The sequence below is a fragment of the Aotus nancymaae genome, unplaced genomic scaffold (genome assembly GCF_030222135.1).
Source record: "Aotus nancymaae isolate 86718 unplaced genomic scaffold, 86718_ANA_hifiasm-v0.15.2.pri h1tg000141l, whole genome shotgun sequence".
In the NCBI taxonomy this organism is placed as follows: Eukaryota; Metazoa; Chordata; class Mammalia; order Primates; family Aotidae; genus Aotus; species Aotus nancymaae.
In genome coordinates, this window is record NW_026988556.1 from 249,918 (window position 1) to 1,400,714 (window position 1,150,797).

At 51.3% G+C, this 1,150,797-nt stretch overlaps 7 protein-coding genes, 4 long non-coding RNA genes, 6 other non-coding genes and 1 pseudogene across 21 annotated transcripts in view; 10 read left to right on the top strand and 8 right to left on the bottom strand.

The window, feature by feature from the left end:
- LOC105734260 (uncharacterized) overlaps positions 1-9,765 on the top strand; it is a 13,206-nt gene extending 3,441 nt beyond the window's left edge. Inside the window, exons 2-3 of the long non-coding RNA XR_001111459.3 lie at positions 6,376-6,701; positions 7,203-9,765. This is a non-coding gene — a long non-coding RNA (uncharacterized LOC105734260). The remainder of the gene's footprint in view (positions 1-6,375; positions 6,702-7,202) is intronic.
- A 22,784-nt stretch (positions 9,766-32,549) lies between these two features.
- Positions 32,550-32,656, bottom strand: LOC135272909 (U6 spliceosomal RNA). Its single transcript, XR_010340837.1, has one exon. It is a non-coding gene; the product is annotated as a U6 spliceosomal RNA (small nuclear RNA).
- A 24,230-nt stretch (positions 32,657-56,886) lies between these two features.
- LOC135272908 (U6 spliceosomal RNA) lies at positions 56,887-56,993 on the bottom strand. The gene has a single exon (XR_010340836.1). It is a non-coding gene; the product is annotated as a U6 spliceosomal RNA (small nuclear RNA).
- Positions 56,994-58,739: 1,746 nt separating this feature from the next.
- LOC135272906 (U6 spliceosomal RNA) lies at positions 58,740-58,846 on the bottom strand. The gene has a single exon (XR_010340834.1). It is a non-coding gene; the product is annotated as a U6 spliceosomal RNA (small nuclear RNA).
- A 3,293-nt stretch (positions 58,847-62,139) lies between these two features.
- Positions 62,140-753,579, bottom strand: LOC135272880 (GTP-binding protein 4-like; annotated as a pseudogene).
- On the top strand, positions 124,878-161,501 carry LOC135272870 (polycystin-1-like protein 1). Its single transcript, XM_064371584.1, has 6 exons — positions 124,878-124,905; positions 124,973-125,160; positions 149,053-149,234; positions 155,550-155,710; positions 157,636-158,004; positions 160,322-161,501. Exons 1-6 carry the CDS (start codon positions 124,878-124,880, stop codon positions 160,366-160,368), a joined length of 975 nt encoding a protein of 324 aa, XP_064227654.1. The 3' UTR covers positions 160,369-161,501.
- LOC135272907 (U6 spliceosomal RNA) lies at positions 126,512-126,618 on the bottom strand. The gene has a single exon (XR_010340835.1). It is a non-coding gene; the product is annotated as a U6 spliceosomal RNA (small nuclear RNA).
- On the top strand, positions 191,483-237,091 carry LOC105734494 (rho guanine nucleotide exchange factor 11-like). Its single transcript, XM_064371589.1, is given in 33 exon segments — positions 191,483-191,501; positions 203,626-203,675; positions 204,499-204,556; positions 205,408-205,586; positions 206,741-206,830; positions 210,121-210,222; positions 211,337-211,435; positions 212,931-212,973; positions 214,249-214,345; positions 214,525-214,647; positions 215,539-215,562; positions 216,705-216,849; positions 217,474-217,570; positions 218,348-218,362; positions 218,365-218,376; positions 221,575-221,701; positions 225,424-225,603; positions 225,693-225,740; positions 225,964-226,151; positions 227,004-227,150; positions 227,438-227,517; positions 227,673-227,798; positions 228,300-228,417; positions 229,272-229,450; positions 230,034-230,109; positions 230,368-230,535; positions 231,864-231,954; positions 232,673-232,798; positions 233,223-233,284; positions 234,529-234,795; positions 235,712-235,959; positions 236,193-236,382; positions 237,033-237,091. Coding segments are annotated over 33 exon segments (3,633 nt in total).
- LOC135272903 (U6 spliceosomal RNA) lies at positions 293,396-293,502 on the top strand. The gene has a single exon (XR_010340831.1). It is a non-coding gene; the product is annotated as a U6 spliceosomal RNA (small nuclear RNA).
- On the top strand, positions 296,792-377,373 carry LOC135272867 (uncharacterized). Of its 5 annotated transcripts, none has more exons than XR_010340822.1 (6): positions 296,792-296,824; positions 310,615-310,652; positions 328,073-328,202; positions 329,806-329,889; positions 330,814-330,934; positions 374,961-377,373. It is a non-coding gene; the product is annotated as an uncharacterized LOC135272867 (long non-coding RNA). The 5 variants fall into 5 exon arrangements; XR_010340820.1 differs by lacking the exon at positions 296,792-296,824 and adding an exon at positions 297,837-297,914; XR_010340823.1 differs by lacking the exons at positions 296,792-296,824; positions 328,073-328,202 and adding an exon at positions 297,837-297,914.
- Positions 385,719-403,216, bottom strand: LOC135272877 (rho GTPase-activating protein 22-like). Its single transcript, XM_064371590.1, has 8 exons — positions 403,102-403,216; positions 401,419-401,505; positions 398,629-398,934; positions 394,453-394,589; positions 393,596-393,669; positions 392,836-392,957; positions 390,006-390,873; positions 385,719-386,395 (listed from the first exon to the last, which is right to left on the bottom strand). Exons 1-8 carry the CDS (start codon positions 403,214-403,216, stop codon positions 386,167-386,169), a joined length of 1,938 nt encoding a protein of 645 aa, XP_064227660.1. The 3' UTR covers positions 385,719-386,166.
- Positions 612,662-612,880, top strand: LOC135272893 (small proline-rich protein 2A-like). Its single transcript, XM_064371602.1, has one exon. It carries the CDS (start codon positions 612,662-612,664, stop codon positions 612,878-612,880), a length of 219 nt encoding a protein of 72 aa, XP_064227672.1.
- On the top strand, positions 614,602-624,641 carry LOC135272878 (leucine-rich repeat-containing protein 71-like). The gene is made up of 8 exons (XM_064371591.1): positions 614,602-614,625; positions 621,069-621,299; positions 621,377-621,460; positions 621,559-621,648; positions 622,727-622,871; positions 623,076-623,174; positions 623,893-623,981; positions 624,630-624,641. Exons 1-8 carry the CDS (start codon positions 614,602-614,604, stop codon positions 624,639-624,641), a joined length of 774 nt encoding a protein of 257 aa, XP_064227661.1.
- On the bottom strand, positions 624,679-675,301 carry LOC135272879 (rho guanine nucleotide exchange factor 11-like). Its single transcript, XM_064371592.1, is given in 38 exon segments — positions 624,679-624,736; positions 625,386-625,585; positions 625,815-626,062; positions 626,977-627,072; positions 628,120-628,482; positions 628,783-629,001; positions 629,906-629,967; positions 630,394-630,519; positions 631,238-631,328; positions 632,709-632,876; positions 633,207-633,282; positions 633,838-634,016; positions 634,872-634,989; positions 635,490-635,615; positions 635,771-635,850; positions 636,138-636,284; positions 636,775-636,962; positions 637,186-637,233; positions 637,323-637,508; positions 641,267-641,393; positions 644,609-644,620; positions 644,623-644,637; positions 645,423-645,519; positions 646,140-646,284; positions 647,422-647,445; positions 648,337-648,459; positions 648,639-648,735; positions 650,013-650,055; positions 651,526-651,624; positions 652,737-652,838; positions 656,330-656,401; positions 657,552-657,730; positions 658,585-658,642; positions 659,467-659,516; positions 663,057-663,155; positions 673,450-673,541; positions 675,033-675,065; positions 675,297-675,301. Coding segments are annotated over 38 exon segments (4,251 nt in total).
- A 198,216-nt stretch (positions 753,580-951,795) lies between the features above and the next one.
- On the top strand, positions 951,796-954,660 carry LOC135272874 (uncharacterized). The gene is made up of 3 exons (XR_010340827.1): positions 951,796-951,895; positions 953,499-953,582; positions 954,511-954,660. It is a non-coding gene; the product is annotated as an uncharacterized LOC135272874 (long non-coding RNA).
- A 90,485-nt stretch (positions 954,661-1,045,145) lies between these two features.
- LOC135272881 (rho GTPase-activating protein 22-like) lies at positions 1,045,146-1,058,685 on the top strand (the record flags this gene model as incomplete). Its single annotated transcript, XM_064371593.1, has 6 exons — positions 1,045,146-1,045,462; positions 1,049,502-1,049,634; positions 1,050,418-1,050,491; positions 1,051,130-1,051,251; positions 1,053,238-1,054,105; positions 1,058,481-1,058,685. Coding segments are annotated over 6 exons (1,719 nt in total), but the record flags the coding sequence as incomplete, so codon positions are not given.
- A 20,286-nt stretch (positions 1,058,686-1,078,971) lies between these two features.
- On the bottom strand, positions 1,078,972-1,079,078 carry LOC135272904 (U6 spliceosomal RNA). Its single transcript, XR_010340832.1, has one exon. It is a non-coding gene; the product is annotated as a U6 spliceosomal RNA (small nuclear RNA).
- Positions 1,079,079-1,081,930: 2,852 nt separating this feature from the next.
- On the top strand, positions 1,081,931-1,082,624 carry LOC135272873 (uncharacterized). Its single transcript, XR_010340826.1, has 3 exons — positions 1,081,931-1,081,984; positions 1,082,282-1,082,393; positions 1,082,572-1,082,624. It is a non-coding gene; the product is annotated as an uncharacterized LOC135272873 (long non-coding RNA).
- The last annotated feature ends 68,173 nt before the right edge of the window (positions 1,082,625-1,150,797 follow it).

The window sequence follows — 1,150,797 nt, forward strand, 5'->3', positions numbered from 1 at the left end:
CCATTTGTCTATTTTGGCTTTTGTTGCCAATGCTTTTGGTGTTTTGGTCATGAAGTCCTTGCCTACGCCTATGTCCTGAATGGTTTTGCCTAGGTTTTCTTCTAGGGTTTTTATGGTGTTAGGTCTTATGTTTAAGTCTTTAATCCATCTGGAGTCAATTTTAGTGTAAGGTGTCAGGAAGGGGTCAAGTTTCTGCTTTCTGTATATGGCTAGCCAGTTTTCCCAACACCACTTATTGAACAGGGATTCCTTTCCCCATTGCTTGTTTTTGTCAGGTTTGTCAAAGATCGGGTGGTTGTAGATATGTTGTGTCACCTCCGACGCCTCTGTTCTGTTCCATTGATCTATATCTCTGTTTTGGTACCAGTACCATGCTGTTTTGATTACTGTAGCCTTGTAGTATAGTTTGATGTCAGGTAGTGTGATGCCTCCTGCTTGGTGTTCTGATGCTTCAGTGGCCCATTATCTTTTCAGATACAAATGGGCTCAGGTCAATCTCCTGTTTAAAATTTTTCTCTGGTTTCTATTGCTTATAACATTTTTCCAACATTTTAAAGCTATATAACTCAAACCAAATCTTATATATAAATCATAAAATGTAGCTTCTCTAGTTATAACTAGGGGCTTTGAGACCTCCATTAACTCCATTCCATTGTAAACCTCTGAGCACTTGGATACTACCTGTCTAAAAGACAAAGTGAAACTCCTTATCATGGCATAAAAAACTGTTCTTCATCTAGTCCCAGCCTCTGTGCTCTTCCCCAGAGACTGCTCCGCTACTCCCTTCACCCTTCTGTAACTTCATGCATGAAATCCCCTCTACTGAAATGTCTTTCTCTCTCTCTATTTTCTGAGACCCAGTCTCATTCTGTCACCCAGGCTGGAGTGCTGTGATGTGATCTAGGCTCACTGCAACCTGTTCAAGTGATTCTTGTGCCTCAGCCTCCTGAGTAGCTGGGATTACAGATATATGCCACTACACCCAGCTAATTGTTGTATTTTTAATAAAGATGGGGTTTCACCATGTTGGTTGGGCTGATCTTGAACTCCTGACTTTATGTGATCCACCCGCCTTGGCCTCCCAAAGTGCTGAGATTACAGGCGTGAGCCACCGCACCTGGCCTCTTTCTTTCTTTTCTACCTACAAAACTCCTCCTTGGCCTTTAACCTCCAACTCCATGTTTGCCACAGAGAAAAGCCTCCTGGTAGATATTTTCACCCAGGCCAGGTGCTCTCATACTGAGAGTAATGACATGGATAGACTCTTAAAGACTTTTCTGTGAATCCCCAAAATTGTATACATAATTTTATGTGTAGGTACATTTAGAAGGTAGATGCTTCCTGGTTTTCCTACAATTATTAACTGGCCAGTGACCCCAAAAGTTAAGGAACAGTGCTAGAGAAATTTCAGGGTTCAAACAGGAGTCCCTTCAGCACTTTCTGAATCCTCTTTTAATCTCAGGGTTTTTTAAAATGCCTTATTATTAAAAATAAGACATGCTTAATAATAAACATGCCTTATTATTTTAAAATTTTTTTACATAAATACAGTCATATACTGCATAATGATGTTTTGGTCAATGATGGACTGCATGTAAAATGGTGGTCCTATAAGATTGTAATACCATATTTTTACTGAACCTTTTCTATGTTGAGATATGTATAGGTACATAAATAAATACTTACCATTGTGTTATACAGCATTTAGTAAAGTAGCATACTGTGCAGGTTTGTAAGCAGGAGTGACAGGCTATAGCACAGAGCCTAGGTATGTAGTAGGCATATATCATCTAGCTTCGTGTAAGATACTCTATGATATTCGCACAATGATTAAACTGCATAATGATGCATTTCTCAGAATGTATCCCTGTCCTTAAGCATTGCAGGACTGTGTCTGTAGTCAGTTCTGCAGTCTTGTCTTCAGGTTAGAAGCATATGCCCCATTCTGGTTCATTCTCTCATGACATAGAATGCCAGGTACTCCAACATATGTTCTCTATAAGAAAAAAAGAAAGGTAAGGCAATGTATATCTTTGAACTAGGAAAATAGTTCTACCATTGTTAAGGCAACTCTGTACACTTTGGAAGGCACTACTAACAGCATTTACAGAGCTCTTCCACATGCCAGGTACAGTGTGAAGTGGTTTACATACAGTATCTTAATTAAGCCTCAAATCCCTTAAGAAGTATTATCTCAACTTTTACAGATGAGAAAACAGGCTTAAGTTACATAGCTAGTAAATAGCACACTGGGATTCGAGCCCAGGTCATCCAGTATGTGGATACTGAATCCACTGCATTCTTGTAGTGTTCTTAGTTCTACTTGAATAATCACTGTGAAGGACCTCTCTTAAAGTGACACTGTCTAAACTTAAAGATCCCAAAGAAAAGTGTAAAGATTTTAGCCTAAATGTTAAAAATCATTCCCTTTTAAAATGAAGGCAAAGGCTAGCATTATATAGTGACTATATGTTGGACAAAAACATATCATGAATCCACAAATAAGTCTGTCACTCACTGCCTATATTCCTCTGGGAAAGTTCCTTAAACTCTCAGTACACAGTCTCCTGATATGCATAATGGGGATCATAAAAATACTTGGTTCTTGGAAAATAAATTAAAGAACATAGGTATGATGGTTGATTTTAGGTGTCTACTTGACTGGGCTAAGGGATGCCTGGATAGCTGGTGAAACATTATTTTCAGATATGTCTGTGAGGGTGTTTTGAGGAGATATTAGCATTTGAATGGGCAGACTGAGTAACAACCACCCTTACCAATGTGAGTGGGCATTGTCCAATCCCCTGAGGGTCCAAATAAAACAAAAAAGCAGAGGAAGGGTGAATCTGTTCTCTTTAGTTGGCTTATGACATCAGTCTTCTGCCCTTGCATATTGGCATTCCCAGTTCTTGGGCCTTTGGACGCAAAACTGAATTATCTACTGGCTTCCCATGTCCTCTGGCCTGCCAACTGCAAGTTGTAGGACTTTTCAGCCTCCAGAATTGTGTGAGACAATTCCTATACTAAATTTCCTCATAGATACATAGATGGATAGCCAGGCAGGCAGGCAGACAAACATACAGAAAGAGCCTACTGATTGTGTCTCTCTGGAGAACCCTGACTAATGCAATGATAAAATACATGTTAGTAATAATCATTGTTGCTGGAAAACAGGTTTGACGAGGATGAATGTTCTTTCTGATTTATTGTTCTTCCTAAGTGAGCTAAGATAGCTGAGCTGAAGGTTGTTAAGACTGCCTGCTCTAACCTGAAAAGTTATTTCATAAAAGGCATTTTACAACTTTTGAGTTAAAGCAAGGCTATCCTGTAATTTTCAATGAAGAATTTTGCATACTTCTATTAATGCTTGACATTCTAAAACCATGCAACACACTTTCCATTCCTCCAGCCTCCCCAACTGTCTACTTCCTATCCCTTAAACATACTGAACTCATTCCTGACTTCTAGATTTAGCTCCTGAGTGTTTCATTCCCTACATGGAATACTTTTATCTTTGCATATTCAAACTTACCTAATCTTCACATTTTGTCCCAAGCCCCATCTTACATTCAGATGTTAAGACTTCTCCAATTCTCGCCATCTCCAGTCATGCTGCTTACCTCTGTGCATATTCCAGCAATAGTGAATTAATGTATTCTAGGTGCTAGGCAGTATGCTGGGCACTGGAGATGCAGCAGTGAACAAAACAGATGAATGGTAAACCAGGCAGAGCAACAACCAGACAAAAATTAAGAAGATATTTCTACAGTAAAAGGTAATATGGCAAGCTTACCAAGACAGACTATCAGGATAAGAAGAGATCTCACTGAGTTTCCCGAGACCTGGGGTGATGTCAGATTGGGTCAGACCTCACTGTGAGCTGTCCTTGGAAAGAATCAAGTTTTGAGACTAGCAGTTACTGCTACCCTGTGAAGTGTAGATAGAAATAAACCAGTACACACACACTTTATTGTGGGTAAGTCTGAAGTTATGCAAAGTCTATACTCTCCTCTCAAGATTTAGAGTACTGTACCACTAATGATATATGTACTTTGCCTCCTTTATAAAATGAACAAGTCTTTTTAAGTTATGGTTGTTACGGCTCTTTCAATACATCGTATCAACGCTATCTTTCTTCAAGCAGCATAAAGTGAACTTTGAAGTGTTTTATTCTGATGATGTCCTTAGAAAGATATCCATTTGTTAAGTATCTCTCATGTAATTTTCAGTCTAAAGTCCATCATCTGTAGACAGAAGTGAAGACAGCACAGTGGGAAAGAGGCCTAAAGCTGTTATATTAAACAAATAGCTAGTTACAAGTGCTGGTGAGGGAGAGCTTTTCCATTTGTCTTTTCATACAAAGACTGGCTTGTCACTGCAGCATTTGTGTCCCTAATCTGATTAGCTAGAGGGGTGTCCAGAAATCCCCTAGCTATAATAGCCACTTGCAAACTCCAAGTATATCAAAACAATGATTAATAAAATATATCTATAAGCACATTTACAGTCACAGGGGGTTAAGAGGGAAATGAAATACCAGCTATTGCAAACTCCTTTCCCCCAGAATTCATAATTTATTTACCTTGTCTGTCCTGTTCCCGGTGTGGCAACAATCAATTGCATTCAATGTCAACTCTTAGTACAACAGTCTACTGTGCTTGCATTTCTAGCTCTACACACTAAAAATTCTATAAACACTTTCCAGAAAACATCAGCGTCTACGTATTAGTTATCCAGGTGAAATATAATTGTTAGTAGGAAACAATCTGGGGGCCTAATCTTCCCTGTAAAAGTGTCCTTAAAGAGAAGTATATTAATCAGGGTAGGCTAAGTGAGCAAAGAACCCCAAAACCTTAATGACTTAATATAACCAACAATTATTTCTCATTTATGCCAAATGCAACATGGATATTCCTGGACTGGCTGCTCTCCTGTGTGGCTATCCTCTAAGCACAAACTAAGGGATCTGAGTTCCTTCCATCTTTTACTGCTTGCAACTGCAGCAAGATATACCACTGTTTTCATGGAATAAAATGAGTGTAGGCATGGCTTACCAGAAATTTAACCATCTCTTCCAAATAACACATCATAATTTAGGTTCACATTAAATAAGTCCAAAATAGTCAAAGGCCTTACCTAAATTCAAGAGCCTTGGGAAATGTAAAACCCAGCTAAATAGCACTCAACCTCATAGAAAGGGAATGCCAAGTTGCTGGTGATCAGCTAGCCATCTCTGTCCTGAGGACTAATGAAGACATACTTTAAAAAAAAAAAAAAAAAGCAACAACATACACATGATCATCTACCGATCTCAACTCTTACCAATCCTCCAGCAGATTATCAATGCATAGCTCCTAAGCACTCATGGTAATACAGTCCCAGTTTAAAGGCAGGGCCTTAGAAGGCCAACAAATGTAGTTTCAAATTCTAACCTATCACTTAGCCATGATGTGACTTCATGCAGATAACATATCCCCTCTATGCTTCACCTGAGCAATGGAGATAAACAGTCATATTTTATTCATAATGTTGTTGTGAAAATTAAATGATGGGGCATGTCAATAAAGATACCCCCAAAATGAGAACAGAGGTTATTTAATTAGAACTTGATATAACAAGGAGTCAGCCACTGTCAATTGCATTTGGCAGAGTCAAAGTCAGGCAGGGAATGAGAAAACTTTATAATGAAAAAAGAGAAGGCTTCAGGTATGCTTTGATTAGAGGCTGCTGGCACGGGGAAGCCAGAGATGGGCTAACCAGGAGCAGACATCTTAAGCGATTGGCTTGTGAAGCATATTGGACTTTCTCTGTTTGATCCTCAGTTCTAAGTGGCAACAATTAGGGGAGCAGCAGTCACTGTCTAAGTCTTGATGACAATGGGCTGATGCTACAGAGCTTGTGGTTTGGTGGTCCTGGGTTGGTGGCTGTGGAGTTCATGAGTCACTGTTCTACTGTCACATGTGGCCTGACCCTTGTCCCTTTGCATGCTCAATCTCTCATGAGTCATTGTTTTTTTCCAAATTGGATGGTGGGTCTACACTTCTTTCACACAGACAAAGATGATCTTCCCAGTTCTCCACTCCTACGGAAGAAATTTGATCAGAATTTTTATGTTCTTAAGCCTGGTATTAAGGGATGATGGGCAGGGAGAATACAAGACAACAGCTTTAAATTCTGTGCTGTCTGGCAAAGCCAGGTCTACCACTAAGCTACACTGCATAGAGCAAATCTCTCCACAGCCAGGTGAAGCCACTATTAAAGAGCAATAATGTGTTCTACAGTGTGTGAATGAATGGGCTTTCCAGGATGCTAGAGAGCTGAGGGCACGGAAAGAGTGCTCAGAAATGCCTACACACTGATTGCTTTTTTCCCCAGGTGAGGATGGAATGCTCTGACCTGAGTTTGGCTCAACAACCAGCAGAGTCTAAAGTTTGCAAATATCTCCTTGAAGAATTAAGTATTGAGTATATAGATTCTTTCTGAATGGTGATGAAAGGCACAAGATAAAGTGACTCTAACCCAGCACAAACTTAAGCTTCTTGGATCCTGCAATGCCTTACCTCACATGGATAATGTTACATGGATAATGTTACCAGTAGCTACATGCCCCCACCTCACCCATTAGAGACTCTGGGGTCCAAGTGAAGCAGCAGGAAGATATTCGGCAGCTGCTTTTGCTCTGTGTAGCCATATTGCTTTTGGTAAGTTTCTGTATCCTTGACTAAGTCTCAAACTTACAGTGTGTGTGTGTGTGTGTGTGTGTGTGTGTGTGTGCACATGCACATTTGCACTCTAGGGTTCAGATGGTTTTTATCACTAAAATATAAACCACTTGTGGTTATGTAGGTGTCCTGGGTCAGACCACAAGTGGTGGCCAGTCTCAGCCACAAGCCTCAAAAGAGACATGCAGCACATTCGAAGAAAGCAACCAGGACAAAGGAAGACTTAAATAAATGACACATGAGAATGAATAGTTGAAGGATGAAAGGAAGGAAGGAACTAAAGATGTTAAACCTGGAGAAAGCTGAGTTCCTGCTAAAAGCACCAACCAAAAATTGAATGTTTTCCCGGATTGGCAGGAGGCAAACTGGTTAAGTCTCTATTGCAGGACATATTTGAGAAAATATAACAATACTATGTTTGAAATGTTAATTGACTCCTTCTGTGCACCTCTAAGACTTTTCTTTTCTTGTCCCTCTTAGCCCTTGATTCTTCGCAAGCAGCCAAGTTGCCTTTCCTCATTGCCTCGGGGAAGGGATGAGCACAAAGCAGAGGAAAATGGAGCCCTTTCTTACATTTGTATTCCAAAGCTTAGACTCTTCAGGGAATGAGAAGGGGGAAAAAACTCTCCCACTACACTAGAAACCAAAATCCTGCTCTGAGGCGGAAGTTGAAGACAGACTTGGAGGTTTTTGAACTCAGAGTCTGTGAATCTCAGGATGACAGCATTTACCTGGAGAGACCCTGTAGGCAAGAACCGAGTCAACATTTGCAGATGGTCCAAATTTCCCTGGAACAAGGTCCGGACACTACCTGTGCCTCAGGGGGCTGCATTCTGCCTGCTTCAGTACTTCAAGTACATGGATGCCTGACCTGGAGGCAAGAAGTCTGCGTGGGGCCAAGACTTCAGGCAGCCCCTGGAAGACTCACCTCCTGAAGGAAACTCACTTCCACTACAGCCTCACAACATCTCAGATGCTTTAGACTTCAGAGATTAAAGGGTGGGGAGTGGAATGCTAAGCACCTAGCAACATAAATTTGGTAATAAAAAGAAAGACCTACCTACTATGGTTTGGCAGAGCAGAAGAGACCAACTCCACATCCCCCTGAGCCAGGAAAGTAAAAAATTACACCCACAGGCTGAATGATCACTTGGCATGGGGTTATGGAGAGGAAATCAAATTAGGAGTCTGTGTTGGGGTTCTCCAGAGAAACAGAACCTATACAGTGTGTGCATGTGTGCATGTGTGTGCATGTGTGTGTGTGTGTGAAGAGACTTACTATAAAGAACTTGCTCATGTGATTACAAATGCTAAAAAGTCCTAACAGCTGCAGGGTGAGGTGAGTCGGCAAGCTCAGAGACCCAGAGGAAATGATATAGTTACAGTCTCAGTTCAAAGGCCTGTGAATCAGAAGAGCTGATAGTGTAGATCCAGTCAGAAGGTCAGCAAGCTCAAGACTCAGGAAGAGCTGAGGTTTCAGTTCAAGTCCAAAGGCAGAGAAAAGCCAGCATCTCAGTTCTAATGCAGTCAGGCAGGAGGAAGTCTTTCTTACTTGGGGGAAGTTCAGAGTTTTTTCTTTTATTTCAAGCCTTCAATTGCTTGGATGAGGCCAGTCTACATTAGAAGATGATCTGCTTTATTCAGTTCATCAATTCAAATACCAATCTCCTCCAGAAATACCCTCACAGACATGCCCAGAGTAATGTTTGACCAACTTCCTGGGTACTCTGTGGCCTAGTTGACTTGTAAAATTAACTATCTACAGGGTCTCAATGGGATGATGATGAAGGCCTTTCGAAACACAGATCTAGAGTGTTTCATCAGGAGGGGATACAGGCATCCAGAACTTGGAAAGAAAGAAAAGGCACTGGGGAATTTGTTGAGGCTTATTTATGTTTGCCTAATCTTGCTGATGTTTCTTTCTAGAAACAGTTGAGTGTAGACAGTCTGTGTTAATCTTCAGTGGAGCATCCAGCTATGGCCTAAGTGCTTAGCACACTTTTATAGTTAAATCCATGTCATTTATCTAGCATAAACCAATTTTTTAGAGACATGAATAGAAAAAAATTTCCAAGGCTATACAAATTGTTCTTCTGTCTTTCCTGATAACCTGATCTTCTGGACCTAGTCAAGTCAGTACAACATAGTGATTAAAATCACGTTCTAGAATATATAGGCCCAGATTCACACCTAGGCTCTGCCAAGACATCCACAATGAACTTCAGCAAATTATTTAAAATCTTTGAACCTCAGTTTCCACATCTCCAAAGGTAAAGATAGTGACCTGGCTTATATTCATTAAATCAGAGGATTCCAGTAAATAACTTAGCACTGTATTTGCCACAGTGGCCATAATAACTTGGATGCAGTTCTTTAAAATGTGCTGCCAGCATTGCCGTGAAATCTTTTAAAAACACTTCCTCTACTCATTCTTTCTCTTCCTCTTGCATCCCATAACTTAACCATCCACAACATAACTACCACTGATTTTCAAGGTTAGCAGGTAGACTTCTGGCTGAAATACTGGAGATAATTTCCCCAGAAATCCAGGAAGCCCATTTACAAAGGACAGGTATTTGACTTGCATGCCAGAAAGGTGGAAACCAGAGAACAAAGATAAATAATCCTATTTCCTACTTCAAATTAAAGCTTTGTGTGCATGCATGTGCACCAAAAAATACCTACTTAATCAGAAGCATTCAATTAAGATTAGAAAAAGTAAAATACAGCCTCAGGACTGAGGAAAACACAGTAAACAAGCAGTTATTTCTACAAAATCCAACCTCGTGACAATGCTCAATATCAATGATGTGTGGATATAAGCAATTTCAGAAAGTAGAATAATTGCACCATTTGACAATGATGCAAATGATCTCTCCTTCACTATGTTGGTTTATCTCTGGCTTTGAGTCTGGAATTTTCCACAGAGAAAAGACTCAAGAAAGATGTTGCCTTGACTGCTTTTAAAGATAGATACCCTAATAAATTTCTAGATGCAAATTTTCTGTCACATAAAGAAAATGGCAGGTCAGCTATAGTCTAATATTATTCTAATCTACACTGGTTTCAACCAATGGTTTAAAGAGGTAATAACTTTGATACGATAGTTTCTTTTATTTTCTTTTTTTTTTTTTTTTGAGACGGAGTTTCGCTCTTGTTACCCAGGCTGGAGTGCAATGGCGCGATCTCGGCTCACCGCAACTTCTGCCTCCTGGGTTCAGGCAATTCTCCTGCCTCAGCCTCCTTAGTAGCTGGGATTACAAGCACGCACCACCATGCCCAGCTAATTTTTTTTATTTTTAGTAGAGACGGGGTTTCACCATGTTGACCAGGATGTTCTCGATCTCTTGACCTCGTGATCCATCCGCCTCGGCCTCCCAAAGTGCTGGGAGAGGATAGTTTCTTTAGAGAAAGTTCACAGACATAATCACTCAAGGGAGATACCACGACTGAATCATCACTATCCCATATGGAACGAGTATCTGTGTGCACACGGTATTTGTGAACAAATATCTCTCATATATGTGAAAGATATTTCTATTATGATAGGATTTTTTCTATAAATATATTTCTATTAGATATATATGGTGAAAGTTTATCTATAATAAAGGAAAAATCCTATCATCTCTTGGTAATAAATAAGGTCAAAATGAGAATGTGTCATTAGTTTCAGGAAGGCCCAATTAAACCTTACTGAGATACAGCAACACACATATTAGAATGATAAAGTTAAAAAAAAAACAAAAAAAAAACAGAAAAAAACTCTGACTATACCAAGCACTGGAAAGGACAGGAAGAAAATGGAACTCTCATGCATTTGTGATAGAAATACAAAAGAGTACAACCACTTTGGAAAACTATTTGGAGCCTGGTGTGGTAACTCATGCCTATAATCCCAGCACTTTGAAAGGCTGAGCCTGGTAGACCACAGGAGGTCAAGAGTTTGAGAACAGCCTGGCCAATATGGCAAAATCCCATCTCTACTAAAAATACACACAAAAAAATTAGCCTGGCATGGTGGGGTGTGCCTCTAGTCCCAGCTACTTGGGAGGCTTAGGTAGGAGGATCGCTTGAACCTGGGAAATGCAAATTGCCATGAGCCAAGATCATGCCATTGTATTCCAGCATGGGTGACACAGCACAATTCCATCTCAAAACAACAAAACAAAACAAAACAAAACTATTTGGCAGTTTCTTACAAAATTAAACATACGCCTGCCATATAACTCAAGTATTCCACTCCTAAGAATTTAAGGAAGAGAAACAAATATTTATGTTCACATGCAGACATCACACAAATCTTCATAGCAGCTTTATTTGTAATGGCACAAAACTAGGAACAACCCAAATTAACATCAAATAAATGGATAAACAAATTGTAGAATATCCATACAATGAAGTGGTACTCAGCTACAAAAAGGAAATTAATGATACATGCAAAATAGATAAATCTCTCTCTCTTTTTTTTTTTTTTTTTTTTTTTGAGCCAGAGTTTCATTCTTGTTACCCAGGCTGGAGTGCAATGGTGCGATCTTGGCTCACCGCAACCTCCGCCTCCTGGGTTCAGGCAATTCTCCTGCCTCAGCCTCCTGAGTAGCTGGGATCACAGGCACGCACCACCACGCCCAGCTAATTTTTTGTATTTTTAGTAGAGATAGGGTTTCACCATGTTGACCAGGATGGTCTTGATCTCTTGACCTCGTGATCCACCCACCTCAGCCTCCCAAAATGCTGGGATTACAGGCATGATCCACCACGCCCGGCATGGATAAATCTCAAAATCACTATACCACGTTAAATAAGTTATATGAAAAAAAGTATATATAGTATTTTTCTATTTAAATAAAATTGTAGAAAACTCAAACATTAATCTATAGTGGCAGGAGGCAGATCAGAGATGTTGCCTGGGAAGGTTTTGGAGGGAGGAATGGATTCCAAATAGGCACAAGAAAATTTTGAGGGATGGTGGTGATGTTCATACCAGCTTTATTTATAATGGCAAAAAACTAGGAACAGCCCAAATCAATATCAAATGAATGGATAAACAAATTGATGATATAGATAAAGATGTGGTGACATAATGGTGGTTTGTTTTCTAGATGTAGTGATGATTTCACAGATGGATTCATAGGTCAAATCTGAATTGTACACTTTAAATATATATAGTTTATTGTACCTCATTTAGCTATCAAGTATAAACACAAAAAACATCTCCTTTGTGAATGTCTCTTCCTCTGTCTCTTACTTTGCTTCCTATATATATATGTTGGATGCCTGCTAACAGCATCTTCATTTCCCCTTGAGGAATATGCTTTCCTGATTCTCACTCCTTCAATTCCTGCATGTGGCAAGCAGGACAGCCATGTGACTCAGTCTTGGTGAGAGGAGGATATCTTTCTAGCCAGAGTGATGGTTAAGAGATGAGGTGTACCCTAACCTGGGCCAATGAGATCAGACTAGGGAGTCCTGAATTAGGATTTCTCTTCAGATCACAGAGAAAGAGCCTGACTTGGAGTGTGAAAATGTAAGCATGGAACTGCAGGCAGACATCTGGTTCCACCAAGGGAAAGCCTGCCTAAAATGGAGCCAACACAGAAGAGAGATGGCATGATACTGTGGGAGCTGCTGAGTTCAGATGTGCCTGAAGGCAGACCTATCTCTGTACTTTCAGTTTTGCAGCCAATACATTTCACTTTTCATTAAGCCAATCTCAGCTGTGTTTTTTATCACTTGCCATTCTCTCTTTTCCCCCTGGCCAAAGAATGACATGTGATGTCCATGGGAAAGTATTACATATTTGGTAGTTTTTCCCAACAATGAAAAACTGATGGGAATGCTTAAGTTATTTAAAAAACCCACTAGTTAACTCTTCTAAAATTATGGATAGTGGTAAATGAATAGATGATTTGACAAGTCAGAGGAGGCTCATGGTACAGTTCCCTCTACTCAATGTATCTCAAGATAATCCTAGACAAGATGAACACAAGAAGCAAAATAACTCTTATTAGCTGTGTGACTTTAGGCAATTTGTTTAACCAGAGTCTCAGTGTCCTCATTTTAAGAGAAGGCTAATGGCAGCATCTACTTCTTGGGTTTTTAGGATAGTTAAACTATGCATATAAAGTCCTTGCCTGTGGGGATCCCCCACCAGCGTAGAGGCCCCTCCGTGTCTCCGCCATGACGGGGTTTGAGCCCAGACACGTCTCTCTCCACTGGGTGCAGTCGAGTGAGGTGGCTACAGGAAGACGTGGGAAATGTTAAGCTTGCAGAAAGTCACTCTCAGTTCACTGCTTCTAAGGCATGACTGAAGTAATGCCAGATTATTGTTTTCTCCTGAAGTCACTGTTCTGGGCTAGTTCTATGACTCTATTTACCCGTAGTCACAGAAGCATTGAGATCATTCACTTAATCACTACAAAATTGTTCCCCTCCTGATTTATTGCTTGCCCACCTGTCTTACGTCATTTTCTGTAACAATGGATAAAAGGATAAGAATCTTTTGTGACCTTTAGGTAAACTTGTATGTTGTTCCCTTCCTTGGTTATTTTGTACTTTCCTTGGTTACTTTGTAACTTTCTATTCTTTCCCCCTGATAATGATTCTGTAAGAAAACTGACGTCAGCCACTGTATGTAAAATCATATATAAGAACATGTGCACAAATAATAAATCGCTGATCTGAGCATATCTCTTATCAGTCCTCCAGACCCATCTCTCTCTCTCTCTTCTCTTCCGCGCACTCTCTCTTCCAGGTATTAGGACCCTCTTGCTGGTCAAGAGATCCTTGGCAGAAGTGCCGATCTCACGGCCAACAACACTTGCCCTAAAGTAAGTTCTCAATAAATATTTGTGGTATTACTCTTTCTAAGACGGTAGTAATATTTACCTATACTAAAAAGCCCTAATGGTTCTCCCTTCTCTTAACACAAATCGTATAAATTCTTCAAGTCCCACCACCTCCTCCAGGAAAATCTCCCTTGATTACTTTAATACACAATGTAGGGATTTTTTTTTCTTGGATTTCCAAGCCATTTATTACAAATGTGTGTCTCATACCCCTATCTTATTTTGTCATAACTAAATTTCCATGCTAGGATGGAGCCAGTTCACATTAGATCATTGGAGTTAATTACTACATTTCAGAAATTTTGAGAGGCGATTCTTAAATATCCCATTATTTAAAAATTAAATTACATAAAATTATGGATGTAAATTATATTAAAAACAAACATAATACTCGAAACATAATACTTTGTATTATTTGCATGACATTTATGATATTTTACTATCATCTATGCTCTTGAAGTTAGGTCTGTTACGCGTATATAGAGGACACTATAAAATGGAGTGTTACTGTGCATTGCATCTAACTGAGTTCGGTGTCATCATGCTGGCAACCTATAACTTGCAATTGGTCATGGCAGGAGAATTCACACCTTAGAAATAAGCAAATGCTGCAAATCAGGATTCTATACTCCTACATTTTTTTGAGACACAGTCTCACTCTGTCCCCAGGCTGGAGTACAGTGGTGTGATCTCAGCTCACCACAAGCTCTACCTCCTGGGTTCAAGCTATTCTTCTGCCTCAGCCTGCTGAGTAGATGGGATTACAGGTGCACACCACCATGCTCAGCTAATTTTGTATTTTTAGTAAAGACAAGGTTTCACCATGTTGGCCAGGCTAGACTCGAACTCCTAACTTCAAGTGATCTGCCCACCTCGGCCTCCCAAAGTGCTGGGATCACAGGTGTGAGCCACTGTGCCCGGCCTCTACACCCCTACTTTCTGGTGCCAGTTGTTAAACATTTAGAGGCACACCACTGATTTTAGCTTTTGCACATTTTAAGTTGTTCCAATAGGTTGATTCGCTCTTTGCTCATAAGAATGTTTCACATTTGTCTTTGTCCTCTGCTTTTTTCAAAATATACAGTGGATGCTGCTAATAGAAGCCTAGAAAGAGGCAATCATTTCACGAAGACAGCTTTGGTATGTGCTATTAATCTATCTGACCTTACACATTTGCAACTACCTCCATGCACACACCAAGAAGCCCTGCAGGTCCATCACTGCTGGAGTTGTAAACAATGGGGAAAATGCCAAACATGAACACAGTGTAAAAATATTACAATGTGACAGTCAAAATGAATGTACACTGATACATCCTTACCTGCTACAGAGAGCTGAGATCTGTCAAATTCATGTCACAGAGAACTGGTCCAAAAAGTCAGCAATGTTTCACTTACAGAAAAGAAAAATGTAGGTGCACAGAGGGCAATAAAAAAAAGTGTCTTCAAATAGCTGAAAGATTACAAAAGAAAAAGACTAGGTATGTTCTGTACTGCACTAGACAATAATACACCAGAATCAATGTTTAGATGTTAGAGAGAGATACATTTTTATATAATGAGGAAGAACTGTCCTACAAAGATGGCCCAAGGTGCAATGGTCAACCTCAGGAAGTAGGCAAATTCCTGCTCCAGTGTTACTCAAGTACAAGGTGTGGCATATAGCAGCAATTTCACATTTTTACATGAAGGAATGAGTGAATGGGCTGGCAGTGGTTCTCAACTGGGGCCACCACTTCTTCCTAGAGGGTGTTTGGAAATGCACTGAAAGATGTTAAACAATGCAGGGTAAGGGTGTCCCCACACAAGAAATTACCACCACGTAAAATGCCAACAGCATCTCCATTGAGAAGTATTGAGCTAGACAAATCCTGGAGGGAATGCATTTCTCAAAGATCAACATTCAACCATGAAGTGTTCACTAAGTGATCGGCAAGTTTCAAGCACATAGCTAAAACTTTAGAGTTAAAAGGCTGCACAAGATAAAGTTTCTTTTTACAAGAAGCTCAAAACTAATGAGAGAGAAAAAGTAAGTAACCAGTTTCAAGAGAGTGAAAAATAGCTCATCTAGAAATCTGAACAGGCACTGATAGGGCAGAGGGCTCCTCTAACTATTGGAGCATGGGGCAGTTCAAAGGGTAGGGAGGCCTCTCAGAGACCTTGAAGTTGGGTTTTGTAGAATACATATAGGAATTCACCAAGATGGAAGAAATTCCAGATGGAGAAAACACTAGGAGTTAAGGAACAGAAGTGTGAGAAAACATGGTGCTAGAGGTTTGAGAAAGCAATCCATGTAGAAAATAATTATTTTTGCAATAGTTGCATTTGGGCAACTAGTATTTTTTGTAAACATTCCCAAATGGAGCATATTATGAGAACCTAAGCACTGTTTGAGTGAAGCTTGAGTATGGGCACTGGTGAAAAATAAGACTGGGGAGTTGAGGACATGTTCTTTGCATCCCTGGGAATTTTTGACTTTTTAGAGGAGAGGGGAAGAGTTATCACTGGGTTGCCATAGGATGAGCAGAGACCAAGTCCCTCATCTTACACCACTCTCCTCCTTCTCTCTGCTCCCTCTGCTCCAGCAACATGAGCTAGTTTTCTGCAGCTTGAGCTCACAGCTAAGCTTATTCTCTCTTCAAAGTATTTACTTGTGTTCTTCCCTCTATGTAGAGCATTCCTTCCCAAGCTTGAGGTCTCATCTCAGTAGCACTTACTCAAAGAGGCCTTCTCTGTCCACCCAATCTAAAGTAGCATCAACTGAAATGTTCATATTCCTTCACTTGATTATTACTTGTCTTCACAACAAAATGCAAGTTTCATGAGAGCAAGACTGCCTCTGTCTTTCTCCTTGTATAGTCCAGAACTATGGGTACCACTAGGCCATTTATTCACACCTGGCCATTTCATCCTATTACCTGGGATGGTTAGGAGACCCCACATCACATTATATGAAGAAGCAGCTGGTGTCTGGTCCATCTAAAAACCTGAACGAGACTAGAAAATACTTGGAAATCGTGTGCTTTGGGAGAAAGTTGTGGGGCCTGGGATATTCAGCCCCAGTAAAAAGTACTCTCCAATGGTACATCCTCTTTTCAAATGTCCAGAGGTGTCATGTGAAAGGAGGGCTGGAACTGCTCTGGATGATATCCAAGGAGAAAGACCACAGGGTAGAAGCCAAGTGAGTAAGTAAGATTTCAGCTCCACATGAGAAAACAGTAGCAGGTGAAGCGATAGTCAGAAGTTCACGAGGGCCTTTCAAAAGGTTCCAGGTTCCCATCAGCAGAGTTGTTTAAGCAGAAGCTGGCTAACCAATCCAATAGGGATGGAAAGCTCAAGCCTTAGGTGAGAGAAGAGACCAAATAACTAACATTTGCATGTCACTAACTGCATGCCAGGGGCACTCTTTGAGGTACAAGACAAATATTAACTCATTTAACCCTCACAACCACCTGAGAAGGCAGGTGTTTCTGCGATCATTTTTACAGCACAGACTAGGACAGAGAAGTCAAATAACCTGACCGAGTTCACCTTGCCAGCAAATGGCAGAGCCAGCTTTTTAAATGACCTTTAATGTGTCCTCTAAATTTCACAGTAGTTTTTTTATGCCTCAACTAGAAACGAGTTGCTATCCTATTTTTATCATCTCCAGGGAAAAAGCTTTCCAAAATGTCCAAATGTGACTGTCCAGCAGCATGGGGCCTCAGACGGTAGGTGGCACACTGTACTTCAGTACTTGCATAGAACAGTCATTTGGAAAAGGCATGCTGAATGAGGGACTCAGCCCTTGGGGTAGCAAGTATTTCTTTATTTTTATTGTCTAGCTCCTCATAACCTTCAGATCCACAAGGAAAAGGATTTTTTTGTTGTTGTTGACTGCTATGTTCCCAAGTGTTAAATAAATATTTGTTGAAAATAGAAAAGAAAGGAAAGAGAAGGAGGAAGAAAGTCAGTATCTTCAATAATTCTCCACCTTGGACTCTGCACATTAGCTTCTTTGTGGGCCTTTTCATTTGAACATATCAAGAGAAAGAAACCACTAGGACCCCAGATCACAGACACACTAAACATGTAGCTCTTGTGGTTTTCAAAAGAATCCATTGCAAATGGTTTGGTTTCTGGGTTAAGAGAAAAACAAAAACAAGCATTCTTCAAGCAAGGTAGCTGAAGCACAGATAAAAGTAGAGAGTACATCTCTGGATTGCTGTCAAAATCCCATTCTGATTAAATATAATAAAAGAGAGTCAATACTAAAATGTTAATAAAATGCTGTTTTTCCCCTAGTCACTAGCATCTAATAAAGGTGTTTTGATCCTATTTATGAAATAAATTATATTACTTAGTACTCAAAGGTGCGATTTTGTCTGTGGGAGGTAATCATATTCTAATTTAATGACAGAGAGGAAAAAACACGCATGACTAAAATAACTAACACAGGCTATCCAGCTTTGAGAAGACTTACATCTTGAAAGGGACTACAGACATGCCAGTGCTTGTTAAAGTATTAAAATTAACATGTTTAAATTTTTTCATTTACTATATATTCAGTGTGCCTTCTTCCAGATCCCGTAAGCCCACACTATCTTTCTCATGAATATTTCATCTTTTTTTCCCCTGGGAAGTCAACTCCACAACCACCCCTCCAGAAAAAGAACTGTAAACACGGCTGAAGGGAAAAGTGAGACAGGGAGATGAGGCGAGAGCAACGCAAAAGGACAGATGGCTAAGAAAAGCGGAGCATCCCAGAGTCACCCTCAAAGGAAGAGAGAGACAATTAGAACCAGAAGGGAGCAGACTCATTTTTGAGGCATTTAAGGCTCTAATATCTTCCCCAAACAGAGAAATGGGTTCTATTTTGAGGCAAAGGGGAGGCTTATGAATACTTTATAATGTTTGCATTAGACAGCCTATGTCAGCATGAATAGATTGCATCCTTTGGGTGAGTAAGCCACTCCCTGGTCAGTGGTTAGAAATTTTAAATGTCTTCCCCGAAGCAAACTTCCTGGGAGTAGTTGAGTCACCAACTAAGGTGATTGAGAGGCAGACAGAAAACCTTTAGTGGAGGAATAATGAACTACTTTGCATGCATCCATTAGGCCCAAGAGTATAGGAGGCCTCCCAACAGCGTTGAGCAGAAAATCATTAGTGCAGACATTTTGAACTGTATGAAGACGACTGGGGAAGAACCTAAAGAGTAAACTCTCTCATCAACCACACCAACATCATTTTCTTCCTTAAGCTGGGACGGCATAACTGGGATGTGATTTTGTCAGAAAACAGTTAGGGGTCGGCATGATTAAAATTCTAATCATTGAATCAAAATTTCTGGAGAGAATTCCCTTGTCTAATACTTGGGCAACCATAACTGAGGCCATCCTGCTGTCCAAGCACATTTCTCTTTGAATTGAGTAAAAGTGCTGGGCCTGAGTTATATAGAAAATCCATGCTTTCCTATAAGATTACTGGGGGCTAACTAAATTCTATGACTAATTAATTTCATTAAAATGACTTTTGGTTTGAAAAATATTTTATAGTTTCAGTTCCCCCAGAAGTAGATCAGGAGGAGAATATTAGAATGCAAGTGTGAGGTGATTTGGGGCAACTCCAGCAAAAACATGAGACAGGAAAAGGGAAGTGAGCTAATAAAAGGTTCATTGTCAATAAATTACCACAATGGACAAGCAGAGCTTCATCTCATTGGGGAATTCTAGGAAGTGGCATAGAAAATATGCCTCAAGGCCGGGCACAGTGGCTCATGCCTGTAATCCCAGCACTTTGTGAGGAGGGGGGATCATTGGATGTCGGGAGTTCAAGACCGGCCTGACCAACATGGAGAAACCCTGTCTCTACTAAAAATACAAAATTAATTAGCTGGGCATGGTGGCCCATGCCTGTAATCCTAGTTATTCGGGAGGCTGAGGCAGAAGAATCACTTGAACCCAGGAGGCAGAGGTTGCAGTGAGCCAAGATCGTGCCATTGCACTCCAGCCTGGGCAACAAGAGCAAAATTCTGTCTCAAAAAGTAAATAAAATAAATGAAATGTGCCTCAAAATTTAACCCACCTGAGACAGGAAGTATAGTCATCTACCAACTCCCATTATGGGATGCTGGGGGTGGGATAAGGCCTTAATTGTCCAGCACTTTCCAACCTGCTGCCTGCCCAAGGGTGGAGGAGTGGGTGGTGGTTGAGGGAAAGCTGAGTGGGCTTCAGCAACCATGGAAAGCACTTAAGGAAAAAGAAATTGGTGCTTGCACCAGAAGTCAAGCCCAGGGTGCACTGAAATGGCAGAGGTCTAGGGCAGCAAGAGCAGCTGCTTCTGCAGGAAGAAGAAAAGTCAAAAACAAAGTAAGTTACAGTGGACTACAGCGAACTAGAAAACATGGGCTTTCGGTGTCACTTATAGATACTGACATTTGTTACAGGCTTCCATCAAACCAAAAAAAGTTACTTATATACCCCCAGCAGCTGCAGCCACACAACCACCACCACCCAGAGCCCAGAAAACTTAGGTGGAAGACAAAGCCGGAGTACTCTGCTTAATAAGGGGAATGGAACTTCTAGTGCCCTAAGGGAATTTAGGAAAGAAGACAGATGCCTAGGAGCCTGGGTACTGTGTGAAAGTTGAGGAGGAAAAAATGAAAATCACCACCGCTGCTCTCCATTCTGCTCCAGGAAGAACAACCATGTAGAAAAGACTGAAGAAAAGTAACGTATAATAAGAGAATTTTTAATAGTTTCTTGTTTCTTAATGTGAGATGTGCATAAGCATATACAATAAACTTCCTCTCCCATCTATTCTTAAAAATCTTCAGTGAAAACCACATTATCCACTAACACTTTGGTAGGAGGTGACCCTAGAGGCACTTGGAAAGTTGCCATGCTCTACAACTGAGGTAGGTATTGACAAGGGGACAGTGGACATCCAAGCTATATCCCTGTTCAGAGCACTTTTTTTTTTGAGACATAGTCATGCATTGTTGCTGGGGCTGGTGTGCAGAGGCGTGATCTCAGCGCACTGCAATTTCTGCCTCCCAGGTTTAAGTGATTCTCCTGCCTCAGCCTCCCAAGTAGCTAGGATTACAGGCATGGGCCACCACTCCCAGTTCCAATATACCAGAGCTCGAAAACAAGTGAGTCACTCACTGATTCAGTCTCAGGTGGAGATTTTGGTAATTCCCCCCAAATCCCCCACCAGATGTTTTAAAAACTGGAACCAACACTAAACTTGGACTTCTGGGGATAAAACCCCCAAAAGTTTTACGACGTTGCAATAACCACCCAGCTCTAATCAGGTACAGTGTGTATGAAGATTCCACAATCCCCACCACTCTTTGTTTCCCAAATATTACACTTGCACTGATTTTTCCTTTCCTAGCAAAAAATATGTCTAGCAAACATGGAAAAAGGAAAACTACTGCTAGCCAGAGCGCTGCATGATTCTAGAACAAAAGAGAGTGTATGCTTCTCTGTGGAGATGAAGAACAATCCTAAGTCTAAAACAAAAAGTATGTGTTGTGTATAAAGTTTTTGGAGTCCTTGAGATTGACCTTTATGCTCAGAAAAGATTAGTCTGAAGGCACTTTGGTTTAATTATTAATATTTGATTTTTCAGGTTATAAATTTAAAAGTCTAAAATAAATTTAAAAGCCTACTTTTTCCTTAAGCTTCTTATTTCAGCTTACAAATATAATTCTGTTTATAGTCTAGTAAAGTTCAGCAATTGCTTTTAAGGGTACTTACAAGAATATTTATAAACACTATTTATAAGCACCATTTATAAACAATTAAACCTCTTCAAACATTTTAAAATTCATTTATAAATTTAATATATTTGATTTCCTTTAAGTACTTCAATTGTCTGACTTTAAACCTTCCTGAGTTATTAAGTAAATCTCTGAAATCAAATGAATTAAATTTATCAATATGGTAAATCAAATTCTTTTAAATATTCCAGCACTGTAGGTCAATTTAGTAATATTTCAACCAAAAACCTTAAGCCTAAATCAATTACTCAATTACGCATTTTATATTGAAATTATGAGGCTGGTCTGTTTAACAGAACCAATTCTCTTAAGCATTACAGAAACCTTAAATACCAAATAAACCTGGATTCCTTTTTAACACAAAAGCATGCTGTTAGTTTTGATTCTCTCAAATACTGCTGTATTTAATTTAAAATTTTACTCTTTTAACTCCCTAGTAAAAAGAGATGATGACTTCTTTCCCAACTATGAACACCACTGTTCATTTTGACCAAGTCACTAGAGTCTTGGCAAAACTGGTGGGAGATCGTGAGCACTATTTATAGTCTATGTGAGGGACTTCAAACTAAAGTTGGTGGTCATATAACTAGGTTCCTAAGATTTCAGTCACACTGTAACCAAACTGCAAGTGAGATTAGAGTCTGTAAGTGTCACTCAGGTAGCTATACCACTTAACTGGATTGTACAGTTCTTTGGCTCTTAAAATATATAAATATCTCTCATTTTAAAGCTAAATACCTGTGATATAATGGCAGAATACTCACCTTTTCATGTATTTCCCAACTCTGCCCCACCATATAATGTCCGTTATGGACATTAAAATGATAATGTCCAAATGGATTCCTGACATTTCAAACAGACTATTTGGTCATGATGTCCAAGACAGTTTTACTGACAGTGCTATGTGGAAATACTACACCAAGTCCTCTCTACTTTCCAGTTCCTGGTAGGTATCTGCTATGATCACCTGCAAGATACACCATACTATCAGGTTGGAAATCCAAAGGCTGTTAACGTATGGATTTCAGGCCAACTGTATAAACACTCGAGTTAAAAATGAATGGGGAGGTAAGGATGTATTGTTTAATGATTTTTAACTTTTTAGAGGTAACCAACACTTTAGAGAATCTGATAAATGTTATGAACCTGCACAGAAACAAACAAACCCTGTAGTTTATAATGTCCAAGATTTTGTGTTTCCTCTGACATTCACCAACAGGTATCGTTATACAAGAAACAACACAAAATCTTGAACTAGATGGAACTTTAAGGTCCTTTTCCCAACATGGTCCTGAAAACATAATCTATCCAAGTGATGTATTACAGAGGAGATATCAGAAATTTGTTTCAGAGGACTGGTTTTCACAGTGACTGATACAGAGCTTATCATAAGCAAAGCAGAATAAAGTTCAATGGAGATTGAATAGACTAAATTTTCTTTTTTTTCCAAAAAGTTTTTGTAGTCTGTCCTAATTTTCATTGACATGTATGTCAGAAGTAGGGTAGAGTGAAAAAGTGACCTACAAGGTTAGAAAATATAATTTTATTCAGCTTGGAGAAGTAGCAGTGAGGAAAATTTTAATGATGAGTATTTCAAGTATGTAAAGGGCTTTTAAGATAATAAGCTTATTCTCCATTTTTACTGAAGATGAAATATAATTTCAAGATGATAGAACATTTTTGGGTTTTGTTTGGTTGGTTTTGGATGAGTTACTTAAGATAATAATGGAAACAACTTCTCTGGAAATCACAACCTCCAGTGTTCCTTATCTGTCTGGGATAATTAAGGGCTACTCATCAGCAAGGGGAAGAACCACATGCTTAGTCAGTGAATGAATGACCTCCTGATATTCTTTTCAAACTGATAAGTCGACAATTTCATAGCAAATTATGTGGTTTTTCTATTCATTTCAGCAGTTGTTTCATCTATACACTCTATGCTATTATATTTACTAAATAGAAATAATCCTATATCATATCATTGCATTTTTTAGTCTACATTTTATTTGTTAATATCAATTCTGTTGAGTTTAAATTCCCCATTGATAGCATAAGTTTAAAGAAAGAGTTATAGCTACTTTAGAGTCTCTTTGTACCCTCTACGTGCTAAAAACTAAAGGCAAACTTCTAACATGGTTTTACTTTCTGGAGTATTTTTGGAGGTGTAGTGGGTTTTGAAACTATTTTATCTGTAGAGTCCCCCACTAAAGCCAAGCCTCCTGCATCAAACACATTTAAGGCTTGGGTTTAAGCTGGCTCTTAAACAGAAAACAAAGCTCTCATGCATGAGGCCATCAACAAAAGCAACACACTTTCTTTAAAGTTTCAGTTCAATGAATGTTTGCCTTACAGGGAAAGATCTTTTTGCTTTTCGAGACTTTTTGACTCAAATGCTCTCATTTTAAATCACTAAAAAAATTGCCTTCATTGTTGTTGCTGGAGATGGGACTCTCCAAGGTGCCTACAAATACAGCGAGGTTGTAGTGAATTGAAAGGCAAAAGGCTTGAACTCCATGACCATGGGTAAGTCCTTACACCTCTACAGTAAGAGGTAACGAGAGTAAGATATATAAAAATGGATAGACCTAACACCATAAAAACCCTAGAAGAAAACCTAGGCAATACCAATCAGGATATAGGCATGGGAAAAGACTTCATGACTAAAACACTAAAAGCAATGGCCACAAAAGTCAAAATTGAAAAATGGTATCTAATTAAACTAAAGAGCTTCTGCACAGCAAGAAACTACCATCAGAATAAACAGGCATGTGAGAAAATTTTTGCTATCTATCTATCTGACAAAGGACTAATATCCAGAATCTACAAGGAACTTAAACTTTAAATTTACAAGAAAAAAATAATCCCATCAAAAAGTGGGCAAAGGATATGAACAGACAGGATTCAAAAGGAGACATTTATGCAGCCAACAAATATATGAAAAAAAGCTCAACATCACTGGTCATTAGAGAAGTGCAAATTAAAATCACAATGAGATACCATCTTATGCTAGTTAGAATGATGATCATTAAGAGTCAGAAAACAAAAGATGCTGGAGAGGATGTGGAGAAATAGGAACACTTTTACACTGTTGGTGGGAGTGTAAATTAGTTCAACCATTGTGGAAGACAGTGTGGTGATTCCTCAAGGATCTAGAACTAGAAACACCATTTGATCCAGCAACCCCACTACTGGATATATACCTAAAGGATTATAAATCATTCTACTATAAAGGCACATGCACATGTATGATTATTGTAGCACTATTCACAATAGCAAAGACTTGTAATCAACCCAAATGCCCATCAATTTAGACTGGATAAAGAAAATGTGGCACATATGCACCACGGAATACTATGCAGTCATAAAAAAAGACGAGTTCATGTCCTTTGCAGGTAGAGGGATGGATGAAGCTGGAAACCATCATTCTCAGCAAACTGACATAGGAACAGAAAACCAAACACTGCATGTTCTCACTCACAAGTGAGAATACACGGACACAAGGAGTGGAATATCATACACCAGGGCCTGTTGGGGGGTGGGGGCCTAGAGGAAGGATAGCATTAGAAATATCTAATGTAGACGATGGGTTGATGGATGCAGCCACCCACCATAGCATGTGTATACATATGTAACAAACCTGCACATTCTGCACATGTATCCCAGGACTTAAAGTATTTTTAAAAAGTGTGTACAGAAATGGATAGACAGAATGGAGGGAGTAAATGTCTTCGGGAGTTGGGCAGCTACCATAAAAATGTGCCTTTAGAGACTGTATGCTTCCTCTAATGGCATTCAAATCTAATTTTTAAAAAATGCAGCAAAAAGACGTCCATAAGGTGGAATATATCTGAGCATTCTGAGGTGTTTTTTTCCTTTCCTACACTAAGATTCCGGATCTATAAAGAAGTTGGCAAATCTCCATGGATCTTCTCCTTGTAGAAGAAGTGGCCTAGAAGTAAAAATAATTTCTATGAAGTTCCTCAGTGCTGCTATAACCAAACCTGTCAATATGTTAGTAAATGCTTCCATTTTGCCCTCACTTTAAGGCCAAGTCCCTTTTTTCAACACTGCATATTTTCATAGAATATTTCAATTACCAATTGGGAAAAAAATGCTTCATACTTATACTCAACTAAAACATGCCATATACTAGAACTTAAAGTCAGAATATGCAAATCCATAAAATAGAACAAAATGACAAGTCACCACAGGAGATATATTTTAGTTCAATCATATGTAAAAAACCAGAAATTATGCTAAGCTGGCAATCACTAAAAAATGCATATATTCCTCTATTCATTCATTCAATTATCCACTCACTTTTAAAATTCAGTCATCAAATACTGCACTTCTATTATGTGCTAGACACTGAGGATAAAAAGATGAAAGAAACAGACATGTCTTTCAAAAGGATACTGCCTGGAGTCTCACAAGAGACATAGTGATGATCACAAGACAGTGTACCGGAGGATTACAGATGCCATTTTGAGCAAAGAGAAGGTATCCCTTGCTCAGATAAGGAAGGAGATGGGAGCTCTAAAGGTTTCTTGAATAGAGTTTTAAATGATAAGGAGGAGACAGTTGATTAAAAAGGAGAATAGTATTTTAAAGGTAATAGTTGTTTTTCACATATAGCAACAAAACATATTCCCCGTATGTAAAAATTTTCCATGTCTTTTATATCCATCAAAAACTCAGATCAGATCTCAGGACAGCACACAAAATTCTCTCTGAAGCTCATGGAAAGTTGGCATGATTGTTCCTAACACGAGCCCTACTGATTCCTCTGATGGCCCTGGGGACATACAGTGCAAACTCCATGACATCTCAAATACATGGATCTTGGAGAAGACAGCAGTTAATATCTTCTCTTTTCATTGCATGTTCATTGCACGCACACACACACACACACACACACTCACTCACTCTTACTAAAAGTCCTGGAGTCTTAAAAACCTATCCTTGTAAAGGAACCATCAATGGCCCTTTCAACCAGTGAACTAAATTTAAAAGAATCTATCTTAAAATAGGTACACATACGCTTAGCAAAGAAGATTAGTTCTTGAGACTCCTTGCATATTCCAAGTGAGCCAGAGGAGCTGCACCTTCATCCTTCCTCCTTGCTGAAGTTACTTTTGTTTTTAGCTCACCGTACTTTTATCAGTAGTAATTGGGACATTCTTCCTGTCAGGGCTTAGCATTTTCAGATTTTTTTTTTGTAGGTACTGATTTAATGGCACTGACATTAAGGTTTGTATCCACTGGGTCACATAAAAGCCAACTAAAACAGGCTGCAAAAGAAGAAGAGTGTTAAGTATCAAAAGGAGTGGGTGGGCAGGAAGAGGACTGTCAATGCGCTTACCCTGCTGTACAGACATGATAGCTGGTGCTGGCTCTAGTTATTAGCACAGCACGTTGAAGGTCTACTGAGGATTGCTATTGAGGCTCCTCCTGATGGGATAAAGCTCAGGAAGGAGGAGAAAGCTACAGTCTATCTTCTTTCATTTTGCACACACTGAATCAAATATTCCCATCTCAGTAAAATGGCAGAGACACAGGCCAATCTCCAAATCAGCTTTCTGAGTCATTCCCAAAAGGTTCCAATCAATTTGGCCATGCTGGTGAAACCTGGGCATTGCTATAAAAAATACAGATCCAAAGAAAGACACAGTACTTTGAGGAGGAGAGAGCAAAGGTATGAGGTATGACCAAGAGTGGAGTTTTTAAGCCAGCTTTGAATCAGTTGCTGCCTAAATTTGGTGGGAGCTGGACAAGTATTTGAGGGAAGCAAGCATGGGAAATGCTTAGAGAACAGAGAGAACCAGGACAAAGTGGCAAGTCCAGGCCCTGTTCAAGGGCAGCCACTATTCAGCTCTAGCCCAGTGTTTAGCCATGACAGCATGCAGGTCTAGTATGGGAAATGTGATATTTCAAGAGATATGAAAATACAAATTTTACTGTGAAATCTCCCAATTTTGAAATGTTGGCAATGAAAATAAAAGTCATCCAGGTCAAAAAATACACCTGGTGCCAGCTGCAGCTGGGCAACCACAGTTTGTACCATCTGATCCAAATTTTAAAGTTTGGAGATCATCTCTGTAGCAGAAAGTACCATAAATTAGAGGCCCTACTAGAGCTTAGGCACCTGAACTAATGCTATTTTTTTAAGTCAGAAGGGCCCTACAGGGCATACCAGTTGGCCTTGGATATAAGCACATTTTATATTTTCTTCTCTCTTCTCAAAGCAAACTTAACATTAGGTTCAAAATTTCCAAGGAAGAGAAATAAAAAGCGAACTGATGTTGATATTCTGGCTTTCTTTTAAAGGTTTTAGAGGGCATGTGGGACTAGTAAATAGTTTGCATTTGATCTCTACAGTCTTATTTATTAAAATAAACTTGCCAGTTCTTATTTATTGAAATACGTTTGCTCTGACTCTCAGATGACTTACTTTCACAGATACTAGGACTGAATGATCTGAGTCTCCTGGTAAATATTGTAGGTAAAATGAGGGTTCTTTAACCTGGCTTTCCTCAGCATTTCAGGGAGTTTTAAGAGCAATTTTATTATACAAGGACATCCCAGGTGAATTTCTTGATGGTCAAAAGGAGTTCAGGGCTAGAAATTACATCCTAAGTCAGACAAAAGGTTTCACAACCACGGGGCCTGCTTCTCCAAAGTGGGCAGTCAATGAGCAAGGATAGAAAGTGCTCTGTGCTGGGTAGGCAGGGCCAGCAGCCTTCCCTTCTTAGAATCTCCAGCCAATGCAGAGCATGGGGGTAAGTAAGCAGCCTGATGCAGTGGAGGAGGATGGATTCATGCACTCATTCCTTAAGTATTTATTTAATGCCTACTAGAAGCCAGGTATTATTCTAGGTGCTGTAAATAACTGCTAATTAAAATTTCTACCACCATTAAACACAATTCTAAATGAACAGACACATATTATAATGTTGGACAGTACCCAGTGCCACGAGAGAAAGGAGAGAACTAGGAAGGATAAACGGTTCAATATGATAGAATAACGAGGCTGCTTCTGAAACGTTTCCCTAAGGGCTCCTCAGAGTTTCCCGGATAAGAGGAGCAAGAAACATCAATATACTTTGGTATTCATAACTTGGTTCACTATGAGAAAAAAAGAACACCAATTTGAAATCCAGCCAAATTGGCTAACACTTGTATTTTAGGCTGCCTTTAATTTCTTATGTCTCAGTTTTTTTTTACCTGTAAAACGGCAGTAATATCAGCTACTCATCTCAAAGTATTAAATGTAGACTACACATGACAGCAACCCAATGTGCTATACAGTGAGCTCGGAACAGAGTCAGCATGTGACTCTATTGGGCCTTTCGCCCTAATCTTTATATAGAATAACATTTGCTGTTTTTACCCTGTCCTCTACCAAACCAATCAGTCTGTCATATAAGTCATATATTTTGTTTTGTTTGTCACCTTCACACCTGCCTTATTTAATTTCATGCAATCAGGAATGTGCTATGGAGAATAAAATTAGCACTGCCAACAGACTAGTAATAAAAATGCATCTCTGTGTGGAAGAAGAAAAGAGATGCTGCTGGGTAAGGAAATAGATTTTAGTTTAAAATTAAACAGAAACAATTGGAAACCCAAAGGATAAGAACTGTTGAAATACAAAATATGCTTTGGTAATATCATTTGACAATTAATAGGTGTTTTTGGATTTTTCCCTTCATCCCTTCTTCCCCCAGCCTCCCTCTTCCCTGCCCAGCAGTCTAGGACAGTCAGAGAGAGAGAGAGACAAGGCATTATGCAGTCTCTGCCACCAGGATAATGTCCCTAATAGAAAGCAGGTTGTTCACTCCTATGAACCTGTGAGCCAGGTCCTCTCACACCCACAGTGCTGCTGAGGGAGTGGAGGGCATGAAGCTGACAGGCTGGTGGAGCTGGGACTTAAATATGAACCACACAACGTGGCTGCTGATCTCTAGTTTCCAGGCAGATGAGGCTCCAGTCAGGGTGAACGCTCTCCAGACCCAGCTTCACCAGGTTATGGCAGCTGCTCCGGCCAAACAATCCCCACATTCCCCACCCACTCGTATCACTCAGGAGGGAAAAGTATACACAGCTGTGAGCAGTCTGGGCACAGTGTGCTGGACTCCCAGGGCTGCCCTCCTGAGGGCAGGAATCAGCCTCACACTGACTTCCATCTTCATCCATGTCCATCTGAGCAACAGCTGGACTGTCATGATCCTTCTACACGTTTAACAAGATGGAGAAATCCTTTAGGGTGACTGATTAACAGTCTTTTTGTGCTACGTGGGGCAGTACTGCCTTTTCCAGGGAGTGGCATGTGCCAGTATATAGGCTAATGGTGAATCCCAGGTCTGTGGCGGCCGCTGCTCTGCCCAGCAGCAGCAGGATCGGCAGGGTCCTGTGAGGATGGATTTGCCTTGCCCTCTTTTGTCCTCACTGTGACCCAGGGCCTCTGCCTGCCCACTTTAACTGATTGTCTGTGGTGTCTCAGATGCCTCACCTGGACCTATGGTCGTATATAACTATATGAAACCCTGAGGAACTCAACATAATGTAGTTTTGAATCTCTATAAAATTACCTAACAAACTTACTGTTGTTAGTTAATAGAAATATAGCAATGTGTCCATTTCATTATTGCTCTTCTGACTTTTCTAATTTTTCTGGAAAAGATGGGGACTATTCAGTAACAGACCTAAAAATAAGTTATAAATGTAATAATAACAAGTATTGTTTATTGAGTACATAAAGTAGCCAGCTACTTTATGTAAATAATCTCTACTTAAGCCTTACAAACAGTACTGGGCATTTTGTAGATAAAGACACTGAAGGTCAAGATAGAGTGAATGAGTAGGATCTCATGGCACAATGGCGTGATTACAGTCAACAGTAATCTTTTGTACATATACAAACAACTGGGCCGGGCACAGTGGCTCATGCCTGTAATCCCAGCACTTCAGGAGGCTGAGGCGGGTGGATCATGAGGTCAAGAGATCGACACCATCCTGGTCAACATGGTGAAACCCCGTCTCTACTAAAAATACAAAAAAAATAGCTGGACATGGTGGCACGTGCCTGTAATCCCAGCTACTCAGGAGGGTGAGGCAGGAGGATCACTTGAACCCGGACGGTCGAGGTTGCAGTGAGCCAAGATCACACCACTGCACTCCAGCCTGGGTGACAGAGCAAGAGTCTATCTCAAAAAATGGAAGATTACATTTGTTTATTTTTTTTTACAGAAATGATCTTGCTCTGTCCCTCAGGCTGGAGTACAGTGGTGCAATCCTAGCTTACTGCAGCCTCCCGCTTCTAGGCCTTAAGCAAGCCTCCCACCTCAGCTTCCTGAGTAGCTAGGACTACAGGGGCACAACACCACACCCAGCTGAAGTTTTGTAGAGATGGGATCTTGTTCTGTCACCCTGGCTGGTTTCAAACTCCTAGCCTCAAACGATCTTCCTTTTTCAGTCTCCCAAAATGCTGGGATTTCAGGGGTGAGCCACTGTGCCCAGTCTAAACTTTATTATTTAATTATTTCTTGTTTTATTTACTTTTGAGACAGAGTTTTGTTCTTGTTGCCTAGGCTGCAGTACGGTTTCAGGATCTTGGCTCACTGCAAACTCTGCCTCCCAGTTTCAAGTGATCCTCTTCCCTCAGCCTCCTGAGGAGCTGAGATTACAGGTCCTCGCCACCATGCTCAACAATTTTTTTTGTATTTTTAGAAGAGACAGGTTTCATCATGTTGGCCAGGCTGCTTTCGAACTGCTTACCTCAGGTGTTCCACTCACCTCAGTCTCCCAAAGTGCATGTATAATGGGCGTGAGCCCTCACACCCAGCCTTAAATTTATTTATTTTTTAATTTATTTATTATTTTTTTTAAAAGATGGGATTTCACCGTGTTGGTCAGGCTGGTCTTGAACCCACAACCTCAGGTGATCTGCCCACCTTGGTCTCCGAAGTGCTTGGATTACAGGCATGAGTCACCATGCCCAGCCAACTTTATTTTTAAAAATCAGAGAGATTGGGCCGGGCGCCATGGCTCACGTCAGTAATCCTAGCACTTTGGGAGGCCGAAGTGGGTGGATGACCTGAGGTCAATAGTTAAAGATCAGCCTGGCTGTCATGGTGAAACCCCATCTTATTAAAAACAAGGAAATCTGCCGGGTGCGGTGGCTCACGCCTGTAATCCCAGCACTTTGGGAGGCTGAGGCGGGTGGATCACGAAGTCAAGAGATCGAGACCATCCTGGTCAACATGGTGAAAGCCCGTCTCTACTAAAAATACAAAAAATTAGCTGGGCATGGTGGCGCATGCCTTTAATCCCAGCTACTCGGGAGGCTGAGGCAGGAGAGTTGCCTGAACCCAGGAGGCAGAAGTGGCGGTGAGCGGAGATCGTGCCGTTGCACTCCAGCCTGGGTAACATGAGCAAAACTCCGTCTCAAAAAAAAAAATCTTCCCGGCTCGGTGACTCACGCCTGTAATTCCAGCCACTCGGGAGGCTGAGGCAGGAGAATTGCTTGAACCCAGGAGGCGGACATTGCGTTGAGGCGACATCGCGCCATTGCACTCCAGTCTGGGTTACAAGAGCGAAACTCCGTCTCAAAAAAAAAAAAAAAAAATCTTCTGGGCGCGGTGGCTGACGCCTGTAATCCCGGCACTTTTTTAGGCTAAGGCGGGTGGATCACGACATGAAGAGATCGAGAACATCCTGTTCAACATGGTGAAACCCCGTCTCTACTCAGAATACAAAAAATTAGTTGGGCATGGTGGCGCGTGCCTGTAATCCCAGCTACTCAGAAGGCTGAGGCCGGAGAATTGCCTTAAACCAGGAGACGGAGGTTGCGGTGAGCCGAGATCCTGCCATTGCACTCCAGCCTGGGTAGCAAGAGCGAAACTCCGTCTCAAAAAATAAATAAATAAATAAAATCAGCGAGATCAGTGTCTACAATTGTAAAAACGAGATGCTGGATATGTCCCCCTTGACCCGCCTTTTTATGAGATACAGTTTCCCTCTTGTCACCCAGGCCAGAGTGCAATGGTGTGATCTTGGCTCATTGCAACCTCTGCCTCCTTGGTTCAAGCCTTTCTCCTGCCTCAGCCTCCCAAGTAGCTGGGTTTACAGGTGTCCACCACCGTGCCCAGCTAATTTTCTTTTTTTTTAAACTTTCAATTTATATTTACTTTTATTTGATTTTTAAAAACAACAACAAAAAAATATGGAACGCTTCATGAATTTGCATGTCATCCTCGTGCAGGGGCAATGCTAATCTTCTCTGTATCTTTCTAATCTTAGTGTATGTGCTGCCGAAGCGAGCACATGCCCAGGTAATTTTTTATTTTATTTTATTTTATTTTATTTTATTTTATTTTATTTTATTTTATTTTTACAAAGAATGGGTTTCACTATGTTGGTCAGGCTAGTCTCGAACCTCTGGCCTAATGATCAGCCCACCTCAGCCTTCCAAAGTGCCAGGATTACAGGTATGGGCCACCGTGTCCAACTTAATTTTTTTTTTTTAAAGATGAGATTTCACCATGTTGGTCAGGCTGGTCTTGAACTCCCGACCTCAGGTGATCCACCCACCGGTGTCCCACAAAGTGCTGGGATTATAGGCAAGAGCCTCCATGCCCAGCCCTGTAAACCTTTTAATCTAAAAACCTTCTGAAAAATTCAGATTATGGCCCAGCGCAGTGGATCAGGCCTGTAATCCCAACACTTTGGGAGGCAGAGACGGGTGGATCACGAGGTCAGCAGTTCAAGGCCAACCTGACCAAGCTGGTGTAAGCCTGTCTCTCCTAAAATAAAAAAAATTAGCCAGATATGGTGGTGTGCGTCTGTAATCCCAGCTACTTAGGAGGTTGAGGCAGGAGGATCACTTGAACCCGTACGGCCGAGGTTGCAGTGAGCCAAGATCGCGCCACTGCACTCCAGCCTGGGTGACAGAGCAAGAGTCTGTCTCAAAAAAGGAAGATTATATTTGTTTTTTTTTTTTACAGAAATGATCTTGCTCTGTCCCTCAGGCTGGAGTACAGTGGTGCAATCCTAGCTTACTGCAGCCTCCCACTTCTAGGCCTTAAGCAAGCCTCCCACCTCAGCTTCCTGAGTAGCTAGGAATACAGGTGCACAGCACCACGCCCAGCTAAAGTTTTGTAGAGACGGGATCTTGTTCTGTCACCCCGGCTGGTTTCAAACTCCTAGCCTCAAATGATCTTCCTTTCTCAGTCTCCCAAAATGCTGAGATTTCAAGGGTGAGCCACTGTGCCCAGTCTAAACATTATTATTTAATTATTTCTTGTTTTATTTACTTTTGAGACAGAGTTTTGTTCTTGTTGCCTGGGCTGCAGTACGGATTCAGGATCTTGGCTCACTGCAAACTCTGCCTCCCCGGTTCAAATGATTCTCTTCCCTCAGCCTCCTGAGGAGCTGAGATTACAGGTCCTCGCCACCATGCTCAACAAATTTTTTTGTATTTTTAGAAGAGATGGGTTTCATCATGTTGGCCAGGCTGCTTTCAAACTGCTGACCTCAGGTGTTCCACTCACCTCAGTCTCCCAAAGTGCATGTATAATGGGCGTGAGCCCTCACACCCAGCCTTAAATTTATTTATTTTTTAATTAATTTATTATTTTTTTTAAAAGATGAGATTTCACTGTGTTGGTCAGGCTGGTCTTGAACCCACAACCTCAGGTGATCTGCCCACCTTGGTCTCCGAAGTGCTTGGATTACAGGCATGAGTCACCATGCCCAGCCAACTTTATTTTTAAAAATCAGAGAGATTGGGCCGGGCGCCGTGGTTCACGCCAGTTATCCCAGCACTTTGGGAGGCCGAAGTGGGTGGATCAACTGAGGTCAATAGTTAAAGATCAGCCCGGCGGTCATAGTGAAACCCCATCTTATTAAAAAAAACAAAATCTGCCGGGTGCGGACTTTCGGAGGTTGAGGCGGGTGGATCACGAGGTCAAGAGATCAAGACCATCCTGGTCAACATGGTGAAAGCCCGTCTCTACTAAAAATACAAAAAATTAGCTGGGCATGGTGGCGCGTGCCTTTAATCCCAGCTACTCAGGAGGCTGAGGCAGGAGACTTGCCTGAACCCAGGAGGCGGAAGTTGCGGTGAGCGGAGATCGTGCCTTTGCACTCCAGCCTGGGTAACATGAGCAAAACTCCGTCTTCCGGGCACGGTGGCTCACGCCTGTAATTCCAGCCACTCGGGAGGCTGAGGCAGGAGAATTGCTTGAACCCAGGAGGCGGAGATTGCGTTGAGGCGACATCGTGCCATTGCCCTGCAGCCTGGGTTACAAGAGCGAAACTCCGTCTCAAAAAAAAAAAAAAAATCTTCTGGGCGCGGTGGCTGACGCCTGTAATCCCGGCACTTTTTTAGGCTAAGGCGGGTGGATCACGACATGAAGAGATCGAGAACATCCTGTTCAACATGGTGAAACCCCGTCTCTACTCAGAATACAAAAAATTAGTTGGGCATGGTGGCGCGTGCCTGTAATCCTAGCTACTTGGGAGGCTGATACAGAAGAATCACTTGAACCCAAGAGGCAGAAGGTGCAGTGAGCCGAGATCGCACCGTTGTACTCCAGCCTGGGCAACAAGAGCAAACCCCATCAAAAAAAAAAAAAAAAAAAAAAAAAAAAACCACCAGAATAAAACTGAACAGAATAAACTGTGTGATATTTGAAAAATTACTTGATACCTAATTTATCAAGCTCCAAAGATGTATGGTTTTGAATGTGTGCTTGACACAATGTTGGTGCCTAATAAATGTTGGTCTTTCACATTGTACCATCCATAACCTGAAAATAATATATTGTTCCTAGTGGATGTTCTATAACTACTGACTCATTAGCTATCCACCTCTGTTATGTGCAGTCACTTCCTAGCATATGAAATAGTTTCAGGGCCATAGTGCTTATTAGCTTTTAACTATACAAACCAAATGCTTTCCTAATTTTAACTTCATATGATTGTTCCATCCATTTTGAATCATACAGAGCAATTGTCTTCAGCTCTACTGTCTGCAGATGCCTTTGGTCTTGCAACATATCATGTGAATCACCTACTTTGTCTTCTTTCATTCAGCATGGCAAGAAAAATCCAACCAGAATTAATAGGCAACTGGGCCCCATTCTCATTGGGAGCATCTGTTTCTTATTAAATATCATAAGTAACTTATCAATTCTTGCCAGAAACAAAAGTAAAGACATTGTCATATGGAAAGCTTTACCAGTACAAAAGATCAGTCAGCAGAGCACCTGGTACACTTGCTCAGACAGCGCCTGGGGTGTCATTAATCTGGGGACACAAAGATGTCAGATTTCTTCTGTTAGCTTCCTGAGGAAGACAAAGTCAGAGTCCGTCTGAACTGCAGAGTCCACTCTTTTTCAGTTGATTTGTGTGGTTGTGCTACAGCAATGATGGATGGGTTAGTAGTTGGTGGCATGACCACACAAATCCCATGGCAGATCCTGGCAAATCTCATAAAATGTAGATGTAGGAAAGGATGTAAGAGAAGACCAGGCTAAAATCAACTTGCAGGCATCAACTGAGGTCTTGAAAGGTGAGGTGAATACTTCAAGGTCACCCAGGCAACTGATGGCAAAGCCAGGATAAAAATCCAGAGCCTCTAAAGCCTGAGTTGTATTCTGTGCATATGGTCACACAAAAAGGGATCCTTTCCTTTTGACAGCCAGCCCTATATAAATGAGTAATCTGATTCATACGTACTCTTGGAGAAAGTTTGGGGGTTTTGCAAAGCGTGTACCTTTCCTAATGCTTGGATTTTGGAAGGATACCAACATGTTTTTTCTGCAATGATGGTGATAAAATAATAATGGCTAATAACTTTTTAGTCATTGCTGTGTGCCACGAGTTATTTTAAGTGCTTTGGATGCGTTTTCTCATTTAACTCCTAACAACCAAATTAAGTACTTTTGAATTTTCATTTTACAAATTCTGAAACTGATGGCTCAGTGATTAAATAATTTGCCCAGTGGTTGGAGCCAGGGCATAAAACAGGTACAGTGAACCCCAGTATCTGTGATTTGCTCCCCATGTTGCATTGTCTTTAACCACATTGGATGTTTTTAGCTTTTATGTCAATTTGTCAGTTTCTGCCAGCGTATTTTGACTTCTTTGCTGTAGATAAAATATTTTCATATAAATAAATTCATTTTATGTATTGATGTTTGTTTCCTAATACCCAAAACTATTGTATTTGCTTTTTTGTGTGTTTAGTATTCCTTTGTTCATCGCCACACTTGGGCATGATTAAAACAGGAGGGCTCATCCACTCGTTCCTCTTTACTGACGGATGCCTTGGTAACGATCCCTAGGGCAGTTCTCTCCCTGACGGCCTGCATTTCTCTACTGCCCCTATCCAAGCACACTGATTTGAAAGCAGAGTATCACATTTATATTGATGAAACTAATTGAAACACATGGGTTTTATATGTGAAGATAACTGCTACAACCTGATTATAAGGGATTCCGTGACTGAAATGTAGAATGTGGCAAGCTTTTATGTTTTAAATATTTGGGTGGATTATATTTTTATGAGTGGTTTGTAAATTCCTGCTCACTTGCTCACCTTCAACAATGAAGTACTTCATTAGTACTTCATCCAATGGTCCAAAGGAGAGAAGACTCTGACCCATTTCAGCTTTCCCCTGAGCACCTGTTGAGATCTGTTGATGATAGCGGTGCTGCTACTCTGACCAGTTGAAGTAAAATCCCACTTCCTTTAGGATTCTTAGATTGTCAGATTAATCCATGCAGTTTTTTTCTGTCATCAGTCCAACACCTGGTCTTTTTAATTTTACAGCTTCTAATAGAAGTGTATTGGAATCCCATTATAGTTTTAATTTGAATTTTCCTAATGGCTAATGATGCTAAGCATCTTTTCACGTATTTATTCACCACCATACTTGGTGAAGCGTCTGTTCATGTCTTTTGTGCATTTTTAACTGGATGTTTGTTTTCTTATTAAGTTTTGAGAGTTTAAAAATATATATTAAAGTCCTTTGCCAAATATTTGATTTACAAATGTTTTCTCTCAGTCTGTATCTTGTTTTCCCTTCTCTTAGTAATATCTTTCACCAAGCAAAAGTATTTAATTTTTATAAGTTATAAAACATGCTTTTGATGCCGTGTTTAAGAACTCTTTCTCTAGCTCCATGTCCCAAATATTTTCTCCCTTAGTATTTTTAAAGTTCAAAACATTTTCTAACTTCCCTTGAGACTTCTATCTAGCAAAAGAGTGTTAAGGTCTCTCACAATGATTGTGAATTTGTCTACTTCTCTTTCCTGTCTGTCTATTCTTGCTCCATCAGGTTTGAAGCTCTGTTGTTAGGTGCCTACACAGTAGGTTGTTAATTCTACTTGGCAAATTAAGCTTTTTATGCTTATGTGACACTCCTTTTTCTCCTCAGCAGTTTTCTTTCCTCTGAAGTCAACTCTGTTTGAAATAATGCAGCCATGTGGCTTTGTAGTATTTGGACTAATGCATGGTATCTTTTTTCATCCATTTACTTTAAAATTTTTTTTTAATTTCCACACACTATTGGGGAACAAGTGATGTTTGATTACATGAGTAAGTTCTTTAGTGATGATTTGTGAGATTTTGGTTCATCCATCACCTAAGCAGTATACACTGCACCCAACTTGTAGTCTTTTATCCCTCACCCCTCACTACCCTTTCCCCTTGAGTCCCCAAAGTCCATTGTGTCATTCTTATGCCATTGCATCCTTATAGCTTAGCTCCCACTTATGAGTGAGAGTATACAATATTTGGTTTTCCATTCCTGAGTTACTTCACTTAGAATAATAGTCTCCAATCTCATCCAGGTCACTACAAATATCATTAATTCATTTCTTTTAATGGCTAAGTTCTGTTTTCATCATATATATATTATATATATATATATATATATATATATATCTCACAGTTTTTTTATCTACTCAGTAATTTTTGGGCATTTGGGTTGGTTCCACCTATAAACATGCATGTGAAAGTATCTTTTTCATATAATGACTTCTTTTCCTCTGAGTAGATACCCAGTAGTGGAATTGCTGGATCAAACGGTAGTTCTATTTTTAGTTCTTTAAGGACACTCCACACTGTTTTACATAGTGATTGTACTAGTTTACATTCCTACCAGCAGTGTAGAAGTGTTCTCTTTTCACCACATTCATTCCAATGTCTACTATTTTTTGATTATGGTTGTTCTTGCAGGAGTAAGGTGGTATCACATTGTGGTTTTGATTTGCATTTCCCTGATCATTAGTGATGTTGAGCATATTTTCATATGGTTGCTCGCCATTTGTATATCTTCTTTTAAAAATTGTCTATTCATGTCCTTAGCCCACTTTTTGATGGGATTGTTCATTTTTTTCTTGCCAAGTTGTTTGTTAGTTGTAGATTCTGAATATTGGTTATTGGTTGGATATATAGATCATGAAGAGTTTCTCCCACTCTGTGGGTTGTCTGTTTACTCTTCTGACTGTTGTTTTTGCCGTACAAAAGATCTTTAAAAATAGGCACATAGACTAATGGAACAAAAACATAAAGAAGGGAAAGGACACTTCATTCAACAAATGGTGCTGGGATAATTGGCAAACCACATGTAGGAGAATGATACTGGATCCTTGTCTCTCACCTTATACAAAAATCAACTCAAGATGGACCAAGGACTTAAATCTAAGTCTTGAAACAATAAAAATACTAGAAGATAACATTGGAAAAGCCCTTCCAGACATTGGCTTAGGCAAGGCCTAGAACCCAAGAACCCAAATCGAATGTGATAAAAACAAAGATAAATAGCTGAGACTTAATTAAATATCCATTTACTTTTAACCTACCTATGTTTGAAATGTATACTATATTTGAAATGTGTTTCTTGTAAACAATTTTCTTTTTAAATTCCACTCTTTAAATTTCTCTGTTTTAACAGATGCATTTACTATATTTGCGTTTAATATAATCATTAGTATGTTTAAATTTAGCTCTATCATTGTTTGTTTTCTGTTTTTTTCCTCTTATTTCTTTTTTTATTTTTGAAATTTTCTGACTCTTTACGGGTTGAACATGTTTTAGTATTTAGTTTGACTTATCTATTGTGTTTTTTATTATATACCTTCATATATAATTTTGGTGGTTGTTCTAAAAATTACAATATACATACTTAACTTTCCACAGTCTACTTAGAATCAATATTTTACCACATCACATGAAATGTAGAAACTTTGCCATGATAATGATGAATTTACTCTCCTCCTTATGTTATGGTTGTCATGTAATGTATCTACATACATTGAAAATACCATCAGGCAATGTTATATTTTTTGCATTCACTGTCAAACATTTTTTAGAGAACTGAAGAAAAGAAGAATATTCTGATATAATTAGCCCAATATTTATCATTTTGTTTTTACTCCTCCCTGATGTTCTAAGCTTCCTTTTCATCATTTCCCTTCTGTCTGAATAACTTTCTTTAACAATTCTTTAAGCAGATCTGCCAGCAATGAATTCTTTTAGTTTTCTTTCATCATAGAATGTCTTTATTTCACTTTCATCCCTGAAGAATATTTTTGCCGGATATAGATCTGGTATGACAGTTCTTTTCTTGCAACACTTAAAAAAATATGACACTTCCTCCTGGAACCCTTGATTTCCAATGAGAGAAAATTACAATAATTAGAAATCAATTTTCTTCTATTGCTAATATATCCGTTTTTTCTCTGGCCAGTTTCAAGAGGTTTTTCGTCTTTAGTGTTTGGCAGCTTGATTCTGATGTTTCTTGGCATGGTATTCGTTGGGTTTATCCTGTTTGGGATCACACAGCTTCTTGTGTCTGTAACTTAATTTTTCCTCTTTCTTACGAATGGCAAAAATGCTAGATCTTTTGTTATTGACCCACAAGTCCCTGAAGCTCTTAGTTATTTTGTTTCAATCTTTTTCTCTCTATCGTTCAGATTGGACAGTTTCCATTGACCTATTGGGTTGGTGCACAAGTAATTGTGGTTCATCATTACTTTGAATGGCAAAAACCACAATGACTTTTGCACCACTGTACTATCTTTTAGTTGACCAGTTAGTTCGTCTTGCACTTGTAGGTTCAGCTCATCTAGTGAACTTTCAAGCTTCAATTATTATGTTTTCCAGCTCTAATTTTTTTTCATTTTGCTCATTCTGTCTTTTCTTCATTGAGATTTTTATTTTTCTGTTTATTTTGAGAAGGCTTGCAACTGTTTTTTTGGAGCATATGTATAATTGCTGCTTTAAAACTTTCAATAGCTAATTCCAATATCTGTGCCATGACATTGGCATTGTTGATTACCTTTTCCAATGTGAGTTGAGATTTTCCTGATTCTTTGTGTGCAGTGAAATTTATTTTTTATTTTTTTATTTTAATTTTTTTGAGACAGAGTCTCTCTCTGTCACCTAGCCTGGAGTGCAGTGGCATGGTCTCGGCTCACTGCAAACTCCACCTCCCAGGTTCAAGCGATTCTCCCACCTCAGCCTCCCAAGTAGCTGGGCTTATAGGCATGTGCCACCATGCCCAGCTAATTTTTGTATTTTTAGTAGAAATGGGGTTTCACCATGTTGGCCAGGCTGGTCTCAAACTCCTGACCTCAGGTGATCCACCCGTCTTGGCCTCCCAAAATGCTGGGATTACAGGCATGAGCCATTGTGCCAGGCCTGCAGTGAAATTTTATATTATATCCAGGACATTTCAAATGTTATGAAACTATGAGTCTTATTTATATCCTATGGAAAATGTCATAGGTTCAGGTAAGAAGTTCTAATATACATTCTGTGGACCATAATTCCAATGTCAGTTCAGTTGTCAAAGCATTTGCAATGTCATATCTTTCTTTTGTATGTGCTCCCCAGCAGCCTCTTTGGGATGTGGCCTGTGGTCTATCTGTCAGTTCGGTTCTCAAAGGCTTTGGTATACTATGTCAAATCAGATCTGTGTATGTGCAGCTGCAGTGGTGAGCCCAGGAGTTCATAAACACCTTTATAATGTTGCTCTACTGAGTTCTTCCCTCTTTGCAACCTCCCTTGTACTCTTGGTTCCCTCCTTTTGCTCCTACAACCAGAAAGTGAGGGTTTTAGTTACCCTGTTCTGCCATGTACTTCTATAGTTGTGCCTACATCTGGAGCAAGTGGCAGGAGGACAGAGAGAGTAAAAGCAATGAGGGATTGCCCCACATTCCTGGAACCACTGCTCCACTAAATGTAAAGGAAGGTGCTGCTCCCACAGAGTTTTTTTTCTCCTACAGACTCACATTACTGTAGGCTGCTGCCACCTCTGCAAGATTGCTTGGGGTCTAGGGCATAGGAGGAGAGAGGAGAGGAACAAAGAGAGAAAGAAAGAGAAATTGGTGAATTTCTGCATGTGAGTGTGCTGGAATTTCTTTTTTCCTCTCTTTGAGCTAAAACTAGAAGGTTTCTCTGAAATTCTGTCTGCACCCTGATATTCATCTCCAGAGCATTAAGTTCAAGCCAGAAGATACTGGCAGAAATGAAAATTGTAAACTCATCATTGATTTCATGGTATTATGAACTGGGACTTTCCTCTCAATCTACCTGCTGCTATTTACTTTTGAGTTTTCTCAAATAGCTACTTTATATATTCTGTCCAGAAAGTGGAGAGGATAAAATATGTTGACTCCATATTACCTGAAACCAGAAATCCTCCGGTTCTATTTTAATGCATTGGCCAGTCATGCAAGTGTATCAAACTGCTCTACCACTGTCTCTTTTTAAAGGAGTAGCTCCTTAGTAATTCAGTGTAGACTTTCAAAGATGGACTGCATACCAAACCCTATTCTGGACTCTAGGGATTTGAAAATGGGAAACAGTCCCTGCCCTGAAGGAGCTCACGGCATTCAGCTTCCCTTCCCTGTTCCTTCTAAGGAGCCAATTTTCTCCCACTATGGGATTTTGGCTGGGACAGAAAATTAAATACTCTGCTTCCCTCTAGCAAGGGAGTACGCACATGAAGCAAATTAAGCCAACTGGATCCTCCTTTTTCTGTATCTTGAGGCTAACAATACAATCATTTCTTATGGTGGTGTCTGGATGCCCAGGTTCTAGTCCTGGTTCTCTAACCTTCCATTCATTCTGTTGCTATCCAATATACCTTCAATAAATCCCTTATTTTATTTTACTGGTAAAAGTTGGTTTTTTGTTTTTGCCACAAAAAAATCCTAACAAATGGTCTATGAGAGAAGACAAGTCCCCACATAAATCACTGCAATCAAGTGTTCAATTAGTGCTACAGCAAAGGCAGTTACCGAAAGTTCTAAAAATATGGAAATAATACTGACTTATTGGAAGAAGGTTGTGAAAGATCTGGCGGAAGAGATGACCTTTAACTAAAACTAACATCGCCGTTTCAAGGAAGGCTGTCTTATTCCTTGTGTGGTTCTTGAATGGATAGTTATAGCCCTCTTTGACAAACCATGCACGCTCATGTAGCAGCAAAATAAAATGCTTGAGAAAGTTGAAAGACATTTGAATTTGGTGGGTCCTTACCTAAAAACTGAGATTAAGTCTCCAGTGGTTGAAGTTCTGTTTACTGCTGGCAAAAAGCAACTTCATGGTTTGGGGGGAAAAAAAAAAAAAAGACATACAAAATACTCATACAGCATTTTAGACATCAAATAACTCTTATAAAACAGCATTTTTTGATGAGTTAAGTGTAAATGCATCAGAAACATAAGGATTAAATTTCCTTTGAAATACACATGGGTTTAAAAATTAAGAGAAAAAGTGCCTGGCAAAATGTGTTTTATATTTTGCCAAGTCCTAAAGATCTAAGAAGCAGTTCAAGATGTTTTACCAGACCACTCAAAACATCGCTGGGTTCTCCCATCCCTTCAAGAGCAGATCTCGAAATTTTATTCCTTCTGGCTGACTTCCCCGGTCCTGGGGGGTTGGGGAGAGGGTTGGGAGTTGTAGCACATGCTTGCTGCAGTCTGCCTTTATTTTCTATTGATTGCATCTTAACATGGATACAGATAAGTGTCTCTTTTCACATCTTCACTATCCCTGCTACACAGGGTTGCTTCGAAATCAAGGATAATGATTTATTCCCTAAAGTTACTTAGCACAGCTTTGTGAAAAAGCATTCCCCCATGCCCACTAACACTGTTAGTTTAACAAAACTTTTTTTAAAGCCTGGCACAGTGGTTCATGCCTGTAATCCCAACACTTTCGGAGTCCAAGTTGGGCTGATCACTTGAGGCCAGGAGTTCGAGATAAGCCTGGCTAACATGATAAAATCCATCTCTACTGAAAATACAAAAATTAGCCACACATAGTGGTACACACCTAACCCCAGCTACTTCGGAGGCCAAGGCAGGAGAATCGCTTGACCCTGGGAGGCAGAGGTTGCAGTGAAAAGAGATTCTGCCACCATACTCTGGCCTGGATAAGGGAGTGAGACCCTGTCTCAACAATGAAATGAAATAAAATAAAATAAAATAAAATAATTTTTAAAACTTCTTATAAAAAAGGAAGTCTGCTGGTACTAAATAATCAGAATTATGTCTCACTCCAAAATTTAGTAATGAAGTCTGAGGAAAAATTAGAAATGCTCAATATAAACTGGATATTTAAAAAATTAAAACAAATTAGAATGTGCTCAAACATTACTTTGCTATTGTATTATTTAGTAAACATTTTATCGTTCAAATCTCCAAATGTACACAAAAATAGAATCATAATAAACCCATGTGCCATGATGCAGCTTCAACCATCATCACCATAGTGCCATAAAAACATTTTTATATCTTGAGATTTGTAATATGACATTTTGAAGTCAGTGGGCAATAAAAAAAATAAGACTGGCACCTATTGTATATGGGAAATGAATGAGCTAATTAGAATTAAGGAAATCTAAAATAATGCCTGTACCTTCAATACCTATATTATAGATAAGGTGGATACAAAAAAGATAAGTTTTAGCAAAAGGAATGTGTCTGTTTAGTGTGTGGCATAGATTGTAAGTGTAAAAAAAAAATCACTCTCTTTAGTGTAGTTAGTATGTACATGAAGGAGTATGAGCTTATATTTACTAAAAAAAACAAAAGCGTAACAGGAATACAAAAAAGGCAAAACTTCCCACCCTTCAGAAACCTGCTGTCATGGAGAAGGCAATAGGTGACTTGTTTTCACAGCATTAATGCCCCAAAAGAGAATTTTCAAAGATCGATTTAGAAGTACCCCAAACTCTCTCTACTACGACTGATTTACACATTTCAGTTAATTATTTTCACTCTTGCTTGGAATTTACTTGCTATCTTACCACCATAAATTATTCCCTAAAGCCTGCAGGAATTAGCAAAGCTCTTGGGTTTGGTGAGAGAGAGTCATCTTAAGATTTCATTTCTCTCAGGGAAGCTGGGAGCCAGGGGGCCTCCTTTGAGAGATGAAAGGCCAAGTTTATTTTGACTTTCAAGAGGTTGTCTCTCTTTGCCACAGACTTGAGTAAGTGAACCTAAACTCTTCCCTGTTGGAGAGAATGCTTTGGGAGGTGGTGGAGTTGGGGGCATAAGACTCCACAGTGTAGTCTGTAAGACACCAAATAGCCAATGTGACCATCAGACTTTATACTGCCCTACTTAACTGGGGCCTTTTAGCCAAGTCATCAATAGTCTGGGTATTTGGAGAATGCATAGACAACTTGGAATAAAAACCTTTCTCTATGCAAAGCAATACCTAACAATGTTTATGTTGAAGTTCTAACACCTGGTACTCAAAATGTGACTGTATTTAGAGACAGGACCTTTAAAGAGATAATTAAACTAAAATAAAGTCTTTAGGGCGGGCCCTGAAACCAGTATGACTGTGGTGCTTATAGGAAAAGAATATTTGGACTCAGATATACACAAAGAGAAGAACGTGTAAAGACACAGAGAGAAGACGGCCATGCACAAGCCAAGGAGAGACGCTTTGGAAGAAACCACCTCTGCTGACACCTTAATCTCAGACTCCTGGCCTGTAGAACTGTGAACAAATAAATGTCTGCTGTTTAAGTCACCCAGTCTGTAGTTTGTATACATAAGTGATTTTTAATACTGAATGTTCCTATTGAGAATGTGAGAATAACATTTGACTAAGGGTATTCGCGAAATGTATAATTTAACCAAGCAAGGAATGCCTGTGTGCTCCAGCTTATTGGATAGAGACTAAAGCAAGTGAAAGGGATGACAAGCTGTGCTCCTAGACTAGCAGTTTTATCTGGTTTCATCTACTCCGATAACATTCTGGCCAAATAAACAGATACAGTCAAACCCAATTAAGTATATTCAATATTTGGATTTGAATATTTGGATTAAAAAATTAATGTATAAAAAACCTATCAGCCTATGAGGCACTGTTGACATAAAAAATACCTTTTTGACAAACATGGCTGTTCTGCCAAAGCACTGTAGTATATTTTAAAACATGAGCCTAGAACTGTCTTATATACAGTGAAGTAGGCCTGAGAAAGCTTTCATTACAATCCTTTGCTGAAAAAAAATTTATCTTTTTTAAAATTTCATCTAATGTGTGTATATATTCATTCTACCTCCTTTATCAAAAATAGAAAGATTTTAATCTCATAAAACTAAGTAGCATATTATTGCAACACGTGTGCATGTGTATATGCAGCTGCTATGTATGAAAAGCATTAATAATTGTTTACTGTAGGTTAAAAATAAAATAATTGATATCATTTGGATAATTTCAACCTTCCAGTGGAGTGTGTGGATGGCAAGACTTCAAGTATGAGATGAAGTTGCAAGGTCTTAAAAAAAACATTTAGTTGGATTTCTGAAAACGACTTCTTGTTCTGTGAATACATGGTTCCTGTGACGGTCTTCAACTCTGTGTCTATGAAAATGTGTAACAATATTCAAAAGGACACATAAGGCACAGCTTCATCATAGCCCTCCCTCTAACTCAGTGCAGAGATTTTCCAGTTGCACACAAGAAATATTAAATGAAAATACCCTTCGTAAAATGTTAAGTGCAATATAAATATTTAATATTGGTTTAAAAAATGCTTTAAGTAATACTATGTTGTGGGGCACAATAGGTGTAATTCCAAGACTCTGAGTCTCTGAATGGAGAAAGAAATTGCATATCCCCCATAGTAGTTAACAAAGGACTAATTAGAGCACTTTCATATATATAAATATATATATATTTTAATTGCATTTTAGGTTTTGAGGTACATGTGAAGAACATGCAAGATTGTTGCATAGGTACATACATAGCAATGCGGTTTGCTGCCTTCCTCCCCATCACCTATATCTGGCATTTCTCCCCATGTTATCCCTCCCCAACTCCCCACCCCTCGCTGTACCTCCCTAGTTCCCCCCTACAGACCCCAGTGTGTGATGCTCCTCTCCCTGTGTCCATGTGTTCTCATTGTTCAACACCCACCTATGAGTGAGAACATGTGGTGTTTGATTTTCTGTTCTTGTGTCAGTTTGCTGAGAATGATGGTTTCCAGGTTCACCCATGAGGCCTCAGAAGTGAAATCTGTCAATGTCCCCTTACTGCTACTCTGAATCAAGAAACCCACTTCCTCTCAAAAAAGACCCAGAACCTCAGAGATAATTGAAATTCAAGTTGAGAGAAAGCAGGGCCTTTTATTTCCCACAATCAGTTCTGTGCTGGGAAAAGTGGATGTTGGAATTAAATTCAAGGTTCACCCCCAAACGATCTCATCTTGCCCCAGCTGGAGGGAAAGTTTCAGGTAGGCACCATCTGGGGGCGCATAGCAGCCTCTGGGACTCAGTGGGGTCCTTGTGATGATTCTGGGAGCTCCAAGGCTCTGTTCCACTTGCATGTTTCTGCGCACTATGTGAATACATGGTGGCATCTAGAACAAGGAGACTCTGCTGGCCCCATCGACTCTATTGCATGAATAAAGATACTGGCCTTCATGTTCTACTCTCCAAAGATCTAGCAGTGATACCTTTGCTGAAACTCCAGAATCCCAGAGATCTCCTTTTCCCTCCCCCATTAAAAAATGTCTAAGCTGACTCTCCTCCCTGGAGCAGAGTCCTTAGGTGGTCACAGCCTCCTCTTGCTTTTCCAGATCTCTGGTTTTGTGTGAGAAGCAGGGAGGAGGAGTGTGAGCCCAGAGCAAAGTCAACACAAAATCTTCGGGGTGACTGTGACTCACAGAAAAATAAAATATTCTCTATATATCCAGCTCTAGGACTATGATTTGAATAAAATTCAAAATTAGATTATTGATCCATTGGTGAAGATTTAGAATTGAACTTTGAAGATGGATTTTTAAAAAAATGTTTTTAAATGGAATAGAGCCAAGAATAATTTGACAGCTTAAACCCTGCTGGTAATCAACCCCTAGAGTCATTAAGAAAGACAGGAGTGGGAGGTGAAACATCTGGAGAAATGTGAGCAGATAACGAATTGGGTGGATTTTATAAAAGCTAAATGCTATCTGTAGGAAGCAGAGTTATAAAAAATTGAGAAGCAATAACCCTGAGGTCATACAGGGGTTAAGAGAAAACCTTGACTTCTTCCTGGGCAATTCCTCCAGGGAGAATGGTGACTGACGGTGCTATTTCTCACAACAGCATTCATGCATGGTCAAACACAAGTAGTCAAAAGACACTACCTTATTATGCACCAGGTCAGCCTGCAGCACTGTCCTCCCCCACCCAACCGCAGCACTCTTGGCCTGGGCACTTCAGATGGTAGCCATCAGGGAGCCGGTCAACTTACGATGAAGACAGCAGACTTCAGAAGTGTGAAGGCTAGGATTCAAAAATTGCTGCTGTCCTTTCTCAGTTATGAGACCTGAATATACTTCTCAGATATAAAGGTATTTCTCCTCTGTGAGTCTCATTTTTCTCACATGATGAATTTGGATAATTATGCCCACTTTGCATATTTTCCTGAGTATTAAATGGCATAACACACCTGACACAGTTTCTTGCACGTGCCAGATGACGGCTACATATTAGTTCTCAAATTCTCTTCTCACTCATTTCCCCCACAGTCATTCATTCAATGCCAACTATGTACCCTGCACAAGGCTCCGAGGCAGAAAAATGAACAAGACAACACCTATCCTAAATGGGGTCATAATTTTGAAAAAGATGGACACACACTGGTAACTATGATATAAGTAGAAGTGATAGAAGTTAGACAGGGTACCAGTAAGGAGCAGAGATGAGGAGTGTGAAATTCGGTATAGGATGGGGGAAATCAAGAAGCCTTCCTGGGAGAGGTGGACCTGTGTTTGGTCCTACAGGACTAGTAAAAGAGGACGGTACACACAAAGGCAAAACGTAACTCATGTGGCAACCTCCCACATTGTAGTGTGGCTGGAACCGAAAATGTAAATCAGAGAGAGCAGTAAAAGGAAGGAGTGTGAGGACAGGCAGGGATCAGGTCACAGAGGGTTTGGCATAGCATAGCATACAGCATGGATTTCACCTTCCCTGGGGTGGCTTGGGCCCCCTGCTGCTTTCTTACATTGGTCGTGCAGGGTATATTCTGACTTGGAGAAATCAGACACCATAAAATATAAATATATGAGAGACTCCAAAGGTGAAGAAGGCTGTGAGCAATAAAGACCTGGATTGTGTCCGATGGTGTTACCTGGAATGACTTCTGCATTTATTCCACGTACATCTGTCTAACTTGTGATGACATGCAACTAGGTGTATTTGCAAATGCTTTTGCATGAAAAGGGCCAGGATCTAGAGCAGCACAAACCCAGCCATAAGGCCTTATGTGTAGGCCAGTATTTCAGTGCAGAGCCTGTGATGGTCTTGGCGAGCTCCACCTGCGATGATAACATAATACCCACTGCCAGATCAAACAACATGTCATTGCCTCTTCCCACCCTGTGAGTTGCAGGAGGGAACGCTTAGGAGGACCAGCATCATCCCTCAGCCTCCACTGCTGCTTCTCCCAGGGAGACAACATTTTCAAACATCTTTGCAGTACCTCCAACTGTGTCTTGCTGGGACAAGCTAAATCACTGAAGCTGTTTTAAAGTCCTCAGTCTCTGGCCCCATAAGAAAAGCGATGTACACGGCTCAACATTACTATCTACAGTGTTTCCAAAGCTTTCTTACAGATTCTGAGCCATAGCTTTGAGGGACAACATGAGAGTCCTGCCTCAATTCATGGAATTAGTTCTCGGGTAGTCATTCTCTTTAAAAAAAAAATCTGATTAATATTCTATGGTTAAAAAGAAGAGAATGAGTGAAATATTTTGTCAGGTCATTTCATCATCGGAATCTCAGGAATCGGTTCAAGGAGTCTGCAAACCCAAATCCTAATGGGGCCAGGCAGGAAATTTAAACGTGTACACTGGGGAAGATACAAGGCAACAGAGAATAATAGTGGGACTTTATGATAAGGGAAGAAGGCATACCCCACCAGAAACAATGTCTTTTTAACTGAAGTATCCAAATTTGTTCTAAAATAATACTATGCTGCCTCAAAAATATTGCTATATGGATTGTCTCCCTGCTGCCCCCTGGTATGTGACTCCCTGGTATCCCATACATTATAGAGACTTGACCCATCTTCATGCACTTCCTCTGCCATCACGTTTGAACACCATCTACGTTTCTTCACCTCTCAGTGACATGCCACATTTAGCACCTTAGCCATGTTTTCCAAACTAGCCTTTTACATACATGAGGCTGATGCTTGAGAGTTATACCACCACAATTCTCCCTTCCCATTCTAGAAATCTTTCCTCTGTGAAGGCCTAGATGTTTCCAGCAACCTATTATGGAGTTCTGATTCACCCTAGAAATAATTGTACAAGAGGCTATAAGGCAAGACCACATTGGAAGTTTAAAAGTAGCCAATTAAACAAGAAATGCTGGTGTCTTAGGTAGAGCTTTCTAGAAATAGAAATATGATGTGCTGTGACTTGGAAAAGAACATCAGGAAGTGTACATATTCATGAGAATGAGCTGTGTGAGTAAGGGAGAAGGTCTTGCAGATAAGGCGTATCACAAAGTGATCACCATCATCAGACTCTAACATTTATTTAGCAAAACACTGAACACTGTCCTATGAAGACTTTATAGGAAAGAATGATGACAAATCTCTCTCCCCACAAAGGAGGATTCTCCTCTTGAATTCTTAAAATTGCTATTCTTAATGAAAGGGTGGTATAAAGTACACAGCTGTGAATGGCACAGACAGAGAAAGCAAGCCTCCCTTTATTTCACAGGCTGCTTCTAGGTTGATGATCAAGTCATTCTGAGGAATCACATCTACAATCTGAGAATCAAATTGGATCCTAAAGGTCAACATCAGTGGTTCACTTGCATGATGGCATGTCAGTCACCTAAGATTGGAAAGGTGTGGTAGTGATTGATTTGCCCAAGGTCACATCATGAGCTCACAGGGGGCTGCACCCATTTTTCCCCTTCCACCCAAAAGAGGCTTCTCATAGGCCAATTTACAAACAGTCCTTGAGTCATCAAACCCAACTACTAATCATTTTAAAACCTGAAACCAGGGCCAGGCACGGTGGCTCACACCTGTAATCCCAGCACTTTGGGAGGTCAAGGCGGGTGGATCACGAGACCAAGAGATCGAGACCATCCTGGTCAACATGGTGAAACTCCGTCTGTACTAAAAATACAAAAAATTAGCTGGGCATGGTGGTGCATGCCTGTAATCCCAGCTACTCTGGAGGCTGAGGCAGGAGAATTGCCTGAACCCAGGAGGCGGAGGTTGCGGTGAGCCGAGATCGCGCCATTGCACTCCAGCCTGGGTAACAAGAGTGAAACTCCGTCTCCAAAAAAAAAAAAAAACCTGAAACTGGATTGTTTTAAAAACCAGATCATCAGTCTGATTCAGGTTATCTCTAATATTTGTGTTTATCAACATAAACTAAAATGCCTCAGTTGCTAACCAGTTACTCAGCATACGATATGACCCAAATATTTATATAGCTTTGGAAAATTGTGATCTACATGTACACATTAAAAATAATAAGAGTTTGATGATAACTTTTTAAATCCCTATTATTTCTATTATTGTTATTTTAGAAATTTGGACCAGTTAAACAAGATAGAAAAATGATACTTTTTTTTTTTTTTGAGACATGGTCTTGCTCTGTCATCCAGGCTGGAGTGCAGTGGTGCAATCACAGCTCACCACAGCCTTGTCCTCCCCGACTCAAGCAACCTCAGCCTCCCAAGTAGCTGGGACTACAGATGTGCACCACCATGCCAGCTAGGGTTTTTTGTTTTTTTTTTTTTTGTATTTTTGCAGAGATAGGGTCTTGCCATGTTGCCCAGGTTGGTCTTGAACTCCTGGGCTCCAGTGATCCTCCTGCCTCAGCCTCCCAAAGTGCTGTGATTACAGGCATGAGCCACCATGCCCGGCCAAAAAATGATACTCTTTATGTCAGTTTAAATCACATCCTTATCGTATGAGACATTATTCAGATCCATTTTGTTATAGTGATAAAATATATATAGTCTTGTATTTGTATTTAATGCAAATTAAATAAAATAAGTTTTGTTTTGCTTTGTTTTGTCTTTGAGAGACAGTCCCACTCTGTCGCCCAGGCCAGTGGTAGGATCTCGGCTAACTACAACCTCCACTTCCTGGGTTCAAGCAATTTGCCTGCCTCAACCTCCTGAGTAGCTGGGATTGCAGGTGTGCTCCACCAGGCCTGGCTAAATTTTTGTAATTTTAGTAGAGACAGAGCTTCACCAAATTGTCCAGACTGGTCTTGAACTCCTGACCTCGTGATCTGCCCACCTCAGCCTTCCAAAGTGCTGAGATTACAAGCACGAGCCACCGAGCTTGGTCATAAGACTTGTTTTGAGAGGCTTTCTAAGATTTTCCAAAAAGGATCCCAATAAAATGTGATTTATTTACAAGTCCAATAGCATCAAATATAGAGCTTAAAGCAGAAAAATGAGAGCTGCCTGTCAAAAGCCATAGTACAAACTTCACCCTGCCAGGAAACCGTGTGACACATGGTGCTCGTGCCGCAGAGGATGAGTCTCTTCTCTAAAGTTTCAGTCGCCATCCCTGCATGGTGACCAGTAAGTCAGATGAGGTGGGCACGAATAAAACATGGATTCAGCAGGACAAACGAACAAAATCAGCCCTCATATTGGGACAACATTTTGTCCTGTGCATGGTTTGCCCTAATATCAAAACTATGGTCATTATTTAGATATGCATAATAAAACTAACAGTAGCAACAACTGAGTCACTGCGCCAGGGACATCCCTAAATTCTCTCTAAGTATCTTTTCCATTATTCCTCACAAGACCTCTTTGAAACTAGTAGTATTTGTCTGCTGTATGAATGGGGAAACTGAGGCTCACGGAAATCACCATGGGCATCTTTTATTTTTTTTTAAATTCTGAATAAATGTTTTGTTTGAATGATTTAAAATAATATTCAAAAAAGATACAGTGTGGTTCAGGTCTGGAACTTTGGCAACTTCAAAGGTGTTAATAGGTTTATTTTTCCTGAAAAATCACACCGGACCCCTGTGTTTCAAAATGGACTTACTGGCTGAACTCTTTGTATGTGCCAGTGTTAGAACAAAAACAACAACAAAAAACCCACTGCAGTCCTTACAGATGAGGTTGTTTTACCTCCCTTTTTCCATTCTTAACTCTTTAATGGGTAAAGATGGTCCATCCCTCTTGACGAACCTCAGAAGAGAAGACCTGTCCCCCACAACCGCACCTTCAGAGCTGCTGTGTGTGGATGCCCCTGGCCAGCTGAGGGCGCTGTGCAGCGCTCCTGGGCAGCCTGCATGGGAGGTGCTGAGTGGGGCAGGCTGGGGAGGGGGTAGTATGGCCATACTGATGCCCCAACCTGTGCATGATACCTGCCCTGTAATGTGGACATAGCTAGAATGCACGGGGTCCAGGGACCCTCATACCTACAAGGTGTCCTGCACCTACAAGGAACAGTTCTGAAGCTGCCCACCTGGATCCATATCCTTTTCCTTGCTAGCTTCTGCAACCCATTTAACCCCTTTTGGGCCATGCTTTCTTTGTCTGTGACATTACTAATAATAACAACAGCAATGATAATAATAATACCACCATAATACTCTTCAAATGATTGGTGTGAGGTTTAAATAAAATATTGCCTATGAAGCCTTTCCGTCACAACCTGACATACAAGATGCATTCAATAAATGGCTGTTTTTATAAATATTTAAAGGCAATTTCACAAAAGCATTCAGCAGAGCTCCTGGTTCACAGTAAGCATTGTAAGTGTTTTGTTTTTCTGCTTGGCGTTAGGATTGTTTTTTTCTGCCCTCTCTGTCCTCCTCCCTTGGTATGAGAGAGGGTGGAGTAGCATAAACAGCATGGTCTTTGAAGTCAGACCAATCTGAGTTCAAATTCCAGCCCGGTCACTCACTATCTGTGTGAACCGGGGAAGTTACATAACGCTGGCAGCTTCAGGATTCTGATCTGTGCCATGCAGAGATTACCTCCTACTTCAGAGCATTAAAGGAAAGAGACCCACACAGCCTGGTGCCTTGAGGGTACTCACGAAACACTAGTTCCCATTCAGTAGCTGTACCTCCATCTTCACCTCTGCCGCTTCTCCCTCAGGACACACCAGGTCAGCAGTCACAAGGCCTGGAGAATATACGGGACATTCTCTTTCTGCTATTCTTGTGTTTTTCAGCTCATCTTCACAATCGCCATAAGAGGCAGTGAAGAGTGGTAGCGATGCATCACTCTAGGATGCAATCACCATATAGTGCAGATACGATGCAGTTAGGATGCATTCTGAGCTCCTGGAATCTGAGGCTCGGAAAGGTTAAGTAACTTATGCTTTGCCATGCCACCCAGCTAGCAGCCAGCGGGGCTGGATTCCATTTCATGTTTGCTTGAGTCCAAAACTCTTGCCTTTTCACTATCCTGCATGACCTCTTCTTGAGATCAGAAAATCTTTTTTCAATACCCAGTAGTAACTTCCATCCTACCCCAGGTCAACCCCACCAAAGGCCCTGTGGCCCTCCTCAGTAGGAGAATGGCTCATTCTTGGGGTGTGCACATCCACATAGCCTTCAGTACAAGAGAATAAAGGGACACCTTCAGAGTGTGTCATTGAAGAGAAACTTTCTGAATTCTCTCAAGTTGCAAAGAATCCTGCAGCTATCCCTTCTGCTTGAAAGAGCAAGAATGATTCTCCTGATGGAAAGAATTCTTTTTACCCGGGCATCTTTGTGAGGACTCTTTGGGATATTAATAACAAGAAAACCCAATTCAAACCAGCTTAAGGAAAAAGTGATAAAACCCTCTGGCTCACATACAGGACACCCCAAGGCTAGGTTTGATTTCAGCGCAGCTTGGTGCAGGGCCTCATGGGAATAACCAGCCCCAAGATTTCTCTCTCCATCTCTTGGCCCTGCTTCCTCTGGGTTGGCTGCATTTTCAGAACAGACTCTCCATTTATGGCAGATAGAATTGTGGCACCCAGAATGATATGTCACATCAAAATCCCTGGGATTGGTGAATGGTATATTATTTGGAAAAGATGTAATTAAGTGAATGATCTTAACATGGAATTCTTTATTTTTTTTGAGACGGTGTCTTGCTGACCTCAGGCAATCCGCCTGCCTCGGCCACGTAAAGTGCTGGTAAGATTACAGGCGTGAGGCACCATGCCTGACCTTAACATGGAATTTTTCTATATTACCCAGGTAGGTCCTAAATCCAATGACAGTTCATTACTATAAGAGACAGGAGGGGAGATGACACAGATGGAAGAAGAGAAGACCGTGTGAAGATGGAGGCAGGGGTGCGAGTGATGCAGTCACCAGCCAAGAAGTTGAATGAGTCAAGGAAGGAGCTTTTCCTGGAGCCTCTGGAGGGAGCTTACTGACACACTGATTTCAGATTTCTGGCTTCCAGAACTGTGAGAGAATAGATTTCTATTGTTACAAGCCACCAAGTTTGTATCATTTTTTAAAAATAGCAGCCTCAAGAAACAAATCCAGTGGCATAATGTTGCACTCACCTTGAGCTCACATTCTCAAACTTTGGGTTAAAAAGAAGAGAGATAGATGTGTTGACACAGGGCACGACGTCTAAACAGCCCATACAAGTACCACAGAGTGTTTTGAGGCTACTCCAGGTAAGCTGGTGGTAGAGACTTCTGGGTCTTACAACGAAGTTGTAAGACTCACTTGGGAGGTGTTAAGTTAGTTATGCGCTCCCTCACACCCAGCCTTAACTTTATTTATTTTTTAATTAATTAATTAATTTTTTAAAAGACGGGGTTACACCGTGTTGGTCAGGCTGCTCTTGAACCCAAAACCTCAGGTGATCCGCCCACCTTGGTCTCCAAAGTGCTTGGATTACAGGCATGAGCCACCATGCCCGGCCAACTTTATTTTTATACATCAGAGAGATTGGGCCAGGCGCTGTGGCTCACGCCAGTAATCCTAGCACTTTGGGAGGCCGAAGTGGGTAGATCACCTGAGCTTAATAGTTAAAGATCAGCCTGGCCATCATGGTGAAACCCCATAATATTTAAAAAAAAAAAAAAATTTCCAGGCGCGGTCACTCACGCCTGTAATTCCAGCTACTCAGGAGGCTGAGGCAGGAGAACTGCTTGAACCCAGTTGGCGGAGGTTGCGGTGAGGCGAGATCGTGCCATTGCACTCCAGCCTCGGTAACAAGAGCGAAACACTGTCTCAAAAAAAAAAAAAAAAAATCTTCCGGGCGCGGTGGCTCACGCCTGTAATTCCAGCTACTCTGCAGGCTGAGGTAAGAGAATTGCTTGAACCAAGGAGGCGGAGGTTGCGGTGAGCCGAGATCGCGCCATTGCACTCCAGCCTGGGTAACAAGAGCGAAACGCCGTCTCAGAAAAAAAAAAAAAAAAAACCTTCCGGGCGCGCTGGCTCACCCCTGTAATTCAAGCTACTCGGGAGGTTGAGGCAGGAGAATTGCTTGAACCCAGGAGGCGGAGGTTGCGGTGAGCCGAGATCGCGGCATTGCACTCCAGCCTGAGAAACAAGAGCGAAACTCCGGCTCAAAAAAAAAAAAAAAAAAAAAAATCTTCCAGGCGCTGTGGCGGTGGCTCACGCCTGTAATTCCAACTACTCCGCAGGCTGAGGTAAGAGAATTGCTTGAACCCAGGATGCGGAGGTTGCGGTGAGCTGAGATCACGCCATTGCACTCCAGCCTGGGTAACAAGAGCGAAACTCCTTCACAAAAAAAAAAAAAAAAAAAAAAAAAAATCAGAGAGTACAGTGTCCACACTTGTAAAAACGAGGTGCTAGATAAATCCCCCCTGACTCGCCTTTTTATGAGATAGGGTTTCCCTCTTGTCACCCAGGCTGGAGTGCAATGGTGCGATCTCGGTTCATTGCAACCTCTGACTCCTTGGTTCAAGTGATTCTCCTGCCTCAGCCTCCCAGGTAGCTGGGTTTACAGGTGTCCCCCACCGTGCCCAGCTAATTTTCTTTTTTTTTCAACTTCAAATTTAAATTTATTTTTATTTGATTTTTAAAAACAAAAAAAATATGGAACTCCTCATGAATTTGCATGTCATCCTTGCGCAGGGGCCATGCTAATCTTCTCTGTATCATTGCAAGGTTAGTGTATGTGCTGCCGAAGTGAGCACGTGCCCAGGTTATATATTAATTTAATTTATTTTATTTTATTTTACAGAGAATGGGTTTCATTATGTGGGTCAGGCTAGTCTCGAACCTCTGGCCTCATGATCCGCCCTCCTGAGCCTTCCAAAGTGCTAGGATTACAGGCTTGGACCACCGTTTCCAACTTAATTTTTGTGTTTCTTTGTTTTTTTTTAAAGATGAGGTTTCGCCGGGCACGTTGGCTCACGCCTGTAATCCCAGAACTTTGGGAGGCCGAGGCGGATGAATCATGAGGTCAAGAGATCGAGACCATCCTGGTCAACATGGTGAAAGCCCGTCTCTACTAAAAATATAAAAAATTAGCTGGGCATGGTGGCGCATGCCTGTAATCCCAGCTACTCAGGAGGCTGAGGCAGGAGAATTGCCTGAACCCAGGAAGCGGAGGTTGCGGTGAGCCGAGATCGCCCCACTGCACTCCAGCCTGGGTAACAAGAGCGAAAGTCTGTCTCAAAATAAATAAATAAATAAATAAATAAATAAATAAATAAATAAATAAAAACGAGGTTTCACCATGTTAGTCAGGCTGGTCTTGAACACCCGACATCACGTGATCCGCCCGCCTTGGCCTCTAAAGGGCTTGGGTTACAGGCGTGAGTCACTACGCCTGGCCAATTTTTGTATTTTTATTAGAGACCAGGTTTCACCAAGTTGGCCGGCTGGTCTTGAACTCCTGACCTCAGGCGATCCACCCGCCTGTGCCTCACAAAGTGCTGGGATTATAGGCAAGAGCCTCCATGCCCAGCCCTGTAAAGCTTTTAATCTAAAAGCCTTCTGAAAAATTAAGATTATGGCCTGGCGCAGTGTGTCATGCTTGTAATGCCAACACTTTGGGAGACAGAGACTGGTGGATCACGAGGTCAGCAGTTCAAGGCCAGCCTGACAAACATGGTGAAAGCCTGTCTCTCCTAAAATCCAAAAATTAGCCAGATATGGTGGTGTGCATTTGTAATCCCAGCTACGCAGGAGGGTGAGGAAGGAGGATCACTTGAACCCGGATGGCGGAGGTTGCAGTGAGCCGCGATCGTGCCACTGCACTCCAGCCTAGGTAACAAGAGCGAAACTCCGTCTCAGAACAAAAAAGAAAAAAAAAAATCTTCTGGGCGCGGTGGCTCAGGCCTGTAATTCCAGCTACTCGGGAGGCTGAGGCAGGAGAATTGCTTGAACCCAGGAGGCGGAGGCGGGGGTGAGCCGAGATCACGCCATTGCACTCCAGCCTGAGAAACAAGAGCGAAACTCTGTCTCAAAAAAAAAAATAAATCTTCCGGGCGTGGTGGCGGTGGCTCACGCCTGTAATTCCAACTACTCCGCAGGCTGAGGTAAGAGAATTGCTTGAACCAAGGAGGCGGAGGTTGTGGTGAGCCGAGATCGCGCCATTGCACTCCAGCCTGGGTAACAAGAGCGAAACTCCTTCACAAAAAAAAAAAAAAAAAAAAAAAAAAAATCAGAGAGTTCAGTGTCCACACTTATAAAAACGAGGTGCTAGATAAATCCCCCCTGATCTGCCTTTTTATGAGATAGAGTTCCCCTCTTCTCACCCAGGCTGGAGTGCAATGGTGCAATCTTGGTTCATTGCAACCTCTGCCTCCTTGGTTCAAACGATTCTCCTGCCTCAGCCTCCCATGTAGCTGGGTTTACAGGTGTCCCCCACCGTGCCCAGCTAATTTTCTTTTTTACCTTTAAATTTAAATTTATTTTTTATTTTTAAAAACAAAAAAAATATGGAACGCCTCATGAATTTGCATGTCATCCTTGCGCAGGGGCCATGCTAATCTTCTCTGTATCATTCCAAGGTTAGTGTATGTGCTGCCGAAGTGAGCACGTGCCCAGGTAATTTATTATTTTATTTTATTTTACAGAGAATGGGATTCATTATGTGGGTCAGGCTAGTCTCGAACCTCTGGCCTCATGATCCGCCCTCCTGAGCCTTCCAAAGTGCTAGGATTACAGGCTTGGACCACCGTTTCCAACTTAATTTTTGTGTTTCTTTTTTTTCTTTTAAAGATGAGGTTTCGCCGGGCACGGTGGCTCACGCCTGTAATCCCAGCACTTTGGGAGGCCGACATGGGTGGATCATGAGGTCAAGAGATCGAGACCATCCTGGCCAACATGGTGAAACCCCGTCTCTATTAAAAATACAAAAACTTAGCTGGGCATGGTGGCGCATGCCTGTAATCCCAGCTACTCAGGAGGCTGAGGCAGGAGAATTGCCTGAACCCAGGAGGTGGAGGTTGCGGTGAGCCGAGATCGCACCATTGCACTCCAGCCTGGGTAGCAAGAGCGAAACTCCGTCTCAAAAAAAAAAAAAAAAAAATCATCCGGGCGTGGTGGCTCACACCTGTAATTCTAGCTACTTGGGAGGCTGAGGCAGGAGAATTGCTTGAACCCAGAAGGCGGAGTTTGCGTTGAGGCGAGACCGTGCCATTGCACTGCAGCCTGGGTAACAAGAGTGAAACTGCACCTCAAAAATAAAAAAAAAAAAATCTTCCTAGCGCGGTGGCTCACGCCTGTAATTCCAGCTACTCAGGAGGCTGAGGCAGGAGAATTGCCTGAACCCAGGAAGTAGAGGTTGCAGTAAGCCGAGATCGTGCCATTGCACTCCAGCCTGGGTAACAAGAGCGAAACTCCTTCTGAAGAAAAGAAAAAAAAATCTTTCGGGCATGGTGGCTCATGCCTGTAATTCCAGCTACTCGGGAGGCTGAGGCAGGAGAACTGCTTGAACCCAGAAGGCGGAGTTTGCGTTCAGGCGAGATCGTGCCATTGCACTCCAGCCTGGATAACAAGAGCGAAACTGCGTCTCAAAAAAAATGAAAATAAAAAAAATCTTCCTGGCGCGGTGGCTCACGCCTGTAATTCCAACTACTCGGGAGGCTGAGGCAGGAGAACTGCTTGAACAGAGGAGGCGGAAGTTGCGGTGAGCCGAGATCGCGCCATTGCACTGCAGCCTGGGTAACAAGAGCGAAACTCCGTCTCAAAAAAAAAAAAAAAAAAAAAAATCCTCCGGGTCCGGTGGCTGACGCCTGTAATTCCAGCTACTTGGGAGGCTAAGGCAGAATTACTTGAATCCAGGAGGCGGACGTTGAGGTGAGCCGAGATTGCGACATTGCACTCCAGCGTGGGTAACAAAAGCGAAACTCCGTCTCAAAAAAAAAAAAAAAGAAAAAAAAATCATCCGGGCACGGTGGCTCACGCCTGTTAATTCCAGCTACTCGAGAGGCTGAAGCAGGAGAATTACTTGAACCCAGGAGGCAGAGTTTGCGTTGAGGCGAGATCGTGCCATTGCACTGCAGCCTGGGTAACACGAGCAAAACTCCGTCTCAAAAAAAAAAAAAAAAATCTTCCGGGCGCAGTGGCTGACGCCTATAATCCCATCACTTTTTGAGGCTAAGGCGGGTCGATCACAACGTCAAGAGATCGAGAACATCCTGGTCAACATGGTGAAACCCCGTCTCTACTAAGAATACAAAACATTAGCTGGGCATGGTGGCGCATGTCTCTAATCCCATTTACTCAGGAGGCTGAGGCAGGAGAGTTGCCTGAACCCGGGAGGCGGAGGTTGCGGTGAGCCGAGATGGTGCCATTGCACTCCACCCTGGGTAACAAGAGCAAAACTCCTTCTCAAAAGAAAAAAAAAAATCTTCAGGGCACGGTGGCTTACTCCGGTAATTCCAGCTACTCGGGAGGCTGAGGCAGAATTGCTTGAACCCAGGAGGCGGAGGTTGTGGTGAGCCACGACCGAGCCATTGCACTGCAGCCTGGGTAACAAGAGTGAAACTCCGTCTCAGAAAAAAAAAAAAAAAAATCTTCCGGGCGCAGTGGCTGACGCCTGAAATCCCAGCACTTTTTGAGGCTAAGGCGGGTGGATCACAACGTCAAGAGATCGAGAACATCCTGGTCAACATGGTAGAGATGGTGAATCACCATCTCTACTAAAAATACAAAAAATTAGCTGGGCATGGTGGCGCATGGCTGTAATCCTAGCTACTCAGGAGGCTGAGGCTGGAGAATTGCCTGAACTCAGGAGGTGGAGGTAGCGGTAAGAAGAGTGAAACTCCGTCTCAAAAAAAAAAAAAAAAAAAGAGGGAGACTGTTGTGTAAAAATGTCACCGTTTGATTAAATCTACTCTTGAGATGGATTTGACTTGTATCTGTTTGGTTGTTATTGTGAAATATGTTGGTGTACATGGGCTACTTTCTTCTTTTTTTTTTTTTTTTTAAAAAAGACGGGGTTTCACCATGTTGGTCAGGCTGGTCTTGAACTCCCAACCACAGGTGATCCACCCGCCTTGGCCTCCAAAGTGCTTGGATTACAGGTGTGAGCCACCATACTTGGCCTCAGTTTTAATTTAAATATGTAATTAGGCCAGGCTTGGTGGCTCACATCTGTAAGACCAGCACTTTGGGAGGCTGAGGTGAGCAGATTACTTGAGGTTTGGAGTTCAGACCAGCCTGGCCAACATGGTAAAACCCTACGTCTACTAAAAATTCAAAAACTAATTAAGCTGGACCTGGTGGTGGGTGCCTGTAATCCCAGCTTCTCGGGATGCTGAGGCAGGAGAATCACTTGAACCCAGAAGGTAGAGGTTCCAGTGAGCCAAGATTGCACCACTGTACTCCAGCCTGGGCGACAGAGTCAGACTCTGTCCACCCCCCCATAAAAAGTAAATACATAATTGATCTTTGCCTTACCTGACTGGTTTTCAACAATACGCACTCCCTCTTCCTGCACTGTTTGGCCTACCTAACATCAATTCCAGGAAAGCCTGCTGTTCTGAGTAAGGAGGCTGGGATGTCTTAGCTTTACTTAATCCACCTTGAGGGAGGGGCAGTTCTTCCCTCAAGCATGCTTTTATTTAGAAATTGTTTCATTTGGACATCTCTTAGATCATGGAGGTGCTTTTGAGGTGGTATGTGAAGTGTTTCTATGTTTTACTGAATGTACAACTTCAGGGTCGGGTCACGGAAATAGGAGAATATCCACATTTAATTGCCTAATGCCTCCCCAAGAAGTATTTTTGCTTTAAAACAACGTAGAAATGTCGTATGTTTTTTCCTTTTTCATTTGGCCAAATCAACAGTGACTATAAACCAAAAATGAGCTAAATAAATCAAAACTACTTTCTTCTGGAGGTTTATTTTGGATAAAATAGTTGATAGATTACAATAAGACATTGTACAAAAAGACTAGAAAATAATTTAAGCGGGTATTTTAAGCATGAGATTCTGATACACTCATAAACGTGTTTGCTCCCAAGCTCTTACTACAGAGAATAAGGTTTTTCTCCATCAAAAATAACCCAGTTACACCAGTACATCTTCCCAGTTCTGAAAATCAGAAGAAACTGATACTATACTAAATGCAGAAACACTGTCTAATCAAAATATTTGTAATATTACACAGTGACAAACGTTTCCCACATCTATACAGGGTTAACCATAGTTTTCAGCAAAGCAACAAGTGCTTTACTGATTGTCTTTTTCAGTTTATAGATAACTCCAATTTCATGAAACCATACTGTACCAAACCAGCAAATAAAACAGCCGCAGCCTCGCCAAGCCACGCCAATGGCAGGGACCCTATCTCCTGTCCTTTTTGCCAGCTTTCCTCTTTCCAGAGAGTAAGTGCTTGGGCTTCATATCAAAACACATGTCTGTCTGCCTCCCCTTTCTTCCCCAACTGATTCATCTTCTTCTGAGCATTCTTCATCATAGTCTTGGCTTTCTTCACCATCTAAAAAGACGAGAAAAACTTACATTCATTATTTAAAACCAATGTTCCATTCTGAATTTTAACTATTTGTAACAATGTTTCAATGGCTCAGGCCTGCTCCGTGAAGAGACCCTGTTACATCTCTTTTCTCTCAGGCCCAGCACAGTATCTGCAGGAACTCGGTGAATATTTTTGTATAAAGACTGGATGAAAATCATACCTAGGACAGGTTTTAGAGCCAGGACTAGATACAGTTTAGACCTACAAGTTTAGAACACATCTGTCTAACTCCCTGTTACACAAGCCAGGTTTCACGATGGAAATGGCACAGGGGAGTGAAACTCAGGCTTCCATGAAGACCTCAGCACTTTATACAGAGACTTTCTCCGGCACCTACAGGTCCACAATGCTGAAACTACAAGTTTTTGTGTTTAATAAAAGGACATTTCAGCAAGAGAGACTGTACATCTAAAGTGTCTTTTTCAAAAGACACTACAAATGAGCTAAATGTGACTCAAGCTCTCCATTTGGGGGGAAACAACCCTGCAACCTAAGGATGAGCATGATCCACCCGTCGACCCAGCAGTTCCCTCCAGCTATTCCTCCCATGGGCTTGCTGGGACTGGAGGCCTCCTGGTGCTTAGCAGTGGCCACTTGCTGGCCCTCTTCAGACAGCAGGGCCTGATCCCAGACTGCAGGTCCTGTCGACCATGCTCTGCCCCCACTCCGAGGAAGGAAAGCGCCAGGGACTGGTCCATCCAGTGCAACTGTCCAGGGGCATCCACCTGCACCCTGGGCCGAGCTCTCCTCTAAAGGATGCCACAAAATGAGGGCACACAGGGCACACAACCCCTGCTGTAGCCCCTGCAAATGACAGCTGCTGGTGTCTGTGCTGAACCCTGTGCAGTAAACAGCACGCAGTGCACACAACCCCTGCCATAGCTCCTACAAATGACAACTGCTGATGTTTGCCCTGAACCCTGTTCAATAAACAGCACAGACTGTTATTTTATTCCATTACATGACACAGAAACTGACCTTGACATCCCAAAGACCAGAAACATCACGTGGAGGTCGAGAGCAACTCTGACTTCGACCCCGGGCCACAGAGGAGGGGGGAGCAGAATCTTCCCACTTTCTTTTCCTAGTGACGCTCCAGGATCTTCTTGCCTGGACCGCGTAGTGGGCCTGCAAAGCAGGGAAAGCAACGTTCGGTGCTCAGGACCCCAGCCCCGCCTCTAGGCTCAGCGACAGACACAAGGTCACTCCAGCAAGAGGGGAGGAGAGGAGTGTTTGAACCATTACCATATGGGCTAAAGATCTTGAAAATATACACAGTTTTTTCACGTTAGTGACATTTTCCATGTCAATTGACATCTGAAATTCACATTAGTAACAATTTCACATTAGTCATTGGTCAAATATTCTTATTCGCTTAACAGAAGCTGCTTTATGTAAGCTGATTTTAACTCAAAGAAAATCAGAACTCTCATTTAAAAATGATTATTAGAGTATCACATCACAATTTATATTTCAGACATAAACAAAGCTCTCTCCCTCATCGCCCCATTTTTGGGGTTACTGATATGAACACAAAGGGACACTTATCAGACAGAAACTGCAGACTACACATCCAGAGGACAGGGTCTGCGGCCACACCCAGGCACATCACGGCACTGCCTCATGCCTGTGGAATTTTTTTTTTTTTTGAGACAAGAGTCTTGCTCTGTCACCCAGGCTGGAGTGCAGCCTCAACCCACCACTTCAACCCAGACCCAGGGTCAGGGAATCCTCAAGCCACCACTTCAAACCAGCTCCAGGGCCAGTGAATTCTCGACCCAGACTGAGGGTCAGGAAATCCTCAAGCATCACTTCAACCGACACCCAGAGCCAGCAAAAATCTCAAGAGAGAGACTGGAAGCTCTCATTGCTTTTTGCTGTAATTTCCCATGGCTTTCCAGGACATTGCTTTTCTTTTTTCTTTTGAGATAGAATCTTGCTCTGTCACCCAGGCTGAGTACAGTGGCACAACCTCAGCTCACTGCAACCTCCACCGCCCGGGTTCAAGCAATTCTTCTGCCTCAGCCTCCTGAGTAGCTGGGATTACAGGTGCATGCCACTGTGTCCCGCTAATTTTTTGTATTTTTTTAGTGGAGATGGGGTTTCACCATACTGGCCAGGCTGGTCTCAAACTCCTGACCTGATAATCTACCTGCCTCAGCCTCCCAAAGTATTGGGATTAAAGGCGTGAACCATGGCGCCCAGCTGGTTTTATTAAAAAGGTGTATCCAGCCACATGAACACGGGAACCGCCCCCCACACTCACGTTGTCTTTATTGTCCATGTCAACACCAAGACTACGCATCTCATTCTCCAAAACTGTCCTCTGAACCTGAGAAGAAAAAAATGACATATTTGCTTTAAGCAAAATTAGTTTGATGAAATGTTGAAAAAAATTTCACAGGAAAAAAAAAAAAAATATATATATATATATATATTCCAACAATTATTTTAAGAAGTTGTAATTTTTACTGGGCTTTGCTTTCATGTTTCTGGATAGCTCAATTAAATCCCATGAAAACTAACATTTATGGAGCAACTGCTGTGGTAAGACACGGCATATCCTCCATGTCTGTCTACTCTTCACCACAACATGGGAGAGTGACCATCTCCATCACAGGTGACACACTAAAGCTGAGGTTAGCGAGGTGGCCTAAGACAAAGGCAGTGTGCCAATCTCCCTCCTCCCAGGGATGGCTGAGCCTCATCCAGAAAAGTACAAAAATGTCCAAGTCCACCATAACCAGTCAGTTGCCACCATATGAAAACAATGTATCCTGAATGTCAAGTTACTCCCCTCCAGTTACATGTTAACTGCCCTCTACCTGGTCTTTCTTTTGCCCCATCCCACCCTGCCACAGAGCCAACAAACTGCCTTTTGTAGACTGGGTCAGATTCCTGTAAATTCCTAAAGAGTCCAGATTTAATGTAGCAATTAAAGAGCAAGAAAACCAGCCAGGCGCAGTGGCTCATGCCTGTAATCCCAGCACTTTGGGAGGCCAAGGCGGGCAGATCACTTGAGGTCGGAGTTTGAAACCAGCCTGGCCAACTTGGTGAAACCCCATCTCTACTAAAAATACAAAAATTAGCCGGGCGTGGTGGCAGGTCCAGCTACTCAGGAGGCTCAGACAGAAGAATCACTTTAACCTGGGAGGTGGAGGTTGCAGTGTGTCAAGACTGCACCACTGTACTCCAACCTGGCTGACAGAGAAAGGCTCCGTCTCGAAAAAAACAAACAAAAAAAAGAAATCAGAGCAGGAAAATGAAAATGTTAACTGATTGCCTTAAACATCGATGAACCAGAACTTACACTTTTTATCTGTACAACTGCAAAATGACTGGATCCATAATAGTGCTAAACTTGAAGCTGAAAGCCACCAAGAAAGGACACAGTAACCAGAATACAAAAGATCAGGACGTGAGCAATACTGTAAATCCACATACACCAACAAAAGAAGAATGTGCAGTCTTATGGCCATAAATGGCAAATAATGGCCATATGCTAAATAATTCTTATTTAGCAATGATTACACAGGAATCCAATTTGCAAAAAATAGATCACACCTCTTTGGAAAGACACAAATTTGCCTTCTTAGCAGTTCGAGGCATCCCGGGTCCCTGTGTATTCTTTTCTTAGGACTACAGAATTTTCAGCTTCCTCTTCTCTCTAATCTGCTTTGCCAGCTGTCGGATTTCCAGCATGTCCTCATCTTCACTCTCAGAGTCACTGTCATACTCTCCAGCAGCTGTTCTCAGCTCTTCTTCTTTTTCTAATTCTTCCAGTTTCTTTTAAAATAGAGTTGTAATTAAGCAAAATTAACAGTGCACAAAGTCCTAAGTGAGTGAGTGCGGCAGCGTGTGTAGGAGAGCTGTGTTTTCCTGCCTCGGAGGGCGGAGTGAATGCCCTGGTCCGGTCCCACCTGGCCCTGCCTATCTACGCGCAGTGTATTTCACAGGGCGGGTTCCATGATGAAAATGGAGACCACGTGTACACCAGCTGCCAGCAAGTCAGTAACTGCTGTGCACCGTTTTACTTCTTTAAAACAATGAAACTCCAAGGCCTAAAATGTGCAGAGACCGCCCCCCTCACTTCCAATGCTCCCAGAAGACATACAAAAGGAGCTTGGTCCTGAGAAACGGAATTCGTGCCACGTCCCATGTATCCATTCTAACGTCACCCCAAATACTGCCTCACTGGCTTTTTCACACGACAAAAATGAAAACTAAACACATGCAGGTTCATCACACCCTAATGAAGCAACCTGGTCAGGAGCCCAACAGGCAGACGTGCCTGTGGGAGACTCTGGCCAGGAGCGCACAGGGCGAGGTTGGGGGGCCAGGCCTCATGGAAGGGGATGGCATGGGCACAGCTGGATCGGAGGAGGGGAGTCCCAAGGCTTCTCTCGCCCAGGAGTGTGGAAGGCACAGGGAAGAGGCTGGGAAGGCAGGTGACTGCTGCGTGGTCAGTGAGGGTGCAGGCTGGACAAAGGCCCCAGCAGTGGTGAGAGCAGATGCCCTGAGGCCACTCCTCCGGCACCAATGGAATTGAGATACTGCCCTGGAATATGCTATGGAGGTGCAAGGAGCACAGAGACACGAGACTGAAAACATGAACTAGATTATGGAGCGCCTGTGGGAACCAGGGAGTGGAAACAGGACACGCAGCCGCCAAGTACTGTACATATAGCATTTTCCAGAAAGCTCAACCGAGAGAAAAAGACAGGATAGCAACTAACGGGGGACATGGTTTAAGTATGTTTTTGTTTTTTAAAAAGATGAGTAAAACTTGTGAACATTTATATGCTAAGAAAAAGCAAGTAGGGAGGGGATGAGGCAGGAAAAAGATGTGACACAGCACAGCTCCCGAGGAAGAGGGCCCAGCACGGCAGAGCTCAGCCAGGCCAAGTGTCTCCACCAGAGTCTCGGGCTGAGGAAGAGGTGCAGGAGGCAGAGTCAGGGTGGAGGCAGCAGGTGCAGGACAACGAAGGGGATGGGTACAGTGCCTCCATCAGAGTCTCGGGGTGGGGAAAGTGGTGCGGGGGCAGAGTCGGGGTGGAGGCAGCGGGTGCAGGAGAATTGAAGGGGACGGGCACAGCAGGACTCAGCCAGGGCGGAGTGTCTCCATCAGAGACTCGGGGCAGGGGGAAGTGGTGCTCGGGCAGAGTCGGATGGAGGCAGTGGGTGTAGGAGAATGAAGGGGACAGGCCCAGCTGAGCCAAAGCTGTGCTGCTATCTTCCAGCAGTAACATTATAATAAAAAGGAAAAAAACCCCACAATTTAAAAAGTGACAAAAACCTTCATGATCGCTGGATCAATATAATCAGCTATATTACGGCCTTCCCAGATTTCTGGTATCTTAATGTTTTTCAGACAAATTCATTAAATCCCAGTACTCTAAAGTTAGAAAAGGGTGGTCACATTTATAGGAGCTTTTAATGTCTTCAAGTACTATGTGTGTAAAATGAGTTGTGACTGATGGCAAGTCATGTGACTCCACTGCATGACAGCACTGCATGCAATTCCATGTGCGGCGCCATGAACAGCGTCGCCCTCATTTAACACTTACGCGCGCAAAAGCTACAAAAACCACCCTACCATCCCAAAACAAAATAATGGCAGAACTCTCACTGAGTACTGTCAACTTTTTTTTTTTTTTTGAGACGGAGTTTTGCTCGTTACCCAGGCTGGAAGTGCAATGGCACGATCTCGGCTCACCGCAACCTCCACCTCCTGGGTTCAGGCAATTCTCCTGCCTCAGCCTCCTGAGTAGTTGGGATTACAGGCAGGCGCCACCATATCCAGCTAATTTTTTGTATTTTTAGTAGAGACGGGGTTTCATCATGTTGACCAGGATGGTCTCGATCTCTTGACCTCATGATCCATCCGCCTCTGCCTCCCAAAGTGCTGGGATTACAGGCGTGAGCCATCGCGCCCAGCACTGTCAACTTTTTTTTTGAGACAGAGTCTCGGCTCTGTCACCCAGGATAGAGGGCAGTGGTGTGATTTCTGCTTACTGTAGCCTCAACCTCCTAGGCTCAAGAGATCCTCCCACCTCAGCCTCCCGTGCAGCTGGGACTATAGGCGCACGCCACCATGCCCGGCTGATCTTTGTATTTTTTTAGAGACAGAGATTTGCCATGTTGCCCAAGTTGGTCACAAACTCCTGGGCACAGGTCATCCAAAGCGCTGTGATTACAGGCATCAGCCATTGCACCTGGCCCTCAGCATACAACTTTCACTCTTCAAGAAATTAAAAGTTGATAAATAGGCTAAAACACTTTTACTCATTAAAGTCTTTTCCCACTTTTCTGAAATACTTCACGTGGAATCGGCATTTTAAAATAATGATCACACTCTGCCCCTTACTCTGAAGATCCAAAATATAATCATCTCCCATTTCCAGCTCAAGATCTCGTTCCTGCAATGGAAAGAGAAATTATCATCAGCTTCATTTTGCCTTTCAGTGCTCTACCCTCTTCTTGTCATATGAAACCATCTCTTCTCCAGCCCTCTCAGTATCAGTAGGCTCACCTTCCGTGCCTTTCAGTGCTCTGCCCCCTTCTTGTCTTATGAAACCATCTCTCTCTGTGCCTTTCAGTGCTCTGCCCCCTTCTTATGAAACCATCTCTCTCTGTGCCTTTCAGTGCTCTGCCCCTTCTTATGAAACCATCTCTCTCCATGCCTTTCAGTGCTCTGCCCACTTCTTGTCTTATGAAACTTTCTCTCTCCAACCCTCTCAGTATCAGTAGGCTCACCTTCCATGTCTGGAAGGGAGGCTGTTTCTGGCCATCTGTGGGCTGTCTGTCCTACTCATTCATTTTGTTCTCCCCTCAAGCCAAAGAGCTCCACCAGAGGGGCTTCTGCGGGGAGCTCACTGTTGTGTCCACAGCCTGACACCTGGACACCCGCAGCTCTGCTTCGATGCCCCAGGCCCTGCCCGCCCCCATGAGAACTCCCGGTGAGAGCTTCGGCAGCATACTCTCTTCTTCTTGGGCTCCTCCATTTCCATCCTCTTCCTGCATGCCACGACTCCTCCAGGGATGAAAGGGGGCCTCTCCTGAGAAGACATCATGTAAAGTATTTATGTGGAATGCCTGCTGAATGAGAAACTTACAAAACCAAAAAAGTCGAAGCAAATTCCCTATATGCAAGGGGAACAGAAAACCACACCCAGACCAATTAATACCAACAGATTATTTTAGGGGAGAGGAGTCAGTTTCAAGGTCAGTTTGAGCACGGAGACCAGGAGGACTCCACAAATTGATTCCAAAGTTTATTCAGGAAAAAATGAAATCATGATTATCATGAAAAATTATGGAAGAAAGTGATAAGAAATAACAGTGGATCAACAAATTAAAGAAATTTAGACATAAACTCAAGTGCATATAAGAATTCAACAGAAAGATAAGACAAATATTCAATACTCAGGTCAGAATGACTTTGCAATGAATGATAAGCCTTTCTATGTATGATGCAAACCTCAACAGCCAGAAATAAAATATTAATATATGTTAATAGTTCAAAAATGTACAACACATTTGAGGTTAAAAAGGCAAGTGACAAAATGAGAAAAATATTTATAATGTATCTGGCAAGCATCCAACCTTTTTAATATAAAAATAACAAATCAGTGAGAAAAAGATAAACAACCTAAAGAACTGAAAAGGCCAATAAGCAAACAAAAGCACTCACCCGCACCCGGCATTACAGAAACAGATTTTTACACCACAAGAGCGACAGAGTTAGCACCCAGCCGCATCCAGGACATAAGGAAAGACACAGCTTCCTATGTCAGTGGAGCATAAACCAGGAGGGAGTTTGTGGGACAGCAACATTGTTGACACAACGTCGTTAAGTCCAGACACATTTGCAATAAAATATTAAGACACAGCATAATGATGTGTACTCATCCACAATGGACAAATAATTACAATTTATTTACTTTTTTTTTTTTTTTTGAGACGGAGTTTCACTCTCGTTACCCAGGCTGGAGTGCAATGGCGCGATCTCGGCTCACTGCAACCTCCACCTCCTGGGTTCAGGCAATTCTCCTGCCTCAGCCTCCCGAGTAGCTGGGATTACAGGCGTGTGCCACCATGCCAAGCTAATTTTTGTATTTTTAGTAGAGACGGGGTTTCACCTTGTTGACCAGGATGGTCTCGATCTCTTGACCTTGTGATCCACCCGCCTCGGCCTCCCAAAGTGCTAGGATGATAGGCGTGAGCCACCACGCCCGGCCTTCATTTTTCTTTTGTTTGCATTTTATTCTAAAATCACTGGCCAAGATTCTCATCTCGCAAAACACCATTCTCATCTTTTCCTGGAGCAAACACCCATTTGTTCCAGGAAAGAAAATGTTGTGGACAGGGAAAGAGGTGGAAGGAAGTCTGGTCACTGCCTATTCCACTGTGTACAATTTGAATTTGGAACCATGCAAAAATATTGCTTGCTTAAATTAAAATCATTTAAAAGATAAAAAGTTAACATTTAATACCAGCACAATACACTGGGAAACAAAATGAAAGGCTTTCTGGCCTCATAGCCACTCTTTCCCGGACTGAGGCTTTCCAGCAAAGGAGATGGGAAGTAAGGCTGGCCTGCTGGTGTGGACAGATTCCAGCAACATACACGACCTGGGGGCACAAAGACAGCTTCCATAACAATGATGAGCACACAGCCACCTAATAGCCTGGATTGTCTGAACCAAGCAGAGGATCCAGACGTGGATCGTCTGACAAACACAGGGCTTCTTAGGAAGTGTCCTAAATTGTGTTTAGGAAGTGCAGCCCCTGTTGAAATTCATCAAGAGAAGGAAAGAGCCCAAATGGGAAAGAGCATGGGTTGAGGGGCACAAAAGTAGGTCTGTTGATAAAGAATGAAAGTAAAGCGGACATCAGCTTGAAACTTTGTGCTGTGAGTCAGAAGGACAATTTAAACGTTGCCTAAAGATGTGCACACAGTCTGCGCTGCTGCCTTCCAGCTGGAAGGGAAGCTCAGCTCTTGCCTACTGCCTGGAGCCCTTCACAGAATGTCCCCTGCCCCGACCAGTACTTGCTGCAGTGCCCCTCCCCCTCTGCAGAATGTCTGGGTCCTATGTTCTAAACTGACATACTTTCAAATTTTACCTGACCTACCTGAACTCAGGAGAATCTGTTGAGGCAGGTCACTCTCTGGGTCCTGCCCTTATCACAGAAACTGCTAGACAGTGGTGATCAGCACCCAGCCTGAGGGGATGGCTTCAAATGGAGGTGAGTCTGTAGGGACAGGGGCATTATCCGATTCTCTGCCATGTTTCAAATCCTTGGGAATTCAAATTTCACAGTGCCCCAGGGAAAAGTTGATAGGGCTGATATCGAGGAGGGAGGGACCACTGGATGTCCCACCTGGGGAGGGCCATGGCACCCTGAGTCTGTGGTTAGGGAGGACGGCTCTTTAGAGGTGGACCAAGGTGCCTGGGGGAATACATCATGTAGGGGAAAGGGTGGAGTGGATGTATTGATCCTTTCTAGAAGGGGACAGGTCACATCGCCGTGTCTTTGTAGGGAGTGGTGGGATCGTGTTGTGCTGGTGGCCCAGGGAGGATGACAGGCAAGTCTGAGCCCTGTATTGTGTCTTCAGGCACCTGGAAGGTGCCCTTCCATACTGTTCAGAGGGATTTGCACTGGACATTTCTAGATCTTAGGGAAGAGTGGGGAGAAGTGGTCTCAGCCAGAAAACTGTTGGGTGGGTTGTCTGTGACAGAGCACGCAGTGACAGCCTCTGGGTGGGCGAGGCTGGGGCTACTGTAACTGCCACAGCCTCTCAGCTCCCTGCCCAGAGGTGGCTTCTCCGTCAGTTCAGGTGGCTGTTGGCTCTCATTTAACAGGGGTGGGGGCAGTTGGGGAAGTTCAGGTAACATGGCCTGGGCTTCCCAGCTTCTTCTGAATTGTTCATCCTTTTGTGGAAGCTCAGGTCTTCAGACCCACTTCCTCTTGTCTGCTAGCTCATGGCCTGTCCTCTGCACTTTGTGTTACTGTGGAGAGGAAAAATTTGCCTCTTTTCCATGTCTACTACCTCATGAACAGGGGTCAGGTGTGGACTCTTGCTGGTTCTCAGTGGAAGGGTCTGGAAAGACTGGTTTCCTATTCAGTAGAGGAAGGAGAGTAGCGTACTAATAGGAAGACGGTCCTCTTATTATTCTCCTTCAAGTCAGGATGTGTGTCCTGACTGATGAGGTGCATGTGCTGTATCCCTATTCCCCTTGACTGGAGACTGTATGAGGTCCTAGTGAACAGGGATGAGCTCCAGACAACTTTGCCACACCTGGCCTGTGGCCCAAGAACCTCTGGTTCTTGGTTGGTCACTAGATTCAGTTATTGGGAGCTCAAAGGAAAAGGACCAGAGATGGGCTCGTTGTCCCATGACCTATTCTAACATGACCAGCAGCTGTGGAAATCCCTGGACACCTCCCCTGACAGCCCCACTGCTCACTGCTTCCTGGCTGTGCTCTAATCGTGTGCAGCTGTTGCTGGCTGAGCAATCAAAGTATCTCAGGGAACTCCACCACTGCTTCTCAGACCTGCCCCCTGGGAATAGAGCTTCCTGAGTGGCAGCCAGGACCACCGAGCACTGAGGAAAGGGTGGCCCAAATCTGACCCCTGTTTAGCACTTGCCGTGCATGGTGCCAGGACAATCACTTGCACACTGACCATAACACATATGGGTTATCTTCAGGGTTCACAGGGTGCTGGTTTGGGACAGATTTCTTTCCAATGATTTCCTTCCTTCCTTCTTTCCTTCTTCCTTCCTCCCTTTCTTTTTCTTTTTTTTTTTTTTTTTTAACAGAGTCTTGCTCTGTCACCCAGGTCAGAATGCAGTGGTGCAATCTTGGCTCACTGTAGTCTCTGCCTCCTGGGTTCAAGCAATATTCCTGCCTCAGCCTCCTGAGTAGCTGGGATTACAGGCATGCACTACCACACTCAGCTGAGTTTTGTATTTTAGTAGAGACATGGTTTCACCACATTGACCAAGCTGGTCTTCAACTCCTGACCTCAGGTTATCTGCCCACCTCGGCCTCCCAAAGTGCTGGGATTACAGGCATGAATCGCCACACCCACTCTAATCAGTGGTTTTATTTTGTTGTGCTGAGCTAGGACAGAAAGGGGTTTTCAAGAGCTTCAGGAAAAGGAAGACTGAAGAGGAGACAGGACCATAATATTAGGAATCTTCTGGCTTTCTATAGGCCTTCTGAGTGCATAGCACTGCCCTGGGGGAGGCCCCTCACCTGCTGCTGAGCATGCTGAGGGCCACCAAGCCGGCGAGAGATTCATCCCTGACCCATGGCTTGGGAGATGCCTGTAAGGCTCACAGGGTCTGCCAGGGAGACCCTCAGAGGCAGCGAAGGCTTGGCTGTTGCTTCTTGGCAGACAGGGGTCAGGGAGTCTAGTGGAGCCAGGGCCAGGCTCTCTAGTGAAGCGACCCTCCCGTGGAGGAACAGAGCATGTGATACACACTCACGGACACTTACAAGCTGCAGAGTTTCCTTGTCCCACACCCTCAGCTGTTGGGACACCCCTCTGATTCCCAGTGACTAGTGCGGACCTGGAGACCCCAGCTCATTCACCTCTTTCCTTTGTCTCCACAGCATGCCCAGTGCTGGACCCAAGTGTGACCAAGAACCCTGGCACCCCCATGCCAGTGTTCACAGCTCTGCCCTTCACCACACCTGCTCCCAGCCCAGCACACGGGCTAACCCTCGTGATTACAGTGGTTCCTCCAGGCAGCTCTCTGGTGCTGTCTGCCTTCCCCAGCACCCCTCTGGTGGCAGGACAGGATGGCCAAGGCCTGAATTGGGCTGGGGCTTCCAACACCCTTGTACAGATAAAGACAGAAGAGGGGCCTGTGAAGGTCCCTCAGGCACAGACCTTGGTCCTAACTCAGGCACCCCTCGTCTGGCAGGCTCCAGGCACCCTCTGCGGGGGTGTCACCTGTCCACCTCCCCGACCCCTAGCACCTGCCCCTGCAGTGCCCGCTAGGGCTGCCCATGTCACTGGGGGCACCCGGGCCTGCGAGGGAGGCTGGTCCCAGAGCCTTCCTCCTCCAGCACCACCACCGGCTCCCCAGCCGGCCCCCATCATGGCCCCAGGGAATGCTTGTCCATGGCCACAAGGGGCTCATGGAGAGGGCAGCCAGGCTCCCTCCCAGGCCAAGGCCCAACCGGACGACTCCTGCAAGAGCATGTATGAGAACTTCTGACTCTGGTAGCACTACAAGACCCTGGCCCAGAGGCACATTCCCCAGAGTCCGGACATGGAAGCGCTTTCCTGCTTCTTCATGTGAGTGTCCTCGGGGCACCGGAGTTCATCTCGCAGCTCACCTATAAAGAGGCTGCTGGATGGATGGGAGGTCACGCCGTTCAGGGAAGCTTGCAGGGTGGTCTTGAAGGTGACGGGTGGAGCTATGGAAGGGCACATTTTCAGCAACATTAATCTGGCTGCCGCTCAGGACAGACTCTCAGGGGCCTCATCTCACCTGCCCCTCACTGTCCTGTGAGTCCGGCCAATCCTTACTTTCAAACATTTTCATGACAATGTTTACAGAAGACCCAGATCAGAGAGGGTTCCCGGTCCAATATGAGCCACGGGTTGGGTTTAGTGCACCCCAGTGCCTCCCCTTGACCTGAGTGGCAAAGGCCAGGGGCACATCACATGGAGCTGGGGGTGAAAGCTGCAGGAAACCGGCACATGCCCACTGTTCTGCTGAGGTCCAGCTGGCACAGTGGTGGTGGAGCCTGCACAAGGGATGGTCTTGGGCCCCGCACTAGGGTCCACGCTGGGCAGGTATTTGCAGCTTCGCCCTCGATCCCTTCTAGAAGAAGGGACAACGATGCTTCATTCAGAGGATGGTGAGGAGGTGACTTGAGCTCACATATGAGGCACATAGCACAGTGCCCGGCACATGCTGGGACACATTACATGATAGCTGTTATGATTACTGTCCCTATCGCTATCACTATCAGAACTAGGCCATCTAGGACAGCGCTCCCCAAAGCCATGGGCTCCAGTGATGGCTCTCAGTGCACCACGAGTCCACGAGCCCACGAGCCCAGCAGTTCAGGGCTGTGGACTGTGGTGACTGAGGCAGCAACGCCTCAGATCTGAAAGTTTGTCGATTCAGTCCCAGTCCTGCCTCTCTCCATCCTGCAGGGCCTCTGTGACCCTGTGTCCCCCGCTGATGAGCAAACCCGTACTCCACGGGAGCTTGAGCACAACCACCAGGCAACACACTGGCCACTCCCTAGGCAAGTCCCCTGCCCAGGCTGTAGGTGTAAGGAGGCCCCATCATTGTTCCCAAAAATCTTGCCGCCCCTGCATCCTGGAACTGGTTGCATTCTCCCTTGGAGCTGAGTCCCGGTGCACTGGGGACCCTGATTCTCAGAGTGGAGTCTCCCCAGGCTCACAGGCTTGGCGTGGAGTGGGCCTCGATGCCGCTCTGCTTTGGTTCTGGTTTCTACTCCTCTCCAGGACCCTGGGGCTATGTCCCCAGGGGCTACCTTACTCCAGAGTCCCCAGGAAGCTGCTTAAATGCTCAGTCCTGGGGCCCTGGAACCTGCACATTAACCCTCGCTCCCCGGTCATTCTGTGTGTGCGCTGTCTCAGTCAGTTCGGGCTCTGTCATAACAAATCCTACAGACTGGGTGCTTGATCAGGACACAGTCACGTCTCCCAGTTCCAGAGGCCAGTCCCAGATCAAGGCGACAGCAGATTGGTGTCCTGGCTGGAGAGGGCTGCCTCTGGCCGTGTCCTCTTGTGGCTGAGAGGGACAGCCCTGCTGTCTCCTCCTGCCCTTATCGGGGCTCGGATGCCATGACAGGAACCCACCCTCATGACCTGCTCTAACCCTGACTGACTCCAAGAACCGACACACTGGGGCTCAGGGCTTCAGCACAGGAATGCTGGGGACACACACGTTCCACCCATAGTACTGAGTTCACTTGTCAACACTGAGGACTCGAGGGGCAGTAGGAGAGGCCACCCAGTGGCTTGTGTTGATGTTTGATCTTGGGGGCGTGTCCTGGAGGCTGAGGAGCCCACGTGGGGGAAAACAGGACAGGACGGGGACACATGGCAGGACAGGTGTGGGGAGGACAGGGGCTGGGTGTTGGGACCAGGTGGGCTTGGGATGGAGGGTAGGCTTATGGACTGGGACTGACTGCACCACCTTACAGCCCAGTTCTCAGATCCCTGGCCCAGCGAAAGCCCAGCATGACCCTGGAGGAGCAACTGTGGCGGGCCATGCGGGAATGGCAGCACACCAGCAAGTCTGACAGGATCATCTATTACCAGATGGCGGCAAAGTGAGTCTGGGATGCAGGGGCAGAGCCCACATGGCAGGGTAAGAGAGGGTGACAGAGGCCCGGTGGCCATGGTGGCTTCTCAGCATGGAGCATGAGGGTGTGGACAAACACAGGCCCTCCTGGGCCCCTGCCTCCCTCAAGAAACTGCTCCTCCCTCCTAGAGTGCTCTGGGGTCTCTATACTGCCCTGGTGGGAAGCCACGCCCTGCTTGGCCTGGGGCCAACCCCTGCCTTGACACTGGGGGTCATGGAGGGAGCAGCCAGCATCACAGCCCAAAGGAGATCACCGCCAGCTGTGGGGATGGGGAGAAGCGGGGCTGGCGACTATAGACAGAGCGGGATGCACTCTCCTCACAGCAGTGGCCACGAGTCGGTTTTCACCCATCCCGGCCTGGCCAGGATTGGAGAAACCTGCGCTGGGTCAGGGGCGACCTGCGTCCAGGACACCATGAGACCCATCTCTGGCCTCCCTGCCTTTGCTCCTGGGAAGTCCCCTCCGTTAAGACAGAAAGACAGCAGCCTTGGGGGAAAGGGGCCCTGTCTTTTGGGCCCAGCTTTTGCTTCCTCCTGACCAGGGGTCTCCCAGGCCTTGTGCTCCTGGGTTATACTTCAGGGACCCATAGTCCCAACCTCAGGACTCCTGCATCTGGGCAACATTCCTGACACCTTCTGCCATAAACCCCACCCCTGGCCAGCTGAAGCCAGGAGGAGGGGTCCCCCTGGTGCCCTCCTGGGCCGCGTGGCCCTGACTTGAGTCAGGAAGCCCTGTTGATGCCATGGGCTCTGTGGGGGCCGGGTGAGGGAGGGAGAGCCCAGAACTCTGGGAGCAGGTCCCTCTGGGACTGGGGGACAGGCCCCAGGCAGGGCCTGGACAGCCCGTCCACGGCACGCCTTCCCATCCCTGCCATCGGCTGCTGCCTGGTCCTGGGGGCAGGGGGCTTGGACCCTCTCAACACGGCCTGTAACCTTTTTCACCCCAGGTTCCTGGAGTTTGAGGCTGAGGAGGAGACGCAGTTTCAGAAGTCACAGTGGATGAAGGGGCCCCAGTGCCTGCCTCCTCCAGCCCTGCCGAGGCTTGAACCTCAGAAACCGTTGGCCCCTGAGGTGGTCAAGCAGCCAGGTACGGCTTCCCACATTCCCATAGGAGCCACGGCAAAGGCCAGAGGGGCCGAGGGAGGCCACTGTCCCCTCACCCCATGCCTTCCTTCAAGAGAGGGATGTGCTCCTCCAACAGGACAGCTCCCAAGGGCATATGTTGGGTACTGACCAGGTCACTTCGTGGGCGGCCCATGGTCACCAAGGAGGGTATTGACCTGGTCAGGTTTCCTAGCTACTCTCCCCTCGCCTGTCCAAAACTCAACATACAATCCACCCAGGAACAGGGACGAGCGGGTCGAGTACACGGCATATCGGTGGCTCCAAACTTCCTCCCAAACGATGCTGTCTCAGATATGCCCCTCCTGCGGCGTCTCCTCTGGGGCGCTGTGGTTCAGTTGGTCCTGACCCAGCTGGGTCCCACTTCATGTCCCCAAGCCCTGCCCTCCCTTGTGTGGCACGGGCAGGAGGAGCAGCCCTCGCCACGCCCATCCTCCTCTCTCCCTGCCTCAGTGTACCTTCCGAGGAAGGCCGGCCCCAAGGCCCCACCTGCCTCCCTGCCGCCACCCAGGCCCCAGCGGCCAGCAGAGACCAAGACCAACCTACTACCGCCCCGGCGGCCAGTGAACACCAAGGCCCCCGAGGAGATCCCCCCTGAACTGGTGCAGGAGTATATGGAGATCATGGAGGAGCTGCTGGAGCCTATCGCTGGGGCCACGGGGGAGCTCGAGGCACAATGGGAAGAGCCAGGCCTCCTGAGCTACATTGACAAGCTGTGCTCACAGGAAGACTTCCTCAGCAAGGTGGGCTGGCCTGAAGTGCTGGGGTCTGCAGGATTCCGGGGTGGGTAAGGGGGTCACTCGCAGGTCCTTGGAATTAAGCTCTGCTGTATGTTTGTGCCTGTCATTTCTTACTGTGTTTTTTTGTGTGTCTGTGTGGGTGTGAGTGTGGAGTGTGGACGTTACTTGTGTCTGTGTCTTTTCCTGTGTCATATGTGGGTCTGTTTGTGTGTCTCTGTTTGCATGTGTGTATGCTACCAGGTCTGTGGTCTGTGTGTGGAGCTGGTGGTCGCCATGCTATGAGACAGCTCCAGAAGGGTGGGGACGGGGCGCTCGCTGCTTTCTGCATCTCCTCCAGGTGTCCTTGGCTCCACGTTACTCCCTGCCCAGGTAGCTCTCACCGTCTTCCTTCTGTTTCTAGGTGGAGGCCATCATTCACCCCCGATTCCTGGAAGAACTCCTTTCCCCAGATCCACAGATGGATCTCTTGGCCCTAAGCCAGGAGCTGGAGCAGGAGGAAGGACTCACCCTTGCCCAGGTAGAGCAGGGAGGGAGGGGAACCCAGGTACCCCGGGGGCAGGAGGGACCCGGCACACAAGCCCCACCTGATTGTCTACCCCACCCTGCGGGGCATGCTTGGCTTCTTGGGGAGCCACTCCGAGGTGGGAAGGTGCAGGTTCAGATGGAGCAGGATGGAGAGGAGCCAGGGAGGGGAGTCAGGATGCAAACTGGAGTGAGGCCTAACGGGATGCCCGGCACAGCCACACCCTCTGTCTTTGACAGGAAGCCCAGTTGCCTCAGGCTTCCCTGCCTGCCACCCAAGGCCTTCTCAGCCCAGAAGGACAGGGTCCCCAGGGAGCTCGTCAGTCTCCCTCTGCTCACAGAGGAGGCCTCAGCCCAGCAGCGGCTCCCACCACCGAGTCCCAGGAGCGAGCTCTCTTCGGAGGCCCATCCTCTGCTCAACAGACGCCCCACCTAGGGCCTGGGCTCAGAGTCTCTGGGGTGCAATCCCTGGCTTGGGGGCTGGCTGGCCCCTCGCAGCCTCAAAAGAGAAAGGGTGACCCCGTGGTCTCCAGGAAGAAGAAGAAGAAGCGGGCTTGCAGCCAGTAGGGGGACACGGCAGGCTCTCTGGTGCCAATCCCCGAGGTGGGGCTCTGACATCTGTTGCCCCAAAGCAGACAAAAGCTTCTCCCCCAGTGCGGATTTGCTGGGCCTTAGCTTGATAGGGAAGGGTGGGGGAGGGAGGGAGAGGAAGGAGAGGGTGGTTGAACCAGAAGGGAGGGCCTGGGGGGAGGGGGAGGGGGTGGGAGCAATGCCTAGGGGGTCTCATATGTAAATAGGAATAAATATAGTGGTGTTGGGAACGCTCTCTGGGCTGCTGTCTCTGTCCTCAGGGCTGTGCTGCTCAGTGGAGGGGGTCTGGGAGAGCAGAGGGACCGGGAGATGCCAGGCACTGGGGACCCACGGGGGCCAGCCCCACTCGTTCCTCCAGGTGTAGGCTGCCCCTTCAGATGCTCCAGGGACTGACAGATGCTGAGGAAACCCTGATCCCTCCCACCACCCACTCACAAGGCCCCGCCTGCTTTAGTTATCAGCATCCCTGGAAAATCCTGGGATGTTGAGAGCTGGCTGGCTCTTGTTCTGCCCCGTGGGAGCTGAGGAGAAGGCAACTGCCCGCAACATGGACACGGGGAGAGGCGGCCGCTCCTGCTTAACCCTCATCAGGAAGAGCTCAGGCCCTGGGCTGGGGGGAGATGTCAAGGCATCCATCCACACGGGTGTGTTTGGGATACGACGGTGGGTGGGGAGCAGAGAAAGTCCTTCTGCCGGTTTCTGGGCAGGAAAGAATCTTGTCCAACTGGCGGAAGCAGGTGCTCCTTGCCGTGGCCACAGGGACTGGCCTCAGGGGCCCTCGGGGTGCTGCATGGAGCCCCCCACAGCTATGATTCCCTTCCCACATGATAACTCAACTCTTGTGTGGAATTGATGCAGACACAGATTTACACTGGTATCTCAAACAGTTCCCTCCCAATCCACCATCACAAACGGGTACAAGCATGGCCAGTCTGCCAGGCGCAGGGTGGCTGTGTCTGCTGGTCCCAGGGCCAGGGAGAGCTGGGACCCAGGCCGAGAGGGGCCGAGGGTCAGTTGCCCTTCTGCCAGGCACAGACCTCAAGGGCAGAGCAGGGGTTGCCTGAGATGTGGCACTGGCTGTCTGGGAAGTGCCCTGGGATTCGGGGGCCAGGTGTTGGCTGAAGGGAGACTTCTGGAGTCTAAGAGTGAGATGACGACTGCATCAGGAGAGGGACTGAGGCTGGGGAGGATGCTCTGCTCTTTCCCACATTGTCCGGTCCTCCTCATCTCTGCTGAACTCCCCTCACCCCGTGTGGCCAACCTCTATCCTCTTACCACTAACCCACCTCTCAGAATCTCAGATCCCAGCACAGACAGGACCTGGCACCCACCCCGGTTCCCTTCTGGCCAATACCTTCTTCACTGTCTGACTTCCAATTCCTCCCCAGGGCCCTTGTTGGCTCAGGACCATGGTGACTGCCAGAGCACTGGTCCCAGCAGTGCCTCTGTGCAGAGCTGTGGTCATGGTGCCAGGGGCTGGCCCAGCAACAGAGGCTGGTGGGTCACAGCTGTCTGGCACACGGCGGTCTGGCCCCTCTGCCGAGTGACAAAGGGAGCCATGTTTGGGTCCTCTCTGGCCCCATCCTCCCCCAGAATACACCAGTCAGCTGGGCGGATGCCCCTCCGCCCCATCCCTTCTGCTCCATGTGGGCAGTGTCAGAGGCCTGCCCTCTGTGGCCTTTGGGAAGAAGAGTTTATCTTGGCAAGGCATCCCCAGCTCAGTGCACATCAGCCCATCAGGGAAAATGTGGGGAGTGAAGAGTCACTGGTGGGTGATGTGCGCAGCTCCCGTGACTCCTCTACCTCCAGGGCCATCCTCAGGAGATGAGGTAGCACCTCCCCTTTGCAGGGTTGAGGAATGGTAAGTGAGCCGTGTTTGAAGGGAACGTGGTCTGTACTCTGCTGTGTGTGGGTGCTCAATTTCCTCACCTAAAGATGAAAGTGACACCTCGGCTTAGTGACACCTCGGGACTCCTGCTGGTTACCCCACTGGATGTTGTCTGCCCCACGCCCCTGTCCTTGTTTTGGTTGAACCACTCCCAGGAGGCAGAACGTGTGCTTCCTCCACCTCTGTGTACCGCCTGAGGCCTAAAATCTGCCCCTAAACGGGGACAATAGGGGCGACTGGGGGGCTCTGACAGACTGAATGTTCGTTCCCCGCTCCCGCCCAATTCCTGTGTTGAAGCCCTAATCCAAGATAGATGATGGTATTTCGAGATGGGGCCTTTGGGAGTTCTTCAGGGTTAGAGGAGATCATGAGAGTGGGGACCTAATGTTGGGATTAGGGCCCTGGTAAGAAGCAGAGACCCCAGAGCTCTCTCTCCCTGACACGAGGACACAGTGAGAAGGCAGCCATCTGCAAGCCAGGAAGAGAGCCCTCACCAGAACCTCATCACACTGGGACCCTAACCTTGGACTTCCAGCCCCCAGACTGTGACTAATGCATTTCTGTTTTTAATATGCTCCCCCAAGTCTATGGTCGCTTTGTCCTAGCAGCCCTATGGGACTAGCACAAGTTCCATCATCTCAGGAACTTCTTTCCTAACTGGTATCCGGAAACCGTGCATCAGAGCCATGGGAAAGAATGAAGAAAGGCTCAGTCCTTTACGATGGTCAGCACGCAGCTTAAAATTGTTCTTTTAATACAATCAGTAAACTTCACAATCTGCTGATGCTAAAATAATAGAGGAGATTCAAATTAAGAATGCCAGCACTGAAAGAGAACATATAACCACAGATCCTGTAGTCACTAAACAGGTAATAAAAGAACATACTAACAACTACATGCACACTCATGTTAAAAACTGACATGGGCAGGGCACAGTGGCTCACACCTGTAATCCCAGCACTTTGGGAGGCTGAGGCAGACGGGTAACCTGAGGCCAGGAGTTCAAGACCAGCCTGACCAACATAGAGAAACCCTGTTTCTACTCAAAATACAAAATTAGCCAGGTGTGGTAGTGCGTGCCTGTAATCCCAGCTACTTAGGGGGCTGAGGCAGGAGAATCGCTTGAACCCAAGAGGTGGATGTTGCAGTGAGCCAGGATAGCGCCACTGCACTCCGGGCAACAACAGCAAAACTCCACCTCAAAAATAAAAATAAAAATAAAAATGAATTAGCTGGGCTAATCCCAGCTGCTCCAGAGGCTGAGGCAGGATAATCACTTGAACGCGGGAGGCAGAGGTTGCGGTGAGCCAAGATGGCGCCATCGCACTCCAGCCTGGGCGGCAAGAGCAAAACTCCTACCAAAAAAAAAAAGAAAAAAAGAACTAGCCAGCCATAGTGGCATGCTCCTGTAGTCCCAGCTACTTGGGAGGCTGAGGCAGGAGAATTGCTTGAACCCAGGAGACGTGCACCATCCCACCCAGCTAATTTTTCTGTATTATTGGTAAACATGGGGTTTCACTACATTGGCCAGGCTGGTCTCACAACTCCTGATCTCAGGCAATCCACCCGCCTCAGCCTCCCAAAGTGCTGGGATTACAGGTGTGAGCCACGATGCTCAATACATCCTTTTCAATAAGCTCTCCTCTCTGACGTGACCCAAAGAGCCAGTAGGTCCTAAAATTCCCATGTGTGTAATAAGCCTGAAGTCAGTGAGATGAAGCCCAACATCAAGAATCGGAGGAAATCAACTTGTGGGGCAACAATGTAAAGAAAACACTGGGTAGTCTGGCTACAGTATAATTAAATTTTCTTGTTTTCAAAAGTTTGAACTCCAATAAAAGGACTTTCAATGTGCTATTTTTGCAATTTTCAGTAACAAATGTGTGTATACAGAAACAATAAAACTGACATATTCGAGTAACACTAAAAACATTTTTTTTCTTTAAAAAAAAAAAAAAAAAAGGCTGCATGATGAATCAGTTACATGGCTTTGGCCCAGTATGGAGTGGAGCTCAATTTCAACCCAGATGCTTCTGACTTGGAAGGCCATTCTTCCAAGCATCTTTTTTCTAGTATGTTAGATATACACTCTGACTCCAGGTCTAACTCCAGAGACTACACTGTTTTCACAATACCATGTCTTCTAAACTGAACAAAGCACAAAATGGTTAATTCTCTTCTCCCAATTTCTTTTCATTCAGGAAAATGGAAAGAAAACACATTTAATTAAGCATCCAATAAATATAAACAAATACAGTATTAAAATTTAAATGCTTTCTCAGCAATATTCTTTTAAATGATAAACCAAAAGAATATATATCTAACACACTAGAAAAAAGATGCTAGCAATTAAGGAGTGCAACCATTAACGTTATAACTACGTGCAATCAGGTAAGTCACTGGGAAGTGAAAACCACCTAAATTTCTTCCAGTTAAAACCAAATTAGTAACTCTCGTCTTATAAATATGATAGCCAAATGTGAGACACTACCCACAAAATGCAGAGGGGCACAGACAAGCTGCAGCAATATCACGACCCTGCAGTTCACAAGTAAAGGAGACACACCATTATCTGAGATATACTGTAAGGACACCAATACATATGGCACTGCAATGGCTGTTTCAGGAAACATCCATTTACACAGTTTCCTGGATTTCAGGCATAAAAACATGACTGAAGACATATACTGGCCCTATTGCCTTGACAATTCATAATCATTGTAATAGTTACCATTTCGCTACTCAGAAGATTATAAAAAAATTGTATTTTTCATAAGACTCTACGACCTAAGACCTACTACCCGTAACTCTGACATACACATATTGTACAACCTTAATATATAATTATCAAATCTGATAACCAACGTTCTGTAAATTACCAGATATTACAATATTTTGGTGTTTGCCTGTTAACCAAGCTGAGGGGGGGAGGGGGAGGTTGGAAGAAGCCTCATTTCACCTGCCCTTTCCAAAATTTCACTTCAAGAGCGTTCAAAAACTCAGTATGTCCAGGTATCAATCTCCAAGTTTGTCTAATTTTCACTGCTTAACAAAAGCGATGTAGACAGCAATTACTGTATCCTCCATCAATCTTTTCAGATTGCACAGAATTTCTTCCAGAAAACTCCAATAGAAAAAAAGACAGGTATTTCCGTTTTAGTATGTACGTCATCTTTCGCACAAGTCAGTGGAGAGTGAAAGCCTTTAAAACGTTTCAATGTCCCTGGTATTGCTTTCCGATCAACATGATAAAACAGACAATCCATATTTGCCAAGATTAAAAACCCTTCCACCACGTACGGAAAATCTCTCCAAAAACACAAAGTCTAATTCAAACATTATAAATGACAAGAAAAATGTAAAAACAATTGCATAAACAAACTTCCAAATGCGTATGGGGTTGACAATACTGAAGCCATTACTCAAAAGAAACCTCTGTAAAACCAAGAACGCACAATCGACGCCGGAGAAAGCCAAACCAGAGGGGCTGCGCGGTCCCGCATTGCAAATTTCAACACACTCACTCCTAGACGAATACATCCAAGGCCACTCACTAAGGAGAAGAAAAGTGCGTGGCTCTCCAGAGCACACAAGTTTCGCCGCGGGCATGAGGAAGGGGGCTGCGCCGGCGCGAGGACTGGCCTGTGGGCGTTCTGGCAACTGACAGCTTGCAAGGACCACGGCCATCCCCCGGGCCTAGGAGGGTGGCCCGAGGGCAGGCCCGCGCCCCTGGGGTGACCCAACCCGCCCTTCCCCCTGCCCCAGGATAATGCAACGCCCCCTCCTCCCCGCCGCGCCCGACTGCACAGCGCCGCCGCCCCGCGCCCGCCAGCCACCAGCCTCCCAGTTCTGCTTCAAACAAAGCGCGCACTGAGGGGCCAGCAGCAGCCAGGGACGTGGTGATAGGAGAGTGGGGGCCATGTTGGCGGGGGGCGGCGGAGATGGGGAGACGGAGGAGTACGGGCCGGCGAAAAAGGAGCGCGCGCCTGCCCTGAGGCCCAGGCCTGCCCCGCCCGGGTCCCCGCCGCGGCCCGGCTGGCAGTGGGCGTGGTGCGGGCGCCGCCGGAAGGACAATTCCCCACTGGGCCCCGCGTGGGCCGCGCTCACCTGCGCCCCCGGCCAGGCCGCCGCACCCCTGGCCCGCTCGCAACCCGCACCCCCTCACGGGCCTGCACGACCCACGCTCCCCCGCGCGGACCTTACCTGCTGGCCGCTGAGGCCGCCATCCAGGATCATGCCCGCAGTTGCCGCCGTTGCTCGTTCACGCTCCCGCCGGCCCCAGCCCGAGCCAGAGGGCGCCTCCCCGCCGGGGATCCCTCGCGGCGGACGCCTCCCCGCCGGCTCCCCAGCAGACAGCGACCCCGCGGCACTGCACCTGACCGACAGCAACCGCCGCCCCGGCGCCGGGCGCCGACTGCCCACTACGCAGGCGCGGTGGAGCGGGGCGGGGCGGGGTGGGGCGATGGAGGGGGCGGCTAAGGCGGGGCGGCTAAGGCGGGGCTTGAGCTCAGGACTTCCAGGTGCGCGCCGGGAATGGTTGGTGGCAGGTGCCCGGAGCCCTGGAGCCTGAGAGGACGCAGCTTCTCCCCGAGCGCAGGCAGCCAGAGAAGGGCTTCGTTTTCGCGCAGTAGGACTTTATTTATTTATTTATTTATTTTTTAGTAGAGACGCGGTTTCACCACGTTGGCCAGGATGGTCTCAATCTCCTGACCTCATGATCTTCCCTCCTCTGCCTCCTAAAGTGCTGGGATTAAGGGCGTGAGACACCGCACCCAACCAATTTTTGTATTTTTTGTAGGGACGGGGTTTCACCATGTTGCCCTGGCTGGTCTTGACCGCCTGAGCAAGAGATTCGCCCATCAACATCAGCCTTGGCAAAGAATTTATGGCCAAGTCCTCAAAAGTAATTGCAACAAAAACAAAAATAGACAAATGGGAGCTAATTAAACTGAAGCACTTCTGCATAACAAAAGAAACTATCAACAGAGTAAACAGACATCCTACAGAATGAGAGAAAATATTCACAAACTATGCATCCAACAAAGTTTGAATATCTCACACCAGGCAGAATGGCTATCATTAAAAAGTCAAAAAACAACAGATGCTGTCTAGGCTATAGAGAAATGGAATGCTTATACGCTGCTGGTGGAAAAGTGAGTGAGTTCAGCCACTGTGGAAAGCAGTGTGCAGATTTCTCAAAGAACTTAAAACAGAACTACAATTCAATCCAGCAATCCCCTTACTGGGTATACACCCAAAGAAATATAAATCATTCTACCAAAAAGACACATGCACTCAAATGTTCATCACCATGCTATTCACAATAGCAAAGACACAGAATCAACCTAAGTGCCATTAACGGTGGACTGGATAAAGAAAATGTGGTACAGGCTGGGCGCGGTGGCTCACGCCTATAATCCCATCACTTTGGGAGGCCAAGGCAGACAGATCACCTGAGGTCAGGAGTTAAGACCAGCCTGGCCAACATGGTGAAACCCTGTCTCCACTAAAAATACAAAAATTTGCCAGGTGGGATGGTGGGTTCCTGTAATCTCAGCTACTTGAAAGGCTGAGTCAGAAGAATTGCTTGAACCCGGGAGGTTGCAGTGAGCTGGGATTTTGCCACTGCACTCCAGCCTGGGTGACAGAGCAAGACTCAGTCTCAAAAAAAAACAAGAACTGAGCCAGGCACTGTGGCTCATACCTGTAATCCCAGTACTTTGGAAGGCCGAGGTAGGTGGATCACCTGATGTCAGGAGTTTGAAACCAGACTGGCCAACGTGGCGAAACCCCATCTCTACTAAAAATACAAAAACTAGCTGGGCATGATGGTGGGCGCCTGTAATCCTAGCTACTTGGGAGGCTGGGGCAGGAGAATCGTTTGAACCCCGGGGGTGGAGGCTGCAGTGAGCAAGATCGCACCACTTCTCTCCAGCCTGGGAAAACAAGCAAGACTCTATCTCCAAAAAAGAAAGAAATGAAGTGAGGATTACCCTCAAGTGTTAAGCATGCTTTTGCACACATGGCCGCTACAGAGAAAGCCTGAAGGCTTGGGATCCTCTACCTGTTTCTTCCTGCTTGTTCTCCAGGTCATTCTGCCCACAGGTGAAGTCTCTACTTTGGCATCAAGCAGGCCTAGGCAAACCTTGTTCATGTCAGGATTCTGGAGAGAGGATCAGCTCAACAGTACCAACCCACAGCAAAGAAACGCATTCCACAAATGCACACACACCACGGAACGTGAATCCGTGGGCCAGCATTCAGGTGCAAAACAAGTGGAAACCGAGTAGAGATGAAAGGGCCAGCCACTGACCTTGTCAAACCTTTCGGACAAGGGAGAAAACAATTCATTGAGTCAAGCCAAGTACAGAGACATCACCTTATGCACAAGTTCTATCATGCATAAAATTAATCATAATAATTTCAACTCCAGGCCAGGCACAGTGGCTCACGCCTGTAATCCCAGCACTTTGGGAGGCCAAGGCATTTAGATCACGAGGTCAGGAATTCAAGACCAGCCTGGCCAAGATGGTGAAACCTTATCTCTACTAAAAATACAAAAATTAGCTGGGCATGGCAGTGGGCACCTGTAATCCCAGCTACTTGAGAGACTGAGGCACAGAATTGCGTGAACCCAGGAGGCAGAGGTTGCAGTGAGCCAAGATCGTGCCATGGCACTCCAGCCTGGGCAACAGAGTGAGACTCCGTCCCAAAAAAAAAACAACAACTGAACTCTAAGTTGCAAAGAATCAGAAATGAAGTTTACTTTTGTTTTAACGATTCTTTTTAAAGAAACTTCATGATGACGCCAAGATGGCAGTACCTTCTTTCCTAAGTCATAAAAACAGTCAGAGGTAACCTGCCTTGGAGACCCTGAACTAGCCAGGGAAAAACAGATACAGATGCCAAACATCTGCTGGCCACCAGGACCTTAGGATATAATTGGGGCGTCGGGACTCTTCTCTAATCTCTACACTGAGTAGCAGCCCGGTTGCAAGGAGGGTGGGGCTTTTACGAAGGGGCATTTCTTCCTTTTTTTTTGAGATGTAGTTTCACTTTTGTTGCCCAAGCTGGACTGCAATGGTGCAATCTCAGCTCACCACAACCTCCACCTCCCAGGTTCAAGCGATTCTCCTGCCTCAGCCTCCCGAGTAGCTGAGATTACAGGCATGCACCACTACACCCAGCTAATTTTGTATTTTTGGTAGAGACACGGTTTCTCTGTGTTGGTCAAGTTGGTCTCAAACTCCTGACCTCAGGTGATCCATTCACCTCAGCCTCCCAAAGTGCTAGGATTACAGGCGTGAGCCACCTCACCCGTCCGAAGCACTTCTGTTATACCACAGCTTTGACTTTTTACATTGTATGTTACTGATCGATAAAACAGTAAGATCTTTAACTCACCATTACTTAAGATCAAAAAAAGATACATTGTTAATTGTTTGTATTACCATTATTATCATTTCTTATAAGTGGCAGGGTGGGGGAGAATAATGACAAAAGAAAAGTCCCCTCATTCCCACTGCCGACACTGATGGAAGCATATATCTGCTTAAATAACCAGCAGTCACCAGGCACTGCGGCTCATGCCTGTAATCCCAGCACTTTGGGAGGCCGAGGCAGGCGAATCATAAGGTCAGGAGTTCGAGACCAGCTTGGTCAATATGGTGAAACCCCATCTCTACTAAAAACATAAAAAATTAGCCAGGTATGGTGGTGCGTGCCTGTAGTCTTAGCTACTCAGGAGGCTGAGGCAGGAGAATCGCTTGAACCTGGGAGGTGGATGTTGCAGTGAGCCAAGTTCGCACCACTGCACTCCAGCCTGGGTGATAGAGTGAGACTCTGTCTCAAAAAAAATAATAAAAATAAAAAGTAACCAACCGTCTTAGCTCAGGTTAGGGGCAGCTGCTATAACAACATGCCACAGAATGGGCTGCTGACACCACAGCCATTCATCCTCCCACAGTCCTGGAGGCTGGGGTCTGAGATGAAGGTGTCGGCAGGGTAGTACCTCCTGAGGCCTCTCTCCTAGGCCTACAGATGGCCGCCATCTCCCTGTGTCCTCACATAGCTGTCCCTTGTGTGTATCTGTGTCCCAGTCTCTCTAAGGACACCAGTCATACTGGATTAGGCCCACCCTAATGACCCTCTTTTAACCCAATTACCTTTTTAAAGACCTTATCTCCAAATCAGGCCACATTCTGGGGTCCTCGGATTTGGATATCAACATTTACATTTGGGGAACAAAACACAACACCTAGCACTAACCATCAAAGTTCTGATAGGTCAGGTGGAGACGTCAGGTTGACACAGAACGTTCTTGGGCACACGGACAGGAGCTGGGTCCCCCAGGTGGGGCTGGGGGCTCCTGACTTGGCGAAGGTTGCCTTACTCATCATTCAAGGCTGCTCCTCCCATGGTGCCTGGGGACAGGGAGTTCCATGGAGGATTGAAGAGAGGCCCAGGCTCAGACTTTCAACACAAGCCTGCAAACAACAACAGACCTATACAAAGAACAGCAGTACGAAATGAGGACATTCGAGACTTTATTAACTTTCTTCGCTTCCTTCAAGAGCTTGCCCTAACTTTGCTTCTGTGTCCCCTTTGTCAGGCTTGACCCTGGAATCCCTAATTAGGTTCACATTCCTCAGGAAGCTCTATTATCCCACTAAGCGTTAAAGCCCAATTTAGCCTGCTCTAATCCCCATGAGAAAACACCCGCCTGGCAGACGCAATTAAACTTCTCAGGACAGGAGCGGAAGAGAAAGAGAATGAAAATTCCTGGAATCGGGTCATTATATTTTTCTGTACAGTTAACAAGCAGCTAGTGAAGATGATGTCTGTGCCATAGTTTAAAAAAAAAAAAAAAAAAAGGCCCAGGCTTTCTCAGTCCTTGGTCTCGGCTCTTCTCGCTTCTGGGGGCCTCAGTTTCTCCTTTCAACCCAGCTCTATGAACCTAATAATGTTTAGAGAAAAGAGTTGTGCCCCTATCCCAAATGGGCTTAGCTGAACCTATTGGAACCCTCTTTTTCATATATTTACTTAGGCTGTGCAGCTGTTTAACATTGGCTACCCTTGCCCAGTCGAGGCCTATGGCCCACAAGGCAGGACTGGGCCTTCCTTGTCTTCAGGCAAACAAGTTACCACCGGTAGGGAATATAATAGATTAAAGCAAAAGCATAGAATCCTGCATCCATTATATCACCATTATTTGTCTCAGATCAGAAATCAAATGTGAACCTATTGTTGGAACGATGTCTGGGGGATTCTGAAAGTGGCTGAAAAGTACACTTTCAGGATCACGTGCATGCTCTGTATACAAGTCCCAGCAAGGGGTGAAGGACAGGATGGCTCGGGGGCCTGCACGCCTTCCTGCAGTGAGCCTGTCTTACAAGACCAGGGCTGGGCAGAAAGGCCAAGTGTCTAAGTGCCACCGAGGCCCACAACAGCAGGACTAGGGTCTACAGATCCCCGAAGGCCGACCCTTAACCAGAGTCCTACACCTTATCTTTTTAAAAACAGAAGGAGGACATCTCGTGATTGATAAAATGCTGATGGCTTGCAAAAGAACAAGAAGAAAAATTCATAAATCATAAATCCAACGTAATTGCAGAGTGATTAAAAGGCAGTATTGAGTTGTTTAACAATCTTTTTATTAGAGCATTATAATGCCAAGGATCAAGATTTCACTGCATCAACATTACTGGATCCATTTCCACAAGGAAAGTCCAGGTCCCAACTCACGCACTCCTCACCAGCTACATCTCATCAGCCTACAGTTCTCACCAGCCACCTATAATTAATAATAAAGTACTGTCTGGGCACGGTGGCTCACGCCTGTAATCCCAGCACTTTGGGAAGCCAACGTGGGCAGATCACGAAGTCAAGAGATAGAGACCATCTTGGCCAACAAGGTGAAACCTCATCTCTACTAAAAATACACAAATCAGCTGGGCATGTGGGTGGATGCCTGTAATCCCAGCTACTCGGGAGGCTGAGGCAGGAGAACTGCTTGAACCCCGGAGGCAGAGGTTGCAATGAGCCAAGATCGCACCACTGCACACCAGCCTGGCAACAGACCGAGACTCTGTCTCAAAAAAAATAAATTAATAATAATAATAATAAAGTACTGATGCTGACATTTGTGAGTAATTTACATTTTAATTAATTAGAAGAGATTGATGATTACCTCTACAATAACATCCCTGCAGGCTATTGCCTGAATAAGTTTAGCAGGTTGTGTTTTCAAAGACGATGCTACCACATCACACAGGGTCTTCTGCAAAGGAACTCTGCCATTCCCCCATCAAGAGGTAGAGTCTGTCCCTGTTCCTCCTGAATCTGGGCTGGTCCTGGGTTTGCCCAGTGGCCTGCTGTGAGCAGTGGAATATGGCAGAACTCTGAAGCCTGGTCTTAAAGAGCTGCAGTTGCCATCTTCGCGTGGAGAATCCCATTCTTGAGCCCAGCCCCCATAGTGAAGGGAAGCCTGAGCTGGCGCACAGAGACACCTACAAGGAAGCACAGACTGCTTGACTGACAGCCCAGCACCAATCATTGGAAATAGGCACGAGGGCATTTGTGACCTTCTGGCCACCCCTGCCCCTTGTCAGCACCACATGAAGCAAGCACTGCCCAGCCAGCTCACTAATCCATCACAACGCGTTGGCTTCAGCCAGTAAGTGTACAGGGAATTTGTCAGGCAACAACAGGGAATGGAAATAGTGTGCCCTGGCATGGCCAGACCAGTGTGCCAGGCACCAGAAGGCCATCTTTCAGTGCTGTGTGTCAGGAAGTGGAAGAAAGGGGCTCAAAATCAGCACTTGAAAAAGCAAACGGCAGCAATGAGGCCATGAGCTGTCACAGATGAGATTTCAGCTGCCGATGGAGAGGACAAAAGGCCAACAGAGAGAGGCCAGCAGACAGAGGCCGCAGCTTCAGCACGGGGCCAGCAGACGTGACCCAGGGCACCAGCCGGCGGGCAGAGAGGCCAAAAGGTAGCCTCTCATCCATCTACACTGCCATTCACCAAAAAACGCATCAGGCTGAACATGGATGGTATGTGGTTTTCTTGAATGTAAGCTTCAGTTTTAAACAAACATATATTTTAAACCATATATACTGTTTCAAGCCCCAGAGTGCCTGGACAGAACCGAAAAAGCCCTGTCTTTGCATCCAGAGACTGAAATTAGGGAACGCCCCCTGCTTCTCCCAGCTGGCTTTGATGAATTCCAGGAGACTGTCCTCTGTGAACTTAATTTCCTCTTCATCTGTGAAATAGGGATAATATACCTCACAGGGTGACTATGAACCTCAAGATCATAGGAAAGTCTTGACAGAGGGACTATATCAAATATACACTATTAGACTGGAGTAGGGGTGAGAGGGGACCCCATGGCCTTTCACAGACAGCAGCATAGTGACCAAAGGCCATCTCAGCCAGTCATACAAACTCTGCCTGTCTCCTCCCTGAAGCTCAAACTCCATCTGACCATGGGGCTGCAGCACTGAGAATGATTCATGAAAATTCTTTACCAGGAGCAAAGCAGACACGTCCCTCCCTGTGCCCTGTTCACCTGGAGGAAGGCAGTGAGGAACCATGGCCTGAGACCACAGGCCTGAGCGGGATGGTGAAACCCAAGAGTCACATCCTACAGAGGTGGCCCCGGGTATATGCTGATGTGTGTGGCCTCATCAATCACCACAGCTGGTTCCCAAGAGTGATCCCACAGGCTCCTGGAAGGACAGGTCCGGATGCCACGTCTGACACCGTGAACATGTGAAACCACTCAACGGGCCGTCTAGGCAAATAAGGAACACGTTTTGCTTTTGCTTTGGTTTATTCATGTTTAACATACAAGTTAAAATACCTGATTCTGAAGAAGTTGTATGGGGCCTAATGAATGCGGACCTTAATTATTGGTGCCAGAAATTGCCCCCTTTCCAATCGTGGGCCAGCAACCCTGAATCCCACTCACGAATGACAGGGAGGCATCATCTCACCTCCACCCTACGCTGCCTTTCTGTCTTAGCTCTGGCCAACCTCGCCCATTGCATTCTCTGTATACAAGTCTGTATACAAACCAGTATCTGTTGGAGAAATCGAATGAGCCTTTCTCAGGGCCTACGCCTATCACTCCTTGGGAAGGTGGTGGGGTGGAAAAGGCACCCCGAAGTGGAGGCAGCCCCTCACCACAGCACTCTGTTTGGCCAGCAGCAGGAAGGCTGGGTTTTGGCCCCATGGTCCCAGTGCAGCCGCCCTGCCAGCCGCACTACAGACTCTAGGGCCTGCACTATCAGCTCCCCGCATCTGCTCTCCCCTTCTCCTCTGTCCACACCTGCAGCCAACAGGCTTGACTCCCTCGCCCAACCCTACCTCCCATCCATGAGCCTCGGCCCAGGCGGCTCCCTCTGCCTGGAAAGCCACCTGCCCACCTCCTACTGAGTAGGCGCCCATGCTTCAAGGCCCAGTGGAAAGGGCCCTGCTTCGGGAGACACACAAATAAGATGTGCTTTTCTTTCTGCTTCAAGAGAAGAACATAGAAATGTCATGACCCTCTGCTCCTGTGCTTTTGTAATACCCTCTTCTTATTTCAAAGGAAAGGTCCAAGGAGGCAGTGACAAGAAAACAAAGCACAGTTTTCAGAGGCTTTTAAAATGAGTGGTGGGCACCACACCCACCAGGGAGCAGGCAAGCAGATGTCTGTATTTTCAACCATGCTGGCCTCATGTTGAGAAAGGCGGGGTTCCGGTCATGGGGCTCCTGAGCAGGAGGGGGTCCCACTGCCTGTGAGAGTCGAGGCCCCAGCCTGTTCATCAGGACAGCACTGAGCTCACAGGGAGCAGAGCCTCGGGCAATTACATCAGCCAATGTCACCCCCCAGCTCCTGCTTCTTGGGGGTTCTGTGGCATCTGACATTTCCATCTGAAACCGACAACAGGCTCTTCACATCCAGCCCTGGCTTTCACTGAGCTGCTCCTAATGACAAGGCAGAGGAAGGGGTCACCCCTAGGGAGGGGACCGCAGAATCTCAAATAAAACCACCCTCCAGAGTGAAGCACTGGGCTCTGACGGTCAGTGTTCAGTGGTCATCCATAAAGAAAAGGAGGAGCACAGATAAATGAGCTGCTCACGTCTCCAAACCGTGAGTCACCTGTCTCAACCTCTTATCCATTCATTCACTGCAGAATGGCACATCAAATATCACACTTCAGGGCACTCAAAGATAAGAACGAATTAGTAGTTGTCTTCGGAAATTCAGTTTAAAATGGATGAAAAGATACAAACATACAAGTTATTCAGGGAAGAAAATGGCAATCCCACAAAGTGGGGCACCAGAGAAATTTTCCCTGAAATACATTTTGGAAAGAGTGTTGGGTTGCAAATGGCCAATCAGCTACCTCTAATGTCCACATAAACATATTCCATAAAACTCAAACTGGTTCCTGCTGGTCTGAGGCTAAATTTCCACCCCTGTTCACAAAATCCTGCCAATGGCATTCCTCTCTGCCCAGTGTCTCAAATTCAAAACCCTAAAAATTACCGGGCTGGGATCGGTGGCTCACGCCTGTAATCTCAGCACTTTGGGAGGCCAAGGCGGGTGGATTACCTGAGGTCAGTAGTTCAAGAGCAGCCTGGCCAACATGGTAAAACCCTGTCTCTACTAAAAATACAAAAATTAGCCGGCCATGGTGGTGTATGTCTGTAATCCCAGCTACTCGGGAGGCTGAGGCAGAGAAATGCTTGAATCCGGGAGGCGGAGGTTGCAGTGAGCCGAGATTGCAGCACTGCACTCCAGCCTGGGTGACACAGCAATACTCTGTCTCAAAAAAAAAAAAAAAGAATTACCCACGAACCCTGTCTCTGACCTACCAGGTGGGTACGTGAGTCCTAACAGGTCTACCTTTAAAACACCCACAAGTCTACTTCCTACTGACCCCATCCATCGTTCAACGTCAGGCCACCCCAGCTCTTGCTGGGCAGTGCTAAGCTTTCTAACCAACCTCCTAAGGTCCAATCAGCTCCCCTCCAAATGCTTCTTAGAAGTAAAGAAACCTCGGGAAAAACAAAAGGATTTAGATAAAGATTGTGAAAGCAGAATTTCCCATATCACAGTACTGCAACCATTCAGCCATTCTATGCACTCCACCTCCCCAAAAGACACAGTTGTGAGTTTATTATTCTAAAGACCGTCTGAACAGGGGCAGTTTCCAGTGATAAGGGAGGGTAACAGCCCAGATCCTTGCACACCACTTTATTAACAACAGAAGGGAAGCCTGCGGGCTTCGGAAAGGTCCAGGGTAATTTGGAGTTGAGGGTGCACAGTCACACACAGTGTGCAGAAAGGCAGGAATTGAAATGTCTAGAAACACAAAAATGAACGCCACCAGCTGCTCCCAGGAGGTGGAGAGAGGGCGCCCCAAGAGCTATTTCTGTGCCTGACAGAAAATGAGGGTAGGCACTTCCTGAATCCTGCCTAAAATTAACAGCTTTACAAAAGGGGGGAAGGAGAAACACGTGGTGAAAAGAGCTATTTTACAATTCAAAATCTGGAGGTGGGGACTCAAATGCTTTGTTATGGGTTTTGGCCCCGCTGATAAAAACGTGGTTGAAAAAAGAAAAAATGGGGGCTTCACTAGAAACCTACCCGCCAGAAGTAGCCTCACAAAAACAAAGCCAGTGATTTGATGAGAAACGTTCTTCTCCTCAAGGAACATGAAGCCACGTCTCAATGAGAGGTGAGAAGGCGCGTGTACAGTGACACTGGTGCGGTGGCCAGAGGGCACAGGCTTTAACGCCGCACATGAACTAAGCGCCTGTCCTGTGTTCTAGGGGCCTGGATTCATGGACACACATGCTGACAACACGAAGGGGTAGCGTCTGGAGTGGGGGAGGGCAGCACAAAGCGGAGCGGGGTGTCTGCAAGTGTGGTGGGCACAGGGCTATGACCCCCACCCTGAGGACAAGGCCTGCAGAGGTCTCTCCTAGCCTGACAGGGATGGTTATGGCCCAGCAGGGGTGGGCTCCCAGTACCTCTCCCAGTCTGAACTCAGGCTCTGGAAGACAATGGAGGGAATGGGCCATTGAGAAGAGTCTTCAGGAACAAGATCCCACTGGGAACTACACTCAGAGCCAGAACACAGTCTCCCAGCCAGAGCCAGGGGGCCCAGGACTGCCAGAATGCCCCAGAGAAAAGCTTCTGCAGAGATGACACTGCTAGATGCCAGGGCGGGCGGCATCCATGTGGAAGAATGACCATAGTAGAAATTTTAAAAAGATGCACTGCATTTGGTGTCTAAACATTCAAAGAGAACAGGCAGCTCCACAGTTCCCCGACTGCAGCACACCTTCCTCCTCTATCTCAGCCGAGGGAAGGGGAAGGACAGACCACTCAGGAGAGCAGTGGAGGAAACCACACACATTAAGACAAGTGGATTTCTAACCCGAACAGAGCCAGGGTCAGGGTCAGAGATGAAGAGCTGTGATCCAGAAGGAGTACGCGGTGCCACAGAGCGGGGAAGAGGCCCCGATGCCGCCCAGCCCAGAAGCCCAGAGGTGAAGAGGCCCTGGAGTGAGGAGCAGGCAGAACCCCAATGAGCCTGGAGGAGGGGGTGACAGGATAATGGGGGAAAGCATAGATGATAGACTGAGCAGTTCAAAAACTGAATGGTGGTCTGAAAAAAGAGGTAGTAAGAAAAGCATGTCAGAAAAAGGAAAAGACTGAACAGGATGTGAGCTCACACAGGGGAATGCAACTCAGGGTCTTCTAGAAAGGGGCTAGGGGCTCCTGCAGATGGCTGCCAGAGTCAGTGGAAAGAGCATCTGGAGCCAGATGTGTGGAGGAGGGATGCTTCCCCTGTGACCAGAGCTGATGGGCAGGGGGTGCTGGAGCCCAGCGGGACATTTTCAGCAATGTTTCAAGCTGATTAATGTGTCAGCCTGGTAGCTTGGAAGCAGCCAGGGGAGGGGAGGTATTTCCACCCGGGAAATCAGCAAAGGCTGCCAATCAAACCACTACACCCCCAGCCAGGTATAAACCCTCATCTGCACACTGCCAGCCAGAACCTGTTTCAAGAGAAGCGTGAGTAAAAGCGATCGTGGCCACCGCAGAGAGGCTGAATGAGAGAGTCCACACACATGCAGTACAGAAGGCCAGGCACAGGTGAGAGAAGGCGGAGGCCGGGGAGGCATCTGTACCTTCTCATCAGGGGCTTGTGGGAAGTCACATCAGAAGCCCAAGACCACGCAGATGGGGACACCTGTAGCACCCAGCTCTGCCCCAGGCCCAGACACCGCAGCTGCAGCAGTGTCACCCAGGACTACGGAAGTCCTCCGTGGGGTGAGCCAAGGCAGCCTGAGCCTGTACAAATGCAGGAGGCTGGGGGAAGTAAGGTAGGATGTGAGAGATGTAGAGAGAAGGGCAGCCGGTCAGGGGAGAGGTCACAGAGCTGGTCAGAACCAAGGCAGCATGGAGCAAGAGGCACTTGGATTCCAGTGTCAGAAAATATTAAGCCCATGGCTCTGCCATTAGCCAAATGGAACCAATTTCAGGTGGGTCCACGCTGAGTCTGAGGCACTAATTAAGCCCACTAAATGGAACTGGTTTGCTTAAAAGAGCAGATCACAGCCGGGTGCGGTGGCTCATGCCTGTAATCCCAGCACTGTGGGAGGCCGAGGCGGGTGGATCACGAGGTCAGGAGTTCGAGACCAGCCTGGCCAAGATGGTGAAAGCCTGTCTCTACTACAAATACAAAAATTAGCCGAGCGCGGTGGTGAGGGTCTGTACTCTCAGCTATCCAGGAAGCTGAGGCAAGAGAATTGCTTGAACCTGGGAGGTGGAGGTTGCAGTGAGTGAGCTGAGATCACGCCACTACACTCCAGCCTGAGTGACAGAGCAAGACTCTGTCTCAAAAAAAAAGAGCAGATCCCATTGTAAGAAAATTTAGAAAATATATCTACTTTCCTGTCATTTGACAGTTAATAAATAAAACGCATAGTGATTTATGCTAGCAGTAGGCAACATTTCATGAAATAAATCTACTAGTCAGTACCACAACTGCAGAAAGAGACGTTTCCAGCAACTGACACTGCAGACATCTACGGTGATTTTTAATAAAATGATGCAAATTAAGGTATTAAAAAGGGAAAAGAGCTCTCCTGCAGAAGCCACCAGGCCCTGTGCTTGCAAGGCTGTTGAATTCAGTTCTCAGCAGTCCTCTGAGTACAAGCTAATTCCTGTTTTATAGAGGAAGAAACTGAAGCCCAAGGTCACATGGCTTAGACAAAGCAGAGTCAGGGTGCAGACCCAGGTCTGCTATTCATTCTTCTCTTTTATGAGCCCTCGGGAGCTGCTTCTGAGAGCCACACATGCAAATTTCCATTTTGTACTTCTGTTTCCCCAAAGAAGCCAGGCAAGAGAAAATAAGTAATCGTCTAGTGCAGCGTTTCAGGTATGGAATGGAACACACACTCTCTCTCTCTGTCTCTCTCTCTCTCACAAACACACACACACACATTCACACTCACACACATTCTCTCACACTCACACATTCTCACACACACACACAAACTCACACACACACATGGAGCAGGAAATGTTCACCAGCATGCTCTTTTGTTTTGCTTTTGTTTACATTTGTGCGATGTGTGCCCATGGACGCCTCGCCTTGCTGCTCTGTCCCCTGCCCCTCGAGCTACATGGGGCTCCCTCCAGGACCAGGATCCCCACCCTAGTCTATCTGACCCAGTCAGGGCAGTGACTCAAACATTCATTACTGTCACCATGAATGTGGCATCTGTTTTGAACTCAGGGGCCTCATCTCCTCTGGGTGTCCCACTCTGTCATCGGAGCCTGACTGCGTGAGGTCAGCTGACCCCTTTTCTCCTCCGTGATCCCTGGCAGACACCCGACAATATCCCGTGGGGTGGGGGTGGGGGGCGAGCCTTAACCAACAGCAGGCTTGGCCAAATTATTTCAAGCAGTGGAGGGTCTGCAGGGAGAGATTCTTTCTCAGGTTAGAACTGGTCTACAGACACAGAGGTGGAGTTCTGAAAAAGATCTCCAGGGCACCTCAAAAGCCCTAACTTAATCAATCAAACACACTTGCAGCCACGGTGTGCCCTTGCCAATAGCTTCCTACCCTCCCAGGCAACCGTGGTGCCACGGAAAGTTACCCTCATTTCACAGATGCTGGCCTGAGCCACGTGCAGGATGCAGGGGCCCACATTCTCCCTCCGGCTGCACCTTGTGGCCTCCTGCCCAGGAGACAGACACAGATGGTGGCTGCAAAGCTGCTAATTAGGTTACCAGCCTCGCAGGTAATCGATGTGGCAAATAGGAGCAGATTCATTCCAGGTATGTGTGGTTTTATCTGTTACAACACATGTGGAATGAAAACTGATGAGTCAGAGAAAATACAGGATAGATTTTTAAATTATGTTATTTATTTAAAACAAGTGTGTTGTTTCAAAAGATTAGAATTCTCTTTGGGCCTCTTTTGGGGGCAGGGCTAGGACTTCCTACACAAATATAGCTTACACTTACACCACACTAAAAAACAAACCTGGCATCGCACAGCGAGAACTACACTCATAACCAGACAGCCAACGTGGTCCCGTTAGCCTGATCAGAGGTCATTACCAGCCCGTTTCCTCTGGAGTAAAACGGTGAACCCAGTGACTTCTCAGCCTGTGGAATGCCAGCAGGGTCGCCATAAAGCCCTGCCGATGCCAAGACAGTGCAAGGAGCAGAGCCCCACAGAGCAAGGCCCCAAGCTGCTGGCTGCTGTCACCCAGCTGACGCGCTTCCTTATTTACAGTGACTTAGTCCCTGCTGGCCACCTTCAAGTCCAAGAAAGACCCAGAAGTCCAATCAATGTCCCTGATTGGGGCTCAGATTATTTCGGGTTTAGAAACCTTAATTCTTTTTTTTTTTTTTTTTGAGAGGGAGTCTCGCTCTGTCATCCAGGCTGGAATGCAGTGACACGATCTCGGCTCACTGTAACCTCAGCCTCCCAGGTTAAAGCAATTCTGCCTCAGCCTCCCGAGTAGCTGGGACTACAGGTGCATGCCACCACACCTAGCTGATTTTTGTATTTTTAGTAGAGATGGGGTTTCACCATATTGGTCAGGTTGGTCTCGAACTCCTGAACTCAGGTGATCCACCCACCTCGGCCTCCCAAAGTGCTGGGATTACAGGCGTAAGCCACCACGCCCAGCCTAGAAACCTTAATTCTTTTGTGCAAAGTATAAGTGTGCTGACATGAAAAGCCACATGTGGCTTGCAGACTTAGAGAATGAGCCTAGAGCCCATGCTGTGGCTTTGGCTGACAGGATTCACACAGTGGGGCCACTCCCCAGGCTCTGGGAGTCAGGAATAATAGTTCCCAGTAGAAAAAGAGACACAGGTATAAACATGCCTCTATTAAGGTGTTATATGTAATCTGACTTTCTAATTAAAATGAGTCAAAAAAGATTGGTGAAGACAGCCTACCAGAAAAGGGATCTTACAGGAAAAGGAATAAATGTCCTCAAAAAGAGCAGAATTTAAGGATGCTTCACGATTCTTCTGATAGTGACGACTAGCAAAAAAGAAGAAAGACATGGAAGCCACCGATCAGCACCCACCTTCAGTAGGTGAATGGAGGGTAAACTGGCACATCCACACAACGGAGTCTTATTTAATGGAAAAGAAATGGGCTACCATGCCAAGAAAGGACAGGGAAGAAATTTAAATGTATATTACCAAGTGAAGGAAGCCTATCTGAAAAGGCTACATATGTATGATTCCAACCCTATGACATTCTGGAAAAGGCAACACTGTGAAGACAGTGAAAAGATCAGCGGCTGCCGGGCGGGGCAGGAGAAAGAAGCGCAGCACACAGGATTTCCAGGGCAGCGAAACTACTCTGCACGATACTGTCACAGTGGATGCAAGTTATGATGCACCTGTCCAAGCCTATGAAATGTACAACACCCAGAGTGAGCCCTAATGTAGACTGTGGACTCATCAGTACTGGCTCATCAATTCTAATAAGCATGCTGTTCTGGTGCGGTAATGCTGACAGCAGGAGAGAGTCTATGTCTCTGTGCCTGAATATGTGTGCGTGTGTATGTGTAAGCACGTGTGTGTGAGCCCTCTGCTCTTTACCCTCAATTTCGCAGCAAACCTGAAACTGCTGTAAAAATAATGTCTACTAGTTTTAAAAACAATTTTAAAAGCTATCGAACATTAAAACACATATATACACACACACACTTGGCAAACATAGGTGGAGACCTGCAATCATCTGGCAGAATTGGACTCCCACTTGGTCCTGTGGGGCTGCAGGCAGAAGCTCCCTGCAGACAGCATGCTCCATCTGGGCCCAGCTCTGTGCATAGCTGAAAGCTACACTCAGGAAATGTCTAGTGAACTGGCTGGCTTAAAAATTAACTGCCTCCACCCTTAGAGCAAGAGGTGAGGAGGGAGGAGGAGGGACGCCCATGTAAACATTTACTGAGACGGCAGAGAGAGGCAGAGCCCATGCTGGCGGCATGAGCTGGGGCAGGGCCACCGCAGGCTTGGGCAAGAGGTGCAACTGCTCAGTCCCAGCCCTGTCACCTGAAAGAGGGAGCAGAACAAGCCTCCTCAGAGGGAAGCGTGATGAGTAAACACGGAGCACATCCAAAGCTATCGGCAGGGTCCTGCAGATCCCTCAACAGTGCTGGCTGAGAGGCATTCCTTCCGTGCAGGCTGGACATGGAGAGATGTATCTCACGACACCCCTAAAAATCCCATGCTCCGATGAAGAAGCTGAGTTGAGTGGGAGTAACCATTCGGCCTGAAGCTATCGTAGAGGGTACAAATAGGGGCAGGAAAGAGATAAACCCACAAACAACAAAAGAGCTTTTATACACAGGGCCAGGGATTTTCCTTTTGGTTATGAAAAATGTATTGGTCCTGGCTGGGCTCAGTTGCTCACACCTGTAATCCTAGCACTCTGGGAGACCGAGGCAGGTGGATAACCTGAGGTCAGGAGTTCGAGACCAGCCTGGCCAACATGGTGAAGCCCCGTCTCTACTAAAAATACAAAAAAAAAAAAAAAAAAAAATTAGCCAAGTGTGGTGTCACATGCCTATAATCCCAGCTACTTGGGAGGCTGAAGCAGGAAAATCACTTGAACGCGGGAGGTGGAAGTTGCAGTGAGCCAAGATCGCACCACTGTATTCCAGCCTGGGTGACAGAGGGAGACGCTGTCTAAAAATAAATAAGTAAATAAATAAATAAATAAATAGAAATTTATTAGTCTTTTTTACTAACAAATTCAGATCATTCGTTCCTAGGGAAAGACCATATGAAAAGAGCCCACCACTTACACCTTTTGGGAAGTCAAAGCAGACACCCCAACCTTAAATGCTGTAGCAATGAGCTTCACCGGATTTGGTCCCTTCACCAAGAGCCCAGAGAGCACCAACCCCGCTGAAGGCGGGGACGAGTTTTCAACCTCCAGGCCCTGCCTCCAAGGCCATCCCACTGGCAGGGAAGACAGGCCCCTGCCCTGAGCTGGCTGGTGAGACACTGGAGAGTGGAAGCTCTGGGGCCATAGACAGGGTAAGGTCTGGACAGGGAGATGAGACAGGCCCAGAGAATGCAGTAACCGAGGGCTCACGGTCAGCAAAGCCGCATCTCCCACAGCCCCCCTCCTTGTGTATGCGTGAGGAGGTCCAACACAGAAGCACACAGCTGTGACAGCTGAGGTTCCTGCAGGGTTGCAAAGAGCTGTGAGAATTGGGGAGAGATACTGCCCCTTCTCAGTGTCCCTTGGGAGGGCGGGGAGTCTCAGACAAATGCCACAAACGAAGGATGAGCAGAGCCTGCAGGGGGAAGAAGAGACCTGAGCCATTTCTTCCTCCCGCTTAACTCATGTTTTAGAGAAGCTGGTCCTGGAGCTGCAGTTCCCAAGAGGCACAGTACGTTCCGTAGGCATACGAGCAAGGTGAGCTAGAGTCACCCATGCGAACCTCAGCTCCATTTCTGATGAGTGAAGATGGGAAAGCACCAAAAAGAACACGGGGAACAGCAAAAATCAGAGTTTGAAATACAACACCGAGGAATTCTGGGCCTCAGAACCTGTAAGACAATAGGTAAGTTATTTCACCTCCCCGGGTCTCAAGGTTTTTCATCAGACAATGGGGAGAGGGAGCTGGACGGGTCAGTCCCTGGGACCCAGCAGGCCTGTATCCCACTGCATGGCAGCAGCGGCTCTTACGCAGAGAACAGAAGTGGTCTGAAATGAAGGTTAACTGCCAGATGGAAGTTAATGGTTAGCACTTATTAGTCAGGCCACTGAGCATCTGTAGACACCCAGCATGAATGTCTAGAGACAGTTTCTGAAGAAGTCATAAACTTTAGGTCCCGTGTTTACCATGGCAGAGGACCAAGTCTTTACCCTAGGCCTGTCTGGTGGAAGTGACAGGGTTCCCGCATCAACTGCAGCCAGGACATAGGGATCCCCGATGGGAGAGGCCAGGAGAGGCCAGCAAAGGCCCCCAGGGTAGCGGACGATGAGAGCAGCGGTGGGTTCCAATGACTTTCCCGGGACCTCCTGTAGTCTCGGCTTAAAAAGAGCAGCAAGCCTGTCACACAGATCTCTCCCTCAAGCGGCAAGCTGGAGAGTGAGGGAAGGCTCCTGGCTTGGCGCCTGCCCAGATGAAACACCAGGACAGGGGAAGAAAAGGCCGTCTGCAGGAGCCAAGAGGCTGGAGAGAGCCTGGGACCTCGCTCCTTTTGCTGCATTCCCCTTCTACAGACTCAAGAAGGGCAGGCAGCACCAGCACTCCTGTACTTTATATCCAAGAATAGTGGAAACTGAGATGTGCCCAGAGACAGGAACGGCGAGCCGGATCTTCACAGCCAGGCTGTGAAAGCTGATGAATGAGCCAGGGCGTCTGAGAGCATGGGAGCCCAGATGGCAGGAGGTTCTGTGTTTTTCCTGGATTAAAGGAGGCACTGCGCATCGGGACCCCCTGCAGGGCGTCTCCTCAACATTACTCCCATGCATGTTTCCCTTGCTAACTCTTGTATGTGTTCCCTATGTGGGGTCTTAAGTTTACAAAAACATTATCTCAAGGTCCATTCCACCTCTGGTGATTCAAGATGACACTCGATACCCTACACAAAGTGTAACTCTTAAGGAGCAGACACGCCTGCAAGTGGGCAGAGGCAGAAGGGGCATCTCACCAGATGCAACGTTTGCAGGTTTCAGGGATGGTATTACCATGCCTCCACCTGCTCACCCAAGCTCCACAGAACCTCCCCTTCATTCCCTTTAGGGGGACCCTACCTGCCACCCTTTCCTCCTCCTTCTCCCTTCACCCACATCTGCTTTCCTAAAACGGCTTCATTTCTCCTACTTCCTTTTTCACTCTTGCCATTAAGTCAAGTGATAGCCGAGAAAGAAGCAAGTCATGAATCCCACACAGCTCATGTGGCTAAAATGAATAAGCACAACATTCCAGGAAGCAAAATATTTGAAATCCCAAACTTTCAAGTAACTGTACGTAAATTGTTTGACTTCCGGAAAGCTTATATAATAAGTATTATCATTACCAACAGCTAAAAGAAAGTCATTTTTCTGTTTATTATGGAAAACTATTGGCTGGGCTTGGTGGCTCATGCCTGTAATCCCAGCACTTTGGGAGGCTGAGGCGGACAGATCATCTGAGGTAGGGAGTTCGAGACCAGCCTGATCAACATGGAGAAATCCCGTCTCTACCAAAAATAAAAAATTAGCCAGGCATGGTGGCACATGCCTGTAATGCCAGCTACTTGGGAGGCTGAGGCAGGAGAATCGCTTGAACCTGGGAGGCGGAGGTTGCAGTGAGCCAAGATCACACCATTGCACTCCAGCCCGAGCAACAAGAACAAAAAGAAAGAAAACTATTATTCACGTTTTTTATGCAGGAAGAAAGTAAGGCTCAGGGCCTATCTAAGTCCATGTAGGCTGCTATAACAAAATACCGGGAAGGTTATAAACAATAGAAATGCATTTCTCATGGTTCTAGAGCTGGGAATTCCAGAACCAAGATCAAGGCACCAGCAGATTCAGTGTCTGGCGTGGGCCCTTTTCAGGGTTCATAGAGGATGCCTTCTTACCATGTATGCACATGGCAGAAGGCGTAAGGGATCTCTCTGGGGTCCCTTTCATAAAGGCACTAATCCCGTTTATGGGTATCCACCTCATTACCTGATCACCTCCCCAAGGGCTTCTACTCTCAACTACCATCACCTTGGGGGTCAGGTTTCAACACGGGAATTTGGGGGAGACATAAACATCACGACCATAGCAAGGGGGACTAGAAAGGCTTCGGGAGAGCAAAAGCCCTGCTGGAATCCAAGCCCAGGTCTCTACCTCCATCCACCCACTGAGCTTCATGGCCTAGCCTGAGAGGACACACTGTCTAATGGCTCAGGAAGAGAGTAACAGCACTCTTTTGGAGTTTCTCAAAACGTTCCAACAATGGCTCTGCCTCCCTGCCTGAGCCCCCAGCTGCTGTCTCAGTCCCCATTTCTGCAGGATGGTTCCTCTACATCTTCAGTGCCACACAAGGAGCTCCGAGGGCCTGGACCGGAGGAGCCTGTAACCATGTCACTGACAGCAGCAGATCAACGGCTGTGACCTTTAGCACCACACACACCAGCCACATACTCCAGGGCATGTGCAGAGCCTGTGGACACGGGAACAAGTGCTCCCACACAGAGGGGAGCACCGTCGGGGGGTTTAACACAGCACACGCTATCACCCAGTCTCAGGTCCGGCGTGAGACCCAATCCTATGTGCTGAACCAAGGCTTTGAACTCTCCCGAGCAATCTGAGCACAGTGTCTAAGGAGCCCATTGGGCGATATATGTAAACACGGTAATCAAAGACTCAAAACCCGAGTGCAATAACGTGGGAGAAGCCACAGCCACATTCAGTTCCTGGAAGACCGAGCCGCTCCCCTGGCCGCGTACCCTGCAGGAGCTGCTGAGGAGCTGTGGCCCTCATATCCCCAACAACGCCAGCCATTATTTTTGGAATGAGAAGGTGCTTTGTTATTGCCAGGGGCTTTCTCTCCTGCGGTTCAAAGCTGAATAATCAAAAAAAAAAAATGAACACGGATATATTTCTCCACACGGTGATCTGATAGGAATAAGAGCTTATCCATCCCTCAGCAAACTGCCAATTGCTGCCGTTAGAAATTCCATATTCAGTGATATGTAAGGCTTTTGGAATACACTTCAAACCAAAGAATTCAATCCCTTCAGCAGCCAGCGACAGGCCCCATTTAAGACATGGAAGGAACAACAGCAGGCTTATCTCTGCAGCTACGGCTCAAAAGTGGCTGGGCCCACAACATAGTCAAGACAAGCAGCCCACCTCCTCCTCCTACCCCGGAGCCCACACAAGGTGCAAGCCACGTGGACAACAGCCACCACACAACAGGGGCGAGGGACACATTCCAGTCCTCCTTGGGGAGGGGGAACCGCTCCAGGTCTGAAATACTCCCCTAGAGAGGCCATCTTCCCCACTCACCACCGCGTTCAGGAGCACTGCTCCCACACCACTAAAGGGGCACCGCACCTCAGGAAAGGAGCCTATCTGTGCACAAAAAAACCTCAAATACACAGTCGGAAATCAGCTACGCCTAGGAGTGTGTGAACAAGAAACGCCTACCTCCTCTGGAAAAGGGGAAGCCCTCTCCAGAGCAGGACAGGAAGCAAGAGCAGAAACGCTCCGGCTTCAGGAGGCCGGAGAAGTGCACCCCGCATGACATCTGGCAGAGGCAGCCAGCAAAGAGGTGTGGCCAGGTCACAGAGGCCGCTGGTCTGGAGTTGAGGAAGGGGGCAGCAGGGCCCCTGTGCCAGCCTCTCTGCTCCTGCACGTGCTCAGCATTCTCCATAATGAAGACTTTACAAAGCAAAGTCTCTTGGGAAAAAAGAAATAGAACTGTACTAGTCTAGTTCTTCAACTTTGGGTGTGTGTGTTTGTGTGTGTGTGTGTGTGTGTGTATGAGCATGTATTTGTGTGCACACATATGCATGTGTGCGTGTTTCTGTGTATGCATGCCTGTGTATTTATGCACGTGTGTGTTTGTATATCCCTGAGATGGGGAGAGTCGAGGAAACCAGCCCCCCTAGTCCTCACATGGAAAACACTCACATGCAGTGAGCTCATGGCAACGTGAAGTCCGCTTCCAGCACAGCGGAGCCCAAGGCAGGGCTGGAAATGATCAAGACGCTGACCCATGAGGTCTGTAACAGTAGCAAAATCCCACAACTCTAAAACTCCTCCTCCCTGGACCTACAGCCATGCGGACAACCTGTCAGAACACCTACAGAGCCCCCATAGGCAAGGCCGAACAGTAGACAGGGCAAAACACTGCAGCCCCGACTGCAGACCCAAATCACGCCTGGGGATTCCGTGGGTACAGCTACCATCCCCAGGAGATCTGAAGGTGCAGGCACCAAGACAAGGTAGAAAACCATGTGCTTCTTCCTTGGGGTGTCTGTCACTTCCCACATGGCACTTCCAGGCCACCTCACTTCCCCACTCACTGAAACCATAAACCTAAAAGGACATAGCCAAGCCTCCTTTGGTCATGGAGGCCATCAGGCTATTTGACCTCTCCAGGGACTCACAAACTCAGCATCAGGGAGGCTGGGAGGGATAACATGGGGAGAGAAATGCCAGTTACAGGTGACGGGGGGATGGAGGATGTAGACCACCTTGCCAACTATGTATCTATGCAACAATCCTGCATGATCAGCACAGTACCCCAGAACCTAAAGTTCAATTAAAAAAAAAAAAAAAAACTCAGCATCACTAAACCTTACTCCAGGGTTCCCAGGTTTCCCCGGCACCTGAAAACTCCAATCCATCTACACACAAGCATTTCCAAAATGAGGCCAGAAAAGTCCCCAGGCCAGGAGAATGCCCTGGACCTCCCCACTCCTGCCGTCTCTGCCCTGAGAGGCAGTAAGACAAGGCAGTGAGAAACCAGGGACCGGTACCACTGAAAAAGAGCTGTTGATGTAGCCAGGGGACAAATTATTTAATTCTTATCTGAAATCAAATTCTTAAGAATTATTTTCTATAATTGAAACCATGGATTTCAAAGCTCTTTGATTTATTCTTGAGATGAAAAGTATACACCGTATCGAAAAGCAGCTACCAGCCCCGGCTTTCCTCAAGAGTTTTCTTTCCGTGGCCGAAGTCCAAAGCTGCACCTCCCCTGGCAAACACATATCATTCAATGAAGGCCAACTCAGCTATAAAGAGTCCCACAGGAAGGCAACGGAATGCTTACCTTGGCTTCACATTTCTTGTGGCAGGAAAACTTGCAGGCTGGAAAAAAAAAGAGAGAGAGAAAGAATGTGTGTGGAGCAGTCTCTCTGGCAAGGATTCTTACATTTCCAAACCCTCTCAATACTTCATAGTCTCTGGCTTGAAGATCCCATGGGTGGCCTCTCTCTGGCACGAGGGAGATTGTTACTTATGACGCATGGCAGTGTGGACAGAAGGCAGTGAGGACGTGGTGTGCAAGAGCTGAGTTACAACTGCTGCCTGTTAGCAACAGCTCGGACGGCTCAGGTGGGAATGTCTCGGGTGGGAATGTCTCGGGTGGGAATGTCTCGGGAGCAGGATCATGAGCAGATTGGTTTTTCAAGTGGTATGTGCATCCAGCCAAACTGAATTCCTAAAGAAGAATAGTGAACTTCAGCAGCAGAAAGCATTCCTGTGTGCCCAGAAATTACAGCTGATCCCTAAAAAAAGAAAAGAAACTGGAAAATGCCCCTTAAGAATCAGAATTTAAAGTATCCATGAAAGACAGGATTGGAGCCTTTAAATTTGTGAGAAAGTCGTGCATATGATTTCGGAACTGCTTCCACTTCCGGACAACCTGAGAATTGACTGTCAGAATAAATTCATGTCTAAATTCCTACAGGAGAATCCTTCCACAGGGGCCATTGTGTGAATGGATGAGTCCTGTGTCCCTTCGGGGGCCCTAACAATGCCACGCAGAGCTGGAACCAATGCGGATTTCACACGCCCTCTCGCCCAGAGGCTGCAGCTGTGATGAGGAGGCATAAACCTCCTCACCACCACCACTGGCATGATGCAGGCAGGCCTTGCAGGACAGGGAGAAAGAAATGAAGCCACAGCACCGAACAGTCCCAGCTCCAAGGAAAGGTCCAGAACATTCCCTCTTTTCCCCCATGTTTGCCAGCCCACAAGGACAGCTGTGGGAGGAGGAAAGAGACCTGGATTGGGGGAACAGTGACTGGGGACGCCAATACAGGCTCTGCCCCTCTAGCTGGGTCTCTTGTTTCCTCCCACAGAGCTATCATGGGTCAAAAGGAATCCTTCGAGGCACCCTGCTTTGAAACTGGAAAGCAACATCCACATGCAGAAGTGTGTGGGACCAGAGACCGAGGCCTCAGAAGTCAGCGAGAGGGACTGCACATCCCGGCTCTGTGTGTCAAGGCCCTGTGAATTCAACCAATGTCTCACTCCCCATCCTGCACTCTGTTTTCTATGACCTACCAAAGTCAAAAACGTTTGTGTAGGGTTGAATGAGGATAAAACAGATAAGGTCACTTGCCCACTTCCTGGCTGTTATTCGAACTCCAGTTACAGTTACGTTGTTAATCTATGTATGATCTATTTTTTTGAACTGCTGAACTGTCTTTCTATAGCTCTGAGGTTTGTGAGATTATTCACAAAAACATGTATTTATCCTACACCTTATAATGGGCAAAACACACAAAGGTGATCAATGATTTTCAAATCAAGAGAGACTCGCCATTGGGAAACAAGGGGCTTCCACACAGGATTAAAAGTCCAGACAGACACCATCCCCGGCAGAGGCCAGCAAGAAAGACTGAGATAAGGAAAAGGGTGGTGGGCAGGCCTTTGGCCTCTGGCTAAGAGAGAGTCAGGGGAAGAATTCTGCCCACACATGTCTAGCAGCATGTCAGAGGACCATGCCTGTGTGCAGCCCCCTCCCACAGTGAATCAGCTGGGCTGTGTGACAATACAACCTGGCAGAAGGGACAGTGTGTGACTTTTGTGGCCATAAGGCATCGTGCTTCTGCCCTGGTCTCCAGGATCACTCATTCTGAGGACAGCCAGACGCCATGGTGTGAGGACACTCAAGCAGCCCTGTGGAGAGGACCCCGTGGAGAGGAACTGAGGTTTCCCACCAACAGCCAGAAGTGTGCCACCTCAGAAGCTGGTCTCCAACCCCAGCCAGCCTTCAGATGATGCAGCCTCTCCAGAAACCCTGAGCCAGAACTGCCCAGTCACCTACGTCCCAAATTCCTGATCCAGTGACACAGTGAGAGAAAACAAATGCTTACTGTTACGCTAAGACACTAACTTTGGGGGTCATTTGTCATGCAACAGGAATATAACGTGCCAACTAAACACAAAAAAGGGCCCTGGTCAGTGCAAGAGTGGCACTGGTATGATAAATCCTACTTGGCCACCAGACAGCTATCGGCATTGTAGAGAAAAATCATTATATTCAATAACCATAGTGAAATCTTATCAACTGCCCATGAGCCAAGACTACAATCCTGAGAGGCAGAGCCATTGTTTCTGGTATGTAGTCAAGTAACCCTCAGAGTTTTACAAATGTTTGCACTAGGACTTTACACTCGACTGCCAGCAGCATGGGTGATCCTCAGAGTAGCAAGTCCACTGTCAACCTGCCCGTGGTCCAGCTGTGGTCAGCACTGCACCAGGCAGTGTATGAGATACTTCCCTGTATGTTACTGCACTTGCTCCTCATAAGCACCTCTCAGGGAGAAACTGTAAGAGTGACTCAGCCAAGCAGGCAGCCATGGTCTGTGAAGGTAGGACTCCAGCCCGTCTGTGCATCAAGTTCAGCGTTTTCAGCCAGTTGTACTCTCCCTGCCTTTCTGACATATTACAAAAAAAAAGAATCAGACAGTGCCCAGGCTCAGTTTCCTATCCTGCCACACACAGAAGATGGCCCCCTGCCTGCCCTAACCCTGCCCATGCCAACCCCAGCTCCTCATTCACGCCATCCTGCACCCACCTCCTGGGCCCGGCTCAGCTGCCTCTGTGCCTGAATTCTCCACACCCTTCTGTGCCACTGACCCATCAGAATGGGTCATCATGGCGGATCATCATAGCTTGTCACATCATGGTGATCTCCCTGTGTCCACCTCTCCTGATGGGCTGCAAACTCATCAAGGGACGGCATCTCTGTTATACATGACTGGGATCTCACAATAGCAGCACTAACAGGAGTGACAAGCAGCTGATGCACTCAATGCCTAAAAGCTTGACTGCATGGGTATTACCAAATTTCCACCACACCCCAGAAAGAAGCTGCCTGTCTTTGCCTGTTTTATCAATGTGAGACTGAGGTTTATGGATGAGACTGAGGATTCATGTGCTGAGCAACCGTGTGCCAATCCTGACCTGTTCCAGGTCTGCTTTCAGAAGCCCATAGCCAGCAGGCCCATGTGCTGTGGAGACCCCATTACCTGATGAGGTAATGAGGGACTCCGGGCTGTGAAGGTGCTGGCCTTCACTTAGGGACTCCAGGCTGTGAAGGTGCTGGCCACAAGGGAGACTCCAAAACAGCCAAGGAACTTCTCACCAAAATCCATCTCCAAAGCACACAGGCCTAAAAGACAAAATGTATGTATTCACTTTGACCCTCAGCCACAGAGTCTTGCCTCCTTTTTGGAATACCACCTGTTTGAGCTGGCATCTAAGCAGCCGCCTTCTCAGGGAAGGTCATTTTTATTTGAAAGAACTCCTAGCAGACAAAATGTAGTTATTCAGACTCAAGTGCTTGTCATTTTCTCAAAAATTTAATGAGTCTGTAGTCATAAACCAATGTCAAAATTTGAGATTCCAAGTGAAAATCAGAATTTTAGAAGACTTGTACCCAGGCCTGGCATGGTGGCTCATGCCTGTAATACCAACACTTTAGGAGGCTGAGGTGGGCACAGATCACTTGAGGTCAGGAGTTTGAGACCAGCCTGGCCAACATGGTGAAATCCCGTCACTATTAAAAATTCAAAAAATTAGCTGGGCATAGTGGTGCATGTCTGTAATCCCAGCGACTCAGGAGACTGAGGCACAAGAATTGCCTGAACCCAAGAGGCAGAGATTGCAGTGAGCCAAGATCATGCCACTGCACTCCAGCCTGGGTGACAGAGTGAGATTCTGTCTCAAAAAAAAAAAAAAAAAAAGACTTGTACTCATCACCAGAGCCTAACAACCCCAGGACATTTCTGTTAAAATCAATGATCATATTAACAAATGTGGGGATTTTCCTGAGACTGTATAACAAACATGTCAACATTTAGAAGTTCTGCATCATCGTCAGTGGACCAATAATTTCCAAATGGCCAGTGTGTGGTGTTCCACACTGGGTAAAAGATGCACTCAGAGTGCAAGACAGGTCAGTGGATTTTAATAAAACAGAGTAGGAAAAACTCCACCCATAAAGTTTCAGATTCCACAGTGAAACTGAACTTTAAGCAACTGTCACTTGAGTTTTAGTGTAGAATCAAAATGTAATATTCACGATGGCCTGAAAAGCCTATTAAAATGCTTCCTTTTCCAAGTAGGTATGTTTATGGGGCTAGATAGTCTTCAACACTTCAAACCAAGCATTATGCAGAAAGACTGCATGCAGGAGGAGTCCACAGGAGGAGTCAGCCTATTGATTAAGGCTGCATAACAGGATCACAAGAAGAATGCCCCTCCTCTCATTTTGTTGTTTTGACACGTACAGTCATTTTTTTATTAAACATATGTTCACTTTAACATATAATGAGTTCATTACTGTTGCCTTTAGCTGGCTTAAATATTTTAAACATTCATCAGTTTCCCTTATCTAATAGGGTAAATGGTGATGAATATAAATCACACTGACAGGAACCCTTTAGGGTCTTCCAGCAGCCCCGCAATGGGTGCCTGAGACTCGCAGTGCGAGGGCAACCCCGTTCATTCTCCTTGCCTGAGGCTCTCAGAAAGGGGTAAGGACCCAATTTTGACCAACAGAAAGGTAAGCGAACTCTCCCAGGGGCTTCTGGCGAAGGCCTCCCCACGCCTATGAATGAAGCAAGAGAAGGAAAATGCCTCTGCCTCTGGACCCTGCCCCTCTGAGCACGGAGCTGGACCCACAGGAGGAACCTGGAGAACTCGGGCTGCTGAACCAGGGCCCAGGCGCACTGCCCGGAGCCCACCAGCCACCGCACCTGCCCCCAGCAGAAGACCCATGCCCTGCTGACTGAAAGAGGCTCCATCTGTGCAGCCCCGTGACTGGCTGCCATGGTGCCTCCCACCAGCTCCATATGCTTTGCATGGCTTGTTCCACCCGTTCCCACAGGGACCAGAGAGAAAGGCACATTCTCGCTCCATTGTACGAACAGCAAACTGAAGCACAGAGCGGAAGCTGCCTGCCCTGAGTGGCAGAGCAGGTTAAGTAGTGACATCAGCTGCCAGCCTGGCTCTACGTGGGCAGAACCCACCTGCTAGAGCTGGATTGGAACACCCAGTGAGCTGGTGTGCAAAGGCACTCTGCCTGGTGCAAGAACTGGGGCTCCACATGCATGAGGCCACTAAAGCAAACAACTACCACCAGCTACACCAGGACCAGGATCCGGTGTCCATGGAGCAGAGGAGCTGAAAGGACGATGCTCACCCCATCCTCTCACCAAGTATCCGTGCCAGTCATGTTCCCTCTGACACCCATTTCCCCTTTTGTACTTAGGAGTAGAACAGGGTGATAGCCAAGATTCCTCTCTGCCGTGAAAAAAAAATTTTACCTAAGCAATAAAAAGATAAAATTATATATACTTCTACAAATAAAATATTAGATAGCTATTGAAAAATTATAATGTCAAGCTATTTCACATGGGAAAGTTCTTATAAAAGGCAAAGCTGACAGACACACAGCACTCTGTATTGTATGTGGTAAACTTTGGGAAAGACAGACACATGCGGTGGCCTCATCCGTAAGAGAACCAACACTGGAGAGAGACAGGGCAATGCAGACCAGAAAGGAGGAGCCAGACAATAAAACTGGGAAAACTGGTTATCCCATGAAAATAATAATAATGGCAGAAATAACATGAATTTTAGATGCATCAATCACAGAACTGAATTTGGAATCGGAAAAGCAGAAATGAATATTAGAATAAAATGTCAGAGAACTTCTTTGTGGTCTTGGAGAAGGGCAGGCGTTCTAAAACAAGGAGCAAGAACGGGAACTCAGTGAAAAGATGGGTAGATCTGAACGAACTAAACATGACAACTTCTGCATGACAAACAGGCCACAAACAAACTTAGACAAGCAACTGACTAGAATGTCTGCAATGTGCAAAGTGGAAAGATAAGAAACTAACCTGTTCTGAGGACGAAAGTCATTAGAAATTGGCAAAAGTTCTGCCCAATATCACAGATAAGATTTAGTATACATCATACAGTGAATTCATAGAAATTAAAAAACTTGATTTTTACATTTTTAAAATTTTAGTTATTTATTTATTTACAGATGAGGTCTCACTCTGTCACCCAGGCTGGAGTGTAGTGGCATGATCACTGCAGCCTAGAATTCCCAGGCTCAAGCAATCCTCCTGCCTCAGCCTCTAGAGTAGCTGGGACCACTGGCACATGCCACTGTGCAGGTCAATTTTTAAATTTTTTGCAGAGATGGGGGTCTTGCTTTATTCCCCAGGCTGGTCCCTAACTCCTGGCTTCAATCCATTCTCCCACCTCAGCCTCCCAAAGTGCTGGGATTACAAGCATAAGCTACCTTTGCCACGCCCTAAAATAATCTAACTGTAAAATAAGCAATGAGCAAACGATTTGAAAGGCTACTTTGTTAAGTAAACAGAAATGCTAGAGGCAGCTTTTGTGTATCTTTTTAGATGTTCAACCTCATGCAATCACCAGATGAATGAAAAACACAATCAAAAGGAGACATCACTTTTCATCCAACAACTTGCAAAACTGAAAAGCTGAAAAATCTCAAGTGAGAGAGTCGATAACATTCCATGCAAGTAGGCTCCACCAAGAGCATCTCCCCGTGAGGAGCCTGTCCCTTCTCCTGCCCCGCTTACTCTCCGGCGTCTGAGCAGGTGTGTGGCAGGCCCCTTCTGGTGGCTTTGCCTGAACACTCCACTCCACAGCTGACAATCTGCAAACTGCACATCAGTTCCCTTGTCAGACAAGGTTTCCAGACTCATGTTTAAGAATCCTGCCTCCCGCTGCAGCAGTTATAGCCCAGAGCTGTCTGGCTTGCAAACGCCCAACATTTTTATATGTTGTCTTGGAACTGCTATTCTTCACAACGTCTCCACGAGCCTTGGGAATCCAGGCCACTGTCTTACAGGGTTGTCAGAATCTTTTATACAACACTCTACACATATTGACCAAGTTATCAACAAGCCTGTGAGTCACCCTGTGCTTCTCCTCACATCTACTGTCAAGTTTTCCAGCCTCTCTGTGTCCCAGTAACAAGCTCCACAGGCAGGAGGGGAGTGACCGACCCACAGAGGGGGACCGCCAGACAGGGCCTGCCCAACACCCACATTCACTCCTTGGCCCCGTGACCCCATTGTTGCCTTGTTAGTCTTAAATAACTATCATGTTCTCTGGAATCCTAATACTGCACCTGGCTCAAAGCAAGTGCTAAAAAACACACACCTACCAACTTGCCCTTCTATCTCCAAACCTTCATCTGCAATCACTTAGTGTATTGCTGACTGTGATGGACTGAGAGACAGGACACGACACTTTCATCTTTCTCTCCCAGCAGGTGCTTAATAATGCTGGGTTAATTGAGTGGAATAGCCCATTACCAAATCTTCTTACAAAACTCCCTTCATCCCATTTTCCCTCTGGTCTCCCTTCTCAGCTTTCTCCTTGCTTCCTTTCTCAACTCTCATCTCCTTTGGGCTCTTCCCTGCAGCTGTCTCTCTTGTGTGGTGCTTCTTTATTCTGTGCCATCCTATCCCATTCATTCCATGCTAGTCTCACGGATTCCACCATTAGATCCAGGAAAACCATCTCTCACAAAGGGAGCATTTCTGCATGGTCTGACTCTGGATCATCCCTGCATCTACCTTCCTCCAGGGACCAAGTCTCACAAAACTTGTAACTCTTGGGGCTCAATCTACTCGATACCCGAATGCCAAGACTCACACATACCAGTGCCTTCCTCTCTCCTCTGTGAAATACAGCCAGTTTGGGATACCAGTGGCAACTGAACCATGTTAGGCCACCCAAAGGAATTCAGTGACATGTAGTGAGAACAGGCTACCTCAGAGTCCTAACTGATGGTACGGGCACACCAGCAAGGTTTTCAGCAGTATAAGAAAAACCACAACTGGACACTTAAGCCCATTGTTCAATGTCATTTCTAGCTTTCCTTTCCCTTACTTCAAGTTCCAACAGTAGAGATAGCAGGGCCCTTACATGTTAACATAACAGTTTTTAAAACATGAAACGTCTTCTTCCAACTTAGCCACATGTGAAATTTGCATTTAAATAGGAGGTTAAAATGTGAAAAGTCAGGGGCTGGAAGGTCCAAGAATGAGCAGAAAAGGAAGGGTAAAAATACTGGCCTGCATCACAGAATATGCCCCTAACTCTTCTCCATCTATCACCAACATCAGTATCACCACAATCAACATCTTTGTCACAACCATTACCACTGCCACTGTTACCCTCACCATCGACTACACCATCACTGTCACCATCACCAGTCACATCACCATCATCACCATCATCACCACCACTGTCACCATTCCTCAACATCATCACCATCACCATCATCCCTATCACCATAATCACCAGTGCCACTGTCACCATCAACCACACCATCACCATCATATTGTTACCATCATCACTATCAATTACACCATCACGATCATGATCACAGCCATCACCATCTTCACCATCATACCGTCATCACCAACCCCATCAACACCATCATCACTGACATAGCATCACTGCGCCATCATCATCATCGTCGTCCCCATCATCGTTGTTACCACCATCACCGTCGGCTACAACATCATCATTGTCAGTGTCACCACTGTCACCCTCATCACCATCACATCAGCGTTGTCATTAGTGACATCACTGAACACTTTCTTGAGCTCCTCAGTGTTCTCTGTGTTTCATGTGTATTTACCCTGCTCTTCCTCACAATGACTCTAAGCAGAAAGAGGCAGAGCAGAAACGCCGGCAGGTTGTCTTCACCATCCACCTCACTTCCACCATGCTCTGCTGCTTCCCCAGAAATAAGCCAAAGAAAGGTTACGTCTACCAAAATGTCACATCACTGTGATGCATGGTTACTTACATAATCTATGTAAGGCACATACCTTGTTGTCTCTAGGTAGCATGTACACAAAGGGTTTGAAACGCAAATGTATACGACATATGTTAATTATAAGTAGAGGACACTATGAAATCATCTATTTTGGGAGATGATTTCCCCAGAATCTCCCATGTAGATTTCTATGTAGTGTTTTGAGAAAGAGAAGATCCTGGAGATTAACTACTCTAACATACAAATTGTTAAAATTGCAGCACCGAGGAGCAGAAATACGGTGCAACTATCCAGGGCCATAGCTTCCTGTACAGCAGTCCATCCCAGACTCTGATAGGCTCCCATCTACACTCGCAGTGCCTGCCAGGACCCCATCTCAACTCCATGAGCAGCGTCCTCACACCCAGCCTCTACCTCGTCTACACTTGCAGTGACTACCAGGACCCTATCTCAACTCAGTGAGCAGCAGCATCCCCACATCCTGCCTCTGCCCCGTCTACACTCCCAGTGACTATGCCCCGCTCCAACTCAGTAAGCAGCATCCCCCACCCTGCTAATGCCCCATCTACACATGTGACAGCATGGAAGGAAATGGGCAAGGTCCATCCTCCTTCTAATATGCTGACAAGAGCAAAAATTTCCTGTGAAGATACACAGACATACACAAATAAAAATCTAGCTCATGTGTGCCAGGAGCAGTGGCTCACGCCTGTAATCTCAGCACTTTGGGAGGCCCAGGTGGGTGGATCACCTGAGGTCAGGAGTTTGCGACCAGCCTGGCCAACATGGGGAAACCCTGTCTCTACTAATAATACAAAAATTAGCCAGGCGTGGTGGCACACACCTGTAATCCCAGCTACTCGGGAGGCTGAAGCAGGAGAATCACTTGAACCCGGGAGGTGGAGGTTGTAGTGAGCCAAGACCACACCACTGCACTCCAGCCTGGGCAACAAGAGCAAAATTCTATCTAAAAGAAAAAAATATATATAGTTCATGTGTTCTATACCAATTTAGCCTGGTACAGTTACACAGGCTCTTTTTCCTTCACAATGTCATGGGGTGTGCCAATTCTATGGGTCCTACTGGAGCCTGGCCAATGTTACCTGAAGACAAGAATCCTCACCCTTGCAACAGAAGCCTGCTGAGCTGTCTTCCTGGATGGTCTCCACAAGCCCCTCTTCAAATTACACTCATCTCACCATGGCCACAGCCGCAGCACCCTGCAGTCCCACTCTTGACAAAAGAAACCTACAGGAAATGTGTCATTACCAATCTTCACCAGTGAAAGCCACCCACGGGGCAAGTCTCAGATAAGTCTTGTCAGGGAGGGGCAGGGGAAGAGCTCACCCGAGGGGACCTTCACCACCTCCAACAAACCAGATGTCTGTAAAGATGCAAAGCTAACCACCAGTTAAAACTCACCACACTAAATACTTCTACCCTTTATTCCCTCATTAATTCCACAGGTATTCATTAACATCCACAACGGAAACATTTTGTAAGCCTATAAATATGTCCTGGGTACCTACAGAAACTGGTCTGGAACTGGATACGACTGGGAACACAGAAAACGTTCATGAATCTACACTGCAGAGCAAGAGGAAAGGGAAATCAGTAGGAAACCTGGATTCGATCAGATTACCCGAGGACCAGGAAGTAATGCCAGGAAAGTGGAGCAGGAGCCTGAAGGCAGAGGGAGGGGTCAACACTCACGTTCTGTATCGGGTCAAGAAAACTGAAGGGACAAGAAGAAAAATGGCAGCAAATGGGTAAGAAGGTGACAGGGAGCTGGGTCACACAGCCTTAGGGAGGCAAGCACCCAAAAAGCGCTATAAAAATGAATTGTTGAGAGCATTAACCAATCAATAATCAATCAATCAAGAATCAGTCAACCAAGATGGTCACTCACAAACTCCAGTACTTGCACAGGCCTTTGTGGCAGGTTGACTGGCAGTGCAGAGACCCCAAGGTTCCTGCTACGCCCAGCCTGTTTCCCACAGCACCACTTCCTCAGCCAGGTGCCTCCCAAGAGGGAGGTTAAAGCCCCCAGACCACACTCTGTTGGACACCTGCTCAGGGATGGGGACAAGGCCCAAGATGCTCCCATTCCAGCCAGGGCAGCCCTTGCTGTGTGCCTGCTCTGCACCGGCAGCACTCGATGTCCACGGGGTCCCCCGTCCGATGTCACAGGGCGGCCGTCTCCATGCTCTTATCTATTTGCTGTTCTCACTCTCTCCACAGATCCTCACCTCCCCACATCACATCTGCCCAAGAACACTGAGCTGCACTTCAAGATGACCGCTCCTAAAAGTCTTCAAGTTTTTATCCCCAGTATTCAGTTTTATTCTTTCTCTCTCATTCTATCCACATTAACGCTTTTCTTTTCTCAAAAAATCATCACTGGGGCCGGGCACAGTGGTTGACATCTGTAATCCTAGCACTTTGGGAGGGGAAGCCGGCAGGATCATTTGAGGTTATGAGCTGGAAAACAGCCTGGGCAACATCAAGATCCCATCTCTACAAGAAAGACAATCAATCAATCAATCAATCAATCAATAGTAATACTTGCTAACCTCCTCAAGGGGTTCTTAACGTATGAGCACGGTTCACAGGCTCAGGAATGAATGTGATCCTCACACAACCCTTGATGAGTTTCAGTTATTGTCCTCATGCGGCAAACAAGGAAACAGGCACAGAGCGGGAGTGGAGCTGAGGTCTGAACTCACATCTGTATGGCTCTGGAGACCACAGGCTTAACCTTTGAGTCGCTCAAAGACCAATCAATCAACCAATAGAGGTGGCCTTAATCTTCACAAACAGGACACTGAATCAGCTGTGGCAATGAGTAGTATTGGTGAAGCACTCAAGGGCTGACAGAGTCCTTTTACATCCCTTGACTCACATGTTCCTCCTAACAGCTTATGAGCAGGGCCGGCCAGGCTTCACTGACCACTTCACAGTCCAGAGAATCAAGCCCAGAGACAGTGAGACCCACTAGGGCCCGGCCTGCTGCTCTGCCCCAGGTGCCAGCTCCCATCCCTAATGTAATTATTTACATCATCTATGTAAGGGACGTACCTTGTTGTCTCTACCTTGTTGTCAACCTGCTCCCCATTTAAGATATCCTCCAACACAAGGCACGGGTGCAAAGGAGACCATCTCTGCATTTCCATCAGATATTCAAAGGGATCATATTATAGAACATGGCAAAATGAAAGGAAAGAAAGAAGATGGTACCAATCCCTCAAAAACATCTGATGTCTAACTCAGGAAATCCTGTTAGTACTTGTCTACTTCAAATATGTTTTTTGAAGGAAACAAGCCCCCACTGGACTCTGTAAGCAGACCCCGGCAGTGGGACCACTCATCGCCGTGTAAACCAGGAGCACCCTCCCAAGAACCCCAGTCCCCCCACACACATGCCTGTGACTGTCCAGGACTTGTCTGTTCCTCACTGGCCCAGCAGCCTGGTGACAGATGTCCACGTGTGTGTGGGTGCCCAGCACCTAACACAGCAGGCATCTGACCCATGCTAGCCACGGTGAGCCGGCTGGAGGGGCGAGGGTGATAGGGGAGCCTGCCCATTCACGCTCACCCTAGGCCAGGGCACACCTGGCCGAGTCCCGCAAAGGCCAGGCTTCGACCCCATCCTCTGGAACAGAGCTCCTCACATGTCTTTTAACACTTCAGGCCTACCAGGGTCCCAGGATTGCCAATACCCACGCAGGCTCAGTGAAGCACAGCACTGCCCCTTCCGTGGCTTCGAGGACATGGAATCAGAAGGTGCCACTTGTCCTCGCCCCCCCGCCATGCCCACGCAGACCGTGAGCACCCAGAGAGCAGCATTACATCCATCTGAATAAATCGATAGAGAACAACCCCACAACTTAACATAAAATTCCAGATCACAGTTACTGTAAAACAAATACTTGGATTCATGAGCTTGGCTACAGTACTCAGGGAGTTTTATAAATCAAAATCTGCCAGCACAATCAACTAACACAACCCAGACGTCCCTGGCATGCAAAAACCTCAAATCCTGACAAGCCAGACAGTGGAGAAACATCTGGGAGGGAGCCAGGCCTTCTTCCCAGCCACAGAGTTAGAAAACAGGAAGGATTTCAGATAAAATCCACGCGTAAATTCCACGTGGAAGCAGCTGAGAAAGGAGTTGTCTTGTGACAGGGGAGCAGAATTTAGAGGCAGCGAAAAGCTGCTTCCCATCTGATAACCACCACCAACCAGAAATTATTCAGATGAAATTTGGCCTGGGCGCCTCTTCCCGCTTTGGGAGCTTCTGGAAGATTCTGTCATATTGCCACCTCTCTGGATGGGGCAAGTCCGACGGGAGGGCTGAGCTCAGTGCCCGGATGGGAGTCAGCCCCAGGGTAGGGCTGGGTTTGGCCTTAGGGTGGGGGACTCATCACCTCCAACTGCTCTGGAAAAAACTTTGGAAATAACAGCTGGAGCCATTTTACATGGATTTGCCAGAGAAGAACAGAACAGATCAATGAGCCAGGTCACAAATTCGTCTGGACTGTCATACAACTTACATTCCCTGTGCACCTACTGGACTCTAGGCCCTTTGCTGAGACTCAGGATGCCCAAGAGACAGCAGTGCACTGCATCCTAGTAGGGACAGTTAGCCCAGGGGAGCAGAGAGATTCATAAACAAATGATCAGAACACAGTCCTTGAGTTCCTCATCATCCTGACAATGTCATCCTGACAATGTCCCCACTCCCTGCCCCACCCACCTCCAGAGAATTGCCTGTCCCTCCTCTGTGCCCCCAAGGAGCCTGTAAATACCTCTGATAAAGCACTCCTCATACAGGATTCTGTTCCCGCTCACTACTCCACCCTACTAGACTCTGAGCCCTTTGAAGCCTTGGTCACCATGGGCATCGCAATGCACCAGCCACCGCACCTGCTCAGTAAAAGCGTGCTGGTGAGGGTTCACCCTGCAAGACAAAAGAGCCCTCCACTTTAGGACAGGGGTGTCCGCCCTGTGTACAGGCACCTGGCAAACAACACAGAGCCAGCCCCTTGTGCCTCCTGGGCTCCAGCTGAGGGCGGAGAATCACTGCCCCAGTGAACGTCCAGATGGCTGGCTGGTCATTGGCAGTAGACAGTTCTGGAGGAAGAGCAGATGCTAGAGAACGCGGCGACAGGGCAGGGAGGTGCCTTCCTGAGAACCTGGTACTCGAACTGAAACCTGAAGGATGAGGGAAACGGGCAAAGCAACACGGTCCAGCAAAAGGTCAAAAAAGAGCCGTGTGCAGCCAGCCTCTCAAAGCACCTGGGGAGAGACCAAACAGGGTGGGCACAGCCTCAAAAGGGCCACCATGAGGATGCAGGCACAGGTTCTTCCCACTGGATGGTTTACGGCTTCCCAGAGCCATTCTCTGAGTCAAACAAGAGAGTGGATCTCAAGGACATCCCAGCCTGGGCAGGCAAAGGGTCAGACTCAGGGAAGCTGGGTTAGGAAGGAGGAATGGGAAGTCTGCAGGGCAATGGAGACAGCGGCCAGGGAAGTGGGGACAGGAGGGTGGCGGCCATGTTGGCGGGGGGCGGCGGAGATGCGGCGACGGAGGAGTACGGGCCGGCGAAAAAGGAGCGCGCGCCCGCTCCGAAGCCCAGGCCCGCCCCACCCGGGTCCCCGCCACGGCCCGGCCGGCAGTGGCCGCGGTGCGAACGCCGCCGGAAAGACAATGCTCTGCCGGGCCCCGCGCGGGCCGCGCTCACCTGCGCCCCCGACCAGGCCGCCGCACCCCTGGCCCGCTCGCAACCCGCACCCCTTCACGGGCCTGCACGACCCATGCTCGCCCCGCGCGGACCTTACCTGCTGGCCACTGAGGCCGCCGTCCAATGGCCCACGGTTGCCGCCGTCGCTCGTTCGGGCTTTCGCCGGCCCCAGCCCGAGCCAGAAGGCGCCTCCCCGACCCCACTCCCTCGCCGCGAACACCGCCGGCTCCCCAGCCGCCAGCGAACCCGCGCACTGCGGCCGACAGACTGCAATTGCAGCCCCGGCGCCCGCTACGCCGGCGCCGTGGAGCGGGGCGCAGGGGCGGTGGAGCGGGGCGGGGCGTTGGAGCGGGGCGTTGGAGCGGGGCGCAGGCGCGGTGGAGCGGGGCGCAGGCGCGGTGGAGCGGGGCGCAGGCGCGGTGGAGTGGGGCGGGGCGATGGAGGGGGCGGCAAAGGCGGGGCCCGAACTCGGGACTTCCAGCTGCGCGCCGGGAATGGGCGGCGGCAGGCGGCCAGAGCCCTGGAGCCTGAGGGGGCGCAGCTTCTCCCCGAGGGCAGGCAGCCAGAGCAGGACTTCGTTTTCGTTTTCAAGAAGTAGGATTTTTTTTTTTTTGGTATTAAAACGGGGTTTCACCATGTTAGTCAGGCTGGTCTTGAACTCCCGACCTCAGGTGATCCACCCGCCTTGGCCTCCAAAGTGCTTGGATTACAGGCGTGAGCCACTGCGCCCGGCCAAGACTTTCAAGAAAGGACATGCCCCCTTTGTCCTGGGACTTAAGCCGTAAGTCGTCCTGAGTGGTGCACACCGCGAATACTGAGGAAGCTGGATCTCAGGGCTGGGCTTTGAGCCTTCCCCTGTGAGGAGGGCTCAGAGGCTGTCCCAAGCCCCACTGTGCGGGGGGCGCACCCAGAGACGGCCCTCCACAGCCAGGTCTCGACGGCCACCCCCCAGGACGAGGCCGATAGCGATGTGGGTGAAGACCCTGACCCTGAGACCACCCCACAGAAGGCTAACGAGGACACCGGCCTGCCCCAGGTAGGCCTCCCCTTCTCTGTCCCAGCTGTGTGCTGCAGGCCTTTCCTCGGGAGGGGTTTGGGGTTTTCAGTGGGCGTCACCCCATACCTTGTTTCCAGGAATGTGGCACACAGGCTGGCTCCCTCCCCACCCCTCATTGTCTCTCCTAGCATTTTGGGAGGCCGAAGTGGGTAGATCACCTGAGGTCAGTAGTTAAAGATCAGCCTGGCCATCATGGTGAAACCTCATTTTATTAAAAATAAAAAAAAAAAAATGCAGGGTGCGGATGCTCACGCATGTAATCCCATCACTCTTGGAGGATAAGGTGGGTGGATGAAGAGTTTAAGAGATTGAGAACATCCTGGTCAACATGGTGAAACCCCGTCTGAACTAAAAATAAAAAAAATTAGCTGGGCATGGTGGCGCGTGTCTGTAATCCCAGATACTCAGGAGGCTGAGGCAGGAGTATTGCCTGAACCCAGGAGGCGGAGGTTGCGGTGAGCCTAGATCGTGCCATTGCACTCCAGCCTGGGTAACAAGAGCGAAACTCCGTCTCAAAAAAAAAAAAAAAAAAAAAAAAAAAAAAAAAAAAAATCTGGTCGCGGTGGCTCACGCCTGTAATTCCAGCTACTCGGGAGGCTGAGGCAGGAGAATTGATTGGAGGCAGGAGAATTGATTGAACCCAGGAGGCCGGGGTTGTGGTGAGCCGAAATCGCGCCATTGCACTCCAGCCTGGGTAACGAGCGAAACTCCGTCTCAAAAAAAAAAAAAAAAAAAAAAAAAACTTACAGGCACTGTGGCTCACGCCTGTAATCCCAGCACTTTTGGAGGCTGAGGCGGATGGATCACGAGTTTAAGAGATCAAGAACATCGTGGTCAACATGGTGAAACCCTGTTTCTACTAAAAATACAAAAAATTAGTTGGGCATGGTGGCGTGTGCCTGTAATCCCTGCTACTCAGGAGGCTGAGGCAGGAGAATTTTCTGAACCCAGGAGGCGGAGGTTGCGGTGAGCCGAGATCGCGCCATTGCACTCCAGCCTGGGTAACAAGAGCGAAACTCCTTCTCAAAAAAAAAAAAACAAAACAAAAACGGAGAGATCAGTGTCTACAATTGCAAAAACGAGGTGCTGGATAAATCCCCCCTGACCCGCCTTTTTATGATATAGAGTTTCCCTTTTGTCACCCAGGCTGGACTGCAATGGTGCGATCTTGGCTCATTGCAACCTCTGCCTCCTTGGTTCAAGCGATTCTCCTGCCTCAGCCTCCCAGGTAGTTGGGTTTACAGGTGTCCCCCACCGTGCCCAGCTAATTTTCTTTGCTTTTTAACTTTAACTTTAAATTTATTTTTATTTGATTTTTAAAAACAGGAAAAAAAATATGGAATGCTTCATGAATTTGCATGTCATCCTTGCGCAGGGGCCATGCTAATCTTCTATGTATCATTCCAATTTTAGTGTATGTGCTGCCGAAGCGAGCACATGCCCAGGTAATTTTTTAATTAATTTTATTTATTTATTTTTTTACAGAGAATGGGTTTCACTATGTTGGTCAGGCTAGTCTGGAACCTCTGGCCTCATGATCCGCCTACCTCAGACTTCCAAAGTTCCAGGGTTACAGGTGTGGACCGCCGTGTCCAACTTAATTTTTGTGTTTTTTGTTTTTTTTTTTAAAGACGAGGTTTCACCATGTTGGTTAGGCTGGTCTTGAACTCCTGACCTCAGGTGATCCGCCTGCCTTGGCCTCCAAAGGGGTTGGATGACAGGCATGAGTCTCTATGCCTGGCCAATTTTTGTATTTGTATTAGAGACCAGGTTTCACCACGTTGGCCGGCTGGTCTTGAACTCCTGACTTCAGGTGATCCACCTGCCTGTGCCTCACAAAGTGCTGGGATTATAGGCAAGAGCCTCCATGCCCAGCCCTGTAAATCTTTTAATCTAAAAACCTTCTGAAAAATTCAGATTATGGCCCAGTGCAGTGGGTCACGCCTGTAATCTCAACACTTTGGGAGGCAGAGACATGTGGATCACGAGGTCAGCAGTTCAAGGCCAGCCTGACCAACATAGTGAAAGCCTCTCTCTACTAAAATACAAAAATTAGGCAGATATGGTGGTGTGTGTCTGTAATCCCAGCTACTCAGGAGGGTGAGGCAGGAGGATCACTTGAACCCGGATGGCGGAGGTTGCAGTGAGCCGAGATTGCGCCACTGCACTCCAGCCTGGGTGACAGAGCAAGAGTCTGTCTCAAAAAAAAGAAGCTTATATTTGTTTAGTTTTTTTTTACAGAAATGATCTTGCTCTGTCCCTCAGGCTGGAGTGCATTGGTGCAATCGTAGCTTACTGCAGCCTCCCACTTCTAGGTCTTAAGGAATCCTCCCACCTCAGCTTCCTGAGTAGCTAGGACTACAGGTGCACAGCACCACGCCCAGCTAAATTTTTGTTGAGATGGGATCTTGTTCTGTCACCCTGGCTGGTTTCAAACTGCTAGCCTCAAACAATCTTTCTTTCTCAGTCTCCCAAAATGCTGAGATTACAGGGGTGAGTCACTGTGCCCAGTCTGGATTTTATTATTTAATTATTTCTTTTTTATTTACTTTTGAGACAGAGTTTTCTTCTTGTTGCATAGGCTGTAGTACGGTTTCAGGATCTTGGCTCACTGCAACCTCTGCCCCCTAGGTTCAAGTGATCCTCTTCTCTCAGCCTCCAGAGTAGCTGAGATTACAGGTCCTGGCCACCGTGCTCAACTAATTTTTTGTATTTTTCGAAGAGACCGGGTTTCATCATGTTGGCCAGGCTGCTTTCGAACTGCTCACCTCAGGTGTTCCACTCACCTCAGTCTCCCAAAGTGCATGTATTATGGCCGTGAGCCTCACACCCAGCCTTAACTTTATTTATTTTTTAATTTATTTATTATTTTTTTTAAAAGACGGGGTTTCACTGCGTTGGTGAGGCTGGTCTTGAACCCACAACCTCAGGTGATCCGCCCACCTTGGTCTCCAAAGTGCTTGGATTACAGGCATCAGCCACCATGCCCGGCCAACTTTATTTTTAAAAATCAGAGAGATTGGGCAGGGCGCTGTGGCCCAATTACGCCAGTAATCCTAGCACTTTGGGAGGCCGAAGTGGGTAGATCACCTGAGGTCAGTAGTTAAAGATCAGCCTGGCCATCATGGTGAAACCCCATCTTATTAAAAAAAGAAAACCAAAATCTGAGGGGCGCGGTGGCTCACGCCTGTAATCCCAGCACTTTGGGAGGCTGAGGCGGGTGGATCACGAGGTCAAGAGATCGAGACCATCCTGGTCAACATGAGGAAAGCCCGTCTGAACTAAAATTACATGAAATTAGCTGGGCATGGTGGCGCGTGCCTGTAATCCCAGCTACTTAGGAGGCTGAGGCAGGAGAATTGCCTGAACCCAGGAGGCGGAGGTTGCGGTGAGCCGAGATCGTGCCATTGCACTCCAGCCTGGGTAACAAAGAACGAAACTCCATCTCAAAAAAAAAAAAAAAAATCTCCAGGTAATTAGAATGTACAGCTGGGATTGAGTATCACCGCTGTAATCAAAGGGGATTCTAAAAACTACTTCATTCTCCTGATTGTATACTTTATGCTAAGGTTCTTCCTTTCTCCTGAAAGATCTTTTCTCTCTCCTCCCTTTTCACCTCCTCTGGCCAACCATACCTTTTAAATTCTTTTCATCTTGTAAACCGTTTATCCAGTGCCTTGAAGTTTTTCTTAATTCCTTCCCGCCCCCCACCGCCTTTTTAGTTGAACACAGTATCTCTTTCACTTAAACTTAAAAAATGTTTTCACCCCCTTATAGCATATCTCCTGTCATTACTTCCTATCACCCTTCTCTATGAGCAAGGACTGGGTTTTGCAGACTGTTTTATATACTAAAGGCTCAATAAAAAATTAAATACATATATTTCAAACGTTACAAAAAAAATCTTTATACAGATCTTTGGGGAAAAGAGTTAATAACCTTAATTTCTGATGATGTTTGACTTGAGTTCAAGACTGGGCCCAAGGTCTGTCCTATAACAGTGAGAATGCTTATTTGAGGGCCTGCAAGCCCCCTTGTATTGTATTTAGAATGGTATGTATGGGCTTGGGTGCATTATTTTCAGGAGAGGTTCCATAGCTTTAATCGGATTGTCAGAGTTACCCATCTATGATTCATTAACATGTTAAAGCTACTATCCTACAAGATGAATCTTCAGAGGCTCATTATTCAGTGATGACAGTGGTCTTGATTTGACACTGTTTACTGGTCACTAGCCTTCCATTTCTCTTTCTGCCATAATTTTAGACCACCTCACCTCCATTTAGGTTGAATGCCTTCATGAAAATGTTAGTATTCTAAAGACTAATCAAGCATAATACCTATCATTTGGATGATTAAATATTTTTTAATGAAAAATAAAATTAGGCCAGCAGTGGTGGCTTACACCTGTTATCCAAACACTTCAGGGGGTCAGGTGGGCAGATTGCTTGAGCCAGGAGTTCAAGACAAGCCTGGCCAACATGGCAAAACCCCATCTCCACAAAAAATACAAAAAACCAGCTGAACATGGTGGTGCTAGCATGTAGCTGCAGCTACTTGGGAAGCTGAGGTGGGAAGATTGCTTGAGCCCAGGAGGTTGTGGCTATACTGAGCCATGATCATGCCATTGCAGTCCAGCCTGGGCAACAGAGTGAGACTTAGCCTTTAGAAAAATAATAATAATAAATAAGGAAAAATAAAATTAAAGGTACTTTTGTTACTGGCTCAGAAAAAGTGTGAATTCCCATTTTGATTAGGTGACAAATGCATAGTGTCCTCGCCACCGTTGTCCTCCACAGAGAAAAGTGCTTACATGCATGTGTGTGTGTGTGTGTGTTTTGTATGAGTGTTTTACCAAAATGTGATTTTCATAGACAAAAAAATGCCAAAGGTCTGGTTGTCTGCGAAAGGAATAAAATTCATTTCGGCAGGCCACCTCTGAGCTTCTTATGTTTAATTATCTGCTGCTGAAATATTTGGGACTAAAACAACAAAAATCAAAACAAGACTTAGTAGCTGTTAGAAGTAATTTTTCTACTTCTGGGCACAAAATAGCCAGAAAAGCATCTGTCTTTTCAATTGAACTGATTTGTAATTCTAGAATGTAAGAGGAAAAAACTGGAAGGACCTCTACTTAAATCTGTCATTTTGGTAGTTCTGAAGTAGTGTGACACAAGGAATTTTGATCAGTGCTCAGTTCAGCCTGGGGGATCTCCTTTCAAGGAAGGAAAAATGCTTGGGACAAGTCATTGGAGGAAGCTGCAATTGGGGTTTGACCTGAATAAATTGAAATAGAACATGAGAGATATTAAGTAGTAAGCCTAGTGGAAATTAGCAAGATAAAGATAAGAGTTAGCAATATATATATTCACATATATATGACTGTATACTCAAAATCATTGCAAAGTGTGAACATCAGACTTAATCAAATGACATGCTGATATGCCTACTTATAAAAAAAGGGTTAGCAGTAAAATTCAGAATTTTCAGAATACAAAAATTAGAAGGTGATTACTCACATTTTTAAAAGAATTCTTTGCCTTAAAAAAGAACCTACCACATTATTCCATTCAAAATACTCTTTCTAGAAAGGACTCCCCAGTCAATAAATGGTGTTGGGAGAACTGGCTAGACGTATGCAGAAGACTGAAATTGGACTCCTATTTTATACCATACACAAAAATCAACTGAAGATGGATTAAATACTTAAATGTAAATTCCAAAACTATAAAAATTCTGAAAGAAAAGCCTAAGCAGTACCATTCAGCACATAGAAACTGGCAAAGACTTCATTTTCATACCAAAAGCAATTGTGACAAAAGCAAAAATTGACAAATTGGATTAAACTTAAGAGCTTCTTCACAGCAAAAGAAACCATTAGCAGAACAAACAGACAACGTACAGAATGGGAGAAAATATTTGCAAACTACGCATCTGACAAAGGTCTAATATCCAGCATCTATAAGAAACTTTGACAAATTTCAACAACAACAAAAACAAAACAAAACAAAAACCATTAAAAGGTAAGCGAAGGACATGAATAGACACTTTGCAAAAGAAGACATAGTGTGGCCAATAAGCATATGAAAAAAGCTCAGTATCACTGATCATTAGAGAAATGCAAATCAAAACCACAATGAGATACCATCTCACACCAGTCAGAATGTCTATTATTAAAAAGTCAAAAACTAACAGATGCTGGCAAGGTTGTGGAGAAAAGAGAATGCTTATACACTATTGGCGGGAGTGTAAATTAGTTCAACCATTGTGGAAAGCAGTGTGGTGATTCCTCAAATAGCTAAAATAGAACTGCCATTCAATCCCATTACTGATATACCCCGTGTAATAATCATTCTACCATAAAGGCACATGCATGCATATGTTCACTGCAGCACCTTTCACAGTTGCAAATACATGGAATCAACCTCAATGCCCATCAGTAGCAAAGTGGATAAAGAAAACGTGGTACATATATACCACGGAACACTATGCAGCCATAAAAAGAATGAGATTATGCCTTTTGCAGGAACATGGATGAAGCTGGAGGCCATTATCCTTAGCAAACTAATGCAGGAACAGAAAACCAAATACTACATGCTCTCACTTTAAGTGGGACTTAAATGATGAAAATACATGGACACATAGAGGGGAACAGCAGACAATGGGGCCTCCTTGAGGGTGGAGGGCGAGAGGAGGAGGAAGGGAGAGGATCAGAAAAAATAACTATTGGGAACTAGGCTTAGTACCTGTGTGAGAAAATAATCTGTGCAACAAGCCCCTGTGACACATATTTACCTATATAACAAACCTTCAGATGGTTTGTTATACCCAAAACAAAAGTTTAAAGAATAAAGTTAAATTAACAAAATGCTCTTTAAAGTATGTTAAAATTACCATTTATTAATTTCAGAGGTTCTCACACTTTAGTGTGCATTGCAGTCACCAGAAAGATATGTTAAAAATTAGGCTGCTCAGCCCCCACCCTCGGAATTTCTGATTCAGAAGGTTTGGGATGGGTCCCTAAAATTTGCAATTCAAACGAGTTCTCTGTTAAAAACTGTTGGTTTATTAAATTCTACCTGAACATAGTTTATTAGAAAAAATCTATGATGTAACAGAAAGTAAACCTACAAGAGATTTTTAGTGGATGCGATGTGCTAAATTGTGTATCCCCCAAATTTCATATGCTGACGTCCTAATCCCCAGTACTTCAGAATGTAAATGTGTTTAAAGATAGGGTCCTTAAAGAAGTAATTAAGTTAAAATGAGGTCATCAGGGTGGGCCTTCATCCAGCATATGACTAGTGTCCTTATAGGAAGAGGAAATTAGGACCCAGGCACAGAGGAAAGCCCATGTGAAGACACAGGGAGAAGGTGGTCATCTACAAGTCAAGGAAACAGGACTCAGAAGAAACCAGCTCTGCTGACACCTTCACTTGGATTTCCATCCTCCAGACTACAAAGAAATATATTTCTGATGTTTGATCTCGCTAGTCTGTGGTCCTCTGTTATGGGTCTAGCACACTAATACAGATTGTGGACTTCAAAATAAAATAGCTATTTAGAAAATATATTCAGTGGTTTTGCATTTGGTCTAAGGGTAAAAATCAAAACTGGTGGTAAAGTAAGAGAAGCAAGCAGAGAAAAATGCAGTCTTAACCTCAACTTCATGTCCACTTTTGCCTTTGTAGATGTCTCTGGGCATCTGGGCTTGGAGGAGATACCCGATTTTATGTTTAATCAGGGGACACTCATGATGTCAGATTGGTTCACAGTGTGGAGAATAAGAAAGCTACATGGAAAAGAGGAGGCCATAAGAAGAGAATGAAGTATGTGGCCTAGGGAGTATTTTCATGTTCTTGCGTATTCAGTGTCTTTAAGAATGGTATACCAAATATACAGGGGTTATAAACTGGGGGAAAGGAGGCATGATGTAGAGTGGGGGTAAAGAGTGTGCTTTATTTGGTCTGCTCACTGTTTGCACAATTTGAAGTTAAGTGACTTGGTGTGTGTACTCCATCCTCACTCTTCCTTTGGTCACATATCCACCTTCTTCACTCATTTGTCCTGCCTGGTCTCTAGATGCCTTTCAGTGAGTGACCCCAGTCTCAAGTGTCTTGTAGTGGTTATTGTCCCCTACATGGTACATCTTAGTTATAAGTTCTGGTAAATTTTGTTTTTGTAACTTTTTTTTTGAGGCAGTCTCACTCTTTCTCCCAGGCTGGAGTGCAGTGGCAAGATCTCGGCTCACTGCAACCTCCACCTCCCAGGTTCAAGCTATTCTCCTACCTCAACCTCCCAAAGAGCTGGGATCAGGCACACACCACCATGCCTGACTAATTTTATTTATTTATTTATTTTGAGATAGAGTCTTGCTCTGTCACACAGTCTAGAGTGCAGTGGTGTAATCTTGGCTCACTGCAACCTCCACTTCTGGGTTCAAGCAATTCTCCTGCCTAGCCTCCTGAGTAGCTGGGATTACAGGCATGTACCACCACACCTGGCTAATTTTTGTATTTTTAGTAGAGACATGTTTCACCATGTTGGTCAGGCTGGTCTCAAACTCTTAACCTCAGGTGATCTGCCCACTTTGCCCTACCAAAGTGCTGGGATTACAGGTGTGAGCCACCGCACCTAGCCCTGTAACTATTTTTATTATAAGAATTTTCTCCAGGCAGTAGCGATGGGAATAACATTAGCAATACAAATGCTATCTTATCGAGGAAGAAAATGAAGAGGCCCAATACCATTTTCTTGAGTGAGTCAGAAGGTGAAATCCACAACTACTTGCATAATTTTATGCGTTGCTCAAAGTGGCATGTTCCATGGCCTCTTGAAAAAATTACCATCTTTTTATTATAAAGAAATAAATAAATTACAAATTCTGCCATAAACTTTTCCTTGTGACCTTTCTTAATTTTTTTTCTTTTTTCTTCATTTCTTAATAAGTCTTTATATATTTTGGCACAGTAAGCTTTGAAAAGGGAGGGTTAAAAATAGCTTCTAAACACAAGCATGTTTTGGAGCTCTCCCATAACAGGCTGATTTCCAAAGAGACACACATTTATTCATCCTGAAGGGCTGTGATGTTGAGTAGTCAGATGAAAATTCAGCTATTATGTGAAGACAATTTGAGAAATATAAATAAGGAGTGTTTTCACTAGCACTTGCAGTATAGATTTGTGACTCAAGAAAGTCCTGTTCATGTATTTCTTCATTTTTTTCCCTTGGTTTCCATAGAAGGGAAGGACAGGGAAGCACATGATATTTATATAGCAGAAATGATACTATATGAAGGGGTTTCTTTGGGTGTTAAACAGTTTGGCTTGCAAATGTCTAGACCTTTTTTTTGAAAATCTAGAAATGACGTATCTTAAACATCACTGCCAGTAACTTTCTTAAAATTTGATGTAACAAGAAATGTTGCCTGGGCTTTATAGTCACATAACTTGCTTGGCTGAGAACATGTGCCTTACTCCTGTTCCTATCCAGGGTCCATCTTCTTGCTGGCACTCCATGAATGTCAACTACCAAGTGAACAGATTTAGGTATCACAGACTGCTGATGGTGTAAAACCTTGAGATCTAGAAAATACTGAGGATAGCCCAGCCAGACTCAAAAGGTTTGTTTCTTTGAGCTGCCAAAGATAGTAATGTAAGTGGAAAATGTAGTTAATATAGACAGATGTCAAACAAAGCCAACTGGAAAGAACAGGAAACAAAAATATTAAATGAAAAACCAGAGTGTGCTTACTGGTTTGGGACTTGAGAATTGGTTTTGGAATCTCTTCGCAGTCTGCCCTGTGAAAGACTGAAAGAAAAATTTTGAAGTGATGTGAAAATTTATTTGGTTCCTCAGTGGATAACCATTTCCCAAATAATGTAGAATTTCTGAAGAAGCCTTGGGTTTTGTCCTCTGCTATTACTTACAAAGAAATTTGCTAACTATTTGACATGTTTATATTATACTACTATCAAGGGATATTGTAAATACCTGCCCCTCCCTCATCCACCCATGCACAACATCCTTGAGCATCCAAGATTATTTGTTGCTTTAGTTTATCTAGACTGCTATAATGAGACACCATGAACTGGGTAGCTTATAAATAATAGAAATTTATGTCTCACAATTCTGAAGGCTGGAAAGTCCAAGATCAAGATTCCAGTAGATTTGGCGTCTGGTGAAGGCTGGCATTCTGGTTTATAGAAGGCATCTTCTCTGTCTCTTGATATGTTAGAAGGGGCAAGGGATCTCTCTAGGGTCTCCTTATGAGAGCACTGATCCCCAGTTGTCTCCCAAAGGACCCACATCTAATACCCTCACCTTGGTGGTTAGGATTTCAATACCTGAACTTTGGGGTGATGTAAACAGTTAGTCTATTGTATTAACACTGCAAGCATAGGGTGTAAGAGTTTGTATCTTCTTTCCAAACTTAGGAATTAGCCATTTCTTCATAGATTCCTCTAGTTAGTAATAGGTTGGTGCAAAAGTAATCACAGTTGCAGTTTTAAATCATTATAACTAGGCTCAAACACATCTTTATTAATTAAAATAGAAACTCTTACAATCAACACATTTTTGCCAGATAAGTTTGTTTATTTCTGCAGTGTAAAAATCTGTGCTTCAAGATTCAGTGAACTCTTGGAAAGTATTTTCTGCATCCTGCTGGTTGTGGCAGTGTTTTCCCTGTAAAAACGTTGTTGAGATGCTTGAAGAAGTGGTAGTCAGTTGGCAAGAGGTCAGGTGAATATGGTGGATGACGCAAAACTTCGTAGCCCAGTTTGTTCAACTTTTGAAGCATTGGTTGTGTGTTGTGCAATGTGCAGTCAGGCGTTGTCATGGAGAATAATTGGGCCCTTTCTGTTGACCCATGTCGGCTGCATTTGCAGTTTTTGGTGCATGTCATGGATTTGCTGAGCATACTTCTCAAATGTAATGGTTTCACTGGGATTCAAAAAGCTGCAGTGGATTAAACTGCCAGCAGAACACCAAACACTGACCATGACCTTTTTTTGGTGCAAGTTTGGCTTTGGGAAGTGCTTTGGAACTTCATCTTCATCCAATCACTGAGCTGGTCATCATAGGTTGTTGTATAAAATCCGTTTATCATCATATGTCACAATCCGATGGAGAAATAGTTCATTGTTGTTGAGTAGAATAAGAGAAGATGACACTTCAAAATGATGATATTTTCAATATTTGCTCAGCTCATGAGGCACCCACTTACCAAGCTTTTTCACTTTTCCAATTTGTTTCAAATGCCAAACAACCATAGAAGGGCCCATGTTGAATTCTTTGGCCGTTTCTCATGTAGTTGTAAGAGGATCAGCTTCGACGATTGTCAACTTCCGATGGCTAGCCACTATATTCCTCATCTTCAAGTCTCTTTTCTACTTTGCGAAACTTCTTGAACCACCACCTCACTGTACGTTCATTAGCAGTTCCTGGGTCAAATGCGTTGTGGATGTTGCGAGTTGTCTCCACCGCTTTACGACCCATTTTGAACTTGAATAAGAAAATTGTTCGAATTTGCTTTTTGTCTAACATCATTTCCATAGTCTAAAATAAATATAAAATAAATAGCAGATAATAAGTCGCTAGCAAAAAGAAAGTGAGAAGTGCCCATTAAGATGATGTATAACATAACCACATTTATTTAAGAATGTATTCCAATATCAAATGGCAAATTTTGACAGTGCAAAAACCGCAATTGTGTTTGCACCAATCGAATAGTGTCCTGTCTTATACCACTAATTACCCGAGGGCTGAGTGAAAGAAGGGCCCCCTGGCAATGATGATGGACCTTCAGTTCAGAGTCAGCTTGAGGGAGGCAAGAGAAACCACCTTCTCCACCCTTCCCCTCCTAGGGCAGTTATCTGAAAGAAGAGCCAGCAGAAGGCACTTAGCCTTCAGTCTATGAAGTCTTGGTGCTGGACTAATTGTAGCAGAAGTTGGACTGCTAGAGTAACTAGGGTTGGCAATAGCTTGCTTGCTGATAGTCACTTTCTTAGGCAAGTCCAGACACAATATACAGTGGCTTCAGATGAGACTAGAACATTCCTGCAGCACCATCTGCTAAGGCTTACCAGGGTGAAGAGCCCTGAGCCCTAAATGTTAAGCTGGTGTCAGTTTAGCTTAAAGGAAGGTGGTCTTCATGAAGAAATGTGCCAAGCTTGAGAGTGTCTTAAACATCATGGCAAAGTATGAGGCAAAAGGGTAAACTGACGAGGATTATTAACACCAACATTACTAATAATGTGTGCTTAAATTGTTTAATGTTTCTATTTGCTAGATATCAAGTCATACTGACTACTTTAAATTCAGTGTTTCATTTAATACTCTCAGCAACTTTATGGTTAAGTATTACTACTATCCCCATTTTCAGAGAAGATAGCTGACAAAAAGAGAGTAAGAAATTTGCCTAAAGTTACAGTTATTAAACACATTTAGTGCTTGTTTCATACACAGCTCAGTCCGAATCAGAATCCCACACTCGTTTCCCTAGACTATGCCACCTGTAAACAAACACAGGAAAGCCCAGTGAGAAATCAGAAAGAAAGCTGCTGCTTATTTCATGGTGTTGCTGTGTGTTGTGGGAACTACAAATGACTCTAAAATATTACTTTTACCCTCCAGGAGCCTAGAAAGAATGTCAATCCGTGATCTTTCTCATCAATTCTGTTTATGTTTTATTTATCCCCATATGAAAGCTAAAAAGTAAAATTTATTCTGTATCCAACTGAAGGGCATGTTTTTAAATTTATAAAACCCATAATATGTCAAATGTTAGTTCACACTGCTAGACTGAAAACAGTGAAAATCACTTAGAAATTGTACTCTTAAATACTTGTTCATTACCATTACCTATACCTTGTAAGACCAACATAGAAAATTTATCTCTAGTTTATCAATGAAAGTTAATAAACCAGGATTTTATCAGCTGAGAAAGGAGGAATATGCCAGGGCCTGTGGAATTTTAGGAAAAAGGGAAACCTTTAATTGGGTGAGGAAAAGTCAAATTTGAGTTATAACCTCTTCCACGGCCCGTTTATGAGCACGCGGTCATTAACATCTATCCCCAGGTTCCTAAGCAGGAAGCAGGAAAAACAACAAACCAGAGAAAGTTCTGAGCTCCCTTTGAACTTTATAGAAAGGCACTTTATAAATCCTAGGAAAATGAATTTATGTTATAATTTGTCTAGAGTGACTCTGAGTTAAAACTCTTTTGAAAGTAGGGCCTGTTCGATACACCATGTCGAAAGTCATCTCTCTCCCTCTCCCCCAGACAGTGTAGCGCGTCCTGTATTGACTTGTCCTCTATGGCCCATGATTTTTTTTAGTCATTCTTTCCTGTGGACCTAGATTAAAAGTATTAAGAAATACACTTAAGGAGAAGAAGCCTATTCAATAGGAGGCCTAGAAGGCAAAAGAAGAATCTAGCCCTTTGTCATGAAGTGGAATGAGTAGTCATCCCTGAATGTTGATTAAACAAGATTTTAATCAGCCATGTATGGTTGCAACTTAATTGGCAGGCAGATCTGCTTGCTGTGCAGAGCAGTATATTTATATGTGCTCAGTTTTAAAAATGTGTTCCAAACCCTTATAGTTGAGTTGATTTTTTTTTTTTTTTGCAATAATGATATGCTTTCAGTAGTGTGTCATTTTCTTTACCCTTGTAGAGAGATAACATGCAATTAGGGAGTGAAGTCAGCCTGTAACATTTTGGTGTAAAATTTTGGTCACACCAAAATACTGGGCTCCTTAACAAAGCTGGCAGACATATCTTTTGACAGCAGCTGCTCGCCATGTGATTTAAAACTTCCTGTCACTATAATTGATGTGATTTTATTCTTTCCATTTCCTGAAGCCTGATCAGAATTAAAATTGCTGTTGGAATTTCCTGTCAAAGCAACTCATTTATTCACTGAGTTCCGCACTTTGATTGGACATTGCCTTCAGCAATAGTCAGGTGGAAATTTCTGGGAATTATTCTCTCCACAGAGGTTAGATGGCCACACACAGCACATCTGCAAATATACACAGATTGTCCATCATGTGGTAAACTTGTCCTAATGGAAAGTCCACATGCCAAATGATAATGATTGGAATATCCAACCAGCCTCTGGGTTTCATGTTAATTTAGGAAGTCTCATAGAGTTTTCAACCGATTGTCTCACCATTGAATTTAGATCGTTGTTCCAAAGCTCACTAGTGAAGAATCTTAAAACAAGACTCTGATCTGTTTAGATAACATGACTAAAAATGTTTAATTTCTTAAACCCATTTCTCCATCCCTTCTGTCCCCTGTATGCTATTTACATATAACATCTTGGGGTGATTGAGGATATAAAAGACGAATGGTTCTGAAATATGCCCTAGCAGATACTTGCTCCCAGATGTGTGGACCAAGACAGCTACAGAAATTCAAGTTGTGGGTAAAATAGTAGGCAGTGGAAAGATCAAAATTCTACTTTGTTGTTTTATATCTGAAAGTAATCCATAAAGTTACTTCTTGTTGCAAAGGAAAGAATCACTACCTTTCCTCAGTCTAGCCATTGCACAGATAATTTATTTATTTACTTTTAGATTGTGAGTTCATCTTCTTTAAAAATGACTTTTTTCTGTTTGAGGCAGGTAAAAGAAAAACTTTCATGAGTTTAAAGAAGAGGTTGATTAAATTTAATGCCCTGGACAATAAGGACTATCTTTACTTATCCTGGTGATTAGACTCTAAGATTTCATTATGGGAATGGGAATCTCTTTTTTAAAACAAACAAAAAACAAACAAAAAACCTATCCTATAAACCACACCACAAAGATATTTTTAAAAATGATTCTTTATATCTGGCATTTAAAGTAAATTTTGTTCTGTCACCAAGTGAAGGTAGGCTTTTTTAATTTGAGGTTTTCCAAGTACTGGTAAAATATTGTTTTTAATATTTCAAAAATGTGAAATCTACAAGTCTCAGACTTTGTTTTGAGACTTTGCTTACCCTCACCATCTAGGACAGTGCCTTACAAATTATAGATACTCAATCGATATTTATTAAGTGAATAAAGGAAGCCCTCTAGACTTGTAAAATATCAAAGCAATGGGGAAGGGACCATGTTACATCTGGAGACAGAGAGTTTCCAAGCACAGTAATCTTGCTCTGAATAAGGGATTTTGACCCTTCTTATATGTTGGAATCACCAGAGGGCCTTTAAAAAACAACCACGAGAAAACTGATGTCAAGACGCCTCCATAGGCGATGAAATCTCAATCTTCTGTTGGCCACTCTTGGGCTGAAATGATGTTCAAGTCAGAGGTCAGCCTTTCCCCATACTAGTCACCCTTGAGATTGAATCCCAGGCACATCCCACACCAGATGGCAATGTCTGGTGTGTTGGTCCCACCAAGTCAGGAGAGTGCAGCGGCAAACGGTAGGGAAGGTGAGCGGGTCGCTGCCGGAGAGTGCAGGGGTAAACGGTGCGGAGGCAGAAGGAGGCAAGGGACAGTGACCCGGTCGCGGCGGGAGAGTCCAGCGGCAAACGGCGCGGGGGCAGAAGGAGACCAGGTAAGGTGCGCTGGTCGCTGCGGGAGAGCCCAGCGGCAAACGGTGAGGGGGCAGAAGGAGAACAGGGACGGTGAGCTGGTCGGGGAGGGAGAGTCCAGCGGCAAACGGTGCGGAGGCAGAAGGAGACGAGGGACGGTGACCCGGTCGCGGCGGGAGAGTCCAGCGGCAAACGGTGCGGGGGCAGAAGGAGACCAGGTAAGGTGCGCGGGTCACTGCAGGAGAGCCCAGCGGCAAACGGTGCGGGGGCAGAAGGAGAACAGGGACGGTGAGCCGGTCTCGGTGGGAGAGTCCAGTGGCAAACGGGGCAGAGGCAGAAGGAGACGAGGGACGGTGACCGGGTCGCGGCGGGAGAGTCCAGCGGCAAACTGTGCGGGGGCAGAAGGAGACCAGGTAAGGTGAGCGGGTCGCTGCCTGAGAGTGCAGGGGCACACGGTGCGGAGGCAGAAGGAGAACAGGGACTGTGAGGCGGTCGCGGCGGGAGAGTGCAGCGGCAAACGGTGGGGAAGGTGCGCAGGTCGCTGCGGGAGAGTTCAGCGGCAAACGGTGCGGGGGCAGAAGGAGACCAGGTAAGGTGAGCGGGTCGCTGCGGGAGAGTCCAGGGGCAAAGGGTGCGGAGGAAGAAGGAGAACAGAGACGGTGAGCCCATCGCGGCGGGAGAGTTCAGGGGCAAACGCTGCGTGGACAGGAGACCAGGGACGGTCAGCCGATCACGGCCAGAGAGTCCAGCGGCAAACGGTGCGGGGGCAGAAGGAGACCAGGTAAGGTGAGCGGGTTGCTGCGGGAGAGTCCAGCGGCAAACGGTGCGGAGGCAGAAGGAGACGAGGGACGGTGACCTGGTCGCGGCGGGAGAGTGCAGCGGCAAACGGTGCGGGGGCAGAAGGAGACCAGGTAAGGTGGGCAGGTCACTGCAGGAGAGCCCAGCGGCAAACGGTGCGGGGGCAGAAGGAGAACAGGGACGGTGAGCCGGTTGCGGCGGGAAAGTCCAGCGGCAAACGGTGCGTGGATAGAAGGAGACCAGGGAGGGTGAGCCGATCGCGGCGAGAGAGTCCAGTGGCAAACGGTGCGGGGTCAGAAGGAGACCAGGTAAGGTGAGCGGGTCGCTGCGGGAGAGTCCAGGGGCAAACGGTGCGGAGGCAGAAGGAGACAAGGGATGTTGACCCGGTCGTGGCAGGAGAGTTCAGCGGCAAACGGTGGGCGGGGGAGAAGGAGACTAGGTAAGGTGAGCGGGTCGCTGTGGGAGAGTCCAGGAGCAAACCGTTCGGAGGCAGAAGGAGACCAGGGACGGTTATCTGGTCGGGGAGGGAGAGTCCAGCGGCAAACGGTGCGGAGGTAGAAGGAAACGAGGGACGGTGACCCGGTCGCGGCGGGAGAGTCCAGCGGCAAACAGTGCAGAGACAGAAGAAGAAGAGGGACAGAGACCCGGTCGCGGTGGGAGAGTCCAGCGGCAAACGCTGCGGGGGCAGAAGGAGACCAGGTAAGTTGTGCGGGTCGCTGCGGAGGAGCCCAGCGGCAAAGGGTGCGGGGACTGAAGGAGAACAGGGACGGTGAGCCGGTCTCGGCGGGAGAGTCCAGCGGCAAACGGTGCGGGGTCAGAAGGAGACCACGTAAGGTGAGCGGGTCGCTGCGGGAGAGTCCAGGGGCAAATGGTGGGGAGGCAGAAGGAGACGAGGGACGGTGACCCGGTCGCGGTCGCGGCGGGAGAGTCCAGCGGCAAACGGTGCTGGGTCAGAAGGAGAACAGGTAAGGTGAGCGGGTCGCTGCGGGAGAGTCCAGGGTCAAAGGATGCGGAGGCAGAAGGAGACCAGGAACGGTGATCCGGTCGGGGAGGGAGAGTTCAGCGGAAAACGGTGCGGGGGCAGAAGGAGACCAGGTAAGGTGGGCGGGACGCTGCGGGAGAGCCCAGCGGGAAAAGGTGCGGGGCAGAAGGAGAACAGGGACGGTGAGCCAGTCGCGGCGGGGGAGTCCAGCCTAAATGGTGCGGGAGCAGAAGGAGACCAGGTAAGGTGAGCGGGTCGCTGCGGGAGAGTCCAGGGGCAAATGGTGCGGAGGTAGAAGGAGACGGGGGACGGTGATCTGGTCGGGGAGGGAGAGTCCAGCGGCAAATGGTGCGGAGGCAGAAGGAAACGAGGGACGGTGACCCGGTCGCGGCGGGAGAGTCCAGCGGAAAACGGTGCGGGGGCAGAAGGAGACCAGGAAAGGTGAACGGGTCCCTGCGGGAGAGTCCTGGGGCAAACGGTGCGGAGGCAGAAGGAGACCAGGGATGGTGACCCGGTCGCGGCGGGAGAGTCCAGCGGCAAACTGTGCGGGGGCAGAAGGAGACCAGGTAAGGTGCGCGGGTCGCTGCGGGAGAGTCCAGGGTCAAAGGATGCGGAGGCAGAAGGAGACCAGGAACGGTGATCCGGTCGGGGAGGGAGAGTCCAGCGGCAAACGGTGCAGAGGCAGAAGGAGACGAGGGACGGTGACCCGGTCGCGGCGGGAGAGTCCAGCGGCAAACGGTGCGGGGTCAGAAGGAGAACAGGTAAGGTGAGCGGGTTGCTCCGGGAGAGTCCAGGGGCAAACGGTGCAGAGGCAGAAGGAGACCAGGGACGGTGGTCTGGTCAGGGAGAGAGAGTCCAGCGGCAAACGGTGCGGAGGCAGAAGGAAACGAGGGACGGTGACCCGGTCGCGGCGGGACAGTCCAGCGGAAAACGGTGCGGGGGCAGAAGGAGACCAGGTAAGGTGCGCGGGACGCTGCGGGAGAGCCCAGCGGGAAACGGTGCGGGGACAGAAGGAGAACAGGGACGGTGATCTGGTCAGGGAGGGAGAGTCCAGCGGAAAACGGTGCGGAGGCAGCAGGAAACGAGGGACGATGACTCGGTCGCGGCGGGAGAGTCCAGGGGCAAATGGTGCGGGGGCAGAAGGAGACGAAGGATGGTGACCCGGTCGCTGCGGGAGAGTCCAGCGGCAAACGGTGCGGAGGCAGAAGGAGACGAGGGACGGTGACCCGGTCTTGGCAGGAGAATCCAGCGGCAAACGGTGCGGGGGCAGAAGGAGACCAGGTAAGGTGAGCGGGTCGCTGCGGGAGAGTCCAGGGGCAAAAGGTGCGGAGGCAGAAGGAGACCAGGGACGGTGACCCGGTCGCGGCGGGAGAGTCCAGCGGCAAACTGTGCGGGGGCAGAAGGAGACCAGGTAAGGTGAGCGGGTCGCTGCCGGAGAGTCCAGGGTCAAAGGATGCGGAGGCAGAAGGAGACCAGGAACGGTGATCCGGTCGGGGAGGTAGAGTCCAGCGGCAAACGGTGCGGAGGCAGAAGGAGGCGAGGGACGGTGACCCAGTCGCGGCGGGAGAGTCCAGCGGCAAACGGTGCGGGGGCAGAAGGAGACCAGGTCAGGTGGGCGGGTCACTGCAGGAGAGCCCAGCGGCAAACTGTGCGGGGGCAGAAGGAGAACAGGGACGGTGAGCCGGTTGCGGTGGGAGAGTCCAGCGGCAAACGGTGCGTGGATAGAAGAAGACCAGGGACGGTGAGCCGATCGCGGAGAGAGAGTCCAGTGGCAAACGGTGCGGGGTCAGAAGGAGACCAGGTAAGGTGAGCCGATCGCGGCGAGAGAGTCCAGTGGCAAACGGTGCGGGGTCAGTAGTAGAACAGGTAAGGTGAGCGGGTCGCTGCGGGAGAGTCCAGGGTCAAAAGGGTGCGGTGGCAGACGGAGACGAGGGACGGTGACCCGATCGCGGCGGGAGAGTCCAGCGGCAAATGATGTGGGGGCAGAAGGAGAACAGGGATGGTGAGCCCGTCGCGGCGGGAGAGTTCTGGGGCAAACGCTGCGTGGACAGGAGACCAGGGACGGTCAGCCGATCACGGCGAGAGAGTCCATCGGCAAACGGTGCGGGGTCAGAAGGAGACCAGGTAAGGTGAACGGGTCGCTGCGAGAGAGTCCAGAGGCACACGGTGGGGAGGCAGAAGGAGACGAGGGACGGTGACCCGGTCGCGGCGGGAGAGTCCAGCGGCAAACGGTGCGGGTGCAGAAGGAGACCAGGTAAGGTGAGCGGGTCGCTGCGGGAGAGTCCAGGGGCAAACCATGTGGAGACAGAAGGAGACCAGGAACGGTGATCCGGTCGGGGAGGGAGAGTCCAGCAGAAAACGGTTCGGAGGCAGCAGGAAACGAGGGACGGTGACCCGGTCGCGGCGGGAGAGTCCAGGGGCAAACAGTGCGGGGGCAGAAGGAGACGAGGGATGGTGACCCGGTCGCGGCGGGAGAGTCCAGCGGCAAACGGTGCGGAGGCAGAAGGAGACGAGGGACGGTGACCCGGTCGCGGCGGGAGAGTCCAGCGGCAAACGGTGCGGGGGCAGAAGGAGACCAGGTAAGGTGCGCGGGTCGCGGCGGGAGAGTCCAGCGGCAAACGGTGCGGGGGCAGAAGGAGAACAGGGACGGTGAGCCGGTCGCGGCGGGAGAGTGCAGGGACAAATGGTGCGGGGGCGGAAGACGAGGAATGGTGAGCTGGTCGCGGCGGGAGAGTGCATGGGCAAACGGTGGGGAAGGTGAGCCGGTCGCGGTGGTAGACTCCAGTGGCAAATGGTGCGCGGACAGAAGGAGACAAGGGACGGTGAGCCGGTTGCGGCGGGAGAGTCCAGCGGCAAAGGGTGCGTGGACAGAAGGAGACCAGGGACGGTGAGCCGATCGCGGCGAGAGAGTCCAGCGGCAAACGGTGCGCGGTCAGAAGGAGACCAGGTAAGGTGAGCGGGTCGCTGCGGGGGAGCCCAGCGGCAAAGGGTGCGGGGGCAGAAGGAGAACAGGGACGGTGAGCCGGTCGCGGTGGGAGAGTGCAGCGGCAGAGGGTGGGGAAGGTGAGTGGGTCACGGCGTGAGAGTCCAGCGGTAAACGGTGGGGAAGGTGTTCCTCTCTCGGCGGCAGAGTCCAGTGGCAAACGGTGCGTGGACAGAACGTGACCAGGGACGGTGAGCCGGTTGCGGCCGGAGAGTCCAGGTTCAAAAGGTGCGGGGACAGGAGACCAGGAACGGTGAACCGATCGCGTCGAGAGAGTCCAGTGGCAAACGGTGCGGGTTCAAAAGGAGACCAGGTAAGGTGCGCGGGTCGCTGCGGGAGAGCCCAGCGGTAAAGGTTGCCGGGGCAGAAGGAGACCGGGGACGGCAGAAGGAGACCAGGGACGGTAAGCCGGTCGCGGCGAGAGAGTCCAGCGGCAAACGCTGCGTGGACAGGAGACAAGGGACGGTGAGCAGGTCACAGCGGGAGAGTCCAGGGGCAAACCTGTGCGCGGGCAGAAGGAGACCAGGGACGGTGAGCCGATCGCGACGAGAGAGTCCAGGTTCAAACGGTGCGGGGTCAGAAGGAGACCAGGGACGGTGAGCCGGTCGCTGCGGGAGAGTGCAGTGGCAAACGGTGGGGAAGGTGAGCGGGTTGCTGCGGGAGAGTCCAGCGGCAAACGGTGGGGAAGGTGAGCCGGTCGCGGAGGGAGAGTCCAGCGGCAAACGGTGCCGGGGCAGAAGGAGATGAGGGACCGGGAGCCGGTCGCGGCGGGAGAGTGCAGCGGCAAACGGTGCGGGGACAGGAGGAGACCAGGTAAGGTGAGCGGATCGCTGTCGGAGAATCCAGGGGCAAACGGTGCGGGGGCAAAAGGAGACGAGGGAAGGTGAGCAGGTCGCGGCCGGAGAGTTCAGGGGCAAAAGGTGAAGGGGCAGAAGGAGACCAGGGACAGTGAGCCGGTTGGGACGGGAGAGTCCAGCGTTAAACGGTGCGGGGGCAGAAGGAGACGAAGTACGGTGAGCCAGTCGCGGTGGGGGAGTCCAGCGGCAAACGGTGCGGGGGCAGAAAGTGAAGGAGGTAGATGGAGCCTGTAAACTAAAAATAAAATCCTAAGACCCCCAACCAACTGAACAAACCCTCTCTTGGCCAAGGGGACCCAGAAAAACCTTGAAAAATAAAGTTCCCTGCCATGCCTCATTATTCCTCTCCCTTTTACAGTTTAGACACAACAACTGATCAACCTTAATGTTAAAATAGAGATTATAAGACTGACAGAACAGAACAGACTCCCCTCTTTTTTTTTTTTTCAAGACAGGGTCTCACTCTGTTGTCCAGGCTGGAGTGCAATGGCTGTGATCTCAGCTCATTGCAACCTCTACCTCCTGGGCTCAAGTAATACTTCTGCCTCAGCCGCCTGAGTAGCTGGGATTACATGTGCATACCTCCATGCCTGGTGAATTTTTTTGTAGAGATGGAGTATCAGCCTGTTGCCCAGGCTGCTCTCAAACTCCTGGGCTCAAGCAATCTGCCTGCCTTAGCCTTCCAAAGTGCTGGGATTACAGGCGTGACTCACCACGCCTGGCCAGGACATACTCTCTATGATAATAAGATATCAAATTATAAACAAGACCTAAGGCGATGCCAGGCAAGGGTGAAGTCACACAGTCCTACAATTAAAAAATAAACTGTGTTCTCATTGCCACAGGATGTTTTCTCCCCTTTTCTCTATCAGCTAAACAAATACCAGCTTTAAAATAAACAATATTAAAACAATTACAACTCTACAACCACCAAACATCAGCTGACAAAACCGTCCTATTCCTCAAGTCATAACTACATCTTTAATTAAACAAAAACCTAATTTCTATAACTTTTTCCTAATAAAAAACCACCAACCATAAGCTAATTCTGCCCAGTTTTATAGACTACACATTTAAGTGCCTTCATGCCCCTGTTTCACCTTTTAACATAAAAGACCTAATTATAATACATTCCAATATTGTCTCCACCCAAAAGTAAACATAAAACACATGTATATGTTTACTTATTACACAAAAACACAATCCTCTTCCATAAATATCCATAGCTCCTGTATACTGTGAATATGGGATAGCCCATTCAACTTAAATTCCTGTCTTGCCCCTCCCTCCCTCCTCAAAATACTTACTTTCAATTTTTTAGCCAGAGACTACACTTCCTGCAGATAATTCCTTTCTTAAAAAATAAAACTCTGCTTTCTAATTTATAAATTACATAATTTTTAAATTCAGCCCGACAAGCCATAGAACGTGTGTCCAGCCTGTGGACGGGCCAGGTAACAGGAGCTCCGAGGGAGGCTTGACTGTGAGCCGGGAGCCACCTCTGTGTTCTTCAGTGTCTTTACAGGGGACCTGTGTCTTTCTCTAGGTCTGAGACTCTCTGACCGAGAAGGTAACTTGTGCTGTCTCTGATTTCCGTCAGAGCCTCAGGTTTCCTTTGCTCTTGGCCATCCCTCCATCTTCCCCAAGCAGCTCCCTGCATTGTGCCTCCTTCAGCCTCTGTATATACTTGGAACATTCTCAGCGGCTCCTTGGGGCTGGAGAGGCTGAGCGAGTAGAGGTTGAGGTGGAAATGGGAGTTCTGATCCTGCAGCTCTTCTGTTATCTATGGTCCCACTCAGGAGACTGACCAGCAGAGAACTGTGTGCATCTGAAGGAAATCTAGAGTGACAGGCTGAGACCCAGTGACAGAACAGCAAGTGTTCAACTGTATGTTTTCAAATTGCATCAGACTTTTTTTTTTTTGACAGGGTCTCACTCTGTTGCCCAGGCTGGAGTGTAGTGGTATGATCTCAGCTCACTGCAGCCTCCCACTCCTGGTCTCCTGAGTTCAAGTGATTCTCATGCCTCAGCCTCCCAAGTAGCTTGGATTACAGGCATGCACCAGCACGCCAGGCTAATTTTTGTATTTGTAGTAGGAATGAGGTTTCACCATGTTGCCCAGACTGCTCTCAAACTCCTGAGCTCAAGCAATCCACCTGCCTTGGCCTCCTCAAGTACTGGGATTACAGGCATGAGCTACCACGCCTGGCTGCATCAAATTTTTAAAAGAACAATGTGAATGCCTTATTTATAATTTGTTCTGCTATTCCTGGGTTTAAAAGTATTTGTCTTAAATTTCATTTAAGTTTCCTAAAGTCCATGATATCTTTGGGGGTTAGAAAGAAGCAGTTCTAAGATAGGTGAAGGGGGCTGAACAAAAGCCAGGAGCATGGAACAATTCACTGTGGAAGGAGGAGGTTTGAAAACCGTAAGATGTGCACGCATGGAAAGTCTCTATTGTGTTCACAAGCTGGGAAATGCCCAACTTTGTACATGAACACAGGCTTGGATAGGAAGATGTCCACGCTCTTGTGGATTCTAGCCACAGCTCTCATGGCGCATAGTAGAGTGATTATTTTGACTAACATGACTGTTTGACTTATAGCCAGGAATGCATTGAAACTCTTCAGTTTCCTTTCTAATTTTCAGATGAGTGTGTTTCTCCAGCGAGTTCCTGCCTTGTCCCTGCATGACATCCTCTGTTCTTGGCTCCACAGGTTCAGATTGAAGGCAGTGTGGTGTACAGCAACTACTGTGTGGGCCTGGAGGTGCAGGCCCAGGCCCCTGTCAGTGTGATCTCCGAGGGCACACACCTGTTCTTCTCTAGGACCGCTTCATCCCCCATTGTCCTCAGAGGGACCCAGTCCTTCGACCCTGACAACCCTGGGGCCAGTCTCAGGTGAGCACCACCCACACACAGAGCTGTGCAGCTCAGACTGTGCCTTCTGCAAATGCAGGCTCTGGAACATCGGAGGCTATTAGCAGTTTTAAATTTTAAGTGCATTTCATAAGTTTAACTGCTTTATTTAGGATCAAAATATAAGGGAATTGAGGAAAAGAGTGGAAGTAAAATGTAGGTCACTTTTTAAGGTGGTGTTTAAAGAGTGATCTGTTTTGGAATGTGGAGTTTGAGTATCACTATTATTAAATTCTTGGTTGGTGAGATGCTGTGGTGTGTGGGAGGCTTGGTTTCCAAGGGTTACTCATCTCCAGGTGGGTAGATCTCCTGTTGCTGGAGGCTGCCCCAGTTCAGGCCTTGGTCCTCTTCTCCATCCACACTCCTTCCCGCCTATGGCCTCAGCCAAGGTCCTGATGTGGATCCATCCATGGTCTATGTGCAATAGCCTCAAACAGGGATTCTCTGTTTAGACCGCTCCCTGGACTCCAGGCTGAGAGTCCTGGCCTCCATCCAGCACCCCCTCTGGACAGCCTCGATACACCTCAGCCACGCACCTGCCTTCTGCACCCATGGAAGGGCCTTTCCAGTCGCTCAGACCAAAATCTTCTTTCTCTTTTTTTTTTTGATAGGGTCTCACCCTGTTGCCTAGGCTGCAGTGCAGTGGCTTGATCTCAGCTCACTGCAAACTCTGCCTCCCGGGTTCAAGCCATTCTTCTGCCTCAGCCTCCCAAGTAGCTGAGACTGCAGGTACATGCCTCTATGCCTGGCTAATTTTTGTATTTTTAGTAGAGACAGGTTTCACCATGTTGGCCAGGCTAGTTTTAAACTCCTGACCTGAAATGATCTGCCCGCTTCGGCCTCCCAAAGTGCTGGGATTACAGGCATGAGCCAACACACCCAAAAATTTTTAGCAGCATCTTTTACTACTTCTTCTTTTTTTTTTTGGCCCTCCCTTAAACATGAGTTTCCCTCCACCTCCCCAACCCCCTGTACATCCTGGTTTGAGCTGCCAGGGGCTTGGGCTCATCTCCCTAAGATCTCCTGGCCAGTCTTCACACTGCCATCCTCTCCTGCAGCCCTGTCTCCAAGGCAAGGATGGGTTCTTTTTCTAGTAGTATTGGTTTTTATTCTTTTTGATTTAGGGGATGTGAGTGCAGTTTTGTTACATGGATATATTGGTGGTGTTAGAGTCTAGACTTTTAATGTAACCATTGCCTGAATTTTTAGTGTTAAAGTCTAGACTTTTAATGCAATCATTGCTGTACATTGTACCCATTAGGTAATTTCTCATTCCTCACCTGTTTCCCACCCTCCCTCCTTTTGGAGACAGATTCTTTTAAAAACAGTCAGAAGACCTTAGTTACAGCTCGACCCTCTAGCGCCCCCTTTTCACTCAAGAGTAAAAGCCAAAGTCCTCACACTGCCGATGAGGCTGACGTGACCTCCCCTGACCCACTGCAGCTTCAGCTGTCCCTTCCTGCCTCCACAGCTCACTGCAAACGGGCCTTCCTGCCCCTCCTTGGACTTACCCAGCTTGCGTCTCTCTCAGCTCTTTACAGCAAGGGTTCCTTCTGCAGCTCGTCACTCAGTTCACCAAATGTCTGCCATCATCCCCTTCCTTTTACTCACTGCTCAAATATTCCCATCCCAGTGAGGCCCACCCTGAGACTCCAAAATGACAGATCCTGCCCTGATCTGATGGCCTCTTTCTTTACAGTAGTCACCCCTGACATCCAGCCTTTCCTCACTTACTGTGGTCACTGTTAACTGAGTGATCTAAGCTCTGGAGGGCAGGGCTCTTATTTGACACGTCCCCTATGCCGGGCACATGGTAACTAGTCAGGGAATATTTACTTAAAAAGCAATAGATGAATTGCTCTGTTTCCCAACCTCTGTGATCACACATATTTGCTGTATTACAAATGTAGGATTTGGTGTTTCTTGAGTTGAGAGGATGCAAAGGCTGCTTGGATTCACCAATTTGATCCATGCACATGCTCTGGAAAAGCCCTCAGCTGGCTGCAGCCTTCCCTGCACCCAACCTAAGGAGACAGAGGCTGTGTCTTTCTCATCTTCACATCCCCATGTTCTAGCACCCAGCACGATGCCCGAAAACAAGAGCTCTGTATGTGGCTGCTGAAATGAGCTGAATTTCCTCCCTGGGAGTACAGAATATTCCAGCTAAATCCCAGGGGCAGTTGTTCTGCACAGCCCGTGAGCCGGAAGCAGTGCTCCTGCTGAGCGGGGTGGTTCCTGAGTCATCACAGTGCCTCTCTATGCAGGCTCTGGAAACAGAGAGGTCTAGAATGAGGTGCCTGCACACCAGACAGGGAAGTGTCTTTAAAAGATCAATAGCAGTTCAGATTTAGGTGGCACCTCTGAAAAGGGCTTATGGCTGCAGGATGGGGCCAGGCCTTCCTAGCCACAAACATTTCCATGGCAGCATTTCCTCCCTACTGGAACTGCATGTTTGAATGTGCGTCCCTGCTAGAGTAAGACCTGTTCAAGGTTGGGGATGACGTTGTCTTCCCGCTTGACCTGGTTGGAGCAGCCATGTTTATTTTGCTGGGTGTGACAAGTGTTATATTGCAGAAACACTGTGAGACTGGGAGGAGAGATGCCTGAAGTTCGTCTCACAGACTCCTCACTAGCTGTGCTACTGGGAAGCTCTCTGAGGCCTCCCAAATGGATTTTCTTCCTAAACTTGGGCTCACGTAGCATTCTTCTCTGTCACATGGAGCTGTCACGAGGGTAGGGTGCAGTGTCTGGGAAATACTTGACGGCAGCACAGCTGTGTAACTTGGGAAGTGGCAGTGATGTGAGCAGAGGAGGTCAATGTGCACAGAGAAGGGGTAGGAAGCCTGGGGTGGCCAGAAATAAGGCTGCCTGGAGTCAGCCTCCATGAGTCAGGAGGGGCCTGAGACCACCCCAGATGGTGGTGCTGATGCCCCTTTGCCACCTCCCACCTTACCTATGGGAGAAAATGTGGGAAGCAAATCTCTAGCCACATGTCCTCTACGGTCCCCCTCACCCGGGAAAAATCCATACAGTGACACAGGGTGGTCCTGACTCTGCCCGATGCTCCCCTCAGCCACTCCGATGACTTCTCCAACAGGTATCACTGGGAATGCACCACCGCCAGCTCCCCAGGACATCCCTGCTTCAGCCCCTCCACTGCACACCAACTAGATGCCGGGGGCTCCCACTGTTTCCTTTGAGGCACAGTGGCTTAGTGACAGCTATGATCAGTTCCTTGTGATGCTGAGGGTCTCCAGTGGTGGCCGGAACTCTTCTGAGGCCCAGGAGTTCCTGTCCCCCCGTCCTGACTCAGCCTTCAGGTACCACCTGCCCTGCATTCAGCACAGCTCAGCTCACAAGTGTCTGCTCCCACCTGGTGCTAGCATCTGTGAAAGGAATCTGCTGTGCACAGCAAGAAGTTTGGAGTTTGGCCATGTGGGATTCTCACTGCAAAGAAGGAGGAGAGGGCTGTTCAGAAAGCGGCTGGGGAAGCGATCCCCGTTACCAGGCTGATGTCTGGGCAGCATCTGACAGCCAAGCACACTGGCTAAAGCTGGCAGAGCAGGGGGTTCCAAGTGGAACTTCAGTGGGAACCCTCCCATCGCAGCATCTGTCCAAAAGATCGGGGACTGTCCTGGGGCTTGGGGCTAAAGCCAGGAGGCAAAGCCATAAAGTTCCCAGCCAGGGGTTTCAGGGCCTCTGCCCAGGCCTTCCAGCCATCACAGGGCTGAGGGGACAGCAGTGTGGGCCCAGTTATGATGTCTGAGACTGTGAAAGGTGCAGGGGCAAAGAAGTGCTGTGTCCCAAACCCAGAACCCCTGTAGCACTGAGGCCAGAATAGCACCCATGGGTGAAGTGCAGCCCCCAGACACCAAACACAGGATACCAGGACCAAGCTAAGCGCAGGGGTGGGCATGGGTTGCAGCTCTTTCCCAGCCTCCCCTCTAAGGGGTTGGATCATTATGTAAGTGAGCAGCAGGGATGGAGCAGGAGCCCAGGCGCACCTGCTTTGGCCACTCTCCTGTGGGGGCTGCAAGCTGGCACCCACCCAGGAAGCAGTGCTGGGACTGACCCTCTGCCCATAGCCCTACATGTCACGTGGAAGACCCCAGGCAGGCTGAGTTGCTTCCATCATGAACGGTAGGGGCAAGGGGCCTGGGCAGTTACTATGGTCCTATTTGTGGGCTGGGTGGCTTGGGAAGGCTTCCTGGAGAAGGAAGAAAATCTGCTGTCCTCAGAGATCAGAAAGACTGCTTGGAAGGTCATGCCCCAGACTGGAATTCAGGGTTTCAAGATTAGAGCCATGAAGACAAGGCTCAGTAGATAAGAGTGGGCCATGCCATAGTGGACCCTAAGGTCACACAGCGCTGCCCAGGGGTCCCCACAGGCCCAGACCACTGACTGTTATTTGAGGCTTTGGGTATGTATTAAAAGTGAAGAAATGCCAGATACAAGTCTACAACAATTGGGCACAACTTAAATCATTAAATTTCACAAATTAAATACTTTTAATCCAAAAATGTAACGTATTATACACTTCTGCTACTCATGAGATAATTACAGAAATTATTTTAAAATATTATTTCTGCCAGGCACGGTGGCTCACGTCTGTAATCTCCACACTTTGGGAGGCCGAGGCAGGCGGATCACGAGGTCAAGAGATCTAGACCATCCTGGCCAACATGGTGAAACTCTGTCTCTTCTAATAATACAAAAATTAGCCGGGTGTAGTGGCATTCTCCTGTGGTCCCAGCTACTTGGGAGGCTGAGGCAGAGGAATCACTTGAACCCAGGAGGCGGATGTTGCAGTTAGCCAAGATCGTGCCACTGCATTCCAGCCTGGGTGACAGAGCAAGACTCCATCTTAAAAAAAAACAAAATTCTTTCGATATGTGCCAACACTGTCGGGTGAACCTCTTTTGATCCTGTCGGGAAGGTCCGGACCTGTGTGGATGATGTCCCCAGGAGGTCTGGGGCTGGAGGGACCTCTCTTTGCCCGTGTCCATCTGCACCCCTGTCATCCCACTCTGCACACACATGGATGGGCCCTTTCACACACACAGACCGCCTGGGCCCAGTGCCGGGCAAGGATGCTGTGTGGCCTCTCCCACCATGGCCCCTCAGCCCTTGTGCTGGGAGCCACATGCTGAGGCCGTGGTCTGAGACTCATGGGATGTTCGCATGGGAGACCCCAGGTGCCACGCATACCCCAGAATGTCTACCAACCTGGCCTTTTTTTTTTTTTTTTTTGAGACAGAGTTTTGCTCTTGTTGTCCAAGCTGGAGTGCAATGGCACGATCTCGGCTCACCGCAACCTCTGCCTCCTGGGTTTAAGCGATTCTTCTGCCTCAGCTTCCCCAGTAGCTTGGATTTCAGGCATGCGCCACCACGCCCGGCTAATTTTGTATTTTTAGTAGAGATGAGGTTTCTCCATGTTGGTCAGGCTGATCTCAAACTCCCTACCTCAGGTGATCCACCCACCTCGGCCTCCCAAAGTGCTGGGACTATAGGCGTGAGCCACCATGCCCGGCCCCAACCTGGCCTTTTAAAGCCTCCCTGAGTCCCACAGGAAATAAATCTGTGAAATCCCAACCCACCCCTGTGATATCATGAAAAACCATAAAAGTGCACTCCAGAAAGTGCTGGGTCAGCAAAGAGGCTGGAGAGCTTGCAAGCAGGCAGCCATGCAAAGCAGGCCCAAAGGAAGTGGGCACCAGCCTGTGGGCGTGGGATGTGTGTTGCCCATCACCCACAACCCTGCGCAGGGAGGAGGCGGGGCAAGGCAGTGGAGACTTCTTTCTCTGTGAGCATCTGAGGCCGTGTGGGAATGGCAAAGGTGGATGGCCACAGGGAGGGTTCAGGAGGGGATGGGTTTGTGGCTGGTGGAAGCCAGCCCTGAGGTGGGGCAGTGAGGAGAAGCCACGTGGTGGCAGCTGCTCTAGTGTGGAGAGCTGGGCCGGAGCCCAGGCTTGGAGACAGAGGGACCTTGGCCGGGCCTGGCTCTGCCCTCACTGCTGTGTGACTCGGACAGGCTGCACAGCCTCTCTGAACTCTGTAGAGTGGCGGTGTGCTTGCCTCACTGGATCTCATGGATGTTCAAGCAGATCACGCTAGTGTTGAGCGTGGCACAGTGTTGGCCACTCCGTATGTGCCATCATATGTGCTGTGACATTGCTATTCAGTTCCCTTAATAAAGATCCAAAGTAGGGTGATTTAAATATGCCTGACACGAATTAATGTGACCAAATAACCCTCACATTATTTTCCTAAGATCTGAAGCCAAGGTACATGTTTCAGATTCCTCCAGATCTCCTGGGTCAGCTTTAAAGACACCTTTGTCAACCGGAATGACGAACTCTCTCTTCAAGCTGTATGTGAGGACTGTGGTGAAATGTCAAACCTGTCTTATTCCTGGGATCTCTTTTTAGTCAATGCAACAGATAACAATAGGATAGAAGGTAAAAAGACTGATGGCTTTATTTCATTGTCTGAGTAAAAAACTCAGGGTTATTGTAAGATTTCTAAAATGTTTCAAAATACAATTGGCGTAACCCAGTGTGTCTGATCTGCCTGGTGAAGGGTCTGTCGTGCTTCCCCAGCCCTCTTGCCTCTACAATCCGTGTGAACACTTGTGAGGCACCGGCAGAAGAGGTGACACACTCGAGGGCTGCCTCTGACCTCAGTGTGATATGGGAGGCTGCGCCCAACATCCGTGTAGGCAGTTTTATTGAGCTAAAGCCACATTCGGAAGGACCTGAGATGTGATGCACTGCCCAGAGGGCTGTGTCCCTCACCCCCTCACCTGTCTTTTGGGGCAGCTGCACGGTGAGGAACGAGCAGAAGAACCAGGGTGGAAGGTTCCAGTCCTTGATTCCACAGTACCAGCTGGTGGCTTTAAGCAGCTCAAGATTTAATTTTCTTGAGTGAAAGATGAAGACCTTACAACTTCACAGAGTGGTGTCAGGGCTAGATGGAATGTGTGGAGCGTGCCGGGCACTGGTGAAGGACACTGGGTACTGCAGCACACAAAGGTTTGAACCAGTCATGAGACTGAGTTCTCACCTGGCGTTATTTGTGATCAGAGAGGTGGCTCTCAATGGCAAGCAGAGGAGCTTTATTTCTGAGCTGGAGAGCCAGCTCCTACAACAGAGCTGGTGCCAAGCCCCGGCTGACCTTCACGTTTCTTAAAGATCCCCTCCATGAGGCCATACAAAGCTTCCACAAGTAGAGCTGTGGGTACAGCTGGCCTCAGCGGCTACAGGGACATGAAGACATATAGGGTGATTGTGCCCTTCTTGGCAAGAGAGGCATTCCAAATTCTTTTAGGTAAATTGAGTTTTCTGAATCAGAGTCCATGCTGAATAGATGAGAGGAACCTGCAGGGAAAACACATCCAGTGGTTAGACTTTCAGCAAAGTGAATCATGGCCCTTAGATGGATGTGTCTCAAAAAATTGGGCTCTCCCATGATTGCAAGGAAAAGTTTACTTTATTGAGAGGTCATTTATATGCTCGTGGCATTTTTTCTTTGCTCTTGATCCTTCATCATAAATTCTAACAGCAGTTTTGAAAACTGTTATACTAGCTACTTGCTGTATTAGTCCCTTCTTGCACTGCTATAAAGGAATACCTGGGCTGGGTAGTTTATAAAGAAAAGTGGTTTACTTTGGCTTATGGTTCTGCAGACTGTACAGGAAGCATGCTGCTAGCATCTGCCTCTGATGAGGCCCCAGGAAGCTTTTACTCATAGAGGAGTGCAAAAGGGAGCCGACGCATCACATGGTGAGAGAAGGAGCGAGGCGGCAGAGCAGATGCCAAGCTCCTTTAAATCTCCTACGAACTCAGAGCAAGAGCTCACTCATTACAGCAAGGAGGGCACTAAGGAGTCATTGGTGAGGGATCCGCCCCCATGACCTAAGCACCTCCCACCAGACTCCCCTCCAACACTGGGGATTATGTTTCAACATGAGACCTGGAGGGGCAGAACATCCAAACCATATCACTTACTGACGGACAAGGGAGTGAGGATTAAGAGAAACCCTATGCACCCCAAGTTGTTTATAGAACAACCATGAATAAGCCAAGCCTGGGAATGCATAGGATTCAGCAGACCCCACCCCCTGACTTGGAAGAGCAAACACCAGGTGCAATCACTGTGAAACCTACCTTCTACTTCCATATGTGTGTTTCCTGCTGTTGGCCAACACACCAATACAGAACACGCCAACACCACATTCTGTGCCCTCAGTCTCTTAAGTGTAGGTTTTCAAATTCACAACAGATTTGTTGAAAACAGAGCATCCTTTTATAGTCTGTAGACTTTTTTAAGCAAATGTTTTATATTTTTGCTACAAAATTCTAACACTGCCAAATGTTTGCTTAAGTTCCCTTCTGCAGAGTAGTGGGGCTGCTGGGCTCACTGGGACTCGGTGCCGTTTCGATATCATCACAGTCAAGCCTGCTGTCCACTGAGCCCGGCACTGCAGATCCTGATGCCACGACCACACCATTCTCACGGGAAGCTTCACCCATGACCCTTAGCCAGCCTGCCCCTTCAGCCCCAAGGGGAACCCCCACAGAGCTTATGACTGGAGTCTACTGGATTCCTGCTGTGGGGGACTCTGCAGTCCCAGGGAAGGCTCCAGAGGAAGGTTTGCTAGACCCAGAGCCAGGGCCACAGAGCAAGGGATCCCTGATGACTGACCCCTCGGAGAGAAGTCAGCCCACCCACAGCCCTGACCCTCACCTCTCTGGTAAGTGCCACTGTTCCTGCATGTCCTCCCCCTTGTCTGGGCACCAAAGTTACCTTTGGAAGCAGTGAATCTGGTGGTAAGTTGTGAGATCACATCAACGTGGGCCTTTAAGTCAGAGAGTGCCAGGTCCACACCTACCACTTGCTGACTGTGCAGTAATCATGAGTTTCGGATTCCTCATCTCTGGACTGGGAAAATGACAAAGCCACAGCAGTCTCTGAGGCTGCAGTGAGGTCAGTGAGGTCCCGTGTATGCAGTGTCTGTGCTACAGTAGCCATTTGTTCCACTCGGGCTTCCTCATCCTTCTCCCCTGCCCTGGCATCAACTGCTTCACTTTATCCTTGGGTTTCAGGTGGACAGAAACCATTCTGGTACTTAAAAAATGGAGAGAAAAGGTAATGATGAGAAAAGCTCTAGCCTGGCACCTGTCTCTCTGTCACTGTCCCCAGCTGGTGACCCCGTTTGATTTTGCTGCTTACTCTTGGGTGATGGCGCTCTAATGCATGCTCTTGTCAATGCCACTGTGCTTCTGGCCTCCCAGATGTGGCTTGTCTGGCTGGAGGGACCGCTGTGAGCTCCTTAGCTTCTGGGAGAGGAGGGCTGAGGGGACAGGAAGTGACATTTGCAGCAGGACATTCTTATGTCCATTTCTCTCCTTCTAAAAGAAAAGAGCAAGACGTCTTCTCTAAAAGGACGGTAAAAGACTTGCTTGAAGAGCCGGTCTTGAACTCCCAACCTCAGGTGATCCGCCCACCTAAGCCTCCCAGAGTGCTGGGATTACAGGCATGAGTCACCGCGCCCAGCCTAACTTGTTATTTTTTCTTATTGCTGGTGAGCAAAACTTCTTTTAGCATGCTCCTACATGAGGGTCCTAGATTTACCCAGGGGTTTCACCTGCAACTCCCCAGTTAAGTTGAGGCTGAGGACTTGTGTCCCGTCCTCCAGAGTGGTTAAAACCTGAGTTACTGAGATCAGCGGTGTCCCCTCACCCCTGCCTACTACTTTGGCCCCCAAGAGAGTTTCCCTTAACTTCCTGCAAGCTCAGCTCTGCATTTAGAAAGATGTTTGCTGTGCTTTATCAATTATTTTAGAAATGTATAAGAAGAGTTTTTGCAGGATATGTATTCCACTATAAAGGTTGGATGGAAGTCAAAAGCCTATTAGTGTAGCTGTGTATCCATTAGATGAACACCCATCCCTCACGCATTACAGCAATAAGTCAATGCATGTAGCTCAGTATACTTTTCAAAGTACCTTTCATGTCCATTACAGTCCTTGCTAAACTCAACATCCCCTGAGGTAGACGTTACAGGTATTAGTATCTTCATGTTATAGAAAAGGAACAGATTTCCAGAGAAGGTAGGTGTCTTACCCCCACAGAGGTCTAAAAGCAAACTAGAGTCAAAACCAGGATGAACACGTTGGTTTCATCTACTGTCTTTCCCTGCGCCATCAGGCTCCTGTGAATTCCTCCACCACACATCTTAAACTCGACAATGAACCCAACCCAGTGCCAGGCACTGGGATTTAAAAAAGAAAAGAAAGTACCTCCTCGGGGCTCCAGGTTGGTGAGGAGAATAAGTACAATCTTTCAGTACAATTCATTCAGGTACAAACCATAGAGAGAACAATAAAGAGAAGGACACTGATTTTCCCCAGATGCCACTGATGACTTCTATTTCTAGTATATGAGGGAGGAAAAAATGCTATTCAAAGCTGGCTACAGATTTCCTCTTGTTCAGCAAAATATATTGACGTTTACACCAAAACTCCTCCATAATGCAAAAAAATAATAATAATTAGAATCCAGAAAATCCAATTGCACAAAATGCTGAGCAAGATTAATGAAAAGCAATATTTTTCAGAAGGGTTTCCAGTTATGTGTAATGCATATGCTTGTGGCACTGTGGGGTGCTCCTTGTCAGTTTGATGTTTCTTGGCTGAGACAGGGAAGCGGGGAAATACATTCTCCAGTCCAAACCCCAAATTGCATAAGGGTGCCTGGGTGGATATTGGAAATGAAGAGCCCAGATTGCACAGGATGGGAACCCTGCATCTGAACAGCTGGTATAGGGAGGGCTGTGGCCTCCCACCCCTGGTGAGACTCAGGGATGCTTTACATTAAACTCAGAAACTTTCCAATGATGCCAAAGGAGTCACTTCCTTACCCCACCACTCAGCCCCATCGCACAAGTAACTGGAAGTTAAAAAACAAAAACAAGCCAACAAACAAAACCCAGCTGGACAGAGGGAGGAAAAAGTTGTCAACTGTGTTATATTGACACAATTTTTTCATTTTGTCATTTCTGAATTTCAGCTGGACAGAGGGAGGAACATGCTCCAATCAAAACACTGCATGGATGATAACTTGGATGGGAAGAAGCAGCATGAGCCAGCATTGCACAGGCCTCTGTTATGTTTGCCTTCCCCAGTGCTCCTCTTCCTGCAATGACCTCCCTTGAGATCAGCCATGGGAACAGCTGATAAGGATCCTGTACTTTGCTGATGCTCATCTAATCACGTGCAAGCTCACAGAGATCTTGGGTTACTGAGATCAACGGTGTCCCCTCACCCCTGCCTACCACTTTGGCAGAGTGTGTGTTTGAGAGAGCCAGTGTGTTTTCTCAACAATAGGATCCTACTATGTACATTTCTAGGTATCTTGCTTTTCTCACTTAAAATATCTCAGCTGAGGGTGGCTTGTTGCCTTAGAGGTTTGTAATTTTAGATGGAGTGTTTATTTCATCAAAGCTTTATCTATGGAGCATGTGGGGTCTGGGTTGAGGATCCAGCTCTCCAGCAAGTGTCTCTATTTCCTTCGCCTGAATCCCAGGGCACCACCAAGCCAGCTCCTCTTCTGTCGTACAGTATCCCAGATTGTACAGGTAGTGGGAGCCTCAAACCCAGGCAACAGCAGAACTGCAGGGATAAAGTCTTCAGAGAGATTTGCATTTGTCCCACTGTTTCTGGGGTTCACTGTTTTTAACTGTGAAAAGACACGTTCCAGAATGTTATCTGGAGGAGAAGGAGTAAGAATAAGAGAACTAGAGAAGTCTCTTTAATAAGTAAGAAGAATGTTCAGGATTAAGAAAGATGATACTGGGCAGGAAAGAGAAAAGAGCAAAGCAACAAGAGGTATGCCAAGAGGCTACATTAAAAAAAGAACAGAGGATGTAATATACAGCTTTAAGTTGTCTGCTGTACTGTGACCTGCCTGCTCCGTCCCTAAAGCTTCCGTTAACTGCTACACTCACAATCTTGAGTCAGTGATATTTATGGGAATGATGGAATCAGGACAGCATCCAATGAGGCTGCAGTGGAGTGAGTGCAGGCAACCACACACAGAGGGGAGAGATAAATAACAGCAGAATCTAGAAATCAGGAACTTGGAATGCCTGAGAGGAATATGCACAGCCCATTCTCTGTGAATATCTGGTGGAGGAGCTCATCTGTATCCTGCTTAAACATTAAGCAAAATTAAAAGAGGCATAAAAGGACCAGGCATGGTGTCTCATATCTGTAATCCCAGCACTTTGGGAGACCAAGGTGGGTGGATCACTTGAGGTCAGGAGTTCGAGACCAGCCTGGCCAACATGGGGAAACCTCATCTTCACTAAAAGTAAAAAAATTAGCCAGGCATGGTGGTGGGTGCCTGTAATCCCAGCTACTTGAGAGGCTGAGGCAGGAGAATCACTTGAACCCAGAGACGAAGGTTGCAGTGAGCCAAGATCAGGCTGCTGCACTCCAGCCTGGGTTACAGAGTGAGACTCTGTCTCAAAAACATCAAAAGTAAATCTTAAAAAAGAGGCATAAAAGACTACTCAACTCTAAATTAATAAAGTTAAAATCTAGATGAAAAAGAAAATTTTCTAGGAAAATAGAATTTGCCTATAGACTCCTCAGAAGAAATCAAAAATTTAAGTGATCCAGTTTCTGGAGAAGAAGCAGAGAGTTGTCAAAACACTGCCTCCTAAAAAAGAACCAAGCCCAAAGGTTTTCTGGCAGAATTACGCAAACTTTCAATTAGCAGGTAATTTCAGTGGTATTTAAATTTTTCTAGAGCATAAAAAGAAAAGGAAAGGCCAGGTATAGTGGCTCATGCCTGCAATCCTAGGCCAAGCCAGGCAGATTCCTTAAGCCCAGGAGTTCGAGACCAGCCTGGGCAACATGGCGAAACCTCATCTCTTAAAATACACAGAAAATTAGGCTGGGCACGGTGGCATGTGCCTGTAGTCCCAGCTACTTGAGAGACTGAAGGGGGAGGATCTCTTGAGTCCAGGAGGTAGAGGCTGCAGTGAACCGAGATTGTGCCATTGTACTCAAGCACGGGCAACATAGAGAGACCCTGTCTCAGAAAAAAAGAAAAGAAAAAAGAAAACTTTCGAGTTATTTTTATGAGAGTGTTATGTTGATATCAAAACCTGATAAAAATATTTTACACACAGTAAAAACTAATGACAAATCTCAGTGAAGAATATCACTGCAAAAATCCAATATAAAATATTAAGCAATAGAATGCAACAGAATATTAAGATATTATGTCATATCCAAGTAAAGTTCATTCTAGAAAGGAAGATATGGTTCAATATTTGGAAATCTATTGATTATTTGTATTTATTGATCTAAGAAGAAAAGTCATACTGATTCCTGAGAGACTGAAAAGATATTTGACAAACCTCAACGCCTATTGCTAATTTTTTAAGCCAAATAAAATAGGAATCTTTGAATAATTTCACATATATACACACACATATATTCACACATATATTTTCTTAACATAATATTATATTCCTTAATATAGTATAAATTATTCTCCATAAATATATATATACATATTTGTATATGTACATATACACACACAAATACAGATTCTCATAAAAGTCAGAAACAAGAAGGCTCACTCTCACCATTACCAGTTAACCCGGTCCCAGGGATAACATGAATGTAATTATGAATATAACTAAACAAGAGAAAAAGAAGCATAAAAACTAGAAATAACCACATAAAACTATTACATGTGATTATATATCTGGAAAACTCATGATAATGTACCAAGAAACTACTACAAACAATAGGAATGTTCAGAAAGATAGAGCAGTACAAAATTAATATAAATTAGTTTTAAAAAACCAACCAGGGTGGGCATGGTGGCATGCACCCGTAGCCCTAGCTACTCAGGAGGCTGAGGTGGGAGCATCACTTGAGCCGAGGAGGCAGAGGGTGCAATGGGCTATGATCCGGCTACTGCACTCCAGCCTGGGCCACAGAGTGAGACCCCCATCTCTAAATTTAAAAGAAGAGCAAAAGGAGGGGGGTGAGGAAGGGGAGGAAGAGAAATGGAAGGGAAGGAGGAGAAAGAAGAAGAGGAAGAGGAGGAGGAAGAAGGAGGGGAAGGAGGAGGAGGAAGAAAAACAATGACAATGAGCTGGAACTAGCCTTACTAAAACCTCAACAGTTAGATCAGAATGGTACTGGCATGGAACAGACAAGTGGTCTGTGCTGCTTTTTCTCCACTTGGCCATTACCCACCCATCATTTTCTTCTCTTTTCTGCCTTGCCCTGTGTCCTCACCTCCTTTGCCCTCTGGCTTCCTATAGGTTCAGTCAATGGAAGGCACTGGTAAGAGATCAGAGGCTGAGAGAAGAGAGAGCTGAGAGTGTTTCTTCCTGTGCCTCCCTGTTTCCCGGGCAGTGGCTCTGCTCCCTCCATACCCCACCTCTGCTAGGCACCCCCTTCTCCAGGTTCCAGCTCTCACAGGCTTTTGATAACTCTACTCTAGTCCTTCTCCTTCAGGGCCACAAGTGTGATGGCTGCCCACCTTTGCTAGTCTCTGGATGCTTCAACATTCCTTATAGGTTCCCTTAACCCTTACTACACCTTCATTAAACTTTATTTGAACCATTTGAGCAAAATTCTGTTTCCTACCAGGAACCTACCTGACTGATGCAAAGACTAATGGAACAGAATAGACAATCCAGAAATACACCCAAGTGTATACAGGAAGTTGCTGTATTATAAATTTAGCATCCCAAATCTATGGAGCAAAAATGGACATTTTAATAAATACCGTTGAGACAAACGAATAGGCATCTGGAAAAATTTAAACTTTTACCTCACATTGTTCACCATGATAAACTCCAAACCAAATTCAATGAAAGTCAAATCAAATCATAAAAAGATTAGAAGTAGATGAGCAAACTACAGTAGAGTCAGGCATCACTTAATAACAGGGACTAGGCAATTTCATCATCGCATGAACATCAGAGTGCTCTTGCACAAACCTAGTCAGCACAGCCTACTACATACCTGAGCTGTATGGTGTGGTCTGCTGCTCCTAGGCTACAAACCTGTACAGCATGTTACAGTACTAAATCCCACAGGCAATGGTATCAGAATGGCATTTGTGAACCTAAACATAGCTAAACACTGAAAAAGAAGAGTAAACATATAGTATAAAGATTTAAAATGGTGCACCTGCATAGGGGTCTTAATGTGAATGGAGCTCACAGGACTAGAAGTTGCTCTGGGTGAGTCAGTGAGTGAACAGTGAGTAAATGTGAAGGCCCAGGACATTACTGTACACTACTGTAGCCTTCATAAGCACTGTACGCTCAGGCTACACTAAATTTATTTTAGATTTTTTCTTTCTTCGATAATAAGCTAACCTTAGCTTACTGTAACATTTTTACTTTATAGGCTTTGTGTTTTTAACTTTCTGACTCTTTTGTAATAACACATAGCTTGAGACACAAACACACTGTACAGCTGTGCAAAAAATATAATTTTTTATATCCTTATTCTATAAGCTATATTTTTTAATTTTTTTTAAACTTTTTTGTTTAAAAACTAAGGCATGAACACATTATCCTAGGCCTACACAGGGTCGAGATCATCAATATCGCTGTCTTCCATCTCCACGTCTTGTCCTACTGGAAGGTTTTCAAAGACAAGAGGATACATGAAGCTGTCACCTCCTATGGTAGCAATGCCTTCTTCTGAAACACCTACTGAAGGAACTGCTTGAGGCTGTTTTACAGGTAACTATTTTTAATAAGTAGAAGTACACTCTAAAATAAGGATTGAAAGTAGAGCAAATATGGCCGGGTATGGTAGCTCAGGCCTGTAATTCCAACACTTTGGGAGTCCGAAGCAGGCGGATCACCTGAGGTCAGGAGTTCAAAACCAGCCTAGCCAACATGGTGAAACCCCATCTCTACTAAAAATACAAAAATTAGCCAGGCGTAGTGGTGCATGCCTGTAATCCCAGCTACTTGGAAGGCTGAGGCAGGAGAATCTCTTGAACCCAGGAGGCGGAGGTTGCGGTGAGCGGAAATTGCACCACTGCACTCCAGCCTGGGTGACAGAGTGAGAACCTGTCTCAAAAAAAAAGAAAGAAAAAAAAAAAAGAAACTTTAGCAAATACATAAACCAGTACCATAGTTGTTTATTATCATTACCAAGTATCATGTACTGTACATAATTGTAATGCTATACTTTCATGTGACTGGAAGCACAGCAGGTTTGTTTACACTAGCATCACCACAAACACGTAAATAACCACCACAGCTGTGATGTCACTAGGCAACAGGAAGTTTTCAACTTGATTAGCATCTTCTAGGACATATATATGCAGTCCATCATTGCCCAAAACTTTATTATGCAAGACATAACTATATAGTCATACAATGAAATATTGTTCAGCAATTTAATGGAATGAATTATTGACACACACATCAACAGAGATGAATCTCAAAAACATGCAGCATAAGAGCTCACACAATAGCATTTGTGCTCTATGATTGATTCCATTTACAGGAAATTCTAGAAGGAGTAAGACTAACAGCATGGGAACAAAAATTGGAATAGTCATTACACCTAGGGATGGGAGTGCAGCGGAGATTGACTGGGAAGGGTCATGAGGAAATTCACCAGGATGACGGTAATGGTCTGTATCTTGATAGAGGTTGGGTTACACAAGTGTATGCATTTCTCAAAACTCAGCAAATGTACCCTTAAGATTTTCACATTTTGTTGTATATAAATTTTACATCAAAACAAAAAAAATCAGCAAATATCAAACTCTAGTTAGTGGTATGCTTGTGGGCTTATATAGGGTGAATGCATGGCAACTGCAACTTAATTTTAAATATACAAAAAATAAGATAAATGAAGGGATAGGTAGACAAATGGATAGATAAATAGATATGTGATAAGGCAAATATAGTAAAATGTTAATGGCTGTATCTGGTGGTAGATGATAGGAGTGTTTACTATAAAATTCTTTCAACCTGGCTGTATGTTTTAAATCTTAATAATAAAATGTTTTAATACTGGAAGAAAAATTCTGGCACATGTTACCACACAGATGAATCTTTGAGACACGATGATAGTGAAGTAAGTAACAAAAGAGCAAATACAATATGATTCCACTTTATATGCAGGACCCAGAGTAATCAAATTTACAGATAGAAAGTAAATTTGAGAGAATTTACACCACCAGAGAACGGTGGTTGTCTGGGACTTCAGGAAGTGGGAAATAGGGAGTTACTGCTTAATAGGCACAGAGTTTCAGTTTGCCAAGATGAAAAGAATGCTATGGATGGATATTGGAGATGGTTGTACAACAATGTCTATGAATGTACTTACTGCCACTGACCTGAACACTTAAAAATGATTAAAATCGGCCAGGCACGGTGGCTCATTCCTGTAATCCCAGCACTTTGGGAAGCCGAGGTGGGCAGATCACCTGAGGTCAGGAGCTCAAGACCAGCCTGACCAACATGGAGAAACCTCATCTCTACTAAAAACACAAAATTAGCTGGGCATGGTGGCACATGCCTGTAATCCCAGCTACTTGGGAGGCTGAGGCAGGAGAGTTGCTTGAACCCAGGAGGCAGAGGTTGCAGTGAGCCACAATCACACCATTGCACCCCAGCCTGGGCAACAAGAGCAAAACTCCATCTCAAAAAAAAAAAAACAAAGATTAAAATAGTAAAGATTGTTATTTCTGTAAAAAATACATTATTTTTTAATTTAAAAAAAAAAAAACTAGAAGAAAGCATGAAAGGCCAGGCGCAGTGGCTCACACCTATAATCTCAGCACTTTGGGAGGCCAAGGTGGGCAGATCACTAGGTCAGGAGTTTGAGATCAGCCTGACCAACATGATGAAACCCCATCTCTAATAAAAATACAAAAATTAGCCTGGTGTGGTGGCACATGCCTGTAATCTCAGCTATTCAGGAGGCTGAGGCAGGAGAATCACTTGAACCTGGGAGGCAGAGGTTGCAGTGAGCCGAGATGGCACCACTGCACTCTAGCCTGGGCAACAGAGTGAGACTCATCTCAAAAAAAAAAAAAAAAAAAAAAGCGGTAGGGCGCGGTAATCCCAGCACTTTGGGAGGCCGAGGCAGGTGGATCACAAGATCAAGAGATCGAGACCATCCTGGCCAACATGGTGAAACCCCATCTCTACTAAAAATACAAAAAATATTAGCTGGGCATGGTGGCACGTGCCTGTAGTCCCAGCTACTGGGGAGGCTGAGGCAGGAGAATTGCTTGAACCCGGGAGGAGGAGGTTGCAGTGAGCCGAGGTCTGGCCACTGCACTCCAGCCTGGCGCCTGGTGACGGAGTGAGACTCTGTCTCAAAAAAAAAAACAGCATGAAAAATTTCTTTATAACCTTGGATAAGATTAGAGAAGGTCATTATAACTATGTCTCAGAATCCAGAGATGTTTATCACAGAATTGTTTATAATAAAGAAAATTACAAACAGCCCAAACTTCATCAATTAAAGTGTGAAGAGGCTGGATGCATTGGCTCATGCCTGTAATCCCAGTACTTTCAGAGGCCAAGGCAAGAGGACTACTTGCAGCCAGGAGTTCAAGATCAGCCACAGCAACATAGTGAAACCCCATCACTATGAAAAGTTTAAAAATTAGCCAGGCATGCTGGTGTGTGCCTATAGTCTCAAGTACTTGGGAGGCTGAGGCAGGAGGATTGCTTAGTCCAGGAAGTCAAGGCTGCAGTGAGCTCTGATCATGCCACTGCACTCCAGCCTGGGCCATAAAGCAAGACCCTGCCTCAAAAAAAAAAAAAAAAGGAAAAATTAAAAAATAAAAAGTAATGAAAGATAGAGGTATACTACCTATGCAGAAGAGTACTCATAAAAAATAATGATGTGTAACCATATTTATATCCAAAATTGCCCACAAAATAAAAATGAAAAGCATTATACCACAAAATGGCATGTTTCATCTGATACCATTTGTATAAAATGTATACATACACAGTATGTGTATATGTGCCTAAAGAGATGCTTGGAATGGTGTTCACCAGAACATTCGCAGTATCTGTCTTTAGCTGATGAGTTTGTTTGTGCTTCATTCTTTGTACTAATTTCACATTATTTGACATTTTTGCAACAAGTGTCCATTTTTTAAAAGAGAATGAAACCATTTTCAACTCACACTGAAATATGAAAGAAGCTGGCATTTAGTAGCGTCAGGTCCCTCCTTTCCAGCTGATTAGAACCCCAGCTTCACAAAAAGTGGAGAGAGGAATCTGACTGACCCCTAAACAGTTATCAGTGCTTCCCTTGTAAGATGTGACAGCATCATTCACTGATTCAAAAAGTGCAGTAATGCAAACAACTGAGACACAGGTGAAGATGACTCGGAAATAGCTTTAGAGAAAACAATGATGCCGGTGATAAAAAAACGCTTATAACAAGATTCAGTAAAATTGTTTTATGGAGTATAAAATGGAAAAGTAATATTTTAAGTTAATGTATTCGATGCAACCAGAGATATTTAAATAGATGTAACAAAAGTAATAGGACAAATATTAAAAGAACACATGGAACCTTTTTCTAGCCTCTTCAAAGTCTGTACATTCAAGTAGGTCATTTAAGAAAATACATTTTTGGCCAGGCCCAGTGGCTCATGCCCCTAATCCTAGCACTTTGGGAGGATTGCTTGAGGCCAAGAATTCAAGATCAGCCTGGGCAACCTAGCAAGACTGCTGTCTCTACAAATAAATAAACAGGGCTAGGCATAGTGGCTCATGCCTGTAATTCCAACACTTTGAAAGGCCAAGGTGGGCAGATCACTTGAGGTCAGGAGTTTGAGACCAACCTGGTCAACATAGCAAAACCCAGTATCTACTAAAAATACAAAAATTAGCCAGGCACGGTGATGTATACCTACAGACCCAGCTACTTGGGAGGCTGAGGCAGGATAATTGCTTGGATCCGGGAGGCGGAGGTTGCAGTGAGCCGAGATCACGCCACTGCACTCCAGACTGGACAACAGAGAAAAACTCTTTCTCAAAAATAAATAAATAAATATATTTTTTTAAATTTAAAAATACATGTTTGAGGAATCTTCTCAAAGAGGAAGAAAGAGGGCCTGCCTTATATTGGGGATCATTTCATTACAGGACATCTTTAGAAGCAGTCTGGAGTGCAGGCAGGAGTCTGGGACCCCTCCTCACCAGCCTCTCTCACCCTCCTCCCTTCCCCTACATTACAGAACCTGAATCCCAGGACTGGGGATAACAAAACAAAAGGCTGGAGGTGGGAGAGGGGCCAGGGAACAAAGCACCTACCTCCTTTCCTTCTCCCTGGGGAGCCCACAATTAGTATGGCTGTGGAAAAAGTGACAGAATGGAAAAAGCAACAACTCTGGCTGGCTGGCTTATAAGCTAGTCATCTCCAAGGTCACATGAAGAGTAAATAAAATCCCTGCAAAAGAAGACTGCCCCCTCCAACCCCTTCGTTCCTGAATTGGGCAGGAGCTGGCTCTTAGGGAAAAGAGCTGAGAATTCTGAGAGGGGAGTGAGGGTGTTACCAGGAGCATAGCACAGAGGACCCAGGTGCCAGGCTCCACTGGAGTGGAGGGGCAGCTGTGCCCTCCCCGACGCCAGTACACCCCTGCCTCCTCCAGGCAGCCTTCAGATGTGATGTGACTTGACGTGCCTGCCGCTAGAGCCTGGGAGTTGGTCATGAGCTCACGGATTTACAAGCTGACAAGCACTGACATGTAAGGGCCTGGGCCTGGACAGGACACATTGAGTATAACTCATCTAAGGTTGGAGAGTCCTCCCAGAACCCCCGCTTTCTGAGTCCCCCTGGACGCACAGGCTGAGCAGGTGCTCAGAGAATGCCCTGGACGTTCATATTCAAGGGTAAGAATGAGAAGGGACTCTGAGTGCTCCCTGCCATGGAAGAGGGAGGGATGTGGAGCCATCCCCCGTCCCTGTTCCTCCAGGAAACTCACAACGTAAGCTTGAAGGGGTTTCACCAAGAGGCCAGCTCCCTACTGAGAAACAGACCAGTGCACTGGGCATCTCAAGACATTCTGATGGCCATTTCATAGCCTTTTTGACATGGTGGTTTTAATGTGGTCAACTGTTTTTTTAAAGCTTGTGGTTAAACAATACATGCAATATCATCAGCTAGCCTCATCCCCTGCCACCCACTCATTCCTGATCCTCACTCAGCCCACAGCCTCTTCAAGGTGTAGGGAAGGTGAGCATGGGGTGACAGACAGGCTGAAGCTCAGGGAGGCTGTCAGGAATTGGGGCAGGTGAGAGATGGAGCGAGGCTCAGGCTCAGGCTCAGGATGGGGTCTGCACACATTCTTTGAAAAAAAATAGTCTGGGGGCCACGTCTGTATGCTAAAACACACTTCTCTAAATCAGAACAGGTCTACAGGGGAATGAGCAAGGAGGAAAGGGTGTCATCTCAAAATGAGGAGGAATTGCCAACAGTAAAAAGCTGTGACCTTGGGAGAGACCAAGACGCAACCGGCCAGTGGGTCTACAGAGGCCCAGAGAGACGCCACATCTGGGAGCTAGCCATAAACACCCACCCCATGCCTGGCTCTCCCAGCCAACACACAGCTCAGACTCAGGAGAACAAGGCCTCTCTCAGAACAGACTAATCTAGACTGTGTGCCCAAACAGACCAAAGCTGCAAGAAGCAGTTACCATGAGAGTGGTCCCGATGGGCATAGTCAGTTCTGTGGCACAGGCCCCAAACCAAGAAGAAATGCTCAGGGCACCCAGCAAAGCTGGTGGTACAAAGCAGGAGCGAATCCCAGTTGTAACTGATTTCTTTTAGAAAGTGGTGACTTTTTTTTAAACCAGTGATAACTGCTTAGCCCTAGTTGTAAGGAAGCCCTACTAAAAACGTCCCACCACTGCTAATAAAAATCTCACACACCTAATAATTAAAAACATCTGTTGAGCATTGACTCTGTGCCTACCACCACGCTGAGAGCTTTGCATTAAACCCTTAAACTCACAAACAACTCAATAAATGGAATTGTTTCCATCCCCATTTTACAGATGAGGAATCTGCAGAGTTTGAGTAACTTGCCCAGTTAATCAAGGGCAGAGCCCAGATTCTAACTCCATCTGTCTCACTGCAGAGCCTGCCCTTGTAATTGTTAAGCAATATTAACTCCCAGGGAAAAGTTCTGGTTTTTTGATACTATAATCCCAAGTTTTGGTACTATAATCCCAATTTATGTGCAATACTGTGCACATAAAAAAAGAGAGGGTCATAAGCAAGCATCAAAGTATCTGTTGTATTAAGGTGATGATCTTTTAGGAGCTCTCTTCATTTATCTCAAGTTTTTCTCGATATTATAATTCTATTATTTTACTTGTATTTCAACTTTAACCAAACAGAAATCATCTGACTCAATGTAGTAGTAATTTGAATGCCATCTCTTGTCAATCCACCAATTTATTTCCCAATTATATCTAGGCAACAACATTAAAATAATGAAAGATAACTATAAAATGTACTTCTGGAAATTTTTTTTTTTGAGGCAGGGTCTCACACTGTAACCTAGGCTAAAATGCAGTAGTATGTAGAGCTCACTGCAGCTTCAAAGTCCTGGGCCCAAGTGATTCTCCCACCTCAGCCTCCCAAAGTGCTGGGACTACAGGTGTGAACCATCACACCCAGCCTTACTTCTGGAAACTTCCCCAATACTATGGTCCTCCTCACATACTATTTCTTTGCATGGCAGCAAGTTGGTCAATTTTTTTTTTATCAGCCTCAAGCTACTACTAATGTCTCAGGCAGTTTAGCACAGTACTTAAGACCTGGGTTCAAATCCCACCCCCAGCACTCACTAGATGTGCAACCTCAGATAATTCTCCAAGCTTCGGTGTCCTCATCTAAGAAAAGGAGATAACAATAGCACTTATCTCTTAGTGTAATGCTGGTGCATAAAGTATGCTTAGAACAGTGCCTGGCACAGGGTAAGTGCTCAATAAATGTTAACATATATTGTTCCTATGAAATATAATGATATGATTGTTTTCTCTGTACTTTTTCAACTATTAAAAAGAAAGTCACTGATTACTTTCACAATAGCATCCTTCCATGACAATAATCAGATGTGGGAAGATACAGCAGCACACATTTCAAGAGTAAGATTCACTTTTTCCTTCGAGACAGAGGCTTTACTTTTGAAGGGATGCCCTCATATTTGTAACATATTTTGTTTCTTGGCCAGAAGAATGTACTGAGTTATTAGGATGTCAAAGTCCAGGAAGTAATAAAGTCCCAAACAAACAAACAAAAAACAAACAAACAGAAGTCCCAAACAGCAGCCAGACAGGGCTTTAAAAACCTTTTCTGAACTGCCCTGCCATATAATCTACAAAGCAGCATGGAAATTAGGACCACCCAATTCCTGGAGCATTTGGGCTGCAAGCAAAACCCACTCAGATACCAAGAAGAATAAGTGAATCTGTTATGGATGTACTGATCTAATAGTTTCTTTTTACCATTTTGTCTTCAGTTTTACTGAGGTCTCTTAGGAAGATCTCTGACATCAATAAGGGAGCCCAGTACTCTGACTGGCAGGGAAAAAAATGGCAACCTGACGGAATCCTCCTGAAATCTACAAGCTGGGGAGAAGAAACTATGGGGGAGCAAACCTTGGAAGAAAGAGCCTGTTACTGAATTTAGACTTCTACTTTAATTCATATATTGTTCAAGTTAACAATTTCCTAGTATCTTCCAGAATATTTATAAGATAGAACTTGCTAAAAAGAGTAGTCAAAAAATAGTAGGTATAGAAAATAATAGAGAGCAACAAAAAGTAGCCCCTCTAAGTACTCCCTCTCTACCCAGGAAGGCTCCTTTAGGGGTTAACTTCAGCTCTGTCAGGAGAGTGAGCCCTTGGGGTATGGGGTGACCTCATTAGTAGCTTCACAAAAATCCAGTCATCTGAGGAGAAACCTGAAATTCTTTACTGTTCTGGCAGTGTGTGGAGGGCACGGCAGGCTCCTGCTCCTTCTAGACTAAAGAATGTTCCCATCCTTCCTGGCAGTGGCTGCCCAGCCCTGGGCTTCGACTCCCTCCTTCTGGGAAATGACAAGTATTTAGCAACTTGGCCACATTTTTCCTTGGCTGAGAAGGAAAAAACCCAGGGCTTTGCTGCTTACATAGATGCAAAAGAGCATGCCTCTTGCTGTCTAGGAGCTTGTGCTCCACAGTGACAGCTTAAACACAGCCAGTGCGGAGCTGTAGATGCACACACAGAGGACACGATCTGGTTTCTAACCCTAATTCATTCTGTCCACTGTGTGACCAGAGCAAGTCCTGGCACTACTCCAAACCTCAGTTTCTTCGTTTGTAAAAATGGGGTAATAGGCTGGATGTGGTGGCTCATGCCTGTAATCCCAGCACTTTGGGAGGCTGAGACAGGCAGATCACCTGAGGTCAGGAGTTCGAGACAAGCCTGGCCAACATGGCAAAACCCCGTCTCTAGTAAATATACAAAAATAGCCAGGTGTGGTGGTATGGGCCTGTAATCCCAACTACTAGGGAGGCGGAGGCAGGAGAATCACTTGAACCCAGGAGGTGAAAGTTGCAGTGAGCCAAGATGGCACCACTGCACTCCAGCCTGGGCAACAGAGCAAGGCTCTGTCTCAAAAAAAGGGGGTGGGGGGGGGGGCAGGTAATAATAGTGCTTGTCTTGGCTACCTCAAAGGTTTGTTATGAGATTCAAGCAAGATTGTAATGGTTCAAGTAATGTGAAAACTGCAAATGCAAGGTATCATTTGTGTTTTTTAATTTGACAAATTAAAATTAATAACTGGTTAAAATATTTTTTTAAATATCTTTTACCCAGGTTCAAGGAGTTTAAAGTGGAGATGATATCTGAGAAAGGCAAGTTTGAGCAGAGTCCACATCTGTTTCCTGTAAGATTTGCTCATTAGCTTCAATTGCTGCCAACCGTGGCTCAACGTGAGAGTCCGTTTTCCTGATCTCAGCCATTCCACAAAAATCAGTGTCTGATGTGTGCATACTATTTTTAAAGCCCTGAACCTCCATGATCTCACCTGATCCCAGTTCTCAGTCTCTTAGACTCTCAAATGGATGCTGTGAACACTACAGTGGGGGTATTTTTTAAAGTTAGGGTTTTCACCCCTAGAAAGCAGATTAAAACTAACACACATCACTATCTAGGTTGAATAGTTTGAGTAAATTACAGAAAATATAACACTAAGAATGACATAAATATGTAGGACTGGGTCCTACCCCAGAAGCTGGTGATCTAGGGCCCCAACCCTCTAAGGCCACATGGACTGCTTTGTGGCTTTTGCTGGCCTCCCTGCTGCCTTCAGCCTCTCTGTCATCCCACTCCCTCTCTCTTCCCCATCTTCCTTGCTCCAGTTGTTGCTTAATTTTCACTGAAGAATCATCATGGCATTGTGGAAGGAGAACTGGACTACAAATCAGATTCACCTGCGTGGTTGAACTGTTCATGTGCCTATAATCAATATTGACTAAATGACTAGCAGGCCCCGAGGCATGTGCCAAGTACCTTGCAGAAATTGCCTTGTTTAGGTGAGATCAATACCATTGCCATTTTTCAGATAAGAAAATGGGCTCAGAGAAATTAGTGCATATAGCCAGGAAGTATGGGAGCCCAGGATCAAGATTCCGGAGCCTCCTTCTCTGGCACCATGCAGCCTGGAAGAATTAATAATGGGACTCCTGAAAGTTTAACTGCAAGTGATCTAGGATAAAGCATGTCATCAATAATAAATAAAAAGTTGATTTAAATTCCCTTCCTTTATTAAAGGGGAACAATAAGGCCATCTGTCCTATCTACCTCAGAAAACTGTCCTGAAGATCAAATGTTAAAGAGGCTGTCTAGGGATTTTCTAAGCTGTAAAGTGCAGTACAGAAGCTTCCTAGCATTTCTTCCCCACATCTTCCACCCAGTAGGAGCAAATGTACCACTGGCGGCTGAGCAGGTTACTTGATTCTGCCCCAAACTGAGACTGACTTTGAAAGCAATGACTCTAGTAACTGCCAGGAAAGAGAATCAAAAGAAAGTGAGCCTGAGAGTTTTCTGCCTTGATAAGACTCTGGGACTCCGACTTGCATTCTAGATGAAAGGAAGTGTGTATGTTGGTGAAAGCAGTTCCTAGAGGGAATGCCACACCCACAGGGGCCCCACACTTGCCCATCACACTGCGTTCTCATCAGTATTGCCTGTCACTAACATAAGCTTGAGAAGGCTGCTCGTGTCTGTTTAGATTAACTCGGCACAGGGACACACATTGCAGGTGCTATGAATGTCGAGGGTTAAGGCACAGGTGGTGTCACTACTTCACCATCTACACACCAATGTTATTTTTTTATCTTTGTTTTTTATTTGTTTATAATTTCAACTTTAGATTCAAGATGTATATGTGCAAGTTTGTTACCTGGGCATATTGCATGATGCTGCAGTTTGGGGTACAATTGAGAGGCAGTCACACAGGTAGTGAGCATCGTACCCAATAGGTAGTTTCTCAACCCTTTCCCCTGACTTTGCCTCCCTTCTCAAGTAGTCCCCAGTGTGTATTGTTGCCATCTTTATGTACATATCGACCCAATGTCTAGTTCCCACTTATGAGTAAGAACACGAGATGCTTGGTTTTCTATTCCTGTATTAATTCACTTAGGATAATGGCCTCCAGTTAAATCCATGTTGCTGCAAAAGACATGATTTCATTCTTTTTTATGACTGCACACACCAATATTTAATATCACAAAAGTTTTGTTTTATTTTCACATTGGTCAGTCTTTTCAATTCAGCTAAAATTTACCCCAAAATGTTAATCCCAAATTAAAAGCTTCATAAGTATCCTGATATTTTAGAAATTGGCAAGAGAGTGGCTGCAAAAGGGCTAGCGAGGTGAAGGAGAGAGATTGGATAAATAATCTGACATGAATCCAGAATCTCTTTCCTCCACAGCACTGCCCAGATCCCAAGAACTCAATAATGGCTAACAAAATACACCCAATAGCTAGTTGCCCTCCCTGTGATTTCTACTCATAGAACAGTGGTTTTCAAAGTGTGACCCTTTGATTAGCAGCATCCACAGCATCTGGGAACTGGTCAGAAATGCAACCCTCAGGACCAGGTGTGGTGGCTTACACTTGTAATCCCAACACTCTGGGAGGCTGAGGCAGGAGGATTGCTTGAACCCAAAAGTTCAGGATCAGCCTGGGCAACATAGTGAGACCTTGTCTCTACAAAAAAAAAAAAATTATCTGGGTGTAATGGCTTGCACCTGTGGTCCCAGCTACTCAGGAGGTTGGGTGGGAGGATCATTTGAGCCCAGGAGGTTGAGGCTGCAGTGAGCTGTGACTGTGTCACTGCACTCCAGCCTGGATAACAGAGTGAGCCCCTGTCCCAAAAAATAAAGAAAGAAAGAAGAAATGCAACTCTCAGGTTGCTTGTCAGACTTACCAGAAACTCAAGAGGAGAGTCCCAGGATTGTGTGTTTTAGCGGCTTCTGGGTGACTGTGATATACACTTTGCTGATAACAGAATCACCTGGGAAATTTGGATAAAATACTAAGACTCTAGTCCTATCTCATGGCAACAAGCCTGAGCTGCTGGAATTATCACTCCAGGCGATTTTGATAAACACCAATGTTTGAAATTCACTGATCCTAGTGTCTCAGAGGACCCAGCTAGAGGCAAATAGTGGTAAAGTCATCAAGAGTCACAGAAGACGTAGACGGAAACCAAGAAGCAAAAGTCAGCAAGACAATGCTCTAAGACTGCTATTTGATGAATAGTGGCAACACTTCAAAATCAGCATTTGACACACCTTTTTCAAAATATTAGAGGAGCAAGACAAAAAAAGCAACTGAAAAGTAAAAGAGCTTCAATAATTTTAATACACAGATTGTTAACCAAAAAAAAAAACCACTTTAATCAATAATGTCAAGATCTCTCTGCAACCAGAGGAATTTCTTACAAAAGCTAGGAGCCCCTCATAATCAACTCCAGATTATTAGGCAATAAAAGAATAGCTGTTAACTGTTTCTAATGTGTTTTATTTCATTATTTGTTTATTCTGAGGTAACTTCTCATTGAAAACGTGCTAAACTGCTTCCTCTTTCCCACTAGTGAGGTCTGAAAACAAAGCTTTGAAAACGGACAAACATACAAAACATCCACCCCTGACATACACCAGGTCCCCACATGGGCTTTGGCACCTTATCTCATTTAATCTTTACAACGTGATGCCTAAGGAGTAGCGGAACATCCTTAACATAACAAATCCCATAGGCTCAAAGCAGTTAAATTTCCAGGAGGAGAGACAGCTGACTCAGTACCCTGAGTTGTACTTCCCCATTAAAGTTCCCTGGCTTTAATTACCACCCCAGTAATACCCAAGGTGACTGTTTCTCTCTTAATACTCTGAAACCTCCCTTCCAGGACTAAAATACTTTCCCGTGGTTCCTCTGACCATATCTGGAACAAGATAAAATTTTCAAAAGACATTGCTAACAATAAACTAGGTTGGGTGCAGTGGCTCATGCCTAGAATCCCAGTACTTTGGGAGACTGAGGCAGACAGATCACTTGAGCCCAGGCCTAGCAACATGGTGAAACCCTGTCTCTACAAAAAATATATACAAAAAATTAGCTGGGTGTGTTGATGCATGCCTGTAGTCCCAGCTACTCAGGAGACTGAAATGGGAGGATTGCTTGAGCCTGGGAGGCAGAGGTTGCAATGAGCTGAGATTGCAGTGAGCTAAGTTGGTGCCACCGCACTCCAGCCTGTCTCAAAGATAAAATAAAAATAAATAAATAATAAACTAAAGGGTTAACAAAAGGAAAATAAGCACACAGAATTTAACATGAGCAGCATAGAGAAAAGGATAAGAAAATATAGTTTTAGAACCAGACGACCTGTGTTTAAAGTGTGTCATTTACCAGTTATGTGACTAGCTAATTAACCTCTCTATGCCTCAATGTCTTCATCTGTAAAGTGATGATAAAAGCATCCATCCCACAATCTCATAAAATAGCATCCAGCAATACTGTTTATGTATATATACTTACACATACGTATATATATAGATATTCAGTTTGGCTTATAAAGTACAAGCTTTAGATTGCAGCATGGATAGTTTACTCCCAGTTCTGTGCTATTCCACACAATATCTGGAGAAGTTCAATCTAGTCCAGCAAAAGGCCACCTAGCTTCATTGCTAAAGACAACTCATTTCATTTTTACAGATGTTAAAAATGAGCCTCATCTGCAATTCCAGCTATCTAAACCCACCACTCTTCAAAAATGTGAGCTTAAATACCACTCTTTCAAAAAAGATCAACATATAGAAATCGAATAACCTTGCATAAGTATCCTAGGTGACATAAAACTCAAAATGTAATTTTTAATTGCATATATTTCTTATGAAATAAAATTGAAGGGATTGAAAAAAATTCTTGTATAATCAAAAAGTTAAAGTTAGAAGTATTTCTAAGGTGTCATCAAATCCAGAACAGAAATTGATTCAATGAAAATTCCTAGAAACTGGTTTTCTGCCACTATAAATGTATGAATAAATTGCAATGTCCAAATCTTCTGCCCACACCAGTGAAAGCAGAAGAAAAATAGCCAGGTGCAGCAATTTTGGAGGCCGACCTGGGCAGATTGCTTAAGCCCAAGGGTTCAATACCAGACTGGACAACTGGTAAAATCTTGTTTCTACATAAAATATAAAAATTAACTGGGCATAGTGGCATGTACCTTTAGTCCCAACTACTCAGGAGGCTGAGGTGGGAGAATTGCTTGAGCCCAGGAGGTTGAGGCTGCAGTAAGATGTGATTGCACCACTGCAGACAGTGACGGAGCAAAACCCTGTCTCAAAAAAAGTGAATGAAGGCAGGAAGGAAGGGAGGAAGGGAGGGAGGGAGGGAGGGAAGGAGGGAGGGGAAAAAATGTGGTAATATCCTTTAATGGTTACATATGTTTGTAATTGAACTGATATCCCTACACACACAAAAATTATATAAAAGAGTTTCACAAAGAAGCCCATGTTTCATCCTATATTGGTGGATGATGACAGATTTTATAAAAACTAAATGTGCATCTACACATTTAAAAATATTAATTTTCATTAATAATGCCTTACTCTTGTACTATATTTATTACACACAACCATTTTTGCCTCCATAATTTCCTTTGAGCTTCATGGCATAGGAAATGGTGTAACTATATTTGTACTCTTTTTTTTTTTTTTTGAGACAGGGTCTAACTTTATCACCCAGGCTAGAGTGCAGTGACATGATCTCAGCTCACTGCAGCCTCAACCTCCTGGGCTTAAACTATCTTACCACCTCAGCCCTCTAAGTAGCTGGGACTACAGGCATACACCACCATGCCCAGCCAATTTTTTGAATACTGGGGAGAGATGGAGTTTTGCCATGTTGCCCAAGCTGGTCTTGAACTGTTGAACTCAAGCAATTCACCCACCTTCTCCTCTCAAAGTTCTGGGATCACCACATCTGGCTGACCTGGCTGTACTCATTTTTAAAAAGCAGATTGTACAAGCTTAGAATGTAAGTAGCCTGCCCAAGGATACTGAGCTTAGCATAACCCAGGTGTCCTGACTCCTGATCTGATTCTCTTTCCATTAATATGGTAATATCCTTTAATGGTTACATATGTTTGTAATTGAACTTAATACCACAAAGGCGTGTCTTTTGGATGGAAGAAACGAACATGTTTTACAATGATAAATCTCCCCTTGAAAGGACAGTGTGTTTGTGTCTTCTTCTAACATTCTGAAAACTTTCAAGGGAATAAGAATATATGGATCCTCATCTTTCAGTAAGTTAAAATGTAAGCCAGTCCCCCTCATTGTCGACTTAATCTACTGAATCCTTGAAAAGTCAACAGACCATCTCTGTGAGCACCACAAACTTGCTTGGGGAGAAATGAGGATTCATATATGAGACCAAAAGGCCAGAGATGTACTTAGCAACATTTCCAGTGTATGAGATTTTTAAAATCACATGTACCAACTAAGGCATTTTCCTCCCACTTGCACAACACTGGCAGAAGAGATCTGCCCCTATTAAATGGAATCTTTGAATATCTCAAACTAAAAATTTTAAAGTGAGTTAAGTTTCACTATTCCCTCAGCTGAAGATGTTCAAAGATCTGGTTCATGTGTAACACTGAATATTTGCATAGCATTTTACAGTTTTCTCAGCATTTCTTACATTGTATGGTCAGATTTTCCAGCTCCCTAGTGAGATGGAATTATTATCATCCCTGTGTCACAGATGAAAAACCGGAGGCACAGGGGGAGTATCCTGCCCAAGATCACAATGAAAGCATTTCCACCTCTGACTTCAAATCTTGTGTGCTCTTTTTACTTCTCGTATGTTGTCTACCCTAAAAGCAAGTCTTCCCCCAACTGCACACCTCAAGTCCTTTCAGAAGAGACTGGTTCAAATGCTGGCTTCCTTTTTCACACGTGTAACTAAGTTTTGGACAAGCAGGAATCTCTGGCCCTTTTCCCAATTCTCGTGGGAGAAAACGAGAAAAGGTATTTCTTTTACCTAGCCTTTCCAAGACAACAAGGAAGGCTTCTCCCTATGGTGCCGGCGCCGGTACAAAGCTGGAGAAAGGGATCCTTAGGGTGTAAACTATCTTGCCAGCTACTGTTTAAACCTCTGTGAAAGATGGGCCTAATGAAATAACCCCCTATTGAACCCAGAAATCAATCCTAACTTGTAAAATAAGTTATGGGCAAGAGGAAGAGAAAAGCAAAATCCTGCTGGGAGATAGTGCTTTCTCTTTTCCCCCAAAGTCTCTAGGCAGCAGCTCTCCGAGATTCTTAAGCAAGATAAGGAAACTCACCCGCCGCGCTGCGGCTTCGGGGCCAGCAGGGCTGGGACATACTCGCCGCACACTTCAGCACCGGGGACAGCTCCTGCCTCGTCAACTTCGCCTGCTCTTCGTGACGCCTCGCCGCGGGCTGTGCCTCACAGGCTGCGGGAGAGGAGGGTGTCTCCCCACGCCGGAGTCCCGGCCTCTGAGTTTTAGGGAGTGCGAATGGGTCTCCGAGAGCAACGGGAGCAGCCGGTGGCGCCTCAGGCTGCGGTGGCGACGAGCCCGACTGCACTACGGCGTTGCGGGACCGCGCCAGCGCGGAGGAGACCGAGCCCATCTCCACGGGCCGGGCCGGGCCGGGCCCAGGTGAGCGGTCCCGGCTCCCCGAGGGATCCACAGCCCTCGCCCGCCGAAAGCTTACTTCCTCCTGGTGCCGGCGCTCCCCCAGCCGTCTGCTCCGCCTCTGACCCTGAGGGCTGCAGCCCCTCCTCTGAGGGCGGGGACTGGAACCGAGGGTAATGCGGGCGGTGTCCACACTCGCCTAACAGTTCGGAGTAGATGGGACTTGGGGAGTCGCTATACAGAGGTTGTCCGGAGGCTTTACTAGGGACTGGGGGAGGAAGGGGCGTGGCATCAGGCGAGGGATAGTTTTTCTCCACTTTCTGCACTTGGTTCACCTGAGGCCAAAAGCTTGGCGCGTCCTTCCTGCTCCTCTGCACACGTCTGGGCCACCTCTGTCCCCCGGGAAGACGACAGGTTGAGTGAGAGCGGAGGAGTCGAGATTTGTTTTCTTCTCAATTTCTCTTCTTAAAGCCAATATCACTGCTCTTCTAGGCTGTGCTTCCCCGAGAGCCCACCCTTCCTGTTGGAGACTGAGACCAGAGAGGGAGGCGGAAGTGTAGGGGGAGTCAGCTCCGCTAGTTCTCCGCGGGGAGAGCAAGCAAGGAGGCGCCAGCCGGCCCTGGGGGCGCCCAAGACGGGAAGCCAGAGCAGCCTGGGGCCCTATTAATAGGCCTGCTTTGCTGGCTGGGGTGAGGTCACTGGCCCTTCTCTGCCTGCAGTGTGGTGGTGCCTACGTAGAGCAGAAGCAGGAAGGGAAGCCCGGTATGATGTTTCAGCTAAAAGAGGTTGCCCAGAGAGGTTTTAGGTCTTGCCCAAGGTCACAGGCAGTTAGTAGTGGAGCTGGGTTTTGTTCTTGGTTCTCCTCTTTCTAGAACCAGTCTCCTATCCATACTCCTTCCCATTCCAAAGGTTTGCAGGCTTTGAATTTTGAAACAAGACTATTGTGCAATACACAGTGTATCTGAGGTCGGAATGTGTGAAAGGAGAGTGACTATGGTATTCGTCAGCCAGTGTGGGAACCTTTCCTCCTCCCCATCCAGTGTCAGTGCTCTTTCTGTGACAGCATGACGTGATTCTTGACATTGTCATCTGTAAAATGGCATACAAACAAGTAAATGTACAGTAGTATTATCCTGGAGATGGCTTCCTGAACCACTGAACCAATCAGATCAACAAACTGCAAAACGGGAGGGGAAGAGAAAAAAGTCCTTTTTAAATTCTCAACTGGTATTTAGAGAAGAGACAGATGATTAACCGGTGGGACAGCAATGGGACAGCACAGCTCACTCTCGTTGGCCTTGTTTCCTATGAGATGAACAGAAGCTCGGATCCTAGGCCCTGAGCCAACATTATACAGAGGCCTCTCCACGATTTAGAGACACACATACCATGACCACCCACATCTTACAAGGGCTCCAGGAGTGTCCTCTTACCTCTGCCAATGTCAGGGACCCAACTTCCTATGTGCATTAGTCAGGGTTCTCCAGAGAAACAGAGTATATACATAAAGAGGGAGAGAGATTTACTGTAAGGAATTGGCTCATATGGTTATGGGAGCTGAGAAGTTCCACAATCTATAGTCAGCAAGTTGGAAACCCAGGAGAGCCAGTGCTATAAGTTCCAATCTGAGTCCAATTGCAAAGTCGGGAGAAGACAGATGCATCAGTTCAAAGATAGGCAGAGAAAATGAATTCTCTCTTACTCTGCCTTTTTGTTCTATTTGGGCCTATAACAGATTGGATGAGGCCTATCCACACTGGGGACGGTGATCTGCTTAACTCATTTTACTGATTCAAAAGTTAATCCCATCTAGAAACACCCTTATGAACACACCCAGAATAATATTTAAACAAATATGTGGGCACCCTATGTCCCAGTCAAGTTGACACATAAGATTAGCCATCACAACATGTGTTTGTATGGCTATGTTCCTTGTAACTTTTAAAATCACTTTTTATTCTTTTCCTGCTCACCTGATGAACTAATAGGCCCTGGTATAAATCCTCACTCTGGGCAAATACTCTATTAGAAAGAAAGCTCCCTGGGAAGACGTTTCCTATTCTTGCACCATAACTTGAATTTCCTACAAACCAGACACGGGTATCATTAGCAATAATGCAAAGGTGAACATGGAAGGAAGAAAGTGTTCTGGACCTACCCTAAGTGATAACATTCCACTTGGCTGTAATCGTTGTGAAAATGAAATATAAATATACTACTTATATAAATATACTACTTCTGTATGGGATGGTAAATAGCTACTATCCTAAACCCACCTACCACCCTGGCTAACCCAGGCCTTTCCCCAGGACACACACACACACACACACACACACACACACACACACACACACCCATCTCATATCTGGCAGTTAAGGAATTGATGTCTGGTGTAACAAGGAACCTGAACACTGTGGCCACTATCTGATTAGTTGGAGCCAACACCATATTCTTCATATCTATTTTGAATGCCCCACCTCTTACAAAGTAGGAGCTCAGTAAATGTCAGTGTCTTTCCCTTTTCCCTTCCCTTCTCATTATTATCCATCTGTTAAGTACCTGCTACATGGCCTGCACTTTGCCTAATGACCCTTTAAGATAAGTTTTCTACATTTTTCCAGATAAGGAAGTAAAATCATCATCCAGAATGAAATGACTGCCCAAGATCACCCTGATAGTAAGTTGCAGAGTTAGGTTTTATATCCAGCTCTTAACTGAGCCCTTTCTCTGTAAGAGGTGGGGCATTTAAAATAGAGAAAAAGAGTATGATCATTCATGTTTCCCTTTGTCTCCCTTCCTGAGCAAGCTGCACCCCACAACCCAGTTCTTCCGTAAGGAAGGGTGCCCTGGAAGGGCTTTGAAACTCTGGCAATAATGTCTTCTCCCATTTCCTATCATTTCCTATCCCTATGTTTAGGAAAAGCCTTCTCCCTTGGCACGCATACGCATGCATACACACACACACACCTTTTCAGGAAGGGAGGTTCAGCTTAGCTAAGAGTTTGGTTGTTGATGCTGCTGATGATAATCGGGTTCTCCCAACTCTCCTTTCAGTGAGAAGGAATAGCCTGGAAAACTGAAACAATCTTCCCCATCTTTTTTTGTTTTTTCCGCTTGCATTTTAAAACACAAGGCTGTGTATGGTCAGTTGGAACTTGGTTAGAGGAAGCTGTTAGTGAACATGCCAGTTTCAGGTGATCTTATTCTCATGGCCCTTTCCTTTCCTCTCTCAGCCTCTGACCTCATCCACCAAGGACCTGCCAGAGTTCCTTCCAGAGTTCCACCAACAGGTGCTCAGCAGAATCTGCACTGAGAAGCATTGGAAAGATCTGACCCACCTGCCAACATCCTACCAGAACCTGAAAGTCACCAACTGGGATTCATGTCTTTGGATCCTGAAGTTCTAACCATTGACAACGTTGAATTTTACCTCAGCCCTGTGCTTCTGAAAAACAGGGAAGGTCAAGACATCCCCCACAGTCTTAATCAATTCATGCTGCTATAGCAAAAATACCAGAGACTGGGTAGTTTAAGCAGCAAACATTTATTTCTCACAGTTCTGGAGGCTGGAGGTCTGAGATCAGGGTGCCCGCATGGCTGGGTTCTGGTGAGGGCCCTTTTCCTGGTTACATCTTCACTCGGCCTTTCCCTGGTGGGTGCACACAGGAAAAGAGATGCCATGTCTTCTTCTCTTTTTATAAGAGCACTAATCCCCCCTCATGGGGGCTCTAACCCTAATTACCTCCCAAAGGTCCCACCTCCAAATACCATTACTTTAGGGATTAAGGTTTCAACATATGAATGGGGGGAAGAGCACAAACATCATTTTGCATTGTGGAAAATCGTTTACCATAAAAAACCACCATTCCCCGTATGACTGAGAGAAGATTCACAGATGCCCCCTTGCTTACCTATGACAAGGCTAGACACAGACCTTCCAAATTCCCATTTTTTGCTTCATAAATGATTAGCTGAAGTGTTTCATCCTCACTGATCAATAGGACAAAATAAGAAGTTAACCAAACTTGGCTGGACGTGGTGGCTCACACCTGTAATTCCAGCACTTTGGGAGGATGAGGTGGATGGATCACTTGAAGTCAGGAGTTCAAGACCAGCCTGACCAACATAGCGAAACCTCTTCTCTACTAATAATACAAAAATTAGTCAGGCATGGTGGTGCGCACTTTTAATCCCAGCTACTCGGGAGGCTGAGTCAGGAAAATTGCTTGAACCCACAAGGTGGAGGCTGCAGTGAGCCCATATCGCACCACTGTATTCCAGCCTGGGTGACAGAGCAAGACTCTGTCTCAAAGAAAAAAGAAGAAGTTAACTTGGTTAAATTGGTGACATTTCTCTCTCTCCTACGAGCCTCTAAACTTTGACCCACTCTCAGCCTTAACCAGCAGACAGCCCCTCCAGAGAACAGGCTGACCTCAGGGTAAAATGTTCTCTGATAAACTATCTGGTCATGTCACTCTTTCATCCCATGTCCCCACACCACAGTTCTTTCTAGCCTTATTTAACTCCTCTTTATAAAAGAAAACCCGGCCGGGCGCGGTGGCTCAAGCCTGTAATCCCAGCACTTTGGGAGGCCGAGGCGGGTGGATCACGAGGTCAAGATATCGAGACCATCCTGGTCAACATGGTGAAACCCCGTCTCTACTAATACAAAAAAAATTAGCTGGGCACGGTGGCGCGTGCCTGTAATCCCAGCTACTCAGGAGGCTGAGGCAGGAGAATTGCCTGAACCCAGGAGGCGGAGGTTGCGGTGAGCCGAGATCGCGCCATTGCACTCCAGCCTGGGTATCAAGAGCGAAACTCCGTCTCAAAAAAAAAAAAAAAGAAAGAAAACCCTTATTCACCTAGCTCCTGAGACAATCGCCTAGCTCCCGAGACAATTGCACATCTTAAGGTCAATAATTCTCCCTATTGCAAGGGTCGCTCCCCATTCTCATTTCACACACACACGCACACACACACACACACACACACCCCACCTACAATAATCCTTTTGAATAAAGCCTGTCCTTGCTAAGTCTGGATTTATTTTGACACCATCTTTAAGAGTTTCCTCTGAGAATATAAGTGGGTCTATGTGAGGGCACTCTAAGTCTCAGTTAATGTTTTGATGAAGATTAATTTATCCCCATTTGACAAAAGGGGAGGATGGCAGACAAGAATACTAGGAGAACCTACCAGGCACTAGACATAGGCCTGGTTATTATAAATACTTAATTTCATGTAATTCTTGAGGCTCAAAGATATGAAATGATTTCCCCAAGACCGTACAGAGGCCAGACTGAAACCTAGGTTATTAACTTGGAATCACAGGTTCAACACAGACAATAGCTCCCCACAAAATTTTAAAGATCCCAGAGTCCAGCTCCTCCCGGGTCAGGTTGGAGAAGCTAGGGTCAACCAACGTGCTAATGACAGAAGAACTCAGAAAAGAACCCAAATCTTCCACCCCAGGCTCCATCTCATTCCAGCACAACCACAGCTACCACTTTTCACCAACCTCACAGCTCTGTCTTGTCAGCCTTATTAAAACTGCTCTCTGCTGAGTTAGTCTAGACAATTTCCAAGAAAGTTCAGAGGGCTCCCAAGAAGATTCCCCAACCAAGGTAATCAAAGGATTTCAAGTGAAGTCAGAACACACAGGAGCAAAGAAGCAACTCAGCTGGACTCCTTTAACATTGATTGAACACCTACAGCTTGTTATGGCTGTAGTCCTCACATGGCTCCTGCCCAGTCAGGACTACGGAAATATAACATAATGCTGGGAGCCTGAGCTGTAACACAGGCATTGGCAAATAAAAGGAAAAATATGTGTCACTCAGCCCTGAAAGGTCAGAGGGTGACCTGCTCCAGGTAAATCTGAGAGCCAGAGAATGGTTGGGATGTAGAGCTCTGGAACTGTAACATCATTGCTAAGCCTCTGGGTGCAGTACAAAAATAAAAAACACAAGCATTGCTCTTAAAAATGGCCAGGCACAGTGCCTCATGCCTGTAATCCTAGCAGTTTGGGAGGCTGAGGCAGACAGATCACCTGAGGTCAGGAGTTAGAAAATAGCCTGGCCAACATGGCGAAACCCCATCTCTACTAAAATTACAAAAAAAATTTAGCCAGACATGGTGGCACGTGCCTGTAGTCCCAGCTACTCAGGAGGCTGAGGCAAGAGAATCACTTGAACCCAGGCGGTGGAGGTTGACAGTGAGCCGAGATCACGCCACTGCACTCCAGCCTGGGCGACAGAGCGAGACTTCTTCTCTAGTTAAAAAAAAAAAAAAAAAAAAACAGGATGTTTTTCTGCTAGATGCTTCATTGTTTCATTTGTCTTTGCAGTATCCTTGTAAATTAGAAAGATTAAAGGCATTATTCACTCTCATTCTACATTCAAACAAAACAAAGGCTTAAAAGCCAAACTGAATTGCAAACCTAAGTGGAGGATAGGGATAGACACAGGTCTAGCTCCCAGGTCTTAGGAATCCAACTAATGTTCCAACTACTATAAACAGAAAAATAGAAAGTATTTGAGTTGGATCTTTGGACCATCTATTCCGACTTACCATCCAGTGTAGAAAGAACTTCCTTCTATAGGTCTCTGAAAAAAAAAAAGTAAAATTCAGTGGGCATGGTGGCACACACCTGTAGTCCCAGCTACTTGAGAGGCTGAGGCAGAAGGATCACTTAAGCACAGGAGTTTGAGGCTGCAGTGTGCTATGATCACATGCATTCATAACCCCTGCACTACAGCCTGGGCAACAGCAAGACCCCACCCCCCAAAAAAAAACAAGTAAATTAAAACATACAGCTCCTAATTAATGCCTCGGTAATGGAAATTCATTACCTTTCATAATATAATCATTTTCTGACTACTGAAATGATACATATTTACACATTCATGGGAGAAAGTTTGGAAACTACAAAAAAGCACAAAGCATAAAATTTAAGCCATCCATAATGCTGACGTATCCTTTATTTCTCCCTTAGTATTGAAAGAGAAATAAAGTATATATTGACTTTTAGTTCTATCACATAGGATAATGTCCAAGATATGATTTCTATTACTTTTTAGAATAGTATCTTCTAATCACAAATACCAATTCAATCATATATATCCAGTCCAATAGATCCACATTTTATAAAATTAATATCATACTTTTATTATCTTAATTACTCATAATAATTTTATATATAATTTTATATACATATATTTATATATAATTTATATATTTATAAATGTAAAAACATATGTAAATAAATCATTACACTCCCCATCCCAATGAGATATCACCTCATACTCAGTATCATGGCTGCTATCAAAATCATTATGATTTATTTATATATTTATGTAAATTATAATTTGTAATGTTGTAAATACTATTATAAATAAATAAATGGACATTTATCTACTGACTTATTCCTATGTTAATTTATTCACTTCAAATTTCTAAGTTTTAATAACATTTTCCAAAATCTTCTTGAATGTTTTTACACAAATTGCTTTCTAGATCTACTTTTTTAGAACAGATTAGTCTGTGGGCTGCAGTATGCCAATCCCTGTGATAAAATTGCAGATATGGAAAGATTTGTTGTGGGGAGGAGGAAGAGTGGCTTGGTGGATCTTTGGGCCATCTATTCCAACTTACCATCCAGTGTAGAAAGGACTTCCTTCTATTGGTCTCTGAAAAAAAAAATGCAAAATTCAGTGGGCATGGTGGCATATACCTGTAGTCCCAGCTACTTGAGAGTGTGAGGCAGGAGGATCACTTAAGCACAGGAGTTTGAGGCTGCAGGTTTAAGGAGTATGTGGGATAGGAAAAAGCATACTAGGATACATCATTGTTTTATCTCAGTACAAAATATTCCACTTATTTTGAAATTTCAGATACCATTTTAAGAGGGATGAAATTTTTTTTTCAAAAGGGGAATGAGTCTTTATAGTTTAAGAAACACTCCTCATCCCAATGAGATAGCACCTCACACTTATTAGGATGGCTGCTATCCCAAAATGTAAGCAGAAAATAACAAGTGTTGGCTAGATTGTGGAGAAACTGGAATCCTGGCACACTGTTGCTGGAATGTAAAATGGTGCAGCTGCAATAGAAAACAGTATGGCACTTCCTTAAAAAAATTAAACAGAATTATCATATGATCCAGCAATTTCACTTCTGGTTATATATCCAAAAGAATTATGTCCATAGCAGCATTATTGACAATAGCCAAGTGGTGGGGACAACCCAGATGGGCATGGAGGGATGAATGGATAAACAAAGTGTGGCATATATAAAGGAAATTCTGACACATGCTACAACATAGATATCACTTGAAGACATTACACTATGTGAAATAAGCCAGTTACCAAAAGACAAATACGGTATCGTTTCACTTGCATGGGATGTCTAGAAGAGTCAAAGTCATAGAAACAGAAAGTAGAATGGTGGTTGCCAGGGACTGGAGGGAGAGAGGGATGGAGAGTTGTTTAACGGGCATAGAATTTTAGTTTTGCAAAAACTTCTGGAGACAAACAGAATGTACTTAACAATACTGAACTGTACACTTAAAAGTGGTTAAGATAGTAAACTTAATGCTATGTATATTTTACCATAATTTTTTTACATCTAATTATGCAAAAAGAAAAAGAAGAGAAAAGAAACATTCTCCAGAACAAGACAGAATCAGCCTGTTCCTTTTTCTACATGATAAAATTGCAGATATGTGAAGACAGTCATTGTGCTCACGTCAGCTTTCTCTTTTTCAAGCCAACTGTTATCAGCTTCGTCGGCTTTTCCCCATACGACATACTGTTCAGATCCTTTGTTTTCCTTCATCGTGTTCCTGTAATACTCTCTGGTTGTTGTTTTAATGCTTTTCTTAAAATAGGATTCCCAGACCAAAGATCATCATCCAGGTGTGTCTAATCAGGATAGAATACTTTGGAACTGTTACTTCCTACAACCTAGCAGATGCTGGACTTCTGTCAATGTGTCCTAAGAATATCAACTATCAAAATCCCAGGTCAATTTTGTGGAACCTGCTTCCCTCACTTGGCATGTGGGCCTTTGAGCCTAAATGCAGAATTTTAAATATATTCCTGTTTATTTAATTTTCTGAGTTTTGCCTCAGCTGTATTAAATTAAATTAAATCAAATGACTTCCAAAAATCAAAGAAGAAAGAACCCAATCTAAATCAAAATGTGGATCTAAAATTAAAAAAAAAAATGTACACGTATGTTTATTGCAGCACTGTTCACAATAGCAAAGACTTGGAACCAACCCAAATACCCATCAGTGATAGACTGGATAAAGACAATGTACCACATATACACCATGGAATATTATGCAGCCATAAAAAAGGATGAGTTCCTGTCCTTTGCAGGGACATGGATGAAGCTGGAAACCATCATTCTCAGCAAACTGATAAAAGAACAGAAAACCAAACACCGCATGGTCTAACTCATAAGTGGGAGTTGAACAATGAGAACACATGGACACAGGGAGGGGATCATCACACATCGGGGCCTTTTGGGGGTGTGGGGGAGCTAGGGGAGGGATAGCACAGTGTCGGGGGTTGGGGAGGGATAGCATTGAGAGAAATACCTAATGTAGATGATGGGGTGATGAGTGCAGCAAACCACCATGGCACATGTATACCTATATAACAAACCTGCATGTTCTCCACATGCAGGTACCCCAGAACTTAAAGTATAGTAAATAAATTTAAGAAACAAAACAACAACAAAAAAAAAATCTGAAAGTCACATGCAGCTTCTTCAGCCATTCCTCATGTAATAAACTTTAACACCTGAGCTTTTGTTAGATCAAGACTGAGACAAAATTCTACAGCAGCCATGGCAAATCAGTTTAATTGAGTATACCCCTGCATTTGATTGGTAGGGCTGCCTGCAACACTGTTTTTAGGAGCCTCATTCAAGCAGAAGTACAGTGATGGATTAAAGATGTCTGTCAAAGACTGTGGTAAGGAAATACAGGTGAGTATGACACAAATTTGCCAGGAAGGCTCCATGGGTTTTACTGTGGCTGAATTTCTACCAACGGTCCTGTGATTGAAGTCTAAAGACTATGAGCAGAAGCGTTTCAATTGCTCTTAATTGTCGCTACCATGTCATAGGAAATGAAGCTGGAAAATGAAACCTAATGTGTGTAATTCCCTCAGACGTCAAAAGACATCTGCATGTTCAGGACCGATGATTCTGCTTTGTCCCCACCCACTCAATTTTGAACCGGAGTCTCAGTCAGAAACAGGAAACAGAATCCTAAAGGAAACCAAAGAAAACAGAAATATCAATGATGTTATTTTTAATTATCCATATTATTATAGGAAACATATATGTGAAAATATTCTTTTAATGTTATACATTTTATGAAGTGGGTGCATGTATGAATTAACCACTACTAAGGTAGATACACACCTTATGTCATTTTCCATCTATAAATACATATAAAACCATAGCAGAATACATAGGAAATAACCTAGCACTTGGCAGACACTGGGCATGCAATAAATATTTGTTGCATTTGATTAAAATCATTTAAATCCTTCTATTTCAATTTATTAAGAAAAGCAGTTACTCCAAATGTGTAGAAATAAATGAAAACCACCCAAATGAGAAACAGCAATGGCTACTTACCCAGAGCTTGCTATAGCAAAAGAGCCACCAGCACAAAGGCAGCCAGAGGACTTGGAAAGCATATGGTGGCAAAAGGGAAGGCTTCAGGTATGCCCTGAAGCTGTTGTCATGGAAGGCTGTAGGCAGGCTAACTATAAGTGGGAAATTCTATGTAATTGGTTAGGGGAGCATATTTGGCTTATTCCAGTTGGTCCCAAGTTAGAAATAGGGAACAAAGCCGGGCGCGGTGGCTCACGCCTGTAATCCCAGCACTTTGGGAGGCCGAGGCAGGTGGATCACGAGGTCAAGAGATCGAGACCATCCCGGTCAACATGGTGAAACCCCGTCTCTACTAAAAATACAAAAAATTAGCTGGGCATGGTGGCGCGTGCCTGTAATCCCAGCTACTCAGGAGGCTGAGGCAGGAGAATTGCCTGAACCCAGGAGGCGGAGGTTGCGGTGAGCCGAGATCACGCCATTGCACTCCAGCCTGGGTAACAAGAGCGAAACTCCATCTAAAAAAAAAAAGAAATAGGGAACATGCTGTCAGTTATTAATCAAGTCTTGGCATTTGGGGTCAAGTGCTATAGCAGTTGTTACTTGGCTTCCTGTATTGGTTAGTGCAGGTAACTGTATATATAGTCTACCCATTGTCTGTTTGAATATTTGCCTCTCAAATACAAAAGAGTAAAATTCACTTCAATTCCATAAACATTTATACAACCACTAACTATGTCAGGGACTGCATCAGATGCTTGAAATAAAGGGATGAATATGACACAGTCACTGCCCTACACGGTGGGTGTGACAGTTAATAGTGTCAACTTAATTGGATTGAAGGATACAAAGTATTGATCCCGGGTGTGTCTGTGAGGGTGTTACCAAAGGAGATTGACATTTGAATCAGTGGGCTGGGGAAGACAAATCCACCCTTAATCTGATGGGCACAACCTAATTAGCTGCCAGAGAATATAAAGCAGGCAGAAAAACATAAAAAGGAAAGACTGGCCTAGCCTCCCAACCTACAGCTTTCTCCTGTGCTGGACGCTTCCTGCCCTCGGACATCAGACTCCAGGTTCTTCACTTTTGGGTCTCGGACTGGCTGCCTTTCTCCTCAGCTTGCAAACAGCCTATTGTGGGACTTTGTGATTGTGTAAGTTAATACGTGACAAACTCCCCTTTGCACGTATATATATCCTATCACTTCTGTCCCTCTAGGGAACCCCGACTAATACAGTGGTCAAGGTAGGCATATGAAAACCTGCAAAGAGGATAGCCTATCCCCTTGTCTCTGGTACAGATGGTATTAAAGCTTCCCTAGAAAGAGCTGTTGACCCATAACTCTCCAGAAGAGTTTTCACTACCTTCAAAGTAGATGCAAGACCCTTAGATTCAGGAAATGATTTTTAAAACTGTCCTGCTGTCATTTAAGACAATGCTCTCAAAGCCTACCCAGCAAAATGATAAACCCATAAAATTACTTAACATTTTTAAACATTTAAGTCCCAGTAATAGGGACTTCCTTTGAGTTACTGTTACTTCCTCTCTTACAAACCAGAAAAGTAAAAATTTTATAGAAATTAGATTAAACTAAGATGAGCTTCCCACGTTCAGTTTTTTTGGTTTGTTCATTTGTTTGTGGTTTTTGGTTTTTGTTTTTACAAAATACGCTTGTTCATAGCCTTGAATATTGAGTGGTACTAGCCAATAAGCAATTGTTATACTCCTCTGTCTCAATCCAGTTACCTAGACCCCCAGTTTCCTACCTGAAGCCCTGGTTATCACTCCCCACTGTATTCCACTCATCCATTCTTCCTTGGATCTTATAAGTCTTGCTGGGGCCACCAAGCCTTATGGATGGCACCCATCACTTCTGCCTCATTCTATTAGCCAAAGCAAGTCAAGAGGTAGGGAAGTAGGCTCCAAGTACAAGAAGGAGTAAAGAAAAGCCCAGGTGGTGGCTTGTGCCTGTAATATCAGCACTTTGGGAGTCCAAGGAGAAAGGATCATTTGAGACCAGGAGTCTGAGACCTTGTCTATACTAAAAATCAAAATATTAGCTGAGCACGGTGGCACATGCGTGTAGTCACAGCTACTTGGGAGACTGAGGTGGGAGATCACCTGAGCCTAGGAGGTCAAGGCTGAAGTGAGCTATGACTGTGCCACGGTACCCCAGCCTGGGTGCAAGAGCAAGACCCTGTCTCAAAAAAAAAGAAAAAAAAAAAAAACCTGGACTGGGGCCATGATATAGTCTGTCTTACAGCATCTGTCTGTGCCTCCGCATGCCGGTAGAAAAGCATAAACAGTGACCTGTCTAGCAGTTCCAGCCTCCTTGAGCTCATTAATAAAGCATAGCATAGTTGTGAACTGAGTTTTGGAATGGACAGATTTAGGTTTGTTACCTACTCTCACCATTTAGTAGGAGCAAAGCCTGGGGCAACCTACTAAACCTTTTTCTGACCCTCATTATTTTCATCTGCAAAATAGCTATATTAACAGTATCTTCTTTACACATTGTATTAGTTCATTCTCACAGTGCTATAAACAAATACCTGAGACTGCATAGTTTATAAAGAAAAGAGGTTTAATTCGCTCACAGTTCCACAGGCTGTACAGGAAGCATGGTGTCATCTGCTTCTCAGGAAGCCTCAGGGAGCTTGTACTCACAGCAGAAAGCAAAGCGAGAGTGGATGTCTTACATGGCAGGAGGGGGGCCAAGGGGGCAGGGTGCTACACACTTTTAAACAACTAGACCTTGTGAGAACTCTGTCACAAGACAGCATCAAGGGGATGGTGCTAAACCATTCCCCATGATCCAATCACCTCCCACCATGGTCCACTTTCAGCACTAGGGATTACATTACAACATGAGATTTGGCTGGGAACACAAATCCAGACCACATCAGATGGGGAACATTGCATGCCTTTATCAGTTGAGGTACAACAGGAAGCAGGCAAACCCACAGACTGGACAATTTGACAAGAGTTTAATAAGGAATCTCATCTACAAAGGTGTGGACTGAGTTTGGGGAAACCGAAAAGGGATAGTTCAGTATCCTAGGGTCAGCAAGGGCAGGGAACTGGTACCAATCATAGGCCTGAAAGGGCAAGGGAGGGAGCGGCTACCTGACCCCAGAGCTGTGACCAGTGAGGAGGAACACAGCAAATCTGCAGCAGACCAGAGAAGAATAAACCTCTACCTCCTTCTCTTCCTGTCCCCTTTTCTCCAGCTGATGTCTCTCATTGATCAAACCTAATGAGAAGCTGAAGGAAAGGAGCCTGTTCATTCAGCGAAGACAGAACAGCCTCCCAAGCAAGGGCAAACAGATTTAGTGAATAAAAACACAGAAGACACAAATAAATTTAAATCTTAGATAAACAAATACCTTTTTTAGTATAAATATATCCCAAATATTGCATGGAACATACTTATACTAAAAAAAAAAAAGTATTTGTTTATGTTGGGTTTTTTAAACATAACACTGTTGCATACTTAACTGACTACAGTATATATAGTAAAAAGTAACTTTTTTTTTTGAGATGAAGTCTCACTGTGTCACCCAGGCTGGAGTGCAGTGGCACCAACTCTGCTCACTTCAACTTCGACCTCTCGGGTTCAAGAGATTCTCCTGCCTCAGCCTCCCGAGCAGCTGGGATTACAGGCATGTGCCACCGTGCCTGGCTAATTTTTGTATCTTTAGTAGGGACAGGGTTTCACTATGTTGGCCAGGCGTGTCTCAAACTCCTGACCTCAGGTGATCTGCCCACCTTGGCCTCCCGAAGTGCTGGGATTACAGACATGAGCCACCACGCCCAGCCTAACACCCAGGGAAATGAAAAACCTTGAGTAACTTGCTTTATTGTCACATGCATTTTATTGCAGTGGCCTGGGTTCAAACCTACAATATCTTCAAGATATGCCTATACAAGTTATCTTATAAACTAAAACCAATTTTTAACACTGTTAAGTGTCTTTACATCTGCTAGATTGCATTATCTTATTCTACCATCTTTGGGGCACTTTAAGGAATTTTAAACGAATCCATCTAATGGTACTACAGACTTAATGTGCATTCATAAAAAATTATAGTCAAAGATAATCTTTCTCTAGCACTTCCTATATGCTAAGGAGTATGTTAAATGCAATACTTGGCTTATTGTTTAGAGCAGGGCTTCTGATGACAGATACCTAGATTCAGATCCCAGCTCTACAATTTACCAGCTGTGTGACGCTGGGCCATTATCTCACCTCTCTATCCTTCAGCTCTTCATCTGTAAAATGGGTGAGAAAAATAAGAAGTCTGTCATTGAACTCTCTACCTAAAGTGCTGGCCCCTAGTAAATATTAACGAACGTTAACATACATCATCTCATGTTGTGGGGTCCCTCAGTTTTTCCCGCTGTTTTGTCTGTTCTGACTGAAAAACACAAAGTACCTAACCCCTCTGTGACCCAGCCAGCTACATGACTTCCTCTGCAGGTTTGTAGCCAGCTAGGGCCTTGACCAATCCCAAGCACTTGGTGTTTTTAGGTTGTTACTGAAAACACTAAAAGAAAGTCACTCCGCCCTGAGCCAAATTCCTTAAACCCTCATATAAACTGCATAACTTGAGCAGGAGGTCAATGCAAGAGAAGCATCAATGCCCAATTGAGACCTGGGCATTTTCACTTCATCTGGTTTCCACAGTAGCAATCAAATGTATATATAATCATCTATCAGTGTGGAAGCTGAGACATGGAAAGGTTAAATGACTTGTTTGCTAAGAAAATGCTACAGCCAATACAGTAAAATACTTATGAATACAGCTAACCAGGGATGTAAAAGGTCTCTACAATGACAGGTATAAAACACTGCTCAAAGAAATCAGAGATAGCACAAACAAATAGAAAAATACTCCATGCTCACAGATAGGAAGAATAAATATTATTAAAATGGCCATACTGCCCAAAGCAACTTATAGATTCAATACCATTCCTATTAAACTACCAATGACACCCTTCACAAAATGAGGAAAAGCTACTTTAAAATTCATATGGAACCAAAAATGAGCCCTAATAGCAAAGACAGTCCTAAACAAAAAGAACAAAGCTGGAGGCATTACATTACCTGACTTCAAACTACTACAGGGTTACAGTAAACCAAACAGTGTGGTACTGGTAGAAAAACACAGACCAATGGAACAGCATGGAGGCCCAGAAATAAGGCTATACACCTACAACCATCTGATCTCCGAAAAAGCTGACAAAAACAAGCAATGGAGAAAGGACTTTCTATTTAATAAATGGTGTTGCAATAACTTGCTAGCCGTATGCAGAAGAGTGAAACTGGACCTTCCCCCTTCCTTACACCATATATAAAAATCAACACAATATGGATGAAACACTTAAATGTAAAAACTAAAACTATAAAAACCCTGTAAGATAATCTAGGAAATACCATCCTGGACATAGGAACTGGCAAATATTTCATGATGAATACATCAAAAGCAATTGCAACAAAAGCAAAAATTGACAAATGGGATCTAATGAAACTAAAGAGCTTCTGCATGGCAAAAGAAACTATCAGCAGAGTAAACAGACAACCTATGGAATGAAGGGAATTTCTGCAAACTATACATCTGACCAAGGTCTAATATCCACAGTCTATAAGGAACCTAAACAAGTTTACAAGAAAAAAACAACCCCATTAAAACGTGGTCAAAGGACATGAACACACACTTTTCAAAAGAAGACATACATGCAGCCAACAAGCATATAAAAAAAGTTCAGTATCACTCATCATTAGAGAAACGCAAATTCAAACCACAATGAGATATCATCTCACACCAGTCAGAATGGCTATTACTAAAAAGTCAAACAACAGATGCTGGCAAGGTTGAAGAGAAAAGGGAATACTGACTTATCACTGCTGTTGGGAGTGTAAGTTAGTTCAACCATTGTGGAAAGCAGTGTGGCAATTCCTCAAAGAACTAAAATCAGAACTACCATTTGACCCAGCAACCCCATTACTGGGCATATACCTAGAGGAATATAAATCATTCCACCATAAAGACACATGCACATGAATGTTTATTGCAATACTATTCACAATAGCAGATACATGGAATCAATCTAAATGCCCATCAGTAGTAGGCTGGACAAAGAAAATGTGGTGCATATATACTATGGAATACTATGCAGCCATTAAAAAGCCATAAAATCATGTCCTTTGCAGGAACATGGATATGCAAGAGCTGGAGGCCATTATCCTTAGTAAACTAATGCAGGAACAGAAAACCAAATACCATATGTTCTCACTTATATGTGGGAGCTATATAATGAGAACCAATGGGGTGGGGTGCAGTGGCTCACACATGTAATCCCAGCACTTTGGGAGGCCAACATGAGTGGGTCACTTGAGGTCAGAAGTTCAAGACCAGTCTGGCCAACATTATGAAACCCTGTCTCTATCAAAAATACAAAAATTAGCTGGGCATGGCGATGCACACCTGTAATCCCATCTACTTAGGAGGCTGAGGCAGGACAATTGCTTGAATCTGGGAGGTGGAGGTTGCAGTGAGCTGAGGTGGTGCCACTGCACTCCAGCCTGGGCAACAGACTCTGTCCCAAAAAAGAAAAAAGAAAAGAGAACCCATGGGCACAAAGAGGGGAATAACAGACAATGGGGCCTCCTTGAGGGCGAAGGGTAGGAGGACGGAGAGAATCAGGAAAAATAACTATCAAGTACTATTCTTAACACCTGGGTGATGAAATAATTTGTACACCAAACCCCCATGTCGTGAGTTTGCCTGTATTAACAAACCTGCACATATACCCCTGAACCTAAAATACAAGTTTAAGAAAGACAAAATGCTGTAGTCACTACTGCAAAGGAAAAATAAACGAAGTGAAAAACGACCCAAAGAATGAGGAAAAATATTTGTAAACTATTCATCTGACAAAGGATTAATAAACAGACTAAATAAGGAGCACAAATAACTCCATGGAAAAAAATCTAGTAATCTAATTTAAAATGGGCAAAAGATATGAACAGATATTTCTCAAAAGAAGACACACAAATGGCACTGGAGGTTAATGTGTGGGGCATGGCATAGAAGATGATGTTGGTTGAAAGGAAGGGGTCAGATCACCCCACAGGTGGAATATTCATCAGAGGTGACCTGAGGCGATTGCTTGTGATGCACTGCATCTATGCCCACGAGCTCTGGGGAGGGGGGGTGGCCTGTCCAAGTTGAAAGGATCCCACAAAAGTGGAACACACCCAACTCTAACTGGAGCATGACCTACCTCAGAGGGCTCCTCTAGGCTAGAAGCTACCGGAAGATGGAAGGAAGAAATTCCTGGAAGATGGAGGGAGGGAGTATGGAGACAGATAAAGAATGCTGACAGAGAGAGAGAGGAAGCTATGTAGGGACCAGACCCCAGCGTGCTGCCTAGCAACAAAAGCAAACCCTTCATGACCCCAGAGCACTACCTCAATTCTGCAGCTGCCTTGGGCTGCAACTTGGAAACTTCAACTCTGCCCACAAGTTGAGGACACTGAAGCATGTAACTTCATCTAGCCTATGACCAAAGGCTGGGGAGCACTCAGGTTCTATATAAGTTGCGCATAACAGAAAACCTGATTAACAGTGGCTTAACCACAAATGTATTTATTCGTCTCACCTGACAAAATGTCTAGAGCTAGGTAGCTCCAAAGTTGTTTAGCCTCCCTTCGATTGCATTGGCCTTCATCTCAGGGTAGCAAAATGACTGCCAAAGCTCCAGGCATGACATCCTCACACCATAGTAATCCAAGCAGGAAGGAAGAAGACTGGTGGGAAAGAGTCTTCTGGTAGTACAAACCTCTCTTATTAGGGAAGAAAATTGGAAGTCACCCAGCAAACATTTCCCATTGTATCTTACAGGCCAGAATCACTTCATATGCCTAGTTCCCCAAACCAATCACTGGCAAAGAGAAGTAGGATACTGTAATTACTTTAATCCTGATTTCTCGCCTGGGGCTGAGAGTTGCCTGCAAAACAAAATTGGGCTTCTTTTAACAAGGCTAGGCAAAGCAACAGTGCCTCAACCTTACCCATTACTCTTCCCCCTACCCGGAGCTTGGCCCTTGATAATCAAACCCATTTGACCTGCTCACAGAAGAAAGGAGGAGCACTCTTCTTAATGAGAGAGGAAAGACTCTATAGGAGGGCCAGTTCCTGCTCATTATGCTACTGAAATTCTTGCCACAAACATTCCCCCATGGAATCCCAATGGTGTGGCCCTCCAAAGGAAGTTTCTGCTATACCCTACACCCAAGGACTCGGGACTTCTTTAATACATCTCAAGACAGACCAATTCCACAACAAATTTACTAGTCATGAGTATTTTACAGAAGATCTCATAGAAACAGAAACAGAGTGAAGAGCCTCTGCTGAGCCCTTCACTCCAATAATTCTGCCTTGAACAACGCTTCCAGAGCTATCTCTTTGATAGCTCACCACCACTCCTCTGACCTTGATTCACATATCCTCAGCCCTGAGTGATCATCTATTGCTTTCAGCTTACTCTATCCAGTCAACCAAACAAAAGCCCAACAGCAGTTCACAGATCTGTAATCAAAGATTCTTCCTCAAGCAAAGCAACTAAAATTATCATTCAATAGTATATATATTGATAATTAGGATAATAAGGAGAGCAAAAGAATAAAAGGTGAAGATTAAAGTGATAATTTGGTAAGACATATTGAAAGGGGAGGCCGGGCAAGGTGGCTCTTGCCTGTGATCCCAGCACTTTGGGAGGCCAAGGCGGGTGGATCACCTGAGGTCAGGAGTTCGAGACCAGCCTGGCCAACATGGTGAAACCCAATCTTTACTAAAAATACAAAAACTAGCCAATCATGGTGGCAGGCACTTGTAATCCCAGCTACTCGGGAAGCTGAGGTGGGAGAATAGCCTGAACCAGGGAGGCAGAAGTTGCAGTGAACTGAGATCACGTCACTACACACTCCAGCCTGGACGACAGAGTGAGACTCCATCTCAGAACAAAAAAAGAAGAAGACAAAGGGCTGGGATCAGTGGCTCATGCCTGTAATCCCAGCACTTTGGGAGGCTGATGTGGGTGGATCATGAGATCAGGAGATTGAGACCATCCTGGCCAACATGGTGAAACGCCATCTCTACTAAAAATACAAAAAGTAGTAGGCATGGTGGCAGGCACCTGTAGTCTCAGCTACTCAGGAGGCTGAGGCAGGAGAATGGTTTGAACTTGGGAGGTGGAGGTTGCAGTGAGGCAAGATTGCCTCACTGCACTCCAGCCTGGCAACACATCTCAAAACAAACAAAAAAAAAGACAGGGGGGAACATTGATTGTTGTATCTTTAGACAGGTATTCATTTTTTAGGTCACCCAAGGGTAGCTAATTTTTACAATTAAAAGTCATTTCCATGTGATATAAAAATATACCCAAAGTAAAAACAAGACAAAGTCACTTCAGGTTATCATATTGTATTTTAATTAGCTCTTATTTCATGTTCAAACTTTTGCTATGCAGGTATATGTGTGTATTAAATATCATTACTCCCAGCACTTTGGTAGGTTGAGGCAGGCCCTAACCCTAATCCTTTTTCTTGGGGCTGACCTTGGAGGCACTGAATTGCTTTCTGGCAAGAGGTCCATGAAACACACTTTTAAAAATTCTTGCAGTGATTCTCATGCTTGCTGAAGTTCCTTTACTCTGAAGAGTTTAGTTGCTTTTTTTTAATCACTAAGTTATTAGAAGTCACCTCACATGTTTCATACATTCAGGCAAGACAGCTCTGTTCTCTTCAACATTAGTTTCTAAATGAATGTCTAAGCAGGAATTTCAAGCTATTTGCAAGTGTTCTTCCATAAATAGCACACTTTAGATGAGGGTAGTCTTGAGTCCCAGTATTGAAAAGCCAAATCGGAATGCAGTCATCACTGTATTTTTCTTTTCAGAGTAGAAACATTTAGATGGGCTTTGTGGGAGTTTTGTTTTGATCAGAGGAATGCAACTTACAGATTTAATGATCACGCTGGGACAAATGTACAATATGTAGTTTTTATGCTTCTCATTAACTTGTTTTGGCTTTAATGCTTTTTGCGCTTCCTGGATGTAAATTAAACTAGGACTATAAGTCATTTAAAACTATCTTGTGAGTCTGGGCATGGTGACACACGCCTGTAATCCCAGGACTTTGGGAGGCCGAGACGGGATGATTGCTTGAGCTCAGAAATCCAAGACCAGCCTGGGTAATACGGTGAAAATATTTGTCTCTACAAAAAATACAAAAATTAGTCAGGTGTGGTGGCACATGCCTGTAGTCCCAGCTACTTCAGAGGCCAAGGTGAGAGGATCGCTTGAACCCAAGAGGTCAGGGGTGTGTGAGCCAAACTCACACCACTGCACTCCAGCCTTGGTGACAGAGCGAGGAGACAGTATCTCAAAAAAACAAACAAACCATATTGTGATCAAAACCACTGTAGCCTCCAGTCAGATGACAAGTTGAAAAGGTGAAGAGCATGATATTTTGAGCACCTCAGTCAGTCACCATCAGAAGCTCTTAATTTGGTTTATTTTAAAGGGAGAAACTGGGCTGAGTATGGAGGCTCACGCCTACAATTCCAGCATTTTGGGAAGCCAAGGCAGGAGGATCACTTGAGCACAGGAGTTCAAGACCAGCCTGGGCAACATAGTGAGACCTCATCGCTACAAAAAAAAAAAAAAAATTTAATTAATTAACCGGGCATGGTGGCACACACCTGTAGTCCCATAGCTACTTGGGAGGTTGAGTTGGGAGGATCGCTTGAGAAGACTAAGTCTGCAGTGAGCTGAGATCATGCTTCCGCACTCCAGCTTGGGCTATAGGGCAAGACTCTGTCTGTTAAAAAAAAAAAAAAAAGAAAAAAAAAGGGAAAAACTGTAAATGGCTTTAGAAAGGCTTTTTTAAAAAGAAAAGTTATTATTTTTAATGATGTGAACCCCCAGAATATTTTACAAAACCTCTCAGGACTTAGGAAAGTCTTGTTTTAAGCCTTTTCTCCATATTTCCCTTAATAATTATTTTAACCATTCTGTTACATACAGGAAACTCATTTTTCCCCCTGGATAATAAAAAATAACTCGATTTGACCTTGGAACATATCCAGATACATTAGAATGAAGCACACGTGCTCTTCCCAGAGCCTGGCCCTGCCTGCCTCCTGCCTTGGCCTGCTGTCAGAAGTCTAGCACCTTATCTAGGTGGAAGGAAGAGCAGGAGATGGGACCTTACATAGTTCACTCTAGCATAAAAGTAGTTGTGTCTCTAAAGTGGAATAGGAAGTGCACCCAGCATTGGAGGTACTTAACACAGAGAAATAGGAGGAAATTTCAGAGAAGAGGTGATCTGACAGGGACCTTGGTGTAGCTTCAGTGGCCTCTGGGAGAGGTTGTTGGGCTCTGCTGACCAGGCCTTCTCCTTACAGGAGGTGCAGCCATGAAGGCCGGCATGAAGGAGGGCGACCGGATCATCAAAGTGAGTGACCCCAACATGCACTCCCACTCCCAGCTGTGGAGGCAGATGTGCAGGGCACCCCTGGCCTTGCCCCATCCTGCACACTTCAATCTTGATACCAACTGCCAGGCAGCCACTGAGTTAGGGGTGGTCCATGCGAGGGAGCACGGTGGTATAGTGTGAGAGAGAGAGCAAGGAGGAAGATAGCTGTGGCCCTTCTTGACTCTGAAGCAACCAAGCTTTGAGAACAAGTTTTATTCTCATTTCATAACTGACCAAAATAAGATCAACTTATTTTGGTAGTAACTCGTGGAAGGACCCAAGACTTTGATTCTCAGGTTGATATTCTTTCCTCCATATAATGCCAACCTGGGGTCCTTGCCCATGCTGAACTACTATAACCTGCCCTGGTTGTTCAGGCCTTTCTTCAACAGAATGGTGTTCAGAACCAGCCTGGGCAGCATAGTGGGGAACCATTGAGGAAATCGAGATGCAGAGACTGCTTAGTCCTCTGTGAGGAGGAAGCACACTGGGGCAGTGGACAGTCACATGTGTGTGAGACAAATGGTCGGAAAAGCGTATACCAAAACTAAGTGAATGAATGAACAAATTAAGGAATGAAGACACAGGTCTTATCCCTGAAAACTTACAGGCTCACTGGAGAGACAGAACAAATAGCAGATATGAACAGAACACATTCATAGTGTGACTTGAGTAAACAAGTGACCAGAGGAGGCTAAAGAGCACTGGAAAATGGCTTCCTGAAGACGTGGTGTTTTGAACTTACAGAAGGATGCCCTAGCTGTTCATCACCATTACTCAAAATTGTTTGTCCCTCCAACAGGTCAATGGCACCATGGTGACCAATAGCTCACACCTGGAAGTGGTAAAGCTGATCAAATGTGAGTTGGAGAGAGGTGACAGCTAACGTAGGGGAGCAGATGGGCTGGGAGGGAGGAAAGGGCAGGCCTGCCATCCCAGGAGGTTTCCTTTTAGATGTGTGAGGCAGCTGAACTCACGTCTTTAATCTTAACATGGAGTGATCCACTTAAATGGCCACAATTCCCTATTATTTCAAGTGGAGACACTACTAGGCTGTCATGAGACGTCTTATGTTTACCCACACCCATCTTTGCCACTCCTGTTTAGACCACATCCGACTGAGACCAGGTCTCCCTCAAATACCTTCCAATTCCCTCTCCCATTCATGGACATTCATACTCATTTGTTTTCTAGTTGGCAGGGAAAAGCAACCATAATCTGTTTGTAGCCAGGAAGGCTCAACAATTTGAGTCTGCATAAATATTCAAATAGAAGCAACAAATGTTGAAGAAAGAATTTAAGAATGTGGGAAGTTTGGGGAGGGCAGAGGGCTGGAATCTGAGTGCCTGGTCTGTGCCATGTGGGCAATATGCCCAGAGTGTGACACTGGCTACGCACTTTAGTGAGATAAAGGGGGAAACAAGGGGCTGCTGAGGCGGCCCGTGGGGTGTGTTCCCAGATATTTATGAGTGGAGTTCTAGTTGAGGTCTGTGCGTGAAGGAAGGGCAGGAAGTGGTACTTGGGTCCATGCAGGGCATCAAGGCAGGGATTAAAGAATGGATGGGGCATTAAAAGTGAGGAGAACTTAATCTACAGAATTATAAGCTTAATGACAGGACAAGGGAGAACAGTCCCCTCGACCCCCCTACCACTGTACCTGGACTGTCTGTCCAGAACAGCACTCCTGGAGCAAGTCTCTGTCTCCCTCTAGCTGATGCCTCTGTCAAACTCACCCTCCTGGGCTCTTCACCTTCATCCGTGGGCATCCCTGGACTTCAGCAGGACCCATTCCCAGCAGGAGCTCCCCGAATCACCCCAGCGATCCCCCCACTACCACCTCCTCCACCTCTACCACCTCCACAATGCATCACAGGACCCAGACCTCTGCAGGTAATGATCCTTCCGGTTCTCTTTCCTCACCCTAATATCCTGTTGAAGAGCTCCGCACTGGGGAGGAAAGCAGGTTAAATCCATTGGGGTTGTGGTAAGCAGAGCAAGTCAAAAGACATATGGAAGACGACTGAAAGAGTTCAACAAAAACCAGGGCTGCACAGTAACAGTTGTTCCCTGCCTCAGTGTCCTCCTTCCATGGAAATGCATATGTGGTTTTATCACACAGCAACATTGGGTGTTCCCTAAATGTGTGGAAGGCTCTAAGGGCGCTCTCCAAAAGTACTCCTCATCGGAGAGAGAGTGCACACTTCCGGCAGGGACAGAATGCATCTGTTCAAGACCGTTGCCAGCCAGTGTTAACCAGGGTATGGTATAAAGTCAAGGTGCAGGGGAAAGGGTTCCTAGAGAAAAGCCTGCTTCAAGGTGCAAAATACAGAGCCCACTCAGTAGAGGGAGGGATCAGAAAAGGACAAAAACAAGTAGAGGCCAGTGCAGTGGCTCACGCCTGTAATCCCAGCACTTTGGGAGGCCGAGGTGGGAGGATCACTTGGGCTCAGGAGTTTGAGACCAACCTGGGCAACATGGCAAAACCCTGTGTCTACCAAAAGCACAAAAAATTAGCCAGGCATGGTGGCACGCACCTGTGGTCCCAGGTACTCAGGAGGCTGAGGTAAGAGGGTTGTTTGAGCCAGAAGGCAGAGGTTGCAGTGAGCCATGATTGTGCCACTGCACTCTAGCCTGGGTGACAGAGGGAGACCCCATCTCAAAGAAGAAACAAAACAAACAAGTAGAAAGGGAGCTCTAGAAGCAAGGAAGGAACGCCTATGTGAAGAGTTGAAAGAGGACAAGATGCAGACAGGTAGAGGGAACAGGATTTTTCAGTTGGAATGAAGACTAAACCCACAAGTCTTGGGAGACTTTAGGGAGCAACTTGATGCCAAAGGTGATGACAGCCAAGGTTTCTAGAAGTTCAGGAATAAACTCAAAATAAGATGTGTGTTTCCTGCATTCCAGCAAGGTACTGAATAAAACATACTTATGATTCAGGCTCTACTCTCGTAGCTTTCCTTGCCCAAGAATCAGCAGATAGAAGAGAGTTAAGCTATTGAGTTCATCCCTAACTCTTATACTGCCATATTTTCCATCTCTAGGGTCCCGAAGATCAAAAACATGCCACCCAGATCCTCAGAAATGTGCTGAGGCAGGAAGAAAAAGAATTACAGGTAAGGCCACTGCCAACGGTAGACTGGCCATTGCCTGAGTGAAATAATACTTTCTCAGAGCAGCCTGCCAGCGTGCACAACTTCATTTACAGGCAATATCCCATCGCAGTAAAACCGCAAAAAATGAAACTTCCGGACCACTAAAGAATGACCATTGGCCGGTAGAATTTAGTAAAGCGGAACTTCACCAGTAGAATAAATAGGATTCTCCATGTGTAATAGGATAGTGAATATGTAGACCAAAAGAAAAAGGTCAAAGGAGTTTATCTGGGACATTTCCAAGGAAAGGAAGGGAAAGAGAGAAGAAAGGAAGGGGCAGGTGCGTCCTGGGCCAGCCTGATAGAGGTGGGGAGCACTTGGATGAAGGATAAAGAGAGTTTTCAGGCCTAGAAGTGATGTGCACAGAGAACAGTAAGTAGATTAATTTGCTGGAGTAGAATAACCAGATTCCTGTTACAGCCATACATGTAAGTGCCGCCATATACAGAACATGGTTGGCCAGGCGTGGTGGCTCACACCTGTAATCCAGCACTTTAGGAGGCTGAGGTGGGTGAATCACAAGATCAAGAGATCAAGACCACCCTTGCCAACATGGTGAAACCCCGTATCTACTAAAAATACAAAAATTAGCCGGTCGTGGTGGTGCGTGCCTGTAGGCCCAGCTACTCGGGAGGCTGAGGCAGGAGAATCATTTGAACCCAGGAGGTGAAGGTTTTAGGGAGCTGAGGTTGCACCACTGCACTCCACCCTGACAACAGAGTGAGACTCCGTCTCAAAAAAAAAAAAAAAAATTGTTTTATTTTCTAGGCTATATAGAAATGAAAAAGATTCTGGTTCTTCCCCTCAACATGTTTAAAATCTAATGGAGGAAATTTAAATTACAGCAGGAGGGAGAGTGGGAGGAACAAAGAGCTTACAATAAGAGAACAAAGGAGAGCACAATTAAGTAATAATGGGAAATATGGGGAAGGGCTTTGCAGAGTGGATAATATTTCAGCTGGGCCTTGAAGAGCAGTACTTGAGTAGGCAAAAGAGATGGGGGAGGGAATGCTAGTGAAAAGACAGCATAGGTCAAAGACACAAACATGTAAAAATACATGTATTTATTTGACAAGCACTGAGTTCTTGCTGTATGCTAGGTACTGAGTGCGTGTTGGGGCAGTAGGTGGGAGTAACGTCAGGGGTGGGCGTTGGAATGGTTACAAAGATAAACAAGAAGTGAACCTCTCCTTTAATGAGTTAGTGATTCCATAGGATATGGATGGATGAATGAATATATACTATATTATAAGTGCTGATATTTATATATTGGCAAATGTCAGGGTAATCAAGCCAGTATGGTACTGGTTCAAGGACAGACCTATAGATCAATGGAATAGAATTCAGATTCTGGAAATTAACCCATACATCTGTGGTCAACTGATTTTCAACACAGGTGCCAAGACAATTCAATGGAGAAAAAATAGTCTTTTGAACAAATGAGGCAGGGACAAATGGATATCCACATACAGTTAATGAACTTGGACCCTTACCTCACATGGTAAACAAAATTTAACTCAAAATGGACAAAGACTTGAATATAAAAGCCAAAAGTATTTTTAAAAACTATAAAACTCCTAGAAAAAATTTTCGATAGCAGTAAATCTTCATGACTTTGGATTGGGCAGTGGTTTCTTAGATGAACACCAAAAGCTAACCAAAAAAAAAAAAAAAAAAGATTAGTTGGATTTCATCAAAATTTAAAACTTTTGGGTGTCAAAGGATGCTCTTAAGAAAGTAAAGGCGGGCTACTCAGGAGGCTGAGGCAGGAGAATTGCCTGAACCCAGGAGGCGGAGGTTGCGGTGAGCCTAGATCGTGCCATTGCACTCCAGCCTAGGTAACAAGAGCGAAACTCCGTCTAAAAAAAAAAAGAAAGAAAAAAAAACCTCAGCTTTCCTAGGACCTTTACTGATCAGCAACCCCCTGCCCTCAAGGGCACTTCCATGGAGCCTTAAGGTTCTGCAAAACCTGATTTGAAAGGCCCTACTCTCAGGGACAGAGCTAGATCCAGGAGACACTTCAGGAAGACGGGTTTTGACTCAATGCACACAGCTTGCAAAGAAGCTGGGCTGTCTGGCAATGGAGTGGACTGACTTGAGAGCCAGAGAATTGTCCTGTTGTTTTTCAGACACTGTCAATGGTGTCTAACAACATTAGCATCTAACAATGTTCAGATGTTATTAGACATCTAAATATTCAACATTCTACCTATATATACATTATATTATAATATTATATTACATATATAGTATATATATTATATTCAATCTTATACCTAAGTATAAGATTACTTAATATTTTTCTTTAAGCCAACTCAGTTCTTTAAACTTAAACTCATCTTAAGGGAATTTGTCATTACCTTAAATGAAAACCAACATCACACACTATAAATGCAGAGAAAATGTAACACTAAATATAAGTTTAGAACCAAGTTTGTTAAATTCTACCTAGAAATATATAGAACAGTGTAGAAGAAAGCTGCCATTTATATTAAAAAGAGGAAAAGGAGCCTCTTTCTTAAGACCGCTCTGAATGAATGTTTAGAATCTGATGGTTATTCCCGCTGAGGAGGGGAATTAGCTGGCTTGAGGATGAAGTGGATGGAAGACTTTTTATTTTATATTTACTCCTTTGTGTCCTCAATTTAAAACTACATGATGTAAAAAATTACTAAAAAAAAAAATAGAGACAAAATTTCAAACAAGCTGAAAGATAAACTCTAGCTCAATTCTATTGCTTGTCAAAGGCTTTAATGAAGCTTGAGGCCAATTCTGCCTTGGTTAAAGGTATTAAAGCTATGCAGGCACCAGGCCGAAGTTTTTTCTGGGTTAATTAAAAGGGTGGAATGAGAACTGAAAAGAAACTAACTTTCTTACAATATGAGCCAATGTTGTTTAATGCCATGTCCACATCACCTAAGATCATTTTGACCCTCAACAAAAATCATCTCACTTAAAATCATCTTGAGTTCTACTTCACACACTGGAAAACATTGGTGTCAGGAGTTATATAGGTGGTATTTTCAAACTGTGGGTTGTCAACAACGAGGTAACGGTTTCCTAGTTTTCTCCTTTTATCATTTTTTGTGTGTGTCACACAAGATGCTCTTGACTAGAAGCAGTTTGACTAGCACCAGCTGTGAAGGGAACTTGGGGCAGGGAGCTGTTCTCTTATGAACCCAGGAAGGGGGAATCACATGGGAGCTAAGCTGGAACCAGCTGTGCTGCTGTGCCCTGCCTCCCATCACACTCATCCTTCTGCCTTTCAGAGCAACATCATATTCCAGGATCTGGAGAAACTGAAGTCTCGGCCAGCTCACCTGGGGGTTTTTCTACGTTACGTCTTCTCTGAGGCGGACCCCAGTCCACTGGTAAGTCAGAAGCATCCGTCTTGATTGAGTGCCTGCTGTGCTGAACAGAGAGAACCTCTAGCCTCTGTTTCTGCTCCCTAGCTGTTACAAGTCAGATCCATGGGCACAGCCGGGCTCTTCAAGGACAGAGACAAAATAGCCAAGAAGATGTAACCTATGCAGAAGGAACTTTTCACTGTATGACACAGCTAACTCACTACATCAGTTGCCTAGAGGGGAGTAAGAGGGCAAGGCCAGGAAAACTCCTTCTTGATCAGTTCAGAACGTTGTCTTGGAGAAGTTGTTCCTAGAGTATTTTAAATGAAGGTAGATAGAGAATGACTAGGGAGTTGAGACAATAGCCCTGCGAGAAAACTGGCAGATGGCAAGGCTGAAAGGTCTTCCGTGCTAAGATGATGACAAGAGGGAATGTGAGCGCATGGAGACCAAAGTGCCTGGGGACAGTGCTCAGAGCCAGCAGCCTTCCCAGTTTCTTCCTTCTGCTCAGCTGCTTAGAAAGGAAAGGGAAATGGAGGAGAGGGGTTGGGGCTGTAGCCTTCAGAATAAACTTCTCACCTGGGGCATGGGCTGCTGTTTAGTCTTTCTGGGGATACCATCAGAAGCCAGAATGAACAGCCATCCACGGGTATTCACTGAACACCTGTGTGCAAGTCCAAGTGCTGGTGACTCGGAAGCATTCCTGAATAAGACAGGGCACACCACAGAGAGAAGTAAAACATGACCCCTTAGGAAACAAGACGTAAACAAGCACAAGACGCAAGTGAAATACACGTGTGGAGAGGATGCGGAGTTGAGGCGTGATCAGTGTTGAAGATGTGCCCGTGGGAAGGGGGTGGGGATTATTTTACCACAGGTTTCGAAATGGTCTGACCCCAGCTTTCTCAACCTCAGCACTGTTTTGAGCTGGAGAATTCTTTGTTGTGGTAGACTGTCCTGCGGCTTTGGGGAAATAGAGCTGTGTCGCCGGGCTGTACCCACTAGATGCCAGTAGCACCATACTCGCCCAGTAGTTGTGACAACTAAAAATGTCTCCAGATGCGGCCAAATGTTCCCTAGAGGGCCAAATTCCTGCTGGGGAAAACCACTGCTCTAACCCAGTTATCTCTCCTCCTAGCTTTTTTACCTGTGTGCAGAAGTTTATCAGCAGACAAGCCCCAAGGAGTCCCGAAGCTTGGGGAAAGACATCTGGAGTATTTTCCTGGAGAAAAATGCGGTGAGGCAGTCATAGATTGGATTACAATTTTATTATATTCTTTGAACTACCCGGAGGCAGAGGAAAATTAAGCAAAACATTCAGACCAAATGGAGACATGTTCTTAAAGAGGAATCTAGGCCGAGGGATTAGTATCCCTGGATTCTGTTCTAGTGCCACTCTCAAAAAATCTCGCTGTACCTCGTTTTCCACATAGAATACACGTTGTGTCTCTCTGGAATGTTTGGAGGAAGAGATTGTACCAGATTCTCTTTACCCTCCCCTGATTCAGCACCCTGGTTCCCCCCAGCCGTCCCTGCCTTGCCCATTTCTGGGCTGAAGAAACAGAGGTCTAGAGACATCAGATGATCTAGATCAGTGAGGCAAGAGGAGAATCCTGGCTTCTGAAGCTCAGTCCGACTTGCTATTACTACCCGAAGGCAGGAGTCAGAGGTGGGAGGCCTCTGAGTGTCTGGCATAGGCAGCACCTTGTGCACTGGTGCAGAGTTCCCAGGGGTGTGTCAGGGATCCCACGGGCAAGAGCACTTCTGCCTGCAGAGGGCAACTGCCATCCCAGACTTTCTAACCTGATCAACTAAACTAATTCCAAGGTGACTTTATTCTTCTGGCAGTAAGCTTGTAGGGTTAATGAGGTTGGGGAAAATTGGTTTTTCTTAAGAGTTTTGGCCCAGCACGGTGGCTCACGCCTGTAATCCCAGCACTTTGGGAGGCCGAGGTGGGTGGATCACAAGATCAGAAGATCGAGACCCTCCTGGCTAACATGGTAAAACCCCATCTCTACTAAAAATACAAAAGAATTAGCTGGGCATGGTGGCAAGTGCCTGTAGTCCCAGCTACTCAGGAGGCTGAGGCAGGAGAATCTCTTGAACCTGGGAAGTGGAGATTGCAGTGAGCTGAGATTGTACCACTGTACTCCAGCCTGGGCAAAAGAGTGAGACTCTGTCTCAAAAAAAAAAAGAGTTTTATATTTGCCCCCTTAAATGGGTCTTGAGTAGGGAGGTTAGAGCTGCTGGTTGTTCTCTGTTGGGTGTTCGGAGCCGCTCCAGTACCCAGGTTTCAAGGACTTGTGTAGCAAAAGCCAGACACCATACTAACTGCAAGGCTGGGTGACACAAGGCTAGCTTTCCCTTGGGAGTCGGGGGGAGGAAAAGTTCACCGTATAGCCTAATGAAGGCTTTTCCCTTGCTGCTAAGTCAGCACAGGTCCGCTTTTTGGACAACATGCCATTCCATGTACTCTAATGACCTGGAAATAAGAGTGGAAAAAGCTGCGTGTGCCGCTCTCAGAATATAGTCCCAGCTCGCTCTGTAGCCTCAGACTCTGTTTCCCAAAAACCCTAGCCTAGAATTCAGGTGTGCAGTTGGAGAGTAATGAGAAGGATGGTGGGCGAATGTAGACAAAAAGGCATGTGGCCAAGCCCTCCTCACCCCGCACACTGCTCATCTCTCTGGAGTGTGCAGACCTGACCATTCTGCTCCACGCTTCTGTTTTTTAGCCTCTGAGAGTGAAGATCCCTGAGACGTTACAGGCTTTAATTGGTAAGTTGGCTCATTGGTTGGTTAGTCTCTGCTTGGTGCCTTTCTTCTCCTGAGCTCTCAGGAGGCTCCAGTGGACAGAAGGGACATAGTCGCTATCCTTGGGCAACCGTCCTCTAATAGGGGAAAGGACCCATAGGACAGTTGCTCCAGAGCACTGCACTGTAGCTAACGGACAGGTGCAAATGGGACAGACCCTGCCTAGGCGCTCACTCTGCTGTGGGGAGCTTGTCATGGGAAGACAGTGGACTTGGAGTTAGGAGACCTAGGTTCATGTCTGCCACCCTTCCACATGACCTCTCTGGGCCTCCGCTGGCTTATCTGTACAAAGAGGAAATCAGACTTGATCAGGGATTCCTAAGCCAGGTTGATTATCAAGAATCCCTTGGGGAACAAAAAATAGAGAAACTAGGGCCTCACTCCATCCTCCTGCAGAGCTGGAATCTCTAGCATGGTTTTTCTTGTTGGTTTTATTTTGTGGGGGGAGTTATTTTTGTTCCTTAACTTACAAAAGTTAAGGAACTGACAGCAGCTAGTCCAGAGTGAGGACCCAGCAGGCTAGATGGTGCCGGGCTCCCTTTTCCTTCTGATCATGAGAAGAAGAATTAAGCAGAGGCAGTCTAAGGTGATGTCAGCCTGAGAAGCTAATCACTAGCAGCTTTTTAGAGGACAGGAATTGGAAGCTGCATTTAGAAAGAGATGATTTGTGGGCACATGTGACAGGGAGGAGAGCTTATGGACCCAGGCAGAGGGTGAACAGAGCTTGCTCAAATGCAGAGTGAGAGTGAAGCGCAGCTCCCAGGAACTTAGCCTGGCCTGGGTGGGGATGGATGCAGGAACTAGAGGAGAGACATCTTTCGGTTAATACTGGGGAGCTCAGGTTTCATGGAATGTGAAGTGCTCACCTTTTTTAGCCTTGTGAGTTGCTTCTGGGGCAGTAGAGGGGAGCAACCCTCTCAGAGGTCTGCACTTGGATGTCAGAATGACACTTAGACACATCTGATGAGAGGGGCTTTAATACTTCTCTCAATGGAGCACAGAACATCCAGAAAATATTTTTGTCCTTGCCGTGGACTTTGTATATCAGGATTCCAGTCCTGAATTCAGGAATGATCTGAGAGGTCCAGGCCTCCTTTTCCTTTAGGCTAACAGGGCAGAAAGCCAGCCCTTCCTCCCAGTGTCACAGGGAGCTGAAATGCCTTGAGCTGCTCAGCAGAAGTGACCTCCCCCCACCCCCAGCACCCCACCCACTGTGCCTTCTCTGGTCTCCCACTACAGACTTGTGCCTGCGGAACAGCAAGGACACCCACGGCGTTCTCTGTGAAGCTCAAGAGGCAGCTGTGCCTGAGATCCAGGAGCAGATCCATGACTACAGGTTGGCCCAGGAGCTGCCCTCCCACCACTCTCCTCTCACCTCCACCACTTGGCCCTTGCTCCTTCCCTCTGGGGCCTGCATGTGTCTCTTGTTATGTGTGTTTGCCTCACTCTTTCTGGGTGTCCATCTATTGAGCATTTGTGTATAGTTCTTTCTTTCCCTGTGTTTCTCTGGCTTAGAACGAAGCGCACTCTGGGCCTGCGCAGCCTGTATGGTGAAAACGACCTGCTGGACCTGGATGGCGACCCTCTCCGAGAGCGCCAAGTGGCCGAGAAGCAGCTGGCTGCCCTTGGAGATATTTTGTGAGTCTTCAGCTTCCTCCCTCCCCACTGAATGTGCCAAGCAGGTTGACATATTTTGTGGATCTGTTCTTTCAGTCTCTCACCTTCTTCCACTTCTTGCCTGATTCTCCTGCCCCTGGAAGACGGCGAGTCATGCCCTCCTGCTGCATTGGTCAGGCTGAGGGCTGCAGGTGTCAAGGGTGTGGCAGAGCTCAGAGCTCCTGATAGTCATTTGGTGGTTATGACAGACCACGGGCCCCACGAATGTGATGAGCTTTCTGCTTCCCCTGCTGGCCCTCTTCCTGACCTCTCTCCCTTCCTGCCTCTAAGATCTTACCTGTCACAGTGAGTGAGGCCAGTGCTGTGTGTGCCCAGTGGATACAGTTCCTTCAGGAGGCAGCTAGAACTGGCTTAGCAGAAATTGAACCATCTTTTACTCATCCACGTCAGAAACCTGAACTAGGCGCTTCTGGCACAGCTGCTTTTGTTATGCATTCCTGGCCCCATTTTCTAAAGCATCATAGGCTCCTGTGATGCAAGCTCCAGTATCGCAGACTTTGTGGGGACACTTCAAGCTTAGAAGCAAGTTTTTGCCTAATACTGCTTCTCACTAAGTAGTTATGTGGCCTTGGTTAAGCCATTCCATACAAGCCAGATCCATGGGCACAGTCGGGCACTTCAAGGACAGAGTCAAAATAGCAAAGAGGATGACATGTATGCTGTCTCTGCTAAGGCTGATATTTCAACTCGGCAAATACCGTGGAGTTCCTCCTGTGTACCAAACACTTGGGCACTTTGCCCCCACTAACCCTCCTTTCATCTGGGTGCAATCTTACCCTCCTCCTAGTGTCTGACCAGGTGACCAGCCTGTGTCTTTGCAGCCTGAGTCATCTGTTCTTTCTTTCATTCCAGGTCCGAGTATGAGGAAGACAGGAGGTAAGCAAGTCTATGACATGCGTCTGCAGCTTTCAAGGTGGAAGGAGTGGGATTGAGCTACTGTGCTTTCCATTTCTGCCAATCACAGGGCAGTCCCTAGTGTTGTACAACCACGCGAGACCATGGTTCCTGCAAGTCTAGCTCTCAGGGGAGATCATGAGGCCCATGCCAGAGTGTTCAGGGATCGCTGCCTGGGCATGTGGGCCTGCTCCTCATTGGGAAGACACCAAGCTGCCATCGCTCCTCACAGTCCCATACCTGGCTGCAGCTTCTCTACCCAGATGAGCCACTTTTTTCCCTTAAATCACCTAAAGTGGTAACGGTAATCATGAAGTCAGCCTGTTAGTGGCATCTGCAGAGGGGAGCTGGGGTGCAGCACAGTTCCTTTCTTGGCACATATTAGAATTTTGTTTTGCAAGCTATATATTCATCTCATTGTTTCTCATTAGCCAAGGTTAAAGTGAGTTTGCACTCCCTGAGCAGACAAACTAATAGGGGAGAGAAAATGGGGTTAGGAGTCTGTTGAAGAGGGAAAAACAGCCAGAGCCGAAGCCTTGCTGCATTGAATGCACAGGGTGGATCATCATCCATCCAGGAAATTGTGGGTACAAATGCATTTTTAAACACAGAGCTCTGGACATTTTCATCTGTGGCAATTGGAAGCCACTTGCCAGCTCCTTTTCTGTCTCTTTTTCTCTGTCCTGGGGATGGGAGGATGGTGATGGCAGTATACCTTGGCAGAGGCTGCTTGACATTTCTCCTTTGCCCTGGCCTCCCCACCCCTGCACATATGCCTGAGAGTATCAGCTGCTGACCTCAGCCAGTCCTCCAGGTCTGCCTATGACTTGACCAGCCAGGAAATTATTTACTTACATTTTAGGGAATTGGCATGTTCTTCCACTGACCATCATCTGCTCATGGGGAACAGTTCTGCTTAGGGAAAGAATTAAGACTTCTCCTGGGAGTCTTGCCAGCCCAGACTTTTAGCCAGCTTCTGCCTGCTCTCCCATTTCATTATTCTAGACTTCCCTTTGAATAGTTTGACCTATAACTACCCCTTCCCCACTCCACTGGGTGGTGGTGAAACACACAGGGAAGATAACTTGAGCTCTCTGACTTAAGACAGTGTTCCTCTTTTGCAGCGCCCCCATGGACTTCGCCCTCAATACCTACATGAGCCATGCTGGGATCCATCTTCGAGAGGCACGACCTTCTAACACAGCTGAAAAGGCCCAGTCTGCTCCTGCCAAGGACAAGTGGCTACCCTGCTTCCCTAAGACCAAGAAGGTGAGGGCTGGGCACAGTGGCTCATGCCTGTAATCCTAGCACTTTGGGAGGCCAAGGCTGGCGGATTGCCTGAGCTCAGGAGTTTGAGACCAGCCTGGGTGACATGGTGAAACCCTATCTCTACTAAAATATAAAAATTAGCCCAGCGTGGTGGTGCATGCCTGTAAGCCCACCTACTTGGGAAGCTGAGGCACAAGTATTGCTTGGGGAGATGGAAGTTGCAGTGAGCCAAGGGCACACCACTGCACTCCAGCCTGGGCAACAGAGTGAGACTCTGTCTCAAAAGCAAAAAAAAAAAAAAGAAGAAGGTAAGACAGCTGTCCTAGAAAATACCTCCTCTTGCTGCAGTGAGCTGTGCTGAGGTAGATCAGGAAAACCATCTTGCAGATCTCTGGCTGTATCCCTCCACCTGGATGTGGAGTCAGTGAGAACCCCCAGACTAGAGCAGCTCTCAGTCCCTTCCAAACCCAGGCCAGAGGTGAATGTACTCTTAGGGTACCAGCAAGAGTGAACTCTCCAGTTATTTGCTGAGGGCTAGCCTTGGGGGACAGTGACAGAACTGATTAGCAGCCACACCTGGGTATCGGGACCTCCTCCAAACCCCAATGTCTCCTGTCTCAGCAGAGCAGCAATTCCAAGAAAGAAAAGGATGCCTTGGAGGACAAGAAGAGAAAGCCCATCCTCAAATACATTGGGAAGCCCAAAAGCTCTTCTCAAAGCAGTGAGTATTTGGGGAGCAACAGCCTTGGGCATTCCTTGGGCAGGGACCTCAGCCCTTTTATATACTGGTATGTTGGCAGAGGGCCTTCCAGTGTTTCTGGGAGCCACAGGCTCAAACTGAGACCACAGCCACTTTCTCCCCTTGCCAAATCCAGTGCAGGATCTCTGGGGTTCAGGTAGATGTTTCCAAGCCAAGGAAGCTGTGCCGGTCCCTGGGTCTTAGTCTAGGAACCCAGAACAGTTGTAGTTAGCAAACAGCCATGTGAGAAACATCTCCCCCTGGCAAGGATCGCCCTGTGGACAGTAAATGCCCCCTTCACCTTCATCCAAGGGCCTATCATATTTCCCAGCACACAGGACTGCAGGAGTACAGATGCAGGCGGGGGATGGTTGAGTCACTATTAGTAGAACTAGTCAGTTTGGGGGCAAGTTTGGGACCCAGAGTTTCCTCTAATGCCATCAATAACCTAAAACTCAAGTGATCCTGCCATTGATCTCTTCCCAGCACGGAGAAACTTGTCTGGAAATTGTTGTTGGCCCCTCCCAGTCATTACCTTAAACCCCCCAGCATCAGTGGGAATCTGTGAAGGGCAGTGGGGTGGGCCAGCTGCCCTTTCTGAAACTGCTGCATTGCAGGAGAGGGAAAGGGATTCTTCGAGATCGGCCTTGATTTTTGCCACTACCTTTTCATTTTCTGGCTTGATGTAACTTGTATTTTGATTCTTAAAACATTGATGTGACTTTTAATGGTTTACTTCTGTTTTGGTTTTTCTTTTAGCATTTCATATTCCCTTGTCCCTGTGGAAGGTAAAAGGACCATTTTCTTTGGGTTTGTCTTTGCATTAGCATTGAGTTTCCATCTCCCAAATCCTGTCTTTTCTGTTCCTCTTCCCTCCCTTTCTTTCTCCTCTCCATTTCTCTTATGCATTGCTCTTTGTTGCTAAAGCTGCTGTGTGCTGCAAACCCTGTGGGGGGTTGGGGAGGGCACCACCCTCATGCCAGGTACCAGACCTTGTCTCCTAACCCAGAGTTTCAGGGGGCAGGGCCCCTTCTTCTGCAGGGACAGCTCCTTCTGGTAGTTCTGGTCAAGGCTAGACTTCTGGTTCCTCTGGCAGTTTTTTTCACAGCCCGAGGCCTTTTCTCTATTATTCAGTCACATCTCCATGGATAAGCGTTCAAAAATCCAGAGTTCTATATAAATGAGAGGAATCCTCACATATTGAAGGGTCTTGCAGTGAAGCAGAGCACCTCAGATTTTGTTTTAAATTTTGTTTGGAGACATATTCTCACTCTTGTCGCCCAGGCTGAAGTGCAGTGGTGTGATCTCACCTCACTGCAAACTCCACCTCCCAGGTTCAAGGGATTCTCATGTCTCAGCTTCCCAAGTTGCTGGGACTACAGGCGTGTGCCACCATGCCCAGCTAATTTTTGTATTTTTAGTAGAGGCGGGGTTTCACCATATTGGCCAGGCTGGTCTCGAACTCCTCACCTCAAGTGATCCTCCCAGAGTGCTGGGATTACAGGTGCAAGCCACCATGCCCAGCCAGTGCCTCAGATTTTTGTTTTTAGTTAAAATAATAATAATAAAAATTCTCATTTTTGAAAGTGTTTTTTTTTTTTTTTAAAGTAAAGTAGGAGTCTCTAACAATTTTTTCTCCTGGGTATTTTTGTTCCTATCATCTACTTAAGCCCTTCAGTGTAGCACCTCCATCTCTCTTGACTTTTAACTACCAGCACCACGTAACCACGGCAGTGAAAAAAGAATGACCCTTAATGTATTTTAAAGGACCTAATATCTTCCAGAATCTATGTATTTAAAACATTAACGTGATACACATTAACGCACGAGAAGCTTAGCGCCTACAGTGAAGTGTCCCAGAATGCACCAAGTTCATTTCCTGTTAATAAGGTCCATGTGCATGCAATTGATTCACACTCTCTAGGCTCTACAGTAAATAGAGAGAGGGAGGGAGGGAGCAATGGGACTCAATCAGGAAATTATTCTTTTACTACAATTTATGTAAAAGTGGCAATGAAAAATATTCAAAATTATTTTCAAAGTTACTAAACTCCTAGACTCTATGCCATTTTAAGCAGTAAAAATAAGGAATTAATGAAAAAAGTTTATAAAACAATGGGGAAAAAAGAATGGCCTTGAAATCCAGTCCTCAGTTTTGTTTTTTTGGTTTTTTTTTTGTTTGTTTTTTTTTTTTTTTTGGGACAGGGTCTTGCCCTGTCACCCAGGCTGGAGTGCAATGGTGTAATCATAGCTTACTACAGCCTTGAACTCCTGAGCTCAAGCAATCCTCCCACCTCAGCCTTCCAAGTAGCTGGGACCACAGGTGTATATCACCACACCTGACTACTTTTGTAGAGACAGGGTCTCACTCACTATATTGCCCAGCCTGGTCTCAAACTCCTGGGCTCAAGTGATCCTCCTGCCTTGGCCTCCCAAAATGCTGGGATTGTAGGCATGAGGCACCATGTGCCTAATAACTTCGTTCTTTTTAAAAATGCATTTCCTTCTACCTGTTTTTCCCGTTACTCTGGGTCATTCAGTTATACCAGATCTCAGGGCTACACCTGTTTCTTGCCACAGGTAAGATATAACTCTATCTAGAGCACACCTGGGTGTTTTCCAAGTAGCCCATGGGAAAGGGAAGAGGGGACTCAGCCTGTTGGCTTTCCATTATAGGATGTTCCCAGACTCCCACATCATCACCCAGCCAAGGCGGCACAGGGCTGTGTCTGCTCAGCTGACCCTGGCATCTGCATGGCTTCAAGGCCCAGGTGCACATTCAGGCTGGGACAGGCGGATCTGCTCTTAATCTCCAAAACAAGAGTGATGTTAGTAGCCCTTGTTCCTATAATATGCACACACAGCCACTTACACAGTTTTAGAAAAATACTCCTTAGCCACTTGTCTAAAGGCTGTGGAGCTGTAGACTTTGAAAACAGCAGCTAAATGTTTTTTTTTTTTTTTTTTTTCTGTTCTCTCTGACATAGAAATTTTCTTATGAAAGTCAGATTTTGAGACAGCTTTGTAAGATTGTATATTTATAAGTTTGCCCATGACTTCAGATGTCAGAATCTCTGAAGTCATGGGCAGGACTCTTAGTATGGTTAGGATCAAGGCCCAGACCCTGAGCTGTTGATACTGCCTCCCCATTTCCACTCATCCTTCCCGCTGGTCTCATGCAGCCAGCATCTCTAGCCCACCCCTGTTCTAGTATCGCTGGGCTGGGCTGAGAACTGAGCTAGTTGACTTGATGGTGAATTCCTTATCTCTGTTCCCTCCTGCCGAGAGCCATGGAACAATGGGTCTGAGTTCTCCAGGGGCTCTAGATGGCACTACCTGTGCCTTTTCACTCTCTCTTCTGCCCTGTCTGAACAAGAACAGCTCTCTTCTGCCTTAGCTGTGAAAGGGGGCTGGAGTTTGAATGCCAGTGAAGTCTTTCCTCTGTTCCTCCTAGGTCATCTGTCAGTACTAGAGTCTGATTCTGTAGTGATGGAGGCCAGAGAAGGGCAGAAAACACAGGAAGGAGAGACAGAGAGAAACAGAAATAATGAACTCTAAAATTCATTTAAATTTGAGAAACGCCTGATATATTTTGGCAACATGGTCAAATTACATGTAGATGTGCTTTGGTCTTCCTGGGTATTTTTGTAAACTGTATGTGGCCCTTAGGAAAAACCTAATCATGACTTTCAAGCAGAAGTATTATTGTAATAATATGAGAGCCAAAAGAACATTTATGGAAAATAGACTTCCAAACCCTCTCATTTTGCACGTGAGGAAAGAATAGAGGTAGCATGACTGCCCAGGGCCACACGGCGAATTCATAGGAGAGCCGGGACCAGGGCGCATCTCCTGACTCTTGGTCCTGTGCTGTTCTCATCCACGCTTGCTCATTGCTCTGTCTGCTGGGGTCTGGGGGAGTCAGGGCCTGAGAAGCCATCCCTGAACAGCAAGCCTAGCATCCTTCATTTTCTTTTTGCTTCTAGTCAAACCAGGCAGTGTGAGGAACATCATTCAGCACTTTGAGAACAATCAGCAGGATGATGCCCCAGAACCTGGGACACAGCGACTCTCGACCGGAAGCTTTCCCGAGGACCTGCTGGAGAGTGACAGGTAGCAGTGGCTGGATGGGACTTGCCAGCTGCTCAAAGAGTACGGCCTGGGCGGGGCTGATGCTAGGGTTTCATTCCAGCTACCTTACCCATCTCCACTAGCCTCTAAGCTTCCTGTACAGAACTTCCTCCCCAGCCCCTGTATCTTCAGGAGACACATTGTGTGCTGGTGAGCAGGCCAGTAGGAGAGCAAGGAGATCCCCGACTTCCAGCCCAAGAACGACACGCTTTTAAAATTCCCTTTGGATTTACCACCTGACAACTCAGTAGCCTTCATCTAAGATCAAGCTAGATATTATAAAGCAGTTAATCAGGAAACCCTAAGTGACAAGGATAAGGAAGACTATGGTGGGGGCAAGAGGAAATCCTGAGAAATAAAGACCCAGCAGGCAAAAGAAAGTCGTTTCCTGTCTGTATGTGAAAAACAGCCAGAGATGAGGTTCTGCTGGGTACTTTAACGACAAGGGATGTAACTATAGGCATCATGTCCACCTCAGCAAAGAGAGGCCAAGTGGATTGATTACAAATGAATTGTTTTTTCCTTTTAAGAAGGAAAAAGGGATTGAGACACTGGCATCTCTCATATTCTCCTTCTTTGGTCAGGTTCTAACTAGAGTCCTTGTCTGGCATGAAAACATATTCTTGGACTTCCTTGCTCTTGATTGTGGCATGACAGCAATCAAGTCATGTCTAAAATTCTACAGCCAACACTTAAAATCAAATGCCTGTATTCAGAAGTATTCATGCAAATTATTTAAATCACCCTCAAGGTATAGTCATATGGTCTTATGAGGGGGAATAATGCTTGTGTACACTCAAGCCTGAGAGCCATTGAGGTGGAGTACAGGCAGGCATGAAAGCAAGTCAGCACGTAGTAGTCTGGATATTCAAGCCATTTTGCCTTTGATTTTTTTTTTTTTTTTTTTTTGAGACAGGGTCTTGCTCTGTTACCCAGGCTGGAGTACAGTGGTGCAGTCATAGCTCACTGCAGCCTCAAACCCCTGGGCTCAAGAGATCCTCCCATCTCAGCCTCCTGAATAACTAGGGATACAGGCATGCACCTGGCGAATTTTTTTTTTTTTAGACAGTCTTACGTTGCCCAGGTTGGTCTCAAACTCCCGACCACAGCAGTCTTCCTGCCTCAGCCTCACAAAGTGCTAGGATTATAGGCATGAGCCACTGCACCTGGCCTATTTTGCCTTTGAAACAACTAATTGCCAGGCCAGGCACAGTGGCTCACACTTGTAATCCCAGCACTTTGGGAGGCCGGGGTGGGTGGATCACTTGAGGTCAGGAGTTCAAGACCAGCCTGGCCAACATGGTGAAACCCCGTCTCTATTAAAACTACAAAAAAATTAGCCAGGCATGGTGGCAACTGCCTATAATCCCAGCTACTCGGGAGGCTGAGGCAAGAGAATCGCTTAAACCCAAGAGGTGAAGGTTGCAGTGAGCCGAGATTGCGCCACCGCACTCCAGCCTGGGTGACAGAGCAAGATTCCATCTCAAAAAAAAAAAAAAAAGAAATAACTGATTATCAAACCGTGAGTTAAGCTTTCCTGCTTGAGTGCAGGTTACTCCTTCTGTTTATCTGAAGCCTTTTTTCAGCTTAACACTTATTTAAAGATTTTGTTGTCATGAGAATTGACAGATTTACGGGAGGTAAAGGTTAGATTTGTACTAGGGGGAAGATTGAGGTCTAACGTTAATTAATACATAAATTATGTGATTCCTGTGGTAGCACATGTCATAGATATAGCAAATATTTTAAGATTATAAGACATCAGCCGGGCACGGTGGCTCACGCCTGTAATCCCAACACTTTGGGAGGCCGAGGTGGGTGGATCACAAGGTCAAGAGATCGAGATCATCCTGGTCAACATGGTGAAACCCCGTGTCTACTAAAAATACAAAAAAATTAGCTGGGCATGGTGGCGCGTGCCTGTAATCCCAGCTACTCAGGAGGCTGAGGCAGGAGAATTGCCTGAATCCAGGAGGCGGAGGTTACGGTGAGCCGAGATCACACCATTGCACTCCAGCCTGGGTAACAAGAGTGAAACTCCGTCTCAAAAAAAAAAAAAAAATTGTAAGCTTTTGAGAAAATATCTGAGACCATTTACAAACTTGCATTCTTGGCATTGTTAGGTAAATCTGCCCTAAGATGTTCACTAGGATCCTAAAGCCACTCCAAGCAGAACCCTTTGGATTTGATGCTTATAAATTCATTGGCAATCTCAGAAGAAATAGTATTAGCAGTATGATGGGTGAGAGCTTGTTGTAGATACTCAGCAAGTTTAAGATTCCCCAGTTCTAGAAGGCAGTACCCTAGGAATTTTGGGCCAAAGCTAGATGATACACCTCACTTGTTGGTGGGACCATTACTCACTTCTGGGTGCTTGAAGGAAGGTGCTTAGCTCTGCAGCTCCAGTGACTCTACTGGGTGTTTGTTGTGGTGGTACAGGGACCCATTAGGATGCTGTGAAAAGGGTTCCGAGTTAGCCTGGGTCGGGATTGTTCTAACAGAATTCTGGAGGGTGGATTTAGTAGGGGATCGGTGGGCAGTGTGTTTTCTAACCCTGCAGATAAACCCATCTCAGGACCCTAGGAGATGAGCTCCATTTTGGATCATCTGGCAGTTTGGCCACGATGAATGGAGACCGAGACATTTAGCTCCTCATTGCAGCAACTTGCTGTGCTGTTAAGAGCTCTGCAGGCATTTCCAGGCCTCCTGTGGTCCTAGAAGCAGAGCAGGATGTAGATTACTGATAATATCAGAAAAGAGCCAGCCCAGCAGGGCCACGGCATGGGGGTGAGGGACCATCCTGGGGCAGTTAGGGGTCAGAGATGCCAGCTGTCTTGGGCTGATGCATGGCAGGACCCGACACCACAACACCCAGTCATCAGCATCTCATCAAACTCCAGAGACACTCAGTGGCCAAGCACAGCTGGCCAAGGAGTGGGTCCTGCCCATCAGTAAAAAGGCCCCTTTAAGTACAAGCCTGTCTGCTCCTGAGAGGTAATGGAATCTTTGGAAGGGCACTGTTAAAATAAGAATGGAACTCATCCTCACCACAACTGGAGGGCTAGGAATCCAGCAGCAGACAGAATTTTCTGACAGGCAGCACTTTCTGACAGGCAGCAGATAGAATTTTCTGATAGAAATTTCTGACAGTTGTGGAATATCCTAAAATGAGCTGCCAATATAGTGACTCTGCTTTCCTCTTATGACCTTGTAAAAGAGGTCCGCCTCAAGCAGAGTTGAAGGTGGGAGCTGACTCGTTCCAAAGCAAGGGCAACGTGGACTGGCCACTGGACGGCCCCAGGGGCAGGAAGCTTGGACTCTGTGGTCTCTGATGAGGGACAATGATGTCCACCACCTTCCTGACAGGACCATGGTTTCTCAGGCCTCTGGACACACTACAACTCTATATTCATTTGCCCCAGGTTTCATCTTCCTGTTAGGATCCCTTCCTAATAGCTCCAGAGGAAGATGACTCTGTTCATCCATCAGGCTAGGCTGGGGAGAGGGAAGGAGTTTGTAGAGCAGCAAAAATGGCCTGTCACTGAGAAGCTTCTGCTGCCATCCAGGTGCCTTGGCCATGTTTGGCAGGGAGAACCTGCGGCATGGGGGCACCCCTGAGATGGAGCTGCAGGTAAGAGCTGGCCAGGATGTAAGCATGGCCCACTGGCTTCCCAAGTCCCAAAGTCTCTGTCTTTTCTCCCCAGTTCACGCTCAGAGATTTGCCTGAGCTGCTCTGAAAGCCTCAAGGGCCGAGAAGAGATGAAACAGTCTCAAAAGGCAGAGAACGTGCCCCGCTGTTGCAGTGACATTGACATGGATGCTGCCGCAGAGGCTACTCGCCTGCACCAGTCGGCATCGTCTTCCGTCCCCAGCCTCTCCACCAGGTGGGCAGGGCTACAGTGGCTGCACCCATGGTCATTTTGGGGGGTGGGCAAGGATAGAGGGTTGCTGAGAGTTGACATTCCCTGCACAGGTCTCTTGAGAACCCAACCCCTCCTTTCACTCCCAAAATGGGCCGCAGGTAAGTGATGGGCACTGTGGGGCCTCTGTTTGGTGTCTCCGTGTCCCAGCCACACCTAACTGCTCTCTCACCCGCAAAAGGCTGGTTGGGTGGGTGTCTCCTCTTCTGGGCCCACCAGTTTCACATGTGCATGGGGCAAGCAGGTTGAGCAGGAGAAGGAGGGCCAAACCCTCTGTGTGAGTTCTTCCTCCGGAGTGAAGCTGAGCTGCCTGTTTTCACCTAGGAGCATTGAGTGCCCCAGCTTGGGGTTCTGCACAGATGCCCTCCTTCCCCACCTCCTAGAGGATGATCTGGGCCTGCTATCTGACCTGGAGCCAAAGCCAGATGCCCAAAATTGGCAGGATACAGTGGGCAAGGATGTGGTGGCTGGGCTAACCCAGAGGGAGATTGTCCAGCAAGAGGTCATCAATGGTGAGAATGGGCCCCGCTGTCCGCAGCTCTGCTCACACACACGTGGGCCCCACTGCCCGCAGCTCTTCTCACACACGTGGGAACCACTGCCCGCAGCTCTGCTCACACACATGGGCCCCACTGCCCGCAGCTCTGCTCACACGTGGGAACCACTGCCCGCAGCTCCGGTCACACACATGGGAACCACTGCCCGCAGCTCTGCTCACACACGTGGGAACCACTGCCCGCAGCTCTGCTCACACACGTGGGAACCACTGCCCGCAGCTCCGGTCACACGTGGGAACCACTGCCCGCAGCTCTGCTCACACACATGGGCCCCACTGCCCGCAGCTCTGCTCACACACATGGGAACCACTGCCCGCAGCTCTGCTCACACACATGGGCCCCACTGCCCGCAGCTCTGCTCACACGTGGGAACCACTGCCCACAGCTCTGCTCACACACATGGGCCCCACTGCCCGCAGCTCTGCTCACACGTGGGAACCACTGTCCGCAGCTCTGCTCACACACATGGGCCCTCCCGCCCACAGCTCTGCTCACACACGTGGGAACCACTGCCCGCAGCTCTGCTCACACGCGTGGGAATAGGTCCAGAATGCCTAAGACACAAGGGTGGGAAAGAGGCAAATAGGGTGGGGGCCCCTGTGGGCTGGAGCAGCTCCACGTTGCCTGTTGCTGTAAGGTCCCCCTCAGTTCTGGCCCTTGGGGTGAGAGAAAAGTTGTATGATCTAAAACCAGCACTTCAATTCCCCCAAAAGTAGAGTGGTGGAGGGGCCCGGGCAGGGACTCTAGATACTTGCTGATCTCTTTTCTCCCTGGCTTTCTACCTTCCTTGTCACAACCACCACTCAGAGCTGTTTGTGACTGAAGCTTCCCACCTGCGCACACTTTGTGTCCTGGACCTGATCTTCTACCAGCGAATGAAGAAGGAGAACCTGATGCCCAGGGAGGAGCTGGCCCGACTCTTCCCGAAGCTGCCTGAACTCATAGAGATTCACAGTAAGGAGCTGGTGCCCCTCCAGACTCCTCCTCTGCCGCCCTTCAGCTTCCTGTTCCACTTTGGCCCACCTGCCAGGACCTCCCTGAGTAGATAACCCCCCACCAATCCCTGGTGAGGAAAAGATCTGTGGACAGCCTGAAACCAGCACTGGAGTTCACCCAAAAGTAAAATGGTTTCCAGACCCTCCCCATGGCACTGATGTCAGAGATTCACTTGTTTCTGTCAGAAAGGTTCTGGCAATTGAGCTCAACCCCAGGCATTTCTAGTTGTTCTATTCTCACCCTAGATTCCTGGTGTAAAGCCATGAAGAAGCTCCGGGAGGAAGGCCCCGTCATCAAAGAGATCAGTGACCTCATGCTGGCCCGGGTATAGCTCCAAATGTTTCCCTCTCAGCAAGGAGATTGGGGGAGGCAGATTCTCATTCCCCAAGGCCAGGGAATTTGGCAAAGGAAGGGATAGGCAGGGGACCGGTCCCAGGCAGGGATGTGATGCCTCGTCCTGTGTCCATTCTGCCTCTTTAGTTCGATGGCCCTGCCCGAGAGGAATTCCAGCAGGTGGCTGCACAGTTCTGTTCCTATCAGTCAATAGCCCTAGAGCTAATCAAGACCAAGCAGCGCAAGGAGAGCCGATTCCAGCTCTTCATGCAGGTATGTCTCACCCATGCCCCGGCCTTCCTTCATCTCCATCAGCGTCACCAAGGGTCTCCTGAGCCTCTCTCCTTCTGGCCACACCCTCCCTCTCTACAGCGACTCCCTCCATCTTTCCGCACGAGTTCCTCAAAAGCACTGACTCACTCTAGACAAAGAGACGGCTGTTTGTTGAAAAGGATCCTGGATTAGCAGTCAGAGGCCTGGCTTACCCACCAGCACCTGTGTGCACGGAGGTGGATCTCAGTTTCGTTGTCTATAGAGTGGCAGCAGTATACCTGCCTTTCTGTTTTGACCGTATCCCTTCCTTGGGTTGGTGTCTCCCTGCCACCACCAACCGTTCTCTACACCTTTAAGGAAGAAGCTGCCACTACCATTTCTGAGCGACCCATCTGGAGTTAGGATCTGTTTCTCATGTTCACACCCATCTTGGCCCTGAGGCCATAAGCCAGCTCCCAGCCACGTTGACATCTCCTCCCTTCTGTGTCTCCTGCTGTCTAGGAGGCTGAGAGCCACCCTCAGTGCCACCGGCTGCAGCTGAGAGACCTCATCGTCTCCGAGATGCAGCGGCTCACCAAGTACCCACTGCTGCTGGAGAGCATCATCAAGCACACAGAGGGTAGGCCTGGGAAGGGGCTTGCACCACGGGTAGCAGGCCTCCTGCCAGACCCTCATTCTGGCACTGCTTTGTGACCTTAGCAAGTCACTGTGCCTTGTGGCCTTTGGTGTCTTCATCCTTGTCCTGTTGTGGGGCATGTCAGAGAAGAAAATGATTATAAATGTCCTTTGGAAAATATAAGGTATTCAACAGTGGGAGGAGTAAGGGCCGCTATCAGAGGCCCACCTGTTTGGAGCCTTTGTGTAAATCCAGGGAAAGCATCCATCCGGTGCTTGGCACAGGCTGGCACTCAAGGGCACCTGGGTCCCCCTGGTTGAATGGGGCTGGACTTTATCCCCATTCATGCCCCCTGCAGTGCACAAAAGACACAGCCTATGTGGTAACCCTAGAGGAGCAGGGGGAAGACTGAACAAGGGGGTCTAGCCTCAGCTTGTCACTCTCCCTGGTGTCCTGGGCATCTTTTACTACCCCCAAATTTCAGACATTGGGATCAGGACAGAGAAGTGTTGGGAACCGCAGCCTGATTTGAACGGGCTTTCTGGAGGCGTTATCGTGACCATTCCCACAGTCTGTCCCCTGCATCTGTAGAGCTGGCTGTGGTAGAGGCAGGAATTCCCAAGAGCTATCAGTGTCTTCAAAGCAGTGGTCTGTCTGAGACCTGGTGATGCTCAGTAAAAGTTACCCTTATCACTTGAGGTCCTCATGTGAGGCAGGAGTGGCTCACCTCTACCCACCCACACCTGCTGGTTTGAAGCAAGCCAGTTGCCATGGATGCATTCAGGCAGGTAACAGCTGACGCTGTGATAGACTTCTCAGGCAGGAGCCCCAACCATCTCCTCTGTCCTGTTTGGTAGGTGGCACCTCTGAGCATGAGAAGCTCTGCCGGGCCCGGGACCAGTGCCAGGAGATTCTCAAGTATGTGAATGAAGCAGTGAAGCAAACAGAGAACCGCCACCGTTTAGAGGGCTACCAGAAACGCCTGGATGCCACCGCCCTGAAGAGGGCCAGCAACCCCCTGGCAGCAGAGTTCCAGGTAGGAGGCAGAGGCTGCAGCACCGTCAACCCCTCACACTTGTTGCACACCCTTAGGAGCAGAACTCTGGCAGGGCTTGGAGAGTCTTAGAGGTAGGAGACACAGACCAGATACGGTGGCATGATGGAGCCCCAGAAGACACATACCCTGTTACTGTCACCCTGTCCCTAGATGAACAAGGCAGACAGCCCCACCCAGGAAAGACTAAATCTTGGAACTCAGCCTGAGAGAGCAGGGCACCGGGTAGAACTGGAGGAAAGGTGGAGGTCCTCTGGGAGGGAGCAGAGCTGGAGGCATGGCCGGGAAAAGCAGTGTGTGGTCTTTTTAGGACTGTAGCTGGCACATGGTAGGGGCGGGTGGGAGACCCAAAGTCAGAGCCATCAGTATATCTCCCAGCTGGCACGTGGCACATGACTTCACAGTTACCTTTTTGCTTGTCTTCATCCCCTACAAGAGAGTAAGGGCAAGGACTGTTTCTTATTTACCAATTCCCAGCACATTAGCACAATGTCTGGCACACAGTAGGTTCTCAAATACTGGAATGAATGAATGAATGAATGAATGAATGGTGTCTCCTTAACAGAGCTTGGATCTTACAACCAGAAAAATGATTCATGAAGGGCCCCTGACCTGGAGGATCAGCAAGGATAAGACCTTGGGTATGTGCCAGGGCACTGGGACTGAGCAGGAACCTGCAGTGGGTGGGCCTCCCTGGGCTCTTCTCTGTGTGTTTCCCAAGCATTGAAACATGATTGGAGGTGACATGTTGGGACATGGGAAAGGAGTAACCAGAAAGAGAAATGGGGTCACCAGACTCCCAGGGCTTCCTAGAGCCTCCAAGAGCCTGAGGCTCCGCATTGTGCTCGTGAGGGATGAGTGGGACCAGGTAACGCCTCCCCCCGACCATACCCCTCCAGACCTTCACGTGCTGCTGCTGGTGGACCTCCTAGTGCTGCTGCAGAAAAAGAAGAAGAAGCTACGGCTGAAGTGCCACAGCAAGACTGCCGTGGGCTTCTCAGGCAGCAAGCAGACCTTCAGCCCCGTGCTCAAGCTCAATGCCGTGCTCATCCGCTCTGTGGCCACAGGTACCTGGGGAGATGGTCCAGGCTGGCCTCGGGCTCGGGGACCGTGATCTCTATTACTCCTGTCCAGCTGGATGAGGCAAGACCAGTTTGAGGCCTTTACAGGACCTACCAGTCCACCTATGTTCCTTTCTTCCTGTCCTGACCCAGCCTAAGCAGAGGACAGAGTGGGGTAGGATGAGGGTTGGGGGGGACCAAGAGAAAACTAGACAGCCGTGCGCAGGTGTGGTCAGCGGTCCTCCAGCACCAAGAGGAAACTAGACAGCCATGGTCAGCGGTCCTCCAACACCGAGAGGAAACTAGACAGCCTTGTGCAGGCGTGGTCAGCGGTCCTCCAGCACCGAGAGGAAACTAGACAGCCTTGTGCAGGCGTGGTCAGCGGTCCTCCAGCACAGTGCTGGTTTGGTTGGGATGTGCACACCGAGGATGGGGCAAGAGTGTCCGAGCAGGACGGGGAAGAATAGGATTAGGCAGGGTGAGTAGGACACAGCTTTCTGCTACAAGAGTGACTTGAGCAGAGCTTGGTTCCAAAAGATGTTAGATGTTAGTACCTACAGTACAGAGCTGGGTCCACTGGACAAAGGCATTTCAGTGAGAAGTGCCATGTGTGTGAGAAAAGGCTCTGGAGCAAGAGTCAGGCAACCAAATTCTCTGGGCTCACTTCCTTCATCTGTGAGATAGGAGTGATACCTACCCTACTTCTTGGGGAAATCAAAAGGGATGACAGGTATGAAAAAGTTTTAGAAACTCCTGGCCAGGCTCAGCGGCTCATGCCTGCAAACCCAGCACTTTGGGAGGCTGAGGCAGGCAGATCACTCTGAGGTCATGAGTTCAAGACCAGCCTAGCCAACATAGTGAAACTCCATCTCTTCTAAAACAACAAAAATTAACTAGGCGTGGTGGCAGGGGCCTGTAATTCCAGCTACTCGGGAGGCTGAGGCAGGAGAATCACTTGAACCCAGGAGGTGGAGGTTGCAGTGAGCCAAGATCTCACCACTGCACTCCAGCCTGGGTGACAGAGCAAGACTCTGTCTCAAGATAAAAAAACCATTTTGTCAGTCCTAAGCACCATACACGCGTCGGCCATCACTATTATTAGAGCATGAAAGGAATGGTGGCTGTGAAAGGTGACATTAGGGGTCCTGGAATTTCCTCTGTCCCTTGTGTAAGTGGGTTCCAAGTGGTCCCGATGACCCACCTCTGTCTCACGCTGCACTCTTCATCCTCATTGAGGGTCAGGGCTTTGGGTCCCACTCTGTCACCCTGGCCCAGGTTGCAGTCACACCTGCCGTCCCTAATATAGGCCCTTCTACCTTCCTTTCCTCACGCAGATAAACGGGCCTTCTTCATCATCTGCACCTCCAATCTGGGCCCACCTCAGATCTATGAGCTGGTTGCACTGACGCCATCAGACAAGAACATGTGAGACTTGATTGAGGGGTCATCCGTAACTGTGGTCCCCTTGGGACCAGGGTGGTGTGTATGAGGATGGTGGACAGCAAGGCCAGGGCTGGGCCCCAGAGCAGTCCCTGGACAGGGAGTTGGGAAGGGAAGTGGGAGGTAGGACAGAAGAAGAGAAGCTGGGAGGGGTCATAACCCCTGACCTGGTCACCAGGCCCGCCTCTGGGAGAATGAGCTCCTGGCGGTCTTCCAGCCGCAGTCGCTGCTGCTGCTTCTCTGCTTCCTGCCCTACTCCCTTCACCATCAGGCAAATTAGATTCATGCATCCTTCTCAGGCGTTTGCCTCCCACCCAGCCCGTGTTTTCTGATGGCAGCCGCCAGAGGTGGTGTGGTACAGTGGAAAGAGGCGGGTCGAGTCAACCCGTTTCCCACCTCCAGGGTTTTCATTTGTAAAATGTGGCTAATGCTCCCTGTTAGGGAATTACTTTAGAGAGAAAACAGAATGCTTTGCACAAAGCGTAACAGAGGGTTGGTGTCTAGGATTTGGTCGCTGCAAGTAATCTAACCCCAAGGGAGCAGCCAGGGAGGACTGTATGGGGAGGTGGGAACCTGCCAGGCAGAGGGTCTTTAGGGCCTGGAGAAGGACCTGGAAGCCCTGAAGCAGTGGGCTCAGCACGGGGGTGGTGTGTGCCGTGGTCTTGCTCTCACTACAGTCCTCTCTGTTCTTGCCGAGCAACAGATGGATGGAGCGCTTAGAAGAGGCTGTGCAGCACGCCACCAGGCACCCCAGAGCTGCCCCAATGCCTGTCCATCCTCCACCCCCAGGGCCCCAGGAGCCAGCCCACCAGGGATCTACACCCAGCAGGTGCAGCGCTTAGCCCTCCAGACCCCGCACTCTCTCCACTCCAAACCTCCTGTTTCCTGCTGCTTCTAAGTCCTTCACCCCAGGGGTGGACAGCCACAACAGGGAAATGCTAGCAGGGAGCAGACAGCTCCAAGCGCTGGCAGATGGAAGAACATGCCCCCTGTCCCTGCTTCCTGTCCCTGTCTGCTCCCCCACAGCCTGCCACCTGGCTGTAATAGAGCCTGAGCCTGAAGTAGGGTGATGGGGGTGTAGAGCAGGGGACCAGGAAGCTCAGCCAGCAGCCCCCCTCACCGGGCTGCCATGCAAACCAGCCAGGTGAGGAGGCCCCACACCATCCTCAGATCCTACTCCATCGCCCATTCTAACACAGGAGTCCATGATGGAATCTCATGACATCTCACCCTGGGTTGGTTTCCTCCTTCAGGGTAGAACTGGATGACTCAGACGTGTTCCATGGTGAACCTGAACCTGGGGAGCTGCCTGGAGGTAAGGGCCCTGAACTGTGCAGTGGGAGCCAGCACAGGTTGGGTGTGAGTATGGGGGTGATGGGCGAGGCCATCAGGGCCCAGGGTGTGAGGTTTTGATGAAGAGTATAGAAGAAACAGGGTGGGAGAAAGAGTCTGGAGGAGGAAGGAGAGCAGACTGAATATACTTAGGCAAGTGTGAGCTCACTCACCTGACCAGAGATTCCCACCCAGCCTCTCTGGGTGATGGCATCAGCTGTGGAGGAAGAGGAGCAGCCTGACGGGGTCCCCTGCATCCTCCAGCCGGGGATTACTGCTGGGGAGAGAGATGCGTGCCGCAGCTACAGGAATGGGAAACATGGGGGGCCAGGGCGCTCAAAAGGCTTCAGATGCACTTACCGTGATGGGATTGGTAGAGGGGACGGCGTTCTTATTGAGAGCTTGTGTGTGGAGTAACCTGGGGTCTTGGGTTCAGGAGAAATCTCAGGCTTCCTGGCTGGGTCCCTGTTGCTTCCTTCTGCTTAGAATGCTTTTTCTCCTAACGCCGCACCTCCGCGTCTGTTCCTGTGTCCCCTTTACCCAATCTGTTTAACGCCAGCACTGCCCAATCCTCACGCCATACTCTGTTGTTTTCTTCTTTCCCGTGGAAGTTACCACCTTCTAACAAACTGCATAACTGACTGAAGTGTCTATTTTTGTGTGTCCTTCCACTAGAATGTATGCTCAGCATGGGCAGGGATCTTTTTGTTTTGCTTACTGTTGTATGCTTAGAGCCTGGGACAGTGCCGGCCAAAGGAAGTGCCCAGTGACAACAGTAGCAGAGGTGGCAGATGGGACTACAGGGTGTGGAGGACAAGGCTGGGAAGACACCAGGCGAGTGAGGGGTCTGGGGAGTGAGCAAGGTGACAGGAAGGCAGCCCAGGTTGGGGAGCACCACGGGCGGCCTTGAGACAAGAAGAGCGGAGACAAGCTCGCAGGGAGGCAGACAGGTTTGCCCGGCCCAAGCAGTGAGCCCAGGGAGGAAGGTCCCCACCCCGGGAAGAGTGGGCTAGTCTGAGAGGGTGGCAAGAAAGAAAGAACAAAGCCTGGGGCACGCACAGGGCGGGGTTCCACGCCTGGGGCCTTGCAGCAGGGGCTTCCTGCCCTCCCCTGGGGCTCCGCTCTGCCTCCCTTCCAGTAGCATTTTTCATTCCATCTGCCCGAGGCCTGCCTGTCCTGGGTTTCTGGGAACTGACCTTCCTTCTCTCTCGGTGAATCGGTGGAAAGTTCTCCGCGCTGCCTGGGATGTCATCGTGTATGATCTTGTGTTCACCTTGTTCTTCCCGATTTCTCCTCCCCTGCCCCCACCTCCTGCCCTCTCTCCTTCCTGCTCGCTCTCCCTTCCCTTTCCTTGTCTTTCGGTCTCTCCTCTTCCTGGTGGTGGTGGTGTCGGTGCAGCTGAGGCGGCAGGCAGCAAGGTTGTCCCTGCACTACCAGAGAGTGGCCAGTCAGAGCCTGAGCCGCCTGAAGTGGAAAGCGGAACAAAGGCTACAGGTAATAACTTTCCCCTCGGAGCCAAAGACAGGCCAGGACTGGTGTGTGGGACCTGAGGGCAGAGCCGGACCCCTGCCCGCAGTCACACACACACCCACCAGCTCCCTCAGCTGCCCGGAAAGGGGAGGAGGAAGATGTGGACCTAAGGACGCAGACCGGCCCTGTGCTGTCCATCCAGCCTTAAGAAGCCACCTGTCCAGGCTCCCGCTCAGAGCAGCAGGGATAAACACCTGCGTGCAGTTGTGAGAGGGGCAGGGAAGCCTGGCCTGGTGCCGGGAGCCCAGTGTCCTTCACCTGATGGTCGCGAGCAGCTGCTTCCCCACCCCAGACGCCACTCCAGTGTCACTGTGGAAAGCAGCTGAAAGGGCCTCCCAGGTTCTGCAGTGGTTCTCTGAGCTTCCTGCCTGTCAGGAACCCTCCAAATCTTTCCTCCAGCTGTCTCTGATGCCCCTCGGTTGGGTCGAGGGACCTCCAGAGGCTCGTGGCATGGATGGCAGAGGAGCAGGGCAGGGCTGCAGTTCATCCAGAGCTGGAGTCAGGCAGGGCGAGAGGGCTGCTGCCCGCTCCTTTTAGAAGAAGAGCCTGAAACCAGCCCCTGATCTGTTTACTCAAGGAGGGGGAGCCACTCCCATTTCCCCAAATGAAACACTGCAGCCCAACACTTCTCCCTTGAGTTCACTGCTCAGCATCTCCCCCGGGTTAGGGCCAGACTGAGCAACGTACCGTCTAGAAAGGCTGGGTAGCAGGGCTTTTAGGGGGCTGGCAGACAGTGAGCAAGGCCCACGTGCTCAGACTTCGCCTGGAGAGGGCTGCCTGGCCTGCACTATCAAGCAGCTGGGGAACCCCACAGGAGCGGGGGGATAGCTCCAACTTCTCTGTTTGCCTCCTGATCGCTTTTCTCTTCTTGTGGGGACAGGGAACTGCTTTTATGTCAGCATGCCAGCAGGACCCCTGGACTCAAGCACCGACCTTTTGGGGGCACCCACGAGCCCCCCTCTGCCTGACGGCCTCCCTGCAGAGCAGATAGAGCCTCAGTCTCAGCTGCAGGGAGGCAATGGAGATCCAAGACGCCCCAGCCGCTCTCCCCAAAGCCTGGCCCTCAGGGACGAGGGCATGATCTTCCATACCATTGAGCAGCTCACCCTCAAGCTCAACAGGCTCAAGGTGAGGGAAACAGGGCTTGTCCCTGCAAGACTCCAGTCCGTCACCCCAAAACCATTCCCTATGAGCTCTAGATCCTGTCCTGGCCCAGGGATCTTCCCCCAGCTCACCCAGCCACCCTTAAATCACACCCCCTTCCCTAAGGCCCAGCACAGATCAGAGTGTGACCCCTTCCCCAGGGGCCTTAGCTAGAAATAGAAGGACTTGAGCAGACAATCCCCCGCCGACTCTTCCAGGACATGGAGCTGGCCCACAGAGAGCTGCCCAAGTCCCTTGGGGGAGAGTCGTCTGGTGGCAGCACGCCTGTGGGCAGTTTCCACACAGAAGCAGCTCGTTGGACAGATGGCTCCCTCTCACCTCCCACTAAGGAGCCCCTGGCTTCTGACTCCGGGAACAGCCATGAACTGGGGCCCTGCCCTGAGGATGGTGAGTGAAGCCAGGTCCCTCTCGGTACCTACCGTCAGGGAGAAGTCCCCCAATTTGTGAGGACACATTGCCAAGCAGTAAGAGATGGTGGTTCTGAGAGTCTGGTTTCCCCTTGAGTGAAATGAATTCATTCCCTCAGCTTCAGAGAGGGACCCCACAGACGCTTCCCTGCAAAATGGGGAACTTAGAATTGAGCCCTCTTATTCCTTGTGCTATGGAGGTAACAAACCAGGAGGAGCCTGGTCTCACATCTGAGACCTTTTTCCTTTTCTTAATTATTTTCATTGTGTGTGTGTGTGTGTGTGTGTGTGTGTTTATATAATATTTGAGATAAGGGCTTGCAGGTGCACACCGCAGTGCTGGCCTAAGACTCATGCTTATTAAATGGCACAGAACCATACTGGGTGGGCCAGGCTATGTTGTAACTCAGGAAGACTTGGCACATACCTACTTGACCTAAGGGCTTTCGGGGCTGATGCAAGTGGAGTTCGGTAGATAGCCCTTTTCAAGCCCTACAAGAAACTAGGGTTTCTGGAGGAGAGGGAAGGTGCTGAAGGAGCTCCTCTCATGAGCCTGAACACTTTCTAGACAAAACGTGGAAGCGGTGGCCTCAGGCTGGCCAGTTCCTCACCTTCATCCTCCCCCTGCAGGCTCTGACACCCCCCTGGAGGAGAGCGCAGCAGCCGCAGCTGCGTCACCAGGACCATAACCGTGCAAACCACCAAATCCCCTGCGTCCCCACTTCTCCAGGGACTGGCCTGAGACTGGACCCAGGGTGGGGGGATCCTAACTGTCCTCACTGTGGAGGAGGCAGTTGGGGAAACTAGGATCCAACCAAGGCCTTGGGGGAGACCGGCATGTTGCTTGGTCTGCTCAGATCGGAGTCAAGTTTCAGTGTCGTTTCCCTCCCTCAGCCCAACCCTCTAAGGCCTGGTGTCTCCTAAGGATGCTGACTGCATCTGAAAGGCCCCCAATCACCATGGCTGCCCTCACCCCACACACGTGCATACGCGTGCACGCCTGGACGTGTGCTGCCCTCAGACCTGCAAGTGAGAGGAGACTTCTGTGTAAATGCACTTTCTTCCTCCCCTCTTTCTCCACAAGACCCCAGGCGGAGGTGGGTGCCTCCCCTCCCCGTTGTCACTTTGGTCCAATAAATACGTATTTATTGTATGTGCATCTTTGCTGTTGTAAATAACTTTGACCTTTTTTGTTCCTGTTCCTGGAGTGCTGGAGACAGTTATGGAAGGAGCTGCTAAGGGAAGAGGGGGCTCACTTGTATCTCCTAGTTAACCCAGCCCCAGGATCAGGACTATACGGGGAGCCAGGCCTGAGTGTCCCTGTCTCTGTGAGTGAGAAGATCTGGCTCCCCATCCCACCTGGCTCCCCGTCCCACCTGGCTCCCCGTCCCACCTGGCTCCCCGTGCCACCTGGCTCCGGAGCCTGCCCTCCACAGCTTGCTGCCGAGCTGCTCCCTCCCTCCCTGGACTCCTGATCTTTGCAAGATCTGACCATGGGAGTTTCTCGCCCCACCTATGTTCTCTCTTCCCCACCCTGTCCCTGTAGAAAACCAGTGAAGCAGGTACGGAGCTGAAGACTGGGCCCCAGGAGGTGGGGAGAGGAGGTCTGAATGCTAGGTCCCTGAATTCACCCAGGACCATCCGAGGGGCCGCTGCAGCATCAGCCCCATCACCACGTCCTCACCAACTCTCCCTGATGAATAGAATATACACACTGTGCTAGGTGTATATACACACACACGCATATATATATATACACACACACATATATATAAAAATATATATATACACATATATATACACATATATATAAATATATATATATATAATATAGATATGGAAATGACTGTTTTGCTGTTAAGATGATGTATACTCTTCTATTTTCTTCCTTTCATGGTTAAGATTTTTTTTTTGAGACGGAATTTTGCTCTTGTTACCCAGGCTGGAGTGCAATGGCATGATCTCGGCTCACTGCAACCTCCGCCTCCTGGGTTCAGGCAATTATTCTGCCTCAGCCTCCTGAGTAGCTGGGATTACAGGCACACGCCACCATGCCCAGCTAATTTTTTGTATTTTTAGTAGAGATGGAGTTTCACCATGTTGACCAGGATGGTCTCGATCTCTTGACCTCATGATCCACCCTCCTCGGCCTCCCAAAGTGCTGGGATTACAGGCGTGAGCCACCGCACCCGGCCAAGATTTTTTTTAAGGAAAGTTAAATATTATTCATGGTGGTGTGTGTGTTTCTTGGAATCGCTGTGATAAAAGACACGGTGTTTGTTCTCTGTAAGCCTGGTTAGGATTGGATAGTAGGAACCAGAGGGAGCCCACCCACCCCCGGACCCCGATCTTGCCTCTTCCCTCCCAGAGCTTCAGATGTGCACTCACTGAACTGGGGGCTGGGCAAACTGAAGTTATACAACCCCATGGAGAAAACCTGACAAAACACTGAACTCAGTTACACACACACACACACACACGTGTATATATATATAAAGGAGCTAGTGGACCCCGAATCAAGAGGTCTCATCAGCTGCCCTCAATGAGCTTCAGTACTTTAAAAGCCAAACCTAAGCAGGAGGGTTCCCTCAGGCCCAGCCAGTTCCTCACTGTCATCACCCATCCACATCCCACAGACACAGCCACATCACCAAGATTGTAGCCATATCACCTCTGTCTCCCGGCATTCAGTGGTGGATTCCAGTGACAAATTCGCTTCCAGCCCTAAATATCTAATACCCTGACTCTTGTACCTCTCACAATCCTCGGCTGTGTCCTCATTAGGGTACAGTCTAGTTGGGCATCAAAACAGATACAGGAGTCATTACTGGTGAAGGGTGCAGATAAGGATATGGGCTTAGGTGGATACACTAACATTAGACACAATTAACTTTGAGAACTGTGATAAAAGACTACACAGGACATATATATTGTTAAAGAGATTTATTCAGCAGGAAATTATAGAAGTTATAAACATACATTTACTAAACATCAGAACTCCAAAATATACAAAGATAAAGTGAGAGAAATTAAAAGAAGACATTGATAGGTGTATAATAAATGCTAAAAACTCAAATACTTCACTCTCAAAAATGGCTAAAATAACAATTTTTTTAAAATAGAGGACTTAAATATATAAGCCAGTTGGACCAAACAGACAAATACAGAACACTTCACCCAAAAGGAGCAGAATACACCTTAAAGTTTTCTCAAGAGAACATGGAAGAATACTCTCCAGGATAGACCACATATTAGGCTAGAAACCAAGTTAATATATTTTCAAAGACTAAAATCATACAAAGTACTTTCCCAATCACAATAGAATAAAACTGAAAACCTATACAAATCGGATCTAATTAAACTTAAGAGCTTCTGTACAGCAAAAGAAACAATCATTAGAGTGAACCAGCAACCGACAGAATGGGAAAAAAGTTTTTTGCAAGCTACCCATCTGACAAAGGGCTAATATCCAGAATATACAAAGAACTAAAACAAATTTGCAAGAAAAAAAAAATCCATCAAAAAGTGGGTGAAGGATATGAACAGACTTTTCAAAAGAAGACAATTATGCAGCCAACAACCATATGAAAAAATGCTCATCATCACTGGTCATTAGAGAAATGCAAATCAAAACCACATTGAAATACCATCCTGTGCCAGTTAGAATGGCGATCATTAAACAATCTAGAGACAACAGATGCTGGAGAGGATGTGGAGAAAGAGGAATGCTTTTACACTGTCAGTAGGAGTGTAAATTAGTTCAACCATTGTGGAGGACAGTGTGGTGATTCCTCATGGATCTAGAAATAGAAATACCATTTGACCCAGCAATCTCATTACTGGGTATATACCCAAAGGATTATAAAACATTCTAACATAAAGACACATGCAGACATATGTTCATTGTGGCACTGTACAATAGCAAAGACTTAGAACCAACCCAAATGCCCATCAATGATAGACTAGATAAAGAAATGTGGCGCATACACACCATGGAATACTATGCAGCCATAAAATAGGATGAGTTCATGTCCTTTGCAGGGACATGGATGAAGCTGGAAACCATCTTTCTCAGCAAACTGACAGAAGAACAGAAAAACCAAACACCGCATGTTCTCACTCATAAGTAGGTATTGAACAATGAGAACACCCGGACACAGGGAGGGGAACGTCATACACTGAGGCCTCTTGCGGGGTGGGGAGCTAGGGGAGAAATAGCAGGAGGTGGGGGGGATGGGAAGGAATAACATTAGGAGAAATACCTAATGTGGGTCACATGGGGATGGATGCAGCAAACCACCATGGCATGTGTATACCTACATAACAATTCTGCACAATCTACACGTGTACCCCAGAATTTAAAGTATAATTTTAAAAAAGAAAAAAAACCTGTAATCAAATTTAAACTGAAAATTTCACAGATTTGTGGAAATTAAACAATAAATTCTTTTTTTGTTGTTTTGAGATGGAGTTTCACTCTTTTCTTGCCCAGGCTGGAGTGCAAAGGCATGATCTCAGCTCAGAACTCTCTGTCCTGGAGATGAAGGCAGGAAGTATTTATCCATAGTCTTCTTTCACTTCCCTTCACTACCATCATTTGTCAAGTCTGGGCCCATATGCATTGACTCCCCTATGCCTCCCAGTTGTACACATAGAAGCATTCCATGAGTGCCCTGTACTGCAGAATCATAGGAGCCCCAGACCAAAAAGAAAGAGGTATGCAGTATGGTCCTGCAGAGCAACTTTATCAGGTATCTCCTGTACAAAGCCCATCCAAGCCTGCATGAAAAGGGCCATATGACAGTGTATGAATAAGAGGTAGGGTGGAGAGAATTTTTAGGGATATCCAGGAGGTGTCAGGTACAGTTAATCAGCAAGTCCAAGAAAGATCAGGCTTTGCTATTAATAAAAACAATTAGCAGCATTCTCTCATCCTGAGGACAGACATGAAAGTCAGAGGCATATGGGGAGATATTAGTTGCAATCAGCAGCCATATGGCTTCCCAGCAGATCCATGGCTGATTCAGCACTACGGATGAGGAAATTGAGCTTTCTTGTAGCGTGAGAAAAAAAAATTGGCCGGGGGCAGGATGTGGGTGTGGGTCTTTAGACAAAACAGCAGAAGAGTAAAATGAGAAAGTCTAGAAGCTAGAATGAGAGCAGTGCTGACGGAGGGAGAGGAGAGAAGTCAAGTGGGTGCATCAGGTCGACACCTAAAGGGCATCTTGAATGAAAGTTCCTCCAAGACATACGGGTCTAGGAAAGACATGAGAGCCTCAGAGCTGAGGTTCAGGTTAGCCAGGTCCTGGGCCTGTTGGCATGGAGGACCGAGAAGCAGAAGTAGGTTGCCTTGGGCCTGATGATCCCACCATACTGGAGACAAGGTGTGCTTAGAATTCCCTTTGTAGGGTCTACAGGGAGCAGGTCTGAGGAGAGGCTTGTGTCCAAGTCTAAAGAAGAGCTCAACTGAGGCAAGTGGCATGATGATGGAAGTGGCCACAGACCAAAGCGAGGTGACTACTTAAACAGGTAGAGAGAGAATTAGATAAGTGAATGTATTAGTTCATTTTCATGCTGCTGACAAAGACATAACCGAGACTGGGCAATTTACAAAAGAAAGAGGTTTAATGGACTTGCAGTTCCACATGGCTGGAGAGGCCTCACAATCATGGCAGAAGACAAGGAGAAGCACATCACATCTTACATGGATGGCAGTAGGCAAAGAGAGAGCTTGTACAGGGGCACTCCTCTTTTTTAAATCCAACAGATCAAAAAACGTCAAAAATAATTAAAACTATCAGATCTCATGAGACTTATTCACTATCATGAGAACAGCAGGAGAAAGACCTGCCCCCATGATTCAATTACCTCCCACCGGGTCACTCCCACAACATGTTGGAATTAAAGATGAGAGTTTGGTGGGGACACAGCCAAATCATAGTGGATAAAGTAACAAAAACATCTGTCTCTTGCTAAGCTTTTACAGCTTTTCTCAGCTTTTTTCTCATGAGCCTGCTGCAAGGAAGAATTTCCCCTATAAAAAATGTCCTGGTAGTTCTCAAAGCAGCCTCTGGTGTCTCTTTGTAAATAACATCATCCATCCATCTCTCCACCCTTCCATTTACTCATTTGTTCTACAATTGTCAATTCTCTGAGCAGCTACTACACAGCAGGCATCATGTGAGCATGGAAGGTAGAACAATGGCTAAGCAGAGGAACCTCTAGTGGTGGCTGGCTGGTCCTGGGCTCAAGTTTATTAGAAGTGACACAGCTGTGCAGCCAGCAGGTGCTCTACGAACATTTAAGTAAGAGGAAATAATGAGGCCAGGTGCAGTGGCTCACGCCTATAATCCCAGCACTTTGGGAGGCCGAGGTGGGTGGAGCACGAGGTCAAGAGATCGAGACCATCCTGGTCAACATGGTGAAACCCCATCTCTACTAAAAAATACAAAAATTGGCTGGGCATGATGGCGCATGCCTGTAGTCCCAGCTATTTGGGAGGCTGAGGCAGGAGAATTGCTTGAACCTAGGAGGCGGAGGTTGTGGTGAGCCGAGATTGCGCCATTGCACTCCAGCCTGAGTAACAAGAGAGAAACACTCCGTCTAAAAAAAAAAAAAGAAAGAAAGAATGAGGGAGGGACCACTCAACACCTGGATTTCAAGGATACTTTGGATTCTCCAAAGACCATACTTGCAACAGGTTGCAAACTGCAGGCAGTAAGCTAAGTTTCATCTTATCTTGAGGAGAGTAAACTTTGATACAAGGGCTGAGGGAATCCCAGATCCTTTGTTCCCATGTTGACTGCAGGATCCCCACGAGAGCCAGGGTCTTCAAGGCCTGCTGTCACATTTGACAGAATAAATGGATGGGCTGAAAGGGCCAGGTTGCTCCAGAGCTTCCAAATGTGACTATTCTTCCCAGAGTTTCACTGCTTGGAACTCTCCATTGATTGAGGTCTGCCTGCCCTTATGCTGTTTACTCTGAGTTCCTCCTTGGAGAAAAGGCTTTTTAGAACCAAAAGAATCATTTTAGCTTCTTTCCCCAGCCAGGCATGAGTAAACTGAGTGAGGGATTAACAGATATTACTTTTTTACACCTGGGACAATTCAGGTCACCATGCCCTTGGCCTCCCAGAAATATCTATTGTTTATCTCTGCATCCACTTCAAATATTAAATAGCCCCACAAGTGTCACCTGTGCTAAAGATTAGACCCTTCCAGAAGATATGACTGTTTCTGGTTCCGGCAGCCCCAGAATGTCTTCCTTCTCTCTCTTTCAGCCCACACCCTTCCTGTAAACACCACACCTGGGAGCAAAGCGTACTCAGGGGGATAAAGCCCAGGTGACATCCTTGCCAGACAGCAAGGGCCACAAGTTTCATCACAAAAGTTGAGTCAACAGGTGGATGAGGGAAGAGGGGTGAATCATGTCTGACAGCTAAAGAATGAAGGCATAGCAGCCCAAACAGATCCTGTTTCCTTGAGGCAGGGCTTGCTCCCTGCATAAAAAGCCAGTTGGCTGGGAACACTATTCCAGCGTTGAGGGACCATATGGACTATTCCTCTCTGCACACCAGGTGAGTCTCTTTACTTGGAACTCTTTACCATCCATTCTAGGTATTTAATTTCTATTAGTGTCTCGTTGGCATTTTTGGTATCTTTTTTTCCCTCATTACTGAATTTGGTCATAGCCATGCAGACTGTTCAATTGAATTATAACCTCTAGGAATATCCTTGTTTTAAAAGTAATCATACTGTGTGCTTGAAGAGACTACAGATATTATCAGTTCTTCTTCATTCATTCTTTCTGTGTCAGCAAGCAGGGGGTTGGTTTGTTCAAGGATTCATAGTACGTTTGTAATAAGACAAGGACTAGAACCCAGGTCCACAGCACTTTCCCTGACATTATAATTCCTTCTTATTTATAATTTTAATACAGAGAATTTTATTTTTTAAACAGATACTTTAGTGAGAGCTTGCTCTATTTGGCAATATGGTTACAAATAAATAATTTAAGCAGCAGAAAATGTACTCTATGACACTACAATTCATTCAGCAAATAAGAGCTAAAATGTAATGTACAATAGTAACTTACCAGTGCCAGGTGATTAGGGCAAGTGCTGTAACCGTTTGGGAATACAGAGATTTCTGGAAGTTTTTCTCTAGAGAAGCCACTAAAAATCCCATATGAAATAATGTGTGGTGGTTGGTTAGTGCTTGAACAGGCAGGAACAAGGAAAACATTTAAGACAGAGGAGCACTTAAGCCAGGCCAGAGGTGGAATTGTGTGGGGTTCTAGAGAGGTCAGAGTTATACAATAGGTGATAAGCCATGCTATGTTTCCGAAATGAGTGGGTAGATTGAATTTATTGTTGTTTTTTTTTTTAATACCCGCACATTTCCAATGATCCAGCATTTCATATTCCTGCTAGAAGCCTGTGCTGTGCTGCGTAGGAAGAAAAAGAGCTCCAGGAGAGGCCCTGCTCCAGTGGAACAAGAGCAAATTATCTTTTAAGATTTGCTCCGGCCCCAGCGTGGTAGTCCACGGGCAAATGGTGGGGGGAGGTGGGCAGGAGGAGACCAGGGACGGAGAGCTGGTTCTGGCGGGGGAGTTCTACCCCTGTCCAGAGACTCAGGCCCCAGGCACCTACCCCATCCAGAGACAGAGGACCCCTGGCACCTACCACTGTCCAGAGACCCAGGACCCCCCGGCACCTACCCCTATCCAGAGACCCAGGCCCCCAGCATCTATCCCGTCCAGAGAGCCAGGACCCCTGCACATACCCCTGTCCAGAGGCCCTGGACCCTGGCACCTGCCCCTGTCCAGAGACCCAGGCCCCCCGGCACCTACCCCTGTCCAGAGACCCAGGCCCCCCGGCACCTACCCCTGTCCAGAGACCCAGGCCCCCCGGCACCTACCACTGTCCAGAGACCCAGGCACCTGGCACCTACCCTGTCCAGGCCCCCGGCACCTATCCTGTCCAGAGACCCAGGACCACTGGCATCTACCCCTGTCCAGAGACCCGGGCCCCCGGCATCTACCCTGTCCAGAGACACAAGACCCCTGGGACCTACGCTTGTCCAGAGACCCACGCCCCCCGACAGCTACCACTGTCCAGAGACCCAGGACCCTGGCACCTACCCCTGTACAGAGAATCAGGCTCCCGACACCTACCCCTGTCCAGAGACCCAGGTCCCCCAAAACCTACCCCTGTCCAGAGGCCCAGGTCCCCCAAAACCTACCCTTGTCTAGAGCCCCACACCTACCCCTGTCCAGAGACCCAGGCCCCCAGCACATACCCCATAGAGAGACCCAGGAACCTTGGCACATACCCCTGTCCAGACACCCAGGCCCCCGGTACATACCCCTGTCCAGAGGCCCTGGACCCCGGCACCTATCCCCATCCAGAGACCCATGCCCCACGGCATCTACGCCCATTCAGAGACCCAGGCCCCCGGTACCAGCCCCTGTACAGAGACCCAGGCCCCCCAGCACCTGCCTCTTGTCTAGAGGCCCTGGACCCCGGCACCTACACAGGAACAGGCTCCTCGGCACCTATCCCTGTCCAGATACCCAGTACCCCAGCACCTACCCTGTCCAGAGACCCTGGACCCCGGCACCTACCCCCGTTCAGAGACCCAGGCCCTCCGGCACCGACCCGTGTCCAGAGACCCAGGAGACCCGGCACCTGCCTCTGTCCAGAGACCCAGGCCCCCCGGCACCTGCCCGTGTCGAGAGGCCCTGGATCCCGGAACGTGCCCCTGTCCAGAGACCGAGGACCCCCGGCACCTGCCCCTGTCCAGAGGCCCTGGACCTCGGCATCTACCCCAGTCCAGAGACCCAGCACACCCCGGCATGTACCCCTGTCCAGAGACCCAGGCCCCCCAGCACCTACCTCTGTCCAAAGACCCAGGCCCCCGTCACCTATCCCTGTCCAGACACCCAGGCCCCCCAGCACCTACCCGTGTCCAGAGACCCAGGAGCCCCGGCACCTGTCTCTGTCCAGAGACCCAGGCCCCCCGGCACATGACCATGTCGAGAGGCCCTGGACCCCAGCACCTGCCCCTGTCCAGAGACCCAGGACCCCACACTACCCCTGTCCAGAGTCCCAGGTTCCCCAACACCTTCCCCTGTATAGCGGCCCAGGACCCTAACACCTATGCCTGTCCAGGACACCGCACATACCCCTGTCCAGAGACACAGGCCCCCGGGACCTACCCCTGTTCAGAGACTCAGGTCCCCCGACAACTTTCCCTGTCCAGAGACCCAGGACCCCCAACACCTACCCCTGTCCAGAGGCCCAGGTCCCCCAACACCTACCCTTGTCCAGAACCCCACCCCTACCCGTGTCCAGAGACCCAGACCCCCAGCACCTACCCCGTCGAGAGACCCAGGACCCGTGGCACCTACTCCTGTCCAGATGCCCAGGCCCCTGGTACCTACCCCTGTCCAGAGGCCCTGGACCTCAGCACCTATCCCCGCCCAGAGACACAGGCACCACAGTATCTATGCCCATTCAGAGACCCAGGCCCCCGGCACCTGCCCCTGTACACAGGCCCTGGACCCCGGCACCTACACAGGCCCAGGCTCTCTGGCACCTACCCCTGTCCAGAGACCCAGGACCCCTGGCACTTACCCTGTCCAGAGACCCAGGCCTCTGGCACCTACCCCTGTCCGGAAACCCAGGCCCCCCGGCACCTGCCCCTGTCCAGAGGCCCTGGACCCGGCACCTACCCAAGCCCAGGAACACCGGCACCTACCCCCTTCCAGAGACCCAGGCCCCCCGGCACCTACCCCTGTCCAGATACCCACTACCCCAGCACCTACACCGTCCAGAGGCCCTGGACCCCGGCATCTACCCAGGCCCAGGAACTCCAGCACCTACCCCTGTCCAGAGACCCAGTTCCCAAGCACCTGTCCTTGTCCAGAAAGCAAGGCCCCCCTGCACCTGCCACTGTGCAGACGCCCTGGACACCGGCACCTACCCAGGCCCAGGCCTCCCGGCACCTACTCCTGTCCAGAGACCCAAGACCCCTAACAACTTCCCCTGTCCAGAGACCCAGGACCCAGGCATCTACACTGTCCAGAGGTCCTTGACCGGGGCACCTACCCCTGTCCAGAGACCCAGGCTCCCCGGCACCTGTCCCTTCCAGAGATCCAGGCCACCTGGCACCTACCCCTGCCAGAGAACCAGGCCTCCTGGCACCTGCCCCCCCACAGAGGCCCTGGACCTTGGCACCTACCCAGTCCCAGGCGCCCCAGCACCTACCCTTATCCAGAAGCCAAGGTCTCCGAATAGCTACCTCTGTCCAGAGGCCCAGGTACCCCAACACCTACCCCTGTCCAGGAGCCTGAACCTACCCCTGTCCAGAGACCCAGGCCCCCCGGCACCTACCCCTGTCCAGAGACCCAGGTCCACGGCACCTGTCCCTTCCAGAGACCCAGGCCACCCGGTATCTGCCCCTGTCCAGAGGCCCTGGACCCCGGCACCTACCCAGGCCCAGGCGCACCAGCACCTACCCTAGTCCAGAAGCCCAGGTCTCCCAATAGCTACCCCTGTCCAGAAGCCCAGGTACCCCAACACCTACCCCTGTCCAGGATCCCGCACCTACCCCTGTCCAGAGGCCCAGGCTCACAGGCATCTAATCCTGTCCAGAGACCCAGGCCCCTGGCACCTACCCCATCCAGAGACCCAGGACCAATGGCATCTACCCTTGTCCAGAGACCAGGCTCCCGGCACATACACCTGTCCAGAAGCCCTGGACCCCGGCACCTATCTCTGTCCAGAGACCCAGAACCCCAAAACCTACCCCCGTTCAGAGCCCACCCCGGCCTGGGAGTCAAGGGGCAAACGGTGCTGTAGGGGCAGGAGGAGACCAGGCATGGCGAGCGGGTCCCGGCGGGGGAGTCCAGGGGCAAACGGTGCGGGGGGAGCAGGAGGAGACCAGGGATGGCGAGCCGGTCCCGGTGGGTGAGTCCAGGGGCAAATGGTGCGGGGGGGGCAGGAGGAGACCAGGGACATCGAGCCGGTCCCGGCAGGGGAGTCCAGGGGCAAACGGTGCTGTGGGGGGCAGGAGGAGACCAGGCATGGCGAGCGGGTCCCGGCGGGGGAGTTCAGGGACAAACGGGGGGGGGTGCAGGAGGAGACCAGGCATGGCGAGCCAGTCCAGACGGGGGAGTCCAGGGGCAAACAGTGCGGGGGTGGCAGCAGGAGACCAGGGACGGTGAGCCGGCCCCAGCGTGGGAGTCCACGGGCAAACGGTGCAGGGAGGTGGGCAGGAGGAGACCAGGGACGGAGAGCTGGTTCTGGCGGGGGAGTCCAGGGGCAAACGGAGCGGGGGGTGGTGCAGGAGGAGACCAGGGACGGAGAGCTGTTTCCGGCGGGGGAGTCCAGGGTCAAACGGTGCGGGGGTTGGACAGGAGGAGACCAGGGACGGTGAGCCGGTCCCAGCCTGGGAGTCCTGGGGCAAACGGTGCGGGGAGGGGGGCAGGAGGAGACCAGGGACGGCGAGCCGGTCCCGGCGGGGGAGTCCAGGGGCAAACGGTCGGGGGGATCAGGAGGAGACTAGTGAGGGCGAGATGTTCCCCCGGCGGACTCCAGGGGCAATCGGTGCGCGGGGCGCAGGAGGAGACCAGGGAAGGCAAGCCCATCCCAGCGGGGGAGGAGACCAGGCATGGTGAGCCGGTCCCGACAGGGGAGTCCAGCACCATACGTTGCGGTGGGGGGCAGGAGGAGACCAGGCATGGCGAGTGGTCACGGCAGGGGAGTCCAGGGGCAAATGGAGCGGGGGGTGGTGCAGGAGGAGACCAGGGACAGCGAGCCGGTCCCGACGGGCGAGTCCAGGGACAAACGGTGCGGGGGAGGGGCAGGAGGAGACCAGGGACGGCGAGCTGGTCCCTGCCGGGGGAGTTCAGGGGCAAATGGTGTCGCGGGGAGTAGGAGGAGCTCAGGGACGGCGAGCTGGTCCCAGCGGGGTGTCCAGGGGCAAACGGTGTGGGAGGGGCAGAAGGAGACCAGGGACGGCTAGCCTTTCCCAGCAGAGGAGTCCAGGGGCAAACGGTGCGGCGGTGGGGCAGGAGGAGACCAGGGACGGCAAGCCGGTCAGGGCGGGCATTCCAGGGGCAAATGATGAGGTGAGAGGGGCAGGAGGAGACCAGACACGGTGAGCCTGTCCCGACGGGGGAGTCCAGGGGCAAACGGAGCCTGGGGGTTGCAGGAGGAGACCAGGGAGTGCGAGCGGGTCCCGGCGGGGGAGTCCAGGTGCAAACGGTGCGGGGGTGTCAGGAGGAGACCAGGGAGGGCGAGACGTTCCCCCGGCGAAGGCCAGGGGCAATCGGTGCGAGGTGGGCCGGAGGAGACTAGGGTCAGCGAGCCGGTCAAGGCGGGGGAGTCCAGGGGCAAACGGTGCGGGGGTGGCAGGAGGAGACCAGGCAGGGCGAGTCGTTCCCGGCGGGGGAGTCCGGGGGCAAACGGTTGGGGGGTGAGCAGGAGGAGACCAGGCATGGCGAGCTGGTCCCGGCAGGGCAGTCCAGGGGCAAATCGTGCTTGGGGGGCAGGAGAAGACCAGGGACGGCGAGCCGGTGCCGGCGGGGGAGTCCAGGGGCAAACCGTGCGGAGGGGGCAGGAGAAGACTAGGGACGGTGAGCCCGTCCCAGCCCGGGAGTCCAGGGTCAAACGGTGCGGGAGAGGCAGGAGGACACCAGGGACGGCGAGCCGGTCCCATTGGGGGAGTCCAGGGGCAAACGGTGCGGGGGCGGGGCAGGAGTAGAGCGCAGACGGCGAGTCTGTCCCAGTCCCGGAGTTCAGGGGCAAATGGTTCGGGGAGGGGGGCCGGATGAGACGAGTCTGTCCCAGCCCCGGAGTTCAGGGGCAAATGGTTCCGGGGGGGGACCGGATGAGACCAGGGACAGCGAGCCGGTCCCGGCGTAGGAGTCCAAGGGCAAACGGTGCCGGGGGAGCAAGAGGAGACCAGGTACTGCGAGCAGGTCGTCCAGGGGCAAACGGTGCGGGGGCAGGAGGAGACCAGGCACGGCGAGCCGGTCCCGGCGGGGGAGTCCAGGGGCAAACAGTGCGGGGGGAGCAGGAGGAGACCAGGGATGGCGAGCCGTTCCCGGCGGGCGAGTCCAGGGGCAAATGGTGCGGGGGGGGGGCAGGAAGAGACCAGGGACATCGAGCCGGTCCGGGCGGGGGAGTCCAGGGTCAAACGGTGCTGTGGGGGGCAGGAGGAGACCAGGCATGGCGAGCGGGTCCCGGCAGGGAAGTTCAGGGGCAAACAGAGCGGGGGGTGCAGGAGGAGACCAGGCATGGCGAGCCGGTCCAGACGGGGGAGTCCAGGGGCAAACGGTGTGGGGGTGGCAGCAGGAGACCAGGGACGGTGAGCCGGTCCCAGCGTGGGAGTCCACGGGCAAACGGTGCGGGGAGGTGGGCAGGAGGAGACCAGGGACGGAGAGTTGGTTCCGGAGGGGGAGTCCAGGGTCAAACGGAGCGGGGGGTGGTGCAGGAGGAGACCAGGGACGGAGAGCTGGTTCCGGTGGGGGAGTCCAGGGTCAAATGGTGCGGGGGTTGGACAGGAGGAGACCAGGGACGGTGAGCCGGTCCCAGTGTGGGAGTCCAGGGGCAAACGGTGCGGGGAGGGGGGCAGGAGGAGACCAGGGACAGCGAGCCGGTCCCGGCGGGGGAGTCCAGGGGCAAATGGTGCAGGGGGCGGCAGAAGGAGACCAGGGACGGCGAGCCAGTCCAGGCCGGGAAGTCCAGGAGCAAATGGTCCGGGGGGGTCAGGAGGAGACTAGTGAGGGCGAGACGTTCCCCCGGCGGAGTCCAGGGGCAATCGGTGCGGGGGGCGCAGGAGGAGACCAGGGAAGGCAAGCCCGTCCCAGCGGGGGAGGAGACCAGGCACAGTGAGCCGGTCCCGACAGGGGAGTCCAGCACCATACGGTGCGGTGGGGGGCAGGAGGAGACCAGGCATGGCGAGTGGTCACGGCGGGGGAGTCCAGGGGCAAATGGAGCGGGGGGTGGTGCAGGAGGAGACCAGGGACAGCGAGCCGGTCCCGACGGGCGAGTCCAGGGACAAACGGTGCGGGGGAGGGGCAGGAGGAGTACAGGGACGGCGACCTGGTCTCGGTGTGGGAGTCCAGGTGCAAACGGTGCAGTGGGGCAGGAGACCAGTAACGGCGAGCCGGTCCCGTCGCGGGAGTCCAGGGGCAAACGGTGCCGGGGGGCAGGAATAGACCACAGAAGGTTAGCCCGTCCCAGCCCGGGAGTCCAGGGGCAAACCGTGCGGGGGGGGGGGCAGGAGGAGACCAGGGACGGTGAGCCCGTCGAGGCCCAGGAGTCCAGGGACAAATGGTGCGGGGGTGGGGCGCAGGAGGAGACCAGGGACAGCGAGCTGATCCCGTCAGGGGAGTCCAGGGGCAAACGGTGCGGGGGTTCAGGAGGAGACCAGGGTCGGCGAGCCGGTCCTGCCGGGGGAGTTCAGGGGCAAATGGTGCTGCGGGGAGTAGGAGGAGACCAGGGACGGCGAACTGGTACCGGCGGGGTGTCCAGGGGCAAACGGTGCGGGGGTGGGGCAGGAGGAGACCAGGGACGGCAAGCCGGTCAGGGCGGGCATTCCAGGGGCAAATGGTGAGGTGAGAGGGGCAGGAGGAGACCAGACACGGTGAGCCTGTCCCGACGGGGGAGTCCAGGGGCAAACGGAGCCGGGGGGTTGCAGGAGGAGACCAGGGAGTGCGAGCGGGGTCCCGGCGGGGGAGTCCAGGGGCAAACGGTGCGGGGGTGTCAGGAGGAGACCAGGGAGGGCGAGACGTTCCCCCGGCGGAGGCCAGGGGCAATCGGTGCGAGGTGGGCCGGAGGAGACCAGGGTCAGCGAGCCGGTCAAGGCGGGGGAGTCCAGGGGCAAACGGTGCGGGGGTGGCAGGAGGAGACCAGGCAGGGCGAGCCGTTCCCGGCAGGGGAGTCCGGGGGCAAACGGTGTGGGGGGTGGGCAGGAGGAGACCAGGCATGGCGAGCTGGTCCCGGCAGGGCAGTCCAGGGGCAAATCGTGCTTGGGAGGCAGGAGAAGACCAGGGACGGCGAGCCGGTGCCGGCGGGGGAGTCCAGGGGCAAACGGTGCGGAGGGGGCAGGAGAAGACTAGGGATGGTGAGCCCGTCCCAGCCCGGGAGTCCAGGGTCAAACGGTGCGGGAGAGGCAGGAGGACACCACGGACGGCGAGCCCATCCCGGCCTGGGAGTCCAGGGGCAAACGGTGCAGCGGGGGCAGGAGGAGACCAGGGACTGCGAGCCGGTCCCATTGGGGGAGTCCAGGTTCAATTGGTGCGGGGGCGGGGCAGGAGTAGAGCACAGAGGGCGAGTCTGTCCCAGCCCGGGAGTTCAGGGGCAAACGGTTCGGTGGTGGGGGGGCCGGATGAGACCAGGGACAGCGAGCCGGTCCCGGCGTAGGAGTCCAAGGGCAAACGGTGCGGGGGGAGCAAGAGGAGACCAGGTACGGCGAGCAGGTCGTCCAGGGGCAAATGGTGCGGGGGCAGGAGGAGACCAGGCACGGCGAGCCGGTCCCGGCGGGGGAGTCCAGGGGCAAACAGTGCGGGGGGAGCAGGAGGAGACCAGGGATGGCGAGCCGGTCCCGGCGGGCGAGTCCAGGGGCAAATGGTGCGGGGGGGGCCGAAGGAGACCAGGGACATCGAGCCGGTCCCGGCGGGGGGGGTCCAGGGGCAAATGGTGCTGTGGGGGGCAGGAGGAGACCAGGCATGGCAAGCGGTCCCGGCGGGGGAGTCCAGGGGCAAACAGAGGTGGGGGTGCAGGAGGAGACCAGGCATGGCGAGCCGGTCCAGACGGGGGAGTCCAGGGGCAAACGGTGCGGGGGTGGCAGCAGGAGACTAGGGACGGTGAGCCGGTGCCGGCGGGGGAGTCCAGGGGCAAACGGTGTGGAGGGGGCAGGAGAAGACTAGGGACGGTGAGCCCATCCCGGCCTGGGAGTCCAGGGTCAAACGGTGCAGGAGAGGCAGGAGGACACCAGGGACGGCGAGCCGGTCCCATTGGGGGAGTCCAGGGGCAAACGGTGCGGGGGCGGGGCAGGAGTAGAGCGCAGACGGCGAGTCTGTCCCAGCCCCGGAGTTCAGGGGCAAATGGTTCGGGGAGGGGGGCCGGATGAGACGAGTCTGTCCCAGCCCCGGAGTTCAGGGGCAAATGGTTCGGTTGGGGGGGGGGCCGGATGAGACCAGGGACAGCGAGCCGGTCCCGGCGTAGGAGTCCAAGGGCAAACGGGGGAGCAAGAGGAGACCAGGTACTGCGAGCAGGTCGTCCAGGGGCAAACGGTGCGGGGGTTGGACAGGAGGAGACCAGGGACGGTGAGCCGGTCCCAGCGTGGGAGTCCAGGGGCAAACGGTGCGGGGAGGGGGGCAGGAGGAGACCAGGGACAGCGAGCCGGTCCCGGCGGGGGAGTCCAGGGGCAAACGGTGCGGGGGGCGGCAGGAGGAGACCAGGGACGGCGAGCCAGTCCAGGCCGGGAAGTCCAGGGGCAAACGGTCCGGGGGGGTCAGGAGGAGACTAGTGAGGGCGAGACGTTCCCCCGGCGGAGTCCAGGGGCAATCGGTGCGGGGGGCGCAGGAGGAGACCAGGGAAGGCAAGCCCGTCCCAGCGGGGGAGGAGACCAGGCATGGTGAGCTGGTCCCGACAGGGGATTCCAGCACCATACGGTGTGGTGGGGGGCAGGAGGAGACCAGGCATGGCGAGTGGTCACGGCGGGGGAGTCCAGGGACAAATGGAGCGGCGGGTGGTGCAGGAGGAGACCAGGGACAGCGAGCCGGTCCCGACGGGCGAGTCCAGGGGCAAACGGTGCGGGGGAGGGGCAGGAGGAGTACAGGGACGGCGACCTGGTCTCGGTGTGGGAGTCCAGGTGCAAACGGTGCAGTGGGGCAGGAGACCAGTAACGGCGAGCCGGTCCCGTCGCGGGAGTCCAGGGGCAAACGGTGCCGGGGGGCAGGAATAGACCACAGAAGGTTAGCCCGTCCCAGCCCGGGAGTCCAGGGGCAAACCGTGCTGGGGGGGCAGGAGGAGACCAGGGACGGTGAGCCCGTCGAGGCCCAGGAGTCCAGGGACAAATGGTGCGGGGGTGGGGCGCAGGAGGAGACCAGGGACGACGAGCTGATCCCGTCGGGGGAGTCCAGGGGCAAACGGTGCGGGGGTTCAGGAGGAGACCAGGGTCGGCGAGCCGGTCCTGCCGGGGGAGTTCAGGGGCAAATGGTGCTGCGGGGAGTAGGAGGAGACCAGGGACGGCGAGCTGGTACCGGCGGGGTGTCCAGGGGCAAACGGTGCGGGAGGGGCAGAAGGAGACCAGGCACGGTGAGCCGTTCCCAGCAGGGGAGTCCAGGGGCAAACGGTGCGGGGGTGGGGCAGGAGGAGACCAGGGACGGCAAGCCGGTCAGGGCGGGCATTCCAGGGGCAAATGGTGAGGTGAGAGGGGCAGGAGGAGACCAGACACGGTGAGCCTGTCCCGACGGGGGAGTCCAGGGGCAAACGGAGCCGGGGGGTTGCAGGAGGAGACCAGGGAGTGCGAGCGGGTCCCGGCGGGGGAGTCCGGGGCAAACGGTGCGGGGGTGTCAGGAGGAGACCAGGGAGGGCGAGACGTTCCCCCGGCGGAGGCCAGGGGCAATCGGTGCGAGGTGGGCCGGAGGAGACCAGGGTCAGCGAGCCGGTCAAGGCGGGGGAGTCCAGGGGCAAACGGTGCGGGGGTGGCAGGAGGAGACCAGGCAGGGCGAGCCGTTCCCGGCAGGGGAGTCCGGGGGCAAACGGTGTGGGGGGTGGGCAGGAGGAGACCAGGCATGGCGAGCTGGTCCCGGCAGGGCAGTCCAGGGGCAAATCGTGCTTGGGGGGCAGGAGAAGACCAGGGACGGCGAGCCGGTGCCGGCGGGGGAGTCCAGGGGCAAACGGTGCGGAGGGGGCAGGAGAAGACTAGGGACGGTGAGCCCGTCCCAGCCCAGGAGCCCAGGGTCAAACGGTGCGGGAGAGGCAGGAGGACACCACGGACGGCGAGCCCATCCCGGCCTGGGAGTCCAGGGGCAAACGGTGCAGCGGGGGCAGGAGGAGACCAGGGACTGCGAGCCAGTCCCATTGGGGGAGTCCAGGTTCAATCGGTGCGGGGGCGGGGCAGGAGTAGAGCACAGAGGACGAGTCTGTCCCAGCCCGGGAGTTCAGGGGCAAACGGTTCGGTGGTGGGGGGGCCGGATGAGACCAGGGACAGCGAGCCGGTCCCGGCGTAGGAGTCCAAGGGCAAACGGTGCGGGGGGAGCAAGAGGAGACCAGGTACTGCGAGCAGGTCGTCCAGGGGCAAACGGTGCGGGGGCAGGAGGAGACCAGGCACGGCGAGCCGGTCCCGGCGGGGGAGTCCAGGGGCAAACAGTGCGGGGGGAGCAGGAGGAGACCAGGGATGGCGAGCCGGTCCCGGCGGGCGAGTCCAGGGGCAAATGGTGCGGGGGGGGGCAGGAGGAGACCAGGGACATCGAGCCGGTCCCGGCGGGGGAGTCCAGGGGCAAATGGTGCTGTGGGGGGCAGGAGGAGACCAGGCATGGCAAGCGGGGTCCCGGCGGGGGAGTCCAGGGGCAAACAGAGGTGGGGGTGCAGGAGGAGACCAGGCATGGCGAGCCGGTCCAGACGGGGGAGTCCAGGGGCAAACGGTGCGGGGGTGGCAGCAGGAGACTAGGGACGGTGAGCCGGTGCCGGCGGGGGAGTCCAGGGGCAAACGGTGCGGAGGGGGCAGGAGAAGACTAGGGACGGTGAGCCCGTCCCAGCCCGGGAGTCCAGGGTCAAACGGTGCAGGAGAGGCAGGAGGACACCAGGGACGGCGAGCCGGTCCCATTGGGGGAGTCCAGGGGCAAATGGTGCGGGGGCGGGGCAGGAGTAGAGCGCAGACGGCGAATCTGTCCCAGCCCCGGAGTTCAGGGGCAAATGGTTCGGGGAGGGGGGCCGGATGAGACGAGTCTGTCCCAGCCCCGGAGTTCAGGGGCAAATGGTTCGGGGGGGGGGCCGGATGAGACCAGGGACAGCGAGCCGGTCCCGGCATAGGAGTCCAAGGGCAAACGGTGCCGGGGGAGCAAGAGGAGACCAGGTACTGCGAGCAGGTCGTCCAGGGGCAAACGGTGCGGGAGAGGCAGGAGGACGCCAGGGACGGCGAGCCCGTCCCGGCCTGGGAGTCCAGGGGCAAACGGTGCAGGGGGGGCAGGAGGAGACCAGGGACTGCGAGCCGGTCCCATTGGGGGAGTCCAGGGGCAAACGGTGCGGGGCGAGCAGGAGGAGACCAAGGACTGCGAGCCGGTCCTGGCGGGCGTGTCCAGGGGCAAATGGTGCGGGGGGGGCAGGAGGAGACCAGGGACATCGAGCCGGTCCCGGCGGGGGAGTCCAGGGGCAAACGGTGCTGTCGGGGGCAGGAGGAGACAAGGCATGGCGAGCGGGTCCCGTCGGGGGAGTCCACGGGCAAATGGGGAGGGGGTGCAGGAGGAGACCAGGCATGGTGAGCCGGTCCAGACGGGGGAGTCCAGGGGCAAACGGTGTGGGGGTGGCAGCAGGAGACCAGGGACGGTGAGCCGGTCCCAGCGTGGGAGTCCACGGGCAAACGGTGCGGGGAGGTGGGCAAGAAGAGACCAGGGACCGAGAGCTGGTTCCGGCGGGGGAGTCCAGGGGCAAACGGTGCGGGGGTTGGACAGGAGGAGACCAGGGACGGTGAGCCGGTCCCAGCGTGGGAGTCCAGGGGCAAACGGTGCGGGGAGGGGGGCAGGAGGAGACCAGGGACAGCGAGCCGGTCCTGGCGGGGGAGTCCAGGGGCAAACGGTGCGGGGGGCGGCAGGAGGAGACCAGGGACGGCGAGCCAGTCCAGGCCGGGAAGTCCAGGAGCAAACGGTCCGGGGGGGTCAGGAGGAGACTAGTGAGGGTGAGACGTTCCCCCGGCGGAGTCCAGGGGCAATCGGTGCGGGGGGCGCAGGAGGAGACCAGGGAAGGCAAGCCCGTCCCAGCGCGGGAGGAGACCAGGCATGGTGAGCCGGTCCCGACAGGGGAGTCCAGCACCATACGGTGCGGTGGGGGGCAGGAGGAGATCAGGCATGGCGAGTGGTCACGGCGGGGGAGTCCAGGGACAAATGGAGCGGGGGGTGGTGCAGGAGGAGACCAGGGACAGCGAGCCGGTCCCTACGGGCGAGTCCAGGGGCAAACGGTGCGGGGGAGGGGCAGGAGGAGACCAGGGACGGCGACCTGGTCTCGGTGTGGGAGTCCAGGTGCAAACGGTGCAGTGGGGCAGGAGACCAGTAACGGCGAGCCGGTCCCGTCGCGGGAGTCCAGGGGCAAACGGTGCCGGGGGGGCAGGAATAGACCACAGAAGGTTAACCCGTCCCAGCCCGGGAGTCCAGGGGCAAACCGTGCGGGGGGGGGGGGCGCAGGAGGAGACCAGGGTCGGCGAGCCGGTCCTGCCGGGGGAGTTCAGGGGCAAATGGTGCCGCGGGGAGTAGGAGGAGACCAGGGACGGTGAGCTGGTCCCGGCGGGGTGTCCAGGGGCAAACGGTGCGGGAGGGGCAGAAGGAGACCAGGCAGGGCGAGCAGTTCCCAGCAGGGGAGTCCAGGGGCAAACGGTGCGGGGGTGGGGCAGGAGGAGACCAGGGACGGCAAGCCGGTCAGGGCGGGCATTCCAGGGGCAAATGGTGAGGTGAGAGGGGCAGGAGGAGACCAGACACGGTGAGCCTGTCCCGACGGGGGAGTCCAGGGGCAAACGGAGCCGGGGGGTTGCAGGAGGAGACCAGGGAGTGCTAGCGGGTCCCGGCGGGGGAGTCCAGGTGCAAACGGTGCGGGGGTGTCAGGAGGAGACCAGGGAGGGCGAGACGTTCCCCCGGCGGAGGCCAGGGGCAATCGGTGCGAGGTGGGCCGGAGGAGACCAGGGTCAGCGAGCCGGTCAAGGCGGGGGAGTCCAGGGGCAAACGGTGCGGGGGTGGCAGGAGGAGACCAGGCAGGGCGAGCCGTTCCCGGCGGGGGAGTCGGGCGGCAAACGGTGTGGGGGGTGGGCAGGAGGAGACCAGGCATGGCGAGCTGGTCCCGGCAGGGCAGTCCAGGGGCAAATCGTGCGAGGGGGGCAGGAGAAGACCAGGGACGGCGAGCCGGTGCCAGCGGGGGAGTCCAGGGGCAAACCGTGCGGAGGGGGCAGGAGAAGACTAGGGACGGTGATCCCGTCCCAGCCCGGGAGTCCAGGGTCAAACGGTGCGGGAGAGGCAGGAGGACACCAGGGACGGCGAGCCGGTCCCATTGGGGGAGTCCAGGGGCAAACGGTGCAGGGACGGGGCAGGAGTAGAGCGCAGACGGCGAGTCTGTCCCAGCCCCGGAGTTCAGGGGCAAATGGTTCGGGGAGGGGGGCCGGATGAGAGGAGTCTGTCCCAGCCCCGGAGTTCAGGGGCAAATGGTTCGGCGCGGGGGGCCGGATGAGACCAGGGACAGCGAGCCGGTCCCGGCGTAGGAGTCCAAGGGCAAACGGTGCCGGGGGAGCAAGAGGAGACCAGGTACTGCGAGCAGGTCGTCCAGGGGCAAACGGTGCGGGGGCAGGAGGAGACCAGGCACGGCGAGCCGGTCCCGGCGGGGGGAGTCCAGGGGCAAACGGTGCGGGGGGAGCGGGAGGCGACCAGGGATGGCGAGCCGTTCCTGGCGGGCGAGTCCAGGGTCAAATGGTTCGGGGGGGGCAGGAAGAGACCAGGGACATCGAGCCGGTCCCGGCGGGGGAGTCCAGGGTCAAACGGTGCTGTGGGGGGCAGGAGGAGACCAGGCATGGCGAGCGGGTCCCGGCAGGGAAGTTCAGGGGCAAACAGAGCGGGGGGTGCAGGAGGAGACCAGGCATGGCAAGCCGGTCCAGACGGGGGAGTCCAGGGGCAAACGGTGTGGGGGTGGCAGCAGGAGACCAGGGACGGTGAGCCGGTCCCAGCGTGGGAGTCCACGGGCAAACGGTGCGGGGAGGTGGGCAGGAGGAGACCAGGGATGGAGAGTTGGTTCCAGCGGGGGAGTCCAGGGGCAAACGGTGCGGGGGTTGGACAGGAGGAGACCAGGGACGGTGAGCCGGTCCCAGCGTGGGAGTCCAGGGGCAAACGGTGCGGGGAGGGGGGCAGGAGGAGACCAGGGACAGCGAGCCGGTCCCGGCGGGGGAGTCCAGGGGCAAACGGTGCGGGGGGCGGCAGGAGGAGACCAGGGACGGCGAGCCAGTCCAGGCCGGGAAGTCCAGGAGCAAATGGTCCGGGGGGGTCAGGAGGAGACTAGTGAGGGCGAGACGTTCCCCCGGCGGAGTCCAGGGGCAATCGGTGCGGGGGGCGCAGGAGGAGACCAGGGAAGGCAAGCCCGTCCCAGCGGGGGAGGAGACCAGGCATGGTGAGCCGGTCCCGACAGGGGAGTCCAGCACCATACGGTGCGGTGGGGGGCAGGAGGAGACGAGGCATGGCGAGTGGTCACGGCGGGGGAGTCCAGGGGCAAATGGAGCGGTGGGTGGTGCAGGAGGAGACCAGGGACAGCGAGCCGGTCCCGACGGGCGAGTCCAGGGGCAAATGGTGCGGGGGGGGGCAGGAGGAGACCAGGCAGGGCGAGCAGTTCCCAGCAGGGGAGTCCAGGGGCAAACGGTGCGGGGGTGGGGCAGGAGGAGACCAGGGACGGCAAGCCGGTCAGGGCGGGCATTCCAGGGGCAAATGGTGAGGTGAGAGGGGCAGGAGGAGACCAGACACGGTGAGCCTGTCCCGACGGGGGAGTCCAGGGGCAAACGGAGCCGGGGGGTTGCAGGAGGAGACCAGGGAGTGCGAGCGGGTGCCGGCGGGGGAGTCCAGGGGCAAACGGTGCGGAGGGGGCAGGAGAAGACTAGGGACGGTGAGCCCGTCCCAGCCCGGGAGTACAGGGTCAAACGGTGCGGGAGAGGCAGGAGGACCCCAGGGACGGCGAGCCCGTCCCGGCCTGGGAGTCCAGGGGCTAACGGTGCAGGGGGGGCAGGAGGAGACCAGGGACTGCGAGCCGGTCCCATTGGGGGAGTCCAGGGGCAAACGGTGCGGGGGGAGCAGGAGGAGACCAAGGACGGCGAGCCGGTCCCGGCGGGCGAGTCCAGGGGCAAATGGTGCGGGGGGGGCAGGAGGAGACCAGGGACATCGTGCCGGTCCCGGTGGGGGAGTCCAGGGGCAAACGGTGCTGTCGGGGGCAGGAGGAGACCAGGCATGGCGAGCGGGTCCGGTCGGGGGAGTCCACGGGCAAACGGGGGGGGTGCAGGAGGAGACCAGGCATGGTGAGCCGGTCCAGATGGGGGAGTCCAGGGGCAAACGGTGCCGGGGTGGCAGCAGGAGACCAGGGACGGTGAGCCGGTCCCAGCGTGGGAGTCCACGGGCAAACGGTGCGGGGAGGTGGGCAGGAGGAGACCAGGGACCGAGAGCTGGTTCCGGCGGGGGAGTCCAGGGGCAAACGGTGCGGGGGTTGGACAGGAGGAGACCAGGGACGGTGAGTCGGTCCCAGCGTGGGAGTCCATGGGCAAACGGTCCGGGGAGGGGGGCAGGAGGAGACCAGGTACGGCGAACTGGTCCAGGCGGGGGAGTCTAGGGGCGAACGGTTCGGGGGGATCAGGAGGAGACCAGGGATGGCGAGACGTTCCCCTGGCGGAGTCCACGGTCAATCGGTGCGGGGGGCCAGGAGGAGAGCAGGGTTGGCCAACCGGTCCTGTCGTGGGAGTCCAGAGGCAAATGGTGCGGTGGGGAGCCAGAAGGAGACCAGACACGGTCAGCCGGTCCCCATGGGGGAGTCCAGGGGCAAACGGAGCGGGGGGGTTACAGGAGGAGACCAGGGAGGGCGAGAAGTTCCCCCGGCGGAGTCCAGTGGCAGTCAGTGCGAGGGGGGCCGGAGGAGATCAGGGTCGGTGAGCCGGTCAAGGCGGGGGAGTCCAGGGGCAAACGGTGTGGGGTGGGGGGCAGCAGGAAACCAGGGAGGGCGAGCGGGTCCCGGCGGGGCTTTCCAGGGGCAAACGGTGCGGGAGGGGCAGTAGGAGACCAGGCACAGCGAGCAGGTCCCGGTGGGGGAGTCCAGGGGCAAACGGTGCGGGAGGGGCAGAAGGAGACCAGGCATGGCGAGCCGGTCCCGGCAGGGTAGTCCAGTGGCAAACGGTGCCGGGGGTGGGCAGGAGGAGACCAGGCACGGGGAGCCCAGAACCGAATTCTGTCAACAACCCAAATTAGCAGGAAAAGGATTTTCCACCTAGACCCTCCAGAAAGAAACATAACCTATTGACACTTTGGTTTTAGTCAAAGAAACCCATGTTGGTCTTCTGACTTATAGAACTGTGAGAGGATACATTGGTGTTGCCAAAGCCTCTAAGTCATTAGCAATTTGTAATGGCAGCAGAAGAAGCCACTAAGTTGTTAGTAATTTGTAATGGCAGCAAAAGGACTTTGACTTTGATCTGCTGTTCTCTGCCAAGTAGGCCCAGATTAAATGATATATTTGAAACTTGGATTTCTACATATAAGTAGAAATGTTTTAAAGTAAAAACATCATTTAAAACTGGAGAAATTTAATCGTGAGCCAACTGACGCTGTTGCAGCTTTGTAAGAGTCAAGATTCAAAGGCGGAAGTGGAGGGTGAGGGTGGTGATCGCAGAGGAGGGCCTCTCTCTGCTCATGGGAATTTGCAGCAATCTTGTGTCTGAATGTTCCTCCTCCAGACATGTCTGCAGCATGCCTTCTGCCCACACAGAGGCTATATTCCACTCCTCTTTTGTGGGAAGACTCAATTTTAAAATGGAAGCTCTTCCGAAAATAGAGTCCCATTGGATCTGCAGCTTGGATGTCATGACATTCCCTGAGTACTACTCACTGTGTAACTGTTTCACTTTTGTTGGATGAAACAAACAACATAAATTCCAAAAAGCTTCATTTCATTTTTCTTAGATTTTCAATCCTTTCCTGTGTTCTTGAGTGTTCTGCCTGGCCTAAAGTAGGAAATCTTAAATTATCTAACTTCAGCAGTTGGAAGCTGCGTTTGTAAATATTTTGATTAGCAAGTTTGTTAGCCATTGTATGGATAGGCCTAACTTCTAAATTTAACGTTTCCATTTTTTAAAAACAACAAAGCTGTGACTGAAAATTATACCCGTGCTGTGTGTGCAGATCACATACAGCAGACACAGGTCTGTGCAGATTCAGCACAGTAGTTATGTAGATAAAGGTTTGGTAAAACAGAATACTTCCATGTCACACAGGGTTTGCCATAGTCACTGAGCTTGGCTGAGACTATTAGCTTCTTTCTTCCCACCTATCTTCCTTATTTCCTTTTCCCCTCTTTTATTCATTAGGTATTTATTGAGTCTCCTCCATCTCATGCACTATGTTAGTGCTAGAAATTCAGTGATTAGAAAAGCATGTAGGGTTCTTATACTAATGGGGCTTAGAATCTAAGCGGTCAATCAGACTTTAAATAATAGCACCAATGTATATAAATCCACTGAAATAAAAGTGCTTAAGGACAGTATGAAGCAGGGAGCCTAGAACTGCTCTGGAAGGTCAGAAAAGCTCCCTAAGGGAAGTAGCCCTAAGCTACACTGTGAAGGATGAGGGGGAGCCAACTAGGAACCAGCAGCTCATGCAAAGTCCTGAAGAGGGAGGACCATGTCAGAGATGTCACTATCTAGGATCAGGGGTGTGGACGTGAGAAGAATTTACCAGGACAGTTGTGGGTAAAGAAAGGCAGATTTATTAGAGAAAGTATGAAAATACGTTGTAAGGGGACAATGAGCTGTTAGGAAGAGAGGTGCTAACTGCAAAGAGACAAAGGCTTGCTGGGGACTTCAGCGAACAGTACTTGTGCTGTGTGCTGAAGAGGGCTTTGTGCGGTACTGATAATGCCAAGGTGGCAGGGAACTAACTTGCATTTTTCTATCAGGCAAGGGTCTGATGATAACTGGGTGCAGGAAGACAGTGAGTTATTTGCACAGGAGGGCTACATGTCCTGGACCGTGAAGAAAGTCAGACACAGCTTATCTGCTTTTTCTTTTCCTTTTATTTCTTTTTCTTTTTTTTTTTTTTTTTGATGGAGTTTTGATCTTGTTGCCCAGGCTAGAGTGCAATGGCGCAATCTCAGCTCACTGCAACCTCCGCCTCCCAGGTTCCAGTGATTCTCCTGCTTCAGCCTCCCAAGTACCTGGGATTACAGGTGCCTGCCAGCACGCCCAGCTAATTTTTTTTTTTTTTTTTTTGTAGAGACAGGGTTTTACCATGTTGGTCAGGCTGGTCTCGAACTTCTGACTGCAGGTGATCCACACACCTCAGCCTCTCAAAGTGCTGGAATTACATGTGTGAACCACCATGCCCAGTCCAATCTTCTTTTTCTTTTTTCTTTCCCTCAGTCTTGCCATCCTGACTCCTTTTCCCTAATTAGGATGCCACAAAAGATTTCCATCATTATCCAGAAAGAAAAGGGAAAACCTGGAAGAGTTTTAAATATAGAAAAGAGAGAGTCAGGTTTTTGAATTTTTAAAAAATCTTTGTGGAGGCAGAAAACAGGCGAGGGAGGGGTAGGGGAAGCAAGAGTGGATTGGGTGAGAAATAGTGGCCTGTGGCGGTAGGATAGAGTGGAGCATGGGGTGGGGAGTGTCCAGACTCCCTCCTACGTCTGGTCTGAACAATGGATGAATTCACCTGTGACATCATTAGGTCTAGGACTTTTTGTAGAGATTTTCTTTTTTTTAGAGATACAGTCTCTCTCACTATGTTGCCCAGGCTGACTTCAAACTCCTAGGCTCAAGTGATTCTCCCACCTCAGCCTCCTGACTCGCTGGGACTTCAGGTGTGCACCACAACTCCTGGCTGTCTGGAGATTTTTGATTATTGATTCAGTCTCCTTACTAGTCATAGGTCTGTTCAGATTTTCCATGTCTTCATGGTTTAGTCTTGGTAGGTTTTGCGTTTCTAGGAATTTGTCCATTTCATCTAACATATCCAATTCATTGGTGTACAGTTGCTCATGGTACTCTCTTACGATCTTTTTTATTTCAGTAAATCCGTAGTCATTGTCTTTTCTTTCTCTCTCTCTCTTTTTCTTTCTTTCCTTCTTTCTCTGTTTCTTTCTTTCTCTTTCTTTCTTTCATTCTTCTTTTTCTTTGGCTGTTGTTTATTGACATACAGCTAGGCTCCTGGAGCGATCCCCACACACCATGTTGACCAGGATGGTCTCGATCTCTTGACCTAGTCTAATTTGTTTTATTGGTAGGAAAGCTTCCTTTAAAGTAGTGGTTCTCAAGATGAGATCCTTAGACCAGCAGCAGCAGGTGCTGACCTGGGAACTCACCACACATGCAACTCACAGACCTGACTTCAGACCTGCTGAACCAGACGGTCAAAAGATGAGGCCCTGTAATCTGGTTTGAACATGCCCCCAGGTGATTCAGACACACGCTCAAATTTGAGAATCACTGCCTTAGAGTATGTTGTTTCCTGTTTCCTAGTGGTTCAACTATTTCCTAAATGTAACCTTGGGCCTCTGTGTCCTTCATGGGCCCATTTCCAATCAGCTGGTTCTGAAGAGGAGTGTTTGGTATCATTCCTTTCCTCCTTGCTTTCCTTCTTCTCACCTCTGGCCGGCCTTTTTTGACCCTTAACTGAAGCAGAGAAGTACATACCAGCACTGCCTCAGTGTCACCTCTGTGGGGTCTCTCCACCAGCCCCACTCCACTAATCTGCCTCATTCTTAGACTCTGAATGCCTTCCTCCTCTGGACTGGACTTCTCCTTGCCATCATGGCTTACCTCCTGGCTTCAGATCAATTCGCTTTGGTCACCCACATGTTCGAACCCCCAAAACTGTGAAGTTTCTTTGGCTTCAAGACTCCTTCTCTGTTTTAATTTTTGACAACTGTGGGATTATCAAGACTTGTTGGCCTATTTTTTATACTATGTCTGGAAACATCATCATAGCTGTTGGCAGACTAGCCCAGCTATCCCCACGCTTGAGTGAGAATGCCTCTTTGGAACTCTTCCAAGCTAACCTCCTAAAAAAGCCACACCTTCAAAGCATAGCTTTTACCATGTTATCCTTTCTTACCTCTTGTTTTTAAAAGATTCCAAATCTTTAATCTTCATCACTATCCAAAAAATAATGATCATGACAAAGGTCATGATGATAAAGGTCATGATGGCCAACCTCTAGTACATGCTAGTCATGAACAGCTGTGAGCTACCTGTATGTATGATCTGATTTCATCTTCAAAACAACCCTGTGAGAGGGTGCTATTGCCTCTCTCTAACAGGTGAGAAATCTGGGTAATTTCAAAGTTCAAGTAGCTAATGAGTGACAGCAATAGGACTTGAACCCAGTCTGTAGCCTATAAATGTCCGTAATTCTTATACTGATTCCTATTCTTCTAATGCCTTGACAAGGCATCCAAAGCCCAGTGCAAGCTGGTTGCCTATTACTCTTTTATGGGAATTCTCTGCTCTACTATAGTGGACCCAGCACACCTGCCTCAAAACCCTCGCTAATGCCCAGGAGGCCTTATCCTACCCTTCAGCCTCTCTAAGTCTTAATCCATGCCTCAGAGCCCAGCTTAAGGCTTACCACTTCCAGGGATAAGTGTCCACTTTACATGGATTATACATGCATGGATGAAGGGCTAGGACTGCCAGATAACATAAAAGAAGATACAAAACATCTGGCTCCTGGACACAGAGGTCCTGAATGCCAGTTAATCTGGGTGTGAGGAGGAACAGATGGGGTAGCATTTAGGAAGCTGTATTATTTCAGGTGTGATGTAATAATAGCTAGAGTTAGGGTTTTAGCTCTGGGAGTGACACGAAAGGGATGGGAACCAAGACATATGAAGAGAGAATTCACAGGCCTTAGGATGGACTCAATATGGGGTGGAAATGAAAGGAGAAAGAAGAATTCCCAGTCCTCCAATTCTATAGGTCAAACAAAGCAAGAGCAAAGCCTTTATCCTTACAGCATCCCTACCTGGGTGACAAGGTGGGGATGATGCAAGAAAAAGAGGAAGGGAGTTTCTTGCAGAGGCCTAACAGTGGGGCCAGCCCTGCAACCCATCTCCTGACCTGGGGACCACCTCCAAAGTTCACTTGAATCAAGCACAACCCCAAGAGAGAAAGAGAGATGAAACAGATGGAGAACAAGGCTCAGACCAGGTAATGCAGGTCTCAAAGCACCTAGAAAGGAATTTGTATTGATTTCAAGAGCAACCAGATCCTGGGTCCCAAGTCTGTGGCTCACATTCCCAAGCTCAAAAAGGCAAAGGCTAAAGAACTTGCCACACCAAACTGAGTTGAATGTATACTGCTGAGTTTTCGGTACATAAAAATAATTAAAATAATACAAATTTTCTTCAAAAAAAAAACCAGCAATCAGAAACCACGGAAAGGTTTTAAGCAAGGGGGTGATGTGATTTACTTATATTTTATAATATTAATAAATTTATATTATCACCCTCCTTCCTTCTGCCAGGTTCTTCTCTTCCTCCTTCCTCTTTTCTTTCACGGTCTGGGATCCAATTCCTTCACATTTCAGGACAGCAGAGAGTGTGAGCATGCCCAAGCCATACCCTCTGCAACCCTAGCTCTAACACAATGTAGTCACATAAAAGATGACCAATAAACACAGGTTTATAAAATGAACAGATAAAAAATGGAATCTGGACATGTCTTTGTTTTACATGTAATTTGCAACAACAAGGTTCTCACAGCCAAAGACGTGGTTAGGAAACATCCTCATTGCTGCTACAGCTCTAAAAATATCCAAGTTGTATTTTCCATCCTCCAACCCCATCCTTGCCCTCCAAGTTTCTAAGTTTCTGCAGAGTTTTCAGCGGGGGTTTTCTTTTTCTTTTTGCTGTCTCATTACTGAGCCCCTCTTCTCCTCCCCATGAACTTTTGTCCTGCCATTCTTTCCCTTTCATTTAGAATTGTCTTTATCCCAAATGTCTCTTTGGTGTTTCATCAGTCTTCACATCCTCCCTTTTTTTGTTTGTTCCAGGAACAAACCCAGTCTTTTTTCTTCAGACACTGTCTGGGAGAGCTATGCCCAACTCTTTAATTTCCCCCCACTGCCGTCCCATAGTCCTCCCATCAACCCTACTCCTTGGCTTGTAATGCAGTTTATGTTTTGTCTTAAAAGGAGTCTTTTGCTTTTTTTAGAGGTCAAGATCACATTTAACAAGGTACGTTTTACTGCAACTCTGAATATGATAATGCAACAATGCCAAGTTTCCAGTGCTGCTCCTCTGGGGATGCCCTGCCAAGCACTCTGCTCTCCACGTATCTAAGCCCACAGACTCTTTCTAAACCAACCACTGGGCAGAATTATGGGGAGTCCTAGATTCCTGGGTTGCTTGTGAGCAATCAAGGTGGCTCTCCTGCATCTGGCTATGGATGAACCCCCACCCCTTGCCTCACTCAGAGAGGCCAGACGACTGAATGCTAAATCCTACAGATTAGAAAATTGCTCAGGAAATCAGAGAGCTGAAGAGTTGTTCAACCAGCAATATTTAGCCATTTGGTGTATTACTTCCTTTTGAAGGAACATCATGAGGAGCATCATTGTTTTCTGATATGAAAGCCTACATTATTTTCCTGAAAACTCTTTTAATGGTCTCATCATTAGTGCCTACCAGTGTTTCTTCAATCTTTGATATTTAAGGGTATAGCACAATAGATGTTAAATCTATAGATGGCTATTCAGGTGCCAAATGCTTGCTTGTACAATGAAATGTGGGAAAACAGCTGATTTGCTAAGCTAGAGAGCTCCATGATACAGTTCTATAAAAATTTTTAAATTGTTTTATGAAAATAAGTATATGATATATACATTTTTATTAAACTCTATAAGAGCAGTTTCCTTCCATGGGTAGTCTCCATCTTCTCGCACGGTTGTTTAACAAGGTTAAAAAGAGCATTTTGTGATTTTGTTCCTTAAATAAGATACCCATAGACTGCTTAACTAAATTTGCCAACACCTAAACACTATTTTTTATTAGTTAAAATATGTTATAAAAAGTAAATAAAACTTAACAATTACAAAAAATTTCCATCTGTCACATTTAGTTGCATTCACTTACATAATTTCCAAGTATTGTTTTCATTCCATTTATTTCTTACTACCCATTTTTTTTTTCAAAAAATTGAGCTCAATTTGACCATGCTTTTCTACTTTTCCATCTAACTGATAACCTGTTAAAACATTATTCACTGAGTTCATATATATGAAACATTTTCTGAGACCAAAAAAAAAAAAAAAAAAAGTTGATTGAAACACACTTTCTCTCAAGTAGACTGCCCTATGGTCTGCTTGAAAACAAGGACCAGGTGAACCGATACAGTCCTGGTGAAAGGCAGAAAATGAGGACGGGAACCTGCACTGAAGAGGCTGTAGGAACTATTTGCGAGGAGATGAGTCTTGGGCTTTCAGCAGCGGAATGGGTGGCGTTGGGGCTAAACAGCAGAGGGAATGTCACTGGAAGAGTAGGGAAGAGCAAGACTGCAGGGACAGGAATCTGATTTGACCTTAGAGAAGAATGCAGAGACTAAACTGGCTGAGGCCAAGGGCTCCCTTGTGCAAGTGAGAGGAGGTTAGGCATACTGTGCACAGCTTTGAGTGCCAGATTATTCTCCTGGAAGACAGAAGCCCTAATGTTTCCCCCAAAATGTATAGGGTCTTTCTGGCAATTATATGATGGCTTATGAAAGCATGCACTGTGTGACCTTAACTCATTTTCAGGTACTCACTGAAACTCATGAGAGTAAGGCTGCTTAAAACATGAAAACATGGGGCAAGGATATGGGCTCATATCCAAATATTTTTCCACTGTTTTGTATTACCTGAGAAGTGTGGGACAAGAAAAATCAAGTAGCTTGGAGATCAACAACTCTGTCTTTGACTGAGCTGCTGATTTCAAAGCGGATGTTCTGCAAGCAAATCTCGGTAAGGAAGCTGAGAAAGCACAGCTCCTTGGAGAGCTTAAGTGGTTTAGCTTAATTCCTCTGTAAACTGTATTTTAAATGACTATGAAACCACATTTCTGTGACTGGTATTGTTTAAAGAGATGGAAGCCCAGCTAAAATGCTTTGGTTTTCTTTCATAAATATTCAGATTTATTCTAAGACTTTTCTCTTGCAGTATCTGAGAATCAGCCACTTGTAAGCAATGAAGACTGGGCTGCCCACTGTGTGTCCTGAGGACTCTGTTTGTCAAAAGCATTTAATTTTCTTGGAGCCTCATAGACTGTACTCTTTCAGGCTGCTTGATAATGGGGCCTTATATAAATAAAAGAAACAAGAGCAAATGTACTTCACCCTGATTTCCACAAAAATTCACCCACCCCAATAAATATAAGCAGAAAGCTTAAAGGTCTGTTTTTTTGAATGATGAATATAGCAACTAAGTCTCAATCTTGTACCGAAGAAAAAGGCTAATTCTAGCAATAAATGGGAGTGAAAGATAAATCCTTCACCAAGATCAAGGACTCAGTGAGCACAGGGGTGGAAAACAGGTAAAGGTGGTGTTTTTAAGACCCTCAGAAAAGTTTGATTAAAAAACAAGAGCCACAGATTTTTAAAAAAGTAAAAGGCATCAATATGAATCAAACCTCTCATTCTGTGTCAAGTGATCAAGACCCTTTACATACAATATCTCAATATACTGTATATGGTATTTAATTTTTAAAATACCATATACAGTAAATTCTGTTTTCACACTTCCAGATGCAGAAACCATGGCTCAAGGGGATTAAGTAACTTGCTCAAAGTCACAGTTATAAGTGGTGAAATAAGAATGCAAACCCAGGTCTCTCTGGCTCAGAACAGTCCATGCTATATTCATTACACCACAACAAGGAGAAGGCTTCCAGAAATAATAGCAACTTCAAGAAATATATTTTACACATAATTTAAAAGGGCTACTATGTCTATTCAGAAAACTGTTCTGTCTTTCCCAGAAAAAATATAGTTCACGCAATAATCTGCAGTGCATCTTCAGTGGGTCCTTACCATTGGGAAGCCCTGTTGCTAAAAAGCATGCCCCCAAGAAGCATGCCCCCAAAAAGCATCCAAGCCAATTGGAGAGCTGATAACACAGAGAGATAAAAAGATAGTGTATACAAAACAGTATATCATTAATACTGAAATGAATGACTATAAACACTACAAAGTGTTCTAGTTAAGATTAGAGAGAGCTACTTTTACATTTGACTTGTCAGTGGAAAGATCAAAGCAAAGGTGAGTGGGGCTTAATCTTGAAAGATGGGCAAAATGTTAACCTGCTCACAGTGTTGACAGGATAATGAAATTCCATATATGAAAAAAAGAGCCCAGACTCAATGGAGTGTTAGCAGAAGTCCAGTCTCTATCTCTGCACCAAGAAAGACAAAATCCCTAGAGAACATCTCATGCAATAAGGTGGAAGATAAATCCTTTGGTATAATCAGGGACCCCACATGAGTGTGAGGCATAGGTCAGGAAAGAAGAAGGGCAATATTAGCATGAGTCTCTGCATCTATAGTTGCTAAGCTTAGGGGAAAATGACAGTGGCCTTTTTAAGAAAAAAGGGTGCAGATAATATGAGTCTGTAGTTGAGTAGGTGTACAATTCAAAGTACAGAACCTTGTCAGCACTCAGTTTTGTATTCCTGGGAGCTATCCAGGGTACTGACTGATTCTATTCCAATCTCTCTGACGCAGTGGACCAAGGCTTGCCTTAGTGTTTCTGCACATGTAACACGTGAACCTCTTTACTTCATCCACTCTGAAACTACTGCTATTTATGACCTCAATTACTTTCCAAGCCAAACTGCACTTTGTCTGTTGCCTGTTATGGTTTATAATTGTAGGCCATCAATCTGGCTTCCAATTGCCATTCCAACAGGTAAAGAAAATACTGGAGGCATTATAGGTGAAAATGACACTTTAAACAAGAGTCAGAAACAATAAATTGACCCATTTGCTTGAACTAGAGAACCTATACAGGGAAACTGTAGAAATAAACCTGAAATGGAGAGAGATCCAAGATGGCTGATCACTAGCAGCTCGGGCACGTAGCTCCCAGTGAAAGCGCAGAGAACGAGAGGACGCCACACTTTCAGACGAATATTTGTAGCTCACGGACCAGGAGATTCCCAGCGGAGGAGCCCCACGGGTCGCCAGGGCGACTCTTGTGGCCGGCGCGGCGGTTTTGCTGGCGCCTTAAAGCGGCAGTTCTTGGTGCAGAGTCCGGAGATTCCTGGGCAGAAAGGCACCATCAATCTTAACACCGCTGTCTTGGCCGGCGCAGTGGATTGCTCAGTTTTCGGCGCTGGGAATCAAAAAGTTGGACGTCCGCTCAGAGACCTAGTTAGAAAGTCGGTAATTACAAAGACGATAGATGGATAAATATATAATCAAGGGAAGAAAGCAGCCTAAAAAGGCAGAGAATACTCAAAATCAGAATGCCTCTCCCTCTACAGGGGATCGCAATTCCTCATCAGTAACGGAACAAGGCTTAATGGAGAACGAGTGTGTTCCAGTAACAGAAGCAGGTTTCAAAACGTGGGTGATGAGAAACTTCTGTGAATTAAAAGAACTTGTTCTAACGCAATGCAAAGAAACTAAGAACCTTAAAAAAAGGTTTGACGAAATGCTAATGAGAATGGACAATTTAGAGAGGAATATAAGTGAATTGATGGAGCTGAAAAGCACCACACGAGAACTTCGCGAAGCATGCACAAGCTTAAACAGTCGAATTGATCAAGCAGAAGAAAGGATATCAGAAGTCGAGGACCAGCTCAGTGAAATGAAACGAGAAGACAAGATTGGAGAAAAAAGGATAAAAAGGAATGAGCAAAGTCTCCAGGAAATATGGGACTATGTGAAAAGACCTAATCTACGTTTGATAGGTGTACCTGAATGTGATGAAGAGAATGAATCCAAGTTGGAAAATACTCTTCAGGATATCATTCAGGAAAACTTTCCCAACCTAGCAAGGCAAGGTAATATTCAACTCCAGGTAATACAGAGAACACCACAAAGATATTCTTCAAGAAGACCAACCCCAAGGCACATAATTGCCAGATTTATTAGGGTTGAAATGAAGGAGAAAATACTAAGGGCAGCCAGAGAGAAAGGTCAGGTTACCCATAAAGGGAAATCTATCAGACTTACAGCAGATCTCTCAGCAGAAACCCTACAAGCCAGAAAAGAGTGGGGACCAATATTTAACATCCTTAAAGAAAAGAACTTTCAACCCAGAATTTCCTATCCAGCCAAACTAAGCTTTATGAGCGAAGGAAAAATTAAATCCTTTGTGAACAAACAAGCACTTAGAGAGTTCACCACCACCAGGCCTGCTTTACAAGAGCTTCTGAAAGAAGCACTATACATATAAAGGAACAACCAATATCAGCCTTTCCAAAAATATATCAAAAAGCAAAGAACATTAATACAGTGAAAAATTTACATCAACTAATGGGCAAAACAGCCAGCTAGCATCAAACGCCAGTATTAAAGTTATATATATTTTAATTGAATAAAAAGCCAAAACCCATCGGTATGCTGCATCCAGACCCATCTTACATGCAGCGATACACAAAGACTCAAAGAGAAGGAGAAAGATTTACCAACCAGAGAGTAAAAATAAACAAATAAACAAAAAGCAGGAGATGCAATTCTCGCCTCTGATAAAGTAGACTTTAAAGCAACAAAGATCAAAAGAGGAAAAGAAGGACATTGCATAATGGTAAAAGGATCAATGTAACAAGAATAGCTAAAGATTCTATAGATCAACGAGATAGAAAATTAACAAGGATATTCAGGATTTGAACTCAGACCCGGAACAAGTAAACTTAATAAACATTTATAGAACTCTCCACTTCAAATACACAAAACATACATTACCACCTCACACCTATTCCAAAAGTGACTATATAATTGGAAGTAAATCACTCCTCAGTAATCGCATAGCATTTCATAGGTTTAAATGAAATATTGGTTGGCTGTTTGTTTGTTATCTTCTTCCCTTATTCCTTCCTGACTACATCATTAAGTATAATTATCAGTATACAAGAGGTTTTCAATACCCATTACTAAATTGCATTCTAGCCTGGGCAAGAAAGCAATACTCCCATTCTCTCTCCCTCTTTCTTTTCCTTTTTCCTCCTCCCCATTCTCTCTCTTTCTTTCTCTTCCTTTTTCCTCCTCCCCATTCTCTCTCTCAAAAAAAAAAAAAAAAAAAAAAAAAAAAAAGAAAACATTATGCCAACTGAAAGAAGCCAGACCCAAAAGGCCACCTATTGTATGATTCCATAAAAAAAAAAAAAAAAAAAAAAAAAAAAAAAAAAGAAATAAACCTGAAATGTAGGCTGAAACTAGCTTGTGAAAAGTATTGATTCCAATGATAAGGTATTTTGACTTTTTGCATAGGCAACTTCAACATTCTGATACTCTGAACATTTTGTTATTTCCTAACAAAAATAATGTTAGGAAAACCAATATGGAAATAACATGGCAATGGGCCAGAGAAGAAAGAGTCAATTGGCAGTCAGATAGTCCAAAGGAGCTAAAAGTTTTTAGAACATACACTTTACCTGATGAAAATTATTTTCAGGGATTTTGGATTTCAAGGAAAAGGTTCTCCAAGAATTCAAGATCACATTCCCTTCTGCTATTTTCAAAAAGTGTGTTAGTGGGATGTCTGTATATATATTTGTGTGTATATGTGTATGTGTGTGTATTTGTGTGTATAGACATACACACATATGTATATTTACATATGTATTTTACATATATATGTAAAATGTTCCCAGTACTAATCAATATGCAAATCCTAAAAGATTGCTCTATGATGTCTTGCATCTGTCATTGATGAAAATGTGTCTCTTCATCTCCTAGTCTCCAGTCTCCTCCCATTTTGTTATAAATAATCTGATCAATTTCTCAATGCTGAGTATCTCTTTCACAGAATTAGGCAAAGCACATCACTTAAGGCTTACTAGGGTATATTCTCCTTCTGTCCTGCAGTCTATCCAGCAGTTGCTCTGAAAGTCAGTTGCCTCCATCTTCCACAGATGATGTGGGAAAGAGGAAACAGGATCAAGAACCTGGGGTCTGGCTACAGTCCAGGTCCTTGTTAACAGTACTCTGGAAGTAATGTCATTTAAATTCTGTGATGTTGATGACCTCGTGCTATAACACAGTTGCCAGATTTAGGGCAGTCTAAACCTCTCCATACACCCTAAAATAAAGGGCTAACCAAGCCCATTTACCAGCTGCCTAGTAGCTATGCCTCCAGAAAAATAAGACAAAACTGGACTAGAAATCTTTTCTTTTTTAGATGGAGTCTCACTCTGTCGCCCAGGCTAGAGGAGTGCAGTGTCCCGATCTCAACTCACAGCAACCTCCACCTCCTGGGTTCAAGCAATTCTTCCACCTCAGCCTCCCAACTAGCTGGGACTACAGGTGTGCACCACTATGCCTGGCTTAGAAATCTTTTGATCTGGCCATAAAATGTTGCCAAGCTGTCAACGCATTCTCAGGACACTGCTGCTCCTCTCCACCCACCTGTCTCTAGGCTCTCTTTGGGAGTCACTTGATGCTCTAAGCCAAGCTCTCCCACAGCAGCATCCACTACTTTCTAGCATTCAACTAAGTACACCCTACCATGATGCACATTCTTATTCTTTGTAGTCAAAACAAATAGAGATTCAAATTCCACTTCTAATAATTATTGGTTGTACCCTCACAGATCACTACAACCTCTGTAAACCTCAGTTTCTTTACCTATCAAAGAGGAATGATTGAACTTGCCCCAGAGAGTTGTCATAAGGATACATTTTAATAAGGGATCCAAAGCACTAAGCAAGGCATGGAAAATGGAAGCATTCAATAAACTATGAATTGTGATGGTAATAAAATGATGTTATGTTGTTTCTGTTCTTTGCAGAATATTCACAAGACACTTGGTTTTCCCACAGGTTGAAACATTTCAAGCATTAAGTCTCCTCTCTGCCTCTTTGTTTGTGGGTCTATCTTTCATTCCAGTTCCGTATATTTTCTTCACATTTACTTCGTCTGGGTTCCAATCCTTGGCATGGATTACTGTCCAGCTACAACTAGCTGCGACTAGCCTTGCCACACCCTGTTGGAGGTAGAAAAGGATGTTTCAGAAAATACCAGATGCCACACTCTTCAATTGAACACTTCCCTACACAAGTTGGAAGCATTTGGGTGAAATGGCACAAAGCACTTTGGAGAAGTGGAGTTTGATCTCAGTGTGCAAAAGGTGTAAAAAGTAGGAGAAGGTAAATATGTTCTTCTTTCCCAACTTCAATATACAGTATTTACTACTAAAACACTAACTATATTAAATTGCCTCACACTTCACATTTCTCCTTAGTGGGGTTAAAGATAGCAAAAAATATTTGCTACCAAGATTTGGCCGTGGAGTACTGTAATATTGTGCATGCCAGATGGGGCTGCACCACTAGGCTATCTCATGCCCATTAACAATTGCACGGGGTTCAACTAAATTAATGAAGTTCCTGAGTCAGCCTGGAAACAGCCAGTGCTTTTTTAAAAACAAAAGCATTGAACCAACTAGAAAGATAGCTTTCATACTGTCCTCCATGGAATAAGATGGGGGTTAAGTTTTCACACGTGAATTAAACTAAACTGAAATAAGATGGGCCATTGTTTTAATAAATTGAGGGCATGTGGCTGGCAGTAATTAGAATGGCCTGAATAAAGAACACATTGAACTCCCTGCTTTGAAGAGAATGCACTTAGAATATTTCATTAGGAGGAGGAGACAAGTGGATTTAAAACATACCATGTTTTTAGATAACTATGTTTCCCATGCATACGAGGCACAGTATAAATAATACTCTAAAAAATGCCATGTTCTTAAAATGCGATGGTTTCCCCAATATATAACACGAATGCAAACAAGATGTCTGCCAAGCATAGCAATAACATATTGCTTAACGCAGCAAACTTATAATATACACCTATTATTCTTGGTTCTCTTAATGAAAGAATCTAAGGACACTGCATAAATTCTTCAACACATGTTTCACTTCTTCAGCTGCCTTGCACTGTAGAACATCATACTAACAAGAAGTGATGCTAACAAGAAGCTAAAACCAGTGTAGCAAATGGGGCATTTAAATATATATAAACACACTGGCATTCACAAAGAAAGGAGCTATTGGAGGGAACTAAACGAATCCCTAGACAGACATATTTTAGTTTAATATTCCATGTATTTTTTCTACATGCTAACTATTTCAGTTCTGCTCAATAGCAGAGAAAAAAAAGACTCCACTGGAGAACAAGAAGTCAGCATGCAATATCTCCTGGGCTTATATACTAAACACAATTATTTTTTGGGAAAGGAAAAAGACAGCCTCTTGAATTTCACAAACTTTCTTTGGTCACTTTAAAGCCACCCTTAAATACCAATATTTGCAGACAGCAGCTAAAGAAACAAAGATTGCACTGCTTATACTAAACAACCCATCTGGCAGCTCATGTGGATTCAGAAAACTTGGATCATTGTATGCACTGGCACATTAAAGCTGGAGAATCAGTTTCAGCTCTTACTTACTCTCTTAAATATTTGTTCAGCATCACCAGGGAAATCAGTTCTTGTTGTTGACTGAGGCCAAATCTAAAAAGCAGTGATTTCTGGTATATATTCAGAATGAAGAAATGGCTGGTTTTTAGCCTTAATTATCCAGGTGTTTGGCCAACCCTTAAGCAGATGGTGGCCCTCATCTAACCATACTAGGCTTAATTCATCTGTTCACATCCTTCAGATTCCATAGCCTTCATCAATAAGCACTGTCAGTAAGCAATGCTGCTACAGAGAATTGAACATTTTGAAAACGGCATTTTTGGTCAATTAAAGCAAGTTTCACATTAAAAGGAGCAATCGGGACCCTAAAAAGGCAACATATTGAAAGTAGTTCAAAAGCAACACTTAGGTTGGAGGGGAGGGGGATAAGTACAAGTTATTCTTAAAACAGAAAAGAAAAATAACCTGTTGAATTTATAGGTTATTGGAAATGATGTTGGTGTACACTCTGCTTCAGTCTGAAGATTACCGTTTAGCTCTCACTCATTTGTTATTAATTATTCTTTAAACAGATGCAATGATACATTCTACTAGACACTCAGAGAACTCTGCCCCTTTTACTACAGCCTGTACTACACCTCAGGCTCCAGGAAACCAGTCTGATCTTGGCCCAGCTCTCACAGGCTGTCCAAGTTGGTCTGAACCGGTTCCAAAATAATTGTGCTCCAACCTAACTGGGCACTGGTCAATGACTGCAGAGCATCATTTAAACTGAAAGGGATAGTTATCTAGGCCTAAAATCAGCTGGAAACATACAGCTGCCATGTCAGCAGCCTCTCTGTCCTGGAGGCTCCAGCACACTTAGTTGGGATCCTTTATCACCAGTTATTTCCATCCAAGCTGACGTGGTTGCTTAAAAAAGACGATGCCATGTTTGTTCATTTGTCACACTTTATTTCTTCTTCTTCCTCCTCTATATCCAAGAGACAACCAAATAAGAAATTAAAGGATCTTTCAATATTTTCTTCTTATTCCATTTCAATTGGAGAAAATCTTTCATTAAATACACTCAGCTTATTTAGAAGGAACAAAGTCTAAATAATTTGGTATTGTACAACTCATTCCCTATACGTTATTTAGAATGAAAATCTCATGGGACATACATGATATGCTTCCTCCCAATAAAACTTTTTAATTCCATTTTTACTTAGATTTCTTTGAGAAAGAGATGATGGATGGCAAAGATTAAATACCATAGAACCCCTTTTCCAAATAAACCAGGACATCAAGAAGAGCCCATATCTGTTATGGGATCAAACCCTTGTATTTTGTCTAACTGATATTACTCAAAATGAGTTTTAATGGTGAGAGGATAGCTTCCATGGGGTGACCATTTTCCGCATGGATTTCCAATTTCAAATCTCCTTAGGAATGACCTCAGCTTGACTCCAAATTTAACCATACACATCTAACCTCAAGTGCAGCTTCTCCAGCAAACTCCAGAATGTCCTTATTTTTCTTTCTAAAGCAATGTGTGTATTGTATCCAGGCCATGATGATGTTGATTATTATATTAATAAAGCTACTGTTCCCTGGAGATGTGGCTTTGTGGTTTCCAAAGAGCCTTCTACCCTAGCCAAGAAGGAGGCAAAAATTCTTGTATGGGTTGTTTTGCAATGGTTTGTGGAAAAGAACAGCAGAATGTCACAAGAAGGAAGCAAGAATTAAAGGGGAAGAGAAATTTGAAGACAAATACAGCTAGGATTCCTTTCCAGTGACACACTGAGCAATATCTAGCAGTGCTGAAAATGCAGTAGGATGGACCTTATTAACCATAGAGCCTCGGATGCCCCCTACAGAAGAGCTCCCCAAGCTGTTGCCAGAGAAGGCAGCAGAAATACACATGCAGACCCCTTCTACGTCATCATCAGGGCAAACTCATGTGCCCCATGGAACAGATACCTCCTTGCATACAAAATACAGGTGAGCACCAACATGGTAATAAGCATATTATTCACCAGCTATTTCTACAAGCTGCTCTAAAATCAGAGGCTTTGGGGAATAAGAAGGCAAAAAGAAACATACAGAGGTAGAATGGAAGTCAGATAACAACGTTAGAAGTTCCTGGAGAATATTCATAGAAAAGAATCAAATATTCAAAACTTACTCTAAGAGCAGAAAAAAAATCGAGTGATGTAATTTTTCTTACCCCCCAAGCTTTAAATATCCTAACATGCAGGAAGCACTGAATGAAAGTGGTGGTTTCTAACACACTCCACATATAGGGTTATCCTTACCTGTGATTTTAAACTAGTTCAGCTCACAATGTGCCTAAAGGGGTGGTGTGCTCTCTCCACTAACTGCTGTTCTCCATTTCCATTTTTCAAGGATTCCTTGACTGTCTCAAGCTAATAAATAAAAAATATCCAGGATGATTCTGACTTGGTGGGACCAACACACCAGACACGGCCATCTGCAGTGGGATGTGCCTGGGATTCAATCTCAAGGGTGACTAGTATGGGGAAAGGCTGACCTCTGACTTGAACATCATTTCAGCCCAAGAGTGGCCAACAGAAGATTGAGATTTCATGGCCCATGGAGGCGTCTTGACATCAGTTTTCTCGTGGTTGTTTTTTAAAGGCCCTCTGGTGATTCCAACATATAAGAAGGGTCAAAATTCCTTATTCAGAGCAAGATTACTGTGCTTGGAAACTCTCTGTCTCCAGATGTAGCATGGTCCCTTCCCCATTGCTTTGATATTTTACAAGTCTAGAGGGCTTCCTTTATTCACTTAATAAATATCGATTGAGTATCTATAATTTGTAAGGCACTGTCCTAGATGGTGAGGGTAAGCAAAGTCTCAAAACAAAGTCTGAGACTTGTAGATTTCACATTTTTGAAATATTAAAAACAATATTTTACCAGTACTTGGAAAACCTCAAATTAAAAAAGCCTACCTTCACTTGGTGACAGAACAAAATTTACTTTAAATGCCAGATTGAGTTTGCGATAAAGAATCATTTTTAAAAATATCTTTGTGGTGTGGTTTATAGGATAGGTTTTTTGTTTGTTTTTTGTTTGTTTTAAAAAAGAGATTCCCATTCCCATAATGAAATCTTAGAGTCTAATCACCAGGATAAGTAAAGATAGTCTTTATTGTCCAGGGCATTAAATTTAATCAACCTCTTCTTTAAACTCATGAAAGTTTTTCTTTTACCTGCCTCAAACAGAAAAAAGTCATTTTTAAAGAAGATGAACTCACAATCTAACAGTAAATAAATAAATTATCTGTGCAATGGCTAGACTGAGGAAAGGGAGTGATTCTTTCCTTTGCAACAAGAAGTAACTTTACGGATTACTTTCAGATATAAAACAACAAAGTAGAATTTTGATCTTTCCACTGCCTACTATTTTACCCACAACTTGAATTTCTGTAGCTGTCTTGGTCCACACATCTGGGAGCAAGTATCTGCTAAGGGCATATTTCAGAACCATTCGTCTTTTATATCCTCAATCACCCCAAGATGTTATATGTAAATAGCATACAGGGGACAGAAGGGATGGAGAAATGGGCTTAAGAAATTAAACATTTTTAGTCATGTTATCTAAACAGATCAGAGTCTTGTTTTAAGATTCTTCACTAGTGAGCTTTGGAACAACGATCTAAATTCAATGGTGAGACAATTGGTTGAAAACTCTATGAGACTTCCTAAATTAACATGAAACCCAGAGGCTGGTTGGATATTCCAATCATTATCATTTGGCATGTGGACTTTCCATTAGAACAAGTTTACCACATGATGGACAATCTGTGTATATTTGCAGATGTGCTGTGCGTGGCCATCTAACCTGTGTGGAGAGAATAATTCCCAGAAATTTCCACCTGACTATTGCTGAAGGCAATGTCCAATCAAAGTGCAGAACTCAGTGAATAAATGAGTTGCTTTGACAGGAAATTCCAACAGCAATTTTAATTCTGATCAGGCTTCAGGAAACGGAAAGAATAAAATCACATCAATTATAGTGACAGGAAGTTTTAAATCACATGGCGAGCAGCTGCTGTCAAAAGATATGTCTGCCAGCTTTGTTAAGGAGCCCAGTATTTTGGTGTGACCAAAATTTTACACCAAAATGTTACAGGCTGACTTCACTCCCTAACTGCATGTTATCTCTCTACAAGGGTAAAGAAAATGACACACTACTGAAAGCATATCATTATTGCAAAAAAAAAAAAAAAATCAACTCAACTATAAGGGTTTGGAACACATTTTTAAAAATGAGCACATACAAATATACTGCTCTGCACAGCAAGCAGATCTGCCTGCCAATTAAGTTGCAACCATACATGGCTGATTAAAATCTTGTTTAATCAACATTCAGGGATGACTACTCATTCCACTTCATGACAAAGGGCTAGATTCTTCTTTTGCCTTCTAGGCCTCCTATTGAATAGGCTTCTTCTCCTTAAGTGTATTTCTTAATACTTTTAATCTAGGTCCACAGGAAAGAATGACTAAAAAAAATCATGGGCCATAGAGGACAAGTCAATACAGGACGCGCTACACTGTCTGGGGGAGAGGGAGAGAGATGACTTTCGACATGGTGTATCGAACAGGCCCTACTTTCAAAAGAGTTTTAACTCAGAGTCACTCTAGACAAATTATAACATAAATTCATTTTCCTAGGATTTATAAAGTGCCTTTCTATAAAGTTCAAAGGGAGCTCAGAACTTTCTCTGGTTTGTTGTTTTTCCTGCTTCCTGCTTAGGAACCTGGGGATAGATGTTAATGACCGCGTGCTCATAAACGGGCCGTGGAAGAGGTTATAACTCAAATTTGATTTTTCCTGACCCAATTAAAGGTTTCCCTTTTTCCTAAAATTCCACAGGCCCTGGCATATTCCTCCTTTCTCAGCTGATAAAATCCTGGTTTATTAACTTTCATTGATAAACTAGAGATAAATTTTCTATGTTGGTCTTACAAGGTATAGGTAATGGTAATGAACAAGTATTTAAGAGTACAATTTCTAAGTGATTTTCACTGTTTTCAGTCTAGCAGTGTGAACTAACATTTGACATATTATGGGTTTTATAAATTTAAAAACATGCCCTTCAGTTGGATACAGAATAAATTTTACTTTTTAGCTTTCATATGGGGATAAATAAAACATAAACAGAATTGATGAGAAAGATCACGGATTGACATTCTAGGCTCCTGGAGGGTAAAAGTAATATTTTAGAGTCATTTGTAGTTCCCACAACACACAGCAACACCATGAAGTAAGCAGCAGCTTTCTTTCTGATTTCTCACTGGGCTTTCCTATGTTTGTTTACAGGTGGCATAGTCTAGGGAAACGAGTGTGGGATTCTGATTTGGACTGAGCTGTGTATGAAACAAGCACTAAATGTGTTTAATAACTGTAACTTTAGGCAAATTTCTTACTCTCTTTTTGTCAGCTATCTTCTCTGAAAATGGGGATAGTAGTAATACTTAACCATAAAGTTGCTGAGAGTATTAAATGAAACACTGAATTTAAAGTAGTCAGTATGACTTGATATCTAGCAAATAGAAACATTAAACAATTTAAGCACACATTATTAGTAATGTTGGTGTTAATAATCCTCGTCAGTTTACCCTTTTGCCTCATACTTTGCCATGATGTTTAAGACACTCTCAAGCTTGGCACATTTCTTCATGAAGACCACCTTCCTTTAAGCTAAACTGACACCAGCTTAACATTTAGGGCTCAGGGCTCTTCACCCTGGTAAGCCTGAGCAGATGGTGCTGCAGGAATGTTCTAGTCTCATCTGAAGCCACTGTATATTGTGTCTGGACTTGCCTAAGAAAGTGACTATCAGCAAGCAAGCTATTGCCAACCCTAGTTACTCTAGCAGTCCAACTTCTGCTACAATTAGTCCAGCACCAAGACTTCATAGACTGAAGGCTAAGTGCCTTCTGCTGGCTCTTCTTTCAGATAACTGCCCTAGGAGGGGAAGGGTGGAGAAGGTGGTTTCTCTTGCCTCCCTCAAGCTGACTCTGAACTGAGGGTCCATCATCATTGCCAGGGGGCCCTTCTTTCACTCAGCCCTCGGTTAATTAGTGGTATAAGACAGGACACTATTCGATTGGTGCAAACACAATTGCGGTTTTTGCACTGTCAAAATTTGCCATTTGATATTGGAATACATTCTTAAATAAATGTGGTTATGTTATACATCATCTTAATGGGCACTTCTCACTTTCTTTTTGCTAGCGACTTATTATCTGCTATTTATTTTATATTTATTTTAGACTATGGAAATGATGTTAGACAAAAAGCAAATTCGAACAATTTTCTTATTCAAGTTCAAAATGGGTCGTAAAGCGGTGGAGACAACTCGCAACATCCACAACGCATTTGACCCAGGAACTGCTAATGAACGTACAGTGAGGTGGTGGTTCAAGAAGTTTCGCAAAGTAGAAAAGAGACTTGAAGATGAGGAATATAGTGGCTAGCCATCGGAAGTTGACAATCGTCGAAGCTGATCCTCTTACAACTACATGAGAAACGGCCAAAGAATTCAACATGGGCCCTTCTATGGTTGTTTGGCATTTGAAACAAATTGGAAAAGTGAAAAAGCTTGGTAAGTGGGTGCCTCATGAGCTGAGCAAATATTGAAAATATCATCATTTTGAAGTGTCATCTTCTCTTATTCTACTCAACAACAATGAACTATTTCTCCATCGGATTGTGACATATGATGATAAACAGATTTTATACAACAACCTATGATGACCAGCTCAGTGATTGGATGAAGATGAAGTTCCAAAGCACTTCCCAAAGCCAAACTTGCACCAAAAAAAGGTCATGGTCAGTGTTTGGTGTTCTGCTGGCAGTTTGATCCACTGCAGCTTTTTGAATCCCAGTGAAACCATTACATTTGAGAAGTATGCTCAGCAAATCCATGACATGCACCAAAAACTGCAAATGCAGCCGACCTGGGTCAACAGAAAGGGCCCAATTATTCTCCATGACAACGCCTGTCTGCACATTGCACAACACACAACCAATGCTTCAAAAGTTGAACAAACTGGGCTACGAAGTTTTGCGTCATCCACCATATTCACCTGACCTCTTGCCAACTGACTACCACTTCTTCAAGCATCTCAACAACGTTTTTACAGGGAAAACACTGCCACAACCAGCAGGATGCAGAAAATACTTTCCAAGAGTTCACTGAATCTCGAAGCACAGATTTTTACGCTGCAGAAATAAACAAACTTATTTGGCAAAAATGTGTTGATTGTAAGAGTTTCTATTTTAATTAATAAAGATGTGTTTGAGCCTAGTTATAATGATTTAAAACTGCAACTGTGATTACTTTTGCACCAACCTATTACTAACTAGAGGAATCTATGAAGAAATGGCTAATTCCTAAGTTTGGAAAGAAGATACAAACTCTTACACCCTATGCTTGCAGTGTTAATACAATAGACTAAATGTTTACATCACCCCAAAGTTCAGGTATTGAAATCCTAACCACCAAGGTGAGGGTATTAGATGTGGGTCCTTTAGGAGACAACTGGGGATCAGTGCTCTCATAAGGAGACCCTAGAGAGATCCCTTGCCCCTTCTAACATATCAAGAGACAGAGGAGATGCCTTCTATAAACCAGAATGCCAGCCTTCACCAGACGCCAAATCTACTGGAATCTTCATCTTGGACTTTCCAGCCTTCGGAATTGTGAGACATAAATTTCTATTATTTATAAGCTACCCAGTTCATGGTGTCTCATTATAGCAGTCTAGATAAACTAAAGCAACAAATAATCTTGGATGCTCAAGGATGCTGTGCATGGGTGGATGAGGGAGGGGCAGGTATTTACAATATCACTTGATAGTAGTATAATATAAACATGTCAAATAGTTAGCAAATTTCTTTGTAAGTAATAGCAGAGGACAAAACCCAAGGCTTCTTCAGAAATTCTACATTATTTGGGAAATGGTTATCCACTGAGGAACCAAATAAATTTTCACATCACTTCAAAATTTTTCTTTCAGTCTTTCACAGGGCAGACTGCGAAGAGATTCCAAAACCAATTCTCAAGTCCCAAACCAGTAAGCACACTCTGGTTTTTCATTTAATATTTTTGTTTCCTGTTCTTTCCAGTTGGCTTTGTTTGACATCTGTCTATATTAACTACATTTTCCACTTACATTACTATCTTTGGCAGCTCAAAGAAACAAACCTTTTGAGTCTGGCCCGGCTATCCTCAGTATTTTCTAGATCTCAAGGTTTTACACCATCAGCAGTCTGTGATACCTAAATCTGTTCACTTGGTAGTTGACATTCATGGAGTGCCAGCAAGAAGATGGACCCTGGATAGGAACAGGAGTAAGGCACATGTTCTCAGCCAAGCAATTTATGTGACTATAAAGCCCAGGCAACATTTCTTGTTACATCAAATTTTAAGAAAGTTACTGGCAGTGATGTTTAAGATATGTCATTTCTAGATTTTCAGTAAAAAGGTCTAGACATTTGCAAGCCAAACTGTTTAACACCCAAAGAAACCCCTTCATATAGTATCATTTCTGCTATATAAATATCATGTGCTTCCCCGTCCTTCCCTTCTATGGAAACCAAGCGAAAACATGAAGAAATACATGAACAGGACTTTCTTGAGTCACAAATCTATACTGCAAGTGCTAGTGAAAACACTCCTTATTTATATTTCTCAAATTGTCTTCACATAATAGCTGAATTTTCATCTGACTACTCAACATCACAGCCCTTCAGGATGAATAAATGTGTGTCTCTTTGGAAATCAGCCTGTTATGGGAGAGCTCCAAAACACGCTTGTGTTTAGAAGCTATTTTTAACCCTCCCTTTTCAAAGCTTACTGTGCCAAAATATATAAAGACTTATTAAGAAATGAAGAAAAAAGAAAAAAAATTAAGAAAGGTCACAAGGAAAAACTTATGGTAGAATTTGTAATTTATTTATTTCTTTATAATAAAAAGATGGTAATTTTTTCAAGAGGCCATGGAACATGCCACTTTGAGCAATGCATAAAATTATGCAAGTAGTTGTGGATTTCACCTTCTGACTCACTCATGAAAATGGTATTGGGCCTCTTCATTTTCTTCCTCGATAAGATAGCATTTGTATTGCTAATGTTATTCCCATCGCTACTGCCTGGAGAAAATTCTTATAATAAAAATAGTTACAGGGCTAGGTGCAGTGGCTCACACCTGTAATCCCAGCACTTTGGTAGGGCAAAGTGGGCAGATCACCTGAGGTTAAGAGTTTGAGACCAGCCTGGCCAACGTGGTGAAACATGTCTCTACTAAAAATACAAAAATTAGCCAGGTGTGGTGGTACATGCCTGTAATCCCAGCTACTCAGGAGGCTAGGCAGGAGAATTGCTTGAACCCAGAAGTGGAGGTTGCAGTGAGCCAAGATTACACCACTGCACTCTAGACTGTGTGACAGAGCGAGACTCTATCTCAAAATAAATAAATAAATAAAATTAGTCAGGCATGGTGGTGTGTGCCTGTAATCCCAGCTCTTTGGGAGGCTGAGGTAGGAGAATAGCTTGAACCTGGGAGGTGGAGGTTGCAGTGAGCCGAGATCTTGCCACTGCACTCCAGCCTGGGAGAAAGAGTGAGACTGCCTCAAAAAAAAAAGTTACAAAAACAAAATTTACCAGAACTTATAACTAAGATGTACCATGTAGGGGACAATAACCACTACAAGACACTTGAGACTGGGGTCACTCACTGAAAGGCATCTAGAGACCAGGCAGGACAAATGAGTGAAGAAGGTGGATATGTGACCAAAGGAAGAGTGAGGATGGAGTACACACACCAAGTCACTTAACTTCAAATTGTGCAAACAGTGAGCAGACCAAATAAAGCACACTCTTTACCCCCACTCTGCATCATGCCTCCTTTCCCCCAGTTTATAACCCCTGTATATTTGGTATACCATTCTTAAAGACACTGAATACGCAAGAACATGAAAATACTCCCTAGGCCACATACTTCATTCTCTTCTTATGGCCTCCTCTTTTCCATGTAGCTTTCTTATTCTCCACACTGTGAACCAATCTGACATCATGAGTGTCCCCTGATTAAACATAAAATCGGGTATCTCCTCCAAGCCCAGATGCCCAGAGACATCTACAAAGGCAAAAGTGGACATGAAGTAGAGGTTAAGACTGCATTTTTCTCTGCTTGCTTCTCTTACTTTATCACCTTTGATTTTTACCCTTAGACCAAATACAAAACCACTGAATATGTTTTCTAAATAGCTGTTTTATTTTGAAGTCCACAATCTTTATTAGTTTGTTAGACCCGTAACAGAGGACCACAGACTAGCGAGATCAAACATCAGAAATATATTTCTTTGTAGTCTGGAGGATGGAAATCCAAGTGAAGGTGTCAGCAGAGCTGGTTTCTTCTGAGTCCTCTTTCCTTGACTTGTAGATGACCACCTTCTCCCTGTGTCTTCACATGGGCTTTCCTCTGGGCCTGGGTCCTAATTTCCTCTTCCTATAAGGACACTAGTCATATGCTGGATGAAGGCCCACCCTGATGACCTCTTTTTAACTTAATTACTTCTTTAAGGACCCTATCTTTAAACACATTCACATTCTGAAGTACTGGGGATTAGGACGTCAGCATATGAAATTTGGGGGATACACAATTTAGCACATCGCATCCACTAAAAATCTCTTGTAGGTTTACTTTCTGTTACATCATAGATTTTTTCTAATAAACTATGTTCAGGTAGAATTTAATAAACCAATAGTTTTTAACAGAGAACTCGTTTGAAATGCAAATTTTAGGGACCCATCCCAAACCTTCTGAATCAGAAATTCCGAGGGTGGGGGCTGAGCAGCCTAATTTTTAACATGTCTTTCTGGTGACTGCAATGCACACTAAAGTGTGAGAACCTCTGAAATTAATAAATGGTAATTTTAACATACTTTAAAGAGCATTTTGTTAATTTAACTTTATTCTTTAAACTTTTGTTTTAGGTATAACAAACCATCTGAAGGTTTGTTATATAGGTAAATATGTGTCACAGGGGCTTGTTGCACAGATTATTTTCTCACACAAGTACTAAGCCTAGTTCCCAATAGTTATTTTTTCTGATCCTCTCCCTTCCTCCTCCTCTCGCCCTCCACCCTCAAGGAGGCCCCACTGTCTGCTGTTCCCCTCTATGTGTCCATGTATTTTCATCATTTAAGTCCCACTTAAAGTGAGAGCATGTAGTATTTGGTTTTCTGTTCCTGCATTAGTTTGCTAAGGATAATGGCCTCCAGCTTCATCCATGTTCCTGCAAAAGGCATAATCTCATTCTTTTTATGGCTGCATAGTGTTCCGTGGTATATACGTACCACATTTTCTTTATCCACTTTGCTACTGATGGGCATTGAGGTTGATTCCATGTATTTGCAACTGTGAAAGGTGCTGCAATGAACATATGCATGCATGTGCCTTTATGGTAGAATGATTTATTACACAGGGTATATCAGTAATGGGATTGAATGGCAGTTCTATTTTAGCTATTTGAGGAATCACCACACTGCTTTCCACAATGGTTGAACTAATTTACACTCCCGCCAATAGTGTATAAGCATTCTCTTTTCTCCACAACCTTGCCAGCATCTGTTAGTTTTTGACTTTTTAATAATAGACATTCTGACTGGTGTGAGATGGTATCTCATTGTGGTTTTGATTTGCATTTCTCTAATGATCAGTGATATTGAGCTTTTTTCATATGCTTATTGGCCACATGTATGTCTTCTTTTGCAAAGTGTCTATTCATGTCCTTCGCTTACCTTTTAATGGTTTTTGTTTTGTTTTGTTTTTGTTGTTGTTGAAATTTGTCAAAGTTTCTTATAGATGCTGGATATTAGACCTTTGTCAGATGTGTAGTTTGCAAATATTTTCTCCCATTCTGTAGGTTGTCTGTTTGTTCTGCTAATGGCTTCTTTTGCTGTGAAGAAGCTCTTAAGTTTAATCCAATTTGTCAATTTTTGCTTTTGTCACAATTGCTTTTGGTATGAAAATGAAGTCTTTGCCAGTTTCTATGTGCTGAATGGTACTGCTTAGGCTTTTCTTTCAGAATTTTTATAGTTTTGGAATTTACATTTAAGTATTTAATCCATCTTAAGTTGATTTTTGTGTATGGTATAAAATAGGAGTCCAATTTCAGTCTTCTGCATACGTCTAGCCAGTTCTCCCAACACCATTTATTGACTGGGGAGTCCTTTCTAGAAAGAGTATTTTGAATGGAATAATGTGGTAGGTTCTTTTTTAAGGCAAAGAATTCTTTTAAAAATGTGAGTAATCACCTTCTAATTTTTGTATTCTGAAAATTCTGAATTTTACTGCTAACCCTTTTTTTATAAGTAGGCATATCAGCATGTCATTTGATTAAGTCTGATGTTCACACTTTGCAACGATTTTGAGTATACAGTCATATATATGTGAATATATATATTGCTAACTCTTATCTTTATCTTGCTAATTTCCACTAGGCTTACTAGTTAATATCTCTCATGTTCTATTTCAATTTATTCAGGTCAAACCCCAATTGCAGCTTCCTCCAATGACTTGTCCCAAGCATTTTTCCTTCCTTGAAAGGAGATCCCCCAGGCTGAACTGAGCACTGATCAAAATTCCTTGTGTCACACTACTTCAGAACTACCAAAATGACAGATTTAAGTAGAGGTCCTTCCAGTTTTTTCCTCTTACATTCTAGAATTACAAATCAGTTCAATTGAAAAGACAGATGCTTTTCTGGCTATTTTGTGCCCAGAAGTAGAAAAATTACTTCTAACAGCTACTAAGTCTTGTTTTGATTGTTGTTGTTTTAGTCCCAAATATTTCAGCAGCAGATAATTAAACATAAGAAGCTCAGAGGTGGCCTGCCGAAATGAATTTTATTCCTTTCGCAGACAACCAGACCTTTGGCATTTTTTTGTCTATGAAAATCACATTTTGGTAAAACACTCATACAAAACACACACACACACACATACACACACACACATGCATGTGAGCACTTTTCTCTGTGGAGGACAATGGTGGCGAGGACACTATGCATTTGTCACCTAATCAAAATGGGAATTCACACTTTTTCTGAGCCAGTAACAAAAGTACCTTTAATTTTATTTTTCCTTATTTATTATTATTATTTTTCTAAAGGCTAAGTCTCACTCTGTTGCCCAGGCTGGACTGCAATGGCATGATCATGGCTCAGTATAGCCACAACCTCCTGGGCTCAAGCAATCTTCCCACCTCAGCTTCCCAAGTAGCTGCAGCTACATGCTAGCACCACCATGTTCAGCTGGTTTTTTGTATTTTTTGTGGAGATGGGGTTTTGCCATGTTGGCCAGGCTTGTCTTGAACTCCTGGCTCAAGCAATCTGCCCATCTGACCCCCTGAAGTGTTTGGATAACAGGTGTAAGCCACCACTGCTGGCCTAATTTTATTTTTCATTAAAAAATATTTAATCATCCAAATGATAGGTATTATGCTTGATTAGTCTTTAGAATACTAACATTTTCATGAAGGCATTCAACCTAAATGGAGGTGAGGTGGTCTAAAATTATGGCAGAAAGAGAAATGGAAGGCTAGTGACCAGTAAACAGTGTCAAATCAAGACCACTGTCATCACTGAATAATGAGCCTCTGAAGATTCATCTTGTAGGATAGTAGCTTTAACATGTTAATGAATCATAGATGGGTAACTCTGACAATCTGATTAAAGCTATGGAACCTCTCCTGAAAATAATGCACCCAAGCCCATACATACCATTCTAAATACAATACGAGGGGGCTTGCAGGCCCTCATATAAGCATTCTCACTGTTATAGGACAGACCTTGGGCCCAGTCTTGAACTCAAGTCAAACATCATCAGAAATTAAGGTTATTAACTCTTTTCCCCAAAGATCTGTATAAAGATTTTTTTTGTAACATTTGAAATATATGTATTTAATTTTTTATTGAGCCTTTAGTATATAAAATAGTCTGCAAAACCCAGTCCTTGCTCATAGAGAAGGGTGATAGGAAGTAATGACAGGAGATATAAATGCTATAAGAGGGGTGAAAACATTTTTTAAGTTTAAGTGAAAGAGATACTGTGTTCAACTAAAAAGGCGGTGGGGGGGCGGGGAGGAATTAAGAAAAACTTCAAGGCACTGGATAAACGGTTTACAAGATGAAAAGAATTTAAAAGGTATAGTTGGCCAGAGGAGGTGAAAAGGGAGGAGAGAGAAAAGATCTTTCAGGAGAAAGGAAGAACCTTAGCATAAAGTATACAATCAGGACAATGAAGTAGTTTTTAGAATCCCCTTTGATTACAGCGGTGATACTCAATCCCAGCTGTACATTCTAATTACCTGGAGATTTTTTTTTTTTTTTTTTTTTTGAGACGGAGTTTCGTTCTTTGTTACCCAGGCTGGAGTGCAATGGCACGATCTCGGCTCACCGCAACCTCCGCCTCCTGGGTTCAGGCAATTCTCCTGCCTCAGCCTCCTAAGTAGCTGGGATTACAGGCACGCGCCACCATGCCCAGCTAATTTCTTGTAATTTTAGTTCAGACGGACTTTCCTCATGTTGACCAGGATGGTCTCGATCTCTTGACCTCGTGATCCACCCGCCTCAGCCTCCCAAAGTGCTGGGATTACAGGCGTGAGCCACCGCGCCCCGCAGATTTTGGTTTTCTTTTTTTAATAAGATGGGGTTTCACCATGATGGCCAGGCTGATCTTTAACTATTGACCTGAGGTGATCTACCCACTTCGGCCTCCCAAAGTGCTAGGATTACTGACGTGAGCCACAGCGCCCGGCCCAATCTCTCTGATTTTTAAAAATAAAGTTGGCCGGGCATGGTGGCTGATGCCTGTAATCCAAGCACTTTGGAGACCAAGGTGGGCGGATCACCTGAGGTTGTGGGTTCAAGACCAGCCTCACCAACGCAGTGAAACCCCGTCTTTTAAAAAAAATAATAAATAAATTAAAAAATAAATAAAGTTAAGGCTGGGTGTGAGGCTCACGGCCATAATACATGCACTTTGGGAGACTGAGGTGAGTGGAACACCTGAGGTGAGCAGTTCGAAAGCAGCCTGGCCAACATGATGAAACCCGGTCTCTTCGAAAAATACAAAAAATTAGTTGAGCACGGTGGCCAGGACCTGTAATCTCAGCTACTCTGGAGGCTGAGAGAAGAGGATCACTTGAACCTGGGGGGCAGAGGTTGCAGTGAGCCAAGATCCTGAAACCGTACTGCAGCCTATGCAACAAGAAGAAAACTCTGTCTCAAAAATAAATTAAAAAGAAATAATTAAATAATAAAATCCAGACTGGGCACAGTGATTCACCCCTGTAATCTCAGCATTTTGGGAGACTGAGAAAGGAAGATTGTTTGAGGCTAGCAGTTTGAAACCAGCCAGGGTGACAGAACAAGATCCTATCTCAACAAAAATTTAGCTGGGCGTGGTGCTGTGCACCTGTAGTCCTAGCTACTCAGGAAGCTGAGGTGGAAGGATTGCTTAAGACCTAGAAGTGGGAGGCTACAGTAAGCTACGATTGCACCAATGCACTCCAGCCTGAGGGACAGAGCAAGATCATTTCTGTAAAAAAAAACTAAACAAATATAAGCTTCTTTTTTTTGAGACAGACTCTTGCTCTGTCACCCAGGCTGGAGTGCAGTGGCGCGATCTCGGCTCACTGCAACCTCCGCCATCCGGGTTCAAGTGATCCTCCTGCCTCACCCTCCTGAGTAACTGGGATTACAGACGGACACCACCATATCTGCCTAATTTTTGTATTTTAGTAGAGAGAGGCTTTCACTATGTTGGTCAGGCTGGCCTTGAACTGCTGACCTCGTGATCCACATGTCTCTGCCTCCCAAAGTGTTGGGATTACAGGCGTGACCCACTGCACCGGGCCATAATCTGAATTTTTCAGAAGGTTTTTAGATTAAAAGATTTACAGGGCTGGGCATGGAGGCTCTTGCCTATAATCCCAGCACTTTGTGAGGCACAGGCGGGTGGATCACCTGAAGTCAGGAGTTCAAGACCAGCCGGCCAACGTGGTGAAACCTGGTCTCTAATACAAATACAAAAATTGGCCAGGCATAGAGACTCATGCCTGTCATCCAACCCCTTTGGAGGCCAAGGCAGGCGGATCACCTGAGGTCAGGAGTTCAAGACCAGCCTGACCAACATGGTGAAACCTCGTCTTTAAAAAAAAAAAACAAAAAACACAAAAATTAAGTTGGACAAGGCGGCCCACACCTGTAACCCTGGAACTTTGGAAGTCTGAGGTAGGCGGATCATGAGGCCAGAGGTTCCAGACTAGCCTGACCAACATAGTGAAACCCATTCTCTGTAAAAAAATAAATAAATAAAATTAATTAAAAAATTACCTGGGCATGTGCTCGCTTCGGCAGCACATACACTAAAATTGGAATGATACAGAGAAGATTAGCATGGCCCCTGCGCAAGGATGACATGCAAATTCATGAAGCATTCCATATTTTTTTTCCTGTTTTTAAAAATCAAATAAAAATAAATTTAAAGTTAAAGTTAAAAAGCAAAGAAAATTAGCTGGGCACGGTGGGGGACACCTGTAAACCCAACTACCTGGGAGGCTGAGGCAGGAGAATCGCTTGAACCAAGGAGGCAGAGGTTGCAATGAGCCAAGATCGCACCATTGCAGTCCAGCCTGGGTAACAAGAGGGAAACTCTATCTCATAAAAAGGCGGGTCAGGGGGGATTTATCCAGCACCTCGTTTTTGCAATTGTAGACACTGATCTCTCCGTTTTTTTTTTGTTTTGTTTTTTTTTTTTGAGTGCAATGGCCCGATCTCGGCTCACCGCAACCTCCGCCCACCGCAACCTCCGCCTCCTGGGTTCAGAAAATTCTCCTGCCTCAGCCTCCTGAGTAGCAGGGATTACAGGCACGCGCCACCATGCCCAACTAATTTTTTGTATTTTTAGTAGAGACAGGGTTTCACCATGTTGACCACGATGTTCTTGATCTCTTAAACTCGTGATCCATCCGCCTCAGCCTCCAAAAGTGCTGGGATTACAGGCGTGAGCCACAGTGCCTGTAAGATTTTTTTTTTTTTTTTTTTTTTTTTTTTTTTTTTTTTGAGACGGAGTTTCGCTCGTTACCCAGGCTGGAGTGCAATGGCGCGATTTCGGCTCACCGCAACCCCGGCCTCCTGGGTTCAATCAATTCTCCTGCCTCAGCCTCCCGAGTAGCTGGAATTACAGGCGTGAGCCACCGCGACCAGAAGATTTTTTTTTTTTTTTTTTTTTTTTTTGAGACGGAGTTTCGCTCTTGTTACCCAGGCTGGAGTGCAATGGCACGATCTAGGCTCACCGCAACCTCCGCCTCCTGGGTTCAGGCAATTCTCCTGCCTCAGCCTCCTGAGTATCTGGGATTACAGACACGCGCCACCATGCCCAGCTAATTTTTTTTATTTTTAGTTCAGACGGGGTTTCACCATGTTGACCAGGATGTTCTCAATCTCTTAAACTCTTCATCCACCCACCTTATCCTCCAAGAGTGATGGGATTACATGCGTGAGCATCCGCGCCCTGCAGATTTTTTTTTTAATTTTTAATAAAATGGGGTTTCACCATGATGGCCAGGCTGATCTTTAACGACTGACCTCAGGTGATCTACCCACTTCGGCCTCCCAAAGTGCTAGGAGAGACAATGAGGGGTGGGGAGGGAGCCAGCCTGTGTGCCACATTCCTGGAAACAAGGTATGGGGTGACGCCCACTGAAAACCCCAAACCCCTCCCGAGGAAAGGCCTGCAGCACACAGCTGGGACAGAGAAGGGGAGGCCTACCTGGGGCAGGCCGGTGTCCTCGTCAGCCTTCTGTGGGGTGGTCTCAGGGTCAAGGTCTTCACCCACATCGCTATCGGCCTCGTCCTGGGGGGTGGCCGTCGAGACCTGGCTGTGGAGGGCCGTCTCTGGGTGCGCCCCCCGCACAGTGGGGCTTGGGACAGCCTCTGAGCCCTCCTCACAGGGGAAGGCTCAAAGCCCAGCCCTGAGATCCAGCTTCCTCAGTATTCGCGGTGTGCACCACTCAGGACGACTTACGGCTTAAGTCCCAGGACAAAGGGGGCATGTCCTTTCTTGAAAGTCTTGGCCGGGCGCAGTGGCTCACGCCTGTAATCCAAGCACTTTGGAGGCCAAGGCGGGTGGATCACCTGAGGTCGGGAGTTCAAGACCAGCCTGACTAACATGGTGAAACCCCGTTTTAATACCAAAAAAAAAAAAAATCCTACTTCTTGAAAACGAAAACGAAGTCCTGCTCTGGCTGCCTGCCCTCGGGGAGAAGCTGCGCCCCCTCAGGCTCCAGGGCTCTGGCCGCCTGCCGCCGCCCATTCCCGGCGCGCAGCTGGAAGTCCCGAGTTCGGGCCCCGCCTTAGCCGCCCCCTCCATCGCCCCGCCCCACTCCACCGCGCCTGCGCCCCGCTCCACCGCGCCTGCGCCCCGCTCCACCGCGCCTGCGCCCCGCTCCAACACCCCGCCCCGCTCCACCGCGCCTGCGCCCCGCTCCACCGCCCCGCCCCGCTCCACCGCGCCTGCGCCCCGCTCCACGGCGCCGGCGTAGCGGGCGCCGGGGCTGCAGTTGCAGTCTGTCGGGCGCACTGCGCGGGTTCGCTGGCGGCTGGGGAGCCGGCGGTGTTCGCGGCGAGGGAGTGGGGTCGGGGAGGCGCCTTCTGGCTCGGGCTGGGGCCGGCGAAAGCCCGAACGAGCGACGGCGGCAACCGTGGGCCTTTGGACGGCGGCCTCAGTGGCCAGCAGGTAAGGTCCGCGCGGGGCGAGCATGGGTCGTGCAGGCCCGTGAGGGGGTGCGGGTTGCGAGCGGGCCAGGGGTGCGGCGGCCTGGTCGGGGGCGCAGGTGAGCGCGGCCCGCGCGGGGCCCGGCAGAGCATTGTCTTTCCGGCGGCGTCCGCACCGCGGCCACTGCCGGCCGGGCCGTGGCGGGGACCCGGGTGGGGCGGGCCTGGGCTTCGGAGCGGGCGCGCGCTCCTTTTTCGCCGGCCCGTACTCCTCCGTCGCCGCATCTCCGCCGCCCCCCGCCAACATGGCCGCCACCCTCCTGTCCCCACTTCCCTGGCCGCTGTCTCCATTGCCCTGCAGACTTCCCATTCCTCCTTCCTAACCCAGCTTCTCTGAGTCTGACCCTTTGCCTGCCCAGGCTGGGATGTCCTTGAGATCCACTCTCTTGTTTGACTCAGAGAATGGCTCTGGGAAGCCGTAAACCATCCAGTGGGAAGAACCTGTGCCTGCATCCTCATGGTGGCCCTTTTGAGGCTGTGCCCACCCTGTTTGGTCTCTCCCCAGGTGCTTTGAGAGGCTGGCTGCACACGGCTCTTTTTTGACCTTTTGCTGGACCGTGTTGCTTTGCCCGTTTCCCTCATCCTTCAGGTTTCAGTTCGAGTACCAGGTTCTCAGGAAGGCACCTCCCTGCCCTGTCGCCGCGTTCTCTAGCATCTGCCCTTCCTCCAGAACTGTCTACTGCCAATGACCAGCCAGCCATCTGGACGTCCACTGGGGCAGTGATTCTCCGCCCTCAGCTGGAGCCCAGGAGGCACAAGGGGCTGGCTCTGTGTTGTTTGCCAGGTGCCTGTACACAGGGCGGACACCCCTGTCCTAAAGTGGAGGGCTCTTTTGTCTTGCAGGGTGAACCCTCACCAGCACGCTTTTACTGAGCAGGTGCGGTGGCTGGTGCATTGCGATGCCCATGGTGACCAAGGCTTCAAAGGGCTCAGAGTCTAGTAGGGTGGAGTAGTGAGCGGGAACAGAATCCTGTGTGAGGAGTGCTTTATCAGAGGTATTTACAGGCTCCTTGGGGGCACAGAGGAGGGACAGGCAATTCTCTGGAGGTGGGTGGGGCAGGGAGTGGGGACATTGTCAGGATGACATTGTCAGGATGATGAGGAACTCAAGGACTGTGTTCTGATCATTTGTTTATGAATCTCTCTGCTCCCCTGGGCTAACTGTCCCTACTAGGATGCAGTGCACTGCTGTCTCTTGGGCATCCTGAGTCTCAGCAAAGGGCCTAGAGTCCAGTAGGTGCACAGGGAATGTAAGTTGTATGACAGTCCAGACGAATTTGTGACCTGGCTCATTGATCTGTTCTGTTCTTCTCTGGCAAATCCATGTAAAATGGCTCCAGCTGTTATTTCCAAAGTTTTTTCGAGAGCAGTTGGAGGTGATGAGTCCCCCACCCTAAGGCCAAACCCAGCCCTACCCTGGGGCTGACTCCCATCCGGGCACTGAGCTCAGCCCTCCCGTCGGACTTGCCCCATCCAGAGAGGTGGCAATATGACAGAATCTTCCAGAAGCTCCCAAAGCGGGAAGAGGCGCCCAGGCCAAATTTCATCTGAATAATTTCTGGTTGGTGGTGGTTATCAGATGGGAAGCAGCCTTTCGCTGCCTCTAAATTCTGCTCCCCTGTCACAAGACAACTCCTTTCTCAGCTGCTTCCACGTGGAATTTACGCGTGGATTTTAACTGAAATCCTTCCTGTTTTCTAACTCTGTGGCTGGGAAGAAGGCCTGGCCCCCTCCCAGATGTTTCTCCACTGTCTGGCTTGTCAGGATTTGAGGTTTTTGCATGCCAGGGACGTCTGGGTTGTGTTAGTTGATTGTGCTGGTGGATTTTGATTTATAAAACTCCCTGAGTACTGTAGCCAAGCTCATAAATCCAAGTATTTGTTTTACAGTAACTGTGATCTGGAATTTTATGTTAAGTTGTGGGGTTGTTCTCTGTCGGTTTATTCAGATGGATGTAATGCTGCTCTCTGGGTGCTCACGGTCTGCGTGGGCATGGCGGGGGGAGGAGGCGAGGACAAGTGGCAACTTCTGATTCCATGTCCTCGAAGCCGGGGAAGGGGCAGTGCTGTGCTTCACTGAGTCTGCGTGAGTATTGGCAATCCTGGGACCCTAGTAGGCCTGAAGTGTTAAGACATGTGAGGAGCTCTGTTCCAGAGGATGGGGTCGAAGCCTGGCCTTTGCGGGACTCGGCCAGGTGTGCCCTGGCCTAGGGTGAGCGTGGATGGGCAGGCTCCCCTATCACCCTCGCCCCTCCAGCCGGCTCACTGTGGCTAGCATGGGTCAGATGCCTGCTGTGTTAGGTGCTGGGCACCCACACACACATGGACATCTGTCACCAGGCTGCTGGGCCAGTGAGGAACAGACAAGTCCTGGACAGTCACAGGCATGTGTGTGGGGGAACTGGGGTTCTCGGGAGGGTGCTCCTGGTTTACACGGCGATGAGTGGTCCCACTGCCGGGGTCTGCTTACAGAGTCCAGTGGGGGCTTGTTTCCTTCAAAAAACATATTTGAAGTAGACAAGTACTAACAGGATTTCCTGAGTTAGACATCAGATGTTTTTGAGGGATTGGTACCATCTTCTTTCTTTCCTTTCATTTTGCAATGTTCTATAATATGATCCCTTTGAATATCTGATGGAAATGCAGAGATGGTCTCCTTTGCACCCGTGCCTTGTGTTGGAGGATATCTTAAATGGGGAGCAGGTTGACAACAAGGTAGAGACAAGAAGGTACGTCCCCTACATAGATGATGTAAGTAATTATGTTAAGGATGGGAGCTGGCACCTGGGGCAGAGCAGCAGGCCGGGCCCCAGTGGGTCTCACTGTCTCTGGGCTTGATTCTCTGGACTGTGAAGTGGTCAGTGAAGCCTGGCCGGCCCTGCTCACAAGCTGTTAGGAGGAACGTGTGAGTCAAGGGATGTAAAAGGACTCTGTCAGCCCTTGAGTGCTTCACCAATACTACTCATTGCCACAGCTGATTCAGTGTCCTGTTTGTGAAGATTAAGGCCACCTCTATTGGTTGATTGATTGGTCTTTGAGCGACTCAAAGGTTAAGGCTGTGGTCTCCAGAGCCATACAGATGTGAGTTCAGACCTCAGCTCCACTCCTGCTCTGTGCCTCAGTTTCCTTGTCTGCCGCATGAGGACAATAACTGAAACTCATCAAGGGTTGTGTGAGGATCACATTCATGCCTGAGCACGTGAACCGTGCTCATACGTTAAGAACCCCTTGAGGGGGTTAGCAAGTATTACTATTGATTGATTGATTGATTGTCTTTCTTGTAGAGATGGGATCTTGATGTTGCCCAGGCTGTTTTCCAGCTCATAACCTCAAATGATCCTGCCGGCTTCCCCTCCCAAAGTGCTAGGATTACAGACGTCGACCACTGTGCCCGGCCCCAGTGATGATTTTTTGAGAAAAGAAAAGCGTTAATGTGGATAGAATGAGAGAGAAAGAATAAAACTGAATACTGGGGATAAAAACTTGAAGAGTTTTAGGAGCGGTCATCTTGAAGTGCAGCTCAGTGTTCTTGGGCAGATGTGATGTGGGGAGGTGAGGATCTGTGGCGAGAGTGAGAACAGCAAATAGATAAGAGCATGGAGACGGCCGCCCTGTGACATCGGACGGGGGACCCCGTGGACATCGAGTGCTGCCGGTGCAGAGCAGGCACACAGCAAGGGCTGCCCTGGCTGGAATGGGAGCATCTTGGGCCTTGTCCCCATCCCTGAGCAGGTGTCCAACAGAGTGTGGTCTGGGGGCTTTAACCTCCCTCTTGGGAGGCACCTGGCTGAGGAAGTGGTGCTGTGGGAAAGCAGGCTGGGCGTAGCAAGAACCTTGGGGTCTCTGCACTGCCAGTCAACCTGCCACAAAGGCCTGTGCAAGTACTGGAGTTTGTGAGTGACCATCTTGGTTGACTGATTCTTGATTGATTGATTATTGATTGGTTAATGCTCTCAACAATTCATTTTTCTAGCGCTTTTTGGGTGCTTACCTCCCTAAGACTGTGTGACCCAGCTCCCTGTCACCTTCTTACCCATTTGCTGCCATTTTTCTTCTTGTCCCTTCAGTTTTCTTGACCCGATACAGAACGTGAGTGTTGACCCCTCCCTCTGCCTTCAGGCTCCTGCTCCACTTTCCTGGCATTACTTCCTGGTCCTCGGGTAATCTGATCGAATCCAGGTTTCCTACTGATTTCCCTTTCCTCTTGCTCTGCAGTGTAGATTCATGAACGTTTTCTGTGTTCCCAGTCGTATCCAGTTCCAGACCAGTTTCTGTAGGTACCCAGGACATATTTATAGGCTTACAAAATGTTTCCGTTGTGGATGTTAATGAATACCTGTGGAATTAATGAGGGAATAAAGGGTAGAAGTATTTAGTGTGGTGAGTTTTAACTGGTGGTTAGCTTTGCATCTTTACAGACATCTGGTTTGTTGGAGGTGGTGAAGGTCCCCTCGGGTGAGCTCTTCCCCTGCCCCTCCCTGACAAGACTTATCTGAGACTTGCCCCGTGGGTGGCTTTCACTGGTGAAGATTGGTAATGACACGTTTTCTGTAGGTTTCTTTTGTCAAGAGTGAGACTGCAGGGTGCTGCGGCTGTGGCCATGGTGAGATGAGTGTAATTTGAAGAGGGGCTTGTGGAGACCATCCAGGAAGACAGCTCAGCAGGGCTTCTGTTGCAAGGTTGAGGATGCTTGTCTTCAGGTAACATTGGCCAGGCTCCAGTAGGACCCATAGAATTGGCACACCCCATGACATTGTGAAGGAAAAAGAGCCTGTGTAACTGTACCAGGCTAAATTGGTATAGAACACATGAACTATATATATTTTTTTCTTTTAGATAGAGTTTTGCTCTTGTTGCCCAGGTTGGAGTGCAGTGGTGTGGTCTTGGCTCACTACAACCTCCACCTCCCGGGTTCAAGTGATTCTCCTGCTTCAGCCTCCCGAGTAGCTGGGATTACAGGTGTGTGCCACCACGCCTGGCTAATTTTTGTATTATTAGTAGAGACAGGGTTTCCCCATGTTGGCCAGGCTGGTCGCAAACTCCTGACCTCAGGTGATCCACCCGCCTGGGCCTCCCAAAATGCTGAGATTACAGGTGTGAGCCACTGCTCCTGGCACACATGAGCTAGATTTTTATTTGTGTATGTCTGTGTATCTTCACAGGAAATTTTTGCTCTTGTCAGCGTATTAGAAGGAGGACGGACCTTGCCCATTTCCTTCCATGCTGCCACATGTGTAGATGGGGCATTAGCAGGGTGGGGGGTGCTGCTTACTGAGTTGGAACGGGGCATAATCACTGGGAGTGTAGACGGGGCAGAGGCAGGATGTGGGGACGCTGCTGCTCACTGAGTTGAGATAGGGTCCTGGTAGTCACTGCAAGTGTAGACGAGGTAGAGGCTGGATGTGAGGATGCTGCTCATGGAGTTGAGATGGGGTCCTGGCAGGCACTGCAAGTGTAGATGGGAGCCTATCAGAGTCTGGGATGGACTGCTGTACAGGAGGCTGTAGCCCTGGATAGTTGCACCGTATTTCTGCTCCTCGGTGCTGCAATTTTAACAATTTGTATGTTAGAGTAGTTAATCTCCAGGATCTTCTCTTTCTCAAAACACTACATAGAAATCTACATGGGAGATTCTGGGGAAATCATCTCCCAAAATAGATGATTTCATAGTGTCCTCTACTTATAATTAACATATGTCGTATACATTTGCGTTTCGAACCCTTTGTGTACATGCTACCTAGAGACAACAAGGTATGTGCCTTACATAGATTATGTAAGTAACCATGCATCACAGTGATGTGACATTTTGGTAGACGTATCCTTTCTTTGGCTTATTTCTGGGGAAGCAGCAGAGCATGGTGGAAGTGAGGTGGATGGTGAAGACAACCTGCCGGCGTTTCTGCTCTGCCTCTTTCTGCTTAGAGTCATTGTGAGGAATAGCAGGGTAAATACACATGAAACACAGAGAACACTGAGGAGCTCAAGAAAGTGTTCAGTGGTGTCACTAATGACAACGCTGATGTGATGGTGATGAGGGTGACAGTGGTGACACTGACAATGATGATGTTGTAACCGACGGTGATGGTGGTAACAACGATGATGGGGACGACGATGATGATGATGGCGCAGTGATGCTATGTCAGTGATGATGGTGTTGATGGGGTTGGTGATGACGGTATGATGGTGAAGATGGTGATGGCTGTGATCATGATCGTGATGGTGTAATTGATAGTGATGATGGTAACAATATGATGGTGATGGTGTGGTTGATGGTGACAGTGGCACTGGTGATTATGGTGATAGGGATGATGGTGATGGTGATGATGTTGAGGAATGGTGACAGTGGTGGTGATGATGGTGATGACGGTGATGTGACTGGTGATGGTGACAGTGATGGTGTAGTCGATGGTGAGGGTAACAGTGGCAGTGGTAATGGTTGTGACAAAGATGTTGATTGTGGTGATACTGATGTTGGTGATAGATGGAGAAGAGTTAGGGGCATATTCTGTGATGCAGGCCAGTATTTTTACCCTTCCTTTTCTGCTTATTCTTGGACCTTCAGGTCCCTGACTTTTCACATTTTAACCTCCTATTTAAATGCAAATTTCATATGTGGCTAAGTTGGAAGAAGACGTTTCATGTTTTAAAAACTGTTATGTTAACATGTAAGGGCCCTGCTATCTCTACTGTTGGAACTTGAAGTAAGGGAAAGAAAAGCTAGAAATGACATTGAACAATGGGCTTAAGTGTCCAGTTATGGTTTTTCTTATACTGCTGAAAACCTTGCTGGTGTGCCCGTACCATCAGTTAGGACTCTGAGGTAGCCTGTTCTCACTACATGTCACTGAATTCCCTTGGGTGGCCTAACATGGTTCAGTTGCCACTGATATCCCAAACTGGCTGTATTTCACAGAGGAGAGAGGAAGGCACTGGTAAGTGTGAGTCTTGGCATTCGGGTATCGAGTAGATTGAGCCCCAAGAGTTACAAGTTTTGTGGGACTTGGTCCCTGGAGGAAGGTAGATGCAGGGAGGATCCAGAGTCAGACCATGCAGAAATGCTCCCTTTGTGAGAGATGGTTTTCCTGGATCTAATGGTGGAATCCGTGAGACTAGCATGGAATGAGTGGGATAGGATGGCACAGAATAAAGAAGCGCCACACAAGAGAGACAGCTGCAGGGAAGAGCCCAAAGGAGATGAGAGTTGAGAAAGGAAGCAAGGAGAAAGCTGAGAAGGGAGACCAGAGGGAAAATGGGATGAAGGGAGTTTTGTAAGAAGATTTGGTAATGGGCTATTCCACTCAATTAACCCAACATTATTAAGCACCTGCTGGGAGAGAAAGATGAAAGTGTCGTGTCCTGTCTCTCAGTCCATCACAGTCAGCAATACACTAAGTGATTGCAGATGAAGGTTTGGAAATAGGAGGGCAAGTTGGTAGGTGTGTGTTTTTTAGCACTTGCTTTGAGCCAGGTGCAGTATTAGGATTCCAGAGAACATGATAGTTATTTAAGACTAACAAGGCAACAATAGGGTCACGGGGCCAAGGAGTGAAGGTGGGCATTGGGCAGGCCCTGTCTGGCGGTCCCCCCCTGTGGGTTGGTCACTCCCCTCCTGCCTTGTGGAGCTTGTTACTGGGACACAGAGAGGCTGGCAAACTTGACAGTAGATGTGAGGAGAAGCACAGGGTGACTCACAGGCTTGTTGATAACTTGGTCAATATGTGTAGAGTGTTGTATAAAAGATTCTGACAACCCTGTAAGACAGTGGCCTGGATTCCCAAGGCTCGTGGAGACGTTGTGAAGAATAGCAGTTCCAAGACAACATATAAAAATGTTGGGCGTTTGCAAGCCAGACAGCTCTGGGCTATAACTGCTGCAGCGGGAGCCAGGATTCTTAAACATGAGTCTGGAAACCTTGTCTGACAGGGGAACTGATGTGCAGTTTGCAGATCGTCAGCTGTGGAGCGGAGTGTTCAGGCAAAGCCACCAGAAGGGGCCTGCCACACACCTGCTCAGACGCCGGAGAGTAAGCGGGGCAGGAGAAGGGACAGGCTCCTCACAGGGAGATGCTCTTGGTGGAGCCTGCTTGCATGGAATGTTACCGACTCTCTCACTTGAGATTTTTCAGCTTTTCAGTTTTGCAAGTTGTTGGATGAAAAGTGATATCTCCTTTTTATTGTGTTTTTCATTCATCTGGTGATTGCATGAGGTTGAACATCTAAAAAGATACACAAAAGCTGCCTGTAGCATTTCTGTTTACTTAACAAAGTAGCCTTTCAAATCCTTTGCTCATTGCTTATTTTACAGTTAGATTATTTTAGGGCGTGGCAAAGGTAGCTTATGCTTGTAATCCCAGCACTTTGGGAGGCTGAGGCAGGAGAATGGATTGAAGCCAGGAGTTAGGGACCAGCCTGGGCAATAAAGCAAGACCCCATCTCTGCAAAAAATTTAAAAATTGACCTACACAGTGGCATGTGCCAGTGGTCCCAGCTACTCTAGAGGCTGAGGCAGGAGGATTGCTTGAGCCTGGGAATTCGAGGCTGCAGTGAGCTATGATCATGCCACTACACTCCAGCCTGGGTGACAGAGTGAGACCTCATCTGTAAATAAATAAACAACTAAAATTTAAAAAATGTAAAAATCAAGTGTTTTAATTTCTATGAATTCACTGTATGATGTATACTAAATCTTATCTGTGATATTGGGCAGAACTTTTGCCAATTTCTAATGACTTTCGTCCTCAGAACAGGTTAGTTTCTTATCTTTCCACTTTGCACATTGCAGACATTCTAGTCAGTTGCTTGTCTAAGTTTGTTTGTGCCCTGTTTGTCATGCAGAAGTTGTGATGTTTGGTTCGTTCAGATCTACCCATCTTTTCATTGAGTTCCCGTTCTTGCTCCTTGTTTTAGAACGCCTGCCCTTCTCCAAGACCACAAAGATGTTCTCTGACATTTTATTCTAATATTCATTTCTGCTTTTCCGATTCCGAATTCAGTTCTGTAATTGATGCATCTAAAATTCATGTTATTTCTGCCATTATTATTATTTTCATGGGATAACCGGTTTTCCCAGTTTTATTGTCTGGCTCCTCCTTTCTGGTCTGCATTGCCCTGTCTCTCTCCAGTGTTGGTTCTCTCTTACGGATGAGGCCACCGCATGTGTCTGTCTTTCCCAAAGTTTACCACATACAATACAGAGTGCTGTGTGTCTGTCAGCCTTGCCTTTTATAAGAACTTTCCCATGTGAAATAGCTTGACATTATAATTTTTCAATAGCTATCTAATATTTTATTTGTAGAAGTATATATAATTTTATCTTTTTATTGCTTAGGTAAAATTTTTTTTTCACGGCAGAGAGGAATCTTGGCTATCACCCTGTTCTACTCCTAAGTACAAAAGGGGAAATGGGTGTCAGAGGGAACATGACTGGCACGGATACTTGATGAGAGGATGGGGTGAGCATCGTCCTTTCAGCTCCTCTGCTCCATGGACACCGGATCCTGGTCCTGGTGTAGCTGGTGGTAGTTGTTTGCTTTAGTGGCCTCATGCATGTGGAGCCCCAGTTCTTGCACCAGGCAGAGTGCCTTTGCACACCAGCTCTCTGGGTGTTCCAGTCCAGCTCTAGCAGGTGGGCTCTGCCCACGTAGAGCCAGGCTGGCAGCTGATGTCACTACTTGACCTGCTCTGCCACTCAGGGCAGGCAGCTTCCGCTCTGTGCTTCAGTTTGCTGTTCGTACAATGGAGCGAGAATGTGCCTTTCTCTCTGGTCCCTGTGGGAACGGGTGGAATAAGCCATGCAAAGCATATGGAGCTGCGTGGGAGGCACCATGGCAGCCAGTCACGGGGCTGCACAGATGGAGCCTCTTTCAGCCAGCAGGGCATGGGTCTTCTGCTGGGGGCAGGTGTGGTGGCTGGTGGGCTCCGGGCAGTGCACCTGGGCCCTGGTTCAGCAGCCCGAGTTCTCCAGGTTCCTCCTGTGGGTCTAGCTCCGTGCTCAGAGGGGCAGGGTCCAGAGGCAGAGGCATATTCCTTCTCTTGCTTCATTCATAGGAGTGGGGAGGCCTTCGCCAGAAGCCCCTGAGAGAGTTCGCTTACCTTTCTGTTGGTCAAAATTGAGTCCTTACCCCTTTCTGAGAGCCTCAGGCAAGGAGAATGAACGGGGTTGCCCTCGCACTGCGTGTCTCAGGCACCCATTGCGGGGCTGCTGGAAGACCCTAAAGGGTTCCTGTCAGTGTGATTTATATTCATCACCATTTACCCTATTAGATAAGGGAAACTGATGAATGTTTAAAATATTTAAGCCAGCTAAAGGCAACAGTAATGAACTCATTATATGTTAAAGTGAACATATGTTTAATAAAAAAATGACTGTACGTGTCAAAACAACAAAATGAGAGGAGGGGCATTCTTCTTGTGATCCTGTTATGCAGCCTTAATCAATAGGCTGACTCCTCCTGTGGACTCCTCCTGCATGCAGTCTTTCTGCATAATGCTTGGTTTGAAGTGTTGAAGACTATCTAGCCCCATAAACATACCTACTTGGAAAAGGAAGCATTTTAATAGGCTTTTCAGGCCATCGTGAATATTACATTTTGATTCTACACTAAAACTCAAGTGACAGTTGCTTAAAGTTCAGTTTCACCGTGGAATCTGAAACTGTATGGGTGGAGTTTTTCCTACTCTGTTTTATTAAAATCCACTGACCTGTCTTGCACTCTGAGTGCATCTTTTACCCAGTGTGGAACACCACACACTGGCCATTTGGAAATTATTGGTCCACTGACAATGATGCAGAACTTCTACATGTTGACATGTTTGTTATACAGTCTCAGGAAAATCCCCACATTTGTTAATATGATCATTGATTTTAACAGAAATGTCCTGGGGTTGTTAGGCTCTGGTGATGGGTACAAGTCTTTTTTTTTTTTTTTTTTTTTTTTTTTTTTTTTTTTTGAGACAGAATCTCACTCTGTCACCCAGGCTGGAGTGCAGTGGTATGATCTTGGCTCACTGCAATCTCTGCCTCTTGGGTTCAGGCAATTCTTGTGCCTCAGTCTCCTGAGTCGCTGGGATTACAGACATGCACCACTATGCCCAGCTAATTTTTTGAATTTTTAATAGTGATGGGATTTCACCATGTTGGCCAGGCTGGTCTCAAACTCCTGACCTCGGGTGATCTGCCCTTCTCAGCCTCCTAAAGTGTTGGTATTACAGGCGTAAGCCACCATGCCAGGCCTGGGTACAAGTCTTCTAAAATTCTGATTTTCACTTGAAATCTCAAATTTTGACATTGGTTTATGACTACAGACTCATTAAATTTTTGAGAAAATGACAAGCACTTGAGTCTGAATAACTACATTTTGTCTGCTAGGAGTTCTTTCAAATAAAAATGACCTTCCCTGAGAAGGCGGCTGCTTAGCTGCCAGCTCAAACAGGTGGTATTCCAAAAAGGAGGCAAGTCTGTGTGGCTGAGGGTCAAAGTGAATGCATACATTTTGTCTTTTGGGCCTGTGTGCTTTGGAGATGGATTTTGGTGAGAAGTTCCTCGGCTGTTTTGGAGTCTCCCTTGTGGCCAGCACCTTCACAGCCCGGAGTCCCTCATTACCTCATCAGGTAATGGGGTCTCCACAGCACATGGGCCTGCTGGCTATGGGCTTCTGAAAGCAGACCTGGAACAGGTCAGGATTGGCACACGGTTGCTCAGCACATGAATCCTCAGTCTCATCCATAAACCGCAGTCTCACATTGATAAAACAGGCAAAGACAGGCAGCTTCTTTCCGGGGTGTGGTGGAAATTTGGTAATGCCCATGCAGTCAAACTTTTAGGCATTGAGTGCGTCAGCTGCTTGTCACTCCTGTTAGTGCTGCTATTGTGAGATCCCGGTCATGTACAACAGAGACGCCGTCCCTTGATGAGCTTGCAGCCCATCAGGAGAGGTGGACACAGGGAGATCACCATGATGTGACAAGCTATGATGATCCACTGTGATGACCCATCCTGATGGGTCAGTGGCACAGAAGGGTGTGGAGAATTCAGGCACAGAGGCAGCTGAGCTGGGCCCAGGAGGTGGGTGCAGGATGGCGTGAATGAGGAGCTGGGGTTGGCATGGGCAGGGTTAGGGCAGGCAGGGGGCCATCTTCTGTGGGTGGCAGGATAGGAAACTGAGCCTGGGCACTGTCTGATTCTTTTTTTTTGTAATATGTCAGAAAGGCAGGGAGAGTACAACTGGCTGAAAACGCTGAACTTGATGCACAGACGGGCTGGAGTCCTACCTTCACAGACCATGGCTGCCTGCTTGGCTGAGTCACTCTTACAGTTTCTCCCTGAGAGGTGCTTATGAGGAGTAAGTGCAGTAACATACAGGGAAGTATCTCATACACTGCCTGGTGCAGTGCTGACCACAGCTGGACCACGGACAGGTTGACAGTGGACTTGCTACTCTGAGGATCACCCATGCTGCTGGCAGTTGAGTGTAAAGTCCTAGTGCAAACATTTGTAAAACTCTGAGGGTTACTTGCTTACATACCAGAAACAATGGCTCTGCCTCTCAGGATTGTAGTCTTGGCTCATGGGCAGTTGATATGATTTCACTATGGTTATTGAATATAATGATTTTTCTCTACAATGCCGATAGCTGTCTGGTGGCCAAGTAGGATTTATCATACCAGTGCTGCCCTTGCACTGACCAGGGCCCTTTTTTGTGTTTAGTTGGCACGTTATATTCCTGTTGCATGACAAATTACCCCCAAAGTTAGTGCCTTAGCGTAACAGTAAGCATTTGTTTTCTCTCACTGTGTCATTGGATCAGGAATTTGGGACATAGGTGACTGGGCAGTTCTGGCTCAGGGTTTCTGGAGAGGCTGCATCATCTGAAGGCTGGCTGGGGTTGGAGACCAGCTTCTGAGGTGGCACACTTCTGGCTGTTGGTGGGAAGCCTCAGTTCCTCTCCATGGGGGCCTCTCCACAGGGCTGCTTGAGTGTCCTCACACCATGGCGTCTGGCTGTCCTCAGAATGAGTGATCCTGGAGACCAGGGCAGAAGCACGATGCCTTATGGCCACAAAAGTCACACACTGTCCCTTCTGCCAGGTTGTATTGTCACACAGCCCAGCTAATTCACTGTGGGAGGGGGCTGCGCACAGGCATGGTCCTCTGACATGCTGCTAGACATGTGTGGGCAGAATTCTTCCCCTGACTCTCTCTTAGCCAGAGGCCAAAGGCCTGCCCACCGCCCTTTTCTTTATCTCAGTCTTTCTTGCTGGCCTCTGCCGGGGATGGTGTCTGTCTGGACTTTCAATCCTGTGTGGAAGCCCCTTGTGGCGAGTCTCTCTTGATTTGAAAATCATTGATCACTTTTGTGTGTTTTGCCCATTAGAAGGTGTAGGATAAATACATGTTTTTGTGAATACTCTCACAAACCTCAGAGCTATAGAAAGACAGTTCAGCAGTTCAAAAGAATAGATCATACATAGATTAACAACGTAACTGTAACTGGAGTTCGAATAAAAGCCAGGAAGTGGGCAAGTGACCTTATCTGTTTTATCTTCATTCAACCCTACACAAACGTTTTTGACTTTGGTAGGTCATAGAAAACAGAGTGCAGGATGGGGAGTGAGACATTGGTTGAATTCACAGGGCCTTGACACACAGAGCCGGGATGTGCAGTCCCTCTCGCTGACTTCTGAGGCCTTAGTCTCTGGTCCCACACACTTCTGCATGTGGATGTTGCTTTCCAGTTTCAAAGCAGGGTGCCTCGAAGGATTCCTTTTGACCCATGATACCTCTGTGGGAGGAAACAAGAGACCCAGCTAGAGGTGCAGAGCCTGGATTGGCGTCCCCAGTCACTGTTCCCCCAATCCAGTCTCTTTCCTCCTCCCACAGCTGTCCTTGTGGGCTGGCAAACATGGGGGAAAAGAGGGAATGTTCTGGACCTTTCCTTGGAGCTGGCACAGGAGACCGTGCTGGGACTGTTCGGTGCTGTGGCTTCATTTCTTTCTCCCTGTCCTGCAAGGCCTGCCTGCAGCATGCTGGTGTTGGTGGGGAGGTTTATGCCTCCTCATCACAGCTGCAGCCTCTGGGCGAGAGGGCCTGTGAAATCCACATTGGTTCCAGCTCTGCGTGGCATTGTTAGGGCCCCCGAAGGGACACAGGACTCATCCATTCACACAATGGCCCCTGTGGAAGGATTCTCCTGTAGGAATTTAGACATGAATTTATTCTGACAGTCAATTCTCAGGTTGTCCGGAAGTGGAAGCAGTTCCGAAATCATATGCACGACTTTCTCACAAATTTAAAGGCTCCAATCCTGTCTTTCATGGATACTTTAAATTCTGATTCTTAAGGGGCATTTTCCAGTTTCTTTTCTTTTTTTAGGGATCAGCTGTAATTTCTGGGCACACAGGAATGCTTTCTGCTGCTGAAGTTCACTATTCTTCTTTAGGAATCCAGTTTGGCTGGATGCACATACCACTTGAAAAACCAATCTGCTCATGATCCTGCTCCCGAGACATTCCCCCCTGAGATATTCCCACCCGAGACATTCCCACCTGAGCCGTCCGAACTGTTGCTAACAGGCAGCAGTTGTAACTCAGCTCTTGCACACCACGTCCTCACTGCCTTCTGTCCACACTGCCATGCGTCATAAGTAACAATCTCCCTCGTGCCAGAGAGAGGCCACCCATGGGATCTTCAAGCCAGAGACTGAAGGATTGAGAGGGTTTGGAAATGTAAGAATCCTTGCCAGAGAGACTGCTCCACACACATTCTTTCTCTCTCTCTTTTTTTTTCCAGCCTGCAAGTTTTCCTGCCACAAGAAATGTGAAGCCAAGGTAAGCATTCCGTTGCCTTCCTGTGGGACTCTTTATAGCTGAGTTGGCCTTCATTGAATGATATGTGTTTGCGGGGAGAGGTGCCGCTTTGGACTTCGGCCACGGAAAGAAAACTCTTGAGGAAAGCCGGGGCTGGTAGCTGCTTTTCGATACGGTGTATACTTTTCATCTCAAGAATAAATCAAAGAACTTTGAAATCCATGGTTTCAATTATAGAAAATAATTCTTAAGAATTTGATTTCAGATAAGAATTAAATAATTTGTCCCCTGGCTACATCAACAGCTCTTTTTCAGTGGTACCGGTCCCTGGTTTCTCACTGCCTTGTCTTACTGCCTCTCAGGGCGGAGACGGCAGGAGTGGGGAGGTCCAGGGCATTCTCCTGGCCTGGGGACTTTTCTGGCCTCATTTTGGAAATGCTTGTGTGTAGATGGATTGGAGTTTTCAGGTGCCGGGGAAACCTGGGAACCCTGGAGTAAGGTTTAGTGATGCTGAGTTTTTTTTTTTTTTTTTAATTGAACTTTAGGTTCTGGGGTACATGTGCTGATCATGCAGGATTGTTGCATAGGTACATAGTTGGCAAGGTGGTTTACATCCTCCATCCCCCCGTCACCTGTAACTGGCATTTCTCTCCCCATGTTATCCCTCCCAGCCTCTCTGATGCTGAGTTTGTGAGTCCCTGGAGAGGTCAAATAGCCTGATGGCCTCCATGACCGAAGGAGGCTTGGCTATGTCCTTTTAGGTTTATGGTTTCAGTGAGTGGGGAAGTGAGGTGGCCTGGAAGTGCCATGTGGGAAGTGACAGACACCCCAAGGAAGAAGCACATGGTTTTCTACCTTGTCTTGGTGCCTGCACCTTCAGATCTCCTGGGGATGGTGGCTGTACCCATAGAATCCCCAGTCGTGATTTGGGTCTGCAGTCGGGGCGGCAGTGTTTTGCCCCATCTACTGTTCGGCCTTGCCTATGGGGGCTCTGTAGGTGTTCTGACAGGTTGTCTGCATGGCTGTAGGTCCAGGGAGGAGGAGTTTTAGAGTCTTGGGATTTTGCTACTGTTACAGACCTCATGGGTCAGCGTTTTGATCATTTCCAGCCCTTCCTTGGGCTCTGCTGTGCTGGAAGCGGACTTCACGTTACCATGAGCTCACTGCACGTGAGTGTTTTCCATGTGAGGACTAGGGGGGCTGGTTTCCTCGACTCTCCCCATCTCAGGGATATACAAACACACACGTGCATAAATACACAGGCATGCATACACAGAAACACGCACACATGCATATGTGTGCACACAAATACATGCTCATACACACATACACACACACACACACACACACACACACACACACAAAGTTAAAGAACTAGACTAGTACAGTTCTATTTCTTTTTTCCCAAGAGACTTTTCTTTGTAAAGTCTTCATTATGGAGAATGCTGAGCACGTGCAGGAGCAGAGAGGCTGGCACAGGGGCCCTGCTGCCCCCTTCCTCAACTCCAGACCAGCGGCCTCTGTGACCTGGCCACACCTCTTTGCTGGCTGCCTCTGCCAGATGTCATGCGGGGTGCACTTCTCCGGCCTCCTGAAGCCGGAGCGTTTCTGCTCTTGCTTCCTGGCCTGCTCTGGAGAGGGCTTCCCCTTTTCCAGAGGAGGTAGGCGTTTCTTGTTCACACACTCCTAGGCGTAGCTGATTTCCGACTGTGTATTTGAGGTTTTTTTGTGCACAGGTAGGCTCCTTTCCTGAGGTGCTGTGCCCCTTTAGTGGTGTGGGAGCGGTGCTCCTGAACGCGGTGGTGAGTGGGGAAGATGGCCCCTCTAGGGGAGTATTTCAGACCCGGAGCGGTTCCCCCTCCCCGAGGAGGACTGGAATATGTCCCTCGCCCCTGTTGTGTGGTGGCTGTTGTCCGCGTGGCTTGCACCTTGTGTGGGCTCCGGGGTAGGAGGAGGAGGTGGTGGGCTGCTTGTCTTGACTATGTTGTGGGCCCAGCCACTTTTGAGCCGTAGCTGCAGAGATGAGCCTGCTGTTGTTCCTTCCATGTCTTAAATGGGGCCTGTCGCTGGCTGCTCAAGGGATTGAATTCTTTGGTTTGAAGTGTATTCCGAAAGCCTTACGTATCACTGAATATGGAATTTCTAACGGCAGCAATTGGCAGTTTGCTGAGGGATGGATAAGCTCTTATTCCTATCAGATCACCGTGCAGAGAAATATATCCATGTTCATTTTTTTTTGATAATTCAGCTTTGAACCGCAGGAGAGAAAGCCCCTGGCAATAACAAGGCACCTTCTTATTCCAAAAATCATGCTGGCGTTGTTGGGGATATGAGGGCCACAGCTCCTCAGCAGCTCCTGCAGGGTACACGGCCAGGGGAGCGGCTCGGTCTTCCAGGAACTGAATGTGGCTGTGGCTTCTCCCACGTTATTGCACTCGGGTTTTGAGTCTTTGATTACCGTGTTTACATATATCGCCCAATGGGCTCCTTAGACACTGTGCTCAGATTGCTCGGGAGTTCGAAGCCTTGGTTCAACACATAGGGTTGGGTCTCACGCCAGACCTGAGACTGGGTGATAGCGTGTGCTGTGTTAAACCCCCCGACGGTGCTCCCCTCTGTGTGGGAGCACTTGTTCCCGTGTCCACAGGCTCTGCACATGCCCTGCAGCATGTGGCTGGTGTGTGTGGTGCTAAAGGTCACAGCCGTTGATCTGCTGCTGTCAGTGACATGGTTACGGGCTCCTCCGGTCCAGGCCCTCGGAGCTCCTTCTGTGGCACTGAAGATGTAGAGGAACCATCCTGCAGAAATGGGGACTGATATAGCAGCTGGGGGCTCAGACAGGGAAGCAGAGCCATTGTTGGAACGTTTTGAGAAACTCCAAAAGAGTGCTGTTACTCTCTTCCTGAGCCGTTAGACAGTGTGTCCTCTCAGGCCAGGCCATGAAGCTCAGTGGGTGGATGGAGGTAGAGACCTGGGCTTGGATCCCAGCAGGGCTTTTGCTCTCCCGAAGCCGTTCTAGTCCCCCTTGCTATGGTCGTGATGTTTATGTCTTCCCCCAAATTCCCGTGTTGAAACCTGACCCCCAAGGTGATGGTAGTTGGGAGTAGAAGCCCTTGGGGAGGTGATCAGGTAATGAGGTGGATACCCATAAACGGGATTAGTGCCTTTATGAAAGGGACCCCAGAGAGATCCCTTACGCCTTCTGCCATGTGCATACATGGTAAGAAGGCATCCTCTATGAACCCTGAAAAGGGCCCACACCAGACACTGAATCTGCTGGTGCCTTGATCTTGGTTCTAGAATTCCCAGCTCTAGAACCATGAGAAATGCATTTCTATTGTTTATAACCTTCCCGGTATTTTGTTATAGCAGCCTACGTGGACTTAGATAGGCCCTGAGCCTTACTTTCTTCCTGCATAAAAAACGTGGATAATAGTTTTCTTTCTTTTTGTTCTTGTTGCTCGGGCTGGAGTGCAATGGTGTGATCTTGGCTCACTGCAACCTCCGCCTCCCAGGTTCAAGCGATTCTCCTGCCTCAGCCTCCCAAGTAGCTGGCATTACAGGCATGTGCCACCATGCCTGGCTAATTTTTTATTTTTGGTAGAGACGGGATTTCTCCATGTTGATCAGGCTGGTCTCGAACTCCCTACCTCAGATGATCTGTCCGCCTCAGCTTCCCAAAGTGCTGGGATTACAGGCATGAGCCACCAAGCCCAGCCAATAGTTTTCCATAATAAACAGAAAAATGACTTTCTTTTAGCTGTTGGTAATGATAATACTTATTATATAAGTTTTACGGAAGTCAAACAATTTACGTACAGTTACTTGAAAGTTTGGGATTTCAAATATTTTGCTTCCTGGAATGTTGTGCTTATTCATTTGAGCCACATGAGCTGTGTGGGATTCATGACTTGCTTCTTTCTCGGCTATCACTTGACTTAATGGCAAGAGTGAAAAAGGAAGTAGGAGAAATGAAGCCGTTTTAGGAAAGCAGATGTGGGTGAGGGGAGAAGGGGGAGGAAAGGGTGGCAGGTAGGGTCCCCCTAAAGGAAATGAAGGCGAGGTTCTTTGGAGCTTGGGCGAGCAGGTGGAGGCGTGGTAATACCATCCCTGAAACCTGCAAACGTTGCATCTGGTGAGATGCCCCTTCTGCCTCTGCCCACTTGCAGGCATGTCTGCTCCTTAAGAGTTGCACTTTGTGTAGGGTATCGAGTGTCATCTTGAATCACCAGAGGTGGAATGGACCTTCAGATAATGTTTTTGTGAACTTAAGACCCCACATAGGGAACACACACAAGAGGTAGCAAGGGAAACATGCATGGGAGTAATGTTGAGGAGACGCCCTGCAGGGGGTCCCGATGCGCAGTGCCTCCTTTAATCCAGGAAAAACACAGAACCTCCTGCCATCTGGGCTCCCATGCTCTCAGACGCCCTGGCTCATTCATCAGCTTTCACAGCCTGGCTGCGAAGATCCGGCTCGCCGTTCCTGTCTCTGGGCACATCTCAGTTTGCACCATTCTTGGATATAAAGTACAGGAGTGCTGGTGCTGCCTGCCCTTCTTGAGTCTGTAGAAGGGGAATGCAGCAAAAGGAGCGAGGTCCCAGGCTCTCTCCAGCCTCTTGGCTCCTGCAGACGGCCTTTTTTTCCCCTGTCCTGGTGCTCCATCTGGGCAGGCGCCAAGCCAGGAGCCTTCCCTCACTCTCCAGCTTGTCGCTTGAGGGAGAGATCTGTGTGACAGGCTTGCTGCTCTTTTTAAGCCGAGACTACAGGAGGTCCCGGGAAAGTCATTGGAACCCACCTCTGCTCTCATCGTCCGCTACCCTGGGGGCCTTTGCTGGCCTCTCCTGGCCTCTCCCGTCGGGGATCCCCATGTCCTGGCTGCAGTTGATGCGGGAACCCTGTCACTTCCACCAGACAGGCCTAGGGTAAAGACTTGGTCCTCTGCCATGGTAAACACGGGACCTAAAGTTTATGACTTCTTCAGAAACTGTCTCTAGACATTCATGCTGGGTATCTACAGACGCTCAGTGGCCTGACTAATAAGTGCTAACCATTAACTTCCATCTGGCAGTTAACCTTCATTTCAGACCACTTCTCTTCTCTGCGTAAGAGCCGCTGCTGCCGTGCAGTGGGATACAGGCCTGCTGGGTCCCAGGGACTGACCTGTCCAGCTCCCTCTCCCCATTGTCTGATGAAAAACCTTGAGACCCGGGGAGGTGAAATAACTTACCTATTGTCTTATAGGTTCTGAGGCCCAGAATTCCTCGGTGTTGTATTTCAAACTCTGATTTTTGCTGTTCCCCGTGTTCTTTTTGGTGCTTTCCCATCTTCACTTATCAGAAATGGAGCTGAGTTTCGCATGGGTGACTCTAGCTCACCTTGCTCGTATGCCTACGGAACGTACTGTGCCTCTTGGGAACTGCAGCTCCAGGACCAGCTTCTCTAAAACATGAGTTAAGCGGGATATAAAACATATCCCGCTTGGCTTGGGGTTCACTTCTCCTGGGCTGCGTCTCCGTTTCTCTCTCATGAAGGATGCCTGAGAATTCTCTGACTCCCTCATGGCTCAGGTCTCTTCTTCCCCCTGCAGGCTCTGCTCATCCTTCGTTTGTGGCATTTGTCTGAGACTCCCAGCCCTCCCAAGGGACACTGAGCAGGGGCAGTATCTCTCCCCAATTCTCACAGCTCTTTGCAACCCTGCGGGAACCTCAGCTGTCACAGCTGTGTGCTTCTGTGTTGGACCTCCTCACCCATACACAAGGAGGGAGGCTGTGGGAGATGCGGCTTTGCTGACCGTGAGCCCTCGGTTACTGCATTCTCTGGGCCTGTCTCATCTCCCTGTCCAGACCTTACCCTGTCTATGGCCCCAGAGCTTCCACTCTCCAGTGTCCCACCAGCCAGCTGCGCTCTGCTCAGGGCAGGGGCCTGTCTTTCCTGCCAGTGGGATGGCCTTGGAGGCAGGGCCTGGAGGTTGAAAACTCGTCCCCGCCTTCAGCAGGGTTGGTGCTCTCTGGGCTCTTGGTGAAGGGACCGAATCCGGTGAAGCTCATTGCTACAGCATTTAAGGTTGGGGTGTCTGCTTTGACTTCCCAAAAGGTGTTAAGTGGTGGGCTCTTTTCATATGGTCTTTTGCTAGGAACGAATGATCTGAATTTGTTAGTAAAAAAGACTAATAAATTTCTATTTATTTATTTATTTATTTACTTATTTATTTTTAGACAGCGTCTCCCTCTGTCACCCAGGCTGGAATACAGTGGTGCAATCTTGGCTCACTGCAACTTCCACCTCCCGCGTTCAAGTGATTTTCCTGCTTCAGCCTCCCAAGTAGCTGGGATTATAGGCATGTGACACCACACTTGGCTTATTTTTTTTTTTTTTTTTTTTTTTGTATTTTTAGTAGAGACGGGGCTTCTCCATGTTGGCCAGGCTGGCCTCGAACTCCTGGCCTCAGGTTACCCGTCCGCCTCGGCCTCCTAAAGTGCTGGGATTACAGGTGTGAGCCACTGTGCCCTGCCCATGTCAGTTTTTAACATGAGTGTGCATGTAGTTGTTAGTATGTTCTTTTATTACCTGTTTAGTGACTACAGGATCTGTGGTTCTATGTTCTCTTTCAGTGCTGGCATTCTTAATTTGAATCTCCTCTATTATTTTAGCATCAGCAGATTGTGAAGTTTACTGATTGTATTAAAAGAACAATTTTAAGCTGCGTGCTGACCATCGTAAAGGACTGAGCCTTTCTTCATTCTTTCCCATGGCTCTGATGCACGGTTTCCAGATACCAGTTAGGAAAGAAGTTCCTGAGATGATGGAACTTGTGCTAGTCACATAGGGCTGCTAGGACAAAGTGACCATAGACTTGGGGGAGCATATTAAAAACAGAAATGCATTAGTCACAGTCTGGGGGCTGGAAGTCCAAGGTTAGGGTCCCAGTGTGGTGAGGTTCTGGTGAGGGCTCTCTTCCTGGCTTGCAGATGGCTGCCTTCTCACTGTGTCCTCGTGTCAGGGAGAGAGAGCTCTAGGGTCTCTGCTTCTTACCAGGGCCCTAATCCCAACATTAGGTCCCCACTCTCATGATCTCCTCTAACCCTGAAGAACTCCCAAAGGCCCCATCTCGAAATACCATCATCTATCCTGGATTAGGGCTTCAACACAGGAATTGGGCGGGAGAGGGGAACGAACGTTCAGTCTGTCAGAGCCCCCCAGTAGCCCCTATTGTCCCCGTTTAGGGGCAGATTTTAGGCCTCAGGTGGGACACAGAGGTGGAGGAAGCACACGTTCTGCCTCCTGGGAGTGGTTCAACCAAAACAAGGACAGGGACGTGGGGCAGACAACATCCAGTGGGGTAACCAGCAGGAGTCCCGAGGTGTCACTAAGCCGAGGTGTCACTTTCATCTTTAGGTGAGGAAGTTGACTGAGCACCCACACACAGCAGAGTACAGACCACGTTCCCTTCAAACACAGCTCACTTACCATTCCTCAACCCTGCAAAGGGGAGGTGCTACCTCGTCTCCTGAGGATGGTCCTGGAGGTAGAGGAGTCACGGTAGCTGCGCACATCACCCACCAGTGACTCTTCACTCCCCACATTTTCCCCGATGGGCTGATGTGCACTGAGCTGGGGATGCCTTGCCAAGATAAACTCTTCTTCCCAAAGGCCACAGAGGGCAGGCCTCCGACACTGCCCACATGGAGCAGAAGTGATGGGGCGGAGGGGCATCCATCCAGCTGACTGGTGTATTCTGGGGGAGGATGGGGCCGGAGAGGACCCAAACATGGCTCCCTTTGTCACTCGGCAGAGGGGCCAGACCGCCGTGTGCCAGACAGCTGTGCCTCACCAGCTTCTGCTGCCGGGCCAGCCCCTGGCACCATGACCACAGCTCTGCATACAGGCAGTGCCGGGACCAGTGCTCTGGCAGTCACCATGGTCCTGAGCCAACAAGGGCCCTGGGGAGGAATCGGAAGTCAGACAGCGAAGAAGGTATTGGCCAGAAGGGAACCGGGGTGGGTGCCAGGTCCTGTCTGTGCTGGGATCTGAGATTCTGAGAGGTGGATTAGGGGTAAGGGGGTAGAGGTCAGCCACATGGGGTGAGGGGAGTTCAGCAGAGATGAGGAGGACCGGACGATGTGGGAAAGAGCAGAGCATCCTCCCCAGCCTCAGTCCCTCTCCTGATGCAGTCGTCGTCTCACTCTTAGACTCCAGAAGTCTCCCTTCAGCCAACACCTGGCCCCCGAATCCCAGGGCACTTCCCAGACAGCCAGTGCCACATCTCAGGCAACCCCTGCTCTGCCCTTGAGGTCTGTGCCTGGCAGAAGGGCGGCTGACCCTCGGCCCCTCTCGGCCTGGGTCCCAGCTCTCCCTGGCCCTGGGACCAGCAGACACAGCCACCCTGCGCCTGGCAGACTGGCCATGCTTGTACCCGTTTGTGATGGTGGATTGGGAGGGAACTGTTTGAGATACCAGTGTAAATCTGTGTCTGCATCCATTCCACACAAGAGTCGAATTATCATATGGGAAGGGAATCATAGCTGTGGGGGGCTCCATGCAGCACCCCGAGGGCCCCTGAGGCCAGTCCCTGTGGCCACGGCAAGGAGCGTCTGCTTCCGCCAGTTGGACAAGATTCTTTCCTGCCCAGAAACCGGCAGAAGGACTTTCTCTGCTCCCCACCCACCGTCGTATCCCAGACACACCCGTGTGGATGGATGCCTTGACATCTCCCCCCAGCCCAGGGCCTGAGCTCTTCCTGATGAGGGTTAAGCAGGAGCGGCCGCCTCTCCCCGTGTCCATGTTGCGGGCAGTTGCCTTCTCCTCAGCTCCCACGGGGCAGAACAAGAGCCAGCCAGCTCTCAACATCCCAGGATTTTCCAGGGATGCTGATAACTAAAGCAGGCGGGGCCTTGTGAGTGGGTGGTGGGAGGGATCAGGGTTTCCTCAGCATCTGTCAGTCCCTGGAGCATCTGAAGGGGCAGCCTACACCTGGAGGAACGAGTGGGGCTGGCCCCCGTGGGTCCCCAGTGCCTGGCATCTCCCGGTCCCTCTGCTCTCCCAGACCCCCTCCACTGAGCAGCACAGCCCTGAGGACAGAGACAGCAGCCCAGAGAGCGTTCCCAACACCACTATATTTATTCCTATTTACATATGAGACCCCCTAGGCATTGCTCCCACCCCCTCCCCCTCCCCCCAGGCCCTCCCTTCTGGTTCAACCACCCTCTCCTTCCCCTCCCTCCCTCCCTCCCCCACCCTTCCCTATCAAGCTAAGGCCCAGCAAATCCGCACTGGGGGAGAAGCTTTTGTCTGCTTTGGGGCATCAGATGTCAGAGCCCCACCTCGGGGATTGGCACCAGAGAGCCTGCCGTGTCCCCCTACTGGCTGCAAGCCCGCTTCTTCTTCTTCTTCCTGGAGACCACGGGGTCACCCTTTCTCTTTTGAGGCCGCGAGGGGCCAGCCAGCCCCCAAGCCAGGGATTGCGCCCCAGAGACTCTGAGCCCAGGCCCTAGGTGGGGCGTCTGTTGAGCAGAGGATGGGCCTCCAAAGAGAGCTCGCTCCTGGGACTCGGTGGTGGGAGCCGCTGCTGGGCTGAGGCCTCCTCTCTGAGCAGAGGGAGACTGACGAGCTCCCTGGGGACCCTGTCCTTCTGGGCTGAGGCGGCCTTGGGTGGCAGGCAGGGAAGCCTGAGGCAGCTGGGCTTCCTGTCAAAGACAGAGGGTGTGGCTGTGCCGGGCATCCCGTTGGGCCTCACTCCAGTTTGCATCCTGACTCCCCTCCCTGGCTCCTCTCCATCCCGCTCCATCTGAACCTGCACCTCCCCACCTCGGAGTGGCTCCCCAAGAAGCCGAGCATGCCCCGCAGGGTGGGGTAGACAATCAGGTGGGGCTTGTGTGCCGGGTCCCTCCTGCCCCCGGGGTACCTGGGTTCCCCTCCCTCCCTGCTCTACCTGGGCAAGGGTGAGTCCTTCCTCCTGCTCCAGCTCCTGGCTTAGGGCCAAGAGATCCATCTGTGGATCTGGGGAAAGCAGTTCTTCCAGGAATCGGGGGTGAATGATGTCCTCCACCTGGAAACAGAAGGAAGACGGTGAGAGCTACCTGGGCAGGGAGTAACGTGGAGCCAAGGACACCTGGAGGAGATGCAGAAAGCAGCGAGCGCCCCGTCCCCACCCTTCTGGAGCTGTCTCATAGCATGGCGACCACCAGCTCCACACACAGACCACAGACCTGGTAGCATACACACATGCAGACAGAGACACACAAACAGACCCACATATGACACAGGAAAAGACACAGACACAAGTAACGTCCACACTCCACACTCACACCCACGCAGACACACAAAGAAACACAGTAAGAAATGACAGGCACAAACATACAGCAGAGCTTAATTCCAAGGACCTGCGAGTGACCCCCTTACCCACCCCAGAATCCTGCAGACCCCAGCACTTCAGGCCAGCCCACCTTGCTGAGGAAGTCTTCCTGTGAGCACAGCTTTTCAATGTAGCTTAGGAGGCCTGGCTCTTCCCATTGTGCCTCGAGCTCCCCCGTGGCCCCAGCGGGAGGCTCCAGCAGCTCCTCCATGATCTCCATATACTCCTGTACCAGTTCAGGGGGGATCTCCTCGGGGGCCTTGGTGTTCACTGGCCGCCGGGGCGGTAGTAGGTTGGTCTTGGTCTCTGCTGGCCGCTGGGGCCTGGGTGGCGGCAGGCAGGCAGGTGGGGCCTTGGGGCCGGCCTTCCTCGGAAGGTACACTGAGGCAGGGAGGGAGGAGGATGGGTGTGGTGAGGGCTGCTCCTCCTGCCCGTGCCACATGAGGGAGGGCAGGGCTTGGGGACATGAAGTGGGACCCAACTGGGTCAGGACCACCTGAACCACAGCGCCCCAGAGGAGACGCCGCAGGAGGGGCACATCTGAGACAGCATCGTTTGGGAGGAAGTTTGGAGCCACCGATATGCCGTGTACTCGACCCGCTCGTCCCTGTTCCTGGGTGGATTGTATGTTGAGTTTTGGACAGGCGAGGGGAGAGTAGCTAGGAAACCTGACCAGGTCAATACCCTCCTTGGTGACCATGGGCCGCCCACGAAGTGACCTGGTCAGTACCCAACATATGCCCTTGGGAGCTGTCCTATTGGAGGAGCACATCCCTCTCTTGAAGGAAGGCATGGGGTGTGGGGACAGTGGCCTCCCTCGGCCCCTCTGGCCTTTGCCGTGGCTCCTATGGGAATGTGGGAAGCCGTACCTGGCTGCTTGACCACCTCAGGGGCCAACGGTTTCTGAGGTTCAAGCCTCGGCAGGGCTGGAGGAGGCAGGCACTGGGGCCCCTTCATCCGCTGTGAGTTCTGAAACCGCGTCTCCTCCTCAGCCTCAAACTCCAGGAACCTGGGGTGAAAAAGGTTACAGGCCGTGTTGAGAGGGTCCAGCCCCCCTGCCCCCAGGACCAGGCAGCAGCCGATGGCAGGGATGGGAAGGCGTGCCGTGGACGGGCTGTCCAGGCCCTGCCTGGGGCCTGTCCCCCAGTCCCAGAGGGAGCTGCTCCCAGAGTTCTGGGCTCTCCCTCCCTCACCCGGCCCCCGCAGAGCCCATGGCATCAACAGGGCTTCCTGACTCAAGTCAGGGCCACGCGGCCCAGGAGGGCACCAGGGGGACCCCTCCTCCTGGCTTCAGCTGGCCAGGGGTGGGGTTTATGGCAGAAGGTGTCAGGAATGTTGCCCAGATGCAGGAGTCCTGAGGTTGGGGCTATGGGTCCCTGAAGTATAACCCAGGAGCACGAGGCCTGGGAGACCCCTGGTCAGGAGGAAGCAAAAGCTGGGCCCCTTTCCCCCAAGGCTGCTGTCTTTCTGTCTTAACGGAGGGGACTTCCCGGGAGCAAAGGCAGGGAGGCCAGAGATGGGTCTCATGGTGTCCTGGATGCAGGTGGCCCCTGACCCAGCGCAGGTTTCTCCAATCCTGGCCAGGCCGGGATGGGTGAAAACCGACTCGTGGCCACTGCTGTGAGGAGAGTGCATCCCGCTCTGTCTATAGTCGCCAGCCCCGCTTCTCCCCATCCCCACAGCTGGCGGTGATCTCCTTTGGACTGTGATGCTGGCTGCTCCCTCCATGACCCCCAGTGTCAAGGCAGGGGTTGGCCCCAGGCCAAGCAGGGCGTGGCTTCCCACCAGGGCAGTATAGAGACCCCAAAGCACTCTAGGAGGGAGGAGCAGTTTCTTGAGGGAGGCAGGGGCCCAGGAGGGCCTGTGTTTGTCCACACCCTCATGCTCCACGCTGAGAAGCCACCATGGCCACCGGGCCTCTGTCACCTTCTCTTACCCTGCCATGCGGGCTCTGCCCCTGCATCCCAGACTCACTTTGCCGCCATCTGGTAATAGATGATCCTGTCAGACTTGCTGATGTGCTGCCATTCCCGCATGGCCCGCCACAGTTGCTCCTCCAGGGTCATGCTGGGCTTTCGCCGGGCCAGGGTTCTGAGAACTGGGCTGTAAGGCGGTGCAGTCAGTCCCAGTCCATAAGCCTACCCTCCATCCCAAGCCCACCTGGTCCCAACACCTGGCCCCTGTCCTCCCCACACCTGTCCTGCCATGTGTCCCCGTCCTGTTTTCCCCCACGTGGGCTCCTCAGCCTCTAGGACACGCCCCCAAGATCAAACATCAACACAAGCCACTGGGTGGCCTCTCCTACTGCCCCTCGAGTCCTCAGTGTTGACAAGTGAACTCAGTACTATGGGTGGAACGTGTGTGTCCCCAGCATTCCTGTGCTGAAGCCCTGAGCCCCAGTGTGTCGGTTCTTGGAGTCAGTCAGGGTTAGAGCAGGTCATGAGGGTGGGTTCCTGTCATGGCATCCGAGCCCCGATAAGGGCAGGAGGAGACAGCAGGGCTGTCCCTCTCAGCCACAAGGGGACACGGCCAGAGGCAGCCCTCTCCAGCCAGGACACCAATCTGCTGTCGCCTTGATCTGGGACTTCCGGCCTCTGGAACTGGGAGACGTGACTGTGTCCTGATGAAGCACCCAGTCTGTAGGATTTGTTATGACAGAGCCCGAACTGACTGAGACAGCGCACACACAGAATGACCGGGGAGCGAGGGTTAACGTGCAGGTTCCAGGGCCCCAGGACTGAGCATTTAAGCAGCTTCCTGGGGACTCTGGAGTAAGGTAGCCCCTGGGGACATAGCCTCAGGGTCCTGGAGAGTAGTAGAAACCAGAACCAAAGCAGAGCGGCATCGAAGCCCACTCCACGCCAAGCCTGTGAGCCTGGGGCGACTCCACTCTGAGAATCAGGGTCCCCAGTGCACCGGGACTCAACTCCAAGGGAGAATGCAACCAGTTCCAGGATGCAGGGGCGGCAAGATTTTTGGGAACAATGATGGGGCCTCCTTACACCTACAGCCTGGGCAGGGGACTTGCCTAGGGAGTGGCCAGTGTGTTGCCTGGTGGTTGTGCTCAGGCTCCTGTGGAGTACGGGTTTGCTCATCAGCGGGGGACACAGGGTCACAGAGGCCCTGCAGGATGGAGAGAGGCAGGACTGGGACTGAATCGACAAACCCTCAGATCTGAGGTGTTGCTGCCTCAGTCACCACAGTCCACAGCCCTGAACTGCTGGGCTTGTGGGCTCGTGGACTCGTGGTGCACTGAGAGCCATCACTGGAGCCCGTGGCTTTGGGGAGCGCTGTCCTAGATGGCCTAGTTCTGATAGCGATAGCAATAGGGACAGTAATCATAACAGCTATCATGTAATGTGTCCCAGCATGTGCCGGGCACTGTGCTATGTGCCTCATATGTGAGCTCAAGTCACCTCCTCACCATCCTCTGAATGAAGCATCATTGTCCCTTCTTCTAGAAGGGATCGAGGGCGAAGCTGCAAATACCTGCCCAGCGTGGACCCTAGTGCGGGGCCCAAGACCATCCCTTGTGCAGGCTCCACCACCACTGTGCCAGCTGGACCTCAGCAGAACAGTGGGCGTGTGCCGGTTTCCTGCAGTTCCCACCCCCAGCTCCATGTGATGTGCCCCTGACCTTTGCCACTCAGGTCAAGGGGAGGCACTGGGGTGCACTAAACCCAACCCGTGGCTCATGTTGGACCGGGAACCCTCTCTGATCTGGGTCTTCTGTAAACGTTGTCATGACAACGTTTGAAAGTAAGGATTGGCCGGACTCACAGGACAGTGAGGGGCAGGTAAGATGAGGCCCCTGAGAGTCTGTCCTGAGCGGCAGCCAGATTAATGTTGCTGAAAATGTGCCCTTCCATAGCTCCACCCGTCACCTTTAAGACCACCCTGCAAGCTTCCCTGAACGGCGTGACCTCCCGTCCATCCAGCAGCCTCTTTACGGGTGAGCTGCGAGATGAACTCTGGTGCCCCGAGGACACTCACATAAAGAAGCAGGAAAGCGCTTCCATGTCCGGACTCTGGGGAATGTGCCTCCGGGCCAGGGTCTTGTAGTGCTGCCAGAGTCGGAAGTTGTCATACACGCTCTTGCAGGAGTCGTCCGGTTGGGCCTTGGCCTGGGAGGGAGCCTGGCTGCCCTCTCCATGAGCCCCTTGTGGCCATGGACAAGCATTCCCTGGGGCCATGATGGGGGCCGGCTGGGGAGCCGGTGGTGGTGCTGGAGGAGAAAGGCTCTGGGACCAGCCTCCCTCGCAGGCCCGGGTGCCCCCAATGACGTGGGCAGCCCTAGCGGGCACCGCAGGGGCAGCTGCTAGGGGTCGGGGAGGTGGACAGGTGACACCCCCGCAGAGGGTGCCTGGAGCCTGCCAGACGAGGGGTGCCTGAGTTAGGACCAAGGTCTGTGCCTGAGGGGCCTTCATAGGCCCCGCTTCTGTCTTTATCTGGAGAAGGGCGTTGGAAGCCCCAGCCCAATTCAGGCCTTGGCCATCCTGTCCTGCCACCAGAGGGGTGCTGGGGAAGGCAGACAGCACCAGAGAGCTGCCTGGAGGAACCACTGTAATCACGAGGGTCGGCCCGTGTGCTGGGCTGGGAGCAGGTGTGGTGAAGGGCAGAGCCATGAACACTGGCATGGAGGTGCCAGGGTTCTTGGTCACACTTGGCCCCAGCACTGGGCATGCTGTGGAGACAAAGGAAAGAGGTGAATGAGCTGGGGTCTCCAGGTCCGCACTAGTCACTGGGAATCAGAGGGGTGTCCCAACAGCTGAGGGTGTGGGACAAGGAAACTCTGCAGCTTGTAAGTGTCCGTGAGTGTGTATCGCATGCTCTGTTCCTCCACGGGAGGGTCGCTTCGCTAGAGAGCCTGGCCCTGGCTCCACTAGACTCCCTGACCCCTGTCTGCCAAGAAGCAACAGCCAAGCCTTCGCTGCCTCTGAGGGTCTCCCTGGCAGACCCTGTGAGCCTTACAGGCATCTCCCAAGCCATGGGTCAGGGATGAATCTCTCGCCGGCTTGGTGGCCCTCAGCATGCTCAGCAGCAGGTGAGGGGCCTCCCCCAGGGCGGTGCTATGCGCTCAGAAGGCCTATAGGAAGCCAGAAGATTCCTAATATTATGGTCGTGTCTCCTCTTCAGTCTTCCTTTTCCTGAAGCTCTTGAAAACCCCTTTCTGTCCTAGCTCAGCACAACAAAATAAAACCACTGATTAGAGTGGGTGTGGCGATTCATGCCTGTAATCCCAGCACTTTGGGAGGCCGAGGTGGGCAGATAACCTGAGGTCAGGAGTTGAAGACCAGCTTGGTCAATGTGGTGAAACCATGTCTCTACTAAAATACAAAACTCAGCTGAGTGTGGTAGTGCATGCCTGTAATCCCAGCTACTCAGGAGGCTGAGGCAGGAATATTGCTTGAACCCAGGAGGCAGAGACTACAGTGAGCCGAGATTGCACCACTGCATTCTGACCTGGGTGACAGAGCAAGACTCTGTTAAAAAAAAAAAAGAAAAAAGAAAAAGAAAAAGAAAAAGAGAAAGGGAGGAAGGAAGGAAGAAGGAAAGAAGGAAGGAAGGAAATCATTGGAAAGAAATCTGTCCCAAGCCAGCACCCTGTGAACCCTGAAGATAACCCATATGTGTTATGGCCAGTGTGCAAGTGATTGTCCTGGCACCATGCACGGCAAGTGCTAAACAGGGGTCAGATTTGGGCCACCCTTTCCTCAGTGCTCGGTGGTCCTGGCTGCCACTCAGGAAGCTGTGTTCCCAGGGGGCAGGTCTGAGAAGCAGTGGTGGAGTTCCCTGAGATACTTTGATTGCTCAGCCAGCAACAGCTGCACACGATTAGAGCACAGCCAGGAAGCAGTGAGCAGTGGGGCTGTCAGGGGAGGTGTCCAGGGATTTCCACAGCTGCTGGTCATGTTAGAATAGGTCATGGGACAACGAGCCCGTCTCTGGTCCTTTTCCTTTGAGCTCCCAATAACTGAATCTAGTGACCAACCAAGAACCAGAGGTTCTTGGGCCACAGGCCAGGTGTGGCAAAGTTGTCTGGAGCTCATCCCTGTTCACTAGGACCTCATGCAGTCTCCAGTCAAGGGGACTAGGGATACAGCACATGCACCTCATCAGTCAGGACACACATCCTGACTTGAAGGAGAATAATAAGAGGACCGTCTTCCTATTTGTACGCTACTCTCCTTCCTCTACTGAATAGGAAACCAGTCTTTCCAGACCCTTCCACTGAGAACCAGCAAGAGTCCACACCTGACCCCTGTTCATGAGGTAGTAGACATGGAAAAGAGACAAATTCTTCCTCTCCACAGTAACACAAAGTGCAGAGGACAGGCCATGAGCTAGCAGACAAGAGGAAGTGGGTCTGAAGACCTGAGCTTCCACAAAAGGACGAACAATTCAGAACAAGCTGGGAAGCCCAGGCCGTGTTGCCTGATCTTCCCCAACTGCCCCCACCCCTGTTAAATGAGAGCCAACAGCCACCTGAACTGACGGAGAAGCCACCTCTGGGGAGGGAGCTGAGAGGCTGCGGCAGTTACAGTAGCTCCAGCCTCGCCCACCCAGAGGCTGTCACTGCGTGCTCTGTCACAGACAACCCACCCAACAGTTTTCTGGCTGAGCCCTCTTCTCCCCACTCTTCCCTAAGATCTAGAAACGTCCAGTCCAAATCCCTCTGAACAATATGGAAGGGCACCTTCCAGGTGCCTGAAGACACACAACACAGGGCTCAGACTTGCCTGTCATCCTCCCTGGGCCACCAGCACAACACGATCCCACCACTCCCTACAAAGACACGGCGATGTGACCTGTCCCCCTCTAGAAAGAATCAATACATCCACTCCATCCTTTCCCCTACATGGTGTATTCCCCCGGGCACCTTGGTCCACCTCTAAGGAGCCGTCCTCCCTAACCACAGACTCAGGGTGCCATGGCCCTCCCCAGGTGTGATGTATTTGGGAACATCCAGTGCTTCCTCCCTCCTGGACATCAGCCCTATCAGCTGTCCCCTGGGGCACTGTGAAATTTGAATTCCCAAGGATTTGAAACATGGCAGAGAATTGGATAATGCCCTTGTCCCTACAGACTCACCTCCATTTGAAGCCATCGCCTCAGGCTGGGTGCTGACCACCGCTGTCTGGCAGTTTCTGTGGTGAGAAAAGTCAAGGGCAGGACCCAGAGAGTGACCTGCCTCAACAGATTCTCCTGAGTTCAGGTAGGTCAGGTAAAATTTGAAAGTATGGCAGTTTAGAACATAGGACCCAGACATTCTGCAGAGGGGGAGGGGCGCTGCAGTAAGTACCGGTCGCGGCAGGGGACATTCTGTGCAGGGCTCCAGTCAGTAGGCAAGAGCTGAGCTTCCCTTCCAGCTGGAGGGCAGCAGCGCGGACTGTGTGCGCCTCTTTAGGCAACTTTTAAATTGTCCTTCTGACTGACAGCACAAAGCTTCAACCTGATGTCCCCTTTACTTCCGTTCTTTGTCAACAGACCTACTTTTGTGCCCCTCAACCCATGCTCCTTCCCATTTGGGCTCTTTCCCTTTCTTGATGAATCTCAACAGGGGCTGCACTTCCTAAACACAATTTAGGACACTTCCTAAGAAGCCCTGTGTTTGTCAGACGATCCACATCTGGATCCTCTGCTTGGTTCAGGCAGAAAGCCTTTCCTGGAAAGCCTCAGTCTGGGAAAGAGTGGCTCTGTGGCCAGAAAGCCTTTGATTTTGTTTCCTAGCATATTGTGCTTGTATTAAATATTTATTTTTTATCTTTTAAATGACTTGAATTTAACCAAGCAATACTTTTGCATGGTTCGAAATTCAAATTGTGCACAGTGGACTAGGCAGTGACCAGTCTTCCTCCCACTTTTTTCTGTCCACAACATTTTGTTTCCTGTAACAAACGGGTGTTCTGATTCTTTTTCATCTTTCCAGAGATATATTATACAAACGAAAGGATAATGAAGCTGTTTTTGCTGTCTGCAAATGCTTTCAGGTTTTTTTGGGTGAAAGTTGATATATTAATATTAATATGTTCCAGTATTCTGACACTTCCCGTTGGCACTTAGGAAGCATTTGCCCCTTCCTAAGACAATTGGACTCATGCAGGCAGAGTTGCGAGACAACATAACCGGGGCCACACTGCAGGGAAGGCGGCGGATTGCAAGTGTGAAGCCCAGGGTTCTCCCCTCCTTGCTCCGGTTGTGTGAGAAACTCATTTTCTGACTCCTGTCCGATATCCCTCATGAGTTCTCGGTTTGATCCCGATTCTGAATGTGAATGGTCCTTGAGCATTTCTATGAAATGCCTCCACAGTGGCCACTGGGAGGGGAGCGACCTCCACGCAGTGCCTGCCTGTCCGGGTGCTCCCAGGCCTTTTGTCCTCTGAGACAGAGCTGCCTTCTTACACGCAGCCCTCTTCCGCCGTGCAGCTCACCTCGATCTTAGCTGAGAAGATTGGTGGAGAGCAATTGAAGCAAAACAATGGTAAACTTACCGAAACAACGTCCCCAGTAGTGGGGATTCCAGGTGTGCACCACCACACACAGCTAATTTTTGTGTTTTTAGTAAGAGACGGGGTTTCACCATGTTGGCCAGGCTAGTCTCGAACTCCTGACCTCAGGTGGTCTGCCTGCCTTGGCCTCCCAAAGTGCTGGGATTATAGGCGTGAGCCACTATGCCTGGCCTGTTAACGCTAACTTCTAAGTTACTCCTTCCCATTTCCTTTTTTGTATTCCTATTTGCAAATGCTTTGTATCCTTATATATCAAGATCATCTGTGATACTGACTGACTTAATTGGCATCTCCCTTTTGTTTTACAAGTGACGGCCAAAAAATGAGCAAACGGAAAAAGAATTATCCAGATCCAGTTTCCATCATCCAGAAGTATGGTGCTGATGCGCGCAGGTACAGACCGGTGCTTTGCCTTGTGTGTCTTTATTGTTTTATATGTAAGCGTCTCCTATACTAGTAGTCAGAATTGTTAGGTTTCGTTTATACTTAGGTTTTTAACAACACATCTCTGTTATGATTTGGGTGTTATGTTGGTGTGCTTGTTGATCTTCAACTCCCCAAATAGTTTTCTAGATGATAAAGGCATTTTTCAACCTAGAGGTCCGTTTGGGGAAGAGGACCTCTGTTGGGTGTTGGTCGAGCTGTCCAAGTCCTCCCCAGGCTAGATGTGGATTGCCTCTGCCTTCCTTCCTTTCTAGGTTCCCTGTCTTGTTGGTATTCGAATTCTCTTTCACCATTTATTTTAATTTTGTACCTACAGAGCCATGTGAGATATATCTATGCTGGAGCTAATATGTGTATGCTAGAGGCTGGTTGTGGTGCTGCCAGAGAAACAAAGCAGGACATGAGTTCTGTGTGTGGAGCAGGGACTTAAGATCAAGGAGGATTTTGCAGAGTGGGATAGAACATTCTGGGTAAAATGAACAGCTTTAGCATGGCAGTTCCTTCTCAGTACTCATTTTGAGTTTGTGGACAATCATTCAGTCCTAGACAGTTTTACTGTCCTTCCTTCCTGAGGTTTAAAGGAATTAAACCCTGCACTTTCTGACAAGGTTTTAGAATCTCTCTCAATTCTTAATTACTATTTGGTGCAGAGAAGTAATGTTTTCCTAAACTCTCTTCGGTTCACTCAAAAACATAATCGAGGACTTAATGTCGTACGTTGGTGCTTATGTTGAAAGTATTGCTGAAAATCAGAAATTCACACTGCCAGCAGTGTTTGGGATTTTTGTTATTTGTTTAAGTGATTGTAAAAGTTTATTTCCTTATAGTAACTTACCCCAATGTGCAAGTGTTTAACTGATTGTTCATGCCTAGGAAGAAGAAATAGAATTTCTCTCCAATGAGAACACAGTTAGAAAAAGCCCCAACATGACGGACCAGTGGATCCTGTCCTTCATGCGGTCTCTCATTGGCTTCTTTGAGACTGAAATGGCAGGTGAGTCTCTCTTGGTCTGTCCTCCCAGAACTACTCTCTTTGTAACTGCCCTTTTGGCATGTGTCTGTCTATAAACATAGTGAAAATATTGAGAGAGACAGAAAATTAAATAATTACTTCCTTTCACCTCTCAAATGTAGTTTTGTTAAGGCTTGTTAATTGTCGGGATGTCTTTGTTTCAAGGCCCCGGGGAATTCTGACCTGGCTCGGTGGCTCACACCTGTAATCCTCAGCATTTTGAGAGGCCGAGGCAGGTCACCTGAGGTTAGGAGTTCCAGACTAGCCTGGCAAACATCGGTGAAACCCCGTCTCTACTAAAAATATGTTAAAGAAAAAGTTAGCTTGCGATAGAGGCAGGGAAGGTGTAATCCCAGCTACTCAGGAGGCTGAGGAGGAGAATCGCTTGATGTCTCTGGACAGGGCTTGGTGCCGGGGGGCCTGGATCTCTGGATAGTTGTCGGTGCCGAGGGGCCTGGGACTGGGTAGGTGCCGGGGTCCAGTGCCTCTGGACAGAGGCAGGTCCTGGGGAGCCTGGGTCTCTGGACAGGGGTAGGTGTCGCGGGGCCTGCATCTCTGGACAGGGCTAGATGTGGGGTCCTGGACCGGGGTAGGTGTTGGGGTCCTGGGCCTCTGGACAGGGGTAGGTGCCGGGGCCTGGGTCTGTGGACAGGGGTAGGTGCCGGGGGCCTGGGTCTCTGGACGGGGGTAGGTGCCGGGGCCTGGGTCTCAGGACAGGGGTAGGTGCCGGGGTCCAGGGACTCTGCACAGAGCTGGGTGCCGGGGGCCCTGGGTCTCTGGACAGGGGTAGGTGCCGGGGAGCCTGGGTCTCTGGGCAGGTGTTGGTGCCGGGGTCCAGGGTCTCTGGACAGGGTAGGTGCCAGGGGCCTGGGTCTCTGGACAGGCGTAGGTGTCAAGAGTCCTGGGTCTCTGTACGGGAGTAGGTGCCAGGGGGCCTGGGCCTGGGTAGGTGCCGGGGTCCAGGGTGTCTGGACAGGGTCAGGTGCCGGTGGGCCTTGATCTCTGGACGGGGCCAGGTGCCGGGGTCCTGGGCCTCTGAATGGGGGTATCTGCCGGAGTCCAGGGCCTCTAGACGGGGTAGGTGCCGGGGGACTGGGTTTCTGGACAGGGGTAGGTGCCAGGGGTCTTGGTCCTCTGGACGGGGTAGGTGCCAGGGGCCTGGGTCTCTCGACAAGGGTAAGTGCCTGGGGGCCTGGGCCTCTGGACAGGGGTAGGTGCTGGGGGGCCTGGGCCTGGGTAGGTGCCGGGGTCCAGGGCCTCTGGACAGGGGCAGGGGCCGGGGGCCCTGGGTCTCCGGACAGGGGCAGGTGCGGGGGGCCTGGGTTTCTGAACGGCGGGGGTAGGTGCCGGGGTGCCTGGGTCTCTGGACAGGGATAGGTGCCGGGCTCCATGGCCTCTGGATGGGGTAGGTGCAGGGGGCCTGGGTGTCTGGACAGGTGTAGGTGCCGGGGGGCCTTGGCCTGGGTAATTGCTGGGGTCCAGGGTGTCTGGACGGGGCAGCTGTCGGGGGCCAGGGTCTCTGAACGCAGGTAGCTGCCGGGGTCCAGGGCCTCTGCACACGGGTAGGTGCCTGGGGGCCTGGGTCTCTGGACAGGGGTATGTGCCGGGGTCCAGGGCCTCTGGGCAGGGGTAGGTGCCCTCGGGGGCCTGGGTCCCTGGACGGGGTAGGAGCTGGGGGCCTGGTTCTCTGGAAAGGGGTAGGTGCTGGGGGGCCTTGGTCTCTGGAGAGGGATAGGTGCGCGGTCCTGGAAGGGGGTAGGTGTTAGGGGTCCTCGGCCTCTGGACAGGGGCAGGTGCAGGGGTCCAGGGCCTCTGGACAGGGGCAGGTGCCGAGGGTCTGGGCCTCTGGACAGGCGCAGGTGCCGGGGCGCATGGGTCTTTGGACAGGGGTAGGTGCCGGGGGGCCTGAGTCTCTAGAAACTGGTAGGTGCCGGGGTCTGGGTCTCTGAACAGGGGTAGGTGCCAGGGGCCTGGGTCTCTGGACAGGGGCTGGTGCCGAGGAGCCTGGGTCTCTGCACAGGGGCAGGTGCCGAGGTCCAGGGCCTCTGGACAGGGCTAGATGCCGGAGGCCCTGGGTCTCTGAACCGGGGTAGGTGCCGAGCGGCCTGGGACTTAGTAGGTGCTGGGCTCTAGGGCCTCTGGACAGAGGCAGTTGCCGGGGGGCCTGGGTCTCTAGACAGGGGTAGGTGCCGGAGTCCAGGGCCTCTGAACAGGGGCAGGTGCCGGGGGTTTAGGTCTCTGGAGAGGGGCAGGTGCCGGGGACCTCGGTCTCTGGACAGGGGTAGGTGCTGGGGGGCCTTGGTCTCTGGACAGGGGCAGGTGCCGGGGAGCCCGGGTCACTTGACAGGGGCAGGTGCCGGGGTCCAGGGCCTCTGGACAGGGCTAGGTGCCGGGGTGCCTGAGTCTCTGGACAGGGGTAGGTGCCAGGGGTCCTGGACCTCTGGACAGAGTAGGTGCCGGGGGCCTGGGTCTCTGGACAGGGGCAGGTGCCAGGGGGCCTTGGACTCCGGACAGGGGTAGGGTCCGGGGGCCCTGGGTCTCTGGAGAGGGTAGGTTCCGGGGAGCCTGGGTCTCTCAACAGGGGCAGGTACCAGAGGGCCTGGGTCTCTGGACACGGGCAGGTGCCGGGGGTCCTTGGTCTCTGGACAGGGGAAGGTGCCAGGGTCCAGGTCCTCTGGACAGGGGCAGGTGCCAGGGGCCTGGGTCTCTGGACAGGGGTAGGTGCCGGGGGGCCTTGGTCTCTGGACAGGGGCAGGTGCCGGGGAACCTGGGTCCCTTGACAGGGGCAGGTGCCGGGGTCCAGGGCCTCTGGACAGGGCTAGGTGCCGGGGTGCCTGAGTCTCTGGACAGGGGTAGGTGCCGGGGGGCCTGGGTCTCTGGACAGGGGTAGGTGCTGGGGGTCCTCGGGTCCTCGGTCTCTGGACGTGGTAAGTGCCATGGGCCTGGGTCTCTGGACAGGGGTAGGTATCAGGGGTCCTCGGTCTCTGGACGGGGTAAGTGTCGTGGGCCTGGGTCCCTGGATAGGAGTAGGTGCCAGGGAGCCTGGTTCTCTGGACAGGGATAGGTGCCGGGGGGCCTGGGCCTGTGTAGGTGCCGGGGTCCAGGGCCTCTGGATAGGGGCAGGTGCCAGGGGGCCTTGGTCTCTGGACAGGGGTAGGTGCCGGGGGGTCTGGGCCTGGGTACGTGTCGCGGTCCAGGGTCTCTGGACAGGGGCATGTGCCGGCGGGCCTGGGTCTGTGGACAGGGGTAGGTTCCGGGGGACCTGGGTTCTGGACAGAGGCAGGTGCCGGGGGGCCTGAGTCTCTTGACACGGGTACGTGCCGGGGGTCTTTGGTCTCTGGACAGGGGTAGGTGCCGGGGGGCCGGGTTCTCTGGACAGGGGTAGGTGCCGGAGGCCTGGGTCTCTGGACAGGCGTAGGTGCCTGGGGGCCTGGGTCTCTGGACATGGGTAGGTGCGGGGTGCTGGACAGGGGTTGGTGTTGGGGGACCTCGGCCTCTGTACAGGGGTAGGTGTTGGGGGACCTTGGTCTCTGGACAGGGGTAGGTGCGGGGTCCTGGGCTTCTGGACAGAGGCAGCTGCCGGGGGTTGGGGTCTTTCGACTGGGGCAGATGCCGAGGGGCCTAGGCCATGGTAGGTGCCGGAGTCCAGGGCCTCTGAACAGGGGCAGGTGCCGGGGTTTAGGTCTCTGTACAGGGGCAGGTGCCGGGGGGGCCTGGGTCTGTGGACAGGGGCAGGTGCCGGGGGGGGCTGGGTGTCTGGACAGTGGTAGGTGTCGGAGGGGCTGGGTGTCTGGATAATGGTAGGTGCCGGGGGGCCTGGGTCTCTGGACAGGGGTAGGTGCCGGGGGGCCTGGGTCTCTGCACAGGGGTATGTGCCGGGGGGCCTGGGTCTCTGCACAGGGGTAGGTGCCAGGGGGCCCGGGTCTCTTGACAGGTACAGGGGCCGGGGGGCCTGGGTATCCGGACAGGGGTACCCTGGCCAGGGTCCAGGGCATCTGGACATGTTCAGGTGCCGCGGGCATGGGTCTTTTCACACGGGTAGATGCGGGGGCGCCTATGTCTCTGGACAGAGGTAGGTGCCGGAGGGCCTGGGTCTCTGGACAGGGGTAGATGCCGGCGGGCCTGGGTCTCTGGACAGGTGTAGGTGCCGGGGGTCCTGAATCTCTGGACAGGGGTAGGTGACCGGAGCCTGGGTCTCTGGACAGGGGTAGGTGCCGGGGGGCCTGGGTCTGTGGGCAGGGGTAGATGCCGGGGTCCAGGGCCTCTTGACAGGGCTAGGTGCCGGGGTGCCTGAGTCTCTGGACAGGGGTAGCTGCTGGGGGAGGGTGTCTCTGGGCAGGTGTAGGTGCCAGGGGTCCTGAGTCTCTGGACAGGGGAGGTGCCGGGAGCCCGGGTCTCAGGACAGGGGTAGGTGCCGGTGTCCTGAGTCTCTGGACAGGGGTAAGTGCCGGAGGCCTCGGTCTCTGGACAGGTGTAGGTGCCGGGACGCCTTGGTCTTTGGATAGGGGTAGGTGCTGCGGGGCCTGGGTCTCTGGAAGGGGCAGGTGCCTTGGTCTCTGTATAGGGGTAGGTGCTGGGGGGCCTGGGTCTCTGGAAGGGGCAGGTGCCGGGGGCCTAGGTCTCTGAACGGTGGTTGGTGCCAGGGGGCCTGGGTCTCTGGACGGGTAGGTGCCAGGGGTCCTTGGTCTCTGGACGGGGGCAGGTGCCAGGGGGCCTGGGCCTCGGTAGGTGCCGGGTTCCAGGGCCTCTGGACAGGGAAAGGTGCTGGGGGGACTGGGTCTCTGGACAGCGGCTGGTGCCGGGGGCCTGGGTCTCTGAACGGGGATAGGTGCCGGGATCCAGGGCCTCTGGACAGAGGTAGGTGACAGGGGCCTGGGTCTCCGGACAGGGTAGGGGCTGGGGGCCTGGTTCTCTGGAAAGGGTTAGGTGTCGGGGTCCTGGGTCGCTGAACAGGGGTAGGTGCGGGGTCCTTAACAGGGGTAGGTGTTGCGGTCCTGTGCCTCTGGACAGGGGTAGGTATTGGGGGACCTGGGTCTTTAGACAAGGGTAGGTGTGGGGTCCTGGGCCTCTGGACAGGGGCAGGTGCCGGGGTCCAGGGCCTCTTGACAGGGGCACGTGCCGTGGGGCCTTGGTCTCTGAACAGGGGTAGGTGCCGGGGGCCTGGGTCTCTGGACAGGGGCTGGTGCCGGGGGCCTGGGTCTCTCAACGGGGGTAGGTGCCTGGGGCCTGGGTCTCTGGACAGGGACAGGTGCCTGGGGGCCTGGGACTCAGCATGGGTAGGTCCCGGGATCCAGGGCCTCTGGATACGGGCAGGTTCCGGGGGGCCTGGGTCTCTTGACAGGGGCAAATGCAGGGGCGCCTGGGTCTCTGGACAGGGATAAGTGCTGGCTGGCCTGGGTCTGGGGACAGGGGTAGGTTCCCGGGGGGCCCGGGTCTCTGGACAGGGGTACGTGCCGGGGTCCAGGGCCTCTGCACAGGGCTAGGTGCCGGGGGCCCTGGGTCTCTGGACAGGGTAGGTGCCGGGTGCCTGGGTCTCTGGACAGGGGTAGGTGCCTGGGGGCCTGGGTCTCTGGACATGGGTAGGTGCGGGGTGCTGGACAGGGTTTGGTGTTGGGGGACCTCGGCCTCTGTACAGGGGTAGGTGTTGGGGGACCTTGGTCTCTGGACAGGGGTAGGTGCGGGGTCCTGGGCTTCTGGACAGAGGCAGCTACCGGGGGTTGGGGTCTTTCGACAGGGGCAGATGCCGAGGGGCCTAGGCCTTGGTAGGTGCCGGAGTCCAGGGCCTCTGAACAGGGGCAGGTGCTGGGGTTTAGGTCTCTGTACAGGGGCAGGTGCCGGGGGGGCCTGGGTCTGTGGACAGGGGAAGGTGCCGGGGGGGCTGGGTGTCTGGACAGTGGTACGTGTCGGAGGGGCTGGGTGTCTGGATAGTGGTAGGTGCCGGGGGGCCTGGGTCTCTGGACAGGGGTAGGTGCCGGGGGGCCTGGGTCTCTGCACAGGGGTATGTGCCGGGGGGCCCGGGTCTCTGCACAGGGGTAGATGCCGGGGGGCCCGGGTCTCTTGACAGGTACAGGGGCCGGGGGGCCTGGGTATCCGGACAGGGGTACCCTGGCCAGGGTCCAGGGCATCTGGACATATTCAGGTGCCGCTGGCATGGGTCTTTTCACACGGGCAGATGCGGGGGCGCCTATGTCTCTGGACAGAGGTAGGTGCCGGAGGGCCTGGGTCTCTGGACAGGGGTAGATGCCGACGTGCCTGGGTCTCTGGACAGGTGTAGGTGCCGGGGGTCCTGAATCTCTGGACAGGGGTAGGTGCCCGGATCCTGGGTCTCTGGACAGGGGTAGGTGCCGGGCTGCCTGGGTCTGTGGACAGGGGTAGATGCCGGGGTCCAGGGCCTCTGGACAGGGCTAGGTGCCGGGGTGCCTGAGTCTCTGGACAGGGGTAGCTGCTGGGGGCGGGTGTCTCTGGGCAGGGGTAGGTGCCAGGGGTCCTGAGTCTCTGGACAGGGGAGGTGCCGGGAGCCCGGGTCTCAGGACAGGGGTAGGTGCCGGGGTCCTGAGTCTCTGGACAGGGGTAAGTGCCGGAGGCCTGGGTCTCTGGACAGGTGTAGGTGCCGGGACGCCTTGGTCTTTGGATAGGGGTAGGTGCTGCGGGGCCTGGGTCTCTGGAAGGGGCAGGTGCCTTGGTCTCTGTATAGGGGTAGGTGCTGGGGGGCCTGGGTCTCTGGAAGGGGCAGGTGCCGGGGGCCTAGGTCTCTGAACGGTGGTTGGTGCCAGGGGGCCTGGGTCTCTGGACGGGTAGGTGCCAGGGGTCCTTGGTCTCTGGACGGGGGCAGGTGCCAGGGGGCCTGGGCCTCGGTAGGTGCCGGGTTCCAGGGCCTCTGGACAGGGAAAGGTGCTGGGGGGACTGGGTCTCTGGACAGGGGCTGGTGCCGGGGGCCTGGGTCTCTGAACGGGGATAGGTGCCGGGATCCAGGGCCTCTGGACAGAGGTAGGTGACGGGGGCCTGGGTCTCCGGACAGGGTAGGGGCTGGGGGCCTGGTTCTCTGGAAAGGGTTAGGTGTCGGGGTCCTGGGTCGCTGAACAGGGGTAGGTGCGGGGTCCTGAACAGGGGTAGGTGTTGCGGTCCTGTGCCTCTGGACAGGGGTAGGTATTGGGGGACCTGGGTCTTTAGGCAAGGGTTGGTGTGGGGTCCTGGGCCTCTGGACAGGGGCAGGTGCCGGGGTCCAGGGCCTCTCGACAGGGGCACGTGCCGTGGGGCCTGGGTCTCTGAACAGGGGTAGGTGCCGGGGGCCTGGGTCTCTGGACAGGGGCTGGTGCCGGGGGCCTGGGTCTCTCAACGGGGGTAGGTGCCGGGGGCCTGGGTCTCTGGACAGGGGTAGGTGTCGGGGGGCCTGGGTCTGTGGACAGAGACAGGTGCCGGGGTCCAGGGCCTCTGGACAGGGCTAGTTTCCGGGGGGCCTGGGTCTCTGGAGAGGGGTAGTTGCCCCAAGTCTTGGGTCTCTGGACAGGGTTAGGTGCCGGGGGGCCTTGGCGTGGGTAGGTGCCAGGGTCCAGGGCCTCTGGACAGGGTCAGGTACCAGGTGGCCTGGGTGTCTGGACAGGGGTCGGGGCCAGGGGGCCTGGGTCTCTGGACAGGTGTAGGTGCCGTGGTCCAGGGCCTCTGGACAGGGTAGGTTCCGGGGGCCTGGGTCTCTGGACACGGGTAGGAGCCAGGGGACCTGGGCCTGGGTAGGTGCCGGCGTCCGGGGCCTCTGGACAGGGGCAGGTGCCGGGGGGCCTCGGTCTCTGGACAGGGGTAGGTGCCGGGGGGCCTGGGTCTCTGGACCCGGGTAGGTGTCGGGGGCGTGGATCTCTGGACAGGTGTAGGTGCCGGGGTCCTGAGTCTCTGGACAGACGTAGGAGCCGGGGTTCCTGGGTCTCTGGACAGGGTCAGGTGCCTGGGGGCCTGGATCTCTGGACAGGGGCAGGTGACGGGGGCCTGGGTCTCTGGACAGGGGTAGGTGCCGGTGGCCTGGGTCTCTGGAGAAGGTTAGGTGCCAGTATTCCTGGATCTCTGGACAAGGTAGGTTCCGGGGGCCTGTGTCTCTGGACAGGGGTAGGTGCCGGGGTCCACGGCCTCTGGACAGTGGCAGGTGCCGGGGGGCCTGGGTCTCTGGACAGGATCAGATACTGGGGATCATGGGGCTCTGGACAGGGTTACGTGTTGGGGGGCCTGGGTCTCTGGACAGGGGTAGGTGCCAGGGGTCCTGGACCTCTGGACAGAGTAGGTGCCGGGGGCCTGGGTCTCTGGACAGGGGCAGGTGCCAGGGGGCCTTGGACTCCGGACAGGGGTAGGTTCCGGGGGCCCTGGGTCTCTGGAGAGGGTAGGTTCCGTGGAGCCTGGGTCTCTCAACAGGGGCAGGTACCGGAGGGCCTGGGTCTCTGGACACGGGCAGGTGCCGGGGGGCCTTGGTCTCTGGACAGGGGAAGGTGCCGGGGTCCAGGTCCTCTGGACAGGGGCAGGTGCCGGAGGGCCTGGGTCTCCGGACAGGGATAGGTCCCAGGGTCCATGGCCTCTGGACAGGGCAAGGTGCCGGGGGGCCTGTGTCTCTGGACAAGGGTAGGTGCCAGGGGGCCTGGGTCTCTGGGCAGGGTTAGGTGTCGGGGGGCCTCGGTCTCCGGACAGGGGTAGGTGCCGGAGTCCAGATCCTCTGGACAGGGTAGGTGCCGGGGGCCTGGGTCTTTGGACAGGGTTAGGTGCCAGGGGTCCTGAGTCTCTGGATGGGGGTAAGTGCCGGGGGGCCTGGGCCTTGGTAGGTGCCAGGGTCCAGGGCCTCTGGACAGGGCTAGGTGCAGGGGGACCTGGGTCTCTGGACACGGACAGATGCTGGGGACCTGGGTCTCTGGACACGGACAGATGCTGGGGACCTGGGTCTCTGGACAGGGGTAGGTGCCAGGGGCTGGGTCTCTGGACAGGGGTAGGTGCCGGGGGGCCTGGGTCTCTGGACCCGGGTAGGTGCCAGGGGCGTGGATCTCTGGACAGGTGTAGGTGCCGGGGTCCTGAGTCTCTGGACAGACGTAGGTGCCGGGGGTCCTGGGTCTCTGGACAGGGGTAGGTGCCGTGGGGCATGGGTCTCTGGACAGGGGCAGGTGCCGGGGGGCCTGGATCTCTGGACAGGGGCAGGTGACGGGGGCCTGGGTCTCTGGACAGGGGTAGGTGCCGGTGGCCTGGGTCTCTGGAGAAGGTTAGGTGCCAGGGTTCCTGGATCTCTGGACAAGTTAGGTTCCGGGGGCCTGTGTCTCTGGACAGGGGTAGGTGCCGGGGTCCACGGCCTCTGGACAGTGGCAGGTGCCGGGGGGCCTGGGTGTTTGGACAGAGGTAGGGGCCGAGGGGCCTGTGTCTCTAGAAAGGGATAGGTGCTGGGGGGCCTGGGCCTGGGTAGGTGCCACGGTCCAGGGCCTCTGGACAGGGGTAGGTGCCGGGGGACCGGGGTCTCCGGGAGGGGCAGGTGCCGGGGGCCTGGGTCTCTGAAGGAGGATAGGGACCGGGGGGCCTGGGTCTCCGGACAGGGGTAGGTGCCGGAGTACAGATCCTGTGGACAGGGTAGGTGCCGGGGGCCTGGGTCTCTGGACAGGGTTAGGTGCCAGGGGTCCTGAGTCTCTGGACGAGGGTAAGTGCTGGGGTGCCTGGGCCTGGTTAGGTGCCAGGGTCCAGGGCCTCTGGACAGGGCTAGGTGCAGGGGGACCTGCGTCTCTGGACACGGACAGATGCCGGGGACCTTTGTCTGTGGACAGGGGTAGGTTCTGGGGTCCTGAGTCTCTGGACAGGGGTAGGTGCCGGGGGGCCTGGGTGTCTGGACAGGGGTAGGTGCCGCGGGGCATGGGTCTCTGGACAGGGGTAGGTACCGGGGTCCAGGGCCTCTGGACAGGGTAGGTGTCGGGGGCCTGGGTCTCTGGACAGGCGTAGGTGCCAGGGGTCCAGGGCCTCTGGACAGGGGTAGATGCCGGGGGACCTGGGCCTGGGAAGGTGCTGGGGTGCAGGGCCTCTGGACCGGGGCACATGCCGAGGGGAGTGGGTCTCTGGACAGGGGCAGGTGCCGGGGGCCTGGGACTCTGAACGGGGGTAGGTGCCGGGAGGCCTGTGTCTCTGGATGTGGGTAGGTGCCGGGATCCAGGGCCTCTGGACAGGGTAGATGCTGGGGGCCTGGGTCTCTGGACAGAGGTAGGTGCCGGGGTCCTGGGTCTCTGGACAGGGGCAGTTGCCGGGCGCCTGGGTCTCTGGACAGGAGTAGGTGCCGGGGGGCCTGGGTCTCTGGACAGGGGTAGGTGCTGGGGGTCCTGGGTCTCTGGAAGGGGCAGGTGCCGGGGGCCTGGGTCACTGAACGGGGTTAGATTCTGGGGGACCTGGGACTGGGTAGGTGCTGGGGTCCAGGGCATCTGGACAGGGGCAGGTGTCGGGGCCTGGATCTCTGGACAGGGGTACGTGCCGGGGTCCAGGGCCTCTGGACAGGGGTAGGTGCCGGGGTGGTGGGGGCTGTGTCTCTGGACAGGGGTAGGTGCCGGGGTCCTGCGTCTGTGAACAGGGGTAGTTTCCGGGGGGCCTGGGTCTCTGGACAGGGGCAGGTGCCGGGGGGCCTCGGTCTCTGGACAGGGTTAGGTGTGGGGGGGCCTGAGTCTCTGGACAGGGGTAGGTGCCGGGGTCCAGGGCGTCTGTACGAGGTAGGTGCCTGGGTTCCTGGGTCTCTCGACAGGGGTAGGTGCCGCGGTCCTGGGTCTCTGGGCAAGGGCAGGTGCCTGGGTCAAGGGCCTCTGGGCAGTGGTATGTGCCAGGGGTCCTAGGTCTCTGGAAAGGATAGTTGCCGGTGGTCAGGGTCTCTGGACAAGGGTAGGTACAGGGGGGCCTGGGTCTGTGGACAGGTGTAGGTGCCTGGAGTCTGGGTCTCTGGACAGGGGTAGGTGCCGGGGTCCAGGGCTCCTGGACAAGGCTAGGTTCCCAGGGGCCTGGGTCTCAGGAGAGGGGTAGGTGCCGTGGGGCCTGGGTCCGTGGAAGGGGCAGGTGCCGGAGGCCTGGGTCTCTCAACGGGGGTAGGTTCTGGGGGTCCTGGGTCACTGAACAGGGGTAGGTGCCGGGGGTCCTGGGTCTCTGGACGGGGGTAGGTACCAGGGGACCTGGGCCTGGATAGGTGTCGGGGTCCAGGGCCTCTGGATAGGGCCAGGACCCAGGGGGCCTTGGTCTCTGGACAGGGGTAGGTGCCGGGGGCCTGGGTCTCTGAACGGGGGTAGGTGCCAGGGTCCTGGGTCTCCGGACAGGGTAGGTGCCGGGGGCCTGGGCCTCCTAACAGGGGCAGTTGCCAGGGGGTCTGGGCCTCCGGACAGGGGCAGGTGCCGGGGGGCCTGGGTCTCTGGACAGAGGCCTGGGCCGGTTTGCCCGGGACCCCGGACAGCGGCAGGGGCCCGGGGGGCCTGGGACTCCAGACAGCGGTAGGTGCCGGGTACCCTGGGTCTCCGGATAGGGATAGGTGCTGAGGGGCTTGAGTCTCTGGGAGGGGCAGGTTCTGGGCGGGGTCACTGAACGGGGGTATGCGTCGGGGGGCCTGGTTCTTTGGACACGGGCAGGTGCCGGAGGCCTGGATCTCTGAACGCGGGTAGGTGCCGGGGGCCTGGGTCTTTGGACAGAAATAGGCGCCGGGGTCTGGGGCCTCTGGACAGGGCTAGGTGCCTGGGGCCTGGGTCTCTGGACAGGGGTAGGTGCCAGGGGTCCTGGGTCTCTGGACGGGGTAAGTGCTGGGGCCCTGTGTCTCTGGACAGGGGTAGGTGTCGGGGGGCCTGGGTCTGTGGACAGAGACAGGTGCCGGGGTCCAGGGCCTCTGGACAGGGCTAGTTTCCGGGGGGCCTCGGTCTCTGGAGAGGGGTAGTTGCCCGAAGTCTTGGGTCTCTGGACAGGGGTAGGTGCTGGGGGGCCTTGGCGTGGGTAGGTGCCAGGGTCCAGGGCCTCTGGACAGGGTCAGGTGCCAGGTGGCCTGGGTGTCTGGAGAGGGGTCGGTGCCAGGGGGCCTGGGTCTCTGGACAGGTGTAGGTGCCGTGGTCCAGGGCCTCTGGACAGGGTAGGTTCCGGGGGCCTGGGTCTCTGGACACGGGTAGGAGCCAGGGAACCTGGGCCTGGGTAGGTGCCGGCGTCCGGGGCCTCTGGACAGGGGCAGGTGCCGCGGTCCTGGGTCTCTGGACAGGGGTAGGTGCCAGAGGGCCTGGGTCTCTGGACGGGGGTAGGTTCCGGTGTCCAGGGCCTCTGGGCGGCAGTAGGTGCCGGGGTCCTGGGTCTGTAGATGGGGCTAGGAGCCAGGGGGCCAGGATCTCTGGACGGGGGCAGGTTCCGGCGGGCCTGGGTATCTGGACAGGGATAGGTCCCGGGGTCCACGGCCTCTGGACAGGGCAAGGTGCCGGGGGGCCTGTGTCTCTGGACAAGGGTAGGTGCCGGGGGGCCTGGGCCTGGGTAGGTGCCGGGGTCCAGGGCCTCTGGACAAGGGCAGGTGCCGGGGGGCCTGGGTCTCTGGACAGGATCAGATACTGGGGATCATGGGGCTCTGGACAGGGTTAGGTGTTGGGGGGCCTGGGTCTCTGGACAGGGGTAGGTGCCAGGGGTCCTGGACCTCTGGACAGAGTAGGTGCCGGGGGCCTGGGTCTCTGGACAGGGGCAGGTGCCAGGGGGCCTTGGACTCCGGACAGGGGTAGGTTCCGGGGGCCCCGGGTCTCTGGAGAGGGTAGGTTCCGGGGAGCCTGGGTCTCTCAACAGGGGCTGGTACCGGAGGGCCTGGGTCTCTGGACACGGGCAGGTGCCGGGGGGCCTTGGTCTCTGGACAGGGGAAGGTGCCGGGGTCCAGGTCCTCTGGACAGGGGCAGGTGCCGGAGGGCCTGGGTCTCTGGACAGGGATGGGTCTCTGGACAGGGATAGGTCCCAGGGTCCATGGCCTCTGGACAGGGCAAGGTGCCGGGGGGCCTGTGTCTCTGGACAAGGGTAGGTGCCAGGGGGCCTGGGTCTCTGGACAGGGTTAGGTGTCGGGGGGCCTCGGTCTCCAGACAGGGGTAGGTGCCGGAGTCCAGATCCTCTGGACAGGGTAGGTGCCGGGGGCCTGGTTCTTTGGACAGGGTTAGGTGCCAGGGGTCCTGAGTCTCTGGATGGGGGTAAGTGCCGGGGGGCCTGGGCCTTGGTAGGTGCCAGGGTCCAGGGCCTCTGGACAGGGCTAGGTGCAGGGGGACCTGGGTCTCTGGACACGGACAGATGCTGGGGACCTGGGTCTCTGGACACGGACAGATGCTGGGGACCTGGGTCTCTGGACAGGGGTAGGTGCCAGGGGCTGGGTCTCTGGACAGGGGTAGGTGTCGGGGGACCTGGGTCTCTGGACCCGGGTAGGTGTCGGGGGCGTGGATCTCTGGACAGGTGTAGGTGCCGGGGTCCTGAGTCTCTGGACAGACGTAGGAGCCGGGGTTCCTGGTTCTCTGGACATGGGCAGGTGCCGGGGGACCTGGATCTCTGGACAGGGGCAGGTGACGGGGGCCTGGGTCTCTGGACAGGGATAGGTGCCGGTGGCCTGGGTCTCTGGAGAAGGTTAGGTGCCAGGGTTCCTGGATCTCTGGACAAGGTAGGTTCCGGGGGCCTGTGTCTCTGGACAGGGGTAGGTGCCAGGGTCCACGGCCTCTGGACAAGGGCAGGTGCCGGGGGGCCTGGGTCTCTGGACAGGATCAGATACTGGGGATCATGGGGCTCTGGACAGGGTTACGTGTTGGGGGGCCTGGGTCTCTGGACAGGGGTAGGTGCCAGGGGTCCTGGACCTCTGGACAGAGTAGGTGCCGGGGGCCTGGGTCTCTGGACAGGGGCAGGTGCCAGGGGGCCTTGGACTCCGGACAGGGGTAGGTTCCGGGGGCCCTGGGTCTCTGGAGAGGGTAGGTTCCGTGGAGCCTGGGTCTCTCAACAGGGGCAGGTACCGGAGGGCCTGGGTCTCTGGACACGGGCAGGTGCCGGGGGGCCTTGGTCTCTGGACAGGGGAAGGTGCCGGGGTCCAGTTCCTCTGGACAGGGGCAGGTGCCGGAGGGCCTGGGTCTCCGGACAGGGATAGGTCCCAGGGTCCATGGCCTCTGGACAGGGCAAGGTGCCGGGGGGCCTGTGTCTCTGGACAAGGGTAGGTGCCAGGGGGCCTGGGTCTCTGGGCAGGGTTAGGTGTCGGGGGGCCTCGGTCTCCGGACAGGGGTAGGTGCCGGAGTCCAGATCCTCTGGACAGGGTAGGTGCCGGGGGCCTGGGTCTTTGGACAGGGTTAGGTGCCAGGGGTCCTGAGTCTCTGGATGGGGGTAAGTGCCGGGGGGCCTGGGCCTTGGTAGGTGCCAGGGTCCAGGGCCTGTGGACAGGGGTAGGTGCATGGGGACCTGGGACTCTGGACAGGGACAGATGCTGGGGACCTGGGTCTCTGGACAGGGGTAGGTGCCAGGGGCTGGGTCTCTGGACAGGGGTAGGTGCCGGGGGGCCTGGGTCTCTGGACCCGGGTAGGTGCCGGGGGCGTGGATCTCTGGACAGGTGTAGGTGCCGGGGTCCTGAGTCTCTGGACAGACGTAGGTGCCGGGGGTCCTGGGTCTCTGGACAGGGGTAGGTGCCGTGGGGCATGGGTCTCTGGACAGGGGCAGGTGCCGGGGGGCCTGGATCTCTGGACAGGGGCAGGTGACGGGGGCCTGGGTCTCTGGACAGGGGTAGGTGCCGGTGGCCTGGGTCTCTGGAGAAGGTTAGGTGCCAGGGTTCCTGGATCTCTGGACAAGTTAGGTTCCGGGGGCCTGTGTCTCTGGACAGGGGTAGGTGCCGGGGTCCACGGCCTCTGGACAGTGGCAGGTGCCGGGGGGCCTGGGTGTTTGGACAGAGGTAGGGGCCGAGGGGCCTGTGTCTCTAGAAAGGGATAGGTGCTGGGGGGCCTGGGCCTGGGTAGGTGCCACGGTCCAGGGCCTCTGGACAGGGGTAGGTGCCGGGGGACCGGGTCTCCGGGAGGAGCAGGTGCCGGGGGCCTGGGTCTCTGAAGGATGATAGGGACCGGGGGGCCTGGGTCTCCGGACAGGGGTAGGTGCCGGAGTACAGATCCTGTGGACAGGGTAGGTGCCGGGGGCCTGGGTCTCTGGACAGGGTTAGGTGCCAGGGGTCCTGAGTCTCTGGACGAGGGTAAGTGCCGGGGGGCCTGGGCCTGGGTAGGTGCCAGGGTCCAGGGCCTCTGGACAGCCTAGGTGCAGGGGGACCTGGGTCTCTGGACACGGACAGATGCCGGGGACCTGGGTCTGTGGACAGGGGTAGGTTCCGGGGTCCTGAGTCTCTGGACAGGGGTAGGTGCCGGGGGGCCTGGGTGTCTGGACAGGGGTAGGTGCCGCGGGGCATGGGTCTCTGGACAGGGGTAGGTACCGGGGTCCAGGGCCTCTGGACAGGGTAGGTGTCGGGGGACTGGGTCTCTGGACAGGCGTAGGTGCCAGGGGTCCAGGGCCTCTGGACAGGGGTAGATGCCGGGGGACCTGGGCCTGGGAAGGTGCTGGGGTGCAGGGCCTCTGGACCGGGGCACATGCCGAGGGGAGTGGGTCTCTGGACAGGGGCAGGTGCCGGGGGCCTGGGACTCTGAACGGGGGTAGGTGCCGGGAGGCCTGGGTCTCTGGATGTGGGTAGGTGCCGGGATCCAGGGCCTCTGGACAGGGTAGATGCTGGGGGCCTGGATCTCTGGACAGAGGTAGGTGCCGGGGTCCTGGGTCTCTGGACAGGAGTAGGTGCCGGGGGGCCTGGGTCTCTGGACAGGGGTAGGTGCTGGGGGGCCTGGGTCTCTGAACAGGGGTAGGTGTGGGGGGGCCTGGGTCTCTGGAAGGGGCAGGTGCCGGGGGCCTGGGTCACTGAACGGGGTTAGATTCTGGGGGGCCTGGGACTGGGTAGGTGCTGGGGTCCAGGGCCTCTGGACAGGGGCAGGTGTCGGGGCCTGGGTCTCTGGACAAGGGTACGTCCCGAGGTCCAGGGCCTCTGGACAGGGGTAGGTGCCGGGGTGGCGGGGGCTGTGTCTCTGGACAGGTGTAGATGCCGGGGTCCTGCGTCTGTGGACAGGGGTAGTTTCCGGGGGGCCTGGGTCTCTGGACAGGGGAAGGTGCCGGGGGGCCTCGGTCTCTGGACAGGGTTAGGTGTCGGTGGGCCTGAGTCTCTGGACAGGGGTAGGTGCCGGGGTCCAGGGCGTCTGTACGAGCTAGGTGCCTGGGTTCCTGGGTCTCTCGACAGGGGTAGGTGCCGCGGTCCTGGGTCTCTGGGCAAGGGCAGGTGCCTGGGTCAAGGGCCTCTGGGCAGTGGTATGTGCCAGGGGTCCTGGGTCTCTGGAAAGGATAGTTGCCGGTGGTCGGGGTCTCTGGACAAGGGTAGGTACAGGGGGGCCTGGGTCTGTGGACAGGTGTAGGTGCCTGGAGTCTGGGTCTCTGGACAGGGGTAGGTGCCGGGGTCCAGGGCTCCTGGACAAGGCTAGGTTCCCAGGGGCCTGGGTCTCAGGAGAGGGGTAGGTGCCGTGGGGCCTGGGTCCGTGGAAGGGGCAGGTGCCGGAGGCCTGGGTCTCTCAACGGGGGTAGGTACTGGGGGTCCTGGGTCACTGAACAGGGGTAGGTGCCGGGGGTCCTGGGTCTCTGGACGGGGGTAGGTACCGGGGGACCTGGGCCTGGGTAGGTGTCGGGGTCCAGGGCCTCTGGATAGGGCCAGGACCCGGGGGGCCTTGGTCTCTGGACAGGGGTAGGTGCCGGGGGCCTGGGTCTCTGAACGGGGGTAGGTGCCAGGGTCCTGGGTCTCCGGACAGGGTAGGTGCCGGGGGCCTGGGCCTCCTAACAGGGGCAGTTGCCAGGGGGTCTGGGCCTCCGGACAGGGGCAGGTGCCGGGGGGCCTGGGTCTCCGGACAGAGGCCTGGGCCGGTTTGCCCGGGACCCCGGACGGCGGCAGGGGCCCGGGGGGCCTGGGACTCCAGACAGCGGTAGGTGCCGGGTACCCTGGGTCTCCGGATAGGGATAGGTGCTGAGGGGCTTGAGTCTCTGGGAGGGGCAGGTTCTGGGCGGGGTCACTGAACGGGGGTATGCGTCGGGGGGCCTGGTTCTTTGGACAGGGGCAGGTGCCGGGGGCCTGGATCTCTGAACGCGGGTAGGTGCCGGGGGCCTGGGTCTTTGGACAGAAATAGGCGCCGGGGTCTGGGGCCTCTGGACAGGGCTAGGTGCCTGGGGCCTGGGTCTCTGGACAGGGGTATTTGCCAGGGGTCCTGGGTCTCTGGACGGGGTAAGTGCCGGGGCCCTGTGTCTCTGGACAGGGGTAGGTGCCGGGGGGCCTGGGTCTGTGGACAAAGCCAGGTGCAGGGGTCCAGGGCCTCTGGCCAGGGCTAGTTTCCGGGGGGCCTGGGTCTCTGGAGAGGGGTAGGTGCCCGAAAGCCTGGGTCTCTGGACAGGGCTAGGTGCCTGGGGCCTGGGTCTCTGGACAGGCGTAGGTGCCAGGGGTCCTGGGTCTCTGGACGGTGTAAGTGCTGGGGCCGTGTGTCTCTGGACAGGGGTAGGTGTCGGGGGGCCTGGGTCTGTGGACAGAGACAGGTGCCGGGGTCCAGGGCCTCTGGACAGGGCTAGTTTCCGGGGGGCCTGGGTCTCTGGAGAGGGGTAGTTGCCCGAAGTCTTGGGTCTCTGGACAGGGGTAGGTGCCGGGGGGCCTTGGCGTGGGTAGGTGCCAGGGTCCAGGGCCTCTGGACAGGGTCAGGTGCCAGTTGGCCTGGGTGTCTGGACAGGGGTCGGGGCCAGGGGGCCTGGGTCTCTGGACAGGTGTAGGTGCCGTGGTCCAGGGCCTCTGGACAGGGTAGGTTCCGGGGGCCTGGGTCTCTGGACACGGGTAGGAGCCAGGGGACCTGGGCCTGGGTAGGTGCCGGCGTCCGGGGCCTCTGGACAGGGGCAGGTGCCGGGGTCCTGGGTCTCTGGACAGGGGTAGGTGCCAGAGGGCCTGGGTCTCTGGACGGGGGTAGGTTCCGGTGTCCAGGGCCTCTGGGCGGCAGTAGGTGCCGGGGTCCTGGGTCTGTAGACGGGGCTAGGAGCCAGGGGGCCAGGATCTCTGGACGGGGGCAGGTTCCGGCGGGCCTGGGTATCTGGACAGGGATAGGTCCCGGGGTCCACGGCCTCTAGACAGGGCAAGGTGCCGGGGGGCCTGTGTCTCTGGACAAGGGTAGGTGCCGGGGGGCCTGGGCCTGGGTAGGTGCCGGGGTCCAGGGCCTCTGGACAAGGGCAGGTGCCGGGGGGCCTGGGTCTCTGGACAGGATCAGATACTGGGGATCATGGGGCTCTGGACAGGGTTAGGTGTTGGGGGGCCTGGGTCTCTGGACAGGGGTAGGTGCCAGGGGTCCTGGACCTCTGGACAGAGTAGGTGCCGGGGGCCTGGGTCTCTGGACAGGGGCAGGTGCCAGGGGGCCTTGGACTCCGGACAGGGGTAGGTTCCGGGGGCCCCGGGTCTCTGGAGAGGGTAGGTTCCGGGGAGCCTGGGTCTCTCAACAGGGGCTGGTACCGGAGGGCCTGGGTCTCTGGACACGGGCAGGTGCCGGGGGGCCTTGGTCTCTGGACAGGGGAAGGTGCCGGGGTCCAGGTCCTCTGGACAGGGGCAGGTGCCGGAGGGCCTGGGTCTCTGGACAGGGATAGGTCCCAGGGTCCATGGCCTCTGGACAGGGCAAGGTGCCGGGGGGCCTGTGTCTCTGGACAAGGGTAGGTGCCAGGGGGCCTGGGTCTCTGGACAGGGTTAGGTGTCGGGGGGCCTCGGTCTCCAGACAGGGGTAGGTGCCGGAGTCCAGATCCTCTGGACAGGGTAGGTGCCGGGGGCCTGGTTCTTTGGACAGGGTTAGGTGCCAGGGGTCCTGAGTCTCTGGATGGGGGTAAGTGCCGGGGGGCCTGGGCCTTGGTAGGTGCCAGGGTCCAGGGCCTCTGGACAGGGCTAGGTGCAGGGGGACCTGGGTCTCTGGACACGGACAGATGCTGGGGACCTGGGTCTCTGGACACGGACAGATGCTGGGGACCTGGGTCTCTGGACAGGGGTAGGTGCCAGGGGCTGGGTCTCTGGACAGGGGTAGGTGTCGGGGGGCCTGGGTCTCTGGACCCGGGTAGGTGTCGGGGGCGTGGATCTCTGGACAGGTGTAGGTGCCGGGGTCCTGAGTCTCTGGACAGACGTAGGAGCCGGGGTTCCTGGTTCTCTGGACATGGGCAGGTGCCGGGGGACCTGGATCTCTGGACAGGGGCAGGTGACGGGGGCCTGGGTCTCTGGACAGGGGTAGGTGCCGGTGGCCTGGGTCTCTGGAGAAGGTTAGGTGCCAGGGTTCCTGGATCTCTGGACAAGGTAGGTTCCGGGGGCCTGTGTCTCTGGACAGGGGTAGGTGCCAGGGTCCACGGCCTCTGGACAAGGGCAGGTGCCGGGGGGCCTGGGTCTCTGGACAGGATCAGATACTGGGGATCATGGGGCTCTGGACAGGGTTACGTGTTGGGGGGCCTGGGTCTCTGGACAGGGGTAGGTGCCAGGGGTCCTGGACCTCTGGACAGAGTAGGTGCCGGGGGCCTGGGTCTCTGGACAGGGGCAGGTGCCAGGGGGCCTTGGACTCCGGACAGGGGTAGGTTCCGGGGGCCCTGGGTCTCTGGAGAGGGTAGGTTCCGTGGAGCCTGGGTCTCTCAACAGGGGCAGGTACCGGAGGGCCTGGGTCTCTGGACACGGGCAGGTGCCGGGGGGCCTTGGTCTCTGGACAGGGGAAGGTGCCGGGGTCCAGTTCCTCTGGACAGGGGCAGGTGCCGGAGGGCCTGGGTCTCCGGACAGGGATAGGTCCCAGGGTCCATGGCCTCTGGACAGGGCAAGGTGCCGGGGGGCCTGTGTCTCTGGACAAGGGTAGGTGCCAGGGGGCCTGGGTCTCTGGGCAGGGTTAGGTGTCGGGGGGCCTCGGTCTCCGGACAGGGGTAGGTGCCGGAGTCCAGATCCTCTGGACAGGGTAGGTGCCGGGGGCCTGGGTCTTTGGACAGGGTTAGGTGCCAGTGGTCCTGAGTCTCTGGATGGGGGTAAGTGCCGGGGGGCCTGGGCCTTGGTAGGTGCCAGGGTCCAGGGCCTGTGGACAGGGGTAGGTGCATGGGGACCTGGGACTCTGGACAGGGACAGATGCTGGGGACCTGGGTCTCTGGACAGGGGTAGGTGCCAGGGGCTGGGTCTCTGGACAGGGGTAGGTGCCGGGGGGCCTGGGTCTCTGGACCCGGGTAGGTGCCGGGGGCGTGGATCTCTGGACAGGTGTAGGTGCCGGGGTCCTGAGTCTCTGGACAGACGTAGGTGCCGGGGGTCCTGGGTCTCTGGACAGGGGTAGGTGCCGTGGGACATGGGTCTCTGGACAGGGGCAGGTGCCGGGGGGCCTGGATCTCTGGACAGGGGCAGGTGACGGGGGCCTGGGTCTCTGGACAGGGGTAGGTCCCGGTGGCCTGGGTCTCTGGAGAAGGTTAGGTGCCAGGGTTCCTGGATCTCTGGACAAGTTAGGTTCCGGGGGCCTGTGTCTCTGGACAGAGGTAGGTGCCGGGGTCCACGGCCTCTGGACAGTGGCAGGTGCCGGGGGGCCTGGGTGTTTGGACAGAGGTAGGGGCCGAGGGGCCTGTGTCTCTAGAAAGGGATAGGTGCTGGGGGGCCTGGGCCTGGGTAGGTGCCACGGTCCAGGGCCTCTGGACAGGGGTAGGTGCCGGGGGACCGGGTCTCCGGGAGGGGCAGGTGCCGGGGGCCTGGGTCTCTGAAGGATGATAGGGACCGGGGGGCCTGGGTCTCCGGACAGGGGTAGGTGCCGGAGTACAGATCCTGTGGACAGGGTAGGTGCCGGGGGCCTGGGTCTCTGGACAGGGTTAGGTGCCAGGGGTCCTGAGTCTCTGGACGAGGGTAAGTGCCGGGGGGCCTGGGCCTGGGTAGGTGCCAGGGTCCAGGGCCTCTGGACAGCCTAGGTGCAGGGGGACCTGGGTCTCTGGACACGGACAGATGCCGGGGACCTGGGTCTGTGGACAGGGGTAGGTTCCGGGGTCCTGAGTCTCTGGACAGGGGTAGGTGCCGGGGGGCCTGGGTGTCTGGACAGGGGTAGGTGCCGCGGGGCATGGGTCTCTGGACAGGGGTAGGTACCGGGGTCCAGGGCCTCTGGACAGGGTAGGTGTCGGGGGACTGGGTCTCTGGACAGGCGTAGGTGCCAGGGGTCCAGGGCCTCTGGACAGGGGTAGATGCCGGGGGACCTGGGCCTGGGAAGGTGCTGGGGTCCAGGGACTCTGGACCGGGGCACATGCCGAGGGGAGTGGGTCTCTGGACAGGGGCAGGTGCCGGGGGCCTGGGACTCTGAACGGGGGTAGGTGCCGGGAGGCCTGGGTCTCTGGATGTGGGTAGGTGCCGGGATCCAGGGCCTCTGGACAGGGTAGATGCTGGGGGCCTGGGTCTCTGGACAGAGGTAGGTGCCGGGGTCCTGGGTCTCTGGACAGGAGTAGGTGCCGGGGGGCCTGGGTCTCTGGACAGGGGTAGGTGCTGGGGGGCCTGGGTCTCTGAACAGGGGTAGGTGTGGGGGGGCCTGGGTCTCTGGAAGGGGCAGGTGCCGGGGGCCTGGGTCACTGAACGGGGTTAGATTCTGGGGGGCCTGGGACTGGGTAGGTGCTGGGGTCCAGGGCCTCTGGACAGGGGCAGGTGTCGGGGCCTGGGTCTCTGGACAAGGGTACGTCCCGAGGTCCAGGGCCTCTGGACAGGGGTAGGTGCCGGGGGTGGCGGGGGCTGTGTCTCTGGACAGGTGTAGATGCCGGGGTCCTGCGTCTGTGGACAGGGGTAGTTTCCGGGGGGCCTGGGTCTCTGGACAGGGGAAGGTGCCGGGGGGCCTCGGTCTCTGGACAGGGTTAGGTGTCGGTGGGCCTGAGTCTCTGGACAGGGGTAGGTGCCGGGGTCCAGGGCGTCTGTACGAGCTAGGTGCCTGGGTTCCTGGGTCTCTCGACAGGGGTAGGTGCCGCGGTCCTGGGTCTCTGGGCAAGGGCAGGTGCCTGGGTCAAGGGCCTCTGGGCAGTGGTATGTGCCAGGGGTCCTGGGTCTCTGGAAAGGATAGTTGCCGGTGGTCGGGGTCTCTGGACAAGGGTAGGTACAGGGGGACCTGGGTCTGTGGACAGGTGTAGGTGCCTGGAGTCTGGGTCTCTGGACAGGGGTAGGTGCCGGGGTCCAGGGCTCCTGGACAAGGCTAGGTTCCCAGGGGCCTGGGTCTCAGGAGAGGGGTAGGTGCCGTGGGGCCTGGGTCCGTGGAAGGGGCAGGTGCCGGAGGCCTGGGTCTCTCAACGGGGGTAGGTACTGGGGGTCCTGGGTCACTGAACAGGGGTAGGTGCCGGGGGTCCTGGGTCTCTGGACGGGGGTAGGTACCGGGGGACCTGGGCCTGGGTAGGTGTCGGGGTCCAGGGCCTCTGGATAGGGCCAGGACCCGGGGGGCCTTGGTCTCTGGACAGGGGTAGGTGCCGGGGGCCTGGGTCTCTGAACGGGGGTAGGTGCCAGGGTCCTGGGTCTCCGGACAGGGTAGGTGCCGGGGGCCTGGGCCTCCTAACAGGGGCAGTTGCCAGGGGGTCTGGGCCTCCGGACAGGGGCAGGTGCCGGGGGGCCTGGGTCTCCGGACAGAGGCCTGGGCCGGTTTGCCCGGGACCCCGGACGGCGGCAGGGGCCCGGGGGGCCTGGGACTCCAGACAGCGGTAGGTGCCGGGTACCCTGGGTCTCCGGATAGGGATAGGTGCTGAGGGGCTTGAGTCTCTGGGAGGGGCAGGTTCTGGGCGGGGTCACTGAACGGGGGTATGCGTCGGGGGGCCTGGTTCTTTGGACAGGGGCAGGTGCCGGGGGCCTGGATCTCTGAACGCGGGTAGGTGCCGGGGGCCTGGGTCTTTGGACAGAAATAGGCGCCGGGGTCTGGGGCCTCTGGACAGGGCTAGGTGCCTGGGGCCTGGGTCTCTGGACAGGGGTATTTGCCAGGGGTCCTGGGTCTCTGGACGGGGTAAGTGCCGGGGCCCTGTGTCTCTGGACAGGGGTAGGTGCCGGGGGGCCTGGGTCTGTGGACAAAGCCAGGTGCAGGGGTCCAGGGCCTCTGGCCAGGGCTAGTTTCCGGGGGGCCTGGGTCTCTGGAGAGGGGTAGGTGCCCGAAAGCCTGGGTCTCTGGACAGGGCTAGGTGCCTGGGGCCTGGGTCTCTGGACAGGCGTAGGTGCCAGGGGTCCTGGGTCTCTGGACGGTGTAAGTGCTGGGGCCGTGTGTCTCTGGACAGGGGTAGGTGTCGGGGGGCCTGGGTCTGTGGACAGAGACAGGTGCCGGGGTCCAGGGCCTCTGGACAGGGCTAGTTTCCGGGGGGCCTGGGTCTCTGGAGAGGGGTAGTTGCCCGAAGTCTTGGGTCTCTGGACAGGGGTAGGTGCCGGGGGGCCTTGGTGTGGGTAGGTGCCAGGGTCCAGGGCCTCTGGACAGGGTCAGGTGCCAGTTGGCCTGGGTGTCTGGACAGGGGTCGGGGCCAGGGGGCCTGGGTCTCTGGACAGGTGTAGGTGCCGTGGTCCAGGGCCTCTGGACAGGGTAGGTTCCGGGGGCCTGGGTCTCTGGACACGGGTAGGAGCCAGGGGACCTGGGCCTGGGTAGGTGCCGGCGTCCGGGGCCTCTGGACAGGGGCAGGTGCCGGGGTCCTGGGTCTCTGGACAGGGGTAGGTGCCAGAGGGCCTGGGTCTCTGGACGGGGGTAGGTTCCGGTGTCCAGGGCCTCTGGGCGGCAGTAGGTGCCGGGGTCCTGGGTCTGTAGACGGGGCTAGGAGCCAGGGGGCCAGGATCTCTGGACGGGGGCAGGTTCCGGCGGGCCTGGGTATCTGGACAGGGATAGGTCCCGGGGTCCACGGCCTCTAGACAGGGCAAGGTGCCGGGGGGCCTGTGTCTCTGGACAAGGGTAGGTGCCGGGGGGCCTGGGCCTGGGTAGGTGCCGGGGTCCAGGGCCTCTGGACAAGGGCAGGTGCCGGGGGGCCTGGGTCTCTGGACAGGATCAGATACTGGGGATCATGGGGCTCTGGACAGGGTTAGGTGTTGGGGGGCCTGGGTCTCTGGACAGGGGTAGGTGCCAGGGGTCCTGGACCTCTGGACAGAGTAGGTGCCGGGGGCCTGGGTCTCTGGACAGGGGCAGGTGCCAGGGGGCCTTGGACTCCGGACAGGGGTAGGTTCCGGGGGCCCCGGGTCTCTGGAGAGGGTAGGTTCCGGGGAGCCTGGGTCTCTCAACAGGGGCTGGTACCGGAGGGCCTGGGTCTCTGGACACGGGCAGGTGCCGGGGGGCCTTGGTCTCTGGACAGGGGAAGGTGCCGGGGTCCAGGTCCTCTGGACAGGGGCAGGTGCCGGAGGGCCTGGGTCTCTGGACAGGGATGGGTCTCTGGACAGGGATAGGTCCCAGGGTCCATGGCCTCTGGACAGGGCAAGGTGCCGGGGGGCCTGTGTCTCTGGACAAGGGTAGGTGCCAGGGGGCCTGGGTCTCTGGACAGGGTTAGGTGTCGGGGGGCCTCGGTCTCCGGACAGGGGTAGGTGCCGGAGTCCAGATCCTCTTTACAGGGTAGGTGCCGGGGGCCTGGTTCTTTGGACAGGGTTAGGTGCCAGGGGTCCTGAGTCTCTGGATGGGGGTAAGTGCCGGGGGGCCTGGGCCTTAGTAGGTGCCAGGGTCCAGGGCCTCTGGACAGAGCTAGGTGCAGGGGGACCTGGGTCTCTGGACACGGACAGATGCTGGGGACCTGGGTCTCTGGACACGGACAGATGCTGGGGACCTGGGTCTCTGGACAGGGGTAGGTGCCAGGGGCTGGGTCTCTGGACAGGGGTAGGTGCCGGGGGGCCTGGGTCTCTGTACTCGGGTAGGTGTCGGGGGCGTGGATCTCTGGACAGGTGTAGGTGCCGGGGTCCTGAGTCTCTGGACAGACGTAGGAGCCGGGGTTCCTGGTTCTCTGGACAGGGGCAGGTGCCGCGGGGCCTGGATTTCTGGACAGGGGCAGGTGACGGGGGCCTGGGTCTCTGGACAGAGGTAGGTGCCGGTGGCCTGGGTCTCTGGAGAAGGTTAGGTGCCAGGGTTCCTGGATTTCTGGACAAGGTAGGTTCCGGGGGCCTGTGTCTCTGGACAGGGGTAGGTGCCGGGGTCCACGGCCTCTGGACAAGGGCAGGTGCCGGGGGGCCTGGGTCTCTGGACAGGATCAGATACTGGGGATCATGGGTCTCTGAACAGGGTTAGGTGTTGGGGGGCCTGGGTCTCTGGACAGGGGTAGGTGCCAGGGGTCCTGGACCTCTGGACAGAGTAGGTGCCGGGGGCCTGGGTCTCTGGACAGGGGCAGGTGCCAGGGGGCCTTGGACTCCGGACAGGGGTAGGTTCCGGGGGCCCTGGGTCTCTGGAGAGGGTAGGTTCCGGGGAGCCTGGGTCTCTCAACAGGGGCAGGTACCGGAGGTCCTGGGTCTCTGGACACGGGCAGGTGCCGGGGGGCCTTGGTCTCTGGACAGGGGAAGGTGCCGGGGACCAGGTCCTCTGGACAGGGGCAGGTGCCGGAGGGCCTGGGTCTCTGGACAGGGATAGGTCCCAGGGTCCATGGCCTCTGGACAGGGCAAGGTGCCGGGGGGCCTGTGTCTCTGGACAAGGGTAGGTGCCAGGGGGCCTGGGTCTCTGGGCAGGGTTAGGTGTCGGGGGGCCTCGGTCTCCGGACAGGGGTAGGTGCCAGGGGTCCTGAGTCTCTGGATGGGGGTAAGTGCCGGGGGGCCTGGGCCTTGGTAGGTGCCAGGGTCCAGGGCCTCTGGACAGGGGTAGGTGCATGGGGACCTGGGACTCTGGACAGGGACAGATGCTGGGGACCTGGGTCTCTGGACAGGGGTAGGTACCAGGGGCTGGGTCTCTGGACAGGGATAGGTGCCGGGGGGCCTGGGTCTCTGGACCCGGGTAGGTGCGGGGGGCGTGGATCTCTGGACAGGTGTAGGTGCCGGGGTCCTGAGTCTCTGGACAGACGTAGGTGCCGGGGGTCCTGGGTCTCTGGACAGGGGTAGGTGCCGTGGGGCATGGGTCTCTGGACAGGGGCAGGTGCCGGGGGGCCTGGATCTCTGGACAGGGGCAGGTGACGGGGGCCTGGGTCTCTGGAGAAGGTTAGGTGCCAGTATTCCTGGATCTCTGGACCAGGTAGGTTCCGGGGGCCTGTGTCTCTGGACAGGGGTAGGTGCCGGGGTCCACGGCCTCTGGACAGTGGCAGGTGCCGGGGGGCCTGGGTGTTTGGACAGAGGTAGGGGCCGAGGGGCCTGTGTCTCTAGAAAGGGATAGGTGCTGGGTGGCCTGGGCCTGGGTAGGTGCCACGGTCCAGGGCCTCTGGACAGGGGTAGGTGCCAGGGGACCGGGGTCTCCATGAGGGGCAGGTGTCGGGGGCCTGGGTCTCTGAAGGAGGATAGGGACCGGGGGGCCTGGGTCTCCGGACAGGGGTAGGTGCCGGAGTACAGATCCTCTGGACAGGGTAGGTGCCGGGGGCCTGGGTCTCTGGACAGGGTTAGGTGCCAGGGTTCCTGAGTCTCTGGACGGGCGTAAGTGCCCGGGGGGCCTGGGCCTAGTTAGGTGCCAGGGTCCAGGGCCTCTGGACAGGGCCAGGTGCAGGGGGACCTGGGTCTCTGGACACGGACAGATGCCGGGGACCTGGGTCTGTGGACAGGGGTAGGTTCCGGGGTCCTAAGTCTCTGGACAGGGGTAGGTGCCATGGGGCCTGGGTGTCTGGACAGGGGTAGGTGCCGCGGGGCATGGGTCTCTGGACAGGCGTAGGTGCCACGGGTCCAGGGCCTCTGGACAGGGGTAGATGCCGGGGGACCTGGGCCTGGGAAGGTGCTGGGGTCCAGTGCCTCTGGACCGGGGCACATGCCGAGGGGAGTGGGTCTCTGGACAGGGGCAGGTGCCGGGGGCCTGGGACTCTGAACGGGGGTAGGTGCCGGGAGGCCTGTGTCTCTGGATGTGGGTAGGTGCCGGGATCCAGGGCCTCTGGACAGGGTAGATGCTGGGGGCCTGGGTCTCTGGACAGAGGTAGGTGCCGGGGTCCTGGGTCTCTGGACAGGGGCAGTTGCCGGGCACCTGGGTCTCTGGACAGTAGTAGGTGCCGGGGGGCCTGGGTCTCTGGACAGGGGTAGGTGCTGGGGGGCCTGGGTCTCTGAACAGGGGTAGGTGTGGGGGGGCCTGGGTCTCTGGAAGGGGCAGGTGCCGGGGGGCCTCGGTCTTTGGATAGGGTTAGGTGTTGGGGGGCCTGAGTCTCTGGACAGGGGTAGGTGCCGGGGTCCAGGGCGTCTGTACGAGGTAGGTGCCTGGGTTCCTGGGTCTCTCGACAGGGGCAGGTGCCAGACTTCCTGGGTCTCTGGACAGGGGTAGATGCCGCGGTCCTGGGTCTGGGCAAGGGCAGGTGCCGGGGTCAAGGGCCTCTGGGCAGTGGTATTTGCCAGGGGTCCTGGGTCTCTGGAAAGGATAGTTGCCGGTGGTCGGGGTCTCTGGACAAGGGTAGGTACAGGGGGGCCTGGGTCTGTGGACAGTTGTAGGTGCCTGGAGTCTGGGTCTCTAGACAGGGTTAGGTGCCGGGGTCCAGGGCTCCTGGACAAGGCTAGGTTCCCAGGGGCCTGGGTCTCAGGAGAGGGGTAGGTGCCGTGGGGCCTGGGTCCGTGGAAGGGGCAGGTGCCGGAGGCCTGGATCTCTCAACGGGGGTAGGTGCCGGGGGTCCTGGGTCTCTGGACGGGGGTAGGTACCGGGGGACCTGGGCCTGGGTAGGTGTCGGGGTCCAGGGCCTCTGGATAGGGCCAGGACCCGGGGGGCCTTGGTCTCTGGACAGGGGTAGGTGCCGGGGGCCTGGGTCTCTGAACGGGGGTAGGTGCCAGGGTCCTGGGTCTCCGGACAGGGTACATGCCGGGGGCCTGGGCCTCCTAACAGGGGCAGTTGCCAGGGGGTCTGGGCCTCCGGACAGGGGCAGGTGCCGGGGGGCCTGGGTCTCCGGACAGAGGCCTGGGCCGGTTTGCCCGGGACCCCGGACAGCGGCAGGGGCCCGGGGGGCCTGGGACTCCAGACAGCGGTAGGTGCCGGGTGGCCTGGGTCTCCGGATAGGGATAGGTGCTGAGGGGCTTGAGTCTCTGGGAGGGGCAGGTTCTGGGCGGGGTCACTGAACGGGGGTATGTGTCGGGGGACCTGGTTCTTTGGACAGGGGCAGGTGCCGGGGGCCTGGATCTCTGAACGCGGGTAGGTGCCGGGGGCCTGGGTCTTTGGACAGAAATAGGCGCCGGGGTCCGGGGCCTCTGGACAGGGCTAGGTGCCTGGGGCCTGGGTCTCTGGACAGGGGTAGGTGCCAGGGGTCCTGGGTCTCTGGACGGGGTAAGTGCCGGGGCCCTTTGTCTCTGGACAGGGGTAGGTGGCGGGGGGCCTGGGTCTGTGGACAAAGGCAGGTGCAGGGGTCCAGGGCCTCTGGCCAGGGCTAGTTTCCAGGGGGCCTGGGTCTCTGGAGAGGGGTAGGTGCCCGAAAGCCTGGGTCTCTGGACAGGGCTAGGTGCCTGGAGCCTGGGTCTCTGGAAAGGGATAGGTGCCAGGGGTCCTGGGTCTCTGGACGGTGTAAGTGCTGGGGCCCTGTGTCTCTGGACAGGGGTAGGTGTCGGGGGGCCTGGGTCTGTGGACAGAGACAGGTGCCGGGGTCCAGGGCCTCTGGACAGGGCTAGTTTCCGGGGGGCCTGGGTCTCTGGAGAGGGGTAGTTGCCCGAAGTCTTGAGTCTCTGGACAGGGGTAGGTGCCGGGGGGCCTTGGCGTGGGTAGGTGCCAGGGTCCAGGACCTCTGGACAGGGTCAGGTGCCAGGTGGCCTGGGTGTCTGGACAGGGGTCAGGGCCAGGGGGCCTGGGTCTCTGGACAGGTTTAGGTGCCGTGGTCCAGGGCCTCTGGACAGGGTAGGTTCCGGGGGCCTGGGTCTCTGGACACGGGTAGGAGCCAGGGGACCTGGGCCTGGGTAGGTGCCGGCGTCCGGGGCCTCTGGACAGGGGCAGGTGCCGGGGTCCTGGGTCTCTGGACAGGGGTAGGTGCCAGAGGGCCTGGGTCTCTGGACGGGGGTAGGTTCCGGTGTCCAGGGCCTCTGGGCGGCAGTAGGTGCCGGGGTCCTGGGTCTGTAGACGGGGCTAGGAGCCAGGGGGCCAGGATCTCTGGACGGGGGCAGGTTCCGGCGGGCCTGGGTATCTGGACAGGGATAGGTCCCGGGGTCCATGGCCTCTGGACAGGGCAAGGTGCCGGGGGACCTGTGTCTCTGGACAAGGGTAGGTGCCGGGGGGCCTGGGCCTGGGTAGGTGCCGGGGTCCAGGGCCTCTGGACAAGGGCAGGTGCCGGGGGGCCTGGGTCTCTGGACAGGATCAGATACTGGGGATCATGGGGCTCTGGACAGGGTTAGGTGTTGGGGGGCCTGGGTCTCTGGACAGGGGTAGGTGCCAGGGGTCCTGGACCTCTGGACAGAGTAGGTGCCGGGGGCCTGGGTCTCTGGACAGGGGCAGGTGCCAGGGGGCCTTGGACTCCGGACAGGGGTAGGTTCCGGGGGCCCTGGGTCTCTGGAGAGGGTAGGTTCCGGGGAGCCTGGGTCTCTCAACAGGGGCAGGTACCGGAGGGCCTGGGTCTCTGGACACGGGCAGGTGCCGGGGGGCCTTGGTCTCTGGACAGGGGAAGGTGCCGGGGTCCAGGTCCTCTGGACAGGGGCAGGTGCCGGAGGGCCTGGGTCTCTGGACAAGGATAGGTCCCAGGGTCCATGGCCTCTGGACAGGGCAAGGTGCCGGGGGGCCTGTGTCTCTGGACAAGGGTAGGTGCCAGGGGGCCTGGGTCTCTGGGCAGGGTTAGGTGTCGGGGGGCCTCGGTCTCCGGACAGGGGTAGGTGCCGGAGTCCAGATCCTCTGGACAGGGTAGGTGCCGGGGTCCTGGGTCTTTGGACAGGGTTAGGTGCCAGGGGTCCTGAGTCTCTGGATGGGGGTAAGTGCCGGGGGGCCTGGGCCTTGGTAGGTGCCAGGGTCCAGGGCCTCTGGACAGGGGTAGGTGCAGGGGGACCTGGGTCTCTGGACACGGACAGATGCTGGGGACCTGGGTCTCTGGACATGGGTAGGTGCCAGGGGCTGGGTCTCTGGACAGGGGTAGGTGCCGGGGGGCCTGGGTCTCTGGACCCGGGTAGGTGCCGGGGGCGTGGATCTCTGGACAGGTGTAGCTGCCGGGGTCCTGAGTCTCTGGACAGACGTAGGTGCCGGGGGTCCTGGGTCTCTGGACAGGGGTAGGTGCCGTGGGGCATGGGTCTCTGGACAGGGGCAGGTGCCGGGGGGCCTGGATCTCTGGACAGGGGCAGGTGACGGGGGCCTGGGTCTCTGGAGAAGGTTAGGTGCCAGGGTTCCTGGATCTCTGGACAAGGTAGGTTCCGGGGGCCTGTGTCTCTGGACAGGGGTAGGTGCCGGGGTCCACGGCCTCTGGACAGTGGCAGGTGCCGGGGGGCCTGGGTGTTTGGACAGAGGTAGGGGCCGAGGGGCCTGTGTCTCTAGAAAGGGATAGGTGCTGGGTGGCCTGGGCCTGGGTAGGTGCCACGGTCCAGGGCCTCTGGACAGGGGTAGGTGCCAGGGGTCCAGGGCCTCTGGACAGGGGTAGATGCCGGGGGACCTGGGCCTGGGAAGGTGCTGGGGTCCAGGGACTCTGGACCGGGGCACATGCCGAGGGCAGTGGGTCTCTGGACAGGGGCAGCTGCCGGGGGCCTGGGACTCTGAACGGGGGTAGGTGCCGGGAGGCCTGGGTCTCTGGATGTGGGTAGGTGCCGGGATCCAGGGCCTCTGGACAGGGTAGATGCTGGGGGCCTGGGTCTCTGGACAGAGGTAGGTGCCGGGGTCCTGGGTCTCTGGACAGGGGCAGTTGCCGGGCGCCTGGGTCTCTGGACAGGAGTAGGTGCCGGGGGGCCTGGGTCTCTGGACAGGGGTAGGTGCTGGGGGGCCTGGGTCTCTGAACAGGGGTAGGTGTGGGGGGGCCTGGGTCTCTGGAAGGGGCAGGTGCCGGGGGCCTGGGTCACTGAACGGGGTTAGATTCTGGGGGGCCTGGGACTGGGTAGGTGCTGGGGTCCAGGGCCTCTGGACAGGGGCAGGTGTCGGGGCCTGGATCTCTGGACAGGGGTACGTGCTGGGGTCCAGGGCCTCTGGACAGGGGTAGGTGCCAGGGTAGGGGGGGCTGTGTCTCTGGACAGGGGTAGGCCGGGGTCCTGCGTCTGTGGACAGGGGTAGTTTCCGGGGGGCCTGGGTCTCTGGACAGGGGCAGGTGCCGGGGGGCCTCGGTCTCTGGACAGGGTTGGGTGTCGGGGGGCCTGAGTCTCTGGACAGGGGTAGGTGCCGGGGTCCAGGGCGTCTGTATGAGGTAGGTGCCTGGGTTCCTGGGTCTCTCGACAGGGGTAGGTGCCAGAGTTCCTGGGTCTCTGGACAGGGGTAGGTGCCGCGGTCCTGGGTCTCTGGGCAAGGGCAGGTGCCGGGGTCAAGGGCCTCTGGGCAGTGGTATGTGCCAGGGGTCCTGGGTCTCTGGAAAGGATAGTTGCCGGTGGTCGGGGTCTCTGGACAAGGGTAGGTACAGGGGGGCCTGGGTCTGTGGACAGGTGTAGGTGCCTGGAGTCTGGGTCTCTGGACAGGGGTAGGTGCAGTGGTATGTGCCAGGGGTCCTGGGTCTCTGGAAAGGATAGTTGCCGGTGGTCGGGGTCTCTGGACAAGGGTAGGTACATGGGGGCCTGGGTCTGTGGACAGGTGTAGGTGCCTGGGGTCTGGGTCTCTGGACAGGGGTAGGTGCCGGGGTCCAGGGCTCCTGGACAAGGCTAGGTTCCCAGGGGCCTGGGTCTCAGGAGAGGTGTAGGTGCCGTGGGGCCTGGGTCCGTGGAAGGGGCAGGTGCCGGTGGCCTGGGTCTCTCAACGGGGGTAGGTTCCGGGGGTCCTGGGTCACTGAACAGGGGTAGGTGCCAGGGGTCCTGGGTCTCTGGACGGGGGTAGGTACCGGGGGACCTGGGCCTGGGTAGGTGTCGGGGTCCAGGGCCTCTGGATAGGGCCAGGACCCGGGGGGCCTTGGTCTCTGGACAGGGGTAGGTGCCAGGGGTCCTGGGTCTTTGGACGGGGTAAGTGCCGGGGCCCTGTGTCTCTGGACAGGGGTAGGTGGCGGGGGGCCTGGGTCTGTGGACAAAGGCAGGTGCAGGGGTCCAGGGCCTCTGGCCAGGGCTAGTTTCCGGGGGGCCTGGGTCTCTGGAGAGGGGTAGGTGCCCGAAAGCCTGGGTCTCTGGACAGGGCTAGGTGCCTGGGGCCTGGGTCTCTGGACAGGGATAGGTGCCAGGTGTCCTGGGTCTCTGGACGGTGTAAGTGCTGGGGCCCTGTGTCTCTGGACAGGGGTAGGTGTCGGGGGGCCTGGGTCTGTGGACAGAGACAGGTGCCGGGGTCCAGGGCCTCTGGACAGGGCTAGTTTCCAGGGGCCCTGGGTCTCTGGAGAGGGGTAGTTGCCCGAAGTCTTGGGTCTCTGGACAGGGGTAGGTGCCGGGGGGCCTTGGCGTGGGTAGGTGCCAGGGTCCAGGGCCTCTGGACAGGGTCAGGTGCCAGGTGGCCTGGGTGTCTGGACAGGGGTCGGGGCCAGGGGGCCTGGGTCTCTGGACAGGTGTAGGTGCCGTGGTCCAGGGCCTCTGGACAGGGTAGGTTCCGGGGGCCTGGGTCTCTGGACACGGGTAGGAGCCAGGGGACCTGGGCCTGGGTAGGTGCCGGCGTCCGGGGCCTCTGGACAGGGGCAGGTGCCGGGGTCCTGGGTCTCTGGACAGGGGTAGGTGCCAGAGGGCCTGGGTCTCTGGACGGGGGTAGGTTCCGGTGTCCAGGGCCTCTGGGCGGCAGTAGGTGCCGGGGTCCTGGGTCTGTAGACGGGGCTAGGAGCCAGGGGGCCAGGATCTCTGGACGGGGGCAGGTTCCGGCGGGCCTGGGTATCTGGACAGGGATAGGTCCCGGGGTCCACGGCCTCTGGACAGGGCAAGGTGCCGGGGGGCCTGTGTCTCTGGACAAGGGTAGGTGCCGGGGGGCCTGGGCCTGGGTAGGTGCCGGGGTCCAGGGCCTCTGGACAAGGGCAGGTGCCGGGGGGCCTGGGTCTCTGGACAGGATCAGATACTGGGGATCATGGGGCTCTGGACAGGGTTAGGTGTTGGGGGGCCTGGGTCTCTGGACAGGGGTAGGTGCCAGGGGTCCTGGACCTCTGGACAGAGTAGGTGCCGGGGGCCTGGGTCTCTGGACAGGGGCAGGTGCCAGGGGGCCTTGGACTCCGGACAGGGGTAGGTTCCGGGGGCCCCGGGTCTCTGGAGAGGGTAGGTTCCGGGGAGCCTGGGTCTCTCACCAGGGGCTGGTACCGGAGGGCCTGGGTCTCTGGACATGGGCAGGTGCCGGGGGGCCTTGGTCTCTGGACAGGGGAAGGTGCCGGGGTCCAGGTCCTCTGGACAGGGGCAGGTGCCGGAGGGCCTGGGTCTCTGGACAGGGATAGGTCCCAGGGTCCATGGCCTCTGGACAGGGCAAGGTGCCGGGGGGCCTGTGTCTCTGGACAAGGGTAGGTGCCAGGGGGCCTGGGTCTCTGGACAGGGATGGGTCTCTGGACAGGGATAGGTCCCAGGGTCCATGGCCTCTGGACAGGGCAAGGTGCCGGGGGGCCTGTGTCTCTGGACAAGGGTAGGTGCCAGGGGGCCTGGGTCTCTGGACAGGGTTAGGTGTTGGGGGGCCTCGGTCTCCGGACAGGGGTAGGTGCCGGAGTCCAGATCCTTTTTACAGGGTAGGTGCCGGGGGCCTGGTTCTTTGGACAGGGTTAGGTGCCAGGGGTCCTGAGTCTCTGGATGGGGGTAAGTGCCGGGGGGCCTGGGCCTTGGTAGGTGCCAGGGTCCAGGGCCTCTGGACAGGGCTAGGTGCAGGGGGACCTGGGTCTCTGGACACGGACAGATGCTGGGGACCTGGGTCTCTGGACACGGACAGATGCTGGGGACCTGGGTCTCTGGACAGGGGTTGGTGCTAGGGGCTGGATCTCTCAACGGGGGTAGGTGCCGGGGGACCTGGGTCTCTGGACGGGGGTAGGTACCGGGGGACCTGGGCCTGGGTAGGTGTCGGGGTCCAGGGCCTCTGGATAGGGCCAGGACCCGGGGGGCCTTGGTCTCTGGACAGGGGTAGGTGCCGGAGTACAGATCCTCTGGACAGGGTAGGTGCCGGGGGCCTGGATCTCCGGACAGGGTACGTGCCGGGGGCCTGGGCCTCCTAACAGGGGCAGTTGCCAGGGGGTCTGGGCCTCCGGACAGGGGCAGGTGCCGGGGGGCCTCGGTCTCCGGACAGAGGCATGGGCCGGTTTGCCCGGGACCCCGGACAGCGGCAGGGGCCCGGGGGGCCTGGGACTCCAGACAGCGGTAGGTGCCGGGTGGCCTGGGTCTCCGGATAGGGAAAGGTGCTGAGGGGCTTGAGTCTCTGGGAGGGGCAGGTTCTGGGCGGGGTCACTGAACGGGGGTATGTGTCGGGGGGCCTGGTTCTTTGGACAGGGGCAGGTGCCGGGGGCCTGGATCTCTGAACGCAGGTAGGTGCCGGGGGCCTGGGTCTTTGGACAGAAATAGGCGCCGGGGTCCGGGGCCTCTGGACAGGGCTCGGTGCCTGGGGCCTGGGTCTCTGGACAGGGGTAGGTGCCGGGGGTCCTGGGTCTCTGGACGGGGTAAGTGCCGGGGCCCTGTGTCTCTGGACAGGGATAGGTGCCGGGGGGCCTGGGTCTGTGGACAAAGGCAGGTGCAGGGGTCCAGGGCCTCTGGCCAGGGCTAGTTTCCGGGGGGCCTGGGTCTCTGGAGAGGGGTAGGTGCCGAAAGCCTGGGTCTCTGGACAGGGCTAGGTGCCTGGAGCCTGGGTCTCTGGAAGGGGATAGGTGCCAGGGGTCCTGGGTCTCTGGTCGGTGTAAGTGCTGGGGCCCTGTGTCTCTGGACAGGGGTAGGTGTCGGGGGCCTGGGTCTGTGGACAGAGACAGGTGCCAGGGTCCAGGTCCTCTGGACAGGGCTAGTTTCCGGGGTGCCTGGGTCTCTGGAGAGGGGTAGTTGCCCGAAGTCTTGGGTCTCTGGACAGGGGTAGGTGCCGGGGGGCCTTGGCGTGGGTAGGTGCCAGGGTCCAGGGCCTCTGGACAGGGCTAGGTGCAGGGGGACCTGGGTCTCTGGACACGGACAGATGCTGGGGACCTGGGTCTCTGGACACGGACAGATGCTGGGGACCTGGGTCTCTGGACAGGGGTAGGTGCCAGGGGCTGGGTCTCTGGACAGGGGTAGGTGCCGGGGTGCCTGGGTCTCTGGACAGGGGTAGATGCCGGGGGTCCTCGGTCTGTGGACGTGGTAAGTGCCATGGGCCCGGGTCTCTGGACAGGGGTAGGTGCCAGGGGTCCTCGGTCTCTGGACAGGGTAAGTGTCGTGGGCCTGAGTCTTCGGATAGGGGTAGGTGCCGGGGAGCCTGGTCCTCTGGACAGGGATAGGTGCCGGGGGGCCTGGGCCTGTGTAGGTGCCGCGGTCCCGGGCCTCTGGATAGGGGCAGGTGCCAGGGGGCCTTGGTCTCTGGACAGGGGTAGGTGCCGGGGGGCCTGGGCCTGGGTAGGTGTCGCGGTCCAGGGCCTCTGGACAGGGGCATCTGCCGGGGGGCCTGGGTCTGTGGACAGGGGTAGGTTCCGGGGGACCTTGGTCTCTGGACAGAGGCAGGTGCTGGGGTCCTGGGTCTCTTGACACAGGTACGTGCCAGGGTTCTTGGGTCTTTGGACAGTTGTAGGTGCCAGGGGGCCTGGGTCTCTGGACAGGGGCAGGTGCTGGGGCCTGGGTCTCTGAACGGGGGTGGGTTCTGGGGGCATGGGTCTCTAGACGATGGTAGGTGCCGGGGGTTCCTGGGCCTGGGTAGGTTCCAGGGTCCAGGGCCTCTGGACAGGGGCAGGTACTGGGGTGCCTGGGTCTCTGAATGGGTGTAGGTGCCAGGGGGCCTGGGTCTCTGGACAGGGGTAGGTGCTGGGGTCCTGGGTCTCTGGACGGGGGTAGGTGCCGGGAGACCTGGGCCTGGGTAGGTGCCAGGGTCCAGGGCCTCTGGACAGGGGAAGGTGCCAGGGTCCTGGGTCTATGGACGGGACACGTGCCAGAGGCCTGGGTCTCTGGACAGGGGTATGTCCAGTCCCGGGGGGCCTGAGACTGGCTAGGTGCCGGGGGTCCTGGGCCTCTCGACAGCGGCAAGTGCCGGGGGTTTGGGTCTCTCGACGGGCAGAGACTGGCTGAGCAGAAGCTCTTTCGTTAGATCCCATTTATCAATTTTGGCTTTTGTTGCAATGGCTTTTGCTGTTTTAGTCATGAAGTCTTTGCCCTTGCCTATGTCCTGGATGAGATTTCTTAGGTTTTCTTCTAGGGTATTTATAGTTTTAGTTTTTATGTTTGCATCTTTAATCCATCTTAATTTTTGTGTAAGATGTAAGGAATGGGTCTAGTTTCTGTTTTCTCCATATGGCTAGCCAGTTTTCCAGCACCATTGATTAAATTGGGAACCCTTTCCCCATTGCTTGTTCTTGACAGATTTGTGGAAGATCAGATGGTTGTGGACGCGTGGTGTTATTTCTGAGGTCTCTGTCCTGTTCCTTTGGTCTACATATTTAGTTCGTACCAGTACCATGCTGTTTTGGTTACTGTGTCTCTTTAGAACAGTCTCAAGTCAGTTAGTGTGATCCCTCCAGCTTTGTTCTTTTGACTTAGGATTGTCTTGGCTATACGGGCTCTTTTTTGGTTTCCTATGAAATTTGAGGTAGTTGTTTCTGGTTTTGTGAAGAAAATCAGTGGTAGCTTGAGGGGAATAGCATTGAATTTACAAATTACTTTGGGCAGTATGGCCATTTTCACGATAATGATTCTTTCGACCCACGAGCATGGAATGTTTTTCCATTTGTTTGTGTCCTCTCTTATTTCTTTGAGCGGTAGCTTGTAGTTCTCCTTGAAGAGGTCCTTCACTTCCCTTGTAAGTTGTCTTCCTAGGTAATTTATTTTCTTTGTAACAATTGTGAATGGGAGGAGTTCACTCAAGGTTTGGCTCTCTGCTTGCCTGAGATGATGGGGTTTTGTAAATACACACTCATGTTGTCTGCAAACAGAGACAATTTGATGTCCTCTCTTCCTGTTTGAATACACTTTGTTTCTTTTTTTTTGCTTGATTTCTCTGGCCAGAGCTTCCAATACTATGTAGAATAGGAGTGGTGAAAGCCGGCATCCTTGTCTTGTGCTGGATTTAAAGGGAATGATTCCAGCTTTTGCCCATTCATTATGGTACTGGCTATGGGTTTGTCATTAATAGCTCTTACTATTTAGAGATAGTTCTGTCAACACCTAGTTTATGGAGAGTTTTTAGCATGAAAGGGTGTTGAAATTTATCAAAGACCTTTTCTGCATCTATTGAGATAATCGTGTGTTTTTTTTTTTTTGGCCATTGGCCAGGGATATGTGCCGGGGGCCTGGTTCTCTGCACAGGTTAAGTGCCAGGATCCAGGGCATCTGGACAGGGCTAGGTGCCGGGAGCCCAGGGTCTCTGGACAGAGGTAGTTGCTGGGGCCCTGGGCCTGGGTAGGTGCTAGGGTCCAGTGCCTCTGGACAGGGGCAGGTGCCGGAAGGCCTGGGTCAGTCTCTGGACAGGGTTAGGTGCCTGGGGGCCTGGGTCTCTGGACAGGGGTATGTGCCGGGGTCCAGGGCCTCTGGGCAGGGGTAGGTGCTGGGGGCCTGGTTCTCTGGACAGGGGTAGGTGCTGGGGGCCTTGGTCTCTGGACAGGGATAGGTGTACGGTCCCGGAAAGGGGTAGGTGTTAGGGGTCCTCGGCCTCTGGACAGGGGCAGGTGCAGGGGTCCAGGGCCTCTGGACAGGGGCAGGTGCCGAGGGTCTGGGCCTCTGGACAGGCGCAGGTGCCGGGGCACATGGGTCTTTGGACAGGGGTAGGTGCCGGGGGCCTGAGTCTCTAGAAACTGGTAGGTGCCGGGGTCTGGGTCTCTGAACAGGGGTAGGTGCCAGGTCCCTGGGTCTCTGAACAGGGGTAGGTGCCAGGGGCCTGGGTCTCTGGACAGGGGCTGGTGCCGAGGAGCCTGGGTCTCTGGACAGGGGCAGGTGCTGAGGTCCAGAGCCTCTGGACAGGGCTAGGTGCCGGAGGCCCCGGGTCTCTGAACCGGGGTAGGTGCCGAGGGGCCTGGGACTTAGTAGGTGCTGGGCTCTAGGGCCTCTGGACAGAGGCAGTTGCCGGGGGGCCTGTGTCTCTAGACAGAGGTAGGTGCCGGGGTCCTGGGTGTCTGGACAGGGGTAGCTGCCAGGGTCCTGGGTCTCTGGACATGGGTAGGTGCCGGGGGCCTGGGTGTCTGGACAGGGTTAGGTGCCGGGATCCTGCGTCTCTGGACGGGATAGGTGCCGGGGGCCTGTGTCTGTGGACAGGGTTAGGTGCCGGGTGTTCTGGGTTTCTTGACAGGGGTAGGTCCCGGGGGGCGTGCGTCTCTGGACAGGGGTAGGTGCCGGGGTCCTGTGTCTCTGGACAGGGGTAGGTGCCGGGGTCCAGGGCCTCTGGACAGGGCTAGGTGCCGGGGGACCTGATGTCTCTGGACAGGGCTTGGTGCCGGGGGGCCTGGATCTCTGGATAGTTGTCGGTGCCGAGGGGCCTGGGACTGGGTAGGTGCCAGGGTCCAGTGCCTCTGGACAGAGGCAGGTCCTGGGGTCCAGTGCCTCTGGACAGAGGCAGGTCCTGGGGAGCCTGGGTCTCTGGACAGGGGTAGGTGTCGCCGGGCCTGCATCTCTGGACAGGGCTAGATGTGGGGTCCTGGACCGGGGTAGGTGTTGGGGTCCTGGGCCTCTGGACAGGGGTAGGTGCCGGGGCCTGGGTCTGTGGACAGGGGTAGGTGCCGGGGGCCTGGGTCTCTGGACGGGGGTAGGTGCCGGCGCCCGGGTCTCAGGACAGGGGTAGGTGCCGGGGTCCAGGGACTCTGCAGAGAGCTGGGTGCCGGGGACCCTGGGTCTCTGGACATGGGTAGGTGTCGGGGAGCCTGGGTCTCTGGACAGGTGTTAGTGCCGGTGTCCAGGGTCTCTGGACAGGGTAGGTGCCAGGGGCCTGGGTCTCTGGACAGGCGTAGGTGTCAAGAGTCCTGGGTCTCTGTACGGGAGTAGGTTCCAGGGGGCCTGGGCCTGGGTAGGTGCCGGGGTCCAGGGTGTCTGGACAGGGTCAGGTGCCGGTGGGCCTTGATCTCTGGACGGGGCCAGGTGCCGGGTTCCTGGGCCTCTGAACGGGGGTATCTGCCGGAGTCCAGGGCCTCTAGACGGGGTAGGTCCCGGGGGACTGGGTTTCTGGACAGGGGTAGGTGCCAGGGGTCTTGGTCCTCTGGACGGGGTAGGTGCCGGGGGCCTGGGTCTCTCGACAAGGGTAAGTGCCTGGGGGCCTGGGCCTCTGGACAGAGGTAGTTGCCGGGGGGCCTGGGCCTGGGTAGGTGCCGGGGTCCAGGGCCTCTGGACATTGGCAGGGTCCGGGGGCCCTGGGTCTCCGGACAGGGGCAGGTGCGGGGGGCCTGGGTTTCTGAACGGCGGGGGTAGGTGCCGGGGTGCCTGAGTCTCTGGACAGGGATAGATGCCGGGCTCCATGGCCTCTGGATGGGGTAGGTGCAGGGGGCCTGGGTGTCTGGATAGGTGTAGGTGCCGGGGGGCCTTGGCCTGGGTAATTGCTGGGGTCCAGGGTGTCTGGACGGGGCAGCTGTCGGGGGCCAGGGTCTCTGAACGCGGGTAGCTTCCGGGGTCCAGGGCCTCTGCACAGGGGTAGGTGCCTGGGGGCCTGGGTCTCTGGACAGGGGTATGTGCCGGGGTCCAGGGCCTCTGGGCAGGGGTAGGTGCCCTCGGGGGCCTGGGTCCCTGGACGGGGTGGGTGCTGGGGGCCTGGTTCTCTGGACAGGGGTAGGTGCTGGGGTGCCTTGGTCTCTGGACAGGGATAGGTGCGTGGTCCTGGAAAGGGGTTGGTGTTAGGGGTCCTCGGCCTCTGTACAGGGGCAGGTGCAGGGGTCCAGGGCCTCTGGACAGGGGCAGGTGCCGAGGGTCTGGGCCTCTGGACAGGCGCAGGTGCCGGGGCGCATGGGTCTTTGGACAGGGGTAGGTGCCGGGGGGCCTGAGTCTCTAGAAACTGGTAGATGCCGGGGTCTGGGTCTCTGAACAGGGGTAGGTGCCAGGTGCCTGGGTCTCTGGACAGGGGCTGGTGCCGAGGAGCCTCGGTCTCTGGATAGGGGCCGGTGCCGAGGTCCAGGGCCTCTGGACAGGGCTAGGTGCCGGAGGCCCTGGGTCTCTGACCCGGGGTAGGTGCCGAGGGGCCTGGGACTTAGTAGGTGCTGGGCTCTAGGGCCTCTGGACAGAGGCAGTTGCCGGGGGGCCTGGGTCTCTAGACAGGGGTAGGTGCCGGGGTCCTGGGTGTCTGGACAGGGGTAGCTGCCAGGGTCCTGGGTCTCTGGACATGGGTAGGTGCCGGGGGCCTGGGTGTCTGGACAGGGTTAGGTGCCGGGGTCCTGCGTCTCTGGACGGGATAGTTGCCGGAGGCCTGTGTCTGTGGACAGGGTTAGGTGCCGGGGGTTCTGGGTTTCTTGACAGGAGTAGGTCCCGGGGCGCCTGCGTCTCTGGACATTGGTAGGTATCGGGGGCCTGTGTAGCTGGACAGGGATAGGTGCCTGGGTCCAGGGCCTCTGGACAGGGCTAGGTGCCTGGGGACCTGATGTCTCTTGCTGTCTTTCTCTTTTTAATATTATTGATTTGTTGAACTAAGGCAGTAATACTAAAACCATCACTAGAAAGTACTATTTTTCTAAGAAGAAAACTGGATTTGTAAGAGTTAAAACTTTTTTAAAATCATAAGCTGATTTTATATTTAATGTTAGTACAACTAAAAGTATAAAGAATAGAAGAGAAAAGTTAAATGGCAGGTAACGTACATATTAAGTATGTACCACATGACAGACAGTAGTGGTTTATATACTTTATGTCATTCAGCCCCTAGGACCCCAAGGTGTAGGATTATTGCATACATGTTATGGATGAGGAAACTGAAGTTCAGAAATTTGAAATAACGTAAGATTCCAAATCTTTTATGTAGATGAACTGATACAGTATCTTCAGAGTGTGTGGTTTTTTCAGCCTCCCGTTTTGTGTCTGGCTGGCAGCAGAGACTTCTCTGGCTACAGAAGTTAGGACAGTTTTATGAAGGAGGTGAAATTTAAGCTGAGCGTTGAAGAGTGAGTAGTATTTCAAAAAATAGGTCTTGATTTTGAAGTAAAACTATGCCATTTTAATTCTTCAGAAACTTTTTACTTTCAAAGAAAAAAAATAGAGGTTGTATCTAGCATCTTGTATATGGGTAAGGTTTTTTAAACCATAGTGACGTTGTATACTAAACATAATTGTTTAAGTCATTTTTTGTGGCTTGCTTTGACATTTTTGGTTATACATTTTAGAGTTGTATATTTTAAATCTTTGATCAGGAATGCAGACTTCCAGATTATAGTATAGATCCTGTTGAAAATATAAGTTGGTTTTGACAGCTTTTACCTATTTTGGAAATGGCCTTTTCTCTACAGTTTACTTATAACAAATTTAAAGCTCTATTATAAATGCTTTGTGGAATTAATTAGCTTTGTATTGCTATATAGTAGTAGTATAACTGAATTGTTCATAATGGAGGATGGGATTTGAAAAGTTTCTTATGTGGGACAGTTTTATACTTTAGCATACTACTATCCAAGTGAGTGGCATAGCTGGAGTGCCAGATGTTTGAGTAAATGTAATAATCTCATGAGTTAGAGTAGTTGTATTTGTTTTTAATTTATAAGTGAATAATTTGAATCCTAGTTCAACACTAGATTATGGTTGCAAAATAAGTCAGTGGAAAGGATAGGAGTTAAGGTTTCTTGACTTTTTCTGTATTCTCAGTTACAGTTTGCAAAGAAGAGTGTTAGCAAGTGTTATTGAGCTGTTATAAAAATATTCAGCTCTTAATTATGTACTAAAACAGAAGGAATAGTGTTTGGTGAATCAAAATATCAGATAACCACAGTACCATTTCCACTTGATTTTTAAAATGAATTCTATTATTCTTCCCTATTGAGTGCCTTTCTATCTTATTTTGATCTGGCTAATAGTAAAGTAAGTTTGCCTGCCTTGAGTGTGTAGACTCACTTGAGAGAAGAATGACTTAGATACCTGAGAATAAATACTTTCCATATTATTACCATTCAGATATTTGAGAATTTACTGTTTTACTTTAAAGAGAAAACAAGTGCCTTTTTTCCCCATAGGTACTTGATTTTTAGATTCAAAAGTTAACAGTGCATTTAAAAGTTAAAGTTAATTTTTATCAAATTAAGACATTTGGATAAAATAATAAGACCCTGAACTAGAGGCATACATAAAAATTGTATATGTTGGAGCCCTTTTATGGTTTGAATGTTTCAGTATAAGTCTTACAAACTAGCCATTGTCTACTATGTATGGGACACAGATATACTGTTCAGTCAGAAAAGACTCATTTCAAGTATTGATTAGACTAAAAAGAATGTGCTATCTCAGTTTCACTCTGGCTGGGAAGCTAATGGACCTTTCTTGGGTCTAGGAGGTTACCACGTCTTTTTCCTCTCATCTCTCAGGCTTGAGATGCTCATCCTGCTTTTCTATTCCATTTCAGCTCCCATCACCTGCTTTGTCTCTTGTGGTTCCATTCCTTTCTGTCTCCCAGTACCCTCCCTAAAGATTCTCCTATTCGCACTACATTGCCTATTTTATTGTTGTAGTTGAAGAAAAGCTAGCAGAGGACCTTTCATATTGAATTGCTCTATTGCTCTTCTGGACAGAACGGAGGGATGATCTCAAACGCAGGTGCTGGGTTCAGGAGCAGTGTGGTTTTCAGCCCATTTGGTTTCAGCATCATTGGGTGCCTGAACCTCACCCTCAGAAATTCTGTTCAGTGTTCAGTTTGAAGACCATTGATTTTGTTTCATAAATGTATTGTTGAGAACTTTTAAGTAACTTACATTATTCAAATTTGGAATGATCCTTATTTAGTATTCATGTGTTTCAAAAGTACTCAGCCTAGTGCATGAGTGACATTTAACTCTTCTCCATCCCCCAGTGTAAGTCATTCCTGTCCCTTTCCTAAACCAACCCTCTTGAGAGGATTTCTGTCTCTAGCTCAGGTATTCCTATTACTTTTTAAAATCTAGGAAATGCTTGTTAGGTATTACTTTTGGCAAAGGAAACTCTTTGCTCCTACTTTATCTGTTCAATAAATCCATATTTATGTTTATCAAGTATTAGAGTAGAAATAAGAAGACCCAAGTTTACTTAACTAGGCCACTTGAGTGATGCTGGCATGTCACATAACCTCATGTAAACTGGGGTAGTGAACTAAGGTTTCTTCCAATTAAAGTTATTTTATTCTTTTTCTTGGCATTTGCTTTAAAACAAGATGTGCCAGAAGTACATCTTGAATCATTTGAATTTTTTTCTTTTAGTGAGATGCTGTGAAGACGTTTTTTGTAGGGAAGTAGTTTTTAACTTTTGTAGTTATACAGTCCTTTAAGATCCTCTGTCCAAAAAAGACAGTACAGACAGCTTTGCATGTATTATCAGCAGTATTCACACGTACCCTGGAGCCCATTCATGGATCTTGCTGCATGACAATTTCTAAGTGTGGCTTAGATGTAAAATTCTTGTCTTAAACAGAAAAACACATTCATTGAAAGGATAGGACTCCACGTTTCTAGACATTTTCAGAATTCTCACTTCATAGCTGTCAATGAAGAGTGTTTTTAAGTTAATGTGTTGGATATCATTTGCAATTATTTTTAGTGAACCTTCTAAATCCAAGAGGAAAAATTACCACTGGAGGCAGTCAGTGCAGTGCAAGTAGCTCGATCTGCAACTGTCTGCAACTGATTTACTGTTTTGTTTCTCATAGCACAGGTGCAGCAGTGATCAATGGCTCTCAGCATCCATCGTCATCGTCGTCCGTCAATGATGTATCTTCAATGTCAACAGATCCGACTTTGGCCTCGGATACAGACAGCAGTCTAGAAGCATCAGCTGGGCCTCTGGGCTGCTGTAGATGACTACTTGGGCCTTGGGGGGGTGGGAGGGACGGGGAGTCGGTTAGTCATTGATAGAACTACTTTGAAAACAATTCAGTGGTCTTATTTTTGAGTGATTTTTCAAAAAATGTAGAATTCATTTTGTAGTAAAGTAGTTTATTTTTTTAATTTCAAGTGATGTAATTTAAAACCTAAGTTGTGTTTCAAAACAGCAACAAAACTGTATTGTATTTTTTTGCTGTAATTAACTGTATAATGTAAACCTAATTATTTTATCATGGTTTAAATTTTTTGCATATTTGCTTTATCTTATGCTGCTGATTTTTTTAACTGAATTTGTAAGATTTTGTTTATCAAAGCAACTATTATGTGATGACTTGCCTATATCATGAATTATTTAAGATTTTTATAGTTTTTTTATTAGATTTTATTTCAGATGTTTTGTTCATGATACTATCCTTCAGGGTTATATGCTTATCAATGAAATAACCCCAGAGGAGTGAGGGAAAATAACTTGTAGCCAGTTATATTCAGGAATAACTACTGTAAATGATGAACGTGTTAAGAGACCTCCAATATTTGCTACTTGCCAATCCTAATTTAGTTACAAGAACTGCTAGGCAATCCTACTTAACTTTGGCAAAAGCCCATCATCTAAGTGGCAGAATAACTCAGAGCATGTCTGTGAAGATGCTGGGCGTCTACCACCACCTTATGTCCCCACCCTACCCAACAGAAATCAAGTAAAAAGAATATGGTGTATTCTGCAAATTTGTGGCATGCTCAAAGTTTATGATCACATAAAGTCAAGAGGATACTTCATGAATAATACAGTTCAATGCAAATAAACAGATGGTTCACTTCTACTAGCGATGAGCCTGTTTTTGTATACACTGAGTTAATCTACTCAGGCTGTAAGTCCCAGCAGTGTTCTAGAGTCTGGTCTTTCCCTTTCCTGCAGCCTCGGGCCTTTGGACCTTTCCGGTTTCCTATTGGAGTGTCAGTCAGTTGAGCACCAGTTCTTCTGGTGTTTCTGGCCATTTGATTCTACTTGTAGCATAATCGTATTTATACTAGCTGCTGGGAGGTTCCAAAGCCTACTTAGATTTGTGTAGGTGATGTATCAAATGAGCAATATACCGTTCATCTGAAAATAGTAGCACACAGCCATATATAGGATATCATTTTCTAAGGACTGTTTCTTCACATTGATCAGAGCAGGCATAAATGGTGGTTATTAAGTCTGAGTCTTTCATTTTTTTATACCTGATTTGCAACATAACACGCGATGTGGATGTCGAGTAGTGTAAGAATGGTGCTGCTCCTGACAAGGGTATGTTAACTGTTTACATTTTATATCTACAGAATTATTTCTCTATAACTGAATTTTTCCTAAGTAAAATGTCTTTGAAGTCTCGTTATTTCTGAAATACATTGTCTATAATAGACCCAGGCACCTTTTATTATCTCTTGAACGAGGGATTTCATGTAGTGAACTAGGGAATGCATTCTCACATAAGCAGCAAGGTTCTAGGCAGAAAGCCCTTTGGAATTCGTGACCAACAGGAAAGAACAGGTGTGGCTCAACATGAAAGTTTGCTTGGCATTTTATTCATGTATTTAGTGCAAAATTCTTTTTGAATGAGATACTTTAGATCGTTGTTAATTGTTAATGTGCAATATTTAAGATTAAAATACATTAGCCTTTTTATATACTTTGAAATGGTATTTGCTTTTGATGATCTAGGGTCATGATTCTCTTTTTCTAACACAACATGGTGCGTTAGATTAGGCAAATCTAATGCACCATGTTGTATTAGAAAATTAATTTGATGAGGCAAATTAAAGTTCAGACTATAACACCTCTTGTAGACAGGAAAGATTGGATTCACAATTTTAGCAGAAATTTGAGAATGAATGTTTTTATATTAATTTGACAATTAGCTTTATTTTCTGCAAGATAGATTATGTCACGGTTGCACTTTCACAGCAGACATGCTTTCAGAAGAGTCTCATATTTTATGTTTGATTTCTGAGAAGCCATCTCTGTTGATACAGATTTTTGGTTAAGTAAGGAAGGAAAAACGTGTCTGACTATATCATTTGTTTTAAATGCCAGCTGCCGCTTGCCAACCATCAGTTCAATTCAAAGAAAACAAACTCATATTACTTAGCATAAACTAAGATACTTAACAATTATATCCTAAATACAAGGTCTCTCTGTTAAATGTGTGCCCTAGGTTTTAAATTACTACATCTAAATACAATTTTCCTCTTAAATTTATAAAGCTAAATATGTATTAGTTCTTTTTATTTGGGGATCCTTAAAGCATCTTAAACATTTTTTTTTTCCCGAGAGAAATTATAAATAACATTTCTATCAGGTAGTGCTTGTGTAAAGCCACCTTTCTTCTATAATTTTGGTTTTTCAGTTGTATATATTTAATATACTCTCTGTCTTACTTTCAGACAGTTATTTTGACCAAGATTTTTATTATTCATCCTCATAGATTGAGAAAGCGATGCTAATTCTTTACCCATGTCTTCCTGGTTACTATTCTCTTAGCCTCCAATATATACTGGCCATTTGTAAAACCATTGTGTTGTTGGGCTCACTTAGTTATACTTTATGCAAATAGAGCATCTCAACTCTGTCCTACTGTTTGCTGAACAGTTTTCAGTGTGTCCTGTACCTTTGGCTGCTGATTGTTCTTGGTGTACACTTTTCCAAGTTGGTGAAGGCACAGTGTGTTCATACCAGACTTGCGAAGAGAAACACCAGCCTCTTAAATGAGAAGCCTACACGCAACCCCCTTAACAATCCAGAGAAGCTTGACGGTATGCAAAGAAGCTCTCTTCTCTGCCAGCCTTGTCATTGTTCTGTTCTATGCTAATCTTGCTATGTTGTCTAAAAGATGGAGGGAAGAGGACATCAGTGTCTAATAGTGAAATCAGCAGCGGGAAAGTGAAGCTCTTTCCTTGGTTACAGATAAGACACTCTTGGCCAGTATCTGCTACACATATGAAGACTTAACTCTTAGTGTTGCCTAGGCACTAGCCTGCACAACATTTTGAGGTTAAAACATAGTATGTTTTCAAAAATACTGTAGTAGTTTGTGAGTGTTGTTCATTAGTCACACGTTAGCTGTAGAGTGGATGCATGAAGCCCCATGACACCAGTAAACTTCTCTTACCAGTAGAAAAACCAAACACCACCATTCTGTCATTAGCAGCCCTCTCAAATGTTACCTCTCCGTATCCTGTTGCATTTTTGTGTGCATTGTGTTTCTACTGATCTCTCTTAGGTTTTTCCAGAATCAAAGGAAACTAATTGTTCCTTACTAGCAAGAAAGATGAAGAGGTAAAGGGCATCAAAGCAGAAATGTATAGTTTGAGGTACGGTTAGAAAACTTGTAAGGAAAACAAAAGTCCTAATTAATTTCAAACCGACTGCTCTTCATTAAGTGCTCTTAAGGAGAGTCTAGTAAGAGTAACACTTTCTGGCCATTTCTGGTTTCGATTCTCTTAGTTACTGAAACTTTTGAGAAACATTACCTGTGGATTAATTTTGCACAATGTTCTATTCTCTCAATGACTTACAAATTAAACTAGGTTTTTATTGAACTACCTCACACTAATTTTCTATGCTTTCCCAAGTAAGCTGTTGCCCTGACTGTTAGATCTTTACTGAGTGTGAATTATAAATGTTACTTTTTAGCCAATGTTGACACAATACCAGTAAGTATGTAAAGTATATACCTTACATCAGTAAGAGACACGTGTAAAATCTTTCACTGTGTATCTTGGAAAATTGTGTTAGATGTGCTTGTTGACATTCTTACTGTTTTTGTAAGTAGAAACCTGCTCGTGATATCAGTCCATTCTTTACATTTTACAAAAGGAGTAAATCTTAGTAAATTTTATGAAGAAATAAATTACTTTTGTAGGCCCAATATTTGGTATATTTTTGAGAAGCTGTTAATCTTTTAGCTGAATAATGAAGTTAGACTGAATTAGGTGTCTTCCTGGACTGTGACATCTATTTTCTCATTACAGTTTATCCTGGTCAACAGGGTGTCACACCTGGAAACCTGAGTATGATAACTGACATTTGATTTTCTCCCTCTGCGATGCCATTCCTCCTTCATTCCTCTCCTTCCCCGTGTTCTGTTCCCTCTCCTCTAGACAAAACAAAATGGGGCACTTTGTAGGGAATGCTGAGATCATTATTGTGGTTTTTCATCATTCATGCCCTAGTCATTAAACATGCACCACTGGAATGTAAACAATGTTATCTAGTTTGTCAATTGGTTATAATATTTTAAATAAAAAAGAAAAAAGTGGTATGAAAGTTATGACATTAAGAGTTTTTTCATTGAAAACAATCTGTTTGTGGTAGTTTTTCTTGGCAATTTTAGGATTGCCCGTGGATTGGGATAAAAGGGGTATTGCTAGGGCTGGTTCTCAGATTTGGATTTTATACAGATTGTGAAGAGCCTAAACTATCACCCTGGTTATCTGGTTGATCTGGTCTTGCATTTTTGGTGTTTGAAATTGCTGGATAAACTTTATCTAAGAAAGAAACTTCGCTTCAATGCCCTTAACCTAGTTCTTGGTAAACATGTGAGAGAACAACCCTCATGACCTCTTGGCAAAAATAAGTACTTAAAATTGGGGTCTGTTTCAAAACAAGCAAGAGATTTTAGCTTTGAGTGTTTCCAGCTTTCCAGCCGCTGTGATGACACCACTCCATCTTGCTCAGTTCTTGCTCCAGATGACCCTTGTACCGTGCTGTCTCTGCCCTCACCTGAACTCACACTGCCCTTCTCTGAGCGGAGAGGAAGAGGCTGCCCTCTAGCTGCCTGTGGCTGCTGAGCTGTTTCATCGCTGTCACAGACATGCCTCCCAGGAGAAACTGGGTGGCAAAAGCAAGTGTCAAGAGTGTTGAGTATAAACTTATTTTTTTCATTTTCACCAGTTGTATAGCAGAGTAATTCATCCTTGTTAATTTAGGTACTTTTTTTTTTAAGTATTGTTCCTAAAAAGATATTAACTTGATGTAAGTGAAGATTGATTTGTAGTGATTTTGTGGTTTTTAGCTGTTATAGGTTATAGACCGGTATTTCTCTGGACTTCATTTGAAACCAAAAGATAATTTCAAATATGCTTTGTAAAGTTTAGGTTTCTGTCTAACATGTACTTTACTAATTTCATTAATTAATGGAAGCATAGGTCTAACACCTGGGCTGGAAGCTGGGAGCAGGAAATAGAAAATGGATGACAGAGCCTTGAAATGGTGTATATGGAGGAACAAGGACCTGGCCACAGGGATTGATTAGAGGAAATGAGAGGGGTTTCACAGAGAAGCTGCATTTTGAGCCTTGGCATAAATAAGGGGAAGGGAAGGCAAGCAGATTTAAGTGAGTGCATGAGCAAACAGTAAGGAATGGCCTGGCTTTGGTGTGGGCACAGGGAGAAATGGAGGAAAGACACATTGTGGTTTGGAATTGAAACAAGCTGAGGATCCGACCTGAAAACATGAGGAATGGTGTGATGTTTTTACCCAGAAGAGTTTGACGGTGATAGGAACCCGTGGTAGTTTGTGAGGAGGAAAAGGAGTATTATGACCCGACCCTTGTTTTAGGGCCGTCACTGCCAAGAGAAGCAAATCCAGTTAGGCTGGAGGTGTGGAGATTGGTGACTGAAGCCCAAGATACCCAGGTGAGAGCCGCAGAAATGAAGGAGAGGGACTCATTTAGATGTATTGCCGTGACACAGGTGAAGTCGCCAAGATTAGGGTTTGGAGCTGGGGGAAGGCTGTGAGCCCTAGCGATTGGGCAGCACACAAGAGATGGTGCAAGGAAAAAAATATGCTATGTGTTTTGCAATTTGTATATCTCAGTTTGAAGTGTCCATGACAGAATGCATGTCAGGTATGGTATCAACTCCCAACTTAACAGGAGTGGGAGGAAGGGAAATATGGGTGTGCTCCCTCACCTGCCTGTAGACCTCTCCAATCTGGTAGTTTCTTTCCTTGTGAGGTCTGTGTCATTTGCTTGTACGGCCCTTGCACCGTATTTGTTAGCATCATTTTGTGGACAGAGGAAGATAGTGGAAAGATTCCTCTTGTATATACCACATGGAAGACGTTAGACCTGGATAGATGCGAGTGGGGCCTAATTCAAGTGAGTGAGTGGCAAAGCAGGTGGTGAAAAGGACTGGAAAACTTGGTTGGAAATGTAAAGAAGAAATCATGACTGTCTTGAGAGAAGTGAGGGGTAGACTGAGGAGTTTAAAGGGAGAAGCCAAAGGCACATGTATCTTTATGGGACAGGGTCCTGGAAGGGTTGAGATCTACGGGATCATGCAGGTCCAGGTGAGCTTAGTCAAGACAGAATTTAGGTCACCTCGGACAAGTGTCAGTCTGGCTGAGCCATGCCTCTACTGTTACTTGATAGCATCCTGTGTTCTCATCTTCTGATGCCTCACTCTGGGGTCCCCTGGATGGAAGAGGCTGCCCTACTGGAGATAATGCCTGGTGAGAAGGTGTTCCATAAATGGTGGGCTGGGTAAGCTAATGACTAGAGCCTATCTTTTACACCATCTCTGTCCTCTGAAAATGCAATATTCATGGCCCTCAAAGTGTGGCATAAGGACACTTCATGCAACACTGTAATACTACAGTTATGTGGGCATGGACTCTGGTGCCAGATACCCAGATAGCATCCTGCCCTCACTGGCTGCTTCACTGCCCGCAAGTGCCTCAGCTCTGGGGCTGTGCTCTGTCATCTGTCCTGTGGGAAGCCTAATGTCACCTGGCAGTGTTGCTGGGAGGATTCAGCATGTGCATGCAGGGCCAAGGCTGGCGAGCGCTCGGTGAGTGCTGGCTGCCGCGGTCATCCTGACTGGCACCAGAATCAGTTCAGCACCCTGGTGTGCAGGTTCCTCAAGCAGCTGTCCCTCGTGTCTGAATGGAGCTCTGTCTCTAGGCAAACATACTCAGAAGAGTGATGTGAACCAAAGGCTGTGTTTCCATTTGATGTGCTGCAAGGAAAAGATGTTCTAGAACCTGGAGCCGCCTCACTCCCTGGCTCCAGTGTACAGCGGAACCAATGAACCCACGTGCTGACCCTGAGGCTCCCCATCCCTACGGCCACGGCTACTACCACCACCAGGCCTGGGCGCAGGGACGTGCTTTACTCCTCAGCCCCCCGTGGCCCAGATGCTGCCCCTTGTCTCCTTTTACCACACAGGACAGACATTTATCAAAAGCTCACTGAAAGAAGGGAAAGGAAATAATTACAGAAAAATGCATCTCTACCAGGCATTTTGGTCCAGCTGCTGCCAGTTTTCAAACCTGGTGAGTTTTTTAACCAGCTGTGGGGTGAGTGCAGGGGCTTGGGATTTATGAAACCATTGGGTTGTCTTAAGACCCAATGTCCAGATAGCACAGAGATTTAGCTGTCTTGGAGTGGGGTCATCAAGCCAGCTTGTGGCATGTGGTGGGGCAGGATCCACATCTTGGCAGGTGGGCCCCAGGGCCTTTGCTTGAAAACTGCTGTACTAGCCCAGCGTGGTGGCTCACGTCTGTAATCCCAGCACTTTGGGAGGCTGAGGCGGGTGGATCATGAGATCAGGAGTTTGAGACCAGCCTGGACAAGATGTTGAAACTCCGTCTCTACTAAAAATACAAACAAATTAGCTGGGTGCGGTGGCATGCGCCTGTAATCCCAGCTAGTCAGGAGGCTGAGGCAAAAGAATCGCTTGAACCTGGGAGGCGGGGGTTGCAGTGAGCCGAGATCGCGCCATTGCACTCCAGCCTGGGTGACAGAGTGAGACTCCGTCTCAAAAAAAAAAAAAAGAAAGAAAATAAAAGAAAACTGCTGTGCTCTACTGCTTGAGCAGCTTTATGGGAATAAAAGCATCTCCTGCTCAAAAGCTCCTGGGACGCCATGTAAGGTAAGCATGTTTGCAGTTTTGTCCGCAACTCTCTCCCTATCCTTTGGGTCATGCTCAGCAGTGTAGAGACATGTTCAAGAGTTTCCATCTTTCAAAAGCTCTCCCTTGCCCCCTTCCACTATTAAAATGGAACTCAATTCATGTGAGTTAATGTAAAGCTTTCAAATACTTGCCTATCTCCTTAGAATAAAAATAGCCTCTCACCAGGGGTGACAGGCCCTGAGTATCTGGCTCCTGCTGGGCTTTTCATGACCCCATCCTGTCCTACCAGCTTCTTCACAGACTGCAACACTTTGTGAGGCCCCTGTGCTCAAAGTGTTGCGGGGCTTGCTGTGGGAGATAGAAGTAGTAACAATGTGGCTGGTAGAAAAGGACAGCAATCCTGGCATGGGTGGGGGTTCTTAGTAGAGGCAGGAGTACAGAGAGGCAGCAGCAGTGTGTGTCAATGTCACAGCTACTTAGCTGGGAACTCAGGACACCGTGAGAGAACTACTTAAGATATGAGGCGGGCTCTGCAGGGCCCTGGGGTGCTGCATCAAAAGGAGAGGGAGAGAATCCATGAAACCTTGTTGTAACTTGACCCCATTTTTACCCACAGACCAGGGAAACATGGATATATGAGTTCCATTCCAAAATTATTTCAGGAATATGATTCAGTCCTGGTCCATCACTCAAAAGCCAATTAAGACAAGGAATCTTCCTCTTCTCTCTTCCTATTTCTGTTTCTCTCACACACATACCCTTAAAATTGTATTTTAACTTTAAAGAACATGTACATTCATGTTATTCTTTTAATAAAAGCCAACTCTTTTTTGTTATGAGACATTCACAATTTCCAGTATTTCTTTAAAGTCGAACACAAGTTTTACATGTCTCACTCATCCATACTTAATTTGAGAACATTTTTTAGCAGCGTGCTTCTACTGAGTCTGTCTAAAGCATTCCAGGGTTTCAATGAATCAGTTCCCTGCCATTTCATGTTCATAATTCATGGGTCTACTTCATATTAAATGATGTCATTACAGTAGCACAGTGGGAATCTGTCAGTTTGGGAACAGATTCAGCAAATGTAACTCAATTGAGAGAAGGGGGTAGGGGTGGGGATACTAGAGCCTCCCCCAACCCCGACCAGCCCCGATGGCCTCAGTCACTCAGTGTGCCTGACAGTCAAGTCAGATGTTTTGCAGACAAGGTGCCTGGTGCTGGTTACCTAGAGATTGGAAAACAGAACTGAGTCACTTCAATTCATTTTGAGATAAGAACTGCATTTGCAGATCCTACTGGGCCAGCAGGTGGCAGACGTGGCTCAGGCGTTCATGAGCTCCTATCCCTACTGTAAACTCGGCAGGAGCCTGAGCCTTTGCCAGGATTAGTGGCTGAGCCAGACAAGCTTCCTTTCATCATGGGAAACCCATTTCGGTCTCCTCTGCTCCTTTGATAGCCTGGTGGCATTTTCTCTCCAGGTCAAAATCAGAATTCCAGGGCTGGGGCGAGAAAACTCAACAGGGTCATCAGAACGCACCTCTGTACCCACCTGATTTCTCCAAGCCTCAGTTTCTCCTCTAAATACAGAGAATAGGGCCAATTTCCTACTTTGCTGGGTTGCTGTGAGGACTCAAAGTCACCTCGTATTCTCTTCTCTCTACTTGAATAGAGGGGAGGGCAGCATCTCAACCCCAGGGGAAAATCTCATCACCCAGACAGCTGGCTCGCCATGGCAGTAGCTGAGCAAAGACAGACGCCGCTCTCCCCAGCCCCTCCCAAGCTCCAGCACCCAGATCTCGACGCTGCTGAGGGCCCCAGGCAGATGCCTACCTCCTGGTAGCTGCCCGGAGACGGTGGGTAGCTGGCCACACTGTGGGAGCCACCCTGTCTTGCACGGTGGGAAACCAGCATTTCCTGGGAGCACTGAACCCCTGGCATTTGAAGCATCAGCCTGTGTGGGCAAAGTTTATACCTGATTCTAGGGTGGGGCTGGTTGGGCCTGAGTGACGTTTCTAGGGCCTGTGGTCAGAAACTGGGCGCTTTGGTGACCACCACTCCCCGAACAAACCCCTACAGTTTACTTCTGAGGGGCGGCATGGGGCCAGCCACACATCCGGACACCGTGAGGGGAACAGGTGACTGAGCGCAGAGGCACGGCTGCACTGCCTCCTGAAGCACAGCCCGGGAGCTCCAGCCGAGCCGGGCCTGGCCTGGGTGCCCTGTGGATGGGAAAGGCTTTCTGGAGGGATTTGCCCTAACGGTGCCTTCAAGTCTGAGGATGAACTAGAGGAGGAAGGTGAACAGCAGGGAAGGGGGATCTGGAAGGGAGCCGTGCAGGGGCCCAGGGTGAGGCGTGGGCACCTGGAGGACCAGGAACAGGTGCTTCCCATGGCCTTAGCTCAGCCCTCCTGCAGGGTAGCCACACTTGCCCACACCTCGTTCAGGCACAGCACTGGCACTGGGCGCCCACTCAGGCTGTGGCCCTGGAGCAGAGCTGGGGCCATGGTGGAAGGCCCAGGGGACCTCCTAAGACAGAAACTAGCTGCAGAGGTCCAGAAGGCTGGGGGCAGGGAGAGTGAGGAAAGGCGTCCTACCTTCAGTGCCCAGACAAGAGAGCTGAAAGCACAAGGCTGCTGCCCCTTGGGGGCTTCATATCCATTTCAGGATGCCTTTGCTGTTCTACCCACGGGCATGCCTCAGGGTGCTCCCAGCCCTTGGAGAAACAGGAGCAGTCACCTGAGAAGCCCTGTATTGTGTGGCATGAGAAATGAGCCAGGTAGCAAGGCACCATGCTTTGTGAGCACATTTAATAAAGAAAGCTAACTGTTGCCGGCAGCTGCCTGGATCCTGGGTGCCCTCCATTTCTGTGGCCATGAGGGACATTTCCTGGGTAAGGGCTAAGCACTGCTCTTGGTACCGTCCCCTTCTGACCCTCACTGGGAGCTGCACGGTTGGAGCAGCATCTAGATCCCACCTGGTCTGTGTGGGGTCCTGACAGTCCCCACAGGAGTATCAGGATCTCTCTCTCTCCAGCTGGCTCTGGAGCACCTGACCCCTCCGGAGACTCAGAGGCTTCTGACTCCGAGCATGGCTGGAGATCAGCAGATGTGGCACAGAAGTCAGCTCTGCCATTCCTTTTACTTTGGGGCCCTGGCACCTTTTGCCCCAACAGTCAAGTTTCCTAGGGTAGAAAAAAACTCCTCCATCTCCTTCTGCAACAGCTGGTTCCTCCTCTCCGCGTCCTCCCGCGCCCGCTCAGAGTTCCGCAGCTTTATTTCCAGCATGATGTACTTTTTCTTTTCCTGGTCCAGTTCTTCTTCTAACCGGGACATTCGTTTTCTCAGGTCCGCACTCCCTTCTTCCATTCTGAAAAGTCAAGGAGAGACGCTGTTTGAGACTCTGTGGGCTGGGTTCACTGTCACAGGGGTGTAGCCCTGCTTGTGCTCACTGTGGGGTGAGGGGGGCTCAGGCTAGGCCATGGCAGTGGAGGACACCGCAGCTCAGTGGGGGAGGATACCCCAACTCATCTGCTCCTCACAAGAACCCCAGTATTTCACCTGTGAGCAAACTGCCCCCTTCCATAGCTCCCTTAGGCCTGTGATCCTGAAATCACCATGAGGACCCATGCCTTCAGAGCCTCCCTGAGTCCGCATTTGCCCCTCCAGTACAGTATGGGATGGCCTGCCAGCTGGCCAGAACAGCACGCCCTGCACGGGGAGGGTTGGGACTTAGGCTGTTCCCCTAGCCTTTGCTCCTGTGCTGCGGCCTCCCCTCCCACAGCTCCCTGCAGCTCCCACACCGTCCCCACAGTCCATCCACACGTGGCAACCCACAGGAGATCCTGCAGGGTGGTCACTTCCATTCCTGCTCACCCATCACGTTCAGCTCAAGCGCCCCCTCCACGATGCTGCTTCCTGTGGTCCTCCCCAGCAGGTCACAGTGGTGCATCTCTGCGCCACCAGAGCCAATACCACACACATCCATGCAGGTTCACCCTGCAGTGTGCAAGGTTGGCACAGGTATCTGTTTGACCAGATGACCAGCTTATGTCTGTCCAAAGGGACACCTGAGCCCAGCCCCTGAGAACACATGCTGGAGTTTAGGGCCCAGCCTGGTGACCACTGAGCCACATGGCTGTGGGAAGGACACAGGCACACTGAAATGCAGAAGGTGACCGCTCCTCAGAGCACCAGTAACCATGGACTGAAAGACACCAGGGACCCAGCCTGGCGGCTGGTACACGGTGCATGAGAAACAAATACAGATTCCCTGCCCCACCAGAATGAGGCCTCCATCCTCATCACTTAGCTGGAAGCATGGCCTGAGCCCTCCCCGCCAGGAGCACAGGCAGCTGTCAGAGAGAAGTCCCCTTCCTCCCCACTGCTTCTTCTGGTCTCAGGCCTGAAGCCCTCCTCTTCCTTCTCTGCCAGGTTCAAGCCTTCAGGCCCCAATTACACACTGATGACTCTGAACCATTTCTTCAGCATCTCCAACTCAAAGGGTCAGAACTGAGCTCCTGACCCTCATCTCCAGACCACTCTCTCGTAGCCCTGGTGCACTCTCTTGGTGAACGCCTTCCTCCAGCTGCTCAGCTGAATGATGATATCCTCCCCTAAGCCTATTATTTTTCTGGGCCCCATATCTGATCAGTTAGCAAAGCCTTTTGGCTCTACCTTCAAAATATGCTCAGCACCTGGCCGCTTCCCCCACCTCCACCGGTTGCCCCTCAGGGCCATGCACCCCACAGATCAGGCCTGGACCCCCACGCCTCCTAATTGGTCTGTTCTGTCCTTGTCCCCTGGCAAGCTCTGCTCGGCATGGCACCCAGGTGCACCTGTCAAAGTGCCCAAAGTGCCAAGACCATCAGCTTCTCATTTCATTCTCATCTCAGGAAAAACCAAAGCATTGCCCAGGCCAAAAGACCCCGCCCATTGGCCCACCTCACACACCTCCAGTTCCCAGCCCCTGACTCTTCCCCGCTTGTCTGGGTCTTGGGTTCAGTGCTGGCTGCAGCTCTGGGGTCTCCTCCTCCAACCCTCTACCCTGAGGCTCCTCTCCACGCCCCTCCACATTGCTCTATGTTCTCCTCCTTCATCTCCCTTTTAACACACCTTGCATTTTTCGAAATGTAGCATGCCTATCAGGTCTTTGTCTCCCTGCAACCCAAATAAGAATGCAGGCAGAAATTTTGATCAGTTTTGGCCACAGCTGTGGCCACCTGCACAGCATCTGGTACTTCACAGACAACCGACTCTCTTTTGGGAATGCATGAAGGAAGGTGACTCCCCAGAAGGGCCCTGGGGAAGGGATCCGACTGGGGTCCTCAGAGTCAGGACAAAGGCCAGCCTCACTCCACCACCCGATGGCTCCATACATGCAGACAACAGGATGCACATTCCCAGTCCCCTGCTGGACGGGACAGGTGCTGATGCCCTTACCTGCCTTTCTGTGCTCAGAGACCCTCCTCACTCTAGACCCTCCCTCTAACCAAGGGAACAGCCCAGACCACTTTGCTATCGAGGACAGTCACTGCACAAGGGCTATCACTGCTGTCCCTCTGCCTCTGGGAACCTCATCTTACCTCCAGCCCAGCAGGCAGGAGTTAATGCAAGCAGCAAAGGCTCCTGAGTGCTCCCATCCACTGTGAGTCACTTAACACTCAGGACAAACAGGCGCGGTCACACCAGGGCCCAGAGATCCTGCCGGGGACACTCAGCCAATCCCTGGTGGAGCTGGGACTAGAACCCAGGCAGTCTGACCCAGAGTCCAACAGTCCTGCATCTCCCTTGAGAAACCACACCTTGGAGCAGGCCAGAAGAGCTCCAGGCACTCTGCACACGACAGGTGCAGCTGGTGCCGCCCAGCCTTCTGCATGGGAAGAGTTCCCACGTGCCCTGTAGTTTGGCCTGTGAGCTCATCCAAAGCAGTCAGCATCTTCCACTATATTTCTGGAGGCCCGTGGGTTTTACGGATGCTATTTTCTTTCTCGGCTCCATCCTATGGGTCCTTCCAGCCCTGACTCAGGCACTGCCTGCTGTGACCTCCCCCACGGCAGAGGCCTCTGCGCTCAAGGTCCCTCTCCCATATCTTCCTGTTGCAGACACAGTGCCTGTACATGCCTGGCACTCTCCAGCACCCAGGGGACAGCTGTCAGCAGAGCAAAAGGGCAAGGGCTGTCATTGCAGCTCCCAGTAGAAATCACAGGCTCAGTGGGCAGCAGGACTGCCTCCCACCTCCATCCACTGCCTCTGATGGAAAAAGGAAGCCCCTGCTAGTGTGTGGGACCCAGGTGTACAGGTCAACCAGCTAACAGGGACCTGCAGCCCGACGGGCCAAGAAATCTGAGATGCTGAGGGAAGCCCCCAGCGCTGAGAACCCAGCCTCCAAGAGCTGAGGTTCCTCACTGCAGAGGGGAACCCCAGTCATCATGGGAGGCAGGAACTCCACCCCCTTATGAATGAGCTTGCAAGCCTCAGGGTGCAGCATAACAATCCCGTGACCAGGGCAGGCACAAGGGCTTGGTTTAGCAGGGAAATTGGATTCTGATCCCATCCAGGAAGGGGTCTTCACTTCCCGCCTAGCTGGCCTGGGGCCTGGGCACTTTCCAGGGCCCAGCATCCAGGCTATGGGCCCCTGTACTGGGACACAACTGGGACCTGCCTCCAGGGGCCACCTCTCCCTGGCTGCGGACTGCACACCGACTCTGCTCCCACCTCTGCAGCAAAGTTCCCCTGGCTGGGCGGGCATTCCCACTCGCGTGAAATCAGCAGGTCTCCACAGCGCTGACTGCGTGCCAAGCTGACTGCGTGCCAAGCCTGCCAGCCCCAGGGCTTTCCCAGAGCTAGGATTCCCCTCTCTGAGGCTGGCTTCCAGGGCCAGCGGCTGGGAGGTCAGGGGCTGACGCCCACATGCCAAGAACACAGCTCTCCGGCAGGCTCCACCCGGTCAGAAGAAGCTCCACGTGGCAGCAAGTTACCTTTTCACACTCCTCTCGTACTCAGTCCGCTGGTGGCACAGCTCGGCCCTGAGCTCTGCGATCAGCCCCTGCAGGGCCTCGGAGCGGCGCGCATGCTCCCGAGTGGGGCTGCCCGGCTCGCTGTTGCTGGCACCCGTCCCCGCCTCGTCCAGGCTGTGGCCCAGGTCCAGGGACTTGGGGTCCTCGCTGCTGCTGGGGAGTGGAGAGGGCTCCAGGGCCCATTCGGTGTGCAAGGAGCTGCGGGAGGAGTCGCTGGCGCGGCAGGCCGTGCAGCTGCTGAGCGAGCCCCCCGCCGACGACTCGCTGGACGAGGCCCCCGACCACGTCATGCTGGCCACGCTGGGCATGCCAGGAACCAGGCCCGCAGGGGGCACACTGTCGTAGGTGGAGAGTCTCTGCACAGAGCCCGAGTCCTTGAGCCGGTCTCCCGACGAGGCTCGGCGGTGGCCGCGCAGGGAGGACAGCCCGTTCATGAGCCAGTTCCCGCCAGAGGAGATGATGGGCACCTCCAGGGATGAGCCGCCCCCCTTCGGGCTTCCGGACCGGGACCCTGGCTGCTGGAATGAGGACTTCCAACTGGGCAGGGTCTGTACCTTCTTCCCAGGGCTGCACCGACTCCCCGGCCCCGTGGGGGCGGTTCTGGAGAGCACCGCCACGGCCGCCCCATCCAGGGAAGAGGTCCTGTGCGTGGGCAGGCCGGGGCCACCGGGCTCTCCCTGGCTGTCCCTGGTGACCTCCTCGGAGCCCCACCCCACTGCGCACTGCTGGCCTCCGCGCGGGGAGGTGGGCCCTTCCGCGGTGGGCGCCGTGAAGAGCTGGCTGTGTTTGCGGATGAGGACGGTCATCAGGTGCTGGATGAGGGAAGTGCCTGCGGGAAGAGAGGCGGAGAGAGGCCTTGCTGCCAGCGGCCCGGCCCAGGGTCGCTCTGCCAGTCATGGGGAAGCTGCAGCTTTGTGGGAGCTCGTCCTGTTCCCAGAGCCAGGCTGCCCCTCAAAGGAGCCTTCATCCGCCCAGAGGAAAGGACCACGCACCCTCCAACTCCAGGCAGGACAGCAGGATGGGGCTACAGAACCACCTTCCTCAGGCACAGTGCTGCAAGCAGGGAGGAAACACTGTGCCCGCGCCCACGCCCTCCAGCTGGGGTGGGGTGAGGGGGCAGGGCCCAGGGCTTCAGGATGAGCAGGTGGCAGGTTGGAACTGGAAACTGGGAGTTGAGATGCCAGAGCTCTCTCGGCTGCCCCATGTTACCACTCCCGCCCCCCAGGCCCCCATACTGCTGACAACCGCCATGCCTGAATGTCCACACTCTGGGAGCACAGGGCTCTGGGACAGGGAATAGAGCCTTTCCTGTGTGGGGCACACATACCATTGCACACACAGTGTACCCACCCACCCCCAAAAATCCCTCCCCCAACAATCACACATACAGTGCACCCCACCCACCCCCAAAGTCACACACACACATACAATTGCGCAAACAATGCACCCACCCAGCCTCCCCAAATGCCCCCAACACACAATCACACATACAATGCCTACTCCCCAAAATCACACACACACATACACAACACACCCTCCCTAGCCTCCCCAAAGTGCACCCTGCCCACCGCCTAGAATCCCACACACATAGAATCTCTCACACACACAATCCCCCATCTCTAGGCCAAGGCCCCTGCGATGCAGCCCCCAGGTGGGGTGGGGGCCTGCAGTGGAGGTGGGCAGTGCAGGAAGGACCATAGTATCTACCCAGCTGCCTCATTCCCTCCCAACACCCTCACCACAAAGACCAGATGCTAGGAGGTCCCCTGGGTGGGAGGAATGGCTGAGTGCCAGGGTGGACTCTCCCATTGAAGTTGACTAGGAATCCTGGAAGAAGTCAAGGAAAGAATTCTGAGGCCAAGAACTTAGGTGATGCAGGAATTCCATGAAGCAGGCAGGGCAGGCCTCCCCCTTGAGCATCTATTACCACCAAGCAGGGGAGAGCTTGTGTTTTCCTGGCCTGGTGGGGTCCTAGGGTGGGAGACCCAGCCAGGGCAGGCCAAAGACAGGACTTAGTAAAAGCACCCCATCATGTCCTTGGACATGGGATAGGGGCCAGAACAGCCTCAGCTGTGAGCTTCCTGTCTGAACAGCACGTCTCTCTGCATCCTCCACAGGGGACAGTGTTCCATGGGCCCTATGAGGTGTGCTCTCTTTTCCATGGCAGCCTACATCTGTGCCCTTTGCTAAGTCTAGCTGACTGGCCTCTGGTGAGTGTCCTCACCTCTCCTGGCCTCAGTTTCCTCATCTGTAAAGTTGGGGCCGATTACCACATCCCAGGCTGGTTGTAAAGCGTGAAATGAGGAGATGCCAACAAAGCACTTAGTAGAAGCTTACTGAAAGCAGCTGCTGTTGCTGCTATTTTTAATCACTTATTGTTACTTATCATAGAGAAATTCTCCAGGGTTTGCAAAGCCGACATCTAGGAACCTATGACAATTGCGTGATTATAAAAGGAAAGCAAACATGTCTGTATGTGTTCAAGTGCAAGAATGCTGGCCTGTCCCATCCCTCCAGCCTCTTCTATCCACAGAAACCCCTGGCCATTCTAATTATACCCGGTGACCTGCTGCTGCAAAATTCCTTTTTGTCTTACAGCGGGACCTTATGAGGGTGGCGGGGTGAGGTCTGCAGAGGCTCCTGCCAAGTCCCCAGAGATGGAGATGTGCTGTCTGAGCCACCCCTCCTGCTGGCCTGGCCCTGGGCTGACCTGGTTCCAAGGACTTGCCCCAGACCAAGATGAGCCCAGACCCAGCAGCACCCAGGGACACCAGGTACACCTCCCCCTTACCTTCCATGATGGTTATTGGGTCCTCAACCTGTGGCTGCAGAATGTTAGGTCCAAAGACGGTCGCCAGGTTCTGGACACTCATCTTGTTGACATTTGAGTACGCTTGAACTTCATCCAGAAACCTGCAAAGTAAGGAAGCAGCAGTCATCAAAGAAGCAAGTTCTGACGCCCAGTCTCCTGGGAGCAGCCGGGACGCCCCGCCCCACCCCTGCTGAGCCTTGCTACCTGCAGGCTTTTGCCCACTGGGTGCAGCCTGCCTCTCTGCCAGGCTCGATAAGGGCAGGTTTCCCCCGGGGCCCGAGAGGGCCATCAGAAGCAAAGGTCACTGGGACAAGGGCCCACCGCTATTTGTGTGGAAGGAGGACACATGACTCTCCACACTGCAGTGGGTGCAGATTCTGGGAAGTCCCAGACCCTAGTCAGCACCAGCCCTACATGCCCCTTCTCAGGGTCCAGGATAGGGATACATGAAGGGTTGGGGTCAAGAGGCAGATGGCTGGGGGAACAGGATGGTGAGAGGCACCCAGGAGGGACAGAGGGTATGTCCCTTCTGGAATTATCTACCCAGGACTGTTTAAAACCACCTGCTCAGGGTCTGCGCTTTTCCACTCCCTGCTGCATCCACACTAGGTGTGGCTCTGCAGCGGGGGTGGGGGAGGGCCCCCCCAACAAGGAAGAGTTGTGTGTCTCACAGTGGGGTTGGGGGATGATCGCAGAGCCAGTGCAGGAAAGCCTGGTTCCCTCCTGCCACGCCACTTACTTGCAGATGTATCTGAGCAGGTTGTAATTGGCCTGAGGAAGGTTGCTCACTTGTTTAGCCAACTCCAGAGTGCCCTTAGGAATGAAGAACAGAATTTCAAACAAACACCAGGAATGAGGCCCTGGGCCTTCTCTGACTTCGAGGAGGTGTAAGCAAGGAGAAGGGAGGTGGGGGCTACGGTGACCCGGCCCCAGTGAACCAGAGGGCTCCACCACCTCCCCCTCCCCTCAAGGAGTGGCCAGGGCCCAGCTGTGACCTCCTGGGAAGCTAACTTGCTTCCAAGGAGCTGGTGTGAGGGGTGAGCCTATGCTGGCCGCTGTGGAGGAATGTCAGGGCCAGCACTCAGCTCACTTATCAAGACACAAATATTTGCCAGATAATGAGCCCTCATCTCCCACATGGCCTCGGGGAGGTGAACAGTCCTTAGCTGGCCCTGAGCCACCTGGGGCTGCAGACTAGCACCTGCAGGGGCGGGGACAGGGGGGCTGGCCCATCTGTCTTGGGAGCTAGTTCAAATTCTTTTGGGAAGGAAACGAGACATAAATAAAAGATCTCCCTGTTTCTGAGCCCATGACAGGCCTGAGTGGCCTGAGTGTGGGGAGTGTGAGCGGCCAGAGCTGGGCACCCCGGGACCTGGGCAGCATACAGGTATGGCTCCAGACAGACAGCAGGATGCCCTGGCCCCTCCCCAACCCAAGCAGGATGCTCCAGGCCCCCACCACACCCCCCACACAAAGCAGGCCTCCACAGGATCCATGGACCATGAAAATTCATGAAAATTAGAGTCTGTGTCCTGACTCTACAGGCTGCCACCCAGCCAGCCCATCTCCCAGGACCTATCCCTAGGAGCCACTGACCTCCCCCTCGTCCTTGGTGAGCAGCTGGGCGCAGCTGAGGAAGTCCTCGTACCTGGCGAAGGGGACCACGGGCTCGGGGAGCTCCCGCAGGTACAGCTTCAGCAGGGAGGCCACCGTGTGCACGTCTGTTGTGCTGGGGAGTTGGGGGGAAGAAGAGGACAGGTGTGTGAGGCCTGAGATGGCAGGAAATCTCAGGAGTGACTGGCACCCCCTCGTTGCCAAGGGGCAGCCTCGGTCTCAGGTGCATGCTTAGGCACACTGAGGCTGCATCTGCGGTCAGCTGCCCTGGTGAAGGAAAGGCCCATGTCCTTCTGGGAGCAGTAGATAGAGCTGGGGGAGGGGCAACTAAGGATCCATGGCCAGGAGTTCCAGCTCAGGGACAACCCACCATGCCCAGACACCCATTCAGAACCCCTGAGTTTCATGTCTGTGTCAGTCCGTCCAGGACCTGCTCCTGTCCTGCATAGACTGCATGGGACTCCAGGGGCTGCAAAGCCACAGGGCCCTGCAAAGCACAGCTGCTCCACCCTAGCAACTGCCCTGGACCAGAGGAATCAAGTGTGATGTAGGTCAGGTTGCACAGGGGAGGGCCTTGGGACACAGGCTGGGGGCCCCTTCTACAGGCCTGGTGGCCATCCCAAGGTCTCCTGCAGGACGATGTGGGAGCCTGGGAGCCGCCAGCTCTCCAGTAGGAATAGCTGTCTCGCAGGCCCTCTGTAGGTGCTGCCAGCCCCAGCCCAAGCTTGCCCACCCTGCTGTACTTGACCTTGGCTGGAGTGGGAGGAGCTGCATCAAAGCTCCCACCAAGCAGGGCTGCTGGCTTCTTGTCAGGGAGCAGTTATCCAGGGACCAACAGCAGGAGCAGGTCAGAGGTCAGGCCCTTTCCTCTCTTCCTGTCCACAATGGGGACACCTAGCCTTCTAAGCTCATTACCCCCTCTCCAGTGCCCCAAGAGTCCACTCCAGGCCTCAGTCTCCTGCTCTGGCTCGGAGGTGCCAAGGCTAAAGTAGACCAGCTGTGGGTGGTGGTGGCACTAGGCCTGGCACAGTCCTTTCCTGGGTCCCATGTGGGGTCTGCAGTCGAGGTCCTATACAAGAGCCTTGGTATCTCCTCAAAGCTTGCATTCCAAGCAGTATACAGGCCCCAGGTAGTTCATCTACTTGCCTAGGGCCCTGGACTTAAGCCCTGGACTGTATTTCCAGCAGGAAAGATGAGCCCAGGGCCAGGAGACTGTGGCTGTGCCTTTATGCTATCACCTGGCCCTGGCTGAATCCCAGGCTGGGCTCACTCAGATAAGTGCCTTCTGGCCCTCATATTTGGAATTCTGGTGTTCCATGTGTCCATATGCATCCCAAATACACCTGGGACCCCTCGTTGCCTGAGGCTCAGTGGCTCTTGGTCTGGCTGGGTCCGGGCAGCCCCCACTCCACCCCTGCTTCCCTCTCCAGCCAGGCTTGCTGCTGCCACACGCTCGGTGGCCTTCTTCCGGGCCACGTTCCTGGCCAACTGCCCTGGGTACCCAGGCTTGAGCCCAGCAGCCCCTTCTCCACTGGGGCCCCATGCCTTCAATGGCAGCCTGAGTAGAGCAAGAGAGATTGGGGGAGGGTCAGGAGGCAGGGAAGTGTGGCTGGGAGCCAGCCCACGTCTTCCCCTTTTCTGCAACTGGAGGGATGGGAGAGCTTCTGCCCTGGGCAAGTGGAGAGAGCTGCCCCTCCTCTGCAGACCTCCCGAGTTGCATCCCTGCCCCGCAAGGTCTTGCTGTTCAGCCCTGTCCAGCCTCCCATCCGATCATCACCAAACTCTTACTTCCTTTCCATGCCCCTCCCTCCCTCCCCTCTTCCTCCTTCCCCATTGCAGTACTTTTAACAGCTGTTTCCAGGCCTTTTCTTGAGACTTTTCCATAAACTGCTGTCCCCTTCCCTCCTCTAACAAGCACCCAAGGAGAACTCTGCACAGCCTGTGGCCCTGTGGGTGCCCCCGCACAGCCTGTGGCCCTCCCAGCACGCATTGACACTACTGCAGGCAGAGGTGGGGGTTGTGAGGCAGAGAGGGCAGCAGTTGGTCAGCAGATGAAGTGCGTGCCCTGGGGGCAAACTGGTCCTGGTGGTCAGGGCAGCCCGCACTGAGGCAACCCTCCATCTGCAGGTTCCTCATCACCTCTCCCTTCTCAGGGACCCCCTCCTGCTCACATTTAACACCAGCATCCATCCAGAAAGGATAGCAGCTGAGGGTGTTAGAAGAGCCTGGCAGCCAGGAGTCCATGCAGCCCCAGGCTCCGGCACAGAGGAGGCTGTCCTCAGCACTCAGCAGCAGGTGGCAGCCTGCGAGACGGACAGCCCAGTGTGCAGGAAGGGACAGGTATGGGGCAGGGAAGGGACAGGTATGGGGCAGCTCCAGGCACTGAGGCTTCCAGGCCTGGTAAAGCTTTAACGGGAGACAAGCCCAGGACCTGGGGCTAAAGGGTACCTTCTTATAGAGATGAGCAGGAAAGTGAGGAGGGGGATTTGTGGAGAAGGTGCAGGATAGAAGCCAACACCCCAGTAAGCAGGCAGGCTATGGCCTGGGGGAGGGAGCTCCCTCCCAAGAGCCTCTGTCGGAAGTGGGTGAGGAGGGGATCCTCTGTTGGGGGTGGGTGGGAAGGGGGCCCTCCGCCAGAGAGGTGGGGGCAGGGAGGGGGTCCTCCAGCTGGGGGACGTGGTGGGGAGGGTCCCTCCGTGGGTACAGATGCAGAGCCAGAGGAGCTGCCATGGTAATGGCAGAAAGCGGGAAGGATGGCCTCAGATACCCAAGGAGGAGTTTCTAAAGGGAGAGGGACCCAAAGCCCAGGGCCACCATGGCAGTATGGGGTCACGCAGAGATGGGGGTGGAGGAACAAGGCTAACATGTCCACCATGGAGATGGCCCTCCAGAGACAATTCCAGAAACAGCATAGAAGCAGACAGAGAGGGAGAAGGCAGACAGAGAGGACCTCCAAGACACAGGGAAGGCTGCCCCAGGCTGCTGGGAGGCTGAGAGTCAGGTCTGCGTGGAACACACCCTGCGGGCACCAGCTACCTTTCCAGGGGAATTCAGCAGACAGGCCAAGTGGGGAAAGGAGGCTGAGCATGCCAGGAATCACACCTTGGGAGAGCAGGTGTGCCCAAATGGAAACCCGGCAGGGTGGGTGAGGTTCGGATGGCCTACGCCACTCCAGGGAGCCCCAGCAGAGTTTGAGTAGGGGAGTGTCGAGGTCTGCAGAAGCCCCTCAGGTAGCATCAGGCACTAGGGCAGCAGAGCATCTGATCCTGGAGAGCTTCCAAAAGTCCCGGTTCCCAGACTCTACCCAGGTGACATTATTTGAAGCAATCTCCAACCCTAATACTAGGCCACATAAGACAGGATGGAAGAGGCCTGGCTGGCAGAGGTTCAGAATGGACCACAAGCTCACTGAACTCAGCATTGGGATGGAGCTTCATAAAGCTCTGGATGAAGGATCCCCCGTACCTCCCTGGGCAGAACATCTCTGGGGAACAGTGGTCAGTCCTCTCCATCTAAGGAGAGGAGCTGACACCTCCCCTGGTCGCAGTGACGGGCCTGGGAAGAAGATGAGGGGCTGAGTGTTCTGTCCCCAGAGGAGAAGCCCTGGGAGGCCAGGGCTGCCTGTGGGTCCTGGGGCAGATCCAAGAAGACATGGTGGAAGCCCGTGGAGGGTAGGTTTTCTTGATGCAGGAAGAACTCTATGAAAAACTGCCCCATGATGGGTGGGCGCACTGTCAGGGGAAACAGAGTCCCCAAACAGTCCTGAGCTGGGGGATAGTTGGCTCCACCCAGGGTGATCCAGGGCCTGGGTAAGCCCCCATGATGGGTAGGATGGACATGGTCCCAGGGCAGGTGCAGAAGACTTGCTCCCCTGTCCCCGGAACCCAACAGGAAGGAAGCCGAGCTGCTACGCCATCTTGCCACCAACAGAGCCTGGCGGTAGGTCAACGGAGGAAGCATGGCCAAGAGACAGATCCTGAGAGGGGACCCCTGGCTGGCAGAGTGAGGGTGTGCCCTACACTCTGCCACTGGGAGGGCTGGCCCACCATCCAGTCACCAGCCCACCCCTGCCACTAGAGCTGGTGTCCTGGGCAGGAGCCCCTGCAGGAGGAATGAACAAGTGGCTCTACATCACCCCTGATCATGAGCTCACCTGTCAAAACAGTGGCTTCTCCCCACAGTCGAAGGAATCCTGCAGGTCCCTCACCAGGTTGGCCTGGCCCGGCATGCGGAACAGCCCGTCCTCAGTGAGCCCGCGCTCCCGGATGAAGTCCACACACTGCTCCACCAGCAGGGGTGCCAGGCGGGGACCATACTTCCGCTCGTGGTGGACTGTGTCCTCCAGGCGCTGCCCAAAGATCCCTGAGCACAGAGAGGAGCTAGTCACACCCTCCACCACCCAGCTCAGTGGTTCGTGCTTGGGACGATGGAGGGCAGGTGCACTGTTAGGGCTAAAAGTGGCTCCTCCCCAGGAAACAAATTAGACACTGGGAGGACGCACACCAGAAGGCTGGGCCCTGGGCTGCCTGTGGACAGACAGCAGGAGGGAGCAGTGGGCTGGTGGCGTGACCTGGCCCCTGGAGCTTGCGCAAGCCAGGAGCAAATGGCCCTCAGGGAGCTGCATTATGCATGTCATTGATTGGTTTTGCACCATTCCAAATGAGAAGCCATCCAATGTCCATCAACAGCAGAACCAGTATATCTCCTGTATTCTGTTCTTACCATGGAACACTGTGCAGCAATGAGAATAAATGAGGCACAGCTCACCGGACAAGACAGACACAGTAATACGAAAACCACAGTCATCACTCAGCATCAATCATCATCAGGAAAACACAAATCCAAACCACTATCTGATCCCACCTCACTAGGACGGCTACTGTCAAAAGAACAGATAGTCACAAGTGTTGGCGAGGAGGTGGAGAAACCCTTCCTTGTGCACTGCTGGAAGGATGATGAGATGGCAGTTGCTGTGGAAAACAGTATGGCAGTTCCTCAAAAAATTAAAACTAGAATCACCAGTAATCCCTCCCCTGGGTATATACCTAAAATAATTAAAAGTAAGGTCTCAAAGAGATACTTGCACACTCAGGTTCACAGCGGCATTATTCACAGTAGCTGAAACACAGAAGCAAGCCATGTGTCTGTCAGTGAATACACGGAGAAGCAAGACATGGTATTTGCATACAGTGGAAACTGATTCGGCCTTAAAAAGGAGGGAAATTCAGACACATGCTACGACATGGGTGGACCTGGAGAACATCATGTGTAAATCATTCACAAAAGGACAAATACTGTGTGATTTCTCTTACATGTGGAGCCTGGAGTAGTCAAATTCACAGAGACAGAAAGTAGAATGGCGGCTAAAGGGGCTGGGGGCAGGGGAGATGGAAGTTAGAATTGAATGGGCAGAGTCTCAGCTTTGCAAGATGGAAAGTGTTCTGGAGATGGAGAGTGCTGGTGGCTGCACAATAATTTGAATGAACATAATGCTGCTGAACTGTGAGTTTTAAAAATGATGAAGTTAGGATGTTTTATGTTAGGTGTATTTTATGAAAATTTAAAAAAATTAGAAAACAAAAAACATCATCAGAAACAAAAGAAGCCAAACCCCAGAGTGCACACTGCATGACTCCATTTATGTAAAGTTAAAGATAGGCCAGACTCATCTGTGCTATTAGGCCAGGACACGGTTACCTTGGTGGGTCAGTGACTGGAAGGGGCTCAAAGGCTTCTGGGGTTGTGGTAACGCTGTGTCTCCCCCGGCACGGTTTACCCAGTTATGTCCCACTTGAGAAAGTTCACTGAACTGTATACTTATGACTTGTATACTTTTCTGCATGCTACTCTTAAATAACATTAGCAAAAAGAAAGAAAAGAAATCAGAGAGAGAATGATCTAAAACGATACATGACAAGCCACCAGATGAGGAATAGAGGGAGAGGGGAAGGAGGCAGAGAACTTCAGAGAAAATCTATGAAAGCTAAATTTATCACTAGCCTAAGAGGTTCCTGGCAGCCCAGGCAAAGAAAGGAAGGAGTTGAGAGCCATAAAGCTGTCTATACCATGGTACAGTAACAGGAGAAACAGACTTCTGCCAGCCTCTAAGCTTTCAAGCTGAGTTCTTGACTCTTTGGAGTGCCTGACATTATTCACACCCCCTGTGCAGAGACCTTCCCAACAGGGTGGCTTGTGGGCTGTTCCAGGGGCAAGATGCCAAAGCTCCATGTCCAGGCATGGGACTTCCCAGGGACGTGGGCACTGAGCCAGCTAAAAGTGGGGCTCTATTTGTCCTACTTAGCTCCCCAACACAGGGGCTATTTTGGAATAAGATACATCAGTCCCTGATACAGTGCCTGGCACAGAGCAGGACACAGTAAATGCTCCTCCTCACCCTCCTTGACCCAAAAACTAAGTGTATAAAACCCGAAAGTTAAAGACTCTTCCTTTGAGAAAACATGCCCATGTGGGCTGCACCTGCTGGATGCCAGCAATGCTTTAGCGAGAAGTGTGTGTGCGCATGTGTGCATGTAGTGTGGGTTTGTATGTGCACATGTGTGCATATGCGCAGGGTGTGGGCTTGCAAATGTATGTGCATATGTATGCATGTGGGCTTGTGTGTGCACGAGCATGCACAGGTGGGGGGCGTGTGAGAGTGAGGAGAGTGCCAATGTAGCTACACACGGTGATGTGTTGCCAGGTGCTGTTCTGAGCATTTTACACCCATCAGCACATTTAATCCTTCCCATCTTGATAACTCAGGGACTGTCACTACCACTGTAACCATCATCATCATTATCTTGACTTTTGCCTGTTCAGCTTGTGGGGTGTTTGAACTGAGAGGCATGGGGGCTTAAGAATGTACACAAGTTCACTCAGCATACACGACAGGGACAAGGTTCCAACCCAGGCAGTCTGGCTCCAGGTACAGAGAATGCACTTGGTCACGTGACTGCTTGGCACCCATGCTGGTCCGGAGATACCTATGTGAGGCATCCCCCAACTCAGCCCCAGCCGTTCCTGAGAATGTGGGTCCTGTGGAGGGACAACACGCAGAGGTCACAATACTAACACGAAGGGAAAGCTGCTGCCGCCTGGGACCCGGTGGGCGAGACCAGTCGCCCCTGACCATAAGTGGGGCCCAAGGGGCCATTCATGAGCCTTGAGCACAGGGGGTGACCCTGCTGCAAGCTTGGCCTGCTAGCTGCCTGGGGCACCTCTGAGAAGCCAGTCTGAGGAGGCTCTGGGGCTCACCACTGACAGTGTCCTGGCCTTTCCACCAGCCCAAGTGTGGCCTGGGCTGGTCCAGGGACACTGAGCCCCTGCTCTCCCTCACCTCAGTCAGGGCTCAACAACTGATGCCCAACAATGGGCCACATAGGTCCACAGATGTGCCTGTGTAGCTCGTATGATGTTAGAACCATTTTTAAATTAGTTATTTACAATCAAGAGATTTTATACATAAATCTGGATTCCCAGCTTCTCTTAAAAAATCCGGACGTGGTGACACCAGGCCTGAGTTCCATAAAAGCAACAGTTGCAGAGCGCAGTGGCATCTGTGATAGCGCACACACGGCCAGTTCTCCGCAGTCCCCACCATCCCCTATCACTTCCAACCTAGCCCATGCTCCACTCATGTGGTCTTGCCAGGTATTCGTTCAGCTCTTCTGCTTTGACCTCTAGGGCACAGACTTGCCCCAAGGACACTGGGGCCAGGATAAGTAGGAAAGGTAGCAATGGGAAGTCACACCTTTCGGGACCAGAGGCCTCTGCTGGGACCTCAAATGGGCAGGCAGAGGGCACCCGGGAGGAAATGCCCACAGGCAGACAGTCCCGTGAGGGGAGGGGCTGGCCTGGCAGTGCACCTGGTGCCTGCTGCCTGCCTCCTGCCTCCATCCGCACACACACACACGTCACCTTTTCTCCAGCTCTGCCCACTGCTTGAGTGGCATGAATCCGTCTGCCTTCGTGGGGCTGAAGTGGGCGGGGCCTTCTCCCTGGTACCGCTTTCCTCTTTAGTCTGGGCAAATTTCTTACTAGCCCTCAGAAGAAAACTCAGAAGTCCTCCTATGTGAGCTGCCCCAGACCCTCCCTTCACCTTTCCCTCCACCGTCACAGCCCTGACTGCCGCTACTCCAGACAGCATGAGGACACTCCCCCCTGCCGGGTTGCTGGCCTGCCCAGGGTCACATGCTGGGCTTGCAGCAGAGGCCAAAGAGAACCAGTGAAGGAGGGGACCACACTCTCCAGGGCTGCCTCCCATCCCGACTCACAGCTTTCAGCTCCACCCTCAGCTCACAGCTGACTGAAGGTCACAGTCAAGGAAGATACTCCAGGGAAAAATTCCAAAATTCTCTCTGGAGGCCTGTGGAGCATGGGTAATTCCACCTAGCCATCTCTTGACTCCAGCCCTGCCTGCTGTCCCATCTCCTGCCCCTAGGACCCCTGCTGTTGGTCTGTTTATCCACCTTTCCATCACCCCTGTACTTTGTGCCTGGCCCTGCTTTAGGAATTAGAGAGCTGCCCCGAGGGCCATAAACATATAAATCCCCCTGGGGCCTCCCCTGCTGCCTTTAACACCATTCTCAGGATAAAGCCTAAACTTGGCAGGCAGGCAAGGCCCTGCCCCACTCCCTCCTCCAGCCCCTAGGGGTGCAGAGCCTGGGCCAGCCTGCTGTTCACACAGTGCCAGCACATCCAGGCAGCTCCCAGCCCCAACACAACCACTAACTCTCTGCTGCCCCATGGCGCCTTCCTGACCACTTTCCCAAAACAGGGCTGGAAGAGCCAGGAAAGGGGCATCCACAAGGTCCTGGGCACTTCTAGAGAGAACAGGTTCAGGAGGAGGTGATGTCTGAAATCAACGTCTTAAAGATGAGCAGGAGGCAGGCAGGCAGGCGGGGTTGCAGGGCACATGACAGAGGATCATGGGGGTTGGAGGGCAGGGGTGAGGGGGCATGGTTGGCAGCACCCTGCCCGGGCATGGTGGGGCTTGGGTAGGGACACAGGAAAGTAGATGATGTTCAAGGCCAAAGGTCACAGAGACAAAGATTCTGGATCTGCACCAGTATTGGTCTGCTGCATATCCTGGCTAACCCACTGAGGAGCGCAGTTGCCTCCCTCTCCTGGGGCTCAGTCTCTGCATCTATGAAATCTATAAAATGGGATGATCACACCTGTCTTTAGGGGGTGCTTTGAAGGTGAGACTTCCCTGAGGCCCAGCCCCCAGGCACCACCAGGCCGCAGACTGGCCCCACATTCCCAGCTGGCCACTGGGAACCCATGGAAAGGAGCTGTCAGGAGCTGTGGGAAGGCCTCATTCCAGCTCAGCCTCCCAAGAGGCTTCCTTCCCTGCAGCCCTCCTGCGGAAGGCACCAGGTCCTGGGGCTTCTGGGCCTGGCCTCCACATCAAGGGCCCCACCACCCCTCCCCCCAACCAGAGTCTCTCCAGGGGAGGCTGGCAGGGCCTGCCCCCTCCTGGGTGAACTCCCTCAGCCCTCCTGGCACACTCGGAGGGGAGCCTTGCCAAGAACTAGTTCTAGTAGGTTTGTCAGCTCTCTGGAACCCAGCCTTCGTGTGGGTTCCTCGAGGTCCCAGCCCATGCTCTTCACAGAGCACTGGCTCTGCCACTGCAGGCAAAACTGGCAGAGGCTGCCTCTCCTCTTGATGAACCTGCTGCTGGGCATCCTCTGCCAGCATCCCCCTGGCAAAGCCATCCCTCACTCCCCTCCCCCAGAATCCCACACGGGAGAGAAAGCCCAGGCAGAGCAGTCTGCTGGCTGCAATCCTCATCCTCTATGACCCTGGACACTGTCCCTAGCCTCTCTGAGCCGGGTTTCGCCACCTCCCAGAGTGTGAGTGTCCACAGGAGATCTACCACACTAGGCACCGGGCAGCAGGTGCTTTGAAATGTGGCTTTCTCCGGAGAGAGATCCAAGATGGCTGATCACTAGCAGCTCAGGATCGTAGCTCCCAATGAAAGCGCAGAGAATGAGAGGATGGCACGCTTTCAGATGAATTTTTGTTGCTCACAGACCAGGAGATTCCCAGCAGAGGAGCCCCACAGGTCACCAGGGCGACTCTTGTGGCTGGTGCGGCAGTTTTGCTGGCACCTCAGCGTGGCAGTTCTTGGTGCAGAGTCTAGAGATTCCCGGGCAGAAAAGCACCATCAATCTTAACACCGCTGTTTTGGCCGGCACAGTGGATTGCTCAGATTTCAGCGCTGGGAATCAACAAGTTGGACGTCCGCTCAGAGACCTAGTTAGAAAGTTGGTAATTACAAAGATGGCAGAGGGATAAATATATAATGAAGGGAAGAAACCAGCCTAAAAAGGCAGAGAATACTCAAAATCAGAATGCCTCTCCCTCTACAGGGGATCGCAGTTCCTCATCAGCAACGGAACAAGGCTTAATGGAGAACGAGTGTGTTCCATTATCAGAAGCAGGTTTCAAAAGGTGGGTGATAAGAAACTTTTGTGAATTAAAAGAACTTGTTCAAACCCAATGCAAAGAAACTAAGAACCTTGAAAAAAGGCTTGACAAAATGCTAACGAGAATGGACAATTTAGAGAGGAATATAAGTGAATTGATGGAGCTGAAAAACACAACACGAGAACGTCATGAAGTATGCACAAGTTTAAACAGTCGAATTGATCAAGCAGAAGAAAGGATATCAGATGTCGAGGATCAGCTTAGTGAAATGAAACGAGAAGACAAGATTGGAGAAAAAAGGATAAAAAGGAATGAGCAAAGTCTCCAGGAAATATGGGACTATGTGAAAAGACCTAATTTACATTTGATAGGTGTACCTGAATGTGACGAAGAGAATGAATCCAAGTTGGAAAATACTCTTCAGGATATCATTCAGGAAAACTTTCCCAACCTAGCAAGGCAGGGTAACATTCAAGTCCAGGAAATACAGAGAACACCACAAAGATATTCTTCAAGAAGACCAACCCCAAGGCGCATAATTGCCAGATTTATTAGGGTTGAAATGAAGGAGAAAATACTAAGGGCAGCCAGAGAGAAAGGTCAGGTTACCCACAAAGGGAAACCTATCAGACTTATAGCAGACCTCTCAGCAGAAACCCTACAAGCCAGAAAAGAGTGGGGACCAATATTTAACATCCTTAAAGAAAAGAACTTTCAATGCAGAATTTCATATCCAGCCAAACTAAGCTTTACAAGTGAAGGAAAAATTAAATCTTTTGCGAACAAGCAAGTACTTAGAGACTTCACCACCACCAGGCCTGCTTTACAAGAGCTTCTGAAAGAAACACTATACATATAAAGGAACAACCAATATCAGTCTTTCCAAAAATATATCAGAAAGCAAAGAGCATCAACACAATGAAAAATTTACACTAACTAATGGGCAAAACAGCCAGCTAGCATCAAATGGCAGTATTAAACTCATATATATTCAAATTGGATAAAAAGCCAAAACCCATCGGTATGCTGCATCCAGACCCATCTCACATGCAACGATACACAAAGACTCAAAACAAAGGGATGGAGGAAGATTTACCAACCAAACAGAGAGCAAAAATAAACAAATAAATAAAAAGTAGGAGATGCAATTCTCACCTCTGATAAAATAGACTTTAAAGCAACAGAGATCAAAAGAGGCAAAGAAGGACATTACATAATGGCAAAAGGATCAATGTAACAAGAAGAGCTAACGATTCTACAGATCAACGAGACAGAAAATTAACAAGGACATCCAGGACTTGAACTCAGACCTGGAACAAGTAAACTTAATAAACATTTATAGAACTCTCCACTTCAATACACAAAACACACATTCTTATCAGTACCGTATCACACCTATTCCAAAAGTGACTACATAATTGGAAGTAAATCACTCCTCAATAATTGCATAGCATTTCATAGGTTTAAATGAAATATTGGTTGGCTGCTTGTTTGTTATTTTCTTCCCTTATTCCTTCCTGTCTACATCATTAAGTATAATTATTGGTATAAAAGAGATTTTCAATACCCATTACTAAACTGCATTCTAGCCTGGGCAAGAAAGCAATACTCCCATTCTCTCTCTCTCTTTCTCTTCCTCTTCTTAATTCTTTTTTTTTCTTTCTTTCTTTCTTCAAAAAAAAAAGAATTGCTTAAGATGTTTTTTAGATCCTTAATTCCAGGGGAAGAAGTCATGCCAAACAGTTTAAAGACTCCTGACCAGGTCTGGTGGCTCATGCACAAAAAAAAAAAAAAGAACGAAAGAAAGAAAGAAAGAAAAAATGAAGATATTTCCTTTGACTACTTACCAAACCCATCATTACACAGATGAGAAAAAGAGACCCAGAGAAGCTAATGACTGCAGAGGTGGCCAATTAAACCAATAGCCAAAAGAGACTCCATAAAAAGACCCATACCAAGCTGTATTACACTACCTCTAGTGGTGGCTGCTAAAAACTGAAATGCTGGGTAGCTCACGCCTGTAATCCCAGCACTTTGGGAGGTTGAGGCAGGCGGGTCACCTGAGATCAGGAGTTCAAGTCCAGCCTGGCCAACATGGTGAAACCCATCTCTACTAAAAATACAAAAATTAGCCAGGCATAGTGGCAGGTGCCTGTAATCCCAGCTACTCAGGAGGCTGAGGCAGGAGAATCACTTGAACCCAGGAGGCAGAGGTTGTAGTGATCCTGGACAAAAGCAAGACTTTGTCTCCAAAACAAAACAAAACAAAATAAGAATACAAACATAGACATACATGCTGTGCCTATTAAAAACTGTGCAACTTCAGCTCTGGGCTTCTTTTGCAACACAGACCATCAAAAAAAAAAAAAAGAAAAACTGTGTAACAAACTGTTAACGTTTGTTTCAGTGTAAGGGAATTTACTTTTCACTGTTAATAGGGGCATTGGCTAGTCATCAGAGGCACCTAAAAAGCCACAGAAAAAACACGGCACATCTTCTTAAATGAGCAAATCTTTACTCAAAGATTTAAAGGTAAAAATTATTTTTTTAAAACAGTTAAGGTCAGGTGCTATGGCTCACGCCTGTAATCCCAGCACTTTGGGAGGCTGGGGCGAGCAGATTACTTGAGGTCAATAATTTGAGACCAGCCTGGCCAAAATGGTGAAACCCCTTCTCTACTAACAATACAAAAATTAGCCATGAGTGATGATACACACCTGTTATCCCAGCTACTCAGGAGGCTGTGGCAAGAGAATCACTTGAACCCGGCTGGAAGAGGCTGCAGTAAGCCAAGAACACACCACTGCACTCAGCCTGGGCGACAGAGTGAGACTCCGTCTGGGGGGCGGGGGTAGGAAACCAAAAAACAGTTAAATGTAACCCAAAACATCTTATACTTTATAAAGCATACCTATAAAATTCAAAATTTGGCATGGCGTGGTGGCTCACGCCTATAATCCCAGCACTTGGGAGGCCGAGGTGGGCAGATCACCTGAAGTCAGGAGTTCAAGACCAGCCTGACCAACATGGTGAAACCCCATCTCTAAAATAAAAAATAAAAAAAAATATAAAATTTTGATGCAATTTTAAAGATAAAACACTAAAAACAATTTCAAAAGTACTACGCAGTTTGGCCCACTACACAGAACCATCCATGTTATCCCAACCTTCCCCTAACCCCCACCAACACAGCCTGTGGGGAGCTTCCCAGCCAACTGCCACAGCTTATCTGCACATCAAGGAACTTGTTTGCTCCCTGGCCTCTTGCTGAAGCTACCCATCTCTGCCCCACCCTTGCAGCACAATAGGAAAGACACCACACACCCCAGCCACTCCTCAACCTTGGGCCTCCCTTAGAGATGGCAATTAACTCTTCAAACTAGAGACACATACCCCCGGAGGTATACAAAGGCCTTCCAAATATAGGTACAACTGCGTTTTAAGGAAATTCACTTCTAAATCCCCAACCTCCAGGTGTATATTATTCCAAAAACTGATGTGCCAACCCACCTGGGATTAACCAATCACTCTTCTCCCAATATGCTATTACAAGTATCAGTAACAGCATATTGCTCTCCTGTCCCTAATCTTATGTGGTACATTCCTCCAACCCTTCACATGACCTATAAAGAAATAATGTGATAGATTGTTGGTTTCTGTACTTCATAAATAAGTAAAACTTTCCTGTGTGGGTAACAAATCCCTTGGATGTCAGGTGGTTTCCAATTAATTGCATCTCACAAAATCAAAAAGACCTAACAAATTGATTCATTATTCCAATGAATTTTTATGATTACCACATGCTTTGTGGCACACAGGAATTCAACTAATAGGCTGGGCAAGGTGGTTCATCCTGTAACCCCAGCACTTCGGGAGGCCAAGGCAGGTAGATCACCTGAGGTCAGGAATTCGAGACCATCCTGGACAACATGGTGAAATCCCATCTCTACCAAAAATATGGTGGCAGGCATCAATAATCCCAACTACTCGGGAGGTTGAGGTAGGAAAATTGCTTGAACCCAGAAGGTGGAGGTTGCAGTGAGCTGAGATCGTGCCACTGCACTCCAGCCTTGGTGAAAAGAGCAAAACTCCATCTCAAAAAAAAAAAACAGAATTCAAATAATAGAAACCGCTATAACGAAACTCTTGCCATTCTTATCTTTATTTTGTTAATTTATGGCTTCTCAACATTCACACATATTAAAAAGTTGAAATAGGAATAATAGGGACATAGTAGTACACACTTGTAGTCCCACCCAGAGCTACCCAGGGCACTGTGGCCAACAGTTCATTTGAGGCCAGGAGTCTGAGGCTGCAGTGTTGTGATCACACTTGTGAGTAGCACACCAGCCTGAGCAACAGCGAGGCTCCATCTCAACAACAATAAACAAAAAATAGGAATAAAATTGATGCCAAAAATATTTTTTCCAAAACCTTTATATATGCTAGCAACAATATTCATTCAGATTCAGATATATGTAAACTAATTGAAAAAGGCCCACTCATCTCTTAAAAGGTAAATTTCCAATAAATTTTATCTTTTTTTTTTTGAAACAGTCTCGCTCTGTCACCAGGCTGGATTTCAGTGGTGTGATCTCAAGTCACTGCAACCTCCATCTCCCAGGTTCAAGTGAGTTTCCTGCCTCAGTCTCCCGAGTAGCTGGGATTATAAAGATGGGGTTTCACTAGTTGGCCAGGATGGTATCAAACTCCTGACCTCGTGATCCGCCCGCCGTGGCCTCCCAAAGTGCTGGGATTACAGGCGTGAGCCACCGTGCCCAGCCTAATTTTGTCTTTATATATAGCATTTGGCCAGGCACGGTGGCTCATGCCTGTAATCCCAGCACTTTGGGAGGCTGAGGCAGGCCAATCACCTGAAGTCAGGAGTTCAAGGCCAGCCTGGCCAACATGGCAAAACCCTGTCTCTACTAAAAATACAAAACTTAGCCAGGCATGGTGGTGGGCACCTGTAATCCCAGTTACTCAGGAGGCTGAGGCAGGACAATCGCTTGAAGACAGGAGGCAGAGAGGCTGCAATGAGGTGAGATTACACCATTGCACTCCAGCCTAAGCAACAGAGTGAGATTCCGTCTCCAAAATATATATACATATATTTATATATAATTCAAGTTTGATTATAGCATTCAAGCTTGATCAAATATTCTGCTGAGAGAGAGCATTTGATTAACAAAATAAAAGTTTGCACTGATAACTGTGATCACGATGTAGTACAGAATCATTTTTATTTTTATTTTTGAGATGGAGTTTCGCTCTTGTTACCCAGGCTGGAGTGCAATGGCGCGATTACAAGCATGAGCCACTGCACCCAGCCACAGCTCTTAGAAGTTTGAATTTAAATGCATACACATACTTTTGTACCAAGAATTATGAAAAGGGTGACCACTAAAAGTCTAAACATAAATACTATAATCAATAGGATAAAATTCTGAAGGGGAAGTAGGATAGAAATACAACTTCAAAAAGAACAAGGAACACTACAAATATTCTGGCCATTGAAGAGCATGTTCTATTTTTTTAAACATATGAAAGTGAACACTTTCTAGGGCATAATGGGTACTTGTAAGAAAGAAAAATTATTAGAGAAAAAAATTTAAAAAGAGAATGAACAGCAAGTAATTATGGCATTTGCAAGCAAGAAATTATAAGCCAGAGCAGTGGTTCATGACAGTAATCCCAACACTTTGGGGAGGCCAAGGTGTGAGGACCACTTGAGCTCAGGAGTTAAAGACCTCAATCTCTACTAAAATAAAAAAAAATTGGCCTAGCATGATGGCTCATGCCTGTAATCGCAACACTTTGTGAGGCCAGGAGTTCGAGACCAGCCTGACTAACATGGTGAAACCCTGTTTCTACAAAAAATACAAAAATTAGTCGGGCGTGGTGACAGGCCTGTAATCGCAGCTACTCAAAAGGCTGAGGCAGGATAATGGCTTGAACCAGGAGGCGGAGGTTGCAGTGAGATCTCGCTATTGCACTCCAGCCTGGGTGACAGTGAGACTCTGTCTCAAAAAATAAAATAAAATAAAATAGATAAATAAATTAGAATAAAATAAATTAGCTGGCCATAATGGCACACACCTGTGGTCCCAGTTTCTTAGGAGGCTGAGACAGAAGGATCACTTGTGCCCAGAAGATTGAGGCTGCAGTGAAATATGATTGTTCAACTGCACTCCATCCTGGGCGACGGGGCAAGAGCCTGTCTCCAAAAAAAAAAAAAAAAAGATTTTGATAAAACATAGGATGGCAGCTACTTTGAGAGTGAGGAAGGAGGAAGTGATGTATGAAAGAGCTTCTAGAGTGGCTGGCACAATTCTATTTCTTAACCTAGTTAATGGTTATAGGAGTGTTCCTCTTCTAGTAATTAATTAAGCTAGACCTGGCCAACATGGCGTGCCTGTATTCCTAGCTACTTGGGAGGCTGGGGCAGTAGAATGGCTTGAACTCAGGAGACAGAGGTTGTAGTGAACTGAAATCACGCTACTGCACCCCAGCCTAGGTGGCAGAGGCAGACTCTGTCTCGAAAAAATACAACACACACACACACAGGATTTTCCCAAGAAGTCTATCCTCCTGAGAACCCATTTGCAGCACCTTAAGCATTCATGGTTCCCCTTTGCACGCAGTTTGAGAAACAGTCTGATAGGCCTGCTGCAGTAGGAGCCCACAGTTCCGCCAGTCTCTGGGGCTATCCACATGCTAATCCCTTGGGCACAGCCCTGAGCATGTGGGGGTACCAGCCTCTTCCTGCAGCTGATCCACACTGAGCTGGACTAGGAGCCAGGGGACCATAGCCCAGGGAAGGGGTGCCTGTGCTTCTGCCACAAGCCGCCAAGGAGCTCAAGGGGTGCGATGGGATCCACGTGGTGCATGGCCACGCGGGCACACTGCTGGCCACCAACCTCAACAGCCTGTCCGAGGATGACCAGAAGGGCCTGGGCCGCTCGCTGGAGATGCTGACTGCTGCTGAGGCCACTGCCTTGGAGCGCAACACCCGCACAGAGTCCGCCAAATCCATATCCCTGTACAAACTTCGTGATGTGATCATGGAGAGTCCCCCTGGAGATCAAGGAGCTGTGACTAGACAGGGAAGCACTGTGAGTGTGAGCAGTGCCTGCCCACTGCCCCCTCCCAGGGTATGAGCAAGGGCAAGGACAGAGCTGGTCAGGGGGTCCCTCTCACCAGTCAGCGGGGACAACCTTGGCTTGGCCCTGGTGGCCCGCATCAGCTGCTCAGATCCCACTTTTGTCAGACGCTCACTCAGCATCTGACCTCTACCTTCATACAATCTGTTACTTTTATAAAAACAAACAAACAAAAATGCTAAGTATCTAGGGACAAGGTAAGGAGGGTCACTGGGGCCCAGGAGTCTGGGGACCAGCTAGGCTCAGGCTGAGCTGAAAGAGGCCGAGCAGGCCCTCCTCCCTCCCGGCTCCACCCAGCAAGCATCATCCCCTCCAGCTGACCAGGCACAAGGGAGGCCCAGCGTGGGCATCCCCTGCTGGCTGGACACCCCCGACTTCAGTCCAAGTCCTCCTGCATTTCCACCATATCCCTGCTGGAGGTCCAGGTGGAGGCAGCATCCCCACGAGGACAAGAAGGTCAATGTCAGTGAACAAGCATTCTCTCCATTTCACTGGTTCCCAAATGTGCCCAGCTTATCAAGAGAAATGACTGATGTTCCCTGGGGTTTTGAATGTGGAGTGTTCATGTGTATTCCTTTTTTAAAATTAAGTTATTCCTTCAGTAGTTTCCCCTTGGTTTTGTTTAACTGGTACTCACTATGAGTTTCTGGAATGGTCTGTTTACAAAGCAAGGCAGCTCTCAAGGAACTGGCAATGCTCCCTGACTCTGGCCTCTGGGGAGTGGGGACAGGGGCAGGCGAAGGGCAGGGCCAAACTTCAGGTGCACATGACCTGCTGCTGGCCCTGAGTCTTGGGGAGGAACAGGTGGGATTTTCCTTTATCCACTTTGCTTTTGTTTTTCGGCCAAGAGGGGTCACGGGAGTGCTGGGCACCAAAGGTGTCGTGGGCTCAGAGTTAATCAGAGTTGAACAAACTCTTCTGGCTGAAGAGTGACAGAAACACTTAGGACCAGATCTAGTTAACAGAATTTTATCATTAAATCACAGAAACTTTAGTGCAAAACAAAAATCACAAAATCTGTTTACTAGTAACTGCATGTCCTACTGGCTTTGCTTGCTGTCTCCTGGCAACCGGAAGTGGACAGAAGCGTGGGTGCCCAAGTGGCCTGAAGGCAGCACCCACCCCACACCCGGCAGACCCCTTGGCATGCCACCCTCCACCAGGAAGCCAGAGGCCTAGGAGCTCACCACCCACATTAATTTGAAAAGAAAGGTCAAAAGGAGCATCTATGAGACGGGAGGTGGGGTACAGACTGAAGCAGCCCCTCAGCAGCCAGGGACATGCAGGCAACACAAGCAGGCACAGCGCAGCCACCACTGTCCACACACTCACACAAGCCAGGCCCGCGGGGCCTTCCGAGAGCTAGCAGGTCACATTCAGGCAGATGGCCCCCTTCCCACCCAAACCCACAGAACCCCGAGCAAGGCATCACCAGGAAAGATACGGGAAAGCCAAATCATGGTTGACCCAGGGACAGAGAACCCTTGGCCCCACTGATGTCCCGAGCCACCAGCAGCTGCTGCCAGAATCCTTGTGCTATTACAGTGGGAATTACATCATTGAAAAAGCCTAATCATTCTGGGCTTCTAATCTTTCAGTTAAAACTGCCTTTGTTTTGCTGCTTTGTATAGTTGAGAGGTCCAGGAAAGGGAGAGGGTCCCTGATCAGGGCAGGAGGCCACCTCAGAAGCCCAGGCCCACCAGTGCCCAAGCACATGTCAGAGCTCAGTCAGAACAAGGTCCCAACCAAGAGGGTTGGTGGCCTCCTGTCAAGAAGCTGTGGCTCAGGCCAGCAAAGCTCTGTCCTCCTCCAGCAGGTGCCACGCAAGCACGAGCTCAAAGGCTTCCAGTGCATCACCATCCATCTAGCAGAGAGAAAGGGGGCACTGAAGCAGCTCTGTCTGCCAGGGGCTAGGGCATTATTCACTTAGCATTTTTCCTTTCACTTAGGTGAATCAGTGTTGAAGCATGCATCAGTACACAAGCAATTTATTTTTACGTTGAATATGAATATACATACAGTAACATTGGTTTCTTATTTGATAGGCGTTTGAGTTGTTTTCACTTTTGGCTATTACAAATAATGTTGCTGTAAATATTTGCATACAAGTTTTTGTAGGTCCACCTTTTCACGTCTCTTGGGAGACGTGACTCAATCATGGTGTCAATGCAACCGGCAGTAAAAGTACATCATACAACTGAGGATCCTTTTTCTCTCAACGCATTGACTAAAGCAAACTCATTCTATACACCAAAAGTGAAGCATTTCTTCCTGCATCATTGTTGAGCACTACGCACTGAAGCTCTGGCCCCCTGCCCTGTCCCACGTGGCCTGGGTAGTGCCAGCCATAAATACAGACACAAAGTGACTTACGGACCTTGCTTCAAATTCCAAGTGAAGAAAACAAGAGAGAAATGATGAAATCAGTAATAAAAATTATCAGTCTCTCTTCCTTCAATGTAGTATACTATATAGGTAATTACTGAGAGTGTCAACTGAAGAGGAAGACTTACCTAACACTTCTAGGACATCTCTGCTCCTATTTTAAGAGACTAATAATTTGGACACTTTTCATAGTCTTTGTAAACGGTTTTGTTTTTGTAACTGAAGTTCATGACATCGTATGACATACAAAACAACAGAGCTAATAATTATTTGGCCGGCTTTCTCACCCACATACTCCTTATAATTTACTTGGTTTTCAATGATTCAAGCAATAGGATCCTACCACTTCCTATTGGCAGCAGTTTTATGGTTTGGTGGTCCTAAAGGTTAGTTCTTCATGCCTAATATGCAGTTGGAGTAGTTTGGTTTTTTTTGTTGTTTTTTACCCTTTAAGTTCTGGGGTACACGTGCAGAACATGCAGGTTTGCACATGGGTATGCACATGCCATAGTGGTTTGCTGCACCCATCAACCTATCATCCACATTCGGTATTTCTCCTAATGCTAGCCCTCCCCTAGTCCCCCACCATCCAACAGGTCCCAGTGTGTCCTGTGACCATGTATTCTCATTGTTCAACTCCCACTTATGAGTGAGAGAACACATGGTGTTTGGCTTCCTGTTCTTGTGTTCGTTTGCTGAGAATGATGGTTTCCAGCTTCATCCATGTCCCTGAAAAGGACATGAACTTATCCTTTTTTATGCTGCATAGTATTCCATGGCGTATGGTGTATATGTGCCACATTTTCTTTACCGAATCTGTCACTGATGGGCATTTGGGGTGGTTCCAAGTCTTCACTATTGTGAACAGTACCACAATAACCATACACGTTCATGTGTCTTTATAGTAGAATGATTTATAATCCTTTGGGTATATACCCAACAATGGGATTCCTGAGTCCAATGATATTTCCAGTTCTAGATCCTTGAGGAAACACCACACTGTCTTCCACAAAGGTTGAACTAATTTACACTCCCACCAACAGTGTAAAAGCATTCTTATTTCTCCACATCCTCTCCAGGATCTGTTGTTTCATGACTTTTTAATGATCGCCATGCTAACTGGCGTGAGGTGGTATCTCATTATGGTTTTGATTTGCATTTCTCTAATGACCAGTGATGATGAGCTTCTTTTCATATGTTAGTTGGCTGCATAAATGTTTTCTTTTGAGAATTGTCCATTCATATCGTTTGCCCACATTTTGATGGGCTTGTCTTTTTCTTGTAAACTTGTTTAAGTTCTCTGTAGATTCTGGATATTAGCCCTTTGTCAGATGGATAGATTGCAAAAATGTTCTCCCATTCTGTAGGCTGCCTGTTCACTCTGATGATGTTTCTTTTGCTGTGCAGAAGTTTAGCTTAATTAGATTCCATTTGTCAATTTTGGCTTTTGTTGCCATTGCTTTCAGTGTTTTAGTCATGAAGCCTTTGCCCATGCCTATGTCCTGACTAAAATCTATGTAATATTGATGAGATTATAAAACCGAAGTTTTAACACTAACAAAAAGAAACCCAGGTCATCTTGCTAAGTCTTGTTTCTATTTTGTTCCTGACAGTCAGTAGAAAGGCAGTTGTATTTGGTTATGTTAGTCCTATCTATTTTTGTTAATTTTATTATTTGCAAAAATGTTTTGTGTGTATTCTATTTATAGAAAAATAATGATATAACATTTTTGTTAAATATGCATATTATTTATGATAAAATGAAATGTTTTTGTTTCTTTGTTCCCAATTAATGTACATCAATTTTAAAATACATTAAAGCAATAGCAAAGAAAATAAAGAAATGCCATAGAAGTCTCTTTCCATGTTTACATGTAGAGATACGCTGCTTTCTAAGGATCGATAAGGAAAGATGTGGATTTTAATTCTAAAATCATAGTTTTCGGATGTACCTAAAATTTAAGCAGCAAAAATTTTATTAATCATTAAAGTCAAGCAAATTACAATCACAGAAGCAGAATGAATTAAAGCATGTTTTAATTGAATATGCTTCCTAGGTTTCTCCTGGCAAACCTGTTATTGTTTCATGACCCACTTGAAGAAATGAAGATACATGGGAAAATAGTCATTGCCCAAGAGAGCCTTCCATTTTATAAATGCTCGATTTATGCTGAAACAATCTGAATAGAAACAGTGCTTTTTTATGTGTCTGGTTGGAGGACAGAAACTCCCAAAACTTCCCTATACACCTGTTGGACCCACAACTTGCTGTTGAGCTCCAAATCCACATCAGGAAGCTCAGGCACAAACCGAGAGTTGGCTTCTCCCTAGTAATCTAAACAGATGCTTAGTGAGCCTCAGATGCATTTTCACACCACCTTCTGCTGATTGCTGCTTTGGCAAAATAAAGGTTAGCCACCAGTCTACCAAACGCCTGGTATGTCAGCATTCTCCATCATACTCTGAGACATGAGTATGTGGGAGACATGACTCTGTAATTAGGAGCTTAAAGTGTTTCAGGGAGACCACATAAATCTAGTGAGAAGTGAATTAGCAATATATGAGAGCATGTCATTTCATGTCAAAGCAGGCGCTATGAACTTTGTTACATTAGTATGTAAGTTAAGGCAGCTGGGAGAGGCAGACTGGAAAATATAGCTGTTAAGCTAAGTCCTGAGAGAAGAGCAACTGCACCTTCTACCTTCTGCGTGCAGGGCTCTCCTCAGCACATCTTCTCCATGCTTTCCCGTTGCTCATTTTCCTCCAGTGGAAAGGAGGGAAAGGGCAAAGTCCACATGCTGAAGCAGAGGGGCTGGTGGACTTAGAAAGGTGGATAAATAGGTGGGCCCAGGATAATATTGGTGAGAATGCTGCTTTTTGTTCCTTCAGTTACAGAGCTCTTGAGCTCGTGGCTATAAGCATAGACTTGGGAGCGAGCCTGATTGGGAATTTAAGTCCCAACTTCACCTTTTATGAGCTCTGGGATCCTGGACACTCCACCTCTTACTATTCAGTTTTCTCATCTGGGAAAAGTAGATACCAGGATTTAAATCTTAGGATTCAGAAGCGTTAAAGGATTAACTCACGTTAAGGTAAGTGAAATGAGGGAGAGGCAACTGTTCAGACAAGGAATAAAAGGAAATTGACAGGACTAGAATTTCTATTTGAATCATTCAGGGTGTCTGCTACAACTTTAGATTCCTACGCCTTGGCCCGAGGAACGGAGATTCATTAGTTCTGGGACCCAAGATGCTGTTTTATAAAAAGAAACTTACAAAAAGTCACAAAAATTATGCAGCGTTTCTGTATGCCCTTACCATTTCCCCACTAATGTGAACATCTTGTATCGACATCGTACATTTGTAAAAACTAAAAAGTCAGTGTTGGCACGTTACTCCTAACTTCAGACTTCATCAGATTTTCCACTCACGCTCTTTATCTGTCCCAGGATCAAATCCAGGATACCACACTGCATTTAGAGAAGCTGCATTTTTCACAAGCTCTTCTAGCTGCTGAGAGGGAGGTGGATCGGGAGCTCATCTTCAAAAACACTGGGACATTTAGAGGCCCGAACCAAAATTGCTGCATTCCCAAGTTGGGGAGGTGAAATGCAATTTCGAAGAGCAGAATTGGTGGAGGAGATGAATATAGCAGACTGATTTTAGAATTAAAGGTGGAATCCTCTCCACTACATGAGAGGGAGTTACCTTCAGAACAAGGCATTAATGCCGGGGAAAAGAGGTTTTGGAAGGAAGGGGTACAACCTCATCCTCAGGCTAGATTGAGAGTACATAAGTAAGGCTGTGAGTAGGTCAGAATCAGCAAGTGCAGCAAATTGGGAACAGGTGTTTCAGAGAACACACACAGAGGACTCACATAAAGGGAATTACAAGGGGTCAATTAGCCTGCAAGATACATGCAACCTGCGTGTTCTGGAACCTGGTGCTAATGCTTCGGCAGTGGGTCACAATGGAAAACATCAACCACTGCCACAGTGCAAAGGAGCAGAACGGGTAAGGGCGAGGCTGGGAAGATTTTGTTTAAGGAGAGTTCTAAGGGTCTTGGGTGAAGCAGGGGCTGGAAGGGGAGGCGGATAAAGCACTTGAAGCTCTGACTGTGATCAGTTGTCACACTGAGGAGACACAGGAGGCCCTAGCTCAGGTGACAGGTAAAGGTTCGTAGAGTTGAGAAGGTGAGGATAAAGCAATATATATTTTTAAGAAGCCAGCAGCCTCTTTGTGGAATCCATGGCGGTTTTTTGAAGGAGATACCACCCACATTTTACTAAAGACCTTAGGTTCTAGGCCTATCACTGAGTTTTCCTAATCACAGTCCAATTGCTCAACTTCCTTACAGCAGTTGTAAGAGTCACCTAACCTGTTCCTTCTCAAAGAACATTAACCATTTTTCACTGGACTCAAGATTCTTATAATGTCTATACCACTTTTCTTTCCCACTAAGTTGCTCTTTACCCTAGAAATCCTAAACCACAAGCTGATATTCTTTAAATTTCACATTAAGTACATGTTCTGTCACTTGTCAAATGCATTTGAAAAAGTTCAGCAGGAATTGCTGGAGAGGATGTGGAGAAATAGGAATGCTGTTACACTGTTGGTGGGAGTGTAAATTAGTTCAACCATTGTGGAAGGCAGTGTGGCAATTTCTCAAGGATCTAGAAATAGAAATTCCATTTGATCCATCAATCCCATTACTGGGTATATACCCAAAGGATTATAAATCATTCTGTTATAAACACACATGCACATGTATGTTCATTGTGGCACTGTTTACAATAGCAAAGACTTGGAACCAACCCAAATGCCCATCAGTGATGGACTGGATAAAGAAAATATGGCACATATACACTATGGAATACTATGGAGCCATAAAAAAAGGGGAGTTGTGTCCTTTGCAGCGACATGGATGAAGCTGGACAACATCATTCTCAGCAAACTGACACAAGAACAGAAAACCAAACACCACATATTCCCACTCGTAAATGGGTATTGAACAATGAGACCACATGGACACAGGGAGGGGAACATCACACACTGGGGTCTGTTGTGGGGTCGGGAATTAGAGGAAGAATAGCAGGGGGTGGGGAGTTTGGGGAGGGATAACATTAGGAGAAATACCTAATGTAGGTGACGGGGGTGATGGATTCAGCAAACCACCGTGGCATGTGTATACCTATGTAACAATCCTGCAAGTTCTGCACATGTACCCCAGAACTTAAAGTACAATAAAAAAAAATAGAGAGGAAAGAAAGAAAAAAGAAAGCAAGAAAGAAAGAAGAAAGAAAAAGAAAGGAAAGAAAAAAGAAAACAAAAGAAAGAAAAAGAAAGAAAGAAAAAAAAGAAAGAAAGAAGGAAATTGCCTTAGCAACCCGTGTCCTAGGAGGCAGGCTTTACTCAAGGCCTCCTAGATCTTTTGCATTGCTCGCTGGCACAACGTTGGGCCCAACCAGGTAAATAAGTGTCTGGCCATTAAACTTAAGGTCATTTAATCCTTAACTTGATACATTCTGGGTGTTTTCTACAAATCTGCATAGAAACTAGCACTTACCTGGGAGATTTCTCTGCCAGCTGTCAAAGGATTTTCCAAGTAGTTCCATACTCAAGGACACTGTGCGATGGAAAAATGAAGCCACAGAAATCTTAAATGTGTTAGGAAAAGGGCTGGGTGATGAAAGATTCTTAGTGAATCTGCACACCGCAGCAAAGTGTTTCCAGAAACACCGCATAACCTAAATACAGAATCAAGAACAATTTGGCTTTTGGTTAAGATTGGCTTTGGCATGTTTTGTTAAAACCAAGGAATAGTGTATTTAGAAATGTAGGAAAACTATATCAAAAAAATGAACTTTGAGTTGCAATAAAATCAGACACTGTTGCTGGATTTCAGTAATGTATGGGCATCTAGGTTACATAAAGAGAACATATGAATAAAACACCAGGATAAATTTTCTCTAGAAACGTTGAACTTTAACATTACATAGTTCACCTCAGAATAAACTATATAGAACCGCCAATAGGCAACCACTTTTATGCTACAAAAATGGCCATTTCACTTGCTTCAAATCCTATTTCAGATCTTTGTCTTTTCTTCGTAATGAAGATGTAAACGTTTTAGTTCACACTATACCAGAGTTAAAATTTCACTGGTGTCTGTATTACAAATGTTAAAATAATCCTAAAAATGAAAGTAAATTTGAGTTTTGGTAGTCAATCTTTTTCATAGTCTTATGTCAGAGAACTAATCTTTCCCAGGCATCAAACTCTATGAAATCTGCCATAGTTACCACCTACTATCAAATTAGTTTCTATGCCCCATAACAGTTGTCAGAGAACCTACCCACTTTCAGTGACATTTATATTCTTATTCTAACTTGACCTCATTTTTCATTTATCAAAATGACTATATTGCCTTCTGGAATTCAAGCCAAAGGAAAGAACGATATTACTGGTCTCTATTCTATTGATTTACTCTATTTTTGTCACCTAGGCTGAAGTGCAGGCATGATCACGCCTCACTGCAACCTCTGCTTCCCAGGCTGGAGTGATTCTCGTGCCTCAGTCTCCCAAGGAGCTAGGACCATAGGCAACTGCCACCATGCTCAGCTAATTTTTGTGTTTTTAGTAGAGAAGAGGTTTTGCCATGTTGGCCAGGCTGGTCTTGAACCGCTGGGTTCAAGTGATCTGTCCGCTTCAGTCTCACAAAGTGCTGGGATTACAGGCATGAGCCACTGCACCCAGCCCTCTGAAGTCTTACTCTGACTCTTGAAGTCAAGGATTTATGTCCAATGTCCCTTTGCCAAACTGGTTTTTAAATATTTGACCACTCATATATGTCACAACTTCTAGTTAATGTCATATTAATAAGGTGCAAACCACCTTATAAATAAGGATTCATCATTGACTTTTTCTTCTAAGTTACATCAGATCATTGATTCTAGTCTGCAGTTTATCAAGATAAGATGTTAAGTTGAAGATTTTACCTTAAGTTCTAAGGAAATTTTTAAAAATGAAAAATTAAAATGGATAAAAGTATACCAATATTACCAGGATTTAGTGAGAATCACTGAAAATGAGTGGCTAGATTAGTTCTAAAAAAAGCCAGTGATTTATTTTTAACTAAAATGTAAGCTTAAGTCACCCTCTGTATAGAAACTTTAATTCTACTTTCTGTACTTACTTTTTTTTTCTGTGTAACTGTTTCAAAACCTCCAACACCCTCATTCTAATTCTACGGTATTCCTGGAAATCTGTCTCTTTGGCATAATTTTATGTTCTAATGTGTTTTCCCTCTCAGACACAATAATCAACTATTCAAAGATGCCATCTAATGCACTATGTTACTAAGTATTGTGGCCAGAGAGTGATTTTAAGTGTAATAAATTATCTTAAAATTGAAAAGAGCTTAAGCAAAAACAAAAACAAGTATTATATCTTAAACACTGGCATGAATTAAACCAACTTGTGAATGGTTAAGGCAACTTACAAAAATGCTTTAAGACACATTAAGTGAGAGTAGGAAGGAAGAGCCCTTCAATCCCTGACAATGCTGCATTTGCTCCTACTGGCTTTGGGAGTTGTTAGAGTCCCATGTTGTTTTTTTTCAGAGAAAGTCTCCCTCTGTCCAGGCTGGAATGAAGTGGCATGATCTTGAATCACTGCAACCTCTGCCTTCCTGATTTAAGCGATTCTCCTGCCTCAGCCTCCTGAGTAGCTAGGACTACAGGCACCTGCCACCACACCCAGCTAATTTTTGTATTTTTAGTAGAGACAGGGTTTTACCATGCTGGCCAGCATAGTCTTCATCTCTTGACCTCGTGATCTACCCATCTCAGCCTCCCAAAGTGCTGGGATTACAGGCTTGAGCCACAATGCCCAGTTGAGTCCCATGTTTTAATAGGAATACTGCATTGATTCCAAATGCATGTGCAGCAATATTGGGAGAAAAAAATATGAAAGAAACAGAAAAGTTATCTTTAACATTTAAAAAGCTTTTATTGTTTTAAAAGCCTTACATAATTCACAGCTATCAGCCCACACACTAAGGAAGTCTCTGTGCATAGGCAGAAGGAGCCATCACTTTGGAGTGGCACCTGTAACTGTGTTTACATTAAAACAGACAGAAGAGTGTACGAGTGTGTTGTTGCCCTGACAAGGTCTTAGTTGTCCTTGAGTTAACTTGAATTGAGGTGTTTCTTCTTTTGAAAATATGAAGTTTTCTAGTTCTGTAGCAGGAGAGGTGGTATTTTCCTGTCTTTTTTGATGAGGGGTTCAGATGTTACATTACCCCTCATTTCTTCCTTTAGGAGAGGATGGCTTTAGCGCACTCAAGATTAGTTAAATCATCAGGACTCAAAGACCTGTCCTTGGCAGCACTATCTACGTCTCCGTCTTTTCCCATCCTTGAAAAAGCCTAAGAATGTCAAACAGAAAAGAGGTACAATTTTAAAAAGGGTTCCAACTTTTTAACAGTCACCACTGATAATAAGGCACACATGCAGACTTCTTTAGGTAGTTCAGTTACAGCTACTTAGGCTGAGGTTTACACTGCCAATTTCTGTCAACTCACTAAGGTAATCTCAGGGCTAGAATTAGATTGCTGGAGAAAAGGGGTCTTGTTTTATTAAGTTACTTAAAAATTAGGTTCCCAAAGATGTCACAGTATTGTGACAGGCTTCTAACAGCAGTATCATCTGTTACCTGTGCACTTACTCCTTAAATGTAATGAACACACACTTCTGCAAAAAGTTAGTTTATTAATCTATTCAAATTCTACCCAATTTGTAGTAATTATATACTCAAAGCAAATTTTAATGAGGAAGGCATGTGCTGGATTGTATTGGAATGTCAATGAAGTCTAAAGACTAAAGCATCAAAAGGCACTACTTCACTTGCACATTAATTATGGTAAAAAAGTATTATTTTAAAATAGTTCCAGGGTACTACAGAGCATGCCTATTTTAAATGTTCAACCTTGTCAGCTGTAATTTTACTGTGTAATTACCAAAAGTCACAAACCATAAATATTACTTAGTCCCATGAAAGTTATAAAAGTTATCATTTCCAATAAAATCCCATGTATTTCCTGCATCCAATACTTGAGACACGCACAACTCATACAGTCTAAGTGCAGGTCTCTCGGCTGAGGCACTAATGGTTTGTCTAACACACCCATGGGACTGACTGCACTGTAGTATACACAGTAGAAAATGACATAAATTTCCAAACTGAGTAATAAAAAATAGTCAAGAGTGGTAAGTGCATTATATAATGATGTCTATTCCTAGACATCATTAGGAATACAATGGCAAGAAATTATTTCTGTATACTTCTCTGAAAGGGCAAAGGTTCAAAAGCAAACCATTGAGAATGAATTAAACTTGATTAAAACACATATATTTTTATCAGACGGAGTCTCACTCTGTTGCTCAAGCTGGAGTTCAGAAGCGTGATCTTGGTTTACTGCAAACTCCGCCTCCCAGATTCAAGCGATTGCCCTGCCTTAGCCTCCCAAGTAGCTGGGACTGCAGGCGTGCACCACGACACCCAGCTAATTTTTGTATTTTTGGTAGAGACGGGGTTATACCACATTGACCAGGCTGGTCTCGAACTTGTGTATGCTGTATGCGTGTCACTGTGTGGCATGCCTGAGAAGCCAATTACGAAATTCTATAAAAAAACCAAAACCACAAAAACTAGAGCTGTATCAATGATTACGGTCAGCCGAGAAATACCCTTTACGTGACAAAAAAACCTTTACAAAATACCCTTTACAAAACAAAAAAACACTTCTGAGTCAATGTTAAACTTACCAGTAAAAGAGCCTAATTATAATTACTAAGCTATGGGACATGCACGCAAAAAGCTAAACATAATCTGTGGCTCAAATGAGCCAATCAGATACCTTCCTTAACCTCAACGCAAAAACATGTTGAGTCCCGGTACCTCAAAAATGTCTTGTGTTGTTGATACGACATCCTGCTGACTGTTGTTGGGTTGTGACTCATTCTTCCCGACTCTCTGATCTGTAAAGAGATCCTCCTCCTCTTCCAGGAGAGGGAAGGGACTTGTTTCCTTTGCCGGTTTTGGTTTAGCAGACTGAAAGAGATGGCCGTCACTGCTGGCCTCCCTCAGAGCAGGAAACGTGGGGCTCTTTTCTTTACCTCCCCCTGGAGGGCTGGCAGGATTCTCCGCTATCTTTGCCTCGGGTGTTGTTCTCTCCACGGACTGAGATCCAGTGCCCGTGGAAAAGATGTCCCTAGAGGCGCGAAGCTCAGCCTCCCCTCTGGAATGACCCGGAGACTTCGCAAAGGGGCTTCCGTCCACTCCAGGCACAGGACCGCCTTCCCAGGGTGCAGTTGCAGCTTCCAGGGCCTCCTCAGTGCTGTCTTCTCCACTGGCTGCTCTGAGCTGTGGCCGATGGCCATCTGGGGAAATGGTACCATCAGCCCACTGCGCAGTGGGTCCCCCGGGGAGGCCCGTGGCCTCAGCCTCGCTTGACTCCTGGGCAGCCAGCCGCCTAGCCGCACGAGTCCGTCGTCTACGCCTCCTCCTCGCCTTGACACGGCCCTGCAATGGCAAAAAAACACACGCTGATCTGGTGATACGGTGTTCAAACCTACCATGGCAAAGAATCAGTGACTCAAAATATCGTAAGGTTATCTGGCCTACTTCAGTCAAGATGCTATCTAAGCATACACAAGAGGTTATTTCCTAATGATTCCCAAGGAGTGAGTTTAACAGCTCCTAGCACTCTTGGACTAAGTCATTCTTAATCCTTTAGCGTTCGCCTCCCAGATTCAAGCGATTGCCCTGCCTTAGCCTCCCAAGTAGCTGGGACTGCAGGCGTGCACCACGACACCCAGCTAATTTTTGTATTTTTGGTAGAGACGGGGTTATACCACATTGACCAGGCTGGTCTCGAACTTGTGTATGCTGTATGCGTGTCACTGTGTGGCATGCCTGAGAAGCCAATTACGGAATTCTATAAAAAAACCAAAACCACAAAAACTAGAGCTGTATCAATGATTACGGTCAGCCGAGAAATACCCTTTACGTGACAAAAAAACCTTTACAAAATACCCTTTACAAAACAAAAAAACACTTCTGAGTCAATGTTAAACTTACCAGTAAAAGAGCCTAATTATAATTACTAAGCTATGGGACATGCACGCAAAAAGCTAAACATAATCTGTGGCTCAAATGAGCCAATCAGATACCTTCCTTAACCTCAACGCAAAAACATGTTGAGTCCCGGTACCTCAAAAATGTCTTGTGTTGTTGATACGACATCCTGCTGACTGTTGTTGGGTCGTGACTCATTCTTCCCGACTCTCTGATCTGTAAAGAGATCCTCCTCCTCTTCCAGGAGAGGGAAGGGACTTGTTTCCTTTGCCGGTTTTGGTTTAGCAGACTGAAAGAGATGGCCGTCACTGCTGGCCTCCCTCAGAGCAGGAAACGTGGGGCTCTTTTCTTTACCTCCCCCTGGAGGGCTGGCAGGATTCTCCGCTATCTTTGCCTCGGGTGTTGTTCTCTCCACGGACTGAGATCCAGTGCCCGTGGAAAAGATGTCCCTAGAGGCGCGAAGCTCAGCCTCCCCTCTGGAATGACCCGGAGACTTCGCAAAGGGGCTTCCGTCCACTCCAGGCACAGGACCGCCTTCCCAGGGTGCAGTTGCAGCTTCCAGGGCCTCCTCAGTGCTGTCTTCTCCACTGGCTGCTCTGAGCTGTGGCCGATGGCCATCTGGGGAAATGGTACCATCAGCCCACTGCGCAGTGGGTCCCCCGGGGAGGCCCGTGGCCTCAGCCTCGCTTGACTCCTGGGCAGCCAGCCGCCTAGCCGCACGAGTCCGTCGTCTACGCCTCCTCCTCGCCTTGACACGGCCCTGCAATGGCAAAAAAACACACGCTGATCTGGTGATACGGTGTTCAAACCTACCATGGCAAAGAATCAGTGACTCAAAATATCGTAAGGTTATCTGGCCTACTTCAGTCAAGATGCTATCTAAGCATACACAAGAGGTTATTTCCTAATGATTCCCAAGGAGTGAGTTTAACAGCTCCTAGCACTCTTGGACTAAGTCATTCTTAATCCTTTAGCGTTCGCCTCCCAGATTCAAGCGATTGCCCTGCCTTAGCCTCCCAAGTAGCTGGGACTGCAGGCGTGCACCACGACACCCAGCTAATTTTTGTATTTTTGGTAGAGACGGGGTTATACCACATTGACCAGGCTGGTCTCGAACTTGTGTATGCTGTATGCGTGTCACTGTGTGGCATGCCTGAGAAGCCAATTACGGAATTCTATAAAAAAACCAAAACCACAAAAACTAGAGCTGTATCAATGATTACGGTCAGCCGAGAAATACCCTTTACGTGACAAAAAAACCTTTACAAAATACCCTTTACAAAACAAAAAAACACTTCTGAGTCAATGTTAAACTTACCAGTAAAAGAGCCTAATTATAATTACTAAGCTATGGGACATGCACGCAAAAAGCTAAACATAATCTGTGGCTCAAATGAGCCAATCAGATACCTTCCTTAACCTCAACGCAAAAACATGTTGAGTCCCGGTACCTCAAAAATGTCTTGTGTTGTTGATACGACATCCTGCTGACTGTTGTTGGGTCGTGACTCATTCTTCCCGACTCTCTGATCTGTAAAGAGATCCTCCTCCTCTTCCAGGAGAGGGAAGGGACTTGTTTCCTTTGCCGGTTTTGGTTTAGCAGACTGAAAGAGATGGCCGTCACTGCTGGCCTCCCTCAGAGCAGGAAACGTGGGGCTCTTTTCTTTACCTCCCCCTGGAGGGCTGGCAGGATTCTCCGCTATCTTTGCCTCGGGTGTTGTTCTCTCCACGGACTGAGATCCAGTGCCCGTGGAAAAGATGTCCCTAGAGGCGCGAAGCTCAGCCTCCCCTCTGGAATGACCCGGAGACTTCGCAAAGGGGCTTCCGTCCACTCCAGGCACAGGACCGCCTTCCCAGGGTGCAGTTGCAGCTTCCAGGGCCTCCTCAGTGCTGTCTTCTCCACTGGCTGCTCTGAGCTGTGGCCGATGGCCATCTGGGGAAATGGTACCATCAGCCCACTGCGCAGTGGGTCCCCCGGGGAGGCCCGTGGCCTCAGCCTCGCTTGACTCCTGGGCAGCCAGCCGCCTAGCCGCACGAGTCCGTCGTCTACGCCTCCTCCTCGCCTTGACACGGCCCTGCAATGGCAAAAAAACACACGCTGATCTGGTGATACGGTGTTCAAACCTACCATGGCAAAGAATCAGTGACTCAAAATATCGTAAGGTTATCTGGCCTACTTCAGTCAAGATGCTATCTAAGCATACACAAGAGGTTATTTCCTAATGATTCCCAAGGAGTGAGTTTAACAGCTCCTAGCACTCTTGGACTAAGTCATTCTTAATCCTTTAGCGTTCGCCTCCCAGATTCAAGCGATTGCCCTGCCTTAGCCTCCCAAGTAGCTGGGACTGCAGGCGTGCACCACGACACCCAGCTAATTTTTGTATTTTTGGTAGAGACGGGGTTATACCACATTGACCAGGCTGGTCTCGAACTTGTGTATGCTGTATGCGTGTCACTGTGTGGCATGCCTGAGAAGCCAATTACGGAATTCTATAAAAAAACCAAAACCACAAAAACTAGAGCTGTATCAATGATTACGGTCAGCCGAGAAATACCCTTTACGTGACAAAAAAACCTTTACAAAATACCCTTTACAAAACAAAAAAACACTTCTGAGTCAATGTTAAACTTACCAGTAAAAGAGCCTAATTATAATTACTAAGCTATGGGACATGCACGCAAAAAGCTAAACATAATCTGTGGCTCAAATGAGCCAATCAGATACCTTCCTTAACCTCAACGCAAAAACATGTTGAGTCCCGGTACCTCAAAAATGTCTTGTGTTGTTGATACGACATCCTGCTGACTGTTGTTGGGTCGTGACTCATTCTTCCCGACTCTCTGATCTGTAAAGAGATCCTCCTCCTCTTCCAGGAGAGGGAAGGGACTTGTTTCCTTTGCCGGTTTTGGTTTAGCAGACTGAAAGAGATGGCCGTCACTGCTGGCCTCCCTCAGAGCAGGAAACGTGGGGCTCTTTTCTTTACCTCCCCCTGGAGGGCTGGCAGGATTCTCCGCTATCTTTGCCTCGGGTGTTGTTCTCTCCACGGACTGAGATCCAGTGCCCGTGGAAAAGATGTCCCTAGAGGCGCGAAGCTCAGCCTCCCCTCTGGAATGACCCGGAGACTTCGCAAAGGGGCTTCCGTCCACTCCAGGCACAGGACCGCCTTCCCAGGGTGCAGTTGCAGCTTCCAGGGCCTCCTCAGTGCTGTCTTCTCCACTGGCTGCTCTGAGCTGTGGCCGATGGCCATCTGGGGAAATGGTACCATCAGCCCACTGCGCAGTGGGTCCCCCGGGGAGGCCCGTGGCCTCAGCCTCGCTTGACTCCTGGGCAGCCAGCCGCCTAGCCGCACGAGTCCGTCGTCTACGCCTCCTCCTCGCCTTGACACGGCCCTGCAATGGCAAAAAAACACACGCTGATCTGGTGATACGGTGTTCAAACCTACCATGGCAAAGAATCAGTGACTCAAAATATCGTAAGGTTATCTGGCCTACTTCAGTCAAGATGCTATCTAAGCATACACAAGAGGTTATTTCCTAATGATTCCCAAGGAGTGAGTTTAACAGCTCCTAGCACTCTTGGACTAAGTCATTCTTAATCCTTTAGCGTTCGCCTCCCAGATTCAAGCGATTGCCCTGCCTTAGCCTCCCAAGTAGCTGGGACTGCAGGCGTGCACCACGACACCCAGCTAATTTTTGTATTTTTGGTAGAGACGGGGTTATACCACATTGACCAGGCTGGTCTCGAACTTGTGTATGCTGTATGCGTGTCACTGTGTGGCATGCCTGAGAAGCCAATTACGGAATTCTATAAAAAAACCAAAACCACAAAAACTAGAGCTGTATCAATGATTACGGTCAGCCGAGAAATACCCTTTACGTGACAAAAAAACCTTTACAAAATACCCTTTACAAAACAAAAAAACACTTCTGAGTCAATGTTAAACTTACCAGTAAAAGAGCCTAATTATAATTACTAAGCTATGGGACATGCACGCAAAAAGCTAAACATAATCTGTGGCTCAAATGAGCCAATCAGATACCTTCCTTAACCTCAACGCAAAAACATGTTGAGTCCCGGTACCTCAAAAATGTCTTGTGTTGTTGATACGACATCCTGCTGACTGTTGTTGGGTCGTGACTCATTCTTCCCGACTCTCTGATCTGTAAAGAGATCCTCCTCCTCTTCCAGGAGAGGGAAGGGACTTGTTTCCTTTGCCGGTTTTGGTTTAGCAGACTGAAAGAGATGGCCGTCACTGCTGGCCTCCCTCAGAGCAGGAAACGTGGGGCTCTTTTCTTTACCTCCCCCTGGAGGGCTGGCAGGATTCTCCGCTATCTTTGCCTCGGGTGTTGTTCTCTCCACGGACTGAGATCCAGTGCCCGTGGAAAAGATGTCCCTAGAGGCGCGAAGCTCAGCCTCCCCTCTGGAATGACCCGGAGACTTCGCAAAGGGGCTTCCGTCCACTCCAGGCACAGGACCGCCTTCCCAGGGTGCAGTTGCAGCTTCCAGGGCCTCCTCAGTGCTGTCTTCTCCACTGGCTGCTCTGAGCTGTGGCCGATGGCCATCTGGGGAAATGGTACCATCAGCCCACTGCGCAGTGGGTCCCCCGGGGAGGCCCGTGGCCTCAGCCTCGCTTGACTCCTGGGCAGCCAGCCGCCTAGCCGCACGAGTCCGTCGTCTACGCCTCCTCCTCGCCTTGACACGGCCCTGCAATGGCAAAAAAACACACGCTGATCTGGTGATACGGTGTTCAAACCTACCATGGCAAAGAATCAGTGACTCAAAATATCGTAAGGTTATCTGGCCTACTTCAGTCAAGATGCTATCTAAGCATACACAAGAGGTTATTTCCTAATGATTCCCAAGGAGTGAGTTTAACAGCTCCTAGCACTCTTGGACTAAGTCATTCTTAATCCTTTAGCGTTCGCCTCCCAGATTCAAGCGATTGCCCTGCCTTAGCCTCCCAAGTAGCTGGGACTGCAGGCGTGCACCACGACACCCAGCTAATTTTTGTATTTTTGGTAGAGACGGGGTTATACCACATTGACCAGGCTGGTCTCGAACTTGTGTATGCTGTATGCGTGTCACTGTGTGGCATGCCTGAGAAGCCAATTACGGAATTCTATAAAAAAACCAAAACCACAAAAACTAGAGCTGTATCAATGATTACGGTCAGCCGAGAAATACCCTTTACGTGACAAAAAAACCTTTACAAAATACCCTTTACAAAACAAAAAAACACTTCTGAGTCAATGTTAAACTTACCAGTAAAAGAGCCTAATTATAATTACTAAGCTATGGGACATGCACGCAAAAAGCTAAACATAATCTGTGGCTCAAATGAGCCAATCAGATACCTTCCTTAACCTCAACGCAAAAACATGTTGAGTCCCGGTACCTCAAAAATGTCTTGTGTTGTTGATACGACATCCTGCTGACTGTTGTTGGGTCGTGACTCATTCTTCCCGACTCTCTGATCTGTAAAGAGATCCTCCTCCTCTTCCAGGAGAGGGAAGGGACTTGTTTCCTTTGCCGGTTTTGGTTTAGCAGACTGAAAGAGATGGCCGTCACTGCTGGCCTCCCTCAGAGCAGGAAACGTGGGGCTCTTTTCTTTACCTCCCCCTGGAGGGCTGGCAGGATTCTCCGCTATCTTTGCCTCGGGTGTTGTTCTCTCCACGGACTGAGATCCAGTGCCCGTGGAAAAGATGTCCCTAGAGGCGCGAAGCTCAGCCTCCCCTCTGGAATGACCCGGAGACTTCGCAAAGGGGCTTCCGTCCACTCCAGGCACAGGACCGCCTTCCCAGGGTGCAGTTGCAGCTTCCAGGGCCTCCTCAGTGCTGTCTTCTCCACTGGCTGCTCTGAGCTGTGGCCGATGGCCATCTGGGGAAATGGTACCATCAGCCCACTGCGCAGTGGGTCCCCCGGGGAGGCCCGTGGCCTCAGCCTCGCTTGACTCCTGGGCAGCCAGCCGCCTAGCCGCACGAGTCCGTCGTCTACGCCTCCTCCTCGCCTTGACACGGCCCTGCAATGGCAAAAAAACACACGCTGATCTGGTGATACGGTGTTCAAACCTACCATGGCAAAGAATCAGTGACTCAAAATATCGTAAGGTTATCTGGCCTACTTCAGTCAAGATGCTATCTAAGCATACACAAGAGGTTATTTCCTAATGATTCCCAAGGCGTGAGTTTAACAGCTCCTAGCACTCTTGGACTAAGTCATTCTTAATCCTTTAGCGTTCGCCTCCCAGATTCAAGCGATTGCCCTGCCTTAGCCTCCCAAGTAGCTGGGACTGCAGGCGTGCACCACGACACCCAGCTAATTTTTGTATTTTTGGTAGAGACGGGGTTATACCACATTGACCAGGCTGGTCTCGAACTTGTGTATGCTGTATGCGTGTCACTGTGTGGCATGCCTGAGAAGCCAATTACGGAATTCTATAAAAAAACCAAAACCACAAAAACTAGAGCGGTATCAATGATTACGGTCAGCCGAGAAATACCCTTTACGTGACAAAAAAACCTTTACAAAATACCCTTTACAAAACAAAAAAACACTTCTGAGTCAATGTTAAACTTACCAGTAAAAGAGCCTAATTATAATTACTAAGCTATGGGACATGCACGCAAAAAGCTAAACATAATCTGTGGCTCAAATGAGCCAATCAGATACCTTCCTTAACCTCAACGCAAAAACATGTTGAGTCCCGGTACCTCAAAAATGTCTTGTGTTGTTGATACGACATCCTGCTGACTGTTGTTGGGTCGTGACTCATTCTTCCCGACTCTCTGATCTGTAAAGAGATCCTCCTCCTCTTCCAGGAGAGGGAAGGGACTTGTTTCCTTTGCCGGTTTTGGTTTAGCAGACTGAAAGAGATGGCCGTCACTGCTGGCCTCCCTCAGAGCAGGAAACGTGGGGCTCTTTTCTTTACCTCCCCCTGGAGGGCTGGCAGGATTCTCCGCTATCTTTGCCTCGGGTGTTGTTCTCTCCACGGACTGAGATCCAGTGCCCGTGGAAAAGATGTCCCTAGAGGCGCGAAGCTCAGCCTCCCCTCTGGAATGACCCGGAGACTTCGCAAAGGGGCTTCCGTCCACTCCAGGCACAGGACCGCCTTCCCAGGGTGCAGTTGCAGCTTCCAGGGCCTCCTCAGTGCTGTCTTCTCCACTGGCTGCTCTGAGCTGTGGCCGATGGCCATCTGGGGAAATGGTACCATCAGCCCACTGCGCAGTGGGTCCCCCGGGGAGGCCCGTGGCCTCAGCCTCGCTTGACTCCTGGGCAGCCAGCCGCCTAGCCGCACGAGTCCGTCGTCTACGCCTCCTCCTCGCCTTGACACGGCCCTGCAATGGCAAAAAAACACACGCTGATCTGGTGATACGGTGTTCAAACCTACCATGGCAAAGAATCAGTGACTCAAAATATCGTAAGGTTATCTGGCCTACTTCAGTCAAGATGCTATCTAAGCATACACAAGAGGTTATTTCCTAATGATTCCCAAGGAGTGAGTTTAACAGCTCCTAGCACTCTTGGACTAAGTCATTCTTAATCCTTTAGCGTTCGCCTCCCAGATTCAAGCGATTGCCCTGCCTTAGCCTCCCAAGTAGCTGGGACTGCAGGCGTGCACCACGACACCCAGCTAATTTTTGTATTTTTGGTAGAGACGGGGTTATACCACATTGACCAGGCTGGTCTCGAACTTGTGTATGCTGTATGCGTGTCACTGTGTGGCATGCCTGAGAAGCCAATTACGGAATTCTATAAAAAAACCAAAACCACAAAAACTAGAGCTGTATCAATGATTACGGTCAGCCGAGAAATACCCTTTACGTGACAAAAAAACCTTTACAAAATACCCTTTACAAAACAAAAAAACACTTCTGAGTCAATGTTAAACTTACCAGTAAAAGAGCCTAATTATAATTACTAAGCTATGGGACATGCACGCAAAAAGCTAAACATAATCTGTGGCTCAAATGAGCCAATCAGATACCTTCCTTAACCTCAACGCAAAAACATGTTGAGTCCCGGTACCTCAAAAATGTCTTGTGTTGTTGATACGACATCCTGCTGACTGTTGTTGGGTCGTGACTCATTCTTCCCGACTCTCTGATCTGTAAAGAGATCCTCCTCCTCTTCCAGGAGAGGGAAGGGACTTGTTTCCTTTGCCGGTTTTGGTTTAGCAGACTGAAAGAGATGGCCGTCACTGCTGGCCTCCCTCAGAGCAGGAAACGTGGGGCTCTTTTCTTTACCTCCCCCTGGAGGGCTGGCAGGATTCTCCGCTATCTTTGCCTCGGGTGTTGTTCTCTCCACGGACTGAGATCCAGTGCCCGTGGAAAAGATGTCCCTAGAGGCGCGAAGCTCAGCCTCCCCTCTGGAATGACCCGGAGACTTCGCAAAGGGGCTTCCGTCCACTCCAGGCACAGGACCGCCTTCCCAGGGTGCAGTTGCAGCTTCCAGGGCCTCCTCAGTGCTGTCTTCTCCACTGGCTGCTCTGAGCTGTGGCCGATGGCCATCTGGGGAAATGGTACCATCAGCCCACTGCGCAGTGGGTCCCCCGGGGAGGCCCGTGGCCTCAGCCTCGCTTGACTCCTGGGCAGCCAGCCGCCTAGCCGCACGAGTCCGTCGTCTACGCCTCCTCCTCGCCTTGACACGGCCCTGCAATGGCAAAAAAACACACGCTGATCTGGTGATACGGTGTTCAAACCTACCATGGCAAAGAATCAGTGACTCAAAATATCGTAAGGTTATCTGGCCTACTTCAGTCAAGATGCTATCTAAGCATACACAAGAGGTTATTTCCTAATGATTCCCAAGGAGTGAGTTTAACAGCTCCTAGCACTCTTGGACTAAGTCATTCTTAATCCTTTAGCGTTCGCCTCCCAGATTCAAGCGATTGCCCTGCCTTAGCCTCCCAAGTAGCTGGGACTGCAGGCGTGCACCACGACACCCAGCTAATTTTTGTATTTTTGGTAGAGACGGGGTTATACCACATTGACCAGGCTGGTCTCGAACTTGTGTATGCTGTATGCGTGTCACTGTGTGGCATGCCTGAGAAGCCAATTACGGAATTCTATAAAAAAACCAAAACCACAAAAACTAGAGCGGTATCAATGATTACGGTCAGCCGAGAAATACCCTTTACGTGACAAAAAAACCTTTACAAAATACCCTTTACAAAACAAAAAAACACTTCTGAGTCAATGTTAAACTTACCAGTAAAAGAGCCTAATTATAATTACTAAGCTATGGGACATGCACGCAAAAAGCTAAACATAATCTGTGGCTCAAATGAGCCAATCAGATACCTTCCTTAACCTCAACGCAAAAACATGTTGAGTCCCGGTACCTCAAAAATGTCTTGTGTTGTTGATACGACATCCTGCTGACTGTTGTTGGGTCGTGACTCATTCTTCCCGACTCTCTGATCTGTAAAGAGATCCTCCTCCTCTTCCAGGAGAGGGAAGGGACTTGTTTCCTTTGCCGGTTTTGGTTTAGCAGACTGAAAGAGATGGCCGTCACTGCTGGCCTCCCTCAGAGCAGGAAACGTGGGGCTCTTTTCTTTACCTCCCCCTGGAGGGCTGGCAGGATTCTCCGCTATCTTTGCCTCGGGTGTTGTTCTCTCCACGGACTGAGATCCAGTGCCCGTGGAAAAGATGTCCCTAGAGGCGCGAAGCTCAGCCTCCCCTCTGGAATGACCCGGAGACTTCGCAAAGGGGCTTCCGTCCACTCCAGGCACAGGACCGCCTTCCCAGGGTGCAGTTGCAGCTTCCAGGGCCTCCTCAGTGCTGTCTTCTCCACTGGCTGCTCTGAGCTGTGGCCGATGGCCATCTGGGGAAATGGTACCATCAGCCCACTGCGCAGTGGGTCCCCCGGGGAGGCCCGTGGCCTCAGCCTCGCTTGACTCCTGGGCAGCCAGCCGCCTAGCCGCACGAGTCCGTCGTCTACGCCTCCTCCTCGCCTTGACACGGCCCTGCAATGGCAAAAAAACACACGCTGATCTGGTGATACGGTGTTCAAACCTACCATGGCAAAGAATCAGTGACTCAAAATATCGTAAGGTTATCTGGCCTACTTCAGTCAAGATGCTATCTAAGCATACACAAGAGGTTATTTCCTAATGATTCCCAAGGAGTGAGTTTAACAGCTCCTAGCACTCTTGGACTAAGTCATTCTTAATCCTTTAGCGTTCGCCTCCCAGATTCAAGCGATTGCCCTGCCTTAGCCTCCCAAGTAGCTGGGACTGCAGGCGTGCACCACGACACCCAGCTAATTTTTGTATTTTTGGTAGAGACGGGGTTATACCACATTGACCAGGCTGGTCTCGAACTTGTGTATGCTGTATGCGTGTCACTGTGTGGCATGCCTGAGAAGCCAATTACGGAATTCTATAAAAAAACCAAAACCACAAAAACTAGAGCTGTATCAATGATTACGGTCAGCCGAGAAATACCCTTTACGTGACAAAAAAACCTTTACAAAATACCCTTTACAAAACAAAAAAACACTTCTGAGTCAATGTTAAACTTACCAGTAAAAGAGCCTAATTATAATTACTAAGCTATGGGACATGCACGCAAAAAGCTAAACATAATCTGTGGCTCAAATGAGCCAATCAGATACCTTCCTTAACCTCAACGCAAAAACATGTTGAGTCCCGGTACCTCAAAAATGTCTTGTGTTGTTGATACGACATCCTGCTGACTGTTGTTGGGTCGTGACTCATTCTTCCCGACTCTCTGATCTGTAAAGAGATCCTCCTCCTCTTCCAGGAGAGGGAAGGGACTTGTTTCCTTTGCCGGTTTTGGTTTAGCAGACTGAAAGAGATGGCCGTCACTGCTGGCCTCCCTCAGAGCAGGAAACGTGGGGCTCTTTTCTTTACCTCCCCCTGGAGGGCTGGCAGGATTCTCCGCTATCTTTGCCTCGGGTGTTGTTCTCTCCACGGACTGAGATCCAGTGCCCGTGGAAAAGATGTCCCTAGAGGCGCGAAGCTCAGCCTCCCCTCTGGAATGACCCGGAGACTTCGCAAAGGGGCTTCCGTCCACTCCAGGCACAGGACCGCCTTCCCAGGGTGCAGTTGCAGCTTCCAGGGCCTCCTCAGTGCTGTCTTCTCCACTGGCTGCTCTGAGCTGTGGCCGATGGCCATCTGGGGAAATGGTACCATCAGCCCACTGCGCAGTGGGTCCCCCGGGGAGGCCCGTGGCCTCAGCCTCGCTTGACTCCTGGGCAGCCAGCCGCCTAGCCGCACGAGTCCGTCGTCTACGCCTCCTCCTCGCCTTGACACGGCCCTGCAATGGCAAAAAAACACACGCTGATCTGGTGATACGGTGTTCAAACCTACCATGGCAAAGAATCAGTGACTCAAAATATCGTAAGGTTATCTGGCCTACTTCAGTCAAGATGCTATCTAAGCATACACAAGAGGTTATTTCCTAATGATTCCCAAGGAGTGAGTTTAACAGCTCCTAGCACTCTTGGACTAAGTCATTCTTAATCCTTTAGCGTTCGCCTCCCAGATTCAAGCGATTGCCCTGCCTTAGCCTCCCAAGTAGCTGGGACTGCAGGCGTGCACCACGACACCCAGCTAATTTTTGTATTTTTGGTAGAGACGGGGTTATACCACATTGACCAGGCTGGTCTCGAACTTGTGTATGCTGTATGCGTGTCACTGTGTGGCATGCCTGAGAAGCCAATTACGGAATTCTATAAAAAAACCAAAACCACAAAAACTAGAGCTGTATCAATGATTACGGTCAGCCGAGAAATACCCTTTACGTGACAAAAAAACCTTTACAAAATACCCTTTACAAAACAAAAAAACACTTCTGAGTCAATGTTAAACTTACCAGTAAAAGAGCCTAATTATAATTACTAAGCTATGGGACATGCACGCAAAAAGCTAAACATAATCTGTGGCTCAAATGAGCCAATCAGATACCTTCCTTAACCTCAACGCAAAAACATGTTGAGTCCCGGTACCTCAAAAATGTCTTGTGTTGTTGATACGACATCCTGCTGACTGTTGTTGGGTCGTGACTCATTCTTCCCGACTCTCTGATCTGTAAAGAGATCCTCCTCCTCTTCCAGGAGAGGGAAGGGACTTGTTTCCTTTGCCGGTTTTGGTTTAGCAGACTGAAAGAGATGGCCGTCACTGCTGGCCTCCCTCAGAGCAGGAAACGTGGGGCTCTTTTCTTTACCTCCCCCTGGAGGGCTGGCAGGATTCTCCGCTATCTTTGCCTCGGGTGTTGTTCTCTCCACGGACTGAGATCCAGTGCCCGTGGAAAAGATGTCCCTAGAGGCGCGAAGCTCAGCCTCCCCTCTGGAATGACCCGGAGACTTCGCAAAGGGGCTTCCGTCCACTCCAGGCACAGGACCGCCTTCCCAGGGTGCAGTTGCAGCTTCCAGGGCCTCCTCAGTGCTGTCTTCTCCACTGGCTGCTCTGAGCTGTGGCCGATGGCCATCTGGGGAAATGGTACCATCAGCCCACTGCGCAGTGGGTCCCCCGGGGAGGCCCGTGGCCTCAGCCTCGCTTGACTCCTGGGCAGCCAGCCGCCTAGCCGCACGAGTCCGTCGTCTACGCCTCCTCCTCGCCTTGACACGGCCCTGCAATGGCAAAAAAACACACGCTGATCTGGTGATACGGTGTTCAAACCTACCATGGCAAAGAATCAGTGACTCAAAATATCGTAAGGTTATCTGGCCTACTTCAGTCAAGATGCTATCTAAGCATACACAAGAGGTTATTTCCTAATGATTCCCAAGGAGTGAGTTTAACAGCTCCTAGCACTCTTGGACTAAGTCATTCTTAATCCTTTAGCGTTCGCCTCCCAGATTCAAGCGATTGCCCTGCCTTAGCCTCCCAAGTAGCTGGGACTGCAGGCGTGCACCACGACACCCAGCTAATTTTTGTATTTTTGGTAGAGACGGGGTTATACCACATTGACCAGGCTGGTCTCGAACTTGTGTATGCTGTATGCGTGTCACTGTGTGGCATGCCTGAGAAGCCAATTACGGAATTCTATAAAAAAACCAAAACCACAAAAACTAGAGCGGTATCAATGATTACGGTCAGCCGAGAAATACCCTTTACGTGACAAAAAAACCTTTACAAAATACCCTTTACAAAACAAAAAAACACTTCTGAGTCAATGTTAAACTTACCAGTAAAAGAGCCTAATTATAATTACTAAGCTATGGGACATGCACGCAAAAAGCTAAACATAATCTGTGGCTCAAATGAGCCAATCAGATACCTTCCTTAACCTCAACGCAAAAACATGTTGAGTCCCGGTACCTCAAAAATGTCTTGTGTTGTTGATACGACATCCTGCTGACTGTTGTTGGGTCGTGACTCATTCTTCCCGACTCTCTGATCTGTAAAGAGATCCTCCTCCTCTTCCAGGAGAGGGAAGGGACTTGTTTCCTTTGCCGGTTTTGGTTTAGCAGACTGAAAGAGATGGCCGTCACTGCTGGCCTCCCTCAGAGCAGGAAACGTGGGGCTCTTTTCTTTACCTCCCCCTGGAGGGCTGGCAGGATTCTCCGCTATCTTTGCCTCGGGTGTTGTTCTCTCCACGGACTGAGATCCAGTGCCCGTGGAAAAGATGTCCCTAGAGGCGCGAAGCTCAGCCTCCCCTCTGGAATGACCCGGAGACTTCGCAAAGGGGCTTCCGTCCACTCCAGGCACAGGACCGCCTTCCCAGGGTGCAGTTGCAGCTTCCAGGGCCTCCTCAGTGCTGTCTTCTCCACTGGCTGCTCTGAGCTGTGGCCGATGGCCATCTGGGGAAATGGTACCATCAGCCCACTGCGCAGTGGGTCCCCCGGGGAGGCCCGTGGCCTCAGCCTCGCTTGACTCCTGGGCAGCCAGCCGCCTAGCCGCACGAGTCCGTCGTCTACGCCTCCTCCTCGCCTTGACACGGCCCTGCAATGGCAAAAAAACACACGCTGATCTGGTGATACGGTGTTCAAACCTACCATGGCAAAGAATCAGTGACTCAAAATATCGTAAGGTTATCTGGCCTACTTCAGTCAAGATGCTATCTAAGCATACACAAGAGGTTATTTCCTAATGATTCCCAAGGAGTGAGTTTAACAGCTCCTAGCACTCTTGGACTAAGTCATTCTTAATCCTTTAGCGTTCGCCTCCCAGATTCAAGCGATTGCCCTGCCTTAGCCTCCCAAGTAGCTGGGACTGCAGGCGTGCACCACGACACCCAGCTAATTTTTGTATTTTTGGTAGAGACGGGGTTATACCACATTGACCAGGCTGGTCTCGAACTTGTGTATGCTGTATGCGTGTCACTGTGTGGCATGCCTGAGAAGCCAATTACGGAATTCTATAAAAAAACCAAAACCACAAAAACTAGAGCGGTATCAATGATTACGGTCAGCCGAGAAATACCCTTTACGTGACAAAAAAACCTTTACAAAATACCCTTTACAAAACAAAAAAACACTTCTGAGTCAATGTTAAACTTACCAGTAAAAGAGCCTAATTATAATTACTAAGCTATGGGACATGCACGCAAAAAGCTAAACATAATCTGTGGCTCAAATGAGCCAATCAGATACCTTCCTTAACCTCAACGCAAAAACATGTTGAGTCCCGGTACCTCAAAAATGTCTTGTGTTGTTGATACGACATCCTGCTGACTGTTGTTGGGTCGTGACTCATTCTTCCCGACTCTCTGATCTGTAAAGAGATCCTCCTCCTCTTCCAGGAGAGGGAAGGGACTTGTTTCCTTTGCCGGTTTTGGTTTAGCAGACTGAAAGAGATGGCCGTCACTGCTGGCCTCCCTCAGAGCAGGAAACGTGGGGCTCTTTTCTTTACCTCCCCCTGGAGGGCTGGCAGGATTCTCCGCTATCTTTGCCTCGGGTGTTGTTCTCTCCACGGACTGAGATCCAGTGCCCGTGGAAAAGATGTCCCTAGAGGCGCGAAGCTCAGCCTCCCCTCTGGAATGACCCGGAGACTTCGCAAAGGGGCTTCCGTCCACTCCAGGCACAGGACCGCCTTCCCAGGGTGCAGTTGCAGCTTCCAGGGCCTCCTCAGTGCTGTCTTCTCCACTGGCTGCTCTGAGCTGTGGCCGATGGCCATCTGGGGAAATGGTACCATCAGCCCACTGCGCAGTGGGTCCCCCGGGGAGGCCCGTGGCCTCAGCCTCGCTTGACTCCTGGGCAGCCAGCCGCCTAGCCGCACGAGTCCGTCGTCTACGCCTCCTCCTCGCCTTGACACGGCCCTGCAATGGCAAAAAAACACACGCTGATCTGGTGATACGGTGTTCAAACCTACCATGGCAAAGAATCAGTGACTCAAAATATCGTAAGGTTATCTGGCCTACTTCAGTCAAGATGCTATCTAAGCATACACAAGAGGTTATTTCCTAATGATTCCCAAGGAGTGAGTTTAACAGCTCCTAGCACTCTTGGACTAAGTCATTCTTAATCCTTTAGCGTTCGCCTCCCAGATTCAAGCGATTGCCCTGCCTTAGCCTCCCAAGTAGCTGGGACTGCAGGCGTGCACCACGACACCCAGCTAATTTTTGTATTTTTGGTAGAGACGGGGTTATACCACATTGACCAGGCTGGTCTCGAACTTGTGTATGCTGTATGCGTGTCACTGTGTGGCATGCCTGAGAAGCCAATTACGGAATTCTATAAAAAAACCAAAACCACAAAAACTAGAGCGGTATCAATGATTACGGTCAGCCGAGAAATACCCTTTACGTGACAAAAAAACCTTTACAAAATACCCTTTACAAAACAAAAAAACACTTCTGAGTCAATGTTAAACTTACCAGTAAAAGAGCCTAATTATAATTACTAAGCTATGGGACATGCACGCAAAAAGCTAAACATAATCTGTGGCTCAAATGAGCCAATCAGATACCTTCCTTAACCTCAACGCAAAAACATGTTGAGTCCCGGTACCTCAAAAATGTCTTGTGTTGTTGATACGACATCCTGCTGACTGTTGTTGGGTCGTGACTCATTCTTCCCGACTCTCTGATCTGTAAAGAGATCCTCCTCCTCTTCCAGGAGAGGGAAGGGACTTGTTTCCTTTGCCGGTTTTGGTTTAGCAGACTGAAAGAGATGGCCGTCACTGCTGGCCTCCCTCAGAGCAGGAAACGTGGGGCTCTTTTCTTTACCTCCCCCTGGAGGGCTGGCAGGATTCTCCGCTATCTTTGCCTCGGGTGTTGTTCTCTCCACGGACTGAGATCCAGTGCCCGTGGAAAAGATGTCCCTAGAGGCGCGAAGCTCAGCCTCCCCTCTGGAATGACCCGGAGACTTCGCAAAGGGGCTTCCGTCCACTCCAGGCACAGGACCGCCTTCCCAGGGTGCAGTTGCAGCTTCCAGGGCCTCCTCAGTGCTGTCTTCTCCACTGGCTGCTCTGAGCTGTGGCCGATGGCCATCTGGGGAAATGGTACCATCAGCCCACTGCGCAGTGGGTCCCCCGGGGAGGCCCGTGGCCTCAGCCTCGCTTGACTCCTGGGCAGCCAGCCGCCTAGCCGCACGAGTCCGTCGTCTACGCCTCCTCCTCGCCTTGACACGGCCCTGCAATGGCAAAAAAACACACGCTGATCTGGTGATACGGTGTTCAAACCTACCATGGCAAAGAATCAGTGACTCAAAATATCGTAAGGTTATCTGGCCTACTTCAGTCAAGATGCTATCTAAGCATACACAAGAGGTTATTTCCTAATGATTCCCAAGGAGTGAGTTTAACAGCTCCTAGCACTCTTGGACTAAGTCATTCTTAATCCTTTAGCGTTCGCCTCCCAGATTCAAGCGATTGCCCTGCCTTAGCCTCCCAAGTAGCTGGGACTGCAGGCGTGCACCACGACACCCAGCTAATTTTTGTATTTTTGGTAGAGACGGGGTTATACCACATTGACCAGGCTGGTCTCGAACTTGTGTATGCTGTATGCGTGTCACTGTGTGGCATGCCTGAGAAGCCAATTACGGAATTCTATAAAAAAACCAAAACCACAAAAACTAGAGCTGTATCAATGATTACGGTCAGCCGAGAAATACCCTTTACGTGACAAAAAAACCTTTACAAAATACCCTTTACAAAACAAAAAAACACTTCTGAGTCAATGTTAAACTTACCAGTAAAAGAGCCTAATTATAATTACTAAGCTATGGGACATGCACGCAAAAAGCTAAACATAATCTGTGGCTCAAATGAGCCAATCAGATACCTTCCTTAACCTCAACGCAAAAACATGTTGAGTCCCGGTACCTCAAAAATGTCTTGTGTTGTTGATACGACATCCTGCTGACTGTTGTTGGGTCGTGACTCATTCTTCCCGACTCTCTGATCTGTAAAGAGATCCTCCTCCTCTTCCAGGAGAGGGAAGGGACTTGTTTCCTTTGCCGGTTTTGGTTTAGCAGACTGAAAGAGATGGCCGTCACTGCTGGCCTCCCTCAGAGCAGGAAACGTGGGGCTCTTTTCTTTACCTCCCCCTGGAGGGCTGGCAGGATTCTCCGCTATCTTTGCCTCGGGTGTTGTTCTCTCCACGGACTGAGATCCAGTGCCCGTGGAAAAGATGTCCCTAGAGGCGCGAAGCTCAGCCTCCCCTCTGGAATGACCCGGAGACTTCGCAAAGGGGCTTCCGTCCACTCCAGGCACAGGACCGCCTTCCCAGGGTGCAGTTGCAGCTTCCAGGGCCTCCTCAGTGCTGTCTTCTCCACTGGCTGCTCTGAGCTGTGGCCGATGGCCATCTGGGGAAATGGTACCATCAGCCCACTGCGCAGTGGGTCCCCCGGGGAGGCCCGTGGCCTCAGCCTCGCTTGACTCCTGGGCAGCCAGCCGCCTAGCCGCACGAGTCCGTCGTCTACGCCTCCTCCTCGCCTTGACACGGCCCTGCAATGGCAAAAAAACACACGCTGATCTGGTGATACGGTGTTCAAACCTACCATGGCAAAGAATCAGTGACTCAAAATATCGTAAGGTTATCTGGCCTACTTCAGTCAAGATGCTATCTAAGCATACACAAGAGGTTATTTCCTAATGATTCCCAAGGAGTGAGTTTAACAGCTCCTAGCACTCTAGGACTAAGTCATTCTTAATCCTTTAGCGTTCGCCTCCCAGATTCAAGCGATTGCCCTGCCTTAGCCTCCCAAGTAGCTGGGACTGCAGGCGTGCACCACGACACCCAGCTAATTTTTGTATTTTTGGTAGAGACGGGGTTATACCACATTGACCAGGCTGGTCTCGAACTTGTGTATGCTGTATGCGTGTCACTGTGTGGCATGCCTGAGAAGCCAATTACGGAATTCTATAAAAAAACCAAAACCACAAAAACTAGAGCTGTATCAATGATTACGGTCAGCCGAGAAATACCCTTTACGTGACAAAAAAACCTTTACAAAATACCCTTTACAAAACAAAAAAACACTTCTGAGTCAATGTTAAACTTACCAGTAAAAGAGCCTAATTATAATTACTAAGCTATGGGACATGCACGCAAAAAGCTAAACATAATCTGTGGCTCAAATGAGCCAATCAGATACCTTCCTTAACCTCAACGCAAAAACATGTTGAGTCCCGGTACCTCAAAAATGTCTTGTGTTGTTGATACGACATCCTGCTGACTGTTGTTGGGTCGTGACTCATTCTTCCCGACTCTCTGATCTGTAAAGAGATCCTCCTCCTCTTCCAGGAGAGGGAAGGGACTTGTTTCCTTTGCCGGTTTTGGTTTAGCAGACTGAAAGAGATGGCCGTCACTGCTGGCCTCCCTCAGAGCAGGAAACGTGGGGCTCTTTTCTTTACCTCCCCCTGGAGGGCTGGCAGGATTCTCCGCTATCTTTGCCTCGGGTGTTGTTCTCTCCACGGACTGAGATCCAGTGCCCGTGGAAAAGATGTCCCTAGAGGCGCGAAGCTCAGCCTCCCCTCTGGAATGACCCGGAGACTTCGCAAAGGGGCTTCCGTCCACTCCAGGCACAGGACCGCCTTCCCAGGGTGCAGTTGCAGCTTCCAGGGCCTCCTCAGTGCTGTCTTCTCCACTGGCTGCTCTGAGCTGTGGCCGATGGCCATCTGGGGAAATGGTACCATCAGCCCACTGCGCAGTGGGTCCCCCGGGGAGGCCCGTGGCCTCAGCCTCGCTTGACTCCTGGGCAGCCAGCCGCCTAGCCGCACGAGTCCGTCGTCTACGCCTCCTCCTCGCCTTGACACGGCCCTGCAATGGCAAAAAAACACACGCTGATCTGGTGATACGGTGTTCAAACCTACCATGGCAAAGAATCAGTGACTCAAAATATCGTAAGGTTATCTGGCCTACTTCAGTCAAGATGCTATCTAAGCATACACAAGAGGTTATTTCCTAATGATTCCCAAGGAGTGAGTTTAACAGCTCCTAGCACTCTTGGACTAAGTCATTCTTAATCCTTTAGCGTTCGCCATTTTTTAATCTTTCCAGGCCAGTTTCAGTTCAGTTTCACAGAAAAAGCTTCATCTGTTCCTGGAAACCTGGAGAGCAGGCACGTTGCTGCTATGTTTCTCAGAACCCCTCCCTTGGCCCCTACTGTGCCCTCAATATAAACCTGGGTATCTTTCAATACAAGAAAGAATCAGGGGGAATTCTGGTGCTAACTTTTGTTGGGGGGCTAGTCTAAATTCAGCCTCCAGGAGCAGGGAGAAATGTAAGACAATAAAAACAGGTCATCTAAGGTGCTGTTTTCTTCAAGTCATTAAATTCAAATGCTAAATACTCCACATAAGAAATATGGCTTAGAAAACAGAACTTTTAATATAGTCTCAAACCATGAATCATTTAGTAGCAATGACACAGCGATAGTTTATGATATTTTCCAAAATACACAAACAAGTAGAATTTTGAGAAGCTACGATCCACTTTGGGCAAAGTATGATTATGTTTGCCAACTTCAGGGGAATTTCATAATTTCATTTGCCAATTGAAACTTGACCAAAAAAAAAAAAGCCAATAAAAAATGTAATAAAAGGAAGGATGTTTTATTTTCTACAAGGAAACAGATCTGGAAACATCTGAAATGAATCTGTTTGCCAGGGTTAGGTCATTCTGTCCTGTCACTTACTTGGAGATCAGCTAAGGATTTCGAGAGAAGGGAGAAAGAAAAAAAAAGGTTACTACTAGTAAAAAAACTGTCTCAAGAAAATGTTACTACTAGTAACTTTCATAAGCTAGTTAACTGTTCATTACTAGCTTACAGAACTACGATTGATTTTCACATACTGATCTTACATCCTGCAATCTTAATGAATTTAGTTATTTCCAATAGTCTTTTTGTAGATTCCTTAAGATGTTCTATATAAAAGATCACACCATCTGCAGATACAGATTGCTTTACTTTACTTCTTCTTTCCAATCTGAATGCCTTTTCTTCATTTTCTCACCTAAGTGCCCTGCTTAGAATCCCCAGTACGAGGTTGACTAGAATTGCCTAGAGTGGACATCATTGTGTAATTCATGATCTTAGGATTGAAAAGCATGCACTCTCTCACCATTAAGTATGATATCAGCTGTGTGATTTTACAGATGCCCTTTATTGAGTTCATTAATTTCCCTCCTATGCCTAATTTACTGAGTGCTTTTTATCATGAAAAGGTTTGGATTTTATTAAATGCTTTTTCTGCATCTGTTGAGATGATCATGTACCTTTTAATTCTGTATTTTATTGATACAGTGTATTATATCATCTGTATTGATATAACATCAGTTGATTTTTAGACGTCACTTCTCATGGTGTGCAATCCTTTTTACATTTTTGCTGGATTGGGTTTAGTAGTATTTTGTTGAGGATTTCGGCATCTACATTCATAAAGGGTATCTGTAGTTCTCTGGTAATCTCTCTGCCTAGTTTTAATATCAGGGTCATACTAATCTCACAGAATGACCATCACCTATTTTTATTAATACAATTTATTGGAACACAGTCATGCCCAACCATCTTCATCTTTCCTAGGGCTGCTTTCATGCTATCAATGGCAGAGCTAGGCAGTTATGAGAGAGCCCATATGATCTACAAAAGCTAAAATAGTCATTAAGAGACCCTTTACAGAAAGAGTTTTTTGACATCCGATCAGTATGAAACGTCCATCTACAACACATATTTCTTAAAGTGAATGTTAGAAATACTTAACTGTACAGATTCAGCCTAATTTCTTTTTCCTGTTGCTTATATCCCATAACTGGTCAAGGGGCAAAGCTTTGCTAGAAGGAACAACAAGGTCTGTAAATTCCAGAAGAGGTGGGTAAAATTCTAATCGCCTATCCTAACATTGCTACTTGAGGTAAGAGTTCTTGATTAAGATTCCCAAATACATAAATGACTGCAGAGAATCATTAACATGCTGCACTGAAGGCTAAGATTCCTTTAGTAACTCACATGACAGAATGATCACCATGAGATGAGAGTCTTTTATCTCATCTAGAGATTTGAACCACTACTGCTTTTTGCTCACCTTTCCTACTTCTTTCTGTGGAGCTTGGATAGTGTTTTGATCTTCCATTTTATCATCTTCCTCATCAAACAAGCTAAGAACAGCTCTGGTTCTAGCCTTGGTTCCTTTGTCCAATGGGGATGATGGAGAAAATAAATCAGAATGTTTGACTGCTTCCTGAGCAGATCTAGTCAAAAGTCCTTCCTGAAAATGAAAATAATAAGGGAAAGAAAATAAGTAACACTTGGAAATGCAAATCCTACATGGAGCCTGCCAAGCTTCTCATTAATTCAGTAACTGCCACATTTGCATGATTCAAGGCACAGTCAATCACATTTGCTCCCAAGTAACAAAACACTGAGGTCAGTTCTTGATTGGCTGCTCCAAGAGACAGTTTTATACAATCATCCATAGCCAAAGATCATTTTTCCAAGCATTTTAAGACCATGGGTCCCTCTCTGCTGAAAGAGAGATGGACCAGCTATAATCCTGATGCACATTGGTTGCTCTGGAGCTACGAAGAACTTCTAAGTGGCAAAGATAACACAAATGCCAATCATTGGGAGTGGACCATGAATTCCTAGCATTTAATACATAAGCTCCAAGGAGGAAATCTAAAGGGCAAAATCAGACCCTTGAATTGCAGAAGGCTTTACACTGTATATGCAATTCAAGAAGAACCTCTCAAGTAATTCTAAAAGGCAACATTCATTCATTCAACAGGTAGCACATTTCAGGTAAGAAACGATTGATTATGAGGTACATTCCGATTTCAGAGTACCCAAACTATTCAAAAAATGCTCCTTTGAAGAAATACATAATTTATAACATAGTGCGTACCATGTGCAAGGTAATATGCCAAGTACTACAGATAAAATGGTGAGCAAAACAAACCTGGCCCAATCTGCAAGGGGCTTACACTCAGTGAGGGAGAAGGCAGCACAGCAACCAGCCAGTCAAGTGTGGACCACAATGGGAATAGGACTGGGGTCCTCACACAGCCACTGGGAAGAGAATGTCATGCAGGAACACAAGTACAAATAAAATGCTCGTATCACTGTAGCTCCAAGGAGCCTCAGCAGGAAATGCAAATGCAACGCTCTTCACACAGGCTCTGGGAGATACTAGACCTAAGCAGCTGACACACAGCATATAAGAAAAGTTAGAGAAAGAGAGGAGGCCTATAGAGACTGCAGGAAACCACACGGCTGAATGGCCAAGCATGGCCAGCAGCATTACCCACAGCCTTCCTGCAAAAGATGGCAGACTGTCCAGGACACGAAAGCTAGTGTTTTAGAAAGAGTACAAATTTTAGTCTACTCTGTAATTCCTTGCCAACACCATCTGAAAGTAAAAGGATGCTGGGCCAGGCATGGTGGCTCACACCTGCAATCCCAGCACTCTGAGAGGCGGATCACAAGGTCAAGAGATCGAGAGCATCCTGGCCAACATGGTGAAACCCCGTCTCTACTAAAAACATGAAAATTAGCCGGTCATGGTGGCGCACACCTGTAGTCCCAGCTACTCAGGAGGCTGAGACAGGAGAATCTCAAACCCAGGAGGTAGAGGTTGCAGTGAGCCCAGGTCTCATCACTGCACTCCGGCCTAGTGACAGAGTGAGACTTCGTCTCAAAAAACAAAAAAAAAGGATGCTAACTAACAACTCCTTAAAACTGACTGACTTTTTTTTTTTGAGACGGAGTCTTGCTCTTTTGCCAGGCTGGAGTGCAGTGGCATGATCTCGGCTCACTGCAACTTCCATCTCCCGGATTCAAGCGATTCTCCTGCCTCAGCCTCCTGAGTAGCTGCGACTACAGGTGTGCGCCACCACACCTGGCTAATTTTTTTTTTTTCAGTACACATGGGGTTTCACCATGGCCAGCATGGTCTCAATATCCTGACCTCATGATCTGCCTGCCTCAGCCTCCCATAGTGCTGGGATTACAGGCGTGAGCCACCATGCCCAGCCTAAAACTGACATTTAAATTCAAGTACAGCTAGGGACCAAAGGAGAACCAAGGGTAACAGGAACGCTGCACAGAAGAGAACAAGTTAGAAAGGCAATGATGCCATGGCATGACAGTAACTGCAGAGACAGTGGCAGGCACACCGCAGTGTACATGTGTCCTGTAGAAGGACCAGGAGGAAAGGCCCTGCAGAGGCTTCCTGCACTGTGGGGACACAGACTCCTTGTCTGTGTTTTCAAATCGGCCTACAAATATGCCATTTATTTTCTGTGGTCAAAAAACTTAAGGGGTTGTGTGTGTTTAAAACAACACATGAGAGACAAATGTATTCAAGTATACGAGAGAAAAAAGTCCACCTTTTCTGACTCGGCCACATCAGTTCTCCCAAATTCTGATGATTCCTTGGCACTCTCAACCTTCTTATCCACAGGCTTCCCTCCAAGTGGTGCCTCCTTCTCTTCTTCATTGCTAAACAGCAAAGGTGGTGCCTCAGAGACGATCTCTTTTTTCTACCAAAAGAAGAGCACACAACATCCACAACAATAAAAAAGTTGTGTCTGATGAGCATGGCCATATTCAGAACAAGCCCAAACCATCCTCTTAGGGCTTCAGCTAAATGTGGTGGTGGAAGAGAAGACAGGATAGTGAAGACGGCACCAAAAGGGAGAAGCAACAAATATCACCACCCGGGACTTATGGACAGGGTACTTCATCCATCACCTGCATCGGTCTACTTGTGTCTGTCAACCCCTACGCCTCCCTCACTCAGATCCTTACCTCTGCCATCAGACGATTATGAGTCTCTCTCTCTCTGTCTCACTCCTGTGATATTTCAACTAGAAGACATCATCCAGAGTTGTCTTGATAAAACACAACTACTGGATCATGTCCTCTCCCACCCGAAACCTGCACTCCTTGAAGCAAATGACACTCAGCAGACACCCCATTCTTCCCTCTACTCATGTGCTTGCTATTCCTTAAAGTCACTGCAAACTTTCAAACTTCCATACCACACTGCCCTCGATGTCCGTAGAAACAAATCTTCCTCATCCTTCAAGCCCTGCTCAGACATCACGCACGGTCTTTCTGTTCCCATCAGTTGCTTTGTTGAATAAACATAGTATTTATCTCTCCACCTGACCCTTCCTTGACTTTCTTCCTAACTAACTGCTAGCACACATCTGTTTATCCGTTCATCTGAAAGGACTACAAACTGTATTTCCGTGGCCAGTCCCAGCGTTTTACACCAACTGAGTGCTCAATACAAGTCTGCAAGCACTTGAGCCCATTTCTCATCTCATCTTATCAGGGAGGCAGGAATTTGAGGGACTAGGAAACTGAGGTTCATGACTGACCTGGAATTCATGGCATCTTTGGGGCAAGTGACTTATCAACAAGTTCTTGAGAAAAAAACTAAAGCTCTACTATAGTATAGTATAGATGCAAATCTTACCATATGACACGAGAAAGTGTGCTTTGAGGCAATGCCTAAATCAAGTTCGGAAGGCAGATTTGGGAAACTAAGGAAGGGCATTGCTCATCATGATTTTAAAATGTGATGAAAGAAGAATGAACAGAGCAAGGGGATTTTCAGTTATTGTCAGGAAGAGATCATTCAAGTGCAAAACCATTTGAACTGGAAGATCATAAAGAATTTCAGAAGAGATCAAGCAACACTGAAGTGATTGAAGGAAAAGGCTTTTGTGGAACACGCTGCACTCACTGAAAACTATATAAAAATTCAATACAACTAGTTGATAAGGGAGATTTTTTAAAAAGAGACTTAAGTACGGCATATCATATTCTTCCTTCATGTATAACTAAGGTCCTAAACCACAGAAAATGCTACCCAAAATACTAGTTTTAATTTTCTTGAAAACAAGCTAACTCCTCATCCTTGTCATGAAGTTTATTTTCTGTTTTTCTTTTTTTTGAGACGGAGTCTTGCCCTGTTCCCCAGGCTGGAGTGCAGTGGCACAATCTCGGCTCATTGCAACCTCCATCTCCCAGGTTCAAGCAATTCTGCTGCCTCAGCCCCCCCGGTAGCTGGGATTACAGGCGTGCATCACCACACCCAGCTAATTTCTGTATTTTTAGTAGAGATGGAGTTTCACTATGTTGGCCAGTCTGATCTCACACTCCTGACCTCAGGTGATCCATCTGCCTCAGCCTCCCAAAGTGCTGGGATTACAGGCGTGAGCCACCATGCCTGCCCAAATTTACTTTCTTGATAGGTATCAGAAAATAAGGAAAGTATGAAGAAAAAAAAATGTAATGGTCTAAAATGGCTGCATCTTGGCCACATGGGTAACAGAAACTGGGCCTATGAATGAAAGCGGAACCTCACCTGCAAGGCCAGAGCCTGTCAAATACCTCCCTGACATGTACCGATTACAACCTGCCTATAGGATGAAACACAAAGGCAGCACAGAATCAACCATCCCTCTCCTGACCCTGAGTCCCCCTACGTACTCATTAGGGTAAAAGGCTAATGAGTAAAATACGTTAACCACATATTTACTTTATCTTATATACAGTGTCACTGAGCACCAATCAGAACTGCTGAGGATGTCACCTTTGTTTCACTGCCCCCTTCTTCCATTTTCTATGTAACAGAAATGTATACATGCCGTGTCTTGTGTGGCCCACTCCGGGACACGTTCTCAGTTTGTGCAGATCTCATTCCTGGGCTAGCAGATCACAAGCTTGGCTCAGAACAAAACTCATATTACATTTCTTTAAGTTCTCCTGCTTCTTGTTTAGTCTTTTGGTCAACATAGAATTATAACTAAGTCACACTTAACTTACACTAAAATATCTCTAAAAAAATCTTTTATTTACTGTTGTCTAAAGATGATTATATTTCACAAATAATCAAAAATGTGCAGACTATTCAGCTGCTTAACTTGTGTGTCTTGACCTCTTGTTTTATTTAATAATCAAAATTACCATAGGCTGAAAGAAGTTTTACAGCTCCAGAGCCTGCAAAATTTATTGCTCATTTATCCCTCCAGTATAGGTTTTTTATAATTTACAAAGAAAAACCAATCAGTTAATTTTGAAACTTTCCATTTTTTTCCTTTTTTAATCTTTTTGATTTCACTCCCGCTACTTAGGCTAAAGTGCAATAGCGCAATCTCGGCTCAACGCAACCTCCACCTCTGGGTTCAAGCAATTCTCCTGCCTCAGCCTCCTGAGTAACTGGGCTTACAGGCATGAATCACCACACCCAGCTAATTTTGTATTTTTAGTAGAGACAGTATTTCTTCATGTTGGTCAGCCTAGCCTCGAACTTCTGACCTCACATGATCCACCCACCTCAGCCTCCCAAAGTGCTGGGATTACAGGCATGAGCCACTGCACTGGGCGGAAGCTTTCCATTTTTCTAATCACAACTTAATATGACTTAGTCACAGATGATGGCACTGCTGACTGCAAATCCACTTAGTAACTTCATAGTCTTACCTCCGGCTTCCGTGTTCTTTCTCTGTCAAGGAGAGAAAGAGGCAAACCCACGTGGTCCTGTGCCAAAGTGCAAAGATCAAAGTAGTATTTGGTGTAAATGCTGGCAGGAACTTGGACATTATAATCAATTAGCTTCAAGAACTGCCTTTCCAACTCATTCCTGGGGAAGGAGAAACACAACAAAACCAACACAGGACCATGTTAGTTCACTGGGCCAGCTTCAAAAACATCATTCTCATGTAAGAAATGTGGTAAAGCCATCCCGTGCTCTAGTTTATTAGAACGCATGAAAGAACTCACACTGGAAAGAACGCTTTCAATCGAAGAAATACAAGAAAGCATGCAACTTTCCCAGCTCACTTTGAAAATAGAAAAAACTTGTATTGGAAAAAAACATGGATATAAAAAATGTGTCAATACACTTGATTTTCTATTTCTGTGAAGAATGTCATTGTTTTTGCAGACTTGTGGAGGTACCACGTTGGTGGTCTCGGATAAAACCTGGAGGAATTCTCTGTATTAGCAAACAGGCTCCCTTCTTCCCTTACTTTCCCACAAATGAAGTCTGTCTCTCTGTGCTACGCTGCCTGGAGCTGGGAGAGGAGCGATACAAGCACCCCTGTGGCCACGACCTCTGGAACAGCACTAGGTCTGTCCAGATGGCACTAGGTCTGAAGTCGACACAGCATTGTGACTGCACAAGGCCCACTGTAAAATCTACCTGCTGCCACTTATGTCACTCAAGGCCCCGGGGCTCTACAATTAGCAGGTAGTGAAGCTAGCCAGGCTTCTGTCCTTCCCTTAAGTGCAGTAAGTTGCCCTGGTCCCTATGTGATAACCTGCTTTTCATTGGCTTAAACCGACTCTCTCTTTCTTAGCTGAGAGCTGTTCAGGCTTCATGTTAGCTTCTTGAGCCAGACAGACTCCACCTTCGTGTCTTCATTTTAGTTATTCCCCTCATTAAGTAAGTAAATGCAGTATGTAGCTGGGGCAGGATGACACTGGGCACATCCCGGAGTGCATCTGCTGATAAGGGCCTGAGTTAAGCAGTTCCAGCAGAGCCTGGGAATGCAGTTGCTGTTGAGTACCCAGAGCCCCCATATGTATAAACTGGATGTCTTTTTATGACAGCTCTAGCCCTTGCACCTGGTACTGTTTTATTTCTCATGTACCAGTTTATCTTTTAACTTTTTTGCTTACTCTGCTTCTGTGAAAAAGTTGCTTCAGCTAGGTTCCCCTCTCCCTTTTCAAACTAGGGTATAAGAAACCCCTTAACTCTTTCTTGAGGGCCGAGAGAATTTTGGGTGTTAGCCACCTCTCGGTCACTGGCTAAAATAAAGGACTCATAATTCAACCTCAGAGTGTGGCTCGTTCCTTGACTCACTTGGGTATAACACCTGGATGGGTTCAAAGGTGCTGCCTGGGAGCCTAGGCTGGAGTCATAAACCTTAGACATCTACCTGGTGTTCTGTTCTACCATGGCTGAGCTGGCACTGAATCCACCAGGCAAATCCCTTCCCGCTCTTCCCTCCTTTTTCCCTAGGCAGAGTAGTCAGTCCCCACGCACATCATTGCAGTCCCATGGAGCTTAGTGCCAGGTCACCACGGATGTTCACTTAATAATACCCCACGGGTGTTCACTTAATACCCCAAGGTATTAATCGGCTTGTGAGTGCTGCCTTCCCTGGAACTCATTCTTCAGGGCTGTGGGCTCCCCTCTGGCCCAGGGTCGGTCCAGAGAGAGATGCCATCCAAGAGCCAAGGCCTGAATCGTGGACTCCTACAGCTCACCTGGTGCTCCTCTGACTCTAGCTGAGCTGGTATCTAAGCTCAAGAAAACTCCTCTTTACTCTTCCCTCAGCATTTATCAAGCAGAGGGAGTCTCTCCTTGTAGCCACCGCAGCTGACCCAGCACATCTCTGTCTCACTCCAGGCCCATGGCATGTACTACCTGGTCATCACTGATGATGCTTCAGGGCCCAAGGGCTCTTTCATCAGAAAGAGATGAATCTTGCCATTACTGAGTCCTAGCAGGTTCCCTTCTGGCCCAGAGTTTGTCTAGAGATGCTATCCCAAAGCTGGGACCTCAAATGGGGGTTTCGTGACTCTGACCAGTGCCCTCTCCCACTGTGGCTGAGCTAGTATCCGAGTTGCCAGACAAAGTCCTCTTTCCTCCCCTCAAGCCGAAAAAAGAGGTCTTTGTCAGAGCTGCGAGCTGCAATGTCAAGGGTTGAAGGAGGGGTGGGCAAACACTCCCTAGCTGTCCCAGCTGCTGTCTCCCAGGGTCACATGCCACCCCCCGACACACTGGTTCCAAGCGCAGCACGGCACTTGAACTTGCCTAAGAGTTGCAGTCCTTGTGACCTAGACAGGCTTTCAGGTTTATTAAGGACCCCAGAGTATTTTATCCCACAGCAGCCAGGCTTTCCAAACTCAAGTTCCATCCACTGGGATGAACAACTCCCCTATGGCTGGCGCTAGTCTAAATGTTTTTTTTTTTTTCGGTGGGTGGGCATTGGGTGAGTTCAGCCTCGTTGTGCTTTCTGCTATGACAAGGGAGCACTGAGTTCAGGAAAAGTCCCACAGCTGCTGTGCTCTCCCTGCCCCAAGCATGTAGCCTCTCTCCTTGCCACAGGTTCACAGGGTGGCATCGGCAATTCAAGACTGTCTTTTCTACCCTGTTCAGTGCCTCTTTCAGTGATATGAAGTTAAACCCAAGTACTACGATCACTTACCTGATTTCTAGTTCTTATGAAGGTGCTTTTTTATTTAAACAGTTGCTAAATTTGTTATTCCTGTGGGGAGCACAATTGGCACCGATTTCTACTCAGCCATCAGGCTCCACCTCTGTGACTGCATACATTCTGAATGACAGTCTTATCTGGAGTAATAGGCAAATGTGAAAAAAAAAGAAAACCAAAAACCCAAAACCTCTTGCCGGTGCCTGTCATAATCTTGATTTTCATATGCTGCTAAATGTCACCAAGAGGTGTTTTTTCAGATTTTTCTAAGTGTCACCCACAAAGCCATTCTCTCTGTCTAGTGGACACTGTGAGAGCCTCTGCTGGAAATGCCTCCCTGGCTCACCCTGCCAACTAGCTCCAAGGCCCTTCCCTTTACAGCACTCAGGAGGCCAGAGTGGAAGAAAGACCCATGAAGCTTTTCTTTCAGTGTCATGTTGGTGCCATCTGGTGCCAACTCCATGACTCAGCAAGATTTCTTGCACTCGCATGGATAACTTGCCCCCCCACCCGCCGCAAATGCTGCTGTGGTTGCACGAGTGCCCTGGGAACCTCCTGAGTGTGGCGAGCATTGGGTGATGCTCCAGCAATGTTTCTCAGACTGCCTGAGGGGAACACTGGAACTTCTAACTCATCAGCCCAATGATGCGACACTCTGAAGAGGGAGGGGACAGGGGCACAGGGATCTGTGGCTATTCTGTATCTCAAGGTTTCTATAAAACAGATCTTCAGATAAAAGCAGGGAGAACACCAGCAAAAGCAAGTACACAGTGTATGACTCAGGGTGAAGCTATACATTTTCCCCAGTCCACAGGCCCCAGACCTGTCAATGGCCAAACAATTATTGCAAAGGCCAGACATGTGCTCCTTACAAAGAGACTGGAACTTGCAGACAGCTTGTAAAAAGCCATAAGGATATTTGCTGTACTATTATTTTCTGGTAGTACACTGGTAAAATGTTTGCCAAAAATATCCACAGAAAAATATTTTTCAATTTATGAGCAGATTATTACAATAACAATTTACCAAGACCTACCAATGAGCAATGAAAATATGAACAGTTGTTCTAAAATGTGATGTTTATGCCCATTTCCATTATCAGTACAATGTAAACTTTTAAAATAGTTCTTAAAGTGTTAAGTTTATGGGACCAAAAAGTACTGAAAAATGATTAGAAAGTTCACAAAGACAGCTGGGCATAGTTGCTCATGCCTGTAATCCCAGCACTTTAGGAGGCCAAGGCAGGTGGATCACGTGAGGCCAGGAGTTTGAGACCCGCCTGGCCAAAATGGTGAGACCCCGTCTCTACTAAAAATACAAAAAGTTAGCTGGATGTGGTGGTGGATGCCTGTAATCCCAGCTACTCGGGAGGTTGAACCGCTTGAATCTGGGAGGCGGAGGTTGCAGTGAGCCGAGATCATGCCATTGCACCACAGCCTGGACAACAAGAGTGAAACTCCATCTCAAAAAAAAAAAAAAAAAAAGAAAGAAAGGAAAGAAAGTTCACAAAAACCATACGAACTCACATTTCTTCAACTGTAACACTGTCAAAGAGCGTGCAGTAGTCCGCATTCCTCCAAGCTGCATCATTCCAAGCCTTGGCGGCAATAAGAATGGCTCCCGTGACAATCCTCCTCCAGTTGGTTGGACAAATGTCGATATAATTGTAACTCACGAGTCTTTCTATGTAAATCTGCAAAACATAGCAAACACTGGCCTTTGATTTAACTCCGTTTAAGTGCTGTGATAAGAACTCTTATGAATGACAGATTCCTTGTGGTCTTGACCAGAAAGTAAGTGCCTTTTATTCTTATGTTCTACAGAGACTTGATCAGGCCAGGCAAGCGGCCATATCGCAATCATAGGTCAGATACTTCTGCTACTTACTCTGCCCATAGAAATTTACAGCCCAATTTTGGTCACAAGAATGACTGTACGTCTCAGCCAAGGGCATCATAAAAAGAGGCAGTGTTGTCACCTTCACACTCATGAGAGAGAGCACACACACACACATGCCCAGTGTGGATTAAAGTTGTTCAATAAATCCTCAAGTGCCTATCACATATAATATCTCACATCTAGCTAGTAGGCAGATGGGAATTTTACAAATATGTCAAACTTGAATATGTAAAACCTGTGTGATAGCAAATATTAACCTCCTTATCACAAAAACTCACCCTTCTGGGGCACTAGCTTAAAAAACTGCTGGTCAAGAGAGCCTCCCAGTGGCTGCTGTGCAGAGCAGCATGGCGGACACAAGTCTTGGGGGTTGTAAAACATTCCACATATGCAATTGCTCACTTGATAAGAAACACACATGTACAAAGGAGAGTCCTTCCCACAGCCCCTATTTTTCACATCTTCATGATCACTTCGTGCAAATTTATTATGTCTTACATCATCTGCAACTTAAACAATTCTGTTGGTTTTAAAGTGGAAAAAGCTGCCAATCTCAGTATCCCTGGGATTCCTCTAAACCTGCTGCCCAGCAGTTTGTGAAACAATTTCATGAATTACTTTACATCTATCAAACATCGGTCCTACAAAGAATTGGGCAAAGTGAACAGCTGAGTAAAGATTAAAGGTGAGCTGTGAGGTGTTGTTACCTCAGAGGGTGCTCTGCGGAACAGTATGTCTGTGAGCTACTTGAACTCTTTACATCTTAACAAAAGGATGAAACTTTATTTATTTATTTTTTAAAAACAGGTGAGTTTATTTCTTGTATGCAGGTTATCCAATTGGAAAACACTGCCAGATCTGAGCTGCCAAACTCAAGTATGTTTTCAAAAACAAATGGCTATTGAACATGACATGTTTTAAAGATTCTGCTCCCTTTCTCCCAAACTGCACTCTCAAGTATTTCAAGAATGAATCTCCCTCCCTGGGTTCAACTGCATAGGAATCAGAGAGCACTGAAACATGGCAAGGCTTCAACTTCCCATCCCCTTTCCTGCTGAGCCGCTGAGCTGCTGAGCTGCTGACACTCATCCATGCCACAAGCCCTTCTAGGTGAGTTTGAGAAAAATTCTTTATTCCCACTGATGTCAACTCTTCCCTCAGCGCAGTTGACCCCATCTCACTTTTGCAGAATACTCTTCCCACAGTCACCTCTTTCTGAAGATTTTCTTCCTCTCTACCAGAGACTTCTCCCAAATGGTGTTTCCTTTGTCCCCATTCCACTCCTCACTGCTCTCCAACTATGTCCTCTCACTGGTGCGCACAACACCATAACCTCATGCCAGTTCATCTTCCAACTCTCCTTCACCTATGCTGCCTGCCCTGACATGACTCTCCCAAGGTTCGTTTTGCCAATAGGCTGTTATTTCTGGTGCCTTCACACTGACAAACTGGAGCTCCTCATACATTTCCATTTGCCTAGATGCTGGGGCCAAACACCTGCATTTCGCTTCCCCTGCTCCAATCTGTGTGCAATGCCTGTTACGTCTACCTTCACTGGTAGTCTGCCTGGTTTCACGGTGAACCACAGTCTGTCAGTGCTCACCTGTACTACCCTAGAGATTTCTTAACTCTCTTCTCTGCCTCCACTCTGCCTCCCAGCTATGGCCTACTGTCCCCAAAGCAGCCAGCATAGCCTCTTCATTTAGAGCATGGCGCTCCCCTGCCTAAGATCTACCATGAGTTTCCCATCAAACTGGAGCAAAACCTTAACTTCTTCCTATGGTCTGCAAGCCAAAAGGCCCCGTGAGCTATGGCACTGCCCGTGGTACCTCATCTCTACTGTTTCCCTCATTCTTAACTCTGACCATGCTGGTCACCTTGCTGTTTGTTCCTCAAACACACATGGAACATGTTTCTGTCTGTCTTGGCAGTCATCCTGCTTCCTGTAATGTCAGCACTCTTTCTCGTCATACATTTATTTGGGTCCGTTCCAATGTCAGCTCTCTAGAGAGGCTCTTCTTACCATTCTACCTCAAATAGCCCCCAATCACTCTGTGTCCCTTTATCCTGCTTTCTCTTTCTGCTGTTTCATACTACCTAAAAAAATACTTAAGTTCAATCCACCTAGAACACAAGCTCATAAAAACAACAACTGTGTTCCACCTGTCCTCTCCTCTACCCCAGCACTTAGAAGAGCAGCACAGAGTCAGCATCCAGTGAGTGTTCACGAATTAAGCACCGCTTGGCAGCATTCAGCACTGTGACCACAGCCGCTCCTATCTTGAATTCTTTCTCCTTTTATTATCCTCTTCTGCTTTTCCTCCTCCCACTCTAGTAGCCGTTCTTCTGGGGGCTTGTCCCTTAAATCATAACAGTCCTTACTGACCTATTTTCTGTCTGCTTTACTGTTTTTGAGACAGGGTCTCACTCTGTTGCCCAGGCTGGAGTACAGTGGCATAGATACAGGTCACTGCAGCCTCCACCTCCTGGGCTCGAGTGATCTTCCTGCTTCAGCCTGCCATGGACCTGAGGCCACAGGCATGTGCTACCATGTCCAGCTAATTTCTTGATTTTTTTTTTTTTTTTTTTTTGGTAGAAATGGGTCTCACTTTACTGCCCAGTCTGGTCTTGAACTACCACAGTCGAGCAATTCTTTCAACTTGGCCTCCCAAAATGCTGGGATTATAGGCATGAGATACTGTATCTGGCCTTTTTCTTCTCTTAAAATACAGGGTCTCATCCTCTGGCCAAGGCTGGACTTAAACTGCTGGGCTAAAGTAATTCCGTCACCTTAGCCTCCCAAATAGCTAGGACTAAAGGCATGAAACCACCAGGCCTGGCTTGTCCAGTTTCATTCTACACACTTTCTTGGTATTTAAACAGCCACTGTTGCTCTTCTTTCTGTAGCTCTACATCAGATTCATGCTCTAGCCCTGTATATCCAAATGATGACTAGACTCTGCCACTCTGCTCTCTCAAAGGCACATTGAGCTTATTCCATGTACAAAACTCTCCCTTTTACAATCCAGCTTTCCTTCCTACATCACCTATCTCTCTGTATCTGGAAGCACCACTCCTGCTTCCCTCCAGCACATGCCAAGAGTTCCAAATGATTTGCAGCTCCTCTAGAAGGCCTGTATTTGGTCCAGTGCCCATTGCCTTTGATTCAAGTGTACAGCAGGAACCTTCTCCCCTAGACTTAACTAGATGCTAAAGAAGTACTGATCGAAGTATTTTTTCCTTCCTGGCCATGAAGTTGACTTTACTCTGTAGGTTTGCTGTGGGGAGGAATAAGACTAATTTTAACAATTTGAACAGAATTTATTATTTAAAATAATAGTTTCATCAAAAAAATTCTGTAGGGATGATGTAAATGTAATGACACAGCTATGACTTGGTAGACCAACTGGCAAAGCCTGTGTCCAAGTGCTACTGGAACCACATTCCTGGGCAACTTCATGAGCAGGCACAGGCGATCAGCAGGGGTGGATTAACACTCATCATCCAAGGAACAATGAATTTAGGGCAGCAGCTCACAATCACAGCAAGCATCAGAATTGCCTGGGGATATAGCCTGGGACTCAGCTTAGACCTATACTGGCATCTATTCCTGCCCATCAACTGGATGGTTTTGTTACCACTCCCCATTCCAAGTCCTCCACGTGCCCTGGATGTGTGTGCACTGTGTATGCATGTGTGCACTGAAGTGTGCGGGGAGAAATCAAAATCCGTCCTGCTGTCTTTAATAGCAATTGTTCTGCGATTAGAAAAGCAATTGAGACATTCTAAGCCAAAATGATGATTCAACTCAATGTGTATATTTGCTCTCATAAGTTTCTCTTAACATTCTGAGATAATTTCAGAAACTTACTGTTATTTAAAAACATGACCATACCACCCTGTTTACAAGACAAATTGCTAACGATGCTTTATAAAAAGAAAATATCTTACCAGACTCACGACTGCAAATTCAGCTGTTAGCCTTAGAGCTTCAAACAGAGGTCTAACAAATCTGAAAATCACTTTGTATTCAGGATCATACTTCAAGTAGTCCTCTGGAAGCTGTTCTTGCTGAAAGAAGAAAGGACGCGATGTAAGTATCCATTGAAGAAAAAATCTGAAGCGCTCTTAAGACAGCAGTGTTCACATTGGTGCCCATGTATCACTTACAATAATTTTGATTGGTGAGATGTCTTTCAGTTTTTATAATATGAGCAGTAGGATCTTAAAATACCATAATGATTTAACACTCACCAACATTCACTTAAAAAATAGGATGAGCTGAGGCTCAGAAAATGTTCTTTTTTGATGTTTCCCCCACATAATTCTATCCAAATGTAAGCTACTCTTAGGCTTTAATGTCTTACTGACCATCTGCCATTCTGCTCTGCAATAAACTTTGAGAAAATAGTTTCCTGTAACCATGAGACTCTAAGCCTATGCTGTTAAATACAATAATCACTAGCCACATGTGGCTATTATGTACCTGAGGAAGTGCATTTTTAAATTTTTACACCATGTAAAATTGATAACAACTTAAGTTTTTTAACTCTCTTCATAAAAATGCTTCTGTTAAAAGTATTTACATATTCTTATATTGCTTGATGCTGCTGACAAGTATCTTTCCAAAAGATAGATTTTGTGTTACTTGGATAGTATATTTACTCACACGAGCTCACTAATTAAACAGAGCTGCAGATCAGATCTTATTCCAGCATGTTCTTTTTATAACGCTTTTGAAATAAGATGACTAGATGTAACATGAAATGGGGATCGAGACTTAAAGAAAGATGCCTTTGACTTTGGCATGAAACAGATAAAAGTCTCTGATGAAAATACAACCTCAACAAAAGTGACACTTGCTGGGCCAGGCACGGTGGCTCATGCCTGTAATCCTAGCACTTTGGGAAGCCAAGGTCAGGAATTTGAAACCAGCCTATCCAACATGGTGAAACCCCATCTCTACCCAAAATACAAAATTAGCCAGGCATGGTGGCCGGCACCTGTAATCCCAGCTACTTGGGAGTCTGATGCAGGAGAACTGCTTGAACCTGGGAGGTGGAGGCTGCAGTAAGCCAAGATGGCACCATCGCACTCCAGCCTAGACAAGAGCAAAACTCTGTCTCAAGAAAAAACAAAGTGACACTTACTGTAAATGGATGTAACTCTTCATCAAATATGCCCAAAGATCTATCGGCATCTCTATAAAATAAGAATGTGCATTACTTCAAAAATTGTTAGTATCTTAGTATAATATCTGTTTTGTAAAAGAATGCCTCCTATGTGCTTTGGTGTTTACTGCACCAAAGCAAACAGTTTTTACAAATTTTTCTCCTGGATCCTGACCTGCAGAGGTTTTCCTGACCTCTTCTTACTCAGCACTTCATGTCCTCTACTGGAAAGTCTTTTATATGATAACCAGTCAGGACAAAGCATTATCTAGCTCATGATATCAACAGTGGTAAAAGCTATGAAAGCTAAACTAAAAACAGATTTTGAAAAAAATCTCAATTTTATATTTCTCTCACAGTGAATACCAATATAATCAATATAAAAACATACTCGGGATTCTCAGTCATTTAAGAATCAAAAGAGGCTGAAGGATCAAAGAAAACATAAATAATTTGCTTCAATATTTCAGTAGGCACAATATAGCTTATGATATCTAGAGCTGTGACCTAACGCTGAGCTTGATAGCTTGCAAAGTAATCAGCCAGAATAACAAGACAGGATTTTAAAAAGCTCACCTTCGCTTGATATGATAATGTATCGCGAAGGTCACACTGTGGAAGGAAAAACATTCGTCACAATAGATGTTATCATTTGTTAGGCCTGAAGACATTTTTTAAAAAGGGTACAGAGGAAACTCTCCTAGTGGCCCTGAAATTAAAATCTTCTAGTTCAGAACAGTACCACAAGGGCACTTTCTTGCTTTCGTTTCTTAGCTTTTAGCAAAATGCAAGGCAGTATGCTCTTAGAAGACATCTTTCTGTTGATGATTATAATATATAAATAATAACATATTTCCCTGTTATATGCCCTTCTACCTACAAAACCTTTTGTCCCACGCACTTTATTTTATGTCTTTCTCTGTGGCCCAGACTGGAGTGCAGTGGCGCAATCTTGGCTTACCACAACCTCCACCTCCTGGGTACAGGCAATTCTCATGCCTCAGCCTCCCGAGTAGCTGGAACTACAGGTTTGCACCACTATGCCCAGCTAATTTTTGTATTTTTAGTAGGGAAGGGATTTTGCCATGATGGTCAGGTTGGTCTCCAACTACTGGCCTCAAGTGATCTACCTGCCTCAGCCTCCCAAAGTGCTGGGATTACAGGCGTGAGCCACCGCATTCAGCCTCATGCAATTTATGTCTATATGCCCATATGTTTAAATTTAACCCATACAGTAGTGGTTTCTTTTTTAAGATGTTATGCCCAGGATGGGTGAGGTGGCTCATGCCTGTAATCCTAGCACTTTGCGAGGCCAAGGTGGGCAGGTCATGAGGTCACGAGTTCGAGACCAGCCTGGCCAACATAGTGAAACCGTCTCTACTAAAAATACAAAAAAAATTAGCCGGGCATGGTGGTGGGTGCCTGTAATAGCAGCTACTCAGGAGGCTGAGGCAGGAGAATTGCTTGAACCCAGGAGGTGGAGGTTGCAGTGAGCTGAGATCATGACATTGCACTCCAGCCTGGGGGAGACTCTATTTCAAAAAAAAGATGTTAGGCCCTGCATTTTAGTTTAGTTTACTATCTCCTACCCACCCAATTTGTATTATTTCCCGAAAATTATGCAAAATCACTTTTGCATAATTATTAAAAGATACATTAGTAAATATTAGCACACAGGAAATCAATGATAAGTACAGTGATCCTAAAATAAGCAGTGCTAACAAGGCAGTGTAACATGACACAGTGTAATATGAATGGCAGGTACCTTCAATTAGTTTAACTGAAATACTTATGAACAGATACAGCTCTTCAGATATATGTAACTGTATTCCTAAGTTCCCCACTGATGCTGTGAATCAGAAAACAAGAGGTTCTACAGAAAGCAAGAGGTTCTCTTATGTAAGTTATGTGCTTTCATTTGCCCTCAGCATCTAGAATGAGGCTCAAAATAACTGAGGGAAGGCAAATCTCAAGTTTAGTAATAGGTCTATATAATATTAGCACTTTTTAAAAAGCCTGTAACATTAGCACTTAAGATGGATATGTCTATAGTCCTTCAAGTAGTTTTCATCTCTGAAATAATTTTAAAATCACAGAATTTGAAGTTATAGGCTGGAAAGGACCAAGAAATATGGAACTGTGTAATCACATTTAATCCAATACTCATTTTACAGATCAGGAAAACAAACCTTAAAACTGACTTGCCCAGGGTCCTATCAAATAGGAGCAGTTTCTTGTCCTAAACCCAAATTAAGCAGCGGCTCTCAGACTTTGCTGCACATTAAAATCACCTGAGGAGCTTTAACAACTGCCTCATTTTCTACATAAAACATTTTAATTTACATTAGCACTGGGGATGACTTTGGGCATCAAAGTTGTTGTTAAGTTTCCCAGGTAATTTCAATGTGCAGCAAAGTTTGGAATAATGGAGTTGGGGTGAAAATCAGAATCTTCTGGGATGCTTTTCTTCACATAAAGAAGCCTCACAGCCATCCCTGTTTTTCAGCTGTGAATCCATCTGTTCCTGGGCTTTTTTGGTGACTATTAATTACTGCCTTAATTTCAGAACTTGTTACTGGTCTATTCAGGGATTCGACTTTTTCCTGGTTTATTTTTAGGAGAATGTATGTGTCTAAAAATTTATCCATTTCTTCTAGATTTTCAAGTTTATTTGTGTAGAGGTGTTTATAGTATTCTCTGATCATAGTCTGCATTTCTGTGGGATCAGTGGTGATATCCCCTTTAGAATTTTTTAGTGTGTCTATTGGATTCTTCTCTTTTTTCTCCTTTATATCAGTCTGGCTAGTGGTCTATTTTGTTAATCCTTTCCAAAAACTAGTTCCCGGATTCACTGATTTTTTGAAGGATTTTTGTGTCTCCATCTCCTTCAGTTCTGCTCCGATCTTAGTTGTTTCTTGCCTTCTGCTAGCTTTTGAATTTGTTTGCTCTTGCATCTCTAGTTGTTTTAATGGTAATCTTAGGGTGTCGATTTTAGATCTTTCCCACTTTCTGATCTGGGCATTTAGTGCTACAACTTTCCCTCTAAACACTGCTTTAGCTGTGTCTCAGAGATTCTGGTACACTGTGTCTTTCTTTTCATTGGTTTCAAAGAACTTACTTATTTCCGCCTTAATTTTGTTATTTACCAAGCAGTCATTCAGGAACCAGGTAATTCAGTTTCTGTGTAGTTGTACGGTTTTGAGTTTCTTTTTTTCTATTTTTTCACATAGCACTTATTCTAAAATGGACCACATAATTAGAAGTAAAACACTCCTCACCAAATGCAAAAAACAGACTGAGAGACTGTTACGACTTTCATTCTTTTGCATTTGCTGAGGAGTGTTTTACTTCCAATTATGTGGTGCTGAAAAGAATGTATGTTCTGTTGCCTTGGGGTGGAGAGTTCTGTAGATGTCTTTTAGGTCTGCTTGGTCCAGAGCTAGTTCAAGTCATGAATATCCTTGTTAATTTTCTGTCTCATTGATCTAATATTGACAGTGGGGTGTTAAAGTCTCCCACTAGTATTGTGTGGGAGTCTAAGTCTCTTTGTAGGTCTCTAAGAACTTGCTTTATGAATCTGGTTGCTCCAGTATTAGGTGCATATATATTTAGGATAGTTAGCTCTGCCTGTTGCACTGATCCCTTTACCATTATGTAATACCCTTGTCTTTTTTGATCTCTGTTGTTTTTAAGTCTGGTTTATCAGAGAGAAGAACTACAAACCCTGCTTTTTTTGCTTTCCATTTGCTAGGTAAAGATTCCCTCATTCCTTTATTTTGAGCCTCTATGTGTCTTTGCATATGAGATGGGTCTCCTGAATACAGCACACCAATGGGTCTTGACTCTATCCAGTTTGTCAGTCTGTGTCTTTTAACTGGGGCATTTAGCCCATTTACATTTAAGGTTAATATTGTTCTGTGTGAATATGATCCTGTCATTAAGATGCTAGCTGGTTATGTAGCAAATTAGTTGATGCAGTTTCTTCATAGTGTCATTTGTCTTTGTATTTTGCTATGTTTTTGCAGTAGCTGGTACCGATTTTTTCTTTCAATATTTAGTGCTTCCTTCAGTAACTCTTGTAAGGCAGGCCTAGCCATGACAAAATCCCTCAGCATTTGCTTGTCTGTCAAGGATCCAATAAAGTGTCCTTTTCATTGCAGTCAACATTGTCTTAAGGCATAAAGGCACCAAAAAAACAGCTATACTTTGCTGGGATTGCTTATCTGCTAACTGATTTTTCCTTCTACCATGACATCTAAGATTTTTTAAAAGAGAAATTGATACTTAATATTTAGAATCTGTATATCAATATATAGTTGACTTCACTTTCTTAAAATGACTGCTGAAGAGGACAACCAAATGGCTGAAATAATTAATTTTAGAATAAAGGAATCTGTCCCTTGACACTATGGTTGTACTCACAGCTTTAGTGCCGTTTTAAGATGACGTTGACTGGCTGTGCTGTCGTCAAAGAAAACTGTCGAACATGAACGATACAGCCTAGTAGATACCTGAAGGGGAAGGAAAGAAAGTGTAAGTTAAACTTATCAAGGTGTATTTTTTTTCTTGGTTAAAATGTCAAATGACAAAGCACTAGGATATTTCTTACACTCTGTGAACTGCCTGAGTGTGGCATCTTGTGCACTCCATAGAGAACTCATCGGAGGCTCTTAATTTCCAGAGATGATGTTTGAGATACAGGTTATAAAATGCTGCCCTAAATAAGGTACCTGTCATCAAACCCAACAAGGATTTTATGAATTCCCTTTATAAATAATGAGAAAAGTTTAACATAAGATTTTATTTTTTTCTATAGTGATATAAAACAGCTGAGAATTTCTATTTCTATTATTTATTTACTACAGTAAAATGTAATGTATTAAATAGTATCGTAGGAGAACATTTTATTGCAGTGAATACAAGACTAATACATTTACTAAATTACTAATCCTAAATGTATTATTTCAGGTGACAAAACAAGCTTCAGATTCAGAGACTCTGTGTGCCAGTGTTGCTAGACCACCAACAAGTGAGGAAGCCATAGGTTTCTCTAGTCCTGTTTTCTTATGTGGAGGATAAAATCAGTAACAATTTAACATTCTCTCACACCCTGAAAACAGATGACAACTTAAAAAATTTAACTTTTGGCTGGGCGCGGTGGCTCAAGCCTGTAATCCCAGCACTTTGGGAGGCCGAGGTGGGTGGATCACGAGGTCAAGAGATCGAGACCATCCTGGTCAACATGGTGAAACCCCGTCTCTACTAATATAAAAAATTAGCTGGGCATGGTGGTGCGTGCCTGTAATCCCAGCTACTCAGGAGGCTGAGGCAGGAGAATTGCCTGAACCCAGGAGGCGGAGGTTGCGGTGAGCCGAGATCGCGCCATTGCACTCCAGCCTGGGTATCAAGCGCGAAACTCCGTCTCAAAAAAACAAAACAAAACAAAACAAAACAAAAATTTAACTTTCCCTTCAAGTTTAAATAAGACAGCCACGACATGACTCAAATGAGACTCTTCGACAATACTTGCCATTAATTTCAAAACTTAATTTCATTCTATAAATCATTTGAGCTGCACCCTAGGCATTTTCCTGCTATACCCTACTCTCTGCATAGAATACCACTTTTCTCTTTCCTTGTTTCAGCAACTTTGACTACATCTACCCTCTTGGATCTGTTTGCCAGCAGCCATACCAAAACATGTTTCCTTGGTACACTAATGAGTCAGACTGACCACTGGTTACAAGAGACTAAGTATTCTCATGAGAAAGTATGCCTCTCTATAAAAGTAACAGCGGGCCCTAACTGTTCCTACATCCAGCTGCTGAGCATAGAATTCTGAATAAATCAAAAACTTCAACAAGTGTTTGACAAATTAACTGAGTCATCATTTGGACTAAACATCTTACTACATTTAATTAAAACAAAAACACTGCTAACAGATCACTCTTTATAGGTATTATTTACGGTGTCACAAAATAGAAACAAATCATCTAACTTCAGTCAGCATAAATCAGAGTATGAAATGCTATGATCTTTAACAAGAAATGGAAGGGCTTACTTAGTGGTTTTAAGGTATAATAACAAAAACTAGAAAATAATCATACCTAGTAATTTAACAAGTCAAAACTAAAGCCTTACCATCAAAGGTCCAGTTCCCCTTGGATACCAGTGCCCACCCACTGACTTCTTCCATTGTACCTGCTGCCTCTCATTTTAACCCATTAAAAACACTAAAATTGTTTTCCTTGTAGAGATCTTTCACCTCCTTGGTTAGGTGTACTTTTAAGTATTTTACTTTATTTTTCAGCTATTGTAAAAGGGGTTAAGGTTCTTAGCTTGATTCTCAGCTTGGTCGCTGTTGGGGTGTAACAGACCTACTGATCTGTGTACATTAATTTTGTATCTTGAAACTTTGCTGAATTCATTTATCAGTTCTAGGAGCTTTCTGGAGGAGTCTTTAGGGTTTTCTAGGTATACGTTCATATTATCAGCAAACAGTGACAGTCTCACTTCCTATTTACTGATCTGGATGCCCTTTATTTCTTTCTCTTGTGTGATTACTCTGGCTAGGTCTTCCACTATCTATGCTGAATAAAAGTAGTGAGACTGGGGCATCCTTGCCTTGTTCCAGTTTTCAGGGGTAATGATTTCAACTTTTCGCCCTTCAGTATTATGTTGGCTGTGGGTCTGTCATAAATGACTTTTATTACATTGAGGTATGTCCCTTGTATGCCAGTTTTGCTGAGGGTTTTAATCATAAAAGCATGCTGTCAAACGCTTTTTAAACCTTTTAATCATAAAAGGATTTTGTCAAATGATTTTTCTGCATCTATCGAGATGATCATGTGATTTTTGCTTTGAATTCTGTTTCTGTGATATATCACATTTACTGACTTCCATATGTTAAACCATCCCTGTATCCCTGGTATGAAATGCCTTTTTGATATGCCAATGGGAACTATAAAACATAGCTGAATGAAATCATGGATAACACAAACAAATAGAAAGACATCCCACACTCATGAATGGCTTAAATAAATATTGTAAAAATGACCACACTGCCAAAAGCAATCTACAAATTCAATGTAATTCCTAACAAAATGCCATTATCATTCTTCACAGAACTAAAAAATAATAATAATAATAATCCTAAAATTCATATGGAACAAACCAAGACCCTACTTAGTCAAAACAATACTAAGCAAAGCCAACAAATCTAGAGCCATCACTTTACCTGACTTCAAACTATACTATAAGGCCACAGTCACCAAAACAGCATGATACTGGTATAAAAATAGGCAAATACACCAATGATACAGAATAAAGAACCCAGAAATAGACCCAAATACCAATAGCCAACTAAAACATAATGTGAAGAAATTAAACCATATACGGTTTAATGCCTGGAATCATTGGCAAGCTACATGCAGGAAAATGAAACTGGATCCTCAACACTCACGTATACAAAGATCAAATCAAGATGGATCAAGGATATAAATCTACAACCATAAACCATAAAAATTCTAGAAGATACCATTTGATAAACCCTTCTAGATAATGGCTTAGGCAAAGACTTCATAGCCAAGAACCCAAAAGCAAATGCAACAAAAACAAAGATTAAGCAGGTGAGACTTAATGAAAAAGCTTCTGTACAGGAAAAGGAACAATCAGCAGAGCAAACAGACAACCACAGAATGGGAGAAAACCTTCACAATCTCTACATCTGATGAAGGACTAATACACAGAATCTACAAAAAAAAAAAAAAAAAAAAATGGACAAGAGAAAAAAAAAATCCCATCAAAAAGTAGGCGAAGGACATAAATAGACAATTCTCAAAAGAAGATATACCAATGGCCAACCAACATATGAAAACATGCTCAACATCATGAATGATCAGGAAAACGAAAATCAAAACCACAATGTCATACTACCTTACTCCTGCAAGAATGGCCATAATCAAAAAATACAAAACTAATAGATGTTGGTGTGGATGCAGTGAAAAGAAAACACTTCTCTACACTGCTGGTAACAATGGAAACTAGTACAACCACGATGGAAAGCAGTGTGGAGATTCCTTAAACAATTAAAAGTAGAAACACCATGCAATCCCGCAATCCTGCTACTGGATATCTACCCAGAGGAAAAAAAGGCATTATACAAAAACAATACTTGCACATGTATGTTTGCAGCAATACAATTTGCAATTATAAAAATATGGAAGCAGCCCAAATGCCCATCAATCAATGAGTGGATAAAGAAACTGTCATATGTCTATGTATAATGTGTGTGTGTATATATATAGACACACACATATATATATATACACACACATATATATGTATATATCATAGAACACCACTCAGCCATGATAAGGAATAAATTAGGGGCATTCCCAGCAACCTGGATGAAATTGGAGACATTATTCTAAGTGAAGCAACTCAGGAATGGGAAACTAAACATTGTATGTTTTCATTCATACCTGGGAGCTAAGCTATGAAGATGCAAAGGCATAAGAATGATACAATGGACTCTGGGGACACAGTGGAAAGAATGGCAGTGGAATGAGGGATAAAAGACTACAAACTGGCTTCAGTGGATGCTGCTCAAGTGATGGGTACATCAAAATGTCCCAAATCACCACTAAAGAATTTACTCCTATAACCACCTGTTCCCCCCAAAACCTATAGAATAAAAATATGTAAATAAATCAACGACAGCATTTTTGCCAGCAAACATAAAATAAAATGAAAACTAAAGTTTATGTTTTTCTCTCTCCTTTCTGGCAGGACAAATTTTAGGTATGTTTTTTAAGAATAACATTTTTCCTTTTTCTGAGTCAGGGTCTCACTTTGTTGCCCAGGCTGGAGGGCAGTGGTGCAATGATCGTTAACTGCAGCCTCAATCTCCTGAGCTGAAGCAATCCTCTACCTTAGCCTCCTGAGTAGGCAAAACTGAAGGCACATGCCACCATACCTGGCTAATTTGTTATTTCACCTTTTTGTAGAGCTGAGGTCTCGCTATGTTGACCAGGCTAAAAATAAATAAATCTTAACTAACTTAAATATTTCTAAGACTCTGGGCATTCATGAAAAAAACTCCATCTATAATAATAAGGTAAACTGAAAAACAGAAGGGGAAAAATTAAAAACCAATGCAGGTATACTGGTCTAAGCAGCCTAGTGTACGAATAACAAGACTATCAGAAATAAAGTAACAGAGAAAGTAAAACAAATTATCAAACACAGATAGTCTGCAGACTTAGTAGCCTCAATAAAATGTAAAGAGTCCCACTAAGCTGTTGTTACAAAGTTTCAGAATCTCAGAGAGACAGAAGCTCCTAAAAGAGTTTCTACAGATATATAAAAGCCAACTACAAACAATGTATCACACAATGGCAACATTGTAAGAACAACATTGTAAAGCGAGCCCATTGTAGAATATCTTCAGAATCATAAAATTTAGATTCAACCTAGAGGTTTACTCTCTATCAAAAAAGAGAGATTTTAAGTCTGGGCAGATCTCTCAACATCTCCACCCAGGATAACAGGACAGAAGCAAACACAGAATCTAGGACACAGGTGATCCCACACAAGACAGCAGTTATGAGAGGATCCCAAAAGACTTTAAGGAGATGGCACAGAAAGAATCAGAAAAGCAAACATCGAGCATATCTAGGGAAAGTCAGTGTATATTGAATTACGATGACAAAAGGCCAAAGTAAGTTGTCACCCCACCCCCACAACAAAGAAAAATGGAACAGATACGTTTTAGCAGATGGAAAATAGTTGGAAAGGCACATGATAGATGCTGCAACACTTGATGGGGAAAATGGCTGTTAGAAAACAGGCAAACGAATAGTCAGAAAATTAGTTTCATGCTAAAAATAATGGTTTTGAAAGCAAACAGACCAGCCAGGGGCTACTTACTGCATTTGGCTGGGTAAAGTAACACAGGCTAGGAAGAAAGAGATGATCCAGAAGAAGTGCAGAAGTGCTCAGATTTCAGAACTGGTTCAGAGAAAAAATGAAGGAATATGTAATGCAGAGGCACAATGAAAACACCGTATGACTTAGCACTGAATAATATTTGCATAGTCATAATCATGTAAATATTAGATTTAATGGAAAAGTGTGCTACAATTGGAAGAAACAGAGGGAGACAAATAAGGTCATGGTGTAGTGAGGAAGCTATGCTTGCATCTGCTATGGCAGAAAGTCAATACACAGTGCTTACAATTAACTAAAAGACAGTGCTGACAATTAACTTAGCTAAATTAAAAATATGACTCTATTTAAGGCAGATCTTTATACCACAATCAGACTATTGAAATTTAACTTAAATGTCAGACATTCTTAAAAGGTGGACACACTAAGCTGAAGACTTTTCTGAATACATTTGATACTTAGGAAAATGTAAGATTTAGAAAAGCCACAAAAAGAAGTCCATGCTATCAGCATGGGGTCCTCATTATAATTTAAAGTAATTAAGAGAGATATACTTTTATGTCAAACTATCAGTTTTTTAACTTTTTGACTGTTTACTTACATGGTTTGTATAGTTGCCTTTTCTTATTTCTTCTACTAAGAAAGAAAAAAGAACAAACAAACTGGTCACTTCTAATACAAATACCATAAAATAAAACTAGTTGTTAACGTCTTATTGATTACTCCTAAATAACATGGGAACAAATTCAATTTTAAAAAATTATTTCAACAATTTATATTTAAATTAGCTGGCATGATACATCTCATAAAGCAAAATATAAAAACTTTGTTTCACTTTTTGGACTAGTTTACTTTTTGTTTCTATTATATACAAATGAAAGAAACCTTGTATACAAAAGGAAAGGGCAAAAAAATGAGGCCAGATGAAAAAATTAGCTAATAAAAAAGTTTAACTGTTGCATATATGAGCCATGATCCATTAGCATTTTCTCATTCTGTATTTACACATAGCTTACTTTTTTACCAGAATTTAAGAGCTAACAGCTCTAAGAACTACTTCCTGGCCAGGCACCTATCTCTAGATGCACCAGAATCCCAGTAAGCATTTTGAACCACACTTAGTGGTCACCTACTAATATGTCACTAAAAACAAAACAAAACCAAAAAAGAGTCTTTACACAACAGGAAAATAACCTTTTTAAGTTTAGATTCTAAAATGAGTATATAAACCTCATTGAACATGGTGTCTGCAGCACAAAAAGTCATTTTTTTTCCTAAAAAAAAGGCCAGAATAACAGAAGCTCCAAGAGTGACCTAGGCCATGCTTTGTTTCCTACACTGCCTCTGCCTTTACAGCTAAAAGGGCCTTGTAGGCAAACATTGCTATCACTGAACAGTGAGGGACACACAGTAGATTTTTTTTTTTTTTTTTAACTGCTTCCATGCTCTCTACGTGTGAGAAGCCCATGGCTCTAGAAGGAACTGGGAAAACAATTCTGATATGGTTTGGATATTTCCCCCTCCAAATCTCATGTTAAAACGTGATCCTGAATGTTGGAGACAAGGCCTAGTGGGAGGCATTTGGGTCACGGTGGATTCCTTATGAATGGCTTGGTGCCATCCCCATGGTAATAATCGAATTCTCATTCTGGTAGTTCAAAAGAGCGTGGCACCTTCCCCCTACCCCCGCCCCACCCTCTCACAGTGTGGAACCACCCGCTTCCCCTTTGCCTACCATCATGATGGTAAGCTTGCGGAGGACCCTACCAGAAGCAAATGCTGAAGCCATGCTTGTACAGCCTGAAGATCTATGAGCCAATTAAACCTCTTTTTGTTATAAAAGACTCAGCCTTAGGTATCTCTTTATAGCAATGCATAAATGAACACAAATTCTAGACAGAAATAACTGACTCAAGACAGGCAAAGTCTACTCAAACTACAAGAAACAAAGGTTACAAACTCCCATATTTTACTGTGCTGCATCACTTCACATACGATTATAGATCCTCACTTGTATTCTTTCTGCTTAAATCAACAGGAAAACTTGGCTGTGTATGGCTTTTTAGCAAACAAACAAGGATTTAACATAACACTGAGGAAAATAAGCAGGAGTAGGGCATGTTTAAATTTACATTACATCAAATTAAAAGGTTAATAGAAGTTTTGATTAGCATAAACTTGGATGTGATAAATGCATGTGGTTGGAGGACTGTGGAAGAGGAGGCCAAAATCACAGATTCAATCCTTGTTGATGAACAACTATTTCTTTTTTTTTAATTTGTTTAAATGGAAACCAAGGGGAAGCCTAAGTTCTATCAGTCAACTTTAAAATGTACTCTCTGGAGCAAGGGAAAAGGGACAAAGAATTATTAAAGATAAATCTACAACTCCTCCATCACATGACAAATTGTGTTGATAAAAAGATGGTAAACTGTACAAATAAAAAGTTTACATGTTTTCACTAACACAATAACAATTAAAGTATATCACATGGTAAAATAAGACAAGACAAGTGAATATGTGAAAAATTGAAAAATTTAAACCAATGTGAGTTTTTCTAAAATACTTTCTACAATACATTTGATCAAATAAGAAGTGTTTTCACTCTTTTTCTTGGTGGAAAAAACAATGGTGTCTCACCATCTGTTCGAGATTTTCTCAGGAATATTGTGCTTGTCTCTGGATCGTCAGAAGGGTTGGGCTCCAAATCCATACCTATAGAGGGAGAAAACAAAAAAGATGTGATCACTTTTAACAGTTTATCAACTCATTTCTTCGACTGCTGTATGTAGGCCATTTCACTACCTCTACCTTTATTCTTATCCACTGAAATGAATGTGTAGACATAAGATGGAGCCAGGCACGATGGCCCATGTCTGTAGGGCTGAGATGGGAAAATCCCTTAAGGCTAGGTCAGGAATTTGTGGCTAGCGTGAGTAACATAGTGAGACCCTCCGAAAGAAAGAAAGAAAGAGGTAAATGTTTCCTTTGAGTTGTGTAAAATCAACTACATAGAAAAAACAAGATGGCCGTACATTTTAAAGACAGGTCTATTTTATAGGCAAAATATATTATTTATTCTGGAGCTCAAACATTTTAAAAAAAAGTAAATTTAGCATATCTGTCACTTCCATGTCACTCTGAGGACACAGAACCTTAGTTCCATTGAGTAGCTATCTTCCACAGTCGTGTAAGATCTCTAAGTCTTCATTTCTTCATTAGCAATATATAGGGAGAACATACACAGGCCTTTGGATTGGAAAGGGACAAATGAGACATACATAAACTGTGTTGTAATCCTAAAGAATGACAATAAAGAGCCTTTTTTGGGCTCTCATCCAACACTACCAGTCTATGAACTGGTGTGTAAAATCACTCACAGGCTTTCCTTACACCAGCAACCAGAGTATAAGTTTACACAAGCACTGACATATTTTGTGTATAAAAATATAATCAACTCACATATCTGTTTATTCTAAATTCTTAAACATCTTGAAAAGTGAGTATAGTACTCCAAGTTACAAAGTCACACACTCATCATGAGTCTTAATTATCCTACCTCCGGAAAAAACTTAAGAGCCCAACTAAAGTTTTTTTGTTTTTGAACTTTAAGTTCTGAGAAACATGTGCAGAACGTGCAGGTCTGTTACATACCTACACATGTGCCATGGTGGTTTGCTGCACCTATAAACGCATCATCGAGATTTCAAATCCCACATGCATTAGGTATTTGTCCTAATGCTCTCTGTTCCCTTACCCCCTGGCCCCTGAAGGGCCCCAGTGTGTGATGTTCCCCTCCCTGTGTCCATGTGATCTCACTGTTCAACTCCTACTTATGAGAGAGAACACGCGGTGTTTGCTTTTTGTTCCTGTGTTAGTTTGCTGAGGATGATGACTTCCAGCTTCTTGAGCTTTAGTTTCTTATCTTTGAACAACATGCTATTGTCAAGAGAGGGAAGGACAAAGGGGAAGCCATGGCAACAGACACTCTTACACAGGCAAGGTCTGGCATTTTAACCTTCAATCTTTATCTTACACATTAAAAGTCTACCTTTACATTTCATGTCTTTTGAAAGACATGAGACCCAGGACTCTTGACACCTACGCCTGTCCAGAGACGCAGGCCCCTGGCACCTACCCTGTCCAGAGAACCTGGAACCCGGCACCAACACCTGTCCAGAGACCCAGGCTCCCCGGCACCTACCCCCGTCCAGAGACCCAGGCCCCCGGCACCAACCCGTATACACAGACCCAGGCCCCGGCACCTACCCCTGTCCAGAGGCCCAGGAACCCAACACCTACCCCGGTCCAGGACCCCACATCTAGCCCTGTCCAGAGATGCAGGACCCGCGACACCTACACCTGTCCAGAGACCCAGGCTCCCCAGGACCTGCCTCTGTCCAGAGGCACTGGACCCCAGGACCTGCCTCTGTCCAGAGGCACTGGACCCCAGGACCTGCCTCTGTCCAGAGGCACTGGAACCCGGCACCTACCCAGTCCCAGGCCCCTCGGCACCGACAACTATCCAGAGATCCAGGCCCCCCGGCACCAAGCCCTGTCCAGAGACATCAGGTCCCCCGGCACCTAGCCCTGTCCAGAGGCCCTGGACCCCGGCACCTACCACTGTCCAGAGACACAGGCCCCCGGTACCTACCCCTGTCCAGAGACGCAGGCCCCCCGGGATCTACCCCTGTCAAGAAACCCAGAACCCCCGGCACCTAACCCTGTCCACAGACACAGGCCCCCGGCACCTACCCATGTCCAGAGACGCAGGACCCCGGCACCTAACCCTGTCCAGACACTCAGGACCCCGGCACCTACCCATGTCCAGAGACCCAGGACCCTGGCAGCTACCCCTGTCCAGAGACCCAGGACCCCGGCACCTACACCTGTCTAGAGACCCAGGCCCCCCGGCAACTGCCTCTGTCCAGAGGCCCTAGAGCCCAGCACCTATTAAGTCCCAGGCCCCTCGGCACCTACCCCGGTTCAGAGACCCGGGGCCTCCGGCACCTAGCCCTGTCCAGAGGCCCTGGACCTCGGCACCTGCCCCTGTCCAGAGACCCAGGCTCCTCGGCACCAGCCCCTGTCCAGAGACCCAGGCCCCTGGCACCTACCCCTGTTCAGAGACACAGGGCCCTGGCACCTACCCCTGTTCAGAGACCCAGACCCCGGCACCTACCAGTTTCTAGAGACTCAGGCCCCCGGCACCTACCCCTGTCCAAACACCCATGCGCCCCGGCACCTGCGCCTGTCCAGAGGCCCAGACCCTCGGCACCTGCCCCTGTCCAGAGGCCCTGGACCCCTGCACCTGCCCCTGTCCAGAGGCCGAGGACCCCTAACTCCTACCCCTTTCCAGGACCGTACACCTATCCCTGTCCAGAGACCAAGGCCCCCAGCACCTACCCCTGTCCAGAGAACCAGGCCCCCAGCACCTACCCCTGCCCAGAGGCCGTGGACCCCGGCACATACCCCTGTCCAGAGACCCAGGCCCCCAGGCACCTAACCCTGTCCAGAGACCGACCCAGGCCTTCCGGCACCTGCCCCTGTCCAGAGGCACTGGACCCTAGCACCTACCCAGGCCCAGGGCCCCAGCAACTACCTCTGTCCAGAGACCCTGGGCTCCCGGCACCTAGCCCTGTCCAGATGCCCTGGATCCCGGCACCTAACCTGTGCAGAGAACCAGGCCCCCGGCACATATCCCTGGCCAATGACCAAAAAAAAAAAAACACACATGATTATCTCAATACATGCAGAAAAGGTCTTTGATAAAATTCAACACCCTTTCATGCTAAAAACTCTCCATAAACTAGGTGTTGACAGAACTATCTCTAAGTAGTAAGAGCTATTAATGACAAACCCATAGCCAGTACCATAATGAATGGGCAAAAGCTGGAATCATTCCCTTTAAATCCAGCACAAGACAAGGATGCCGGCTTTCACCACTCCTATTCAACATAGTATTGGAAGCTCTGGCCAGAGAAATCAAGCAAAAAAAAAGAAACAAAGTGTATTCAAACAGGAAGAGAGGACATCAAATTGTCTCTGTTTGCAGACAACATGAGTGTATATTTACAAAACCCCATCATCTCAGGCAAGCAGAGAGCCAAACCTTGAGTGAACTCCTCCCATTCACAATTGTTACAAAGAAAATAAATTACCTAGGAAGACAACTTACAAGGGAAGTGAAGGACCTCTTCAAGGAGAACTACAAGCTACCGCTCAAAGAAATAAGAGAGGACACAAACAAATGGAAAAACATTCCACGCTCGTGGGTCGAAAGAATCATTATCGTGAAAATGGCCATACTGCCCAAAGTAATTTGTAAATTCAATGCTATTCCCCTCAAGCTACCACTGAGTTTCTTCACAAAACCAGAAACAACTACTTGAAATTTCATGTGAAACCAAAAAAGAGCCCGTATAGCCAAGACAATCCTAAGTCAAAAGAACAAAGCTGGAGGGATCACACTACCTGACTGGAGACTGTTCTAAAGAGACACAGTAACCAAAACAGCATGGTATTGGTACGAACTAAATATGGAGACCAAAGGAACAGAACAGAGACCTCAGAAATAACACCACGCGTCCACAACCATCTGATCTTCCACAAATCTGTCAAGAACAAGCAATGGGGAAAGGGTTCCCAATTTAATCAATGGTGCTGGGAAAACTGGCTAGCCATATGCAGAAAACAGAAACTAGACCCATTCCTTACATCTTACACAAAAATTAAGATGGATTAAAGACGCAAACATAAAAACTAAAACTATAAATACCCTAGAAGAAAACCTAAGCAATCTCATCCAGGACATAGGCAAGAGCAAAGACTTCATGACTAAAACAGCAAAAGCCATTGCAACAAAAGCCAAAATTGATAAATGGGATCTAACGAAAGAGCTTCTGCTCAGCCAGTCTCTGCCCCTGTCGAGAGACCCAAACCCCCGGCACCTGCCCCTGTCGAGAGGCCCAGGACCCCCGGCACCTAGCCAGTCCCAGGCCCCGCGGGACTAGACATACCCCTGTCCAGAGACCCAGGCCTCTGGCACGTGTCCCGTCCATAGACCCAGGACCCCGGCACCTGCCCCTGTCCAGAGGCCCTGGACCCTGGCACCTACCCAGGCCCAGGTCTCCCGGCACCTACTCCCGTCAAGAGACCCAGGACCCCCGGGGCACCTACCCCTGTCCAGAGACCCAGGCCCCCTGGCACCTACCCCCGTTCAGAGACCCAGGCCCCCCAGTACCTGCCCCTGTCCAGAGGCCCTGGACCCCGGAACCTACCCAGGCCCAGGCCCCCCGGCACCTACCGTCGTCTAGAGACCCATGCCCCCAGAACCCACCCCCGTTCAGAGACCCAGGCCCCAGCACCTGCCCCTGTCCAGAGACCCAGGCCCCCCGGCACCTACCACTGTCCAAAGACCCAAGACCCCTGGCACGTACCTGTGTCAAGAGACCCAGGCCCCCCGGCACCTGCCTCTCTCCAGAGACCCAGGTCCCCCGGAACCTACCCCTGTCCACAGACCCAGGCCCCCCGGCACATGCCCCTGTCCAGAGGCCCTGGACCGCGACACCTACCCAGGCCCAGGCCCCCCGGCACCTACCCCTGTCCAGAGACCAAGGCCCCCTGGCACCTGCCCCTATCCAGAGGCCCTGGACCCCGGCACCTACACAGGCCCAGGCCCCCCGGCACCTATCCCTGTCCAGAGGACCAGGCTCCCCGGCACCTACCCCTATCCGAAGACTCAGGCCCACGACACTTACCCTGTCCAGAGACCGAGGACCCCTGGCACCTACCCCTGTCCAGAGACCCAGGCCCATGGCACTTACCACATCCAGAGACCAAGGACCCCTGGCACCTACCCCTGTCCAGAGACCCAGGCCCCCCGGCACCTACCCCTGTCCAGAGACTCAGGCACCCCAGCACCTAGCCCTGTCCAGAGGCCCTGGACCCCGGCATCTACACCTGTCCACAGACCCAGGCCCCCCGGCACCTACCCTGTCCAGAGACCCAGGCTCCGGGCACCTATCCCTGTCCAGAGATTCAGGACCCCCGGCACCTAGCCCTGTCCAGAGGCCCTGGACCCCGGCATGTACCCCTGTCCACAGACCCACGCCCCCCGGCACCTACCCCTGTGCAGAGACCCAGGCCCCCGGCACATACCTCTGTGCAGAGACCCAGGCCCCCCGGCACTTATCCCCGTTCAGAGACCCAGGCCCCCGGCACCAGCCCCTGTCCAGAGACCCAGTGCCCCCAGCACCTTTCCCTGTCCAGAGGCCCTGGAACCCGGCAACTACCGAGGCCCAGGCCCCCTGGCACCTGCCCCCGTCCAGAGACCAAGGACCCCTGGCACCTACCCGTCCAGAGACCCAGGCCCCCTGGCACCAACCACCGTTCAGAGACCTAGGCCCCCGGCACCTGCCCCTTCCAGAGACCCAGGCCCCCCAGCACCTACCCCTATACAGAGACCAAGGCACCTGCCCCTTCCAGAGACCCAGGTCCCGCAGCACCTACCCCTATCCAAAGACCAAGGCGTCCCGGCACCTACACCTGTCCAGAGACCCAGGCCTCCGGCACCTACCCCTGTCCAGAGACTCAGGACCCGGGCCCCCGGCACCTCCCCTGTCCAGAGACTCAGGACCCCTGGCACCTACACCTGCCCAGAGACACGCGCCCCCAGCAGCTACCCCTGTCCAGAGACACAGGCCCCCCGGAACATGCCCCCGTCCAGAGACCCAGGCCCCCCGGCACCTACCCCTGTCCAGAGACCCCGGCCCCCCGGCACCTACCCCTGTCCAGAGACCAAAGACCCCCGGCACGTACCCGTGTCAAAAGACTCAGGCCCCCCGGCACCTGCCTCTGTCCAGAGACCCAGGTCCCCCGGAACCTACCCCTGTCCACCGACCCAGGCCCCCCAGCACCTACCCCTGTCCGGAGACCCAGGCCCCTGGCACCTTCCCCTCTCCAGAGACCTAAACCCCCGGCACATGCCGCTGTTCAGAGGCCCTGGACCCCGGCACCTACCCAGGCCAAGGCCCCTCGGCACCTGACCCTGACCAGAGACCCAAACACCCGGCACCTGCCTCTTTCGAGAGACCCAGGACCCCGCACCTTCCCCTGTCCAGAGACCAAAATCCCCAAACACCTACCCCTGTCCAGAGACCCAACCCCCAGCACCTACCCTTTCCAGAGACCCAGGATACCGGCGCCTACCCCTGTCCAGAGACCCAGGACCCCGGCGCCTACCCCTGTCTAGAGAACCAGGCCCCCCGGCAACTGCCTCTGTCCAGAGGCCCTAGAGCCCAGCACCTACTAAGTCCCAGGCCCCTCGGCACCTACCCCGGTTCAGAGACCCAGGGCCTCCGGCACCTAGCCCTGTCCAGAGGCCCTGGACCTCGGCACCTGCTCCTGTCCAGAGACCCAGGCTCCTCGGCACCAGCCCCTGTCCAGAGACCCAGGCCCCTGGCACCTACCCCTGGTTCAGAGACCCAGACCCCGGCACCTACCAGTTTCTAGAGACTCAGGCCCCCCGGCACCTACCCCTGTCCAAAGACACATGCGCACCGGCACCTGCGCCTGTCCAGAGGCCCAGACCCTCGGCATCTGCCCCGGTCCAGAGGCCCTGGACCCCTGCACCTGCCCCTGTCGAGAGGCCGAGGAACCCTAACTCCTACCCCTTTCCAGGACCGCGCACCTATCCCTGTCCAGAGACCAAGGCCCCCCAGCACCTACCCCTGTCCAGAGAACGAGGATCCCAGCACCTACCCCATCCAGGGACCCAGGCCCCTGGGCACCTACCCCTGCCCAGAGGCCCTGGACCCCGGCACATACCCCTGTCCAGAGGCACTGGACCCCGGCACCTACCCAGTCCCAGGGCCCTCAGCACTGACAACTATCCAGAGATCCAGGCCCCCCGGCACCAAGGCCTGTCCAGAGACATCAGGTCCCCCGGCACCTAGCCCTGTCCAGAGGCCCTGGACCCTGGCACCTACCCCTGTCCAGAGACGCAGGCCCCCCGGGACCTACCCCTGTCAAGAAACCCAGAACCCCCGGCACCTAACCCTGTCCACAGACACAAGCCCCCGGCACCTATCCTGTCCAGAGACGCAGGACCCCGGCACCTAACCCTGTCCAGACACCCAGGCCCCCGGCACCTACCCATGTCCAGAGACCCAGGACCCTGGCAGCTACCCCTGTCCAGAGACCTAGGACCCCGGCACCTACCCCTGTCTAGAGACACAGGCCCCCCGGCAACTGCCTCTGTCCAGAGGCCCTAGAGCCCAGCACCTACTAAGTCCCAGGCCCCTCGGCACCTACCCCGGGTCAGAGACCCAGGGCCTCCGGCACCTAGCCCTGTCCAGAGGCCCTGGACCTCGGCACCTGCCCCTGTCCAGAGACCCAGGCTCCTCGGCACCAGCTCCTGTCCAGAGACCCAGGGCCCTGGCACCTACCCCTGTTCAGAGACCCAGACCCCGGCACCTACCAGTTTCTAGAGACTCAGGCCCCCCGGCACCTACCCCTGTCTAAAGACCCATGCGCCCCGGCACCTGCACCTGTCCACAGGCCCAGACCCTCGGCACCTGCCCCTGTCCAGAGGCCCAGGACCCCTGCACCTGCCCCTGTCCAGAGGCCGAGGACCCCTAACACCTACCCCTTTCCTGGACCACGCACCTATCCCTGTCCAGACACCAAGACCCCCAGCACCTACCCCTGTCCAGGGAACCAGGCCCCCAGCAACTACCCCGTCCAGGGACCCAGGCCCCTGGGCACCTACCCCTGCCCAGAGGCCCTGGACCCCGGCACATACCCCTGTCCAGAGGCACTGGACCCCCGCACCTACCCAGTCCCAGGCCCCTCGGCCCTGACAACTATCCAGAGATCCAGGCCCCCCGGAACCAAGCCCTGTCCAGAGACATCAGGTCCCCGGGCACCTAGCCCTGTCCAGAGGCCCTGGACCCCGGCACCTAGCCCTGTCCAGAGACACAAGCCCCCGGTACCTACCCCTGTCCAGAGACGCAGGCTCCCCGGGACCTAACCCTGTCAAGAAACCCAGAACCCCCGGCACCTAACCCTGTCCACAGAAACAGGCGCCCGGCACCTATCCCGTCCAGAGACGCAGGACCGCGGCACCTAACCCTGTCCAGACACCCAGACCCCAGGCACCTACCCATGTCCAGAGACCCAGGACCCTGGCAGCTACCCCTGTCCAGACACCCAGGACCCCGGCAACTACCCCTGTCTAGAGACCCAGGCTCCCCGGCAACTGCCTCTGTCCAGAGGCCCTAGAGCCCAGCACCTACTAAGTCCCAGGCCCCTCGGCACCTACCCCGGGTCAGAGACCCAGGGCCTCCGGCACCTAGCCCTGTCCAGAGGCCCTGGACCTCGGCACCTGCCCCTGTCCAGAGACCCAGGCTCCTCGGCACCACACCCTGTCCACAGACTCAGGCCCCTGGCACCTACCCCTGGTTCAGAGACCCAGACCCCGGCACCTACCAGTTTCTAGAGACTCAGCCCCCCGGCACCTACCCCTGTCCAAAGACCCATGCGCACCGGCACCTGCGCCTGTCCAGAGGCCCAGACCCTCGGCACCTGACCCTGTCCAGCGGCCCTACACCCCTGCACCTGCCCCTGTCCAGAGGCCGAGGACCCCTAACACCTACCCCTTTCCAGGACCACGCACCTATCCCTGTCCAGAGACCAAGGCCCCCAGCACCTACCCCTGTCCAGAGAACCAGGCCCCCAGCACCTACCCCTGCCCAGAGGCCCTGGACCCCGGCACATACCACTGTCCAGAGACCCAGGCCCCCAGGCACCTAACCCTGTCCAGAGACCGACCCAGGCCTTCCGGCACCTGCCCCTGTCCAGAGGCACTGGACCCTAGCACCTACCCACGCCCAGGGCCCCAGCAACTACCTCTGTCCAGAGACCCTGGGCTCCCGGCACCTAGCCCTGTCCAGATGCCCTGGATCCCGGCACCTAACCTGTGCAGAGAACCAGGCCCCCGGCACATATCCCTGGCCAATGACCAAAAAAAAAAACACACATGATTATCTCAATAGATGCAGAAAAGGTCTTTGATAAAATTCAACACCCTTTCATGCTAAAAACTCTCCATAAACTAGGTGTTGACAGAACTATCTCTAAGTAGTAAGAGCTATTAATGACAAACCCATAGCCAGTACCATAATGAATGGGCAAAAGCTGGAATCATTCCCTTTAAATCCAGCACAAGACAAGGATGCCGGCTTTCACCACTCCTATTCGACATAGTATTGGAAGCTCTGGCCAGAGAAATCAAGCAAAAAAAAAGAAACAAAGTGTATTCAAACAGGAAGAGAGGACATCAAATTGTCTCTGTTTGCAGACAACATGAGTGTATATTTACAAAACCCCATCATCTCAGGCAAGCAGAGAGCCAAACCTTGAGTGAACTCCTCCCATTCACAATTGTTACAAAGAAAATAAATTACCTAGGAAGACAACTTACAAGGGAAGTGAAGGACCTCTTCAAGGAGAACTACAAGCTACGGCTCAAAGAAATAAGAGAGGACACAAACAAATGGAAAAACATTCCACGCTCGTGGGTCGAAAGAATCATTATCGTGAAAATGGCCATACTGCCCAAAGTAATTTGTAAATTCAATGCTATTCCCCTCAAGCTACCACTGAGTTTCTTCACAAAACCAGAAACAACTACTTGAAATTTCATGTGAAACCAAAAAAGAGCCCGTATAGCCAAGACAATCCTAAGTCAAAAGAACAAAGCTGGAGGGATCACACTACCTGACTGGAGACTGTTCTAAAGAGACACAGTAACCAAAACAGCATGGTACTGGTACGAACTAAATATGTAGACCAAAGGAACAGAACAGAGACCTCAGAAATAACACCACGCGTCCACAACCATCTGATCTTCCACAAATCTGTCAAGAACAAGCAATGGGGAAAGGGTTCCCAATTTAATCAATGGTGCTGGGAAAACTGGCTAGCCATATGCAGAAAACAGAAACTAGACCCATTCCTTACATCTTACACAAAAATTAAGATGGATTAAAGACGCAAACATAAAAACTAAAACTATAAATACCCTAGAAGAAAACCTAAGCAATCTCATCCAGGACATAGGCAAGGGCAAAGACTTCATGACTAAAACAGCAAGAGCCATTGCAAAAAAACCAAAATTGATAAATGGGATCTAACGAAAGAGCTTCTGCTCAGCCAGTCTCTGCCCCTGTCGAGAGACCCAAACCCCCGGCACCTGCCCCTGTCGAGAGGCCCAGGACCCCCGGCACCTAGCCAGTCCCAGGCCCCCCGGGACTGGACATACCCCTGTCCAGAGACCCAGGCCTCTGGCACGTGTCCCGTCCATAGACCCAGGACCCCGGCACCTGCCCCTGTCCAGAGGCCCTGGACCCTGGCACCTACCCAGGCCCAGGTCTCCCGGCACCTACCCCCGTCCAGAGACCCACGACCCCCGGGGCACCTACCCCTGTCCAGAGACCCAGGCCCCCTGGCACCTACCCCCGTTCAGAGACCCAGGCCCCCCAGTACCTGCCCCTGTCCAGAGGCCCTGGACCCCGGAACCTACCCAGGCCCAGGCCCCCCGGCACCTACCGTCGTCTAGAGACCCATGCCCCCAGAACCCACCCCCGTTCAGAGACCCAGGCCCCAGCACCTGCCCCTGTCCAGAGACCCAGGCCCCCCGGCACCTACCACTGTCCAAAGACCCAAGACCCCTGGCACGTACCTGTGTCAAGAGACCCAGGCCCCCCGGCACCTGCCTCTCTCCAGAGACCCAGGTCCCCCGGAACCTACCCCTGTCCACAGACCCAGGCCCCCCGGCACATGCCCCTGTCCAGAGGCCCTGGACCGCGACACCTACCCAGGCCCAGGCCCCCCGGCACCTACCCCTGTCCAGAGACCAAGGCCCCCTGGCACCTGCCCCTATCCAGAGGCCCTGGACCCCGGCACCTACACAGGCCCAGGCCCCCCGGCACCTATCCCTGTCCAGAGGACCAGGCTCCCCGGCACCTACCCCTATCCGAAGACTCAGGCCCACGACACTTACCCTGTCCAGAGACCGAGGACCCCTGGCACCTACCCCTGTCCAGAGACCCAGGCCCATGGCACTTACCACGTCCAGAGACCGAGGACCCCTGGCACCTACCCCTGTCCAGAGACCCAGGCCCCCCGGCACCTACCCCTGTCCAGAGACTCAGGCACCCCGGCACCTAGCCCTGTCCAGAGGCCCTGGACCCCGGCATCTACCCCTGTCCACAGACCCAGGCCCCCCGGCACCTACCCTGTCCAGAGACCCAGGCTCCGGGCACCTAACCCTGTCCAGAGATTCAGGACCCCCAGCACCTAGCCCTGTCCAGAGGCCCTGGACCCCGGCATGTACCCCTGTCCACAGACCCACGCCCCCCGGCACCTAACCCTGTGCAGAGACCCAGGCCCCCCGGCACATACCCCTGTGCAGAGACCCAGGCCCCCGGCACCAGCCCCTGTCCAGAGACCCAGTACCCCCAGCACCTTTCCCTGTCCAGAGGCCCTGGAACCCGGCACCTACCGAGGCCCAGGCCCCCTGGCACCTGCCCCCGTCCAGAGACCAAGGACCCCTGGCACCTACCCGTCCAGAGACCCAGGCCCCCTGGCACCAACCACCGTTCAGAGACCTAGGCCCCCGGCACCTGCCCCTTCCAGAGACCCAGGCCCCCCAGCACCTACCCCTATACAGAGACCAAGGCACCTGCCCCTTCCAGAGACCCAGGCCCCGCAGCACCTACCCCTATCCAAAGACCAAGGCGTCCCGGCACCTACACCTGTCCAGAGACCCAGGCCTCCGGCACTTACCCCTGTCCAGAGACTCAGGACCCCGGCACCTACCCCTGTCCTGAGACCCGGGCCCCCGGCACCTCCCCTGTCCAGAGACTCAGGACCCCTGGCACCTACACCTGCCCAGAGACACCCGCCCCCAGCAGCTACCCCTGTCCAGAGACACAGGCCCCCCGGCACATGCCCCCGTCCAGAGACCCAGGCCCCCCGGCACCTACCCCTGTCCAGAGACCCCGGCCCCCCGGCACCTACCCCTGTCCAGAGACCAAAGACCCCGGCACGTACCCGTGTCAAGAGACTCAGGCCCCCCGGCACCTGCCTCTGTCCAGAGACCCAGGTCCCCCGGAACCTACCCATGTCCACAGACCCAGGCCCCCCGGCACATGCCCCTGTCCAGAGACCCTGGACCGCGACACGTACCCAGGCCCAGGACCCCGGGCACCTACCCCTGTCCAGAGACCAAGGCCCCCTGGCACCTGCCCCTATCCAGAGGCCCTGGACCCCGGCACCTACACAGGCCCAGGCCCCCCGGCACCTATCCATGTCCAGAGAACCAGGCTCCCTGGCACCTACCCCTATCCAGGGACCCAGGCCCACGACACTTACCCGGTCCAGAGACCGAGGACCCCCGGTACCTACCCCTGTCCAGAGACCCAGGCCCCCCGGCACCTACCCCTGTCCAGAGACCCAGGCCCCAGCACCTGCCCCTCTCCAGAGACCCAGGCCCCCCGGCACCTACCCCTGTCCAGAGACCCAGGCCCCAGCACCTGCCCCTGTCCAGAGACCCAGGCCCCCCGGCACCTACCACTGTCCAAAGACCCAAGACCCCTGGCACGTACCTGTGTCAAGAGACCCAGGCCCCCCGGCACCTGCCTCTCTCCAGAGACCCAGGTCCCCCGGAACCTACCCCTGTCCACAAACCCAGGCCCCCCGGCACATGCCCCTGTCCAGAGGCCCAGGACCCCAACACCTACCCCGGTCCAGGACCCCACATCTAGCCCTGTCCAGAGATGCAGGCCCCGCGACACCTACCCCTGTCCAGAGAACCAGGCTCCCCAGGACCTGCCTCTGTCCAGAGGCACTGGACCCCAGGACCTGCCTCTGTCCAGAGGCACTGGACCCCGGCACCTACCCAGTCCCAGGCCCCTCGGCACCGACAACTATCCAGAGATCCAGGCCCCCCGGCACCAAGCCCTGTCCAGAGGCCCTGGACCCCGGCACCTACCCCTGTCCAGAGACACAGGCCCCCGGTACCTACCCCTGTCCAGAGATGCAGGCCCCCCGGGACCTACCCCTGTCAAGAAACCCAGAACCCCCGGCACCTAACCCTGTCCACAGACACAGGCCCCCGGCACCTATCCCGTCCAGAGACGCAGGACCCCGGCACCTAACCCTGTCCAGACACTCAGGCCCCCGGCACCTACCCATGTCCAGAGACCCAGGACCCTGGCAGCTACCCCTGTCCAGAGACCCAGGACCCCGGCACCTACCCCTGTCTAGAGACCCAGGCCCCCCGGCAACTGCCTCTGTCCAGAGGCCCTAGAGTCCAGCACCTATTAAGTCCCAGGCCCCTCGGCACCTACCCCGGTTCAGAGACCCGGGGCCTCCGGCACCTATCCCTGTCCAGAGGCCCTGGACCTCGGCACCTGCCCCTGTCCAGAGACCCAGGCTCCTCGGCACCAGCCCCTGTCCAGAGACCCAGGCCCCTGGCACCTACCCCTGTTCAGAGACACAGGGCCCTGGCACCTACCCCTGTTCAGAGACCCAGACCCCGGCACCTACCAGTTTCTAGAGACTCAGGCCCCCGGCACCTACCCCTGTCCAAAGACCCATGCGCCCCGGCACCTGCGCCTGTCCAGAGGCCCAGACCCTCGGCACCTGCCCCTGTCCAGAGGCCCTGGACCCCTGCACCTGCCCCTGTCCAGAGGCCGAGGAACCCTAACACCTACCCCTTTCCAGGACCGTACACCTATCCCTGTCCAGAGACCAAGGCCCCCAGCACCTACCCCTGTCCAGAGAACCAGGCCCCCAGCACCTACCCCTGCCCAGAGGCCCTGGACCCCGGCACATACCACTGTCCAGAGACCCAGGCCCCCAGGCACCTAACCCTGTCCAGAGACCGACCCAGGCCTTCCGGCACCTGCCCCTGTCCAGAGGCACTGGACCCTAGCACCTACCCAGGCCCAGGGCCCCAGCAACTACCTCTGTCCAGAGACCCTGGGCTCCCGGCACCTAGCCCTGTCCAGATGCCCTGGATCCCGGCACCTAACCTGTGCAGAGAACCAGGCCCCCGGCACATATCCCTGGCCAATGACCAAAAAAAAAAACACACATGATTATCTCAATAGATGCAGAAAAGGTCTTTGATAAAATTCAACACCCTTTCATGCTAAAAACTCTCCATAAACTAGGTGTTGACAGAACTATCTCTAAGTAGTAAGAGCTATTAATGACAAACCCATAGCCAGTACCATAATGAATGGGCAAAAGCTGGAATCATTCCCTTTAAATCCAGCACAAGACAAGGATGCCGGCTTTCACCACTCCTATTCGACATAGTATTGGAAGCTCTGGCCAGAGAAATCAAGCAAAAAAAAAGAAACAAAGTGTATTCAAACAGGAAGAGAGGACATCAAATTGTCTCTGTTTGCAGACAACATGAGTGTATATTTACAAAACCCCATCATCTCAGGCAAGCAGAGAGCCAAACCTTGAGTGAACTCCTCCCATTCACAATTGTTACAAAGAAAATAAATTACCTAGGAAGACAACTTACAAGGGAAGTGAAGGACCTCTTCAAGGAGAACTACAAGCTACCGCTCAAAGAAATAAGAGAGGACACAAACAAATGGAAAAACATTCCACGCTCGTGGGTCGAAAGAATCATTATCGTGAAAATGGCCATACTGCCCAAAGTAATTTGTAAATTCAATGCTATTCCCCTCAAGCTACCACTGAGTTTCTTCACAAAACCAGAAACAACTACTTGAAATTTCATGTGAAACCAAAAAAGAGCCCGTATAGCCAAGACAATCCTAAGTCAAAAGAACAAAGCTGGAGGGATCACACTACCTGACTGGAGACTGTTCTAAAGAGACACAGTAACCAAAACAGCATGGTACTGGTACGAACTAAATATGTAGACCAAAGGAACAGAACAGAGACCTCAGAAATAACACCACGCGTCCACAACCATCTGATCTTCCACAAATCTGTCAAGAACAAGCAATGGGGAAAGGGTTCCCAATTTAATCAATGGTGCTGGGAAAACTGGCTAGCCATATGCAGAAAACAGAAACTAGACCCATTCCTTACATCTTACACAAAAATTAAGATGGATTAAAGACGCAAACATAAAAACTAAAACTATAAATACCCTAGAAGAAAACCTAAGCAATCTCATCCAGGACATAGGCAAGGGCAAAGACTTCATGACTAAAACAGCAAGAGCCATTGCAACAAAAGCCAAAATTGATAAATGGGATCTAACGAAAGAGCTTCTGCTCAGCCAGTCTCTGCCCCTGTCGAGAGACCCAAACCCCCGGCACCTGCCCCTGTCGAGAGGCCCAGGACCCCCGGCACCTAGCCAGTCCCAGGCCCCCCGGGACTGGACATACCCCTGTCCAGAGACCCAGGCCTCTGGCACGTGTCCCGTCCATAGACCCAGGACCCCGGCACCTGCCCCTGTCCAGAGGCCCTGGACCCTGGCACCTACCCAGGCCCAGGTCTCCCGGCACCTACCCCCGTCCAGAGACCCACGACCCCCGGGGCACCTACCCCTGTCCAGAGACCCAGGCCCCCTGGCACCTACCCCCGTTCAGAGACCCAGGCCCCCCAGTACCTGCCCCTGTCCAGAGGCCCTGGACCCCGGAACCTACCCAGGCCCAGGCCCCTCGGCACCTACCATCGTCTAGAGACCCATGCCCCCAGAACCCACCCCCGTTCAGAGACCCAGGCCCCAGCACCTGCCCCTGTCCAGAGACCCAGGCCCCCCGGCACCTACCACTGTCCAAAGACCCAAGACCCCTGGCACGTACCTGTGTCAAGAGACCCAGGCCCCCCGGCACCTGCCTCTCTCCAGAGACCCAGGTCCCCCGGAACCTACCCCTGTCCACAGACCCAGGCCCCCCGGCACATGCCCCTGTCCAGAGGCCCTGGACCGCGACACCTACCCAGGCCCAGGCCCCCCGGCACCTACCCCTGTCCAGAGACCAAGGCCCCCTGGCACCTGCCCCTATCCAGAGGCCCTGGACCCCGGCACCTACACAGGCCCAGGCCCCCCGGCACCTATCCCTGTCCAGAGGACCAGGCTCCCCGGCACCTACCCCTATCCGAAGACTCAGGCCCACGACACTTACCCTGTCCAGAGACCGAGGACCCCTGGCACCTACCCCTGTCCAGAGACCCAGGCCCATGGCACTTACCACATCCAGAGACCGAGGACCCCTGGCACCTACCCCTGTCCAGAGACCCAGGCCCCCCGGCACCTACCCCTGTCCAGAGACTCAGGCACCCCGGCACCTAGCCCTGTCCAGAGGCCCTGGACCCCGGCATCTACCCCTGTCCAGAGACCCAGGCCCCCCGGCACCTACCCTGTCCAGAGACCCAGGCTCCGGGCACCTAACCCTGTCCAGAGATTCAGGACCCCCAGCACCTAGCCCTGTCCAGAGGCCCTGGACCCCGGCATGTACCCCTGTCCACAGACCCACGCCCCCCGGCACCTAACCCTGTGCAGAGACCCAGGCCCCCCGGCACATACCCCTGTGCAGAGACCCAGGCCCCCCGGCACTTATCCCCGTTCAGAGACCCAGGCCCCCGGCACCAGCCCCTGTCCAGAGACCCAGTCCCCCCAGCACCTTTCCCTGTCCAGAGGCCCTGGAACCCGGCACCTACCGAGGCCCAGGCCCCCTGGCACCTGCCCCCGTCCAGAGACCAAGGACCCCTGGCACCTACCCGTCCAGAGACCCAGGCCCCCTGGCACCAACCACCGTTCAGAGACCTAGGCCCCCGGCACCTGCCCCTTCCAGAGACCCAGGCCCCCCAGCACCTACCCCTATACAGAGACCAAGGCACCTGCCCCTTCCAGAGACCCAGGCCCCACAGCACCTATCCCTATCCAAAGACCAAGGCGTCCCGGCACCTACACCTGTCCAGAGACCCAGGCCTCCGGCACTTACCCCTGTCCAGAGACTCAGGACCCCGGCACCTACCCCTGTCCTGAGACCCGGGACCCCGGCACCTCCCCTGTCCAGAGACTCAGGACCCCTGGCACCTACACCTGCCCAGAGACACCTGCCCCCAGCAGCTACCCAGGTCCAGAGACACAGGCCCCCCGGCACATGCCCCCGTCCAGAGACCCAGGACCCCCGGCACCTACCCCTGTCCAGAGACCCCGGCCCCCCGGCACCTACCCCTGTCCAGAGACCAAAGACCCCCGGCACGTACCCGTGTCAAGAGACTCAGGCCCCCCGGCACCTGCCTCTGTCTAGAGACCCAGGTCCCCCAGAACCTACCCCTGTCCACAGACCCAGGCCCCCCGGCACATGCCCCTGTCCAGAGACCCTGGACCGCGACACGTACCCAGGCCCAGGCCCCCGGGCACCTACCCCTGTCCAGAGACCAAGGCCCCCTGGCACCTGCCCCTATCCAGAGGCCCTGGACCCCGGCACCTACACAGGCCCAGGCCCCCCGGCACCTATCCATGTCCAGAGAACCAGGCTCCCTGGCACCTACCCCTATCCAGGGACCCAGGCCCACGACACTTACCCGGTCCAGAGACCGAGGACCCCCGGCACCTACCCCTGTCCAGAGACCCAGGCCCCCCGGCACCTACCCCTGTCCAGAGACCCAGGCCCACCGGCACCTAGCCCTGTCCAGAGGCCCTGGACCCCGGCACCCGCCCCTGTCAAGGGACCCAGGCTCCCCGGCACCTGCCCCTGTCCAGAGACCAAGGCCCCCTGGCACCTACAGCTGTCCAGAGACTCAGGACCCCAGCACCTGAACATGTCCAGATACGCACGCCCCCCGGTCCCTGCACCTGTCCAGAGACCCAAGCACCTAGGCACCTACCCCTGTGTAGAGACCCAGGCCCCCCAGCACCTACCCCTGTCCGGAGACCCAGGCCCCTGGCACCTGCCCCTCTCCAGAGACCTAAACCCCCGGCACCTGCCCCTGTTCAGAGGCCCTGGACCCCGGCACCTACCCAGGCCAAGGCCCCTCGGCACCTGAACCTGTCCAGAGACCAAGGCCCCTCGGCACCTACAGCTGTCCAGAGACTCAGGACCCCAGCACCTGAACATGTCCAGATGCCCTGAACCCCGGCACCTGCCCCTGTCCAGATACCCAGGCCCCCCGGTCCCTGCACCTGTCCAGAGACCCAAGCACCTAGGCACCTACCCCTGTGTAGCGACCCAGGCCCCCCAGCACCTACCCCTGTCTGGAGACCCAGGCCCCTGGCACCTGCCCCTCTCCAGAGACCTAAACCCCCGGCACATGCCCCTGTTCAGAGGCCCTGGACCCCGGCACCTACCCAGGCCAAGGCCCCTCGGCACCTGACCCTGTCCAGAGACCCAAACACCCGGCACCTGCCTCTTTCGAGAGACCCAGGACCCCGCACCTTCCCCTGTCCAGAGACCAAAATCCCCAAACACCTACCCCTGTCCAGAGACCCAACCCCCAGCACCTACCCTTTCCAGAGACCCAGGATACCGGCGCCTACCCCTGTCCAGAGACCCAGGACCCCGGCGCCTACCCCTGTCTAGAGACCCAGGCCCCCCCGCAACTGCCTCTGTCCAGAGGCCCTAGAGCCCAGCACCTACTAAGTCCCAGGCCCCTCGGCACCTACCCCGGTTCAGAGACCCAGGGCCTCCGGCACCTAGCCCTGTCCAGAGGCCCTGGACCTCGGCACCTGCCCCTGTCCAGAGACCCAGGCTCCTCGGCACCAGCCCCTGTCCAGAGACCCAGGCCTCTGGCACCTACCCCTGGGTCAGAGACCCAGACCCCGGCACCTACCAGTTTCTAGAGACTCAGGCCCCCCGGCACCTACCCCTGTCCAAAGACCCATGCGCACCGGCACCTGCGCCTGTCCAGAGGCCCAGACCCTCGGCACCTGCCCCGGTCCAGAGGCCCTGGACCCCTGCACCTGCCCCTGTCCAGAGGCCAAGGACCCCTAACTCCTACCCCTTTCCAGGACCGCGCACCTATCCCTGTCCAGAGACCAAGGCCCCCCAGCACCTAACCCTGTCCAGAGAACGAGGACCCTAGCACCTACCCCGTCCAGGGACCCAGGCCCCTGGGCACCTACCCCTGCCCAGAGGCCCTGGACCCCGGCACATACTCCTGTCCAGAGGCACTGGACCCCGGCACCTACCCAGTCCCAGGGTCCTCGGCACTGACAACTATCCAGAGATCCAGGCCCCCCGGCACCAAGGCCTGTCCAGAGACATCAGGTCCCCCGGCACCTAGCCGTGTCCAGAGGCCCTGGACCCCGGCACCTACCCCTGTCCAGAGACGCAGGCCCCCCGGGACCTACCCCTGTCAAGAAACCCAGAACCCCCGGCACCTAACCCTGTCCACAGACACAAGCCCCCGGCACCTATCCTGTCCAGAGACGCAGGACCCCGGCACCTAACCCTGTCCAGACACCCAGGCCCCCGGCACCTACCCCTGTCCAGAGACCCAGGCCCACCGGCACCTAGCCCTGTCCAGAGGCCCTGGACCCCGGCACCCGCCCCTGTCAAGGGACCCAGGCTCCCCGGCACCTGCCCCTGTCCAGAGACCAAGGCCCCCCGGCACCTACAGCTGTGCAGAGACTCAGGACCCCGGCACCTGAACATGTCCAGATACCCACGCCCCCCGGTCCCTGCACCTGTCCAGAGACCCAAGCACCTAGGCACCTACCCCTGTGTAGAGACCCAGGCCCCCCAGCACCTACCCCTGTCCGGAGACCCAGGCCCCTGGCACCTGCCCCTCTCCAGAGACCTAAACCCCCGGCACCTGCCCCTGTTCAGAGGCCCTGGACCCCGGCACCTACCCAGGCCAAGGCCCCTCGGCACCTGAACCTGTCCAGAGACCAAGGCCCCTCGGCACCTACAGCTGTCCAGAGACTCAGGACCCCAGCACCTGAACATGTCCAGATGCCCTGAACCCCGGCACCTGCCCCTGTCCAGATACCCAGGCCCCCCGGTCCCTGCACCTGTCCAGAGACACAAGTACCTAGGCACCTACCCCTGTGTAGCGACCCAGGCCCCCCAGCACCTATCCCTGTCTGGAGACCCAGGCCCCTGGCACCTGCGCCCCTCCAGAGACCTAAACCCCCGGCACATGCCCCTGTTCAGAGGCCCTGGACCCCGGCACCTACCCAGGCCAAGGCCCCTCGGCACCTGACCCTGTCCAGAGACCCAAACACCCGGCACCTGCCTCTTTCGAGAGACCCAGGACGCCGCACCTTCCCCTGTCCAGAGACCAAAATCCCCAAACACCTAACCCTGTCCAGAGACCCAACCCCCAGCACCTACCCTTTCCAGAGACCCAGGATACCGGCGCCTACCCCTGTCCAGAGACCCAGGACCCTGGCGCCTACCCCTGTCTAGAGAACCAGGCCCCCCGGCAACTGCCTCTGTCCAGAGGCCCTAGAGCCCAGCACCTTCTAAGTCCCAGGCCCCTCGGCACCTACCCCGGTTCAGAGACCCAGGGCCTCCGGCACCTAGCCCTGTCCAGAGGCCCTGGACCTCGGCACCTGCCCCTGTCCAGAGACCCAGGCTCCTCGGCACCAGCCCCTGTCCAGAGACCCAGGCCCCTGGCACCTACCCCTGGGTCAGAGACCCAGACCCCGGCACCTACCAGTTTCTAGAGACTCAGGCCCCCCGGCACCTACCCCTGTCCAAAGACCCATGCGCACCGGCACCTGCGCCTGTCCAGAGGCCCAGACCCTCGGCACCTGCCCCGGTCCAGAGGCCCTGGACCCCTGCACCTGCCCCTGTCCAGAGGCCGAGGACCCCTAACTCCTACCCCTTTCCAGGACCGCGCACCTATCCCTCTCCAGAGACCAAGGCCCCCCAGCACCTACCCCTGTCCAGAGAACGAGGACCCTAGCACCTACCCCGTCCAGGGACCCAGGCCCCTGGGCACCTACCCCTGCCCAGAGGCCCTGGACCCCGGCACATACTCCTGTCCAGAGGCACTGGACCCCGGCACCTACCCAGTCCCAGGGTCCTCGGCACTGACAACTATCCAGAGATCCAGGCCCCCCGGCACCAAGGCCTGTCCAGAGACATCAGGTCCCCCGGCACCTAGCCGTGTCCAGAGGCCCTGGACCCCGGCACCTACCCCTGTCCAGAGACGCAGGCCCCCCGGGACCTACCCCTGTCAAGAAACCCAGAACCCCGGGCACCTAACCCTGTCCACAGACACAAGCCCCCGGCACCTATCCTGTCCAGAGACGCAGGACCCCGGCACCTAACCCTGTCCAGACACCCAGGCCCCCGGCACCTACCCATGTCCAGAGACCCAGGACCCTGGCAGCTACCCCTGTCCAGAGACCCAGGACCCCGGCACCTACCCCTGTCTAGAGACACAGGCCCCCCGGCAACTGCCTCTGTCCAGAGGCCCTAGAGCCCAGCACCTACTAAGTCCCAGGCCCCTCGGCACCTACCCCGGGTCAGAGACCCAGGGCCTCCGGCACCTAGCCCTGTCCAGAGGCCCTGGACCTCGGCACCTGCCCCTGTCCAGAGACCCAGGCTCCTCGGCACCAGCCCCTGTCCAGAGACCCAGGCCCCTGGCACCTACACCTGTTCAGAGACCCATACCCCGGCACCTACCAGTTTCTAGAGACTCAGGTCCCCCGGCACCTACCCCTGTCTAAAGACCCATGCGCCCCGGCACCTGCGCCTGTCCAGAGGCTCAGACCCTCGGCACCTGCCCCTGTCCAGAGGCCCAGGACCCCTGCACCTGCCCCTGTCCATAGGCCGAGGACCCCTAACACCTACCCCTTTCCAGGACCACGCACCTATCCCTGTCCAGACACCAAGACCCCCCAGCACCTACCCCTGTCCAGAGAACCAGGCCCCCAGCACCTACCCTGTCCAGGGACCCAGGCCCCTGGGCACCTACCCCTGCCCAGAGGCCCTGGACCCCGGCACCTACCCCTGTCTAGAGACACAGGCCCCCCGGCAACTGCCTCTGTCCAGAGGCCCTAGAGCCCAGCACCTACTAAGTCCCAGGCCCCTCGGCACCTAACCCGGGTCAGAGACCCAGGGCCTCCGGCACCTAGCCCTGTCCAGAGGCCCTGGACCTCGGCACCTACCCCTGTCCAGAAACCCAGGCTCCTCGGCACCAGCCCCTGTCCACAGACCCAGGCCCCTGGCACCTACCCCTGGTTCAGAGACCCAGACCCCGGCACCTACCAGTTTCTAGAGACTCAGCCCCCCTGCACCTGCCCCTGTCCAGAGGCCGAGGACCCCTAACACCTACCCCTTTCCAGGACCACGCACCTATCCCTGTCCAGAGACCAAGGCCCCCCAGCACCTACCCCTGTCCTGAGAACCAGGCCCACCGGCAACTGCCTCTGTCCAGAGGCCCTAGAGCCCAGCACCTACTAAGTCCCAGGCCCCTCGGCACCTAACCCGGGTCAGAGACCCAGGGCCTCCGGCACCTAGCCCTGTCCAGAGGCCCTGGACCTCGGCACCTACCCCTGTCCAGAAACCCAGGCTCCTCGGCACCAGCCCCTGTCCACAGACCCAGGCCCCTGGCACCTACCCCTGGTTCAGAGACCCAGACCCCGGCACCTACCAGTTTCTAGAGACTCAGCCCCCCTGCACCTGCCCCTGTCCAGAGGCCGAGGACCCCTAACACCTACCCCTTTCCAGGACCACGCACCTATCCCTGTCCAGAGACCAAGGCCCCCCAGCACCTACCCCTGTCCTGAGAACCAGGCCCCCAGCACCTACCCCGTCCAGGGACCCAGGCCCCTGGGCACCTACCCCTGCCCAGAGACCCTGGACCCCGGCACATACCCCTGTCCAGAGGCACTGGACCCCGGCACCTACCCCATCCAGAGGCCATGGAGCCCGGCACCTATCCCTGTCCAGAGACCCAGGCACCCCGGCACCTACCCCCGCTGTTCAGAATCCCAGGCCCCCCGCACCTGCCCCTGTCCGGAGACCCAGGGCCCCCGGCCCCTGCCCCTGTCCAGAGACCCTGGACCCCGGCACCTACCCCGGCCCAGGCCCCCCGGCACCTACCCCTGTCCAGAGGTCCAGGCCCCCAGGCACTTACCCTTGTCGAGAGACCCAGGCCCCCGGCACCTAACCCGTCCAGAGGACCAAGACCCCTGGCACCTACCCCTGTCCAGAAACCCAGTCCCCCGGGACCTACCCCGTCTAGAGGCCCTGGACTCCGGCAGATACCCCCGTTCAGAGGCCCAGGACCCCGGCACCTGGCCCCGTCCAGAGATCAAGGCCCACCGGCACCTGACCCTGTCCAGACACCCTGGACCCCGGCACCTACCCAGGCCCAGGCCCCCTGGCACCTACTCCCGTACAGACACCCAGGACTCTTGATACCTACGCCTGTCCAGAGACCCAGGCCCCTGGCACCTACCCTTTCCAGAGATCCTGGACCCCGGCACCAACACCTGTCCAGAGACCCAGGCTCCCCGGCACCTACCCCCGTCCAGAGACCCAGGCCCCCGGCACCTACCCCTATCCACAGACCCAGGCCCCGGCACCTACCCCTGTCCAGAGGCCCAGGACCCCAACACCTACCCCGGTCCAGGACCCCACATCTAGCCCTGTCCAGAGATGCAGGCCCCGCGACACCTACCCCTGTCCAGAGAACCAGGCTCCCCAGGACCTGCCTCTGTCCAGAGGCACTGGACCCCAGGACCTGCCTCTGTCCAGAGGCACTGGACCCCGGCACCTACCCAGTCCCAGGCCCCTCGGCACCGACAACTATCCAGAGATCCAGGCCCCCCGGCACCAAGCCCTGTCCAGAGACATCAGGTCCCCCGGCACCTAGCCCTGTCCAGAGGCCCTGGACCCCGGCACCTACCCCTGTCCAGAGACACAGGCCCCCGGTACCTACCCCTGTCCAGAGATGCAGGCCCCCCGGGACCTACCCCTGTCAAGAAACCCAGAACCCCCGGCACCTAACCCTGTCCACAGACACAGGCCCCCGGCACCTATCCCGTCCAGAGACGCAGGACCCCGGCACCTAACCCTGTCCAGACACTCAGGCCCCCGGCACCTACCCATGTCCAGAGACCCAGGACCCTGGCAGCTACCCCTGTCCAGAGACCCAGGACCCCGGCACCTACCCCTGTCTAGAGACCCAGGCCCCCCGGCAACTGCCTCTGTCCAGAGGCCCTAGAGTCCAGCACCTATTAAGTCCCAGGCCCCTCGGCACCTACCCCGGTTCAGAGACCCGGGGCCTCCGGCACCTATCCCTGTCCAGAGGCCCTGGACCTCGGCACCTGCCCCTGTCCAGAGACCCAGGCTCCTCGGCACCAGCCCCTGTCCAGAGACCCAGGCCCCTGGCACCTACCCCTGTTCAGAGACCCAGACCCCGGCACCTACCAGTTTCTAGAGACTCAGGCCCCCGCACCTACCCCTGTCCAAAGACCCATGCGCCCCGGCACCTGCGCCTGTCCAGAGGCCCAGACCCTCGGCACCTGCCCCTGTCCAGAGGCCCTGGACCCCTGCACCTGCCCCTGTCCAGAGGCCGAGGAACCCTAACACCTACCCCTTTCCAGGACCGTACACCTATCCCTGTCCAGAGACCAAGGCCCCCAGCACCTACCCCTGTCCAGAGAACCAGGCCCCCAGCACCTACCCCTGCCCAGAGGCCCTGGACCCCGGCACATACCACTGTCCAGAGACCCAGGCCCCCAGGCACCTAACCCTGTCCAGAGACCGACCCAGGCCTTCCGGCACCTGCCCCTGTCCAGAGGCACTGGACCCTTGCACCTACCCAGGCCCAGGGCCCCAGCAACTACCTCTGTCCAGAGACCCTGGGCTCCCGGCACCTAGCCCTGTCCAGATGCCCTGGATCCCGGCACCTAACCTGTGCAGAGAACCAGGCCCCCGGCACATATCCCTGGCCAATGACCAAAAAAAAAAACACACATGATTATCTCAATAGATGCAGAAAAGGTCTTTGATAAAATTCAACACCCTTTCATGCTAAAAACTCTCCATAAACTAGGTGTTGACAGAACTATCTCTACGTAGTAAGAGCTATTAATGACAAACCCATAGCCAGTACCATAATGAATGGGCAAAAGCTGGAATCATTCCCTTTAAATCCAGCACAAGACAAGGATGCCGGCTTTCACCACTCCTATTCGACATAGTATTGGAAGCTCTGGCCAGAGAAATCAAGCAAAAAAAAAGAAACAAAGTGTATTCAAACAGGAAGAGAGGACATCAAATTGTCTCTGTTTGCAGACAACATGAGTGTATATTTACAAAACCCCATCATCTCAGGCAAGCAGAGAGCCAAACCTTGAGTGAACTCCTCCCATTCACAATTGTTACAAAGAAAATAAATTACCTAGGAAGACAACTTACAAGGGAAGTGAAGGACCTCTTCAAGGAGAACTACAAGCTACCGCTCAAAGAAATAAGAGAGGACACAAACAAATGGAAAAACATTCCACGCTCGTGGGTCGAAAGAATCATTATCGTGAAAATGGCCATACTGCCCAAAGTAATTTGTAAATTCAATGCTATTCCCCTCAAGCTACCACTGAGTTTCTTCACAAAACCAGAAACAACTACTTGAAATTTCATGTGAAACCAAAAAAGAGCCCGTATAGCCAAGACAATCCTAAGTCAAAAGAACAAAGCTGGAGGGATCACACTACCTGACTGGAGACTGTTCTAAAGAGACACAGTAACCAAAACAGCATGGTACTGGTACGAACTAAATATGTAGACCAAAGGAACAGAACAGAGACCTCAGAAATAACACCACGCGTCCACAACCATCTGATCTTCCACAAATCTGTCAAGAACAAGCAATGGGGAAAGGGTTCCCAATTTAATCAATGGTGCTGGGAAAACTGGCTAGCCATATGCAGAAAACAGAAACTAGACCCATTCCTTACATCTTACACAAAAATTAAGATGGATTAAAGACGCAAACATAAAAACTAAAACTATAAATACCCTAGAAGAAAACCTAAGCAATCTCATCCAGGACATAGGCAAGGGCAAAGACTTCATGACTAAAACAGCAAGAGCCATTGCAACAAAAGCCAAAATTGATAAATGGGATCTAACGAAAGAGCTTCTGCTCAGCCAGTCTCTGCCCCTGTCGAGAGACCCAAACCCCCGGCACCTGCCCCTGTCGAGAGGCCCAGGACCCCCGGCACCTAGCCAGTCCCAGGCCCCCCGGGACTGGACATACCCCTGTCCAGAGACCCAGGCCTCTGGCACGTGTCCCGTCCATAGACCCAGGACCCCGGCACCTGCCCCTGTCCAGAGGCCCTGGACCCTGGCACCTACCCAGGCCCAGGTCTCCCGGCACCTACCCCCGTCCAGAGACCCACGACCCCCGGGGCACCTACCCCTGTCCAGAGACCCAGGCCCCCTGGCACCTACCCCCGTTCAGAGACCCAGGCCCCCCAGTACCTGCCCCTGTCCAGAGGCCCTGGACCCCGGAACCTACCCAGGCCCAGGCCCCTCGGCACCTACCATCGTCTAGAGACCCATGCCCCCAGAACCCACCCCCGTTCAGAGACCCAGGCCCCAGCACCTGCCCCTGTCCAGAGACCCAGGCCCCCCGGCACCTACCACTGTCCAAAGACCCAAGACCCCTGGCACGTACCTGTGTCAAGAGACCCAGGCCCCCCGGCACCTGCCTCTCTCCAGAGACCCAGGTCCCCCGGAACCTACCCCTGTCCACAGACCCAGGCCCCCCGGCACATGCCCCTGTCCAGAGGCCCTGGACCGCGACACCTACCCAGGCCCAGGCCCCCCGGCACCTACCCCTGTCCAGAGACCAAGGCCCCCTGGCACCTGCCCCTATCCAGAGGCCCTGGACCCCGGCACCTACACAGGCCCAGGCCCCCCGGCACCTATCCCTGTCCAGAGGACCAGGCTCCCCGGCACCTACCCCTATCCGAAGACTCAGGCCCACGACACTTACCCTGTCCAGAGACCGAGGACCCCTGGCACCTACCCCTGTCCAGAGACCCAGGCCCATGGCACTTACCACATCCAGAGACCGAGGACCCCTGGCACCTACCCCTGTCCAGAGACCCAGGCCCCCCGGCACCTACCCCTGTCCAGAGACTCAGGCACCCCGGCACCTAGCCCTGTCCAGAGGCCCTGGACCCCGGCATCTACCCCTGTCCAGAGACCCAGGCCCCCCGGCACCTACCCTGTCCAGAGACCCAGGCTCCGGGCACCTAACCCTGTCCAGAGATTCAGGACCCCCAGCACCTAGCCCTGTCCAGAGGCCCTGGACCCCGGCATGTACCCCTGTCCACAGACCCACGCCCCCCGGCACCTAACCCTGTGCAGAGACCCAGGCCCCCCGGCACATACCCCTGTGCAGAGACCCAGGCCCCCCGGCACTTATCCCCGTTCAGAGACCCAGGCCCCCGGCACCAGCCCCTGTCCAGAGACCCAGTCCCCCCAGCACCTTTCCCTGTCCAGAGGCCCTGGAACCCGGCACCTACCGAGGCCCAGGCCCCCTGGCACCTGCCCCCGTCCAGAGACCAAGGACCCCTGGCACCTACCCGTCCAGAGACCCAGGCCCCCTGGCACCAACCACCGTTCAGAGACCTAGGCCCCCGGCACCTGCCCCTTCCAGAGACCCAGGCCCCCCAGCACCTACCCCTATACAGAGACCAAGGCACCTGCCCCTTCCAGAGACCCAGGCCCCACAGCACCTATCCCTATCCAAAGACCAAGGCGTCCCGGCACCTACACCTGTCCAGAGACCCAGGCCTCCGGCACTTACCCCTGTCCAGAGACTCAGGACCCCGGCACCTACCCCTGTCCTGAGACCCGGGACCCCGGCACCTCCCCTGTCCAGAGACTCAGGACCCCTGGCACCTACACCTGCCCAGAGACACCTGCCCCCAGCAGCTACCCAGGTCCAGAGACACAGGCCCCCCGGCACATGCCCCCGTCCAGAGACCCAGGACCCCCGGCACCTACCCCTGTCCAGAGACCCCGGCCCCCCGGCACCTACCCCTGTCCAGAGACCAAAGACCCCCGGCACGTACCCGTGTCAAGAGACTCAGGCCCCCCGGCACCTGCCTCTGTCTAGAGACCCAGGTCCCCCAGAACCTACCCCTGTCCACAGACCCAGGCCCCCCGGCACATGCCCCTGTCCAGAGACCCTGGACCGCGACACGTACCCAGGCCCAGGCCCCCGGGCACCTACCCCTGTCCAGAGACCAAGGCCCCCTGGCACCTGCCCCTATCCAGAGGCCCTGGACCCCGGCACCTACACAGGCCCAGGCCCCCCGGCACCTATCCATGTCCAGAGAACCAGGCTCCCTGGCACCTACCCCTATCCAGGGACCCAGGCCCACGACACTTACCCGGTCCAGAGACCGAGGACCCCCGGCACCTACCCCTGTCCAGAGACCCAGGCCCCCCGGCACCTACCCCTGTCCAGAGACCCAGGCCCACCGGCACCTAGCCCTGTCCAGAGGCCCTGGACCCCGGCACCCGCCCCTGTCAAGGGACCCAGGCTCCCCGGCACCTGCCCCTGTCCAGAGACCAAGGCCCCCTGGCACCTACAGCTGTCCAGAGACTCAGGACCCCAGCACCTGAACATGTCCAGATACGCACGCCCCCCGGTCCCTGCACCTGTCCAGAGACCCAAGCACCTAGGCACCTACCCCTGTGTAGAGACCCAGGCCCCCCAGCACCTACCCCTGTCCGGAGACCCAGGCCCCTGGCACCTGCCCCTCTCCAGAGACCTAAACCCCCGGCACCTGCCCCTGTTCAGAGGCCCTGGACCCCGGCACCTACCCAGGCCAAGGCCCCTCGGCACCTGAACCTGTCCAGAGACCAAGGCCCCTCGGCACCTACAGCTGTCCAGAGACTCAGGACCCCAGCACCTGAACATGTCCAGATGCCCTGAACCCCGGCACCTGCCCCTGTCCAGATACCCAGGCCCCCCGGTCCCTGCACCTGTCCAGAGACCCAAGCACCTAGGCACCTACCCCTGTGTAGCGACCCAGGCCCCCCAGCACCTACCCCTGTCTGGAGACCCAGGCCCCTGGCACCTGCCCCTCTCCAGAGACCTAAACCCCCGGCACATGCCCCTGTTCAGAGGCCCTGGACCCCGGCACCTACCCAGGCCAAGGCCCCTCGGCACCTGACCCTGTCCAGAGACCCAAACACCCGGCACCTGCCTCTTTCGAGAGACCCAGGACCCCGCACCTTCCCCTGTCCAGAGACCAAAATCCCCAAACACCTAACCCTGTCCAGAGACCCAACCCCCAGCACCTACCCTTTCCAGAGACCCAGGATACCGGCGCCTACCCCTGTCCAGAGACCCAGGACCCCGGCGCCTACCCCTGTCTAGAGACCCAGGCCCCCCCGCAACTGCCTCTGTCCAGAGGCCCTAGAGCCCAGCACCTACTAAGTCCCAGGCCCCTCGGCACCTACCCCGGTTCAGAGACCCAGGGCCTCCGGCACCTAGCCCTGTCCAGAGGCCCTGGACCTCGGCACCTGCCCCTGTCCAGAGACCCAGGCTCCTCGGCACCAGCCCCTGTCCAGAGACCCAGGCCTCTGGCACCTACCCCTGGGTCAGAGACCCAGACCCCGGCACCTACCAGTTTCTAGAGACTCAGGCCCCCCGGCACCTACCCCTGTCCAAAGACCCATGCGCACCGGCACCTGCGCCTGTCCAGAGGCCCAGACCCTCGGCACCTGCCCCGGTCCAGAGGCCCTGGACCCCTGCACCTGCCCCTGTCCAGAGGCCAAGGACCCCTAACTCCTACCCCTTTCCAGGACCGCGCACCTATCCCTGTCCAGAGACCAAGGCCCCCCAGCACCTAACCCTGTCCAGAGAACGAGGACCCTAGCACCTACCCCGTCCAGGGACCCAGGCCCCTGGGCACCTACCCCTGCCCAGAGGCCCTGGACCCCGGCACATACTCCTGTCCAGAGGCACTGGACCCCGGCACCTACCCAGTCCCAGGGTCCTCGGCACTGACAACTATCCAGAGATCCAGGCCCCCCGGCACCAAGGCCTGTCCAGAGACATCAGGTCCCCCGGCACCTAGCCGTGTCCAGAGGCCCTGGACCCCGGCACCTACCCCTGTCCAGAGACGCAGGCCCCCCGGGACCTACCCCTGTCAAGAAACCCAGAACCCCCGGCACCTAACCCTGTCCACAGACACAAGCCCCCGGCACCTATCCTGTCCAGAGACGCAGGACCCCGGCACCTAACCCTGTCCAGACACCCAGGCCCCCGGCACCTACCCCTGTCCAGAGACCCAGGCCCACCGGCACCTAGCCCTGTCCAGAGGCCCTGGACCCCGGCACCCGCCCCTGTCAAGGGACCCAGGCTCCCCGGCACCTGCCCCTGTCCAGAGACCAAGGCCCCCCGGCACCTACAGCTGTGCAGAGACTCAGGACCCCGGCACCTGAACATGTCCAGATACCCACGCCCCCCGGTCCCTGCACCTGTCCAGAGACCCAAGCACCTAGGCACCTACCCCTGTGTAGAGACCCAGGCCCCCCAGCACCTACCCCTGTCCGGAGACCCAGGCCCCTGGCACCTGCCCCTCTCCAGAGACCTAAACCCCCGGCACCTGCCCCTGTTCAGAGGCCCTGGACCCCGGCACCTACCCAGGCCAAGGCCCCTCGGCACCTGAACCTGTCCAGAGACCAAGGCCCCTCGGCACCTACAGCTGTCCAGAGACTCAGGACCCCAGCACCTGAACATGTCCAGATGCCCTGAACCCCGGCACCTGCCCCTGTCCAGATACCCAGGCCCCCCGGTCCCTGCACCTGTCCAGAGACACAAGTACCTAGGCACCTACCCCTGTGTAGCGACCCAGGCCCCCCAGCACCTATCCCTGTCTGGAGACCCAGGCCCCTGGCACCTGCGCCCCTCCAGAGACCTAAACCCCCGGCACATGCCCCTGTTCAGAGGCCCTGGACCCCGGCACCTACCCAGGCCAAGGCCCCTCGGCACCTGACCCTGTCCAGAGACCCAAACACCCGGCACCTGCCTCTTTCGAGAGACCCAGGACCCCGCACCTTCCCCTGTCCAGAGACCAAAATCCCCAAACACCTAACCCTGTCCAGAGACCCAACCCCCAGCACCTACCCTTTCCAGAGACCCAGGATACCGGCGCCTACCCCTGTCCAGAGACCCAGGACCCTGGCGCCTACCCCTGTCTAGAGAACCAGGCCCCCCGGCAACTGCCTCTGTCCAGAGGCCCTAGAGCCCAGCACCTTCTAAGTCCCAGGCCCCTCGGCACCTACCCCGGTTCAGAGACCCAGGGCCTCCGGCACCTAGCCCTGTCCAGAGGCCCTGGACCTCGGCACCTGCCCCTGTCCAGAGACCCAGGCTCCTCGGCACCAGCCCCTGTCCAGAGACCCAGGCCCCTGGCACCTACCCCTGGGTCAGAGACCCAGACCCCGGCACCTACCAGTTTCTAGAGACTCAGGCCCCCCGGCACCTACCCCTGTCCAAAGACCCATGCGCACCGGCACCTGCGCCTGTCCAGAGGCCCAGACCCTCGGCACCTGCCCCGGTCCAGAGGCCCTGGACCCCTGCACCTGCCCCTGTCCAGAGGCCGAGGACCCCTAACTCCTACCCCTTTCCAGGACCGCGCACCTATCCCTCTCCAGAGACCAAGGCCCCCCAGCACCTACCCCTGTCCAGAGAACGAGGACCCTAGCACCTACCCCGTCCAGGGACCCAGGCCCCTGGGCACCTACCCCTGCCCAGAGGCCCTGGACCCCGGCACATACTCCTGTCCAGAGGCACTGGACCCCGGCACCTACCCAGTCCTAGGGTCCTCGGCACTGACAACTATCCAGAGATCCAGGCCCCCCGGCACCAAGGCCTGTCCAGAGACATCAGGTCCCCCGGCACCTAGCCGTGTCCAGAGGCCCTGGACCCCGGCACCTACCCCTGTCCAGAGACGCAGGCCCCCCGGGACCTACCCCTGTCAAGAAACCCAGAACCCCGGGCACCTAACCCTGTCCACAGACACAAGCCCCCGGCACCTATCCTGTCCAGAGACGCAGGACCCCGGCACCTAACCCTGTCCAGACACCCAGGCCCCCGGCACCTACCCATGTCCAGAGACCCAGGACCCTGGCAGCTACCCCTGTCCAGAGACCCAGGACCCCGGCACCTACCCCTGTCTAGAGACACAGGCCCCCCGGCAACTGCCTCTGTCCAGAGGCCCTAGAGCCCAGCACCTACTAAGTCCCAGGCCCCTCGGCACCTACCCCGGGTCAGAGACCCAGGGCCTCCGGCACCTAGCCCTGTCCAGAGGCCCTGGACCTCGGCACCTGCCCCTGTCCAGAGACCCAGGCTCCTCGGCACCAGCCCCTGTCCAGAGACCCAGGCCCCTGGCACCTACACCTGTTCAGAGACCCATACCCCGGCACCTACCAGTTTCTAGAGACTCAGGTCCCCCGGCACCTACCCCTGTCTAAAGACCCATGCGCCCCGGCACCTGCGCCTGTCCAGAGGCTCAGACCCTCGGCACCTGCCCCTGTCCAGAGGCCCAGGACCCCTGCACCTGCCCCTGTCCATAGGCCGAGGACCCCTAACACCTACCCCTTTCCAGGACCACGCACCTATCCCTGTCCAGACACCAAGACCCCCAGCACCTACCCCTGTCCAGAGAACCAGGCCCCCAGCACCTACCCTGTCCAGGGACCCAGGCCCCTGGGCACCTACCCCTGCCCAGAGGCCCTGGACCCCGGCACCTACCCCTGTCTAGAGACACAGGCCCCCCGGCAACTGCCTCTGTCCAGAGGCCCTAGAGCCCAGCACCTACTAAGTCCCAGGCCCCTCGGCACCTAACCCGGGTCAGAGACCCAGGGCCTCCGGCACCTAGCCCTGTCCAGAGGCCCTGGACCTCGGCACCTACCCCTGTCCAGAAACCCAGGCTCCTCGGCACCAGCCCCTGTCCACAGACCCAGGCCCCTGGCACCTACCCCTGGTTCAGAGACCCAGACCCCGGCACCTACCAGTTTCTAGAGACTCAGCCCCCCTGCACCTGCCCCTGTCCAGAGGCCGAGGACCCCTAACACCTACCCCTTTCCAGGACCACGCACCTATCCCTGTCCAGAGACCAAGGCCCCCCAGCACCTACCCCTGTCCTGAGAACCAGGCCCACCGGCAACTGCCTCTGTCCAGAGGCCCTAGAGCCCAGCACCTACTAAGTCCCAGGCCCCTCGGCACCTAACCCGGGTCAGAGACCCAGGGCCTCCGGCACCTAGCCCTGTCCAGAGGCCCTGGACCTCGGCACCTACCCCTGTCCAGAAACCCAGGCTCCTCGGCACCAGCCCCTGTCCACAGACCCAGGCCCCTGGCACCTACCCCTGGTTCAGAGACCCAGACCCCGGCACCTACCAGTTTCTAGAGACTCAGCCCCCCTGCACCTGCCCCTGTCCAGAGGCCGAGGACCCCTAACACCTACCCCTTTCCAGGACCACGCACCTATCCCTGTCCAGAGACCAAGGCCCCCCAGCACCTACCCCTGTCCTGAGAACCAGGCCCCCAGCACCTACCCCGTCCAGGGACCCAGGCCCCTGGGCACCTACCCCTGCCCAGAGACCCTGGACCCCGGCACATACCCCTGTCCAGAGGCACTGGACCCCGGCACCTACCCCATCCAGAGGCCATGGAGCCCGGCACCTATCCCTGTCCAGAGACCCAGGCACCCCGGCACCTACCCCCGCTGTTCAGAATCCCAGGCCCCCCGCACCTGCCCCTGTCCGGAGACCCAGGGCCCCCGGCCCCTGCCCCTGTCCAGAGACCCTGGACCCCGGCACCTACCCCGGCCCAGGCCCCCCGGCACCTACCCCTGTCCAGAGGTCCAGGCCCCCAGGCACTTACCCTTGTCGAGAGACCCAGGCCCCCGGCACCTAACCCGTCCAGAGGACCAAGACCCCTGGCACCTACCCCTGTCCAGAAACCCAGTCCCCCGGGACCTACCCCGTCTAGAGGCCCTGGACTCCGGCAGATACCCCCGTTCAGAGGCCCAGGACCCCGGCACCTGGCCCCGTCCAGAGATCAAGGCCCACCGGCACCTGACCCTGTCCAGACACCCTGGACCCCGGCACCTACCCAGGCCCAGGCCCCCTGGCACCTACTCCCGTACAGACACCCAGGACTCTTGATACCTACGCCTGTCCAGAGACCCAGGCCCCTGGCACCTACCCTTTCCAGAGATCCTGGACCCCGGCACCAACACCTGTCCAGAGACCCAGGCTCCCCGGCACCTACCCCCGTCCAGAGACCCAGGCCCCCGGCACCTACCCCTATCCACAGACCCAGGCCCCGGCACCTACCCCTGTCCAGAGGCCCAGGACCCCAACACCTACCCCGGTCCAGGACCCCACATCTAGCCCTGTCCAGAGATGCAGGCCCCGCGACACCTACCCCTGTCCAGAGAACCAGGCTCCCCAGGACCTGCCTCTGTCCAGAGGCACTGGACCCCAGGACCTGCCTCTGTCCAGAGGCACTGGACCCCGGCACCTACCCAGTCCCAGGCCCCTCGGCACCGACAACTATCCAGAGATCCAGGCCCCCCGGCACCAAGCCCTGTCCAGAGGCCCTGGACCCCGGCACCTACCCCTGTCCAGAGACACAGGCCCCCGGTACCTACCCCTGTCCAGAGATGCAGGCCCCCCGGGACCTACCCCTGTCAAGAAACCCAGAACCCCCGGCACCTAACCCTGTCCACAGACACAGGCCCCCGGCACCTATCCCGTCCAGAGACGCAGGACCCCGGCACCTAACCCTGTCCAGACACTCAGGCCCCCGGCACCTACCCATGTCCAGAGACCCAGGACCCTGGCAGCTACCCCTGTCCAGAGACCCAGGACCCCGGCACCTACCCCTGTCTAGAGACCCAGGCCCCCCGGCAACTGCCTCTGTCCAGAGGCCCTAGAGTCCAGCACCTATTAAGTCCCAGGCCCCTCGGCACCTACCCCGGTTCAGAGACCCGGGGCCTCCGGCACCTATCCCTGTCCAGAGGCCCTGGACCTCGGCACCTGCCCCTGTCCAGAGACCCAGGCTCCTCGGCACCAGCCCCTGTCCAGAGACCCAGGCCCCTGGCACCTACCCCTGTTCAGAGACACAGGGCCCTGGCACCTACCCCTGTTCAGAGACCCAGACCCCGGCACCTACCAGTTTCTAGAGACTCAGGCCCCCGGCACCTACCCCTGTCCAAAGACCCATGCGCCCCGGCACCTGCGCCTGTCCAGAGGCCCAGACCCTCGGCACCTGCCCCTGTCCAGAGGCCCTGGACCCCTGCACCTGCCCCTGTCCAGAGGCCGAGGAACCCTAACACCTACCCCTTTCCAGGACCGTACACCTATCCCTGTCCAGAGACCAAGGCCCCCAGCACCTACCCCTGTCCAGAGAACCAGGCCCCCAGCACCTACCCCTGCCCAGAGGCCCTGGACCCCGGCACATACCACTGTCCAGAGACCCAGGCCCCCAGGCACCTAACCCTGTCCAGAGACCGACCCAGGCCTTCCGGCACCTGCCCCTGTCCAGAGGCACTGGACCCTTGCACCTACCCAGGCCCAGGGCCCCAGCAACTACCTCTGTCCAGAGACCCTGGGCTCCCGGCACCTAGCCCTGTCCAGATGCCCTGGATCCCGGCACCTAACCTGTGCAGAGAACCAGGCCCCCGGCACATATCCCTGGCCAATGACCAAAAAAAAAAACACACATGATTATCTCAATAGATGCAGAAAAGGTCTTTGATAAAATTCAACACCCTTTCATGCTAAAAACTCTCCATAAACTAGGTGTTGACAGAACTATCTCTAAGTAGTAAGAGCTATTAATGACAAACCCATAGCCAGTACCATAATGAATGGGCAAAAGCTGGAATCATTCCCTTTAAATCCAGCACAAGACAAGGATGCCGGCTTTCACCACTCCTATTCGACATAGTATTGGAAGCTCTGGCCAGAGAAATCAAGCAAAAAAAAAGAAACAAAGTGTATTCAAACAGGAAGAGAGGACATCAAATTGTCTCTGTTTGCAGACAACATGAGTGTATATTTACAAAACCCCATCATCTCAGGCAAGCAGAGAACCAAACCTTGAGTGAACTCCTCCCATTCACAATTGTTACAAAGAAAATAAATTACCTAGGAAGACAACTTACAAGGGAAGTGAAGGACCTCTTCAAGGAGAACTACAAGCTACCGCTCAAAGAAATAAGAGAGGACACAAACAAATGGAAAAACATTCCACGCTCGTGGGTCGAAAGAATCATTATCGTGAAAATGGCCATACTGCCCAAAGTAATTTGTAAATTCAATGCTATTCCCCTCAAGCTACCACTGAGTTTCTTCACAAAACCAGAAACAACTACTTGAAATTTCATGTGAAACCAAAAAAGAGCCCGTATAGCCAAGACAATCCTAAGTCAAAAGAACAAAGCTGGAGGGATCACACTACCTGACTGGAGACTGTTCTAAAGAGACACAGTAACCAAAACAGCATGGTACTGGTACGAACTAAATATGTAGACCAAAGGAACAGAACAGAGACCTCAGAAATAACACCACGCGTCCACAACCATCTGATCTTCCACAAATCTGTCAAGAACAAGCAATGGGGAAAGGGTTCCCAATTTAATCAATGGTGCTGGGAAAACTGGCTAGCCATATGCAGAAAACAGAAACTAGACCCATTCCTTACATCTTACACAAAAATTAAGATGGATTAAAGACGCAAACATAAAAACTAAAACTATAAATACCCTAGAAGAAAACCTAAGCAATCTCATCCAGGACATAGGCAAGGGCAAAGACTTCATGACTAAAACAGCAAAAGCCATTGCAACAAAAGCCAAAATTGATAAATGGGATCTAACGAAAGAGCTTCTGCTCAGCCAGTCTCTGCCCCTGTCGAGAGACCCAAACCCCCGGCACCTGCCCCTGTCGAGAGGCCCAGGACCCCCGGCACCTAGCCAGTCCCAGGCCCCCCGGGACTGGACATACCCCTGTCCAGAGACCCAGGCCTCTGGCACGTGTCCCGTCCATAGACCCAGGACCCCGGCACCTGCCCCTGTCCAGAGGCCCTGGACCCTGGCACCTACCCAGGCACAGGTCTCCCGGCACCTACCCCCGTCCAGAGACCCACGACCCCCGGGGCACCTACCCCTGTCCAGAGACCCAGGCCCCCTGGCACCTACCCCCGTTCAGAGACCCAGGCCCCCCAGTACCTGCCCCTGTCCAGAGGCCCTGGACCCCGGAACCTACCCAGGCCCAGGCCCCTCGGCACCTACCATCGTCTAGAGACCCATGCCCCCAGAACCCACCCCCGTTCAGAGACCCAGGCCCCAGCACCTGCCCCTGTCCAGAGACCCAGGCCCCCCGGCACCTACCACTGTCCAAAGACCCAAGACCCCTGGCACGTACCTGTGTCAAGAGACCCAGGCCCCCCGGCACCTGCCTCTCTCCAGAGACCCAGGTCCCCCGGAATCTACCCCTGTCCACAGACCCAGGCCCACCGGCACATGCCCCTGTCCAGAGGCCCTGGACCGCGACACCTACCCAGGCCCAGGCCCCCCGGCACCTACCCCTGTCCAGAGACCAAGGCCCCCTGGCACCTGCCCCTATCCAGAGGCCCTGGACCCCGGCACCTACACAGGCCCAGGCCCCCCGGCACCTATCCCTGTCCAGAGGACCAGGCTCCCCGGCACCTACCCCTATCCGAAGACTCAGGCCCACGACACTTACCCTGTCCAGAGACCGAGGACCCCTGGCACCTACCCCTGTCCAGAGACCCAGGCCCATGGCACTTACCACATCCAGAGACCGAGGACCCCTGGCACCTACCCCTGTCCAGAGACCCAGGCCCCCCGGCACCTACCCCTGTCCAGAGACTCAGGCACCCCGGCACCTAGCCCTGTCCAGAGGCCCTGGACCCCGGCATCTACCCCTGTCCACAGACCCAGGCCCCCCGGCACCTACCCTGTCCAGAGACCCAGGCTCCGGGCACCTAACCCTGTCCAGAGATTCAGGACCCCCAGCACCTAGCCCTGTCCAGAGGCCCTGGACCCTGGCATGTACCCCTGTCCACAGACCCACGCCCCCCGGCACCTAACCCTGTGCAGAGACCCAGGCCCCCCGGCACATACCCCTGTGCAGAGACCCAGGCCCCCCAGCACTTATCCCCGTTCAGAGACCCAGGCCCCCGGCACCAGCCCCTGTCCAGAGACCCAGTACCCCCAGCACCTTTCCCTGTCCAGAGGCCCTGGAACCCGGCACCTACCGAGGCCCAGGCCCCCTGGCACCTGCCCCCGTCCAGAGACCAAGGACCCCTGGCACCTACCCGTCCAGAGACCCAGGCCCCCTGGCACCAACCACCGTTCAGAGACCTAGGCCCCCGGCACCTGCCCCTTCCAGAGACCCAGGCCCCCCAGCACCTACCCCTATACAGAGACCAAGGCACCTGCCCCTTCCAGAGACCCAGGCCCCACAGCACCTATCCCTATCCAAAGACCAAGGCGTCCCGGCACCTACACCTGTCCAGAGACCCAGGCCTCCGGCACTTACCCCTGTCCAGAGACTCAGGACCCCGGCACCTACCCCTGTCCTGAGACCCGGGACCCCGGCACCTCCCCTGTCCAGAGACTCAGGACCCCTGGCACCTACACCTGCCCAGAGACACCCGCCCCCAGCAGCTACCCAGGTCCAGAGACACAGGCCCCCCGGCACATGCCCCCGTCCAGAGACCCAGGACCCCCGGCACCTACCCCTGTCCAGAGACCCCGGCCCCCCGGCACCTACCCCTGTCCAGAGACCAAAGACCCCCGGCACGTACCCATGTCAAGAGACTCAGGCCCCCCGGCACCTGCCTCTGTCTAGAGACCCAGGTCCCCCAGAACCTACCCCTGTCCACAGACCCAGGCCCCCCGGCACATGCCCCTGTCCAGAGACCCTGGACCGCGACACGTACCCAGGCCCAGGCCCCCGGGCACCTACCCCTGTCCAGAGACCAAGGCCCCCTGGCACCTGCCCCTATCCAGAGGCCCTGGACCCCGGCACCTACACAGGCCCAGGCCCCCCGGCACCTATCCATGTCCAGAGAACCAGGCTCCCTGGCACCTACCCCTATCCAGGGACCCAGGCCCACGACACTTACCCGGTCCAGAGACCGAGGACCCCCGGCACCTACCCCTGTCCAGAGACCCAGGCCCCCCGGCACCTACCCCTGTCCAGAGACCCAGGCCCACCGGCACCTAGCCCTGTCCAGAGGCCCTGGACCCCGGCACCCGCCCCTGTCAAGGGACCCAGGCTCCCCGGCACCTGCCCCTGTCCAGAGACCAAGGCCCCCTGGCACCTACAGCTGTCCAGAGACTCAGGACCCCAGCACCTGAACATGTCCAGATACGCACGCCCCCCGGTCCCTGCACCTGTCCAGAGACCCAAGCACCTAGGCACCTACCCCTGTGTAGAGACCCAGGCCCCCCAGCACCTACCCCTGTCCGGAGACCCAGGCCCCTGGCACCTGCCCCTCTCCAGAGACCTAAACCCCCGGCACCTGCCCCTGTTCAGAGGCCCTGGACCCCGGCACCTACCCAGGCCAAGGCCCCTCGGCACCTAAACCTGTCCAGAGACCAAGGCCCCTCGGCACCTACAGCTGTCCAGAGACTCAGGACCCCAGCACCTGAACATGTCCAGATGCCCTGAACCCCGGCACCTGCCCCTGTCCAGATACCCAGGCACCCCGGTCCCTGCACCTGTCCAGAAACCCAAGCACCTAGGCACCTACCCCTGTGTAGCGACCCAGGCCCCCAGCACCTACCCCTGTCTGGAGACCCAGGCCCCTGGCACCTGCCCCTCTCCAGAGACCTAAACCCCCGGCACATGCCCCTGTTCAGAGGCCCTGGACCCCAGCACCTACCCAGGCCAAGGCCCCTCGGCACCTGACCCTGTCCAGAGACCCAAACACCCGGCACCTGCCTCTTTCGAGAGACCCAGGACCCCGCACCTTCCCCTGTCCAGAGACCAAAATCCCCAAACACCTACCCCTGTCCAGAGACCCAACCCCCAGCACCTACCCTTTCCAGAGACCCAGGATACCGGCGCCTACCCCTGTCCAGAGACCCAGGACCCCGGCGCCTACCCCTGTCTAGAGACCCAGGCCCCCCCGCAACTGCCTCTGTCCAGAGGCCCTAGAGCCCAGCACCTACTAAGTCCCAGGCCCCTCGGCACCTACCCCGGTTCAGAGACCCAGGGCCTCCGGCACCTAGCCCTGTCCAGAGGCCCTGGACCTCGGCACCTGCCCCTGTCCAGAGACCCAGGCTCCTCGGCACCAGCCCCTGTCCAGAGACCCAGGCCTCTGGCACCTACCCCTGGGTCAGAGACCCAGACCCCGGCACCTACCAGTTTCTAGAGACTCAGGCCCCCCGGCACCTACCCCTGTCCAAAGACCCATGCGCACCGGCACCTGCGCCTGTCCAGAGGCCCAGACCCTCGGCACCTGCCCCGGTCCAGAGGCCCTGGACCCCTGCACCTGCCCCTGTCCAGAGGCCGAGGACCCCTAACTCCTACCCCTTTCCAGGACCGCGCACCTATCCCTGTCCAGAGACCAAGGCCCCCCAGCACCTAACCCTGTCCAGAGAACGAGGACCCTAGCACCTACCCCGTCCAGGGACCCAGGCCCCTGGGCACCTACCCCTGCCCAGAGGCCCTGGACCCCGGCACATACGCCTGTCCAGAGGCACTGGACCCCGGCACCTACCCAGTCCCAGGGTCCTCGGCACTGACAACTATCCAGAGATCCAGGCCCCCCGGCACCAAGGCCTGTCCAGAGACATCAGGTCCCCCGGCACCTAGCCGTGTCCAGAGGCCCTGGACCCCGGCACCTACCCCTGTCCAGAGACGCAGGCCCCCCGGGACCTACCCCTGTCAAGAAACCCAGAACCCCCGGCACCTAACCCTGTCCACAGACACAAGCCCCCGGCACCTATCCTGTCCAGAGACGCAGGACCCCGGCACCTAACCCTGTCCAGACACCCAGGCCCCCGGCACCTACCCATGTCCAGAGACCCAGGACCCTGGCAGCTACCCCTGTCCAGAGACCCAGGACCCCGGCACCTACCCCTGTCTAGAGACACAGGCCCCCCCGGCAACTGCCTCTGTCCAGAGGCCCTAGAGCCCAGCACCTACTAAGTCCCAGGCCCCTTGGCACCTACCCCGGGTCAGAGACCCAGGGCCTCCGGCACCTAGCCCTGTCCAGAGGCCCTGGACCTCGGCACCTGCCCCTGTCCAGAGACCCAGGCTCCTCGGCACCAGCCCCTGTCCAGAGACCCAGGCCCCTGGCACCTACCCCTGCTCAGAGACCCAGACCCCGGCACCTACCAGTTTCTAGAGACTCAGGCCCCCCGGCACCTACCCCTGTCTAAAGATCCATGCGCCCCGGCACCTGCGCCTGTCCAGAGGCTCAGACCCTCGGCACCTGCCCCTGTCCAGAGGCCCAGGACCCCTGCACCTGCCCCTGTCCATAGGCCGAGGACCCCTAACACCTACCCCTTTCCAGGACCACACACCTATCCCTGTCCAGACACCAAGACCCCCAGCACCTACCCCTGCCCAGAGAACCAGGCCCCCAGCACCTACCCCGTCCAGGGACCCAGGCCCCTGGGCACCTACCCCTGCCCAGAGGCCCTGGACCCCGGCACATACCCCTGTCCAGAGGCACTGGACCCCGGCACCTACCCAGTCCCAGGCCCCTCGGCCCTGACAACTATCCAGAGATCCAGGCCTCCCGGAACACAGCCCTGTCCAGAGACATCAGGTCCCCGGGCACCTAGCCCTGTCCAGAGGCCCTGGACCCCGGTACCTACCCCTGTCCAGAGACACAAGCCCCCGGTACCTACCCCTGTCCAGAGACGCAGGCTCCCCGGGACCTACCCCTGTCAAGAAACCCAGAACCCCCGGCACCTAACCCTGTCCACAGACACAGGCCCCCGGCACCTATCCCGTCCAGAGACGCAGGACCCCGGCACCTAACCCTGTCCAGACACCCAGACCCCCGGCACCTACCCATGTCCAGAGACCCAGGACCCTGGCAGCTACCCCTGTCCAGACACCCAGGACCCCGGCAACTACCCCTGTCTAGAGACCCAGGCCCACCGGCAACTGCCTCTGTCCAGAGGCCCTAGAGCCCAGCACCTACTAAGTCCCAGGCCCCTCGGCACCTACCCCGGGTCAGAGACCCAGGGCCTCCGGCACCTAGCCCTCTCCAGAGGCCCTGGACCTCGGCACCTGCCCCTGTCCAGAAACCCAGGCTCCTCGGCACCAGCCCCTGTCCACAGACCCAGGCCCCTGGCACCTACCCCTGGTTCAGAGACCCAGACCCCGGCACCTACCAGTTTCTAGAGACTCAGCCCCCCTGCACCTGCCCCTGTCCAGAGGCCGAGGACCCCTAACACCTACCCCTTTCCAGGACCACGCACCTATCCCTGTCCAGAGACCAAGGCTCCCCAGCACCTACCCCTGTCCTGAGAACCAGGCCCCCAGCACCTACCCCGTCCAGGGACCCAGGCCCCTGGGCACCTACCCCTGCCCAGAGGCCCTGGACCCCGGCACATACCCCTGTCCAGAGGCACTGGACCCCGGCACCTACCCCATCCAGAGGCCATGGAGCCCGGCACCTATCCCTGTCCAGAGACCCAGGCACCCCGGCACCTACCCCCGCCGTTCAGAAACCCAGGCCCCCCGCACCTGCCCCTGTCCGGAGACCCAGGGCCCCCGGCCCCTGCCCCTGTCCAGAGGCCCTGGACCCCGGCACCTACCCAGGCCCAGGCCCCCCGGCACCTATCCCTGTCCAGAGGCCCAGGCCCCCAGGCACTTACCCTTGTCGAGAGACCCAGGCCCCCGGCACCTAACCCGTCCAGAGGACCAAGACCCCTGGCACCTACCCCTGTCCAGAAACCCAGTCTCCCGGGACCTACCCCGTCTAGAGGCCCTGGACTCCGGCAGATACCCCCGTTCAGAGGCCCAGGACCCCGGCACCTGGCCCCGTCCAGAGATCAAGGCCCACCGGCACCTGACCCTGTCCAGACACCCTGGACCCCGGCACCTACCCAGGCCCAGGCCCCCTGGCACCTACTCCCGTACAGACACCCAGGACTCTTGATACCTACGCCTGTCCAGAGACCCAGGCCCCTGGCACCTACCCTTTCCAGAGATCCTGGACCCCGGCACCAACACCTGTCCAGAGACCCAGGCTCCCCGGCACCTACCCCTATCCACAGACCCAGGCCCCGGCACCTACCCCTGTCCAGAGGCCCAGGAACCCAACACCTACCCCGGTCCGGGACCCCACATCTAGCCCTGTCCAGAGATGCAGGCCCCGCGACACCTACCCCTGTCCAGAGACCCAGGCTCCCCAGGACCTGCCTCTGTCCAGAGGCACTGGACCCCAGGACCTGCCTCTGTCCAGAGGCACTGGACCCCGGCACCTACCCAGTCCCAGGCCCCTCGGCACCGACAACTATCCAGAGATCCAGGCCCCCCGGCACCAGGCTCTGTCCAGAGACATCAGGTCCCCCGGCACCTAGCCCTGTCCAGAGGCCCTGGACCCCGGCACCTACCCCTGTCCAGAGACACAGGCCCCCGGTACCTACCCCTGTCCAGAGACGCAGGCCCCCCGGGACCTACCCCTGTCAAGAAACCCAGAACCCCTGGCACCTAACCCTGTCCACAGACACAGGCCCCCGGCACCTATCCCGTCCAGAGACGCAGGACCCCGGCACCTAACCCTGTCCAGACACTCAGGCCCCCGGCACCTACCCATGTCCAGAGACCCAGGACCCTGGCAGCTACCCCTGTCCAGAGACCCAGGACCCCGGCACCTACCCCTGTCTAGAGACCCAGGCCCCCCGGCAACTGCCTCTGTCCAGAGGCCCTAGAGCCCAGCACCTATTAAGTCCCAGGCCCCTCGGCACCTACCCCGGTTCAGAGACCCGGGGCCTCCGGCACCTAGCCCTGTCCAGAGGCCCTGGACCTCGGCACCTGCCCCTGTCCAGAGACCCAGGCTCCCGGGCTCCATGGCCCCAGTGTGTGATGTTCCCCTCCCTGTGTCCATGTGATCTCATTGTTCAACTCCTACTTATGAGAGAGAACATGCGGTGTTTGCTTTTTGTTCCTGTGTTAGTTTGCTGAGGATGATGACTTCCAGCTTCTTGAGCTTTAGTTTCTTATCTTTGAACAACATGCTATTGTCAGGAGAGGGAAGGACAAAGGGGAAGCCATGGCAACAGACACTCTTACACAGGCAAGGTCTGGCATTTTAACCTTCAATCTTTATCTTACACATTAAAAGTCTACCTTTACATTTCATGTCTTTTGAAAGTTTTGACCACGAACCATCCCCTACCTCTCTTTTAGAACAAGAAGGTAAATAAAGTCTGTTAAGTCACCAGAATAAATCTAGAGATACATTCTGTGTTAAAGTAAGAATTTTAAAGTAATCAGAGCTTCATGGGTAAAGTACTTTGGGGGGGAAAATATCTATTTTTTTGTAACCCTGGCCATGACATTTCATACCTTTCACAATTATTTTAAGCACCTTCCATTTTCTTTCCTTTTGTGTTCAAATTACAGTTAGAAGAAACAGTGCCTATTAAGATGACTTAAAGCAACCCATTCAGAATACCCTATCATCTCTCCCATGGCAACCTTCGTTCTGATTTTAAATAAGAAATCCCCAAATATTTCAGTATGAATTGTCTTGAGATTTAGCTACTTTAACACAGGAAATAATTAGGCACTTAGCTGGTTCCTTCACTTAGGTACCATCTGGATAGGTACAAAGAAAGAATGGGATGGATACTGGAAAGTTGGAATATTTAAGTTTGTATTGAAAAAGGGAAGAGAATATTCCAAAGAAGCCTCAACAAAGTCCCACAGAATAATAAATAGAGCTACCGACAAGACGAGCCATAAATAAAAGGTCCCATGCCAGCCTGAGAGAATGAGATGAGGGAGCAAGAACTGGGTGTTTGGGAGGGGAGGAGAAAAGAAATTGACTGGACTCCGTGGAGAAAGACTGAGTGGTGGGAATGGGAATGCAAGGCAGAGCCAGCCTTTGCTCCTGGCCAGCCCTGGAAAAGCTGGTTACAGGTAAAAAGGAGCCTGAGGTTGGGGATGTCCCCCAGGGAACCTTGGGGACAGCAGCAACCAGCGGTGTGGCCAGGGCAGATGGCACCGTCACCTCCTTACCTTCAGGCATCTCTCGGTCACGGATGTGGTGGACACGAAGGCCCTCATCAGCTTCAACAATCAATTCAGCAGGCTCTTCAACAGCAGCCATGGGCGCTGCTGCTATTGTGTCCTCAGCTGATGCCTCACAGACCTCAGATTGAGAGGGACACCCTGACCCCTCATGCTGTTCCAACTCAGGGCTGGCCTTGGGGCACACGCAACAGGTCAGTATGCACCCCATTGGACTGTCTGCCGCCACCTGTGCCTCTGCTCACAGTGTTGGCCACGCACTCCCGCTGCCCTAGGCCGAGGTTATGCTGCACTTGGCAGAGATGCTATCGCCGCTGCTCGCCTGCCCACCCCACAGCTCAGCCCCAGCCCCAGCCCCAGCCCCAGCCGGGGCTCGGGCCAAGGCCCTCACCCTGCCGCCTCCCTTGAGTTGACTTGCTTGGGAGAGCGAAGAACAGCCGACTTATTTAATAGGTTGTCAACCCAGCGAGCGCTGGGAGACACAACAACTGCCTCAAGACAGTACAAAAGGAGCTCCTCCTCCTTCTGCAGTCACCTACAGACTGAAGCCCACTGGCCCACTGGCCTCAGAATGCCCCGCCCCATACCTCACAATGCCCCACCCTGGATTCCGCCCCTCCCCCGCTGCCTGGGCTGCCCCACCCTGTGGTTTATGATGCTGCTGCTCTCCTGGCTCCTCATGCAGTGCCAGTGGGACTAAGGTTTTCATTCATCACCAGTTTCCTGAGCTTTTTAGTCCTAAGAAAAGCACAGGGTGGTTCATTACTGGAAGCCATCTTACCCTATGAGTTCTATACAAAGTCTCAGTTAGTAGAGTGGGTCCGATTAGCAACCAACTTGAACAACTTTTATTTGCTAACTGAATGTAGATACAACTGAATTGTTCACTGCATTTGTAACGAAATACTCCTCTCCTGTCTTCCAAAGAGTGGTAGTTTTTGTCTGCCCCCAGGCACCTACCCCTGTGCAGAGGCCCTGGATCCCGGCAGCTACCCGCGTTCAGAGACCCTGGCCCCCGACAGCTGCCCCGTCCAGACACCCTGGACCCCAGCAATTACCCAGGCCAAGGCCCCCCGGCACCTACACCTGTCCAGACACCCAGGCCCCCTGCACCTACCCCATCCAGAGACCCAGGACCCCTGGCACCTACCCGTCGAGACACTCAGACCCACGGCACCTGCCTCTTCAAGAGACCCAGGTCCCCCAGCACCTACCCCGTCCAGAGACACAAGACCCGTGGCACCTACCCCTGTCCAGAGACCCAGGCCACCGGCACCTACCCTGTACAGAGGACCTGGAACCCAGCACCTACCCAGGCACAGGCCCACCAGAACCTACCTCTATCCAGAGACCCAGGCCCCCCGGCACCTAGCCCGGTCCAGAGGCCCTAGACCCCGGCACCTACCCCTGACCACAGACCCAGACGCCCGGCACCTACCCCTGTTCAGAGACCCAGGCCCCCCGGCACCTACCCCTGTCCAGAGACCCAGACCCCTGGCACCTACCCATGTCCAGAGACTCAGGATCCCTGGCACCTACCGCTGTCCTGAGACCCAGGAGCCGGAACCTACCACCGTCCAGAGACCCAGGACCCCGGCACCTACCCCTGTCCAGAGACCCAAGCCCCGGCACCTACCCCTGTCCAGAGGCCCAGGACCCCAACACCTACCCCGGTCCACGACCCCACATCTAGCCCTGTCCAGAGATGCAGACCCCGCGACACCTACACCTGTCCAGAGACCCAGGCTCCCCAGGACCTGCCTCTGTCCAGAGGAACTGGACGCCGGCACCTACCCAGTCCCAGGCCCCTCGGAACCGACAACTATCCAGAGATCCAGGCCCCCCGGCACCAAGCCCTGTCCAGACACATCACGTCCCCTGGCACCTAGCCCTGTCCAGAGGCCCTGGACCCCGGCACCTACCCCTGTCCAGAGACACAGGCCCCCGGTACCTACCCCTGTCAAGAAACCCAGAACCCCCGGCACCTAACCCTGTCCGCAGACACAGGCCCCTGGCACCTATCCCGTCCAGAGACGCAGGACCCCGGTACTTAACCCTGTCCAGACACCCAGGCCCCCGGCACCTACCCATGTCCAGAGACCCAGGACCCTGGCAGCTACCCCTGTCCAGAGACCCAGGACCCAGGCACCTACCCCTCTCTAGAGACACAGGCCCCCCAGCAACTGAGTCTGTCCAGAGACCCTAGAGCCCAGCACCCACTAAGTCCCAGGCCCCTCGGCACCTACCCCTGCCCAGAGGCCCTGGACCCCGGCACATACCCCTGTCCAGAGGCACTGGACTCCGGCACCTACCCAGTCCCAGGCCCCTCGGCACCGACAACTATCCAGAGATCCAGGCCCCCCGGCACCAAGCCCTGTCCAGAGACATCAGGTCCCCCGGCACCTAGCCCTGTCCAGAGGCCCTGGACCCCGGCACCTACCCCTGTCCAGAGAAACAGGCCCCCGGTACCTACCCCTGTCCAGAGACATCAGGTCCCCCGGCACCTAGCCCTGTCCAGAGGCCCTGGACCCCGGCACCTACCCCTGTCCAGAGAAACAGGCCCCCGGTACCTACCCCTGTCCAGAGACGCAGGCTCCCCGGGACCTACCCCTGTCAAGAAACCCAGAACCCCCGGCACCTAACCCTGTCCACAGACACAGGCCCCCGGCACCTACCCATGTCCAGAGACCCAGGCCCCCGGCACCTACCCATGTCCAGAGACCCAGGACCCTGGCAGCTACCCCTGTCCAGAGACCCAGGACCCCGGCACCTACCCCTGTCTAGAGACCCAGGCCCCCCGGCAACTGCCTCTGTCCAGAGGCCCTAGAGCCCAGCACCTACTAAGTCCCAGGCCCCTCGGCACCTACCCCGGGTCAGAGACCCAGGGCCTCCGGCACCTAGCCCTGTCCAGAGGCCCTGGACCTCGGCACCTGCCCCTGTCCAGAGACCCAGGCTCCTCGGCACCTGCCCCTGTCCAGAGACCAAGGCCCCTGGCACCTACCCCTGTTCAGAGACCCAGACCCCGGCACCTACCAGTTTCTAGAGACTCAGGCCCCCCGGCACCTACCCCTGTCCAAAGACCCATGCGCCCCGGCACCTGCGCCTGTCCAGAGGCCCAGACCCTCGGCACCTGCCCCTGTCCAGAGGCCCTGGACCCCTGCACCTGCCCCTGTCCAGAGGCCGAGGACCCCTAACACCTACCCCTTTCCAGGACCGCGCACCTATCCCTGTCCAGAGACCAAGGCCCCCCAGCACCTACCCCTGTCCAGAGACCCAGGCCCCCAGGCACCTACCCCTGTGCAGAGGCCCTGGACCCCGGCAGCTACCCGCGTTCAGAGACCCTGGCCCCCGACAGCTGCCCCGTCCAGACACCCTGGACCCCAGCAATTACCCAGGCCAAGGCCCCCCGGCACCTACACCTGTCCAGACACACAGGCCCCCTGCACCTACCCCATCCAGAGGCCATGGAGCCCGGCACCTATCCCTGTCCAGAGACCCAGGCACCCCGTCACCTACAACCGCCGTTCAGAAACCCAGGCCCCCCGCACCTGCCCCTGTCCGGAGACCCAGGGCCCCCGGCCCCTGCCCCTGTCCAGAGGCCCTGGACCCCGGCACCTACCCAGGCCCAGGCCCCCCGGCACCTACCCCTGTCCAGAGGCCCAGGCCCCCAGGCTCTTACCCTTGTCGAGAGACCCAGGCCCCCGGCACCTACCCCGTCCAGAGGACCAAGACCCCTGGCACCTACCCCTGTCCAGAAACCCAGTCCCCCGGGACCTACCCCGTCTAGAGGCCCTGGACTCCGGCAGATACCCCCGTTCAGAGGCCCAGGACCCCGGCACCTGGCCCCGTCCAGAGATCAAGGCCCACCGGCACCTGACCCTGTCCAGACACCCTGGACCCCGGCACCTACCCAGGACCAGGCCCCCTGGCACGTACTCCCGTCCAGAGACCCAGGACTATTGACACCTACTCCTGTCCAGAGACCCAGGACCCTGGCACCTACCCTGTCCAGAGACCCTGGACCCCGGCACCAACACCTGTCCAGAGACCCAGGCTCCCCGGCACGTACCCCTGTCAAGAGACCCAGGGCCCCCGGCACCCAGCTCTGTGCAGAGTCCCTGGACCCTGGCACCTACCCCCGTCCTGAGACCCAGGCCCCAGCACCTCCCCCTGTCCAGAGACCCAGGCCCCCGGCACCTACCTCTGTCCACAGACCAAGGCCCCGGCACCTACCCCTGTCCAGAGGCACAGGACCCCAACACCTACCCCGGTCCAGGAAACCACATCTAGCCCTGTCCAGAGATGCAGGCCCCGCGACACCTACCCCTGTCCAGAGACCCAGGCTCCCCAGGACCTGCCTCTCTCCAAAGGCACTGGACACCGGCACCTACCCAGTCCCAGGCCCCTCGGCACCGACAACTATCCAGAGATCCAGGCCCCCCGGCACCAAGTCCTGTCCAGAGACATCAGGTCCCCCGGCACCTAGCCCTGTCCAGAGGCCCTGGACCCCGGCACCTACCCCTGTCCAGAGACACAGGGCCCCGGTACCTACCCCTGTCCAGAGACGCAGGCCCCCCGGGACCTACCCCTGTCAAGAAACCCAAAATCCCCGGCACCTAACCCTGTCCACAGACACAGGCCCCCGGCACCTATCCCGTCCAGAGACGCAGGACCCCGGCACCTAACCCTGTCCAGACACCCAGGCCCCCGGCACCTACCCATGTCCAGAGACCCAGGACCCTGGCAGCTACCCCTGTCCAGAGACCCAGGACCCCGGCACCTACCCCTGTCTAGAGACCCAGGCCCCCCGGCAGCTGCCTCTGTCCAGAGGCCCTAGAGCCCAGCACCTACTAAGTCCCAGGCCCCTCGGCACCTACCCCGGGTCAGAGACCCAGGGCCTCCGGCACCTAGCCCTGTCCAGAGGCCCTGGACCTCGGCACCTGCCCCTGTCCAGAGACCCAGGCTCCTCGGCACCAGCCCCTGTCCAGAGACCCAGGCCCCTGGCACCTACCCCTGTTCAGAGACCCAGGGCCCTGGCACCTACCCCTGTTCAGAGACCCAGACCCCGGCACCTACCAGTTTCTAGAGACTCAGGCCCCCGCACCTACCCCTGTCCAAAGACCCATGCGCCCCGGCACCTGCGCCTGTCCAGAGGCCCAGACCCTCGGCACCTGCCCCTGTCCAGAGGCCCTGGACCCCTGCACCTGCCCCTGTCCAGAGGCCGAGGAACCCTAACACCTACCCCTTTCCAGGACCGTACACCTATCCCTGTCCAGAGACCAAGGCCCCCAGCACCTACTCCTGTCCAGAGAACCAGGCCCCCAGCACCTACCCCTGCCCAGAGGCCCTGGACCCCGGCACATACCCCTGTCCAGAGACCCAGGCCCCCAGGCACCTAACCCTGTCCAGAGACCGACCCAGGCCTTCCGGCACCTGCCCCTGTCCAGAGGCACTGGACCCTAGCACCTACCCAGGCCCAGGGCCCCAGCAACTACCTCTGTCCAGAGACCCTGGGCTCCCGGCACCTAGCCCTGTCCAGATGCCCTGGATCCCGGCACCTAACCTGTGCAGAGAACCAGGCCCCCGGCACATATCCCTGGCCAATGACCAAAAAAAAAAACACACATGATTATCTCAATAGATGCAGAAAAGGTCTTTGATAAAATTCAACACCCTTTCATGCTAAAAACTCTCCATAAACTAGGTGTTGACAGAACTATCTCTAACTAGTAAGAGCTATTAATGACAAACCCATAGCCAGTACCATAATGAATGGGCAAAAGCTGGAATCATTCCCTTTAAATCCAGCACAAGACAAGGATGCCGGCTTTCACCACTCCTATTCGACATAGTATTGGAAGCTCTGGCCAGAGAAATCAAGCAAAAAAAAAGAAACAAAGTGTATTCAAACAGGAAGAGAGGACATCAAATTGTCTCTGTTTGCAGACAACATGAGTGTATATTTACAAAACCCCATCATCTCAGGCAAGCAGAGAGCCAAACCTTGAGTGAACTCCTCCCATTCACAATTGTTACAAAGAAAATAAATTACCTAGGAAGACAACTTACAAGGGAAGTGAAGGACCTCTTCAAGGAGAACTACAAGCTACCGCTCAAAGAAATAAGAGAGGACACAAACAAATGGAAAAACATTCCACGCTCGTGGGTCGAAAGAATCATTATCGTGAAAATGGCCATACTGCCCAAAGTAATTTGTAAATTCAATGCTATTCCCCTCAAGCTACCACTGAGTTTCTTCACAAAACCAGAAACAACTACTTGAAATTTCATGTGAAACCAAAAAAGAGCCCGTATAGCCAAGACAATCCTAAGTCAAAAGAACAAAGCTGGAGGGATCACACTACCTGACTGGAGACTGTTCTAAAGAGACACAGTAACCAAAACAGCATGGTACTGGTACGAACTAAATATGTAGACCAAAGGAACAGAACAGAGACCTCAGAAATAACACCACGCGTCCACAACCATCTGATCTTCCACAAATCTGTCAAGAACAAGCAATGGGGAAAGGGTTCCCAATTTAATCAATGGTGCTGGGAAAACTGGCTAGCCATATGCAGAAAACAGAAACTAGACCCATTCCTTACATCTTACACAAAAATTAAGATGGATTAAAGACGCAAACATAAAAACTAAAACTATAAATACCCTAGAAGAAAACCTAAGCAATCTCATCCAGGACATAGGCAAGGGCAAAGACTTCATGACTAAAACAGCAAGAGCCATTGCAAAAAAACCAAAATTGATAAATGGGATCTAACGAAAGAGCTTCTGCTCAGCCAGTCTCTGCCCCTGTCGAGAGACCCAAACCCCCGGCACCTGCCCCTGTCGAGAGGCCCAGGACCCCCGGCACCTAGCCAGTCCCAGGCCCCCCGGGACTGGACATACCCCTGTCCAGAGACCCAGGCCTCTGGCACGTGTCCCGTCCATAGACCCAGGACCCCGGCACCTGCCCCTGTCCAGAGGCCCTGGACCCTGGCACCTACCCAGGCCCAGGTCTCCCGGCACCTACCCCCGTCCAGAGACCCACGACCCCCGGGGCACCTACCCCTGTCCAGAGACCCAGGCCCCCTGGCACCTACCCCCGTTCAGAGACCCAGGCCCCCCAGTACCTGCCCCTGTCCAGAGGCCCTGGACCCCGGAACCTACCCAGGCCCAGGCCCCCCGGCACCTACCGTCGTCTAGAGACCCATGCCCCCAGAACCCACCCCCGTTCAGAGACCCAGGCCCCAGCACCTGCCCCTGTCCAGAGACCCAGGCCCCCCGGCACCTACCACTGTCCAAAGACCCAAGACCCCTGGCACGTACCTGTGTCAAGAGACCCAGGCCCCCCGGCACCTGCCTCTCTCCAGAGACCCAGGTCCCCCGGAACCTACCCCTGTCCACAGACCCAGGCCCCCCGGCACATGCCCCTGTCCAGAGGCCCTGGACCGCGACACCTACCCAGGCCCAGGCCCCCCGGCACCTACCCCTGTCCAGAGACCAAGGCCCCCTGGCACCTGCCCCTATCCAGAGGCCCTGGACCCCGGCACCTACACAGGCCCAGGCCCCCCGGCACCTATCCCTGTCCAGAGGACCAGGCTCCCCGGCACCTACCCCTATCCGAAGACTCAGGCCCACGACACTTACCCTGTCCAGAGACCGAGGACCCCTGGCACCTACCCCTGTCCAGAGACCCAGGCCCATGGCACTTACCACGTCCAGAGACCGAGGACCCCTGGCACCTACCCCTGTCCAGAGACCCAGGCCCCCCGGCACCTACCCCTGTCCAGAGACTCAGGCACCCCGGCACCTAGCCCTGTCCAGAGGCCCTGGACCCCGGCATCTACCCCTGTCCACAGACCCAGGCCCCCCGGCACCTACCCTGTCCAGAGACCCAGGCTCCGGGCACCTAACCCTGTCCAGAGATTCAGGACCCCCAGCACCTAGCCCTGTCCAGAGGCCCTGGACCCCGGCATGTACCCCTGTCCACAGACCCACGCCCCCCGGCACCTAACCCTGTGCAGAGACCCAGGCCCCCCGGCACATACCCCTGTGCAGAGACCCAGGCCCCCCGGCACTTATCCCCGTTCAGAGACCCAGGCCCCCGGCACCAGCCCCTGTCCAGAGACCCAGTACCCCCAGCACCTTTCCCTGTCCAGAGGCCCTGGAACCCGGCACCTACCGAGGCCCAGGCCCCCTGGCACCTGCCCCCGTCCAGAGACCAAGGACCCCTGGCACCTACCCGTCCAGAGACCCAGGCCCCCTGGCACCAACCACCGTTCAGAGACCTAGGCCCCCGGCACCTGCCCCTTCCAGAGACCCAGGCCCCCCAGCACCTACCCCTATACAGAGACCAAGGCACCTGCCCCTTCCAGAGACCCAGGCCCCGCAGCACCTACCCCTATCCAAAGACCAAGGCGTCCCGGCACCTACACCTGTCCAGAGACCCAGGCCTCCGGCACTTACCCCTGTCCAGAGACTCAGGACCCCGGCACCTACCCCTGTCCTGAGACCCGGGCCCCCGGCACCTCCCCTGTCCAGAGACTCAGGACCCCTGGCACCTACACCTGCCCAGAGACACCCGCCCCCAGCAGCTACCCCTGTCCAGAGACACAGGCCCCCCGGCACATGCCCCCGTCCAGAGACCCAGGCCCCCCGGCACCTACCCCTGTCCAGAGACCCCGGCCCCCCGGCACCTACCCCTGTCCAGAGACCAAAGACCCCGGCACGTACCCGTGTCAAGAGACTCAGGCCCCCCTGGCACCTGCCCCTATCCAGAGGCCCTGGACCCCGGCACCTACACAGGCCCAGGCCCCCCGGCACCTATCCCTGTCCAGAGGACCAGGCTCCCCGGCACCTACCCCTATCCGAAGACTCAGGCCCACGACACTTACCCTGTCCAGAGACCGAGGACCCCTGGCACCTACCCCTGTCCAGAGACCCAGGCCCATGGCACTTACCACGTCCAGAGACCGAGGACCCCTGGCACCTACCCCTGTCCAGAGACCCAGGCCCCCCGGCACCTACCCCTGTCCAGAGACTCAGGCACCCCGGCACCTAGCCCTGTCCAGAGGCCCTGGACCCCGGCATCTACCCCTGTCCACAGACCCAGGCCCCCCGGCACCTACCCTGTCCAGAGACCCAGGCTCCGGGCACCTAACCCTGTCCAGAGATTCAGGACCCCCAGCACCTAGCCCTGTCCAGAGGCCCTGGACCCCGGCATGTACCCCTGTCCACAGACCCACGCCCCCCGGCACCTAACCCTGTGCAGAGACCCAGGCCCCCCGGCACATACCCCTGTGCAGAGACCCAGGCCCCCCGGCACTTATCCCCGTTCAGAGACCCAGGCCCCCGGCACCAGCCCCTGTCCAGAGACCCAGTACCCCCAGCACCTTTCCCTGTCCAGAGGCCCTGGAACCCGGCACCTACCGAGGCCCAGGCCCCCTGGCACCTGCCCCCGTCCAGAGACCAAGGACCCCTGGCACCTACCCGTCCAGAGACCCAGGCCCCCTGGCACCAACCACCGTTCAGAGACCTAGGCCCCCGGCACCTGCCCCTTCCAGAGACCCAGGCCCCCCAGCACCTACCCCTATACAGAGACCAAGGCACCTGCCCCTTCCAGAGACCCAGGCCCCGCAGCACCTACCCCTATCCAAAGACCAAGGCGTCCCGGCACCTACACCTGTCCAGAGACCCAGGCCTCCGGCACTTACCCCTGTCCAGAGACTCAGGACCCCGGCACCTACCCCTGTCCTGAGACCCGGGCCCCCGGCACCTCCCCTGTCCAGAGACTCAGGACCCCTGGCACCTACACCTGCCCAGAGACACCCGCCCCCAGCAGCTACCCCTGTCCAGAGACACAGGCCCCCCGGCACATGCCCCCGTCCAGAGACCCAGGCCCCCCGGCACCTACCCCTGTCCAGAGACCCCGGCCCCCCGGCACCTACCCCTGTCCAGAGACCAAAGACCCCGGCACGTACCCGTGTCAAGAGACTCAGGCCCCCCGGCACCTGCCTCTGTCCAGAGACCCAGGTCCCCCGGAACCTACCCCTGTCCACAGACCCAGGCCCCCCGGCACATGCCCCTGTCCAGAGACCCTGGACCGCGACACGTACCCAGGCCCAGGCCCCCGGGCACCTACCCCTGTCCAGAGACCAAGGCCCCCTGGCACCTGCCCCTATCCAGAGGCCCTGGACCCCGGCACCTACACAGGCCCAGGCCCCCCGGCACCTATCCATGTCCAGAGAACCAGGCTCCCTGGCACCTACCCCTATCCAGGGACCCAGGCCCACGACACTTACCCGGTCCAGAGACCGAGGACCCCCGGTACCTACCCCTGTCCAGAGACCCAGGCCCCCCGGCACCTACCCCTGTCCAGAGACCCAGGCCCCAGCACCTGCCCCTGTCCAGAGACCCAGGCCCCCCGGCACCTACCCCTGTCCAGAGACCCAGGCCCCAGCACCTGCCCCTGTCCAGAGACCCAGGCCCCCCGGCACCTACCACTGTCCAAAGACCCAAGACCCCTGGCACGTACCTGTGTCAAGAGACCCAGGCCCCCCGGCACCTGCCTCTCTCCAGAGACCCAGGTCCCCCGGAACCTACCCCTGTCCACAGACCCAGGCCCCCCGGCACATGCCCCTGTCCAGAGGCCCTGGACCGCGACACCTACCCAGGCCCAGGCCCCCCGGCACCTACCCCTGTCCAGAGACCAAGGCCCCCTGGCACCTGCCCCTATCCAGAGGCCCTGGACCCCGGCACCTACACAGGCCCAGGCCCCCCGGCACCTATCCCTGTCCAGAGGACCAGGCTCCCCGGCACCTACCCCATCCGAAGACTCAGGCCCACGACACTTACCCTGTCCAGAGACCGAGGACCCCTGGCACCTACCCCTGTCCAGAGACCCAGGCCCATGGCACTTACCACATCCAGAGACCGAGGACCCCTGGCACCTACCCCTGTCCAGAGACCCAGGCCCCCCGGCACCTACCCCTGTCCAGAGACTCAGGCACCCCGGCACCTAGCCCTGTCCAGAGGCCCTGGACCCCGGCATCTACCCCTGTCCACAGACCCAGGCCCCCCGGCACCTACCCTGTCCAGAGACCCAGGCTCCGGGCACCTAACCCTGTCCAGAGATTCAGGACCCCCAGCACCTAGCCCTGTCCAGAGGCCCTGGACCCCGGCATGTACCCCTGTCCACAGACCCACGCCCCCCGGCACCTAACCCTGTGCAGAGACCCAGGCCCCCCGGCACATACCCCTGTGCAGAGACCCAGGCCCCCCGGCACTTATCCCCGTTCAGAGACCCAGGCCCCCGGCACCAGCCCCTGTCCAGAGACCCAGTCCCCCCAGCACCTTTCCCTGTCCAGAGGCCCTGGAACCCGGCACCTACCGAGGCCCAGGCCCCCTGGCACCTGCCCCCGTCCAGAGACCAAGGACCCCTGGCACCTACCCGTCCAGAGACCCAGGCCCCCTGGCACCAACCACCGTTCAGAGACCTAGGCCCCCGGCACCTGCCCCTTCCAGAGACCCAGGCCCCCCAGCACCTACCCCTATACAGAGACCAAGGCACCTGCCCCTTCCAGAGACCCAGGCCCCACAGCACCTATCCCTATCCAAAGACCAAGGCGTCCCGGCACCTACACCTGTCCAGAGACCCAGGCCTCCGGCACTTACCCCTGTCCAGAGACTCAGGACCCCGGCACCTACCCCTGTCCTGAGACCCGGGACCCCGGCACCTCCCCTGTCCAGAGACTCAGGACCCCTGGCACCTACACCTGCCCAGAGACACCCGCCCCCAGCAGCTACCCAGGTCCAGAGACACAGGCCCCCCGGCACATGCCCCCGTCCAGAGACCCAGGACCCCCGGCACCTACCCCTGTCCAGAGACCCCGGCCCCCCGGCACCTACCCCTGTCCAGAGACCAAAGAACCCCGGCACGTACCCGTGTCAAGAGACTCAGGCCCCCCGGCACCTGCCTCTGTCTAGAGACCCAGGTCCCCCAGAACCTACCCCTGTCCACAGACCCAGGCCCCCCGGCACATGCCCCTGTCCAGAGATCCTGGACCGCGACACGTACCCAGGCCCAGGCTCCCGGGCACCTACCCCTGTCCAGAGACCAAGGCCCCCTGGCACCTGCCCCTATCCAGAGGCCCTGGACCCCGGCACCTACACAGGCCCAGGCCCCCCGGCACCTATCCATGTCCAGAGAACCAGGCTCCCTGGCACCTACCCCTATCCAGGGACCCAGGCCCACGACACTTACCCGGTCCAGAGACCGAGGACCCCCGGCACCTACCCCTGTCCAGAGACCCAGGCCCCCCGGCACCTACCCCTGTCCAGAGACCCAGGCCCACCGGCACCTAGCCCTGTCCAGAGGCCCTGGACCCCGGCACCCGCCCCTGTCAAGGGACCCAGGCTCCCCGGCACCTGCCCCTGTCCAGAGACCAAGGCCCCCTGGCACCTACAGCTGTCCAGAGACTCAGGACCCCAGCACCTGAACATGTCCAGATACGCACGCCCCCCGGTCCCTGCACCTGTCCAGAGACCCAAGCACCTAGGCACCTACCCCTGTGTAGAGACCCAGGCCCCCCAGCACCTACCCCTGTCCGGAGACCCAGGCCCCTGGCACCTGCCCCTCTCCAGAGACCTAAACCCCCGGCACCTGCCCCTGTTCAGAGGCCCTGGACCCCGGCACCTACCCAGGCCAAGGCCCCTCGGCACCTGAACCTGTCCAGAGACCAAGGCCCCTCGGCACCTACAGCTGTCCAGAGACTCAGGACCCCAGCACCTGAACATGTCCAGATGCCCTGAACCCCGGCACCTGCCCCTGTCCAGATACCCAGGCCCCCCGGTCCCTGCACCTGTCCAGAGACCCAAGCACCTAGGCACCTACCCCTGTGTAGCGACCCAGGCCCCCCAGCACCTACCCCTGTCTGGAGACCCAGGCCCCTGGCACCTGCCCCTCTCCAGAGACCTAAACCCCCGGGACATGCCCCTGTTCAGAGGCCCTGGACCCCGGCACCTACCCAGGCCAAGGCCCCTCGGCACCTGACCCTGTCCAGAGACCCAAACACCCGGCACCTGCCTCTTTCGAGAGACCCAGGACCCCGCACCTTCCCCTGTCCAGAGACCAAAATCCCCAAACACCTACCCCTGTCCAGAGACCCAACCCCCAGCACCTACCCTTTCCAGAGACCCAGGATACCGGCGCCTACCCCTGTCCAGAGACCCAGGACCCCGGCGCCTACCCCTGTCTAGAGACCCAGGCCCCCCCGCAACTGCCTCTGTCCAGAGGCCCTAGAGCCCAGCACCTACTAAGTCCCAGGCCCCTCGGCACCTACCCCGGTTCAGAGACCCAGGGCCTCCGGCACCTAGCCCTGTCCAGAGGCCCTGGACCTCGGCACCTGCCCCTGTCCAGAGACCCAGGCTCCTCGGCACCAGCCCCTGTCCAGAGACCCAGGCCTCTGGCACCTACCCCTGGGTCAGAGACCCAGACCCCGGCACCTACCAGTTTCTAGAGACTCAGGCCCCCCGGTACCTACCCCTGTCCAAAGACCCATGCGCACCGGCACCTGCGCCTGTCCAGAGGCCCAGACCCTCGGCACCTGCCCCGGTCCAGAGGCCCTGGACCCCTGCACCTGCCCCTGTCCAGAGGCCAAGGACCCCTAACTCCTACCCCTTTCCAGGACCGCGCACCTATCCCTGTCCAGAGACCAAGGCCCCCCAGCACCTAACCCTGTCCAGAGAACGAGGACCCTAGCACCTACCCCGTCCAGGGACCCAGGCCCCTGGGCACCTACCCCTGCCCAGAGGCCCTGGACCCCGGCACATACTCCTGTCCAGAGGCACTGGACCCCGGCACCTACCCAGTCCCAGGGTCCTCGGCACTGACAACTATCCAGAGATCCAGGCCCCCCGGCACCAAGGCCTGTCCAGAGACATCAGGTCCCCCGGCACCTAGCCGTGTCCAGAGGCCCTGGACCCCGGCACCTACCCCTGTCCAGAGACGCAGGCCCCCCGGGACCTACCCCTGTCAAGAAACCCAGAACCCCCGGCACCTAACCCTGTCCACAGACACAAGCCCCCGGCACCTATCCTGTCCAGAGACGCAGGACCCCGGCACCTAACCCTGTCCAGACACCCAGGCCCCCGGCACCTACCCCTGTCCAGAGACCCAGGCCCACCGGCACCTAGCCCTGTCCAGAGGCCCTGGACCCCGGCACCCGCCCCTGTCAAGGGACCCAGGCTCCCCGGCACCTGCCCCTGTCCAGAGACCAAGGCCCCCCGGCACCTACAGCTGTGCAGAGACTCAGGACCCCGGCACCTGAACATGTCCAGATACCCACGCCCCCCGGTCCCTGCACCTGTCCAGAGACCCAAGCACCTAGGCACCTACCCCTGTGTAGAGACCCAGGCCCCCCAGCACCTACCCCTGTCCGGAGACCCAGGCCCCTGGCACCTGCCCCTCTCCAGAGACCTAAACCCCCGGCACCTGCCCCTGTTCAGAGGCCCTGGACCCCGGCACCTACCCAGGCCAAGGCCCCTCGGCACCTGAACCTGTCCAGAGACCAAGGCCCCTCGGCACCTACAGCTGTCCAGAGACTCAGGACCCCAGCACCTGAACATGTCCAGATGCCCTGAACCCCGGCACCTGCCCCTGTCCAGATACCCAGGCCCCCCGGTCCCTGCACCTGTCCAGAGACCCAAGCACCTAGGCACCTACCCCTGTGTAGCGACCCAGGCCCCCCAGCACCTATCCCTGTCTGGAGACCCAGGCCCCTGGCACCTGCGCCCCTCCAGAGACCTAAACCCCCGGCACATGCCCCTGTTCAGAGGCCCTGGACCCCGGCACCTACCCAGGCCAAGGCCCCTCGGCACCTGACCCTGTCCAGAGACACAAACACCCGGCACCTGCCTCTTTCGAGAGACCCAGGACCCCGCACCTTCCCCTGTCCAGAGACCAAAATCCCCAAACACCTACCCCTGTCCAGAGACCCAACCCCCAGCACCTACCCTTTCCAGAGACCCAGGATACCGGCGCCTACCCCTGTCCAGAGACCCAGGACCCCGGCGCCTACCCCTGTCTAGAGAACCAGGCCCCCCGGCAACTGCCTCTGTCCAGAGGCCCTAGAGCCCAGCACCTTCTAAGTCCCAGGCCCCTCGGCACCTACCCCGGTTCAGAGACCCAGGGCCTCCGGCACCTAGCCCTGTCCAGAGGCCCTGGACCTCGGCACCTGCCCCTGTCCAGAGACCCAGGCTCCTCGGCACCAGCCCCTGTCCAGAGACCCAGGCCCCTGGCACCTACCCCTGGGTCAGAGACCCAGACCCCGGCACCTACCAGTTTCTAGAGACTCAGGCCCCCCGGCACCTACCCCTGTCCAAAGACCCATGCGCACCGGCACCTGCGCCTGTCCAGAGGCCCAGACCCTCGGCACCTGCCCCGGTCCAGAGGCCCTGGACCCCTGCACCTGCCCCTGTCCAGAGGCCGAGGACCCCTAACTCCTACCCCTTTCCAGGACCGCGCACCTATCCCTCTCCAGAGACCAAGGCCCCCCAGCACCTACCCCTGTCCAGAGAACGAGGACCCTAGCACCTACCCCGTCCAGGGACCCAGGCCCCTGGGCACCTACCCCTGCCCAGAGGCCCTGGACCCCGGCACATACTCCTGTCCAGAGGCACTGGACCCCGGCACCTACCCAGTCCCAGGGTCCTCGGCACTGACAACTATCCAGAGATCCAGGCCCCCCGGCACCAAGGCCTGTCCAGAGACATCAGGTCCCCCGGCACCTAGCCGTGTCCAGAGGCCCTGGACCCCGGCACCTACCCCTGTCCAGAGACGCAGGCCCCCCGGGACCTACCCCTGTCAAGAAACCCAGAACCCCGGGCACCTAACCCTGTCCACAGACACAAGCCCCCGGCACCTATCCTGTCCAGAGACGCAGGACCCCGGCACCTAACCCTGTCCAGACACCCAGGCCCCCGGCACCTACCCATGTCCAGAGACCCAGGACCCTGGCAGCTACCCCTGTCCAGAGACCCAGGACCCCGGCACCTACCCCTGTCTAGAGACACAGGCCCCCCGGCAACTGCCTCTGTCCAGAGGCCCTAGAGCCCAGCACCTACTAAGTCCCAGGCCCCTCGGCACCTACCCCGGGTCAGAGACCCAGGGCCTCCGGCACCTAGCCCTGTCCAGAGGCCCTGGACCTCGGCACCTGCCCCTGTCCAGAGACCCAGGCTCCTCGGCACCAGCCCCTGTCCAGAGACCCAGGCCCCTGGCACCTACCCCTGTTCAGAGACCCATACCCCGGCACCTACCAGTTTCTAGAGACTCAGGTCCCCCGGCACCTACCCCTGTCTAAAGACCCATGCGCCCCGGCACCTGCGCCTGTCCAGAGGCTCAGACCCTCGGCACCTGCCCCTGTCCAGAGGCCCAGGACCCCTGCACCTGCCCCTGTCCATAGGCCGAGGACCCCTAACACCTACCCCTTTCCAGGACCACGCACCTATCCCTGTCCAGACACCAAGACCCCCAGCACCTACCCCTGTCCAGAGAACCAGGCCCCCAGCACCTACCCTGTCCAGGGACCCAGGCCCCTGGGCACCTACCCCTGCCCAGAGGCCCTGGACCCCGGCACCTACCCCTGTCTAGAGACACAGGCCCCCCGGCAACTGCCTCTGTCCAGAGGCCCTAGAGCCCAGCACCTACTAAGTCCCAGGCCCCTCGGCACCTAACCCGGGTCAGAGACCCAGGGCCTCCGGCACCTAGCCCTGTCCAGAGGCCCTGGACCTCGGCACCTACCCCTGTCCAGAAACCCAGGCTCCTCGGCACCAGCCCCTGTCCACAGACCCAGGCCCCTGGCACCTACCCCTGGTTCAGAGACCCAGACCCCGGCACCTACCAGTTTCTAGAGACTCAGCCCCCCTGCACCTGCTCCTGTCCAGAGGCCGAGGACCCCTAACACCTACCCCTTTCCAGGACCACGCACCTATCCCTGTCCAGAGACCAAGGTCCCCCGGCACCTACCCCTGTCCTGAGAACCAGGCCCCCAGCACCTACCCCGTCCAGGGACCCAGGCCCCTGAGCACCTACCCCTGCCCAGAGACCCTGGACCCCGGCACATACCCCTGTCCAGAGGCACTGGACCCCGGCACCTACCTCATCCAGAGGCCATGGAGCCCGGCACCTATCCCTGTCCAGAGACCCAGGCACCCCGGCACCTACCCCCGCTGTTCAGAATCCCAGGCCCCCCGCACCTGCCCCTGTCCGGAGACCCAGGGCCCCCGGCCCCTGCCCCTGTCCAGAGACCCTGGACCCCGGCACCTACCCAGGCCCAGGCCCCCCGGCACCTACCCCTGTCCAGAGGTCCAGGCCCCCAGGCACTTACCCTTGTCGAGAGACCCAGGCCCCCGGCACCTAACCCGTCCAGAGGACCAAGACCCCTGGCACCTACCCCTGTCCAGAAACCCAGTCCCCCGGGACGTACCCCGTCTAGAGGCCCTGGACTCCGGCAGATACCCCCGTTCAGAGGCCCAGGACCCCGGCACCTGGCCCCGTCCAGAGATCAAGGCCCACCGGCACCTGACCCTGTCCAGACACCCTGGACCCCGGCACCTACCCAGGCCCAGGCCCCCTGGCACCTACTCCCGTACAGACACCCAGGACTCTTGATACCTACGCCTGTCCAGAGACCCAGGCCCCTGGCACCTACCCTTTCCAGAGATCCTGGACCCCGGCACCAACACCTGTCCAGAGACCCAGGCTCCCCGGCACCTACCCCCGTCCAGAGACCCAGGCCCCCGGCACCTACCCCTATCCACAGACCCAGGCCCCGGCACCTACCCCTGTCCAGAGGCCCAGGACCCCAACACCTACCCCGGTCCAGGACCCCACATCTAGCCCTGTCCAGAGATGCAGGCCCCGCGACACCTACCCCTGTCCAGAGAACCAGGCTCCCCAGGACCTGCCTCTGTCCAGAGGCACTGGACCCCAGGACCTGCCTCTGTCCAGAGGCACTGGACCCCGGCACCTACCCAGTCCCAGGCCCCTCGGCACCGACAACTATCCAGAGATCCAGGCCCCCCGGCACCAAGCCCTGTCCAGAGGCCCTGGACCCCGGCACCTACCCCTGTCCAGAGACACAGGCCCCCGGTACCTACCCCTGTCCAGAGATGCAGGCCCCCCGGGACCTACCCCTGTCAAGAAACCCAGAACCCCCGGCACCTAACCCTGTCCACAGACACAGGCCCCCGGCACCTATCCCGTCCAGAGACGCAGGACCCCGGCACCTAACCCTGTCCAGACACTCAGACCCCCGGCACCTACCCATGTCCAGAGACCCAGGACCCTGGCAGCTACCCCTGTCCAGAGACCCAGGACCCCGGCACCTACCCCTGTCTAGAGACCCAGGCCCCCCGGCAACTGCCTCTGTCCAGAGGCCCTAGAGTCCAGCACCTATTAAGTCCCAGGCCCCTCGGCACCTACCCCGGTTCAGAGACCCGGGGCCTCCGGCACCTATCCCTGTCCAGAGGCCCTGGACCTCGGCACCTGCCCCTGTCCAGAGACCCAGGCTCCTCGGCACCAGCCCCTGTCCAGAGACCCAGGCCCCTGGCACCTACCCCTGTTCAGAGACACAGGGCCCTGGCACCTACCCCTGTTCAGAGACCCAGACCCCGGCACCTACCAGTTTCTAGAGACTCAGGCCCCCGGCACCTACCCCTGTCCAAAGACCCATGCGCCCCGGCACCTGCGCCTGTCCAGAGGCCCAGACCCTCGGCACCTGCCCCTGTCCAGAGGCCCTGGACCCCTGCACCTGCCCCTGTCCAGAGGCCGAGGAACCCTAACACCTACCCCTTTCCAGGACCCTACACCTATCCCTGTCCAGAGACCAAGGCCCCCAGCACCTACCCCTGTCCAGAGAACCAGGCCCCCAGCACCTACCCCTGCCCAGAGGCCCTGGACCCCGGCACATACCACTGTCCAGAGACCCAGGCCCCCAGGCACCTAACCCTGTCCAGAGACCGACCCAGGCCTTCCGGCACCTGCCCCTGTCCAGAGGCACTGGACCCTAGCACCTACCCAGGCCCAGGGCCCCAGCAACTACCTCTGTCCAGAGACCCTGGGCTCCCGGCACCTAGCCCTGTCCAGATGCCCTGGATCCCGGCACCTAACCTGTGCAGAGAACCAGGCCCCCGGCACATATCCCTGGCCAATGACCAAAAAAAAAAACACACATGATTATCTCAATAGATGCAGAAAAGGTCTTTGATAAAATTCAACACCCTTTCATGCTAAAAACTCTCCATAAACTAGGTGTTGACAGAACTATCTCTAAGTAGTAAGAGCTATTAATGACAAACCCATAGCCAGTACCATAATGAATGGGCAAAAGCTGGAATCATTCCCTTTAAATCCAGCACAAGACAAGGATGCCGGCTTTCACCACTCCTATTCGACATAGTATTGGAAGCTCTGGCCAGAGAAATCAAGCAAAAAAAAAGAAACAAAGTGTATTCAAACAGGAAGAGAGGACATCAAATTGTCTCTGTTTGCAGACAACATGAGTGTATATTTACAAAACCCCATCATCTCAGGCAAGCAGAGAGCCAAACCTTGAGTGAACTCCTCCCATTCACAATTGTTACAAAGAAAATAAATTACCTAGGAAGACAACTTACAAGGGAAGTGAAGGACCTCTTCAAGGAGAACTACAAGCTACGGCTCAAAGAAATAAGAGAGGACACAAACAAATGGAAAAACATTCCACGCTCGTGGGTCGAAAGAATCATTATCGTGAAAATGGCCATACTGCCCAAAGTAATTTGTAAATTCAATGCTATTCCCCTCAAGCTACCACTGAGTTTCTTCACAAAACCAGAAACAACTACTTGAAATTTCATGTGAAACCAAAAAAGAGCCCGTATAGCCAAGACAATCCTAAGTCAAAAGAACAAAGCTGGAGGGATCACACTACCTGACTGGAGACTGTTCTAAAGAGACACAGTAACCAAAACAGCATGGTACTGGTACGAACTAAATATGTAGACCAAAGGAACAGAACAGAGACCTCAGAAATAACACCACGCGTCCACAACCATCTGATCTTCCACAAATCTGTCAAGAACAAGCAATGGGGAAAGGGTTCCCAATTTAATCAATGGTGCTGGGAAAACTGGCTAGCCATATGCAGAAAACAGAAACTAGACCCATTCCTTACATCTTACACAAAAATTAAGATGGATTAAAGACGCAAACATAAAAACTAAAACTATAAATACCCTAGAAGAAAACCTAAGCAATCTCATCCAGGACATAGGCAAGGGCAAAGACTTCATGACTAAAACAGCAAGAGCCATTGCAACAAAAGCCAAAATTGATAAATGGGATCTAACGAAAGAGCTTCTGCTCAGCCAGTCTCTGCCCCTGTCGAGAGACCCAAACCCCCGGCACCTGCCCCTGTCGAGAGGCCCAGGACCCCCGGCACCTAGCCAGTCCCAGGCCCCCCGGGACTGGACATACCCCTGTCCAGAGACCCAGGCCTCTGGCACGTGTCCCGTCCATAGACCCAGGACCCCGGCACCTGCCCCTGTCCAGAGGCCCTGGACCCTGGCACCTACCCAGGCACAGGTCTCCCGGCACCTACCCCCGTCCAGAGACCCACGACCCCCGGGGCACCTACCCCTGTCCAGAGACCCAGGCCCCCTGGCACCTACCCCCGTTCAGAGACCCAGGCCCCCCAGTACCTGCCCCTGTCCAGAGGCCCTGGACCCCGGAACCTACCCAGGCCCAGGCCCCTCGGCACCTACCATCGTCTAGAGACCCATGCCCCCAGAACCCACCCCCGTTCAGAGACCCAGGCCCCAGCACCTGCCCCTGTCCAGAGACCCAGGCCCCCCGGCACCTACCACTGTCCAAAGACCCAAGACCCCTGGCACGTACCTGTGTCAAGAGACCCAGGCCCCCCGGCACCTGCCTCTCTCCAGAGACCCAGGTCCCCCGGAACCTACCCCTGTCCACAGACCCAGGCCCCCCGGCACATGCCCCTGTCCAGAGGCCCTGGACCGCGACACCTACCCAGGCCCAGGCCCCCCGGCACCTACCCCTGTCCAGAGACCAAGGCCCCCTGGCACCTGCCCCTATCCAGAGGCCCTGGACCCCGGCACCTACACAGGCCCAGGCCCCCCGGCACCTATCCCTGTCCAGAGGACCAGGCTCCCCGGCACCTACCCCTATCCGAAGACTCAGGCCCACGACACTTACCCTGTCCAGAGACCGAGGACCCCTGGCACCTACCCCTGTCCAGAGACCCAGGCCCATGGCACTTACCACATCCAGAGACCGAGGACCCCTGGCACCTACCCCTGTCCAGAGACCCAGGCCCCCCGGCACCTACCCCTGTCCAGAGACTCAGGCACCCCGGCACCTAGCCCTGTCCAGAGGCCCTGGACCCCGGCATCTACCCCTGTCCACAGACCCAGGCCCCCCGGCACCTACCCTGTCCAGAGACCCAGGCTCCGGGCACCTAACCCTGTCCAGAGATTCAGGACCCCCAGCACCTAGCCCTGTCCAGAGGCCCTGGACCCCGGCATGTACCCCTGTCCACAGACCCACGCCCCCCGGCACCTAACCCTGTGCAGAGACCCAGGCCCCCCGGCACATACCCCTGTGCAGAGACCCAGGCCCCCCGGCACTTATCCCCGTTCAGAGACCCAGGCCCCCGGCACCAGCCCCTGTCCAGAGACCCAGTACCCCCAGCACCTTTCCCTGTCCAGAGGCCCTGGAACCCGGCACCTACCGAGGCCCAGGCCCCCTGGCACCTGCCCCCGTCCAGAGACCAAGGACCCCTGGCACCTACCCGTCCAGAGACCCAGGCCCCCTGGCACCAACCACCGTTCAGAGACCTAGGCCCCCGGCACCTGCCCCTTCCAGAGACCCAGGCCCCCCAGCACCTACCCCTATACAGAGACCAAGGCACCTGCCCCTTCCAGAGACCCAGGCCCCACAGCACCTATCCCTATCCAAAGACCAAGGCGTCCCGGCACCTACACCTGTCCAGAGACCCAGGCCTCCGGCACTTACCCCTGTCCAGAGACTCAGGACCCCGGCACCTACCCCTGTCCTGAGACCCGGGCCCCCGGCACCTCCCCTGTCCAGAGACTCAGGACCCCTGGCACCTACACCTGCCCAGAGACACCCGCCCCCAGCAGCTACCCAGGTCCAGAGACACAGGCCCCCCGGCACATGCCCCCGTCCAGAGACCCAGGACCCCCGGCACCTACCCCTGTCCAGAGACCCCGGCCCCCCGGCACCTACCCCTGTCCAGAGACCAAAGACCCCCGGCACGTACCCGTGTCAAGAGACTCAGGCCCCCCGGCACCTGCCTCTGTCTAGAGACCCAGGTCCCCCAGAACCTACCCCTGTCCACAGACCCAGGCCCCCCGGCACATGCCCCTGTCCAGAGACCCTGGACCGCGACACGTACCCAGGCCCAGGCCCCCGGGCACCTACCCCTGTCCAGAGACCAAGGCCCCCTGGCACCTGCCCCTATCCAGAGGCCCTGGACCCCGGCACCTACACAGGCCCAGGCCCCCCGGCACCTATCCATGTCCAGAGAACCAGGCTCCCTGGCACCTACCCCTATCCAGGGACCCAGGCCCACGACACTTACCCGGTCCAGAGACCGAGGACCCCCGGCACCTACCCCTGTCCAGAGACCCAGGCCCCCCGGCACCTACCCCTGTCCAGAGACCCAGGCCCACCGGCACCTAGCCCTGTCCAGAGGCCCTGGACCCCGGCACCCGCCCCTGTCAAGGGACCCAGGCTCCCCGGCACCTGCCCCTGTCCAGAGAACAAGGCCCCCTGGCACCTACAGCTGTCCAGAGACTCAGGACCCCAGCACCTGAACATGTCCAGATACCCACGCCCCCCGGTCCCTGCACCTGTCCAGAGACCCAAGCACCTAGGCACCTACCCCTGTGTAGAGACCCAGGCCCCCCAGCACCTACCCCTGTCCGGAGACCCAGGCCCCTGGCACCTGCCCCTCTCCAGAGACCTAAACCCCCGGCACCTGCCCCTGTTCAGAGGCCCTGGACCCCGGCACCTACCCAGGCCAAGGCCCCTCGGCACCTGAACCTGTCCAGAGACCAAGGCCCCTCGGCACCTACAGCTGTCCAGAGACTCAGGACCCCAGCACCTGAACATGTCCAGATGCCCTGAACCCCGGCACCTGCCCCTGTCCAGATACCCAGGCCCCCCGGTCCCTGCACCTGTCCAGAGACCCAAGCACCTAGGCACCTACCCCTGTGTAGCGACCCAGGCCCCCCAGCACCTACCCCTGTCTGGAGACCCAGGCCCCTGGCACCTGCCCCTCTCCAGAGACCTAAACCCCCGGCACATGCCCCTGTTCAGAGGCCCTGGACCCCGGCACCTACCCAGGCCAAGGCCCCTCGGCACCTGACCCTGTCCAGAGACCCAAACACCCGGCACCTGCCTCTTTCGAGAGACCCAGGACCCCGCACCTTCCCCTGTCCAGAGACCAAAATCCCCAAACACCTACCCCTGTCCAGAGACCCAACCCCCAGCACCTACCCTTTCCAGAGACCCAGGATACCGGCGCCTACCCCTGTCCAGAGACCCAGGACCCCGGCGCCTACCCCTGTCTAGAGACCAAAATCCCCAAACACCTACCCCTGTCCAGAGACCCAACCCCCAGCACCTACCCTTTCCAGAGACCCAGGATACCGGCGCCTACCCCTGTCCAGAGACCCAGGACCCCGGCGCCTACCCCTGTCTAGAGACCCAGGCCCCCCCGCAACTGCCTCTGTCCAGAGGCCCTAGAGCCCAGCACCTACTAAGTCCCAGGCCCCTCGGCACCTACCCCGGTTCAGAGACCCAGGGCCTCCGGCACCTAGCCCTGTCCAGAGGCCCTGGACCTCGGCACCTGCCCCTGTCCAGAGACCCAGGCTCCTCGGCACCAGCCCCTGTCCAGAGACCCAGGCCTCTGGCACCTACCCCTGGGTCAGAGACCCAGACCCCGGCACCTACCAGTTTCTAGAGACTCAGGCCCCCCGGCACCTACCCCTGTCCAAAGACCCATGCGCACCGGCACCTGCGCCTGTCCAGAGGCCCAGACCCTCGGCACCTGCCCCGGTCCAGAGGCCCTGGACCCCTGCACCTGCCCCTGTCCAGAGGCCAAGGACCCCTAACTCCTACCCCTTTCCAGGACCGCGCACCTATCCCTGTCCAGAGACCAAGGCCCCCCAGCACCTAACCCTGTCCAGAGAACGAGGACCCTAGCACCTACCCCGTCCAGGGACCCAGGCCCCTGGGCACCTACCCCTGCCCAGAGGCCCTGGACCCCGGCACATACTCCTGTCCAGAGGCACTGGACCCCGGCACCTACCCAGTCCCAGGGTCCTCGGCACTGACAACTATCCAGAGATCCAGGCCCCCCGGCACCAAGGCCTGTCCAGAGACATCAGGTCCCCCGGCACCTAGCCGTGTCCAGAGGCCCTGGACCCCGGCACCTACCCCTGTCCAGAGACGCAGGCCCCCCGGGACCTACCCCTGTCAAGAAACCCAGAACCCCCGGCACCTAACCCTGTCCACAGACACAAGCCCCCGGCACCTATCCTGTCCAGAGACGCAGGACCCCGGCACCTAACCCTGTCCAGACACCCAGGCCCCCGGCACCTACCCCTGTCCAGAGACCCAGGCCCACCGGCACCTAGCCCTGTCCAGAGGCCCTGGACCCCGGCACCCGCCCCTGTCAAGGGACCCAGGCTCCCCGGCACCTGCCCCTGTCCAGAGACCAAGGCCCCCCGGCACCTACAGCTGTGCAGAGACTCAGGACCCCGGCACCTGAACATGTCCAGATACCCACGCCCCCCGGTCCCTGCACCTGTCCAGAGACCCAAGCACCTAGGCACCTACCCCTGTGTAGAGACCCAGGCCCCCCAGCACCTACCCCTGTCCGGAGACCCAGGCCCCTGGCACCTGCCCCTCTCCAGAGACCTAAACCCCCGGCACCTGCCCCTGTTCAGAGGCCCTGGACCCCGGCACCTACCCAGGCCAAGGCCCCTCGGCACCTGAACCTGTCCAGAGACCAAGGCCCCTCGGCACCTACAGCTGTCCAGAGACTCAGGACCCCAGCACCTGAACATGTCCAGATGCCCTGAACCCCGGCACCTGCCCCTGTCCAGATACCCAGGCCCCCCGGTCCCTGCACCTGTCCAGAGACACAAGTACCTAGGCACCTACCCCTGTGTAGCGACCCAGGCCCCCCAGCACCTATCCCTGTCTGGAGACCAAGGCCCCTGGCACCTGCGCCCCTCCAGAGACCTAAACCCCCGGCACATGCCCCTGTTCAGAGGCCCTGGACCCCGGCACCTACCCAGGCCAAGGCCCCTCGGCACCTGACCCTGTCCAGAGACCCAAACACCCGGCACCTGCCTCTTTCGAGAGACCCAGGAACCCGCACCTTCCCCTGTCCAGAGACCAAAATCCCCAAACACCTAACCCTGTCCAGAGACCCAACCCCCAGCACCTACCCTTTCCAGAGACCCAGGATACCGGCGCCTACCCCTGTCCAGAGACCCAGGACCCTGGCGCCTACCCCTGTCTAGAGAACCAGGCCCCCCGGCAACTGCCTCTGTCCAGAGGCCCTAGAGCCCAGCACCTTCTAAGTCCCAGGCCCCTCGGCACCTACCCCGGTTCAGAGACCCAGGGCCTCCGGCACCTAGCCCTGTCCAGAGGCCCTGGACCTCGGCACCTGCCCCTGTCCAGAGACCCAGGCTCCTCGGCACCAGCCCCTGTCCAGAGACCCAGGCCCCTGGCACCTACCCCTGGGTCAGAGACCCAGACCCCGGCACCTACCAGTTTCTAGAGACTCAGGCCCCCCGGCACCTACCCCTGTCCAAAGACCCATGCGCACCGGCACCTGCGCCTGTCCAGAGGCCCAGACCCTCGGCACCTGCCCCGGTCCAGAGGCCCTGGACCCCTGCACCTGCCCCTGTCCAGAGGCCGAGGACCCCTAACTCCTACCCCTTTCCAGGACCGCGCACCTATCCCTCTCCAGAGACCAAGGCCCCCCAGCACCTACCCCTGTCCAGAGAACGAGGACCCTAGCACCTACCCCGTCCAGGGACCCAGGCCCCTGGGCACCTACCCCTGCCCAGAGGCCCTGGACCCCGGCACATACTCCTGTCCAGAGGCACTGGACCCCGGCACCTACCCAGTCCCAGGGTCCTCGGCACTGACAACTATCCAGAGATCCAGGCCCCCCGGCACCAAGGCCTGTCCAGAGACATCAGGTCCCCCGGCACCTAGCCGTGTCCAGAGGCCCTGGACCCCGGCACCTACCCCTGTCCAGAGACGCAGGCCCCCCGGGACCTACCCCTGTCAAGAAACCCAGAACCCCGGGCACCTAACCCTGTCCACAGACACAAGCCCCCGGCACCTATCCTGTCCAGAGACGCAGGACCCCGGCACCTAACCCTGTCCAGACACCCAGGCCCCCGGCACCTACCCATGTCCAGAGACCCAGGACCCTGGCAGCTACCCCTGTCCAGAGACCCAGGACCCCGGCACCTACCCCTGTCTAGAGACCCAGGCCCCCCGGCAACTGCCTCTGTCCAGAGGCCCTAGAGCCCAGCACCTACTAAGTCCCAGGCCCCTCGGCACCTACCCCGGGTCAGAGACCCAGGGCCTCCGGCACCTAGCCCTGTCCAGAGGCCCTGGACCTCGGCACCTGCCCCTGTCCAGAGACCCAGGCTCCTCGGCACCAGCCCCTGTCCAGAGACCCAGGCCCCTGGCACCTACCCCTGTTCAGAGACCCATACCCCGGCACCTACCAGTTTCTAGAGACTCAGGTCCCCCGGCACCTACCCCTGTCTAAAGACCCATGCGCCCCGGCACCTGCGCCTGTCCAGAGGCTCAGACCCTCGGCACCTGCCCCTGTCCAGAGGCCCAGGACCCCTGCACCTGCCCCTGTCCATAGGCCGAGGACCCCTAACACCTACCCCTTTCCAGGACCACGCACCTATCCCTGTCCAGACACCAAGACCCCCAGCACCTACCCCTGTCCAGAGAACCAGGCCCCCAGCACCTACCCTGTCCAGGGACCCAGGCCCCTGGGCACCTACCCCTGCCCAGAGGCCCTGGACCCCGGCACCTACCCCTGTCTAGAGACACAGGCCCCCCGGCAACTGCCTCTGTCCAGAGGCCCTAGAGCCCAGCACCTACTAAGTCCCAGGCCCCTCGGCACCTAACCCGGGTCAGAGACCCAGGGCCTCCGGCACCTAGCCCTGTCCAGAGGCCCTGGACCTCGGCACCTACCCCTGTCCAGAAACCCAGGCTCCTCGGCACCAGCCCCTGTCCACAGACCCAGGCACCTGGCACCTACCCCTGGTTCAGAGACCCAGACCCCGGCACCTACCAGTTTCTAGAGACTCAGCCCCCCTGCACCTGCCCCTGTCCAGAGGCCGAGGACCCCTAACACCTACCCCTTTCCAGGACCACGCACCTATCCCTGTCCAGAGACCAAGGCCCCCCAGCACCTACCCCTGTCCTGAGAACCAGGCCCACCGGCAACTGCCTCTGTCCAGAGGCCCTAGAGCCCAGCACCTACTAAGTCCCAGGCCCCTCGGCACCTAACCCGGGTCAGAGACCCAGGGCCTCCGGCACCTAGCCCTGTCCAGAGGCCCTGGACCTCGGCACCTACCCCTGTCCAGAAACCCAGGCTCCTTGGCACCAGCCCCTGTCCACAGACCCAGGCCCCTGGCACCTACCCCTGGTTCAGAGACCCAGACCCCGGCACCTACCAGTTTCTAGAGACTCAGCCCCCCTGCACCTGCCCCTGTCCAGAGGCCGAGGACCCCTAACACCTACCCCTTTCCAGGACCACGCACCTATCCCTGTCCAGAGACCAAGGCCCCCCAGCACCTACCCCTGTCCTGAGAACCAGGCCCCCAGCACCTACCCCGTCCAGGGACCCAGGCCCCTGGGCACCTACCCCTGCCCAGAGACCCTGGACCCCGGCACATACCCCTGTCCAGAGGCACTGGACCCCGGCACCTACCCCATCCAGAGGCCATGGAGCCCGGCACCTATCCCTGTCCAGAGACCCAGGCACCCCGGCACCTACCCCCGCTGTTCAGAATCCCAGGCCCCCCGCACCTGCCCCTGTCCGGAGACCCAGGGCCCCCGGCCCCTGCCCCTGTCCAGAGACCCTGGACCCCGGCACCTACCCCGGCCCAGGCCCCCCGGCACCTACCCCTGTCCAGAGGTCCAGGCCCCCAGGCACTTACCCTTGTCGAGAGACCCAGGCCCCCGGCACCTAACCCGTCCAGAGGACCAAGACCCCTGGCACCTACCCCTGTCCAGAAACCCAGTCCCCCGGGACCTACCCCGTCTAGAGGCCCTGGACTCCGGCAGATACCCCCGTTCAGAGGCCCAGGACCCCGGCACCTGGCCCCGTCCAGAGATCAAGGCCCACCGGCACCTGACCCTGTCCAGACACCCTGGACCCCGGCACCTACCCAGGCCCAGGCCCCCTGGCACCTACTCCCGTACAGACACCCAGGACTCTTGATACCTACGCCTGTCCAGAGACCCAGGCCCCTGGCACCTACCCTTTCCAGAGATCCTGGACCCCGGCACCAACACCTGTCCAGAGACCCAGGCTCCCCGGCACCTACCCCCGTCCAGAGACCCAGGCCCCCGGCACCTACCCCTATCCACAGACCCAGGCCCCGGCACCTACCCCTGTCCAGAGGCCCAGGACCCCAACACCTACCCCGGTCCAGGACCCCACATCTAGCCCTGTCCAGAGATGCAGGCCCCGCGACACCTACCCCTGTCCAGAGAACCAGGCTCCCCAGGACCTGCCTCTGTCCAGAGGCACTGGACCCCAGGACCTGCCTCTGTCCAGAGGCACTGGACCCCGGCACCTACCCAGTCCCAGGCCCCTCGGCACCGACAACTATCCAGAGATCCAGGCCCCCCGGCACCAAGCCCTGTCCAGAGACATCAGGTCCCCCGGCACCTAGCCCTGTCCAGAGGCCCTGGACCCCGGCACCTACCCCTGTCCAGAGACACAGGCCCCCGGTACCTACCCCTGTCCAGAGATGCAGGCCCCCCGGGACCTACCCCTGTCAAGAAACCCAGAACCCCCGGCACCTAACCCTGTCCACAGACACAGGCCCCCGGCACCTATCCCGTCCAGAGACGCAGGACCCCGGCACCTAACCCTGTCCAGACACTCAGGCCCCCGGCACCTACCCATGTCCAGAGACCCAGGACCCTGGCAGCTACCCCTGTCCAGAGACCCAGGACCCCGGCACCTACCCCTGTCTAGAGACCCAGGCCCCCCGGCAACTGCCTCTGTCCAGAGGCCCTAGAGTCCAGCACCTATTAAGTCCCAGGCCCCTCGGCACCTACCCCGGTTCAGAGACCCGGGGCCTCCGGCACCTATCCCTGTCCAGAGGCCCTGGACCTCGGCACCTGCCCCTGTCCAGAGACCCAGGCTCCTCGGCACCAGCCCCTGTCCAGAGACCCAGGCCCCTGGCACCTACCCCTGTTCAGAGACACAGGGCCCTGGCACCTACCCCTGTTCAGAGACCCAGACCCCGGCACCTACCAGTTTCTAGAGACTCAGGCCCCCGGCACCTACCCCTGTCCACAGACCCATGCGCCCCGGCACCTGCGCCTGTCCAGAGGCCCAGACCCTCGGCACCTGCCCCTGTCCAGAGGCCCTGGACCCCTGCACCTGCCCCTGTCCAGAGGCCGAGGAACCCTAACACCTACCCCTTTCCAGGACCCTACACCTATCCCTGTCCAGAGACCAAGGCCCCCAGCACCTACCCCTGTCCAGAGAACCAGGCCCCCAGCACCTACCCCTGCCCAGAGGCCCTGGACCCCGGCACATACCCCTGTCCAGAGACCCAGGCCCCCAGGCACCTAACCCTGTCCAGAGACCGACCCAGGCCTTCCGGCACCTGCCCCTGTCCAGAGGCACTGGACCCTAGCACCTACCCAGGCCCAGGGCCCCAGCAACTACCTCTGTCCAGAGACCCTGGGCTCCCGGCACCTAGCCCTGTCCAGATGCCCTGGATCCCGGCACCTAACCTGTGCAGAGAACCAGGCCCCCGGCACATATCCCTGGCCAATGACCAAAAAAAAAAAACACACATGATTATCTCAATAGATGCAGAAAAGGTCTTTGATAAAATTCAACACCCTTTCATGCTAAAAACTCTCCATAAACTAGGTGTTGACAGAACTATCTCTAAGTAGTAAGAGCTATTAATGACAAACCCATAGCCAGTACCATAATGAATGGGCAAAAGCTGGAATCATTCCCTTTAAATCCAGCACAAGACAAGGATGCCGGCTTTCACCACTCCTATTCGACATAGTATTGGAAGCTCTGGCCAGAGAAATCAAGCAAAAAAAAAGAAACAAAGTGTATTCAAACAGGAAGAGAGGACATCAAATTGTCTCTGTTTGCAGACAACATGAGTGTATATTTACAAAACCCCATCATCTCAGGCAAGCAGAGAGCCAAACCTTGAGTGAACTCCTCCCATTCACAATTGTTACAAAGAAAATAAATTACCTAGGAAGACAACTTACAAGGGAAGTGAAGGACCTCTTCAAGGAGAACTACAAGCTACCGCTCAAAGAAATAAGAGAGGACACAAACAAATGGAAAAACATTCCACGCTCGTGGGTCGAAAGAATCATTATCGTGAAAATGGCCATACTGCCCAAAGTAATTTGTAAATTCAATGCTATTCCCCTCAAGCTACCACTGAGTTTCTTCACAAAACCAGAAACAACTACTTGAAATTTCATGTGAAACCAAAAAAGAGCCCGTATAGCCAAGACAATCCTAAGTCAAAAGAACAAAGCTGGAGGGATCACACTACCTGACTGGAGACTGTTCTAAAGAGACACAGTAACCAAAACAGCATGGTACTGGTACGAACTAAATATGTAGACCAAAGGAACAGAACAGAGACCTCAGAAATAACACCACGCGTCCACAACCATCTGATCTTCCACAAATCTGTCAAGAACAAGCAATGGGGAAAGGGTTCCCAATTTAATCAATGGTGCTGGGAAAACTGGCTAGCCATATGCAGAAAACAGAAACTAGACCCATTCCTTACATCTTACACAAAAATTAAGATGGATTAAAGACGCAAACATAAAAACTAAAACTATAAATACCCTAGAAGAAAACCTAAGCAATCTCATCCAGGACATAGGCAAGGGCAAAGACTTCATGACTAAAACAGCAAAAGCCATTGCAACAAAAGCCAAAATTGATAAATGGGATCTAACGAAAGAGCTTCTGCTCAGCCAGTCTCTGCCCCTGTCGAGAGACCCAAACCCCCGGCACCTGCCCCTGTCGAGAGGACCAGGACCCCCGGCACCTAGCCAGTCCCAGGCCCCCCGGGACTGGACATACCCCTGTCCAGAGACCCAGGCCTCTTGCACGTGTCCCGTCCATAGACCCAGGACCCCGGCACCTGCCCCTGTCCAGAGGCCCTGGACCCTGGCACCTACCCAGGCCCAGGTCTCCCGGCACCTACCCCCGTCCAGAGACCCACGACCCCCGGGGCACCTACCCCTGTCCAGAGACCCAGGCCCCCTGGCACCTACCCCCGTTCAGAGACCCAGGCCCCCCAGTACCTGCCCCTGTCCAGAGGCCCTGGACCCCGGAACCTACCCAGGCCCAGGCCCCTCGGCACCTACCATCGTCTAGAGACCCATGCCCCCAGAACCCACCCCCGTTCAGAGACCCAGGCCCCAGCACCTGCCCCTGTCCAGAGACCCAGGCCCCCCGGCACCTACCACTGTCCAAAGACCCAAGACCCCTGGCACGTACCTGTGTCAAGAGACCCAGGCCCCCCGGCACCTGCCTCTCTCCAGAGACCCAGGTCCCCCGGAACCTACCCCTGTCCACAGACCCAGGCCCCCCGGCACATGCCCCTGTCCAGAGGCCCTGGACCGCGACACCTACCCAGGCCCAGGCCCCCCGGCACCTACCCCTGTCCAGAGACCAAGGCCCCCTGGCACCTGCCCCTATCCAGAGGCCCTGGACCCCGGCACCTACACAGGCCCAGGCCCCCCGGCACCTATCCCTGTCCAGAGGACCAGGCTCCCCGGCACCTACCCCTATCCGAAGACTCAGGCCCACGACACTTACCCTGTCCAGAGACCGAGGACCCCTGGCACCTACCCCTGTCCAGAGACCCAGGCCCATGGTACTTACCACATCCAGAGACCGAGGACCCCTGGCACCTACCCCTGTCCAGAGACCCAGGCCCCCCGGCACCTACCCCTGTCCAGAGACTCAGGCACCCCGGCACCTAGCCCTGTCCAGAGGCCCTGGACCCCGGCATCTACCCCTGTCCACAGACCCAGGCCCCCCGGCACCTACCCTGTCCAGAGACCCAGGCTCCGGGCACCTAACCCTGTCCAGAGATTCAGGACCCCCAGCACCTAGCCCTGTCCAGAGGCCCTGGACCCTGGCATGTACCCCTGTCCACAGACCCACGCCCCCCGGCACCTAACCCTGTGCAGAGACCCAGGCCCCCCGGCACATACCCCTGTGCAGAGACCCAGGCCCCCCGGCACTTATCCCCGTTCAGAGACCCAGGCCCCCGGCACCAGCCCCTGTCCAGAGACCCAGTACCCCCAGCACCTTTCCCTGTCCAGAGGCCCTGGAACCCGGCACCTAACGAGGCCCAGGCCCCCTGGCACCTGCCCCCGTCCAGAGACCAAGGACCCCTGGCACCTACCCGTCCAGAGACCCAGGCCCCCTGGCACCAACCACCGTTCAGAGACCTAGGCCCCCGGCACCTGCCCCTTCCAGAGACCCAGGCCCCCCAGCACCTACCCCTATACAGAGACCAAGGCACCTGCCCCTTCCAGAGACCCAGGCCCCGCAGCACCTATCCCTATCCAAAGACCAAGGCGTCCCGGCACCTACACCTGTCCAGAGACCCAGGCCTCCGGCACTTACCCCTGTCCAGAGACTCAGGACCCCGGCACCTACCCCTGTCCTGAGACCCGGGCCCCCGGCACCTCCCCTGTCCAGAGACTCAGGACCCCTGGCACCTACACCTGCCCAGAGACACCCGCCCCCAGCAGCTACCCAGGTCCAGAGACACAGGCCCCCCGGCACATGCCCCCGTCCAGAGACCCAGGACCCCCGGCACCTACCCCTGTCCAGAGACCCCGGCCCCCCGGCACCTACCCCTGTCCAGAGACCAAAGAACCCCGGCACGTACCCGTGTCAAGAGACTCAGGCCCCCCGGCACCTGCCTCTGTCTAGAGACCCAGGTCCCCCAGAACCTACCCCTGTCCACAGACCCAGGCCCCCCGGCACATGCCCCTGTCCAGAGACCCTGGACCGCGACACGTACCCAGGCCCAGGCCCCCGGGCACCTACCCCTGTCCAGAGACCAAGGCCCCCTGGCACCTGCCCCTATCCAGAGGCCCTGGACCCCGGCACCTACACAGGCCCAGGCCCCCCGGCACCTATCCATGTCCAGAGAACCAGGCTCCCTGGCACCTACCCCTATCCAGGGACCCAGGCCCACGACACTTACCCGGTCCAGAGACCGAGGACCCCCGGCACCTACCCCTGTCCAGAGACCCAGGCCCCCCGGCACCTACCCCTGTCCAGAGACCCAGGCCCACCGGCACCTAGCCCTGTCCAGAGGCCCTGGACCCCGGCACCCGCCCCTGTCAAGGGACCCAGGCTCCCCGGCACCTGCCCCTGTCCAGAGACCAAGGCCCCCTGGCACCTACAGCTGTCCAGAGACTCAGGACCCCAGCACCTGAACATGTCCAGATACGCACGCCCCCCGGTCCCTGCACCTGTCCAGAGACCCAAGCACCTAGGCACCTACCCCTGTGTAGAGACCCAGGCCCCCCAGCACCTACCCCTGTCCGGAGACCCAGGCCCCTGGCACCTGCCCCTCTCCAGAGACCTAAACCCCCGGCACCTGCCCCTGTTCAGAGGCCCTGGACCCCGGCACCTACCCAGGCCAAGGCCCCTCGGCACCTAAACCTGTCCAGAGACCAAGGCCCCTCGGCACCTACAGCTGTCCAGAGACTCAGGACCCCAGCACCTGAACATGTCCAGATGCCCTGAACCCCGGCACCTGCCCCTGTTCAGATACCCAGGCACCCCGGTCCCTGCACCTGTCCAGAGACCCAAGCACCTAGGCACCTACCCCTGTGTAGCGACCCAGGCCCCCCAGCACCTACCCCTGTCTGGAGACCCAGGCCCCTGGCACCTGCCCCTCTCCAGAGACCTAAACCCCCGGCACATGCCCCTGTTCAGAGGCCCTGGACCCCAGCACCTACCCAGGCCAAGGCCCCTCGGCACCTGACCCTGTCCAGAGACACAAACACCCGGCACCTGCCTCTTTCGAGAGACCCAGGACCCCGCACCTTCCCCTGTCCAGAGACCAAAATCCCCAAACACCTACCCCTGTCCAGAGACCCAACCCCCAGCACCTACCCTTTCCAGAGACCCAGGATACCGGCGCCTACCCCTGTCCAGAGACCCAGGACCCCGGCGCCTACCCCTGTCTAGAGACCCAGGCCCCCCCGCAACTGCCTCTGTCCAGAGGCCCTAGAGCCCAGCACCTACTAAGTCCCAGGCCCCTCGGCACCTACCCCGGTTCAGAGACCCAGGGCCTCCGGCACCTAGCCCTGTCCAGAGGCCCTGGACCTCGGCACCTGCCCCTGTCCAGAGACCCAGGCTCCTCGGCACCAGCCCCTGTCCAGAGACCCAGGCCTCTGGCACCTACCCCTGGGTCAGAGACCCAGACCCCGGCACCTACCAGTTTCTAGAGACTCAGGCCCCCCGGCACCTACCCCTGTCCAAAGACCCATGCGCACCGGCACCTGCGCCTGTCCAGAGGCCCAGACCCTCGGCACCTGCCCCGGTCCAGAGGCCCTGGACCCCTGCACCTGCCCCTGTCCAGAGGCCGAGGACCCCTAACTCCTACCCCTTTCCAGGACCGCGCACCTATCCCTGTCCAGAGACCAAGGCCCCCCAGCACCTAACCCTGTCCAGAGAACGAGGACCCTAGCACCTACCCCGTCCAGGGACCCAGGCCCCTGGGCACCTACCCCTGCCCAGAGGCCCTGGACCCCGGCACATACGCCTGTCCAGAGGCACTGGACCCCGGCACCTACCCAGTCCCAGGGTCCTCGGCACTGACAACTATCCAGAGATGCAGGCCCCCCGGCACCAAGGCCTGTCCAGAGACATCAGGTCCCCCGGCACCTAGCCGTGTCCAGAGGCCCTGGACCCCGGCACCTACCCCTGTCCAGAGACGCAGGCCCCCCGGGACCTACCCCTGTCAAGAAACCCAGAACCCCCGGCACCTAACCCTGTCCACAGACACAAGCCCCCGGCACCTATCCTGTCCAGAGACGCAGGACCCCGGCACCTAACCCTGTCCAGACACCCAGGCCCCCGGCACCTACCCATGTCCAGAGACCCAGGACCCTGGCAGCTACCCCTGTCCAGAGACCCAGGACCCCGGCACCTACCCCTGTCTAGAGACACAGGCCCCCCGGCAACTGCCTCTGTCCAGAGGCCCTAGAGCCCAGCACCTACTAAGTCCCAGGCCCCTCGGCACCTACCCCGGGTCAGAGACCCAGGGCCTCCGGCACCTAGCCCTGTCCAGAGGCCCTGGACCTCGGCACCTGCCCCTGTCCAGAGACCCAGGCTCCTCGGCACCAGCCCCTGTCCAGAGACCCAGGCCCCTGGCACCTACCCCTGTTCAGAGACCCAGACCCCGGCACCTACCAGTTTCTAGAGACTCAGGCCCCCCGGCACCTACCCCTGTCTAAAGATCCATGCGCCCCGGCACCTGCGCCTGTCCAGAGGCTCAGACCCTCGGCACCTGCCCCTGTCCAGAGGCCCAGGACCCCTGCACCTGCCCCTGTCCATAGGCCGAGGACCCCTAACACCTACCCCTTTCCAGGACCACACACCTATCCCTGTCCAGACACCAAGACCCCCAGCACCTACCCCTGTCCAGAGAACCAGGCCCCCAGCACCTACCCCGTCCAGGGACCCAGGCCCCTGGGCACCTACCCCTGCCCAGAGGCCCTGGACCCCGGCACATACCCCTGTCCAGAGGCACTGGACCCCGGCACCTACCCAGTCCCAGGCCCCTCGGCCCTGACAACTATCCAGAGATCCAGGCCTCCCGGAACACAGCCCTGTCCAGAGACATCAGGTCCCCGGGCACCTAGCCCTGTCCAGAGGCCCTGGACCCCGGTACCTACCCCTGTCCAGAGACACAAGCCCCCGGTACCTACCCCTGTCCAGAGACGCAGGCTCCCCGGAACCTACCCCTGTCAAGAAACCCAGAACCCCCGGCACCTAACCCTGTCCACAGACACAGGCCCCCGGCACCTATCCCGTCCAGAGACGCAGGACCCCGGCACCTAACCCTGTCCAGACACCCAGACCCCCGGCACCTACCCATGTCCAGAGACCCAGGACCCTGGCAGCTACCCCTGTCCAGACACCCAGGACCCCGGCAACTACCCCTGTCTAGAGACCCAGGCCCACCGGCAACTGCCTCTGTCCAGAGGCCCTAGAGCCCAGCACCTACTAAGTCCCAGGCCCCTCGGCACCTACCCCGGGTCAGAGACCCAGGGCCTCCGGCACCTAGCCCTGTCCAGAGGCCCTGGACCTCGGCACCTGCCCCTGTCCAGAAACCCAGGCTCCTCGGCACCAGCCCCTGTCCACAGACCCAGGCCCCTGGCACCTACCCCTGGTTCAGAGACCCAGACCCCGGCACCTACCAGTTTCTAGAGACTCAGCCCCCCTGCACCTGCCCCTGTCCAGAGGCCGAGGACCCCTAACACCTACCCCTTTCCAGGACCACGCACCTATCCCTGTCCAGAGACCAAGGCTCCCCAGCACCTACCCCTGTCCTGAGAACCAGGCCCCCAGCACCTACCCCGTCCAGGGACCCAGGCCCCTGGGCACCTACCCCTGCCCAGAGGCCCTGGACCCCGGCACATACCCCTGTCCAGAGGCACTGGACCCCGGCACCTACCCCATCCAGAGGCCATGGAGCCCGGCACCTATCCCTGTCCAGAGACCCAGGCACCCCGGCACCTACCCCCGCCGTTCAGAAACCCAGGCCCCCCGCACCTGCTCCTGTCCGGAGACCCAGGGCCCCCGGCCCCTGCCCCTGTCCAGAGGCCCTGGACCCCGGCACCTACCCAGGCCCAGGCCCCCCGGCACCTATCCCTGTCCAGAGGCCCAGGCCCCCAGGCACTTACCCTTGTCGAGAGACCCAGGCCCCCGGCACCTAACCCGTCCAGAGGACCAAGACCCCTGGCACCTACCCCTGTCCAGAAACCCAGTCCCCCGGGACCTACCCCGTCTAGAGGCCCTGGACTCCGGCAGATACCCCCGTTCAGAGGCCCAGGACCCCGGCACCTGGCCCCGTCCAGAGATCAAGGCCCACCGGCACCTGACCCTGTCCAGACACCCTGGACCCCGGCACCTACCCAGGCCCAGGCCCCCTGGCACCTACTCCCGTACAGACACCCAGGACTCTTGATACCTACGCCTGTCCAGAGACCCAGGCCCCTGGCACCTACCCTTTCCAGAGATCCTGGACCCCGGCACCAACACCTGTCCAGAGACCCAGGCTCCCCGGCACCTACCCCTATCCACAGACCCAGGCCCCGGCACCTACCCCTGTCCAGAGGCCCAGGAACCCAACACCTACCCCGGTCCGGGACCCCACATCTAGCCCTGTCCAGAGATGCAGGCCCCGCGACACCTACCCCTGTCCAGAGACCCAGGCTCCCCAGGACCTGCCTCTGTCCAGAGGCACTGGACCCCAGGACCTGCCTCTGTCCAGAGGCACTGGACCCCGGCACCTACCCAGTCCCAGGCCCCTCGGCACCGACAACTATCCAGAGATCCAGGCCCCCCGGCACCAGGCTCTGTCCAGAGACATCAGGTCCCCCGGCACCTAGCCCTGTCCAGAGGCCCTGGACCCCGGCACCTACCCCTGTCCAGAGACACAGGCCCCCGGTACCTACCCCTGTCCAGAGACGCAGGCCCCCCGGGACCTACCCCTGTCAAGAAACCCAGAACCCCTGGCACCTAACCCTGTCCACAGACACAGGCCCCCGGCACCTATCCCGTCCAGAGACGCAGGACCCCGGCACCTAACCCTGTCCAGACACTCAGGCCCCCGGCACCTACCCATGTCCAGAGACCCAGGACCCTGGCAGCTACCCCTGTCCAGAGACCCAGGACCCCGGCACCTACCCCTGTCTAGAGACCCAGGCCCCCCGGCAACTGCCTCTGTCCAGAGGCCCTAGAGCCCAGCACCTATTAAGTCCCAGGCCCCTCGGCACCTACCCCGGTTCAGAGACCCGGGGCCTCCGGCACCTAGCCCTGTCCAGAGGCCCTGGACCTCGGCACCTGCCCCTGTCCAGAGACCCAGGCTCCCGGGCTCCATGGCCCCAGTGTGTGATGTTCCCCTCCCTGTGTCCATGTGATCTCATTGTTCAACTCCTACTTATGAGAGAGAACATGCGGTGTTTGCTTTTTGTTCCTGTGTTAGTTTGCTGAGGATGATGACTTCCAGCTTCTTGAGCTTTAGTTTCTTATCTTTGAACAACATGCTATTGTCAGGAGAGGGAAGGACAAAGGGGAAGCCATGGCAACAGACACTCTTACACAGGCAAGGTCTGGCATTTTAACCTTCAATCTTTATCTTACACATTAAAAGTCTACCTTTACATTTCATGTCTTTTGAAAGTTTTGACCACGAACCATCCCCTACCTCTCTTTTAGAACAAGAAGGTAAATAAAGTCTGTTAAGTCACCAGAATAAATCTAGAGATACATTCTGTGTTAAAGTAAGAATTTTAAAGTAATCAGAGCTTCATGGGTAAAGTACTTTGGGGGGGAAAATATCTATTTTTTTGTAACCCTGGCCATGACATTTCATACCTTTCACAATTATTTTAAGCACCTTCCATTTTCTTTCCTTTTGTGTTCAAATTACAGTTAGAAGAAACAGTGCCTATTAAGATGACTTAAAGCAACCCATTCAGAATACCCTATCATCTCTCCCATGGCAACCTTCGTTCTGATTTTAAATAAGAAATCCCCAAATATTTCAGTATGAATTGTCTTGAGATTTAGCTACTTTAACACAGGAAATAATTAGGCACTTAGCTGGTTCCTTCACTTAGGTACCATCTGGATAGGTACAAAGAAAGAATGGGATGGATACTGGAAAGTTGGAATATTTAAGTTTGTATTGAAAAAGGGAAGAGAATATTCCAAAGAAGCCTCAACAAAGTCCCACAGAATAATAAATAGAGCTACCGACAAGACGAGCCATAAATAAAAGGTCCCATGCCAGCCTGAGAGAATGAGATGAGGGAGCAAGAACTGGGTGTTTGGGAGGGGAGGAGAAAAGAAATTGACTGGACTCCGTGGAGAAAGACTGAGTGGTGGGAATGGGAATGCAAGGCAGAGCCAGCCTTTGCTCCTGGCCAGCCCTGGAAAAGCTGGTTACAGGTAAAAAGGAGCCTGAGGTTGGGGATGTCCCCCAGGGAACCTTGGGGACAGCAGCAACCAGCGGTGTGGCCAGGGCAGATGGCACCGTCACCTCCTTACCTTCAGGCATCTCTCGGTCACGGATGTGGTGGACACGAAGGCCCTCATCAGCTTCAACAATCAATTCAGCAGGCTCTTCAACAGCAGCCATGGGCGCTGCTGCTATTGTGTCCTCAGCTGATGCCTCACAGACCTCAGATTGAGAGGGACACCCTGACCCCTCATGCTGTTCCAACTCAGGGCTGGCCTTGGGGCACACGCAACAGGTCAGTATGCACCCCATTGGACTGTCTGCCGCCACCTGTGCCTCTGCTCACAGTGTTGGCCACGCACTCCCGCTGCCCTAGGCCGAGGTTATGCTGCACTTGGCAGAGATGCTATCGCCGCTGCTCGCCTGCCCACCCCACAGCTCAGCCCCAGCCCCAGCCCCAGCCCCAGCCGGGGCTCGGGCCAAGGCCCTCACCCTGCCGCCTCCCTTGAGTTGACTTGCTTGGGAGAGCGAAGAACAGCCGACTTATTTAATAGGTTGTCAACCCAGCGAGCGCTGGGAGACACAACAACTGCCTCAAGACAGTACAAAAGGAGCTCCTCCTCCTTCTGCAGTCACCTACAGACTGAAGCCCACTGGCCCACTGGCCTCAGAATGCCCCGCCCCATACCTCACAATGCCCCACCCTGGATTCCGCCCCTCCCCCGCTGCCTGGGCTGCCCCACCCTGTGGTTTATGATGCTGCTGCTCTCCTGGCTCCTCATGCAGTGCCAGTGGGACTAAGGTTTTCATTCATCACCAGTTTCCTGAGCTTTTTAGTCCTAAGAAAAGCACAGGGTGGTTCATTACTGGAAGCCATCTTACCCTATGAGTTCTATACAAAGTCTCAGTTAGTAGAGTGGGTCCGATTAGCAACCAACTTGAACAACTTTTATTTGCTAACTGAATGTAGATACAACTGAATTGTTCACTGCATTTGTAACGAAATACTCCTCTCCTGTCTTCCAAAGAGTGGTAGTTTTTGTCTGCCCCCAGGCACCTACCCCTGTGCAGAGGCCCTGGATCCCGGCAGCTACCCGCGTTCAGAGACCCTGGCCCCCGACAGCTGCCCCGTCCAGACACCCTGGACCCCAGCAATTACCCAGGCCAAGGCCCCCCGGCACCTACACCTGTCCAGACACCCAGGCCCCCTGCACCTACCCCATCCAGAGACCCAGGACCCCTGGCACCTACCCGTCGAGACACTCAGACCCACGGCACCTGCCTCTTCAAGAGACCCAGGTCCCCCAGCACCTACCCCGTCCAGAGACACAAGACCCGTGGCACCTACCCCTGTCCAGAGACCCAGGCCACCGGCACCTACCCTGTACAGAGGACCTGGAACCCAGCACCTACCCAGGCACAGGCCCACCAGAACCTACCTCTATCCAGAGACCCAGGCCCCCCGGCACCTAGCCCGGTCCAGAGGCCCTAGACCCCGGCACCTACCCCTGACCACAGACCCAGACGCCCGGCACCTACCCCTGTTCAGAGACCCAGGCCCCCCGGCACCTACCCCTGTCCAGAGACCCAGACCCCTGGCACCTACCCATGTCCAGAGACTCAGGATCCCTGGCACCTACCGCTGTCCTGAGACCCAGGAGCCGGAACCTACCACCGTCCAGAGACCCAGGACCCCGGCACCCACACCTGTCCAGAGACCCAAGCCCCGGCACCTACCCCTGTCCAGAGGCCCAGGACCCCAACACCTACCCCGGTCCACGACCCCACATCTAGCCCTGTCCAGAGATGCAGACCCCGCGACACCTACACCTGTCCAGAGACCCAGGCTCCCCAGGACCTGCCTCTGTCCAGAGGAACTGGACGCCGGCACCTACCCAGTCCCAGGCCCCTTGGAACCGACAACTATCCAGAGATCCAGGCCCCCCGGCACCAAGCCCTGTCCAGACACATCACGTCCCCTGGCACCTAGCCCTGTCCAGAGGCCCTGGACCCCGGCACCTACCCCTGTCCAGAGACACAGGCCCCCGGTACCTACCCCTGTCAAGAAACCCAGAACCCCCGGCACCTAACCCTGTCCGCAGACACAGGCCCCTGGCACCTATCCCGTCCAGAGACGCAGGACCCCGGTACTTAACCCTGTCCAGACACCCAGGCCCCCGGCACCTACCCATGTCCAGAGACCCAGGACCCTGGCAGCTACCCCTGTCCAGAGACCCAGGACCCAGGCACCTACCCCTCTCTAGAGACACAGGCCCCCCAGCAACTGAGTCTGTCCAGAGACCCTAGAGCCCAGCACCCACTAAGTCCCAGGCCCCTCGGCACCTACCCCTGCCCAGAGGCCCTGGACCCCGGCACATACCCCTGTCCAGAGGCACTGGACCCCGGCACCTACCCAGTCCCAGGCCCCTCGGCACCGACAACTATCCAGAGATCCAGGCCCCCCGGCACCAAGCCCTGTCCAGAGACATCAGGTCCCCCGGCACCTAGCCCTGTCCAGAGGCCCTGGACCCCGGCACCTACCCCTGTCCAGAGAAACAGGCCCCCGGTACCTACCCCTGTCCAGAGACATCAGGTCCCCCGGCACCTAGCCCTGTCCAGAGGCCCTGGACCCCGGCACCTACCCCTGTCCAGAGAAACAGGCCCCCGGTACCTACCCCTGTCCAGAGACGCAGGCTCCCCGGGACCTACCCCTGTCAAGAAACCCAGAACCCCCGGCACCTAACCCTGTCCACAGACACAGGCCCCCGGCACCTACCCATGTCCAGAGACCCAGGCCCCCGGCACCTACCCATGTCCAGAGACCCAGGACCCTGGCAGCTACCCCTGTCCAGAGACCCAGGACCCCGGCACCTACCCCTGTCTAGAGACCCAGGCCCCCCGGCAACTGCCTCTGTCCAGAGGCCCTAGAGCCCAGCACCTACTAAGTCCCAGGCCCCTCGGCACCTACCCCGGGTCAGAGACCCAGGGCCTCCGGCACCTAGCCCTGTCCAGAGGCCCTGGACCTCGGCACCTGGCCCTGTCCAGAGACCCAGGCTCCTCGGCACCTGCCCCTGTCCAGAGACCAAGGCCCCTGGCACCTACCCCTTTTCAGAGACCCAGACCCCGGCACCTACCAGTTTCTAGAGACTCAGGCCCCCCGGCACCTACCCCTGTCCAAAGACCCATGCGCCCCGGCACCTGCGCCTGTCCAGAGGCCCAGACCCTCGGCACCTGCCCCTGTCCAGAGGCCCTGGACCCCTGCACCTGCCCCTGTCCAGAGGCCGAGGACCCCTAACACCTACCCCTTTCCAGGACCGCGCACCTATCCCTGTCCAGAGACCAAGGCCCCCCAGCACCTACCCCTGTCCAGAGACCCAGGCCCCCAGGCACCTACCCCTGTGCAGAGGCCCTGGACCCCGGCAGCTACCCGCGTTCAGAGACCCTGGCCCCCGACAGCTGCCCCGTCCAGACACCCTGGACCCCAGCAATTACCCAGGCCAAGGCCCCCCGGCACCTACACCTGTCCAGACACACAGGCCCCCTGCACCTACCCCATCCAGAGGCCATGGAGCCCGGCACCTATCCCTGTCCAGAGACCCAGGCACCCCGTCACCTACAACCGCCGTTCAGAAACCCAGGCCCCCCGCACCTGCCCCTGTCCGGAGACCCAGGGCCCCCGGCCCCTGCCCCTGTCCAGAGGCCCTGGACCCCGGCACCTACCCAGGCCCAGGCCCCCCGGCACCTACCCCTGTCCAGAGGCCCAGGCCCCCAGGCTCTTACCCTTGTCGAGAGACCCAGGCCCCCGGCACCTACCCCGTCCAGAGGACCAAGACCCCTGGCACCTACCCCTGTCCAGAAACCCAGTCCCCCGGGACCTACCCCGTCTAGAGGCCCTGGACTCCGGCAGATACCCCCGTTCAGAGGCCCAGGACCCCGGCACCTGGCCCCGTCCAGAGATCAAGGCCCACCGGCACCTGACCCTGTCCAGACACCCTGGACCCCGGCACCTACCCAGGACCAGGCCCCCTGGCACGTACTCCCGTCCAGAGACCCAGGACTATTGACACCTACTCCTGTCCAGAGACCCAGGACCCTGGCACCTACCCTGTCCAGAGACCCTGGACCCCGGCACCAACACCTGTCCAGAGACCCAGGCTCCCCGGCACGTACCCCTGTCAAGAGACCCAGGGCCCCCGGCACCCAGCTCTGGGCAGAGTCCCTGGACCCTGGCACCTACCCCCGTCCTGAGACCCAGGCCCCAGCACCTACCCCTGTCCAGAGACCCAGGCCCCCGGCACCTACCCCTGTCCACAGACCAAGGCCCCGGCACCTACCCCTGTCCAGAGGCACAGGACCCCAACACCTACCCCGGTCCAGGAAACCACATCTAGCCCTGTCCAGAGATGCAGGCCCCGCGACACCTACCCCTGTCCAGAGACCCAGGCTCCCCAGGACCTGCCTCTCTCCAAAGGCACTGGACACCGGCACCTACCCAGTCCCAGGCCCCTCGGCACCGACAACTATCCAGAGATCCAGGCCCCCCGGCACCAAGCCCTATCCAGAGACATCAGGTCCCCCGGCACCTAGCCCTGTCCAGAGGCCCTGGACCCCGGCACCTACCCCTGTCCAGAGACACAGGGCCCCGGTACCTACCCCTGTCCAGAGACGCAGGCCCCCCGGGACCTACCCCTGTCAAGAAACCCAAAATCCCCGGCACCTAACCCTGTCCACAGACACAGGCCCCCGGCACCTATCCCGTCCAGAGACGCAGGACCCCGGCACCTAACCCTGTCCAGACACCCAGGCCCCCGGCACCTACCCATGTCCAGAGACCCAGGACCCTGGCAGCTACCCCTGTCCAGAGACCCAGGACCCCGGCACCTACCCCTGTCTAGAGACCCAGGCCCCCCGGCAGCTGCCTCTGTCCAGAGGCCCTAGAGCCCAGCACCTACTAAGTCCCAGGCCCCTCGGCACCTACCCCGGGTCAGAGACCCAGGGCCTCCGGCACCTAGCCCTGTCCAGAGGCCCTGGACCTCGGCACCTGCCCCTGTCCAGAGACCCAGGCTCCTCGGCACCAGCCCCTGTCCAGAGACCCAGGCCCCTGGCACCTACCCCTGTTCAGAGACCCAGGGCCCTGGCACCTACCCCTGTTCAGAGACCCAGACCCCGGCACCTACCAGTTTCTAGAGACTCAGGCCCCCGCACCTACCCCTGTCCAAAGACCCATGCGCCCCGGCACCTGCGCCTGTCCAGAGGCCCAGACCCTCGGCACCTGCCCCTGTCCAGAGGCCCTGGACCCCTGCACCTGCCCCTGTCCAGAGGCCGAGGACCCCTAACACCTACCCCTTTCCAGGACCGTACACCTATCCCTGTCCAGAGACCAAGGCCCCCAGCACCTACTCCAGTCCAGAGAACCAGGCCCCCAGCACCTACCCCTGCCCAGAGGCCCTGGACCCCGGCACATACCCCTGTCCAGAGACCCAGGCCCCCAGGCACCTAACCCTGTCCAGAGACCGACCCAGGCCTTCCGGCACCTGCCCCTGTCCAGAGGCACTGGACCCTAGCACCTACCCAGGCCCAGGGCCCCAGCAACTACCTCTGTCCAGAGACCCTGGGCTCCCGGCACCTAGCCCTGTCCAGATGCCCTGGATCCCGGCACCTAACCTGTGCAGAGAACCAGGCCCCCGGCACATATCCCTGGCCAATGACCAAAAAAAAAAAAAAACACACATGATTATCTCAACAGATGCAGAAAAGGTCTTTGATAAAATTCAACACCCTTTCATGCTAAAAACTCTCCATAAACTAGGTGTTGACAGAACTATCTCTAAATAGTAAGAGCTATTAATGACAAACCCATAGCCAGTACCATAATGAATGGGCAAAAGCTGGAATCATTCCCTTTAAATCCAGCACAAGACAAGGATGCCGGCTTTCACCACTCCTATTCGACATAGTATTGGAAGCTCTGGCCAGAGAAATCAAGCAAAAAAAAAGAAACAAAGTGTATTCAAACAGGAAGAGAGGACATCAAATTGTCTCTGTTTGCAGACAACATGAGTGTATATTTACAAAACCCCATCATCTCAGGCAAGCAGAGAGCCAAACCTTGAGTGAACTCCTCCCATTCACAATTGTTACAAAGAAAATAAATTACCTAGGAAGACAACTTACAAGGGAAGTGAAGGACCTCTTCAAGGAGAACTACAAGCTACCGCTCAAAGAAATAAGAGAGGACACAAACAAATGGAAAAACATTCCACGCTCGTGGGTCGAAAGAATCATTATCGTGAAAATGGCCATACTGCCCAAAGTAATTTGTAAATTCAATGCTATTCCCCTCAAGCTACCACTGATTTTCTTCACAAAACCAGAAACAACTACTTGAAATTTCATGTGAAACCAAAAAAGAGCCCGTATAGCCAAGACAATCCTAAGTCAAAAGAACAAAGCTGGAGGGATCACACTACCTGACTGGAGACTGTTCTAAAGAGACACAGTAACCAAAACAGCATGGTACTGGTACGAACTAAATATGTAGACCAAAGGAACAGAACAGAGACCTCAGAAATAACACCACGCGTCCACAACCATCTGATCTTCCACAAATCTGTCAAGAACAAGCAATGGGGAAAGGGTTCCCAATTTAATCAATGGTGCTGGGAAAACTGGCTAGCCATATGCAGAAAACAGAAACTAGACCCATTCCTTACATCTTACACAAAAATTAAGATGGATTAAAGACGCAAACATAAAAACTAAAACTATAAATACCCTAGAAGAAAACCTAAGCAATCTCATCCAGGACATAGGCAAGGGCAAAGACTTCATGACTAAAACAGCAAGAGCCATTGCAACAAAAGCCAAAATTGATAAATGGGATCTAACGAAAGAGCTTCTGCTCAGCCAGTCTCTGCCCCTGTCGAGAGACCCAAACCCCCGGCACCTGCCCCTGTCGAGAGGCCCAGGCCCCCCGGCACCTAGCCAGTCCCAGGCCCCCCGGGACTGGACATACCCCTGTCCAGAGACCCAGGCCTCTGGCACGTGTCCCGTCCATAGACCCAGGACCCCGGCACCTGCCCCTGTCCAGAGGCCCTGGACCCTGGCACCTACCCAGGCCCAGGTCTCCCGGCACCTACCCCCTTCCAGAGACCCAGGACCACCGGCACCTACCCCTGTCCAGAGACCCAGGCCCCCTGGCACCTACCCCCGTTCAGAGACCCAGGCCCCCCAGTACCTGCCCCTGTCCAGAGGCCCTGGACCCCGGAACCTACCCGGGCCAAGGCCCCCCGGGACCTACCATCGTCTAGAGACCCATGCCCCCAGAACCCACCCCCGTTCAGAGACCCAGGCCCCAGCACCTGCCCCTGTCCAGAGACCCAGGCCCCCCGGCACCTGCCTCTGTCCAGAGACCCAGGTGCCCCGGAACCTACTCCTGTCCACAGACCCAGGCCGCCCGGCACATGCCCCTGTCCAGAGGACCTGGACCGCGACGCCTACCCAGGCCCAGGCCCCCCGGCACCTACCCCTGTCCAGAGACCAAGGCCCCCTGGCACCTGCCCCTATCCAGAGGCCCTGGACCCCGGCACCTACACAGGCCCAGGCCCCCCAGCACCTATCCCTGTCCAGAGGACCAGGCTCCCCGGCACCTACCCCTATCCAAAGACTCAGGCCCACGACACTTACCCTGTCCAGAGACCGAGGACCCCCGGCACCTACCCCTGTCCAGAGACCCAGGCCCCCCGGCACCTACCCCTGTCCAGAGACTCAGGCACCCCGGCACCTAGCCCTGTCCAGAGGCCCTGGACCCCGGCATCTACCCCTGTCCACAGACCCAGGCCCCCCGGCACCTACCCTGTCCAGAGACCCAGGCTCCGGGCACCTACCCCTGTCCAGAGATTCAGGACCCCCGGCACCTACACCTGTCCAGAGACCCAGGCCCGCCGGCATCTACCCCTGTCCAGAGACCCAGGCCCTCCGGCACCTACCTCTGTCCAGAGACATAGGCGCCCCCGCATCTGACCGTGTGAAAAGACCCATGCCCGCGGCACCTGAACATGTCCAGATGCCCTGGACCCTGGCCAGGGTACCCCTGTCCGGATACCCAAGCCCCCCGGCCCCTGTACCTGTCAAGAGACCCGGGCCCCCCCGGCACCTACCCCTGTGCAGAGACCCAGGCCCCCCGGCACATACCCCTGTGCAGAGACCCAGGCCCCCCAGCACCTACCCCTGTCCAGAGACCCAGGCCCCCCGGCACCTACCACTATCCAGACACCCAGCCCCTCCGACACCTACCACTGTCCAGACACCCAGCCCCCCCGGCACCTTCCCCTGTCCACAGACCCAGGCCCCCAGCACCTGCCCCTGTACAGAGACCTAAACCCCGGCACCTGCCCCTGTTCAGAGGCCCTGGACTCCGGCACCTACCAAGGCCTAGGACCCTCGGCATCTGCCCCTGTCGAAAGACCCCAACCCCCGGCAGCTGCCTCTGTCCAGAAGCCCAGGACCCCGCACCTACCCCTGTCCAGAGACCAAGGTCCCCCAACACCTACCCCTGTACAGAGGCCGAGGTCCCCCAACACCAACCCCTGTCCAGCACCCCGCACCTACCCATGTCCAGAGACCCAGGTCCCCAGGCACCTACCCCTGTCCAGAGACCCAGGCCCCCGGCACCTACCCTGTCCAGAGACTCAGGGCCCCCGGCACCTAGCCCTGTCCAGAGGCCCAGACCCTCGGGACCTGCCCCTGTCCAGAGGCCCTGGACCCTGGCACCTACCCAGGCCGAGGTCTCCCTGCACCTACCCCCGTCCAGAGACCCAGGACCCCCGGCACCTACCCCTGTCCAGAGACCCAGGCCCCCTGGCACCTACCCCCGTTCAGAGACCCAGCCCCCCAGTACCTGCCCCTGTCCAGAGGCCCAGGACCCCACACCTAACCTTGTCTAAAGACCCAGGTCCCCCAATACATACCCCTGTCCAGAGGCACAGGACCGCAACACCTACCCCTGTTCAGGACCCCGCACCTACCCCTGTTCAGCGACCCAGGACCCCGACACCTAACCCTTTCCAGAGAACCAGGCCCCCAGCCCCTACCCTGTCCGGAGACCCATGCCCCCGTCACCTACCTCTGTCCAGAGGCCCTGGATCCCGGCACCTATCCCCGTTCAGAGACCCAGGCCCCCGGCACCAGCCCCTGTCCAGAGACCCAGTCCCCCCAGCACCTTTCCCTGTCCAGAGGCCCTGGAACCCGGCACCTACCGAGGCCCAGGCCCCCTGGCACCTGCCCCCGTCCAGAGACCAAGGACACCTGGCACCTACCCGTCCAGAGACCCAGGCCCCCTGGCACCAACCACCGTTCAGAGACCTAGGCCCCCGGCACCTGCCCCTTCCAGAGACCCAGGCCCCCCAGCACCTACCCCTATACAGAGACCAAGGCACCTGCCCCTTCCAGAGACCCAGGCCCCGCAGCACCTACCCCTATCCAAAGACCAAGGCGTCCCGGCACCTACACCTGTCCAGAGACCCAGGCCTCCGGCACTTACCCCTGTCCAGAGACTCAGGACCCCTGGCACCTACACCTGCCCAGAGACACCCGCCCCCAGCAGCTACCCCTGTCCAGAGACACAGGCCCCCCGGCACATGCCCCCGTCCAGAGACCCAGGCCCCCCGGCACCTGCCCCTGTCCAGAGACCCAGGCCCCCCGGCACCTACCGCTGTCCAGAGACCAAAGACCCCCGGCACGTACCCGTGTCAAGAGACTCAGGCCCCCCGGCACCTACCTCTGTCCAGAGACCCAGGTCCCCCGGAACCTACCCCTGTCCACAGACCCAGGCCCCCCGGCACATGCCCCTGTCCAGAGACCCTGGACCACGACACGTACCCAGGCCCAGGCCCCCCGGCACCTACCCCTGTCCAGAGACCAAGGCCCCCTGGCACCTGCCCCTATCCAGAGGCCCTGGACCCCGGCACCTACACAGGCCCAGGCCCCCCGGCACCTATCCCTGTCCAGAGAACCAGGCTCCCTGGCACCTACCCCTATCCAGGAACACAGGCCCACGACACTTACCCCGTCCAGAGACCGAGGACTCCTGACACCTACCCCTGTCCAGAGACCCAGGCCCATGGCACTTACCACGTCCAGAGACCAAGGACCCCCAGCACCTACCCCTGTCCAGAGACTCAGGCACCCCGGCACCTAGCCCTGTCCAGAGGCCCTGGACCCCGGCACCTGCCCCTGTCAAGGGACCCAGGCTCCCCGGCACCTGCCCCTGTCCAGAGACCAAGGCCCCCCGGCACCTACAGCTGTCCAGAGACTCAGGACCCCCGGCACCTGAACACGTCCAGATACCCAGGCCCCCCGGTCCCTGCACCTGTCCAGAGACCCAAGCACCTAGGCATCTACCCCTGTGTAGAGACCCAGGCCCCCCAGCACCTACCCCTGTCCGGAGACCCAGGCCCCTGGCACCTGTCCCTCTCCAGAGACCTAAACCGCCGGCACCTGACACTGTTCAGAGGCCCTGGACCCCGGCACCTACCCCTGTCTAGAGACCCAGGCCCCCCGGCAACTGCCTCTGTCCAGAGGCCCTAGAGCCCAGCACCTACTAAGTCCCAGGCCCCTCGGCACCTACCCCGGGTCAGAGACCCAGGGCCTCCGGCACCTAGCCCTGTCCAGAGGCCCTGGACCTCGGCACCTGCCCCTGTCCAGAGACCCAGGCTCCTCGGCACCTGCCCCTGTCCAGAGACCCAGGCCCCTGGCACCTACCCCTGTTCAGAGACCCAGACCCCGGCACCTACCAGTTTCTAGAGACTCAGGCCCCCGGCACCTACCCCTGTCCAAAGACCCATGCGCCCCGGCACCTGCGCCTGTCCAGAGGCCCAGACCCTCGGCACCAGCCCCTGTCCAGAGGACCTGGACCCCTGCACCTGCCCCTGTCCAGAGGCCGAGGACCCCTAACACCTACCCCTTTCCAGGACCGCGCACCTATCCCTGTCCAGAGACCAAGGCCCCCCAGCACCTACCCCTGTCCAGAGAACCAGGTCCCTAGCACCTACCCCGTCCAGGGACCCAGGCCTCCGAGGGAACCTACCCCTGCCCAGAGGCCCTGGACCCCGGCACATACCCATGTCCAGACACCCAGGCCCCCAGGCACCTACCCCTGTGCAGAGGCCCTGGACCCCGGCAGCTACCCGCGTTCAGAGACCCTGGCCCCCGACAGCTGCCCCGTCCAGACACCCTGGACCCCAGCAATTACCCAGGCCTAGGCCCCCCGGCACCTACACCTGTCCAGACACACAGGCCCCCTGCACCTACCCCATCCAGAGGCCATGGAGCCCGGCATCTATCCCTGTCCAGAGACCCAGGCACCCCGGCACCTACAACCGCCGTTCAGAAACCCAGGGCCCCCGCACCTGCCCCTGTCCGGAGACCCAGGGCCCCCGGCCCCTGCCCCTGTCCAGAGGCCCTGGAGCCCGGCACCTACCCAGGCCCAGGCCCCCCGGCACCTACCCCTGTCCAGAGGCCCACGCCCCCAGGCACTTACCCTTGTCGAGAGACCCAGGCCCCCGGCACCTACCCCGTCCAGAGGACCAAGACCCCTGGCACCTACCGCTGTCCAGAAACCCAGTCCCCCGGGACCTACCCCGTCTAGAGGCCCTGGACTCCGGCAGATACCCCCGTTCAGAGGCCCAGGACCCCGGCACCTGGCCCCGTCCAGAGATCAAGGCCCACCGGCACCAAGCCCTGTCCAGAGACATCAGGTCCCCCGGCACCTAGCCCTGTCCAGAGGCCCTGGACCCCGGCACCTACCCCTGTCCAGAGACACAGGTCCCCGGTACCTACCCCTGTCCAGAGACGCAGGCCCCCCGGGACCTACTCCTGTCAAGAAACCCAGAACCCCCGGCACCTAACCCTGTCCACAGACACAGGCCCCCGGCACCTATCCCGTCCAGAGACGCAGGACCCCGGCACATAACCCTGTCCAGACACCGAGGCCCCCGGCACCTACCCATGTCCAGAAACCCAGGACCCTGGCAGCTACCCCTGTCCAGAGACCCAGGACCCCGGCACCTACCCCTGTCTAGAGACCCAGGCCCCCCGGCAACTGCCTCTGTCCAGAGGCCCTAGAGCCCAGCACCTACTAAGTCCCAGGCCCCTCGGCACCTACCCCGGTTCAGAGACCCAGGGCCTCCGGCACCTAGCCCTGTCCAGAGGCCCTGGACCCCGGCACCTACCCCTGTCCAGAGACACAGGCCCCCGGTACCTACCCCTGTCCAGAGACGCAGGCCCCCCGGGACCTACCCCTGTCAAGAAACCCAGAATCCCCGGCACCTAACCCTGTCCACAGACACAGGCCCCCGGCACCTATCCCGTCCAGAGACGCAGGACCCCGGCACCTAACCCTGTCCAGACACCCGGGCCCCCGGCACCTACCCATGTCCAGAGACCCAGGACCCTGGCAGCTACCCCTGTCCAGAGACCCAGGACCCCGGCACCTACCCCTGTCTGGAGACCCAGGCCCCCCGGCAACTGCCTCTGTCCAGAGGCCCTAGAGCCCAGCACCTACTAAGTCCCAGGCCCCTCGGCACCTACCCCGGGTCAGAGACCCAGGGCCTCCGGCACCTAGCCCTGTCCAGAAGCTCTGGACCTCGGCACCTGCCCCTGTCCAGAGACCCAGGCTCCTCGGCACCAGCCCCTGTCCAGAGACCCAGGCCCCTGGCACCTACCCCTGTTCAGAGACCCAGACTCCGGCACCTACCAGTTTCTAGAGACTCAGGCCCCCCGGCAGCTACCCCTGACCAAAGACCCATGCGCCCCGGCACCTGCGCCTGTCCAGAGGCCCAGACCCTCGGCACCTGCCCCTGTCCAGAGGCCCTGGACCCCTGCACCTGCCCCTGTCCAGAGGCCGAGGACCCCTAACACCTACCCCTTTCCAGGACCACGCACCTATCCCTGTCCAGACACCAAGGCCCCCCAGCACCTACCCCTGTACAGAGAACCAGGCCCCCAGCACCTACCCCGTCCAGGGACCCAGGACCCTGGGCACCTACCCCTGCCCAGAGGCCCTGGACCTCGGCACATACCCCTGTCCAGAGGCACTGGACCCCGGCACCTACCGAGTCCCAGGCCCCTCGGCACCGACAACTATCCAGAGATCCAGGCCCCCCGGCACCAAGCCCTGTCCAGAGACATCAGGTCCCCCGGCACCTAGCCCTGTCCAGAGGCCCTGGACCCCGGCACCTACCCCTGTCCAGAGACACAGGCCCCCGGTACCTACCCCTGTCCAGAGACGCAGGCCCCCCGGGACCTACCCCTGTCAAGAAACCCAGAACCCCCGGCACCTAACCCTGTCCACAGACACAGGCCCCCGGCACCTATCCCGTCCAGAGACGCAGGACCCCGGCACCTAACCCTGTCCAGACACCCAGGCCCCCGGCACCTACCCATGTCCAGAGACCCAGGACCCTGGCAGCTACCCCTGTCCAGAGACCCAGGACCCCGGCACCTACCCCTGTCTAGAGACACAGGCCCCCCGGCAACTGCCTCTGTCCAGAGGCCCTAGAGCCCAGCACCTACTAAGTCCCAGGCCCCTCGGCACCTACCCCGGGTCAGAGACCCAGGGCCTCCGGCACCTAGCCCTGTCCAGAGGCCCTGGACCTCGGCACCTGCCCCTGTCCAGAGACCCAGGCTCCTCGGCACCTGCCCCTGTCCAGAGACCCAGGCCTCTGGCACCTACCCCTGTTCAGAGACCCAGACCCCGGCACCTACCAGTTTCTAGAGACTCAGGCCCCCCGGCACCTACCCCTGTCCAAAGACCCATGCGCCCCGGCACCTGCGCCTGTCCAGAGGCCCAGACCCTCGGCACCTGCCCCTGTCCAGAGGCCCTGGACCCCTGCACCTGCCCCTGTCCAGAGGCCGAGGACCCCTAACACCTACCCCTTTCCAGGACCGCGCACCTATCCCTGTCCAGAGACCAAGGCCCCCCAGCACCTACCCCTGTCCAGAGAACCAGGTCCCCAGCACCTACCCCGTCCAGGGACCCAGGCCTCCGAGGGCACCTACCCCTGCCCAGAGGCCCTGGACCCCGGCACATACCCATGTCCAGACACCCAGGCCCCCAGGCACCTACCCCTGTGCAGAGGCCCTGGACCCCGGCAGCTACCCGCGTTCAGAGACCCTGGCCCCCGACAGCTGCCCCGTCCAGACACCCTGGACCCCAGCAATTACCCAGGCCTAGGCCCCCCGGCACCTACACCTGTCCAGACACACAGGTCCCCTGCACCTACCCCATCCAGAGGCCATGGAGCCCGGCATCTATCCCTGTCCAGAGACCCAGGCACCCCGGCACCTACAACCGCCGTTCAGAAACCCAGGGCCCCCGCACCTGCCCCTGTCCGGAGACCCAGGGCCCCCGGCCCCTGCCCCTGTCCAGAGGCCCTGGAGCCCGGCACCTACCCAGGCCCAGGCCCCCCGGCACCTACCCCTGTCCAGAGGCCCACGCCCCCAGGCACTTACCCTTGTCGAGAGACCCAGGCCCCCGGCACCTACCCCGTCCAGAGGACCAAGACCCCTGGCACCTACCCCTGTCCAGAAACCCAGTCCCCCGGGACCTACCCCGTCTAGAGGCCCTGGACTCCGGCAGATACCCCCGTTCAGAGGCCCAGGACCCCGGCACCTGGCCCCGTCCAGAGATCAAGGCCCACCGGCACCAAGCCCTGTCCAGAGACATCAGGTCCCCCGGCACCTAGCCCTGTCCAGAGGCCCTGGACCCCGGCACCTACCCCTGTCCAGAGACACAGGTCCCCGGTACCTACCCCTGTCCAGAGACGCAGGCCCCCCAGGACCTACTCCTGTCAAGAAACCCAGAACCCCCGGCACCTAACCCTGTCCACAGACACAGGCCCCCGGCACCTATCCCGTCCAGAGACGCAGGACCCCGGCACATAACCCTGTCCAGACACCGAGGCCCCCGGCACCTACCCATGTCCAGAAACCCAGGACCCTGGCAGCTACCCCTGTCCAGAGACCCAGGACCCCGGCACCTACCCCTGTCTAGAGACCCAGGCCCCCCGGCAACTGCCTCTGTCCAGAGGACCTAGAGCCCAGCACCTACTAAGTCCCAGGCCCCTCGGCACCTACCCCGGTTCAGAGACCCAGGGCCTCCGGCACCTAGCCCTGTCCAGAGGCCCTGGACCCCGGCACCTACCCCTGTCCAGAGACACAGGCCCCCGGTACCTACCCCTGTCCAGAGACGCAGGCCCCCCGGGACCTACCCCTGTCAAGAAACCCAGAATCCCCGGCACCTAACCCTGTCCACAGACACAGGCCCCCGGCACCTATCCCGTCCAGAGACGCAGGACCCCGGCACCTAACCCTGTCCAGACACCCGGGCCCCCGGCACCTACCCATGTCCAGAGACCCAGGACCCTGGCAGCTACCCCTGTCCAGAGACCCAGGACCCCGGCACCTACCCCTGTCTGGAGACCCAGGCCCCCCGGCAACTGCCTCTGTCCAGAGGCCCTAGAGCCCAGCACCTACTAAGTCCCAGGCCCCTCGGCACCTACCCCGGGTCAGAGACCCAGGGCCTCCGGCACCTAGCCCTGTCCAGAAGCTCTGGACCTCGGCACCTGCCCCTGTCCAGAGACCCAGGCTCCTCGGCACCAGCCCCTGTCCAGAGACCCAGGCCCCTGGCACCTACCCCTGTTCAGAGACCCAGACTCCGGCACCTACCAGTTTCTAGAGACTCAGGCCCCCCGGCAGCTACCCCTGACCAAAGACCCATGCGCCCCGGCACCTGCGCCTGTCCAGAGGCCCAGACCCTCGGCACCTGCCCCTGTCCAGAGGCCCTGGACCCCTGCACCTGCCCCTGTCCAGAGGCCGAGGACCCCTAACACCTACCCCTTTCCAGGACCACGCACCTATCCCTGTCCAGACACCAAGGCCCCCCAGCACCTACCCCTGTACAGAGAACCAGGCCCCCAGCACCTACCCCGTCCAGGGACCCAGGACCCTGGGCACCTACCCCTGCCCAGAGGCCCTGGACCTCGGCACATACCCCTGTCCAGAGGCACTGGACCCCGGCACCTACCGAGTCCCAGGCCCCTCGGCACCGACAACTATCCAGAGATCCAGGCCCCCCGGCACCAAGCCCTGTCCAGAGACATCAGGTCCCCCGGCACCTAGCCCTGTCCAGAGGCCCTGGACCCCGGCACCTACCCCTGTCCAGAGACACAGGCCCCCGGTACCTACCCCTGTCCAGAGACGCAGGCCCCCCGGGACCTACCCCTGTCAAGAAACCCAGAACCCCCGGCACCTAACCCTGTCCACAGACACAGGCCCCCGGCACCTATCCCGTCCAGAGACGCAGGACCCCGGCACCTAACCCTGTCCAGACACCCAGGCCCCCGGCACCTACCCATGTCCAGAGACCCAGGACCCTGGCAGCTACCCCTGTCCAGAGACCCAGGACCCCGGCACCTACCCCTGTCTAGAGACCCAGGCCCCCCGGCAACTGCCTCTGTCCAGAGGCCCTAGAGCCCAGCACCTACTAAGTCCCAGGCCCCTCGGCACCTACCCCGGGTCAGAGACCCAGGGCCTCCGGCACCTAGCCCTGTCCAGAGGCCCTGGACCTCGGCACCTGCCCCTGTCCAGAGACCCAGGCTGCTCGGCACCTGCCCCTGTCCAGAGACCCAGGCCCCTGGCACCTACCCCTGTTCAGAGACCCAGACCCCGGCACCTACCAGTTTCTAGAGACTCAGGCCCCCCGGCACCTACCCCTGTCCAAAGACCCATGCGCCCCGGCACCTGCGCCTGTCCAGAGGCCCAGACCCTCGGCACCTGCCCCTGTCCAGAGGCCCTGGACCCCTGCACCTGCCCCTGTCCAGAGGCCGAGGACCCCTAACACCTACCCCTTTCCAGGACCGCGCACCTATCCCTGTCCAGAGACCAAGGCCCCCCAGCACCTACCCCTGTCCAGAGAACCAGGTCCCCAGCACCTACCCCGTCCAGGGACCCAGGCCTCCGAGGGCACCTACCCCTGCCCAGAGGCCCTGGACCCCGGCACATACCCATGTCCAGACACCCAGGCCCCCAGGCACCTACCCCTGTGCAGAGGCCCTGGACCCCGGCAGCTACCCGCGTTCAGAGACCCTGGCCCCCGACAGCTGCCCCGTCCAGACACCCTGGACCCCAGCAATTACCCAGGCCTAGGCCCCCCGGCACCTACACCTGTCCAGACACACAGGCCCCCTGCACCTACCCCATCCAGAGGCCATGGAGCCCGGCATCTATCCCTGTCCAGAGACCCAGGCACCCCGGCACCTACAACCGCCGTTCAGAAACCCAGGGCCCCCGCACCTGCCCCTGTCCGGAGACCCAGGGCCCCCGGCCCCTGCCCCTGTCCAGAGGCCCTGGAGCCCGGCACCTACCCAGGCCCAGGCCCCCCGGCACCTACCCCTGTCCAGAGGCCCACGCCCCCAGGCACTTACCCTTGTCGAGAGACCCAGGCCCCCGGCACCTACCCCGTCCAGAGGACCAAGACCCCTGGCACCTACCCCTGTCCAGAAACCCAGTCCCCCGGGACCTACCCCGTCTAGAGGCCCTGGACTCCGGCAGATACCCCCGTTCAGAGGCCCAGGACCCCGGCACCTGGCCCCGTCCAGAGATCAAGGCCCACCGGCACCAAGCCCTGTCCAGAGACATCAGGTCCCCCGGCACCTAGCCCTGTCCAGAGGCCCTGGACCCCGGCACCTACCCCTGTCCAGAGACACAGGTCCCCGGTACCTACCCCTGTCCAGAGACGCAGGCCCCCCGGGACCTACTCCTGTCAAGAAACCCAGAACCCCCGGCACCTAACCCTGTCCACAGACACAGGCCCCCGGCACCTATCCCGTCCAGAGACGCAGGACCCCGGCACATAACCCTGTCCAGACACCGAGGCCCCCGGCACCTACCCATGTCCAGAAACCCAGGACCCTGGCAGCTACCCCTGTCCAGAGACCCAGGACCCCGGCACCTACCCCTGTCTAGAGACCCAGGCCCCCCGGCAACTGCCTCTGTCCAGAGGCCCTAGAGCCCAGCACCTACTAAGTCCCAGGCCCCTCGGCACCTACCCCGGTTCAGAGACCCAGGGCCTCCGGCACCTAGCCCTGTCCAGAGGCCCTGGACCCCGGCACCTACCCCTGTCCAGAGACACAGGCCCCCGGTACCTACCCCTGTCCAGAGACGCAGGCCCCCCGGGACCTACCCCTGTCAAGAAACCCAAAATCCCCGGCACCTAACCCTGTCCACAGACACAGGCCCCCGGCACCTATCCCGTCCAGAGACGCAGGACCCCGGCACCTAACCCTGTCCAGACACCCAGGCCCCCGGCACCTACCCATGTCCAGAGACCCAGGACCCTGGCAGCTACCCCTGTCCAGAGACCCAGGACCCCGGCACCTACCCCTGTCTGGAGACCCAGGCCCCCCGGCAACTGCCTCTGTCCAGAGGCCCTAGAGCCCAGCACCTACTAAGTCCCAGGCCCCTCGGCACCTACCCCGGGTCAGAGACCCAGGGCCTCCGGCACCTAGCCCTGTCCAGAAGCTCTGGACCTCGGCACCTGCCCCTGTCCAGAGACCCAGGCTCCTCGGCACCAGCCCCTGTCCAGAGACCCACGCCCCTGGCACCTACCCCTGTTCAGAGACCCAGACTCCGGCACCTACCAGTTTCTAGAGACTCAGGCCCCCCGGCAGCTACCCCTGACCAAAGACCCATGCGCCCCGGCACCTGCGCCTGTCCAGAGGCCCAGACCCTCGGCACCTGCCCCTGTCCAGAGGCCCTGGACCCCTGCACCTGCCCCTGTCCAGAGGCCGAGGACCCCTAACACCTACCCCTTTCCAGGACCACGCACCTATCCCTGTCCAGACACCAAGGCCCCCCAGCACCTACCCCTGTACAGAGAACCAGGCCCCCAGCACCTACCCCGTCCAGGGACCCAGGACCCTGGGCACCTACCCCTGCCCAGAGGCCCTGGACCTCGGCACATACCCCTGTCCAGAGGCACTGGACCCCGGCACCTACCGAGTCCCAGGCCCCTCGGCACCGACAACTATCCAGAGATCCAGGCCCCCCGGCACCAAGCCCTGTCCAGAGACATCAGGTCCCCCGGCACCTAGCCCTGTCCAGAGGCCCTGGACCCCGGCACCTACCCCTGTCCAGAGACACAGGCCCCCGGTACCTACCCCTGTCCAGAGACGCAGGCCCCCCGGGACCTACCCCTGTCAAGAAACCCAGAACCCCCGGCACCTAACCCTGTCCACAGACACAGGCCCCCGGCACCTATCCCGTCCAGAGACGCAGGACCCCGGCACCTAAACCTGTCCAGACACCCAGGCCCCCGGCACCTACCCATGTCCAGAGACCCAGGACCCTGGCAGCTACCCCTGTCCAGAGACCCAGGACCCCGGCACCTACCCCTGTCTAGAGACACAGGACCCCCGGAAACTGCCTCTGTCCAGAGGCCCTAGAGCCCAGCACCTACTAAGTCCCAGGCCCCTCGTCACCTACCCCGGTTGAGAGACCCAGGGCCTCCGGCACCTAGCCCTGTCCAGAGGCCCTGGACCTCGGCACCTGCCCCTGTCCAGAGACCCAGGCTCCTCGGCACCAGCCCCTGTCCAGAGACCCAGGCCCCTGGCACCTACCCCTGTTCAGAGACCCAGGGCCCTGGCACCTACCCCTGTTCAGAGACCCAGACCCCGGCACCTACCAGTTTCTAGAGACTCAGGCCCCCGCACCTACCCCTGTCCAAAGACCCATGCGCCCCGGCACCTGCGCCTGTCCAGAGGCCCAGACCCTCGGCACCTGCCCCTGTCCAGAGGCCCTGGACCCCTGCACCTGCCCCTGTCCAGAGGCCGAGGACTCCTAACACCTACCCCTTTCCAGGACCGTACACCTATCCCTGTCCAGAGACCAAGGCCCCCAGCACCTACTCCAGTCCAGAGAACCAGGCCCCCAGCACCTACCCCTGCCCAGAGGCCCTGGACCCCGGCACATACCCCTGTCCAGAGACCCAGGCCCCCAGGCACCTAACCCTGTCCAGAGACCGACCCAGGCCTTCCGGCACCTGCCCCTGTCCAGAGGCACTGGACCCTAGCACCTACCCAGGCCCAGGGCCCCAGCAACTACCTCTGTCCAGAGACCCTGGGCTCCCGGCACCTAGCCCTGTCCAGATGCCCTGGATCCCGGCACCTAACCTGTGCAGAGAACCAGGCCCCCGGCACATATCCCTGGCCAATGACCAAAAAAAAAAAAAAACACACATGATTATCTCAACAGATGCAGAAAAGGTCTTTGATAAAATTCAACACCCTTTCATGCTAAAAACTCTCCATAAACTAGGTGTTGACAGAACTATCTCTAAGTAGTAAGAGCTATTAATGACAAACCCATAGCCAGTACCATAATGAATGGGCAAAAGCTGGAATCATTCCCTTTAAATCCAGCACAAGACAAGGATGCCGGCTTTCACCACTCCTATTCGACATAGTATTGGAAGCTCTGGCCAGAGAAATCAAGCAAAAAAAAAGAAACAAAGTGTATTCAAACAGGAAGAGAGGACATCAAATTGTCTCTGTTTGCAGACAACATGAGTGTATATTTACAAAACCCCATCATCTCAGGCAAGCAGAGAGCCAAACCTTGAGTGAACTCCTCCCATTCACAATTGTTACAAAGAAAATAAATTACCTAGGAAGACAACTTACAAGGGAAGTGAAGGACCTCTTCAAGGAGAACTACAAGCTACCGCTCAAAGAAATAAGAGAGGACACAAACAAATGGAAAAACATTCCACGCTCGTGGGTCGAAAGAATCATTATCGTGAAAATGGCCATACTGCCCAAAGTAATTTGTAAATTCAATGCTATTCCCCTCAAGCTACCACTGATTTTCTTCACAAAACCAGAAACAACTACTTTAAATTTCATGTGAAACCAAAAAAGAGCCCGTATAGCCAAGACAATCCTAAGTCAAAAGAACAAAGCTGGAGGGATCACACTACCTGACTGGAGACTGTTCTAAAGAGACACAGTAACCAAAACAGCATGGTACTGGTACGAACTAAATATGTAGACCAAAGGAACAGAACAGAGACCTCAGAAATAACACCACGCGTCCACAACCATCTGATCTTCCACAAATCTGTCAAGAACAAGCAATGGGGAAAGGGTTCCCAATTTAATCAATGGTGCTGGGAAAACTGGCTAGCCATATGCAGAAAACAGAAACTAGACCCATTCCTTACATCTTACACAAAAATTAAGATGGATTAAAGACGCAAACATAAAAACTAAAACTATAAATACCCTAGAAGAAAACCTAAGCAATCTCATCCAGGACATAGGCAAGGGCAAAGACTTCATGACTAAAACAGCAAGAGCCATTGCAACAAAAGCCAAAATTGATAAATGGGATCTAACGAAAGAGCTTCTGCTCAGCCAGTCTCTGCCCCTGTCGAGAGACCCAAACCCCCGGCACCTGCCCCTGTCGAGAGGCCCAGGCCCCCCGGCACCTAGCCAGTCCCAGGCCCCCCGGGACTGGACATACCCCTGTCCAGAGACCCAGGCCTCTGGCACGTGTCCCGTCCATAGACCCAGGACCCCGGCACCTGCCCCTGTCCAGAGGCCCTGGACCCTGGCACCTACCCAGGCCCAGGTCTCCCGGCACCTACCCCCTTCCAGAGACCCAGGACCACCGGCACCTACCCCTGTCCAGAGACCCAGGCCCCCTGGCACCTACCCCCGTTCAGAGACCCAGGCCCCCCAGTACCTGCCCCTGTCCAGAGGCCCTGGACCCCGGAACCTACCCGGGCCAAGGCCCCCCGGGACCTACCATCGTCTAGAGACCCATGCCCCCAGAACCCACCCCCGTTCAGAGACCCAGGCCCCAGCACCTGCCCCTGTCCAGAGACCCAGGCCCCCCGGCACCTGCCTCTGTCCAGAGACCCAGGTGCCCCGGAACCTACTCCTGTCCACAGACCCAGGCCGCCCGGCACATGCCCCTGTCCAGAGGACCTGGACCGCGACGCCTACCCAGGCCCAGGCCCCCCGGCACCTACCCCTGTCCAGAGACCAAGGCCCCCTGGCACCTGCCCCTATCCAGAGGCCCTGGACCCCGGCACCTACACAGGCCCAGGCCCCCCAGCACCTATCCCTGTCCAGAGGACCAGGCTCCCCGGCACCTACCCCTATCCAAAGACTCAGGCCCACGACACTTACCCTGTCCAGAGACCGAGGACCCCCGGCACCTACCCCTGTCCAGAGACCCAGGCCCCCCGGCACCTACCCCTGTCCAGAGACTCAGGCACCCCGGCACCTAGCCCTGTCCAGAGGCCCTGGACCCCGGCATCTACCCCTGTCCACAGACCCAGGCCCCCCGGCACCTACCCTGTCCAGAGACCCAGGCTCCGGGCACCTACCCCTGTCCAGAGATTCAGGACCCCCGGCACCTACACCTGTCCAGAGACCCAGGCCCGCCAGCATCTACCCCTGTCCAGAGACCCAGGCCCTCCGGCACCTACCTCTGTCCAGAGACATAGGCGCCCCCGCATCTGACCGTGTGAAAAGACCCATGCCCGCGGCACCTGAACATGTCCAGATGCCCTGGACCCTGGCCAGGGTACCCCTGTCCGGATACCCAGGCCCCCCGGACCCTGTACCTGTCAAGAGACCCGGGCCCCCCCGGCACCTACCCCTGTCCAGAGACCCAGGCCCCCCGGCACCTACCCCTGTCCAGAGACCCAGGCCCCCCGGCACCTACCACTATCCAGACACCCAGCCCCTCCGACACCTACCACTGTCCAGACACCCAGCCCCCCCGGCACCTTCCCCTGTCCACAGACCCAGGCCCCCAGCACCTGCCCCTGTACAGAGACCTAAACCCCGGCACCTGCCCCTGTTCAGAGGCCCTGGACTCCGGCACCTACCAAGGCCTAGGACCCTCGGCATCTGCCCCTGTCGAAAGACCCCAACCCCCGGCAGCTGCCTCTGTCCAGAAGCCCAGGACCCCGCACCTACCCCTGTCCAGAGACCAAGGTCCCCCAACACCTACCCCTGTACAGAGGCCGAGGTCCCCCAACACCAACCCCTGTCCAGCACCCCGCACCTACCCATGTCCAGAGACCCAGGTCCCCAGGCACCTACCCCTGTCCAGAGACCCAGGCCCCCGGCACCTACCCTGTCCAGAGACTCAGGGCCCCCGGCACCTAGCCCTGTCCAGAGGCCCAGACCCTCGGGACCTGCCCCTGTCCAGAGGCCCTGGACCCTGGCACCTACCCAGGCTGAGGTCTCCCTGCACCTACCCCCGTCCAGAGACCCAGGACCCCCGGCACCTACCCCTGTCCAGAGACCCAGGCCCCCTGGCACCTACCCCCGTTCAGAGACCCAGCCCCCCAGTACCTGCCCCTGTCCAGAGGCCCAGGACCCCACACCTAACCTTGTCTAAAGACCCAGGTCCCCCAATACATACCCCTGTCCAGAGGCACAGGACCGCAACACCTACCCCTGTTCAGGACCCCGCACCTACCCCTGTTCAGCGACCCAGGACCCCGACACCTAACCCTTTCCAGAGAACCAGGCCCCCAGCCCCTACCCTGTCCGGAGACCCAGGCCCCCGTCACCTACCTCTGTCCAGAGGCCCTGGATCCCGGCACCTATCCCCGTTCAGAGACCCAGGCCCCCGGCACCAGCCCCTGTCCAGAGACCCAGTCCCCCCAGCACCTTTCCCTGTCCAGAGGCCCTGGAACCCGGCACCTACCGAGGCCCAGGCCCCCTGGCACCTGCCCCCGTCCAGAGACCAAGGACCCCTGGCACCTACCCGTCCAGAGACCCAGGCCCCCTGGCACCAACCACCGTTCAGAGACCTAGGCCCCCGGCACCTGCCCCTTCCAGAGACCCAGGCCCCCCAGCACCTACCCCTATACAGAGACCAAGGCACCTGCCCCTTCCAGAGACCCAGGCCCCGCAGCACCTACCCCTATCCAAAGACCAAGGCGTCCCGGCACCTACACCTGTCCAGAGACCCAGGCCTCCGGCACTTACCCCTGTCCAGAGACTCAGGACCCCTGGCACCTACACCTGCCCAGAGACACCCGCCCCCAGCAGCTACCCCTGTCCAGAGACACAGGCCCCCCGGCACCTACCGCTGTCCAGAGACCAAAGACCCCCGGCACGTACCCGTGTCAAGAGACTCAGGCCCCCCGGCACCTGCCTCTGTCCAGAGACCCAGGTCCCCCGGAACCTACCCCTGTCCACAGACCCAGGCCCCCCGGCACATGCCCCTGTCCAGAGACCCTGGACCACGACACGTACCCAGGCCCAGGCACCCCGGCACCTACCCCAGTCCAGAGACCAAGGCCCCCTGGCACCTGCCCCTATCCAGAGGCCCTGGACCCCGGCACCTACACAGGCCCAGGCCCCCCGGCACCTATCCCTGTCCAGAGAACCAGGCTCCCTGGCACCTACCCCTATCCAGGAACCCAGGCCCACGACACTTACCCCGTCCAGAGACCGAGGACTCCTGACACCTACCCCTGTCCAGAGACCCAGGCCCATGGCATTTACCACGTCCAGAGACCGAGGACCCCAGCACCTACGCCTGTCCAGAGACCCAGGCCCCCCGGCACCTACCCCTGTCCAGAGACTCAGGCACCCCAGCACCTAGCCCTGTCCAGAGGCCCTGGACCCCGGCACCTGCCCCTGTCAAGGGAACCAGGCTCCCCGGCACCTGCCCCTGTCCAGAGACCAAGGCCGCCCGGCACCTACAGCTGTCCAGAGACTCAGGACCCCGGCACCTGAACATGTCCAGATACCCACGCCCCCCGGTCCCTGCACCTGTCCAGAGACCCAAGCACCTAGGCACCTACCCCTGTGTAGAGACCCAGGCCCCCCAGCACCTACCCCTGTCCAGAGACCAAGGCCCCCTGGCACCTGCCCCTATCCAGAGGCCCTGGACCCCGGCACCTACACAGGCCCAGGCCCCCCAGCACCTATCCCTGTCCAGAGGACCAGGCTCCCTGGCACCTACCCCTATCCGAAGACTCAGGCCCACGACACTTACCCTGTCCAGAGACCGAGGACCCCTGGTACCTACCCCTGTCCAGAGACCCAGGCCCATGGCACTTACCACGTCCAGAGACCGAGGACCCCCGGCACCTACCCCTGTCCAGAGACCCAGGCCCCCCGGCACCTAACCCTGTCCAGACACCCAGGCCCCCGGCACCTACCCATGTCCAGAAACCCAGGACCCAGGCAGATACCCCTGTCCAGAGACCCAGGACCCTGGCACCTACCCCTGTCTAGAGACCCAGGCCCCCCGGCAACTGCCTCTGTCCAGAGGCCCTAGAGCCCAGCACCTACTAAGTCCCAGGCCCCTCGGCACCTACCCCGGGTCAGAGACCCAGGGCCTCCGGCACCTAGCCCTGTCCAGAGGCCCTGGACCTCGGCACCTGGCCCTGTCCAGAGACCCAGGCTCCTCGGCACCTGCGCCTGTCCAGAGACCAAGGCCCCTGGCACCTACCCCTTTTCAGAGACCCAGACCCCGGCACCTACCAGTTTCTAGAGACTCAGGCCCCCCGGCACCTACCCCTGTCCAGAGCCCCATGATCCCCAGTATCTGATCCTGTCCAGAGACCCAGGCCCCCCGGCACCTGCCCTTGTCCAGAGGCCCTGGACCCCGGCACCTACACAGGCCCAGGCCCCCCGGCACCTATCCCTGTCCAGAGGACCAGGCTCCCTGGCACCTACCCCTATCCGAAGACTCAGGCCCACGACACTTACCCTGTCCAGAGACCGAGGACCCCTGGTACCTACCCCTGTCCAGAGACCCAGGCCCATGGCACTTACCACGTCCAGAGACCGAGGACCCCCGGCACCTACCCCTGTCCAGAGACCCAGGCCCCCCGGCACCTACCCCTGTCCAGAGACTCAGGCACCCCGGCACCTAGCCCTGTCCAGAGGCCCTGGACCCCGGCATCTACCCCTGTCCAGAGACCCAGGCCCCCCGGCACCTACCCTGTCCAGAGACCCAGGCTCCGGGCACCTACCCCTGTCCAGAGATTCAGGATCCCCGGCACCTACACCTGTCCAGAGACCCAGGCCCGCCGGCATCTACCCCTATCCAGAGACCCAGGCCCTCCGGCACCTACCTCTGTCCAGAGACAAAGGCGCCCCCGCATCTACCCGTGTGAAAAGACCCATGCCCGCGGCACCTGAACATGTCCAGATGCCCTGGACCCTGGCCAGGGTACCCCTGTCCAGATACCCAGGCCCCCCGGCCCCTGTACCCGTCAAGAGAACCGGGCCCCCCGGCACCTACCCCTGTGCAGAGACCCAGGCCCCCCGGCACATACCCCTGTGCAGAGACCCAGGCCCCCTGGCACCTACCCCTGTCCAGAGACCCAGCCCCCCGGCACCTACCACTATCCAGACACCCAGCCCCTCCGACACCTACCACTGTCCAGACACCCAGCCCCCCCAGCACCTTCCCCTGTCCACAGACCCAGGCCCCCTGGCTCCTACGCTGTCCAGAGACCCAGGCTCCGGGCACCTACACCTGCCCAGAGATGCCCGTCCCCAGCAGCTACCCCTGTCCAGAGACACAGGCCCCCCGGCACATGCCCCCGTCCAGAGACCGAGGCCCCCGGCACCTACCCCTGTCCAGAGACCCCCGCCCCCCGGCACCTACCCCTGTCCAGAGACCAAAGACCCCCGGCACGTACCCATGTCAAGAGACTCAGGCCCCCCGGCACCTGCCTCTGTCTAGAGACCCAGGTCCCCCGGAACCTACCCCTGTCCAGAGACCAAGGCCCCCTGGCACCTGCCCCTATCCAGAGACCCTGGACCGCAACACGTACCCAGGCGCAGGCCCCCCGGCACCTACCCCTGTCCAGAGACCAAGGCCCCCTGGCACCTGCCCCTATCCAGAGGCCCTGGACCTCGGCACCTACACAGGCCCAGGCCCCCCGGCACCTATCCCTGTCCAGAGAACCAGGCTCCCTGGCACCTACCCCTATCCAGGGACCCAGGCCCACGACACTTACCCCGTCCAGAGACCGAGGACTCCTGACACCTACCCCTGTCCAGAGACCCAGGCCCATGGCACTTACCACGTCCAGAGACCGAGGACCCCCGGCACCTACCCCTGTCCAGAGACCCAGGCCCCCCGGCACCTACCCCTGTCCAGAGACTCAGGCACCCCGGCACCTAGCCCTGTCCAGAGGCCCTGGTCCCCGGCACCTGCCCCTGTCAAGGGACCCAGGCTCCCCGGCACCTGCCCCTGTCCAGAGACCAAGGCCCCCCGGCACCTACAGCTGTCCAGAGACTCAGGACCCCCGGCACCTGAACATGTCCAGATACCCACGCCCCCCGGTCCCTGCACCTGTCCAGAGACCCAAGCACTTAGGCACCTACCCCTGTGTAGAGACCCAGGCCCCCCAGCACCTACCCCTGTCCGGAGACCCAGGCCCCTGGCACCTGCCCCTCTCCAGAGACCTAAACCCCCGGCACCTGCCCCTGTTCAGAGGCCCTGGACCCCGGCACCTACCCAGGCCAAGGCCCCTCGGCACCTGACCCTGTCCAGAGACCAAGGCCCCTCGGCACCTACAGCTGTCCAGAGACTCAGGACCCCAGCACCTGAACATGTCCAGATGCCCTGAACCCCGGCACCTGCCCCTGTCCAGATACCCAGGCCCCCCGGTCCCTGCACCTGTCCAGAGACCCAAGCACCTAGGCACCTACCCCTGTGTAGCGACCCAGGCCCCCCAGCACCTACCCCTGTCCGGAGACCCAGGACCCTGACACCTGCCCCTCTCCAGAGACCTAAACCCCCGGCACATGCCCCTGTTCAGAGGCCCTGGACCCCGGCACCTACCCAGGCCAAGGCCCCTCGGCACCTGACCCTGTCCAGAGACCCAAACACCCGGCACCTGCCTCTTTGGAGAGACCCAGGACCCCGCACCTTCCCCTGTCCAGAGACCAAAATCCCCAAACACCTACCCCTGTCCAGAGACCCAACCCCCAGCACCTACCCTTTCCAGAGACCCAGGATACCTACGCCTACCCCTGTCCAGAGACCCAGGACCCCGGCACCTACCCCTGTCTAGAGACCCAGGCCACCCGGCAACTGCCTGTGTCCAGAGGCCCTAGAGCCCAGCACCTACTAAGTCCCAGGCCCCTCGGCACCTACCCCGGGTCAGAGACCCAGGGCCTCCGGCACCTAGCCCTGTCCAGAGGCCCTGGACCTCGGCACCTGCCCCTGTCCAGAGACCCAGGCTCCTCGGCACCAGCCCCTGTCCAGAGACCCAGGGCCTGGCACCTAACCCTGTTCAGAGACCCAGACCCCGGCACCTACCAGTTTCTAGAGACTCAGGCCCCCCGGCACCTACACCTGTCCAAAGACCCATGCGCCCCGGCACCTGCGCCTGTCCAGAGGCCCAGACCCCCGGCACCTGCCCCTGTCCAGAGGCCCTGGACCCCTGCACCTGCCCCTGTCCAGAGGCCGAGGACCCCTATCACCTACCCCTTTCCAGGACCGCGCACCTATCCCTGTCCAGAGACCAAGGCCCCCCAGCACCTACCCCTGTCCAGAGAACCAGGCCCCCAGCACCTACCCCGTCCAGGGACCCAGGACCCTGGGCACCTACCCCTGCCCAGAGGCCCTGGATCCCGGCACCTACCGAATCCCAGGCCCCTCGCACCGAGAACTATCCAGAGATCCAGGCCCCCCGGCACCAAGCCCTGTCCAGAGACATCAGGTCCCCCGGCACCTAGCCCTGTCCAGAGGCCCTGGACCCCAGCACCTACCCCTGTCCAGAGACACAGGCCCCCGGTACCTACCCCTGTCCAGAGACGCAGGCCCCCCGGGACCTACCCCTGTCAAGAAACCCAGAACCCCCGGCACCTAACCCTGTCCACAGACACAGGCCCCCGGCACCTATCCCGTCCAGAGACGCAGGACCCCGGCACCTAACCCTGTCCAGACACCCAGGCCCCCGGCACCTACCCATGTCCAGAGACCCAGGACCCTGGCTACCCCTGTCCAGACACCCAGGACCCCGGCACCTACCCCTGTCTAGAGACACAGGCCCCCCGGCAACTGCCTCTGTCCAGAGGCCCTAGAGCCCAGCACCTACTAAGTCCCAGGCCCCTCGGCACCTACCCCGGGTCAGAGACCCAGGGCCTCCGGCACCTAGCCCTGTCCAGAGGCCCTGGACCTCGGCACCTGCCCCTGTCCAGAGACCCAGGCTCCTCGGCACCAGCCCCTGTCCAGAGACCCAGGCCCCTGGCACCTACCCCTGTTCAGAGACCCAGACTCCGGCACCTACCAGTTTCTAGAGACTCAGGCCCCCCGGCGCCTACCCCTGTCCAAAGACCCATGCGCCCCGGCACCTGCGCCTGTCCAGAGGCCCAGACCCTCGGCACCTGCCCCTGTCCAGAGGCCCTGGACCCCTGCACCTGCCCCTGTCCAGAGGCCGAGGACCCCTAACACCTACCCCCTTCCAGGACCGTGCACCTATCCCTGTCCAGAGACCAAGGCCCCCCAGCACCTACCCCTGTCCAGAGAACCAGGCCCCCAGCACCTACCCCGTCCAGGGACCCAGGCCCCCGAGGGCACCTAACCCTGCCCAGAGGCCCTGGACCCCGGCACATACCCCTGTCCAGAGACCCAGGCCCCCAGGCACCTACCCCTGTGCAGAGGCCCTGGACCCCGGCAGCTACCCGCGTTCAGAGACCCTGGCCCCCGATAGCTGCCCCGTCCAGACACCCTGGACCCCAGCAATTACCCAGGCCAAGGCCCCCCGGCACCTACACCTGTCCAGACACCCAGGCCCCCTGCACCTACCCCATCCAGACGCCATGGAGCCCGGCACCTATCCCTGTCCAGAGACCCAGGCACCCCGGCACCTACCCCCGCCGTTCAGAAACCCAGGCCCCCCGCACCTGACCCTGTCCGGAGACCCAGGGGCCCCGGCCCCTGCCCCTGTCCAGAGGCCCTGGACCCCGGAACCTCCCCAGGCCCAGGCCCCCTGGCACCTACCATCGTCTAGAGACCCATGCCCCCAGAACCCAGCCCCGTTCAGAGACACAGGCCCCAGCACCTGCCCCTGTCCAGAGACCCAGGCCCCCCGGCACCTACCACTGTCCAAAGACCCAAGACCCCTGGCACGTACCTGTGTCAAGAGACCCAGGCCCCCCGGCACCTGCCTCTCTCCAGAGACCCAGGTCCCCCGGAACCTACCCCTGTCCACAGACCCAGGCCCCCCGGCACATGCCCCTGTCCAGAGGACCTGGACCGCGACACCTACCCAGGCCCAGGCCCCCCGGCACCTACCCCTGTCCACAGACCAAGGCCCCCTGGCACCTGCCCCTATCCAGAGGCCCTGGACCCCGGCACCTACACAGGCCCAGGCACCCCGGCACCTATCCCTGTCCAGAGGACCAGGCTCCCCGGCACCTACCCCTATCCGAAGACTCAGGCCCACGACACTTACCCTGTCCAGAGACCGAGGACCCCTGGCACCTACCCCTGTCCAGAGACCCGGGCCCATGGCACTTACCACGTCCAGAGACCGAGGACCCCCGGCACCTACCCCTGTCCAGAGACCCAGGCCCCCCGGCACCTACCCCTGTCCAGAGACTCAGGCACCCCGGCACCTAGCCCTGTCCAGAGGCCCTGGACCCCGGCATCTACCGCTGTCGACAGACCCAGGCCCCCCGGCACCTACCCTGTCCAGAGACCCAGGCTCCGGGCACCTATCCCTGTCCAGAGATTCAGGACCCCCGGCACCTACACCTGTCCAAAGACCCAGGCCCGCCGGCATCTACCCCTGTCCAGAGACCAAGGCCCTCCGGCACCTACCTCTGTCCAGAGACAAAGGCGCCCCCGCATCTGCCCGTGTGAAAAGACCCATGCCCGCGGCACCTGAACATGTCCAGATGCCCTGCACCCTGGCCAGGGTACCCCTGTCCGGATACCCAGGCCCCCCGGCCCCTGTACCTGTCAAGAGACCCGGGCCCCCCCGGCACCTACCCCTGTGCAGAGACCCAGGCCCCCCGGCACATACCCCTGTGCAGAGACCCAGGCCCCCCGGCACCTACCCCTGTCCAGAGACCCCGGCCCCCCGGCACCTACCACTTTCCAGACACCCAGCCCCTCCGACACCTACCACTGTCTAGACACCCAGCCCCCCCGGCACCTTCCCCTGTCCACAGACCCAGGCCCCCAGCACCTGCCCCTGTACAGAGACCTAAACCCCGGCACCTGCCCCTGTTCAGAGGCCCTGGACTCCGGCACCTACCAAGGCCTAGGCCCCTCGGCATCTGCCCCTGTCGAAAGACCCCAACCCCCGGCAGCTGCCTCTGTCCAGAAGCCCAGGACCCCGCACCTACCCCTGTCCAGAGACCAAGGTCCCCCAACACCTACCCCTGTACAGAGGCCGAGGTCCCCCAACACCAACCCCTGTCCAGCACCCCGCACCTACCCATGTCCAGAGACCCAGGCCCCCAGGCACCTACCCCTGTCCAGAGACCCAGGCACCCGGCACCTACCCTGTCCAGAGACCCAGGGCCCCCGGCACCTAGCCCTGTGCAGAGGCCCTGGACCCCGGCACGTACCCCTGTCCAGAGACCCGGGCCCCCCGGGAACCTACCCCTGTCCCCAGACCCAGGCCAGCCAGCACTTATCCCTGTCCAGAGACCCAGGCGCCCCTGCATTTGCCCCTGTCAAGAGACCCAGGCCCCCCGGAACCTGCCCGTATCCAGAGGCCCTGGATCCCGGGACCTACCCATGTCGAGTCCCAGGCCCCCAGGCAACTGTCCCTGTCCAGAGACCCAGGTCCCAGGCACCTACCCCCGTTGAGAGACCCAGGCCCCCGGCACCAGCCCCTGTCCAGAGACCCAGGCCCCCGGCACCTACCCCTGTTCAGAGACCCAGGCCCCACGGCACGTGCCCCTGTCGAGAAGCCCTGGACCCCGGCACCTGCCCCTGTCCAGAGGCCCAGGACCCCACACCTACCCTTGTCTAAAGACCCAGGTCCCCCAATACCTACCCCTGTCCAGAGGCACAGGACCGCAACACCTACCCCTGTTCAGGACCTCGCACCTACCCCTGTTCAGCGACCCAGGACCCCGACACCTAACACCTTCCAGAGAACCAGGCCCCCAGCCCCTACCCTGTCCGGAGACCCAGGCCCCCGTCACCTACCTCTGTCCAGAGGCCCTGGATCCCGGCAACTATTCCCGTTCAGAGACCCAGGCCCCCGGCACCAGCCCCTGTCCAGAGACCCAGTACCCCCAGCACCTTTCCCTGTCCAGAGGCCCTGGAACCCGGCACCTACCGAGGCCCAGGCCCCCTGGCACCTGCCCCCGTCCAGAGACCAAGGACCCCTGGCACCTACCCGTCCAGAGACCCAAGCCCCCTGGCACCAACCACCGTTCAGAGACCTAGGCCCCCGGAACCTGCCCCTTCCAGAGACCCAGGCCCCCCAGCACTTACCCCTATACAGAGACCAAGGCACCTGCCCCTTCCAGAGACCCAGGCCCCGCAGCACCTACCCCTATCCAAAGACCAAGGCGTCCCGGCACCTACACCTGTCCAGAGACCCAGGCCTCCGGCACTTACCCCTGTCCAGAGACTCAGGACCCCGGCACCTACCCCTGTCCTGAGAACCGGGCCCCCGGGACCTCCCCTGTCCAGAGACTCAGGACCCCTGGCACCTACACCTGCCCAGAGACACCTGCCCCCAGCAGCTACCCCTGTCCAGAGACACAGGCCCCCCGGCACATGCCCCCGTCCAGAGACCCAGGCCCCCCGGCACCTACCCCTGTCCAGAGACCCCGGCCCCCCGGCACCTACCCCTGTCCAGAGACCAAAGACCCCCGGCACGTACCCGTGTCAAGAGACTCAGGCCCCCCGGCACCTGCCTCTGTCCAGAGACCCAGGTCCCCCGGAACCTACCCCTGTCCACAGACCCAGGCCCCCCGGCACATGCCCCTGTCCAGAGACCCTGGACTGCGACACGTACCCAGGCCCAGGCCCCCCGGCACCTACCCCTGTCCAGAGACCAAGGCCCCCTGGCACCTGCCCCTATCCAGAGACCCTGGACCCCGGCACCTACACAGGCCCAGGCCCCCCGGCACCTTCCCCTGTCCAGAGAACCAGGCTCCCTGGCACCTACCCGTATCCAGGGACCCAGGCCCACGACACTTACCCCGTCCAGAGACCGAGGACTCCTGACACCTACCCCTGTCCAGAGACCCAGGCCCATGGCACTTACCACGTCCAGAGACCGAGGACCCCCGGCACCTACCCCTGTCCAGAGACCCAGGCCCCCCGGCACCTACCCCTGTCCAGAGACTCAGGCACCCCGGCACCTAGCCCTGTCCAGAGGCCCTGGACCCCGGCACCTGCCCCTGTCAAGGGACCCAGGCTCCCCGGCACCTGCCCCTGTCCAGAGACCAAGGCCCCCCGGCACCTACAGCTGTCCAGAGACTCAGGACCCCGGCACCTGAACATGTCCAGATACCCAGGCCCCCCGGTCCCTGCACCTGTCCAGAGACCCAAGCACCTAGGCACCTACCCCGGTTCAGAGACCCAGGCCCCCCAGCACCTACCCCTGTCCAGAGACCCAGGCCCCTGGCACCTGCCCCTCTCCAGAGACCCAGGCCCCTGGCACCTGCCCCTCTCCAGAGACCTAAACCGCCAGCACCTGCCCCTGTTCAGAGGCCCAGGACCCCGGCACCTACCCAGGCCAAGGCCCCTCGGCACCTGACCCTGTCCAGAGACCAAGGCCCCTCGGCACCTACAGCTGTCCAGAGACTCAGGACCCCAGCACCTGAACATGTCCAGATGCCCTGAACCCCGGCACCTGCCCCTGTCCAGATACCCAGGCCCCACGGTCCCTGCACCTGTTCAGAGACCCAAGCACCTAGGCACCTACCCCTGTGTAGCGACCCAGGCCCCCCAGCACCTACCCCTGTCCGGAGACCCAGGACCCTGGCACCTGCCCCTCTCCAGAGACCTAAACCCCCGGCACCTGCCCCTGTTCAGAGGCCCTGGACCCCGGCACCTACCCAGGCCAAGGCCCCTCGGCACCTGACCCTGTCCAGAGACCCAAACACCCGGCACCTGCCTCTTTCGAGAGACCCAGGACCCCGCACTTTCCCCTGTCCAGAGACCAAAATCCCCAAACACCTACCCCTGTCCAGAGACCCAACCCCCAGCACCTACCCTTTCCAGAGACCCAGGATACCTACGCCTACCCCTGTCCAGAGACCCAGGACCCCGGCACCTACCCCTGTCTAGAGACCCAGGCCCCCCGGCAACTGCCTCTGTCCAGAGGCCCTAGAGCCCAGCACCTACTAAGTCCCAGGCCCCTCGGCACCTACCCCGGTTCAGAGACCCAGGGCCTCCGGCACCTAGCCCTGTCCAGAGGCCCTGGACCTCGGCACCTGCCCCTGTCCAGAGACCCAGGCTCCTCGGCACCAGCCCCTGTCCAGAGACCCAGGCCCCTGGCACCTACCCCTGTTCAGAGACCCAGACCCCGGCACCTACCAGTTTCTAGAGACTCAGGCCCCCCGGCACCTACCCCTGTCCAAAGACCCATGCGCCCCAGCACCTGTGCTTTTCCAGAGGCCCAGACCCTCGGCACCTGCCCCTGTCCAGAGGCCCTGGACCCCTGCACCTGCCCCTGTCCAGAGGCCGAGGACCCCTAACACCTACCCCTTTCCAGGACCACGCACCTATCCCTGTCCAGAGACCAAGGCCCCCCAGCACCTACCCCTGTCCAGAGAACCAGGCCCCCAGCACCTACCCCGTCCAGGTAACCAGGCCCCTGGGCACCTACCCCTGCCCAGAGGGGGGGAAGGGGGAGGTTGGAAGAAGCCTCATTTCACCTGCCCTTTCCAAAATTTCACTTCAAGAGCATTCAAAAACTTAGTATGTCCAGGTATAAATCTCCAAGTTTTTCTAATTTTCACTGCTTAACAAAAGCGATGTAGAGAGCAATTACTGTATCCTCCATCAATCTTTTCAGATTGCACAGAATTTCTTCCAGAAAACTCCAACAGCAAAAAAGACGGGTGTTTCCGTTTTAGTATATACCTCGTCTTTCGCACAAGTCAGTGGAGAGTGAAAGCCTTTAATACGTTTCAATGTTCCCGGTATTGCTTTCCTTTCCAATGAACATGATAAAATAGACAATCCATACTTACCAAGATTAAAAACACTTCCACCACGTACGGAAAATCTCTCCAAAAACACAAAATCTAATTCAAACATTATAAATAACAAGAGAAATGCAAAAACAATTGCATAAACAAACTTTAAAATGCATATGGGGTTGACAATATTGAAGCCATTACTCAAAAGGAACCTCTGTAAAACCAAGAACGCACAATCGACGCTGGAGAAAGCCAAACCAGAGGGTCTGAGCAGTCCTGCATTGCAAATTTCCACACACTCATTCCTAGACGAATACATCCAAGGCCACTCACTAACGAGAAGAAAAGTGCGTGGCGCTCCAGAGCATGCAAGTTTCGCCGCATGCATCAGGAAGGGGGCTGCGCGGGCGCAAGGACTGGCCGGTGGGCGTTCCGGCAACCTACAGCTTGCAAGGACCACGCCATGCCCCGGGCCTAGGAAGGGTGGCCCGAGGGCAGGCCTGCATCGCCGGGGTGACCCAACCCTCCCCTCCCCTCTCCCCGCGCCTGACTGCACAGCGCCGCCGCTCCCCCTCCGCCCGCCAGCCTCCCTGTTCTGCTTCAAACAAAGCGCGCGCTAAGGGGCTGGCAGTGGCCAGGGAAATGGGAACAGGAGAGTGGCGGCCATGTTGGCGGGGGGCGGCGGAGATGGGGAGACATAGGAGTACGGGCCAGCGAAAAAGGCGCGCGCGCCTGCCCCGAGGCCCAGGCCTGCCCCGCCCGGGTCCCCACCGCGGCCCCGCCGGCAGTGGGCACGGTGCGGGTGCCGCCGAAGGACAGTTCTCCACCGGGCCCCGCGCGGGCGGCGCTCACCTGCGCCCCGGGCCAGGCTGCCGCACCCCTGGCCCGCCCGCAACCCGCACCCCCTCACAGGCCTGCACGACCCACGCTCCCCCGCGCGGACCTTACCTCCTGGCCGCTGAGGCCGCCGTCCACATGCCCGCAGTTGCCGATGTTGCTCGTTCGCGCTCCCGCCGGCCCCAGCCCGAGCCAGACGGCGCCTCGCCGCCGACGCTGCCTCGCGGCGGTCGCCGCAGGCTCCCCAGCATCCAGCGAACCCGCGACACTGCGCCCGACTGACTGCAAACTGCAACCGCCGCCCCGGCGCCGGGCGCCGACTGCCCACTACGCAGGCGCGGTGGAGCGGGGCGGGGCGGGGCGGGGCGGGGCGGGGCGGGGCGGGGCCGGGCCGGGCCCGCGATCTCAGGACTTCCGGGTGCGCGCCGGCAATGGGGGGCGGCAGGCGCCCGGAGCCCTGGAGCCTGAGGGGGAAAGCTTAAACTCATAGCCTCATATGAAGCAAGGAACTATATGTTTATAGATTACATATACATGAGATACCCTTTCTAATGATGCCTAGGATGCATATCACTAACAAATCACCCCAAAGCTTAGTAACCTAAAACAAAACACAGCATGGCTGTGGCAGGACAGCAACAACCTTGGCGGCTGGGAAAGAAAAATGCTGAGGAGGAACCATTGATCTCTCTCAGCTCTTATCTGCCGGGCATCTGACCACTTGAATGCAGACTGCCCTAGCCACCTTCAGCCTGACCAGTAGGAAATCTTCATCTGAGAATTCTCAAAATCCTCGCAGCAGTGGTAACTCCAGTAACTCCAGGAGTTAACAGGATCCACGTCAGAACAAGATCAGTTTTCTGGATGTTAATCTGATTTCCTTCACCTTGATCTGATCTGAGTCACAGACTATAGCAATTGCTTTAAATTTAACTGTTGGATCGATATTGCCTAGGACAAATTTTAAAAAATTGTTTAAGGCTGGGCGTGGTGGGTCATGCCTATAATCCCAGCACTTTGGGAGGCTGAGGCAGGTGGATCACTTGAGGCCAGGTGTTCAAGACCAACCTGGCTAACATGGTGAAAACTTGTCTCTAGTAAAAATACAAAAATTGGCTGGCAGCAGTGGTGTGCACCTATAATCTCAGCCTCTTAGGAGGCTGAGGTACAAGAATCTTGGCACTTGAACTCGGGAGGCAGAGGTTGTTGGGGTTGAGATCATACCACTGCATTCCAGCCTGGGCTATAGAGCAAGACTCTGTCTCAAAACATATATATATATTTGTTTGTTTAATTAAAGCATCTAATGGGGTGGCCTGTATTTGGAAAAGAGTTCTTAACTGGCTATTAAAAAAAATAATAATAAGGTCAGGTGGGGCATGGTTGCTCATGACTATAATCACAGCACTTTGGGAGGCTGACATGGGCCTGAGGTCAGGAGTTCAAAGCCAGCCTGACCAACATGGCAAAACCCCATCTCTACTAAAATACAAAAATTAGTCAGGTGTGGTGGTGTACACCTGTAATCTCAGCTTTTCTGGAGGCTAAGGCAGGAGAATTACTTGCATGTGGGAAGTGGAGGTTGCAATGAGCCAAGACTGTGTAACTACATTCTAGCCTGGGTGACAGAGGGAGACTCCCTCTCAAAGAAAAAAATAAAATTAAAAATAAAGGAAGTGGAGGTAAACTGCTCTGTGAGATGTCCTGATGACCTTGCATGTGTCCATATAGGCCACATTGACAGGGCTTAACCTCAGTTGATCTAAATCTTGGTAAACTGCCCCATGATCCTCCCAGAACATGAGAAAGTGAGAGGCCTGTGAGGAGCTACTGTGAGGCCATTTCTCACCCATCTCCCTGTCTTCCTCAGAGGCTATGGTGAGATAGAAGGGTTTCATTTTTTTTTTTTTTTTTGAGATGGAGTTTTGATTTTGTTGCCCAGGCTAGAGTGCAATGGAGTGATCTTGGCTCACCACAACCTCCATCTCCCAGGTCCAAGTGATTCTCCTGCCTCAGCCTCCCAAGTAGCTGGGATTACAGGCATGCACCACCACACCCGGCTAATTTTGTATTTTTTTTTTTTAGTAGAGATGGGGATTTCTCTATGTTGATCAGGCTGGTCTTGAACTTCCAGTCTCAGGTGATCTGCCCGCCTCAGCCTCCCTGTAAGATCTTTTAGGCTGACTGACGTGCCATGGATACCATATTAACCTCTGTGACCTGCACGGACACTCCAGATGAGTTCCTAGAATATCTAAAGTAACTGGAAGACTGAAGAAATGATCATCCCCTGTGGCATCTACTTAACTTTGAGACATTCTCTATTGTTCCTTATTCCCACACTAATTGATAAGGTCATTGGACTTTGTAACTGACCTTGGTCAACCTCCTGACTCCACACCCTATGAACCCCTCCCAGCTTGCAAACCTATGACACCCTCCCAGCTTGCAAAAAACCACCCTAGAGTAACTTCTGTAACTTTCCGCTGCCCACCCCAAACCTATAAAACCAACTTCTCTCCCACCGACCTTCGCTGACACCCTTTTCGGCCTCAGCCCACCTGCACCCCAAAGTGCAGGGATTACAGGCATTAGCCACTGCACCCGGGCTTTTTTTTTTTTTTTTTTTTTGAGATGGTGTCTAACTCTGTTGCCAGGCTAGAGAGCAGTGGCACAATCTCAGCTCACTGCAACATCTGCCTCCCGGGTTCAAGTGACTCTCCTGCCTCAGGAGGGTAACGTGGAGAGAATTTACACTAGGCTATCTCAGCTGTGTTCTCTGAGATCTTGTGTGTGTTATTTAATTTCTTTGAGCCTTAGTTTCTTGTCTATAAAATAGTCATAATATTATGACCTCCTTCTTTTGCTTGTTATAAGGGTTATAATAGCAGCTAATATACATAAAGTGCTTAGAAAATATCTGCCACACAGGATTCACCACTATTATCATTTTAAATATTATCATTTCCACTCTGCCTGGTGCAGAAATCACTCTGCAATATCTTTGGCAGATAGTTTTGTCATTCTAGTGATGGGGAACACTCTTCTTTTTTTTGTTTTTTGAGATGGAGTTTTGTTACCCAGGCTGGAGTGCAATTGCATGATCTCAGCTCACCACAACCTCTGGGACTACAGGTGTGCGCCACCATGCCCAGCTAATTTTTGTATTTTTAGTAGAGATGTTCTTGATCTCTTGACGTTGTGATCCGCCTGCCTCGGCCTTCCAAAGTGCTGGGATTATAGACGTCACTATAATTGTCACTTTTCTTTCACTCCCTGAATAAAGTACCTATGCATATATATTTGTGAATGGATCTTTTGTTTCTTTTCAAATGCTTTATTAGCAGTATTATATAATCATTTGGGTTTATTTCCATCTTTCTTTCATCCACAGGCAGCATATCACAATTTGGGTCATACCAAAGATATTTCTGTATTATTTTAAACCCCTTTTATTTTCCTTAATAGTGTTTGATTGATTTGAGGAACATATTATTCAACTCTCTGAATGTCCACCTCTTTACTGCAAAGTGAGCAAAATAACATTTACATCACAAACTAGTCTAAGGCATAAAATAGGATTACTATCTGATATTTGATTGGTACATTGCCTGACATATAATTAGGCCTCATTTGATAGAGGTCTATTCACAGCAATATATCATCATTGTTTTCAGCCTCACCATCACCACCACCTCCATCATCATCACTCCCGGCCACAACACCTCTGTATATGTACCAGCAAGAGCGTGGCTTGAATGTAACTAATGTAGGAACTAAGAAGACTCTCTAGTGTTATTTGTATTGATTAGTAATGTTTGTACACATTTACTGCATACGTGTAGTATTTTTTACATGAATAGACTGTGTTAATGATCAAGTCAGGATATTAGGAAATTTACAGCATTCATCACCTGGAGCATTTATCTTTCCTCTTTGTTGGGAACGTTTTCATTCCTCTCTTCTAGCTATTTTGAAGTATACAACACATTTTTGTATATTGTAGTCACCTTACTCTGCTATCAAATATTAAAACCTTGCACTCTTATGGCACGATTGCTAACAGGGGTCCCCTTTCTGCAGGAAGTAAAAGGAATTGCTTTGCTGAGAGATCCTTTGTCCCAGAACTGAGGATTTTTTTCTTTGCAACACTGAAAATTTACATGTAACACTGGACAAGTTGTAAAACAGTTAAATAAAGTAATCCGATACAAAAAAATATTAAGACTTACTCTTTTTATGTATCTGTATGTTTTTACTTATTAACCAGTATTTCTTCATTCTCTGTCCCCCTGAACACCCTTCCCTGCCTCTGGCATCTATCATTAACTCTCTACCTTTATAGATGAACTTTTGTAGTTCCCACATACGAGTGAAAACATGCAATATTTGTCTTTCTCTGCTTGATTTATTTACTTAGAATAATGACCTCTAGTTCCATCTGTGTTGCTGCCAATGACAAGATTTTATTCTTTTTATTGCAATGGAATGGTACTTCATTGTGCATATATGCGTATTTTCTTTATGCATTTATTCATTAATGGACACTTAGGTTACACAGCTTTTCTATTGTGAATAGTACTGCAAGAACCTCAGGAGTTCAGGCATCACTTTGACGTACCGATTTCTTTTCCTTTGAATAGATACATAGTAATTGGATCGCTGGATTGAATGGTAGTTTTTTAGTTTCTGGAGAAATCTTTGTACTGTCTTGCATAGCAGCTGTGCTAATTTACATTCCCACCAAGAGTATACAAGTCCTCTTTTTTCTTTGCATCTTCTCCAGCATAATCTTTTTAACTCTTAAGTTCAGGTGTCATGTGCAGGTTTGTTATATAGGTAAACTCGTGTCACGGGGTTTAATTATAGCGCCCGTTAGTGATTTTTCCCGATCCTCTCCATTGCCTGTGGTGGGCGCCAGTGTCTGCTGTTCTCCTCGAGGTGTCCGTGTTTTCCTATCATTTAATTCACATTTATAAGTGAGAACATGTGGTATTTGAATTTCTGTTCCTGCATTAGTTTGCTAAGGATAATGGTCTCCAGCTTCATCTATGTACCTGTAAAGGACATGATCGCCTTCCTTTCTATGGCTGCATAGTATTTCATGGTGTATACGTACACGTGTACCATATTTTCTTTGTCTAGGCTATCATTGATGGGCACTGAGTTTGATTCCATGTCTTTGCTATTATGAATAGTGCTGCAATGAACATAACACATGCATGTGTCTTTAGAATATAGAATGGTTTATATTCCTTTGGGTATATGCCACGTAATGGGATTGCTGGTTGGAATGGTAGTTCTGCTTTAAGGTCTTTGAGCAATTGCCTTCTGAACTGGGTATTTTGTCTGTCATCTCTTGTGTTGTTTTATTGTGACTCTTAGCCTTCTTGGATTGGGTTTCAGAATACTCCTGCATCTTATTGATCTTCCCTCCTATCCATATTTTGAATCCAATTTCTACCATTTCATCCATCTCAGCCCAGTTCAGAACGCTTGCCGGGGAGGTCGTGTGATCCTTTGGAAGAAAGACGGCACTCTGGCGTTTTGAGTTTTCAGAGTTCTTGCATTGCTTCTTTCTTATCTTTGTGTCTTATGTTTTTTCAGTCTTTGAAGTTGGCAATGTTTGGATGGGTTTTATTTTTTTTAATCTCATTTGATAACCTTGAACTTTTGATTGTGGTGTAAGGTCAATCCAGACAACTGACTTCATTTCTGAAAGATTTTAGGGTCCCAACACTCAGGTCCGAACTCCTGGCCTGCATGCTGTAACTCTGGGGGGACTGTATCAGGCTTGACTTTGTTCTTTGGCTCCCCCAGGTTAGGAATCCACTGTGCTTTGGAGGCTGATGTGCTCGCTGACCCCTAGCCACTACACTGTGATGGGTGGTGTCAGCCGAAGTGTTTAGCAGGATGGTGCCAGCGGGGTCCATTATTGTTTTGTATGTGCCAGGAGCAGTGGCAGCATGGCAGGCTGCATACTCTTAGACTGGGGCAGGATTCTAGCAGGTGCTAGGGTATCTGCCTCTATGAAGGCAATGTAGCTTGGGGCTGTAGGGGGTCCCTGCTGGTGACTGTGTGTGTGGTCACACTTGTATTATTGGTATTTGGGTGGGGTGCTGGTGGGTGCAGATCTGTGTGCTTTCTCTGTGTGCAGTGGGAAGTTGTTGTTTTTTGTGGTGCAGGAGTTTCCACTGTTTTCAGTGCCTAGTTTCACTCCCATGGTAGTGTTGGCACAAGGGTACATGCTGGCATGGGCAGTACACTGGCAGGGGTGGGGCTGGCTGGCTCCAAGACAGCAATGGCCATCACCAGGGAGAAGGGGGCTGACTGTACTCTCACTGAAGCAGTGGCAGAGAGGGATGCACACACTCACATGTACTGCTGCGGAGAGGAAAGCAAAACCCACTCATGCACACACATGCTGGCAAAGTGACATGGCGTGTTGCTCTGAACCCAGGGGAAGCTGCAGTGTGTGGAGCAAGCAGATGGGCTAGTGGGTGATTGTGGGCAGCTGCCCCATTGCGGTTCTCCACTTGTCAGCTGTGATCTGCCAGCACAGAGGCTACGATGTGGGTCCCAAGGGCACCAGTGTTTTCCCTGCAAGCAGGTACAGCCAGACTGACACCCCAAGAGAGGTCAGCTGACCAGGGAGTGCTCAGGTCAGACTGGCCCCATCTCAAGGGCAAGATTGCCCTGTAGAGTTCAGGTCCAGTGGTTCCCCGAGAGCTAAAGTCTTCGATGAGAGAAAGTTGAGCTTAGGGAGATGGCCATCCCTGGCCCTGCTCCACTGCAGATACTTCCCCACCAAACCCTTTGGGGTCCACGTCAGCTGGCGTGCTGCCCTGTCACTTCTCTAAGCAGCTCTCCCTTCCAACTGGAGTCTCCCTGGTGGTTGAGGAGGTCTCCTGCCTGGATTCCAGAGGCCCACGGCGAGAGTGGGTAGCTTCCTGCCAGTTCAACTCAGCTGTTCCCCTGAAGTCACTGGAGGTCAGGAACGAGTCCTGGTGTGTAGTGTCCCTGTGCAGGGTTCCTAACTTTCTCTCTTTTCAGCCTAGCTTCTGGGTCTTCCCTTTGTTCACTTTCAGTACCTTCCCTCTGAATATCTGTTAGACGTGCACCTGGCATCTCGGTCCCTCAGTGGCAGCTGTTCCACCTGGCTGCGTCCTGTTGGCCATCTTGCCCCGAGCCACAGGAATTATCTGGTATGGTAAATGTTTCTGAGGCTTTTTCTGCATCAATATTCATGAGGAATATTGGTCTGTAGTTTTCATTCCTTGTAGTGTCTTTGCCTGGTTTTTCTATCAGTATAATGGCGGGCCTCATGGAACAAGAGAGGGAGTATTCTGTATTTTCCGTTTCCCTTTCTGAAAGATTTTGAGAAGGATTGGTATATACATCTTCAGTAAATCCTTCTGGTTCAACACTTTTTTTTTCTTGTGAGATTTTAAATTAGTGATTCAGTTTCTTTACTTACTATATATCTATTCAGATTTTCTATTTCATCATGATTTGGTTTGATAGATAGTATATATCTAAGAATTCGTTCATTTCAACTGGGTTATCTGATAAACTGACAGAATTGTTCAGAGTTTCCTCTTCAAATTTTTTCATTTCTGTAAAATCAGTAGTAATGTCCCCACTTTCTTTTTGATTTTAGCTATTTGAGTGTTATATTGTATTTTTCTCTGGTTAATCTGCCTAAAGATTTGTCAATTTTATTTACTTTTTCAAAGAAGTAACAATTTTATTGATTTTTCTCTACCGTTTGTTTGTATTTTGTTAGTATCTCTACTCTAGGCTCATATTTGCTTTTTTGGGGCTTAGTGTATTTTATCTTTTGTAGCTTCCTAAGTTGTATTATGAGGTTATTGGTCTGAGAATTGTTTTTTTCATTAAAAATGTGTGTGGTTATGGCTATAAATTTCCCTGTTAGCACTGCTTTTGCTGCAACCCGTAAATTTTGGTATCGTGTGTTTTGTTGTCAGTAGTCTCAAGCAATTTCTAATTTGCTCTGTGATTTCTTTTTTGATCTGTTGGTTGTTTAAGAATTTGTTGTTCTCTGGGTGCAGTGGCTCATGCCTGTAATTCTAGCACTTTGGGAGGCTGAGACAGATGGATCACCTGAGGTCGGGAGTTTGAGACCAGCCTGATCAGCCTGGAGAAACCTAGTGTCTACAAAAAATACAAAATTAGCTGGGCATGGTGGCACATGCTGTAACCTAAGATATTCGGGAGGCTGAGGCAGGACAATTGCTTGAACCCAGGAGTCAGAAGTTGTGGTGAGCTGAGATCATGCCTTTGCACTCCAGCCTGGGCAATAAAAGAGTGAAACTCCATCTCAAAACAACAAAAAAAGAATTTATTGTTTAATTTCCACAAATCTGTGAAATTTTCAGTTTTAATTAGATTACAGGTTTTTTTCTTTTTTTAAATTATACTTTAAATTCTGGGGTACACGTGCAGATTGTGCAGAATTGTTACGTAGGTATACACACGCCATGGTGGTTTGCTGCATCCATCCCCATGTGACCCACATTAGGTATTTCTCCTAATGTTATCCCTTCCCATTCCCCCCACCTCCTGCTATTTCTCCCCTAGCTCCCCACCCCACAAGAGGCCTCAGTGTATGATGTTCCCCTCCCTGTGTCCGGGTGTTCTCATTGTTTAATACCTACTTATGAGTGAGAACATGCGGTGTTTGGTTTTTCTGTTCTTCTGTCAGTTTGCTGAGAACGATGGTTTCCAGCTTCATCCATGTCCCTGCAAAGGACATGAACTCATCCTATTTTATGTCTGCATAGTATTCCATGGTGTGTATGCACCACATTTCCTTTATCCAGTCTATCATTGATGCGCATTTGGGTTGGTTCTAAGTCTTTGCTATTGTACAGTGCCACAATGAACATATGTCTGCATGTGTCTTTATGTTAGAATGTTTTATAATCCTTTGGGTATATACCTAGTAATGGGATTGCTGAGTCAAATGGTATTTCTATTTCTAGATCCATGAGGAATCACCACACTGTCTTCCACAATGGTTGAACTAATTTACACTCCCAACAGTGTAAAAGCTTTCCGATTTCTCCACATCCTATCCAGCATCTGTTGTCTCCAGATTTTTTAATGATCGCCATTCTAACTGGCATGGGAGGGTATTTCAATGTGGTTTTGATTTGCATTTCTCTAACGACCAGTGATGATGAGCATTTTTTCATATAGTTGTTGGCTGCATAATTGTCTTCCTTTGAAAAGTGTCTGTTCATATCCTTCATCCACTTTTTGATGGGTTTTTTGTTTTTTTCTTGTAAATTTGTTTTAGTTCTTTGTATATTCTGGATATTAGCCCTTTGTCAGATGGGTAGCTTGCAAAAATCTTTTTTCCCATTCTGTTGGTTGCTGGTTCACTCTAATGATTGTTTCTTTTGCTGTACAGAAGCTCTTAAGTTTAATTAGATCCCATTTGTATAAGTTTTCAGTTTTATTCTATTGTGATTGGGAAAAGTACTTTGTATGATTTTAGTCTTTGAAAATATATTAACTTGTTTTCTAGCCTAATATGTGGTCTATCCTGGAGAGTGTTCTTCCATGTTCTCTTGAGAAAACTTTAAGGTGTATTCTGCTCCTTTCGGGTGGAGTGTTCTATATTTGTCTGTTTGGTCCAATTGGCTTATATATTTAAGTCCTCTATTTTTTTAAAATTCTGTTATTTTAGCCATTTTTGAGAGTGAAGTATTCGAGTTTTTAGCATTTATTATACACCTATCAATTTCTTCTTTTAATTTCTCTCACTTTATCTTTGTATATTTTGGAGTTCTGATGTTTAGTAAATGTATGTTTATAACTTCTATAATTTCCTGATGAATAAATCTCTTTAACAATATACATGTCCTTTTATAACAGTTCTCAAAATTAATTTTGTCTAATGTTAGTGTATCCACCTCTGGTCTTTCTGGATTTACTGTTTTCTGTATATTGTTTGTCTTTCAATACAGTCTGATTTCTGTTTATTTGATTTTTTGGTGGTAAAGCTAATTTATTGCGTTTTATCCTTTGCGTGTACTCAAAAATATTTTTTTGTGGTTTCAATGGGGATTATACATACTATCCTAAAGTTATATTAATCTAATTTGAATTAACAACCATTTAACTCCAATCGCATTGAAAAGTTGACTTATACCCAGCCTGGCTGACATGGTGAAACCCTGTCTCTACTAAAAATACAAAAATTAGCTGGGTGTGGTGGCACGCGTCTGCCTGTAATTTCTGAGGCACGAGAATTACTTGAAACCAGGAAGCAGGGTTGCAGTTAGCCAAGATCATGCCACTGCATTCCAGCCTGGGTGATGGAGTGAGACTCTGTCTCAAAGAAAAAAAAAAAAGAGAGAGAGAGAGAAGTTGTACAATCCTATCTTCTTTTTATGTTTAGTTCACAAATTACATCTTTACACATTGCGTGTTCACTAACATGGATTTGTAATTATTTTGTATACATTTGCAATCTAAATCTTGTAGAAAACAAAAAATGGAGTTACAAGATAAAATTACAATAATGCTGTCTTTTATGTACCTGTGTACATTTATCAGAGATTTTTGTATTCTCATACAGTTTCAAGTTTCTCTCTAGCATTTTTTGAATGTCAGAGGCTCTCTTTATCACTTCTCATACAGAAAATCTAGGGGCAATGAACTGCCTTAAGTTTTGATTTCCAAGAATGTCATAATTTTGCCCTCATTTTTAAGGACAATTTTTCCAACTGTAGAATTCTAGGTTGAAAGAATTCTAGGTTTTCTTTATTTTCAATATGTCATCCCACTGCCTCCTGATCCTAAAGACTTTTGGTAAGAATTTGGTCAACTATTTGTTAAGGATCTCTTAGATATGATGATTCACTTCCCTCTTGCTGAGACTTTTGGTAAGAATTTGGTCAACTATTTGTTAAGAATCCCTTAGATATGATGATTCACTTCCCTCTTGCTGCTTTCACTAGTCTCTCTTTTGATAGTTTAATTATAATGTATTTCAGTGTGGGTGTCATTGAATTCATTTAACTGGGAGTTTGTTGTGGTTTTTGTATGTGTAATTTTACACTTTTCAGAATTTGTATAAATGGAACCATACAGGTTATAGTCTTTGAGACTGACTTTTTTTTTTAACTTATCAATTTGCATTTAAAATTCAGCCATGTCTTCATGAGTCTTGATAGGTCATTCCATGTTATCACTGCATAGTATTCCAGTGCTTGCTTGGATGTGATGCACCACAGTTTATCAATGTAATTATTAAAGGGCATCTTGGTAGATGACAGATCTTGGAGATTATGAATAAAACTGCTATAATCATTTGAATGCAGCTTGAAATTTGTTAGATCAATTTTTGAATGTGCTTTTGCTGAATCATAGCATAAAATTATGTTTATCTCTTTAAGATTGTGAATTGGTTTTCACTTTTCTCATAACGTTTCTGGTTTATGTAACCTTTCTAATACTTCCAGTAGAATTCGGATCTCTTGTCTTATATGTTAGAGTTCAAACAGTTTTTTTCTGTCCAAATTTTTTCACAATTTTGTCTGTGTTTCTTTGTTTTCCTTTTTGACTTTTTTTGGAGGGAGACCATAACATGCACATTCACTATCTTGAAAAGATTTTTACAAGGAGAAGTATCTGATTCATTCCATCATTTACCACTTATCCTTCTTAATCTCATTGACACTGAGCATACAGGACTACTTTATATTACTAATAGCTCTTGAAATTATGCTCTTAAATACACTGATCTAATATACACAGAAAATAAAAGTAGAATATATAGGGTCTATTCACTTTGGGAAGGTTAGTGCTAATGAGCTCTTCAGTTTCTTATAAGGATTTATCCTAAAATTTAGGCTATTTCCCACCAGAAGGAATGTGATATTTAAATGAGCAGTTTTTAATTGTCCTACACAGCTAACCACACCAACAGCAAACTAAATTGGAGGTAACTTTATATATATTTTTCACATAGAATGCTAAATGTATATAAATACTATTTATTTTACACATGAACAAATTGACATATTGCTATTTATTGTATTTAGACTTATTTTCTTATATAAACTGAATTCAGAGGAAAGTCTTAGAGAGTCCAAACAACAAGGAACAATTGAAGTATCTGGTTTCTATCCTTTGCTGTAAATTTCTGCTTAGATTAACTCTCATTTTCATCACATAGGATAAGTGTCAAAATCATCCCATCTTCCTAAAAACTGTGGCACACAGTTAAAATAAAGATAATATAAAAAGTCTTAAAGTTGAAGCAAATAACTTTCTGAACCATAAACGAACTCAATATTTTGCTTCTATCTCTTTTATTAACAATGTGTTACGTTAGTATTTTGAGTACTATCTGTAGCCTGTGCTAAGTACCTTATATGCAGTCTCTGATTTAATTGTTTTCTCATGACAGTTTAGTGGCAGGTACTATATTATCACTATGTTCTAGTATCCTTACTGCCTGTCCTACTAATTATCCATTTCTTCCAATTTCATCATATTATGGCCAATTTATGCTTTCTATCCACCTGGCTCTTGGTTAGTGGAGAAACTCTTTCCTGATTTCTTTTTACTATGGTATGATCTCCCAATTCTGGTGAATTGTTTCATAGATACATATGGCTGTGGGGTGTCTGTGGCTTCTGCGTGTATATGTCAATGCTATGAGGATGGGGATTATTGTTGGAGTTTTCTTCAAGACAGATTTTAGAAGGGATGTGATCAAATGTAGAGCCATAACAATAAAAAAAACTACTTACATCCAGCCCCACCTTTAGTGTCTGGCCAAAAATACTGAAAAGAAGGAAGACTGTTATCTCACTAATTAAGCAATAGACAGGCTTGTCTGTTGATGACTTTTCAAAGTAGAATTTTAAGATTACTTACTCAATAAAGGTAACATTTGGAGAATATTTTGAAAAGTAAAACAAGAAAATAAACATCATCTCTAATTATACCAGTCAAATATAATCACATTTAATATGTTGTTTTATATATTGCCTAACATTAAATAAATATATGTTAATGAAAATATCATCATGGCTTACATAAGTTTTTAGTAGAATTTGAATGTTTTAAAATGTTAAGTAATCTTCCAAAATATCCTTCTTAATTATCTTCAGAATTCTCCCATATTCTACCTGATTCATCAAATTATGGAAAGACAATGGAGACTAAGCCTTCCATTCAGAGATGAAAGCAGAAGGCAGATATGTGTGGGGACTCACAGTTACCATTTCTTGGAACATAAAAAGAATATTTTACCATGATTCCTGTTTCTTAATTTTTAGAACATATTTAATTTTAAATCTTCATTTTCCAGCACTGCTTTGTTTAGTGGAAAGTATCATAGTAAAATGTGAGATAACATGTCAAATCAAGTATTAGACCAAATAAAATTTTTGTTCTTTCCTGTCATTTTTAGGTACTAATAATTCATACTTAATGATCCCCTAGAAAATTAGGAAGTAGAAGTAATAGGAACGAACCTAATGCTATCAGACTCTTAAGGAATATAAAGCTAAGCTCTTTAGACATGAAGATAGATGATAGATAAATAAGGCCCCTGGTGTGTGCGTGTGTGTGTGTGTGTGTGTGTGTGTGTGTGTGTGTGTGAAATATGCTGGGCTCCCTGTCTGAGGGCCTGGATGCCTTAACTTGGGGAAACTGTGCCTGTTAGCTGCCTCTCTTCATGTGGTGGCTGTTCTTCATGTAGCTCATCTGTGTGGAACTGTGAGTTTCAAGTTCACCACCTCAACTCGTAAAGTGACCCTGGTTGAGATCCTGGGTGCACTAGGGCTGCTGCCACTCTGGTGCCTGCACTGCCATGATAAGCAGCATGTTTGAGTGGGGTGTCCTCAGAAGGGGAGTCTCAGGGTGTGACTCAATTGTATTATGTCACACAGTGATCTCATTTGGCAGCAAATTCTTCACTTTTGCATGGCAGACATCAGACATTTCTCTATGGATTTATGTTTTAGATGTGATGTGAGGCTCTCGGGTGGTAGTAGGGGACCTATTTCATAAGGGACCTTTACTTGGCCCAGTGAAATGCTTGCCACGTATAATAGTCTATAGGAAGCATTTTGTGAGAACATCATTTGTAAACACCTGGCTTCATGGTGCTGACATAATGGCTCTATTTTTGTAATGTTCTGGCTGGTGATGATCTTGGCCAAGCCCTTCCTTACTGACAGGATCAACAGCTGTTCTGGGACCCTAACCTGCTTAACTGAGGGATGTGATGCTGGGTGGATTCAGCACGCCTGCCTTTTCTGGAGCACAGCTGTTGACTTCTCCAGTGATTCTGAGTCTTTCCTCGTCCTCATTCTCCTCTCTTCTTATTCACTTATAAAACCACTTTTCTTGGAAAGCTTCCTGATTAATGGTCCAGATAAGGAAGCTCCAGTAACATCACTTTAAAGGTTAAATATACAATATTTAGAAAGCCTCATTGATTGCAGGAAGAGTTTAAGAAACACGTGAAAGAACAATTTTGAAAATTTGTTTCTAAATGCACTAAATGCATTGACAACATATGTGTTGAGTGAACAGTATGTACCAAAATAGACAGATGAGAGGTATACATTGGGGTGTGAGTTGATAATCTAGCAATTTGTGGGACTGGAAGGTTTATGGAAAAGACAAAAGAAGAACATGCAAACAAATTAAAAAGCACTGAGAAACATCTAAAACCTGTTTGGAAATAGAAATAATACATATAGACTACCCTTCATTTGTATTTTCCCCCTGATTTCAGACTTCAAGCGCTCCGACTTTCCTCACTCTGCAAACCTACTTCTAATTATTTACATATGATAATGTGAGTCTATGCATCTTGTTCTCTATAGGATTTTCACAGGGAACCATATAGACATGGTTCCATGCATAGATTTTGAGTGAATGCTTGTAACTTCAGTTTCCTTCTCTCCACTACCTTTTATAAATAAAAAGGCTGTAGTTCACATCTTTGATGGCGGCAAGTAGCAAACGTGCTGGGGAGACTAGATCTCACTCTGGAATCTGTCCTGGGATGCAAGTGCCTCCCAGGAGGCACTTGTGGTGTAGAAGACAGCTTCAAAGAGGAAAGGAATATAGGTAAAAATCTGGGTTTTTATGACAGAAAGGTGGTAAATTTCCGTCTTGAACAGGGTCAGCGGATAGCACATGTGATCAGCTTGCAAACCCAGAGGTAAGCATTTTTCTCCCCTGTGTGTAATCCCAGGGAGTTGATGTGACCTGCCTGTCATCATGGAACTTAGCAAACAAAATGCCAGGCCCAGTTCAGGCCTTTGTTAGGTCTCTCCTTCCTTCTAGCACATTGGCCAATTGTACAAGGAAAGTAGACGCAGAATTGGGTTCACGTACAGCAATACGGCATTCAGCTAAAGTGGATCAGGGTGGGAAGTTTTAGGATTCAGGGGAGTTAAGATAGGAAGGGATAACTGTTCCTAATCAAGAGCGCCCTTGACAAGCAGTTAGAGAATCCCCCAATTTTCTCTCTAACATAAGTCACTGAAACTGAGAGCTAAGGCAGGTCCTCTGTGAGTCAGGAGCACTTAACTCAGTGGGGAGATCCCAGAACAGGATATTTCCTAGTTTGAGAATCCCTGTCATGCCAGCTAAGGATACATTTGCATTTTAGTTGGGACATTGCTGGACCAGCCCAGTTTTAGGCAGTTCCACTTCCCAGTGGGTGGGGTAGCAGGCCCTATAAAGATATTCCCTGCTGTGAGACTCCTAAACTCCTGGTACCCGAGCATCGATCTGCTTTGGAGAACCTAGTGAGTCTGCTTCCTTGAGTTCCTCTGTGCTTTGTGCCCTGAAATGTTGAATTTAATCGGTTATCAGCAAGTTTGGTTGATCCAATTCTGTGACCATGGGTTTGATGCTACTTAGTAGATGGAAATTTAGAATTAGAGTACAATGATATGCTATTTTAGCTTGTTTCTTGTATACACTTAGGTGTCTATAAAGACAGAGAAATGAATAGGAAAGCTTTGATTTGGAGAAGAAGAAAGAACAAAGTATTTTTTTCCTCATGTTTTCTTGGTGTTCTTTTCAAATGTTTGTGACTTAATAGGCGGAAGAGCCTGCAATCCATCCCAAACAGCCCTTTGTTCTGTGCTCAAGTCAACCCACTGGAACTTTACAACAGATAATGGTGGTAGAAACGGCGTGTGAGATTGCCCATGGTATCTGAACGTGTCACTGCCTTTCCTGAAGGTGTAATTTTCACAGAGATAACATGCTTGGTTCATTACTGCAGAGATATTTTCTTTGGAAAAATTGTATGAGAAAACACAGGATTTCCCAGGGCCAAGGAAGCAATTAATTTGCTAAAGTGGAAGAGAGAAATGAGGGAGTCATTAAAAGGCAGATAAGACTTTAAATAAATTTTTGGAGACTGGAGAAATAATATCCCATGGTGTTACATAAGCTTTGGCTTCTCTCTCTATAGGAACCCCTTCCTGTGAACACTGTCATATCATTTCTTTCAGGTTCTGAGACTCCAGCAGGATGTCTTACCAACAGCAGCAGTGTAAGCAGCCCTGCCAGCCACCTCCTATGTGCCCCATGCCAAAGTGTCCAGAGCCATGTCCACCCCCGAAGTGCCCTGAGCCCTGCCCACCACCAAAGTGTCCAGAGCCCTGCCCACCTCAGCAGTGCCAGCAGAAATGTCCTCCTGTGCCACCTTCTCCCCCCTGCCAGCAGAAGTATCCACCCAAGAGCAAGTAACAGCTTCGGGATTCATCAGGATCATGAAATGATGAGGATAATTGGCTCATCTTGTTCCACAGCTTCACCTGCATCTTCTTATCAAAGCCTACCGTGGTTACACAGGGAGCTTCTTTCCCCTTTGCCTGTGATCTGCCTGTGATGATCCCTGACAGCAAAATGTTTCCTTTTTGAGGCTGCCATACTGCCACTGTCCAGGTGGAGCTGAGAAAAGGAAGTCCTCAGCTGTGCCAGCTCTCACAGCTTTGGAAGAAAGAGCAGCAGCTCTCTCCCTGGGAACCATCAGAGAATTCTGTTGATGTGTTCTGTGTCTGTCTGTCACCTGGGCATGAGCTTCTCCCACCTGTGCAATTGTCACTTTTCTTTCACTCCCTGAATAAATCATCTTTGCATATATATTTGTGAATGAATCTTTTGCTTCATTTTGAATCTGCTTTATTAGCAATATTATACAATTATTTGGGTTTCTTTCCATCTTTCTTTCATCCATAGGCAGGATCTCACAATTATTGTTATCTGAATTTTGGGCCGTATCAATGATTATTTTCATATCATTTTAAACCCCTTTATTTTTCCTTAATTAGTTTTTGATTGATTTGAGGAACAATTCAATCAGAATTTTAATCTCTTTATTGCAAACTGTGGAAAATAATATTTATATCACAAATTTATCTTAGGCATAAAATGGAATTAGTATCAGGAATTCAGCTGACACATCGTTACTACTCATTTTATAGTAGTCTATTAGCAGCAGTACATCATCAGAGAAATTCAAATCAAAACTACAATGAGCAAAGGAGAAAATGGGCAGTTGTTCCGTGTGCATTGAGTTTTACTTTTGCAGGATAAAAATGTTCTAGAGATACATCGCATAATAATATCAGTGTACTTAACATGTCTAAACTAAAAAAATTGTTTTATTTGTGCATAGAAATACAATTGATTTTTGCATATTGATCTTGTATCCTGTAATCTCGCTGAATTTGTCTGTAAGTTCTAAGTGTGTGTGTTTGTGTGTGTGTGCGTGTGTAAGAATTTCTTAGGTCAGCTCTCTGTATCTGTGGGTTCTGCATCTGTGCTGCTTTTTTTATGTTTGTTGGCTGTATAAATGTCTTCTTTTGGCAACTGTCTGTTGATGTCCTTTGCCCACTTTTAATGGAGTTGTTTGTTTTTTCTTGTAAATTTCTTTAAGTTTCTTGCAGATTCTGGATATTAGATCTTTGTCAGATAGATAGACAGCAAAAATTTTCTCCCGTTCTTTAGGTTGTCTGTTCACTCTAATGAGTTTCTTTTGCTGTGCAGAAGCTCCTTAGTTTAATTAGATCTAATTTGTCCATTTTTTCTTTTGTTGCAATTGCTTTTGATGTTTTTGTCATGAAATCTTTGCTGAAGACTATATCCTGAATGGCATTGCCTAGATTTCCTTCTAGGGTTTTTTTTCCCCCATAGTTTTGGGCTTTACATTTACAGTTTTTACAATAGAACCAAAAACAATAAAACATTTAGAAATAAAATTAACAAGAGGACAATGATATCAGCAAGATGGATGACTAGAGATGCCCAGTTCTCCCACCACCCTCACAAAAACAAACCAAAACAACAAATAACCAACTACATTTGGATTACAGTGTCTAAAGGAGAGCACTGGGATAAAGCACAGAAGTGGTGAAACCCATGCGGAGCACAGAAATGTAGGACATCCAACAGACTAAATCAAGCAGATGAAGGAATTTCAGAACTTGAAGGTAAGTTTTTTGAAAGCATCATTTTAATTTTTTTCCAGTTAAAGGAAAAAAATTAGAAAAGAGTGAAGAAAGTCTATGGGACTTATGGGACACCATTAAGTGAACAAATGTTCACATTATAAAAATTCCAGGGGATGAAGAGATAGTGAATGGCACAAAAAGCTGATTTAGCAAAACAATAGCTGAAAACTTCCCAAGTCTTGAGAGATATGTGGACATCAGATCCAGGAATTTCAAGATTCCCCAACTGATTCAAACCAGAGCTGTCCTCTCCAAATCATATAATAACCAAACTGCAAAAGTCAAAGACACAGAGAGAATCCTAAAAGCAGGAAGAGAAAAGCATCAAGTCACATATAAGGAAATCCCCATAATTTGACTATTAGCAGATTTTTCACCAAAAACCATGCAGGCCAGGAGAGACTGAAATGATATAGTCAAAGTGCTAAAAGAGGGAGGCTCCAAGGTGGCTAACTTAAGGTATATTATACTTACTTCCATTACTAAGAATAACCAAAATAGAGAGTAGATAATGAAACTTCAAATAGATGATCCAGAGCAGACACTGGAATTCAGCAGGAAAATGATAAGAAATACTAAAACAAAGAAAGGAAGAAGAAAGAAATTAGGCAGCCTGCTTGCCGATGATAGGCTGGGAGCCAAGAGAGACTCCCCAGTATGGGAAAAGAGTAAATGAGAATCAATATTGTGAAAATGGCCATACTGCCCAAAGTAATTTACAGATTCAACGCTATCCCCATCAAGCTACCAATGACCTTCTTCACAGAACTGGAAAAAACCACCTTAAACTTCATATGGAACCAAAAGAGAGTCCGCATAGCCAAGTCAATTCTAAGCAAAAGGAACAAAGCTGGAGGCATCACACCATCGGACTTCAAGCTATACTACAAGTCTACGGTAATCAAAACAGCATGGCACTGTTACCAAAACAGAGATATAAACCAATGGAACAGAACAGAGGCCTCGGAGGCAACACCATACATCTACAACCATCTGATCTTTGACAAACCTGACAAAAGCAATGGGGAAAGGATTCCCTGTTTAATAAATGGTGTTGGGAAAACTGGCTAGCCATGTGCAGAAAGCAGAAACTGGACCCCTTCCTGACACCTTACACTAAAATTAACTCCAGATGGATTAAAGACTTAAACATAAGACCTAACACCATAAAAACTCAGAAGAATATCTAGGCAAAACCATTCAGGACATAGGCATAGGCAAGGACTTCATGACCAAAACACCAAAAGCATTGGCAACAAAAGCCAAAATAGACAAATGGGACCTAATCAAACTCCACAGCTTCTGCACAGCAAAAGAAACAGTCATTAGAGTGAATTGGCAACCAATAGAATGGGAAAAAATTTTTGCAATCTACCCATCTGACAAAGGGCTGATATCCAGAATCTACAAAGAACTAAAACAGATTTACAAGAAGAAACAAACAAGCCCATTCAAAAGTGGGCAAAGGATATGAACAGACACTTTACAAAAGAAGACATACATGAGGCCAACAAACATATGAAAAAATGCTCATCGTCACTGGTCATTAGAGGAATGCAAATCAGAACTACACTGAGATACCATCTCACGCCAGTTAGAATGGCGATCATTAAAAAATCTGGAGACAACAGATGCTAGAGAGGATGTGGAGAAATAGGAACACTTTTACACTGTTGGTGGGAGCATAAATTAGTTCAACCGTTGTGGAAGACAGTGTGGTGATTCCTCAAGGACCTAGAAATAGAAATTCCATTTGACCCAGCAATCCCATTACTGGGTATATATACAAATGATTATAAATCATTCTACTATAAGGACACATGCACACGAATGTTCATTGCAGCACTGTTTACAATGGCAAAGACTTGGAACCAACCCAAATGTCCATCAATGATAGACTGGACAGGGAATATGTGGCACATATACACCATGGAATACTACACAGCCATAAGAGATGATGAGTTTGTGACCTTTGTAGGGACTTGGATGAATCTGGAAACCATCATTCTTAGCAAACTGACACAAGAACAGAAAACCAAGCAGCACAGGTTCTCACTCATAGGCGGGTGTTGAACAATGATAACATGTGGACTCAGGGAGAGGAGCATCACACACTGGGGGCAGTTGGAGGGGCAGCCAGGGAAGGGAGAGAGGGGGTGGGGAGGGTGGGGAGGGTTAACATGGGGAGAAATGCCAGATACAGTATGCACTTAAAGTAAAATAAAAATAAAAATAGAAAATAAATAAATGAATAAAATAAAATATTATGCTAAGTTAAAGAAGTCAGATACAAAGGACCACATATTGTTTAATGCTATTTATATGAAATGTCAAGAATAGGCAAATTTCTAGAAACGGAATGTAGAGTAGTGGTTTCTAGGGGTCTGGGGGCAGGGGAATGAGGATTAACAACTCATCAGTATGGAGTTATTTGGAGGAGTGATTAAAGGGTTCTGAAATTAGATAGTGTTGATAATTGCATGAACTGTGAATGTATGAAGGACTATTGAATATACACTTCAAAAGGGTGAATTTTGTAGTATGTAAATTCTGTGTCTATAAAGGTATTTTAAAAACAAAGAAAATGGGCTCTTTTGTAAACATAAATGCAAGAGAATAGAAGGAAACCAAAAATCTGAAGAGATAAAATCCAGAGTGATTTGAGAGACAAAAGTCCATCAAAATTCAGGTTTGCAGGTAAGATTAGATTAAGTTTTGATGTCATCCCACCTAAGTTTATTTTTCCAAATAATGTCAAAAGAGCCACGGTAAAGGAAGAAGACATGGAAAAAGGAAGTACAAGAATTTCATCTGTGAAAGAAATGTGAGTATAGTTACTAGCATATAGAACTGGCTAGAAGCAAACAGATTAGAAATCCACTAAATTTTTGAGGAATCATGTTTCCAAAGTAACCACAAGCAGGATCTGAAAATAAAATGAAATGAAGCAAAACAGCTTTTCAAGAGCCTTAAATGACACTTGGTTAGAAAGTGAACTGCATTCTTCCAATCCATGAACATGAAATTTTTTCATTTGTTTGTGTTATCTATGATTTCTTTCAGCAGTGTTTTACAGTTCTCCCTGTAGAGATGTTTTATATTCTTCCTTTCACCTCCTTGATTATATGTATTCCTAGTTATTTTTTTTTGTGTGTGTGTGTGGCCATTGTAAATGGGATTCTGTTTTTGATTTGACTCTCAGCTTGAACATCATTGATGTATACAAATGTTACTGATTTTGTACATTGTTAAATGGCCATACTGCCCAAAGCAATCAACAGATTCAACATCATTCCTTTCAAACTATGAATGCTATTTTTCACAGAATTAGAAACACCTATTCTAAAATTCATATGAAACCGAAAGAGAATTCAAATAGCTAAAGCAATCCTAAACAAAAAGAACAAGGAATCACATTACTTGCCTTTAAGCTATTCTATAAAGCTATAGTAACCAAAACAGGATGGTACTGGTACAAAAACAGACACAGAGACGAATGAAACAGAATAGAGAACCCAGAAATAAAGCTGCACACCTACAGCCATCTAATTGTTGACAACATCAACAAAAATGAGCAATGGGGAAAGAACTCTCTGTTAAATAAACGGTGCTGGGATAACTGGCTAGCCATGTGCAGAAGAATGAAACTGAACCTCTATCTTTCACCATCTGAAAAATTAACTCAAGATGGATTAAAGATTTAAATGCAAGTCCTCAAAATATAAGAATCCTAGAAAAAACCTAGGAAACACCATTCTAGACACTGGTCTTGGGAAAGAGTTTATGACCAATTTCTTTTTTTTTTGAGACGGAGTTTTGCTCTTGTTACCCAGGCTGGAGTGCAATGGCGCGATCTCGGCTCACCGCAACCTCCACCTCCTGGGTTCAGACAATTCTCCTGCCTCAGCCTCCTGAGTAGCTGGGATTACAGGCACACGCCACCATGCCCAGCTAATTTTTTGTATTTTTAGTAGAGACGGGGTTTCATCATGTTGACCGGGATGATCTTGATCTTTTGACCTCGTGATCCACCCTCCTTGGCCTCCCAAAGTGCTGGGATTATAGGCGTGAGCCACCGTGCCCAATTTCTTAACAATTGTAACAAAACTAAAAATTGACAAGTAGGACCCAGTTAAATGAAACAGCCTCTTCACAGCAAAAGAACCTATCAACAGAGCAAACAGACAACCTGCTAAGTGGGAGAAGATATCTGTAAATCATCTGACAAAGGGCCAGGCATGGTGGCTCACCTCTGTAATCCAAGCACTTTGGGAAGCCAAGGCAGGCAGATCATGAAGTCAGGAGTTCAAGACCAGCCTGGCCAAGATGGTGAAACCCTCTCTCTACCAAAAATACAAAAATTACCCTGGTGTGGTTGTGGGCATCTTTAATCCCAGCTATTCGGGAGGCTGAGGCAGAGAATTGCTTGAACCCAGGAGGTGGAACCTGGGAGGCAGAGGTTGCAGTGAGCCAATGGGAGGTCAAATCACACCATTGCACTCTCAAAAAAAAAAAAAAAAATCATCTGCCAAAGGTCTAATATCCTGAGGATATTATCCATAAGGAACTCAAACAACACTACAAGTGAAAACCGAATAATCACATTAAAAAGTGGGCAAAAAACATGAACAGACACTTCTCAAAAGAAGATACAGTAGTGACCAAAAAACATGAAATAATGTTCAACATCACTAATCACCACAGAAATGTAAATCAGGACCACAATGAGATACCATCTCACACCAGTTAGAATGGCTATTATTTAAAAAGTAAAAAAACAACAGTTGCTAGCAAGACTGTGGAGAAGAGAGAAATTTTATACACTATTGATGAGAATGTAAATTAGTTCAGCCACTGTGGAAAGCAGTTTGGAGATTTTTCAAAGAACTTAAAATGGAGGTACCATTTCACCCAGCAATCTCTTTACAGGGCATATATACAAAAGAATATAGATTATTCTAACAAAAAGACACATCCACTTGTATGTTTATTGCTGTACTATTTACAATAGCAAAGTCATGGAATCAACCTAGGTGCCCATCAACAGTGAATTGGATAAAGAAAATGTGGTACATATACACCGTGGAATGTTCCACAGTCATAAAAAAGAATGAAATCATGTTCTTTGCAGTAACGTGGATGGAGTTGGAGGCCACTATCCTAAGCAAATTAATGTGAGAACAGAAAGCTACATATCACACGCTCTCACTTGCAAATGAGAGCTGAACATTGGATACTCATGGACATAAAGATGGCAACAATAGACACAGGGGACTAATAGACGAGGGAAGAAATTGAAGGGGTTAAGGGTGGAAAAACTACCTGTTGGGTTCTATGCTCACTATCTGGGTGATGGGCTTATTCATATTCAAGCCTCAGCATCACACAATACACCCTTGTAACACACCTACAAGTGTATACCCCTGTATTAGCCCATTCTTGCATTGCCATAAAGAACTATCTGAGACTGGGTAATTTAGAAACAAAGGAGGTTTCATTGACTCACAGTTCCATAGGCTGTACAGGAAGCATGGCTGGGAAGGTCTCAGGAAACTTACAATTATGGCAGAAGGCAAAAAGGAAGCAGGCACATCTTCACGTGACAGAGCAGGACGAGAGCGAAGGTGGAAGTGCTACACACTCTTAACCAACAAGATCCTGTGAGAACTCACTCACTATCATGAGAACAGCAAGGGGGAAGTCTGCCCCCATGATCCAGTCACCTCCACCAGGCCCTCCTCCAACATTGAGGATGACAGTCTCACATGAGATTGGGTGGGAGCACATAACCAAACCATGTCAACTCCTAAATCTGAAATAAAAGTGGAAACTATAGAAGAGAAAAAAATAACAAAAAATTTTAAAAAGAAAAGTGAATTGCCAAGTTACCTAACCAAGAAGGGCATAGTCCACAGTACACACTTCAGGTTTGATTATAGAGAACAGTATAAAAAAGGGATAATTCTACCTATGGCAAAAAAAATGCATAGCAAAGTTAAAAGGAGTTCTTTCCAGAGAACAGAATCAACACCTTAAAAGGAACTTCTGCCACTTCTGGTATATTGGAATGGGAAGAGTGTGGCTTCACAATGCCTGCCCAGTTGGATTTCAGAGTACCAAGGCCCAGTGGCTGCCATGTGTCACCATTATCTTCCTTTGCGCAGGGTAGTTTTGATTTAGTTTTCCTGTATCTGCATTGACATTGGATGCTGAGTAATAGGAAAAACGGCCCATTTGTTTGCTTCATAATTTTCTGAACAAAAGGAGCCATAGGAAGACATGATGGACAGCATGTGACTCTCCCGGCCCTCACCCCTTCCTCTGGGGCTGCCTTGAAATCCCAAGCCATTTTTAGTCCCCAGCCGTCCTTGTCCCCCTACCATCTCGGCAAGGGCCCTCGATTCCTGCCCCTACATCCTCAGACCAGACGGCTCCTCAAGTCGTCAAGAGTCCTAAATTCCGGCGGACGCCCTGCACCGAGTTTCCAGCGACCCACATTCTCCCTCCGGCTGCCCAGGATCGCGCGCTTGTCTCTGCGCAACAACAACATCGATGACCGCGGGGCGCAACTCCTGGGCCAGGCGCTGTCCACGCTGCGCAGCTGCAACCGGATCCTAGTCTCGCTCAACCTGGGCTTCAACCACATCGCGGACGTGAGTGCGCAGCGGGGAGAGACCCGCTGGGAGCAGGTGCGGCTCGGGCGGCTCACGCCTCCCTGACCACCCCTTAGGGCCTCCGGCTTAACTGTTCCCTGCTCTGGCTGTCCCTGGCCCACAACCGCATCCAGGACAAGGGCGCCCTGAAGCTGGCGGAGGTGGGTGTGCCGATCAGGTGGGTCCGGGACGAGGACTGGCCGGGGGAGCCGACCCTGACTCCGCTGGCGTCCGACCTCGGGGCACCCACCTTCCGCAGGTCCTGCGACCCTTCGAGCTGACGCACACTGAGGTGGTGGAGCGCCGGCGCCTCCTGCTGGAAAAAGGGACGCAGGAACGCTCGCGATCGGCGAGGAATCCCCAGGTCCCAGGCCCAGGCCCTCTAATCCTCGAGCCCACCTCCGAAGTCCGCTGCTTTTCAGCAAACTGGACATCCGGTTAAATCTCCATCCTCTGTCATGACTTTTTCCCTCCGACTTCTGCATAAACGTTTGCCAAGCCGCTGCTGGGCGGGCTCTAATTGCAGAACCACCCTATGGGCAGTTGAGTGTATTGGTTGAGAGACAGGACACTAGATTTAGACCATCTGGACCTGAAGTCCGGTTCATCCATATCCTAGCTTGTGACCTTGGGCATGTTACTAAACTTCTTCTTTTAATGGTAGAATAGTTTGCTTTATTTCATTATGTGCAGGATATTTGGGATAACTAAACTTTTTTTTCTCTCTTGAGATGGAGTCTGGCTCTGTTGCCCAGGCTGGAGTGCAGTGGCACAATCTCGGCTCACTGCAACCTCCGCCTCCAGGGTTCAAGCTATTCGCCTGCCTCAACCACCTGAGTAGCTGGGATTACAGGTGTGTGCCACCAGGCCTGGCTAATTTTTGTATTTTTTAATAGAGACGGGGTTTCGCTGTGTTGACCAGGCTGGTCTCGAACTCCTGGTCTCAAGTGATCCGGCCCCTCTTGGCCTCCCAAAGTGTTGGGATTACAGGCATAAGCCACTGTGCCCGGCCTGTTATTTAACTTCTCCTTGCTTCAGTTTCTTCATCTGTAAGTGGGGATGACTGTACCTATTTCATGACTGTTGAGAGGATTTAATGACTTAATTCCTGCAATCCATTTAAAATAGCACCTGGCACTTAGCTCAATAAAAGTTAGCTGCTATTTTCCCCCCTCAGTATGACAGTCTGAGATCCTGCCTCACCCTTTGTCTCACCCCCACCCAGGTCCCTCTATTTCTATTTCTTCTCCAAAGCATCTCACCCCAGAGGAGTCCATTACAAATTATTGTAGCATTTAGGCAGGGAGGTGGGTGGGAGGTGCTGTCAGCTCCACTGCTCCCCAAGTACGGGCGCAGCTACCTTTCATGAAACCATTGAGGAGGGGGCTCTGGCTTCTTCCTCTCTCCCTTTCCATTTGTGAGCACAGCCCTCCTCCTCAAGACATGGGGACTCCAAAACAGACTGTGAGAAGAGTCAGATGGTAGGGATCAGCAACAGCGCATTGGTGGACAAGACAGACAAAACGCAGGCAATGAAAACCCCTAAGGGCCTGGGCAAGAAAAAGGAGAAATCATGGGTAGGTGTGCAATGGGACAGAGCCTGGGTGCTGGATGGACAGCGGAGGGGGCTTCCATCACGTGCAGAGGCGGTAGAGGGAAGAAGGTCACATGGGCCTTTGAATTCCCCCTAAAGCCTCCGGTCCTAACCCCTCTCCTTCCCTCACCACTGCTCATCCCCTCCAGAGGTGGGACTTGCACTTCTCTTCTCACCTTCTCCATGGGAATTGACCAAGAAAGAGGAGAAGTCAGGGGCTGGGCAGTTGCCCGCACAAGGAACCCCTAAGAAAGAAGACACCACAAAGGCAGGCAAGGGGAGTAAGTGCGGGCGCCCCTGGGCAGCACCTTCCCACGTGGAGGAGGAAAGAGTGCTGGGCAGGGTGCAGGAGGCTGTTCTGGGCCTGAGCGCGCCTGCCTGGAGCTCACCTCACCATGTCTCTCTGGGCCTGATTTCCTTCTCACAGTGGGATGACGTGGGGAGCCTCATCCGGCCCGGATGTCCTGAGCCACTGCTCTCCACACCCCCTTCGTCGGAGCTGGAGCTCTGTGGCTCTGTCTTCAAAGAACCCACCCACCTAGCTGGGGTCCCCCTCCAGCCACTTCTTCTTTTTCTTCTTTTTTTGAGATGGAGTCTCACTCTGTCGCCCAGGCTGGAGTGCACAGATGCGATCTCAGCTCACTGCAATCTCCGCCTCCTGGGTTCAAGCAATTCTCCTGTCCCAGCCTAGCCAGTAGCTGGGATTACAGGCATGCACCACCATGCCCTACTAACTTTTGTATTCTTAGCAGAGAAGGGGTTTCACTATATTGGCCAGGCTGGTTGAGAACTCCTGACCTCAGGTGGTCCTCCCACTTTGGCCTCCCAAATTGCTGGTGTTGTGAGCTACGACGCCCGGCCCCCTCCAGCCATTTCTACTGCACCCAAACCCACGGTTGGGGGGTGTCTTTGCCTCACCTAGCCTGTTCTCTCTGGGGAGGGAGCCTGGGTGGTATCAGAAATGTGCACTGTGCATTCTGGCTCCTCTTCTGGCCCCAGAGGTAACCATCCCTGAGCAGAAGCCAAGCAGGATAAAAGGGATCAAGATCGGGAGCAGAGAGAAGCGCAGCATCTTCCCAGAGTTGGAGGTAAGCTGCCGGGAGGAATGGAGGCAAAGGGCATACCCCTGGGATTCCAGGCTTGCCTGGTACCTCTCATCCCAGCCCCTCCTGGAATGTGGTCTCCAGCCCCATGCGGGTTAACTAGGAGATACAAGTGAACCCCCTCTTCCCTTGGCAGCTCCTTCCGTAACTGTCTCCAGCACTCCAGGAACAGGAACAAAAAAGGTCAAAGTTATTTACAACAGCAAAGATGCACATACAATAAGTACATATTTATAGGACCAAAGTGACAACGGGGAGGGGAGGCACCCACCTCCGCCTGGGGTCTTGTGGAGAAAGAGGGGAGGAAGAAAGTGCATTTACACAGAAGTCTCCTTCTCTCACTTGCATGTCTGAGGGCAGCGCACGTCCAGGCATGCACGCGTACGCACGTGTATGGGGTGAGGGCAGCCGTGGTGATTGGGGGCCCTTCAGATGCAGTCAGCATCCTTAGGAGACACCAGGCCTTAGAGGGTTGGGCTAAGGGAGGGAAAAGACACTGAAACTTGACTCTGATTTGAGCAGACCAAGCAACATGCCGGTCTCCCCCAAGGCCTTGGCTGGATCCGAGTTTCCCCAACTGCCTCCTCCACAGTGAGGACAGTTAGGATCCCCCCACCCTGGGTCCGGTCTCAGGCCAGTCCCTGAAGGAGTGGGGACGCAGGGGATTTGGTGGTTTGCACGGTTATGGTCCTGGTGATGCGGCTGCATCTGCTGCGCTCTCTTCCAGGGGGTGTCAGAGCCTGCGGGAGGAGGATGAAGGTGAGGAATTGGCCAGCCTGAGGCCACCGCTTCCACGTTTTGTCTAGAAAGTGTTCAGGCTCATGAGAGGAGCTCCTTCAGCACCTTCCCTCTCCTCCAGAAACCCTAGTTTCTTGTAGGGCTTGAAAAGGGCTATCTACCGAACTCCACTTGCATCAGCCCCGAAAGCCCTTACGTCAAGTAGGTATGTGCCAAGTCTTCCTGAGTTACAACATAGCCTGGCCCACCCAGTATGGTTCTGCGCCATTTAATAAGCACGAGTCTTAGGCCAGCACTGCGGTGTGCACCTGCAAGCCCGTATCTCAAATATAATATATATAAACACACACACACACACACACACAAATAATGAAAATAATTAAAAAAAGGAAAAAAAGTCTCAAATGTGACACCAGGCTCCTCCTGGTTTGTTACCTCCATAGCACAAGGAATAAGAGGGCTCAATTCTAAGCTCCCCATTTTGTGGGGAAGCGTCTGTGGGGTCCCTCTCTGAAGCTGAGGGAATGAATTCGTTTCACTCAAGGGGAAACCAGACTCTCAGAACCACCATCTCTTACTGCTTGGCAATGTGTCCTCACAAATCGGGGGACCTCTCCCTGACGGTAGGTACTGAGAGGGACCTGGCTTCACTCACCATCCTCAGGGCAGGGTCCCAGTTCATGGCTGTTCCCGGAGTCAGAAGCCACGGGCTCCTTAGTGGGAGGTGAGAGGGAGCCATCTGTCCATCGAGCTGCTGCTGCTTCTGTGTGGAAACTGCCCACAGGCGTGCTGCCACCAGACGACTCTCCCCCAAGGGACTTGGGCAGCTCTCTGTGGGCCAGCACCATGTCCTGGAAGAGTTGGCGGGGGATTGTCTGCTCAAGTCCTTCTATTGCTAAGGCTCCTGGGGAAGGGGTCACACTCTGATCTGTGCTGGGCCTTGGGGAAGGGGGTGTGATTTAAGGGTGGCTGGGTGAGCTGGGGGAAGATCCCTGGGCCAGGACAGGATCTAGGGCTCATAGGGAATGGTTTTGGGGTGATGGGCTGGAGTCTTGCAGGGACAAGCCCTGTTTCCCTCACCTTGAGCCTGTTGAGCTTGAGGGTGAGCTGCTCAATGGTATGGAAGATCATGCCCACATCCCTGAGGGCCAGGCTTTGGGGAGAGCGGCTGGGGTGTCTTGGATCTCCATTGCCTCCCTGCAGCTGAGGCTGAGGCTCTATCTGCCCTGCAGGGAGGCTGGCAGGCTGAGGGGGGCTCGTGGGTGCCCCTGAAAGGTCGGTGCTTGAGTCCAGGGGTCCTGCTGGCATGCTGACATAAAAGCAGTTCCCTGTCCCCACAAGAAGAGAAAAGCGATCAGGAGGCAAACAGAGAAGTTGGAGCTATCCCCCCGCTCCCGTGGGGTTCCCCAGCTGCTTGATAGTGCAGACCAGGCAGCCCTCTCCAGGTGAAGTCTGAGCACATGGGCCTTGCTCACTGTCTGCCAGCCCCCTAAAAGCCCTGGTCCCCAGCCTTTCTAGACGGTATGTTGCTCAGTCTGGCCCCAACCTGGGGGAGATGCTGAGCAGTGAACTCAAGGGAGAAGTGTCGGGCTGCAGTGTTTTGTTTGGGGAAATGGGAGTGGCTCCCCCTCCTTGAGTAAACAGATCAGGGGCTGGTTTCAGGCTCTTCTTCTAAAAGGAGCGGGCAGCAGCCCTCTCGTCCTGCCTGACTCCAGCTCTGGATGAACTGCAGCCCTGCCCTGCTCCTCTGCCACCCATGCCACGAGCCTCTGGAGGTCCCTCGACCCAACCGAGGGGTGTCAGAGACAGCTGGAGGAAAGATTTGGAGGGTTCCTGACAGGCAGGAAGCTCAGAGAACCACTGTGGAACCTGGGAGGCCCTTTCAGCTGCTTTCCACAGTGACACCGGAGTGGCGTCTGGGGTGGGGAAGCAGCTGCTCGAACATCAGGTGAAGGACACTGGGCTCCTGGCACCAGGCCAGGCTTCCCTGCCCCTCTCACAACTGCACGCTGGTGTTTATCCCTGCTGCTCTAAACGGGAGCCTGGATAGGTGGCTTCTTAAGGCTGGACGGACAGCACAGGGACCATCCACGTCCTTAGGTCCACATCTTCCTCCTCCCCTTTCCAGGCAGCTGAGGGAGCTGGTGGGTGTGTGTGTGACTGCGGGCAGGGGTCCGGCTCTGCCCTCAGGTCCCACACGCCAGTCCTGGCCTGTCTTTGGCTCCGAGGAGAAAGTTATTACCCGTAGCCTTTGTTCCGCTTTCCACTTCAGGCGGCTCGGGCTCTGACTGGCCACTCTCTGGTAGTGCAGGGACAACCTTGCTGCCTGCCACCTCAGCTGCACCGACACCACCACCACCAGGAAGAGGAGAGACCGAAAGACAAGGAAAGGGAAGGGAGAGCGAGCAGGAAGGAGAGAGGGCAGGAGGTGGGGGCAGGGGAGGAGAAAACGGGAAGAACAAGGTGAACACAAGATCATACACGATGACATCCCGGGCAGCGCAGAGAAGTTTCCACCAATTCACCGAGAGAGAGAAGGAAGGTCAGTTCCCAGAAACCCAGGAGACAGGCAGGCCTCGGGCAGATGGAATGAAAAATGCTACTGGAAGGGAGGCAGACCGGAGCCCCAGGGGAGGGCAGGAAGCCCCTGCCGCGAGACCCCCAGCGTGGAACCCCACCCCGTGCATGCCCCAGGCTTTGTTCTTTCTTGCCACCCTCTCAGACTAGCCCACTCTTCCCGGGGTGGGGACCTTCCTCCTTGGGCTCACTGCTTGGGCCAGGCAAACCTGTCTGGGCTTGTCTCCGCTTTTCTTTTCTCAAGGCCGCCCGTGGTGCTCCCCAACCTTGGCTGCCTTCCTGTCACCTTGCTCACTCCCCAGACCCCTCACTCGCTAGGTGTCTTCCCAGCCTCGTCCTCCACACCCTCTAGTCCCAGCTGCCACCTCTGTTGCCCACGGCGCTGTCGCCTGGCGTGAGGGGCTGCGTGCCCCTGCCCTGTCTGTCCGGGGCTGAGGCTCCTGGGAAGGGCGGCTCTTTTCCCCGGGACCAGAAGCGCAGTGAGGAGCGCTAACAAAGACCGGTTCTGGTAGTTGGTTTGTGCCAGGCAGAAAGAAATGTCCTTATGTGTTACAAAATGAAGTTGAGCGATGATTCACAATTTTCTCTAAAGCCACGCAGATATTAAGCGGCAGAGCTAAGCTCTGAATCTCCACTGTCCACCTCCAAAGCCTGCCTGATATCGGCGTGTCCCCTTCTTCCAGGACCCAGTGTAGGTCTCTGCTCACACGACACCCGGGGGAATACAGGGAAGGAAGCAGCTGTTCCGAAGACTTATCTCACCTAGCAAGGGTGCTTCCCCCACACTGGACATGCCCATTTATTTTACCTTTTCTCACAACTTGGTAATCTCCTGCTGCCTCTGTGCTTGAAGCCTCTTCAGCCGGATTCCTATCCAGTTCTGGAGACTCCCATATCCCAGAATTTCTGATCCTTGGGGGTAGATCTTCCGGAGAACGGAGAGCCACGTCCTCCTGCTCTGGCCGTTCCCCCTTCGGCCCTGGAAGCTGGGTGTTGTCCCCTTCACCCCCAGGGAGGGCTTGCCCTGGGGAGTCTGGGTCCCAGGGGTGAGAGGTGACGCTGATGACAGAAGGTGTGGGTGTCACGTCGTCCTCGGGTTCCCGGGCAGCCTGAGTTTCCATGGTGAGACCTGGCAGCAGGCTCCACAGGATCAGGCGTCGCAGGTTCTCCACTAGAGGTGAAACAGGGTGATGCCTTCCCAGCACGGGACTGCACACCACGTCAGAAGGATCGCTGTGTTGCATCACCGACCCCACCCAAGGTGATGACCTCAGGCACAGGTAGAGCTGGAGGGCTCTGGCCAACTAGCTGGTGGGGGTTGGCTGGGCAATGACATTTGTCGCCGCATCCACCTCTACTCAAGCACACCAGGGAGAGCCTTTGGGAAGGTGGAGGGTGCAGGCGCCTGTCAGTTTACATAGGCTGTGCGACTGGGGACCAGAGGCTGATGCCAGGGCCTTGAGGCACTCACCATCTTCCAGAGCAGAATCAGTGAGGCCTTCCATGAACAGAGGGCCTGGGAAGGCCAGGTGGATGGGGTTCCTTGTCCTGACGCCACAGTTCTCTCCATCCAGGGATGTGGAAGGGCAAGGCAGGACACCCAGTTCCTCCTCCTCCGCACTGCCTTCCTGCTTAGGGTCCTCCAACAGGACCGGGTGCTTCCCTTGGACCCTCTGCTCGGGCCCAGTACCTGCTTTGGATGAGAAGACTGCCAGGCAGGGAAAGGGAGAGGGCACGTATGAGAGAGCCCATGTGCAACTTTGGAGCCAAGGGGCTGGGAACACCGAGTCATTCTACCATTGTCACTGGACACTTCCTTTGGCCGGCACTGTCCCAGGCTCTAAGCATACAACAGTAAGCAAAACAAATAAGATCCCTGCCCATGCTGAGCATACATTCTAGTGGAAGGACACACAAAAATAGACACTTCAGTCAGTTATGCAGTTTGTTAGAAGGCGGTAACTTCCACGGGAAAGAAGAAAACAACAGAGTAGGGTGTGAGGGCTGGGCAGTGCTGGCGTTAAACAGATTGCGTGAAGGGGACACAGGAACAGATGCGAAGGAGGTGCAGCGTTAGGAGGAAAAGCATTCTAAGCAGAAGGAAACAACAGGGACCCAGCCAGGAAGCCTGAGATTTCTCCTGAAACCCAAGACCCCAGGTTACTCCACACACAAGCTCTCAATGAGAACGCCGTCCCCTCTACCAATCCCATCACGGTAAGTGCATCTGAAGCCCTTTGAGCACCCCGGCCCCCCATGTTTCCCATTCCTGTAGCTACGGCACGCATCTCTCTCCCCAGCAGTAATCCCCGGCTGGAGGATGCAGGGGACCCCGCCGGGCTGCTCCTCTTCCTACACGGCTGATGCCATCACCCAGAGAGGCTGGGTGGGAATCTCTGGTCAGGTGAGTGAGCTCACACTTGCCTAAGTCTATTCAGTCTGCTCTCCTTCCTCCTCCAGACTCTTTCTCCCACCCTGTTTCTTCTATACTCTTCATCAAAACCTCACACCCTGGGCCCTGATGGCCTCTCCCATCACCCCCATACTCACACCCAACCTGTGCTGGCTCCCACTGCACAGTTCAGGGCCCTTACCTCCAGGCAGCTCCCCAGGTTCAGGTTCACCATGGAACACGTCTGAGTCATCCAGTTCTACCCTGAAGGAGGAAACCAACCCAGGGTGAGATGTCATGAGATTCCATCATGGACTCCTGTGTTAGAATGGGCGATGGAGTAGGATCTGAGGACGGTGTGGGGCCTCCTCACCTGGCTGGTTTGCATGGCAACCCGGTGAGGGGGGCTGCTGGCTGAGCTTCTCTGGTCCCCTGCTCTACACCCCCATCACCCTACTTCAGGCTCAGGCTCTATTACAGCCAGGTGGCAGGCTGTGGGGGAGCAGACAGGGACAGGAAGCAGGGACAGGGGGCATGTTCTTCCATCTGCTAGCACTTGGGAGCTGTCTGCTCCCTGCTAGCATTTCCCTGTTGTGGCTGTCCACCCCTGGGGTGAAGAACTTAGAAGCAGCAGGAAACAGGCGGTTTGGAGTGGAGAGAGTGCGGGGTCTGGAGGGCTAAGCGCTGCACCTGCTGGGTGTAGATCCCTGGTGGGCTGGCTCCTGGGGCCCTGGGGGTGGAGGATGGACAGGCATTGGGGCAGCTCTGGGGTGCCTGGTGGCATGCTGCACAGCGTCTTCTAAGCACTGCATCCATCTGTTGCTCGGCAGGAACAGAGAGGACTGTAGTGAGAGCAAGACCACGGCACACACCACCCCCGTGCTGAGCCGACTGCTTCAGGGCTTCCAGGTCCTTCTTCAGGCCCTAAGGACCCTCTGCCTGGCAGGTTCCCACCTCCCCATACAGTCCTCCCTGGCTGCTCCCTTGGGGTTATATTACTTGCAGCAACCAAATCCTAGACACCAACCCTCTGTTACGCTCTGTGCAAAGCATTCTGTTTTCTCTCTAAAGTAACTCTCTAACAGGGAGCATTAGCCACATTTTACAAATGAAAACCCTGGAGGTGGGAAACGAGTTGACTCGACCCGCCTCCTTCCACTGTACCACGCCATCTCTGGCGGCTGCCGTCAGAAAACACGGGCTGGGTGGGAGGCAAACGCCTGAGAAGGATGCATGAATCTAATTCGCCTGATGGTGAACGGAGTAGGGCAGGAAGTAGAGAAGCAGCAGCAGCGGCTGTGGCTGGAAGACAGCCAGGAGCTCATTCTCCCAGAGGTGGGCCTGGTGACCAGGTCAGGGGTTATGACCCCTCCCAGCTTCTCTTCTTCTGTCCTACCTCCCACTTCCCTTCCCAACTCCCTGTCCAGGGACTGCTCTGGGGCCCAGCCCTGGCCTTGCTGTCCACCGTCCTCATACACACCACCCTGGTCCCAAGGGGACCACAGTTATGGATGACCCCTCAATCAAGTCTCACGTGTTCTTGTCTGATGGCGTCAGTGCAACCAGCTCATAGATCTGAGGTGGGACCAGATTGGAGGTGCAGATGATGAAGAAGGCCCGTTTATCTGCGTGAGGAAAGGAAGGTAGAAGGGCCTGTATTAGGGACGGCAGGTGTGACTGCAGCCTGGGCCAGGGTGACAGAGTGGGACCCAAAGCCCTGACCCTCAATGACAATGAAGAGTGCAGCATGAGACAGAGGTGGGTCATCGGGACCACTTGGAACCCACTTACACAAGGGACAGAGGAAATTCCAGGACCCCTAATGTCACTTTTCACAGCCACCACCATTCCTTTCATGCTCTAATAATAGTGATGGCTGACGTGTGTATGGTGCTTAGGACTGACAAAATGTTTTTTCTTGAGACAGAGTCTTGCTCTGTCGCCCAGGCTGGAGTGCAGTGGTGAGATCTTGGCTCACTGCAACCTCCGCCTCCTGGGTTCAAGTGATTCTCCTGCCTCAGCCTCCGGAGTAGCTGGTATTACAGGCACCTGCCACCATGCCTAGTTAATTTTTGTTGTTTTAGAAGAGATGGGGTTTCACCATGTGGGCTAGGCTGGTCTTGAACTCATGACCTCAAGTGATCTGCCTGCCTCGGCCTCCAAAAGTGCTGGGTTTGCAGGCGTGAGCCGCTGAGCTGGCCAGGAGTTTATACAACTTTTTCATACCTGTCATCCCTTTTGATGCCCCCAAGAGGTAGGGTAGGTATCACTCCTATCTCACAGATGAAGGAAGTGAGCCCAGAGAATTTGGTTGCCTGACTCTTGCTCCAGAGCCCTTTCTCACACACATGGCACTTCTCACTGAAATGCCTTTGTCCAGTGGACCCAGCTCTGTACCGTAGGTACTAACATCTAACATCTTTTGGAACCAAGCTCTGCTCAAGTCACTCTTGTAGCGGAAAGCTGTGTCCTACTCACCCTGCCTAATCCCATTCTTCCTAGTCCTGCTCGGACACTCTTACCCCATCCTCGGTGTGCACATCCCAACCAAACCAGCACTGTGCCGGAGGACCGTTGACCATGCCTGCGCAAGGCTGTCTAGTTTCCTCTCGGTGCCGGAAGACCGCTGACCACGCCTGCGCAAGGCTGTCTAGTTTCCTCTCGGTGCTGGAGGACTGCTGACCATGCCTGCGCAAGGCTGTCTAGTTTCCTCTTGGTGCTGGAGGACGGCTGACCACGCCTGCGCAAGGCTGTCTAGTTTCTTCTCGGTGCTGGAGGACCGCTGACCACGGCTGTCTAGTTTCCTCTTGGTCCCCCCCTCAACCCTCATCCTACCCCACTCTGTCCTCCTGCTTAGGCTGGGTCAGGACAGGAGGAAAGGAACACAGGTGGACAGGTAGGTCCTATAAAGGCCCCAGACTGGTCTTGCCTCATCCAGCTGGACACAAGTAATAGAGATCACAGTCCTCGAGCCCGAAGCCAGCCTGGACCATCTCCCCAGGTACCTGTGGTCACAGAGTGGATGAGCACGGCATTGAGCTTGAGCACGGGGCTGAAGGTCTGCTTGCTGCCTGAGGAGCCCACGGCAGTCTTGCTGTGGCACTTCAGCCGTAGCTGCTTCTTCTTTTTCTGCAGCAGCACTAGGAGGTCCTCCAGCAGCAGCACGTGAAGGTCTGGACGAGTATGGTAGGGGGGAGGTGTTCCCTGGTCCCACTCATCCCTCATGAGCACAATGTGGAGCCTCAGGCTCTTGGAGGCTCTAGGAAGCCCTGGGAGTCTGGTGACCCCATTTCTCTTTCTGGTTACTCCTTTCCCATGTCCCAAGATGTCACCTCCAAGCCCTGGGAGTCTGGTGACCCCATTTCTCTTTCTGGTTACTCCTTTCCCATGCCCCAAGATGTCACCTCCAATCATGTTTCAATGCTTGGGAAACACACAGAGAAGAGCCCAGGGAGGCCCACCCACTGCAGGTTCCTGCTCAGTCCCAGTGCCCTGGCACATACCCAAGGTCTTATCCTTGCTGATCCTCCAGGTCAGGGGCCCTTCATGAATCATTTTTCTGGTTGTAAGATCCAGGCTCTGTTAAGGAGACACCATTCATTCAAATTCGTTCATTCATTCATTCATTCATTAAAGTATTTGAGAACCTACTGTGTGCCAGACATTGTGCTAAGGTGCTGGGAATTGGTGAATAAGAAACAGTCCTTGCCCTTACTCTCTCGTAGGAGATGAAGACAAACAAAAAGGTAACTGTGAAGTCATGTGCCACGTGCCAGCTGGGAGATATACTGATGGCTCTGACTTTGGGTCTCCCACCCGCCCCTACCATGTGCCAGCTACAGTCCTAAAAAGACCACACACTGCTTTTCCCGGCCATGCCTCCAGTTCTACCCTGTGCCCTGCTCTCTCAGGCTGAGTTCCAACATCTACTCTTTCCTGGGTGGGGCTGTCTGCCTTGTCCATCTAGGGACGGGGTGACAGTAACAGGGTATGTGTCTTCTGGGGCTCCATCGTGCCACCCTATCTGGTCTGTGTCTCCTACCTCTAAGACTCTCCAAGCCCTGCCAGAGCTCTGCTCCTAAGGGTGCGCAACAAGTGTGAGGGGTTGACGGTGCTGCAGCCTCTGCCTCCTACCTGGAACTCTGCTGCCAGGGGGTTGCTGGCCCTCTTCAGGGCAGTGGCATCCAAGCGTTTCTGGTAGCCCTCTAAACGGTGGCGGTTCTCTGTTTGCTTCACTGCTTCATTCACATACTTGAGAATCTCCTGGCACTGGTCCCGGGCCCGGCAGAGCTTCTCATGCTCAGAGGTGCCACCTACCAAACAGGACAGAGGAGATGGTTGAGGCTCCTGCCTGAGAAGTCTATCACAGCGTCAGCTGTTACCTGCCTGAATGCATCCATGGCAACTGGCTTGCTTCAAACCAGCAGGCATGGGTGGGTAGAGGTGAGCCACTCCTGCCTCACATGAGGACCTCAAGTGATAAAGGTAACTTTTACTGAGCATCACCAGGTCTCAGACAGACCACTGCTTTGAAGACACTGATAACTCTTGGGAATTCCTGCCTCTACCACAGCCAGCTCTACAGATGCAGGGGACAGACTGTGGGAATGGTCACGATAACACCTCCAGAAAGCCTGTTCAAATCAGGCTGGGGTTCCTAACACTTCTCTGTCCTGATCCCAATGTCTGAAATTTGGGGGTAGTAAAAGATGCCCAGGACCCCAGGGAGAGTGACAAGCTGAGGCTAGACCCCCTTGTTCAGTCTCGCCCCCTGCTCCTCTAGGGTTACCACATAGGCTGTGTCTTTTGTGCACTGTAGGGGGTATGAATGGGGATAAAGTCCAGCCCCATTCAACCAGAGGGACCCAGGTGCCCTTGAGTGCCAGCCTGTGCCAAGCACCGGATGGATGCTTTCCCTGGATTTACACAAAGGCTCCAAACAGGTGGACCTCTGATAGTGGCCCTTACTACTCCCGCTGTTGAATACCTTATATTTTCCAAAGGACATTTATAATCATTTTCTTCTCCGACATACCCCACAACAGGACAAAGATGAAGACATCAGAGGCCACAAGGAACAGTGACTTGCTAAGGTCACAAAGCAGTGCCAGAATGAGGGTCTGGCAGGAGGTCTGCTACCTGTGGTGCAAGCCCCTCCCCAGGCCTACCCTCTGTGTGCTTGATGATGCTCTCCAGTAGCAGTGGGTACTTGGTGAGCCGCTGCATCTCGGAGACGATGAGGTCTCTCAGCTGCAGCCGCCGGCACTGAGGGTGGCTCTCAGCCTCCTAGACAGCAGGAGACACAGAGGGGAGGAGATGTCAACGTGGCTGGGAGCTGATTTACGGCCTCTGGGCCAAGATGGGTGTGAACGTGAGAAACAGGTCCTAACCCCAGATGGGTCACTCAGAAATGGTAGTGGCAGCTTCTTCCTTAAAGGTGTAGAGAAGGGTTGGTGGTGGCAGGGAGACACCAACCCAAGGAAAGGATACGGTCAAAACAGAAGGGCAGGTATACTGCTGCCACTCTATAGACAAGGAAACTGAGATCCACCACCGTGCACACAGGTGCTGGTGGATAAGCCAGGCCTCTGACTGCTAATCCAGGATCCTTTTCAACAAACAGCCATCTCTTTGTCTAGAGTGAATCAGTGCTTATTAGGAGCTTGTGCGGAAGGATGGAAGGAGTCGCTGTAGAGAGGGAGGGTGTGGCCAGAGGAGAGAAGCTCAGGAGACCCTTGGTGACGCTGACGGAGATGAAGGAAGGCCGGGGCATGGGTGAGACGTACCTGCATGAAGAGCTGGAATCGGCTCTCCTTGCGCTGCTTGGTACTGACTAGCTCTAGGGCTATTGACTGATAGGAACAGAACTGTGCAGCCACCTGCTGGAATTCCTCTCGGGCAGGGCCATCGAACTAAAGAGGCAGAATGGACACAGGACCAGGCATCACATCCCTGCCTGGGACCGGTCCCCTGCCTATCCCTTCCTTTGCCAAATTCCCTAGCCTTGGGGAATGAGAACCTGCCTCCCCCAATCTCCTTGCTGAGAGGGAAAAGTTTGGAGCTATACCCGGGCCAGCATGAGGTCACCGATCTCTTTGATGATGGGGCCTTCTTCCCGGAGCTTCTTCATGGCTTTACACCAGGAATCTAGGGTGAGAAGAGAACAACTAGAAATGCCTGGGGTTGAGCTCAATTACCAGAACCTTTCTGACAGAAACAAGTGAATCTCTGACATCAGTGCCAGGGGGAGGGTCTGGAAACCATTTTACTTTTGGGTGAACTCCAGTGCTGGTTTCAGGCTGTCCACAGATCTTTTCCTTACCAGGGATTGGTGGGGGTTTATCTACTCAGGGAGGTCCTGGCAGGTGGGCCAAAGTGGAACAGGAAGCTGAAGGACAGCAGAGGAGGAGTCTGGAGGGGCACCGGCTCCTTACTGTGAATCTCTATGAGTTCAGGCAGCTTCGGGAAGAGTCGGGCCAGCTCCTCCCTGGGCATCAGGTTCTCCTTCTTCATTCACTGGTAGAAGATCAGGTCCAGGACACGAAGTGTGCGCAGGTGGGAAGCTTCAGTCACAAAGAGCTCTGAGTGGTGGTTGTGACAAGGAAGGTAGAAATCCAGGGAGAAAAGAGATCAGCAAGTATCTAGAGTCCCTGCCCTGGCCCCTCCACCACTCTACCTTTGGGGGAATTGAAGTGCTGGTTTTAGATCATACAACTTTTCTCTCACCCCAAGGGCCAGAACTGAGGGGGACCTTACAGCAACAGGCAATGTGGAGCTGCTCCAGCCCACAGGGGTCCCCACCCTATTTGCCTCAGGCATTCTGGACCTATTCCCACGTGTGAGCAGAGCTGCGGGCAGTGGTTCCCACGTGTGAGCAGAGCTGCGGGCAGTGGTTCCCACGTGTGAGCAGAGCTGCGGGCAGTGGTTCCCACGTGTGTGAGCAGAGCTGCGGGAAGTGGTTCCCACATGTGTGAGCAGAGCTGCGGGCAGTGGTTCCCACGTGTGTGAGCAGAGCTGCGGGCAGTGGTTCCCGTGTGTGAGCAGAGCGGTGGGCAGTGGGGCCCTTCTCACCATTGATGACCTCTTGCTGGACAATCTCCCTCTGGGTTAGCCCAGCCACCACATCCTTGCCCACTGTATCCTGCCAATTTTGGGCATTAGGCTTTGGCTCCAGCTCAGATAGCAGGCCCAGATCATCCTCTAGGAGGTGGGGAAGGAGGGCATCTGTGCAGAACCCCAAGCTGGGGGACTCAATGCTCCTAGGGGAAAACAGGCAGCTCAGCTTCACCCAGGAGGAAGAACTCACACACAGGGTTTGGCCCTCCTTCTCCTGCCCAACGTGCTTGCCTCATGCACATGGGAAACCAGTGGGCCCAGAAGAGGAGACACCCACCCAACCAGCCCCTTGCGGGTGAGAGAGCAGCTAGGTGTGGCTGGGACATGGAGACACCAAACAGAGGCCCCACCGTGCCCATCACTTACCTGCGGCCCATTTTGGGAGTGAAAGGAGGGGTTGGGTTCTCAAGAGACCTGTGGAGGGAATGTCAACTCTCAGCAACCCTCTATCCTTGCCCACCCCCCAAAATGACCATGGGTGCAGCTACTGTAGCCCTGCCCACCTGGTGGAGAGGCTGGGGACGGAAGACGATGCCGACTGGTGCAGGCGAGTAGCTTCTGCGGCAGCATCCATGTCAATGTCACTGCGAGAGCGACAGCGGGGCACATTCTCTGCCTTTCGAGACCGTTTCATCTCTTTCCGGCCCTTGAGGCTTTCAGAGCAGCCCAGGTGAATCTCTGAGAGTGAACTGGGGAGAAGAGACAGAGACTTTGGGACTTGGGAAGCCAGTGGGCCATGCTTACATCCTGGCCAGCTCTTACCTGCAGCTCCATCTCAGGGGTGCCTCCGTGCCGCAGGTTCTCCCTGCCAAACATGGCCAAGGCCCCTGGATGGCAGTGGAAGCTTCTCAGTGACAGGCCATTTTTGCTGCTCTACAAACTCCTTCCCTCTCCCCAGCCTAGCCTGATGGATGAACAGAGTCATCTTCCTCTGGAGCTATTAGGAAGGGATCCTAACAGGAAGATGAAACCTGGGGCAAATGAAATCAGACTTGTAGGGTGTCCAGAGGCCTGGGAAACCATGGTCCTGTCAGGAAGGTGGTGGACATCATTGTCCCTCATCAGAGACCACAGAGTCCAAGCTTCCTGCCCCTGGGGCCGTCCAGTGGCCAGTCCACGTTGCCCTTGCTTTGGAACGAGTCAGCTCCCACCTTCAACTCTGCTTGAGGCGGACCTCTTTTACAAGGTCATAAGAGGAAAGCAGAGTCACTATATTGGCAGCTCATTTTAGGATATTCCACAACTGTCAGAAATTTCAATCAGAAAATTCTATCTGCTGCCTGTCAGAAAGTGCTGCCTGTCAGAAAATTCTGTCTGCTGCTGGATTCCTAGCCCTCCAGTTGTGATGAGGATGAGTTCCATTCTTAACAGTACCCTTTCTAAGATTCCATTACCTCTCAGGAGCAGACAGGCTTGTGCTTAAAGGGGCCTTTTTACTGATGGGCAGGACCCGCTCCTTGGCCGGCTGTGCTTGGCCACTGAGTGTCTCTGGGGTTTGATGAGATGCTGACGACTGGGTGTTGCGGTGTCGGGTCCTGCCATGCATCAGCCCAAGACAGCTGGCATCTCTGACCCCTAACTGCCCCAGGATGGTCCCCCACCCCCATGCCATGGCCCTGCTGGGCTGGTTCTTTTCTGATATTATCAGTAATCTACATCCTGCTCTGCTTCTAGGACCACAGGAGGCCTGGAAATGTCTGCAGAGCTCTTAACAGCACAGCAAGTTGCTGCAATGAGGAGCTAAATGTCTCGGTCTCCATTCATCGTGGCCAAACTGCCAGATGATCCAAAATGGAGCTCATCTCCTAGGGTCCTGAGATGGGTTTATCTGCAGGGTTAGAAAACACATTGCCCACTGATCCCCTACTAAATCCACCCTCCAGAATTCTGTTAGAAAATCCCGACCCAGACTAACTCGGAACCCTTTTCACAGCATCCTAATGGGTCCCTGTACCACCACAACAAACACCCAGTAGAGTCACTGGAGCTGCAGAGCTAAGCACCTTCCTTCAAGCACCCAGAGGAGAGTAATGCTCCCACCAAGAAGTGAGGCGTATCATCTAGCTTTGGCCCAAAATTCCTAGGATACTGCCTTCTAGAACTGGGGAATCTTAACCTTGCTGAGTATCTACAACAAGCTCTCACCCACCATACTGCTAATACTATTTCTTCTGAGATTGCCAAAGAATTTATAAGCATCAAATCCAAAGGCTTCTGCTTAGAGTGGCTTTAGGATCTTAGTGAACGTCTTAGGGCAGATTTACCTAACAATGCCAAGAATACAAGTTTGTAAATGGTCTCAGATATTTTCTCAAAATGCTAATGTCTTATAATCTTTTTTTTTTTTTTTTGAGACGGAATTTCGCTCATTACCCAAGCTGGAGTGCAATGGTGCGATCTCGGCTCACCACAACCTCTGCCTCCTGGGTTCAGGCAATTCTCCTGCGTCAGCCTCCTGAGTAGCTGGGATTACAGGCATGCGCCACCATGCCCAGCTAATTTTTTGTATTTTTAGTAGAGACGGGGTTTCACCATGTTGACCAGGATGGTCTCGATCTCTTGACCTTGTGATCCACCCGCCTTGGCCTCCCAAAGTGCTGGGATTACAGGCATGAGCCACCGTGCCTGGCTGATGTCTTATAATCTTAAAATATTTGCTGTATCTATGACATGTGCTACCACAGGAATCACATAATTTGTGTATTAATTAACGTTAGAACTCAATCTTCCCCCTAGTACAAATCTAACCTTTACCTCCCGTAAATCTGTCAATTCTCATGACAACAAAATCTTTGTTTTTTTTTTTTTTTTCAACAAAATCTTTAAATAAGTGTTAAGCTTAAAAAAGCCTTCAGATAAACAGAAGGAGTAACCTGCACTCAAGCAGGAAAGCTCGACTCACGGTTTGATGATCAGTTATTTCTTTCTTTTTTTTTTTTTTTTTTTAAATGGAGTCTTGCTCTGTCACCCAGGCTGAAGTGCAGTGGTGCAATCTCGGCTCACTGCAACCTCCATCTCTTGGGTTTAAGCGATTCTCTTGCCTCAGCCTCCCGAGTAGCTAGGATTATAGGCGGCTGCCACCATGCCTGGCTAATTTTTTTGTAGTTTTAGTAGAGACGGGGTTTCACCATGTTGGCCAGGCTGGTCTTGAACTCCTGACCTCAAGTGATCCACCCACCTCGGCCTCCCAAAGTGCTGGGATTACAGGTGTGAGTCACTGTGCCTGGCCTGGCAATTAGTTGTTTCAAAGGCAAAATAGGCCAAGTGCAGTGGCTCATGCCTATAATCCTAGCACTTTGGGAGGCTGAGGCAGGAAGACTGCTGTGGTCGGGAGTTTGAGACCAATCTGGGCAACTTAAGACTGTCTAAAAAAAACACAAATTAGCCAGGTGCATGCCTGTATCCCTAGTTACTCAGGAGGCTGAGATGGGAGGATCTCTTGAGCCCAGGGGTTTGAAGCTGCAGTGAGCTATAACTGCACCACTGTACTCCAGCCTAGGTAACAGAGCAAGACCCTGTCTCAAAAAAAAAAAAAAAAAATCAAAGGCAAAATGGCTTGAATATCCAGACTACTACGTGCTGACTTGCTTTCATGCCTGCCTGTACTCCACCTCAATGGCTCTCAGGCTTGAGTGTACACAAGCATTATTCCTCCCTATAAGACCATATGACTATACCTTGAGGGTGACTTAAATAATTTGCATGAATACTTCTGACTACAGCCATTTGATTTTAAGTGTGGGCTGTAGAATTTTAGACATGACTTGATTGTTGTCATGCTACAGTCAAGAGCAAGGAAGTCCAAGAATATGTTTTCATGCCAGATAAGGACTCTAGTTAGAACCTGACCAGGAAGGAGAATATGAGAGATGCCAGTATCTCAATCCCTTTTTCCTTCTTAAAAGGAAAAAACAATTCATTTATCATCAATCCACTTGGCCTCTCTTTGCTGAGGTAGACATAATGCCTATAGTTACATCCCTGGTCGTTAAAGTACCCAGCAGAACCTCATCTCTGGCTCTCTTTTTCACATACAGACAGGAAACGACTTTCTTTTGCCTGCTGGGTCTTTATTTCTCAGGATTTCCTCTTGCCCCCACTATAGTCTTCCTTATCCTTGTCACTTAGGGTTTCCTGATTAACTGCTTTACAATATCTAGCTGGATCTTAGATGAAGGCTACTGAGTCGTCAGGTGGTAAATCCAAAGGGAATTTTAAAAGCGTGTCGTTCTTGGGCTGGAAGTCGGGGATCTCCTTGCTCTCCTACTGGCCTGCTCACCAGCAAACAATGTGTCTCCTGAAGATACTGGGGCAGGGGAGGAAGTTCTGTACAGGGAGCTTAGAGGCTAGTGGAGATGGGTAAGGTAGCTGGAATGAAACCCTAGCATCAGCCCCGCCCAGGCTCTACTCTTTGAGCAGCTGGCAAGTCCCATCCAGCCACTGCTACCTGTCACTCTCCAGCAGTTCCTCGGGAAAGCTTCCAATCAAGTGTCGCCGGGTCCCAGGTTCTGGGGCGTCATGCTGCTGAATGTTCTCAAAGTGCTGAATGATGTTCCTCACACTGCCTGGTTTGACTAGAAGCAAAAAGGAAATGAAGGATGCTAGGCTTGCTGTTCAGGGATCGCTTCTCAGGCCCTGACTCCCCCAGATCCCAGCAGACAGAGCAATGAGCAAGCGTGGTTGAGAACAGCACCAGACCAAGAGTCAGGAGATGCGCCCTGGTCCCGGCTCTCCTATGAATTCGCCGTGTGGCCCTGGGCAGTCATGCTACCTTTCTGGGTCTATTCTTTCCTCATGTGCAAAATGAGAGGGTTTGGAAGTCTATTTTCCATAAATGTTCTTTTGGCTCTCATATTATTACAATAATGCTTCCGCTTGAAAGTCACGATTAGGTTTTTCCTAAGAGCCACATACAGTTTAAAAAAATAGCCAGGAAGACCAAAGCACATCTACATGTAATTTGACCATGTTGCCAAAATATATCAGGCGTTTCTCAAATTTAAATGAATTTTAGAGTTCATTATTTCTGTTTCTCTCTGTCTCTCCTTCCTGTCCTTTCTGCCCTTCTCTGGCCTCCATCACTACAGAATCAGACTCTCTAGTACCATGAGAGATGACCTAGGAGGAACAGAGGAAAGACTTCACTGGCATTCAAACTCCAGCCCCCTTTCAAAGCTAAGGCAGAAGAGAGCTGTTCTTGTTCAGACAGACAGGGTAGAAGAGAGAGTGAAAAGGCACAGGTAGTGCCATCTAGAGCCCCTGGAGAAATCAGACCCATTGTTCCATGGCTCTCGGCAGGAGGGAAGAGAGATAAGGAATTCACCTTCAAGTCAACTAGCTCAGTTCTCAGCCCAGCCCAGCGATGCTAGAACAGGGGTGGGCTAGAGATGCTGGCTGCCTGAGACCAGCGGGAAGGATGAGTGGAAATGAGGAGGCAATATCAACAGCTCAGGGTCTGGGCCTTGATCCTATCCATACTAAGAGTTCTGCCGATGACTTCAGAGATTCTGACATCTGAAGACATGGGCAAACTTATAAATATACAATCTTACAAATCTGTCTCAAAATCTGACTTTCATAAGAAAATTTCTAAGTCAGAGAGAACAGAAAAAAAAACAAAAACATTTAGCTGCTGTTTTCAAAGTCTACAGCTCCACAGCCTTTAGGCAAGTGGCTAGGGAATATTTTTCTAAAACTGTGTAAGTGGCTGTGTGTGCATATTATAGGAACAAGGGCTACTAACATCACTCTTGTTTTGGAGATTAAGAGCAGATTCGCCTGTGCCAGCCTGAATGTGCACCTGGGCCTTGAAGCCATGCAGATGCCAGGGTCAGCTGAGCAGACACAGCCCTGAGCCGCCTTGGCTGGGTGGTGATATGGGAGTCTGGGAACATCCTATAATGGAAAGCCAAGAGGCTGAGTCCCCTCTTCCCTTTCCCATGGGCCACTTGGAAAACACCCAGTTGTGCTCTAGATAGAGTTATACCTGACCTGTGGCAAGAAACAGGTGTAGCCCTGAGATCTGGTATAACCGAATGACCCAGAGTAACGGGAAAAACAGGTAGAAGGAAATGCATTTTTAAAAAGAGCGAAGTTATTAGGCACATGGTGCCTCATGCCTACAATCCCAGCATTTTGGGAGGCCAAGGCAGGAGGATCACTTGAGCCCAGAAGTTTGAGACCAGGCTGGGCAATATAGTGAGTGAGACCCTGTCTCTACAAAAGTAAATTAGTCAGGTGTGGTGATATACGCCTGTGGTCCCAGCTGCTTGGAAGGCTGAGGTGGGAGGACTACTTGAGCTGAGGAGTTCAAGGCTGTAGTAAGCTATGATTACACCATTGCACTCCAGCCTGGGTGACAGGGCAAGACCCTGTCTCAAAAAAAAAAAAAAAACCAAAAAAACAAAACTGAGGACTGGATTTCAAGGCCATTCTTTTTTCCCCATTGTTTTATAAACTTTTTTTCATTAATTCCTTATTTTTACTGCTTAAAATGGCATAGAGTCAAAGAGTTTAGTAACTTTTAAAATAATTTTGAATATTTTTCATTGTCACTTTTACATAAAATAAATTGTAGTAACAGAATAATTTCCTGATTGCGTCCCATTGCTCCCTCCCTCTCTCTCTCTCTCTCCATTTACTGTAGAGCCTAGAGAGTGTGAATCAATTGCATGCACATGGACCTTATTAACAGGAAATGAACTTGGTGCGTTCTGGAACACTTCACTGTAGGCGCTAAGCTTCTCGTGCGTTAATATGTATCACATTAATGTTTTAAATACATAGATTCTGGAAGATATTAGGTCCTTTAAAATACATTAAGGGTCATTCTTTTTTCACTGCCGTGGTTACGCGGTACTGGTAGTTAAAAGTCAAGAGAGATGGAGGTGCTACACTGAAGGGCTTAAATAGATGATAGGAACAAAAATACCCAGGAGAAAAAATTGTCAGAGACTCCTACTTTACTTTAAAAAAAAAAAAACCACTTTCAAAAATGAGAATTTTTATTATTATTTTAACTAAAAACAAAAATCTGAGGCACTGGCTGGGCATGGTAGCTTGCACCTGTAATCCCAGCACTCTGGGAGGCCAAGGTGGGCAGATCACTTGAGGTCAGGAGTTCGAGACCAGCCTGGCCAATATGGTGAAACCCCGCCTCTACTAAAAATACAAAAATTAGCTGGGCGTGGTGGCACATGCCTGTAGTCCCAGCAACTCGGGAAGCTGAGACACGAGAATCCCTCGAACCTGGGAGGTGGAGTTTGCAGTGAGGTGAGATCACAGCACTGCACTCCAGCCTGGGCAACAAGAGTGAGAATACGACTCCAAAAAAAATTTAAAACAAAATCTGAGGTGCTCTGCTTCACTGCAAGACCCTTCAATGTGTAAGGATTCCTCTCATTTATATAGAACTCTGGATTTTTGGAATGCTCATCCATGGAGATGTGACTGAATAATAGAGAAAAGGCCTCCAGCTGTGAAAAAACTGCCAGAGGAACCAGAAGTCTAGCCTTGCTCACAACTACCAGAAGGAGCTGTCCCTGCAGAAGAAGAGGCACTGCCCCTTGAAACTCTGGGTTAGGAGACAAGGTCTGGTACCTGGCATGAGGGTGGTGCCCTCCCCAACTCCCCATTTGCAGCACACAGCAGCTTTAGCAACAAAGAGCAATGCATAAGAGAAATGGAGAGGAGAAAGAAAGGGAGGGAAGAGGAACAGAAAAGACAGGATTTGGGAGATGGAAACTCAATGCTAATGCAAAGACAAACCCAAAGAAAATGGTCCTTTTACCTTCCACAGGGACAAGGGAATATGAAATGCTAAAAGAAAAACCAAAACAGAAGTAAACCATTAAAAGTCACGTCAATGTTTTAAGAATCAAAATACAAGTTACATCAAGCCAGAAAATGAAAAGGTAGTGGCAAAAATCAAGGCTGATCTCGAAGAATCCCTTTCCCTCTCCTGCAATGCAGCAGTTTCAGAAAGGGCAGCTGGCCCACCCCACTGCCCTTCACAGATTCCCACTGATGCTGGGGGGTTTAAGGTAATGACTGGGAGGGACCAACAACAATTTCCAGACAAGTTTCTCCGTGCTGGGAAGAGATCAATGGCAGGATCACTTGAGTTTTAGGTTATTGATTATTGATGGCATTAGAGGAAACTCTGGGTCCCAAACTTGCCCCCAAACTGACTAGTTCTACTAATAGTGACTCAACCATTCCCCGCCTGCATCTGTACTCCTGCAGTCCTGTGTGCTGGGAAATATGATAGGCCCTTGGATGAAGGTGAAAGGGGGCATTTACTGTCCACAGGGCGATCCTTGCCAGGGGGAGATGTTTCTCACATGGCTGTTTGCTAACTACAACTGTTCTGGGTTCCTAGACTAAGATCCAGGGACCGGCACAGCTTCCTTGGCTTGGAAACATCTACCTGAACCCCAGAGATCCTGCACTGGATTTGGCAAGGGGAGAAAGTGGCTGTGGTCTCAGTTCGAGCCTGTGGCTCCCAGAAACACTGGAAGGCCCTCTGCCAACATACCGTTACATAAAAGGGCTGAGGTCCCTGCCCAAGGAATGCCCAAGGCTGTTGCTCCCCAAATACTCACTGCTTTGAGAAGAGCTTTTGGGCTTCCCAACGTATTTGAGGATGGGCTTTCTCTTCTTGTCCTCCAAGGCATCCTTTTCTTTCTTGGAATTGCTGCTCTGCTGAGACAGGAGACATTGGGGTTTGGAGGAGGTCCCGATACCCAGGTGTGGCTGCTAATCAGTTCTGTCACTGTCCCCCAAGGCTGGCCCTCAGCAAATAACTGGAGAGTTGACTCTTGCTGGTACCCTAAGAGTACATTCACCTCTGGCCTGGGTTTGGAAGGGACTGAGAGCTGCTCTAGTCTGGGGGTTCTCACTGACTCCACATCCAGGTGGAGGGATATAGCCAGAGACCTGCAAGATGGCTTTCCTGATCTACCTTAGCACAGCGCACTGCACCAAGAGGAGGTATTTTCTAGGACAGCTGTCTTACTTTCTTCTTCTTTTTTTTCGTTTGAGACAGAGTCTCACTCTGTTGCCCAGGCTGGAGTGCAGTGGTGTGCTCTTGGCTCACTGCAACTTCCATCTCCCCAAGCAATACTCGTGCCTCAGCTTCTCGAGTAGGTGGGGTTACAGGCATGCACCACCACGCCGGGCTAATCTTTATATTTTAGTAGAGATAGGGTTTCACCATGTCACCCAGGCTGGTCTCAAACTCCTGAGCTCAGGCAATCCGCCAGCCTTGGCCTCCCAAAGTGCTAGGATTACAGGCATGAGCCACTGCGCGCAGCCCTCACCTTCTTGGTCTTAGGGAAGCAGAGTAGCCACTTGTCCTTGGCAGGAGCAGACTGGGCCTTTTCAGCTGTGTTAGAAGGTCGTGCCTCTGGAAGACGGATCCCAGCATGGCTCATGTAGGTATTGAGGGCGAAGTCCATGGGGGCGCTGTAAAAGAGGAACAGTGTCTTAAATCAGAGAGCTCAAGTTATCTTCCCTGTGTGTTTCACCACCACCCAGTGGAGTGGGGAAGGGGTAGTTATAGGTCAAAGTATTCAAAGGGAAGTCTAGAATAATGAAATGGGAGAGCAGGCAGAAGCTGGCTCAAAGTCTGGGCTGGCAAGACTCCCAGGAGAAGTCTTAATTCTTTCCCTAAGCAGAACTGTTCCCCATGAGCAGATGATGGTCAGTGGAAGAACATGCCAATTCCCTAAAATGTAAGTAAATAATTTCCTGGCTGGTCAAGTCATAGGCAGACCTGGAGGACTGGCTGAGGTCAGCAGCTGATACTCTCAGGCATATGTGCAGGGGTGAGGAGGCCAGGGCAAAGGAGAAATGCCAAGCAGCCTCTGCCAAGGTATACTGCCATCACCATCCTCCCATCCCCAGGACAGAGAAAAAGAGACAGAAAAGGAGCTGGCAAGTGGCTTCCAATTGCCACAGATGAAAATGTCCAGAGCTCTGTTTAAAAATGCATTTGTACCCACAATTTCCTGGATGGATGATGATCCACCCTGTGCATTCAATGCAGCAAGGCTTCAGCTCTGGCTGTTTTTCTCTCTTCAACAGACTCCTAACCCCATTTTCTCTCCCCTATTAGTTTGTCTGCTCAGGGAGCGCAAACTCACTTTAACCTTGGCTAATGAAAAACAATGAGATGAATATATAGCTTGCAAAACAAAATTCTAATATGTGCCAAGAAAGGAACTGTGCTGTACCCCAGCTCCCCTCTGCAGATGCCACTAACAGGCTGACTTCAAGATTACCGTTACCACTTTAGGTGATTTAAGGGAAAAAAGTGGCTCATCTGGGTAGAGAAACTGCAGCCAGGTATGGGGCTGTGAGGAGCGATGGCAGCTTGGTGTCTTCCCAATGAGGAGTGGGCCCACATGACCAGGCAGCGATCCCTGAACACTGGGGCATGGGCCTCATCTCCCCTGAGCGCTAGACTTGCAGGAACCATGGTCCCGCGTGGTTGTGTAACACTAGGGACTGCCCTGTGATTGGGAGAAATGGAAAGCACAGTAGCTCAATCCCACTCCTGCCACCTTGAAAGCTGCAGATGCGTGTCATAGACTTGCTTACCTCCTGTCTTCCTCATACTCGGACCTGGAATGAAAGAAAGAACAGATGACTCAGGCTGCAAAGACACAGGCTGGTCACCTGGTCAGACACTAGGAGGAGGGTAAGATTGCTCCTAGATGAAAGGAGGGTTAGTAGGGGAAAAGTGAGCAAGTGTTTGGTACACAGGAGGAACTCCATGATATTTGCCGAGTTGAAATATCAGCCTTAGCAGAGACAGCATACATTTCATCCTCTTTGCTATTTTGACTCTGTCCTTGAAGTGCCCGACTGTGCCCATGGATCTGACTTGTATGGAATGGCTTAACCAAGGCCACATAACTACTTAGTGAGAAGCAGTATTAGGCAAAAACTTGCTTCTAAGCTTGAAGTGTCCCCACAAAGTCTGCGATACCGGAGCTTGCATCACAGGAGCCTATGATGCTTTAGAAAATGGGGCCAGGAATGCATAACAAAAGCAGCTGTGCCAGAAGCGCCTAGTTCAGGTTTCTGACGTGGATGAGTAAAAGATGGTTCAGTTTCTCCTAAGCCAGTTCTAGCTGCCTCCTGAAGGAACTGTATCCGCTGGGCACACACAGCACTGGCCTCACTCACTGTGACAGGTAAGATCTTAGAGGCAGGAAGGGAGAGAGGTCAGGAAGAGGGCCAGCAGGGGAAGCAGAAAGCTCATCACATTCGTGGGGTCCGTGGTCTGTCATAACCACCAAATGACTATCAGGAGCTCTGGGCTCTGCCACACCCTTGACACCTGCAGCCCTCAGCCTGACCAATGCAGCAGGAGGGCATGACTCGCCGTCTTCCAGGGGCAGGAGAATCAGGCAAGAAGTGGAAGAAGGTGAGAGACTAAAAGAACAGATCCACAAAATATGTCAACCTGCTTGGCACGTTCAGTGGGGTGGGAGGAAGCTGAAGACTCACAAAATATCTCCAAGGGCAGCCAGCTGCTTCTCGGCCACTTGGCGCTCTCGGAGAGGGTCCCCATCCAGGTCCAGCAGGTCGTTTTCACCATACAGGCTGCCCAGGCCCAGAGTGTGCTTCGTTCTAAGCCAGAGAAACACAGGGAAAGAAAGAACTATACACAAATGCTCAATAGATGGACACCCAGAAAGAGTGAGGCAAACACACATAACAAGAGACACATGCAGGCCCCAGAGGGAAGGAGCAAGGGCCAAGTGGTGGAGGTGAGAGGAGAGTGGTGGGAGGGCAGCTCCTGGGCCAACCTGTAGTCATGGATCTGCTCCTGGATCTCAGGCACGGCTGCCTCTTGAGCTTCACAGAGAACATCGCGGGCGTCCTTGCTGTTCTGCAGGTGCAAGTCTGTAGTGGGAGACCAGAGAAGGCACAGTGGCTGGGGTGCTAGGGGTGGGGGAAGGTCACTTCTGCTGAGCAGCTCAAGGCATTTCAGCTCCCTGTGACACTGGGAGGAAGGGCTGGCTTTCTGCCCTGTTAGCCTAAAGGAAGAGGAGGCCTGGACCTCTCAGATCATTCCTGAATTCAGGACTGGAATCCTGATATACAAAGTCCACGGCAAGGACAAAAATATTTTCTGGATGTTCTGTGCTCCATTGAGAGAAGTATTAAAGCCCCTCTCATCAGATGTGTCTAAGTGCCAGTCTGACATCCAAGTGCAGACCTCTGAGAGGCTTGCTCCCCTCTACTGCCCCAGAAGCAACTCACAAGGCTAAAAAAGGCAAGCACTTCACATCCCATGAAACCTGAGCTCCCCAGTATTAACCGAAAGATGTCTCTCCTGTAGTTCCTGCATCCATCCCCACCCAGGCTAGGCTAAGTTCCTGGGAGCTGCGCTTCACTCTCACTCTGCATTTGAGCAAGCTCTGTTCACCCTCTGCCTGGGTCCATAAGCTCTCCTCCCTGTCACATGTGCCCACAAATCATCTCTTTCTAAATGCAGCTTCCAATTCCTGTCCTCTAAAAAGCTGCTAGTGATTAGCTTCTCAGGCTGACATCACCTTAGACTGCCTCTGCTTAATTCTTCTTCTCATGATCAGAAGGAAAAGGGAGCCCGGCACCATCTAGCCTGCTGGGTCCTCACTCTGGACTAGCTGCTGTCAGTTCCTTAACTTTCATAAGTTAAGGAACAAAAATAACCCCCCCTCCCCCAAAAAAAACCAACAAGAAAAACCACCCTAGAGATTCCAGCTCTGCAGGAGGATGGAGTGAGGCCCTAGTTTCTCTATTTTTTGTTCCCCAAGGGATTCTTGATAATCAACCTGGCTTAGGAATCCCTGATCAAGTCTGATTTCCTCTTTGTACAGATAAGCCAGCGGAGGCCCAGAGAGGTCATGTGGAAGGATGGCAGACATGAACCTCGGTCTCCTAACTCCAAGTCCACTGTCTTCCCATGACAAGCTCCCCACGGCAGAGTGAGCGCCTAGGCAGGGTCTGTCCCATTTGCACCTGTCCGTTAGCTACTGTGCAGTGCTCTGGAGCAACTGTCCTATGGGTCCTTTCCCCTATTAGAGGACGGTTGCCCAAGGATAGCGACTACGTCCCTTCTGTCCACTGGAGCCTCCTGAGAGCTCAGGAGAAGAAAGGCACCAAGCAGAGACTAACCAACCAATGAGCCAACTTACCAATTAAAGCCTGTAACGTCTCAGGGATCTTCACTCTCAGAGGCTAAAAAACAGAAGCGTGGAGCAGAATGGTCAGGTCTGCACACTCGAGAGATGAACAGTGTGTGGGGTGAGAAGGGCTTGGCCACATGCCTTTTTGCCTACATCCGCCCACCATCATTCTCATTACTCTCCAACCGCACACCTGAATTCTAGGCTAGGGTTTTTGGGAAACGGAGTCTGAGGCTACAGAGCTGGGACTATATTCCGAGAGCGGCACACGCAGTTTTTTCCACTCTTATTTCCAGGCCATTAGAGTACATGGAATGGCATGTTGTCCAAAAAGTGGACCTGTGCTGACTTAGCAGCAAGGGAAAAGCCTTCATTAGGCTATGTAGTGAACTTTTCCTCCCTCCAACTACCAAGGGAAAGCTAGCCTTGTGTCACCCAGCCTTGCAGTTAGTATGGTGTCTGGCTTTTGCTACACAAGTCCTTGAAACCTGGGTACTGGAGCGGCTCCAAAAAGCCAACAGAGAACAACCAGCAGCTCTAACCTTCCTACTCAAGACCCATTTAAGGGGGCAAATATAAAACTCTTTTTTTTTTTTTTTTTCTGAGACAGAGTCTCACTCTTTTGCCCAGGCTGGAGTATAGTGGTGCAATCTCAGCTCACTGCAATCTCCACTTCCCAGGTTCAAGAGATTCTCCTGAGTAGCTGGGACTACAGGCACTTGCCACCATGCCCAGCTAATTCTTTTGTATTTTTAGTAGAGACGGGGTTTTACCATGTTAGCCAGGATGGTCTCGATCTTCTGATCTTGTGATCCACCCACCTCGGCCTCCCAAAGTGCTGGCATTACAGGCCTGAGCCACCGCGCTGGGCCAAAACTCTTAAGAAAAACCAATTTTCCCCAACCTCATTAACCCTACAAGCTTACTGCCAGAAGAATAAAGTCACCTTGGAATTAGTTTAGTTGATCAGGTTAGAAACCCTGGGATGGCAGTTGCCCTCTGCAGGCAGAAGTGCTCTTGCCCGTGGGATCCCTGACACACCCCTGGGAACTCTGCACCAGTGCACAGGGTGCTGCCTATGCCAGATACTCAGAGGCCTCCCACCTCTGACTCCTGCCTTCGGGTAGTAATAGCAAGTCGGACTGAGCTTCAGAAGCCAGGATTCTCCTCTTGCCTCACTGATCTAGATCATCTGATGTCTCTAGACCTCTGTTTCTTCAGCCCAGAGATGGGCAAGGCAGGGATGGCTGGGGGGAACCAGGGTGCTGAATCAGGGGAGGGTAAAGAGAATCTGGTACAATCTCTTCCTCCAAACATTCCAGAGAGACACAATGTGTATTCTATGTGGAAAACGAGGTACAGCGAGATTTTTTGAGAGTGGCGCTGGAACAGAATCCAGGGATACTAATCTCTCAGCCTAGATTTCTCTTTAAGAACATGTCTCCATTTGGTCTGAATGTTTTGCTTAATTTTCCTCTGCCTCTGGGTAGTTCAAAGAATATAATAAAATTATAATCCTCACCGCATTTTTCTCCAGGAAAATACTCCAGATGTCTTTCCCCAAGCTTCGGGACTCCTTGGGGTTTGTCTGCTGATAAACTTCTGCACACAGGTAAAAAAGCTAGGAGGAGAGATAACTGGGTTAGAGCAGTGGTTTTCCCCCAGCAGGAATTTTGCCCTCTAGGGAACATTTGGCCGCCTCTGGAGACATTTTTAATTGTCACAACTACTGGGCGAGTACGGTGCTACCGGCATCTAGTGGGTACAGCCCGGCGACGCAGCTCTATTTCCTTAAAGCCACAGGACAGTCTACCACAACAAAGAATTCTCCAGCTCAAAAGAGTGCCGAGGTTGAGAAAGCTGGGGTCAGACCATTTCGAAACCTGTGGTAAAATAATCCCCACCCCCTTCCCACGGGCACATCTTCAACACTGATCACGCCTCAACTCCGCATCCTCTCCACACGTGTATTTCACTTGCGTCTTGTGCTTGTTTACGTCTTGTTTCCTAAGGGGTCATGTTTTAATTCTCTCTGTGGTGTGCCCTGTCTTATTCAGGAATGCTTCTGAGTCACCAGCACCTGGACTTGCACACAGGTGTTCAGTGAATACCCGTGGATGGCTGTTCATTCTGGCTTCTGATGGTATCCCCAGAAAGACAAAACAGCAGCCCATGCCCCAGGTGAGAAGTTTATTCTGAAGACTACAGCCCCAACCCCTCTCCTCCATCTCCCTTTCCTAAGCAGCTGAGCAGGAGGAAACTGGGAAGGCTGCTGGCTCTGAGCACTGTCCCCAGGCACTTTGGTCTCCATGCGCTCACATTCCCTCTTGTCATCATTTTAGCACAGAAGACCCTTTCAACCTCGCCATCTGCAAGTTTTCTCGCAGGGCTACTGTCTCAACTCCCTAGTCAGTCTCTAGCTACCTTCATTTAAAAAACTCTAGGAACAACAACTTCTCCAAGAAGACGTTCTGAACTGATCAAGAATGAGTTTTCCTGGCCTTGCCCTCTTACTCCTCTCTAGGCAACTGATGTAGTGAGTTAGCTGTGTCATACAGTGAAAAGTCCCTTCTGCATAGGTTACATCTTCTTGGCTATTTTGTCTCTGTCCTTGAAGAGCCCGGCTGTGCCCATGGATCTGACTTGTAACAGCTAGGGAGCAGAAACAGAGGCTAGAGGTTCTCTCTGTTCAGCACAGCAGGCACTCAATCAAGACGGATGCTTCTGACTTACCAGTGGACTGGGGTCTGCCTCAGAGAAGACGTAACGTAGAAAAACCCCCAGGTGAGCTGGCCGAGACTTCAGTTTCTCCAGATCCTGGAATATGATGTCACTCTGAAAGGCAGAAGGATGAGTGTGATGGGAGGCAGGGCACAGCAGCACAGCTGGTTCCAGCTTAGCTCCCATGTGATCCCCCTTCCCGGGTTCATGAGAACGGCTCCCTGCCCCAAGTTCCCTTCACAGCTGGTGCTAGTCAAACTGCTTCTAGTCAAGAGCATCTTGTATGACATACACAAAAAATGATAAAAGGAGAAAACTAGGAAACTGTTACCTCGTTGTTGACAACCCACAGTTTGAAAATACCACCTATATAACTCCTGACACCAATGTTTTCCAGTGTGTGAAGTAGAACTCAAGATGATTTTAAGTGAGATGATTTTTGTTGAGGGTCAAAATGATCTTAGGTGAGGTGGACAGGCATTAAATAACATTGGCTCATATTGTAAGAAAGTTAGTTTCTTTTCAGTTCTCATTCCATCCTTTTGATTAACCCAGAAAAAAATTCGGCCTGGTGCCTGCATAGCAGTAATACCTTAACCAAGGCAGAATTGGCCTCAAGCTTCATTAAAGCCTTTGACAAGCAATAGAATTGAGCTAGAGTTTATTTTTCAGCTTGTTTTAAATTTTGTCTCTATTTTTTTTTTTTTAGTAATTTTCTACATCATGTAGTTTTAAATTGAAAGGACACAAAGGAGTAAATATAAAATAAAAAGTCTTCCATCCACTTCACCCTCAAGCCAGCTAATTCCCCTCCTCAGCGGCAATAACCATCAGTTTCTAAACATTCAGAGTGGTCTAAAGAAAGAGGCTCCTTTTCCTCTTTTTAATATAAATGGCAGCTTTCTTCTACACTGCTCTATATATTTCTAGGTAGAATTTAACAAACTTGGTTCTAAACTTATATTTAGTGTTACATTTTCTCTGCATTTATAGTGTGTGATGTTGGTTTTCATTTCAGGTAATGACAGATTTCCTTAAGATGAATTTAAGTTTAAAGAACTGAGTTGGCTTAAAGAAAAATATTAAGTAACCTTATACTTAGGTATAAGGTTGAAAATAACATATATAGTGTATATATATATACTATATATATATAATATAATATTATTATAATATAATGTATATAGGTAGAATGTCGAATATTTAGATGTCTAACGACATCTGAACATTGTTAGATGCTACTGTTACTAGACACCGTTGACAGTGTCTGAAAAACAACAGGACAATTCTCTGGCTCTCAAGTCAGTCCACTCCATTGCCACACAGCCCAGCTTCTTTGCAAGCTGTGTGCATTGAGTCAAAACCCGTCTTCCTGAAGTCTCTCCTGGATCTAGCTCTGCCCCTGAGAGTAGGGCCTTTCAAATCAGGTTTTGCAGAACCTTAGGGCTCCATGGAAGTGCCCTTGAGGGCAGGGGGTTGCTGATCAGTAAAGGTCCTAGGAAAGCTGAGTTTTTTTTTTTCTTTTCTTTATTTTTTTTTTTTAGACGGAGTTTCGCTCGTTACCCAAGCTGGAGTGCAATGGCGTGATCTCGGCGCACCGCAACCTCCACCTCCTGGGTTCAGGCAATTCTCCTGCCTCAGCCTCCTGAGTAGCTGGGATTACAGGCATGCGCCACCATGCCCAGCTAATTTTTTGTATTACTAGAGACGAGGGTTTCACCATGTTGATCAGGACGGTCTCGATCTCTTGACCTCGTGATCCACCCGCCTCGGCCTCCCAAAGTGCTGGGATTACAGGCTTGAGCCACTGCGCCCAGCCCACCTTTACTTTCTTAATAGCATCCTTTGACACCCAAAAGTTTTACATTTTGATGAAATCCGACTAATCTTTTTTTTTTTTTTTTTTTCGGTTAACTTTTGGTGTCCATCTAAGAAACCACTGCCCAATCCAAAGTCATGAAGATTTACTGCTATCGAAAATTTTTTCTAAGAGTTTTATAGTTTTTAAAAATACTTTTGGCTTTTATATTTAAGTCTTTGTCCATTTTGAGTTAAATTTTGTTTACCGTGTGAGGTAAGGGTCCAAGTTCATTAACTGTATGTGGATATCCATTTGTCCCTGCCTCATTTGTTCAAGACTATTTTTTCTCCATTGAATTGTCTTGGCACCTGTGTTGAAAATCAGTTGACCACAGATGTATGGGTTAATTTCCAGAATCTGAATTCTATTCCATTGATCTATAGGTCTGTCCTTGAACCAGTACCATACCGGCCTGATTACCCTGACATTTGCCAATATATAAATATCAGCACTTATCATAATATAGTATATATTCATTCATCCATATCCTATGGAATCACTAACTCATTAAAGGAGAGGTTTACTTCTTGTTTATCTTTGTAACCATTCCAACGCCCACCCCTGACATTACTCCCACCTACTGCCCCAACATGCACTCAGTACCTAGCATACAGCAAGAACTCAGTGCTTGTGAAATAAATACATGTATTTTTATATCTTTGTGTCTTTGACCTATGCTGTCTTTTCACTAGCATTCCCTCCCCCATCTCTTTTGCCTACTCAAGTACTGCTCTTCAAGGCCCAGCTGAAATATTATCCACTCTGCGAAGCCCTTCCCCATATTTCCCATTATTACTTAATTGTGCTCTCCTTTGTTCTCTTATTGTAAGCTCTTTGTTCCTCCCACTCTCCCTCCTGCTGTAATTTAAATTACCTCCATTAGATTTTAAACATGTTGAGGAGAAGAACCAGAATCTTTTTCATTTCTATATAGCCTAGAAAATAAAACAATTTTTTTTTTTTTTTGAGACGGAGTCTCACTCTGTTGCCAGGGTGGAGTGCAGTGGTGCAACCTTGGCTCCCTAAAACCTCCACCTCCTGGGTTCAAATGATTCTCCTGCCTCAGCCTCCCAAGTAGCTGGGCCTACAGGCGCGCACCACCACGACCGGCTAATTTTTGTATTTTTAGTAGATGCGGGGTTTCACCATGTTGGCCAGGATGGTCTTGATCTCTTGATCTCACGATTCGCCCACCTCAGCCTCCTAAAGTGCTGGATTACAGGTGTGAGCCACCACGCCTGGCCAACCATGTTCTGTATATGGCGGCACTTACATGTATGGCTGTAATAGGAATCTGGTTATTCTACTCCAGCAAATTAATCTACTTACTGTTCTCTGTGCACATCACTTCTAGGCCTGAAAACTCTCTTCATCCTTCATCCAAGTGCTCCCCACCTCTATCAGGCTGGCTCAGGACTCACCTGACCCTTCTTTTCTTCTCTCTTTCCCTTCCTTTCCTTGGAAATGTCCCAGATAAACTCCATTGACCTTTTTTTCTGGTCTACATATTCACTATCCTAACCTATTACACATGGAGAATCCTATTCATTCTACTGGTGAAGTTCTGCTTTAATAAATTCTACCGGCCAATGGTCACTCTTTAGTGGTCCGGAAGTTTCATTTTTTGAGGTTTTACTGTGATGGGATATTGCCTGTAAATGAAGTTGTGCACGCTGGCAGGCTGCTCTGAGAAAGTATTATTTCACTCAGGCAATGGCCAGTCTACCGTTGGCAGTGGCCTTACCTGTAATTCTTTTTCTTCCTGTCTCAGCATATTTCTGAGGATCTGGGTGGCATGTTTTTGATCTTCAGGACCCTAGAGATGGAAAATATGGCAGTATAAGAGTTAGGGATGAACTCAATAGCTTACCTCTCTTCTATCTGCTGATTCTTGGGCAAGGAAAGCTACGAGAGTAGAGCCTGAATCATAAGTATGTTTTATTCAGTACCTTGCTGGAATGCAGTAAACACACATCTTATTTTGAGTTTATTCCTGAACTTCTAGAAACCTTGGCTGTAATCACCTTTGGCATCAAGTTGCTCCCTAAAGTCTCCCAAGACTTGTGGGTTTAGTCTTCATTCCAACTGAAAAATCCTGTTCCCTCTACCTGTCTGCATCTTGTCCTCTTTCAACTCTTCACATAGGTGTTCCTTCCTTGCTTCTAGAGCTCCCTTTCTACTTATTTGTTCTGTTTCTTTGAGATGGGGTCTCCCTCTGTCACCCAGGCTACAGTGCAGTGGCACAATCATGGCTCACTGCAACCTCTGCCTTCTGGCTCAAACAACCCTCCTACCTCAGCCTCCTGAGTACCTGGGACCGCAGGTGCATGCCATCATGCCTGGCTAATTTTTTGTATTTTTGGTAGACACAGGGTTTTGCCATGTTGCCCAGGCTGGTCTCAAACTCCTAAGCCCAAATGATCCTCCCACCTCGGCCTCCCAAAGTGCTGGGATTACAGGCGTGAGCCACTGCACTGGCCTCTACTTGTTTTTGTCCTTTTCTGATCCCTCCCTCTACTGAGTGGGCTCTGTATTTTGCACCTTGAAGCAGGCTTTTCTCTAGGAAGCCTTTCCCCTACACCTTGACTTTATACCATACCCTGGTTAACACTGGCTGGCAACGGTCTTGAACAGATACATTCAGTCCCTGCCAGAAGTGTGCACTCTCTCTCCGATGAGGAGTACTTTTGGAGAGTGCCCTTAGAGTCTTCCACACATTTAGGAAACACCCAATGTTGCTGTGTGATAAAACCAATATGCATTTCCATGGAAGGAGGACACTGAGGCAGGGAACAACTGTTACTGTGCAGCCCTGGTTTTTGTTGAACTCTTTCAATCGTCTTCCATATGCCTTTTGACTTGCTCTGCTTACCACAGCCCCAATGGATTTAACCTGCTTTCCTCCCCAATGCGGAGCTCTTCAACAGGACATTAGGGTGAGGAAAGAGAACCAGAAGGATCATTACCTGCAGAGGTCTGGGTCCTGTGATGCATTGTGGAGGTGGTAGAGGTGGAGGAGGTGGCAGTGGGGGGATCGCTGGGGTGATTCGGGGAGCTCCTGCTGGGAATGGGTTCTGCTGAAGTCCAGGGATGCCCACGGATGAAGGTGAAGAGCCCAGGAGGGTGAGTTTGACAGAGGCACCAGCTAGAGGGAGACAGAGACTTGCTCCAGGAGTGCTGTTCTGGACACACAGTACACGTACGGTGGTGGGGGGGGGTCAGGGGGACTGTTCTCCCTTGTCCTGTCATTAAGCTTATAATCCTGTAGGTTAAGTTCTCCTCACTTTTAATGCCCCACCTGTTCTTTAATCCCTGCCTTCATGCCCTGCATGGACCCAAGTACCACGTCCTGCCCTTCCTTCACGCACAGACCTTAACTAGAACTCCACTCATAAATATCTGGGAACACACCCCACGGGCCGCCTCAGCAGCCCCTTGTTTCCCCCTTTATCTCACTAAAGTGAGTAGCCAGTGTCACACTCTGGGCATATTGCCCACATGGCACAGACCAGGCACTCAGATTCCAGCCCTCTGCCCTCCCCAAACTTGCGACATTCTTAAATTCTTTCTTCAACATTTGTTGCTTCTATTTGAATATTTGGACAGACTCAACTGGTTGAGCCTTCCTGGCTACAAACAGATTATAGTTGCTTTTCCCTGACAACTAGAAAACAAATGAGTATGAATGTCCATGAATAGGAGAGGGAATTGGAAGGTATTTGAGGGAGACCTGGTCTCAGTAGGATGTGGTCTAAACAGGAGAGGCAAAGACGGGTGTGGGTAAACATAAGACGTCTCATGACAGCCTAGTAGTGTCTCCACTTGAAATAATAGGGAATTGTGGCCATTTAAGTGGATCGCTAAATGTTAAGATTGAAGACGTGACTTCAGCTGACTCACACATCTACAAAGGAAACCTCCTGGGATGGCAGGCCTGCCCTTTCCTCCCTCCCAGCCCATCTGCTCCCCTACGTTAGCTGTCACCTCTCTCCAACTCACATTTGATCAGCTTTACCACTTCTAGGTGTGAGCTATTGGTCACCATGGTGCCGTTGACCTGTTGGAGGGACAAACAATTTTGAGTAATGGTGATGAACAGCTAGGGCATCCTTCTGTAAGTTCAAAACACCACTTCTTCAGGAAGCCATTTTCCAGTGCTCTTTAGCCTCCTCTGCTCACTTGTTTACTCAAGTCACACTATGAATGTGTGTCTGTTCATATCTGCTATTTGTTCTGTCTCTCCAGCGAGCCTGTAGGTTTTCAGGGATAAGACCTGCATCTTCATTCCTTAATTTGTTCATTCATTCACTTAGTTTTGGTATACACTTTTCCGACCATTTGTCTCACACACATGTGAATGTCCACTGCCCCAGTGTGCTTCCTCCTCACAGAGGACTAAGCAGTCTCTGCATCTGGATTTCCTCAATGCTTCCCCACTATGCTGCCCAGGCTGGTTCTGAACACCATTCTGTTGAAGAAAGGCCTGAACAACCAGGGCAGGTTATAGTAGTTCAGCATGGGCAAGGACCCCAGGTTGGCATTATATGGAGGAAAGAATATCAACCTGACAATCAAAGTCTTGGGTCCTTCCACGAGTTACTACCAAAATAAGTTAATCTTATTTTGGTCAGTTATGAAATGAGAATAAAACTTGTTCTCAAAGCTTGGTTGCTTCAGAGTCAAGAAGGGCCACAGCTATCTTCCTCCTTGCTCTCTCTCTCACACTATACCACCGTGCTCCCTCGCATGGACCACCCCTAACTCAGTGGCTGCCTGGCAGTTGGTATCAAGATGGAAGTGTGCAGGATGGGGCAAGGCCAGGGGTGCCCTGCACATCTGCCTCCACAGCTGGGAGTGGGAGTGCATGTTGGGGTCACTCACTTTGATGATCCGGTCGCCCTCTTTCACACCGGCCTTCATGGCTGCACCTCCTGTAAGGAGAAGGCCTGGTCAGCAGAGCCCAACAACCTCTCCCAGAGGCCACTGAAGCTACACCAAGGTCCCTGTCAGATCACCTCTTCTCTGAAATTTCCTCCTATTTCTCTGTGTTAAGTACCTCCAATGCTGGGTGCACTTCCTATTCCACTTTAGAGACACAACTACTTTTAAGCTAGAGTGGACTATGTAAGGTCCCATCTCCTGCTCTTCCTTCCAACTAGATAAGGTGCTAGACTTCTGATAGCAGGCCAAGGCAGGAGGCAGGCAGGGCCAGGCTCTGGGAAGAGCACGTGTGCTTCATTCTAATGTATCTGGATATGTTCTAAGGTCAAATCGAGTTATTTTTTATTATCCAGGGGGAAAAATGAGTTTCCTGTATGAAACAGAATTGTTAAAATAATTAATAAGGGAAATATGGAGAAAAGGCTTAAAACAAGACTTTCCTAAGTCCTGAGAGGTTTTGTAAAATATTCTGGGGGTTCACATCATTAAAAATGATAATAACTTTTCTTTTAAAAAAACCTTTCTAAAGCCGTTTACAGTTTTTCCCTTCCTTTTTTTTTTTTTTAACAGACAGAGTCTTGCCCCGTAGCCCAAGCTGGAGTGCGGAAGCATGATCTCAGCTCACTGCAGACTTAGTCTTCTCAAGCGATCCTCCCAACTCAACCTCCCAAATAGCTATGGGACTACAAGTGTGTGCCACCATGCCTGGTTAATTAAAAAAAAAAATTTTTTTTTTGTAGAGATGAGGTCTCACTATGTTGCCCACGCTGGTCTTGAACTCCTGTGCTCAAGTGATCCTCCTGCCTTGGCTTCCCAAAATGCTGGAATTGCAGGCGTGAGCCTCCATACTCAGCCCAGTTTCTCCCTTTAAAATAAACCAAATTAAGAGCTTCTGATGGTGACTGACTGAGGTGCTCATGCTCTTCACCTTTTCAACTTGTCATCTGACTGGAGGCTACAGTGGTTTTGATCACAATATGGTTTGTTTGTTTGTTTGTTTTTGAGATACTGTCTCCTCACTCTGTTACCAAGGCTGGAGTGCAGTGGTGTGAGTTTGGCTCACACACCCCTGACCTCTTGGGTTCAAGCGATCCTCCCACCTTGGCCTCTGAAGTAGCTGGGACTACAGGCATGTGCCACCCCACCTGACTAATTTTTGTATTTTTTGTAGAGACAAATATTTTCACCGTATTGCCCAGGCTGGTCTTGGATTTCTGAGCTCAAGCAATCATCCCGTCTCGGCCTCCCAAAGACCTGGGATTACAGGCGTGTGTCACCATGCCCAGCCTCACAAGATAGTTTTAAATGACTTACAGTCCTAATTTAATTTACATCCAGGAAGCGCAAAAAGCATTAAAGCCAAAACAAGTTAATGAGAAGCATAAAAACTACATATTGTACATTTGTCCCAGCGTGATCATTAAGTCTATAAGTTGCATTCCTCTGATCAAAATAAAACTCCCACAAAGCCCATCTAAATGTTTCTACTCTGAAAAGAAAAATACAGTGATGACTGCATTCCAATTTGGCTTTTCAATACTGGGACTCAAGACTACCCTCATCTAAAGTGTGCTATTTATGGAAGAACACTTGCAAATAGCTTGGAATTCCTGCTTAGACATTCATTTAGAAACTAATGTTGAAGAGAACAGAGCCGTCTTGCCTGAATGTATGAAACATGTGAGGTGACTTCTAATAACTTAGTGATTAAAAAAAAGCAACTAAACTCTTCAGAGTAAAGGAACTTGAGCAGAAGTTCTCAGACTTCAGCAAGCATGAGAATCACTGCAGGAATTTTTAAAAGTGTGTTTCATGGACCTCTTGCCAGAAAGCAATTCAGTGCTTCCAAGGTCAGCCCCAAGAAAAAGGATTTCAATCATCTGGGGCGTAGGTGATTCTGATTCAGGCAGAACGCAGACTATACTTTCAGAAACAGTGAATTAAAGAAACCTAATATATATCTGGAAAGATAACTACTGCTTTGTTATTCTTGTGACTTCAAGGCCAATCCAAATGAATGAAGTCTCTTCTACTCTCCTCCCCAACACACACATGCACACATGCACGCATGTACACACACACACACACACACACACACACACACACACAGTCTCTCAAACTCACATTCTCCTTGTAAGCCATCTTTTCCTTCTTTCCTCTCTGGGTCTGACTCTGCTCAGCCTAAGAGAAGGAAGAAGGTAAAGGAGAGCTGAACCTACACTTCCCTGGAGGGGATCCCGTATTTTCTGCACCAGATAGGCTGCAGAGGAGAAGTACAAGGTATCGGCAGTTCTACTAACTCTGTCTCACCCCAGTCCAGGAACCCTGAGAAATGAGAAAAGCAAAGAATAAAACTATCTTTTTAGAGCTTTACCTCAGGATACGCAAAACAAATCTCCCAAACATAAGAAGCCATGCTTATTTATATCCTTATATGATCCACAGATCTCATTCTGGTCACAAATTTGGAATTCTTTTTTCACCTTTCCTGTGAACATAGCCCAAATCTTCCTCCAGAATCAATGCAAGTACATTTTCCCTCCTCCTCTGCAACATCTCTAAGGGGAAACCTGCTCCCAATCCTTTCCCTGTGCTCTCATCTAAGCAAAGCCTAGGATGCTCCCTGGCACCAGCCCAACGCTACTTACTGCACTGAAGTTCACTCCTTTTAGGGACACTTCTCTACCTTTTAGGGAATCTTCCGCACCCACCGTCTTTCTGACTATCCTCCTCAGCCTGGACCACTAACAATGTTTCCACTAGCTGGCACATGCTAGAGTTTTGACTGTTCGCACCCCTTCTATACACAATTGGTAACTTGATGGATTTGGCTATGATGCCCACTCACTCTTTACTCCCTTCCGAACAAATTCCTATTCTGCCGATTTGCTTTTCATTTCCGTCTTTCAAACTACTTCTGAAATCCTTTTTTTTAAAAGAGGGCTTCCCCAACGATCACAAGGAAAATGACTACACCTCAAATCGCAAACTACTCAAACTTCCAAACACCGTTTCCCCCGATACCATGTCCAGCACATATCATTTATCTGCTGGTAATTTATTATTTAATGTTAATTGTATCAGCAAATGTGCTCTGTAATCATTTGGACTATTGCACCTGTCTCAGGTTATAAACCTCTGTAGAAAATGACCATCTGTGTACTTAGCCAGGTAGTGTGGAGGTAAATATGAAGAAAGGGGACCTTGGATTCTGCCACAGAATCTTGTGACCTAGTATGAGGATCCCCCTTTGACGGCAATCAGACATCTGCCTGATGATGACCAGACAGCTACTTTGCTGGTTTTTCCCTTCCCAACCAGGGAAGCAAGCTTGAGGTGCAATCTCTAGAACTCTGGCCGGGGGCTTTGCATTGAAGAGGCTTCCCCAGGCACCCATGGAGAGCCAGTTCCAGAGTAATTCATTCCTGCCCCACAGGAACGCACAAGTTCTCCAAGTACAGTGGCACTGTCACATACATGGTGGCTTTGTAAGAACTGTCCACTGCGGGCAGGACGGATGCAGCACTTACCAGGCCGCACAGATTGTACCAGAAAACTTCGATACCCACTGACTGCAAAGCCAAAGCCATGCTGGTCCTTTCGGATAATGACACAGCGTTGAACAAGACCTAGAAGGTGGAGAGAAAGGTTGAGTATACAGTGTCTTTGGAAGGTTAGTGTACACATGCCAAGACCAACTCAGGGAAGCCCCACTACGTGTCTTCTTCAAGAAGCCTTTTCACACTAACCAAAGTCCCTAGACTATTCCTGTGTGAATACTACCGCATGCCTCCCTCGGTGGTTGGCAAAACCTGTATACTTTGTATTCCAAATAAGAAACTACCTGTAGAAACTAGGTAGACATGTCTACCTATAGAAACTACCTGTAAACATGCCTCTTACGGTGGTTGGCAAAACTTGTATACTTTGTATTCCAAATAAGAAACTACACTTGCCGGGCGCGATAGCTCATGCCTGTAATCCCAGCACTTTGGGAGGCTTAGGCGGGTGGATCACGAGGTCAAGAGATCGAGAATGTCCTGGTGAACATAGTGAAACCCCGTCTCTACTAAAAATACAAAAAATTAGCTGGGCATGGTGGCACGTGCCTGTAATCCCAGCTACTCAGGAGGCTGAGACAGGAGAATTGCCTGAACCCAGGAGGCGGAGGTTGTGTTCAGCCGAGATCGCGCCATTGCACTCCAGCCTGGGTAACAAGAGCAAAACTCCGTCTCAAAAAAAAAAAAGAAACTACACTTCTCTGAGGTGCTAAAATGCTTGTCTCTCACGTACATGTCTGTGCCTTTTGGTGTGTCTGGGTGAGACTGGTCAAAGAAGGGGCAAAGAAGGGGTGCCCTGGCCTGGGTATGTGCCGGGGTCCAGGGTGTCAGGACAGGGGCAGGTGCCAGGGGGCCTGGGTTCTGGGGCCTGGGTCTCTGGACAGGGGCAGGTGTCGGGGGGCCTGGGTCTCTGGACAGGGGTAGGTACCGGGGGCCTGGGTCCCTGGACAGGTATAGCTGCCGGGATCCCGGGTCTCTGGACGGGGGAGGCGCCAGGGGTCCTGAGTCTCTGGACATTGGTAGGTGCCGGGGGCCTGGGTCTCTGGACAGGGGTAGGTGCCAGGTGCCTGGGTCTCTGGACAGGGGTAGGTGCGGGGGGGGGCAGGGTTTGTGGACAGGGGTAGATGCCGGGGTACAGGGCCTCTGGATAGGGCTAGGTGTCGGGGAGCCTGGGTCTCTGGATAAAGGTACGTGCCGGGGGGCCTGTACCTGGGTAGGTGCTAGGGTCCAGAGCCTGTGGACAGGGGCAGGTGCCAGGGGGCCTGGGTCTCTGGACAGGGGTAGGTGCCGGGGGGCCTGGGTCTCTGGACAGGGGTAGGTACCGGGGTCCAGGGCCTCTGGACAGGGTAGGTGCCAGGGCCTCAGTCTCTGGAGAGTAGTAGGTGCCAGGGGTCCTGGGTCTCTGGATGGGGGTAGCTGCCAGGGTCCAGGGCGTATGGACAGGGGCAGGTGCCAGGGGGCTGGGGTCTCTGGACAGGGGCAGGTGCCGGGGGCCTGGGTCTCTGGAAGGGACAGGTGCCGGGGGGCCTTGGTCTCTAAACGGGGGTAGGTGCTGGGGGCCTGGGTCTCTGGACATGGTAAGGTGCCAGGGGTCCTAGGCCTTTGGATGGGGTAACTGCCGGGGGCCTGGGTCTCTGCACAGGGGTAGGTGCCGGGTATCTGGGTCTCTGGACAGGGGTAGGTGCCGGAGGGGCCTGGGTCTCTGGATAGGGATAGGTGCCGGGGTCCAGGGCCTCTGGACAGGGGTAGGTGCCGGGGGCCTGGGTGTCTGGACAGGGCTAGGTGCCAGGGGTCCTGGGTCTCTGGACGGGGGTAGGTGTCAGGGTGCCTGGGTCTCTGGACAGGGGTAGTTGCGGGGTCCTGGACAGGGGTAGGTGCCAGGGGTCCTGAGTTTCTGGACAGGGGTAGGTGCCAGGGTCCTGGGTCTCCGGACAGGGGTAGATGCTGGGGGGCCTGGGTCTCTGTACAAGGGTAGGTACCGGGGTCCAGGGCCTCTGGACAGGGTAGGTGCCGAGGCCTCAGTCTCTGGACAGTCGTAGGTGCCAGGGGTCCTGGGTCTCTGGATGGCGGTAGGTACCGGGGTCCAGGGCCTCTGGACAGGGTAGGTGCCAGGGCCTCAGTCTCTGGAGAGTAGTAGGTGCCAGGGGTCCTGGGTCTCTGGATGGGGGTAGCTGCCAGGGTCCAGGGTGTATGGACAGGGGCAGGTGCCAGGGGGCTGGGGTCTCTGGACAGGGGCAGGTGCCGGGGGCCTGGGTCTCTGGAAGGGACAGGTGCCGGGGGGCCTTGGTCTCTAAACGGGGGTAGGTGCCGGGGGCCTGGGTCTCTGGACATGGTTAGGTGCCAGGGGTCCTGGGCCTTTGGATGGGGTAACTGCCGGGGGCCTGGGTCTCTGGACAGGGGTAGGTGCCGGGTGTCTGGGTCTCTGGACAGGGGTAGGTGCCGGAGGGGCCTGGGTCTCCGGATAGGGATAGGTGCCGGGGTCCAGGGCCTCTGGACAGGGGTAGATGCCGGGGGCCTGGGTGTCTGGACAGGGGTAGGTGCCAGGGGTCCTGGGTCTCTGGACGGGGGTAGGTGTCAGGGTGCCTGGGTCTCTGGACAGGGGTAGTTGTGGGGTCCTGGACAGGGGTAGGAGCCAGGGGTCCTGAGTCTCTGGACAGGGGTAGGTGCCAGGGTCCTGGGTCTCTGGACCGGGGTAGGTGCCGGGGGGACCTGGGTCTCTGGAGAGGGGTAGGTGCCAGAGGGCCTGGGCCTAGGTAGGTGCCAGGATCCAGGGCCTCTGGACAGGGTCAGGTGCCAGGGGGCCTGGGTGTCTGGACAGGGTTAGGTGCCAGGGGGCCTTGGTCTCCAGACAGAGGTAGGTGCTGGGGGGCCTGGGTAGGTGCCAGGGTCCAGGACCTCTGGACAGGGGCAGGTGTTGGGGGACCCGGGCCTCTGAACGGGGGTAGGTGCTGGGTGGCCTGGGTCTCTGGACAGGGGTAGGTACCGGGGTCCAGGGCCTCTGGACAGGGTAGGTGCCGAGGCCTCAGTCTCTGGAGAGTCGTAGGTGCCAGGGGTCCTGGGTCTCTGGACGGGGGTAGGTACCGGGGTCCAGGGCCTCTGGACAGGGTAGGTGCCAGGGCCTCAGTCTCTGGAGAGTAGTAGGTGCCAGGGGTCCTGGGTCTCTGGATGGGGGTAGCTGCCAGGGTCCAGGGCGTATGGACAGGGGCAGGTGCCAGGGGGCCGGGGTCTCTGGACAGGGGCAGGTGCCGGGGGCCTGGGTCTCTGGAAGGGACAGGTGCCGGGGGGCCTTGGTCTCCAAACGGGGGTAGGTGCCGGGTGTGTGGGTCTCTGGACAGGGGTAGGTGCCGGAGGGGCCTGGGTCTCTGGATAGGGATAGGTGCCGTGGTCCAGGGCCTCTGGACAGGGGTAGGTGCCGGGGGCCTGGGTGTCTGGACAGGGGTAGGTACCAGAGGTCCTGGGTCTCTGGACGGGGGTAGGTGTCAGGGTGCCTGGGTCTCTGGACAGGGGTAGTTGCGGGGTCCTGGACAGGGGTAGGAACCAGGGGTCCTGAGTCTCTGGACAGGGGTAGGTGCCAGGGTCCTGGGTCTCTGGACAGGGGTAGGTGCCGGGGGGGCCTGGGTCTCTGGACAGGGGTAGGTGCCAGAGGGCCTGGGCCTAGGTAGGTGCCAGGATCCAGGGCCTCTGGACAGGGTCAGGTGCCAGGGGGCCTGGGTGTCTGGACAGGGTTAGCTGCCAGGGGGCCTTGGTCTCCAGACAGAGGTAGGTGCTGGGGGGCCTGGGTAGGTGCCAGGGTCCAGGGCCTCTGGACAGGGGCAGGTGTTGCGGGACCTGGGCCTCTGAACGGGGGTAGGTGCTGGGGGGCCTTGGTCTCTGGACGGGGGTAGGTACCGGGGTCCAGGGCCTCTGGACAGGGTAGGTGCCAGGGCCTCAGTCTCTGGAGAGTCGTAGGTGCCAGGGATCCTGGGTCTCTGGACGGGGGTAGGTACCGGGGTCCAGGGCCTCTGGACAGGGTAGGTGCCAGGGCCTCAGTCTCTGGAGAGAAGTAGGTGCCAGAGGTCCTGGGTCTCTGGACGGGGGTAGGTGCCAGGGTCCAGGGCGTATGGACAGGGGCAGGTACCGGGGGGCCGGGGTCTCTGGACAGGGGCAGGTGCCGGGGGCCTGGGTCTCTGGGAGGGAAAGGTGCCGGGGGGCCTTGGTCTCTAAACGGGGGTAGGTGCCGGGGGCCTGGGTCTCTGGACATGGTTAGGTGTCAGTGTTCCTGGGCCTCTGGATGGGGTAACTGCCGGGGCCTGGGTCGATGGACAGGGATAGGTGCCGTGGTCCAGGGCCTCTGGATAGGGGTAGGTGCCGGGGGCCTGGGTGTATGGACAGGGGTAGGTGCCAGGGGTCCTGGGTCTCTGGACGGGGGTAGGTGTCAGGGTGCCTGGGTCTCTGGACAGGGGTAGTTGCGGGATCCTGGACAGGGGTAGGTGCCAGGGGTCCTGAGTTTCTGGACAGGGGTAGGTGCCAGGGTCCTGGGTCTCTGGACAGGGGTAGATGCTGGGGGGCCTGGGTCTCTGGACAAGGGTAGGTTTCGGGGGCCTGAGTCTCTGGATAGGGTTAGGTGCCAGGGGTCCTGGGTCTCTGGACAGGGGTAGGTGCCGGGTGTCTGGGTCTCTGGACAGGGGTAGATGCCGGAGAGGCCTAGGTTTCTGGATAGGGATAGGTGCCGGGGTCCAGGGCCTCTGGACAGGGGTAGGTGCCGGGGGCCTGGGTGTCTGGACAGGGGTAGGTGCCAGGGGTCCTGGGTCTCTGGACGGGGGTAGGTGTCAGGGTGCCTGGGTCTCTGGACAGGGGTAGTTGCAGGGTCCTGGACAGGGGTAGGAGCCAGGGGTCCTGAGTCTCTGGACAGGGGTAGGTGCCCGTGTCCAGGACCTCTGGACAGGGGCAGGTGTTGGGGGACCTGGGCCTCTGAACAGGGGTAGGTGCTGGGGGGCCTGGGTCTCTGGACGGGGGTAGGTACCGGGGTCCACGGCTTCTGGACAGGGTAGGTGCCGAGGCCTCAGTCTCTGGAGAGTCGTAGGTGCCAGGGGTCCTGGGTCTCTGGACGGGGGTAGGTGCCAGGGTCCAGGGCGTATGGACAGGGGCAGGTGCCGGGGGGCCGGCGTCTCTGGACAGGGGTAGGTGCCGGGGGCCTGGGTCTCTGGGAGGGACAGGTGCCGGGGGGCCTTGGTCTCTAAACGGGGATAGGTGCCGGGGGCCTGGGTCTCTGGACATGGTTAGGTGTCAGGGGTCCTGGGCCTTTGGATGGGGTAACTGCCGGGGGCCTGGGTCTCTGGACAGGCGTAGGTGCCAGGGGTCCTGGGTCTCTGGACAGGGGTAGGTGCTGGGGGGCCTGGGTCTCTGGACAGGGGTAGGTACCGGGGTCCAGGGCCTCTGGACAGGGTAGGTTCCGGGGTCTCAGTCTCTGGAGAGTAGTAGGTGTCAGGAGTCCTGTGTCTCTGGACGGGGCTAGGTGCCGGGGTCCAGGGCGTGTGGACAGGGGCAGGTTCCGGGGGGCCAGGGTCTCTGGACAGGGGCAGGTGCTGGGGGCCTGGGTCTCTGGAAGGGACAGGTAATGGGGGCCTGGGTCTCTGAACGGGGGGGGTGCCGTGGGGCCTTGATCTCTGGACGGGGGTAGGTGCCAGGGGCCTGGGTCTCTGGACATGGTTAGGTGGGGCCTTTGAATGGGGTAAGTGCCGGGGGCCTGGGTCTCTGGACAGGGGTAGGTGCCGGGTGTCTGTGTTTCTGGACAGGGGTAGGTGCTGGAGGGGCCTGGGTCTCTGGATAGGGATAGGTGCCGGGTTCCAGGGCCTCTGGACAGGGGCAGGTGCCGGGGGCCTGGGTGTCTGGACAGGGGTAGGTGCCAGCGGTCCTGGGTCTCTGGACGGGTGTAGGTGTCAGGGTGCCTGGGTCTCTGGACAGGTGTAAGTGCGGGGTCCTGGACAGGGATAGGTATTGGGGTCCTAGACCACTGGACAGGAGTAGGTGTTGGGGGATCAGGGCCTCTGGACAGGGGTAGTTGCGGGGTCCTGGACAGGGGTAGGTGCCAGGGGTCCTGGGTCTCTGGACAGGGGTAGGTGCTGGGGGTCCTGGGTCTCTGGACAGGGGTAGGTGCCGGGGTCCAGGGCCTGCAGACCGGGATAGGTGTCAGGGTCCTGGGTCTCCGGACAGGGGTATGTGCCAGGGTCCTGGGTCTCCGGACAGGGGTAGGTGCCAGGGTCCTGGGTCTCTGGATAGGGGTATGTCTCGGGGTCCTGGGTCTCCGGACAGGGGTAGGTGCCGGGGGGCCTGGGTCTCTGGTCAGTAGACATGTCTACCTATAGGTGCTGGCGGGCTCGGGCCTGGTTAGGTGCCGGGTTCCAGGGCCTCTGGACAGGGGCTAGTGCCAGGGGGCATGGGTCTCGGGACAGGGGTAGGTGCTGGGGGGCCTGGGTCTCTTCAAGAGGCAGTTGCCGGAGGCCTGGGTCTCTGAAATGGGGTAGGTGACGGGGGGCCTGGGTCTCTGGACAGGGTTAGGTGCCGGTTTCCAGGGCCTTTGGAAGGGGCAGGAGCTGGGGGCCTGGGTCTCTGCACAGGGGTAGGTGCCGGGGGGCCTGGGTCTCTGGACAGGGGCCGGTGCCGGGGTCCAGGGCCCATGGATAGGGCTAGGTGACGGGGGGCCTGGGTCTCTGGACAGGGGTAGGTACCGGGGAGCCTGGGTCTCTGGACAGGGGTAGGTACCGGGGAGCCTGGGTCTCTGGACAGGGGCAGGTGCCGGGGGCCTGGGTCTCTGAACGGGGGTAGGTGCTGGGGAGTCTGGGTCTCTGGACAGGGGTAGGTGCCATGGGTCCTGGGTCTCTGGATGGGGGTAGGTGCCGGGGGGCCTGGGCCTGGGTAGGTGCCAGGGTCCAGGGCCTCTGGACAGGGTTAGGTGCCGGGGAGCCTGGGTCTCTGGAGAGGGGTAGGTGCCGGGGGGCCTGGGTCTCTGGAAGGTTCAGGTGCCGGGGCCCTGGGTCTCTGAACAGGGTTAGATGCCAGGGGCCTGGGTCTCTGGACAGGGATAGGTGCCGAGGTCCAGGGCCTCTGGACAGGGGTAGGTGCTGGATGCCTGGGCGTCTGGATAGGAGTAGGTGTCAGGGGGCGGGGCTGGGTCTCTGGACAGGGTAGGTGTGGGGTCCTGGACAGGGGTAGGTCTTGGGGTTCTGGGCCTCTGGACACGGGTAGGTGTTGGGGGACCTGTGTCTCTGAACAGGGCTGGGTGTGGGGTCCTCGACAGGGGTAGGTGCCAGGGGTCCTGAGTCTCTGGACACTGGTAGGTGCCGGGGGCCTGGGTCTCTGGATAGGGGTAGGTGCCGGGGGTCCTGGGTCTCTGGACACGGTAGGTGCCGGTGGGCCTGGGTCTGTGGACAGGGGTAGGTGCCGGTGGGCCTGGGTTTCTGGACAGGGGTAGGTGCCGGGGGCCTGGGTTTCTGGACAGGGGTAGGTGCCGGGGGCCTGGGTCTCTGGACAGGGGTAGGTGCCCGGGGCCCTGGGTCTCTGGACAGGGGCAGGTGCCAGGGGCCTGGGTCTCTGAACGGGCATACGTGCCAGGGGTCCTGGGTCTCTGGACAGGAGTAGGTGCCGGGATCCAGGTCCTCTGGATGGGGTAGGTGCCAGGGGCCTGGGTCTCTGGACAGGGATAGGTGGCAGGGGTCCTGGGTCTCTGGACGGGTGTAGGTGCCGGGGTGCCTGGGCCTGGGTAGGTCCCGGGGTCCGGCGCGTCTGGACAGGGGCAGGTGCCGGGGGCTGGTGTCCTGGGCCTCTGAACGGGCATAGGTGCCGGGGTCCAGGGTCTCTGGACAGGGGTAGGTGCCAGGGGGCCTGTGTCTCTGGACAGGGGTAGGTGCTAGGGGGCCTGGGTCTCTGGACAGGGGTAGGTCCCAGGGGGCCTGGGTCTCTGGATAGGGGTAGGTGCGGGGGGCCTGGGCCTGTGTATGTGACGGGATCCAGACCTTCTGGACAGGGATAGGTGCCGGGGTCCAGGGCCTCTGGACAGGGGTAGGTACCGGGGGCCTGGGTGTCTGGACAGGGGTAGGTGCTGGGGGGCCTGGGTCTCTGGACAGGGGTAGGTGCCGGGGGCCTGGGTCTCTGGACAGGGGTAGGTGCTGGGGGGCCTGGGTCTCTGGACAGGGGTAGGTGCCGGGGTCCAGGGCCTTTGGAAAGGGGCAGGTGCAAAACCTGTATAGTTTGTATTCCAAATAAGAAACTACCTGTAGAAACTAGGTAGACATGTCTACCTATAGAAAATATCTGTAGACATGCCTCCTTCGGGGGTTGGCAAGACTTGTATACTTTGTATTCCAAATAAGAAACTACCCTTCTCTGAGGTGCTAAAGTGCTTGTCTCTCACGTACATGTTTTGCCTTTTGGTGTGTCTGGGTGAGACTGGTCAAAGAAGTGGCAGGACCAAGTCTAGCCATCCTCCTGCAGACTAATGTTACCAGTAAGGAGCCTCCCAGGATTGAAGCCCAAGTGAGCCTAGAAGTTACACGTCAAGTGACATCTAATGAATGCAGCAGGTGGTAGAGCAATGCTTGACTTTCTTAGAGAGCTGGATAACTCATGCAAGGTGACTTAGGAATGGTCTCCTGGCAAATCCAGGGAAGGATACACGACAAAAAAAAAGGATACATGTCATGTAGGCTCAAAAAGATATTCTGGGGGTTCACATCATTAAAGATGAGAATTACTGTTTCATTTCTTAAAAAGAAAAAAAAACATAAAAGCTGTTTACAGCTTCTGCCTTCCTTTTTTTTTAATAGAGTCTTGCCTTGTAGCCCAAGCTGGAGTGCAAAGGCGTGATCTCAGTTCATTGCAGACTCCATCTTCTGGGCTCAAGTAATCCTCCCAACTCAACCTCCCAAGTAGCTATGGGACTACAGGTGCATGCCACCTCACCTGGCTAATTAAAAAAAAAATTTTTTTTTTTTCGTAGAGATCAGTCCTAACTGTGTTGAGATCACAGGTGCGTGCCACCATGCCTGGCTAATTTTTTGTATTTTTGGTAGAGACAGGGTTTTGCCGTGTTGCCCAGGCTGGTCTCAAACGCCTGAGCCCAAGTGATCCTCCCACCTTGGCCTCCCAAAGTGCTGGGATTACAGGTGCGAGCCACTGCACTGGCCTCTACTTGTTTTTGTTCTCTTCTGATCCCTCCCTCTACTAAGTGGGCTCTGTATTTCGCACTTCAAAGCAGGCTTTTTTCTTTAGGAAGCCTTTCCTCTACTCCTTGACTTGTATCCCCCCTTTTTTTTTTTTAAATACAGAGTTAAGAAAACAAAAAGAAACAGAGGCTCTGACTATCAAATGTCTCCATTCCTGTGAGTAGGTCCCGGGGTGCATAGTAGACACTGTGCGTATGTATGGTATGTGTGATTGTATCGTGTACCGATTAAAGTGTGGGTTCTAGGGTTAAAACAGAACTGGTTTCAGGTCCTGATTCTGTCCCCAATAAGCTTGTAAACTTGCACATACTTCTTAACCTCTGTGCCTCAGCTTCCTCATTTGCAAAATAAAGATAATAAAACCTAGCTTCTACAGTTGGTGTATGGAGGGAATTTCTATAAAACCCATTAATACAATAGCTAGTTACCTAGTACACATCATGTGCTTAACATAAAATCTAAGTTGCTTTACATTTGGAGTACACAGGTCTGTTTGTATGAGTGCATACCTCTGCATTCATGTGCTTTTTTTTTTTTTTTTTGAGACAGAGTCTTGCTCTGTCACCAGGCTGGAGTGCAGTGGCGTGATCTCGGCTCACTGCAACCTCTGCTCCTGGGTTCAAGCAGTTCTCCTGCCTCAGCCTCCTGAGTAGCTGGGACTACAGGCAGGTGCTACCATGCCTGTCTAAGTTTTGTGTTTTTAGTAGAGACAGGGTTTCACCATGTTGGCCAGGCTGGTCTCCTGATCTCAAGTGATCTGCCTGCCTTGGCCTCCCAAAGTGCTGGAATCATAGGTGTGAGCCACCATGACCGGCCATGTGATTTTTTTTAAACAGATGGAGTATCACTATGTTGCCCAGTCTGGAGTACAGTGGCTATTCATAGGCGTGATCCCACTACTGATTGGCGTAGGTGTTTTGACCTGCTCCATTTCTGACCTGGGCCAATTCATGTCTCCTTAGGTAACTTCATAGTCCCCTACTCCTGGAAGGTCATCATACTGATGGTGAATTTAGTACAGACACCTGACTGGCATAGCACACTACAGCCCAGAGCTCTTGGGCTCAAGTGATCCTCCCATCAGCCTCCCAAGTAGCTGGGAAGATAGGCATGTGTGCCACCATGCCTGGCTGTGTCTGTGTGTTAATGCCCAAGGAGGTTACCTGTTGTTTCAGAGGCATCCGAGGGCTGGCGATGGTGGGAAGGGGACCTGCACTCAGGTGCAGAATCTCCCAGAGGAGACGGGCTTCTTAATCTGGAGGAGTAAGAAAAGCACGTCAGTGAGCTGGGCAGGGAGGGACCATCCTTGTAGTAGATGAAGGCTCTGTTGAAAGGGGCCCTGGGTCTTGGATAATGAGAGACCCACCCACCCACCCTGTAACCCAATCTGGCAGGACATTAGCCATGTGTACATCACTGGCAACACCACCTATCTGGCATCCTGGACTGGCAGGGGAAGCATGATCTCTTTAATACCCAGCAAGCTGTGAAGGGAAATAACCCTTCCTGGAGTCAGGCGACAAAGAGAGAATAGCAAGAAGGGGATGTGCACACGTACACAAGCTTGTTGGGTCTTACCAGGCTGCAATGGGGCTGATGGAACAGAACGGAGCAGCAGAGAAAATGAATGCAAGGAAAAGACAGGAAAAAACCAGCCAGTTAGTGTTAGGCGATATTTGCACAGGAGGGGGAGACTGGAGGGAAGGACGAGGTGGGTCAAACACGTACAGAGGCCTGCACGAGCGCAGCAGGGACAAGCTCCCCATTTAGCTTCACCTCTTTGTCCCTCAAAGTTCCACCTCTCCATAACAGTGATCTCCAGGAGGGTAAGTGGACATGAGCACAAGCCCGCTGGGTAACTGGCAACTTGCACACTTTCTAGAAAAGAGGGTAGAGCAATGGCCCAAGCCTCTGAAAATTCCATTTATCCTTTGGGTACCATGGGGGAACAGGAATGTGGTCTGTTTGGTGGTAGTATTCCAACCCCATATTCAGCTGCGTTCCCTCAGCCACCGTGACGCACCTTGCTTAGAAACTATGAAAGACCCCAAACCTCCAAATGGTACAGATCACCAAAGGTTTCTCTGCTTGACCTCCTTTAACTAGGACCCTCCCCGGAATAGAAGAAATTTCAGTCATTGCTGTGGCACTCCTTTTTGGAAAAGTGTCCAAGTTGCAAGTTCCTGAATCAACAGTTGCTGCCCCTCAGAAAGGGGCGATTCCTATCCTACCTAGAGCAAATGACTAAGCAGAAGGCTACTCGTGGAAGCACTGCCAGTGATGCAAAACACTGGAAATAATCTAAATGTTCACAATGAGTGACTGGTTAAATAAAGTACAGTAATACAATGACACAGAACTCAGTCACAGAAAAGAATGAAGAGGCTCTTTATACACGATAGAGAATGATCTCCATGATATGTTACTGAGTGAAATAAACAAAATGTACAATTTTTTTTGACAGTTAAAAAAAGTGAGTAAAAGGGAGAATACAATTATGTGTTCATATATGTTTAAATATTTGTTTACATATGCAAAAATGTCTAAAATATCTCTGGAAAAATTCAAAGGAAACATATAACATGACAGTCTCTAAGGAGAGAAAGTGGGTGGCTAGGGCACAGGAATGGAACTGCAGGCTTTCGTGATATTCTATGGTACTTTTTAAGTTTGGAACCATGAGAGGGTACAAGTATCTTATAAAGGAGGGGGTCTTTGTCCCCTCTGACAGTGGCACCCCTCTTACCTGGACAGGTGAGACTGCTTTTTACTGGCTGACCTTTGGATCAGAGAGAGGAGGACATCAAGGAGGAAGAGAGTGCACGGCTCAGGAGATAGCGATGCAGGACAGGAGGAAGAAAGAGAAAGGAAAACAAAGCATGACATAAACCAGACAAGACACAAGAGATGGTTGGTTCAAAAGAAAAACCACAACAGAGCCAAGAGTGACCCAGGGGAGACACCTGGCCACAACACAGTCATGACCTTACTAACAGGCAAATTTACCCACGTCATTTTGCCACTTAAAACTTTTTAGAACCTCCCCACTGAAGTCGGGGAACAGTCATCTGTCTTCAGCTAGGCCATTTGCCACAGCATCTAACAGGAAGGATAATGCCTGATGCCCGTGGAAGCACCGTTTGATGTTTTCCACAGCTGCCAATATCTATCCTTCCCGCAGCTCAAATACCCAACTGAAAATGCTGTACAGGCAAAGCTGGATGGTCTGTGAAAGCAGAGAGGGTCTTGCTGGGCATCCCCAGTGCCTGACGCAGTAGGGGCTCACTCCTAATCTTGGTCCCTGCGCTTGACTGTCCTCCCCAAGGATCCTTCCCACTGGAAAATTCAGAACCTGGGATCAGTTTGAGGAAATGTTTTCTCCCTCTTAACCCAAAACTCTTTATTAACATTATGTATATTTGATTTTGACATTTACTATAAGCTTTGACATTTATCTAGTGTATGACTCTTCTGGCCTTTAATTTTGAAATCACAAAAACATCCTGTAAACCCACCATCCTTAGAGATCTATAGGAGACGGGATTTATTTGCATCTATGTCAGAGGTAAGCAGAAATGGGCTAAGCAAGGTTTCCCAGATGGGGAGCTTACATTAATCTTACGAAACAACCAGTCTGCTCCAAGGTATTCACAATCCACTGAAGCAATTCGCAGCAGAGTAGAGCCACTAACAAGTTTTGAAATAGACAGTGAACAAGAGCTCTGAAGAGTCAGTTGGGATCATAGATGTCAACAAGACAGTGACTATGGAAACGGAATGCCAGCACTGGCATCATTCTGGGAACTTACATCATTTGAGGAAGTTGCATCATTCCAGGAAGTTGCAGATCCTCAGGCCCCAACCTCAGCTCAAACACACAGAGTCAGAACATTTGGGATGGGGCCCACAGACCTATATTTTAACAAGTTCTCCAACTGATTCTAAAGGATTCTAAAGGTTGAGCACCTCTAGATAACACATTCCTACCTTGAAAAAAATTAAAGTCCTACTGACAGGACCACGAGCTACATTTGTTTTTCCTTTCTGCTGAAACTTCATGAAAGAACAGACTAGCCTGTGTCCATCACCATTTCCTCACCTCCTGTTCTGACTTGGATCTGCTGCAAACTGGCTCCTGCCCTTGCTCCTGCCCAGATATCACTCACCGAGGTCATGCACATCCTCCTAGTTACTAACAGGAGGGGGCGCTGTGTGAGAAGCAGCAAGCCTGCCGGGGAGGTGCTCCAGGGTCCCCCAGGCAGTGAGTGCACTGTGGGCCCCCAGGGCAGATCAGGGGCCCAGGAGTAGTCTGATTTCACCCACTCGAGGGGTATGCGCAGTGTTGGGGCGCAGTGCTGCTGTGGCTGGAAGGGGTTTGGGGAGCACGGGCCGGTTCAGGTGCCCCAGCCCCTCAGGGACAAAGGCTCAGATGGGAACAAGCCTGGAGGCTCTGGGTTCCTGGTCTGGCCTGTGTGCCCTTCTCAGGGGCAAAGAATGGTTAGGCCAAACCCTTCCTCTTCTGGCCAGGATGCCCACCGATCTGTCCCCTCCCTGGGCCACCCACTGGTCTCCCCTGACCCCACCCTGGCTTCCAGCCCCTGGGCTGACCAGCTGATGCCTCCTCCACACTCAGGCCCTACCCTGAGGACATTTGGGAAAACAGAACCTACCCACCCCTCTAGCCAGCTAACCTCCCAGCCAGCCAGAAGGGGGCGGGGATTAGAGCCAGCCCCTCCTCATGCTCCTCTTCCTCCTCCAGTCCATCTGAAAGCCCCCCAGGTGAACTGTATCCCTTAGTTGTCTGGGAGGAGGTGACAGGGGCAGCACCTGGGTGGTTGGGGTGACAGGAATGGGGGAAGGACCTTTTCTAGTCCCCACAACTGCTCAAGCTACACGGCACCTCCTCCTTGGGCCTTAACCCCAGTCCTTCCTGCAGCAGGGGTCGTCCACACCACCCCGCCCTCGGCTCTGGGAACAGGTCCAGGGCAGGCGGATGCCTGGGGAGTCCCTGTGTGGCTCAGGAGATGAGGCTCACCCAGGGACAAGGGTGATCAGCCTGGCATCAGACGGACTGAGCTGCGGTCCAGTCCGAGCACAGGGGCCCCAGGCCAGGGCCAGAGCTGAGGGTCCGGGAAGAGGGGAACGTGGAGGTGGAGAGATGAGGCAGAGACGGGTGGAGGGAGGGCTCAGGGTCCTGCCCACGGCCTTGGCTGCCAACCACGAGGAGGGAGAGGTGGGGAGAAGGTTAGCTGGAGCCAGGTAGAGCGAGCCCTGGAGTGGGCACTGGGCCTGGGAAGATGGCTGGAGCAGGGCAGGGTGGGAGGGGACAGTTTGAGGACGCTGGGAGAAGGGATGACTCCAGGACTGGGGACGTGTATGGGTGATGTGAGTGGAGCGCTGGGACGCTCTGGGGAGCGTATCTAGGGCACTCCTGACCCTGGCCTCTCCCCTGCAGAGGGGGCCGCAGTGTCTGCTATAGAGACAAGCCGCCAGAAAGAGGCTTCTGGTCATGGCCCTTTCCTATGCTCCCCACTGCATTCGGGATGATGGGAGGACGAAGCCACCCCTGTCATGCTGCCTGCTGTCCCTTATCCTAGTCAGGCTCTGTTTCCTGTTTTCAGGCTTCATATCCCGAATGCTGGGATCCCCCGCCAACATTCCCTGGTCCCCTCGCCCCCAGGCCCCAGGGCTGAGCTGTGGGCAGGTCTCACCTGGTGAGTTACTTGGGGACTGTGGATGGATGGGAGGAAGCACAGAAGAGGCTAGAGGCTGAGATTCAGCCGGAGGCAGGCGTGATGGGGTATGGTGGCTGGGTTGCACTGGAGAGGGGCGCGATGGGGTATGGTGGCTGGGCTGCACTGGAGGGGGGCGTGATGGGGTATGGTGGCTGGGCTGCACTGGAGGAAGGCGCGATGGGGTATGGTGGCTGGGCTGCACTGGATGGGGGCGCGATGGGGTATGGTGGCTGGGCTGCACTGGAGGGGGGGCGTGATGGGGTATGGTGGCTGGGCTGCACTGGAGGGGGGGCGCGATGGGGTATGGTGGATGGGCTGCACTGGATGGGGACGCGATGGGGTATGGTGGCTGGGCTGCACTGGAGGGGTGGGTAGACGCTGGCACTGGGAGGAGGGGTGGGCCAGCCTCCTGGATGAAAGGCTGCTGGCAGGTTAAAGATGGAGGAAGAGCATGACGTTGAGATGGAGTTAAGTTAGGAGCCTAGACCTGGAGGGAAGGAGGGGCTGCCTTCCTTGGGGCTGAGAGGGGCTGTGGGGGCCCTGGGAGTGTGTGAGTGTGTGGTGTGGCATGGGGCCAGCATTCCAGACATACTCAGGAGAATAAGGGGCCAGCAACCGTGACCTTTCTCTCTTCTCAGAAAAATTATAAGCAGATGTGGGCGCCTCGGGGAGTGTAGAGCAAGGAGCCAGAGCGAGTTTTGGAAACACAGAACACAGAGCCTGAAGCCGGCTGCGGGGGTGGGCGCTGTGGGAGCTCAGCCTCTCCTGAGCTCAGGAGCTGAGGGAGCAGAGCTGTATGAAGTCCTGGGAGCCAGGGGTGGTGGGCATGGAGAGGACCACATTTCCAAATGGCTGACAGCAAGTGAGGGAGGCGGGAGCTTTTCCTTAAATGCAGGGTCACCAGGTTGACGACCTCCTCAGGCGATGGCCCCTAGAGCTGGGTGTAGTGTGCTGGCTGAGGTGTCACTACTGACTGCGGGAGGCGGGGACTGGCCTTGGGTTGTAGTGTTTGCTAGTTTCTCTGGTGTAAATAACCCCCATGCCGGATTCCAAGCTACTCATGTGACGTCACTGAACACGTTGCTAGGAAGAGATGTGTACCATTGGCTCTTTGAGCCTGCATGAGCTGGCTCCAGGACACCACTGGTTGGGAGGTCACCTAGACCTAGCCCCATTCCCACCACATAGAACAGGAAACCCCTGACAGTATTGCATCAGGCTGGTTTTGGCTTCTGCCTGCATACATCCAGTGATGGGGAGCTCACCACCTGAGGTAGCCAATTCCATTCCTGAGCTGCTCTGACTTGGAAAGTTCTTCCTCTGACTGAGCCCAAGGCTGCATCCCTCATTACTTCCCCTCACTGCTTCTGGTCTCACACCTTGGTACAAATATCACAGTGCCCTGGGAAGGGCCTGGCTGGGGGCTGGGGATTCACAGATGAAAGGCACTGGGTCCCAGCCTCTGGAAGTCATGGCCAGGGAGCAGGCACTGGAACATTGGGAGGGGGAGGGTGAATGGTTCTGGGACCCCCAGAAGCAATGAGTGGGGTTGTCTGCCATTGAGGGTCAGGAAGAGGAGGAGAGAAGGGGCGACACCTGGGTTAGACCTTGAAAGATGAGAACTCCAGGTGAATGAAACGTGAGGGTAATTCATGAGCAAAGACCGGAGGCATGGAAGTGACTGCGGTCCAGGAGTGAGGTGGGGAACTGGAGCCCAGAGCAAGGGGCCACAGGACATGGGGCTGCAGTCTGGTCTCTTCTGCAGGCCCACGGCTCAGATCTCTGCAGACAGGTCCTCCAGGCTGCTCACTGCAGCGCCCCTGCCCACTCTGTGCCGGCCCTGGGGCAGGCCTCTGCAATGTCACCGCCTCTGCGCCCTTTCCTTCTGCAGGCCCTGGGCCTGGGGCTGGCTGGAACTCTCAACCCCAGTGATCCCAACACCTGCAGCTTCTGGGAAAGGTGAGAGGGCCCCTGCTGCGCCTTGAGGGCACCAAGCCCTAGCTCCCGGTTGTCCCTACTGTCCCTATGTGGGTCCTCTCCTTTACCTCCTTCCTTCTCTCCAGCCTCTCCTCTCCAGCCTGTTTCTCTGTTTCTGCTCTCTCTACTTCTCTTTATGGGTTGCTGCTGACTGCAGCACTGTCTCTGACGTTGTCTCAGTCTCTGTCCTGTCTCTGATCCATCCTTTCTCTTGTCCCCATCCCTTAGTCCTTTTGGGAGGCCAGCTTCAGAACAGAGTGCAGAGTGGGAGCCATTCATGGTGGAACAAGCAGAGGGGCTGGCCCAGGGGGAGCAAAGGGAACAGGGCAGGGACACAAGACCCAGGGCAGAATATAGCCGGAAATGACCTAGCCCATCTCTGCCAGCTGGGCCCAGAATTTGGTTCTCACTCACCTTTCCCACGCAGGGTGGGTAGTGTGGGGAGAGAAAAACGGAAGGCCCTGGTCCAATCGAGTGGGAAGGGGGCTCTGACGGAGGGAATCCCAGGAACCTTCCAGCTCTGGGAGAAGCCCTTCAGACTTGAGAGTGGGGGACAGGATGGGGGTCCCATCCTAGGCTTGGGGAGCCAGCCCCATTGTTGGGCTGTGGATTCCCCACTGTGGCCAAGCCCTCATGGCCGTTCCCCCTGTGTCGCTCAGGCCTCTCCCTGACCTCCGCCCTGACTCTGTTCCCTGTCTTGCAGCTTCACCACCACCAGCAAGGAGTCCCACTCCCACCCCTTCAGTCTGCTCCCCTCGGAGCCCTGCGAGCACCCCTGGGAGGGCGCCCATACTTGCCCCCAGCCCACATGAGTGCTTGTCATCCTCCATGGTTGGGTGGGCTGCCTAAATCGCTGCCTCGGCCTGGTCCCTGGCCCTCTGTCCCTGGTCGCTTCTCACAAACTCTGAGGAAACTCCTGGCTTCTCAGGACTCATTCTGCGTGGCCTGTGTGGGGTTCGTGTGTGTGTGGATGTATGTATGTATGTGTGTTTAGGGTGTTACAGTATGTGCCTGTGTGAGGGAGGCAAGAAGGAAATGCTCTTTCTTTTTTTAATAGACAAGGTCTCACTCTGTCACCCAGGCTGGAGTGCAGTGGCAAGATGGTAGCTCACTGCAACCTCAAACAGGGAATGCATTTTCTTTCTTTTTTTTTTTAAGGCAGAGTCTTGCTCTGTCGCCCAGGCTAGAGTGGAGTGGCACGATGTCGACTCACCGAAACCTCCACCTCCCTAGTTCGAGGAATTCTCCTGCCTCAGCCTCCCAAGGAACTGGGATCACAGGTGCCTGCCACTGCCCCTGGCTAATTTTTGTATTTTTAGTAGAGACAGGGTTTCACCATCTTGGCCAGGCTGGTCTCAAACTCCTGACCTGGTGATCTACCTGCCTTGGCCCCGCAAAGTGCTGGAATTGCAGGCATGAGCCACCAGGCCTGGCCAGGGGGCCTGGGTCTCTGGACAGAGGTAGATGCCAGGGGGCCTGGGTCTCTGGAAGGGGCAGGTGCCAGTGGGCCTGGGTCTCTGGATGGGTGTAGGTGTCAGGGGGCCTGGGTCTCTGGACAGGGGTAGGTGCCGGGGGGCCTGGGCCTGGGTAGGTGCCGGGGTCCAGGGTCTCTGGACAGGGGCAGGTGCCAGCGGCCTGGGTCTCTGAACGGAGGTAGGTGCCGGGGTCCAGGGCCTCTGGACAGGGGTAGGTTCTGGGGAGTTGTGACTGAGCGCCTCCTTCCCTCCCGCACCTGCAGGCTGACCATGGCAGTGTCAGGTCCTGGGTTCCACGCTACTGGGGCCAGTGTCCAGGGTTGCCACTGCTGCTAACCCATGCTATGTGCAGGCCTCTGGGCAGCTGATCCCAGAGCAGAGACTGTAAGGGCTGGTTCCAGACAGCCTGAAGGTCACCTAGTGCACTAGGCAAAGGGCCCATTCTTTTTGGCCCATGCCAGGAGTGAGGTTCGCAGGCTCTGCACCACCCACATGGGGAGACAGGTGGCGGGGGCACTCCCTCACCTGCTCCACACAAAGCTCAGGTTGTCAGGAGTCAGCTCTCGATCCAGCATGCTCTAGTCTCATGCTTGGACAGCCCAGAGCACAGGGGCCCACTCAGTCCTTGGGGCCCCCAAGTCCATATCTTGTGCCAGGCAGGCACAGAGCCACAGAGCCTCAGCAGCTTCATCTGTGACTGGACTAAACTGGGCTGCCCTCCTCATCTTGACCGTCTGCCCGAGTGGGCACAGCATCCAGAAAGAAGCTTGCAGAGCACATGGCACTTGGCTCCTTTGCTGCCATCCCGGCCTGCACAGCTGTCCTGGAGCTCCAAGAGGCTGGTGACTCTGTGCAGCTGCACACGGTGACCAGCAGCACAGAACCAGAGGCCAGACGCCACCGTGGCCATAAGGAGGCGGTGAAGCCACAGCTGCAGGAGGGCAGGAAGTGGCGCTCAGCCCCATTCCAGTGGCTGCACAGTGTACAGACCCGTGGCCCATCACTCAGGGAGCCACCACAGAGGAGCAGATCCTAGGGAGGGAGGAGGGTATTCCACGAACCTCAAGCCTCACTCAGGTCTGGGACCTGCACTCCCACCCTCTGCCGTGGACTCAACAGCAGCTGCCACCTGCACAAGCTGCGGCAGAAGAGGTGGCAACCCCAGCTCTGCCTGCCGTAACCAGCAGCGGGGGACCCGGGGACCGAGGCCACCTCAGAGGCTGCCACCTGGCCACCTCGGCACCCGTCCCTGCCCTAGTGGCAGCCAGCCACTTCCTACCTCTCTGACGCTCTGCAGTCTCCGTCGCTGCCACCCACCACAGCGAGGCAAGCCGTGGTGCCACAGGCTCCAGCCTCCAGCATGAAGCAGACAGTTCTTCCTTCTCCTGGCATGGAGCAGCCGGGTGGGCAAAGCCAGAAAAGCCTAGAACGGGACACAGACAGTGGTAGCATTAGATTTGCAGGCCACTGGGTGCCATGGGGTAGTCTCAGTCAAGGCACTCACACCCACCCTCCAAAGTCCATGGCAGCTCTTTTTGTCCCAAACTGGCTAGGGAGTGGAGACTGGAGACACCATGGTGTCTGGGCTTCCCGCTCCACAGGAACCACTGGGACCACCCAGGCTGTGCTCAGGAAGCAGAAGCAGCAGAACCTCAGCCCCAGCCAGCCCTCCTCACCAAAGTGCTAGTTCCCATTCCTGAGACCTCCACCCACAGGGACCTATCACCCCATGGTGTCTGCTACTGCATGCCTGGGCATTCCTGGCAGTCTCTGCAACACAGAATGTGAGGGCTCAGGCCTCGGAACAATGATGGGTCTGGGTGCCCTGCTGTGATCAGGATTTTCAGAGACACGTGAAAATCCTGCCCGCCATGCAGTGGGAGATGGCCCTTTAGAGTTTAGAGTCCGGGGAGAGGAGGACCACACTTCTCTCAGAGACCACAGCTGTCACTGAAACCTCCATCGCCTGCCAACGGCAGTGCAGCTTCTGACAGAGCCCCTAACCCGCTGCCACTGCAGTGTAGCCCCAGGATAGTGCCAACACCCCAGATCCCACCACTGGCAGTGTAGCACGTGATGGCAGCCCCTAACCTGCCCCTGCCTTAGACACCGCAGCACTCGATGGCACCTGCAGACCACCCCCCTGCCATGGGCAGCACAGCCCGGGACAGCGCCCCAACCAACTCCCTGCGATGGGCAGTGTAACCACAGATAGAGTCCCCCACCACAGGCAGTGATGCCCCTATATGGCACCCAAACCATCCCCCACTGCAGGCACTGCAACCCTGAATAGTGAGTGCCCTAACCCACTCCCCGTAGGGAACAGTGCAGGCTCCCGCCTCCAGCATGGGCCGTGGGCATCCTCCTTCTCCTCTAAGCCCATTGGGAGCAGGTGGGCCCACGTACCCAGAAGAGTCTGAAACAGTGAGACAAACATGTACACAAAAAACACTACACAAAGAAGCAGAAGAATCCAATCTAGAACCTGACCAGACAATTCTGCAGACGTAAAATCAAACAACAGATAAGAGATTAGGTCCTCACAATGAACAATTCATTAGGAAACTGCAATTTGCCAGGCAAGGTGGCTCACGCCTGTAATCCCAGCACTTTGGGAGGCCTAGTTGGGCGGATTACCTGAGGTCAGGAGTTTGAAACCAGACTGACCAATATGGTGAAACCCCATCTCTACTAAAAATACAAATATTAGCCTGGCATCATCATGGTGGGTGTCTGTAGTCCCAGCTACTCAGGAGGCTGAGACAGGAGAATTGCCTGAACACAGGAGGTGAAGGTTGCAGTGAACGAAGATTGTGGCACTGCACTCCAGCCTAAGCGACAGAACCAGACTCAGTCTCTTAAAAGAAGTAGAAATGCGGGTGTGGTTTTAGAAAAGGGGGACTCATACACTGTAGGTGGAAACGAAAATTAGGATACCCCAGTTCAGAGGACCATGGGGCTCGGAGGGACCCAGATCCCGGGCTTCACCATGGCTCAGGGCCTGTGCACTCCTAGATGCTGGATGCAGGTCAGACACAGGCATAGCCTTCTTGGCAGGGTTGTGGACGCTGCCACGGCCAGGACCCCACAACCGCGCCCACGTGGATGACTGGGGCCCAAACGCCCACAAAGAAGTCAGGACGGGAGGCCAGGCACAGTGGCTCACACCTGTAATCCCAGCACTTTGGGAGGCCGAGGCGGGTGGATCACGAGGTCAAGAGATCGAGACCAACCTGGTCAACATGGTGAAATCCCGTCTCTACTAAAAATACAAAAGAATTAGCTAGGCACGGAGGTGCATGCCTGTAATCCCAGCTACTCTGGAGGCTGAGGCAGGAGAATTGCCTGAACCCAGGAGGGGGAGGTTGCAGTGAGCCGAGATCGTGCCATTGCACTCCAGCCTGGGTAACAAGAGCAAAACTCTGTCTCAAAAAAAAGAAAAAAAAAAAAGTCAGGACTGGAAAGCAGGGAACCGCGGAGAAGGAGCAGGATGGCCTGGAGGGTTCCTGGTGGGGTACGAGTCCCCGCCACTTACCGCAGAGACCTGCCTCCTCCTCCACTATCACGTGGAAGCCGCCACGGCTTCTCCGAAGAAACTTCTGTGGCCGCGCCGCCGCCTCTTCTCCCTCAGACCGGGCCGCCGCCTCTTCTCCCTCCGGCCGCGCCTCCGCTTCATCTCTCTCCGGCCACGCCGCTGCTGCTTCTCCCTCCGGCCGCGCCTCCGCTTCATCTCTCTCCGGCCGCGCAGCCGCCTCTTCTCCCTCCGGCCGCACCGCCGCCTCTTCTCCCTCGGACCGGGCCGCCGCTTCTTCGCCCTCGGACCGCGCCACTGCTCCTGCCGGATCCTCGCAGGAAGCACAGTCTCGGCTTCCGTAGGGCACGCACATCGGCAGCGTCCCTCCCGTCAAGCTGAAGCACCACCCTCTCTTAAAGGGGCCGTGGCTTGGCCTGGCCAGAACCGCCTAGGGTTGCAGCACAGGCTGACACTCTGCCCAGCCCCAGGAGTGAACTAAAGGCCTCCTGTCTCTCATCCTCCCTGGCTCTAGACCCATCGAGGTGGCAGGAGTGGAGCCTTGTGACCACAGCCCCGAGATCAGCTCCCTTTGCCTAGGGAGCGTCCGGAATCTGCCCCTGCTTCCTCTGGACCTCAGCTTCAAAATCTGCCAAGGAAGCGGCCTGGAGGGAGCTCTGGGCTCCCTCAAGCTCGGCACCTCAGGATCCAGAGTGGGCTCTCTTGCCCCTCCACAGAGGGGACCCAGAGAACCATGGAAAACTGCAGGCTGGAGACACAGTCCCGAGGGCAGCAGGGCCTCCTCGGCCTCACTGTCCGCATCCGTCCTGTGGGAGCCCGGGGGTCTTGCTGGAGCCCGGGGGCCTTTCTAGGGCCCAGATACCTGCGGCCTCACCAGGGCTGCCTGGGTCACCCAGCTCCCCAGGAGACAGGCAGGGGTCTGGGCTCAGTCCAACATTCTTTGCTGCCTCTTAGTGTGCTCAAAGGTCATTTTAGGGATGGCAGATTTTCTGGTTAGCCTGTTGAGATCCCAGGAGGGTATGGGGAAGAGGAGTAGGGTGGGAAGGGAGGAGGGGCTTCAGGGGTTATCTCCAGTCGGGGACATTCCGGGGCTGCAGAGCAGACCAGGCCTGATGGAGAATTAGGTTCTGCTGGGAGCTCCTGCCTCCCATGGGATCCCAGCTGCAGGGAGCCTGAAGGACTCTGGCCGGCCTGGAGTTGGTGACATTTCCCAGAGAGCGTCATTATGGATAATCGGGACAAGTGGGTGTCAAACTCTTGACCTCAGGTGATTCACCTGCCTCAGCTTCCTGAAGTGCTGGGATTACAGGCATGAACCACTGCATCCAGCCCCCTCTTCCAACCTTCCCACATTCCACTTCTGTGTTCCATCTCTACCAGGCCAATGGCTCTTCCTTTAGGCAACTGTGCTCTCCTGAAGCCAAGCGTTTGCTTTCTGTCTCGAATAACCCATTCCTCCTTTTCTGTGAAATTTATACCCACCCTTCAAGGTCTTCCTTAAGTGTTCCCTTCTCTGTGAACCTACCCCACTTTCCTGACTGCCCCAGGCTGGTACTGAGGCCTCCCTGGGTGCCAGAAGCCCATCCACTTTCCCTCTATTGCAGCACCAGTGAGTCTGAGCCTCACCGTCCCTCTGCCAGATGGAGTGTTGGTCACAGGGAGGGTCATGGGATGAACAAAGAGGAATCTTGGGCTGGGGCGAGGACAGATGCTAACAGCCCCTTGGCATTCCTTCCAGGCTGTGAGCCAGAGGCCTGCAGCCCCTATGCTGACATGCTGGACTACCTGCTGAGCCTGGGCCAGATAAGCCGCCGAGATGCCCTAGAGGTCACCTGATACCATGCAGCCAACAGCAAGAAAGCCATGATAGCTGCCTTGAATAGTAAGTCCAGCTGCCTGGGTATCTGGACAGGGATAGGTGCTGGGGGGCATGGGTCTCTGGACAGGGGTAGTTGCCGGAGACCAGGACCTCTGCACAGAGGCAGGTGCCAGGGGGCCTGGGTCTCTGGACAGGGGTAGGTGCCGGGTGGACTGGGCCTGGGTAGGTGCCGGGGTCGAGGGCCTCTGGACAGGGGCAGGTGCGGGGGGGGCTGGGTCTCTGGACGGGGTAGGTGTCGGGGCGCCTTGGTTGTGGACAGGGGTAGGTGCCGGTGTCCAGGGCCTCTGGACAGGGCTAGTTGCCGGGGGGCCTGGGTCTCTGGACTGGAGTAGGTGCCGGGCGGCCTAGGCCTGGGTAGGTGCTGGGGTCCAGGGCCTCTGGACAGAGGCAGGTGCCAGGGGGCCTAGGTCTCTGGACAGGGGTAGGTGTCGGGGGGCCTGGGTCTCTGGACAGGTGTAGGTTCCGGTGGCCCTGGGCCTGGATAGGTGCCGGGGTCCAGGGACTCTGCACAGGGGCAGGTGCCGGGAGGCCTCGGTCTCTGGACAGGGTAGGTTCTGGGAGGACTGGGCCTGGGTAGGTGCCGGGGTCGATGGCCTCTGGACAGGGGCAGGGCCCGGGGGGCCTGGGTCTCTGGACAGGGGTAGGTTCCGGGGGCCTGGGTCTCTGAACGGGGGTAGGTGCCAGGGTCCAGGGCCTCTGGACGGGCTAGGTTCCAGGGTCCTGGGTCTCTGGACACGGACAGGTGCCGGGGTCCTGGGTCTCTGGACAGGGTAGGTGTCGGGGGGCCTGGGTCTCTGGACAGGGGTAGGTGCCGGGGTGCCTGGGTCTCTGGATGGGGGTAGGTGCCAGGGGGCCTGGGTCTCTGGACAGGGGTAGCTTCCAGGGCATCTGCATCTCTGGACAGGTGTAGGTGCTGGGGTCCAGGGCCTTTGGACAGCGGCAGGTGCCGGGGGGCCTGTGTCTCTGGACTGGAGTAGGTGCCGGGGTGCCTCGGTCTCCGGACCGGGACAGTTGCCGGGGTGCCTGGGTGTCTGGGAGGGCCAGGTGCTGGGGGCCTCGGTCTCTGAACGGGGGAAAGTGTGGGGGCCTGGGTCTCTGGACGGTGGTAGGTGCCGGGGTCCAGAGCCTCTGGACAGGGTAGGTGCCGGGGGCCTGGGTCTCTGAACAGGGGTAGGTGCCAGAGGTCCTGGGTCTCTGGACGGGGGTAAGTGCCGGGTGGCCTGGGCCTGGGTAGGTCCCGGGGTCCAGGGCCTCTGGACAGGGCAAGTTGCCGGGGGGCCTGGGTCTCTGGACAAGGGTAGGTGCCGGGGGGCTTGGGTCTCTGGACAAGGGTAGGTGCTGGGGGGCTTGGGCCTGGGTAGGTTCTGGGGTCCAGGGCCTCTGAACAAGGGCAGGTGCCGGGGTCCTGGGCCTCTGGACAGGGGCAGGTGCAAGTGGGCCTGGGTCTCTGGACAGGGGCAGGTGCAAGTGGGCCTAGGTCTCTGGACAGGGGCAGGTGCTGGGTTTCTGGGTCTCTGAACGGAGGTAGGTGCCAGGGTCCTGGGTCTCTGGACGGGTGTAGGTGCAGGTGGGCCTGGGTCTCTGGACGGGGGTATGTGCCGTGGGGCCTGGGTCTCTGGAAGAGTCAGGTGCCAGGAGCCTGGGTCTCTGAACAGGGGTAGGTGCCAGGGGTCCTGGGTCTCTGGATGGGGTAGGTGCCAGGAGCCTGGGTCTCTGGACAGGGGTCGGTGCCAGGGAGCGTGGGTCTCTGGATAGGGGTAGGTGCCGGGGCTTGGACCTGCGTATGTACCGGAGTCCAGGGCCTCTGGACAGGGTCAGGTGCAGGGGGGCCTGGGTCTCTGGACAGGGTTATGTGTCGGGAGCCCTGGGTCTTTGCACAGGGGCAAGTGCAGGGGGCCTGGGTCTCTGAACGGGGCAGGTGCCAGGAGCCTGTGTCTCTGGACGGGGGTAGGTGCCAGCATCTAGGGCATCTGGACAGGGGTAGGTGCCGGGGGGCCTCGGTCTCTGGACAGGTATAGGTGCCGGGGGTCCAGGAACTCTGGACAGGTTAGGTGCCGATGGGCCTGGGTCTCTCGACAGGGGCAGATGCCGGGGTTCAGGGTCTCTGGACAAGAGCAGGTGCCGGGGGGCCTGGGTCTCTGGACAGCGGTAGCTGCCGGGGTTCTCAGTCTCTGGACAGGGGTAGGTGCCGTGGTCCTCGGTCTCTGGACAGGGTTAGGTGCCGTGGTCCTTGGTCTCTGGACAGGGGTAGGTCCCGGAGGCCTCGTCTGGACGGGGTAGATGCGGGGGGACTGGGTCTCTGGACAGGGGTAGGTGACGGGGGCCTGGGTCTCTGGACAGGGGTAGGTGCCTGGGGGGCCTGGGTCTCAGGACAGGGTTAGGTGCCGGGGAGCCTGGGTATCTGGACAGGGGTAGTTGCCGGGGGGCCTGGGCCTTGGTAAGTGCCAGGGTCCAGGGCGTCTGGACAGGGGTAGGTGCCGGGGGACCTGGCTCTCTGGACAGGGGTAGGTGCTGGGGGGGCGTGGCCTGGAAAGGTGCCGGGGTCCAGGGCCTCTGGTCAGCGGCAGATGCCGGAGGGCCTGGGTCTCTGGACAGGGGCAGGTGCCGGGGGGCCTGGGTCTCTGGAGAGGTGTAGGGGCCGGTGTCCAGGGCCTCTGGACAGGGCTAGGTGCCCGGGGGCCTGGGTTTCTGGACAGGGGTATGTGCTGGGGGTCTGGGTCTCTGGAAGGGGCAGATGCCGGGGGCCTGGGTAACTGTACATGGTAGGTGAGGGGGGCCTGTGTCTCTCGAAAGGGGTAGGTGCCGTGGGGCCTGGGCCTCTGGACGGGGGTAGGTGCCGCGGGCCTGAGCCTGGGTAGGTACCGAGGTCCAGGGCCTCTGGACAGGGGCAGGTGTCGTGGGGCCGGGGTACAGGGCCTCTGAACAGGGTCAGGTGCCAGGGGTCCTGGGTCCCTGGACAGGGGTAAGTGCCGGGGTCCTGGGTCTCTGGAAATGGGCAGGTGCCGGGGTCCTGGGTCTCTGGACGGGGGTCGGTACCTGGGGTCCTGGGTCTCTGGACGGGGGTAGGTGCTGGGGGACCTGAGCCTGAGTAGGTGTCGGGGTCCAGGACCTCTGGACAGGGCAAGTTGCAGGGCGGCCTGGGTCTCTGCACAGGTATAGGTGCCGGGGGGCCTGGGTGTCTGGACAGGGGTAGCTGCCGGGGCCTGGGTCTCTGCACAGGGGCAGGTGCCGGAAGCCCTGGGTCTCTGGACATGGGTAGCTGCCGGGGGGCCCCTGTCCAGAGACCCAGGCCCCCCGGCACCTGCCCCTGTCCAGAGGCCATGGACCCCGGCACCTGCGCCTGTCCAGAGGCCCAGGATCCCGCACCTACCCCTGTTCAGAGTTCGAAGACACCCAAGACCTGCCCCTGTCCAGAGACCCAGGCCCCCCGGCACCTGCCCCTGTCCAGAGGCCGTGGACCCCGGCACCTGCGCCTGTCCAGAGGCCCAGGATCCTGCACCTACCCCTGTTCAGAGTCTGAGGACACCCAAGACCTGCCCCTGTCCAGAGACCCAGGCCCCCCGGCACCTGCCCCTGTCGAGAGGCCGTGGACCCCGGCACCTGCGCCTGTCCAGAGGCCCAGGATCCCGCACCTACCCCTGTTCAGAGTCCGAGGACACCCAAGACCTGCCCCTGTCCAGAGACCCAGGCCCCCGGCAGAGGCACTGGACCCCAGCACCTGCCCCTGTCCAGAGACCCAGGCTCCCCGGCCCCTACCCCTGTCCAGAGACCCAAGCCCCCCGGCACCTAGCACTATACAGAGGCCCTGGACCCCGGCACCTACCCCTGTCCACAGACCCAGGCCGCCGGGCACCTAGCCCTGTCCAGAGACTCAGGACCCCTGGCACCTACCCCTGTCCAGAGACCCAGGCCCCCGGCAGCTACCCCTGTCCAGAGACCCAGGCCCTACGGCACCTACCCCTGTCCAGAGACCCAGGCCCCCCCACATCTGCTCCTGTCAAGAGACCCATGCCCCCCGGCACCTGCAGCTGTCCAGATGCCCTGGACCCCGGCACCTGCCCCTGTCCAGAGACTCAGGCCCCCTGGCCCCTTCACCTGTGCAGAGACCCAGGCGCCCTGGCACATACCGCTGTATAGAGATTCAGCCCCTTCGGAACCTTCCCCTGTCCAGAGACCCAGGCCCCAAGCACCTAACCCTGTGCAGAGAACCAGGCCCGCGACACCTACCCGTATCCAGAGAACAAGGCCCGCCGGCTCCTGCCACTGTCCAGATACCCAGGCCCCCAGCACCTGCCCCTGTCCTGAGACCTAAACCTTCGGCACCTGCCCCTGTCCAGAGGCCCTGGACCGAGGAACCTACCCAGGCCCAGGCCACCCAGCAACTACCTCTGATCAGAGACCCAGGCGCCACGACACCTACCACTGTCCAGAGACCCAGGCCCCCTAGCACCTGCCCATGTCCAGAGGCCCTAGACCACACCACCTACACAGACACAGGCCCCTCGCACGTACCCTGTCCAGAGACCCAGGTATCCCGGCACCTAGCCATGTCCAGAGGCCCTGGACCCCCGCACCTACCCCTGGTCCACAGACCCAGGCCCCCCAGCACGTACCCATGTCCAGAGACCCAGGCTCCCTGGCACCTACCCCTGTCCAGAGACCCAGGACCCCCGGCACCTACACCTGTCCAGAGACCCAGGACCCCCGACACCTACCCCTGTCCAGAGACCCAGGCCCCCCGACACTTCCCCTGTCCAGAGCCCCAGGCCCCCCGGCACCTATCCCTGTCCAGAGACCCAGGCACCCCGGCATCTGCCCGTCAAGAGACCCAGGCCTCACGGCACCTGCACCTTTCCAGAGGCCCTGGATCCCGGCATCTGCCACTGCCCAGAGTACCAGGCCACCCGGCACATACCCCTGTCCAGAGACCCAGGCCCCCGGCACGTACCCCTGTCTGGAGACCCAGGCCCCCCGGCACCTACTCCTGTCCAGAAACCCATGCGCCCCCGCATCTGCTCCTGTCAATAAACACAGGCGCCCCAGGACTTGCCCCTCTCCAGAGGCCCTGGATCACAGCACCTACCCAGGCCCAGGCCCCCTGGCACCTACCCCTGTCCAGAGACCCAGGCCCCCAAAACCTACCACCGTTCAGAGACGCAGGATCACGGCACCTAGCACTGTCCAGGGGCCGCGGACCCCGACACCTACCCCTGTCCAGAGACCCAAGCCACCCGGCACCTATCCCTGTCTAGAGACCTAGGCGCCCCCGCATCTTCCACTGTCAAGAGACGGAGACCCTCGGGCACCTACACCTTTCCAGAGGCCCTGGACCCTGGCACCTGCCCCTGTCCAGAGACCCAGGCCCCCCGGCACCAACCCGTCCACAGACCCAGGCCCCCAGCACCTACCCCTGTCCAGAGACACAGCCCCGCTGGAACCTACCCTGTCCAGAGACCCAGGCCCCCGGCACCTACCCTGTCCAGAGACCCAGGTCCCCCAATACCTATCCCTGTCCAGAGGCCCAGGTCCTCCAACTCCTACCCCTGTCCAGAACCCCTCACCTACCCCTGTCCAGAGACCGAGGCACCCCGGCACCTAACGCTGTCGAGAGACCCAGGACCCCTGGCACCTAACCGTCGAGGCACTCAGACCCATGGCACCTGCCTCTTCAAGAGACCCAGGTCCCCCAGCACCTACCCCGTCCAGAGACACAAGACCCGTGGCACCTACCCCTGTCCAGAGACCCAGGCCAACAGCACCTACCCTGTACAGAGGACCTGGACCCGAGCACCTACCCAGGCACAGGCCCCCCAGAACCTACCTCTATCCAGAGACCCAGAGACACAGGCCCCCCGGCACCTAGCCCTGTCCAGAGGCCCCAGACCCTGGCACCTACCCCTGACCACAGACCCAGGCCCCCGGCACCTACCCCTGTTCAGAGACCCAGGCCCCCCGGCACCTAGCCCGGTCCAGAGACCCAGGCCCCCCGGCACCTACCCCTGTACAGAGACCCAGACCCCCGGCACCTACCCATGTCCAGAGACTCAGGACCCCTGGCACCTACCCCTGTCCAGAGACCCAGGACCCCGGCAGCTAACCCTGTCCAGAGACCCAGGCCCCCCGGCACCTATCCCTGTCCAGAGACCTAGGCGCCCGCCGCATCTGCCCCTGTCAAGAGACCCAGGCCCCCGAGCACCTGCACCTTTCCGGAGGCCCTGGACCCCGGCACCTGTCCCTGTCCAGAAACCCAGGCCCCCTGGCACCTACCCCTCTAAACAGACCCAGGCCCCCAGCACCTACCCCTGTCCAGAGACACAGCCACCGGGCACCTACCCCTCTCCAGAGACACAGGCCCCCCGGCACCTACCCTGTCCAGAGACACAGGCCCCCTGACACCTACCCCGTCTAGAGATCCAAGACCCGTGGCACCTACCCCCGTTCAGAGAACCACGTCCCGGCACCTGCCCCTTCCAGAGACACAGCCCCCCCGGGACCTACCCTTGTCCAGAGACCCAGGCCCCCCGGCACCTACTCCTGTGTAGAGACCTAGGCGCCCCCGCATCTGCTCCTGTCAATAAACCCAGGGCCCCCAGGACCTGCCCCTGTCCAGAGGCCGAAGACCCTGCACCTACCCCTGTCCAGAGACCCAGGTCCTCCAATACCTATCCCTGTCCAGAGGCCCAGGTCCTGCAACTCCTACCCCTGTCCAGAGACCGAGGCACCCCGGCACCTACCCCGTCCAGAGACCCAAGACCCGTGGCACTTACGCCTGTTCAGAGAACCATGCCCCGGCACCTGCCCCTTCCAGAGACCCAGGCCCCCGGGCACCTACCCCGTCCAGAGACTCAGGCCCGCCGGCACCTAACGCTATCCAGAGACCCAGGCCACACGCCACCTGCCACTGTCCAGAGGCTCTGGACCCCGGTACCTATCCCTGTCCAGAGACCCAGGCCCCCGTCACCTGCACCTGTCCAGAGACCCAGGTTCTCCGTCACCTGCCTCTTCCAGAGACCCAGGCCCCCCGACACCTACACCTGTCCAGAGACCCATGCCCCTCAGCACCAGCCCGTGTCCAGAGGCCCTGACTCCGGCACGTACCCAGGCTCGGGCCTCCCGGCACCTTTACCTGTCCAGAGACCCAGGACCCCTGGCACCTACAACTGTCCAGACACCCAGGCCCCCGGCACCTACCCCTGTCCAGAGGCCTTGGACACTGGCACCTATACCTGTCCAGAGACCCAGGCCCCCCGGCACCTACCCCTGCCCAGAGACTCAGGCACCCGCACTTACCCCGTCCAGAACCCCAGGATCCCTGGCACCTACCCTTGTGGAGAGACCCAGGACCCCGGCACCTACCCCCGTTCAAAGACCCAGGAACCCGGCACCTGTCCCTTCCAGAGACCCAGGCCCACCGGCACATTCCCCTGTCCGTATCCCCTGGACCCTGGCAGCTACCCAGGCCCAGGCACCCCAGCACCTACCCCCGTCCAGAGACCCAGGACCCCTGGCACCTACCCCTGTCCAGAGACCTAGGCCCCCGGCACCTACCTTGTCCAGAAGCCCTGGAACCCGGTACCTATCCCTGTCCAGACTCCCAGACCCCCCGGAACCTACCCCCGTTCAGACACCCAGGCCCTCGGCATCTGCCCATGCCAGAGACCCAGGCCCCCTGGCACCTACCACTGTCCAAAGACACAGCCCCTCGACACCTGCCCCTGTCCAGATGCCCTGGACCCTGGCACCAACCGAGACCCAGGCACCCAGCACCTACCCATGTCCAGAGACCCAGGCCCCCCGGCATCTCCCCCTGTCCAGAGACCGAGGCCTCCGGCACCTATCCCGTCCAGAGAACCAGGATCCCGGCACCTACCCGTTTCCAGAGACCCAGGCCCCCGGCACCTACCCCTGTCCAGAGACCCAGGCCCCCGGCACCTACCCCTGTCCAGAGACCCAGGTCCGCCAATACCTACCGCTGTCGAGAGACCCAGGCCCCCAGCACCTACCCAGTCCAGAGACCCGGGACCCCTGGCACCTACCCCTATCCAGAGACCCAGGCCCACGGCACTTACCACGTCCAGACACCGAGGAGCCCCGGCACGTACCCCTGTCCAGAGACGGAGGCCCCCCGGCACCTACCCCTGTCCAGAGACTCAGGCACCCCGGCACCTAGCCCTGTCCAGAGGCCCTGGACCCCGGCATCTACCCCTGTCCACAGACCCAGGCCCCCCGGCACCTACCCCTGTCCAGAGACCCAGGCTCCGGGCACCTACCCCTGTCCAGAGATTCAGGACCCCCGGCACCTACACCTGTCCAGAGACCCAGGCCCGCCGGCATCTACCCCTGTCCAGAGACCCAGGCCCTCCGGCACCTACCTCTATCCAGAGACAAAGGCGCCCCCACATCTGCCCGTGCGAAAAGACCCATGCCCGCGGCACCTGAACATGTCCAGATGCCCTGGACCCTGGCCAGGGTACCCCTGTCCAGATACCCAGGCCCCCCGGCCGCTGTACCTGTCAAGAGACCCGGGCCCCCCGGCACCTACCCCTGTGCAGAGACCCAGGCCCCCCGGCACATACCCCTGTGCAGAGACCCAGGCCCCCCGGCACCTACCCCTGTCCAGAGACCCAGGCCCCTCCGACACCTACCACTGTCCAGACACCCAGCCCCCCCGGCACCTTCCCCTGTCCACAGACCCAGGCCCCCAGCACCTGCCCCTGTACAGAGACCTAAACCCCGGCACCTGCCCCTGTTCAGAGGCCCTGGACTCCGGCACCTACCAAGGCCTAGGCCCCTCGGCATCTGCCCCTGTCGAAAGACCCCAACCCCCGGCAGCTGCCTCTGTCCAGAAGCCCAGGACCCCGCACCTACCCCTGTCCAGAGACCAAGGTCCCCCAACACCTACCCCTGTACAGAGGCTGAGGTCCCCCAACACCAACCCCTGTCCAGCACCCCGCACCTACCCATGTCCAGAGACCCAGGCCCCCAGGCACCTACCCCTGTCCAGAGACCCAGGCCCCCGGCACCTACCCTGTCCAGAGACCCAGGGCCCCCGGCACCTAGCCCTGTGCAGAGGCCCTGGAACCCGGCACGTACCCCTGTCCAGAGACCCGGGCCCCCCGGGAACCTACCCCTGTCCCCAGACCCAGGCCAGCCAGCACTTATCCCTGTCCAGAGACCCAGGCGCCCCTGCATTTGCCCCTGTCAAGAGACGCAGGCCCCCCGGAACCTGCCCGTATCCAGAGGCCCTGGATCCCGGGACCTACCCATGTCGAGTCCCAGGCCCCCAGGCACCAGCCCCTGTCCAGAGACCCAGGCCCCCGGCACCTACCCCTGTTCAGAGACCCAGGCCCCACGGCACGTGCCCCTGTCGAGAGGCCCTGGACCCCGGCACCTGCCCCTGTCCAGAGGCCCAGGACCCCACACCTACCCTTGTCTAAAGACCCAGGTCCCCCAATACCTACCCCTGTCCAGAGGCACAGGACCGCAACACCTACCCCTGTTCAGGACCCCGCACCTACCCCTGTTCAGCGACCCAGGACCCCGACACCTAACCCTTTCCAGAGAACCAGGCCCCCAGCCCCTACCCTGTCCGGAGACCCAGGCCCCCGTCACCTACCTCTGTCCAGAGGCCCTGGATCCCGGCACCTATCCCCATTCAGAGACCCAGGCCCCCGGCACCAGCCCCTGTCCAGAGACCCAGTCCCCCCAGCACCTTTCCCTGTCCAGAGGCCCTGGAACCCGGCACCTACCGAGGCCCAGGCCCCCTGGCACCTGCCCCCATCCAGAGACCAAGGACCCCTGGCACCTACCCGTCCAGAGACCCAGGCCCCCTGGCACCAACCACCGTTCAGAGACCTAGGCCCACGGCACCTGCCCCTTCCAGAGACCCAGAACCCCCGGCACCTACCCCTATACAGAGACCAAGGCACCTGCCCCTTCCAGAGACCCAGGCCCCGCAGCACCTACCCCTATCCAAAGACCAAGGCGTCCCGGCACTTACCCCTGTCCAGAGACTCAGGACCCCGGCACCTACCCCTGTCCTGAGACCCGGGCCCCCGGCACCTCCCCTGTCCAGAGACTCAGGACCCCTGGCACCTACACCTGCCCAGAGACACCCGCCCCCAGCAGCTACCACTGTCCAGAGACACAGGCCCCCCGGCACATGCCCCCGTCCAGAGACCCAGGCCCCCCGGCACCTACCCCTGTCCAGAGACCCCGGCCCCCCGGCACCTACCCCTGTCCAGAGACCAAAGACCCCCGGCACGTACCCGTGTCAAGAGACTCAGGCCCCCCGGCCCCTGCCTCTGTCCAGAGACCCAGGTCCCCCGGAACCTACCCCTGTCCACAGACCCAGGCCCCCGGGCACATGCCCCTGTCCAGAGACCCTGGACCGCGACACGTACCCAGGCCCAGGCCCCCCGGCACCTACCCCTGTCCAGAGACCAAGGCCCCCTGGCACCTGCCCCTATCCAGAGGCCCTGGACCCCGGCACCAACACAGGCCCAGGCCCCCCGGCACCTATCCCTGTCCAGAGAACCAGGCTCCCTGGCACCTACCCCTATCCAGGGACCCAGGCCCACGACACTTACCCCGTCCAGAGACCGAGGACTCCTGACACCTACCGCTGTCCAGAGACCCAGGCCCATGGCACTTACCACGTCCAGAGACCGAGGACCCCCGGCACCTACCGCTGTCCAGAGACCCAGGCCCCCCGGCACCTACCCCTGTCCAGAGACTCAGGCACCCCGGCACCTAGCCCTGTCCAGAGGCCCTGGACCCCGGCACCTGCCCCTGTCAAGGGACCCAGGCTCCCCGGCACCTGCCCCTGTCCAGAGACCAAGGCCCCCCGGCACCTACAGCTGTCCAGAGACTCAGGACCCCGGCACCTGAACATGTCCAGATACCCACGCCCCCCGGTCCCTGCACCTGTCCAGAGACCCAAGCACCTTGGCACCTACCCCTGTGTAGAGACCCAGGCCCCCCAGCACCTACCCCTGTCCAGAGACCCAGGCCCCTCGCACCTGCCCCTCTCCAGAGACCTAAACCCCCGGCACCTGCCCCTGTTCAGAGGCCCTGGACCCCGGCACCTACCCAGGCCAAGGCCCCTCGGCACCTGACCCTGTCCAGAGACCAAGGCCCCTCGGCACCTACAGCTGTCCAGAGACTCAGGACCCCAGCACCTGAACATGTCCAGATGCCCTGAACCCCGTCACCTGCCCCTGTCCAGATACCCAGGCCCCCCGGTCCCTGCACCTGTCCAGAGACCCAAGCACCTAGGCACCTACTCCTGTGTAGCGACCCAGGCCCCCCAGCTCCTACCCCTGTCCGGAGACCCAGGACCCTGGCACCTACCCTTTCCAGAGACCCAGGATACCGGCGCCTACCCCTGTCCAGAGACCCAGGACCCTGGCACCTACCCCTGTCTAGAGACCCAGGCCCCAGGCAACTGCCTCTGTCCAGAGGCCCTAGAGCCCAGCACCTACTAAGTCCCAGGCCCCTCGGCACCTACCCCGGGTCAGAGACCCAGGGCCTCCGGCACCTAGCCCTGTCCAGAGGCCCTGGACCTCGGCACCTGCCCCTGTCCAGAGACCCAGGCTCCTCGGCACCAGCCCCTGTCCAGAGACCCAGGCCCCTGGCACCTACCCCTGTTCAGAGACCCAGACCCCGGCACCTACCAGTTTCTAGAGACTCAGGCACCCCGGCACCTACCCCTGTCCAAAGACCCATGCGCCCCGGCACCTGCGCCTGTCCAGAGGCCCAGACCCTCGGCACCTGCCCCTGTCCAGAGGCCCTGGACCCCTGCACCTGCCCCTGTCCAGAGGCCGAGGACCCCTAACACCTACCCCTTTCCAGGACCGTACACCTATCCCTGTCCAGAGACCAAGGCCCCCAGCACCTACCCCTGTCCAGAGAACCAGGCCCCCAGCACCTACCCCTGCCCAGAGGCCCTGGACCTCGGCACATACCCCTGTCCAGAGACCCAGGCCCCCAGGCACCTAACCCTGTCCAGAGACCGACCCAGGCCTTCCGGCACCTGCCCCTGTCCAGAGGCACTGGACCCTAACACCTACCCAGGCCCAGGGCCCCAGCAACTACCTCTGTCCAGAGACCCTGGGCTCCCGGCACCTAGCCCTGTCCAGATGCCCTGGATCCCGGCACCTAACCTGTGCAGAGAACCAGGCCCCCGGCACATATCCCTGGCCAATGACCAAAAAAAAAAACACACATGATTATCTCAATAGATGCAGAAAAGGTCTTTGATAAAATTCAACACCCTTTCATGCTAAAAACTCTCCATAAACTAGGTGTTGACAGAACTATCTCTAAATAGTAAGAGCTATTAATGACAAACCCATAGCCAGTACCATAATGAATGGGCAAAAGCTGGAATCATTCCCTTTAAATCCAGCACAAGACAAGGATGCCAGCTTTCACCACTCCTATTCAACATAGTATTGGAAGCTCTGGCCAGAGAAATCAAGCAAAAAAAAAGAAACAAAGTGTATTCAAACAGGAAGAGAGGACATCAAATTGTCTCTGTTTGCAGACAACATGAGTGTATATTTACAAAACCCCATCATCTCAGGCAAGCAGAGAGCCAAACCTTGAGTGAACTCCTCCCATTCACAATTGTTACAAAGAAAATAAATTACCTAGGAAGACAACTTACAAGGGAAGTGAAGGACCTCTTCAAGGAGAACTACAAGCTACCGCTCAAAGAAATAAGAGAGGACACAAACAAATGGAAAAACATTCCATGCTCGTGGGTCGAAAGAATCATTATCGTGAAAATGGCCATACTGCCCAAAGTAATTTATAAATTCAATGCTATTCCCCTCAAGCTACCACTGATTTTCTTCACAAAAGCAGAAACAACTACTTTAAATTTCATGTGAAACCAAAAAAGAGCCCGTATAGCCAAGACAATCCTAAGTCAAAAGAACAAAGCTGGAGGGATCACACTACCTGACTTGAGACTGTTCTAAAGAGACACAGTAGCCAAAACAGCATGGTACTGGTACGAACTAAATATGTACACCAAAGGAACAGAACAGAGACCTCAGAAATAACACCATGTGTCCACAACCATCTGATCTTCCACAAATCTGTCAAGAACAAGCCATGGGGAAAGGGTTCCCAATTTAATAAATGGTGCTGGGAAAACTGGCTAGCCATATGCAGAAAACAGAAACTAGACCCATTCCTTACCTCTTACACAAAAATTAAGATGGATTAAAGACGCAAACATAAAAACTAAAACTATAAATACCCTAGAAGAAAACCTAAGCAATCTCATCCAGGACATAGGCAAGGGCAAAGACTTCATGACTAAAACAGCAAAAGCCATTGCAACAAAAGCCAAAATTCATAAATGGGATCTAACGAAAGAGCTTCTGCTCAGCCAGTCTCTGCCCCTGTCGAGAGACCCAAACCCCCGGCACCTGCCCCTGTCGAGAGGCCCAGGCCCCCCGGCACCTAGCCAGTCCCAGGCCCCCCGGGACTGGACATACCCCTGTCCAGAGACCCAGGCCTCTGGCACGTGTCCCGTCCATAGACCCAGGACCCCGGCACCTGCCCCTGTCCAGAGGCCCTGGACCCTGGCACCTACCCAGGCCCAGGTCTCCCGGCACCTACCCCCGTCCAGAGACCCGGGACCCCCGGCACCTACACCTGTCCAGAGACCCAGGCCCCCTGGCACCTACCCCCGTTCAGAGACCCAGGCCCCCCAGTACCTGCCCCTGTCCAGAGGCCCTGGACCCCGGAACCTACCCAGGCCCAGGCCCCCCGGCACCTACCATCGTCTAGAGACCCATGCCCCCAGAACCCACCCCCGTTCAGAGACCCAGGCCCCAGCACCTGCCCCTGTCCAGAAACCCAGACCCCCCGGCACCTACCACTGTCCAAAGACCCAAGACCCCTGGCACGTACCTGTGTCAAGAGACCCAGGCCCCCCGGCACCTGCCTCTGTCCAGAGACCCAGGTCCCCCGGAACCTACCCCTGTCCACAGACCCAGGCCCCCCGGCACATGCCCCTGTCCAGAGGTCCTGGACCGCAACACCTACCCAGGCCCAGGCCCCCCGGCACCTACCCCTGTCCAGAGACCAAGGCCCCCTGGCACCTGCCCCTATCCAGAGGCCCTGGACCCCGGCACCTACACAGGCCCAGGCCCCCCGGCACCTATCCCTGTCCGGAGGACCAGGCTCCCCGGCACCTACCCCTATCCGAAGACTCAGGCCCACGACACTTACCCTGTCCAGAGACCGAGGACCCCCGGCACCTACCCCTGTCCAGAGACCGAGGCCCCCCGGCACCTACCCCTGTCCAGAGACTCAGGCACCCCGGCACCTAGCCCTGTCCAGAGGCCCTGGACCCCGGCATCTACCCCTGTCCACAGACCCAGGCCCCCCGGCACCTACCCCTGTCCAGAGACCCAGGCTCCGGGCACCTACCCCTGTCCAGAGATTCAGGACCCCCGGCACCTAACCTGTCCAGAGACCCAGGCCCGCCGGCATCTACCCCTGTCCAGAGACCCAGGCCCTCCGGCACCTACCTCTATCCAGAGACAAAGGCGCCCCCACATCTGCCCGTGCGAAAAGACCCATGCCCGCGGCACCTGAACATGTCCAGATGCCCTGGACCCTGGCCAGGGTACCCCTGTCCAGATACCCAGGCCCCCCCGGCCGCTGTACCTGTCAAGAGACCCGGGCCCCCCGGCACCTACCCCTGTGCAGAGACCCAGGTCCCCCGGCACATACCCCTGTGCAGAGACCCAGGCCCCCCGGCACCTACCCCTGTCCAGAGACCCAGGCCCCTCCGACACCTACCACTATCCAGACACCCAGCCCCTCCGACACCTACCACTGTCCAGACACCCAGCCCCCCCGGCACCTTCCCCTGTCCACAGACCCAGGCCCCCAGCACCTGCCCCTGTACAGAGACCTAAACCCCGGCACCTGCCCCTGTTCAGAGGCCCTGGACTCCGGCACCTACCAAGGCCTAGGCCCCTCGGCATCTGCCCCTGTCGAAAGACCCCAACCCCCGGCAGCTGCCTCTGTCCAGAAGCCCAGGACCCCCGCACCTACCCCTGTCCAGAGACCAAGGTCCCCCAACACCTACCCCTGTACAGAGGCTGAGGTCCCCCAACACCAACCCCTGTCCAGCACCCCGCACCTACCCATGTCCAGAGACCCAGGCCCCCAGGCACCTACCCCTGTCCAGAGACCCAGGCCCCCGGCACCTACCCTGTCCAGAGACCCAGGGCCCCCGGCACCTAGCCCTGTGCAGAGGCCCTGGAACCCGGCACGTACCCCTGTCCAGAGACCCGGGCCCCCCGGGAACCTACCCCTGTCCCCAGACCCAGGCCAGCCAGCACTTATCCCTGTCCAGAGACCCAGGCGCCCCTGCATTTGCCCCTGTCAAGAGACGCAGGCCCCCCGGAACCTGCCCGTATCCAGAGGCCCTGGATCCCGGGACCTACCCATGTCGAGTCCCAGGCCCCCAGGCACCAGCCCCTGTCCAGAGACCCAGGCCCCCGGCACCTACCCCTGTTCAGAGACCCAGGCCCCACGGCACGTGCCCCTGTCGAGAGGCCCTGGACCCCGGCACCTGCCCCTGTCCAGAGGCCAGGACCCCACACCTACCCTTGTCTAAAGACCCAGGTCCCCCAATACCTACCCCTGTCCAGAGGCACAGGACCGCAACACCTACCCCTGTTCAGGACCCCGCACCTACCCCTGTTCAGCGACCCAGGACCCCGACACCTAACCCTTTCCAGAGAACCAGGCCCCCAGCCCCTACCCTGTCCGGAGACCCAGGCCCCCGTCACCTACCTCTGTCCAGAGGCCCTGGATCCCGGCACCTATCCCCATTCAGAGACCCAGGCCCCCGGCACCAGCCCCTGTCCAGAGACCCAGTCCCCCCAGCACCTTTCCCTGTCCAGAGGCCCTGGAACCCGGCACCTACCGAGGCCCAGGCCCCCTGGCACCTGCCCCCATCCAGAGACCAAGGACCCCCTGGCACCTACCCGTCCAGAGACCCAGGCCCCCTGGCACCAACCACCGTTCAGAGACCTAGGCCCACGGCACCTGCCCCTTCCAGAGACCCAGAACCCCCGGCACCTACCCCTATACAGAGACCAAGGCACCTGCCCCTTCCAGAGACCCAGGCCCCGCAGCACCTACCCCTATCCAAAGACCAAGGCGTCCCGGCACTTACCCCTGTCCAGAGACTCAGGACCCCGGCACCTACCCCTGTCCTGAGACCCGGGCCCCCGGCACCTCCCCTGTCCAGAGACTCAGGACCCCTGGCACCTACACCTGCCCAGAGACACCCGCCCCCAGCAGCTACCACTGTCCAGAGACACAGGCCCCCCGGCACATGCCCCCGTCCAGAGACCCAGGCCCCCCGGCACCTACCCCTGTCCAGAGACCCCGGCCCCCCGGCACCTACCCCTGTCCAGAGACCAAAGACCCCCGGCACGTACCCGTGTCAAGAGACTCAGGCCCCCCGGCCCCTGCCTCTGTCCAGAGACCCAGGTCCCCCGGAACCTACCCCTGTCCACAGACCCAGGCCCCCGGGCACATGCCCCTGTCCAGAGACCCTGGACCGCGACACGTACCCAGGCCCAGGCCCCCCCGGCACCTACCCCTGTCCAGAGACCAAGGCCCCCTGGCACCTGCCCCTATCCAGAGGCCCTGGACCCCGGCACCAACACAGGCCCAGGCCCCCCGGCACCTATCCCTGTCCAGAGAACCCCTGGCACCTACCCCTATCCAGGGACCCAGGCCCACGACACTTACCCCGTCCAGAGACCGAGGACTCCTGACACCTACCGCTGTCCAGAGACCCAGGCCCATGGCACTTACCACGTCCAGAGACCGAGGACCCCCGGCACCTACCGCTGTCCAGAGACCCAGGCCCCCCGGCACCTACCCCTGTCCAGAGACTCAGGCACCCCGGCACCTAGCCCTGTCCAGAGGCCCTGGACCCCGGCACCTGCCCCTGTCAAGGGACCCAGGCTCCCCGGCACCTGCCCCCTGTCCAGAGACCAAGGCCCCCCGGCACCTACAGCTGTCCAGAGACTCAGGACCCCGGCACCTGAACATGTCCAGATACCCACGCCCCCCCGGTCCCTGCACCTGTCCAGAGACCCAAGCACCTTGGCATCTACCCCTGTGTAGAGACCCAGGCCCCCCAGCACCTACCCCTGTCCAGAGACCCAGGCCCCTCGCACCTGCCCCTCTCCAGAGACCTAAACCCCCGGCACCTGCCCCTGTTCAGAGGCCCTGGACCCCGGCACCTACCCAGGCCAAGGCCCCTCGGCACCTGACCCTGTCCAGAGACCAAGGCCCCTCGGCACCTACAGCTGTCCAGAGACTCAGGACCCCAGCACCTGAACATGTCCAGATGCCCTGAACCCCGTCACCTGCCCCTGTCCAGATACCCAGGCCCCCCGGTCCCTGCACCTGTCCAGAGACCCAAGCACCTAGGCACCTACTCCTGTGTAGCGACCCAGGCCCCCCAGCTCCTACCCCTGTCCGGAGACCCAGGACCCTGGCACCTACCCTTTCCAGAGACCCAGGATACCGGCGCCTACCCCTGTCCAGAGACCCAGGACCCTGGCACCTACCCCTGTCTAGAGACCCAGGCCCCAGGCAACTGCCTCTGTCCAGAGGGCCCTAGAGCCCAGCACCTACTAAGTCCCAGGCCCCTCGGCACCTACCCCGGGTCAGAGACCCAGGGCCTCCGGCACCTAGCCCTGTCCAGAGGCCCTGGACCTCGGCACCTGCCCCTGTCCAGAGACCCAGGCTCCTCGGCACCAGCCCCTGTCCAGAGACCCAGGCCCCTGGCACCTACCCCTGTTCAGAGACCCAGACCCCGGCACCTACCAGTTTCTAGAGACTCAGGCACCCCGGCACCTACCCCTGTCCAAAGACCCATGCGCCCCGGCACCTGCGCCTGTCCAGAGGCCCAGACCCTCGGCACCTGCCCCTGTCCAGAGGCCCTGGACCCCTGCACCTGCCCCTGTCCAGAGGCCGAGGACCCCTAACACCTACCCCTTTCCAGGACCGTACACCTATCCCTGTCCAGAGACCAAGGCCCCCAGCACCTACCCCTGTCCAGAGAACCAGGCCCCCAGCACCTACCCCTGCCCAGAGGCCCTGGACCTCGGCACATACCCCTGTCCAGAGACCCAGGCCCCCCAGGCACCTAACCCTGTCCAGAGACCGACCCAGGCCTTCCGGCACCTGCCCCTGTCCAGAGGCACTGGACCCTAACACCTACCCAGGCCCAGGGCCCCAGCAACTACCTCTGTCCAGAGACCCCTGGGCTCCCGGCACCTAGCCCTGTCCAGATGCCCCTGGATCCCGGCACCTAACCTGTGCAGAGAACCAGGCCCCCGGCACATATCCCTGGCCAATGACCAAAAAAAAAAACACACATGATTATCTCAATAGATGCAGAAAAGGTCTTTGATAAAATTCAACACCCTTTCATGCTAAAAACTCTCCATAAACTAGGTGTTGACAGAACTATCTCTAAATAGTAAGAGCTATTAATGACAAACCCATAGCCAGTACCATAATGAATGGGCAAAAGCTGGAATCATTCCCTTTAAATCCAGCACAAGACAAGGATGCCAGCTTTCACCACTCCTATTCAACATAGTATTGGAAGCTCTGGCCAGAGAAATCAAGCAAAAAAAAAGAAACAAAGTGTATTCAAACAGGAAGAGAGGACATCAAATTGTCTCTGTTTGCAGACAACATGAGTGTATATTTACAAAACCCCATCATCTCAGGCAAGCAGAGAGCCAAACCTTGAGTGAACTCCTCCCATTCACAATTGTTACAAAGAAAATAAATTACCTAGGAAGACAACTTACAAGGGAAGTGAAGGACCTCTTCAAGGAGAACTACAAGCTACCGCTCAAAGAAATAAGAGAGGACACAAACAAATGGAAAAACATTCCATGCTCGTGGGTCGAAAGAATCATTATCGTGAAAATGGCCATACTGCCCAAAGTAATTTATAAATTCAATGCTATTCCCCTCAAGCTACCACTGATTTTCTTCACAAAAGCAGAAACAACTACTTTAAATTTCATGTGAAACCAAAAAAGAGCCCGTATAGCCAAGACAATCCTAAGTCAAAAGAACAAAGCTGGAGGGATCACACTACCTGACTTGAGACTGTTCTAAAGAGACACAGTAGCCAAAACAGCATGGTACTGGTACGAACTAAATATGTACACCAAAGGAACAGAACAGAGACCTCAGAAATAACACCATGTGTCCACAACCATCTGATCTTCCACAAATCTGTCAAGAACAAGCCATGGGGAAAGGGTTCCCAATTTAATAAATGGTGCTGGGAAAACTGGCTAGCCATATGCAGAAAACAGAAACTAGACCCATTCCTTACCTCTTACACAAAAATTAAGATGGATTAAAGACGCAAACATAAAAACTAAAACTATAAATACCCTAGAAGAAAACCTAAGCAATCTCATCCAGGACATAGGCAAGGGCAAAGACTTCATGACTAAAACAGCAAAAGCCATTGCAACAAAAGCCAAAATTCATAAATGGGATCTAACGAAAGAGCTTCTGCTCAGCCAGTCTCTGCCCCTGTCGAGAGACCCAAACCCCCGGCACCTGCCCCTGTCGAGAGGCCCAGGACCCCCGGCACCTAGCCAGTCCCAGGCCCCCCGGGACTGGACATACCCCTGTCCAGAGACCCAGGCCTCTGGCACGTGTCCCGTCCATAGACCCAGGACCCCGGCACCTGCCCCTGTCCAGAGGCCCTGGACCCTGGCACCTACCCAGGCCCAGGTCTCCCGGCACCTACCCCCGTCCAGAGACCCGGGACCCCCGGCACCTACACCTGTCCAGAGACCCAGGCCCCCTGGCACCTACCCCCGTTCAGAGACCCAGGCCCCCCAGTACCTGCCCCTGTCCAGAGGCCCTGGACCCCGGAACCTACCCAGGCCCAGGCCCCCCGGCACCTACCATCGTCTAGAGACCCATGCCCCCAGAACCCACCCCCGTTCAGAGACCCAGGCCCCAGCACCTGCCCCTGTCCAGAAACCCAGACCCCCCGGCACCTACCACTGTCCAAAGACCCAAGACCCCTGGCACGTACCTGTGTCAAGAGACCCAGGCCCCCCGGCACCTGCCTCTGTCCAGAGACCCAGGTCCCCCGGAACCTACCCCTGTCCACAGACCCAGGCCCCCCGGCACATGCCCCTGTCCAGAGGTCCTGGACCGCAACACCTACCCAGGCCCAGGCCCCCCGGCACCTACCCCTGTCCAGAGACCAAGGCCCCCTGGCACCTGCCCCTATCCAGAGGCCCTGGACCCCGGCACCTACACAGGCCCAGGCCCCCCGGCACCTATCCCTGTCCGGAGGACCAGGCTCCCCGGCACCTACCCCTATCCGAAGACTCAGGCCCACGACACTTACCCTGTCCAGAGACCGAGGACCCCCGGCACCTACCCCTGTCCAGAGACCGAGGCCCCCCGGCACCTACCCCTGTCCAGAGACTCAGGCACCCCGGCACCTAGCCCTGTCCAGAGGCCCTGGACCCCGGCATCTACCCCTGTCCACAGACCCAGGCCCCCCGGCACCTACCCCTGTCCAGAGACCCAGGCTCCGGGCACCTACCCCTGTCCAGAGATTCAGGACCCCCGGCACCTACACCTGTCCAGAGACCCAGGCCCGCCGGCATCTACCCCTGTCCAGAGACCCAGGCCCTCCGGCACCTACCTCTATCCAGAGACAAAGGCGCCCCCACATCTGCCCGTGCGAAAAGACCCATGCCCGCGGCACCTGAACATGTCCAGATGCCCTGGACCCTGGCCAGGGTACCCCTGTCCAGATACCCAGGCCCCCCGGCCGCTGTACCTGTCAAGAGACCCGGGCCCCCCGGCACCTACCCCTGTGCAGAGACCCAGGCCCCCCGGCACATACCCCTGTGCAGAGACCCAGGCCCCCCGGCACCTACCCCTGTCCAGAGACCCAGGCCCCCCGGCACCTACCACTATCCAGACACCCAGCCCCTCCGACACCTACCACTGTCCAGACACCCAGCCCCCCCGGCACCTTCCCCTGTCCACAGACCCAGGCCCCCAGCACCTGCCCCTGTACAGAGACCTAAACCCCGGCACCTGCCCCTGTTCAGAGGCCCTGGACTCCGGCACCTACCAAGGCCTAGGCCCCTCGGCATCTGCCCCTGTCGAAAGACCCCAACCCCCGGCAGCTGCCTCTGTCCAGAAGCCCAGGACCCCGCACCTACCCCTGTCCAGAGACCAAGGTCCCCCAACACCTACCCCTGTACAGAGGCTGAGGTCCCCCAACACCAACCCCTGTCCAGCACCCCGCACCTACCCATGTCCAGAGACCCAGGCCCCCAGGCACCTACCCCTGTCCAGAGACCCAGGCCCCCGGCACCTACCCTGTCCAGAGACCCAGGGCCCCCGGCACCTAGCCCTGTGCAGAGGCCCTGGAACCCGGCACGTACCCCTGTCCAGAGACCCGGGCCCCCCGGGAACCTACCCCTGTCCCCAGACCCAGGCCAGCCAGCACTTATCCCTGTCCAGAGACCCAGGCGCCCCTGCATTTGCCCCTGTCAAGAGACGCAGGCCCCCCGGAACCTGCCCGTATCCAGAGGCCCTGGATCCCGGGACCTACCCATGTCGAGTCCCAGGCCCCCAGGCACCAGCCCCTGTCCAGAGACCCAGGCCCCCGGCACCTACCCCTGTTCAGAGACCCAGGCCCCACGGCACGTGCCCCTGTCGAGAGGCCCTGGACCCCGGCACCTGCCCCTGTCCAGAGGCCCAGGACCCCACACCTACCCTTGTCTAAAGACCCAGGTCCCCCAATACCTACCCCTGTCCAGAGGCACAGGACCGCAACACCTACCCCTGTTCAGGACCCCGCACCTACCCCTGTTCAGCGACCCAGGACCCCGACACCTAACCCTTTCCAGAGAACCAGGCCCCCAGCCCCTACCCTGTCCGGAGACCCAGGCCCCCGTCACCTACCTCTGTCCAGAGGCCCTGGATCCCGGCACCTATCCCCATTCAGAGACCCAGGCCCCCGGCACCAGCCCCTGTCCAGAGACCCAGTCCCCCCAGCACCTTTCCCTGTCCAGAGGCCCTGGAACCCGGCACCTACCGAGGCCCAGGCCCCCTGGCACCTGCCCCCATCCAGAGACCAAGGACCCCTGGCACCTACCCGTCCAGAGACCCAGGCCCCCTGGCACCAACCACCGTTCAGAGACCTAGGCCCACGGCACCTGCCCCTTCCAGAGACCCAGAACCCCCGGCACCTACCCCTATACAGAGACCAAGGCACCTGCCCCTTCCAGAGACCCAGGCCCCGCAGCACCTACCCCTATCCAAAGACCAAGGCGTCCCGGCACTTACCCCTGTCCAGAGACTCAGGACCCCGGCACCTACCCCTGTCCTGAGACCCGGGCCCCCGGCACCTCCCCTGTCCAGAGACTCAGGACCCCTGGCACCTACACCTGCCCAGAGACACCCGCCCCCAGCAGCTACCACTGTCCAGAGACACAGGCCCCCCGGCACATGCCCCCGTCCAGAGACCCAGGCCCCCCGGCACCTACCCCTGTCCAGAGACCCCGGCCCCCCGGCACCTACCCCTGTCCAGAGACCAAAGACCCCCGGCACGTACCCGTGTCAAGAGACTCAGGCCCCCCGGCCCCTGCCTCTGTCCAGAGACCCAGGTCCCCCGGAACCTACCCCTGTCCACAGACCCAGGCCCCCGGGCACATGCCCCTGTCCAGAGACCCTGGACCGCGACACGTACCCAGGCCCAGGCCCCCCGGCACCTACCCCTGTCCAGAGACCAAGGCCCCCTGGCACCTGCCCCTATCCAGAGGCCCTGGACCCCGGCACCAACACAGGCCCAGGCCCCCCGGCACCTATCCCTGTCCAGAGAACCAGGCTCCCTGGCACCTACCCCTATCCAGGGACCCAGGCCCACGACACTTACCCCGTCCAGAGACCGAGGACTCCTGACACCTACCGCTGTCCAGAGACCCAGGCCCATGGCACTTACCACGTCCAGAGACCGAGGACCCCCGGCACCTACCGCTGTCCAGAGACCCAGGCCCCCCGGCACCTACCCCTGTCCAGAGACTCAGGCACCCCGGCACCTAGCCCTGTCCAGAGGCCCTGGACCCCGGCACCTGCCCCTGTCAAGGGACCCAGGCTCCCCGGCACCTGCCCCTGTCCAGAGACCAAGGCCCCCCGGCACCTACAGCTGTCCAGAGACTCAGGACCCCGGCACCTGAACATGTCCAGATACCCACGCCCCCCGGTCCCTGCACCTGTCCAGAGACCCAAGCACCTTGGCACCTACCCCTGTGTAGAGACCCAGGCCCCCCAGCACCTACCCCTGTCCAGAGACCCAGGCCCCTCGCACCTGCCCCTCTCCAGAGACCTAAACCCCCGGCACCTGCCCCTGTTCAGAGGCCCTGGACCCCGGCACCTACCCAGGCCAAGGCCCCTCGGCACCTGACCCTGTCCAGAGACCAAGGCCCCTCGGCACCTACAGCTGTCCAGAGACTCAGGACCCCAGCACCTGAACATGTCCAGATGCCCTGAACCCCGTCACCTGCCCCTGTCCAGATACCCAGGCCCCCCGGTCCCTGCACCTGTCCAGAGACCCAAGCACCTAGGCACCTACTCCTGTGTAGCGACCCAGGCCCCCCAGCTCCTACCCCTGTCCGGAGACCCAGGACCCTGGCACCTACCCTTTCCAGAGACCCAGGATACCGGCGCCTACCCCTGTCCAGAGACCCAGGACCCTGGCACCTACCCCTGTCTAGAGACCCAGGCCCCAGGCAACTGCCTCTGTCCAGAGGCCCTAGAGCCCAGCACCTACTAAGTCCCAGGCCCCTCGGCACCTACCCCGGGTCAGAGACCCAGGGCCTCCGGCACCTAGCCCTGTCCAGAGGCCCTGGACCTCGGCACCTGCCCCTGTCCAGAGACCCAGGCTCCTCGGCACCAGCCCCTGTCCAGAGACCCAGGCCCCTGGCACCTACCCCTGTTCAGAGACCCAGACCCCGGCACCTACCAGTTTCTAGAGACTCAGGCACCCCGGCACCTACCCCTGTCCAAAGACCCATGCGCCCCGGCACCTGCGCCTGTCCAGAGGCCCAGACCCTCGGCACCTGCCCCTGTCCAGAGGCCCTGGACCCCTGCACCTGCCCCTGTCCAGAGGCCGAGGACCCCTAACACCTACCCCTTTCCAGGACCGTACACCTATCCCTGTCCAGAGACCAAGGCCCCCAGCACCTACCCCTGTCCAGAGAACCAGGCCCCCAGCACCTACCCCTGCCCAGAGGCCCTGGACCTCGGCACATACCCCTGTCCAGAGACCCAGGCCCCCAGGCACCTAACCCTGTCCAGAGACCGACCCAGGCCTTCCGGCACCTGCCCCTGTCCAGAGGCACTGGACCCTAACACCTACCCAGGCCCAGGGCCCCAGCAACTACCTCTGTCCAGAGACCCTGGGCTCCCGGCACCTAGCCCTGTCCAGATGCCCTGGATCCCGGCACCTAACCTGTGCAGAGAACCAGGCCCCCGGCACATATCCCTGGCCAATGACCAAAAAAAAAAACACACATGATTATCTCAATAGATGCAGAAAAGGTCTTTGATAAAATTCAACACCCTTTCATGCTAAAAACTCTCCATAAACTAGGTGTTGACAGAACTATCTCTAAATAGTAAGAGCTATTAATGACAAACCCATAGCCAGTACCATAATGAATGGGCAAAAGCTGGAATCATTCCCTTTAAATCCAGCACAAGACAAGGATGCCAGCTTTCACCACTCCTATTCAACATAGTATTGGAAGCTCTGGCCAGAGAAATCAAGCAAAAAAAAAGAAACAAAGTGTATTCAAACAGGAAGAGAGGACATCAAATTGTCTCTGTTTGCAGACAACATGAGTGTATATTTACAAAACCCCATCATCTCAGGCAAGCAGAGAGCCAAACCTTGAGTGAACTCCTCCCATTCACAATTGTTACAAAGAAAATAAATTACCTAGGAAGACAACTTACAAGGGAAGTGAAGGACCTCTTCAAGGAGAACTACAAGCTACCGCTCAAAGAAATAAGAGAGGACACAAACAAATGGAAAAACATTCCATGCTCGTGGGTCGAAAGAATCATTATCGTGAAAATGGCCATACTGCCCAAAGTAATTTATAAATTCAATGCTATTCCCCTCAAGCTACCACTGATTTTCTTCACAAAAGCAGAAACAACTACTTTAAATTTCATGTGAAACCAAAAAAGAGCCCGTATAGCCAAGACAATCCTAAGTCAAAAGAACAAAGCTGGAGGGATCACACTACCTGACTTGAGACTGTTCTAAAGAGACACAGTAGCCAAAACAGCATGGTACTGGTACGAACTAAATATGTACACCAAAGGAACAGAACAGAGACCTCAGAAATAACACCATGTGTCCACAACCATCTGATCTTCCACAAATCTGTCAAGAACAAGCCATGGGGAAAGGGTTCCCAATTTAATAAATGGTGCTGGGAAAACTGGCTAGCCATATGCAGAAAACAGAAACTAGACCCATTCCTTACCTCTTACACAAAAATTAAGATGGATTAAAGACGCAAACATAAAAACTAAAACTATAAATACCCTAGAAGAAAACCTAAGCAATCTCATCCAGGACATAGGCAAGGGCAAAGACTTCATGACTAAAACAGCAAAAGCCATTGCAACAAAAGCCAAAATTCATAAATGGGATCTAACGAAAGAGCTTCTGCTCAGCCAGTCTCGGCCCCTGTCGAGAGACCCAAACCCCCGGCACCTGCCCCTGTCGAGAGGCCCAGGACCCCCGGCACCTAGCCAGTCCCAGGCCCCCCGGGACTGGACATACCCCTGTCCAGAGACCCAGGCCTCTGGCACGTGTCCCGTCCATAGACCCAGGACCCCGGCACCTGCCCCTGTCCAGAGGCCCTGGACCCTGGCACCTACCCAGGCCCAGGTCTCCCGGCACCTACCCCCGTCCAGAGACCCGGGACCCCCGGCACCTACACCTGTCCAGAGACCCAGGCCCCCTGGCACCTACCCCCGTTCAGAGACCCAGGCCCCCCAGTACCTGCCCCTGTCCAGAGGCCCTGGACCCCGGAACCTACCCAGGCCCAGGCCCCCCGGCACCTACCATCGTCTAGAGACCCATGCCCCCAGAACCCACCCCCGTTCAGAGACCCAGGCCCCAGCACCTGCCCCTGTCCAGAAACCCAGACCCCCCGGCACCTACCACTGTCCAAAGACCCAAGACCCCTGGCACGTACCTGTGTCAAGAGACCCAGGCCCCCCGGCACCTGCCTCTGTCCAGAGACCCAGGTCCCCCGGAACCTACCCCTGTCCACAGACCCAGGCCCCCCGGCACATGCCCCTGTCCAGAGGTCCTGGACCGCAACACCTACCCAGGCCCAGGCCCCCCGGCACCTACCCCTGTCCAGAGACCAAGGCCCCCTGGCACCTGCCCCTATCCAGAGGCCCTGGACCCCGGCACCTACACAGGCCCAGGCCCCCCGGCACCTATCCCTGTCCGGAGGACCAGGCTCCCCGGCACCTACCCCTATCCGAAGACTCAGGCCCACGACACTTACCCTGTCCAGAGACCGAGGACCCCCGGCACCTACCCCTGTCCAGAGACCGAGGCCCCCCGGCACCTACCCCTGTCCAGAGACTCAGGCACCCCGGCACCTAGCCCTGTCCAGAGGCCCTGGACCCCGGCATCTACCCCTGTCCACAGACCCAGGCCCCCCGGCACCTACCCCTGTCCAGAGACCCAGGCTCCGGGCACCTACCCCTGTCCAGAGATTCAGGACCCCCGGCACCTACACCTGTCCAGAGACCCAGGCCCGCCGGCATCTACCCCTGTCCAGAGACCCAGGCCCTCCGGCACCTACCTCTATCCAGAGACAAAGGCGCCCCCACATCTGCCCGTGCGAAAAGACCCATGCCCGCGGCACCTGAACATGTCCAGATGCCCTGGACCCTGGCCAGGGTACCCCTGTCCAGATACCCAGGCCCCCCGGCCGCTGTACCTGTCAAGAGACCCGGGCCCCCCGGCACCTACCCCTGTGCAGAGACCCAGGCCCCCCGGCACATACCCCTGTGCAGAGACCCAGGCCCCCCGGCACCTACCCCTGTCCAGAGACCCAGGCCCCCCGGCACCTACCACTATCCAGACACCCAGCCCCTCTGACACCTACCACTGTCCAGACACCCAGCCCCCCCGGCACCTTCCCCTGTCCACAGACCCAGGCCCCCAGCACCTGCCCCTGTACAGAGACCTAAACCCCGGCACCTGCCCCTGTTCAGAGGCCCTGGACTCCGGCACCTACCAAGGCCTAGGCCCCTCGGCATCTGCCCCTGTCGAAAGACCCCAACCCCCGGCAGCTGCCTCTGTCCAGAAGCCCAGGACCCCGCACCTACCCCTGTCCAGAGACCAAGGTCCCCCAACACCTACCCCTGTACAGAGGCTGAGGTCCCCCAACACCAACCCCTGTCCAGCACCCCGCACCTACCCATGTCCAGAGACCCAGGCCCCCAGGCACCTACCCCTGTCCAGAGACCCAGGCCCCCGGCACCTACCCTGTCCAGAGACCCAGGGCCCCCGGCACCTAGCCCTGTGCAGAGGCCCTGGAACCCGGCACGTACCCCTGTCCAGAGACCCGGGCCCCCCGGGAACCTACCCCTGTCCCCAGACCCAGGCCAGCCAGCACTTATCCCTGTCCAGAGACCCAGGCGCCCCTGCATTTGCCCCTGTCAAGAGACGCAGGCCCCCCGGAACCTGCCCGTATCCAGAGGCCCTGGATCCCGGGACCTACCCATGTCGAGTCCCAGGCCCCCAGGCACCAGCCCCTGTCCAGAGACCCAGGCCCCCGGCACCTACCCCTGTTCAGAGACCCAGGCCCCACGGCACGTGCCCCTGTCGAGAGGCCCTGGACCCCGGCACCTGCCCCTGTCCAGAGGCCCAGGACCCCACACCTACCCTTGTCTAAAGACCCAGGTCCCCCAATACCTACCCCTGTCCAGAGGCACAGGACCGCAACACCTACCCCTGTTCAGGACCCCGCACCTACCCCTGTTCAGCGACCCAGGACCCCGACACCTAACCCTTTCCAGAGAACCAGGCCCCCAGCCCCTACCCTGTCCGGAGACCCAGGCCCCCGTCACCTACCTCTGTCCAGAGGCCCTGGATCCCGGCACCTATCCCCATTCAGAGACCCAGGCCCCCGGCACCAGCCCCTGTCCAGAGACCCAGTCCCCCCAGCACCTTTCCCTGTCCAGAGGCCCTGGAACCCGGCACCTACCGAGGCCCAGGCCCCCTGGCACCTGCCCCCATCCAGAGACCAAGGACCCCTGGCACCTACCCGTCCAGAGACCCAGGCCCCCTGGCACCAACCACCGTTCAGAGACCTAGGCCCACGGCACCTGCCCCTTCCAGAGACCCAGAACCCCCGGCACCTACCCCTATACAGAGACCAAGGCACCTGCCCCTTCCAGAGACCCAGGCCCCGCAGCACCTACCCCTATCCAAAGACCAAGGCGTCCCGGCACTTACCCCTGTCCAGAGACTCAGGACCCCGGCACCTACCCCTGTCCTGAGACCCGGGCCCCCGGCACCTCCCCTGTCCAGAGACTCAGGACCCCTGGCACCTACACCTGCCCAGAGACACCCGCCCCCAGCAGCTACCACTGTCCAGAGACACAGGCCCCCCGGCACATGCCCCCGTCCAGAGACCCAGGCCCCCCGGCACCTACCCCTGTCCAGAGACCCCGGCCCCCCGGCACCTACCCCTGTCCAGAGACCAAAGACCCCCGGCACGTACCCGTGTCAAGAGACTCAGGCCCCCCGGCCCCTGCCTCTGTCCAGAGACCCAGGTCCCCCGGAACCTACCCCTGTCCACAGACCCAGGCCCCCGGGCACATGCCCCTGTCCAGAGACCCTGGACCGCGACACGTACCCAGGCCCAGGCCCCCCGGCACCTACCCCTGTCCAGAGACCAAGGCCCCCTGGCACCTGCCCCTATCCAGAGGCCCTGGACCCCGGCACCAACACAGGCCCAGGCCCCCCGGCACCTATCCCTGTCCAGAGAACCAGGCTCCCTGGCACCTACCCCTATCCAGGGACCCAGGCCCACGACACTTACCCCGTCCAGAGACCGAGGACTCCTGACACCTACCGCTGTCCAGAGACCCAGGCCCATGGCACTTACCACGTCCAGAGACCGAGGACCCCCGGCACCTACCGCTGTCCAGAGACCCAGGCCCCCCGGCACCTACCCCTGTCCAGAGACTCAGGCACCCCGGCACCTAGCCCTGTCCAGAGGCCCTGGACCCCGGCACCTGCCCCTGTCAAGGGACCCAGGCTCCCCGGCACCTGCCCCTGTCCAGAGACCAAGGCCCCCCGGCACCTACAGCTGTCCAGAGACTCAGGACCCCGGCACCTGAACATGTCCAGATACCCACGCCCCCCGGTCCCTGCACCTGTCCAGAGACCCAAGCACCTTGGCACCTACCCCTGTGTAGAGACCCAGGCCCCCCAGCACCTACCCCTGTCCAGAGACCCAGGCCCCTCGCACCTGCCCCTCTCCAGAGACCTAAACCCCCGGCACCTGCCCCTGTTCAGAGGCCCTGGACCCCGGCACCTACCCAGGCCAAGGCCCCTCGGCACCTGACCCTGTCCAGAGACCAAGGCCCCTCGGCACCTACAGCTGTCCAGAGACTCAGGACCCCAGCACCTGAACATGTCCAGATGCCCTGAACCCCGTCACCTGCCCCTGTCCAGATACCCAGGCCCCCCGGTCCCTGCACCTGTCCAGAGACCCAAGCACCTAGGCACCTACTCCTGTGTAGCGACCCAGGCCCCCCAGCTCCTACCCCTGTCCGGAGACCCAGGACCCTGGCACCTACCCTTTCCAGAGACCCAGGATACCGGCGCCTACTCCTGTCCAGAGACCCAGGACCCTGGCACCTACCCCTGTCTAGAGACCCAGGCCCCAGGCAACTGCCTCTGTCCAGAGGCCCTAGAGCCCAGCACCTACTAAGTCCCAGGCCCCTCGGCACCTACCCCGGGTCAGAGACCCAGGGCCTCCGGCACCTAGCCCTGTCCAGAGGCCCTGGACCTCGGCACCTGCCCCTGTCCAGAGACCCAGGCTCCTCGGCACCAGCCCCTGTCCAGAGACCCAGGCCCCTGGCACCTACCCCTGTTCAGAGACCCAGACCCCGGCACCTACCAGTTTCTAGAGACTCAGGCACCCCGGCACCTACCCCTGTCCAAAGACCCATGCGCCCCGGCACCTGCGCCTGTCCAGAGGCCCAGACCCTCGGCACCTGCCCCTGTCCAGAGGCCCTGGACCCCTGCACCTGCCCCTGTCCAGAGGCCGAGGACCCCTAACACCTACCCCTTTCCAGGACCGTACACCTATCCCTGTCCAGAGACCAAGGCCCCCAGCACCTACCCCTGTCCAGAGAACCAGGCCCCCAGCACCTACCCCTGCCCAGAGGCCCTGGACCTCGGCACATACCCCTGTCCAGAGACCCAGGCCCCCAGGCACCTAACCCTGTCCAGAGACCGACCCAGGCCTTCCGGCACCTGCCCCTGTCCAGAGGCACTGGACCCTAACACCTACCCAGGCCCAGGGCCCCAGCAACTACCTCTGTCCAGAGACCCTGGGCTCCCGGCACCTAGCCCTGTCCAGATGCCCTGGATCCCGGCACCTAACCTGTGCAGAGAACCAGGCCCCCGGCACATATCCCTGGCCAATGACCAAAAAAAAAAACACACATGATTATCTCAATAGATGCAGAAAAGGTCTTTGATAAAATTCAACACCCTTTCATGCTAAAAACTCTCCATAAACTAGGTGTTGACAGAACTATCTCTAAATAGTAAGAGCTATTAATGACAAACCCATAGCCAGTACCATAATGAATGGGCAAAAGCTGGAATCATTCCCTTTAAATCCAGCACAAGACAAGGATGCCAGCTTTCACCACTCCTATTCAACATAGTATTGGAAGCTCTGGCCAGAGAAATCAAGCAAAAAAAAAGAAACAAAGTGTATTCAAACAGGAAGAGAGGACATCAAATTGTCTCTGTTTGCAGACAACATGAGTGTATATTTACAAAACCCCATCATCTCAGGCAAGCAGAGAGCCAAACCTTGAGTGAACTCCTCCCATTCACAATTGTTACAAAGAAAATAAATTACCTAGGAAGACAACTTACAAGGGAAGTGAAGGACCTCTTCAAGGAGAACTACAAGCTACCGCTCAAAGAAATAAGAGAGGACACAAACAAATGGAAAAACATTCCATGCTCGTGGGTCGAAAGAATCATTATCGTGAAAATGGCCATACTGCCCAAAGTAATTTATAAATTCAATGCTATTCCCCTCAAGCTACCACTGATTTTCTTCACAAAAGCAGAAACAACTACTTTAAATTTCATGTGAAACCAAAAAAGAGCCCGTATAGCCAAGACAATCCTAAGTCAAAAGAACAAAGCTGGAGGGATCACACTACCTGACTTGAGACTGTTCTAAAGAGACACAGTAGCCAAAACAGCATGGTACTGGTACGAACTAAATATGTACACCAAAGGAACAGAACAGAGACCTCAGAAATAACACCATGTGTCCACAACCATCTGATCTTCCACAAATCTGTCAAGAACAAGCCATGGGGAAAGGGTTCCCAATTTAATAAATGGTGCTGGGAAAACTGGCTAGCCATATGCAGAAAACAGAAACTAGACCCATTCCTTACCTCTTACACAAAAATTAAGATGGATTAAAGACGCAAACATAAAAACTAAAACTATAAATACCCTAGAAGAAAACCTAAGCAATCTCATCCAGGACATAGGCAAGGGCAAAGACTTCATGACTAAAACAGCAAAAGCCATTGCAACAAAAGCCAAAATTCATAAATGGGATCTAACGAAAGAGCTTCTGCTCAGCCAGTCTCTGCCCCTGTCGAGAGACCCAAACCCCCGGCACCTGCCCCTGTCGAGAGGCCCAGGACCCCCGGCACCTAGCCAGTCCCAGGCCCCCCGGGACTGGACATACCCCTGTCCAGAGACCCAGGCCTCTGGCACGTGTCCCGTCCATAGACCCAGGACCCCGGCACCTGCCCCTGTCCAGAGGCCCTGGACCCTGGCACCTACCCAGGCCCAGGTCTCCCGGCACCTACCCCCGTCCAGAGACCCGGGACCCCCGGCACCTACACCTGTCCAGAGACCCAGGCCCCCTGGCACCTACCCCCGTTCAGAGACCCAGGCCCCCCAGTACCTGCCCCTGTCCAGAGGCCCTGGACCCCGGAACCTACCCAGGCCCAGGCCCCCCGGCACCTACCATCGTCTAGAGACCCATGCCCCCAGAACCCACCCCCGTTCAGAGACCCAGGCCCCAGCACCTGCCCCTGTCCAGAAACCCAGACCCCCCGGCACCTACCACTGTCCAAAGACCCAAGACCCCTGGCACGTACCTGTGTCAAGAGACCCAGGCCCCCCGGCACCTGCCTCTGTCCAGAGACCCAGGTCCCCCGGAACCTACCCCTGTCCACAGACCCAGGCCCCCCGGCACATGCCCCTGTCCAGAGGTCCTGGACCGCAACACCTACCCAGGCCCAGGCCCCCCGGCACCTACCCCTGTCCAGAGACCAAGGCCCCCTGGCACCTGCCCCTATCCAGAGGCCCTGGACCCCGGCACCTACACAGGCCCAGGCCCCCCGGCACCTATCCCTGTCCGGAGGACCAGGCTCCCCGGCACCTACCCCTATCCGAAGACTCAGGCCCACGACACTTACCCTGTCCAGAGACCGAGGACCCCCGGCACCTACCCCTGTCCAGAGACCGAGGCCCCCCGGCACCTACCCCTGTCCAGAGACTCAGGCACCCCGGCACCTAGCCCTGTCCAGAGGCCCTGGACCCCGGCATCTACCCCTGTCCACAGACCCAGGCCCCCCGGCACCTACCCCTGTCCAGAGACCCAGGCTCCGGGCACCTACCCCTGTCCAGAGATTCAGGACCCCCGGCACCTACACCTGTCCAGAGACCCAGGCCCGCCGGCATCTACCCCTGTCCAGAGACCCAGGCCCTCCGGCACCTACCTCTATCCAGAGACAAAGGCGCCCCCACATCTGCCCGTGCGAAAAGACCCATGCCCGCGGCACCTGAACATGTCCAGATGCCCTGGACCCTGGCCAGGGTACCCCTGTCCAGATACCCAGGCCCCCCGGCCGCTGTACCTGTCAAGAGACCCGGGCCCCCCGGCACCTACCCCTGTGCAGAGACCCAGGCCCCCCGGCACATACCCCTGTGCAGAGACCCAGGCCCCCCGGCACCTACCCCTGTCCAGAGACCCAGGCCCCCCGGCACCTACCACTATCCAGACACCCAGCCCCTCCGACACCTACCACTGTCCAGACACCCAGCCCCCCCGGCACCTTCCCCTGTCCACAGACCCAGGCCCCCAGCACCTGCCCCTGTACAGAGACCTAAACCCCGGCACCTGCCCCTGTTCAGAGGCCCTGGACTCCGGCACCTACCAAGGCCTAGGCCCCTCGGCATCTGCCCCTGTCGAAAGACCCCAACCCCCGGCAGCTGCCTCTGTCCAGAAGCCCAGGACCCCGCACCTACCCCTGTCCAGAGACCAAGGTCCCCCAACACCTACCCCTGTACAGAGGCCGAGGTCCCCCAACACCAACCCCTGTCCAGCACCCCGCACCTACCCATGTCCAGAGACCCAGGCCCCCAGGCACCTACCCCTGTCCAGAGACCCAGGCCCCCGGCACCTACCCTGTCCAGAGACCCAGGGCCCCCGGCACCTAGCCCTGTGCAGAGGCCCTGGAACCCGGCACGTACCCCTGTCCAGAGACCCGGGCCCCCCGGGAACCTACCCCTGTCCCCAGACCCAGGCCAGCCAGCACTTATCCCTGTCCAGAGACCCAGGCGCCCCTGCATTTGCCCCTGTCAAGAGACGCAGGCCCCCCGGAACCTGCCCGTATCCAGAGGCCCTGGATCCCGGGACCTACCCATGTCGAGTCCCAGGCCCCCAGGCACCAGCCCCTGTCCAGAGACCCAGGCCCCCGGCACCTACCCCTGTTCAGAGACCCAGGCCCCACGGCACGTGCCCCTGTCGAGAGGCCCTGGACCCCGGCACCTGCCCCTGTCCAGAGGCCCAGGACCCCACACCTACCCTTGTCTAAAGACCCAGGTCCCCCAATACCTACCCCTGTCCAGAGGCACAGGACCGCAACACCTACCCCTGTTCAGGACCCCGCACCTACCCCTGTTCAGCGACCCAGGACCCCGACACCTAACCCTTTCCAGAGAACCAGGCCCCCAGCCCCTACCCTGTCCGGAGACCCAGGCCCCCGTCACCTACCTCTGTCCAGAGGCCCTGGATCCCGGCACCTATCCCCATTCAGAGACCCAGGCCCCCGGCACCAGCCCCTGTCCAGAGACCCAGTCCCCCCAGCACCTTTCCCTGTCCAGAGGCCCTGGAACCCGGCACCTACCGAGGCCCAGGCCCCCTGGCACCTGCCCCCATCCAGAGACCAAGGACCCCTGGCACCTACCCGTCCAGAGACCCAGGCCCCCTGGCACCAACCACCGTTCAGAGACCTAGGCCCACGGCACCTGCCCCTTCCAGAGACCCAGAACCCCGGCACCTACCCCTATACAGAGACCAAGGCACCTGCCCCTTCCAGAGACCCAGGCCCCGCAGCACCTACCCCTATCCAAAGACCAAGGCGTCCCGGCACTTACCCCTGTCCAGAGACTCAGGACCCCGGCACCTACCCCTGTCCTGAGACCCGGGCCCCCGGCACCTCCCCTGTCCAGAGACTCAGGACCCCTGGCACCTACACCTGCCCAGAGACACCCGCCCCCAGCAGCTACCACTGTCCAGAGACACAGGCCCCCCGGCACATGCCCCCGTCCAGAGACCCAGGCCCCCCGGCACCTACCCCTGTCCAGAGACCCCGGCCCCCCGGCACCTACCCCTGTCCAGAGACCAAAGACCCCCGGCACGTACCCGTGTCAAGAGACTCAGGCCCCCCGGCCCCTGCCTCTGTCCAGAGACCCAGGTCCCCCGGAACCTACCCCTGTCCACAGACCCAGGCCCCCGGGCACATGCCCCTGTCCAGAGACCCTGGACCGCGACACGTACCCAGGCCCAGGCCCCCCGGCACCTACCCCTGTCCAGAGACCAAGGCCCCCTGGCACCTGCCCCTATCCAGAGGCCCTGGACCCCGGCACCAACACAGGCCCAGGCCCCCCGGCACCTATCCCTGTCCAGAGAACCAGGCTCCCTGGCACCTACCCCTATCCAGGGACCCAGGCCCACGACACTTACCCCGTCCAGAGACCGAGGACTCCTGACACCTACCGCTGTCCAGAGACCCAGGCCCATGGCACTTACCACGTCCAGAGACCGAGGACCCCCGGCACCTACCGCTGTCCAGAGACCCAGGCCCCCCGGCACCTACCCCTGTCCAGAGACTCAGGCACCCCGGCACCTAGCCCTGTCCAGAGGCCCTGGACCCCGGCACCTGCCCCTGTCAAGGGACCCAGGCTCCCCGGCACCTGCCCCTGTCCAGAGACCAAGGCCCCCCGGCACCTACAGCTGTCCAGAGACTCAGGACCCCGGCACCTGAACATGTCCAGATACCCACGCCCCCCGGTCCCTGCACCTGTCCAGAGACCCAAGCACCTTGGCACCTACCCCTGTGTAGAGACCCAGGCCCCCCAGCACCTACCCCTGTCCAGAGACCCAGGCCCCTCGCACCTGCCCCTCTCCAGAGACCTAAACCCCTGGCACCTGCCCCTGTTCAGAGGCCCTGGACCCCGGCACCTACCCAGGCCAAGGCCCCTCGGCACCTGACCCTGTCCAGAGACCAAGGCCCCTCGGCACCTACAGCTGTCCAGAGACTCAGGACCCCAGCACCTGAACATGTCCAGATGCCCTGAACCCCGTCACCTGCCCCTGTCCAGATACCCAGGCCCCCCGGTCCCTGCACCTGTCCAGAGACCCAAGCACCTAGGCACCTACTCCTGTGTAGCGACCCAGGCCCCCCAGCTCCTACCCCTGTCCGGAGACCCAGGACCCTGGCACCTACCCTTTCCAGAGACCCAGGATACCGGCGCCTACCCCTGTCCAGAGACCCAGGACCCTGGCACCTACCCCTGTCTAGAGACCCAGGCCCCAGGCAACTGCCTCTGTCCAGAGGCCCTAGAGCCCAGCACCTACTAAGTCCCAGGCCCCTCGGCACCTACCCCGGGTCAGAGACCCAGGGCCTCCGGCACCTAGCCCTGTCCAGAGGCCCTGGACCTCGGCACCTGCCCCTGTCCAGAGACCCAGGCTCCTCGGCACCAGCCCCTGTCCAGAGACCCAGGCCCCTGGCACCTACCCCTGTTCAGAGACCCAGACCCCGGCACCTACCAGTTTCTAGAGACTCAGGCACCCCGGCACCTACCCCTGTCCAAAGACCCATGCGCCCCGGCACCTGCGCCTGTCCAGAGGCCCAGACCCTCGGCACCTGCCCCTGTCCAGAGGCCCTGGACCCCTGCACCTGCCCCTGTCCAGAGGCCGAGGACCCCTAACACCTACCCCTTTCCAGGACCGTACACCTATCCCTGTCCAGAGACCAAGGCCCCCAGCACCTACCCCTGTCCAGAGAACCAGGCCCCCAGCACCTACCCCTGCCCAGAGGCCCTGGACCTCGGCACATACCCCTGTCCAGACACCCAGGCCCCCAGGCACCTAACCCTGTCCAGAGACCGACCCAGGCCTTCCGGCACCTGCCCCTGTCCAGAGGCACTGGACCCTAACACCTACCCAGGCCCAGGGCCCCAGCAACTACCTCTGTCCAGAGACCCTGGGCTCCCGGCACCTAGCCCTGTCCAGATGCCCTGGATCCCGGCACCTAACCTGTGCAGAGAACCAGGCCCCCGGCACATATCCCTGGCCAATGACCAAAAAAAAAACACACATGATTATCTCAATAGATGCAGAAAAGGTCTTTGATAAAATTCAACACCCTTTCATGCTAAAAACTCTCCATAAACTAGGTGTTGACAGAACTATCTCTAAATAGTAAGAGCTATTAATGACAAACCCATAGCCAGTACCATAATGAATGGGCAAAAGCTGGAATCATTCCCTTTAAATCCAGCACAAGACAAGGATGCCAGCTTTCACCACTCCTATTCAACATAGTATTGGAAGCTCTGGCCAGAGAAATCAAGCAAAAAAAAAGAAACAAAGTGTATTCAAACAGGAAGAGAGGACATCAAATTGTCTCTGTTTGCAGACAACATGAGTGTATATTTACAAAACCCCATCATCTCAGGCAAGCAGAGAGCCAAACCTTGAGTGAACTCCTCCCATTCACAATTGTTACAAAGAAAATAAATTACCTAGGAAGACAACTTACAAGGGAAGTGAAGGACCTCTTCAAGGAGAACTACAAGCTACCGCTCAAAGAAATAAGAGAGGACACAAACAAATGGAAAAACATTCCATGCTCGTGGGTCGAAAGAATCATTATCGTGAAAATGGCCATACTGCCCAAAGTAATTTATAAATTCAATGCTATTCCCCTCAAGCTACCACTGATTTTCTTCACAAAAGCAGAAACAACTACTTTAAATTTCATGTGAAACCAAAAAAGAGCCCGTATAGCCAAGACAATCCTAAGTCAAAAGAACAAAGCTGGAGGGATCACACTACCTGACTTGAGACTGTTCTAAAGAGACACAGTAGCCAAAACAGCATGGTACTGGTACGAACTAAATATGTACACCAAAGGAACAGAACAGAGACCTCAGAAATAACACCATGTGTCCACAACCATCTGATCTTCCACAAATCTGTCAAGAACAAGCCATGGGGAAAGGGTTCCCAATTTAATAAATGGTGCTGGGAAAACTGGCTAGCCATATGCAGAAAACAGAAACTAGACCCATTCCTTACCTCTTACACAAAAATTAAGATGGATTAAAGACGCAAACATAAAAACTAAAACTATAAATACCCTAGAAGAAAACCTAAGCAATCTCATCCAGGACATAGGCAAGGGCAAAGACTTCATGACTAAAACAGCAAAAGCCATTGCAACAAAAGCCAAAATTCATAAATGGGATCTAACGAAAGAGCTTCTGCTCAGCCAGTCTCTGCCCCTGTCGAGAGACCCAAACCCCCGGCACCTGCCCCTGTCGAGAGGCCCAGGACCCCCGGCACCTAGCCAGTCCCAGGCCCCCCGGGACTGGACATACCCCTGTCCAGAGACCCAGGCCTCTGGCACGTGTCCCGTCCATAGACCCAGGACCCCGGCACCTGCCCCTGTCCAGAGGCCCTGGACCCTGGCACCTACCCAGGCCCAGGTCTCCCGGCACCTACCTCCGTCCAGAGACCCAGGACCCCCGGCACCTACACCTGTCCAGAGACCCAGGCCCCCTGGCACCTACCCCCGTTCAGAGACCCAGGCCCCCCAGTACCTGCCCCTGTCCAGAGGCCCTGGACCCCGGAACCTACCCAGGCCCAGGCCCCCCGGCACCTACCATCGTCTAGAGACCCATGCCCCCAGAACCCACCCCCGTTCAGAGACCCAGGCCCCAGCACCTGCCCCTGTCCAGAAACCCAGACCCCCCGGCACCTACCACTGTCCAAAGACCCAAGACCCCTGGCACGTACCTGTGTCAAGAGACCCAGGCCCCCCGGCACCTGCCTCTGTCCAGAGACCCAGGTCCCCCGGAACCTACCCCTGTCCACAGACCCAGGCCCCCCGGCACATGCCCCTGTCCAGAGGTCCTGGACCGCAACACCTACCCAGGCCCAGGCCCCCCGGCACCTACCCCTGTCCAGAGACCAAGGCCCCCTGGCACCTGCCCCTATCCAGAGGCCCTGGACCCCGGCACCTACACAGGCCCAGGCCCCCCGGCACCTATCCCTGTCCGGAGGACCAGGCTCCCCGGCACCTACCCCTATCCGAAGACTCAGGCCCACGACACTTACCCTGTCCAGAGACCGAGGACCCCCGGCACCTACCCCTGTCCAGAGACCGAGGCCCCCCGGCACCTACGCCTGTCCAGAGACTCAGGCACCCCGGCACCTAGCCCTGTCCAGAGGCCCTGGACCCCGGCATCTACCCCTGTCCACAGACCCAGGCCCCCCGGCACCTACCCCTGTCCAGAGACCCAGGCTCCGGGCACCTACCCCTGTCCAGAGATTCAGGACCCCCGGCACCTACACCTGTCCAGAGACCGAGGACCCCCGGCACCTACCCCTGTCCAGAGACCGAGGCCCCCCGGCACCTACCCCTGTCCAGAGACCGAGGACCCCCGGCACCTACCCCTGTCCAGAGACCGAGGCCCCCCGGCACCTACCCCTGTCCAGAGACTCAGGCACCCCGGCACCTAGCCCTGTCCAGAGGGCCTGGACCCCGGCATCTACCCCTGTCCACAGACCCAGGCCCCCCGGCACCTACCCCTGTCCAGAGACCCAGGCTCCGGGCACCTACCCCTGTCCAGAGATTCAGGACCCCCGGCACCTACACCTGTCCAGAGACCGAGGACCCCCGGCACCTACCCCTGTCCAGAGACCGAGGCCCCCCGGCACCTACCCCTGTCCAGAGACCGAGGACCCCCGGCACCTACCCCTGTCCAGAGACCGAGGCCCCCCTGCACCTACCCCTGTCCAGAGACTCAGGCACCCCGGCACCTAGCCCTGTCCAGAGGCCCTGGACCCCGGCATCTACCCCTGTCCACAGACCCAGGCCCCCCGGCACCTACACCTGTCCAGAGACTCAGGCACCCCGGCACCTAGCCCTGTCCAGAGGCCCTGGACCCCGGCATCTACCCCTGTCCACAGACCCAGGCCCCCCGGCACCTACACCTGTCCAGAGACCCAGGCCCGCCGGCATCTACCCCTGTCCAGAGACCCAGGCCCTCCGGCACCTACCTCTATCCAGAGACAAAGGCGCCCCCACATCTGCCCGTGCGAAAAGACCCATGCCCGCGGCACCTGAACATGTCCAGATGCCCTGGACCCTGGCCAGGGTACCCCTGTCCAGATACCCAGGCCCCCCGGCCGCTGTACCTGTCAAGAGACCCGGGCCCCCCGGCACCTACCCCTGTGCAGAGACCCAGGCCCCCCGGCACATACCCCTGTGCAGAGACCCAGGCCCCCCGGCACCTACCCCTGTCCAGAGACCCAGGCCCCCCGGCACCTACCACTATCCAGACACCCAGCTCCTCCGACACCTACCACTGTCCAGACACCCAGCCCCCCCGGCACCTTCCCCTGTCCACAGACCCAGGCCCCCAGCACCTGCCCCTGTACAGAGACCTAAACCCCGGCACCTGCCCCTGTTCAGAGGCCCTGGACTCCGGCACCTACCAAGGCCTAGGCCCCTCGGCATCTGCCCCTGTCTAAAGACCCCAACCCCCGGCAGCTGCCTCTGTCCAGAAGCCCAGGACCCCGCACCTACCCCTGTCCAGAGACCAAGGTCCCCCAACACCTACCCCTGTACAGAGGCCGAGGTCCTCCAACACCAACCCCTGTCCAGCACCCCGCACCTACCCATGTCCAGAGACCCAGGCCCCCAGGCACCTACCCCTGTCCAGAGACCCAGGCCCCCGGCACCTACCCTGTCCAGAGACCCAGGGCCCCCGGCACCTAGCCCTGTGCAGAGGCCCTGGAACCCGGCACGTACCCCTGTCCAGAGACCCGGGCCCCCCGGGAACCTACCCCTGTCCCCAGACCCAGGCCAGCCAGCACTTATCCCTGTCCAGAGACCCAGGCGCCCCTGCATTTGCCCCTGTCAAGAGACGCAGGCCCCCCGGAACCTGCCCGTATCCAGAGGCCCTGGATCCCGGGACCTACCCATGTCGAGTCCCAGGCCCCCAGGCACCAGCCCCTGTCCAGAGACCCAGGCCCCCGGCACCTACCCCTGTTCAGAGACCCAGGCCCCACGGCACGTGCCCCTGTCGAGAGGCCCTGGACCCCGGCACCTGCCCCTGTCCAGAGGCCCAGGACCCCACACCTACCCTTGTCTAAAGACCCAGGTCCCCCAATACCTACCCCTGTCCAGAGGCACAGGACCGCAACACCTACCCCTGTTCAGGACCCCGCACCTACTCCTGTTCAGCGACCCAGGACCCCAACACCTAACCCTTTCCAGAGAACCAGGCCCCCAGCCCCTACCCTGTCCGGAGACCCAGGCCCCCGTCACCTACCTCTGTCCAGAGGCCCTGGATCCCGGCACCTATCCCCATTCAGAGACCCAGGCCCCCGGCACCAGCCCCTGTCCAGAGACCCAGTCCCCCCAGCACCTTTCCCTGTCCAGAGGGCCTGGAACCCGGCACCTACCGAGGCCCAGGCCCCCTGGCACCTGCCCCCGTCCAGAGACCAAGGACCCCTGGCACCTACCCGTCCAGAGACCCAGGCCCCCTGGCACCAACCACCGTTCAGAGACCTAGGCCCACGGCACCTGCCCCTTCCAGAGACCCAGAACCCCCGGCACCTACCCCTATACAGAGACCAAGGCACCTGCCCCTTCCAGAGACCCAGGCCCCGCAGCACCTACCCCTATCCAAAGACCAAGGCGTCCCGGCACCTACACCTGTCCAGAGACCCAGGCCTCCGGCACTTACCCCTGTCCAGAGACTCAGGACCCCGGCACCTACCCCTGTCCTGAGACCCAGGCCCCCGGCACCTTCCCTGTCCAGAGACTCAGGACCCCTGGCACCTACACCTGCCCAGAGACACCCGCCCCCAGCAGCTACCACTGTCCAGAGACACAGGCCCCCCGGCACATGCCCCCGTCCAGAGACCCAGGCCCCCCGGCACCTACCCCTGTCCAGAGACCCCGGCCCCCCGGCCCCTACCCCTGTCCAGAGACCAAAGACCCCCGGCACGTACCCGTGTCAAGAGACTCAGGCCCCCCGGCACCTGCCTCTGTCCAGAGACCCAGGTCCCCCGGAACCTACCCCTGTCCACAGACCCAGGCCCCCCGGCACATGCCCCTGTCCAGAGACCCTGGACCGCGACACGTACCCAGGCCCAGGCCCCCCGGCACCTACCCCTGTCCAGAGACCAAGGCCCCCTGGCACCTGCCCCTATCCAGAGGCCCTGGACCCCGGCACCTACACAGGCCCAGGCCCCCCGGCACCTATCCCTGTCCAGAGAACCAGGCTCCCTGGCACCTACCCCTATCCAGGGACCCAGGCCCACGACACTTACCCCGTCCAGAGACCGAGGACTCCTGACACCTACCCCTGTCCAGAGACCCAGGCCCATGGCACTTACCACGTCCAGAGACCGAGGACCCCCGGCACCTACCGCTGTCCAGAGACCCAGGCCCCCCGGCACCTACCCCTGTCCAGAGACTCAGGCACCCCAGCACCTAGCCCTGTCCAGAGGCCCTGGACCCCGGCACCTGCCCCTGTCAAGGGACCCAGGCTCCCCGGCACCTGCCCCTGTCCAGAGACCAAGGCCCCCCGGCACCTACAGCTGTCCAGAGACTCAGGACCCCGGCACCTGAACATGTCCAGATGCCCTGAACCCCGGCACCTGCCCCTGTCCAGATACCCAGGCCCCCCGGTCCCTGCACCTGTGCAGAGACCCAAGCACCTAGGCACCTACTCCTGTGTAGCGACCCAGGCCCCCCAGCACCTACCCCTGTCCGGAGACCCAGACCCCTGGCACCTGCCCGTCTCCAGAGACCTAAACCCCCGGCACCTGACCCTGTTCAGAGGCCCTGGACCCCGTCACCTACCCAGGCCAAGGCCCCTTGGCACCTGACCCTGTCCAGAGACCGAAACACCCGGCACCTTCCTCTTTCGAGAGACCCAGGACCCCGCACCTTCCCCTGTCCAGAGACCAAAATCCCCAAACACCTACCCCTGTCCAGAGACCCAACCCCCAGCACCTACCCTTTCCAGAGACCCAGGATACCGGCGCCTACCCCTGTCCAGAGACCCAGGACCCCGGCACCTACCCCTGTCTAGAGACCCAGGCCCCCCGGCAACTGCCTCTGTCCAGAGGCCCTAGAGCCCAGCACCTACTAAGTCCCAGGTCCCTCGGCACCTACCCCGGGTCTGAGACCCAGGGCCTCCGGCACCTAGCCCTGTCCAGAGGCCCTGGACCTCGGCACCTGCCCCTGTCCAGAGACCCAGGCTCCTCGGCACCAGCCCCTGTCCAGAGACCCAGGCCCCTGGCACCTACCCCTGTTCAGAGACCCAGACCCCGGCACCTACCAGTTTCTAGAGACTCAGGCACCCCGGCACCTACCCCTGTCCAAAGACCCATGCGCCCCGGCACCTGCGCCTGTCCAGAGGCCCAGACCCTCGGCACCTGCCCCTGCCCAGAGGCCCTGGACCCCTGCACCTGCCCCTGTCCAGAGGCCGAGGACCCCTAACACCTACCCCTTTCCAGGACCACGCACCTATCCCTGTCCAGACACCAAGGTCCCCCAGCACCTACCCCTGTCCAGAGAACCAGGCCCCCAGCACCTACCCCGTCCAGGGACCCAGGCCTCCAAGGGCACCTACCCCTGCCCAGAGGCCCTGGACCCCGGCACATACCCTTGTCCAGAGGCACTGGACCCCGGCACCTACCCAGTCCCAGGCCCCTCGGCACCGACAACTATCCAGAGATCCAGGCCCCCCGGCACCAAGCCCTGTCCAGAGACATCAGGTCCCCCGGCACCTAGCCCTGTCCAGAGGCCCTGGACCCCGGCACCTACCCCTGTCCAGAGACACAGGCCCCCGGTACCTACCCCTGTCCAGAGACGCAGGCCCCACGGGACCTACCCCTGTCAAGAAACCCAGAACCCCCGGCACTTAACCCTGTCCACAGACACAGGCCCCCGGCACCTATCCCGTCCAGAGACGCAGGACCCCGGCACCTAACCCTGTCCAGACACCCAGGCCCCCGGCACCTACCCATGTCCAGAGACCCAGGACCCTGGCAGCTACCCCTGTCCAGAGACCCAGGACCCCGGCACCTACCCCTGTCTAGAGACACAGGCCCCCCGGCAACTGCCTCTGTCCAGAGGCCCTAGAGCCCAGCACCTACTAAGTCCCAGGTCCCTCGGCACCTACCCCGGGTCAGAGACCCAGGGCCTCCGGCACCTAGCCCTGTCCAGAGGCCCTGGACCTCGGCACCTGCCCCTGTCCAGAGACCCAGGCTCCTCGGCACCAGCCCCTGTCCAGAGACCAAGGCCCCCGGCACCTACCCCTGTTCAGAGACCCAGACCCCGGCACCTACCAGTTTCTAGAGACTCAGGCCCCCCGGCACCTACCCCTGTCCAAAGACCCATGCGCCCCGGCACCTGTGCCTGTCCAGAGGCCCAGACCCTCGGCACCTGCCCCTGTCCAGAGGCCCTGGACCCCTGCACCTGCCCCTGTCCAGAGGCCGAGGACCCCTAACACCTATCCCTTTCCAGGACCGCACACCTATCCCTGTCCAGAGACCAAGGCCCCCCAGCACCTACCCCTGTCCAGAGAACCAGGCCCCCAGCACCTAACCCGTCCAGGGACCCAGGCCTCCAAGGGCACCTACCCCTGCCCAGAGGCCCTGGACCCCGGCACATACCCCTGTCCAGAGACCCAGGCCCCCAGGCAACAACCCCTGTGCAGAGGCCCTGGACCCCGGCACCTACCCGCGTTCAGAGACCCTGGCCCCCGACAGCTGCCCCGTCCAGACACCCTGGACCCCAGCAATTACCCAGGCCAGGGCCCCCCGGCACCTACACCTGTCCAGACACCCAGGCCCCCTGCACCTACCCCATCCGGAGGCCATGGAGCCCGGCACCTATCCCTGTCCAGGACCTCTGGACAGGGCAAGTTGCAGAGCGGCCTGGGTCTCTGCACAGGTATAGGTGCCGGGGGGCCTGGGTGTCTGGACAGGGGTAGCTGCCGGGGCCTGGGTCTCTGGACAGGGGTAGGTGCCAGAGTCCAGGGCCTCTGGACAGGGGTAGGAGACCCAGGCACCCCGGCACCTGCCCCTGTCCAGAGACCCAGGCCCCCCGGCACCTGCCCCTGTTGAGAGGCCGTGGACCCCGGCACCTGCGCCTGTCCAGAGACCCAGGATCCCGCACCTACCCCTGTTCAGAGTCCGAGGACACCCAAGACCTGCCCCTGTCCAGAGACCCAGGCCCCCGGCAGAGGCACTGGACCCCAGTACCTGCCCCTGTCCAGAGACCCAGGCTCCCCGGCCCCTACCCCTGTCCAGAGACCCAGGCCCCCCGGCACCTAGCAGTATACAGAGGCCCTGGACCCTGGCACCTACCCCTGTCCACAGACCCAGGCCCCCGGGCACCTACCCCTGTCCAGAGACTCAGGACCCCTGGCACCTACCCCTGTCCAGAGACACAGGCCCCCAGCAGCTACCCCTGTCCAGAGACCAGGCCCTACGGCACCTACCCCTGTCCAGAGACCCAGGCCCCCCCACATCTGCTCCTGTCAAGAGACCCATGCCCCCCCGCACCTGCCCCTGTCCAGAGACTCAGGCCCCCTGGCCCCTTTACCTGTGCAGAGACCCAGGCGCCCCGGCACATACCGCTGTATAGAGATTCAGCCCCTTCGGAACCTTCCCCTGTCCAGAGACCCAGGCCCCAAGCACCTAACCCTGTGCAGAGAACCAGGCCCGCGACACCTACCCGTATCCAGAGAACAAGGCCCGCCGGCTCCTGCCACTGTCCAGATACCCAGGCCCCCAGCACCTGCCCCTGTCCAGAGACCTAAACCTTCGGCACCTGCCCCTGTCCAGAGGCCCTGGACCGAGGAACCTACCCAGGCCCAGGTCACCCAGCAACTACCTCTGATCAGAGACCCAGGCGCCACGACACCTACCACTGTCCAGAGACCCAGGCCCCCTAGCACCTGCCCATGTCCAGAGGCCCTAGACCACACCACCTACACAGACACAGGCCCCCCGCACGTACCCTGTCCAGAGACCCAGGCCCCCCGGCACCTAGCCCTGTCCAGAGGCCCTGGACTCCCGCACCTACCCCTGGTCCACAGACCCAGGCCCCCGGGCACGTACCCATGTCCAGAGACCCAGGCCCCCCGGCACCAACCCGTCCACAGACCCAGGCCCCCAGCACCTACCCCTGTCCAGAGACACAGCCCCCCGGCACCTACCCTGTCCAGAGACCCAGGCCCCCGGCACCTACCCTGTCCAGAGACCCAGGTCCCCCAATACCTATCCCTGTCCAGAGGCCCAGGTCCTCCAACTCCTACCCCTGTCCAGAACCCCTCACCTACCCCTGTCCAGAGACCGAGGCACCCCGACACCTAACGCTGTCGAGAGACCCAGGACCCCCGGCACCTACCCCTGTCGAGGCACTCAGACCCATGGCACCTGCCTCTTCAAGAGACCCAGGTCCCCCAGCACCTACCCAGTCCAGAGACACAAGACCCGTGGCACCTACCCCTGTCCAGAGACCCAGGCCACCGGCACCTACCCTGTACAGAGGCCCTGGACCCCAGCACCTACCCAGGCACAGGCCCCCCAGAACCTACCTCTATCCAGAGACCCAGGCCCCTCGGCACCTAGCCCTGTCCAGAGGCCCTAGACCCCGGCACCTACCACTGACCACAGACCCAGACCCCCGGCACCTACCCCTGTACAGAGACCCAGACCCCCGGCACCTACCCATGTCCAGAGACCCAAGACCCGTGGCACCTACCCCTGTTCAGAGAACCATGTACCGGCACCTGCCCCTTCCAGAGACACAGCCCCCCCGGGACCTACCCTTGTCCAGAGACCCAGGCCCCCCGGCACCTACTCCTGTGCAGGGACCTAGGCGCCCCCACATCTGCTCCTGTCAATAAACCCAGGGCCCCCAGGACCTGCCCCTGTCCAGAGGCCGAAGACCCTGCACCTACCCCTGTCCAGAGACCCAGGTCCTCCAATACCTATCCCTGTCCAGAGGCCCAGGTCCTGCAACTCCTACCCCTGTCCAGAGACCGAGGCACCCCGACACCTAACGCTGTCGAGAGACCCAGGACCCCCGGCACCTACCCCTGTCGAGGCACTCAGACCCATGGCACCTGCCTCTTCAAGAGACCCAGGTCCCCCAGCACCTACCCAGTCCAGAGACACAAGACCCGTGGCACCTACCCCTGTTCAGAGACCCAGGCCACCGGCACCTACCCTGTACAGAGGACCTGGACTCCAGCACCTACCCAGGCACAGGCCCCCCAGAACCTACCTCTATCCAGAGACCCAGGCCCCTCGGCACCTAGCCCTGTCCAGAGGCCCTAGACCCCGGCACCTACCACTGACCACAGACCCAGACCCCCGGCACCTACCCCTGTACAGAGACCCAGACCCCCGGCACCTACCCATGTCCAGAGACCCAAGACCCGTGGCACCTACCCCCGTTCAGAGAACCATGTACCGGCACCTGCCCCTTCCAGAGACACAGCCCCCCCGGGACCTACCCTTGTCCAGAGACCCAGGCCCCCCGGCACCTACTCCTGTGCAGAGACCTAGGCGCCCCCGCATCTGCTCCTGTCAATAAACCCAGGGCCCCCAGGACCTGCCCCTGTCCAGAGGCCGAAGACCCTGCACCTACCCCTGTCCAGAGACCCAGGTCCTCCAATACCTATCCCTGTCCAGAGGCCCAGGTCCTGCAACTCCTACCCCTGTCCAGAGACCGAGGCACCCCGGCACCTACCCCGTCCAGAGACCCAAGACCCGTGGCACTTACCCCTGTTCAGAGAACCATGCCCCGGCACCTGCCCCTTCCAGAGACCCAGGCCCCCGGGCACCTACCCCTGTCCAGAGACTCAGGCCCCCCCAGCACCTAACGCTATCCAGAGACCCAGGCCACACGCCACCTGCCACTGTCCAGAGGCCCTGGACCCCGGCACCTACCCAGGCCCAGGCCCCCGGTACCTATTCCTGTCCAGAGACCCAGGCCCCCGTCACCTGCACCTGTCCAGAGACCCAGGTTCCCCGTCACCTGCCTCTTCCAGAGACCCAGGCCCCCGACACGAACACCTGTCCAGAGACCCATGCCCCTCAGCACCAGCCCGTGTCCAGAGGCCCTGACTCCGGCACGTACCCAGGCTCGGGCCCCCCGGCACCTTTACCTGTCCAGAGACCCAGGACCCCTGGCACCTACAACTGTCCAGACACCCAGGCCCCCGGCACCTACCCCTGTCCAGAGACCTTGGACACTGGCACCTATACCTGTCCAGAGACCCAGGCCCCCCGGCACCGACCCCTGCCCAGAGACTCAGGCACCCGCACTTACCCCATCCAGAAGCCCAGGATCTCTGGCACCTACCCCTGTCGAGAGACCCAGGACCCCGGCACCTACCCCCGTTCAAAGACCCAGGACCCCGGCACCTGTCCCTTCCAGAGACCCAGGTCACGGGCACCTATCCCTGTCCAGAGACCCAGGCCCCCCGGCACATTCCCCTGTCCATATCCCCTGGACCCCGGCAGCTACCCAGGCCCAGGCACCCTGGCACCTACCCCCGTCCAGAGACCCAGGACCCCTGGCACCTACCCCTGTCCAGAGACCTAGGCCTCTGGCACCTACCTCGTCCAGAGGCCCTGGAAGCCGGTACCTATCCCTGTCCAGACTCCCAGACCCCCCGGAACCTACCCCCGTTCAGACACCCAGGCCCTCGGCATCTGCCCATTCCAGAGACCCAGGCCCCCTGGCACCTACCCCTGTCCAAAGACACAGCCCCTCGACACCTGCCCCTGTACAGACGCCCTGGACCCTGGCACCAACCGAGACCCAGGCACCCAGCACCTACCCATGTCCAGAGACCCAGGCCCCCCGGCATCTCCCCCTGTCCAGGGACCAAGGCCTCCGGCACCTATCCCGTCCAGAGAACCAGGATCCCGGCACCTACCCCTTTCCAGACCCAGGCCCCCGGCACCTACCCCTGTCCAGAGACCCAGGCCCCCGGCACCTACCCCTGTCCAGAGACCCAGGCCCCCGGCACCTACCCCTGTCCAGAGACCCAGGCCCCCGGCACCTACCCCTGTCCAGAGACCCAGGGCCCCAGCACCTAACACCAGACATAGGACCCCGGCACCTACCCCTGTCCAGAGACACAAGATCCCGGCACCTACCCCTGTCCAGAGACCCAGGCCCCCCGACAGCTACCCCGATCCAGAGAACCAGGCCCCCCGGCACCTACCCCTGTCCAGAGACACAGCCCACTGGCACCTACCCCTGTCCAGAGACAGAGGTCCCCGGCACCTACCCCGTCCAGAGACCCAGGCCCCCAGCACCTACCCCGTCTAGAGACCCAAGACCCGTGGCATCTACCCCCGTTCAGAGACCCATGTACCGGCACCTGCCCCTTCCAGAGACCCAGCCCCCCCGGGACCTACCCTTGTCCAGAGACCCAGGCCCCCGGGCACCTAATCCTGTGCAGAGACCTAGGCGCCCCCCGCATCCGCCCCTATCAATAAACCCAGGCCCCCCAGGACCTGCCCCTGTCCAGAGGCCGAAGACCTCGCACCTACCCCTGTCCAGAGACCCAGGTCCGCCAATACCTACCGCTGTCGAGAGACCCAGGCCCCCAGCACCTACCCCGTCCAGAGACCCAGGACCCCTGGCACCTACCCCTGTCCAGGCACTCAGACCCACGGCACCTGCATCTTCCAGAGACCCAGGTCCCCCCGGAACCTACCCTGTCCAGAGACCCAAGACCCGTGGCACCTACCCCTGTCCAGAGACCCAGGCCACTGGCACCTACCCTGTCCAGAGGCCCTGGACCCCAGCACCTACCCAGGCACAGGCCCCTGGAACCTACCTCTGTCCAGAGACCCAGGCCCCCCGGCACCTAGCCCTGTCCAGAGGCCCTGGACCCTGGCACCTACCCCTGACCACAGACCCAGGCCCCCAGCACCTACCCCTGTTCAGACACCCAGGCCCCCCGGCACCTAGCCCGGTCCAGAGACCCAGGCCCCCTGGCACCTACCCCTGTACAGAGACCCAGACCCCCGACACTTACTCATGTCCAGAGACTCAGGACCCCTGGCACCTACCCCTGTCCAGAGACCCAGGCCCTCGGCACCTATCCCTGTCCAGAGACCTAGGCGCCCCCCGCATCTGCCCCTGTCAAGAGACCCAGGCCCCCGAGCACCTGCCCCTTTCCAGAGACCCAGGCCCCCCGGCACCTACCCCTGTCCACAGACCCAGGCCCCCGGCACCTACCCCTATCCAGAGACACAGCCCCCCCGGCACCTACCCCTCTCCATAGACACAGGCCCCCGGCAGTTACCCTGTCCAGGGACACAGGCCCCTCGACACCTACCCCATCCAGAGACCCAAGACCCATGGCACCTACCCCCGTTCAGAGAACCATGCCCTGGCACCTGCCCCTTCTAGAGACTCAAGACACCCCGGCATCCACCCCTATCCGAAGACCCAGGACCCCGACACCTACCCCTGTCCAGAGACTCAGGACCCCTGGCACCGACCCCTGTCCAGGACCCCAACACCTACCCCTGTCCAGAAGCCCAGGTCCCCAAACACCTACCGCTGTGCAAGACCCTGAACCTACCCCTGTCCAGAGACCCAGGCCCCCGGCACCTGCCCTTGTCCAGAGGCCCTGGACCTCGGCACCTACCCAGGCACAGGCCCCCTGGCACCTAAACCTGTCCAGAGACCGAGGCCCTCCGGTACCTACCCGTATGCAGAGACCCAGGCTCCCCTTCTCCTGCCACTGTCCAGAGGCCTTGAACCCTGACACCTACCCAGACCCAGGCCCTCCGGCACCTATACCTGTCCAGAGACCCAGGCCCCCGTTACCTGCCCCTGTCCAGAGACCCAGACCCCCGGCACCTACCCTGTCCAGAGACCCAGACCCCCGGTACCTACCCTGTCCAGAGACCCAGGCCCCCGGCAGCTATCCCATCCAGAGACCCAGGACCCCTGGCACATACCCCTGTCCAGAGACCCAGGCCCCCCAGTACCTATCCCTGTCCTGAGACTCAGGCCCCCTTTACCTGCTCCTGTCCAGAGACCCAGGCCCCCCGGCACCTGCCTCTGTCCAGAGGCCCTGGACCTTGACACCTACCCAGGCCCAGGCCCCCGGCACCAACCCCTGTCTACAGACCCAGGCCCCCCCGGCACATACCCCTGTCCGGAAACCCAGGCCCCCCGGCACCTACCCCTGTCCAGAGACCCAGGCTCCCGGCACATACTGTGTCCAGAGACCCAGGACCCCGGCACCTACCCCTGTCCAGAGACCCAGGTCCACGGAACCTACCCCTGTCCAGAGGCCCTGGACCCTGGCAGCTACCCCCGTTCAGAGACCCAGGCCCCGGCATGTGCCCCTGTCCAGAGATCCAGGCCTCCAGGCACCTGCCCCTGTCCAGATGCCCTGTACCCCGGCACCTACCCAGGCCCAGGCCCCCGGACACCTACCCCCGTACAGAGACCCAGGACCCTTGGCACCTACTCCTGTCCAGAGACCCAGGCCCCCGGCACCTACCGTGTCCAGAGGCCCTGGTCCCCGGCACCTACCCCTGTTGAGAGACCCAGGCTCCCCGGTACCTACCCCTGTCCAGAGATCCAGGGCCCTCAACACCTAGCCATGCCCAGAGGCCCTGGACCCCGGCACCTGCCCCTCCAAGCACCTGACCCTATCCAGATGCCCTGGACCCCGGCACCTACCCAGGCCCAGGCCCCCGGACACCTACCCCCGTCCAGAGACCCAGGACCCTTGGCACCTACCCCTGTCCAGAGACCCAAGCACCCTGGCACCTACCCCTGCCCAGAGACCCAGGCCCCAGTCACTTATCCCGTCCAGAAGCCCAGGATTCTTGGCACCTACCCCTGTCCAGAGACCCAGGCCCCCGGCACCTACCTCCGTCCAGAGGCCGAGGTCCCCCTACTCCTACCCCTGTCCAGAACCCCGCAGCTAACCCTGTGCAGAGTCCGAGGCCCCCGGGCACCTACCCCTGTCCAGGCACTCAGACCCACGGCACCTGCCTCTTCCAGAAACCCAGGCCCCCCAGGACCTACCCCGTCCAGAGACCCAAGACCCGTAGCACCTACCCAGTCCAGAGGCCCTGGACTCCAGCACCTACCCAGGTACAGGCCCCCCGGGATCTACCTCTGTCCAGAGACCCAGGCCCCCCGGCACCTAGCCCTGTCCAGAGACCGAGGCCCCCCGGCAACTAGCCCTGTCCAGAGACCCAGGCCCCCCGGCACCTACTCTTGTACAGAGACTCAGGCCCCCGGCACCTACCCTGTCCAGAGACCCAGGTCCCCAGCACCTACCCCTGTCCAGAGACCCAGGACCCATGGCACCTACCCCTCTCCAGAGACCCAGGCCACCCGGCACCTACGCCCATTCAGAGACCCAGGCCCCCGTGACCTGTCCCTGTCCAGAGACCCAGGCCCCCCGGCACCTGCCTCTCTCCAGAGAGCGAGGCCCTACGGCACCTACCCCTGTCCAGAGACCCAGGCGCCACGGCACCTGCCGCTTTCCAGAGACCCAGGTTCCCCGGCACCTGCCCCTGTCCAGAGGACCAGGACCCCCGCACCTACACCTGTCCAGAGACCCAGGTCCCCCAACACCTACACCTGTCCAGAGGCCCAGGTCCCCCAACACCTACCCCTGTCCAGAACCCGGCAGCTACCCCTGTACAGAGACCCAGGACCCTCCGCACCTACCCCTGTCCAGAAACACAGGCCCCGGGCACCTACCCCTTCCAGAGACCCAGGCCCCTGGCACCTACCCCGTCCAGAGACCCACGACCCGTGGCACCTACCCCTGTTCAGAGAACCATGCCCCGGCACTTGCCCCTTCCAGAGACCCAGGCTCCCCGGCACCTACCCCTGTCCAGAGAAGCAGGCTCCCCGGGACCTGCCTCTGTTCAGAGGCCCTGGACCCCGGAACCTACCGAGTCCCAGGCTCCTCGGCAACGACCCATTCCCAGGCCCCTCAGCACCGACTCCTATCCAGAGATCCAGGCCCCCTGGCACCTAGCCCTGTCCAGAGACCCAGGCCCCCCAGCACCTACCCCCTTCCAGAGACCCAGGCCCCCCGGCACCTACCCCCATCCAGGAACCCCGGCACCTAACCCCATCCAGAAGCCCTGGACGCCGGCACCTACCCCCGTCCAGAGACGCAGGCCCCCCGGCACCTATCCCTATCCAGAGACCCAGGCCCCCGTTACCTGCCCCTGTCCAGAGACCCAGGCCCCCCGGCATCTGCCCCTGTCCAGAGGTCGTGGACCCCGGCAGATACTCAGTCCCAGGCCCCCGACAACAACCGCTGTCCAGAGACCGAGGCCCCCGGCACTTACCCCTGTCCAGAGGCCCTGGACCCCGGCGCCTATCTCTGTCTAGAGACCCAGGTCCCCCGGCACCTACCCCTGTTCAGAGATCCCGGCCCCCGGCACCTGCCCCTGTCCAGAGAACCAGGCCCCCCGGAACCTGCCCCTGTCCAGAGGCCCTGGATCCTGGCACCTACCCAGGCCCAGGCCCCAGGGCAGCTACCCTTGTCCAGAGACAAAGGTACCCCAGCACCTACCTCTTTGCAGAGACACAGGACTCAGGCACCTGCACCTGTCCAGAGGCCTTGGACCCCGGCACCTACCCAGGCCCAGGCTCCCCGGCACGTACCCCTATCCGGAGACACAGGCCTCCCCGGCATCTACACCTGTCCAGAGGCCCTGGACCACGGCACCTACCCAGGCACAGGCCCACCTGCACTTACTCCGTTCTGTAGACCCAGGACCCCGGCACCTACCCCTGTCCACCGCACTTACCCCTGTCCAGAGACCCAGGCGCCCCAGCACCTGCCACCGTCCAGAGACGGCGGCCCCCCGGCACCTGCCCCTGTCCAGAGACCCAGGCCCCCGTCACCTGTCCCTGTCCAGAGACCCAGGCCCCCGGCACCTACCCCTGTCCAGAGACCCAGGCCCCCGCCACCTCCCCTGTCCAGAGACCCAGGACCTCGGAACATACCCCTGTCCAGAGACCCAGGCCCCCGGCACCTAGCCTGTCCAGAGGCCCTGGACCCCAGCATCCACCCCCGTTCAGACCCAGGCCCCTGGCACCTGCCCCTGTCCAGAGACCCAGGCCCCCCGGCACCTGCCCCTGTACAGAGGTCCTGGACCCTGGCACCTACGCAGAGCCAGTCCCCCTGGCACCTACCCCTGTCCAGAGACCCAGGACCTCAGCAGATACCCCGGAGACCCAGGCCACCGGCACCTAGCCTGTCCAGAGGCCCTGGATCCCGGCACCTACCCCCGTTCAGACCCAGGCACCCGGCACCTGCCCCTGTCCAGACACCCAGGCCCTCCGGCACCTGTCCCTGTGCAGAGGCCCTGGACCCCGGCACCTACCAGTGTCCAGAGACCCAGGCCCCCCTGCACCTACCCCCGTTCAGAGATCCAGGCCCACGGCACCTGCCCCTGTCCAGAGACCCTGGCCCCCTCGCACCTACCCCTGTCCAGAGACCCAGGTCCCCCGGCAACTACCCCAGTCCAGAGACCCAGGCGCCGCCGCATCTGCCTCTTTCAATAGACCCAGACCCCCCAGCACCTGCCTCTGTCCAGAGGCCCTGGACCTCGGCACGTGCCCCCGTCCAGAGACCCAGGCCCACTGACACCTACCCCTGTCCAGAGACCCAGGCCTCCGGCACCTATCCTGTCCAGAGACCCAGGACCCTGGTGCCTACCCCTGTCCAGAGACTCAGGCCCCCGCCACCTAACCCTGTCCAGGGACCCAGGCACCCCGGCATCCACCCCTGTCCAGAGACCCAGGACCCCTGTCACCTACCCCTGTCCAAGACCCCGTACCTACCCCTGTCCAGAGACCCAGGTCCCCCAACACCTATCCCTGTCCAGAAGTCCAGGTCCCCCAACACCTACCGCTGTCCACGACCCCGCACCTACCCTTGTCCAGTCACCCAGGCCACCGGCACCTATCCCGTCCAGAGGCCCTGGACCCTGGCACCTACCCAGGCCCAGGCCCCCGGCACCTAAAGCTGTGCAGAGACCAAGGCCCTCCGGCACCTGCCCCTATGCAGAGACCCAGGCCCCCCTGCTCCTGCCACTGTTCAGAGGCCCTGGATCCCGACACCTATCCCTATCCAGAGACCCAGGCCACCGTTACCTGCCCCTGTCCAGAGACCCAGGCCCCCCAGCACCTGCCCCTGTCCAGAGGCCCTGGATCCCGGCACCTACCCAGGCCCAGGCCCCACAGCACCTACCCTTGTCCAGAGACCCAGGTACCCCGGTACCTACCTCTCTGCAGAGACACAGGACCCAGGCACCTGCTCCTGTCCAGAGGCCTTGGACCCCGGCACCTACCCAGGCCCAGGCTCCCCGGCACCTACCCCTATCCAGAGACACAGGCCTCCCCGGCATCTACACCTGTCCAGAGGCCCTGGACCCCGGCACCTACCCAGGCACAGGCCCCCCCGGCACTTACTCCTTTCTGTAGACCCAGGACCCTGGCACCTACCCCTGTCCACCGCACCTAACCCTCTCCAGAGACCCAGGTGCCCCGGCACCTGCCACCGTCCAGAGACACAGGCCCCCCGGCACCTGCCACCGTCCAGAGGCCCAGGCCCCCCAGCACCTGCCACCGTCCAGACGTCCAGGACCCCCGGCACCTGCCCCTGTCCAGAGACCCAGGACCTCGGCACATACTCCTGTCCGGAGACCCAGGCCCCCGGCACCTAGCCTGTCCAGAGGCCCTGGACCCCGGCATCTACCCCCGTTCAGACCCAGGCCCCCTGCACCTGCCCCTGTCCAGAGAACCAGGCCCCCTGGCACCTGCCCTTGTCCAGAGGTCCTGGATCCTGGCACCTACGCAGGCCCAGTCACCGGGGCACCTACCCCCATCCAGAGACCCAGGCCCCCTGGCACCTACCCCTGTCCAGAGACCCAGGCCCCCGGCAGCTACTCTGTCCAGAGGCCCTGGAACCCGGCACCTACCCTGTCGAGAGACCCAGGCCCCCCAGCACCTACCCCTGTCGAGAGACCCAGGCCCCCTGGCACCTGCCCCTGTCTAGAGGCCCTGGACCCCAGCTGCTACGCCGGCCCAGGTCCCCCGGCACCTACCCGTGTCCAAAGACCCAGGTCCCCTGGCACCTACCCCTGTCCAGAGACCAAGGCCCCCCGGCACCTACTCCTGTCCAGAGACCCAGGACCCTGGCCCCCCGGCACCTACCCCTGTCCAGAGACCCAAGTCCCCCGGCAACTACCCCTGTCCAGAGACCCAGGCGCGCCCGCATCTGCCCCTTTCAATACACCTAGCTCCCCAGCACCTGCCTCTGTCCAGAGGCCCTGGACCCCGGCAAGTGCCCCTGTCCAGAGACCCAGGGCCACCGACACCTACCCCGTTCCAAAGACCCAGGCCCCCCGGCACCTAACCCTGTTCAGAGACCCAGGCCTCCAGCACCTATCCTGTCCAGAGACCCAGTACCCCGGTGCCTACCCCTGTTGAGAGACTCAGGCCCCCGCCACCTACCCCTGTCCAGAGACCCAGGCACCCAGGCATCCACCCCTGTCCAGAGACCCAGGCATCCCAGCATCCACCCCTGTCCAGAGACTCAGGACCCCTGGCACCTACCCCTGTCCAGGGAACCAGGTCCCACAACACCTACCGCTGTCTACGACCCCGCACCTACCATTGTGCAGTCACCCAGGTCTCCGGCACCTATCCAGTCCAGAGGCCCAGGCACCCCGGCACCTACCCCTGTCCAGAGACCCAGGCCCTCCGGCACCTGCCCCTGTCCAGAGGCCCTGGACCCCGGCACCTACCCAGGCCCAGGGACCCCGGCACCTAAAGCTGTCCAGAGACCGAGGCCCTCCGGCACCTAACCCTCTGGAGAGACCCAGGCCCCCCTATTCCTGCCACTGTTCAGAGGCCCTGGACTCCAACACCTACCCAGACCCAAGCCCCCTGGCACCTATCCCTGTCCAGAGTCCCAGGCCCCCGTTACCTGACCCTGTCCAGAGACCCAGGCCCCCTGGCACCTGCCCCTTTCCAGAGGCCCTGGACCCTGGCACCTACCCTGGCCCAGGCCCCCCTGCACCAACTGCTGTCGAGAGACCCAGGACCCCACACCTACCCCCGTCTGGAGTCCCAGGCCCCCCGGCACCTACCCCTGTCCAGAGACACCGGCCCCCAGCACCTATCCCGTCCAGAGACCCAGGACCCCTGGCCCATACCCGTCCAGAGGCCCTTGACCCCGGCACCTGCCCCTGTCCAGAGACCCAGGCCCCCCGGCACCTGTCCCTGTCCAGAGACCCAGACGCCCCGGCCCCTGACCCTGTCCAGAGACCCAGGCCCCCCAGCAACTGCACCTGTCCAGAGGCCGTGCACCCCGGCAACTTCCCAGGCCGAGGCCCACCGGCACCTAGCCCCATCCAGAGACCCAGGACCCCTGGCACCTACCCCTGTCCACAGACCTAGCCCCTTGAACCTAACCCCGTTCAGAAACCCAGGTCCCCTACCCTGTGTCCAGAGACCTAGGACCTTGGCACCTACCCCTGTCCAGAGACCAAGGCCCCCAGCACCTACCCCTGCCCAGAGGCCCTGGACCCCGGCACCTACCCCTGTCCAGAGACCCATCCCCCGGCACCTACCACGGTTCAGAGACCCAGGTCCCCCGCACCTGCCGCTGTCAAGAGACCCAGGCCCCCGGCACCTACCACGTCCAGAGACCCAGGACCCCTGGCACGTACCCGTCCAGAGACCGAGGCCCCCGGCACCTACCCCGTCCAGAGGCACTGGACCCCGGCACCTACCCCAGTCCAGAGACCCAGGCCCCTGGCACCTACCCCCGTTCAGAGACCCAGGCCTCCCGGCACCTACTACTGTCCAGAGACCCAGGCCCCGCACCGTTTGCCCCTGGACGCCTCCGCCAGGACCAGCTCGCCATCCCTGGTCTCCTCCTGCCCCCCCTGCACCATTTGCCCCTGGACTCCCGCACAGGAACCGGCTCGCAATCCCTGGTCTCCTCCTGCCCCTCCCGCACCGTTTGCCCCTGGACTCCCGCGCCGGTACCGGTTCACCATCCCTAGTCTCCTGCTGCCCCCACCGCACCGATTGCTCCTGGACTCCCTCGACGGGACCGGCTCGCCGTCCCTGGTCTCCTCCTGCCCCCGCCGCACCTTTTGCCCCTGGACTCCCCCGCTGGGACCAGCTCGCTGACCCTGGTCTCCTCCTGCGCCCCCTCGTGCCATTTGTCCTGGACTGCCGTGCCGGGACGGGCTCGCGGTCCCTGGTCTCCTCCTACCCCCTCCGCACCGTTTGCCCCTGGACTCCCCTGCCGGGACCGGCCCGCAGTCCCTGGTATCCTCCTGTACCCCCCGCACCGTTTGCCCCTGGACTCCCCCGCCCGGACCTGCTCGCCGTCCCTGGTCTCCTCCTGCTCCCCCGGCACCGTTTGCCCCTGGACTCCCCCGCAAGGACCCGCTCGCCGTCCCTGGTCTCCTCCTGGGCCCCCCAACGGCACCGTTTGCCCCTGGAGTCCTGGGCCGCAACGGGCTGGCTGTCCCTGGTGTCCTCCTGCCCACCCCGTATCGCTTGCCCCTGGACTCCCGGGCTGGGAAGGGCTCGCCGTCCGTGGTCTCCTCATACCCCGCCCGCACCGTTTGCCCCTGGACTCCCCCGCCGGGACCGGATCGCCGACCCTGGTCTCCTTCTGCCCACCCCCCGCACCGTTTGCCCCAGGACTCCCGGGTTGGGATGGACTCACTGTCCATGGTCTACTCCTGCCCCCCCACCGCACCGTTTGCCCCTGGACTCCCCCGACGGGACCGGCGCACCATGCCTGGTCTCCTCCTGCCCCCCCCCCCCCCGCACCATTTGCCCCTCGACTCCCCCACTGAGACCGGCTCCCTGACCCTGGTCTTCTCCTGCCCCGTCCCACGACATTTGCCCCTGGACTCCCACGCCAGGACCCGCTCGCCGTCCCTGGTCTCCTGTTGCCCCCCCCGGACCGTTTGCCCCTGGACTCCCCCGCCAGGACCGGCTCGCCGTCCCTGGTCTCCTCCTGCCCCCCCGCACCGTTTGCCCCTGGACACACCCACCGGGACCGGCTCGCCGTGCCTGGTCTCCTCCTGCCCCCCCCCGCACCATTTGTCCCTGGACTCACCCGAAGGGACTGGCTCGCCATCCCTAGTCTCCTGCTGCCCCCACCACACCAATTGCTCCTGGACTCCACCAATGGGACCGGCTCCCAGTCCCTGGTCTCCTCCTGCCAAGCCCCCCCACCACCGTTTGCCCCTGGACTCCCCCACCGGGACCGGCTCGCCGTGCCTGGTCTCCTCCTGCCCACCCCGCACCATTTGTCCCTGGACTCGCCCGAAGGGACCGGCTCACCATCCCTAGTCTCCTGCTGCCCCCACCACACCAATTGCTCCTGGATTCCACCAATGGGACCGGCTCCCAGTCCCTGGTCTCCTCCTGCCACCCCTCCGCACCATTTGCTCCTGGACTTCCCCGACGGGACTGTCTCACCATCCGTGGTCTCTTCCTGCCCCTCCCGCACCGTTTGCCCCTCGACTTGCCCATCGGGACCAGCTCGCCGTCCCTAGTCTCCTCCTGCCCCCACCGCACCGATTGCCCCTGGACTCACCCGCCAGGACCAGCTCTCCGTCCCTGGTCTCCTCCTGCCCCACCCCCTCCACCATTTGGTCCTGGACTCCCCTGCCGGGACCGGCTCACCGTCCGTGGTCTACTCCTGCCACCCCCTACACAGGAGGCTGAGGCAGGAGAATTGCTTGATCACAGGAGTGGGGGTTGCGGTGAGCCGAGATCGAGCCATTGCACTGCAGCCTGGGTAACAAGAACGAAACTCCGTTTCAAAAAAAAAAAAAAAAATCTTTCAGGCGCAGTGGCTGACGCCTGAAATCCCAGCACTTTTTTTGAGGCTAACGCGGGCGGATCACGACGTCAAGAGATCGAGAACATCCTGATCAACATGGTGAAACCCCGTCTCTACTAAGAATACAAAAAATTAGCTGGGAATGGTGGCGCGTGCCTGTCATCCCATATACGCAGGAAGCTGAGGCAGGAGAATTGCTTGAACCCAGGAGGGGGAGTCTGCGTTGAGGGGAGATCGTGCCATTGCACTTCAGCCTGGGTAACAAGAGCGAAACTCCTTCTCAAAAAAAGAAAAAAAAAAAATCTTCTGGCCACGGTGGCTCACGCCTCTAATTCCAGCTACTCGGGAGGCTGAGGCAGGACAATTGCTTGAACCCAGGAGGCGGACGCTGAGGTGAGCCGAGATCCCGCGACTGCACTCCAGCCTGGGTAACAAGAGCGAAACTCCGTCTCAGAAAAAAAAAAGAATAAAACAGATTTCCACCTGTGTTTAAAGACTTTAAAAATTAAGCTTCTATATCAGAAACATTTCTAGAAGGATAAACTAGACTAACAGTGACCGCGTAATGAAGTGAGAAAGGGGTGCCGCGTGGTGCTTTGCACTTTTCTCCACCTTCTTGATTCTTTACACAAGAAGGTGAAACTGAGGCCCACCCACAATATCTGCCAGTGTGCGTGTGAAACTGGATCTGAGGCTTCTGGAAAAGGCCCATGGATGGCATCTGTCCCAGGGTAAGCCGTCTTACCTTATCGTCCCTCCTGGATGAGACAGCCAGGTGCAGTCTATTCAGCACCTCATTCACTTTCCTTCCCTTCATTTTGGTTTCCACTCGATGAGCCAAAAGCCTATCGCAAGCCTAATAATGTAAAAAACAAAGCAAACACATCCTACAGCAGCCGCTTTAGGCAAAAACTGTCTGGGGTAGGAACAGCAAAGCATCCCCTCAAACCACACTGTCCACTGGGGAAAGTGGGTCTTGGAGGGGTCTCTCTTCATGCCCCTCATCTCACCGCTGTGAGGGCTCCAAGTGTTAATAATGTCTGGAAAGAAAACTCTTTTATCCCGACGACTGACTTTAATGAAACAAGAGAAAGATGGTAAAAAGACTGATACCTGACTTAAGGCAGCACTGGCCTCTGCTTTAACTTTAATAACACCTTCCTCAGTCAGGGTGCTGGTCTCTAGTATAGGGAAGCCTTCAGCCTGCAAATCTGTAAATATTTTCTGGGAATGCAAAGAAAAAATGAGAGATGTATTATTGATTTCCAGTTCCCTACAGAACAAACTATATAGTTCTGCAGATGGAGGTTGCAAATGTGAACTGTTCAACATCTGTGGCTGTTTCAAACTCTTAAAAAACAGACATATCCTAAAAAGTTGTTTTCCTCATATTCTTCAATGATTAAGAACATACAAAGGACATCAACAAGATGGCCAACTAGTAGCCCCTCATATCTGTCCGCACAACAAACGTAGTCAGAATAATGAACAACTACATGTGAATGACTGAGGGAGAGCTCCACAGAATATCACAGACCCTGGTGAGCACAGAAACACAAGACAGTGAAATACAGCCCAAAGAAAACGCTGGGCCGCCAGCAACCCACCCCACAGCTGTGACACGACGGGACCCAGGAGAGAGGTATCCCAACAGCGAGGGGTAGGCAAGAGGATGCCAGCAGCCCCCACCACCACTATGGACACCCAGAGCCCTCACCACTGGCGTCCCCCGGCATCCTCACAGCTGCACTCCCTCCACAGAGGAGCTGACACTGGGCCCTGTCTGCTGGGCCCATGTGGCGACGATGCTCTGCCATCCTGGGGTTGGAACCACAGTTGGAATGTGTCTTGTTCAGGGTAAAGTAGCCACAGATCCCCTTCGTCTCTGAGGCTAAGCTGCCTTGAAGCTACCCAAACCTGGTGGCCCACCGCCCCTGAGCCAACTGCAAGCAGCCACTACACCCTTCCCAGCAGGGCCGGGTGAAGGCAGAGCCAGTCCGCCACCCATTGCTCCAGGATCCAACAGTACCCTGCCTCCTGGAAAACAGCACCTGGCCTCTCACAGCATCCCTGTCTCCCTGCTGCCTAAGCTGAAGCAGTGCCCTGCCTCCTGGGAAATGCCCAGAGTGGTCACGTATCCCAGCACCTACGCTGAAGAGGTACCATGTATCCCAGGGAAACGGTGCCTGGGCCGCCCAGAAAAGTCACACCCCTCAGGCCCACACTGACCAGCCAGGCACCATGGGGAGGAGCTGACATCATACTCCACATCCCAGGGAAACAGAGCAGGGGCTGAGCAGAGGCACCTGCCCCACCATGGAAACAGCTCCAGCACCTGCTCTAACCCTGGAGCTGGACTAACCCTACAGTCTGAGCTGCGGAGACACCTCTCTTTCCAGGAAGTGGAGTCACTGCTGTTCTCCTCCCTGTCCCCTCCAGGGCCCAAGTGACAGCTGGACTGGTCCATTCTGGGGGTCGTTGCTGCCACCTCACAGAGTCTGGGATACTGCTGGGCCCCACCATCCCAGGGTCCAGAGTTACTACCACACAGTGCCTCATCCCCTCGAGTTGACACTAAGCCCTCCCTACTGGCTCAGGTTTCTGAAGTGCAGCTGTACCTGGCTTCCCAGGCTCAGACTTCCAGAGTGCTTCTTCCCAGGAGTCAGGCTAGGACTCCTTACCCCCTGGGTAGAGTCACAGCTACAACCTGGCCCTGGGCCTAAGCTGCTAGGGGTGCTTCGGCGTCACAGATCCTCCACAGAGAACAAACCTGCATCCCAAGGCCAGGTACCATTACAGGTACACGAGGCCCTAAGGCTAGAGCCCCAGTCCCTCAGCAATCTGGGTTCCTGCAGCTAGAACCCAGTACTGTGGCAGCTACTTGCAGACCATGTCAGACGTGACACCAAGAGAGATCCCCTCAGCTAAGTCCGCCATTGTGGGGAAAACAAGAATAGCAGGACCCCAAAAGCCCTTTACACCAAGGATATTAAAAACGTACATCGCCACTGGCACAAACTTCCAGAGCTGTGGCGACTCAGCCACCTACAATTATTCTGTCGGAGGTGAGGAAGATGCACAGAAATGATGTCACTGCTCCTATCCAGAATGAGTCACGGTTCCCTTCCAAAATGGCACACTAAAACCCAAGTGAGGTGAAAATCTTTCTTCATGAAAACCACTCCAGAAGAAAGTATAAAACAAGCCATCATTCTACTAAATGCAGGGACATCAATGCAGGGACACAAGAAACATGAAAAAGCAAGGAAATAAGAAATCATGAAAGGAATACAACTCTCTAGAACAGATCCTAATGAAAAGGAAACCAATGAACTGCCAGAAAGAGAATTCAAAATAACAATTATTTTTTGAAGGAAACTCAATGAGAAACAAGAAAATATAGACAGACAATTCAACAAAATCAGGAAAACGATTTCATGGTATGAACAAGAAATTAAATTGAGACAGAAATTGTAAAGAAAAGAGTCAAACAGAAATCCTGTAGCTGAAGAATTTAATGAATGAGATAAAAATACAATAGACAGTTTTGATTTTGTTTTTTAATTTCTTTTTTTTTTTTTTCTTTTTTTGAGACAGAGTCTCGCCCTGTCACCCAGGCTGGAGTACAATGGCACGCTCTCAGCTCACTGCAACCTCCTCCTCCTGGGTTCCAGTGATTCTCCTGCCTCAGCTTCCCGAGTAGCTGGGATTACAGGTGCCTGCCACCACACCCGCCTAATTTTTGTATTTTTAGTAGAGACAGGGTTTTGCCATGCTGACCAGGCTGGTCTCGAACTCCCAACCTCAGGCAATCCGCCTGCTTCGGCCTCCCAAAGTGCTAGGATTACAGACATGGGCCACCAGGCCTGGCCCAACAGCAGTTTTAACAGCAGACTGGATAAACAAGAAGAAAAAATCTCTGTCATTTGAAACTACCTAGTCAGAAAGAAAAAAGGAGTAAGAATGAAAAAGGATGAAGGAAGCCTAAAAGATTTACAGAATAACATTAAGTGAATACATGTTAGTATTATGGGAGTTCAAGGAGAAGAGAAGGGAAAAGGCTTAATAACCTATTTAAGTGAAAACTTTCCAAGACTGGGGAGAGGTATGGACATCTAAAACCAGGAAGTTCAAAGTTTCCCAAATAGAGTCAACCTAGAAAAGTCTTCCCCAAGGCACATTGTAGTCAAACTGTCAAATGTCAAATACAAAGGAAATTCTAAAAACAGCAAGAGAAAAGCTTAAAGTCACATAAAAGATCCCTATTAGACTAACAGCAGATTTCTCTGCAGAAACCTTACAGGCCAGGAGAGAAGAGGATGTTACATATTCAAAGTGTTGGGGAAAAAAAAAAAAAAAAAGAAGAAGCCTGCCAGCCAACTATACTACATCCAGCAAAGCTATCCTTCAGAAATGAAGGAGAAATAAATTCCCAGAAAAGCAAAAACTGAGACAATTCATCACTACTAGACCAGCCTTACAAAAAATGCTTCATGAAGTCCTACATCTGGAAGTGAAGACAATAATCACTACCATGAAAACATGAAAAAGCATACGAGAAATTCACTTAACCTGTAAAGACATACACAGACTGAAAACAAAGAAGAGATGCAAAAAGATACGCTACACAGGAAACCAAAGCCAAGTAGGAGCAGCTCTACTTGTATCAGATAAAGCAGATTTTAAGTCAAAAACAGTAAAAAGAGACAAGAAGGTCATTATATAATAATAAGGGGGTCATTAATAATTGGGGACATCAACACCCGACTCTCAGCATTAGACAGATCCTAGGCAAAAAAAGAATCAACAAATACTGGATTTAAAGTGCACTGTAGGCCAAGCATGGTGGCTCAAGCCTGTAATCCCAGCACTTTCGGAGTTCGAGGCAGGTGGATCACTTGAGATCAGAAGTTCAAGACCAGCCTGGCCAACATGGTGAAACCGCATCTCTACTAAAAATACAAAAAAATTAGCCGAGTGTGGTGGCATGCACCTGTAATCTCACCTACTCTATAGGCTGAGGCAGGAGAATCACTTGAACCTGGGAGGCGGAGGCTGCAGTGAGCTGAGATCATGCCACTGCGCTCCAGCCTGGGTGACAGAGCGAGACTCTGTCTCAAAAATAAACAAACAAACAAACAAACAAACAAACAAACAAACAAAGTGGACTGTAGACCAAACATCTACAGAACATATCATCCAACTACTGCATAATACACATTCTTCTCCTTAGTCCATGGAACATTCTCCAGGATAGACGAAATGTTAGGCCACAAAACAAATCTCATCAATTTTTAAAACTTAAAATCATGTCAAGTATCTTTTCAGATTACAATGGAATAAAACTAGAAATCAATACCAACAGAAACTTTCAAAACTGTAAAAATAAAAAGGTGGGGGGAATTATACACATGTCCCAGAATGACCAATGGGACAATGAGGAAATTAAGGAAGAAATTAACAAGGGAAAAGTGATGCTGACATTGCTGGTCCAGGACCACAATTTGAAAGCCACTCTACCAGTGCATGCTTCTAAAAGCATTTATCATGAAGGATGCCTATTGAAAAGGTTTGTAGAACTCAATTAGTTTGAAAAATTAGGCCCAACAATCACTGCCTGCCTCTTGGAGAAAGCTAGCAGACACTCATCATTTATACATCCAGAAAGCCCCAAATTCCGAGAAACTTCTCCTTCACTCAGTCATTCGTTTCCCAAACTTATTCAATCACAGAACCTGTTTTAGGAAGTAACACCTGTGAGCACCCTTCTCGAACAGCTCTCTCACAAGTCATCACATTTTCCAGAAGTCCAACCATCAAATACACGTTTCCACACACTCAAGAACAAAGTAGGAATCCAGAAACCTCTGCTTTTACTTTAGTTTGCCACTAACTAGGCTTTTACTATGTCACATCACTAAACCACTGAGGATCCTGTCTCAACTATAAAATATAAAATACAGTTGTGGACTAAATATTCCTAAAATTCCTTCTTCTAAACTTTGGCTGTCTGAGATGAGAATTCAAAATGGCTAAGTAAGAAATATTCAAAATATTAACATGATTTACCTGATCATCCTCAGAAAGTTCAGCTATTCTCTTCACATCACATTTGTTGGCTACATCTATAAGAGGCTAGGCAAGGAAGAAAAATAATGAAATCATTATTCTCATACTGCAGGATATGAAGGAAAACATGAGTGACCACACTCACCTTGTTGATAGAGAGAGGTCTGATGTTCTGGAAGAGTTCTAGCTGCTCCCTCAGCCCATGCCCACACTGCTCAGACAAATCCATCACATACAGGACCGCAGCACGGAGGTGGGCCAGGGCGGTGATGGCCTGCATCTCGATGGTGTTCCTATCCTCCAGAGGGTGGTCCAGGATCCCAAGAGTGTCTACAACCTAACACAGCCAGACCATGTCACTGAAAGCACACTCACCCACGAGCTTCTTGTCCAGCACATTCCAGAAGTCACTCACACACCCAACCAGACCTAATAATCTTAACGGGAGAATTTATTAAAAAAAGAAGTCGTCTCCCAAACTGAGCATGATAAGATAAACAAAGCAGTGAGAGAAAAGTACACACTATTTAAACATCAAAAAAGGGGGGAGGAACCCTGTAGAGCTCAGTGAAATACTAGCCACACCCTTACGACAAATGACTCTTCTTTTTACTAGTGACATAATAAAATACAAAAACTGGGATAACTGAGAACCCTCCCATGTCTTAGGTATTACTTTCTTCATGATTAATAAAATTACAGTGTGGAAATATTGCTTTGTGCTTATTATTATTATTTTTTTGAGACAGAGTTTCATTCCTATCGCCCGGGCTGGAGCTCAATGGTGCAATCTTGGCTCACTGCAACCTCCGCCTCCCAGGTTCAAGTAATTCTTCCGCCTTAGCCTCCCGAGTAGCTGGAATTACAGGCACCCGCCCCCACACCTGGGTAATGTATTTTTAGTAGAGATGGGGTTTCACTATGTTGGCCAGGCTGATCTCAAACTCCTGACCTCAGGAGATCCACCTGCCTCAGCCTCCCAAAGTGCTGGGATTACAGGTGTGAGCCACTGCGCCCCGCCTGCTTCATGCTTTTAAACTGTATACATGCAATTTTTGATAACAGAGTTAGAAATGACACAAAGAGAATTTCATTTTACGTTACGTCTGGCTACAGTATAATTAAATTTTCTTGTTTTCAAAAGTTTGAACTCCAATAAAAGGACTTTCAATGTGCTATTTTTGCAATTTTCAGTAACAAATGTGTGTATACACAAACAATAAAACTGACATATTCGAGTAACATTAAAAAAATTTTTTTTTTCTTTAAAAAAAAAAAAGGCTGCATGATGAATCAGTTACATGGCTTTGGCCGGGTATGGAGTGGAGCTCAATTTCAACCCAGATGCTTCTGACTTGGAAGGCCATTCTTCCAAGCATCTTTTTTCTAGTATGTTACATACACATTCTGACTCCAGGTCTAACTCCAGAGACTACACTGTTTTCACAATACCACGTCTTCTAAACTGAACAAAGTACTTGCACAAAATGGTTGATTCTCTTCTCCCAGTTTCTTTTCATTCAGGAAAAGGGAAAGAAAACACATTTAATTAAGCATCCAATAAATATAAACAAATACAATAGTAACATTTATATGCTTTCTCAGCAATATTCTTTTAAATGATAAACCAAAAGAATATATATCTAACACACTAGAAAAAAGATGCTAGCAATTAAGGAGTGCAACCATTAACGTTGTAACTACGTGCAATCGGGTAAGTCACTGGGAAGTGAAAACCACCTAAATTTCTTCCAGTTAAAACCAAATTAATAACTCTCGTCTTATAAATATGATAGCCAAATGTGAGACACGACCCACAAAATGCAGAGGGGCACAGACAAGCCGCAGCAATATCACGACCCCTCAGTTCACAAGTAAGGGAGACACACCATTATCTGAGATATACTATAAGGACACCAATACATATGGCATTGCAATGGCTGTTTCAGGAAACATCCATTTACACAGGTTCCTGGATTTCAGGCATAAAAACATGACTGAAGACATATACCGGCCCTCTTGCCTTGACAACTCATAACCATTGTAACAGTTACCATTTCGCTACTCAGAAGATTATAAAAAAATCGTATTTTTCATAAGGCTCTACGACCCAAGACCTACTACCCGTAACTCTGACATACACATATTGTACAACCTTAATATATAATTATCAAATCTGATAACCAACGTTCTGTAAATTACCAGATATTACTATATTTTGGTGTTTGCCTGTTAACCAAGCTGAGGGGGAGAGGGGGAGGTTGGAAGAAACCTCATTTCACCTGCCCTTTCCAAAATTTCACTTCAAGAGCGTTCAAAAACTCAGTATGTCCAGGTATCAATCTCCAAGTTTGTCTAATTTTCACTGCTTAACAAAAGCGATGTAGAGAGCAATTACTGTATCTTCCATCAATCTTTTCAGATTGCACAGAATTTCTTCCAGAAAACTCCAATAGAAAAAAAGACAGGTATTCCCGTTTTAGTATGTACGTCGTCTTTCGCACAAGTCAGTGGAGAGTGAAAGCCTTTAAAACGTTTCCATGTTCCTGGTATTGCTTTCCGATCAACACGATAAAATAGACAATCCATATTTACCAAGATTAAAAACGCTTCCACCACGTACGGAAAATCTCTCCAAAAACACAAAATCTAACTCAAACATTATAAATAACAAGAGAAACGTAAAAACAACTGCATCAACAAACTTCGAAATGCGTATGGGGTTGACAATACTGAAGCCATTACTCAAAAGAAACCTCTGTAAAACCAAGAACGCACAACCGATGCTGGAGAAAGCCAAACCAGAGGGGCTGCGCAGTCCCGCATTGCAAATTTCAACACACTCACTCCTACACGAATACATCCAAGGCCACTCACTAAGGAGAAGAAAAGTGCGTGGCTCTCCAGAGCACACAAGTTTTGCCGCCCGCATCAGGAAGGGGGCTTCCCCGGCGCGAGGACTGGCTGGTGGGCGTTCCGGCAACCTACAGCTTGCAAGGACCACGGCCATCCCCCGGGCCTAGGAAGGGTGGCCCGAGGGAAGGCCCGCGTCTGTGGGATGACCCAACCCGCCCCTCCCCCGTCCCCGCGTCCGCCTGCACAGCGCCGCCACCCCCCCCGCCCCCCCTCCGCCCGCCAGCCTCCCTGTTCTGCTTCAAACAAAGCGCGCGCTAAGGGGCCGGCAACGGCCAGGGAAGTGGTGACAGGAGAGTGGCGGCCATGTTGGCTGGGGGCGGAGGAAATGGGAAGACGGAGGAGTACGGGCCGGTGAAAAAGGAGCGCACGCCCGCCCCGAGGCCGAGGCCCGCCCCGCCCGGGTCCCCGCCCCGCCCGGGTCCCCGCCGAGGCCCGGCCGGCAGTGGGCGCGGTGCGGGCGCCGCCGGAAGGACAATTCCCCACCGGGCCCCGCGCGGGCCGCGCTCACCTGCACCCCCGGCCAGGCCGCCGCACCCCTGGCACGCCCGCAACCCGCACCCCGTCACGGGCCTGCAAGACCCACCCTCCCCCGCGCGGACCTTACCTGCCGGCCGCTGAGGCCGCCGTCCACATTCCCGCAGTTGCCGCCGTTACTCCTTCGCGCTCCAGCCGGCCCCAGCCCGAGCCAGAAGGCGCCTCCACGCCGACGCTCCCTCGCGGTGGACGCCAACGGCTCCCCAACCGCCAGACAACCCGCGCACTGCTCCCGACCGACTGCAACTGCAGCCCTGCCGCTCCCTACGCAGACGCAGTGCAACGGGGCGCAGGCGCCCTGCAGCGGGGCGGGGCCGTGGAGCGAGGCGCAGGCGCCGTGGAGCGGGGCGGGGCGGTGGAGCGGGGCACAGGCGCGGTGTAGCGGGACGGGGCGGTGGAGCGCGGCGCAGGCACGGTGCAGCGCGGCGGGGCGGGGCTTTGGAGTGGGCGGCTAAGGCCGGGCCCTAGCTCGGGACTTCCAGGTGCGCGCCGGGAATGGGCGCCTGCAGGCCCCCGGAGCCCTGGAGCCTAAGGGGCGCAGCTTTTCCCCGACGTCAGGCAGCCAGAGAAGGGCTTCGTTTTTGCGCAGTAGGACTTTCTTTTTTCTTTTTTTTTTTTTTGGAGACGAAGTTTCGCTCTTGTTACTCACGCGGGAGTGCAATGGCGCGATCTCGGCTCACCGCAACCTCCGCCTCCCGGGTTCAGGCAATTCTCCTGCCTCAGCCTCCTGAGTAGCTGGGATTACAGGCACGCGCCACCGTGCCCAGCTAATTTTTTGTATTTTTAGTAGAGACGGTGTTTCACTATGTTGACCAGGATGGTCTCGATCTCTTCACCTCGTGATCCACCTGACTCGGCCTCCCAAAGTGCTGGGATTGCAGGCGTCAGCCACCACGCCCGGCCTTTTTTTTTTTTTTTTTTTTTTTTGGGACAGAGTCTGACTCTGTCTCCCAGGCTGAACTGCAGTGGTGCGATCTCAGCTCATTGCAGCCCTCGCCTCGCAGGTTCAAGCGATTCTCCTGCCTAAGCCTCCTGACTAGCTGTAACTACAGGCATGAACCACCATGGCCAGCTAATTAAAAAAAAAAAGAAAAAAAAAAGGCCGGTCGTCGTGGCACACGCCTGTAATCCCCGCACTTTGAGAAGCAGAGGTGGGTGGATCACGAAGTCAAGAGATCGAGACCATCCGGGTCAACATGGTGAAACCCTGTCTCTAGTAAAAATAAAAAAAATTAGCTGGGCACGGTGGCGCGTGCCTGTAATCCCAGCTCCTCAGGAGGCTGAGGCAGGAGAATTGCCTGAACCCGGGAGGCGGCGGTTGCAATGAGCTGAGATCGCACCACTGCATTCCAACCTGGGAGACAGAGTAAGACTCCGTCTGAAAAAAAAAAAAAAAAAAATTGCTGGCCGTGGTGGTACATGCTTGTGGTTCCGCTGCTCATGAGACCAAGGCGGGAGAATCGCTTGAACCTGGGAGGCGGGGGTTACAATGAGCTGAGATGGCACCACTGCACTCCAGCCTGAGAGAAAGAGTAAGACTCTGTCTCAAAAATCAAAAAATAAAAGGCCAGGCGTGGTGGCTTACGCCTGTAATCCCAGCACTTTGGAAGGCCGAGGCGGGTGGATCGCGAGGTCAAGAGATCGAGACCATCCTGGTCAACATGGTGAAACCCCGTCTCTACTGAAAATACAAAAAATTGGCAAGGTACGGTGGCGCGTGCCTGTAATCCCAGCTACTCAGGAGGCTGAGGCAGGAGAATTGCATGAATCCGGGAGGCGGAGGTTACGGTGGGCCCAGATCGCGTCATTGTACGGCAGCCTAGGTAATGAGAGTGAAACTCCGTCTCAAAAACAAAACAAAACAAAAATTAGTTGGCCATGGTGTTGCATGGCTGTGGTTCCAGCTACTCAGGAGGCCAAGGCAGGAGAATCGCTTGAACTTGGGAGGCGGGGGTTGCAAAGAGCTGAGATGGCACCACTGCACTCCAGCCTGGGGGACAGAGTAAGACACTGTCTCAAAAAAAAAAAGGCCGAGGGTCGTGGCTCACGCCTGTAATCCCAGCACTTTGGGAGGCGGAGTCCGGTGGATCACGAGGTCAAGAGATCGAGACCATCCTGGTCAGCATGGTGAAACCCTGTCTCTAGTAAAAATACAAAAAATTATCTGGGCACGGTGGCCCGTGCCTGTAATCCCAGCTCCTCAGGAGGCTGAGGCAGGAGAATTGCCTCAACCCGGGAGGCAGAGCTTCGGGTGAGCCGAAATGGTGCCATTGCACTCCAGTCTGGGTAACAAGAGCGAAACTCCATCCCAAAAAAAAAAAAAAAATTAGGTGGCCATGGTGGTGCATGCCTGTGGTTCCAGCTACTCAGGTGGCCAAGGCAGGAGAATGGCTTGTACCTGGGAGGTGGGGGTTGCAATGAGCTGAGATGGAACCACTGCACTCCAGCCTGGGAGACAGTGTAAGACTCCGTCTCAAAATAAAAAAAAAAAAAATTGCTGGCCGTGGTGGTGCATGCCTGTGGTTCTGCTGCTCAGGAGACCAAGGCAGGAGAATCGCTTGAACCTGGGAGGCCGGGGTTGCAATGAGCTGAGATGGAACCACTGCACTCCAGCCTGGGAGACAGAGTAAGACTCTGTCTCAAAAAACAAACAAAAAAAAGGCTGAGGGTCGTGGCTCATGCCTGTAATCCCAGCACTTTGGGAGTCAGAGTCCGGTGGATCACGAGGTCAAAAGATAGAGACCATCCTGGTCAACATGGTGAAACCCCGTCTCTACTAAAAATACAAAAAATTACCTGGTCACGGTGGTGAGTGCCTGTAATCCCGGCTACCCAGGAGACTGAGGCAAGAGAATTGCCTGAACCCGGGAGGCGGAGGTTGCGATGAGCCGAGATCGCGCCATTGGACTCCACCCTGGGTAACAAGAGCGAAACTCCGCTCTTGTTCTATTTTTTTTTTTTTTTTTTTCAGGCTGGAGTGCAGTGGTGCGATCTCAGTTCATTGCAACCCCCGCCTCCCAGGTTCAAGCGATTCTCCTGCCTTGGCCTCCTGAGTAGCTGGAACCACAGGCATGCAGCACCATGGCTAGCTAATTTTTTTTTTTTTTTTTTTTTTTTTTTTTTTTTTTTTTTTGAGACCGTGTTTCGCTCTTGCTACCCAGGCTGGAGTGCAATGACGCGATCTCGGCTCACCGCAACCTCCGCCTCCTGGGTTCAGGCAATTCTCCTGCCTCAGCCTCCTGAGTAGCTGGGATTACAGGAAAGCGCCACCGTGCCCAGATAATTTTTCGTATTTTTAGTAGAGACGGGGTTTCACCATGTTGACCAGGATGGTCTCAATCTATTCACCACGTGCTCCACCCGCCTCGGCCTCCCAAAGTGCTGGGATTACAGGCGTAAACCACCAGGCCCGGCCTTTTTTTTTTTTTTTTTCTTTGAGACAGAGGCTTACTCTGTCTCCCAGGCTGGAGTACAGTGGTGCCATCTCAGCTCATTGCAACCCCCGCCTCCCAGGTTCAAGCTATTCTCCTGCTTAGGCCTTCTGAGTAGCTGGAACCACAGGCATGCACCACCTCGGCCAGCTAATTTTTTTTTTTTTTTTTTTTTTTTTGAGACGGAGTTTCGCTCTTGTTACCTAGGCTGGACGGCAATGGCGCGATGTCGGCTCACCGAAACCTCCGCCTCCCGGGTTCAGGCAATTCTCCTGCCTCAGCCTCCTGAGTAGCTGGGATTACAGGCACGCACTACCGTGCCCAGCTAATTTTTTGTACTTTTAGTAGAGACGCGGTTTCACCACGTTGAACGGGATGGTCGCGATTCCTTGTCCTCGTGATCCACCCACCTCGGCCTCCCAAAGTGCTGGGATTACAGGCGTGAGCCACGACCCTTGGCCTTGTGTCCCCCAGGCTGGAGTGCAGTGCTGCGATCTCAGCTCATTGCAACCCCCGCCTCCCAGGTCAAGCGATTCTCCTGCCTTGGCCTCCCGAGTAGCTGGAAACACAGGAATGCAGCACCGTGGCCAGCTAATTAAAAAGAAAAAAAAAAAAAATGCCGGGCGTGGTGGCTCACGCCTGTAATCCCAGCACTTTGGTAGGCCAAGGCGGGTGGATCACGAGGTCAAGAGATCGAGACCATCCTGGTCAACATGGTGAAACCCTGTCTCTAGTAATAATACAAAAAGTTACCTGGGCACGGTGGCGCGTGCCTGTAATCCCAGCTCCTCAGGAGGCTGAGGCAGGAGAATTGCCTCAACCCGGGAGGCGGAGCTTGCGGTGAGTCGAAATGGCACCATTGTACTCCAGTCTGGGTAGCAAGAGCTAAACTCAGTCTCAAAAAAAAAAAAAAAATTAGGTGGCCATGGTGGTGCATGCCTGTGGTTCCAGCTACTCAGGTGGCCAAGGCAGGAGAATCGATTGAACCTTGGTTGCGGTGGTTGCAATGAGCTTAGATCGCACCACTGCACTCCAGCCTCGGAGACAGTGTAAGACTGCGTCTCAAAAAAAAAAAAAAAAAATTGCTGGCCGTGGTGGTGCATGCCTGTGGTTCCAGCTACTCAGGAGGCCAAGGCAGGAGAATCGCTTGAACCTGGGAGGCGGGGGTTGCAATGAGTTGAAATGGCACCAATGCACTCCAGCCTGGGAGACAGAGTAAGATTCTGTCTCAAAGAAAAAAGAGAAAAAGGTCGGGCGTGGTGGCTCACGCCCGTAATTCCAGCACTTTGGGAGGCCGAGGCAGGTGGATCACGAGGTCAAGAGATCGAGACCATCCTGGTCAACGCGGTGAAACCCCGTATCTACTAAAAATACAAAAAATTACCTGGGCACGGTGGCGAGTGCCTGTAATCCCAGCTACTCAGGACGCTGAGGCAGGAGAATTGCCTGAACCCGAGAGCCGGAGGTTGCGGTGACCCGAGATTGCGCCATTGCACTCCAGCCTGGGTAACAAGAGCGAAACTGCGCTGTTTTTTTTTTTTTTTTTTTTTTTTTCAGGCTGGAGTTCAGTGGTGCGATCTCAGCTCATTGCAACGCCCGCCTCCCAGGTTGAAGTGATTCTTTTGCCTTGGCCTCCTGAGTAGCTGGAATCACAGGCATGCACCACCACGGCCAGCTAATTATTTTTTTTTTTTGAGACAGAGTTTCACTCTTGTTACCTAGGCTGGAGTGTAAAGTCACGATCTCGGCCCACCGCAACCCACTCCTCCCGGGTTCAGGCAATTCTCCTGCCTCAGCCTCCTTAGTAGCTGGGATTACAGGCATACCCCACCGTGCCCAGCTAATTTTTTGTATTTTTAGTAGAGAGGCGGTTTCACCACGTTGACCAGGATGGTCTTGAACTCTTGACCTCGTGATCCACCCGCCTCGGCCTCCCAAAGTGTTGTGATTACAGGCGTGAGCCACGACCCTCTGCCTTTTTTTTTTTTTTTTTTTTTTTTTTTGAGACAGAGTCTTACACTGTCTCCCAGGCTGGAGTGCAGTGGTGCTATCTCAGCTCATTGCAACCCCAGACTCCCAGGTTCAAGCGATTCTTCTGCCTTGGCCTCCTGAGTAGCTGGAACCACAGGCATGCAACACCATGGCCAGCTAATTTTTTTTTTTTTTTTCTTTTTCAGGCTGGAGTGCAGTGCTGCGATCTCAGCTCATTGCAATTCCCGCCTCCCAGGTTCAAGCGATTCTCCTGCCTTGGCCGCCTGAGTAGCTGGAAATACAGGCATGCACCACCATGGCCAGCTCTTTTTTTTTTTTTTTTTTTAAGACGGAGTTTTGCTCTTGTTACCCAGGCTGGAATACAATGGCAAGATTTCGGCTCACTGCAACCTCCGCCTCCCAGGTTCAGGCAATTCTCCTGTGTCAGCCCCCTGAGTAGCTGGGATTACAGGCGAGCGCCACCATGCCCAGCTAATGTTTTGTGTTTTTAGTAGAGACGGGGTTTCACCATGTTGACCATGATGGTCTCGATCTCTTGACCTCGTGATCCACCCGCCTCGGCCTTCCAAACTGCTGGGATTACAGGCTTGAGCCACCATGCCCGGCCTTTTTTTTTTTTTTTTTTTTTGAGACAGTCTTACTCTGTCTCCCAGGCTGGAGTGCAGTGGTGCGATCTCAGCTCATTGCAGCCCCCGCCTCACAGGTTCAAGTGATTCTCCTGCCTTGGCCTCCCGAGTAGCTGGAAACACAGGCATGCACCACCATGGCCAGCTAATTTTTTTTTTTTTTTTGAGACAGAGTCTTTTGAGATGGCCCCCTCCTGTAAGGGGTTTGAGCAGCATCAGTGGCAACTGAGCAGAGAAGCCACACTCCTGTCAGACGTCCACAAGGGGGGATCAGGGAGTGCTCTGTTTTCAGTATGGTAAACTAACCTTGCATTCCTGTGTCAAATCTCACTTGATCATTGTACATACTCCCTTTTATATGTTGCTGGATTTGGTTTGATTTAGTATTTTGTCAAGGATTGTTATGTCAATATTTTTCAGGGCTACTAGGCTGAAGCTTACTTTTCTTATGAGGTCTCTGTCCAGTTTTGGTATCTGATTAATACTGGCCCCGTAGAAGGAGTTGTTAAGTGTTAGTACCTCCCATGTTTTTGAAAGAGTTATATATAATTGGTACTAATTCTGTTTTAGATGCATAGTTGAACTAAACGTGAAAACATCTGATCCTGGAATTTCTTTTTTGGGAGGTTTTCTTTAGTTTCTGATACAGCCTGTTCACTTGCTGTAGGTCTCCTCAAATTTTCTATGTTTTCTTGTTTCCATTTTGGTAGTTTGTGCCTTTCTAGGGATTTGTTCATTTCATCCAAGTTACCTAGTTTGTTGAAATAGGTTTGCTCACACTATTCTTTTGTAATGCTTTTTACTTCTGTCAGGTTGATGGTGTTTATTTCTTATTTTGGTAATTTGAATTTTGTCTTTTCTGGTGTGGTTGTTTGTTTCTGGTCAATTGAGTTAAACTTCCCCTTGTCATGATATGACAGCATCCATACTTGGGATAAATTATCTGTAATTTTCTGAAACCTGTGAGCCCAAAATATCTGAGACAGGTCTCAGTCAATTTAGAAAATTTATTTTGCGGCAGGCTGGCAAGATAGCCAAATAAGAACAGCTCCAGTCTGCAGCTCCCAGCGAGATCAATGCAGAAGGCGGGTGATTTCTGCATTTCCAACTGAGATAGCCGGCTCACCTCATTGGGACTGGTTAGACAGTAGATGCAGCTCACAGAGGGCGAGCTGAAGCAGAGTGGGGTATTGCTTCATCTGGGTAGTGAAAGGGGTCTGGAAACTCCCTCCCCTAACCAAGGAAAGCCACAAGGGACCCTGCAGTGAGGGACGGTGTGTTCCAGCCCAGATAGTACAATTTTCCCATAGCCTTTGCAACCCACAGACCAGTAGATTCCCTCACATGCCTATACTACCAATGCCCTGGGTTTCAAGCACAAAACTGGGCAGCCATTTGGGCAGAGAGCAAGCTAGCTGCAGGAGTTTTTTTTCATACTCCAGTGGTGCCTGGAATGCCAGCAAGACAGAACCATTCCCTTCCCTGGAAAGGGAGATGAAGCCAGAGAGCCAAGTGGTCTAGCTCAGGAGATCCCACCACCATGGAGCCCAGAAAGCTAAGATTCACTGGCTTGAAATTCTCACTGCCAGCACAGCAGTGTGAAGTCGAACTCAGAAGCTTGAGCTTGGTGGGGGGAGGGGCGTACGCCATTACTGAGGCTTGAGTAGGAGGTTTTCCACTCACCGTGTAAACAAAGCCACAGGGAAGTTTGAACTGGGCAGCGCCTGCCACGGTGCTGCAAAGCCACTGTAGCCAGATTGCCCCTCTAGATTCCTCCTCTCTGGGAAGGGCATCTCTAAAAGAAAGGCAGCATCAAGCCTGTAATCCCAGCACTTTGGGAGGCTGAGGCGGGTGGATCACGAGGTCAAGAGATCGAGACCATCCTGGTCAACATGGTGAAACCCCGTCTTTACTAAAAATACAAAAAATTAGCTGGACATGGTGGTGCCTGCCTGTAATCCCAGCTACTCAGGAGGCTGAGACAGGAGAATTGCCTGAACCCAGGAGGGGGAGGTTGCGGTGAGCCGAGATCACGCCATTGCACTCCAGCCTGGGTAACAAGAGCGAAACTCCATATCAAAAAAAAAAACAAAAAAAGAAAGAAAGAAAGGCAGCAGCCCCAGTCAGGGACTTCTAGATAAACTCCAGTCTCCCTGGGACAGAGCACCTGGGGGAAAGGATGGCTGTGGGCGCAACTCAGCAGATTTAAACATTCCTGCCTGCTGGATCTGAAGAAAGGAGCAGATCTCCCAGCACAGCCCTCAAGCTCTGCTTAGGGATAGGTTGCCTCCTCAAGTTCACTGATCCCCGTGCCTCCTGCCTGGGAGACACCTGCCAGCAGGGGTCGATAGACACCTCATATAGGGGCGCTCTGGCTGGCATCTGGCAGGTGCCTCTCTCAGACAAAGCTTCCAGAGAAAGGAACAGGCAGCAATCTTTGCTGTTCTGCAGCCTTTGCTGGTGATACCCAGGCAAATAGGGTCTGCAGTGAACCTCCAATGAACTCCAACAGACCTGAAGCAGAAAGGCCTGACTGTTAGAAGGAAAACTAAAAAACAGAAAGGAATAGCATCAACATCAACAAAAAGAACATCCACACAAAAATTCCATCCGAACGTCACCAGCATCAAAGACCAAGGGTAGATAAATCCATAAAGATGAAGAAAAACCAATGTAAAAAGCCTGAAAACTCCAAAAACCAGAACACATCTTCTCCTCCAAAGAATCACAATTCCTTGCCAGCAAGGAATAAAACTGGACTGAGAATGAGTTTGACAGACTGACAGACATAGGCTTCAGAAGGTGGGTAATAACAAACTCCCCTGAGATAAAGGAGTATGTTTTAACCCAATGCAAGGGACTGTTCACAATAGCAAAGACTTGGAACTAACCCAAATGCCCATCAATGATAGCCTGAATAAAGAAAATGTGGCACATATACACCATGGAATACTATGCAGCCATAAAAGCAGATGAGTTGATGGCCTTTGCAGGGACATGGATGAAGCTGAAAACCATCATTCTCAGCAAACTAACACGTGAACGGAAAACCAAACACTGCATGTTCTCACTCATAAGTGGGAGTTGAACAATGAGAACACATGGACACAGGGAGGGGAACATCACACACCCGGGGCCTCTCAGGGGATGGGGTCTAGGAGCAGGATAGTAGGAAAAATACCTAATTTAGATGATGGGTTGATAGGCACAGCAAACCACCATGGCACATGTATACCTATGTAACAAACCTGCACATCCTGCACATGCACCCCAGAACTTGAAGTATAATATATATATATATATATTCAAGATTACTTAAGTAAAATCATTAATAAACAAGCTAGCTTTAAAATTCTTGGTAAAGTAGTATTAGTGATGTCTTAAAAACTGCCAGCATACTTTTTTTGGCATTTATTGATCAAGGGATTTTATAATTATCCCTGCCAAATACTGTAAGCTGTCCCAATTTTGTGTAGGGTTTACAAATCTGTAAACTCAGCCCAAAATAGAATGATCTTTGCTTGTGCAATTTTTAATAAATAAGGTATTGATATTGGTTTAATGAAAATAGCTACATCTTGAATTATTTGGTAAAATTACCATAACTTCAAATCTTGTGGCTTTAGGCAGTCTAGTCCACAGGCAATAAGGAGGTTTGTTTTGGGAAAGGACTGTTATCATCTTTGTTTCAAAGCTAAACTATAAACTAAGTTCCTCTCAAAGTTAATATGGCCTATGCCCAGGAATGAACAAGGACAGCTGGAAGGTTAGAAGCAAGATGGAGTCAGTTAAGTCAGATGTTTTCACTGTCTCAGTTATAATTTTGCAATGGCAGTTTCATAACCTTAAATAATGATTATTGTGTTTTCCATAAATAATCTATGTAAACGATTAAAATAAAATAATTAGGTAAATGTAATGGGCTAAATACTTGTTGACAAATGTCATAATTTAGAATCTAAAGTTATATTAAATTTAATAGATATTTTATTATTTGGCTATTTTCCAATAAAATATATTATAGAAAAACAGTTTTTCTGAACAAAAAGTGTCCTTTTAAAAATGATGAATTTTTTTTTCTAATTCAAATCTTATTTAAAGTTTATTTATAAACAAGGTAACAGGATCCAAGCAATAAGAAAGATATAAAGAAAGTCATGGAAAAAAATAAGTATTTTTTGGTAAGAAAGCTTACAGAGAAATAATTTTATATGAGAAAGAATCTTGTACAGAAATTTAGTCCTAAAACAAAATGACTGATTGTTTAAGAAAGGGGGATGTTCAGAAAAAAACAGTAAGTCCAATCATGTCATAAATGGTTGTAAGTCACAGTAAGAGGATTAACTTTTTTAAAAAAAGCTTATATATGATCAGGTTGTCTAAATTTAAAGGGAAATTATAATGGTTTTTTTTTTAACCCAAAGTTGAACTTTTAATTGCATCTCACCATTGGTTTTCTCTCCCCTTTTAAAAATTGTGAAGTAGTAACAATCTTCTTCAATTCATTTTCAGCTCATACAAACTTTGTTTCCCCTTGGGTTCTGTTTGTTGTGGCCTAATGTTAACAATGTTTCCTTAAAGCCCTAAAGAAAATGGTTTTTTCCATCAAAATATTCTGTGCACTGAAGAAGATCTTTTCTTTTGACTTTTGGTAAATGGCCTAACAAATGTTATGTTTTATCAAAATAATTCTGATGCTATTATTATTAAGTTTGATTTGCTTAGAAAAATAACTGTAACTAAAAAAAAAAAATTTAATTAAGTTTATTACATCCATGTGTCTTTCTGTGTGTGCTTTTAAAGACCCTGTGACGTCGTGTTACGGGCTTTGACTCCTGGAATCTAAAAACGACACACAAGTCCTGCTAAATCTTAAACACTAACAGAAATTAAATCCTCATCTTTGGCCAAGTGCAGTGGCTCATGCATGTAATTCCAGTACTTTGGGAGGCTGAGGCAGGTGGATCACCAGGTCAGGAGTTCGAGCCCAACCTGGCCAACATGGTGAAACCCCGTCTCTACTAAAGATACAAAAAATTAGCCAGGCATAGTGGCAGGCGCCTGTAATCCCTGCTACTTGGGAGGCTCAGTTATACTCAGGAGGCTCAGGCAGGAGAATTGCTTGAACCTGGGAGGCAGAGGTTGCAGTAAGCTGAGATCGTGCCATTGCACTTCAGCCTGGGGAACAGGGTAAGACTCTGTCTCAAAAAAAAAAAAAAAGTCCTCATCTTCAGGCCCAGTAGAAGATGCCAATCAAAATAAACTGCAATCATGAGAGACAGAAATTAAAGCTATTCAACTCCTCAAGGCACAGGGACTTTCATGGAAGATGCAAGTGTGTGAGATTGTAAGGGCTGATTTTGAGAGATAAAGTAAGTATGGTTTCTCTATAAATTAACCATAATGTCAAAGGCACACTGATGCAAGACCAGCGTATTGGCCCTTGTGTCAGACTAACAAGGTTTTCTCGAAGCATTCACCAACTCTTTAATAAAGGCTATAAAGGTTATAAAAGGCTTATGGAAGTTATATCTTACGGTAAAGGTTAAAAATTTCATAGATTTTTAATAATATTTTGAAAAACAAATCTAATTGGCTTTATGCTGTTTTTATTAGTGTTTATTGTTTGGAAAATTGTCTTCTCTCAAATAATGAGATTTTTTGCCTTTTTATGAAATCCTTGAAATATCACTTTGATTAAATGATTTACTTTACAATGACCTGTTATCCTATTTTATGATATCAAGTGTTTTAAGCCTTTGATATTTGACAAATTTTCCAAAATCGAATTATAAAGTATATCTTTTTCTGACCTAATTCATTCTTTAAGTTATTAGTTTTCTTAAAGTCCAAAAATGATATAATTGGCTTATTTAGTATAAAAATTATACAGGAAGCATTGTTAAATATGAAATGATGTTTGATTTTCTTTGGGCTGTATTTGTATAAACATGTCCTTGATATGTGTTCCAAAATTGTGGGAAACTCTCATAATTCTGGTATGACTTAGTGTACATTATCAGTAATAATTATAATTGTTATGTTAAATTGTTTTCCATGGAAATAACAAATTTCATTGTCAATTGTGTCTTTGACTACGACTGCCCTAGAACTTTGGGTCATCCATGGACAATTGTTGTCTTGTTTTGGTCCTCTTTAAAAGGTGGTTTCATAATCAGCTATAAAACTGTAATAGATACACTTAAAGGTACATTTCTGATGACATTGCAGACTGTGACATCAGAATAGAGAAAAAGTTTCAGGACTCATGGAAAGCTAAAATGTTCATTAATATCAAGCACAACAGGAATTAACTGCACAGACTGAACTAATAGAAGACTGAAATAATCTGACTTTTTGCTTAAAACATGCTGATTTTTTGTTTTGTTTTCAGAGTTAAGAAAACTTTTGAGCTATTGACAGCTTTTCGCAATTAAGTAAAGTACACTCCTATGAACAAAATTTGGAGCATATTTGTTGCTCTCTACCTGATTTCTCCAGAATTTGGAAACTGTTTGTGAGTATTAACTTATGGCAATGTAGTTATTTGTATAAACGCAATAAGAACCTGTTATCATTTTGTAACAGAACACAATTGGAGAAACTGGTTATTTAACAAGACTTTGACTGGAATGGTGTGCTTTCCTTTAAGGAATCAAACTTGACTCATAGAGCCAATAAAAGCCCCTTGGGAAAACTGGACTCATATTTTGTCTACACAGTCCCTGTACAGTTTTCTGACCTGTGGTTAATAAAGAAAGTAACCAAAAGTCAAGGAGGTCCAAGTTATCTTGGTACCTCAAAAGGAGAGGAATTTACCCAACTCATAGGTAACTGACAGTACAAACCCATGGCTGGGCTCAGCTTTTAAAAAGTCTTAACTGAGATTTCTTCTATGGAGCAAAATTCCATCAAAGCCAATGTAAAAGCCTATGTGAAAAATAATTATTATTGCTGCATTTATTCAAGTAATCTGGTCAAGTATAACAAAGCAAGTTGGTCCTACCATCTTTAGTAAAAATGAGAAGCTGGAGAGTGAAAAATTATGTTTCAAAAACTAAATTACACTTGTTGGATTCTAGTCTTGCCTGTTTTTCAATTTTTTATTATTTTCTACAGTTTGGACTGAATTATAATTTTTCCTGGCTACAAGTCTCTAAAATAATGTTTCTGATTTTTTTCTTCCTTTTCATATTTTCTCCCTTTTTTCACAATTTGAAATCACTGAAAACTAAGCTGTACTTTTTTAAAGCCCTGCAAACTGAAGCAGGACAACTTAAACCTCAGAAGAAAAGAACAGAAACCTATTTACATACATAAGCCACTTTCATACCTGTCTACTAATGTGTGGACTTCAGAGTAATGTGGATAATAACGATTTTCCAGGATAGTTCTTTTGTTTGTTGGTGTTCTTCTCCCTTCTTCCCCCTGTTTTCTCTTGATAGGACATAAGACTTCACAACCTGCTAAAAATGAACTTTCTTAAAAACTCAGGACCTACCTGTCTAGGAAGAAACCATCCTAGCCATGAGAGATCAGACAAAACCTGAGATAAGAGACTCATTTTCTTCTAAAATGCTTTCTCCAGAGATTTTAAAAAGAAAAGGAGGGAAACATGAAGGAAATTAATTCTTGGGGCCCCCAAAATCACTAAGCTGAAAGGAAAAGTCAATCTGGGAACTGCCTAGGGCAAATCTGCTTTCCATTCTATTCAAAATCATTGCTCTGCTCACTGAGATAAATGCATATCTAATTGCCTCCTTTGGAGAGGCCAATCAGAAACTCAGAAGAATGCAACCATTTGTCTCTCACCTACCTGTGACCTGGAAGTCACACACACCCTCCCCCTTGCTTTAAGTTGTCCCATCTTTCTGGGTGAAACCAATGTGCATCTTATATATATGGATTGATGTCTCGTGTCTCCCTGAAATGTATAAAATTAATTGTCCCGACCACCTTGTGCACACGTCATCAGGACTTCCTGAGGCTGTGTCACAGGTGCATATCTTCAACCTTGGCAAAATAAACTCTAAATTAACTGAGACCTGTCTCAGATATTCAGGGTTCACAGTAGTAATGAAAATCAATATGAAGTACATGAGGAACTAAATCTGTCATGATAGGCTGTGGCAACAAACTCAAAACCTCAGTGTCTCGTCTTGGTAAAAGCTATACATTATTCACTCAACATTTACAGCAGTCAGCGGGCTCTCCTCCATCCAGTGACTCAGGTATCCAGACTCTTCATGTTGCCATGCTGCTAGCTTAGTCAAGGCAGAAGAAGAGAGACATGGAGAAACACACCTAATTTTTTTTTAAATAAAATGATTTTTTATTCTCATTCTGCTATTGCACTTTGCATGTATCTTCCTGGAATCCTTCTTTAGGGAACAGATGTGATGACAGGGCAGGATTTGTTATTCCTGGGCCTCTGATCATATGACAATGGATAGAGTTGAATGCAACCACGCTCTTCTTTCCAGTAATCATGGTGATGTAAGAACTCATGCAGTTATGGCTCCCGGCACTGATTGGCTGTTGCTGGTGCTTCTGAAGGAGAAGCAATAGAGAAGAAAAGAGAGAAAGAGATTGTGAGTTGCCAAAGGTGATTAAAATGTGATTAGAATCACATTCTTGTAATTAGAATGGAAACACACCTACTTTTAACTGCCTCTCTCCTCATAGATCCTTGGCCTGAGCTAGTCATATATCTCCAATGTAACTGCAAGATAGAATGGAAAGAAGCACATGGCATTTTGGTGATGACAACTGTCTTTGATGCTTTTTGCAATACTTGTTATCATGAGTTGGCTCAGCAAATAAATGGGAGGTTTAGAGAAGGGAGTCTAGGAATGTGGTTCTATAGGACTGAGACTGCCTATGGTTAAGGGAATAGGAGAAGCATGTTGTAACCTCACAAACTTTATAAGATCTTCACACTTCAAGGAAATAATTCTGCAAGTAACACAAAGAAGAGTGATTTATCACTTTCTTTTGATGCATAAGAGATTTTCTTACTAACTCTTCTGATGTTGTGATACTTCCAGAAAACAAGACTCTAAGAACTTTGGGAGGAAAAAAAGTGCACTTCGATTTAATTATCTTAACTAAATACCACTTAAAAACTATAAAATGTTAAATTTAGACAGAGAGATGTTAGCAATCATCTCACTCAATATCCCTATTTTACCATTTACAAAATCAAGGATGAATGTTGTACCATGTGTTTGGCAAAACTGGCTCTAAATCCCATCTGCTGAATTTCAGGACACAACTCTTTCCCTCATAGCATACTTCAAGACAAAGATCAACACAACAATCCTCACAGATCTTCAAAGTTTTAGAAATTTTGCTTATTGAATCATTCTGTAAAATAAGTACAAGCTTTTTGAGTCCTGCAAACCTAAGCTCATTCCAGATCCCACCTTTCTTCATCTGTGTGATCCTAAATGAAATATGTAATCTCTCTTTTTTTTTTTGAGACGGAGTTTCACTCTTGTTACCCAGGCTGGAGTGCAATGGTGCAATCTCGGCTCACCGCAACCTCCGACTCCCGGGTTTAGGCAATTCTCCTGCCTCAGCCTCCTGAGTAGCTGGGATTACAGGCACGCACCACCATGCCCAGTTAATTTTTTGTATTTTTAGTAGAGATGGGGTTTCACCATGTTGACCAGGATGGTCTCGATCTCTTGACCTCGTGATCCACCTGCCTCGGCCTCCCAAAGTGCTGGAATTACAGGCGTGAGCCACCACACCCGACCCCAAAATATGTAATCTCTTTAACCACAATATCCTCTTCTGAAAATGAGAACATCCATTCCATGGGATTGTTGCCTACAACAGGTGAAATAATATATTTGAAATATCCTTGCATCATTAACATTCATGAAATATTCATTTCTTTGCACATTCTTCTCTTCAAATGAAGCTCTGCCTTTAAGGGACATACCTACAATCACAAAATGTCTGTGTTTTCAAAAGCAAATGCAACAAAAACAAAAATAGACGAATATGACATAATTAAACTAAAAATCTTCTACATGGCAAAATAAATAATCAACAAAGTAAACAGATAACCTATGGAATGGGAGAATATATTTGCAAATTACACCTCTAACAAAGGACTATCTCCAGAATCTACAAGGAACGAAAACAACTAAACAAGAAAACAAACAACCCTATTAAAAAGTGGGCAAAGGACGTAAACAGACATTTCTCCAAAGAGGACATAAATGTGGCCAACAATCATGAAAAAATGCTCCACATCACTAACCATCAGAGAAATGCAAGTTAAAACCACAAGAGATATCATCTCACACCAGTCAGAATGGCTATTATTTAAAAAATCAAAGAATAACAGTTGTTGGCATGGATGCAAAGGAAAGGGAACGCTTATACACTGTTGGTGGGAATGCAAATTAGTACAACCTCTATGAAAAACAGTGTGAAGATTTCTCGAATCACTAAAAATAGAACTACTGTTTGACCTAGGAATCCCACTACTGGGTATCTACCAAAGGAAAAAAAATCATTACACAAAAAAGATACCTGTACTTCTTGGTTTATCGACAGTACAATTCACAATAGCAAAGATACGGAATCAACCTAAGTGTCTATCAATGGTGAACTGGATAAAGAAAATGTGGTACATATATACCATAGAATACTATACAGCCATGAAAAAAAATGAAGCCATGTCCTTTGCAGCAACATGGATGCAGCTGTAGGCCATCATCCTAAGTGAAATAACTCCAAAACGGAAAATCAAATGCCACATATTCTTACTTATAAGTGGGAGATAAACAATGAGTACACATGGACATAAAGATGGAAATAATAGACACTGGGGGAAAATAAGAGGCCGAAAGGGGCAAGGTGGAGAGATGAGGGCTGAAAAATTACCTATTGGATGCAATGTTCACTATTTGGGTGATGGGTGCACTGGAAGCCCAAATTCCCAGCATTACAAATTATACCCAGGTAATGAACCTGCACACGTACACACTTTGAATCTAAAATAAAAATGTTTTTAAATATCTGAGTGTGGAAGGGACTGTAAATATCCCATAACCCCAAATTCCCCTGATGCCTGATCTGCATTCACCACAACCCAACTAAGTGGTCATCTGGCCAGTGCTTACATATCTGCAATGACAGAGACACTCTCCACCTGCTAAAGCAGACAATTCCATTTGGGCATCAGTTTGATTTGGGGGCAGCTCTTCCTTGAAGCTCCTGCCAAATTGTTTCAGGGTCAACCTCTTCGGATCATACAAAAAAGTCTTATATGATAGCTAGCCCTCTATACACTTGAAGACATATTTTATATCCCCTAAACCTTTCCTCCCGAAGGTGAAACATCCCTAGTCCCTCAGTAAATTGTCACTTTGGCATGTTTCTCATTCCATCACCTGACTCATACTTTTGTGTTCCAGATTATTTATAGCTTTCTAAACATGTGGCTTCCAGAAATGAACGCACTATTCCAGGTGTGGCTAGCCAGCACGAAATAAAGTGGAGCTATCACTCTCTGCCTGCTGACTTCTATACTGGATTAATGCAGTCTGAGCTCATTCTTTTTGGCAGGTACCTCACAAACTGATGACTCACACTGAGACAACTTTTTAATAAATGCACTAAAAATCTGTAGGCTTTTGGTCCCTGCACATTTGGACCTTCCAGACACGATTTCCCCCAGCTCTGATAGAGTCCCGTGCTCCTCCTCCCATGCCTTTGGTGCCACGTGTTCTTACTTACAACTCTAAGTTGGGACTCAGAAGTCACTCTTTCTGTGATTTGGCTGCTCTGCTTTGTGGGCTCAAGAAACCAGGAAGCCTGTTAAACACGCCACCAGGAATACTGAAGAATAAGACTGTCTAAGAAAAGTAAGAGTCAAAAGAATGGGAAATGAAGCACGGATGGGAACTGTTATTTCTCAGGAGTCAGGGAGCATCTAATTGCTGTCTGAAGTCAGAGCCATAGAAAATCCCCAGCTACACTCTGGTAGTAGTGGTTTTAGCACTTTTACTTGTCATTACAAATCCATTTGCAACCAAAGGAAAGTGAAGAAACAATGCTCAGAAGAGCATGATGCCTGTGACCTGATTTGCTAGAACAGGAACTGGACACAGATTCTGAAAATCTTGTTCACTCAAGTTGAATAAAATAGAGACAAGGACATTTACATAGTCAGCCATTCCTCAAGGATTTACTGAGTGCCTACGTGTGCCAGAAGTGGTATTTGTTATGTATCACATGTTTCATTCATTTGCTCATAACCCTTTGAGGCCCTACTGGGTGCAAGCCCCACACTAGGCTCTGGGCAGAGCTGATATTTTAGCAGAAGATTCAGACTTTCAACAACCAGTTACACCACTGGTTAATTACACCTAGTGCTGCCACTAGATGTTCCCAAACAGTCAGTCTGGGAAGTGAAGAGAGGCCTCCCTGGTGAGGGGGTCTCTGCACTGAAATCTGCAGGAGCTGGAGGAGCGGGGTGAAGGGAGGTAAGGGAAAGCGAGAGCCTTCTGAGGGACTGTGTTAACTTCTCTTCCTAGGTAACTTGAAGGTATTCGACAGCATTTTAAAATCCTGTTATGGTGTATGAAAGGAAGAGACGAAGAAAGGGAGGAGGGCCGCTGGCTTAAGGAGCCCTTGAGAAGGCTGCCAGGGCGGAGCCATGCTCAAGGAGACGGCGCTCACTTACAGCCTAACTGGGGTTTCAGGACAATGGCCATGCTGTGACTCCTGGCACTGTCGTTAGGGCCAAGAGCTTTAAGAGCTTTTCTGCTGGGAGTGAGAGGCCTCATGATTCGGTGCTAGGAGCCCCCTCGGTCATGAGAACACAGGTGCATCCCTCTGCCTCATTTGTGTCAGATCCCTGCAGTGATAAGGCGCTTTCCCACTCTCCTTCCATTTACATCCACGCAACTGATGGTCCCTCCACCGGCTGGATGATGGATAAGAATCACTCTTGAATGTTCAAGAACTTCTAGTCATCCAAATTTCTGATTTTACATCAACTTGTTAAAATGCCACAAAATCTGCATTTCAAGCAGCCCCAGCATCTGCACCCTGTGGCATCTTTGGCAACGTCCCTGCAACACTTCCTGTCAGCCGGTGTGGATCAAAACCGCCAGCAGAACAGACTATTTCCTGCCATGATTGGCAGAAAGCAGGAGCACAGTAATGGAGTAAACACATTGTCCGGCAATTGGCAAGCTGAGGAGACCACACTTGGCCCTCTCTGGCCCCTGGGACACATGTGATTCCACCATATGAGTGACTGTGATACTGTACTCTCCAGAATTCCAAAGTATGAGCTATTTCTGAAGGAAATGGGTCAGGCTGACTCAGCCTGTGTGCAGTTGCTGAACAGAGCCCCGTCAGGTGATGCTGCAGGGAAACGCAGCCAGGGTATCCTGGCCTGGTGTTTTGCGAAGGTCAGTGTCTTGCCAGAGTAGGAGGTGCATACAGGGCACTGCTGGGGGCAGTGGCAGGAATTCAGCACCCACAGCAGGATGCAGACTCTGGCTCCCCACAGTATTGGTAGCAAATTCCAGACACCCATAATCAGTAGGCATCTAAGGATGCTAAGGCATTCTTCCACCACCAAGAATAGTTTGTGAGTCCTACACCCACAAACCCAGATCTCTCTCCTCTCACTTTACCCCTTTTTTCCTTTAAAGTGAAAGGAGGAGGTGGCCTGGGCTTCCAGTAAGCATTGGTTTTGTTACTAAGAAAAGCAATTCAGGCCAGGCATGGTGGCTCACGCCTATAATCCCAGCACTTTGGGAGGCTGAGGCGGATCACAAGATCAAGAGATCGAGACCATCCTGGTCAACATGGTGAAACCCCGTCTCTACTAAAAATACAAAAAAAACTAGCTGGGTATGGTGGTGTGTACCTGTAGTCCCAGCCACTCGGGAGGCTGAGGCAGGAGAATTGCTTGAACCCAGGAGGCGGAGGTTGCGATGAGCCGAGATCGCGCCATTGCACTCCAGCCTGGGTAACAAGAGCGAAACTCCGTCTCAAAAAAAAAAAAAAAAGAAAGGAAAGAAAAGCAATTCATTCCTCTTTCCATTATTGTCTTTTCTTAGACTGGCCAAGAAACAATAATCACATATGAAACTCTATGTTGTTTGAAAATGTAATGTTAAACAGTAGTTAGTGAGTTTTCCTTCATCCCAAACTGTCCTGCTAAAACAAACGTCAGGTGGCTGTCAGCCAAGATGTAAGGGCTCACAGATGGCCAGCCATGCAGCCACTGGCCCAGGGCCCACAGGACATCTGTGCTGGGTCTGCCACCAAGTGTGAGCCAAGAAAGCCAGACCTGAGAATAAAATATTTCCAAATATTATCTTCCTCTGATTTACAAAGCACAGCACAAGTTGGGGGAAGAGGGAGTTTTTCTAGGATAAACAACCTGGAGTAGGGGGAGGTCATGTTATTTTAAACGTGGAGCTCATACAGGAAAACTGCTGGTCCCCAAGATCAGGGGGCATTCACCGTGATGGTCATTTTCATTATTTTGTGCTAACTCTAATATATAACATTCCAACATAAGTCTTTAAAAAGGTGCTCATGGGCCGGGCACGGTGGCTCATGCCTGTAATCCCAGCACTTTTGGAGGCTGAGGCAGGTGGATCACGAGGTCAAGAGATCGAGACCATCCTGGTCAACATGGTGAAACCCCGTCTCTACTAAAAATACAAAAAATTAGCTGGGCATGGTGGTGCGTGCCTGTAATCCCAGCTACTCAGGAGGCTGAGGCAGGAGAATTGCCTGAACCCAGGAGGCGGAGGTGGCGGTGAGCCGAGATCGCACCATTGCACTCCAGCCTGGGTAACAAGAGTGAAACTCCGTCTCGAAAAAATAAATAAATAAAATAAAATAAAAAGGTGCTCACTAGAGGGAAGAGAGCCAGCAAGTGCCTGTCCTCCAGGGACAGAGGCCCTCAACATGTGGCTCCACCATAGTTAGAGGGAAGGACTCCCCAGGAAGCCAGCTCCTGCTGTTGCCTTCTCTTCCACTTCTACGCTCCCACGATTTCTTCCCAGGAGAGCATACACACAGGCATTGACAAGCAGAGCCATTATGTGACATTGTATGCAGACCTCAGGGCAAAATTCTTGGCCAGAATTCTTGCCAAGATTCTTGGCACAGTTTACATAAATTACAGATGCACATTTTCTTAATCAACCCAGGCTCTCTACACATTAATTGTATAGATCTTCCAATTAAGGCTCGCCTACTTTTTTCTTGAATAATGTAGCAGTTGCTTTTTAAAATATAATAATGATACATGCTATCGAAAGGTTAAGAAATAAAAATTTCAAATTGACAACAATCCTACCATCGGTGATACCTACTGTATTATAACACCGCATATGATAAGTATACACGTAAATATACACAGGCACACATGCATGCTGAAATCTTGGCATTCATGGGGTAAACATTTGCAATTTCAGCTCTTCCTTGGTAACTCCAATTTGCACCTCTACAAGGCACAAATCTCAATCTGGTGTGTGGGAGAATATTGCTAAGCTAATGAGCAATCCTGCAGAAGTTCCTGCCATGATGCCTAGATCTCTGGATGTCATAGATCATGCACAAGCAGATTTGAATCCAATCCCTGTCAATAGGTTTATTTGAAAACCCTACTGAGAGTGACAGAGACCATTCACTCTGAGCATGTAGAGGAAGTGGGTGGGGTCAATAAACAGACTATCCATAGACATGGGTGGAAACAAAGGGAAATATATATGGAACACTCAAGGAGTAGAAAGAAAAACAGGGAGGCAGTCCAGGGCAACGCATTCTCCCCTGCCTGAGGGATTTCCTCACCTCTACTTGCTGCTTTCTGTGCCTTTCACCCCAGTTAACTCTGCTTCTTCCTCTTTTAAATGCCTAAAAGTGGCCATTTCGGCCCCCAAGAATAAATGAATCTGAATCCTATTTCCCCAAGAAACTGAGTTTCTCAGTCTGAATTTCAACATCACTGGGATATAATCAGATTGACACGACTCATCGTTGACTGCCAGGCCAACGACTGCTAGCCAGGCTTCGGAAGGACCATCCTGGAGGCCAATATGCACCCTGACCTCATCAGCTGGTCCTGTGGCTCTCAGAGAACAGCCTTCCTCAGACAGGGCCATGGACTGGTTGGTGTACAGATCCTCAGACCACTCAAATTTGGCACTTGATCTTTAATGTGACGGGGCAACCTTCTTTCTTTGCCACCATAAAACAGATCTGACTTTATTTCCAGTATTTACCCAAGTTTTCCACTTAGTGTTAACACTCTTAACACATTTTGTAAAAATTTAAATACATTTTAACACATTTTCTTAACACATACTTAACCAACCCCCTTGCTACTCTCTTTGCCCACATGGAAGTTCAACTCGGTGCAACACAGCTCATCTTTTCCTCCACACTCTGTACCTATTTGTGTGTTAACTGTGCCCCATTCTAAAATCTTTACCATTGGGTGCTATTGTTTGGATATTTGTCCCTTTCAAATCTCATGCTGAAATATGATCCCCAATGTTGGAGGTGGGTCCTGGTGGGAGGTGTTTGGGTCATGAGGGCGAATCTCTCATGAATGGCTTGGTGCCCTCCCTCCCCATGACAGCAAGCGAGTCTGTGCTCCGTTAGTTCACACGAGAGCTGGCTGTTTAAAGGATCATGGCACTCCTTCCTCTCTCGCTTGCTCCCTCCTTTCCACGTGCCATGCCTACTCCCCATTTGCCTTCTCTCATGATTAGAAGCTTCCTGAGGCCTCGCCAGAAGCAGATGCTGGTGCCGTGCTTCTTCTTTTTTGTGGTTTTATGTTTTTGTTTATGATAGAGAGTCTCACTCTGTCACCCAGACTAGAGTGCAGTAGCATAATCTTGGCTCACTGCAACCTCCCCCTCCCAGGTTCAAGTAATTCTCATGTCTCAGCCTCCCAAGTAGCTGGAATTACAGGAACCCACCACCATGCCCTGCTATTTTTTGTATTTTTACCAGACTGGGTTTCACCTATGTTGGCCAAGCTGGTCTCAAACTCCTGACCTCAAGTTATCCACCTGCCTCAGCCTCCCAAAGTGCTCAGATTACAGGCATGAGCCACTGCACCTGGAATCATGGAATGAGCCATGCTTCCTGTATAACCTGCAGAACCACGAGCCAAACAAACCTGTTTTCCTTATAAATTACCAAGACTCAGGTGTTCCTTTTACGGCAACACAAAATAGGCTGATACACTGGGTGAGCCTGGTATCTCTGTATGTGCTGCTCTTTCTCATGCTAGAAATGGTAGGATGGAATGGAGTTCAGAAAAGTAAGGATTTATGTTCACCTCTGTTTTTGTGACATTTTGATGCCACTATTTTCCAGCTTGATGGATTTTTGACTCTGTGATTACGAACACAAATACCTTATTGAAAATTATATAACTACTGATAAATTTTACTTCAGAAAATGTTTACCAAAGCAAAAGCCATTGATCTGTTTTCATTGATAATTTATTGAACACATAAAGTGTTTGTTTTCATTTTTATTTCATGGAAATTATTTTATTCGGAATGGATTCTTGTGAATATTACATTTGTTTTCCTTCTGTACATCATATTTGATCTGCTTCAGTGCCTCACGCAGCCAGAATGGAAGCACCAGTTGAGGTCTGTATGAGCCGGGGTCCTGATGGACACACGTTGCCCACTCAGCCAAGATATTTTCTTTGTTAGCTTAAAACATTGCCGCTTTGGCTTTTATTATATATTATTCAAAAACAAACCAAAGTTACACATCATTACTTGAATTTTAGTAGTTTCTGACCTTTGACATGTAAAAGTGATTGTCTTAGTTCATTTGGGTGGCTATAACTGAATACACAGATTGAGTGATCTATGATGAACAGATAGGTATTTGGCTTACGGTTCTGGAGGTCAGGAAATCCAGGAACATGCTGCTGGTATTTGTCAAGGGCCTTCCTGCTGTGTCATCCCATGGTGGAAAGCAGAAGGACAAGAGAATGATGGCAAACTCAACTCGCATCCATCACAAGCCCACTCTAGAGACAGTGAATCCACTCCCACAGTAACAACTTTCATCCCTTTATGAAAGCAGGTCTCTCATGGTCTAATCACCTCTAAGTGGTCCCACCTCTCAACACTGTTTCATTGGGGATTGTGTCCAACACTTGAACTTTGGGGGACACATTCAAAATACAGCAGTGATGAAAAAATCTTTTTTATTTTCTTAAATGTCACCAAAATCTCTAGCCTTTTCCTTTATAGTCAATAAAAGTGTAATTAAATACACGAAAAAAAATCTCAAGTTTTGTTATTTCAAACTCCATTTAAATTTGACTGTTGGCTCATAATTCAGTAAGCTACCCTTTTATCAAATCACTGTCCTTAGGGAATCCAGGGTTAAATTAATACATCCAATATTTGTTGTCATTGATGGTAATGGTAAAATTTTGTTTCTGGGAATTCTGGCCAAATTGGGATTCCTACATACAGAGACATTCAGAGGTCCAAACGTCATGCCACTGTAATTGAGCTAGTTACCCATTCCTTCCTTTTCTGAAATAACATTTCCTTTTCCTAGAGAAGCAGTTAATGAAATTTCTCTTCAATATGCGTCACACAAATCAGAATGTTTTCCAATAAAAACAGCTTCTCTCTGTTTTTCACTCTGGTCATCTTAGCTCTGCATAGACACATTGAGTTTATTTTAGGGGTCTAAATGAATGTGCTGCATGCTGCAGAGAAGGAATAAATGCCCTATTTTTGAAGACACGATTTCCATTTTTGCTTAGTTGAGAGGCAGCATCACTGCATGGAGAAACTCCATTGCTTCTCTATGAGAAAGAAAGATCGCTTGCTTGATACCAGTTTCTACAGAGAAAGCACGAAGGAGCAGTGGTTTAGAGCAAGTCCTGTGATATAACAGCTCCCACAGATTCCCAGAATAGCCTTCAGTTTTAAAGCAGGCAAAGGCAGGTAGACAACAGCCAATTATACAAAGAATAATTATGCTTTGAAGACTTTTTCCTACGGCCAAGTTTCTTTCTAGCATAGCAGTGGTGCCAGCGATGTAAGCTGTTCCACCTGTGAGTGATGTGATGGTGCCCTTTAGAAGTCTCTTCAGGCCAGGTGTGGTGGCTCACGCCTGTAATCCCAACATTTTGGGAGGCTGAGGCAGGTGGATCACTTGAGGTCAGGAGTTTGACACCAGCCTGACCAACGTGGAGAAACTCCGTCTGTACTAAAAACACAAAATTAGCCGGATGTGGTGGTGAATGCCTGTAATCCCAGCTACTCAGGAGGTTCAGGCAGAAGAATTGCTTGAACCTGGGAAGCAGAGGTTGAGGTGAGCCAAGATCACGCCATTGCACTCCAACCTGGGCAACAAGAGTAAAACTCTGTCTCCAAAAAAAAAAAAGAAGTCTCTTCAGATGGAACCCAGTGCTGTCACTCAGACTGAGGGTTTATGCCAGTGGTTCACAATCATGTGGGATTTTTGAAGACACTTTTTTTTTTTTAAGATGGGGTTTCACCATGTTAGGCTGGTCTTGAACTCCCAACCTCAGGTGATCCGCCCTCCTTGGCCTCCAAAGTGCTTGGATTACAGGTGTGAGCCACCACACCCGGCCTTGAAGACACTTTTAAAGGAAGGGAACGATTACATAGACTGGTCAAGGGACACAAAGTGTGTGCTGAGGTACTGTGGGAAGCTTTATCATCCCAGGCAATGCATTACCAAGCCTGGGTGAAAACTAGAGTTCTAGAAGAATCTACCCATACAAGCTGCATTCCCTGCCAGAACCATGCCAAAGTAGGGAGAAAGAAAGAAAAACACATACCCAACTTTCCTCTCCTCCCACTCTCTGACCCCGTATCAGTCAGTGCCTCCCCTTGGCCCAACCCTTTGGGAAACCTAAGGGCATAAGAGCAGGAGGACTGAGGGGTCAGGTGGGGAAGAACGGAGCATCACCAGCACGGGTAGTGTCCCCTCTACTCAGAGAGCGCAAATGACTCAGATCGTTCCAGAAGAGCCCACTGGTTTACAGTCTATTCCCATCACTCTGGATCTTAGAAGGTGGGCATTTCTTCTGCTTTCTCCTGTGCTATGGGGTTCCTGCTTAAAGGTTTTTTCCCACATGCTGTGGTTTGAATATATCCGCCCAAAGTTTCTGTTTTGGAAACTTAATTGCCATTGTAACAGGATTAAGAGGTGAGGGCTTTAAGAGGTGATTAGGCCATGAAGTCTCCACTCACATGAATGGACTGATGCTGTTATCACAGGAGTGGGCTCCTGACAAAAGGATAAGCTTGGCCCCCGTTTTCTCACTGTCCCAGTCGGATGCCTTTATATCATGGCATGACTCTTGCCATATGCTGGTGCCATTCTCTTGGACTTCTCAGCCTCCAGAACCTTGAGCCAAAAATACTCTCCTGTTCTTTATAAATTATGTAGTTTGTAGTATTCTCTTACGTCAACAGATAACTGACCAGGACACCTTTTTTTAAAAAAAGGGAGCCTTTGTGACAAAATCTAGAAATTAAGAGTTCACTTTTTGTTGTCAATTTCTACAAAGTCAAGACTTACAGAAAAATCACAATTCCTCATCAGTTCTAGAAAATCTCTCTTTTTTTTTTGGAGACGGAGTTTCGTTCTTGTTACCCAGGCTGGAGTGCAGTGGCGCGATCTCGGCTCACCGCAACCTCTGCCCCCTGGGTTCAGGCAATTCTCCTGCCTCAGCCTCCTGAGTAGCTGGGATTACAGGCACACGCCACCTCTCTCTTTTTTTTAATTCCCCCTCCCTCAGTTCTAGAAAATCTCTAACAAACTTTTTTTATGTGCAGTTTTAATATTTGCCAGTATTTGCTGGTGATTTTTTCTGCTGGTGACATTTATAATTTGGATTTAAGACTGATACTTTGTATTTTGTTATTTAATAATCTATGAGAAATTGTTCATGGTTTTGCCGAGGAATTCCAGCACTGCAATATTACTAATGATTACTAATGATTGGTCTTGTTTTGCTAATTTAGTTCTTACATATTCTTCTCTTCCCTTATAAAAGAACATATTACAACATATGACAATGCTCTAGTTATCTATCCAAACAGCAGGCCAAGGAGGCAAAATGCTTATTTTTGCTTTTGCTTCTTCAAACCTTTTGTTCCTACATCAAATGTTTAGCTTTTACCACTGTTTTGCAGCTATTATCTGCATTTATAAATATGTATATAGATGTATATCCTGACTTTAACTCATAAACATTTCATCATGAGCATTTTCCCAAGCTGGGCTATAGTCTGCCAAAATATGACTTTAGTCATTGTGTCATATTCCTTCTAATGGAAACACTTCATAAGAAGTTCTCAATTTTTGGGCCAGGTTCAGTGGCTTATGCCTATAATCCAAGTGCTTTGGGAGGCTGGGGCAGGTGCATCACTTGAGGTCAGGAGTTCAAGACCAGCATGGCCAATATGGTGAAACCCCATCTCTACCAAAAATACAAAAATTAGCTGGGTGTGGTGGTGGATGCTTGTAATCCCAGCTACTGGGGAGGCTGAGACAGGAGAATCGCATAAACCTAATGGGCGGAGGTTGCAGTGAGCCAAGATGGTGCCATTGCACTCCAGCCTGGGCAACAAGAGTGAAACTCTGCCTCAAAATAAAAAGAAGTTCCCAATTTTTGGACTCTAAATTGTATCTATTTTTTATGTTATTACTAAAATTTGGAAAACATTCTTATTTATAACTCTTTGCACATCTAACTTTTCCTCTATAAGTGTTCCTATAATCAGTGGATCAAATGACATAAAATTGTAAAGGCTCTTGAGCCAGGCACAGTGGCTCACACCTGTAATTCCAGCACTTTGGGAGGCAGAGGTGGGTAGATCACCTGAGGTTGGGAGCTTGAGACCAGCCTGCCCAACATGGTGAAATCCCATCTCTACTAAAAATACAAAAAATTAGCCGGGCGTGGTGGCAGGCACCTGTAATCCCTGCTACTCAGGAAGCTGAGACAGGAGAAACGATTAAACCTGAGACACAGAAGTTGCAGTGAGCAGAGACCACGCCACTGCATGCCAGTCTCAACAACAAAAGCGAAACTCGGCCACACACACACATACAAAGGCTCTTGAATCATTTTACCAGAAGATTTTCCTCAGGAAATAATTATGATTCTGCTCAAACACAGAAATAAAGGGAGAAAAAATACACAAAGTTCTACCATAAGATTTATACCTTGAAAAATGTTTAAAACTGATGTAACGAAAGTCTCACTTAAGCCATCACAAAATTAATGTAAACATCAGATTGAACAACACATTTCTTTTTTTTTTTTTTTACTTTTTAGATGGGCACATTAAACTCCATGTATTTCTTTTGAAAAACATAATGTTTTGAAGTATATATACATTGTGGAGTAACTAAATCTAGGTAACTGACATATTAAAATAAGGGAATCCCATCACCCATGACAACATGGATGAACCTGGAGGACATTATATTAAGTGAAATAAGCATGGCACAGAAAGACAAACTCTCATGGTCTCATTTATACGTGGAATCTAAAAAGTTGACCTCATACTAATGAAAAACAGGATGGATACCAGGGGTTGGGTGGTTAAGGGGGATGGGCTGGAAAAGTGTCGGCCCAAGGATGCAAAGCTTCAATTAGACAGGAGGAATACGTTCAAGAGATTTACAGTCATTAAACCAGTTTCAATATATAAGCATGACTGGATCCAGGATTTTTAAAAAGCAGCTTTAAATGATATATTGGAGACAACTGGGGAACTTGAATATGGTGTGGTGGTTATAAAGAACTTCATTCTTAAGAGAAGCATGTGAAGTGACATGACTTTCAAATTGTTCAGCATTTTTTAATGTATGATATAGATAGACACATATATACATATAAACACACATACTTTGAAATGAAAATAAATTTGGGACCCCCAAATCACTAAGCTAAAGGGAAAAGTCAAAATGGAAACTGCTTAGGGGAACCTGCCTCCCATTCTATTCAAAGTCACACCTCTGCTTATTGAGATAGATGCGTATCTGATTGCTTCCTTTGGAAAAGCTAATCAGAAACTCAAAAGAATGCAACCACCGGTCTCTTATCTACCTATGCCCTGGAAGCCCTCACCCAGCTTCAAGTTGTCCCGCGTTTCCAGACCAAACCAATATCTTACATGTAGACTGATGGATGTCTCATATCACCCTAAAACATATAAAACCAACCTGTGCCCTGACCGCCTTGGCACATGCTGTCAGACCTCTGGAGGCTGTGTCTCCTCAGGCATGTCCTTAACTTTGGCAAAATAAACTTTCTAAATTAACTGAGACCTGTCTTAGATATTTTGGGTTAACGATACATACAAACATACATACTTTCTGATAGTGAAAAGGTGACAAAGTATTAACAGCAGGTGAAGTTAGGTAACTGCTATTTAGATGTTTGATGCTAGCTGGAGAACATTTAAGTTTTGAGCACTACTGGGAAATATAACTAGTCCCACAGCAGCGGGAGCAGGATGTTCAGTCAGCAGTGTCTCACGCAAACACGAAGACTTGACGTCCTCAGCTCCAATTACAGCCTGTCACACGGCAGGTGTGTGCCCATGCAACTAGCTTTCTATGAGGACTCCGGACTGCAGGATTCAAGTGCTGTGCCTGGATGGAGACAGGTGTCTGTGGTTTGCCTTTGGAGAGCAAGGAGCAGAAGGAGGATTTAGAAGACTGTGCCGGCCTTCCCTAACCTTCCTGCGCTGGAAGCTATGCTGCAAGCAAGTTTAACCGAGAGTATAACTTTCTGTTGGGTCAGGTGAAGCTTTCAGCAAGGCATCCAGCTAGGGAAGAGACCTCAAAACAAAAGGGCCTGTGGGAGCCTTTTCGGGCTCTGGTGTAAAGGGAAAGACAAATGTTAAAAAAGAAAACTCGAATTTTCTCCAGAGCGAGACCACCCCTGCCACCTTTGTTCTTTAGAGGATTTTTTTTTTTTTTTTTTTTACTTCAATTGCTTTTGGGATACAACTGGTTTCCTGTTATGTAAACCCAGAAGATCTGAGACAAGTCTCAGTTAATTTAGAAAGTGTATTTTGCCAAAGTTGAGGACACGCCCATGACACAGCCTCAGGAGTTCCAGACGTGCCCAAGCTGGTTGGGGCACAGCTTTAGTTTTCCGCATTTTAGGGAGACATGAGACATCCATCAATATATGTAAGAAGCACATTGGTTCGGTCCGGAAAGGGAGGACAACTTGAAGCAAAGACAGGAAGACTCGTGGGGAGGGAGCTTTCAGGTCACAGACAGGTGATGTACAAACAATGTACATTCTTTTGAGTTTCTGATTAGCCTTTCCAAAGGGGGAAATCAGGTATGTATCTATCTCAGTGAGTAGAAGGGTGACTTTGAGTACAATGGGAGGCAGGTTTACCCTAAGCAGCTTCTAGCTGGAGTTTTTCTTAGTGATTTTGGGGGCCAAGATATTGTCCTTTCACAGCTACAGGAATGAATTCTATGGTGGTGAAATCTGAGATTTTAGTGTGCAGGGCAACCAAGCTGTATTCACCATACACAATATGTATTGTTTTATGCCTCACTCCCCACCTTCCTCCTTGTCTCCAAAGTCCATCATATCACTCTGTATTCCTTTGCATCCTCCTAGCTCCCACTTGTGAGAACATATGGCATTTGGTTTTCCATTCCTGAGTTACTTCTCTCAGAATCATGGCCTCAGGCTTAGAGGACTTACTTTAGAAAATGCCTCAGACCAGGTGCAGTGGCTCTTGCCTATAATCCCAGGTGGAAGGCAGAGGCCGGCAGATCACCTGAGGTCAGTAGTTCAAGATCAGCCTGATCAACATGGAGAAACCCTGCCTCTACTAAAAATACAAAATTAGCCAGGCGTGGTGGTGCACGCCTGTAGTCCCAGCTACTCAGGAGGCTGAGGCAGGAGAATCGCTTGAACCCGGGAGGCAGAGGTTGCAGTGAGCCAAGATCATGCCATTGCACTCTAGCCTGGGTAATAAGAGCAAAACTCCATCTTAAAAAAAAGAAAGAAAAGAAAGAAAAAAGAAAATGCCTTATCATAAGTTCTTTCTCTCTCCTTTTCAGATGGATTTATGCAAATCTTTCTAAAAGCTAAATAAGTTTTACAACCCAGGGATGCTTTTTTCAAGTACCTGGGAGCCATCTCTTTGCAATGTAAACATCGAGGAAGAGAACACCCTATCCCCAGATTCCAAGGGAGGCTAGGAGTCCAACTTCAGCAGGCACTTGGCTCCACATTTTATTTTCTTTTGGAAAAAGGCAATGAGCAAGCACAAGTGACTACTCCAATTACCAGGTGAATATGAAACAGAGGAGTTCCCTGACCCCCCTCACAGGACCTGCAATAAGGGTGTGGCTCATCTGTTAGGCCACCACAGGTTCAAACCCCTTACAGGACAGGGGAGCCCACAGATGGGCAGGTGCAGGAGCCAGGATGAGCGCTTTTGGGCTCCACCCCACAGTAGCATCTAGGGGTGGGTACCTGCAACTCCCAAAATTCCAATGGGCATGTTACAGTGCTATATCAGCTCTGCCATCCACAGGCGGCTTATGTGCTAACCAGATCAGTGCCCTCTTGATACCTGGGTCCTTGTACAGCATCCAGGAAGAATCAGGTCACATGGACAAATTGAAGGATGCTAAATGAGGAGGATTTTATTGCCAGATGGAGGTGTCTCTCAGTGGGATGGATGGGGAGCTGGAAAGGGGATGAAGTGGGAAGATGACTTTCCCCTGGATTTCAGCCATCCTGCAACTGATCTCTCCAACTGTCCCCAGCTGAACTCCTCTTGATGTTCAGACGCTCCTTCTCTTCGACTCTGCCACTCTTCTGGTCCCCTGCTCTTCTGCTTATGGAGCCTGGGGTTTGGGGTTTATACAGGTACAGGACAGGAGGGTGTCATAGGCCAAAAGGCAACATTTGGGCATGAAAACAGGAATGCCTGATCCCATTAAGGGCTGTGAGTTCCCAGGCTTGAGGGTGGGGCCCTTGCTGGGGAACCTCCCTCCTCTACCCAATATTTCCGTGCCTCCTGTCCTTATCAAATGTAGTATGACCTGTATGTGACAAATGGTGCTGCCAAGTTCTCTTGAGGACTAGTTATTTTTCTTGAGAACAAGTATGTGACAGGTTGTGTCTGTCAGGTTGTATTCATGGCTGATTTCTTTCTATCTGTGCCATCTCTTTCATGGATTGCCCGTCATGTGCTTCACATGGGTTCAGTGCGTATTCAATGATAAAACTATTTTCTTTCTCTTCTAACCTTGTGGAGAGGCTTTCTGGGTTAGCAGGATAATTTGTTTTTAATTCCATTTCCTCAGCAATGGAAATGTCTGCACCTTGACCTGGGTGGTGGTTACATGAGTATGAACATATGTAAAAATTATTTAACCTTTGTGTCTATTGCTCTAGGTAAATTCTGCATCAATTTAGAAAGAAAGAAAGGAAAAAGGCAAGAAAATGCCAATTCAGCCACTGCCTTTTGCCTTCCCACCACTGAAGAAGTGACACAGGGTGTGCTGCACAGAGGCCTCTCATTTCCAGCCCTGACCATCAGCACCTGAAAACATGGCAGCCTCCACCTCACCGCCTCCACCCAGAGTGGGTGCCACTCACCACTTCCTGCCCAGCAAGGGGTCTGAGGGACGTAATCTGAGCTTTGCAACTACGTTCAATAGGAGGAGGATGCAACTAGGGTTGAGAGAAGGAATCCAGCTATCTTCTGTGATGACTGCGCATGCCTCGGACCAAGTCACACTGTTAGGCAGATGGCTGAGTTGGGTGAGTTACTTGCAGCAAAATATCAAACTAGTGGGTGGTGATGGGATATCACCCACTTATTAGAGAGCCACAACTGCCTTGGCATGAAGGGAAAATTACAAATGATTGAAAAATATGAGAAAAAGAGTTTCACCTTTTCAGGTTAAGAATATAGATAAAGACAGGTAGAGTTTGTCTTTGATTACAAGCAAACTACCAGGGATCAAGGAAATATAGTTTCTTCTTCCACTTACAAAGCAATTGGTGGGATCCAACCAGACAAAACTATACAAGCTGGCAGGGCATGTTAACTCATGCCTGTAATCCCAGCATTTTTGGAAGCTAAGGCAGATGGATCACCTGAACTCAGGAGTTCGAGACCAGCCTGGCTAACAAGGCAAAACCTCGTCTTTATTAAAAATACAAAAATTAGCCAGGTGTGGTGGTGTGCACCTGTAGTCTCAGCTACTCAGGAGGCTGAGGCAGAAGAATCACCTGAAACCAGGAGGCGGAGGTTGCAGCAAGCTGAGATCATGCCACTGCACTCCAGCCTGACTCCATCTCAAAAAAAAAAAAAAAAACAAAAAAAACACTATACAATACAAGCTTAGAAAACACAGAAGTCACTAAAAATTAGAGCTAATCTTCCAGGCATCCTTGCATACTTCAGGTAGGGCCCCTTGTCTGCATGCTTTGCTTGGGTCCATCTCTAGAGCCTTCTTCTGTCTGCAGATTGGGGCAGGCATCTTGGGATGACAAATCACTGAGCGGGGCTTTTCCATGTGTCCCAGAGTTATTTACAAAGTCCAAAGCCACGGACAGAAAGACACTCAGTGCCCCCGCTACCATTAGAGAAAGAAAGTAGTCCCAAAGCCTTGGATTGAAGAAAGAGACTCAACAGCAGCCCTCCACCTGCCTCACCGGTAGGAGTGGAATGAGAAAGGGTGGGGGTGGGGGTCACTGAATTACCCTGTGGTTTTGCCCAGTTTGGTAGTGAGAGACTTCTCTCTTCTCTTTTTACAGAAAAGAAAGATGTGCTTCTCTCACCCACTTACTCAAAGCCAAGAGAGGAGAGGGCAGATAGAGGAATCATTTATGGAGACTGTAGGTGCCTGGAAGAAGGACTGGCCTCTCTCTACCTGGTTAATCCTTTCTGCAGGTGGGAAGTTCCCCAGAGAACCCAGGCCAGCAAGATGAGAAGGGCCCACTGTGGGGTGTGCCCAAGAGCAGGAGAGAGTTTCTTCTTCATCCATCCCAGGTCTTGGAAGGTCTCAGGGGCATAAGCCACCCCTGTGTGAAGAGCAGATGCTGGAGGAGGGCACAGGGCCAGACAGTGCAAGCCCCACCCTGAAGAGATGTTGTAGATGTGGATTGCTTTGTGCCTAAAGGGAGAAACCCCTTTTTGAGGGGATACTCTGTGATAAAGAGTAGGTCGGGGGAAGCTGAACAGTGTCCCTCCCCCTAAAACACATACACCATCTACATACACACAGCATAACGGAGAAGCGCCAACCAGCACCAGATTGAGACAATCCAAGCCAGAATAGGCTCAGAAGGCAAGGGCAGAGGGTAATATAAGAGCAGATGGTAGCCCTGACACCACTCGAGGGAGGGAAGATGCAGCGAATATGACTGCAGCAGATTTCCTTCAGGCTTTTTTTAAAAAATAATTTTTTGTTGAAGGGAAACACATAGAGAACATGCATAAATGGTAAGATCACAGTCCAATGAGCCATCACAAAGTGAGCACAGCCTTGCATCTAAATGACGGAACATTACCAATGCCCCAGAGACCCCTCATGCCCCTCCCAGTCACTGCCCCTCCCAGGAAGGTGATCATTATCCTGACTTCTTTTTTTTTTTTTTTTTTTTTGAGATGGAGTTTTGCTCTTGTTACCCAGGCTGGAGTGCAATGAATGGCGCGATCTCCGCTCACCGCAACCTCTGCCTCCTGGGTTCAGGCAATTCTCCTGCCTTAGCCTCCTGAGTAGCTGGGATTACAGGCATGCGCCACCATGCCCAGCTAATTTTTTGTATTTTTAGTAGAGACGTGGTTTCACCATGTTGACTAGGATGGTCTCGATCTCTTGACCTTGTGATCCACCCACCTCGGCCTCCCAAAGTGCTGGGATTACAGGCGTGAGCCACCGCGCCGGGCTCTATCCTGACTTCTAATAACAAAGATGAGTTTTGACTACTTCGAACCTTGCGTCACTGGAATCATATGTTAAGTTCCCTTTCGACTCTCCCTTCTTTCATTCAAGGTGACTGTCTTCAGATTCATCTGTGCTGTGTAGAGCAGTTCATTTATTTTTGGTTGATTTTTATTTATTACCTACACACCATTGCATGGTGTGTTTCCTATGACTGGTATAACAAATTACAACCTCAGCTGCTTAAAACAATGGAAATTTATTTTCTCACAGTTTTGGAGGCCAGAAATGCTAAGTCAGTATCGCTGGGCCCTAATCAGGGTCGCAGCAGGGCCACAGCTGTCTGAGGGCTATAAGAGAGTCCTCGCCTCCAGGAGCTTCTGGGAGCTGCCAGCAGCCTTTGTCTTGTGGCCAATCTCTGCTTCCTTGGCCGCTCCGCTACCTCTTCTGTGTGTATTAAATCTCCTTCCAGCTCCCTCCTGTAAAAACACACGTGATTGCCTTTAGGGCATTCATGGCCCCTCTGGATATTCCAGGATCGGCTCCCTCTCTGAGGCTCTTTAGCTCAGTCACAGTTGTAAAGACCCTTCGAGTGAGGTTTAGAACGAAAGTTTAATAGGCTAAAGAAAAAGAGCTCCAGAGAGGGGTCCTGGAGAAATGGGTTGCCACTTCCACAGTGAAATGCAGAAGATTTTATAGATGAGCTTGAGGAGACGGTGTCTACTTTACATAGGGTGTGAAAGATTGGTTGAACCAAGTGTGTCATTTGCATAGTGCAAGAAGAAGCTGGCGGCCCCACCCTCATCTTTTATTTTGCAGATGAGTTTTTTACAGGGTCAGTGCCATATTGCCTGGTTTTTTACTGTATGAGTGGTAATGAAAAAGGGAAAATGGAGCCTCCGTGTTGAACACACCTGGCCCCCAGTACCCCTTTTCTATTGGCAAGCTGCTAGCCCTTACCCATGTAGGCTTTCAGCTTCCCTATCTTAGTGTGCCCAAAAAAGGGAAAGAAATGTGCTCATTAAGCCTACTGTTTCTACTGGAACCCAGTATATGTATGTGGAGTTTCGTGATTACCCAGGAAGCTCCCCCTCTGTGCCGGAGTGCTTATTTATGTGTTATAGACCAATCTTCCAGGCTGCTCTTTGTTAGAAAAAAAATAATTTATTTAAACTGTGTGTGGTTAAAAAGAAAGTAATTTCTAAGCTGCTTTTTGTTAAAAAGAAACTTTTTGCAGGGACTATTTCACCCTAACTATCTACCTAAATAATTTCTATCTCCCGTATCACGGGAATTAGGATCTCATGGCTTTGGGGGAGTCATTTTTCAGCTACATCACACGTTTAAAACCACAGCTCACTGATTGTTCTAAAACTGACGGATATTTTGGTGTTTTCAGTTTGAGGCTTTACAAGTAATGGTGCTGTGAATATTCCCGTATGTGTCTTTTGGTACATGCATGCATTTTTGCTGCATATATACTTAGTAATAGAATGATGGACAATAGGATATGTGTAAACTTAGCTTTAGTAGCTACTATCATTCAGTTTACAAAATAAATTATGGGTCTGTGAGGTGCAGAGGAGCTGCAGGACAGACTGTGCTCCGCTCCGCTGGCTTCTTCCAGACTGTGGACTGCCCCTACTGCTCTGGTGCACCGGAGGGCCCTGCCCGCTTACCTACAGCCACTTCTGACATTGGTTACCACCCCTACAACCCCAAGCTGCCCAAGCCCTACCTCAACCTCACCCAGAGACAGAAAGGAGCCCTGGGTGCCCACAGAGAGAAAAGAGCCCTGGGCTTGGAGGAGGAATTGAGTTTGGCAATGCTGGGGCTGGGGCTGGGGCTGGGGCTGGGGCTGGGGCTGGGGCTGGGGCTGGAATTGGAGCTGGAACTGGGGTTGGAGCTGGAGCTAGAGTTGGGCTGGAGCTGGGGTTGGGGCTGGAGCTGGAGCTGGCATAGAACTAGGGTTAGAGCTAGAGCTGGAGCTGGTGTTGGAGTGGGGCTGGAGCTGGGGCTGGGGCTGTGGCTGGGCCTGGGCCTAGGCCTGGGGGCTGGGGGCTGGGGCTGGAGCTGAGGCTCTGGCTGTGGCTATGGCTGGGCCTGGGGCTGGAGCTGGAGCTGGAGCTGAGGCTGGGGCTGAGGCTGGGGTTGAGGCTGGAGCTGGAGCTGGGGCTGGGGCTGGGGCTGGGGCTAGGGCTGGGGCTGGGGCTGGAGTGGGGCTAGGGCTGGAGCTGGGGATGGTCCATGGGGGCTGTGCCCAGCAAGGAGAGCTGCTGGAGACATCTGGAGCATGCAGGTGCCACTGAGGGCCTCGACCAGGACGTCTTCCTTCTGGCCTTTGACTACAGCCCCAGCATCCACTGCCTGGAAGCCCCTACCTAGGCAGGCAGCAAGTACTCGCTGGCCTCCCTGGACAGGGGTCAAGGTAGAGGCAGAGGGGGCACAATGCCCTGGAATTGGTCCCCAAGGCCTTGAGCCAGCCCCAGTGGGCTTGAGCCTCCCTGTCCTTAGAGGCAGCTAGGTGATGGACAACTCCAGGCCGCTCTCCAGCTACTCTGCCTGGCACCTCAGCCCACCAGGCTTCCAGGACCAGCGGGCCACGGAGTGCCCCGGCTTCTGCAGCAATCAGCCCTCTACCCTTCCCTCAAGAAGCCCTGACACCCCTTTGGCAGCTGTGATGCCACCAACGAGCTTGCCATAGCCACCTTCCCCGACCCCTAAAGCCAGGGCCAGCCCCAAGAGCCAGGCCGCCAGGCAGCCTTCCTCCAGGGAAGGTCTGGAGGCTGAGTGGGGTGGCCTGCAGGAGACCAATGACACGGCCCTGCAGCACACGGGCCGCTGGGGAGTCCACAGCCATGTGCGCTTCCCCAGGCTTGGCCTGGCAGGATGGGGGCTTCCTCAAGGAGGGGAAACCCAAGAGGAAGAAAAGCAGAACCCCAGCCACAAAGACAGCGTCCAGAAGGAGGGCAAGACCGAGGACAAAGGCAGAGGGCGGCCCTGGGAGATGCCTGGTGTGGACAAGAAGGGCCTGCATGCCATCAGCCCCCGCACCAAGGCAGAGCATGGGGAAGAGACCAAGAAAAAGCCATCTTCGGCCACTTGGGAAGGGGAGGCCTGACCTGCCAGAGGTCCATCTGCTCTTCTCTCTCTCCTAGACAGAAAGGGCATGAGAGCCCCTGTGGGGAAGCCGGTGGAGTGGAAGGCCTGCTGGATGCCTCCCAGGAAGCCCCAAGCTGAAGAAGCAGGCCCTGAACCACCCTGACCCCTTTGGGGAATAGAGAGAGGAGGAGGCCCCAGAATCGGTGGTGCTGAGGGTGTGGCCCCCAGCCCTCCCAGACTCAGATGGGACTCAGACTCAGTCTTTAGCCTGGGCTTGGGGAGGCTCAGCGGTCGCCCAGGTGGCTAAAGGACTTCCTCTCCCTTCTCCCACTCTCCTTCATCCCCCTCCCCCTCCCCCTCTTCTCCTTCCTCTTCTCCCTTCTCCCCCTTCTCCCCCTCCTCTTCCCTCTTATCCCCCTTGTCCCCCTCCTCTTCCTCCTTCTCCCCCTCCTCCTTCTCCAACTCCTCCAGCGGGGGGGCAGGATGTGAATTATTCTGCCCTAAAGGAAGAGGTGGACTTCGCTCCCACCCCTTGGAGGAATGCCTGTGGATCTTCAACAGGTCCACCAGCCCCAACATGGAGGACAAAGGCCGGCTCAGCTGCCCAAGGAAGAACCTTCGGGTCTCCCCACTCTGTTCAGAAGAGGATGACCTCACCTTTCCAAGCAAGGCCAGGAGGCAGAGCCCTGGAGGAGGAGTCCCGTGGTGCCCCGGCAGGCAAGACAGCGCAGGAGGAGGCTACAAAAGGGCCCAGGAGGCACAGAGAAAGTCGGTGAGCGCACAGCAGGCCGTCTCCAGGCTGGCAGAGACTCCGTCCTCCCTCCGAGAGGATCGCCCACGTCCCCAAACCCCGCTTGGCTGCAGCCCCTACAGATGCCAAGAAGACCCTCGTGGCTAGCGGCAGCCAGCCCCCCCCAACGGCCCCGAGCCCCTCAGCCAGCTTCCTGAGACATGCAGGTCATCGGGGATGGCGTCCAAGACCACCACCACCACGGTCACCGCAAAGCGACTCACCCACAGTCCATCCTTACAGAATGTAAAGAGACCCATTATCCCCGAGGAGTTAGGAGCAAAGTCACCACTGTCATCCGCCAGTGCCATCTCAACCTGTTCATCCAGAAGTATCTCACGTCCTGCGCCTCCAACCAGGAGGCCGTGGAGAAGGCGCTGGAGGAGGAAAGAGTGACCTGCGACCGCAGCACTGGGGAGAACCTCTACCTGAACTGCCGCAGACAGCTGGCCAGAGCTCAGGGGCCTGCGTCCCAGGAGGCGATGTCGGTGGGCAGGTTGGCAGCCAGGACCATCTCCTCGCGCAGCCGCTGGAGCAGCCCCGGGTGGGGAACCTGAACGGGGCCGCCCTGTGCAGCCGTCGACGAGCTCCTGCTAACCCAGGACCGGCTTGGGGAGAACGGCTCCCGGTCACGCACCTGCCGTCACCTTCACTCCTAAGAGAGGCCCAAGGGCTCCTCCTACAGGACCTGCAGTCCCGCAGCCCCATCGAATCCCGCGTGTTCTCCCCGGGTGCTGTGTCCGCAACGAGGAGTAGTGCCACTGAGGGCAGCTAGAAGACCTGGGTTACGTGGAGCCATCAGGTCGCTGAATTCACGTGCCAGATTGGGGGGGGCGCCTCGAAGCCTTCGCGAGGACGTTTGTGAAAGCTCTGGGGGACACCCCCGACCCACGCCCTGGACTGCCGGGCACCCTGCACCACACACAGCCTGGTGCGCGACACCTCCACCAGCATGACGGCCTTCGGGGGCAGAGGCCAATCTCGCCTGCACAAGCGTCAGCCGCACGCTGTCCAGGCCGCCCTGCCAAGTGTGCTCCGCAGGGCGCCAACTCCGTCGACACCGACACCGCCTGGAGAGCAACCTGTGGCCTTGAAGGACCCCGCAGCACCGTGGTGGGTGCGTCCGTGCTCTCCCCAGCGCCTGCGCCGCCGCTGCACGTGCTCCCTGCGGAGACTCACGGCAGACCACCTCAGATCAACACTCAAAACCACGTGGACCGCACAGCTCCCGTGTGTAAGGTCTGTTCTCGCCGAGTTTAAAGAGAAGAAAGTGAGGCCAGCACAAGAAGATCTGATGCAAAGGAATTTATTCAGGCTCCCGGACGAGGTTCTGCGGCCCGACAGGAGGGGCCGGAGAAGTCGCGCGGACTCCGCTCAGACGTGGGGTTTTATAGGGAGTGGAGGTGTTTGATTGGCTGTGCCCAAGGTGAGTGGGGCAAAATGGCGGGGAGTGGGGCCCAGATGGAACAAAATGGCAGGGAGTGGGGCCCAGATAGGACAAAATGGTAGGCAGGGAGTGGGGCCCAGATAGGACAAAATGGTAGGCAGGGAGTGGGGCCCAGATAGGACAAAATGGTAGGCAGGGAGTGGGGCCCAGATAGGACAAAATGGTAGGGAGTGTGGCCTGGATGGGACAAAAATGCTATCAGGTAGGTCCTGGCGGGGCTTTATTCCCGGGTTTCGGGGTACGGGGGGAGCGGTGTGTGTCTGAGCTCCCGGCAAGGGAAGGAGGTGTGTCCGAGCTCTCTGAGAGGGAGGGGGGTGTGTCTGAGCTCCCCACGAGGGAAGGGGGTGTGTCCGAGGTCTCGGCACGCAACCAGCCTTACACCGCCGGGGCGCCGCTCCTGCTGCACACGGTGACCTGGAAGCTCGGAGAAGACCAAGCGCTAGCACCCGCCCGCGCGCTTCTCCTGCCGCCCGAGGCCTCTTCCGAAACAGCGCGATCCGTCTCCACTAGGCCACTGCGCCAGGCGGCCCAGAGCGGCGGGACCGGTGGGCGCCCCCAACGCCACGCCAGGCAGCCCCTGCCTGCCGGCGCCCCCCGGCACCTCCGGACCGGCCCGCCCCGCCAGCGGCAGTCTCAGACCCGCGGCCGAGAGCAGCCCGGACACCCTCGCGCCAGCCTGCGGCTGCAGCCAAGCCCTCACTCCCGCTCCGCTCCTGGCTGCGACCCGCGCCTCTGCCTCTCACGCGGGGCGCCCGGCGGGCTGGTCTCGGGCTTGTGGGAGACAGGCTTTTTAAATTCTGTATTGTTATTTGTATTATTTCTAATGTAAACCTGATGAATTGCACAGTATCTTCCCCACCTAGGGGAGCAGGGGCCCGCCTCTGGCTTACCTCCCGAGGCATGGGGAAGGGACAGACCCGAGCTGGAGCCGGGACCACCGCCACAAGCGGCCCAGCGTGGGGTAGACCCGCCTCGGGGGCTCCTGGGACTGGCCCGCTTTGCAGGGACCGGCTCCCGCCTCCGTGACCTCTGAGAACCAAGCCAGCCCCTCGCCAATCCCCACGGCCTGCTGTCCGTTCCCCAGTGCCCCCCGGCCTCCGGATGCTCTTTCCGCCGGAGCACACGCCTCCTCTGTGGGCTTCTCTGTACCCCTTCTGCTTCACCAACCCTTCCCCTCTGCATGGACAGAATAAAGGCTGCTATAAATAAATGCTGTAAAAAAAGAAAGCACAAAATAAAAATTATTCCAGTTTACACTGTTACTCCACGTTCTTGCCAACACTTAGTATTGAAATTCTTTTTAATAAAATTTACCTTTCTGATGGATGTGCAGGGGACTCTTATTGTGTGATTTTGATTTGCATTTATCTGAAAATTTATGACGTCGAGCAATTTTCACATAGCTGTTAGCCACCCCAACAACCTTTCTGGTGAAGAATCACTTCAGGACTCTTCCCCATTTTTTCCACTGTGTTTTTTTCTCTCTAGCAGGAGCTCTTTATACGTTATAGATAAAAGCCTTGGTCAGTATAAAGCGCTGCCAGTATCTCCTCCCAGTCTATGGCTCACCTTTACACTCTGAAGTGGTGTCTTTTTTAGTCCATAAGCAAGTTGTATTTTTGTTCACCAGCAAAAATTACAAACAATTGCCTCAAAAATTCAAATGCCTGGGAGTAAATCTAATGCAAGATGTGCAAAATCACTACAGAAAAAGTCATCAAGCAGTATTGAAACAAAATTTAAAAGTCCTAAATAAACAATAATTGGAAGACAGTATTATAAAAGGTCAGTTCTCCCCAAAATGATCTCCAGAGTCAAAACAATCCCAATCAGAATCCCAGAAGGGTTTAAAAAAAAAAACCCAAACTGACAAGTGGATTTGGAAATGTATATGGAATTGCAAATGACCTAGTATAGCCAAGACAATCTTGAAGAAGAACCAAATAGTAGGAATTTTCCATCCAACTTCAAGACTAAGTGTAAAAGTACAATTAAAACAGTATTGGGGTAAATATAGACAAATGGACCAAAGGAAACAATAGAGAACAGAAACAGACTCCCATGGGCACACATGCTTGACTTATGACAAAGTTGGCAGTGCAGAATGATGAATAAAGGCAATAATGCTGGGCCAGTTGGAGAGTCAACTGGAAAAAATGAAAATTAGCCCCTCTTCATGCTGTGCACACAAGTAATTCCTGGTGGGTTGTAGATGTAAATGTGAAACGTAAAAGAACAAAGCTTCCAGATGATAGCATATGAAAATATTTTTGTGGCTTTGAACCAGGCAAGAATTCCTTATTATCAAATAGCACTGACCATAATAGGACGACATTAAGATTTGGATTGCTTTTTGGGAGTCCAAGGCAGGCAGATCACCTGAGGTCAAGAGTTCGAGACCAGCCTGGCCAATATAGAGAAACCCTGTCTGTACTGAAAATTCAAAAAATTAGCCAGGCATAGTGGCAGGCACCTGTAATCCCAGCTACTCGGGAGGATGAGGCAGGAGAATCGCTTGAATCCGGGAAGTGGAGGTTGCAGTGAGCCAAAATCATGCCACTGCACTTCAGCCTGGGTGACAAGAGCAAAATTCCCTCTTAAAAAAAAAAGATTCGGGTTGCTTTAGTGTCTGAAAGTGGTAAGAAAAAAAAACAAAACAAAGTTACAAGAAATAGGTTGCATGATAACATACTAATAATATCACTATCATTTATGGAGCATTTGTGATACATTAAGCACCCTACTGAGTTTCAAATGTCTTGTCTCATTTAACAATTACTAATATTATCATTATTTTACAGATGAGGAAATTGAGGTACATACTGTTGAATTAACTCGCCTATGATTATTCACACCACTAGTAAGTGACAGAGCTGCTCTGCAGACCAGGCAGTCTGGCTCCGGAGCCAACGCTCTTAATGACTTCGCCTAACCCCCATTAGAGGCATTGGATTTTATATAATGAGGCCACTTAACTTATAGACAGATAGCAAACCCGAAGAGGGCATGTAGGATACCTTTTGGAAAACATACCAGAGCCCCTGGATCCATCTGGATGCTTCTCAGTGCTACATATCACAAGATACAAACATAACAAGAAGTTTTGCTAAAGTTCCTAAGGATAAATATCTCAGGAATCAGGACAAAGTCATTGTTATGGTGATGGGAAAAGGTTTTGCAAACTCAACTTATGGGAGTATTGTTTTCAGACTTAAATAATGCCTCGTCATGATGTATAATCTTAGCTAGCCTTGCTCCTTGGTGCTGCCCATGTCAGTGATACCAGCAGGTATTATGTTGGTGGTAGCTGGTAAAATGTCTGAAGAATCTGTGAACCCAAAAAAGCCATGGGTACCCCCTTGGTGGTGGTAACAATAAATTTTATTTATTTATTTATTTTGAGACAGAGTCTCACTTTGTCATCCAGACTGGAATTCAGTGGCATGATCTCAGCTCACGGCAACCTCCACCTCCCAGGTTCAAGCTATTCTCCTGCCTCAGCATCCTGAGTAGCTGGGGTTACTGGTCTCGAACTCCTGACCTCAGGTGATTCACCCGCCTCAGTCTCCCAAAGTGCTGGGATTACAGGTGTGAGCTACCATGCCTGGCCATAATAAATTTTACATTAGTGAGATCCACGGTGACCAACCTATCATTTTTCTTTTGCGTGTTACTTTATGAGGAGGGTAAATCCACGTTTGACAGGACCCAAGATAGATGAAGCCAATCTTAGTTAATCCTCAGTTCTTCCTAAGAACTCATTCTGGGTATGTAACATTTACTAAAAATAATAATAAAAGGCCATAAAGAGAAACTTTTGCCCAAGCAGACAGAATGTCTGTGATATTCACATTGCCAGGGAAATGACACAGGCTAGAAGAAATTATCATCGTATGACTCACCACTACCCTTGCCAGTTCTTTTGCTGACAGATGGAGAGATAAAAGATCTAAAACTGTGTCTATGAGGGATTAACATTCTAAAATTTGGTCACTCATAAGAACGCAATATTAACACTCATTACACAAGATAGCGACACATCAAGGGTTTTGCTTGTGGGACCCCAGCTGCCCTCACCCAGAGGACAAAGCTCGGTAACTCCAGGAGGAGTCCATGGGAGTTACTTCTCTCTCTTCATCTTTTCCTTCCTTTCTTTTCAGGCCTTCTTTCCTTCCTCTCCTTTCCCCTCGTTCCTCCTTCCCTTCTCTCTTTTCTATTTCTCTTTCTGTTGTCTTTCTTTCTCTTTATTCCTTTCCTTCCAACAGATGGGATTTTATTTTTATTTTTATAATCCTATGTATAAAATTTCAGTCAAAATATTATCCTAGAAAAGAGTATAAATAATTTTTTGTCTCATTATATCTAACAGTTTTTCAAGCAAACTAAGAATTTCTAAAATATCCAGGTCAGCAAAGAAACTGTAACTATGTAATTTATTGTGACGATGCCTTCTCTTCTAACACAAGCTCTACCCAGCAGGAAGGTTTTCCTAACTATAAATCAGCAGTAAAGCACGTTCTCCTCTTCGCTAGGCAAGTTCTTGCAAATACCCTGTTGCCAAGCTGCCGTCTCTGGGCAGGGAGGCTTACACAACGTCTGCCAATTGACTGCAGCAAATATTGAGAGAGCAGTGGAAGAAAGGCCAGTGTGATCCGACACGGGCAAGGGATCACGAGAGACAAAAGCATTCAGCACTAAGCTCTGATTTTTTATCTTGCCCAAATTCCCTAGACCTAAAGGGTCTAGGGAGTCATGCCCTACAAACCATACATTCTCATCAGATGGGTTTTATTGGGCCCTATATATTGTGACTTACTTTTCTTTTCTTTCTTTTTTTTTTTTTTTGAAACAGAGTCTTGCTCTGTTGCCAGGCTGGAGTTCAATGGCGCAGTCTCGGCTCACTGCAACCTCCACCTCCTGGATTCAAGCGATTCTTCTGCCTCAGCCTCCCGAGTAGCTGGGACCACAGGCATGTGCCACCATGCCCGGCTAATTTTTATACTTTTAGTAGAGACAGGGTTTCACCATGGCCAGGACGGTCTAGATCTCTTGACCTCGTGATCCGCCCGCCTCGGCCTCCCAAAGTGCTGGGATTACAGGCGTGAGCCACCGCGCCTGGCTGTGACTTACTTTTCAATTTGACTCTGGCATAACATTATAAGACAAGGAAAAAAATTAATCCCAAAATATATTTCTTTGCCACACCTTTAAATTGCCCTGCAAAGTGTCTTGTGGGAAGAATCCACGTTCTGTAGAGAATCCGCTTCCCCCTTTGTTTTTCTTCCTTCCTTCCCAGATCCAGGAGATAATCAACTAAGGGCCAGGCATCTTTTTAAGTCCTATAAAAAATAATTTACAACCTGCTCTCTCTAAAGTCTGCTATCTAAGAGCTTCCTCTGCAGAGTAAAGCTCAGTCTCCACAATCCTTTATCTGTAACCTGAACATTCCTATCTATCCCAGGTCTTCAGACAGCCTCAACCAATTGTTAACTAGAAAATGTTTAAATTTACCTATAGCCTGGAAGCCCCCACTTTTGTCCCGCCTTTTGCCAAACCAATGTGCTTCTTTTTTTTTTTTTTTGAGACGGAGTTTCACTCATTACCTGGGCTGGAGTACAATGGTGTGATCTCGGCTCACTGCAACCTCTGCTTCCCGGGTTCAGGCAATTGTCCTGCCTCAGCCTCCTGAGTAGCTGGGATTACAGGCATGCACCACCGTGCCCAGCTAATTTTTTGTATTTTTAGTAGAGATGGGGTTTCACCATGTTGACCGGGATGGTCTCTATCTCTTGACCTCGTGATCCACCCGCCTCGGCCTCCCAAAGTGCTGGGATTACAGGCGTGAGCCACTGCACCCGACCCACCAATGTACTTCTTAAATGTATTTGATTGATATCTCATGCCTTGCAAAAATGGATAAAACCAAGTTGTATCCTGGCCACACTGGGCACATGTTCTCAGGACCTCCTGAGAGCTGTGTCATGGGCCATGGGAACTCATATTTGGCTCAGATAAATCTGTTAAAATATTTTACAGAGTTTAACTTTTTTCATCAACAGTACCTAGGCACAAAGTGGAAATGAATAGTAAAAGAAATGTGTGTAATCCATGCTTCCCTCAGCAACCCCAGCTGTAGATAGACTATCTGTGACAAATAATTAGGGCATGACTAATAATTTCAATATTAACAAGATATTATTTAGTTCTGAGTCTTCAACTCACATTTTCACTGGGATCCTAAAAGTATCAGGGGCGTTGAACCACAGCGACTCCATCTTTGAACAGGGCAGGGTAAAATAAGGCTGAGACCTACTGGGCCACATTCCCAGGAAGTTAGGCATTCTAAGTCGCAGGATGAGACAGGAGGTCACCACGAGATACAGGTCACAAAGACCTTGCTGATACATCAGCTAATCCAGACCAGATGGCATCGAAGCCAAAACCCACCAAAACCAAGAGTGACTTTTGGTCATTCCTCACTGCTCATTACACATTAATTACAATGCATTAGCACGCTACGAGACAGTCCCTTCAGCGCCATAAAAGTTTACAGATGCCATGGCAGTGTCTGGAAGTTACCCTATATGGTCTGAAGAGGGAAGGAGCCCTCAGTTCCAGGAATTGCCCACCCCTTTCCCGGAAAACTCATGAATAATCCACCCCTCATTTAATCAAGAAACAACCATAAAAATGGCCAGTCAGTCCAGGTGCTGTGGCTCATGCCTGTAATCCCAGCACTTTGGGAGACCAAGGCAGGCAGATCACCAGGTCAGGCCAACATGGTAAAACTCCTTCTCTGCTAAAATACAAAAATTAACCAGGAGTGGTGGCATACACCTCCTCCTAGCTAATCTGGAGTAATCCCGGCTACTCCAGAGGCTGAGACAGAAGAATCGCTTGAACCCGGGAGGTAGAGGTTGCAGTGAGCCAAGATAGTACCACTGCACTCCAGCCTGGGAGACAGAGTGAGACTCTGGATCAAAAAAATAAAATAATTATATATATATACACATATGTAGCCAGGCAGCAGCCCTCAGGGCTGCTCTGCCTATGAGTAGCCATTGTTTTCTTTCTTTCTTTTTCTTTTTTTTTTTTTTTGAGATGGAGTTTCACTCTTGTTACCCAGTCTGGAGTGCAGTGGTGCGATCTCGGCTCACCACAACCTCCGCCTCGTGGGTTCAAGCAATTCTCCTGCTTCAGTCTCCTTACTAGCTGAGATTACAGGCACGTGCCACCGTTCCCAGCTAATTTATGTATTTTTAGTAGAGACAGGGTTTCACCATGTTGACCAGGATGGTCTCGATCTCTTGACCTCGTGATCCACCCACCTCGGCCTCCCAAAGTGCTGGGATTACAGGTGTGAGCCACCATGCCCGGCCTTTTTTTTTTTTTTTTCTTTGAGACAGAGTCTTACTCTGTCTCCCAGGTTGGAGTGCAGTGATGAGATCTCAGCTCATCGCAACCCCCGCCTCCCAGGTTCAAGCGATTCTCCTGACTTGGCCTCCTGAGTAGCTGGAACCACAGGCATGCACCACCACGGCCAGCTAATTTTTTTTTTTTTTTTGAGACGGAGTTTCGCTCTTTTTCCCCAGGCTGGAGTGCAATGGCGCGATCTCGGCTCCCCGCAACCTCCGCCTCCCGGGTTCAGGCAATTCTCCTGCCTCAGCCTCCTGAGTAGCTGGGATTACAGGCACGCGCCACCGTGCCCAGCTAATTTTTTGTATTTTTAGTAGAAACGGGGTTTCACTATGTTGACCAGGATGGTCTCGATCTTATGACCTCGTGATCCACCCGCCTCGGCCTCCCAAAGTGCTGGGATTACAGTCGTGAGCCATGGCGCCCGGCCCGGCCAGCTAATTTTTGTATTTTTAGTAGAGATGGGGTTTCACCATGTTAGCCAGGCTGGTCTCCAACTCCCAACCTCAGGTGATCCACCCACTTCAGCCTCCCAAAGTGCTTCCGCAGCCCCACCAGCGTCTGTTTTTCACAAAGGTCATTCTTTACGAAACATCCTGCACCATCAGAGAGTTGGCTTTCTGGGAAACAGTTACAATAATATCCGCAATAACGCACTTAGGTGTATACATGTGTATGAGTGAGCCAATGTAGTACATATGTAAGTAAATGTATTAGTATGAACAAAACTAGGAGGACATACACTAAATATAAAGAGTGGTCATTTCATTTTTTCATTTTTAATTATTGTGGGAATATAGTAAGTGGATGTATTTATGGGGTACATGAAATGTTTTGATATAGGTGTTCAATGCATAATGATCACATCATGAAAGATGGGATATCCATCCTCTCAAGCCTGTATCCTTTGTCTTACAGTCCAATTATCCTTTTTCAGTTATTTTAAAATGCACAGTTAAATTATTATGAATTATAGTCACCCTGCTGTGCTATCAAATACTAGGTCTTATTCATTCACTTTATTTTTGGGGCCCATTAACCACCCCCACCTTCCCATCACCCCCACTACCCTTCCCAGCCTCTCGTCATCATCCTCCTAGTCTCTACCGCCATGAGTTCAATTGTTTGGATGTTTAGATCCCACAAATGAGTAAAAATACACAGTGTTTTTCTTTCTGTGCCTGGCTTATTTCACTTAACATAATGACCTCCGGTTCCATCCATGTTGTTACAATCTCATTCTTTTTTATGACTGAATAGTACTCCATTATGTATACGTACCACATTTCCTTTATCCATTCATCTGTTAACGGACACTTAGTTTACTTCCACATCCTGGCTATTGTGAATAGAGCTGCAACAAACATGGCAGTGTGGATATTGGTTTCCTTTCTTTTGGCTATATACCCAGCAGTGGGATTGCTGGATTATATGGTAGCTCTATTTTTAGTTTTTTGAAGAACCTCTAAACCGTTCTCCATCGTGGTTGTACTAATTTACATTCCCACCAACAGTGTACAAGGGTTCTCTTTTCTTCACATCCCTGCCAGCATTTATTATTGCCTGACATTTTAACTAGGGTGAGGTGATATCTCATTGTAGTTTTTATTTGCATTTCTCTGATGATCAACGATGTTGAGCACCTTTTCATATGCCTGTTTGCCATTTGTATGTTTTCTTTTGAGAAATGTCTATTCAACTCTTTTGCTCATTTTTAAAATCAGATTATCAAGGTTTTCTTTCCTATAGAGTTGTTGAGCTCCTTATATATTTTGGTGATTAATTTAGGGAAAAAATTTGTTTGCAAATATTTTCTCCTATTCTATGGACTGTTTCTTCACTTATTGATTGTTTCCTTTGCTGTGCAGAAGACTTTTAACTTGATCTGATTCCACTTGTCCGTTTTTGCTTTGGTTGCCTTTGTTTGTGGGGTGTTACTCAAAAAGTATTTGCCCGGAATGTGGTCCTGGAGAGTTTCCCCAATATTTTCTTGCAGTAGTTTCACAGTGTGAGGTCTTAGATTTAATTATTTAATTCATTTGGATTTCATTTTTGTATATGGTGAGAGAGATAGGGGTCTAAATGCATTCTTTTACGTATGGACATCCAGTTTTCCCAGCACCATGTATTGAAAAGATTGTCTTTTCCCTAGTGTATGTTCTTCCTGCCTTTGTTGAAAATGAGTTCAATATAGGTATGTGGAATTTCTTCTGGATTCTCTGTTATGTTCATTGGTCTATGTGTCTGTTTTTATGCCAGTACCAAGCTGTTTTGGTTACTATAGCTCTGTAGTGTAACTTGAAGTCAGGTAATGTGATTCTTCTAGTTTTTGTTTTGTTTTGTTTTGTTTTCCTGTATGATAGCTTTGGATTTTCTGAGTGTTTTTGTAGTTCCATATAGATTTTATGATTTTTTTTCTATTTCGTGAAGAATGTCATTTGTATTTTGATAGGCATTGCATTGAATCTATATATCACTTTGGGTAGTATGGACATCTTAATGATATCAATTCTTCCAATTCATGAACATGGACTATCTTTCCATTTTTTGGTGTCCTCTTCAATTTCTTTCATCAGTATTTTATAGTTTTCATTAAAGAGATATTTCACTTTTTTGGTTAATTTGTATGTATTTAATTTTATTTGTTGCTTTTGTAAATTGGACCACCTATTTTTTTTTTGAGATGGAATCACCCAGAGTGGAGTGCGATCTCTGCTCACTGCAAATTTTGCCTGCAGGGTTCAAGTGATTCTCCTGCTTTAGCCTCCTGAATAGCTAGGATTACAGGCATGCACCACCGCACCCAGCTAATTTTTGTATTTTTAGTATAGAAGGGGTTTCACCATGTTGGTCACACTGGTCTCAAACTCCTGACCTCATGATCCGCCCACCTCAGCCTTCCAAAGTGCTGGGATTACAGGCATTAGCCACCACACCTGGCCTTATTTCTTTTTCAGTTTGTTCATTGTTAGCATATAGAAATGCTACTGATTTTTGCATATTGATTTTGTATCATGCAACTTTACTGAATTTTTCAGTTCTAATATTTTGGTAGAGTCTTTTTGAAGGTTTTTAGCATAAAGGGATGATGAAATTTATCATATGTTTTTTCAGCATCAATCTAATTGATCATATGGTTTTTGTCCTTCATTCTGTTAATATGATGTACCACATTGATTGATTTGCCTATGTTGAACCGTCCTTGCATCCCAGGGATAAATCCCACTTGGTCTTGATAAATTATCTTTCTAGTGTATTGTTCAATTCAGTTTGCTAATATTTTGTTGAGGATTTTTGCTTCAATAATCATCAGGGATATTGGCCTGTAGTTTTTGTTCTTTTTGTTGTCATTTGACGTGTCTTTGTCTGGTTTTGGTATCAGGGTAATACTGGCCTTATAGAATGTGTTTGCAAGTACTGCCTCTTCCTCTGTTTTCATTTGTTTTAAGACATTTTTTGATTTCTTTTTTTAATTTCTTCATTGACCCGCTGGTCATTCAGGAGCATATTGTTTAATTTTCATGTATTTGAATAGTTTCCAAAATTTCTCAATTTCTAGTTTTATTCCATTATGGTCAGAGAAGATGCTTGATATCATTGTAATTTTTTTGAATGTTTTAAGACCAGTTTTATGAACTAACATATGGTTTGTCCTTGAGAATAATCCATGTGTTGAGGAAAAAAATGTGTATTCTGCAGCTATTGGATGAAATGTTCTCTAAATACCTATTAGATATTTGGTCTGTAGTGCAGATTAAGTCTGATATTTCCTTGTTGATTTTCCATCTGGAAGATCTGTCAAATGCTGAAAAGTGGGGTGTTGAAATCTCCAGCTATTATTGTATTGGAGCCTATCTGTTTCTTTAGCTCTAATAATACTCACTTTGTATATCTGGGTACTCCAGTGTTGAGTGTACATACATTTAAAATTGTTATATGCTAAAGAGTGGCTACTTTAAAGTACTGGCATTGCAAGGCATTCCTGTTGTTTTCCTTTGTACTTAAGCGCTTCCATTTTCCAAGATTTGTGTTATTTTGCATTAAGTGCATGTTACCTTTGCAGTCTGGGGAGAGAAAATCTTGTAATTGTAAAAGAAAAAGGGCATGGACAGTAGTATTAAATGCTGCAGAGAGGCCAAAGTATAGTAGATGGAAAAAGTCAGCAGTGACGCCAGTGAGACAGTTGTACTGGAACGGACACGCTTGAAGAGAACCAGCTGCGGGGTGAGTGGAAAGTAGATAAGGAAATAAAGGCATCTCACTTTTTACAGAAGTAGAACAAAAAGAGAAGTGGAAACATAGAAAGGTGAGGAGAGGGGAGTGAAAAATCAGCCCAAATGATTTTAAAGATGGAGAATCTGAGCAAGTTTGCTGCTGATAGGGAAGAAGCCAGCAAAGAGGGAGGCACGATATGAGAGGTGTACAATTGAGGGTGTGAGGTGCCTGTGAGGACATGGAATTGCGTCCAGAGAACAACGTGACTGAGTTGGCCTAGGCAGAAACAAAGGCACTCACCGTGGTGCCTCTTTCTCTAAACCAAAAGGCATAGTGAGTGTAGACAGCAATATATCTCAAGGTGATGAAATCTGTGCCTGGGTCATCTCACTTTTGTCAATAGGAAGTGGTCATCTGCTGAAAGGAAGGATCTGGGGCTGGTGAGGAGGGGATTGAGAAGGTGAAAAGAAGGGAAAATTATGGCAGAGATCCCAAGCTGGAGCTAAAGTGACAGCCTGCTATAGGGTGCTGCTGGGAAACTTCTCTTCCCTTTACCCAATTTCAAAGTAAGAGTTCAGGACTACTGTTTGCAGGTAGTTTAGCACCACTTACTCGATCCAGGTAAGGGGACTGGTTTCCAAGCTGTTTCTCCACAATACTTAGGTGGCAGATGGGTCCCGACTGGGGAACAGGGGAGGATCCAAAAAGCCCCATGAGATTAGCTATGGCTTCACACAGCTGGCAGGATTTCCACACCTGACACCTGAACTTTGGGGCCCCAGTACCAGAGTTAGATTTGTCTGTGCTATTTCCTGTGTTAGGTAACGACCTCTGTACATTTCCTTACCATAGACTTTAAAAAACTCTACATTGTCTAGCCGTGCCTTTTGGCTTCTCTCCCTCAGTCTCATCTCCTATGGTTGAGATAAGCAGGAGCAAAACTCTCCAAAGTGTAAACCGGAGGACATGTCCTGCTACATCTGGTGCTGTTTTCTCCCAGCACTGCCTCCCATCCTTCCCAGACACACCAGGATACACTGATAGGGGACTACTATGCCTTAACAGGTACTGGGATTTTAGTTGCCTTGTTTCAAGGAGTGGTTCTCAACCAGGAGCCATTCCTCACCCCATCCCCACCCTAGGGACATTTAGCAATGGCTGGAAATATTTTTGGTTGTCATAAATGGGGCAGGGAGAGACATCCAGTGGGCAGAGGCCAAGAATGCTTCTAAATATCCTACAATGCACGGAATAGCCCCCACAATGAATTATGCAGTCCCAAATGCCAATAGTTCCAAAAGTGAGAGATCTTGCTTTGGAGTTCCTCAGCTGACAGGACTCTTTGAAGTTTTGCTATAATCCATTTAAAATTTGAAACGTATGCCAGAGACAAATTAAAGAAAATACTTGAGGAATTGTCATTTGTAAATTTCCACCAGATAGTGCTAAATGACAAGTGAAAATCCAACCTACTTTAGCCTCCATTTCAGAATTCGGTTTCTCTCCCTAGAGTAATAATGCCCATTCTTTTCAAATAGGATTGTTGCTCCTTAGCTACTGAGTGTTCTGTACCACCAGTATTTTTATGCAAGTGAGTTAAAGGGAGTAATGACTAAAACTCAGCCTTACAGATGAAAAGAACAGGACCACCTCCTCAATCAGCTACAGGATTTCCATTCCCTGTAGCAACAAGGGTATGGGAGAATCAGCTAGCTTTTTTTCTTCTTTAGCCAATTTTTAGCTGGGCACTTGGTCATCTGAAAAAGACAATTCCAAGACTCCTTGACCCTTAGGAAGGCTAAGTAATGAAGTTCAGGCCATTAGTGAGATGTGATCAGAAGTGCTGTGGGCTGCTTCTGAGTAGTACTCTTAAAGTAGTGGTTCTCAACTAGGGGTGACTTTGCCTCCCCCACCAGAGACATCTGGCAATGTCTGACATTCTTAGCTGTCACAATTGGGAGATGGTACTGGCATCTTGTGGGTAGAGACTACTAAAACTACATCTTGTGGGTAGTGATGCTACTAAAACTACAATGCACAGGACCACCTCCAAAACAGAATTATCCAACCCCAAATGTGCATAGTGCCAAAGTGGAGAAACCCTTAGAGGGAAAGGGCATGCCCCTGGCTTTCTCTTTCCCACTGGCTGAAAGGTGCAGTGGTGCACCATCTTGGACCACGTGGGCCAAGGCAAGAAACCAGGGAGGGTGGAGCCATGAGACAAGTGGAGCTGCCATACTCTGGACTCCTTACACCCACTGCCACAAGATTGAAATGCACTTCTCAACAGTGTGAGCCACTCCTCTTCTGCGTCTCTGTGACAGCAGCCAACTAATATTCTATCTAATACCCTAGTACACCATATATATATTATTATTCATAGAACCAGGAATTGCTTTACCTGAACTATAGCCACACTAGGCCTGCATCCTTCTGCCTTCCCCAAGAATCCCCTGAGCTCTTTCTCCCTATCTTACCCCTCTCCATCTCTCTTTCCTTACTCTCTAGATGCTGGCTACTTTCTTGAAGCAGAGATTCCACCAGGCCCCAATGGACTTACCTGTCTCAATCCACACCTGAATTCCCAAGACATCAACCTCCTACCATCTCCTGCTTCTATCCATAGACATCTCATTTCCTCCCACATCCATTTTCTGAAGTGGAAGAAGAATCTTTTCTAAAATAATCCCCCTCTACATACACAGGCCCTTACCCTGCTATGTCTTCATATAACTCACCACAGCATACACTTCTATTTCTCTGCTTATTGTCCATGTTCTACACAAAAGGTTTAATTTTATGAGGCCAAAAACTGTATTGTTTACTACTGTATATCTGGTAAATAGAATATTACTGTCCAATAGAAATATAATGCATGCCACATATATAATTTTATATGTTCTTGTAGCCACACTAATAAAAAAGATAAAAATGAAATTGTCATCTGTAATCTCAATAGTCCTTCTCTAAGATGTTATCACTGTAAAGAAACTCAGACATTTTACATTCTTTTTCTCATTCTTCTTCAAAATCTAGTGTGTAATTTACCCTTACTGTATATCTCAGTTCAGGCTGCTACAATTCAGGTTCTCACGGCCACATGTAGTGGTTACAACAGACAGTGCCGACACAGAATACTTGGCACATAACAGACATCCAGCATGTATTTGTTAAAGTTAACACTCTATACCATTTTAATTCTTCTATATATAGGAATAATAATAGTAATGTCACATCATTAATATCACCCAATTGACTTAGCCATTTCCTCATTGGGCATTTAGGTCATTTCCAATTTTCATTTTTAAAAATGATTCCATAATAAACAACTATCTGGTTCCTGTTTAGTAGAAACATGGTGAAACCCCGTTTCTACTAAAAATACAAAAACAAAAACAAAAAAGAAAAATAAATAGTAAGCACGTGAGAGGACTAAGGGGATAATTGATTTAAGAACTGCAGAAGTGCTTTTACTCAAATATAACTGATTGATTAGATACTACCCTTTCCAGCTCCTTGTCCTCAAGGCTGGATCTGGGTAACAAAGAAAACTGTTACCTATTTTCCTTGGGCTCACTTGACTGGAAAAACAGTCAAGAGAACTGCTTATCTTTGGATGCCAAGATGCTGAAAATTAATAGTACAGCGGATCTGGTGAGCGATTTTGGATATTTGTTGGGCTGGAGTATTGGTTAATAGGGAACTAAATCTGGTTTAGATTGTCACTGGAGGAATTCTTGTTTGAGAGCCAAAATATCTGTTTTTTAGCTTAGTCTGACCACCAGTTTTGTGCATGACCTTGGACTGACAGGCTCTGTAGCATCTCTAGGCTTCAGTAAGTGGTTCCATAAAACCATCAAGGGGATGTCAAAGATCCCTTTTGGTTCTTTAGTTTTATGGATCTAATGCTAACTGACTTTCAGATTCTAAAACCACCATGTAGATTCCTCAAACTCAGAAACAGTACTCCCCACAGGACTTCATCCTGCAAGCAGTTTCCCATTCCAGTTTCCCATTCTGGATTGGGCTGCCTCAGAAGAACCCCCGCTACCCATGGCTCTGGGAGGACAGTTCTCCTTTGATGCCCTACTTGTAAGTTTCCCATTCTTTTTGATGCCTCTCATGTCAGTTTCCTCTTGTTTGCTGAATCTGCTAGTGAAGTCACAGCCTGCATTCCACCAATGCCCTCTTCTTGCCAGAGAGAAGCTTGGGGAATCTCTCAAAGTCTCCTTCCTCACCTCTCTTACAAAAAGATTTACTCATTTACCCATTCAGACCTTTACTTGAGTTTTCCTTCCCTCATTTATCACTGATTGGAGGCTTTAAGACAAAAAGCTTCAAAAACTAAGCTTCTGAAACAAGGTGACAGTAAATCGAAGGTGTTTTTTTTTTTTTTTTTCTCTCCCTGCCTACAGATTTAGACTCTAAGGTGCTATTTCCCAGACATACTCTTCAGGTACCTGTGAATATATACAACTAGGAGCTGTTTTTGAAGAAAACTGCACTTTAGTTGCCTTCAGAATATGTCAGAAGAAGGCAAATCTATTAAGAGCACAGTGAATTTGAAGGCTCTGGGAGAAAAGAAGAAAGTCTTTGAGTTTCATTCTGGAATTTAAGCTATTCTTTCTCACTTGGGTACAATGGTAGGTGACATTATGAATTTCTGAGGCTGGTTAGTGGCATATAAATAGGACTTTTGTGATTGGTAATATGTGCATGGACCCAAGCTTGGAAAGGCTGGTGATTGTGAACAGGAAACATGAGACTCTATCTTGTACTAGTGATGAGATAGTCTTTCCTGATTATATTCCATTTCCCGATGTCTCAAGTAGCCCTTGCATTGACCTCACTTGGCTCGACTCTGTTGTAGTTGCAGCTGGAGAGTCAATCACTTCTGCCAAATGGTTCAGGGAGGCTAACGGAGGCTTTTGGCTTCACTTTTGCCACCCTCCTCTCATACACATACCGCCTCAACTCTTGGCAGTCCTTTGAGAAAGCCATTCCATTGATGGTGGCCACACAGCCTCTGCTTCTTGGGGTTGTGTCATCTAATACAATATGAAACCTTTCAAAGAAGGAAAAAGTAAAGTTAATCACACTCTATTTCTAAAATGAAGTATTAAGTATCCATTCTTCCTTGGGTGATGAAATTGTAGTCTCTACACCAAAATGAGTTTACTTGAAATGTGGGGTCACAACCTGTTTCTTTTCCACCCCTCAATTTCCATACTCATTCTTAGAAACAGCAGGTCACCCAAAACAACAAAAGTCATTTCTAACTGAAAGTAAGCTATATGTTCTACTCCAAATTTATATGATTTTCCTGCCACTTAAAAACTTATCTACCTCTCTGTAACTCAGATAACTGTAAAATACAAATGATTACATAGAATATGTCCTGTCTCCTGGGAGAATAAATGCTATATTGTATATAGGGAAGAATGGTGTCTGTTCAAACATGGCTTTTCTGAAAGCAGGGAGGGGTCTTGGACAGGGAGTGAAGTTTCGGGGCCTCCCACACCAGCACCAGCAGCCTCTGCTTGTGGGGGTCAGGACCTGGGCAGGGCTCTCATTTTAACCTTTTCTGAGCTGCCACCCCTTCTCCCAGTACGTTTTGTTCTCCCTCCCTCCTCCAGGGAGGCTTAGATCTAGGGTATCCCGAGGCAGCCCCATGTGTGCCAGATGTTGGGGTTGGGGTTGGCACTTAGCAAAAGAGGCCAGAAATCAGAGTCGGGTGTAGAGGGCAGGGCTTGCTCCCCTCTCCCCTCCCCGCCCAGCTCGGAGCTAAGAGGATCCACCTGCCTCAGTTTCCAGGGATCTGGTGTTCCTGACCTCCCTTCCCCACCCCAAGCACTGACTTTGTCTCTCTCTCTGTCTCAGAGACCCTGCTGAATACAAAATTGGAAACTGCTGATCTGAAGTGGGTGACGTTCCCTCAGGTGGATGGGCAGGTGAGAGCTGGGCCCAGGAACTGGAGCTCTGGAGGAAACTAAGGGAGGAGGGGTGCCCTTGCCGCCTGCTTTCTGTGTACCACTCCTCACCCCTGTCCCCCAGATGACAGCGGCCCAAGCAGTGTCATCTGAGCCCTTGCCCTCAGAGGCGCCCTCCGAACAGTACCAGCGGCCCCTTCCTCCATCCCTCTCACTTTCTGGGGTTCGCCCCATGCAGCCTTCTCCCTGGTGGTCTCTGACTTGACCCCCTTCTCTGCAGTGGGAGGAGCTGAGCGGCCTGGATGAGGAGCAGCACAGCGTGCCCGGGCCAGGCCCACTGGCTCCGCACGGGCTGGGTCCCCCGTCGGGGCGCCGTCCACATGTACGCCACACTGAGCTTCACCATGCTGGAGTGTCTGTCCCTGCCTCGGGCCAGGCACTCCTGTAAAGAGACTTTCACCGTCTTCTACTATGAGAGCGATGCAGACACGGCCACGGCCCCCACGCCCGCCCGGATGGAGAATCCCTACATCAAGGTACCCGGGCGCCCCAGGGGCTCAGCCACAGCCAAGGCGGGATTCCTAGCGAGCAGGCCCATGGCCTAGAGGGCAGCCGATGCGGTTCCCAGGCCTCTGGTCAGGGCACTGGGGGCTGGAAGCAGGAGGCTGAGCTATGGGGAGGGAAGCAGGTGGTCTTCTGGGTGGAGCAGCAGAATATCCGGGGGCTGCCTGGCCAGGCCCCCAGGGAGACCCAGGCCTGATGCCTCCAGTCACCTCGGCCACCCTACCCCACCACGCTCCAGCCACGCTGAGCTGCTCCGTTCCCTGACTGCCCCTGGCTGGTTTCCAGCTCCGGACTTTGCAGCAGCCTCCACCTAGGGGCCTTCTCTCTGCCTCTCACAGCCCTACTTGTCTTCCAGATTCCAGCTCCGAGATCTTGCCTGTGCCGCCTTGGCAGATTCTTCCCTGCGGTCCTGCAGAGCTCTGCCCACCTGTCTGTCTCGGCACTCATTTCGCTTTATTAACTTTTGTTTTAATTTTTTAAATTTTTGAGACGGAGTCTCACTCTGTTACCCAGGCTGGAGTGCAGTGTCTCAATCTTGGCTCACTGCAACCTCCACCTCCCTTCCTCTTTCAAGCAGTTCTCTGCCCCAGCCCCACTGAGATTACAGGTGCACACCACCATGCCCCACTAATTCTTTTTTGTATTTTTAGTAGAGATGGGGTTTCACTATCTTGGCCAGATTGGTCTTGAACTCCTGACCTCAGGTGATCCACCCACCTTGGCCTCCCAAAGTGCTGGGATTACAGGTGTGAGCCACCATGCCCCACCTGTTTATTTTTATTTTATATCTATATTTTTAAAATGGGGTCTTGCTATGTTGCCCAGGCTGGTATCGAACTCCTGGGCTCAAGCGATTCTCCTGCCTCGGCCTCCCAAAGTGCTAGGGTTACAGGCCTGAGGCACCAAGCCCGGCCTTGGGATACTTTATAACTTCCCTAGGATTCATTTATTTCTGTCTCCTTGACTCTGAGATCAAAGCCTGGCATGGCATCAGTGTCAGTAAATGTTTGTAGAACAAGTGACTGAAAAGGGCAGGGGGCAGGCTGGAGGTTGGGCACATTGCAGGAGCTTTGCAAGGATGAATGGACAGTGTGGGGGCCTGCAGAAAGTGTGTCCTGGGGAAGGTGGGGGGAAGGTTCTGGAACAGGAATGGAGGAGGTCAGGGAGGGTGAGCTGGGAAGCACATGACAGTCTGCTGGGTCCTCAGGGAGTGGGACAGCAGCGGTGTGTCTCCCCCACCCTGGCAGGTGGACACGGTGGCTGCCGAGCATCTCACCTGGAAGTGCCCTGGGGCCGAGGCCACCGGGAAGGTGAATGTGAAGATGCTGCGCCTGGGACCGCTCAGCAAGTCTGGCTTCTACCTGGCCTTCCAGGACCAGGGCGCCTGCATGGCCCTGCTGTCACTGCACCTCTTCTACAAGAAGTGTGCCCAGCTGACTGTGAACCTGACCCGCTTCCCAGAGACTGTGCCTCGGGAGCTGGTTGTGCCTGTGGCCAGGAGCTGCGTGGTGGACGCCATCCCTGCCCCTGGCCCCAGTCCCAGCCTCTACTGCCGTGAGGACGGCCAGTGGGCCGAGCAGCCGGTTACGGGCTGCAGCTGTGCTCCAGGGTTCGAGGCCGCTGAGGGGAACACCAAGTGCTGAGGTGAGAGCTGGAGCTTCTCCCGAGAATGCTGCTCATCCAGGGCAGGGGAGAGTCCTGAACAAACGCCATGAACTCCACTCTTGGACCCACATTTGTTTGTTTGTTTGTTTGTTTTTGGAGACCGTGTCTTGCTCTGTCGCCCAGGCTGAAATTCAATGGCATAGTCTAGGCTCACTGCACCCTCCGCCTCCCGGGTTCAAGCAATTCTCCAGCCTCAGCCTCCCGAGCAGCTGGGATTACAGGCACCCACACATGCCCGGCTAATTTTGTATTTTTAGTAGAGACAGGGTTTCACCATGTTGGCCAGGCTGGTCTCAAACCCCTGACCTCGTGATCCACCAGCCTTGGCCTCCTAAAGTGGTAGATTACAGGCATAAGCCACCATGCCTGGCCCAGACCCATTTCTTAAGTTTCCATTTTATTTATTTAGTTTTTGAGATGGAGCCTCCCTCTGTCACCTAGGCTGGAGTACAGTGGAGCGATCTTGGCTCACTGCAACCAGGTTCAAGCGATTCTCCTGCCTCAGCCTCCGGAGTAGCTGGGATTACAGGCACACACCACCACACCCAGCTAGTTTTGTATTTTTAGTAGAGACTGGGTTCACCATGTTAAGCAGGGTAGTCTCGAACTCCTGACCTCGGGATCTGCCCGACTCAGCCTCCCAAAGTGGGATTACAGGCATGAGCCGACACCCGGCCAAGTTTCCGTTTTAAATGCTCTTCCCTCTCCTGAGGTTACTGGAGGGTGGATCTGTTTTCTGGGCTCTTTCTCATTTCCAGACTTCTCTGGAAGCCTGGCCAACTTCCCTGCTTGCTGACCATGGGTGGCTGGCCTGGGTTGCAGGACTGTCCTGTGAGGGGACCTTGTTGGTGTCCAGACAAAGCCATCAAGTTCTCCCCACTTGTTCATTGTGAGTCTCCTCTAATTTGCTGATACTGAATACTCACGTAGCCTTCCCTCTAGACAAGGGCTTCTTACCCTCTGGTTTTCTAGGGAATCTGTGAGCTTTGGTGGAAGAAAAAAAATAATTTCATTTTTTTTGAGACAGAGTCTTGCTCTGTCGCCCAGGCTAGCGTGCAGTGAGTGGCACAATCTCAGCTCACTGCAGCCTCTGCCTCCCAGGTTCAAGTGATTCTCCTGCCTCAACCTCCCGAATAACTGGGATTACAGGAGTGCATTACCATGTCCAGCTAATTTTGTATTTTTAGTAGAGATGGGGTTTCACCATGTTGGCCAGGTAGATCTTGAACTCCTGACCTCAAGTGATCTGCCCACCTCAGCCTCCTCCTTAGGAAAAAAAAAATCACAGGTATTTACAGCCCATTCCAAGTGCCTCGAGAATCTCAAAACATTGTTTTTGCTCATGATGACTTCAGTACTACAGAGGTTAGGAGACCTGCTGCTACATCTTAATAAAGAAACACAAATGTTGTAGCCCACGCTTTTTTCTTCATGTTTCAGTCATTGCATTTCAGCTTAATTGGTTTCCCTGGTATTGCTATGTATTTTGTGGTGTGCATTTGAAGTCATAATTTGGAGTAGAGGTCTTTCTGTGGGCTTCACCAGACTGCCAATATCAGGGTCATAAAAGGTTAGGACCGCTTCTCTGGGGAGAGAGTCTCCTTTCTCCTCTTAAGAGGTGAAGTTTTGAGATCTTTCTTCTGTTTTCCCACCTTAGCACTTCATCAGCCTTAAAAGCAGCTGGATTTTTTTTTTTTTTTTTAAGAGCTGTGGTCTCACTCTGTCACCAAGGTTGGTCTTTTTTTTTTTTTTAAGAAATGGGATCTCACTCTGTTGCCCAGGCTGAAGTGCAGTGGTGCCATCTCTGCTCACTGTAACTCCGCTTCCCGGTTCAAACAATTTTCCTGTCTCAGCCTCCCAGGTAGCTGGTACTACCAGTGCCCACCACCACACCAGCTAATTTTTTGTATTAGTAGGGATGGGGTTTCACCGTGTTAGCCAGGACGGTCTCGATCTCCTGACCTTGTGATCCACCCACCTTGGCCTCCCAAAGTGCTGAGATTACAGGTGTGAGCCACTGCACCTGACCCTTGCCCAGGCTGGTCTTGAACCCCTTGGCTCAAGCGATCCTCCAGCCTCAGCCTCCCAAAGTGCTGGCATTACAGGCTTGTGCCACCAGGCCCACCGTGCAGATGGATGTTTTTGTGCATACCGTTGATGAATGATTTCTTTCTCTCTCGCTCTCTCAGCCTGTGCCCAGGGCACCTTCAAGCCCCTGTCTGGAGAAGGGTCCTGCCAGCCATGCCCAGCCAACAGCCATTCTAACACCATCGGATCAGCTGTCTGCCAGTGCCGCATTGGGTACTTCCGGGCACGCACAGACCCCCGGGGTGTGCCCTGCACCAGTAAGTGACCAGCACCCAGGTGCAGTTCATTGGGGAGGGACCAGAGACCCTTGAGGTGGACCCCGACATGGCCCCCGCCCTCCCTGGACTTCCTCCCTTTGCCTCTGGCATGCTGCACCCTGGCTCCAAGGTGAAGCCCGCTGTCTCCAAGGCAAGAGGCCAGCATGGCTGCTGGCCCCTCCACTGCCCTCTCCCCACCACTGTGGAGTAGGTCGGCCTCTGCCTGACCACCCCCACCACCCCACCCCCGTCTCCTGCAGCCCCTCCCTCAGCTCCACGGAGCGTGGTTTCCCACCTGAACGGCTCCTCCCTGCACCTGGAATGCGTGCCCTGCGGGGGAGACCTGAACTTCGATCCCGGTCCCTGGGACCTGGTGGAGCCCTGGGTGATGGTTCAAGGCCTGCGTCCTGACTTCACCTATGCCTTTGAGGTCACTGCGTTGAACGGGGTGTCCTCCTTAGACACGGGGCCCATCCCATTTGAGCCTGTCAATGTCACTACGAACCGAGAGGGTGAGACTTAGGGGCTGGGGCAGCTGGTGGTCCGGCAGGAGGGATGTCACTGAGAGCCTGAAGGGGAGAGGCAGGGGCCATGAAGTGGGGTTCCCAGGAAGTGTGAGCGGTCAAGGCTTTGGGGCAAGGGGTGGGCACAGTGGCTCACTCCTGTAATCCCGGCACTTTTGGAGGCTGAGACAGGTGGATCACTTGAACCCTGGAGTTCAAGACCAGCCTGGGCAACATGGTGAAACCCCATCTCTGCAAAAAATACCAAAATTAGCCAGGCGCACTGGTGGGTCCCTGTAATCCCAGCTACTTAGGAAGCTGAGGCAGGAGAATCACTTGAACAAAAGAAGCAGAGGTTTCAGTGAGCCGGGATTGCACAATTGCACTCCAGCCTCGGCAACAGAGTGAGACTCTGTACCAAAAAAAATTAGCCAGGCACGGTGGCATGTGCCTGTGGTCCCAGCTACTTGGGAGGCTGAGGTGGGAATATCACTTGAGCCCAGGAGGTTGAGGCTGCAGTGAGCTGTGTTTGGGTCACTGCACTCCAGCCTGAGTGACAGAGTGGGACCTTGTCTTTGAAAAAAAAAAAAGACATTATGAATGCACAGCACGTGGCTTGCACACATAAATTCTCCCAAAGGCCTCACCAGCTGCCAGGCAGGCTAGTGATGTGAGCGCAGGGTGAGGGGAGGAGGCAAGAAGAGCAGCAGGAACTTGGGCCCCGGGTGACAGCCAGTCCCCTCCTTCTCCTGGACAGGGCGCTGAGGGTCCCAGCAGCGTACAGTTCCTGAAAACAATCAGAAAACCAGGCAGAGCTTCGGGGGCTGAAGCGGGGAGCCAGCTACCTGGTGCAGGTGCGGGCACGCTCTGAGGCCGGCTATGAGCCCTTCGGCCAGGAGCATCACAGCCAGACCCAACTGGATGGTAAGCCTGGGGAAGGGGGTGAGGGTGGGGGGTTGGAAAGACCCCCAAAGTTGCTGGAAAGACCCCAAAGTGCCTTTTTTTTTGAGATGGAGTTTTGCATGGGCTGGAGTATAGTAGCACAATCTCAGCTCACTGCAACCTCTGCCTCCTGGGTTCAAGCGATTCTCGTGACTCAGCCTCCCGTGTAGCTGGGATTACAGGTGTGCACCACTGCGCCCAGCTAATTTTTTGTATTTTTAGTAGAGACCAGGTTTCACCTCATGATTAGCCCGCCTCGGCCTCCCAAAGTGCTGGGATTACAGGCATGAGCCACCGTGCCCGGCTAGAGTCCCATGTTCATGTCCTCCTTTCTGTCAATCACATGGGACACCCTAAAGAGGAGGAAACGTAGGATGTCAAACCTAAAACCAGCAGCTGAGTGTGAAGTCTGGCCCGGTTCACTCGGTCCCCGCAGGCTGGAGTAGTGGCTCGATCAAAGCTCACTGCATGGCCGGGTGCGGTGGCTCACCCTGTAATCCCAGCACTTTGGGAGGCCAACACAGGAAGATCATTTGAGGTCAAGAGTTCAAGATCTGGCCTGGCATGGTAGCTCATGCCTGAAATCCCAGCAGTTTGGGAAGCTGAGGTGGGTGGATCACCTGAGGTCAGGAGATCGAAACCACCCTGACCAACAAGGTGAAACCCCATCTTTATTATAAATAAAGAAATAATAAATAAATAAAAGAGTTCAAGATCACCCTGGCCAACATGCTGAAATCCCATCTCTACTAAAAATACAAAAGTTAGCTGTGCATGGTGGTGCATGCCTGTAATCCCAGCTACTCAGGAAGCTGAGGCAGGAGAATTGGTTGAACCTCAGAGGGGGAGGGTGCAGTGAGCTGAGATTGTGTCACTGCACTCCAGCCTGGGTGACAGAGCGAGGCTCCTTCTCAAAAAACAAAACAAAACAAAACAGCTCACTGCAGGCTCAACGTTTAGCAACAACCTGACCCCTGAGTCCCCATTTCCTCATTCAGTAAAAGGGGAATATCATGAACCTTCATTCAGGACTTTGAGGATTTGAGGTAACAGATTATTTTTAATATGTGGGGCCAGTGGCTTGCTGCTTTTTTTTTTTTTTAACTTTGTTTTTTTTTTTTTTTTAAGATGGGGTTACACCATCATGGACAGGCTGATCTTGAACGCCTGACCTCAGGTGATCCACCCACCTTGGCCTCCCAAAGTGCTGGGATTACAGGCGTGAGCCAACACACCCGGAATTTTCTTTTTTTTTTGAGACAGAGTTTCACTCTTGTTACCCAGGCTGGAGTGCAATGGCGCGATTTTGGATCACCGCAACCTCCGCCTCCCGAGTTCAGGCAATTCTCCTGCCTCAGCCTCCTGTGTAGCTGGGATTACAGGCACGCGCCACCGTGCCCCGCTAATTTTTTGAATTTTTACTAGAGACGGGGTTTCACTATGTTGACCAGGATGGTCTCGACATCTTGACCTCGTTATCCACCCGCCTCGGCCTCCTAAAGTGCTGGGATTACAGGCAAGAGCCACCACACCCGGCCTTTTTTTTTTTTTTTTTTTTTTCAGGCTGGAGTGCAGCGGTGCAATCTCAGCTCATTGCAACCCCCGCCTCCCAGGTTCAAGGGATTCTCCTGCCTTGGCCTCCTGAGTAGCTGGAACCACAGGCACGCACCACCACGGCCAGCTAATTTTTTTTTTTTTTGCTTTTGAGACGGATTTTCGGTCTTGTCACCCAGGCTGAAGTGCAATGTTGCGATATAGGCTCACCGTAACCTCCGCTTCCCGGGTTCAGGCAATTCTCCTGCCTCAGCCTCCTGAGTAGCTTGGATTACAGGCACGCGCCACCGTGCCCAGATAATTTTTTGAATTTTTTGTAGAGACGGGGTTTCACCACGTTGACCAGGATGGTCTCGATCTCTTGACCTCGTGATCCACTCGCCTCCGCCTCCAAAGGTGCTGGGATTACAGGCTTCAGCCACCACGCGCAGCCTTTTTTTTTTTTTAAACAGAGTCTTTCTCTGTCTCCCAGGCTGGAGTGCAGTGGTGCCATCTCAGCTCATTGCAACCCCCGCCTCCCAGGTTCCAGAGATTCTCCTGTCTTGGCCTCCTGAGTAGCTGGAACCACAGGCATGCACCACCACGGCCAGCTAATTTTTTTTTGGTTGAGACGGAATTTTGCTCTTGTTACCCAGGCTGGAGTGCAAAGGTGCGATCTCGGCCCACCGCAACCCCCGCCTCCCAGTTTCAAGCGGTTCTCCTGCCTTGGCCTCCTGAGTAGCTGGAACCACAGGCATGCACCAACATGGCCAGCTAATTTTTTTTTTTTTTTTTTTTTTTCTTTTTCAGGCTGGAGTGCAGTGGTGCGATCTCAGCTCATTGCAACCCCTGCCTCCCAGGTACAAGCAATTCTCCTGCCTTGGCCTCCCGAGTAGCTGGAAACACAGGAATGCACCACCAAGGCCAGGTAATTTGAAAAAAAAAAACAAAGGCCGGGCGTGGTGGCTCACGCCGGTAATCCCATCATTTTCGTTGGCCGAGCCGGGTGGATTACGAGGTCAAGAGATCGAGACCATCCTTGTCAACATGGTGAAAACCTGTCTCTAGTAAAAATACAAAAAATTAGCCGGGCACGGTGGCGCATGCCTGTAATCCCAGCTCCTCAGGAGGCTGAGGAAGGAGAATTGCCTCAACCCGGGAGACGGAGCTTGCCGTGAGCTGAAATGGTGCCATTGCACTCCAGTCTGGGTAACAAGAGCAAAACTCCGTCTCAAAAAAAAAAAAAAATTAGGTGGCCATGGTGGTGCATGCCTGTGGTTCCAGCTACTCAGGTGGCCAAGGCAGGAGAATCGCTTGTACCTGGGAGGCGGGGGTTGCAATGAGCTTAGATCGCACCCCTGCACTCCAGCCTGGGAGACAGTGTAAGACTCCGTCTCAGAAAAAAAAAAAAAAAATTGCTGGCCGTGGTGCTGCATGCCTGTGGTTCTGCTGCTCAGGAGACCAAGGCAGGAGAATCGCTGGAACCTGGGAGGCGGGGGTTGCAATGAGCTGAGATGGAACCACTGCACTCCAGCCTGGGAGACAGAGTAAGACTCTGTCTCAAAAAAAAAACAAACAAAAAGGCCAGGCGTGGTGGCTTACGCCTGTTATCCCAGCACTTTGGAAGGCCGAGGCGTGTGGATCTCGAGGTCAAGAGATCGAGACCATCCTGGTCAACATGGTGAAACCCCGTCTCTACTAAAAACACAAAAAATTGGCTGGGTACGGTGGCGCGTGCCTGTAATCCCAGCTACTCAGGAGGCTGAGGCAGGAGAATTGCCTGAACCCAGGAGGCAGAGCTTGTGGTGGGCCCAGATTGCGTCATTGCACTGCAGCCTGGGTAACAAGAGCGAAAGTCCGTCTCAAAAACAAAACAAAGAATAAATTAGCTGGCCATGGTGTTGCATGCCTGTGGTTCCAGCTACTCAGGAGGCCAAGGCAGGAGAATCGCTTGAACCTGGTAGGCGGCGCTTGGAATGAGCTGAGATCCCAGCACTGTACTCCAGCCTGGGGTACAGAGTAAGACTCTGTCTCAAAAAAAAAAAAGGCCGAGGGTCGTGGCTCACACCTGTAATCCGAGCACTTTCGGAGGCGGAGTCCGGTGGATCACGAGGTCAAGAGATCGAGACCATCCTGGTCAACATGGTGAAACCCCGTCTCTACTAAAAATACAAAAAATTACCTGGGCACGGTGGGGAGTGCCTGTAATCCCAGCTACTCAGGAGGCTGCGGCAGGAGAATTGCTTGAACCCGGGAGGCGGAGGTTGCGATGAGCCGAGATCGCGCCATTGGACTCCACCCTTGGTAACAAGAGCGAAACTCTGCTCTTGTTTTTTTTTTTTCAGGCTGGAGTGCAGTGGTGCGATCTCAGCTCATTGCAACCCGCGCCTCCCAGGTACAAGCGATTCTCCTGCCTTGGCCTCCCGAGTAGCTAGAAACACAGGCATGCACCACCACGGCCAGCTAATTTTTTTTTTTTTTTTGAAATGGAGTTTGGCTCTTGTTACCCAGGCTGGAGTGCAAAGGCGCGATCTCGGCGCACCGGAACCCCCGCCTCCCAGTTTCAAGTGATTCTCCTGCCTTGGCCGCCTGAGTAGCTGGAACCACAGGCATGCAGCACCATGGCCAGCTAATTTTTATTTATTTATTTTTCTTTTTGAGACCCTGTTTCGCTCTTGCTACCCAGGCTGAAGTGCAATGACGCGATCTCGGCTCACCGCAACCTCCGCCTCCCGGGTTCAGGCAATTCTCTTCCCTCAGCCTCCTGAGTAGCTGGGATCACAGGCACGCGCCACAGTGCCCAGCTAATTTTTCATATTTTTAGTAGAGACAGGGTTTCACCATGTTGACCAGGATGGTCTCAATCTCTTCACCTCGTGCTCCACACGCCTCGGCCTCCCAAAGTGCTGGGATTACAGGTGTAATTCACCCCCGGCCTTTGTTTTTTTTTTCTTTGAGACAGAGTCTTACTCTGTCTCCCAGGCTGGAGTGCAGTGGTGCCATCTCAGCTCATTGCAACCCCTGCCTCCAAGGTTCAAGCGATTCTCCTGCCTTGGCCTCCTGAGTAGCTGGAACCACAGGCATGCACCACCACGGCCAGCTAATTTTTTTTTTTTTTTTTTTTTTTTTTTGAGACGGAGTTTCGCTCTTGTTACCTAGGCTGGACTGCAATGGCGCGATGTTGGCTCACCGAAACCTCCGGCTTCCGGGTTCTGGCAATTGTCCTGCCTCAGCCTCCTGAGTAGCTGGGATTACAGGCACGCACCACCGTGCCCAGCTAATTTTTTCTATTTTCAGTAGAGATGCGGTTTGACCACGTTAAACAGGATGGTCTCAATCCCTTGACCTCGTGATCCACCCACCTCGGCCTCCCAAAGTGCTGGGATTACAGGCGTGAGCCATGACCCTCGGCCTTCTGTTCCCCAGGCTGGAGTGCAGTGCTGCGATCTCAGCTCATTGCAACCCCCGCCTCCCAGGTTCAAGCGGTTCACCTGCCTTGGCCTCCTGAGTAGCTGGAACCACAAGCATGCACCAACAGGGCCAGCTAATTTTTTGTTTTTTTTTTCTTTCTTTTTCAGGCTGGAGTGCAGCGGTGCGATCTCAGCTCATTGCAACCCCCGCCTCCCAGGTACAAGCGATTCTCCTGCCTTGGCCTTCTGAGTAACTGGAAACACAGGAATGAACCCCCATGGCCAGCTAATTTGAAAAAACAAACAAACAAACAAACAAAAAACGCCGGGCGTGGTGGCTCACGCCTGTAATCCCAGCATTGTGGTTGGCCAAGCCGGGTGGATCACGAAGTCAAGAGATCGAGACCATCCTTGTCAACATGGTGAAAACCTGTCTCTAGTAAAAATACAAAAAATTAGCTGGGCACGGTGGTGCGTGCCTGTAATCCCAGCTCCTCAGGAGGCTGAGGCAGGAGAATTGCCTCAACCCGGGAGACGGAGCTTGCGGTGACCCGCAATGGCGCCATTGCACTCCAGTCTGGGTAACAAGAGCGAAGCTCCGTCTCAAAAAAAAAACAAAGAATAAATTAGCTGGCGTGGTGGTGCATGCCTGTGGATCCAACTACTCAGGAGGCCAAGGCAGGAGAATCGCTTGAACCTGGGAGGCGGGGGTTGCAATGAGCTGAGATGGCACCATTGCACTCCAGCCTGGGAGACAGAGTAAGACTCTGTCTCAAAGGAAAAAAAGAAAAAGGCCGGGTGTGGTGGATTACACCTGTAATCCCAGCACTTTGGGAGGCTGAGGCGGGTGGAGCACGAGGTGAAGAGATTGAGACCATCCTGGTCAACATGGTGAAACCCTGTCTCTACTAAAAATACGAAAAATTAGCTGGGCACGGTGGTGCATGCCTGTGATCCCAGCTACTCAGGAGGCTGCGGCAAGAGAATTGCCTGAACCCGGGAAGCGGAGGTTGCGGTGAGCCGAGATCGCGTCATTGCACTCCAGCCTGGGTAGCAACAGCGAAACAGGGTCTCAAAAAAAAAAAAAAAAAAAAAATTAGCTGGCCATGGTGCTGCATGCCTGTGGTTCCAACTACTCAGGCGGCCAAGGCAGGAGAATCGCTTGAAACTGGGAGGCGGGGGTTGCGGTGGGCCAAGATCGCGCCTTTGCACTCCAGCCGGGGTAACAAGAGCCAAACTCCGTCTCAAAAAAAAAAAAAAATTAGCTGGCCGTGGTGGTGCATGCCTGTGGTTCCAGCTACTCAGGCGGCGAAGGCAGGAGAATCGCTTGAACCTGGCAGGCTGGGGTTGCAATGAGGTGATATCGCACCACGGCACTCCAGCCTGGGAGACAGAGAAAGACTCTGTCTAAAAAAAAAAAAAAGGCGGCGCGTGGTGGCTGACGCCTGTAATCCCAGCACCTTGGGAGGCCAAGGCGGGTGGATCACGAGGTCAAGAGATCGAGACCATCCTGGTCAACGTGGTGAAACCCCGTCTCTACTAAAAATTCAAAAAATTAGCTGGGCACGGTGGTGCGTGCCTGTAATCCCAGCTACTAAGGAGGCTGAGGCAGGAGAATTGCCTGAACCCGGGAGGCGGAGGTTGCGGTGGGCCGAGATCGCGCCTTTGCACTCCAGCCTGGGTAACAAGAGCCAAACTCCGTCTCAAAAAAAAAAAAAAAATTAGGTGGCCGTGGTGGGGCATGCCTGTGGTTCCAGCTACTCAGGAGGCTAAGGCAGGAGAATGGCTTGACCTGGGAGGCGGGAGTGGCAATGAACTGAGATCGCATCACTGCACTCCAGCCTGAAAAAAAAAAAAAAGAAAAAGAGCGGTGTTTTGCTCTTGTTACCCAGGGAGGAGTCCAATGGCGCGATCTCGGCTCATCGCAACCTCCGCCTCCCGGGGTGAGGCAATTCTCCTGCCTCAGCCTCCTGAGTAGCTGGGATTACAGGCACTCGCCACCGTGCCCAGGTAATTTTTTGTATTTTTAGTAGAGACGGGGTTTCACCATGTTGACCAGGATGGTCTCGATCTCTTGACCTCGTGATCCACCGGACTCCGCTTCTCAAAGTGATGGGATTCCAGGCGTGAGCGACGACCCTCGGCCTTTTTTTTTTTGAGACAGAGTCTTACTCTGTTCCCCAGGCTGGAGTGCAGTGGTGCGATCTCAGCTCAGTGCAACCGCCGCCTCCCAGGTTCAAGCGATTCTCCTGCCTTGGCCTCCTGAGTAGCTGGAACCACAGGCATGCAACACCATGGCCAGCCAATTTTTTTTTTTGTTTTCTTTTGGAGACGGAGTTTCGCTCTTGTTACCCAGGCTGCAGTGCAATGACGCAATCTGGGCCCACCGCAACCTCCGCCATCCGGGTTGACGCAATTCTCCTGCCTCAGCCTCCTGAGTAGCTGGGATTACAGGCACGCGACACCGCACCTAGCCAATTTTTTGTATTTTTAGTAGAGACGGGGTTTCACCATGTTGATCAGGATGGTCTTGATCTGTTGACCTCGTGATCCACCCGCCTCGGCCTTCGAAAGTGCTGGGATTACAGGCGTAAGCCAGCACGACTGGCCTCTTTTTTTTTGGTTTTTGAGACAGTCTTACTCTGTCTCCCAGGCGGGAGTGCAGTGGTTCCATTTCAGCCCATTGCAACCCCCGCCTCCCAGGTTCAAGCGATTCTCCCTCCTTGGTCTCCTGAGCAGCGGAACCACGGGCATGCACCACCACGGCCAGCAATTATTATTATTTTTTTTTTTTTTCAGACGGAGTCTTAAACTGTCTCCCAGGCTGGAGTGCAGTGGTGCGATCTAAGCTCATTGCTACCCTCGCCTCCCAGGTACAAGCGATTCTCCTGCCTTGGCCACCTGAGTAGCTGCAACTACAGGCATGCACCACCATGGCCACCTAATTTTTTTTTTTTTTTTGAGACGGAGTTTTGCTCTTGTTACCCAGACTGGAGTGCAATGGCGCCATTTCGGCTCACGGCAAGCTCCGTCTCCCAGGTTGAGGCAATTCTTCTGCCTCAGTCTCCTGAGGAGCTGGGATTACAGGCACGCGCCACCGTGCCCGGCTAATTTTTTGTATTTTTACTAGAGACAGGGTTTCATCATGTTGACCAGGATGGTCTCGATCTCTTCACCTCGTGATCCACCTGCCTCGGCCTACCAAAGTGCTGGGATTACAGGCGTGAGCCACCACGCCTGGCTTTTTTTTTTTTTTTTAATTAGCTGGCCATGGTGGTGCATTCCTGTGTTTCCAGCTACTCTGGAGGCCAAGGCAGGAGAATCGCTTGACCTGGGAGGCGGGGGTTGGAATGAGCTGAGATCGCACCACTGCACTCCAGCCTGAAAAAGAAAAAAAAAAAAAAATTAGCTTGCCATGTTGGTGCATGCCTGTGGTTCCAGCTACTCAGGAGGCCAACACAGGAGAACCGCTTGAACCTGGGAGGCGGGGGTTGCAATGAGCTGGGATCGCAGCACTGCACTCTAGCCTGCGGGGCAGAAGGCCAAGGGTCATGGCTCACGCCTGTAATCCCAGCACTTTGGGAGGCCGAGGCGGGTGGAGCACGAGGAGAAGAGATTGAGACCATCCTGGTCAACATGGTGAAACCCCGTCTCTAGTAAAAATACGAAAAATTAGCTGGGCACGGTGGCGCGTGCCTGTAATCCCAGCTACTCAGGAGGCTGAGGCAAGAGAATTGCCTGAACCTGGGAGGCAGAGGTTGCGGTGAGCTGAGATCGCGTCATTGCACTCCAGCCTGGCTAGCATGAGCGAAATACGGTCTCAAAAAAAAAAAAAAAAAAAAAAAAATTAGCTGGCCATGGTGCTGCATGCCTGTGGTTCCAGCTAGTCAGGCGACCAAGGCAGGAGAATCACTTGAACCTAGGAGGCAGGGGTTGCGGTGGGCCGAGATCACGCCTTTGCACTCCAGCGTGGGTAAGTAGAGCGAAACTCGGTCTCAGAAAAACCAAAAATTAGCTGGCCGTCGTGGTGCATGCCTGTGGTTCCAGCTACTCAGGAGGCCAAGGCAGGAGAATCGCTTGAACCTGGGAGGCGGGGGTTGCAATGAGCTGAGATCGCACTACTGCACTCCAGGAAGTAAAAAAAAAACAAGAGCGGAGTTTGGCTCTTGTTACCCAGGGTGGAGTTCAATGGCGCGGTCTCGGGTGACTGCAACCTCCGCCTCCCGGGTTCAGGCAATTCTGCTGCCTCAGCCTCCTGAGTAGCTGGGATTACAGGTCCGCGCCACCGTGCCCAGGTAATTTTTTGTATTTTTAGTAGAGACGGGGTTTCACCGTGTTGACCAGGATGGTCTCGATCTCTTGTCCTCGTGATCCACCTGACTCAGCCTCCCAAAGTGATGGGATTACAGGCGTGAGCCATCAGGCCCGGTCTTTTTTTTTTTTTTTTTTTTTTTTTGAGACAGAGTCTTACTCTGTCTCCCTGGCTGGAGTGCAGTGGTGCGATCTCAGCTCATTGTAACCCCCGCCTCCCAGGTTCAAGCGATTCTCCTGCCTTGGCGTCCTAAGTATCTGGAACCACAGGGATGCACCACCATGTCCAGCTAATTTTGTTTTGTTTTGTTTTAGAGACGGAGTTGCGTTCATGTTACCCAGGCTGGAGTGCAATAGCGCGGTCTTGGCTCACCGCAACCTCCGCCTCCCGGGTTGAGGCAATTCTCCTGCCTCAGCCTCCTGAGTAGCTAGGATTACAGGCACGGGCCACCGTGCCCAGCTAATTTTTTGTCTTTTTACTAGAGACAGGGTATCACCATGTTGACCAGGAAGGTCTTGATCTCTTGACCTCGTGATCCACCCGCCTCGGACTCCCAAAGCGCTTGGATTACAGGCGTGAGCCACCACGACCGGCCTTTTTTTTTTTTTTTTTTTAAATTAGATGGCCATGATGGTGTATGCCTGTGTTTCCAGCTACTCGGGAGGCCAAGGCAAGAGAATCGCTTGAACCTGGGAGGTCGGGGTTTCAATGAGTTGAGATCGCACCACTGCACTCTAGCCTGTGAGACAGAGTACGACTCTGTCTCAAAAAAAAAAAAAGGCCGAGTGTCGTGGCTCACGCCTGTAATCCCACCACTTTGGGAGGCCGATGCGGGTGGATCACGAGGTGAAGATATGGAGACCATCCTGGTCAACGTGGTGAAACCGCGTGTCTACTAAAAATACAAAAAATTAGCTAGGCACGGTGGCGCGTGCCTGTAATCCCAGCTACTTAGGAGGCTGAGGCAGGAGAATTGCCTGAACTCAGGAGGCGGAGGTTGCGGTCAGCCGAGATCGCGTCATTGTACTCCAGCCTGGGTAACAAGAGCGAAACTCCGTCTTAAAAAAAAAAAAAAAAAAATTTAGCTGACTATGGTGGTGTATGCCTGTGGTTCCAGCTACTCAGGAGGCCAAGGCAGGAGAATCGCTTGAAACTGGGAGGCGGGGGTTGCGGTGGGCCAAGATCGCGCCTTTGCACTCCAGCCTGGGTAACAAGAGCGAAACTCCGTCTCAAAAAAAAAAAAAATTAGCTGGCCGTGGTGGTGCATGCCTGTGGTTCCAGCTACTCAGGCGGCCAAGGCAGGAGAATCGCTTGAACCTGGCAGGCTGGGGTTGCAATGAGGTGATATCGCACCACGGCACTCCAGCCTGGGAGACAGAGAAAGACTCTGTCTAAAAAAAAAAAAAGGCTGCGCGTGGTGGCTGACGCCTGTAATCCCAGCACCTTGGGAGGCCAAGGCGGGTGGATCACGAGGTCAAGAGATCGAGACCATCCTGGTCAACGTGGTGAAACCCCGTCTCTACAAAAAATTCAAAAAATTAGCTGGGCACGGTGGCGCGTGTCTGTAATCCCAGCTACTAAGGAGGCTGAGGCAGGAGAATTGCCTGAACCCGGGAGGCGGAGGTTGTGGTGGGCCGAGATCGTGCCCTTGCACTCCAGCCTGGGTAACAAGAGCCAAACTCCGTCTCAAAAAAAAAAAAAAATTAGCTGGCCGTGGTGGTGCATGCCTGTGGTTCCAGCTACTCAGGAGGCTAAGGCAGGAGAATGGCTTGACCTGGGAGGCGGGGGGTGGCAATGAACTGAGATCGCATCACTGCACTCCAGCCTGAAAAAAAAAAAAAAAGAAAAAGAGCGGTGTTTTGCTCTTGTTACCCAGGGAGGAGTCCAATGGCGCGATCTCGGCTCATCGCAACCTCCGCCTCCCGGGGTGAGGCAATTCTCCTGCCTCAGCCTCCTGAGTAGCTGGGATTACAGGCACTCGCCACCGTGCCCAGGTAATTTTTTGTATTTTTAGTAGAGACGGGGTTTCACCATGTTGACCAGGATGGTCTCGATCTGTTGACCTCGTGATCCACTGGACTCCGCTTCTCAAAGTGCTGGGATTCCAGGCGTGAGCGACGACCCTCGGCCTTTTTTTTTTGAGACAGAGTCTTACTCTGTTCCCCAGGCTGGAGTGCAGTGGTGCGATCTCAGCTCAGTGCAACCGCCGCCTCCCAGGTTCAAGCGATTCTCCTGCCTTGGCCTCCTGAGTAGCTGGAACCACAGGCATGCAACACCATGGCCAGCCAATTTTTTTTGTTTGTTTTCTTTTTGAGACGGAGTTTCGCTCTTGTTACCCAGGCTGCAGTGCAATGACGCGATCTGGGCCCACCGCAACCTCCGCCACCCGGGTTCACGCAATTCTCCTGCCTCATCCTCCTGAGTATCTGGGATTACAGGCACGCGCCACCGTACCTACCCAATTTTTTGTATTTTTAGTAGAGACGGGGTTTCACCATGTTGATCAGGATGGTCTCGATCTGTTGACCTCGTGATCCACCCGCCTCGGCCTTCGAAAGTGCTGGGATTACAGGCGTAAGCCAGCACGACTGGCCTTTTTTTTTTGTTTTTTGAGACAGTCTTACTCTGTCTCCCAGGCTGGAGTGCAGTGGTTCCATTTCAGCCCATTGCAACCCCCGCCTCCCAGGTTCAAGCGATTCTCCCTCCTTGTTCTCCTGAGCAGCGGAACCACGGGCATGCACCACCATGGCCAGCAATTTTTTTTTTTTTTTTTTTTTTTGAGACGGAGTCTTAAACTGTCTCCAAGGCTGGAGTGCAGTGGTGCAATCTAAGCTCATTGCAACCCTCGCCTCCCAGGTACAAGCGATTCTCCTGCCTTGGCCACCTGAGTAGCTGGAACCACAGGCATGCACCACCATGGCCACCTAATTTTTTTTTTTTTTTTTTGAGATGGAGTTTTGCTCTTGTTACCCAGACTGGAGTGCAATGGCACCATTTCGGCTCACGGCAAGCTCCGTCTCCCGGGTTGAGGCAATTCTTCTGCCTCAGCCTCCTGAGGAGCTGGGATTACAGGCACGCGCCACCGTGCCCGGCTAATTTTTTGTATTTTTACTAGAGACAGGGTTTCATCATGTTGACCAGGATGGTCTCGATCTCTTGACCTCGTGATCCACCCGCCTCAGCCTACCAAAGTGCTGGGATTACAGGCGTGAGCCACCACGCCCGACGTTTTTTTTTTTTTTTTTTTTTTTTTTTTTAATTAGCTGGCCATGGTGGTGCATTCCTGTGTTTCCAGCTACTCGGGAGGCCAAGGCAGGAGAATCGCTTGACCTGGGAGGCGGGGGTTGGAATGAGCTGAGATCGCACCACTGAACTCCAGCCTGAAAAAGAAAAAAAAAAAAAAAAATTAGCTGGCCATGTTGGTGCATGCCTGTGGTTCCAGCTACTCAGGAGGCCAAGGCAGGAGAACCGCTTGAACCTGGGAGGCGGGGGTTGCAATGAGCTGGGATCGCAGCACTGCACTCCAGCCTGTGGGGCAGAAGGCCGAGGGTCGAGGCTCACGCCTGTAATCCCAGCACTTTGGGAGGCCGAGGCGGGTGGAGCACGAGGTGAAGAGATCGAGACCATCCTGGTCAACATGGTGAAACCCAGTCTCTAGTAAAAATATGAAAAATTAGCTGGGCACGGTGGCGCGTGCCTGTAATCCCAGCTACTCAGGAGGCTGAGGCAAGAGTATTGCCTGAACCTGGGAGGCGGAGGTTGCGGTGAGCCGAGATCGCGTCATTGCACTCCAGCCTGGGTAGCATGTGCGAAATACGGTCTCAAAAAAAAAAAAAAAAAAAAAAAAAAAATTAGCTGGCCATGGTGCTGCATGCCTGTGGTTCCAGCTAGTCAGGCGACCAAGGCAGGAGAATCACTTGAACCTAGGAGGCAGGGGTTGCGGTGGGCCGAGATCACACCTTTGCACTCCAGCGTGGGTAAGTAGAGTGAAACTCGGTCTCAGAAAAACCAAAAATTAGCTGGCCGTCGTGGTGCATGCCTGTGGTTCCAGCTACTCAGGAGGCCAAGGCAGGAGAATCGCTTGAACCTGGGAGGCGGGGGTTGCAATGAGCTGAGATCGCACTACTGCACTCCAGGAAGTAAAAAAAAAACAAGAGCGGAGTTTGGCTCTTGTTACCCAGGGTGGAGTTCAATGGCGCAGTCTCGGGTGACTGCAACCTCCGCCTCCCGGGTTCAGGCAATTCTGCTGCCTCAGCCTCCTGAGTAGCTGGGATTACAGGTCCGCGCCACCGTGCCCAGCTAATTTATTGTATTTTTAGTAGAGACGGGGTTTCACCGTGTTGACCAGGATGGTCTCGATCTCTTGTCCTCGTGATCCACCTGACTCAGCCTCCCAAAGTGATGGGATTACAGGCGTGAGCCATCAGGCCCGGTCTTTTTTTTTTTTTTTTTTTTTTTTGAGACAGAGTCTTACTCTGTCTCCCTGGCTGGAGTGCAGTGGTGCGATCTCAGCTCATTGTAACCCCCGCCTCCCAGGTTCAAGCGATTCTCCTGCCTTGGCGTCCTAAGTATCTGGAACCACAGGGATGCACCACCATGTCCAGCTAATTTTGTTTTGTTTTGTTTTAGAGACGGAGTTTCGCTCATGTTACCCAGGCTGGAGTGCAATAGCGCGGTCTCGGCTCACCGCAACCTCCGCCTCCCGGGTTGAGGCAATTCTCCTGCCTCAGCCTCCTGAGTAGCTAGGATTACAGGCATGGGCCACAGTGCCCAGCTAATTTTTTGTCTTTTTGCTAGAGACAGGGTATCACCATGTTGACCAGGAAGGTCTTGATCTCTTGACCTCGTGATCCACCCGCCTCGGACTCCCAAAGCGCTGGGATTACAGGCGTGAGCCACCACACCCGGCCTTTTTTTTTTTTTTTTTTTTTTTAAATTAGATGGCCATGATGGTGTATGCCTGTTTTTCCAGCTACTCGGGAGGCCAAGGCAAGAGAATCGCTTGAACCTGGGAGGTCGGGGTTTCAATGAGTTGAGATCACACCACTGCACTCTAACCTGTGAGATAGACTACGACACTGTCTCAAAAAAAAAAAAAAAAAAAAAAAAGGCCGAGTGTCGTGGCTCACGCCTGTAATCCCACCACTTTGGGAGGCCGATGCGGGTGGATCACGAGGTGAAGATATGGAGACCATCCTGGTCAACGTGGTGAAACCGCGTGTCTACTAAAAATACAAAAAATTAGCTGGGCACGGTGGCGCGTGCCTGTAATCCCAGCTACTCAGGAGGCTGAGGCAGGAGAATTGCCTGAACCCGGGAGGCGGAGGTTGCGGTCAGCCGAGATCGCGTCATTGTACTCCAGCCCGGGTAACAAGAGCGAAACTCCGTCTTAAAAAAAAAAAAAAAAAAAATTTAGCTGACTATGGTGGTGTATGCCTGTGGTTCCAGCTACTCAGGAGGCCAAGGCAGGAGAATCGCTTGAACCTGGCAGGCTGGGGTTGCAATGAGGTGATATCGCACCATGGCACTCCAGCCTGGGAGACAGAGAAAGACTCTGTCTAAAAAAAAAAAAAGGTTGCGCGTGGTGGCTGACGCCTGTAATCCCAGCACCTTGGGAGGCCAAGGCGGGTGGATCACGAGGTCAAGAGATCGAGACCATCCTGGTCAACGTGGTGAAACCCCGTCTCTACAAAAAATTCAAAACATTAGCTGGGCACGGTGGCGCGTGTCTGTAATCCCAGCTACTAAGGAGGCTGAGGCAGGAGAATTGCCTGAATCCGGGAGGCGGAGGTTGTGGTGGGCCGAGATCGCGCCCTTGCACTCCAGCCTGGGTAACAAGAGCCAAACTCCGTCTCAAAAAAAAAAAAAAATTAGGTGGCCGTGGTGGTGCATGCCTGTGGTTCCAGCTACTCAGTAGGCTAAGGCAGGAGAATGGCTTGACCTGGGAGGCGGGGGGTGGCAATGAACTGAGATCGCATCACTGCACTCCAGCCTGAAAAAAAAAAAAAAAGAAAAAGAGCGGTGTTTTGCTCTTGTTACCCAGGGAGGAGTCCAATGGCGCGATCTCGGCTCATCGCAACCTCCGCCTTCCGGGGTGAGGCAATTCTCCTGCCTCAGCCTCCTGAGTAGCTGGGATTACAGGCACTCGCCACCGTGCCCAGGTAATTTTTTGTATTTTTAGTAGAGACGGGGTTTCACCATGTTGACCAGGATGGTCTCGATCTGTTGACCTCGTGATCCACTGGACTCCGCTTCTCAAAGTGCTGGGATTCCAGGCGTGAGCGACGACCCTCGGCCTTTTTTTTTTTGAGACAGAGTCTTACTCTGTTCCCCAGGCTGGAGTGCAGTGGTGCGATCTCAGCTCAGTGCAACCGCCGCCTCCCAGGTTCAAGCGATTCTCCTGCCTTGGCCTCCTGAGTAGCTGGAACCACAGGCATGCAACACCATGGCCAGCCAATTTTTTTTTTTGTTTTCTTTTGGAAACGGAGTTTCGCTCTTGTTACCCAGGCTGCAGTGCAATGACGCGATCTGGGCCCACCGCAACCTCTGCCACCCGGGTTCACGCAATTCTCCTGCCTCAGCCTCCTGAGTATCTGGGATTACAGGCACGCGCCACTGTACCTAGCCAATTTTTTGTATTTTTAGTAGAGACGGGGTTTCACCATGTTGATCAGGATGGTCTTGATCTGTTGACCTCGTGATCCACCCGCCTCGGCCTTCGAAAGTGCTGGGATTACAGGCGTAAGCCAGCACGACTGGCCTTTTTTTTTTTGTTTTTTGAGACAGTCTTACTCTGTCTCCCAGGCTGGAGTGCAGTGGTTCCATCTCAGCCCATTGCAACCCCCGCCTCCCAGGTTCAAGCGATTCTCCCTCCTTGGTCTCCTGAGCAGCGGAACCACGGGCATGCACCACCACGGCCAGCAATTTTTTTTTTTTTTTTTTTTTTTTGAGACGGAATCTTAAACTGTCTCCCAGGCTGGAGTGCAGTGGTTCGATCTAAGCTCATTGCAACCCTCGCCTCCTAGGTACAAGCGATTCTCCTGCCTTGGCCACCTGAGTAGCTGGAACCACAGGCATGCACCACCATGGCCACCTAATTTTTTTTTTTTTTTTGAGACGGAGTTTTGCTCTTGTTACCCAGACTGGAGTGCAATGGCGCCATTTCAGCTCACGGCAAGCTCCGTCTCCCGGGTTGAGGCAATTATCCTGCCTCAGCCTCCTGAGGAGCTGGGATTACAGGCACGCGCCACCGTGCCCGGCTAATTTTTTGTATTTTTACTAGAGACAGGGTTTCATCATGTTGACCTGGATGGTCTCGATCTCTTGACCTCGTGATCCACCCGCCTCGGCCTACCAAAGTGCTGGGATTACAGGCGTGAGCCACCACACCCGGCGTTTTTGTTTTTTTTTTTTTTTTAATTAGCTGGCCATGGTGGTGCATTCCTGTGTTTCCAGCTACTCGGGAGGCCAAGGCAGGAGAACTGCTTGAACCTGGCTGGCGGGGGTGGCAATGAGCTGAGATCGCAGCACTGCACTCCAGCCTGGGGAACAGAAGGCCGAGGGTCATGGCTCACGCCTGTAATCCCAGCACTTTGGGAGGCCGAGGTGGGTGGATAACGAGGTCAAGGGATTGAGACCAACCTGTTCAACGTGGTCAAACCGCGTCTCTACTGAAAATATAAAAAATTAGCTGGGCACGGTGGTGCGTGCCTGTAATCCCAGCTACTCAGGAGGCTGAGGCAGGACAATTGCCAGAACCCGGGAGGCGGAGGTTTCAGTGAGCCGATATCGCGTCATAGCAGTCCAGCCTAGGTAACAAGAGCGAAACTCCGTCTCAAAAAAAAAAAAAAAAAAAAAAATTAGCTGGCCGTGGTGGTACATGCCTGTGGTTCCAGCTACTCAGGAGGCCAAGGCAGGAGAACCGCTTGAACCTGGGAGATGGGGGTTGCAATGAGCTGGGATCGCAGCACTGCACTCCAGCCTGTGGGGCAGAAGGCCGAGGGTCGAGGCTCACGCCTGTAATCCCAGCACTTTGGGAGGCCGAGGCGGGTGGAGCACGAGGTGAAGAGATTGAGACCATCCTGGTCAACATGGTGAAACCCCGTCTCAAGTAAAAATACGAAAAATTTGCTGGCCATGGTGGTGCGTGCCTGTAATCCCAGCTACTCAGGAGGCTGAGGCAAGAGAATTGCCTGAACCTGGGAGGCGGAGGTTGCGGTGAGCCGAGATCGCGTCATTGCACTCCAGCCTGGGTAGCATGAGCGAAATACGGTCTCAAAAAAAAAAAAAAAAAAAATTAGCTGGCCATGGTGCTGCATGCCTGTGGTTCCAGCTAGTCAGGCGACCAAGGCAGGAGAATCACTTGAACCTAGGAGGCAGGGGTTGCGGTGGGCTGAGATCTCGCCTTTGCACTCCAGCGTGGGTAAGTAGAGCGAAACTCGGTCTAAAAAAAAAACAAAAATTAGCTGGCCGTCGTGGTGCATGCCTGTGGTTCCAGCTACTCAGGAGGCCAAGGCAGGAGAATCGCTTGAACCTGGGAGGCGGGGGGTTGCAATGAGCTGAGATCGCACTACTGCACTCCAGGAAGTAAAAAAAAAAACAAGAGCGGAGTTTGGCTCTTGTTACCCAGGGTGGAGTTCAATGGTGCGGTCTCGGGTGACTGCAACCTCCGCCTCCCGGGTTCAGGCAATTCTGCTGCCTCAGCCTCCTGAGTAGCTGGGATTACAGGTCCGCGCCACCGTGCCCAGCTAATTTTTTGTATTTTTAGTAGAGACGGGGTTTCACCGTGTTGACCAGGATGGTCTCGATCTCTTGTCCTCGTGATCCACCTGACTCAGCCTCCCAAAGTGATGGGATTACAGGCGTGAGCCATCAGGCCCGGTCTTTTTTTTTTTTTTTTTTTTGAGACAGAGTCTTACTCTGTCTCCCTGGCTGGAGTGCAGTGGTGCGATCTCAGCTCATTGTAACCCCCGCCTCCCAGGTTCAAGCGATTCTCCTGCCTTGGCGACCTAAGTATCTGGAACCACAGGGATGCACCACCATGTCCAGCTAATTTTGTGTTGTTTTGTTTTAGAGACGGAGTTTCACTCATGTTACCCAGGCTGGAGTGCAATAGCGCGGTCTCGGCTCACCGCAACCTCCGCCTCCCGGGTTCAGGCAATTCTCCTGCCTCAGCCTCCTGAGTAGCTAGGATTACAGGCACGGGCCACCGTGCCCAGCTAATTTTTTGTCTTTTTACTAGAGACAGGGTATCACCATGTTGACCAGGAAGGTCTTGATCTCTTGACCTCGTGATCCACCCGCCTCCGACTCCCAAAGCGCTGGGATTACAGGCGTGAGCCACCACGCCCGGCCTTTTTTTTTTTTTTTTTTTTAAATTAGATGGCCATGATGGTGTATGTCTGTGTTTCCAGCTACTCGGGAGGCCAAGGCAAGAGAATCGCTTGAACCTGGGAGGTCGGGGTTTCAATGAGTTGAGATCGCACCACTGCACTCTAGCCTGTGAGACAGAGTACGACTCTGTCTCAAAAAAAAAAAAAAAAAGGCCGAGTGTCGTGCCTCACGCCTGTAATCCCACCACTTTGGGAGGCCGAGGCAGGCGGATCACGAGGTGAAGATATCGAGACCATCCTGGTCAACGTGCTGAAACCGCGTGTCTAGTAAAAATACAAAAAATTAGCTGGGCACGGTGGCGCGTGCCTGTAATCCCAGCTACTTAGGAGGCTGAGGCAGGAGAATTGCCTGAACCCGGGAGGCGGAGGTTGCGGTCAGCCGAGATCGCGTCATTGTACTCCAGCCTGGGTAACAAGAGCGAAACTCCGTCTTAAAAAAAAAAAAAAAAAAAAAAAAATTTAGCTGACTATGGTGGTGTATGCCTGTGGTTCCAGCTACTCAGGAGGCTAAGGCAGGAGAATCGCTTGAAACTGGGAGGCGGGGGTTGCGGTGGGCCAAGATCGCGCCTTTGCACTCCAGCCTGGGTAACAAGAGCGAAACTCCGTCTCAAAAAAAAAAAAAATTAGCTGGCCGTGGTGGTGCATGCCTGTGGTTCCAGCTACTCAGGCGGCCAAGGCAGGAGAATCGCTTGAACCTGGCAGGCTGGGGTTGCAATGAGGTGATATCGCACCACGGCACTCCAGCCTGGGAGACAGAGAAAGACTCTGTCTAAAAAAAAAAAAAGGCTGCGCGTGTTGGCTGACGCCTGTAATCCCAGCACCTTGGGAGGCCAAGGCGGGTGGATCACGAGGTCAAGAGATCGAGACCATCCTGGTCAACGTGGTGAAACCCCGTCTCTACAAAAAATTCAAAAAATTAGCTGGGCACGGAGGGGCGTGCCTGTAATCCCAGCTACTAAGGAGCCTGAGGCAGGAGAATTGCCTGAACCCGGGAGGCGGAGGTTGCGGTGGGCCGAGATCGCGCCCTTGCACTCCAGCCTGGGTAACAAGAGCCAAACTCCGTCTCAAAAAAAAAAAAAAATTAGCTGGCCGTGGTGGTGCATGCCTGTGGTTCCAGCTACTCATGAGGCTAAGGCAGGAGAATGGCTTGACCTGGGAGGCGGGGGTGGCAATGAGCTGAGATCGCATCACTGCACTCCAGCCTGAAAAAAAAAAAAAAGAAAAAGAGCGGTGTTTTGCTCTTGTTACCCAGGGAGGAGTCCAATGGCGCGATCTCGGCTCATCGCAACCTCCGCCTCCCGGGGTGAGGCAATTCTCCTGCCTCAGCCTCCTGAGTAGCTGGGATTACAGGCACTCACCACCGTGCCCAGGTAGTTTTTTGTATTTTTAGTAGAGACGGGGTTTCACCATGTTGACCAGGATGGTCTCGATCTCTTGACCTCGTGATCCACCCGCCTCGGCCTACCAAAGTGCTGGGCATACAGGCGTGAGCCACCACGCCCGGCGTTTTTTTTTTTTTTTTTTTTTTTTTTTTTTAATTAGCTGGCCATGGTGGTGCATTCCTTTGTTTCCAGCTACTCGGGAGGCCAAGGCAGGAGAACCGCTTGACCTGGGAGGCAGGGGTTGGAATGAGCTGAGATCGCACCACTGCACTCCAGCCTGAAAGAGAAAAAAAAAAAAAAAATTAGCTGGCCATGTTGGTGCATGCCTGTGGTTCCAGCTACTCAGGAGGCCAAGGCAGGAGAACCGCTTGAACCTGGGAGGCGGGGGTTGCAATGAGCTGGGATCGCAGCACTGCACTCCAGCCTGTGGGGCAGAAGGCCGAGGGTCGAGGCTCACGCCTGTAATCCCAGCACTTTGGGAGGCCGAGGCGGGTGGAGCACGAGGTGAAGAGATTGAGACCATCCTGGTCAACATGGTGAAACCCCGTCTCTAGTAAAAATACGAAAAATTAGCTGGGCACGGTGGCGCGTGCCTGTAATCCCAGCTACTCAGGAGGCTGAGGCAAGAGAATTGCCTGAACCTGGGAGGCGGAGGTTGCGGTGAGCAGAGATCGCGTCATTGCACTCCAGCCTGGGTAGCATGAGCGAAATACGGTCTCAAAAAAAAAAAAAAAAAAAAAAAAATTAGCTGGCCATGGTGCTGCATGCTTGTGGTTCCAGCTAGTCAGGCGACCAAGGCAGGAGAATCACTTGAACCTAGGAGGCAGGGGTTGCGGTGGGCCGAGATCACGCCTTTGCACTCCAGCGTGGGTAAGTAGAGCGAAACTCGGTCTCAGAAAAACCAAAAATTAGCTGGCCGTCGTGGTGCATGCCTGTGGTTCCAGCTACTCAGGAGGCCAAGGCAGGAGAATCGCTTGAACCTGGGAGGCGGGGGTTGCAATGAGCTGAGATCGCACTACTGCACTCCAGGAAGTAAAAAAAAAACAAGAGCGGAGTTTGGCTCTTGTTACCCAGGGTGGAGTTCAATGGCGCGGTCTCGGGTGACTGCAACCTCCGCCTCCCGGGTTCAGGCAATTCTGCTGCCTCAGCCTCCTGAGTAGCTGGGATTACAGGTCCACGCCACCGTGCCCAGCTAATTTTTTGTATTTTTAGTAGAGACGGGGTTTCACCGTGTTGACCAGGATGGTCTCGATCTCTTGTCCTCGTGATCCACCTGACTCAGCCTCCCAAAGTGATGGGATTACAGGCGTGAGCCATCAGGCCCGGTCTTTTTTTTTTTTTTTTTTTTTTGAGACAGAGTCTTACTCTGTCTCCCTGGCTGGAGTGCAGTGGTGCGATCTCAGCTCATTGTAACCCCCGCCTCCCAGGTTCAAGCGATTCTCCTGCCTTGGCGTCCTAAGTATCTGGAACCACAGGGATGCACCACCATGTCCAGCTAATTTTGTTTTGTTTTGTTTTGTTTTAGAGACGGAGTTTCGCTCATGTTACCCAGGCTGGAGTGCAATAGCGCGGTCTCGGCTCACCGCAACATCCGCCTGCTGGGTTGAGGCAATTCTCCTGCCTCAGCCTCCTGAGTAGCTAGGATTACAGGCACGGGCCACCGTGCCCAGCTAATTTTTTGTCTTTTTACTAGAGACAGGGTATCACCATGTTGACCAGGAAGGTCTTCATCTCTTGACCTCGTGATCCACCTGTCTCGGACTCCCAAAGCGCTGGGATTACAGGCATGAGCCACCACGCCCGGCCTTTTTTTTTTTTTCTTTTTAAATTAGATGGCCATGATGGTGTATGCCTGTGTTTCCAGCTACTCGGGAGGCCAAGGCAAGAGAATCGCTTGAACCTGGGAGGTCGGGGTTTCAATGAGTTGAGATCGCACCAGCGCACTCTAGCCTGTGAGACAGAGTACGACTCTGTCTCAAAAAAAAAAAAAAAAAAAAAAAAAAGGCCGAATGTCGTGGCTCATGCCTGTAATCCCCCCACTTTGGGAGGCCGAGGCGGGTGGATCACGAGGTGAAGATATGGAGACCATCCTGGTCAACGTGGTGAAACCGCGTGTCTACTAAAAATACAAAAAATTAGCTGGGCACGGTGGCGCGTGCCTGTAATCCCAGCTACTCAGGAGGCTGAGGCAGGAGAATTGCCTGAACCCGGGAGGCGGAGGTTGCGGTCAGCCGAGATCACGTCATTGTACTCCAGCCTGGGTAACAAGAGCGAAACTCCGTCTTAAAAAAAAAAAAAAAAAAAATTTAGCTGACTATGGTGGTGTATGCCTGTGGTTCCAGCTACTCAGGAGGCCAAGGCAGGAGAATCACTTGAAACTGGGAGGCGGGGGTTGCGGTGGGCCAAGATCGCTCCTTTGCACTCCAGCCTGGGTAACAAGAGCGAAACTCCGTCTCAAAAAAAAAAAAAATTAGCTGGCCGTGGTGGTGCATGCCTGTGGTTCCAGCTACTCAGGCGGCCAAGGCAGGAGAATCGCTTGAACCTGGCAGGCTGGGGTTGCAATGAGGTGATATCGCACCACGGCACTCCAGCCTGGGAGACAGAGAAAGACTCTGTCTAAAAAAAAAAAAAGGCTGCGCGTGGTGGCTGACGCCTGTAATCCCAGCACCTTGGGAGGCCAAGGCGGGTGGATCACGAGGTCAAGAGATCGAGACCATCCTGGTCAACGTGGTGAAACCCCGTCTCTACAAAAAATTCAAAAAATTAGCTGGGCATGGTGGCGCGTGCCTGTAATCCCAGCTACTAAGGAGGCTGAGGCAGGAGAATTGCCTGAACCCGGGAGGCGGAGGTTGCGGTGGGCCGAGATCCCGCCCATGCACTGCAGCCTGGGTAACAAGAGCCAAACTCCGTCTCAAAAAAAAAAAAAAAATTAGCTGGCCGTGGTGGTGCATGCCTGTGGTTCCAGCTACTCAGGAGGCTAAGGCAGGAGAATGGCTTGACCTGGGAGGCGGGGGGTGGCAATGAACTGAGATCGCATCACTGCACTCCAGCCTGAAAAAAAAAAAAAAGAAAAAGAGCGGTGTTTTGCTCTTGTTACCCAGGGAGGAGTCCAATGGCGCGATCTCGGCTCATCGCAACCTCCGCCTCCCGGGGTGAGGCAATTCTCCTGCCTCAGCCTCCTGAGTAGCTGGGATTACAGGCACTCGCCACCGTGCCCAGGTAATTTTTTGTATTTTTAGTAGAGACGGGGTTTCACCATGTTGACCAGGATGGTCTCGATCTCTTGACCTCGTGATCCACTGGACTCCGCTTCTCAAAGTGCTGGGATTCCAGGCGTGAGCGACGACCCTCGGCCTTTTTTTTTTGGAGACAGAGTCTTACTCTGTTCCCCAGGCTGGAGTGCAGTGGTGCGATCTCAGCTCAGTGCAACCGCCGCCTCCCAGGTTCAAGCGATTCTCCTGCCTTGGCATCCTGAGTAGCTGGAACCACAGGCATGCAACACCATGGCCAGCCAATTTTTTTTTTTGTTTTCTTATTGAGACGGAGTTTCGCTCTTGTTACACAGGCTGCAGTGCAATGACGCGATCTGGGCCCACCGCAACCTCCGCCACCCGGGTTCACGCAATTCTCCTGCCTCATCCTCCTGAGTATCTGGGATTACAGGCACGCGCCACCGTACCTACCCAATTTTTTGTATTTTTAGTAGAGACGGGGTTTCACCATGTTGATCAGGATGGTCTCGATCTGTTGACCTCGTGATCCACCCGCCTCGGCCTTCGAAAGTGCTGGGATTACAGGCGTAAGCCAGCACGACTGGCCTTTTTTTTTTTGTTTTTTGAGACTGTCTTACTCTGTCTCCCAGGCTGGAGTGCAGTGCTTCCATCTCAGCCCATTGCAACCCCCGCCTCCCAGGTTCAAGCGATTCTCCCTCCTTGGTCTCCTGAGCAGCGGAACCACGGGCATGCACCACCACGGCCAGCAATTTTTTTTTTTTTTTTTTTTGAGACGGAGTCTTAAACTGTCTCCCAGGCTGGAGTGCAGTGGTGCGATCTAAGCTCATTGCAACCCTCGCCTCCCAGGTACAAGCGATTCTCCTGCCTTGGCCACCTGAGTAGCTGGAACCACAGGCATGCACCACCATGGCCACCTAATTTTTTTTTTTTTTTTGAGACGGAGTTTTGCTCTTGTTACCCAGACTGGAGTGCAATGGCACCATTTCAGCTCACGGCAAGCTCCGTCTCCCGGGTTGAGGCAATTCTTCTGCCTCAGCCTCCTGAGGAGCTGGGATTACAGGCACGCGCCACCGTGCCCGGCTAATTTTTTGTATTTTTACTAGAGACAGGGTTTCATCATGTTGACCAGGATGGTCTCGATCTCTTGACCTCGTGATCCACCCGCCTCGGCCTACCAAAGTGCTGGGCATACAGGCGTGAGCCACCACGCCCGGCGTTTTTTTTTTTTTTTTTTTTTTTTTTTTAATTAGCTGGCCATGGTGGTGCATTCCTGTGTTTCCAGCTACTCGGGAGGCCAAGGCAGGAGAACCGCTTGACCTGGGAGGCGGGGGTTGGAATGAGCTGAGATCGCACCACTGCACTCCAGCCTGAAAGAGAAAAAAAAAAAAAAAAATTAGCTGGCCATGTTGGTGCATGCCTGTGGTTCCAGCTACTCAGGAGGCCAAGGCAGGAGAACCGCTTGAACCTGGGAGGCGGGGGTTGCAATGAGCTGGGATCGCAGCACTGCACTCCAGCCTGTGGGGCAGAAGGCCGAGGGTCGAGGCTCACGCCTGTAATCCCAGCACTTTGGGAGGCCGAGGCGGGTGGAGCACGAGGTGAAGAGATTGAGACCATCCTGGTCAACATGGTGAAACCCCGTCTCTAGTAAAAATACGAAAAATTAGCTGGGCACGGTGGCGCGTGCCTGTAATCCCAGCTACTCAGGAGGCTGAGGCAAGAGAATTGCCTGAACCTGGGAGGCGGAGGTTGCGGTGAGCCGAGATCGCGTCATTGCACTCCAGCCTGGGTAGCATGAGCGAAATACGGCCCCAAAAAAAAAAAAAAAAAAAAAAAAATTAGCTGGCCATGGTGCTGCATGCCTGTGGTTCCAGCTAGTCAGGCGACCAAGGCAGGAGAATCACTTGAACCTAGGAGGCAGGGGTTGCGGTGGGCCGAGATCACGCCTTTGCACTCCAGCGTGGGTAAGTAGAGCGAAACTCGGTCTCAGAAAAACCAAAAATTAGCTGGCCGTCGTGGTGCATGCCTGTGGTTCCAGCTACTCAGGAGGCCAAGGCAGGAGAATCGCTTGAACCTGGGAGGCGGGGGTTGCAATGAGCTGAGATCGCACTACTGCACTCCAGGAAGTAAAAAAAAAACAAGAGCGGAGTTTGGCTCTTGTTACCCAGGGTGGAGTTCAATGGCGCGGTCTCGGGTGACTGCAACCTCCGCCTCCCGGGTTCAGGCAATTCTGCTGCCTCAGCCTCCTGAGTAGCTGGGATTACAGGTCCGCGCCACCGTGCCCAGCTAATTTTTTGTATTTTTAGTAGAGACGGGGTTTCACCGTGTTGACCAGGATGGTCTCGATCTCTTGTCCTCGTGATCCACCTGACTCAGTCTCCCAAAGTGATGGGATTACAGGCGTGAGCCATCAGGCCCGGTCTTTTTTTTTTTTTTTTTTTTTTGAGACAGAGTCTTACTCTGTCTCCCTGGCTGGAGTGCAGTGGTGCGATCTCAGCTCATTGTAACCCCCGCCTCCCAGGTTCAAGCGATTCTCCTGCCTTGGCGTCCTAAGTATCTGGAACCACAGGGATGCACCACCATGTCCAGCTAATTTTGTTTTGTTTTGTTTTAGAGACGGAGTTTCGCTCATGTTACCCAGGCTGGAGTGCAATAGCGCGGTCTCGGCTCACCGCAACCTCCGCCTCCCGGGTTCAGGCAATTCTCCTGCCTCAGCCTCCTGAGTAGCTAGGATTACAGGCACGGGCCACCGTGCCCAGCTAATTTTTTGTCTTTTTACTAGAGACAGGGTATCACCATGTTGACCAGGAAGGTCTTGATCTCTTGACCTCGTGATCCACCCGTCTCGGACTCCCAAAGCGCTGGGATTACAGGCATGAGCCACCACGCCCGGCCTTTTTTTTTTTTTCTTTTTAAATTAGATGGCCATGATGGTGTATGCCTGTGTTTCCAGCTACTCGGGAGGCCAAGGCAAGAGAATCGCTTGAACCTGGGAGGTCGGGGTTTCAATGAGTTGAGATCGCACCAGTGCACTCTAGCCTGTGAGACAGAGTACGACTCTGTCTCAAAAAAAAAAAAAAAAAAAAAAAAGGCCGAGTGTCGTGTCTCACGCCTGTAATCCCACCACTTTGGGAGGCTGAGGCGGGTGGATCACGAGGTGAAGATATCGAGACCATCCTGGTCAACGTGGTGAAACCGCGTGTCTACTAAAAATACAAAAAATTAGTTGGGCACGGTGGCGCGTGCCTGTAATCCCAGCTACTCAGGAGGCTGAGGCAGGACAATTGCCAGAACCCGGGAGGCGGATGTTTCGGTGAGCCGACATCGCACCTTTGCACTCCAGCCTGGGTAACAAGAGCCAAACTCCGTCTCAAAAAAAAAAAAATTAGCTGGCCGTGGTGGTGCATGCCTGTGGTTCCAGCTACTCAGGAGGCCAAGGCAGGAGAATCGCTTGCACCTGGCAGGCTGGGGTTGCAATGAGGTGATATCGCACCACGGCACTCCAGCCTGGGAGACAGAGAAAGACTCTGTCTAAAAAAAAAAATAGGCTGCGCGTAGTGGCTGAGGCCTGTAATCCCAGCACCTTGGGAGGCTGAGGCGGGTGGATCACGAAGTCAAGAGATCGAGACCATCGTGGTCAACGTGGTGAAACCCCGTCTCTACAAAAAATTCAAAAAATTAGCTGGGCACGGTGGCGCGTGCCTGTAACCCCAGCTACTAAGGAGGCTGAGGCAGGAGAATTGCCTGAACCCGGGAGGCGGAGGTTGCGGTGGGCCTATATCGCGGCTTTGCACTCCAGCCTGGGTAACAAGAGCCAAACTCCGTCTCAAAAGAAAAAAAAATTAGCTGGCCGTGGTGGTGCATGCCTGTGGTTCCAGCTACTCAGGAAGACAAGGCAGGAGAATCGCTTGAACCTGGGAGGCGGGGGTTGGAATGAGCTGAGATCCCACCACTGCACTCCAGCCTGAAGAAAAACAAACAAACAAACAAACAAAAAAAGGGCAGAGTTTTGCTCTTGTTACCTAGGGTGGAGTCCAATGGCGGGATCTCGGCTCTTCGCAACCTCCGCCTCCCGCGTTCAAGGGATTGTCCTGCCTTAGCGTCCTAAGTATCTGGAACCACAGGGATGCAGCACCATGGCCAGCTAATTTTGTTTTGTTTTGTTTTAGAGACGGAGTTTCGCTCTTGTTACCCAGGCTGGAGTGCAATAGCGAGTTCTCAGCTCACCGCAACCTCCGCCTCCCGGGTTCAGGCAATTCTCCTGCCTCAGCCTCCAGAGTAGCTAGGATTACAGGTACGGGCCACCGTGCCCATCTAATTTTTTGTCTTTTTACTAGAGACAGGGTATCACCATGTTGACCAGGAAGGTCTTGATCTCTTGACCTCGTGATTCACCCGCCTCGGACTCCCAAAACGCTGGGATTACAGGCGTGAGTTACCAAGCCCGGCCTTTTTTTTTTTTTTTTTTTTAAATTAGATGGCCATGATGGTGTTTGCCTGTGTTTTCAGCTACTCGGGAGTTCAAGGCAAGAGAATCGCTTGAACCTGGGAGGCCGGGGTTTCAATGAGCTGAGATCGCACCACTGCACTCTAGCCTGTGAGACAGAGTACAACTCTGTCTCAAAAAAAAAAAAAAAAAAAAAAAAAAGGCCGAGTGTCGTGGCTCACGCCTGTAATCCCAGCACTTTGGGAGGCCGAGGCGGGTGGATCACGAGGTGAAGATATCGAGACCATCCTGGTCAACGCGGTGAAACCGCGTGTCTACTAAAAATACAAAAAATTAGCTGGGCACGGTGGCGCGTGCCTGTAATCCCAGCTACTCAGGAGGCTGAGGCAGGAGAATTGCCTGAACCCGGGAGGCGGAGGTTGCGGTCAGCCGAGATCGCGTCATTGTACTCCAGCCTGGGTAACAAGAGCGAAACTCCGTCTTAAAAAAAAAAAAAAAAAAATTTAGCTGACTATGGTGGTGTATGCCTGTGGTTCCAGCTACTCAGGAGGCTAAGGCAGGAGAATGGCTTGACCTGGGAGGCGGGGGTGGCAATGAACTGAGATAGCATCACTGCACTCCAGCCTGAAAAAAAAAAAAAAAAGAAAAAGAGCGGTGTTTTGCTCTTGTTACCCAGGGAGGAGTCCAATGGCGCGATCTCGGCTCATCGCAACCTCCGCCTCCCGGGGTGAGGCAATTCTCCTGCCTCAGCCTCCTGAGTAGCTGGGATTACAGGCACTCGCCACCGTGCCCAGGTAATTTTTTGTATTTTTAGTAGAGACGGGGTTTCACCATGTTGACCAGGATGGTCTCGATCTCTTGACCTCGTGATCCACTGGACTCCGCTTCTCAAAGTGCTGGGATTCCAGGCGTGAGCGACGACCCTCGGCCTTTTTTTTTTGGAGACAGAGTCTTACTCTGTTCCCCAGGCTGGAGTGCAGTGGTGCGATCTCAGCTCAGTGCAACCGCCGCCTCCCAGGTTCAAGCGATTCTCCTGCCTTGGCATCCTGAGTAGCTGGAACCACAGGCATGCAACACCATGGCCAGCCAATTTTTTTTTTTGTTTTCTTATTGAGACGGAGTTTCGCTCTTGTTACACAGGCTGCAGTGCAATGACGCGATCTGGGCCCACCGCAACCTCCGCCACCCGGGTTCACGCAATTCTCCTGCCTCATCCTCCTGAGTATCTGGGATTACAGGCACGCGCCACCGTACCTACCCAATTTTTTGTATTTTTAGTAGAGACGGGGTTTCACCATGTTGATCAGGATGGTCTCGATCTGTTGACCTCGTGATCCACCCGCCTCGGCCTTCGAAAGTGCTGGGATTACAGGCGTAAGCCAGCACGACTGGCCTTTTTTTTTTTTGTTTTTTGAGACAGTCTTACTCTGTCTCCCAGGCTGGAGTGCAGTGGTTCCATCTCAGCCCATTGCAACCCCCGCCTCCCAGGTTCAAGCGATTCTCCCTCCTTGGTCTCCTGAGCAGCAGAACCACGGGCATGCACCACCACGGCCAGCAATTTTTTTTTTTTTTTTTTTTTTTGAGACGGAGTCTTAAACTGTCTCCCAGGCTGGAGTGCAGTGGTGCGATCTAAGCTCATTGCAACCCTCGCCTCCCAGGTACAAGCGATTCTCCTGCCTTGGCCACCTGAGTAGCTGGAACCACAGGCATGCACCACCATGGCCACCTAATTTTTTTTTTTTTTTTTGAGACGGAGTTTTGCTCTTGTTACCCAGACTGGAGTGCAATGGCACCATTTCAGCTCACGGCAAGCTCCGTCTCCCGGGTTGAGGCAATTCTTCTGCCTCAGCCTCCTGAGGAGCTGGGATTACAGGCACGCGCCACCGTGCCCGGCTAATTTTTTGTATTTTTACTAGAGACAGGGTTTCATCATGTTGACCAGGATGGTCTCGATCTCTTGACCTCGTGATCCACCCGCCTCGGCCTACCAAAGTGCTGGGCATACAGGCGTGAGCCACCACGCCCGGCGTTTTTTTTTTTTTTTTTTTTTTTTTTTTAATTAGCTGGCCATGGTGGTGCATTCCTGTGTTTCCAGCTACTCGGGAGGCCAAGGCAGGAGAACCGCTTGACCTGGGAGGCGGGGGTTGGAATGAGCTGAGATCGCACCACTGCACTCCAGCCTGAAAGAGAAAAAAAAAAAAAAAAATTAGCTGGCCATGTTGGTGCATGCCTGTGGTTCCAGCTACTCAGGAGGCCAAGGCAGGAGAACCGCTTGAACCTGGGAGGCGGGGGTTGCAATGAGCTGGGATCGCAGCACTGCACTCCAGCCTGTGGGGCAGAAGGCCGAGGGTCGAGGCTCACGCCTGTAATCCCAGCACTTTGGGAGGCCGAGGCGGGTGGAGCACGAGGTGAAGAGATTGAGACCATCCTGGTCAACATGGTGAAACCCCGTCTCTAGTAAAAATACGAAAAATTAGCTGGGCACGGTGGCGCGTGCCTGTAATCCCAGCTACTCAGGAGGCTGAGGCAAGAGAATTGCCTGAACCTGGGAGGCGGAGGTTGCGGTGAGCCGAGATCGCGTCATTGCACTCCAGCCTGGGTAGCATGAGCGAAATACGGTCTCAAAAAAAAAAAAAAAAAAAAAAAAATTAGCTGGCCATGGTGCTGCATGCCTGTGGTTCCAGCTAGTCAGGCGACCAAGGCAGGAGAATCACTTGAACCTAGGAGGCAGGGGTTGCGGTGGGCCGAGATCACGCCTTTGCACTCCAGTGTGGGTAAGTAGAGCGAAACTTGGTCTCAGAAAAACCAAAAATTAGCTGGCCGTCGTGGTGCATGCCTGTGGTTCCAGCTACTCAGGAGGCCAAGGCAGGAGAATCGCTTGAACCTGGGAGGCGGGGGTTGCAATGAGCTGAGATCGCACTACTGCACTCCAGGAAGTAAAAAAAAAACAAGAGCGGAGTTTGGCTCTTGTTACCCAGGGTGGAGTTCAATGGCGCAGTCTCGGGTGACTGCAACCTCCGCCTCCCGGGTTCAGGCAATTCTGCTGCCTCAGCCTCCTGAGTAGCTGGGATTACAGGTCCGCGCCACCGTGCCCAGCTAATTTTTTGTATTTTTAGTAGAGACGGGGTTTCACCGTGTTGACCAGGATGGTCTCGATCTCTTGTCCTCGTGATCCACCTGACTCAGCCTCCCAAAGTGATGGGATTACAGGCGTGAGCCATCAGGCCCGGTCTTTTTTTTTTTTTTTTTTTTTTGAGACAGAGTCTTACTCTGTCTCCCTGGCTGGAGTGCAGTGGTGCGATCTCAGCTCATTGTAACCCCCGCCTCCCAGGTTCAAGCGATTCTCCTGCCTTGGCGTCCTAAGTATCTGGAACCACAGGGATGCACCACCATGTCCAGCTAATTTTGTTTTGTTTTGTTTTAGAGACGGAGTTTCGCTCATGTTACCCAGGCTGGAGTGCAATAGCGCGGTCTCGGCTCACCGCAACCTCCGCCTCCCGGGTTCAGGCAATTCTCCTGCCTCAGCCTCCTGAGTAGCTAGGATTACAGGCACGGGCCACCGTGCCCAGCTAATTTTTTGTCTTTTTACTAGAGACAGGGTATCACCATGTTGACCAGGAAGGTCTTGATCTCTTGACCTCGTGATCCACCCGTCTCGGACTCCCAAAGCGCTGGGATTACAGGCATGAGCCACCACGCCCGGCCTTTTTTTTTTTTTCTTTTTAAATTAGATGGCCATGATGGTGTATGCCTGTGTTTCCAGCTACTCGGGAGGCCAAGGCAAGAGAATCGCTTGAACCTGGGAGGTCGGGGTTTCAATGAGTTGAGATCGCACCAGTGCACTCTAGCCTGTGAGACAGAGTACGACTCTGTCTCAAAAAAAAAAAAAAAAAAAAAAAAAGGCCGAGTGTCGTGTCTCACGCCTGTAATCCCACCACTTTGGGAGGCTGAGGCGGGTGGATCACGAGGTGAAGATATCGAGACCATCCTGGTCAACGTGGTGAAACCGCGTGTCTACTAAAAATACAAAAAATTAGTTGGGCACGGTGGCGCGTGCCTGTAATCCCAGCTACTCAGGAGGCTGAGGCAGGACAATTGCCAGAACCCGGGAGGCGGATGTTTCGGTGAGCCGACATCGCACCTTTGCACTCCAGCCTGGGTAACAAGAGCCAAACTCCGTCTCAAAAAAAAAAAAATTAGCTGGCCGTGGTGGTGCATGCCTGTGGTTCCAGCTACTCAGGAGGCCAAGGCAGGAGAATCGCTTGCACCTGGCAGGCTGGGGTTGCAATGAGGTGATATCGCACCACGGCACTCCAGCCTGGGAGACAGAGAAAGACTCTGTCTAAAAAAAAAAATAGGCTGCGCGTAGTGGCTGAGGCCTGTAATCCCAGCACCTTGGGAGGCTGAGGCGGGTGGATCACGAAGTCAAGAGATCGAGACCATCGTGGTCAACGTGGTGAAACCCCGTCTCTACAAAAAATTCAAAAAATTAGCTGGGCACGGTGGCGCGTGCCTGTAACCCCAGCTACTAAGGAGGCTGAGGCAGGAGAATTGCCTGAACCCGGGAGGCGGAGGTTGCGGTGGGCCTATATCGCGGCTTTGCACTCCAGCCTGGGTAACAAGAGCCAAACTCCGTCTCAAAAGAAAAAAAAATTAGCTGGCCGTGGTGGTGCATGCCTGTGGTTCCAGCTACTCAGGAAGACAAGGCAGGAGAATCGCTTGAACCTGGGAGGCGGGGGTTGGAATGAGCTGAGATCCCACCACTGCACTCCAGCCTGAAGAAAAACAAACAAACAAACAAACAAAAAAAGGGCAGAGTTTTGCTCTTGTTACCTAGGGTGGAGTCCAATGGCGCGATCTCGGCTCTTCGCAACCTCCGCCTCCCGCGTTCAAGGGATTGTCCTGCCTTAGCGTCCTAAGTATCTGGAACCACAGGGATGCAGCACCATGGCCAGCTAATTTTGTTTTGTTTTGTTTTAGAGACGGAGTTTCGCTCTTGTTACCCAGGCTGGAGTGCAATAGCGAGTTCTCAGCTCACCGCAACCTCCGCCTCCCGGGTTCAGGCAATTCTCCTGCCTCAGCCTCCAGAGTAGCTAGGATTACAGGTACGGGCCACCGTGCCCATCTAATTTTTTGTCTTTTTACTAGAGACAGGGTATCACCATGTTGACCAGGAAGGTCTTGATCTCTTGACCTCGTGATTCACCCGCCTCGGACTCCCAAAACGCTGGGATTACAGGCGTGAGTTACCAAGCCCGGCCTTTTTTTTTTTTTTTTTTTTAAATTAGATGGCCATGATGGTGTTTGCCTGTGTTTTCAGCTACTCGGGAGTTCAAGGCAAGAGAATCGCTTGAACCTGGGAGGCCGGGGTTTCAATGAGCTGAGATCGCACCACTGCACTCTAGCCTGTGAGACAGAGTACAACTCTGTCTCAAAAAAAAAAAAAAAAAAAAAAAAAAAGGCCGAGTGTCGTGGCTCACGCCTGTAATCCCAGCACTTTGGGAGGCCGAGGCGGGTGGATCACGAGGTGAAGATATCGAGACCATCCTGGTCAACGCGGTGAAACCGCGTGTCTACTAAAAATACAAAAAATTAGCTGGGCACGGTGGCGCGTGCCTGTAATCCCAGCTACTCAGGAGGCTGAGGCAGGAGAATTGCCTGAACCCGGGAGGCGGAGGTTGCGGTCAGCCGAGATCGCGTCATTGTACTCCAGCCTGGGTAACAAGAGCGAAACTCCGTCTTAAAAAAAAAAAAAAAAAAATTTAGCTGACTATGGTGGTGTATGCCTGTGGTTCCAGCTACTCAGGAGGCTAAGGCAGGAGAATGGCTTGACCTGGGAGGCGGGGGTGGCAATGAACTGAGATAGCATCACTGCACTCCAGCCTGAAAAAAAAAAAAAAAGAAAAAGAGCGGTGTTTTGCTCTTGTTACCCAGGGAGGAGTCCAATGGCGCGATCTCGGCTCATCGCAACCTCCGCCTCCCGGGGTGAGGCAATTCTCCTGCCTCAGCCTCCTGAGTAGCTGGGATTACAGGCACTCGCCACCGTGCCCAGGTAATTTTTTGTATTTTTAGTAGAGACGGGGTTTCACCATGTTGACCAGGATGGTCTCGATCTCTTGACCTCGTGATCCACTGGACTCCGCTTCTCAAAGTGCTGGGATTCCAGGCGTGAGCGACGACCCTCGGCCTTTTTTTTTTGGAGACAGAGTCTTACTCTGTTCCCCAGGCTGGAGTGCAGTGGTGCGATCTCAGCTCAGTGCAACCGCCGCCTCCCAGGTTCAAGCGATTCTCCTGCCTTGGCATCCTGAGTAGCTGGAACCACAGGCATGCAACACCATGGCCAGCCAATTTTTTTTTTTTGTTTTCTTATTGAGACGGAGTTTCGCTCTTGTTACACAGGCTGCAGTGCAATGACGCGATCTGGGCCCACCGCAACCTCCGCCACCCGGGTTCACGCAATTCTCCTGCCTCATCCTCCTGAGTATCTGGGATTACAGGCACGCGCCACCGTACCTACCCAATTTTTTGTATTTTTAGTAGAGACGGGGTTTCACCATGTTGATCAGGATGGTCTCGATCTGTTGACCTCGTGATCCACCCGCCTCGGCCTTCGAAAGTGCTGGGATTACAGGCGTAAGCCAGCACGACTGGCCTTTTTTTTTTTGTTTTTTGAGACAGTCTTACTCTGTCTCCCAGGCTGGAGTGCAGTGGTTCCATCTCAGCCCATTGCAACCCCCGCCTCCCAGGTTCAAGCGATTCTCCCTCCTTGGTCTCCTGAGCAGCAGAACCACGGGCATGCACCACCACGGCCAGCAATTTTTTTTTTTTTTTTTTTTTGAGACGGAGTCTTAAACTGTCTCCCAGGCTGGAGTGCAGTGGTGCGATCTAAGCTCATTGCAACCCTCGCCTCCCAGGTACAAGCGATTCTCCTGCCTTGGCCACCTGAGTAGCTGGAACCACAGGCATGCACCACCATGGCCACCTAATTTTTTTTTTTTTTTTTGAGACGGAGTTTTGCTCTTGTTACCCAGACTGGAGTGCAATGGCACCATTTCAGCTCACGGCAAGCTCCGTCTCCCGGGTTGAGGCAATTCTTCTGCCTCAGCCTCCTGAGGAGCTGGGATTACAGGCACGCGCCACCGTGCCCGGCTAATTTTTTGTATTTTTACTAGAGACAGGGTTTCATCATGTTGACCAGGATGGTCTCGATCTCTTGACCTCGTGATCCACCCGCCTCGGCCTACCAAAGTGCTGGGCATACAGGCGTGAGCCACCACGCCCGGCGTTTTTTTTTTTTTTTTTTTTTTTTTTTTAATTAGCTGGCCATGGTGGTGCATTCCTGTGTTTCCAGCTACTCGGGAGGCCAAGGCAGGAGAACCGCTTGACCTGGGAGGCGGGGGTTGGAATGAGCTGAGATCGCACCACTGCACTCCAGCCTGAAAGAGAAAAAAAAAAAAAAAAATTAGCTGGCCATGTTGGTGCATGCCTGTGGTTCCAGCTACTCAGGAGGCCAAGGCAGGAGAACCGCTTGAACCTGGGAGGCGGGGGTTGCAATGAGCTGGGATCGCAGCACTGCACTCCAGCCTGTGGGGCAGAAGGCCGAGGGTCGAGGCTCACGCCTGTAATCCCAGCACTTTGGGAGGCCGAGGCGGGTGGAGCACGAGGTGAAGAGATTGAGACCATCCTGGTCAACATGGTGAAACCCCGTCTCTAGTAAAAATACGAAAAATTAGCTGGGCACGGTGGCGCGTGCCTGTAATCCCAGCTACTCAGGAGGCTGAGGCAAGAGAATTGCCTGAACCTGGGAGGCGGAGGTTGCGGTGAGCCGAGATCGCGTCATTGCACTCCAGCCTGGGTAGCATGAGCGAAATACGGCCCCCAAAAAAAAAAAAAAAAAAAAAAAATTAGCTGGCCATGGTGCTGCATGCCTGTGGTTCCAGCTAGTCAGGCGACCAAGGCAGGAGAATCACTTGAACCTAGGAGGCAGGGGTTGCGGTGGGCCGAGATCACGCCTTTGCACTCCAGCGTGGGTAAGTAGAGCGAAACTCGGTCTCAGAAAAACCAAAAATTAGCTGGCCGTCGTGGTGCATGCCTGTGGTTCCAGCTACTCAGGAGGCCAAGGCAGGAGAATCGCTTGAACCTGGGAGGCGGGGGTTGCAATGAGCTGAGATCGCACTACTGCACTCCAGGAAGTAAAAAAAAAACAAGAGCGGAGTTTGGCTCTTGTTACCCAGGGTGGAGTTCAATGGCGCAGTCTCGGGTGACTGCAACCTCCGCCTCCCGGGTTCAGGCAATTCTGCTGCCTCAGCCTCCTGAGTAGCTGGGATTACAGGTCCGCGCCACCGTGCCCAGCTAATTTTTTGTATTTTTAGTAGAGACGGGGTTTCACCGTGTTGACCAGGATGGTCTCGATCTCTTGTCCTCGTGATCCACCTGACTCAGCCTCCCAAAGTGATGGGATTACAGGCGTGAGCCATCAGGCCCGGTCTTTTTTTTTTTTTTTTTTTTTTGAGACAGAGTCTTACTCTGTCTCCCTGGCTGGAGTGCAGTGGTGCGATCTCAGCTCATTGTAACCCCCGCCTCCCAGGTTCAAGCGATTCTCCTGCCTTGGCGTCCTAAGTATCTGGAACCACAGGGATGCACCACCATGTCCAGCTAATTTTGTTTTGTTTTGTTTTAGAGACGGAGTTTCGCTCATGTTACCCAGGCTGGAGTGCAATAGCGCGGTCTCGGCTCACCGCAACCTCCGCCTCCCGGGTTCAGGCAATTCTCCTGCCTCAGCCTCCTGAGTAGCTAGGATTACAGGCACGGGCCACCGTGCCCAGCTAATTTTTTGTCTTTTTACTAGAGACAGGGTATCACCATGTTGACCAGGAAGGTCTTGATCTCTTGACCTCGTGATCCACCCGTCTCGGACTCCCAAAGCGCTGGGATTACAGGCATGAGCCACCACGCCCGGCCTTTTTTTTTTTTTCTTTTTAAATTAGATGGCCATGATGGTGTATGCCTGTGTTTCCAGCTACTCGGGAGGCCAAGGCAAGAGAATCGCTTGAACCTGGGAGGTCGGGGTTTCAATGAGTTGAGATCGCACCAGTGCACTCTAGCCTGTGAGACAGAGTACGACTCTGTCTCAAAAAAAAAAAAAAAAAAAAAAAAAAGGCCGAGTGTCGTGTCTCACGCCTGTAATCCCACCACTTTGGGAGGCTGAGGCGGGTGGATCACGAGGTGAAGATATCGAGACCATCCTGGTCAACGTGGTGAAACCGCGTGTCTACTAAAAATACAAAAAATTAGTTGGGCACGGTGGCGCGTGCCTGTAATCCCAGCTACTCAGGAGGCTGAGGCAGGACAATTGCCAGAACCCGGGAGGTGGATGTTTCGGTGAGCCGACATCGCACCTTTGCACTCCAGCCTGGGTAACAAGAGCCAAACTCCGTCTCAAAAAAAAAAAAATTAGCTGGCCGTGGTGGTGCATGCCTGTGGTTCCAGCTACTCAGGAGGCCAAGGCAGGAGAATCGCTTGCACCTGGCAGGCTGGGGTTGCAATGAGGTGATATCGCACCACGGCACTCCAGCCTGGGAGACAGAGAAAGACTCTGTCTAAAAAAAAAAATAGGCTGCGCGTAGTGGCTGAGGCCTGTAATCCCAGCACCTTGGGAGGCTGAGGCGGGTGGATCACGAAGTCAAGAGATCGAGACCATCGTGGTCAACGTGGTGAAACCCCGTCTCTACAAAAAATTCAAAAAATTAGCTGGGCACGGTGGCGCGTGCCTGTAACCCCAGCTACTAAGGAGGCTGAGGCAGGAGAATTGCCTGAACCCGGGAGGCGGAGGTTGCGGTGGGCCTATATCGCGGCTTTGCACTCCAGCCTGGGTAACAAGAGCCAAACTCCGTCTCAAAAGAAAAAAAAATTAGCTGGCCGTGGTGGTGCATGCCTGTGGTTCCAGCTACTCAGGAAGACAAGGCAGGAGAATCGCTTGAACCTGGGAGGCGGGGGTTGGAATGAGCTGAGATCCCACCACTGCACTCCAGCCTGAAGAAAAACAAACAAACAAACAAACAAAAAAAGGGCAGAGTTTTGCTCTTGTTACCTAGGGTGGAGTCCAATGGCGCGATCTCGGCTCTTCGCAACCTCCGCCTCCCGCGTTCAAGGGATTGTCCTGCCTTAGCGTCCTAAGTATCTGGAACCACAGGGATGCAGCACCATGGCCAGCTAATTTTGTTTTGTTTTGTTTTAGAGACGGAGTTTCGCTCTTGTTACCCAGGCTGGAGTGCAATAGCGAGTTCTCAGCTCACCGCAACCTCCGCCTCCCGGGTTCAGGCAATTCTCCTGCCTCAGCCTCCAGAGTAGCTAGGATTACAGGTACGGGCCACCGTGCCCATCTAATTTTTTGTCTTTTTACTAGAGACAGGGTATCACCATGTTGACCAGGAAGGTCTTGATCTCTTGACCTCGTGATTCACCCGCCTCGGACTCCCAAAACGCTGGGATTACAGGCGTGAGTTACCAAGCCCGGCCTTTTTTTTTTTTTTTTTTTTAAATTAGATGGCCATGATGGTGTTTGCCTGTGTTTTCAGCTACTCGGGAGTTCAAGGCAAGAGAATCGCTTGAACCTGGGAGGCCGGGGTTTCAATGAGCTGAGATCGCACCACTGCACTCTAGCCTGTGAGACAGAGTACAACTCTGTCTCAAAAAAAAAAAAAAAAAAAAAAAAAAGGCCGAGTGTCGTGGCTCACGCCTGTAATCCCAGCACTTTGGGAGGCCGAGGCGGGTGGATCACGAGGTGAAGATATCGAGACCATCCTGGTCAACGCGGTGAAACCGCGTGTCTACTAAAAATACAAAAAATTAGCTGGGCACGGTGGCGCGTGCCTGTAATCCCAGCTACTCAGGAGGCTGAGGCAGGAGAATTGCCTGAACCCGGGAGGCGGAGGTTGCGGTCAGCCGAGATCGCGTCATTGTACTCCAGCCTGGGTAACAAGAGCGAAACTCCGTCTTAAAAAAAAAAAAAAAAAAAATTTAGCTGACTATGGTGGTGTATGCCTGTGGTTCCAGCTACTCAGGAGGCTAAGGCAGGAGAATGGCTTGACCTGGGAGGCGGGGGTGGCAATGAACTGAGATAGCATCACTGCACTCCAGCCTGAAAAAAAAAAAAAAAAGAAAAAGAGCGGTGTTTTGCTCTTGTTACCCAGGGAGGAGTCCAATGGCGCGATCTCGGCTCATCGCAACCTCCGCCTCCCGGGGTGAGGCAATTCTCCTGCCTCAGCCTCCTGAGTAGCTGGGATTACAGGCACTCGCCACCGTGCCCAGGTAATTTTTTGTATTTTTAGTAGAGACGGGGTTTCACCATGTTGACCAGGATGGTCTCGATCTCTTGACCTCGTGATCCACTGGACTCCGCTTCTCAAAGTGCTGGGATTCCAGGCGTGAGCGACGACCCTCGGCCTTTTTTTTTTTGAGACAGAGTCTTACTCTGTTCCCCAGGCTGGAGTGCAGTGGTGCGATCTCAGCTCAGTGCAACCGCCGCCTCCCAGGTTCAAGCGATTCTCCTGCCTTGGCATCCTGAGTAGCTGGAACCACAGGCATGCAACACCATGGCCAGCCAATTTTTTTTTTTGTTTTCTTATTGAGACGGAGTTTCGCTCTTGTTACACAGGCTGCAGTGCAATGACGCGATCTGGGCCCACCGCAACCTCCGCCACCCGGGTTCACGCAATTCTCCTGCCTCATCCTCCTGAGTATCTGGGATTACAGGCACGCGCCACCGTACCTACCCAATTTTTTGTATTTTTAGTAGAGACGGGGTTTCACCATGTTGATCAGGATGGTCTCGATCTGTTGACCTCGTGATCCACCCGCCTCGGCCTTCGAAAGTGCTGGGATTACAGGCGTAAGCCAGCACGACTGGCCTTTTTTTTTTTGTTTTTTGAGACAGTCTTACTCTGTCTCCCAGGCTGGAGTGCAGTGGTTCCATCTCAGCCCATTGCAACCCCCGCCTCCCAGGTTCAAGCGATTCTCCCTCCTTGGTCTCCTGAGCAGCAGAACTACGGGCATGCACCACCACGGCCAGCAATTTTTTTTTTTTTTTTTTTTTGAGACGGAGTCTTAAACTGTCTCCCAGGCTGGAGTGCAGTGGTGCGATCTAAGCTCATTGCAACCCTCGCCTCCCAGGTACAAGCGATTCTCCTGCCTTGGCCACCTGAGTAGCTGGAACCACAGGCATGCACCACCATGGCCACCTAATTTTTTTTTTTTTTTTTGAGACGGAGTTTTGCTCTTGTTACCCAGACTGGAGTGCAATGGCACCATTTCAGCTCACGGCAAGCTCCGTCTCCCGGGTTGAGGCAATTCTTCTGCCTCAGCCTCCCGAGGAGCTGGGATTACAGGCACGCGCCACCGTGCCCGGCTAATTTTTTGTATTTTTACTAGAGACAGGGTTTCATCATGTTGACCAGGATGGTCTCGATCTCTTGACCTCGTGATCCACCCGCCTCGGCCTACCAAAGTGCTGGGCATACAGGCGTGAGCCACCACGCCCGGCGTTTTTTTTTTTTTTTTTTTTTTTTTTTTTAATTAGCTGGCCATGGTGGTGCATTCCTGTGTTTCCAGCTACTCGGGAGGCCAAGGCAGGAGAACCGCTTGACCTGGGAGGCGGGGGTTGGAATGAGCTGAGATCGCACCACTGCACTCCAGCCTGAAAGAGAAAAAAAAAAAAAAAAATTAGCTGGCCATGTTGGTGCATGCCTGTGGTTCCAGCTACTCAGGAGGCCAAGGCAGGAGAACCGCTTGAACCTGGGAGGCGGGGGTTGCAATGAGCTGGGATCGCAGCACTGCACTCCAGCCTGTGGGGCAGAAGGCCGAGGGTCGAGGCTCACGCCTGTAATCCCAGCACTTTGGGAGGCCGAGGCGGGTGGAGCACGAGGTGAAGAGATTGAGACCATCCTGGTCAACATGGTGAAACCCCGTCTCTAGTAAAAATACGAAAAATTAGCTGGGCACGGTGGCGCGTGCCTGTAATCCCAGCTACTCAGGAGGCTGAGGCAAGAGAATTGCCTGAACCTGGGAGGCGGAGGTTGCGGTGAGCCGAGATCGCGTCATTGCACTCCAGCCTGGGTAGCATGAGCGAAATACGGCCCCAAAAAAAAAAAAAAAAAAAAAAAAATTAGCTGGCCATGGTGCTGCATGCCTGTGGTTCCAGCTAGTCAGGCGACCAAGGCAGGAGAATCACTTGAACCTAGGAGGCAGGGGTTGCGGTGGGCCGAGATCACGCCTTTGCACTCCAGCGTGGGTAAGTAGAGCGAAACTCGGTCTCAGAAAAACCAAAAATTAGCTGGCCGTCGTGGTGCATGCCTGTGGTTCCAGCTACTCAGGAGGCCAAGGCAGGAGAATCGCTTGAACCTGGGAGGCGGGGGTTGCAATGAGCTGAGATCGCACTACTGCACTCCAGGAAGTAAAAAAAAAACAAGAGCGGAGTTTGGCTCTTGTTACCCAGGGTGGAGTTCAATGGCGCGGTCTCGGGTGACTGCAACCTCCGCCTCCCGGGTTCAGGCAATTCTGCTGCCTCAGCCTCCTGAGTAGCTGGGATTACAGGTCCACGCCACCGTGCCCAGCTAAATTTTTTGTATTTTTAGTAGAGACGGGGTTTCACCGTGTTGACCAGGATGGTCTCGATCTCTTGTCCTCGTGATCCACCTGACTCAGCCTCCCAAAGTGATGGGATTACAGGCGTGAGCCATCAGGCCCGGTCTTTTTTTTTTTTTTTTTTTTTTGAGACAGAGTCTTACTCTGTCTCCCTGGCTGGAGTGCAGTGGTGCGATCTCAGCTCATTGTAACCCCCGCCTCCCAGGTTCAAGCGATTCTCCTGCCTTGGCGTCCTAAGTATCTGGAACCACAGGGATGCACCACCATGTCCAGCTAATTTTGTTTTGTTTTGTTTTGTTTTAGAGACGGAGTTTCGCTCATGTTACCCAGGCTGGAGTGCAATAGCGCGGTCTCGGCTCACCGCAACATCCGCCTGCTGGGTTGAGGCAATTCTCCTGCCTCAGCCTCCTGAGTAGCTAGGATTACAGGCACGGGCCACCGTGCCCAGCTAATTTTTTGTCTTTTTACTAGAGACAGGGTATCACCATGTTGACCAGGAAGGTCTTCATCTCTTGACCTCGTGATCCACCTGTCTCGGACTCCCAAAGCGCTGGGATTACAGGCATGAGCCACCACGCCCGGCCTTTTTTTTTTTTTCTTTTTAAATTAGATGGCCATGATGGTGTATGCCTGTGTTTCCAGCTACTCGGGAGGCCAAGGCAAGAGAATCGCTTGAACCTGGGAGGTCGGGGTTTCAATGAGTTGAGATCGCACCAGCGCACTCTAGCCTGTGAGACAGAGTACGACTCTGTCTCAAAAAAAAAAAAAAAAAAAAAAAAAAGGCCGAATGTCGTGGCTCATGCCTGTAATCCCCCCACTTTGGGAGGCCGAGGCGGGTGGATCACGAGGTGAAGATATGGAGACCATCCTGGTCAACGTGGTGAAACCGCGTGTCTACTAAAAATACAAAAAATTAGCTGGGCACGGTGGCGCGTGCCTGTAATCCCAGCTACTCAGGAGGCTGAGGCAGGAGAATTGCCTGAACCCGGGAGGCGGAGGTTGCGGTCAGCCGAGATCACGTCATTGTACTCCAGCCTGGGTAACAAGAGCGAAACTCCGTCTTAAAAAAAAAAAAAAAAAAAATTTAGCTGACTATGGTGGTGTATGCCTGTGGTTCCAGCTACTCAGGAGGCCAAGGCAGGAGAATCACTTGAAACTGGGAGGCGGGGGTTGCGGTGGGCCAAGATCGCTCCTTTGCACTCCAGCCTGGGTAACAAGAGCGAAACTCCGTCTCAAAAAAAAAAAAAATTAGCTGGCCGTGGTGGTGCATGCCTGTGGTTCCAGCTACTCAGGCGGCCAAGGCAGGAGAATCGCTTGAACCTGGCAGGCTGGGGTTGCAATGAGGTGATATCGCACCACGGCACTCCAGCCTGGGAGACAGAGAAAGACTCTGTCTAAAAAAAAAAAAAGGCTGCGCGTGGTGGCTGACGCCTGTAATCCCAGCACCTTGGGAGGCCAAGGCGGGTGGATCACGAGGTCAAGAGATCGAGACCATCCTGGTCAACGTGGTGAAACCCCGTCTCTACAAAAAATTCAAAAAATTAGCTGGGCATGGTGGCGCGTGCCTGTAATCCCAGCTACTAAGGAGGCTGAGGCAGGAGAATTGCCTGAACCCGGGAGGCGGAGGTTGCGGTGGGCCGAGATCCCGCCCATGCACTGCAGCCTGGGTAACAAGAGCCAAACTCCGTCTCAAAAAAAAAAAAAAAATTAGCTGGCCGTGGTGGTGCATGCCTGTGGTTCCAGCTACTCAGGAGGCTAAGGCAGGAGAATGGCTTGACCTGGGAGGCGGGGGGTGGCAATGAACTGAGATCGCATCACTGCACTCCAGCCTGAAAAAAAAAAAAAAGAAAAAGAGCGGTGTTTTGCTCTTGTTACCCAGGGAGGAGTCCAATGGCGCGATCTCGGCTCATCGCAACCTCCGCCTCCCGGGGTGAGGCAATTCTCCTGCCTCAGCCTCCTGAGTAGCTGGGATTACAGGCACTCGCCACCGTGCCCAGGTAATTTTTTGTATTTTTAGTAGAGACGGGGTTTCACCATGTTGACCAGGATGGTCTCGATCTCTTGACCTCGTGATCCACTGGACTCCGCTTCTCAAAGTGCTGGGATTCCAGGCGTGAGCGACGACCCTCGGCCTTTTTTTTTTGGAGACAGAGTCTTACTCTGTTCCCCAGGCTGGAGTGCAGTGGTGCGATCTCAGCTCAGTGCAACCGCCGCCTCCCAGGTTCAAGCGATTCTCCTGCCTTGGCATCCTGAGTAGCTGGAACCACAGGCATGCAACACCATGGCCAGCCAATTTTTTTTTTTGTTTTCTTATTGAGACGGAGTTTCGCTCTTGTTACACAGGCTGCAGTGCAATGACGCGATCTGGGCCCACCGCAACCTCCGCCACCCGGGTTCACGCAATTCTCCTGCCTCATCCTCCTGAGTATCTGGGATTACAGGCACGCGCCACCGTACCTACCCAATTTTTTGTATTTTTAGTAGAGACGGGGTTTCACCATGTTGATCAGGATGGTCTCGATCTGTTGACCTCGTGATCCACCCGCCTCGGCCTTCGAAAGTGCTGGGATTACAGGCGTAAGCCAGCACGACTGGCCTTTTTTTTTTTGTTTTTTGAGACTGTCTTACTCTGTCTCCCAGGCTGGAGTGCAGTGCTTCCATCTCAGCCCATTGCAACCCCCGCCTCCCAGGTTCAAGCGATTCTCCCTCCTTGGTCTCCTGAGCAGCGGAACCACGGGCATGCACCACCACGGCCAGCAATTTTTTTTTTTTTTTTTTTTGAGACGGAGTCTTAAACTGTCTCCCAGGCTGGAGTGCAGTGGTGCGATCTAAGCTCATTGCAACCCTCGCCTCCCAGGTACAAGCGATTCTCCTGCCTTGGCCACCTGAGTAGCTGGAACCACAGGCATGCACCACCATGGCCACCTAATTTTTTTTTTTTTTTTGAGACGGAGTTTTGCTCTTGTTACCCAGACTGGAGTGCAATGGCACCATTTCAGCTCACGGCAAGCTCCGTCTCCCGGGTTGAGGCAATTCTTCTGCCTCAGCCTCCTGAGGAGCTGGGATTACAGGCACGCGCCACCGTGCCCGGCTAATTTTTTGTATTTTTACTAGAGACAGGGTTTCATCATGTTGACCAGGATGGTCTCGATCTCTTGACCTCGTGATCCACCCGCCTCGGCCTACCAAAGTGCTGGGCATACAGGCGTGAGCCACCACGCCCGGCGTTTTTTTTTTTTTTTTTTTTTTTTTTTTAATTAGCTGGCCATGGTGGTGCATTCCTGTGTTTCCAGCTACTCGGGAGGCCAAGGCAGGAGAACCGCTTGACCTGGGAGGCGGGGGTTGGAATGAGCTGAGATCGCACCACTGCACTCCAGCCTGAAAGAGAAAAAAAAAAAAAAAAATTAGCTGGCCATGTTGGTGCATGCCTGTGGTTCCAGCTACTCAGGAGGCCAAGGCAGGAGAACCGCTTGAACCTGGGAGGCGGGGGTTGCAATGAGCTGGGATCGCAGCACTGCACTCCAGCCTGTGGGGCAGAAGGCCGAGGGTCGAGGCTCACGCCTGTAATCCCAGCACTTTGGGAGGCCGAGGCGGGTGGAGCACGAGGTGAAGAGATTGAGACCATCCTGGTCAACATGGTGAAACCCCGTCTCTAGTAAAAATACGAAAAATTAGCTGGGCACGGTGGCGCGTGCCTGTAATCCCAGCTACTCAGGAGGCTGAGGCAAGAGAATTGCCTGAACCTGGGAGGCGGAGGTTGCGGTGAGCCGAGATCGCGTCATTGCACTCCAGCCTGGGTAGCATGAGCGAAATACGGCCCCAAAAAAAAAAAAAAAAAAAAAAAAATTAGCTGGCCATGGTGCTGCATGCCTGTGGTTCCAGCTAGTCAGGCGACCAAGGCAGGAGAATCACTTGAACCTAGGAGGCAGGGGTTGCGGTGGGCCGAGATCACGCCTTTGCACTCCAGCGTGGGTAAGTAGAGCGAAACTCGGTCTCAGAAAAACCAAAAATTAGCTGGCCGTCGTGGTGCATGCCTGTGGTTCCAGCTACTCAGGAGGCCAAGGCAGGAGAATCGCTTGAACCTGGGAGGCGGGGGTTGCAATGAGCTGAGATCGCACTACTGCACTCCAGGAAGTAAAAAAAAAACAAGAGCGGAGTTTGGCTCTTGTTACCCAGGGTGGAGTTCAATGGCGCGGTCTCGGGTGACTGCAACCTCCGCCTCCCGGGTTCAGGCAATTCTGCTGCCTCAGCCTCCTGAGTAGCTGGGATTACAGGTCCGCGCCACCGTGCCCAGCTAATTTTTTGTATTTTTAGTAGAGACGGGGTTTCACCGTGTTGACCAGGATGGTCTCGATCTCTTGTCCTCGTGATCCACCTGACTCAGTCTCCCAAAGTGATGGGATTACAGGCGTGAGCCATCAGGCCCGGTCTTTTTTTTTTTTTTTTTTTTTTGAGACAGAGTCTTACTCTGTCTCCCTGGCTGGAGTGCAGTGGTGCGATCTCAGCTCATTGTAACCCCCGCCTCCCAGGTTCAAGCGATTCTCCTGCCTTGGCGTCCTAAGTATCTGGAACCACAGGGATGCACCACCATGTCCAGCTAATTTTGTTTTGTTTTGTTTTAGAGACGGAGTTTCGCTCATGTTACCCAGGCTGGAGTGCAATAGCGCGGTCTCGGCTCACCGCAACCTCCGCCTCCCGGGTTCAGGCAATTCTCCTGCCTCAGCCTCCTGAGTAGCTAGGATTACAGGCACGGGCCACCGTGCCCAGCTAATTTTTTGTCTTTTTACTAGAGACAGGGTATCACCATGTTGACCAGGAAGGTCTTGATCTCTTGACCTCGTGATCCACCCGTCTCGGACTCCCAAAGCGCTGGGATTACAGGCATGAGCCACCACGCCCGGCCTTTTTTTTTTTTTCTTTTTAAATTAGATGGCCATGATGGTGTATGCCTGTGTTTCCAGCTACTCGGGAGGCCAAGGCAAGAGAATCGCTTGAACCTGGGAGGTCGGGGTTTCAATGAGTTGAGATCGCACCAGTGCACTCTAGCCTGTGAGACAGAGTACGACTCTGTCTCAAAAAAAAAAAAAAAAAAAAAAAAGGCCGAGTGTCGTGTCTCACGCCTGTAATCCCACCACTTTGGGAGGCTGAGGCGGGTGGATCACGAGGTGAAGATATCGAGACCATCCTGGTCAACGTGGTGAAACCGCGTGTCTACTAAAAATACAAAAAATTAGTTGGGCACGGTGGCGCGTGCCTGTAATCCCAGCTACTCAGGAGGCTGAGGCAGGACAATTGCCAGAACCCGGGAGGCGGATGTTTCGGTGAGCCGACATCGCACCTTTGCACTCCAGCCTGGGTAACAAGAGCCAAACTCCGTCTCAAAAAAAAAAAAATTAGCTGGCCGTGGTGGTGCATGCCTGTGGTTCCAGCTACTCAGGAGGCCAAGGCAGGAGAATCGCTTGCACCTGGCAGGCTGGGGTTGCAATGAGGTGATATCGCACCACGGCACTCCAGCCTGGGAGACAGAGAAAGACTCTGTCTAAAAAAAAAAATAGGCTGCGCGTAGTGGCTGAGGCCTGTAATCCCAGCACCTTGGGAGGCTGAGGCGGGTGGATCACGAAGTCAAGAGATCGAGACCATCGTGGTCAACGTGGTGAAACCCCGTCTCTACAAAAAATTCAAAAAATTAGCTGGGCACGGTGGCGCGTGCCTGTAACCCCAGCTACTAAGGAGGCTGAGGCAGGAGAATTGCCTGAACCCGGGAGGCGGAGGTTGCGGTGGGCCTATATCGCGGCTTTGCACTCCAGCCTGGGTAACAAGAGCCAAACTCCGTCTCAAAAGAAAAAAAAATTAGCTGGCCGTGGTGGTGCATGCCTGTGGTTCCAGCTACTCAGGAAGACAAGGCAGGAGAATCGCTTGAACCTGGGAGGCGGGGGTTGGAATGAGCTGAGATCCCACCACTGCACTCCAGCCTGAAGAAAAACAAACAAACAAACAAACAAAAAAAGGGCAGAGTTTTGCTCTTGTTACCTAGGGTGGAGTCCAATGGCGGGATCTCGGCTCTTCGCAACCTCCGCCTCCCGCGTTCAAGGGATTGTCCTGCCTTAGCGTCCTAAGTATCTGGAACCACAGGGATGCAGCACCATGGCCAGCTAATTTTGTTTTGTTTTGTTTTAGAGACGGAGTTTCGCTCTTGTTACCCAGGCTGGAGTGCAATAGCGAGTTCTCAGCTCACCGCAACCTCCGCCTCCCGGGTTCAGGCAATTCTCCTGCCTCAGCCTCCAGAGTAGCTAGGATTACAGGTACGGGCCACCGTGCCCATCTAATTTTTTGTCTTTTTACTAGAGACAGGGTATCACCATGTTGACCAGGAAGGTCTTGATCTCTTGACCTCGTGATTCACCCGCCTCGGACTCCCAAAACGCTGGGATTACAGGCGTGAGTTACCAAGCCCGGCCTTTTTTTTTTTTTTTTTTTTAAATTAGATGGCCATGATGGTGTTTGCCTGTGTTTTCAGCTACTCGGGAGTTCAAGGCAAGAGAATCGCTTGAACCTGGGAGGCCGGGGTTTCAATGAGCTGAGATCGCACCACTGCACTCTAGCCTGTGAGACAGAGTACAACTCTGTCTCAAAAAAAAAAAAAAAAAAAAAAAAAAGGCCGAGTGTCGTGGCTCACGCCTGTAATCCCAGCACTTTGGGAGGCCGAGGCGGGTGGATCACGAGGTGAAGATATCGAGACCATCCTGGTCAACGCGGTGAAACCGCGTGTCTACTAAAAATACAAAAAATTAGCTGGGCACGGTGGCGCGTGCCTGTAATCCCAGCTACTCAGGAGGCTGAGGCAGGAGAATTGCCTGAACCCGGGAGGCGGAGGTTGCGGTCAGCCGAGATCGCGTCATTGTACTCCAGCCTGGGTAACAAGAGCGAAACTCCGTCTTAAAAAAAAAAAAAAAAAAATTTAGCTGACTATGGTGGTGTATGCCTGTGGTTCCAGCTACTCAGGAGGCTAAGGCAGGAGAATGGCTTGACCTGGGAGGCGGGGGTGGCAATGAACTGAGATAGCATCACTGCACTCCAGCCTGAAAAAAAAAAAAAAAAGAAAAAGAGCGGTGTTTTGCTCTTGTTACCCAGGGAGGAGTCCAATGGCGCGATCTCGGCTCATCGCAACCTCCGCCTCCCGGGGTGAGGCAATTCTCCTGCCTCAGCCTCCTGAGTAGCTGGGATTACAGGCACTCGCCACCGTGCCCAGGTAATTTTTTGTATTTTTAGTAGAGACGGGGTTTCACCATGTTGACCAGGATGGTCTCGATCTCTTGACCTCGTGATCCACTGGACTCCGCTTCTCAAAGTGCTGGGATTCCAGGCGTGAGCGACGACCCTCGGCCTTTTTTTTTTGGAGACAGAGTCTTACTCTGTTCCCCAGGCTGGAGTGCAGTGGTGCGATCTCAGCTCAGTGCAACCGCCGCCTCCCAGGTTCAAGCGATTCTCCTGCCTTGGCATCCTGAGTAGCTGGAACCACAGGCATGCAACACCATGGCCAGCCAATTTTTTTTTTTGTTTTCTTATTGAGACGGAGTTTCGCTCTTGTTACACAGGCTGCAGTGCAATGACGCGATCTGGGCCCACCGCAACCTCCGCCACCCGGGTTCACGCAATTCTCCTGCCTCATCCTCCTGAGTATCTGGGATTACAGGCACGCGCCACCGTACCTACCCAATTTTTTGTATTTTTAGTAGAGACGGGGTTTCACCATGTTGATCAGGATGGTCTCGATCTGTTGACCTCGTGATCCACCCGCCTCGGCCTTCGAAAGTGCTGGGATTACAGGCGTAAGCCAGCACGACTGGCCTTTTTTTTTTTTGTTTTTTGAGACAGTCTTACTCTGTCTCCCAGGCTGGAGTGCAGTGGTTCCATCTCAGCCCATTGCAACCCCCGCCTCCCAGGTTCAAGCGATTCTCCCTCCTTGGTCTCCTGAGCAGCAGAACCACGGGCATGCACCACCACGGCCAGCAATTTTTTTTTTTTTTTTTTTTTTTGAGACGGAGTCTTAAACTGTCTCCCAGGCTGGAGTGCAGTGGTGCGATCTAAGCTCATTGCAACCCTCGCCTCCCAGGTACAAGCGATTCTCCTGCCTTGGCCACCTGAGTAGCTGGAACCACAGGCATGCACCACCATGGCCACCTAATTTTTTTTTTTTTTTTTGAGACGGAGTTTTGCTCTTGTTACCCAGACTGGAGTGCAATGGCACCATTTCAGCTCACGGCAAGCTCCGTCTCCCGGGTTGAGGCAATTCTTCTGCCTCAGCCTCCTGAGGAGCTGGGATTACAGGCACGCGCCACCGTGCCCGGCTAATTTTTTGTATTTTTACTAGAGACAGGGTTTCATCATGTTGACCAGGATGGTCTCGATCTCTTGACCTCGTGATCCACCCGCCTCGGCCTACCAAAGTGCTGGGCATACAGGCGTGAGCCACCACGCCCGGCGTTTTTTTTTTTTTTTTTTTTTTTTTTTTAATTAGCTGGCCATGGTGGTGCATTCCTGTGTTTCCAGCTACTCGGGAGGCCAAGGCAGGAGAACCGCTTGACCTGGGAGGCGGGGGTTGGAATGAGCTGAGATCGCACCACTGCACTCCAGCCTGAAAGAGAAAAAAAAAAAAAAAAATTAGCTGGCCATGTTGGTGCATGCCTGTGGTTCCAGCTACTCAGGAGGCCAAGGCAGGAGAACCGCTTGAACCTGGGAGGCGGGGGTTGCAATGAGCTGGGATCGCAGCACTGCACTCCAGCCTGTGGGGCAGAAGGCCGAGGGTCGAGGCTCACGCCTGTAATCCCAGCACTTTGGGAGGCCGAGGCGGGTGGAGCACGAGGTGAAGAGATTGAGACCATCCTGGTCAACATGGTGAAACCCCGTCTCTAGTAAAAATACGAAAAATTAGCTGGGCACGGTGGCGCGTGCCTGTAATCCCAGCTACTCAGGAGGCTGAGGCAAGAGAATTGCCTGAACCTGGGAGGCGGAGGTTGCGGTGAGCCGAGATCGCGTCATTGCACTCCAGCCTGGGTAGCATGAGCGAAATACGGTCTCAAAAAAAAAAAAAAAAAAAAAAAAATTAGCTGGCCATGGTGCTGCATGCCTGTGGTTCCAGCTAGTCAGGCGACCAAGGCAGGAGAATCACTTGAACCTAGGAGGCAGGGGTTGCGGTGGGCCGAGATCACGCCTTTGCACTCCAGTGTGGGTAAGTAGAGCGAAACTTGGTCTCAGAAAAACCAAAAATTAGCTGGCCGTCGTGGTGCATGCCTGTGGTTCCAGCTACTCAGGAGGCCAAGGCAGGAGAATCGCTTGAACCTGGGAGGCGGGGGTTGCAATGAGCTGAGATCGCACTACTGCACTCCAGGAAGTAAAAAAAAAACAAGAGCGGAGTTTGGCTCTTGTTACCCAGGGTGGAGTTCAATGGCGCAGTCTCGGGTGACTGCAACCTCCGCCTCCCGGGTTCAGGCAATTCTGCTGCCTCAGCCTCCTGAGTAGCTGGGATTACAGGTCCGCGCCACCGTGCCCAGCTAATTTTTTGTATTTTTAGTAGAGACGGGGTTTCACCGTGTTGACCAGGATGGTCTCGATCTCTTGTCCTCGTGATCCACCTGACTCAGCCTCCCAAAGTGATGGGATTACAGGCGTGAGCCATCAGGCCCGGTCTTTTTTTTTTTTTTTTTTTTTTGAGACAGAGTCTTACTCTGTCTCCCTGGCTGGAGTGCAGTGGTGCGATCTCAGCTCATTGTAACCCCCGCCTCCCAGGTTCAAGCGATTCTCCTGCCTTGGCGTCCTAAGTATCTGGAACCACAGGGATGCACCACCATGTCCAGCTAATTTTGTTTTGTTTTGTTTTAGAGACGGAGTTTCGCTCATGTTACCCAGGCTGGAGTGCAATAGCGCGGTCTCGGCTCACCGCAACCTCCGCCTCCCGGGTTCAGGCAATTCTCCTGCCTCAGCCTCCTGAGTAGCTAGGATTACAGGCACGGGCCACCGTGCCCAGCTAATTTTTTGTCTTTTTACTAGAGACAGGGTATCACCATGTTGACCAGGAAGGTCTTGATCTCTTGACCTCGTGATCCACCCGTCTCGGACTCCCAAAGCGCTGGGATTACAGGCATGAGCCACCACGCCCGGCCTTTTTTTTTTTTTCTTTTTAAATTAGATGGCCATGATGGTGTATGCCTGTGTTTCCAGCTACTCGGGAGGCCAAGGCAAGAGAATCGCTTGAACCTGGGAGGTCGGGGTTTCAATGAGTTGAGATCGCACCAGTGCACTCTAGCCTGTGAGACAGAGTACGACTCTGTCTCAAAAAAAAAAAAAAAAAAAAAAAAAGGCCGAGTGTCGTGTCTCACGCCTGTAATCCCACCACTTTGGGAGGCTGAGGCGGGTGGATCACGAGGTGAAGATATCGAGACCATCCTGGTCAACGTGGTGAAACCGCGTGTCTACTAAAAATACAAAAAATTAGTTGGGCACGGTGGCGCGTGCCTGTAATCCCAGCTACTCAGGAGGCTGAGGCAGGACAATTGCCAGAACCCGGGAGGCGGATGTTTCGGTGAGCCGACATCGCACCTTTGCACTCCAGCCTGGGTAACAAGAGCCAAACTCCGTCTCAAAAAAAAAAAAATTAGCTGGCCGTGGTGGTGCATGCCTGTGGTTCCAGCTACTCAGGAGGCCAAGGCAGGAGAATCGCTTGCACCTGGCAGGCTGGGGTTGCAATGAGGTGATATCGCACCACGGCACTCCAGCCTGGGAGACAGAGAAAGACTCTGTCTAAAAAAAAAAATAGGCTGCGCGTAGTGGCTGAGGCCTGTAATCCCAGCACCTTGGGAGGCTGAGGCGGGTGGATCACGAAGTCAAGAGATCGAGACCATCGTGGTCAACGTGGTGAAACCCCGTCTCTACAAAAAATTCAAAAAATTAGCTGGGCACGGTGGCGCGTGCCTGTAACCCCAGCTACTAAGGAGGCTGAGGCAGGAGAATTGCCTGAACCCGGGAGGCGGAGGTTGCGGTGGGCCTATATCGCGGCTTTGCACTCCAGCCTGGGTAACAAGAGCCAAACTCCGTCTCAAAAGAAAAAAAAATTAGCTGGCCGTGGTGGTGCATGCCTGTGGTTCCAGCTACTCAGGAAGACAAGGCAGGAGAATCGCTTGAACCTGGGAGGCGGGGGTTGGAATGAGCTGAGATCCCACCACTGCACTCCAGCCTGAAGAAAAACAAACAAACAAACAAACAAAAAAAGGGCAGAGTTTTGCTCTTGTTACCTAGGGTGGAGTCCAATGGCGCGATCTCGGCTCTTCGCAACCTCCGCCTCCCGCGTTCAAGGGATTGTCCTGCCTTAGCGTCCTAAGTATCTGGAACCACAGGGATGCAGCACCATGGCCAGCTAATTTTGTTTTGTTTTGTTTTAGAGACGGAGTTTCGCTCTTGTTACCCAGGCTGGAGTGCAATAGCGAGTTCTCAGCTCACCGCAACCTCCGCCTCCCGGGTTCAGGCAATTCTCCTGCCTCAGCCTCCAGAGTAGCTAGGATTACAGGTACGGGCCACCGTGCCCATCTAATTTTTTGTCTTTTTACTAGAGACAGGGTATCACCATGTTGACCAGGAAGGTCTTGATCTCTTGACCTCGTGATTCACCCGCCTCGGACTCCCAAAACGCTGGGATTACAGGCGTGAGTTACCAAGCCCGGCCTTTTTTTTTTTTTTTTTTTTAAATTAGATGGCCATGATGGTGTTTGCCTGTGTTTTCAGCTACTCGGGAGTTCAAGGCAAGAGAATCGCTTGAACCTGGGAGGCCGGGGTTTCAATGAGCTGAGATCGCACCACTGCACTCTAGCCTGTGAGACAGAGTACAACTCTGTCTCAAAAAAAAAAAAAAAAAAAAAAAAAAAGGCCGAGTGTCGTGGCTCACGCCTGTAATCCCAGCACTTTGGGAGGCCGAGGCGGGTGGATCACGAGGTGAAGATATCGAGACCATCCTGGTCAACGCGGTGAAACCGCGTGTCTACTAAAAATACAAAAAATTAGCTGGGCACGGTGGCGCGTGCCTGTAATCCCAGCTACTCAGGAGGCTGAGGCAGGAGAATTGCCTGAACCCGGGAGGCGGAGGTTGCGGTCAGCCGAGATCGCGTCATTGTACTCCAGCCTGGGTAACAAGAGCGAAACTCCGTCTTAAAAAAAAAAAAAAAAAAATTTAGCTGACTATGGTGGTGTATGCCTGTGGTTCCAGCTACTCAGGAGGCTAAGGCAGGAGAATGGCTTGACCTGGGAGGCGGGGGTGGCAATGAACTGAGATAGCATCACTGCACTCCAGCCTGAAAAAAAAAAAAAAAGAAAAAGAGCGGTGTTTTGCTCTTGTTACCCAGGGAGGAGTCCAATGGCGCGATCTCGGCTCATCGCAACCTCCGCCTCCCGGGGTGAGGCAATTCTCCTGCCTCAGCCTCCTGAGTAGCTGGGATTACAGGCACTCGCCACCGTGCCCAGGTAATTTTTTGTATTTTTAGTAGAGACGGGGTTTCACCATGTTGACCAGGATGGTCTCGATCTCTTGACCTCGTGATCCACTGGACTCCGCTTCTCAAAGTGCTGGGATTCCAGGCGTGAGCGACGACCCTCGGCCTTTTTTTTTTGGAGACAGAGTCTTACTCTGTTCCCCAGGCTGGAGTGCAGTGGTGCGATCTCAGCTCAGTGCAACCGCCGCCTCCCAGGTTCAAGCGATTCTCCTGCCTTGGCATCCTGAGTAGCTGGAACCACAGGCATGCAACACCATGGCCAGCCAATTTTTTTTTTTTGTTTTCTTATTGAGACGGAGTTTCGCTCTTGTTACACAGGCTGCAGTGCAATGACGCGATCTGGGCCCACCGCAACCTCCGCCACCCGGGTTCACGCAATTCTCCTGCCTCATCCTCCTGAGTATCTGGGATTACAGGCACGCGCCACCGTACCTACCCAATTTTTTGTATTTTTAGTAGAGACGGGGTTTCACCATGTTGATCAGGATGGTCTCGATCTGTTGACCTCGTGATCCACCCGCCTCGGCCTTCGAAAGTGCTGGGATTACAGGCGTAAGCCAGCACGACTGGCCTTTTTTTTTTTGTTTTTTGAGACAGTCTTACTCTGTCTCCCAGGCTGGAGTGCAGTGGTTCCATCTCAGCCCATTGCAACCCCCGCCTCCCAGGTTCAAGCGATTCTCCCTCCTTGGTCTCCTGAGCAGCAGAACCACGGGCATGCACCACCACGGCCAGCAATTTTTTTTTTTTTTTTTTTTTGAGACGGAGTCTTAAACTGTCTCCCAGGCTGGAGTGCAGTGGTGCGATCTAAGCTCATTGCAACCCTCGCCTCCCAGGTACAAGCGATTCTCCTGCCTTGGCCACCTGAGTAGCTGGAACCACAGGCATGCACCACCATGGCCACCTAATTTTTTTTTTTTTTTTTGAGACGGAGTTTTGCTCTTGTTACCCAGACTGGAGTGCAATGGCACCATTTCAGCTCACGGCAAGCTCCGTCTCCCGGGTTGAGGCAATTCTTCTGCCTCAGCCTCCTGAGGAGCTGGGATTACAGGCACGCGCCACCGTGCCCGGCTAATTTTTTGTATTTTTACTAGAGACAGGGTTTCATCATGTTGACCAGGATGGTCTCGATCTCTTGACCTCGTGATCCACCCGCCTCGGCCTACCAAAGTGCTGGGCATACAGGCGTGAGCCACCACGCCCGGCGTTTTTTTTTTTTTTTTTTTTTTTTTTTTAATTAGCTGGCCATGGTGGTGCATTCCTGTGTTTCCAGCTACTCGGGAGGCCAAGGCAGGAGAACCGCTTGACCTGGGAGGCGGGGGTTGGAATGAGCTGAGATCGCACCACTGCACTCCAGCCTGAAAGAGAAAAAAAAAAAAAAAAATTAGCTGGCCATGTTGGTGCATGCCTGTGGTTCCAGCTACTCAGGAGGCCAAGGCAGGAGAACCGCTTGAACCTGGGAGGCGGGGGTTGCAATGAGCTGGGATCGCAGCACTGCACTCCAGCCTGTGGGGCAGAAGGCCGAGGGTCGAGGCTCACGCCTGTAATCCCAGCACTTTGGGAGGCCGAGGCGGGTGGAGCACGAGGTGAAGAGATTGAGACCATCCTGGTCAACATGGTGAAACCCCGTCTCTAGTAAAAATACGAAAAATTAGCTGGGCACGGTGGCGCGTGCCTGTAATCCCAGCTACTCAGGAGGCTGAGGCAAGAGAATTGCCTGAACCTGGGAGGCGGAGGTTGCGGTGAGCCGAGATCGCGTCATTGCACTCCAGCCTGGGTAGCATGAGCGAAATACGGCCCCCAAAAAAAAAAAAAAAAAAAAAAAATTAGCTGGCCATGGTGCTGCATGCCTGTGGTTCCAGCTAGTCAGGCGACCAAGGCAGGAGAATCACTTGAACCTAGGAGGCAGGGGTTGCGGTGGGCCGAGATCACGCCTTTGCACTCCAGCGTGGGTAAGTAGAGCGAAACTCGGTCTCAGAAAAACCAAAAATTAGCTGGCCGTCGTGGTGCATGCCTGTGGTTCCAGCTACTCAGGAGGCCAAGGCAGGAGAATCGCTTGAACCTGGGAGGCGGGGGTTGCAATGAGCTGAGATCGCACTACTGCACTCCAGGAAGTAAAAAAAAAACAAGAGCGGAGTTTGGCTCTTGTTACCCAGGGTGGAGTTCAATGGCGCAGTCTCGGGTGACTGCAACCTCCGCCTCCCGGGTTCAGGCAATTCTGCTGCCTCAGCCTCCTGAGTAGCTGGGATTACAGGTCCGCGCCACCGTGCCCAGCTAATTTTTTGTATTTTTAGTAGAGACGGGGTTTCACCGTGTTGACCAGGATGGTCTCGATCTCTTGTCCTCGTGATCCACCTGACTCAGCCTCCCAAAGTGATGGGATTACAGGCGTGAGCCATCAGGCCCGGTCTTTTTTTTTTTTTTTTTTTTTTGAGACAGAGTCTTACTCTGTCTCCCTGGCTGGAGTGCAGTGGTGCGATCTCAGCTCATTGTAACCCCCGCCTCCCAGGTTCAAGCGATTCTCCTGCCTTGGCGTCCTAAGTATCTGGAACCACAGGGATGCACCACCATGTCCAGCTAATTTTGTTTTGTTTTGTTTTAGAGACGGAGTTTCGCTCATGTTACCCAGGCTGGAGTGCAATAGCGCGGTCTCGGCTCACCGCAACCTCCGCCTCCCGGGTTCAGGCAATTCTCCTGCCTCAGCCTCCTGAGTAGCTAGGATTACAGGCACGGGCCACCGTGCCCAGCTAATTTTTTGTCTTTTTACTAGAGACAGGGTATCACCATGTTGACCAGGAAGGTCTTGATCTCTTGACCTCGTGATCCACCCGTCTCGGACTCCCAAAGCGCTGGGATTACAGGCATGAGCCACCACGCCCGGCCTTTTTTTTTTTTTCTTTTTAAATTAGATGGCCATGATGGTGTATGCCTGTGTTTCCAGCTACTCGGGAGGCCAAGGCAAGAGAATCGCTTGAACCTGGGAGGTCGGGGTTTCAATGAGTTGAGATCGCACCAGTGCACTCTAGCCTGTGAGACAGAGTACGACTCTGTCTCAAAAAAAAAAAAAAAAAAAAAAAAAAGGCCGAGTGTCGTGTCTCACGCCTGTAATCCCACCACTTTGGGAGGCTGAGGCGGGTGGATCACGAGGTGAAGATATCGAGACCATCCTGGTCAACGTGGTGAAACCGCGTGTCTACTAAAAATACAAAAAATTAGTTGGGCACGGTGGCGCGTGCCTGTAATCCCAGCTACTCAGGAGGCTGAGGCAGGACAATTGCCAGAACCCGGGAGGTGGATGTTTCGGTGAGCCGACATCGCACCTTTGCACTCCAGCCTGGGTAACAAGAGCCAAACTCCGTCTCAAAAAAAAAAAAATTAGCTGGCCGTGGTGGTGCATGCCTGTGGTTCCAGCTACTCAGGAGGCCAAGGCAGGAGAATCGCTTGCACCTGGCAGGCTGGGGTTGCAATGAGGTGATATCGCACCACGGCACTCCAGCCTGGGAGACAGAGAAAGACTCTGTCTAAAAAAAAAAATAGGCTGCGCGTAGTGGCTGAGGCCTGTAATCCCAGCACCTTGGGAGGCTGAGGCGGGTGGATCACGAAGTCAAGAGATCGAGACCATCGTGGTCAACGTGGTGAAACCCCGTCTCTACAAAAAATTCAAAAAATTAGCTGGGCACGGTGGCGCGTGCCTGTAACCCCAGCTACTAAGGAGGCTGAGGCAGGAGAATTGCCTGAACCCGGGAGGCGGAGGTTGCGGTGGGCCTATATCGCGGCTTTGCACTCCAGCCTGGGTAACAAGAGCCAAACTCCGTCTCAAAAGAAAAAAAAATTAGCTGGCCGTGGTGGTGCATGCCTGTGGTTCCAGCTACTCAGGAAGACAAGGCAGGAGAATCGCTTGAACCTGGGAGGCGGGGGTTGGAATGAGCTGAGATCCCACCACTGCACTCCAGCCTGAAGAAAAACAAACAAACAAACAAACAAAAAAAGGGCAGAGTTTTGCTCTTGTTACCTAGGGTGGAGTCCAATGGCGCGATCTCGGCTCTTCGCAACCTCCGCCTCCCGCGTTCAAGGGATTGTCCTGCCTTAGCGTCCTAAGTATCTGGAACCACAGGGATGCAGCACCATGGCCAGCTAATTTTGTTTTGTTTTGTTTTAGAGACGGAGTTTCGCTCTTGTTACCCAGGCTGGAGTGCAATAGCGAGTTCTCAGCTCACCGCAACCTCCGCCTCCCGGGTTCAGGCAATTCTCCTGCCTCAGCCTCCAGAGTAGCTAGGATTACAGGTACGGGCCACCGTGCCCATCTAATTTTTTGTCTTTTTACTAGAGACAGGGTATCACCATGTTGACCAGGAAGGTCTTGATCTCTTGACCTCGTGATTCACCCGCCTCGGACTCCCAAAACGCTGGGATTACAGGCGTGAGTTACCAAGCCCGGCCTTTTTTTTTTTTTTTTTTTTAAATTAGATGGCCATGATGGTGTTTGCCTGTGTTTTCAGCTACTCGGGAGTTCAAGGCAAGAGAATCGCTTGAACCTGGGAGGCCGGGGTTTCAATGAGCTGAGATCGCACCACTGCACTCTAGCCTGTGAGACAGAGTACAACTCTGTCTCAAAAAAAAAAAAAAAAAAAAAAAAAAGGCCGAGTGTCGTGGCTCACGCCTGTAATCCCAGCACTTTGGGAGGCCGAGGCGGGTGGATCACGAGGTGAAGATATCGAGACCATCCTGGTCAACGCGGTGAAACCGCGTGTCTACTAAAAATACAAAAAATTAGCTGGGCACGGTGGCGCGTGCCTGTAATCCCAGCTACTCAGGAGGCTGAGGCAGGAGAATTGCCTGAACCCGGGAGGCGGAGGTTGCGGTCAGCCGAGATCGCGTCATTGTACTCCAGCCTGGGTAACAAGAGCGAAACTCCGTCTTAAAAAAAAAAAAAAAAAAATTTAGCTGACTATGGTGGTGTATGCCTGTGGTTCCAGCTACTCAGGAGGCTAAGGCAGGAGAATGGCTTGACCTGGGAGGCGGGGGTGGCAATGAACTGAGATAGCATCACTGCACTCCAGCCTGAAAAAAAAAAAAAAAAGAAAAAGAGCGGTGTTTTGCTCTTGTTACCCAGGGAGGAGTCCAATGGCGCGATCTCGGCTCATCGCAACCTCCGCCTCCCGGGGTGAGGCAATTCTCCTGCCTCAGCCTCCTGAGTAGCTGGGATTACAGGCACTCGCCACCGTGCCCAGGTAATTTTTTGTATTTTTAGTAGAGACGGGGTTTCACCATGTTGACCAGGATGGTCTCGATCTCTTGACCTCGTGATCCACTGGACTCCGCTTCTCAAAGTGCTGGGATTCCAGGCGTGAGCGACGACCCTCGGCCTTTTTTTTTTTGAGACAGAGTCTTACTCTGTTCCCCAGGCTGGAGTGCAGTGGTGCGATCTCAGCTCAGTGCAACCGCCGCCTCCCAGGTTCAAGCGATTCTCCTGCCTTGGCATCCTGAGTAGCTGGAACCACAGGCATGCAACACCATGGCCAGCCAATTTTTTTTTTTGTTTTCTTATTGAGACGGAGTTTCGCTCTTGTTACACAGGCTGCAGTGCAATGACGCGATCTGGGCCCACCGCAACCTCCGCCACCCGGGTTCACGCAATTCTCCTGCCTCATCCTCCTGAGTATCTGGGATTACAGGCACGCGCCACCGTACCTACCCAATTTTTTGTATTTTTAGTAGAGACGGGGTTTCACCATGTTGATCAGGATGGTCTCGATCTGTTGACCTCGTGATCCACCCGCCTCGGCCTTCGAAAGTGCTGGGATTACAGGCGTAAGCCAGCACGACTGGCCTTTTTTTTTTTGTTTTTTGAGACAGTCTTACTCTGTCTCCCAGGCTGGAGTGCAGTGGTTCCATCTCAGCCCATTGCAACCCCCGCCTCCCAGGTTCAAGCGATTCTCCCTCCTTGGTCTCCTGAGCAGCAGAACTACGGGCATGCACCACCACGGCCAGCAATTTTTTTTTTTTTTTTTTTTTGAGACGGAGTCTTAAACTGTCTCCCAGGCTGGAGTGCAGTGGTGCGATCTAAGCTCATTGCAACCCTCGCCTCCCAGGTACAAGCGATTCTCCTGCCTTGGCCACCTGAGTAGCTGGAACCACAGGCATGCACCACCATGGCCACCTAATTTTTTTTTTTTTTTTTGAGACGGAGTTTTGCTCTTGTTACCCAGACTGGAGTGCAATGGCACCATTTCAGCTCACGGCAAGCTCCGTCTCCCGGGTTGAGGCAATTCTTCTGCCTCAGCCTCCCGAGGAGCTGGGATTACAGGCACGCGCCACCGTGCCCGGCTAATTTTTTGTATTTTTACTAGAGACAGGGTTTCATCATGTTGACCAGGATGGTCTCGATCTCTTGACCTCGTGATCCACCCGCCTCGGCCTACCAAAGTGCTGGGCATACAGGCGTGAGCCACCACGCCCGGCGTTTTTTTTTTTTTTTTTTTTTTTTTTTTAATTAGCTGGCCATGGTGGTGCATTCCTGTGTTTCCAGCTACTCGGGAGGCCAAGGCAGGAGAACCGCTTGACCTGGGAGGCGGGGGTTGGAATGAGCTGAGATCGCACCACTGCACTCCAGCCTGAAAGAGAAAAAAAAAAAAAAAAATTAGCTGGCCATGTTGGTGCATGCCTGTGGTTCCAGCTACTCAGGAGGCCAAGGCAGGAGAACCGCTTGAACCTGGGAGGCGGGGGTTGCAATGAACTGGGATCGCAGCACTGCACTCCAGCCTGTGGGGCAGAAGGCCGAGGGTCGAGGCACACGCCTGTAATCCCAGCACTTTGGGAGGCCGAGGCGGGTGGAGCACGAGGTGAAGAGATTGAGACCATCCTGGTCAACATGGTGAAACCCCGTCTCTAGTAAAAATACGAAAAATTAGCTGGGCACGGTGGCGCGTGCCTGTAATCCCAGCTACTCAGGAGGCTGAGGCAAGAGAATTGCCTGAACCTGGGAGGCGGAGGTTGCGGTGAGCCGAGATCGCGTCATTGCACTCCAGCCTGGGTAGCATGAGCGAAATACGGTCTCAAAAAAAAAAAAAAAAAAAAAAAAATTAGCTGGCCATGGTGCTGCATGCCTGTGGTTCCAGCTAGTCAGGCGACCAAGGCAGGAGAATCACTTGAACCTAGGAGGCAGGGGTTGCGGTGGGCCGAGATCACGCCTTTGCACTCCAGTGTGGGTAAGTAGAGCGAAACTCGGTCTCAGAAAAACCAAAAATTAGCTGGCCGTCGTGGTGCATGCCTGTGGTTCCAGCTACTCAGGAGGCCAAGGCAGGAGAATCGCTTGAACCTGGGAGGCGGGGGTTGCAATGAGCTGAGATCGCACTACTGCACTCCAGGAAGTAAAAAAAAAAACAAGAGCGGAGTTTGGCTCTTGTTACCCAGGGTGGAGTTCAATGGCGCAGTCTCGGGTGACTGCAACCTCCGCCTCCCGGGTTCAGGCAATTCTGCTGCCTCAGCCTCCTGAGTAGCTGGGATTACAGGTCCGCGCCACCGTGCCCAGCTAATTTTTTGTATTTTTAGTAGAGACGGGGTTTCACCGTGTTGACCAGGATGGTCTCGATCTCTTGTCCTCGTGATCCACCTGACTCAGCCTCCCAAAGTGATGGGATTACAGGCGTGAGCCATCAGGCCCGGTCTTTTTTTTTTTTTTTTTTTTTGAGACAGAGTCTTACTCTGTCTCCCTGGCTGGAGTGCAGTGGTGCGATCTCAGCTCATTGTAACCCCCGCCTCCCAGGTTCAAGCGATTCTCCTGCCTTGGCGTCCTAAGTATCTGGAACCACAGGGATGCACCACCATGTCCAGCTAATTTTGTTTTGTTTTGTTTTAGAGACGGAGTTTCGCTCATGTTACCCAGGCTGGAGTGCAATAGCGCGGTCTCGGCTCACCGCAACCTCCGCCTCCCGGGTTCAGGCAATTCTCCTGCCTCAGCCTCCTGAGTAGCTAGGATTACAGGCACGGGCCACCGTGCCCAGCTAATTTTTTGTCTTTTTACTAGAGACAGGGTATCACCATGTTGACCAGGAAGGTCTTGATCTCTTGACCTCGTGATCCACCCGTCTCGGACTCCCAAAGCGCTGGGATTACAGGCATGAGCCACCACGCCCGGCCTTTTTTTTTTTTTCTTTTTAAATTAGATGGCCATGATGGTGTATGCCTGTGTTTCCAGCTACTCGGGAGGCCAAGGCAAGAGAATCGCTTGAACCTGGGAGGTCGGGGTTTCAATGAGTTGAGATCGCACCAGTGCACTCTAGCCTGTGAGACAGAGTACGACTCTGTCTCAAAAAAAAAAAAAAAAAAAAAAAAAAAGGCCGAGTGTCGTGTCTCACGCCTGTAATCCCACCACTTTGGGAGGCTGAGGCGGGTGGATCACGAGGTGAAGATATCGAGACCATCCTGGTCAACGTGGTGAAACCGCGTGTCTACTAAAAATACAAAAAATTAGTTGGGCACGGTGGCGCGTGCCTGTAATCCCAGCTACTCAGGAGGCTGAGGCAGGACAATTGCCAGAACCCGGGAGGCGGATGTTTCGGTGAGCCGACATCGCACCTTTGCACTCCAGCCTGGGTAACAAGAGCCAAACTCCGTCTCAAAAAAAAAAAAATTAGCTGGCCGTGGTGGTGCATGCCTGTGGTTCCAGCTACTCAGGAGGCCAAGGCAGGAGAATCGCTTGCACCTGGCAGGCTGGGGTTGCAATGAGGTGATATCGCACCACGGCACTCCAGCCTGGGAGACAGAGAAAGACTCTGTCTAAAAAAAAAAATAGGCTGCGCGTAGTGGCTGAGGCCTGTAATCCCAGCACCTTGGGAGGCTGAGGCGGGTGGATCACGAAGTCAAGAGATCGAGACCATCGTGGTCAACGTGGTGAAACCCCGTCTCTACAAAAAATTCAAAAAATTAGCTGGGCACGGTGGCGCGTGCCTGTAACCCCAGCTACTAAGGAGGCTGAGGCAGGAGAATTGCCTGAACCCGGGAGGCGGAGGTTGCGGTGGGCCTATATCGCGGCTTTGCACTCCAGCCTGGGTAACAAGAGCCAAACTCCGTCTCAAAAGAAAAAAAAATTAGCTGGCCGTGGTGGTGCATGCCTGTGGTTCCAGCTACTCAGGAAGACAAGGCAGGAGAATCGCTTGAACCTGGGAGGCGGGGGTTGGAATGAGCTGAGATCCCACCACTGCACTCCAGCCTGAAGAAAAACAAACAAACAAACAAACAAAAAAAGGGCAGAGTTTTGCTCTTGTTACCTAGGGTGGAGTCCAATGGCGCGATCTCGGCTCTTCGCAACCTCCGCCTCCCGCGTTCAAGGGATTGTCCTGCCTTAGCGTCCTAAGTATCTGGAACCACAGGGATGCAGCACCATGGCCAGCTAATTTTGTTTTGTTTTGTTTTAGAGACGGAGTTTCGCTCTTGTTACCCAGGCTGGAGTGCAATAGCGAGTTCTCAGCTCACCGCAACCTCCGCCTCCCGGGTTCAGGCAATTCTCCTGCCTCAGCCTCCAGAGTAGCTAGGATTACAGGTACGGGCCACCGTGCCCATCTAATTTTTTGTCTTTTTACTAGAGACAGGGTATCACCATGTTGACCAGGAAGGTCTTGATCTCTTGACCTCGTGATTCACCCGCCTCGGACTCCCAAAACGCTGGGATTACAGGCGTGAGTTACCAAGCCCGGCCTTTTTTTTTTTTTTTTTTTTTAAATTAGATGGCCATGATGGTGTTTGCCTGTGTTTTCAGCTACTCGGGAGTTCAAGGCAAGAGAATCGCTTGAACCTGGGAGGCCGGGGTTTCAATGAGCTGAGATCGCACCACTGCACTCTAGCCTGTGAGACAGAGTACAACTCTGTCTCAAAAAAAAAAAAAAAAAAAAAAAAAAAGGCCGAGTGTCGTGGCTCACGCCTGTAATCCCAGCACTTTGGGAGGCCGAGGCGGGTGGATCACGAGGTGAAGATATCGAGACCATCCTGGTCAACGCGGTGAAACCGCGTGTCTACTAAAAATACAAAAAATTAGCTGGGCACGGTGGCGCGTGCCTGTAATCCCAGCTACTCAGGAGGCTGAGGCAGGAGAATTGCCTGAACCCGGGAGGCGGAGGTTGCGGTCAGCCGAGATCGCGTCATTGTACTCCAGCCTGGGTAACAAGAGCGAAACTCCGTCTTAAAAAAAAAAAAAAAAAAATTTAGCTGACTATGGTGGTGTATGCCTGTGGTTCCAGCTACTCAGGAGGCTAAGGCAGGAGAATGGCTTGACCTGGGAGGCGGGGGGTGGCAATGAACTGAGATAGCATCACTGCACTCCAGCCTGAAAAAAAAAAAAAAAAGAAAAAGAGCGGTGTTTTGCTCTTGTTACCCAGGGAGGAGTCCAATGGCGCGATCTCGGCTCATCGCAACCTCCGCCTCCCGGGGTGAGGCAATTCTCCTGCCTCAGCCTCCTGAGTAGCTGGGATTACAGGCACTCGCCACCGTGCCCAGGTAATTTTTTGTATTTTTAGTAGAGACGGGGTTTCACCATGTTGACCAGGATGGTCTCGATCTCTTGACCTCGTGATCCACTGGACTCCGCTTCTCAAAGTGCTGGGATTCCAGGCGTGAGCGACGACCCTCGGCCTTTTTTTTTTGGAGACAGAGTCTTACTCTGTTCCCCAGGCTGGAGTGCAGTGGTGCGATCTCAGCTCAGTGCAACCGCCGCCTCCCAGGTTCAAGCGATTCTCCTGCCTTGGCATCCTGAGTAGCTGGAACCACAGGCATGCAACACCATGGCCAGCCAATTTTTTTTTTTGTTTTCTTATTGAGACGGAGTTTCGCTCTTGTTACACAGGCTGCAGTGCAATGACGCGATCTGGGCCCACCGCAACCTCCGCCACCCGGGTTCACGCAATTCTCCTGCCTCATCCTCCTGAGTATCTGGGATTACAGGCACGCGCCACCGTACCTACCCAATTTTTTGTATTTTTAGTAGAGACGGGGTTTCACCATGTTGATCAGGATGGTCTCGATCTGTTGACCTCGTGATCCACCCGCCTCGGCCTTCGAAAGTGCTGGGATTACAGGCGTAAGCCAGCACGACTGGCCCTTTTTTTTTTTGTTTTTTGAGACAGTCTTACTCTGTCTCCCAGGCTGGAGTGCAGTGGTTCCATCTCAGCCCATTGCAACCCCCGCCTCCCAGGTTCAAGCGATTCTCCCTCCTTGGTCTCCTGAGCAGCAGAACCACGGGCATGCACCACCACGGCCAGCAATTTTTTTTTTTTTTTTTTTTTGAGACGGAGTCTTAAACTGTCTCCCAGGCTGGAGTGCAGTGGTGCGATCTAAGCTCATTGCAACCCTCGCCTCCCAGGTACAAGCGATTCTCCTGCCTTGGCCACCTGAGTAGCTGGAACCACAGGCATGCACCACCATGGCCACCTAATTTTTTTTTTTTTTTTTGAGACGGAGTTTTGCTCTTGTTACCCAGACTGGAGTGCAATGGCACCATTTCAGCTCACGGCAAGCTCCGTCTCCCGGGTTGAGGCAATTCTTCTGCCTCAGCCTCCTGAGGAGCTGGGATTACAGGCACGCGCCACCGTGCCCGGCTAATTTTTTGTATTTTTACTAGAGACAGGGTTTCATCATGTTGACCAGGATGGTCTCGATCTCTTGACCTCGTGATCCACCCGCCTCGGCCTACCAAAGTGCTGGGCATACAGGCGTGAGCCACCACGCCCGGCGTTTTTTTTTTTTTTTTTTTTTTTTTTTTAATTAGCTGGCCATGGTGGTGCATTCCTGTGTTTCCAGCTACTCGGGAGGCCAAGGCAGGAGAACCGCTTGACCTGGGAGGCGGGGGTTGGAATGAGCTGAGATCGCACCACTGCACTCCAGCCTGAAAGAGAAAAAAAAAAAAAAAAATTAGCTGGCCATGTTGGTGCATGCCTGTGGTTCCAGCTACTCAGGAGGCCAAGGCAGGAGAACCGCTTGAACCTGGGAGGCGGGGGTTGCAATGAGCTGGGATCGCAGCACTGCACTCCAGCCTGTGGGGCAGAAGGCCGAGGGTCGAGGCTCACGCCTGTAATCCCAGCACTTTGGGAGGCCGAGGCGGGTGGAGCACGAGGTGAAGAGATTGAGACCATCCTGGTCAACATGGTGAAACCCCGTCTCTAGTAAAAATACGAAAAATTAGCTGGGCACGGTGGCGCGTGCCTGTAATCCCAGCTACTCAGGAGGCTGAGGCAAGAGAATTGCCTGAACCTGGGAGGCGGAGGTTGCGGTGAGCCGAGATCGCGTCATTGCACTCCAGCCTGGGTAGCATGAGCGAAATACGGCCCCAAAAAAAAAAAAAAAAAAAAAAAATTAGCTGGCCATGGTGCTGCATGCCTGTGGTTCCAGCTAGTCAGGCGACCAAGGCAGGAGAATCACTTGAACCTAGGAGGCAGGGGTTGCGGTGGGCCGAGATCACGCCTTTGCACTCCAGCGTGGGTAAGTAGAGCGAAACTCGGTCTCAGAAAAACCAAAAATTAGCTGGCCGTCGTGGTGCATGCCTGTGGTTCCAGCTACTCAGGAGGCCAAGGCAGGAGAATCGCTTGAACCTGGGAGGCGGGGGTTGCAATGAGCTGAGATCGCACTACTGCACTCCAGGAAGTAAAAAAAAAACAAGAGCGGAGTTTGGCTCTTGTTACCCAGGGTGGAGTTCAATGGCGCAGTCTCGGGTGACTGCAACCTCCGCCTCCCGGGTTCAGGCAATTCTGCTGCCTCAGCCTCCTGAGTAGCTGGGATTACAGGTCCGCGCCACCGTGCCCAGCTAATTTTTTGTATTTTTAGTAGAGACGGGGTTTCACCGTGTTGACCAGGATGGTCTCGATCTCTTGTCCTCGTGATCCACCTGACTCAGCCTCCCAAAGTGATGGGATTACAGGCGTGAGCCATCAGGCCCGGTCTTTTTTTTTTTTTTTTTTTTTTGAGACAGAGTCTTACTCTGTCTCCCTGGCTGGAGTGCAGTGGTGCGATCTCAGCTCATTGTAACCCCCGCCTCCCAGGTTCAAGCGATTCTCCTGCCTTGGCGTCCTAAGTATCTGGAACCACAGGGATGCACCACCATGTCCAGCTAATTTTGTTTTGTTTTGTTTTAGAGACGGAGTTTCGCTCATGTTACCCAGGCTGGAGTGCAATAGCGCGGTCTCGGCTCACCGCAACCTCCGCCTCCCGGGTTCAGGCAATTCTCCTGCCTCAGCCTCCTGAGTAGCTAGGATTACAGGCACGGGCCACCGTGCCCAGCTAATTTTTTGTCTTTTTACTAGAGACAGGGTATCACCATGTTGACCAGGAAGGTCTTGATCTCTTGACCTCGTGATCCACCCGTCTCGGACTCCCAAAGCGCTGGGATTACAGGCATGAGCCACCACGCCCGGCCTTTTTTTTTTTTTCTTTTTAAATTAGATGGCCATGATGGTGTATGCCTGTGTTTCCAGCTACTCGGGAGGCCAAGGCAAGAGAATCGCTTGAACCTGGGAGGTCGGGGTTTCAATGAGTTGAGATCGCACCAGTGCACTCTAGCCTGTGAGACAGAGTACGACTCTGTCTCAAAAAAAAAAAAAAAAAAAAAAAAAAAGGCCGAGTGTCGTGTCTCACGCCTGTAATCCCACCACTTTGGGAGGCTGAGGCGGGTGGATCACGAGGTGAAGATATCGAGACCATCCTGGTCAACGTGGTGAAACCGCGTGTCTACTAAAAATACAAAAAATTAGTTGGGCACGGTGGCGCGTGCCTGTAATCCCAGCTACTCAGGAGGCTGAGGCAGGACAATTGCCAGAACCCGGGAGGCGGATGTTTCGGTGAGCCGACATCGCACCTTTGCACTCCAGCCTGGGTAACAAGAGCCAAACTCCGTCTCAAAAAAAAAAAAATTAGCTGGCCGTGGTGGTGCATGCCTGTGGTTCCAGCTACTCAGGAGGCCAAGGCAGGAGAATCGCTTGCACCTGGCAGGCTGGGGTTGCAATGAGGTGATATCGCACCACGGCACTCCAGCCTGGGAGACAGAGAAAGACTCTGTCTAAAAAAAAAAATAGGCTGCGCGTAGTGGCTGAGGCCTGTAATCCCAGCACCTTGGGAGGCTGAGGCGGGTGGATCACGAAGTCAAGAGATCGAGACCATCGTGGTCAACGTGGTGAAACCCCGTCTCTACAAAAAATTCAAAAAATTAGCTGGGCACGGTGGCGCGTGCCTGTAACCCCAGCTACTAAGGAGGCTGAGGCAGGAGAATTGCCTGAACCCGGGAGGCGGAGGTTGCGGTGGGCCTATATCGCGGCTTTGCACTCCAGCCTGGGTAACAAGAGCCAAACTCCGTCTCAAAAGAAAAAAAAATTAGCTGGCCGTGGTGGTGCATGCCTGTGGTTCCAGCTACTCAGGAAGACAAGGCAGGAGAATCGCTTGAACCTGGGAGGCGGGGGTTGGAATGAGCTGAGATCCCACCACTGCACTCCAGCCTGAAGAAAAACAAACAAACAAACAAACAAAAAAAGGGCAGAGTTTTGCTCTTGTTACCTAGGGTGGAGTCCAATGGCGCGATCTCGGCTCTTCGCAACCTCCGCCTCCCGCGTTCAAGGGATTGTCCTGCCTTAGCGTCCTAAGTATCTGGAACCACAGGGATGCAGCACCATGGCCAGCTAATTTTGTTTTGTTTTGTTTTAGAGACGGAGTTTCGCTCTTGTTACCCAGGCTGGAGTGCAATAGCGAGTTCTCAGCTCACCGCAACCTCCGCCTCCCGGGTTCAGGCAATTCTCCTGCCTCAGCCTCCAGAGTAGCTAGGATTACAGGTACGGGCCACCGTGCCCATCTAATTTTTTGTCTTTTTACTAGAGACAGGGTATCACCATGTTGACCAGGAAGGTCTTGATCTCTTGACCTCGTGATTCACCCGCCTCGGACTCCCAAAACGCTGGGATTACAGGCGTGAGTTACCAAGCCCGGCCTTTTTTTTTTTTTTTTTTTTTAAATTAGATGGCCATGATGGTGTTTGCCTGTGTTTTCAGCTACTCGGGAGTTCAAGGCAAGAGAATCGCTTGAACCTGGGAGGCCGGGGTTTCAATGAGCTGAGATCGCACCACTGCACTCTAGCCTGTGAGACAGAGTACAACTCTGTCTCAAAAAAAAAAAAAAAAAAAAAAAAAAAGGCCGAGTGTCGTGGCTCACGCCTGTAATCCCAGCACTTTGGGAGGCCGAGGCGGGTGGATCACGAGGTGAAGATATCGAGACCATCCTGGTCAACGCGGTGAAACCGCGTGTCTACTAAAAATACAAAAAATTAGCTGGGCACGGTGGCGCGTGCCTGTAATCCCAGCTACTCAGGAGGCTGAGGCAGGAGAATTGCCTGAACCCGGGAGGCGGAGGTTGCGGTCAGCCGAGATCGCGTCATTGTACTCCAGCCTGGGTAACAAGAGCGAAACTCCGTCTTAAAAAAAAAAAAAAAAAAATTTAGCTGACTATGGTGGTGTATGCCTGTGGTTCCAGCTACTCAGGAGGCTAAGGCAGGAGAATGGCTTGACCTGGGAGGCGGGGGTGGCAATGAACTGAGATAGCATCACTGCACTCCAGCCTGAAAAAAAAAAAAAAAAAGAAAAAGAGCGGTGTTTTGCTCTTGTTACCCAGGGAGGAGTCCAATGGCGCGATCTCGGCTCATCGCAACCTCCGCCTCCCGGGGTGAGGCAATTCTCCTGCCTCAGCCTCCTGAGTAGCTGGGATTACAGGCACTCGCCACCGTGCCCAGGTAATTTTTTGTATTTTTAGTAGAGACGGGGTTTCACCATGTTGACCAGGATGGTCTCGATCTCTTGACCTCGTGATCCACTGGACTCCGCTTCTCAAAGTGCTGGGATTCCAGGCGTGAGCGACGACCCTCGGCCTTTTTTTTTTGGAGACAGAGTCTTACTCTGTTCCCCAGGCTGGAGTGCAGTGGTGCGATCTCAGCTCAGTGCAACCGCCGCCTCCCAGGTTCAAGCGATTCTCCTGCCTTGGCATCCTGAGTAGCTGGAACCACAGGCATGCAACACCATGGCCAGCCAATTTTTTTTTTTGTTTTCTTATTGAGACGGAGTTTCGCTCTTGTTACACAGGCTGCAGTGCAATGACGCGATCTGGGCCCACCGCAACCTCCGCCACCCGGGTTCACGCAATTCTCCTGCCTCATCCTCCTGAGTATCTGGGATTACAGGCACGCGCCACCGTACCTACCCAATTTTTTGTATTTTTAGTAGAGACGGGGTTTCACCATGTTGATCAGGATGGTCTCGATCTGTTGACCTCGTGATCCACCCGCCTCGGCCTTCGAAAGTGCTGGGATTACAGGCGTAAGCCAGCACGACTGGCCTTTTTTTTTTTGTTTTTTGAGACAGTCTTACTCTGTCTCCCAGGCTGGAGTGCAGTGGTTCCATCTCAGCCCATTGCAACCCCCGCCTCCCAGGTTCAAGCGATTCTCCCTCCTTGGTCTCCTGAGCAGCAGAACCACGGGCATGCACCACCACGGCCAGCAATTTTTTTTTTTTTTTTTTTTTTTGAGACGGAGTCTTAAACTGTCTCCCAGGCTGGAGTGCAGTGGTGCGATCTAAGCTCATTGCAACCCTCGCCTCCCAGGTACAAGCGATTCTCCTGCCTTGGCCACCTGAGTAGCTGGAACCACAGGCATGCACCACCATGGCCACCTAATTTTTTTTTTTTTTTTTGAGACGGAGTTTTGCTCTTGTTACCCAGACTGGAGTGCAATGGCACCATTTCAGCTCACGGCAAGCTCCGTCTCCCGGGTTGAGGCAATTCTTCTGCCTCAGCCTCCTGAGGAGCTGGGATTACAGGCACGCGCCACCGTGCCCGGCTAATTTTTTGTATTTTTACTAGAGACAGGGTTTCATCATGTTGACCAGGATGGTCTCGATCTCTTGACCTCGTGATCCACCCGCCTCGGCCTACCAAAGTGCTGGGCATACAGGCGTGAGCCACCACGCCCGGCGTTTTTTTTTTTTTTTTTTTTTTTTTTTTAATTAGCTGGCCATGGTGGTGCATTCCTGTGTTTCCAGCTACTCGGGAGGCCAAGGCAGGAGAACCGCTTGACCTGGGAGGCGGGGGTTGGAATGAGCTGAGATCGCACCACTGCACTCCAGCCTGAAAGAGAAAAAAAAAAAAAAAAATTAGCTGGCCATGTTGGTGCATGCCTGTGGTTCCAGCTACTCAGGAGGCCAAGGCAGGAGAACCGCTTGAACCTGGGAGGCGGGGGTTGCAATGAGCTGGGATCGCAGCACTGCACTCCAGCCTGTGGGGCAGAAGGCCGAGGGTCGAGGCTCACGCCTGTAATCCCAGCACTTTGGGAGGCCGAGGCGGGTGGAGCACGAGGTGAAGAGATTGAGACCATCCTGGTCAACATGGTGAAACCCCGTCTCTAGTAAAAATACGAAAAATTAGCTGGGCACGGTGGCGCGTGCCTGTAATCCCAGCTACTCAGGAGGCTGAGGCAAGAGAATTGCCTGAACCTGGGAGGCGGAGGTTGCGGTGAGCCGAGATCGCGTCATTGCACTCCAGCCTGGGTAGCATGAGCGAAATACGGTTTTAAAAAAAAAAAAAAAAAAAAAAAAAATTAGCTGGCCATGGTGCTGCATGCCTGTGGTTCCAGCTAGTCAGGCGACCAAGGCAGGAGAATCACTTGAACCTAGGAGGCAGGGGTTGCGGTGGGCCGAGATCACGCCTTTGCACTCCAGTGTGGGTAAGTAGAGCGAAACTTGGTCTCAGAAAAACCAAAAATTAGCTGGCCGTCGTGGTGCATGCCTGTGGTTCCAGCTACTCAGGAGGCCAAGGCAGGAGAATCGCTTGAACCTGGGAGGCGGGGGTTGCAATGAGCTGAGATCGCACTACTGCACTCCAGGAAGTAAAAAAAAAACAAGAGCGGAGTTTGGCTCTTGTTACCCAGGGTGGAGTTCAATGGCGCAGTCTCGGGTGACTGCAACCTCCGCCTCCCGGGTTCAGGCAATTCTGCTGCCTCAGCCTCCTGAGTAGCTGGGATTACAGGTCCGCGCCACCGTGCCCAGCTAATTTTTTGTATTTTTAGTAGAGACGGGGTTTCACCGTGTTGACCAGGATGGTCTCGATCTCTTGTCCTCGTGATCCACCTGACTCAGCCTCCCAAAGTGATGGGATTACAGGCGTGAGCCATCAGGCCCGGTCTTTTTTTTTTTTTTTTTTTTTTGAGACAGAGTCTTACTCTGTCTCCCTGGCTGGAGTGCAGTGGTGCGATCTCAGCTCATTGTAACCCCCGCCTCCCAGGTTCAAGCGATTCTCCTGCCTTGGCGTCCTAAGTATCTGGAACCACAGGGATGCACCACCATGTCCAGCTAATTTTGTTTTGTTTTGTTTTAGAGACGGAGTTTCGCTCATGTTACCCAGGCTGGAGTGCAATAGCGCGGTCTCGGCTCACCGCAACCTCCGCCTCCCGGGTTCAGGCAATTCTCCTGCCTCAGCCTCCTGAGTAGCTAGGATTACAGGCACGGGCCACCGTGCCCAGCTAATTTTTTGTCTTTTTACTAGAGACAGGGTATCACCATGTTGACCAGGAAGGTCTTGATCTCTTGACCTCGTGATCCACCCGTCTCGGACTCCCAAAGCGCTGGGATTACAGGCATGAGCCACCACGCCCGGCCTTTTTTTTTTTTTCTTTTTAAATTAGATGGCCATGATGGTGTATGCCTGTGTTTCCAGCTACTCGGGAGGCCAAGGCAAGAGAATCGCTTGAACCTGGGAGGTCGGGGTTTCAATGAGTTGAGATCGCACCAGTGCACTCTAGCCTGTGAGACAGAGTACGACTCTGTCTCAAAAAAAAAAAAAAAAAAAAAAAAAGGCCGAGTGTCGTGTCTCACGCCTGTAATCCCACCACTTTGGGAGGCTGAGGCGGGTGGATCACGAGGTGAAGATATCGAGACCATCCTGGTCAACGTGGTGAAACCGCGTGTCTACTAAAAATACAAAAAATTAGTTGGGCACGGTGGCGCGTGCCTGTAATCCCAGCTACTCAGGAGGCTGAGGCAGGACAATTGCCAGAACCCGGGAGGCGGATGTTTCGGTGAGCCGACATCGCACCTTTGCACTCCAGCCTGGGTAACAAGAGCCAAACTCCGTCTCAAAAAAAAAAAAATTAGCTGGCCGTGGTGGTGCATGCCTGTGGTTCCAGCTACTCAGGAGGCCAAGGCAGGAGAATCGCTTGCACCTGGCAGGCTGGGGTTGCAATGAGGTGATATCGCACCACGGCACTCCAGCCTGGGAGACAGAGAAAGACTCTGTCTAAAAAAAAAAATAGGCTGCGCGTAGTGGCTGAGGCCTGTAATCCCAGCACCTTGGGAGGCTGAGGCGGGTGGATCACGAAGTCAAGAGATCGAGACCATCGTGGTCAACGTGGTGAAACCCCGTCTCTACAAAAAATTCAAAAAATTAGCTGGGCACGGTGGCGCGTGCCTGTAACCCCAGCTACTAAGGAGGCTGAGGCAGGAGAATTGCCTGAACCCGGGAGGCGGAGGTTGCGGTGGGCCTATATCGCGGCTTTGCACTCCAGCCTGGGTAACAAGAGCCAAACTCCGTCTCAAAAGAAAAAAAAATTAGCTGGCCGTGGTGGTGCATGCCTGTGGTTCCAGCTACTCAGGAAGACAAGGCAGGAGAATCGCTTGAACCTGGGAGGCGGGGGTTGGAATGAGCTGAGATCCCACCACTGCACTCCAGCCTGAAGAAAAACAAACAAACAAACAAACAAAAAAAGGGCAGAGTTTTGCTCTTGTTACCTAGGGTGGAGTCCAATGGCGCGATCTCGGCTCTTCGCAACCTCCGCCTCCCGCGTTCAAGGGATTGTCCTGCCTTAGCGTCCTAAGTATCTGGAACCACAGGGATGCAGCACCATGGCCAGCTAATTTTGTTTTGTTTTGTTTTAGAGACGGAGTTTCGCTCTTGTTACCCAGGCTGGAGTGCAATAGCGAGTTCTCAGCTCACCGCAACCTCCGCCTCCCGGGTTCAGGCAATTCTCCTGCCTCAGCCTCCAGAGTAGCTAGGATTACAGGTACGGGCCACCGTGCCCATCTAATTTTTTGTCTTTTTACTAGAGACAGGGTATCACCATGTTGACCAGGAAGGTCTTGATCTCTTGACCTCGTGATTCACCCGCCTCGGACTCCCAAAACGCTGGGATTACAGGCGTGAGTTACCAAGCCCGGCCTTTTTTTTTTTTTTTTTTTTAAATTAGATGGCCATGATGGTGTTTGCCTGTGTTTTCAGCTACTCGGGAGTTCAAGGCAAGAGAATCGCTTGAACCTGGGAGGCCGGGGTTTCAATGAGCTGAGATCGCACCACTGCACTCTAGCCTGTGAGACAGAGTACAACTCTGTCTCAAAAAAAAAAAAAAAAAAAAAAAAAAGGCCGAGTGTCGTGGCTCACGCCTGTAATCCCAGCACTTTGGGAGGCCGAGGCGGGTGGATCACGAGGTGAAGATATCGAGACCATCCTGGTCAACGCGGTGAAACCGCGTGTCTACTAAAAATACAAAAAATTAGCTGGGCACGGTGGCGCGTGCCTGTAATCCCAGCTACTCAGGAGGCTGAGGCAGGAGAATTGCCTGAACCCGGGAGGCGGAGGTTGCGGTCAGCCGAGATCGCGTCATTGTACTCCAGCCTGGGTAACAAGAGCGAAACTCCGTCTTAAAAAAAAAAAAAAAAAAATTTAGCTGACTATGGTGGTGTATGCCTGTGGTTCCAGCTACTCAGGAGGCTAAGGCAGGAGAATGGCTTGACCTGGGAGGCGGGGGTGGCAATGAACTGAGATAGCATCACTGCACTCCAGCCTGAAAAAAAAAAAAAAAAGAAAAAGAGCGGTGTTTTGCTCTTGTTACCCAGGGAGGAGTCCAATGGCGCGATCTCGGCTCATCGCAACCTCCGCCTCCCGGGGTGAGGCAATTCTCCTGCCTCAGCCTCCTGAGTAGCTGGGATTACAGGCACTCGCCACCGTGCCCAGGTAATTTTTTGTATTTTTAGTAGAGACGGGGTTTCACCATGTTGACCAGGATGGTCTCGATCTCTTGACCTCGTGATCCACTGGACTCCGCTTCTCAAAGTGCTGGGATTCCAGGCGTGAGCGACGACCCTCGGCCTTTTTTTTTTGGAGACAGAGTCTTACTCTGTTCCCCAGGCTGGAGTGCAGTGGTGCGATCTCAGCTCAGTGCAACCGCCGCCTCCCAGGTTCAAGCGATTCTCCTGCCTTGGCATCCTGAGTAGCTGGAACCACAGGCATGCAACACCATGGCCAGCCAATTTTTTTTTTTGTTTTCTTATTGAGACGGAGTTTCGCTCTTGTTACACAGGCTGCAGTGCAATGACGCGATCTGGGCCCACCGCAACCTCCGCCACCCGGGTTCACGCAATTCTCCTGCCTCATCCTCCTGAGTATCTGGGATTACAGGCACGCGCCACCGTACCTACCCAATTTTTTGTATTTTTAGTAGAGACGGGGTTTCACCATGTTGATCAGGATGGTCTCGATCTGTTGACCTCGTGATCCACCCGCCTCGGCCTTCGAAAGTGCTGGGATTACAGGCGTAAGCCAGCACGACTGGCCTTTTTTTTTTTGTTTTTTGAGACAGTCTTACTCTGTCTCCCAGGCTGGAGTGCAGTGGTTCCATCTCAGCCCATTGCAACCCCCGCCTCCCAGGTTCAAGCGATTCTCCCTCCTTGGTCTCCTGAGCAGCAGAACCACGGGCATGCACCACCACGGCCAGCAATTTTTTTTTTTTTTTTTTTTTGAGACGGAGTCTTAAACTGTCTCCCAGGCTGGAGTGCAGTGGTGCGATCTAAGCTCATTGCAACCCTCGCCTCCCAGGTACAAGCGATTCTCCTGCCTTGGCCACCTGAGTAGCTGGAACCACAGGCATGCACCACCATGGCCACCTAATTTTTTTTTTTTTTTTTGAGACGGAGTTTTGCTCTTGTTACCCAGACTGGAGTGCAATGGCACCATTTCAGCTCACGGCAAGCTCCGTCTCCCGGGTTGAGGCAATTCTTCTGCCTCAGCCTCCTGAGGAGCTGGGATTACAGGCACGCGCCACCGTGCCCGGCTAATTTTTTGTATTTTTACTAGAGACAGGGTTTCATCATGTTGACCAGGATGGTCTCGATCTCTTGACCTCGTGATCCACCCGCCTCGGCCTACCAAAGTGCTGGGCATACAGGCGTGAGCCACCACGCCCGGCGTTTTTTTTTTTTTTTTTTTTTTTTTTTTAATTAGCTGGCCATGGTGGTGCATTCCTGTGTTTCCAGCTACTCGGGAGGCCAAGGCAGGAGAACCGCTTGACCTGGGAGGCGGGGGTTGGAATGAGCTGAGATCGCACCACTGCACTCCAGCCTGAAAGAGAAAAAAAAAAAAAAAAATTAGCTGGCCATGTTGGTGCATGCCTGTGGTTCCAGCTACTCAGGAGGCCAAGGCAGGAGAACCGCTTGAACCTGGGAGGCGGGGGTTGCAATGAGCTGGGATCGCAGCACTGCACTCCAGCCTGTGGGGCAGAAGGCCGAGGGTCGAGGCTCACGCCTGTAATCCCAGCACTTTGGGAGGCCGAGGCGGGTGGAGCACGAGGTGAAGAGATTGAGACCATCCTGGTCAACATGGTGAAACCCCGTCTCTAGTAAAAATACGAAAAATTAGCTGGGCACGGTGGCGCGTGCCTGTAATCCCAGCTACTCAGGAGGCTGAGGCAAGAGAATTGCCTGAACCTGGGAGGCGGAGGTTGCGGTGAGCCGAGATCGCGTCATTGCACTCCAGCCTGGGTAGCATGAGCGAAATACGGCCCCAAAAAAAAAAAAAAAAAAAAAAAAATTAGCTGGCCATGGTGCTGCATGCCTGTGGTTCCAGCTAGTCAGGCGACCAAGGCAGGAGAATCACTTGAACCTAGGAGGCAGGGGTTGCGGTGGGCCGAGATCACGCCTTTGCACTCCAGCGTGGGTAAGTAGAGCGAAACTCGGTCTCAGAAAAACCAAAAATTAGCTGGCCGTCGTGGTGCATGCCTGTGGTTCCAGCTACTCAGGAGGCCAAGGCAGGAGAATCGCTTGAACCTGGGAGGCGGGGGTTGCAATGAGCTGAGATCGCACTACTGCACTCCAGGAAGTAAAAAAAAAACAAGAGCGGAGTTTGGCTCTTGTTACCCAGGGTGGAGTTCAATGGCGCAGTCTCGGGTGACTGCAACCTCCGCCTCCCGGGTTCAGGCAATTCTGCTGCCTCAGCCTCCTGAGTAGCTGGGATTACAGGTCCGCGCCACCGTGCCCAGCTAATTTTTTGTATTTTTAGTAGAGACGGGGTTTCACCGTGTTGACCAGGATGGTCTCGATCTCTTGTCCTCGTGATCCACCTGACTCAGCCTCCCAAAGTGATGGGATTACAGGCGTGAGCCATCAGGCCCGGTCTTTTTTTTTTTTTTTTTTTTTTGAGACAGAGTCTTACTCTGTCTCCCTGGCTGGAGTGCAGTGGTGCGATCTCAGCTCATTGTAACCCCCGCCTCCCAGGTTCAAGCGATTCTCCTGCCTTGGCGTCCTAAGTATCTGGAACCACAGGGATGCACCACCATGTCCAGCTAATTTTGTTTTGTTTTGTTTTAGAGACGGAGTTTCGCTCATGTTACCCAGGCTGGAGTGCAATAGCGCGGTCTCGGCTCACCGCAACCTCCGCCTCCCGGGTTCAGGCAATTCTCCTGCCTCAGCCTCCTGAGTAGCTAGGATTACAGGCACGGGCCACCGTGCCCAGCTAATTTTTTGTCTTTTTACTAGAGACAGGGTATCACCATGTTGACCAGGAAGGTCTTGATCTCTTGACCTCGTGATCCACCCGTCTCGGACTCCCAAAGCGCTGGGATTACAGGCATGAGCCACCACGCCCGGCCTTTTTTTTTTTTTCTTTTTAAATTAGATGGCCATGATGGTGTATGCCTGTGTTTCCAGCTACTCGGGAGGCCAAGGCAAGAGAATCGCTTGAACCTGGGAGGTCGGGGTTTCAATGAGTTGAGATCGCACCAGTGCACTCTAGCCTGTGAGACAGAGTACGACTCTGTCTCAAAAAAAAAAAAAAAAAAAAAAAAAAAGGCCGAGTGTCGTGTCTCACGCCTGTAATCCCACCACTTTGGGAGGCTGAGGCGGGTGGATCACGAGGTGAAGATATCGAGACCATCCTGGTCAACGTGGTGAAACCGCGTGTCTACTAAAAATACAAAAAATTAGTTGGGCACGGTGGCGCGTGCCTGTAATCCCAGCTACTCAGGAGGCTGAGGCAGGACAATTGCCAGAACCCGGGAGGCGGATGTTTCGGTGAGCCGACATCGCACCTTTGCACTCCAGCCTGGGTAACAAGAGCCAAACTCCGTCTCAAAAAAAAAAAAATTAGCTGGCCGTGGTGGTGCATGCCTGTGGTTCCAGCTACTCAGGAGGCCAAGGCAGGAGAATCGCTTGCACCTGGCAGGCTGGGGTTGCAATGAGGTGATATCGCACCACGGCACTCCAGCCTGGGAGACAGAGAAAGACTCTGTCTAAAAAAAAAAATAGGCTGCGCGTAGTGGCTGAGGCCTGTAATCCCAGCACCTTGGGAGGCTGAGGCGGGTGGATCACGAAGTCAAGAGATCGAGACCATCGTGGTCAACGTGGTGAAACCCCGTCTCTACAAAAAATTCAAAAAATTAGCTGGGCACGGTGGCGCGTGCCTGTAACCCCAGCTACTAAGGAGGCTGAGGCAGGAGAATTGCCTGAACCCGGGAGGCGGAGGTTGCGGTGGGCCTATATCGCGGCTTTGCACTCCAGCCTGGGTAACAAGAGCCAAACTCCGTCTCAAAAGAAAAAAAAATTAGCTGGCCGTGGTGGTGCATGCCTGTGGTTCCAGCTACTCAGGAAGACAAGGCAGGAGAATCGCTTGAACCTGGGAGGCGGGGGTTGGAATGAGCTGAGATCCCACCACTGCACTCCAGCCTGAAGAAAAACAAACAAACAAACAAACAAAAAAAGGGCAGAGTTTTGCTCTTGTTACCTAGGGTGGAGTCCAATGGCGCGATCTCGGCTCTTCGCAACCTCCGCCTCCCGCGTTCAAGGGATTGTCCTGCCTTAGCGTCCTAAGTATCTGGAACCACAGGGATGCAGCACCATGGCCAGCTAATTTTGTTTTGTTTTGTTTTAGAGACGGAGTTTCGCTCTTGTTACCCAGGCTGGAGTGCAATAGCGAGTTCTCAGCTCACCGCAACCTCCGCCTCCCGGGTTCAGGCAATTCTCCTGCCTCAGCCTCCAGAGTAGCTAGGATTACAGGTACGGGCCACCGTGCCCATCTAATTTTTTGTCTTTTTACTAGAGACAGGGTATCACCATGTTGACCAGGAAGGTCTTGATCTCTTGACCTCGTGATTCACCCGCCTCGGACTCCCAAAACGCTGGGATTACAGGCGTGAGTTACCAAGCCCGGCCTTTTTTTTTTTTTTTTTTTTTAAATTAGATGGCCATGATGGTGTTTGCCTGTGTTTTCAGCTACTCGGGAGTTCAAGGCAAGAGAATCGCTTGAACCTGGGAGGCCGGGGTTTCAATGAGCTGAGATCGCACCACTGCACTCTAGCCTGTGAGACAGAGTACAACTCTGTCTCAAAAAAAAAAAAAAAAAAAAAAAAAAAAGGCCGAGTGTCGTGGCTCACGCCTGTAATCCCAGCACTTTGGGAGGCCGAGGCGGGTGGATCACGAGGTGAAGATATCGAGACCATCCTGGTCAACGCGGTGAAACCGCGTGTCTACTAAAAATACAAAAAATTAGCTGGGCACGGTGGCGCGTGCCTGTAATCCCAGCTACTCAGGAGGCTGAGGCAGGAGAATTGCCTGAACCCGGGAGGCGGAGGTTGCGGTCAGCCGAGATCGCGTCATTGTACTCCAGCCTGGGTAACAAGAGCGAAACTCCGTCTTAAAAAAAAAAAAAAAAAAATTTAGCTGACTATGGTGGTGTATGCCTGTGGTTCCAGCTACTCAGGAGGCTAAGGCAGGAGAATGGCTTGACCTGGGAGGCGGGGGTGGCAATGAACTGAGATAGCATCACTGCACTCCAGCCTGAAAAAAAAAAAAAAAAGAAAAAGAGCGGTGTTTTGCTCTTGTTACCCAGGGAGGAGTCCAATGGCGCGATCTCGGCTCATCGCAACCTCCGCCTCCCGGGGTGAGGCAATTCTCCTGCCTCAGCCTCCTGAGTAGCTGGGATTACAGGCACTCGCCACCGTGCCCAGGTAATTTTTTGTATTTTTAGTAGAGACGGGGTTTCACCATGTTGACCAGGATGGTCTCGATCTCTTGACCTCGTGATCCACTGGACTCCGCTTCTCAAAGTGCTGGGATTCCAGGCGTGAGCGACGACCCTCGGCCTTTTTTTTTTGGAGACAGAGTCTTACTCTGTTCCCCAGGCTGGAGTGCAGTGGTGCGATCTCAGCTCAGTGCAACCGCCGCCTCCCAGGTTCAAGCGATTCTCCTGCCTTGGCATCCTGAGTAGCTGGAACCACAGGCATGCAACACCATGGCCAGCCAATTTTTTTTTTTGTTTTCTTATTGAGACGGAGTTTCGCTCTTGTTACACAGGCTGCAGTGCAATGACGCGATCTGGGCCCACCGCAACCTCCGCCACCCGGGTTCACGCAATTCTCCTGCCTCATCCTCCTGAGTATCTGGGATTACAGGCACGCGCCACCGTACCTACCCAATTTTTTGTATTTTTAGTAGAGACGGGGTTTCACCATGTTGATCAGGATGGTCTCGATCTGTTGACCTCGTGATCCACCCGCCTCGGCCTTCGAAAGTGCTGGGATTACAGGCGTAAGCCAGCACGACTGGCCTTTTTTTTTTTGTTTTTTGAGACAGTCTTACTCTGTCTCCCAGGCTGGAGTGCAGTGGTTCCATCTCAGCCCATTGCAACCCCCGCCTCCCAGGTTCAAGCGATTCTCCCTCCTTGGTCTCCTGAGCAGCAGAACCACGGGCATGCACCACCACGGCCAGCAATTTTTTTTTTTTTTTTTTTTTTGAGACGGAGTCTTAAACTGTCTCCCAGGCTGGAGTGCAGTGGTGCGATCTAAGCTCATTGCAACCCTCGCCTCCCAGGTACAAGCGATTCTCCTGCCTTGGCCACCTGAGTAGCTGGAACCACAGGCATGCACCACCATGGCCACCTAATTTTTTTTTTTTTTTTTGAGACGGAGTTTTGCTCTTGTTACCCAGACTGGAGTGCAATGGCACCATTTCAGCTCACGGCAAGCTCCGTCTCCCGGGTTGAGGCAATTCTTCTGCCTCAGCCTCCTGAGGAGCTGGGATTACAGGCACGCGCCACCGTGCCCGGCTAATTTTTTGTATTTTTACTAGAGACAGGGTTTCATCATGTTGACCAGGATGGTCTCGATCTCTTGACCTCGTGATCCACCCGCCTCGGCCTACCAAAGTGCTGGGCATACAGGCGTGAGCCACCACGCCCGGCGTTTTTTTTTTTTTTTTTTTTTTTTTTTTAATTAGCTGGCCATGGTGGTGCATTCCTGTGTTTCCAGCTACTCGGGAGGCCAAGGCAGGAGAACCGCTTGACCTGGGAGGCGGGGGTTGGAATGAGCTGAGATCGCACCACTGCACTCCAGCCTGAAAGAGAAAAAAAAAAAAAAAAATTAGCTGGCCATGTTGGTGCATGCCTGTGGTTCCAGCTACTCAGGAGGCCAAGGCAGGAGAACCGCTTGAACCTGGGAGGCGGGGGTTGCAATGAGCTGGGATCGCAGCACTGCACTCCAGCCTGTGGGGCAGAAGGCCGAGGGTCGAGGCTCACGCCTGTAATCCCAGCACTTTGGGAGGCCGAGGCGGGTGGAGCACGAGGTGAAGAGATTGAGACCATCCTGGTCAACATGGTGAAACCCCGTCTCTAGTAAAAATACGAAAAATTAGCTGGGCACGGTGGCGCGTGCCTGTAATCCCAGCTACTCAGGAGGCTGAGGCAAGAGAATTGCCTGAACCTGGGAGGCGGAGGTTGCGGTGAGCCGAGATCGCGTCATTGCACTCCAGCCTGGGTAGCATGAGCGAAATACGGTCTCAAAAAAAAAAAAAAAAAAAAAAAAATTAGCTGGCCATGGTGCTGCATGCCTGTGGTTCCAGCTAGTCAGGCGACCAAGGCAGGAGAATCACTTGAACCTAGGAGGCAGGGGTTGCGGTGGGCCGAGATCACGCCTTTGCACTCCAGTGTGGGTAAGTAGAGCGAAACTTGGTCTCAGAAAAACCAAAAATTAGCTGGCCGTCGTGGTGCATGCCTGTGGTTCCAGCTACTCAGGAGGCCAAGGCAGGAGAATCGCTTGAACCTGGGAGGCGGGGGTTGCAATGAGCTGAGATCGCACTACTGCACTCCAGGAAGTAAAAAAAAAACAAGAGCGGAGTTTGGCTCTTGTTACCCAGGGTGGAGTTCAATGGCGCAGTCTCGGGTGACTGCAACCTCCGCCTCCCGGGTTCAGGCAATTCTGCTGCCTCAGCCTCCTGAGTAGCTGGGATTACAGGTCCGCGCCACCGTGCCCAGCTAATTTTTTGTATTTTTAGTAGAGACGGGGTTTCACCGTGTTGACCAGGATGGTCTCGATCTCTTGTCCTCGTGATCCACCTGACTCAGCCTCCCAAAGTGATGGGATTACAGGCGTGAGCCATCAGGCCCGGTCTTTTTTTTTTTTTTTTTTTTTTGAGACAGAGTCTTACTCTGTCTCCCTGGCTGGAGTGCAGTGGTGCGATCTCAGCTCATTGTAACCCCCGCCTCCCAGGTTCAAGCGATTCTCCTGCCTTGGCGTCCTAAGTATCTGGAACCACAGGGATGCACCACCATGTCCAGCTAATTTTGTTTTGTTTTGTTTTAGAGACGGAGTTTCGCTCATGTTACCCAGGCTGGAGTGCAATAGCGCGGTCTCGGCTCACCGCAACCTCCGCCTCCCGGGTTCAGGCAATTCTCCTGCCTCAGCCTCCTGAGTAGCTAGGATTACAGGCACGGGCCACCGTGCCCAGCTAATTTTTTGTCTTTTTACTAGAGACAGGGTATCACCATGTTGACCAGGAAGGTCTTGATCTCTTGACCTCGTGATCCACCCGTCTCGGACTCCCAAAGCGCTGGGATTACAGGCATGAGCCACCACGCCCGGCCTTTTTTTTTTTTTCTTTTTAAATTAGATGGCCATGATGGTGTATGCCTGTGTTTCCAGCTACTCGGGAGGCCAAGGCAAGAGAATCGCTTGAACCTGGGAGGTCGGGGTTTCAATGAGTTGAGATCGCACCAGTGCACTCTAGCCTGTGAGACAGAGTACGACTCTGTCTCAAAAAAAAAAAAAAAAAAAAAAAAAGGCCGAGTGTCGTGTCTCACGCCTGTAATCCCACCACTTTGGGAGGCTGAGGCGGGTGGATCACGAGGTGAAGATATCGAGACCATCCTGGTCAACGTGGTGAAACCGCGTGTCTACTAAAAATACAAAAAATTAGTTGGGCACGGTGGCGCGTGCCTGTAATCCCAGCTACTCAGGAGGCTGAGGCAGGACAATTGCCAGAACCCGGGAGGCGGATGTTTCGGTGAGCCGACATCGCACCTTTGCACTCCAGCCTGGGTAACAAGAGCCAAACTCCGTCTCAAAAAAAAAAAAATTAGCTGGCCGTGGTGGTGCATGCCTGTGGTTCCAGCTACTCAGGAGGCCAAGGCAGGAGAATCGCTTGCACCTGGCAGGCTGGGGTTGCAATGAGGTGATATCGCACCACGGCACTCCAGCCTGGGAGACAGAGAAAGACTCTGTCTAAAAAAAAAAATAGGCTGCGCGTAGTGGCTGAGGCCTGTAATCCCAGCACCTTGGGAGGCTGAGGCGGGTGGATCACGAAGTCAAGAGATCGAGACCATCGTGGTCAACGTGGTGAAACCCCGTCTCTACAAAAAATTCAAAAAATTAGCTGGGCACGGTGGCGCGTGCCTGTAACCCCAGCTACTAAGGAGGCTGAGGCAGGAGAATTGCCTGAACCCGGGAGGCGGAGGTTGCGGTGGGCCTATATCGCGGCTTTGCACTCCAGCCTGGGTAACAAGAGCCAAACTCCGTCTCAAAAGAAAAAAAAATTAGCTGGCCGTGGTGGTGCATGCCTGTGGTTCCAGCTACTCAGGAAGACAAGGCAGGAGAATCGCTTGAACCTGGGAGGCGGGGGTTGGAATGAGCTGAGATCCCACCACTGCACTCCAGCCTGAAGAAAAACAAACAAACAAACAAACAAAAAAAGGGCAGAGTTTTGCTCTTGTTACCTAGGGTGGAGTCCAATGGCGCGATCTCGGCTCTTCGCAACCTCCGCCTCCCGCGTTCAAGGGATTGTCCTGCCTTAGCGTCCTAAGTATCTGGAACCACAGGGATGCAGCACCATGGCCAGCTAATTTTGTTTTGTTTTGTTTTAGAGACGGAGTTTCGCTCTTGTTACCCAGGCTGGAGTGCAATAGCGAGTTCTCAGCTCACCGCAACCTCCGCCTCCCGGGTTCAGGCAATTCTCCTGCCTCAGCCTCCAGAGTAGCTAGGATTACAGGTACGGGCCACCGTGCCCATCTAATTTTTTGTCTTTTTACTAGAGACAGGGTATCACCATGTTGACCAGGAAGGTCTTGATCTCTTGACCTCGTGATTCACCCGCCTCGGACTCCCAAAACGCTGGGATTACAGGCGTGAGTTACCAAGCCCGGCCTTTTTTTTTTTTTTTTTTTTTAAATTAGATGGCCATGATGGTGTTTGCCTGTGTTTTCAGCTACTCGGGAGTTCAAGGCAAGAGAATCGCTTGAACCTGGGAGGCCGGGGTTTCAATGAGCTGAGATCGCACCACTGCACTCTAGCCTGTGAGACAGAGTACAACTCTGTCTCAAAAAAAAAAAAAAAAAAAAAAAAAAAGGCCGAGTGTCGTGGCTCACGCCTGTAATCCCAGCACTTTGGGAGGCCGAGGCGGGTGGATCACGAGGTGAAGATATCGAGACCATCCTGGTCAACGCGGTGAAACCGCGTGTCTACTAAAAATACAAAAAATTAGCTGGGCACGGTGGCGCGTGCCTGTAATCCCAGCTACTCAGGAGGCTGAGGCAGGAGAATTGCCTGAACCCGGGAGGCGGAGGTTGCGGTCAGCCGAGATCGCGTCATTGTACTCCAGCCTGGGTAACAAGAGCGAAACTCCGTCTTAAAAAAAAAAAAAAAAAAATTTAGCTGACTATGGTGGTGTATGCCTGTGGTTCCAGCTACTCAGGAGGCTAAGGCAGGAGAATGGCTTGACCTGGGAGGCGGGGGTGGCAATGAACTGAGATAGCATCACTGCACTCCAGCCTGAAAAAAAAAAAAAAAAGAAAAAGAGCGGTGTTTTGCTCTTGTTACCCAGGGAGGAGTCCAATGGCGCGATCTCGGCTCATCGCAACCTCCGCCTCCCGGGGTGAGGCAATTCTCCTGCCTCAGCCTCCTGAGTAGCTGGGATTACAGGCACTCGCCACCGTGCCCAGGTAATTTTTTGTATTTTTAGTAGAGACGGGGTTTCACCATGTTGACCAGGATGGTCTCGATCTCTTGACCTCGTGATCCACTGGACTCCGCTTCTCAAAGTGCTGGGATTCCAGGCGTGAGCGACGACCCTCGGCCTTTTTTTTTTGGAGACAGAGTCTTACTCTGTTCCCCAGGCTGGAGTGCAGTGGTGCGATCTCAGCTCAGTGCAACCGCCGCCTCCCAGGTTCAAGCGATTCTCCTGCCTTGGCATCCTGAGTAGCTGGAACCACAGGCATGCAACACCATGGCCAGCCAATTTTTTTTTTTGTTTTCTTATTGAGACGGAGTTTCGCTCTTGTTACACAGGCTGCAGTGCAATGACGCGATCTGGGCCCACCGCAACCTCCGCCACCCGGGTTCACGCAATTCTCCTGCCTCATCCTCCTGAGTATCTGGGATTACAGGCACGCGCCACCGTACCTACCCAATTTTTTGTATTTTTAGTAGAGACGGGGTTTCACCATGTTGATCAGGATGGTCTCGATCTGTTGACCTCGTGATCCACCCGCCTCGGCCTTCGAAAGTGCTGGGATTACAGGCGTAAGCCAGCACGACTGGCCTTTTTTTTTTTGTTTTTTGAGACAGTCTTACTCTGTCTCCCAGGCTGGAGTGCAGTGGTTCCATCTCAGCCCATTGCAACCCCCGCCTCCCAGGTTCAAGCGATTCTCCCTCCTTGGTCTCCTGAGCAGCAGAACCACGGGCATGCACCACCACGGCCAGCAATTTTTTTTTTTTTTTTTTTTTTGAGACGGAGTCTTAAACTGTCTCCCAGGCTGGAGTGCAGTGGTGCGATCTAAGCTCATTGCAACCCTCGCCTCCCAGGTACAAGCGATTCTCCTGCCTTGGCCACCTGAGTAGCTGGAACCACAGGCATGCACCACCATGGCCACCTAATTTTTTTTTTTTTTTTTGAGACGGAGTTTTGCTCTTGTTACCCAGACTGGAGTGCAATGGCACCATTTCAGCTCACGGCAAGCTCCGTCTCCCGGGTTGAGGCAATTCTTCTGCCTCAGCCTCCTGAGGAGCTGGGATTACAGGCACGCGCCACCGTGCCCGGCTAATTTTTTGTATTTTTACTAGAGACAGGGTTTCATCATGTTGACCAGGATGGTCTCGATCTCTTGACCTCGTGATCCACCCGCCTCGGCCTACCAAAGTGCTGGGCATACAGGCGTGAGCCACCACGCCCGGCGTTTTTTTTTTTTTTTTTTTTTTTTTTTTAATTAGCTGGCCATGGTGGTGCATTCCTGTGTTTCCAGCTACTCGGGAGGCCAAGGCAGGAGAACCGCTTGACCTGGGAGGCGGGGGTTGGAATGAGCTGAGATCGAACCACTGCACTCCAGCCTGAAAGAGAAAAAAAAAAAAAAAAATTAGCTGGCCATGTTGGTGCATGCCTGTGGTTCCAGCTACTCAGGAGGCCAAGGCAGGAGAACCGCTTGAACCTGGGAGGCGGGGGTTGCAATGAGCTGGGATCGCAGCACTGCACTCCAGCCTGTGGGGCAGAAGGCCGAGGGTCGAGGCTCACGCCTGTAATCCCAGCACTTTGGGAGGCTGAGGCGGGTGGAGCACGAGGTGAAGAGATTGAGACCATCCTGGTCAACATGGTGAAACCCCGTCTCTAGTAAAAATACGAAAAATTAGCTGGGCACGGTGGCGCGTGCCTGTAATCCCAGCTACTCAGGAGGCTGAGGCAAGAGAATTGCCTGAACCTGGGAGGCGGAGGTTGCGGTGAGCCGAGATCGCGTCATTGCACTCCAGCCTGGGTAGCATGAGCGAAATACGGTCTTAAAAAAAAAAAAAAAAAAAAAAAAATTAGCTGGCCATGGTGCTGCATGCCTGTGGTTCCAGCTAGTCAGGCGACCAAGGCAGGAGAATCACTTGAACCTAGGAGGCAGGGGTTGCGGTGGGCCGAGATCACGCCTTTGCACTCCAGCGTGGGTAAGTAGAGCGAAACTCGGTCTCAGAAAAACCAAAAATTAGCTGGCCGTCGTGGTGCATGCCTGTGGTTCCAGCTACTCAGGAGGCCAAGGCAGGAGAATCGCTTGAACCTGGGAGGCGGGGGTTGCAATGAGCTGAGATCGCACTACTGCACTCCAGGAAGTAAAAAAAAAACAAGAGCGGAGTTTGGCTCTTGTTACCCAGGGTGGAGTTCAATGGCGCAGTCTCGGGTGACTGCAACCTCCGCCTCCCGGGTTCAGGCAATTCTGCTGCCTCAGCCTCCTGAGTAGCTGGGATTACAGGTCCGCGCCACCGTGCCCAGCTAATTTTTTGTATTTTTAGTAGAGACGGGGTTTCACCGTGTTGACCAGGATGGTCTCGATCTCTTGTCCTCGTGATCCACCTGACTCAGCCTCCCAAAGTGATGGGATTACAGGCGTGAGCCATCAGGCCCGGTCTTTTTTTTTTTTTTTTTTTTTTGAGACAGAGTCTTACTCTGTCTCCCTGGCTGGAGTGCAGTGGTGCGATCTCAGCTCATTGTAACCCCCGCCTCCCAGGTTCAAGCGATTCTCCTGCCTTGGCGTCCTAAGTATCTGGAACCACAGGGATGCACCACCATGTCCAGCTAATTTTGTTTTGTTTTGTTTTAGAGACGGAGTTTCGCTCATGTTACCCAGGCTGGAGTGCAATAGCGCGGTCTCGGCTCACCGCAACCTCCGCCTCCCGGGTTCAGGCAATTCTCCTGCCTCAGCCTCCTGAGTAGCTAGGATTACAGGCACGGGCCACCGTGCCCAGCTAATTTTTTGTCTTTTTACTAGAGACAGGGTATCACCATGTTGACCAGGAAGGTCTTGATCTCTTGACCTCGTGATCCACCCGTCTCGGACTCCCAAAGCGCTGGGATTACAGGCATGAGCCACCACGCCCGGCCTTTTTTTTTTTTTCTTTTTAAATTAGATGGCCATGATGGTGTATGCCTGTGTTTCCAGCTACTCGGGAGGCCAAGGCAAGAGAATCGCTTGAACCTGGGAGGTCGGGGTTTCAATGAGTTGAGATCGCACCAGTGCACTCTAGCCTGTGAGACAGAGTACGACTCTGTCTCAAAAAAAAAAAAAAAAAAAAAAAAAGGCCGAGTGTCGTGTCTCACGCCTGTAATCCCACCACTTTGGGAGGCTGAGGCGGGTGGATCACGAGGTGAAGATATCGAGACCATCCTGGTCAACGTGGTGAAACCGCGTGTCTACTAAAAATACAAAAAATTAGTTGGGCACGGTGGCGCGTGCCTGTAATCCCAGCTACTCAGGAGGCTGAGGCAGGACAATTGCCAGAACCCGGGAGGCGGATGTTTCGGTGAGCCGACATCGCACCTTTGCACTCCAGCCTGGGTAACAAGAGCCAAACTCCGTCTCAAAAAAAAAAAAATTAGCTGGCCGTGGTGGTGCATGCCTGTGGTTCCAGCTACTCAGGAGGCCAAGGCAGGAGAATCGCTTGCACCTGGCAGGCTGGGGTTGCAATGAGGTGATATCGCACCACGGCACTCCAGCCTGGGAGACAGAGAAAGACTCTGTCTAAAAAAAAAAATAGGCTGCGCGTAGTGGCTGAGGCCTGTAATCCCAGCACCTTGGGAGGCTGAGGCGGGTGGATCACGAAGTCAAGAGATCGAGACCATCGTGGTCAACGTGGTGAAACCCCGTCTCTACAAAAAATTCAAAAAATTAGCTGGGCACGGTGGCGCGTGCCTGTAACCCCAGCTACTAAGGAGGCTGAGGCAGGAGAATTGCCTGAACCCGGGAGGCGGAGGTTGCGGTGGGCCTATATCGCGGCTTTGCACTCCAGCCTGGGTAACAAGAGCCAAACTCCGTCTCAAAAGAAAAAAAAATTAGCTGGCCGTGGTGGTGCATGCCTGTGGTTCCAGCTACTCAGGAAGACAAGGCAGGAGAATCGCTTGAACCTGGGAGGCGGGGGTTGGAATGAGCTGAGATCCCACCACTGCACTCCAGCCTGAAGAAAAACAAACAAACAAACAAACAAAAAAAGGGCAGAGTTTTGCTCTTGTTACCTAGGGTGGAGTCCAATGGCGCGATCTCGGCTCTTCGCAACCTCCGCCTCCCGCGTTCAAGGGATTGTCCTGCCTTAGCGTCCTAAGTATCTGGAACCACAGGGATGCAGCACCATGGCCAGCTAATTTTGTTTTGTTTTGTTTTAGAGACGGAGTTTCGCTCTTGTTACCCAGGCTGGAGTGCAATAGCGAGTTCTCAGCTCACCGCAACCTCCGCCTCCCGGGTTCAGGCAATTCTCCTGCCTCAGCCTCCAGAGTAGCTAGGATTACAGGTACGGGCCACCGTGCCCATCTAATTTTTTGTCTTTTTACTAGAGACAGGGTATCACCATGTTGACCAGGAAGGTCTTGATCTCTTGACCTCGTGATTCACCCGCCTCGGACTCCCAAAACGCTGGGATTACAGGCGTGAGTTACCAAGCCCGGCCTTTTTTTTTTTTTTTTTTTTAAATTAGATGGCCATGATGGTGTTTGCCTGTGTTTTCAGCTACTCGGGAGTTCAAGGCAAGAGAATCGCTTGAACCTGGGAGGCCGGGGTTTCAATGAGCTGAGATCGCACCACTGCACTCTAGCCTGTGAGACAGAGTACAACTCTGTCTCAAAAAAAAAAAAAAAAAAAAAAAAAAAGGCCGAGTGTCGTGGCTCACGCCTGTAATCCCAGCACTTTGGGAGGCCGAGGCGGGTGGATCACGAGGTGAAGATATCGAGACCATCCTGGTCAACGCGGTGAAACCGCGTGTCTACTAAAAATACAAAAAATTAGCTGGGCACGGTGGCGCGTGCCTGTAATCCCAGCTACTCAGGAGGCTGAGGCAGGAGAATTGCCTGAACCCGGGAGGCGGAGGTTGCGGTCAGCCGAGATCGCGTCATTGTACTCCAGCCTGGGTAACAAGAGCGAAACTCCGTCTTAAAAAAAAAAAAAAAAAAATTTAGCTGACTATGGTGGTGTATGCCTGTGGTTCCAGCTACTCAGGAGGCTAAGGCAGGAGAATGGCTTGACCTGGGAGGCGGGGGTGGCAATGAACTGAGATAGCATCACTGCACTCCAGCCTGAAAAAAAAAAAAAAAAGAAAAAGAGCGGTGTTTTGCTCTTGTTACCCAGGGAGGAGTCCAATGGCGCGATCTCGGCTCATCGCAACCTCCGCCTCCCGGGGTGAGGCAATTCTCCTGCCTCAGCCTCCTGAGTAGCTGGGATTACAGGCACTCGCCACCGTGCCCAGGTAATTTTTTGTATTTTTAGTAGAGACGGGGTTTCACCATGTTGACCAGGATGGTCTCGATCTCTTGACCTCGTGATCCACTGGACTCCGCTTCTCAAAGTGCTGGGATTCCAGGCGTGAGCGACGACCCTCGGCCTTTTTTTTTTGGAGACAGAGTCTTACTCTGTTCCCCAGGCTGGAGTGCAGTGGTGCGATCTCAGCTCAGTGCAACCGCCGCCTCCCAGGTTCAAGCGATTCTCCTGCCTTGGCATCCTGAGTAGCTGGAACCACAGGCATGCAACACCATGGCCAGCCAATTTTTTTTTTTTGTTTTCTTATTGAGACGGAGTTTCGCTCTTGTTACACAGGCTGCAGTGCAATGACGCGATCTGGGCCCACCGCAACCTCCGCCACCCGGGTTCACGCAATTCTCCTGCCTCATCCTCCTGAGTATCTGGGATTACAGGCACGCGCCACCGTACCTACCCAATTTTTTGTATTTTTAGTAGAGACGGGGTTTCACCATGTTGATCAGGATGGTCTCGATCTGTTGACCTCGTGATCCACCCGCCTCGGCCTTCGAAAGTGCTGGGATTACAGGCGTAAGCCAGCACGACTGGCCTTTTTTTTTTTGTTTTTTGAGACAGTCTTACTCTGTCTCCCAGGCTGGAGTGCAGTGGTTCCATCTCAGCCCATTGCAACCCCCGCCTCCCAGGTTCAAGCGATTCTCCCTCCTTGGTCTCCTGAGCAGCAGAACCACGGGCATGCACCACCACGGCCAGCAATTTTTTTTTTTTTTTTTTTTTGAGACGGAGTCTTAAACTGTCTCCCAGGCTGGAGTGCAGTGGTGCGATCTAAGCTCATTGCAACCCTCGCCTCCCAGGTACAAGCGATTCTCCTGCCTTGGCCACCTGAGTAGCTGGAACCACAGGCATGCACCACCATGGCCACCTAATTTTTTTTTTTTTTTTTGAGACGGAGTTTTGCTCTTGTTACCCAGACTGGAGTGCAATGGCACCATTTCAGCTCACGGCAAGCTCCGTCTCCCGGGTTGAGGCAATTCTTCTGCCTCAGCCTCCTGAGGAGCTGGGATTACAGGCACGCGCCACCGTGCCCGGCTAATTTTTTGTATTTTTACTAGAGACAGGGTTTCATCATGTTGACCAGGATGGTCTCGATCTCTTGACCTCGTGATCCACCCGCCTCGGCCTACCAAAGTGCTGGGCATACAGGCGTGAGCCACCACGCCCGGCGTTTTTTTTTTTTTTTTTTTTTTTTTTTAATTAGCTGGCCATGGTGGTGCATTCCTGTGTTTCCAGCTACTCGGGAGGCCAAGGCAGGAGAACCGCTTGACCTGGGAGGCGGGGGTTGGAATGAGCTGAGATCGCACCACTGCACTCCAGCCTGAAAGAGAAAAAAAAAAAAAAAAATTAGCTGGCCATGTTGGTGCATGCCTGTGGTTCCAGCTACTCAGGAGGCCAAGGCAGGAGAACCGCTTGAACCTGGGAGGCGGGGGTTGCAATGAGCTGGGATCGCAGCACTGCACTCCAGCCTGTGGGGCAGAAGGCCGAGGGTCGAGGCTCACGCCTGTAATCCCAGCACTTTGGGAGGCCGAGGCGGGTGGAGCACGAGGTGAAGAGATTGAGACCATCCTGGTCAACATGGTGAAACCCCGTCTCTAGTAAAAATACGAAAAATTAGCTGGGCACGGTGGCGCGTGCCTGTAATCCCAGCTACTCAGGAGGCTGAGGCAAGAGAATTGCCTGAACCTGGGAGGCGGAGGTTGCGGTGAGCCGAGATCGCGTCATTGCACTCCAGCCTGGGTAGCATGAGCGAAATACGGCCCCAAAAAAAAAAAAAAAAAAAAAAAATTAGCTGGCCATGGTGCTGCATGCCTGTGGTTCCAGCTAGTCAGGCGACCAAGGCAGGAGAATCACTTGAACCTAGGAGGCAGGGGTTGCGGTGGGCCGAGATCACGCCTTTGCACTCCAGCGTGGGTAAGTAGAGCGAAACTCGGTCTCAGAAAAACCAAAAATTAGCTGGCCGTCGTGGTGCATGCCTGTGGTTCCAGCTACTCAGGAGGCCAAGGCAGGAGAATCGCTTGAACCTGGGAGGCGGGGGTTGCAATGAGCTGAGATCGCACTACTGCACTCCAGGAAGTAAAAAAAAAACAAGAGCGGAGTTTGGCTCTTGTTACCCAGGGTGGAGTTCAATGGCGCAGTCTCGGGTGACTGCAACCTCCGCCTCCCGGGTTCAGGCAATTCTGCTGCCTCAGCCTCCTGAGTAGCTGGGATTACAGGTCCGCGCCACCGTGCCCAGCTAATTTTTTGTATTTTTAGTAGAGACGGGGTTTCACCGTGTTGACCAGGATGGTCTCGATCTCTTGTCCTCGTGATCCACCTGACTCAGCCTCCCAAAGTGATGGGATTACAGGCGTGAGCCATCAGGCCCGGTCTTTTTTTTTTTTTTTTTTTTTTGAGACAGAGTCTTACTCTGTCTCCCTGGCTGGAGTGCAGTGGTGCGATCTCAGCTCATTGTAACCCCCGCCTCCCAGGTTCAAGCGATTCTCCTGCCTTGGCGTCCTAAGTATCTGGAACCACAGGGATGCACCACCATGTCCAGCTAATTTTGTTTTGTTTTGTTTTAGAGACGGAGTTTCGCTCATGTTACCCAGGCTGGAGTGCAATAGCGCGGTCTCGGCTCACCGCAACCTCCGCCTCCCGGGTTCAGGCAATTCTCCTGCCTCAGCCTCCTGAGTAGCTAGGATTACAGGCACGGGCCACCGTGCCCAGCTAATTTTTTGTCTTTTTACTAGAGACAGGGTATCACCATGTTGACCAGGAAGGTCTTGATCTCTTGACCTCGTGATCCACCCGTCTCGGACTCCCAAAGCGCTGGGATTACAGGCATGAGCCACCACGCCCGGCCTTTTTTTTTTTTTCTTTTTAAATTAGATGGCCATGATGGTGTATGCCTGTGTTTCCAGCTACTCGGGAGGCCAAGGCAAGAGAATCGCTTGAACCTGGGAGGTCGGGGTTTCAATGAGTTGAGATCGCACCAGTGCACTCTAGCCTGTGAGACAGAGTACGACTCTGTCTCAAAAAAAAAAAAAAAAAAAAAAAAAAGGCCGAGTGTCGTGTCTCACGCCTGTAATCCCACCACTTTGGGAGGCTGAGGCGGGTGGATCACGAGGTGAAGATATCGAGACCATCCTGGTCAACGTGGTGAAACCGCGTGTCTACTAAAAATACAAAAAATTAGTTGGGCACGGTGGCGCGTGCCTGTAATCCCAGCTACTCAGGAGGCTGAGGCAGGACAATTGCCAGAACCCGGGAGGCGGATGTTTCGGTGAGCCGACATCGCACCTTTGCACTCCAGCCTGGGTAACAAGAGCCAAACTCCGTCTCAAAAAAAAAAAAATTAGCTGGCCGTGGTGGTGCATGCCTGTGGTTCCAGCTACTCAGGAGGCCAAGGCAGGAGAATCGCTTGCACCTGGCAGGCTGGGGTTGCAATGAGGTGATATCGCACCACGGCACTCCAGCCTGGGAGACAGAGAAAGACTCTGTCTAAAAAAAAAAATAGGCTGCGCGTAGTGGCTGAGGCCTGTAATCCCAGCACCTTGGGAGGCTGAGGCGGGTGGATCACGAAGTCAAGAGATCGAGACCATCGTGGTCAACGTGGTGAAACCCCGTCTCTACAAAAAATTCAAAAAATTAGCTGGGCACGGTGGCGCGTGCCTGTAACCCCAGCTACTAAGGAGGCTGAGGCAGGAGAATTGCCTGAACCCGGGAGGCGGAGGTTGCGGTGGGCCTATATCGCGGCTTTGCACTCCAGCCTGGGTAACAAGAGCCAAACTCCGTCTCAAAAGAAAAAAAAATTAGCTGGCCGTGGTGGTGCATGCCTGTGGTTCCAGCTACTCAGGAAGACAAGGCAGGAGAATCGCTTGAACCTGGGAGGCGGGGGTTGGAATGAGCTGAGATCCCACCACTGCACTCCAGCCTGAAGAAAAACAAACAAACAAACAAACAAAAAAAGGGCAGAGTTTTGCTCTTGTTACCTAGGGTGGAGTCCAATGGCGCGATCTCGGCTCTTCGCAACCTCCGCCTCCCGCGTTCAAGGGATTGTCCTGCCTTAGCGTCCTAAGTATCTGGAACCACAGGGATGCAGCACCATGGCCAGCTAATTTTGTTTTGTTTTGTTTTAGAGACGGAGTTTCGCTCTTGTTACCCAGGCTGGAGTGCAATAGCGAGTTCTCAGCTCACCGCAACCTCCGCCTCCCGGGTTCAGGCAATTCTCCTGCCTCAGCCTCCAGAGTAGCTAGGATTACAGGTACGGGCCACCGTGCCCATCTAATTTTTTGTCTTTTTACTAGAGACAGGGTATCACCATGTTGACCAGGAAGGTCTTGATCTCTTGACCTCGTGATTCACCCGCCTCGGACTCCCAAAACGCTGGGATTACAGGCGTGAGTTACCAAGCCCGGCCTTTTTTTTTTTTTTTTTTTTAAATTAGATGGCCATGATGGTGTTTGCCTGTGTTTTCAGCTACTCGGGAGTTCAAGGCAAGAGAATCGCTTGAACCTGGGAGGCCGGGGTTTCAATGAGCTGAGATCGCACCACTGCACTCTAGCCTGTGAGACAGAGTACAACTCTGTCTCAAAAAAAAAAAAAAAAAAAAAAAAAAAGGCCGAGTGTCGTGGCTCACGCCTGTAATCCCAGCACTTTGGGAGGCCGAGGCGGGTGGATCACGAGGTGAAGATATCGAGACCATCCTGGTCAACGCGGTGAAACCGCGTGTCTACTAAAAATACAAAAAATTAGCTGGGCACGGTGGCGCGTGCCTGTAATCCCAGCTACTCAGGAGGCTGAGGCAGGAGAATTGCCTGAACCCGGGAGGCGGAGGTTGCGGTCAGCCGAGATCGCGTCATTGTACTCCAGCCTGGGTAACAAGAGCGAAACTCCGTCTTAAAAAAAAAAAAAAAAAAATTTAGCTGACTATGGTGGTGTATGCCTGTGGTTCCAGCTACTCAGGAGGCTAAGGCAGGAGAATGGCTTGACCTGGGAGGCGGGGGTGGCAATGAACTGAGATAGCATCACTGCACTCCAGCCTGAAAAAAAAAAAAAAAAGAAAAAGAGCGGTGTTTTGCTCTTGTTACCCAGGGAGGAGTCCAATGGCGCGATCTCGGCTCATCGCAACCTCCGCCTCCCGGGGTGAGGCAATTCTCCTGCCTCAGCCTCCTGAGTAGCTGGGATTACAGGCACTCGCCACCGTGCCCAGGTAATTTTTTGTATTTTTAGTAGAGACGGGGTTTCACCATGTTGACCAGGATGGTCTCGATCTCTTGACCTCGTGATCCACTGGACTCCGCTTCTCAAAGTGCTGGGATTCCAGGCGTGAGCGACGACCCTCGGCCTTTTTTTTTTGGAGACAGAGTCTTACTCTGTTCCCCAGGCTGGAGTGCAGTGGTGCGATCTCAGCTCAGTGCAACCGCCGCCTCCCAGGTTCAAGCGATTCTCCTGCCTTGGCATCCTGAGTAGCTGGAACCACAGGCATGCAACACCATGGCCAGCCAATTTTTTTTTTTTGTTTTCTTATTGAGACGGAGTTTCGCTCTTGTTACACAGGCTGCAGTGCAATGACGCGATCTGGGCCCACCGCAACCTCCGCCACCCGGGTTCACGCAATTCTCCTGCCTCATCCTCCTGAGTATCTGGGATTACAGGCACGCGCCACCGTACCTACCCAATTTTTTGTATTTTTAGTAGAGACGGGGTTTCACCATGTTGATCAGGATGGTCTCGATCTGTTGACCTCGTGATCCACCCGCCTCGGCCTTCGAAAGTGCTGGGATTACAGGCGTAAGCCAGCACGACTGGCCTTTTTTTTTTTGTTTTTTGAGACAGTCTTACTCTGTCTCCCAGGCTGGAGTGCAGTGGTTCCATCTCAGCCCATTGCAACCCCCGCCTCCCAGGTTCAAGCGATTCTCCCTCCTTGGTCTCCTGAGCAGCAGAACCACGGGCATGCACCACCACGGCCAGCAATTTTTTTTTTTTTTTTTTTTTTGAGACGGAGTCTTAAACTGTCTCCCAGGCTGGAGTGCAGTGGTGCGATCTAAGCTCATTGCAACCCTCGCCTCCCAGGTACAAGCGATTCTCCTGCCTTGGCCACCTGAGTAGCTGGAACCACAGGCATGCACCACCATGGCCACCTAATTTTTTTTTTTTTTTTTGAGACGGAGTTTTGCTCTTGTTACCCAGACTGGAGTGCAATGGCACCATTTCAGCTCACGGCAAGCTCCGTCTCCCGGGTTGAGGCAATTCTTCTGCCTCAGCCTCCTGAGGAGCTGGGATTACAGGCACGCGCCACCGTGCCCGGCTAATTTTTTGTATTTTTACTAGAGACAGGGTTTCATCATGTTGACCAGGATGGTCTCGATCTCTTGACCTCGTGATCCACCCGCCTCGGCCTACCAAAGTGCTGGGCATACAGGCGTGAGCCACCACGCCCGGCGTTTTTTTTTTTTTTTTTTTTTTTTTTTAATTAGCTGGCCATGGTGGTGCATTCCTGTGTTTCCAGCTACTCGGGAGGCCAAGGCAGGAGAACCGCTTGACCTGGGAGGCGGGGGTTGGAATGAGCTGAGATCGCACCACTGCACTCCAGCCTGAAAGAGAAAAAAAAAAAAAAAAATTAGCTGGCCATGTTGGTGCATGCCTGTGGTTCCAGCTACTCAGGAGGCCAAGGCAGGAGAACCGCTTGAACCTGGGAGGCGGGGGTTGCAATGAGCTGGGATCGCAGCACTGCACTCCAGCCTGTGGGGCAGAAGGCCGAGGGTCGAGGCTCACGCCTGTAATCCCAGCACTTTGGGAGGCCGAGGCGGGTGGAGCACGAGGTGAAGAGATTGAGACCATCCTGGTCAACATGGTGAAACCCCGTCTCTAGTAAAAATACGAAAAATTAGCTGGGCACGGTGGCGCGTGCCTGTAATCCCAGCTACTCAGGAGGCTGAGGCAAGAGAATTGCCTGAACCTGGGAGGCGGAGGTTGCGGTGAGCCGAGATCGCGTCATTGCACTCCAGCCTGGGTAGCATGAGCGAAATACGGCCCCAAAAAAAAAAAAAAAAAAAAAAAAATTAGCTGGCCATGGTGCTGCATGCCTGTGGTTCCAGCTAGTCAGGCGACCAAGGCAGGAGAATCACTTGAACCTAGGAGGCAGGGGTTGCGGTGGGCCGAGATCACGCCTTTGCACTCCAGCGTGGGTAAGTAGAGCGAAACTCGGTCTCAGAAAAACCAAAAATTAGCTGGCCGTCGTGGTGCATGCCTGTGGTTCCAGCTACTCAGGAGGCCAAGGCAGGAGAATCGCTTGAACCTGGGAGGCGGGGGTTGCAATGAGCTGAGATCGCACTACTGCACTCCAGGAAGTAAAAAAAAAACAAGAGCGGAGTTTGGCTCTTGTTACCCAGGGTGGAGTTCAATGGCGCAGTCTCGGGTGACTGCAACCTCCGCCTCCCGGGTTCAGGCAATTCTGCTGCCTCAGCCTCCTGAGTAGCTGGGATTACAGGTCCGCGCCACCGTGCCCAGCTAATTTTTTGTATTTTTAGTAGAGACGGGGTTTCACCGTGTTGACCAGGATGGTCTCGATCTCTTGTCCTCGTGATCCACCTGACTCAGCCTCCCAAAGTGATGGGATTACAGGCGTGAGCCATCAGGCCCGGTCTTTTTTTTTTTTTTTTTTTTTTGAGACAGAGTCTTACTCTGTCTCCCTGGCTGGAGTGCAGTGGTGCGATCTCAGCTCATTGTAACCCCCGCCTCCCAGGTTCAAGCGATTCTCCTGCCTTGGCGTCCTAAGTATCTGGAACCACAGGGATGCACCACCATGTCCAGCTAATTTTGTTTTGTTTTGTTTTAGAGACGGAGTTTCGCTCATGTTACCCAGGCTGGAGTGCAATAGCGCGGTCTCGGCTCACCGCAACCTCCGCCTCCCGGGTTCAGGCAATTCTCCTGCCTCAGCCTCCTGAGTAGCTAGGATTACAGGCACGGGCCACCGTGCCCAGCTAATTTTTTGTCTTTTTACTAGAGACAGGGTATCACCATGTTGACCAGGAAGGTCTTGATCTCTTGACCTCGTGATCCACCCGTCTCGGACTCCCAAAGCGCTGGGATTACAGGCATGAGCCACCACGCCCGGCCTTTTTTTTTTTTTCTTTTTAAATTAGATGGCCATGATGGTGTATGCCTGTGTTTCCAGCTACTCGGGAGGCCAAGGCAAGAGAATCGCTTGAACCTGGGAGGTCGGGGTTTCAATGAGTTGAGATCGCACCAGTGCACTCTAGCCTGTGAGACAGAGTACGACTCTGTCTCAAAAAAAAAAAAAAAAAAAAAAAAAGGCCGAGTGTCGTGTCTCACGCCTGTAATCCCACCACTTTGGGAGGCTGAGGCGGGTGGATCACGAGGTGAAGATATCGAGACCATCCTGGTCAACGTGGTGAAACCGCGTGTCTACTAAAAATACAAAAAATTAGTTGGGCACGGTGGCGCGTGCCTGTAATCCCAGCTACTCAGGAGGCTGAGGCAGGACAATTGCCAGAACCCGGGAGGCGGATGTTTCGGTGAGCCGACATCGCACCTTTGCACTCCAGCCTGGGTAACAAGAGCCAAACTCCGTCTCAAAAAAAAAAAAATTAGCTGGCCGTGGTGGTGCATGCCTGTGGTTCCAGCTACTCAGGAGGCCAAGGCAGGAGAATCGCTTGCACCTGGCAGGCTGGGGTTGCAATGAGGTGATATCGCACCACGGCACTCCAGCCTGGGAGACAGAGAAAGACTCTGTCTAAAAAAAAAAATAGGCTGCGCGTAGTGGCTGAGGCCTGTAATCCCAGCACCTTGGGAGGCTGAGGCGGGTGGATCACGAAGTCAAGAGATCGAGACCATCGTGGTCAACGTGGTGAAACCCCGTCTCTACAAAAAATTCAAAAAATTAGCTGGGCACGGTGGCGCGTGCCTGTAACCCCAGCTACTAAGGAGGCTGAGGCAGGAGAATTGCCTGAACCCGGGAGGCGGAGGTTGCGGTGGGCCTATATCGCGGCTTTGCACTCCAGCCTGGGTAACAAGAGCCAAACTCCGTCTCAAAAGAAAAAAAAATTAGCTGGCCGTGGTGGTGCATGCCTGTGGTTCCAGCTACTCAGGAAGACAAGGCAGGAGAATCGCTTGAACCTGGGAGGCGGGGGTTGGAATGAGCTGAGATCCCACCACTGCACTCCAGCCTGAAGAAAAACAAACAAACAAACAAACAAAAAAAGGGCAGAGTTTTGCTCTTGTTACCTAGGGTGGAGTCCAATGGCGCGATCTCGGCTCTTCGCAACCTCCGCCTCCCGCGTTCAAGGGATTGTCCTGCCTTAGCGTCCTAAGTATCTGGAACCACAGGGATGCAGCACCATGGCCAGCTAATTTTGTTTTGTTTTGTTTTAGAGACGGAGTTTCGCTCTTGTTACCCAGGCTGGAGTGCAATAGCGAGTTCTCAGCTCACCGCAACCTCCGCCTCCCGGGTTCAGGCAATTCTCCTGCCTCAGCCTCCAGAGTAGCTAGGATTACAGGTACGGGCCACCGTGCCCATCTAATTTTTTGTCTTTTTACTAGAGACAGGGTATCACCATGTTGACCAGGAAGGTCTTGATCTCTTGACCTCGTGATTCACCCGCCTCGGACTCCCAAAACGCTGGGATTACAGGCGTGAGTTACCAAGCCCGGCCTTTTTTTTTTTTTTTTTTTTAAATTAGATGGCCATGATGGTGTTTGCCTGTGTTTTCAGCTACTCGGGAGTTCAAGGCAAGAGAATCGCTTGAACCTGGGAGGCCGGGGTTTCAATGAGCTGAGATCGCACCACTGCACTCTAGCCTGTGAGACAGAGTACAACTCTGTCTCAAAAAAAAAAAAAAAAAAAAAAAAAAAAGGCCGAGTGTCGTGGCTCACGCCTGTAATCCCAGCACTTTGGGAGGCCGAGGCGGGTGGATCACGAGGTGAAGATATCGAGACCATCCTGGTCAACGCGGTGAAACCGCGTGTCTACTAAAAATACAAAAAATTAGCTGGGCACGGTGGCGCGTGCCTGTAATCCCAGCTACTCAGGAGGCTGAGGCAGGAGAATTGCCTGAACCCGGGAGGCGGAGGTTGCGGTCAGCCGAGATCGCGTCATTGTACTCCAGCCTGGGTAACAAGAGCGAAACTCCGTCTTAAAAAAAAAAAAAAAAAAATTTAGCTGACTATGGTGGTGTATGCCTGTGGTTCCAGCTACTCAGGAGGCTAAGGCAGGAGAATGGCTTGACCTGGGAGGCGGGGGTGGCAATGAACTGAGATAGCATCACTGCACTCCAGCCTGAAAAAAAAAAAAAAAAGAAAAAGAGTGGTGTTTTGCTCTTGTTACCCAGGGAGGAGTCCAATGGCGCGATCTCGGCTCATCGCAACCTCCGCCTCCCGGGGTGAGGCAATTCTCCTGCCTCAGCCTCCTGAGTAGCTGGGATTACAGGCACTCGCCACCGTGCCCAGGTAATTTTTTGTATTTTTAGTAGAGACGGGGTTTCACCATGTTGACCAGGATGGTCTCTATCTCTTGACCTCGTGATCCACTGGACTCCGCTTCTCAAAGTGCTGGGATTCCAGGCGTGAGCGACGACCCTCGGCCTTTTTTTTTTTGAGACAGAGTCTTACTCTGTTCCCCAGGCTGGAGTGCAGTGGTGCGATCTCAGCTCAGTGCAACCGCCGCCTCCCAGGTTCAAGCGATTCTCCTGCCTTGGCATCCTGAGTAGCTGGAACCACAGGCATGCAACACCATGGCCAGCCAATTTTTTTTTTTGTTTTCTTATTGAGACGGAGTTTCGCTCTTGTTACACAGGCTGCAGTGCAATGACGCGATCTGGGCCCACCGCAACCTCCGCCACCCGGGTTCACGCAATTCTCCTGCCTCATCCTCCTGAGTATCTGGGATTACAGGCACGCGCCACCGTACCTACCCAATTTTTTGTATTTTTAGTAGAGACGGGGTTTCACCATGTTGATCAGGATGGTCTCGATCTGTTGACCTCGTGATCCACCCGCCTCGGCCTTCGAAAGTGCTGGGATTACAGGCGTAAGCCAGCACGACTGGCCTTTTTTTTTTTGTTTTTTGAGACAGTCTTACTCTGTCTCCCAGGCTGGAGTGCAGTGGTTCCATCTCAGCCCATTGCAACCCCCGCCTCCCAGGTTCAAGCGATTCTCCCTCCTTGGTCTCCTGAGCAGCGGAACCACGGGCATGCACCACCACGGCCAGCAATTTTTTTTTTTTTTTTTTTTTGAGACGGAGTCTTAAACTGTCTCCCAGGCTGGAGTGCAGTGGTGCGATCTAAGCTCATTGCAACCCTCGCCTCCCAGGTACAAGCGATTCTCCTGCCTTGGCCACCTGAGTAGCTGGAACCACAGGCATGCACCACCATGGCCACCTAATTTTTTTTTTTTTTTTGAGACGGAGTTTTGCTCTTGTTACCCAGACTGGAGTGCAATGGCACCATTTCAGCTCACGGCAAGCTCCGTCTCCCGGGTTGAGGCAATTCTTCTGCCTCAGCCTCCTGAGGAGCTGGGATTACAGGCACGCGCCACCGTGCCCGGCTAATTTTTTGTATTTTTACTAGAGACAGGGTTTCATCATGTTGACCAGGATGGTCTCGATCTCTTGACCTCGTGATCCACCCGCCTCGGCCTACCAAAGTGCTGGGCATACAGGCGTGAGCCACCACGCCCGGCGTTTTTTTTTTTTTTTTTTTTTTTTTTTTAATTAGCTGGCCATGGTGGTGCATTCCTGTGTTTCCAGCTACTCGGGAGGCCAAGGCAGGAGAACCGCTTGACCTGGGAGGCGGGGGTTGGAATGAGCTGAGATCGCACCACTGCACTCCAGCCTGAAAGAGAAAAAAAAAAAAAAAAATTAGCTGGCCATGTTGGTGCATGCCTGTGGTTCCAGCTACTCAGGAGGCCAAGGCAGGAGAACCGTTTGAACCTGGGAGGCGGGGGTTGCAATGAGCTGGGATCGCAGCACTGCACTCCAGCCTGTGGGGCAGAAGGCCGAGGGTCGAGGCACACGCCTGTAATCCCAGCACTTTGGGAGGCCGAGGCGGGTGGAGCACGAGGTGAAGAGATTGAGACCATCCTGGTCAACATGGTGAAACCCCGTCTCTAGTAAAAATACGAAAAATTAGCTGGGCACGGTGGCGCGTGCCTGTAATCCCAGCTACTCAGGAGGCTGAGGCAAGAGAATTGCCTGAACCTGGGAGGCGGAGGTTGCGGTGAGCCGAGATCGCGTCATTGCACTCCAGCCTGGGTAGCATGAGCGAAATACGGTCTCAAAAAAAAAAAAAAAAAAAAAAAATTAGCTGGCCATGGTGCTGCATGCCTGTGGTTCCAGCTAGTCAGGCGACCAAGGCAGGAGAATCACTTGAACCTAGGAGGCAGGGGTTGCGGTGGGCCGAGATCACGCCTTTGCACTCCAGTGTGGGTAAGTAGAGCGAAACTTGGTCTCAGAAAAACCAAAAATTAGCTGGCCGTCGTGGTGCATGCCTGTGGTTCCAGCTACTCAGGAGGCCAAGGCAGGAGAATCGCTTGAACCTGGGAGGCGGGGGTTGCAATGAGCTGAGATCGCACTACTGCACTCCAGGAAGTAAAAAAAAAACAAGAGCGGAGTTTGGCTCTTGTTACCCAGGGTGGAGTTCAATGGCGCAGTCTCGGGTGACTGCAACCTCCGCCTCCCGGGTTCAGGCAATTCTGCTGCCTCAGCCTCCTGAGTAGCTGGGATTACAGGTCCGCGCCACCGTGCCCAGCTAATTTTTTGTATTTTTAGTAGAGACGGGGTTTCACCGTGTTGACCAGGATGGTCTCGATCTCTTGTCCTCGTGATCCACCTGACTCAGCCTCCCAAAGTGATGGGATTACAGGCGTGAGCCATCAGGCCCGGTCTTTTTTTTTTTTTTTTTTTTTTTGAGACAGAGTCTTACTCTGTCTCCCTGGCTGGAGTGCAGTGGTGCGATCTCAGCTCATTGTAACCCCCGCCTCCCAGGTTCAAGCGATTCTCCTGCCTTGGCGTCCTAAGTATCTGGAACCACAGGGATGCACCACCATGTCCAGCTAATTTTGTTTTGTTTTGTTTTAGAGACGGAGTTTCGCTCATGTTACCCAGGCTGGAGTGCAATAGCGCGGTCTCGGCTCACCGCAACCTCCGCCTCCCGGGTTCAGGCAATTCTCCTGCCTCAGCCTCCTGAGTAGCTAGGATTACAGGCACGGGCCACCGTGCCCAGCTAATTTTTTGTCTTTTTACTAGAGACAGGGTATCACCATGTTGACCAGGAAGGTCTTGATCTCTTGACCTCGTGATCCACCCGTCTCGGACTCCCAAAGCGCTGGGATTACAGGCATGAGCCACCACGCCCGGCCTTTTTTTTTTTTTCTTTTTAAATTAGATGGCCATGATGGTGTATGCCTGTGTTTCCAGCTACTCGGGAGGCCAAGGCAAGAGAATCGCTTGAACCTGGGAGGTCGGGGTTTCAATGAGTTGAGATCGCACCAGTGCACTCTAGCCTGTGAGACAGAGTACGACTCTGTCTCAAAAAAAAAAAAAAAAAAAAAAAAAGGCCGAGTGTCGTGTCTCACGCCTGTAATCCCACCACTTTGGGAGGCTGAGGCGGGTGGATCACGAGGTGAAGATATCGAGACCATCCTGGTCAACGTGGTGAAACCGCGTGTCTACTAAAAATACAAAAAATTAGTTGGGCACGGTGGCGCGTGCCTGTAATCCCAGCTACTCAGGAGGCTGAGGCAGGACAATTGCCAGAACCCGGGAGGCGGATGTTTCGGTGAGCCGACATCGCACCTTTGCACTCCAGCCTGGGTAACAAGAGCCAAACTCCGTCTCAAAAAAAAAAAAATTAGCTGGCCGTGGTGGTGCATGCCTGTGGTTCCAGCTACTCAGGAGGCCAAGGCAGGAGAATCGCTTGCACCTGGCAGGCTGGGGTTGCAATGAGGTGATATCGCACCACGGCACTCCAGCCTGGGAGACAGAGAAAGACTCTGTCTAAAAAAAAAAATAGGCTGCGCGTAGTGGCTGAGGCCTGTAATCCCAGCACCTTGGGAGGCTGAGGCGGGTGGATCACGAAGTCAAGAGATCGAGACCATCGTGGTCAACGTGGTGAAACCCCGTCTCTACAAAAAATTCAAAAAATTAGCTGGGCACGGTGGCGCGTGCCTGTAACCCCAGCTACTAAGGAGGCTGAGGCAGGAGAATTGCCTGAACCCGGGAGGCGGAGGTTGCGGTGGGCCTATATCGCGGCTTTGCACTCCAGCCTGGGTAACAAGAGCCAAACTCCGTCTCAAAAGAAAAAAAAATTAGCTGGCCGTGGTGGTGCATGCCTGTGGTTCCAGCTACTCAGGAAGACAAGGCAGGAGAATCGCTTGAACCTGGGAGGCGGGGGTTGGAATGAGCTGAGATCCCACCACTGCACTCCAGCCTGAAGAAAAACAAACAAACAAACAAACAAAAAAAGGGCAGAGTTTTGCTCTTGTTACCTAGGGTGGAGTCCAATGGCGCGATCTCGGCTCTTCGCAACCTCCGCCTCCCGCGTTCAAGGGATTGTCCTGCCTTAGCGTCCTAAGTATCTGGAACCACAGGGATGCAGCACCATGGCCAGCTAATTTTGTTTTGTTTTGTTTTAGAGACGGAGTTTCGCTCTTGTTACCCAGGCTGGAGTGCAATAGCGAGTTCTCAGCTCACCGCAACCTCCGCCTCCCGGGTTCAGGCAATTCTCCTGCCTCAGCCTCCAGAGTAGCTAGGATTACAGGTACGGGCCACCGTGCCCATCTAATTTTTTGTCTTTTTACTAGAGACAGGGTATCACCATGTTGACCAGGAAGGTCTTGATCTCTTGACCTCGTGATTCACCCGCCTCGGACTCCCAAAACGCTGGGATTACAGGCGTGAGTTACCAAGCCCGGCCTTTTTTTTTTTTTTTTTTTTTAAATTAGATGGCCATGATGGTGTTTGCCTGTGTTTTCAGCTACTCGGGAGTTCAAGGCAAGAGAATCGCTTGAACCTGGGAGGCCGGGGTTTCAATGAGCTGAGATCGCACCACTGCACTCTAGCCTGTGAGACAGAGTACAACTCTGTCTCAAAAAAAAAAAAAAAAAAAAAAAAAAGGCCGAGTGTCGTGGCTCACGCCTGTAATCCCAGCACTTTGGGAGGCCGAGGCGGGTGGATCACGAGGTGAAGATATCGAGACCATCCTGGTCAACGCGGTGAAACCGCGTGTCTACTAAAAATACAAAAAATTAGCTGGGCACGGTGGCGCGTGCCTGTAATCCCAGCTACTCAGGAGGCTGAGGCAGGAGAATTGCCTGAACCCGGGAGGCGGAGGTTGCGGTCAGCCGAGATCGCGTCATTGTACTCCAGCCTGGGTAACAAGAGCGAAACTCCGTCTTAAAAAAAAAAAAAAAAAAATTTAGCTGACTATGGTGGTGTATGCCTGTGGTTCCAGCTACTCAGGAGGCTAAGGCAGGAGAATGGCTTGACCTGGGAGGCGGGGGTGGCAATGAACTGAGATAGCATCACTGCACTCCAGCCTGAAAAAAAAAAAAAAAAGAAAAAGAGCGGTGTTTTGCTCTTGTTACCCAGGGAGGAGTCCAATGGCGCGATCTCGGCTCATCGCAACCTCCGCCTCCCGGGGTGAGGCAATTCTCCTGCCTCAGCCTCCTGAGTAGCTGGGATTACAGGCACTCGCCACCGTGCCCAGGTAATTTTTTGTATTTTTAGTAGAGACGGGGTTTCACCATGTTGACCAGGATGGTCTCGATCTCTTGACCTCGTGATCCACTGGACTCCGCTTCTCAAAGTGCTGGGATTCCAGGCGTGAGCGACGACCCTCGGCCTTTTTTTTTTGGAGACAGAGTCTTACTCTGTTCCCCAGGCTGGAGTGCAGTGGTGCGATCTCAGCTCAGTGCAACCGCCGCCTCCCAGGTTCAAGCGATTCTCCTGCCTTGGCATCCTGAGTAGCTGGAACCACAGGCATGCAACACCATGGCCAGCCAATTTTTTTTTTTTGTTTTCTTATTGAGACGGAGTTTCGCTCTTGTTACACAGGCTGCAGTGCAATGACGCGATCTGGGCCCACCGCAACCTCCGCCACCCGGGTTCACGCAATTCTCCTGCCTCATCCTCCTGAGTATCTGGGATTACAGGCACGCGCCACCGTACCTACCCAATTTTTTGTATTTTTAGTAGAGACGGGGTTTCACCATGTTGATCAGGATGGTCTCGATCTGTTGACCTCGTGATCCACCCGCCTCGGCCTTCGAAAGTGCTGGGATTACAGGCGTAAGCCAGCACGACTGGCCTTTTTTTTTTTGTTTTTTGAGACAGTCTTACTCTGTCTCCCAGGCTGGAGTGCAGTGGTTCCATCTCAGCCCATTGCAACCCCCGCCTCCCAGGTTCAAGCGATTCTCCCTCCTTGGTCTCCTGAGCAGCAGAACCACGGGCATGCACCACCACGGCCAGCAATTTTTTTTTTTTTTTTTTTTTGAGACGGAGTCTTAAACTGTCTCCCAGGCTGGAGTGCAGTGGTGCGATCTAAGCTCATTGCAACCCTCGCCTCCCAGGTACAAGCGATTCTCCTGCCTTGGCCACCTGAGTAGCTGGAACCACAGGCATGCACCACCATGGCCACCTAATTTTTTTTTTTTTTTTTGAGACGGAGTTTTGCTCTTGTTACCCAGACTGGAGTGCAATGGCACCATTTCAGCTCACGGCAAGCTCCGTCTCCCGGGTTGAGGCAATTCTTCTGCCTCAGCCTCCTGAGGAGCTGGGATTACAGGCACGCGCCACCGTGCCCGGCTAATTTTTTGTATTTTTACTAGAGACAGGGTTTCATCATGTTGACCAGGATGGTCTCGATCTCTTGACCTCGTGATCCACCCGCCTCGGCCTACCAAAGTGCTGGGCATACAGGCGTGAGCCACCACGCCCGGCGTTTTTTTTTTTTTTTTTTTTTTTTTTTTAATTAGCTGGCCATGGTGGTGCATTCCTGTGTTTCCAGCTACTCGGGAGGCCAAGGCAGGAGAACCGCTTGACCTGGGAGGCGGGGGTTGGAATGAGCTGAGATCGCACCACTGCACTCCAGCCTGAAAGAGAAAAAAAAAAAAAAAAATTAGCTGGCCATGTTGGTGCATGCCTGTGGTTCCAGCTACTCAGGAGGCCAAGGCAGGAGAACCGCTTGAACCTGGGAGGCGGGGGTTGCAATGAGCTGGGATCGCAGCACTGCACTCCAGCCTGTGGGGCAGAAGGCCGAGGGTCGAGGCTCACGCCTGTAATCCCAGCACTTTGGGAGGCCGAGGCGGGTGGAGCACGAGGTGAAGAGATTGAGACCATCCTGGTCAACATGGTGAAACCCCGTCTCTAGTAAAAATACGAAAAATTAGCTGGGCACGGTGGCGCGTGCCTGTAATCCCAGCTACTCAGGAGGCTGAGGCAAGAGAATTGCCTGAACCTGGGAGGCGGAGGTTGCGGTGAGCCGAGATCGCGTCATTGCACTCCAGCCTGGGTAGCATGAGCGAAATACGGCCCCAAAAAAAAAAAAAAAAAAAAAAAAATTAGCTGGCCATGGTGCTGCATGCCTGTGGTTCCAGCTAGTCAGGCGACCAAGGCAGGAGAATCACTTGAACCTAGGAGGCAGGGGTTGCGGTGGGCCGAGATCACGCCTTTGCACTCCAGCGTGGGTAAGTAGAGCGAAACTCGGTCTCAGAAAAACCAAAAATTAGCTGGCCGTCGTGGTGCATGCCTGTGGTTCCAGCTACTCAGGAGGCCAAGGCAGGAGAATCGCTTGAACCTGGGAGGCGGGGGTTGCAATGAGCTGAGATCGCACTACTGCACTCCAGGAAGTAAAAAAAAAACAAGAGCGGAGTTTGGCTCTTGTTACCCAGGGTGGAGTTCAATGGCGCAGTCTCGGGTGACTGCAACCTCCGCCTCCCGGGTTCAGGCAATTCTGCTGCCTCAGCCTCCTGAGTAGCTGGGATTACAGGTCCGCGCCACCGTGCCCAGCTAATTTTTTGTATTTTTAGTAGAGACGGGGTTTCACCGTGTTGACCAGGATGGTCTCGATCTCTTGTCCTCGTGATCCACCTGACTCAGCCTCCCAAAGTGATGGGATTACAGGCGTGAGCCATCAGGCCCGGTCTTTTTTTTTTTTTTTTTTTTTTGAGACAGAGTCTTACTCTGTCTCCCTGGCTGGAGTGCAGTGGTGCGATCTCAGCTCATTGTAACCCCCGCCTCCCAGGTTCAAGCGATTCTCCTGCCTTGGCGTCCTAAGTATCTGGAACCACAGGGATGCACCACCATGTCCAGCTAATTTTGTTTTGTTTTGTTTTAGAGACGGAGTTTCGCTCATGTTACCCAGGCTGGAGTGCAATAGCGCGGTCTCGGCTCACCGCAACCTCCGCCTCCCGGGTTCAGGCAATTCTCCTGCCTCAGCCTCCTGAGTAGCTAGGATTACAGGCACGGGCCACCGTGCCCAGCTAATTTTTTGTCTTTTTACTAGAGACAGGGTATCACCATGTTGACCAGGAAGGTCTTGATCTCTTGACCTCGTGATCCACCCGTCTCGGACTCCCAAAGCGCTGGGATTACAGGCATGAGCCACCACGCCCGGCCTTTTTTTTTTTTTCTTTTTAAATTAGATGGCCATGATGGTGTATGCCTGTGTTTCCAGCTACTCGGGAGGCCAAGGCAAGAGAATCGCTTGAACCTGGGAGGTCGGGGTTTCAATGAGTTGAGATCGCACCAGTGCACTCTAGCCTGTGAGACAGAGTACGACTCTGTCTCAAAAAAAAAAAAAAAAAAAAAAAAAGGCCGAGTGTCGTGTCTCACGCCTGTAATCCCACCACTTTGGGAGGCTGAGGCGGGTGGATCACGAGGTGAAGATATCGAGACCATCCTGGTCAACGTGGTGAAACCGCGTGTCTACTAAAAATACAAAAAATTAGTTGGGCACGGTGGCGCGTGCCTGTAATCCCAGCTACTCAGGAGGCTGAGGCAGGACAATTGCCAGAACCCGGGAGGCGGATGTTTCGGTGAGCCGACATCGCACCTTTGCACTCCAGCCTGGGTAACAAGAGCCAAACTCCGTCTCAAAAAAAAAAAAATTAGCTGGCCGTGGTGGTGCATGCCTGTGGTTCCAGCTACTCAGGAGGCCAAGGCAGGAGAATCGCTTGCACCTGGCAGGCTGGGGTTGCAATGAGGTGATATCGCACCACGGCACTCCAGCCTGGGAGACAGAGAAAGACTCTGTCTAAAAAAAAAAATAGGCTGCGCGTAGTGGCTGAGGCCTGTAATCCCAGCACCTTGGGAGGCTGAGGCGGGTGGATCACGAAGTCAAGAGATCGAGACCATCGTGGTCAACGTGGTGAAACCCCGTCTCTACAAAAAATTCAAAAAATTAGCTGGGCACGGTGGCGCGTGCCTGTAACCCCAGCTACTAAGGAGGCTGAGGCAGGAGAATTGCCTGAACCCGGGAGGCGGAGGTTGCGGTGGGCCTATATCGCGGCTTTGCACTCCAGCCTGGGTAACAAGAGCCAAACTCCGTCTCAAAAGAAAAAAAAATTAGCTGGCCGTGGTGGTGCATGCCTGTGGTTCCAGCTACTCAGGAAGACAAGGCAGGAGAATCGCTTGAACCTGGGAGGCGGGGGTTGGAATGAGCTGAGATCCCACCACTGCACTCCAGCCTGAAGAAAAACAAACAAACAAACAAACAAAAAAAGGGCAGAGTTTTGCTCTTGTTACCTAGGGTGGAGTCCAATGGCGCGATCTCGGCTCTTCGCAACCTCCGCCTCCCGCGTTCAAGGGATTGTCCTGCCTTAGCGTCCTAAGTATCTGGAACCACAGGGATGCAGCACCATGGCCAGCTAATTTTGTTTTGTTTTGTTTTAGAGACGGAGTTTCGCTCTTGTTACCCAGGCTGGAGTGCAATAGCGAGTTCTCAGCTCACCGCAACCTCCGCCTCCCGGGTTCAGGCAATTCTCCTGCCTCAGCCTCCAGAGTAGCTAGGATTACAGGTACGGGCCACCGTGCCCATCTAATTTTTTGTCTTTTTACTAGAGACAGGGTATCACCATGTTGACCAGGAAGGTCTTGATCTCTTGACCTCGTGATTCACCCGCCTCGGACTCCCAAAACGCTGGGATTACAGGCGTGAGTTACCAAGCCCGGCCTTTTTTTTTTTTTTTTTTTTAAATTAGATGGCCATGATGGTGTTTGCCTGTGTTTTCAGCTACTCGGGAGTTCAAGGCAAGAGAATCGCTTGAACCTGGGAGGCCGGGGTTTCAATGAGCTGAGATCGCACCACTGCACTCTAGCCTGTGAGACAGAGTACAACTCTGTCTCAAAAAAAAAAAAAAAAAAAAAAAAAAAAGGCCGAGTGTCGTGGCTCACGCCTGTAATCCCAGCACTTTGGGAGGCCGAGGCGGGTGGATCACGAGGTGAAGATATCGAGACCATCCTGGTCAACGCGGTGAAACCGCCTGTCTACTAAAAATACAAAAAATTAGCTGGGCACGGTGGCGCGTGCCTGTAATCCCAGCTACTCAGGAGGCTGAGGCAGGAGAATTGCCTGAACCCGGGAGGCGGAGGTTGCGGTCAGCCGAGATCGCGTCATTGTACTCCAGCCTGGGTAACAAGAGCGAAACTCCGTCTTAAAAAAAAAAAAAAAAAAATTTAGCTGACTATGGTGGTGTATGCCTGTGGTTCCAGCTACTCAGGAGGCTAAGGCAGGAGAATGGCTTGACCTGGGAGGCGGGGGTGGCAATGAACTGAGATAGCATCACTGCACTCCAGCCTGAAAAAAAAAAAAAAAAGAAAAAGAGTGGTGTTTTGCTCTTGTTACCCAGGGAGGAGTCCAATGGCGCGATCTCGGCTCATCGCAACCTCCGCCTCCCGGGGTGAGGCAATTCTCCTGCCTCAGCCTCCTGAGTAGCTGGGATTACAGGCACTCGCCACCGTGCCCAGGTAATTTTTTGTATTTTTAGTAGAGACGGGGTTTCACCATGTTGACCAGGATGGTCTCGATCTCTTGACCTCGTGATCCACTGGACTCCGCTTCTCAAAGTGCTGGGATTCCAGGCGTGAGCGACGACCCTCGGCCTTTTTTTTTTTGAGACAGAGTCTTACTCTGTTCCCCAGGCTGGAGTGCAGTGGTGCGATCTCAGCTCAGTGCAACCGCCGCCTCCCAGGTTCAAGCGATTCTCCTGCCTTGGCATCCTGAGTAGCTGGAACCACAGGCATGCAACACCATGGCCAGCCAATTTTTTTTTTTGTTTTCTTATTGAGACGGAGTTTCGCTCTTGTTACACAGGCTGCAGTGCAATGACGCGATCTGGGCCCACCGCAACCTCCGCCACCCGGGTTCACGCAATTCTCCTGCCTCATCCTCCTGAGTATCTGGGATTACAGGCACGCGCCACCGTACCTACCCAATTTTTTGTATTTTTAGTAGAGACGGGGTTTCACCATGTTGATCAGGATGGTCTCGATCTGTTGACCTCGTGATCCACCCGCCTCGGCCTTCGAAAGTGCTGGGATTACAGGCGTAAGCCAGCACGACTGGCCTTTTTTTTTTTGTTTTTTGAGACAGTCTTACTCTGTCTCCCAGGCTGGAGTGCAGTGGTTCCATCTCAGCCCATTGCAACCCCCGCCTCCCAGGTTCAAGCGATTCTCCCTCCTTGGTCTCCTGAGCAGCGGAACCACGGGCATGCACCACCACGGCCAGCAATTTTTTTTTTTTTTTTTTTTTGAGACGGAGTCTTAAACTGTCTCCCAGGCTGGAGTGCAGTGGTGCGATCTAAGCTCATTGCAACCCTCGCCTCCCAGGTACAAGCGATTCTCCTGCCTTGGCCACCTGAGTAGCTGGAACCACAGGCATGCACCACCATGGCCACCTAATTTTTTTTTTTTTTTTGAGACGGAGTTTTGCTCTTGTTACCCAGACTGGAGTGCAATGGCACCATTTCAGCTCACGGCAAGCTCCGTCTCCCGGGTTGAGGCAATTCTTCTGCCTCAGCCTCCTGAGGAGCTGGGATTACAGGCACGCGCCACCGTGCCCGGCTAATTTTTTGTATTTTTACTAGAGACAGGGTTTCATCATGTTGACCAGGATGGTCTCGATCTCTTGACCTCGTGATCCACCCGCCTCGGCCTACCAAAGTGCTGGGCATACAGGCGTGAGCCACCACGCCCGGCGTTTTTTTTTTTTTTTTTTTTTTTTTTTTAATTAGCTGGCCATGGTGGTGCATTCCTGTGTTTCCAGCTACTCGGGAGGCCAAGGCAGGAGAACCGCTTGACCTGGGAGGCGGGGGTTGGAATGAGCTGAGATCGCACCACTGCACTCCAGCCTGAAAGAGAAAAAAAAAAAAAAAAATTAGCTGGCCATGTTGGTGCATGCCTGTGGTTCCAGCTACTCAGGAGGCCAAGGCAGGAGAACCGTTTGAACCTGGGAGGCGGGGGTTGCAATGAGCTGGGATCGCAGCACTGCACTCCAGCCTGTGGGGCAGAAGGCCGAGGGTCGAGGCACACGCCTGTAATCCCAGCACTTTGGGAGGCCGAGGCGGGTGGAGCACGAGGTGAAGAGATTGAGACCATCCTGGTCAACATGGTGAAACCCCGTCTCTAGTAAAAATACGAAAAATTAGCTGGGCACGGTGGCGCGTGCCTGTAATCCCAGCTACTCAGGAGGCTGAGGCAAGAGAATTGCCTGAACCTGGGAGGCGGAGGTTGCGGTGAGCCGAGATCGCGTCATTGCACTCCAGCCTGGGTAGCATGAGCGAAATACGGTCTCAAAAAAAAAAAAAAAAAAAAAAAATTAGCTGGCCATGGTGCTGCATGCCTGTGGTTCCAGCTAGTCAGGCGACCAAGGCAGGAGAATCACTTGAACCTAGGAGGCAGGGGTTGCGGTGGGCCGAGATCACGCCTTTGCACTCCAGTGTGGGTAAGTAGAGCGAAACTCGGTCTCAGAAAAACCAAAAATTAGCTGGCCGTCGTGGTGCATGCCTGTGGTTCCAGCTACTCAGGAGGCCAAGGCAGGAGAATCGCTTGAACCTGGGAGGCGGGGGTTGCAATGAGCTGAGATCGCACTACTGCACTCCAGGAAGTAAAAAAAAAACAAGAGCGGAGTTTGGCTCTTGTTACCCAGGGTGGAGTTCAATGGCGCAGTCTCGGGTGACTGCAACCTCCGCCTCCCGGGTTCAGGCAATTCTGCTGCCTCAGCCTCCTGAGTAGCTGGGATTACAGGTCCGCGCCACCGTGCCCAGCTAATTTTTTGTATTTTTAGTAGAGACGGGGTTTCACCGTGTTGACCAGGATGGTCTCGATCTCTTGTCCTCGTGATCCACCTGACTCAGCCTCCCAAAGTGATGGGATTACAGGCGTGAGCCATCAGGCCCGGTCTTTTTTTTTTTTTTTTTTTTTGAGACAGAGTCTTACTCTGTCTCCCTGGCTGGAGTGCAGTGGTGCGATCTCAGCTCATTGTAACCCCCGCCTCCCAGGTTCAAGCGATTCTCCTGCCTTGGCGTCCTAAGTATCTGGAACCACAGGGATGCACCACCATGTCCAGCTAATTTTGTTTTGTTTTGTTTTAGAGACGGAGTTTCGCTCATGTTACCCAGGCTGGAGTGCAATAGCGCGGTCTCGGCTCACCGCAACCTCCGCCTCCCGGGTTCAGGCAATTCTCCTGCCTCAGCCTCCTGAGTAGCTAGGATTACAGGCACGGGCCACCGTGCCCAGCTAATTTTTTGTCTTTTTACTAGAGACAGGGTATCACCATGTTGACCAGGAAGGTCTTGATCTCTTGACCTCGTGATCCACCCGTCTCGGACTCCCAAAGCGCTGGGATTACAGGCATGAGCCACCACGCCCGGCCTTTTTTTTTTTTTCTTTTTAAATTAGATGGCCATGATGGTGTATGCCTGTGTTTCCAGCTACTCGGGAGGCCAAGGCAAGAGAATCGCTTGAACCTGGGAGGTCGGGGTTTCAATGAGTTGAGATCGCACCAGTGCACTCTAGCCTGTGAGACAGAGTACGACTCTGTCTCAAAAAAAAAAAAAAAAAAAAAAAAAAAAGGCCGAGTGTCGTCTCTCACGCCTGTAATCCCACCACTTTGGGAGGCTGAGGCGGGTGGATCACGAGGTGAAGATATCGAGACCATCCTGGTCAACGTGGTGAAACCGCGTGTCTACTAAAAATACAAAAAATTAGTTGGGCACGGTGGCGCGTGCCTGTAATCCCAGCTACTCAGGAGGCTGAGGCAGGACAATTGCCAGAACCCGGGAGGCGGATGTTTCGGTGAGCCGACATCGCACCTTTGCACTCCAGCCTGGGTAACAAGAGCCAAACTCCGTCTCAAAAAAAAAAAAATTAGCTGGCCGTGGTGGTGCATGCCTGTGGTTCCAGCTACTCAGGAGGCCAAGGCAGGAGAATCGCTTGCACCTGGCAGGCTGGGGTTGCAATGAGGTGATATCGCACCACGGCACTCCAGCCTGGGAGACAGAGAAAGACTCTGTCTAAAAAAAAAAATAGGCTGCGCGTAGTGGCTGAGGCCTGTAATCCCAGCACCTTGGGAGGCTGAGGCGGGTGGATCACGAAGTCAAGAGATCGAGACCATCGTGGTCAACGTGGTGAAACCCCGTCTCTACAAAAAATTCAAAAAATTAGCTGGGCACGGTGGCGCGTGCCTGTAACCCCAGCTACTAAGGAGGCTGAGGCAGGAGAATTGCCTGAACCCGGGAGGCGGAGGTTGCGGTGGGCCTATATCGCGGCTTTGCACTCCAGCCTGGGTAACAAGAGCCAAACTCCGTCTCAAAAGAAAAAAAAATTAGCTGGCCGTGGTGGTGCATGCCTGTGGTTCCAGCTACTCAGGAAGACAAGGCAGGAGAATCGCTTGAACCTGGGAGGCGGGGGTTGGAATGAGCTGAGATCCCACCACTGCACTCCAGCCTGAAGAAAAACAAACAAACAAACAAACAAAAAAAGGGCAGAGTTTTGCTCTTGTTACCTAGGGTGGAGTCCAATGGCGCGATCTCGGCTCTTCGCAACCTCCGCCTCCCGCGTTCAAGGGATTGTCCTGCCTTAGCGTCCTAAGTATCTGGAACCACAGGGATGCAGCACCATGGCCAGCTAATTTTGTTTTGTTTTGTTTTAGAGACGGAGTTTCGCTCTTGTTACCCAGGCTGGAGTGCAATAGCGAGTTCTCAGCTCACCGCAACCTCCGCCTCCCGGGTTCAGGCAATTCTCCTGCCTCAGCCTCCAGAGTAGCTAGGATTACAGGTACGGGCCACCGTGCCCATCTAATTTTTTGTCTTTTTACTAGAGACAGGGTATCACCATGTTGACCAGGAAGGTCTTGATCTCTTGACCTCGTGATTCACCCGTCTCGGACTCCCAAAACGCTGGGATTACAGGCGTGAGTTACCAAGCCCGGCCTTTTTTTTTTTTTTTTTTTTAAATTAGATGGCCATGATGGTGTTTGCCTGTGTTTTCAGCTACTCGGGAGTTCAAGGCAAGAGAATCGCTTGAACCTGGGAGGCCGGGGTTTCAATGAGCTGAGATCGCACCACTGCACTCTAGCCTGTGAGACAGAGTACAACTCTGTCTCAAAAAAAAAAAAAAAAAAAAAAAAAAGGCCGAGTGTCGTGGCTCACGCCTGTAATCCCAGCACTTTGGGAGGCCGAGGCGGGTGGATCACGAGGTGAAGATATCGAGACCATCCTGGTCAACGCGGTGAAACCGCGTGTCTACTAAAAATACAAAAAATTAGCTGGGCACGGTGGCGCGTGCCTGTAATCCCAGCTACTCAGGAGGCTGAGGCAGGAGAATTGCCTGAACCCGGGAGCCGGAGGTTGCGGTGAGCCGAGATTGCGCCATTGCACTCCCGCGTGAGTAACAAGAGCGAAATTCCGTCTCCAAAAAAAAAAAAAAAAAGAAAAGAAAGTCCTACTGCGCAAAAACGAAGCCCTTCTCTGGCTGCCTGCCCTCGGAGAAAAGCTGCGCTCCCTCAAGCTCCAGGGCTCCGGGGGCCGGGCTCCGGGGGCCTGCCGCCGCCCATTCCGGGCGCGCACCTGGAAGTCCCGAGCTAGGGCCCCGCCTTAGTCGCCTTCTCCAAAGCCCCGCCCCTCCGCGCTTCACCGCGCCTGCGCCGCTGCTCCACCGCCCCGTCTCGCTACACCGCGCCTGCGCCCCACTCCATCGCCCGGTCCCGCTCCACCGCGCCTGCGCCTCGCTCCACGGCCCCGCCCCGCTGCGCGGCGCCTGCGTCCTGCTCCACTGCCTCTGCGAAGCGAGCGCCAGTGTTGCAGTTGCAGTCCGTCGGGAGCAGTGCGCGGGTCGTCTGGCGGTTGCGGAGCCGTTGGCGTCCGCCGCGAGGGAGCGTCGGCGTGGAGGCGCCTTCTGGCTCGGGCTGGGACCGGCTGGAGCGCGAACGAGTAACGGCGGCAACTGCGGGCATGTGGACGGCGGCCTCAGCGGCCAGCAGGTAAGGTCCGCGCGGGGGAGGGTGGGTCTTGCAGGCCCCTGACCGGGTGCGGGTTGCGGGCGTGCCAGGGTTGCGGCGGCCTGGCCGAGGGTGTAGGAGAGCGCGGCCCGCGCGGAGTCCGTTCGGGAATTGTCCTTCCGGCGGCGCCCGCGCCGCTCCCACTGCCGGCCGGTCCTCGGCGGGGACCCGGGCGGGGCGGGCCTCGGCCTCGGGGCGGGCGCGCGCTCCTTCTTCGCCGGCCTGTACTCCTCCGTCTTCCCATTTCCTCCGCACCTAGCCAACATGGCCGCCACTCTCCTGTCTCCACTTCCTGGCCGTTGCCGGCCTCTTTGCGCGCGTTTTGTTTGAAGCAGGCCGGCGGGCTCGGGGGTGGCGGCGCTGTGCAGGCGGACGCGGGGGCGGGGTAGGGGCGGGTTGGGTCTCCCCGCGGACGCGGGCCTGCCCTCGGGCCACCCTTCCTAGCCCCGGGGGATGGCCGTGGTCCTTGCAAGCTGTAGGTTGCCGGAACGCCCATCGGCCAGTCCTCGCGCCGGCGCAGCCCCCTTCCTGATGCGCGCGGCGAAACTTGCGTGCTCTGGAGAGCCACGCACTTTTCTTCTCCTTAGTGAGTGGCCTTGGATGTATTCGTCTAGGAGTGAGTGTGTTGAAATTTGCAATGCGGGACTGCGCAGCCCCTCTGGTTTGGCTTTCTCCGGCGTCGATTGTGCGTTCTTGGTTTTACAGAGGTTTCTTTTGAGTAATGGCTTCAGTATTGTCAACCCCATACGCATTTGGAAGTTTGTTGACGCAATTGTTTTTACATTTCTCTTGTTATTTATAATGTTTGAATTAGATTTTGTGTTTTTGGAGAGATTTTCCGTACGTGGTGGAAGCGTTTTTAATCTTGGCAAATATGGATTGTCTATTTTATCATGTTGATCGGAAAGCAATACCAGGAACGTTGAAACGTTTTAAAGGCTTTCACTCTCCACTGACTTGTGCGAAAGACGACGTACATACTAAAACGGAAACACCTGTCTTTTTTTCTATTGGAGTTTTCTGGAAGAAATTCTGTGCAATCTGAAAAGATTGATGGAGGATACAGTAATTGCTGTCTACATCGCTTTTGTTAAGCAGTGTAAATTAGACAAACTTGGAGATTTATACCTGGACATACTGAGTTTTTGAACTGTCTTGAAGTGAAATTTTGGAAAGGGCAGGTAAAATGAGGCTTCTTCCAACCTCACCTCCACCCCCCGCCCCAGCTTGGTTAACAGGCAAACACCAAAATATTGTAATACCTGGTAATTTACAGAACGTTGGTTATCAGATTTGATAATTATATATTAAGGTTGTACAATATGTGTATGTCAGAGTTACGGGTAGTAGGTCTTGGGTCGTAGAGTCTTATGAAAAATACGATTTTTTAATAATCTTCTGAGTAGCGAAATGGTAGCTGTTACAATGGTTATGAATTGTCAAGGCAATAGGGCCGGTATATGTCTTCAGTCATGTTTTTATGCCTGAAATCCTGGAAACTGTGTGGTAACTGTTACAATGGTTATGAATTGTCAAGGCAATAGGGCCGGTATATGTCTTCAGTCATGTTTTTATGCCTGAAATCCAGGAAACTGTGCAAATGGATGTTTCCTGAAACAGTCATTGCAGTGCCATATGTATCGGTGTCCTTCCAGTATATCTCAGATAATGGTGTGTCTCTCTTACTTGTGAACTGCAGGGTCGTGATATTGCTGCGGCTTGTCTGTGCCCCTCTGCATTTTGTGGGTAGTGTCTCACATTTGGCTATCATATTTATAAGACGAGAGTTATTAATTTGGTTTTAACTGGAAGAAATTTAGGTGGTTTTCACTTCCCAGTGACTTAACTGATTGTACGTAGTTACAGCGTTAATGGTTGCACTCCTTAATTGCTAGCATCTTTTTTCTAGTGTTAGAGATATATTCTTTTGGTTTATCATTTAAAAGAATATTGCTGAGAAAGCATATAAATGTTAAGATTGTATTTGTTTATATTTATTGGATGCTTAATTAAATGTTTTTTCTTTCCCTTTTCCTGAATGAAAAGAAACTGGGAGAAGAGAATCAACCATTTTGTGCAAGTACTTTGTTCAGTTGAGGAGACGTGGTATTGTGAAAACAGTGTAGTCTCTGGAGTTAGACCTGGAGTCAGAATGTATATCTAACATACTAGAAAAAAGATGCTTGGAAGAATGGCCTTCCAAGTCAGAAGCATCTGGGTTGAAATTGAGCTCCACTCCATACTGGACCAAAGCCATGTAACTCATTCATCAGCAGCCTTTTCTTTTCTTTTTTTTTTTTTTAAAGAAAAAAAATGTTTTTAATGTTACTCGAATATGTCAGTTTTATTGTTTCTGTATACACACATTTGTTACTGAAAATTGCAAAAATAGCACATTGAAAGTCCTTTTATTGGAGTTCAAACTTCTGAAAACAAGAAAATTTAATGATACTGTAGCCAGACTACCCAGTGTTTTCTTTACATTGTTGCCCCACAAGTTGGTTTCCTCCGATTCTTGATGTTGGGCTTCATCTCACTGACTTCAGGCTTCTGACACACATGGGAATCTTAGGAGCTACTGGCTCTTTGGGTCACGTCAGAGAGGAGAGCTTATTGAAAAGGATGTATTGAGCATCGTGGCTCACACCTGTAATCCCAGCACTTTGGGAGGCTGAGGCGGGTGGATTGCCTGAGATCAGGAGTTGTGAGACCAGCCTGGCCAACGTAGTGAAACCCCATGTTTACCAATAATACAGAAAAATTAGCTGGGTGGGATGGTGCGCGTCTCCCGGGTTCAAGCGATTCTCCTGCCTCAGCCTCCCAAGTAGCTGGGACTACAGGAGCATGCCACTATGGCTGGCTTGTTCTTTTTTTCTTTTTTTGTTTTTTTGGTAGGAGTTTTGCTCTTGCCGCCCAGGCTGGAGTGCGATGGCGCCATCTTGGCTCACCGCAACCTCTACCTCCCGCGTTCGAGTGATTATCCTGCCTCAGCCTCTGGAGCAGCTGGGATTAGCCCAGCTAATTCATTTTTATTTTTATTTTTATTTTTGAGGTGGAGTTTTGCTGTTGTTGCCCGGAGTGCAGTGGCGCTATCCTGGCTCACTGCAACATCCACCTCTTGGGTTCAAGCGATTCTCCTGCCTCAGCCCCCTAAGTAGCTGGGATTACAGGCACGCACTAGCACACCTGGCTAATTTTGTATTTTGAGTAGAAACAGGGTTTCTCTATGTTGGTCAGGCTGGTCTTGAACTCCTGGCCTCAGGTTATCCGTCCGCCTCGGCCTCCCAAAGTGCTGGGATTACAGGTGTGAGCCACTGTGCCCTGCCCATGTCAGTTTTTAACATGAGTGTGCATGTAGTTGTTAGTATGTTCTTTTATTACCTGTTTAGTGACTACAGGATCTGTGGTTCTATGTTCTCTTTCAGTGCTGGCATTCTTAATTTGAATCTCCTCTATTATTTTAGCATCAGCAGATTGTGAAGTTTACTGATTGTATTAAAAGAACAATTTTAAGCTGCGTGCTGACCATCGTAAAGGACTGAGCCTTTCTTCATTCTTTCCCATGACTCTGATGCACGGTTTCCAGATACCAGTTAGGAAAGAAGTTCCTGAGATGATAGAACTTGTGCTAGTCCAATAGGGCTGCTAGGACAAAGTGACCATAGACTTGGGGGAGCATATTAAAAACAGAAATGCATTAGTCACAGTCTGGGGGCTGGAAGTCCAAGGTTAGGGTCCCAGTGTGTTGAGGTTCTGGTGAGGGCTCTCTTCCTGGCTTGCAGATGACTGCCTTCTCACTGTGTCCTCGTGTCAGGGAGAGAGAGCTCTGGGGTCTCTGCTTCTTACCAGGGCCCTAATCCCAACATTAGGTCCCCACTCTCATGATCTCCTCTAACCCTGAAGAACTCCCAAAGGCCCCATCTCGAAATACCATCATCTATCCTGGATTAGGGCTTCAACACAGGAATTGGGCGGGAGAGGGGAACGAACGTTCAGTCTGTCAGAGCCCCCCAGTCGCCCCTACTGTCCCCATTTAGGGGCAGATTTTAGGCCTCAGGCGGGACACAGAGGTGGAGGAAGCACACGTTCTGCCTCCTGGGAGTGGTTGAGCCAAAACAAGGACAGGGACGTGGGGCAGACAACAACCAGTGGGGTAACCAGCAGGAGTCCCGAGGTGTCACTAAGCTGAGGTGTCACTTTCATCTTTAGGTGAGGAAGTTGACTGAGCACCCACACACAGCAGAGTACAGACCACGTTCCCTTCAAACATGGCTCACTTACCATTCCTCAACGCTGCAAAGGGGAGGTGCTACCTCGTCTCCTGAGGATGGTCCTGGAGGTAGAGGAGTCACGGGAGTTGCGCACATCACCTACCAGTGACTCTTCACTCCCCACATTTTCCCCGATGGGCTGATGTGCGCTAAGCTGGGGATGCCTTGCCAAGATAAACTCTTCTTCCCAAAGGCCACAGAGGGCAGGCCTCTGACACTGCCCACATGGAGCAGAAGTGATGGGGCGGAGGGGCATCCGTCCAGCTGACTGGTGTATTCTGGGGGAGGATGGGGCCGGAGAGGCCCCAAACATGGCTCCCTTTGTCACTCGGCAGAGGGGCCAGACCGCCGTGTGCCAGACAGCTGTGCCCCACCAGCCTCTGTTGCTGGGCCAGCCCCTGGCACCATGACCACAGCTCTGCATACAGGCAGTGCCGGGACCAGTGCTCTGGCAGTCACCATGGTCCTGAGCCAACAAGGGCCCTGGGGAGGAATCGGAAGTCAGGCAGTGAAGAAGGTATTGGCCAGAAGGGAACCGGGGCGGGTGCCAGGTCCTGTCTGTGCTGGGATCTGAGATTCTGAGAGGTGAGTTAGGGGTAATGGGGTAGAGGTCGGCCACATGGGGTGAGGGGAGTTCAGCAGAGATGAGGAGGACCGGACAATGTGGGAAAGAGCAGAGCATCCTTCCCAGCCTCAGTCCCTCTCCTGATGCAGTCATCATCTCACTCTTAGACTCCAGAAGTCTCCCTTCAGCCAACACCTGGCCCCCGAATCCCAGGGCACTTCCCAGACAGCCAGTGCCACATCCCAGGCAAGCCCTGCTCTGCTCTTGAGGTCTGTGCCTGGCAGAAGGGCGGCTGACCCTCGGCCCCTCTCGGCCTGGGTCCCAGCTCTCCCTGGCCCTGGGACCAGCAGACACAGCCACCCTGCGCCTGGCAGACTGGCCATGCTTGTACCTGTTTGTGATGGTGGATTGGGAGGGAACTGTTTGAGATACCAGTGTAAATCTGTGTCTGCATCAATTCCACACAAGAGTTGAGTTATCATATGGGAAGGGAATCATAGCTGTGGGGGGCTCCATGCAGCACCCCGAGGGCCCCTGAGGGCAGTCCCTGTGGCCACGGCAAGGAGCATCTGCTTCCGCCAGTTGGACAAGATTCTTTCCTGCCCAGAAACCGGCAGAAGGACTTAGGACTTTCTCTGCTCCCCACCCACCGTCGTATCCCAAACACACCCGTGTGGATGGATGCTTTGACATCTCCTCCCAGCCCAGGGCCTGAGCTCTTCCTGATGAGGGTTAAGCAGGAGCGGCCGCCTCTCCCCGTGTCCATGTTGCGGGCAGTTGCCTTCTCCTCAGCTCCCACGGGGCGGAACAAGAGCCAGCCAGCTCTCAACATCCCAGGATTTTCCAGGGATGCTGATAACTAAAGCAGGCGGGGCCTTGTGAGTGGGTGGTGGGAGGGATCAGGGTTTCCTCAGCATCTGTCAGTCCCTGGAGCATCTGAAGGGGCAGCCTACACCTGGAGGAACGAGTGGGGCTGGACCCCGTGGGTGCCCAGTGCCTGGCATCTCCCGGTCCCTCTGCTCTCCCAGACCCCCTCCACTGAGCAGCACAGCCCTGAGGACAGAGACAGCAGCCCAGAGAGCGTTCCCAACACCACTATATTTATTCCTATTTACATATGAGACCCCCTAGGCATTGCTCCCACCCTCTCCCCCTCCCCCCAGGCCCTCCCTTCTGGTTCAGCCACCCTCTCCTTCCCCTCCCTCCCTCCCCCACCCTTCCCTATCAAGCTAAGGCCCAGCAAATCCGCACTGGGGGTGAAGCTTTTGTCTGCTTTGGGGCAACAGATGTCAGAGCCCCACCTCGGGGATTGGCACCAGAGAGCCTGCCGTGTCCCCCTACTGGCTGCAAGCCCGCTTCTTCTTCTTCTTCCTGGAGACCACGGGGTCACCCTTTCTCTTTTGAGGCTGCGAGGGGCCAGCCAGCCCCCAAGCCAGGGATTGCGCCCCAGAGACTCTGAGCCCAGGCCCTAGGTGGGGCGTCTGTTGAGCAGAGGATGGGCCTCCGAAGAGAGCTCGCTCCTGGGACTCGGTGGTGGGAGCCGCTGCTTGGCTGAGGCCTCCTCTCTGAGCAGAGGGAGACTGACGAGCTCCCTGGGGACCCTGTCCTTCTGGGCTGAGGCGGCCTTGGGTGGCAGGCAGGGAAGCCTGAGGCAGCTGGGCTTCCTGTCAAAGACAGAGGGTGTGGCTGTGCCGGGCATCCCGTTGGGCCTCACTCCAGTTTGCATCCTGACTCCCCTCCCTGGCTCCTCTCCATCCCGCTCCATCTGAACCTGCACCTCCCCACCTCGGAGTGGCTCCCCAAGAAGCCGAGCATGCCCCGCAGGGTGGGGTAGACAATCAGGTGGGGCTTGTGTGCCGGGTCCCTCCTGCCCCCGGGGTACCTGGGTTCCCCTCCCTCCCTGCTCTACCTGGGCAAGGGTGAGTCCTTCCTCCTGCTCCAGCTCCTGGCTTAGGGCCAAGAGATCCATCTGTGGATCTGGGGAAAGCAGTTCTTCCAGGAATCGGGGGTGAATGATGTCCTCCACCTGGAAACAGAAGGAAGACGGTGAGAGCTACCTGGGCAGGGAGTAACGTGGAGCCAAGGACACCTGGAGGAGATACAGAAAGCAGCGAGCGCCCTGTCCCCACCCTTCTGGAGCTGTCTCATAGCATGGCGACCACCAGCTCCACACACAGACCACAGACCTGGTAGCATACACACATGCAGACAGAGACACACAAACAGACCCACATATGACACAGGAAAAGACACAGACACAAGTAACGTCCACACTCCACACTCACACCCACGCAGACACACAAAGAAACACAGTAAGAAATGACAGGCACAAACATACAGCAGAGCTCAATTCCAAGGACCTGCGAGTGACCCCCTTACCCACCCCGGAATCCTGCAGACCCCAGCACTTCAGGCCAGCCCACCTTGCTGAGGAAGTCTTCCTGTGAGCACAGCTTTTCAATGTAGCTCAGGAGGCCTGGGTCTTCCCATTGTGCCTCGAGCTCCCCCGTGGCCCCAGCGGGAGGCCCCAGCAGCTCCTCCATGATCTCCATATACTCCTGTACCAGTTCAGGGGGGATCTCCTCGGGGGCCTTGGTGTTCACTGGCCGCCGGGGCGGTAGTAGGTTGGTCTTGGTCTTTGCTGGCCGCTGGGGCCTGGGTGGCGGCAGGCAGGCAGGTGGGGCCTTGGGGCCGGCCTTCCTCGGAAGGTACACTGAGGCAGGGAGGGAGGAGGATGGGTGTGGTGAGGGCTGCTCCTCCTGCCCGCGCCACACGAGGGAGGGCAGGGCTTGGGGACATGAAGTGGGACCCAGCTGGGTCAGGACCACCTGAACCACAGCGCCCCAGAGGAGACGCCGCAGGAGGGGCACATCTGAGACAGCATCGTTTGGGAGGAAGTTTGGAGCCACCGATATGCCGTGTACTTGACCCGCTCGTCCCTGTTCCTGGGTGGATTGTATGTTGAGTTTTGGACAGGCGAGGGGAGAGTAGCTAGGAAACCTGACCAGGTCAATACCCTCCTTGGTGACCATGGGCCGCCCACGAAGTGACCTGGTCAGTACCCAACATATGCCCTTGGGAGCTGTCCTATTGGAGGAGCACATCCCTCTCTTGAAGGAAGGCATGGGGTGTGGGGACAGTGGCCTCCCTCGGCCCCTCTGGCCTTTGCCGTGGCTCCTATGGGAATGTGGGAAGCCGTACCTGGCTGCTTGACCACCTCAGGGGCCAACGGTTTCTGAGGTTCAAGCCTCGGCAGGGCTGGAGGAGGCAGGCACTGGGGCCCCTTCATCCGCTGTGAGTTCTGAAACCGTGTCTCCTCCTCAGCCTCAAACTCCAGGAACCTGGGGTGAAAAAGGTTACAGGCCGTGTTGAGAGGGTCCAGGCCCCCTGCTCCCAGGACCAGGCAGCAGCCGATGGCAGGGATGGGAAGGCGTGCCGTGGACGGGCTGTCCAGGCCCTGCCTGGGGCCTGTCCCCCAGTCCCAGAGGGAGCTGCTCCCAGAGTTCTGGGCTCTCCCTCCCTCACCCGGCCCCCGCAGAGCCCATGACATCAACAGGGCTTCCTGACTCAAGTCAGGGCCACGAGGCCCAGGAAGGCACCAGGGGGACCCCTCCTCTTGGCTTCAGCTGGCCAGGGGTGGGGTTTATGGCAGAAGGTGTCAGGAATGTTGCCCAGATGCAGGAGTCCTGAGGTTGGGACTATGGGTCCCTGAAGTATAACCCAGGAGCACGAGGCCTGGGAGACCCCTGGTCAGGAGGAAGCAAAAGCTGGGCCCCTTTCCCCCAAGGCTGCTGTCTTTCTGTCTTAACGGAGGCGACTTCCCGGGAGCAAAGGCAGGGAGGCCAGAGATGGGTCTCATGATGTTCTGGACGCAGGTGGCCCCTGACCCAGCGCAGGTTTCTCCAATCCTGGCCAGGCCGGGGATGGGTGAAAACCGACTTGTGGCCACTGCTGTGAGGAGAGTGCATCCCGCTCTGTCTATAGTCGCCAGCCCCGCTTCTCCCCATCCCCACAGCTGGCGGTGATCTCCTTTGGGCTGTGATGCTGGCTGCTCCCTCCATGACCCCCAGTGTCAAGGCAGGGGTTGGCCCCAGGCCAAGCAGGGCGTGGCTTCCCACCAGGGCAGTATAGAGACCCCAGAGCACTCTAGGAGGGAGGAGCAGTTTCTTGAGGGAGGCAGGGGCCCAGGAGGGCCTGTGTTTGTCCACACCCTCATGCTCCACGCTGAGAAGCCACCATGGCCACCGGGCCTCTGTCACCTTCTCTTACCCTGCCATGCGGGCTCTGCCCCTGCATCCCAGACTCACTTTGCCGCCATCTGGTAATAGATGATCCTGTCAGACTTGCTGATGTGCTGCCATTCCCGCATGGCCCGCCACAGTTGCTCCTCCAGGGTCATGCTGGGCTTTCGCCGGGCCAGGGTTCTGAGAACTGGGCTGTAAGGCGGTGCAGTCAGTCCCAGTCAATAAGCCTACCCTCCATCCCAAGCCCACCTGGTCCCAACACCCGGCCCCTGTCCTCCCCACACCTGTCCTGCCATGTGTCCCCGTCCTGTTTTCCCCCACGTGGGCTCCTCAGCCTCTAGGACACCCCCCCAAGATCAAACATCAACACAAGCCACTGGGTGGCCTCTCCTACTGCCCCTCGAGTCCTCAGTGTTGACAAGTGAACTCAGTACTATGGGTGGAACGTGTGTGTCCCCAGCATTCCTGTGCTGAAGCCCTGAGCCCCAGTGTGTCGGTTCTTGGAGTCAGTCAGGGTTAGAGCAGGTCATGAGGGTGGGTTCCTGTCATGGCATCCGAGCCCCGATAAGGGCAGGAGGAGACAGCAGGGCTGTCCCTCTCAGCCACAAGGGGACACGGCCAGAGGCAGCCCTCTCCAGCCAGGACACCAATCTGCTGTCGCCTTGATCTGGGACTTCCGGCCTCTGGAACTGGGAGACGTGACTGTGTCCTGATCAAGCACCCAGTCTGTAGGATTTGTTATGACAGAGCCCGAACTGACTGAGACAGCGCACACACAGAATGACCGGGGAGCGAGGGTTAACGTGCAGGTTCCAGGGCCCCAGGACTGAGCATTTAAGCAGCTTCCTGGGGACTCTGGAGTAAGGTAGCCCCTGGGGACATAGCCTCAGGGTCCTGGAGAGTAGTAGAAACCAGAACCAAAGCAGAGCGGCATCGAAGCCCACTCCACGCCAAGCCTGTGAGCCTGGGGCGACTCCACTCTGAGAATCAGGGTCCCCAGTGCACCGGGACTCAACTCCAAGGGAGAATGCAACCAGTTCCAGGATGCAGGGGCGGCAAGATTTTTGGGAACAATGATGGGGCCTCCTTACACCTACAGCCTGGGCAGGGGACTTGCCTAGGGAGTGGCCAGTGTGTTGCCTGGTGGTTGTGCTCAAGCTCCCGTGGAGTACGGGTTTGCTCATCAGCGGGGGACACAGGGTCACAGAGGCCCTGCAGGATGGAGAGAGGCAGGACTGGGACTGAATCGACAAACCCTCAGATCTGAGTTGTTGCTGCCTCAGTCACCACAGTTCACAGCCCTGAACTGCTGGGCTTGTGGGCTCGTGGACTCGTGGTGCACTGAGAGCCATCACTGGAGCCCGTGGCTTTGGGGAGCGCTGTCCTAGATGGCCTAGTTCTGATAGCGATAGCAATAGGGACAGTAATCATAACAGCTATCATGTAATGTGTCCCAGCATGTGCTGGGCACTGTGCTATGTGCCTCATATGTGAGCTCAAGTCACCTCCTCACCATCCTCTGAATGAAGCATCATTGTCCCTTCTTCTAGAAGGGATCGAGGGCGAAGCTGCAAATACCTGCCCAGCGTGGACCCTAGTGCGGGGCCCAAGACCATCCCTTGTGCAGGCTCCACCACCACTGTGCCAGCTGGACCTCAGCAGAACAGTGGGCGTGTGCCGGTTTCCTGCAGCTCCCACCCCCAGCTCCATGTGATGTGCCCCTGGCCTTTGCCACTCAGGTCAAGGGGAGGCACTGGGGTGCACTAAACCCAACCCGTGGCTCATGTTGGACCGGGAACCCTCTCTGATCTGGGTCTTCTGTAAACGTTGTCATGACAATGTTTGAAAGTAAGGATTGGCCGGACTCACAGGACAGTGAGGGGCAGGTGAGATGAGGCCCCTGAGAGTCTGTCCTGAGCGGCAGCCAGATGAATGTTGCTGAAAATGTGCCCTTCCATAGCTCCACCCGTCACCTTTAAGACCACCCTGCAAGCTTCCCTGAACGGCGTGACCTCCCGTCCATCCAGCAGCCTCTTTACGGGTGAGCTGCGAGATGAACTCCGGTGCCCCGAGGACACTCACATAAAGAAGCAGGAAAGCGCTTCCATGTCCGGACTCTGGGGAATGTGCCTCCGGGCCAGGGTCTTGTAGTGCTGCCAGAGTCGGAAGTTGTCATACACGCTCTTGCAGGAGTCGTCCGGTTGGGCCTTGGCCTGGGAGGGAGCCTGGCTGCCCTCTCCATGAGCCCCTTGTGGCCATGGACAAGCATTCCCTGGGGCCATGATGGGGGCCGGTGGTGGTGCTGGAGGAGGAAGGCTCTGGGACCAGCCTCCCTCGCGGGCCCGGGTGCCCCCAATGACGTGGGCAGCCCTAGCGGGCACCGCAGGGGCAGCTGCTAGGGGTCGGGGAGGTGGACAGGTGACACCCGCGCAGAGGGTGCCTGGAGCCTGCCAGACGAGGGGTGCCTGAGTTAGGACCAAGGTCTGTGCCTGAGGGGCCTTCATAGGCCCCGCTTCTGTCTTTATCTGGAGAAGGGCGTTGGAAGCCCCAGCCCAATTCAGGCCTTGGCCATCCTGTCCTGCCACCAGAGGGGTGCTGGGGAAGGCAGACAGCACCAGAGAGCTGCCTGGAGGAACCACTGTAATCACGAGGGTCGGCCCGTGTGCTGGGCTGGGAGCAGGTGTGGTGAAGGGCAGAGCCGTGAACACTGGCATGGAGGTGCCAGGGTTCTTGGTCACACTTGGCTCCAGCACTGGGCATGCTGTGGAGACAAAGGAAAGAGGTGAATGAGCTGGGGTCTCCAGGTCCGCACTAGTCACTGGGAATCAGAGGGGTGTCCCAACAGCTGAGGGTGTGGGACAAGGAAACTCTGCAGCTTGTAAGTGTCCGTGAGTGTGTATCGCATGCTCTGTTCCTCCACGGGAGGGTCGCTTCGCTAGAGAGCCTGGCCCTGGCTCCACTAGACTCCCTGACCCCTGTCTGCCAAGAAGCAACAGCCAAGCCTTCGCTGCCTCTGAGGGTCTCCCTGGCAGACCCTGTGAGCCTTACAGGCATCTCCCAAGCCATGGGTCAGGGATGAATCTCTCGCCGGCTTGGTGGCCCTCAGCATGCTCAGCAGCAGGTGAGGGGCCTCCCCCAGGGCGGTGCTATGCGCTCAGAAGGCCTATAGGAAGCCAGAAGATTCCTAATATTATGGTCGTGTCTCCTCTTCAGTCTTCCTTTTCCTGAAGCTCTTGAAAACCCCTTTCTGTCCTAGCTCAGCACAACAAAATAAAACCACTGATTAGAGTGGGTGTGGCGATTCATGCCTGTAATCCCAGCACTTTGGGAGGCCGAGGTGGGCAGATAACCTGAGGTCAGGAGTTGAAGACCAGCTTGGTCAATGTGGTGAAACCATGTCTCTACTAAAATACAAAACTCAGCTGAGTGTGGTAGTGCATGCCTGTAATCCCAGCTACTTAGGAGGCTGAGGCAGGAATATTGCTTGAACCCAGGAGGCAGAGACTACAGTGAGCCGAGATTGCACCACTGCATTCTGACCTGGGTGACAGAGCAAGACTCTGTTAAAAAAAAAAAAGAAAAAAGAAAAAGAAAGAAAGAAAAAGAGAAAGGGAGGAAGGAAGGAAGAAGGAAAGAAGGAAGGAAGGAAATCATTGGAAAGAAATCTGTCCCAAGCCAGCACCCTGTGAACCCTGAAGATAACCCATATGTGTTATGGCCAGTGTGCAAGTGATTGTCCTGGCACCATGCACGGCAAGTGCTAAACAGGGGTCAGATTTGGGCCACCCTTTCCTCAGTGCTCGGTGGTCCTGGCTGCCACTCAGGAAGCTGTGTTCCCAGGGGGCAGGTCTGAGAAGCAGTGGTGGCGTTCCCTGAGATACTTTGATTGCTCAGCCAGCAACAGCTGCACACGATTAGAGCACAGCCAGGAAGCAGTGAGCAGTGGGGCTGTCAGGGGAGGTGTCCAGGGATTTCCACAGCTGCTGGTCATGTTAGAATAGGTCATGGGACAACGAGCCCGTCTCTGGTCCTTTTCCTTTGAGCTCCCAATAACTGAATCTAGTGACCAACCAAGAACCAGAAGTTCTTGGGCCACAGGCCAGGTGTGGCAAAGTTGTCTGGAGCTCATCCCTGTTCACTAGGACCTCATGCAGTCTCCAGTCAAGGGGACTAGGGATACAGCACATGCACCTCATCAGTCAGGACACACATCCTGACTTGAAGGAGAATAATAAGAGGACCATCTTCCTATTTGTACGCTACTCTCCTTCCTCTACTGAATAGGAAACCAGTCTTTCCAGACCCTTCCACTGAGAACCAGCAAGAGTCCACACCTGACCCCTGTTCATGAGGTAGTAGACATGGAAAAGAGACAAATTCTTCCTCTCCACAGTAACACAAAGTGCAGAGGACAGGCCATGAGCTAGCAGACAAGAGGAAGTGGGTCTGAAGACCTGAGCTTCCACAAAAGGACGAAGAATTCAGAACAAGCTGGGAAGCCCAGGCCATGTTGCCTGATCTTCCCCAACTGCCCCCACCCCTGTTAAATGAGAGCCAACAGCCACCTGAACTGACGGAGAAGCCACCTCTGGGGAGGGAGCTGAGAGGCTGTGGCAGTTACAGTAGTTCCAGCCTCGCCCACCCAGAGGCTGTCACTGCGTGCTCTGTCACAGACAACCCACCCAACGGTTTTCTGGCTGAGCCCACTTCTCCCCACTCTTCCCTAAGATCTAGAAACGTCCAGTCCAAATCCCTCTGAACAATATGGAAGGGCACCTTCCAGGTGCCTGAAGACACAACACAGGGCTCAGACTTGCCTGTCATCCTCCCTGGGCCACCAGCACAACACGATCCCACCACTCCCTACAAAGACACGGTGACGTGACCTGTCCCCCTCTAGAAAGAATCAATACATCCACTCCATCCTTTCCCCTACATGGTGTATTCCCCCGGGCACCTTGGTCCACCTCTAAGGAGCCGTCCTTCCTAACCACAGACTCAGGGTGCCATGGCCCTCCCTAGGTGTGATGTATTTGGGAACATCCAGTGCTTCCTCCCTCCTGGACATCAGCCCTATCAGCTGTCCCCTGGGGCACTGTGAAATTTGAATTCCCAAGGATTTGAAACATGGCAGAGAATTGGATAATGCCCTTGTCCCTACAGACTCACCTCCATTTGAAGCCATCCCCTCAGGCTGGGTGCTGACCACCGCTGTCTGGCAGTTTCTGTGGTGAGAAAAGTCAAGGGCAGGACCCAGAGAGTGACCTGCCTCAACAGATTCTCCTGAGTTCAGGTAGGTCAGGTAAAATTTGAAAGTATGGCAGTTTAGAACATAGGACCCAGACATTCTGCAGAGGGGGAGGGGCGCTGCAGTAAGTACCGGTCGCGGCAGGGGACATTCTGTGCAGGGCTCCAGTCAGTAGGCAAGAGCTGAGCTTCCCTTCCAGCTGGAGGGCAGCAGCGCGGACTGTGTGCGCCTCTTTAGGCAACTTTTAAATTGTCCTTCTGACTCACAGCACAAAGCTTCAACCTGATGTCCCCTTTACTTCCGTTCTTTGTCAACAGACCTACTTCTGTGCCCCTCAACCCATGCTCCTTCCCATTTGGGCTCTTTCCCTCTCTTGATGAATCTCAACGGGGGCTGCACTTCCTAAACACAATTTAGGACACTTCCTAAGAAGCCCTGTGTTTTTCAGACGATCCACATCTGGATCCTCTGCCTGGTTCAGGCAGAAAGCCTTTCCTGGAAAGCCTCAGTCTGGGAAAGAGTGGCTCTGTGGCCAGAAAGCCTTTGATTTTGTTTCCCAGCATATTGTGCTTGTATTAAATATTTATTTTTTATCTTTTAAATGACTTGAATTTAACCAAGCAATACTTTTGCATGGTTCGAAATTCAAATTGTGCACAGTGGACTAGGCAGTGACCAGTCTTCCTCCCACTTTTTTCTGTCCACAACATTTTGTTTCCTGTAACAAATGGGTGTTCTGATTCTTTTTCATCTTTCCAGAGATATATTATAGAAACGAAAGGATAATGAAGCTGTTTTTGCTGTCTGCAAATGCTTTCAGGTTTTTTTGGGTGAAAGTTGATATATTAATATTAATATGTTCCAGTATTCTGACACTTCCCGTTGGCACTTATGAAGCATTTGCCCCTTCCTAAGACAATTGGACTCATGCAGGCAGAGTTGCGAGACAACATAACTGGGGCCACACTGCAGGGAAGGCGGTGGATTGCAAGTGTGAAGTCCAGGGTTCTCCCCTCCTTGCTCCGGTTGTGTGAGAAACTCATTTTCTGACTCCTGTCTGATATCCCTCATGAGTTCTCGGTTTGATCCCGATTCTGAATGTGAATGGTCCTTGAGCATTTCTATGAAATGCCTCCACAGTGGCCACTGGGAGGGGAGCGACCTCCACGCAGTGCCTGCCTGTCCGGGTGCTCCCAGGCCTTTTGTCCTCTGAGACAGAGCTGCCTTCTTACACGCAGCCCTCTTCCGCCGTGCAGCTCACCTCGATCTTAGCTGAGAAGATTGGTGGAGAGCAATTCAAGCAAAACGATGGTAAACTTACCGAAACAACGTCCCCAGTAGTGGGGATTCCAGGTGTGCACCACCACACACAGCTAATTTTTGTGTTTTTAGTAAGAGACGGGGTTTCACCATGTTGGCCAGGCTGGTCTCGAACTCCTGACCTCAGGTGGTCTGCCTGCCTTGGCCTCCCAAAGTGCTGGGATTATAGGCGTGAGCCACTATGCCTGGCCTGTTAACGCTAACTTCTGAGTTACTCCTTCCCATTTCCTTTTTTGTATTCCTATTTGCAAATGCTTTGTATCCTTATATATCAAGATCATCTGTGATACTGACTGACTTAATTGGCATCTCCCTTTTGTTTTACAAGTGACGGCCAAAAAATGAGCAAACGGAAAAAGAATTATCCAGATCCAGTTTCCATCATCCAGAAGTATGGTGCTGATGCGCGCAGGTACAGACCGGTGCTTTGCCTTGTGTGTCTTTATTGTTTTATATGTAAGCGTCTCCTATACTATTGGTCAGAATTGTTAGGTTTGGTTTATACTTAGGTTTTTAACAACACATCTCTGTTATGATTTGGGTGTTATGTTGGTGTGCTTGTTGATCTTCAACTCCCCAAATAGTTTTCTAGATGATAAAGGCATTTTTCAACCTAGAGGTCCGTTTTGGGAAGAGGACCTCTGTTGGGTGTTGGTCGAGCTGTCCAAGTCCTCCCCAGGCTAGATGTGGATTGCCTCTGCCTTCCTTCCTTTCTAGGTTCCCTGTCTTGTTGGTATTCGAATTCTCTTTCACCATTTATTTTAATTTTGTACCTACAGAGCCATGTGAGATATATCTATGCTGGAGCTAATATGTGTATGCTAGAGGCTGGTTGTGGTGCTGCCAGAGAAACAAAGCAGGACATGAGTTCTGTGTGTGGAACAGGGACTTAAGATCAAGGAGGATTTTGCAGAGTGGGATAGAACATTCTGGGTAAAATGAACAGCTTTAGCATGGCAGTTCCTTCTCAGTACTCATTTTGAGTTTGTGGACAATCATTCAGTCCTAGACAGTTTTACTGTCCTTCCTTCCTGAGGTTTAAAGGAATTAAACCCTGCACTTTCTGACAAGGTTTTAGAATCTCTCTCAATTCTTAATTACTATTTGGTGCAGAGAAGTAATGTTTTCCTAAACTCACTTCGGTTCACTCAAAAACATAATCGAGGACTTAATGTCGTACGTTGGTGCTTATGTTGAAAGTATTGCTGAAAATCAGAAATTCACACTGCCAGCAGTGTTTGGGATTTTTGTTATTTGTTTGTTTAAGTGATTGTAAAAGTTTATTTCCTTATAGTAACTTACCCCAATGTGCAAGTGTTTAACTGATTGTTCATTCCTAGGAAGAAGAAGTAGAATTTCTCTCCAATGAGAACACAGTTAGAAAAAGCCCCAACATGACGGACCAGTGGATCCTGTCCTTCATGCGGTCTCTCATTGGCTTCTTTGAGACTGAAATGGCAGGTGAGTCTCTCTTGGTCTGTCCTCCCAGAACTACTCTCTTTGTAACTGCCCTTTGGCATGTGTCCGTCTATAAACATAGTGGAAATATTGAGAGAGACAAAATTAAAAAATTACTTCCTTTCACCTCTCAAATGCAGTTTTGTTAAGGCTTGTTAATTGTCGGGATGTCTTTGTTTCAAGGCCCCGGGGAATTCTGACCTGGCTCGGTGGCTCACACCTGTAATCCTGGTGTGATCCGGGGGGCCTGGATCTCTGGATAGTTGTCGGTGCCGAGGGGCCTGGGACTGGGTAGGTGCCGGGGTCCAGTGCCTCTGGACAGAGGCAGGTCCTGGGGTCCAGTGCCTCCGGACAGAGGCAGGTCCTGGGGAGCCTGGGTCTCTGGACAGGGGTAGGTGTCACGGGGCCTGCATCTCTGGACAGGGCTAGATGTGGGTTCCTGGACCGGGGTAGGTGTTGGGGTCCTGGGCCTCTGGACAGGGGTAGGTGCCGGGGCCTGGGTCTGTGGACAGGGGTAGGTGCCGGGGGCCTGGGTCTCTGGACGGGGGTAGGTGCCGGGGCCTGGGTCTCAGGACAGGGGTAGGTGCCGGGGTCCAGGGACTCTGCAGAGAGCTGGGTGCCAGGGGCCCTGGGTCTCTGGACAGGGGTAGGTGCCGGGGAGCCTGGGTCTCTGGACAGGTGTTGGTGCCGGGGTCCAGGGTCTCTGGACAGGGTAGGTGCCAGGGGCTTGGGTCTCTGGACAGGCGTAGGTGTCAAGAGTCCTGGGTCTCTGTACGGGAGTAGGTGCCAGGGGGCCTGGGCCTGGGTAGGTGCCGGGGTCCAGGGTGTCTGGACAGGGTCAGGTGCCGGTGGGCCTGGGTGTCTGGACAGGGGTAGGTGCCGTGGGGCATGGGTCTCTGGACAGGGGTAGGTACCGGGGTCCAGGGCCTCTGGACAGGGTAGGTGTCGGGGGCCTGGGTCTCTGGACAGGCGTAGGTGCCAGGGGTCCAGGGCCTCTGGACAGGGGTAGATGCCGGGGGACCTGGGCCTGGGAAGGTGCTGGGGTCCAGGGCCTCTGGACCGGGGCACATGCCGAGGGGAGTGGGTCTCTGGACAGGGGCAGGTGCCGGGGGCCTGGGACTCTGAACGGGGGTAGGTGCCGGGAGGCCTGGGTCTCTGGATGTGGGTAGGTGCCGGGATCCAGGGCCTCTGGACAGGGTAGATGCCGGGGGCCTGGGTCTCTGGACAGAGGTAGGTGCCGGGGTCCTGGGTCTCTGGACAGGGGCAGTTGCCGGGCGCCTGGGTCTCTGGACAGGAGTAGGTGCCGGGGGGCCTGGGTCTCTGGACAGGGGTAGGTGCTGGGGGGCCTGGGTCTCTGAACAGGGGTAGGTGTGGGGGGGCCTGGGTCTCTGGAAGGGGCAGGTGCCGGGGGCCTGGGTCACTGAACGTGGTTAGATTCTGGGGGGCCTGGGACTGGGTCTGGGCTGGGCTCCAGGGCCTCTGGACAGGGGCAGGTGTCGGGGCCTGGATCTCTGGACAGGGGTACGTGCCGGGGTCCAGGGCCTCTGGACAGGGGTAGGTGCCGGGGTGGGGGGGGCTGTGTCTCTGGACAGGGGTAGGTGCCGGGGTCCTGCGTCTGTGGACTGGGGTAGTTTCCGGGGGGCCTGGGTCTCTGGACAGGGGCAGGTGCCGGGGGGCCTCGGTCTCTGGACAGGGTTAGGTGTCGGGGGGCCTGAGTCTCTGGACAGGGGTAGGTGCCGGGGTCCAGGGCGTCTGTACGAGGTAGGTGCCTGGGTTCCTGGGTCTCTGGACAGGGGTAGGTGCCGCGGTCCTGGGTCTCTGGGCAAGGGCAGGTGCCGGGGTCAAGGGCCTCTGGGCAGTGGTATGTGCCAGGGGTCCTGGGTCTCTGGAAAGGATAGTTGCCGGTGGTCGGGGTCTCTGGACAAGGGTAGGTACAGGGGGTCCTGGGTCTGTGGACAGGTGTAGGTGCCTGGAGTCTGGGTCTCTGGACAGTGGTAGGTGCCGGGGTCCAGGGCTCCTGGACAAGGCTAGGTTCCCAGGGGCCTGGGTCTCAGGACAGGGGTAGGTGCCGTGGGGCCTGGGTCCGTGGAAGGGGCAGGAGCCGGAGGCCTGGGTCTCTCAACGGGGGTAGGTTCTGGGGGTCCTGGGTCACTGAACAGGGGTAGGTGCCGGGGGTCCTGGGTCTCTGGACGGGGGTAGGTACCGGGGGACCTGGACCTGGGTAGGTGTCGGGGTCCAGGGCAGGTGTCGGGGTCCAGGGCCTCTGGATAGGGCCAGGACCCGGGGGGCCTTGGTCTCTCGACAGGGGTAGGTGCCGGGGGCCTGGGTCTCTGAACGGGGGTAGGTGCCAGGGTCCTGGGTCTCCGGACAGGGTAGGTGCCGGGGGCCTGGGCCTCCTAACAGGGGCAGTTGCCAGGGGGTCTGGGCCTCCGGACAGGGGCAGGTGCCGGGGGGCCTGGGTCTCCGGACAGAGGCATGGGCCGGTTTGCCCGGGACCCCGGACAGCGGCAGGGGCCCGGGGGGCCTGGGACTCCAGACAGCGGTAGGTGCCGGGTGGCCTGGGTCTCCGGATAGGGATAGGTGCTGAGGGGCTTGAGTCTCTGGGAGGGGCAGGTTCTGGGCGGGGTCACTGAACGGGGGTATGTGTCGGGGGGCCTGGTTCTTTGGACAGGAGCAGGTGCCGGGGGCCTGGATCTCTGAACGCGGGTAGGTGCCGGGGGCCTGGGTCTTTGGACAGAAATAGGCGCCGGGGTCCGGGGCCTCTGGACAGGGCTAGGTGCCTGGGGCCTGGGTCTCTGGACAGGGGTAGGTGCCAGGGGTCCTGGGTCTCTGGACGGGGTAAGTGCCGGGGCCCTGTGTCTCTGGACAGGGGTAGGTGCCGGGGGGCCTGGGTCTGTGGACAAAGGCAGGTGCAGGGGTCCAGGGCCTCTGGACAGGGCTAGTTTCCGGGGGGCCTGGGTCTCTGGAGAGGGGTAGGTGCCCGAAAGCCTGGGTCTCTGGACAGGGCTAGGTGCCTGGGGCCTGGGTCTCTGGACAGGGGTAGGTGCCAGGGGTCCTGGGTCTCTGGACGGTGTAAGTGCTGGGGCCCTGTGTCTCTGGACAGGGGTAGGTGTCGGGGGGCCTGGGTCTGTGGACAGAGACAGGTGCCGGGGTCCAGGGCCTCTGGACAGGGCTAGTTTCCGGGGGGCCTGGGTCTCTGGAGAGGGGTAGTTGCCCGAAGTCTTGGGTGTCTGGACAGGGGTAGGTGCCGGGGAGCCTTGGCGTGGGTAGGTGCCAGGGTCCAGGGCCTCTGGACAGGGTCAGGTGCCAGGTGGCCTGGGTGTCTGGACAGGGGTCGGTGCCAGGGGGCCTGGGTCTCTGGACAGGTGTAGGTGCCGTGGTCCAGGGCCTCTGGACAGGGTAGGTTCCGGGGGCCTGGGTCTCTGGACACGGGTAGGAGCCAGGGGACCTCGGCCTGGGTAGGTGCCGGCGTCCGGGGCCTCTGGACAGGGGCAGGTGCCGGGGTCCTGGGTCTCTGGACAGGGGTAGGTGCCAGAGGGCCTGGGTCTCTGGACGGGGGTAGGTTCCGGTGTCCAGGGCCTCTGGGCGGCAGTAGGTGCCGGGCTCCTGGGTCTGTAGACGGGGCTAGGAGCCAGGGGGCCAGGATCTCTGGACGGGGGCAGGTTCCGGCGGGCCTGGGTATCTGGACAGGGATAGCTCCCGGGGTCCACGGCCTCTGGACAGGGCAAGGTGCCGGGGGGCCTGTGTCTCTGGACAAGGGTAGGTGCCGGGGTCCAGGGCCTCTGGACAAGGGCAGGTGCCGGGGGGCCTGGGTCTCTGGACAGGATCAGATACTGGGGATCATGGGGCTCTGGACAGGGTTAGGTGTTGGGGGGCCTGGGTCTCTGGACAGGGGTAGTTGCCAGGCGTCCTGGATCTCTGGACAGAGTAGATGCCGGAGGCCTGGGTCTCTGGACAGGGGCAGGTGCCAGGGGGCCTTGGACTCCGGACAGGGGTAGGTTCCGGGGGCCCTGGGTCTCTGGAGAGGGTAGGTTCCGGGGAGCCTGGGTCTCTCAACAGGGACAGGTACCGGAGGGCCTGGGTCTCTGGACATGAGCAGGTGCCGGGGGGCCTTGGTCTCTGGACAGGGGAAGGTGCCGGGGTCCAGGTCCTCTGGACAGGGGCAGGTGCCGGAGGGCCTGAGTCTCTGGACAGGGATAGGTCCCAGGGTCCATGGCCTCTGGACAGGGCAAGGTGCCGGGGGGCCTGTGTCTCTGGACAAGGGTAGGTGCCAGGGGGCCTGGGTCTCTGGGCAGGGTTAGGTGTCGGGGGGCCTCGGTCTCCGGACAGGGGTAGGTGCCAGAGTCCAGATCCTCTGGACAGGGTAGGTGCCGGGGGCCTGGGTCTTTGGACAGGGTTAGGTGCCAGGGGTCCTGAGTCTCTGGATGGGGGTAAGTGCCGGGGGGCCTGGGCCTGGGTAGGTGCCAGGGTCCAGGGCCTCTGGACAGGGGTAGGTGCAGGGGGACCTGGGTCTCTGGACACGGACAGATGCTGGGGACCTGGGTCTCTGGACAGGGGTAGGTGCCAGGGGCTGGGTCTCTGGACAGGGGTAGGTGCCGGGGGGCCTGGGTCTCTGGCCCCGGGTAGGTGCCGGGGGCATGGATCTCTGGACAGGTGTAGGTGCCGGGGTCCTGAGTCTCTGGACAGACGTAGGTGCCGGGGGTCCTGGGTCTCTGGACAGGGGTAGGTGCCGTGGGGCATGGGTCTCTGGACAGGGGCAGGTGCCGGGGGGCCTGGATCTCTGGATAGGGGCAGGTGACGGGGGCCTGGGTCTCTGGACAGGGGTAGGTGCCGGTGGCCTGGGTCTCTGGAGAAGGTTAGGTGGCAGGGTTCCTGGATCTCTGGACAAGGTAGGTTCCGGGGGCCTGTGTCTCTGGACAGGGGTAGGTGCCGGGGTCCACGGCCTCTGGACAGTGGCAGGTGCCGGGGGGCCTGGGTGTTTGGACAGAGGTAGGGGCCGAGGGGCCTGTGTCTCCAGAAAGGGATAGGTGCTGGGGGGCCTGGGCCTGGGTAGGTGCCACGGTCCAGGGCCTCTGGACAGGGGTAGGTGCCGGGGGACCGGGGTCTCCGGGAGGGGCAGGTGCCGGGGGCCTGGGTCTCTGAAGGAGGATAGGGACCGGGGGGCCTGGGTCTCCGGACGGGGGTAGGTGCCGGAGTACAGATCCTCCGGACAGGGTAGGTGCCGGGGGCCTGGGTCTCTGGACAGGGTTAGGTGCCAGGGGTCCTGAGTCTCTGGACGGGGGTAAGTGCCGGGGGGCCTGGGCCTGGGTAGGTGCCAGGGTCCAGGGCCTCTGGACAGGGCTAGGTGCAGGGGGACCTGGGTCTCTGGACACGGACAGATGCCGGGGACCTGGGTCTGTGGACAGGGGTAGGTTCCGGGGTCCTGAGTCTCTGGACAGGGGTAGGTGCCGGGGGGCCTGGGTGTCTGGACAGGGGTAGGTGCCGCGGGGCATGGGTCTCTGGACAGGGGTAGGTACCGGGGTCCAGGGCCTCTGGACAGGGTAGGTGTCGGGGGCCTGGGTCTCTGGACAGGCGTAGGTGCCAGGGGTCCAGGGCCTCTGGACAGGGGTAGATGCCGGGGGACCTGGGCCTGGGAAGGTGCTGGGGTCCAGGGCCTCTGGACCGGGGCACATGCCGAGTGGAGTGGGTCTCTGGACAGGGGCAGGTGCCGGGGGCCTGGGACTCTGAACGGGGGTAGGTGCCGGGAGGCCTGGGTCTCTGGATGTGGGTAGGTACCGGAATCCAGGGCCTCTGGACAGGGTAGATGCCGGGGGCCTGGGTCTCTGGACAGAGGTAGGTGCCGGGGTCCTGGGTCTCTGGACAGGGGCAGTTGCCGGGCGCCTGGGTCTCTGGACAGGAGTAGGTGCCGGGGGGCCTGGGTCTCTGGACAGGGGTAGGTGCTGGGGGGCCTGGGTCTCTGAACAGGGGTAGGTGTGGGGGGGCCTGGGTCTCTGGAAGGGGCAGGTGCCGGGGGCCTGGGTCACTGAACGTGGTTAGATTCTGGGGGGCCTGGGACTGGGTAGTTGCTGGGTTCCAGGGCCTCTGGACAGGGGCAGGTGTCGGGGCCTGGATCTCTGGACAGGGGTACGTGCCGGGGTCCAGGGCCTCTGGACAGGGGTAGGTTCCAGGGGTGGGGGGGTCTGTGTCTCTGGACAGGGGTAGGTGCCGGGGTCATGCGTCTGTGGACAAGGGTAGTTTCCGGGCGGCCTGGGTCTCTGGACAGGGGCAGGTGCCGGGGGGCCTCTGTCTCTGGACAGGGTTAGGTGTCGGGGGGCCTGAGTCTCTGGACAGGGGTAGGTGCCGGGGTCCAGGGCCTCTGGAAAGGTGCAGGTTCCCAGGGGCCTGGGTCTCTTGACAGTGGCAAATGCGGGGGCGCCTGGGTCTCTGGACAGGGATAGGTGCCGGGGGGCCTGGGTCTCTGGACAGGGATAGGTGCCGTGGGTCCTGAGTCTCCGGACATGGGTAGGTGCCGGGGTCCTGGGTCTCTGTATAGGGGTAGATGCCGGGGGCCTGGGTCTCTGGACAGGGGTAGGAGCTGGGCGCCTGAGCCTGGGTAGGTGCTGGGGTCCAGGGCCTCTGGACAGGGGCAGGTGCCAGGGTTCTGGGTCTCTAGACAGGATACGTGCCGTAGGCCTGGGTCTCTGGACAGGGGTAGGTGACGGAGGGCCTGTGTGTCTGGACAGGGGTAGGTACCAAGGGGCCTGAGACTGGGTAGGTGCCGGAGAGCCTGGGCCTCTTGACAGGTGCAGGTGCCGGGGGTTTGGGTCTCTCGACAGGGGCAGAGACTGGCTGAGCAGAAGCTCTTTCGTTAGATCCCATTTATCAATTTTGGCTTTTGTTGCAATGGCTTTTGCTGTTTTAGTCATGAAGTCTTTGCCCTTGCCTATGTCCTGGATGAGATTGCTTAGGTTTTCTTCTAGGGTATTTATAGTTTTAGTTTTTATGTCTGCGTCTTTAATCCATCTTAATTTTTGTATAAGATGTAAGGAATGGGTCTAGTTTCTGTTTTCTGCATATGGCTAGCCAGTTTTCCCAGCACCATTTATTAAATTGGGAACCCTTTCCCCATTGCTTGTTTTTGACAGGTTTGTTTAAGATCAGATGGTTGTGGTCGCGTGGTGTTATTTCTGAGGTCTCTGTTCTGTTCCTTTGGTCTACATATTTAGTTCGTACCAGTACCATGCTGTTTGGGTTACTGTATCTCTTTAGAACAGTCTGAAGTCAGGTAGTGTGATCCCTCCAGCTTTGTTCTTTTGACTTAGGATTGTCTTGGCTATACGGGCTCTTTTTTGGTTTCCTATGAAATTTGAAGTAGTTGTTTCTGGTTTTGTGAAGAAAATCAGTGGTAGCTTGAGGGGAATAGCACCGAATTTATAAATCACGTTGGGCAGTATGGCCATTTTCACGATAATGATTCCTTCGACCCACGAGCATGGAATGTTTTCCCATTTGTTTGTGTCCTCTCTTATTTCTTTGAGCAGTGGTTTGTAGTTCTCCTTGAAGAGGTCTTTCACTTCCCTTGTAAGTTGCATTCCTAGGTATTTTATTTTCTTTGTAACAGTTGTGAATGGGAGTTCACTCAAGGTTTGGCTCTCTGCTTGCCTGAGATGATGGGGTTTTGTAAATACACACTCATGTTGTCTGCAAACAGAGACAATTTGGTGTCCTCTCTTCCTGTTTGAATACACTTTGTTTCTTTTTTTTGGCTTGATTTCTCTGGCCAGAACTTCCAATACTATGTTGAATAGGAGTGGTGAAAGAGGGCATCCTTGTCTTGTGCTGGATTTCAAAGGGAATGATTCCAGCTTTTGCCCATTCATTATGGTACTGGCTATGGGTTTGTCATTAATAGCTCTTACTATTTTGAGACAGTTCTGTCAACACCTAGTTTATGGAGAGTTTTTAGCATGAAAGGGTGTTGAATTTTATCAAAGACCTTTTCTGCATCTATTGAGATAATCGTGTGTTTTTTTTTTGGTTGTTGGTTCTGTTTATGTGACGGATTACGTTTATTGATTTGCATGTGTTGAACCAGCCTTGCATCCCAGGGATGAAGCCCACTTGATTGTAATGGATAAGCTTTTTGATGTGCTGCTGGATTCGGTTTGGCAGTATTTTATTGAGGATTTTCAAATCAATGTTCATCAGCAATATCGGCCTGAAACTTTCTTTTTTTGTTGTCTCTCTGCCAGGTTTTGAAATCAGGATGATGCTGGCCTCATAAAACGAGTTAGGGAGGAGTCCCTCTTTTTCTATTGTTTGGAATAGTTTAGAAGGGATGGTACCAGCTCTTCTTTGTACCTCTGGTAGAATTTGGCTGTGAATCCATCTGGTCCTGGGCTTTTTTTGGTTAGTGGGCTATTCATTACTGCCTCAATTTCAGAAGTTCTTATTGGTGTATTTAGGGATTCGATGTCTTCCTGGTTTAGTCTTGGGAGGGTGTATGTGTCCAGGAATTTATCCATTTCTTCTAGATTTGCTGGTTTATTTGTGTAGAGGTGTTTATAGTATTCTCTGATGGTAGTTGTATTTCTGTGGGATCAGTGGTGATATCTCTTTTATCATTTCTGTGTGTCTATTTGATTCTTTTTTCTTCATTAGTTTTTTTCGTGATCTATCTATTTTGCTAACTTTTCACAAAACATTATCATCAAACTGAACAGGTAGCCTACAAAATGGGAGAAAATTTTTGCAATTTATCCAGGCCTGGGCCTGGGTAGGTGCCGGGGTCCAGGGCCTCTGGATAGGGCAAGGTGCCGGAGGCCTGGCTTTCTGGACAGGCGTAGGTGCCGGGGTCCTGGGTCTCTGGACAGGTGTAGGAGCCAGGGTCCTGGGTCTCTGCACAGGGGTAGGTGCCGGGGGGCCTGGGTCTCTGGACAGAGTAGGTGCCGGAGGGCCTGGGTCTCTGGACAGGGATAGGTGCCGGCGTCCAGGGCCTCTGGACAGGGCAAGGTGCCGGGGGTCCTGTGTCTCTGTACAAGGGTAGGTACCAGGGGGCCTGGGTCTCATGGACAGGGTCAGGTTTTGGGGCACCTGGGTCTCTGGACAGGGTTAGGTGTCGAGGGGCTTGGGTCTCTGGACAGGGGAAGGTGCCGGGGTCCAGGGCCTCTTCACAGGGACAGGTGCCGGAGGAACTGGGTCTCTGGACAGGGATAGGTGCCGGGGTCCAGGGACTCTGGACAGGGCAAGGTGCCGGGGGGCCAGTGTCTCTGGACAAGGGTAGGTGCTGGGGAGCCTGGGTCTCTGGACAGGGGCAGGTGCCGGGGTCCTGGGTCTCTGGACAGGTGTAGGTGCCGGGGTCCTGGGTCTCTGGACAGGGGTAGGTGCCGGGGGCCTGCGTCTCTGGACAGGGATAGGTGCCGGGGTGCTGAGCCTAGGTAGGTGCTGGGGTCTAGGACCTCCGGACAGGGGCAGGTGCCCGGGGGCCTGGGTCTCCGGACAGGGGTAGGTGCTGGGGGGACTGGGTCTCTGGACAGGGTAGGTGCCGGGGGGCCTGGGTCGCTCGACAGGGGCAGGTGCCGGGGGGCCTGGGTCTCTGGACAGGGGCAGGTGCGGGGCTCCCTTGGTCTCTGGACCGGGGTAGGTGCTGGGTGGCCTGGGCCTGGGTAGGTGCAGGGGTCCAGGGCCTCTGGACATGGACAGGTGCCGAGGGGCCTGGGTCTCTGGACAGGGGTAGGTGCGGGGGGCCTGGGTCTCTGGATAGGGGTAGGTGCCTGGGGGCCTGGGCCTGGGTAGGTGCCAGGGTCCAGGGCCTCTGGACAGCGGCAGGTGCCTCGGGGCCTGTGTCTCTGGAGAGAGGTAGGTGTCGGGGTCCTGGGTCTCCGGACAAGGATAGGTGTCGTGGGCCTGGGCTTGGGTAGGTGCCTGGCGGCCTGGGTTTCTGAACAGTGTTACGTGCCGGGGTCCAGGGCCTCTGGACAGGGGTAGGTGCCTAGGACCTGGGTCTCTGGACAGGGATAGGTGCAAGGGGTCCTGGGTCTCTGGACGGGGTAAATGTGGCGGGCCTGTGTCTCTGGACAGGGGTCGGTGCCGGGGGGCCTGGGTCTGTGGACAGGGGTAGGTACCGGGGTCCAGGGTTTCTGGACAGGGCTAGTTGCTGGGCGGCCTGGGTCTCTGGACAGGGGTAGGTCCCGGGGAGATTGTGCCTGGGTAGGTGCTGGGGTCCAGGGCCTCTGGACAGAGGCAGGTGGCGGGGCACCTAGGTCTCTGGACAGGACTAGGTGCCGGGGGGCCTGGGTCTTTGGACAGGGGTAGGTCCCGGGTGCCTGGGTCTCTGGACAGGGGTAGGTGGCGGGGTCCAGGGCCTCTGGGCGGTCGTAGGTGCCGTCAGCCTGTGTCTGTGGACGGGGATAGGTTCCGGGGGCCTGGGTCTCTGGACGGGGGTAGGTGCCAGGGGCCTGGGTCTGTGGACGGGGGTATGTGCCGGGGTCCTGTGTCTCTGGACGGGGGTACATGCCAACATCCAGTGCATCTAGATGGGGGTAGGTGCCGGGGATCTGGGTCTCTTGACTGGGGTAGGTGCCAGTGGTCCTGGTTCTCTGGACAGGGTAGATGCCGGGGGCCTTTGTCTCTGGACAGGGGTAGGTGCTCGGATCCTGGGTCTCTGGACTGGGGAAGGTGCTGGAGGGCTTGGGTCTCTGGACAGGGGCAGGTGCCGGGGGGCATGGGTCTTTGGACAGGGGCAGTTGCCGGGGGTCCAGGGCCTCTGGACAGGGGCAGGTGCCTGGGCGCCTGGGTCTCTGGACAGGAGCAGGTGCCGGGGGGCCTGGGTCTCTGGACAGGTTCAGGTGCCGGGGCGCCTGGGTCTCTGGACAGGGGCAGGTGCCGCAGGGCCTGGGTCTCTGGACAGGGGTAGGTGCCGGGGTCCTGCGTCTGTGGACAGGAGTAGTTTCCGGGGGGCCTGGGTCTCTGGACAGAGGCAGGTGCCGGGGGGCCTCGGTCTCTGGACAGGGTTAGGTGTCGGGGGGCCTGAGTCTCTGGACAGGGGTAGGTGCCGGGGTCCAGGGCGTCTGTACGAGGTAGGTGCCTGGGTTCCTGGGTCTCTCGACAGGGGTAGGTGCCAGAGTTCCTGGGTCTCTGGACAGGGGTAGGTGCCGCGGTCCTGGGTCTCTGGGCAAGGGCAGGTGCCGGGGTCAAGGGCCTCTGGGCAGTGGTATGTGCCAGGGGTCCTGGGTCTCTGGAAAGGATAGTTGCCGGTGGTCGGGGTCTCTGTACAAGGGTAGGTACAGGGGGTCCTGGGTCTGTGGACAGGTGTAGGTGCCTGGAGTCTGGGTCTCTGGACGGGGGTAGGTGCCGGGGTCCAGGGCTCCTGGACAAGGCTAGGTTCCCAGGGGCCTGGGTCCGTGGAAGGGGCAGGAGCCGGAGGCCTGGGTCTCTCAACGGGGGTAGGTTCTGGGGGTCCTGGGTCACTGAACAGGGGTAGGTGCCGGGGGTCCTGGGTCTCTGGACGGGGGTAGGTACCGGGGGACCTGGGCCTGGGTAGGTGTCGGGGTCCAGGGCCTCTGGATAGGGCCAGGACCCGGGGGGTCTTGGTCTCTGGACAGGGGTAGGTGCCGGGGGCCTGGGTCTCTGAACGGGGGTAGGTGCCAGGGTCCTGGGTCTCCGGACAGGGTAGGTGCCGGGGGCCTGGGCCTCCTAACAGGGGCAGTTGCCAGGGGGTCTGGGCCTCCGGACAGGGGCAGGTGCCGGGGGGCCTGGGTCTCCGGACAGAGGCATGGGCCGGTTTGCCCGGGACCCCGGACAGCGGCAGGGGCCCGGGGGGCCTGGGACTCCAGACAGCGGTAGGTGCCGGGTGGCCTGGGTCTCCGGATAGGGATAGGTGCTGAGGGGCTTGAGTCTCTGGGAGGGGCAGGTTCTGGGCGGGGTCACTGAACGGGGGTATGTGTCGGGGGGCCTGGTTCTTTGGACAGGAGCAGGTGCCGGGGGCCTGGATCTCTGAACGCGGGTAGGTGCCGGAGGCCTGGGTCTTTGGACAGAAATAGGCGCCGGGGTCCGGGGCCTCTGGACAGGGCTAGGTGCCTGGGGCCTGGGTCTCTGGACAGGGGTAGGTGCCAGGGGTCCTGGGTCTCTGGACAGGGGTAGGTGCCGGGGGGCCTGGGTCTGTGGACAAAGGCAGGTGCAGGGGTCCAGGGCCTCTGGACAGGGCTAGTTTCCGGGGAGCCTGGGTCTCTGGAGAGGGGTAGGTGCCCGAAAGCCTGGGTCTCTGGACAGGGCTAGGTGCCTGGGACCTGGGTCTCTGGACAGGGGTAGGTGCCAGGGGTCCTGGGTCTCTGGACGGTGTAAGTGCTGGGGCCCTGTGTCTCTGGACAGGGGTAGGTGTCGGGGGGCCTGGGTCTGTGGACAGAGACAGGTGCCGGGGTCCAGGGCCTCTGGACAGGGCTAGTTTCCGGGGGGCCTGGGTCTCTGGAGAGGGGTAGTTGCCCGAAGTCTTGGGTGTCTGGACAGGGGTAGGTGCCGGGGGGCCTTGGCGTGGGTAGGTGCCAGGGTCCAGGGCCTCTGGACAGGGTCAGGTGCCAGGTGGCCTGGGTGTCTGGACAGGGGTCAGTGCCAGGGGGCCTGGGTCTCTGGACAGGGATAGGTGTACGGTCCTGGAAAGGGGTAGGTGTTAGGGGTCCTCAGCCTCTGGACAGGGGCAGGTGCAGGGGTCCTCAGCCTCTGGACAGGGGCAGGTGCAGGGGTCCAGGACCTCTGGACAGGGGTAGGTGCCGAGGGTCTGGGCCTCTGGACAGGCGCAGGTGCCGGGGCGCATGGGTCTTTGGACAGGGGTAGGTGCCGGGGGCCTGAGTCTCTAGAAACTGGTAGGTGCCAGGGTCTGGGTCTCTGAACAGGGGTAGGTGCCAGGGCCCTGGGTCTCTGAATAGGGGTAGGTGCCAGGGGCCTGGGTCTCTGGACAGGGGCTGGTGCCGAGGAGCCTGGGTCTCTGGACAGGGGCAGGTGCCGAGTTCCAGGGCCTCTGGACAGGGCTAGGTGCTGGTGGCCCTGGGTCTCTGAACCGGGGTAGGTGCCGAGGGGCCTGGGACTTAGTAGGTGCTGGGCTCTAGGGCCTCTGGACAGAGGCAGTTGCGGGGGGGCGTGTGTCTCTAGACAGGGGTAGGTGCCGGGGTCCTGGGTCTCTGGACAGGGGTAGGCGCAGGTATCCTGGGTCTCTGGAAAGGGTAGGTGCTGGGGGTTGGGTCTGTGGACAGGGGTAGGTGCGGGGTCCTGGGTCTCTCGAAAGAGGCAGGTGCCGGGTGTTTGGGTCTCTGGACAGGGTCAGGTGCCGAGGGGCCTTGGCCTGGGTAGGTGCCGGGGTCCAGGGCCTCTGAACAGGGGCAGGTGCTGGGGGTTTAGGTCTCTGGAGAGGGGCAGGTGCCAGGGGCCTGGGTCTCCGGACAGGGGTAGGTGCTGGGGGTCTGGGTCGCTGCACAGGGGTAGGTGCCTAGGTGCTTGGGTCTCTGGACAGGTGCAGGGACCGGGGGGCCTGGGTATCTGGACAGGGGCAGGTGCCGGGGTTCAGGGCATCTGGACATGTTCAGGTGCTGGGGTCCTGAGTCTCTGGACAGCTGTAGGTCCCGAGGGGCCTTGGTCTCTGGACAGGGTCAGGTGCCGAGGGGCCTTGGCCTGGGTAGGTGCCGGGGTCCAGGGCCTCTCAACAGGGGCAGGTGCCAGGGGGCCTTGGTCTCTGGACAGGGGTAGATGCCGGGGGGCATGGGCCTGGGAACGTGTCGCGGTCCAGGGTCTCTGGACAGGGGCATGTGCCGGGGGGCCTGGGTCTGTGGACAGGGGTAGGTTCCGGGGGACCTGGGTCTCTGGACAGAGGCAGGTGCCGGGTGGCCTGAGTCTCTTGACACGGGTACGTGCCGGTGGTCTTTGGTCTCTGGACAGGGGTAGGTGCCGGGGGGCCTGGGTCTCTGGACAGGGGTAGGTGCCGGGGGGCCTGGGTCTCTGGACGGGGGCATGTGCCAGGGGGCCTGTCTCTCTGGACAGGGGTAGCTGATGGGGGCGGGTGTCTCTGGGTAGGTGTAGGTGCCAGAGGTCCTGAGTCTCTGGACAGGGGAGGTGCCGGGGGCCCGGGTCTCAGGACAGGGGTAGGTGCCGGGGTCCTGAATCTCTGGACAGGGGTAAGTGCCGGAGGCCTGGGTCTCTGGAGAGGTGTAGGTGACGGGACGCCTTGGTCTTTGGATAGGCGTAGGTGCTGCGGGGCCTGGGTCTCTGGAAGGGGCAGGTGCCTTGGTCTCTGTATAGGGGTAGGTGCTGGGGGGCCTGGGTCTCTGGAAGGGGCAGGTGCTGGGGGCCTAGGTCTCTAAACGGTGGTTGGTGCCAGGGGGCCTTGGTCTCTGGATGGGTAGGTGCCAGGGGTCCTTGGTCTCTGAACGGGGGCAGGTGCCAGGGGGCCTGGGCCTCGGTAGGTGCCGGGTTCCAGGGCCTCTGGACAGGGAAAGGTGCTGGGGGGACTGGGTCTCTGGACAGGGGCTGGTGCCGGGGGCCTGGGTCTCTGAACGGGGATAGGTGCCGGGATCCAGGGCCTCTGGACAGAGGTAGGTGACGGGGGCCTGGGTCTCCGGACAGAGGTAGGTGACGGGGGCCTGGTTCTCTGGAAAGGGTTAGGTGTCGGGGTCCTGGGTCTCTGAACAGAGGTAGGTGCGGGGTCCTGAACAGGGGTAGGTGTTGCGGTCCTGTGCCTCTGGACAGGGGTAGGTATTGGGGGACCTGGGTCTTTAGACAAGGGTAGGTGTGGGGTCCTGGGCCTCTGGACAGGGGCAGGTGCCGGGTTCCAGGGCCTCTCGACAGGGGCACGTGCCGTGGGGCCTGGGTCTCTGAACAGGGGTAGGTGCCGGGGGCCTGGGTCTCTGGACAGGGGCTGGTGCCGGGGGCCTGGGTCTCTCAACGGGGGTAGGTGCCTGGGGCCTGGGTCTCTGGACAGGGACAGGTTCCTGGGGGCCTGGGACTCGACATGGGTAGGTCCCGGGATCCAGGGCCTCTGGATACGGGCAGGTTCCGGGGGGCCTGGGTCTCTTGACAGGGGCAAATGCAGGGGCGCCTGGGTCTCTGGACAGGGATAAGTGCTGGCTGGCCTGGGTCTGGGGACAGGGGTAGGTTCCCGGGGGGCCCGGGTCTCTGGACAGGGGTACGTGCCGGGGTCCAGGGCCTCTGCACAGGGCTAGGTGCCGGGGGCCCTGGGTCTCTGGACAGGGTAGGTGCCGGGGGCCTGGGTCTCTGGACAGGGGTAGGTGCCTGGGGGCCTGGGTCTCTGGACACGGGTAGGTGCGGGGTGCTGGACAGGGGTTGGTGTTGGGGGCCCTCGGCCTCTGTACAGGGTTAGGTGTTGGGGGACCTTGGTCTCTGGACAGGGGTAGGTGCGGGGTCCTGGGCTTCTGGACAGAGGCAGCTGCCGGGGGTTGGGGTCTTTGGACAGGGTCAGATGCCGAGGGTCCTAGGCCTTGGTAGGTGCCGGAGTCCAGGGCCTCTGAACAGGGGCAGGTGCCGGGGTTTAGGTCTCTGTACAGGGGCAGGTGCCGGGGGGGCCTGGGTCTGTGGACAGGGGAAGGTGCCGGGGGGGCTGGGTGTCTGGACAGTGGTAAGTGTCGGAGGGGCTGGGTGTCTGGATAGTGGTAGGTGCCGGGGGGCCCGGGTCTCTGGACAGGGGTAGGTGCCGGGGGGCCCGGGTCTCTGCGCAGGGGTAGGTGCCGGGGGGCCCGGGTCTCTGCACAGGGGTAGGTGCCGGGGGGCCCGGGTCTCTTGACAGGTACAGGGGCCGGGGGGCCTGGGTATCTGGACAGGGGTACCCTGGCCAGGGTCCAGGGCATCTGGACATGTTCAGGTGCCACGGGCATGGGTCTTTTCACACGGGCAGATGCGGGGGCGCCTATGTCTCTGGACAGAGGTAGGTGCCAGAGGGCCTGGGTCTCTGGACAGGGGTAGATGCCGGCGTGCCTGGTCTCTGGACAGGTGTAGGTGCCGTTGGTCCTGAATCTCTGGACAGGGGTAGGTGCCCGGAGCCTGGGTCTCTGGACAGGGGTAGGTGCCGGGGGGCCTGGGTCTGTGGACAGGGGTAGATGCCGGGGTCCAGGGCCTCTGGACAGGGCTAGGTGCCGGGGTGCCTGAGTCTCTGGACAGGGGTAGCTGCTGGGGGCGGGTGTCTCTGGGCAGGTGTAGGTGCCAGGGGTCCTGAGTCTCTGGACAGGGGAGATGCCGGGGGCCCGGGTCTCAGGACAGTGGTAGGTGCCGGGGTCCTGAGTCTCTGGACAGGGGTAAGTGCCAGAGGCCTGGGTCTCTGGACAGGTGTAGGTGCCGGGACGCCTTGGTCTTTGGATAGGGGTAGGTGCTGGGGGGCCTGGGTCTCTGGAAGGGGCAGGTGCCGGGGGCCTAGGTCTCTGAACGGTGGTTGGTGCCAGGGGGCTTGGGTCTCTGGACGGGTAGGTGCCAGGGGTCTTTGGTCTCTGGACGGGGGCAGGTGCCAGGGGGCCTGGGCCTCGGTAGGTGCCGGGTTCCAGGGCCTCTGGACAGGGAAAGGTGCTGGGGGGACTGGGTCTCTGGACAGGGGCTGGTGCCGGGGGCCTGGGTCTCTGAACAGGGATAGGTGCCGGGATCCAGGGCCTCTGGACAGAGGTAGGTAACGGGGGCCTGGGTCTCCGGACAGGGTAGGGGCTGGGGGCCTGGTTCTCTGGAAAGGGTTAGGTGTCGGGGTCCTGGTTCGCTGAACAGGGGTAGGTGCGGGGTCCTGAACAGGGGTAGGTGTTGCGGTCCTGTGCCTCTGGACAGGGGTAGGTGTTGGGGGACCTGGGTCTTTAGACAAGGGTAGGTGTGGGGTCCTGGGCCTCTGGACAGGGGCAGGTGCCGGGGTCCAGGGCCTCTCGACAGGGGCACGTGCCGTGGGGCCTGGGTCTCTGAACAGGGGTAGGTGCCGGGGGCCTGGGTCTCTGGACAGGGGCTGGTGCCGGGGGCCTGGGTCTCTCAACGGGGGTAGGTGCCTGGGGCCTGGGTCTCTGGACAGGGACAGGTGCCTGGGGGCCTGGGACTCGACATGGGTAGGTCCCGGGATCCAGGGCCTCTGGATACGGGCAGGTTCCGGGGGGCCTGGGTCTCTTGACAGGGGCAAATGCAGGGGCGCCTGGGTCTCTGGACAGGGTAGGTGCCGGGGGCCTGGGTCTCTGGACAGGGGTAGGTGCCTGGGGGCCTGGCTCTCTGGACATGTGTAGGTGCGGGGTGCTGGACAGGAGTTGGTGTTGGGGGACCTCGGCCTCTGTAAAGGGGTAGGTGTTGGGGGACCTTGGTCTCTGGACAGGGGTAGGTGCGGGGTCCTAGGCTTCTGGACAGAGGCAGCTGCCGGGGATTGGGGTCTTTCGACAGGGGCAGATGCCGAGGGTCCTAGGCCTTGGTAGGTGCCGGAGTCCAGGGCCTCTGAACAGGGGCAGGTGCCGGGGCTTAGGTCTCTGTACAGGGGCAGGTGCTGGGGGCCTGGGTCTGTGGACAGGGGAAGGTGCCGGGGGAGCTGGGTGTCTGGACAGTGGTAGGTGTTGGAGGGGCTGGTTGTCTGGACAGTGGTAGGTGCCGGGGGGCCTGGGTCTCTGGACAGGGGTAGGTGCCGGGTGGCCCGGGTCTCTGCACAGGGGTAGGTGCCGGGGGGCCCGGGTCTCTTGACAGGTACAGGTTCCGGGGGGCCTGGGTATCCGGACAGGGGTACCCTGGCCAGGGTCCAGGGCATCTGGACATGTTTAGGTGCCGCTGGCATGGGTCTTTTCACACGGGCAGATGCAGGGGCGCCTATGTCTCTGGACAGAGGTAGGTGCCGGAGGGCCTGGGTCTCTGGACAGGGGTAGATGCCGGCGGGCCTAGGTCTCTGGACAGGTGTAGGTGCCGGGGGTCCTGAATCTCTGGACAGGGGTAGGTGCCCGGAGCCTGGGTCTCTGGACAGGGGTAGGTGCCGCGGAGCCTGGGTCTGTGGACAGGGGTAGATGCCGGGGTCCAGGGCCTCTGGACAGGGCTAGGTGCCGGGGTGCCTGAGTCTCTGGACAGGGGTAGCTGCTGGTGGCGGGTGTCTCTGGGCAGGTGTAGGTGCCAGGGGTCCTGAGTCTCTGGACAGGGGAGGTGCCGGTGGCCCGGGTCTCAGGACAGGGGTAGGTGCCGGGTTCCTGAGTCTCTGGACAGGGGTAAGTGCCGGAGGCCTGGGTCTCTGGACAGGTGTAGGTGCCGGGACGCCTTGGTCTTTGGATAGAGGTAGGTGCTGCGGGGCCTGGGTCTCTGGAAGCGGCAGGTGCCTTGGTCTCTGTATAGGGGTAGGTGCTTGGGGGCCTGGGTCTCTAGACAGGGGCAGGTTCCGGGGGCCTAGGTCTCTGAACGGTGGTTGGTGCCAGGGGGCCTGGGTCTCTGGACGGGTAGGTGCCAGGGGTCCTTGGTCTCTGGACGGGGCAGGTGCCAGGGGGCCTGGGCCTCGGTAGGTGCCGGTTTCCCGGGCTCTGGACAGGGAAAGGTGCCGGGGGGACTGGGTCTCTGGACAGGGGCTGGTGCCGGGGGCCTGGGTCTCTGAACGGGGATAGGTGCCGGGATCCAGGGCCTCTGGACAGAGGTAGGTGACGGGGGCCTGGGTCTCCGGACAGGGTAGGGGCTGGGGGCCTGGTTCTCTGGAAAGGGTTAGGTGTCGGGGTCCTGGGTCTCTGAACAGAGTTAGGTGCGGGGTCCTGAACAGGGGTAGGTGTTGCGGTCCTGTGCCTCTGGACAGGGGTAGGTATTGGGGGACCTGGGTCTTTAGACAAGGGTAGGTGTGGGGTCCTCGGCCTCTGGACAGGGGCAAGTGCCAGGGTCCAGGGCCTCTCGACAGGGGCACGTGCCGTGGGGCCTGGGTCTCTGAACAGGGGTAGGTGCCGGGGGCCTGGGTCTCTGGACAGGGGCTGGTGCCGGGGGCCTGGGTCTCTCAACGGGGGTAGGTGCCTGGGGCCTGGGTCTCTGGACAGGGACAGGTGCCTGGGGGCCTGGGACTCGACATGGGTAGGTCCCGGGATCCAGGGCCTCTGGATACGGGCAGGTTCCGGGCGCCTGGGTCTCTTGACAGGGGCAAATGCAGGGGCGCCTGGGTCTCTGGACAGGGATAAGTGCTGACTGGCCTGTGTCTGGGGACAGGGGTAGGTTCCCGGGGGGCCCGGGTCTCTGGACAGGGATACGTGCCCGGGTCCAGGGCCTCTGCACAGGGCTAGGTGCCGGGGGCCCTGGTCTCTGGACAGGGTAGGTGCCGGGGGCCTGGGTCTCTGGACAGGGGTAGGTGCCTGGGGGCCTGGGTCTCTGGACATGGGTAGGTGCGGGGTGCTGGACAGGGGTTGGTGTTGGGGGACCTCGGCCTCTGTACAGGGGTAGGTGTTGGGGGACCTTGGTCTCTGGACAGGGGTAGGTGCGGGGTCCTGGGCTTCTGGACAGAGGCAGCTGCCGGGGCTTGGGGTCTTTGGACAGGGGCAGATGCCGAGGGGCCTATGCCTTGGTAGGTGCCGGAGTCCAGGGCGTCTGAACAGGGGCAGGTGCCGGGGTTTAGGTCTCTGTACAGGGGCAGGTGCTGGGGGCCTGGGTCTGTGGACAGGGGAAGGTGCCGGGGGGGCTGTGTGTCTGGACAGTGGTAGGTGTCGGAGGGGCTGGGTGTCTGGATAGTGGTAGGTGCCGGGGGGCCTGGTTCTCTGGACAGGGGTAGGTTCCGGGGGTCCTGGGTCTCTGCACAGGGGTATGTGCCGGGGGGCCTGGTCTTTCGATAAGGGTAAGTGCCTGGGGGCCTGTGCCTCTGGACAGGGGTAGGTGCCGGGGGGCCTGGGCCTGGGTACGTGCCGGGGTCCAGGGCTTCTGGACAGGGGCCGGTGCCGGGGGCACTGGGTCTCCGGACAGGGGCAGGTGCGGGGGGCCTGGGTTTCTGAACGGCTGGTGTAGGTGCCAGGGTGCCTGGGTCTCTGGACAGGGATAGGTGCCGGGCTCCATGGCCTCTGGATGGGGTAGGTGCAGGGGGCCTGGGTGTCTGGACAGGTGTAGGTGCCGGGGGGCCTTGGCCTGGGTAATTGCTGGGGTCCAGGGTGTCTGGACGGGGCAGCCGTCGGGGGCCAGGGTCTCTGAACGCGTGTAGCCGCCGGGGTCCAGGGCCTCTGCGCAGGGGTAGGTGCCTGGGGGCCTGGGTCTCTGGACAGGGGTATTTGCCGGGGTCCAGGGCCTCTGGGCAGGGGTAGGTGCCCGGGGGCCTGGGTCCCTGGACGGGGTAGGTGCTGGGGGCCTGTTTCTCTGGACAGGGGTAGGTGCTGGGGGGCCTTGGTGTCTGGACAGGGATAGGTGCGCGGTCCTGGAAAGGGGTAGGTGTTAGGGGTCCTCGTCCTCTGGACAGGGGCAGGTGCAGGGGTCCAGGGCCTCTGGACAGGGGCAGGTGCCGAGGGTCTGGGCCTCTGGACAGGCGCAGGTGCCGGTGCGCATGGGTCTTTGGACAGGGGTAGGTGCCGGGGGGCCTGAGTCTCTAGAAACTGGTAGGTGCCGGGGTCTGTGTCTCTGAACAGGGGTAGGTGCCAGGGGCCTGGGTCTCTGGACAGGGGCTGGTGCCGAGGAGCCTGGGTCTCTGGACAGGGGCAGGTGCCGAGGTCCAGGGCCTCTGGAGAGGGCTAGGTGCCGGAGGCCCTGGGTCTCTGACCCGGGGTAGGTGCCGAGGGGCCTGGGACTTAGTAGGTGCTGGGCTCTAGGGCCTCTGGACAGACTCAGTTGCTGGGGGGCCTGTGTCTCTAGAGAGGGGTAGTTGCCGGGCTCCTGGGTCTCTGGACAGGGGTAGCTGCCAGGGTCCTGGGTCTCTGGACATGGGTAGGTGCCGGGGGCCTGGGTGTCTGGACAGGGTTAGGTGCCGGGGTCCTGCGTCTCTGGACGGGATAGGTGCCAGGGGCCTGTGTCTGTGGACAGGGTTAGGTGCCGGGGGTTCTGGGTTTCTTGACAGGGGTAGGTACCGGGGGCCTGTGTCTCTGGACAGGGGTAGGTGCCGGGGTCCAGGGCCTCTGGACAGGGCCAGGTGCCAGGGGACCTGATGTGTCTGGACAGGGCTTGGTGCTGGGGGGCCTGGATCTCTGGATAGTTGTCGGTGCCGAGGGGCCTGGAACTGGGTAGGTGCCGGGGTCCAGTGCCTCTGGACAGAGGCAGGTCCTGGGGAGCCTGGGTCTCTGGACAGGTGTAGGTGTCGCGGGACCTGCATCTCTGGACAGGGCTAGATGTGGGGTCGTGGACCGGGGTAGGTGTTGGGTTCCTGGGCCTCTGGACAGGGGTAGGTGCCGGGGCTTGGGTCTCTGGACAGGGGTAGGTGCCGGGGCTTGGGTCTCTGGACAGGGGTAGGTGCTGGGGTCCTGGGTCTCTGGACGGTGGTAGGTGCCGGCGCCTGGGTCTCAGGACAGCGGTAGGTGCCAGGGATCCTGAGTCTCTGGACATGGGTAGGTGCCAGGGGTCTGGGTCTCTGGACAGGGGTAGGTGCCAGGGGGCCTGGGTCTCTGAACAGGGGTAGGTGCCGGGGGTCTGGGTCTGTGGTCCGGGGTAGGTGCCGGGGTCTAGGGCCTCTGGACAGGGCTAGGTGCCGGGGGGCCTGGGTCTCTGGATAGAGGTAGGTTCTGGGGGGCCTGTGCCTGGGTAGGTGCTGGGGTCCAGGTCCTTTGTACAGGGTAGGTGCCGGTGGCCTGGGTCTCTGGACAGGGGTAGGTGCCACGGGTCTTGTGTCTCTGGACGGGGTAGGTGCTGGGGGACCTGGGTCTCTTGAAGAGGCAGGTGCCGTGGGTCTGAGTGTCTCGACGGGTAGGTGCCAGGGGTCCTGGGTCTCTGGATGGGGTAGGTGCAGGGGTCCTGGGTGTCTGGACAGGTGTAGGTGCCGGGGGGCCTTGGCCTGGGTAATTGCTGGCGTTCAGGGTGTCTGGACAGGGCAGCTGTCGGGGGCCAGGGTCTCTGAACGCGGGTAGCTGCCGGGATCCAGGGCCTCTGCACAGGGGTAGGTGCCTGGGGGCAGACAAAAACTACCACTCTTTGGAAGACAGGAGAGGAGTATTTCGTTACAAACGCAGTGAACAATTCAGTTGTATCTACATTCAGTTAGCAAATAAAAGTTGTTCAACTTGGTTGCTAATCGGACCCACTCTACTAACTGAGACTTTGTATAGAACTCATAGGGTTAGATGGCTTCCAGTAATGAACCACCCTGTGCTTTTCTTAGGACTAAAAAGCTCAGGAAACTGGTGATGAATGAAAACCTTAGTCCCACTGGCAATGCATGAGGAGCCAGGAGAGCAGCAGCATCATAAACCACAGGGTGGGGCAGCCCAGGCAGTGGGGGAGGGGCGGAATCCAGGGTGGGGCATTGTGAGGTATGGGGCGGGGCATTCTGAGGCCAGTGGGCTTCAGTCTGTAGGTGACTGCAGAAGGAGGAGGAGCTCCTTTTGTACTGTCTTGAGGCAGTTGTTGTGTCTCCCAGCGCTCGCTGGGTTGACAACCTATTAAATAAGTCCCCTGTTCTTCACTCTCCCAAGCAAGTCAACTCAAGGGAGGCGGCAGGGTGAGGGCCTTGGCCCTAGCCCCGGCTGGGGCTGGGGCTGAGGCTGGGGCTGAGCTGTGGGGTGGGCAGGCGAGCAGCGGCGATACCATCTCTGCCAAGTGCAGCATAACCTCGGCCTAGGGCAGCGGGAGTGCGTGGCCAACACTGTGAGCAGAGGCACAGGTGGCGGCAGACAGTCCAATGGGGTGCATACTGACCTGTTGCGTGTGCTCCAAGGCCAGCCCTGAGTTGGAACAGCATGAGGGGTCAGGGTGTCCCTCTCAATCTGAGGTCTGTGAGGCATCAGCTGAGGACACAATAGCAGCAGCGCCCATGGCTGCTGTTGAAGAGCCTGCTGAATTGATTGTTGAAGCTGATGAGGGCCTTCGTGTCCACCACATCCGTGACCGAGAGATGCCTGAAGGTAAGGAGGTGATGGTGCCATCTGCCCTGCCCACACCGCTGGTTGCTGCTGTCCCCAAAGTTCCCTGGGGGACATCCCCAACCTCAGGCTCCTTTTTACCTGTAACCAGCTTTTCCAGGGCTGGCCAGGAGCAAAGGCTGGCTCTGCCTTGCATTCCCATTCCCACCACTCAGTCTTTCTCCACGGAGTCCAGTCAATTTCTTTTCTCCTCCCCTCCCAAACACCCAGTTCTTGCTCCCTCATCTCATTCTCTCAGGCTGGCATGGGACCTTTTATTTATGGCTCGTCTTGTCGGTAGCTCTATTTATTATTCTGTGGGACTTTGTTGAGGCTTCTTTGGAATATTCTCTTCCCTTTTTCAATACAAACTTAAATATTCCAACTTTCCAGTATCCATCCCATTCTTTCTTTGTACCTATCCAGATGGTACCTAAGTGAAGGAACCAGCTAAGTGCCTAATTATTTCCTGTGTTAAAGTAGCTAAATCTCAAGACAATTCATACTGAAATATTTGGGGATTTCTTATTTAAAATCAGAACGAAGGTTGCCATGGGAGAGATGATAGGGTATTCTGAATGGGTTGCTTTAAGTCATCTTAATAGGCACTGTTTCTTCTAACTGTAATTTGAACACAAAAGGAAAGAAAATGGAAGGTGCTTAAAATAATTGTGAAAGGTATGAAATGTCATGGCCAGGGTTACAAAAAAATAGATATTTTCCCCCCCAAAGTACTTTACCCATGAAGCTCTGATTAAGATTCTTACTTTAAACACAGAATGTATCTCTAGATTTATTCTGGTGACTTAACAGACTTTATTTACCTTCTTGTTCTAAAAGAGAGGTAGGGGATGGTTCGTGGTCAAAACTTTCAAAAGACATGAAATGTAAAGGTAGACTTTTAATGTGTAAGATAAAGATTGAAGGTTAAAATGCCAGACCTTGCCTGTGTAAGAGTGACTGTTGCCATGGCTTCCCCTTTGTCCTTCCCTCTCCTGACAATAGCATGTTGTTCAAAGATAAGAAACTAAAGCTCAAGAAGCTGGAAGTCATCATCCTCAGCAAACTAACACAGGAACAAAAAGCAAACACCGCATGTTCTCTCTCATAAGTAGGAGTTGAACAATGAGATCACATGGACACAGGGAGGGGAACATCACACACTGGTGCCCTTCAGGGGCCAGGGGGTAAGGGAACAGAGAGCATTAGGACAAATACCTAATGCATGTGGGATTTGAAATCTCGATGATGCGTTTATAGGTGCAGCAAACCACCATGGCACATGTGTAGGTATGTAACAGACCTGCACGTTCTGCACATGTTTCTCAGAACTTAAAGTTCAAAAACAAAAAAACTTTAGTTGGGCTCTTAAGTTTTTTCCGGAGGTAGGATAATTAAGACTCATGATGAGTGTGTGACTTTGTAACTTGGAGTGCTATACTCACTTTTCAAGATGTTTAAGAATTTAGAATAAACAGATATGTGAGTTGATTATATTTTTATACACAAAATATGTCAGTACTTGTGTAAACTTATACTCTGGTTGCTGGTGTAAGGAAAGCCTGTGAGTGATTTTACACACCAGTTCATAGACTGGTAGTGTTGGATGAGAGCCCAAAAAAGGCTCTTTATTGTCATTCTTTAGGATTACAACACAGTTTATGTATGTCTCATTTGTCCCTTTCCAATCCAAAGGCCTGTGTATGTTCTCCCTATATATTGCTAATGAAGAAATGAAGACTTAGAGATCTTACACGACTGTGGAAGATAGCTACTCAATGGAACTAAGGTTCTGTGTCCTCAGAGTGACATGGAAGTGACAGATATGCTAAATTTACTTTTTTTTTAAATGTTTGAGCTCCTGAATAAATAATATATTTTGCCTATAAAATAGACCTGTCTTTAAAATGTACGGCCATCTTGTTTTTTCTATGTAGTTGATTTTACACAACTCAAAGGAAACATTTACCTCTTTCTTTCTTTCTGAGGGTCTCACTATGTTACTCACGCTAGCCACAAATTCCTGACCTAGCCTTAAGGGATTTTCCCATCTCAGCCCTACAGACATGGGCCATCTTGCCTGGCTCCATCTTATGTCTCCACATTCATTTCAGTGGATAAGAATAAAGGTAGAGGTAGTGAAATGGCCTACATACAGCAGTCGAAGAAATGAGTTGATAAACTGTTAAAAGTGATCACATCTTTTTTCTTTTCTCCCTCTATAGGTATGGATTTGGAGCCCAACCCTTCTGACGATCCAGAGACAAGCACAATATTCCTGAGAAAATCTCGAACAGATGGTGAGACACCATTGTTTTTTCCACCAAGAAAAAGAGTGAAAACACTTCTTATTTGATCAAATGTATTGTAGAAAGTATTTTAGAAAAACTCACATTGGTTTAAATTTTTCAATTTTTCACATATTCACTTGTCTTGTCTTATTTTACCATGTGATATACTTTAATTGTTATTGTGTTAGTGAAAACATGTAAACTTTTTATTTGTACAGTTTACCATCTTTTTATCAACACAATTTGTCATGTGATGGAGGAGTTGTAGATTTATCTTTATTTAATAATTCTTTGTCCCTTTTCCCTTGCTCCAGAGAGTACATTTTAAAGTTGACTGATAGAACTTAGGCTTCACCTTGGTTTCCATTTAAACAAATTAAAAAAAAAGAAATAGTTGTTCATCAACAAGGATTGAATCTGTGATTTTGGCCTCCTCTTCCACAGTCCTCCGACCACATGCATTTATCACATCCAAGTTTATGCTAATCAAAACTTCTATTAACCTTTTAATTTGATGTAATGTAAATTTAAACATGCCCTACTCCTGCTTATTTTCCTCAGTGTTATGTTAAATCCTTGTTTGTTTGCTAAAAAGCCATACACAGCCAAGTTTTCCTGTTGATTTAAGCAGAAAGAATACAAGTGAGGATCTATAATCGTATGTGAAGTGATGCAGCACAGTAAAATATGGGAGTTTGTAACCTTTGTTTCTTGTAGTTTGAGTAGACTTTGCCTGTCTTGAGTCAGTTATTTCTGTCTAGAATTTGTGTTCATTTATGCATTGCTATAAAGAGATACCTAAGGCTGAGTCTTTTATAACAAAAAGAGGTTTAATTGGCTCATAGATCTTCAGGCTGTACAAGCATGGCTTCAGCATTTGCTTCTGGTAGGGTCCTCCGCAAGCTTACCATCATGATGGTAGGCAAAGGGGAAGCAGGTGGTTCCACACTGTGAGAGGGTGGGGCGGGGGTAGGGGGAAGGTGCCACGCTCTTTTGAACTACCAGAATGAGAATTCGCTTATTACCATGGGGATGGCACCAAGCCATTCATAAGGAATCCACCATGACCCAAATGCCTCCCACTAGGCCTTGTCTCCAACATTGAGGATCACGTTTTAACATGAGATTTGGAGGGGGAAATATCCAAACCATATCAGAATTGTTTTCCCAGTTCCTTCTAGAGCCATGGGCTTCTCACACGTAGAGAGCATGGAAGCAGTTAAAAAAAAAAAAAAATCTACTGTGTGTCCCTCACTGTTCAGTGATAGCAATGTTTGCCTACAAGGCCCTTTTAGCTTTAAAGGCAGAGGCAGTGTAGGAAACAAAGCATGGCCTAGGTCACTCTTGGAGCTTCTGTTATTCTGGCCTTTTTTTTTTAGGAAAAAAAATGACTTTTTGTGCTGCAGACACCATGTTCAATGAGGTTTATATACTCATTTTAGAATCTAAACTTAAAAAGGTTATTTTCCTGTTGTGTAAAGACTCTTTTTTGGTTTTGTTTTGTTTTTAGTGACATATTAGTAGGTGACCACTAAGTGTGGTTCAAAATGCTTACTGGGATTCTGGTGCATCTAGAGATAGGTGCCTGGCCAGGAAGTAGTTCTTAGAGCTGTTAGCTCTTAAATTCTGGTAAAAAAGTAAGCTATGTGTAAATACAGAATGAGAAAATGCTAATGGATCATGGCTCATATATGCAACAGTTAAACTTTTTTATTAGCTAATTTTTTCATCTGGCCTCATTTTTTTGCCCTTTCCTTTTGTATACAAGGTTTCTTTCATTTGTATATAATAGAAACAAAAAGTAAACTAGTCCAAAAAGTGAAACAAAGTTTTTATATTTTGCTTTATGAGATGTGTCATGCCAGCTAATTTAAATATAAATTGTTGAAATAATTTTTTAAAATTGAATTTGTTCCCATGTTATTTAGGAGTAATCAATAAGACGTTAACAACTAGTTTTATTTTATGGTATTTGTATTAGAAGTGACCAGTTTGTTTGTTCTTTTTTCTTTCTTAGTAGAAGAAATAAGAAAAGGCAACTATACAAACCATGTAAGTAAACAGTCAAAAAGTTAAAAAACTGATAGTTTGACATAAAAGTATGTCTCTCTTAATTACTTTAAATTATAATGAGGACCCCATGCTGATAGCATGGACTTCTTTTTGTGGCTTTTCTAAATCTTACATTTTCCTAAGTATCAAATGTATTCAGAAAAGTCTTCAGCTTTGTGTGTCCACCTTTTAAGAATGTCTGACATTTAAGTTAAATTTCAATAGTCTGATTGTGGTATAAAGATCTGCCTTAAATATTGAGTCATATTTTTAATTTAGCTAAGTTAATTGTCAGCACTGTCTTTTAGTTAATTGTAAGCACTGTGTATTGACTTTCTGCCATAGCAGATGCAAGCATAGCTTCCTCAATACACCATGACCTTATTTGTCTCCCTCTGTTTCTTCCAATTGTAGCACACTTTTCCATTAAATCTAATATTTACATGATTATGACTATGCAAATATTATTCAGTGCTAAGTCATACAGTGTTTTCATTGTGCCTCTGCATTACATATTCCTTCATTTTTTCTCTGAACCAGTTCTGAAATCTGAGCACTTCTGCACTTCTTCTGGATCATCTCTTTCTTCCTAGCCTGTGTTACTTTACCCAGCCAAATGCAGTAAGTAGCCCCTGGCTGGTCTGTTTGCTTTCAAAACCGTTATTTTTAGCATGAAACTAATTTTCTGACTATTCGTTTGCCTGTTTTCTAACAGCCATTTTCCCCATCAAGTGTTGCAGCATCTATCATGTGCCTTTCCAACTATTTTCCATCTGCTAAAACGTATCTGTTCCATTTTTCTTTGTTGTGGGGGTGGGGTGACAACTTACTTTGGCCTTTTGTCATCGTAATTCAATATACACTGACTTTCCCTAGATACGCTCGATGTTTGCTTTTCTGATTCTTTCTGTGCCATCTCCTTAAAGTCTTTTGGGATCCTCTCATAACTGCTGTCTTGTGTGGGATCACCTGTGTCCTAGATTCTGTGTTTGCTTCTGTCCTGTTATCCTGGGTGGAGATGTTGAGAGACCTGCCCAGACTTAAAATCTCTCTTTTTTGATAGAGAGTAAACCTCTAGGTTGAATCTAAATTTTATGATTCTGAAGATATTCTACAATGGGCTCGCTTTACAATGTTGTTCTTACAATGTTGCCATCGTGTGATACATTGTTTGTAGTTGGCTTTTATATATCTGTAGAAACTTTTTTAGGAGCTTCTGTCTCTCTGAGATTCTGAAACTTTGTAACAACAGCTTAGTGGGACTCTTTACATTTTATTGAGGCTACTAAGTCTGCAGACTATCTGTGCTTGATAATTTGTTTTACTTTCTCTGTTACTTTATTTCTGATAGTCTTGTTATTCGTACACTAGGCTGCTTAGACCAGTATACCTGCATTGGTTTTTAATTTTTCCCCTTCTGTTTTTCAGTATACCTTATTATTATAGATGGAGTTTTTTTCATGAATGCCCAGAGTCTTAGAAATATTTAAGTTAGTTAAGATTTATTTATTTTTAGCCTGGTCAACATAGCGAGACCTCATCTCTACAAAAAGGTGAAATAACAAATTAGCCAGGTATGGTGGCATGTGCCTTCAGTTTTGCCTACTCAGGAGGCTAAGGTAGAGGATTGCTTCAGCTCAGGAGATTGAGGCTGCAGTTAACGATCATTGCACCACTGCCCTCCAGCCTGGGCAACAAAGTGAGACCCTGACTCAGAAAAAGGAAAAATGTTATTCTTAAAAAACATACCTAAAATTTGTCCTGCCAGAAAGGAGAGAGAAAAACATAAACTTTAGTTTTCATTTTATTTTATGTTTGCTGGCAAAAATGCTGTCGTTGATTTATTTACATATTTTTATTCTATAGGTTTTGGGGGGAACAGGTGGTTATAGGAGTAAATTCTTTAGTGGTGATTTGGGACATTTTGATGTACCCATCACTTGAGCAGCATCCACTGAAGCCAGTTTGTAGTCTTTTATCCCTCATTCCACTGCCATTCTTTCCACTGTGTCCCCAGAGGCCATTGTATCATTCTTATGCCTTTGCATCTTCATAGCTTAGCTCCCAGGTATGAATGAAAACATACAATGTTTAGTTTCCCATTCCTGAGTTGCTTCACTTAGAATAATGTCTCCAATTCCATCCAGGTTGCTGGGAATGCCCCTAATTTATTCCTTATCATGACTGAGTGGTGTTCTATGATATATACATATATATGTGTGTGTGTATATATATATATGTGTGTGTCTATATATATACACACACACATTATACATAGACATATGACAGTTTCTTTATCCACTCATTGATTGATGGGCATTTGGGCTGCTTCCATATTTTTATAATTGCAAATTGTATTGCTGCAAACATACATGTGCAAGTATTGTTTTTGTATAATGCCTTTTTTTCCTCTGGGTAGATATCCAGTAGCAGGATTGCGGGATTGCATGGTGTTTCTACTTTTAATTGTTTAAGGAATCTCCACACTGCTTTCCATCGTGGTTGTACTAGTTTCCATTGTTACCAGCAGTGTAGAGAAGTGTTTTCTTTTCACTGCATCCACACCAACATCTATTATTTTTGTATTTTTTGATTATGGCCATTCTTGCAGGAGTAAGGTAGTATGACATTGTGGTTTTGATTTTCGTTTTCCTGATCATTCATGGTGTTGAGCATGTTTTCATATGTTGGTTGGCCATTGGTATATCTTCTTTTGAGAATTGTCTATTTATGTCCTTCGCCTACTTTTTGATGGGATTTTTTTTTTCTCTTGTCCATTTGTTTTTTTTTTTTTTGTAGATTCTGTGTATTAGTCCTTCATCAGATATAGAGATTGTGAAGGTTTTCTCCCATTCTGTGGTTGTCTGTTTGCTCTGCTGATTGTTCCTTTTCCTGTACAGAAGCTTTTTCGTTAAGTCTCACCTGCTTAATCTTTGTTTTTATTGCATTTGCTTTTGGGTTCTTGGCTATGAAGTCTTTGCCTAAGCCATTATCTAGAAGGGTTTATCAAATGGTATCTTCTAGAATTTTTATGGTTTATGGTTGTAGATTTATATCCTTGATCCATCTTGATTTGATCTTTGTATACGTGAGCGTTGAGGATCCAGTTTCATTTTCCTGCATGTAGCTTGCCAATGATTCCAGGCATTAAACCGTATATGGTTTAATTTCTTCACATTATGTTTTAGTTGGCTATTGGTATTTGGGTCTATTTCTGGGTTCTTTATTCTGTATCATTGGTGTATTTGCCTATTTTTATACCAGTATCATGCTGTTTTGGTGACTGTGGCCTTATAGTATAGTTTGAAGTCAGGTAAAGTGATGGCTCTAGATTTGTTGGCTTTGCTTAGTATTGTTTTGACTAAGTAGGGTCTTGGTTTGTTCCATATGAATTTTAGGATTATTATTATTATTTTTTTTTAGTTCTGTGAAGAATGATAATGGCATTTTGTTAGGAATTACATTGAATTTGTAGATTGCTTTTGGCAGTGTGGTCATTTTTACAATATTTATTTAAGCCATTCATGAGTGTGGGATGTCTTTCTATTTGTTTGTGTTATCCATGATTTCATTCAGCTATGTTTTATAGTTCCCATTGGCATATCAAAAAGGCATTTCATACCAGGGATACAGGGATGGTTTAACATATGGAAGTCAGTAAATGTGATATTTCACAGAAACAGAATTCAAAGCAAAAATCACATGATCATCTCGATAGATGCAGAAAAATCATTTGACAAAATCCTTTTATGATTAAAAGGTTTAAAAAGCGTTTGACAGCATGCTTTTATGATTAAAACCCTCAGCAAAACTGGCATACAAGGGACATACCTCAATGTAATAAAAGTCATTTATGACAGACCCACAGCCAACATAATACTGAATGGTGAAAAGTTGAAATCATTACCCCTGAAAACTGGAACAAGGCAAGGATGCCCCAGTCTCACTACTTTTATTCAGCATAGATAGTGGAAGACCTAGCCAGAGTAATCACACAAGAGAAAGAAATAAAGGGCATCCAGATCAGTAAATAGGAAGTCAGACTGTCACTGTTTGCTGATAATATGAACGTATACCTAGAAAACCCTAAAGACTCCTCCAGAAAGCTCCTAGAACTGATAAATGAATTCAGCAAAGTTTCAGGATACAAAATTAATGTACACAGATCAGTAGGTCTGTTACACCCCAACAGCTACCAAGCTGAGAATCAAGCTAAGAACCTTAACCCCTTTTACAATAGCTGAAAAATAAAGTAAAATACTTAAAAGTACACCTAACCAAGGAGGTGAAAGATCTCTACAAGGAAAACAATTTTAGTGTTTTTAATGGGTTAAAATGAGAGGCAGCAGGTACAATGGAAGAAGTCAGTGGGTGGGCACTGGTATCCAAGGGGAACTGGACCTTTGATGGTAAGGCTTTAGTTTTGACTTGTTAAATTACTAGGTATGATTATTTTCTAGTTTTTGTTATTATATCTTAAAACCACTAAGTAAGCCCTTCCATTTCTTGTTAAAGATCATAGCATTTCATACTCTGATTTATGCTGACTGAAGTTAGATGATTTGTTTCTATTTTGTGACACCGTAAATAATACCTATAAAGAGTGATCTGTTAGCAGTGTTTTTGTTTTAATTAAATGTAGTAAGATGTTTAGTCCAAATGATGACTCAGTTAATTTGTCAAACACTTGTTGAAGTTTTTGATTTATTCAGAATTCTATGCTCAGCAGCTGGATGTAGGAACAGTTAGGGCCCGCTGTTACTTTTATAGAGAGGCATACTTTCTCATGAGAATACTTAGTCTCTTGTAACCAGTGGTCAGTCTGACTCATTAGTGTACCAAAGAAACATGTTTTGGTATGGCTGCTGGCAAACAGATCCAAGAGGGTAGATGTAGTCAAAGTTGCTGAAACAAGGAAAGAGAAAAGTGGTATTCTATGCAGAGAGTAGGGTATAGCAGGAAAATGCCTAGGGTGCAGCTCAAATGATTTATAGAATGAAATTAAGTTTTGAAATTAATGGCAAGTATTGTCGAAGAGTCTCATTTGAGTCATGTCGTGGCTGTCTTATTTAAACTTGAAGGGAAAGTTAAATTTTTGTTTTGTTTTGTTTTGTTTTGTTTTTTTGAGACGGAGTTTCACGCTTGATACCCAGGCTGGAGTGCAATGGCGCGATCTCGGCTCACCGCAACCTCCGCCTCCTAGGTTCAGGCAATTCTCCTGCCTCAGCCTCCTGAGTAGCTGGGATTACAGGCACGCACCACCATGCCCAGCTAATTTTTTATATTAGTAGAGACGGGGTTTCACCTTGTTGACCAGGATGGTCTCGATCTCTTGACCTCGTGATCCACCCGCCTCGGCCTCCCAAAGTGCTGGGATTACAGGCTTGAGCCACCGCGCCCAGCCAAAAGTTAAATTTTTTAAGTTGTCATCTGTTTTCAGGGTGTGAGAGAATGTTAAATTGTTACTAATTTTATCCTCCACATAAGAAAACAGGACTAGAGAAACCTATGGCTTCCTCACTTGTTGGTGGTCTAGCAACACTGGCACACAGAGTCTCTGAATCTGAAACTTGTTTTGTCACCTGAAATAATACATTTAGGATTAGTAATTTAGTAAATGTATTAGTCTTGTATTCACTGCAATAAAATGTTCTTCTACGATACTATTTAATACATTACATTTTACTGTAGTAAATAAATAATAGAAATAGAAATTCTCAGCTGTTTTATATCACTATAGAAAAAAATAAAATCTTATGTTAAACTTTTCTCATTATTTATAAAGGGAATTCATAAAATCCTTGTTGGGTTTGATGACAGGTACCTTATTTAGGGCAGCATTTTATAACCTGTATCTCAAACATCATCTCTGGAAGTTAAGAGCCTCCGATGAGTTCTCTATGGAGTGCACAAGATGCCACACTCAGGCAGTTCACAGAGTGTAAGAAATATCCTAGTGCTTTGTCATTTGACATTTTAACCAAGAAAAAAAATACACCTTGATAAGTTTAACTTACACTTTCTTTCCTTCCCCTTCAGGTATCTACTAGGCTGTATCGTTCATGTTCGACAGTTTTCCTTGACGACAGCACAGCCAGTCAACGTCATCTTAAAACGGCACTAAAGCTGTGAGTACAACCATAGTGTCAAGGGACAGATTCCTTTATTCTAAAATTAATTATTTCAGCCATTTGGTTGTCCTCTTCAGCAGTCATTTTAAGAAAGTGAAGTCAACTATATATTGATATACAGATTCTAAATATTAAGTATCAATTTCTCTTTTAAAAAATCTTAGATGTCATGGTAGAAGGAAAAATCAGTTAGCAGATAAGCAATCCCAGCAAAGTATAGCTGTTTTTTTGGTGCCTTTATGCCTTAAGACAATGTTGACTGCAATGAAAAGGACACTTTATTGGATCCTTGACAGACAAGCAAATGCTGAGGGATTTTGTCATGGCTAGGCCTGCCTTACAAGAGTTACTGAAGGAAGCACTAAATATTGAAAGAAAAAATCGGTACCAGCTACTGCAAAAACATAGCAAAATACAAAGACAAATGACACTATGAAGAAACTGCATCAACTAATTTGCTACATAACCAGCTAGCATCTTAATGACAGGATCATATTCACACAGAACAATATTAACCTTAAATGTAAATGGGCTAAATGCCCCAGTTAAAAGACACAGACTGACAAACTGGATAGAGTCAAGACCCATTGGTGTGCTGTATTCAGGAGACCCATCTCATGTGCAAAGACACATAGAGGCTCAAAATAAAGGAATGAGGGAATCTTTACCTAGCAAATGGAAAGCAAAAAAAGCAGGGTTTGTAGTTCTTCTCTCTGATAAACCAGACTTAAAAACAACAGAGATCAAAAAAGACAAGGGTATTACATAATGGTAAAGGGATCAGTGCAACAGGCAGAGCTAACTATCCTAAATATATATGCACCTAATACTGGAGCAACCAGATTCATAAAGCAAGTTCTTAGAGACCTACAAAGAGACTTAGACTCCCACACAATACTAGTGGGAGACTTTAACACCCCACTGTCAATATTAGATCAATGAGACAGAAAATTAACAAGGATATTCATGACTTGAACTAGCTCTGGACCAAGCAGACCTAAAAGACATCTACAGAACTCTCCACCCCAAGGCAACAGAACATACATTCTTTTCAGCACCACATAATTGGAAGTAAAACACTCCTCAGCAAATGCAAAAGAATGAAAGTCGTAACAGTCTCTCAGTCTGTTTTTTGCATTTGGTGAGGAGTGTTTTACTTCTAATTATGTGGTCCATTTTAGAATAAGTGCTATGTGAAAAAATAGAAAAAAAGAAACTCAAAACCGTACAACTACACAGAAACTGAATTACCTGGTTCCTGAATGACTGCTTGGTAAATAACAAAATTAAGGCGGAAATAAGTAAGTTCTTTGAAACCAATGAAAACAAAGACACAGTGTACCAGAATCTCTGAGACACAGCTAAAGCAGTGTTTAGAGGGAAAGTTGTAGCACTAAATGCCCAGATCAGAAAGTGGGAAAGATCTAAAATCGACACCCTAAGATTACCATTAAAACAACTAGAGATGCAAGAGCAAACAAATTCAAAAGCTAGCAGAAGGCAAGAAACAACTAAGATCGGAGCAGAACTGAAGGAGATGGAGACACGAAAATCCTTCAAAAAATCAGTGAATCCGGGAACTAGTTTTTGGAAAAGAATAACAAAATAGACCACTAGCCAGACTGATATAAAGGAGAAAAAAGAGAAGAATCCAATAGACACACTAAAAAATTCTAAAGGGGATATCACCACTGATCCCACAGAAATGCAGACTATGATCAGAGAATACTATAAACACCTCTACACAAATAAACTTGAAAATCTAGAAGAAATGGATAAATTTTTAGACACATACATTCTCCTAAAAATAAACCAGGAAAAAGTCGAATCCCTGAATAGACCAGTAACAAGTTCTGAAATTAAGGCAGTAATTAATAGTCACCAAAAAAGCCCAGGAACAGATGGATTCACAGCTGAAAAACAGGGATGGCTGTGAGGCTTCTTTATGTGAAGAAAAGCATCCCAGAAGATTCTGATTTTCACCCCAACTCCATTATTCCAAACTTTGCTGCACATTGAAATTACCTGGGAAACTTAACAACAACTTTGATGCCCAAAGTCATCCCCAGTGCTAATGTAAATTAAAATGTTTTATGTAGAAAATGAGGCAGTTGTTAAAGCTCCTCAGGTGATTTTAATGTGCAGCAAAGTCTGAGAGCCACTGCTTAATTTGGGTTTAGGACAAGAAACTGCTCCTATTTGATAGGACCCTGGGCAAGTCAGTTTTAAGGTTTGTTTTCCTGATCTGTAAAATGAGTATTGGATTAAATGTGATTACACAGTTCCATATTTCTTGGTCCTTTCCAGCCTATAACTTCAAATTCTGTGATTTTAAAATTATTTCAGAGATGAAAACTACTTGAAGGACTATAGACATATCCATCTTAAGTGCTAATGTTACAAGCTTTTTAAAAAGTGCTAATATTATATAGACCTATTACTAAAATTGAGATTTGCCTTCCCTCAGTTATTTTGAGCCTCATTCTAGATGCTGAGGGCAAATGAAAGCACATAACTTACATAAGAGAACCTCTTGCTTTCTGTAGAACCTCTTGTTTTCTGATTCACAGCATCAGTGGGGAACTTAGGAATACAGTTACATATATCTGAAGAGCTGTATCTGTTCATAAGTATTTCAGTTAAACTAATTGAAGGTACCTGCCATTCATATTACACTACGTCATGTTACACTGCCTTGTTAGCACTGCTTATTTTAGGATCACTGTACTTATCATTGATTTCCTGTGTGCTAATATTTACTAATGTATCTTTTAATAATTATGCAAAAGTGATTTTGCATAATTTTCGGGAAATAATACAAATTGGGTGGGTAGGAGATAGTAAACTAAACTAAAATGCAGGGCCTAACATCTTTTTTTTGAAATAGAGTCTCCCCCAGGCTGGAGTGCAATGTCATGATCTCAGCTCACTGCAACCTCCACCTCCTGGGTTCAAGCAATTCTCCTGCCTCAGCCTCCTGAGTAGCTGCTATTACAGGCACCCACCACCATGCCCGGCTAATTTTTTTTGTATTTTTAGTAGAGACGGTTTCACTATGTTGGCCAGGCTGGTCTCGAACTCGTGACCTCATGACCTGCCCACCTTGGCCTCGCAAAGTGCTAGGATTACAGGCATGAGCCACCTCACCCATCCTGGGCCTAACATCTTAAAAAAGAAACCACTACTGTATGGGTTAAATTTAAACATATGGGCATATAGACATAAATTGCATGAGGCTGAATGCGGTGGCTCACGCCTGTAATCCCAGCACTTTGGGAGGCTGAGGCAGGTAGATCACTTGAGGCCAGTAGTTTGAGACCAACCTGACCATCATGGCAAAATCCCTTCCCTACTAAAAATACAAAAATTAGCTGGGCATAGTGGTGCAAACCTGTAGTTCCAGCTACTCGGGAGGCTGAGGCATGAGAATTGCCTGTACCCAGGAGGTGGAGGTTGTGGTAAGCCAAGATTGCGCCACTGCACTCCAGTCTGGGCCACAGAGAAAGACATAAAATAAAGTGCGTGGGACAAAAGGTTTTGTAGGTAGAAGGGCATATAACAGGGAAATATGTTATTATTTATATATTATAATCATCAACAGAAACATGTCTTCTAAGAGCATACTGCCTTGCATTTTGCTAAAAGCTAAGAAACGAAAGCAAGAAAGTGCCCTTGTGGTACTGTCCTGAACTAGAAGATTTTAATTTCAGGGCCACTAGGAGAATTTCCTCTGTACCCTTTTTAAAAAATGTCTTCAGGCCTAACAAATGATAACATCTATTGTGACGAATGTTTTTTCTTCCACAGTGTGACCTTCGCGATACATTATCATATCAAGCGAAGGTGAGCTTTTTAAAATCCTGTCTTGTTATTCTGGCTGATTACTTTGCAAGCTATCAAGCTCAGCGTTAGGTCACAGCTCTAGATATCATAAGCTATATTGTGCCTACTGAAATATTGAAGTAAATTATTTATGTTTTCTTTGATCCTTCAGCCTCTTTTGATTCTTAAATGACTGAGAATCCCGAGTATGTTTTTATATTGATTATATTGGTATTCACTGTGATAGAAATATAAAATTGAGATTTTTTTCAAAATCTGTTTTTAGTTTAGATTTCATAGCTTTACCACTGTTGATATCATGAGCTAGATAATGCTTTGTCCTGACTGGTTATCATATAAAAGACTTTCCAGTAGAGGACATGAAGTGCTGAGTAAGAAGAGGTCAGGAAAACCTCTGCAGGTCAGGATCCAGGAGAAAAATTTGTAAAAACTGTTTGCTTTGGTGCAGTAAACACCGAAGCACATAGGAGGCATTCTTTTACAAAACAGGTATTATACTAAGATACTAACAATTTTTGAAGTAATGCACATTCTTATTTTATAGAGATGCCGATAGATCTTTGGGCATATTTGATGAAGAGTTACATCCATTTACAGTAAGTGTCACTTTGTTTTTTCTTGAGACAGAGTTTTGCTCTTGTCTAGGCTGGAGTGCGATGGTGCCATCTTGGCTTACTGCAGCCTCCACCTCCCAGGTTCAAGCAGTTCTCCTGCGTCAGACTCCCAAGTAGCTGGGATTACAGGTGCCGGCCACCATGCCTGGCTAATTTTGTATTTTGGGTAGAGATGGGGTTTCACCATGTTGGACAGGCTGGTTTCAAATTCCTGACCTTGGCTTCCCAAAGTGCTAGGATTACAGGCATGAGCCACCATGCCTGGCCCAGCAAGTGTCACTTTTGTTGAGGTATTTTCATCAGAGACTTTTATCTGTTTCATGCCAAAGTCAAAGGCATCTTTCTTTAAGTCTCGATCCCCATTTCATGTTACATCTAGTCATCTTATTTCAAAAGCGTTATAAAAAGAACATGCTGGAATAAGATCTGATCTGCAGCTCTGTTTAATTAGTGAGCTCGTGTGAGTAAATATACTATCCAAGTAACACAAAATCTATCTTTTGGAAAGATACTTGTCAGTAGCATCAAGCAATATAAGAATATGTAAATACTTTTAACAGAAGCATTTTTATGAAGAGAGTTAAAAAACTTAAGTTGTTATCAATTTTACATGGTGTAAAAATTTAAAAATGCATTTCCTCAGGTACATAATAGCCACATGTGGCTAGTGATTATTGTATTTAACAGCATAGGCTTAGAGTCTCATGGTTACAGGAAACTATTTTCTCAAAGTTTATTGCAGAGCAGAATGGCAGATGGTCAGTAAGACATTAAAGCCTAAGAGTAGCTTACATTTGGATAGAATTATGTGGGGGAAACAGCAAAAAAGAACAAACATTTTCTGAGCCTCAGCTCATCCTATTTTTTTTTTTTTTTTTTTTTTTTTTTTTTTTTTTTTTTTGAGACGGAGTCTCGCTCTTGTTACCCAGGCTAGAGTGCAATGGCGCGATCTCGGCTCACCGCAACCTCTGCCTCCTGGGTTCAGGCAATTCTCCTGCCTCAGCCTCCTGAGTAGCTGGGATTACAGGCACGCGCCACCGTGCCCAGCTAATTTTTTTGTATTAATAGAGACGGGGTTTCACAATGTTGACCAGGATGGTCTCAATCTCTCGACCTCGTGATCCACCCGCCTCGGCCTCCCAAAGTGCTGGGATTACAGGCTTGAGCCACCGCGCCCGGCCTTCATCCTATTTTTTAAGTGAATGTTGGTGAGTGTTAAATCATTATGGTATTTTAAGATCCTACTGCTCATATTATAAAAACTGAAAGACATCTCACCAATCAAAATTATTGTAAGTGATACATGGGCACCAATGTGAACACTGCTGTCTTAAGAGCGCTTCAGATTTTTTCTTCAATGGATACTTACATCGCGTCCTTTCTTCTTTCAGCAAGAACAGCTTCCAGAGGACTACTTGAAGTATGATCCTGAATACAAAGTGATTTTCAGATTTGTTAGACCTCTGTTTGAAGCTCTAAGGCTAACAGCTGAATTTGCAGTCGTGAGTCTGGTAAGATATTTTCTTTTTATAAAGCATCGTTAGCAATTTGTCTTGTAAACAGGGTGGTATGGTCATGTTTTTAAATAACAGTAAGTTTCTGAAATTATCTCAGAATGTTAAGAGAAACTTATGAGAGCAAATATACACATTTAGTTGAATCATCATTTTGGCTTAGAATGTCTCAATTGCTTTTCTAATCGCAGAACAATTGCTATTAAAGACAGCAGGACGGATTTCGATTTCTCCCCGCACACTTCAGTGCACACATGCATACACAGTGCACACACATCCAGGGCACGTGGAGGACTTGGAATGGGGAGTGGTAACAAAACCATCCAGTTGATGGGCAGGAATAGATGCCAGTATAGGTCTAAGCTGAGTCCCAGGCTATATCCCCAGGCAATTCTGATGCTTGCTGTGATTGTGAACTGCTGCCCTAAATTCATTGTTCCTTGGATGATGAGTGTTAATCCACCCCTGCTGATCGCCTGTGCCTGCTCATGAAGTTGCCCAGGAATGTGGTTCCAGTAGCACTTGGACACAGGCTTTGCCAGTTGGTCTACCAAGTCATAGCTGTGTCATTACATTTACATCATCCCTACAGAATTTTTTTGATGAACTATTATTTTAAATAATAAATTCTGTTCAAATTGTTAAAATTAGTCTTATTCCTCCCCACAGCAAACCTACAGAGTAAAGTCAACTTCATGGCCAGGAAGGAAAAAATACTTCGATCAGTACTTCTTTAGCATCTAGTTAGAGTCTAGGGGAGAAGGTTCCTGCTGTACACTTGAATCAAAGGCAATGGGCACTGGACCAAATACAGGCCTTCTAGAGGAGCTGCAAATCATTTGGAACTCTTGGCATGTGCTGGAGGGAAGCAGGAGTGGTGCTTCCAGATACAGAGAGAGAGGTGATGTAGGAAGGAAAGCTGGATTGTAAAAGGGAGAGTTTTGTACACGGGATAAGCTCAATGTGCCTTTGAGAGAGCAGAGTGGCAGAGTCTAGTCATCATTTGGATATACAGGGCTAGAGCATGAATCTGATGTAGAGCTACAGAAAGAAGAGCAACAGTGGCTGTTTAAATACCAAGAAAGTGTGTAGAATGAAACTGGACAAGCCAGGCCTGGTGGTTTCATGCCTTTAGTCCTAGCTATTTGGGAGGCTAAGGTGACGGAATTACTTTAGCCCAGCAGTTTAAGTCCAGCCTTGGCCAGAGGATGAGACCCTGTATTTTAAGAGAAGAAAAAGGCCAGATACAGTATCTCATGCCTATAATCCCAGCATTTTGGGAGGACAAGTTGAAAGAATTGCTCGACTGTGGGAGTTCAAGACCAGACTGGGCAGTAAAGTGAGACCCATTTCTACCAAAAAAAAAAAAAAAATCAAGAAATTAGCTGGACATGGTAGCACATGCCTGTGGCCTCAGGTCCATGGCAGGCTGAAGCAGGAAGATCACTCGAGCCCAGGAGGTGGAGGCTGCAGTGACCTGTATCTATGCCACTGTACTCCAGCCTGGGCAACAGAGTGAGACCCTGTCTCAAAAACAGTAAAGCACACAGAAAATAGGTCAGTAAGGACTGTTATGATTTAAGGGACAAGCCCCCAGAAGAACGGCTACTAGAGTGGGAGGAGGAAAAGCAGAAGAGGATAATAAAAGGAGAAAGAATTCAAGATAGGAGCGGCTGTGGTCACAGTGCTGAATGCTGCCAAGCGGTGCTTAATTCGTGAACACTCACTGGATGCTGACTCTGTGCTGCTCTTCTAAGTGCTGGGGTAGAGGAGAGGACAGGTGGAACACAGTTGTTGTTTTTATGAGCTTGTGTTCTAGGTGGATTGAACTTAAGTATTTTTTTAGGTAGTATGAAACAGCAGAAAGAGAAAGCAGGATAAAGGGACACAGAGTGATTGGGGGCTATTTGAGGTAGAATGGTAAGAAGAGCCTCTCTAGAGAGCTGACATTGGAACGGACCCAAATAAATGTATGACGAGAAAGAGTGCTGACATTACAGGAAGCAGGATGACTGCCAAGACAGACAGAAACATGTTTCATGTGTGTTTGAGGAACAAACAGCAAGGTGACCAGCATGGTCAGAGTTAAGAATGAGGGAAACAGTAGAGATGAGGTACCACGGGCAGTGCCATAGCTCACGGGGCCTTTTGGCTTGCAGGCCATAGGAAGAAGTTAAGGTTTTGCTCCAGTTTGATGGGAAACTCATGGTAGATCTTAGGCAGGGGAGTGCCATGCTCTAAATGAAGAGGCTATGCTGGCTGCTTTGGGGACAGTAGGCCATAGCTGGGAGGCAGAGTGGAGGCAGAGAAGAGAGTTAAGAAATCTCTAGGGTAGTACAGGTGAGCACTGACAGACTGTGGTTCACCGTGAAACCAGGCAGACTACCAGTGAAGGTAGACGTAACAGGCATTGCACACAGATTGGAGCAGGGGAAGCGAAATGCAGGTGTTTGGCCCCAGCATCTAGGCAAATGGAAATGTATGAGGAGCTCCAGTTTGTCAGTGTGAAGGCACCAGAAATAAGAGCCTATTGGCAAAACGAACCTTGGGAGAGTCATGTCAGGGCAGGCAGCAAAGGTGAAGGAGAGTTGGAAGATGAACTGCCATGAGGTTATGGTGTTGTGCGCACCAGTGAGAGGACATAGTTGGAGAGCAGTGAGGAGTGGAATGGGGACAAAGGAAACACCATTTGGGAGAAGTCTCTGGTAGAGAGGAAGAAAATCTTCAGAAAGATGTGACTGTGGGAAGAGTATTCTGCAAAAGTGAGATGGGGTCAACTGCGCTGAGGGAAGAGTTGACATCAGTGGGAATAAAGAATTTTTCTCAAACTCACCTAGAAGGGCTTGTGGCATGGATGAGTGTCAGCAGCTCAGCAGCTCAGCGGCTCAGCAGGAAAGGGGATGGGAAGTTGAAGCCTTGCCATGTTTCAGTGCTCTCTGATTCCTATGCAGTTGAACCCAGGGAGGGAGATTCATTCTTGAAATACTTGAGAGTGCAGTTTGGGAGAAAGGGAGCAGAATCTTTAAAACATGTCATGTTCAATAGCCATTTGTTTTTGAAAACATACTTGAGTTTGGCAGCTCAGATCTGGCAGTGTTTTCCAATTGGATAACCTGCATACAAGAAATAAACTCAACTGTTTTTAAAAAATAAATAAAGTTTCATCCTTTTGTTAAGATGTAAAGAGTTCAAGTAGCTCACAGACATACTGTTCCGCAGAGCACCCTCTGAGGTAACAACACCTCACAGCTCACCTTTAATCTTTACTCAGCTGTTCACTTTGCCCAATTCTTTGTAGGACCGATGTTTGATAGATGTAAAGTAATTCATGAAATTGTTTCACAAACTGCTGGGCAGCAGGTTTAGAGGAATCCCAGGGATACTGAGATTGGCAACTTTTTCCACTTTAAAACCAACAGAATTGTTTAAGTTGCAGATGATGTAAGACATAATAAATTTGCATGAAGTGATCATGAAGATGTGAAAAATAGGGGCTGTGGGAAGGACTCTCCTTTGTACATGTGTGTTTCTTATCAAGTGAGCAATTGCATATGTGGAATGTTTTACAACCCCCGAGACTTGTGTCCGCCATGCTGCTCTGCACAGCAGCCACTGGGAGGCTCTCTTGACCAGCAGTTTTTTAAGCTAGTGCCCCAGAAGGGTGAGTTTTTGTGATAAGGAGGTTAATATTTGCTATCACATAGGTTTTACATATTCAAGTTTGACATATTTGTAAAATTCCCATCTGCCTACTAGCTAGATGTGAGATATTATATGTGATAGGCACTTGAGGATTTATTGAACAACTTTAATCCACACTGGGCATGTGTGTGTGTGTGCTCTCTCTCATGAGTGTGAAGGTGACAACACTGCCTCTTTTTATGATGCCCTTGGCTGAGACGTACAGTCATTCTTGTGACCAAAATTGGGCTGTAAATTTCTATGGGCAGAGTAAGTAGCAGAAGTATCTGACCTATGATTGCGATATGGCCGCTTGCCTGGCCTGATCAAGTCTCTGTAGAACATAAGAATAAAAGGCACTTACTTTCTGGTCAAGACCACAAGGAATCTGTCATTCATAAGAGTTCTTATCACAGCACTTAAACGGAGTTAAATCAAAGGCCAGTGTTTGCTATGTTTTGCAGATTTACATAGAAAGACTTGTGAGTTACAATTATATCGACATTTGTCCAACCAACTGGAGGAGGATTGTCACGGGAGCCATTCTTATTGCCGCCAAGGCTTGGAATGATGCAGCTTGGAGGAATGCGGACTACTGCACGCTCTTTGACAGTGTTACAGTTGAAGAAATGTGAGTTCGTATGGTTTTTGTGAACTTTCTTTCCTTTCTTTCTTTTTTTTTTTTTTTTTTTTGAGATGGAGTTTCACTCTTGTTGTCCAGGCTGTGGTGCAATGGCATGATCTCGGCTCACTGCAACCTCCGCATCCCAGATTCAAGCGGTTCAACCTCCCGAGTAGCTGGGATTACAGGCATCCACCACATCCAGCTAACTTTTTGTATTTTTAGTAGAGACGGGGTCTCACCATTTTGGCCAGGCGGGTCTCAAACTCCTGGCCTCACGTGATCCACCTGCCTTGGCCTCCTAAAGTGCTGGGATTACAGGCATGAGCAACTATGCCCAGCTGTCTTTGTGAACTTTCTAATCATTTTTCAGTACTTTTTGGTCCCATAAACTTAACACTTTAAGAACTATTTTAAAAGTTTACATTGTACTGATAATGGAAATGGGCATAAACATCACATTTTAGAACAACTGTTCATATTTTCATTGCTCATTGGTAGGTCTTGGTAAATTGTTATTGTAATAATCTGCTCATAAATTGAAAAATATTTTTCTGTGGATATTTTTGGCAAACATTTTACCAGTGTACTACCAGAAAATAATAGTACAGCAAATATCCTTATGGCTTTTTACAAGCTGTCTGCAAGTTCCAGTCTCTTTGTAAGGAGCACATGTCTGGCCTTTGCAATAATTGTTTGGCCATTGACAGGTCTGGGGCCTGTGGACTGGGGAAAATATATAGCTTCACCCTGAGTCATACACTGTGTACTTGCTTTTGCTGGTGTTCTCCCTGCTTTTATCTGAAGATCTGTTTTATAGAAACCTTGAGATACAGAATAGCCACAGATCCCTGTGCCCCTGTCCCCTCCCTCTTCAGAGTGTCGCATCATTGGGCTGATGAGTTAGAAGTTCCAGTGTTCCCCTCAGGCAGTCTGAGAAACATTGCTGGAGCATCACCCAATGCTCGCCACACTCAGGAGGTTCCCAGGGCACTCGTGCAACCACAGCAGCATTTGCGGCGGGTGGGGGGGCAAGTTATCCATGCGAGTGCAAGAAATCTTGCTGAGTCATGGAGTTGGCACCAGATGGCACCAACATGACACTGAAAGAAAAGCTTCATGGGTCTTTCTTCCACTCTGGCCTCCTGAGTGCTGTAAAGGGAAGGGCCTTGGAGCTAGATGGCAGGGTGAGCCAGGGAGGCATTTCCAGCAGAGGCTCTCACAGTGTCCACTAGACAGAGAGAATGGCTTTGTGGGTGACACTTAGAAAAATCTGAAAAAACACCTCTTGGTGACATTTAGCAGCATATGAAAATCAAGATTATGACAGGCACCGGCAAGAGGTTTTGGGTTTTTGGTTTTCTTTTTTTTTCACATTTGCCTATTACTCCAGATAAGACTGTCATTCAGAATGTATGCAGTCACAGAGGTGGAGCCTGATGGCTGAGTAGAAATCGGTGCCAATTGTGCTCCCCATAGGAATAACAAATTTAGCAACTGGTTAAATAAAAAAGCACCTTCATAAGAACTAGAAATCAGGTAAGTGATCATAGTACTTGGGTTTAACTTCATATCACTGAAAGAGGCACTGAACAGGGTAGAAAAGACAGTCTTGAATTGCCGATGCCACCCTGTGAACCTGTGGCAAGGAGAGAGGCTACATGCTTGGGGCAGGGAGAGCACAGCAGCTGTGGGACTTTTCCTGAACTCAGTTCTCCCTTGTCATAGCAGAAAGCACAACAAGGCTGAACTCACCCAATGCCCACCCACCGAAAAAAACATTTAGACTAGCGCCAGCCATAGGGGAGTTGTTCATCCCAGTGGATGGAACTTGAGTTTGGAAAGCCTGGCTGCTGTGGGATAAAATACTCTGGGGTCCTTAATAAACCTGAAAGCCTGTCTAGGTCACAAGGACTGCAACTCTTAGGCAAGTTCAAGTGCCGTGCTGCGCTTGGAACCAGTGTGTGGGGGGGGAGGGCATGTGACCCTGGGAGACAGCAGCTGGGACAGCTAGGGAGTGTTTGTCCACCCCTCCTTCAACCCTTGACATTGCAGCTCGCAGCTCTGACAAAGACCTCTTTTTTCGGCTTGAGGGGAGGAAAGAGGACTTTGTCTTGCAACTCGGATACTAGCTCAGCCACAGTGGGAGAGGGCACTGGTCAGAGTCACGAAACCCCCATTTGAGGTCCCAGCTTTGGGATAGCATCTCTAGACAAACTCTGGGCCAGAAGGGAACCTGCTAGGACTCAGTAATGGCAAGATTCATCTCTTTCTGATGAAAGAGCCCTTGGGCCCTGAAGCATCATCAGTGATGACCAGGTAGTACATGCCATGGGCCTGGAGTGAGACAGAGATGTGCTGGGTCAGCTGCGGTGGCTACAAGGAGAGACTCCCTCTGCTTGATAAATGCTGAGGGAAGAGTAAAGAGGAGTTTTCTTGAGCTTAGATACCAGCTCAGCTAGAGTCAGAGGAGCACCAGGTGAGCTGTAGGAGTCCACGATTCAGGCCTTGGCTCTTGGATGGCATCTCTCTCTGGACCAACCCTGGGCCAGAGGGGAGCCCACAGCCCTGAAGAATGAGTTCCAGGGAAGGCAGCACTCACAAGCCGATTAATACCTTGGGGTATTAAGTGAACATCCATGGGGTATTATTAAGCGAACATCCGTGGTGACCTGGCACTAAGCTCCATGGTACTGCAATGATGTGCGTGGGGACTGACTACTCTGCCTAGGGAAAAAGGAGGGAAGAGCGGGAAGGGATTTGCCTGGTGGATTCAGTGCCAGCTCAGCCATGGTAGAACAGAACACCAGGTAGATGTCTAAGGTTTATGACTCCAGCCTAGGCTCCCAGGCAGCACCTTTGAACCCATCCAGGTGTTATACCCAAGTGAGTCAAGGAACGAGCCACACTCTGAGGTTGAATTATGAGTCCTTTATTTTAGCCAGTGACCAAGAGGTGGCTAACACCCAAAATTCTCTCGGCCCTCAAGAAAGAGTTAAGGGGTTTCTTATACCCTAGTTTGAAAAGGGAGTGGGGAACCTAGCTGAAGCAACTTTTTCACAGAAGCAGAGTAAGCAAAAAAGTTAAAAGATAAACTGGTACATGAGAAATAAAACAGTACCAGGTGCAAGGGCTAGAGCTGTCATAAAAAGACATCCAGTTTATACATATGGGGGCTCTCGGTACTCAACAGCAACTGCATTCCCAGGCTCTGCTGGAACTGCTTAACTCAGGCCCTTATCAGCAGATGCACTCCGGGATGTGCCCAGTGTCATCCTGCCCCAGCTACATACTGCATTTACTTACTTAATGAGGGGAATAACTAAAATGAAGACACGAAGGTGGAGTCTGTCTGGCTCAAGAAGCTAACATGAAGCCTGAACAGCTCTCAGCTAAGAAAGAGAGAGTCGGTTTAAGCCAATGAAAAGCAGGTTATCACATAGGGACCAGGGCAACTTACTGCACTTAAGGGAAGGACAGAAGCCTGGCTATCTTCACTACCTGCTAATTGTAGAGCCCCGGGGCCTTGAGTGACATAAGTGGCAGCAGGTAGATTTTACAGTGGGCCTTGTGCAGTCACAATGCTGTGTCGAGTTCAGACCTAGTGCCATCTGGACAGACCTAGTGCTGTTCCAGAGGTCGTGGCCACAGGGGTGCTTGTATCGCTCCTCTCCCAGCTCCAGGCAGCGTAGCACAGAGAGACAGACTTCATTTGTGGGAAAGTAAGGGAAGAAGGGAGCCTGTTTGCTAATACAGAGAATTCCTCCAGGTCTTATCCGAGACCACCAACGTAGTACCTCCACAAGTCTGCAAAAACAATGACATTCTTCACAGAAATAGAAAATCAAGTGTATTGACACATTTTTTATATCCATGTTTTTTTCCAATACAAGTTTTTTCTATTTTCAAAGAGAGCTGGGAAAGTTGCATGCTTGCTTGTATTTCTTCGATTGAAAGCGTTCTTTCCAGTGTGAGTTCTTTCATGCATTCTAATAAACTAGAGCACGGGATGGCTTTACCACATTTCTTACACGAGAATGATGTTTTTGAAGCTGGCCCAGTGAACTAACATGGTCCTGTGTTGGTTTTGTTGTGTTTCTCCTTCCCCAGGAATGAGTTGGAAAGGCAGTTCTTGAAGCTAATTGATTATAATGTCCAAGTTCCTGCCAGCATTTACACCAAATACTACTTTGATCTTTGCACTTTGGCACAGGACCACGTGGGTTTGCCTCTTTCTCTCCTTGACAGAGAAAGAACACGGAAGCCGGAGGTAAGACTATGAAGTTACTAAGTGGATTTGCAGTCAGCAGTGCCATCATCTGTGACTAAGTCATATTAAGTTGTGATTAGAAAAATGGAAAGCTTCCGCCCAGTGCAGTGGCTCATGCCTGTAATCCCAGCACTTTGGGAGGCTGAGGTGGGTGGATCACGTGAGGTCAGAAGTTCGAGGCTAGGCTGACCAACATGAAGAAATACTGTCTCTACTAAAAATACAAAATTAGCTGGGTGTGGTGATTCATGCCTGTAAGCCCAGTTACTCAGGAGGCTGAGGCAGGAGAATTGCTTGAACCCAGAGGTGGAGGTTGCGTTGAGCCGAGATTGCGCTATTGCACTTTAGCCTAAGTAGCGGGAGTGAAATCAAAAAGATTAAAAAAGGAAAAAAATGGAAAGTTTCAAAATTAACTGATTGGTTTTTCTTTGTAAATTATAAAAAACCTATACTGGAGGGATAAATGAGCAATAAATTTTGCAGGCTCTGGAGCTTGTAAAACTTCTTTCAGCCTATGGTAATTTTGATTATTAAATAAAACAAGAGGTCAAGACACACAAGTTAAGCAGCTGAATAGTCTGCACATTTTTGATTATTTGTGAAATATAATCATCTTTAGACAACAGTAAATAAAAGATATTTTTTTAGAGATATTTTAGTGTAAGTTAAGTGTGACTTAGTTATAATTCTATGTTGACCAAAAGACTAAACAAGAAGCAGGAGAACTTAAAGAAATGTAATATGAGTTTTGTTCTGAGCCAAGCTTGTGATCTGCTAGCCCAGGAATGAGATCTGCACAAACTGAGAACGTGTCCCGGAGTGGGCCACATAAGACACGGCATGTATACATTTCTGTTACATAGAAAATGGAAGAAGGGGGCAGTGAAACAAAGGTGACATCCTCAGCAGTTCTGATTGGTGCTCAGTGACACTGTATATAAGATAAAGTAAATATGTGGTTAACGTATTTTACTCATTAGCCTTTTACCCTAATGAGTACGTAGGGGGACTCAGGGTCAGGAGAGGGATGGTTGATTCTGTGCTGCCTTTGTGTTTCATCCTATAGGCAGGTTGTAATCGGTACATGTCAGGGAGGTATTTGACAGGCTCTGGCCTTGCAGGTGAGGTTCAGCTTTCATTCATAGGCCCAGTTTCTGTTACCCATGTGGCCAAGATGCAGCCATTTTAGACCACTGCATTTTTTTTTCTTCATACTTTCTTTATTTTCTGATACCTATCAAGAAAGTAAATTTGGGCAGGCATGGTGGCTCACGCCTGTAATCCCAGCACTTTGGGAGGCTGAGGCAGATGGATCACCTGAGGTCAGGAGTGTGAGATCAGACTGGCCAACATAGTGAAACTCCATCTCTACTAAAAATACAAAAATTAGCTGGGTGTGGTGATGCACGCCTGTAATCCCAGCTACCGGGGGGGCTGAGGCAGCAGAATTGCTTGAACCTGGGAGATGGAGGTTGCAATGAGCCGAGATTGTGCCACTGCACTCCAGCCTGGGGAACAGGGCGAGACTCCGTCTCAAAAAAAAGAAAAACAGAAAATAAACTTCATGACAAGGATGAGGAGTTAGCTTGTTTTCAAGAAAATTAAAACTAGTATTTTGGGTAGCATTTTCTGTGGTTTAGGACCTTAGTTATACATGAAGGAAGAATATGATATGCCGTACTTAAGTCTCTTTTTAAAAAATCTCCCTTATCAACTAGTTGTATTGAATTTTTATATAGTTTTCAGTGAGTGCAGCGTGTTCCACAAAAGCCTTTTCCTTCAATCACTTCAGTGTTGCCTGATCTCTTCTGAAATTCTTCATGATCTTCCAGTTCAAATGGTTTTGCACTTGAATGATCTCTTCCTGACAATAACTGAAAATCCCCTTGCTCTGTTCATTCTTCTTTCATCACATTTTAAAATCATGATGAGCAGTGCCCTTCCTTAGTTTCCCAAATCTGCCTTCCGAACTTGATTTAGGCATTGCCTCAAAGCACACTTTCTCGTGTCATATGGTAAGATTGTATCTATACTATACTATAGTAGAGCTTTAGTTTTTTTCTCAAGAACTTGTTGATAAGTCACTTGCCCCAAAGATGCCATGAATTCCAGGTCAGTCATGAACCTCAGTTTCCTAGTCCCTCAAATTCCTGCCTCCCTGATAAGATGAGATGAGAAATGGGCTCAAGTGCTTGCAGACTTGTATTGAGCACTCAGTTGGTGTAAAACGCTGGGACTGGCCACGGAAATACAGTTTGTAGTCCTTTCAGATGAACGGATAAACAGATGTGTGCTAGCAGTTAGTTAGGAAGAAAGTCAAGGAAGGGTCAGGTGGAGAGATAAATACTATGTTTATTCAACAAAGCAACTGATGGGAACAGAAAGACCGTGCGTGATGTCTGAGCAGGGCTTGAAGGATGAGGAAGATTTGTTTCTACGGACATCGAGGGCAGTGTGGTATGGAAGTTTGAAAGTTTGCAGTGACTTTAAGGAATAGCAAGCACATGAGTAGAGGGAAGAATGGGGTGTCTGCTGAGTGTCATTTGCTTCAAGGAGTGCAGGTTTCGGGTTGGAGAGGACATGATCCAGTAGTTGTGTTTTATCAAGACAACTCTGGATGATGTCTTCTAGTTGAAATATCACAGGAGTGAGACAGAGAGAGAGAGACTCATAATCATCTGATGGCAGAGGTAAGGATCTGAGTGAGGGAGGCGTAGGGGTTGACAGACACAAGTAGACCGATGCAGGTGATGGATGAAGTACCCTGTCCATAAGTCCCGGGTGGTGATATTTGTTGCTTCTCCCTTTTGGTGCCGTCTTCACTATCCTGTCTTCTCTTCCACCACCACATTTAGCTGAAGCCCTAAGAGGATGGTTTGGGCTTGTTCTGAATATGGCCATGCTCATCAGACACACTTTTTTATTGTTGTGGATGTTGTGTGCTCTTCTTTTGGTAGAAAAAAGAGATCGTCTCTGAGGCACCACCTTTGCTGTTTAGCAATGAAGAAGAGAAGGAGGCACCACTTGGAGGGAAGCCTGTGGATAAGAAGGTTGAGAGTGCCAAGGAATCATCAGAATTTGGGAGAACTGATGTGGCCGAGTCAGAAAAGGTGGACTTTTTTCTCTCGTATACTTGAATAGATTTGTCTCTCATGTGTTGTTTTAAACACACACAACCCCTTAAGTTTTTTGACCACAGAAAATAAATGGCATATTTGTAGGCCGATTTGAAAACACAGACAAGGAGTCTGTGTCCCCCTGGTGCAGGAAGCCTCTGCAGGGCCTTTCCTCCTGGTCCTTCTACAGGACACATGTACGCTGCGGTGTGCCTGCCACTGTCTCTGCAGTTACTGTCATGTCATGGCATCATTGCCTTTCTAACTTGTTCTCTTCTGTGCAGCGTTCCTGTTACCCTTGGTTCTCCTTTGGTCCCCAGCTGTACTTGAATTTAAATGTCAGTTTTAGGCTGGGCATGGTGGCTCACGCCTGTAATCCCAGCACTATGGGAGGCTGAGGCAGGCAGATCATGAGGTCAGGATATTGAGACCATGCTGGCCATGGTGAAACCCCATGTGTACTGAAATACAAAAAATTAGCCAGGTGTGGTGGCGCACACCTGTAGTCGCAGCTACTCAGGAGGCTGAGGCAGGAGAATCGCTTGAATCCGGGAGACGGAAGTTGCAGTGAGCCGAGATCATGCCACTGCACTCCAGCCTGGCAAAAGAGCAAGACTCCGTCTCAAAAAAAAAAAGTCAGTCAGTTTTAAGGAGTTGTTAGTTAGCATCCTTTTACTTTTTTTGTTTTTTGAGACGAAGTCTCACTCTGTCACTAGGCCGGAGTGCAGTGATGAGATCTGGGCTCACTGCAACCTCTACCTCCCGGGTTTGAGATTCTCCTGTCTCAGCCTCCTGAGTAGCTGGGACTACAGGTGTGCGCCACCATGACCGGCTAATTTTCATGTTTTTAGTAGAGACGGGGTTTCACCATGTTGGCCAGGATGGTCTCGATCTCTTGACCTTGTGATCCGCCTCTCAGAGTCCTGGGATTGCAGGTGTGAGCCACCATGCCTGGCCCAGCATCCTTTTACTTTCAGATGGTGTTGGCAAGGAATTACAGAGTAGACTAAAATTTGTACTCTTTCTAAAACACTAGCTTTCGTGTCCTGGACAGTCTGCCATCTTTTGCAGGAACCCTGTGGGTAATGCTGCTGGCCATGCTTGGCCATTCAGCCGTGTGGTTTCCTGCAGTCTCTATAGGCCTCCTCTCTTTCTCTAACTTTTCTTATATGCTGTGTGTCAGCTGCTTAGGTCTAGTATCTCCCAGAGCCTGTGTGAAGAGCGTTGCATTTGCATTTCCTGCTGAGGCTCCTTGGAGCTACAGTGATACGAGCATTTTATTTGTACTTGTGTTCCTGCATGACATTCTCTTCCCAGTGGCTGTGTGAGGACCCCAGTCCTATTCCGATTGTGGTCCACACTTGACTGGCTGGTTGCTGTGCTGCCTTCTCCCTCACTGAGTGTAAGCCCCTTGCAGATTGGGCCAGGTTTGTTTTGCTCACCATTTTATCTGTAGTACTTGGCATATTACCTTGCACATGGTACGCACTATGTTATAAATTATGTATTTCTTCAAAGGAGCATTTTTTGAATAGTTTGGGTACTCTGAAATCGGAATGTACCTCATAATCAATCGTTTCTTACCTGAAATGTGCTACCTGTTGAATGAATGAATGTTGCCTTTTAGAATTACTTGAGAGGTTCTTCTTGAATTGCATATACAGTGTAAAGCCTTCTGCAATTCAGGGGTCTGATTTTGCCCTTTAGATTTCCTCCTTGGAGCTTATGTATTAAATGCTAGGAATTCATGGTCCACTCCCAATGATTGGCATTTGTGTTATCTTTGCCACTTAGAAGTTCTTCGTAGCTCCAGAGCAACCAATGTGCATCAGGATTATAGCTGTCCTGTCACTTGGTAGCAGAGAGGGACCCATGGTCTTAAAATGCTTGGAAAAATGATCTTTGGCTATGGATGATTGTATAAAACTGTCTCTTGGAGCCGCCAATCAAGAACTGACCTCAGTGTTTTGTTACTTGGGAGCAAATGTGATTGACTGTGCCTTGAATCATGCAAATGTGGCAGTTACTGAATTAATGAGAAGCTTGGCAGGCTCCATGTAGGATTTGCATTTCCAAGTGTTACTTATTTTCTTTCCCTTATTATTTTCATTTTCAGGAAGGACTTTTGACTAGATCTGCTCAGGAAGCAGTCAAACATTCTGATTTATTTTCTTCATCATCCCCATTGGACAAAGGAACCAAGGCTAGAACCAGAGCTGTTCTTAGCTTGTTTGATGAGGAAGATGATAAAATGGAAGATCAAAACACTATCCAAGCTCCACAGAAAGAAGTAGGAAAGGTGAGCAAAAAGCAGTAGTGGTTCAAATCTCTAGACGAGATAAAAGACTCTCATCTCATGGTGATCATTCTGTCATGTGAGTTACTAAAGGAATCTTAGCCTTCAGTGCAGCATGTTAATGATTCTCTGCAGTCATTTATGTATTTGGGAATCTTAATCAAGAACTCTTACCTCAAGTAGCAATGTTAGGATAGGGGATTAGAATTTTACCCACCTCTTCTGGAATTTACAGACCTTGTTGTTCCTTCTAGCAAAGCTTTGCCCCTTGACCAGTTATGGGTTATAAGCAACAGGAAAAAGAAATTAGGCTGAATCTGTACAGTTAAGTATTTCTAACATTCACTTTAAGAAATATGTGTTGTAGATGGACGTTTCATACTGATCGGATGTCAACAAACTCTTTCTGTAAAGGGTCTCTTAATGACTATATTAGCTTTTGTAGATCATATGGGCTCTCTCATAACTGCCTAGCTCTGCCATTGATAACATGAAAGCAGCCCTAGGAAAGATGAAGATGGTTGGGCATGACTGTGTTCCAATAAATTGTATTAATAAAAATAGGTGATGGTCATTCTGTGAGATTAGTATGACCCTGATATTAAAACTAGGCAGAGACATTACCAGAAAACTACAGATACCCTTTATGAATGTAGATGCCGAAATCCTCAACAAAATACTACTAAACCCAATCCAGCAAAAATGTAAAAAGGATTGCACACCATGAGAAGTGACGTCTAAAAATCAACTGATGTTATATCAATACAGATGATATAATACACTGTATCAATAAAATACAGAATTAAAAGGTACACGATCATCTCAACAGATGCAGAAAAAGCATTTAATAAAATCCAAACCTTTTCATGATAAAAAGCACTCAGTAAATTAGGCATAGGAGGGAAATTAATGAACTCAATAAAGGGCATCTGTAAAGTCACACAGGTGATATCATACTTAATGGTGAGAGAGTGCATGCTTTTCAATCCTAAGATCATGAATTACACAATGATGTCCACTCTAGGCAATTCTAGTCAACCTCGTACTGGGGATTCTAAGCAGGGCACTTAGGTGAGAAAATGAAGAAAAGGCATTCAGATTGGAAAGAAGAAGTAAAGTAAAGCAATCTGTATCTGCAGATGGTGTGATCTTTTATATAGAACATCTTAAGGAATCTACAAAAAGACTATTGGAACTAACTAAATTCACTAAGATTGCAGGATGTAAGATCAGTATGTGAAAATCAATCGTAGTTCTGTAAGCTAGTAATGAACAGTTAGCTAGCTTATGAAAGTTACTAGTAGTAACATTTTTTTTCTTGAGACAGAGTTTTTTTACTAGTAGTAACCTTTTATTTTCTTTCTCCCTTCTCTCGAAATCCTTAGCTGATCTCCAAGTAAGTGACAGGACAGAATGACCTAACCCTGGCAAACAGATTCATTTCAGATGTTTCCAGATCTGTTTCCTTGTAGAAAATAAAACATCCTTCCTTTTATTACATTTTTTATTGGCTTTTTTTTTTTTTTTTTGGTCAAGTTTCAATTGGGAAATGAAATTATGAAATTCCCCTGAAGTTGGCAAACATAATCATACTTTGCTCAAAGTGGATCGTAGCTTCTCAAAATTCTACTTGTTTGTGTATTTTGGAAAATATCATAAACTATCGCTGCGTCATTGCTACTAAGTGATTCATGTTTTGAGACTATATTAAAAGTTCTGATTTCTAAGCCATATTTCTTATGTGGAATATTTAACATTTGAATTTAATGACTTGAAGAAAACAGCACCTTAAATTACCTGTTTTTATTGTCTTACATTTCTCCCTGCTCCTGGAGGCTGAATTTAGACTAGCCCCCCAACAAAAGTTAGCACCAGAATTCCCCCTGATTCCTTCTTGTTTTGAAAGATACCCAGGTTTATATTGAGGGCACAGTAGGGGCCAAGGGAGGGGATATGAGAAACATAGCAGCAACGTGCCTACTCTCCAGGTTTCCAGCAACAGATGAAGCTTTTTCTCTGAAACGGAACTGAAACTGCCCTGGAAAGATTAAAAAATGGCGAACGCTAAAGGATTAAGAATGACTTAGTCTTAGAGTGCTAGGAGCTGTTAAACTCATTCCTTGGGAATCATTAAGAAACAACCTCGGGGGAGATCCAAGATGGCCGCTTAGGAGGAACTCGGGAATGCAGCTCCGAGAGAAAGCACAGAGGGTGAGTGGACGCCGTATTTCCAGACTGATTTTTACTGCCCACAGACCAGGAGATTCACACGCAGAGAAGCCACACGGGTCGCCAGCGCCGCTGGCGCCGCTGGCTTGAACGGCGCAGCCGCTGGGCCGGCACCCTAAGGCAACGGATCACTGTATAAAGTGAGAGAGTCTGAGTCCCCTATAAGCCAGCAAGGGGAGCTGAAACGGGTAGCCAGGCCAGCGCCACGAATCTCAGAGCCGCGGCTTTAGCCAACGCAGCGGCTCCGGAGGCAGATCAGATGAGACGGTGTCCCCTCTTACCCAGCAAGAAGACCTGAAACACAACTGAAACCGGGACGGTCCAGCTCTGTGGAGGAGGGGCGTTCTCCATAGGCACCCTGCTGTTCTGTACCAAGGCAATCCGCCACTACAGAGACTCCGTCACTACAGGGGCGGGCCAACATAGCGGAAGCAGTTCTAACTACACCCAGAAGTTCACACGGAAGCTGGGTGGAGCCCACAGCAGCTTAGCGAAGCCTCTGCAACCTGAGTGTGACTAGGCTGCCACCTTGTGGGCAGGGAAAACAGCAACCGCACAGGGGAACATCATAAAACAGTAACTCCCTGGGACAGAACACCTCGGGGGAAGAGCAGGGGGTTTATGAGTTCTGCCACAGCAGACTTAAAATTACCAAAATCAGAAAGACAACAACTACAAAGTCAGCAGGTGGAAAAATCCACAAAGATGGGAAGAAACCAGCGCAAAAAGGATGAAAACACCCAAAACCAGAACACTTCTCCTCCTACAAGGGATCACAACTCCCCACCAGCAAGGGAACAAGACTGGACGGAGAATGAGTGTGATGAAATGACAGAATCGGCTTTCAGAAAGTGGATAATAAGAAACTTCCGTGAGCTAAAAGAACATGTTCTAACCCAATGCAAAGAAACTAAGAACCTTGAAAAAAGACTTGACGAAATGCTAACAAGAATGGACAACTTAGAGAGGAATATGAGCGAATTGATGGAGCTGAAAAACACAACACGAGAACTTCGTGAAGCATGCACAAGTTTCAACAGCCGAATTGACCAAGCAGAAGAAAGGATATCAGAGGTCGAAGATCAACTCAATGAAATAAAACGAGAAGGCAAGATTAGAGAAAACAGGGTAAAAAGGAATGAACAAAGTCAACAAGAAATATGGGACTATGTGAAAAGACCTAATCTACGTTTGATAGGTGTACCTGAATGTGACGAAGAGAATGCATCCAAGCTGGAAAATACTCTTCAGGATATTATCCAGGAAAACTTCCCCAACCTAACAAGGCAGGCCGAGATTCAAGTCCAGGAAATACAGAGAACACCACAAAGATACTCCTCTAGAAGAGCAACCCCAAGACACATAATCATCAGATTCACCAGGGTTGAAATGAAGGAGAAAATACTAAGGGCAGCCAGAGAGAAAGGTCGGGTTACCCACAAAGGGAAACCCATCAGACTCACTGCAGATCTCTCAGCAGAAACCCTACAGGCCAGAAGAGAGTGGGGGCCGATATTCAACATCCTTAAGGAAAAGAACTTTCAACCCAGAATTTCGTATCCAGCCAAACTAAGCTTCATAAGTGAAGGAAAAATAAAATCCTTTGTGAACAAGCAAGAACTCAGAGAGTTCATCACCACCAGACCAGCTCTACAAGAGCTCCTGAAGGAGGCACTACACATAGAAAAGAACAACCAGTACCAGCCACTCCAAAAACACACGAAAAGGTAAAGAGCATCAACACAATGAAGAATCTGCATCAACCAAAGGGCAAAACAGCCACCTAGCACCAAAATGACAGGATTGAATTCACACATAACAATATTAACCCTAAATGTAAACGGACTAAATGCCCCAATCAAAAGACACAGACTGGCAAATTGGATAAAAAGCCAAAACCCATCAGTGTGCTGTATCCAGGAAACCCATCTCGCATGCAAGGATACACAAAGGCTCAAAATAAAGGGATGGAGGAAGATTTACCAAGCAAATGGAGAGCAAAAAAAAGCAGGAGTTGCAATTCTCATCTCTGATAAAATAGACTTTAAAGCAACAAAGATCAAAAGAGACAAAGAAGGACATTACATAATGGTAAAAGGATCAATGCAGCAAGAAGAGCTAACGATCCTAAATATATATGCACCTAATACAGGAGCACCCAGATACATAAGGCAAGTTCTTAAAGACTTACAAAGAGACTTAGACTCCCACACAATAATAGTGGGAGACTTCAACACACCACTGTCAATATTAGACAGATCAACGAGACAGAAAATTAACAAGGATATCCAGGACTTGAACTCAGACCTGGAACAAGCAAACCTAATAGACATTTACAGAACTCTCCACCCCAAATCCACAGAATATACATTCTTCTCAGCACCACATCACACCTACTCTAAAATTGACCACATAATTGGAAGTAAATCACTCCTCAGCAAATGCAAAAGAACGGAAACCATAACAAACAGTCTCTCAGACCACAGTGCAATCAAGTTAGAACTCAGAATTCAGAAACCAACCCAGAACCGCACAGCCTCATGGAAAATGAACAACTTTCTCCTGAATGTTGACTGGATAAACAATGAAATGAAGGCAGAAATAAAGACGTTCTTCGAAACCAACGAGAATGAAGACACCACATACCAGAATCTCTGGGACACATTTAAAGCAGTCTCTAGAGGAAAATATATAGCAATAAGTGCCCACATGAGAAGAAAGGAGAGATCTAAAATTGACACCCTATCGTCAAAATTGAAAGAGCTAGAGGAGCAAGATCAAAAAAACTCAAAACCTAGCAGAAGACAAGAAATAACTAAGATCAAAGCAGAATTGAAGGAGATAGAGACACGAAAAACCCTTCAAAAAATCAATAAATCCAGGAGCTGGTTTTTTGAAAAGATCAACAAAATAGACAGACCACTAGCCAGACTAATAAAAAAGAAAAGAGAGAATAACCAAATAGATGCAATAAAAAATGACAAAGGGGATATCACCACAGATTCCACAGAAATTCAAACCATCATCAGAGATTATTACAAACAACTCTATGCACATAAATTAGAAAACCTGGAGGAAATGGATAAATTCCTGGACAGCTGCCTCCTGCCAAGCCTAAACCAGGAAGAAGTCGAAACCCTGAATAGACCAATAACAAGGTCTGAAGTCGAGGCAGCAATTAAGAGCCTACCACCCAAAAAAAGCCCAGGCCCAGATGGGTTCACAGCCGAATTCTACCAGACATACAAAGAGGAACTGATACCATTCCTACTGAAACTATTCCAAATAATACAAAAAGAGGGAATCCTTCCCAAATCATTTTATGAGACCAACATCATCCTAATACCAAAACCTGGCAGAGACTCAACAAGAAAAGAAAACTACAGGCCAATATCCATGATGAACATAGATGCAAAAATCTTCAATAAAATAATGGCAAGCCGATTACAACAGCACATCAAAAAGCTTATCCACCATGATCAAGTAGGATTCATCCCGGGGATGCAAGGCTGGTTCAATATACGCAAGTCTATAAATGTAATTCACCACATAAACAGAACCAAAGACAAAAACCACATGATTATCTCAATTGATGCAGAGAAGGCCTTCGACAAAATTCAACAGCCCTTTATGCTAAAAACCCTCAATAAACTAGGTATCGATGGAACGTATCTCAAAATAATAAAAGCTATTTACGACAAACCGACAGCCAATATCATACTGAACGGGCAAAAACTGGAAGCATTCCCTTTGAAATCTGGCACTAGACAAGGATGCCCTCTCTCACCACTCCTATTCAATATAGTACTGGAAGTTCTAGCCAGAGCAATCAGGCAAGAAAAAGAAATAAAGGGTATTCAATTAGGAAAGGAGGAAGTCAAATTGTCTCTATTTGCAGACGACATGATTGTATATCTAGAAGACCCCCTCATCTCAGCCCAAAAGCTCCTGAAACTGATAAGCAACTTCAGCAAAGTCTCAGGATACAAAATCAATGTGCAAAAATCACAAGCGTTCCTATACACCAATAACAGACTTAAAGAGAGCCAAATCAAGAACGAACTGCCATTCACAATCGCTACAAAGAGAATAAAATACCTAGGAATACAACTAACAAGGAATGTAAAGGACCTCTTCAAGGAGAACTACAAATCACTGCTCAACGAAATAAGAGAGGACACAAACAGATGGAGAAACATTCCATGTTCATGGTTAGGAAGAATTAATATCGTGAAAATGGCCATACTGCCCAAAGTAATATACAGATTCAATGCTATCCCCATCAAGCTACCAATGACCTTCTTCGCAGAACTGGAAAAAACCACCTTAAACTTCATATGGAACCAAAAGAGAGCCCGCATAGCCAAGTCAATTCTAAGCAAAAAGAACAAAGCAGGAGGCATCACACTACCAGACATCAAACTCTACTACAAGGCTACAGTAATCAAAACAGCATGGTACTGGTACCAAAACAGAGATATAGACCAATGGAACAGAACAGAGGCATCGGAGGCAACACAACATATCTACAACCACCTGATCTTTGACAAACCTGATAAAAACAAGCAATGGGGAAAGGATTCCCTGTTCAATAAGTGGTGTTGGGAAAACTGGCTAGCCATATGCAGAAAGCAGAAACTGGACCCCTTCCTGACACCTTACACTAAAATTGACTCCAGATGGATTAAAGACTTAAACATAAGACCTAACACCATAAAAACACTAGAAGGAAACCTAGGCAAAACCATTCAGGACATAGGCGTAGGCAAGGACTTCATGACCAAAACACCAAAAGCATTGGCAACAAAAGCCAAAATAGACAAATGGGACCTAATCAAACTCCACAGCTTCTGCACAGCAAAAGAAACAGTCAATAGAGTGAATCGGCAACCAACAGAATGGGAAAAAATTTTTGCAGCCTACCCATCTGACAAAGGGCTGATATCCAGAATTTACAACGAGCTAAAAAAGATTTACAAGAAAAAAACAAACAAGCCCCTTCAAAAGTGGGCGAAGGACATGAACAGATACTTTACAAAAGAAGACATACATGAGGCCAACAAGCATATGAAAAAATGCTCATCATCACTGGCCATTAGAGAAATGCAAATCAAAACTACATTGAGATACCATCTCACACCAGTTAGAATGGCAATCATTAAAAAATCTGGAGACAACAGATGCTGGAGAGGATGTGGAGAAATAGGAACACTTTTACACTGTTGGTGGGAGTGTAAATTAGTTCAACCATTGTGGAAAACAGTGTGGCGATTCCTCAAGGACCTAGAAATAGAAATTCCATTTGACCCAGCAATCCCATTACTGGGCATATATCCAAAGGATTATAAATCGTTCTACTATAAGGACACATGCACACGAATGTTCATTGCAGCACAGTTTACAATAGCAAAGACCTGGAACCAACCCAAATGCCCATCGATGATAGACTGGACAGGAAAAATGTGGCACATATACACCATGGAATATTATGCAGCCATTAAAAACGAGAAGTTCGCGTCCTTTGTAGGGATATGGATGAACCTGGAAACCATCATTCTCAGCAAACTGACACAAGAACACAAAATCAAACACCACATGTTCTCACTCATAGGCGGGTGTTGAACAAGGAGAACACATGGACACAGGGAGGGGAGCACTATACACGGGGGTCTGTTGTGGGGGAGTGGGGGGGACAGCGGGGGGGTGGGGAATTGGGGAGGGATAGCATGGGGAGAAATGCCAGATATGGGTGAAGGGGAGGAAGGCAGCAAATCACACTGCCACGTATGCACCTAAGCAACAACCTTGCATGTTTTTCACATGTACCCCAAAACCTAAAATGCAATTAAAAAAAAAAAAAAAAAAAAGAAACAACCTCTTGTGCATTCTTAGGTAGCATCTTGACTGAAGTAGGCCAGATAACCTTACGATATTTTGGGTCACTGATTCTTTGCCATTGTAGGTTTGAACACCGTATCACCAGATCAGTGTGTGTTTTTTTGCCATTGCAGGGCCGTGTCAAGGCGAGGAGGAGGCGTAGACGATGGACTCGTGCGGCTAGGCGGCTGGCTGCCCAGGAGTCAAGCGAGGCTGAGGCCACGGGCCTCCCCGGGGGACCCACTGCGCAGTGGGCTGATGGTACCATTTCCCCAAATGGCCATCGGCCACAGCTCAGAGCAGCCAGTGGAGAAGACAGCACTGAGGAGGCCCTGGAAGCTGCAACTGCACCCTGAGAAGGTGGTCCTGTGCCTGGAGTGGACGGAAGCCCCTTTGCGAAGTCTCCGGGTCATTCCAGAGGGGAGGCCGAGCTTTGCGTCTCTAGGGACGTCTTTTCCACGGGCACTGGATCTCAGTCCGTGGAGAGAACAACACCCAAGGCAAAGATAGCAGAGAATCCTGCCAGCCCTCCAGGGGGAGGTAAAGAAAAGAGCCCCACGTTTCCTGCTCTGAGGGAGGCCAGCAGTGACGGCCATCTCTTTCAGTCTGCTAAACCAAAACCGGCAAAGGAAACAAGTCCCTTCCCTCTCCTGGAAGAGGAGGAGGATCTCTTTACAGATCAGAAAGTCGGGAAGAATGAGTCAAGACCCAACAACAGTCAGCAGGATGTCGTATCAACAACACAAGACATTTTTGAGGTAACGGGACTCAACATGTTTTTGCGTTGAGGTTAAGGAAGGTATCTGATTGGCTCATTTGAGCCACAGATTATGTTTAGCTTTTTGCGTGCATGTCCCATAGCTTAGTAATTATAATTAGGCTCTTTTACTGGTAAGTTTAACATTGACTCAGAAGTGTTTTTTTGTTTTGTAAAGGGTATTTTGTAAAGGTTTTTTTGGTCACGTAAAGGGTATTTCTCGGCTGACCGTAATCATTGATACAGCTCTAGTTTTTGTGGTTTTGGTTTTTTTTATAGAATTTCGTAATTGGCTTCTCAGGCATGCCACACAGTGACACGCATACAGCATACACAAGTTCGAGACCAGCCTGGTCAATGTGGCATAACCCCGTCTCTACTAAAAATACAAAAATTAGCTGGGTGTCGTGGTGCACGCCTGTAGTCCCAGCTACTTGGGAGGCTAAGGCAGGGCAATCGCTTGAATCTGGGAGGCGGAGTTTGCAGTAAACCAAGATCACCCTACTGAACTCCAGCTTGAGCAACAGAGTGAGACTCCGTCTGATAAAAATATATATGTTTTTATCAAGTTTAATTCATTCTCAATGGTTTGCTTTTGAACCTTTGCCCTTTCAGAGAAGCATACAGAAATAATTTCTTGCCATTGTATTCCTAATGATGTCTAGGAATAGACATCATTATATAATGCACTTACCACTCTTGACTATTTTTTATTACTCAGTTTGGAAATTTATGTCATTTTCTACTGTGTATACTACAGTGCAGTCAGTCCCATGGGTGTGTTAGACAAACCATTAGTGCCTAAGCCGAGAGACCTGCACTTAGACTGTATGATGTGTGCGTGTCTCAAGTATTGGATGCAGGAAGTACATGGGATTTTACTGGAAATGATAACTTCTATAACTTTCATGGGACTAAGTAATATTTATGGTTTATGACTTTTGGTAATTACACAGTAAAATTACAGCTGACAAGGTTGAACATTTAAAATAGGCATGCTCTGTAGTACCCTGGAAGTATTTTAAAATAATACTTTTTTACCATAATTAATGTGCAAGTGAAGTAGTGCCTTTTGATGCTTTAGTCATTAGACTTCATTGACATTCCAATACAATCCAGCACATGCCTGCCTCATTAAAATTTGCTTTGAGTATATAATTACTACAAATTGGGTAGAATTTGAATAGATTAATAAACTAACTTTTTGCGAAAGTGTGTGTTCATTACATTTAAGGAGTAAGTGCACAGGTAACAGATGATACTGCTGTTAGATTCCTCAAGGACCTAGAAATAGAAATTCCATTTGACCCAGCAATCCCATTACTGGGCATATATCCAAAGGATTATAAATCGTTCTACTATAAGGACACATGCACACGAATGTTCATAGCAGCACAGTTTACAATAGCAAAGACCTGGAACCAACCCAAATGCCCATCGATGATAGACTGGACAGGAAAAATGTGGCACATATACACCATGGAATATTATGCAGCCATTAAAAACGAGGAGTTCGCGTCCTTTGTAGGGACATGGATGAACCTGGAAACCATCATTCTCAGCAAACTGACACAAGAACACAAAATCAAACACCACATGTTCTCACTCATAGGCGGGTGTTGAACAAGGAGAACATATGGACACAGGGAGGGGAGCACTATACATGGGGGTCTGTTGTGGGGGAGTGGGGGGGACAGCGGGGGGGTGGGGAATTGGGGAGGGATAGCATGGGGAGAAATGCCAGATATGGGTGAAGGGGAGGAAGGCAGCAAATCACACTGCCACGTATGCACCTATGCAACAACCTTGCATGTTTTTCACATGTACCCCAAAACCTAAAATGCAATAAATAAAAAAAAAAAAAAAAAAAAAAAGCCTGTCACAATACTGTGACATCTTTGGGAACCTAATTTTTAAGTAACTTAATAAATCAAGACCCCTTTTCTCCAGCAATCTAATTCTAGCCCTGAGATTACCTTAGTGAGTTGACAGAAGTTGGCAGTGTAAACCTCAGCCTAAGTAGCTGTAACTGAACTACCTAAAGAAGTCTGCATGTGTGCCTTATTATCAGTGGTGACTGTTAAAAAGTTGGAACCCTTTTTAAAATTGTACCTCTTTTCTGTTTGACATTCTTAGGCTTTTTCAAGGATGGGAAAAGACGGAGACGTAGATAGTGCTGCCAAGGACAGGTCTTTGAGTGCTGATGATTTAACTAATCTTGAGTGCGCTAAAGCCGTCCTCTCCTAAAGGAAGAAATGAGGGGTAATGTAACATCTGAACCCCTCATCAAAAAAGACAGGAAAATACCTCCTCTCCTGCTACAGAACTAGAAAACTTCATATTTTCAAAAGAAGAAACACCTCAATTCAAGTTAACTCAAGGACAACTAAGACCTTGTCAGGGCAACAACACACTCGTACACTCTTCTGTCTGTTTTAATGTAAACACAGTTACAGGTGCCACTCCAAAGTGATGGCTCCTTCTGCCTATGCACAGAGACTTCCTTAGTGTGTGGGCTGATAGCTGTGAATTATGTAAGGCTTTTAAAACAATAAAAGCTTTTTAAATGTTAAAGATAACTTTTCTGTTTCTTTCATATTTTTTTCTCCCAATATTGCTGCACATGCATTTGGAATCAATGCAGTATTCCTATTAAAACATGGGACTCAACTGGGCATTGTGGCTCAAGCCTGTAATCCCAGCACTTTGGGAGGCTGAGATGGGTAGATCACGAGGTCAAGAGATGAAGACTATGCTGGCCAGCATGGTAAAACCCTGTCTCTACTAAAAATACAAAAATTAGCTGGGTGTGGTGGCAGGTGCCTGTAGTCCTAGCTACTCAGGAGGCTGAGGCAGGAGAATCGCTTAAATCAGGAAGGCAGAGGTTGCAGTGATTCAAGATCATGCCACTTCATTCCAGCCTGGACAGAGGGAGACCCTCTCTGAAAAAAAACAACATGGGACTCTAACAACTCCCAAAGCCAGTAGGAGCAAATGCAGCATTGTCAGGGATTGAAGGGCTCTTCCTTCCTACTCTCACTTAATATGTCTTAAAGCATTTTTGTAAGTTGCCTTAACCATTCACAAGTTGGTTTAATTCATGCCAGTGTTTAAGATATAATACTTGTTTTTGTTTTTGCTTAAGCTCTTTTCAATTTTAAGATAATTTATTACACTTAAAATCACTCTCTGGCCACAATACTTAGTAACATAGTGCATTAGATGACATCTTTGAATAGCTGATTATTGTGTCTGAGAGGGAAAACACATTAGAACATAAAATTATGCCAAAGAGAAAGATTTCCAGGAATACCGTAGAATTAGAATGAGGGTGTTGGACGTTTTCAAACAGTTACACAGAAAAAAAAAAGTAAGTACCGAAAGTAGAATTAAAGTTTCTATACAGAGGGTGACTTAAGCTTACATTTTAGTTAAAAATAAATCACTGTCTTTTTTTAGAACTAATCTAGCCACTCATTTTCAGTGATTCTCGCTAAATCCTGGTAATATTGGTATACTTTTATCCATTTTAATTTTTCATTTTTAAAAATTTCCTTAGAACTTAAGGTAAAATCTTCAACTTAACATCTTATCTTGATAAACTGCAGACTAGAATCAATGATCTGATGTAACTTAGAAGAAAAAGTCAATGATGAATCCTTATTTATAAGGTGGTTTGCACCTTATTAATATGACATTAACTATAAGTTGTGACATATATGAGTGGTCAAATATTTAAAAACCAGTTTGGCAAAGGGACATTGGACATAAATCCTTGACTTCAAGAGTCAGAGTAAGACTTCAGAGGGCTGGGTGCAGTGGCTTATGCCTGTAATCCCAGCACTTTGTGAGGCTGAAGCGGACAGATCACTTGAACCCAACGGTTCAAGACCAGCCTGGCCAACATGGCAAAACCTCTTCTCTACTAAAAACACAAAAATTAGCTGAGCATGGTGGCAGTTGCCTATGGTCCTAGCTCCTTGGGAGACTGAGGCACGAGAATCACTCCAGCCTGGGAAGCAGAGGTTGCAGTGAGGCGTGATCATGCCTGCACTTCAGCCTAGGTGACAAAAATAGAGTAAATCAATAGAATAGAGACCAGTAATATCGTTCTTTCCTTTGGCTTGAATTCCAGAAGGCAATATAGTCATTTTGGTAAATGAAAAATGAGGTCAAGTTAGAATAAGAATATAAATGTCGAGGGAGAGAGATCCAAGATGGCTGATGATTAGCAGCTCGGGCACGTACCTCCCAGTGAAAGCGCAAAGAACGAGAGGACGCCACACTTTCAGACGAATATTAGTTGCTCACGGACCACGAGATTCCCAGTGGAGGAGCTCCACGGGTCGCCAGGGCAACTCTTGTGGCCGGCGTGGCGGTTTTGCTGGTGCCTTAGCACGCCAGTTCTTGGTGCAGAGTCCGGATATTCCCGGGCAGAAAAGCACCATCAGTCTTAACACCGCTCTTTTGGCCGGCTCAGTGGATTGCTCAGATTTCGGCGCAGGGAATCAACAAGTTGGACGTCAGAGACCCAGTTAGAAAGTCGGTAATTATAAAGACGACAGACGGACAAATATATAATGAAGGGAAGAAACCAGCGTAAAAAGGTAGAGAATACTCAAAATCAGAATGCCTCTCCCTCTACAGGGGATTGCAATTCCTCATCAGTAACGGAACAAGGCTTAATAGATTACACCGGTATTCCAATAACAGAAGCAGGTTTCCAAACGTGGGTGATAAGAAACTTCTGTGAATTAAAAGAACTTATTCTAACCCAATGCAAAGAAACTAAGAACCTTGAAAAAAGGTTTAACGAAATGTTAATGAGAATGGACAATTTAGAGAAGAATATAAGTGAATTGATGGAGCTGAAAAACACAACACGAGAACTTCGCGAAGCATGCACAAGTTTAAACAGTCGAATTGATCAAGCGGAAGGAAGGATATCAGAAGTCGAGGACCAACTCAGTGAAATGAAACGAGAAGACAAAAATGCAGAAAAAAGGATGAAAAGGAATGAGCAAAGTCTCCAGGAAATATGGGACTATGTGAAAAGACCTAATTTACGTTTGATAGGTGTACCTGAATGTGATGAAGAGAATGAATCCAAGTTGGAAAATACTCTTCAGGATATCATTCAGGAAAATTTTCCCAACCTGGCAAGGCAGGGTAATATTCAACTCCAGGTAATACAGAGAACACCACAAAGATATTCTTCAAGAAGACCAACCCCAAGGCACATAATTGCCAGATTTATTAGGGTTGAAATGAAGGAGAAAATACTAAGGGCAGCTAGAGAGAAAGTTCAGGTTACCCATAAAGGGAAACCTATCAGACTTACAGCAGATCTCTCAGCAGAAACCCTACAAGCCAGAAAAGAGTGGGGACCAATATTTAACATCCTTAAAGAAAAGAACTTTCAACCCAGAATTTCCTATCCAGCCAAACTAAGCTTTATGTGCGAAGGAAAAATTAAATCTTTTGCGAACAAACAAGTACTTAGAGAGTTCACCACCACCAGGCCTGCTTTACAAGAGCTTCTGAAAGAAGCACTATACATATAAAGGAACAACCAATATCAGCCTTTCCAAAAATATATCAAAAAGCAAAGAACTTTAACACAATAAAAAATTCACATCAACTAATGGGCAAAACAGCCAGCTAGCATCAAATGTTGGTATTAAACTTACATATATTTTAATTGGATAAAAAGCCAAAACCCATCGGTATGCTGCATCCGGGCCCATCTTACATGAAACAATACACAAAGACTCAGAGAGAAGGAGGAAGATTTACCAATTGAACAGAGAGTAAAAATAAACTAATAAACAAAAAGCAGCAGATGCAATTCTCACCTCTGATAAAGTAGACTTTAAAGCAACAAAGATCAAAAGAGGCGAGGAATGACATTACATAATGGCAAAAGGATCAATGCAACAAGAAGAGCTAACGATTCTATAGATCAACGAGATAGAAAATTAACAAGGATATTCAGAACTTGAACTCAGACCCGGAACAAGTAAACTTAATAAATATTTATAGTACTCTCCACTTCAAATACACAAAACATACATTACCACCTCACACCTATTCCAAAGGTGACTATATAATTGGAAGTAAATCACTCCTCAGTAATCGCATAGCATTTCATAGGTTTAAATGAAATATTGGTTGGCTGTTTGTTTGTTATCTTCTTCCCTTATTCCTTCCTGACTACATCATTAAGTATAATTATCAGTATAAAAGAGGTTTTCAATACCCATTACTAAATTGTATTCTAGCCTGGGCAAGAAAGCAATACTCCCATTCTCTCTCCCTCTTTCTTTTCCTTCTCCCTCCTCCCCATTCTCTCTCTCTCTTTCTCTTCCTTTTTTCTCCTTCCTATTCTCTCTCTCTCTTTCTCTAAAAAAAAAAAAAAAAAAAAAAAGAATATAAATGTCACTGAAAGTGGGTAGGTTCTCTGACAACTGTTATGGGGCATAGAAACTAATTTGGTAGTAGGTGGTAACTATGGCAGATTTCATAGAGTTTGATGCCTGGGAAAGATTAGTTCTCTGACATAAGACTATGAAAAAGATTGACTACCAAAACTCAAATTTACTTTCATTTTTAGGATTATTTTAACATTTGTAATACAGACACCAGTGAAATTTTAACTCTGGTATAGTGTGAACTAAAACGTTTACATCTTCATTACGAAGAAAAGACAAAGATCTGAAATAGGATTTGAAGCAAGTGAAATGGCCATTTTTGTAGCATAAAAGCGGTTGCCTATTGGCGGTTCTATATAGTTTATTCTGAGGTGAACTATGTAATGTTAAAGTTCAACGTTTCTAGAGAAAATTTATCCTGGTATTTTATTCATATGTTCTCTTTATGTAACCTAGATGCCCATACATTACTGAAATCCAGCAACAGTCTCTGATTTTATTGCAACTCAAAGTTCATTTTTTTGATATAGTTTTCCTACATTTCTAAATACACTATTCCTTGGTTTTAAAAAAACATGCCAAAGCCAATCTTAACCAAAAGCCAAATTATTCTTGATTCTGTATTTAGGTTATGCAGTGTTTCTGGAAACACTTTGCTGCGGTGTGCAGATTCACTAGAATCTTTCATCACCCAGCCCTTTTCCTAACACATTTAAGATTTCTGTGGCTTCATTTTTCCATCGCACAGCGTCCTTGAGTATGGAACTACTTGGAAAATCCTTTGACAGCTGGCAGAGAAATCTCCCAGGTAAGTGCTAGTTTCTATGCAGATTTGTAGAAAACACCCAGAATGTATCAAGTTAAGGATTAAATGACCTTAAGTTTAATGGCCAGACACTTATTTACCTGGTTGGGCCCAACGTTGTGCCAGCGAGCAATGCAAAAGATCTAGGAGGCCTTGAGTAAAGCCTGCCTCCTAGGACACGGGTTGCTAAGGCAATTTCCTTCTTTCTTTCTTTTTTTTCTTTCTTTCTTTTTCTTTCTTTTGTTTTCTTTTTTCTTTCCTTTCTTTTTCTTTCTTCTTTCTTTCTTGCTTTCTTTTTTCTTTCTTTCCTCTCTTTTTTTTTATTGTACTTTAAGTTCTGGGGTACATGTGCAGAACTTGCAGGATTGTTACATAGGTATACACATGCCACGGTGGTTTGCTGAATCCATCACCCCCGTCACCTACATTAGGTATTTCTCCTGTTATCCCTCCCCAAACTCCCCACCCCCTGCTATTCTTCCTCTAATTCCCGACCCCACAACAGACCCCAGTGTGTGATGTTCCCCTCCCTGTGTCCATGTGGTCTCATTGTTCAATACCCATTTACGAGTGGGAATATGTGGTGTTTGGTTTTCTGTTCTTGTGTCAGTTTGCTGAGAATGATGTTTTCCAGCTTCATCCATGTCGCTGCAAAGGACACAACTCCCCTTTTTTTATGGCTCCATAGTATTCCATAGTGTACATGTGCCATATTTTCTTTATCCAGTCCATCACTGATGGGCATTTGGGTTGGTTCCAAGTCTTTGCTATTGTAAACAGTGCCACAGTGAACATACATGTGCATGTGTGTTTATAACAGAATGATTTATAATCCTTTGGGTATATACCCAGTAATGGGATTGATGGATCAAATGGAATTTCTATTTCTAGATCCTTGAGAAATTGCCACACTGCCTTCCACAATGGTTGAACTAATTTACACTCCCACCAACAGTGTAACAGCATTCCTATTTCTCCACATCCTCTCCAGCAATTCCTGTTGAACTTTTTCAAATGCATTTGACAAGTGACAGAACATGTACTTAATGTGAAATTTAAAGAATATCAGCTTGTGGTTTAGGATTTCTAGGGTAAAGAGCAACTTAGTGGGAAAGAAAAGTGGTATAGACATTATAAGAATCTTGAGTCCAGTGAAAAATGGTTAATGTTCTTTGAGAAGGAACAGGTTAGGTGACTCTTACAACTGCTGTAAGGAAGTTGAGCAATTGGACTGTGATTAGGAAAACTCAGTGATAGGCCTAGAACCTAAGGTCTTTAGTAAAATATGGGTGGTATCTCCTTCCAAAAACCTCCATGGATTCCACAAAGAGGCTGCTGGCTTCTTAAAAATATATATTGCTTTATCCTCACCTTCTCAACTCTACGAACCTTTACCTGTCACCTGAGCTAGGGCCTCCTGTGTCTCCTCAGTGTGACAACTGATCACAGTCAGAGCTTCAAGTGCTTTATCCGCCTCCCCTTCCAGCCCCTGCTTCACCCAAGACCCTTAGAACTCTCCTTAAACAAAATCTTCCCAGCCTTGCCCTTACCCGTTCTGCTACTTTGCACTGTGGCAGTGGTTGATGTTTTCCATTGTGACCCACTGCCGAAGCATTAGCACCAGGTTCCAGAACACGCAGGTTGCATGTATCTTGCAGGCTAATTGACCCCTTGTAATTCCCTTTATATAGAGTCCTCTGTGTGTGTTCTCTGAAACACCTGTTCCCAATTTGCTGCACTTGCTGATTCTGACTTACTCACAGCCTTACTTATGTACTCTCAATCTAGCCTGAGGATGAGGTTGTACCCCTTCCTTCCAAAACCTCTTTTCCCCGGCATTAATGCCTTGTTCTGAAGGTAACTCCCTCTCATGTAGTGGAGAGGATTCCACCTTTAATTCTAAAATCAGTCTGCTATATTCATCTCCTCCACCAATTCTGCTCTTCGAAATTGCATTTCACCTCCCCAACTTGGGAATGCAGCAATTTTGGTTCGGGCCTCTAAATGTCCCAGTGTTTTTGAAGATGAGCTCCTGATCCACCTCCCTCTCAGCAGCTAGAAGAGCTTGTGAAAAATGCAGCTTCTCTAAATGCAGTGTGGTATCCTGGATTTGATCCTGGGACAGATAAAGAGCGTGAGTGGAAAATCTGATGAAGTCTGAAGTTAGGAGTAACGTGCCAACACTGACTTTTTAGTTTTTACAAATGTACGATGTCGATACAAGATGTTCACATTAGTGGGGAAATGGTAAGGGCATACAGAAACGCTGCATAATTTTTGTGACTTTTTGTAAGTTTCTTTTTATAAAACAGCATCTTGGGTCCCAGAACTAATGAATCTCCGTTCCTCAGGCCAAGGCGTAGGAATCTAAAGTTGTAGCAGACACCCTGAATGATTCAAATAGAAATTCTAGTCCTGTCAATTTCCTTTTATTCCTTGTCTGAACAGTTGCCTCTCCCTCGTTTCACTTACCTTAACGTGAGTTAATCCTTTAACGCTTCTGAATCCTAAGATTTAAATCCTGGTATCTACTTTTCCCAGATGAGAAAACTGAATAGTAAGAGGTGGAGTGTCCAGGATCCCAGAGCTCATAAAAGGTGAAGTTGGGACTTAAATTCCCAATCAGGCTCGCTCCCAAGTCTATGCTTATAGCCACAAGCTCAAGAGCTCTGTAACTGAAGGAACAAAAAGCAGCATTCTCACCAATATTATCCTGGGCCCACCTATTTATCCACCTTTCTAAGTCCACCAGCCCCTCTGCTTCAGCATGTGGACTTTGCCCTTTCCCTCCTTTCCACTGGAGGAAAATGAGCAACGGGAAAGCATGGAGAAGATGTGCTGAGGAGAGCCCTGCACGCGGAAGGTGGAAGGTGCAGTTGCTCTTCTCTCAGGACTTAGCTTAACAGCTATATTTTCCAGTCTGCCTCTCCCAGCTGCCTTAACTTACATACTAATGTAACAAAGTTCATAGCGCCTGCTTTGACATGAAATGACATGCTCTCATATATTGCTAATTCACTTCTCACTAGATTTATGTGGTCTCCCTGAAACACTTTAAGCTCCTAATTACAGAGTCATGTCTCCCACATACTCATGTCTCAGAGTATGATGGAGAATGCTGACATACCAGGCGTTTGGTAGACTGGTGGCTAACCTTTATTTTGCCAAAGCAGCAATCAGCAGAAGGTGGTGTGAAAATGCATCTGAGGCTCACTAAGCATCTGTTTAGATTACTAGGGAGAAGCCAACTCTCGGTTTGTGCCTGAGCTTCCTGATGTGGATTTGGAGCTCAACAGCAAGTTGTGGGTCCAACAGGTGTATAGGGAAGTTTTGGGAGTTTCTGTCCTCCAACCAGACACATAAAAAAGCACTGTTTCTATTCAGATTGTTTCAGCATAAATCGAGCATTTATAAAATGGAAGGCTCTCTTGGGCAATGACTATTTTCCCATGTATCTTCATTTCTTCAAGTGGGTCATGAAACAATAACAGGTTTGCCAGGAGAAACCTAGGAAGCATATTCAATTAAAACATGCTTTAATTCATTCTGCTTCTGTGATTGGAATTTGCTTGACTTTAATGATTAATAAAATTTTTGCTGCTTAAATTTTAGGTACATCCAAAAACTATGATTTTAGAATTAAAATCCACATCTTTCCTTATCGATCCTTAGGAAGCAGCGTATCTCTACATGTAAACATGAAAAGAGACTTCTATGGCATTTCTTTATTTTCTTTGCTATTGCTTTAATGTATTTTAAAATTGATGTACATTAATTGGGAACAAAGAAACAAAAACATTTCATTTTATCATAAATAATATGCATATTTAACAAAAATGTTATATCATTATTTTTCTATAAATAGAATACACACAAAACATTTTTGCAAATAATAAAATTAACAAAAATAGATAGGACTAACATAACCAAATACAACTGCCTTTCTACTGACTGTCAGGAACAAAATAGAAACAAGACTTAGCAAGATGACCTGGGTTTCTTTTTGTTAGTGTTAAAACTTCGGTTTTATAATCTCATCAATATTACATAGATTTTAGTCAGGACATAGGCATGGGCAAAGGCTTCATGACTAAAACACTGAAAGCAATGGCAACAAAAGCCAAAATTGACAAATGGAATCTAATTAAACTAAACTTCTGCACAGCAAAAGAAACATCATCAGAGTGAACAGGCAGCCTACAGAATGGGAGAACATTTTTGCAATCTATCCATCTGACAAAGGGCTAATATCCAGAATCTACAAAGAACTTAAACAAGTTTACAAGAAAAAGACAAGCCCATCAAAATGTGGGCGAACGATATGAATGGACAATTCTCAAAAGAAAACATTTATGCAGCCAACTAACATATGAAAAGAAGCTCATCATCACTGGTCATTAGAGAAATGCAAATCAAAACCATAATGAGATACCACCTCACGCCAGTTAGCATGGCGATCATTAAAAAGTCATGAAACAACAGATCCTGGAGAGGATGTGGAGAAATAAGAATGCTTTTACACTGTTGGTGGGAGTGTAAATTAGTTCAACCTTTGTGGAAGACAGTGTGGTGTTTCCTCAAGGATCTAGAACTGGAAATATCATTGGACCCAGGAATCCCATTGTTGGGTATATACCCAAAGGATTATAAATCATTCTACTATAAAGACACATGCACGTGTATGGTTATTGTGGTACTGTTCACAATAGTGAAGACTTGGAACCACCCCAAATGCCCATCAGTGACAGATTCGGTAAAGAAAATGTGGCACATATACACCATACGCCATGGAATACTATGCAGCATAAAAAAGGATAAGTTCATGTCCTTTTCAGGGACATGGATGAAGCTGGAAACCATCATTCTCAGCAAACTAACACAAGAACAGGAAGCCAAACACCATGTGTTCTCTCACTCATAAGTGGGAGTTGAACAATGAGAATACATGGTCACAGGACACACTGGGACCTGTTGGATGGTGGGGGACTAGGGGAGGGCTAGCATTAGGAGAAATACCTAATGTGGATGATAGGTTGATGGGTGCAGCAAACCACTATGGCATGTGCATACCCATGTGCAAACCTGCATGTTCTGCACGTGTACCCCAGAACTTAAAGGGTAAAAAAAAACAAAAAAAACAAAACTACTCCGACTGCATATTAGGCATGAAGAACTAACCTTTAGGACCACCAAACCATAAAACTGCTGCCAATAGGAAGTGGTAGGATCCTATTGCTTGAATCATTGAAAACCAAATAAATTATAAGGAGTATGTGGGTGAGAAAGCAGGCCAAAGAATTATTAGCTCTGTTGTTTTGTATGTCATACGATGTCATGAACTTCAGTTACAAAAACAAAACCGTTTACAAAGACTATGAAAAGTGTCCAAATTATTAGTCTCTTAAAATAGGAGCAGAGATGTCCTAGAAGTGTTAGGTAAGTCTTCCTCTTCAGTTGACACTCTCAGTAATTACCTATATAGTATACTACATTGAAGGAAGAGAGACTGATAATTTTTATTACTGATTTTATCATTTCTCTCTTGTTTTCTTCACTTGGAATTTGAAGCAAGGTCCATAAGTCACTTTGTGTCTGTATTTATGGCTGGCACTACACAGGCCACGTGGGACAGGGCAGGGGGCCAGAGCTTCAGTGCGTAGTGCTCAACAATGATGCAGGAAGAAATGCTTCACTTTTGGTGTATAGAATGAGTTTGCTTTAGTCAATGCGGTGAGAGAAAAAGGATCCTCAGTTGTATGATGTACTTTCACTGCCGGTTGCATTGACACCATGATTGAGTCACGTCTCCCAAGAGACGTGAAAAGGTGGACCTACAAAAACTTGTATGCAAATATTTACAGCAACATTATTTGTAATAGCCAAAAGTGAAAACAACTCAAACGCCTATCAAATAAGAAACCAATGTTACTGTATGTATATTCATATTCAACGTAAAAATAAATTGCTTGTGTACTGATGCATGCTTCAACACTGATTCACCTAAGTGAAAGGAAAAATGCTAAGTGAATAATGCCCTAGCCCCTGGCAGACAGAGCTGCTTCAGTGCCCCCTTTCTCTCTGCTAGATGGATGGTGATGCACTGGAAGCCTTTGAGCTCGCGCTTGCGTGGCACCTGCTGGAGGAGGACAGAGCTTTGCTGGCCTGAGCCACAGCTTCTTGACAGGAGGCCACCAACCCTCTTGGGACCTTGTTCTGACTGAGCTCTGACATGTGCTTGGGCACTGGTGGGCCTGGGCTTCTGAGGTGGCCTCCTGCCCTGATCAGGGACCCTCTCCCTTTCCTGGACCTCTCAGCTATACAAAGCAGCAAAACAAAGGCAGTTTTAACTGAAAGATTAGAAGCCCAGAATGATTAGGCTTTTTCAATAATGTAATTCCCACTGTAATAGCACAAGGATTCTGGCAGCAGCTGCTGGTGGCTCGGGACATCAGTGGGGCCAAGGGTTCTCTGTCCCTGGGTCAACCATGATTTGGCTTTCCCGTATCTTTCCTGGTGATGCCTTGCTCGGGGTTCTGTGGGTTTGGGTGGGAAGGGGGCCATCTGCCTGAATGTGACCTGCTAGCTCTCGGAAGGCCCCGCGGGCCTGGCTTGTGTGAGTGTGTGGACAGTGGTGGCTGCGCTGTGCCTGCTTGTGTTGCCTGCATGTCCCTGGCTGCTGAGGGGCTGCTTCAGTCTGTACCCCACCTCCCGTCTCATAGATGCTCCTTTTGACCTTTCTTTTCAAATTAATGTGGGTGGTGAGCTCCTAGGCCTCTGGCTTCCTGGTGGAGGGCGGCATGCCAAGGGGTCTGCCGGGTGTGGGGTGGGTGCTGCCTTCAGGCCACTTGTGCACCCATGCTTCTGTCCACTTCCGGTTGCCAGGAGACAGCAAGCAAAGCCGGTAGGACATGCAGTTACTAGTAAACAGATTTTGTGATTTTTGTTTTGCACTAAAGTTTCTGTGATTTAATGATAAAATTCTGTTAACTAGATCTGGTCCTAAGTGTTTCTGTCACTCTTCAGCCAGAAGAGTTTGTTCAACTCTGATTAACTCTGAGCCCACGACACCTTTGGTGCCCAGCACTCCCGTGACCCCTCTTGGCCGAAGAACAAAAGCAAAGTGGATAAAGGAAAATCCCACCTGTTCCTCCCCAAGACTCAGGGCCAGCAGCAGGTCATGTGCACCTGAAGTTTGGCCCTGCCCTTCACCTGCCCCTGTCCCCACTCCCCAGAGGCCAGAGTCAGGGAGCATTGCCAGTTCCTTGAGAGCTGCCTTGCTTTGTAAACAGACCATTCCAGAAACTCATAGTGAGTACCAGTTAAACAAAACCAAGGGGAAACTACTGAAGGAATAACTTAATTTTAAAAAAGGAATACACATGAACACTCCACATTCAAAACCCCAGGAAACATCAGTCATTTCTCTTGATAAGCTGGGCACATTTGGGAACCAGTGAAATGGAGAGAATGCTTGTTCACTGACATTGACCTTCTTGTCCTCGTGGGGATGCTGCCTCCACCTGGACCTCCAGCAGGGATATGGTGGAAATGCAGGAGGACTTAGACTGAAGTCGGGGGTGTCCAGCCAGCAGGGGATGCCCACGCTGGGCCTCCCTTGTGCCTGGTCAGCTGGAGGGGATGATGCTTGCTGGGTGGAGCCGGGAGGGAGGAGGGCCTGCTCGGCCTCTTTCAGCTCAGCCTGAGCCTAGCTGGTCCCCAGACTCCTGGGCCCCAGTGACCCTCCTTACCTTGTCCCTAGATACTTAGCATTTTTGTTTGTTTGTTTTTATAAAAGTAACAGATTGTATGAAGGTAGAGGTCAGATGCTGAGTGAGCGTCTGACAAAAGTGGGATCTGAGCAGCTGATGCGGGCCACCAGGGCCAAGCCAAGGTTGTCCCCGCTGACTGGTGAGAGGGACCCCCTGACCAGCTCTGTCCTTGCCCTTGCTCATACCCTGGGAGGGGGCAGTGGGCAGGCACTGCTCACACTCACAATGCTTCCCTGTCTAGTCACAGCTCCTTGATCTCCAGGGGGACTCTCCATGATCACATCACGAAGTTTGTGCAGGGATATGGATTTGGTGGACTCTGTGCGGGTGTTGCGCTCCAAGGCAGTGGCCTCAGCAGCAGTCAGCATCTCCAGCGAGTGGCCCAGGCCCTTCTGGTCATCCTCGGGCAGGCTGTTGAGGTTGGTGGCCAGCAGTGTGCCCACGTGGCCATGCACCACGTGGATCCCATCGCACCCCTTGAGCTCCTTGGCGGCTTGTGGCAGAAGCACAGGCACCCCTTCCCTGGGCTGTGGTCCCCTGGCTCCTAGTCCAGCTCAGTGTGGATCAGCTGCAGGAAGAGGCTGGTACCCCCCACATGCTCAGGGCTGTGCCCAAGGGATTAGCATGTGGATAGCCCCAGAGACTGGCGGAACTGTGGGCTCCTACCGCAGCAGGCCTGTCAGACTGTTTCTCAAACTGCGTGCAAAGGGGAACCATGAATGCTTAAGGTGCTGCAAATGGGTTCTCAGGAGGATAGACTTCTTGGGAAAATCCTGTGTGTGTGTGTGTTGTATTTTTTCGAGACAGAGTCTGCCTCTGCCACCTAGGCTGGGGTGCAGTAGCGTGATTTCAGTTCACTACAACCTCTGTCTCCTGAGTTCAAGCCATTCTACTGCCTCAGCCTCCCAAGTAGCTAGGAATACAGGCACACCATGTTGGCCAGGTCTAGCTTAATTAATTACTAGAAGAGGAACACTCCTATAACCATTAACTAGGTTAAGAAATAGAATTGTGCCAGCCACTCTAGAAGCTCTTTCATACATCACTTCCTCCTTCCTCACTCTCAAAGTAGCTGCCATCCTATGTTTTATCAAAATCTTTTTTTTTTTTTTTTTTTGGAGACAGGCTCTTGCCCCGTCGCCCAGGATGGAGTGCAGTTGAACAATCGTATTTCACTGCAGCCTCAATCTTCTGGGCACAAGTGATCCTTCTTTCTCAGCCTCCTAAGAAGCTGGGACCACAGGTGTGTGCCATTATGGCCAGCTAATTTATTTTATTCTAATTTATTTATCTATTTTATTTTATTTTTTGAGACAGAGTCTCGCTGTCACCCAGGCTGGAGTGCAATAGCGAGATCTCACTGCAACCTCCGCCTCCTGGTTCAAGCCATTATCCTGCCTCAGCCTTTTGAGTAGCTGCGATTACAGGCCTGTCACCACGCCCGACTAATTTTTGTATTTATCGTAGAAACAGGGTTTCACCATGTTAGTCAGGCTGGTCTCGAACTCCTGGCCTCACAAAGTGTTGCGATTACAGGCATGAGCCATCATGCCAGGCCAATTTTTTTTTTATTTTAGTAGAGATTGAGGTCTTTAACTCCTGAGCTCAAGTGGTCCTCACACCTTGGCCTCCCCAAAGTGTTGGGATTACTGTCATGAACCAATGCTCTGGCTTATAATTTCTTGCTTGCAAATGCCATAATTACTTGCTGTTCATTCTCTTTTTAAATTTTTTTCTCTAATAATTTTTCTTTCTTACAAGTACCCATTATGCCCTAGAAAGTGTTCACTTTCATATGTTTAAAAAAATAGAACATGCTCTTCAGTGGCCAGAATATTTGTAGTGTTCCTTATTCTTTTTGAAGTTGTATTTCTATCCTACTTCCCCTTCAGAATTTTATCCTATTGATTATAGTATTTATGTTTAGACTTTTAGTGGTCACCCTTTTCATAATTCTTGGTACAAAAGTATGTGTATGCATTTAAATTCAAACTTCTAAGAGCTGTGGCTGGGTGCAGTGGCTCTTGCTTGTAATCGCGCCATTGCACTCCAGCCTGGGTAACAAGAGTGAAACTCCATCTCAAAAATAAAAATAAAAATGATTCTGTACTACATCGTGATCACAGTTATCAGTGCAAACTTTTATTTTGTTAATCAAATGCTCTCTCTCAGCAGAATATTTGATCAAGTTTGAATGCTATAATCAAACTTGAATTATATATAAATATATGTATATATATTTTGGAGACGGAATCTCACTCTGTTGCTTAGGCTGGAGTGCAATGGTGTAATGTCACCTCATTGCAGCCTCTCTGCCTCCTGTCTTCAAGCGATTGTCCTGCCTCAGCCTCCTGAGTAACTGGGATTACAGGTGCCCACCACCATGCCTGGCTAAGTTTTGTATTTTTAGTAGAGACAGGGTTTTGCCATGTTGGCCAGGCTGGCCTTGAACTCCTGACTTCAGGTGATTGGCCTGCCTCAGCCTCCCAAAGTGCTGGGATTACAGGCATGAGTCACCGTGCCTGGCCAAATGCTATATATAAAGACAAAATTAGGCTGGGCACGGTGGCTCACGCCTGTAATCCCAGCACTTTGGGAGGCCACGGCGGGCGGATCACGAGGTCAGGAGTTTGATACCATCCTGGTCAACTAGTGAAACCCCATCTTTGTAATCCCAGCTACTCGGGAGACTGAGGCAGGAAACTCACTTGAACCTGGGAGATGGAGGTTGCAGTGACTTGAGATCACACCACTGAAATCCAGCCTGGTGACAGAGCGAGACTGTTTCAAAAAAAAAAGATAAAATTTATTGGAAATTTACCTTTTAAGAGATGAGTGGGCCTTTTTCAATTAGTTTATATATATCTGAATCTGAATGAATATTGTTGCTAGCATATATAAAGGTTTTGGAAAAAATATTTTTGGCATCAATTTTATTCCTATTTTTTGTTTATTGTTGTTGAGATGGAGCCTCGCTGTTGCTCAGGCTGGTGTGCTACTCACAAGTGTGATCACAACACTGCAGCCTCAGACTCCTGGCCTCAAATGAACTGTTGGCCACAGTGCCCTGGGTAGCTCTGGGTGGGACTACAAGTGTGTACTACTATGTCCCTATTATTCCTATTTCAACTTTTTAATATGTGTGAATGTTGAGAAGCCATAAATTAACAAAATAAAGATAAGAATGGCAAGAGTTTCGTTATAGCGGTTTCTATTATTTGAATTCTGTTTTTTTTTTTTGAGATGGAGTTTTGCTCTTTTCACCAAGGCTGGAGTGCACTGGCACGATCTCAGCTCACTGCAACCTCCACCTTCTGGGTTCAAGCAATTTTCCTACCTCAACCTCCCGAGTAGTTGGGATTATTGATGCCTGCCACCATATTTTTGGTAGAGATGGGATTTCACCATGTTGTCCAGGATGGTCTCGAATTCCTGACCTCAGGTGATCTACCTGCCTTGGCCTCCCGAAGTGCTGGGATTACAGGATGAACCACCTTGCCCGGCCTATTAGTTGAATTCCTGTGTGCCACAAAGCATGTGGTAATCATAAAAATTCATTGGAATAATGAATCAATTTGTTAGGTCTTTTTGATTTTGTGAGATGCAATTAATTGGAAACCACCTGACATCCAAGGGATTTGTTACCCACACAGGAAAGTTTTACTTATTTATGAAGTACAGAAACCAACAATCTATCACATTATTTCTTTATAGGTCATGTGAAGGGTTGGAGGAATGTACCACATAAGATTAGGGACAGGAGAGCAATATGCTGTTACTGATACTTGTAATAGCATATTGGGAGAAGAGTGATTGGTTAATCCCAGGTGGGTTGGCACATCAGTTTTTGGAATAATATATACCTGGAGGTTGGGGATTTAGAAGTGAATTTCCTTAAAACGCAGTTGTACCTATATTTGGAAGGCCTTTGTATACCTCTGGGGGTATGTGTCTCTAGTTTGAAGAGTTAATTGCCATCTCTAAGGGAGGCCCAAGGTTGAGGAGTGGCTGGGGTGTGTGGTGTCTTTCCTATTGTGCTGCAAGGGTGGGGCAGAGATGGGTAGCTTCAGCAAGAGGCCAGGGAGCAAACAAGTTCCTTAATGTGCAGATAAGCTGTGGCAGTTGGCTGGGAAGCTCCCCACAGGCTGTGTTGGTGGGGGTTAGGGGAAGGTTGGGATAACATGGATGGTTCTGTGTAGTGGGCCAAACTGCGTAGTACTTTTGAAATTGTTTTTAGTGTTTTATCTTTAAAATTGCATCAAAATTTTATATTTTTTTTTATTTTTTATTTTAGAGATGGGGTTTCACCATGTTGGTCAGGCTGGTCTTGAACTCCTGACTTCAGGTGATCTGCCCACCTCGGCCTCCCAAGTGCTGGGATTATAGGCGTGAGCCACCACGCCATGCCAAATTTTGAATTTTATAGGTATGCTTTATAAAGTATAAGATGTTTTGGGTTACATTTAACTGTTTTTTGGTTTCCTACCCCCGCCCCCCAGACGGAGTCTCACTCTGTCGCCCAGGCTGAGTGCAGTGGTGTGTTCTTGGCTTACTGCAGCCTCTTCCAGCCGGGTTCAAGTGATTCTCTTGCCACAGCCTCCTGAGTAGCTGGGATAACAGGTGTGTATCATCACTCATGGCTAATTTTTGTATTGTTAGTAGAGAAGGGGTTTCACCATTTTGGCCAGGCTGGTCTCAAATTATTGACCTCAAGTAATCTGCTCACCCCAGCCTCCCAAAGTGCTGGGATTACAGGCGTGAGCCATAGCACCTGACCTTAACTGTTTTAAAAAAATAATTTTTACCTTTAAATCTTTGAGTAAAGATTTGCTCATTTAAGAAGATGTGCCGTGTTTTTTCTGTGGCTTTTTAGGTGCCTCTGATGACTAGTCAATGCCCCTATTAACAGTGAAAAGTAAATTCCCTTACACTGAAACAAACGTTAACAGTTTGTTACACAGTTTTTCTTTCTTTTTTTTTTTTTGATGGTCTGTGTTGCAAAAGAAGCCCAGAGCTGAAGTTACACAGTTTTTAATAGGCACAGCATGTATGTCTATGTTTGTATTCTTGTTTTGTTTTGTTTTGGAGACAAAGTCTTGCTTTTGTCCAGGATCACTACAACCTCTGCCTCCTGGGTTCAAGTGATTCTCCTGCCTCAGCCTCCTGAGTAGCTGGGATTACAGGCACCTGCCACCATGCCTGGCTAATTTTTGTATTTTTAGTAGAGATGGGTTTCACCATGTTGGCCAGGCTGGACTTGAACTCCTGATCTCAGGTGACCCACCTGCCTCAACCTCCCAAAGTGCTGGGATTACAGGCGTGAGCTACCCAGCATTTCAGTTTTTAGCAGCCACCACTAGAGGTAGTGTAATATAGCTTGGTATGGGTCTTTTTATGGAGTCTCTTTTGGCTATTGGTTTAATTGGCCACCTCTGCAGTCATTAACTTCTCTGGGTCTCTTTTTCTCATCTGTGTAATGATGGGTTTGGTAAGTAGTCAAAGGAAATATCTTCATTTTTTCTTCCTTTCTTTCTTTCGTTCTTTTTTTTTTTTTGTGCATGAGCCACCAGACCTGGTCAGGAGTCTTTAAACTGTTTGGCATGACTTCTTCCCCTGGAATTAAGGATCTAAAAAACATCTTAAGCAATTCTTTTTTTTTGAAGAAAGAAAGAAAGAAAAAAAAAGAATTAAGAAGAGGAAGAGAAAGAGAGAGAGAGAATGGGAGTATTGCTTTCTTGCCCAGGCTAGAATGCAGTTTAGTAATGGGTATTGAAAATCTCTTTTATACCAATAATTATACTTAATGATGTAGACAGGAAGGAATAAGGGAAGAAAATAACAAACAAGCAGCCAACCAATATTTCATTTAAACCTATGAAATGCTATGCAATTATTGAGGATTATGTAGTCACTTTTGGAATAGGTGTGATATGGTACTGATAAGAATGTGTGTTTTGTGTATTGAAGTGGAGAGTTCTATAAATGTTTATTAAGTTTACTTGTTCCAGGTCTGAGTTCAAGTCCTGGATGTCCTTGTTAATTTTCTGTCTCGTTGATCTGTAGAATCGTTAGCTCTTCTTGTTACATTGATCCTTTTGCCATTATGTAATGTCCTTCTTTGCCTCTTTTGATCTTTGTTGCTTTAAAGTCTATTTTATCAGAGGTGAGAATTGCATCTCCTACTTTTTATTTATTTGTTTATTTTTGCTCTCTGTTTGGTTGGTAAATCTTCCTCCATCCCTTTGTTTTGAGTCTTTGTGTATCGTTGCATGTGAGATGGGTCTGGATGCAGCATACCGATGGGTTTTGGCTTTTTATCCAATTTGAATATATATGAGTTTAATACTGCCATTTGATGCTAGCTGGCTGTTTTGCCCATTAGTTAGTGTAAATTTTTCATTGTGTTGATGCTCTTTGCTTTCTGATATATTTTTGGAAAGGCTGATATTGGTTGTTCCTTTATATGTATAGTGTTTCTTTCAGAAGCTCTTGTAAAGCAGGCCTGGTGGTGGTGAAGTCTCTAAGTACTTGCTTGTTCGCAAAAGATTTAATTTTTCCTTCACTTGTAAAGCTTAGTTTGGCTGGATATGAAATTCTGCATTGAAAGTTCTTTTCTTTAAGGATGTTAAATATTGGTCCCCACTCTTTTCTGGCTTATAGGGTTTCTGCTGAGAGATCTGCTGTAAGTCTGATAGGTTTCCCTTTGTGGGTAACCTGACCTTTCTCTCTGGCTGCCCTTAGTATTTTCTCCTTCATTTCAACCCTAATAAATCTGGCAATTATGTGCCTTGGGGTTGGTCTTCTTGAAGAATATCTTTGTGGTGTTCTCTGTATTTCCTGGACTTGAATGTTACCCTGCCTTGCTAGGTTGGGAAAGTTTTCCTGAATGATATCCTGAAGAGTATTTTCCAACTTGGATTCATTCTCTTCATCACATTCAGGTACACCTATCAAATGTAAATTAGGTCTTTTCACATAGTCCCATATTTCCTGGAGACTTTGCTCATTCCTTTTTATCCTTTTTTCTCCAATCTTGTCTTCTCGTTTCATTTCACTAAGCTGATCCTCGACATCTGATATCCTTTCTTCTGCTTGATCAATTCGACTGTTTAAACTTGTGCATACTTCGCGAAGTTCTCGTGTTGTGTTTTTCAGCTCCATCAATTCACTTATATTCCTCTCTAAATTGTCCATTCTTGTTAGCATTTTGTCAAGCCTTTTTTCAAGGTTCTTAGTTTCTTTGCATTGGGTTTGAACAAGTTCTTTTAATTCACAAAAGTTTCTTATCACCCACCTTTTGAAACCTGCTTCTGATAATGGAACACACTCGTTCTCCATTAAGCCTTGTTCCGTTGCTGATGAGGAACTGCAATGCCCTGTAGAGGGAGAGGCATTCTGATTTTGAGTATTCTCTGCCTTTTTAGGCTGGTTTCTTCCCTTCATTATATATTTATCCCTCTGTCATCTTTGTAATTACCAACTTTCTAACTAGGTCTCTGAGCGGACGTCCAACTTGTTGATTCCCAGCGCTGAAATCTGAGCAATCCACTGAGCCGGCCAAAACAGCGGTGTGAAGATTGATGGTGCTTTTCTGCCCGGGGATCTCTAGACTCTGCACCAAGAACTGCCACGCTGAGGTGCCAGCAAAACTGCCGCACCAGCCACAAGAGTCGCCCTGGTGACCTGTGGGGCTCCTCTGCTGGGAATCTCCTGGTCTGTGAGCAACAAAAATTCATCTGAAAGCGTGGCATCCTCTCATTCTCTGCGCTTTCATTGGGAGCTACGATCCTGAGCTGCTAGTGATCAGCCATCTTGGATCTCTCTCCGGAGAAAGCCACATTTCAAAGCACCTGCTGCCCGGTGCCTAGTGTGGTAGATCTCCTGTGGACACTCACACCCTGGGAGGTGGTGAAACCCGGCTCAGAGAGGCTAGGGACAGTGTCCAGGGTCATAGAGGACGAGGATTGCAGCCAGCAGACTGCTCTGCCTGGGCTTCCTCTCCCGTGTGGGATTCTGGGGGAGGGAAGTGAGGGATGGCTTTGCCAGGGGGATGCTGGCAGAGGATGCCCAGCAGCAGGTTCATCAAGAGGAGAGGCAGCCTCTGCCAGTTTTGCCTGCAGTGGCAGAGCCAGTGCTCTGTGAAGAGCATGGGCTGGGACCTCGAGGAACCCACACGAAGGCTGGGTTCCAGAGAGCTGACAAACCTACTAGAACTAGTTCTTGGCAAGGCTCCCCTCCGAGTGTGCCAGGAGGGCTGAGGGAGTTCACCCAGGAGGGGGCAGGCCCTGCCAGCCTCCCCTGGAGAGACTCTGGTTGGGGGGAGGGGTGGTGGGGCCCTTGATGTGGAGGCCAGGCCCAGAAGCCCCAGGACCTGGTGCCTTCCACAGGAGGGCTGCAGGGAAGGAAGCCTCTTGGGAGGCCGAGCTGGAATGAGGCCTTCCCACAGCTCCTGACAGCTCCTTTCCATGGGTTCCCAGTGGCCAGCTGGGAATGTGGGGCCAGTCTGCGGCCTAGTGGTGCCTGGGGGCTGGGCCTCAGGGAAGTCTCACCTTCAAAGCACCCCCTAAAGACAGGTGTGATCATCCCATTTTATAGATTTCATAGATGCAGAGACTGAGCCCCAGGAGAGGGAGGCAACTCCGCTCCTCAGTGGGTTAGCCAGGATATGCAGCAGACCAATACTGGTGCAGATCCAGAATCTTTGTCTCTGTGACCTTTGGCCTTGAACATCATCTACTCGCCTGTGTCCCTACCCAAGCCCCACCATGCCCGGACAGGGTGCTGCCAACCATGCCCCCTCACCCCTGCCCTCCAACCCCCATGATCCTCTGTCATGTGCCCTGCAACCCCGCCTGCCTGCCTGCCTCCTGCTCATCTTTAAGACGTTGATTTCAGACATCACCTCCTCCTGAACCTGTTCTCTCTAGAAGTGCCCAGGACCTTGTGGATGCCCCTTTCCTGGCTCTTCCAGCCCTGTTTTGGGAAAGTGGCCAGGAAGGTGCCATGGGGCAGCAGAGAGTTAGTGGTTGTGTTGGGGTTGGGAGCTGCCTGGATGTGCTGGCACTGTGTGAACAGCAGGCTGGCCCAGGCTCTGCACCCCTAGGGGCTGGAGGAGGGAGTGGGGCAGGGCCTTGCCTGCCTGCCAAGTTTAGGCTTTATCCTGAGAATGGTGTTAAAGGCAGCAGGGGAGGCCCCAGGGGGATTTATATGTTTATGGCCCTCGGGGCAGCTCTCTAATTCCTAAAGCAGGGCCAGGCACAAAGTACAGGGGTGATGGAAAGGTGGATAAACAGACCAACAGCAGGGGTCCTAGGGGCAGGAGATGGGACAGCAGGCAGGGCTGGAGTCAAGAGATGGCTAGGTGGAATTACCCATGCTCCACAGGCCTCCAGAGAGAATTTTGGAATTTTTCCCTGGAGTATCTTCCTTGACTGTGGCCTTCAGTCAGCTGTGAGCTGAGGGTGGAGCTGAAAGCTGTGAGTCGGGATGGGAGGCGGCCCTGGAGAGTGTGGTCCCCTCCTTCACTGGTTCTCTTTGGCCTCTGCTGCAAGCCCAGCATGTGACCCTGGGCAGGCCAGCAACCCGGCAGGGGGGAGTGTCCTCATGCTGTCTGGAGTAGCGGCAGTCAGGGCTGTGACAGTGGAGGGAAAGGTGAAGGGAGGGTCTGGGGCAGCTCACATAGGAGGACTTCTGAGTTTTCTTCTGAGGGCTAGTAAGAAATTTGCCCAGACTAAAGAGGAAAGCGGTACTAGGGAGAAGGCCCCGCCCACTCCAGCCCCACGAAGGCAGACGGATTCATGCCACTCAAGCAGTGGGCAGAGCTGGAGAAAAGGTGACGTGTGTGTGTGTGCGGATGGAGGCAGGAGGCAGGCAGCAGGCACCAGGTGCACTGCCAGGCCAGCCCCTCCCCTCACGGGACTGTCTGCCTGTGGGCATTTCCTCCCGGGTGCCCTCTGCCGGCCCATTTGAGGTCCCAGCAGAGGCCTCTGGTCCCGAAAGGTGTGACTTCCCATTGCTACCTTTCCTACTTATCCTGGCCCCAGTGTCCTTGGGGCAAGTCTGTGCCCTAGAGGTCAAAGCAGAAGAGCTGAATGAATACCTGGCAAGACCACATGAGTGGAGCATGGGCTAGGTTGGAAGTGATAGGGGATGGTGGGGACTGCGGAGAACTGGCCGTGTGTGTGCTATCACAGATGCCACTGCGCTCTGCAACTGTTGCTTTTATGGAACTCAGGCCTGGTGTCACCACGTCCGGATTTTTTAAGAGAAGCTGGGAATCCAGATTTATGTATAAAATCTCTTGATTGTAAATAACTAATTTAAAAATGGTTCAAACATCATACGAGCTACACAGGCACATCTGTGGACCTATGCGGCCCATTGTTGGGCATCAGTTGTTGAGCCCTGACTGAGGTGAGGGAGAGCAGGGGCTCAGTGTCCCTGGACCAGCCCAGGCCACACTTGGGCTGGTGGAAAGGCCAGGACACTGTCAGTGGTGAGCCCCAGAGCCTCCTCAGACTGGCTTCTCAGAGGTGCCCCAGGCAGCTAGCAGGCCAAGCTTGCAGCAGGGTCACCCCCTGTGCTCAAGGCTCATGAATGGCCCCTTGGGCCCCACTTATGGTCAGGGGCGACTGGTCTCACCCACCGGGTCCCAGGCGGCAGCAGCTTTCCCTTCGTGTTAGTATTGTGACCTCTGCCTGTTGTCCCTCCACAGGACCCACGTTCTCAGGAATGGCTGGTGCTGAGTTGGGGGATGCCTCACATAGGTATCTCCGGACCAGCATGGGTGCCAAGCAGTCACGTGACCAAGTGCATTCTCTGTACCTGGAGCCAGACTGCCTGGGTTGGAACCTTGTCCCTGTCGTGTATGCTGAGTGAACTTGTGTACATTCTTAAGCCCCCATGCCTCTCAGTTCAAACACCCCACAAGCTGAACAGGCAAAAGTCAAGATAATGATGACGATGGTTACAGTGGTAGTGACAGTCCCTGAGTTATCAAGATGGGAAGGATTAAATGTGCTGATGGGTGTAAAATGCTCAGAACAGCACCTGGCAACACAGCACCGTGTGTAGCTACATTGGCACTCTCCTCACTCTCACACGCCCCCCACCTGTGCATGCTCGTGCACACACAAGCCCACATGCATACATATGCACATACATTTGCAAGCCCACACCCAGCGCATATGCACACATGTGCACATACAAACCCACACTACATGCACACATGCGCACACACACTTCTCGCTAAAGCATTGCTGGCATCCAGCAGGTGCAGCCCACATGGGCATGTTTTCTCAAAGGAAGAGTCTTTACCTTTCAGGTTTTATACACTTAGTTTTTGGGTCAAGCAGGGTGAGGAGGAGGATTTACTGTGTCCTGCTCTGTGCCAGGCACTGTATCAGGGACTGATGTATCTTATTCCAAAATAGTCCCTGTGTTGGGGAGCTAAGTAGGACAAATAGAGCCCCACTTTTAGCTGGCTCAGTGCCCACGTCCCTGGGAAGTCCCATGCCTGGACATGGAGCTTTGGCATCTTGCCCCTGGAACAGCCCACAAGCCACCCTGTTGGGAAGGTCTCTGCACAGGGGGTGTGAATAATGTCAGGCACTCCAAAGAGTCAAGAACTCAGCTTGAAAGCTTAGAGGCTGGCAGAAGTCTGCTTCTCCTGTTACTGTACCATGGTATAGACAGCTTTATGGCTCTCAACTCCTTCCTTTCTTTGCCTGGGCTGCCAGGAACCTCTTAGGCTAGTGATAAATTTAGCTTTCATAGATTTTCTCTGAAGTTCTCTGCCTCCTTCCCCTCTCCCTCTATTCCTCATCTGGTGTCTTGTCATGTATCGTTTTAGATCATTCTCTCTCTGATTTCTTTTCTTTCTTTTTGCTAATGTTATTTAAGAGTAGCATGCAGAAAAGTATACAAGTCATAAGTATACAGTTCAGTGAACTTTCTCAAGTGGGACATAACTGGGTAAACTGTGCCGGGGGAGACACAGCCTTACCACAACCCCAGAAGCCTTTGAGCCCCTTCCAGTCACTGACCCACCAAGGTAACCGTGTCCTGGCCTAATAGCACAGATGAGTCTGGCCTATCTTTAACTTTACATAAATGGAGTCATGCAGTGTGCACTCTGGGGTTTGGCTTCTTTTGTTTGATGATGTTTTTTGTTTTCTAATTGTTTTAAATTTTCATAAAATACACCTAACATAAAACATCCTAACTTCATCATTTTTAAAACTCACAGTTCAGCAGCATTATGTTCATTCAAATTATTGTGCAGCCACCAGCACTCTCCATCTCCAGAACACTTTCCATCTTGCAAAGCTGAGACTCTGCCCATTCAATTCTAACTTCCATCTCCCCTGCCCCCAGCCCCTTTAGCCGCCATTCTACTTTCTGTCTCTGTGAATTTGACTACTCCAGGCTCCACATGTAAGAGAAATCACACAGTATTTGTCCTTTTGTGAATGATTTACACATGATGTTCTCCAGGTCCACCCATGTCGTAGCATGTGTCTGAATTTCCCTCCTTTTTAAGGCCGAATCAGTTTCCACTGTATGCAAATACCATGTCTTGCTTCTCCATGTATTCACTGACAGACACATGGCTTGCTTCTGTGTTTCAGCTACTGTGAATAATGCCGCTGTGAACCTGAGTGTGCAAGTATCTCTTTGAGACCTTACTTTTAATTATTTTAGGTATATACCCAGGGGAGGGATTACTGGTGATTCTAGTTTTAATTTTTTGAGGAACTGCCATACTGTTTTCCACAGCAACTGCCATCTCATCATCCTTCCAGCAGTGCACAAGGAAGGGTTTCTCCACCTCCTCGCCAACACTTGTGACTATCTGTTCTTTTGACAGTAGCCGTCCTAGTGAGGTGGGATCAGATAGTGGTTTGGATTTGTGTTTTCCTGATGATGATTGATGCTGAGTGATGACTGTGGTTTTCGTATTACTGTGTCTGTCTTGTCCGGTGAGCTGTGCCTCATTTATTCTCATTGCTGCACAGTGTTCCATGGTAAGAACAGAATACAGGAGATATACTGGTTCTGCTGTTGATGGACATTGGATGGCTTCTCATTTGGAATGGTGCAAAACCAATCAATGACATGCATAATGCAGCTCCCTGAGGGCCATTTGCTCCTGGCTTGCGCAAGCTCCAGGGGCCAGGTCACGCCACCAGCCCACTGCTCCCTCCTGCTGTCTGTCCACAGGCAGCCCAGGGCCCAGCCTTCTGGTGTGCGTCCTCCCAGTGTCTAATTTGTTTCCTGGGGAGGAGCCACTTTTAGCCCTAACAGTGCACCTGCCCTCCATCGTCCCAAGCACGAACCACTGAGCTGGGTGGTGGAGGGTGTGACTAGCTCCTCTCTGTGCTCAGGGATCTTTGGGCAGCGCCTGGAGGACACAGTCCACCACGAGCGGAAGTATGGCCCCCGCCTGGCACCCCTGCTGGTGGAGCAGTGTGTGGACTTCATCCGGGAGCACGGGCTCACTGAGGAGGGGCTGTTCCGCATGCCGGGCCAGGCCAACCTGGTGAGGGACCTGCAGGATTCCTTCAACTGTGGGGAGAAGCCACTGTTTGACAGGTGAGCTCATGATCAGGGGTGATGTAGAGCCACTTGTTCATTCCTCCTGCAGGGGCTCCTGCCCAGGACACCAGCTCTAGTGGCAGGGGTGGGCTGGTGACTGGATGGTGGGCCAGCCCTCCCAGTGGCAGAGTGTAGGGCACACCCTCACTCTGCCAGCCAGGGGTCCCCTCTCAGGATCTGTCTCTTGGCCATGCTTCCTCCGTTGACCTACCGCCAGGCTCTGTTGGTGGCAAGATGGCGTAGCAGCTTGGCTTCCTTCCTCTTGGGTTCCGGGGACAGGGGAGCAAGTCTTCTGCACCTGCCCTGGGACCATGTCCATCCTACCCATCATGGGGGCTTACCCAGGCCCTGGATCACCCTGGGTGGAGCCAACTATCCCCCAGCTCAGGACTGTTTGGGGACTCTGTTTCCCCTGACAGTGCGCCCACCCATCATGGGGCAGTTTTTCATAGAGTTCTTCCTGCATCAAGAAAACCTACCCTCCACGGGCTTCCACCGTGTCTTCTTGGATCTGCCCCAGGACCCACAGGCAGCCCTGGCCTCCCAGGGCTTCTCCTCTGGGGACAGAACACTCAGCCCCTCATCTTCTTCCCAGGCCCGTCACTGCGACCAGGGGAGGTGTCAGCTCCTCTCCTTAGATGGAGAGGACTGACCACTGTTCCCCAGAGATGCTCTGCCCAGGGAGGTACGGGGGATCCTTCATCCAGAGCTTTATGAAGCTCCATCCCAATGCTGAGTTCAGTGAGCTTGTGGTCCATTCTGAACCTCTGCCAGCCAGGCCTCTTCCATCCTGTCTTATGTGGCCTAGTATTAGGGTTGGAGATTGCTTCAAATAATGTCACCTGGGTAGAGCCTGGGAACCGGGACTTTTGGAAGCTCTCCAGGATCAGATGCTCTGCTGCCCTAGTGCCTGATGCTACCTGAGGGGCTTCTGCAGACCTCGACACTCCCCTACTCAAACTCTGCTGGGGCTCCCTGGAGTGGCGTAGGCCATCCGAGCCTCACCCACCCTGCCGGGTTTCCATCTGGGCACACCTGCTCTCCCAAGGTGTGATTCCTGGCGTGCTCAGCCTCCTTTCCCCACTTGGCCTGTCTGCTGAATTCCCCTGGAAAGGTAGCTGGTGCCCGCAGGGTGTGTTCCACGTAGACCTGACTCTCAGCCTCCCAGCAGCCTGGGGCAGCCTTCCCTGTGTCTTGGAGGTCCTCTCTGTCTGCCTTCTCCCTCTCTGTCTGCTTCTATGCTGTTTCTGGAATTGTCTCTGGAGGGCCATCTCCATGGTGGACATGTTAGCCTTGTTCCTCCACCCCCATCTCTGCGTGACCCCATACTGCCATGGTGGCCCTGGGCTTTGGGTCCCTCTCCCTTTAGAAACTCCTCCTTGGGTATCTGAGGCCATCCTTCCCGCTTTCTGCCATTACCATGGCAGCTCCTCTGGCTCTGCATCTGTACCCACGGAGGGCCCCTCCCCACCACGTCCCCCAGCTGGAGGACCCCCTCCCTGCCCCCACCTCTCTGGCGGAGGACCCCCTTCCCACCCACCCCCAACAGAGGAGCCCCTCCTCACCCACTTCCAACAGAGGCTCTTGGGAGGGAGCTCCCTCCCCCAGGCCATAGCCTGCCTGCTTACTGGGGTGTTGGCTTCTATCCTGCACCTTCTCCACAAAGCCCCCTCCTCACTTTCCTGCTCATCTCTATAAGAAGGTACCCTTTAGCCCCAGGTACTGGGCTTGTCTCCCGTTAAAGCTTTACCAGGCCTGGAAGCCTCAGTGCCTGGAGCTGCCCCATACCTGTCCCTTCCCTGCCCCATACCTGTCCCTTCCTGCACACTGGGCTGTCCGTCTCGCAGGCTGCCACCTGCTGCTGAGTGCTGAGGACAGCCTCCTCTGTGCCGGAGCCTGGGGCTGCATGGACTCCTGGCTGCCAGGCTCTTCTAACACCCTCAGCTGCTATCCTTTCTGGATGGATGCCGGTGTTAAATGTGGGCAGGAGGGGGTCCCTGAGAAGGGAGAGGTGATGAGGAACCTGCAGATGGAGGGTTGCCTCAGTGCGGGCTGCCCTGACCACCAGGACCAGTTTGCCCCCAGGGCACGCACTTCATCTGCTGACCAACTGCTGCCCTCTCTGCCTCACAACCCCCACCTCTGCCTGCAGTAGTGTCAATGCGTGCTGGGAGGGCCACAGGCTGTGCGGGGGCACCCACAGGGCCACAGGCTGTGCAGAGTTCTCCTTGGGTGCTTGTTAGAGGAGGGAAGGGGACAGCAGTTTATGGAAAAGTCTCAAGAAAAGGCCTGGAAACAGCTGTTAAAAGTACTGCAATGGGGAAGGAGGAAGAGGGGAGGGAGGGAGGGGCATGGAAAGGAAGTAAGAGTTTGGTGATGATCGGATGGGAGGCTGGACAGGGCTGAACAGCAAGACCTTGCGGGGCAGGGATGCAACTCGGGAGGTCTGCAGAGGAGGGGCAGCTCTCTCCACTTGCCCAGGGCAGAAGCTCTCCCATCCCTCCAGTTGCAGAAAAGGGGAAGACGTGGGCTGGCTCCCAATCACACTTCCCTGCCTCCTGACCCTCCCCCAATCTCTCTTGCTCTACTCAGGCTGCCATTGAAGGCATGGGGCCCCAGTGGAGAAGGGGCTGCTGGGCTCAAGCCTGGGTACCCAGGGCAGTTGGCCAGGAACGTGGCCCGGGAGAAGGCCACCGAGCGTGTGGCAGCAGCAAGCCTGGCTGGAGAGGGAAGCAGGGGTGGAGTGGGGGCTGCCCGGACCCAGCCAGACCAAGAGCCACTGAGCCTCAGGCAACGAGGGGCCCCAGGTGTATTTGGGATGCATATGGACACATGGAACACCAGAATTCCAAATATGAGGGCCAGAAGGCACTTATCTGAGTGAGCCCAGCCTGGGATTCAGCCAGGGCCAGGTGATAGCATAAAGGCACAGCCACAGTCTCCTGGCCCTGGGCTCATCTTTCCTGCTGGAAATACAGTCCAGGGCTTAAGTCCAGGGCCCTAGGCAAGTAGATGAACTACCTGGGGCCTGTATACTGCTTGGAATGCAAGCTCTGAGGAGATACCAAGGCTCTTGTATAGGACCTCGACTGCAGACCCCACATGGGACCCAGGAAAGGACTGTGCCAGGCCTAGTGCCACCACCACCCACAGCTGGTCTACTTCAGCCTTGGCACCTCCGAGCCAGAGCAGGAGACTGAGGCCTGGAGTGGACTCTTGGGGCACTGGAGAGGGGGTAATGAGCTTAGAAGGCTAGGTGTCCCCATTGTGGACAGGAAGAGAGGAAAGGGCCTGACCTCTGACCTGCTCCTGCTGTTGGTCCCTGGATAACTGCTCCCTGACAAGAAGCCAGCAGCCCTGCTTGGTGGGAGCTTTGATGCAGCTCCGCCCACTCCAGCCAAGGTCAAGTACAGCAGGGTGGGCAAGCTTGGGCTGGGGCTGGCAGCACCTACAGAGGGCCTGCGAGACAGCTATTCCTACTGGAGAGCTGGCGGCTCCCAGGCTCCCACATCGTCCTGCAGGAGACCTTGGGATGGCCACCAGGCCTGTAGAAGGGGCCCCCAGCCTGTGTCCCAAGGCCCTCCCCTGTGCAACCTGACCTACATCACACTTGATTCCTCTGGTCCAGGGCAGCTGCTAGGGTGGAGCAGCTGTGCTTTGCAGGGCCCTGTGGCTTTGCAGCCCCTGGAGTCCCATGCAGTCTATGCAGGACAGGAGCAGGTCCTGGATGGACTGACACAGACATGAAACTCAGGGGTTCTGAATGGGTGTCTGGGCATGGTGGGTTGTCCCTGAGCTGGAACTCCTGGCCATGGATCCTTAGTTGCCCCTCCCCCAGCTCTATCTACTGCTCCCAGAAGGAGCATGGGCCTTTCCTTCACCAGGGCAGCTGACCGCAGATGCAGCCTCAGTGTGCCTAAGCATGCACCTGAGACCGAGGCTGCCCCTTGGCAACGAGGGGGTGCCAGTCACTCCTGAGATTTCCTGCCATCTCAGGCCTCACACACCTGTCCTCTTCTTCCCCCCAACTCCCCAGCACAACAGACGTGCACACGGTGGCCTCCCTGCTGAAGCTGTACCTGCGGGAGCTCCCCGAGCCCGTGGTCCCCTTCGCCAGGTACGAGGACTTCCTCAGCTGCGCCCAGCTGCTCACCAAGGACGAGGGGGAGGTCAGTGGCTCCTAGGGATAGGTCCTGGGAGATGGGCTGGCTGGGTGGCAGCCTGTAGAGTCAGGACACAGACTCTAATTTTCATGAATTTTCATGGTCCATGGATCCTGTGGAGGCCTGCTTTGTGTGGGGGGTGTGGTGGGGGCCTGGAGCATCCTGCTTGGGTTGGGGAGGGGCCAGGGCATCCTGCTGTCTGTCTGGAGCCATACCTGTATGCTGCCCAGGTCCCGGGGTGCCCAGCTCTGGCCGCTCACACTCCCCACACTCAGGCCACTCAGGCCTGTCATGGGCTCAGAAACAGGGAGATCTTTTATTTATGTCTCGTTTCCTTCCCAAAAGAATTTGAACTAGCTCCCAAGACAGATGGGCCAGCCCCCCTGTCCCCGCCCCTGCAGGTGCTAGTCTGCAGCCCCAGGTGGCTCAGGGCCAGCTAAGGACTGTTCACCTCCCCGAGGCCATGTGGGAGATGAGGGCTCATTATCTGGCAAATATTTGTGTCTTGATAAGTGAGCTGAGTGCTGGCCCTGACATTCCTCCACAGCGGCCAGCATAGGCTCACCCCTCACACCAGCTCCTTGGAAGCAAGTTAGCTTCCCAGGAGGTCACAGCTGGGCCCTGGCCACTCCTTGAGGGGAGGGGGAGGTGGTGGAGCCCTCTGGTTCACTGGGGCTGGGTCACCGTAGCCCCCACCTCCCTTCTCCTTGCTTACACCTCCTCGAAGTCAGAGAAGGCCCAGGGCCTCATTCCTGGTGTTTGTTTGAAATTCTGTTCTTCATTCCTAAGGGCACTCTGGAGTTGGCTAAACAAGTGAGCAACCTTCCTCAGGCCAATTACAACCTGCTCAGATACATCTGCAAGTAAGTGGCGTGGCAGGAGGGAACCAGGCTTTCCTGCACTGGCTCTGCGATCATCCCCCAACCCCACTGTGAGACACACAACTCTTCCTTGTTGGGGGGGCCCTCCCCCACCCCCGCTGCAGAGCCACACCTAGTGTGGATGCAGCAGGGAGTGGAAAAGCGAAGACCCTGAGCAGGTGGTTTTAAACAGTCCTGGGTAGATAATTCCAGAAGGGACATACCCTCTGTCCCTCCTGGGTGCCTCTCACCATCCTGTTCCCCCAGCCATCTGCCTCTTGACCCCAACCCTTCATGTATCCCTATCCTGGACCCTGAGAAGGGGCATGTAGGGCTGGTGCTGACTAGGGTCTGGGACTTCCCAGAATCTGCACCCACTGCAGTGTGGAGAGTCATGTGTCCTCCTTCCACACAAATAGCGGTGGGCCCTTGTCCCAGTGACCTTTGCTTCTGATGGCCCTCTCGGGCCCCGGGGGAAACCTGCCCTTATCGAGCCTGGCAGAGAGGCAGGCTGCACCCAGTGGGCAAAAGCCTGCAGGTAGCAAGGCTCAGCAGGGGTGGGGCGGGGCGTCCCGGCTGCTCCCAGGAGACTGGGCGTCAGAACTTGCTTCTTTGATGACTGCTGCTTCCTTACTTTGCAGGTTTCTGGATGAAGTTCAAGCGTACTCAAATGTCAACAAGATGAGTGTCCAGAACCTGGCGACCGTCTTTGGACCTAACATTCTGCAGCCACAGGTTGAGGACCCAATAACCATCATGGAAGGTAAGGGGGAGGTGTACCTGGTGTCCCTGGGTGCTGCTGGGTCTGGGCTCATCTTGGTCTGGGGCAAGTCCTTGGAACCAGGTCAGCCCAGGGCCAGGCCAGCAGGAGGGGTGGCTCAGACAGCACATCTCCATCTCTGGGGACTTGGCAGGAGCCTCTGCAGACCTCACCCCGCCACCCTCATAAGGTCCAGCTGTAAGACAAAAAGGAATTTTGCAGCAGCAGGTCACCGGGTATAATTAGAATGGCCAGGGGTTTCTGTGGATAGAAGAGGCTGGAGGGATGGGACAGGCCAGCATTCTTGCACTTGAACACATACAGACATGTTTGCTTTCCTTTTATAATCACGCAATTGTCATAGGTTCCTAGATGTCGGCTTTGCAAACCCTGGAGAATTTCTCTATGATAAGTAACAATAAGTGATTAAAAATAGCAGCAACAGCAGCTGCTTTCAGTAAGCTTCTACTAAGTGCTTTGTTGGCATCTCCTCATTTCATGCTTTACAACCAGCCTGGGATGTGGTAATCGGCCCCAACTTTACAGATGAGGAAACTGAGGCCAGGAGAGGTGAGGACACTCACCAGAGGCTAGTCAGCTAGACTTAGCAAAGGGCACAGAGGTAGGCTGCCATGGAAAAGAGAGCACACCTCATAGGGCCCATGGAACACTGTCCCCTGTGGAGGATGCAGAGAGACGTGCTGTTCAGACAGGAAGCTCACAGCTGAGGCTGTTCTGGCCCCTATCCCATGTCCAAGGACATGATGGGGTGCTTTTACTAAGTCCTGTCTTTGGCCTGCCCTGGCTGGGTCTCCCACCCTAGGACCCCACCAGGCCAGGAAAACACAAGCTCTCCCCTGCTTGGTGGTAATAGATGCTCAAGGGGGAGGCCTGCCCTGCCTGCTTCATGGAATTCCTGCATCACCTAAGTTCTTGGCCTCAGAATTCTTTCCTTGACTTCTTCCAGGATTCCTAGTCAACTTCAATGGGAGAGTCCACCCTGGCACTCAGCCATTCCTCCCACCCAGGGGACCTCCTAGCATCTGGTCTTTGTGGTGAGGGTGTTGGGAGGGAATGAGGCAGCTGGGTAGATACTATGGTCCTTCCTGCACTGCCCACCTCCACTGCAGGCCCCCACCCCACCACCACAAGAACTGAGTCCCCAGGACTGGGGGCTGCATCGCAGGGGCCTTGGCCTAGAGATGGGGGATTGTGTGTGTGAGAGATTCTATGTGTGTGGGATTCTAGGCGGTGGGCAGGGTGCACTTTGGGGAGGCTAGGGAGGGTGTGTTGTGTATGTGTGTGTGGGATTTTGGGGAGTAGGCATTGTATGTGTGATTGTGTGTTGGGGGCATTTGGGGAGGCTGGGTGGGTGCATTGTTTGCGCAATTGTATGTGTGTGTGTGACTTTGGGGGTGGGTGGGGTGCACCGTATGTGTGATTGTTGGGGGAGGGATTTTTGGGGGTGGGTGGGTACACTGTGTGTGCAATGGTATGTGTGCCCCACACAGGAAAGGCTCTATTCCCTGTCCCAGAGCCCTGTGCTCCCAGAGTGTGGACATTCAGGCATGGCGGTTGTCAGCAGTATGGGGGCCCGGGGGCGGGAGTGGTAACATGGGGCAGCCGAGAGAGCTCTGGCATCTCAACTCCCAGTTTCCAGTTCCAACCTGCCACCTGCTCATCCTGAAGCCCTGGGCCCTGCCCCCTCACCCCACCCCAGCTGGAGGGCGTGGGCGCGGGCACAGTGTTTCCTCCCTGCTTGCAGCACTGTGCCTGAGGAAGGTGGTTCTGTAGCCCCATCCTGCTGTCCTGCCTGGAGTTGGAGGGTGCGTGGTCCTTTCCTCTGGGCGGATGAAGGCTCCTTTGAGGGGCAGCCTGGCTCTGGGAACAGGACAAGCTCCCACAAAGCTGCAGCTTCCCCATGACTGGCAGAGCGACCCTGGGCCGGGCCGCTGGCAGCAAGGCCTCTCTCCGCCTCTCTTCCCGCAGGCACTTCCCTCATCCAGCACCTGATGACCGTCCTCATCCGCAAACACAGCCAGCTCTTCACGGCGCCCACCCCGGAAGGGCCCACCTCCCCGCGCGGAGGCCAGCAGTGCGCAGTGGGGTGGGGCTCCGAGGAGGTCACCAGGGACAGCCAGGGAGAGCCCGGTGGCCCCGGCCTGCCCACGCACAGGACCTCTTCCCTGGATGGGGCGGCCGTGGCGGTGCTCTCCAGAACCGCCCCCACGGGGCCGGGGAGCCGGTGCAGCCCTGGGAAGAAGGTACAGACCCTGCCCAGTTGGAAGTCCTCATTCCAGCAGCCAGGGTCCCGGTCCGGAAGCCCGAAGGGGGGCGGCTCGTCCCTGGAGGTGCCCATCATCTCCTCTGGCGGGAACGGGCTCATGAACGGGCTGTCCTCCCTGCGCGGCCACCGCCGAGCCTCATCGGGAGACCGGCTCAAGGACTCGGGCTCTGTGCAGAGACTCTCCACCTACGACAATGTGCCCCCTGCGGGCCTGGTTCCTGGCACGCCCAGCGTGGCCAGCATGACGTGGTCGGGGGCCTCGTCCAGCGAGTCGTCGGCGGGGGGCTCGCTCAGCAGCTGCACGGCCTGCCGCGCCAGCGACTCCTCCCGCAGCTCCTTGCACACCGAATGGGCCCTGGAGCCCTCTCCACTCCCCAGCAGCAGCGAGGACCCCAAGTCCCTGGACCTGGGCCACAGCCTGGACGAGGCGGGGACGGGTGCCAGCAACAGCGAGCCGGGCAGCCCCACTCGGGAGCATGCGCGCCGCTCCGAGGCCCTGCAGGGGCTGATCGCAGAGCTCAGGGCCGAGCTGTGCCGCCAGCGGACTGAGTACGAGAGGAGTGTGAAAAGGTAACTTGCTGCCACGTGGAGCTTCTTCTGACCGGGTGGAGCCTGCCGGAGAGCTGTGTTCTTGGCACGTGGTCGTCAGCCCCTGACCTCCCAGCCGCTGGCCCTGGAAGCCAGCCTCAGAGAGGGGAATCCTAGCTCTGGGAAAGCCCTGGGGCTGGCAGGCTTGGCACGCAGTCAGCGACAAGGGTAGGTGCTGGGTGCCTGGGTCTCTGGACAAGGGTAGGTGCCAGGGTCCTGGGTCTCTTGACAGGGTAAGTGTCGGGGGCCTGGGTCTCTGGACAGGGGTAGGTGCAAGGGGGCCCGGGTTTCTGGACAGGGGTAGGTGCCAGGGGGCCTGGGTCTCTGGACAGGTTTAGGTGTTGGGGGGCTTGGGCCTGTGTAGGTGCCGGGGTCCAGGGCCTCTGGACAGGGGCAGGTGCTGGGGGACTGGGTCTCTGGACAGGGGAAGATGCTGGGGGCCTGGGTCTCTGAAAGGGGGTAGGTGCCGGGGGGCCTGGGTCTCCGGACAGGGGTAGCTGGCGGGGTCCAGGGCCTTTGGACAGGGGTAGGTGCCGGGGGCCTGGGTCTCTGGACAGGGGTAGGTGGCGGGGTCCTGGGTCTCTGGACAGGATAAGTGCCGGGGTCCTGGGTCTCTGGACAGGGGTAGGTGCCGGGGGGCCCGAGTCTCTGGACTGGGGTAGGTGCCACGTGGCCTGGGTCTCTGGACAGGTGTAAGTGCCGGGGGGCCTGCGTCTCTGGACACGGGTAGGTGCCGGGGTCCAGGGCCTCTGGATAGGGTGGGTGCCGGGGGCTGGGTCTGTGGACAGGGGTAGGTGCCAAATGACACGTACACCTACCCCTGTCTAGGACCCCGCACCTACCCCTGTCCAGAGACCCAGGCCCCTGACACCTACCCCGTCCAGAGACCCAGGACCCCTGGCACATATAGTTGTCCAGACACTCAGGCCCCTGGCACCTACCCCTGTCCAGAGGCCATGGACCCCGGCACCTATACCTGTCCAGAGGCCCAGGGCCCCCGGAAGCTACTCCCGTGCAGAGACCCAGGCCCCCCAGCACCTACCCCGTCGAGAGGCCCTGGACCCCGGCAGCTACCCCCATTCAGAGACTCAGGCACCTGGCCCTGTCCAGAGATCCAGACCCCCTGGCACCTGCCCCTGTCCAGAGGCCCTGGACCTCGGCACCTACCCAGGCCCAGGACCCCCGGCACCCACCCCTGTGCAGAGACCCAGGCCCCCCGACACCTACCCCTGTCCAGAGACCCAGGACCCTGGCACCTACCCCTGTCCAGAGACCCAGGCACCCTGGCACCTAACCCTGTCCAGAGACCCAGGACCCTGGCACCTACACCTGTCCAGAGACCCAGGACCCCCGGCACCTACCCCTGACCAGACACCCAGACCCCCGGCACCTACCCCTGTCCACAGACCCAGGCCTCACGGCATCTCCCCCTGTCCAGAGACCCAGGCGCCCTGGCACCTGCCCCTGTCCAGAGACCCAGGGCCCCTGGCACCTAACCCTGTCCAGAGGTCCTCGACCCCGGCACCTGCCCCTGTCCAGAGACCCAGGACCCCGGCACCTACCGTTGTCCAGAGACCCAGGCCCCCGGCACCTACCCCTGTCCAGAGGCCCTGGACCCCGGCACCTATACCTGTCCAGAGGCCCAGGGCCCCCGGAAGCTACTCCCATGGAGAGACCCAGGCCCCCGGCACCTGCCCCTGTCCAGAGACCCAGGCCCTCCAGCACCTACCCCGTCGAGAGGCCCTGGACCCCGGCAGCTACCCCCATTCAGAGACTCAGGCACCTGGCCCTGTCCAGAGATCCAGACCCCCTGGCACCTGCCCCTGTCCAGAGGCCCTGGACCTCGGCACCTACCCAGGCCCAGGACCCCCGGCACCTACCCCTGTGCAGAGACCCAGGCCCCCCGGCACCTACCCCTGTCCAGAGACCCAGGCCCCCGGCACCTATCCCGTCCAGAGACCCAGGACCCTGGCACCTACCCCTGTCCAGAGACCCAGGCACCCTGGCACCTAACCCTGTCCAGAGACCCAGGACCCCCGGCACCTACACCTGTCCACAGACCCAGGACCCCCGGCACCTACCCCTGACCAGACACCCAGACCCCCGGCACCTACCCCTGTCCACAGACCCAGGCCTCACGGCATCTCCCCCTGTCCAGAGACCCAGGCGCCCCGGCACCTGCCCCTGTCCAGAGACCCAGGGCCCCTGGCACCTAACCCTATCCAGAGGCCCTCGACCCCGGCACCTGCCCCTGTCCAGAGACCCAGGCCCCCGGCACCTACCCCTGTCCAGAGGCTCTGGATCCCGGCACCTACCCAGGCCCAGGCCCCCCAGCACCTACCCCTGTCCAGAGACCCAGGACCCCCGGTACCTACCCCTGTCCAGAGAGCCAGGCCCCCGGCACGTACCCCTGTCCAGAAACACAGGGCCCCCAGCACCTACACCTGTCCAGAGACTGAGGCCCACTGGCAACTACCCATGTCCAGAGACCCAGGCCCCGGTTACCTTCCCTTGTCCAGAAGCCCTGGACCGAGGAACCTACCCCCATTCAGACACCCAGGCCCGCAGCACCTGCCCCTGTCCAGAGACAGAGGGCCCCCGGCACCTGCCCCTGTCCAGAGGCCCTGAACCCCAGCCCCTACCTAGGCGCAGGCCCCCAGCATCTAACCCTGTCCAGAGATTCAGGCCCCCCGTCACCTAGTCCTGTCCAGAGACCCACACCCCACGGCCCCTGCCCCTGTCCAGAGGCCCTGGACCCCGGCACCTACCTAGGCGCAGGCCCCCAGCATCTACCCCTGTCCAGAAATTCAGGCCCCCCGGCACCTAGTCCTGTCCAGAGACCCACGCTCCACGGCCCCTGCCCCTGTCCAGAGGCCCTGGACCCCGACACTACCCCTGTCCAGAGACCCAGGCCCCCCGGCACCTACCCCTGTCCAGAGACCCAGGCTCCTGGGCACCTACCCAGGCCAAGGCCCCAGGCACCTACCCTTGTCCAGAGACCCAGGTAACCCGGCACTTACCCCTGTCCAGAGATGCAGGACCCCCGGCACCTGCCCCTGTCCAGAGGCCCAGGCCCCCTGGCACATACCTCTGTCCGGAGACCCAGGCCCCCCGGCACCTGCCCCTGTCTAGAGACCCAGGCTGCCGCCACCTACCCTGTCCAGAGGTCCTGGATCCCAGCACCTACCCAGGCCCAGGCCCCCCGGCACCTACCCCTGTCCAGAGACCCAGGTGCCCCGGCACCTGCCCCTGTTCAGATACCCAGGCCCCCCGGCACCTGCCCTTGTCCTGAGGCCCTGGACACTGGCACCTACCCAAGCCCAGGCTCCCCGGCACCTACCCCTGTCTGGAGACCCAGGCCCCCCGGCACCTACCCCTGTCCGGAGACCTAGGCCCCCGGCACCTACCCCTGTCCGGAGACCCAGGACCCCCGGCACCTATGCCGTCCAGAGACCGAGGACCCCCAGCACATACCCCTGTCCAGAGACCCTGGACCCCGGCACCTACCCCCATCCAGAGACCCAGGCCCCCTGGGACCTGCCGCTGTCCAGCGGCCCTGGACCCCGGCACCTACCCAGGTCCTGTCCCCCCGGCACCTACTCCTGTCCAGAGACCCAGGACCCTGGCACCTACCCCTATCCAAAGACCCAGGCCCCCTGGCATCTACCCTGTCCAGAGACCCTGGACCCCGGCACCTACACTGTCCAGAGACCCAGGCCCCCCGGCACCTACCCCCGTTCAGAGACCTAGGCCCCCAGCACCTGCCCCTTTCGGAGACCCACGCCCCCCGGCACCTACCGCTTTGCAGCAACCCAGACTCCTCGGCACCTGCCCTTGTCGAGAGGCCTAGGACCCCGGCACCTACCCACGCCGATGCCCCTGGCACCTACCCCTGTCCAGAGACCCAGGCCCCCGGCACCTACCCCTGTCGACAGACCCAGTCCCCCGGCACCTGCCCTGTCCAGAGACCCAGGACTCCAGCACCTACCCCTGTCCAGAGACGCAGGCCCCCGGCACCTACCCCATCCAGAGTCCCAGGACCCCGCACCTACCCCTGTCCAGAGACCCATGTCCCCCAACACCTATCCCTGTCCAGAGGCCCAGGTCCCCCAACACCTACCCTTGTCCAGAACCCCGCACCTACCCCTGTCCAGAGACCCAGGCCCCCGCGGCACTTACCCCTGTACAGAGACCCAGGCCCCCGGCACCTACCCCGTGCAGAGACCCAGGACCCCTGGCACCTACCCCTTTCCAGACACCCAGGCCCCCGGTACCTACTCCTGACCAGAGGCCCTGGACCCTGGCATCTATCCCTGTCCATAAACACAGGCTCCCTGGCACCTACCCCTGTCCATAGACCCAGGTCCCCTGCCCCTACCCCTGTCCAGAGATTCAGGTCCCATGGCACCTACCCCTGTCCAGATACCGAGGCCCCCAGCACCTACACCATCCAGACGCACTGGACCCCCGCACTTGCCCCTATCCAGAGACCCAGGCCCCCGGCACCTACCCCTGTCCAGAGACCCAGGCCCACCGGCACCTACCCCTGTCCAGAGACCTAAGCCCCCCCGGCACCTACCCCTGACCAGAGACCCAGGGATCCAGCACCTACCCCTGTCCAGAGACCCAGGCCCCTGGCACATACCCCTCTCCAGAGGCCCTGGACCCTGGCACCTATGCCCGTTCAGAGTCCCAGGCCCCCGGGCATCTACCCCTGTCCAGAGACCCAGGACCCCAGCACCTATGCCTGTCCAGAGACTCAGGACCCCTGGCACCTACCCCTGTCAAGAGACCCAAGCCCCGGCACCTACCCCTGTACAGAGACCCAGGACCCCTGGCACCTGCCGCTCTTCAGAGACGCATGCCCTCCGGCACCTTCCGCTGTCCAGAGGCCGTGGACCCCGGCACCAACCGCTGTCCAGAGACCCAGGCCCCCGGCACCTGCCCTTGTCCAGAGACCCAGGCCGCCTGGCACTTAACCCTGTCCAGAGACCCAGGCGCCACCGCATCTGCCCCTGTCAATAGACCCAGGCCCCTCAGCACCTGCCCCCGTCCAGAGGCCCTGGACAACGGCACCTGCCCGTGTCCAGAGAACCAGGCCCCCCAGCACCTACCTCTGTCCAGAGACCCAGGCAACCCGGCACCTACCACTGTCCAGAGACCCAGGCCTCTGGCACCTACCCCTGTGCAGAGGCCCTGGACCTCGGCACCTACTACCGTCCAGAGACCCAGGCCCCCGGCACCTGCTCATGTCCAGAGACCCAGGCCTCCGGCACCTACCCCTGTCCAGAGACTCAGGACCCCCGGCACCTGCCCCTGTCCAGAGACCCAAACCCTCTGCACCTGCCTCTGTCCAGAGGCCCAGAACCCCACACCTACCCCTGTTCAGAGACCCTGGTCCCCCAACACCCACCCCTATCCAGAGGCTCAGTTACGCCAACACCTATCCGTGTCCAGAGACCCAGGCCCCCCGCCACCTACTCTTGTCCAGAGACCCAGACACCCGACACCTACCTTATCCAGAGACCCAAGACCCCTGGCATGTACACCTGTCCAGACACCCAGGAACCCGGTACCTACCTCTGTCCAGAGGCCCTGGACCCTGGCACCTATCCCAGTCAAGAGACCCAGGCCCCCTGGCACATACCCCCATTAAGAGACCCAGGCCCCCCGGCACCTACCCCTGTACAGAGACCCAGGCCCCCCGGTGCCTACCCCTGTCCAGAGACCCAGTACACCGTCACCTACCCCGTCCAGAGACCCAGGACCCCTGGCACCTATCCCTGTCCAGAGACCCAGGCCCCCGGCAGCTACCCTGTCCAGAGGCCCTGGACCCCGGCACCTACCCCCATCCAGAGATTCAGGCTCCCAGCACCCACCCCCGTTCAGAGACCCAGGCCCTCGGCACCTGCCCCTTCCAGAGTCCCTGGACCCTGGCACTTAACCAGGCCCAGGCTCTCCGGCACCTACCGCTGTCCAGAGACCCAGGACCCCCGGCACCTACCCCTGTCCAGAGACCCAGGCACCCCGGCACCTAGCCGTGTCCAGAGGTCCTGGACCCCAGCACCTACCCCTGTCCACAGACCCAGGCCCCCCAGCACCTACCCCTGTCCACAGACCCAGGCCCCCCGGCACCTACCCCTCTCCAGAGACCCAGTCCCCCGGCACCTACCTCTGTCCAGAGACTCAGGACCCCTGGCACCTACCCCTGTCCAGAGACCCAGGCCCCCCCGGCATCTACCCCTGTCCAGAGACTCAGGCCCTCTGGCACCTACCTCTCTCCAGAGACATAGGTGCCCCTGCATGTGCCCCTGTCGAGAGAGCCATTCCCCCGGCACCTGAACATGTCCAGATGCCCTAGACCCTGGCACCTTCCCCTGTCCAGATACCCAGGCCCCCCGGTCCCTGAACCTGTCCAGAGACCCAGGCCCCCCGGCACATACCCCTGTGCAGAGACCCAGGCCCCTCGGCACCTACCCCTGTCCAGAGACCTAGGCTCCCCGGCACCTATCCCTGTCCAGACACCCAGCCCCCTGGGCACCTTCCCCTGTCCAGAGACCCAGGCCCCCGGCACCTACCCCTGTGTAGAGACCCAGGCCCCCCAGCACCTACCCCTGTCCAGAAACCCAGGCCCCTGGCACCTGCCCCTGTCCAGAGACCTAAACTCCCAGCACCTGTCCCTGTTCAGAGGCCCTGGACCCTGGCACCTACCCAGGCCCAGGCCCCTCGGCACCTGCCCCTGTCCAGAGACCCAAACCCCTGGCACCTGCCTCTGTCCAGATGCCCAGGACCCTGCACCTACCCCTGTCCAGAGACCAAGGTCCCCCAACACCTACCCCTGTCGAGAGGCCGAGGTCTCCCAACACCTACCCCTGTCCAGCACCCTGCACCTACCCCTCTTCAGAGACCCAGGCCCCCCGGCACCTACCCCTGTCCAGAGACCCAGCCCCTGGCACCTACCCTTTCCAGAGACCCAGGACACTGGCGCCTACCCCTGTCCAGAGGCCCTGGACCCCAGCAGCTACCCTCGTTCAGAGACCCAGGCCCCCGACAGCTGCCCCTGTCCAGACACCCTGGACCCCCACAATTACTCATGCCCAGGCCCCTTGGCACCTACCCCATCCAGAGACCCAGGACCCCTGGCACCTACACCTGTCCAGACACCCAGGCCCCCGGCACCTACCCCTGTCCAGAGGCCATGGACCCCGGCACCTATCCCTGTCCAGAGACCCAGGCACCCCGGCACCTACCCCCGTTCAGAGATCCAGGCCCCCGACACCTGCCCCTGTCCAGAGACCCAGGCCCCCCAGCACCTGCCCCTGTCCAGAGGCTCTGGACCATGGCACGTACCCAAGCCCAGGCCCCCTGGCACCTACCCCTGTCCAGAGACCCAGGTGCCCCTGCATTTGCACCTGTCAAGAGACCCATGCCCCCCAGCACCTGCCCCTGTCCAGAGGCCCTGAATCCTGGCACCTGCCCATGTCCAGACATCCAGGCCCCCGGCACCAACCCCTGTCCAGAGACCCAGGCCCCCCGGCACCTACCCCTGTCCAGAGACCCAGGCCCCCCGGCACCTACCCCTTCCAGAGACCCAGGTCCCCTGGCACCTACCCCTGTCCAAAGGCCCTGGACCCCAGGACCTACCCAGTCCCAGGCCCCCCAGAATCTACCTCCATTCAGAGACACAGGCCCCCGGCACCTGCCCCTTCTAGAGACCCAGGACCCCCAGCACCTACCCCTGTCCAGAGACCCAGGCCCCCAGCACCTACCCCCATCCAGAGACCCAGGCCTCCCGGCACCTACCCCTGTCCAGAGACCCAGGCCCCTATGCATCTACCCCTGTCCACAGTCCCAGGTCCCCAGCACCCATCCCCATCCAGAGACCCTGGTCCCTGGCACCTACCCCTATCCAGAGACCCAGGCCCCTCGGCACCTACCCCTGTCCAGAGGCTGTGGACCCCAGCACCTACCCACGTCCAAATACCCAGGCCCCCGTCACCTGCCCCTGTCCCGAGACCCAGGCCCCCCGCACCCATGTGACAGGTCACGTCCCTGTCCCGCATGGCTGCCCTCCCCCCACCTTCCTGCTCTTCTTGAACCAAAAGGAGGACCCAGACTCATTACAAGCCGGCGCCTTCGGCCCCTGCAACGCCCACCCTTTGTCCCTGTCTCTCCGCGATCTCCCTGGACTGCCCACTACACTCTGGACACACCCAGCGTCTCCCCCGAATCAGTTCAGCCTCAGAGCCTTTGCATCTGCGGGTCCTTCAGCCGGGATCGCCCTCCCCTGGCTGTCCTCAGCCCCTGTCTCCACCCGATGTCTTTCAGGGCTGTATGCAAGGTCGCCTCCTCCCTGGAGTCGCCCCGTCTCTGGGCACTTCGCTCTGGTTTACGGTTCTCACTGCCCTCAGGCCCTGGTGTGAACTAGCTTGTTCTTTGCTCTTCTCCTCTCCCTGCCCCTGGGAATCAGGGGCCAGATGCTACTTGGACCTGGCTGATGGGAGGAGAGGGCTGCTCCCCACCCGGCACCACCCCAGGAGCTACCCACCTCCAAATAAAGGGACATTACTACCCTCTGCCCAGCTAGCTGCCCTAGAAATGCCTCCAAGACACCACACAGCACATCCACGGCCGGCTTCTGCAGAGACGTCGCCTAGGGCTGCGAAACTAAAAACAAAGGCGCCCACGTGTCCCGCATCCGGGACCGCTTAGCCCATTTCCGGAATAACATGCCCCTGGGGAAAATGATCCGCAGGGACCAAGCTCCCGGCCTGTGGAGCAGAAGTCAGGCCTGAGGCGCAACTGTGCCACTGTTCCGATGGCGAAGAAGTAAAAGGAGCGAACATGACAAGTGGGGAAAGTGGGTGGGGAGGCGCTGGGGGCAGCCCAGGGCCAGGGACCCCTGGGGGCTGACCTTTCCCACTTTGATGAGCTTTTCATAATGTTTTGTTATCTTACACTTTTTGAAACCATTGAGAAGGATAAAAGGGAAATTGCTTTGTAGGAGCGGACAAAGGCCCAGAGAGGGGATAAGTCTCCATGCGACGAGGATGCAGCCATCAGTGTCGAGAGATGCAACACTCCCTCCCCTGCACCTGCCTCCATAAAATCGCCCTCAAATATGTTCTTTGTGAGCACCTACTACGTGCCTGTGTGCTTTTGTGCCTAGAGAGTGTGGAACGCTGCCCAAAAGCAAAGCCCTGGAAGTTCCTGGAGAAGGAGAAGGAAGGTACGGGTGTCTGGGACCGGCGGGGCGAATGTGGCCTTGGCAGGGGCAGGCAGGTAGCAGAGGGTTTGGAGGTCGTGGTGGTGGCGGGGGGGCAGTGATGCAGGAGCGCTTAGAAAAATCCCCCAGGTTGCGCGCCGCGTCTCTGCGCAATCCCCTGCCTAGCGCAGAGTTGACTTCAGGCTGGTGTTCAAGGCCGGGACGACGGCAGATGGCTGGGGGAGTGGATGGCGGGGTGGGAGGGACACCCCACGTGCCAGGCTGTGGGGCGCCCTGCCAGGCGTTTTCCGCGAGGGTCCACAAGGGTTTCGGAAGGGATAGGGACCGGCAGTGTATAAGTTGGGGGTATGGGGGGACGACAATAACCAAGATTAGAGCTTCTGGATAAAGTAGAGGACACGGAATGGGACATACTTAAAAAAGTTACTCGATTATCTGAAAGTCAAGCTAAAGGGGGCGCCTTGTATTTTCTGTTGTTTTTTTCTTTCTAAATCTGGAAACCTTAAGCTCGGACCCGAGGATCCTGACTTTCTGGAACAGCAACCCCTACCCTCGCAGGCCAATCTGCTGGGCCGGAGGCTGCAGGTGCCGGAGGTGTCCCCACCGCCCCAATGTACCCCTCTCCTTGTCCATATCCCTTCTCCACTCCTTAAGCTCCCTCACCCATCCCCCTCAGCCTTGGTCACCCCTTCCCTGGCGAGCACCCCCAGGCTCGCCTCCCCCTGCACCCCTCCCTGTCTTCCCTATCCACTGCGTTTTCCCCCACCGCCTCTTCCTCCGCACCCACTCCTCCTCCCCTTCTCTCCCCCGGCGCCTCTCCAGTGTCGTCCCTTCCCCCACGGTCTCTCCCTCCCCAGCACCCGCTCCCCCGCGCCCATCCTCTCCTCCCCCGCAGTCCCCCAGGCGCTCGAAGGGTTACTCCGGCTGCAGGCGCGGAGCCCCGCGCAGGCGCAGAGTCACTCGGCTGCTTCCCGCACACTGCGGCCCGCGCGCCCAGTTGCTAAGGCGACGGCGGGGGCTGGAGTGGGAACCTCGGGAAGACCCTGCTCTCGCTTCCTCCCCCGCCACCTCCTCGGCAAACCCCACTCTGGTTTGAGCGGGTTTCCCCGCCCCGCCCCTATGCGCACTGCGGCGGGTGAGGATTCCCCGACCCTCAGGGTTGGAGGGGGCGGGGTCGGGTGGGGCCGACGCGTAGGTGCTGGGCGCGGCTTCCCCTCCGGCAGGCGCGCCACGGGAAAGCCCCGGCACGTGAAGCTAGCAGCCCTGCGCAGGCGCAGTGAGCGCCCGGCAGCCCCGCCCGGTTGTCCTGGCAACGCACGCGGGAAGGGCTAGGAGCGCACGGAACTCCCCTCTCGCGCCCCCTCCCGCGCACTGCGGCGGAGTCGGGGAGTCCCTGCTGCCAGTGCGCACGCGCGGGCCCGGGATTCCGCGGGGGCGGGGCCGGGGCCGAAGCCGGAGCCGAAGCGAGTCAGGGCCTTTCTGTAAGAGAGAACAAATGTCATCTCATTGTCTTTGTGTCCAAGGGCTGACGACCATCTTCTCAGTTCCTGCCCTGAGTTTCATCCTCACTCTGGTCTCCCGGCCGTCCCTCTGCAGGCGCCCAGAAGAGCCTGCCGCACGAAGCTCTGATCCACTCCCTGCCCTGCTCACACCCCCACCCCGGCTCCCCAGCGTCCTGGGATGAAGCCCCACTCGTTTGCCTGGAGTCCGAGGCCCTGTGTGCGCAGTCGTGGCTGGCTTTCCCGTCGGCTTCTTCCCTCGTGTTGATCACCACCGGTCCCCGACCTTCTCTCATGCGCAGCCACAAAGACCCTAAGACGGTCATGGGGCCAAGCCCTTCACGATGTCCCCTTCCCAGGTACCATCTCCCTGATTCTCCAGATAGCTTGGGGTCGGGGGCGACTTTTAGTCCCATTTTACAGGAGAAACTGAGGCTTAGACCATTCAGACCCTTGTCTAAGGAGTCAGAAGGGACAGAGGCAGGATTGGAACCCAGGCCTCCATTTGTGGGGAGCTATATGGGCTATTCCACCCATTTTCTGGCTGGGGCACTTTCAGCCCCGATTCTGGGCCCCCAAACTACCTTTGCTGCCTTCCTGGTAGCTTCGGGTGCTTTCCGGCGTGTGACACAGGCAGGTGACTTAGTTTTTCTTTTCTTTTCTTTTTTTTTGAGACATTGTTTCACTCTCATTGCCCAGGCTGGAGTGCAATGGTGCGGGCTCGGCTCACTGCAACCTCCGCTTCCCGGGTTCAAGCAACTCTCCTGCCTCAGTCTCCGGAGTAACTAATTTTTTGTATTTTTAGTAGAGACGGGGTTTCATCATGTTGTCCAGGCTGGTATCGAACTCCTGACCTCAAGTAATCTGCCCACCTCCACCTCCCAAAGTGCTGGGATTACAGGTGTGAGCCACCGTAATAGAGACAGGGTTTTACCATCTTGGCCAGGGTGATCTTGAACTCCTGACCTTGTGATCCACCCTCCTTGGCCTCCCAAAGTGCTGGATTACAGGCATGAGCCAACGCACCCAGCCGAGTTAAGGACTTTCAATGAGTGACTTGCAGGGTGTATAAATTACATGTCAAACTGTTTTAAATCTCATTTTGAATGTCAAAACCTAAATATCAATTTCTTTTTTATTTTTCTTTGCTCTTCTTGGGTAGCAATTCTACCTTCCCTCTCTCCTCCCTTCCAGTCCTGACTAATCCCTTGGGCTGTCTGAGATCAAGGTCAAGTCTGAAGGAAAAAAAAGTAGCCAGGTGGATGATTCACATCTGTAATCCCAGCACTTTGGGAGGCCCAGGCAGGTGGATTGTTTGAGCCTAGGAGTTCAAGACAAGCTTGGGCAACATAACAAGACCCTGTCTCCACAAAAAATACAAAAGCTAGCTGAGCGTGGTGGCATGCAGCTGTGGTCCCATCTACTTGGGAAGCTGAGGTGGGAGGATCACCTAGGCCTGGGAAGTCGAGGCTGCAGTGAGCTGTGACTGCACACTGCACTGTAGCCTGAGCACCAGAGTAAGCCCTTGTGTCTCAAAATAAATAAACAAAGAAAACTTTAGCGCCGGGTGCAGTGCCTCATGTCTGTAATCCCAACACTTTTGGAGGCTTAGGCGGGTTGATCACTTGAAATCAATAGTTTGAGCCCAGCATGGCCAACATGGTGAAACTCCATCTCTACTAAAAATACAAAAACTAGCTGGGCATGGTGACTGGCACCTGTAATCCCAGCTACTTGGGAGGCTGAGGCAAAAGAATTGCTCAAATCCAGGAGGTGGAGGCTGCGGTGAGCTGAGATCCTGCCACTTCATTCTAGGCTAGGTGACAGAGTGAGACTCTGTCACACACACACACACACACACACACACAGACACACACACACACACAAAAAGGCTAGCAGGGGCTGAATATTCCTTGAACACATTTTTTTTAGATTTCTAGCCAAAATGTAATTTTGATCTCTTTTTTTTTTTTTTTTTTTTTTTTTGAGACAGAGTTTCGCTCTTGTTACCCAGGCTGGAGTGCAATGGCGCGATCTCGGCTTACTGCAACCTCCGCCTCCCAGATTCAAGTGATTCTCCTGCCTTAGCCTCCTGAGTAGCTGAGACTACAGGCCTGCACCACCATGCCCAGATAGTTTTTGTATTTTTAATACAGACAGTGTTTTGCCATGTTGGCCAGGCTTGTCTTGAACTCCTGACCTCAAGTGGTCTGCTCACCTCAGCCTCCCAACGTGCTAGGATTATAGGTGTGAGCCACCGTGCCTGGTTGTATCTGTGTATCTAAACATAACAAAGGTGCAGTATTAGACAAAAATAATAGACACTGGGCCCTTTATAAGGAGGAGGGCTGGGAGGAGGTTGAGATTTGAAAAATTACCTATTGGGAACAATGCTCACTATTTGGTTGATGAGCACACTAGAAGCCAAAACCTCACTAATATGCAATATAGCTAAGTAACATATCCTCTGAATCCAGAAATTAAATACATAGATATATAAGTAACTGGGTGTGGAAGCTTACACCTGTAATCCCAATACTTTGGGAGGCTGAGGTGGGTGGACCACCTGAGGTCAGGAGTTTGAGACTAGACTAGCCAACATGATGAAACCCTGAATCTACTAAAAATACAAAAAAAAATTGGCCAGGTGTGTTAGCGGGTGAGTGTAATCCCAGCTATTCAGGAGACTGTGGCAGGAGAATCACTGCAACTCGGGTGGTGGGGATTGCAGTGAGCTGAGATTGTGTCACTGCACTCCAGTATGGTGACAGACCAAGACTCAGTCTGAAAATAAATAAATACATGTATAAATAAATAACAACAACAACATAAAGCAAAGGTACAGTATTATAATATTATGGGACTGCCATCATATATGTGGCCTGTCATTTGCTGAAATGCCACTATGTGGTGTATGACTATATCTGTCATTTTGTAATATATGTAAATATTCTAATTACTTCTTTCTGTTAATATTTAAGGTGTTTGCGTTAGCGTGTTATGGCTGGCATAGCAAAATATCATAGACTGGGTGGTTTAAACAATGGAAATTTATTTTCTCACAGTCTCAGTAGCTAGAAGTCCAAAACCAATGTGTCAGAAGATGTGGTTTCTTCTGAAATCTCTCTTCTTCTCTGGCAGATGACCGCCTTATGTCTGTGTTCTCACATGGTGTTTCTCCTGGTGTCTCCTGTGTGTCCACATTTTATCTTCTTATAAGGGTGCCAGTGAATTTGGATTGAGCTGCACTGTAATAGTCTCACTTTTCTTTCTTTCTTTCTTTTTTTTTTTTGATGCCCAGGCTGTAGTGCCATAGTGTGATCTTGGCTCACTGCAACCTCTGCCTCCCAGGTTCAAGTGATTCTCCTGTCTCAGCCTCCTGAGTAGCTGGGATTACAGGCATGCGCCACCACACCCAGCTAATTTTTGTATTTTTAGTAGAGACGAAGTTTCACCATTTGAGCCAGGTTGGTCTTGAACTCCTGAACTCAAGTGATCTGCCCAACTCGACCTCCCAAAGTGCTGAGATTACAAGTGTGAGTCACCACACCTGACCCAGTCTCACAGTTTAATCACCTCTTTGAAGGCTTCATCTCAGTTAAAGTCACATTCTGAGGTACTGGGGGTTAGGGCTTCAACATAAATTTTTTGGTTGTGGGAGGAGGAAATTCACATTTGATAGATTTCAACCTTGACATACCTTCCAGATTATGGCCATTTGCCTATAGTAGTAGTTCTCTTGGGGCTAATTTCCAAGAACCCCAATGGATGTCTGAAACCACGCATGATGCAGAGCCCGGTATGCACAATGTTTTTTCTATGCATACTTACCTATGATAAAGTTTTATTAACAAATGAGATGCAGTTCTCTTTTATTATTAGTTACTATTGTTAACTTGTTAGTTGCAGACTGAAGCTAACAATAGTAACTAAAAATAAAATAACATAACAATATGCTGTACTAAAAGTTATGTAAATGTTGTCAGTGTCTCTCAAAATATCTTTTTTTAAAGACAGAGTTTTGCTCTAGTTGCCCAGACTAGACTGCAGTCGTGTGATCTCAGCTCACTGCAACAACCTCTGCTTCCTGGGTTCAAGTGATTTTCCTGCCTCAGCCTCCCAAGTAGCTGGGATTACAGGTTCTCTCTACCATGTCTGGCTAATTTTTTGTATTTTTAGTAGAGATAGATTTTCACCATGTTGGCCAGCCTGGTATTGAACTCATAACCTCAGGTGATCCACCAGCCTCAGCTTCACAAAGTGCTGGGATTACAGGCTTGAGCTGCCATGCCTGGCCTCAAAATAACTTATTGTACTGTGCTCACTCTTCTTATGATTATGTGAGATAACACAATGCCTATGAGATAAAATGAAGGGAATAGTGGGATAATTCATATCCAGGCTGCGATGGGGTGGGTCAACATGACATGACATCACCGTACTTAGAATGGCATGCAATTTAAAACTTATACATTGTATATTTCTAGAATTTTTCATTTAATATTTTTGAACTGCTGTTGATTATGGAAAATTGTGGAAAGTAAAACTGGGCTGGGCTCTGTGGTTCATGCGTATAATCTCAGAATCTTTGGAGTCCAAGGCAGGAGGATTGCTTGAGCTTAGGAGTTCAAGACCAGCCTGGGAAATGTAGGGAGCCCCATCTCTAAAAAATAATACAAAAATCAGCCACACATGGTGGTGTGCACCTGTAGTCCCAGCTACTGGGAAGGCTGAAGTGGGAGGATCACTTGAGCCCAGGAGTTCAAGGCTGCTGTGAGTCAAGATCATGTTAGCCTGGGCAATAGAGCAAGTCCCTGCCAAAAGAAAAGAGAGGGAGAGAGAGAGAGAAGAAGGAAGGAAGGGAGGGAGGAAGAGAAGGGAAGGGAGGAAGGAGGGAAGGGAAGGGAGGAAGAAAGAAAGGGAAGGAAGAGAGGGAAGGAGGAAGGAAGGAAGGAAGAAGGGAGGGAGGGAAGGAGGAAGGAAGGAAGGAAAGAAGGAAGGAAGGGAAGGAAGGAAAGGGAAGGGAAGAAAAGGAAGGAAAGGAAGGGAGGAGGGGAGGAGGGGAGGGAATGAGGAAGAGAGTGAAGGCAGGCAGGAATAAAGAAGAAGGAAAGAAAAAGAAGAAAGAGAAATTTGATAATGGGGGATGCCTGTATTTTTAAAATAAAATTTACTATATGATACTATAAAATAATCCCACTGATGTTTGACTAGTACCACTGATGATGTGAAACAGAAGGCGTTTGTGATCCTGGCTACAGATCCTATCAGAGAGGATTCTGAATTCAGGAGCCTGCAGGCAGCTACTGCTTGTTACATAGAAATAGCTAAGAAAAGCATAAAACCTGGGACACATGAGGACTTCCTTTCAATAGGCTGCTTAAGCCCCATAGTTTCAGCAAAATCTCAAAACTGATATGAGACTCTGTTCATTTGATTAATTTTTCTAAATATTCAGCAGTTTTTTGCAGTTCAGTTTTATTGTACAGAATATGTCTGTTGAATGTCTATGAAACCCAGTACATGCAACGTTGTAGTTTTATCTGTACAGAAAGAATTTTAATTTTTGTCTATATAAAGGTCACAGGACTTGTCAGTGGAAGTGGCTTTTGAATATTTGCTTTATCATTTGCTAGGTGTCTGTGACCTTGGGATAAAGGTCTAGAACTTTCTGTGATTAAAAGCATGGTCAGGGCCAGGCACGGCAGCTCATGCCTGTAATCCCAGCAATTTGGGAGGCTGAGGTGGGTGGATCATCTGAGGTCAGGAGTTTGAGAACAGCCTGACCAACATGGTGAAACCCCATCTCTACTAAAAAAATACAAAATTAGCCAGGTATGGTGGCAGATGTCTGTGATCCCAACTACTCTGGAGGCTGAGGCAGGGGAATTGCTTGAACCCAGGAGTCAGAGATTCCAGTGAGCCAATATCACGCCATTGCCTTCAAGCCTGGGCAACAAGAGCAAAACTCTGTCTCAAAAAAAAATGAGCAGTGGGTTCAAGCTGCCTGCTTTCACAAACCTGACCCTATTACTTGCTAGCTGTGCGGCCTTGGGAAAATTATGATGCCTCAATTTTTTCTCTGTAATCTTCATGCAAGTCTTACATAACTCTGAAATTATTTTTTATAAAAAACTTAGAAAGGCCAATGTGGTGGCTCATGCCTGTAATGCCAGCATTTTGGGAAGTTGAGGAGGAAGGATTGCTTGAGCCTGGAAGTTGGAGACAAGCTTGAACAACATAGAGAGGCCCTGTCTCTACAAAAAAGTAAAAAATTAAATGGCCAGGCATGGCAGCATGTGCCTGTAGTTCCAGCTACTGAGGAGGCTGATGTAGGAGTATCGCTTCAGCCTGGGAGGTTGAGGCTGCAGTGAGCCATGATCATGCCACCACACTGCAGACAAGGACACAGAGCAAGACCCTCTCTCCATAAAAAAGGTTAAAACTGTATCTTCTTTTTTAAAACTAGAGGGCCAATATACATATAAAGGAAATTGTCATATTGTCAGATTCTATTCTGCACTCAGCCCTAATAAAACATTCCATCTTCAACTTTACATAGTTGAAGACAACTTCATTTAGTCTTCAACTTTATTTAATTGAAGAGAGAAAATGTTCCAAGTTGGTTTCCCTTTATCCAAGGAGTCTTGACTTTTACTATGTATTGTTCAAACTGAAAAGAGACTTTGTACTTGATCTCAGATGTCATGAAGTAGTTGGAATAAGTTAGATTTCTAGTTAAATTAAATTAAGAGTTGCTTGAAGTTCTTAATTAGTAGTACATTCAATATAGTCAGGGATACACACTCTTAATTTTATGGTCACCTATTATTATCAAGCCATTTTCCGGAAATATAAAATCTCTAATTTTCACAAAGACCATTACATAAAGATGTAGGCAAGAGTATGTGGCTACTGTCTTTTTCTCTTTTCTTTTTTTGAGACAAGGTTTCACTCTGTTGCCCTGGCATGCACAAGTGCAGTGGCATGAACAAGGCTCATGGCAGCCTTGACTATCCTGGCTCAAGGGATCCTCCCACCTTAGCCTCAAGTAGCTGGGACCACGGGTGTGTGGGACCACGGGCATGTGCCCGCATGCCTGGCTAAATTTTAACTTTTGGTAAAGATGGGGTTCTTGCCATATTGTCAAGTGGGTCTGGAACTCCTGAGCTCAAGCGATCTGCTGGAATTAGCCTTTAAAATGCTGGGATTACAGGCATGAGCCACCATGTCCTGCTTGTATTCTTTTTCCTTTCTTTTGAGATGGAGTTTCACTTTTTTTGCCCAGGCTGGAGTGCAATGGTGCCATCTTGGCTCACTGCAGCCTCTGCCTTTCGGGTTCAAGTGAGTCTCCTGCTGCAGCCTCCTGAGTAGCTGGGATCACAGGCACCCGCCACCACACCTGACTAATTTTGTACTTTTAGTAGACATGGGGTTTCACCGTGTTGGTTGGGCTGGTCTCAAACTCCTGACCTGAGGCAATCTGCCTGCCATGGCCTTCCAAAGTGCTGGGATTACAGATGTGAGCCACTGCACCTGGCTGTCTTCTTTTTCAAGTTGATCAGTTCTTGCTATGAATGCCTTTCCCCTTAAATCTTGACATCTGAGGAATTATTGACATGGGAAGTTTTCATTTCTTTCTTTCTCTTTTTTCTTTTTTTAAGACAGAGTCTCTCTCTGTCCCCCAAGCTGAAGTGCAGCTATGTTGCCCAGGAAAAATCTCGGCTTGCTGCAACCTTCACCTCCCGGGTTCAAGCGATTCTCCAGCCCCAGCCTCCTGAGTAGATGGAATTACAGGTGTGAGCCATGATTCCCAGCTAGTTTTTGTACTTTTAGTAGAGATGGGGTTTTATCATGTTGTCCAGGCTGGTCTCGAATCCTGACCTCAGGTGATCCACCCACCTTGGCCTCCCAAGGTTTTGGGATTCTAGGCGTGAGGCACCATGCCAAGCCAGCCAAAAGTTTCCATTTCTGTATGTTAATGATTTACCATCACTATGTTATGTCATGTCAACTTCAAGGCTGGCTAGAGCTGCCCCAAAAGTGGCAGCAGGGGAATTCCCACAGGGTAGTGCCCCAAATGGTCCTGAGATGAGGCTGGTTGGAATTCCACAGGACGAAGTACTAAAATGCAAGAGTGATCATTCCAAGGTGTTTATGAGGGAGCTTGCAAGTGCTGTGGCAGTCCTCATGATGGACAGCAGGAGAAAAGAGGTGTCCTATCTAGCTTTGTTCACAGTGAGGAGGTCAGGTTATGGAGTTTTTTGTTGTTTTTCTTTGGTTTTTGTTTTTTCGTCAGATCATGACTCACTGCAGCCTCGACTTCCTGGGCTCAAGTGATCCTCCCACCTTAGCCACCTGAGTAGCTGGGGCTGCAGGTGCTGCCACCACACTTGTCTAATTATTTTTTTCAGATGGAGTTTTGCTCTTGTTGCCCACGTTGGAGTGCAATGGCATGATTTTGGCTCACTGCAACCTCCACCTCCAGGATGCAAGTGATTCTCCTGCCTCAGCCTCCTAAGTAGCTAAAATTACAGGCACCCACAACCATGCCTAGCTAATTTTTATATTTTTAGTGGAGACAGTGTTTCACCATGTTGGCCTGGCTGATCTTGAACTCCTGACCTCAGGTGATCCACCTGTCTTGGCCTCACAAAGTGCTGGAATTACAGGTGTAAGCCACTGTGCTTGGCCTTAAACCTGGCTAATTAAAAAAAATTTTTAAAGAGACAAGATCTGTGTTGCCAGGGTGGTCTTACACTCCTAGCCTCAAGCAATCTTCCTCGGCTTTCCAAAGTGCAGGTTATGCAGTTTTTATGAGGGTTTAAGAAATTTGGCTCAGAGCTGGAGACCAGTTTCATGCAGTGTTTTGGGAACAATCTAGATATGTTGGTTAGTGGCTGACAATGTTCAAGGTGCTGGTTTTGGTTCAAGCCTGCGGGGAACACTGCAGCTGGCCAGGTCAAAGAGAGGCCAAGGCACTCTGTGATTTTTGGTGAGGATAAGAAAGAAGGCAGGGGGATCTGAGGGACCCTACACACTGGAGGATGTGTTTTCCAGCTTTCTGATTAATATGACCCCAAACATTTACATTAGGCTTGAATCTACTTTAGCAGTTGTCTGGTCCTTACTGGAGAAGACTTTATTTTTAGATATCAAAGTTTACAGAATTTTGAATGTCTATACTATAATATCACAGCCCTGGATTTGTCCATAGATTTTTTTTTTTAGATGAAGTTTTGCTCTTGTTGCCCAGGCTGAAGTGCAGTGGCACGATCTTGACTCACTGCAACTTCTGCCTCCCAGGTTCAAGCAATTCTCCTGCCTCTGCCTCCTGAGTAGCTGGGATTACAAGCACCTGCCACCACACCTGACTAATTTTTGTATTATTAGTAGAGACGGAGTTTCATCATGTTGGCCAGGCTGGTCTTGAACTCCTGACCTCAGGTGATCCACCCACCTTGGTCTCCCAAAGTGCTGGGATTACACACATGAGACACCACTCAAGGCCTGTTCATGGATTTTTTTTAAAAGATGTGCTTCGAGCAATCTAAAACAAAAGCAGTTTGCCTAAAATTTGTATTTATGTATTTGCACTATATTACAAGATATTGATTTTGTGGAGGTATAATTTAATAAGATATTTTAACTAATAAAACATTTTATATCTTGTATATTGTTATTTTCTACAAAGTTTAGTTATTTAAGTGCAAATGCAAAAGACAGGAGTGATCATTGAAGCACTAGGAAAAAACTTTGTGGGTAAAAATTCGACCTGAAATATGCAAATACTCAACTCCCAATGTGTAAATAATGTCTTTTTACAAAAGAAAAATAAGCATATTTGTTTGCAAGTTGCTCTTACACACACACACACACACACACACACAGCCTTTAGAACAAAGTATAACCAGGCTGGATGCAGTGGCTCACCTCCATAATCTCATCACTTTGGGAGGCCTAGATGGGCTGATCACTTGAGGCCAGGAGTTCGAAACCAGGCTGACCAACATGGTAAAACCCCATCTCTACTAAAAACACAAAAATTAGCCAGGGGTGATGGCAGGTACCTGTAATCCCAGATACTGGGGAGGCTGAGACAGAATATTTGCTTGAACCCAGGAGGTGAAGATTGTAGTGAGCCTAGATTGTGCCATTGCATTCCAGCCTGGGTGACAGAGTGAGATTCTGTCTCAAAAAAAAAAAAAAAAAAAAAAAAGAATATGGTAACCAAAAATAATCTGTATTCTCTTTAGGTGGTCTTTGGAAAACAAAAGCAAATCTATCTGCAAACACATCTAGATCTAGGTGAGGCAAGGGTGAGTAAAAACAGGACATTAATTAAAATTGATTGACCAAAAAAAGTGATGTATAAAGAAAGACAAATTCCCTTCCACAATTTTGATGAAAGTTCTTTCATTTTTTCTTTTATCACTCAGCTTAATAAGAAATAAAATTAAAAATAAATTAAATAACTTACATTATCCTACTACTTATATTTTACTACCTCCATGTGTAGCGATGTCAGGGAGTTTTAAAAGAGAAACAAAATTGAGACTTCTAAACTTGAATTTGGATAAAAGGTGAATCTTCAGAAGTGTTGATAATTGATGAAAAGCATTACAGCCAGTGATTATCTAGTTACACAATTTCTTGTCAGAGACTGTGAAGCCTTTACTATAAAAACTACAGGATGAACCATGAATCCACGATGCCGAGATTTTGTTTGTCTTCCTTTATAATAGTGAACATTATACCACTGATTGCCAAAGCAGACATAGATACTAAACATGATTTACAGATATTTAAGAGTAAGATAATGACTGAATTGATTAGCAATGGCATCCGGATATATCAGTTCCCAACAAATGAATAAACTACTGCTCTAGCAAACTCCTCAATTAATGTAAGCTTCAGTAACAATATCTGACAGAGGCTATAAATGAGATTTTATCCAGAATGCTCTGTGACAACATTTTCATTTTTTTGATTTTGAAAAACTTTTGCTGAGAATCAATTCTTTGTAACCAGATTTATTTAGATTTAATTCATACACCACTTTCCTCAGGGATATTGGCCTATAATTTTCTTCTCGGAAGTATATTTTCTTGCTTTGGTATCAGGGGTGCTAGCCTCATAAAATGACTCTGAAGGTGTTACCTCTTTTTTCTGTTTGTTTTTTCAAAGAATTTGAGGATATTTTATATTAAATTTTCTTTGAAAGTTTGGTAGAATTTACCCATGAAGTAATCTGGTCCTAGGCTATATTTCAGAGTTTTGAAAAATTACTTCTTTAGTTTCTCTGTTTGTTATTGGTCTCTTTAAGCTCTCTATTCTTCATTCAATCTTGGTAGGTTATATGTTTCTAGTAATTTCCATATTTCTTCTAAATTGTCAAGTTGGTTGGTGTATAACTGTTCATAATAGCTCCTTATGATTCTGTTTATTTCTGTAAGACCAGTTTTAATGTCATCTCTTTCATTTCTTATATTATTAACATATTCTCTCTTTTTGTTGTTAGTCTAGGTAAGGGCTTTGATTTTGATTTCTTTTTCTCCAAATCAACTTTTAGCTTCATTGGTTAATTTTTTTTTTTTTGAGACAGAGTCTCACTCTGTTGTCCAGGCTACAGTGTGGTGGCACAATCTTGAATCACTGCAACCTGGGTTCAAGATATTCTCCTGCCTCAGCCTCCTGAGTATCTGGGATTACAGGCGCACCCCACCACACCTGGCTAATTTTTGCCTTTTTAGTAAAGACAGGGTTTTACCATGTTGGCCAGGCTGGTCTCAAACTCCTGACCTCAAGAGCTCCACCTGCCTCAACCTCCCAAAGTGCTAGGACTACAGGTGTGAGCCACTGTGCCCTGCTGATTTAAATGTTTTTTATTCTCTATTTTATTTATTTATGCTCTAATCTTTGTAATTTCTTTCCTTCTGCTAATTATAGTTTTTTTTTTTTAATGTAAAGTTCGGTTGTTTGTGTGGCATTTGTTTGTTTGTTTGTTTGTTTGAGACAATGTCTCCCTCTGTCACCCAGGCTGGAGTGCAGTGATATGATCTTGACTCACTGCCACTTCCGCTTCCCAGGTTAAATTCTCCTACTTCAGCCTCCTGAGTAGCTGGGACTACATGTGTGTGCCAGCACGCCCAGCTGAGATCTTTTTTTAAAAAGACATAGGTGTTTCCTACTGTAAACTTCCTTCATTTTTTAATTTAGATTAATAGGTTATATGTGCATATTTGTCATAGATATATAGCATAATATATCCATTTAAGGTTTGGTTTGGCTTCTAGTGTATCTATTCCTGAAACAGTAAACATTGTATTCAACAGATCATTTTTTGTGTGCGTGATACGTTTCTGCTTTGTCACCCTGGCTGGTGAGCCATGATCATGGCTCACTACCAACACATAATTTTTTGACCATCGGCCTCCTCCCATTCTCTCACTTTTGGAGTCCCACTATCTATTGTTTTCATCTTTATGTTCTGTTGTACTCATTGTTTAGCTCCTGCTTTTAAGTGAGAACATGTGGTATTTGATTTTCTGTTTCTGAGTTATTTCACTTAGAATAATGGCCTCAGCTGCATCCATGTTACTGCACAGAGCATGATTTCACTTTTTATGGCTGCATAGTATTCCGTGGTGTATATATACCACATTTCAAAAATCCAGTCCACTGTTAATGGACATTTAGGTTAATTCCATGACTTTACTATTAGGAGCAGGAATGCAATACACATAAGAATGAAAGTAACTTTTTTACATAATTATTTCTTTACTTTCAGGTAGATGCCTAGTAGTATAATCACTGGGTCAAATGGTAGCTCTATTTTAAGTGCTTTGAGAAAGCTGTATATTGTTTATTATAGAGGTTGTGCTAATTTACATTCCCACCAACAGTGAATAAACATTCATTTTTCTCTGCATCCACACCAACATCTGTTGTGTTTGTAGTAATATCCATTTGGACTATGTAAGATGATATCTTATTGTGTGTGTGTTTTTTTTGTTTGTTTTTTTGAGATAGAATCTCACTCTGTCACCCAGGCTATAGTGCAGTGGTGTGATCTTGGCTCATTGCATCCTCCACCTCCCAGGTTCAAGCGATTCTCCTGCCTCAGCCTCCCAAGTAGCTGGGATTACAGGCTCCTCTCCCTGAGTCCACGTGTTCTCATTGTTCAACACCCACCTATGAGTGAGAACATGTGGTGTTTGGCTTTCTGTTCTTGTGTCAGTTTACTGAGAATGATGGTTTCCAGATTCATCCAGGTCCCTACAAAGGACACGAACTCATCATTTTTTATGACTGTGTAGTATTCCATGGTGTATATGTCCCACATTTTCTTTGTCCAGTCTATCATTGATGGGCATTTGGGTTGATTCCAGGTCTTTGCTATTGTACACAGGGCTGCAGTGAACATATGTGTGCATGTGTCTTTATGTAGAACGATTTATAGTTCTTTGGGTATATGCCCAGTAATGAGATTGCTGGGTCAAATGGAATTTCTATTTCTAGATCCTTGAGAAATCGCCACACTGTCTTCCACAGTGGTTGATCTAATTTACACTCCCACCAACTTTGTAAGAGTGTTCCTATTTCTCCACATCCTCTCCAGCATCTGTTGTCTCCAGATTTTTTAATGATCGCCATTCTAACTGGCATAAGATAATATCTCAATGTGGTTTTGATTTGCACTTCTCTAATGACCAGTGATGATGAACATTTTTTCATATGTTTGTTGGCCTCATGTATGTCTTCTTTTGAAAAGTGTCTCTTCATGTCCTTCACCCACTTTTGAATTGGTTGGTTTGTTTATTTGCCTTTTTCTTGTAACTCTGTTTTAGTTCTTTGTAGATTCTGGATATTAGCCCTCTTTCAGTGGGGAGATTGCAAAAAATTTTTCCCATTCTGTTGGTTGCCAATTCACTCTAATGATTGTTTTTTTTGCTGTACAGAAGCTCTGGAGTTTAATTAGGTCCCATTTGTCTATTTTTGCTTTTGTTGCCAATGCTTTTGGTGTTTTAGTCATGAAGTCCTTGCCTATGCCTATGTCCTGAATGGTTTTGCCTAGGTTTTCTTCTAAGGCTTTTATGGTGTTAGGTCTTATGTTTAAGTCTAAAAATATGGAATGCTTCACGAATTTGCATGTCATCCTTACACAGGTGCCATGCTAATCTTCTGTGTATCATTCCAATTTTAGTGTATGTGCTGCTGAAGCGAGCACAAGTGTTCATCTTTATTCTACTTAACATTCTATAGCATGTTCACTAGATCTGTGTTTCACTTCACAGATAGAAAATAAACCGTTAGGCTACTTTTTAAAAGAACATATTTGTTTTTCACCTAAAGGTGGCTCACATACCCATGTTTGTGTTGAAAAAACTCTTATTTTATAGCACTTTTTTCTGATTTTCATTGGATAATTAAATAAGTGTTCTCACTCCCTGCTTTCAGGCTGGCAGTTATGTCCTGTTTCTAGGGCAGCTTTTGTTGCAGATCGTGAGATAAAACCACTTTTTCAATCTTCTTTCCAGTTTCCTTAGATAATACATGTGAAGAGCCAGTGAGTCCTACTGGATGAATCAATTGTGAAGTCAACTAAAATGTTAAATGGGGTCTTCAGTGTTATCCATCCATAAAGAGGACACATTGCAAATATTGTTAGTAAGTCCACACCAGTGGTCTTTTCCCCTTAAAAATGATTCTCTTGATTTCTAAATACCATGGCTTATTTTTCAGGATGGTTCACTATTTTCCCACTTTATTTCATAAAATAATGAAATTCTTCTGTTCTTCTTGGAACAGAGTCACAGTCAAATGCACATCATTTTACACACACACATTCACACACTCAAGAATATGACTGTCCTTCTGACACTTTCTGTGGGCCTAAGTTGAGCATAAATTATGTGATATTAGTTTTCCAGCAGTGGTAGCCACTACAAATCTGCTGATTCCCTCACTTATTAAAGAAAAATCTATTGTGTCAAATCATCTTGTGGTATGATAGAAAACATCATGAGTGCTAGTCAATTCTATATGAATTTAGTACCTTGTATTTGACACTGCTTAGCATTAAGCTAAATCTAAATTTGTGGCCCCATAAAACAGTCATAATGGGCTGCACCTCTATTATTTTACTGCTACCTTCTACTATTTCTACCACCTCCAGCAATACCACCACTGTGAAGACTACTGCTCCTTCTACAACACGATGATATACAGCACTTGGTATGCAACAGTTTTCTGATTATTTTCATTTAATACTCAAAACAGCTCTTAGGATATAGAAACTATCAATATGTCTGTTTTATAAATGTACAAATGAAAGCACAAAGCAGATAAGTAATTTGCCCAAAGTCACATGGCTAGTAAGTGGCAGAATAAGAATACAAATTCTGGCTTTCTAGCTGCAGAACTGTACACTCCCCTGTATAACCACACTTAATTAACAACACCAGATATGGGATTCACGTATAAAGAGACATTTAGTTTGTGTATTTTAGGTGTTGATGTGAGAAATATGAATTTCTTTGCCAGTATAGCTGCAAATATGATGATATCTTTTTATTTTTCTAATTAATTGGAAGAGATCCACCTATTTTATTAGCAGTGCTATCTCCTTCTTGAGGTCTTCACTCCCAAGTCTTGCTAATTGTTAGAGAACCTAAGGGGTCTTCTCAGTCTTCCAAACACCAGATGGACAGCTGGATTATTGGCTCAGTACCCTCCTGCTTGCCCTTCATCCTCAGTGTCACAGTTTCCCCGTGATGACCAATTCCCCATTGCTCCACAGTGCCCATCTACTGTGGTAATTATGTCTTGCTAGTTCATTCATTCAGCAAATGTTTTTAGTGACCACATAATATAGGCAGCCCTTGTGCTTCACTACTCAAAGTAATTCAAGAGAGACATAAAGAGCTTCTCTTTAAGTGGCTTAAATTCAGGTGGGAGAGGCAGACAACAAAAAAGGAGGCCAATAACTAAGGAAAATAACTACAAATAGTTATGAGTGTCCAAAGGAAAGAAGTAGGAAATAAGGAGTGTAGTTGTATTAAGGACAGGCAGGCAGAGCACCTGTAAGGAGGTGTCATTTAAGACCCACAATTATAAAAAATGTCCTAAAATTAGATTATGATAATGGTGCACAACCCTGAATATATGGAAAATATCTTTGAATTGCTAATTTTAATCAAGTGAATGTTATGATATATAAATTACGTATCAATAAAGCTATCAAAAAAACTATAGCCAGGTACTGATATCCAGCAGAGGTTTAACCAGAAGTAGACTGCTTTGTATTTTCTGCTTTTGTGCCTATTGAAAATTCTGTTATATAATTTCGGTAAATTCTCAGTTTTGATCTGAGATTTGGCTCTTTTAGGTGGATTATCACTTGTTCATCTATATTACAGTTTTTACATTTAGAGTAGTCTGTGAATTTAAACCTTAAAAAAATTCCCCTTGCTAAATATTGAAGAGTTTAGGATGGAGAAAACTGAGATCTCATTACTCAAGGAATAGATACTAATTAGTTTAATGAACTCATTGTAATTCCAGTTGCTGTATATTTTCAATAATCTAAGCTTAAGCAAATCGGTGCATTTCTCTAGGTGACCTTCATTAGTATAAGTGTTTCCACATGGTCTAACAATTAACATACCAATTTCAAAATTGGTAATAAGATTTGGCTGTGCTCCTACCCAAACTCTCATCTTGAATTGTTATTTCCATAATCTTCACCAGTGAAGGGAGAGACCAGGTAGAGGTAATAATTGAATCACTGGGTCATTTTCCCTATGCCAGGGAGTTCTTGTGAGATCTGATGGCTATCTAAGTGTTTGGTAGTTCCTCCTGCATTCATTCTTCCTCCTACTGCCTTGGAAGAAGGTGTCTTGCTTCTGCGTTATCAGTCACTGTGAATGCAGGCCTTCTGACATTTCCCCAGTTATACAGAATGGTGAGTCAATTAAACTTTTATCCTTTATAAATTATGCAGTCTCAGGCAGTTATTTATTCCAAAGTGAGAACAGACTAATACACTTGGTAAGAGTTTCTCTCTTTCTCCTTTCAGATGTGACAAGGAAGATTGCCATCCCAGTTGCTTCTGAAAGCCTACCTGGAACTAAGGTAAGACAGTCTTGGGATAAAACAAATTCTGTATGTGGCATAAATGGGAGAGAGAATACACCAGGGTACATCAAATACTTCTAAATTCTCCCTTACATCTGTACTTATAAAAACGTGAGAAAATGCATTTCCCAATTGCCTGAGACAATTTGAGGGAAAATTTCTGTGTAGTTGTTTGGCTTTTTCCAGCCCGAGACTAAATACTAAATAAGTAAAGAACAGACTAAATACTAAATACTGTTTATGGCAGTAAATGTATAGAAACAAAGACTAGAAGGATACACATCTACTTTACAGTACCAGTTGCTTCCAGGGTGGAACAGAGAATAGACTGTGAAAGGGAACAAAGGGGACAGACTTCATGCCCTCCTCCTTTGCATCAGCTATTCCATCCATCTGAAATGGCCAGGTAAGTTTCCTCATGTCATCTTTACAATAAGGTCTGTCTGGACCACAGTATTAAAAAGTACAACTTGGGGGAGAGATCCAAGATGGCCGATTACTAACAGCTCAGGATTGTAGCTCCCAGTGAAAGTGCAGAGAATGAGAGGACACCACAATTTCAGACGAATTTTTGTTGCTCACAGACCAGGAGATTCCCAGCGGAGGAGCCCCACGGATCACCAGCATGACTCTTGTGGCCGGCGTGGTGGTTTTGCCTGCACCCCAGCGTGGCAGTTCCCGGTGCAGAGTAAACAGGACTGTGTCCCCTTTTGGTAGACATTTGGAGCTCCAGGAAGGCAGAGTCGCCGATTCAGCTGATGGAAAAAGGGACTCAAGAAGGAAGCCAGACCGGAGGTTCCCAGGCAGAAAAGCACCATGAATCTTAATGCCACTGTTTTAGCAAGTGTAGTGGGTTGCTCAGATTCTAGTGCTGGGAATCAACAAGTTGGACGTCCACTCAGAGACTTAATTTGAAAGTCGGTAATTACAAAGATGACAGGTGGATAAATTTACAATGACGGGAAGAAACCAGCATAAAAAGGCTGAGAATACCCAAAATCAGAATGCCTCTCCCGCTACAGGGGATCACAGTTCCTCATCAACAAGGGAACAAGGCCAGATGGAGAATGAGTGTGTTCCATTAACAGAATTAGGCTTCAGAAAGTGGATAATAAGAAACTTCTGTGAGTTAAAAGAACATGTCCTTGCCCAACATAAAGAAACTAAGAACCTTGAAAAAAGGTTTGATGAAATCCTAATGAGAATAGACAATTTAGAGAGGAATATAAGTGAATTAATGGAACTGAAGAATACAATACAAGAACTCTGTGAAGTATGCACAGGTTTTAACAGTCGAATTGATCAAGCAGAAGAAAGGATATCAGAGGTCGAAGACCAACTTAATGAAATGAAATGAGAAGACAAGATTAGAGAAGAAAGAGTAAAAAGGAATGAGCAAACTCTCCAAGAAATACGGGACTATGTGAAAAGACCTAATTTACATTTGATAGGTGTACCTGAATGTCATGAAGAGAATGAATCCAAGCTGGAAAATATTCTTCAGGATATTATTCAGGAAAACTTTCCTAACCTAGTAAGGCAGGACAATACTCAACTCCAGGTAATACAGAGAACACCACAAAGATATTCCTCAAATAGAACAACCCCAAGACACATAATCATTAGATTCACCAGAGTTGAAATAAAGGAGAAAATTCTAAGGGCAGCTAGAGAGAAAGGTCAGGTTACCCATAAAGGGAAGCCTATTAGACTCACAGCAGATCTCTCAGCAGAAACTTTACAAACTAGAAGAGAGTGGGGGTCAATATTCAATATCCTCAAAGAGAAGAATTTTTAACCCAGAATCTCATATCCAGTCAAACTAAGCTTCATAAATGAAGGAAAAATAAAATATTTCATGAACAAGCAAGCACTCAAAGATTTCATCACCACCAGGCCTGCTTTACAAGAGCTTCTGAAAGAAGCATTACACACAGAAAGGAACAACCAGTATCAGTCATCCCAAAAACTTACCAAAAGGTAAAGAGTATCTCCATAATGAAGAATCTATATCAACTAATGGGCAAAATAGCCAGATAACATTAAATGACAATATTAAACTCACAAATATCAATATTAGTCCTAAATTTAAATGGATTAAATACCCCAGTTAAAGACACAGACAGGCAAATTTAATAAAAAGTCAAAACTCATCCGTACGCTGTATCCAGATCCATCTCATAAGCAAGGACACACAAAGACTCAAAGGATTGGAGGAAGACTCACCAATCAAATGGAGAGCAAAAAAAAAACAAACAAACAAAAAAAAAAAAACAGGAGTTGTAACTTTCGTCTCTGACAAAATAGACTGTAATAGTAACAAAGACTAAAAGAAACAAAGAAGGACATTACTTAAAGGTATAAGGATCAATGCAACAACAGAAGTCAATGATCATAAATATATATGCACCCAATATAGAAGCGTCCAGATACATAAGACAAGTTCTTTTTTTTTTTTTTTTTTTTTTTTTTGAGACGGAGTTTCGCTCTTGTTACCCAGGCTGGAGTGCAATGGTGCGATCTCGGCTCACCGCAACCTCCGCCTCCTGGGTTCAGGCAATTCTCCTGCCTCAGCCTCCTGAGTAGCTGGGATTACAGGCACGCGCCACCATGCCCAGCTAATTTTTTGTGTTAGTAGAGACGGGGTTTCACCATGTTGACCAGGATGGTCTCGATCTCTTGACCTCGTGATCCACCCGCCTCAGCCTCCCAAAGTGCTGGGATTACAGGCTTGAGCCACCGCGCCCGGCCAAGACAAGTTCTTAATGACTTATAAAGAGACTTGGACTCCACACAATAGTAGCGGGAGACTTTGACACCACATTGTTAATATTTGATGGATCAGTGAGATAGAAAACTAACAGGGACATCTATGATTAGAACTCAGACCTGGAACAAGTAAACTCAGTGAATATTTATAGAATTCTTCACCCCAGATCCACAGAACATATATGTTTCTCAGTATCACATTACACCTATTTTGAAAGTGACCACATAATTGGAAGTAAATCACTCTTCAGCATTTGCATAGCATTCCACAGACTTAAATGAAATATTGGTTGGCTGTTTGTTATTTTCTTCCCTTATTCCTTCCTGTCTCCGCTGTTAAGCACAATTATCAGCATAAAAGGGGTTTTCAATACCTATTTTTAGATTGCATTCCAGCCTGGGCAATAGAGCAAGACTCCTGTTCTCTCTCCCCCTTTCTCTTTCTCTTTCTCTCTCTCTTCCCGAAAAAAAAAAGAAAAAAGAAATAAAACAAGGATAATTTGATTCCTGTATTAATGAGTGTTTGTGGGTGGTGGTGAGGTGACAGAGAGAAAAGCCACAAATCCAAGCCATTAAAAATAATTGAGGCATCTATGCTAATGCCAGTCACTTGGCTTTATCCAAAATCAGATAGTTTAGTTTCCACTTGTATTATTGATTCTGATGACTACTTTGTATATGGTAGGCCCATAGTATATGTGTAACAAATGTGTACATTCAATACAATGAGCTGGAGCTCAAGGGGGATTATACAAAATCAGAAAGGTTTCCCTAAATTCAAGCTGACTAATAAAATGTATGCTGAATGGAGTTTTTTAGTAGGCAGGTTTTTTTTTGCTATAGAGGAATACATTATGCTTTTACCATATATTTTAATAAATGCTTCCACAGAGTTTGGTGAAAAAAATTTTAGGAGACTGGCATCCAGGAAGAGTTGCAATTTATTTTGTTATTCTGCTGAATTTAAATGTATAAAAAAGATTTATCTGAATATCTTACAGGCATAAGCATTAACCCATTAAATAGTCAGGGATGGAAGAAGCTGGCATTGTAATCAGAGAGCATATTGCAGATGGATGATGGCCACTTTGTCCTTATCTCCAATATCAGAAGGGGTATATTAGAGGTAGGGTCAGCTCCATAGGTAGGTAGTGGGATGTTGTCATAAGTTTACTGATAGGTCCACCTTATCTAACCAAGGTGATCACTTTACCCATTTTCTCTGGCAGCTATCTATGCTTCTAGCAATTGTAATTTTTGTTTTTTTGGGGGGTAAGACAATTATGGCAAACTTTCCAACTTTCCAGTTGACTCTGTTCCACTGCAAGTGCCTGCTCAAAATCCACTGTTAAGGGCTGTAAGATTGTATCTGGGCTTAAAGTGAACAAGTGTAGGTATTGATTGGTAGGGCCTGCAATAGACAAGGGTGGGGGGGATTGTCTTTGACCTCTGGTTTTATTCTCAGGAGCTGCCACTAAAGCTGCACTTTAGTTCTTATCTTAACAGTTTAGATCTTTTTTTTTTTTCTTTTTTCTTTTTTGAGAGAGAGTCTCCCTGTATTGCCCAGGCTGGAGTGCAGTGGTGCAATCTTGGCTCACAGCAACCTCTGCCTCCTGGGTTCAGATGATTCTCCTGCCTCAGCCTCTGGAGTAGCTGGGACTACAGGCAGGTGCCACCACACCCAGCTATTTTTGTATTCTTAGTAGAGACAGGGTTTCACCATGTTGGCCAGGATGGTCTTGACCTCCTGACCTCATGATCTGCCCACCTCAGCCTCCCAAAGTGCTGGGATTACAGGTGTGAGCCACAGTGCCAGGCCAACGGTTTAGATCTTTTTATGTTTACAGATGAGTAGTGTCTTCATAGGTTAGGTATGTTTGGATAGAGTCTGAAGTAAAGATGTTGCTAGACACTGCAAAGGTGAGGAAGACTGGTCTACTTTAAGTTGTGGCAGCAGGGAAAATGGGATTCCTGGTCAATTGAGGGGGGAGTAGAAAAGCACGTGGCATGATAGTGGAAGAAATGGGAGTTTGTTGAAGGCAAGTGCTTACCAAAGAAGAGCTGACATGGTCATCCTTTTGCCAGCCCTGGATCTGTCATCCTTTCTAAAATTGATGCTGAAATGCTCAGGTTTCCCAGCTCCAACGGGGCAATCTCTTCTGTCATTCCCTGCTGCTCTGAAGCATTTTATTTCCTGGTGTTGTCAATGCAGTCTGAGCAGATCTTTCTTTAGAGCTCTTAGAGAGGAACAAAGACATTTTTGGGTAATGAAAACGAGATGCAAGCAAGCAGAAGATGGCATGCTATAGTTATCATTCTGGGGACTGCTGAAGGCAAAACTGTATGTATTGATTTTCAAGTAGAAAATTAGGTGGGGAAGACCGTCTTTCAAAGTTGGCTAAAAAATAAAGTTGTCCATTTTAAGGCCTAATTAAGATACTCTGTCAGAAACTGTAAAAAGGACTGCATATAATATCACTGGGAGCAATGAAAGCCCTTGGTTTCTTTTGCATTTAATAGGGTGTCATGAATCAAAAAAGTTATCTTTTATTATTATTTTTTAAACTGAGGTTGGAAAATAGAGCAAGAAGCTCTTCTCATTAGGCTCTATCTGAGTGATCCTCCTGGTCTTACATCCATATCGTAGTTGGAGTAAAATTCACGGATCCAGATGATTTCTGAGATAGGAGGTTACATTTCATGTTGATGAGACTCAGGTTTACTTTATCATAGATTGTTCAGAGGTACTGCATGTTAAATTTGATGATTTATAAACTATTGCATAATTTATTTGGTTTTCAATCTAGAAAATTTTGAATAAAAATATTAAGAAAGATTTCTGTAGTAAATGATTGCCCCATTTCCACCTTTTCCCCCAAATAAAAGACAGCTGGACCAATGAATGGTCCTGGGCTACGTATGGATGCAATATGGGTCTGAGAATGCCTGATGACAAAAAGCAGAGTTGTAATCTATTCCAAATGGACCATCATCTGGATATTTGAAATGCCATGCTGTAAACAGTATTCCCTTGTCTTATAGAATGTTATGCAGAGTCGAATGCAGATGAAAGCCTAAATTCATATCATGAAGCAAGGCATAAAATGAATGTTAACCTTCTAAGTGCTCCTTTTTTTCATTGTCAGATTCTGTTAACTGCCTGTCTTCTAATAGCAGGGCAACTTATGTCTTTAACGCTTTGGCCATTTGGTGACCCTCATCATTTTTCTCTCTCTGTCTCTCAAAGAAGGGGGTGACAAATCTAGGATTCAAAGGAAATTTGAAAACGCTTATTCTACCCAACCTCACTTTATAAATAAGTAAAGTAAGATACAGGGAATCTGTATTATCCTAGAGCTTGGTAGGTAGCAGAGGAACCAGGAATTTTGTCTGTTGGTTCCTAGGACAGGGTAATTTGCAGACTCCTGTGGGACCTTTCAGCAAAGACTTTTCTTGTACTGTAACAGGCCTATCCCCAGGGGAGGACTGATTTCATCAGCTTATCCTCATAAACTAGAATAGGGATACAGAATTAACAAATTATGTAGACTTCATTTAGTCATTCATTTAGGATATATTTATTTTCCTTAACCTCTTATTAGAAAGATATACAGTGTGAAGAATATCAGCAGTATAGAAATACATATGTAAAGGGAAAATAGTTCCTCCTTTTTCCACTGTATCCCACTTCCCAGAGATATTTGCTCATGAGAACATACTGTATGTCCTTTCAGACATTTTCTATTCATAGGGAAAAATGTTATAATATATAATGTAGTACATCCCCTTAAAAATGGAAGTATATTGACATATTTTTCTGAACTTTTCTGTTTTATCTTTTTTCCACTTGATAATATCAGATACTTTTCCATATCTTATTTATCTGATTTGCTCTTATTAGCAAGTACATGTGTGTATACATTATATTTTTTTACATACACGTAGGAATCCATAGTTTGCAATTGTGTTTGTTTAACCATTTCTCTGTTGATGAGCATCTATGTAGCTCCCAATTTTCATTCCTGAAAACAGCATACCACAAGTATCTCTTTGTGCGCTTGTGCCAACAGTTCTATAGGATGTATCCTGGAAGCAAAATTTCTGGGTCCTTCAACTTATGTTTAACTACTGTGTGCAAAGTCCTGAGAGGACTATAGGAAACCTTATTTGCAGGTAAAGACATGTTTCCTGTTCTCATGAAGCTTGCAGTTTAGATAGCAAGAAATGTATACAAATATGGGTTTCCAGTAGAAAATCATGAATGCTCTACAGAAAACACAAAGGAACCACAATGGGTGGATGAAAACTCCTTGACTTTCTAACTCAGCCTGTGAAAAGTGATAATTGCTTAGAACTGGAGGTCTCAGTGGGAATGCATTGAAAATTTCCAAATAAAGTGACTTGCCAAAGTGAAGATGAATGAGTTGCAGCTTACGGAAATGGACAGTGATTTGTTTATGGAAAGACGTGCACAAGTGTCTAGAAAACATAATTAGTTTTGAACTTTCAGGAAGTATTTATATTTGTGAAGGAGAGAATTGTGGTTTATGAGATAATATAAACTAGAAGAAATTTTGTTTAATAGATCTTCCCTCAGTGTTTGATGAAAGAAAGGCTTTTACTTTGGCTCAAGGCTAATATGCTTTAATTTTCAATTTCATATATATGCAGGTTTAGCTATTGGTAGCCTTTGCTTGTATCTGGACCATTTTCATCAATTATATGTTTTTCTTTGGTGTAGTAGAGGTTAAAAGAGAATATGTCTATTTTTTTTTTCTTCTTTCAATTATAATCCCAGCCTGGATTTTTCTAGGAGAGCTTTTTCTCAACCTTCACCAGTCTTAGTGAAATCACCCTCCTCCTTCAGGATCACACAATAGTATGTAGGTTTTGGGGCTTTAAAATCTATTCAAGCATAAAAATATTCATTTGGAGATGAAGGTTATAGCCATGTGCTTCAACATCTTTTCAGGTGAGAAATTCAGTGGGAAAAAATTTGTTTCTATCCATTTCAAGTGAGAAATTTAGTGGGAAAAATTCATATTCTTCTTGAGTTTGATACTTAGTGAAACTTCCTTCCATAAAACCTCAGAATCCTCTTTTCCTCCATTTAGCTTCCTGATATTGAAGTTGCTTCACTTACTATGTAATACAAGCCTATCCCCCAACTTGTAACACTCAAATTGGACGTTCCCATCATTGCACAGTGAAATCCCACAGAATAAAGGAGAAAGGTAGTCAGGAAGAGACTGCTGTCAGGGCAGAATAAATGGCGATTTTCAGAGACAAAACTGGGAGAACCTGAGAACATTTTCACCATTTGAATTTCTCAACTCCCGGAAATAAAAGGGCAATACCTCCAATCACTGGCAAAACTAGATCACTACTTGAGGTGTAAAACCCAGAGCAAAACAGGGACCTGCATTCTAAGGGATGCAAAGCAGCCAGCCCTGTTGGAATGTTCCCTTAGGTCTGTGATGTCATCAGACATTATTGAAGGAGGCTCCCTAAGAGCCTGCATGAGACCAGCAGTGACCATAAAAAATAATTTTGTCTTTCACAGGGGTCAGAACTGCAAATGAATAACTGTAAAACATTCAAGCCCTTCCTCTCCCCTCAGCCCAGCCCCCTTTTAAAGTCACCTTTAGTGGTTTAAAGCTATGCTGGTAATGTTCAAATTAAGAAAGCATTTTGATAGGGCTAAATACCCCCATAGAGAAACCCTCTGGAAATGGTGCAGTCATCTTGCTTATTGATCATTAGAAATATCAAAAAATTGGGGGCAACTGGCTTTCAATGGGATTTTGACTACTACATCCTAGTGAAACATACCTTAGAGATTTTTAAAGATTGTGAGTTTTATTATTAAAAATAGTAATAAAAACCATTAGGGATGGTCATGGGTTAGGACATAGTGGGCTTAGAATCGAGTAAACCTGAGCTCAGGCCCTACCTCTGCCCTTACCAGATTTGAAAGCACGCATAATTTCACCTTTCTGTGACTCAGTTTCTCCAGCTGTAAAGTGAGACTGACAATAGAACTTTTCATATAGTTTACTGGGAGTAATAAATGAGATGATTGAAAGCGTATGCCTAACACAATGCTTAGGCATTATAGACCTCACAACTCATAGCAGTATTGATTCATGTTATGCCTTAAGTATTCATTATCTAAGAATATTACTTAATATTATGTGCCAGAATAAACAGCCTTTAAACCAATAAGTCTAATTATTGTTGTTTAGTTTTGATAAACTCCACTTTATCCAAAATGTTTATAAAATGAAAATTAATAATTTGGGTTGGTAAGTAGGCATCATTATACCAATTGAGCAGTGATTTTAAAAGCCATTTGATTTTCCTTCTTCATTCAACATCTCTGTGATGATACAGAAGACATGACCAAATCCTACTATGTGCTGGATTATCATAAATCTCAAATTTCATTGTTATCCGTGGAAGACAATATTGAGAATTTGAAGCCTCATTTTTTAAAGGGACTGATACGATGTTTGGTTCATGGTAAGTGCTTAATAATGTAAATTATTTTTATTATCCTAAATTTGTGTTTTTCTGGTATTGACTGTGTTGACTTACTCTGGCAGATGTTTCTTGCAAGGGCCCGTAAGCCAATTATCTTGTGAATGCTTTGTCTACACAGAGTATAGTTTGAGGACAGAAACTGTGTCTTCTCTACCTAGCAAGATAAGTGTTCCTGGTAAGCCTGAAGCATCTAGCATGGTAAGTGGTGCACAGTAGGCTCTCAGTTAATCAGAATCTCTCTTTTCACCTTGGAGTTGTGTTATTGACTCATTGAACAGCTCTTCAGTTGGCAAATGTAGTAATATACATTCTTCATTAATTTTGTGCCACACCAGGATTTTCCTTCTACATTTTATCACCTCTAGATAAGAAACTAGGATTCTTGGAAGCCAGGGGACAACTTGAAAGCACCAGAACAGCAAAAATTGGACCTGCCAATGGCCTTATGGTGATTGGGTACAGAAAAGTGCATGATGCTGAGGTGGTGGGTACTGCTAGGCTGCCAAGGAGGATGCTGGGGGCAGACGTTTTATGTCTTGCTTCCCTCTCAGATTGTGTCCCTGAGTTAGAAGGTTAATTAATTAATTGTTAAGCATTGTGCTGTAAGGGGAAAGTATAGAGATAGAAAGTATGGCAATGTTGAGGAAAAGAATGCTTCGTTTAAGAGAAGGAGAGGGATAAGTTTACATGATATGCTTGCTATTACAAATCAGAGAGAGAAAAGGGATGGTTGAGAGTCCAAAATGGATAAGGTTACCTGGAGTCAGTGAGGAGGGGCTCCAGGGAAATGAAAGTGTGAAGGAAAGCTAGACAAGAGCCATTAGAAGCTGAGTACAGCAAAGCCACAGAAGCTAGAGTGACTAGCAGAGGGTTAGGAAATTACACAGTATGGTGACTTCAGACTCTCCAAGTCTGCAGTCATTCCTGTTGGAGGTCAGTTAAGTCAAAGACCAGATGTATTAGTCTGTTTTCATGCTGCTGATAAAGACATACCTGAGGCTGGGCAATTTACAAAGGAAAGATGTTTAATAGAGAACTCACAGTTCTACATGGCTGAGGAAGTCTCACAATCATGGTGGAAGGCAAGGAGGAGCAAATCACATCTTACATGGATGATGGCAGGATAAGGGAGAGCTTGTGCAGGGAAATTCCCCTTTTTAGAACCATCAAGTCTCATGAGACTCGTTCACTATCACAAGAACAGTGCAGGAAATACCCTCCCCATAATTCAGTCACCTTCCACTGGGTTCCTCCTATGACACATGGGTATTGTGTGAGTTATAATTCAAGATGATATTTGAGTGGGGCCACATCCAAACCATATCACTAGGGTATGAACAGGTGAATCATATTGCACACCTTCATCCTGAATAGGTATTCCAGCTCCCTTTTTCTCATCTTGGCTCCCATCTTTGTAACACTACTTCAAGTCACTGTAATGTTTAGCTGGACAATGTAAAAAACAAAAAGAGAGAGTATATGAATGAACCAGGAGAATCAAAAAGGGATGACAAGGAAGGAAGGGAAAAGACTAAGCAAAAGAAGAAATCCTTCCCCTTCCAGGTATCTGTAAGCAGTTCATAGACTGGTTGGCTCTACCTTGGGTTTCTTTCATTAATTTCACTGGTCACATCATCAAAGGGAAGGAATCATGGCAGAATCTCTTTTTCTTACACTTTATGATTATTTTTAAAGTAGTGCTTCCCATTTCCTGCTACAGCTCTGAGACTTGTCTCTTTGGTTGCCTCTCTCTGTGTGACCCTCCTTCTCTCTCTGCTGGATGTCCCTGCACTCCCACACCTCACATCCCTCTGCTGCTGCCTCTGCCTTCTGCTCATCCTGTTGCATTCACTTCCTGTCCTTCCGCAGAGAGGCTGCTGGCAACTTTGGAGTGCAACAGGGCAGCTCAACAGGTTTCTAATTTTTCAGCCTTGAGAATGTGCCTCTCTGTCCTTGGTAAGAGTGGGCAAAAGCTGTGGAGATGGGGTGGAGAGTGAGGATGGAACAGTGACAGTTGCAGTGAGCCCACCAGTGCCAGCAGGAGGAAAATGTTAGTCTGCCATTTCTGGATGCTGTGGAGCATATGGAAGGCCTGGGATTGTCATCGGCAGCCCAGATCGGGGCTCTGCCATCCCATCAGCTTTATTGTGGTTTTTTTAAAGAAAGCATTTCAGTGAACCTTCTTACCTGTGGTTGTCGGAGGAAATGCCTCAAATACTGGTTGTTTATAGTTCTCCGTGTTCCTGAATATATATCTGAGTATCATTGTTAAAGGCTACATTGTGTTTCATTGTGTAAATGTACTCTGTGAGTCACCCAAGAGGACCGTGATTTTTGGACATTTGGTTTTCTGTTTTTATTTTATTTCTTTTTTTTTTTTTAACAGTTTCTAAACAATGATATAGTGATCACCCTTTTTCATACATTTACACTTTAGGAAATTACCTCATTAGCAATATAATTGTTAGATTAAAGAATACATATATTCTCAGAACTTTTGATATATAATGCTAAGTTGGTTGCTAGAAAACCTACACCAATTAATACCAATTCATATTTCCCCACTGCTATATGACACACCACAGGACTGAGGCAAAGTATCTTATTATTATTATTATTATTATTTGAGAAGGAGTCTCGCTCTGTCACCCAGACTGGAGTGCAGTGGTGCCATCTTGGTCATTACAATCTTTGCCTCCTGTGGTCTCCTGCCTCAGCCTCCCAAGTAGCTGAGATTACAGGCATGCGCCAGCCTGCCCAGCTTAATTTCTGTATTTTTAGTAGAGACTGGGTTTTGCCATGTTGGCTAGGCTGGTCTCGAACTCCTGGTCTCTTGTGATCCATTTACCTCTGCCTCCTAAATTGCTAGAATTACAGGGGTGAGCCAATGCGCCTGGCCCAAAGTATCTTATTTATATGTGTAAGTATATGGATTCTAACCCCTGGTCTGCCATATATGCTTATGTACTTGCCTAGGAAATCATCTGAAAGATAAACACCAGAATGTTGACAATGGTCATTTTTGGGTACTAGGATTTTAGGGCTTTAGGTTTTTGGGGGGAAGATAGTGACATTATTTTCTATTCTTCAATATGAACATTCACTACTTTTGTAATTAAAAATCTAATTCTGTAGTTCTAAGACTGGATGTCCATAAGAGAAAATAACGCCCTATTTAATCCTAGTAAATCTGTTTCTATTTCCTTTCTTCTTTATAGACTAATGGACTATTAGGTCCATAAAGGACCTTAAGGTTGATCTGGTTCAACACCATCAATGCACTGGTGTGAAAACTGAGTCTTCAGAAGATGGTCTGCTTTACTTATGTTCACAATGCTGGCCCATGGCCGAACTATGGGCCAGAATCCAAAAACCTTTGTTTATTGAGCATTACAGCAATACTCTTCAATATGGTTAGGCTCTGTGGCCCCACCCAAATCTCACGTTCAGTTGTAACCCCCATTGTTGGAGGTGGGAGGTAACTGGATCATGGGGTGGATCCCTCCTGAATGGTTTAGCACCATCTTCTTGGTGCTGTTCTAGTGATAGAGCTCTCATGAGATCTAGTTGTTTAAAAGAGGGTAGCACCTTCTGCCATCTGTCTGTCTTCCTCCTGCTCCAGTCATGTGAAAATGCCTGCTTCTGCTTTGCCTTCTGCAATGAGTGGAAGCTCCCTGAGGCCTCCCAGAAGCAGAGGCTGCTATGCTTCCTGTACAGCTTACAGAACTGTGAGCCAATTAAACCTCTTTTCTTATAAATTACCCAGTCCTAGGTATTTCTTTCCAGCAATGTAAGAATGGACTAAGACACTTTTTCTCCTGCTGTAAAAAAAAATTTAATTTTCCTCTATTTACTTCACATTTTAGAATTATTCATACTAACTAATGATTAACTAACATAGAAATAAGTAAACATCTTTGGAGATCTAGAAGTGAGTTCTTAGCTTTGCCTATGGGAAGATGCAGATGCTCTCTGATTTAGTAAGTGCTCATTTAAAACATTTGTATGATCAAGGCTCTAGTAAGAACATTAAGAAAGAATCAGGGCCAGGCATGGTGGCTCACACGTGTAATCCCAGCACTTTGGGGAATTGAGGTGGGTGGATCACCTGAGGTCAGGAGTTTGAGAGCAGCCTGGCCAACATGGTGAAACCCCGTCTCTACTAAAAATATAAAAATTAGCCGGGCGTGGTGGTGGGCACCTTTAATCCTAATACTTAGGAGGCTGAGACATGAGAATTGCTTGAACTTGAGAGGCAGAGGTTGCAGTGAGCCCAGATTATGCCACTGCACTCCAGCCTGGGCAAGAGGGTGAGATTTTATATCAAAAAAAAAAAAAGAGAGAGAAAGAATCAGAAGAAAGTCACTGCATATTTACTGTTGGTGTTTCTTCTTCTACTCTTTGCCTTGTTTTCTTTCTAATTTTCTGTTCTTTGTTACCTGTATCAAATTAAAAAAAAAAAAAAAAGCTTCACATTGTCTATTTAGGAAAGTCATTTTAGATCACAGAGAATTGTCTTCGAGTCTTCAGATGCCTGATTAAGCCCCTTTGCAGTTTAGTAGGAGAAGAGGTGGCTGAAATTGCCACTTCCTGAGAGGACAGATGTGTTAGCAGGGAGATTTCTAATTTTACAGGTAACACCACATGGGACATAGAGGCTTCAAATTAAAGAGTTTAATAATAGAGATGTTAAAATTGCAGGAACATCAATACTGAATTCTGAAGCGTGCAAAGCTGCTAAAATTTGGATAGGAGATGCCCCAAACTGGGCTATAGATCCACCAAATTATAGAAGTGACATTAGAGTTGATTGTATTCTCTGTACTTCCATGTGACCAGAAAATACAAGTCCTTCTTCTAATGTGTTGGCTAGCTGGTGGTGAGCCAGTGACCACCTGAGCACTTCAACTATAGTTCAATTTGCATGTGACCTTAGAGAAACATTGACTTTAGGTGAACAAGGCGGGTACGGTGATTACTGTGGCTTTTCCCAATTTGGCATGCACTTTCTTTAGTAATGACACAGAAAGTATTTGGATGGGAATTGATCTAAACTAGTTAAACAAAATTCACGTATGTATATAAATATTTATATGCAAAAAATAATATACAATAGATATGTACTATAAATACAAAATGTATAAATATGTATGTAATTTATATCGAATATACATTTAAATAAATATATATTTAATAAGTGACAAACAAAAACTATTGAAATAACTGTATATTATGAGCATATACTATATATATAGAGAGAGAGATTCTCTCATTATCTAGAAAGACTCTTTTTATATAGTATCTTCCTGAAAATCAGTGCAATATAATACAACAGGAAGAAAAATACCCAGTGAAAGTTCTTCTTTCTTGTTGTTGATATAGATTGGAAAGCAATGCTACTGAGATTAAAAAAATAATAAATGTCATTTAAAATAAATGAGTAGAGATATGTGGCTCCTTAGATTTGAAAGCTTCTGACATCACCCCCACTCCCTCTCTGTTCCTCATCCTGGGCCTGACTGGCTGTCACCCTCAAGAGAACAGCTGGGGCATCATGGAAGTGTGTTAATCTCCTACTAACTTCCCCAACACCTTATTGACAGCTCAAGTCAGGGTGGCCTACTTTGACCTTTGTAAATCTGACTTGTCAAAATTCCTTTTAGACTTTGTATCCATTTAAAAAATATGATCTCTGCAATTTCCCAAGCAGGGTATGTAATGATAACTGTTCTGAATGACCTGGCATAGTTGTATGAGAACTGTTTCCCTTTCCTGGGAGGCATTCTGCCCTGCTGTGGACTCCTTTCTACATAAATCAGCAAAGACTTAGGTCTGTCTGTAGAAAAAAAACTAATGCACAACTAATGGGTTATAGACAGCCCTAGACACTGAACAGAAAAGCTAGGTGCTCTGGTAGTTGAAGATTTTAGCATTGTTTACTGAGAGTTTTCAGCTGGAGTGGAATGAGTGCAGCTAGTTCCAGATTCTCCACTGTACTCCTGCCTGGCTTCGGGCTTCCCTAGATTGGGCCTGTTCTAGGAATCAGAACCAATTAATCAACCAGCAAATGCTGACCAAATGTCTGCCTATTTTGATGATGTGCTGGTTGGAAGGAACAGTGCTGGGCTTGCTGGGGAAGCAAGTATGTGCATAAGATGTGCACGACAGGTACCCTGCCTGTAAGAATCATCCAGAAGGGAAGTAGTTATACTGAGAACTAGACCATGGGTCAGTGGGCCATCAGCTATGCTGTCAGGCCATGTGACTTGGCCGGACTCATCAGGAGGGAGGCATATAAGGGATGTGATAAGGGAATGTCTGGTGAGGGGAAGAGCATTTGAATCTGGCCTTGAAAGGCTAACAATGGGATAAGAACATTTCAAGCAGAGGATAAAGATTTAGGATGTAAAATCTTAATTCATTTATGGGCAGGGCAGGCAGGTGGAGCAATCAAATGTCATGGTTTTCTTGGCACTGAGTGCGTTCCCAGTTCATGGAACTTCAGTGCTAAAACTTGCTAAGCCCCAGGTAAACTGAGATGGTTGATTATTCTCCAGCAAGATGAGAATGAAAAAGAAGGTTGTGGCCAGAGTGGAGAGTCATGGTCCCTGTTCAGTGGCAGCTGCTGCTGGTTTAAATAAAAGGTGAGGGATAGGCCAGGCACGGTGGCTTATGCCTGTAATCCCAGCACTTTGGGAGGCCGAGGTGGGCAGATCACAAGGTTGGGAGACTGAGACCACCCTGGTCAACATGGTGAAACCTGGCCTTTACTAAAAATACAAAAAAATTAGCTGGGCATGGTGGCAGGTGCTTGTAATCTCAACTATTTGGAAGACTGAGGCAGGAGAATCACTTGAACCCAGGAGGTGGAGGTTGCAGTGAGCCGAGATCATGCCAGTGCACTTCAGCCGGGGTGACAGAGTGAGACTCTATCTCAAAAAAAAAAAAAAAAAAAAAAAAAGATGTGTGTTTGGGAAATCCCTACATGAAGCTTGCAATCTAGCTGATGAAGTAGGTTGAGTGAGCCCTGAACTGTTTCAGCATTAAAAAGAAACCGCACTGATCAGGTTTAGTATTAATTTGTGCATTGCTCCCAACTAGAGTTTGGGCCAAGGACTCATTGGACTGAATTGCAGCAGGAGAGGGAGTATTGGGATGTTAAGGATGCTGGGAGGTTGGACTTAGTTTGGGCCTCGTAGTAGGAGAGGTGGAGAGAGACATTGATGGGGAGGGAGAACCTGAGTTTAGGCCAGGATTCCAACCATTCATTACAAGAGAAAATGTTCCTGCTGAATGATAAGGGGAAAACTTGGCCAAGCAGGGCCTGGAAATTCAGATGGAAGCTTGGGGTTATGAGAGGCCAGCATTTCCTGGAGGGTGTTGCCCAGGCGAGTAGGCCTCTACAGGTTCTCAGAAAGAGGATGGGTTCCATGCAGTACTGAGTCTGGGAAACACTGCATACTGTCTTCTCCATGTGGAGATTCACAATGAACACAAACACATTAAAGGCCCAGAGAAGTCCTACGGTAAAGAACATTTCCAATACAACCTTGCATTTGCAACACAGATGGCTGCAAAGCCCCTTTTGTTGGAAGGCTCACCAGGACAGAACATTTATGAATATTTTGTGAAAGAAGAATTATTTTATTTAAACAAATAGAGATAGGGTCTTGCTATGTTGTCCAGGCTGGTCTTGAACTCCTGGACTCAAAAAATCCTCCTCAGCCTCTCAAAGTGCTGTGATTACAGGCATGAGCTACTGGACCCCACCAGGAAGAATTCTTTGGGAAGCACTAATACTCTGGAATGCTTTACTATAGATATGAATGAGTGATTTTTTAAAATACAAAAGTCATATTAGTATTTATTAGTTTGATGCATTTTAGAAAATATGAATTTTCAAAAGCTTGCCCTAATCATGGTTGCAAAACACACTGGAGGAGGTACCATGACAGCAAGTGCTGCAGAGGGAGAAGTGTAACGGAGTTCACATTTGCTGCTCTCTGCCTGGGAGTCAAGCCTCACAGGTTTGCATGGTTTGATTAAAATACGGTTTTAAATACCTTGGCACAAAGCCTAGCACATGGTAAGCACTCATGGTATGGAAGCTATTATATTATTTTCGTTTTATTATGGTAAATCGGGGCAGACTAGGTCAAGTTATCAAAGTTTGGCCCACCCATGAGATTTGTAGACTTCTGCAGAGTTGTGCCTCCTTCCCTCCCTAGACAAAATCCATCACATCAGCAGTCACAGGGCACCCTCGTTCCCTCTCCACTGAATGAACTGTTAAATGACTAAGCTGGCTCCCAGCAGAGGCAGAGCCCAGCAATATGCGGCCTGTAATCTGTCAGATGATACAGAAACAGGCCCAGTGAGGGGCCCAGCATGCCCCCCAGGAGAGAGGAGTCTCTCACTGCATGTGATGTGGAAGATGCCAAAGAGGTGAGGGATGCACCATCTGCTGCCAGCCTGCCAAGAGAGAAGAAACAGCACTGGAAGCCTGGCACAGAGCTCTGGCTGGAACGTCCACCAGGATTGGTCAGGCACTGTCATGGCATCCTCCTGGTTATAGGCTTCTGATTTTGTTTCTAATTTTGGAACAGTGAAGCTGAAAGTGAGGAGTGAGGAAAAGGAGAAGACCCATTTGCCCCTGTTCATTCAAACAGCTTCATTTGATTTTGAAATTGGCAAGAGGCAGTACGGGGCTGAGGTCAGTCTGTACACCACCTGCTGTCCCCTAAGCCACTGTGCCTCTCTGGCTTTCTTTATCCACCTCCTATAAAATGCCAGGTTAGCACAGTCCCCTGGGATAGGGGTAGGGGGCATATGTTTTTATAAAGGAGGTTTGTAAGGGGCAGGATGGGGGAGGCAGATTTGGTGCATAGAACAGAGTTGAACTCCATCTCTTCTGTTCTTGAGATGTTTTACTAATCCTGCTGTCATAGTAGAGTGAGTGTAGAATTGGTCATTCAAACTGGGACAATTTTAAGGTTGAAAGAATATGCTATTTAGTCATATTACATTGGGACAATGAACTTAGATCAAGTGTCCCTGGCAAACCAGAGTGTATGGCCACTGTTATGTGCTGAATTATGCCACCCTCACCCGAATTCATATATTGCTGTCCCAATCCTCAGTACTTTAGAATATGCCTGCATTTGGAATAAGGCCTTTAAAGAAATGATTATGTTAAACTGAGGCTAAGATGGACCCTAATCCAATCTGACTAGTGTCCTTGTACAAAGAGGCAGTTTGGACACACAGAGATACCAGGGATGTGTGCACCAAGTGAGGACCCAGCCAGAAGGCAAGCATTTACAAGCCAAGGAGAGAAGCCTCAGGGAAAAAAAAAAAAAAAGAAAAAAAAAAAGCCTTGCTGATACCTTGATCTTGAACTTCCAGCCTTTAGAACTGTGAGAAATAAAGTTGTATTGGTTAAGCCCCTTCCAGTTTGTGGTATTTTGTTATGATAGCCCCAGCTGACAAATATAATCACCTATTTTCTTCCAATTTCCTTATGTGTAAAAATGAAGGAATCACGCCTACCACTCTGGATTAACTTAGGTAATATATACAATGTCTGGCACATTGCACAGTACTATAATGCAGTGTGTATGCACCTTGGCAGACATAAGCCTACTTAAGGCTCCATCCTGAAAGTTCTTAGCTCTACTAATTCCTGGCAATGCACTGGGATTTGACGATAATGCAGATGGTAAATATCCATCAATCCCATATAGCTCTTGAAAATGATAGGTAGCTTGAAGGAGTTTTTCTTTTAGGGTTTTTATGGCTTTGGGTTTTACATTTAAGTCTTTAATCTGTCTTGAGTTAATTTTTGTATAAATTGTAAGGTAGGTGTCCAGTTTCTATTTTCTGCACATGGCTAGCCAGTTTTCCCAGCACCATTTATTAAACAGGGATTCCTTTCCCCATTGCTTGTGTTTGTGAAAGATCAGATGGTTGTAGATGTATGATGTTATTTCTGTGGTCCCTGTTCTGTTCCATTGGTCTACATATCTGTTTTTTGGTACCAGTATCATGCTGTTTTGGTTACTGTAGCCTTGTGGTATAGTTTGAACTCAGGTAGTGTCATGCCTCCAGCTTTGCTCTTTTTGCTTAGGATTGTCTTGGCTATACAGGCTCTTTCAGTTCCATATGAAATTTAAAGTAGTTTTTCCTAAGTCTGTGAAGAAAGTCACTGGTAGCTTGATGGGAATAGTGTTGAATCTGTAAATTAATTTGGGAAGTATGGCATTTTGACAATATTGATTCTTCCTATCCATTAGCATGAAATGTTCTTCCACTTGTTTGTGTCCTCTCTTACTTCCTTGAGGAGTGGTTTGTAGTTCTCCTTGAAGAAGTCCTTCACATCCCTTAAAGAATTTTTTAACTTCAAATTTAAGGTAGAAAAAGAGATTATTTGAGAATGATTAAACTTAAACTCTGTGATGTGCACTAGAAATGCAGTTTATTATAATAAGGTTAATTTGGATATAATTCCAGGAAAAGAACATTTAGTGAGGCACAATGGTGTTCTGATTGGCTTTCCCACTCAAGGCTGCCAGGCCATGGTTTCTGGTTGGGGCTCATCTGCAAGACTCACCTCCTTGCGTTGTCCACCTTCCCCTAACCCTCTCCTTAACCCCACCCACTGGTGGCGAGGTCTTTCCTTTCTATATCCCGACTCTGTGGATGTTTTCAGGCTCTGACTGCCATGCCTCCAGGCACACTGCATGACTGAGTTTGGCGGGTTCTCAAAAAAACATTTTAATCTTCCACACTCCATTGGTGGGGGATGGAAGCTGTTTACCATAGGACAGGGAGGGGGCTTTCTCTCTACTTGGACTGGGTTCTCTGCATCTCTGCCCTCTAGCCTGGGTGCTCTTAGTTCTGTCTCCTCAGGACCCATGGATCTTTTCTGCCTGGAACTTGCATGGGGCAAACACTGGCAGAGGCATCCCGCATGATCCTCCTAGCTAGAGGCCTCAGGAAGATCTTGGGGCCATTGCCTACCAAACCAACGTCAGGAAGAAAGCTCCACCGAGCAGCGCCCAGGCAGCAGCAGGCACTCAGCACATGGTGGACTTTTCTCCCAGGCAGCTCTTAGGAATTACTCCAAGGTTGTCAACCTTCACTCTTCTGGTCTGAGGCAGAAAGGAGACATTGCTCTTCCTTGTGGGATGTGTAAGGAAATCTGCAGGCACTCACAGAGGCCATCCTCAGACACTCACATGACCAATATGCTTTGAGCCTTAGCTGATGACCCAGGAGTATTTAGGGTGAGTGAGGCTCACCAGGAGGGGCACAAGGACAAGGCAGTGGTCAACCCTTGAAGACTTGGGCTTGGATTCAACTTCTTCTTGCCTCTTATTAGTTTTCTCCTCTAGGCTCTGATTTTATGTTCATCTGGCTGAGTCTTTTTGATACATCCTGTTCCTGCAGCTGGAACATGCTGTAGTCATGCAATCAGTTTCTTGCCCTTTAGGGGGCTGCTGCTTATTTTAGAGAAAGACCTTATTAAAAGAACCAATTCTGTTTAGCTATTCAACAGAGTCTAGCTCTGTTGCCTAGGCTAGAGTGCAATGGTGTGATCTCTGCTTACTGCAACCTCTGCCTTAAAGGTTCAAGCTATTCTCCTGTTTTAGCCTCCTGGTAGCTGGATTACAGGCACACATCCCCATGCCTGCCTATTTTTGTTGTAGTTGTTGTGGTATTTTTTTTGTGGAGACAAGGTTTCACCATGCTGACCAGGCTGGTCTTGAACTCTTGACCTCACGTTCTCTGCCAGCCTCAGCCTCCCAAAGCGCTGGGATTACAGGCATGAGCCACCATGCCCTGCCCAGATACTCATTCTTCATTCATTTATTTATCCATGTAATCATCATGTTTTTAAAAATGGTATGCCTGGTAACACTTATAGTTTCTGGGGATTCATCAAAGAACAAAACAAGTCTTTACCCTTATCAGAGGGAGCAAGATATTAAAGTTTAGGGATAACCAAATATTATGTGTTAGAGTTGATGTGTGCTATGGGGAGGCCTGAGTGAATTGCAAATGTATGTAGGATAGCCTGTACCTGGCTCTCTAATGTGAGCAGAGACCTGATGGGATAAGGGGTGAGCTTGCCAGAGTGCTGGGACAAAAGCATTCTAAGCAGGCTAACAGTAAGGGCAATGAGGGTGAGGAATGAATGTGTCATGCTCAGGACCCATGTGGCACTCAGGGTGGCTGGTCAGAGTGGGCCAGCAGGTGAGGTCCAGGATGAGAAGTCAGAAGGGCAACAAGTGGCTGGGCCAGGCAGGGCCTTGGACAAGTGAAAGGACTTTGGCTGTCAATCTGTGTGACATAAGTCAAGCTCTGACACTTCAAAAGGATCAGTTTGGCCAGGTGCAATGTAACCCCAGCACTTTGGGAGACCAAGGCAGGAGGATGGCTTGAGTCCAGGAGTTCAAGTCTAGCCTGGGCAACATGGCAAGACCCCATCTCTATTAAAAAATTGGCCGGGCATGGTGGCTCACGCCTGTAATCCCAGCACTTTGGGAGGCTGAGGTAAGCAGATCACGAGATCAGGAGTTCAAGACCAGTCTGGCCAACATAGTGAAACCCCGTCTCTACTAAAAATACACATAGTTGGGTGTGGTAGCGTGTGCCTGTAATCCCAGCTACTCAGAAGGCTGAGGCAGGAGAATTGCATGAACCTGAGAGGCAGAGTTTGCAGTGAGCCAAAATCTCACCATTGCACTTCAGCCAGGATGACAGTACAAGACTCCATCTCAAAAAAAAAAAAAAAAAAAATTAAAAAATTAGCTGGGTGTGGTGGCTCACACCTATAATTCCAGCTCCATGGGAGGCTGAGATGGGGGCATTACTTGAGCCCAAGAGGTCAATTTTTCCAGACTGGAATGCAGTCGTGTGATCATAGCTCACTGAAGCCTTGACCTCTTAGGCTCAAGACTCCATCCCCCAAAAAGAATAAAATGAAGTAAAAAATAATAAAAATGAGATAAACTAAAAGGATCACTTTGACTTCTATGTGGACAATAGACAATGGTGAAGGTAGGGGCGGGGGTGGGAGTTGCACAAGGAGCCTGGTTAGAAGGCTATGGCAATGGTCCAGGTGACAGGATAGCTCCTGGATGGGCTTTGTTTTAGTTCACCTGCATTGAATGAAACAGCTAAACAGAGACACTCCAAGCTGCCTGCTGCAGGGACATGTTTAGCAGTGCAGTACTGGTGGGGTTGTGCCACGTGGGAAATGATCCCCAGTAGACAGTGAGCCAGAGAAACCCACTTCAGCTTCCATCGAGTGTCTGCCATACCCCAGGAACTTTCCCTACCTTATGTCCAACTATCATAATAACATCTTAAGATATATTATTGCTTCCAACGTATGAATGAAGAAACTAAGGCCCAAAGAAGGTACGCCACTGGTCCAAGGCTACACAGCCAGGACTTGGCAGAACTGGGCTCTCCCTTAAATCCATCTGTCTTCAGATCTGCTGTTTATTCGCACTACCATAAAGCATCTTGCACTTCCGTTTTTTTTCCTATGGATCCTTGAGATGTAGCACCTTTTGGGACTTGAGAATTTTAACAGTTAAAAAAAATTTCCATAAGCCATCTCTGCATCTCCTGTAAGTTTCTGGCACGTGACTGCCCCTTCTGCCCATATTCACCAAAAAATATACTGAATCCCTATTGAGAGACTGATCCAAAACTTCCATATCCTTCTAGAGGTCTAAAGCCTACCTTTCTATTGGAAAATGTAATGTGAACAACACGAAAAACACCTTAAACTCTGATATCATGGGAACCAATGTAAAGAAAGCAAATACATTTAAAAATACTTAAAGAACTTACTCTTTGAATCTTGTCATTCACTAGATCAAATTGCAATTTAATATAATAATTATTTTTTGATCACCTTTAAAACTGTCCACATCAGCTATGTTATTTCTTAAAAAAAAATTGAACACCCTAATCATTTAATACAAGGAAAATGTCATGAATTACTTATATTTTCTTCATGCCAGGTCTTCCCCAGTCAAGTGAAGCCAAGAAATGAGATGGTTATCTGGATAACTAAAACAAAGTCTTATTTTTACTCTCAATAATTGGTGAGATTTAAGACAAAGCATTTTTAAAAAAAATATTTTTTGTGGATTACCCAAGTAAATTTTATCTGTTTTTAATATTAGCTTTGGGACCTGAAAGCATCTGAAATTGCTATGTGCTTCAGGTATTTTTGTGTTCTATAAACTTTATCCAAATTAGTCTAAACCTTTGTGGGAGGCTTTTTTTTTCCTCCAATCTCAGAAAAACTTCACTGAATGCTGAAGACAATCTTCATGAATTGTAAGCAGGATCTCTGTGAAGGTTGGGGTGGAGGTCTGGCTTCTCCACCTGCACCTAACCTGGTCCAGGTGCTGCAGCACCTTTGTGACTTCCAGCATGTGTTTTGATTCAGCGTTCAGCCTGCAACGAAGCAGGGAAAGAACAACGGACTGTTTGCTCCTCGAGCCCTACAGCCCTTGCTGACCAGGAAAGGTTGCTGTTTGTCAAGTGGATGTGGACAGGGCACCGGCAGGTGGGAGCAGGGTCAGCTGTGAAGGTGGATGTTTGCGGCCAGATTGCCAGCGCTGTTAAACCAAGTCCCTGAGATGACACTCCTCCTTCCCTCCTGGAAATGCTCTGCCAGTGCGTGGAGCGTGAAGCGTGGAGCATGGAGCGTGGGTCTCCACTAACTTTTCAGGTTCCCCCACATTTTGTGCTGTCTCCACCAGCCCCCCCCCACCACGTGCTTAGGTAGAGAGTTACAGAACATCTTTAGCATCAGGCTCTGTTTTTAGGCAAGGTATTATGTATTTCCCTTCTCTCTTTTCCTTGGAAAGCATCATATGGTTTTCATCACAAAGTTGAAATGCATAATAACCATGTATCTTTTATAAGTTCTGTTTGCCTCAAATACAGGAAAGTTTGCTATAGACTTGCATTCAAGGTCTAGGCCCTGTACCAGCAGCATGGTGTCCCTGGAAACTCTTATGAGTCTCTCAGGCCCCACACCAGAACTACTCATCAAAATATGCATTTTAACATGTGTCCCAGGGATCCCATGTGTCTGAGTACAGTACCTCTGATCCTGGAAGTGGCTGTGTGAACTTGCTGTGTTAAACTATTTAATGTCTGTTGCCTCCGCTTCCTCATTGATAGCCTGGGGACAGGAGAGGCTGGATGAGGGGAGGGGGGCCCAGTTCCCTGCCTGGTGTTTGGTGGGGAGCAGCGGTCATGGATACCTGGGATTTTTCCCTTCATGGTCATTGCAGTTCCCACTGGGAGGTCGAGTACAGCAATAGTCAGCCTGGATCACGTGGGGAGATGGAATGGCAGCCATGGAGAAACAGCTCAGGAAACATCTCAGGAAATGCAGCCAGCCCTGACTTAGAGGAATCAGCAGGCTCTGCTGTGATGCCAACCACCTGCCAGGCTCAGCCCAGGCCCCACCATGGAGTGTGGTGCATCCAAGTGCCAATCAGCTGCAACAAACCCCAGTGGGCCTCAACAACAGGTGTCTCATTAAACATCTCTCACCCTCCCAGGCTTACCCAGTGACAGGCACCAAACTCACACTAAATCACCGCCTAATCACAGCCAAACTCCATTAACAAGTCATACTAATGACTAACTTCTAACAGTGTCTCTGGTTTGGAGGCAAAACACCTTATTCTTTTTAGATGAAAACTGGCTTGTGATCCTTCAGAAAGACCCATAATTAGGTCCTTTAAAAATGAGGGTCAAGGGAGGGGGCAGGGGAAAGCTGATAGACCCAGGGTGGCTACGGTTCTGAAAGTGCACAATGCGAAGCTCTGTTTGTTTTAATCTTGTGCCTGTTGGGTGGCCCACAAGAGTCCAATTAACTTATTACAGATGCTTGTATTGGTTCCATCCTCTTGTCTCCTCCTTCCTTCCTTTTTTCTCCTTTTTTTTTTTTTTTTTCTTTAATTTTTCCCTAGGAGGGATAAACTTGTAGCACAGATTGCAGGCCTGCAGGCTTCCAAAGATCAACAACTAGTTTTCTGTGATCGAACCCCCTGTGAACCATGAACACTCATTTGCAGAATTCCTAATGCATTGGATGAGGCAGGGAGGTGCTTGAGTAGCTATAACAGGGTTTGGTACAATTTTGAAATGGCCAGAAGGTAGACATTCTTCTCTGAATGGAAGCAACTTTGCAGACTGGCTTTTTTTTTTTCTTTGCCTTTTAAAAATGTTATTTTGCATCATAATAAAATTATTATTAGTTGCATTACTTTTTATCGTAAGTCATCCCATTCTATCATTTGAAAGGGATCTTGCTTTTAGAGCTTATACTTGTTGCAGAATATCTTTTGCAAGCCAAATATAACGAATAACTAAAAATAAATTGATTCCTTAGACTTGCTCATGTACTCAGCCCCTGGAGGATGTTTCTCTGATGTCCAAGTCAGGGCCGCCAGCACTAGCAATAGTGAGAGGAATTAAGGCAAGAAGTGAAATGACAGTAAAATATGACGTGGTTACCTTTCACCCCAATCTTCCATTGCCAAATTAGGGGCATGTAGTCCAAATATTTGAATTCAACTCAAGCATTTGAGATTGAATCAAATTATGTTTTGAAATATATGATTTCTTTATTCCCTAATGGGCATATGAGAATAGTTTTAAGGGCTCTGATTTATATGAAGTTTATTTTTCTTCCTAAATTTCTTCTCTAAAAATCCTTGAAGTAACCAAGATTCCATCCAGCAAGTATTTTCAAACTCTCATATCTTCGGTTCCTCTAGCAACAGTTGATCAGATTTAGTTTCTGAGATGGGAGACAGGATTTGCCAACATTCACTGGTGATGAAGACCTTGAATTCTATGGGGATTATGGAATGTTTTAGATGCTAATATGCAAGTAACTGTAGGAGGGCATAGAAAAAAGCATGGTCTTTAAAGGCTGATGAACTTGATCTTTGCTTACCATACCAGCTTATCTGAGGGTTAGACCCTTTGCCCAGAACACTGGGATAATATTTACCTCACAATGCCTTGAAAATAAGAAGACATAATGAATAGGAATTTTCTTAGCCAGTGCAGCTATGCAGTGGGTACTCCATCGTACTCCTTGACAGTTCCTTCTTCTTTTCTGTAGCCAGAGCCTCTTCTTTAGAATCTTCCAAGGCAAGATAAGCTTGGTAGGCAGCATCTCCTAAACTTTGGACTGAGCTGCAGTAGCAAGAGTGTTGGGAGCCAGGAGTCTGGAGTCATGGTTCACCAGGTTTGGCTGCAACTCTTAGGGCTTAGATGGAGTGGTAGAGAAGCAGGAAGCCTAACCCAGGGATGGAAAAGCCAGATTGGCAAATTTCTACTAAAACCAGATGCTTTGAAGACCTTAGAGGCAGTCATTAGCCTAAGATTCTATAGGGGGGATCTTGCCTTCCCTTTGGTCACCACTCTGAAATGTTTTCTAATATCTACATTTAGGGGTTTCTTTCTGGGGAATGAATCACTGAGTTGATCACAGAAGTCTATAGAAACATAGAATTTCTCTAACAGAGATTCACTCTAGAGCCATTTAAAAAATGGAATTCTTTTTTCCTATTCCTTCATAGAACCTCATGAAAAGCAGTAAGGTTGAATGTATCTGTATCTAACAAAATGTTCAAGTGCTGGAGCTCTGACTGCTCAAAGTACTTTTCCTTTCAAAGTGTGAGCATGTTCTTGATATTATGCACTCCAAGAAGCTGATTGGGACAATGGGGTGCTAGGACCTCCTTTCATCATTTAAAGTATCAGAACTGCAATAATAAATATTGTACTTTTTGTTAGGACCTGGGAAAAATGTACATTCTGAGTCTCAATGTGCATATTTTAACTTTCCAGTTATATTTCAAAAATGACAAATTTATCTGTCAGTACTAGATAGTGGTAATATTAAATATACGTTTATTTTTATATCTTGTCCTAATGGCTTTCTTCTAGTCTCTACAGACATTGGGCAGCTAATATTAAAATGTTCATGTAAGTTTAAGTCAGTATATATATATATATATATATATATATATATATATATATAGTTTAATACGAGTCCAAATAAATGACATCATATTGTTTAGCAAGTCACAATTTTAGGTTTTTATGCAAACAGGTAACAAAGGCTCTCACCTACATACTTCTTGGTGTTAAGTAAGTGTTCTTATGTTCATAAACTAGTTGCTGGGTTAAATTACCATTTTATAGCAATTTTTGTTTAGATGCCTCACCCCCGTATAGAAATAGCAGAGACAATATGGCTAGAGAAAAAATTACAGGGTTGGGTGCCAGTAACAACCAACCCTGTGAATTTTTCTCTAGCCATACTGTATGGGTTGAAGACAATATTATGAAAAATTTAATGAAAAAAAATTTGACAACTTAGATTCTTAGATGTCAACTTTTTTGAAAGTCACAAACTAACAATGATCACACAACAATGGCTTTACATATCCTAAAGAAATGTAATTTGTAGTTTAAAACATTTTCAAAAGAAAATCCAGATGGCTTTGCTAGTAGATTTTACTAAGCATTTTGGAAAATATATATATATATATTTTACGTAAGTCTGAAAGAAAATTGAAAAGGAGGAAAGGAGGGGATATTTTAATGACATTTTTTAGGCTTAGTACATTGATACCAAAATCGGACAAGAATATTACCAGAAAAGGAAACAATATACTAATGTATTTCATGGAAATACATGGAAGAATTCTGAACAAAATGTTATTAAGTTGGACCCAATAATATGTAAGAATAATCCATCAAACAAAGTGGGGTTTATTTCAGGAATGTAGTGTTGTTTTAACATTGGAAAATATCAATTGATGTCATTCATTTTATTAGTAAAATGAATTAAAAACCTGTATGTTCATCTCCTTAAATACAGATAAAACATTTTGACAAAAATAATCACCATCTATTCCTGATGAAAACTCTCAGCAAATTAGGGAAAGAAGGGAATTTCCTAAACCCAAGAAAGAGAATCTATGATAAAACTCCAACTAGCAATCATACTGAAGATGAAAGACTGAATGCTTTTCCCCTAAGATGAAGAACAAGACAAAGATGTTAGCTCTCAACATTTTTATTCAACAATGTACTGGCAGCTCTTGCCACAGCAACTGGGGGGAAAAAAGCATTCATATTAGAATAGAATAGAATAACTTTATTCACATATATGATTTTCTATGTAAAAAGTCCGATGGAATCTCCATAAAAGCTACTAGAAGTAGTGGGTTTAGCAAGATTTCAGCATACAGGATTAATACACAGAATATAATTGCAATTCTATACACTAGCAGCAAACAAAAGGGAATTGAAATTCAAAAGGAATTCTATTTATAATAACATGGAAAAATATGAAATATCTCAAAATGAATTATAGTCTTATGTATAATACCTAAACTATAACACTTATAAAAGAAAGCAGGGAAACATTGTAGGACTTTGAGTTGGATAAACATTTCTTTAGAAAAGCACAAATGCATAATCCATAAAATAAAAAGAAATTGATAAATTGAACATCATCAAAATTAAAAACTTCTGCTCTTCAAATGGCATGGTTAAGAGAATTTAAAAAAACAAATCATAGGCTAGGAAAAATATTTGTAAAGCATGTATCTGATAAAGGACTTGCATCCAGAATATCTAAAGGACTTTCAAAATCCAATATGAAAAAAAAACTCAATAAAAAAGTGGACCCAAGATTTGAGTAGATATAGGAATGGCAGATAAATAAGATATATGAATGGCAAGTAAACACATGAAAAGATGCTCAACATCATTAGTCCTTGATAATGCAAATTAAATATAAAATAAGATAATATTACACAACAAACAGAATAGCTAAAATGAAAACTGATGACACAAAGTGTTGGTGAGGATGTGGAGTGACTAGAACTTTCATGCAGGGCTGGTAACAATTTTCAATGGAAACAGTCACTTTAGAAAACAGTTTGGTGGTTTTTTGTGGAGATGCAGGTAAGAGGGTTTATTAGGAGGGTGAAGGGGTAAGTGGGGCAGGCTGAGGTAGAAATGATGACAAAAGGAATAAGAAAATGTTTCAATGAAACAGATCTGTTCATTTTCTTGATGGTGGTAATGTTTTCACATGTGTATACATATACCACAACCTACCAAATTTTACACTTTAAAATGTAAAGTTTCTTGTACTTTAATTATACTTTAATAAAGCTTTCTTTTTTTTTTTTTAAGAAACTTTTATTTCTTTGTTAGTCTGTGGGGCAAATCAAACTTTTTTAATCTGTATTGTAGCTCCTGAGAATCCCATGGTCCAGAAGATGTAGTGGGAAGAGTAGTGTTAGCCTTTCTCTAAAGCGTTTTTTTTTTCTTTCCTTCATATAATCTATTGTCTTTAACATGCCAAAAATCCAACTTTATTAGTTGATAGAGCCATCGTCCTTTTATGAGGCTTTTGTGCACTTTAATTCCAGCTCTCATGGCTAAGGCTGTTGGGTTGACAGAAATTAGCTCACAAACCATTCCCCCCAAACAACTGTGATTTCTGCTTTAATTGAGAAACAGAGCATGTTAAGCACTTTTATTGAGTGGTGCCTGGTGAATGACAGATGTGCTCTGTGCGATGGACTGCTGTGTACATCCTGTGTCAAAATGGGCCCATTTGTTGCAAAAACACATAATGAAAAGCTTGATTTGATAAAGATACAGCCTGTGCACCAACTCCATATTGGAGCTTGTTTAAATATGAATCCGGATTTCCAGTGAGACCATGGGCAGAGCCTCTCTCATGTTGCTTTGACAACTGAGCTCCAAACGGGAGCTAAGTCAGCAGCTGGAGATTCGATGATTTTTGCACTTATGCAGAGTTTCAAGGTCCAAAACTGCTAGGAGAAGATGATTTCCTCTAATGCATTGAACTGTCAACTCATCAAGATTTGTTTTCTGACATTTCAAAGTGCACTGTATTATTCCGTTTTAAGCTATTCCTGAACTCTTTTAATCTTTTTTTCTTAATGCATATTTATTGCAATAGAGGTATTTTCTTATTTAGAGGGGATTTGACTTAGTGCATGGATATAGAATAATTAACTATGTGCATGAATACAGAATAAAATAAGAGGCTAGAAACTCCTAATTTGTCTCTACTTATTGAGATAATAAGGAGCAGAAGTAATTTCCAAACTTTGTGAGAACTTCGGCACTCTTAAAACTGTGGCATTTTTAACTAAAATGAGTTTAGAAAGCTGAATGCTGGATTTAGAATGAGTTAAACGATGTGCACAGTTGACCAGAAGCTTAGCAGATGAGCCTACCCCACCCTTTTGATGTATTAGTAACAATTCAACAGGTCACCCTAACTGCTAGGCAGAGCCAGTCCAGAAATTTAGTATCCCACCATTAGTAGCAAATTCTTCTGGGTTCTTTCTCTGGATTCTATTTGTAGTTCAACAGATGTTAATCATCTATATTAAGAAATGTTGCATGATCTGCACAAGTGCCCCAGAACCTAAAATACAATAAAAAAAAAAAAAAAAAAAGAAATGTTGACAATAAATGGCATAACTACTCACCTGGTCATTCTACTCTTCCTTCATTCAGCAAATAGTCTGAGAGCACCTTCTATGTGCCCTGCACTGTGCTAGATAGGCCATAGGACATTTTCTCTCATTTATGAAGCCATCTTGTAAAGTAGTCTTTATGTATCTGGTAACAGATAATACAGCATCTATTTCAAGGCCAGCTGCGATGAATGCATTTTCTGAGGTTTATATGGGCTTTTCTATATTTTTACCATGTTCAATTCCCTCCCAAGTTAGTTCCTCTCCCCATAACAACCCTCATTATATGTCAAACAGCACTTTCAGAAAAAGAGACAAGAGAAGTGAGCGGTGCAGGCTTTTGTAGTTACCATTTTTGTGACCGTATCTTTGTGTGAGCTCTTGGGGTCTTGGAATCTGAAATATCTTCCTTGAGCCACGGCCAAAGTTACCTGATGGCTCCAAGGCCGGGAGACATCAGGTGCCAAAGTTACTATCAAAGTTCAGATGTGTTCTGTCCAGCATCCTGCATCAAGTTAGGTAACAGTTGGGTACCTAAATCCAACACAGAAGAAGGAGAAAAGCAAAGGATGTTGTTTTTATGTTACTATGACCTAAACACAACGGCAAGCTGTAGAAAGTCTTAAGGCAGAAGGTGATATAGAAAGCCCCCTGGTGCTTTAAAGCTTCTCTCTTGTGATAAATAAGATGTTACCCACCCAAAGCATTCATGAAGGGCATAGAAGGAGCTTCCACTGATGCCTTGATAGTCCATTAGTCCATTACAGTTCCAAGCAGATCCTAATATAATTATTTTGTAGAGTTTATGAACATGTTTTCTGGAGTCAGACTATTGCAGGCCTGATCACTGGGTTGACCCTTGAGCAAATTATTAATTTCTCAAGGACTCAGTCTCTTCTTTTTCACAATTAGACTAAGATTGTCTATTTTATAGAGTTGTTATAAGCATTAATCTTCTGTGATTAGCATTACTAATTTTCTATAATGTGCTGGAAACTTATTTAGAAACTGGAGCTATTAATATAAAGTTAGTTCCTGACCTCAGGGACACCAGAGACTAAGGGAGAGACAGACATGAACAAGGCAATAGTACACATGGTGGGCATGGTAATAGAAATTCATGCTCAAGTGGGAATCTGACGGGCGGGAGGGCATCTCAGAGAAGTTGACCTCACATCGTGTCCTAGAGATTAGGAAGCATTAGCCAGGGCAGCATAGGTGAAGAAGGGGAATGGGGGTGCAGCATGAATGGTTCAAGTGCCAGCAAAGGCATGGCATTGAGAAGCAGTGTGTGAGGGCAGGGATGATGGACAACTTGCTGCAGGAACAGGAGGGGCAGGCATTGCAGGTTAACCAAGGCTCCAAAATTAGTAATGATAATGAGGGAAGATTAATGCTTACGAGAACTCTATGAAGTAGGCAATCTTATTAGTCTAATCTTAAGAAGAAACTGAGTATTTCCACAACAGCTGAAACCTAACAGTATTTAGTGGAAGCTCCTTCTATGCCCACCACGTGTATGATCATTTTGTTAGTGACTGGGGGGGCCTTGCAGGCTGTGCCCAGGTCCTAGAACTTGACCCTACTAGATGGCAAGATGGAAGGATGTCCAACAGGGAGGTGGCATGGTGACATTTACTTTTTAGATGGACTTCTCTTGTGGGCATAAGGTAGTGCTTGAGGAGACAAGGCAGGGAAGCAGGAAGGTGAGGGCCAAGGTGGGTCTGTACTGGGATAGCCACAGTAACCATAGAAAGATGATGAAGGATTGGAGACAGACGGCAGCACTCTGGAGCAAGGAGATTTCCAAAGTCCAGTGGAGAAGATGGCAGTTGATGGTCAATGTCTGCAGTCTGTGTGTGCAAGTGACAGTAATATTTTCAAGTGTTAGATATTTGTCATTCCTAAATCAGGAAGTGAAAAGTGTGGGGATGATTGAATTGAGGGAGTGGAGTGAGAAAGAGGAGGGAACTGGGCATAATCCCTGGTTCTCCAGCTTCAGGAATTGGGAGGAGCAGGGAGGACAAGACTGGGAGGAGAGGGAGGACTGTCATCCTGGTTTTCCTCCTTTGGCTCTGAGCAGGCCCCAACCTGTTCAGCAGGCATGGCTGGAACTGGAACTGAAACTGGATCTGGAAGTCCAGGTGCTTCTGGAACTGGAAACATGTGAGACGGACAACTGAGAAGATGGACTGCTGAATCATTGCTCCTGAATTCCTAGGCATATTCTGTTTTTGTGCATTGGTAATGGGCATGTCCTCTGAGGCTGGGATAGTGCCTTTTGCTGATGACAGCACAAGGACCCTGATCAGCATCCGTGGTCATCTCTGTGGGTCCCACAGAGCTCTCAGAATTCTTCCCACTGTTTCTATTTTGTTCTTCTTGACATCTCATGCTCAGCTTCTTGGATTGATAATATTCTGCCTCACGTCGCATCAAAATGACTTTGAAGAGGGCTGTATTTCCATAACAGGCTGAAACCTAATGGTATTTAGTGGCTCAGCAGAAGGTGAAAGGTGCTGAATTTTAATCAAGGGATTTTTTTCTTTCATTTTCCACACCACCAGATGTAATCCTCCTTCTGCCTTCTGTTTTGTCAGAGACTCACAGTACCAAGTGGTGATTAAATTAGTATGTGGCGACACTTGGGTCTGATTGCAAATATACAGCGTGGAGGGGATTTCAGTGAGCTTTGGTTCCAAATTTCCTTCTCAGAACAGTTAAGCCAAGAGATCAACTGCAGTAAGCAAAAGATATAGAAGCAGGCTTGAAAACATTAGGCTGGGCAATTATCCTAGGCCTGGCTTTCAAAGGAATGCAGCACCACCCTTATTAAATACAGGTGGCACAACTCCTGAGCTTTTCTCCAGAGGTTTAATCACAATGCTAGATGCCCAAACACCCTTTGATTAGACTCCACAAGCCTTTCTTGTAAGTGGCACCATTCTCTACTGCAGAAAAAGGGAGTCCCCACCCTTTAAGCACCAAAGCACCGAAATACTCCTCTCCTACCTTGAAGCAACAACATCCAAATCACCTTTTTTCTTGGCTAGCTGCCATTTTTTCTGCCCCTACTTAGAGCAAAATTTCTCAGAAGAATTGTCTATAATGCATGTTTTCTCACCAGTTCCTTGCCTCCTGTCTTCTGCATAGCTGCTGCAGCCATGCTGCTGCCTCACACGCCACCAGAATGACTCATATGAAGGTCACCTCCTCTTTTGGTCAGTTCTCGTTCCTCATCTCCGTTGACCCTGAGCAGTGCTTGATGAGCTCTCCTCACCTGCATTTCAAGACACCCCACACATTCTTGGTTTTTCCTCCATCTCAGGAGTTGCTCTTCATCACTCTCCTTTGTCGCCTCTTCTTTTCTCTAAACTCTCGATTTTGCAGGGTGAAGCTCAGCCCTTGGTCCTCTTTTCTATCTAAATTCACTTTACTTGTGATCCCAATTCCATGTTACAGCCTTAAAGGCCATCTACAACCAAATGGTGGGAATATTTATATCTCTAGACTAGACCCCTTTCTTGAATTCCAGATCTTATATTATATTGGCACCATGGGCCACTCACCTCTTTCTTCAAGGAAGAACTTGTCCTTCAGGTGCTAGGAGTACAGCTAGACACTGGTCTCCAGCTGCAGCTCCTTCAGGGTCTGTTGCATTGTTTGACTTGAAGCTATACTCTCCCCAGCCAGTCCCCAGTCAATGACTGAAGATGCCAGGGATATTTGGGACTGGATGTTTCTGCCCAATGTGGGGATTCTCTAAATGGCTACCTTAATTCCAGAGCATATGATTGTGTTTGTGTTGAGCAAGACTTGTCAGATCTGTATCACAATCTACACATCCTCCTGACAAATCTTGCTTCATCCTCTTATCTCAATTACTTAAGGGTAATTTCACTGCAGGTCAGTCTTGGTGTGGTTGAGTACTAGGAACTACATTCTTTAGGGCTTTGTGTTCAGCCTTAGAACAAGGCTTCTCCATACATCTCCTGGATGCTGATCTTGTTCCCTCTGCTTATATCCTTTGCCTACGTATTACCTGCAAGAATTAAGTTGGCTCCTGTTTTTTCAGAGGAAACCCCCTTCTCTTTCTACTACCTACCACATTCATACACACACACACACACAAACACATGCAAAGACACGTTCCCGGAACCTCCTCTGAGGACAGCATCCAGATGGTTACTGACAGACATCCTTCCCACCTGCTGTGTGAGGCCTGCTAGCCTAGACTCTATCAAATGACCTATTTCTCAACTGGAAGTGGACCCCATGCTTATTGCTTGCCTGGAGTGTGACTTATTTCTGGAAATTTCCATTATTGTGTTGAGTCTCTGGCTGGACATTCCCTCATTACCAGTTTCTAGATTTCTAGAGCTCATCCTCCAACTTCTATTCTTATGTTACCTACAAGCAGATTTTTTTTTCATTTTTCTTTTGGTTTTAATTTGATCTGCTTTGTCATGCTGAAATGAACTCTTTCTCACCAGGCAACCATGTCATAAAGTAAGCCATATATTGGAGAAACCTAGAAGGAAACTTTAGAAATTCCTTCTCAAATTAGTGCAGACCCAATGACCAGTTAGAGACAGGCCGTACTCATGTTAAAATATCATCAGGGTGATTTGCTTTTGGCTCTGGAGCCCACGACCGATTGATCAACACTAATATCTCTAGCTACACCTACACTCCCTTCTTTATATGAATATCTGTAGTGAACACTGTAGGGAATTCTAGAGTGCACACCACTTTAATCAGGGCTTCCTGTAACATCCCCTGTGTGCTGCATCAGTGGAAGCTACGTCTATTTCAGGACCATAGTCATTTGGTAGTGTGCTCCTTTCACAGAATGCTGTTAGTGAAGCATGCACAGATGAGGACACCTGTTGTCTGTATTTCAGGAAAAATGGATGATGAAGAACAAAGATGCTATTTATGCTGAGGCTTCAAAAATCTTACAAACCACTCTGAAATGAGAACTTTGCATTTGCACTACTTTGCACCAAAATATCCCCACAGTGAAGAAGACAAGCTAGACTTCCACCATTAGTCAGGGTTCTCTAGATATCTATATATTTATATTATAAAGAATTGGCTCACAGGACTATGAAGACTGAGAAGTCCTAAGACCTTTAGTCTGAGGGTATTGGAACCAGGATTCCAGTCCAGGTTTGAAGGCAGGAGAAAACCAAGGTCCCAGCTCAAGACCACAAGCACACAACACCGAGTTCTCTCTCACTCAGTTTTTTGTTCTACTCAGTTCTTTAACTGATTGGCTAAAGCCTACTCACAGTGGGAAGAGCAATCTGCTTTACTGGATCCATCCATTGGAATGTTAATTTCATTCAGAAACAACCTCTCATACACATCCAGGATAATGTTGAACCGAATATCTGGGACCCAAGGGCCCATTCAAGTTGACACATAAAATTATCACAAGTCTACCCCTGGTCAGTGTCACCCATATGCATCTTCCTGAGTCATATGTAATCTCAAAATAAAGGTAATAACAAGGTCATAATTCCACCTGACATGATATAACTATCCTGTGTACAACTGGAAATGAATTAATTCCTTTCCCAGAAGAGAAGGTAAAATCCTCGAGTGATGTTTACTCTTCTCTTTTATATTCCACAACTTAAATATGATATTAATAATACTTAAATGCTATGATATAAAGTCAATACCTCTTATGTTACATAATAAAGGATAAAATAGGGAAGAAAACAAAGCTATTTGATGTGTGTGTGTGTGACGCATACACACATATGTGTTAATTACAAAATAAGGGGGAATATTCATGACAATTACAGCCCCCATTTCCATAACTTGTCACCAGGTTATAGTTGGTAATTGTAACTACCTTCTTCCACTACCTATTATGTGTTCCTCTTTGCCTTCAGCAAATACCTCAGCAGGCATGGATCCTTACCTGGTGGAATGACACAAGCCTTCATTCCTGAAGGGTCTGGACCATTCATAGTTTGACCTGGATTGGGCTGCTGTAATTTTTCATTGACCTCAATTACAGGACATGGTAATATTAAGAGACACCCTGAGGGATCTCCTGTATTCTAGATATACTCTTCGTTACTACCTTTGTGGAGTAGCAGTGTAATTTTCACTTGGTAGTCAGGATCAATCACCCCAGACAGCACAGTACCTCCCTTCTTTGTTGATTCAGAAGCATGACTATTTCAATGTGGTTGGGTGGCAGTTTTAATTCCAGTTCAATGGAATCATTGCTGGGTCTCCTGGCAGAAGTATTGCTCTTTTTGGAACTAAGACCTCCAGGAGACCAGACCATAAGGTCACAGGAACAGGAGGTAAAAACATTTCTAGTTATTACTGGGTGTAATAGTGAGTGGTGCCACTTCTATTTTTACCTCTTGATTCCTAGACTCCTGAATCCTGTCTATGGGAGAAAGAGAACCATATATCAGATCCTGATTCATAGCATATACAGCCTGCTGGAGAAACTTGCCTTAGCTCAGCAAAGTAGGGCTACTTAGCTGGTGCTATAATTGAGTCTTCAAATGGTCCCTCCGTCATTACTTAGGGCAGGTGCTTCAAGATGGTGAGGAGCATGGTAAGACCAATGAAGTCCATGAGCATGAGCCTATCACCACACTTCTTTGCTGTGAAGTGAGTATCTTGGTTGAAAGCAGTGCTGTGTGAAATACTATGATGGTGGATAAGGCATTCTGTAAGTCCAAAGATGGTAGTTTTGGCAGAAACATTGCATGCAAGGAAGGCAAATTTATATCTGGAGTGTCCATTCCGGTAAGAACAAATCGTTGTCCCAACTATGATGGCAGTTATTGGTATTGAGAAGTGAGGTGATATAACAAATATAAAGTGAAAGTATTTTTAGAACTGGCTAAGGGTTAGAGACTGGAAGAGTTTTCAGGTGCATGCTAGGAAGAGCCAAGATTGCCATGAACGAACTGTTAAAGGAGACTCTGGGGAGGGCTCAGAAAGAATAGAGGAGAGCTAGAGAGAAAGCTCTTATTTTCATAGGGAATACATACATAATCATGACCATGATGTTGCTAGAAATACGCACAGTAAAGACCATTCTGTTGAGGTCATGGATAGAAAAGAAAACTCTGTTGTCAAAAACTGGAGGAAAAGCAGTGCTTGTTATAAAGTGGCAAAGAGCTCGGCTGAATTGTGTTCTAGTGTGTTGTGGACAGCAGAACTTGTGAACAATAAAATTGAAATTTTAGCTGAGGAGATTTCCAAGCAAAGCATGGAAGAAGAGTTTTGATTCCTCCTGACTGCTTTTAGTAAAATGTGAGGGGGACAGAGAAATTGAAGATGAAACTGTTAAGCAAAAAGGAGCTAGAACTTAAAGATTGGAAAAATTCTCAGCCTACCCAAGTTACAAAAAATGACAATGCTTGCTTTGAAGAGAACAGTATGGGTGTGGCTGCACAACCATTTGATAAAGAGGTCATAGGTGCAGCTTATGAACTTAATCAGCCATTTCAGCAGAGGCCAGGAGTAGAGATGGGATTTTAGCAGCGAAGGCAGTTCAGTTTGAACTAATGGAGACAGAGAATGCAGGACAAAATGAAGGAAAAGTGTTGGACTTCTTGGCTTCTGTAAGATGGAAGCACAGAGCTATTTGGCTGTAAACACAGGCTGTTTTTCATTAAAAGGGAAGACGGATCCCTTTTAATTCAGGTAATTCAGAGATCATCAGCCAGTCCCACCATAGGCCCACAGTGCACAAGCCTTGCAGAAAAGATTATGTAAATCTAAGTTTCAAAATGTGAGACAATTTTCCCTGCAGAGAGCTGTGGGATGGAGGGTAGCCCACCAAGCCTTGGGGGTGACATTGGCACCCTAGTAGGTCTGGAGAGCAGAACACTGAGCCAGAGAGGATTCTTCTCTAGCCTTGGCATTCATGGAATTTACCTTGGTTGGGTTTGGACTTCCTTGGGACCTGTCACCTCTTCTTTCATTATTATTTCTAGCTTTTAGGATGAGATTATCTCTCGTATGCCTATCCTACCATTGTGTATTTTGGCTTCACTGGTTCACAGATGGAGAGAAATTTTGCCTCAGGATGAATCATGCCTTTTATAAGTATCTGATTTAGATAATATTTAAATGAGACTTTGAATTTTTGACTTTAAAGTTCATACTAGAATGAGTGAAGATTTTGGGGGCTACTGGAGTGGAATCGTTATATTTTGCATGCTATATGGGCATGGCTTTTGGGGGTTCCAGGGCAGAGTTATGGAATAAATATGTGTATGTTTATTTATATTTGAAGCCCTAACCCTCAATAGGATGGTATTGGAGACAGGGCCTTTGAAGGTAATTAGGTTTAGTTGAGATTGTGAGGGTAGAGTCCTCATGGTGCTATTAGTGCCCTTACAGGAAGAGATTGAGGAGATAGCTCTCTCTGTGTCTGCCATGTAAGGCACAGAAAGAAGGCAGCCATCTGCAAGCCAGCCAGAGAGCCCTTAGCAGAACCCAACCAGGCTGGTACCCTGGTCTTAGGCCTTCCAGCCTCCTAGAAATATCTGTTGTTTCAGCAACCCAGTTTTGTGGCATTTTTTAACAGCAACTGGAGAAGACCAATACAGATTGTTTCCCCATTTTTGACTATTATGAATAATGCTGCTATGAACATTTGTGTGCTAGTGTTTATAGGGACATATTTTTTTAATTTCTCTTGGGTATATACCTAGAAGTATAATTACTGGGCCTTCTTATGAAAGTTTTTTGTTTAACTTTTGAGACACTGCCAAATTGTCTTGTAATGTAGTTGCACCATTTTGCAATTCTATCAGCAATGCACAAGAAATTCCCATTTCTCCACATCCTCACCAACATATTATCTCCTACTCTATTCATTATAGCCATTTTAGTGCTTGTAAAGTGCTGGCTCATTGTGGTTTTAATTCACGTTTCCCTAATGACTAGTCATGTTGAGCATCTTTTCATGTGCTTATTAGACATTCATATGTCTTTGGAGAAATGTCTGTTCATATTTTTTGCCCGTTTTTGGGTGGGCTATTTGTTTTCTTCTTATTCTTTGTAAATTCTGGATGCAAGTCCTCCCCTAGGTTTGTGTTTGCAAACATTTCTGAATTGTTTGATGAGAACTTTGAGGAGACTACTCTTTGTGGGCTCTAGGACATAGGATATTTCATGCATGGCTCCCACAGCCCTCTTCTCACAGACAGCCTTTCTTCTAGTAATTTCTGGTTATGTGAAAAATCAAGCCATTTATATTGTCAGATGGATCCACCAGACTTCTCTTGGATGCCTGAAAACCACTGATGTACTTCCCTGTTAGGTTTGCAGGTTGGGGGAGGAGGGATATGGCTTATTTTACCCATTGGTAACAAACCCGCAAAGAAAACTTCCAGCTGTTTGCAGAAATTTTTGATAGTGCAGGGTACAAATGATTTTGGATATCCATTTGATTTGTTACTTAGTGACAATGTATTGAAATCCGAAGAGAGTAGTCTCTAGGAGTGTACAGAACACAGGTCCATGGCTTACCTGGTGTGTGCTTCCTTCTGCACAGGCCTTCCTAATTTTTCAAATAATGCATTTGGGATTTACAACTTTCTTCACTGACTGTGACCTGATTCGAAAACACTTGCTCTTTTCTGCAAATAATATTTTTCAATGTGTGAAAAATGAGAATAGAATCAACTATGTGAAATAAAAGAAAATCTAAACTGGCTTTTAAAATGCGAATAAATATCAGGGTTGACACAATGCTTGGAACTTTCCTTGTAGTAACATAATCCTCATTTCCTCTCATCAATGAACAGCTACCCAGAAAATCACAGGAAGTTTCCCACAATGTCCTCCTCTTTCTCACTTAATGTCAGGTTGTCATCCAAATTAACCTAAAACAAATAGCATCTTAAATATAATTAGCATACTAATATGAACAGCATCCAAATATAAACAGTATCCTAAATTCTTACCCAAATTACAAGCTTGATGCATCCCTTTCCCATTTTGCTAAATCTGCTTTCCTACTGGCTTTGATCATCTCTTTTTTCAGATGGAACATTTTTCAGAAAAATATGTATGGTGCTAAAATCTCAGAGAAAACTTATAGAATCTAGGAAGATGATCCATTCAAGAGTCCTAGCTCTTAAGGGAAAACTCAGGCATTAAACAAACATCAGGCATCTTTGTAAATGAATGATTTATATTCCTTTGGGTATATACTCAGTAATGGGATTGCTGGGGCAAATGGTATTTTGGTTCTAGATCATGGAGGACTCTATTATAAAGATACATGTGCACGTATGTTCATTGCAGAACTATTCACAATAGCAAAGACATGGAACCAAAGCAAATGCCCATCAATGATAGATAGGCATTTGGATAAAGAAAATGTGATACATATACACCATGGAATGCTATGCAGTCATAAAAAGAAATGAAATTATGTTTTTTGCAGGGACATGGAAGAGGCTGGAAGTCACCATCCTCAGCAAACAAACACAGGAACAGAAAACCAAACACTGCATGTTCTCACTCATAAATGGGAGCTGAACAATGAGAATACATGGACACAGGGGCTGGGGGGGGGGCGGATCATCACACACTGGGGCCTGTAGCAGGGACACAGGGAGGGAAAGCATCAGGATAAATAACTAATGCATTCTAGGCTTAATACCTAGGTGATGCGTTGGTAGATGCAGCAACCCGCCATGGCACACGTTCACTTATGTAACGAACCTACACATTCTGCACATGTATCCTGGAACTTAAAATAAAAAAAAAATCAGGCCTGTAAGGTTTTATTCAACAGATTTCTGTAGTCTTATATGGGAGTTATAAATCCTTATTTCTTTCCTCACCTATAAATTTAGACCTGCACTGGAGTAGGGAGTAGGCATGTGCCCCAGCAATATGCCCATGTGAAATCCCCACATTCCAGAGAGGAGAAAAAACTTGCAATCATTAGAATTACAAGCACATGGATAAATACATATAAGAACAACTAAATCCATTGTGACACATAGTTCCTATTATTGCTTTTGGTGCTCTGGGACAATATAAGAGTTGCATTTTTCATAAACATAGAAAATAAAAACAAAGACACTCTGAGCATCACCTCATGGAGAGACCTCCCTTCTCCTGGCCACCCCCATGTATCAACTCCTCCTTGCATGGCTCTCCTCATTCCACTTTTTTTAAAGCATTGATCTGCCACAAGTACACTCAGGATTCCTTCGAAACAGAATTCTCATGAAAATCAGATTGAAATGGAGCAGACAAAAAGGTAGAGATTGTCCATACTTCTGCCCTGAATTTTTTTAGGTCTGTGGCATTTACCCAATATTTAGTTTCTTTTAAAACATAATTTCGATAGGGTTGTTTGTTTTTGATGAGGTTGAAAGTGGGTAAGTGGTATGAACAGACACTTCTCAAAAGGAGACATTTATGCAGCCAACAAACATGAAAAAAGGCTCGTTATCACTGGTCATTAGAGAAATGCAAATCAAAACCACATTGAGATACCACCTCACGCCAGTTAGAATGGTGATCATTAAAAAATCTGGAGACAACAGATGCTGAAGAGACTATGGAGAAATAAGAATGCTTTTCCATTGTTGGTAGGAGTGTAAAGTTCAACCATTGTGGAAGACAGTGTGGCGATTCCTCAAGGACCTAGAAATAGAAATCCATTTGACCTAGCAATCCCGTTACTGGGCATACACCCAAAGGATTATAAATCATTCTATTATAAAGATACATGTACACATATATTCACTGTAGCACTGTTCACAATAGCAAAGACTTAGAACTAACCCAAATGCCTATCAGTGATTAATTGGATAAAGGAAATGTGGCACATATATACCATGGAATACTATGCAGCCATAAAAAATGGATGAGTTTGTGTCCTTTGTAGGGACATGGATGAATCTGGAAATCATCATTCTCAGCAAACTGACATAAGAACAGAAAATCAAACACCGCATGTTCTCACTCATAGGTGGGTATTGAACGATTAAAACACATGGACACAGGGAGAGGAGCATCACACACTGGGGTCATTGGTGGGAGCTAAGGGAGGGACAGTGGGAGGGTGGGGAGGTCGGGGAGGGATAACATGGGGAGAAATGCCAGATGTAGGTGACGGGGGGATGGAGGCAGCAAACCACATTGCCATGTATGTACCTATGCAACAATCCTGCATGATCTGCACATGTACCCCAGAACCTAAAGTACAACTTAAAAAAAAATGCCATATATTGCCAATGATATTCTCTCATTTAAAAAAAAGAATAAAAATTAACAAAGTATTAAAGGTGCCTTTAGTCACTAATTACCATTACATATGTCCAGATATTCAGTATGATGGGATGACAATATTTGGATATAAATAACAAAATAAAACATGTACTTTGTAAATCAATATATGCTTATCCTGTACATTACTTTTCTTGCCATCATCTCAGACAATTCTCTGTTTCACAATTAAAATTGTGTTTTGCTGCAAGGAGGAACCAAATAATTGAATAATAAAATATAATCATGTTCAAAGTGAACAAAATTATATTCTCATTAAAAATATGACTAAAATGAATACAACATCTAAAACATCAAAAAGTTCTTCCTCAACTATCTTAAAATTTGTGTTATAAATAAAAGAGAAACACAAATTATACCCTTAAAATTCAAAATAAAATTATACAAGTTAAGATTGAAATGTTTTTATAAAAGTTAATAGTTAATAAAATTTTATTAAATGTTTGCATGAAAATAAAACTTTTTTCCATTCCAGGACTCTATGTCCCTCTCTGTCAATATCAAGGAAGGCATCACACTTGATTTACTCTTCATCTACATCTCCAGCTATTCAGATTTTAGCTGGACATAGATCTATTTAGTGTTGCAAAATGATCCTTGGCACCATGGGCAACTGTTGTGAGCATCTTGTTAATTCGTAAGGTCCTCTGGAATCACCAACTGGAACTGAAAGAGAAGCTACAAATGGGAGCTAGGCACTAGAGGGAAATGATGTGCAAAAGTCTGCTGCACTCATTTTATCTAAGAGGAAAAACTGACAAGTTAATTAATTTTTTTTCTCACTTTCCCAATCAAACCTTCCTCTGACTTCTAAGCCGTGTGCATTCTTCATGCTGGCACTTCACAGCCTGCAAATCCATGCCTGTTTGGACCAATCTCCTTTTGTAAGAAAACTGAGGGCAAGAGGTGTGGCCTCCAGAGATGAAGTCACCAGCAGGGACATTAGGGGACAGGCTGTGCTGTGCCTAATCCCAAGTGACAGAGAAGCTTGTGTGCTCTTTAATAAATGTGTTGTGTGTGTGTGTGTGTGTGTGTGTGTGTGTGTGTGTGTGTGTGATTTTTGGGTCTATAGCATGGAGCCCAAGGCAAGGACTCCTCTTGCCAGGGTCTAAAGGTGGTGCTGTTAAAAATATCTTAAGATCAGAAAAATTCATTCTATTTGATTTCCAAAAGTCTTGAAAATGAGTCATGTATCTTGAGCTGGTCACACAATATGGTCTATCTATGCAAATGAATAAAATAAAAACAAGTCTATTTTAAATCAAGTGAAGAGAGAAGATGTTTAAAATAATCATGAAAATTCTTTCCCCAAAAGATTTGTTTAAATCTTATTCTTGTGTTTGAGGCAGTATGAAAAGGTAACAATGCATGCCACCCCCAGCACTCTAGTGGGGTTTTGGCATCTCATTAGCCCTTGTGCCATCCCCGTGGCTTTGTTGTATTTTGGAGCCCAGTGGTTTTGAGGCTCCTCATCAATAGAACTGAAATTCACACCAGAGCTGGGTGATTTCAGAGGCCTTTTTCTTAATCACTTTGTCAAACTGTGGGTCCCTGAGAATACATGGTTTCTACAGGTGAATGGATAAACAAATGCAACCCATCCATTCAATGAACTATTGCTCAGTCATCAAAAAGAATGAAGTTCTGATACATGCATCAGTGTGGACGGACCTCAGAAACATCATTCTCAGTGAAAGAAGCCAGGCACAAAAGACCACATACTGCACGATTCAATGTATTTGAAATGTGCAGAATAGGCAAATTCAGAAAGACAGGAAGTATATTTGTAGTTTCCAGAGACTGGAGGGAAAGGAGAGTAAGGAGTGAGTCTTCATGGGGTGGGGTTTTACTCTGGAGTGATAGAAATGTCTGGAACCAGGGAGATTGGTGCAACACTGTGAGTGCAGTAAATGCCACTGAATTATACTTTAAACTAGTTAATTTTATGTTATAGAAATTTAACCTCAGTAACAAACAGGCATAATTTTTATTTTGTCTTACTCTAAAGTGATTTCTACACTTTTATTATCTTAATGCTAAACCATATGGCTGCCATGGAATTTTACTTTGGGGCTCTTTTAAGAAAACAAGATGGCATTTTTACACAATGTTATTGATTTTATACAATTTGAAATTTTTAAGAGAAGCAATTTATAATATGTGCAAATATATGTGCACTCAAATGCACATTATTATTGGTTGTTGTATGTGTGGTGGTGGTGGGGATGTTGAGGACAGGGTGATGGGGGAGATATTAAATTAGAAACCAAGGTGTAGATGTGGAAATATACCGTAAGTGGCCCTTGCTTGAGAGGGACCATGCTCACACAGCTAAGGTTCTATAAGGTCACAGACATGGTTCTGGACTTTCAGATGTTGCTACTGGCTGTAGATTCTAGGCTTGTGCCTCTGCAGCCTGCTCTGGAGTGGGAAGGAGAGTAAGGGGGAGGGTGGCTTACATGCCTGGGGGCAAAGCAGACAAGCTGTAACAGATGGCAGCAGGGTCCTTCTGACATTAGGCCCCTGATTCTTTTCTGTCCTGCATGAGCTTTGCTCTCTCTCCCTCCTTATAGGGCTCTGGCATTTGTTTTTTTTCTTTTTGAGATGGAGTCTTGCTCTGTCACTCAGACTGGAGTGCTGTGGCTCGATCTCAGCTCAAAGCAACCTCTGCTGCCCAAGTTCAAGCAACTCACCTGCCTCAGCCTCCTGAGTAGCTGGAATTACAGTTGCGTGCCACCACGACCAGCTAATTTTTGTATTTTTAGTAGAGATGGGGTTTCAGCATCTTGGCCAGGCTGATCTTGAACTCTTGACCTTGTGATTCACCTCCCAAAAGTGCTGGGATTACAGGTGTGAGTCGCTGTGCCCAGCCAGGGCTTTGTTTTTAAATTGCTTACTGTTTCTCTAGCCTGCCATCTTCCCTTTGCCCACCAGTTGCCTGGGTAAACGACAAATGGGTGTTTGAGGGAAGCACCCATCGAGATCAGACATGCTATATGGAGAATGGTGACTCATAGACTTGGTGGGCAGAAAAACCCAACACCCAGGAAAACCAGAAAAGACCTGTGGTGACCCTCCTTCTTTGGAAAGCACTCAACACTTGGCAAATACGTTCTCTAGCATCTGAGGCCATAGCACAGACTATGAGCTCTCTTTAATAAATAAATAAATAAATTTATTTATTTATTTACTTATTGAGAGTTTTGCTGTGTCACCCAGGCTGGAGTGCAATGGTGTGATCTCAGCTCACTGCATCCTCCACCTCCTGGGTTCAAGCAATTCTCCTGTCTTGGCCTCCCGAGTAGCTGGGACTACAGGTGTGTGCCACCATTCCCAGTTAATTTTTGTATTTTTAGTAGAGACTGGGTTTCACCTTGTTGGTCAGGCTGGTCTGGAACTCCCGACCTCAAATGATCTGCCCGCTTTGGCCTCCCAAACTGCTGGGATTACAGGTGTGAGCCACTGCACCCAGCCTCCTTAATGAATTTAATGCCAGTGACCAGTACGTTGTAATTTGATCACATTGTTTCAAACATATTCTTGGACATCTGAAGGTGTACATGCAGTGAGTCATCTTATGTGTTCTACCTAATTTGATTCATTTTGCACTTCAAATGATAGTTTACTGGGCAACTACTTACACTGTATGCTGTAGGGAGAGTAAAGGAAATAGGTACGACATTGCATTTTGCATGGAGCAGGTGTGCTTTCGTTATCACACAAAGCAATCCTTTCCCAGATATTTCCAAAAGCTGAAATTGCTGAGCAAAAATCGCTCTTGTATATACAATAAAGGTGGTCAAAAATATAAACTGTTCTAACTAATAGAAAACAGAATTGATGCATCCAGTACTTTTTTTTTTTTTTGAGACGGAGTTTTGCTGTTGTTGCCCAGGCTGGAGTGCAATGGCGTGATCTCGGCTCACTGCAACCTCTGCCTCCTGGGTTCAAGCGATTCTCCTGCCCTCAGCCTCCTGAGTAGCTGGGATTACAGGCATGTGCCACCACACCTGGCTAATTTTTGTATTTTTTTAAATTGTACTTTAAGTTCTGGGGTACATGTGCAGATCTTGCAGGACTGTTGCATAGGTACACACATGCCAGAGTGGTTTGCTGTTTCCATCCCTCCCATCACCTACATCAGGCATTTCTCCCAGTGTTATCCCTCCCCAACCTTCCCACCCACTGCTGTCCCTCTCCCAGCCCCCTACCCCCAACATACCCCACTGTGTGATGTTCCCCTCCCTGTGCCCATGTGTTCTCAATATTCAACACTCACCTATGAGTGAAAACATGCAGTGTTTGGTTTTCTGTTCTTATGTCAGTTTGCTGAGAATGACGGTTTCCAGATTAATCTATGTCCCTAGAAAGGACACGAACTCATCATTTTTTTTTTTTTTATGACTGCATATGGTGTATACGTGCCACATTTCTGGCAGAGATGGGATTTCCCCATGTTGGTCAGGCTGATCCCGAACTCCCAACCTCAGGTGATCCTCCCACCTCAGCCTCCCAAAGTGCTGGAATTATAGGTGTGAGCCACCGTGCCTGGCGATGCATCCAAATAAAAACATGTTATCCAATGTAATTCACATTGGTATAATAAAGTCCTCAGCTTTTTAGCATACATACCACATTATTAAATATCCAAGTATGGGTTAGTAGTAAGAGGCTTATCAGTACTGATTGAAGGAAGATGCTTGAGTTCCTGGTAAATTCACTGTCTCCCATAAGCGAGCTCACCCACCAGGGAATGACCAGGGCCTATGAGTACATTGCTATGAGCGGAACTGAGGCTTGTGCATGGCCAACTTCTCCTTGAGTGAACTCATTCTACCCTTTCAACATTGCAGTTTCATAATTTTATTTTGATTTTTATACTCTTAAATATTTACATATAGAAGGACACACATGCATTGCACATTGTTTAAACACAATGAAAGTAGACACAAAAGCTAACACTTTGTCCTCGGGGAGTAATTTTAATCAGATAATATTTAGTGTTCAGCTTAAATAGTTAGTGGCACTTGCAAACAAATTCCCTTTTTGTCAAGGAGATAGATTTTAAATTTCCAGCCCTACAAGAGAGGACAGTTAGGCCCCCTGACAGTTTGGGGGTTCATTTTTTTTCCAGTTGGCTGCAGAGCGAAGAAGGACGATAGCAGCTTGAGGTCCCCTGGCATGTTCGGAAGCTGCGAATCACTTCTCCCAATTGCAGCTCCTTGAGGATACCATCAGTATGCACCAGCGGTTTCTCCTTTTTTTTTTTTTTTTTTAGCCAGAAGCAAATGAATATATTATCTGTCCACAGCAAGACATGGGGCAAATCAATCTATGAGTCGTGGGTGATTGGGATTCCTCTCATGCGTGGGGGTGTGACCATACTTCAGAACTCATTTTCACTAATGCTGACATACAGGACTGTCCTCGGAGACCTGTCTATCAAACTGCAACATGCTCTGCAGAAAAATTAGATTACTCATGCTCAGAGGGGGCGATGGCAATTTAGAGGGGCCCCTTAAATGCCAATTACACTTGTATTCATAAAGCAAATTAAACCCACGTAAAGGGCATTGTTCACACTGGCTTCTCTGGCTCTGTATGTACGAGGTTGCACACTGTTTGGAAATCGTGAAGAAATGGAAGCGTGCGCACACATGGACACCCATCCACAGGCAGTCACTGTGTACAGCTTTTTCTCCCCCTTTGAAATTTAATTTTAATAACCCTGAAAGGCTCAATTTATTTATTTAAGTAGCTGAATACACTGTTTTACTATTATTGCCATATAACTTGGTTGGCCAGTCCACTGCCTAAATACCTGTTATCCATATCCAAATATCCATCATCAGTTAGAAATTTGCAGGTGGATTCTCTTTGTCTGTCAGAGGAGAGGCTAGAGCAAGGCTTCCTGTGCTCTCCATAAGGAGGCATTGTGGGGCTCTGCATGTCATTCACAGTGTTTGCATAGTTACCGAAGAAACAGCTGGGTCAACACCCATAAGATGGACCCAATTCAGTTATGTGCAGGCTTGCCAATAAAAGTCTATTTTTTAATTAAAAATAAAGTAGTAAATCATGTTAAGAAAAAAATTACATATTGAAGGTGCAATGAAGTCTCACAGAAGAAAAAGCATAGCTCTGGGAAGAGAAATTTTAAAATGATCCAGAGGAGCACACGGTGACTGTTGGCTGAAAATAGACTTTGGTGCATGGGGAGGTCGAGTACTTCCCAGCCCCTCATGGAGGGCTTTTCACAGCACTGGATAATGAAAAAGCCTGGCTGGGAGAAGATTTTCCCCTCATAATGGTACGAGAGTGCTGGGCTCTTTGAAACTCCCTGAGTATGTTCTGAAATGCTAATTGAGCACTTGGATCCTCATCTGGGGGGTATTTATTTGGATTTACTTGCACCAACTGAGTGGCAGCCTGATTCTTCTGATCAGTGCAGCCGTCGTGGAGGATTTCTGTGATTGACAACACCCCAGACTGTGTGGCACTCGCAGCTCAGCACCAAATTGTTTCATGTCTCCGCATCTCAGTATCTTTTGCTGTCTAATGCAGCACGGTTTTGTCTCTCCAGCATTCTGTCATCCAGAAAACTCTATTAACTTTTGCATCTGTTCTTTGCTGCCATTGGGATAATTGATGTTCATCATTTTGACCCTGAAGCAATTCAGGAGCCTTTTGAATCATGCAGGATTCCATTATATTTCACAGGCATGTGAGTGAGGGAGTCTCTGGTCTTGAGACAGTGTAGCAGTTTGAGAGTCACATTAGTGTCTAGCACAGGACAAGCCATGGCTTAATAGAAGAAGAAGCCCTCCTTAATAGAAGGACTTCTATTAAGGCTTAATAGAAGAAGCTTAATAGAAGAAGAAGTTTGGCCAAGAAAGGCTTTTTCCCTCACTTTTCTCCATCCTTTATGCATGCATCTAGCCCACATTATCTTTTCTCTTTTTAAACAAAAGCCATTTATTAAAAAAAAAAAAGACTTCCCAAAACTTACAGTAAGAAAACAAACATCTCAATAAAAAATGAGCAAAAGATTTGAGCAGACACTTTGTCAAAGAAGGTAATATGTAGATGGCAAATAAACACATAGAAAGATGCTCAACGTCATAATTAATTAGGAAAATGCAAATTAAAACCACAATGTGATAACATTATTCACCTATCAGATTGACTAAAACAAAACAAAACAGAATGAAACAAATGGACAATTCCATGAGCTGATGGGAATGATGTGGAGAAACTGCAAATTATATTGCTGATAAATATATCAAATGGTACACTCATATTGTATTCTTAGAAAATATTGGCAGTTTCTTATAAAGTTAAACACACTTATTGTATCGCCCAGCAATTCCACCCTTAGGTATTTATCCAAGCAAAATGAAAATTTATGTTCATACAAAAAACCTGCATACAAATATTTAAAATAGCGTTACTCATAAATGCAAACTGGCAAACCCAGTGTCTTTCAACTGGTGAATCCATCCAATGGAATGCTCTTCAGCAGTGAAGAATGAACTATTTCACATGCACCAAAATTAGTGACTCTCAAATGCACTTTTCTAGGTGAAACAAGCTAAAGGACATTATATGACACTAAAGAGCAGACAAACTATGGGGACAAAGAACTGATCAATGGTTTCTAGAAACTCAGGGAAAGTAGAGTTTTGTACTACGAAAGGGCAGCATGTAGGCATTTTTGGAATAATGGAGTTGTTCTAAATCTTAATTGTGGTATGATTATATCACTGTGTATTTTCCATGACTCAGAATTATATGCCAAAATATGTGAATTTTACTTATGTGAATCTAATCAAAATTTTTAAAAAGTAGCCAAGGCCTATCTGATTGAAAACTGTCAACAGAGCAAAACCAATGTTTATTGAGTATCTACTAGGAGCAGGGCCTGGACTGGTATTGTGAGGAGAACAAAACCTCATAGTAAGCTCCTTCTCTCCATAGACACCAATCCACTGGAAGACAAAAGCAAGCACACAAATAACTACTATGAGGCAGTGAGGAATATGAAATCAAAAAAGGAGCCAGAAAGGTGGAAGTGAAGAACGCTGAATTCTTCTAAGGATAATGCTAAGCTTGGAGAACTGTGAGGCTGAGTCATAGTCAAAAATAAAGCAGACTGTAAACTGACAAGAATAAGAGAGGAGCACGTTATGAGTATGCAAAAATATGGTCATTCATCTGGGAGGGTAGGGTAATAAAGGAGTACTCTAAATGCAATGAAATCGAATCAATGGATGCAGCACACACTTTCTGAGTGCGTGCATCTACCAGGCCCTCTGCTAGGCACAGAGACACAAAGAGAGGTTAAAATCCAGCCCTGTGTCTAAGCAACGGCCGGTGTAGAGTGGGGCAGACTCCTGATCTGATAGTTATAAAACAGTGATAATGATTTGCAGTGTGTTTTGAGTGCAGAGGATGGGAGAGTGGTAGGGATGGGGGCTTTCTGGTAGAGATAACAGTCAACTTGATTGTGAAAGCTTGGATTGGGGCTTAGTGGGGTGGATAGGGCTAGGCAGAGAGAAGGGATCAACAAAAGCTTAGGGCCGTGATACAATGCCTGCTGGGAAATACAAGTTGTTCATTGTCGTTGGAAGATGGTGTGCAAAAGGAAGATGCTGAAGTGGTGTGTGTGTGTGTGTGTGTGTGTGTGTGTGTGTGTGTGTAGTGGTTGCAGATCATGAAAGTACTTGCATCACATAGAGAAACAGCTTCATTTTGAGCCTGTTGGGGACCACTATAGGGTCTCAAAGAGCAGTCTGTCCTAAGTCACGCTCATGATCAAATTTTTGTTTTAGGTTGGAATTTTCTATAGCTTTTCTTTTTGGTGGCAGAAGTTCAACACTTTCTTATTCTCTGAATTCAATCCTAAGAGGATATTGCTTCATTCATGTTAAGGAGCAGATGCTTCTGCCTCATGAAGCAGATTGAAGCGGTGCTTTTCTGTTCGTAGCAGCTCTTGTGGCTATGAACTGCCTGGATTGACTTTTCCATGCCCCTAGCTACAGGGCTTCATAAGACACTGCCTGAGGAACTAGAAGCCTTTTGTATATAGCTCCTTTACAAAGTCTAGGAGAGATGATTAGGACTTGAGCTGGGCTGCAGGACTAGAGGAGAGGGAATGATTTGAGAAATGTTTAGAAGGAAAATCTGGTAGCAGGAAGCCCAATGAAAACTTTGCCTATTTGATTCAGTTACTTCAGCAATTGATAGAGAGTCCTACTGCTTTACCCCGGGTGGGAGACTCATTGCATGTCATTAGTAAGACATAGACGGCATTTTCCTTCCAGAAAAGGTGCAGAAACTTCTCAGTGCTCCTGGATTTAGAGCCCTTCCTAGAGAAGCTCAGGTTTTCTTGTGTGTGAAAGGGAGAGAAATAAAAGCATTGATTAGAAATGCTTATTTAGATCAGGTTTCGCTCTGTCACACAGCCCAGAGTGCAGTGGCATGATCACAGCTTGCTGCAGCCTCAAACAACTGGGCTCAAGCAATCATCTCATCTCAGCCTCTTGAATAGATGAAACCACAGGTGCACACCACCTTGCCTCGCTTTTTGTGTTTCTGGTAGGCATGGGGTTTTGCCATGTTTCACAGTCTTGTCTCAAACTCCTGAGCTAAAGTGATCTACCCACCTCGGCCTCCCAAATTGCTGGGTTATAGGCGTGAGCCACTGTGCCCAGCACTTTTTTCTTCTTTTTAATTAAAAAAAATTTTTTTGTGATTACATCTCCCTCGTCTTGCTGTAGCCTCAACCTCACATGCTCAAGAGATTCTCCCACCTCTTGAGTAGCTGGGACCACAGGTGCACACCACCACCCCTGGCCAATATTTTTGTATTTTTGGTAGAAATGGGGTTTTGCTATGTTGCAAATCCCTGAACTCAAGTATTCTGCCCACCTTGACCTGCTAACTTTAGCAGTGCTGGGTTACAGGCGTGAGCCACTTTGCCCAGCCCTTTTTTTTTCTTCTTTTTGCTTTTTTTTGCGATGCAGTCTTGCTCTGTCCCCAGTCTGGAGTGCAGTGGTGCTATCTGGGCTAACTGCAATCTCTGCTTCCTGGGTTCAAGCGATTCCCCTGCCTCAATCTCCCAAGTAGCTGGGATTACAGGCGCACGCCACCACGCCCAGTTAATTTTTTGTATTTTAGTAGAGACCAGGTTTCACCACGTTGGCCAGGATGGTCTCAACTCCTGAGCTCATGATCTGCACGCCTCGGCCTCTCAACTTGCTGGCATTACAGGCGCCCAGCCTTTGTTTTTTTTTTTAAATATATATATATATACACACATATAGATTAGGTCTCGCTCCATTACCCAGGTTGGATCACAGTGGCGTGATCAAGGCTTGCTGCAACCTCAACCTCCTGGGCTCAAGTGAGCCTCACACCTCAGCCTCTTGAATAGCTGGGACCACAGGTGCACACTACCATGTCTGGCTAATTTTTTGTATTTTTGGTAGATGTGCAGTTTTGCCATGTTGTCCAGTCTGGTCTCGAACTCCTGAACTCAAGTGATCTGCCCACCTCGGCCTCCCAAAATGTTGGGTTACAGGTGTGAGCCACTGTGCCCAGCCATTTTTTCTTCTTATTCCTTTGTTTGTTTGTTTGTTTTTAGATTACAAATTGTGCTGTTACCCAGGCTGGAGTGCATCATCATGGCCACAGCTTGCTGCAGCCTATCCCTCCTGAGCTCAAACAATCCTCCCACCTCAGCTTCTTGGATAGCTGGGACCACAGATGCATAACCCCACACCTGGCTTTTTCTATCCTTGGTAGAATTGGGTTTTGCCATGTTGCCAAGTCTGGTCTTGAACTCCTGGACTCAATTTATCTGCCCATCTTGGCCTCCCAAAGTGCTTTGTTACAGGTGTGAGCCACTGTGCCCAGCCATTTTTTTTTCTTTTTTCTTCTGTTTTTTTTTTCAATTAAGATGAGGTCTCACTCTGTTACCCAGGCTGGAGTGCAGTGGCATAAGCATGGCTTGCTGCAGCCTCAACCTTCTGGGCTCAAGTGATCCTCCCACTTCAGCTTCTTGAATAGCTGGGCCCACAGGTGCACACCACCGTGCCTGGCTAATTGTATTTTTAATAGAGATGAGGTTTTGCCATGTTGCTCATTCTGGTCTCAAACTCCTGAACTCAAGTGATGTGCCCACCTCAGACTCCCAAAGAGTTAAGTTACAGACATAAGATACTCTACCCAGAACTTCCTTCCTCTTTTTTTCTTTTTCTTTTTCTTTTTCTTTCTTTTTTTTTTTTTGAGATTAGATCTTGCTCTGTTACCCAGGCTGGAGTGCAGTGGTATGTCACAGCTTGCTGCAACCTCAACCTCCTGGGCCCAAGTGATCCTCCCACCTCAGCCTCTTGAACTGCTCAAAGCACAGGTGCACACCATGCACGGGTAATTTTTTGTATTTTTGGTAGAGATGGGGTTTTGCCATGTTGCCCAGTCTGGTCTCATACTCCCAAAACCAAGTGGTCTGCTCACCTCCACCTCCCAAATTACTGGGTTACAGGCATGAACCACTGTGCCCAGCTGTATTTTTTGTTTTTTAGATTAGGTCTCACTCGGTTACCCAAGCTGGAATACAGTGATGTGATCATGGCTTGCTGCACACCACCACACCTAACTAATTTTTTGAATTTTTTGTGGAGATGGGGTTTTGCCACATTGCCCAGTCTGGTCTCGAACTCCTGAATTCAAGTGATCTTTCCACCTTGGCCTCTCAAATTGCTCGGTTACAGGCAAAAGCCACTGTGCCCAGCCCTTGTTTCTTCTTTATTCTTTCTTTAATTTTTATTTTTTTTTGAGATTATGTCACGCTCCGTTACCCAGGCTGGAGAAGAGTAGTATGATCATGGCTTATTGCAGCCTCAATTTTCTGAGCTCAGGCAATCATCCCACCTGAGCTTCTTGAATAGCTGGGACCACAGGTTCACACCACCACACCTGGATAATTGTTTGTATTTTTGATAGAGATGGGGTTTTGCCATGTTACCTCGGCCTTCCAAAGTCCTGGGTTACAGAAGTGAGCCACTGTGCCCATGTCTTTCTTTCTTTTTTTGAGATTAGGTGTCACTCTGTTACCCAGGCTGGAGTGCAGTGGCATAAGCATGGCTTGCTGCATCCTCAACGTCCTGGGCTCAAGCAATCCTCCCACCTCAGTCTCTTGAATAGCTGGGACCACAGGTGCACACCACCATGAAAGGCTAATTTTTTGAATTTTGGTACTGATGGGGTTTTGCCATGTTACTCGGTCTGGTCTGGAACTCCTGAACTCGAGTGATCTGCCCACTTCCATCTCCTGTAGTGCTGGGTTACAGACCTGAGCCACAGTGCCAAGCCCTTTTTTTTTTTTTAATTAGGTCTTGCTCTATTACCCAGGCTGGAATGCAGTGGCCTGATTACAGCTTGATGTAGCCTCAACCTCCTGGGCTCATGCAGTCCTTCTACCTCAGCCTCCTGAGTGACTGGAATACCAGGCAAGTGTCACCATGCCCCAATAATTTTTAAATATTTTGTAGAGACAGGGTCTCCCTATGTTGCCCAGGCTGGCCTCCCACTCCAGGGCTCAAGCCATTCTCACACCTTGGCATCCTCAATGTTGAGATTAGAGGCATGAGCCAATGTGCCTGGCCCCAGTACTTTTCTATCAGAAGCCCTGAATTTAGCATATGTGGCCCATTACAGCTGATCCTTTGCAGTTCCACCATCCCTATAGTTCAATTCCATGTCTGATTTTCAGCCTCTTCTGCTCTGGGCAGGAGAAGAGGGTTTCTGGCTTCCACAACATGCTCTGAGCTGACAGGTCAGCTCACTCCCTTTCTTCAAGATGTCTAAAGAAATCAACGTAAGTCAGCAATTCCACAATCCTTATCATTGCAGTTGCCCCCATACTGTTCAAGTGTGAGCCGTGTTTTTCAAGTATTAGCTGTATAAGAATCATGTTGAGGCTTATTAAGACACAAATTGATGGCCTCACTCCTAGAGTCTCTGATTCAGTAAGTCTAAGGCAGTGTTTGAGAATCTGCATTTGGAGAACTTTGTTCTAGAGCTACTGCATCAGCAATGCCTGCCCTTCCACCTGTACCATATCCCAGTCCACAGTGGGCGAGTGTCCTAGTGTTGGAACTGCTACAGCACCCCAGCGCAGCCCTACCCACTCACCACCAGCAGGGGGTCCTGTTGCCATCTGACGAGTGAGTTCTGGAATCCTGTCCTAAAAGTCAACTCTCTAGGGCTACTTTTGTTTTTCTTTCTTTTTAAAGTTTCTTTATTTTTTAACTTTTATTATTATTATTATTCTTTGAGACAGTCTCACTATGTTGCCCAGGCTGGAGTGCAGTGGTGCGATCTTGGCTCACTGCAACCTTCACTTCCTGGGTTCAAGTGATTCTCCTGACTCACTCTCCTGAGTAGCTGGGATTACAGCTACTGGCTATAGATTACTGGGATTACATGCCTGGCTAATTTTTGTATTTTTTTAGTAGAGACTAAGTTTCACCATGTTGGTCAGGCTAGTCTCAAAATCCTGATCTCTTGATCTGCCCATTTTGGCCTCCCAAAGTGCTGGAATTACAGGTGTGAGCCACCATGCCTGGCCTTATTTTATTTTATTTTTGTGTTTGTTTTGTTTTTTTAAGATGGAGTCTCACTCTTTTGCCCAGGCTGGAGTGCAGTGGCACAATCTTGGCTCACTGCAACCCTGCCTCCACTTCTGGGGTTCCAGCAATTCTCCTGCCTCAGCCTCAGGGAGTCTTGGCTGGGTCCCTGGGGTAGGGAGGGAACTGGAGGGCTCTGGCTTGTGACTGGAGGGATGGGGGAGAGATGGGACTGCGAGCACTTCCTGGTCCACCCAGCCCCAGGCCTGAGGTCAGCAAGGCAGGCTGGCGCTGGAGCTCTGAGGCCTTGAATGTCACATGGAGAATTCAGAATTTGCAGAGGATGTGCAGGGTCCCAGGGGCTCCCCCACCCTTTCCTCCCTGTTTTTCTTGTGAGCCCCACGTTCTGAGGACAGATCAGGAGATCAAGAGGCCTGAGCTCCCAGACCTTCACAGCACTTCTCTGATGAGTAAGATAACAGACAGGAGATTAAGGTCTGGATCTGGCAGGCACTTGCCAAGGGCCACACAAGGAGAGTAAGATGGCATGAGCCCTGCCTCCACTGGAGCTTGGGCTGGGAGGCAGGAAAGAGCAGGCCAGCTTGGCCCCCATCCCTGCAGCTGGGGAAGCCTGCCCTGGAAGGTACACAGGCAAAGTGCAGCATCCGCTGGCCCCACTGCCTGTGTGTCTAGGCAAATGTCTTCCTGGCTCAGCCCGTGAGTGACCTGCCTCTGTCCTGCTCCTCCCCTTGGGGTCCCACCTTGCCCGCTGCTGCCCCATACTCCAGGACCCTTTGGGGCTCCACATACCCCCTCCTCTGGCCCTGGAGGAGGGACACGGGATGACCCCCAGTGCAGACTCCTCTTCCTGCCCCAGGGAGCCAAGTGGGATAGAGCAGATGGGAAGCCACAGCCCTGGACTGTCAGTGGAGAAGGGTCCCCTCTGTGCAGGGAGGTGCATGGAGGGTATGGAGAGGGGCAGAACTCTACCACGGAACAGCAGGTGTAATTGCAGCTGGACTGCAGGCCTGGCAAGGCTCAGGAGCTCAGAGGAGGAGGGGAACACTGGACTGAAGGGCCAGGGAGGTCCTGGCAGAGGGGGCTGAAGCTGGCTCATGACAAGAGGAATATCACCTGACCTCCTTTCTGTCCTGGACACTGCGGGTGTTTTAAAAGTATTATTGTTGAAATATTTATCCATGTGAGGCCAGAATTCCCACTGAATTTATTTCAGGTATCAGGATGGGTTAGTTCAGGTCCTGGACTGGCCTCTGGTGAGAGGCTGGGCAGGGGAAGAACAGTGTGAGAGACAGCCCAGGCCTAGCCTGGCACACAGTCAAATGCCAGACTTGCCTACCCCTGACCCCACACTGAGCCCTGACACTTGTCACAGACTCCGCCCTGGTCCTGGCCATTCTCTGAGCACTGATCTTAGACAAAGACAGAACACTGACCCTGGCCCACACAGAGCCCTGATCTCCAGTTCTTGATTGAATTTTCTCTAAAATTGTCCCTGGTCAGGGGAGGGTGTTGGTGGGAGAGGGAGCATGTTCCTGGCTTCCTGCAGCACTCCCCACTCCTGGAGCCTGGGCCCTCTGCCTGAAGGCATGGAATGGCCTTCAGGTGTGTTTCTGTCCCTTATCTCTTATCATGTCCCAGGTAGCTGCTGCTTTCCCCATTGTTGCCAGGCAGGCCTCAGCATCCAGAGAATCTCTAGCAGAGGCCCAGCAATGCCAGGGCCCTGCCCCCCAGCTTTGGCTCCAGCCAGCCTGATCTGGAGGGGACAGGAGATGAGGATCCAGTGTCCTAGGGTGTGGGCAGGGCCATCAGGGACCAGATCTTCCTGGCCCTGAGTGTGCCAGAAAAAGGGGTGGCCCTGCCAGGCCCAGCAGGGGTTGGGCCTGATGCTGCTTTCACCCCTCCTCTGTGGGACACCAGCGCCCTCACACACAGAGGCTTCTCGGCAGTACCAGGTCCACCAGGTGAGACCTGGGCGTCCTGGGGGCACAGGCAAGGGAGGAAGATTGGGGCTGCTAGAGTGGGTTGACTGGCCAGGAGATGAGGTCACGGCCCATTAGATGGGTGGCTGTGGAAGGGCTTGTGGGAGAACAGGGGCCGGTGAAACCGGGACTCAAGGTAGAAGTTGCCAAAGGCTAAGCCTCCCTCCCTGCCCTTGGGAAGCCATCCATCCCCACCCCCACCTGGCCAGGCTGGCCCCTTCACAGCTTCTCCAGAGGAGCCAGGAAGCAGCAGAGGATGCCAGCTTTCCAAACAGATGAGTTGTGGTGAACCGGGAGGAAGAAGGGCTGCACTGGGAGGCGTGTACGGCCGGGCCTGCAGGCCTTGCGGAGGGGAGTGGGTCGTGGAGGATTGCTTTTCCTTCCTTGGAAAATATCTCCAACTAGGAGGGGAGACAGCTGGGGAAAGGGGTATCCAGGTAGAAGGAGCTGGGTGGGGTCAGGAGGCTTTGGGGAGGACAGGAGTCTGGCCGAGGCCCTCTCCAGGTCTGATTTCCTACTGAAGAGTTTCAGCCATTATCTTCCCACCAGTGGAGGCTCTGGTGACCTGGGACAAATTATGGCAGGGTCACACAGACACCAAGAGCCTGGTGGGAGAGGCTTTGGAAACTCCCCAGGACCTCAGCAGGTGGGGTAGGGGGCTAGGTCTGAGGCCCGAGCCATCCCACGAGGCACCAGCCTCCCACCCTGCCTATCCCCTGGCAGCTCTCTGAGCCCCTTAGGGTTGCCATGGCCCTTCTTCTGTGTCAGAGGCTGGGGAGGGGCAGGGGCTTAGAGGAACGCGCAGGGAACCTGGGAAGGACTGCTCTATTCAGGAGCGCCCACCTCCACACACACCCTGCCCGTCCGGGGCTCTGATCAGGATTCCACATGGGAAAAGCGCTGGGGGAGGAGGACTGTTCTCTTCTGATCTGTCCCCCTCCAAACCCCCATACAGCCTGATGGAATGGGACAGGAGCTGGCCAGGGGATGGGGCATGGCTGTTAATACCAACGCCTCCCAGTGAGCTCCACACCAGCTGGACACAGACAGAGCTCCCACCATGGCCACAATCAGCACCTCCAGCGTCCCCACAGCCACCATCCTCATGACTGCGCTCACCACAGTCACTCCACACCACACCCAAACCCACACTCACACACAATCACCGGCACGGCCGCCACCTCCATGGGAAGACTGAACAGGACTCTGAACTCCTTCTCAGTGTGTTTTCAGGCCTATCACTACACAGGCTGGGGGGCAGGCTCGTGCCATCCCTATTCAAGACTGCAGCCACAGAGGCTTTGCTGGATGCCACCTGGAGAGTTAGGGCAGCCAGGTGGGCACCCCTAGATGAAGGGGTAGAAATGTGGGAAAGGCTGGGCAACATGAGTCTTTTCTTGCAGGGAAATTCAAGAGGGTATCTTTGTGTTTGCCACCTGCTTCTGAAACCTCAGTTGCCTAGAGTGCCTTCAGCATGGGCGTGCAGTGGCTTCTGGCTGCTGGGGTTCTGCTGGCTGGTAAGGGAGTAGGGTGGGGCGGCTGGGGCTGGGCCAGGGGTCCTCCTTCTCAATGAATTTCCACATCTGGGCTGGCCTTCATAGTCCTCATGTGGGTTTCAATTGAACAGCATGGTGGACACCAAGATGGGGCCAGGGTCCACTCCTCGGTCCCCCAGGCTTGGGGCTCCCAGATGGCACTCAGGGTGACCAGCTGTGGGGAGCCTGGCACAGAGCAGATCCTGCATGGGTCTCAGTGTACCCTTGTATGTAGGTGTGGAATTAGCCCCCAAGGCTTTCAGAGATGCCCCCCGCCCTCCCCCAACATAACTTTAGGTCCAGCCCACAGCCTTCTGTGCTCTGAGGATGTGCTAAGCAATAGCCTTATCTTATGCTGAGGACTGGGCAGCACTTCCCAGCACCCTCAGGCTGGCCTGGACCTCACGGGTCATTGGAACAGAACAGTCCAGGGCCCCAGCCTGGAGACAGCATCCCCCTGGGGAGCTCTTGAGGCCCCGGGGGAAGGGTCCTGAGATGGGGTAGAGTTGGGGTGGGAGGCACAGAGGGTCCTCGAGGAGTGTCAGGGTCCTCTCCTGCTTCCCTCAGCTCTGGTGGGTTAGGATCAGTGTGCTTACCTGGGGTAGCTCAGTGGTTTGGGCCCAGAGCTGGGCCAGGGTTTGGATCTCCGCAAACCTCCCCGAAATGAGAGAGGCTGCAGGGAGTGTGTGGCATCTGAGAGGCTGTGGGCAGTCCCGTCCCGGCCCCCTTGGTGGCAGGCAGAACTGGCCTCTCCTGTTTGCAGCTCTCTGGATGGTCTCAGCCTCCGCTCTGATCCTTCCTTCTAGTCATAAAGACCCTGGCTGGACCCCCTCAGCCCCTGGCACATCGGCTTTGGAAGGCAGCAGAGAGAAGACACTCCTGTCACTGAACCTTCTGCCAGCCGTGGCAGATGGAGCCTCTCTCAGTGGAGAGGAAAGAGGAGGCTCCCAGCACAAGGGCAAAAGCCCTCTCTCCCAAGGTGTCTGGGGACCAGGAAGCCCCTGTTGCCTTGTCTTTGGATTCCCCCTTGGACCAACCTGTCCCTTCAGGAAGTGCTGGGTCGCAGGCAGGGCCCCACCTGGACCAGCCCCTTCAGTACCAGCCTGGCCTACAGTCCACAGAACCACTGAGTCCCAGCCAGCATCCTCAGTGGCTGGACTGTGGCTGGACCTGCAGAGAAGACGGTGGTCCCTGAATCTCCAGAGATTGCTGCCACATTCCCACCACCAGCTTCTCCTGGCCCAAAGCACCTCAGGTCTGGGCAAAAGTCCAGTGGGGCCCCTGGGTTGTGTGTGACAACCCATGCTCCTGCCCCTGCAACCCTGAGGACACCTGGCACCCCTAAACCAACCCAGCAGCCAACTGGAACACCCTCTGCCCCTACCACTCCTGCACCCATATCTGGATCCCCACTGCAGCTGTCCTGGCTCGCCAGCAGGCACACCTTCAGTCCCCGTGGCTGGATGCCATCAGGGGCCAGCAGCTTTGGCCCAGAAACCTCCCCATCGCTGACATTGGTTCCAGGGGCCTCGGAGGAGGCTATGTCCTCAGAACCCTCTGGCCCACTTGTGTTTGCGTCAATCGTTAACACACTGGCAGTCACAGAGCCTCTTACCCCTGTAGCTCCAGGGTGGTCAGCATTGGCCATGACCTCCCCAGTCCTCACGGGGGGCTCAGGGTCACAGGGAGAGGCTGTGGCTTCCAGCCAGGGCCTGGGGCCCAGTGTTTCTTTGACATCGCCATCAGCCTCAGCAGCACCACCTCCACAATCATCACTGTCCTCCCCATGCCTCTCACCTGTGTTGGCCCCACCCTCATCCCCACTACCCACTGTTCCATCTTTGTCACTGTCACTGTCCCCACCACAACTGCCATTTCAGTCATCAACTGCATCCCTATCCCCAGTCCTGGCCCCAGTTTCCCCTGTGAGTACCAGAGCTGAGACCTCTGTAGATCCTTCTGTGTCTGTGTTCCCACGTGCAAGCACAGATTCTCCCACTGATACCTCCAGCCTCCCACCCACCCCACCACCCCCGACAGTTGCAGAGCCAGCCACTCTGCAGAGGACAGTCCAGCCTGGGCCAGGGGTCCCTGCCAGCCCAGCCCCGACAGCTACCCTCCCTCTCAGATGTTCCTCCAGCCTTCCCTCTGCGCTGCCCAACCCTGGCTCCCCAGGGGTCCCTGGGGGTGCTGACCTCATCCAGTCTTCCGCCCTGCCTCACCACAGCCAGATCTTCTCATGGCAGGACTCGGTCTCCTCCACCACAAGACCCAGTCACGTGACCCGCTCCGTGACCTTTGCAATCACCAATGAAGCCTTCTCAGCTGTGCTCTTGAACCCTGCCTCCCAGAAGCACCAGCTGCTACATAAGAGCATCAGCCACCAGGTGAGGGCCCCTCCTTTGGCCCGCAGGTGGCCAGTGAGGCAAAGTGAGGCAGAGTTCCTGCAGTTCAAACCAAAGCCACTTCCACCTTGATTCTGGAAGCATGAGTGCACTAGCCAGCAAGTGCCATTTCTTGCCTGTCATCCAGGGGGAACTCTAAGTCTCTCTCCATTAGTTTATTGGTTCATTCCATCGTTTATTCAACTCATTTCTTCCTACCACTCACTGAGCACCTACTGTAGCAGTTATGGTGCTAAGTGCTGGGAGCACGCTGGTAAGCAAAAGCAAGCAAGGCCCCTGCCCTCAGGGAGCCTGCAGTCTGGAGGAGGGGACAGCCCTACAATGAGTGATCAAACGAATCCAGATGTCACTGTAGTTGAGATATGCTATGGAAAGGGGAAGTGCAGACAGGATAGGCAGCAAGAGGGGGCTGCTGGGGAGGGGGGCTGCCCAGACAACACCTCTCTGAGAAGTAGGAATTTAAACTGGGACACAGAAGGTGGCCAGATGAAACACAGAGGGGCTTTCTAGGCAGAGAACAGCACCTGTGAGGACCCTGAGGTGAATAGGTGGTCGGAGGCAGCAGAGGCGGAGGGACACAGGGGAGAGGGGCTGGAAGGAGAAGCATTTGGAATGGTGGGGGAGAGGGAGAGGGAGAGGCCTGTTAGGAGCAGGGCAGTTGTCCAGGTGAGAGGTCTGGATGGCAGACCAGCATGGCAGCTGTCCAGTGACCGCACTGGAGAGCTGAGAATGACTGCATTGGAGAGCAATTTTCAAGAAAACAGCAGAGAGAGAAAAACCTAGGAAGCCTGGATGTTAGCTGCAGCCTCTGCCTCCCAGGCTCAAACCATCCTCCCACCTTGGCTTCCCGAGTAGCTGGGACTATAAGCACACACCACCATGCCTGGCTAATTTTTATATTTTTGGTAGAAAAGGGGTTTTACCATGTTGTCCAGGCTGGCCTTGAACTCCTGGGCTCAGCAATCTTCCTGCCTCAGCTTCCCAGAGTGTTGGGATTCCAGGCCTGAGCCTCGGCACCCAGACAGACCTTGAGACTTTCAGCAGAGGGTGATTGGCAGGTTATCTCTGGCTGCTGTGTGAGGAGCAGCTTGGACAGGGCCAGGGAATTCCAGGTGGTCCGTGAGGGGCCACGACAAAAGGATGGAGGGTGGACGAGGGTAGGCGGTGGGGTGCAGTGTGGGGGCGGGATAGGGTAGGAGGGAAGGTGGCAGTGGGTGGCACGTGCTGGCCTTCCCTGCCTCTGCCTGTTCTCAGCTCCAGTCCCTCTACCAGGAGGCCTTCCCCAGCTTCCAGAGCATCGGTGTCCTGGTCTTCAGGTGAGTGCACGTGGCTCTCAGGGCCCACCCCTCACCCATCAGCTGCTCTGACCCTTCTCAGCCACAAGGACACTGTCCCAGGTACCTAGCCCTGCCCCTTCCACCCCCTAATCAGGAGCACCCCAGGGGAGAGGCAAAAGAGCCGTGGACAGGCAGGGAGGAGGCCCACGTCTGATTCTGCCACTGGCTATGCTGTGTGACCTCAGATGCCCTTTGACCTACCCTGAGCCCTGATTCCAGCTGCAGGATTTAAGCAGGAATGCCAGGTGTTGTCTGAGTGCAGTGGGGAAGGCAGGGACAGCAATGGCAGCAGGCATGTAAATGATATGCAAAGGAATGCAAATCCCTTGGGCGGGGCCCTCGACTCTGAGCCTCTGGGGGAAGAGGATGCTGGGGGAGACATTGGAGAGGAACCCTGCAATGGCATGAGAAAGGCTGAAAAGGTCCAAATCACCGCAGCTCCACTTGAGTTGTGGGCTTTGTGAACTTTGAATCCTGCAAGTAATTTAAAGACTCAAATGCACCCAGGGACAGGAAGCTCACTCTCTGTCCAGGCCATGCTCCAGAGCTGCTGAGACAGTTTTTCCTTTTAAAAACTGAAGCTTTCTTCTATGACATCCCTGCCCTGGGCCAGAAGAGAAGTTTCCTCTCCCCAACTTCAAGATGCACAGCACATAAGTGCTCACAGGAAGGAAAAACGTTATTCTAGACTCTTGTTTCCTGGTGTCTCCCCAAAAGCTTCTTCAGTGCCCTGCCAAGGCCAGGCTACCTCCTCAGGACATGGGCAATTAGTCCATCTCCCACTGTCTTTCAGAGATTCTTCAGGCCTGTCACCTCCCTCTCTCCAGAGCCCCTGCTCCTTGTGATGCAGCCAAAGTTCTTTTTCTCAGTGTGACCTAGATTAGCGTCCTGAGAGCTCACAGCCAGCTGCAGCCTGGCTGGGTAACCTGCCCTGGGCTCTCCCTGGGCAGGATTCATGGTATTCCCATGACAGCCAGCTTGCTGGGGTGTTTAAGGGAACTCAGTTTCATTGAGTGGCTGGAAAAGGGATCATTTGTCCCCTTGTACCAAGAAGGCAGCCAAGGCCCAGAGGGGTGGGGCGACCTGCCTGGAGTCACTCAGGGAGGCTCTTCTCCGTGTGGCCCACGGCTTCCCCTGTGGACTTTGCTCCCTTGGGATGCCGACTCTGCCCAGCTCCCAGGCCCCCACTGGGCGCACACGACCCATCATGCCCTCACTGGCCCTGGCTGAGGATGTGGCTCTGCCCTCACAGGCCTGGCTCTGTAGCCGTGAATGCCTCCCTTGTATTTGGGGGCCATGTCCCAGGCCCTTCTCCCTGTGAAGTCCTCTGGGCTTTGTATCTCAAAGTGAAGAGCTCAGGGCACATGCTGGGGAAGCTGTCGCTGGCTGAGAACAGCCTCACCTCTGATGGTGAGTCCCATCCCCAGCCCCTACCGCAGTGCCTTTTCACCTGCCTGGGGGGGGCGGCACGGGGTGGACTCCCTAGAGGGATTCAGCTTCTGCCCTGACCCTGAAGCAGCTGTCGATGCAGGGGGTGAGGAGGGTCCTGGCGCATCCAGAACTCCTATCCATGGCTCTACAGGGGCCGACCTGATCACCCTGGCCCGGGAGACCATCAGTATCCGCTTCATAGCCATGAAGCCCTTCCTGCCGCAGCTCCTCGTACGTGGTTCTGTCCCCTTTGTCCTGCTGGAAGGGCAGATCCTCCAACAGGTGAGGTGGCCTGTTCTACCCCTTCTGGACCCCAAAACACTCACTATGGAAGCAGGCCTCCCAGCATGCAGGCAGCACCCAGCTGTGGCACTGTCAGGGAAGGCAGGCATGGAGGGCACCATGCCATGCCCTGCCCTGGGGGAGAGGGTGGTCTGAAGGAGGAGGTGACTCTGTCTGAGTGGGAACACAGCCAGGATCTGTAAGCAGATGCCCCCACCCAGGACACATGTTTCAGGGTATGCTCCCTCCCAGGTCCTGCCTCCTGCCTCACCTGGTCCCCTCCCCACACTGGGTCTCAGGAGAGACAGCTCCCAGGCCTGCCCCGACCTCCAGGCTTCCCCACAGGTCACACCAGTGGTGTCAGGATTCTACAAGGCGAGTCCCCAGGAGAGGCCCCTGCTCCTCTTCAGGTGGGTGGAGTCACCCTCCCATCCCCAGCCAGCCCCGCTGCTCTCTTGGGAGCTGCCCTGGGGCATAAGGAGGCAGCTCTGTCCCAGAACCAGGATGTAGGGATGTAGGTTTGGACTACCTGGGAAAGGACTTTGTCCCAGGTAGCTGCAGCTTGGCCGTGTAAGCTGGCTCTGCCTTCCAGGCAGGGAGCCCGAATGCTAGAGGGTGTGCATGGTGGGGACACTCTGCCTGCTTCTAGAAATGTATGGGAAAGAGCTTGTGACCCCTGCACTCCCTCCTTGTGCTTCTCCAGCAATGCGGACCAGTGGGTGGGTGTATATATCGAATACAAGTTCCAGATCTCCGTCCCTACCCACCTCCAAGGCCTGGTTAATCACTTGGCCCAAAACATAAGAGACCCCATTCTCCAGAAATCCAGCATCGTGGCCAATGGTGAGTCAGGGCTGCGACCCCTGTGTGTCTTTGGGCCAGCAGGCTCTTCCCTCGCTGTTCCCCTTCTAGAGAATGGGCAGAATTTCCTTCAAACAATACTTGTTCATGTGTTGGGGTTACAGAGAGGAACAGGGCATAGAGCTTTAGCAAGGAGCTGGATAGAGGCAAGAAGCAGCTGGGATCAGTGGGACGAGAGGGTCCAGCCACCTCCGATTGCCCAGGACCTCACTGAGTCCTCACATGCGTGACAAGATCTGTCCAACCAAGTCAGGGGCCAAGGCACTCAGCTCTGTCCCAGTGCTGGGGTTGTGGGAAGCCATTATCTCCTCTTGGGGCCTCCTGATGGGACAACTTCTGCAAGCTCGTGCCGTCCAAACAGGGAGAGCCGCTCCACACCAGGTCAAGAGAGCGCCGCATCTGGTCAGTGCCTCCAGCTACACACAGCCCGGAGCTGCTCTCCAAGGACCCGTCAGCCACAGACGGTGCTGGGCCTCCTACAGTGCTGCCCCCCACCCTGCAGCCTTCTGGGGGTGCAGTCAGGGGTGCCCCCTTCGGGCTCTGCCCTTGCACCCACTCCTACACAGCTATTCTCCATGCCAGCAGCTCCAGAGACTAGAATAGTTTCGGCCTCCACCTCTGCAAGCTGGAACCACCATCTCTTCTGCTCCCCAGGAGCCAGCTCCCAGCAGACCGGTAGTATTCCCTCTTCACTCCCCAACACGGAGGGCCCATCACAACCCTCTCAGCAGACGGTAGAGCTCCCCACACATCCTCGTCAAGAGGGCTTTGGCCATAAGCACCATGACCTCCTCCCAGGGAGTGAAATTTCTTACATGACTCCCACCAGAGCAGGGACGAAACAAAACATAAAAACAGCAAATGTGAAATTATCAGCAACATTTCCTCCTAGCTTCAGCTCTCAGGGTGAGCAGTGTATTCCACTGGATGGATTAGTGCAGGGGGCAGGGCCAGATGGGAGCTCTGTCAGGCTCTGCAGGCCAGTGGGTGTCTGTCACCACCTCCTCACACCCTGCCCTGAAGCAGCCCCAGGTAACATGTCAGCAAATGAGCATGGCCACATTCCTGAAAAACTTTCTTTACGGACGTGGAAGTTTGCATATCATGTACTTTTCATATGTCACAAGATATTCTACTTTCCACGTTTTCAACCATTTAAACATGTGAAAGCCATTCTTAGCTCATGGGCCACACAAAAACAGGCAGCAAGGAGTTTGGCCTTAGACCAACCGCGGCTGGCCCCTGCACGGAACATGAAAGCTTGGGTGTGGGTCCTACCATAGGGGGAGCACAGGCTGATGCCGCCTCCACCCCTGTGGTTCTAGGGGAGAAGGCAGACCTGGTGCTGTCTGAAGTGTGGCTGCAGATCCTGGGCCATCCCCACACCAAGGCCTTGGAGGACAGAGCCAGCCCTGAGTTCTGGGCACTTCAGGGGCAGCTGAGCAGATGGGTGAAGTGCTGGGATGAAAGGGGCTGGGGAAGAGGCCCTGGGTGGATGGGGATGACTGCACAAGGCTTTGGTACAGCTGTGACCCTCTTCATCCTCTCCTGACCCCCTAGCTGACCCTCGTCCTCAGACCTCTGCAGAACTTTGACCAAGTGGTGGTGGAGGAGTTCCGGTGGGTCTGGGGTGGTCCTGGGTGACCCAGAGCTCAGACCTGGGTTCTGGGGATGAGGGCAGGAGGCTGGAAGAGATGACCTCCCCTAGCCCCCCAGGCTATCCAGGACCCTGAAGTCTGCAATGACCCTCCCACCAGGCTGGACCCACTGACCACCAGAATGGGAGCCACCTTCTTCAGGGAGGCACCAGCCCAGGCCCTCGTGTGGGACCACGTGCGCCAGGGTCTGCATGCCCTGTGGGAGGCAGAGGGCCTCTTGGCAGAGATGGTCATTCCAGACTTCGGTCAGTACCTCCTTCCCTCTGCAGGCCCCCTCCCTCTGTCCATCGGCCTCCTCCCTCAGACTCACTGCCTCTGCATGCCCTGATCTGAAGCCTGCCTCCCCTCCTCATGGAGCCCTCCAAGCTGCCCCTAGCCCCAGCTCTCTGGTCCCGCAGCACCTTCTGGGTCCAGACTCTGCCTTCTCAGAAGTCTGGGAGGCAG

Excerpts from the sequence above, each read along its gene's own strand:
- LOC135272870 (XM_064371584.1), top strand. The coding sequence starts at position 124,878 with ATGCCCCCTTTGTCCTGGGACTTAAGCC. Across the intron at positions 124,906-124,972 it reads TTTGTCCTGGGACTTAAGCC|CCTTCCCCTGTGAGGAGGGC; the intron begins GTAAGTCGTCCT and ends CTGGGCTTTGAG. Across the intron at positions 125,161-149,052 it reads AGGACACCGGCCTGCCCCAG|GTTCAGATTGAAGGCAGTGT; the intron begins GTAGGCCTCCCC and ends TTGGCTCCACAG.
- LOC135272877 (XM_064371590.1), bottom strand. The coding sequence starts at position 403,216 with ATGGGGCAGCAGAGAGTTAGTGGTTGTGTTGGGGCTGGGAGCTGCCTG. Across the intron at positions 393,670-394,452 it reads TCACCAAGGACGAGGGGGAG|GGCACTCTGGAGTTGGCTAA; the intron begins GTCAGTGGCTCC and ends TTCATTCCTAAG. Across the intron at positions 392,958-393,595 it reads CTGCTCAGATACATCTGCAA|GTTTCTGGATGAAGTTCAAG; the intron begins GTAAGTGGCGTG and ends CTTACTTTGCAG.
- LOC135272893 (XM_064371602.1), top strand. The coding sequence starts at position 612,662 with ATGTCTTACCAACAGCAGCAGTGTAAGCAGCCCTGCCAGCCACCTCCT.
- LOC135272878 (XM_064371591.1), top strand. The coding sequence starts at position 614,602 with ATGAAGGAATTTCAGAACTTGAAG. Across the intron at positions 614,626-621,068 it reads AGGAATTTCAGAACTTGAAG|ACCAGACGGCTCCTCAAGTC; the intron begins GTAAGTTTTTTG and ends CTACATCCTCAG. Across the intron at positions 623,175-623,892 it reads CACAAAGGCAGGCAAGGGGA|AGGTAACCATCCCTGAGCAG; the intron begins GTAAGTGCGGGC and ends TTCTGGCCCCAG.